This window comes from Anabrus simplex, chromosome 2 (genome assembly GCF_040414725.1).
Source record: "Anabrus simplex isolate iqAnaSimp1 chromosome 2, ASM4041472v1, whole genome shotgun sequence".
NCBI classification, from domain to species: Eukaryota; Metazoa; Arthropoda; class Insecta; order Orthoptera; family Tettigoniidae; genus Anabrus; species Anabrus simplex.
Genome location: NC_090266.1, coordinates 978,949,398 through 980,102,830, shown reverse-complemented (window position 1 = coordinate 980,102,830; position 1,153,433 = coordinate 978,949,398). Strand labels below are relative to the sequence as shown.

The window sequence follows — 1,153,433 nt, the reverse complement described above, 5'->3', positions numbered from 1 at the left end:
TACAGTTGAAAAATACTTACATAATAAGCCTTTAAGTTATGGAGATGAAATTATAGCCTAGTAATTAGGACTACGGACACCAGACTCTCATTAACAAGTATGTGTGTCTACCACTTAGTCCAGTTTTCTGATACGGGGTCGAGGATCAGGTGAGATGAAATTACGTGGCATGTTTTTATAGCCAGATGCCCTTCCTGATGCCATCCTCAGTTGAGGACCTAATGAAAATGAAATGAATGATGGTGAATAAAATTGGGTAAGGTGGTGGAAGGAATTGGCTGTGGCCTATTAATAGGAACCGTCCCAGCATTTGCCTGAATGTGAAAATTAGAAACGACAGAAAACCATTCTCAGACAGCTAACGGAGTTTGAAACAACTTGTCTTCCAAATGCAGAGCTTGGCTCCATAGCGGTAGTGCGTTAATATGCACAGCTACTCCGCTCAGTAAGTCTCATTAAACACATGACTCGTGGTAAAAGAGAGTTTCAAAATTAGACTTTTTAGTAGGTCACTGTATGAAAAGTGTGGATGGAGTTCTCGTTGTGCTGCACTGAATACATTCTTCTCTTTTCCTTATATTTTGCTCGTTGCTGACCAGTCAATATGCATGAGAACTACACACACTGCTGTGCAAAACTTAAGGAAGAGATAGATAAAGCAACATAACATATAAACTACTTGTTGCCATGGATGCTTTCACGACTCGTACTTATAGACATGATACTGTATAGGCTTTTGGGCTTATGCCATGTGTCAAGAAAATAAGGTGAAATTCTTTACGTTTTGCAGTGAACTGTGTTCTGCGGCATCAGAAGAAAATCTCGACTGTCCACGAGAAAGGCTTCTTAAACAATGACTTTAAATTTAGACGTTATAATAGAAGTGGAAATAGTACATTCATTCGCCACCAGATGGCTCCCCAGACGTGGCACAGCACTAGCGTTCGCAGCGGAAGCTGACCAAACCATCAGAATCAGTCTAAGAGGTTCACATGACATGTGTACATAACTTATGACATTGACAGGTGTATGACATTAACACAAGCCTGGAATGAAATATCTGGCGATGAGGAACGTACGAATTTGGAAAACACCGATACAAATAACAATAGTGAAGGGACAGGGAAGGGAACTACCAATGTAAATTCTTAATGGCTGGCAACCAGGTATTACTTAATTGATTTCTACATGTTTCCACAGCTTCCCATATAATCCTGGACCTGTAGTGTCTAGTGTGGGTAAGAGCTTGAGCATCTTGGAACATGACATTATGACCCGACGATAGAGCGTGCTCAGCTATTGCCGATTTGTCTGGTTGGTTGGGACAAATATTAAGTTTATGTTCCTTGATACGGGTACCAATGGACCAGCACGTTTGGCCGATGTATACCTTACCGCAAGTGCAGGGAATTTCGTATACCCCAGGATCTAAAAGTGGGGACAATTTGTCCTTGGTTTTACTCAGACTGTGAGCAATTTTAGTGGCGGTGCCAAACACGGTTTTTATTTGTGGTCGAATTGCCAAGGTCCTCCGCAAACACACATGGCGTCTTGAAGTACACATTAGTCCCTTGTTGATGAAGAAATTGAATGTTTGCTCATAAATAGTGATTCTGGAGTGCTATATTTCGATAATGAAGATGGAGAATATCTAAGTAGCAATACTGAACTACAAGAACGTGCGAGACAAAGTAGTAATTAAGAATCTCACGCGGAATTGTCACCCCTTTCTCAGATAAATTATTTTCTCCCAAATGTAAATGATTTGATAATACCAGTTCTTGGATGAACAATTTTATATTATATTTCAGTAATAGTATCACCGAGCAGAGTAGCCGCATGTATTAACATGCTACGTCTATGGAGCCAAGCTCTGCACTCGGCAGGCGAGTGAGTTCGAGCTCCACCATCAGCTGTCCTGAGAATGGCCCTTTTTTTTTTTTTTTTTTTCCCACTTCCAAACAAATGTCGGGACAGTTCCTATTCATAAACTACAGCCGATTCCTTCCACTTCCTAACCCAGTTTCATTCACCACCATTCATTTCATATTCATTACCATATATTCTCAACTGAGATTTGCATTGGGAATGGCATCCGGCAGTAAAAATATGGTGTAAATTATAATCTCACTTCATTCCCGACCCCGTATTGGGCTAAGGGGATGATATGCATTCCATTAATTGTATCAGTAAACATGTATCTGTGAAAGTGCTTCTTCCTTAAAAAGAAAAAAAAAAAAAGAAAAAAAAACCGGGCCCAGAGGGCTCGCCTGGTCATCAAAACTCGGTAGTGAAAAGGTTAAGTGTTGCACAGCAGTGTATTATTCAAGATTTGAAAATTTATCAGGAAAATGTACACAATATCACTAAAAACCATTCGGAAAATCATATGATTTTCCTTTACTAAGCAGAATACATAATCGACAGCAATTTGATGAGACTACAGACTTTCTCTTTGAACACCATTAATTTTATTGCATTACAGTCAGTAATAAGTCATGACAAATCAAAAGACTCTGAAAACCTGAAGTATATTTGAAGCAGCAATTAACTATACAACTAAAACTGATAGTGTGTTGAAAGACCATTTAGAACAATAGATTTTGTATTCTCTTGAGTTATTAATCATCATACAGTCCTAGCTACCATGTGCAGGCATTCTGATGAGATGTCATTCAGGCTGTCTGCATGTCAATTATCAGTTTTGATGTTTCATTTTCTACTACCATATAGCAGAGAGCCAGAAATCTGATTTGGTAACCTATGACTGAATTTTAATTCATTTTGTTGGGTGAACACCCAATGTGTCACCAGAGTTGACGTGCTGAGTCGTGCTGACATAGCATGATGTAGAGTATCAAATGGACTTTTTTCTGCCTTTCAAATACCAAACTACCTTTGCCGGACTTGAACCTAGGATCTTAAAATCCACAGGCCGAAAGTCAACTACCAATCCACAGAGAAAGCTGTTCTTTGTGCATTACAGCTGATCAGAAAATATGTCGTTCCTGCGAAAATCTGGTATGAAGGCTACTTGAATTTAAATCATTACTGGGTGAGTTGGCTGTGCGGTTAGGAGCGCGCAGCTGTGAGCTTGCATCCGGGAGACAGTGGGTTCGAATCCCACTGTCAGCAGCCCTGAAGATGGTTTTCTGTGATTTCCCATTTTCACACCAGGCAAATGCTGGGGCTGTACCTTAATTAAGGCCACGGCTGCTTCCTTCCCATTCCTAGGCCTTTCCTATCCCATCGTCGCCATAAGACCTATCTGTGTCGGTGCGACGTAAAGCAAAAAATCATTAACAATAATTAACACTCATGTTCACCAATCCATGCTTGATGAATTCTTCTCTGTGCAAGTCCTTAAATATTAACCCTTGGCATTCCACCCCAAGGACCTCCCAGGTTGGTCATCAACCACTGCAAAGGTCCAGAGCAGCACCTGGCCTTTAACATAAGAAAAATGTTCCTATTTGCCTTATTTTTATCCCTTTCTCCAACAGCATCTGGGTACACAACATTCTGAAGGAATCCTCTGCTCCCCTCCACTGACAAGAGAGTACCAAACATTTTGGACCAATTCCATATTTGTCTCCAATGAGCATGCATTCAACTAAGTTGATCGTCTCCATCTGTTTCCTTAACACGTGTAAATTATGCATCCCTCATTTTGTGAAGTACAACTTAGCCTCTTATTATCATTCATCACAGAACTTAGAAAAATTGTAATGCTAAACTAAAATCTTACAAACTAAGTTGTGTGCATGCATGTATATATAATGTACAGATGTGTACCACTCTCAAAGAAGTTGTGCTCTATTGCAGAACTGTAAAGCAGAGCACCAAGTTATATTCTCCTTTAATTTCTAAAAAAAAAAAAAAAAAACCTATACAGACACATCTCAAATTTTCTCAGATAAAAGCTCAGTGACTGAATCTAATCTCAGGGCCAATGACCTACCTGTTAGGCCCCTTTAAACAACAACAACAACAACAATAATAATAATAATAAGCTTATATAACATGATGATCGATGATCTGAGAATATGGACCACTGCTGTTGGTAATAGTAATAAAGTTTCTAGGGGAAAAAACTAAGGCCCAGGATATGAATCAGAACTATGGAATGAACCATAATAGAATGCGGTCATCTTACAAAGAGATCATTAGTACTACAGTCACAAAAGACGCCACTTCCACAAACAGTATTTGAATCATTAATAACTGAAACTCACTCAATGATGGAGCACTGGTAAAGAAGCATTAGAAGAGTTTTTGGACCAGTGTAGAGAACTTCTATCTTGCCACAAAGATACTGATGACCGTTGATCAAGTCCGCATCATTACATTAATGCAAGAAGGCTTGTTAACCCGGGAAGTTGCATGACGTGCGCCGGAGTCAAAGTGATGGGGTGCGGACATGAAAATGGTTCAGAATGATACGTAGTGTCGAGGACTTAGCCTGCACAGGCCATCCGCGTGTAACTGTCGAATGCTATCTTCGACTATTGGCTCTGAATTCAGAGTTAATGGGGTCTACAGGACGTCATGTGTCGAATCAATCCATCAGGACAATGTTGCATGATGGGAATCTGCATTCTCGACGACCATGGCGACTACCACCTGGTACACCACATCATAAAGACTGTTACAATTGGGCACAAAGACATGCTGCATGGATGCCTGAGGATTGGCATAGGGTGCTATTTACCAATGAATGTCACATTTGTTTGATTCCTGATAATGACAAACATGTTTGGAAGGAACTTTGTAATATTGCACACCTCCAAAGTGTCACACGTGTGCAACAACATGGCGTGGAATGATCTTCCGAGGTGGCTTTACATACGATAACTGTACATCTCCTGTGGTTGTTCAAGGCACCCGTAAACGCTCTACGGTACAGGAACAACATTCTGCAACCAATAATGGAACTGTATCGCCAGCATTTTGGAGAAGATTTCATCTTAATGAACAATAATGCCTGTGCCCATTGTGCAGTTCACACGAACACCTTCCTTCACCATGCTGGGATCACTGGACAGGAGTGGCCTGCCCATTACCCAGACATGAAATGCATGGAACATGCCTGGGATGGATTGAAATATGCTGTTTCTGGACGTCCAGACTGACCATGTACTCTGCATGACTAACACAGAATCGCCTGTGAAGAATGAGACAACCTAGCTGGCTGGATGATCTCATGGATGGGATGCAAATATTGATTGCAACCTGTAACTGAGCAAGGGGATGTGCTACCCCGTATTAATGTTTATCATGATTGATGTGAGAACGTCCCATGCGAAACAAGTGATGTTTTCTTGTACAGAAATGGTGTTTTATGTGGTTTGGTGTGCTGAAATTAATACAAATTATGTACCCTCGAACCTTTTTAGACGAGTTAGGATTATAAATTAATCGGATCCAAAATCTTTTTGAGGACATAGGCACTGTGCTGACAGGAGACTTCAATGCAAGGGTTGCAGAGCAGAGACATTTGTATGACAAAAAATGTAGAGGAAATATATATTTGAAAGAAAGTAATTCAAGATAAGGGATTTGTTAAGAAGGAAGCCATACTTTCCAGTGTCGACTCAGTTAAATGTAACTTAAAAGCTTTTCAGTTACATTTAAAGATAAGGGATATAACAAAAACGGTGAAAAAATGTTGGGAGTGGTGTGGTTCTGAATGGGTGGTGGTATAAGGATGAAATGGGGAACCTGACATAAGTAACAGAGGCAGGGGGTAGTGTTATAGAGTTGGTGCTATGTTCAAGGAATCCAATGCCTATGATTAAGGGCATGAAGGTCGAGAACTGGGGAGAGTCACATCATTTACCAATTATCACTAGAAAAGAATATCGAGAGTGGTGCTTCAACAAACCACAGAAAGAAATTTAAAGAGAGGTCAGTTGGTACACAGTGGTGGAACGAGGAGCAAAGAAAAGATTTTAAGAATTATTATGAAGGAGAAACATGTAAAATTGTGAAAATTGGAATAAACTCAATGATTGAGAATAACCAAATGGATGGGACAGTAAAACTATTATAAAACACTATTAAGGTGACGGCAGAGAGGGTGCGGTCAAAAGAGGTGAAGAGGAAAATAGGCAAGGGATGGTAAAATGATGACTGCAGACAACCACTGCAAAGAAGTGAGAGTGTGAAGGACATAAGGAAACATGGAGGAGACACGCAACGAGTAGAATTTTGCACTAAAAGGACAGAATACAGAGAAATTTTGTATATAACAAAATTTGAATGGTAGATGCTAAGGATTGAAGAACTTACATACCTACCAGATGGCGCATAGTGTAGTTCACTTGTGAAGTCGCTCCGCTTAACACCAGCTGTATCCTCATGTAAACTATCAATTAGTTATTGCAAGTGATAGCAAGTGTTGAGTAAGTGTAACGTCACCATCTTGAGTGAACATCATGACTCTGAAGGCAGTACAGTCAAACGTATCTTGATTTGAAGAACGAATGAACAAGTTTCAGAAATGACTGGAACAAGCAACCTTGGCTGCAGGCAGGGACACCAACCGCACGGAACAACTGGACACTCTGTACTCGGACTTCCGTGAATTTCAGGCATCTGTAAGTGCTGAGCTTGAATCCATCAAGCAAGAACTCTCAGCCCTTCAGCTGAGAGCTAAGGAACAAGACAATAAATTGGACACTGAAGAGCAATACTCCAGGAGGAACTGCTTCCTTCTTCACTCTTTTAGTGAGTGTCCTAATGAGGATACAACTGTAAAGGTTCTAAACACTGTGAAGGAGAAACTGAACAAAGAACTGAAAATGGCCAGCATTGACAGGTGTCACAGACTTGGAGGTCATAAGGGGACTGTGGCAGACGCAGTGTCTGATGGGAAAAGACCCATTATTGTGAAATTTGTTAGGTATCATGAGTGTGGGGCAGCTTGGCGTGCTAAATAGGCTCTAAAGGGTACTCAACTGTTAATAACAGAGTCTCTTAATCAGATGAGGAAGGAGATGCTACACAAAGCTAGGAAATGTGTGGGAAGGCGAGCTTGGTCACAAGATGGTTGTCATTTTAATGGAGATTGGTGGCAAAAAATATTTTGTGAATACACCTGTTGAACTAGATTCTGTACTACAAAGGCTCGAAGCTGAGATGAACTGATTAGTCCACAAGGGCTGTATTATGTTGCAGTAATCCTAGGATAGGTTTATATTATAGTGTGTGTGCCTTAACTCAGTTAATTATGTTGTGTGTTTGAGTGCTAGTGTAAGTTGGCGATACATCTATAAAGATACGAAGGTAAGAAGCATGCTTTCTCTCCTGGCTAGTGCCTTTATTACAGAGTACCGTTATGCCTCCCCCTAAGTGTAGCAATGACCGACAGCTAGACAGCGGTCCTGTTCCTTCTCCACCCTCCAAGGACTTGCTTCCTTCCCGCCCATCGCTTTGTAACACGCTAGAGAACGTATTTGTGATTAAACCCATTCTTTGAACTGCATTCATACAAATTCACAGTCTGTCCCAGCCCATATTGACGAGCTTAGAGCTCTACTTCAAGACAGCAACGTGCATATGCTGCAGTGATTGAAATTTGGTTGAGGACGTCCATTCCTAGTAGCATGGTTGATATAAACTGATATCGTCTATACAGGCATGACAGAGTTGACAGGAGAGGGGGAGCAGTAGCTTTATATCGTAGAGACATCATCAATTGTAAATTAGTTTACACATCTGGCCACTACATTGAGCTGAGACCTGAGTTCATGTTCGCGGAGGCAAATATTTCCCGAGTAAAGGTATTAATTGGTGTAGTCTGAAGACATACTACATTGACTATTACCAACTTACGAACACGTATTCATATTCGGGGACTTCAATATTGACATATTACAGCAGACAAGTGAAAGGAAGTAACTGCTAAACATATTCCAGACATGTAACATGACAGTATTTCCACTACAACCGACTAAACATAGTATCGGAACCATCTCATCATCTCACACCCTTCTTGATTTAATGGTTATGAATAATCCTCACATAATTTTGTCTCATGGTCAGATTCCTGTTCCATGCATTTCAAAGCATGACTTGATATACCTGTCATATACTCTTAAAGTACCAAAATATAAAATGAAATATATCACTTACAGGGACATTAAACATATAAATATGCACGACTTTAGACTGGATACTTCAAATTCTCCTTGGGAGGACATAATTAATGTCCGTAGGTATAACGTTAATTTACCCTACACGTGTCTCCCGGGTGGTGCTAAGTAAGCAACGAAACTGGCTGCTGGACCTTAAGCTCTGCTTAACGGATATCCCAGCAAATAGAGGATACATTAAACTTTGACTATAATGATGGAAAATTATTCCAATCAAAACGGCTCTTTTCAGAACCAAACAAAGGACAAAGGGCTCACTTTGAAAGTCCTACAACTGAATGTTGAGGGTATAAGCCGCTCCAAAAGTGACTACCTCTTAAAACTGCTTAACGATAACCATGTAGATGTCGTACTACTTCAAGAAACACATTGCGAGAATGAAAACAAACTTCACTCCAGATGTAAACTACCAGGATTCAATCTTGTTGCAGCTACCTTCCATAAAATCTATGGCATCTCTATGCACATTCCAAATAATATTGAGCAAGTAAAAATTCTTGACATCAGCTCTGATAACATTTTCACCACCAGGATTAAAATTGCAGATTTGGAAATAGTAAACATTTACAAACCACCATCTCAACCTTGGTGTAACAAAGCCATCAAGAATGTAAATCATCCGGCAGCCATTATGGGAGATTTCAACAGTAGGAGTACTTCCTGGGGGTATGGAGATACTAATTCAGACGGTCTTGGTGTGTTAGAATAGTCTGAAACAGAAGATGTTTTCCTTGTGTACGATGCAAAAGAGAGAGGTTCCTTTCACTCAGGAAGATGGAAGGAGGACACCAACCCAGACCTCTGTTTTGTTTCAAGGGACGAGCAAGGAAGACCTTTACAGTGCAGCAGGAAAGTACTGAACAATTTTCCCCGAAGTCAGCATAGACCAATTCTTCTAAAAATTGGCATTGAAGTCCCAATAATAAGATCAACACCTGCACCTCGCTGGAATTTTGAAAGGGAAAACTTTTTTTTTTTTGCTAGTTGCTTTACGTCGCACCGACTCAGATAGGTCTTATGGCGACGATGGGACAGGAAATGGCTAGGAGTGGGAAGGAAACGGCCGTGGCCTTAATTAAGGTACAGCCCCAGCATTTGCCTGGTGTGAAAATGGGAAACCACGGAAAACCATTTTCAGGGCTGCCGATAGTGGGGTTCGAACCTACTATCTCCCGAATACTGGACACTGGCCGCAATTAAGCGACTGCAGCTATCGAGCTCGGTGAAAGAGAAAACTGGGAAGCATTTACTAACGAGATGGATCACAATATCCAGTGGATTCCACCCAAATTGGACAACTATAAGTGATTTGTTAGTTTAACATGCTCCATAGCAAAGAAACACATTCCCAGAGGATTTAGAAAATAATATATCCCCGGATGGAATGGAAGATGTGACGAGCTTTACGAAGAATACCAAATCAGCAACAGAACAGAAGTCGCTGATGAACTATTGCAATGCCTAGATTCTACCAGAAAAGATAAATGGAACTCAATGACAGCAAGCATGAATTTCCAACACTCAAGCAGAAAAGGATGGACTCTTCTTAGGAAAATTGGAAGTTGTACTCCCAAATATATTAATAAGAGCTCAGAGGTATCTCCAGTAGATGTAGCTAAAAGAATCATCAAACTATCCAAAATACCAGAAAATGTCAATAAAGATAAATTTTAAAAAATTCAAGAAAGAGCTAAAAACTAGGCTATCCTCGACTGAATCATCCCCCCAGTTCTCAGGAGAATTCACAACTGCAGAAATCTCAACAGCTCTAAAAGAAATAAAATCAGGCAAAGCAGCAGGAGTGGATGGGATATATCACACCCTCAGAACAAGACTGTTGTAACACCCAAAAGTTGAATTTTGAGTTACGAACACATTAGAAACTGATATTTTGTACTCTATCGAACAGTAAAACTGTTGTAACTGTAAGTCATACCACACCATCCAAAACATGCAAACAACAGTTTTTAGGTTTTGTGAATTTGTAGAGGTTTATACTGATAAACTGTCGTAACTCTATTATGACAGTCTTCCTGTAGAACATTTTGCAGAGGTACCTACTGACAAACTGTCGTAAGTCGTTGTGTGTAGGGCACATTATTATTGTCTGTATAGTGTTGACAGTGTTATGATTTCTATAGAAAGACAGTATTGTACCAAGGCACTGGCAAGTTGCGATTGTGTAGCGAGTAGAATTCCACAAAGTGATATAGATGCCGAGATTGCAAACGTGTATTCCCAAGTAGAGGATCGTTACTCTGTCACATTTCTTCAGGTAAATGTTGTATTAGTGTAAGTGAAAGAGCAGAAGAAGTGAATGCTTCTAACTCGCATATGATGCATGTTGACACCGATAATTTGCCATCTCTAAGAACATACATAGACCTACTGCTGTGTCCACTAGAGGCCAAGAGAAATGCTGATTTAGAAAAAGCACTTGGAGATAACGATATTAAAGTATGAGATTTTGATCTGCAGCCTGTCCTTCAGGCACCATGCAGTGACCTATCAGTGTTTTATTATAAACGATGGCTAAATGTGTACAATTTCAACAATTTTTGATAATGCAACCAAAAAAGGTTATTGCTATCTTTGGAATGAAGCATCTGGTAAGAAAGGAGCAATAGAAATTGCATCCTGTGTCTATGAATATCTCAAATCCATTGAGTGTAAAGGCGTTATGTTTTAAAGTGATAATTGCCCTGCACAGAACCAGAATAAGTTCCTGGCAACAATGTATCTGTATGCAGTGGATACCATTCCAAACCTACAATCCATAACCCACAAATATTTAATTGTAGGAGATACACAGAATGCTGGTGATTCTATGCATTCCTGCATAGAGAAGCAAAAGAAAAAGCTTTAAGGAGTGGTCCAGTGTATGTGCCTGCGCAGTGGACTGGAATCATAAAATGTGCCACGAAAAGAGGAACAGAATATCAGTTCAGAGAGATGAATTACAATGAATTCCATGACTAGAAGAAATTAACTGACAAAATGGGTAGCAACTACACAGTGAATGATAAAGGAGAATCAGTCGAATAGAATGAAATTAGAGTGTTGAAAGTTGAAAAGGGCCAGAAGTATACTCTATGATACAAGACAGACTTCGAGTGTGAAGAGTGCAATTACATTAATATTAGGGGCCGTCAAAGGGGAAGAAGGTCAATTCGAACACAATCCAATTACTCCTGCCTACAAATGACAACCGTGTATCTCGGCTGAAAAGACGAAAAACCTAATATCATTGTGTGATGGAAATATAATACCAAGAGTGTATCATGCTTTTTACCTATCATTGCCAGTTTCACAAAGTAAATTTTATAATACTATTTATTCTTTTTATTTTAAGCATTTATAGCCCATTTAGTATTAGGACATATGAATTGTAATATTATTCACTTTAATAACACTTTATTTAATAATAATAATAATAATAATAATAATAATAATAATAATAATAATAATAATAATGTTATTTTGCTTTACGTCCCACTAACTACTTTTACAGTCTTCGGAGACGCTGAGGTGCCGGAATTTAGTCCCACAGGAGTTCTTTTACGTGCCAGTAAATCTACCGACACAAAGCTGTCGTATTTGAACACCTTCAAATACCACCGGACTGAGCCAGGATTGAACCTGCCAAGTTGGGGTTAGAAGGCCAGCGCCTTAACCGTCTGAGCCACTCAGCCTGGCACACTTTATTTAAATCTTCATGATGTCTCAATTCACTTCTGTGCATTTCCTACTGTATTGTATGACTGATGTAACTTTTTCATTTCAACAATAGCCTATACCAACACATAAACTGTCGTAACTATAGTTTGTTGTTTATTTTATGCCTATTTTTATACATTGAAGGTAAACAATTACATTTCCGGGGGCCAGATTGATATACAAGTGTGAGTAAAGAAATTCTAGTGTCTATCTTAAAACCCTGAATTTTGAAGTGCATTCAAAATCTTTTATCGCAATTTACTCAAAACAGTGATTTGGTACTTACGACAGTCTTGTTCTGAGGGTGCGATATCCAGAATTCCTGAAACATTGTGGACCTAGAACTCTACACTGGTTAGTTAAGAAGTGGTAGGCTTCCATCCTTGCTTAAGAGAACTAAAATAGTTGCCATTCTAAAGCCTGGAAAGAGTGGAGATAGTCCTGAAGATTATAGGCCAATAGCACTCTTAAGTATTTGCTACAAGTTAATGGAAAGAATGATTTACAACAGAATCTCAACCACAGCCTTCCAACACATACCAACTGAACAAGCAGGATTCCGTCCTAACCGAAGCTGCTGTGTCCAGGTCTTGGCACTCACCAGCCACATTGAGAACGAATTTCAAGACAAGAAGAAGACCATCGCTGTTTTTGTGGACTTGACATCAGCTTATGACACAGTATGGTGACAAGGGATGATTTTGAAATTCTTAAAGATCATTCCCTGTAAGTACCTTGCAACACTGCTGAACAACATGCTATGCAATAGAGCATTCGAAATACATTTAAACGGCTATAAGAGTAAGCCCTATATACTAAACGATGGTTTACCCCAAGGATCAGTTCTTGCTCCTCTACTGTTCAGCATCTATACTGCAGATCTTCCTGAAACTACTTCCAGGAAATTCATATATGGAGATGACATAACTCTGGCTGCCCGATCGAGTGACTTCAAAACAGCAGAAACTACACTCACAAAGGATCTCCATAACCTGAACTAATATTTCAGTAGTTGGCGACTCAAACCTAACTTGAACAAAACTGAAGTAAGCTGCTTCCACATAGACAACCAAAAAGCCAACTCAAGTCGAATTCAATGGCCAAAAACTGAAGTATAACCCATATTCAAAGTATCTGGGCGTAACAACGGATCGGACACTTTCATACAAGCAACACCTCTCTAACACTGCAGCCAAAATAAAAACAAGGAACAACATATTACACAAGCTCAGTGGAACAGGAAGGGGAACAAACGCGACAGTACTACGGACATCAGCTCTTCCCTTGTTCTATCCAGTTGCAGAATACTGCTGCCCTGTGTGGCTTAACAGTGCATATACTTCAAAAGTTGATACACAACTGAATGATACTATGAGGACAATATCAGGCACCATCAAATCGACACCCCAAAAATGGTTACCCATTTTATCCAACATCCATCCTCCTCACATACGAAGAGAACTGACTCTTTTAAGAGAATGGCAGAAATGTCGCAGTAATCCTCAACTGCCCTTACATCAGGCCTGCAACCCTCAGAAATCGAAGAGATTAAAGTCCAGAAAACCATCATGGAAGTTAGGCGAGAAACTCCTGGAAACAAATTTTGATGCTGATGAGATCTGGCATGAAGAATGGACCTCTTCAAATCCTGACCACCTGGGTTTACTTCACCATCCTTGTAGAGCTCCTCCTGGTTTTAACTTACTGAGAAGGGAATGGACATCTCTAAACAGAATCAGGACAAACCATGGAAGGTGTAAATTCTGGCTTCACAAGTGGGGAAAATCTGAAGACCCATTCTGCGACTGTGATAATGTGCCTCAAACCATCCAGCACACGTTGTTATGGACTGCCCAAAAGGAAGATTCAATTGATCTGTTCAAGAATTACATAGTGCCTCTACAGAAGCAGTGGACTGGCTGAAAAGTCTGGACATTTAAGTTTTGAATGCTGACCTGTAAATTACGTATTTAAGAAATATGTATTTATATGTATTTATAATGTATCCTTGTTTTGCCATGTGAAATAAATAAATAAAATATATGTAGATGATACTGATATGAAACTACAAAAGTTCAATTCCCTCTTACTTCGTCTCCTCGATAAGCATGCTCCGAATCATAGAGTTAAAGTATCTAGACCTCCCTCCCCATGGCTAACTGATGGCGTTAAACGCATGATGTCCCATTGAGATTCATTTCATCGGCTATATAGATGAACCAGCTCTTCTGATGTACGTGAACAGTATCAGTCTCTGCACAACAAAATTATAGTAGTGATCCGTAATAAGAAATTATTTCACTACCAACAGCTAAACAATAATAATCTGAATGCTTGAAGCACACGGCGAGAGCTCTGCTCCATGGGAATAGGGAAACTTGAACCTAACCATTGCAACCCAGATATATCACTTGATGACTTAAATAAACACTTCTCTGATGTTAAAATTAAGCACCAATCACGGATTATATCACATACAATTAAATAGACCAATGTCCAAATCCCATACTGTTAATGAAACTGAGGTGAAGCGTGAAATACTCTCAACCAAGTCCAATGCCACTGGAGTTGATGATCTCCCCATCATCATCATCATTAAACACATTCTAGATATTATTTGCCCAGTAACTACTCATATATATAATTTTTGCCTCAGTTCTGGAGCATATCCAAGGATACGGAAAAATGCAATTATAAATCTGGTACCAAAAAAGTATCCAGCTGTTTCCCTAACAGACTATTAACCAGTGTGTATACTTTCATCTCTCTCCAAACCCTTCAAATGGGTAATCCATCGGCAACTAACTGAGTATCTTAACAACTATTCCTTGTTTGACATATTACAGCTAGGCTTTAAAAGGGACACAGCACGACTACTGCTCTATTAAAGGTTACAGATGACATTAGATATGCAATGAGTGAACAGAAGGTCACATTACTTACTCTTCTTGATTTTAGTAATGCATTTGACACTGTGAACATAGACATGCTGCTGTCCAAATTAAAATCCCTCCATCTAAATCAGACTGCTTTACAACTCTTTAGCTCTTACCTCACAAACCGCAGACACGTCATAATAAATAACAATACTTCTCAATGGGCAATGAAACACAGTACACAGGAGTACCCCAAGGTTCTGTGCATGAATCATTGCTTTTTATTTTGTACATAAACGACATAGCATCTCGATTGAAATATTGCATTTATCACATATATGCGGATGACCTCCAAATATATTATTACACAAAACTGGGAGATATTCAAACAGCAACTGATAGAATGAATGCTGACTTACAAAATATATCATCATATGCTTGTGAAAATTCTATATTAATAAACCCCTCCAAGACAAAAGCTATTATAGTTGGACAATCAAAATTAATAAACATGACAGAGACCTTAGACATCCCTTCACTCACTCTATCTGGTACCAAAATTCCGTATGAAAGTTCGGTACATAATCTAGGTGTTGTTATAAATGAAAACCTACATTGGAATGAACACGTCACATGTATCTGTAGAAGTGTATATGCCTCACTCCATCCTCTGAAATAACATCATAGCATTTTACTGTTAAATATGAAAGTCAGGCTTACATACCAGCCAAATTTCTCGATTTAGATGGGAGACTCCCGATTTTCGACAGTTTCTCCGGCCTCCCGATTTTAGCTTATATTTTTGGTGAACTTCAAACATTCAAATCCCGCCATTTCAGCTCTGTACGCCAATGGGCCGGAAGTCCTTCACTCAAATGAAATATCGACGTTTATTAATACGAGAAATGCGCATGAATGTGCGATGCTTATTGAAACCCGTATATCGCGACGCATACATCGAATGTCAATCTCTCATTCTCGGGTGCTATGTTCGTATTCGTTTGCATCAGTCTAGTCGATTCTAGAGACTAATCGCTAGATTTGAGTCCTTTTTTTTTTAGTAATTTAGTGACAGAATTTCAAAGATAGCGACTAGTGACTTTTCTAGAGATTTTAGGAGCCATTTGGAGGCAAATCTGGCAAATTTTAATTTATTGCTTGACTAGCTGTTACCCGCAGCTTCGCTCGCGTGGATTTCGTAATTTGATAACAGTAATCATTCCTCGGTACTGCACTAAGACATTATCTGAAAATCCCTAAAGTAGGAGTCTGTAACATCTTCAGTTTTAGATATAATTATATGTATCAGAATTCAACTCCTCCTCCTCCTCCTTGAAAAAGAAAGACCTAAAGGAATTAGAATGGGTTAAAGCTACCTTCCTTAAACGAATCCTTTGTGTGTCCAAATACACGCCTTCGAGACTTGTTTACGAAATGACAAGAGAACTGTTTTTCATCGAAGACCTACGGTTTTCTAAGACCCTGCAATCGACGACAGAATACCAAGACTTCCTGCGTAATTTGAAATTTAAAAAGACCGAAATATGGAGTGACTTCTACACAACCGATGCAATGATTACAACTGACTGGCAACAAAGTTGTTTTGAACTGAGACACGCGGTGACCCGTGCAGCGGTCCACGGATTTCACCACAAGGCTTGTGCTACTCTCCGCTTTCACGATCCGAATAGTGACTGTGTATGTCGATGGTGCAATAGACTTTGTGGCCGTTACCACACTTTGGAGTGCCCAAAGAGAGCCTACTCTCTGAAAAGTCTCTGTAGTGAATAGTGCTATGTATTCTATTCTTTTATTTGACCATTGGTTGCAATAAAGATTTATATAATTCAACTCCTCCTTCACTTTTCTCGTTTTAAGTGGATTATCTGAAAACAAAAATATGTTTTTCTTTATTTTTAAAGGAGATTGCAAATACCATTTTTCGGTATGTTACGTTTTTGGGATATAATACTGTAAATATACTGATTTTAAAAATGTACCCAATTTTTTAATTCTTTCCACCCCCTTAAGTGGATTTTCCAAAAACAAAAAGTATGTGTTTATTTTAAAGGAGATTCTAAACACCAATATTTATGCCTGTAACATATTACGATTTTGAGATGTAGTCATTTTAAAAATTTGCCCTATTTTCACTTTTTTTAATCCCTCTAAGTGGATTTTTGGAAAACAAAAAAAAAATCATGTTTCTTTAGTTTTAAAGGAGATTTCAAATAATAATTTTCACGTGTGTAACATTTTCAGCTTTTGAAATATATGTATCCTCATAAAAATAATTAAACCCCTTTTCAGTTCTTTTTACCCCCTTAAATGGATTTTCCAAAAAACAATAAAAAAGGTGTTACTTTACTTTTAAAGGAAGTACCAAATACCAATTTTCACATCTGTAACTTATTCTGTTTTAGAGATATACTGTAAGTATCCCCATTAACCTGGATCCGCCCAAGATTGAATTTTTTGAGAATAAAATTGTAACTTTTAGCGTTGGATATAGTGCGCACGGTTACAATACTAAGAGTCCAAGAAGACTGTGTAGTTTGCCGTGCCATATATGGCACGCTGGGCGGATTCAGGTTAAAAGATTCAACCCCTTCTTCAGTCCTTTTCACCCCCCACCCCTTAAGTGGATTTTCCAAAAAAATTCGTGTTTCATTATAAAGATAATATCAAATAGCAGTTTTTACATCTATAACATGTTAAGTTTTTGAGATTTACTAATTTCAAAAATTCACCCAATTTTCACTTCTTTTAACCCCCTTAACTGGATTCTTTGAAAACAAGAAAATGTTATTTCTTTATTTTTAAAGGAGATTCCAAATACCAATTTTTACATCTGAAGTTTTGAGATATACGGTACTCATTTTAAAACTTCATCCCCATTTCCAATTCTTTTCACCCTCCTTTGGAAATATGTGTTAATTTAAATGTGGACTTGACGATATGATGCACTGAGCTTGCTAGGATAATGTATGTATTGCACAAGAAATGTAAAATATGCAGCTTTGACCAATTGTATCTCCTGATTTTTTCTTATTTTTCCTGATTTTCATATCAAAATCTCCTCATTTTTGGATTTGTAAAGTTGGCAGGTATGGGTTTACAAAAACATTAGTTCTCCCTTTATTCTATTATTGTTATGCTGTATTAATAGATACTATGAAAGAACAAATTAGAAAGATACAAAGGACCATGAATTCCTGCATCAGATTTATTTTTTTCATTACACTACGACACTTATGTCACACCTTATTACAAGCAACTTTGCTTCCTGAACTTTGAAGAACTCAGAAATCTTCATGTAGCCATGTTGGTGTTCAGACTGCTAACTGAGAGAACTCCCCCGTATCTGTTATCAAACTTTACATACCTTTCCTCTTTTCACCAGCATAATACACGCTCTATTACTACATTTGCCATTCCCTTTAGCAGGCCAGCTGCCTATAATCGATCATTTTTTGCGATGGGAACTAGATTATGGAACTCTGTTCTAAATCACATCTGCAGCAGTAACTCACTAGAGTCTTTTAAGTCTTCCTACAGAAAGTACCTAATAGGGCCGGTTTCATCAACGTGGGTTAAACCTTAACCCCGAGTTACACAGTTTTCTCCTAGTTTGACTATTCATTCTGTTTCATCAAGGAGGGTTATTTTTAACTCTAGATTAAGACCAGAGTTAAGTTAACCCCTCCTTTCACCTGGGTTAAACAGTTTATTCCAGGTTAAAAGCAAAATGGCCACCGTAAATCATGCGTTTGATGTAGAGTTGCTTTATGTAGATTTGTTAAACGGTGCTACTAACAGAAATAGGCCTATAATAAGAAGGAAAGACTTTGAAAATCTATCTGAGGAACAATTTCTGAAGAGAAAGACTGTCACAAACCGTTGTAAGTAAATTTGTCAATGAAGTTCGCGAGAGGTTAGAATACACTGCTGATCGAAACAAACTTGGGCTTGCGAACCAAACTAGAAACTATGTTGACTGTAATAGTAGCAACAGTGGCATTACACAATATTGCTGTGGAGACCCGAGATGAACTTCCCCCACAGGACTTGAGTCTGCATCAGTATCTCACAGGAAGGAGAAGGAACAGGAATGTTGGAATTGAGAATGACATCATTCCTCATATTGATAATGACAGTAGTGCAGTGGCATATAGGAATGCAGTTGGACACCACCACTTCAATAGGACAACACTTATGAACATTATACTGTGTATTATGTAGTAGTTATACAGAAATGCACTTTGAAATTAAACTGTATATTTACTTTTGTGTGTTATTGCTGTGAAGGTGTGCCAACTTTCAAAACACAACCCTTGGCACAGAGAAGCTAAAATTTTTATAGAACTGTTTTAGTTGTTTTGTAGATCGCACTGTAACGTGGGAAATACTATTAAATTCCCCTGTTATTCTTTCCTATGTATCCTCCTTTTCTTTTAATTTTATACTGTCAATTTTCTTGCATTCTATAATGCTTCGGTACTCGGTGGCTAATTAAGTAATGATTTTTCTAAAGCAGAAAAATGGTGCCACTATTTCTTTTCTGCACTTCTTCCAGTTTTCTATCACGATCACGAAAAAATAATATCTACCATGGACCTGAGGAAGAAAACGAAATACTGCACCAGAAATGAACAAAAGAACCATGCAATAAGTGTGTTCATAATCTCTAAATTTTAGTCACTGCCTCCTTGATTAGTAGGGCAGCTCTTTCCTGCGAGGGTTAATGTGGTGTTAGTTAACCCTCTGCTGAAATAGCTTGGTGAAACGCGCGACTCATAAGAATGAGTTAAAATATTAACCCTAAGTTAACAAACCCAGGGTTAGAGTATATTTAACCCATGTTGATGAAACCGGGCCTTAGATGCATAAACCAATGTCGTGTGCGTGCGTGTGTGCATCTGTGTGCTTTAGTTAACTTTATTTAAATTAATTAAAACTTATTTTTTATTAAATTTCATTTAGTAGTTTGACAAATGATATGTACATACTGGTATATATATATATATATTTTTTTTTTTGCATTTATTTTCAACTTACGTTGCAAATTTGTTTATTTTGAAATAATAAATATTTTCCACAATTGGATGGATGCACTGGGCCAATATTAGATAAGGAAATATCGATAGAAGCAAGAGAGAAATCTAGGAAGGAGAAAGCTGGAACTATTTCAGGCATCAATAATAAATCTTGAAAACAAGTGGCAAAGAATAGGTATGTGGTGAAGTGTAAGAGAGGACCATGAGTCCTAACTTTGCCACTACTAAAGACAAATAAATAAAATTTAAAAAAATAGAAATTACAAACATAATTATTATTATTGGAAACGCGTACATGCTGTGCAGAATAACATTACATTACATTTACATTATATACACATTACTTTTCTTTGCTATAAGCTGCGATGGATTTCTGTCTATTCCTGCATTTTACAATATGGTATCAATCACAGAATTCCAAGCACAACTCACACACACATTCGTTATTTGGTTCGTGAAATAATTTGTTACAGCACACCTTGTGGTGAAAACCATGGATCGCCAACCTCGTCGTCACGTGTCGCATATCATGATTAGCTTCCATCCAGGTCCTGTCTTGCATAGCAGATGTTGCATAGAAGTCCTCCGGTATGTTGTTTTTCTTCTCATGCAGATCTTGTATAAGCTGTTTGAAGCTGGTACTAGCTGGAAGTATGAGCTCGCATCTCAGATCCTCTATTAGGAAGGTCTCCCTGGTAAGCTCATACACTAGCCTCGATCTTGCATTCTGCGGGACTCCTAAAATTCTCTTCAGGTATCTAGTCTTTACTCGCTCCAATTCTTCCAGCTGTTTGTACGTGAGGTATTCTCCCACTAATTCTAGGCCATACATCAGAACAGGTAGTATCTTTAACCTAAACAGGTCCATAGCTGTGCTAATCGATAGTTGTGTGATGTTTCTGATTTCATTCATAGCTCTAGTGGCCGCCACTGCTCTAGATCTTATATGTAAACTGAAACTCTTTCCCGTTGTTTGAATTGTGATACCTAGATATTTAAAATTGTTAGTCCTCTTGAGTAGTTTGCCATTGCATTTGATGTTCTCTGCTTCAGTGAGTCTTCCTCCTTTCCTAAACACTACCAATTCCGTTTTCTCTTCGTTTATCTGGATGTCGTTTCTCTCCGCCCATTCACATAGTGTGTTTAGCGATACTTGCAGTTTATCTATATCTGTCGCTGCAATGGCCATGTCATCAGCGTATACGTATGTGCTTGTTCCTGCCATTCCTTTGGTGACATCGTTTGTGAGAACATTGAACAGGATAGGGCTGAGTGGATCGCCTTGGAGGACGCCGTTTGTCTGTGACAGCCAGTCAAATATGTCTATTCCATCATCTATCTGTATGTAGTTTTCTGCCAGTATGTTCGATATCAGGGTCGTTGTGCTCGTTCTTCCAATTAGTTCCTCCAGTTTATCTATTAATATCTTTCTGTTGACCATATCAAAGGCTTTTGAGTAGTCAACAAAAACCACATATAGTTTTCGTTTTGGTCTTTCTATCGTCTGTTTTATTTGTTCCAACAAGTTTTCTACTGCCAGAGTCGTGGACCTTCCCTTTCTAAAACCAAACTGTTCCTCTGGTAGAAGGGGTTCTAGCTTCTCTGCCAGCCTTTTGGTGAGGATTCCTGTTAGGAGTTTCAGTAATGTAGATTCCAACGCTATTCCTCTATACGCGTTTGGGTTCTCTGTGTCTCCTGTGCCTACCAAGTACATCTTCCAACGATTAAAGCAACGGGACGCACTTGGTAATATACCTTTTTTTATATCCTTGCTCACCAAGCTGCTCTCTTGTAAATATGTATATAAACTGTAAATCTCAACTTTCAATTGAATAATGTAAATTTACTGTATAGTTACCAACCATTGGCAGTAATTTTTGTTAAAAACATTGACGCCGAGCACTTTACCCTTCCCCCCCCCCGACTGTTATACTGTAAATAATTTTATAAACTTTATAATTTCCTATGAGTGCATCAATTATTCTTCAGAGCACCACTGCTGAACTCTGCTATAATTACCCAGTAATTTTAAGCATTGGTGCCGACTTCTTATTCTATAAACTTATATTGTTTAACCATCACCATTGTACAAGAGTTTCTCGTACTTAATTTTTCCCATTGTAATGTGTATTAATTTGTGCTTGTTAAATACTAATCAGGTACCTGATTTTTACCTTGAGGAGGCCCTCAATGAAGGGCGAAACATGTCTCAAGCGGAATTAATAATAAATTCCTAACTGTAAAATTTATATGTATTGAATAGGTGACAAAATAAACCATTTAGCATCCTACATTCAGTATCTTCAATACGGACAACAATGATTTTTATCACTTGTAAGTGGTATGGTCCGCGCTGTCAGCGGAGAGAAGGCGTGGAATGACATTAGTAGACGAATAAGTTTGAGTGGCGTTTATAAAAGTAGGAAAGATCACAATATGAAGATAAAGTTGGAATTCAAGAGGACAAACTGGGGCAAATATTCATTTATAGGTAGGGGAGTTTGTGATTGGAATAACTTACCAAGGGAGATGTTCAATAAATTTCCAATTGCTTCGAAATCATTTAGGAAAAGGCTAGGAAAACAACAGATAGGGAATCTGCCACCTGGGCGACTGCCCTAAATGCAGATCAGTATTGATTGATTGATTGATTGATTGATTGATTGATTGATTGATTGATTGACTGAACATAAGATGTACCTGGAGAAAATTCTTACACATTTAGAGGAGATTGTTTCCAATGTGGATTTCGATAGTGGCAGTAGTAATATTGAGGATATTGGCAAAGTGATAGGAAGTGAAAGTGATGGTGATAATGGTGGTGATTTGTTGCCAGAAAGGGGAAGAAATGACATTGACCTAGGCCTACTCAAGTGGTTGGACGACAAGTTTGCACCAAGGGTGCACGCATTTCAAGTGCCAAATCTCTGTATGTCAAATAATAATTTCACCCCTGAATCCCCTGAAATTTATTCTTTTGATCTCTTTGTGAATGAAGAGGTGTTGACAAAGGTAGCAGATAAACCAACAGATTTTTGATGCTAAGCCACCGAGTCAATGTTCGAGGCTCATGAAATGGGTTGATAATAATAATGAGATTTTTGTGCTAACAGCAGTGACACTACTGATGGTGCGAAGCAAACGTATTTGTATTCATGAACATTGGTCCAGTGATCCCTTCTTCATACCCCAGTTTTTCAACGTGATGTTCCATGCTAGATACCTAATTTTACTCAGTATGGACCAGTTCACCGACGATGAAAACCCCAAGAAGACTGACAGTCTGAACAAAATTCTTTTCATTACCGACTGCTTCAGGAAAACATTCAGGAAGTATCACACAACCTGTGTATTGAAGAAAGCCTAGTTTTGTTTATGGGACATCTAGCTTTAAAACAATACATAAAAATAAACAGTCATCATTTCAGCGTCAAACTATTTGTCCTCTATGACTGTGAAATTGGTTATATTTTATAACTTATACTGCCTCATCAAAAGAAATTACAGACCCTCACATATTAGGTATATTTGGTGCTGTTGTTACAACCCTTCTCAATGACTTAAGAAAAAAGGCGCAGTTACTTTGTAGATTACTGGTATACTGGACCACAGCTGTTTTCTCTGCTTTATGACACAACCACCAATGCATGTGGAACAGTGCATAAAAATAGAAAAGGCATGCCTTCACTGAGGACTCAGTTGGGAAGAGAGAAATTAGTAATGAATTCTAGTACAAAATTGATGGCTCTGAAGTGGTGTGATGGGTGGAATGTATTTGTGCTTACAACCATTCAAGAAAATATATTTGATGTGACTGGGGCCTCTATTTTGAAACCATGGGCCATAATAGAAAAATGGGGTCTATAGATAAGGCAGATATGCTCCTCAGTTCACTACACAGTGCCTGCATGGCTGTGAGCTTGCATCTGGGAGATAGTGGGTTAGAATCCCACTGTCGGCAGCCCTGAAGATGGTTTTCCGTGGTTTCCCATTTTCGCACCGGGCAAATGCTGGGGCTGTACCTTAATTAAGGCCACGGCCGCTTCCTTCCAACTTTGGACTTGGCACTTCTAAGGTTGTATTCACTTTATTGTCTATCACCTGGTAATGGACCCTATTGTCAGATTTCCAGCTTCAAATTAAAATACAGATTTTGGAGAAATACCACAGCCCCAGAAAAATCAACTCCAGGGAGGCTATCTGGGTCAGTTACCGACCCAATTCTTCAACTAATGAAAGACATTTTTTCCCCTGCTTAGTGCCCCCAACTGAGAAGAAAGCTAACTAACCCAACTCATTACTGTCATGTGAGCAACAATACTGGGAGGAGGGAGTCCAGATACATGTGCTAACTTTGTGATATTTCTCTGTGTCATAACCTGCTTTGAAGAGTCCACTCACACAGAAATTATTAGTATAGGTAAGTTTTATATTTAGCTGAAACAATGACTTTCAGTGACATACGAATGAAACATTCCTGTTTACATTTATCAATATTGTGTATTTAATTTATTCCTTTTGTTGTTAATTGTGTATATGTGATTGGTATTGTGAGTGCATATAGTAGACATAGTCCATAAAGGAAATTAACATTTCTAAGCATAATTCTAATGGACAATACGTTCTCTACCTCGTGTGGAATTGAAATCTGGATTCCAAACATAACCTATCTTCAATACTGTATGAACACATTGGTGAGTTAAAATATAATCTCAAAATATTATTCTGTGGTTAGTACTTGTAGTTTTGGTTACAATCTATGTTGAGGTTGTTGACTGAAATCATTCAGCACTGGAGTCATGCCAACTTGTCAAAGAATTCAGCAGTGAAAAGGTTAAAGCTAGGGTATTGTATGGAGCAGAGATCTGGGGAGCTGAAGAAAAAGTTTCCACACTTGATGTAATCCCTAATAAGTTTGCTAAAGTAATGATGTGCAATGATTTAAATCTAAGGGAAGAAAATGTTAAAAAGATAATTAAGTATTGGCCAAGGGATCAGATGGTGAAATGTTAAATATATCTGTCCAACACCAAATGAAATATCAAAAATCAAGGTTACTGGGTGGATGAGGTATGGAACATTCTGGAAATAGTAAGAATGGGATACTACTGGGAAAAGGATTGTATAGAACATCAAAGGATATGTAAAAATGTAGTTCTAAGAGTTGATAAAATTGAAAAACAATATATTACTTCACAGTGCAAAAATAAGAGGACAATGGAAGGATTTTGCTATGTAATTGAGAGGAGGACAAATGTAGATAATAATGCAAAAAGAGGAAATGAGGGGTAAAATATGCTGGTTAATGAGGGTCTACAAAAATAAAGCCTGCAGACAAAATAGAGATGAAAATAAATGTTCAATCTGTTCTAAAGAAATGGGGCTGGCATATCCTTTAAAAGATTGTTTAGAGACAAGGGGAGTTAGAGAACACTCTTTGGATGAGGATGATATGAGGAAAATTGAAAATAAACTTGGTTGTATACGACTGTCAAGTTACTGAACAAAGAGTGGATGCACACGGGAAGAATTACGAAATTAGTCAACATTATCAAGGGAATGTGAGGAAGTAAATTGATGGAAGAAAAACAAAGAACTGATACCCGCTGGTTAGAAATGGAAATGTGCCTACGGCAGCCAAGACAATATAACTTTGTTGAGGTCTAGAGCAATTAGCTACATAGATTACAGCATATCATTAAATCACACTATTCTAATTAACTTGCACGTGTCTCTGACAGTTTAATACCAATATTCACTTGAGGCGTCAGACCCGGTATGAAGGGATTGAGGATGACTACTGTGGTGTCCTTCACCGTGCAGGGTATTGTCATGTTTCTAGGGTAACTGACGGACTGCTATAGCATGTCTGAGAAGTTTGATATCTTTAAAACAATGCCTTTAATATTCTTTTCAGGCCATTCCTTCTCTGTTCAATTTCTAATCACCAGTTTTAAATTTTGGTTACTACCATAATGCAGTTTTCCATACAGTTTATTCTTCATTTATCTTTCTATAGCATCTTTTTCAATTATGTTATATGGTATAAAATTATAGATAGAACTGCATGTATTGAAAGAAAAGATTCTGATAAAAAATACCTTCTCCCTAATCTGTTGTTTTTAAGATTACAGGAAATGGGTATTACCTTAGCTTAATAATAATAATAATAATAATAATAATAATAATAATAATAATAATAATAATAATAATAATAATAATAATAATAATAATAACAACAACAACTGTATTAACAGAGGTGATGACATTTATCTGTGCGTTGCAATTTTACACACAACAAAGGAAGGAACGGGTTTATGTTGTTGTTGTTGTTATTACAACATTATTATTATTATTATTATTATTATTATTATTATTATTATTATTATTATTATTATTATTATTATTATTATTATTATTAAAGTTACAATTACACTTAAGAAACAAAAGTAATTAGTACTTCATTTTGTGTTTCATTTTTATGTTCTATTATTTTTGTTTAAATATATCAAATACTAGCTTTCATCCTTTACCATTATCTTATGATTACATTTAATGAGTAAAAGCATTTGAAAGCCACGAGTAAATATTACATTCGGACATAGCAATATAGTTGCCAGTATAAACCATATCAACTGCACAGCTAGGATTTGTCTCTATCTGCTGAACCCGCTGTTGTCGTGTCATCTGCCCTGTACATTCACAACTGCACTGGGCAAGTTCTGGTGGCATTTGACCAAGCCAACTGATTAAGATCATTCTGTGTGTATTTGCTTATCTATATAAATGTTGAAAGAGTAAAATGCTGTGTCTATTTGCTACCAAACTCGCATAGAAACCTTTATTCCTTACAATAATTAATTCTAAATTGGAATCACCTTACACCATACAGGACTCGATAAGTTCTACATTATTTTCTCCAAATCATGTCTGGCAATATTGGATAATGTGTCTGGTAGTTGGTTGAAATTAAACCACACCACTTCATGTCTTTAAAAAAATACATTTTGTAGAAAAGATCCAAGGGTATCAACTTATTCAGCTCAATTCTACATATTTGGTTGCATTAAAGTCACAGAAATGAATTTGTACTGATGACAGAAAAATTCTAAACAGATCCTATTAACAAAATAATTTCTGGGATTTCAGCTGTACTTTGTTATTAGACAAAAAAAATAAATAAAACAGATGTGTATTTTCTTTCCATTTATATATGCAAAAGCTCAGACAACTTGAAAATTTAGATTTAATTCTGATTTACATTTGTTATTATCATATTGTCAGACCACAAGAATATTTGTATAAAAAAGCAGGGGGGGAAATTTATGGACAAAGTATTGAAGTAGCTTCAACAAAACTCAATGTTGAACGCAAGACATATTATTTATTCTTGTAATCTTAGAAAGCAATGGTCACTGCAACTTTGGTGTACAAAGTTTCTATGAAAGGGATTTCCCTACAAAGGCTAGCAAAGCCCTGAAAATTTTAATTCTTAGTGCCATTCATCAAAAAGTATAAGGTATCAACAGGAAATATACCTTCAAAGGGAATACATGAACTGAAATGCTGGCTGATGGTTTTCCCATATTTCTAAATGTAATATAGCACACGTGACCCGTTGCGTGGATAGGGACCTAAAGTCGGATTTTTAATTTTTTAGATTTTTGTGGTTCTAAAATTGGCATAAGGTACTGAACATATTAAAGAGAGTTCATGCTTGTACATACAATACTTCAGAAGATATTAATTATTGACTGTTGCTATTGAGAAAACTGTGTTATTAGAAAAACTGAATTACAGCTTTCAGTCATTTTCTTACCAACTGCACAAAGTTTTCAAGACATCGAGTGGCAAGGACTCAAACTGTTGTGTAACTTAGTTTGTTAAGTCATTTGCGTAAGACAACCCACAGGTAGTGCAAGAAGTCAAAACATAGAAATGCAAATTTTACACCCCCGACATTTTTGTTCAGCTCTGCTGTAAAATTTCCATTGCCGACTTTGGGTACCTTTCTGCGCAACGGGTCACATATGAAAAAAAGTGTGCAATAATCATGAAGGCAGAAGATGTAAACAACACTCACAATGTTAAAAACTGATTTACTAATCATTTATGGATTACATAAGAGTTTAATCTACACAGGCAGCAAACAGTGTGGATGGAGTGTCTATTTTCATAATTTCAATTACTTAATCGGGGCCGATGACCTTAGATGTTAGGCCCCTTTAAACAACAAGCATCATCATCATCATCATCATCATCATCATCATCATCAGTTTAACACCAGATGGCAATGAGCTGTGGCAACAGGGTAGGCAATATTTTGAGCATAAATGTTATAAATATATATGAATAAATGAAATATGGAGGATATGACTGTAATGCAAATTTTAGGATATATAAGAACTCATCTTCACATGATGATTAATGCCAACCTGTACATCACTCCACAAGTTCACCATAATGTATTAACAAGAGTTGAAGCTTGCAGAATTATGACAACTTTTCATTGACTCAATGTTGAAATATTTTAAATAAGAAAAATGAAAAAAATATTTCTTTCACAGATTTGTCAGGCCAGGGAGGAAAGCAGTGGCAAACTACCTCACTCCTCATCTTGCCTAGCACACCTTATTATGGTGCTGCCATTGGTTTTGGAGTTTCTTTATAACCGCATAACCTCCGGTGGTGCTATTTGAGGATTCAACCAGCTCCTGGACTAATGACCTAACATACAGGCAAGCTATATTTAACATACCACAATCTCCTACTTTCTCAGCACCTACCATTACATACCAGCAAAGTCCTGAGTACCAACAAATAATATGGAATAATTTTCAAAAACAACACTTGAATTTGAATAACATAATGGCCAGATGGGTTGTTTTATTTTAAATATTTTGTGTTTTTTTAACATCTAGTCTTTTATGGGTTGAGCTTCTGTCTCCAATCCATGGCTGAATCATGGTAACCATATACATATAGTATATCATTATATGTACATATTTAAGTCAAGTCTTGGTTTGCAAGAATAAGAGTGTTAGACTAACTACAGGGTAGGCTAACGTGAGTTAAATAAGAAATTTTGGGAGTAAAATTCATAGAACTTTACCACTAAAAAAATAATTATTTTCCAGGTTATGTACCCTTCCTCGAACCCTCATAGGCGAGTATGCAGGGACTTCAACTATGATGAGTTCTTGTCTCATTACGTGAAGTATAATACTTCTTCCATTTAGTAAAGTCAGGATAAACTGAAGCAGGAACTAATAATGGGTACTTCCAGAGGTCTCATACATAAGGTTCAAAATCCAAAATCCACCAGCCCCATATATCAATGGGCATCATAAATCCTCAACAGAGGATCAAACCAACCACCAGATGCACTATCTCTATACACAACTTGTTTTTATACAAGAATTGAATAACTGCTTTTCCAGAAATGGCTACAGCCAAGTTTACAAACTCCATTATAAAAAACCTTCTGATCACGTCAGGTGGAGTAAATGTAGCCTTGCTGCTGCAGCACGAATAAACGTTTCTCCACAGCGTCTTTGTCTGTAAGTAAAAATACACATGAACTGTACTACAGGTTATAAGAAAGAAAATCAATGCTAGTACATTTTAAGACCAATTCAATAACAACTTGCATAATCACAGCTATAAGGCACTTTTTTTTTATATACAGGTAAAAGATTAAACAATATAAGAGGGATTGTGGAATTATGCATATTAGACTAAATATGTTTAGATCAGAGTTGTTCTTACCCAACAGATATACCTACCATGGTAAGCATACAATGATCTAAATTGTAAGGCACAGAATATTTTATAGTACAAATGTAGCCCTGAATTTTCACGTAATTATATTTTTTACTACTTGTTTAATGTTACACTAACTCATCAAAGGTTTTCAGTGACGGAAGGATAGGAAAGGGGTAGGATTTGGTAATTAGTGGCCGTGGCCTTATTTAAGGTTCAGACCAAGCACTTGCTTGGTGAAAATGGGAAACCACTGAAAACCATCTTCAGGGCTGCTGATGGTGGGAATCAAACCCACTATATATCGAATGCAAGCTCACAGTTGCACGACCAACTCACTCAGTCATGTAATTATTATCAAGGGGACTATTTGAAAATAAAAATTTGGCAAATGAAGAATCTTTTCTTGAGAGATACAGTATCAAGCAGCTAGGTCCATCAATACTTCAGTAAAATTAGTGAACAAGTGAGTCTCTTCAAAAAGGAGGAAGAAACTGGGTCTACAAAACAATTTTGTAATGTGATAGCAAATTCTTGATCGTTTCTGTATTCAAATAATGTGCTCATCTATTCAGCTGCCTGACAGATTGCACTTCCCTCAATTTCTATTGCATAGAATAAATAGATACTTAAAAGTTCTGACTACTTTTCCAATATTTGACAGTGCCTGATTCATAATCATACAATGGATCTAGTATGTTTAACCCCCCTAGCGTGTGCGGCGCAATGGTGCGCCCACTGGTTTGGTACGGTCACAGTGTGTACGGCGCAATGGTGCGCCATGACATTTGAAACGCCCACTACGTGGATTTCTTAACAGTTATCTGCTTCATCGTATGAAGGCAGGAAAAGGCAGCTATTAGCTACACTCAGAGCTAATAATTATTCCCGAGAGATGTTGCATATCTCATCAGTTCATAGAGCTCTGCACATGTGTTTCGCGCTAAAGGACCGCGAGTTTGTTTGTAAACATGGCAGGTCCAAGTGGACTGATTTGTTACTAATTAGTAATAATTGGAAATAATTAATTTACTGGTTAATAGTGGCAGTGAAAGTAATTCACAGTGTGACAGCGATTTAGAGGATGAGTTCGCGATAACCTCCAGCGAAAATAGTGATACTGACGATGTAATTCGTGATAATACACCAAGAAATGCGAACACATGGGGTGACTGTGATATCATAAACCCGCCAATACCTTTCGATTGTAACTGTACGTGTGAAAATAAAATAGACCCAGCTGAAGGAACACCACTTCGCTTTCAATGGCTATATTACGTATCGTAAAGCAGGATTCAAGAGTACACACTTGCAATTCAGGATAACATTGGTAGACCAAATGATTGCCAAATACCGTACTTGGGCAGGAATCTTGTGAAAAAAATCAGGTGGACCATCTGATGTGGACTAAGGCGCGACTCAACTTACGGGACAATATTTTCCGGCTGAAAACCATGGAACTACATACAGATCCATTGGGAGGAAGAAATGTGTATTGTGCACAAAGAAGGTACAGAGAAAGGACACCAAGTACCACTGCAGAAATTGCCCAGGACAACCAGGCCTTTGTGTGGACCTGTGCTTTGAAATCTATCACACAAAGTGTCAGTATTGATGTCCTGCTGTCCAGGGACAACCAGGTTAGCATATGTTTATATTATAGTTAATATGTTATTGTTAGTGTGTGCTTCTTTGATAATTTTTTGTCCACCTGTTTGAAAATTATAGCGAAATTCATTAGACACTGTGCTCAGCATTGGGAGTAGGCTAGATATAAAGCACGCTGTGGGTGCAGCATGCAGTTTTACAATGTCATGCTTGAGGGGTTAATGTCATCTTAGTAACACTGTATGCTTTCTGAAGAACTACCAACTCTTCCACCATAATTTCAATGTTTGTTCACTGCATATGAATGAAGAACTTCAGTATGCACTTTTATTTCAATTTCCTTGTCATTTATGGAAGTTTCCTCTAAATTTAACCCATTCAACATGCTGAGCCCTTGGGGTTGGTTTTCTTAACAAATCATTGCATGCTGTAATTACTTCCATGTCTCCTCTGTTAAACATGAATGATTGCATTACAGTTAATATACTGCTGCTGGAAGGGAAAACTGACCATTGCTGGATAGAATACAAACATTTGTTCTGAAGAGTAGCTGGCACTTGTTCCGTATGTTTTGTATTCCAACTTGTTCCTATTTGTGCATCACAGTATCTTGCTTCTCTAGGCGACAGCATGCTAGAAGCCCTCAAACTGTAATTCAGTATCCAAAAACAACGATGGTTAACATTCCCTCCGTACATCAATAATTCAGATAATTTTCATTTTAATGGTTGTCGCAGAGATGATGTGGTATTTACTGTACTCATAATGATTGGTTTTAAATGTAGTTTCTACCACAGATTTGTGGTAAAAACTACTCTTAAAAACCATCAAAGATATATACCCAATCTTGATAATAGCATAATATAAACAGAAATCAGTCAATGAAGTATATTTTGTACTGCAGCTAGCTAGTAACTGAATACACGACATGAAATACATGAAGGAAAAAAAAGCTGAAAAATGTAATAAATACATTAACAAACCAGTTCACTGTTGAAATATGAAATTATACTTTTGGATACAAAAATAATAATTCATTTAGTACAAAAGTTGTGGAAGTTATAAAACCTAAAAGTATGGCTAAAATACTCAGTATACAGCAGTTGACATTACAAAATATCCAAATATCCCTGTGATCAATGTGTTAAAGGTTGAAATAACATCAGAAGGTCAATGATATTTTCATTATTTATCTTTATTTCCAGTTTCAGATGACCGTAACCAAGTAATTAAAAATGATTAAAATGTCATTAAGAGTTCAAACTAAATACACAACAATTATGAGCTATTCAAAATTAACAAGCATTAAATTGAAAAGCATATCTTGAAACATGCATGCTACCTGGAATGGAACACAGTTGAGGAGCAGTAATAATGGTTGGACAAAGGAGTATGAAAAGGTCTGTGACCATGCATGTTTGTACTTCCAGTGAATAACATCACGTTGAATGTTCAAATGAGACTACTTGTAAAATTATGCTATTAAAAAAATAATTAAATAACTAACTCCTGTTCGAGAAAAGTACGTATTTACATGTGAATGTTATGACATTCCAAATTTTGATTCTTTTGGGAAATGTACAAAATCCCTCTTAGTTGATGTATCGGAGACCATCACGTACTATTTTTGGTTTCTCTGTTCAAATTTAGCTCTATCACAAGGAGAAAAAATATTTGGAGGATACTAGAAAGGAGAAGGAAGGAAGGAAGGAAGGAAGGAAGGAAGGAAGGAAGGAAGGAAGGAAGGAAGGAAGGAAGGAAGGAAGGAAGGAAGGAAGGAAGGAAGGAAGGAAGGAAGAAGGACAATCAAAAAAGAAGCAACGTATGGCTTTATAAATGGCAAATCAACACTAGACCCAATCTTCAATATAAGAGAGCTGATGGAAAAGCAATACAAATGTGGAAGAGAAATGGTGATGACAATCCTGGATTTGGAAAAGGCATACAATAGGGTCCCCAGATCAAAGGTTTGGAAAGTCAAGAAACAGAATGATTGAATACATCCAAACAATCTACAAGGTTTGTTGCATTATTATCTAGGCCCCATCGCTTTGAAATGCAACTGGACAAAACCAGGGAAATGTGTAGTCGCAACTGTTGTTCCTAATGGTAATACATAAAACTGTAAAGGAGACAAAGGTGAAAAATGAGAATACGGAGATGAAGGTGATATTATTTACAGATGGCATTGTGGGGAGAGGAGCAAATTAGGAGGAAGTACAAGGGCAACTGGACATACTAATTCGGAATATAATTATGGAATGAAAACTGAATGTGGAAAAAAAGCAAGACAATTGTATTGACTAGAGGAGAAAGAGAATGGAAAGGTGCTATAAAAATTGTGGGATAAAACCTTGGAATTGTGGAAAGCTTCAAGTACATGGGAAGCAAAGTGACACAGGATGGGACATGTACATTAGTAAAAGGATACAACAAAGGTATTTTACCAGAATGCGAGTAACTTGATCTGGGAGAATGAAGTACTAAGGATGTGTTACAAGGTGATGTATTTGATATCATTTTCCAATACTGACATATACAGCAGAGATGTAGATGCTGATGAAAAGACAGGAGAGTGAAATCCCAGGTACAGAGATGAAATTTCTGAAAAGTATGACAGGAAAGACAAGAAAGAACAGGGTACAAAATGAGGATGTCAGAAAGGAAACTGGAGTTGAAGAGAGTTTGGATAGAATGGAGAAAAAGAAACTGAGATGGTCTGGACATAAGAGGGCAGAAGAAGGAAAGATACCAAAGTGGATGATGGGGACTAAGACTGAAGGAAGGAGAAGAAGAGATAGACCCACACTACATTCTATCAAGAACAGCATGTTGTATTTCCAGTGTGTAACATAATCTTGAATATTCAGATGAGATGAAGTACAAAATTGTGTGTCTGTGCTAGGAGATAAACATTTCTGTTTGAGAATATGACTTATAGAATTTAGAAATTTACCCTCCAAATTTAATTTTTTGATGAATATTGAATTTTCACGACCGCATTGTAATCGAAACAGACTTTCAACGTATTAGGTCGTGTTACGCACATGTAGTGCGTGTTGAAGAGATGTATGTACAGAACAAAAATGGCCAACCGGACACCAGTGGGATCTGAACCCACAACCTCCCGATTTCGCGTCGGTTACTCTACCAATTGAGCTATGGTGGCCTAGGCCATCTTTGTTCTGTTTGAAAGGATCTGAGCTACAGGTCTGACACTGCTGCTAGCACACTGTAGAGTGCGTTTAAGTCGCCCGTTGTGGGGCATGTCAATGAATATTGAATTTTCACGATCGCATTGTAATCGAAACAGACTTTCAACGTATTAGGTCGTGTTACGTACATGTAGTACGTGTTGAAAAGATGTTATGTACAGAACAAAGGTTGTAGGTTCGGATCCCACTGGTGTCCGGTTGGCCATTTTTGTTCTGTACATAACATCTCTTCAACACGTACTACATGTACGTAACATGACCTAATACGTTGAAAGTCTGTTTGGATTAATTTTTTAAGAAGTGCAAAAACCATCTCATTTATGTATTGGTATGCATTATATATTATTTTCAGGTTTTTCTGATCAAATTTAGCATTTTAGGCAACAATATTGAAATTTATGCGGGTAGTTCACCTCCTTAAAATTAATGAATGAAACAAGATTATGTTCTTTATCCCTCCTCAATACAAATACAGTAGAACCTCGATAATTCGAAATTGGTTAATTCAAAATCCCGCCTAATTCGATGAAGGTCTTGTTACATGTTAAAATTTTCGTTGCCGGAAACGTGAGATACAGTATTGCGTGTTATTTAAATTGTTTTTAATTCGAAATTCTTAATTCAAAGTACAATGTCGGCCCCATTACCAAAATTCAGACTTTTAATTCGAAACTGCCTTTACATTTTAAAACAACAGTATGTTACAGAGTAATTTCAACTTGAAATTTATCCGCGTCATAACAGAACGCGTGTTCCGGAACGTGGAGGGGTACCGTAGCTTTCCGCATTTACATTAACTTCGGTGGGTCTACAGTGCGGTTCATGATTATTAGGTTGAATTCGGAATTCTTTTGTATTCAACCTTTTAAGGAACGCCGTAATATCACGCAACAGGCAGTGTGCAGAAAAACAGAATCCGCGAACACTGGCGATGCCGACAGTTGACGAAAAACGTGGCTCATATAATAAATCCGTAGGCACCGAACAATATTGTCATTGCCAATGAAACTGCATTGCATTATTTTAATGCGAACCCAAACGGTCTTATGGTTTTAACCCTGGAATGGTATGATACTTAAAACTTACATAATTGGTATGATATAAAAATGATATGGAAGCCTCCACCTTATCAATACAATGTTTATTTAGTATTGATTACAGTAAATCCAGTACCGGTTTCGACCCCTATGGGGTCATCCTCAGCTGTCATATATCAAACTAGTTTCAAAAACATCACATTACAAAGCGTTGCATATGCATGAAAACTGACCCAATTTGACAAATGATTAAAAACAAGTTAAAATGTTCAAATAGTAAGAATAATAAAATGGGTCCTTTCCTCTTTAAAAGTTACATGTTGTGAGAGGCATGTCACCTCATTATTTCGTTGATCTAATGAACATCAATTAAAATTTTTACATTACTTATGTATACTGATATTTGTGAAGTTATTACTATTTACATTTGTGATATTGAGATATTACAATGTTTTAAAAAATTATATGTACATAAAAAGTTGACCCGATATAACAGGCCATTTAAAGAATGAATGAAGTAGTAAAAACAAAATAAAATGGGTCCTCTTTCTACTCTAACTTGTTACATGTTTGTTGTTGGTATGATAAGTACACAAGTATTATGGAGTGCTACTATTTAATGTTGAAACTTATAACTGTTTTTAATTCATTCCAGTATTTTCTTCTCCAGATGATTGTATAATATTGCAGGTGATATAAATATCTTGAAGATTTTAAACGTTGTTATGAAGAATTACGTCTTAATTTATAATCGGTCGGATGCATTGTCTGTGTACTATATTCTCATATGTACTAAATGCTGAGTTAAAATTTCGTATAATGAGCTGAAGTTTATTTAGTTATGTATGTACTTGTATTTAGCGGAACCTGTCTGAAGGGAAATTTTGCCACTATAAAGGAAAAAGTAAATCAATTTCCTTCCTAACCCTTTTCAGTATACGTGTATTCCGAATGGATCTAAGATGGCTGAGATAGCATTTGACCAGAAACAGAACCTGGACCATCTGGTTGTGAGGCAAGCACTCTATCTGTAGACCATGACAGGGATATTCCATGTGGTTTGGACATCCTCTGCTGTAGGAATGCGAAAGGACAAACTTGAGGCGGGAAACTTAGGGTCCTCCTTTATTCCTTACCTAATTTTGTCACCATGCGAGTGTCCCCTTAATGAGTTGTTCACCGAGCTCGATAGCTGCAGTCGCTTAATTGTGGCCAGTATCCAGTATTTGGGAGATAGTAGGTTCGAACCCCACTGTCGGCAGCCCTGAAAATGGTTTTCCGTGGTTTCCCATTTTCACACCAGGCAAATGCTGGGTCTGTACCTTAATTAAGGCCACGGCCGCTTCCTTCCCACTCCTAGCCCTTCCCTGTCCCATCGTCGCCGTAAGACCTATCTGTGTCGGTGCGACGTAAAGCTACTAGCAAAAAAAAAAAAAAGTTGCTGACTAACAGAACACAGGAATTTGCGAAGGTGGGGACACTACTTGCTTAACAGAGCAGTGCTGTTTTTCTATAAAGGTCACAGATTTAGAGCGCTTACAGTTAGCAATCACGGAACTTTCTGCTATAGTTACAGTGTAATTTTAAAAGTGATGGAAGGAAAGAAATGTGTGGTTTTAAAACTGAACAAAAAAAAATTAAGGTTTTAGTAGCTAGTGAGAAAGACAAATTGTCTGGAGAATAGGTATGAGGTTTATCACCTTTCAATACACTATAAGTAAAATGACAAAGAGATTTTAGATCATTTCACTATTTTAACCCAACCAGGGGTCATCCTCAGCCTTACAATTCTAACATCGGCAAGTTATACAATGTACGTACAATCATTAAAATCCCTTACCATATACATTATCACGAAACATAAAACACACACTAAAATATATAATGACAAAATAGATGATACTTAAAACACCAGATGTGAAATTCAAATTCTCCTGATAAATGTCAATACAGATAAGACATGAAGTTCTTAACTTATGAGACAAATTCTCTGTTAAGCAGATCGTAGCAAAGTATAAGATTGGGAAAACAAAAGTCTACGACATTCTAAAGAAAAAGGCGGAATTAAATGAAGAATGGTTACGGGGAAATGGAGTAGTGAAACAAAAGCTCAGAGTAACTGGGAATGAGGAAATAAAATTGTTTAGGAATGGTTTGCTAGTGCAAGAGCAAGAAATTTGCCCATATGAGGGGCAATGCTACAACAGCATCCAAGAGAAGTTACAGAAAAACTCTGAAAGGAAAGTTTCACCATTTCCCGTGGGTGGTTGGAAAGTTTTAAAAGACAAACATCAGATAGTGTCGAAGGAGGTCTGCGGAGAGGCTGGAGACATTGCTGAGGAAGCATTGGCAGACTGGACTTCAAAAACTGGCCCTCTAGTTAAAGGCTATGAACCATGAAACATACCCTAATGGTGATGAAACAAGGCTAATTTTTTGAGCACTACCTAGAAAAACATTATCTCTGAAAGAGGAAAGATGTACAGGAGGGAAACTTTCTAAAGAGAGATTGACATTAAAAAAAAAAAAAGTGGATTCATTTCTGCGGAAAAATTAAACAGATCATGTGGTAACTAAAACATATGTATGTAAGATAAAGACAATGTTGTAGGAATAATTATAATCATTAAAATACATATAACAACAAAAATTATGGTTGTGATCTTCTTGTCAAATATGATGTCTTTAAGTTAAGTTAGGACCTCCGGCAATTAAGTAAATCTCTAGATGAAAGATACAGTAGATCTAATGTCTGATGAAGAACAAAACACTGACATGCTAGAGGAAGCAGGCGGGCCATGGAAACACTCCTTTGGCTGAAGATAGCCACTAAGTGGTTGAAACTAGTCCCAAGACTAATGTAATAATATTTACTTGATATATTGTATTGAAAACGTAGACCCTCTTGTCAATTTGTTTCTTAAGTAACAACACTGTCATAAACATTATAAGTAGGACTCATGACCTGTTATGTTAACTAATCAACTAAATAAATAAAGCAAGAAATAAACAAAAACACACACACAGTAAATACAGCTTTCTAACGTTAAGCTTGCAAGGTTCCCTCTGAATACTTCTAGCGTAACTCAGCAAATGGATCAGGGTGTCTTATTAATTTTTTTAACAATTGGCTTTATGTCGTATTGACACAGATAGTTCTTATGGCGACGATGGGACAGGAAAGGGCTAGGAGTGGGAGGAAATTGGCCATAGCCTTAATTAAGGTACAGCCCCAGCATTTGTCTGGTGTGAAAATGGGTAACCACGGAAAACCATCTTTAGGACTGCTGACAGTGGGGTTCGAACCCACTATCTCCTGAATGCAAGCTCACAGCTGTGCGCCCCTAACCGCACGGCCAGGTTACCCGCAACAAACAGAAGAGATTAACAGATTTTTTCCCAAAGGTGTTAACAAAGCTATATTTCTTGTTTCACTACTGTATGTACTGTATCCTCTCTTCTAAAAAGTTACTATAATAAGTGTTATAATTAAAGTGATGCCGTAAAATAGAGTTGCTTCGTATTTTTGTTAGTACTGTTAAAAATAATGTATTCAGTAAAAGACTGTAGATACATATGATTCAATTATGTGCTATACATTATCTGTATCTCGAAATTTCAATAACTCGAAATAAAATTTATCTCCCGAGGTGATTCGAGATATCTAGGTTCCACTGTATTTATATCACACTGACACATGCAACAAAACGCATAACAGTTTCCTTTATTAGACTGTAAAATGAACGGAAATTTCATTTTACAGGTATCTCTGAACACTTGGAGATAACGTTTGTTAAGTTTTTTTGGCCATAACGTGACAAGAAAATAGCAGAAACTGTCGCCGACAACTCCCTGAAATTCATTGAACTCATTAAAATTATGAAGTAAGATGAACAAAAATGCACTGAAATACGTGAAACTACCACATACAAAACAGATCGGTATGTCGCATACATTATTAATATACGTCTTCGACACGGGGAAAAGCACAGAACCAGTAGAAAAAACATGTGGCCTACAACTCCAACGAAATGGCGCACAGAAATGATATTAATAGTGCGCGAACCACACACTAAAAACTAATTCTTTTGTCCCGATTGACTGAGTCGCTAGCGCGCACTAGCCTCTCTTGATTGTAGGACGATTGCCGTCCCCAGTCCCCAGCCGTAAAGCACACATGCCGCTGTAGCAAGCAGGAAACACGATACACTAAGGCGACGGACGATACACTCGCGAAATAAAGCATCAAATTAATACGCTTGAAAATGAGGTTGGGTAAATTACACAAGCACATAAGAATTTATCCTTTATCCTAAAGGAAGAGTACTGATCGTACTGGAGGTTATATTGGTCAAAAATAGGAAGATTTAAAAATAAATCGGAAAATCAGAAGACGAGTTAAAAAACGGAAAGTTTCCGGGTAAATCGGAAGGGTTGGCAGGTATGATGGATTAAAGCACCTCATTTATGATCCACATTTGTTCCTTAACAATAAAGTGACCTTGGCGCACAGTAACATGTCAGTCCGTTCTATCTCTCTCCAGCACAACTGCAACTCCTCTCCACTGTGCGCCATGCCAGCCAGCAAGGTGCAAGGGTTGTCCCGTAGCTCCAATGTCACACAGATTTTGCGTCACGATTTCAACATCTTCCAGTTCAAAATGGCAGTTAAATTTTTGCACATCACTATTTTATGGTCTCTTCATCCTCTCAGCGGAACTGCATTGACAGTTCTGATATGGACGTATGGATGATGATAATAATAATAATAATAATAATAATAATAATAATAATAATAATAATAATAATAATAATAATGATGTTACTGTTTTTACGTCCCACTAACTACTTTTTTGATGGTATATGGAGGAACGCATGGATAGTTCCCTTGTTAGGAAATACAAGTTCACTTTCATAACTACAACGAGTGTCACAACATACACATTTTACAAGGATTACATTAACAACTTTAGGTAAATAATCGGTTTACATGAAAATGCACATGCACGCATGCACACAGCACTAAGCCTACAATATAACAGACTCCATAATTCATACAAATACATGTGTCAGAAGAGAATGCAATTAGTGAAATTTATCTCTCTACATTTCTTCTTGTCATGTTCACTAGCCATCACTCACTTCGCACAAGTGTGTACAGATTATTTCAGCGTGCTCCAGGCACATATATTTATGGTACACAGTCCAAAAAAATTAGGGGAACATGTTTTTGAACGTATGCCATGCTCCACAAACCAATACCTAACATCCAGGTATATTACCAACTAAACCTTTATTCTTTACTGTTGAAGTATACAAAAGAACATCGATGGATTCGCGTTCATTGTCAGAACACAAACGGAAATGTCCAAATAGGGGCGAAAAAGTGAGAACAGTCCTCCAGGGTGGAATTTTCTTCACAATTGGAGAGCTTCAGTACTGTGTATGTCCTCCATGAGCATTTATCACAGCTTGGCACCTACAGGGCATGCTCTGTGTAAGTCAACGGAGGTCACGTTGCAGTATCAGGTCCCATTCTTCAATGTCAGCCTCTTCGAGGTCTTGGAGAGTCTGTGGTGGAACAGGACACCTAAGAACACTTCTGTCAAGTCTATCCCACACATCCTCGATGGAATTAAGGTCGGGACTCACTGCTGGCCATTCCATCTCCTGAATGTCCAGTTCTCGCAAGACAGCTCTGGTGATGCGCGCTACACAAGCCCTGGGATTGCCAAGCATGACTACGAATTCAAGGGCAACACTGTATGCAGCAACCAACACATTCCAGCAGCAGTATCTGCTCGATGTACTCCGCAGCGGTAAGATTACCACGGACGATGACAAGATCCATACGGCCATCAACACTGATGCCACCACACAATATCGCAGAACCTTGTCCAAATTGGTTGCCTTCCTGGACAACATTTGGCATGTACTGCTCGTCACGGCATCTGCATACACGTTGACGCCCATCATGCTGTGCCAGGGGAAATCTGGACTCGTCTGTGAACAACACAGGTCTCCAATGTTGAAGTTGCCAGTTGACGTGGGTACGGGCGAACAGAAGGCAAGCTGTGCGATGTTGCTGCATTAAATGGGCCACTCGAACAGGACGTCTGGGTTGTAAGGACACTTCTCTTAACCTGTTCCTTACTGTCTGGTCAGACAGGGTGACTCCAGTGACCCTCCTGAGGTCTTGTTGCAGTTCTCTGGAAGTTGTTCAACGACGCCGCAATGCATAGATGGTCTGATATCGGTCATCCTGTGGGGCTGTCATGCGTCCACGACCTTGTCCAACCCTCCTTGTGAACTAGCCTGTCTCACTGCAGCGATTCCACAAGCGTTAAATAACTGACGGAGAGACATTGAGATCCACAGCAACACGACAAAAAGTCCATCCTTCCTGGATCAAAGTGACAACCCCTGTGACTTGAACCTCGTTAAGATGTCTCGTGGGATGTGCTCGTTTACATACAATGTGCTCAAACGACCACAGTAGTCTGTGTACCTCACAACGACACACAGACGCACCGCTATTCACTTTGTTTTGAGGGGTCACGTGACAGTTTGATGCATGGCTATGCCTACAGATGTAGTATAACTTCAATTTGACATACCCTGAGTAGCTAATATCTCAAGGTATGCTGTACGATCATGAACTCCATCTACCAAATTAATGTTCACATACCAGACATTACAAAACATGTTCTCCTCATTTTTTTGAACGGTGTATTTTACGCATGTGTACGTTGTCAACCTTGTCTGTCACGACTGATTCTGGCATGTATGATATCACTTATGTTTTCTCGGTTCTGCTTTCTTGTTTCCTTCCGTAGAATTCTCTTCTACTGGTTTACACGACCCCTGCATAGTTCGTCTCCACCTCTGAAGATGTTCGCTTACCAGTTCAGCTGATTAACCTCTTACGGAAGATTCTGAGAGTTTTCATTTAATTCTTTTTGCCATATAGATTACTTGACAATTTAATCCTCAGATATTTAGCACTGCATAAAAAACTACCAATAGCCACTGCAGTGATGCGCATGCTACATTTTATCCACAACATCAACTCTTGATTTTGTTCCATTGTAAAATGTCACAATTTCTGCTTTTACCTGTGGACCTTTCGTCAAATCTATGGCATCATAATGCAAAGACGATAACCACATTCTTATACTTGTTGGGTACATAAGAAACAATAGTCACTTCTTCCCTGAAGCCAAACAAGCTTGATCTTTCTGGCCTGTTTTTAGTAGATACAAATTCAGCAGGAAGTTGCTTCTTCTTTTTTCATTTTTTTTCTTTTTTTTTTTTCCAGGGTGCCTATGTATGACAACAGCCTTTTCTTCTGGAGCTCAAAAACCAGGTTGACGACTGAAAACCAGTTGTCCGCCATAATATTACGCCCTGATCCACTAATAGGTTCTACCAGCCTATGTCCGTTGATTTATTACTGATGTTATAAACATCTTCAGGTTGTTTTGCAGCACAGATCACTAGATTATAAGAGTACAAAACTTTTGCATCCACAAGAGCATATTTTTTTATGCTGTATATGTTTTGTTTAGAAGGAATGTATTGCCTAAACCTGCATCTTCCTTTGAAAGCTTCTAGTTTCTGTCCAAGAGAGTAACACTTTTTACAATTATTCATGCCGGGCTGAGTGGCTCAGACGGTTGAGGCACTGACCTACTGACACCAACTTGGCAGGTTTGATCCTGGCTCAGTCCGGTGTTATTTGAAGGTGCTGAAATATGAGAGCCTCGTGTCGGTAGAATCACTAGTACGAAAAAGAACTCCTGCGGTACTGAATTCCGGCATCTCTGAACACCATAAACGTAGTTAGTGGGACGAAAGCGAATAACATTACTATTATTACAATTATTCTCAAATTTTGTGAACAAGTCCCGAACTGGTACAAGGCGATTGATTTTCTTTCTTTCTTCCCTAGTCATCCAGTCATCGAACAAAATGCATATTATTATAATTAATCATATACAGTCGTATCAGCACACTAAATTTTATTTCAGAACCGGTTTTCAGACTCTAAGGTCCACCATCAGTGTTGAAATATTTTTAAACATTTTAATTTAGATTAATGTGTTGTCACATTGAGTTTTACAATAGTTAAAATAGAGCCCTCTTGAGATCAACTGTAAAATAAGAAAAAGAAAAAGTGTAAGGGTATGCATAAAACACATGTAAAACGTAATGATGTAAAAAATCGGTTCTGAAATAAAATTTAGTATGCTGATACGACTGTATGTGATTAATTATAATAAGTACCACCATCAGCACTGTTATCAAGATGGCTTTGATATTTTATGAACATAATGCACCTGATTACGAATTTGAAACGTCTTAATGTCATCACAAAATCAACAAATTTGACCATTTTTGGTCCTAGATTGGTCCGTATTGACTAAGCTCATGCAAAAATGCCATAGATAATTGTTGGATCTGCCCTGTGAATATTTATTATAAACTTGTTAGTTTACACAATTATTATTCATACATGTTTTGAGAGATGGCCACACTCTTCATCAGCTAATTCGACATAAACCAAATTCCTCACATTCTAAGTTACATTAACTTAAATTACAATAAAAACAAAAATAGTTAAAAACATAATCGTGGAGCCTTTAGTACAACAGTAGCCATGCACAAATTCATGGAGAAACCTAAAAAGAAAACTGATAGGAAGTGGTCCACAAAACGCAAGATGCAACAGAGTGAATTCATGAAGAGATTCTTGGAAGGATAAGGAGGCGAAAACAATTACGCCAATGAACAAGTTCAAATGCGCTCTCTGAATGGGCATAATGAAGAAAGTTGTAACATGCCCCCTCTAATAAAAAAATTTGAAGAAACTGTTCTGCTCATCAGCCTCGTGCACCCGCCATCTTCACTTTCCACCTTCATACTAAGCATGTTCTACGTGCATCGGCTCTTCGACCATGTCACTTATGACGTCAGCAAACTTTCTCGAAGCTCCTCTATGCTTCCTTTCCTTCGAGGACATTCCTTCTATCCTCCTGTAAATACAGTACTTGTGCTGTTTACTCAAGAAATCAGTCCAGCTTCTACAGTGGTCTGGTGTGGAGGGACTCCAGTTGAAGTGCGTGTTTTCACACCTACTCTTTTCCATCCTTCTGGAATTCATCACTGTGTGAGGACTGGCTGAGCTAAATAAAAACGTATGTTTATTTAAGCATTGAAAACAAGGGAGTTTGACTCCCGTTTCGCCCTTCAGGCTTGGACTAGGTCTCAATCTCTGTCTTTTTCATGCATTGTGTTCCCTCTTTCATTGTGAGATCTAACATCTGTTTATTCAACAATTTTCTTTGTCGGACATATTGTGCATGAAGATGTGGTCAATGACTTATGTTCTATTTAAATTCACCTAACTGAAACCGATGAACTGGGTTCTAGTGGTTCCTTTTCGTTTCTACAGTAATAAACTTCAGATGCAGGATTCAACCTATCTCTCCCGATCTCTCCTTTTCCTTCCTAATATGTTTTCTTAGGGTAAAATTCTCTTTTATTGGGCATTTCCGCTGGATGGATATGTAACTTGTCCTTAATATAAATTTATTTTGGTCGAATTTCTTAATCGTATGATCTCTGTTGTCAAATTTCATATCTTACCAAACACTTTTTTTTTCAAGGTACTTGTTCTAAAAAGAATTGTTATACTTCTCAGATTCTAAATAGATGTTGTTGATAGTTTGTTGAAAATTCGTCTGTTCCCTTTTTCCTTCTTTTTCATGGTTCCCTATTGTTTATCATCACTCTGAACCTACCATGGAGTCCTTTGGGTTCCCAGCATTATCCCTGTACTCTGCTGATACTGTAATCGACCCTCTTTGAAATGGTTAAGCATGACGTATCCATGCATTTGGGGTGTATTTTTTAGAGGCACTGTGTCTAAAAAAATCTACTTAATTGACTTTATTATTTTATGTAGATTCTATCCTAGACTTATTACTATATGTCGCGCACAACAACTAACCATAATTAACCCACCACAATTTTCCTCCAACAAAGTAGGTGAAGACATTAAAAACGTGAAAAACAACCACATACACAAACTAAAAAGTTTCCTTTATAGGCCTAATGCTTGTCTAAACTACATTAATTGCTGTTAGTTTATCCTTGTACAATTTGCTTCACGTCACACCAACACAGATAGGTCTTATGGGGACTATGGGATAAGAGTGGGAAGGAATCTGCCGTGGCGTTAATTAAGGTACAGCCCCAGCATTTGCCTGGTGTGAAAATGGGAAACCATGGAAAACCATCTTCAGGGCAGCTGACAGTGGGGCTCGATCCCACTATTTTCCGGATGCAAGCTCACAGTTGCGCGGCCCTAACCGCATGGCCAACACACCCGATAGTTTATCCTTAATGTTGAGGAAGCACTTTAAAAGTTCATATTTAAAAAAAAAAACCACCGTTGAGGTCTTGGATGAAGTCATAATTAATACAATTAATATCTATGGTCTTGCTGTTAAAAATCCCGCTAAGAAGATCTTATCCTCGACAAAGTTATGAGCTTTCTACCTCTAAGACGAGTTGGCCCATGATACATAGCTCATTGAACAAACTTGTCCTATGAAGGTTTGTTTCTTTGTTGGCAACACTGTTGTGAGAAGATGGGAAGAAACGTGGTTGCCGCGGTAGCTGCCAGTGGTGTTCATTAATTTTAGGTCATGATTGCAAGATTCAGGAATACCAATGATAAAATCTGACCAATTGTGTCCGGGTATATCTGATTATATCTTACTGTTGATTGTGCTAAAGCTAATGACCACACTGATCAGGTACTTTTGACGAAGATGTCAAATTTTGGTCAATGTTCTAAATATCTAAAATTGGTAGCACCATATTTGTTAACCCATAAATATGCAACTTATGACCAACTTTACAAAGGAAATTTAATATGTTGTCTTATTCAATACTTCCACACATCTCCAGCTTTAGATGGAGTAATATTGGTCATACATGTTTCAGCTCATTTGAGTCATCTTCAGTGACAAAAGGTTAAAATTTACATAATTGATATGTTAAAATATGTTAAAACACAATGAAGAAAAGAATGAAAAACAAATGACACATGATGGAATTAAAACAATCAGTGATTATAGCGAGGTTGTGAACCTCTTAGTCTAAACATGCAGTGTATTAAAATTTAAAAAGAGGATGAATATACTGTGTCAAAATTAATAATGATATTTGCTTTACGTCCCACTAACTACTCTTTTTCGGTTTTTGGAGACGCCGAGGTGCTGGAATTTAGTCCCGCAGGAGTTCTTTTACGAGCCAGTAAATCTACTGACATGAGGCTGACGTATTTGAGCACCTTCAAATACCACCGGACTGAGCCAGGATCGTGTCAAAATTAAATATGATAATCTGTCTTCATTGAGTCACATTCATGAGGGCGGCGAAAAAATTGAGGTAACTATGTTTGTGAAGAAAACAAATGCCAGGAGAAATGTGTGTGACTCATAGTGGAAACCAAGTTAAAATTTTCAATTCATTGTATATTCTGGAATGCCTCCAGGACTAAATCTTGGGTCATTTCTTTCCTTATACTTTTTATACACAATTTGTCTAGCATTATATAGAATTCAAAGCATCTTCTGTTTGCTGATGATGTAAAATTGTACAGGAAAACATGCCAATGACCTGAATTTAAGGTGGACTCCAACTTGCCAGGGAAAGACCCACACACTACGATCTCAGAGCCAAATCCTATGACACACATGAAATAAGACATGCATAGTTCAACACTGGGACTGCAATTGACTGCCACAGACTCCTCTGCCAACAAGACTGTTGGGAACTGAATAAAGAACATTCCTCCTCCGTTTGGTTTCCCTTTCAGCCAGGAAAAAGCTTTACGCTTACAATGTCATTTCTTCCACTGAGGGGGCTGTTACTCCACTTAAAGGTACTCATGGATTGAAGCAAGGGTGCATACTAGCCCCAATGCTCTCTACTCTGTATGCGGCTGCTATGTTTTGTGATACATCACATCTCAAACTTGACAAGACTTCAATCACCTCATTTATCTCATGTGATAAGGATAACTGAACTTCAGTATGATGATGATGCTGCATCACCTGCTCTTACACGTGAGAAGCTGCAGCAGTCAGTCAATATTTTCAAGAGCACATATGATCCACCTCCCCATCAATGCACAAAAAAGTCCCAGGGATTAGCATGTACAGATCAATGTCTCTGTCTCAGATGTGACTGTGAAATAGGTAGAATGCTTTTCATATCTTGGGAGTATCTTGTCTACATGAAGCACGTCAGGTGATGTGGAAACAGACACTGTGCTACTAACTTAGCATTTGGTTGGCCATCCAACCGTGTCTTTAGGAATAAAAACCTAACAGCTCATGTCAAACTCATAAGTGTATAAAGCAGTCATCATCCCAAAATTTGTCAATTGACATGAAACCTGGACCCTGCCATGACATAAAGAAAGTTGAGAGTTTTCATCAACATAAAGTTTGTTCCATCTTAAATACCAAATGGGAGGACCATGTCTCCATTCTTGAAGCTCTTGAGAAAGTGTGCATGAACAGTGTAGAAGCCTCTATTATTGGCCATTGGCCTCCATGGACTGGACATATCTGCTGTATGACCAACACTATGCTTCCTCGCCAATTCATGCATGGTAACCTATTCTCATGCGTAAGATGCCATGATGCCCCTTTGAAAAGTTATAAAGACTAGCATAAACCATGAAGGTCACAAACATCAACCCTTAAAACCTGGGACACACTTGCAAAAAGATCACTCATTTTGGCTTCGAACCACCTCTACTGGTATGGAACTGTTTGATCAAGAGCATCGCAGCCATGAAGAGGCTAAATGACATATAGGCATACACCATCAGGTGCAGCCTTGTCCTCCCTCATCCATAGAGTGCAATCTGCTTGGACACATGTTTCATGCTAGAAACGAGTTGTTCAATTATCAGATGTACATGCACAAACAGTATTGAGTGTTATTGGATTGCAAACAGGAAAAATTGTTTACTCTGAAATGAGTAACAGCTGCTGCTGTTAACAAAAATTGTACAAGGAAATGCATAGTGATGATGCATTAAAACTGCAGCTTGATATAGCTCATTGTTTTAGGAAAAGCTTTGAAAACAAGTTTCATTTCAATGCAAATAAAGGCTTTTCAATAATGTTTTCCAGTATGAAAAGAACACACATTTGACCATCCTCAGAATAGTTTGGGAGTTTTGACTCAAAACCTATCCTTTTCTTAGACAAAGAAAAAATTTACAGATGAATCATATACAACTAAACTTGAAATTCCAAAGTTATAACTTCTAAACATGCTTCAACGTTATTATATGCTTCATTCCTAGTAAATTAGAATATGCTGCAGTCGTCTGGATGCCATACAAGTCACACCTAAATAAGGTGGAGAGAACTGAAATCTAAGTGCTACATGCTATATGAAATATAATCTCTATTATTTATAACTGTTAGGGTCTTCAATCTGCTGAAACAAATTTATACGAGGGCTATGCCAAAAGTTTTTAGCAGAGTGTGAAAAAAAGTTTCTATTTGCAAAACAACAATTATTTTCTATTTGCAAAACAACAATTATAACTTTTCAAAATACTCTCCATTAGCACGTATAAATGTTTCCATTCTCTGAAACCACTTAGAAAATGTCTCAGTCCAAGCTTCTTTTGGGATGTCACTTCGTGCACTCCCGTACGCTGCAATGGCCTCTTCATCTGATGAAAACCACTGCCCATGCATTTTTTCCTTGGTCTTAGGGAACAGACGGATGTCACATGGGGCCAGGTCAGGGAATTGGGGGGGGGGGGGGGGAGAGAGATGAGGTAACACTTGCACTTTTTCCTTTTCCAAAAAGTCAATTGTTTCAGCAACCCTGTGCGCAGATGCACTGTAGTGATGCAGCAGAATGTGCCCACTCTTGGACGACAATCATTCACATACCATTCGGCACTGACTGTACGTGTGTCAAGGTCACAGAGGTGAGATGCCCCATTTTTGTAAAAAAAAAAAAAAAAAAAAAAAAAAAAGTTGAACTTTTGTGGGTCGTTCCTTCCCTGGAAAGTACCACACATAAGACTGTCTCTTCATTTTGGGGTCATAATGGTAGACTCATGTTTCATCACCTGTGACAATATTGTAGGTGTCTTGGGACCGCCCTCCAATGAAATTTTCTAGCATGAAACGACACCAGTCCACTCTTGCCCCCTTCTGGCTTTCTGTCAGGGCATGTGGCACCCAATGGGCACATCTCTTGATAAGGCCTAAATAACTGTGAACGATGGTCTGCGCTGCTGCTGACCCAATATCTGGGGTCCTTTCATTGTCACAAAATGTAAGATGTGGATCATCTTTGATCATTTTGCTCACAGCATCAATGTTTTCCTGATTCACAGCTGTTGCTGGGCGACTGGGACGAGGTTCATCTTCAGTTGACTGCCGACCCCTTGAAAACTCGCGAGCCCAATTTGCAACTGTGGCCCTAGAAGGGGAACCCTCACCAAAAACATGCAGCAAAGAAGAATGGCATTCTTTGGCACTTAAATTCTTTTTATAATCATTAAAATAAAATCACTCCACGAAAATCGCGGTGCGACAGATCCATCTTGCACCACATCTGACTCAGCACTGCCTGTGCTTCCTTCCTGCGCTGTGGAGGAACCACCACTGGGAGGGGTTGCACACGCATCGCTCTTTCAAATGAAAAGAATCCCATTGTCCTCAGAATTACGGTTTATGAGCTGCTAAAAACTTTCAGCATAGCCTCTGTAAACTACCTAAAAAATAAAACATATGGTAACAGAATTATACCTGAAAAAGAAAACAACTTAATTAAAACAGAATGGCATGTTTCGTTCTTGAAAGATCATAGTCATCAGATTCTATCAAATCACAATCAAAATATTTTGAAAAGTATGAACATTAATGTTTATTTCTGTTTAAATCCTTAAAAACATGAAATTTGGGACTTATCTTAACGAAGTCCTCACTTCCCTCCACTCTAGCATAGAATGTGAGTTGTTGAGGTGTTTTATTTTTAATACTCCCCTTTCTATGCTAGAGTGGAGAGAAGTGAGGACTTCATTAAGATAAAATCAAAATTTCAAGTTTTTAAGGATTTAAACGTAAATATTTATATATATCTAAATACTCTTAGTGTGATTTGATAGAATTTGATGATCTTTCAAGAATCAAACATGTCATTCTATTTCAATTAAGTTGTTTCATTTTCAGGTATACCGTATTTTTCAGATTATGAGACACTTTTTGTCATAAAAACAAAAATACTGCCTAAGATATGCTGCGTCTTATGGTCCAAAGGTCTATCATATACAGACACTGAGTATACGTGATTTGCTACACCAATGCTCAATAAGTTCCTTACAATACTCTCAGCAGTTGACCCCCTTTTATTACTGCAGTTAAGAAACTGGCTATGGTATACCTGAATTTGTCTGAAAGGATTGTAAGTTGCCAAGGAAGTCCAAACAAGACAGCTTGCAATCCGTTCCTCACAGCCCCCTTATCATACTAGGCAAATACAAATAGTACGTTTACGTGCAGGATTCAGATCGATCCGAGTACACTCCCCATATTGAAAACGCCATGTAAACGGGGACTCAGTTTGGATTGAGTCTCAAGGTCGATGCGGTAAAATCTGGGATCGTATCTTACTCGGTTCGAATTGAGTTCCAATGTAAATGCGGATCATACTGAGATTGTATTGAAAAGGACTGTGCACACACTCCATGTTTGTTCTGTCAAAATAACAAATATAATAAGCCAAAACATATATTTACCTGTATAAATGATCAACAACTGCCATCATATTATAAGACGGCCAGCCCTCGCGATTAAGAAAATCACGATAACCTTCTGTTGCGGGTAAAACTGGAATGTGCGTTCCATCTATTTATTGCACCAATTATGTATGTTCAGTCTTCAGCCCTAAGGCTGGTTGGATCCTCAACAGCTCTGCCATCAGCTGTCATAGATGGCCTAGGCATCACTGAAGAGGCGTACTAGGGAAATGAGGAGTGAGGTAGTTTCCCGTTGCTTTCCTCACGAGCCAAAAGTTGCTATTACATATCAGTCTGCCAAGCCCACTGAAATGCATGCACCAACCGACCCTATGAGCAACATTTTCACACCATTCATAGCAGGGACTGGCTGCACAAGGAATGGCATTACTAGCATCGCTCATACCTCAGTCACTTCATATTGTAAAAGCCAAGGATAAGACAGAGACAGATCAATGAAAGTAACAAAATTGCTCTAGCCTATACCAGAAGACATGGTGCACTGTAAACACTAGGTCCTGCCAGCAAAGGCATATTGCACCAATTACATTTGGAATACCACAGATACTTTCAAAAGCAAAGGTTATCGCCTGGGCTTCTACGGCATTTGGCATTTTTAAATTCTAAGAGGTGATATAGATTTTACTACAATTCTGCATCGTTCGCATATGTCGATGTTGCCTGGCGGATTCAATACGATACTCAAATGCTACATGTAAACGGGGATCGTATTCAATATGGTAAGTGTACTCAAATCGATCTCAATCCCCATGTAAACGTACTAAAAGTGTTGTGACCTTGTCTAATATTATGGGTAACTTTCAAGGAAGGGTGGAAACAAAAATCTATCACTTTGTAATCAGTAGCGAGTTCCAATAGTAACAACTTACCATACACTGTGTCAGTTGTACAGAAGAGGTTTTCTTACAACTTAACATTTAACTTAAAAAGTTCAGGAATATGGAAAATTACATGGTAATAGGGCAGCAAAAAGACAATTCGGATCTCTACCAACTGAGAATATGATACATGAATGGCAAAAACAAGAAAATCACTTGTTGAACCTGGAAGAAAGTAAACACCATTTAGGGCGCATACTGAAAAATAGCCTCTTCTAGTGTCAGAAATGAAGGAATAGGTGATAAACCACAAAAATAATGACTGTGTGTCCACCAAAATTATTATCTGTGAAGCAAAGAGATGGGCGGATGCACACAACATTGTGGTTTTTGCGGGAACACCTGCTTGGTGTACTGGTTTATGAAGAGATGTGCACTGATGTGCATTTGCCTTAGGATTTCGATGCCAACAGAATAAGAATCCAAAATAGTGGAATACAATAGAAACATTCCGCCATGAAAAGTCACATTACACTGTCGTTTTGTCTTGCTGTGTAGATGGTACAAAATTGGCACAAATGGTAATTTTTAAGAGAAAACCTGTACCAAAAGAAAAAAACTTCCACAAGGTATTGTCCTTGATCTTCAAGAAAAGGGATGGATGGAGGGAAAAGGAATGAAGGTATGGTTGGAGAAAGTGTGGGTTAAACATCCCAGTGGTCTCCTGATAAAGAAATCCCTTCTTGTGTTGGACGATTTCACAACAAAGTAGAGAATGAGGACTTGAACACTCAATTTTTAGCCATTCCAGGGGGCCTCGAAAGCAGCCACCGGATGTATCAATAAACAAACCATTCAAGGTTTCTATGCATGAAGAGTGGACAGAATGGATGGCTGCGCCTCATCACGATCTAACACCAACAGGACAAATGAAGAGACCATCAGTTGGACTAGTCTGTGCAAAGGTGACAATGCCATGAGAGTAGGTGAAAAAGGAAATTGTCATCAAGTCATTTAAGAAATGCGATATCAGTAATGCCCTTCATAGTACTGAAGACAATATACTTACTGTCTGAAAAATCAGAAAATGAAAGTTCGGAAAACAGTGTTACGAGTGATAAATGAGAGTGAGAATTCTGAGCAACAACCTATTTCTTTAATTTTTTTTTTTGCTAGTTGCTTTACGTTGCACTAACACAGATAGGTCTTATGGCGACGATCAACTATCTACTTGTGATTTGTAACAGTGACCGTATTGCACTACCTACTAGATTTGTGTTTGTATACAAATTAAATTATTTCAGTAAAATTTTGTTTGAAAATACAGTGAAATTATATTTTTCCTTAAATTTTCAACAAAATATCAGGGTGCGACTTATGGTCCACGGCATCTTATGGTCAGAAAAATACGGTAATTCTGTTACCATATGTTTTCTTTCTCAGGTAGTTTATAAATTTATTTATTCAAAATTAGTTTTGGCAGACTGAAGAACCTAGCAGTTATAAATTAACTGAGTCAAACTGAAAAGATGGCTTCAGACAACACAAAAAAAAAAAAGTATGATCTCTAATCCTATTGAGAAAGAATTTCATATACGTAAATGATTTCCAAGGGAATTTCAATAAGAAAAACTACATCATTGCAGACGAGTTTAGCACCAGAACATTTTTTCAAAAACAATGAACGGTACATTTGGTAATGCTGAATTTCCTGTGAAGCTGAATTGTAACTTGTTTGGTGTGTTTTAATGCCCAGGCACTTTGTTACGAGTCCACTGGCCGTGATAATAGGTGGTTTGTGATCTTGGTTTATTATGCATCATCTCTGGTCAAGAAACTATTTACTTGTTGCCACAGGGATGAAGTTCATTACCCATGTGTATGTGTTTCTGTGTCCAGTTTGATGACTGCATGTTGTGTGTTGTGGTGGTGGTATACGGAGATGATGAAACCCGGTACTTCAGTCTAATATCATGAAGAGATTCTGCTTGAGGCTTAATGCTTCAATCTGACAGATGAATGACCGTCAATAGTGTCATATGCCCTCACTCCATATGAGCACTGAGGAAAGTTTGGAACTGAACCCAGACTTTTTTTTTTTTTTTTTGCTTTATGTCGCACCGACACAGATAGGTCTTATGGCGACGATGGGACAGGAAAGGGCTAGGAGTGGGAAGGAAGCGGCCGTGGCCTTAATTAAGGTACAGCCCCAGCATTTGCCTGGTGTGAAAATGGGAAACCACGGAAAACCATTTTCAGGGCTGCCGACAGTGGGGTTCGAACCTACTGTCTCCCGAATCCTGGATACTGGCCGCACTTAAGCGGCTGCAGCTATCGAGTTCGGTAAACCCAGACTTCTTGCATGCAATCTAGTGCTTAGGAATTTTATACCACCACCACTTCTCTTAACCTGCTAGCCAACTTTCTGGTGGAAAATTTGTTTATATTTTCAATCAACGGAACTCAAACTGGCTAACTAAAGAGTCAGATTGTTAAGACTTGATGCTCAACAAACGTGGTCACAAGGTAGGCTATAAATGTCAACACTGAAACACCTAATTTATGAGCGTGTCAACTTCTTCATTGTCAACATCCAAATGCCCTTTTTTAAAGAAATCATCACTGATTAGCATGTGCAACATCCATAACAATCCCTGTATGAAGCCGAATGCAGTTGACTTCAAGTTATCGTGTACCAGGCAAAATACAGTGGAACCTCGATTATCCGTTCCTGGAAACTACGTTTCCCGGAATATGCGTTCAAATTACGTGGTCCCGCGAGCAGTGTAATTAAATCACGCTGTAAAAATCCTGCATTATCCGTTCCTCGAAGAAACGATTTCCCGGATCAACCGTCCGGAAATTTCAGTCCCACCAACGCTAAATCCTCGATCAATCATTTTAAAAATAAACTGTAGCTCACGAAAGGACGGCTATTGCATACTTATGGATCTTGGCGTTAACGCCCCATCATTGCGCTAATTAGAGCAAGCTGAGCAAGTGCTGTACTGGAAAAGCGATCGGCGGTAAACTTGCATACGGGACCATCTTAGCATCACATTTGGGTGGTATTGTTTAGAGAAACTCGGAAATAATAAAGCAGAGAGTGGCCACAACAATTGTAAAGAGACACAGTGCATTTCAACAACTCTACTTGATGACTGGACGAGTTTTGTCAAATGTTCGCACTTCTAAAACATCCACATTATGTCCAGGGTTAGATGTTTATATTTTTACATTTTTTCGACCGTACTGCCGAACAGGTTTTCGGCACTTTCCTTAGGGCACTGTAGAGTAACTGGGCTTTCAGGCAGGAATCGAAACTTCTCCTTCTTAGCAAAAATTTAGTATTTTAATATTATCGTACACGATTACGTTATCAAGACCAGAACAGATGTTCACCTTACATTAAAGAAGAAAGCCATGGGGGGTCTTGGGATTACCTATTACTGTTTTGGTCCTAATGTAAGACTGGGAATTTTATGTTTTTGTGTTAAAATGCCAAAAACTGCAGTCGTTTTATTTGCGCACTTACATTTCAATTGTTTGTATCATTTCCAACTCGTACTGACATGTGCAGCGCGAACACTTTCCAGATGACCTCAAGGTCACGAATAACCATAATTTCTGAAGTTTTGATGATTTTGTTTTCTCTTTCCAATTTGATTGGATTAGTGATGGGCAGAATTGAATATAATGCATTCGAGAACTTTTGAGAATCGATACTTACATTCGAAAGCATGTTTTTGAGTTCAACATAACCTTTAAAAGTCGATGTAGGCCTAATTTACGCGGTAAAAGATTTCCAGAAAGTGACTACAAACAGTATACCGGTTACCAAATTACAATGGAAAATTAAGAAAAGAAGGGATTTTGCCATCATGTATCATGTATCTAATGTGCTTTATTTTATTAGATGAAAGAATTAAAAACTACTTGTGGTCGACTGTTGTTAGGCTTGGCGTTACTAGATTTTTCTTTCGAAGAGTTTGGCTAATCGAAGTTGCTGAACTGAAAGAAATTCTCACGGAAAACTGACGAAGATTCCCCTGTAAAACTGAATATAAATTATCGAGATTTTGAACTGGCATACCGGTAATTAATGCGGTTTAGCGGTCTAAAATGCCTGCCTCTCATCCAGGTCCAACCAGCCTACGTGATTGCCTTTAATCCAGGAGCTATCGAATGGTGAGATGGCGACCCCGATGTAGAAAGCCAGGAATATCAGCCGAGAGATTCGTCACGCTGACCATGCATCACCTCGTAATCCGCAGGCCTTGGCAGGCAAAGGCCCATTGGGGCTGTAGTTTGGTTTGGTTTGGTTTGGGAGGAGTTTTTGTAAGATTATAATTATACATATTTCATTTCTGTGATGTTTAGCCAAATTGTTGATGGTTTTCATTCATTCCTGGATTTTCCATTTTCCCCATGTTGTACGTTTTATTTTCACGGTCCCTCGAAAAACGGAGAATCGAGGTTCCACTGTATAGGTAAACAAGACTATGTAAAATAGTAATAGTACCAGTTATAAAATTAGTATTGGTTACAATTCATCACAGTGACCACGTGACCTTCCAAAATGTGCAGGCCATCTGACTGGGCAGCAGTCATCTTGGCAAACAATGCAAAAAAAAGCAAAGTGAAAGCAAGGCTATTACTCACTACAGTACAAAGCAAGATACATACACTTTGTAAGCAATATCCTGTCTTGCTGATGATTCACTTGCTGAGACAGACTATGCAACAAGATTTGAGCCGTCTGATAACGCTGGAAGCACTCCTCTGGATTGCCAAACAGCTCATCCAATGCAGCTGACTGACACTAGAAAACAGAGAAAGGAAAGTTTCATATACACACATCCAACATTTTTTTTGCATCACCCCAATGTCTCATTTACTTCTGTCCTATGCAGACCAAAAAGATGACCCTTAGGATGTTTGTGAACATATTCACAAAGCATATACCCCAACCCACAGACAGAATGCCATGCTCATATAGGATGCAAGATGTTGTGGCACTAGTAGGGAAGTGTTAGAGGCGTGTTCTAAGTAGTGTAGTGAGCATCTAGAATGGCATGACATGCAGTGTCGACGTGGTCTGTAATGAAAGTGAAGTGGTTCGAACATGGGAACAGTATAGGGGGACAGAAACTCTTGTCTTGCCTCGCACAGGTCATCGAAAGGCTATGACTGCAGTCTATGATAATTAACTTCGAATTTCAGCTTGGAGAAATATTGAATGCGATGCCACCATGCTGAATAATAATCTTCAGGCAGCCATAGCTCAAAATGATTCAACTCAAACTGTGAGGAACATGTTGCATGAAGCACAATTTCACTTTTGACACACATGTCAAGCCCCAGGTTTCAAACCTAGACATCTTGGGGCACGGTACATATATGAGTCAAACATTGCTAAATGGTGTCTGCAGTATTGGCATAAAGTTTTTTCACTGGTGAGTATTGCATAAGCCTTGTTCCTGATGATTGTCAGCAACATATTTGGAGGTAATCTGGTCAGGCTTCATGTCTCAGACACAATGTCCAGCATGTGCAGCAAGGTGGTGGTCCTGACGTTTTGTAGTGGCATATGTGGGGCCACTGTACACCAATTCTAGTCATGCAGGGCAATGTCATGGCTGTACAATACAGGGATGACATCCTCTGACCCATAGCGACACCGTATTTCCAGCACTTTGGAGGGGAATTTGTCATTATCGATGATAATTCGTGCATCCATCATGTGGTTCTTGTTAAAGACTTCCAGCATGGTCACGATATAGCTCATCCAGACTGGCTGGCGTGTTCGTCAGACATGAACCCTTTACAATTTGAACATTTAGCTATTTTTCTACATAATCACCATTTCGGTTGATGCATTTTTGTAGACGCTGTGACAGTTTTTGTATGCCCATGTCACACCAGCTTGCCGAAATGCTGTTCAGGAAGTTGTGAACCTCATCTTTCACCTTGTCGTTGGTGCTGAATCGCTTTCCAGCCAAATATTCTTTCAACTTAGGGAACAACTGATAGTCACTAGGTGCCAAGTCAGGACTACAGGGTGGGTGGGTGATGATGTTCAATTGAAACTGTTGCAGGAGAGCAACGGTTTGCCGGACGCGAACAATCAACTCTTTGCCGCATGTGGTCTTCAGTCAGCATGTGTGGCACCCATCTTGCGCACACCTTCCGGTATTTCAACTTTTCAGTTTAAGTTCTGTGAGCGGCACTTCGGGAAACCTCAGGAACCAAAGTGCAGAAATCATCCAGGGTGATCCGCCAATCTTCACGCATGATTTGCTCAACCTTCATGACTGTCTCGGACACTCCCGGTACTAAAAGCCATACGCCTTTTCACTTCCTCCATTGACAAATCGTAACATCAAAAGATTAAAACACTCTTGTGCTGACATTCGTCATTATAATAAAGCATTGTTGTTTGTATCTTTTGGTTCAAATATACACGCACCTCCTGATTATGGTTCCTACTGTTTCGGAATTCTTGGTATAGTACATCACAGCATATCTCCTACATATCCTCGTAGTGAATATCGTGCTTCAAATGGTCAGTTTTACATTTTGGATTTCAATGAAGCAAATAAATTTAGATTTGACCATTCTGCGAAGTTATTTGAGAAAAGGTGATCTTGAGACAACACACGATTGGAAATCGTTCTCGGTAAAGCCGTACTGCCCTTCCATTATCACATCTTGCTTCACCATAAATTAATAAAATGTTATGCATTTCGTTGCTTGAGAAGTCTACCATATAAAGAGTACACATTGTTCGTATTTGACGTGAAGTAGTCTGACATCAGAGGAGATTTCTTGGAGATTGTTGATACTAAGATACACAAATTTTTATAATATCTCTATACAGGACGTCTTAATTATACCGACAAAAACTTAGGGATGCTCTTCGTATTACGTAAAGAACGATGGTGCAGTCGGACTGGCGGAAAAAAGTTTTATTTTCGATTAAAATTGTCGAACGCGCCGTATTCCCGACCAGGTCAGACATTTCTACCTGGACATGAGGGCTGGTTCCAGGTTCACTCATTCTACGATTAGCTTTAATTAGGGAGCCATCGAATGGTGAGGTGGCGATCCCGGTCTAGAGAGCCAGGAATAATGGCCGAGGAAAGGATTCGTCACACTGACCATGCATCACCCTGTAATTTGCAGGCCTCCAGACTGCGCAGCGGTAGCTTGGTAGACGGACGACGGCCCATTGGGGCAGTAGTTTGGTTTGGTTTAGGGGTGTTCGGAAGATTATAATTATACATGGTATTTCATTTTTGTGATGTTTAGCCAAATTGTTGATGGTTCATTCGTTCCCGGATTTTCCTTTTTCCTGTGTTGTATGTTTTATTTTCCGAGGTCCCTCCAAAAACCAAGAATCGAGGTTCCGTTGTGTAGACATACTCTTATCCAAGCTCTGCTCTCTGCATATTGGCCCGATAGCAGTAAAATCACCCGGTGTTCCTCAAGGGTCTGTTCTAGGGCCCCCACTGTTCATCTTGCATATTAATGACATTCCTCCACACTTCAGTATTTGTAACTACCACTTATATGCTGATGATCTGCAGATATACAAACACACCACTAAAAACAATTTACGTGAAACAGCTCATCATATTAATTCAGATATTGAAAGGCTTACCGCCTATTCTGAAAGCAACCACACCGGGCGAGTTGGCCGTGCGGCTGGGGTCGCGCAGCTGTGAGCTTGCATCTGGGAGATAGTGGGTTCGATCTTCACTGTCGGCAGCCGTGAAGATGGTTTTCCGTGATTTCCCATTTTCACACCAGGCTGTTTCTTAATTAAGGCCATGGCCGCTTCCTTCCCATTCCTAGGCCTTTCCTATCCCATCGTCGCCATAAGACCTCTCTGTGTCGGTGCAACGTAAAGCAAATAGAAAAAAACAACAACCACTTAATCCTAAATCCTCGTGAAACAAGAAGTATTATTATAGGAAACTCTAAATTATTACATGTAATAATCAATTCCTCCTCCAATCGTAATTAATGACATTGCTGTACCATACTTTAAAAATGTAATTAATCTTGGAATCTTCATCAATGAGAATCTGACCTGGAATGAAGACGTAACTAATGTATGTAGAAAGGTTAATGCAGCTCTATATCCCCTGAAACGTCACAAGAATTCTTTTGCTCAAAAACTTAAATTAAAATTAATCCCAATTTCAGACTACTGTGATACGGTACTAGTCAATTTAAATGCTGAACAAGCTTTGAAACTTTAACGAGCACAAAATTCATGCATAAGATATGCCTTCCAATTGCGACATGACGCTCATGTTACACCGTATTTCAAAATATTGGGATAGCTACGCATAAATGAATGAAGGAACTTTCACCTAATGACACTTGATTACAAAGTGTTTTTGGTGAACACTCCTAATTACGTATCTTTTAATTTTCATTTCCTTTCCTCATTTTATGAAATTAGTACCTGGTCTGGTTTTATACTTGAAATTCCAGTAAATCGAATTCCTACAATCATTCCTTTTTAGTTACTGCATCGAGACTCTGGAATACACTCCCAATGGACATTCGGCAAGTTACTCCTCTCATAAATTCAAATCTGCCTGCCGAAAGTTTTTCCTGGGAACATATAACTGAGCTGCGCGAGTCATGGTGTGTATGTTGTGTGAATGAGTTTTCTTCATCTATTATACACTTCAGTCATTATTCTTGTTATGACTATATTTCCGCTTTATTATTATTATTATTATTATTATTATTATTATTATTATTATTATTATTATTATTATTATTATTATTATTATTATTGTCACACTAATTGCCGTACCAATTTGTAACTTAGATTATCTGTCCGTAGTCAAGCTTCAAGCTCACGTTGTAAAATCATGGTTCCCTGATTGCTCTAGAATTACTATGTCTTACTTTTATGTTTACATTTTTAAACTTTGTTGTTTAAAGTGCTTAAGTGTAAGACAAGGCCATAAGCCCTAACTTTGCCACGAATAAATAAATAAATAAATAAATAAATAAATAAATAAATAAATAAATAAATAAATAAATAAATAAATAAATAAATAAATAAATAAATAAATAAATAAATAAATAAATAAATAAATAAATAAATAAATAAATAAATAAATAAATAAATAAATAAATAAATAAATAAATAAATAAATAAATAAATAAATCTAAATCTTAAATAATTGACATTATTAAACTACATCTAGTAACATTTACATATCTTAAAGATAATGCCTTACATTCACGAGGTCATTAGGGTAAGTCTGATTTTAGCTGGGGGTGAATGGAAAAGATCTATTGATTCACCCACCTCATTCAGTGACGTTAGTACCCTACGAAGCCATGAGTTAGCCCGAGTCACAGTTCTCACTTTAGGCAGATTAAAAATATACCTTTGCCTAGTATTGCAACGAGGAACATGTAATGGAATCAGCTCCAATAATGTTGAGCAATCCACTCTATTCGTCAGACACTCATAAAGAAAGAGGGCATTGGCACATCTGCAGCGTGAGTGCAATGTCCTCATGCTCATAGTCTCACAAAAAGACTCGTAATCGGACGAAGAAAGAGAAATACCCAAACTCTTGTAGTTGATCCATTTCATGAATCTTATTTGGACTCTTTCCAAGTTTTGTATTAAATACTGCTGAGAAGGTAGTCACACCTTGCAACAGTATTCTAACGTTGGCCTGATTAGAGTGCTAAACAAAGTTATTAGAGTTCTAGGAGAAACAATTTCGCCACAGTTTCTTTTCAGAAAGCCAAGTAATTTAAACCCTTTCGTAGAAATCTTGTCTAAATGTTTCTGAAAGGAAAGACCGCAGCAGTTTGAAAGTGTCACACCAAGATCATTTATTTCATTCACATGAGCTATTTGGAAATTGCATAAATGGCAAGGGTAATTTACTGGTTCCAACTTACGTGAAAATGTAATTGCATTGCATTTTGAAGTATTCAAGCCAGGCAGCCACTTTTTGGAGGTTTAAGTCAGACTGTAGCAACTTACAGTCCAACTCACTATTGATCACCTTCAAGATCTTCAGATCTTCAGCATAGAGAAGGGAATTACTGTTTTGTATAACTGATGTTATATCATTTATGAATATGACAAAGAAAAGAGGGCCCAGTAAAGAGCCCTGGGGGCACCTGAAGTAGTGTGGTACGGCTTTGACATAATACCATCAGCTTTTACTACGCAAACCCTATTGGTGAGATAGTTTCTAATCCACACCAAAGCACTTCCTCCTATCCCATATGCTGACAATCTGATGAGTAGAGCATCATGTTGGACTGAATCAAAGGCTTTGGAGAAGTCCGTGTAAACAACATCTACTTGCTGCCTCCTATCCAGAGATTCTGAAATGAAATTGATATACATCGCCATATTGGACACAGTAGAGCGTTCCTGTACAAAACCATGCTGCGCTACATTAATATACTGTGAAACTGAACTGTACAATCTCTTATACACAATATTCTCTGCCACCTTTGAAGTCAGGGACAATAATACAACAGGCCTATAGTTATCAAACACCATTTTGTCCCCTTTCTTGAACACTGGTATGACGTAACCTTTCTTCCACTCATACGGAAAATACTGTGACGAGAATGACATATTTATTATGATGTTAAGTGGCCTACTTAGCTGAGATGCAAATTCTTTCAAAACTATTGCAGGTACGTCATCTGGACAACATAATTTGAAGGTATCCAAAGATGCAAGAATTGAAGATAACTCTGCTGGAGAGGTCACTATTGAAGTTGGGCCTATATCAAACACGGACGAAGTGGATAGATTACACTGTGTGGCAGGTGAGTGATACTTTTCAAAGATATCTGCAAAACTGTCCAAGATGCTCCCCTTGTCCTGTAATTCTTTCCTGTCCTGAAGCATAGTAGATGGCAGGCGAGATAACCTCCGTTTGTTGTTTACAAAATTCCAGAAACACTTCGGGTTGGCAGGTAATTTCGATTCCATCGAAGTTATATAGTTTCTGTATTTTTTGAGCTGAAGACGCTTAAATTCACCGTGTATGGTCGAAAATTGCACATAATCACAACTACGGCCCGTTTTTTAAAACTTTGAGGATGAGGATGATGATGATGAATCAGATATGTGGGGAACGACACAGAAAGGAATGTTAACATACTGGGTGATCTCAATTTAACAAATGTTAACTGGGAAGTTGATGAAAATGAAAAAAAGCATGGCCAACAAATGTTGAATCAGTTAACCTGGGAAAGAGAGCTGAAGCATGAAGTGTTGGAACCAACTAAAGGGAAAAATATTATAAATGTGGTGCAGATAACATGGTAACATGAGCTCTACAAAGAAAGTGAAGTGATAAATGGAGTAAGTGATCACAAAGCTGATTTTGCTGTAGTTAAAAGTAAAGGTGATAGAAAAGAAGGGTTGTAAAAGTACGAAAATTAGGCAATACCGTATGATTGAGAAGAGAGGTATGAGGGAGTTTAACCCATTTACATACCATTTAACTGAACTTATTTATGCCTTGGCATACCATTTATTTTCATTACTTAACATGATATTACAACCGACACTGAAAAAGCATGTTTTACAGCAACTTAATGACAGGAAATAGCCAAACTACTGTCAGATGTACTTTGTGAAGTCTTTATGTGTATGGTAGATCATAAAACAGTCTTATACGTGCAGCGCCACCTTGCACCGGTGGCATTCAAATGAAGATTCCTTCCTCAGACCACGTGTCACACAGACTTTGCATTTCTGTGATGGGATAAACTACTTTGTTGTTGGAGATATTTTGGTTGGAAAGTGTCCCCAGTGCCTCTCCTGAAGTCTCAGTGGTGTGATGATGATGATGATGATGATGATGCTTGTTGTTTAAAGGGGCCTAACATCGAAGGTCATCGGCCCCTAATGGAACAAGATAGGCGACATGATATAAGATAATTAAAATTTTAAAATGTATCCACTGACTAGAGTTAAAAAAATGGTGATGAAGAAGCATGATTATGAGATTTAAACAATCAGGGGATCTAATTCGCAATGCCATATTTTTTAATAAAATAATAGAAAATATAGGTAACAAAGGAATAAGGCATTGCCTGGTAGTACAGATATATATATATAAAAAATTCACATTAGACGTTAAAATAACACATTAAAATACGCAACACAAACTAAAATAAAGTCAATGGGATAAAAGTGCAGTTAACACAAATACACTAGGACAAAGGACATCATTACACATGATAAAAAAGACCACTATCCCTCATAAAACGGATGACAACGTCTGCTGACTGCTCATCATCTCACAGGATGAGGGAGATTGTACTCGGGAGGTTAAGCCTACGGCGCACATCGACCAGGTCCACACTCTCGGTAAGGATGTGTACCATGGTAAGATGGTCGAGGCAAGTACACTCCGGAGGGGGTTCTCCTTTCAATAGATGGGAGTGCGTCAGGTACCATGGCTGATCCGAAGACGACATAATACCAATGCTTCCCCCCCGAGAAGCCCGAAGGAAAGTCCTCCATACCTTCGTTGTTCCTTTTATCACTCTCAACTTATTTGGAAGTGGAATGGCCTGCCACTCCAACTCCCAATGGGACATAACCAGATGTCTCAGCTGAGTGTGAATATCACTTGTTGGAACCTGGTAAGGCAACGGGGGCAGTATTACTACTTCTTTGGCAGCCGTATCTGCTAACTCGTTTCCCCTCCACACCCATGTGGCTTGGGAGCCACATAAACGTGATTCTGGTGTCCGGCATCCGAACACCCGGCCAGCAGGTCCTGGACCCGCTGTACCAGAGGGTGCCGAGGGAAACAGGTATCAATAGACTGTAGCGAGCTCAAGGAGTCAGTACACAGAAGAAAGTGTCGGCGCTCATCGGAAAGTGCGTACCGGAGAGCTTCATTTCCGGAAGAGCAAAAAGAAATCTATCGTTAACGAACGCACAGTCCACCTTCGTTTCTGTCCTTGAACCATCCGTGTAAACGACGACTGATCCTGGATACAGGCCAACAACGGAGAGGAAGAGCGTCCGATAAATTGAAGGGTCCGTGTTTTCCTTCGGGCCAGTGTGCAGATCCACGATTATTTCAGGTTGTCGTACTACCCAGAGAGGTACCGCACTTGATTGCCTGACAAGGCAAGGAATCGAAGGTATGTGAAACAATCTGTGACTGCTATCCAAGCGTATTCCAACCGGCCGCGTTGCTCGAGGATAATCGGCGTACAACCAACTGTTTCTGTTGTTGAATATGCAAGGATAGCTTGGGTGAAGTGGCATTTGTCGCAAATTAGCAGCATACGCCAGAAGGAGCTGCTAGCGCCACAGCTGTAAAGGTGGCACACCAGATTCAGCGAGCAGGCTAGCTATGGGGCTTGTTCGAAAAGCTCCCGTCGCTAACCGAACCCCGCTGTGGTGGATGCTGTTCAGTTTTGAAAGGACACTTGGTCTTGCTGAGCCATATGCTGCACTGCCGTACTCTAACCAGGATAAAATATGTGCCCGATAGAATCGTAGGAGCACTATGCGATCCGCTCCCCAATTACTGCTGCTAAGGAACTACAAGAGATTAAGCCTCTTGGTTGCATTGCACTTTTAGTCACCGCACATGTGACTCCCACGATAATTTACTATTGAAAAGGAGCCCATCTCAGTGGTGTATCCCCAGGGCTTGGGTGTCCTCATTTTGGATAGTCAGGCAACGTCACACTTGCCAACAGCTGTTCGGCCAAATTGATCTGGAAGCTGGTAAAGCCTACTCGCTTCTTGTCAGGGTTGAGGAGGCGATGAATGATGTTGGAATTCAGAAGTGTCATGTCTAGCATGTAGAAGTATATTTTTTTGTATCCATTTACATACTTCCTCATCAAGGGGAATGATGAGTCTCTGGTCATGGGAATCAACACCACCCATTCCATAGTTGTAGTCAACAACAATATTGGGTCTGAACTTCTTTTTTCCATCATACTTTACCACTTCAAGGTAATCTGGCCTTCATTTCAATAACAGATACAGGAAACCAGTGTTCCTTTTCATATGACATTACCCTATTTATATCCTTGGCAGCTGCTACAAGACATTTACTTGCATTAGCATTTGTCTCATTGGTTAGATGTTCCCAAAAGTCTGCTGTTGGGCATTGTCCTAGGAGCCTTTGAACAACACTATTTATTTCACCAGCTGCGATGCATGAATGATACTCTGGAATATTACTTATGTGCTCCCAGTTCCCTATCGTGTAAATATGATTAGATGCCGTTGGTGTGGCATCAGTTGTAGCCCTAAAATTCAGTGACATATTTGATGGCAAAACAGCACTTTGTTAACCCCTAGCAGCGCTCACGTCACTATCACACGAACTACTTTCACCACATTCATTTCCACTAAACTTTTCATAGCTTATTTCTATATCAATGCCACTCATTTCCAAAAATTCCCTTATAATCGCTTCGTCACTCAACTTGGAGGCAGCCATGATTTAGCTTACGATGAGGTTGCTAAGATACAGGTTATTCTTTCCTCAGAATAACTGCACAGAATTGTTTATCAAATACATCAATGGAATAAAACAGTTCTTCCATCTGTCAAGATGTTACCTTACTAATATCAAATCCTTTCACAAAGGAAACTGGCTTAGAGCGGGTCCAGAAATAAACACTACGCGCGGGCGGAGAGATCCGTCTTTGTACCAGAGTGCGGTCGAGAGCCAGGACGGAAAAATCCATCAAAGTATGTCACGGGGTTAAAAAAGTGATTATGCTCAGTGAAAAATGGTAAATAAGAGTGTAAAAAACCTATGGAATGGCTTTAAAGCAATTATTGAGGAGTAAAAAAAACAGGTATATAACTTTAAAGGTGGGAAGGAATGGTAAGGACCCAAAATATTATAACAGAAAGATAAAGAGATCAAGAAGGTGGTGCAGTTTAGAAAGAAATAGAGTTACTAGAAAATTGAGTTTAGTGAATAAGTCAGCTAAGGACAACATGATGGCAAGCATAATTGGCAGTCATATGAATTTTAGGAAAAATAGAAGGAGATACTGTATATATAGGTACTTTAAGGCAGAAACAGGTTCAAGGAAGGATATTCCAAGGAACATTAACGAACAAAAGGAGAGTATACGTGAGAACTTACAGAAGGCAGAAGTATTTAATCGGTGGTATGTAAAGTTAATTGGTTATATGGATAATGTCCAGGTTGAGGAAGGTGATTAATACTGGCAAAGTACAGAAATTTACATATGATAAAAGACATTTACAAAAATTTTCAAAAATTGAAAGTCGGACAAAAAAGCAGGGATTGATAAGATTTGTGCTGCTTTCTTTTGGATCTTATTAAGTAATCCTCGTAGGGGTCCCATACACTGGATTTATACTCTAATGCTGGTCTTACCAGAGACTTATACGCCCAACTGATAAGATACTGCTTGCATTAAGATGATGTACCAAATGAATGGGAAGTGGCTGTAATAGCACCAGTGCACAAAGGAAATGGTGAAAAACAGAAAATAGATAACTAAAGGCCAGTCAGCTTTACATGCAATGCTTGTAAGCTGTGGGAATGCAATTTATCTGATTATATTATACATGTTTGCAAAATTTCAACTGGTTTGTTAGAAGGCAGTTCGGGTTTAGGAAAGGTTATTCCAGTGAGGCTCAACTTGTAGGATCCAGCAAGATATAGTACGTAATTTAGACAAAGGAGGTCAAATGGACTGTATGGTTATTGACTTATCCTAGACTTTTGATAAGGTAGATCATTCAACACTACCTTCTTTTTCCTATTGGCTTTACGTCGCACAAACACATATGTCTTACGGCGACAATGTGACAGGAAAGGGCTAGGACTGGAAAGGAAGCGGCCATGGCCTTTCAGCCCCAGCATTTGCCTGGTGTGAAAATGGGAAACCACGGAAAACCATCTTCAGGGCTGCCGACAGTGGGGTTCGAATCTACTATCTCCCAAATACTGGATACTGGCCGCACTTAAGCGACTGCAGCTATCGAGCTCGCTCGTTCAACACTACTGATGAAAATGAGGGCTATTGGACTAGACAAAAGAGTTGTTGAGTGGGTGGCTGTATTTCTGGAAAACAGAATTTAGAGAATTAGAGCAGAGAAAGTATCATCTGATCCCGCAAGACAGTATTATTTGGGAACTTTTTGTTTTGTTACGTATATGAAAAATGTGAGTAAAGAACTGGAATCATGGGTGAGGTTTTTTGAGGATATGTTATACTGTATAGAGTAATAAAGTTACAGGATTGTGAGCAACTACATAAAGACAACAATATTGTGAACTGGAGGACAGACAATGGTGTAACTGTAAGTGGGATGAAAAGTCAGGTTGTAAGTTCCACCACAAGGAAGAATTTTCTCAGTTTTAATTACTGTGTTGATGGAGTGGTAGTGCCTCATAGGGATCACTGTAAACATCTGGATGTTAATATATGAAAATATCTTCACTGGGGTAATCACATTAATGAGATTGTAAATAAAGGTTACAGATCTCTTCATATGGTTATCAGGGTATTTATGAGTTGTAGTAAGGATGTAACGGAGAGGGTATATAAGTCTCTGGTAAGACCCCAATTAGAGTATGGTTCCAGTGTATGGGACTCACACCAGGATTACTTGATACAAGACATGGAAAAAATCCAAAGGAAAGAAGCAAAATTTGTACTGGAAAGACATGCGAGTAAGGAGACAACCTGAAAATCTAACCAGTATGTTCAGAGCTGTCAGTGGAAAGATGATGTGGATTGATGTTAGTAAATGAATAAGTTTGACTGAAGTTTTTAAATGTAGGATAAAGTTGGAATTCCTTAAAGACAAATTGGGGAAAATATTCATACAGAGGAAGAGAAATTAGGGACTGGACTGATTTATTACAATAAGTGTTTGATAAATTTGCAAGTTCTTTGAAATCATTTCTCTCAGTCTGCATCATTACAAATTAGAGCTATCTGACGGCAAGATAGGGGCCCCAGTGTAGAAAGCCAAGAATTACAGCTGAGAGGATTCGTTGTGCTGACCACACAACGCCTTGAAATCTGCAGGTCTTCAGGTTGAGCAGTGGCCGCTTGGCAGGTGATGATCCTTTGGCGCTGTTGTGCCACAGGGTTTGATTTTTGAAATCATTTAAGAAAAGGCTAGGCAATCAATTGGTAGGGAATATGCCACTGGTAGGGAATATGCCACCTGAACTACAGCCCTAAATGCAGATCAATGATTGAAGATTAATTCAGGTACACATTAATGCAAGGGGGAAATAGTAGTCAGCATTAAAGGTACTGGTGTGTGTTGTATTAAATAATGTTGTATTGAAATAACTTTAATTAAAAAAGTGTAGCTGTATTGTTGCAAAGGCTCTCATTTGTTGTTTTGTTGGGTTATAAGTTGTCGGATATATGCTATCTTACATCTAACCTAACCCTTGTAAAACCTTCAATTATATATGTTTAATATATTTTTATTATCTTTTGTTATACGCTAAGTATGCCTAACGTATCATTGTCCTGTAAATATGTATTGTAAATTCATATAACCTCAAAATCTGTTCAGTCGAAGTCTGTAGAAAACTCTGTAATATTCGTATATTGACTATTCTTTCGACACATATAGAAGCTTTTGGAAGCATACCGTAATGTTCTGTTATCTAGATATGTGTGGTAACTTTAGGAATTACGTAGATTTCTTCTTCACGGTTTTTCATATTGTGGAAGAATATTTGAGTTTAATCTACACTGGAGCACTCCGATCGGGAGGCTGGTGGATCTATTGTTTCTTGTATGATAATATCTGTTCCTTTCAGAGCACTGCAAGAACATTTCCAGAAGTTAGAGATTTCTAGACTAGCTGTCGGACGGTATATATATCGAGCTGACGACAGAGAGGCCGGATAATCAGTCTTGCCTTGTGATGATGAAGTGAATAATCAGTGTGAGGACTAGCTGATATCTGTACTTGTCAGAATCGACTGTGAACTGCTTCAGTGTACTTTTCATAATTGTGTTGCAGTGTTGTTTATAATTGTGTGTAATTTGTGTAGTCGTTAAGCTGAGTGGGAACTGTGTGTTGTTAAGGAATAGACTCGGTGACAAAGTGATTTTACCAATCAAGAAGAGCACGTATCTCGCGATATTTATTTATACCAAATAGAATCACATTGAGAACGATAAAATAGTATTTCTTTTTTGTAAACAGTCAGAAACTCCTTGGTCTGAGATGATGCAAGACTTTATTATTAGAGTCAGCTGTATACATTATGGGTGGAGTCTCCTTCTTAAGGGAATGTTAAAAACACCCTAGGAATGTTTTCCCATTCTGTAATCCACTCTCCATATAAAAATTTGTCCAGCTCCTCCCCCTCAGTATATAGACTGGCTCATAAAAAGTATTTTAAATTTCTATGTTTTGCTCAACATATTTTGGTGCCTCTATATACTCAACTGCTTGGAACATGGCTACCAGATTAGCTTTTTTCCTCTTAGAGTTCATTTTTTACCCCCGATAATTCCAAGTACTTTCTGTACACCATTTGTTTGCCAGTTGTCCTCGTAACAAATGAAGACTATCTTTACAGTGCACTTCAATTTCCTTAACAGGATACATGTGGAAAACATCCTAAAAAATTATAAAATACTCCAATATAGGCTTAACGTTTACTGATCAAGATTTTTAAGTATACTACTCACCAAAATATCTCTTCTTCTCATTAACATACAAGAAGTTCTTGATTCCTTAGCAACATCACCCAATGAAACTTCTTTCCAATATGTATATCTAGATGTTTACATAGCTTACTAGAAGTCATATATAAAAAAAAGAGGAACAAGAAAAGTAATAAATAATAAGATAAACATAAGTCGGTACCAGAAGAGGGAGCAACAAAAATGAAGACAAGGACAAACATGAAACCCCTCCCCCCACACACGCACACATGACTTCATTAGTCATGAAACAAACATGAAACCCCTCCCCCCACACACACACACGACTTCATTAGTCACCGTATTTTTTTACAATTTGCGTTAAGTTTCACCAACACAGATACGTCTTATGGAGACTATGGGATAGGAAAGGTCTAGGAGTAAGAAGAAAGCATCTGTGGCCGTCATTAAGATACAGCCTGGTTTGAAAATTGGAAATCATAGAAAACCGCTTTCAGGGCTGCTGATAGTGGGGTTCGAAACCACTATCTCCCGAATGCAAGCTGACAGTTATGTGATCGAAACCACTCAGCCACTTGCTCGGTTTTTGTCACATGTTAGTTCCTTTCCATTACTAACAGTAGTCACTTCGATCACATCATATCTAAATGATTATCAAAGTCCAATGTAATAATCTGATTGGAGAAAGAGACTATCAGTACCACACCTGTATATAGCCTTTAAAGAACTTCTTTGAAACTACCTACATCGAATAATATCTAATGGGATATGCAAGTCCCAATATACTAAGAATTTGTATCTCCAATATTTGTAAATAATCAAGAAATAGAACTGGAAATATTCATTTTTTTTTTTCTTTCTAGTATGACATTATGTTCCACCCAAATGAGACATGGTATATAAAGAAACAGGCACATTAATGCATCAAAGCACTACACCCCACTACCTCACAGTTTCCTTAGCAGTTAAATGGTACACAAGTGATTCAACTGACATTGTAAGTCATGATTTATGCAATTTTATGTGCGCCTAAACTAATACTAATGTTACCGCGCGTAAACTAATACTAATGTTACCGTACTGGTTTTGCATCCTACTAACTACTTTTACAATTTTTGGAGATGCTGTGGTGCCAGGATTTTGTCCTGCATGAGTTCTTTTAGTGGCCAATAAATCTTCAAATACCTTCAAATACCACCAGACCGAGCCACGGTCTAGCCCATCAACATCGGCTCAGAAAGCCAGAGTTTCTACAATCTGAATCACTCAGCCTGGCATGTACCCCTATACTGGTAATACAGCCCTACAATATTATACATGTTGTATCATCATGGTTCTCAAAAGATGTTTCATAAACCTCTGAATGTATAAATGTTATATTTAAAGTACAGTATCGGTTAAAGAGTGGTGGGTACCTGTGTCCCATTAGCGAGATAGAGAGGTGCATTTTGTCTTTTTTATATCTGCAACAACCTTCATTACATTGCACAGATGTCCATATTTTCCCATATTTTTAAAGTCTGTAGAATACTTTCTTACTTACCATCTGAATAGCGTGGTTATAGAGGATCTTATCAGCAGTTATATTAGTGCTCCCTGGATCCACACCAGCCTTCTGAAGAAGTCCTGGAGTATTCAGCTGCTTGCAGTCATTCAAACATTGACGGAACTTGGAGTTCAAGACACTGACCACTGCAAATATTAAATCACACAGACGCACACTTACTAAAGTAATCATAAAAAGCAAAACCACAACTGTAACCTGGATCTGTACCTCAGAAAGGCTCAAAATAGGACGCAAGAAAGCGTGAGCAGTGTCACTGTTATTCTGAAGTGACCAAGGAACAGTGGACCTATAGTAAAAGAGTGTCCAAGACAAGCTGTGACTTGTCCCCCCAGCCTATGCCATACTGAATGTGATATGATACAAAATAAACAAACATAAAATAAATCCTACACAACTTTCATATACTTATCATGTATTAACCAAATGCAACCATTTCTCCCTTTAAAACATCACTGCGGAGGAAACCTATGATGATTATCATCATCGTATGGCCTTAGCTACTGTGTGCACACATTTTAAATTGACACCATCTGGCTGTCTACTCATCAATTTTGATGTTCCATTTTTCTCTAGGACTACTAGATGGCAGAGAAAATTGAATTTCTCCTGGGCATCTAATGTCGAGTTTTTAATGAATTTTGCTGGTAAACGCCAAATGTGTAACCAGAGATCTTTTACATACAGACATCATTACAAGATATTAGAATCTTTCCATACTGACGGTTTTCACTTTATAAAGGAAAAATTTGATGTATCCTCCTATTCAATACATAATTCCATCATTAGATGGAGTAATAAAATTCAAACATGTTTCGACACGTTTGAGTCATCTTCAGTAAAATAAGGGGGGGAGAGTTAAAGTTATTTACATAATACAAGCTAACAATGTGCTAAAACATAATGAAGGAATAAATGAAAAACAAGAGAGACATGACGGAAATAAGAAACAATACAGTATACATCATTTCCATCATTAGATGGAGCAATAAATAACTCGCTTAAACAAATTCAGTGAAAAAAGGTTAATATTATACATAATTGAATCTAAAAAGTGTGTTAAACCTAAGAAAAAGAAGGAATGGAAACAAACAATAAGTGCTTGTAGTGAGGTTGCGGACCTCTTAGCCTAAAAATTTTGCAGTTTGATACAATTCAGAAAACAGGACAAAATCAATGTGTTGAAAATTCAGAACTGACAGTCTATCTTTGTAGAGTCACCATCATCACGAATGGCTAGGAGGGGAGCAATAAAGCTTGAGAACTCAAGTTTGAGACGAGACAATGTGCCAGGTGAAATGTATCTGACGTGATGGAAAAATGCTGATGAATTTCGAATTTTAGAATAGCAGCATTTTCAATTTCTTCTCAATTTAGCAGTCCCGTTCTCGATGATTGTTTCAAATGTTGACTAGGTGTGTTTGCCTTATTTTAAATGGTCGAGAGGGCAGGGACAAAATTAACAAGCAATGTTAGAGAAGATAACAGGTGCATGGTAAACTGTCTGTGACCATAGTGGAAACCATCAATGAAGTTCCATAAAAAGAAATCTCTTCTGAACCACAAACTATATGAAACTCATTTAGAAGTTTCCACTCTTCTTTGCCCCATCGAATGGGCGTCCTTTCAATTGCACGTCACTAACAAACTTAATCATACTTTGTTAAAGAAACAAAACACACTTGACAAAAAATGGAATGCTCTTTCAAAAATAACACTTAGCAAACATAATACCCCAAACAGCATAAAGCCAAATTATTTTCACCAACTGGTAGTAAACATAAGTAAAATCAATCTCGATGCTGATGATCTTTATGTGCTGAGCAGAGGACCTAAACATAACTGGGGCAATCCTTCTAACAGTGATAATTTAATTTCTACCATAGCTGAATCGGAATTAGCCATTAATAAATTACCCACAAACATACAAGAAGAGGTCCGATATGAAGTCATACGTAAACTATCTTTTATCCTTAATCAACAACAAACCACTAAATCCAACACAGAACACGCAGCTAAAGTCCACAAACTAAAGAAGAAATTCAAACACAATGACTTAATAATAACAAAAGTGACAAAGGGAACGCTACTGTAATCGTGCATAAAAATGACTATATCAATAAAGAACAAATGTTTTTTACAACAACTTCATAACCTCTAAAAAGATCCAACTAATAAAATACAAAGAGACCTAAAAACCATTTTAAGAATGTTTCGTTTTTGTTTAACGATCTTGAAAAATCCAAAATGATTATTATGAATCCAAAGCTTCCCACAGCAAAAGTGCTCCCCAACATCCATAAAGCCGACATAACCATAAAACCTACTACAGTATCAATTTCCAAAATAGTCTGACCTATGAGGTATCTCAGCTCATTCACAAATTCCTCAAATCACACTATTGTTTTCAAGTAAAGAATTCTACAGAATTTTGCAATAAAATTAAACACTTTAATTTATCCAAACACCACACACTTCATTCATTTGAATTACTAACATGTATGCTAATGTGCCCATTAACACCGTACAAGTGATTAAAAACAATCTTTCCAAATTCAGCAATTTAAGTATAGGCAAAATAGATGAATTTATTCGGATTCTGAAATTTACACTGAATAACAATTTCTTCGATAATGTCATTTACCAACAGATACGTCTTTCCAAGGGGTCAACAGCTTCAGGGATCCTTGCAGATATTTACATCGATCATTTAGAACATTCTCACATCAATGGTAAGATTAACGGCATTCAACAATTGACATGCTATGTAGACGACACATTTGTTATTTTAGATTCCCGTGTTACTAACAGCAACACAGTACTTGAATTTATCAACTCCATTAACCCACATACAAAATTCACCATGGAGTCAGAAAACAATCATCATCATCATCATCATCATCAAGTTTCCACTCCAGTTTCCCAGGTGTGGTTTACGAGTGCTCTCCATTTTAGCCTATTCATGTACAACTGCTCCTTCAAGACTTCATCCCAGTTGATTCCTTTGGATGTGAAATCTTCCTTCACTTGGTCCAGCCGTCTCTTTCCAGTAATCTCAGTATGCAACCATTGTTTTACAATTCTTCTGTCATACGTTTGACGTGACTGAACCATCACAAGCATGCCCTAGTGATGGTCTTCTTCAGGGACTGATTTATTCCAGCTTGTTCCCTAATCTTATCATTTCTTACTTTGTCTTTCCTAGTCTTTTGAAGCATGCTTCTTAGAAACTTCATTTCTGAAGCCTGAAGTCTGCTCTCATATTTTTTGGTAGCTGTGCTTGTTTCCAACCCTTAAGTCAATATAGGGACAAAGTATGTTCGAAACAGAGTTTGTTTTGATCTTAGTGGCACTTGTTTATTCCAGAGCAGATATCGAACTTGCTGATAGAATTGACTGGATATGTGAATACGGTTATTTAATTCAAGCTATATCTGTTGTCACTTGATATTATGCATCCAAGGTATTGATACTGGTTTACTGTTTCCAATTGTACACCCTCCAGCATTATATTATCTTTACTTCTCTGTCTGTTAACAGACATTGCATCAGTTTTTTGTAGCACTTACTTTCAGTCCATATTTTTTCAGATGATTCCAGACGTTCAGCCTTTCCTGGACTTCCATGTCGCTATTTCCCCAAATAACTATATCATCTGCAAAAGCAAATGCTTTAACCCTAGAACTGCTGCAGATTTACCTGTCAAGTGCTGCAGCAAATTCCCATAAAGCACACACTACAGGAATTTGGTACCTGTAAGCGGACTGTAATCATAAAATATAACTTATCATACATCAATAGAAAGCTGAAAGACTGTTCTATATTATTTTGATAGAGGTGAATCATTCAGAGTCATCAGTTTGAAATAATGATAAAAAATATTTTATAAAAAAATTATAAAAACATTTATTGACTTTTCTGCTCTAGAAAATCATATTGCCAAGTTAAATGTGTGTCAGAGACATCATAAATGATAAGTCCACAGTTTTTTTGCTACTATTTAAAGAACCAGCTTTAAATTTTTCCTGTTAATTACTAAAGTAGAAAATTATTTTTAAAATATGACATTTCTCGATTTTGCACAAACATGAGAAATACACCTTCTGCCTTTTCCTTATGTCAGTTGCTTTCTGCCTGTATTATGATCAAAGTCTTTGTAACACCCTACACAAATACCAACATTACAACTCAAACATCCATAATTAGATCATCTTCCTTTTTTGCTATCTCCATTATTGCACACCACATACTTTCGCTGACATTTATTTCCTAACTTTTCAATTGTATGGGAATTCACAGATGCGTTTAGTGGGATATCATTCTCTTCATTTTCAGCACTACACAGTGATTCTATAAGATGCACCATAAAATCATACCTAGGCATAAGAACATTGTCATCGGTGTTTTTACTGTACAAAACATATGAATTCAACACTGCCATGCCTATCAAGTGAAAAAAAAAAAAAAGTTTGTAGCAGTTCCTATGACTAGACTGCACTGAGGACACATGATCAATCTTCTGATCAGATACATCAACTCCCCTCATTCCTGTTGTGTATTCACTGACCACTGCTGGCATAGAAATTTCAGCCCCTTTGGATGAACGACGTTTCACTAAATTATTTGTCTCTGGACATGCTGTAGAAATTACTGTCAGGGGTTTCTTCTTGGATTTTTTCTCTCTCCATGCACAAAACAACACAGGGCCACTTCTTTTATACAAAATTTGTCCTGGTTGCAATTTTAAATTTTTTGCCGCACAAGGAAGATTCTTTCTGTTGCTGCGAACTGTACCTGTGAGTCGAGTTTTCTTCTCCCAAAGAGCCAAAGCTAGCTCAATAGATGTGTACCAGTTGCCAACAATTATATGATACCCCTTCCAAAATATATTTCCTAAGGAATTCAGTAAATTCATTATGACATCATTCATTTTCCAATTGATTTTGGGCCCCCAGATTTGACAGGCGAATATACACTGAACTGCAGAGTGTAATACGAACCAGGCTCACATACCTTGAAGAGTTTTATGCCCCACTGATGATGATGTTTGTTAGGTAAATATTGTATTAATTTAGACCTATTTTTGTACCTACTAATGTTTCATCAATACTTAGAACTTTTCCAGGAATGTAGTGTCTTTTGAAACATGCATTGAAATGATCAATTGCACGCCTAGTTTTGAACAGTGGATCATATCCTGGATCACCTGGTTTCCTGCTACAGCTGTTGTCTGCTAAATGAAAAAATCTATTTATGAGCAAGAACATGTCACGGGGCATTACGTTTTTATTTATTTATTTATTTAATTAATTAATTATTAGATACAGCCTATGGAGGGCCATTTTACACTAATAATAAGTTTAAATATGTATAAAAGATAACAAAGGTATAAACAACAATATTAAATAACAACAATAAATTAACAATTTTAACAGTAACAATGTAACAACAATGACAACGGTAACTGGCAAGGGTCGGTTACTGAAATTAGGAAGAAGAAAGGTTGAGGGTTGGAGGGACGGAAGAAAGTGAAAACCTGGGGAGGACTTAGAGGGATCTTCTAATTTTTTGTTTGAAGGATGCGAAAGGTGTGAATATGTCAATATCGGGTAGTGAGTTACCAAGAGTAGGGAGACGGTGGAAGATAGAGCACTGTTGTAAAGTTAGGCGCGGATGGGCCACATGATGGGTGCGCCGGTTGCGTGTAGGGCAGGGAGGAACGTGTATAGGGAAGTACGCCGGAAGAGTATTACATTTGGTGTAGCCATTGATTATTTTGTGAAGGTAACATAGATCAGAGAATTGTAAACGGCTTCTCAGGTCAAGTATACCCAGATAGTTCATAATGTCAGATTTAGTTTTGTTCTTAAAGACAGGGTTGCGAGTCTTAACAATGAAAGTGAAAAAGTTAAAAATACTATTTAGTTGGGATATGTTTGTGATAGCAGATGAGGACCAAATAGGGGAAGAAAAGTCAATAATGGGGAGAACATATGAGACAAAGTATGTTTTTAAGGCGTTAATATAATTAATTTCAGTAAACCTGTAAAGAATGCCTAGAGTACGCATAGCACAGGATTTTATAGAGTGAATGTGAGCAGAGAAGGTTAGTTTACAGTCTATTATAACACCTAGGTCTCTTATCTGAGAAGCCGATTGCTATGTATTCCCCTGGATGGTATATGCAGAGTTCATTCTTTGCTTTAGTAATGAAAAGGAGATTGTATTGCACTTCTTAACATTGGGAGAAAGATTCCATTTCTTAAACCAGTCACCACACAAATTCAGAACAGTCTGTAATTCATCACAGTCATCAGGCGTAGACACTTCTCTTAGGATTTTCAGATCGTCAGCGTACAAGAGAAGGGAACACTGACTATTTTGGGTGCAATGAATTATGTCATCGATATAGAGAACAAAGAGTAGGGGTCCCAGAATACTGCCCTGAGATACACCTGATAACACAGGTAACCATGATGAGGCAGATTCAGGGAGTACCACTCTTTGTTTTCTGCCGGAGAGGAAACTTGTTATCAATGACAAGATGGGGCCATGGATATTAAATCTGGTGGCGAGCTTATGAAGAAGAAGTGCATGATCCACTGAGTCGAATGCCTTGGCCAGATCTATATAGATTACATCTAATTGAGATTTATTTTCCATTGCTGTATTGATGTGGTGATTGAGAACAGTGAGGTTAGTGAGGCATGATTTTCCGGGAGTGAATCCGTGTTGTTCTTCAGAGAGGTACGGCTGTGTGAAGAAGAGGAGTTGGCGGTGGATTATTCTTTCAAGAACAGAGGATAGTATTGGAACGATAGATACTGGGCGGTATGATGAGATATCATGTTTGTTGCCAGATTTGAAAATAGGTGTGATATCAGCTTGTTTCCAGCTGTCGGGGAATGTACCAGTAGCCATACATGGGTTTAAAATTGTAGACAATGGTGCACAGAGAGATGCAGATGTATTTTTTAGGAATATAGGGCTAATATCATTGGGCCCGGTGGAGCGGATTGTTCGGAGACTATTGAGAATATTTTGAACTTCGTTAGGGGTCGCTGATATTTGCGACAGAGAGTAACTGCAAACACTATTGATCTGTGGTAGTTCTGTGAGAGGTGCAGGAGGGGTAAAGGTGGAGTGAAAGTACTCATTGTCTAAAATAGGGTATATCCTGACTGGGATATTGTGTACTCCAATAACGAAAAATATTCTTCTTCTTTAGTAGACCCATATTGAGAACAAGTCCAATAAAACGTTTCAACTGTGCAATATTCACACCACCTTCAGGCCACAAACGAAACCTACTCTTTCATTGCAGAACACCTAATTTATGTAGATACTGCTCAGCATACCTGTTAGTCTCTTCAACGAGAAGTCTCCAAAAACCCAGTGTGAGAAACAGATTGAAGTACATAATCAGCGCAGAATTACGGGGAGGCAAGTTCACAGGGCCGGGATGATGAACGACAAATGGTACATTGTTACCTGGAAAGCCACTTTCATCGGGTTGTATATCAGTCCAGTTCACACTTACGCCTTCACGGCTAACATTAGGCATGTTTACATTGTCTGTAGGAACATGATCACTATCGCTTGCATTGAGGGGGATTTCCATAACTTACGGGACATCCTGTTCGCCGGTATCACTGCCACTGCTTTCACCATCTTAATTTTAATACAAATCCACACAGTAATCACTGTCATCGTCCATACTATCACACGAATCGTCAAAAATCAAGCGCTCAATTTCTGAGTCGTCCACATAGTTGGCTGCCATTTTGCTCAATGCAATCTCAATGTCAACATGAAAGTACTTCCACTTCTGCAGCCAAATAATAGACTGCATATTGTCATTTGTTTGCCAAAGGCTTTTGCTATGAAAGATAAAATCATCAGGAACCAACATGGCTTGAAATTAGTGCCATGTGTTGGCTAACAGTAATACTATATTTGAATTCCCAGACCGTCTCCCAGGGAGACGACCACACTTGACCAAACAGCACAGCATCTTCCTGGAAGAGGGTCTGCAGTTCTAGGGTTAAGATCCATGTTGGTGTTCTGCTTCACTTCTTTTATGATTTCATCTATGATGGTGATGAATAGTAATGGTGAAAGGGCACTGCCTTGTTGCACTCCTCAAGATGTCTGGAACCAATCTGAATATCCATTTTCTACTTGAACACAGCTGTAGCAGTCATCATAAAGCATTTTTATTCTCTGAATGAGTTCCATAAATACATTTTTCCTTTTAAGATACTTCCACATAGTTGTTCTAGAGACACTATCGAATTCTTTTTCGATGTCTAGAAACACAAATGTCAAGTTACGATCTTTCTCCCAGGGCTTTTCTAATACGAGTGTGAATATGATGTCTATAGTTGATCTATATTTCTTAAATCCATATTGTTCTTCTTGCAGTTGGGGTTCAATAATTTTCCTTAATCTTTTCTCAAGAATCTTCTCAAAATATTTTTAAACCATGGGACAGTAAGGTAATCCCTCTATAGTTGCTGCACTTTTTTCAGCTTCCTTTCTTTAACAGGGGAACTATAACTCCCTTTTTCCAGTCATATGGTATTATTTTATCCTTCCATATTGCCCTTATCACCATTTATAGCCACTGAATTCCTTGTGGGCCAGCAGCTTTATTCATGTCTGCACTTAGTTCAACAAAGCTAGTAGCTCGTTCATTGCGCATACTTTTAAGGGCTGATTCTACTTCACTCCAAGTCGGTGGCATTTCTTCAGATATATTATCACTGCAGCTTGACTGAATCTGTGCATTAGGACTGGAGTCCTTCTCTATACCATTGTATAAATTCTCAAAGTACAATTTCATAATTTCTCTTATTTCTGTGTCTTACCTAGTGATGCTCCCATCTGGTTTCTGTAAACCTGCTATTTGCTCATAATTACTCCTGGTATTTTTAATAACACTGTACATCAATTTGGAATTTGCTTTACTATCTTCATCTAATTTTTTTGTAAAATCAATCGAAGACTTTTGTTTTTCTTCTGCTACTATTTGTTTCACTCGCAATCTCAATCTCTGTATATCTGTTGTAATTCACGCATTTATCCATCTTCTTTCTGAATTTCTCTATCTCGAGCCTTTCTTGCTTCATTTTTCTTCTGAACTGCACTCTTGACTTCATCATTCCACCAGGATGGTTTTCTTTCCTTTACTTTACTTTACTTTACTACTAGTTTTACCACACATTTCTACAGCAGTTCCAACAAGACATTCTTTGAATCAGTTCCATTCTGTATTTCCTCCTCGTGTTCTGTCTGTAGGTATTTTGGAGGCCATCTTTTTTGTATACATCATTTTGTTTTCTACTTTTTTCAGTTCCCAGGTTTTAATTTTTGATTTTTTGGTTTTTCTTGGTGTGTGGATTTTTACTTTTTTTTTGATGATTGCAAGAAGCAGTCTGTGGTCACTATCTAAGCTCTCACTTGGTACAAGCTGAACACCACAAATAGTTTGACCAGCATTTCTGTCAGATATTATGTAATCTATTAAGGATTTGGATTGTCCATCCCAACTATACCGTGTTATTTTGTGAGATAATTGTTTTTGAAACCAGGTGTTATTTATTTTTAAGCCATTTCTCACACCTTCCTGGTTCCTGGTACAAAAACCATCAGGCCCAACACATTTTCATACACAAGTCTGTCTGTTCCCACTTGTGCATTCAGATCACCCATCACTAATACATTTTCTACACATTTTCTACTCCTTCAGTAGCTTCCTCCAGGTCAGATTGAAATTGCTCCTTTTCTTCTTCATCACATCCAGACTGTGGGACATATACCTGTATGACTTAACACCACCTTATTGAAGGAGACATCCAGTTTGATGATTCTGTCATTCACATATATCACTTCACTTACAGCATCTATACCTTCTCTCAATACAAATCTGACACCATTCCTAGCTTCGGTTTTGTTACCCATCCAGTGAAGTTTATGTCCTTTCCTTAGTTGTTTTACTCCTGTGCCTTTCCATTTTGTCTCACCTATGCCAAGGATGCAAAGTTTCCTCCTCTCCATCAAATCCACCAGTTCTTCATATTTACTTGTCAATGTAAGGATGTTTAGTGTTCCAAACCTATGTTTGATTTTTTTGATTTGGGATTTCTTCGCATAACATTGTTAAAGATCATCAGCCTTTAATGCCCTTAATTACCTGGACTTAACCATTATGCGTAACTGCAACACCACTTTATCCTTTAACACAGGGCCTCTCAAATGCCCAAAATCTCACAAGTGCAAATCGAGGCGCAAGAGCTCCGTGCACTGTGCATCAGTCCTGCTCGGCTCAGACCAACGCTTCGTCTCTGGGCTACTCGACTAAGCTTGGCTCAACTCGGCTTTGGAGCGCTACGGAGCAAGTGAGGAAGAGGGAGACAGGGGGAGTGAGCTAGATAGATGTGGGGAAAGAGAGTTACAGCACTATTGCACCAAATCGAGGAGTGGGGGTCTGCACTCTGGTCAACCAAGCGAAGTCGTTTTTCGCACCGTGCACAGTGCCCCTGAGAGGCCCTGCTTTAATATATACAGCAAACCCACCCACACCATCAATACCACCCAACAAACTTCTGTGCACCCAGACATACATAAGAAAGCAGCTTTCATTAGCATGGTACTCAGAGCATTATAAAAAAGAAATTAATACTATTTACAATTTTGCAGAAGACAATGGTTTCAGTAGAACCTTCATCAGCAGAATCATGAATATATAAGAGCAGACCCAAGACTGCCCTAGAAAAAGATTCCGCTCCTAAAGAGAAGTTTTCCACTTTCGCTTTCAATAATAGTAGCATTTACAAAATTTCTAATATCCTAAAAAACACAACATTAAAATAGCATTTAGATACTCCCACAACAACTCCAAATTCATTTTCAATCCACACACTGTCAACAATAACAACAACAACAACATTAATAATAGATATTTGAACTCCAGTGTTTACAAATTAAAATGCCAATCCTGTAATTCCGGCTATGTAGGTCAAACAGGCAGCCATTTTGTCATAAGATAGGCCGAAAATCGTAACGCTCTCAAATATAATAGTTTTTCAGCAATGAGTGAACGTCATAAAGCATCCAGCCACGAATACACATCAATAGATGAAGATCTTAAGATCTTTCATTATGAGCAAAAAGGCACCTTGCTCAACATTCTTGAGAGCATCCACATCGATTTAGAACAGTTTATGAACCCCTCTCACAATTTAAATGAAATCAACGAAAAAAACACTATTTGAAACATTCATTCCATATATTTTTCAGAACTCATATCATAAAAACAAACCCTGCCTCCATCTTTCCAACTTACCACCACTCCCCCCTCCCCACCCTGCAACCACCAATTTCCCCTCCATTCCTCCCATCCTCGAAAACACAGCTGAGCCAACAATAGACACGATCGTAAGAACGCGACCATTAACTCTGATAATGCCAAGCCGTTTCGAGAGTACAACCACCTATTAAGTACCATAAGTTTAAAGTTTCTCTCCACACTCATTTTACACTTTTTACTTATCAGCCGAAGTTTCTCACAGCCTCATTTTTTCCATTACAGATTGGAATTTCAATGACTGTTTTCACTATGGTCACAGACAGTTTACCATGCACCTGTTATCTTCTCCAACACAGCTTCTCAATTTTGTCGCTGCCCTCCCGACCATTTAAAATAAGGCAAACACACCTAGCCAACATTGGAAACAATCATTGTGAACAGAACCGCTAAACTGAGAAGAAATTGAGAATGCTGCTATTCTAAAATTCGAAATTAATCAGCGTTTTTACATCACGTTGTCACATTTCACCTGGCACATTGTCTCCTCTCAAACTCGAATTCTCAAGCTTTATCGCTCCCCTCCTAGCCATTCGTGGTGATAGTGACTCTAAAAAAGACAGACTGTCAGTTCTGAATTTTCAACACAGTGATTTCGTCCTGTTTTTTGAACTGTATCAAACTGCAAAATTTTTAGACTAAGAGGTCCGCAACCTCAATATAAGCACTTATTGTTCATTTCCGCCCGTATCATTTTTCATTTCTTTTCTTCTTAGGTTTAACACACTTTTTAGATTCAATTATCTATTATATTAACTTTTTTTTTTCACTAAATTTGTTTCAACGAGTTATTTATTGCTCCATCTAATGATGGAAATGATGTATACTGTATTGTTTTTATTTCCGTCATGTCTCTTTCGTTTTCCATTTATTCCTTCATTAAGTTTTTAGCACATTTTTAGCTTGTATTATGTAAGTAACTTTAACCCCCTCCTCCATTCACTGAAGATGGCTCAGACGAGTCGATACATGTTTGAATTTTATTACTCCATTTAATGATGGAATTATGTATTGAATAGGAGGATACATTACATTTTTTCTTTGTAAACCGAAAATACAGACATCATACGACATGGAGTATCGAATGGACTTCTTTCCGCCATTCAAAAATCCTAGTACCTCTGCTGGCACAGTTATAAGAATTGAAGAAATGTCCACCTATTCAATACAAATTAATATTTGATGCAGTTTATATTTACATTCAATATGTCACGGAACAGGTTTCGACCCTTTAAGGGTCATCCTCAGCCATTACAACTAAAATTGACGATGTATGTAGGAGGAATATATCCTGTATACTTAAATTGAACACTTTAAAAACAATGGATTATGTTTTACATTTACAAAATAAATGTGATTTACTCAGTCTTAACAACTAGGATATCTTGATTCCAAAATCCGTCAAGTGTAACATAACTGCTTTTGCAATAAAAATATTATATTTTCTAATAAAATACACTGCTGTGCAAAACTTAAGGAAGATATATATAAAGCAATGTAACATAATTATCAACTACTCTGTGGAAATGAATGAAAGTGCAGTAACATGTTACCAGAGGTCTCCTACACGTGCAATGAAACCTGACATGAGGTCAGCAAGACTAAAGCACCAAATGGGTCTAGCCCCACAAAATGAGGCAGTTGAAGGAACGGGACAAGATAGTGCGAGTCAATCAGCGAGCTGTTATGGTGCACTGTGGTGGTGTTATGCATTACAACATGGCCTGGAGAAAACATTTGGATGACTTTATACGGGTAAGAATCATCGGCAAACTGGAAGAAGTACGAAGTGTGGCGAGTGTAGCCCAGGAGTTTGGTATTGCTCACAGCACTGTTTCATGTGCATGGAGAGTATTCCAAACCACAGGCACTGCTCCCCAAAGGAGAGGAGGGGTTTGACTACAGTCAAATACAGAAGCAAATGACCGCTACATTGTGCAACAGGCAAGAAAAATTTCATGTAAAACAGCAAGTGCAACTGCAACCACATTTAAAAGGACTGCAAGACACCCAATCTCACGCACCCCAGTGGCATGGTGACTGCATGGAGGTGGTGTGTTTGCCCAATAACCATTACGTTGTGCTCCATTGACACCCGCACTCTGTGGCACCATTTGCAATGGTGCCAAGAGCATCAGGTCCGGACCGACAAGGAGTGGGGTAATACCAATATAAATGGTCCGTTATTGGACATTATAAATTTTCCAACTAACTCATTCCTGGTTGCCAGTGTTTTGCCTCCGTGTGCTAGGTTGGGCTCATCAGTTGGTACCTAGCACACCTACCTCATAGTGCACTGGCACTGCTGGTGGCTCCAAGTAGCCTACACAGTGGCCTCCACGGTATGCACTAGCCAGCGTCTTGGTAGCTGTGCTAGGTACCAACTGATGAGCCCAACCTAGCACACGGAGGCGAAACGCTGACAACCAGGAATGAGTTAGCTGGAAAATTTATAATGTCCAATAATGGACCATTTATATTGGTATTATAAATTTACTCATTCAGGACAAATATTTCAGATTCCCTATGGGAATCAACATCTATATCATCTGATGGCCAAGCAGGCATCAATTTTTGGTAATGAGACAAAGTCTCTCATAGTACATTGGCACTGCCAGTGGCTCCAAGTAGCCTACGCAGCGGCCTCCACGGTATGCACTAGCCAGCGTGTTGGTAGGTGTGCTACGTACCAACTGATGAGCCCAACCTAGCACACGGGGGCGAAAAGCTAGCAACCAGGAATGAGTTAGCTGGAAAATTTATAATGTCCAATAATGGACCATTTATATTGGTATTATAAATTTACTCATTCCGGACAAATATTTCACAATCCCTATGGGAATCAACATCTATATCAAGGAGTGGGGTCACGTGTTCTTCTCAGAAGAGAGCAGATTCAGTCTGAAAAGTGATTCTAGATGTACCCTCATCTGGCGAGAGGTGGGAACACGTAATGCACCCAGGAACATTGTCGAACATGAAGAGATGGTCATGTGGGGAGGCATAATTTTGCATGGGCGTACCGACCTCCAAATCTCTGAACGGTGTACACACACCGGTCAATGTTATTGTGACAGTGTACTCCTTCCCCATGTGTGTCTTTTCAGGAGTGCATTCGGCTCTGACTTAATTTTTATGGATGACAATGCACGACTGCATCAAACAGCGTAGGAGGGTGAGCTCTTGGTACGATAGGATATTTGGCGAATGGACTCGCCAGCCCATTCCCCCCCCCCCCGACTTCAATACCATCAACCACATGTGGGACATGTTGGGCACATGTACTGAAGCATGTCTACACGCACTAACGACCATCCAGCAGTTGTCAACCACACTGGTCGAAGAATGGAATGCCCTACCACAAGAACATCTTACCAATCTTGTGGCCAGCATGGGAACACATTGCAGAGCATGCATCGCTGTCCGTGGTGATCACACACCCTTTTAAGAACCATGTCCCTTATTTTGTGATGTCTAGCGGACCATCCCGATTCACAGCAACTTGCATGTAATTTATTGTCTCTGTACAAAAGTGCCATTTCTGTTCGTCTCATTGCATATTCTTTTCAGTTGCCTACCGTACCATACTGTAGCAGTTCTTCCTATGTATGGCTCAAGTTTCATCAAGCTATGTTACTTGGCAGTAACACAACATGCAAAAGTTACTTTCGTCCTTAACACATTCACGCCCGTATCCGAGTTATTGCCTATAGCGTGTGACCATGCTGTGGACCATATCCGAGTTAGCCTGGATAAGCGCAACCATGAATTGGAGCCATTCCTACGCAGCTGGGATCTATTTTGGTCACAAATATGTGCGAGAGAGATGAAGGTAATACCCTTATGAATGCTTCTACTCACGAGAAACCACATGGCCACGGCGATTTTCCCTCCCAGTGCACTTTTTTTTTTGTTTTGTTTCTGAAGGTAGCTTAGCGCTGGCCTAACTGGCTGCATAGTTGGTTTGTGATTGCACAAGCGTGTGTATAGTCGCGTTCTGAAGTGCAACCATGGCACGTAGGGACAATGTAAGTGTTGACGAAATTGGCGACATCCTTTTCAATGAAGACTCAGGTGATGAACTGATTCCTGAACTAAGTGAAATTGAAAGTGACAGTGATGACAGTAAAAACGATTCTCCTGGACAAGTGACAGAAAACACAGTACCGGTACCTGAACGTTCGCCTTTATATCGCCCCCCTACGATCCCATTTACTGCTAAACCAGGTATAAATACTGAAACAGAAAACACTAACGAGCTGTCATTTGTAAATCTATTTCTCACAGCTGACTTTCTCGAATACCTATGCGAGCAAACAAATCTGTATGCGAGTCATGTAATCAGTGCTGCGCCGCGCCCCTTCTCTAAACACTCTCTTGCTCAAACGTGGAGCCCGGTGATTGTTTCAGAAATGAGACAGTTCCTGGGTTTGATGCTCACTACCGGCATAATTAGTAAACCATGTCTCAGAATGTACTGGACAGAAGATCCAATTTTCTCCACTCCTATTTTCTCAAAGACAATGTCACGAAATCGCTTCGAAAATATCCTCTCATTTCTCCACTTTAGTGACAGCAGCGAATACGAGCACAGCACTGATAGATTGTATAAAATCAGACCCATTTTACAGAAACTTTCAGACAGATTTACAGAACTTTATACCCCCAAACGGAAAATTGCTCAGGACGAAGGAATGCTAGCCTGGAGAGGGCGTCTAAGATTCCGCATATACAACCCCGGTAAAATAATAAAATATGTCATTTTAGTGAAGATGGTTTGCGAGTCTAACACGGGGTACATCTGTAAACTCATGATATATGATGCAAGTGGTGCGAATTTACAAAGCACAGTTTTTCAGCTGCTTGAAAATTATCTTGGCCAGGGGTATACAGTCTATATGGACAATTATTACAATAGTGTTGGACTTGCAAAACAATTACGGGAACAGAACACTGCCATATGTGGAACAATATGGTCAAATAGGGGTGTACCAAAAGATCTAAAGGAACACCAGGCAATTCTCAAACGGGGGGAAGACTTTCAGGAGGGACGAGGAAGTATTGCTTGTTTCTTGGAGGGACAAAAAGGTTATTACTATGGTAACTACAATCCATTTGGCAGAAATGGTCAAAACAAAGAAATCTGGAAAAATACAAATGAAACCAGAGTCTGTGACCAACTATAATCAACACATGCATGGTGTTGATACTGCAGACCAGTACTTGGCTCTCTATCCTTTCATGAGGAAAACTATAAAGTGGCCAAAAAAGGTTTTTTTATTTACTGTACTGCTAATTTGTTAACGCATTTCGGCTCTTCCAGAACTCAAATCCTCAAAAATCAGAAACATTTCTGAATTTCATGCAGACAGTAGTTAGGAACTTGCTCCAGGAAAAAAGTGAACCCGACATACAAGTACAGTCACCTCTCTCCGACATCTTAGCTCCGTCTACTTCATCAGCTCCAAGTCAACGTCCCGCGATTTTGCCTCCAAAAAGGGCACCGGCCAAGGATCCACCATTTAGGTTAGATGGGAAGAGAAAAGAGCATATTCTCTTCAAGTTTCCACCATCAAATAAAGTTAATTTCCCTTCAAGAAGGTGCAAAGTGTGCTTCAAAAAATTATTAGTGAAACACGCTATTTTTGTGGAAATTGTGGTGTTCCCATTCACCCAGGAAAGTGTGACATTAGCTACCACACCCTACTGAGATACTAGAGGACTTCATTAAGGTATGTGGAAAATTTTGTTTCCATATATTGTTTAGTTTAGAACTTATTGTGAAAAGAATTTGTTGTTGTTTGCTCTGCCACTAACAGCTGAAATAGCTGGGCCAGCTCTTTAAATAGCCAGCTCAGATGATGGGCGTGAATGTGTTAAGTTTTGCACAGCAGTGTATAAATGTTAATTCCAGACCTGCAGATTCACTAGTGTACCCGATGTATTTACTGGACATATTCCAAAATGGCGCCTACGGAAGGTAGAGACCAGCCAAGGTAAAGGAATGTGTAGCAGAGTATCGATATTTAAGTATGTTAGAAGGCCATGACTGATTTAAACCTACCACACTATGAAGGCAATGTGCAACAGAGTAGAATCGACTGAATTGTTTTTAAAAAAATAAGAAGGATCGAACGGATTATTATAAAAACTTACTTAAAAAATTGACTTCGTAACGACAAGACATGCTGAACATTGCTCTGAAGAATTAAGCAAGATTGATAGTTTCTAACGAAAATATTAAGTTGAGACGACGTTAACAATGAAGGAAACAACGTGCTAATCCCTGAAATACTGTAAGGAGGATATAAACCCTGGAAATTCTGGAAATTTTGTCCGGATACTTATACGCTAATCGTCTTGAAGCATAAGGTTGACCAAGACGCGAGAGCTGAAGATTGAACTACAACAGGAGAAAATAATAGCAACGATATCGTAAATAGAGAGGCGATCATTGGAAAATTATACTTCCCAAAGGAAAATAAGCTAACTTTGAATATACGATTAAGACGAGGCAAATAATCTTCTACTGGCCTCAAGAAATAAGAAAATATTTCTACAGAGGAAGGGTAGCAAAGATATATATAGTTATCAACGATAAATACTAAGATTTCAAAGAACCATGATGAATACATATGTTTCAGAATTGATGTATATTATCTACAGTATTCCTGAGAAAATGATGGCTTGCTAAATCGGCATAGACCGACCTGGAGAGAGATGTCGTCCTGGCAATTAAAACCACCCGACCCGAGAGGAGGAGGTCACTCAACCTGAGCTACCAGAGATGAGGATCCGTCCAGTTGTCGATCCATGGCCTGTGACCAAACCATGGAGCAGTTGAAGAAGAGCAACTAAGGCCCGAGATATTGAATGGCGAGCTAAGTAATAGTAATAAGTAGTATAATTTGTTATGTAAAGTATTACCAGTATGTGCAATAGAACTGAATAGCTTAAGCGTGAAATAATTAAGTGTGCAATTAATGTAAGGAAGTGCAGTGTGAAATATCTAAGATGATATTAACATATATTAAGTCAGTGTGAACTTAAGATGATATCTCGTGGCATAATGGTTACGTATTTATTATATGATCTTAATCAGAGGAGTGAGAATACGATTTTTAAAGTGACATAGTGTAACAGATGTTTGCAAAAAAAATCCCAGTTAGCTAAAAAGATCTATGAATGATATAGTACCATCCGAACCCAGATTACGTCATAGAGGGACGCATATTTGAAATTGTTTAATTTAGGTTACCATACTCTTTGCCGAATGATTATATTAGATGAGTAGATACCGTATTTGGGGTTAAGTGTGGAATTATACAATAAATTGTGTTGTAAGAAATGAATTCTGCGCTAAAAGAACGTCATGTCTCGTTATATTTAATGATTATTGGAGGTTAAACGCGTTAATTGCAGATGTTGAATAAGTTAAATATAAGTTGAAATGAAGGTTATAGATGAAATAATGGAAGTGTATGTGATGTTTTAAGTGAAATATTGCGCAGATTAGTAAGAAATGAGATGTATATGATATAAATAATATGCGGTATATGGGCAAGAGTAAGGCAACTACGGAAAGGAAATATGCCCCAGGGAAGAACTATAGCAAGGTATGGTTAGTAAAATTATATATATTTAGATGAAGTTTGAGAGTGATTTGACAGTAGTAACAACTGGTGATGGGTAGATTTATGCATGATTATGTCGTATTCTGAGTGAATGTTGATTGCATGGAAGATGAATGATGTAACCAGTATGATAATATAATATTGAGATATCGTAATGCAGGCACTTGCACACAAGTATATGATAAACGCTTATTGGCAGTGTGCACATTGAGCTGAGATACGTTACATAAGAAATTATCTAGCTAGAGTAGGGAAATAATATGAGATTTACATAGGATATCATCGATGTTTTTAATTTGAAATACTATACAAGTGAATATTAAGCTAGGAGCCGTATTTTAAATGGCAATAGGACCAAGAAACTTAGTACGTCATTCAATTTCTCATTTTCTTCACTTTATTCAGCACCAACGAATTCAGATAATTTTTAATATAATTCAGATCACTGATATTAGAATTCAGAACACTTTTATTGAAATACAGATCATTCTTACAATAATATGAATACTGTAATGGTAGCATTTTTGATAATGATGAATATTTAACACCGCAAGTGATAGAATTATTTATTGAAATACTGAATTTTGACTGCGGTCAGAAGATTATGATATATTTGTGTACATAAATGACCAGACTTAAGTTTTGGTAGGAAGATAAAACAGAATTTGAATTCATTTCAGGAATACTCAACCCAGAGTGTGGTGATATGCAAATTTAGATTAGAAATAAGCCAGCGCTGACTTAAAATAACTGATTCAGGAGTTAAAATACTTGTTTTATTAGGTTAATGACTGAAAGTTCAGGCACTTGTTTTGACACTTAACGATTTCTTTCGCGATTCTCAGTAATTTAATAAATATGTTTCTAGATTATGCTTTATATAATTGAATGAGTTCTCATTTGTAGTGATAGATTGTAGTTATATTTAGTGAATAAGGTACTCGATAAGCGGACATGTCTTAGAAAATGTTAACTGAATTATGCGTATGCGGAGTTCACGACTGAGCGTTGAATTACGAAATTTTGAACCGCGTAGGGTATCACTATCTCTTTTTGGACGCACGTTAAATGGAATTATAGAAAAATTAACCATTTTTCTGGAAACATGGATACCCTGAGACATTTATCTGACTAGCTGGGAAAATAACTGTGGTCACCCTGACCCGAAGGGTGCACTAGTTTGCTCCTCTTGCAAGTTAGCCAGAGGGGAGATGATATTATATATAATCTCATTTAACCGTAACAGATTATCCATTCCTGTGGGCATGGGTGTGGCCCATCGCAATTTCTGTAGGCCTATGGTTGTTCTAACATGGACATTATATTGCAGGTATGCAAAATATGATTGAGATGCCTTTCATACTACATTAGAAATAAAAGAATATGAAAAATATATAGGAACAACTGCTCACGTGCTTTCTTATCAGAACAGGTTTGAAGGTCAACATTGCATATGAGTAATCACTTCAAATAACAAGATACTGCAAAGAATAAATGGATATTGCTACATTAGAAACCCAGGAAGAGTTTCATAAATGTAAAATACTACTACCACTTCTTCTTCTTCTTCTTCTTCTTCTTCTTCTAACTGATAGGTTCTCCTTCAATACTGATCAGAAATTAAACAAACTGGAGAAAGATTACAATAATGAGAATATTCTTACATTCTACTACAATCATTAAGTATGAAAAGTCGAACTGTATGTCTTCCTTTTCATATTTCTGGGTACAGCACAAACATATGAGAGCCATCCAGAAATTTTCATTATCTTAAAAAAAAAGACAACAGAGTTACATGAAAAACTTCAATGACACCCAATACAGCTATGTTGGGGCTATTTTTCGATATAATCACCACCAGAATTGAGACGCTTGTCATATTGTGGGATCAACATCTGTTTGCTGATGCCGTAGAAATCTGCTGCCTAGGAATGGAACCAATGTGCGACATTTGTCTTCAGATCTTCGCCCGTGTGGAAATGCTGACAGGATGACAGGAATTTAATGAGGAGCAAGAAAAGATCAAAATCACTGGGAGCAAGATCAGGACTGTACAGTGGAAGATCAAACACCTCTCAGCTGAGCTACTGCAAATTAGTTGCCGAGCACCGAGCGGTATGTGAGCGAGCATTGCCATGGATCGAAACACCTGCGCTGAGCATTCTATGCTTTGTTTTGAATAGCCCATCGCAATTTCTGTAGAAACATTATCACAGACCGAACCTCGCAGGCAGTGGAAGAAAGAATACGAGCCACCATTTCGAGCCACTGCTTCTGCGCTACTGATACCAGGTGGGACTTTTTCAGCCGGTATATGATTGTTAAATCATAGATCTGTCACATATGCTCATATTTCCTGGCTACTTACGTTCACTTTACAAGAAAAGAAATAGGGAAACTTAATTTCTGGATGGCCTATGTACATAAACTTACCACTCTTGACAGAAGCTGATGGTTGTAGCTGGCCTGCACGTAATTGCTGAGTTGCCAAGTTTAATCCAGAACTAAGCAGCTGCAATGCTCGAACAAGCAAAACAAGCTGCTCTGCCCGCCGATTCCCTTCACTAAGGCAACCTGTAGTGCTTTCTGTCAGTGCTGCAAGGGGAGCTGCTCGAGCAGCTGCCAGCTCCACTACGCAGTCTGACAATGCCAGTACAAAATTCAGTTTGGCAAGAGTTTCATTATGCTCCCTCTGTGAAGAAAAAGAGAAAACTTTTGGAAAATAAAAGTACTTGATAGTTTCTGCTTCCACATAAAAACAGAAAAGAAACGATAAGATTCCTGTAAATGAAATAAGACAGACCATACATACAGAACTGTGCAAACTTGATTATTAGATTACTTTTCAATGGAAAATGAAAAAGAAGACACAAATTTCTGTGCAAATTCTTGTCCTCAATATTCACATTCATTGTTCTCATCATAATAGCAACATTACAGCCATATACACTGATGAGCCATTTCATTACGACCACCTACCTGAAACAGCGTAGGACCAAATTTAGTCCACAGAACAGCAATCTCTCAGCAAGCTTATACATTCACAATATATGAATATCCTTGCAGAATTAAGTATTGGTATTAACTAAACTTTGGTGTACAATATGATTCCACCTTCCAATACTTAATTTGTCAGGCTAATCTATGAATTTTACGTAAGTTTAGCTTAATGTCTTATCGTCTAATTATAACAGTACATGTTTCGTTCCAATGTTGCAGAGTATCTCCAGATAAAGAAAGCATACATTACAAATATTGACATAAACAATTAAAACATTAAAAGATGTAAAATTTGATTAAAAGGTTTATATGTTCTACACTGATAAAGAGTTGAAAAAGCATATTAAAAAGTATAGTGATGTTGAAGTCTGTGAAGAATTATGTACACTGATGAGAAGGAAACACTCAATAAAATGTCTCTATTTTTAATTTTACAATTTGTTTTACATCGCACTGACACAGATATGTCTCATGGCGATGATGGCTTAGGAAAGGCTTAGGAGTGGGAAGGAAGCGGCCATGTCCTGCCATTCTTGCATCCCCTTTTGCTTTTTATAGCTAATGCAGATTTCTGTTCTTGTCTCTTGGGGATTTTGCATTTGGTTTGACTTGTACTACTTAGATATGAAGGCAATTTTGGAAACAGTTTTGGAACTGCACCTTTGCACAGAATGGGGTGATCATGTTTACTGAAACACATCTTTCCATCCTTATCAATACATATTTCAATAAAGCTCAAATCACTGTCCTTGGAAATGTTTCATACACACCACTGAAATTTTGACTGGTGACCAGTCTGCACGTGGGGCCAAACAGATTAATGTACTAAGATCAGGACCCTTAGAAAATCAAACACAACTACTTACACATCCTTCTAATTTTACTGACTTACCATAGTTGCTTAAGCCCCCCAACCCCCCGCACTACCCATCTATTTGGCACAATTATAACATTTTCGCATTATCATAGACACCATAATAATGGAATTATCAGCACAAATATACAAGCATGGACTGTGTCTTACATACAATCATATGCACATTGTTCACCTGGTAGGGCGAGATGCGGCATTGCTGCTTATAGTGCAAACCAGCCATGATTAGAGACAGCTATGCTTGGGATCTCCGAGTGGAGTTATGCTAGTTCTCCCTCATAACGCACTTTGTCTCAGCCCACACGTTTTTGAATGGCCTGAGATCCGCAAGGAAGATAGTCTTTATTCAAATATGGATGTGCGTAATAGCAAGAGAGAATTTTATCCACAAAACCATGTGTAACCCTAAAAAACTGTAAGTCACTGGGGAGTAATGTATTTTGCTACCCGAATGAACTAAACCGAATATTCACGAGTGTTTACGAAGGGGTAGTGATCCAGTATCGAGCCTACAATAGATATTCTACCACAATGCTCGACCACCAACAGTCCATCCACAAGAAGGTTATACCATTTTTAGAGGAGGGTCAAATGACTGGATCTGGGGCAGATGAACACTATGGAGTTCAGCTACAGCTACAAGAAGGATTCAGCAGTATCACAAAACAGAAAATGTTGGTATATGCGTCAGCAATGGATTGTGGCGTCTTTCAACACCAGCCAAGGATACTGAACTGGTGAACACATCACACCAGAATCAGTTTCTAAATGTAGTACAAATGGCCCAATACTGGGTTTCCTGAGTCCGTGGATACTGTCTCTACCGCCTATTCCAAAGGAAAATATTGATCATGACTCGGAAAAAGTTACTTTCTCGGAAGAATCTTCGTTTTCCTTGATGAGCAATGGTCTGGTATGTGTATAGAATCAGGTGCTCGATATGAGCCCCAGTATATCAAGGAGTCTTCCCGTTGCGGTCGCGTGTCTTTATCAGTATGGGGGTCGATGTCTTCCCATGGACATGGAATACTCCACGCTTCACAGGATACATGGTCACCTAGATGCAGTCCAATACATTGATATTATGATTGATATTATGGTCCCATCAATGCAACATCTGTATCTGAGGGAGTAATTCACTTTTAACATGGCCAATCTCACATACACACATCAGCAAGTGTCCACAGATGGTTCACTGAACAGGACGAAATACATCTCATAGACTGGTCTCTTTGTGCCTCGGATCTAAGCCCAATAAAAAAAAAGTGTGGCCTGAGACAAAGCGATCATGGGAGAAAACTGGCCTGACCCAGCTCCAAAATCCCAAGATAAACTTGAAGTTTGGGAGAGGTTGCAAAGAGCAAGCAGTATATTGCTCGCTGCTGTAAAAATAATTTCAGCAGTCGTTAACTCACCGCAGTGAGATGATGTTATTCCCCTGGGGGTGGGGGCAGCAGTAAGCAGTTTCCCCCATGGAATCGCATAAAACATTAACTTTCTTGGAAATTTCATTGAGAGTGGAGGCTGCAATATATATCTTTGATCTAAGTGAGTATGGATATCTACCCAAATATTGAGTAATATGCCTTTCTGTAAAACATTTAATGTGCCAATGTCATATTCTGAGAAAGTGAATGTTTTATACAATGAAATCATATATTTTGATAATAAGATTAATTTTCTGTCACAAGCATATTACTTAATGGTCACATGTCCACTTTCAGTATCTCACTCCCATTGTTTACATTCCCCCTCCCCTCCCCCTCTCCCACTTCTGAAAATGCCACCAGCACTCTCACACAAGGATGAACGTGTTACCAACTTAGTAATAGCTTAGCCAGCATACTCGCTTCTTGTGACGCAATAACAGAGCTATTGAAAGTTAGTTTTATTTTAATTTATTTTATCTTCTTATTCATTATTATATTGTAAGGTTCTTCTTCTCTTTGCAACTTTCTTTCTCCTTTTCATTACTCATTATAGTCTTTTCCAATGACAAATTTCCCATACATGCGATTGATGTGTTACATCCCTTGTATTTTCAATTGCAAAACTACTCCAGAGATGGCAGCACGAGTATTGGGCCCTTGTAGTTTGTTGATCTCTTTCGCGGGGTTGGAATGCAGAATGAACAGCCACATCCATCAAGAAGGCGGTGCAAGGTGGAATCCTGTAAGTTATCGCGTGAGGCCGGGATATATTTGCTATTTGTATAATACTGGACTTCTTGCTTTGAGTGGTTCTTTCTTGTGCTATAAATGATATATGACAAAATGTGTTTTGTAGTAATATAAATTATTCAGTTTTGTGTGTTTCTAGTGTAAATATAAAAGAAAATACAGGAATGATACGATTTTGAAATGACATCACACCGATTAGAGACTAGTTCAGCAGGCACAGATGTAGTAGCGCCAGGGTCACATGTTCCCACTGCACAACCCGAATTGAATTCTAACCATTGTGTAATTGAACGATTGTTAAGAGAACCATCTGGTATATTTTCTTTTACATAAAAGCAGAATTATAAATGAAGGGCAATCGCGTCCAACTCTGAATATACCTACACAACTTAAGTCGTGTGTTCGTCATTTCAACAGAAATATTTATGAAACAGACCATTGGATTGGTGGATGTGAGATCTTAACTAAATTTTTCAGTTGGCCTTGTTTATTGTTTTCTCTTCAAGAATGTGTTTGGAATGACAGTCTGTGTTGATGTTTGCAAATTTTTTCGGTTACACCCCCTAAACCAGAAGTCAGAAGTCACCACTGATCTTTTCCTTCTTTCTAGGATTCACACCTATTAAGGTGGCTTGATGACAGTTCAAATTGCAACACTCCTAGTTGGCTGGCATTACATTTGACATACTTCAACATCTTTAAATTCACAAATATTTGACTGGCAATATACTATATGAAACAAATATTTTTAATGAAAAATATTGTTACCGTGGAAATCAGCTCACAAAAAAATTATCGCGATGAATAGTTTTTGAAGACCAACATATTGTTTTATATTCATATAATAAGGGATGACTATTTCATCTATAATGTTTTTATTCAGATGATTTTGTTCCAATATTTTTTACAAGAATGTAAATTTCATTCACAGCACATAAAGTTTCATAATTTTACATTTTTATTTTTCAAGCAGCTGAAGATGACCTAAAGAGGCCAAAACATGTACTGTGCTCCTTTTCTGATATTTCTAAGAAAAAAATAATTTTTGAATGCCAAGTTATACGAAGCTCACTTAGAAGCTCGTCGTACGCTGGCCCCAATAGAACGGGATTCATTTCACTGTCACACCAACTTTAAACTGCTTAATATTGTTTCTAAAATACATCAAACCTTAAATAAGAGGTTAGACAACCTTATAAACCTCAAATCAAGCCCACCCCAAACACTGAGTACTCATGCTGTTCATTCACTAGTTATAAACCTGTATAATGTTCATTTTAATTTATTTATTTATTTATTTTTTTGCTAGGTGCTTTACGCCGCGCCGACACAGATAGGTCTTATGGCGGCGACGATGGGATAGGAAAGGCCTAGGAGTTGGAAGGAAGCGGCCGTGGCCTTAAGGTACAGCCCCAGCATTTGCCTGGTGTGAAAATGGGAAACCACGGAAAACCATTTTCAGCGCTGCCGATAGTGGGATTCGAACCTACTATCTCCCGGATGCAAGTTCACAGCCGCGCGCCTCTACGCGCACGGTGAACTTGCCCGGTGTTCATTTTAATGAAACAGAACAAGAATCTAAATAAAGGTCCTAAATTTAACTGGGTTAACACTTCAATCCACAATAAGCTTGCTGCAACTGTAGCAGAACTATACCTCAGTAATGTACCTTTTGACAAACAGGCTGAGATTGGGTTTGAAATAAAGAGAAAAGTAACTACGGTTCATAGTAAACAAAAGACAATTTAATAGGTAACGAGGTAACATCATAATCATCTATAAAAAAAAAAATACTGTATGTCAATAAAACTAAACAATTTTTGCAGATAATAATTTTATTAAAATTAAAAAGGAGCCTACTAAGAAAATCCTGAAAAATACCCAATTCCTTCATAGCGAATAAGAAATTGATAAGAGACTGAGACTTCCATCAGCTAGGGCAATGCCTAGAATTCACAAAACCGAGATTCCTATTAGACCAATAATACTGATAAATTATTAAATACTCCTTTAAATAAAACTAAGTGATCTTTATGTATTCAGATATGATGATGATGAATATCGCATCCGTACACAGACAGGTCTTATGGCGATCAGGGGATAGGAAAGGCCTAGGAGTCGGAAGGAAACGGCCGTGGCCTTAATTATGGTATAGCCCCAGCATTTGCCTGGTGTGAAAATGGGAAACCATGGAACACCATCTTCAGGGCTGCCAACAGTGGGATTCGAACCCACTATCTCCTGGATGCAAGCTCACAGCTGCGTGCCCCTAACTGTACAGCCAACTCGCCCGGTCAAGAACGCTTTAGCGACCTTGCATGTTTATGATTGGCATTTAATATTTCATGGAGAAAACATCTGGCAGTCGAGAAATTTCCTGTTTCTCTGTTAAAATTTGTTCTTTTGTGGGTTAGTCAAGTATTATACCAGTAAAAGAGCCCGACTAAGATTTATTTTCAACGTAAGCATGGAATAGTTCTCAGGGCTAAACTGGATGAATATTAGCTAGGGCTTGGTACAGGAGGCAGGGTCCTATCTAAAAGAAAAGTTTGAATCTGATTTGATAAGAGTTTATTCATGTAATGCATATTAAATTGCACATCACCTCATGGTAGATAGGGGTTGTCTTCCACATTGTCCTTTAAATGGCCCGGGTCTCCAGCTCACCAGGCCGCACTGGCTGGAACACGTTCCAGAAGATGCCCAAGTACTCCGTCAAGATGCGGACGGACCATCCACGTTGGTTGCATGGAATACGCCTCAAATTTCCGATGCTCGGGATGACCTCCGATGGTTCCTGACGATGTTGCAGGTAATCACTTTACCCAAGTACAATGAGGTTGATAGAATCAATGCCCACATAACTCCGAAAATGTTCTCCGTCACACGCAGAATCGATAAGTCAAAGTTCATGAAAACCTTGAATAATTAGTTTTCTCATCACTAGTAAAATCACCAGTCAAGGTTCATAGACTTTCAAGAATTCACTCTTTAACACTCATGAAGACTTTCAATAATGTTATAGTTCATTAATGGCAAAAATTACAAGTCTTTAAGTAATCACTGGCAAAAATCACAAGTCTATGCTCATGGAGACTTCGAATAAATTTAGAGTTCATCACTCGTGTATATTACAAGTCTTTGAATAATCACTGGCGAAAAGTTAGAGTCCATCACTGGTAAATATCACAAGTCTTTGAAAAATTACTGGAGAAAATTTATAGTCCATCACTGGTAAATATTACAAGTCCAATTTATAAAGACTTAGAAGAATTCAGAGTTCCTCAATACTCACAAATATTACAAGTCCCATTTTTAAAGACTTAGAAGAATTTGTTCCTCAACACTCATAAATATTACAAGTCCCATTTATTAAGACTTAGAAGAATTCGTTCCTCAACACTCGTAAATATTACAAGTCCCATTTATAAAGACTTGGAAGAATTTGTTCCTCAACACTCGTAAATATTACAAGTCCCATTTATAAAGAGTTAGAAGGATTCAGAGTTCCTCAGTGAGACTATAACCACACGAAAATAGCTTCCAACGATAATGGCAGCGAGTAGGGCCACGTTGACTACTCGACTGTGACTGACTGACAGATATCAGGCTATAATGAACCCTCCTTATATTTGGTTTGGGGACATCCACGTCACATATGCCGTGAAGCTGGTTATCTCCTGAATTAATAGACAGATTTTCTTGAAATTCAAGCATTGCGACGTTTATGTAATTCCCTTTAAAATGACATGTTGATCAAGTCGCTACCTTAATTATTATAGGAGTTTTAAATTTTTTTCATCGAAAGTTCGGGAAGGTGTGACGCTTGAATCTGGAACATACGAGTTCAGGCTAGCTGCACGTGGCATGACAGGCGGGTGATCTAACTAGCCCCTGCAGCTACGTCACGCATACAGCTGTTCTCAGCTTGCTCGTTCGTCCCGCTGAATGTAAACAAACCAGGCTTGCACGGAGTAATACGCGTGCTGATTAAATACAATTAACTCTCAAAAAATATGCATGTACAGGTCGTAACCGGTACATATCTCTCCTTCTCACGGAAAAAGGAAATACTATGAGGATTTTCTTTTAGTCTCTTTTCACTCAAAGTATTTTTTGAGATTGGAAGCATTGTAGATGCCTTCAAGGCTGCCATCTAGTCTTGTGATTTTATGGGCACCGTTGTCCAAAGATTCGGAAATTCTGAAAGGGCCAAAATAGAAAGGACAGAATTTTGCGTAGATCCTCAATTCCGGACGAGACATCGCAGGTTTTCGAATTAACACCTTGTCTCCCACTCGTAAGGGTGGTCTAAAGTTACGATTCCTATTCCTTCATTGTCTGATGTCTGTAGCATGCCTCAATTTCCCTAAGGCTTTAGCGATTCTCACTTCTTGATCAATTGCTGCATCCGGCAAAGCAGGGAGAATAGCATCCCATGGATGATGAGGAATATGCCCATGATGCACCAACATTGGGATATCTCCAGTAGATTTGTGGACAGTGGAGTTGACTATCTTCTGCATAACTGGAAGCACATCAATCCATTTCCAGTGTTCTTGGCAGTACCCCCGACAGAATCTGGCGATCTCCCTCATCAATCGCTCAGCAGGGTTGGCTTCTGGATGACGAATGGAATTCATGATGTGATGAGTTTCCTACTCTTCTATAGCCGCCTGGAACTCTGCGGACGTGAACTGGCTTCCATGATCTGTCAGCAGGAATGTAGGTTTCCCCATCTCAGGAAAGACATTCCTGCGAAGTCTCCTTAAAATATTCCCGGTGTTTGCCTTCTGAATAGGCAACAACATGGTGAATTTCGAGAAGACGTCGACGATGGCTAAGACGTGCTTGTTACCTCTGGTTGCCTTTGGAAGTGGGCCATACAGATCATGCGCTATCACTTCCTGCGGCTTCTCTGGGATGATAGGCCTTGGATATTCCCTCATAAGCTAATTGTTCGGTTTACTCCGTTGGCATAAGTCACATATTCTTATGGTCCTTCTAACATCATTCCGGAGGTACTCCCAGACGAATCTTTCCTTAATTACAATGGCCACTTTATCCACTCCAGCATGTCCTGTGATGAAGTGGCAATGCCAGATGATGGCTTCCCGAAATTTAGCCGGGGCATAAATCCGTTTAGTGGTCCTGGTTGCGTTAACGTATTTATAGAGTAGGTTGTTGTCCCATGAAAAAGATTGGGCTGCCTGCTTAATCCGGGCGTAGTCTGGATTGTGCTGTGGAATCGCTCCTTCACAGAAACGAATGATTTCTCTTAGCCTATGATCTTTCCGCTGGGCTTGGGTTAGATACCGAAGTCTTCTCAAAAACTCTTCGTCATCCCGACCAGTAACTGAAATCGGAAAGGCTATGCCTGCATCTGTGGGATTCCGGCTGAGGGCGTCGGCTAGTACATTTTTCTTTCCAGACCGATGCACAATGAAGACATTGAATTGCTGTATAAATAGTGCCCATCTGGTGACCCGTTCATTTGTGATGTCTGAAGATAGGATGAAAGTTAGTGCCTTGTGGTCTGTATAATTGGTGATTGGAAACCCAAAGACAACCTTTTTCCAATATAAAAGCGAATATACAATAGCCAGGGCTTCTAGCTCTGTAATGGTGTACGAGTTTTCATGTGTCCTTAGCTTCTGACTTACGAACGCAATGAACAGCCTAACATCGGGCTTATTAGGATTGACTTGGTAGAGAACGGCTCTGATCCCTATCTTACTGGCATCACATTCAATATGGAAAGGCCATTCATAATTAGGATAACAGAGCTGCACGTTATTTCTGAGCATCCTTTTAGTGGCAATAAAGGATTGCTCACACTCTGTGGTCCATTTCCATCGATTATTTTTCTTCAGTAATTCCGGGAGAGGCGGTACAGTCTCTGTGTACTGAGGACAATGTTGCAAAAAGAATTGGCAAAGTCCAAGGAATTGCCGAACTTGCTTAATCCTGCAAGGTCTAGGAAATTCCACAATGCATTGAATTTTGACAGAATTTGGGCGGATGCCCTCCCTGCTAATGACATGCCCAAGAAAAAGAACTTCTCTCTTGAAAAATTGGCTTTTTTTCAAGTTAATTTTAAAGTTCTTTACTCTCAATTCTTTGCGTACAGTGTGTACATCTTCTAAGTGCTGCTCCCAGGTATCGGATGCTACCAAGATATCGTCTATGTAAATAGTGGCAATGGCCTTTACTTCATCAGATAATTGGCTTTCCAACACTCTTATCAAGACGGCTCCCAAGTTCTTGATGCCAAAGGGCAATCGACTGAAGACATATGTGATATTATCAAAGATAAATCAGGTGAAGAGCCGGCTGTGTTCGTCTAGTACAATATGGAAGTAAGATGATGTCATGTCCATGCCTGAAAAATATTTTTTTCCAAAAAATTGCTTAATGACATCTTTAAGCGGAGGAGGGTGGTCATACTCAAGGACCAGTCGGTCATTCAAGGAACGAGCGTCCAAACATAGACGAAGATTACCATCGGGTTTCCTTACTATGGTGAGCGGATTAATATAGGGCGTAACGCATTTTGAAATAATTCCGTCAGCCTCTATCTGACGAATTAGTGTCCTGGTTTCATCCATGTACTTCTCAGGCACCGGGTATGGCTTGCGTTTATAGGGCAAAGTATCCTTGACGTTGAAGTGGTGTTTAAAATTCTTAATCTCTCCAGGCTTCTCATCGAAGACGTCCGGATAGGTCTGATATATCTCTTCCTCCGCCGCTGCTATGTTAGGGTGGTAATCTGGGGCTTCCTTTACACTGGAGATGTAGGTGAGAAAATCAGGCCCTTTGTCATTCAAAATTTCATCGATGGGTCCCTCCTCATTGGGATCACCATCTTCCATTGACACGGGTCCCTCTTCATCTTCGGGATCACCCTCTTCTTTCAGTACCTGGTCGACTGGGGCGGCATCGCCAATCACACCATCGACTTGTGTAAGGGGTAAATCAATCCCTTGAAGTCTAAAATCTTCACCGTCTACCAGCTGCAACTCTACAGATCCAATCCTACATAGATGAATAGTGTTGGAAGAATAGTCAATGGTAGCCTTATATTTAGACAGAAAGTCTGAACCCAAGATAAGGTTAAACTTCATAGGCGAGACTATCAGGAAAATATGTCCACACACTTCTTCGTTGACAGCAAACTCAAGGAAGACTTGCTGCTTACATTTGATATTCCTGTCGTCAGGAATAATGCCCTTAATCCTAAGTTGTGCTACCGGCAAAATGAGAGGGTTACATTGATCCTTGATCAATGTTATCAAGTTGTCAGATTAGGGAAACTTGCGCTCCCGAGTCCACTAGCGATGATACTTTTTTTTTTGCTAGGGGCTTTACGTCGCGCCGACACAGATAGGTCTTATGGCGACGATGGGATAGGAAAGGCCTAGGAGTTGGAAGGAAGTGGCTGTGGCCTTAATTAAGGTACAGCCCCAGCATTTGCCTGGTGTGAAAATGGGAAACCACGGAAAACCATTTTCAGGGCTGCCGATAGTGGGATTCGAACCTACTATTTCCCGGATGCAAGCTCACAGCCGCGTGCCTCTACGCGCACGGCCAACTCGCCCGGTGCGCAATGATACTTGGAATTCCCCAATGGTAATATTGATGATGGGTAAACTTCGTTGAACATGTAGATGAATGGGTAATTTGTCTTCAAATACTAAGTCGTCATCAATGTGCCAGATAATTTATTATGTCCACATGAAATGACCCGACCTCCTCATTTTCAGGCAATCTTATTTCTGAAAATTTTAAAGTTTTTTTTTGGCAACAGCACCTGTGGACTCTGGGTTTTGACCAAAGGTGTTGTTTCTTTGATGATACTCTTGGTATTTAAGAGAAGTTGCTCCAGGTTGATGACCCTCTTGTTTCGTCTGATGGAGGTAGTCCTGCGTTTCCTTCCACCGTTTGTGCAAGTCAGAATTGTTTGAGTCTCTAGTCTCTTGTTTTTTTTCTTGTTTTAACCAAGTAGGTTTGGTTTGGTAGGGTGCCTGGCCACAGTATGGGCGTTTCCTAAACCCTCTATACCGCGTAGGTGAAGATGGAGTATCTCGCTCTTCCCTTCTATCCGCTCGTTCGGGACTTTGTCGCGATTGTTCAGAAGTATTAACCTGAACTGGATGGGCGGCTACGTCCCTACTCTTGCTCGGTTTCAAAGTTCCCTGCGCATGAGCAGTATCAAGACGTCGTAATACGGCATGTAACTGGTCCAAGTTCTTAATGTTCGTGGCTACTAAGATCTCTTGAACGTGAGAAGGATACTGTAACGTAATGACCTGTATGAGTTCCTTCTCAAGCAAAGAAGGGTCTAAATACTGCATCTTCTTCAACTGAGATAATAAAAAATCTGCGTATCGAGAGATGTTAATGGAGGTGTTATACCGTCTCGAATATAGTTGAAGTTTGATAAGGTGTCGAGTTTCTGCGTTCCAAAAACATTCAATTAAAGCCTTCTCAAAGTCAGAGTATGTCTTGAAATTAGATTTGAATACCGAGTACCAGGAAAGAGCCTTGCCTTCTAATAATCGGGCAACTGTTCTTAGCTTTCTATCTTCACTAACCTTGTGCTCTTGAAAATATTCCGCTACATTGATCAGAAACTCTCTAGCCGTGTAATCTTCTTTACCGGAGAATTTAGGAGGTTTTTCATCTTGGATTTTAACGATAGTTGTCTGGTATGACGTTTCTCCGACTCCTTCCATCGAACTATGAATAGGTCTGGACGTATCTCGAGATTCAAGATTAACGACCTTAGTGGCTAGTTGTTCGAGATTACTCTTGACATCCCCCAACTGGAGTTGGACTATTCCTTCGACTTGTTTGACATCGTTCTTTAATTCAACTTTAAGTTCACCCACATTTTTATAAATACGACATTTGTGTGGTCGTATTATCAGCTTGCTGAGTGAACCGTTTGTCAAACTCGCCCTGCTTAGCTTTTAATAAAGCAACTTCATTTCCAACTCTGGAAATGTCATTCTTAACCGTGACCCTAAGAGTATCTTGGACAGAAACAATTTTAGCTTGCATTTGCGAAAGCTGACCATGTGACTCCTGAAATTCGGCCTTGAAATCCTCAATGTCCTGTGAAAGCTGTTGGACTGAAGGAAGAACCCTTTTCAAATCCTCCTTAACAAGTTCTATGACTTGGTTTTTAACAGTGTTTTCCATTTCTTCGACATTACGAGTTAGCTGAGAGTTGATTTCAGTGAATCGATCATCAATTTTTTTATGGGATTCTGTGAATCTTTCTTCTATTCTAACACTTGCTTGATCAAAACGAGATTCTAAGTTCGCATTCATTTCATTGAATTGGGATTGAACCACGTCATGTAAGTGCTTATCTACCCTGGCGTCAGCTTCAGCTAACCGCCTGTCTAAGTTGGTGTTAGATACCGCTAAATTGTCTAAGCTCTGTTCTAATTTGGTATAATTAACTTTAGCTTCGGCATTTACTTCAGCTAATCGCCTATCTAGGTTGGCATTAGATTCAACAATTGCTTGGGCAAAGTTATTTAAACGTTGGTCTACATTGGCAAGATTAGCATTAGTTTGAACATTAGCCGCAGCTATGCTAGAAAGATTAGTATTATTTTCAGTGAGGCGTCGCTCTAAGTTAACATTAGCCTCAGCTATGCTAGAAAGATTAGTATTAGTTTCGGTAAAACGTGTCTCTAAGCTAGCACATGTCGCAGTAAGCCTAGTCTCTAAGTCGGCGTTAACCTAATTCATATTAAGTCTAAGGGCTTCAATTGCTGCTAGTAAATTATCCATATTTATGGCAATTTTAATACCTCAAAACATGACACTTAGAAATTTTCAATCATAAATTGAAATATCAGCGACTTTGAAAGTTCAAAAGCACTCAGTTCAGCATAAGCATATATCAACACATAGAAAATCAACCATATGACAAGAACACATAAAACACAAATTGTTTGCCACGTCCAGGGCATAAGTTTCACTTTGTATAAAGAAACACCACGTCCAGGGTGTTGTGATTGTCTATTACTTGATAGCACTGTTAACCTAGCTATCGTGCCCCAACGTGTAGGGTGCCACGTATATTACCCTCCTCTCTGTACCAGTAAAACAGCCCGACTTTAAGATTTATTTTCAACGTAAGCATGGAATAGTTCTCAGGGCTAAACTGGATGAATATTAGCTAGGGCTTGGTACAGGAGGCAGGTTCCTATCTACAAGAAAAGTTTGAATCTGATTTGATAAGAGTTTATTCATGTAATGCATATTAAATTGCACATCACCTCATGGTAGATAGGGGTTGTCTTCCACATTGTCCTTTAAATGGCCCGGGTCTCCAGCTCACCAGGCCGCACTGGCTGGAACACGTTCCAGAAGATGCCCAAGTACTCCGTCAAGATGCGGACGGACCATCCACGTTGGTTGCATGGAATACGCCTCAAATTTCCGATGCTCGGGATGACCTCCGATGGTTCCTGACGATGTTGCAGGTATTCACATTACCCAAGTACAATGAGGTTGATAGAATCAATGCCCACAAAACTCTGAAAATGTTCTCCATCACACGCAGAATTGATAAGTCAAAGTTCATGAAAACCTTGAATAATTAGTTTTCTCACCACTAGTAAAATCACTAGTCAAGGTTCATAAAGACTTTCAAGAATTCACTCTTTAACACTCATGAAGACTTTCAATAATGTTATAGTTTATCAACGGCAAAAATTACAAGTCTTTCAGTAATCACTGGCAAAAATCACAAGTCTATGCTCATGGAGACTTCGAATAAATTTAGAGTTCATCACTTGTGTATATTACAAGTCTTTGAATAATCACTGGCGAAAAGTTAGAGTCCATCACTGGTAAATATCACAAGTCTTTGAAAAATCACTGGAGAAAATTTATAGTCCATCACTGGTAAATATTACAAGTCCAATTTATAAGGACTTAGAAGGATTCAGAGTTCCTCAGTGAGACTATAACCACACGAAGATAGCTTCCGACGATAATGGCAGCGAGTAGGGCCACGTTGACTACTGGACTGTGACTGACTGACAGATATCAGGCTATATTGAGCCCTCCTTATATTTGGTTTGGGGACATCTACGTCACATATGCCGTGAAGCTGGTTATCTCCTGAATCCCTCTACGGATTTTCTTGAAATTCAAGCATTGCGACGTTTATGTAATTCCCTTTAAAATGACATGTTGTTTGAGTCGCTACCATAATTATTATAGGAGTTTTAAATTTTTTTTCATCGAATGTTCAGGATGGTTGACGCTTGAATCTGGAACATATGAGTTCAGGCTACCTGCATGTGGCATGACAGGCGGGTGATCTAACTAGCCCCTGCAGCTACGTCACGCATACAGCTGTTCTCAGCTTGCTCGCTCGTCCCGCTGAATGTAAACAAACCAGGCTTGCACGGAGTAATACGCGTGCTGATTAAATACAATTAACTCTCAAAAAATATGCATGTACAGGTCGTAACTGGTACAGTATTAACTTCCTTTCCGATCACTTCGGGAGTAGCGAGTAACTATGTTTTATGTTTGTGCAATTGTGAATAGTGATGTGAAGTTAAGCTGTATTTTAACAAACTGGTAATGGCATACATCATAATTGTTTTTAGAAAGAAATATAACTCAGTTAATGAGTTCACTATGTCACGTAAATGTGTGAATAACACTGACTAGTTTTAAAATGTTTGTGAGAATTTACTCCAAAGTCACAGAGAAATACTATCACTCCTATAATGAATAAAGCATATGAGTTTTATTTTGGAAGTAAAGTAGACGAGGGAAAAAGGTGGGCACCAGGTAAAATTTGTTGTAATTATTCACGGACTTCACGTGGTTGGCTTAATGGCACTCACAAATCAATGCACTTTGGAAACCCTGTAATATGGACAGAACAGAAAGATCATACTATGGATTGTTACTTTTGTTTAACAAAGATAGTGGAATATAGCTCTACTGCAAATCACAACATTCCATATTTTATCCTAATGTTCCTTCAGCCAAGAGATCTATGAGTTATGATTTTATACCTTTTCGTAAGCCTCCTAAAGAATGGACAGTGGATAAAACGGAACCAATCAGTGGTTCTCCAGATGACGAACCTGGACCCTCGTACTTAAACACAGATCCAAATATATCTCTCTTTATTCCCAATCTGAACTAAATGATTTAGTAGCTTTAACTTTGTTTTGGACACTTCGACCTAATCAACAATAACAAATTGTGTTATACATCTTTATTCTATCCCATTTACAGTAGAAATAGTTTCAGTGTATTGTTTAGACCATCTAAGCTACAATGATAAAAATTTCTATATTATAAAGTTTACATTCCTTTTCTTGGTGATGTCTTCAAGAATTAAAAAACACAATTTAAATGTCCATTTTGTAACATTATAAAATCGTTGTTGTTGTCCTCCGAACTTCTGAAAACACATTTAAATACAATTTAAAACCTTAATCTTCACTCGATATTTTACACCAACTTTTATAATGGCTATTAATGTTTTGCAGTACTCAATTGTATCTTCAAATGAATGTAGCCTCTTGTTTACACTATAATGTTGCTGATGGATAAGTATGAACGTGTAAAAACAATTATCTAAAATATAAAATACATAAGAGGCAACAGTCTCCCCTATATCTTTGTTTTGATTTGGATAAATTACTATAGTTTTAAATGGTAGCAGTTGAGTGTTGTCAAAGGTAGAATTCCTCGAGAAATTTCTTGTTGTTCCACAAGTCAAATGCATCAGCATGAAATTGGGAAAACAGACCATCTTTCATCAGTGGGTTTGCCAAAAACTGAATTTTGTGAAAGGACCCTGCAATGATATAAACACCAAACTATTGTATGTTGTGTAAAGAAATCTATACATCCTAAGCGTGATACCTATACCTAATTTCATACTTACTTTTTCTTTCTCATATTGACCTTCTTGCCGGTGTGTTGGAAAATGACTCACTGCTTTCTGTTATGTGAGGTTTGATTCTAACACAGATGGAATGGGCAGAGGCATGAGGCAGAGTCATATTAGAATGTGATGATGGGGGTGAGGAGAAGGGAGGGAGGAGGCATGCATGTCGACTGATGTGTTTTTCAAGTCAACTGCAGTACTTCTTAAGTATACTGGGTTTCACCAAACTGAACAATACATTTTGTTTTCCGTGGGTTCACTCAAATTTAAACATACATACATACATACATACTGTGCCCTATAAAGACAGTCCACGTCAAGCCAATGCTGAAATCGGACCAAGTGCATCATAGTGAACAATACATTCACCAGTGAGTGAATTAATCTGGCACATAGCTTACCTTGCATGATTATCCTCTCAATCAGCTTCGGCGTAACGGCATCTTCAGGGGAAATGGGTAAGGTAAGGGTTATCGTAATAAATAAATAAATGAAGAGGAATAAAAATAAAAAATATGCAAGGTCTTAACTAACAGTAGCTAAAAGAAATAACGGTTGAGTTGCGTATCTGATTTTAACAACAGGTTTATTACAATAATCTAGTAGATTGGTCATTAACAAATTTCAAAACATTTACATGACTGGCATGATAATCATAGACAAAATTAATTTAGTTATTTGTCGAATTTGGGTTCATGATGAGATGTAAACGGTGTGGAGGTGATTTCTTCATCATGAAACGTCAAGCACTGCAACAATCACCATAGCGGTTACGCTAAATAAATGAATTTAAACACATGTCTACAAATGACCTAATTCATTTCTACGTGAATCTATGCCTCAGTGCTCCTGATCATCCTACAAATTCTAAACAAACATTTTATATACATTCTATTGTCTGGGACTTGATCACAAAACCTTTCCAAGTACAACCACCCTAGACCAACACATAAATGAAAAGAACATATAATTTACCTTATACAGATACATCTAACTAGTTGCAAGCCTCTGTGAATGACATTGACAATCTTGTCTACATTACTTCTACCGGACCAAATATAAAAGGTCACTGCCCCTCTGTCTTCTTGGCAGACAAACACACAGTTACTACATTCTGACATTCTCGTGTCCTGACAGTAGCAACGACCTATATTAGTCTCTCAAGACATCGTTTTTTTTTGTACCAACTGAGCAGCCATATTTCCTTCAGCCATAAATATCCCCTTAGCTGACAGCATGTAAACAAAGATAAAGGAGGAGTGACTCTCTCTGCTTCTCAGCCCATGAATCTGGCATACCTATCGCCCTCATTATAATATAATTACCACAGGTCATTTTATTCCTTACCTTTCAAATTCAACACTCTTTCGCAGATAAGCTAAAATAAAACAGGCCTGTTCATCATTTAGCATCAGTGCTCTCAACAGCACATTCCTATCCTGGCCGTCTTATTGGCGCTCACATACACAAACTACTAATTCACTGTTATTTCTTATTCGCTCTAGGGCCTCATCTTAATCCTCTGGGCAAAACAAGATTATTTCTCAACTCTTATACGCTCCTTATGACAGGACTTGCTCAGCTTGATACGCCAACCCGAGTATGTTGAAGAGATATATAAGATCTTAGCCTTTCTGCATATGACATTACAGTCTACACTGCATATGCACCTGGTTAATACCTAAACTGCTTGTCTTGGTTACCCAGATATAAGACCGTGTAGGTCCCGGTAAAATGAAATACACAAGCTCAAAATCTTCCATCTTGAATAAAATCTCTGCCATAATGACATTACTAAAACAAAAAACAAAAAAACTTGCAACATGCAACTATTAATAATCAAGCCAAGCTCGAGTCCTGGGGCATAGATCCTAATTACCCAAACATTTGTATCCTAACTTATTTACATATTGGCAGAAGGCCAACTCTATCTACAATTTATCTAACCTGGATCGTATTGCTGCATGCTTAACAATGGAAATTTCTGACCTGCATCTGATAATATAACTGAACAGCTCTCCTAGTGGACATTGCGAATTTACGCCATCATGCCGGCGTTAGAAGCTGGCGAGAGCACTCGTGGTTCGACGACTGGTGACATACCGGTTGGCTGTGATGTTCTCTGCAGCTCGTTCTGGTGACGTGGTGATCGCCCCCCGATGTCGTGATGATTGGACGTCGCCAATGGTTCTGGTTCGCACTTCAATGCCGTGAAGACTCCTTGACAGCTTCGGACCCAATCACTGCTCCACCATGATGCATGAGCAATGCCCCGTCCACTCGTGATATACGAGAAACTGTAAGGAAAAGCACATTATAATGTGTCCTCCATTCAATGCCTATATCTCCCTTCTAACCTTTACTTTAATCTTATAATATCAGGTCACATTCTGAGCGTAGTCCTGATAATCCAGTTACTCAATTCTCACTGCAATGCACTTGACTCTTGACTGTTCTCTCTACTGACTGAATTATATTAATATCAACCCTCTGAGCCTACACTAGTATGTGTCATTCATTTAGGACAATATGAACCTCAGATTATGCGATGTGACTATGCACGAACAGCATTACTAGCAGCAGAATATTCTGCCATGAAAGCAGATCAAAACTGGTAGTATACAGTTCTGATCTTTATTATATGTGGTTGTTACTTACTCTTCCCAACTATAAGATGAACTCTGACTGCGTTGCTTGTAGATAAAGGCGGTCTTCTCTTCGCTGAGCAGCGGCGTGACATACAGTGATGCACACAGTGAAATGATCTTAGCGCGCTCTTCAGCCGTATATATTAGCAGTCTAGCCTCCACGCTACCAAGCTCTGCATGGGTGGGCTTCCAAGGCGCGCCCGCGGTACGGAAAATTTTTCCCGCGAGGTGCGTATTACGTACTCATACTTTTATTATGATTATAACTATAGCCATGCCGCATAACAAAATTTGCAGAAAAATGTCTTGAGTGTGGTTCTGGTGTCCGATCCTCTCTAGTCCTCTTGTATTCGAAGATATTTAAAAAATTCCTTTCCCTCCAATGTAAAAATTCCTGCGATATCTCTTGGAGCTGCGTGTTTCCCATGCTTCAGTGAAGAGGTTCGCTGGGGTAATAAAATTTAATGAGCATCTAGAAGCTTCAGCTCGCGTCTGATGCTACTTTCTCACGAAAAGCGTGCACTGTTAGATACTCAGACACAATTAAATGCCACTCAAGGCAATTTCTTTGTGGTCTCATGTAATTCCCATAATTATTATTTAAAAAATATTCTTTGACCCTGAACAGAATGGTTCAATACATACATACATACATACATACATACATACTCATTATAGACTATTATGCCTTTCAGCGTTCAGTCTGCCAGCCTCTGTGAATTTACAAAACGTTGCCACAATCCCCTGTTTGCAACTAGTCTGTGGCCTCATTTAGTTCTGTATCTCTTACCTTTAAATCGTTAGAAACTAAGTCTAACCATCGCCGTCCGGGTCTACATCTACTTCTCTTATCCTTTATAACAGAGTCCATTATTCTCCTAGGTAACTTATCTTCCTCCATTCGCCCCACATGACCCCACCACCGAAGCCAGTTTATGCGTGCAGCTTCATCTATCGAGTTCATTCTTAAATTAGCCTTTATCTCCTCATTCTAAGCACCCTCCTGCCATTGTTCCCACCTGTTTGTAGCAGCAATCATTCTCGCTACTTTTATGTCTGTTACTTCTAACTTATTAATAAGATATCCTGAGTCCACCCAGTTTTAGCTCCCATAGGGCAAAGTTGGTCTGAAAACAGACCGATGTAAAGATAGTTTCATCTGGGAGCTGACTTCCTTCTTACAGAATACTGTTGATCGCAACTGCGAGCTCACTGTATCAGCTTTACTACACCTTGATTCAATCTCACTTAGTATATTACCATCCTGGGAGAACACACAACCTCAATACTTGAAATTATCAACCTGTTCTAGCTTTGTATCACCAATCTGACATTCAATTCTGTTGAATTTCTTACCTACCGACATCAATTTAGTCTTCGAAAGGCTAATTTTCATACCATACTCATTGCACCTATTTTCAAGTTCCAAGATATTAGACTGCAGGCTTTTCGGCACAATCTGCCATTAAGACCAAGTTGTCAGCATAGGCCAGACTGCTTACTAAATTTTCACCTAACTGAATCCTTCCCTGCCATTTTGTACCTTTCAGCAGATGATCCATGTAAACTACGAACAGCAAAGGTGAAAGATTACAGCCTTGTCTAACTCCTGTAAGTACCCTGAATCAAGAACTCATTCTACCATCAATTCTCACTGAAGCCCAATTGTCAACATGCCTTTGATTGATTTTAATAATCTACCTTTAATTCCACAGTCCCCCAGTATGGCGAACATCTTTCCCCTTGGTACCCTGTCACATGCTTTCTCTAGATCTACGAAACATAAACACAACTGCCTATTCCTCTCGTAGCATTTTTCAATTACTTGGCGCATACTGAAAATCTGATCCCGACAGCCCTTCTGTGGCCTAAAACCACACTGGTTGTCATCCAACTTCCTCTCAACCACTGATCGCACCCTCCCTTCCAAGATGCCAGTGAATACTTTGCCTAGTATAATAATCAATAATAATCAATGAGATACCTCTATAGTTGTTGCAATCCTTCCTGTTCCCTTGCTTATAGATAGGTGCAATGACTGCTTTTGTCCAATCTGAAGGTACCTTACCAACACTCCATGCTAATCTTACTACTCCATGAAGCCATTTCATCCCTGCCTTCCCACTACACTTCACCATTTCAGGTCTAATTTCATCTATTCCTGCTGCTTTATGAAAATGGAGTTTATTTACCATTCTTTCCACTTCCTCAAGCGTAATTTCACCAACATTATTTTCCTCCTCCCTATGAGCTTGGCTGTTCTCAACACCACCAGGAAGATTTCCTTTTACGATGAGAAGATGTTCAAAATATTCCCTCCACCTCTCCTATGATTCCCTGGGATCTATTATGAGTTCACCTTAATTACTCAAAACATTGTTCATTTCCATTTTCCCTCCTTTCCTAAGATTATTTATCACTGTCCAGAAAGGTTTCCGTGCTGCATGACCTAGCCTTTCCAGGTTATTACCAAACTCTTTCCACAACTTCCTTTTGGATCCAACAACTATTTGTTTTGCTCTGTTTCTTTCATCTATGTACAAATCCCTGTCTGCCTTATGTTTGAAGAATGTATTCATAACTGCTAAACCCATACTAGCACAGAAGTCCAGCAAGCGCTTCCCATTCCCATTATCTTCCTTATCTTTCCCATATTTACCGATCACCCTTTCGTATCCTTCAGTTCTATTTTCAACTCTCGCATTGAAATCGCCCATTAGCACTATTCTATCCTTGCTGTTGACCCTGACCACGATGTCACTCAATTGTTCATAAAACTTGTCAACTTCATACTCCTCTGCACCCTAACATTGTGAATACGCTGAGACAATTCTCATCCTAATTCCTCCAACTGACAAATCTACCCACATCATTCGCTCATTTACGTGCCTAACAGAAAGTATGTTGCGTGCAATGGTATTCCTGATAATCAGCCCTACCCCACACTCTGCCCTTCCCTTTCTAACACCCACCAAGTAATCTCCTCTCTCTTCCTCGTTATCTCCCCTTACCCAAATATCACTTACTCCTAGCACATCCAGATACATCCTCTTTGGTGAATAAGCCAGTTTTACTTTCTTTCTTCCATAAGCCCCATTAATATTGATAGCACTCCATCTAATTTTATTTTGTTCACCAAGGAGTCCCTCGCCTGGCATATGGGAGTGGGACTCAGTTACTCCCATAGGTCCGAGGCTTGCTTAAAATGTTCTGAGCTCGATAAATTCATGAAGCAGGATGCTACCCTACTTACACATAGTCCAAGTGAGGATCTCTCCTCTAACGGGTTATGCGCCACCGGTGCATTGTATAGTCCTAGGCGCCAGAGCACAAGGAGGGCCATGACTCAGAATATGTCCGAGATGCCCACTCCCATTCCATAGCAACTGGTATCCCGACTCTCAGGGCCGCTTACTAGGCCACTCAGCCTTTGCCCATGGTTCACGAACTAGGACGTAACTACAGTAACCCACACCATGAAATTTTAAACCAGATTTAATTTACTATACAGGGAAATAAACAAATCCTCGGAGATACTGAGTAAGGAGCCCTTTTTTAGAACTGTATGATTTGAAGGTCTTGTTCAATGACTGAAAATTGATGTCTATATTAGGGCCATGTGTTGTCCTATGGCAGAATACCTGTTATGTTTCACTGTGTTCACATGTTTCAGATATCGTAAGATGATGTTCCTGCCCATATGACCTATGTAACTAGCTGGACAAGTACTGCATTTTAAGCTATATATCCCTGTGTTGTTGAATTTATTGGTCTGATTGACCGTATTAGAGTTTAAAAAATTGAGAAAATTACTGTTGTTCAATTTGAAAGCTATGTTGAGATTATAATTCCTGAAAAAATTATTTATTTGAGTGATATTTCAATCGCTGAAGGTGAAGGTTGTGAATTCAATTTTTCCTTTTGTTTTGCTGATTAGGTGTGATGCGGGTTTGTGTTTGACTTTATAAATTATTGTATTGATGTAAGCATTATTGAAAGCCATTCTGTTTGGCCAACGGCCATAGCCATGTTGAAACATCGGATCCCGTGGGATTTCCGAAGTTAAGCAACATTGGGCGTGGTCCGATTTGGATGGCTTGCCACGCACTGTTGGTGGGGTGTAAGGGAATGGAGGAGCAGAAAGGAACTGGCCACCTTACCGTACGTAAACTCTGGCTCAGGCACACCTCTGCGGAGTTTCGGACCTTCCTTCGGACAGAATATCCCCCTATCCCCCCCCCTCCCCCTGTTTGGCTACTGACCTGATGACCTTTAGTTCAATCTGAAAATCTACTTGTGAAAAAAAGGAACATTAAAGGCCCTATGTACATAGGTCGAGTCATAAGTCATGGCAACTATGTTTTTTCTGGCGAACAGGAGACAATTAAACGTAAGGAACTTCATCTTATTTGTCCGTATTGAACTGAGATCACAATTGAATTAAAAATCTTGTAGGTTCCACCTTATTCAATACAGATACAATGTTGTTAGATGGTTTTTGCAACATATATTTTATTGCAGAACTAGTTTCGGCGCTCATTTAGACACCATCATCAGCTGCAGCCATTTCGGAAAAAACCATGAATTTCTTTTTATAGGCTAGGCAGAACAAAAATGTAACCTGTGTAGAAGTTAGCCCACTTACATACTAACTTAGTGTAAATATTGAAGGAATCTCTTTTACATGTGAGAACTACTAATATGCCAATTTGAAATCACTTTAAAAATACTTTCAAGTACCAAAATGCTTTACACTTAAATAACTTGGAACTGAAACCACAATGGATGCCACCAGACAAACTGTGCTGCCCAGGGTGGCAAAGTAATGAACTCAACTCAACTGATCCAAAGAATGTTTACTATGATAAAATATAATGCAGCTGTTCCAAGGTACAAGCGTTCCACCTCTCGCCTACACAAAAACTTGGCGATATGACACTGTACACAAACATATTGATATAATTAACTCCTTAATATCAATTTTATGTTAAGTTTAAAAACACTAATTTACAACAAGATAACCCTTGTGAGTCATAAAATATAAAATCTCATCTCTGGGTGATGAGTTGCCTTCAATATTCAGTGATGACTATTATTCTGTTCACTAGGCATGGGTTACATCTGAATGGTAATGGAAAAGCAAATCTCTGTAGACAAATTGCTACAATTATCAACAGAGATTTGCAAACTAATCTGTACTTAAGAAAACCCATACCATTAAACTGGCACATACAGGGAAATTTGCCAGAAAACCCAAACCCTTAAATCAAGATCTATGTACAAGGATCTGGGTTCCAGAGACGTTCTCAACTCATGAGTCAAACGTTACCCAATTGCAACAGTCAACTTTTAGGGAGGAAGGAGGTCTGAGATTGCTCATGGTAAACTGTCAGAGTGTAGTAAATAAACAATTAAAATTCGGTACATTGATGGAATCTTATGAGACTGATGTGGTGATAGGAGTGGAATCGTGGTTGAGAGAAGGGGTGGGTAATAGATGAGTATTTCCAGAAGGGTACACAGTCTATCGTAGAGACCGAGGAGATAAAAAGGGAGGGGGGGTGTTTATTCTGGTGAAGGAAACTTATTGTTCACATGAATGGTTTACCGATGAAAGGGATGAAATATTAGGGATAAAATTAGTTTGTCATAATATGAAGGAGGTGGGAATTATAGGAACATACAGGCCTGGAAGAGAGGGAAGAGACATGGAAATATTTGAGAAAATAATAGATTATACTCAGAAAAACAATAATAATAATATGGTAATAATTGGGGGAGATCTAAACTTGCCTGAAGTTGAATGGAATGGAGCTGCAAGTGAAGCCCATGAACAGAAACTGGCAAATAAGTTAATTTGGGAGGGAGGATTTACACAAGTAGTACAAGAACCGACTCGTCTCAATAACTTTCTAGATGTATTCTTGGTTAAACCATGGGAAATTGTTGATAAAACTGAGGTAATTGAAGGAATAGGTGACCATAAGGCTGTAATAATGGATGTAGGACTGGTACCAAAAAGGCTTAATAAGAGGGTCACACAAGACAAGAAATTGTACAGAAAAACTAAGGTTGATGAATTTGGGAATTACCTTAAATCACAATTCAGTTGTTGGGTAAGTGAAGGGAGTAATGTGGATACACTTTGGGCTAAATTTAAAGGAATCATTTGGGAAGGAGAGAAGAGATTTGTACCTGTTAAGAAGGGTAAAATGACCTCAGACCTGTTTATTATACAAGGGAAATAAGAAAATTAAAAAGAAAATGTAGAATAGTAAACAGGAAAATCAAAGAGGGTAGAGAGAATAGAGAAACTAGAAAACAGCACATGAGGGAACTGAATAGAGTGAAAAAGGAAGCAAAAGAGAATTATATGAATTGCATTCTTCAAGAGGGTAATGACCACAAAGGGAAATGGAAAAAGCTGTATTCATATATTAGGAATCAAAAAGGAAAAGGAATCCAAATCCCTACAATGGTGGGAGAAGGGGATGAACACTATTTAACAGATACTGAAAAAGCAAACCTCTCTAGTATGGAATTCAGAGATTCAGTAGAAGATTGTCAGGACTTGGAAACCATAACAGAAGATGGAGAGACACATCGGGAAACAAGAAGCTTCTATTCAAAAATGAAGATATTTTCAGAGAAATCCAACTGCTTCAGCAAGGAAAAGCAGCAGGAAGTGATCAAATTACTGGGGAGGTATTAAAGACAATGGGGCGGTATATAGTGCCTTATTTAAAATTTCTCTTTGACTATATCATAAATAATAGTGTAATACCAAAGCAATGGAAGGAATCTATAATAATACCAATTTATAAAGGAAAGGGTGATAAAAGGAAACCATAGAACTACAGACCAATCAGCCTGACCAGTATAGTTTGCAAAATTCTGGAGAGTTTAATAGCAAAGTACATCAGAGGGATATGTGATGATAAAAATTGGTTCATGAGGAGCCAGTATGGATTTAGAAAGAAATTTTCTTGCGAGGCACAACTGGTGGGATTTCAGCAGGACATATCAGATCAGTTGGATTCAGGAGGCCAGTTAGATTGCATAGCCATAGATCTTTCCAAAGCCTTCGATAGAGTGGAACATGGAATATTATTAAAGAAATTGGAGGGAATAGGATTGGACATAAGGGTTATACGTTGGATAAGAACATTTCTAAATTCAAGGGTTCAGAAAGTCAAAGTAGGAAATAATATATCACAGGAAGAGAAAGTTTGGAAGGGAATTGCACAGGGTAGTATAATTGGTCCGTTACTTTTCTTAATATACGCAAATGATTTAGGGAACAATATAACATCGAAAATAAGATTGTATGCAGATGACATAATTGTTTATAGGGAAATAAATAACATTGAGGATTGCTCAGAATTACAAAGGGACCTTGAGAGTATCCAAGAATGGGTTGAAGAAAATAATATGAAGATTAATGGAGGCAAATCAACTGTTACAACATTTACAAACAGGAGCTTTAAAACTGAATTTGAATATACTTTGGATGAGGTAGTTATCCCTAAAGATGGCAAGTGCAAATACTTAGGTGTGAGATTTGAAAGTAATTTGCACTGGAAGGGTCATGTAGATGACATTGTTGGGAAAGCATACAGATCGTTACATGTCATAATGAGGCTACTTAAAGGATGCAACAAAGAATTAACAGAAAAAAGTTACTCAAATATGGTTCGTCCATTATGGGAATATGCAAACAGTGTTTGGGATCCTCACCAAGAATACCTAATAAAAGAACTAGATGGTGTGCAGAGGAAAGCAGCAAGGTTTGTAACAGGGGATTTCAGGAGAAAGAGTAGTGTATCAGAAATGTTAAAGGAACTTGGTTGGGAAACTTTAAGTAAGAGAAGGGAGAAAACTAGACTTATAGGATTATATAGAGCCTATACAGGAGAAGCAGCATGGAGAGATATCTGTGAGAGGCTTCAGTTGGAAAATAATTATATTGGTAGAACTGACCACAAGTACAAAATTAGAAGGAATTTTAGCAGAAGCGATTGGGGTAAATTTTCATTCACTGGGAAGGGCGTGAAGGAGTGGAACAGTTTACCAGGGGTAGTGTTTGATCCTTTTCCAAAATCTGTGCAGATATTCAAGAAGAGAATAAACAACAACAGAGAAAATAAATGAAATGTTAGAGGGCATTCGACCAGTGCAGGATATTGTAAATAAAAAATGTGTGTGATTAAATTAATTCCATCCCCTGGTCTATGGAGTTTGGACAGCCCAAGTAGGGGACTGCCTGTAGGGGTGAAGTACAGTGGGGACTTCGAGGGCCCTGGGACCGCTACGGTAGCTGTGAAGGCCCTTCAGGAACTCTGAAAAGTGGTGGCAAAAGGGGCTCTGGTTAAGACGCAGCAGGTCGTTATGCTACTTAGGTTCCAAAATGCGTAAAATATAAATATGTAAATAAATTCAATGTTAATTTTAATCTTATACCAGTTGTATATTATTATTAGAAGTAATTTCACATACTGTATATGAGTTGACTATGTTTGTAAGATATTATAAGTAGAATTTTGTAAACAATATAAATTTATTAAGGATGATGTGTGTGTTTAATAGAACAAATTATTAGCATAAATTGTATAATATTGTATTCTAGAAAAATTTTCTTCGTCTCTTGTTAATTTAAAATTTAGTGCTTGACAATAATGTATTTTAGTGTACCATTTGCCACCGAGGTAGACACCTCATTTGCAAATAAAGAGATTTTGATTTGATTTGATTCTATATACTCATACACATCAAGTTCATATGCAATCTCAAAATTGAAAAATTAGAGCTGAATACAGTCCTATAATGTTAAAATGTTCGTTTCACAGACACGTTGCCAGCCAGTCATTAGATAAAAACTCGTTGTGTTCATTAAATTGCTAAACTGCGCCATCTTCTGAAATTTATTGATATGTGGAAACGTGGTTCTTATGCTATATATCTAATGGTTGGAACTGTGATTATTTCAGTATGGTACGAGGGTTGAAGGTGGGATGGATTGAATACTGGTGGGTTTTCTGAAAGTATTATGTTTTAAATGATCATTATCTTTAGTTATTGTCAAATCTAGAAAATTTAGAGTTGCTAGATTCTTTTTCCATTGTAAATTTTATATGTGAATCTAACTTGTTGAGTTTGTTTAATATTAATTGACTGGTAGTGTGTGTCTCATCAATGACTGCAAAGGTATCATCCACAAACCAAATCCAAAAAGAGATGTTTTCTAGACTTATGATGTGGTTAATTTCTAGATGTTCTTGGTAAATCTCCGCCATGATGCCAGAGGCTGGAGAGCCCACTGGTAAACCTTTTTGCTGGTAGATGACGTCGTTGAAAAGAAGGTAATTATTACTGAAAATGAACCTCAGTAAAGTAATGAATTCTACTATCTCAAATTTACTCAACCTGTTGTGTTATTTTAAACTATTTTCTATAATATTAATAGTTTTTTCTACTGGAATATTGGGATACATATTCTTTAAGTCATAGGAAACTAAAGCATGACAGGGCTTAATTATCCAAGTTTTTGGTGTTCTCACAAATATCTATAGTATTTCTAATTGCTTTTATTGCTTGGAAAACAATGTTTTTGAGGGAACATTGGACAAATTTTGATATTTTATAAGCCTGAGTCTATTTAAAGTTTATAATCGGACACACTGGGATATTTTCTTTGTGTAAATTAGGTAGCACTTTGGCAGTGGGCAATTTCCGATTCATGTTTATGCATTTGTTTCCTGCTCGCTGAAGATGAAATTACAGTTTTTTAGTAAGGTTTTTAGATTTTTTAACATCAGACATCTAGCACATGTGAATGCAGTGAAACATAAGAAGTATTCCGCCACAGGATAACAAACAGACGACAAAAGACATAAATTTTCAGTTGTTCAATAAGACCTTCAAATAATAAAAGTTCGTTATTTTATGGAATTAGCTTCACGTTGCACCGACACAGATATATCTTATGGCGACGATGGGATAGGAAAGGCCTAGGAATGGGAAGGAAGATGCTGTGGCCTTAATTGAGGAACAGCCCCAGCATTTGCCTGGTGTGAAAATGGGAAACCACGGGAAACCATCTTCAAGGCTGTCGACAGTGGAGCTCGAACCCACTATCTCCTGAATACTGGATACTGGCCGCACTTAAACGACTGCAGCTATCGAGCTCGGTAATAAAAGTTCTATGAGAGGACTGCTTACTCAGTATCGCTGATGATTTCCTTATTTTCTAGATTTGACAATAACTAAAGATAATGATCATTTAACATATAATACTTTCAGAAAACCCACCCAAACTAGCAATACCATTAGACAGGATTCAATCCAATTTCCAAGAAAAGAGTATCATATTTCAGTATGTTCCTTTGTCACAAGTAGATTTACAGAATGAACTAAATGTCATCAGGTCAATAGCCAAACAAAATTGTTTTAATAATGCTTTCATCAATAGAATATTTATAAAGTTGAACACAAACTTGCATCACACCTGATCAGAGAAACAAAAAGAAAAAGTGAATTCATAACATTCACCTTCAGCGATCAAAATATCCATCAAATAAGTAATTTCTTTCAAGAAATATGATCTCAATATAGCTTTCAAAATGAATAACAGTAATTTTCTCAATTTTTACAACTCTAATATGTTCAATCAGAGCAATAAATTCAACAATGTAGGGATATACAGATTAAAATGCAGTACTTGTCCAGCTAATTATAGAGGTAAAATGGGCAGGAACATCAATGTCCGATATCTAAAACGTGAATACACTGAAACATAAAAGGTATTTTCAATAGGAAAACATATAGTCTACAACAGACATCAATTTTCAGTCGTTGAACAAGACCTTCAAATCATAAAAGTTCTAAAAAAAGGGCTCCTTACTCAGTATGAGTGACGATTTCTTTATTTTCTTACATAGTAAATAAAATCCAGATTTAAATTTGAATGAACCCACAGAAAACAATGCATTGTTCACTTTAAAGAAACCATTTATACTTAAAGAGTACTGCAGTAGAGTTCCAAAACACATCACTCGATATGCAAGCCTCCTCCCTCCCTTCTTCTCACCCCCATCATCGCATTCTAACATGACTCCGCCTCATGACTGTGCCCATTCCATCCATGATAGAATGAAGCCTCACATAACAGAAAGCAGTCATCTTTCAAAACACAGGCAAGAAGATCAGTACGAGAAAGAAAGAGTAAGTATAAAATTTAGTACAGGTATCGTGCTTACGATATACAGATTTCTTTACATAAAATACAATAGTTTGGCGTTTATTTCATTGCAGGTTCCTTTCACAAAATTCAATTTTTGGGAAACCCACAGATAAAACACGGTCTGTTTTCCCAATTTCATGCTGATGCATTTGACTTGTGAAACAACAAGAAATTTCTCGAGTACTTTGACAACATAACTGCTACCATTCAAAACAAGGATAAAGGGAGATTGTTGCCTCTTACGTATTTTATATTTTACATAATTGTTTTTACACATTCACACTTATCCATCAGCAACATTATTGTGTAAACAAGAGGCTACTTTCACTTAAAGATACAAGTGAGAAGTGGAAAACATTAACAGCCATTATAAAAATTGGTTTAAACATCGAGTGAAGAGGTTTTAAATTGAATTTTAATGTGTTTTCACAAATTTGCAGGGCAACAACAAAGATTTTATAATATTACAAAATAGACATTTAAATTGTATTTTTTAATTCTTGAAGACATCACCAAGAAAAGGAATGTAAACTTCATAATATATCATTTTTATCATTGTTTATAGTTTGTAAAGTATGGTTCGTAAGTTTAACATTGCAGCTGAAGATGGTCTAAACAATAGATCGAAACTAGTTCTACTGTAAATGAGATAGAATAAAGTTGTATAACACAATTTGTAAGTGTTGATTAGGTCGAAGCATCCAAAACAAAGTTAAAGCTATTGAAACTGGGAAATCAACATGGAAATCATGAAAATCATAAATTATGACTAAATGATCTAGTCGGAGACCATAACCTTTCTAACGTTCAAGCAAAATTATTAGGTTCTCATCTCCAAGGGTGGTATTTATTACAAGATGGCGTTAAGGTGTCATATCGGAAATGCCAATAATTACTGACACTTTTCTGTTCTGTTAGTACTGATGATGTAGAAGGCCTTGTGCAAGAACTTGGAAGGAGTCACAACTCAAATGAGTGGAGACTATTCCTAGATTCATCTAAGAATAGTTTTAAAGTAGTATTGTTACCTACCCACCTACCCATACATGCCTGCATACATGCCTATTTTTTCACCATGAAGGAAATGTATGAAAATATGGATAGCATATTAAAACTCAGAAATGATGAAAAAATATGGTTGGTAGATACGCAGAGACCTCAAAATGATTGGTATACTGTTAGGCACGCAGTCTTGGTTCACAAAATTGTGTTGCTTTCTCTGAGAAAGAGACAGCCGGGCAAAAGATAAACATTAAAACATTGGGGATTGCTCCATACGAAATAAATTAATTCCTGGAGAGAAGAGTGTTACAAATCACCCTCCACCTGAGAACGACAAGATTTTGTTACCACCGCTGCATATAAAGTTAGAGCTTGTCCCCGTTTCTACCATCAAGGTATTTTGCCCCAGACTAGTCAGCCAGTCCCAGGAGTGCTCGGTTCGAACTAAGATAAATAATGCCTTAAAAATACATACACCCTGGATTTTGAGGGGGAACGTATAGCTAATATGGACATGGTGAGGTCAACTAAAGGCTATAAATAAAGCAAGGTTAAGCATGATGTCAGCTTAGAGAAAAAACATGTTCATTAAAAAAAAATAAACAAGAAAAATATGAAAAATAGCAAAAATGAAATAAAGTGATCAAATTTACAAGACTCAGAATTATATTCTCTCAGTTTGATTTAGTACATCTTGGGCATGAAAATAAAATCATACAAATATGCAAGTGTATGCCGACACACATACTCAACATTACAAAGCAAAATATTGAATTTCATTAATTTTAACACATTGGCTAGCGTGCTCACACCACACACCTGGCTTTATTTTTTTGTAAATACTTTCAACTGTAGATGAGTACATTTCCCCTTTCCTGCACACTTGACATTGCAGTGGGCGTCTCTAACCTTAAGAAAAAACGTGATTTAATGCGCAACGGGGAGACAAAAACTAATCTAACTGTACAATATATAACACGCTGAGTGGTAAAATATCCTACAAATATATACACCCTGAATCATGAGCAACCTCATGAGCACAACAAAACACTGTGGATCAGAACCACACACAATAAAATCACAACAGTGGCAAATATACACAATCAAACAAAAACATGAAGTCATATTTTCCAGGGCTCACTAAGAAAAACATGCTGCATTCATGCAATGCTGACTTGCTCAAAGTCTCGATGGAAAATATAAGGAAATAAAATTTACAATTTAAGCAACACTTCTTATTCAATGTAGGTTCCTGAAATAAATAACATGACCCAAAATCAAACAACTGGTGGACTTTACGATGGCACGCACTAATCAACGTAGATTCCTGAAATAAATTACAGGACAAATTCATAAAAGTAACAGAGTAGGCTTTAACTTTCAACACATAATTCAATGTTGGTCCCTGAAAAAGATTAAATTACACAAATATTCCTCAGGGCAGTTATATCATTAAAGAAAACCCAAACAAAATGTCGCAATGTAAAAATCTCGTTTACTGCAACAACCATAGTGACATGGACAAAAACCAATAAAATCATCACGAAGTATAGGCTGCTTAAATAAAACTCCCCTCAGTAGACACCCATATCACCCTCGCCCACAACACGGTGGAATGACTCTAAAGCGGAAATTCAATCTCCCCCGAAATAATGCAGCAAATATCAAAACACACAGGGCCCAACCCTTAACACACACTGGTCCCAAGTCTACCCGAGGCAAGTCACACAAACATAAAATGCAGGCCTTTCAAATGAGGAACCCATCCTCTAACTCATAATCACAAAAAAAAAAATCACATGTCCTAAAGTTGCCAAAAACTGATACAAATATAAATGACGTCTGACATCACTCGTATGACAAGAATTAAGATCGCGCTGGTATCAAATCAAAGTACTCGCGCACGTAAATTTAAACTTGAATAATAAAGTGGCCAACTCTGTAATAATACCGTAACTTGAAACTAAGAAAATGCCGCATAGACAATCAATCATGTCTGAACATCTGAAAGTTACTGAAATATCTCATCCTTCAACTCAAGAAACTCACATTAATAATAATAATTTTACCAAAAATTGATTCTAATATTCAGAACTTGGAATAGGAAACTGCGTTCGAGGAACACTTGAGTCAATCACTAATTTACTCTTATCTTTATGTTCAAATAATCATGAAGATGGCACTACCAAGCTTGTGGATCCAAACTCCACCATCTCACACATTCTCGTTCACACATCATGCAATAATTCCCAGAAAAATGTGATGGCATGTTTCCGTACACTTTGAGCTCCCATTAATACTTTAATTTAGTCCTTCCTGACTTTAATTTAAATCCTTAGTTATATTTACATTTTAAACCCTGAGACATACACTGCATCTCAAACATTAAAAAAAAACAAAAAAAACATCAAAAATATATTAGGCTAACAACAAGAAAACTGACTCGTAAAAAGAATGACGTTAACCACTCAGCTAAAAATCTGAATAAAAAGGAAAGAAAGCAAACTGCGACCTTATGCAATTGGTCCACATTTACATTATAATTATATTTACATTTACAAGCTTCCTAACATTTACTTTAATAGGACGTAGTCCTTTCAAACAAAAGCTAAATCTACTGCAATTAAATATCAAAACTAACCTGACCCCTTTTGCTACATTAAATCATGTGCACACATACATAATTACACTGAAAATCTAGTACTCATTTATTTCATTGACCTATCGCTGCCTGCCTTCGGGACAGCCGGCTCACCATCGTGTTAACCAGCCATCTCGAATGTGATGCCTTCAGAACAGAACCGGGTCAGTCCTTGGGTCTCCATCCTGGTGTCGAAATGTGGTCTTGCAGTCTTCATCGCTGCTTCTGCTTCTGGAGGTTGTCTAAAACATCTCCTCATTCACGGTGTAGAAAACTGTATCAACATGAACCTGCTAGTTACTATAATACTACTGTCGGGGTAATTTCCACTGACCGTGAAAACCCAGTTCCCATTCAGCCGCAGGACAACACTTCTAACCTAACCCCGTAACTAGGTCAAATATTTTCCATTTAAATGCTGGACTGGAAATTGTGAAGTTTATGTCCTCGAAAAAAATCTACACAGACAGGCTACTATGCACGGAAATGGTTATCTGAAACTGTTCTTTCCCCCTGGAAATCAAAAGATAAATGCCATTCTCCGAAAGTTTAAAGTCCTGAATACTTAAATACTGTCTGGGAGTCTTCAACAAAAGTTATAAGTCCCCACATGATCAAGATACACGAGTCCTGACCCACACTCGCGCAAATAATACTTATTCTCATGACGTTACCTGCACAGAATCTTGCAGAATAAACGGGTAGCTAGTCCACGCACTAGTCGCTTTTATTAATTTGCCCTCTCAGACACTGTTCTATGCTCGTTTGGGGCCATCACTTACATAGACCAATGCCTAGCCAAATTGATTTTGATGCTACCATACATATCATTGGTTCAACACATCGCGTACCTGCCGCTTACATCAAACGTGTCTCGTAAAATTTTCTAGCCTATCGCTGGGCTTCCGAAATGTTTTCCGTTGGTCCTGGCCATTGGAGTTCCATTGTTTGCTTGTTCTAAGTTGTGTACGTCATGTCTAAATCCCTCCTTCTAAACATAACTGGCGAGCAAACAGACCTGGGCTCCAAGCTTCCTGTAGAAATTGCGACATATACTGATGAATGTAGATGTTCCCTGCCAGTTACCAAGACTTGATAAAAATGAAATATACTCTGTACATTCACATAAATGACTGATTAATTAAATGAGCACTTCAATAAGGGCTCAAGCTGATGAAAAATTTTGTTAAGGCTTTGGATAAACACGGTGAGGGTTTTGGGTACTTGAGAAGAAAAAAAAAGAATCCTGAACCCAGTGATAGGAAGTTAAAAAAAGGCACATTTATTGGGCCGCGAATCCGTGAGATCATTCATGATGACAACTTTGTAGAACTGCTAACAGAAAAATATAAATGTGCATGGTTAGCTTTCAGAGAAGTATGCTGTAATTTTCTTTGAATTGTGAAAGCTGACAATTACAAGGAATTTTTTAAGAACTTGCAGTGTTATCAGCGCATGCAATGCAATATGTCCTTGAAAATTCACTTTTTCCCTTCTCATTTGGACTTTCCCCCCACTTGAGTGGTTAGTGACGAATGCAGCAAGAGATTTTCTATGTCGTGGAGAAACAATATGCAGGAAAATCGGTACAGAACATGTTAGCAGAATACTGTTGGAACCTCAAGGGAGGGGTTCCTGGTGGCAGTTACAAACAGAAAAGTTCAAGAAAGAAATGTGAATAAGAAATTGTTTCTTCTTTTGTTTTTTTGGAATGTAATTTCCATATTGAACAATCAAAATCAGTCCTATATTTTATATTTTTAAAAAAAATTGTAGTTATTCTCTTCAATATTTAAATCTTATTTCATGAGCAAACAAAAATCATTTCAAATTCTGATGTATTATTACGAAGGGAATTAATTTTATTAAAAACAAAAAAATGAAAATCCAGAGAAACGATAGGTGATATAGCATGTGTACTTCAGATTTGGATTCAGCGGGGTCGAGTTATAAATAATCACCATTTTTGTTGAAAGGAGCAAAAAAATATTGAATTTGTTTATCAGTGTAATCAGATTTAAAAATAGTCCACCCTACAAAATATCACAGTTCATTCAAAAACCTTTAAAGAAACATCATTTGTTGGCTAACACTTCAGTTAAAAATTCAAGAGAGTTTTGCAATATCACTAAAATATTGAAACACAGCTTCACCATTCACTCATTTGATATTACGGATATGTACTCAAATATACCTGCAAAGGATACCATTGATTTAGTAAAGGATAACCTCAGTAAATTCAGCAATCTTAGTATCATGAAGAACTTATAAAAATTTAAAGTTTTGTCCTAGATAACAATTTATGTATTTTTAATGACTGCATTTATGAACAAAATGGACTTCCCATGGGCTCAACAGCATCAGGCATTCTTCCAGATATTTATATAGACAACTAAGAAAAAACCAAGATCATCACCAAACATGGAGACATTTGTTACTGGTATAGATATGTTGATGATGTTTTTGCAATTATTGATCATCAGAAAACTGATGAAACCACCACCTTAGATTTCCTCATCTCTTAGGTCCTCTTATTAAATTTACTTCAGAGTCTGAAATTAATAAATCCTTGAATTACTTAGATCTGAAAAGTACTAGAAATTATAAACATCTATCCAATGATATCTAAAGAAAGCCCATGCAGACAGTTAATATAATAAAACAGGACTCTTTTCACCCTAATTCACGTAAGAAGTCCACTTTTCATAATTTAATACATGGAGTTTTTAAATATCCCACTTTCTAAAGATTGTAAGAAAGAAATAGCTATAAAAACAGTTACAGTGAAAATTTCGTGAACCAAATCATCACCAAAGTGGGAACAAACCTGTCACCACTCTCAAGAAAGAAACTGCTGGTAATAAAAAAGAATTATGTCACTTTTGCGTACACCAGCAATAGGATGTTTCAAGCTGCTAAACTTTTCAAAAAACAATCTCCATGTCGCCTTCGAGACCAACAACACTAACGCCAGATTACTTTATCACACAAATGTCATTAATAACAACAATAGTAACACATTTTTAAACTTGGGTATCTATAGAATGAAATACAATCATTGTCAAGCAGGTTATATATGTCTAACAGGTAAGAATTTCAATACCCACTACCAAGAACACATCGACGCTAAAGAAATAATAGTTTTCCCACTGTGAGTAAGCACATGGAGCAATCATTCCTATACTTCTATTGAATATAAAATGGACACATTAAATGTTTTACAGAAAAGCAAATTACTCAATAAATGGGAAAATATGCATAAGTCACTTTGATGAAAGATATAATGCAGCCTCCAATCTCAATGAAATTTCCGAGGAAGTCAATGTTTTATACGATGAAATCATAAATTTTGATAAGAAGATTAATTTTCTGCCACAAGCATATTACTCACACGTCTGCTTTCAGCATCTCAAGCCATTATTTACATTCCCCCTCCCCTCCCTCTCTGCCACCCTTTGATAACGCCACCGGCACTCGCACAAGGACAAACATGTTAGCAACTTAGTAATAACTTACCCAGCATATTAACTTCTTGTGATGCAAATACAGAGTTATTGAAAGTTAGTTTTATTTTATTTTATCTTCTTATTCTTTGTTAATTTAGAAGGTTATTCTCCTCTTTGCAACTTTCTTTCTCCTTTTCATTACTCATTACAGTCTTTTCCTTCTTTTTAGACTTCACACCTCCTAACGTGATTTGACAGCAGTTCAAATTGCAACACTACTACTTGACTGGCATTACATTTCACATACTGCAAAGTCTTTAAATTCAGAAATCTTTGACTACCAATATATTATATGAACCAAAAAATTTTAATGAAAAAGATTGTTAAGTAAGAAATTAGCTCGCCATATACCTATCAAGATGAAAGGTTTTGAAGACCAAAAGATTGTTTTATATTCATATAATAAGGTACGCCTCTTTCAACTACAATCTTTTACAAGAATTTAAATTTTATTTAAAGCACTTAAAGTTTCATAATTGTACTTTTTTTATTTTTGGCATTTCAAAATATTTGAAGATGACCTAAAGAGGCCGAAACTTGTACCGTGCTCCTTTCTGATACCTGTATTTTTGAAATGGTAAATTGTAAATAAATCTAAATGTATTGACTAGGTGGACCATTTCAACTTGTTTATATTATATGGCGCCTCAACCAACTGAGCTACTACAGCCCACTGCCAGAGCAGGTGGCGTAACCTCCACTTAGCGATGAAGAATGTTATTAAAGAGTTTATTAATCAGAAAGACTGCTGCTCCTTTACCTTCTAGAAACAATTTCCAGCGTTATTCGTTATTTATGTGATATGCATTGATCCAGAAATCTTATCTCATTGCTTTCTAAATGCCAGATATTGTGTGTACTTTTGTTTCATGACCAGTACTGTACACGTTTACCCCAATTGGTGGGTCTCTGATGTGGCGGATTCTTCAATTTTAGCTAGTGGCAAAATTTTGTGTGGTTGAGTATACAGGACATAGTTCATTACAATAAATGCATCTCATTCTCGTTCCGTATTGAATCACAATTTTAAGATCAATGAATTTCCACAAGGAAATTCACAGTAGATGTCCGCTATAGTGAGTAAGGTATATAGCGAGAACTCCACTGTAATGACAGTTATTTCTTGTCCCTTGAAAATTCCTATATTAAACTGTGTATTATCCTTTGGTTACAGCGATAACCCTATCACTGATGCATCCGTTATTATGAGCAACTAAGCGTGCATTTTTTTTTCTTTCCATTATTGATATTTATGCACTGCAGTGATTATAGTGAATGCGAATGATCATCTTCGGTATAGTTTTCTCACCATGTGCACTAGAGAGCTTTCTCGTTGACATTCAAACTCGAAGGCGATATTGGAGTCTATTAGTAATACTTGTCGAACGGTGTTCCATAAACACAATTCGGAATGAAAGAGAACAAGTTTCTGTAAAAAATGTGTAAATAACATGGCCAATAGAAGTAGATAACATGTTAAAAATACAGGCTGAAGCAAATTATTACTTAATTTTAATACTATGTACTGAAATTACGTAAGAATTTGATCATCATCGTCATCATAGATGTCCCACTCCAGTTGCCCGGGTGAGGTTAACAAGCCTCTACACTCCTTTCTGTCCTTCCACTTTTCCTGCTCCACTACTTCCGCCACATCCAATCCAGCTTCTCTAATGTCCTTCCAAATCTGATCCATCTGTGTGATATTTAATAGGGTTGGGCCAATTTTATTTCGGAATTTTATTGAAGATATCACATTCTGTTGTGCTTAAAGGTAAATTAATGGGATATTTAATAGGATGTGAGAGTTGTGGGTAGTGTTCAATGGAGGATTAATGTCATTATTTGTTGCGCTGCATGCTTTAAGGTTTTCGAGTTTGTTTCTTGGAAAGTATTCAGAAATTTTTTGATTAATGTGGTTCTGAAATGAATCCCACTCCAATAGGGCTAGAAGAAGAGAAGCAGCGAAGTGGGCATCGTACAGTAATATTAAGAGTGGATTTCTTTTAATAAATAAATTTAATTTCACTTTTTATACTAATGGAAACTAGCTTAGAATTTAGTTTTCGTTCCCGGTTCGTGTTCTAAAAATTCCTCTTCCTGAAATTTGAAAATTTTGGAGTTAGATTGGGAAGTAAACATTGCTTCAAAAAAAAGATGATAAATTCTCAGTTAAAAACAAACAGGTTACCATCAGCATGCCGTACGCACAAAGTGTTTGCCAATGTCACTCCCTACCCTTTGATAGGACTATCACAAGGTGATCACATGCTAGTACTCATACAGATTTCGACAACATTTTAGTGTGTACCGGTACACTTCCTTCGAGGTAGGGGGATAATCAGTGAGCAGTTTTAATCAATTATTCGCCTTTTTTTTATTCAATATATATATTTTATGCTTCCATTCCTTATTTCCTTGTTCCGTATTTTTTTTCTATTGGCTTTACGTCGCACCGACACAGATAGGTCTTACGGCGATGATGGGACAGGAAAGGGCTAGGACTGGGAAGGAAGCGGCCATGGCCTTAATTAAGGCACAGCCCCAGAATTTGCCTGGTGTGAAAATGGGCAACCTCGGAAAACAATCTTCAGTTTTAAATATGTTTAAATATGTCTGTGTGTTTGATTTTTAATTTAACTCTATTTGTACTCTGTTAATTTTGCTTTCCAAAGAACACCAGAAGGAATCAATTATTCATCCTACTTTTATATGCAAATAGCAATTATTTTATTAGATATATTTGCATCTGTGTATTTTGTTTTTGATTTAACTGTTTTGTTCAATGGGGTTCGAACCCACTATCTCCCAAATACTGGATACTGGCAGCACTTAACACTAGGTTTACCGCAGCGGTCAAAATGACTGTTTTCAGTTTTGTTTTCTCTATCACTCTCGTTATACGGTTAGAACATACAAACCCTTTGGTGGCTTTTATTGATATTAAGTGTACTTTTCAGCATATAGCTTCAAAAACACGTAACTCCTTTCTAGTTAGCACTATGAGGTCATATACTTACTTTTACCGGGCGGTCATTTTGACCGGTATTGCAGTAGCTACCCGATCAGACTTTTGTGGCAATCATTTAGAACGGTATATCATTTTAACAAGCTGTTACAGTGTACTTTATTACCGTAGTATTGAATAGAACCTATTGTTGTGCTGCAATGGGACAGCTGTTGGCTCTTTTCAAGCAATGATTCAAGTACACTGACAGGAAAGTATAGTTAGTATTTGTTCAGTAATGAAAGATGTGCAATCGTAACGAGCAGTCAATTGTTGTGTTCACTCATTACAAACATTCAAACTAGATTTCCCGATTGATTTTAATTACCCCTGTACCGGGCGGTACACCCCTACACCGCACTTTTAAATCTTGCGCCAATAAAACCTCCTCTACAGGAGAAACACCGAACTTGGAACTTAACTTACTTAAACTTTTCCCCAGAAGATGTCGCTACCGTAAGTTTTTTTTTCATTGTGAAGTTTCCTGAACTGTGTGCATTTCAACTTGTTTTGTTTTCCGTTCTTCAAGAAGTGTGGACATTCTCTCATAGATGTCTCTGCTAGAAAACTATGATCACGCACCCTGGTGCGAAGTTAAGGAACTTTTTTGAAGAAATTTTGTATGCCTAAGTTTGTTCTTTACTAAATTTCGTTCATTCATTGGTGGGTTGGCAATATTTATCTTCTCCTTCCGCCAGTTTTGAATTTAGCCAATCCAGAATTTCTGTAATTAATTTCCTACCAATCACAGGCTTCTTCTTCGATTTGGCGTGTAACTGTAAGCTATCCAATAAAATTGAGAGGGTGTGGCTAAGTTATTCATGAAAGGTCTCGAACCTTCCCCAAGGGTTTATAAACTGTGGATTTTCACATCTCTTGGCCATTTGATCAACATCTATCTACATGTGTGGATGTGAAGCAGGAGGCGGGTGGTGCCTCTTTCATCAGGCAGCAGGTCTTCAGCAAGGTAATGGCCGTTTAACATCTTCATTTCTTGCTAGCTCAGCAGTTTAACTCGCAGGAAAGGTCCGAAACCTTTACCATATAACCTATCTTTCTAAACATGTAATTTTCTACTGGCTTATGTAAAAACTTAATTAAATCTGTAACTGTAATTTGGGGATAGAGAGTGATTTACCCTCTCGAGCTCCCCTTCATTTTGGTTTGAGGTGACAACATTTTGGTAACTGATTTTCTTCTCTTCCTTAATGTCTTAAATAATTCTTATACAAGTCACCTCCATAGTTTGGGAATAGCCCCTGTTTCATCGGCCTAGTGCCTTTTAGGTCTTAAGGAGCTACATAGAGGAGTGCAAGTGTTCGCCTCCTTTCATTTTGTATTCGGGCCATTTATTTTACTGTTATTTCTTTTATACGAAGGCCCTGTAGGTTGGGTACGAGATACTCATTTCATTTTCTGTAAGTTGTGCCTTGTGGGCAAGGAATTGTAAGTTCTGGTATTGCCTGGAATAGGCTTGAAAAACCTGAGAACGTATCAGCTCTTTTCAAGTGTTGGAAAAGTGCCTCTAGGAGGCTTGATACTGTAAATTTGGGAGCAAATGCTCCAGAGGTATTAGGGGATTTCTGCCCTTTGTGTAAAATTGTAAGCTTTTAAGTTGAGCTAGGAGCTCAAAATTGTAAAACTAGGGGTTTATAGCCCAAGTGTGTTAAAATTCTGAAATCTTGGATCTTTCAAAGTCTTGTGTCTAATTTGCTGGGTCAGTGTTATTTCACTAAAGGCCATTTTCTCCGAATGAGTTTAAACTGGGTTTATTTTAATCTGGTTTAAGTCTGAGTTTAAACTAACATTCATTTTCCCCATATTGGTTTAAACTTTGTATCAAGTTTAAACCTTGTATCAAGTTGAAACTTTGTTCAAAGTTAAACCTTGTATATTGTAGGTTTAAACTGCTGTTTATATTCAACCTTCTTGACATTTTATTAACATATCTGTGATTTTCCTAGTAGAAGGGTTAGTTTTGACTACCAGTACTGCAGCACTTTAATAGAAAACGTACTAAAATTATAACCTAGTATTAGCATTAGAAAAATGGGAGAATTTATTGAAGTCTTTGGTTAAATAGGAAATAATTTTGATGTGCAAGTGAGGTTAAGAAGCCGCATTCCAACAAAAGTTTACAATCTTGGAAAATCGGATGTAACAGTGTTTTTTTTATGGATTCATAAGTGAACAGCAAGGATTGTCTAGTATCGAAGAAGGATTCATTTATAACGTCAACTGCATGAAATAATGCTATTTCGCTAGAAGCAATGATTGTGGTTGCTTTAAGGTATGATGCAGCAGGCATTTTTCTTATTAACAACGGGGACCACAGACCTTAAATTGCAGTCTCCTTATAATATTATATACTGTAAAATACTGTTGGTGGTATGAATACTGTAATGTGAAGCATAAAAATATTCGTACATAAGTCGTGTAATACGTCCACTCTCCATGCGGTGTCTGGTGGCCATGGTCGCAAAAGCGTTAAGTCAGCATCGTCCGAATCCGTGACTAGACGGTTCGAATCCAGTTTGTCGAAAATATTTTTACCAACAGAATGTTGACCGGCACGGTAGGAGAGGCGGTGGTATACATTTTCTAATTGCTAGATTATATATTTATAGAATCAGAAAAACAATAAAGTGTTTCATGCTTGCTAGTAAACTTGTAATAGAATAAATTATAGTTAAGAATGTTTCATCGTAACTATTGCCAGCATACCAGCAATAGAAATATTAATGCTATAGGGAGAAGAGTATTATGCATACAGTACGACATATCGCGAACTTGGTTATGTTATAAACGAATATGGAATCAAGTAATACATCTCCAAATAATACATCCTCAGTGGTCTGTCTGCTGGATCCAAGGTTTGTGAGATTGATCCCGGCCGAGGGCGATGGATTTTAATATGAGATAGATCCCGAGCATGCTTGGAATTTGTTTACTTGAAATTCACATAAATGTTGATTTTCTGAGGAAAGGAATACCGTAGGCCTATTGCTGAAAGACCAGGATTTTAATATTTCAACGTTCCCGTGTGTTTCGTAAGACAATACAGACATCAAAAGACACGTATTAGGCCCACGGTACTTGTTTATGGTAAAGCATGACAGAGAAAAATAAGAAATAATAGTGCGTTCCAACAAATTGTAGACAGCAATGGGTAAAATTATACGACACAACACTTCACACAAATGTAAACAATTTATTTATCAGTAAAGCTAATATCCCGCCGAATTTCTTCTTTATTCACAACGAATGATAGCATTAATTCACCACAAACAGCTGATATTATTACAAAAATGTCCGTCATTGAATTACTTGGCTCTGATTGGCCAATTCCAATCGACCATGACTTTGATTATTCCTTCAGTGCAGCCAACGTTTCCGCTAACGACAGCTCGCCCGTTTAAACTAAATGAGTGTCAGAAATTGGTGGAGAAAATGGACGCAAGTTTAAACTAGGTACTAAAGTTAAACGGGTTTAATTTATACCAGGTTTAACTCGATTTGGAGAAAATGGCCCTAAGTTTTTTAAATTTTGTTGTTTCAAGAAAATATAACCTTTGTTAAAATTTAAATTAACTTTGACTTTGTAGTTAGACCCATTCATCCCGGCAACTTCTTTCACCTCTGCTGATCCACGGGTAACCCCGTAACAACCCCAAAGAAACGTATTTTCGCGTAGTCTGCAAATGGATGCCGAAATTCTGAAGCATAAGAATATAATTTCCCCATCACAATCAAGCGATGAATCTGGGACTGATTTACACCTTGATAATTGTGAAGACGTGTAAAACTTGACAAACAGAAATTATTTGGATAGTGATTCTAGTTGCGTCGAGCCTGTAGAATTTCCATGTGAACATAAAATCACACAGCAGCCTTCGACCTCAAAGGTTAGGGAACTACCCGCCAAATGGTGACGCACGCACACTAGCAAAGCAGCTGATGACAAAGGTAAGTCTATTTGAAGTTACTCATTTTGTATTTACGTAATTCTGTGCACAGTGTAAGTAAGCTTGGTATTATATTTTGCAGGTGAAGGGAACACTAAGGAAGATAATGAATTTACTGGCAAGGAGCACAATATCAACTACAGAAGGCCGAGCATACGCTGTGATAAGTCAACAAATGGGCGTGGTCAGCATATGACTGTCGGCGAGGAAGAAGTCGCTTTGGATGAAACAGCGCGGACTCTTGTTGATCTACAAAGCCTGCCAAGCTGTCGAGGACAGTAAAATGTACTGAGGGAAGTCCGAGGTCCCACAGGACATGCAAAACGCCACATTGAAGGAACTTTTGCCGCTATATCTTGTCTTTTTATTGATGAATCCCAGCTGCGCCACATCGAATGATATACTGAGGTTGGAACCCGCGAAGTTCTGACCGATCTTGAACGGACACTTTCATTGGAAGAATTGGACACTGTCATTGGTATTTTATACGCACGCGGAACTTATCGAGCCGACACGAACGTTCTCAATCTGTGGTTACAGAAGTGGGGTCCTGGAATTTTCTCCCAAACTGTGGTACGAAACCGTTTCCTGGATATCATGAAGTTTCTTGTATTCGATGGAAAATCTACCAGCAGGGATCACCAAAAAATTGACAGATTTGCGCTTGTATCTGTTGTGCGGGACAAATTTATATCTAATTTCACTATATGTTTCAGACCAAGTGAGAACATTACTGTGGATGAACAACTCTTTCCATCGAAAGCTAGATGCCCATTTATGCAGTATATGGCCAATAAACCAGAAAAGTTTGGTATGAAATTTTGGTTGGCTGTCGATGTGGAAGCCAAGTATGTTGTAAACGGTTTTCCCTTTCTTGGAAAAAATGAACCACGACCCACCGATCGGACCCTTAGTGAACACGTATTATTGCGTCTTGCTGAGTTTTTCATCAATCAGGGAAGAAGCGTGCAATGGGAACAAGACAATTGAAAGGTGTGCAATCTGTAGAAAACTGGTCTGTGGTTAAGTTCACTTCAAAGGTGACCAAGCAAGGCGTGAGTACAGTGCGACAAATAAGTTGAAAAGCAGAAAGTGACATTCATGCAGATATGTATATAATGTAAGAAGTGTGTAAGAACATTCTGCCTTACTAGTGAACTTATTTATTTATTTATTTATTCATAATAGTGTTTACAAATCATGCATGATTAATAATTAAATTATGGTCTATGATGTTTTTATACTCAATTCGAATCTTTTTCTGGCACCAATATCCTCAAGAAACTAATACGTGCCACTATCGGTCAAAATGACCGCTCCGGTAAAAGTAGGTAGAAAGAGTGTTTGGTAATCCTAGTGTTAAGCAACTGCAGCTATCGAGCTCGGTTTGTTCCGTACTGAAGAACAGGCAGCAGCATTATACGATGACTGTTACGTTTCACTATAACAAAGAAACATTTTAGATTTGATTTTTCCAACACCGATTCTGCTGCTCTTTAGCAAACACCAAAAGTACCAGCTTTTATGTTCGTTTTAGACACAAATCAGTAATAGTTTTATAAGATGTTTTAAATATGTCTGTGTGTTTGATTTTTAATTTAACTCTATTTGTACTCTGTTAATTTTGCTTTTCAAAGAACACCAGAATAATCAATTTTTCCTCCTATTTTTATGTGCAAATAGCAATTATTTTATTAGATATATTTGCATCTGTGTATTTTGTTTTTGATTTAACTGTCTTTGTACTTTTCAAATTTAAATTTGTATCTTTGATATTAGCTGAAGATGGTCCATACAAGGACCAAAACATATCCTGATTTAAGATTAAATTGTCTATTTATTATAAATGAATAGTTATACACTACTGAACAGGTAGATATGTATTTCAACTAAATTTCCTTCTGGAAATTCAGTGATCTTAAAACTGTAGTGCTGCAAGGTGAGCAAGTGCAACCTGAGAATATTACTATCTTAGGATCACTTGTTGCATTATGCTGAAAAAGGACGTAAATTTCTGGATGGTGAAATTGTGGACCCCACGTCCTATGTGTATCACAAACACACACACACACACACACACACACACACACACACACGCGCGCGTCTTGTGTGACAACATTCTCAGCTGGAAGATGGTTTTCCGTGGTTTCCCATTTTTCACACCAGGCAAATGCTGGGGCTGTACCTAAAATAAGGCCAAGGCCGCTTCCTTCCCACTTCTAGCACTTTCCTGTCCCATCGTCGCCATAAGACCTATCTGTGTCGGTGCGACGTAAAGCAAATTGCCAATAAATTCAAGGTTAATGAGTTTGCAAAAGTCAGACATCTTTACAACAATCTTCGCCCATATATTACGACACCTAGTTGTGACAAACTTGCACAATTTGGCAGGGAGATGTTCCAGGAGCAATTTTACATACATTTTATTTCCATGTTCGGCCCATACACAAGGTTCAAGGATGATAACCATTTAGATTGGGCAAACAATTCAAATCAGTCATTCATAAGAGTGCTATACATTCAAACAAACTTTTATGAATCAGGTATAGAGTGCTAAATCTGATATCATTATCTGGGATATTTCACTTGACTGAATAATACACACAGTAAGAAGAAGAATTCACTCACCTCAAGCAAAGTCTCTTCAGGAAGCTCAGGAGCAAGAAATGTAATAGGACCTTCCAAGGGAGGTACAGGAGTGTCATGGAAAATTCGCTGAAATCCTCCGGCTTCTGTAATAAATAAAGATTAATATGAGTGAAACCGAAAGAATGTAAAACATTTACAATCCTTGCCCTATTTAACTCTCATCTACACTTCCAGCTGAGGGCATATCTGTGAACTTTTATTCCAAACAGAGAGTAATATGAAGAAGAACATATAGCTGTAACATTCCAGATACAAGTAGTGTTCTACTACAGAGTGGTTCACTCAGCCTTGGGCTCACAGTTCGCTTCGAACAGTGGTAGTGTGCGGTTCTACTTTCCTAATTGTGTCGTGTGCGACAAGTGCAGTATTCCATAGTGCAAGCATTACGGTATATGTATGGCTCTCTTCGATAGTGGGGGTGGTGGTACTAATCGTTCACCAGACATGGACATTTCTAGTAATATTGATCATGAAGAAGCAGTGCGGTCAACCAATAATATAGTGACATCACACCAGCTCTCGGTGGTGAAAACTCTTCATCCACTATACAATCTGACAAGATTGTTATAACTAATCTGATTTACTACTATTCAGGACACCGCGGTCCGTACGTAATCTATGTTGAGTCAGCTGATGAGAAAAACACTGGAAATAATCCCATGGCGCTTGGTAGGCTCTTCTACGATAGTAAAATTGTAGGTATAATATCTATCAAACCGAAAGGTGCAAAGCGCATTCAAATTCTATTTAACTCAGCTGACAATGCCAACATTTTTCTCAAACACCCCATTTTGACTTCTCATAAACTTAAAGCTTTCATTCCGGAATCCAGCTTGTATCGCATTGGATTAATTCGGGGAGTCGATAAGAAATTAACCGAGGAGGACATTATCAAGTACATTGAATCCCCCGTTCCTATAGTTAAAGCCCAACGGCTCAATCGACGTGTGTCAGTTGATGGGCAAGCTAACTTTGTTCCTACGGGAACGATAAAATTAACCTGTAAACGACAAACTTTACCTGTATTTGTTAATATTTTTCATGTAACACTAGAGGTTCAGGCATTCATTTTTCGCCCTATTATCTGCGGGAAGTGTCAACGATATGGGCATACAGCCAAAAACTGCAGAACAAAATACCCAAGATGCGGCAACTGCTCTAAGACTCATGAAACTCTCACATGTTCTGATTTAATGCGTAAATGCCTACATTGTGGGCTGAATCACAGTGTAGGATCCGATAGATGTGAAGTTCATCAGCAACAAATCGCAATCAAGCGCATGATGTGTATGGACAATATTTCCTTCCAGGATGCACAAGAAAAACTCCATCCGACAGGATTTTCTCCCCTTAGTGTCCCACATCTATTTCCACAGCTTAGTACAAGCAATTCGACGCCTCCACGAGAGACTCCTCGTAAACGGAAATTCACTGAAGTGATTCAAAGACCAATTCGACCAGCTCCCCTGCCAGGCTTTGATAGAGCGGCTATTACGCGATCTTACGCAATCCTATCTTGGAGCATACTCCACGGGTATCTATTACACAGACTCAACAGCCAAAGGTGCAAGTGGAACAGTCAACTAGCACAGCTTCCCTTTCAGAATGTCCTCAGACTTCATCTGATCGCCCTACACTCCTGCGATTAACAAAAAATGTTCAAGCAGAAATACTGCAAGACTTCAAGCGCTTAGCAGACGTTCTGGGTGAACCTCAACGGGCTCATTTATTAAAAATCCTCTTTAACAAGGTTAGTCAGTTTTTCGTAGAGGAGGATGCACATACTGCAATGGAACAGTAGGAGTATTACTCCAAAAAAGCATGAATTAATACTTCTCATCCAAGAATATCATCCCCACATTATTATATTACAAGTTGTCCGACTCGTTGGCTGAATGGTCAGCGTACTGGCCTTCGGTTCAGAGGGTCCCGGGTTCAATTCCCGGCTGGGTCTGGGATTTTAACCTTAATTGGTTAATTCCAATGGCACGGGGGCTGGGTGTATGTGTTGTCTTCACCATCATTTCATCCTCATTACGACGCGCAGGTCGCCTAAGGGAGTCAAATAGAAAGACCTGCACCTGGCGAGCCGAACCCGTCCTGGGATATCCCGGCACCAAAAGCCATACGACATTTCATTTTTATATTACAAGAGTCATGGTTAAAACCTGACTCCACATTTTCTGTCCAGGGTTATAATGTTGAACGACTCTATGATTGTGGGTATGGTAGGGTACTCACTCTAATTGCATCACAAATACCATATTCTAACGTTTTAATACCTTACACGATTCGTAACACATACTCCTTGGCTGTGAGAGTACAACATTTCCTTATCGTGAACCTCTACTGCCCACCTTCCATACAATGGCATCACTATTTTTCACAGTTTTCAGCCCAAGACAGTTTAATAATAGCAGATGATCTCAACGGACATCACACTGACTGGGGATGTGTCGATATCACAACAAAAGGACGTCATACTCTTAATGCAGTCTTAAGAAAAACACTTGTTTATTTTAAATGATGGCTCCCCTACGCGGCTATCTCCACCCGGGCACCCTAATAGTGCAGTAGATCTATCAATTTGTTCCGAAAATATTGTCCATAAATCAATGTGGTACACGCACAAAGACACTCATCTAAGTGATCACTTTCCTATAATTATTGACATTATAACACAACTTCATCCGCAGAACATGGTTTTAAAACTCCAGCGTAGAACACGGAAACTGCAAGATTTTGATTTTGGCCTCTTTCATGATTATATTTTAAATCGCATTAAATTCGCATCACAAACATCTTCTGCCTATACTTCCTTATATCAGCATATTCAAAACTACCTAGATATATATATCACCCTTTTCATTATCGCAAATATAGCAATACTACTGGACGACTTAACATACACTGGTGGAATAAGCAATGCGCCGCTATGGTGAAACAAAGACGCAGCCTGCTCAGAAGTTTAAATCAAAATTTCACACCTGACAAATATTTGCAATATAAAAAGTACACTGCGTACCTGAGAAAAGTATTCAACGAAAGACGAAGAGAATCTTGGAAATGTTTTATTAACTCCCTCAATAGAAACACCTGTATTAAGGATATTTGGGCTGCTATAAAAAAAACTAGCTCATACGGGATGCAATAAACTCTACGAACTACACTTCGAAAGCTCTCCCAATTTTACGACACATTAACTCCGGATTTTGTTGTTCAAGAATTTCAGCAGTATACTACAGTGCCTCTTCCAGATAAATTTCTCACACTCTCCCAACCTATATCTTACCCAGAATTTTTTTAACATACTCCACAAGAAATCTACTTCTGCTCCTGGACCGGACTATATTACCTATAAAATGCTATCCCATCTTCCTTACCATGCACATGCAATAATCATAGCATATTACAATCAAATACTAAACTCAGATGTTCCTCCTCCTGAGTGGAATACGTACATTTACTCTTGTGCCCATACCGAAACCAAAACTCTTGACTACTAATCTCGTGGAATATAGAGGAATCTGTTCAGGGTCATGTTTAAGGAAGGTTTCCCTCAGTATTCTGTTGGAAAGGCTTTTATTGTGTCTCACTTATCACAATTTGCTACCCGTCTATCAATATGCCTTTATAAAAGGGAGAAGCACAGCGGATCCCATTAATATATTATTAACGGATTTGCTGCTAGCAAAACAACGCAAACATGGAACAATTGCTGCTTTCCTTGATATCAAAGCTGCCTATGACAATGTGCCCATACACATGTTACTGTCAAAACTTCATAACTTACACCTCCCTGCTAATTTTATTAAAATGCTCCAACATCTTTTATATTTTCGGCGAATGGAAATCACATGCCAAACCTCTACGTCAAATGTATGGTACGCATCTAATGGGTTGCCTCAGGGCGACATTTTTAAGTGGCCTATTATTTGCTCTATACTTAAAGGATTTAGAAGGTATCGTAATACGCGATGCAAGAATATTACTTTATGCGAATGATATAGCCATTTATTCTTCTCATGAAAGTCTGGAAATCTGCAGAACTAATATCACTCGAGCATTAACTACTGCTAAAGCATGGTTAAACGAGCATGGTTTGGAACTTTCATCTACTAAAAATGTGGCCATGATTTTCATGCATAAACGCATGTATAATACAGACTCTTTCAGAATTGCAAATATTATAATTCCGATAGTTTAGGTGCACAAGTATCTTGGTATATATTTAGATAATAAACTGTCCTGGAAACCCCATTTTGAATACCTTTCCAAAAAGACTCAAAAATTTACCAATATATTGAAATTAACAATTCGACGAAACTGGGGTGCTAATCCCGTAACGGCTTTATTACTTTATCGGCATACAATATGCTTGCATTTAGATTATGGATCCTTTTGTTTTAATATTGCTTCCTCCACTCTTATTCACAAGCTCAACGTAATTCAACATCGAGCACTCCGATTATGTGTAGGTGCTTTACCCTCTTCCCCAACTAATGCGTTACTTGTTGAAATATGTGACATGCCTCTGCACTATCGCCGTTTGTATTTAGCTTTTAAATTTTTATTGCCCCGAATGGAGCTAGCTAGACATCCCATCCTACCCAAACTACAATTACTGGAGAAATATCGGCAACGTTCGCAACAGAAATCACGAACTCCTGCTTTGTTAGACGCATTCAACTTGACGTGACAATATCATACTAGCATTCAACAAAATATTTCGCTTCCAAACAATACAATGCCATACAATATTATGCACTACAAACCTAATATTGTAGTGTCTCAGCACATTTCCTTCAATAACAGCACAATGCAACTTTCTGAAATACCTAAACTAACAATTAAAATGGCGATAAATGATTTCAATCCTACTCTCATAATATATACAGATGGATCCAAACAAAATGTCGGCACGGGGGCCGCATATTACATTCCGCAATTACACGTTTGTGAGCAATACACACTTCCAAACTGTGTCTCGATATTTACTGCTGAGGCTTTCGCTATACGACAAGCTTTGCTATACCTAAAAATAACCACGTTTCCAAAGCGATCATTTTTACAGATTCCTTTACAGTGTGCTTCAAAGTTTAATGCCATGTAAGTCCTATACAAATTGGTACATCTGCAATATTTGACGCCTTTTATTTGAACTTGATGAAAATGGTGCTGATATTACTTTAACATGGATAAAAGTTCATTCGAACAACGCAGGCTGATAAAATGGCAAAACAAGCTGCATCCAGAACCGGAATAAATGCTTCCATAGCCCTTACACAGATTTCATGCCGATTATTAAACTTGCTATTCAACAAAAATGGCAGCACTACTGGACACAATCAGCGAAACTCGAAGGAAGATATTACTATCAGCTGCAACCAAGTATTGCTAGTCACCCATGGTTTTCGACAACAAAATATTCACGCAGACATATTATAACAATTATCAGATTACGCTTTAATCATGCTCTGACTCCGGCTTATAAATTCAAATTAAAGTTAGCGGATACACCCATGTGTTCATGTAATAATAGTATGGCTGACATTAATCACATATTCTTTCAATGTTCCCATTTCGCCCTACATAGAAAACGTTTTTTCCATACTTTACGCTCACAAAAAGTACAAGTACCCACAACAGTCGCTCGCCTCGTTCAACAGCCAACACCTTCACTTGTTCTTGCTATTCCAGAATTTTTGGATAATTGTAACATTAAACTCTAAGTGATTTTGACTAGCAAGTCTTATGAGCTTCTTAACTCGCATCCTCCTCTACATAACTGTAACCCAATCTCTTTGCTGTACCCTATGATGACATCACGTTCTCGACCTGTAATCCTGGTGTTTCTACAAGTGTTCAACAACTCTATCCATCATAAGTAAAAATTAGTCTGTTTCTCTTGAAGATTTGTGACAGTAAGTGTTGTGACTGGGTACTAGCTTTTCAGCAGCGCCCAAGTAAATCCCAAGAAGCATAAGAATAAGAATAAGAATAAGATTAAGAAGAAGAAGAAGAAGAAGAAGAAGAAGAAGAAGCCTTGGGCTGGCACAGCACATGCATTAACTGCCAGGATGGTGTGTCACTAGCTGAGACTTTTGATCCATAACCCCTCGCTCTATGCTCAGCATCCACAGTGTTCAGTTTCTGTACACTATACTTGCTGTAGGCAATACTGAAAGTGATGTCCATGAAAGTAATGTCTATCTGCAGTCACACATTCCTTTCGATGAAATTTGTAAGCTGTGCTGGTATAGAGAACTGGAACTGGATGTTGTGTGTTGCAAGAAGTTAGAGTTTGGAAATGTAAAAGTTTTTTTTTTAAATTTAACATAACTGAAGGATTTTATTTTGTTCGTAATATTTTGAGAAATGAAGAAATAAGAACTCTGGACTTTGCTGGAATATTTGTGTATGTAGCTGAAATATATGTGTAATAATTTTTCTTTCAGGCAATAGTAAAATGTAAATTAAGAAAACCTCAAGATTGGATCATTAACATTGCAAGAGTGATAAAGTGATTCGTATATCATGATGTAATTTGGTAACATTTAATTTGGAACAGCCTATACCGCACGTGCGGTTAGGGATGTTGAAATTAGTGATGTAATTTATCTAGCGTCTGTAGAAAGGAAATAACCATACATGGTTATGCGAATGTATTGGCAAACGAGAATCTAGTGGAAATTGTTTCTTATTGGTTGATTGTAATCGGGCCATATCCGGTCTTCTTGCCGGCTTTGGAAAAATGATGCGTTTGCTCGGCGTCTTTTACCATCCGACCGCCCTAGCGAGCGTTCGCGCTCGAGGGCTACCCTCGGGAACTCCTGCCTTTCCGAGGTAAGTGTTATTTCAGTGCTATTTTCATGTTATTTTCAATGTTTTCTGATTTCGTTTAATTGAATTTAATTCCATTGCGTTTCAGTATTTTCTTGGTTAATGTGATTTTCAAAATTTTAATATTCAACGTGTCTTGGGTTTGCCCTAGATTCTCGATCTCGTAATTTAAAGTTCTCCTCCTGTCTTTTAATCAACTATCCATTCATTTGTGTTTTGGTTTCGTAGTTATTCCGTTTGTCAATGTGTAAAGCTTCTGCTACTCTTATGTAACTTAGTCTCGTGTAATTTTGGTTATCTGTTATTTTTAATAGAATTGAGCTAGAGGGTGTTTCATGTAAGTCTTTTCTCCCCCATAACGTCATACGTTCCTATGGACCTCATTAGGGCTTCCAGCACGTTCCACTATCCCTTCTTAGTTGTCATTTTAGGCCTGTAAGTGTTTTCTATAATTGCTTTAATATTGCGTATTTAATAGATACTCGTCACGCATCTATGTTTTGATGTCAATACACCGCCACTATTTCCTTAGTCATATTATTATGTATTATATTATTTACTACTGGTTTTACCTTATTATTATTATTATTATTATTATTATTATTATTATTATTATTATTATTATTATTATTATTATTATGTTATTTACAATTTCTATTATTTTTTTTTATTTATGTACACGCTCGAAATAGTGGTCACATTTGGTAGCAGAGCGTGGTTATGGAAAGGATAAAAGGCTTACAATGATCATTCTCGGCTAACTTTTCTAAAATTAATTTTAATCTTAAGTTTGAATATAGTTGTAAGTGTTCCGTGTGTATTCGTAATTCCCGGTTCTTGTTTTTTTTTATGATTCTTGCGTGAGTTAATTTCACCACGTGTTTTCGTTACGCGATGTGCAGTTTTGTGTTGTGTTTCACTTGTAATTAATTTATTAACGGTTGGAGGAGGTGGTGCGTCACTATTTGTAACAAGTTTTGGTTATGTTAATTTTAATAAATTTTCTTATGTGGCAAGGTTTCGCTTGACCACGTGTTTTGTAGTAGTGATATCTTCACATTTCGTGTGCTGTGTTCGCTTTCCGAAAGTCTTCGTTGATAGATTTCAATATGTTTGATTATGTCTAGTTTTCTTCCATTTGTGTTCCGATTGTAACATTTGTGTAATTTCCGGTTGTTTTAAAGTACGTCGTGATATCGTGCTGTGTATTGTCTCGATACTGTACTCCCGTGTTTGAATTCATGTTTATCTCTTGAGCAGCTGAAGTGTCTTGAAAACAGCTGAGCGTTTGACCCACTGCGAAGTGTACACACCTTACATCGTAAGTTATCGAGTGTCGCGTTCTGCTTGTTTTCCTTCTAGACCACGCAAATTGTAGCGTGAATTGTCAGTGATCATTGTGTTCTGGTTAAATTTTAGCATGGAGTTTCCTTAGTTTTTCTGTAATTCCTCTTTTGGTAAATTTTTGGCAACAATTTTAAGGTAATGTTGTGAATTTTCGTCTATTTCTTCGAGTGTTTTCCTGTTCGTAAATCTCGTGTTTTGGCAAATTATTTTGTAAATTTTGTTTCTTGTCGCCTGGTATGTTATATTTGGTACCATTCTACGTGTGTGATCTTCTAAAGTAAATTTTACGTCATGTTTTAGCTCAGTTTAAATTTAAATTTCCGGTCATGTGTTGTTTTTGGTCTATTGCTGGATCTGGGTTCGTTTCCAAGTAGGTATGGGACTATTTTGGTGATTGTTTCCCTACTAGCTGCTAAAATTCGAAAGTTTCCTAGTTTGTCTTGTGCTTTTCCATCGTGTAAGTGTCTGTTTCCTTGTCACGTATATTTATTTACCTGTGTCTTCCTATACTTCTAGGAATGGTACTACATTTGACTGTGATAGTCTTGTAGGGAGAACTGTGCTCTCCATATTATTAGACCAGCTAGGCTGAGGCTCATTATGGGCAAATTTGACGGGTTACGGATCTGCACTTGTGCTCATGACATGTTCGAAATCTAGTGTATCTGGTATGAGATTCCTCGTAATCTTTTTCTTGGTATTAGCTGCCTAGATGGAAAATGATGTCCCTTGTTATTGTAGAATGAATACTAGGATGATTTTCTGCAAACGTTCATTTTGGTGTCCTTATGCTGAGCCATAAATTATTGTTAAATTCATAGTAGGTTGGCAGATTGTCAAGATTTTCTTTCGGTTATTTTAAATTTGTCACTAGCAAAATTTTGAAGGTATCGCGATTTAGTTAAGCCTTTTAGTTAATTTTCCTGCTTGTTTTGTCTCGTTCGATTTTATCAATGTTAAAATTTCTTGTATTACAGGTTCGTGTCTTCTAAATTTATGTACTCAGTTTGTAGAAGTATGGGATTCTCTAGACTGAGTACGGTTCTAAATTTGTAGCTGTGCTGTATCTGTCCTACGATTTTTGAATATAATTGTGCCTTGGGTAGGCGTGTGTGTGTGTGTGTGTGTGTGTGTGTGTGTGTGTGTGTGTGTGTGTGTGTGTGTGTGTGTGTGTGTGTGTGTGTGTGTGTGTGTGTGTGTGCGCGCGCTGAGATTTGGAGCTTTAGGTGCTGAGATGCCATTCCTCTCTTAGGAGTACGATATTGGCCCTAAGAGTCTCATTGTTGTGTGATAAGTTCAAGGGTACTTGAGGTCACGTTCTGATGTTCTGTCCTTTTATTTTGTGGGTACTTCTTGATGTGTCATCGCACGGGTGTTTTTGTGTGTGTATGTGTACTGTGTTCTTGTGATGTGAGATGGAGTCAGTATTGAGGTCGTCTGTGCCTTTTACCATTCGTTGGTTATGCTGATTCAGTGATCGTCACACTTGTTTTGGTAGTTTGATGTTGTCTGTGTGTATGTCGAAGGACAGATAAGCTTGGTAGTCTTGTGTGTCGTGCGGTTATCTGGTAATCTCTGGTATGAAGGTTGTACTTGTACCCTTTTATTTCTTATATTGCGTATTTAATAGATACTCGTTACGCTTCTATGTTTTGATGTCAATACACCGCCACTATTACCTTAGTCATATTATTATGTATTATATTATTTACTACTGGTTTTACCTTATTATTATTATTATTATTATTATTATTATTATTATTATTATTATTATGTTATTTACAATTTCTATTATTATTTTTATTTATGTACATGCTCGAAATAGCGGTCACAAAATTATCCCTAATACGTGCTGTAATATTCCTGTGCAGTTGCTCTACACTGCAAGGATTATTCCTATAAACTTAATTTCTTAGTGCCCCCACAGATAAGTCACACATGGTAATATCAAGGAACGAGGAGGCCATAATCCTATAGAAATAACCCTGTCACTAAAAACTTTTTTATATCAGCTAAGGAAACATCGCCAGTATGGGCTGTAACAGAATTTCAATGGAAATATCTGTTCTTTCCCCCATCATCTGATAACATTTGAAAAAAAGTAGGCGTATATTTGTACGGTATCTGTGTCCATTTACTGTACCATTTAAAAAGATGGGCAGTTACAACACACCTACGTTTTTGTCATTTAATGGAACTTAATCAATCAGGGATTCTCTGTACTCCAATATCTATTGTTCTGTGAAGCCATGTGACCATATCTCATCAGAAAAAATGATCAGATGTGGATCATCAATGCAGTAAACAATGTTTTGTAAATTACAAATACAGAAATTCCATCACCACAGGACCATAATTCATGCACGATAGTCACTCCATAAGGTTTCAGTTTAAGAAGTTTGGTAGCCATTAGGACATTCGATTGTGACTACGAAGCTCTCCTTTATTACTCAGCGAAATGTTGACTGCGGTACTGTAATATATTCTGTTACAATTTTTAGATTTATTTCTAGAACTTACGACTGTAAATCATGTGGTTAAAATCAGTTGTATTAGATTATCACTACGTAAGGAGTGGACGATGTGTACGTCGTTGGGTCATGTGGCCGTTTAATAAAGCTCTCTCATTGGCTACTCCTATCTCGCCTATCCACAGCCCAAGGTATCTCCTGACCTCGAGTCAGTCGTCATGTAGCCTGCACCTGATTCTGATGCTCACTGCTTGTTATTTTAAGGGGCCTAATCGCAAGTCATCGGCCCTGCACCTGATTCATTCCGAGTCCTTAGCTGATGTGGTGCTTTGAAAATAATGCGTGTTATTACTACTACTGATTATCTACCTCAAGATGTTTCATACGTAAAAGATACCATAGAGTATTTTTTTTTTAATACACACATTATAATGGCCAGAAAACTGACAATTTCAAGATTTTTCGGTTCGAATCACACTGCGCTCGATATAAACAGTTTTATTTTCTTATATTTATACATTCAAAGAAAACTAACATGTTATAATTTTTGTGTTACAATTCACAAAGATACAGGGTTTAAGCGTGCAAGCTACAATTTACAATTCCTTAGATGTAAATGACAGTATTTCCATTTAAAAAAAAGTAAATTTCCTGTTACTCATTCAGCAAAACGTAATACATAATTCAACAAGTTTATTACTTGATTTTGCACTGAGTTGTGAGACTTTCCCTGTTCAATGAATTTCTGAAAATAGTACCTAAATCTTTTCAGTTGTCCGATAATAATAGCTAGCCACTAAATGGTGAGGGAGTTTCATCACGAGTGAGGACATAACGTATTTACTCGGATATTAGACCAACACTTTTACCGCCCAAAAAAAAGTAAGAGGGGGGCCCAATATGCGATAACCTCAAATTTTGTGCAGTGAACGCATGGCTTCTAGACTATAAAGAGCTATAAATTATACATGTAAACATTCTACACTATTCTTTAACAAACTTATAAATGTATTTGAGTTATATTTGCTATTTTCATTTGGAGGCAATAAATGGTGAACATGATATTTAGGCCTACATATAAAATAAATATAGTCAGTTTTATTTACTCATATAATGTCATTCGTTTCATCTCATAAATTCCTCTGATTAGGTTGATGTCAGGAAGGGCATATGGTCGTAAAAACTTGCTACAAATATTTGTCTCACAATATTGATACAAAAGAACTTAATGGCCAGTCATTTGTCTCTGTCAGTTGAGCAGTAGGCCTATCACACAGTAAATGTGGACAAACCTAATAACTGCTTTCATTTGAATTATTGCCTTGTGCCGCCAACTTACATGCTACCGGCATGTCATCAGTCATGAATCAAAAGCTTTCGAGATTTCGAGGTCCCGTCTTTTTCTGAAACTTTTAAAAATAGTTTTGTTCACAACTACAGAGTCCAAACTGTGAGAATCTATTTCCAAATGGTTTCTGGAGATGGTCTCTGATATTCCCAGTTGGTGTACGTGTAGCAGAAGCCACTACTTCTGAATAAAGTCGTGCTGTAGAAAGCGTGCCAAAGGAGTTGTACTTCCAAATATAATACACAGTGACTGGAAGTGTTCTTTGGATAACTGCTGCTGTTGAAAGCTAAACCATTATTCTTAAGTATATTTCATGCTTGTTTTCCACATTTATCACATCACGGTTTACCTAAGCAGCTGTAAATGAGACAAGATGATGATGATGCTTGTTGTTTAAAGGGGCCTAACATCTAGGTCATCGGCCCTAATGGTACAAAATGAGATGAAATATAAATGAGATAAGAGAGACCACACTGTTTAGGTTAGGTATGCTATCAAGTGCCAGAAGTCCCACGATGGGAAGATTAAAAATAAGTAACAGGAAAGTTTGCCGCATTTATAAATATCTACAGATGAGGCGGTAATGCATTTTATTATCACAGTGTTTAATTTCGTATGATCAGTGTCTCCATTTTTTTATTAACACATAATATGTTTTGTTTGGTATCTCCGAGCATCGTTAAGTGGGGACGTAAAATAATAATAATAATAATAATTATTATTATTATTATTATTATTTGTGTCCGACTTGTTGGCTGAATGGTCAGCGTACTGGCCTTCGGTTCAGAGGGTCCCGGGTTCGATTCCCGGCCGGGTCAGGGATTTTAACCTTCATTGGTTAATTCCAATTGGCCCGGGAGCTGGGTGTTTGTGCTGTCCCCAACATCCCTGCAACTCACACACCATACATAACACTATCCTCCACCACAATTACACGCAGTTACCTACACATGGCAGATGCCGCCCACCCTCATCGGAGGGTCTGCCTTACAAGGGCTGCACTTGGCTAGAAATAGCCACACGAAATAATAATAATAATAATAATAATAATAATAATAATAATAATAATAATAATAATAATAATAATAATAATAAATTATAATGCGTTGGCCGGACACAAAACTATTCACCTATTTGTGCAACGTCATCCGAGCTGCAGTAGGCCTATGCTACGGAGGTGGACATGTCACAACTTTGAAACACAGATGTACCACATGACTTCGACGTGTGTTTTCATTGTATGGGTTGTACGGACAAAACTATTCACAAATTTGTGTGATGTCATCAGAGCTGCAGTAAGGCTTGTACCCGCTTCGAAGCGGAATCGCTGTTCTTCTCTGACGAATTACGTTGGGTGGGGGTCCTCGTATGCAAGATTTATTTTTTAATTTTCTTCATTTAAAAAAACCAAGGGGGTTCGAATACACGAGTAAATGCGGTAGATATTTACTATCCAAAATTGAAGTACAACAACAACAACAACAACGTAAATGTGTCTACCAAATATATGTACAGTATGCCTTCAAATAAATAATCTAACTGATAACTGATGTTATTCCCAGTAAGCATGATTGGATTGTTGGGTGAGTTAATCAGATATTTTTTTATCCAAGCAACCACAAGCCACATCTTACCCACCTTAACTCCCTGTTAGAGATGTTTCTGAAAGCACTTCTTAAAGCATAATTGTGAAAATTATAATACATTACGTACAGTAAAAAGTATTTGAGGTTGTAGGCATAACTCTATTGTATCTGGTCAAAATACGTAAACTGCAATGAATGTATATAACTTACTCCCTACAATGTAAATTGAAAATGGCATGGATTTCTGCCCTCTCTCATTATTTTTTGCCTCCATTTCAAATTCTGGTATCGCCGCAGTAATCAAGACTGACTGGGAGAACTTTGCCCAAACTTCACGGCCTGTGGAAACTGCTGTCAAATGTATTAGAGTGGGAAAACCAGCAGGCCTGGATAAATTGTGTGTGGAAATGATAAGGCAGCAGGATCCATTGGTCTACAATGGCTGTAGAGGCTATTTAGATGTATTTGGAAAGAAAAACTGATACCAAATGACTGAAGTAAGATCTATACTTAAGAAGGGGGACAAGAAGATATGTGATAATTATTGACGTATCACTCATATCTCAGGTAGCAAAATTATTTGAAAGGGTACTAGAAAAGGGAATGAGAAGAAAGATGGAAGGACAATTACAAGAAGACCAATATAGCTCTCAAAATGGAAGATCAACACTAGACTCTTATACTCAGAGCAAAACAGTTAATAGAAAACATTGATTTAGAAAAGGCTTACGATAGTGTACCCATAGCAAAGGTATGGAAAGTAATTCAAGAGAAAGGATTTGGAAGATAAATGATAGAATATGTGCAAGCAATGCACAAAAATTATTCCAGCAGCATCCAGACATATGTAGGGAGGATAGAGTGGTCTTTGAATGAAACTTGGCTATGACAAGGAAGTGTACTGTCACCAATGTTATTCATTAATGGTTATGGACAAAATTGTGAAGGACACAAAAGTAAAATACAGGGACAGGGAGCTGAAGGTATTGTTGTTTGCAGATGATATTTTAGTGTGGGGAGCAAACAGAGAGGAAGAACAAAGGCAGCTTAACATACTGAGCGAGATTATTGAAAATTATGGAATGAAAATCAGTGTGGAAAAGAGTAAGACAATGGTGTTGAGTAGAAGAGAAATGAATTATAAAAATAAAGGGTCAAAACCTTGAAATAGCAGAGAGCTTAAAGTACTTGTGAAGAGAAATGATGTAGGATACAGAGTTGGACTTGGAGATCAGTAAAAGGATTCTACAGGGAAATTCATTTTAACAGAGTGTGAGAAACCTAGTATGGAAGAAGGAAGTACCAACAAAGTTTAAAGAGATGATGTATAAGATATACTACTGCCCAATACTGACATATGCAGCAGAGACCTGGACATTCACAAAAACAACAGGAGAACAGAATTTTAGATGGGTCTGTAAATAAAGTGGACTACATAAGTGAGAGAATAATAAAGATACAGCGAAGGATGCAGAAGTGGATGATGGAGACCCCCAGAGAAGGAAGTAGGGCAAGAGGGAGACCCAGACTAAGGTGGCTGAAAACGATCAAGAATGGTATAATTAGAAGAAACCCAGATGGGAACACAGTTGAGAAGGAACAATGACAGTTGGATAGAGGAAGATGGAAAGGTGCCATAAACATCCCGACACAGAAAAACTGGATGAGGGAAATGATGATGACCTTAACATAAACACAAGCACTGCACATAATTATAACTACAACTATGTTAATGAGTGATACGGTACAATATTTAGAACTTTATTTACTAATATTATTTCAGTTGTAATCTACAGTACTGCATATGTTCAGGAACAGTAGCTCGAGAATTCTTCCTCACGTATACCATAACTGAAATCCCTTGGCAACAGTGCAGTTAAACCACTTGGGAATAACATCATTTACAACTTAACATGGTTGCCACCTTCTTTTCTTTGTCTCTTTATTTGCATTTTCCTCCCACTCCCTCAAGTAATGGTCACAATTTGCATCTGTATTTTGCATTTGGCCTTTCACACAAACTGATTTGCTATTTCACATTGTGATAGTCCTTTTTTCACTTTACATCACAGAAATTATTTCTCCTAGAGAGAGAACATGCATTTTCTTATTCAACATGACAACTTGCTTTCACTTTGAAGACAGAACAATCGCTAGTGATTTCGTAAGATTTCATTGCTTATTACCTGTTCCCACACCCTTACATGAGAAGAGCACGTTATTTATTACTCATAGTCAATGGTGAATGACCTATAGCTTATGGTTTAAAACAAAGCAGCTGCAGGTCAGGCTCTTACAATAGAGATGTTTCTTAGCGGCCTTGAGTCTATATATGGCAGATGAGGGGGATGAAAGTACAGCACCATTAGGTTGAACTAATCGAATTACATAGTGGTGCACGAAAAACATAGTCACCTTTATGTATAATATTTTACCACATAATTGTCACCACTGCGTAAGCATCACATACAAAAATCTGAATTTGAAATTTCATTGCATAATCGCCGCATGTTCAAATTTTGTTCCTCAAGCCACTTAAAAGGTAAACAAAACTTCAATGTAAATTGCATATGAAAGCACAATTTAAATATGTGTACGGCATATGGGGAGTTTAGCAACACAGTCAATTTTGCGAGATGTCGGTACAACTTTCGCAGAATACATTGCCATCGACAATGCGAAGACTACTTCAGAGGACCGGGATTCCACCATCTTAATCAGCTGTGATCACATGACATTGTCAGACGAAGCTGCCGCTCCAGCTGACGAACGCGCGTATAGAATAGTTTGTGCTGTTTATCTTATCTCAAATTCCGCCAGTTACACACCACCTTTCCACTTACGGAAATTTTGTTTCCTCAGTTCCATTTCGTACTGTGCAGCGAAGACAACAACATTTTATTTTGAAGACTGCAGAGTAGTTTCTGTAATTACCAATGATCACAAACAAGTGCTTCACACGTTAATGTAATGCTATGAAATTACTGCCAGTAACTGTTCAGTATTATATTATTAAAAAACAAAATATTTCTACGAACATGCCAAAAAACAAAATTAAACTTAAATTCTCGCACAAATACTTCTACAGTACAGTAATCACATCACACACAAACAAACACATGCAATATAATTGCACATTACAGATCAGTTGATACTTCCATGAGAGTTCTAATAAACACAAAAATAAACACAAAACGGGGAAAAAAACTACATCATACCCCCAGGATATGGAAAGGCCCACTTCTGGTGAACTACAAGAGCTGCAAGCAAGGGTGCACCTACTAAAAAATTTCCCAATACCAGAATGTTCGATTATGCATTGCAGCAGACCACAAGAATGTGGCCCATGGCGGCTGATTACATGACAGTGTTAATGAAAAACAAGGACACATTCTTTTTGATGTTACCGGTGACAAGAACAAATATTAACTTCTTTTTCGTGAATTAGATTCTCGGTGACTCATTTTATCGCCGTTTGCCTCCGCATTCTGATACCAGTGTACCCCTGGTTGCTAGGCCTTGAAAGCCATACTACTAGACAAGTGTGTGCGGTACCGATATTTCCCGGTGACGTTGGTGACAAGCGACGACTTACAGCCTTATGTATTTCAAATCAGAACTCATAATATCACTGGTGAATAAATTGTACATTGTCTTGCGACCACGTTATCAAACTACAAATCGTGCTGCTTTTCTTTGGACTATTTTTCAGTTTTCGAATCAAGTAATCCTGGTGAGGGTCTCGTACACTGGAACCATACTCTAATTTCCATGTGTAGTACATATACGGGTATTATTTATTTATTTATCTATTTGATTTGGACTAATTAATTATTTCGATGTATATACGCAAGTGTTATGTGTACCTTACACTTTTATCAAATACAATTTACCGTAATTAAAAATGATTATTTTTGAGCAATATAAATATTGGTACTAAAAATTCTTCGTGTAATTGTTGCAGTCTACAATTATTTTGAAAATTTTGGTATAAAAAGTATGACGATTATGTGGTGATAATACAGTACTTGTACACGTAGTTTCCTGTATTTCTGAGAAAACAGAATTGTCGGTATACAATTGGTATGAAACTTATAATTTTCTTTTACAATTTGTTTTACATCACCCGACACAGATAGGTCTTATGGTGACGATGGGATAGGAAAGGCCTAGGAGTAGGAAGGAAGCAGTCGTGGCCTTAATTAAGCTACAGCCTAACATCTGCCTGGTGTGAAAATGGGAAACCACGGAAAACCAACTTCAGGGCTGCCAACAGTGTGGTTCGAACCCTATGTCCTGGATGCAAGCTCACAGCTGCGTGCCCCTAACTGCACGGCCAACTCGCCCGGTATATGAAACATACGGTTGTAGCCAAATGTGATGGTTTTCAAGGGGCTATGTAAGACACTAATTCTGAAATTAATGGTCGTCTCTTGGGAAGGGGGTGGAGGGGGGATGTAATCTCACAGAAAAAATACTCTACGCCATTAAAATCAGAGTGTTAGTCAAATATACACAAGAGGTAGCACTAGTGCTGCAGTCACATGCGAATATGAGCGAGCGTGCTGTTAGGCAAAAAGCTGGCTTGTTTGGTGCTTTCACTACTGGAACTTCACGATAAATTGAAGTATGTACTTGTCTGATGGAAAATGCTAGTCTCTATGGCTGCAAAGAGCTTCATAAAGAGCAATGGCGTATAGTTTCACACATATGTTTCTTTGAAATTCATTTTCGTGCATATAAAATAATATTTTGTGGCTTGTCATGTGGATTGGCCTTCTTGCACCGACTTTGCTTTCCCCCCCACCCTATTAGTGTGAGTGAGATTTTTGGACCTTACCTCGAGGACTAAAATAAATTTTTTAGGAAATATAAGGGAAAGCTTTTTCTTTCACTGAACGGTCAAGATAACTGTGAAAGCGTATATGAATATATATATTAGCAAGTCATACATGCATGATCCCAATCTTAGAAGTAGGTTAACAAAGACCATCTTGTTTTGTAACCAATAGGTTGATACCCTGTTATTCTTCGTTATAATCAGGAGGTAATGTTGATTTTTTGACGTATTTCTTACAGTAATGATAATATTGATGAGTAAAATTACATATATTTGTTTTCTCTGTAATTCTGCTGATGTGCGTGATGGACTGGAATAGCTCCCTCTGTGGGTCAGTGGTACAGTGTCGGCCTCCGTATATCAAGATAGCGGGTTCAAACCTGACAGAGGTAGTCAGATTTTTGAAGGGCGGAAAAAGGCCATTCGACACATCATGTCGTATAATGACGGCATGTAAAAGATCTCTGGCGACACATTTTGTATTTACACGACAAATTATTTAAAAACTCAGTCATAAACATCCAAGAGAGATTCGGTTTACTCTACCATAGAAAATGACGAACAGATAGGCAGATGGCGTCAGATTAATATGCTTGCACATGGTAGCTGATGCCATCCGATGGTTATTATTATTATTATTATTATTATTATTATTATTATTATTATTATTATTATTATTATTATTATTATTATTATTCTTTTTTTTGTAGCCTGAAATTGTACATAATGCTACATTTTTCATTTTTTATGTATGTTTATAGTAGTAACAGCTATTGAATATATTATATATAGTTTAGTGTGTCTGTCTGTCTGTCTGTCTGTCTGTTAGGTCATCAGCCCCAAATAGCACCACCAAAGGCTATGCAGTTATAGGAAAACCACTAAAACTAATGGCAGTACCTAATTAAGGCGTACTAGGCAAGACGAGGAGTGAGGTAGTTTGCCATTGCTTTCCTCACTGGGCCAGGCAGTGCTATTGTAGCACAACTGACCCTATGAGCAACACCTTGCATAACCTCTGAATGCCATTACTCAGCACGACCCACACCCCAGCAGCTTCCATATTGTCACAGCCATGGGTGAGACTGGGACGTCAGTGGAAGCTACACTTTGCTCTGGCCTGTGCCAAGAGATGGGTGCAAAAGTACTGCATCCATCAAGAAATGACAGCAGGCAGGAGTTTAGTGTATATACAGTATATATATGTACGATATGTGTAGAAGCCCCCATTCATACCTTACCAGATACTATAATTTACAGCTTAGATGTCCTTTATTTCCATTACTATTCTTTTAAATGTCCTATAGTAATATATACAGGCACAATAAATTATTGTCTGCCTGCTGTCATTTCTTGATGGATACAGTACTTTCGCATCCATCTCTTGGCACAGGCCAGAGCAAAGTGTAGCTTCCACTGAAGTCCCAGTCTCATCCATGGCTGAGACAATATGGAAGCTGCTGGGGTATGGGTGGTGCTGATTAATGACATTCAGAGCACAACCAGTGTGTCTGAGTGTCATGAAAGGTGTTGCTCATAGGGTTAGTTGTGCTACAATAGCACTGTCTGGTCCAGTGAGGAAAGCAATGGCAAACTACCTCACTCCTCATCTTGCCTAGTATGCCTCATTTTGGTACTGCCATTGGTTTTTGTGGTTTCCCTATAGCTGCATAATCTTTGGTGGTGCTATTCGAGGATCCAACCAGCCTCTGGGCTGATGACCTAACAGACAGACATAAATTATTGTAAATCATTTAAAATTTTCTTGAATCTCATAATTTACCATTCTCCTCTTCCATTCAATTTCCATTAAAAGAAGTCAATTTACAACTGAAAATCTTAATGCAAATCGAACGTTCGAGGCAAAGCTAAATAAAAAAATCTTCAAAGCAGACAAACCATAACCGGGTGTCATATTTCCACTTTTGATCATGTTTGGAAAACAGAAATATTTTGTGTAGTTTACCTCAAAATCTTTCCAATGCTCTTAGTCCTAAAAACTCGCTCATTTGCTTCGTACGAGACAGAATGTTTTTGGTCTTTGGAAAAAATTGTACAGAAAGTCCTGGCTATTCACACAAAAGATAGCAAAATATACGTACCCCCAATCTTAAAGTATGTTGACTGAATACTTAAAATGAACAGTAAATTGATTTTGTATTACTTAATCACAACTGAACACAGTCCTCTGTTATCACACATTTCTCCCGTATTTATGCTTTTCGGGCTTTCTTTGTACTGGACAGAAGAATCACAACTACACTGTAGTCTCTGAGAATGTTTACATATAAAAATTTTCAACCATATCAATATTCACACCGTTTTAGAAGGCCTCTATTTACATTGATGAGTGCAACGAAGCAAGCTTTTTGTCAAACAGTTGAGATTTGAACATACTATGCTCGCTACAGTGATTCTCTCGAAGGCTGTGGGCCGCTGCTACTTCTAAACTATTATTTACTTTCTGTTCTGGAGGAAAATGGCTGTGGAAAGCGGGGGTCTGGTGAAAGGGGTGGTCATCTGGAGAGGTTTCATTGTATATATTTGTATGTTACTAAAGTCACTTAATGTAGCGTCTTTCAAATCATCCAAAAGTTTAAAAATAAAATTTTAATAGGCAATCCTAAAAAAAAAAAACTTAAAAAAAAAACCCACTTACCTGAGATTTCTGGTAATGTCATTGCTCGTGTACCAAATGGCATAACAGGAGAATGGCGTATATTATTATTGTCAGCCAATCGAGTAGGTGATCCTAATATAGGAGGTAACACAGCGAGAGGTCCACTAAGTAGAGGAGAACTAGTCCCTAGAACAGAAGGAAACATTGCTATCATTTTGGAAACAAACCATTTTGAATGGATCTATCTAACTTCAAAGATTTCAAAATAAATAACTCTAAGTAGTGCATACACATCTTTGATTGGTTTCTTTTAGATGTTTTATGAAGATTTGCATAGTAATCTTCCAAATGAATGGATTATGGTTTGTATAATTCTAAATTAGTTTATCCATTTTAAATTAAAATTATATTCTTAGAATAACCTGTCTGAGAAAGAACAGACTTGTTTCAGGTAACAAGAAACAGCAGAACAGTCAATGTGGAGGGTATGGTTCCTTTTGTTATCTAATTGGTTAGAAGGCAAGTTTTTAAATGTTTCTACTAAGTATGAAAAAAAACTCTACTATACCTACAAGGCAAAATGGAAAGATCCCCTCCTGAAAAAGGTTAATGCAGTTTTAACTTTTTTAACAAAAATTTAAAAAAGGCAGAGTGTTCGATTACAAGAAATAAAAATATGGTTCAAGGCTAGTAACACATTAGAAGAAAAAACCTCCCTCACTCTGCACTAGGCAGTAGAACAATATTTAGCTTGCAACACTTACCTCCTTTTAATTTCGAGTAAAATAATTTCTTTAAATAGAATGGTATATATTTTCCAATTTTCAATACTCAACAAGTTATAATTTATATACATATAAGTAATATATTAATAATATATGTTATAATTAGGATAGGAAAGGGCTAGGGGTGGAAAGCGAGCAGCCTTGGCCTTAATTAAGGTACAGCCCCAGCGTTTGCCTGGTGTGAAAAGGGAAAATCATGGAAAAATTATCTTCAGGGCTGCTGACAGCGAGATTCAAACCCACTATGTCCCAAATAAAAGCTCACAGTTGCGCGAACTTTACCGCATGGGCAACTCACTCGGTTCTACAGAAACCACATGCTCAACAAAAGACTTAAACACAATTGCCTTAATTCTCCTATTAAAAATAACATAATAACCATAGAAGAAGCAGAACAGAAAATCAGCTCCCCATCGACCAACAGGACAAAAGACATGAAGTAAGGAGAAAACCTCAAAACATTCACCTTGAAAAGAATTTCGAAGACAACACAATAATTAATAAGTATTTAATCAGCTTGGAAAAAAAGTTAAAGACAATAATTTAACAGTCACTAAAGCAAAGATAACACCACAGTAACCATGGTCAAAACTGAATAAATTTTAAAAAACACACACACACACACACACACCCTTCATTAGAGACAGTTTTGCTTTTCGCGTTCAGTCTGCGAGCTTCTGTGAATTTACTAACCACCACAATCCTCTTTTTTCTAAGTAGTTCCGTAGCCTCGTTTCATTCTATCTCTCTTATTTTTAAATCATTAGAAACTGAGTCAAAGCATCGTCTTGGTCTCCCTCCACTTCTCTTACCCTCCACAAGACTACATTATACTTCTAGGTAACATATCCTCCTACATTCATCTCACATGACCCAAAAACCAAAGCCGGTTTATGCATACAGCTTCATCCATAGAGTTTATTCCTAATTCAGTTTTTATGTCCTCATTCTGAGTACCCTCCTGCTATTGTTCCCAATTGTTTGTACCAGCAATAATACTTGCTACTTTCATGACTGTTACTTCTAACTTATGAATAAGATTTCCTGAGTGCGCCCAACTTTCACACAGGTAAAGCAAAGTTGGTCTGAAGAGACCAATATAAAGATAGTTTCGTTTGCGGGCTGACTTTCTCTTACATAATACTGTTGATCACAACTGCGAGCTGACTGCATTAGCTTTACTACACCTTGATTCAATCTGCCTATACTACCATCATGGAAGAACACACACATCCTAAATACTTCAAATTATCTACCTGCTCCAGCTTTGTATCCCCAATCTAACATTCAGTTCTCTTGGTTTTCTTACCTACTGACATCAGAAAAGTCTTGGAAGGGCTAATTTTCATACTACTGTATACTCATTGCACCTATTTTCAAGTTTCTTTCACAACAATCTGCCAATAAGACCAGTCATCAGCATAGGCCAGATTGCTTACTACATTTCCATCTAACTGAATCCCTCCCTGCCACTTTATACTTTTCACCAGATGATCCTTGTAAACTATGAACAACAAAAGTAGAGGATTATGGCCTTGTCTAACGCTTGTAAGTACCTTGAACCAAAAACTCATTCTACCATCAATTCTCACTGCGGCACAATTGTGAACAGAAATGGCTTTCATTGATTTTAACAATCTAGCTCTAATCCCATAGTCGCCCCCAGTACGGTCAACATCTTTCCCCTCGGTACTCTGTCATATGCTTTCGCTAGATCTATGAAACATAACTGTCTATTCCTCTCATAACATTCTTCAGTTACCTGGTGCATACTGAAAATCTGATCCTGACAGCCCCTCTGTTGTTTGAAACCACACTGGTTTTCATCCAACTTCTTAACCACTGATCGAACTCTCCCTTCCAAGATGCCAGTGAACACTTTGCCTGGTTTACAGATCAATGAGATACCTTGATAGTTGTTGCAATCCTTCCTGTTCCCTTGCTTACAGATAGGTGCAATTACTGCTTCTGTCCACTCAGAAGGTACCTTAATAACACTCCATGCTAATCTTGTTATTCTATGAAGCCATTTCATCCCTCCTGTCTTCCCACTATATTTCACCATTTCAGTCTAATTTCATCTACATTTCTGCTGCTTTATGACAATGGAGTTTACTTACCATCCTTTCCACTTCATCAATTTCACCAAAGCTACAGAGCCATTGCACTGCTAAGTGTTACTCTAAAGCTCCTGGAAAGACTAATATACAATAGGATCTCAGAAACCATCAATAATCTCCTTCCCACAGAACAAGCTGGCTTCAGACCTGGAAGAAATTGCGCTGACCAAATTTTTGCATTGACCTCTCGTATTGAAACTGGATTTGAGAATCGGAAGATTAGTATGGCTGTCTTCTTAGACTTATCAGCAGCCTATGATACTGTTTGGCGAGAAGGGCTTCTGCTAAAACTTATCTCTGCCATCCCCTGTGTCAAGCTTACAAATCTCATTAGCAATATGATTAGCAACAGAAACTTTCAGATCTTCTCGGATGATGCAGTAAGCAAAACCTACAAACTGAATGATGGACTTCCACAAGGATCTGTTCTGGCACCCTTACTTTTCAACCTCTATACTGCTGACTTACCAGCAACTAAGTCCAGGAAATTTATTTACGCAGATGATATACTACTGGTTAGCCAAACACCAAGTTTTCCAGAAGCTGAACAAATTCTTACAGCAGATCTAGAAAAGCTAGATACATACTTCCAAAAGTGGTGTCTCCGTCCAAATCTCCAAAAGACTGTTGTATCTGTGTTTCATCTCAGAAATAAATTTGCCAACTACAAGCCTTCAATAACATTCAGAAATCAATCCTTACAACACTGTCCCTTCCCAAAATATTTAGGTGTCACATTAGACAGATCCCTAACATATAAACATCATATTAACAACACAGCCGCCAAGATTAAAAGTCTGAATAATATTCTTCAAAAATTAGCCAGCACATCTTGGGGCGCAAACAACCAAGTGTTGAGATCTACTGCTCTAGCTCTTTGCTATTCAGTTGCCAAATACTGCGCTTCAACTTGGCTGAACAGTGCTCATACTGCGAAGATTGATGCTCAACTAAATCAAACAATGCGCATCATAACCGGTTGTATTCGCTCTACAAACGTGGCCTGGCTGCCTACACTCAGTAATATTCCTCCGCCTTGCTTAAGAAGGTCTGAAGCTCTTCTAAAACTGTGGAAGAAGACCAGCCAGGACTCCAACCTCCCCGTTCACCAGGATATTACTCAACCTGCCCCTCCTCGACTTAAGTCTAGATCTCCACCCTGGCGCACTGCACTTACACTGGAAGAATCTGGGTTCTCCATCACGAACGCCTGGTTACACCAATGGCAGCAGTCTTCTGTTCCCAATCAACATCTTGTGACTCTACCTCATGTTCAACCTCCTGGATTCCATCTACCCAGACGTCAATGGAGGACTCTAAACAGGATAAGAGTCAATCAAGGAAGATGCGGCTATACGCTTTATAAATGGGGCTGGCAGAAGTCTTCTGGGTGTGATTGTGGAGCTACCTCACAGACCATCCACCACGTAATTGCCGAGTGTCCACGGAGAGCATTTCAAGGTCCTTTGGAGGACATTCATAACGATGCATGTGTTTCCACATTCGTCCCTGTTTTTATCTCCTCGTAAGATGTGTATTAATTAATGTAACACCTTGTGTAAAAACTGGGTTATCTGAAGGAGTTATATCATGTTCAAAATCATGCTTTCACGTCTCTGCGCAATATTTAAAATTTTACCGTTGTTCTTTATAGCTAGTGTGGAGAGTGAAGGAGAATTTCCTGTTGTATATGTTTATCAGGAACTCAAGGGAGACTTCATTAGTTAGTCGGAACATAGAAAAATGATGAACTCTTCTCAGAAGAACTCTTAAGGTTTCACTTTACTTTGTCCTGCCTGCTGGCTCCTCAGAAATGTGTGCGCGCGTGTTTTACATTCAGGAATCATTCAAGAAGAACACTTTCGCACTGCAAGATGTGTGGTTAAGGTTATTTTTAATTTGTATAACTTTTGTTTTCTCAACGATTCATTTGTTTCCTATATTCGTCCCTGTTTTTATCTCCTTGTAAGATGTGTATTGTTTAATGTAACGCCTTGTGTAACAAAATGCCTACATGCTTGCCTGTTTCCCATTTTGGCTGATGATGACGCAAACACAGCGTCGAAACTAGTTCCAAGTACAAATACATGTTATAAATAAAATATAACTTTTTGTATTGAAAAGGTGGACCGTTTTAAGTTTTTCCTATCATCCTTCTCAGTTCAATACGGACAAAAAATGAAATTCTTAGGTTTAAATGCAACTGAGGAGGCCTTGAAATGGATCAATAGACTTGATTTGGAACTATAGGCTTCTGCTTGTATATATTGTGCATATATTGTATACTTATTTATATAATCTATCTGTGCACATCATACGATAAATAAATAATAATTTCACCAACATCATTGTCCTCCTCCCCTTGAGCTCATTTGTTCGCGATGTCACCAGGAAGGTTTTCTTTTACGACGAGATGATTTTCTAAATATTCATTCACCTGTCTAGTGATTCACCTGAATTACCCAAAATGCTATTAATTTACATTCTCCCTCCCTTCCTAAGATTCTTTAATACGGTCTAGAAAGGCTTCCCTACTGCTTGACTTAGCCTTTCCAGGTTACTACCAAAATCTTCCTAAGACCTCTCTTTGGATTAAATAGTGTTATTTGTTTTGCTGTTTCTTTCATCTACGTACAATTCCCTGTCTGCATCAGCCCTTATTTGCAGACATTTCTAATACGTCTTCTTTTTACGTTAAGAAGCTGTTCTAACTTCATCATTCCAACAAGATTTTTGCCATTTCCCATCTTTACACAGAGTTGTTCCCTTGCTGTTTCTACTACAGCACTGCTGTATGCCACCCATTGTCGTTCTATATCCTGAAACTTTGTTTGGATAATTTAACTAATCATATCTATGTACTTCTGTCTAATTTCCTCAGCCTGGGGACTTTCTATCCTTATTCATCAGCAGACAGATTTCACTTTCTCTATCCTAGGCCTAGAGATACAGAGTTCATTACAGGTCAGATAGTGGTCTGCATCATCCAAAAATCCCCAGAGAACATGCAGATTTCTAACAGGTTTCCTGAATTCAAAGTCAGTTGAGATATAGTCTATTATGAATCTGGTGCCCTTACCCTCCCATGTCAAGCGGCGAACAGCCTTATCTTATGCTTGAAGAATGTATTCGTAACTGCTAAACAGAAGCACAGAAGTTCAGCAAATACTTCCAATTACTATTACCAGTAGCTTCCACAACTTCCCCATATTTACCAATCAACCTTTCATATCCTTCAGTTCTACATCCAACTCTTGTATTGAAATCGCAGATTAGCACTATCCTATTCTTGCTGTTGACCTGACTACGATGTCAATCAATGCTTCATAATACTTGTGAACTTCATCCTCATCTGCACCCTCACATGGTGAATACACTTAAGACGATTGTCGTCCTAATTACTCCAACTGCCAAATCTACCTACATCATTCGCTCATTTATGTGCCTTACAGAAATTATGTTGCATACAATAATATTCCTTATGAACAACCCTATCCCACACTCCAACCTTCCCTTTTTATTTTTTACAATTTGCTGTACGTCGCACCGACACAGATACGTCTTATGGCGACAATAGTATAGGAAAAGGCAGTGGGAAGGAAGTGTCCATGGCCTTAATTAAGGTACAGCCTCAGCATTTGTCTGGTGTGAAAATGGGAAACCACAGAAAAACATCTTCAGTGCTGCCGACAGTAGAGGTTCGAATCCACTAACTCCCGAATGCAACCTTCCCTTTTTTAACCCCCGTCAAGTACACTTTATAATCTCAGATCTCTTCCTTGTTATCTCCCCTTATCTGAATATCATTTACTCCCAGCACATCCAGATGCATCCTCTTTACTGACTCAGCCAGTTCTACTTTCTTTCTTTCTTTCTTTCTTTCTTTCTTTCTTTCATAAGCCCCATTAATATTGATAGCTCCCCATCGAATTCCATTTTGTTCGCGGAGTTCTTTTCAATTAATCCCTCGCCTGTCAAACGGGAGCGGGATTCTCCATTACTCCCATAGTTCCGAGGCTTGCTTAAAATATTCCGAGCGTGCTCAGTGAAAATTCTGTGAAGTAGGATGCTACCCTTACTTACCCATAGTCCAAGTGAGGATCTCTCCAGTTTAGAGACCACCGGTAGATTGTATAGCCATAGCTGCCTGAGAACAAGGAGGGCCATGACTCAGAATATGTCTGAGATGCCCACTCCCATTCCATAACAACTGGTCTCCCAACTCTTAAGACCACTTACTAAGCCACTCAGCCATTGATCATGGCTCATGAACTAGGACATGACAACAGTAACCCACAACCATGAACCAGAATAATTGTTTTAAGATAATAATTTCATCATTGTTAAGAAAGATCCCACCACTTCAATGCAAAGGAAATTAAAACAAATCCTTAAAACTTCACATTTTCTTCTCAATGAATAAGAAGTTTCTAAACTAATTAACATGAACCCTAAATTACATACAGCCAGAGTCCTACATAAACTACTGTACATAAATCTATCAGACCTATCATCAATTCTAGAAATAGTCCCAATCAAAAGGTTTCTCAATTCATTCAAAGATTTTTGAAAAAAATACTTTTTCACAGCCGTTGAGTTCTGAAATAGAACTAAATATGTGAATCTACAACCCAACTATTCTATTCATTCTTATGACATCACAAACATGCATTCTAATATTACTATTAAAGAGATTGTTCATTTAATCAACAATAACCTAACTGAATAACATAAACTAGTTTTTTTAATTTACAGAATTTTGTTCTAGAAAACAATATTTTTACCTTCAACAATACCATTTACAAGCAAAAATGGTTTACAAATGGGTTCACCTGTTTCAAATATTTTGGCAGACTTTTACTAGGACAATTTAGAAAACAATAAAATAATTAATAAACATAAAGGTATTATTTTTGGACAAGACATGTCGACATTTTTACTATAATAAATCAAATCACTAATTGCAACAATTGACTTCAGTATATAAATTTTATAGATCTGTATATTAAATTCACTTTAGAATCCCAGACCAATAGTGCCATCCTAAGCCAAAAGGGTGTATCTCAAGAAATTCATATGTTTGACAAATGACCAATTTTGTAAATTACAAATTGCATCTTCTTTTAAATAAAAACTTGCTGTTTTCATGTTATGTATTGAAACTAATTGCACTCCCTTAGCTATATCTGAGAGTTAAGACTACAGTGTTAACCCATTAATTGGGTAGGTCATAAACGAGAAATTCCTACATAATGGGGAATCATTTTCAGTAAAACTTTTCTTCGGAAAAGAAATAGTTCTTGCCAACCTACACCCGCTTACATATTATGTTAAATTTTGCATAAAATTATACGTTGCAGTGTCAATTGCGTTATTATTTACAAATAAAACGATTTTTCAATTCATCCAGTCTTAGTGCAAAAATTCCATGTGTGCTATTTCATTCTGATTTGGAGTATTATTTGTGTTGCTTATATTAATTGATCGTTGAAATGCATAACACACAAATGAAAAATTATCAAATACTCCAAATAATAGACACTCAAATATCACATTTTCCTTAAATAAAATAGGCCTATAACTTGCCATTGTAGAGGGCAGCGAGTAATCCGCGAGTTCTTTCATCACAATTTTATCACCACATTATACAAAATTACACTACACTGTTCAACACTATTTACACTAATAGCTATCACAAATGACTGGAGAATAAATTGGTTTAAAAAAAAAATCTTTGAGGATGTTCACTGATACTTGCCGGCACTCAGATTGAACAGCCATCACCGAGTGTACACTACAAGCTTCTCAAATTCCCTGAGCATAGAACCGGAGACGCACTGGCATATTTGCAATGCCCATACTTCAAATGTATGGTAATGCCTGAAGCAAGGAAAAGGGCACAGAGTGACATTGCATACTGAACAACAATACTGAGTGACCCGCAGCTGGCCTTTCACCATGCAAACAATGCATCTCTTATTTGGATTCGGCCTTGATTTTGAGGCTGGATTGAAATGTGGAAAATGTCTTTCTGAGAATCGAGTTGACAAGTCAACAGGTGCGGGTCTCACTGATCGAACTGGCAAGACTGCATTAGGGATAGCGTTCGCGTTCTTCAGAAATAGTTTCTGCACAATTTGAATACGAAACTCCAGCTGAGTGAATTTGCCGCCGTGTTTCTTCTATATAATGAAAGCATTGTTATGTCCAGCAGGTGTCTAAAAATCATGTGGTAAAACTTCTTCATTCTTTTCCTCGCCATACTGTATGGCACGGTACACTGATCCGAATAAGTCCACCATTCCCATTGAGTCATTGTACCGAATACATACGACCGGCTTCTCTTTGGTTTCTCGTTTCTTGTTTAGAACAGTGCGCATTTCTGCATCACGAATGCTACTCCGTATGCAGACCTCTCTCTTGTTTTTCCATTTCAAGCCCACGAGTTTGTTTTTATAGGCAAAAGCCACCTCCCCTTTTTTTCAACTTTTTCCCCATAACGTCCTTCGGAAGATTTTTCTGTTAGATTTTACGGTACCAACAGCATCTGTATGAAACTCAATGCTCTGATCGAAGAGTTCCGGGGTACTGTAAAAATTACTTAGAGCTATGAGGTATCCCTTATTTAGAAGAGGTTTGGCTAGAGCAAATACAACTTTCGACGGCTTGGTATACTGAGAAGTATTCACCCCACAAACGTCACTTACTAGCTCAGTTTCCTAGCCTGTGTACCACAGGATATTCCACACACATCCTGTTTTAGCCTCACATAATTTAAAGGATTCTATTTTGAAACAAGCTTTCTTCTTCGGAATGTACATTTTCCATCCCAAGTGACCTTTCCAAAGGAGTAAACTTTCGTCAACTGATAGACGATCATCTGGCAAATAGGAAGTTTTAAACTTTGATATATGAATGTCTAAAACTGGCTTCACTTTGTAGAGTTTCGGGGATACCTGCTGATCGTAAGCCTCATTATCACAGAAATATAAAGATTTCAGGTGAAGGAAAAAACATTTCTCGGACATGGTCTCGTAAAATACGAGCGTAGCAAACAATCTATTACATGAAAAATGAGATAGCTTCGACTTTTGAATTATACCCTGAAGAAAGAAGATCCCAAATAAAAGTTTTATTTCTTCTTTTTTTAGTAGGAACTCAATTCCTCTCTCTGCTCCTTCTCTTCATTTTAGCCGTTCCTATACCAGCTTGTATTGACTGCTGAGCGTACAGATTAGTTTGTTCAGCAACAAGTTCATACAGTTCATCATCAATGAAATGCTTGAATATTTTGGCCGGTTCTTTTTTATTTAAAAGTTCGTCCTGAATTCCACTTTGGTATGTAGCTGAAAATTGGGCTCTCCTACATCCCCATACATCCCAATCACTATGTTGAGTAGGAGGCAAATCGCTCTCACTTTCAGACACACTACTCTCATCAGAGTTCGAACTCTGTCCTCGGCGTCTAGGCAGTGGGCCTGCTCCAACAGAAGCACTCGTGCTTGGAGCATCTAATAGCGAGATCGTTTCACCATTACTATCTAAACTAGAATCACTGCAACTATCTTCCTGACAGAGTTCGAGAATATCCCGTATATCATCACTCGGAAGATCTACAATTCATTTGGATATGTTCACAACAAATAGGATATGCTACATGTAGAATTAAAACAATATATCACAAAAGATATGTACAAACCAACAAAACAACTTACGAGAGCTGAAAACATTCACACAAAGACACGCAATACTACACTCCACACAGCACAATGACTGAGCCAAGCAAGCAAGGCTGAGTGGCTCAGACGGCTGAGGCGCTGGCCTTCTGGCCCCAACTTGGCGGATTCGATCCTGGCTCAGTCCGGTGGTATTTGAAGGTGCTCAAATACGTTAGCCTCGTGTTGGTAGATTTACTGGCAAGTAAAAGAACTTCTGCGGGACAAAATTCCACCACCTTGGCGTCTCCGAAAACCACAAAAGAGTAGTTAGTGGGACGTAAAGCCAGTAACATTATTATTATTATTATTATTATTATTATTAAATGAAATGGAGTATGGCTTTTAGTGCCGGGAGTGTCCGAGGACAATTATTATTATTATTATTATTATTATTATTATTATTATTATTATAGCCAAGCGCCACATAGGTTGTTCTTGTGCTATGCAGCTATGTAGCAGATAACAAGGGGATTCCCAGATGAGAACAACTTAGATGCACGGAGGTAAAAAAAATCTGTCAGATGGCAGCACCTCTTGGAACATACGTAGAAAGTTCAAATATATAGCTTGTTTCCAAACGGAGATTTAAAAAAAAAAAAAAAAAAAAGACCCATTCTGCGCTTCACATGATGTGTGCCTACCAACAGGCTCACTCCAGCTGCATCACCTGAAGCGAGCCCCACTCTACGGGTTAAGGAAAAGATGACAATTTGCACAAGATTTCAATAAACGTTTGAGATATGGCTGAGGTTATTAGTATTTTTCATAACTTTCTAAATAATATACAGCTAAGATACTGAGGAAGTAAGTAGAGTGACCCTTAAACATTACTACAGTGAAAAGAAATGGAAAAAGGAAATACAATGTGATATGCCCTTTAGACTTAGGGCAGTAGAATAGATCCGTCAATTACACTACGTAACAAAAAATTGTTTATTTATTTGCGCTTATTGTATAAAATCAGCGTGCTGAATGTGAATATGCCATTAGTTTTTTTTCAAATGTCCACACTTTTTGATATTTTAAAGGTTTTAGAAAAATTTTGAATTTATCATTTTTCTGGCAATCCTAGTTGTTTGAGATGATCATTACTAGATCGCTCTAATGTGATGTTCCAACTTTACTGGTATACATCTGGAATGGTTCAATATATCAATTTATTTCAAAATCTAAATTTTATATATTGATGATGAAAACCTACAACCTGTTTTCCAGCCTTTGACTGGGTCAGGGATGTAATGAATGAAGCATATATAGGCTATTACAATGCGGTCGCCACTCCCAAAGTGATTTTATGAATGACTGATAAATGCTATGAAATGATAATGGAGAGTGTTGCTGGAACGAAAGGTGACAGGGAATAGTGGAGTACCCAGAGAAAAATCTGTCCCGTCTCTGCTTTGTCCAGCACAAATCTCACATGGAATGACCGGGATTTGAACCATAATATCCAGCCGTGAGAGGCAGACGCGCTGCCGTCTGAGCCACGGAGCCTCTTTTATATATTGATATGCATTGATATTTTTCCCATAATGTCTTCCTGTCATTTGTGAATGTATATGCAGTTCTGTGGTTGTAAGTAACATTGATTGTTGTTTTTTAACGTAAAATATCAACATCCGGAAGTTGTAAACTGCCAGCAGACACGTTTTGTAATGTTTATGGACAACACATTAGTTTTAAACAAGAGAAACATAAAATTGTGCCCTGTATGAAGTTCTGTGAGGTGTACCACGCTTATTTCGGTATGCCTGTTCAAAACCAACATGTTACATAGGCTCCCCATATGACTTGTGGCAGTTGCCAGTCTACTACAGAGGGTTGGCTATGTGGAACAAGAAAATAATACTAATCCACCAGCGGTAAAAGTTCATATAACCACACTTCAGCTGAAAACTGTAGTGTAGATACAGTATATTTAGATAGTGCCGTATCTTGCCTGCTATATTTGTGTGTTATCTTTCGTGTGTATCTACGTATTAGAGCGTAGTTCTAATAATAATTTGTCTAAGCATTTAGCATTGTTGGTAATCTTTGGGTACAGTAGTTCTTGCAAATTTCATTTCTGTTTGTGCTTAGTAGTGACATACGGTACCGGTATCGTAATTAGGATACGTCTGAAAGTAGTTTAAAAATTACTGTAGTGTACTGTACAGTAGTGTACGAGTAATATCCTATTAGAATTTAGTGTGCTTATTTTATTATTGTAAAATATTTGTGCAGTACTGGTGTAGTAGAGGTATATGTAGAAACTCTTACTAAAATTCTGTTGTTGTAATTAGAATAGGCTTAATTGCGGTTTGCACTGTGTAGTTCTTGTGTATTACTATCGATATTCAGTAATTAACAGCAGTTTTTATCCTGTTAGGGGTAGTAGGATAAAAAAATAGAGTACGACTAAGTAGTATTGTAGTGTAGTCATATATTATTTACCTTTTTGTTGTGTGATCTCCGAGTACTATCCCAGACAATATATCCCTCCGTTCATTTATTTTTTGCAAATGAGTTATTTTATTTTTATTTTTTCTGTAAAGAATGGCTAAGGAGCGCAAGTGTACGAACTGTGGGTGTGGCAAGACATTGAGGGGTATGAGGGAGGAGTTGGAGAGTTTGAGGGAGATAATTAGGATTCTCACAGAAGACCGGAAGGAAGATAGGACTCCCTCAAACAGGTGGTCTAATGTTCTAAGGGGAAGGAGATTGCAGGCTAAGGGCTCTATTAAGGATCAGAATTCAGGACAGGTGTCTGTACGAAATCGGTACGAGTCATTCCAGGTACAGCAACAGAGGGAAGATGAGGGACAGGGAACTGTTGCTGAGTTGTGTGGAAGTAAGAGGAAGGGAAAAGGTAGGAAAGGGAAATGTAGAGTAGAGGATAGGAAAAGACAGGTGGGAAGGAGAAAAGGGAGGAGGAAGTAGCTTCCGCAGCTATCAGAAAAGATAGGGCTGACCAGGAGGGGAGGGGGATCAAATGAGGTGGCTAGGGTTGAGGCTCTGGTCATGGGGGATTCCATCGTTAGACACGTAGGGAAAGTGTGTGGAGGAAAGGGAACCAGGGTATAATGTTATCCAGGAATGAGGTTGAGACAGATGTTGAGGAAAGTAGAAGAGAGGGAGGAGGGGAACAAGAAGGTGGTAGTGTTTCACATTGGTACCAACAACGTAAGGTAAGCTGATATAAGTACCAACATAGCTGGATATGTGTGGGATCTGGTAAATGCAGCACGGGTGAAGTTTAAGAAAGCGGAGATTGTTATTAGTGGAATACTCTGTAGGAGGGATACTGACTGGAGGGTGATTGGGGATTTAAATGAGACTATGGAGTGGGTATGTGGGAAACTGGGAGTGAAATTTCTAGATCCTAATGGGTGGGTAGGAGATAGGGATCTGCGCTCAAATGGCCTTCACTTAAACCGCAGTGGTACGTATAAGTTAGAAAATTTGTTTGGAAGGGTAATAGGGAGGTATATTCAGGGAAATGGGCTGGCCTAGGGAGCGGTGATAAGGGAACAGGGAACTGAAAATCAAGTAGGGATGACATAAAAATGTTAGTGTTGAACTGTAGAAGTATTGTAAAGAAAGGAGTAGAATTGAGTAATTTAATAGACATATATTTACCAGATATTGTAATAGGAGTTGAATCATGGCTAAGAAATGATATAATGGATGCAGAAATGTTCTCACGCAACTGGAGTGTGTATCGTAGAGATAGGATAGGAATGGTGGGAGGGGGAGTATTCATTCTGGTGAAAGAAGAATTTGTAAGCTACGAAAAAGTTAAAGATGAGACACATGAAATTGTAGATGTAAGGCTCATTTCTAAAGATAATAGGCAACTTGATATATTTGGAGTGTACAGACCGGGAAAGGGTAGCACTGACACGGATTCAGAATTATTTGATAAGATAATCAGCTATGTAGGAAACAACAAGGAAAGAAATGTGATTGTAGCGGGAGATCTGAATTTACCAGATGTCAATTGGGAAGGAAATGCGAACGACAGGAAGCATGACCAACAAATGGCAAATAAGTTAATATGGGAAGAACAGCTGATTCAGAAAGTGATGGAACCAACCAGAGGGAAAAATATCCTGGATGTGGTGCTGATAAAGCCAGATGAGCTCTATAGAGAAACTGAATAGATGGTATTAGTGATCATGAAACTGTTTTTGTCTTACTTAAAAATAAATGTGAGAGAAAGGAAGGTCCTAAAAGTAGGACTATTAGGCAGTACCATATGGCTGATAAAGCAGGCATGAGGCAGTTTCTAAAAAGGAACTATGATCAGTGGAAAACGGTAAATAAAAATGTAAACAGACTATGGGATGGGTTTAAAGAAATTGTTGAGGAATGCGAAAACAGGTTTGTAGCTTTAAGGGAGATAAGGAATGGTGAAGACCCACCTTATTATAATAGAGAAATAAAGAGACTAAGAAGGAGGTGCAGACTGGAAAGAAAAAGAGTTAGAAATGGCTGTGGAAGTAAGGAGAAATTGAAGGAACTCACTAGAAAATTGAATCTAGCAAAGAAGGCAGCTAAGGATAACATGATGGCAAGCATAATTGGCAGTCATACAAATTTTAGTGAAAAATGGAAGGGTATGTATAGGTATTTTAAGGCAGAAACAGGTTCCAAGAAGGACATTCCAGGAATAATTAATGAACAAGGGGAGTGTGTATGTGAGGATCTTCAAAAGGCAGAAGTATTCAGTCAGCAGTATGTAAAGATTGTTGGTTACAAGGATAATGTCCAGATAGAGGAGACTAAGGCTAAAGAAGTATTAAAATTTACATATGATTACAATCCTCCTCTACGAACCATGTGACCTTGCCGCGGTGGGGAGGCTTGCGTGTCCCAATGATGCAGATAGCCGAGCCTCAGGTGCAACCATATCGGATGGGTATCTGTTGAGAGACCAGACTAACGAATGGTTCATCGAAAGGGGGGTAGCAGCCTTTCGGTAATTGCAAGGGCGGCAGTCTAGATGATTGACTGATACGGCCTTGTAATAATACTCAACATGGCTTAGCTGTGTTGATACTGCTACACGGCTGAAAGCAACGGGAAACTACAGCCGTAACCACCTCCCGAGGACATGCAGCTCTCTCTGTATGAATGATGTACTGATGATGGCTTCCTCCCGGGTAAAATATTCCGGAGGTAAACTAGTCCCCCATTCGGATCTCCGGGTGGGGACTACACGAGAGGGGGCGATCATCAGGAAGATGGATACTGACATTCTGCGAGTCGGAGCGTGGAATGTTAGAAGTTTGAATCGTTGTGGTAGGTTAGAGAATCTGAAAAGGGAGATGGATAGGCTAAAGTTAGATGTAGTTGGTATAAGTGAAGTACGTTGGCAGGAAGAACAGGATTTTTGGTCAGGCGACTACCGAATTATCAACACGAAATCAAACAGGGGTAATGCGGGAGTTGGTTTAATAATGAATAAGAAAATAGGGCAGCGGATAAGCTACTAAGACCAGCATAGTGAAAGAATTATTGTCGCCAAGATAGACACCAAACCAATGCCCACCACAATAGTGCAGGTCTATATGCCTACTAGTTCAGCGGATGATGAAGAAATTGAAAGAATATATGAGGAGATAGAAGATTTAATACAATATGTCAAAGGTGACGAGAATCTAATTGTGATGGGAGACTGGAATGCAGTGGTAGGCCAAGGAAGAGAAGGTAGCACAGTAGGAGAATTTGGATTGGGACAAAGGAACGAAAGAGGAAGTCGGCTGGTTGAATTCTGCACTGACCATAATTTAGTCCTCGCCAATACTTGGTTCAAACACCACAAACGACGGTTGTATACGTGGACGAGACCTGGAGACACTGGAAGGTATCAAATAGACTTCATTATGATTAGGCAGAGATTCAGAAACCAGGTGTTGGATTGCAAAACTTTCCCAGGAGCAGACGTGGACTCTGACCACAACTTGTTGGTCATGAAATGCCATCTGAAGTTGAAGAAATTGAAGAAAGGAAAGAATGCAAAAAGATGGGATCTAGACAAGTTGAAAGAAAAGAGTGTGATGGATTGTTTCAAGGAACATGTTGCACAAGGACTAAATGAAAAGGCCGAAGGAAACACAGTAGAGGAAGAGTGGAGAGTCATGAAAAATGAAGTCAGTAGGGCTGCTGAAGAAATGTTAGGAAGGAAGAAAAGATCAACTAAGAATCAGTGGATAACTCAGGAGATACTAGACCTGATTGATGAACGACGAAAATACAAGAATGCTAGAAATGAAGAGGGCAAAAAAGAATACAGGCGATTAAAGAATGAAGTGGATAGAAAGTGCAAGGTAGCTAAGGAAGAATGGCTGAAGGAGAAGTGCAAGGATGTCGAAGGCTGTATGGTCCTGGGAAAGGTAGATGCTGCATACAGGAAAATCAAGGAAAACTTTGGAGAAAGGAAATCTAGGTGTATGAATATTAAGAGCTCAGATGGAAAGCCACTTCTAGGGAAAGAAGACAAAGCAGAAAGATGGCAGGAGCATATCCAACAGTTGTATCAAGGTAACGATGTAGATAATTTCGTTCTGGAACATGAAGGGGCTGTTGATGCTGATGAAATGGGAGACCCAATTTTGAGGTCAGAGTTTGACAGAGCTGTGAGTGACCTAAATAGGAACAAGGCACCTGGAATTGATGATATTCCCTCTGAATTACTGACTGCCTTAGGAGAAGCCAGCATGGTAAGGTTATTTCATTTAGTGTGCAAGATGTATGAGACAGGAGAAGTCCCATCCGATTTTCGGCAGAATGTTGTTATACCTATTCCCAAGAAAGCCGGTGCTGACAGGTGTGAAAACTACCGCACTATTAGTTTAGTATCTCATGCCTGCAAAATTTTAACACGTATTATTTACAGAAGAATGGAAAAACAAGTTGAAGCTGAGTTGGGGGAAGATCAATTTGGCTTCAGAAGAAATGTAGGAACACGTGAAGCAATCCTGACTTTACGTCTGATCTTAGAGGATCGAATCAAGAAGGACAAGCCCACGTACATGGCATTCGTAGATCTAGAAAAGGCATTCGATAATGTTGATTGGTCCAGGCTATTTATGATTCTGAAGATGATAGGGATCAGATACCGGGAACGAAGAATTATCTACAGTCTGTATAAAAATCAGTCTGCAGTGATAAGAATCGAGGGCTTTGAAAAAGAAGCAGCAATCCAGAAAGGAGTGAGGCAAGGCTGCAATTTGTCCCCTCTCCTTTTCAATGTTTACATAGAACAGGCAGTAAAGGAAATCAAAGAGAAATTTGGAAATGGAATCACAGTCCAAGGAGAGGAAATAAAAACCTTGAGATTTACGGATGATATTGTTATTTTATCTGAGACTGCAGAAGATCTCGAGAAGTTGCTGAATGGTATGGATGAAGTCTTAGGTAAGGAGTACAAGATGAAAATAAATAAGTCCAAAACAAAAGTAATGGAGTGCGGTCGAACGAAGGCAGGTGATGTAGGAAATATTAGATTAGGAAACGAAGTCTTAAAGGAAGTAGATGAATATTGTTACTTGGGTAGTAAAATAACCAACGATGGCAGAAGTAAGGAGGACATAAAATGCAGACTAGCACAAGCAAGGAAGAGCTTTCTTAAGAAAAGAAATTTGCTCACTTCAAACATTGATATCGGAATTAGAAAGATGTTTTTGAAGACTTTTGTGTGGAGCGTGGCATTGTATGGAAGTGAAACATGGACAATAACTAGCTCAGAAAGAAAGAGAATAGAAGCTTTTGAAATGTGGTGTTACAGAAGAATGCTGAAGGTGAGATGGATAGATCGAATCACGAACGAAGAGATACTGAATCGAATTGGTGAGAGGAGATCGATTTGGCTAAATTTGACGAGAAGAAGAGATAGAATGATAGGACACATCTTAAGACACCGAGGACTTGTTCAGTTGGTTTTTGAAGGAAGTGTAGGTGGCAAGAACGGTAGGGGTAGACCAAGGTATGAATATGACAAACAGATTAGAGCAGATGTAGGATGCAATAGTTACGTAGAAATGAAAAGGTTAGCACAGGATAGGGTGGCATGGAGAGCTGCATCAAACCAGTCTATGGACTGATGACTCCAACACATGATTACAATGACATTTACAATAAGATACAAAAGTTGAAAACTAGAAAAGCGGCTGGAATTGATAAGATTTCTGGGGACATACTAAAGACAATGGGTAGGGATATAGTACCATATCTGAAGTACTTATTTGATTATTGTTTGGTCGGAGGAGCTATACCAGATGAATGGAGAGTTGCTATAGTAGCCCCTGTGTATAAAGGAAAGGGTGATAGACATAAAGCTGAAAATTACAGGCCAGTAAGTTTGACATGCATTGTATGTAAGCTTTGGGAAGGCATTCTTTCTGATTATATTAGACATGTTTGTGAAATTAATAACTGGTTCGATAGAAGGCAGTTCGGTTTTAGGAAAGGTTATTCCACTGAATCTCAACTTGTAGGTTTCCAGCAAGATATAGCAGATATCTGACAAAAATGAGTGCAATTGGACTAGACAAAATAGTGACTGAATGGGTTGCTATATTTCTAGAAAATAGATCTCAGAGAATTAGAGTAGGTGAAGCTTTATCTGACCCTGTAATAATTAAGAGGGGATTTCCTCAAGGCAGTATTATCGGACCTTTATGTTTTCTTATATATATAATGATATGAGTAAAGGAGTGGAATCAGAGGTAAGGCTTTTTGCGGATGATGTTATTCTCTATAGAGTAATAAATAAGTTACAAGATTGTGAGCAACTGCATCGTGACCTCGAAAATGTTGTGAGATGGACAGCAGGCAATGGTATGTTGATAAATGGGGTTAAAAGTCAGGTTGTGAGTTTCACAAATAGGAAAAATCCTCTCAGTTTTAATTACTGTGTTGATGGGGTGAAAGTTCCTTTTGGGGATCATTGTAAGTATCTAGGTGTTAATATAAGGAAAGATCTTCATTGGGGTAATCACATAAATGGGATTGTAAATAAAGGGTACAGATATCTGCACATGGTTATGAGGGTGTTTAGGGGTTGTAGTAAGGATGTAAAGGAGATGGCATATAAGTCTCTGGTAAGACCCCAACTAAGAGTATGGTTCCAGTGATTAAAAATCCCTATGTCCCCCAGTAATTTCAAGAAAGAATTACAATTCATGTACCATTTTAGTTAATATGCCAAAGTAAACCAACTAAAGTATGACATTTTGTATTGATTAGGTGGTAAATTCAATCAATTAACTTACTGATATTATTCCATTCAAGTATCATCAATACGGATCAAGAATGATATTTATCACATGTAATATTAATGCCAACCAGGCAATGATAAAACCTAATAAGTATTTGAACCTAAGAATTAAAATAGGCAAGATTTCTAGAGATATTAAGTTTCTTAAAGATTGCTTGAAATTAGAGTTGATTCCTAAGTTTCTCAAATCTTTGCAACGAAAAGGTCATCCCCATTCAAAATCTAATGTCACTCAAAAGAAAGTAAACTGCATATGGTTAAAAAATGAAATCAAGCTATTATACAGGAAGAAATCTCTACTGAATTTACAATCATACAGGACACATTTGACCATCTCTCAAAAACTATCTTCACTTGAATGGAATTCATTTTTAAGGCACACTGACCTTAAACTATCTTACATATTAGACAGGAAACAGAAAACCCTAAACCATAAATTATCTTGTTTACAAGAAAACAAACGCAAAACTTCCGACCATAACACAACTAACAAAGTGCCCCCTTCCCATTTGACTAACATTTCCACTACTATCAATTTTTCTAATACTGCCTTCTCCAAACAAGAGATGAATCTATTGGATAAGGGTATTAAATATAATTGGCCTAATCACAAAAAAAGCAGACGACGTAATTACTACCATCGCTGAAACCGAAACTAATATTGATAAACAAATTCCGATTGAGAAGCAAAATGATGTACGTTATGAAATAAAAAAAGAGACTCCCAACATTGTTTAATGAGATAACATCTAACAACAACTACAACATCTCAAAACAAATCCTAAGTCTGAAATCTAAAATCCATAATAGTAATGTAGTAATAACCAAAGCAGATAAAGGCAACACCATAGCAATAATGAATAAACAAGATTACATAGATAAAACAGAAACCTTTCTATCAGACAAAACCTATACCATAATTAATAAAGATCCAACAAACAAAATACAGCGTGACTTAAAGAACCTTCTCAAAAATTCTACTTTTATTTTAAATGATCACGATTATCAGAAATTAACCATAATGAACCCAAAGTTACCTACAGTAAGATCATTACCCAAAATTCATAAAAAGGAAGTCCCCATTCGACCTATAATTAATAGTATGAATAGTCCTACCTATAAAACTTCTCAATTCCTACACAAATTCCTGAAAAAACATTTCAAATTCAACAACTCCAACCCCATAAAAAACTTGATCTAACTTTGCAATTCCCTAAATAAATTCAATCTACAACAAAACCACGTTTTATGCTCTTTCGATATCACCAACATGTATACAAATATCCCTATCAATAATACTATTAATATCATAAGGAACAATCTATCGAAACATAGCAAATTGAGTAAAATCGAAATTGATGAGTGGTTAAAATTACTTAGTTTAGTTTTAAACAATAATTACTTCACCTTCAATAAGAAAATATACAAAGAGGAAGGTTTGGCGATGGGAGACCCATTATCTGGAGTATTAGCTGATATATACTTGGATAACCTCGAACATAGCAAGATTATCAATAACATCAACGGACTCTGTCTTTGGCATCGTTATGTCGATGATACCATAGCAATCATAGATAAACAAATCAATAACAGTGACAACATATTATCCTTCCTCAACAATTTGGACAATAACATTAAATTCACTAAAGAAGATGAAATCAATAGCTCTTTAAATTTCTTAGACATCAAAATCACACGATTATCAAACAAGTTCGACTTCCAAATATACAGAAAACCCACCTTTTCTCCAACAACAATAAAAAAGGATTCTTTACATCCCAACTCACATAAAAAAGCCACTTATCACAGTCTAATATATAGGGCATTAAAAATCCCTATGTCCCCCAGTAATTTAAAGAAAGAATTACAATTCATTAAAGAAATAGCTAAATTCAATGGATTTCATACAGATATAATTGATAAAATCATCAATAAAACCAAATTAAAATTAGCTACAAATTTAACCCCATTGAAACCCGTTAAACCAAAATACGCTAAATTCACATTCAATAACTATGGTATTTATCCGATATCCAATTCACTAATGAAGCACGATGTAAAAATAGCCTATACAACAAAAAACACTAATCATAATCTATTCTTTAATCATAACTCTATTAACATCACAGACAATAGTTACTCTGGATCAGGAATATACAGACTAAAATGCTCCACATGTAATTTTTCCTATGTTGGCCAAACTGGCCGCAGCTTCTCCACTAGATACGCCGAACATTATAATGCACAAAGACATAACAAATTTTCAGCAATGGCCAACCACATGACGGACACAGGACACAAATTTACCACTATAGAACAAGACCTTCATATCCTTAAAAGAGTCAACAAAAGTAAACTTATGACTGAGTATGAAAATTTATTCATTTTCCTAGACCAACATTTCAACAAAGATAAGAACTTAAAAGATATCATTGATAAAAAAAGCCCCTTGTACGAACAGACTTTATGTCTATTACAAGATTCAATTCCCCTCACCAATATATTCCTAAAAGTATTCAACCTCAAATCAATAAGCCCCCCTACCTCCTCTACAACTAACACAATCCCCCCCCCCTTCCCCTCACCGCCATTACCTCTAATTCAAATGCTACCAATAGACCCTTAGTCACACCCACTGTATTTTCGCTCCCTCCAACGGCATCTCACCGTTACAACACGCGCAGCAGCACACTTCCCCCCCTCTCTCTTCCGCCAATAGCAACTCCCCTCCAAGCACTACAAACAAGCCCATAGCCACACCTTCACAAACAGTTCCACCTCCAACTCAAACATACTGTTACAACACTCGCAGTAAGAAGCAGACAGTTGACAATAACGTTCAGTTAATAACGTAACAAACTACCCTCTCTTAGTCTAATGGTAAGTGTACACAATCTTCACTTTAACATTCAATTATGATTTTTCACTCAATTAACACCACGTTTTTTGTTTCCTTTTACAGATTCAACTATAACACTTCTGTATTGACTCGAATGTCAATCATCCACACATTCTTAAGAACATTGCAGTATTTGCAACAAACTGAGATGGTCCATAAAGGCCCTATTTAAACATCGTTATTCAACTTCGTATTTTTATTTTTATTAAACTGAACCATATCTCCATATGCCATTGACTTTCGATGTATCTCTAGTCAACAAGTATTGACGGTCACATGACCGTATTTCACTATTATTTTATGCTACATTTTCATTAAATACGACCATCATTGTCATTTTCGTTGTAACCGCTGGTCGGCCAACATAATTTTTAGCAATCCTATCACTTGTTTATGACAAACTGTTGTTCTTTCTTTTTAATTATAATAGAAACCTTCTAATGTTACCATTACTTTCACCTATTGTAATTTTACTGACTCACTGTAATATCTTTATAACCAACTTAACTTTAATTCTTTTACTATGTGTTAATTGTAATTTTAGTCTCTCCAAGGTTTTTAAATTTTATTTCATGTATATATAAATCAGATGCCTGTTTCTATTTTTAAGTTAAGATAATGGCTAATGATGCCTGAATTCAAGGCGAAACATGTACCATTTTAGTTAAAATGCCAAAGTAAATCAACTAAAGTATGACATTTTGTATTGATTAGGTGATAAATTCAATAAATTAACTTATTGATATTATTCCATTCAAGTATCATCAATACGGATCAAGAATGATATTTATCACATGTAATATTATCACATGTAAGTGGTATGTTCCGAGCTGTCAGCGGAGAGATGGCGTGGTATGACATTAGTAGAGAATAAGTTTGAGTGGCGTTTATAAAAGTGGGAATGATCACAATATGAAGATAAAGTTGGAATTCAAGAGGACAAACTGGGGGAAATATCCATTTATAGGAAGCGGAGTTAGGGATTGGAATAACTTACCATGGGAGATGTTCAATAAATTTCCAATTTCTTTGAAAAGGCTAGGAAAACAACAGATAGGGAATCTGCCACCTGGGCGACTGCCCTAAATGCAGATCAGTATTGATTGATATTGACTGATTGACTGATTGAAAATGTATGCCATTTGCAATTCCCCGAATATGGTGAGAGCCTACAAATCAACACTACAACTGTTATTTTTGTATGGTGGATATTACACATTACAGAAGTACAGGAGCAGAAAAAATATTCCATATCCTAGCATACCGTCATCTATTGAAAATCCACAGCCTGTTTGCAGTCATTTGATCGTGACAGGAATGGAATGAATGAAACCCCCATCTAGCGGTGAGGATAGGAATTGTGCTGGCTGTCGAAGCCTGTCGTGCTCCTCTGGGGCAATGATTAATGAATGACAGGTGAAATGAAATGATATTGGAGTGTGTTGCTGGAATGGAATATGACACGGAAAACCAAACTACCCGGAGAAAAACCTGTCCCGCCTCTGCTTTGTCCGGCACAAATCTCACATGGATTGACCGGGATTTCAACCACGGAACCCAGCGGTGAGAGGCCGGCGCGCTGCTCTACCGTCATCTATTGCCCGTATATATATTGTTTTTCAACAATAAACCACTACTGATGTGCATTTAGGGCAGTCGCCCAGGTGGCAGATTCCGTATCTGTTGTTTTCCTAGCCTTTTCTTAAACGATTGCAAAGAAATTGGAAATTTATTGAACATCTCCCTTGGTAAGTTATTCCAATCCCTTACTCCCCTTCCTATAAACGAATATTTGCCCCAATTTGTCCTCTTGAATTCCAGCATTATCTTCATATTGTGCTCTTTCCTACTTTTAAAGACACCACTCAAACTTATTCATCTACTGATGTCATTCCACGCCATCTCTCCACTGACAGCTCGGAGCATACCACTTACAAACCATTACTCTCATCCTTGTTCCGTATTGAGAACAGCTGTTTTTTAAGAACAACACAGGAGCTAAAAATACATGGCCAAAAGGAAGGCGAACAGCTTAAAATTATCTTATGTTGAGTAAACAAAAATCATCGTATGATGACTAATGCAAGAAGACATTGATATGTTGGTTAAAGTCGCTGCCGAGACGAATTTATAAGAGTATTTGATGGGTTTATATGACAGTCTTATGACAATGTGGTCCCTCTTGAATTTCCAGACACCAAGGAAAAGAACGACGTTACTCTGTAAATGAAATAAAAAACGAGCTTGACGGTGTGTGATTAGATCGTGTGAATCTTTAAGAGTTATTTGCTATGTAAAATGGGTACTTACTCAATCGCTGTAAACTATGTCCGTCTTAATGTGTCAGCAGCATTGGTCTGTTTGGAGTTCCTACTCCTAGTATTGTATCGATTCGGTATAGGTGGTGAGAAATGCTGAGGGGAAGCGGAGGTAGGCAGAGCATTACATGCCGATGTTGATATGAAAGGGGGGTTGTTTGGAGAAGCAAGTGTAGGCTTAGTATTTGGCGAGATAAAGGGAGTTTTTAATTCAAAGGATTAAATACTCGTGGGACTCTATTATGGTTTGGGTTGACCATTTTTTTATAACTTAGGCGTTAAAGTATATAGGGGACTTCTGACTTCCGTGTTGTCGTTAAGATTTTGATCTTTATTATATGTATGTCCAGAAAAATATAGATATTCTCTAATTCATTTAAAAGTTTACCTTTGCTTGTATTCCTGATTATTGTGAGATCCTTTTCAATAGAAGTGAAACGGTGACCAGTTTCCTTCATATGCGTACTCATTGCCGAATATTTATTGTGTTTTCTGCATTGAAGTGTTCCATGTACCTTATATAGAAGCTTCGTCCAGTCTGTCCAACATACGAAATTCCACACAGAGAACATGTTACATCTGTAGACTCCTGAACCTGAATATCTGTTGTTATTATTGTTAATTTTATTATTATTGAAGAGTATATTTTGAGTTGTGTTGTTTGTTCTAAAGGCTATGTTCACATAACATTTGTTGAAAGTGCTAGCAATTTGGTGGACAACTGGACTACTATATGTGAAAGTGGCGTATTCAGTTCTTTTAGGTTTGTCGGGTATAAGATTTGTGGATAAATTAATTTTGATTTTATGAATTAAGCGGTTTACCGTTTCGACCTTAAAACCATTAGTTTGGCAAGGTTCCTTATGTAGTTTAACCCAGTCTTTAAGCTAGTAGGGGAAAGTGGGATTCTTAATGCTCTATATATTAAACTATGAAAAGATGCCTCTTTCTGAGAACCGGGGTGTAATGAGGAGTTATTTTTGGTTGCAGACGAATGTGTAGGCTTTCTATATATCTGGAAATCGAAGGTGTTAATGGTTCGGGTGACCTTTATGTCTAAAAAATTTAAGGAGCCCTTGCCTTCTTCTTCTTTGGTGAAATTTAAGTTAGGGTTGATATTATTTAAACTTTCTAAGATTTTGCTACTATTGGTGACATTCTTATCGATTATTATAAACGTGATATACTAACAATTTGTTGGTTATTTTGATCCACCTTTCAATACAAATTACAGTTTGTGTTGCTAAGTTGTAATGTTACAACACTAATTTACCAGGACATGTTTCGCTTTTATTCATAAGCATCATCAGCCTATACTATTGCCTCAAGGTTTGTAATTTTTGGGTTGTATTAAGATTAAATAAGGCTGATGATGCCCAATTTTAGAAGGGCGAAACATGTCCTTTTAAATGTAGTAATATCTATGTTCATTTAACCACATAACCGTGAAATTAATTGTATTGAATAGGTGGGGTAATGAAATACTCTTTTTGTATACTTAGTGAGCATACCACTTAGTCGAGCAGCTTGTCTCCCTTCTCCCAAGTCTTCCCAGCCCAAACTTTGCAACATTTTCGTTACGCTACTCTTTTGTCGGAAATCACCCAGAACAAATTGGGCTGCTTTTCTTTGGATTTTTTCCAGTCCTTGAATCAAGGAATCCTGGTGAAGGTCCCATGCACTGGAACCATACTCTTAGTTGGGGTCTTACCAGAGACTTATATGCCCTCTCCTTTACATCATTACAACAACCCCTGAATGCCCTCATATCCATGTGCAGAGATCTGTACCCTTTATTTACAAACATATTTATGTGATTACCCCAATGAAGATCTTTCCTTATATTAAGACCTAGGTACTTACAAAGATCCCCAAACAGAACTTTCACCCCATCAACGCTGCCAATTCCATCATCGCTAAAACAGAATAGGGGAAGGAGGGGAGGGTTGAGACAAAATTTACATTTTATTTTTTTTAACCAATTTTCTAAATTTCTTTCAATTATCAACTGTTGCAGTCAGTTCCCTATACCTTCCTCTTGAGTGTGTTATTTTCTTAAACTGTTAGATATTCAAGAAAAGCTAAAAAATATTCATAAATAGACACACTACATTAGTAAGGGAGGTTTGAGACACATGTATGGGAGGCTTGAGACACATGTGGAAATTTACAGAACTGCAGTAAGTAATAGTACAAAATTATAAAAATCATTGGAACTGAAACTGTGGACATTAAAAGATATTTCTTGTGCACAAAATGCACATACATATTTTTCCAATGGAGACCTGAAATAGAAATCTACCGCACACAGTATGATGAAAAATCAATATCGAATATGAGTTGCTTATGAGCACGCTGTGTTCCTCCAACAGTTATTGGCTTTTCCAGTTTCATAACTATATCCTCAGCTATAACATAACTCACATCTTCAGTTTCGGGATAGATGAATGTCTTACCACCTGCACAACGTTTCAGAAATTTAATTTTGTATTCATTGTCACTGCTGTTTACAACTACTACTGATCCAACATAATAAACAATGCTCTTCTTGCTTGCAAATTTAACGAGCACAAAGTCCCCAATTTCAATGTTTTCAGGTGTGGGATCAGTCATCAGTTGCCGATACCTCCTTCCTGAAAGTAGTAAAATCTAACGAGTCTTCTGAGGCTATATTAAAATCCTCATCTGAACTGGATGATTCATTTTCTTTTGAAAGTTCAAGCTTAGATTTCTTCACCTTTTTATTATTAATTGGATTGAAATTCAGCCTCCTTTTCTTTGAAATATGAGCTTCAAACTTCTGGTGTATTTCATTTTTTACTGGAGAGTGTGTCAAAATTCTAGATTTTTTAGGTTTCCTTCCCACAGTTTTCTTCCTAGGACCTGCCTTTGGAAAAGGCCGTATCTCTTCTGGTGTCAGAATTCTTCCGTTGTCTACACTTCCTGAAGGCTGAGGACTTGATTCACTTGCTGGTGTAGGCCAACACTTAGCTAATTGTTGCATGATAGGACTACCTGCAACATTCTCTTTTCTGCTGGGGTCACCTTCCTGACGATCAGTGACATATGAGCTTAGAAACTCATCGTCACGAAATATGTTCCTATTTAATGGATAAATTCCAGTATTTTGGAACCCGCTCACTACATTTTGTGGAGTAAATGCCAAGGGATATGCCTTCCCAAGTAATTCCCCCATTTCGTATATGGAAATTGGGCGTCCTGGATGATTTATCATCCATTCGTCTGCTGCTGTGTTATAATAAGTCTTCAGCGGCCCAAACACTGTCCTGTCGAGTGGCTGTAGTTTGTGACTTGTGTGCGGTGGTAATGTAAGGAGGACAATTCCATTATCCTTACAATAATCTAGACCCTTTGGTGTCACATGACTTTCGTGATTGTCCACAATAAGCAACACTTTTCTCTCTTTAGAACATGAAACATATTTCTTAAAATGAATTAGAAACTGCTCAAAATTTTCCCCTGTCATCCAGCCACTAGGATGACAAACAACTTTAGTACCAGGAGGTGATCCTTTAGCCATGCGATCTTTTACATGCACCCTAGGGAAAACTAGAAATGGGGGAACACTATTCCCTAGTGCATTTACTGCAGCACACAATGTGACAAGTGTTCCTCTTTTGGCAGACGTAACCTTACCAACTTGTTTCTCCCCTTTACATGCAATGATTTTCCCACGTTTATGCACCGTTGTAAGGGCAGTCTCATCTACATTAAACGTACGTTCAGGTCCAAAATTTTCCCTATCCATTACAATGTATAGATTATTGAAAAATGAATCAACATTGGCACGGTTGAAACCTGTAGCCCGTCCCAAGCTTGTGCTCTCTGGTGTACGAAGAGAAAGAGATTTATGTCTGTTCAGGAAACCCCGCAACCAATCGTAACTAGCAATTTTTACCTCCTGCCAACCATCAGGAATTACTTTATTATTTTCTTTTGCAAATTGATAAACCAACTGACGAGCTTGTTTTGATGTCAATCCATAATGCAGTTTGGAAGCTGTTTTTAAATAAACCTCTAACAACTTTTCTTCATCCGAAAACATTTGGTAGTGACATAGTTTGGTTTGTATGTTAGATTTTGTTTGCTGTTATCATCTGTTGCTTTGTATTTCTTAACATAACGGCTCAAAGTCTGTTTATCTATGGAGAAACGTCTTGCTGATTCGCGTAAGGCTCCACCTTCTATTACTGCTCTAACTGCACTTTGAAGTCTATCAGGTGAAATACTGGTCCTCGTCTTCCCAGACTTACTTTTCCAAAAGAATGGCATACTGTAAAGAAGTACAGCAAGTGTAAACCAAGGATAATAGGTAACTGAATAGATAAACTTGCAAACTATCAAAGTACCATTTACAGTGCTAAACTATATATTCAGTTCTGACTGCATGTCTGCGTGTCTCAAGGCACCCTTAGACATTCTGTCTCAAGGCTCCCAGCACCTCATGTATATGTAAATTTGCGCGAATAAACATAACCTCAAAAGCTAAAGAGTTCATTGTTTGTTTAATTATAGCTTACCTCTTAAGTTCACTGATGAAATTATAACAGCTGTTACGAATGTGTTCACTTAAACAAAAACTCAAAATATATCACGTCACAAAAAAATACTTCTCGTATCTCAAAATACATTTATCACTCTAACTTCCACTCTTCAACAGAAATCACCATGAAACTCCGTCAGCTCACTCTGGTGGCACATTGCTACAACTGTCATGCAGAAGTGTTGCCAACATATAACATGTCGAGGAGATATCACTGGTGTCTCAAGCCTCCCTCCGTCTCAACTCTCCCCTCCTTCCCCTACTAGCGGAAAGGACATAGAAACTAATTCAATTTATGACTGATTTCAGTTTCAGTGATGAAAGCAATTTGGAATCACAGCTCTTGGATGACCTTGTTATGGAGTTGCAACTAACCAAATCAAAGGCTGAACTTCTTGGATCCTGTCTGAAGCAATATAACTTGCTCGATAAATCCTGTAAAATAACAAAATACAGGGTAAGGCAGGAGGATTTGGCGTGCTTCTAATAAATGTTCGGAAATCTTTGTTTTTGTTGCGATGTTAATGGTCTCTTGGAACACATCAAGATTCCTCATGAACCAGATCAATGGCGTCTATTTATAGATAGTTCAAGTAGAAGTCTCAAAGCGGTCCTACCACACAACAAGAACAAGTTTCCTTCCATACGAGTAGCTCATTCTGCACAACTTAAAGAGACTTATGAAAGTATGAAGCTGCTGTTGGAAAAACTAAAATATGGTGTTGCAAATGGGATGCTGTGGTGATTTTAATATTTTGGGATTTCTTCTGGGGCTTCATGGTGGCTACACTAAATATTCTTGCTCCCTCTGCCTGTGGGATAGCAGAGCACATGATCAGCATTAAACCAGGAAAGAATGGCCAACAAGAAAAAAAACTTATTCCAGATGCACACAATGTCAGAAATGAGCCCCTTGTGTCCAGGGAGAAGATTCTGTTACCACCACCCCGTATCATCTTGGACTTGTTAAACAATTCATCAAAGGATTAGATAGCAAGAGTGAGGCTTTGAGCCTCATCAGACAAATGTTCCCCAAGTTATCTCAAGCAAAAATAACAGGTGGAATTTTCACCGGACCTCAGATTCGTGTGATGTTAAAATCAAATGAACTTGTAGATGCAATGACTTTTGATGAACGAAATGCTTGGGATGCTTTTAGAATGGTAGTGCAACAGTTTTTTGGCAACAATAGAAGTGAGAATTACATGAAACTGATAGAAAATTTGATACAGAGTTATCACATATTTGGATGTGGAATGTTGGTGAAAATGCACTATTTGCTTCCTCATATTGATTCTTTTACGCCAAATTTAGGAGGTGGTAAGTGAAGAACACTGAACGCTTTCACCAGGACATTCACTGCATGGAAAGAAGGTATCAGGGACGTTGGGACTGTGCTATGATGGAAGACTGTATGGGGTATAGTACCTCAGAAGAACGTGAGAGGAAAAGCTGTTCTAATGTACATTTTTGAATGTCACAATTATTGTATGAAGATTCAGTGTCAATATTTTTCCACTTATTCTCACCAATTCTTGAAGTACTGTATGTTAAATTTCTTCTATAGGCCTCTAGTTGTATTGAATAAGCATCCAATATTACTAGCTTTTCAGAAAATTGAAAAATTTGTGATCACATCCAAAATATTGAAACTTAAGAAAAACTACTTATATATTCATGATCAGCATCAAGAATTTAAGCAATAAAGGCACAAAAAATAAGAGAAACAAAAACTTCGTAAAATTTTGTTACGTAGTGTCATCTCCATCTCATGATTACTTGGAACAATAACAATTTCATTTACGATATCTTCAGAAAACCAACTTCAATTGTAATAAGTCAGGACTCGCAACAAACAGATAACCATGAAAAAGCTGTTTTTTATAGTCTGATTCGTAGAGCTTTAAATATACCTTTTACAACTAAAAATTTAAAAAGAAATCAATAACATTTACAATATCACGCTTAATGCTACAATACAAATTTTGTCACACACATGACAAGTTTTACTAACAGTTTTACTCTCATGAATCAAGATTTAACGATCGTCCATCAAATACAAAAAGGTACTTTAATTAACATTTACAAAAACATCCACATTCCATTAGATCAAGGAAATAACCCTTGCAGTAATTTAAATGCAGTTCCTGAACATGCCAATATCCTCTTAGAAGAGCTATTTAACATATTTAAAACACAAAACATAATTACCAGTCATCATATTACTTAATAGAACATGATCCCTCCTACTTCACTCCTTCCTCTCCCCCTCACTAATTAATCGCTTTAATCCAACAACACACTTGCTTAGCAGTCCTGGAGTTTCTGTTAACCTTCAACAAGGCCACATAAGAGGCATGTTCCCTTTCTAAAGAATATCTAATGAACATTGCTTGGAAAACATCAATTTTATTATATACCGGTAATTCTTTTCTTCATTAATGATAAAAACAAAAACAGTTTTCCCAGAATCTTTATGTAGGTATGTTTCCATAACAAGAGCACAATAATTCATTAAATAAACATACATTCGTGCGTAAGCACAGAGAAAAGTAAAACAATACTGATGGCAAGGGGTAGGAAGGAAGGGAAGGAAGGAAGGAAGAGGAAAAATAAAACTGAATGGAAAAATTCTGGAAGTGGTTAAAAGTTTCAAGTACTTGGGAAGTGTGATCACAGAAGATGGAAAGATAACCTAGGAAATTGGGAAACTTACATAACAGCAAACAGCTTCTACCAGAGTGTTTTTTTTTTTTTTGCTAGTGGCTTTACGTCGCACCGACACAGATAGGTCTTATGGCGACGATGGGATGGGAAAGGCCTAGGAGTTGGAAGGAAGCGGCCGTGGCCTTAATTAAGGTACAGCCCCAGCATTTGCCTGGTGTGAAAATGGGAAACCACGGAAAACCATCTTCAGGGCTGCCGATAGTGGGATTCGAACCTACTATCTCCCGGATGCAAGCTCACAGCCGCGCGCCTCTACGCGCACGGCCAACTCGCCCGGTCTACTAGAGTGTAAGGGGTATTTTGTGGAACCAAGATGTCCTGAAGAAATGTAAGAAAGTATTATATTCAACCTATTATGAACCCATTCTAACCTATGCAGCTGGATTGTGGACTACAACAAAACGGGAGGAGAGTAGAATACAGGCAGCGGAGATGAAATTCCTAAGAGGTATCGAGGGCAAGACCAGAAAGGATAGAATTAGAAATGAAGAGATAAGGAAAAGGACAGGAATCTTGAAACTTCAAGACAGGATAGAAACAACAAAGCCAAAGTGGTATGGGCATGTGATGAGAATGGGAGAAGAGTGTGTGCCAAAAAAAGGCTTTTTCAGAGAAGTTAATAGAAAAAAAAAAAGACTATGAGAATGACCCCGAAAGAGGAGGACAGATTCAGTGTGGGAGTGCATAGAGAAAAGGGGAGGAAAACCAGAAGATGTACTTAAAAAAGGAGAAGAGTGGTGGAGAAACAGGCAGCGATGGAGGTCCTTGACTCACAACCCGACCCAGGAAGCTGGAAACGGGAAATTAAGATGATGAAGATGATGATGACATTCGTAGCCGAAGAAGGTCAAATAGAACAAAACGTACTATTGAAAGGGGGAAAATATATACCATTAAATTTAAACAAATAATTTTATTAATCCCAGTCAATACGGAATCAATTATAATGTCATTCCCAAAACAAGTTTACAATTCACAAAGGCTTTTGTAATAAGTGGAAACTTCATTAATACAGATCCATTTATTGCTTTAACAGTGCATTGCATAGATAATGACTTTGAAATTAAACATCTTTGCTTAGGAAGTAGTCTCTGTCCAATGGAATACTGCAAGAGAACATACATACATCATCACTATAGACCGTTATGCCTTTCAACGTTCAGTCTACAAACCTCTGTGAATTTACAAAATGCCCCCACAATCCTCTGTCTATAACTAGTTCTGTGGCCTCATTCAGTTCTATACCTCTTATCTTCAAATCGTTAGAAACCGAGTCTAACCATTGTCGTCTTGGTCTCCCTCTTCTTCTCTTAGCCTTCACAATGGAGTCCATTATTTTCCTAGGTAACCTACTCTCCTACATTTGCCTTACATGACCCCACAACTGAAGCCGGTTTATGTGTACAGCTTCTTCCTTTACTTTACAAAGGAAAGGATTTATTGAGTCGTCCTATTCAATACACACACACATGTATGTATATATATATTCATCTTTAAATGGAGTAATTCTAATCAAAAAGAGCCTCCGTAGCTCAGGCGGCACTGCGCCGGCCTCTCACCGCTGGGTTCACTGGTTCAAATACCGGTTACTCCATATGAGATTTGCACGACAAAGCAGAGGTGGGAGAGGCTTTCCTCCAGGTACTCCGGTTTTCCCTATCATAATGCATTCCAGCAACACTCTCCAATATCATTTCATTTCATCTGTCATTCATTAATCATTGCCCCAGAGGAGTGCGACAGGCTTCGGCAGCCAGGACAATTCCTATCCTCGCCGCTAGATGGGGGCTTCATTCATTCCATTCCTGACTCAAGTCGAATGACTGGAAGCAGGTTGAGGATTTTCATTTTCAATTCTAAACAATGTTATTAAAACACACAACACCGGGCGAGTTGGCCGTGCTTGTAGAGGCGCGCGTCTGTGAGCTTGCATCCGGGAGATAGTAGGTTCGAATCCCACTATCGGCAGCCCTGAAAATGGTTTTCTGTGGTTTCCCATTTTCACACCAGGCAAATGCTGGGGCTGTACCTTAATTAAGGCCACGGCCGCTTCCTTCCAACTCTTAGGCCTTTCCTATCCCATCGTCGCCATAAGACCTATCTGTGTCGGTGCGACGTAAAGACGCTAGCAAAAAAAAAAAAAAAACACAACAAGAAAGAATGTATAAAAACAGATTAACAGATTAGAATTACTCCATCTAAAGATGGTTTTACAGGGTGTTTCTAAATTCCCAATACAGAATTAGAGGGCTTGCAGTGGGGACCAAGATGGTTAAGTTTATCATAGGAACTTGTGTCCGGAAACGTACCGTCTTCCCGCTATCCGCAAAAAACCACAACAACACAAGTTTACAGCTCTCACATTTCCGGCGCTCTGATCGAGTCTTACTGCTTGTTGTCTGGGTCCAATTACAGGTGGGGCTTGAGGTGACGACCACCGACGTCAACACAGACACGGTACCTACGTATCATGTTCTCGTACACACGGTCACCAATCCCTGGTCCTCCAACATCCGCAGCAGCCATCACCCATGCCAGTAGGTCTTCTGCGGATTCCACAGGGGTCTCATAAATAAAGTTTCCATGTGAACTGACAGTCAGTAGTCCAGCGGTGTCAAATCAGGTGAATGTGCGGGCCAAGCAATCGGGCCACTACAACCTATCAACTATTGCACAAATCTTCGGTGCAGTACTGTAAGTACAGTACATACAGCTTACTGCTGCGTACATAGTAAATTATTACTGCTGTACTGTAGTATGAATGAAGATCACAACCTCGACAGCAGGTACAATGCGTCTCCGTGTGGATCACACTCAACTGAATGGCATGGAATGTCAACAAACCTGTAGGGGAATGAGACATCACGTGATCGTTCAATGACGTACGTACTCTAGTCAGTGACGTGAACAATGCAGGAGATTTGAACATGTGCTATGGCGAGATTTTTACGGGTAGCAGGAAGACGGTAAATTTTCTGGACACAAGTTCCTATGTTAACATAACCGTCTTGGTCCCCACTGCAAGCCCTCGAAGTCTGTAATGGGAATATAGAAACACCGGGTATAAGTAATGAATAGGGCGAATCAATAAATCCTTTCCTTTATAAAGTGAAAACCGTCGATACGGAATGATTTTAATATCTTGTAACAAACTTCATCCATCAAGTTCATTCCTAACTTAACCTTCATCCCCTCATTCCGAGTTCCCTCCTGCAATTATTCCCACCTGTTTGTACCAGCAATCATTCTTGCTATGGTACATTCATGCCAGTTACTTCTAGCTTATGAATAAGATACCCTGAGTCCTCCCAGCTTTCACTCCCCTTAAGCAAAGTTCGTCTGAAAACAGACCGATGTAAAGATAGTTTCGTCTGGGAGCTGACCTCCTCCTTGCAGAATATTGTTGATCGTAATTGTGAGCTCACTGCATTAGCTTTACTGCACCTTGAATCAATCTCACTATACTACAATCCTGAGAGAACACGCATCCTAAATACTTGAAATTATCTACCTGTTCCAGCTTTGTATCACCAATCTAACATTCAATTATCTTGGATTTCTTACCTATTGACATCAACTTAGTCTAGGAAATGCTAATATTCATACCATACTCATTGCACCTATTTTCAAGTTTCAAGATATCAGACTGCAAGCTTTCGGCAAAATCCGTCATTAAGACCAAGTCGTCAGCATAGCCCAGACTGCTTACTACATTTCCACTAAACTGAATCCCTCGCTGACACTTTAAACCTTTCAGCACATTATCCATGTAAACTACGAACAACAAAGGTAAAAACAATTACAGCCTTGTACCCTGAACCAAGAACTCATTCTACCATCAATTCTCACTGCAGCCGAATTTTCAACATAAATGCCTTTGATTGATTTTAATAATCTACCCTTAATCCCATAGTCCCCCAGTATGGCGAACATCTTTTCCCTCGGTACCCTGCCATATGCTTTCGCTAGATCTATGAAACGAATGTAACTGTCTATTCCTCTCATGCATTTTTCAATCACCTGGTGCATACTGAAAATCTCGTCCCAACAGACCCTCTGTGGTTTGAAACCACACTGGTTTTCATTCAACTTCTTCTCAACCACTGATTGCACCCTCCCTTCCAAGATGCCAGTGAATACTTTGCCTGGTATACTAATCAATGAGATACCTCGATATTTGTTATCCTTCCTGTTCCCTTGGTGATAGGTAGGTGCAATTACTGCCTTTGTCCAATCTCAAGGTCCCTTACAAGCACTCCATGTTAATCTTAGTACTCTATGAAACAATTTCATCCCTGCCTTCCCACTATATTTTAACATTTCAGGTCTAATTTCATCTATTCCTGCTGCTTTATGACAATGAAGTTTATTTACCATCCTTTCCACTTCCTCAAAGGTAATACCACCAACATCATTTTCCTCCTTCCCATGAGCTCGGTTGTTTACAGCATCACCAGGAAGATTTCCTTTTACATTGAGAAGATTTTCAAAATATTCTTTCCATCTGTCCAGTGATTCCCTGGGATCTATAGGTTAAACTGAATTACCCAAAACACTATTAATTTCCTTTTCCCCCTCCCTTCCTACGATCCTTTATTATTGTCCGGAAAGGTTTCCCCTGCTGCTTGACCTAGCCTTTCCAGGTTATTACCAAAATCATCCGAAGACTTCTATTTGGATTTAACAACTATTTGTTTTGCTCTATTTCTTTCATCTATGTATAATTCCCTGTCTGCATCAGCCCTTGTTTGGAGCCATTTCTGATATGCCTTCTTTTTACGTTAACAAGCTGCTCTCACTTAATCATTCCACCATGATGTTTGCTTTTTCCCCATCTTTACACACAGTTGTTCCTAGGCATTCACTTGCTGTTTCTACTACTGCATTTCTTATGCTGCCCATTCTCTTTCTATATCCTGAACCTGCTTACTGTCCACTGTTTGGAAATTCTTCCTAAATCATATCCATGTACTTTGAAGTTCCTCGTCCTCGAGATCTACCCATATTTTGTTTGCAGACAGATTTCACTTTTTCTATCCTAGGCCTAGAGATACTTAGTCCACTACAGATCGGTTAATGGTCTTTATCATCGAAACATCCCAGGAAAGCCCGTGCATTTCCAACAGATTTCCTGAAAACAAAAACGGTTAAGATATAGTCTATTATTTATCACGTACGCATGTATAGCACTGAATAGTCTCATGCTAGAAAAATGTATTCATAACTGCTAGACCCGTACTAGCACAGAAGTCCAGCAAACACTTCCCATTCCTATTAACTTCCATATCTTTCCCAAATTCCTATTAGCTTCCATATCTTCCCCACAATTACCAATCACCCTTTCGTATCCTTCAGTTCTGTTTCCAACTCTCACATTGAAATCGCCCATTAGCATTATCCTCTCCTTGCTGTTGACCCGGACTATGATGTCATTCAATGCTTCACAAAACTTGTCAACTTTATCCTCATCTACACACACACACACACACACACACACACACACACACACACACACACACACACACACACACACACACACACACACACACACACACACACACACACACACACACACACACACACACACACACACACACACACACACACACACACACACACACACACACACACACACACACACACACACACACACACACACACACACACACACACACACACACACACACACACACACACACACACACACACACATTGAATACACTGAGACAATTCTAGTCCTAATTCCTCCAACTGACAAATCTACTCACATCATTCGCTCATCTACGTGCCTAACAGAAACTATGTTACGTGCAATAGCATTCCTAATGAACAACCCTACCCAACACTCCGCCCTTCCCTTTTCAACACCTGTCAAGTAGACTTTTTAGTCTCCTATCTCTTACTCTTTATCTCCCATACCCATATATCATTTACTCCTAGCACATCCAGATGCATCCACTTTACTGATTCTGCTAGTTCTACTTTCTTTCTTCCATAAGCTCCATTAATATTGATAGCTCCCCCATCAAATTCCATTTCGTTCACCAAGTTGTTTCCAAGGTGTCCCTCGCTTGTCAAATGGGAGTGGGATTCCGTTACTCCCATAGGTCCGAGACATGCTTGAAATGTTCTGAGCTCGGTAAGTTCTGTGAAGCAGGATGCTACCCTACTTGCATATAGTCCAAGTGAGAATCTCTCCTCTAACAGGTTAGGGAACAAGCTGGATTGTGTAGTCCTAGCCGCTTGAGCACAAGGAGGGCCATGACTCAGAATATGTCCGAGATGCGCACTTGAATTCCTTAGCAACTGGTATCCCGATTCCCAGAACCACTTGCTAGGCCACTCAGCAGTTGCCCGTGGTTCACGAACTAGGATGTGATTACACTAACTGAAACCATGAACCAAGAAAAAATTGTCTGTATGCTTTCAAAAGGGAAAATAAGGAAAATGCCCACATGTCCACTCTGTTGTTGAAGACCATGTAAAAAATATTTTTAATGTGGAATAAATTTTCTAAAGAATGTTAATTTCATGCATTAGATATGTTTGGCCAACATTCTCAATTGGTGGTGAAGGATGTTAAAAAAGAACTTCCTGGAATGTTACAAATGATGTTCAAAGCTTGGACATTGTACATTAGCTCAACATAGATACACACCATTCAGGAAAGTTTTGGAAAGAAGCCACTAGAACTAATCCAGGATTGTGAAACTTGATGGAACAGTGAGTAGTGTGTGCAGAAGGTTAGTTGACCAAAAACAAGCAATTTCAGCAGAGCTGGTCAGTGAAAAATATAAGGTTGATATAACAGTGATACTAAATGTGTATGTACAAGAGCGTAATCCTCTGCAACTTACAAAGGAATTGGACAAATACTATCAAATTACCAATTCAAAAGGGGATGGTATTAATGAATTTGAAGATAAGGAACATTTTTCACATTCTACTAGCATCATTACTTAGAAAGAATCAGCAAATGTCTGCCAATTTGTATTAGGCCTACATTTTTATTTACATTATTTATTTATAAATTTGACATATTCTTCACAATATTGCTCGTTGAATCTGTAAGCTTTTTAAAGTGCATAATATTTCAGAATCAAGCCAGAAACCAAACGAGAAGACTTCACGGGCTCCACTTTGGGATGCCAGAAGTTTGAAGGATGCTCGCCAGAACCCTTCTTCCTTGGCTAGCCACAAACAAGCAGACGCCTACATGGATGATGAGATAATAGATGTGAAAACCAATCCTCGTTCATTTTGGAGGAACAATCAGTAAACCTTCAGTTTACTCTTGCCGATTGTCTGACAAAATCAGCTTATTCCAGCAAATAAAGTATCAAGTGAACATGTATTTTCAAGTGCTGGAAACGTAGTGACTGAATGCCGTTGCTGTTTAACAGAAAGTGATGTCAATGAGCTGGTGTATTTGCACCAATATTTACAACTTGATTTGATTGATTGCTATGGGCTTTACGTCGCACCGACACAGATAGGTCTTATGGCGACGATGGGATAGGAAAGGCCTAGGAGTTGGAAGGAAGCGGCCGTGGCCTTAATTAAGGTACAGCCCCAGCATTTGCCTGGTGTGAAAATGGGAAACCACGGAAAACCATTTTCAGGGCTGCCGATAGTGGGATTCGAACCTACTATCTCCCGGATGCAAGCTCACAGCCGCGCGCCTCTATTTACAACTTGTGTAAGCTGTCAGTGATAATATGAAATTCACTAACCACAATTTAAAGGCATTCATAAATGTCGCCGGTGGTGAGTTCATAAAGTCGTTGGAATAATTTAATTCCTGATATTATACTAAACATTTGTCATAAAACCGTCATTGAAAGAAACTAAGGAACTGACATTTTTTGAAGAATTCAATTTTTATTTTTATTTTTGTTGCTGTAAATTAATGTAAAATTTTGTGTTTTATTTGTTGTGAAATTTAGTTGATTTAAAGAATTTTCAGGACTCGCAGAAGACACAATTATATTTAGTGTTAAGGAAGAGACATTGATTTTGGGGGATTGAAGACCTCCAGTAGTGTACATGTTGTAACCCATTTTTTGTATCACCCTGTAGTTGCCACGTGGAGGCTTCGATCACAAAATTGCTGAGTTTCGCAATCGAAACCTCTAGAATATATTTTCTACATTACCATATATGGTGCTGTAATGTGATTGGCGAAAATAACGATAAATTGTATTGGTGAAACTTCGGGTCGAATCATAGGTAGCTTCCCTGATTGGCTGTTTGAGTATTTCTCAATTTCCAGCCTTTGGCTACTCGATAATAGCAAGGCTCTGTTCAGCGTCTTTGGTTTTCGTAAGTCTTAACGATCGGACACACGTTGTAAGGTGGTCCGCTCAGCGGGTCCAGTCATCCCGGGGTAAGCATGTTTTCTTTTCTCAAATGTTAAATTAATATGTAAATTCATTTGTTCGGATTTTACCTTAGACCCTGGTTTTGACCGTTTTAGTTTTGTAATGCCTTAATTCGTCAGCTAGGCATATCCTTTGTTTTGGAGGCAATTCCTTTTATTAACCTTTTGTGTAAATGTAAATTTTAATTTTTCCATTTGGGTTGCCTCCCGTAATACAGCGTCAATTTAGTGTACACCTGTTGAGCTATGCGTCCCTCACTGATGTGTTTTAGGAGAGGACTGCACCTCTAAAGGCCTCTGTGCTAAATTTAAATTTCCTTTTTCTTTCTCTGTAAACTCTCTTCGATTTGCCTTGTAAGATGGTTGTAATTATGTCATATTCCCTGTTAAATTTTCCTTGCAAATTTCATCGTCGAAGTTATGCTCACGTATTTAAATGTAATTGTGATATTGTGTAGATATTTTATTTTCTGAAGAAGCACCAATAGGAACCTCGTGGTTCAATTTAACCTTTTTCTTAATTGATAATGTTATCCTTTTAATTGGTGTTTTATACCTTGTTAAGATTCTTTATTGTGAGTAAATAAGACTAAAGGGTTAATGCTCTCACGTTTCTTTCCCTACAACGTCATGTAAGATCTCTTCCTCTGTAGGGTTTCCCGGCCTGCTTCCCATACATCCTTTCTCTAGTTGTCATCTTGGTAACCCTGCATACCCATGTGGTGTTGAAATTTAAAATGTTTTTCCGGGTGTATCATCGGCTGACATTGTTCCTTCAGGTATGTTATTTTTGGTTTATTACATCATTACTTGTTTTAAATGTAACTTATATTATGTGTACCTTTCTGTAAAAGGGGGATTACAATAAAAAGTATGTGCAGTACAGTTGTTGTTTGAGTCATCAGTCCATGGACTGGTTTGATGCAGTTCTCCATGGCACCCTATCATGTGCTAACCTTTTCATTTCTACGTAACTATTGCATCCTATATCTGCTCTAATCTGCTTGTCATATTCATACCTTGGTCTACTCCTACCGTTCTTACCACCTACAATTCCTTCAAAAACCAACTGAACAAGTCCTGGGTGTCTTAAGATGTGTCCTATCATTCTATCTCTTCTTCTCATCAAATTTAGCCAAATCGATCTCCTCTCACCAATTCGATTAAGTATCTCTTCATTCGTGATTCGATCTATCCACCTCACCTTCAGCATTCTTCTGTAACACCACATTTCAAAAGCTTCTATTCTCTTTCTTTCTGAGCTAGTTATCGTCCATGTTTCATTTCCATACAATGCCACGCTCCACACGAAAGTCTTCAAAAACATTTTTCTAATTCCGATATCAATATTTGAAGTGAGCAAATTTCTTTTCTTAAGAAAGCTCTTCCTTGCTTGTGCTAGTCTGCATTTTATGTCCTCCTTACTTCTGCCATCGTTACTTATTTTACTACCCTAGTAACAATATTCATCTACTTCCTTTAAGACTTCATTTCCTAATCTAATATTTCCTGCATCACCTGCCTTCGTTCGACTGCACTCCATTACTTTTGTTTTGGACTTATTTATTTTCATCTTGTACTCCTTACCCAAGACTTCATCCATACCATTCAGCAACTTCTCGAGATCTTCTGCAGTCTCAGATAAAATAACAATATCATCGGCAAATCTCAAGGTTTTGATTTCCTCTCCTTGGACTGTGATTCCCTTTCCAAATTCCCCTTTGATTTCCTTTACTGCCTGTTCTATGTAAACATTGAAAAGGAGAGGGGACAAACTGCAGCTTTGCCTCACTCCTTTCTGAATTGCTGCTTCTTTTTCAAAGCCCTCGATTCTTATCACTGTAGACTGATTTTTATACAGATTGTAGATAATTCTTCGTTCTCGGTATCTGACCCCTATCATCTTCAGAATCATAAATAGCTTGGTCCAATCAACATTATCGAATGCCTTTTCTAGATCTACGAATGCCATGTACATGGGCTTGTCCTTCTTGATTCGATCCTCTAAGATCAGACGTAAAGTCAGGATTGCTTCACGTGTTCCTACATTTCTTCTGAAGCCAAACTGATCTTCTCCCAACTCAGCTTCAACTTGTTTTTCCATTCTTCTGTAAATAATACGTGTTAAAATTTTGCAGGCATGGGATACTAAACTAATGGTGCAGTAGTTTTCACACCTGTCAGTACCGGCTTTCTTGGGAATAGGTATAACAACATTCTTCCGAAAATCGGATGGGACTTTTCCTGTCTCATACATCTTGCACACTAAATGAAATAACCTTGCCATGCTGGTTTCTCCTAAGGCAGTCAGTAATTCAGAGGGAATGTCATCAATTTCAGGTGCCTTGTTCCTATTTAGGTCACTCATAGCTCTGTCAAACTCTGACCTCAAAACTGGGTCTCCCATTTCATCAGCATCAACAGCCTCTTCTTGTTCCAGAACCAAATTATCTACATCTTTACCTTCATACAACTGTTGGATATGCTCCTGCCATCTTTCTGCTTTGTCTTCTTTCGCTAGAAGTGGCTTTCCATCTGAGCTCTTAATATTCATACACCTAGATTTCCTTTCTCCAAAGGTTTCCTTGATTTTCCTGTATGCAGCATCTACCTTTCCCAGGACCATACAGCCTTCGACATCCTTGCACTTCTCCTTCAGCCATTCTTCCTTAGCTACCTTGCACTTTCTATCCACTTCATTCTTTAATCGCCTGTATTCTTTTCTGCCCTCTTCATTTCTAGCATTCTTGTATTTTCATCGTTCATTAATCAGGTCTAGTATCTCCTGAGTTATCCACTGATTCTTAAATGATCTTTTCTTCCTTCCAAACATTTCTTCAGCAGCCCTACTGACTTCATTTTTCATGACTCTCCACCCTTCCTCTATAGGCAGTACAGTTAAGTGATGTAATTATCAGAACAATCTAAGCGACATTCATTACCATAGGGCCCGCTTAAAAACCCCAACTTTTTTCCTGCTAAGCATTTTCTTGGATTCTGAAGCTCATTCATTTACCAGTTTGGAAAGCCTTCAGCAGATAAGAAAACTGGTCACATTCATCTAGTTTATTCATAAGATGTCAAGGGTATTTAAGGTTTTTTTACTACTAGGTAAGTTTTAGTCTCCCATTACGGTCAACCCATCGTCCACATCATGGGAAGCAGGCAATGAGATGAAGTAGGAATTGCCAGGAAGGTGGTGTACAATGGGAACTGCATGTGTACTTGACCACTACAGTAGCTGTGAAGGCCTTACAGGAACCCTAAATAGAGATGGCTAAAGGGGGCTTTGTAATCTGCACAACTCTTTCACCACAGCAGTCGACTTGAAACTTACCTGTAGCTATGTACATTGATTTTTTCTCTTAGTAACACATTAGTTATTAGGAACGTTCTGCCATCTGTTGAAAACATTTAGAACCTGGGAAAGGTCAGAGAATGGAAGAAGTATGCATTTTCCATGACAATAACAGATATATTGTATTACATCAATTTAAGTGTGAAAAGTCCTCCTATTTTATGCACTGTAATATATTACATCCATAAAGACGATATATCTACATTAACCATAGATGTTTCGACCCATTTTAGAGTCATTTTCAGTAGAAATTAAGTCTTAAAATGGAAGTTGCAATAAAACATTATTTCTGAATAAACTAACATGTAGCGTATTGAAATCTTGCAGTAGTATCCTGGTGACACATTATCGATACATATTTAAAATCACTGTCTTGAGATGTGAATCTCTTGTCTTCTATATACGAGTATAAAAACCTGGTGTCTTCTTAATACAGCAGATCACTGACAACAATAACATCAAGTTATGATGAAAGTCAAGTCACAAATGGAGTAATTTTAATCTACACACCAGGTTTTTATATAGAGAAGACATGAAATTCACATCTCAAGACAGTGATTTTAAATGTGTCAATAATATGTCACCAGTACACTACTGCAAGATTTTAAAATGCCACACATTAAATAGTTTATTCAGAAATAGTGTTTTATTACAACTTATGTTTTAAGACTTAATTTCCACTGCAGATTACTCTAAAATGGGTCGAAACATGTATGGTCAATGTAGACATCATCTTTATAGATGTAATATATTACAATGTTTTGAATAGGAGAATTTTTACATTTAAATTGATATAATTGAAAAACCATCACTACAGAATGAAATTTATATTGTGCAATATGAGGTGATACTCTCTGGTTTGACAGATAGTAAACAAATTTGACTGCACGCAATGAGACTACTAAGAATGAAGACCACATTTATCAGCTTTCTGTGGCAGATTCTGACTCTGAATTGTCTGTCAATGTTAATGATATGTCACATGATAATTCACTGGAGAGCAGTGATCGCTATGAAGATACTCAGGTTAGAGCTGACTGATAGGATATAAATGACACGATTGGGAATGTGACATTGAGTTTGTGTGATGATTCAAATATTGATTTTCAAGTGAAAAGTGACTTGTCTAATTTTTTTGATCCATAGATCTGATTCCATCAATTTATGCCTAAGAGTGTGTTTGAACATGTTGCAAAACAGATGAATATATATGCAAAGCATTTCTGGATACAACTTTTGACTTCCCACCTCTATGAATGTATCATAAGTGGACTGATTCCACAACTGAATATATTCAGGCGATAGTGGATCTAAAAATTTCAATAGGAATATGTCGTAAACCATTATTACACACATATTTCTCTGAAAAAGGCTGGTTAAATTCTACACCGAATTATGGACAAGTTATGTCATGGGATAAATACTGCCTCCTGGATATGATCCTTTGTTAACGGTTAGACCTATCATATCCATGGGTGAGAATACATGTCTGGATCATGTTTTACCTGGGAACTATTTGTCAGTAGATGAGACCACGGTGAAGTTTATAGGAAGATTGTAGTGTAAACAATAACTTCCTTCAAAAACATTAACAAAATGGAGCAAAAAACCATGGTCCTTTTGTGATAATATTACCGGCGTAATAATTTATACCCTCTCCATAAATATTTTAGTACTGGCTACGTGGCCATTGAAATTCGTATCTGTAATTTTTTTTTTTTGCTAGGGGCTTTACGTCGCACCGACACAGATAGGTCTTATGGCGACGATGGGATAGGAATGGGCTAGGAGTTGGAAGGAAGCGGCCGTGGCCTTAATTAAGGTACAGCCCCAGCATTTGCCTGGTGTGAAAATGGGAAACCACGGAAAACCATATTCAGGGCTGCCGATAGTGGGATTCGAACCTACTATTTCCCGGATGCAAGCTCACAGCCGCGCGCCTCTACGCGCACGGCCAATTCGCCCAGTCGTATCTGTAAAGTGGTTTGCCACTACGGTATTCATCAAGTAATTCATAGTCACAGATACCATGGTTTTCAATACTTATAAACAGGAACTTCCACCAGCTTAAAAGGTTATTAAGATGCCCGTATGTGGTGTATGCCCAGACGGTGCCTTTTCCTGTATTCTCCTGCATTCTAGTGTCGTCGGTATGAACTACCTCGCCACTCGCTCCCCCTCCACTGGGCGTGTATGCGCACATCATTATTGCGGCTGTGGACTGACTGGAGGCTCCGGGGTAGTCACCAATATCGTTCTGAGAGTGAAGCGAGATGGAAGGGTGGCGTGCTTCCCTGCCTGGCGGGATGGATTGTGTATTTAACATGGACCCAGAGTGAAGTTACTTTGATAGGGCTTAAGCCCTTGTGAACTTTGAAGTTTTCCTTTAAATTTTATTATAATTTCATCTTCCTCGTCTGGAGATTTTGTGTACCTTTAAGGATTTCCTCTGCCATACGTAAGCAAGCATATGAGGCTGGGTACAGCAAGCAGGTGCAATGCAAGTCTCTTTTTACTGATTCCGTGTGGTGAACTGAATATTTCGAAACGTGAAGGGCGCACCGGGACATAATGAAGCATTGCGTCATCTAAATTCAGTGCTTTAGCTTTGTGGTTTTCGAACACTTTTTCCGGTTAAAAAAATTGTACGTCAACTAGCTTTGTTCACTAGGGACTTGCGACTATTGTAAATTAATGTTAATGCTTATTCTTGGAAATTGTAAATTTAATACTTAATGTTTGGTTGTGGCCTTCTAGGCCTGATAGGCAGGGGGTTAACGCAATGTTTCGGCAAGGTTACTAACCGAGTGAATTGCTACAAGGGTGTGGGGCTTTCGTTCATATTCCATTACTATTTTAACTTCACTTCCGTCCTCTTAATTAAATTTTATTATTTATTTGCTTAGTATTTCGTGGTATTTCGGCATCCTGTTTTTCTTTTGCCTTTTAATGTGTTTTTGCCTATTGTTGATTGGCGGCCTGTGATTGGTCCTTTCCCTTAACTGACCTGGCGTGTTATTGTTGCCATGGGAATGCTGATGTTGTTGGGGATGCGGATTGTTGATGTATGTTGATGTTCCTGTTATGAAATTAGTATTGTGGGTGGTTTAACCTGTTTTTCTTTAATTATATTTGGCATTTTTCCCTTCCTGTTGGCATGTTTTCCCACCCCGTATCGCAGACCTGATTTTTGTTATTATTATTATTATTATTATTATTATTATTATTATTATTATTATTATTATTATTATTATTATTATTTTAGGGTAATCTTTTCTTGAAACTTGAGCGTGATACTTCACCCTTCCTTGTAGGAACTCCTTGGGATGTACTCAGTAACATCTCTGATCTTTATAAAAAAAAAAAAAAAAAAGGCAATTAATTGCCCACTGTTTCTGAATTTAACAAGGTATATGATGGTGATATGAAACTTGGTGTGAAATCTATCGGTATTTAAAGGATATCTAAAGGTGGAAGAAGTGTTTCAGTAAGGTGTATAGTCTTAATTAATTTATTCATTAATTAATTTATTGAATTAATTTCTAATGAAACTGTCGACTGTAAGTTTTTTAAAAACTATTTGAGCACTAAGTTTTTTGGGTTTATTTCCAGCGAGGATTATTTTAATTCAACTCTAAGTTTCTTATGGTCTATAATTAAATCTCTCTTTGTTTCTAAGTAAGAGGTTGTGTTTTTGAAAATGGGTAAACATTTCAAGATGACCAGGTCTCCATTTAATCCACCCCTCTGGTATCACCGGTTTATTAAATGGCGAGTACTTGTTCAGTTTTCTCATTTGATATTTGTTTGGACTTGCACATTTCCGTGACTCTGATCTGTACCTTTTTATGTATGGTCAGAGCATTTGTGCTGTCACTTGGGGTAATTGTGTAATTAATTGCGCTAAGTGGTACAACAGCAAGAGTGTTTTTCTGAGTAGGTTTGACGTTAAAATAGGAAGGAACAGTATAAAGAATGCAGGGTAAACGTTAGGGAAACAGTAGTGAGAAATTTGACGCAAGTTTCTGAAAACAGTTACAGAGTTTATATGTTTACAATTTCTTTTCAAGCTCTACACCCTTAACTACCCTGCAGAAAATGGTATAGGTGCATGCAGAACTGTGAGGTGTAATAGGAAAGAACTACCCAAGGATATATAAGAGCTAAAAGGTGAAAATGGACAGAAGCCCAAGTTTTGGCATCAACCAAGGAAAGCAATACTTGCTTGTGCATGGCAGGATACTGGCTGCATAATTATGCTGTCAACTATTTGGACATCTGAGACTACACAGGTTCAGAAGAGAACAAAGAAGAATCCAACTGGTTACACAATTGTAGAAAAGCCCAAGTTAGTTGCAAAGTACAATTGTTATATGAACGGTGTTGGTAAGTTCGACCAAGTATGTACCAGCTATGTATATGCTCACTAGAAAATTAATTAGTATCAGGTGTTGTGGTATTTCCTACTAGAGAATGATTTAAAATGGAAGAACATTGTACAATATGGTCAACAATAAAACAACTAGTAATCCCAATTTCAGAAATGCTGTTATAACAGGATTTTCGCAGAAATACCAGAGCCCACCTCCAGCAAAACATGGTCACAGATCCGATGATGCCATACCTCTTGTGAGACTGAGACACATTTCAGTGAGGAACAATAAGATAAAAGTCACAAACCATATTGTGTTCTTTGTTCCATTATGCCATCGCAGTGCTAAAAGAAAGGAAAGGTGGGAGGGTGCAAAAGAGAGCAATCAATTTTCTACTGCAAGGGCTGCCATTGTCCAGAACAGCCTACAACGTACCCTCTATCATGTTCTGATACATACCACACCAAGAGAGACTTCAAGGTTCCCTGCTGGTGCCAGGTATGAGAAAGACGTCACAAAGGACTAAAACAGTATTCTATGCTCATATTATATGAAATGTTGATGTATAAAATAGTTTGTAATAATTTAAAAATTGTTTGAAAAATACACATTGAACTAGAAATACCACTTGTTTAATGCCAAAGTTACAGTTAATGCACTGAGTGTAGCAGGAACAAAATTGTTCATTTTAACACAATAAAATCTCAACGGCAGCAATGGTGGAGGAGTAATCCTTTAATACAGTGAAGCTAGTGGAAGAGGCAGCCTTTCTTCTTCGGGTTAAATGATTAAGAACCCAATGCCTTGTGGTAAAGAGGGATCTCTAAAAACTAAGGGAGAGAACCCTTATAGAAAAATTCTGTGGTCCAGTGTAGATAGGAGCCAAAACCTCCAATGGAATATGGTGCTGTGGGCCACTAAAATGCATAACTGAAACAAACTTATTACAGAAACGAGACAAACTTTATGCACGCTGGATTTTATGGAGACTTATTGCAACAAAATATAGGACACGAAATGGATGATGATGATGCTGCTGCTTGTTGTTTAAAGGGGCCTAACATCGAGGTCATCGGCCCCTATGGTATGAAATGAGACGAAATGCAATTTAAAAGTACAAAATTCATCCACTGACCAGAATTCAAAACGTGATGATGAAGACTGAATATGAATTTAAAACAATCAGTGGATCTGACCTGCAATGCCGCACATTCCTAGCAATGATATTACTGACCAAGGGGCTGCTTTCAAAGCACAATCCTGGATTGGTGATGCTTGTCTAAAGGGGTTCAATATCCATGTCAACGGTCCCTCATAATGGCACTTATCGCTAGTAAAGCAGAACCATAGTATTTCACAAGTTGCGGTACTAATCAAAGGTAGCGTAAATTCACGGTGTTCCAAACATTATGGTACTACTCACAAGTATTGTACATCGTACAGGTAACGCAGACCTCTGGTGTTTCTCACACAACGTCGCCACTCATAGGCAACGCAAACCCATAGTGTTCCCCCACCTAGATGTACTAATCACGGGCACTGGTATTCCCGTGGTGTTCCTCACATAGTGGGTACTAAACATAGGCAACGAAGACCCACGGTGTTGTTCATATTGTATTAGTAACCAAGGTCAACGCCCAGACCCGTGGTGTGTCTCACATAATGGTACTAATCACAGGCAACGCACAAACCCGTGGTGTTCCGCATTTAGTGGTACTAATCACAGGTACTGGAAATCCACAGCGAACCCAGCTGGACTGCTACGAATCACAAAACTATTGAGTACCTAACAAAGTGGTACTACTCGCAAGTAAAGGCGACCCATGGTGTTCCCCGTGTGATGGTACTAACCACAAGTAGTTTCATGGTTCTGGTTCAATCATCCCTTGGTCGCCCCTTTCAGTTGCCTCTCACGACAGGCAGGGGATACCGTGGGTGTATTTTCCTTCTGCGTCCCCCACCCACAGGGGGGACACTAAATGGATTCTGGGATGTGAACACATGTATGAAACTGGCAGACTGAGGGAAGTTTTATATGATTTTATATAACTTCTTATGAATTATAATACCCCTCCCCTACCTACATTAAGTACATCACCTTTAAAGCCTTTCATTCCAAACCAATAACCATACCTGATCGCCGAAGAGGTGAACTTGTTGGAGTAAGTTTTCCACCCGATACAGGTGACACCTGCCATGTAGTTACAGGAGGTGGGGTTTCGCAGGAGCTACCAGATGCCGAACGCCGTCTCTGTCCTCCACCATTAGGTGGAGTTCCAATCATAAACTGAACCTGAAGAGAAATAGAATTCATATTGCTTTTAACTGTTACATCATGTAGCATTTTTATGCGTATGTCATACATATTTCTAGTACAGAGCTAAACTCGCATAGCACAACTAGGCCATGGAAGTACAATATTCATTGAAGCAGACTTCAGTAGTTCCACAAATGGAAGTCGTATAGCTGTGCTGGTGGTAGCATCAGCATTATATATTTTCCAAACCAGCAAGATGGCATATCATAGTAGCTAAATTGGTAGATTAATTTACAGGCATGGAAGTGGTTTACAGTTCGTTTCCAAGTTGTGATATGCCATTTTAGCTCTGTCCTCAAAATTCAATGATCAATGAGATAGAACTCAAGTCATATAAAGATAGGAACATGAAAAGGAACACAAAACAGGATGAAACGGAAATGAAATTAATTGAAATAGAATTCACTTGAAAACAATGAAACATTGTATGTAACACTAGCCTGCAAAATATTTTTCCCTCCAGTAAAAGGTTTAATAGGAGATCATACCTATCAGGCTGACTTCAAATCTGCTTTCTATTTTTTCTGTATCACAAAGATTTCTCACAGTGGCCTCATCATTTCCTTTATATCATGACTTTGATCACATTTCACTAAATTTCGAAACCCCTTAAAAACTGCAAAGGAACATTCTATAAACGAACATTACTAAAACACACGTGCCGATTACAAACCTGCTTTCCGTTTTTCATACCACTTAAGAATTTTTTACAACAGCTGCATCTAGTTGCTTTGGTGGCACTAGAACGGGAATATCTGGACTGTATGGCACAGGCCTCATAGCTGATTCTAAGCCTTCGGCATATTTTATTTTTGATTTATTAACTTTGCTGTACCTCAATACAATGCACTGACAGAACTAGCAATCATCACAATGATTTTTTTGTTCACACCAAATCATGGGAATTCCAAATGGAATACATTTCAGTTTTCCACTAAACCACTGCCGTAGTCCTTCAAAACATGTTTTGCATATAATATGGAGTACCCCCTTCTTTTTGTTGATCTCCAAGCTTAACTTTGAAATATGCAAGGTACACTTTCTTAATGAAGGGTGTAATATGTTTCTGCTTCTGTAACAAGTATGAATCACATACATAACAGAAATTGTTCAGGCTGTTCACACACTGCCTTCTTGATGCTGCAGACAATGAAGCCATATTATATTAACTTATCACTATACACAACACTAAGGAACACTTAAAAATTAATGAATATTACACTGACAACAAAGAGAAAACAAAGCCTACTGAAGACAATGCTGATACTATCTAGGGATTGTGTTTATCTTAATTTATCTTTTCTTTCCTAAGATATTTTTATGAGCTAACATGTTTTGGCACTCTTCTCTTCAGTGGCATTAACGCTGACATATTTATTACTTCCCTTAACCGTGCTGGTTTAGCATTCTCAAATCACTCAACATTTTGAGAACTTTAAACACATGGCTGGCTAAAGATAAATGAGGGTGAGACGGGTGTTTTGTTTCACGAAATTATACTCTGCATAAGTCCTCTTTTTCCTGTTTGTTATTATGTAAACTATATATATAAAATAAGAGTTTTGTCTGTACATTGCTCAGAATTTGAAAAGAATGGTATTTCTGTATCGGTCATGTCCACAGTAACAACAAAATGCATTTTTTACTTTTCCGTAATTTCTGTCTGTCTGTCTGTCTGTCTGTCTGTCTGTCTGTCTGTCTGTCTGTCTGTATGTACACGCATCACGAGAAAACAGTTGAAGAGAATTTAATGAAAATCGGAATGTAAAGTCGGGTGATGAACCGCTACAATCTATGCTATAAATTATTTTAATCACGCTCAGTGAAATGGTAGTTTAGGGAAAGGCCTGAAATTTAATTCGCAAATATTTATGTTATTAGTGGTCGTGTATTAATGAAAATCACTAGACGAAGATGGGAAGTAAGTCGCTACAATATATGCTATGCACGCTGAGAAAAATGGTAGTTTAGGGGAAGGCCTAAAATTTAATTGTCAAATATTTATTTTATTAGTGGTCGTATCTTCACGAAAATTGGTATGCAAAGTCGGGGAATAGGTCGCTAGAATCTAGGCTATCAATAATGTTATTCACACTGAGTGAAATGGTAGTTTAGGGGAAGGCCTGAACTGTAATCTATATACACTGACTGACAGAGCAAATGCAACACCAAGAAGGAGTGTGTCAGAACTTTATGCCAATTGCAGGGTAGACTGACAACACTGAGGTATGCTCATGATGTGAAATGCGCCGCTGTGCTGCGCACGTAGCGAACGATAAATGGGACACGGCGTTGGCGAATGGCCCACTTCGTACCGTGATTTCTCAGCCGACAGTCATTGTAGAACGTGTTGTCGTGTGCCACAGGACACGTGTATAGCTAAGAATGCCAGGCCGCCGTCAATGGAGGCATTTCCAGCAGACAGACAACTTTACGAGGGGTATGGTGATCGGGCTTAGAAGGGCAGGTTGGTCGCTTCGTCAAATCGCAGCCGATACCCATAGGGATGTGTCCACGGTGCAGCGCCTGTGGCGAAGATGGTTGGCGCAGGGACATGTGGCACGTGCGAGGGGTCCAGGCGCAGCCCGAGTGACGTCAGCACGCGAGGATCGGCGCATCCGCCGCCAAGCGGTGGCAGCCCCGCACGCCACGTCAACCGCCATTCTTCAGCATGTGCAAGACACCCTGGCTGTTCCAATATCGACCAGAACAATTTCCCGTCGATTGGTTGAAGGAGGCCTGCACTCCCGGCGTCCGCTCAGAAGACTACCATTGACTCCACAGCATAGACGTGCACGCCTGGCATGGTGCCGGGCTAGAGCGACTTGGATGAGGGAATGGCGGAACGTCGTGTTCTCCGATGAGTCACGCTTCTGTTCTGTCAGTGATAGTCACCGCAGACGAGTGTGGCGTCGGCGTGGAGAAAGGTCAAATCCGGCAGTAACTGTGGAGCGCCCTACCGCTAGACAACGCGGCATCATGGTTTGGGGCGCTATTGCGTATGATTCCACGTCACCTCTAGTGCGTATTCAAGGCACGTTAAATGCCCACCGCTACGTGCAGCATGTGCTGCGGCCGGTGGCACTCCCGTACCTACAGGGGCTGCCCAATGCTCTGTTTCAGCAGGATAATGCCCGCCCACACACTGCTCGCATCTCCCAACAGGCTCTACGAGGTGTACAGATGCTTCCGTGGCCAGCGCACTCTCCGGATCTCTCACCAATCGAACACGTGTGGGATCTCATTGGACGCCGTTTGCAAACTCTGCCCCAGCCTCGTACGGACGACCAACTGTGGCAAATGGTTGACAGAGAATGGAGAACCATCCGTCAGGACACCATCCGCACTCTTATTGACTCTGTACCTCGACGTGTTTCTGCGTGCATCGCCGCTCGCGGTGGTCCTACATCCTACTGAGTCGATGCCGTGGGCATTGTGTAACCTGCATATCGGTTTGAAATAAACATCAATTATTCGTCCGTGCCGTCTCTGTTTTTTCCCCAACTTTCATCCCTTTCGAACCACTCCCCCTTGGTGTTGCATTGTCACTGTCAGTCAGTGTATATAAAATAAGTGTTTTGTCAGTACATTGCTCAGAATTTGAAAATAATGGTATTTCTGTATCCGTCATGTCCACAGTAACAAGAAAATGCATTTTTTACTTTTCTGTAATTTCTGCCTGCCTGCCTGCCTGTACACGCATCACGAGAAAACGGCTGAAGAGAATTTAATGAAAATCGGAATATCAAGTCGGGAAATAATTCGCTACAATCTAGGCTATAAATAATTTTATTCACGCTGAGTGAAACGGTAGTTTAGTGGGAGGCCTTAAATTTAATTCTGAAATATTTATATTATTAGCGGTCGTATTGATAAATGCTACATAACCAAAGTTATATAAAATTACATTTCCGACCATTTATGTCTTAATATATTTTTACCGCACATTTTTAACACAGATATTCATGAATTTGTATTTATGTTGCTAAGTCCATATCAACGCCGAGCCACGAGGAAATAGGTAAACAGAATTTAATGAAAATCAGTATATAGAGTCGGGGAATAAGAAACTACAGTCTAAACTATAAACAATTGCATTCGCCTTGGATGAAATTGTAGTTTAGGGGAAGGCGCCTAAAATGTAATTTTTAAATACCTATGTCATTGGTCCTATCGAAAAGTACTACATAACAAAAGTTATAGAGAATACAATTTCCGGTCATTCATGTCTTATTCAGTTTTAACGTACCGACTATGATAAGAGTGGTATTTCAGAGTCGGAAGAAAACTAAATGTTAAGGCCTACAATATCGAAAGTGCATAATATTGATCAACAATAACATTACATTGACCATTGTTTGTTGTGATGTTCTTTGTCTCTTATGCTGCCTCTCAACTCCGATAGATGGGATTACTACTGCGTACCGAGTATAACAGCCTGACTGAATATTGGCGGGAAATAGCCAGGGAGTTAGAAAACTTTATTCTTTAGCATGCCATTCCTCTGGTTGATGCATTTTCTGATACAGCTGGTACGTAACACACAGTGATACATCATAGTATTCTAGCTATTCGATCCCTACTCTGACGCGCTGTTTTGAATGAGCAGTGGGCATACTTAAGGCAGAGGCTCGCTTAGTAGTAGTAGTAGTAGTAGTAGTAGTAGTAGTATTGCATGGTCTAGAACAACAATTGGGGCTATTCCAAATTATAGGAGCACAACTCACTAAATAACTCAAAATTCAACCCTGAAAAGAGCCTTTTCTTAAGAAAAGCTTCTTCCTCTTCATTTTTATTAAATTCTACATTCATTTTATGCCAAATTAGTAGTGAAGAGGCGGTTTGTCCTCTGGCTTGGAGGAAAAAATTGCCTCCAAGTCAGATAGATTTTTCAGCTGCCAGTGTAGTGAATTGATACTTTCCGACTCATCAGTACTCCTAGGAAAGAGATTAGTAAAAGGGCATAGTTTTGCCCTGGGAGTCACCACTATTCGACCCTCTCCCCACCGAAAAGGGACGAAAAAGTGTTCACGGCCCACGGCAGTCTGCACCTTGGTCATTCCAGCTCTGGAACTTTGGACTGTTAGATTGGCAGCGCGTCCTGTTCGTTAAAAGTGAGGAAATTTGTGGTTTTCCATTTGATCGAGTATTTCATATGAAAGCATTGCTTTTTTTCGCGCCATTCCTACTGACGTAATTGTAATGTATGTACATTCCAGTTGGGAAAACCACTAAGACAGTCTTCCTGAGAATGTAAAAAGGCAGGTGGAGAGTGAGTGTCTACCATTATCATGAAAGCTCCCCAACCTGATTGTGACTGATGGTTTGCAAGCGGGTCTATCATTACAGTGAAAATTCCCTAACTCAGTCTTCATATGAGAAAAGATGTTTGACATCCCCATCGCGTTGATAGGGTAACGCTAAGAGCTATGCAATTTCATACAATCTTGCTCACAACGTGTCCACTACCTAACCTAGAATTCTGCATACAATGTAGAATTCCGTAGCGAAGCACGGGTACATCAGCTAGTCTATATACATAAAATAAGAGTTTTGTCTGTACATTGCTCCAAATTTACCCTGTCTGTCAGTCTGTATGCGCTGTATGTATATATGTAAGTATGTATGCGCTGTATGTATGTATGCATGTATGTATGCGCTGTATGTATGTATGCATGTACGTATGCGCTGTATGTATGTATGTATGTACGGGCATCATGAGATAATGGCTGTAGAGAATTCGGTATGTAAAGTCAGGGAATGATGCACTAAAATCTAGGCTATAAATAATTTTATTCATGCTGAGTGAAATGGTAGTTTAGGGGAAGACCTATAATGTAATTCTCAAATATGGTCCTATCGATAAATACTACATAACTAAAGTTATATAAAATTAAATTTCCAATCATTTATGTCTTATACAGTTTTACCGTACCAGCTATAACAGAGATATTCATGAATATCAATTTTTGGTAAGTCCATATCAACGCCGAACCACAAGAAAATGGGTGAACAGAATTAAATGGAAGTCATTATGTAAAGCCTGGGAATAAGGTCCTACAGTCTAGGTTATAAATAATTTTTATTCAAGCTCGATGAAATGGTAGTTTAGGGGAAATTGCCTAAAATGTACTATTTTAAATAGAGTACCTATGATTTTGGTCCAATCGAAAAGTATTACATACAGTAAAAAGTTATAGACAACACAAGCGCCAATCACTTATGTCTTATACTGTTTTACCATACTGTCTATGATAATAGAATAATGAATTTAGACTTTTTTGCTTAGTCCATATCAACGCCAAGCATTGTTAACATGGAAATATTGTTTAATGGTATTAAAGCTGGCAATTGTTTTTTTCATGATGGTCTAAAGATGTAAAACTGTGTATTCATCAGTCCATATCGACAAGGAAAAATGTGAAGATGATTATTAAAAAAATTAGGAAAATTGTACAGGAACGACTGCTTGAAGAATAAGACAAAGATGGAGACATGAAAGAAGGAAGGATTACCTTTACATTATATGCTCGAATATCCCCGATTTGAAAGAAAACTAAATGTGAAGGCCTACAAATATCGAAAGCTCATAAAACTGATCAACAGCAACTTTATATTGACTATTGTAGTAATGTGATTTCTCTCTTCTGTTGTCACTCATCTCTGATAAATGGGATTACTGCTGCGACCGGAGTAAAACAGCATGCCTGAATATTGGTGGAAAATAGCTGGTGAGTTGCCACAGAACGCGGGATGAACTTGCAATGAAAATATGGATGCACTCCATCTTGTAGTTGAAATTTCAGCAAGGTAGATTTATGGGCTCAATATAACATTGAGGTTGTATTTTATTTTCAGCTAGGGGTGCTAGGGGTGTCTTACTCGAGTAGTATTTTTCTCCAGATAGTAAGTCTTAATATAATGTATTCCACTAATTGTTATGTTTTTGTATGCGATAAAATTATTTTCATATTTCTTTTAATTTGCATAGTATAAGCATTTTAGGATATCTTTTCTTATTAATATTTTGTAAAGGGTAAAGCTCCTTTTTTTTTTTTTTTTTTTTTTTTACTGAATCCTGCACACTAATATTAGTGTTGTTCACATACTTTTATGCCTAGTAAAAATTTTCAAAACATGATGAAATGAATTCAAATTTCCCTAAATTTACATTAAACATGGATATTGCTACGGAAATTCTGTGGTTTACAGAGGTGTAAGAAGGTGCTGGTGTGAATGGGTGGACAGAGAAAAGATGAAAGCATAATTTAAAACACTAAATCCTTTTTTTTGACTTTAAACTTTGATAGATGATCTGAATCAGCAACAACAAATAACAGTTAAAGAGATCATCAGCTCGGATAACAACAGTGGATTCTAAGTCCAAAAATCAGGTACAATAGAGAAAATTGTCAACACAATAATTTACAAGAAATAATCTTTGTAGCTCTAAATTTATGCTAGTTCAAAGAGCACATTTGCTCCACTCACTTACATTCCTAAATTTTTTTACAATCCAGCCTCTCAGAAGCACAAGTTTTCTGTCAAATTTTACACTAGATGAACTTCAAAACAATGTTTACTGTCATTTCAGCTTGGCAGTCTATTACACACTCGTCTATGAATATTACAACTTAACAGCGGCAATAAGTGCCCATTCTAAATAGCCTTAGTGTACAAAAGAAAAGGTTTAAGAGATCGGCCATGAACAAAATGCTAGGAGGCAAAACACTTGCACGGCTTTTGAAATGCACTTTAAATCCTATATGGGCTTATGGCCCAAAGTTATAGAGGCTAATCCTATACTACAGAGGGGTGACTTGATGCGAAATATTAGTTCCAAAATGGTTTTGAAGAAATTAAAGTTTTTAGAAAAACATAATCACCCGTTTACCAAGTTGAATGGGAATTAATAGAGGGTTAACACTCTTTATCCCTACGGGATTTGAATACAGTCCTTAGACTTGCCTGAAAATTTACACTTAAAAGGTGATAATAAACTTGAGATTTTTACATTAAGAAAGAAGTCTGAAACCTTCCCCTAAAGTTAACTGTCTGGAGCTATCATGTATTTAAAAGATGTCTTCCATTACCTTCAGTTGTTGGGCCTTCCAATGACGGGCAAGACTGCCCTGCCCCTACTATGCCGATGCACACACTCAGACCGGGGTGATGAAAATGACAAAATGGCCCAAAAGCACCCAGCTTATACAGCAACTAAGGGGGAAGGTTTCCGAACTTTTTTGACCTACGCAGAATGCCTGTACACATTTCCAATTTTTTTTTTTATTTATTATTTTTTTTTTTTGCTAGTTGCTTTACGTCGCACCGACACAGATAGGTCTTATGGCGACGATGGGACAGGGAAAGGCTAGGAGTGGGAAGGAAGCGGCCGTGGCCTTAATTAAGGTACAGCCCCAGCATTTGCCTGGTGTGAAAATGGGAAACCACGGAAAACCATCTTCAGGGCTGCCGACAGTGGGGTTCGAACCTACTATCTCCCGAATACTGGATACTGGCCGCACTTAAGCGACTGCAGCTATCGAGCTCGGTTTTCCAATTTTAATTGGCTACAAAAATATATACAAAATTTCTGATTGGTTAATAACTTAAGGAAGAAGGAAGTTGTAGAAGTGCTGGTAACCTTAGCACATAAGAAAAACAATCTACAAACACAACAGGTTTACCAACATATAGAACAGAAATTACCCTTGAAAATTAATTGTCCGTCCTCCCGTCAGAGGTGGCACATAGGCCGACAGTAGAGACATCTAAGGATTAAAGGTACAAACTTCTTCAGCTACACCGTTTCAGATTCATTACACAGATGGCCTTCTAGAAGGCGCACAGTTCAAACTGACGCAGGAGGTGTGCCTCCGGTACAGATATATATATATAATCTAATAACATAAAATCTGTATGTTTTACAGCAAAGCAGTCGGTGTTTTCAAAATCAGCACATCGTTTAACATATAAACCACCTATTTTCACTAAAACCAGGTTACCGGTATCATTGCAGGCTAGTCTAATTTGTAGAATTGTGAATAAACATTGACATAAAAATATAGTACTGAGTAAAAAGAAATTTCATGTGGGTATGTCCAGCCAAGTGCAGCCCTAGTAAGGCAGACCCTCCGATGAGGATGGGCGGCATCTGCCATGTGTAGGTAACTGCGTGTTATTGTGGTGGAGGATAGTGTTATGTGTGGTGTATGAGTTGCAGCAATGTTGAGGACAGCATAAACACAAACCCCCCGAGCCAACGGAATTAACCAATGAAGGTTAACATTTCGGACGCAGTCAGGAATCGAACCTGGGACCCTCTGAACCAAAGGGCGGTATGCTGACCATTCAGCCAACAAGTCGGTCAGTATTAGGTTATCTCATATTTCTTCATGTTCCAACTTTTTATTTCCAAATAACCAATCTATTTATTAGTGAACACTGTTATAAAGTCATTTTTTTTAGTAAATGGATATTTCATGTTTACATTTGAACATCTTCAGATCCGGACTGAACAGAGTTAGAAGTTAGAATCTTTCCTACAAAAAGTGAAGCTAACTGTGAATGTAATGCAGCTGTATGTCTGTATTTGTAACAGTCATTCAACTTCAACAGGATGTCTCTTACTGTTCAGATTGAAGAACATTAATGAACTTATTTTAATTAATTGTTGAATAGCACGGGAAAGGATATCTTTTTGCTAGTTGCTTTACATCGCACCGACACAGATAGGTCTTATGGCGATGATGGGACAGGAAAGGGCTAGGAGTGGAAAGGAAGCAGCCGTGGCCTTAACTAAGGTACAGCCCCAGCATTCGCCTGGTGTGAAAATGGGAAACCACGGAAAACCATCTTCAGGGCTGCCGATAGTGGGGTTCGAACTACTATCTCCCGAATACTGGATACTGGCTGCACTTAAGCGACTGCAGCTATCGAGCTTGGTGGAAAGGATATCAAAGCAATAAATATATATGAGGAAAGTAAACTATTTCACACTGAGATTCCTATGCTTTTCTCTGAGCTTCAATGGTGCAGAGAAGAACACAAGCAAAAATTCAGGAAAGTATGTTGCTGAAATTTTCATTGAAGCTAATCTGTCACTCAGGCAACTCAAAAAGAAATATGGCGAATCACAATTCCAGAACTTTACTGAAAGAAGAAACAACAACAATAATTATTATGATACTTTTTTTCCATCGCATTTGCTGCCTCCTTTTATGCTATTCAGTGATATGAAGGTGTCGAATTTTGTCCTGCATTAATTCTTTTGCAAGATAAATCTACCAGCATGAGGTTGGCATATTTAAGTATCATATAATACCACCAGACTGTGCAGTGATCGAACCTGCCAAGTAGGTCTGAGAAGGACAATACTTTACCATCTAAACCACTCGACCCAGCCATTAAACAAAATATATTTTATTTCTATTTTGAGGATAATAGTTGGGTTTTCAAGTTTTGCCTATTCTGAAATGGTGCATTGCTGCATATGTTCTTTATCCTGTTAATCATACAGGACACTCAGAAGGAGACATAACTGACCTATTCTCTTGCTGCCAATATCCAAATGCGAGAGGCCAGATATGAATGGTTGGTAATATTTGACAGTAGCCCACTATGCTTGAGTGTTTTTTTTAAAGTTCACCAAATAACATTTCACAGGCTGGTCCAAACAATTGACAAAATATTGAGCTAATTACCATAGACACAATCCACTCGGAATTAATACAGGAAAAACACCAACCAATACTGGAACGGAAATATATCTCCATATATATGTCCACATACATGCCTCTTGCTGAAAACTATCTGAAACAATATATCACCACTTCAAATCATAGATCATCATGGAACACTAGATGGCTTAAAAAGGTCCTACAAGGGAACTTCAGATATAAACTATGAGATTCTAATGCTGACAAATAAATTGTGAGTACTCTCAGATGAGTACCTGCCAAGACTGACATTTTTATATGCTATGAAAGATGAAGTAACTGCCAACTTTTCTAGTTGCTCCTGCCATTACTTTGAAAATCATCTTCATCATTATATTGCCACTAATGTGCAGCAAATGCCCAGCTCATTTCAAATGTCTTATTTTCATCGTTCTGACAAGGTCCCTTCATTATTCTGACAAGGTCCAGTCCACTGCTAAGTACAAGGAGTATGAAGTTGTAATAACACCTTTGCTAGTAGAGGCACCAACACATACAGGTTTTCAGTACACAGAGGAAAGGGGCTAGGAATGGAATGGTTACAACTGAGGCTTTGAATATTTTCTATCCATACCTCCTTTTCCTCCACTAGTCCAAATATTGATCCCAATAATTTTCGCTCATATATGCTTATGGGTCTTTCATCAGATTCTGACAATGGCCAAGTGTCTGAGGCAAATGTTACCACTGGTCTCACTAGAACTTAGCATAACACATTATAATTTTTGTTCCCCGAATTATTATTCATGATATCAAATACTTTCAGAGACCTTGTCAAGAGTATCCACCTCCAGATTTCAGCAATAAAAGTCCTTGCTCATAACTTCTGATCCAAGGTACGTGAAACTATAGCTTAACTTCAAATTTCAACTCAATCTCAATTTCAGTATGTCCAGCTATTTTCATGCAATCCTTCCTTATCATTGACACATACGCTGTCTTAACTTCATTTACAGATGCATCTTTCCTGCAACTGCCACTAGATTAATGAAGGCATTTATCACAGCTCATAGTTTTCCTCCTACTATATTGTTTGCATATGCCAAAACCTGAATGTACTTGAACATACAGGGCATTAGGGGTATGACTGCAAGATTTCCTGGAGCTATCGAGAACAATGAGATGAACTAATAAATATAATTGTTTTAGTAATCTGCAAAAGTTATTTTTCTGAGCAAAAAAGTGGAATGTTTTTAGAATAGGTAATATGCCTTACTGCCACACTGTTGTTTGTGGATAGCTTTGTTTCTATAAAAGACAAGGGTTGTCTTGACAAGGCCGTGCCATATTATACACCGTTCTTGCCAGGCTGGTTTTGTGTTTAAGGGGAGCTGTACCATGATAACAGCTGAAGGCTGTCCCGACAAAGCCACGCCATGTATCGAAATACACTTGTCACTTATTTATATTCATCAGCAGCTATACAATGATAATGGCTGAAGGCTGTTCCGACAAGGCCACGCCATGTTATTTTTTCAGACTAGTTTTTGTGTTTGTGGATGGGCAGCTGCACTATTATAAGTGTGTGGTGTTTGTTGCTGATGCAACTGTACTGGACTAGTATAACTAGGAAACAATTCTCTAACCCGTGGGTAAATAATGTAAGTATCTATGATTATTATTATTATTATTATTATTATTATTATTATTATTATTATTATTATTATTATTATTATTATTATTACTTGTGAGGTGTGTGGCTATGAATTTGTTCGCAGCTATTAGTATTGTTATTATTTATGTAGTTATGGCTGGACTTTATTTGGTATAAATCATGGTCTTATTACTCGGGTGTGATTTGTGAGATTACGTCATGAAACATCTGCTGTATGTATATTAATATGAGTTTCTTTAATGTAAGAACACGTAATTAATAGTATATAATTTATTATTACCTGTACATATGATGTATAAATCCAATGCAATATTGTGCAACACGCGGTAATAGTCCAGAACAACTAGAGAGTTACAGAAAATTCCATTCATTGCATTGGACACTCACAAAATTACGAGAAAACATGTTGCATCATATTCTTCTAGAAGCTTGGCCAGGCAAAGTATATAAAGAGGCAGTCTTGACGAAGTGAAGTTTTTAGTGAGAGCTGTAAGTGCAAGTCGTTAGTGTTTTGTTCATTATGGCAGTTTATTAGTTTGCTTTACGTCCCACTAACTACTTTTTCGGTCTTCGGAGCGTTTATTAGTTTGTGTGTGTATAATGTTTAAATAATTTGTAAATAAAACAGTGTAAACAACTGACAGAATTTCGTGTGTTCCTCTTTGTGAATACATCATTGCTAGCATTTTGTTTCTGTTTTAGGGGCTTTAGACATCCCTGTTCATTGGTCCTGCGTAGTGGAGAAGTATGTAATAGCCAATGTTAATTTGGGGTCTTTTGCAGTTACGTTCTTTAGGGGATTGGGATATCTCTGGTCATCAGCCCGCAGTTTCAGTAAGTGTGAAAACCAGGGACAATTTGTGGTAGTGTGAGGTCTGTACGAGTATGAGGTATTATAATTACAGTAAAACCTCGTTAAAAAATTTCTACAGGAGACAACAAAAATGAACATGGTGAGAAAACATACAAATAAAAACTACACAACAAGGATATGGAAATACTAAGATACAATTTTTTTCCGACATCAGGGCATTTTACGTTGTGTATCCGCTGGTACAATGAAAACTTTAACATTCCTAAAGATGAGAGGAAAGTATTAAAAGGTGCAAAAAACATGAGAACAAATATGAAAACCTTTTCTGCTGGGGCTTATAAAACAACAAGTGCGTTGAAAGGTGTGAAAAACACTAAACAACAATCATGAAAACATACCCACGGGCCAATAAAAATATTAAAGTATTACTGCAGATTACACTCTTTCTAAAACAAATGTTAGCAGAAGCCCTTTATTTTGGAGCAGTTGGTTATTACATATTATTTTCTGGCACACTCTCAGACAATGAATTGGAGGTTACACTCGACCATATGCGACTGGGAGGAATCGAGAGGAATGACTTTGACTGCCATTTTGAAACACTTCAACCAAGTCGAATGATGGGGTTGAACCTCAAAGGTACGAGTTCAACATTTGCGACATCTCCGCGCTTAAAGATGCGGATGCCAGTCCACATTCTGAAAGATTTTAATTTTCTCTTCATCAGTAGCCTAAGGAATTTCATGACTTTTTCCATATCCATAACTAGGCTATCACAAGACAAATATGCACCACACTAGTCAATTTCACACAATTATGTTCCTAATCCAGATATAGGTCGTCGTATCACGTGACAAAATTTCACTGTACCACTCAACACAATATACATTTCTAACTTCTGAATGGAATGTGATATACAAGTACAAATAGGCTCGCTTTTTCCGTAATGACACAACTGTGACGGCGGCTCTTAACTGAGTTGTAAATCATGTTTCTTTCACAAGGGATGACAAATAACATTTTCAGGGTTAGGAAAAATGTGATCATACTCGTAGTAAGCGGTAACAGCAAAAATTTGTGATGCGATAGGTATGTTTATATGCTCTAATCCAGATATAGGCTACTGTATCACACGACAAATATTTGCTACATTTCACCGTACCACTCAACACAAAAAAAAATTTCTAACTTCTAAATGGAATAAGTAAGATTCTATTAGAATAAAATTTATTGTAGCCACCTATTCAATACAATTCACCGTTTGTAGTGATTAAATTCAAAATGATTTGTATACACTGTATACTGTACAGTGTCCTGTACAGCTCATTGACAGCATCTTTGTCTTTCTACCCTCTTAAAATCATTTCAAAGGTTGCGTTATCTGTAGCATGATGGGCAAAAGAAATACCCCCAGGACTCGAATGGCATGTGGCCAGAACCAGACCCGTGAAAGACAGCCTGGCAGACAGAGGAAGGGTGGGGCTGAAGCCAAGTCTGCGTAGAAAAGCCCTCTCAAAATCAAGTTATAGACAGAGTTGGAGATACGACACGACGCAACGACAGTCTAATACGCCAAGAGGTGTTGCCTAGTTTCTCAGTGTTCCACACAAACAAAAGGAACTTCCAGTTTTTTACGCACATTCCACGGATGCCAACGTTGAATTCTGGGCGTGTAAAATTATATGGTATTTTGATCCAGACATAGGAAAATTATGTGAGGCACACCAATGAAGAGAGTTGAATTTTCTGCACATCCCAGAGTTAAAATATGGAATACTTTATTCGCGGGGCGAACTGAGGTCACCAAATGTCCGGCTGTAATGTATTGCTAACACGTGTGAATGTAGCATCTCCCAAGCCAAGAATTGCGCTCAAAGATAGCTCCTCCCCGAGTGGACGCAAGTGATATAATTAATGACGAAAGCCTGATTACGTAAGAACTGCCCATCGGATTCCGATTACACCTGGCTCTAGTGAAAGAGCAAGTCGAGGGCTACAATAGGCACCCTTTAAATGTCTCGAATTTCTGTGATGAACGGAGCAGATTTCCTTAATGAAGCATGAAAGGCCTCCACCCCCAGTCTTCCAGCGCGGAGACAATATAAGCTAGCCCGGCCCTCGCTGAGGGTAGTTCATAGAGGGCAGTTGAGAGAGGACAGTGTGTTACATTGTGTTACAGTTTTTACAGTCTACCGTCCGCAGTCTATTGACCAATTACAAAGACAAAGTTGCTGTGTCAGTCGCGGCCATGAATCCTAAAAATCTTGTGAATTGTATGTAGGAAGTAGAATAATAGCCAAGCAAACCTAGGTAAGTGTCTCAGTGCCGCGTGCCAATTAAACAGGCTGCTAGAATCAATTAATGAATAGCGGGAGCCGGCTAAGAACAATGCCGGCCTAAATCATTATGTGGTATCAATAAATTGGTGGTAACCAATCCGCTATTCAGCGTCCAGGTTCCTCAAGTCCTATGAGCCACCTGACTCTCTCTGTGAAGCGTGCTGCTTGTGATTAGAATGACCTGCCTGCATAAGGAAAAATCTTGTGTAAATGCTGTGTGTGTGTGTTGCTGTAGACAGAGAAACGTGCGACGAGTTCTGGAGTCGACACCCTTTTGGATTGTAGCAGTTGAACGAACCAAACAGGAAGATGGACTGTTGCAGACCAGGATCGAAGGATAACACTCTCGTCTTCAGCGCCGAGGTTATGAAGCAGTAAACTCTACCATGGGTTTCCCGTAGAAGGAAAAAAACGACCACCATAGAGATGAGTTGATGTCATTTTATTTCTTAGCACAATAAAGCATAACCGGGGTCATAGGGAAATGATTTTTCTTTAGTAATACATAAATGTTGTAAATAATGCATGTCCTAAAATGGAAATTTTATTGCTCTTTGTCATGATAACGTAAATTCAAGGGAGCTGACTCTGCGGACAAACTATTCCTTTAGTTTTGATTAGTTTTTCACGAGTAGTAGTTATTGCCAATATGAATAATATCCTAGCAAGAATGAGAAACAAGGACAGAAGAGTATTTCGAGTTCCCTTAAGGCGGGATGGAAACAGTAGTGTTGATGAGCAAGGGATACCATGTCCAAAGGTTGTTATTTAATGTTCAATATGGCTATCGCATATGCTAGGGAGCTCACAGGTCAGTTAGACAACGCATGCTCCAGCTGATACGTACAATTAAGGCATGAACATCAAGAAAGAAGAGTCCTGACTGAGAGCGATAGAGAACTGTGTTATTTAGGTAAATTATGTTAAGGACAATATGCAAATTTCCCTTGATTGATTATTTGACCAGAATTTGTATGGACTGTTCTTTGTGCGTAACCAGTGTGAAATGCGGAGGTGCCGGAGGCCTGAAGGAGTGGTCAGGATTTTTGCAAAGAACAAAGAGAAATATGAATGGTTGAGAGAAGAATAATGAGAGCCCTAAGCCCCAAGGAATTAGGATACGCGATATGAGAAGTAATGAGAGGGCCGAACGCCCAAAATAGTCTACGATGAGATAATTCGAATGTTATGCTGCCCCACGTTAGGCACTAAACGTGAAGAATGAGAGAGTAGAGAATAAATTAATAAAATATTTCTTGGGAATTCTGTGGTAAAGTGAAATAAATGGAATAAACAAATGAAGTGGGCAAGAAATACTCTGACTGACAGAGCAAATGCAACACCAAGAAGGAGTGGTTCGAAAGGGATGAAAGTTGGGGAAAAAACAGAGACGGCACGGACGAATAATTGATGTTTATTTCAAACCGATATGCAGGTTACACAATGCGCACGGCATCGACTCAGTAGGATGTAGGACCACCGCGAGCGGCGATGCACGCAGAAACACGTCGAGGTACAGAGTCAATAAGAGTGCGGATGGTGTCCTGAGGGATGGTTCTCCATTCTCTGTCAACCATTTGCCACAGTTGGTCGTCCGTACGAGGCTGGGGCAGAGTTTGCAAACGGCGTCCAATGAGATCCCACACGTGTTCGATTGGTGAGAGATCCGGAGAGTACGCTGGCCACGGAAGCATCTGTACACCTCGTAGAGCCTGTTGGGAGATGCGAGCAGTGTGTGGGCGGGCATTATCCTGCTGAAACAGAGCACTGGGCAGCCCCTGAAGGTACGGGAGTGCCACCGGCCGCAGCACATGCTGCACGTAGCGGTGGGCATTTAACGTGCCTTGAATACGCACTAGAGGTGACATGGAATCATACGCAATAGCGCCCCAAACCATGATGCCGCGTTGTCTAGCGGTAGGGCGCTCCACAGTTACGGCCGGATTTGACCTTTCTCCACGCCGACGCCACACGTGTCTGCGGTGACTATCACTGACAGAACAGAAGCGTGACTCATCGGAGAACACGACGTTCCGCCATTCCCTCATCCAAGTCGCTCTAGCCCGGCACCATGCCAGGCGTGCACGTCTATGCTGTGGAGTCAATGGTAGTCTTCTGAGCGGACGCCGGGAGTGCAGGCCTCCTTCAACCAATCGAAGGGAAATTGTTCTGGTCGATATTGGAACAGCCAGGGTGTCTTGCACATGCTGAAGAATGGCGGTTGACGTGGCGTGCAGGGCTGCCACCGCTTGGCGGCGGATGCGCCGATCCTCGCGTGCTGACGTCACTCGGGCTGCGCCTGGACCCCTCGCACGTGCCACATGTCCCTGCGCCAACCATCTTCGCCACAGGCGCTGCACCGTGGACACATCCCTATGGGTATCGGCTGCGATTTGACGAAGCGACCAACCTGCCCATCTCAGCCCGATCACCATACCCCTCGTAAAGTAATCTGTCTGCTGGAAATGCCTCCGTTGACGGTGGCCTGGCATTCTTAGCTATACACGTGTCCTGTGGCACACGACAACACGTTCTACAATGACTGTTGGCTGAGAAATCACGGTACGAAGTGGGCCATTCGCCAACGCCGTGTCCCATTTATCGTTCGCTACGTGCGCAGCACAGCGGCGCATTTCACATCATGAGCATACCTCAGTGACGTCAGTCTACCCTGCAATTGGCATAAAGTTCTGACCACTCCTTCTTGGTGTTGCATTTGCTCTGTCAGTCAGTGTATGTGTATCAGTGAAAGGGGAAATGGCCGTTATAATTGTGAAGGGTCAGGAACCCCATGCAGCTATGGAATGGGTTGACCCAGTCGCGCACAACAGAGGAGTGACCTTCCCTTACGTTTTTTCTCCCCTAGTAGCCGAGCTGCTGACCATGTTTATTGAAGTTAAAGGATCTGGACTCTGGATCTCGCACTGTGTTTTGTTTTTCAATGGTTTGGGCTAAGAACACTTGTGTTGAGTGATAATAGCATGATAATTTAGATGGCAGTTAATGAATAATTATATATTCCCCCAATATCCTGTAGTATGAGGCCACGGATTACGCAGGGATTTCCAGATATGTACCTCTCGGCCATCCTTTCTTTTTGATTAGTTTTTCAAGTTCAAGCCCAGGTCAGAATGGGCCGGCCTGTGCGAGCTTGCCTTAAGCTTTCGCCGGGGCAGAAGAAATTGATATCCATGTTTTTCTTTCAGGAATGGCCCCATTTATACATGATGTGTACATATGTTTGTTGTTTAGTGTATATTTCTTTGAGTTCAAACAAAACCAATGTCCAACGTTGTCTGTCCTGGTGTCAGATTATGGACCCGAGTTCAGTGTTATATGCTTCTTTGAGTGTTATGTAAATATTTTTCTAATGCGTCAATTATATAGCGTAAGGACCAGTTAATTACGTGCTAAGAATAGAATGTATTATGTAGGGGACATCTTCTCGTATTACACGGTGTGGTCGACAGAAGTACGAAATTAACGAGGGAAAGATAGACAATGTTAATCGCCAGAACTCAATTATACCCTTGTGCTACATGAAGATTATGCTTAGTGAGGTCAGCGACTGCCCTCAGACGAGTCAATTTGAAGTGCTTATTTCTTTCCTTTTTCCCTCTGTATACGGAGAATTTATTGTATAGTGTTGTTTCTTTTATGTCACAATTCAGAATAAATTAGTATTTGTGACCCCATTACATGCTATTTCATACCAATATTGACCTATGGTATTGAAGCGTGCATCCTCACAAAAAGAGATTCATCAAGACTGCAGGCATCAGAGATGAAATTTCTTAGATCCACCACCCAGAAGACCAAGATGGATAAGTTAAGAAATGAGGAGGCGAGGATAGAAGCCAGAATAAAGACATCCCTATTAGATCGAAACAGCACATCCAGACTACGGTGGTACGGGCATGTGATGAGGATGCAGCCTACAAAAACAGCCAGAATAAGTTTGGAAAGACAAGTGGAAGGGAAAAGACTGCAGGAAGACCTAAAACCCGATGGATGGACATGATCAAGGTTGATCTAGTTACCAGGGGATGGACAGTGGATGATGTTCTCCATGACAAGTTGTATATGGACAGGAAGAAGTGGAAGAGGCTCATAAACAGTACCCGCGATACTGGAACTGTACAATGATGATGATGACCCCATTACATGATTCTCGTCATTTCTAGCCATGCTAAGCAGTATCCATTAGACAGTCGAACCCAGAAATCCTACTTTCACATTAAATGAGACTCCATCTTAAGTATTTTTCTTTCTTTCCTTTTGAACGTAACCACCCCCCAAGTGCTCAAGTTGCCGGGGCTAGCAGAGAAAGTAGGAGGGGAGCGGTTCGAAGCTCATGTTGGCAATTTGGGCTGCTCTTCACTACAGTCTCATCCGCATTTGTTTACCAGGTTACGCTGATGCATTATTATGCATGGGTCTTCCATTCGAGGCCCGGTACGGTACAGCAGTAAGTGAGTTATCTTTATGTAGATTTAATACGATGAGGATCGGGACTTCAAATTTATGACGTGCTAAGCAGGAAAATGTGTTAATGAGGAATGCACTAACAAGGTTTCACTGTGTTTGGCAAAGAAAATTTGAAAGTTTGTAACAATGTTGGCAACTGTTCTATTAATGGGCTTTTTATTTCGGCCGCGTCGTTCAAATAAAATAAAAACTTATTTTTTAATCATAACACAGTAAATTCCTACAATAACAAATTTCAAAGTTCCGGAATATATAGACTAACATGCACACAGTGTAAATCTTCATATGTTAGCCAAACTGGCTGCAGTTTCCTAACCAGGTATATGGAACACTGTAACGCCTTAAAACATAATAAATACTCCGCAATGAGTAACCATATGAAAGAAACCGGCTATCATTATACCTCAATAGACAAAGACCTTACAATAATCAAAAGGATCGAAAAGGGGAAGCTAATGACAGAGTTTGAAAACATATATATTTATGTGGATCAATATTTTAATAAAGAAAAAAATTTGAAAGACGCGGCCAAAATAAAAAGCCTGTTAATAGAACAGTTGCCAACATTGTTAGAAACTTTCAAATCAGATAAAAGCAATTTCTTTAGGATATTAAATCTAAAAACACTCACAACAGAAACTATTTCGACAACGAATGCCCCTCTACATAACACGCCAAAGCTTAATGTTCCGCCCGCAGGATCGTCCCCTACCCCCACCTCGACAACAGATAAGAACTCCCCACCACATGGTATGCCAATAGCAAACGCCCCGCCCAACACCTATCCCCCTCAACCCCCTAGTTGCCCCTCACAACAGCCCCTCCACACATACAACACAAGGAGTAGAACCACAACAGACATTAGTCACAGTAACGTCAGAAAGACCACAAGACTTTGTAGCAGCAGTCAAAGGGGTAAGTGAAAAAATATAACATCAAACTCACATTACAAGCACAACACATAACAGTATTTCAAGTTAATTTCCGTTTGTTCCAGAAGCTTCACTCATTCTATTACCTCGAAAGAAACATAAACAGCTACTCAAGATTTGGATAGAAGCCCCCCCCTTTTAACTATAACTACATTAATACAATCTGCTACCAATGGATATTCAAGTCGCAATAAACAAGAACTAATTATTCTAATACTTTCACTGATCAAATCACCAAACTGCAGCAAGCCTAAAAAATTCTATAAGCTGGTCTCCAACGGTTCCAAGATTTTAATTTTTAGAATATCATTTCGACTCAAATTACACATGGAGTCAAATCATAGTTGTTTTTAAATAATTGCATTGGAGATCACAATTATTAACCAAATTCTCAATATCGGAAGTTACTGTGTTCCAGAAATCAACGGATTTTAGAAAAAATGGCTCCTATATTTTAACCTTCAGTTTATATTTATGACTCAAATTTAAAGCCATATTACAGTTGATTCAATCAACCACAGCATTGTGAAAACAATTTTAGCCAAATTTTTAAATTGTAGTTACTATGTTTTGGACATCAATGTATTTTAGAATTAAGGGTTACTACAATTCAACATTGAAATTCATATTGTCATACTTTTTATGTGTACATAATTCCTATATTTTTTACATGTTATTACTAAACATGGATTTACTGAACATGCAAAAATTCGTAAAAAACAATCCAAATATGACAGGTCTTAACCTTGAGACAATTATGTAGGCTGAAGATGCTTGTAAATAAAGTGAAACATGTCCCTGTAAATTCGTGTTGTAGTATTATGAACTAGCAACACAAAACCAATTTGTATTGAATAGGTGGATTAAAATAATCACTATATTGTAAGCATTTACATACCACTTAGTCGAGCAACGCTTCTTCTTTCTCTCAATTCTACCCAGCCCAAACTTTGCAACATTTTTGTAACACTACTCTTTTGTCGGAAATCACCCAGAACAAATCGAGCTGCTTTTCTTTGGATTTTTTCCAGTTCTTGAATCAGATAATCCTGGTGAGGGTCCCATACAATGGAACCATACTCTAGTTGGGGTCTTACCAGAGACTTATATGCTCTCTCCTTTACATCCTTACTACAACCCCTAAACACCCTCATAACCATGTGCAGAGATCTGTACCCTTTATTTACAATCCCATTTATGTGATTACCCCAATGAAGATCTTTCCTTATATTAACACCTAGATACTTACAATGATCCCCAAAACGAACTTTCACCCCATCAACGCGGTAATTAAAACTGAGAGGACTTTTCCTATTTGTGAAACTCACAACCTGACTTTTAACCCTGTTTATCAACATACCATTGCCTGCTGTCCATCTCACAACATTTTCGAAGTCACGTTGCACTTGCTCACAATCTTGTAACTTATTTATTACTCTATAGACAATAACATCATCCGCAATAAGCCTTACCTCTAATTCCACTCCTTTACTCATATCAATTATATATATAAGAAAACATAAAGGTCCGATAATACTGCCTTGAGGAATTCCCCTCTTAATTATTACAGGGTCAGATAAAGCTTCACCTACTCTAATTCTCTGAGATCTATTTTCTAGAAATATAGCAACCCATTCAGTCACTCTTTTGTCTAGTCCAATTGCACTCATTTTTGCCAGTAGTCTCCCATGATCCACCCTATCAAATGCTTTAGACAGGTCAATCGCGATACAGTCCATTTGACCTCCTGAATCCAAGATATCTGCTATATCTTGCTGGCAATGGAATAACCTTTCCTAAAACCGAACTGCCTTCTATCAAACCAGTTATTAATTTCACAAACATGTCTAATATGTGAGAAACTCATTCAAAATAAAGGGGATTTAAATCATGTTCAGCTAACAAGTGCACATGATTCTGCTCCAAAAAGACTGTGCAATACTGAAGAAAGTCTTCAGGCATAGAAAAAAAGTGAAAGAAGAAAAATACGAGTTTGTAATGAACACAACAAAAATGTTCCTAAAGTTTAGCTGCATTTTGCCATTTGTATATTAATTATGCTATTTAACCAGTGGCATAGCCAGAGAGGAGTTGGGGGTTCAAATACCCCTTTGCAGAAAAAAACTTTGTCAAGATAATAGCTTATTTTTATTTTATTTATTTATTTATTTTTTTAGGTCATAGGGAACAAGATACTTCCTAATTGTACCTCTGTTAGCACTATATTTACGCTGCATGTCTCGGAGTAATGTGACAGCAACGGGCACAGAGTAGAAATCCCCCCCCCCCCCCTGCTCCGTAATATTTCTTTTGGTTATGTTACTGCTATATACTGCATTTACACAAATTATCCCCGCACCCTAATTTTAGGAAGGTTCATTTTGAAAAGAAAAAAAATGAAATGAACTAAAATTCCTTCCATCGAAAGGATAACGTAGGCATAAACAAACATTTCATATCATTCCGCGAAGTCCACGTGGTCTTTAAGAAAACATGAACATGTAAATTTACAGATATAACTGTTTTGCCTGAACATATTTGAGATGATAAAAATACATTATCACTGCTATAAAATACATTTGCCATTAAAATGAGCAAGTAGGCCTACTTATGTGGCAGGTATTTCATTAATCTGAACTTGCGATAGGCTCGATTCCCTGTAGATTGGAAGATTCGTTGTCTCTTGCATCACTAGAATCCTCTCCTAAATTACTTATAAATTCGTCATACTCCACGTCTAAATCACTTCTCACACGCGGTCGCATTTTACTCAGATAGTAACACGACCAGTGGTGGATAAATCTTTTTGTGCAAGAGACACACCGGCAAACTAGGGTGTTAGTTTTGTGATACAGTAAAACCTCAGTAATTCAAAGTCGTTGGGACGCAAAAATCAACTTACATTTATGTTATTACGAATTAACCGCCAACTCGTAATTCAGAAACATCAACCCTTGCCGCGTCATAAAATATTCTAAGACCTGTTACTGCATCTAATTAACATTGATTTACAGTTTAAAATATATCCAACAAGGTGCATTTACAGTATTCAAATAATGCACTTGGATAACTCACTGACACACACAACCTTGCGCAACGAAAGGAAAACATGATTCAAAGACAAGGAGAAATCTATGCCGACTCCCCTGTGCAAGAATTTTATTCATTGGATTACTGTACGGTATGCATTTTAGATGCCTTGTACTTGCACAGGAAATGCCCGACACACCCTTAAAACATCGTGACTTATCGAACTTCTCTATGAAGAGGGGAGGAAGTCTCTTGCTTCTGTCTGCATTATACACTTTGGTCTGCATTGCAACACAGTATATTTAAAAAAATGCAGTTTCATCACTATAGACAATGTTGTTTGGTGCATAAGAAGTAATTATGAGACACGCTTTTTTGCTAATTGTCGGCATCACCATTGTTCGCGGATTCTGATTCTCCGTGTTATTGTGGCATTCCTTAAAAAGCAGAATACAAAAGAATTAAGATTTCACTTGAACTTAGCAACTATAAAACATACTGTAGACACTTGACGATATAAAAGTTGATTCCTATAAGGAATTTGAAATATTTGTATACATTGGCATTATATATATATACTGTAGACACACCAAAGTGAGTGAAAGTGTGGAAAGCTACCTCTGCACTTTCTGGAGGACTCATTCTATCATGACACGGAGACATTTTGAATTTAAATTACTCTGTAAGACACAGTGGGGTTTTTTTAATGTAAAGGCAGTTTTAAATTAAAAGTCTGAATGTTTTTCTGTTTAATTATGACACATGGAGGCAGTTTTCTTTCATCTGCAAATACAGAAGCCATAACTGTACACCCAACATTGAAAACTCGGTGAGCCAAGAGCGTGTTGCCAACCTTCACGCAAATAAAACCTGCGCTCCAATTTTGTGCCTCAATTTTTTTTTTAAAATATGTGGGGATTATTTGCATAAATACAGTAATAAAGGATATTTCAAAATTAATTAGACAGAAGTGCAGGATGAAAATAATAATACGATTATTATTTTGGGCAAATATCCCACTAGAAAAAGTAGACCATCCTGCAGTGATGGCGTGGATGAGGAAGTATGTACAGGGGTCTGGAGATCTTCCGACTGCAAACTGCTTGAGGCAGGTATATGTACCAAAATGTGTTGTGGAAACTAGGGCCAATAATGTTGAAGAACTTACAGAAAACCAGTCATAATATTTTATAATGATAACTGTGTATTTGTGGGACTTTGAAACTAGAAGAGAAATCAGTTCAGAAACTATCTTGGTGTATGTTCATTTCTAGAAGCAGCAAATGCCACCACAATTAATGATTTCAATATCAATTATTCAACCGTAAGAGCAATTTTTACAGTGTGTGCTGCTTACATGCTGAAATGTGTTAAAACTCTTGAAGTACTAATAGATCATTTGATTTGTTTCACATGTTGGTGATGTAAATTTAATCTCGTAGGAGAAATATGGTAGAAAATTTGAAAGATCTTAATTGTGTTATTTCAGGTCCAAAAAGTTTTTTTAGAAATGCAAGGAAAATCAAATCACAGTTTAACAGATTTGCTTTGTAAAACTGTCCTGAACTATTCCTATTATGACAAGATGGTAAATTTGGTTTAATTCTGTGGAATATCTGATTAAGTATTTTGAAGCAATTGTAGAATTTTTGAATCAGTACAATCCACTATCACCTGAGGATGAAAACTTAGTTGAGGAATATTTTTGTAACCCAGACAAATTCTGAAAATCCAGACTTCCTTTGTTGCTTTGAATTGTAACTCAATTACAAAACCTATAGTGTATTAGAATTTCAGGCACATAAGGAACCTGTAACATATTTGTTAATTTCACGAAATGAATCTCTAAAAAAGCAAATATAAACTAATAGTGTGAAACCAGTTTGATGATGAAATTAATAAATTAATTGAAGATGTTGATTCGAAGAAACAAGCTGTAGTTCCAGAAATCCTTACAAGAATGTTCTGAATTAACACTTAAAAAACTAGAAACCATGCTACTGAATGATGAACACAATACTGAAATATTTCAAGTATTAGATTATATTTTTGAACCACAAAATTGCTTTCCAAGGTCGGGGTGAATAATTTTGGTAGACTTAAAGCAATGTACAGTAAATTACCAAAGTTAGCAAATATTGGTGAACAATGGTGATTTGCTTTTAGGTTATGGAGAGTTATGCAGATTTGCTAGAAGTGTATTCATTGATAATGATAAACCTTTGCTCAATGTAACTGATGTAGTGGAAGCATTCAAAGCAAGAGGTGATGCGTTTAAAGAGTTTGTTGATGAATGTATGCAGTCACTGTGGTTACCTGTTTCAAATGAAGACTGTGAACTCCCCTCCATGACGCACAATCTTGTGTCAGATATGAGAACAAGTATGAAGGATGTTGTCATTTGTTGTATGCTGATGTTTGATGAATGAACATTAATGATAGATAGTTTTGTGTAACGAAAAAGCTCTTCAGTTTGTGAAACACACAAGTTAAATACAGAGTGTCCGAGAAGTACCTGTACCCCTAGTTTCATATTATTATTTTGTTATATTATGGCATGGACAATTGAGTTTGTATAATTGGGGAATTCCATAGTTGTTTTATTGGTATTGGTATCCCTGCTGCTAGCGTTGTTGTCAGTCTCATTTCAGTTGTTAAGTCATGGCGGACATGAACGGATACAGCTACACTGTTGAGGAGCGATTAGTGGCGTGTGTGTGGGTGCACGAACGAGCACATGCGGGGCAAACAGTGACAGTGATAAAGAGTGCATTTAGAGATCGCTTTGTTAAAACCCCACCAAGTAAAGCTACTCTGCTTGATTGGGAGAAACGTGCGTTTGCTACAGGCAACATCAAAGACAGGCCACGTAGTGGATGTAAGAAGATGCGGGAAGAAACGTGTGCCGCCGTCGCTCAATCAATTGAGCAGTCTCCATTGAAATCCATTCGCAAAAGAGCAGCGGTCAATAGTGCATGAACACATCAAAAGAGATTTGAAAATGAAAGGATTTAGGCCGATGCATGTGAATAAATTATCTGACAATGACATGGAGCAACGAGTTGCAGCCTGCCGTGCTTTGTTGGCACAATTCTCAACTGCCGTGTCTCGCTCAAGAGTGTTATTTTCTGATGAATGTGCGACACATCGCAGTTCACGTAGGAGGAATGTGGTTTTCTGGTCTAGGGAAAATCCTCATTATGTGCAAGAGTTGGAAAGGAACCGCCATCATGTTATGGTATGGGCCGGGATATCATCACGTCACTTGTGCAGACCGTATTTTTTTCACTTGTGCAGACCGTATTTTTTTTTATGGGTATGTGAATGGAAAATCTTATTTGCATATGTTACAATCTTGGTTAATACCTCAGCTTCAAGACAAGGGAATCATGGGTCATGTGTGGTTGCAGCAGGATGGGGCTCCAGCACATTCAGGTGCGCGAGTTCCTTAATGAACAATTTCAAGGCCGCTGGATTGGCTCACCAACATCTCCAGCCCCGTTGAAATGGCCACCACGAAGCCCAGACCTTAACACGCCAGACAACTCATTATGGGGAATAATCAAGTCCCATGTGGCTCAACGTTGGTACACGACTAATGAAGAATTGCGCCAAAGTATGGAGGAAGCCTTTCGTTCCATAATTCCTGAGATGCTCCGCAAGATGTCAATGAGGACTTGGAGACGGATAGAACTCTGTGTAAGGCATATGGTGCACATACAGACTCCCTGAATTCACAGTTTTTTTTAATGTAAGTACTCCACTATAATATGAAACGTATGAAACTAGGGGTTCAGGGGACTTCTCGGACACTCTGTATAAATATTATAGCACGAACATACCTGTAAAAAAGCCTATTAAACAAGGAAAAAAAATAAACACTATTAAACACAGACTTAACCCTTGTTTAATAAGGTTTCTTACAGGTTTGTTGTAGAATAAAATTTATATTTAACCATGTGTTCGACAAACAGAAGAGCTTTTAAGTTACATTTAACTAAGCCGACACTAGAAAATATGGCTTGCTTCGTAACAGACTGTTTTGTGTATGACTTTGTTTTGATATCCACATATTTTAATATACCAATATAAGTGAGTAAGGTTAATTTTCAGAAGGTACTATTTAAGATTTACTATTTTTAACCTTTATTTTCCCATAAATGTTGCAAATATTACAAGGTAAGGGTTATTCTGCCCGAAGGCAGGTCTGAACCTCCGAAGAGGTGTTCCTGAGCTGGAGTTTACGTGCGGTAGGGTGGCCAATTCGTTTCCACTCCTCCATTCCCTTACCCCCACCAACAGCGGGTGGCAACACATCCAACTCCTGATCACGCCCAATGTTGCTTAACTTCGGAGATCTCACAGGATCCGGTGTTTCAACACGGCTACGGCTGTTGGCAGCAAATGTTATATCATGTTTTTAAAAAAAAATTACTGATTTAATAACATTGTGTATGAAAGTATGGCACCAAAAATTATTACAAAATTACTTCCATATTTTTAACTACAAGCACAATATTTTACAAAATTTCTGAAAAATTAACCAATAATAAAACCCCAGCTCTGGTGATATGGTTCTTATCGTGGAACCTTGGGTTGGCATGGATAAAGCTAGAAGACTAAACAAGGTGGGAAGAGAGCTGATATACAGCAGTTCTGACCCGACTTCTTAAACTTGTACATACATTTAAGAAAGGTGTGCAAGTACTGCTGATGATGACTGTATGTTCAAGAGACCTCACAGTAGTAAAACTCAAATCATCAAGTTTGGTAAGGCCATCGGCTGCAAGAAGGATGCCTACCATTTCATCATTGGATGTGATATCAGTTTTCACCACGAAGCATGGGGGAGTACTTACATCAACCCAAGAGGCGAGTCACTTTCGGATTTCATTACGGAAAGTGGTTTGAACACAATGATGCAGGTAACAAATCTACTTTTGTAATTAAGAACATGAAGGAGGTTTTCGTTGTAACACTAGCTACTAATGTAGGTAGTATCATTAGCAACTGGCATGTATCTGAGGAGGTAAACTCTATAGACCATAGGTACATTCTTTTTTATACAGGGTGTATCATAACTATACTGACAAAAAAAAAAAAAAAAAAATCAGGGATATTCATTATGTTACGTTAAGAATGGTGGTGCAACTGTACTGGCGGAGAAAATTATTTTCGAGAAAATGAGGTTACTTTGTTACTTCTCGGTGCGCGATTCAAACTGACTAATTTAACGTATTTGCTATGCCAGAGAGGCAGCCTCTCACTCTATCTGTCTCTGTCTCTCTTGAAGTACTACTTGCTGCATATGCCTCATCGCATCTACAAATCAATCTCACTATCATTCCGTTCGGGTTCAGTCTTAGATTGAAAGCTTAATTTTGACATGGCTATTCATTTCCCTGTGTTTTCCCTGTGTATTTTTGACATCTCTATTTCCCTGAATTTTCCTTGTATTACCCAATAACAGGTACCCTATCTTCGGTTTCTTTATACCCAGCTCTATTTCACTGAAGATCGACAATGGCAGTTCCACTCGGATCTTCCTGGAAACTCTACAGAGGTTCTGATCTGGTTAGACAAATTATTTAGCAACTTTTCAAAATGTTGGGCCCATCTTTCAAACATTAATTTCATCACTGCTCAGAATAATGGCAGAATAATGGAAGTTGTGAGCTGAAAATCCTGCTCTTGTTCAATTTCTGGTAAAAAGCCCTCCTTTTGTTCAATATTCCAAATTTCTCCGATTATGCCAGTTTTCTATTTTCATACTCCCACTTCTTTCTGGTTCAGTTTCTTCTTCACCTTCCTCGAGAAATATAATATTTTTCCATAACTTTCCAGGTATGATTCATCGGTTGTATTCTCCTATAAGCTTCACTTTTAAGTGCTATCACATGTTGCCTATCCATCTGATCAATTTTTATAAATTGGTCTGTGTGCTCGTACTAAACATGTATCAGCAGCATTTCCTAGTACATCCCCTAGTTGTTCTAGATCTCACTAATACACTTGCTGTCAGAGAGGCTTACCAGATCCTTACAAAGTACACCAGCAAATCTAAGAGCAACCCTGGCAATACTGAACTTTTTTGTCTGGGATATGCATATACCCTTCATGTACCAGATGTTCAGTTCTTATTCTTTGATAATAATAGGTAATGGTCAAAGTCAATGACAGCTCCCACTGAAATTTTTACCATCTATGAAATAAGACAAATGGCTAGCATCGATAAGTAGTCAATATGATTAAAAACATCTCTATGTCCTCGTAATTAAATAGTGTTCTACCCACTACCATGTTTTTCTTAAAGAGGCAAAGTTTAACAACTAAGATCACAGACATGATATAGGCTATTGGGCTTATGCCGTGTCAAGAAAATATGGTGAAATTGTTTACGTTTCGCAGAGAACTATGCTCTGCGCCATCAGAAGAAAAACTTGACTGTCCTCGAGAAAGGCTTCTAAAACCTACAGCCTATATCATGTCTGCATGTACGGGCCGTGAAAGTATCAATAGCAACTTTAATCATATTATCACTGGAATCATTATGCAGATTATTTTTACAAATTACATTTTCGCCTTCAGTATTCATACTTCTAATTGTTATTTTATAAAAACCTCTTGGCCAAAAACAAGTCCTTCTCTTCAACACTTTTCTTTCACATGGAGCATGTGTACAGATAAGGCTGTAGTTAAAAAATAAACTGCACCCAATGAGATTTTGACTGGAAGTCTGTAATAAGGTGCTTTCTTTGCTTGCTAACAATAAAACTTGTCCCACAAATGTGATGTTTCTTCTACTAGTTGTAAAAAAAAAAAAACCACCATCATGGTTGTTTAATTGATAGACCACCCAATTTCTTCAATGGCAGTGATGTACAGACATTAACCATCCAACTGATCTAAAAGGTTTCTTGCGGCTTCAAGCTGGTAAAGAGCAATTACATGCCATGAACCAATTCTCAAGTCCTCTGGATGTTTGCCATGTCATTTTGAATACGACAGTACAGCTAATTCTATATCTACTACAAGAAGTTTAGTGGGTTGGGTTTTTAGACCAATGCCAATCCCCGGCAAATCTAAAGGTCCGATATTCTCTGATAAAAATGTCTCCTTTAGCTGATGGGTCCCCGTTTTCAAGTATTATGAACTGTCCCTTCTGCCACTGCATAACTTCGCCATATGAAACATTGCCCAGAGGTCATGCCATCACTGTATATGCAGAGGATTTGGTAAGAATAAATGTCAATTTCTGTTTTTACTAGTACACCTCTATCACCTTGAAGTTAGCCCACAGAACTACATATTACTCCTTGGAATTAGAAGTATGTACGAAAGTATATATTTATGATTAGCATATTTATACATTAGGAATTTTTCAAAAAAGGGTCAAAAGCCAACTCACACAATACCAGGATGCAACTTTCTGGCACTATGCAAGAACGTTACAAAGAATAATTAAGTTTAGATTGAAAAAAAAAAGAAGAAGAAGAAGAAGTTGTTAAGTTGTTTTACATGGTACCCAAATCATAAGGATGTGACTTTTCACTTTCAAAATCCAACTTGCGTTGTTAGGGATTCAAAACACAGGATTCCTGGTGAAAACCAGCACTAATGAAATAACTACTAAACAATTTCTCTTAACGGCTGTCTCGGTCCCTTAGATACATAGCATCACACATACTTTTACCCAGTGAGGAGAGGGTAGACAACGACAATTTATTACACAACAGAAGAAGAAAATAGTAACCCTTCAATTCCCAACTTACAGAAGGTGGGGAGAGAGAACTAAGGTCAGTAGGTGCTCCTCTGGAGTAATCACTGCCACGCTTCATACTAATAGGCTGAGATCGAGGTACAGTGCTCTAGAATGAGAGAATAAATAAATCAATAAAAGTTACATAATTATGAAACTTCAGTCTTCATTCAATTATAATTAATGTATACCTTTGTTGGAGATGTAAATCCATCATTGGTATGTAATTGCTGATAAATATCTCTCTGGGTAGGAACAGGTATAGGTTCTGATATGGGGAGGAAACATGGCCGTGGAGGGCTTGCAATTGCCAAAGATGGCCGCGCCGCTTTATTCCTGAAAATATAAAAGACAGGAACATCACCAAAAATATATATCTAATTACATATATAAGGGTATAGACAACTATATATTCTACATAGTAATGCTCGACACTGAAATTACAGCACAAACAATCCACTAGTATGCAGAAAATGGTATCTAGAAATTTACATGGTCACGGGGTTCCACACAGATTCAAAGACAACTCTTCCGAAGATAGTCAATGTAAGCCCTAAAGTCATCCAGATTTGCACCGGATGTAAAGGAAAACAGACGGCTAAGTTAGCATGAAGTTCAGCCTACAAACTTAGCCGAGGTTCACTACGGAAAGCCAAATGCTTCCACTTTTACAATTTCCTGAGCTTGTCACATCATAGCTGCATCTTCTGCCACACCCCTGTGATGATGTCATAGTCACATCCTTGTGATGACAACATAGCTACACCCCTTGTAATAAAATCATAGCTACGCCCTTATAAGAAGACAGAATGTAACATACATACATACATACATACATACATACATACATACATATATTATCATTATAGACTGTTATGCCTTTCAGCGTTCAGTCTGCAAGCCTCTGTGAATTTACTATACGTCGCCACAATCCTCGATTTGAAACTAGTGTTGTGGCCTCATTTAGTTCTATACCTCTTATCTTTAAATCGTTTGAAACTGAGTCTAACCATCATCGTCTTGGTCTACCTCTACTTCTCTTACCTTCTATAACAGACTCCATTATTCTCCTAGTAACCTATCCTCCTCCATTCGCCTCACATGACCCCACCATCGAAGCCGGTTTATGCGTACAGCTTCATCCATCGAGTTCATTCCTAAATTAACCTTTATCTCTAAATTCCGAGTACCCTCCTGCCATTGTTCCCACTTGTTTGTACTAGCAATCATTCTTGCTACTTTCATGTCTGTTACTTCTAACTTATGAATAAGATATCCTGAGTCCACCCAGCTTTCGCTCCCGTAAAGCAAAGTTGGTCTGAAAACAGACCGATATAAAGATAGTTTCGTCCAGGAGCTGACTTCCTTCTTACAGAACACTGTTGATCGCAACTGCGAGCTCACTGCATTAGCTTTATGACACCTTGATTAAATCTCACTATATTACCATCCTGGGAGAACACACAACCTAAATACTTGAAATTATCAACCTGTTCTAGCTTTGTATCACCAATCTGACATTCAATTCTGTTGAATTTCTTACCTACTGACATCAATTTAGTCTTTGAGAGGCTAATTTTCATACCACACTCATTGCACCTATTTTCAAGTTCCTAGATATTAGACTGCAGGCTTTCGGCACAATCTGCCATTAAGACCAAGTCATCAGCATAGGCCAAACTGCTTACTACATTTCCACCTAACTGAATCCCTCCCTGCCAATTTATACCTTTCAGCAGATGATCCATGTAAACTACGAACAGCAAAGGTGAAAGATTACAGCCTTGTCTAACCCCTGTAAGAACCCTGAACCAACAACTCATTCTACCATCAATTCTCACTGAAGCAAAATTGTCAACATAAAGGCCTTTGATTGATTTTAATAATCTACCTTTAATCCCATAGTCCCCCAGTATAGCGAACATCTTTTCCCTTGGTACCCTGTCATATGCTTTCCCTAGATCTACAAAAACAAACACAACTGCCTATTCCTCTCGTAGCATTTTTCAATTACCTGGCGCTTACTAAAAATCTGATCCTGACAGCCTTTCTGTGGTCTGAAACCACACTGGTTTTCATCCAACTTCCTCTCAACCACTGATCGCACCCTCCCTTTCAAGATGCCAGTTAATACTTTGCCTGGTATACTAATCAATGAGATACCTTGATAGTTGTTGAAATCCTTCCTGTTCCCTTGCTTATAGATAGGTGCAATTACTGCTTTTGTCCAATCTGAAGGTACCTTACCAACACTCCATGCTAATCTTGCTACTCTATGAAGCCATTTCATCCCTGCCTTCCCACTATACTTCACCATTTCAGGTCTAATTTCATCTATTCCTGCTGCTTTATGACAATGGAGTTTATTCACCATCCTTTCCACTTCCTCAAGCGTAATTTCCCCAACATCATTTTCCTCGTCCCCATGAGCTTGGCTGTTCGCAACACCAACAGGATGATTTCCTTTTACATTGAGAAGATGTTCAAAATATTCCCTCCACCTCTCCAGTGATTCCCTGGAATCTATTATGAGTTCACCTGAATTACTCAAAACACTGTTCATTTCCTTTTTCCCTCCCTTCGGAAGATTCTTTATTACTGTCCAGAAAGATTTCCCTGCTGCTTGACCTAGCCTTTCCAGGTTATTACCAAAATCTTCCCACGACTTCTTTTTGGATTCAACAACTATTTGTTTCGCTCTGTTTCTTTCATCTACGTACAAACCCCTGTCTGCCTCGGCTCTTGTTTGGAGCCATTTCTGATGAGCCTTCTTTTTACAATTACAAGCTGTTCTCACTTCATCATTCCACCAAGATGTTCGCCTTTTCCCATCTTTACACACAGTCGTTCCTAGGAATTCTCTTGCTGTTTCTACTACAGCATACCTGTATGCCACCCATTCTCTTTCTATATCCTGAGCCTGCTTCCTGTCTACTGTTCAAAACTTCTCACTAATCATATCCATGTACTTCTGTCTAATTTACTCGTCCTGGAGATTTTCTACCCTTCTTCGTTTGCAGACAGATTTCACCTTCTCTACCCTATGCCTGGAGATACTACACTACAGATCAGATAGTGGTCTATATCATCGAAAAATCCCCGGAAAACTCGTACTTTCCTAACAGATTTCCTGAATTCGAAGTCAGTTAAGATATAGTCTATTATGGATCAGGTTACCCCTAGCCTCCCATGTGTAGCGGTGAATAGCCTTATGCTTAAAGAATGTATTCGTAACTGCTAAATCCATACTAGCACTGAAGTCGAGCAAACGCTTCCCATTCCCATTAGCTTCAATATCTTCCCCACATTTACCAATCACCCTTTCATATCCTTCAGTTCTATTCCCAAGTCTCGCATTGAAATCGCCCATTAGCACTATTCTATCCTTGCTGTTGACCCTGACCACGATGTCACTCAATGCTTCATAAAATTTGTCAACTTCATCCTCAGCTGCACCCTCACAGGGTGAATACACGGAGACAATTCTAGTCCTAATTCCTCCAACTCACAAATCTACCCACATAATTTGCTCATTTAGTGCCTAACAGAAACTATATTGCGTGCAATGGTATTCCTGATGAAGAGCCCTACCCCACACTCTGCCCTTCCCTTTCTAACACCCTTCAAGTACACTTTATAATATCCTACCTCTTCCTCATTATATCCCCTTACTCCTAGCACATCCAGATGCAACCTCTTTGCTGACTCAGCCAGTTCTACTTTCTTTCTTCCATAAGCCCCAATAATATTGATAGCTCCCCATCGAATTCCATTTCGTTCACCGAGTTGTTTCCAAGGAGTCCCTCGCCTGTCAAATCGGAGTGGGACTCCATTACTGCCATAGGTCCAAGGCTTGCTTAAAATGTTCTGAGCTTGGTCCGGGAAAAATGGCGGCAGTGAGTGTGTGATATATTAAGTGAAGTGACGAAAAAACAAATTTATGTGAGTAATATCCACAATTCTTCAGGAATATACTGCAGATCAGTAACATCAATAATTCAGGAAACCATTAAAACAAAATCTAATTAGCACTCAAACAGCTACCATTAAGTAAATAAGATAGACAACATCATGGTGTTCGTGTGCTCCCCGTGTGGCATGAAAATAAAAAACAATCAACAGGCTGTAGACTGTGATGGTAAATGCGAACGTTGGTTCCACGTAACATGTGTAAAAATGAACAAAGAAACTCTCCAAAACTTCCGTAAGGAAGAACAATTCCAATGGTCGTGTAAACGTGAAGACTGCATTGCACAACCTAACATAAATGAGGTTATGGCGAACTTCTCCAAACAACTGGAAGAGTCCCTCAAAGTACTAACGGAAGAAAACAAAGAATTACGGAAATTAGCGACCTTTCTTTCCGAAAAATATGATGACCTCAAGAAAGACTAGACACTTTGAGGAAAGATAAGAAAAATGCGGAAATTGCGACAACGGCAGCCGTGAACGAGCTAGAAGGCTTGAAGCAGTATCAACGCAAAAACAATTTACTAGTGTATGGAGTTCCTGCTGAAAAGGATGAAAAAGTGTTCCAGAAAGTAACTGAAGTTGGTAAGGCGCTGGGAGTCGATATAAAGCCCGAAGATATTGATGCTGCACACAGACTTCCATCCACGAAACCTGGACCACAAATTATCTTCGTGAAGTTTGTTAATCTATGGAAGAAAGAAGAAATCCTCAGTAGCAGATGACAAAAAAAGACACTAAAAACGAACGAAATCGGATATAGCTCGGTAAATAACATCTATATCAACGAGCACTTAACGCCTAGGAATGAGACCCTCGCCAAAAAATGCCGCGAGCTACGGCAACAGGGGAAAATATTTGGCACATGGGTCAGGGACTGTAAAGTGTATATCCATAAGTTCCAGGACGGTCCTTCGAGGTTAGTGGCAAACCCTGAAGTTCTGCATGAACTTGCTCACTCCAGCTGATCTGGAAACAACGAGGTAACCTTTCCTTGTGTTGTGCCCGCTTCAATTCCAAGCTTTCTTTTCTTAATTTCAAATTTTTGTCCTTACATAACCAAACCTGGATCCTGAAAACAAATTTCTTGAAGTACACGAATTTAAATGTGAAACCCTATATAATTATATTAAAGATAGAGTTTCAGAAAGTAGATCATGTGAATTGAAAGGCCTACACATAAATGCACAAAGCATGAAAAATAAATTTGATAATATACAAATTATCTTAGATCAGATTAAAGAAGTAGATATTCTTGCAATCTCCGAAAATTGGTTAATCAACAATCTAACCCACGCTTTTGAAATTAAAAACTGCACTTCTCATCATGTGGTAAGAGAGCAGATAGGTGGGGGTGTTTCGCTTTATGTTTCAAACAAATGGAAAAGCAATGTCATAAATGAAATAAATAAATCTCATAGCATACTGCAAGTCATGATTACAAAAGGAAATCAAAGATACGAAATCATTACCATTTATAACCCACAGGATAGTAACTCGCCAAGTTTTTTGTTTGATCTAGATAATATCCTAAATAGCAGTTCAGGGCATACTTCAATAATACTTGGAGATACAAATATAGACTTGCTTTCTACCTCCAGAAACAGAACTTTGTATGACAATTTAATAACAACTTACGGCTATATAACATGTAATAACAAATACCCAACTAGAGTAACGAAAACAACCTCCACATTAATTGATCACATACTTGTCACAAATAGTAGTAAAAAATGTCATGTATTCAATATAACAAATAACTTAAGTGATCACTACCTACTGGTATGTGAAATTTCTAGTGAAAAATCAGTTCCAGTAGTACCAATAATCAAAGATAGTGGTAAGCAATTTGTAAATTACAACAAATTAAATCAGTATATCCTACAAAATAAATTTAAATGTGAACACACATGATTAATTTCAGTGTGACATTACTACGTTATACTATTAACTGTGACATTTTTATTAGTGTTCGACCTTTCACATGAATGTTAATGCAAGTGATTACCATAATTGTGTGCTACGACACCAAGGTTTCACTCCGATCTCAAACTGTGTTCTTTATCCAATTCAAACATAATTGTGTAATATTTCTTCTGAACAGTGTGTAAATTAGTTGTGTGTGACTGACAGCAGAGTATTTGATAAACTCTCGAACAGTCACCTATTTTTTTAAATGTCAAGTGCACCTAACAACGAACTGTGTTCTTTGTCAAAGTGTTTAGTATTATTGCATGACTGACAGCAGTGTCTTTGATAAACTCTAGAGCAGTCATACATTTCTTTCGATGTCAAGTGCTACTTTATTTAGCAAAAATCACCACGAACTGTGTCAAGTGCGTTAACAATTTTCAGTTTCATTGTTTCTATTCATGAACTGTGCTTATTTTCTTCCAATCTCGATGCTACCTGCATCTTCATCTTTAGTGAACTTATAAATTTTCTCTACAAGATTAAGCGTGAATTTGACTGCATATCACAACCACATTAAATGAAAACAGTGCTGTTAAACCAAAGTGTCGGGGGACTGTGTAAATTTGGACACTCGTGTAAGTTATGTGACGAGTGATTACCCCGCAACATCGTCGGAAAGTGTCGGAGACCGTCCAGAACGTCGAAAGTTTGAGACTCAAACCCATATCAAACCAACCTGGGTGTTCCGGCCTTATCTCAAAGTAATATTTGCAACTTCCAGAACGTGTTCCAGCCCCGTTCTCCTGGTGAACTGGGAGCACGGGTCATCAAATGGCGGTGTTGAAGACAGCGACTATCAACAGTAAGGTGATATGCACTTTGAAATGCATTTTCTGAATAAAAACTATTATTCAATCTATTTAAAAATTTTCTTGTAGATAGGACCCTGCCTCCTGTACCAAGCCCTAGCTAGAAACCACCCAGAATTGCCGTGAGACCTACATTGTGCTGACTTTAAAATTAATCCATAAAGTCGGGCTGTTTTACTGGTACAGTACTAATGTGAATAATCCCTGCATTGTTTTTTAAATGGGGTAAGAAATTGGGGTGCGGGTTTAATTTGCGTCAAGGTTGGTTACATGCTCCTGACACACCTAGTTTTCGATGCTGGCATTAATTCACCGCTTCTTCGTAAGTATTCAATCCATGGATTGGTCTGTGGCAGTTCTGCAGTCAGCTCTATTCATAACTTATGCATCCTACATCAAACATGTTTTGCTGTACATTTTCTAGGCGTGATCTTCCTCGGATCTTTTGCCTCCAACCATTCCCTCCAATACAGTTTTCAACAGGCTATTGTGTCACAAAATATGTCATATCAGTCTAGCCCTCCTCCTCTTTATACTTTTCCATAAGGTATAATTTTCCTCCATCTTCTTGAACATTTCCTCATTCATTATTTTTTTTTCTGTCCAGCTAATCTTTAGCATTCTTCTATAACACCACTGTTCAAAAGAACTTAACTTCCTTTCTTCTCCTTTACCAATTTCGCAACCATAAAGGGCAATGCTCCAAACATACGCTTTCAATAATCTTTTTCTTGTTTTAAGATTATTGGAATTTGTAGTGAAAAAAAAAAAAATTCTTTTTGTGAAATGCTAATCTTGCTTGTAAAATTCTACTTTTGATTTCCATGTTGCTTTTTCCATCTTTGGTAATTCTGCTTCAGAGATATTTAAATTCTTCAACATTTTGCAGTTATATGTTGCCCACCTTATCGCAGATCATAACTTTCGTCTTTGTCTTACCGGTACTTATTTTCATGTTGTATTCATTACCTACGATTTCCTCCATTTTTACTATCATTTGAGATATTCTTCACTGTCTGCAACTATGGCAATGTCATCTGCAAATCTAAACATATTTATTTGTTTACCCTGTATCCTTACTGCTATATTCAAATCCTCTCAAACATTATTCAATGCATCCTGGATGTAGGGATGTAGGCATTAAAAAGCACGGGAGACAAAGCACAACCTTGTCTAACTCCTTTCCTTAGTTTTGCTTCTTCTTGTTCATTTCCAATTTTAATTACTGCAATTTCATACATACATACATACATACATACATACATACATACATACATACATACATACATACATACATACATACGTAATTATCATTATAGACTGTTATGCCTTTCAGCGTTCAGTCTGCAAGCCTCTGTGAATTTACTATACATCGCCACAATCCTCGATTTGCAACTAGTGTTGTGGCCTCATTTAGTTCTATACCTCTTATCTATAAATCGTTAGAAACCGAGTCTAACCATCGTCGTCCTGGTCTACCTCTACTTCTCTTACCCTCCATAACAGAGTCCATTATTCTCCTAGGTAACCTATCCTCCTCCATTTGCCTCACATGACCCCACCACCGAAGCCGGTTTATGCGTACAGCTTCATCCATCGAGTTCATTCCTAAATTAGCCTTTATCTCCTCATTCCGAGTACCCTCGTGCCATTGTTCCCATCTGTTTGTACCAGCAATAATTCTTGCTACTTTCATGTCTGTTACTTCTGACTTATGAATAAGATATCCTGAGTCCACCCAGCTTTCGCTCCTGTAAAGCAAAGTTGGTCTGAAAACACACCGATGTAAAGATAGTTTCGTCCGGGAGCTGACTTCCTTCTTACAGAATACTGTTCATCGCAACTGCGAGCTCACTGCATTAGCTTTACGACCCCTTGATTCAATCTCACTTACTATATTACCATCCTGGGAGAACACACAACCTAAATACTTGAAATTATTGACCTGTTCTAGCTTTGTATCATCAATCTGACATTCAATTCTGTTGAATTGCTTACCTACTGACATCAATTTAGTCTTCGAGAGGCTAATTTTCATACCATACTCATTGCACCTATTTTCAAGTTCCAACATATTAGACTGCAGGTTTTTGGCACACTCTGCCATTAAGACAAAGTCGCCAGCATAGGCCAGACTGCTTACTACATTTTCACCTAACTGAATCCCTCCCTACCATTTTATACCTTTCAGCAGATGATCCATGTAAACTACGAACAGCAAAGGTGAAAGATTACAGCCTTCATTTTTGTACAAATTCCAAATTATTATTATATCTCGATACGGGACTCCTATGATTTTAAGAATTTCAAACAATTTTATCCAATGTAAATTATCAAAAGCCTTTTCAATGTGCACAAAGTATAAATAAGTTCTTTTTTCTCTTTATAATTTTTTGAAGTATAAGTCTAGCGAGGAAATAAATTCCTGGCAGCCGAAATGAAGGAAATGTATGAATTATTATGAATATATATACTAGGGTGTCCCTTAAAAGGGCAATTTTTGTTCATTTTTTTCATTTAATGAAACGCATACCCCGTTATTGTGTTTATTAGTCTATTAGTTACCCAAGTATAGAATTTCAACTTCGTACATTAATTTTAACCCGTGCCAACGGGGCCTAAAATTTTAGAAAATAGCTGCTTAAAGGGTCTCTTAAATATAGTTGTAGATCACTCAAAACAATTATTTTAGAGAAATATAAATTAAAACAGAAATTTATATAATGCTCTTGTACGTGACAAAAAAGATATAATTTTTACAGTTATTCATTTGTATATTTCCTCTTCAATGTCTCTTTTTTACAGTCTGGGTAAATTATTCTATGTTCTTGCACACAATGTAATAAGAACTACTTCTGTTCTTCATCTGCGGTAATCACACTATGAAAGTCTGTCATTAGTTTAACAACTCTTTCAGCTGTGTCATTAACCGCTTTTAAGGGAGAAACCTTTTTTTTAGCTTCCACAAACACCACGTTGTCTTTCCATGAAGATACAATTTCTTGAAGGAAACCACTGTCAAGTTTCAGTCGTGAAAATAAATCTTTACTCTTGACAGAAACAAAATCACTCAAAGATTTCCCTGAAACAAGATAAAAAATACTTGTAGTGCCTATAAATAAAACAAATAAGTTCTAAATTAAATACCAGATTAAACACTACTAGTCTACTATAGAGAGCCAGACATCTCTTCTTTCGATGGAACATATCTCTTTCCAGAATCACCAAAGCTTTCTTATGGTAAGTTTTCTACAATGTTTCCTTTAGTCTGCTCATCAACTTCATTATCAAAAATTGAAAGGATGGCTATTTCCTCTGACAAGTACCACAAGTGTTGACTGAACTTGTTTAAAGCCGCATTGGAAATCAACTTGTCAACTTTCTCGTAATCTTTTAAGGTCTTTAAAAAACAAAAATCTTGATTCGGCGCTTTTATCGCCACGTAAACTGCCACAATGAATAAACAAACATCTTGTAAAGCTTGTTTGTCCTCAGCGCTCATTTTAATCTGGGACTTCAGTAAACACATTTTTAAGGAGTAAATAGCTCTTGCCATCCGTCGTGCTTGATGCATTGCACCAGGAGGTCTGATTTTTATTTTATTTTTAATGTCTCCACCCAGAAAAACAATAGCGAGCTCAATGAGCTCGCGACAATCATCTCGTACAGTCGATTTTGCCAGCTCATTGTAAAAAAAGTCACCAATTCAACAATATTTGCCTCACAGAGATGTTGTTGGATAAAATCAGTGCACGGTTCGATGGTACTAGGATTAATATTCTTCCAGTTGTCTCTAAACTTTTTGAAGACTGGAATATCAGGACTGCTAGTGATTTGTTGGATCTTTGATTCAAACGCACTTTTGAGCACCAGTTCGTAAATATGATGGCGGCAAGGAAAGAGTTTCTAGTTTTTGCTCTAAAAGCACACAAGCTCCGTTCAAGCATCCTGTATTAGATGCTGTTGTATTACAGCACATTATTTGTACCTTAACATCCAGGTTCCAGCCATGAAGGGCATTTGACACTGCTTTCGCTTGCTCTTTGCCGGAAGAGTTGCCTAGCTTCGGCACAGCAGGAAGTTGTTCTTCCTCGTCATATGAAATAATAATTGGTAGGCGTTCTTCTTTAGAACTTCTTACGTCCAGAGCAGATAACAATTTTCCATCCCAATGAACAGTAACTACTTCGGGCACGTTATACTGAAAATCAGATTTAATGGATCTCGCTCTATCTTTTCTCATTTGTGTTCAAATGCGTTGAATAGAAGATTTGTTGATCGGGTAATTGAATGAACTAAGACCAAGTGCTTCTACTACAGACTGAATTATATAAACAGAATCTCTGATGTTTAGTTGACATCTGTCTATGGTTGCAACTAATTTAGATGTGATAAAATCTTTTCTTCCTCTTCTTGTCGACGTAGCTAAAGAACTTGCAGATTGAGATGTGGATGACAGAGATTCTTCCTGGCTTTCTTCAGAGCTTGTGGATTCTTCTTCTACGTTTTCTTGTGTATCAAAAGTCTGTACAGTTGCAGATTCCAATGAGCTCGCAGAAGGCATTTGCTTTAGTCTCTTTTTATCTTCTGCGAGTTTTCTCAGCATGGCCCTAACCAACTTTTTGTCAACACCCGCTAGGCACCCCAAACGCCCTGGCTCTCGTTGCTTTTGCAAAAATATTTTATCTTCTTCGATTTTTATTCTCTCATGAGCATCAGCATGTGCAATATTGAATAAATTATCTAATTCAAGTTGAAAGTTCTCTTCGCGGCGCCTATGTAAATCCTGAATCTTCTTGCTATTTTTTTGCAGTTCTCGCCAGACCTGATAAAGATCCACTAACTTCTTAACACAATTAGGCACAGCTCTGTAGGTATTCTAGCCTTTTACCAGAATATATTGCACTCCCAAATGACAAGATTTGTGCTTTCACTAACAGTCAACTTAACCTCACGTATACAGAAAAATAGAACTGCGAGAACTTGACGATTAGATGGTAATTTTGCGCCTGTTATTTGGCGATTTACTTCACCAACCAAGAAAATGCTTTTTTTATTGCTCCTTAGTTCCACTAACATCTTCAAAATATAAAACAATCCGTGCTAGCTACCCGATAAGCGAAAAACTAAGTGACAATAACAATGAGAGCGTGCCACTCTTGTGACGCAACTTGTATGGACAAGTTTACGCGCGAGTCGGCACGGGTTGCACTGTTCCAAATAAGGAAAAAAGTTGTTTTTGGATGTTTTAGGCCCAAATGAATAAAACAATAACATATGCATTGCAAAATTAAAACTTTGAAAAATAATGGACACCCTAATATATACGAATCTTAACAGGGCTGCTATGATGGGAAACGTGCGTGGTCATGCGCGGGCGCAGTTTTGCAAATACAGCGGTTTTCCCGCTAGATCTCATTTTGCTGAAAATAGGGAATTATGAAATTGGAGTCTTTCCGGTGTAATCGTCTGTTTCACTTTTTGCAGCTCTACTTCAGATGACAGGTGAGCCGCTGCCTCAGTCAGAAGCATACTATAAATGGGGGTGACCTGTCAACAGGTAAGGACAGCACTTCCCATCTGGTATGCTGCTAGCTGGCATTTACCCTCCAGGCCGCGCTGTCTAGAATGTCAAAGCGTCTGGAAATGGTGGAATCCACCTATCTTGCATATTGTGCAATTTGGAAATTAATGTGAACTGTGATATATTGGTCATCATGTCATTCAATACATGATTGTGTTTGTTCAACCACGTCCCTTTTCCAATAAATATAGTAGTTTGAAATTCAAGCGGGATTTGGAGAAAAACTGCGGGTATATAAGATCCGTATAACAGGACTAAAGTTGGCAACTCTGCGTGGGCCGTGGTGTCATTCTTCTGCGCGCATCAGTTGAAGTGAATCACGTGTTCGAGATGGCAACTAAAGGTACACGTTATAGGTCTTTCACGGCCAAAGAAAAGCTGCAGATTATTGACGGAGCAAAAGAAATTGGAAATCATGCAGCAGGAAGAAAATACGATGTGGACAGGAGCTGTATTCGTGACTGGCGAAAAAATAAATTACGGCTTTAGCAAACTAGCAGTAATCGCCGGGCAATTCGTGAACAGAAAGCAAAGTTTCCCGAGAATGCAGCCAGATTGTGTGTATATATCGAAGAAAGGAAAAAATATGGTTGTGCCGTTACAAGTGAAATGTGCCAACTTAAAATCCTATCGAATGCAAAAGAAGTAGGTGTTACGGGATTCAAAGCTAGTCGTGGATGGGTTTGGCGATTTTATGTTTGTCGTGGCAACAGTTTTCGTAGCAAAAAATACCAACACAAGTCTTCCAACAGATTATGAAGATAAAATTCTGAATTTCCACAAATATGTGATGAATTTACGTTAGAAAAACTCTTACATACTTTCACAAATACGCAACGTGGACCAGACAACAATTTTCTTTCAAATGCTGGTTGATTATATTATAAACAAAAAAGGTGCGCCCAACGTCGTAGTTAGAACTGGCGGGAATGAGAAGGAAAGATGTACCAGTTATGCTTTGTGATTTGTGACTGATTCTGCCAGTGATGATGAATGCTAAGATGATTGATGATGATGCTTGCTGTTTAAAGGGGCCTAACATACAGGTCATGGGCCCCTAATAGTACAAAAAGAGACGAAATGGAATGACAAATTAAAAATCGAAAATCTTCCACTGACCAGAATTCAAAACGTGAGGACGAAGAATGAATGGATGGATATGAATTTAAAACAATTAGTGAATCCAACACGTAATATCTCGCATTCACAGAAACTGCCGTGAAATAATAGTATTACTGATCAAGGGACTGCGTCTACAGCATAACACTGAATCGATAATGCTTTTAGTCCAAAGGGGTCCAAAATCCAAGCCATCAGTCCCTCAAAATGGTACTTATCACTAGGAAAGTAGACCATGTTACTTGTCACGCAGCGGTACTAATCAAAAGTAGCTTAGACTCGCGGTATTCCACATATTATGGTACTACTCACACATAATGATATTCACACACGTAATACAGTCCTATGCTGTTTCGCACATTGCAGCGCCACTGACAGGCAAAGCAAACCTATGGAGTTCATCACGTAAGTGTACTAACCACAGGGACTCGTGCCAACCCTTGGTGTTCCTCATATAGTGGGTACTAGTCATAGGCAAACCAAAATCATGGTGTCGCTCATCCCATGGTGATTGTTGTTTGAGTCATCAGTCCATAGACTGGTTTGATGCAGCTCTCCATGCCACCCTAACCTCTTCATTTCTACGTAACTATTGCATCCTACATCTGCTCTAATCTGCTTGTCATATTCATACCTTGGTCTACCCCTACCGTTCTTACCACCTACACTTCCTTCAAAAACTAACTGAACAAGTCCTGGGTGTCTTAAGATGTGTCCTATCATTCTATCTCTTCTTCTCATCAAATTTAGCCAAATTGATCACCTCTCACCAATTCGATTCAGTATCTCTTCATTTGTGATTCGATCTCTCCATCTCACCTTCAGCATTCTTCTGTAACACCACATTTCAAAAGCTTCTATTCTCTATCTTTCTGAGCTAGTTGTCCATGTTTCACTTCCATACAATGCCACGCTCCACACGAAAGTCTTCAAAAACATCTTTCTAATTCCGATATCAATGTTTGAAGTCAGCAAATTTCTTTTCTTAAGAAAGCTCTTCCTTGCTTGTGCTAGACTGCATTTTATGTCCTCCTTACTTCTGCCATCGTTAGTTATTTTACTACCCAAGTAACAATATTCATCTACTTCCTTTAAGACTTCATTTCCTAATCTAATATTTCCTACATCACCTGCCTTTGTTCGACTACACTCCATTACTTTTGTTTTGGACTTATTTATTTTTCATCTTGTACTCCTTAAACAAGACTTCATCCATACCATTCAGCAACTTCAAGATCTTCTGCAGTCTCAGAAAAAATACCAATATCATCGGCAAATCTCAAGGTTTTGATTTCCTCTCCTTGGACTGTGATTCCCTTTCCAAATTTCTCTTTGATTTCCTTTACTGCCTGTTCTATGTAAACACTGAAAAGGAGAGGGGACAAACTGCAGCCTTGCCTCATTCCTTTCTGGATTCGCTGCTTCTTTTTCAAAGCCCTCAATTCTTATAACTGAAGACTGATTTTTATACAGATTGTAGATAATTCTTCATTCTTGGTATCTGATCCCTATCATCTTCAGAATCATAAATAGCTTGGTCCAATCAACATTATTGAATGCCTTTTCTAGATCTACGAATGCCATGTATGTGGGCTTGTCCTTCTTGATTCGATCTTCTAAGATCAGACGTTAAGTCAGGATTGCTTCATGTGTTCCTACATTTCTTCTGAAGCCAAACTGATCCTCTCCCAACTCAGCTTCAACTTATTATTCCATTCTTCTGTAAATAATACGTGTTAAAATTTTGCAGGCATGAGATACTAAACTAATGGTGCGGTAGTTTTCAGAACTGTCAGCACCGGCTTTCTTGGGAATAGATATGACAATATTCTGCCGAAAATCAGATGGGACTTCTCCTGTCTCATACATCTTGCACACTAAATGAAATAGCCTTGCCTTCTCCTAAGGCAGTCAGTAATTCAGAGGGAATGTCATCAATTCCAGGTGCCTTGTTCCTATTTAGGTCACTTACAGCTCTGTCAAACTCTGACCTTAAAATTGGGTCTCCCATTTCATCAGCATCAACAGCCTCTTCATGTTCCAGAACCAAATTATCTACATCTTTACCTTGACACAACTATTGGATATGCTCCTGCCATCTTTCTGCTTTGTCTTCTTTCCCTAGAAGTGGCTTTCCATCTGTGCTCTTAATATTCATACACCTAGATTTCCTTTCTTCAAAGGTTTCCTTGATTTTCCTGTATGCAGCATCTAACTTTCCCAGGACCATACAGCCTTCGTCATCCTTGCACTTCTCCTTCAGCCATTCTTCCTTAGCTACCTTTGCACTTTCTATTCACTTGATTCTTTAATCGCCTGTATTCTTTTCTGCCCTCTTCATTTCTAGCATTCTTGTATTTTCGTCGTTCATTAATCAGGTCTAGTATCTCCTGAGTTATCCACTGATTCTTAGTTGATCTTTTCTTCCTTCCTAACATTTCTTCAGCAGCCCTACTGACTTCATTTTTCATTACTCTCCACTCTTCCTCTATAGTGTTTCCTTCACCCTTTTCATTCAGTCCTTTTGCAACATATTCCTTGAAACAATCCCTCACACTCTTTACTTTCAACTTGTCTAGATCCCATCTTTTTGCATTTTTTCCTTTCTTCAATTTCTGCAACTTCAGATGGCATTTCATGACCATCAAGTTGTGGTCAGAGTCCACATCTGCTCCTGGGAAAGTTTTGCAATCCAACACCTGGTTTCTGAATCTCTGCCTAATCATAATGAAGTCTATTTGATACCTTCCAGTGTCTCCAGGTCTCGTCCACGTATACAGCCGTCGTTTGTGGTGTTTGAACCAAGTATTGGCAAGGACTAAATTATGATCAGTGCAGAATTCAACCAGCCGACTTAGTAGCTTACCCGCTGCCCTATTTTCTTATTCATTATTAAACCAACTCCTGCATTTCCCCTGCTTGATTTTGTGTTGATAATTCGGTAGTCGCCTGACCAAAAATCTTGTTCTTCCTGCCAACGTACTTCACTTATACCAACTACATCTAACTTTAGCCTATCCATCTCCCTTTTCAGATTCTCTAACCGACCACAACGATTTATACTTCCAAAATTCCACTCTCCGACTCGCAGAATGTCAGTATCCATCTTCCTGATGATTGCCCCCTCTCGTGTAGTCCCCACCCGGAGATCCGAATGGGGGACTAGTTTGCCTCCTGAATATTTTAATAATAATAATTAATGTTATTTGCTTTACGTCCCACTAACTACTTTCTAAGGTCTTCGGAGACGCCGAGGTGCTGGAATTTAGTCCCGCAGGAGTTCTTTTATGTGCCAGTAAATCTACCGACACGGGGCTGTCGTATTTGAGCACCTTCAAATACCACCGGACTGAGCCAGGATCGAACCTGCCAAGTTGGGGTTAGAAGGCCAGCGCCTTAACCGTCTGAGCCACTCAGCCCAGCCTGGAATATTTTACCCGGGAGGAAGCCATCATCAGTACATCATTCATACAGAGAGAGCTGCATGTCCTCGGGAGGTAGTTATGGCTGTAGTTTCCCGTTGCTTTCAGCTGTGTAGTAGTATCAATACAGCTAAGCCATGTTGAGTATTATTACAAGGCCGTATCAGTCAATCATCTAGACTGCCGCCCTTGCAACTACCAAAAGGCTGCTACCCCCGTTTCGATAAACCATTTGTTAGTCCGGTCTCTCAACAGATACCCATCCGATATGGTTGCACCTGCGGCTCGGCTATCTGCATCATTGGGACACGCACGCCTCCCCACCGCGGCAAGGTCACATGGTTCGCAGAGGAGGCATCCCATGGTATCGCTCATATAGTGCTACCAATCACAGGTACTGTAAAAGCCGGCAAGGTACTCTTTTGCTACTAATCACAAACCTATTTGGTACTGAACATAGTGGTAGTACGCGCAAGTAAAAGAGACCCAAGGTGTTCCCCACGTGGTGGTAATAATCACAAGTAGTTTCATGGTTCTAATACAATCATTCCTTGGTCGCCCCTTTTAGTCGCCTCTTACGACATGCACGGGATACCGTGGGTATATTCCTCGTCTGAGTCCCCCACCCACAGGGGGTTGTGTGTTTGGTCCGCGAGAGGTATTTTATTTCCCTCAAGTCCACCAGCAAGCCGGTTACAACCCCCCTATCTGCCACCTGGGACGTGCCATGTGAGAGTATCACCTCTCCCCCTGCTATGCCAACGTAGTAAGGTCGTGACGAATGCTAAGATGATTACAGGTAAGGGAGCTTCAATGTACAGGAACTTCATTTTATATATATTTTGATTTCTGTGCAATTTTAGGACACGCAATTACAAAGCGGTTTTTCTATTGCAGGATGCTGGACGCTGCTAATACAACCGTAGTATAATATTGTGTTTACTTTTTTTTTGGATGCGACTCCTGCACTTCGATAATTTATGTACTGTTTATAATTTTTATTTGGCGATTCATGTAGCATTTATAATTCTTATTCGCTAATTTATTTACTGTTTATATCCTTTATTTAAGCCTTTATAAATCGCAGAGTGATATGAAATGTTCGTTTATGCCTATGTTACTCTTTTGATGGAAAGAATTTCAGTTCATTTACTTTTTTCAAAAATGATATTTCCTAAAATAAGGGTGCGGTATTATTCGGCGGTAGGGATTATTCGCGTGAATACGGTACATAGTAAACGATAATGTTGCAGACTCCTTCCTTTAGTGTTAATTCTGCCTTCATCAGTAGAGTCAACCTCAAGTTGCGGATAAAAGAAGAGAAACATTCTAAATAGTAATCTAGCTAAAAAGGAGTATAGGGAACATGTTCTATAAAAAAAACTTCATAACTAAAGTAGTTAAGATGTCTAACCATTTTTATCTTGACATGCTTTTTGTTGTATGTCCGGCGCTCCCTTTCTCGCTCCGTCAGCCAGCTGTACGCGCGCCTGTGTATCATTCTGCTAGCTTCGACGCGCAGCCCTCAGTGCGCGTGCCTGACCATCGAGTGTACTATAAATAGGAGCTCCCTGCCTGCTCAATTGCCCACTTGCCCCGGTGTCCAGCTCCAGAATACACCCTACGTCGAGCACGGAGGCTACTCCTCTTGAAAATGTGCTTCGACCAGGTGGACTGAATTTCTGGCAGTACGAGGTTTCACCTCTGGTCACCGCTCCCTTACCTGTTTCCGCTGCCTATGTTCCGTAATTCTTTCACAAGCCATTTTCATTCCCTAATTTACGCAAGCTCCCTTAGTTTCGCTAGGTGGAATTTCTTCAATCAATTGAACTTCCTTTTTAGGAATTCAGGCACTTCAACAAACAAGGACTCTCAAAGACATTCATGTTAGTGTGCCAGATAGTTCTCGACTATCAACGTGTCAATTCACAAAGACTATCTTTTCAAGATAGAAGTGTATATAAAGACTGTAAACCTGTACATATTGTATAAAGACAGACTTTTCTCAAGATTCAATATTCCTTTTTGCTTCAAAATAAATTTCAGTTATTTGTGTAAATATCAGAAAGTGAAGCAATAAAAGTTGTGTTTTGTAAACTTCAACCTTGGTTACAACACAACTCTATGGCGACGAGGTAAAAACGCAACAGCCTACACTTCTTCGACCCCAGTTGCCAACTCTATGGCGACGAGGTAAAACGCAACAAACTACACGTCATCAGCCCCAATCGCCAACTCTATAGCAACGAGGTAAACACGACACTACAATTCCACAGGCCCAGTTGTCAACTCTACGGCGACGTGCTAAACAACAACGACACTCCAACCAGTTCTGACACACAGCTTACCTTACTCTTTCTTGCACGCATCTCGCAATGGCTACTGCGGAACAACTTGCTACGGTCTTCCAAGCCTTACAGCAGCAACAACAACAGTTTATGCAACAACAACAGGCAGCATTACTTCAGGCTATTCAAGCTATTTCTGTCTCTACACAGCCATCAGCTATTCCTCCGTTCTCTGCTTTTGATCCGGCTAAGGAAGAATGGTCAGTTTATTTAGCCCGTTTACAACAGCATTTCATCTGCCATTCTGTCACAGATGATCAACGCCGCCGCGCACTATTTCTTAGTTCGGTTGGCAATGCTACGTGTGAATTACTACGTAAATTAAGTCCGGAAGAACACTTATCTGAGGTACCCTTCACGCAGCTCTTGGCCCGTCTCACGGAACACTATGCCAAAGCTCCTCACATAGTGGCTGCTCGCTATAAATTTTTTCAAAGCAGAAAGCAACCCCATCAGACACATACTGAATGGATAACTGAATTGCGTGGTCTAGCTAAACCCTGCCAGTTCATCTGCTCCAAGGACGGTTGTGGTTCATCCTACACTGATTCTCTCATTCGGGACATGATAATTTTACATACTCCTGAAGACAAAATACGTTTTGACGCTGTCAAGCAGAGTAACCCTTCTTTAGAAGACGTCCAGCGTATTGCTACGGTTTATGAGCTTACTACCAAGACTGCCGCAGCCATAGCTTCTCCACACGAAGTTGCACAAGTCTCGCCTCAGGCCCGCAAGTCCTCTGCTACAGTGAACCGTACGGATAAGGCGCTCTCCACCAAGCATTCTCGCCAGGTTCCCTCTCGTAATGCTACACGGAAGCCCAATTCTAGAAGCACCTCGAAACTCCTGCCTTCCTGCCGAGGTTGTTTCAAGTATCATGAACGTCGTGACTGTCGTTTTTTCAAAGCTACTTGTGAACGATGTAATAAACTTGGACACATTAAGACTGTCTGTCAAAGTTCGCTTCGCCCTGCTAAGACTACTGCAGCACGCCGGAAGCATATACAGCCCCGCCAAGACATGGAAGTTGATCAGATCAATCTTATTCTTCCCACAAAGGATTCTCACAAAATCATCATTCCTCTCTCATTCTCTGATCGATCTGTCGATTTTCAATTAGACACTGGATCACCTGTCTCTATTATTAACCTGACTACCTACCACGACTTAGGTTCACCTTCATGCTCTCCAGCTGACATCCAGCTCGTGACATTTAACAAGAAGAAAATTGACATCAAAGGTCAAATCAAGCTTCAGGCTAGTTATAAAGGAATTCAGAAGGCCATTCCTCTTCTCGTAGTTAACAACTACACTGCATCAAACATTATGGGCATGGATCTATTTAACTTATTTGGTTTCCAGATACATGACAACATTAAAGTCGTATCTACATTGCATCCTACTTCTGACGTTACCGCTCTCCTAGCGCAGTTTCCTGAAGTCTTCGACTCTCAGCTCGGAACAGCCAAAGACTATACAGCTCCAATACAGCTGAAATCCGGAGCTAAGCCTCGCTTCTTCAAAGCTCGTCCAGTACCCCTAGCACTTCAAGACCAGGTCACGAAAGAATTAGAAAGATGGATACAAACTGGAATTGTTGTACCAGTTACTTCTAGTCAATGGGCTACTCCACTCGTGGTAATCAAGAAACCTGATGGTAATGTTCGACTTTGTGGCGATTTTCGATCTACAGTCAACGCACAACTCGACACAGATATCTTTCCTATTCCACGTCCAGAAGACTTATTCCGTCGTCTCTCTGGTGGACAATTCTTCTCTCGAGTTGATCTTAAAGAAGCATATCTCCAGCTACTTTTAGACGAAGAATCTAAGAAATTTCTCACACTCAACACTCCTCTCGGACTGCTACAGCTCCAGCGGCTCCCCTTCGGTGTTTCATCCTCAGCGGCTATTTTTCAGCGCTATTTGGCTCAACTCACCGCCTCCATTCCCGGTTGTGCTAACTACCTGGATGATATTATTGTTACTGGAAAAGATCATCAGGAACATCTAACCAATCTACGCCTCCTTCTCCAGAAATTGAAAGACAATGGCTTACGAGCGAATCTCGCTAAATGTACCTTCTTTCAGCCTCAAGTTCACTACCTAGGACATATACTTGATAAGAATGGAATTCGTCCTAGTACACAGAATGTCTCAGCGATAGTAAACATGCCAGCACCTCAGAACCTCAAGCAGCTTCAGTCCTTCATAGGCAAAGCGAACTATTATAATAAGTTCATTCCACGCTTCGCTACAGTGGCAGCTCCATTAAACGCTCTACGTAAAAAAGGTGTTAAGTTTCAGTGGACTCCGCAATGCCAACAGGCATGGAAAACAATCAACAACGCCTTAATTCAAGCTATACAACTCACTCATTTTCAGCCCGACAAGATCATCACGCTAGCTACTGACGCTTCAGACTACGGTGTCGGTGCCGTTCTCTCCCAGAAGGATCGTCATGGACAAGAACGCCCCATCGCCTTCGCTTCGAAAACACTTAATGACCATCAACGTCGATACTCCCGGATAGAGAAAGAAGCTTTAGCCATCATCTTTGGTATTCGCCGTTTCAATGAATATCTCTATGGCAACCATTTCCTGATCATTACCGATCATAAGCCTCTCGTACACTTATTCCATCCTGGTAATAAGATCCCAGAGAATTCCCTCAGAAAGCTTCAAAGATGGTCCATGTTCCTTTCTGATTATTCCTATCAGATTGTATATCGAGCCACATCCCAGCATTGTAATGCTGATGCCCTCTCCCGCTTACCCGTTGGTCCTGATACTGCCTTCGATTCTCAAGAATCTGAATGTCTTCAGTTGGACATAGAACTTGAAGATACTGTATCCAGTTTTCCTATTGATGCTACCTGCATAGCTAAAGCTACGGATAAGGACAGTACACTGGCTACTGTACGTACTTACATCCGCAACGGTTGGCCTCTTCAGAGCACACTTCCTGCCCACCTGGCACCTTATCATCGTATGCAGCATCGTCTCACGACTCGTGCCGGAGTTGTACTACTAGAAGCAGGCACCATCTTCCGAGTGGTTATCCCACTTAGCCTACAGAAACAAGTTCTCGGATTATTACACCAAAGCCATTGGGGTATCTCCAGAACAAAGCAACTCGCCCGTCAACACTGCTACTGGCCCGGTATTGATGCCGCCATCGAAAAGCTAATACGTCACTGTGAGCAATGTCAAACGAATCAGAACGCCCCGTCTTCTGATCTTGCTTCATGGCCTCCTGCTACTACTCCATGGGAACGAGTTCACATCGATTTCGCAGGTCCTTTCCTCAATTCCATGTGGTTAATAGTCATCGATTCACTGTCAAACTTTCCATATGTCGTGGATATGCATTCGACTACTACAACCGAAGCTACCATTCGTGCTCTCCAGAAAATCTTTACTACAGAAGGTTTACCGCAAGTACTCATTTCGGACAACGGACCTCAATTTACAGCTACTGCTTTTCAGAACTTTTGTACACATAATGGCATTCGTCATATCCTAGCACCACCTTTTCACCCTCAATCTAATGGTGAAGCTGAACGCTTCGTACAAACATTTAAAAGAAGTATGAAGAAAGCTGTCTCTTCAGGCTTAACTAAAGACCAAGCCTTGCTCCAACTCTTAAACAACTACAGAACTCTACCCGGCGCTGATAATATCACTCCTGCACAGAAGCTCCATGGACGACCTCACAGAACTTTACTTTCTCTGTTACAGCCTCTTCCGGCCCAGCATAAGACCTCACCAACGAAGTTCTCCCTCAACGACAAGGTCTACACCAGGACATTCAAATCCAACCCACTTTGGATACCTGGAGTCATCTGCAGATCTTTGGGTCATCGTCTATACGAGATACAGACTACGGAGAAACGTATCTGCCGCCATCAAGATCAGATACGTCTGCGCTACCGCCCCTGTCCAGCTATTGATGCTATTGCTAAACCTGATCAATCTATTGCTGAACGCGCTTTAGATCATTTAATAACAATGGGTTCCTTTCAGGACGAGACAGTGCCACTCCGCCCAGTTCCAGCTCCGGACAATACAACAGAGACTTCAGCAGCTCCGCCCCAGCATCGCAGTCGCCGCCAGCGCCGCCGCCGTTTCACGCCGTACCGGCGTATTTAGGAGGGGAGGGTGTTGTATGTCCGGCGCTCCCTTTCTCGCTCCGTCAGCCAGCTGTACGCGCGCCTGTGTATCATTCTGCTAGCTTCGACGCGCAGCCCTCAGTGCGCGTGCCTGACCATCGAGTGTACTATAAATAGGAGCTCCCTGCCTGCTCAATTGCCCACTTGCCCCGGTGTCCAGCTCCAGAATACACCCTACGTCGAGCACGGAGGCTACTCCTCTTGAAAATGTGCTTCGACCAGGTGGACTGAATTTCTGGCAGTACGAGGTTTCACCTCTGGTCACCGCTCCCTTACCTGTTTCCGCTGCCTATGTTCCGTAATTCTTTCACAAGCCATTTTCATTCCCTAATTTACGCAAGCTCCCTTAGTTGCGCTAGGTGGAATTTCTTCAATCAATTGAACTTGCTTTTTAGGAATTCAGGCACTTCAACAAACAAGGACTCTCAAAGACATTCATGTTAGTGTGCCAGATAGTTCTCGACTATCAACGTGTCAATTCACAAAGACTATCTTTTCAAGATAGAAGTGTATATAAAGACTGTAAACCTGTACATATTGTATAAAGACAGACTTTTCTCAAGATTCAATATTCCTTTTTGCTTCAAAATAAATTTCAGTTATTTGTGTACATATCAGAAAGTGAAGCAATAAAAGTTGTGTTTTGTAAACTTCAACCTTGGTTACAACACTTTTCTGTACTGACAATCATAAATTTAGACTTTTGCTAACATGTGAAAAATGGTCGAACAGACGTAAAAGAAAAAAATAATGTGCTATCGCGAAGATTATAAATAATTTTATTTATGATAGCTCAAATAACAGCTATAGTGGAGAAATTTAAAATTTTATTCTGTATTTAGTAGTGGTCACGTAGAAAAACCCAACAAAATAACTTTTTTAGTTAAATATTCTTTTCTGTATCACAGAGATAATCGTAAACAAGACTCTTCACAGAGATGAGTTATTTATAAGGTTCAACCTATTCAATACTAATTACATGTTGTATAGATGTTATTTTCGACATTTATTTAACATGGGACAGGTTTTGACATTTAAATGTCATCATCAGCCATAAACAAATTAATCACAAAGAAATGAGCAAGGACATAATAATTTAAATTGGCATAGTGACACATTGAAATATGTACATAGATTTTTACCATTCCAAGATTAAAGGAAGGTTTTGAAATGTTATCAACTGTTATGTCCGTACCTCCTCCTCACAAGGTTAACATCTCAACACGCTGCCCAAGGCTGATATAAATTCTTCCAATTGAACTGAGAATTTTAGATCATCTGTACTGCATCAGAAAAGAATACTGAAGGACAACCTATTACCACTGACTGTTTCTTATAATTTCATATACATCAGTGTAAATTTTAACAGGCAAAAATCAAGCGTTTCAAAGCAATGTGTATTGAGAAGTCTACAAGTGCATTACACGATTAAAGTGTGTGTACTAATATACATTCTCACTTTGAAAACATTCAAATCAATAATGTGTTAACGGACTGCCAGATTCTTGTTCAGGGATTCGAATGCAACCGTTAATATGTCTTGTGCTCTGGCACATGGATGGACCAGCCAAAGCTGTGTACCAAGTGATTCCTATAAGTTCTTGACGTTTTATTTGACACAGGGTGTATATAGGCGTTTTAAAGGCTTTTGGCTTTGCAAAAATGCGAGAGCCTTCTATTAATCTTTGATTGGTAAGAAAAACATGTACATATGGCAGTGTATCACTACACCAGTTCGAATTATTGCTAAAAGTTCTTGTTATTTTATTAACACAAGGTGAGAATGGGTGTATAAAGACTTTTGTGCTTTGATAACATATCAAAAACCTTCTTTTAATCTTTGAATGGTGTTAAAACTATGTACATATTTCAATGTGTCACTGCGCCAGTTTTAATTATTATGTCCATGCTCGTTTGTTTGTGATTAATTTGTTTATGGCTGATGATGACATTTAAATGTTGAAACCGGTCCCATGTTAAATAAATGTTATAAATAACATCTATACAACACGTAATTAGTACTGAATAGGTTGAACCTTATAAATAACGCATCTCTGTGATCTCAGTTCAATACGGAAACAACAATGAAGTTTATATCTTTGAACAAGACTTTTGCCGAGGTGTGAGAAAACAGTTCAAAATGTAATAAAACTTGCAATGTGCTGCTCATCAGCCCTCATGCTCATTAGATACTGCTCATCAGCCCATGCTACTTAGCCATAGCTCATTATCCCTTTCAGCCATGTTCATTACCCCTGCTCATTAGCAATTGCTCATTATCCCTTCATCATTAGCAGTTGCTTATTAGGCAATGTTCCTGAGCCCCTTCTCATTAGTGACCTTATTAACTAACTCATTAGCCCCTGTTCAGGAGCCCTTAAGCCCTTAATCATTATTCTCTGCTCTTCTGCTCATTAGCCACTGCACAACAGCCCCTGCTTATTAGCAATTGTTCATTAGCCCCTGCTCATCAGCAATTACTTATAACCCCCGCTCATTAGCCCTGCAGTCCTTGCTCATAAGCCCCACTAATTAGCCCCTTAGCCGTTTAGCCCTACTCATCTTAATGCATCTACAAAGAGGCACAAGAAATGCTGTCAGTTGGTACAGTTATTTATTCACATCTGTTTACAAATTAAACACACACATAACCTTAATCACTGCTGTCACTAGCAAGATACACACATCAACAAAGCCGCCACATTAACAACTGCCTATCACTACAACATGGAGACTGCAACCATTTTTATGTCACAACACCACGAGGTCACAAGTATACTCCTGCTACACCATAACTCTGCTAAGCAGTAACTCGTCGTTACCATCAAGACCACCTCCTTTTATATGTGCCTGTTCAGGCTTCTAGAAAGATAAATTTTCTCGTAAATTCTTGTGTGCCTAACAACATGGTTATAATGTACAGAATATTCTACCATGATCTAGTGTCATTCTGGGAAGTTACAGTGCATTTCACAATTCTGTAGTGGATTGCAAATGATATATACAGGTAAGAATAAATTATGTACAGGTTCTTACATTAATTGAACTGATATAAATGTCTATATACAGTGTATGTTTCAAGACATAACCTCACAAACAACGCGATTGTACCATATGTATATACATGATGTAATAAGAATACAAATACTAACTGGATGTAACACTTCATAGCCATGTAATAATAATAATAATAATAATAATAATAATAATAATAATAATAATAATAATAATAATAATACGAGGGTGAGTAAATAAAAAAGTCGCAAAAATGAATTGAGGCAAAAATATTCAAAGTAACTTTCTGACATTTATTTCACTTTTCCGCATATTCACCCTGTACATTCAGGCACTTATCCCATCTCTATACAAGTCCTTGAAAGTCAGCAGCAAAGAAGTCCTTTGGTTGCTGTCGCAGCCAACGTGTAACCTCATACATTACGGCATCATCTGTATCAAAATGACGGCTACCCAAATGATATTTTAGGGGCCCAAACAGATGAAAATCACTGGGGGCTAAGTCAGGACTGTACGGTGGATGTTCGGTTGTAGTTGACACCTCCGCAGGACAACCAGGATGCTCCCCATCTCTGATGCTTTTCCTTCCATGGTTAAACTTCTGCATCCAATTGAACACAGCTTTCCGTGCGAAACAGTTTTCATCATAGACAGGATGCATTTCGCGATGTACTACTTCTGTGGACAGTCCTTTCGCCCACAAAAAATGCACAACTGCACGCAGTTCTTCTTGTGTACAGTCATGCAACGCATGAGCCACCGTGCACTAACAGCCTCTGACTGACTGAGTGCCTGCGAGATGTCATACGACAAGAATACATATGCTGCCATCTGCTGGCAAAACTTGCGCACGTAATTTCAAATGGTATAAGGCACACACATGTTTGCAACTCATTTATTGACTCACCCCCATAATAATCACAATCGTCAAATAATAATTGTACCGAGTGGTACACCTCTACGCCACACGTTTAAATCTTGCGCTAATTAGAACTCCTCTACTGGAGAAACACTGAACTTGGAACTAGACCAACTTAAATTTTTCCTCTGAAGATGTCACTGTGTGAATTTCGACTTGTTTTTGTTTACTATTTATCAAGAAGTGTGGACATTCTCTCATAGATGTCTCTACAAAAGAAACTATGATCATGCACCCTGGTGCGAAGTGAAGGAACTTTATTTGAAGAAATTTTGTACTCATAAGTTTTTGTCCTTACTAAATTTCGTTCTTTCATTTATGGGTTGGCAATATTAATCTTTCCTTCTGCCAGTTTTGAACTTAGCCAATCCAGAATTTCTGTAATTAATTTTTGACCAATCGTGTCTTTCTTCTTCGATTTTGATGTGTAACTGTAAGCTACCCAATAAACGCCTGTGGGTGTGTCTTAATTATTCATGAAAGGTCTCAAACCTTCCCCGAGGGTATAAAAACTGCTGATTTTCTTGTCTCTCGGCCAGTTCATCAACATCTAACCCTGTGTATGGACGTGTAGCAGGAGGCGGGAGGTGCCTCTTTCTTCAGGCAGCAGTTCTTCAGTAAGGTAATGGCCACTTAACATCTTTATTTCTTGCTAGCTCAGCAGTTTAACCCGCGGGAAAGGTCCGAACCTTTTACAATGTAACCTACCTTTCTAAAAATGTAAATTTGTGCCGGCTTATGTAAAAACTTCATCGTTGCCTAGGGGGAGATAGTAGGTTCGAATCCCACTATCGGTAACCCTGAAGATGGTTTTCCGTGGTTTCCCATTTTCACACCAGGCAAATGCTGGGGCTGTACCTTAATTAACCCTCTACTGCATACTGTTGCCATTAGGCAACAAATAACTTTTCACCTGTATACATGGATAAATATTGTAGGCAGAGGTAGTTTTACGTCACACCTTCAACTGTACAATCAATTAAACATATATTCCAGTGATGCCTTTTTTTTTTTTTAACTTAAGACAAAACAGCCCTACAACCAAAGCTACTCCTTCCACCCCGTCAACATCCACGCGTACCAACCACCGTTTATTTTACGTGGGCCCTCCCCATCATATTACCACAGGCTTCAGGAGTACCGTACCTTTGGCTCAACCTCAAAGACATTACCGACCTACTTGCGCCCTGCAATACGTACCCATGGCCAGTAGGCAGTAATGTTCGGTCTTTGAATGTTAAAAGCTTAACGTAAAATCGTGAAAAATCGTATATATATTCCAATATGGCAATCCACATCACATACGAGTATTACGCTATTAGGCCCAGTCAAGAATTGCTGGTACATCGAAAACACTGACCGTATGTTGAACATTAAAGCTTGAAATTTTCTTCACCAAACGGAAACGAAAAATAATTCATGCAGTAGAGGGTTAAGGCCATGGCTACTTCCAATTCCTAGGCCTTTCCTATCCCATCGTTGCCATAAGACCTATCTGTGTCGGTGCGACGTAAAGCCCCTAGCAAAAAAAAAATCATATCTTTAACTGTAAATCGGGGATAGAGAGTGCTTTACCCTCTCGAGTTCCCCTTCATTTTGATTTGAGGTGACTACGTTTTGGTAACTGATTTTCTACTCTTCCTTAATGTGTTAAATTTATTCATTATACGAGTCACCTCCATAGTTTGGGAATAGCCCCTGTTTCATCGGCCTAGTCCCTTTTAGGTTTTAAAATGTGTATTTAGGAGTGCAAGTATACGCCTCCATTCTTTTTGGTATTCCGGGCCATTTACTTAACCTGTTCTTTTCCTGCTAAGGCCCACTAGATTGGGTACAAGATACCCCCGTGTCAGTGTTGTAAGTCGTGCCTTGATAGCAAACTATGGCAAAGTCTGATATTGCCTTGAAGAGGCGTGAAAAACTGAGAGCGTGTTAACTCTTTTCCAGTGTGTAATAGTGCCTTTGGGAGGCTTGAGGTTCAAAGTTGGGAGCAAGTGTTCCAGGTATTACGGGTTTTCTGCCCTTTGGTAAATATGTGTTTGTGAGCTGAGAGCTCAGGAAATGTAAAGGGAGGGCTTGAAGCCCAAGTTCTGTTTATACCACCAATCTTACCTTTCCTAGAGTTAATTTTGCTACTTGTACCTATTGCATTGTTTCTTGTTGTTTAAAAAAAAAAATATATAACCTTGTTACAGTTTTAAATTAACTTTGATTTTGGTAGTTAGACCCATTCACCCCGCCACCTTCTTTCACCTCTACTAAACCACGGTAATAATAATAATAATAATAATAATATAATATAATATAATATAATATAATATAATATAATATAATATAATATATTATTATTATTATTATTATTATTATTATTATTATTATTATTATTATTATTATTATTATTCGACCTTGATACTTGCATTATTTACATATGGGTGAGACAATATTCTTTTCAAGTTAAATCCATTTATCACACTTGCGTCATTATCCCCCCCTACAACTTGAAACAACTTCCACACTTTGTCACACTCGTCGACTTTGCCTTCGTCGTAGATTGTATATTCTCTCTCCCTCGATGTTGCAAGATGCACTCTCCTCCTCTTGACCGGATCATGTCATGTCGGGGTTGCCTTGCTGCCAGCCTCTTCCTTGATGATAGTCAATGCATTCCCTTTATGAACAGGCAGAGCTGTGTCGTCAGTAGCCTCTCCTCCAGGCTTACTGTGTATGCACAGCAGTTGGGTGACTCGCAACTCCAATGCATGGACATTGACAGGAGGGTTGGTCTTTAGTAAGTAGACCCCATGGCCCAGCTGTTTAGCCGCCTCGATGGGACCAACCCACTTAGGTGCGAGACCTGCGTGAAACCCTCCAATCTTATTAATGACTGGGTGGTTACCCCGCAGTATTTGTTGGCCCGGTAGGAAGATCTGGGTCACTTCGACATCTTGATCTTTGGCCTGGGTAAGGGATCCCTTCTCGGCCAAAGCTTGTTTCTCCTTGATGTTCTGCTGCTGCTGCTGCCGCCGCCGCTGCCGCCGCCGCCGCCGCTGCCGCCGCCGCCAGGGGAACAGCTGCATCATCTTGACCAGACGTGAGTGGTGGGCGACTCTCCCAATCCCCGGTGCCATACAGCTGACGAAACAGCTCCGTTGGGGAATAGCCGGTGAAACGGTTGATGCACCGTTGCAGGGCAAAGAGAGACTGCGGCATCTTGTGGCCCAACAGCCGATGTTCTTTGTCTAGTTGGACCAGTACTAACCCTTTCAACTTCAGGTTCCGTCGTTCTGATGGATTGGCCCTTGGGTTGTAGATAGGGGTGGTGCAGTGCTCCACATTCCATTCTGTCATCATTTGCTGCCACTTCCTTGACGTGAACTGACTCCCGTTGTCCGACAGAATGCACGTGGATAACCATAGCGGCTGAATACCTCATCTTGTAGCAGGCTGGAGATGCGTCCCGTCGTGGCTTCAGGTAACGGTAAGGCCTTAATCCATCATGTGAAGAGGTCGGTGATTACTACGAGTCCTGTTTTACCCCATGGTGTTCTAGGGTAAGGACCAATCAAGTCCAGGGCTATAACCTCCCACGGGCGTTGTGGCCGTCTTCCTCATTGGCTGGAATCTTCCTTCCTGGTGCTCGCCTTGGTGCAGGCACAAATGTAGCTCCCCTTCACGTAGTCCAGGATGTCTTTCTGCATGCTGACCCACAAGAACCTTCGTTGCATAGACTGATACGTCTCTTCCCCTCCTGGATATCCGGCTTCAGTGTTTTTGTGAATTTCCTCGAGAAAGTCTGTTATGTGCTGTCTGGGGATCACCACTACAGCAGGCGTGTCAGAGAGGTGCGACCTGTACATCAAGAGTCCTCTGTCAACGCGGAAGTTCTTGTAGCACATCTTGAATTCCCTTGGGACGAGTCCACTATCTGGGTTCTGTCTCCTAATCCACTGCGTCATGATCCTACACGGCTTGTCTTGTTCCTGCCACTGTTTGATTACTCCCAGATCAAGTTCCTTCTTGATGGTCATAAGGACAGGTTCCTTACGCTCGCTCTGGTATTTTTGTGGGAACCCCCTCTCAAAAATGGTACTCCTTGCTTCAGGTTCCATCACCGGGTGCCTAGATAAGCTGTCTGCTCCCATGTTCGTTGGTCCTGGGACGTGTAATACATTGAAATAATATTGTGCGATTAACAGAGCCCATCGCATAAATTTAGATTTTGAGCCAAAGACTGAGTTCAATCATTTCAGAGCGGCGTTAATGGTGTAGAGCCGAAACTTTCCTCCCTCCAAGTAGACTCTGAATTTGCCCATGGCCCACACCACGGCTAAGGCTTCCTTCTCAGCAGTGCAGTAGCGTTGATCGGTGGGTGATCGCTTTCTGCTGGCATACTCGATGTCCCTTTCGCCGTCAGTCCTCTCCTGGAATAACACTGCTCCTAAGCTGGAGTCGCTGGCGTCCGTCTGCAGGCACATCTTCCATTGAGGGTCGGGATGCGATGGACTGGGAGCGATGCACGTTGCAGCCTTAATGTCTTTGAATGCTGCTTCTTACTTGCTGGTCCATCGGAACGAGTGGTTGTTATGGAGTAGATCGGTGAGTCGTATTGCCTTCTCTTGAAAGTCTGGAACGAAGCTGCTATACCTTCCAAACAAGCCAAAAACTGACATACCTGTCCCTTGGTCCGCGGGCGTTCAGCTTCTTCGATACCTCGATCCTTCTCCAGTTGCCTTTCTAAGCCCTTCAGATGTTAAGACATGGCCAAGATATTCTACGCGGGACTGGGCAAAGTGGCACTTCTCCAGCTGGCACGTCAGTCCATGAAACTTTAGTCGTTCCAGTACTTTCCTCATATGTACATGGTGTTCTTGGAAATTCTTGCTGTGAATTAAAATGTCGTCAAGATACACTTGGCAAAATTCTCCGACATATCCTGATAATACCTTATCCATCAGTCACATGAAGGTGGCAGGAGCCTTCTTCAATCCAAAGGGCATTACTGCAAACTGGTACAATCCTCTCAGTGTCATGAAGGCGGTCAGTGGTCTAGAACTTTCCCTGGCCTCTACTTGCCGGTATCTGGAGTTGAGATCCAGCGTGCTGAAAATCCTAGACCCATTTACTTGTTTCAGCAAGTCTTTGAGGTCAGGCATGGGGTAGACATCACTAACGGTCTTCTCGTTCAACCTGCGGAAGTCCACAAAGAGTCACTACTACTACTACTACTACTTCTACTTCTTCTTCTTCTTCTTCTTCTTCTTCTTCTTCTTCTGTAGGACGATAGGTGAAGCTTAACATGATGTAGAGGGTTCAATGAGACCTTGTCCTTCCATCTCTTGAATCTTCTGGATGACGAAGTTGCACTTATCAGGGTTGATTGGATATGGACGTTGCTTGATTGGTGATGAAGCGCTGCATTCAATGGTGTGCATTACTGTGGTAGTCCGTCGTATTTTATTGGTATGACTTCCGGAAAGTCCTTTAAGGTGTGTCTCGGCTCCTCTTCTTCACTCAGTCGAAGATATGTTAATTGGATATCTCCCAGGTCTACGTCGACATCAGTATCCTTGCGAGTCTGGAGATTTCCATCGTGCCAGGCGACCGTTAGATTTCTGTCTTTTCCAAAAAAGACTTCATGAGCTGCACAGTTTAGGATCACCTTGTATTCCACCAGAAAGTCATGACCTAATATGTCAGGTATCAGGTTTTGAATCACTGCAACATCAATTACAATAGGCATGTTCATGCATTTGGCGGTTAGGTTTGTTGTTCCTTGAATGGAATAGGTTACCATGTCTGCTGCTCCCACTACCCTTACGAGTTGGAGACACTTCATAGGCGGTAGTAATCTGGCAACAGTCCCGCTGACAAATGAATGGCTTGCTTGGCTATAGAGTACGGCTGAAAAATTCTCGTTGCCAATCCTTAAATGATAGCTGGGCAGGGTTGGCCTGTTCTACTCACAATCTGACCAATCCCTCTCCTACTTGACCAGGGTTGCTCATCTCTCAGGTCTTGAGGCACATTCCTGATCCCGGTCCCATCCCCCCTTAACCCAGAATGGGCCGGACCTAGTTTCTCTGACGTTAAGGAGGGGCACTTGTTGTTCACGTGTCCCGCTCTTCCACACTGGTAGCACTTCCTAAATGCGCGGGTCTCTTCTGTAGCTCTGCTCTTGCGTTCCTCCTCCAGCTGGGCGACGATTCTGCATAATCATCAAAGGATGCCCGGCTCCATGGCTAAATGGTTAGCGTGCTGGCCTTTGGTCACAGGGGTCCCGGGTTCGATTCCCGGCAGGTTCGGGAATTTTAACCATCATTGGTTAATTTTGCTGGCATAGGGGCTGGGTGTATATGTCGTCTTCATCATCATTTTCATCCTCATCACGACGCGCAGGTTGCCTACGGGCATCAAATCGAAAGATCTGCCTCTGGTGAGCCGAACTTGTCCTCGGACACTCCCGGTACTAAAAACCATACGCCATTCCATTTCATCAAAGGACCTGGGTTGTGATACTTTCACTAGGGGTCGAATCTCATCGTGGAGTAGCTCTGTGATATCTGGTAAGATCTCATTTTCGCTTCCTTCCGGGTGCAGACGCTTGAAGAGTTGGTACTTCAGTAGGACAAATGCGCTAGCTCTCATGACAGTCGGTTGTGCCTCAGTCAGTAGCTTCCTTTTCACGGAGCTCTTCACCCCTTCGGAATTAAACCTAGCGAGGAATTCCTTCTTGAAGTCCGCCCAGCTTATATTTAAACCCTTCAAGTTGTTCCACGAAGTAGTGGCTTGCCCCTTTAATCGCGGTGTGATGAGTTGCACGAACATGTCCTCTGCTAAATTTGTCCTTCCTAATAGGCTGACCAATCTCTCAACGAAGCTAGTCGGGTTCTCGTCCAGTTATTCACCTATTCAATACCTACCTACTGTAGGTATTGAATAGGTGAATAATAAATGTATACTTTGTAAATTGAATGTAATCACTGTTGTCAATATGGACCAAAAAATGAGATTAATGACTTGTAATTCTAGTCCAGTTGCCCGTGGTATTCTGGAAGGCTCTCTATAATCACCTTCGGGTCCAGGTGTGCTGTATTGCCGGTTAGGTTTGAGGGGGTTAGAGGTGTGGTGATACGTCCTGTTTAAGTTAATCAATCTTCTACTGCGTGAAGGATGTTTTTGCTTATTTTCTGCATATCTCCCTTGATGGTCGAAAACCGGTTTTCTAACCTTCCTTCAACAGCAGAGATACGGCTCCCAAGATTTCCCTCAACGGCAGAGATACGGCTTTCAAAATTTCCCTCGATGTTAGAAATCCTCACCTCAACCTGTTCTTTTATGCCGGAAACCTGGATTCCCACACACACACACACACACACACACACACACACCCCCTCCTTGAGGAACAAGATATCCCTTCCAACCTGGCTTACTCTACTATCGATGTGTTGAAATTTTAACCGGGCAGATAGCACAGTTGTACACACAGGTTTACAATGTAGAACAGGGCCTAGAATCGAAAATTTCAATCGTAAATGACAACATTTCATCACAAATTAGCGGAGTCACCGATCAATTAACGCAGCAGATATCGGACATCAGGTCAAAAGTGGGACAGGTTGACCAGCCTGGGAGACAGGCTATTGATGACACAGCTCAGCCTGGTCATAAGGAGACTGCATCAACCATCATCGAGGAAGATGCTGGCAGCGAGGGAACCCCGACCCCCGACACAACACGGTCAAGAGGAGGAGAGTGCATCCAGAGACATCGAGGAACAGAGAAGATACAATCTACGACCACGGCAAAGTCAACGAGTGTGACAAAGTGTGGAAATAGTTTCAAGTTATATGGGGGATATTGACGCAAGTGTGATAAACGGATATAACTTGAAATTTTTTTTTTTTTGCTATTTGCTTTACGTCGCACCGACACAGATATGTCTTATGGCGACGATGGGATAGGAAAGGCATAGGAATTGGAAGGATTCAGCTGTGGCCTTAATTAAGGTACAGCCCCGGCATTTGCGTGATGTGAAAATGGGAAACCACGGAAAACCATTTTCAGGGCTGCCGACAGTGGGGCTCGAACCAACTATCTCCCGATTACTGGATACTGGCCGCACTTAAGCGACTGCAGCTATCGAGCTCAGTTAAAAAAAAAAAAAAAAATATGTCTCAGCCATATGTCAATAATGCAAGTATCAAGGTCAAATTATTATTATTATTATTATTATTATTATTATTATTATTATTATTATTATTATTATTATTATTATTATTATTATTATTTTATGATTGTGATGATTATTATTATCATCATCATTATTACTTGTATTGTATGTCTATGAAGTGTTACATCCAGTTAGTATTTGTATTACATCATGTATACATATGATACGATCACACTGTTTGTGAGGTTATGTCTTGAAACATGCACTATATATAGACATTTATATCAGTTCAATTAACATAAGAACCTGTATAGAGGCGCGCGGCTGTGAGCTTGCATCCGGGAGATAGTAGGTTCGAATCCCACTATCGGCAGCCCTGAAAATGGTTTTCGGTTGTTTCCCCATTTTCACACCAGGCAAATGCTGGGGCTGTACCTTAATTAAGGCCATGGCCACTTCCTTCCAACTCCTAGGCCTTTCCTATCCCATCGTCGCCATAAGACCTATCTGTGTCGGTGTGACGTAAAGCCCCTAGCAACAAAAAAAAAAAGAAACTGTATATAATTTATTCTTACCTGTATATATAATTTGTAATCCACTACAAAATTGTGAAACACACTGTAACTTCCAGTGACAGCAGTGATTAAGGTTGTGTGTGTGTGTGTTTAATTTGTAAATAGATGTGAATAAATAACTGTACCAACTGAGAGCATTTCCTGTGCGTCTCTGTGGATACGTTAACTTGTTATCATTGCTGTCTGTATCATAAAATTAATTTTTACTTATCAAGTCATGAAAAGAACTTCTTCAATGCAGTTCTATTAATAGTTTCCTTGTGCGTTATTTGTTTTTACCCCAAAACTCTGAACAGAAACAGCTAAGCATGATTTGATCTATATCACTGGTTAAGAGAATTTTTTGGATAAATTTTAAGCTATAAATCAGTTTTCTATAACGAACACTTTAGGTGATTATGAATTTTTAGGTTGAGGGTTGTTTTCATCCCCAATGTTTTTTTTACAGTAATCATCATTTAAAGTATCCTCCAGTACTTCCTTAACATCAGGTCATTTTTCCCAAAAATGTTGAAACAGTCAAGGGTAAGTTTATCTATATTATCATTACAGGTTCATTTTTGATCAATTTTAACCTAAAATTAATTTTCTACGACTATCGGTTTAGGAGTAATTAAATTTTTAAATTAAAGGTTGTTTTCACACCCAACCTATTTTTTACTCAAAAAGTCATTTAAATTTTCCTCTGAGACATTTTTAATGTAAAAGTTACTTTTACCCCACAACTTAGGAAAGAAACAATTAAGGACGAGTTGTTCTGTATCACATGTTAGAGGAATTTTTTGATTAATTTTAGCCCAAGAATCAATGCTGAGCCCCTTCAGATACCACCAGACTGAGCCAGGATCGAACGTGCCAAGCTGGGATCAAGAAGAGAGTGCCTCAACCATCTAAGCCACTCAACCCGGCAATAAATAACATGAATTTCTTTAATAACATTGTGTATGGTTAACACTTCTGTTACCTTCTTTCTGGCTTAGCAGTTGTTTAAAAGCTGTATCCTTATAATAGTGTTATCAGCCATGTGGATATTTATATCAATAAGCTATATCTATAAGGTGTCAACCTATATTTGATATATATATCTTTCCTAGTTGCTTTACGTTGCACCGACACAGACAGGTCTTATGGCAACGATGGGACAGGAAAGGCCTAGGAATGGGAAGGAAGCGGCCATGGCCTTAATTAATGTACAGCCCCCGCATTTGCCTGGTGTGAAAATGGGAAACCAGAGAAAACCATTTTCAGGACTGCCTACAGTGGAGTTCGAACCCAACTATCTCCCGGATGCGAGCTCACAGTATTTGATTTTTTAAAGTGAAGTTCAGGGTATGGCCAAGCTTGGGAAACTCCTCTCAATATTAATTATGCTGTAATATGAATGTTATATGCTGCATTTGCCGTATATGTTGATATTCATTTACTGAAGAGTCTATTAAGAGAATTGGTGTTTTGCAAGAAAAATATGGAATAATGTTGCTTTGGGGATATGAAACAAAGTTTAATACTCACTTCCTTGTTGGTCCCTTTAGAACATGTCTCGTTCTTACTTTGTATTGGCGGCGACTAAGTTAATGTGACGTGCAGTTGATCGGGTGAAGGTGTGGCAGGAGCAGGAGGGAAAATATTTTGGTAGGGGAAACGTTGAGGAAGGGAGTTTGTATAATCTTTAGTGATTTTGTTATTCTTATTTTTCTGGGAAGCTATTTTTAAAGTTTCTTCTAATAAGACATTGATACTGACGTATGAAGGCAGTGACCCCATCGTCCAGTGGGAAACCACCGCAATCATTCACCTAAGTATTGGCAAGAAAACCATACCTTGTTGGGTTAGGAGGAAATGCCAACCCAGAACCCTGAACATCTGGGGTTGTCCAGTTGTAAATTGAAGCTTGCTCCACCCAAGGTTAACTACCTTTGAAAGTCAGCCATGGAAAGGTCTTTTTAGGAAAAAAATTCCACCATCCTGTCCAAGAAAACAGGAGAGGACTACATCAGCTACGGTGGGTGGGTAGCCACCTAAAGTTGACAAGTCGAGCGTTGGCAATTACCCATTCTTATGCCAGTACAAAAGAACAGGATCAAACAAGATCAGATCAACTACATTGCAACTCATAATATTAATTCTCTACTTAAAGCAGGAAAACTAAAGAACTTGACGGACAAATTAAACAGAAAATTTTCAATAGCAGGACTCCAGGAGATGAGAAATACTACAGATGAACTTTTCCAATCTCAAGGCTACAGAATTTACAAAGGGAAACCTGGACTAAGGGTTATGAAACAATGTCCCCAATTTGAAACTGGGTTTATAGTTGTCGTAGATACAACATCGTAACTGGTGTAAAACCTTCAGTTATTGTGGTTGGTATATTTTGGTCATATTTTATTAAATGCTAAGTTATCTTTTATTAAATGTTAAATATGACTAATACATGGTTTCCCTGTAAATATGTATTATAAAATTTGTATAACCTCAAATACGTATTGTGTATAAGTTTAACCTCAAAATCTATATTGTCGAAAGCGGTAGAAAACTCTATAATGTTCATATATTAGATTTATTCTACTATAATTTGGTATATGCGAAGGGTTCTGGAAACTTACTGTCTGGTTTATTATCCAGATATAGGTAGAGACATTAGGAATGTTGGAGAGATTTCCATGTGTATTGGTAAACAGTAATGAAAGTTCTAGCTGAATCCATTACTGGAGTACTCCATTCGACTAGCTGGTCGATCGATGTTTCCAGTGTGTTCCATTAGAGTGTTGTTAGAACCCTTCCAGAAACAGATAATTCTAGACGGTTGAACGAACAGTATATATATCGAGCCATCAGTCAGTGAGGTGGTGAGTTCAAGAGAGCGTATGTTATAGTGTGCAAGTCAGTGCTGTTATCTGTACTTGTCAGAATCGCCTTCAGGACACTCCGCAATTAAGTGTCGCAGTGTCACTTGTTAGTGCGTATAATTGTGTGTTGTGACTTACAGTGACAAAGTAATTTACACAAGGAAGTGAACGTGTTCTCGTGTGATATTTATTTCTGTCAAATAAAATCACATTTGAGAATGATATACCGTATTTACTCGTGTATTAGACCCCCTCACGTGTTAGACCCCCCCCCCCAAGCTTTTCGAGACGGAGAAAATGAAAAAAATAAATCTCGCCTGTAAGACCCCCCAACGTAATTCATCAGAGAACGATGACGATTCCACTTCGAAGCGGGTACAAGTCTTATTGCAGCTCTGATGACATCGCACAAATTTGTTAATAGTTTTGTCCGTACGACCTATGCAATGAAAAACCCATCGAATTCATGCAGTACAACTGTGTTTCGTAGTTAAAAAATGTCCGCCTCTGTAGCGTAGGCCTACTGCAGCTCTGATGACATCACACAAATAGATGAATAGGCCTAGCTTCGTGTCCAACCCGCGCATTGCAAGCATGCATCAGTAATGCCATATGCCTGTGTTTTGTAGTTAATAATGTCTGCCAGTGTAATGATTAGCACAATTAGTTGATGTTTTCGGGGTCTGACTTCGATTCCTGGTACCGTACTGCCAGAGATTTAGGAAAGGCAGGAAGATTGATATGCGGTAAAAGCGGTACATGTAACTCCCCTCCACTGGGGGTGTGTCTAAAAATAGCTGTACCACCTCGGGATGAGGGAACGAGTTTACTTAGATGAGAAACATTCGTGCACTCGCGGTTATTGGTATTTATACAGCAGGCGAGATCATTAACAAAGTGGTCATTTAATATCTCGTAACTCGGGCCAATATATGTACCGGTATATATTTGGAGAGAAGTAAGTTTAAAATGTGATAAAATCTATCCAATTAAAACGATTGTTTTACTCGCCAATGTACCTAACAAATAATAATAATAATAATAATAATAATAATAATAATAATAATAATAATAATAATATTTTTATATCACCACGTACTTTAAACAATTTTCGGAGATGCCAAACAAAACATACTAGGGTATGCGTTAATAAAAAAAGACAACGAACGTACAAAATTAAACATTATGATAATAAAACGCATCACCGCCACACCTGTGGATATCCATAAATGCGGTATATTTTCCTGTTATTTATTTTTATTTTTTCCGTCAAACTTTTTGCACTATCAGAGAGATAATATACCTTACCTAAACAATGTGGTCTGTCCTATCTCATGGACAGCCGTTTACACAAATCCTGATGTGATAAATGTAGAGAACAAGCATGAAATATACTTTAAAATAAGGGTCTGTGTTTCAACAGCCGCAGTTATCAAAATAATGTTTCCAGTTACTATGTATTACGTTCCGAAGTACAACTCGTCACATAGTTTTTATAGTTATCAGCTGACGGTTTGGCATGCCTTCTACTGTACGGCTTTACTCGGAAGGAGTGGCTTCTGCTACATATACACCAATTGGGAATATCAGAGACCATCTGGGAATAGATTTACACTGTTTAGACTCTATAGTCGGGAACAAAATTATTTTTAAAAGGTTCAAAAAGACGGGACCTCGTATGCTCTTGATTGCAATGCCTGGCTCAAAGAGAATGAAGCATGGCTGATGCGACTGACGAGAGATAGCAGTGAAGATGACGTCACTTAGAATGATGACACGCCGGTAGCAAGGCAGGGAAGTTGGCGCCACAAGGCGGTAATTCAAATGAAAACAGTGATCAGGTTTAGTGTGTGGTAGGCCTACTGCTGAACTGACAGAGACAAATGACTGCCCATTACGATCTTTTGTATCAATATTTAATTATATGATAACACGATACCCTTATCCCTTTCTTCTACGGGATCGAGTATGAAGTGAGACGAATCTTCGTAGCGAGTTTTTACGGCTGTATGCCCTTCCTGACATCAACCTCACCAGGGGAATTAATGACATGTAACGAATGACGTGATATGAGGAACTAAAACGGACTTTTATGTGTATCGTAGGCCTAAAAGTCGTGTTCAAGACTTTTTGTCTTTTTACGTTCAGAAATACTGCCTTCCGACGAAAATAGCCAGTATAACTTAAATACATTCTAAGTTTGTTAAATAATAGTATAGAATATTTACACGTACAATTTATAGCTCTTTATAACCTAGAAGTCATGTGTTCGCTGCACAAAATTTTGAGGTTATCGCACATTGGACCCCCCTTTATTATTTTTGGCTGCAAAAGTGGGGGAAAAAAAGGGTCTAATACGCGAGTAAATATGGTAGTCCGTATGAAAATAATTCAATAATCGATTTTCAAGGCATCTCACCTTGAATAGCAACTTTGAGTTTAAAAGCATCCAACAAAATTTATACCATCATAAATGCCCATGCCCCTACTAATGAAAAGAATTTTCTAAAAAAGGCTAGGAAAGAAGTGGAAAAATTTTGGGATCTCCTTGACCAAACAGTAAACCAAGTAAATATTAATAACGTTAAGATTCTGTTAGGGGACTTCAATGCCCAACTCGGAAGAGAAAAGAAATATCAAGATATCATTGGGAAATGGGATCCACATTAACATACAAATAAAAATGGCGAAAGACATGTTGAACTCTGCAGGGAACACAAACTGATCTCAAAGTCCACATACTTCAAAAGGAGGCCAAACAAACTTAAAACTTGGAAACATCCTGATTGGAGAAAAGGGGAATGGCAGCAGGATCATGTACTTATGAACAAATCATTCCACAGAGAAATCTACAATGTTAAAGTATTAAGAGGAGTAGATACAGGTTCGGATCATTACATAGTCAGAATCAAAATTAAGTTCACACCACTGAAAAAGAAACCAAAATGCTATAAACAAAAGAGGAACTTTGATAAATATAGATAAATCACACAAAACATAAAACTGACAAATACCTTAGAAGAACTGGTTCCATTCTCAAGCAACAAGCTGAAAATTTAGCCCCACTGAACCCATGTAAAAGATATGCCTGGTGGAACTCCAATTGTGACAAAATTCATGAAGAAAGACAACAGGCATGATTAAAATTTCAAACACCAAGTGCAACCAACCTCAAAAATATCAGCAAAAAGTTCACACAAATTATCAGGCAAACCAAAAGACAATCGCAGAAAGGTCTAATAATCAACTCAATAGAAGAAAATTACCACAAAACCAATTCCTGAGACTTTTACAAAATGTTTGGAAGACAACTACAAAAATTTTCTCCTCCCATGTTAATGCTGAAAAGTGAGGATGGATAAACTACATATAATGACAAGGAATATGCTGAAATCATGGCAAAAGCATTCATTAAACTTTCGAATTGTGAAGAACCCCAGGAACATTTAGCAATTAATCCAAACACGCCCATCAAGACCTCGCCTGAACTCATAAACCCCCTAACAATCCAAGAGGTGGAAACAGCACTCTGAGAGTTGAAAAATTATAAGGCATGCAGAGAAGACCAAGTTTTTGCAAAAATGTGGAAATATGCCAGTGATATAGTTCGAACATGCTTACATATGGCCCTAGCAAGAATTTGGATAACAGAAAAGTTCCCGAAACATTGGACCACAGCCATAATCCACCTACTCCACAATAAAGGAGATAAAAGCAATCCAGATAATTACAGAGGTATCGTTCTCTTAGACTGCACATACAAGATATTCTCCAGAATCCCATACAGGAGAATCAAAGAGCAACTAGAGGAAGAATTAGGTGAATACCAAGGAGGCTTCAGACCTTGGAGAAGCTGGGCAGAACAAATCATCACTTTATAATTAGCCATAGCATATTACAAGAAACAAAACAAAACTTTTGCAATAACCTTCATGGACTTTAAAAAAGCATCCGACTGTATCCATAGACCTTCAATGTTAAAAAACTTAAGGAATTTCGAGCTCCATCCAAAATTAATCAAACCAATAGAACTCACCTTAACCAATACTAAATCAGAAGTCAAGTTCAGAGGGGAATTCTATGAGCCATTCACCATAAAAACAGGTTTACGACAAGGAGATTGCTTGTCACCTCTGCTGTTCAACTGTGCTTTGGTATATATAATGAGGGAATGGTACAAGATTAACCCAAAGAACATCCGAATTGGAAGACCCATGGACAACATAGGATATGCTGATGACCTTGCTCTCTTGTCCAATAATATTCAGGAAACCAGACAAGTTATATCACTACAGGAGATAGCACTGAAAATTGGTCTTGGAATATCTTTTGAAAATACAGCAATCATGTCAACTGACCCACCACTCATTAACAAAATCGCCATAGGAAACCAAGAAATCAAAATTGTAGATAAATTTAAATATCTGGGAGAAATCATAATATATAACCTCAATGAAACGCCAACATGGCTTAACAGAATAAATAAATTGACCAGAGCACAATATGTCACCAAGAATATCTACAACAAAAAGGGGATGTCAAGAGCAACAAAATTAAAACACTACAAAACAGTCACTCAACCAGAAATAACATATTGTACCAGGAAAGCCTATGTCCTGGCCCATATCAATCGAAAGAAACGTTATTCCAGCATAAAATATCCGTCCGATGGACGAACATTTAAATAAAGCTATGTTCCAGCATGTGCCAGACTTCACGAGTGCACTAGGCGAAGTGAAGTGACGTCACCTGTCGCTCGAAGCTCACCTCCCCTAGAGATATTTCTTGAAAAGAATTTTCTTAAAAATCAGATCAAAAATTAGATGTATGGCTTTTCAGGCGTTTGCTCTATTAATTCCATTGTGGAGTTTTATCTCCCGTATGCAGTTATCAGAATGTGCCTCATAACAGGTTTCTGATAAATTTCACCTGCATACACCCCAGCATCAGTGGGTAGGGTCTGACACGTCCCACTCTGACGAGTCTAGTGTCAGACCTACGACGAAATGCTGGCTAATAGAGCAAACGCCTGAAAAGCCATACATCTAATTTTTGATCTGATTTTTGATATGCTCTATTGGTGGAAAAATATCTAATTCCCTCCATGGGAATTTAGAATTTCCATTAAGAATTTTCTTTTCGCAAGCTTTTCAACGCCTTAACCAATTTCAACGGGACAAACGCTGAATTGTAGCGGACGTCATAAAAGTTAATCCCTGTGAATTTCGAATTAATCCATCCCATGGTTGAGTTATAATAATTTAAAATCTAGGAAAATTATACACTCACGGTCACATGGCCAAGAGAAACCACCCCTCCCAGCGCCGGTGTATATATGTCAAGGCTAACAAGCAGTGCAGCGCAGTACAAGGATGAGTACACAGATGTGTGTGAGTGAAACAGAGGAGAGACCGACCCTCGTACAGTATGTCCGCGCAGTCACGGTGAAAGTACTTGCCGTCGCGTTTCCGGAACACGAAGTTATATCGCCGACAAAATTATAAAAAATCGTTGCACTGTATTTAGTACATCGCGTCGCGACTACAGTCTAATTCTAAAGACCTTTGAGAATATAATACGAGTGAACTTATTGAAGTGCAAATACCAAATATTTAACGTTCACAGAATATATCATTATGTGTAGACTTAGTTTACTTCACATGATATTGAACTACAGAAACTAATGTGTAGAATTACCAGAACTCATTCTCTTCGAGTATTGAACTGTATTTCTTTATTCACGCCATATTAGTATACGACTTACAGTAGTAATCTGGGTGAATACTAAGAACTTTTTCTGAGGTAATATGACGTTATAATAACAAGATAATCAGAAAATAATCCTTAGTGACTTAATGACCGTGTTCAAAGACCATGATTATAGACTATGATTTGCCTTTTTCAAGTGTGAACTGTGTAATTATGGACGTTTCAGTAACGACTTTAAATAGTATTTCATACAGGAAGGACTGTGCTTATTCATTTAACGTCTTAAAGTTCAATTACGCCATAAACTGTGTTCAGCAGTAAATGACAGTGTCAGTGATAACTACTCGCAATAAGTGAATTTTTCGTGTGCGAAAAATCACCTTAACGAGATGCAATTCTACACGATCCAGTTCCAGCTATCATCACCTCATCGGGGACGTCAACATGGTGTGCTAAGGGAACACCGCCGATCCTGATTCACCACAGAACATTCCAGACGTCCATCCTTCAACATTTGTAGCAACATTTCTTTCATTAAGTGAGTAGTAACAAACTGACTAAAATTTTCTCATTAATTTTGAACAGTGGAAACTTCAGTGTTGCGTGTGAACAAATATTTCAGAGTTCTGATAGTTTCTCAGAAGTGATTAATTTAATTTTCAAATTTAATTTTCATATCTCATAGAAAGACTTTAGGCTTTTCAATTGTGCTAAACATCAAGGTTTACAAACTGAAAAACTGAAAACTTTTAACAGAAATTTAATTTCTCATGTCAATTTGCAATTACAAGTGTGTGCTCATATTTAGAAAGACTTTAGGTGGAAATCTAATACCTCGTCTTCTCACATATGAAAGACTTTGGAATCAGTGATATTCATTTAAATTTCATGAACAGAATTCAGGAAGATTACGTTCAAACTTTTAATTTCAATGTCAGATTTGAGTCCAATAATCATATTGCAGGGTGAAGAATTAATAAATTGTTTAAAAAAAATTTAACCATCTATTATTCGCTCTGCGAGTCTATCCTACTCTGTATCGGTTCCAAAACCAAGTTCCACTCCCTGAGGTCCTACTCATGCCCTTTCCCCAAAAACTTTTCCTGGTACAATATGCAAGTGAAACCATCTTCAAAACAATTAACACTGCACAAATAGACAAAATACTCAAGATAGAGAGAAGAATCATTAGAACATCAATCAACAAATCATACCAAAAAGATGGGCACTGGAGAGTAGCTTCTAGTGAAACAGTCTACAAAGAAATGGAACCTGTAATGAGCACAATCAGGAAGAAACAAATTTCATTTTTTGGGCATCTAATCAGGACGCCAGAGAACAGGATCATCAGGAGAATAACAGAAAAATTATGGAATAGTAAGTGCAACATTAAGTGGATTACAGAAATCAGGGAAGATCTGGATAAACTACAAATTACAGTGGAAGACCTAAGAAACAAAACTGACAAAATTAGGAAACTCGCAAACAAACCAGACTGCAAACCAGAATCAACGAACAGACAGTAGGGAGGGTGATTTCCGATAAAGAAAGAATGATAAGATCAGAGAGAATGAAGAAGTAATGGGCTGACAGGAAACTGAAAAATGATTTGTATAAAGTTGGCTAGAGTGGTCCAAAGAAGGCCATAAAATGTAAAAGAAATAAATCAAAGACATTGATATCATCAATAATTTCATGTAAGTTGTAATTAGGGTTTACTTCCTGCTCTATTTCTATGTAAATGTCTTAAAAAATATTAAGGTACTTTTATTTAATGTGTGTAGAATTGTAAGATCTCGATCTGCTGTTGTAAAAGTATGGTGAAGATCTATCGTGAGCTCATGGCCGAGTATCTGTTGTATTTTTCTGCATTCTAGTGTTCCTCACATGTTTGAAAACAATTTTCAGTTTGACCGACATAAGTTACTTTGCACTGGCAACAGTTGACTTTATAGTTACATTAGTTGAATAATCTTTTGTTTTTATGGGTAATACTATTGTGATTGTAAATTATATGAGTATTAGCACTGTTTGTACAGAAAGCTATTTTAAAATGATGTTTCTTGAAGATAATGGTGATTTGGTAAAGCATGTTATTTGAACTAAAAGTGGCAAAATCCTCACAAAAAGAGACGAAACATGTACTTGTAACTAAAAACCAAATAAGCGTAATTCTTAAGAGATGGCAAAATATATGTATCGATTGGTGGACTTCTTCCAATTTAATTTAATATAGCATCTATATGGATGTTCAATGATGAAGTTCATTATGTGCAAGCTTATGATGTCTTTCTCAGATGCCCTTTACGTACCATAACACACAGAAGTAAATACTTGACAATGTTGACATTTCCTTATGCTAAATGCAGGTTCTGCCCAAATTTGAATTACATTAAATGGAACATAAAATGAAATTGCTCTTGTGGACTAATTTTTGGGACTTGAAATTTCTCCCAGTAAATGTGGAATAGCGCTAAATAGAGGTCAGGCAAAATCGGGTTTATAGTGTAGTTCTGAATAAACTGAAATGTGTTCAAGTTGTTACAATTTTATTTTCCCTGTAGTGTATTTACACCCAAAACATGTTCTACATGCAGTCATTCTCACAAAGGGTGACAGAATATAGTGAACATCACCTCGAACTCAAAACTCCTCCTGACAATTTCTAAATGCAACAGAATGTCAAAGTTACAATAGATACTTACTGTCTATCAGTGTGATTGCTATCACTCGACTGATCAGAAGGGATGTTTGAAGGAACTAGAACAAAATCATCTGTCTCCTCAGGACTGGAACTACTAACTTGTTCTCTGCATGACAATGGAGATTCTACAAAGAAAAAAAAAAAAAAGACAGATTTTCACTATTTATCTAAGAGGAAATACAGAGCATCATATTACTGATAGATTACTGGTAAACTGTCAGAGTGTAGTAAATAAACAATTAAAATTCGGTACATTGATGGAATCTTATGAGACTGATGTGGTGATAGGAGTGGAATCGTGGTTGAGAGAAGGGGTGGGTAATAGAGAAGTATTTCCAGAAGGGTATACAGTCTATCGTAGAGACCGAGGAGATTAAAAAGGAAGGGTTGTTTATTCTGGTGAAGGAAACTTATTGTTCACATGAATGGTTTACCGATGAAAGGGATGAAATATTAGGGATAAAATTAGTTTGTGATAATATGAAGGAGGTGGGAATTATAGGAACACATAGGCCTGGAAGACAGGAAAGAGACATGGAAATATTTGAGAAAATAATAGATTATACTCATAAAAACAATAATAATGATATGGTAATAATTGGGGGAGATCTAAACTTGCCTGAATTTGAATGGAATGGAGCTGCAAGTGAAGCCCATGAACAAAAACCGGCAAATAAGTTAATTTGGGAGGGAGGATTTACACAAGTAGTACGAGAACCGACTCGTCTCAATAACTTGCTAGATGTATTCTTGGTTAAACCATGGGAAATTGTTGATAAAACTGAGGTAATTGAAGGAATAGGTGACCATAAGGCTGTAATAATGGATGTAGGACTAGTACCAAAAATACTTAATAAGCGGGTCACACAAGACAAGAAATTATACAGAAAAACTTAAGTTGATGAATTTGGGACTTACCTTAAATCACAATTCAGTTGTTCGATAAGTGAAGGGCGTAGTGTGGATACACTTTGGGTTAAATTTAAAGGAAACATTTGGGAAGGTGAAAAGAGATTTGTACCTGTTAAGAAGGGTAAAATGACCTCAGACCCTGTTTATTATACAAGGGAAATAAGAAAATTAAAAACAAAATGTAGAATAGTAAACAGGAAAATCAAAGAGTGTAGGGAGAATAGAGAAACTAGAAAACAGCTAATGAGGGAACTGAATAGAGTGAAAAAGGAAGCAAAAGAGAAATTTATGAATGGCATCCTTCAAGAGGGTAATGACCACAAAAGGAAATGGAAAAAGCTGTATTCATATTTTAGGAATCAAAAAGGAAAAGGAATCCAAATTCCTACAAAGATGGGAGAAGGGGGTGAACACTATTTAACAGATACTGAAAGCAAATCTATTTAGTAGGGAATTCAGAGATTCAATAGAAGGTTGTCAGGAGTTGAGTTGGAACCAGTAACAGAAGACACATAGGGAAACAAGAAGCTTCTCATTCCCAAATGAAGATATTTTCAGAGAAATCCAACTGCTTCAGCAAGGAAAAGCAGCAGGAAGTGATCAAATTACTGGGGTGGTGTTAAAGACAATGGGGTGGTACATAGTGCCTTACTTAAAATTTCTTTTTGACTATGTCATAAACAATAATGTAATACCAAAGGAATGGAAGGAATCTATAATAATACCAATTTATAAAGGAAAGGGTGATAAAAGGAAACCAGAGAACTTCAGACCAATCAACCTGACCAGTATAGTTTGATATTAAACTCTCCAGTATTTTACAAAGTACATCAGAGGGATACGTGATGATAAAAATTGGTTCATGAAGAGCCAGTATGGATTTAGAAAGAAATTTTCTTGTGAGGCACAACTGGTGGGATTTCAGCAGGACATATCAGATCAGTTGGATTCAGGAGGCCAGTTAGATTGCATAGCCATAGATCTTTCCAAAGCCTTTGATGGAGTGGAACATGGAATATTATTAAAGAAATTGGAGGGAATAGGATTGGACGTAAGGGTTACACGTTGGATAAAAACATTTCTAAATTCAAGGGTTCAGAAACTCAAAGTAGAAAATAATGTATCACAGGAAGAGAAAGTTTGGAGGGGGAATTGCACAGGGTAGTATAATCAGTCCATTACTTTTCTTAATATACGCAAATGATTTAGGAAACAATATACCATCAAAAATAAGATTGTATGCAGATGACATAATTGTTTATAGGGAAATAAATAACATTGAGGATTGTTCAGAATTACAAAGGGACCTTGAAAGTATCCAACAATGGGTTGAAGAAAATAATATGAAGGTTAATGGAGGCAAATCAACTGTTACAACTTTTACAAACAGGAGCTTTAAAACTGAATTTGAATATACTTTGGATGAGGTAGTTATCCCAAAAGATGGCAAGTGCAAATACTTAGCTGTGAGATTTGAAAGTAATTTGCACTGGAAGGGTCATGTTGATGACATTGTTCGGAAAGCATACAGATCGTTACATGTCATAATGAGGCTACTTAAAGGATACAACAAAGAATTAACAGAAAAAAGTTACTCAAATGTGTTTCGCCCATTATTGGAATATGCAAACAGTGTTTGGGATCCTCACCAAGAATACCTAATAAAAGAAACAGATAGTGTGCAGAGGAAAGCAGCAAAATTTTTAACGGGGGATTTCAGGAGAAACAGTAGCGTTCAGAAATGTTAGAGGAACTTGGGTGGGAAACTTTAAGTAAGAGAAGGGAGAAAACTAGACTTACAGGGTATATATAGAGCCTATACAGGAGAAGCAGCATGGGGAAAAATCCATGAGAAGCTTCAGTTGGAAAATAATTATATCGGCAGAACTGACCACAAGTATAAAATTAGAAGGAATTTTAGCAGAAGCGATTGGGGTAAATTTTCATTCATTGGGAAGGGCGTGAAGGAGTGGAACAGTTTACCGGGAGGGTAGTGCTTGATCCTTTTCCAAAATCTGTATAGATATTCAAGAAGAGAATAAACAGCAACAGGGAAAATAGATGAAATGTTAGAGAACATTTGACCAGTGCAGGCTATTGTAAATAAAAAATGTGTGTGAAAAAATTAATTCCATCCCCTTGTCCACGGAGTTTGGACAGCCAAAGTAGGGGACTGCCTGTAGGGGTGAAGTACAGTGGGGACTTCGAGGGCCCTGGGACCGCTACGGTAGCTGTGAAGGCCCTTCAGGAACTCTGAAAAGTGGTGGCAAAAGGGACTCTGATTAAGACGCAGCAGGTCGTTATGCTACTTAGGTTCCAAAATGGGTAAAAAAAAAAAAAGTAAATAAATGCAATGTAAATTTTAATCTTATACCAGTTGCATAGTATTATTTGAAGTAATTCCACATACTGTATATGAGTTGACTATGTTTTTAAGTATAGGAGATATAAGTAGAATTTTGTAAACAATATAAATTTATTAAGGATGATCTGCTTGTTTAATAGAAAAAAATTGTTAGCATAAATTGTATATTATTGTATTCTAGAAAAAAATTTCTTCTTCTCTTGTTAATTTAAAATTTAGTGCTTGACAATAATGTATTTTAGTGTACTATCTGCCACCGAGGTAGACACCTCGTTTGCAAATAAAGAGATTTTGATTTGATTTAGAAGGTAATCAATGGAAGCAAATTATGGCAATATTTATTATTTTTTAAGCTGTTTCCATCTTAACTGCTATTAAACAAGCGTCTATGTGAAAGACTACAATAAGGAGTTCAATACTACTCGTTTGTATATCAGAGTAGCATATTTTCTTACATTACATTCAGCAGTGAATGACAAACTTGTTTGATTGGGTCAATAGGGGATCTAATTGTGTGTTTTCAATACAAGAAAACAGAAACCACCTCCATCAGTTCTAATAATGTATTAAGTGCTACAGCACAATGTTGGAACTTGGCAGTCATACATTTCGGAATATTGTACCCCTTAGAAACTGTCATTGGTAGAGCGCGCGCGCGCGCTCTCTCTCTCTCTCAGTTTGTAAAATGCATAGTTTGCATGAATTCCATGAACGCCTATCCCACTTGTAAGTACCTCATGCAAGGAGTAAGACGGTACTGAGGAACATTATGAAATGCAGCAAGTTTCAAATACAAATATTGATCTGATTTGATATGAAATTGTATAAGATGTTCTACAATCAGATCAAAGCATTACAAGCTAGGAAGGTGTGTAACAGGGCAGTCCACCAACAATCAGGACAAACATTTTTCATAGCGAGTACTTTTAAGAAATGTTAGTATACAATGTAGTTCGTGTTCACATGCTCCACAGAGATCATGTTCGGAATAGTATCGGTAGGCTGTTAGAGGTTATTCGGACAAATATGCATTTTTGTATAATGGATACCCAACAAGAATTTTAATCTTTGGATCGGAATGTGGAAGTGGATGAATTTTATACACAGTAAACAAACTTGATGTCAGAAGTCAAAGCCTGAACCAAGCATAACTGCATCCAAAATGAATGTCACAATTTTTTGGAAGACTGATAGAAATAAAAGTCTGCAGGTTGAATTTAGTCTGCATATTTTCCTGGAATGAGTTCTTTAATTAACTGAATGTCTGCTAAAACTACTGAACTGTACACGGGGACATCAAAACCTCCCAACCTGGGCCCAGTATACACAAGGCCATGCCCTGTGTCACAACCCAGGACCAAAAGTGAGTGACAGAGGAGTAACTAGTCTTCGAAAACACCTTGGTCCAGCTGGCCCAGGTAGTAGCAGCTTGTATGGAACTCTTGCCAGCGTTAAGGTTAAGTCCTTAATGGTAGTTTCGGTGGAGGAGGCATTCCAGTACTCAATCTGCTGCAGGGACTACTAAAGACTACGGAAGTTTACCCTAAGAAAAACCCTCTAATGTGTTAGGCCAAGTGAGTTAGCATTAGAGGAGAAATAAGAGTTGCTTTCAACAATGATAGAACAAGCTTCGGAGCGTGAGGGGAGTTCTTCATTCCCATACTCGGCCTGCTGGAGTGGAGAACTGATGATGACAATGTACCGTATAGTTAGACATCGAAGTTTGGTTTCCAAGACAAACACAAAAAGGCATGTCTCCAACCAGAGCGCATTTGACATAATTAAAAAATTATTCAGACCTCATTCATGCAACGGGCATATTTGCTAACGTACTGGCAAATACCTTTAAGTTAGGGTAGTCACTGTTCATCAATTTAAACAAATGACCTGTGGGTTCTCCTACCAGGACAAAAATAAAAGGTAACAAAGTTCCTTCCATCTTTGTGAGCAGTATAATCAGATAAGGATGTGTTGTCTATGATGGTATGTACTCTCTTTCTGTTTCTCATTGTTCCAAACTCGTATCAGATTAAATATCTTTAATAAATCACTATTGATCCAAATGAATTATTTCTGCAGGGCTTTAAAAATATTTGTCAACTAACTGCTGTATTTCCTAAAGAAATGAGTCCATATGTTGCCCACAACAGGTTTCTTCTTGGATAGTTTCTTCGATACTCTTCATTTCACACAATTCTGCATCAGGTTTTTTGATTTTTTTCATCCATGAGGTTGAAGCTGGAACTTTTTACACTATTTGAAGTGTTAATCTTGACCTTGAAAGCCATTGCCCAAATTCAAAGGATACAGACATGAAATATCCCATGCCATTTTCTAGCATCTTGAAATTCCAAAAAGACATCACAATTTATTTATTGTTGCAGTTCCTTAACTTTATTGACATTTTATATGTATGTGGGACCTATCAACTCATGTTCTAACATTGACTTTTTCATAACTGTTCATGTATTAATGTGTTGTTGTTGATAACCAATCGATTTTCCAAGGGACAAAGTATCAGGGAAAATTTCCTTTTTAACTTGACTGCTTGATCCATGGATCCATGGATTGCAAAATGTTGATGGGAGCCATTTTTAATCGTGGTGGTGGTGGTGGTGGTTGTGTCAAACCACTGCCTCCTGTAAATTCACTTGATGTGATACAACCTACTGCGTCATAATTCCAAAACAAAACACACTCGTCATCACCAAAATCGATGCCTTCATCATCATTGTAACTATCAGATGCATTCTCATCCATTACAAGCATATAGATTCATACATACATTCATACATCATTATAGACCGCTATGCTTATCAGCGTTTAGTCTGCAGGCCTCTGTGAATTTACTAAATGTTGCCACAATTCTCTATTTGCAACTAGTGCTGTAGCCTCATTTAGTTCTATACCTCTTATCTTTAAATCGTTAGAAACTGAATCTAACCATCGTCATCTTGGTCTCCCTCTACTTCTCTTACCCTCCATAAGAGTCCATTATATCCTCATTCTGAGTACCTTCCTACCATTGTTCCCACTTGTTTGTACCAGCAATCATTCACACTACTTTCATGTCTGTTACTTCTGAGTTATGAATAAGATATCTTGAGTCCACCCAGCTTTCACTCCCGTAAAGCAAAGTTGGTCCGAAAACACACCGATGTAAAGATAGTTTCGTCCGGGAGCTGACTTCCTTCCTACAAGAATACTGTTGATCGCAACTGCGAGCTCAACTGCATTAGCTTTACTACACCTTGATTCAATTTCACTTACTGTATTACCATCCCGGGAGAACATACATCCTGAATACTTGAAATTATCTACCTGTTCCAGCTTTGTATCCCGAATTTGACATTCAATTCTGTTGAATTTCTCACCTACTGACATCAATTTAGTTTTCGAAAGGCTAATTTTCATACCATACTCATTGCACCTATTTTCAACTTGCAGGATATTAGCTGCAGGCTTTTCGGCACAATCTGCCATTAAACCAAGTCGTCAGCATAGGCCAGACTGCTTACTACATTTCCACCTAACTGAATCCCTCCTGCCACTATATACCTTTCAGCAGATGATCCATGTAAACTACAAACAGCAAAGGTGAAAGATACAGCTTGTCTAACCCCTGTAAGTACCATGAACCAAGACCTCATTCTACCATCAATTCTCACTGCAGCCCAATTGTCAACATAAATGCCTTTGATTGATTTTAATAATCTACCCTTAATCCCATAGTCACCCAGTATGGTGAACATCTTTTCCCTCGTTACCCTGCCATATGCTTTCTCCAGATTTACGGAAAAAAACCACAACTGTCAATTCCTCTCGTAGCATTTTTCAATTACCTGTCGCATACTGAAAATCTGATCCTGACAGCCTCTCTGTGGTCTGAAACCACACTGGTTTTCATCCAACTTCCTCTCAACGACTGATCGCACCCTCCCTTCCAAGATGCCAGTGAAAACATTGCCTGGTATACTAATCAATGAGACACCTCAATAGTTGTTGGAATCCTTTCTGTTCCCTTGCTTATAGGTAGGTGCAATTACTGCTTTTGTCCAATCTGAAGGTACCTTACCAACACTCCATGCTAATCTTACTACTCTATGTAGCCATTTCATCCCTCCCTTCCCACTATACTTCACCATTTCAGGTCTAATTTCATCTATTCCTGCTGCTTTATGACAATGGAGTTTATTTACCATCCTTTCCACTTTCTGAAACGTAATTTCACCAACATAATTTTCCTCCACTCCCATGGGCCACCATGAAGATTTCCTTTAACGTTGAGAAGATTTTCAAAATATTCCCTCCACCTGCCCAATAATTCCCTGGGAACTATTACGAGTTCACCTGAATTACCCAGAACACTGTCCATTTCCCTTTTCCCTCCCTTCCTAAGATTCTTTATTACCGTCCAGAAAGGTTTCCCTGCTGCCTGACCTAGCCTTTCCAGGTTTTTACCAAAATCTTCCCATGACTTCTGTTTGAATTCAACAACTATTTGTTTCACTCTGTTTCTTTCATCTATGTACATTTCCCTGTCTGCATCAGCCCTTGTTTGGAGCCATTTCTGATAAGCCTTCCTTTTACGTTTACAAGCTGCTCTCACTTCATCATTCCACCAAGATGTTCACTTTTTCCCATCTTTACACACAGTTGTTCCTAGGCATTCCCTTGCTGTTGCTACTACAGCTCCCCTATATGCCACCCATTCTCTTTCTATATCCTGGACCTGCTTCTTGTCCACTATTCTGAACTTCTCACTAATTATATCCATGTACTTCTGTCTAATTTCCTCATCCTGGAGATTTTCTACCCTCATTCGTTTGCAGACAACTTCACTTTCTCAATGCTAGGCCTAGAGATACTTAGTTCACTACAGATCAGATGGTGGACTGTTTCATTGAAAAATCCCTGAAAAACCCATACATTCCTAACAGATTTCTTGAATTCAAAGTCAGTTAAGATATAGTCTATTATGGATCTGGTACCCTACCCTCCCATGTGTAGTGGTGAATATCCTTATGCTTGAAGAATGTTTTCATATCTTCTAAAACCATACTAGCACAGAAGTCCAACAGACACTTCCCATTCCTATTAGCTTCCATATCTACCCCACATTTACCAATCACCCTTTCGTATCCTTCAGTTCTATTTCCAACTCTCGCAATGAAATCGCCCATTAGCACTATCCTATTCTTGCTGTTGACCCTGACTATGATGTCACTCCATGTTTATAAAACTTGTCAATTTCATTGTCATCTGCACCCTCACATGGTGAATACACGGACACAATTCTTGTCCTAATTCCTCCAACTGCCAAATCTACCCACACCATTTGCTTATTTATGTGCCTAACAGAAACTATGTTGCGTGCAATAGTATTCCTGATGAACAGCCCTACCCCAGACTCTGCCCTTCCTTTGTTAACACTTGTCAAGTACACTTTATAATCTCCTATCTCTTCCTCATTATCTCCCCTTACTTGAGTATGACTTACTCCTAGCATATTCAGATGCATCCTCTTTGCTGACTCAGGGCAGTTCTAGTTTCTTTCTTCCATAAGCCCAATTAATATTGATAGCTCCCCATCGAATTCCATTCATTTGCCAAGCTGTTTCCAAGAAGTCCCTCGTCTGTCAAATAGGAGTGGGACTCCGTTACTCCCATAGGTCCGAGGCTTGCTTGAAATGTTCTGAGCTCGGTAAATTCATGAAGCAGGATGCTACCCTACTTACACATAGTCCAATAGGGACTACAGGTGGATTGTATAGCCCAGCCGCCTGAGCACTAGGAAGACCATGACTCAGAACATGTCTGAGATGCCCATTCCCATGCCATAGCGACTCTCAGGACCACTTACTAGGCCACTCAACCGTTGCCCATGGTTCACGAACTAGGACGTGACTACAGTAACCCACACCATGAACCATTTGGGACCTATCAACTCATCAACCATTTCATCAATAAAAATCTCTTTCCCAAATAACTGTTCTTTGTTCTCTTATGCAATGAGACATTTGTTGATTGTTGGTGGATGCCCTGAACAATCACTGCTTCACTATACACAAGCAATGAGAATGCCTTCAATAGTCTAATATCATATACGACAGTCACATTTTGATCCTCACTAATATGCCACAAATATGAAGGGTAAATGTAAACTAATCTTACAATCACATGCAAAGCTGCTGTATACCCAAGGTGCTTGCATAATAAACTTTTTGTAAAATGAGGCCCTGAAAATCTGACAGAACACGTTACAAGACTCAAGTGTTAACCATGCTACCTTGTGTTCGGTGAATTAACATGTATTTTTTTCAGGTCTTTCTCACAGATTTGGATTGATTTTGCTCCAGGATAAACAAACAGTGTCCTTAGCTTGTCAGCAGTTTATTAGGTTTGTAGACTCCTTCAGAATGACCAATAAAACAATTCATGATCATGATAAGCTCTTCGCCTTTTGCCGTGTCATACAAGGTCAAATCATTTACGTTTCGCAGAGAACTTTGCTCCGAATCTTCAGAAGAAAATCTCATCTGTTCACAAGCAAGACTTCTCTAATAATGAAGGCTTCAATTTAAGAATGCTTTATCGTTGGTCTATAATAGGTGGTACTCTTGTTAATCATTAGGGAAGTCCTGCTCGTTAATTGACAAGATTTTCTTGTGAAGATGCGGAGCTCTGTGAAACGTAAAGAATTTCAACTTGTTTCCTGAACATCTAAAAATCAGCAAAATTGTAAACTAAAAGTTGGAAGGCAATAAAGAGTATGATGTACATGGAAATATCACAGAGATTAGCATACTTTATAAATATCTGTATACTACAGTCTCCTAATCTATCACTATTTCACAGAAGTTTGTTCGGAGATGTAGGCACCAAAAAACTGTATCACTGTTTCTCACCTGGATCTGGAGAACTGGGCTGTGCAGGGGAAAACAATGCACCAGGTGAGGGTGGTAGCTCTCCTAAAAGAATAAAGTTATATATAGTACACTGAATATGGAGGGAAGCTCGTGATGTCTGCAAAAAGAAAGAAACCGAACTGTTCAAACAGTGTGTTGATGGATGAGACTAGCACATTTGAGTTTTGGCAGTTTTTTTTTTTTTCCTGCTTCAGAAATGAGGTTCTCAAAATATAAGAAGTGTATGTCCAAAAATAAAAATATGAATAATAAAATGAATCTAATATTTTACACTTTTGTTACAAGTGCAGCACTTTATCAAACACAAATAGATGGCCATTTTGTCAGAATATAAGTAAAGTATTATTATTTATAAATTATTATTTATAAATTTCATTTTCCGTATTGACAGATTCAAAGTATAGATAAGAAAAGTGTTTTTCCACCAATCAATACACAATTTATTTTAAATAGATTAAACTAGTACCGGTTTCGGCTCTTTAATGGCCATCATCAGCTAGTACATGATTTGTTTCCAGCCATTAGACAATTCACAAGTTGTTATTGTATTAGACATCCGGATGTCTAGTGGGGGATGGAAATGTATACAGTAGCATGTAATTAAAATATCAGTAGTCAAGGTAAAAAGTTACAATAAGTTAGAACATGAGCATGTAGGACATATTAAAACATATGGGTCATAATATAAAACACTTAAAAAGTTTTAACACATTAACATTTGGTAAGTATAGGTAGACAATTGTTAAAAAATTTTAGTTCGTGTTACATACAGCTAAAATCAACATAACATAAAAGCAAATGAACTACACAGAAGATAGAAGAATGGAACCAATGTAACATGAACTAAAATTTTTTAACAAGTGTCTACCTATACTTACCAAATTTTAATGTGTTAAAACTTTTTAAGTGTTTTATATTATGACCCATATGTTTTAATATGTTCTACATACTCATGTTCTAACTTATTGTAACTTTTTACCTTGACTACTGATATTTTAATTACATGCTACTGTATACATTTCCATCCCCCGTTAGACATCCGGATGTCTAACACAATAACAACTTGTGAATTGTCTAATGGCTGGAAACAAATCATGTACTAGCTGATGATGGCCGTTAAAGAGCCGAAACCGGTACTAGTTTAATCTATTTAAAATAAATTGTGTATTGATTGGTGGAAAAACACATTTCTTATCTATACTTTCTTATCTATACTATAAGTAAAGTATTTCGACTTAAATTTATTTGTTCTGTTTAGTAATTACTGTTGTTTTCCTTTGTATAATCAATTGTATACAGTTTTTGTATCAAACTAAATGGATAGTGAAAAGCTGCCGATACCCGATGCTGCCAGCTTCAATCGACTGTAAAAGAAAGCATGTTTTCTCCGGAGTATAAGACTAGCCTAAATTCTGAAACAGATTACTTTGAAATAAAATCAGCAGACTCTTAAAGGAAGACATGCACAGTTGTCGCAGGTACGACATCGTAACTGGTGTAAAACCTTCAATTATTGTGTTCAGTATATTTTTGGTCATATTTTATTAAATGCTAAATTATCTTTTATTAAATGTTAAATATGACTAATACATGGTTTCCCTGTAAATATAAATTAAAAATTTGTATAACCTCAAATATGTATTGTGTATAGGTTTAACCTCAAAATCTATATAGTCGAAAGCGGTAGAAAACTCTATAATATTCATATATTACATTTATTCTACTATAATTTGGTATATATGAAGGGTTCTGGAAACTTACTGTAAGGTTTATTATCCAGATACATGTACACACATCAGGAATGTTGGAGAAATTTCCATGTGTATTGGTAAACAGTAACGAAAGTTCAAGTACTACATTCAACCAGCTGGTCGATCGATGTTTCAAGTGAGTTCCATTAGAGTTGTCCCAGTGGGGACACATTTATAAGCCTCTATCCACCACCTTATTGGCCTGGGTGACTCGCCATTGAAATTTGTATCGCTTTGGAATTTTATTCCCACTCGCTTTTAATTTTATTTTCCGTGCGACTTACGTCGCTTATTATAATTGCATCTTCTCTGTTAGCGGAGTAACTTCCCATCGTTCATATACGATGTGTTTCATTACTTTTTTTCCTGTTATCTACTGGTCTGCCATCGGACCAGCCAGAGAGCGAGTCTCATGTTTGGCTCACTCGCTGTCCTATCTTCTCCTGGTGCACATCGCTTTTGTAGCGTGAAGTTAGTTAATTGTCGAGAACCATGATGGTTGGAAGCTTTATGTGGTGGCTCCTTGTAAGAGCATCTACCCACCTCAACATGCCTGGATAACATGTAAAGGATCAGGGCTAACGCCCTGAAGCGTTTTGCTTATTATTTTTTCTTACCTGGAGTGGACGTCTGCTACTTATTCTACCTAATTTTATCTCTACGTAATTGTAAGTATTTGGTGTATCCCTGCCAGCGCCAAACGTTAACTCCTGCCCATGGATTATCGAACTCGTAAGTTGCTTTCAAGATTGTTATTTTCCTTCACTCCTGGAGCTGGATGAATTTGTCTTGGATGCTTATTTAATTTAGCAGTTGCTCGCTGTTAAGGAAAAAAAAAAAAGAAAAAAACACACTAATTTGATGGTTCCTCTGTTCTGATAAACTTTAAAATTTTGTAATATGTTTTGGAATTCGGATTATTGACTGCACGGTTTAAACCTACTATGAGTGGAAGAAAACCTTTTCGGCACGATGTTTCTTGGCGCTAAATGATATTTCAGTTTTAGATTATGTTAAAGAAGTTCGGAGTGAAATATTTAATAATGTAAAGTCATCCATTAAAAGGATTGAGATCGCGAGATTATCTCCGTGGATTGGAATCTATTTCTTTCTTAAAATTTTTACCTCTTCTGACTTCCTTTTCTTTAAGTAAATTTTTCTTTTATGCTTTGGTAACGCTCACTCTTGCTGTCATCTCCATGGCAACCGTCGCCCATGGGAACTATTGTTTTGGATGAATAAATAGAATTGACGATGTTTTGGGAATTACTGTAATAAAATTTTGTGCTGGGCGTGTCTTCAAGTTGGGAGCTGTTGGCTCTTCATGGTGATTTGATTTTGTGTGTGCACGCTCTGTAATGATTAGTGCTGCTTGCTCTGATAATTAATGAAGAATTCTAATTTTTGGGGGGCGCGTTACCATCCTTGGTGCTATCTTGTTCTTCCATTTCGAAGCGTGGTAAATTTTTGGGGTCGTTTAGTGACCTGTTTGGTGTCTATTTTGGTGAGCGCCTTCGATTTTGGATATGCTTTCTGTGCACGTTATTTAATTTTCCTGTCGTGCCCACTGTGAAAATCTTTTGGTTCGATCTGAGTTGCCTCTGGTTTATGGCCTGTTACTTGACTTTTTGGTGAGTATTTGCTGTTTTTCTTTTTAAAAAGGATATTTGCTATCTCTTGACCTTTGTTTGCTTGTACCAGAAATTGCTGGTACGAGTGTTATAGAGTGTTGTAAGAACCCTTTCAGAAATCAATAATTCTGGACAGTTGATCGAACAGTATATATATCTAGCTGTCGATCAGTGAGTCAGTCAGGTTGGATTTGAGGCAAGTGTTGGACTGAGTGGCTATTGGGCTCCGAGGTGGAGGGCGAGTTCAAGAGAGCGTATGTTACAGTGCGTCAGTGTTGTTGATATCTGTACTTGTCAGAATCGACTTGAGGGTACTCCGCTATTAAGTGTTGTAGTGTCACTTGCTAGTGTGTATAACTGTGTGTTGTGACTTACAGTGACAAAGTAATTTACACAAGGAAGTGAACGTGTCCTCGTCTGATATTTCCGTCAAATAAAATCGCATTTGAGAACGATACACTCTTGCTACAAGATCAGGAGCTTGTCACCTGGAAGCAACATCAAGTTTTTGAAGTCAAAGTAAAGAACATACCAGATTTACGACCACTTATTCCTCCAGTTCTCCATTCTCTCTTCAAGAATTTTCCAACAGTGCGAAATAGCTGCCAGTCACTGCTTGTTAAAGTTGAAGCTCACCATGCAGGTAATGATGAAATGATGCATGATTAACTTGATCTTTTTTAAAATTATTTAATTATTTAAAACGAATGCTGATAGAGAATTCTTAAAATTATACAACAAGTGGAAGTCATAAGCATATGATTATTTTAATGTATACAGACAGTATGGCCATGTGAAATACTTCTACATTTTCAGCATAAGTGAAGCAAGTCCACATTTTATTTTTCAACATTTAATTTCAGCAATATACTTTATTCCAGGTTTTTTTGTTCCTATGGTTTAGGTAAAATATTAGATTGCAAATACATGCATACTGCATAAAAGCTGTGTGTATGATTTTTCTTTGATTGTTTCAAAATCAATGATTATCTCACAAACAGTTGCTGTGGTCTTGCACAATTTGCATATGGAGTGCCTCAAATAATGAACTGATTACCACATTACCTATGATGGTTCATTCCTATTACTGAAGCATTTAAGCAAGGTAGTGCTTTCTGCCAGTGCCGATTCTTTCTTACAGGAAAGAAACAAATAATCTTAAAGGGAAAAATGCTTGAATGAAGATTGTTTCAAACTGAGCAAGACATTCACAAATATACTAAGTTGCAAGAAGTTCAAGGAGAAAAATGTACAAGCAGGCACAGTGTTACAAGTCGTTTAATCATTTCAAATCAAACAGAGAAATGAAGCCAATGCAAAACCTGGGCAGCTATCAACATCATGCGATTATTTTTATGTTCTAAAAGTGAGTGTTATGCTGCAGGATAAAAATCAGTTGACTCTCCGTGATATAACAGAAGTCACGGAAATTAGTAAAAACTTTGCGTCACACAAATCTGATGAGGAAACTCAGCAACCATCAGACTGCCATGAAAATTGTTCCGCAAATGCTAACAGATCAACATAAACACGCAAATGTTGTATTCTATAATGATATTTAACGATGGTGAAATGAGAATGTCAGCTTTCTGAAGAACATCAAAAAATATAGGGTATATAGATATGACAAAGAAACAAAACTACAGTCATCACAATGTGTTGGGAAGTCATTGCAGAGACTGAAATAAGCACGAAAGTGATGGCAATATTGATGTTTTCCTCTTTACTGTTCATCATAAATACATTCCACAATGAAAAGGGAGGTGTGTTATTAGGGAGTAATAAGATGACAGAGATGCAAATAGAAAGAAAAGGGCTGAAATGTAGGTAAATGCAACCTGGGTGCAGCAGCACAACAATGCTCCTATGCATTCAGTGCTCCTTATTAAAGAGTTGTCAGCAAAGAATGATGTAAATAATCGCAGTCTGGCTAGTATCTCCCACCTGTGCATTCCAATAGCAATAGATGGTAATACCTGAAGGTGATAAATCTGGGTAAGTTGATTAATGATAGATATAATTTTGACAAAATTTAGTTTCTTCTTGGACAGACCTTGTACAATATTTACCATCAGAGTGTAGGGGGAAGTAGTAACTGGCACAAAATAATAATTTACATAAAAAAGGATCTATCACAATCCAATCCTCATTACCTGAATTTAAATCTTCCATAGGAGAGTTAGAATTCTAACCTTAACAATCATATGGAAAGTAACTATGTTAAAACCTAGACTACACAAAAATTTAGTGTAGAGAATAACTATTACAGTGAAAGCATTTAAGTATCAATTCAAAAAAAATACTAACGTAACAAGCTTTCAGTGGTATACATTACGAAGTGGAAGTCTTAGCATTAAAAAAAATTATAATTCTCAAACTCGTCACCATATACTCATCTTATCCTTGAAGAAAAAAAGGAATCCTATCTGCAGTTTCAGTTCTCCATTGCCGTTAGTGTCAGCAATGTAGATTTTAAAATTTTTAGAATATTTCCCCACAACCTCTTTTGTATTCCCTATTAAACAGTGCAAAGTTCATCTGCAAGTCTTTATTCATACACATTCTTATGAGAGCCTCTCAATAAGGAATGAAAATTTCAGTCCTAGGAATTGTTAAGCAACTAATCTAATGATCACAAATACTTTTATCATGCTGTTATAAATGCAGTGTAATATTTATTTAGAAACCATTCCTGTAGTTTTAGTATGCATGAAGAAAATCTTAATCATCTCTATATAAGGCAGTGTAATTTGGATTTCACTGCATAATGAAAGAGCCAGGAGCTTTAGCCATTCTTAATCGCAGTATTTAGCATTAAAATAAAGCGATCGTTTACTTCAGCCTTTATTTTTAACAAGTTAACAATTGCTATCGGACACATTTACACACTTATTATGAAAACATGTTCTCTTTCATTTCCCTTTTTCTTTACAGTCTCATGGCTATGAAAATTGAAGTATATATGCCCCTTAAAATGTTCAATTCAACACACACAGTTCAAGTGCCTTAACCTGAAAATCTACTGTTAACTGTATTTTCAATTCTCTATAAGAATAATCAAAGCAAATCTTTGTAAGACAAGCATTTACTTTCTTTTATATTAAGAAATCCATTTACTGATAAAATGGTTTTAAAAAACAGCTGTGAAGCAAAATGCCTCTGTTTGTTTCATTCTCCTACCAACAGTCAAATATTTAGAAATTTGTTTGGTGAGAGGGGTCAGGCATTATTTGTTAATATAGTAATCTAAATTTTGTGGATTTGGAATGTGTTATAGTCACATGACAACTAATTGTTCATGTGTTGTCTATCTGTCAACAGCCCAGAACCAGGTTGGATCCTCAAGTAGCACAAGAAAGAAAAGTATATGCAGTAACAAGGACACCACAAAACCTGATGGCAGTGTCACACAGAGGCAGAGGCATACTAGGCAACATGGGGAGTGGAGTAGTATGTCATTGCTTTCCTCACCGGGTTTCATTACTCAGAACCACTCGTGTCTCAGGAGATTCCATAAAGTCATAGTAAAAAATGAGACAGACTTCTGTGGCCCGTATCATAAAACAGATGCAAAAATACTGCATCCACCAAGAAACAGTCACAGGTGGACATCGTCTAACATAATTTCTTAATTACACCGTAGTGTGCTCTTTGGCTGTTATCAGCCCCTCCTTACTGAACTGCACTCCTGACCAACCTGATTATAGAAGTTGTAGTTGTATTTGCTATAGGCCGCCAACAGAAATTCAAATTCAATTTTTAATTGGTCAGTATATTAAATGTTGTTAATTGCACGTATAGGGTGGTCAGAAACAATGTGAACTGGGCGTATGGGAATTAGAGGGTTGAGATATCTCGCGCAGTTATCATTTTTTCAGCTGCTCAAGTTAGCCCATCAGATCACATCGTGGATGAATTCATGTGGGGTTTGCTAGGCTATCTGCACATTGCTTAAGACAAGCTTGAGAGCACCAATCAAAGAAAAGAACTTCGCCAGTGGACGGACCTCCGAGCTAACTTCAGCAGCTGATAAAAGAAAAAAAAAAGAAAATGAATGACAGTAGAAGTCTCTTATAGCGAGAATTCATAACAGCAATAAATTTACTCGTTATAGTGAATTGTCGTTATATTAGATTATTCGTAAAAGCCAGGGAGGGGGACCCATACACATTAAAATTGGTATGAAATGGCAATCTGGCTGTTCAAAACTGCATTTTTGTGGATGATATCCACACTAAGGCTTACTCGTTTGTTATTTTTCAAAATCCGATACTACGTAGAAGTATATGTTTAATTTCATTCTGAAAAAATATAATGTCACTCCAGAGGCCTCTGTGGCAAACGATTTAGTTTTCTTCTTCAGACAGCGTCACCTAGCCTAACCACATATGCATCATGAAAACATTTCAAGCACATGCAAATAAATGATAACCATGTTGCTATGATTTTACATGGGAATATTCCAAAATGTAATTAGACGCAAGAAAATATATATTTTTTTTTTGCTAGTTGCTTTACGTCGCACCGACACAGATAGGTCATATGGCGACGATGGGACAGGAAGGGGCTAGGAGTGGGAAGGAAGCGGCCGTGGCCTTAATTAAGGTACAGCCCCAGCATTTGCCTGGTGTGAAAATGGGAAACCACGGAAAACCATTTTCAGGGCTGCCGACAGTGGGTTTCGAACCTACTATCTCCCGAATACTGGATACTGGCCGCACTTAAGCGACTGCAGCTATCAAGCTCGGTGCAAGAAAATATAAACTATCCTCTGAAATCAGTGATTTACTCTGTCATACCTTGAGGTGAATCATATTACTACTTAATTTCAGTATATAACATTAAAATTAAGCGATCGTTTGCTTCAGCCTTTATTTCAAACGAGTTAATAACTGCTATTGGAGACGTCACTTACGCATTTATTATGAAAACGTGTTATCCGCTTTCTTTTTGAATTTCCTTTTAGAGAACAGCAGTCAACGGGCAATTACTAATCGACTCCGATATCGTTTTTGAATGTCGACAAGAGAGCTCGCAAGTGTACACAGGGAGAAAACGATAGTTCGATGATCAACAGCAATTTGTGGTAAATGTTTGTTTTCTTATTCAAACAGCGTCACCTTACTTAACTTCACTGTACTATATGTTCCAAGCGCAAGTAGAGAATTGATCAAATCTCGCTATAAATTTACATGGGAATAGCCTCGCCGAAATGTAATCTGACGCGAGAAAATATAAACTAACCTCTAAAGTCAGTGATAAGCTCTGCCATTTCTTGAGGTGTAACAGTATTGCATTTTTACTTAATTTTAGTGTAGAGTATTAAAATTAAGCGATCATTTACTTAGCCTTTATTTCTAATGAATTAACAACAACTACAATCACTATTTTATTTGTGTATTTATTACTAAAACATGTTGTCCGCTTTCATGTCTGATTTTCTTTACGGAACGGCAGTTGACAGGTAATACTAATAGACTCTAACATCGGCTTCAAATGTCGACAAGAGAGCTCGCAAGTGCACAGTGAGAAAATGATACTGTACTGAAGGTCGCATTTTATGGCAAATGCTTCATCTTTCTTATTCAAACAGCGTCAGCTAACCTAACTTAACCACATGTATACCATGAAAACATATATCAAGCGCCAGTAGAAAAGTGATAACCTTCTCGCTATAAATTTACATGATAATAGCCTTTCGGAAATTTAAACCGATGTGAAAAAATATTAACTAACCTCTGAAATCAATTATTCACTCTGCCATATCTTGAGGTGCATCCCATTCTTACTTAAAGTATTTAGCATTAAAATTAAGTGATCGTTTACCTCAGCCTTTATTCTTAACAAGTTAACAAGTGCTATCGGACACATTTACACACTTATTATGAAAACATGTTCTTCTCTTTCATTTCCCTTTTTCTTTACGGAACAGCAGTCGATGGGTATTACTAATCGACTCCAACATTGCTAATACCAATATAAATGGTCCATTATTGGACATTATTGGTATTATAAATTTACTCATTCGGAACAAATATTTCTGATTCCCTATGGGGATCAGCATCTATATCATCCGACATTGCTTTCGAATGACGACGAAAGAGCTTGCTAGTGGACATAGCGAGGAAACAATACTGAAGATCGCATGCAGTATAATGGCTGGGCGCATAAATATCGGTACCGGAAAAAATCGCGCGTGCTTAATCGCTTGTAATAACAGATGCATCAGTAATAAGGCTCTCGCTGTAACAGAAGGATATTACACAGTTTAATATAGGAATTTTGAAGGGACAGAAAAAGATCTGATATTATACCGGGGTTCTCCTTATATACCGTACTCGCTATGGCGGACTTCTACCGTAACTTGTTTCTTTTCAGGTATTTTATAATTTTTGCTGTTTGAAATTAGTTTCAGCAGACTGAAGAACCTAATCAACTGAGTCAAAACTGAAAGAGATGGCTTCAGATATCACACACACACACACACACACACACACACATGCGACTTATAATAGGATGCAGTTCTGAACAAGTAATAGCATATTATTCCAAAATAGAAAAAGAAAAGCAGAGCAAAATGCATGCTAAGGACAGAAAAGAAATAAGCATGTCACCAGAAAAATGTTAACCCATATTCCAGATCCCCCTTTTTCAGCAGCAGGTGTCAATCAGTTATGTGCTAACATCTGTAAATAGCAATGTGAAAGCCATGGAATTATAGGTTAATGCATCATACTGAAGGAAGCAATCACAACAACACAGTAATATTTATAACAAGCCCATGAGTAACTACAGTCGAAAAGAATATATAACTGAAATTCCTTGTACAGAAACAATGATAACTCACAAAAGGAATTACGTCAAATTAAAAATGAGTAACTAAACTAAGCACAGAAAAAAAGGGAGGGGGAGGAGAAATGTAACACAGTTACACAACATGCTTAATACCTGGTAGAGGGCATGATGCCGGTGGTGTAGGTGCTGAAGAAACAGGCTCAGGGAGACGCTGGAGGAATGGATGGTTAAAGAAACTATCGAACGGCATTCGATCCCGAGCATTACGCCTTAAAAGTCCCAGCAGTAGATCAGCTAATTCTGGAGAAGTTCCTACTGGAATTCTAATTAGAAATATGACCACACTTTAAATATTAAACACATACTAATCAAGTTAACATATATGATTCATCACTCAAAATAGATGTGACCTGTAATAACATTCTGCAGCAACTGAGTATACAAAGGGATTGTGTACAAATGAAAGAATATTGAGTTCAGAAAAGAAATACATGAACTGAAATACTCACTTTGGGGCAAGGTTTGCATTTTTCTCATAAAACTGCTTCAGTGCCTGTGGTGTCTGGGCCTGGAAAGGAGCCTTCCCTGTCAGGCACTGAAAAACAATAGTACCGAGACTCCACAGGTCAGCTTTGGCATCATACTGTAATGACATAATTACCTCAGGGGCCTGAAACATAAAGAGAATATTAAATTCTCAGCTAGCATGAATTATATTGAGGATATAAAAAAATCAAGATCTATCAGTGAAACATGGTTTTAAAAATTTGTAGCAAAAAATGAAAGGAAAAAGTTAATAATGTCTATTTTATATGATGGTTCATGTTTGAGGGTTACTGTAGTCACGTCCTAGTTCGTTAACCATGGGCAACGGCTGAGTGGCCTAGTAGGTGGTCCTGAGAGTCGGGATACCAGTTGCTGTGGAATGGGAGTGGGCATCTTGGACATATTCTGAGTCGTGGCCCTCCTTGTGCTCAGGCGGCTAGGACTATACAATTCACCGGCGGTCCATAACCCGTTAGAGGAGAGATCCCCAATTGGACTATGTGCAAGTAGGGTAGCATCCTGCTTTATGAATTTACCGAGCTCAGAACATTTTAAGCAAGGCTCGGACCTATGGGAGTAATGGAGTCCCACTCCCATTTGACAGGCGAGGGACTCCTTGGAAACAACTTGGCGAACGAAATGGAATTCGATGGGGAGCTATCAATATTAATGGGGCTTATGGAAGAAAGAAGGTAGAACTGGCTGAGTCAGCAAAGAGGATGCATCCTGATGTGCTAGGAGTAAGTGATATTCGGGTAAGGGGAGATAATGAGGAAGAGATAGGAGATTATAAAGTGTACCTGACGGGTGTTAGAACGGGAAGGGCAGAGTCTGGGGTAGGGCTCTTTATCAGGAATACCACTGCACGCAAGATAGTTTCTGTTAGGCACGTAAATGAGCGAATGATGTGGGTAGATTTGTCAGTTGGAGGAATTAGGACAAGAATTGTGTCCGTGTATTCACCATGTGAGGGTGCAGATGAGGATGAAGGTGACAAGTTTTATGAAGCACTGAGTTACATCGTGGTCAGGGTCAACAGCAAGGATAGAATAGTGCTAATGGGCGATTTCAATGCGAGAGTTGGGAATAGAACTGAAGGATACGAAAGGGTGATTGGTAAATGTGGGGAAGATATGGAAACTAATGGGAATGGGAAGCGTTTGCTGGACTTCTGTGCTAGTATGGGTTTAGCTGTTACAAATACATTCTTCAAGCATAAGGCTATTCACCGCTACATATGGAAGGCTAGGGTACCAGATCCATAATAGACTATATCTTAACAGACTTTGAATTCAGGAAATCTGTTAGGAATGTTCGAGTTTTTCACGGATTTTTCGATGATACAGACCACTATCTGATCTGTAGTGAACTAAGTATCTCTAGGCCTAGGGTAGAGAAAGTGAAAACTGTCTGCAAACGACTAAGGGTAGAAAATCTCCAGGACGAGGAAATTAGACAGAAATACATGGATATGATTAGTGAGAAGTTTCGAACGGTAGACAGTAAGCAGGTTCAGGATATAGAAAGTGAATGGGTGGCATACAGAAATGATGTAGTAGAAACAGCAAGGGAATGCCTAGGAACAACTGTGTGTAAAGATGAGGAAAGGCGAACATCTTGGTGGAATGATGAAGTGAGAGCAGCCTGTAAACATAAAAAGAAGTCTTATCAGAAGTGGCTCCAAACAAGGGCCGAGGCAGACAGGGATTTGTACGTAGATGAAAGAAACAGAGCGAAACAAATAGTTCCTGAACCCAAAAAGAAGTCATGGGAAGATTTTGGTAATAACCTGGAAAGGCTAGGTCAAGCAGCAGGGAAACCTTCCTGGACAGTAATAAAGAATCTTAGGAAGGGAGGGAAAAAGGAAATGAACAGTGTTTTGAGTAATTCAGGTGAACTCATAATAGGTCCCAGGGAATCACTGGAGAGGTGGAGGGAATATTTTGAACATCTTCTCAATGTAAAAGGAAATCATCCCGGTGGTGCTGCAAACAGCCAAGCTCATGGGGAGGAGGAAAATGATGTTGGTGAAATTATGCTTGAGGAAGTGAAAAGGATGGTAAATAAACTCCATTGTCATAAGGCAGCAGGAATAGATGAAATTAGACCTGAAATGGTGAAGTATAGTGGGAAGGCAGGGATGAAGTGGCTTCGTAGAGTAGTAAAATTAGCGTGGAGTGTTGGTAAGGTACCTTCGGATTGGACAAAAGCAGTAATTGCACCTATCTATAAGCATGGGAATAGGAAGGATTGCAACAACTATCGAGGTACCTCATTGATTAACATTTTTTTTTGCTAGGGGCTTTACGTCGCACCGACACAGATAGGTCTTACGGCGACGATGGGATAGGAAAGGCCTAGGAGTTGAAAGGAAGCGGCCGTGGCCTTAATTAAGGTACAGCCCCAGCATTTGCCTGGTGTGAAAATGGGAAACCATGGAAAACCATCTTCAGGGCTGCCGATAGTGGGATTCGAACCTACTATCTCCCGGATGCAAGCTCACAGCCGCACCTCTACGCGCACGGCCAACTCGCCCGGTCATTGATTAATATACCAGGCAAAGTATTCACTGGCATCTTGGAAGGGAGGGTGCGATCAGTGGTTGAGAGGAAGTTGGACAAAAACCAGTGTGGTTTCAGACCACAGAGAGGCTGTCAGGATCCGACTTTCAGTATGCGCCAGGTAATTGAAAAAAATGCTACGAGAGGAATAGGCAGTTGTGTTCGTTTCGTAGATCTAGAGAAAGCACATGACAGGGTACCAAGGGAATAGATGTTCAGTATACTGGGGGACTATGGAATTGAAGGTAGATTATTAAAATCAATCAAAGGCATTTATGTTGACAATTGGGCTTCAGTGAGAATTGATGGTAGAGTGAGTTCTTGGTTCAGGCTACTTACAGGGGTTAGACAAGGCTGTGATCTTATTAATTAGGGGCCGATGACCTTCGATGTTAGGCCCCTTAAAACAACAAGCATCATCATCATCATCATCAATCTTATTATTCTATGAAGCAATTTCATCCCTGCCTTTCTACTATACTTAACCAAATCAGGTCTAATTGTATGTATTCCTGCTGCTTTATGACAATGGAGTTATTTACTATCCTTTCCACTTCCTCAAACGTGTGTCCCATAGGGCAGTATTATTGGACCTCTATGTTTTCTTATATCTATAAATGATTTGAGTACAGACTTGGAATCACAGATAAGGCTATTCGCAGATGTTGTTATACTGTACAGAGTAGTAAATGTGTTACAGGATTGTGAGCGACTGCAGCGGGATGCAGACAATGTTGCGAGATAGACAGCAGAAAATAGTATGATGTTAAATGGGATGAAAAGTCAGGTTGTAAGTTTCACCAAGAGGAAAAGTCCTCTCAGTTTTAATTACTGTGTTGATGTGGTGAGAGTACCAATGAGCTAGAATATATCACACTGCCATCTATGAAGAAAGTTGAACTGGTGTCCACACTTTCTTAAATGTTCCTCAGTAGGCGGAGCACGGAACAGAGCGGGATCACACAGATCATATTCATTAGGTGTAACATTTACAGATTATTTGAGTTGTTGATGAGAATATATGAACACTGCTTGCATGGAAAATGTAACTATTGGATGCATATAAGTTTTCCTTACAGAATCATAGTGTAGACTAACAAGCACATTAAGCTTGTAAGTAGAAAACAAAATACATAACAGTCTGTATTTGAATGAAGCAATATACCAATGAAAATGATTAAATCAATAAGTGTTTTATTGCAAAGATGTGGAGATATCCAGCCATCTCCAATTTATCAACATACAGAACAGTTTAGGCCTATGGTACAAGATTATGGATTAGGATGTATATTTAAACAGCCAGAAAAATTAAAAACCACTTTACAGAATTATCATACATATCAAAGGAAACCTTTCTATGGAAATATGGATGTATAATTTACAATAAGTAATATGAATTTTACATTTATCGATTCTAAACAGCTCTGAACATGAACCAATAAGTATTTTCTAACTCTGATTCATTGTCCCTTGAAAAGTATTAATTTGGTGTACATCTGCCTTAGAGTCTCTCTTTTCAGTTTTTGTGCAATAGCTGTCATCCAGTCTAATTTGTGACTTTTATTTTCAGGAAAATTTTTTCAGCCATGTAGCTTCATTTCACATCACGAGCTGGATAAAAAAATAAAAAAAAAAGAAAACTATGTTTTACATTTTTCAAGGCAATAAGGCATTTCCACTCTTCAGAATGATGAGCAAACATAGCCTTCAAACAGTCATGTCAGATAATCTTCTTTCCCATCTCACAGATGGCATTTACTGCTATGTACTGAACAACATTTTCAGAGGACTTGATGAGTGACTTGTAATCTGCAGCACAGTAATCATGATCAGTAGAAGTGTGTTCTTGAGAAGCACGTAACTTACTCATGGTTTACACAATTTGCAGTCATCAATGGGTCAATCTGTCCCAGTAAACTGTATATTGATCTGAACTGCTCTGCATTGGAATTATTTCCATTTCCTCCCCTATTACATATGGACAAGAAGAGAAATTCTAAATTGTTCCTGGCTTAACATTTTGTAAGTAAATAACTAAGAGGTACATCATCTGCCCAGATATATATCTGTCAGTTCCTTTACACTTAACACGACTGAGCGAATTGGCAGTGTGGTTATGGGTGTGCAGCAGCTGTGGGCTTGCATTTGGGAGATGGTGGGTTTGACCCCACTGCCGGCAGCCCTGAAGATGGTTTTCCATGATTTCCCATTTTCATACCACGCAAATGCCGGGGATGTACCTTAAGGCCATGGCCACTTCCTTCCCTCTCCTAGCACTTTCCTATTCCATCAACACCGTGAAACCTATCTGTGTCGGTGCGACATAAAGCAACTTTTAATAATCTTGACCATAGTGGCCAGTATTGGATCCGTATTGACTTAATAACAGCAAATATGTTGGTAGATGGTCCGCCTAGTCAATACTATTTATTATTTACCTTTCACCTTAAGATCTAGTACATGTTTCGAGAATATTTATGCATTCTCTTCTTCAGCTGGTGGATTAAAATTCAGTATACAATAAGACCTGATAAAATAAGGGGGCCCCCATTAAAAATTCACAACTATGACCATTACAATGTAACATTTAAAAAATTTGGATGGTAAAAAACATGGAATTAAATCCCATCTTGTCATGTACAAATAAAAACACAATATAGTAATGTCTGATTAAATATTGAGTACAGTGTCTTATGGTGATATGAGTGATATGAATTACAACCACCGCGCATCCCAATATAATTCCGCATCCAGCTGCCGTACAACACCAGTTGCTTTCACATCTCTTCAACATATGCACGCCACACGTAATATTTACATCAACACACTGGAAAGGTTTAATATTTTTGGCCCATTGTATTCTCATTTTGTTCATGTCGGAGCCTTTTTGTTAATTTCTATTTCCTTTCCTTTTTACAGACCATTTTAACTTTATTTCAACCTGGCTGCATAATACACCCATTAATCGAAGATAACGGCAGGACTTCTAGTTTTAATGCAACTTCATTTATTCTTATACAAATCCAATTGAACTTCACAAGTTAGTATTACAACTCCAAGGACACTGTAAACTCACATCAATGTACGACGCTGTGTTCAATATTTTAATTCATATAGACATTATTTTAACACCTATTAACGGTGGATATCGGCAAGACTTCAAGTTTTAATGCAATTTCATTTATTCTTAACTTTATTTAAACTTCACAAGATAGCATTGCAAGATCAAGGATACTGTGAACTCGTATCACCATAAGATGCTGTACTCAATATTTAATCAGACATTACTATATTGTGTTTTTATTTGTACATGACAAGATGGGATTTAATTCCATGTTTTTTACCATCCAAATTTTTTAAATGTTACATTGTAATGGTCATAGTTGTGAATTTTTAATGGGGGCCCCCCTATTTTATCAGGTCTTATTGTATACTGAATTTTAATCCACTAGCTGAGGAAGAGAATGCATAAATATTCTCAAAACATGTACTAGATGTTAAGGTGAAAGGTAAATAATAAATAGTATTGACTAGGCAGATCATCTACCAACATATTTGCTGATAAAGCAACTTGTAAAAAATATTTTTTAAAAAACACTTAACAAATCAATAATAAATCCACTTATTGAAACTCTTCTGTTTGACTTGTGTACAGGTGTACCACCTTGAAGTTTCAATTTCTTCACATAACTGACGGATTCATTAGCTACATCTATCTAACAACTAGGTCCAGTCGTGAAGGGGGTTCACGATGTGCCTCCCTCATATGAAGGAGCGAGCGAACGGACTCAAATGGTAGTCAAATCCGTGACCTCCAAGGTACAAAGCCTGCGATGAGAGGAGTAGCAGGTATATGGAATACATGTAATATAATGGGAAATTATAGGAGAACCTGTATAATTCATAAATAATGGTGTTGAAAACAAAATAATGTTAAGTAAAAGAAAGAACATTTAAAAAGTAGAGGTCTGGAATATTTTCAAAATATTCCAGACCTCTTTCTACACTGAGCTGGAGTTGGTAGCAAGCCTGGCAGTGAGGCAATCTTACAAAAGACATGTTGTGTACATTTGAGAGTGGAAGAAGCATAGTTTATATGGTCCGAGGACATAGGTGAGTAATTCTTCTTTTTTTTGCTAGTGGCTTTACATCACACCGACACAGATAGGTCTTATGGCGATGAAGGATAGGAAAGGCCTAGGAGTTGGTGCTTGCTGTTTTAAGGGGCCTAACATCGAAAGTCATCAGCCCCTAGGAGTTGGAAGCAGCCATGGCCTTAATTAAGGTACAGCCCCCGCATTTGCCTGGTGTGAAAATGGGAAACCACGGAAAACCATCTTGAGGGTTGCCGACAGTGGGATTCGAACCCACTATCTCCTGGATGCAAGCTCACAACCGCGCACCCCTAACCGCACGGCCAACTCGCCCGGTAGGTGAGTAATAATAGTGGAAATGTACGTTATTGGTGTCATGTATGCCTAGTGAGGAGCACAAAGCAAATTTTGAAAATGTTCTGGAACATGCAGAGTTCCAACGTATGGGAGGATTCCATACAAAGGAACCAATCAGAGAACAGTGTTACTGTGATGTTTACAGGTAGTTGTGGTGAAAGGTAACCAAGTAGAGGAAAAGATAAAGATATCAGTCGGAGACGCTGCCCGTGCGCGAGCTGGTAGATGGACGGCTAGGGAGGCCTATTAGGAGTGTTGGTAGAACTTAATGGAGATACAAGTGTGTGTGCGTGTGTGTGTGTGTGTGTGTGTGTGTGTGTGTGTGCGCGCGTGTGTAGTAGAGTTGGCTAAAAGTATTAGCAAGTCAGAGCAGTAGTAGACTTTTGAACTTAATTGCCACTTCGTTAGTAGACATTCACAGGGTTTTCACACTGATATTCAGTTGGGTGGTGGAATTTCAGTAGCTCAGGCGGAAAACAGACCAGCATCATTCCTTAACTGAAGGGGCTCCGACTCACTGTAGCAACAGAGGGTTCCAAGGGACCCAGCGCAGAAGACGGAAGAAAAGAAGAACGAAAATCTGCTAAGTCTCCGAGCTAAGTATCGTACTAGTGAGAAATATTTTTGTATATATTGTATAGACTTGAAGAGAGACTTTGAAGTTAAATGGTGTCAAAAGCGTAAAATTATGTAAGTTGTAAAGGGTTTTAGAATACAAGTTCTTAAGCTTTGACAATCTGTAATTCAAACCCAAGTCCTCAATCTGTCCTGAATTTCAGTTCACGACAGTCCTTATTTTTTTAGAAAGAGGACGCTTCATCCCTTTCCCCATTGGGTGGCAAGAGTTCAGAATATTAATTCCATAAATTTTACAAACTTCACTGTCATTTCACTGCCTTTGAATTCCTTTGTTCCTAAATAAAAGCAGAATTCCACAGTCTTTGAAATGGAATTGTTTAAAGTTTCTGCAGCAAGAAAAACTTCCATTTTTTTTTAGTTCGGCATTGTATATGACATTTCATCGCCGTAAGACCTATCTGTGTTGGTGCGATGTAAAGCGAATTGTTAAAAAAGGAAGTGTATAACATTGCCTTAATTTATTAGCTGCATGTAAACCTTTCCTCTCCTGTAGAGAAACTAATCTACAGAAATATTCCCATTGAAATTCATCCCCATCATTTCATTTCCAACTCCTGGCTCCGTAGCTTAACGTTTAGCACTATTAACTACCGTCCTCAGAGGTCCAGGTTCGATTCCCGGTACTGCCAGAAATTTAAGAATGGCAGAAGGGCTGGTATGTAGTTGAAATGGTACATGAAGCTCACCTCCATTTGAGGTGTGCCTAAAAAGAACTGCACCACCTTGGAATGAGGACATGAGTTTAGTTTATTGCATTTCCGATCCCGATTCACAAACCCCTGTGTTTAATCCATTTATGACGTGTCAACAAGTCAGAATGTGCTTTTCCTGACTGACTACAATATGTTTTGTTACTTTCAGTTTCCACTCTGCTCATCCTCCAAAGGTTTTTGGGACTCTCAAGTTTGAGAGATGTTGGTCGTCTCTTCCAACACTTGTTTCTTGAGCAGACTTTTTGCTGCTGTGATTTCTTTGTAAATGGGGTGGGAACTTGAAGATATTGGTACTGCTTGGTCAGCAAACGTCCCCTGTCATTAACTAAATAAATACAGTGCTCTTCAAAATGTTCTGATCTGTGTTGCTTGAGATACCACATTTCTCATGTTATTCACACACTGTATAGTCACCTCTTTGTCTTTTAGAAGAAACCTGTGGCGAGAATTTATGCATTACAATGATGAAACTTAAGAAGATCTTTCAATGTAGCCTTCTTGTAATAGAAAAGAATTAACTTATGCCATTTGGCAGCTTTTGTTTGAACAGAAACAAGCAGAACAGAATGCAGGCATATTCATGCTACAATAAATAAAGCCATATTAAATAATGACTTTTAATCAACGATGAACTTTACATACGTGCAAGATTATTCAGACAGCTCCAGACCGCTCTAGTCAGCTAGTACATTTACATCATGGCGGGAGGCGCGCGGCTGTGAGCTTGCATCCGGGAGATAGTAGGTTCGAATCCCACTATCGGCAGCCCTGAAGATGGTGTTCCGTGGTTTCCCATTTTCACACCAGGCAAATGCTGGGGCTGTACCTTAATTAAGGACACGGCCACCTCCTTCCAACTCCTAGGCCTTTCCTATCTCATCGTCGCCACAAGACCTATCTGTGTCGGTGCGACGTAAAGCCCCTAGCAAAAAAAAACAACATCATGGCGGCTGTAGTGCTGCTTGTCTCTGCCTGGAGCGCTAATTGAGTTGCTATTGCCATTCTGTGTATTATATTTAGGGATCGGAAGTTCATGCCCTAAATACTGTATAAATATGTATGCATTTATGCCCTAAAATGTACCTAATTATGCAACAACATATGAGTCATCAATTAGAGCTTATTTCCATAAAATAAAATCATTATCTGTAACTTATGTCATTACTCCATCGGTAATTGCAGTAATTGCAGTTAAAAACTAGGGAGTGACAAATGCTTTCCATGGTCAATCTTTGACTGTTGTCCTTCAGCAAAGCTTCGCAGCACAAGAAAACCCATTCTACATCGCATGAACTGACAGGAGTATTCAACATTCTGCTAACCATTCTGTAGATGTTGATTGTTTTGTTGGTGTTGTGGGTGCATTGCCTTCTAGAACATCTACAATTTCAAGCAGCACATTATACCTAGGATTTTTGGAGAGAATGTTTGTTACTTCCTGTTTCACCGTTTCTCCTGCAACCCTTTGATTGGTTTTTAAAGTGGACATGGTTTTGTCAAATTTTGCAAATGACTGCTGTAAAGGAATCCAATTGCTTCGAGTGATATAATAGTTTTAGGAATACAATGAAAATAAGCTGTTATAAACACAAAGTTACTTTTTAATTCTCTGCTTGAAAGTTTGCTGATCCAGCTCAATAGATGCTGCATCATTAGGATCTAATGCTTATACAACTTCTCTCATTTTCGATAAATATTTAGAATAATAGAGCGCCGCCTCAAGCCACGATTCTCCCAGCACATTTCAATAGGTTGTAGTAGTAAGGGAGTATCAGATGCTATTGTTCTGGATATCCGAACCTGTGATGGAGATTTTGCAATATTTTCTTAACAGACAATACTACTTGCCCACTAACGGATAGCATGAACGAATAATCTCTGCTATGCAATGGAGTCCAAGTGCGAGACCTGTTAAGTGAATTAAACTAGAGAAAATACTTTTTAACATTGTCTGTGATTTAATCATGCAAACAGCTGTGTCCATTGCCATGAGGACACTTATATCTAATACCATCAGGCCACAACAATTTCATTGAATCAATCACAAACTGCATTACTGCTGTGGTGTTAGTGACCTCTAACTGTCCTACATAAAGAAGATATGGTGTAGGTGGCTGTTCTTTACTGAGGGCTCTAACTACTACAGTGGAACCTTGGACTGCGAGCATAATTCGTTCCGGCAACATGCTCGTAATCCAAATCGCTCGTATATCAAAGCAAATTTTCCCGTAAGAAACTATTGAAACTCGGATGATTCGTCCACAACATAAAAACATTTATTCGCATAACATTTCTAAAACAAAATATAACGTAAAACAATTAAACTGCACTTTACCTTACAATAGAATCATTGGTGGTGTGAGGGAGACGGGAGATGACATGAGAAGAGTTACTGTGTAGCACGAATTTCACTAACGGAATCACTGCTATCGGTTGGCTCATTGGAAGTGTTTTCTTTTCGTGCAACTTTAACGAGGAACCTGTCAAATGACTGTTGCTTTTGCCTCTTTTTGAGGATTTCACGAAAATGTGACATTGAATTGTCACTGAACAGACTCATCTACTGTAATCATCTCCTTCTTCCAACCGAATTCCTTTTTAGCCTTCTTTTCGTTCACAGGGCCCATCGTTGCATAACAGTTATATCACAGATGACAGAAACAAAACATGTTCACTCGTACGGTGTTGACTGTGTGAGCGAGGCACGCCAACTGAAGTCCAGAGCGGGAAATGATTACACACACTTTCCCAGGAAAGAGAGTGGCAAGGGGAGGGGAAAACAAAGGCACCGGGGAGGTGGAAACGTATGTACACGTGACGCTCGTAGTGTGAAACCTCACTCGCTTATCAAGTCACAATTTATTTAAAATATTTGCTCATCTTGCAAAACACTCGTAGACCAAGTTACTCGCAATCCGAGGTTCCACTGTATATTCATTACGAAATGACCTTCAGAGTCCATTGTTTTATCAACACTAACTCACACATATTGATTTCTTAAAGACTTCTGAATAATGGACATTACTTTCTCATAACACTGGCTGGCATACGTTTTGCGTAAAGTGCTTTCATCTTTAATATGTTCATTGGTGTATTTGTGAAGGAAATTTCTCAAGTCTCAAATTGTTGAGCTTAAAGAGAGGAATATCAGTTGCTAGAAAGACCTGACAGAGGTCTGAGGAAACCTGTGTTAGCCCACCCCTGAAACACTCCACAAGCCGTTTTTGCATAGCAGAAATCATATTATGTTTCCTAGCACTGACTCCCAATGTTTGGATGTGTTTATATGCAGCAATAGTTGATATCACTATTAAGCATGCCTGCAGACATGCGCAGTTCGCTAAAAGAAATTTAATCACTAAATTTAAACCTATAGTTACACTAATCCGACGATACATGTTGACTAAAATGAGGGCTAGTCCCATTCAACACAAGTATAGAAATAAAACCAAATACAGAGATACAGTAAACTTGCATCATCATCTATAACTCCTCAGGTAATGTCCATAGATTTTCGGTGCATATCCAAGGTGACACAGAAATACCGGGAAGCAAACCTGAGGGATAATTACAACACACTACAAGTTAAGAAAAAGGGTATTGCCTCCAAACAAATATTATATGATCTTAGCTGAGAAGCGAAGTTATTTCGATAAATTTATCAGTGAACGTGAAACTCGAGGGCAAACTCCTGCAACAGAAAAAGATAAATTATCACATTTGAATGAAGTTAAAAACCGAAATAAACATAGAATCAGTGCTTACCCTGAGACCGGGTTTCCCACGAGGGGACCGAAGGACAAGCACGTCTGCTCGCTAAGATGGTCAGATGATCAAAGACCAGATGCTACCTTGCTCCCACTGAAGAGGCAGAGTAAGATCGAGAAACAGGAAATGGTGCAAACAGAACCAATCAGAATGCAAAATTCACCTTCGACTTCCACACTCACCAATTACATTTACTCTTATTTTCTCCAATCAAAAGTCTCTTCTTTCTTGCTATCACAGTTCGAGAAAAGTCTTCATTTATGCAACAGGAAATGCACTTCCAGAACTGCACGTGTAGTATAGTACACGGTGACACATAATTAGATCAAAAACGAAAAAATAAAATTCACAGATTAATGATAATTTTTATACAACCCATAAATAAGAGTTTGTAAAACAGAATTTAAAATGATCTGGATAGATCCAGGTTTACGAGATTGAAACAATTCTTCCGAGTCCAAAAGTTTAAACAGAATAAAATCTTATCCAACAAAAAATAATTTTTAATACAATAAAATTTCAATCCATTCCCACTGATGTCTTTATACTGCCACAAAGAGGACAAATTGGGGTGAATATTAGTTTATAGGAAGGAGAGTTAGGGATTGGAATAACTTACCAAGGGAGATGTTCAATAAATTACCAATTTCTTTGCAATCATTTAAGAAAAGGCTAGGAAAACAACAGATGGGGAATCTGCAACCTGGGTGACTGCCCAAAATGCATATCAGTAGTGACTGATACCTGACAAAGAAAGAAATACGAAGTTGACAGAGCACAAAGCTAATGAAACAACACTTAAAGAAAATGCTGACAATGTATTCACTAATTAATTGTTTACAAATAAACTTAAGAAATCTTATTCTTTTTCTAATATGTTTGAATATTATACATCATTAGTTTGTATCTTACGTAATTTTAACAAGTAAACCACCTACATGTGCTTCTATAAAAAAAATAATATTCTTTCTCTGATATTGATGATTTTTTTTTTTTGTCGGGCGAAAGTGAGTGGAAATTCAACAGTGTCCGAATGTTTTGTTTTATGTATTTAGTACTTACTGATTTTTTATTCATATTTTAGTTTTCATTCCTGTGTTTATTTTACAAACAATGAAAATGAAAACCTACAACCTGTTTTCCAGTCTTTGACCGGGTCAGGGATGTAATGAATGAATCAGATATAGGCTGTTTTTACGATGGGATCGCCACTCCCAAAGTAATTTATATTAATGTGTGATAGATGCTATGAAATGAGAATGGAGAGAGTTGCTGGAATGAAGGATGACAGGGAAAACCGGAGTACCCGGAGAAAAACCTGTCCCGCCTCCGCTTTGTCCAGCACAAATCTCACATGGAGTGGCCGGGATTTGAACCACGGTATCCAGCAGTGAGAAGCAGACGCGCTGCCGTCTGAGCCATGGAGGCTCCTTTACAAACAATATGATTGGTAATTTTTATTTGTCTCTCATTTTCATACTGTTACAGGAAGAGATACAAGACAAGTCAGCATTACCCCAGTAGAAGATGACTTTAAAAATAGCCAGAAATAGAAAGCCATTTTTTTTTTCTAAAGGCAAATTCAACAGAGAGAGTCTAATCAACGTTGCTGAAGTATTATGGCCCTCACATGGAAGCAAATTCGAAGAAACCAGCCTTTCACATCAAACCATGGTTCTAGTACACCACTGAAAATTACTGGTAAAGATCTATGTCCACCTCGTCATTACCTTAAAAGTTATTTAATCTATATTAATAAAATGTTGTATATGTTTCTAGAACCTCAATTATTCTCTTCATCAACGTACAAACATTACAACTAATAATTTGCAGATTTAATGCCACCTACATAAAGAATTAAAAATGATATTACTCTAAATAAGTTATAATTAATGTATAAGAATTGTCATCTAAATAAAATACACAAGAATCTTGTTTATCTGGATTAAGTGGGACCAGAACTGATCCGGATTATCAAAAATCCACATAATCTGGAAAACACTAAAAAACAAATAACGTACATGTTATACAATCTATTAACACAAGTTATACAGTAACACATTTTCCAATTGTACAAAAAATATCAGAACACTTTTCGTACATTTATGACTATGTTTTATGCACTAAAGTAATGTGCAAGTTTTTTCTGTTTTACATTTGAAGAGCGTTTTGTGAGCAGCACGATCACGGAGACGCTTTACTAACAACAGTTCTGCTGGTGTCGTTTCAGTCAAGGATTCTAGATAGGCCATCAGTTTGTCCAGCTGCATTGTTGCTTCTCTGTGAGTCATTGTTTCTTCTGATGGACCGCTGGTTTCATTTTCGAATTCACCATCAGTGAATTAATAGTGTGTTGCATTCAGAAGAGCGGGGGTTCGAATCCCACCTTGGCCGTCCTGGGAATGGTTTTCCACCGTTTCCATTTCTCAATTCCAGGCGAACAGTGGGACGGTACCATTGATAGACCGTACCTGAATTACTTCCCATTCCTGTCGTTAACTATCCTTGGTGGAAAAGACATTCAAGAAGAGTCGACGCCGTAAAAGACTGTACAAGTAAAAATAATTTTTTATTATTTTTGATCCAGATAAACCGGAGATCCGGATTAATGAGGGCCGGATAAACGAGGTCCTTGTGTATTTAAAATTCAAACAAAAAAGAAAATATTACATAAAATATTAGAAATTTAAGAAGAAATGCACAATGTCACTAAAAACAAAGTGTGCATCTACAACTGAAAATTTTTATTTCAGCTCCTTCTGTTTGAAACTTTCTCTGAATGGCTAAACTCTTTCTGGTCGGGTGTGATTTAGCTTTCTATTACACTAAAATACAAAATACAAAAAGAAATGCAAGTCTTATATGCAAGAAACATGAAGAAGAACTCTGAATTAAAGACTTAAGTCTAATTAATAAAAGATAAAGGAGGGAAATAGAAGCTTTTAGAATGTGGTGTTACAGAGGAATTCTGAAGATGAGATGGGTAGATCAAATCACAAATCAAGAGATACTGAATCGAATTGATGAGAGATCGATTTGGCTAAATTTTGACAAATTTAACCTTAATGGTTCGCAATTGGTCCATATTGACAAGTACATAGAATAACAGTGAATAAACACCAGAAGTAAAATTTCTCATATTCTCCAAGTTGCTTTACGTTGCACCGACACAGATTGACGGTGATGTTGGGACACGAATGGGCTAGGTGTTGGAAGGAAGTGGCCGTAGCCTTAATTAAGGTACAGCCCCAGTATTTGCCAGGTGTAAAAATGGGAAGCTATAGAAAACCATCTTCAAGGCTATTGACAGTGGGGTTCGAACCAGTAGCGTAGCCAGGATCAACGATGACAGTCTTGATTTAATACTGGTGTGTGTAACACCTGTAACACTGTCAAGATCACTACACAGATTTATTTGAAGTGTTTTTAAAGTGTTTTCATGTGTTTATTTTATCTAGGGTTCATGTTTTTAGACAGATTCCGGTGTTAAATTATGTACCAATGATTATGATGGCTGATGATGACCAAAATGGTCGAAACTAGTACCAAAATAAAAATTTGGGATATAACTGATACTAAGATATAGTTGTATTCACATGTGTGTGTATTGAATAGGTGGACCATTTAAAACCAAATCATACATAACTGGTGTTAATAAGGATCAAAAATGAAACTTATAGCATATGAAAAAAAAAAATGATTAACACTGAAATATAATAATTCATATCACATGCAGATACAAACTCTGGATACCCACAACAAACATAACAGTACATTGAACTGTTTCTCAGATAAGTGTACCTGTGAGGAGCTTAAAATATGAATGCATGGTATAGTTTATTTTATTTTATTTTATTTCACTGTTTTAGTTTTATAGGACTACATGTTTCTAATATTGTCAAGACTTCTTTACCGCAAACATAGACATATGGCTCGTTAAAAATTACGAATCTGAAAATGCACCTGACATAGGCCTATAGTACCGAATCACTGTTTAGTGCAGGATGCACCTGCAGGATTAACAGCGATTTAGCTTGATTTTTCGTTGGCTGGAAAATAAAGATGAGCTCCCATTTGCCCATATGAATTTGGTAAAACAACATGTCGAGGACGCTAACAGTTAACTCATTAAGCAGTGTTCTGAAGTACTGGTTAAACAACATGTTGAATAACACCTAATGTACTGTATTAACATATTCTTAATCTAACAGAGGAGTAGTCAGTACAGGCGGATGTGTTTAAGATCCCAGTCCTGCAACAGACCCTGTTCTGGTGACCGAGCAGTACACGACTTCCTCACAAAATAACTGAACAAAAATTACAGAAGTTAGCAAGCAACATTTAAAGGTTATCAGGTCCGGCCGCGATACTGTAAGAAGTAATATTGAATGTCTACTGTGAACTTAGTGGAAAAGCAACTTTCTGTCTTTGAGGTATGTTCAGTTCAAAGAGCAGTAAATTTGACAGATCTATATTACTAAAAAACTGGCTTTTCTATCACTTGAAAGCATAGAGGATGCAAAAAAAAAAAAAACTAGGCGAATCTGAAATAATAAAGTTTAAAAAACTAATATTTAGCAGCCTGCACAACCAGGTACAGGCTCTTACTCTTTCAAAACTGGGCTAAAGTCTTCTCAACGACATAAATTGTGAATCATGTCATCGACATCAACAATATATGTGCATTACTATGATAAATCGGCAGAATCTTACATTACTAGTTGTATCCAGGAGAATGGAACAAGTGGATTTGAAGCTGTCTATAAGTTAATTTTCCTGATTAGAAATAACAATACTATGGCACTGTTCTTTTATGTTTTTGAGAACTCTTTTTAAATACAAGAACATTAATTTCTTTAATGTATTGGAGGTAAATTAGAGCAGTTTCATTTTGTTTTTCTGCAGAATGTGCCAATTTTTATTTTTTATTTTTGCTACTTCTTTAAGTGCATCAAAGGTTTTCGGCGACAGAGGGACAGGAAAGGACTGAGAACGGGAAGACAGCGGCCGTGGTCTTAAGGTATAGCCCCAGCATTTGCATGGTTTGAAAATGGGAAACAACGGAAAACCATCTTCAGGACTGCTGTCAGTGGTATTCAAACCTGCTATCTCACGAATACAAGTTCACAGCTGCAAGACCCTAACTGCACGGCCAACTCACTCTGCCTATCTTACTTGTGTTGCAATAAAAGTACAACAGCTTTCCTTCAAATCATTTAAATGCATTTATTTAATTCCATTAAATTGACATTTCAGGCTAAATCGCAATCACAAAAGTTCTGATTTTTCCAAGTAGCTTCATGACCGACCAAATAATGATGTAGGCTACTGTATAACTATGCCAATGAAGTCAGCGGAGTATAACAGCGCACAATGTTACATCTGTCTTTGTGTCCTGTTGTAGACTGAAGAACAATATCACATACACCTTGATAAAGAAAAGCACTGAAGGTATTTTGATGCACTTCTCCATCATTATTACAATGATGATATTATTATTATTATTATTATTATTATTATTATTATTATTATTATTATTATTATTATTATTATTTATTATCATTATCAATTATTTGTATCTTTCTTTCTGTAGTTGTGGACTTCAAATTTTAAATTTAATAGGTTAAATATTTAATATTGATTACATTCAACTGATTATTATAAAAGTATTTCCATTGCGTTGGTCCCAGAATACAGTACATTTCACTTACATTTGAATTTTATTTTAATTTCTGGATGTAAATCAAGAATGCAAAAGACATGACCAAAATAATAGGATGATTAGTTATGAGCTGACAGAGAAGTTCAGGTCTGTAAGTGCTGCACTGTAAAACATGCACAACTGAATCGGAAGCTCCGAGGGAAAGTACACCAAACATCACTCTTAAGAACACTAGAAACATTCAGCTGTTCACAAGAATATGGGCTGAATATAAGATTCAAAGAAAGATTACGTAACTGCTGCTACAAATTTTCATTCCGTCCTTGATGGGGACGGCGGGCCTCCTAGACGGCAACGCCATCTCTCAGGCCAGGGAGATTTTATTCAGTGAAAGAGACGTTCGGCAAAAGTGAGGGGGTTGGTGGCTGTGACCTATACTAGGAACTGTTCCGTCGTTCGCCTTAGTAAACCATGGAAAAACCATTCTCAGGACGGCCAACAATGGGGATCAGCACAAGAGAATATAATTCTGTCCAATAGCAATGAGGACAGGAGCCAAACAGTTGAGGGCATCAATTCCAACAAACATACGCTTCTCCAGTACTACTGCCAGACGGTTTGCCCCATCGGAAGGAAAGGAGCGATCGGAGGCGCGCGGCCATCAGTTGCTTCATTTTTTACATTGCACAGGACTGAACGGAAAGGAACAGGGCCAGTGGCAACTCATGTTTTCAAGTACCACAGTGTTCTTTTGTCTGCCCTTCAGTTCCGTTTCCTGATATGGGGTCGGGGATGAGGTGAGATGAAATTACATGCATTGATTTTACACGTGGATGTCCATCCTGACGCCAACCTCAGTTGAGGAACTAATGAGGATGAAATGAATTATGGTGAATGAAATAGGGTAAGGAGGTGGAAGGAATTGGCAGTGGCCCAGCATTTGCCTGGAAGTGAAAATGGAAAAACACAGAAAACCATTCTCAGGACAGCTGACAGTGGGGCTCGTACCTAGTCATCAACCCAATGCAGGCAGAGCTTGGTTCCATAGCCGTAGCACATCAACACACACAGCCACTCCGCTCGGTATTCAAGTACCATAGTACTATTGACTGTTTTCACTTTACAAAGAAAAAATTTAATGTGTCCTATTCAATACATGCATATCTCCATCATTAGATGGAGTAATAAATGTCAAACATGTTTCGACTCGTTTGCGCCATCTTCAGTGAAAAGAGGGGGTTAAAATTATTTACATAATAGAAGCTAAAAATGTGTTAAAACATGATGAACAAATGAAAAACAAAAGACACATGACGGAAATAAAAAACCAATTCAATATATACACATTTCCATCATTAAATGGAGTAATAATCAACTCGTTTGAGACATCTTCAGTGAAAAAAGTTAACATTTTTACATAACTTAAGTTAAAAAGTGTGAAGAAAAATGAAAAATAAGATAAGATGGAAACAAACAATAAGTGCATATAGTGAGGTTATGGACCTCTTAGTCTAAAAATTTTGCAGTGTGATACAATTAAAAAACAGGGCGAAATCACTGTGTTAAAAATTAAGAACTGAATGTCTGTCTCTGAAGAGTCACCATCATAAATGGTTAAGAGCAGAGCGAAAAACATGAGAATCTAAGTTAGAGAGGAAACATGGACAGAGTGAAGTGTGACAAGTGATGGAAAACCGCCAATGAAGTTCAAGTCATGAAGTGGCCAATGACATTCGTCGCTCTATTATACCCGACGTTCGTGACACAGTGCAGTGTTATTCTTATGCTGCAACTACAGACATATGGATGGATAACTGCAAAATAATCATATTTCCCTTACGGTTTACTACGTTAATGAGTGGGCAATAAAAAAATGGAGATTTTTTAACCTGCCTCTTCCCCGATACTCCAAAGTCTGATGAAAACAACATTAAAGAAAAAAAAAACACACACACACACGCACGCGCACACACACACACACACACACGCACGCACGCAAAATATGTGCTGCATCAGAAATTCTGCTGACAAAACTACAAAGGATTACATTTAACAGATCATGGTGCGAGTATTGGGAAGGCCTTAACAGTTCATGAAGGCCTTACGTGAATACATTGTGTGGGGCATTGTTTAAATACGGTGTTGCGGTACACATTTTAAGATAATTGTCGTAATTCTCGGGTGCAGAACGTACAATAAATAATTAAGGAGAAACAGAAAGTTGTGAGCTATTTCAAACGTACAGGTTTAGTTAGTCATGTTGAATGTACTCTGTATCAGGATGTAAAAGAAAGACGGAATACTAAGTGGATCATGCTAAAATCTGTACATAACCAGTATGGTGAAATGATTTAGGTCCTATCAGTTGCAACTGCAGGCAAAAAAGAGAAAGTAGAAGTGAGATATAAAGTGGAAACGATCAGTAAAGAACTCATAATTGACTTGATTTACTTCCTACAACCATTCAAAAAACGCCACAGATGATTTGAAAGGAGACAGGAGTCCAACAATACAAGACATACTCATTTGGTTCCATCTGGTACCGGGAATGGAACGTGGATGCCGATGAGGAGCAAGAAAGCTATCCTGAGACTACGGTGGTGGTCAATCTTGATTATTACAACTACATTATTTACAAAACAACAGCAAATATCTCTTTCGTTTAACTCAGAAGGGAAAGGTGCAAACTGTTAGTGAACACAGCACGCCAGTAATCAGCCACTCAGCCAGCTTGGCCGGAACACCAGCCCTAACAAGCCCAACCTGTAAAGGAAACTAAGCCCTGTTAGCCAAGCTGCCTTGATGTGGCCCCTGTGACGTAACAAGTCCAGCCTCGCTCTGTAGTGCTGATGCACGATGGAAGCCTAATTAGCCGGCAGACACGCACACGAGCCCAGCCAAGCCTGAGACTGCTTATTGCTATTTGTTTTACGTCGCACCGACACAGATAGATCTTATGGCGACGATAGGATAGGAAAGGCCTAGGGATTGGAAGGAATCGGCCGTGGCCTTAATTAAGGTACAGCCCCAGCATTTGCCTGGTGTGAAAATGGGAAACCACGGAAAACCATCTTCAGGGCTGCCGACAGTGGGGCTCGAACCCACTATCTCCCGATTACTGGATACTGGCCGCACTTAAGCGACTGCAGCTATCGAGTTCGGTACTGCTTATTGAAAGCAGGTACATTTTTCAAATGCAGACGTTATCTTCAGTATTACTTCAGATCTGATTGTTGCACACTTTATAATACAGTGCTTTTAATTACATTAGTAATGCCAAAATTGAAATCAGAAGTCTGGACTTTCTTCGAGAAGGAAAGCCAAATGTGGTTTGTGTGGCTGGTCATACTCCTTGGGTGGAGGTACCTCCAAGCCCAATGACCATTTGAAGCACTTCCATACAAATTGCAATGGTGAGATGAAAACTCATCTAACTTGCCGGTATCAAAATACATCCCAGAGAATGTTGAAAAACTGGAAATTGTTAAGGCTCTCATAATATTTCATTCTTGTGTTAGCCAGTAGTAATTTTGGGCCTTTGTTGGGGCTCTTCACCTGATACCCCATACCATGTCATCAAACGATATAAAATGTAACTAAATATATCTAGTCAAGTATCCTTCAAGCAGGTAATGTACGTGGAAACAACTTCAAGAAATATTCCTTATAGATTTGTATATTCATGCCCTGTGGGAAGTTTCACTCATTTGACAGAGTTAGACAAGAAACCTTTAGGTCCATAGAGCACACAAAATTTAGGTAATGTCCTTTCATACTTTTCTCTAGAGGGGAGAAATGTCACTTGAGTTAACCGAATGTCTTTCCGATGTACACTTTCCTATTAAATATTTGTGGTTTGCATACTTTCCTTTTATCTGAAGTGTCATTCCTCATGAAGGTTTATACATATTATTTCTTGCCTAAACTTTTTTCTTTCCATAGGACATATTATAGTGCATGTACACTGAAGTGAAAGACGTTACTGTGCAAGATGTCACTTATGCGGCAACAGTTTCCTTGACTGCTGATGCATTTTTAATTTTTTTAAAAATAAGTATAAGGTTCTTCCGACTGGCGAAACTAATTCTGGTAATTTTCTTAGCGTACGTTTATTGAGCCCTTGCTGGCAAGATGTAGTGTTTTCAGTGCACTATGTCTTCTGGTATGGCTAGAGCCATTTGTACCGGGCGAGTTGGCCGTGCGCGTAGAGGCGCGCGGCTGTGAGCTTGCATCCGGGAGATAGTAGGTTCGAATCCCACTATCGGCAGCCCTGAAAATGGTTTTCCGTGGTTTCCCATTTTCACACCAGGCAAATGCTGGGGCTGTACCTTAATTAAGGCCACGGCCGCTTCCTTCCAACTCCTAGGCCTTTCCTCTCCCATCGTCGCCATAAGACCTATCTGTGTCGGTGCGACGTAAAGCCCCTAGCAAAAAAAAAAAAAAAAGAGCCATTTGTTACTTTCATTGACCTGTCTCGGTTTCATCCTTGGCTTTGACAATATGAAAGTGACCGAGGTATGAGCGATAAACGTGCGTCAATACAATGAAAAGGCTACCATGCCTTTGACTACCTATCCAGTGACATATTGGACCAATAAAAATGAAAGTACCAGCATTATCTTTCAGTACCAGCAACACCTTGTGATGTACCCACTCAGCCCACAGATGTGTGACAGTATTATAACGTGGCGGGTCACTTTAATAGTAATATAAATAAATGATATCTCATTGTTTCTCAATAAACGATATCCCATGGGCGCCAGCCTTCAAGCTTATGGCTTGAAAACAATAGTTGATAATAATAATAATAATAATAATAATAATAATAATAATAATAATAATAATAATAATAATAATAATAACAACAATAACAATAATACGTCATGAGACTCAAGAAACTCCCAGGGGGAAGGGTGATGGGACACTAACCATTAAGTACAGTAACTTGGAATTTAAGGATCATTAATAATAATTTCAGAACATGCAAATTAAAACATCTATTTATTAGGATGAAAAACGTGACGTAACGGCGTATTAACGAAATCTGAACTAATGGAAGCAAAAGAAAAATTTAATGAAATTAACTCTAAGAAAATGGACTGTTGCGCGAAGACTTGCAGTAACTTATGCTTTTAGCTTACCATATGTAGACTCTGTTATCTTGAAGCTGATGATGGGTGGATCTCTCGTACCGGCTGCGTCATCTGTTGTTGGATTCCAGTCCTACTTCTGCTTTTCTACCTTTAACACTTCCTAATGTACTCCTTATATAAAGTCGTAACGAGTCCTAATTTTAAATGCAAAACCACCATGGGTTTTGTTCATGGAGAGAATACACTCGTATTCTTCCGTATTACGGAACAGTAGCATAGCTAAATTCATAATAAAAGCTCTCCTTCCCTGTACTAGTCAAAACCGGTCTCCTGTTGACTATACCTCTCGTCATTGAGATAACAAGTCCCAATGAGAGTAACTTTTGAGTAGTATCCTATGGTACTACTCAGATGCGAAGTGAACTAAGTTAAAATCTTCTTCGATGTGCAGACGTAGAATCGTAGTAAGAGTGTCTTCCAAGAGTGTCTCAGTGTCTAAGAGTGAGAATAAGAATGTTCTCTCCAGCTCTTGTCTTGGACGTATATAGGTTCAAAAGTCTCCTTCCATCAGCCATATCACACGGTCCAGGAAGATTCAAGGTCTCATCTCTTCTCCTATGTATAGCTGTGAATCCATCACGTTGCTTCATTACGTTCATTCACATAGGCTGAACTTTCCCACTGAAATAAAGCGTCAGGTAGCGAAGTTCGAAAAGTGGGCGTTCATAATGTATCAACTGACTCTTCATGAGGTGGATAGGGTAAGGTCTCTCGTAACCTTGATGACGTACTTTTCCTAGAAATGGGCTGAAATTAGCCTGCTGACTCTGGTCACCTCACAACGGCTATTGGAAAATTTACTGCAAGCTATTAATATGAATGATGTTGAAATACTTTACCCAATTATTTGGTTTGTTCAGAACACGTTATAGCCGCGATACAAAGAAATGAAATGATGTGAAATGGACGATCAAAACCCTATATATATACATACATATTAATTTAAAAATGACCTATCAGTGATTAAATATATACATCTTATCAAATAATTAGACAGTTCAATAATTTATCACATGCTGTGATGTTCCAAACATCACAACCTGTTCTGGCGAGGTCCCTGAAATGGCTTGTGTCCTTGTCTTCCTGTATGGAAACAAACGCTATGTGTGAAGAAAGACTATTGTTGTTGTTGATACATAATTATGTTTGCATGTACGAATGCTATCTGTAATACCGAACCCCACTGTCGGCAGCCCTGAAGATGGTTTTCCGCGGTTTCCCATTTTCACACCAGCAAATGCTAGGGCCGTACCTTAATTAAGACCACAGTCGCTTCCTTCCCGCTCCTAGCCCTTTCCTATCCCATCGTCGCAATAAGACCTATCTGTGTCGGTGTGACGTAAAGCAACTTGCAAAAAGAGTATTATCTTAATGAAGGGGCATAATTTTGCGCAATAATAGCGGTAAGTTATAAATGTCCTGTAAAAATACTCGTTAATTTTTTTCCCTACAAAGTTTAAACTACATGCTTTTCATTCAATTGGAGGTTCTGATACATAATTATGTTTGAATGTAAGTATGCTATCTGTAACACCACCAAATAATTAAAGTATTACCTTAACAAAGGGGCACAGATTTGCACAACAGCGAGAAGTTATTAATTTAATGTAGAAATGCTCGTTCCGTTTTCCCATACAAAGTTCAAACTGCACGCTTGTTATTCAATAGGAGGTTCTCCAGAGGCATAAACTGAAGGCGCGCTGAGCTCCCACTCCATTAACAGCACTATAGTGTTCCAAACCAAACTACCAATGAAGACACTCCATGCCATCTATTGGCAACTTTAGTAGGAGTTACTAATGATATCCTGCAAACTTGTACCATCTATCAGACAAGATAACTGACTGTTAGTTATTCAACAGTGAAGACATAGTTCCTAAATTAAAAATAATGATCTAGGAATTGTATGTATAAAATAAAATTTTGCTCTGAGAGTACTAACAACTTACATTATTATTGCCGACCCCATGGATTATTGTCGGGTTCCCCCAGGAGTCCAGGCACTACAGTTTCATAATGGCTGGTATGGTGTTCCATACAGCATAGTTTACATACTGGTGAAAAATTATTTCTAAGGACAAAATCTGAGAAAGCAAGTAATCTAAGAAATGCGGAAGATCCCCTACGGTCAGTATGTTCCAGAAGCATGTACTACCTAATGATGGTTCTATTACTATACGAACCTGGGTGTTTCATTCTTCAAAAATTTCGTAAATGCATTCACTGCTTCCGAGAAGTAACTGTCTATCAGATATATTGGTGTTGATTAATTGACAAATCATGAAACTTTGGACAATGAAGTAAAATCATACAGAAACTGTTACAACATAAAGATTTTGGTTTAACTTCTAGGCTGTCTAACAGGGGTAAGAAATTCTGAAAATGATAAGATTTAAACTATCACAATCAGAAACAAGCAACAAGTGTAGTATACGTACCCGAGTAGTCTTCTTCTTCATCATCATCATCATCATCATCATCATTTGTAGTGTGATGTGTTGTATGTAAATGAAGATGTAAATTAAGACAAACACAAACATCCAACCACCAAGAAAGAGGAATTAAACAAAGATAAAATCCCTGACCCGGTATCGAACCCAGAGCCCTCTGAAACGAAGGCCCCTATGCTGACCATTCATCCAAAGAGACAGAAAAATTACCAGTACTTGAGTGAAATATAGTACAGGAGAAAAGGAAAGAATTTATTGAATTATTGTAAAGGCTTGTTGTAATGTTGAAAGTGAGTGATAATTTGCAACTCCAAATGTAAAAATTTTGGGTCTGGCTAGGGTTTCCTGCTACGGGATGGAGTAGACCGTAAAGGGAGAGACTCGATGCAATGTTGGACTGCGGTAAATAACCAAATTCTCTAAATGGGCCAACGGTTTTGAGTGGAAGAGTTCCTTTAGGTGGCTGCATGTTCCCAGGTTAGGGGTGGCCTAAATAAAACCTGACAGTAAAGTACAAAATGACTTTTGGGTGTAGCGAGCCCAACTTAATAATAGCCTGTATGAAGTTTCAGAACATGCTGTTGTTTAAGCATATTCTATATTATCTTGCAAAATAATATGCAATTATGAGAGTTTTAGAATTTCTAAAGGAGTGTTTGGTTACATATGCCTAATTAGAACATCCAGAAAAAGAAAATATTTTCAAACATCAGCTTCGCAAGGACTACACTTGTGTTGGCACACTCAATACAGCAGTAAATGTCTAAAGTAATACATTTCTGTAGTAACTGAATAGAACACTGTTATAATAAATGCCACTGGCAGCAATATTTATTTGAAGAGTGAAAGTGATTTAAGTTTCTTGGCTGACATAAAAAATGATTGAAATTCACTAATGAGTTTTTCTTTACAGATTTATGTCTCACCGACACAGGTAGGTCACATGGCCACGATTGTATAGGACAGGGCTAGTAGGCCTGGGAAGGAATCAACCACGGCCTTAATTAAGGTACAGCCCCAGCATTTGCCCGGTGTGAAAATGAGAAAGCATAGAAAACCATCTTTGACTGGTGGGGTTCGAATCCACTATCTCCTGAATGCAAGCTGACACATACGTGACACAAACTGCACAGGTCAGTTCACTAAGTTTGTTCTTTAATGAAAAGTACCAAACTGTCATGCAATTATACAATTATTTCAGCTTAGGTAATGGGAAAATCATCTTTAAAAGAATCTTTGCTCATTTCCCATCCTACGAAACTGCAACAGAATTTGAAAGATATGTCCTCTAACAGTTATCCATCATCATCATCATCATCATCATCATCAATCATTTCCTTCATTCAGCTCCTGTCAGGCTGTGATGTTTATGGTATCTTTCCATCTTTCTCTATCTGATCATCATTGTTCCTCTGTAGCTGTGTTCAAATCCAATCAAGGCTTCTTCTAATTACATTATTCTTCAGAATTTTCAACCCCCTTAGTCTGGGTGTCCCTCTTGTCCTCCCCGTCCTTTACCAAATGGTTTTTCTTCCCGACATCCTCATTTCTTACTCTGTCCTTTCTTGCCTTCCATATCATACTTATTAAAAATTTCATTTTGCTGGCCCAGATTTTATGCCGCTGCCTTCTTGTCACTGTCCACGTCCCTGCTGCATGTCGGTATTAGGCAGTAGCAAAGTACTTGAAGCCCTCTAAAATGTCAAAGTTTTGTAGCTTTATTTTTATCATTAATTTCCTCCCCATGCTACTCTAGTCAACAACACAGTCACTCTTTTCCATGTTAATTTTCAATAATCACAATGTGCCAAGCTTCCCTTGTACTTCCTCTACTTTTGCTCCCCACATTACAATATCATCTGCAAACAGCATTACCTTCAGTAACATTCAATCCCTGTCCCATATTTTACATTGGTCTCCATTATAATTTCATCCATAAACATTATTAATAACAGTGGCAATTCTTAGAGTCCAGCTTCATTCCAAAACCACTCTTTTCTCCCTACATGTCTGGGCACAGCTGCAACAATTTTTGTACATTGCTTGAACATATTCTATCATCTGTTTTCCAAATCCTCTCCACAGCATTACTTTCCATACCTTTTCTCTGAGTACACTGCCGTAAGCCTTTTCTAAATCAAGGAATGTCATAACCATATTCTTTTCCGTATTGCTAATGTTTTTCCATTGACTGCCTAATACTGAAGATGGGGTTGAATGTTAATCGTCCATATCGAAAGCCATATTGCTCTTGTAATTGTCCTTCCTCCTTTCTTCTCTTTCTCTTTTCTAGTACGCTTTCAAATACTTTTGCTACCTGAGATATGAACGTGATTCCTTTATAATTATCATGTATCTTCTTGTGCCTCTTTTTTATAGGTATTACTACTCCTTTACTCCAGTCATTTGGCACCAATTTTTCTTTCCAAATAGATCAAAATAGTCTATACAGCCATTGTAGACCAACAGGTCCTGCTGCTTTTATCATTTCCACACACAATTCATCCAATCGCGCTGCTTTTCCCCACTTTCATTCGCTTGAAAGTAGTTTCCACCTCTTCCCTTGTGGTTTCACTCTCGGATTCTATCTCCTCACACACTACCTCTGTCATCTCATCTACACCCCTTCTCACATTCAGGAGTTTATTAACCCCTTCGGTGGCAGGTTTTGGCAGACCTCCTATGCCAGAAAAGTGAGGTTTTTTCGGAGGAATTTATTTATTTTTAGGAAGCAAGGAATGAGTAACAATTATTAAGGGAACACATTCATATATTATTCAAGGTTAATAAAAACTTACTTTACACTCTATTTACACTTTTTAGAGTAGGCCTGTGATATAGTTTCATAAAATATTGGTGTTTTGAGTAGGGCCTATACTGTCCTGTGAGCAATGCATTTTTATTTCAGGCTTCTGTATTATTCCCATCAGCAATACTAACGCAATAAATTGCCAAATTTTGTAAGAGCTTCTTTTTTCCAAAACCGTACCCTTCCATGCGGAGATTTATTTACAAGGTTTTCAATGCACTTTTAGCATAGGGCCAACGAATTTTTTTCGGTCACTGTCAAATTTACAACTTCATCTGTTAGAATCAGTTCAAAACAGTCAATCGCACTCACCTCTGGTAATAAGCTAAGCCTCACACCAGGATTTCCCGTAAATGGAATAATATTAGGTCGCACACTATCCCCAGGCTTACACTTTTTCCAAACGAATGTATATTCAACATCTACCATCACCTTAGCGTCTGATGTAATATCTTCTTCACTTTCACTAGAATTACTAAGGTCATCATCTGAAGAATCAATAGAATCATTATAGCTACTATCAGAAATACTAATGTCACTTAGTGATTCATCTTTGATGTAGTTCCTTATTTTGTCTTCAGACAAACATCTCTTCCATTTCGCGCTCGCCATTTCTGTTTACCTCGTCAGCTGGCCAGAGGTTGTATATGTAAAGTAGAGAAGATAAGGCATATTTTAAGCCAGACGCTACGTGAATACAACTGGAAATCCTCCCGCCATCTGTTGAGAATACTTGAAAACATTTCCCCAAACGATTAGAGTACCCGAGAAATTATTGGGCGATCGCGAAATGAACACTGCAGCTAAACGAGAATTTCTCGGGCGGTGGCGTTATGGGCAGGCGCGCGCCACCCGAGAATTTCTCGGGCGTGCCACTGAAGAGGTTAAAGTAATCCTTCCATCCTTTACTTATCTCTTCTTCTTTCCCTTACACCTGCTTTGTGTCGACTCTTTTCTGTTCCTTCTTATATGCAGCATCTTTTACCACTCTACACATTATCTTCCAACTCTTATGTAAATCCTTCCCAGCTTTTCTTCTTCTCTTAACTTACTACTTTCTTGCACCTTTCTTTACATTTCCTGATACTTTCTTCCACTTATGTCTCTTTTATCCCTATTCCATAATTGCCAAGCTTTCTTCTTATTTTTCCACTGCTTCCTTTAACCTCTCATTCCAACATGGTATCTTTTTCACTCTTTCAGCTATTATCCCTAAAGCACACTCTGCAAAGCTTACAAATGCCTCTTTGAACATGTCCCATTCCACTTCCACACAATTCTACTAAGTTCTAGGCATGTATTTCAATTTGTTTTGGAATTTTTATTTAACTTAGATATCTCAATCTCATACTTTTATTTTCTTATGTATTACTTCTATCATTTTTCACTGTTTTTCCTACTTTAATTTATGCTACTACCCTTATGGTCTCCATCAAAGGCTACTTCTGGCAAGGCTGTTACATCTAACAAATGTCTATTATTTGCTCTTTCCACCAAGAAGTAATTTATGTCTTTATCCTTCTGTTTCCCCATCCATATCTTGGTAATCTTTCTACTATTCTTCTTCCTGAAGCATGTATTGCCCACACTTAACCCATTTCTCACACAAGAATCTGCCAACTTCTCTCCTTCATTTCTCTTTCCATATCCAAAAGGTCAAATTATTTCTTCTATTCCTCTTATGTTGCATCCCACCACTGCATTAAAGTTTCCCAAGAAAGTCACTTCCATATCCCTTATTTCTCTCCCTATTGTCTCCAGGAATTCATCCATTTCATCTTTGCATCCAGTCTCGAGTGCATACCCTTGGATGAAATCCTTTACTCCATGCTCTACCCTTAACTTATGTAGTTCACTTTATTTACATACTAATCTACGATCTTGTTATTTATTATCCACTTTCCATTCTTTGCCTTATCCAATAGAGTTTGTATCCCTTCCTTAACTACAACTATTCCTTTCCTCTCCACCTAACCTCACTCAGACCCAACATTGCTATATTCTCCTTCTCCATAAAATCAGTCACCTTTTCTGATTTTCCAGTCAGTGTCATGAGAAACTGCCACCTAACGTTCTCTACTGGTTGCCTGCTTCTCACAGTTCTCCCAGCATAAGAACTGTGCGTTGCTTCTGGGAATGCCCTAGCAGTTTTGGAGGCTGATTTAAAAGTGCCATTTATATTTTAGTCTATTATTACAATGGGGTTGGCATTCCCAAACGCATTTCAGAGGTACTGCCAGAAGGTGATCAGGCCACTCCCAACATGAAGTACAGACGCATATTGCAGCCACTCCTAACCTGGGATCATACGCTACTCGATGGTTTCCAGTGTCATTTCCTACACTGACAGGACCACCACCCCCAACTAAGGAAACTAATCCATCTGAAGCCGTTGGTCACTTTAGGGAAATGAGTTATTTACTGCCGCCCGACACTTGGCATCGAGACACTGGCTGTATGGTCTACTCATTACCATACAGCGGTAACCAGCCAGACATCACTTCTGATGTTGGGCTTAATTCTGTAATGTATTCTCAAAACATTTAATTTATTCAAAAATTTACAACGATCTGCACCAATGACCTACCACTAAGGCAACTACGGTATGTTAAAGATATATTGTGTAGCCAGCATGTTCTGAAACCAGCATCTTTTAATGCATGGTCAAGCTGGGGTAAATGGAATAGCACAGGACATTGATTTCCATCAAAAAAATTATATTTAACAACACCCATCCAGCCGAAGCCCTAGTGTTTCAAAGTCTGGTAATCAGCTTGTATACAGCGGCAACACTACTTAACAAGATTGCTAGAAATATTATGCTTAGCGTTGTTCCATGCATGCAAGCATTGTCCGTATCCTTGCAGTAACCATGTGAAAGCCATGCAAATGGTCTATAACATATACCGGTCTCTGTGCTAATTATTTTCACATACATGAGTGAACAGTGGTTAGCAAGGGGTAAGTAAACCGGGAGTTACAGGGCACTGTTTCAATAACCAGTGATTGCATTTGCAGAAAATAATTGCGGTACAGCACGCAAAGTTTGTATAGAAACATCACATGTATGTCACTAACATAAACGAAAGAACAGTTATCAGTTATTATATAACATTAATATCATGTCTATGATAGGAATTTCACATATAATTTGAGGGTTTTGAATGTTTTAAAAGAAAAGCAGCTGAAGTTACTGAAATTTTGTGTCAGGCAATACTTTTTTTTGCTATTTGTTTTAAGTCGCATCGACACAGATAGGTCTTTGGCGACGATGGGATAGGCAAGGCCTAGGAAGGGGAAGGAAGCAGCCGTGGCCTTAATTAAGGTACAGCCCTGGCATTTGCCTGGTGTGAAAATGGGAAACCATGGAAAGGCAATACTTCAAGAGGCATTTTAAATAGTATGTTTAGGAGAAATTTACTGAAGATTCCTGTGTGAAAAATATCTAATGATAAAGGTAAATACTCAGAAAATATGTAGTTTCAAACCATGGCAGCATATGTCATTGAGAACAGAATCCCTCCCTTTTAAAAGCAATCAGATCACACCTACAAAGTCAAGTTACAAACACCTGAAAAAGTACAATGAAATTTGTATTAAGTCAAAACATTTTACCATATTTGGTGGCCTAGAAGCAACATCAGACTCCCAGGACTAGGTAGGTTTCTACAGGAATGCAAATAACTGATCAGTCAAATCAACTGGAATATTTGAAAAACGAGAGGAAATTTAATGCCACCTTGAAGAAGGAGGAGGAGGAGAAGAATTGTGACATGAGCAAGGCCTTCTGGTGAATTTTAAACTGTGTATTCTACGACTATGCATCGGTCTCTACAAAAAACTGTGAGCTTTTCCATTTGAGGTCTAGATGCCTCTGACACCAAAATGTTACCTAATCTGGAGTCCAGATGCCATTGCTTGTCAGAGAGAATGTTTGTATTTAGATCTTATTCAGACTTTTGTTCTTCCATTGTTTATTTTAATTATCTGAAGTTTCCTAAACTGCAATTTTCTCAATCCACCTCTCCAGAGGCGCGATAACAAGCTAAATCACCTATCAGAATATCTGATATGAATATTATCCAATCCAATCAAAAGAGTGTTCACTAAAATATCCAGATGGTTCTGCCAAAAGACACAAGCTTTGAGGATTTTCTGTCTGATCTTGTGGCAACTTTAGTGTGTGTACTATGGACTAAGGAGAGAGGAAATCTCCTTTCAGGAGAGAGAGAGGCAGGATTTCAGCATCATGACATCATAAATAAACAAGATATGCCAGTCTACAGTATCTTATTAAGGGATCTATTGCGTGTGAAGCTAGGGAAGATTTCTATGTCCCCTTAGTATGTAACTGTTAGGTCGCCAGTTCCGTTCTCTAATTAAATGTACGGCTTTTTCTTTCAGGAACAAATGTGACTTTTCATCTTTAGATTTTTAGATTTTTATTTCTCCCTGCAGAAGTAGTTGAAATGTAAGAAAGCATGAGTGTTTACACTTGTTAACCTTCCTCTAAATTTGTGTAGGGTGACTAAGCTTCCAACCATCTGAATTTTCTTTCGGTTTTTCGGCTTAAAATTTCACCCGGTAACATTTGATTAGCCTCTGTGTCACAGGACTGGATGCCCTCTTAGGGATCTTGCCTCTCAAATTATTTTGGAGTGCTTGAACATCGCCTCCATTTCACTGTGTACTTTCGGCCTTGTAGATTTAAACCTCATTTTCTCTTTCTTCGACAAAGTAGTGCGGGCCATGTGCCTCTGTAAATCTTATCTATTTTTCAAGGGTAGCTTTCATACTAGTTGCATAGGGGTAATTATACAACAGTGTACTGCTTTCTACTGTGATGATGAGCGAGGCAATCATGGCTGAAGATTCATTAGCCTGCAAGGGTCAAATTGGACTGACGCAAAACAAACTCTCGGGGTTAGAAACACTGCATATTGTATAACTTGGGAAAGTTAAGGCTTCTCTTTTTTTGTCTGTGTTAATTCCAGAAGGGGTTACATCCCGCTTACTAGCTTCACCTGTAGGTCGAAAATTTTCACTTTATAGCATAAATATTTTGAGCCTTCGAGCTCCTCGTGTGTAAATTTTCCAGATTAATCTATGTAAATACTAGAGTGGCTCAGCACTTCTGTGAATAACTGACGGTACCTTCACAACTGCCATTGCTGTTTAATTTTGTTCAAATACTGAAGGAAAAGAAATAAACTTCAAATGTGATTTTGTTAGCTATACTTAAATTCTGGTCAGTCCTTGTCCAGAAACTCACCCCTCACGCTTCTTTCCCCTCTATGCTCCGCGGAAATAAGTAATGTAATAATAATAAATTAGCACTTTCAGCCTGGCTCCTTGACAGATTTAGTATAATATGTTCTTTACTAAAATATAAATTTAATTCAATATTGTCTGTATGCCATGGAGTATGTTTCTTGCTGGTTTTGTATTTGACAAAAGAATAAAAAATTGAATTAACAGAAAAATGGCCCTTACGCCTAAATTAACACTAAACATATAGATAAATAGTCTGATGGAAAGTAACTCATGTAAGCATACATCACTTACCATGTACATAGGAGAACCACACAGTGTTGCTGCCATTACACCATCCTGAAGAAACCTGGCAAAACCGAAGTCAGCTGAAAATAACCATGTTTATCACATTCATGGGAAATTATAAAGTTGTAAAACATAACAAACATAAATACCAAAGAACTCACCTATTTTAAGTCTGATTTCTTGCGGCTGGGGACAAGTCTTCCCACAAGAATGGCTAAGAAGAATGTTCTGTGGCTTCAAATCTCTATGTACAATTCCTTTCGCATGAAGTGCTTTCATTGCCCCCGCTAAAACAAAAGTCAGTTCAAAATCATTTTTAAAATGATAAAATTTATAAAAACAGGTTATTACACAAATCATCCCCAAACTTAGATTTCTACAGGTCATCACCATCTGTTGTGTTCATAGCGCGCCAGTATACAGTAATCGGGAGATAGTGGGCCCTGAAGATGATTTTCAGTGGTTTCCCATTTTCACACCATGCAAATGCTGGGGCTATACCTTAATTAAGGCCACGGCAGCTTCCTTCCAATTCCTAGGCCTTTCCTTTCCCATCGTCGCCGTAAGACATATCTGTGTCGGTGCGACGTAAAGCAAAATAGCAACAACAACAACGTTTATAGCGCCTCGTCACTTCAGCCAGAACCGCGTATACTCAGAAGTGCTAAAATCCTCCGTTACGCAGCTCAGAGTGCTACAACGATGTCCTTCTCTATCTTTGCATTTGCTGCGGACAGCTTAAACTTCTTCTGACTTAAATGTTTTCTGATCAGGAAAGGAGGAAGAGAAAAAGAATCTTGCCACATTCACAGTTATTAGCACTGAGATGTACAAAATCACCAATTTGTTCAAGAGACGTAATTTAAGAGTTGCTTTTAGGACCAACAACACAAACTCTAAATTATTTCATCATACATACCGTTAATAGTGGTAATAAATTCCATAAATTGGGGTGTGTATAAATTGCAATGTGCTAACTGTAGCACTACGTATGTAGGTGACACTGGAAGGAATTTTGTTAAAAGGTATCAAGAGCATGTCAGGCCATTTGGCCATCTGTGAGAACATGATACATTATGGCCATGCATTCACAAATATAGACAATTACCTTAATATCATGAAAACTTTAAATAAAAGCCAATTATTGAATACATATGAAGAAATTTTCATATATCTAGACCAGAAGAACAATCTCGCAGGGAACTTGAACGGCATATCAGAGAAGATTAACATCTTGTACGAGAAGTTAATTAAAGTTAAAACTAGAACAGCCAAACTCTCCTCGTACCTGTAAAGGCCGCAGGCAGTCATTTTCACCGCTGCCGCTTACTGATATATATCTGGGAAACATCTGGATCTGGGAAACATCTGAATGTTCAATAATTTATTTTAAAACAACATAGTTAACCATTAGGATGTATTGTATACAGAACAAGCCATTGTTAAATATTAATAATAGTTCATATTCTCTCACTCCTAATAGGTAGCAATGAAATAATTTGGCGGACTTGCTATTGAATGCCTTTGTGAAAACTTATGATAAAAATAGCAGTGTGTATTTGTTTGCAAGTTTATTCAGGCACTTGACATGCATACTGTGCAATTGATTACCTTACACAAACATTTTTTACAGACTACTTTGTTGCACGAAAAACACGTCAGAGGTTTTGTTCTGTTTACAATTATTGGAGTTCACTTGACATTGTTGTCACGACTGGCACACTGGACCTGAGTCTGAGGCTCAGGCTCAGGCTGAAGTGTAGGGAGTTCAATAAACCGAGATCTTGTAGTCACAAAATCTGACCTTAGTTCTGGTTGACCTTAGTTCTCGTATTATTTCAAGAATTTAATCAGGTCGCGAGATTCTCTGTCCCATAACTTCCTTGTAGACTATCCATGAATTTATTGCTGCTAGATCAAGTACGTTCTAAAATGCATGCATCCAGCCCTAGTGGTGTATTTACGTGCCATTTGATCAGCTACATCCACACCATACTTAGTTCCGTTATAAAATTCTGTAGTACTAGGGAGATTCTTGTTATCTTCACTGACTTGAACACTCAGGTGCAGAGTGCTTAGCAGAAGCACATTTTTGTTCACTTTTCCTTGATATACTGTGAGAGTAGTGTGATCCTCCTCCTGAAGTACGACAGTCTTTTACAGATTCATATGTAATGATTTTATTGACTCCGGGATTTCCTTCCTCACTCGACTGATTGTTCCAACAATACTAGTTATCTTCTCTTTCAGCCTCTTGTGCAACTTTACCAATGTAAAGAAGTTATCAGTGGTCACGTTACGTCCTATCATGAGGAATGGGTCCGTAAGTTTCATGGCAACATTTTCACGCAGTGACTCATTGGCAGGTCACATTTCGTCTTTCCTAAGATAAGAAAACCCACTGCACACATACTTGGAATCTATGTCTACCAGTAGCCAGAATTTTATGCCAAATGTAAATTGGCTTGTTGGCCATGTACTGCGTGAACCTGCACTGAGATTTGCTGGGGAGGAGTTGTTCATCAGCTGTGACACTCTCACCTGGTTTACAGCATGCATAACAATTCTAAATAAATCTATTCCAAATAGCAGACGCCAAAGCAAATTTATCTGTCAGCAAACGAGCGGATCTAGTTTTATAGAGATCGAAGTGCAAATACCTTAGTATTTCTTTGAACCCGTTTCTTGCCACAGTGTTAGTGAAAACAGGGGGACCCAATAAAAAAGACCACATATGATCTACGGCTAGACTAGTAAGTTTATAAGCTGCACAGGCATATAACAAACCAATAAAAGCATCTAATTCTTCAAAAGAACTAGACCAATTATTATCCACTGATTGTCTACGAGCTTTAGTCTCTGTGAGTGTCTTTACATGCTTCAACATGGATGTGTCAATGAATAAACGCCAGGCACAAACCTTGCTATTAGTCTCTACGTTATGCTTAGCGTGAGAAGTAGGACCTGCTGCCTCTTTTAGTACCTTCTGAACAGCCATCCTTCCAGGGGCGTTCCCACTACTGTCGATAACAGTCCAAATAGTTGTTCTACTCTTACCACATGACCTCTACCACGTTGAACCCCTTCCTCTTCAATTAAGTTGCACGCTGCTAACAGATCGTCCCCTGCTACAAGATTGATCATGGCTGGTTGAAGGAGTAACTGGATATATTGTAGGTACGAAGTCCACTGTGTGGATATTTTCATTAGCCGAATCAATATCACTATCCGACATATTACCACACCAATATAATGGTCCGTTATTGGACATTATAAATTTTCCAGCTAACTCATTCTTGGTTGCCTGCGTTTCGCCCTCGTGTGCTAAGTTAGGCTCGTCAGTTGGGACTTAGCACACCACCCAAGACGCAAGGCTAGTGCATACCGTGGAGGCCACTGCATAGGCTACTTGAAGCCACCAGCAGTGCCAATGCACTATGAGAGCTATGGAAGAAGCATCCCTTTGTCTGCTGCTACAGAATCTTGTGGGCCTTATTGCGTTCCATAAATCGAAAGAAACATAATCAGATACCAGTACTCAAAATTTGGATTGAAGCCCCCTTTTAACCATAACTTACATCAAAACAATCAACTTCCAACGGAGAGTCTGGTCGCTACAAACAAGAATTAAATATGTCAATACTTCCTCTGATCAAATTGCCAAACTGCAGCAGCAAGCCTCATCAAATCTAGAAGCCATTTTCCAACGAACTCAAGACTTCAATTCTAGATTATCATCATGACTAATCACGCATAATGCAAAACTACAGTTTTTTTAAATAACATTATTTAGAGAGCACAATTCTTAACTATAATTTGCAATACTGAAATGTTACTGTATTCTAGAAACCAACACACTTCAGAAACTATGGCTCCTATATATTAACATCCAATATTTATATTTATATTTATGACTCAAATTTTAATGCCAAATTATAGTTGAATCAATCTTATTTTAACATTGCAAACAATTTTTAGCCAAATTAAAAACTGTGTTTTGGACGTCAATGTGTTTTAGAAGTAAGAGTTAATCCATTTTAACATCGCAGATCATATTGTCATAATTTTTAATGTGTATATTATTCTTGTTTTAAATATTGTTATCACTGAAATTAGATGTACATTCAATGTAATGAAATTTGTAACAACAAACCAAAAATAACAAACCTTGAGGCAATTGTACAGGCTGATGATGCTTGTGAATAAAAGCGAAACATGTCCCGGTAAATTAGTGTTGTAACATTACAACTTAGCAACACAAACTGTAATTTGTATTGAAAAGGTGGATCAAAATAACCAACAAATTGTTAGTATATCATAGCATAGTTCAATACGGGTCTAATAATGAGATTAGTTACATGTAATAAGTGGTATGTTCCAAGCTGTCAGCGGAGAGATGGCGTGGAATGATATTAGTAGACGAATAAGTTTGAGTGGCGTTTATAAAAGTAGGAAAGATCACAATATGAAGATAAAGTTGGATTCAAGAGGACAAACTGGGGCAAATACTCATTTATAGGAAGGGGAGTTAGGGATTGGAATAACTTACCAAGGGAGATGTTCAATAAATTTCCGATTTCTTTGAAATCATTTAGGAAAAGGCTAGGAAAACAACAGATAGGGAATCTGCCACCTGGGTGACTGCCCTAAATGCAGATCGGTATTGATCGATTGATTCTACAGCGCCACTTGTAAATATATCACAGGAAGCAAGCCGTGAGCAGAACAGAGATGTCCGCATCAAGGAAGTGAAGCGGTCGAAATGACCGCTTATGGCCTTCCTAGGTATAACAGAAAATATCGGTGTAATTTTTGGCATGAATGTACTTAACCCTAAAAGATTAAAAGTCACAAAAGCACAGCTTTGTGCGTACAAAAGTACGAGTGTGGAAATACATTGAAATTGGCTAACGGACAAAATGACCGCTCTGGCCATTCTAGTGTTAAAATTAAAAAGAAACATGAAGTCATAGTGCTGCAGATGCTCAGAGACTCTGGTAGTTCCTCTGCCCTTGACACGCTTTCCCATCTCCACTCCACACTATCCCCTCAATACACCGACAACGCGTTCGAGTTCAATCAGTTCCACACCTCAGCAGAGGCGAGTCCTCATTCTCGTGTCGGGCCCAACAACACAGGAAGTTAAGTAATATAACATTTAAATTTACATTATTTTACATTCAATCCTCTCTCTACACGCACTTAGGTTTTTTTCTCATGCTTTGCAGACTTTACAGTATCAGATTCTACAACCTGCTTTATCATCCTCAGCCGTTTTGACTTCAAATCCAGAAGTCACTCATCTTTTGAACTGAATTATTAAGGAGCACTTCCCAAAAGATTTGTCGAGAACCTTTTATTTTGTGATGTTTTATATGGTTGAGTCAAGAAATATTTTAAACAATGCCAATTTCCACTCAGTATTTTCAAACTTAGTACCCAAGAGTTTTCCATGATGTTCAAGACTTAGTTAAGAATATTACGGACATTCTCAATTTTAATATACTTTCAACATAATTTGACCACAAGAGGACTTTGAACATCCTGTAGTGTTCGCAATTTACCAGTTTATTATAAATGTTTTGTTGTAACATAGTGAATACTAACGTGTGTCTTACCATTTTAAAAAATGTGATTTTATATCTGATGTGTGTATATATATATATTTTTATTTTTTATTTTTTAATTTTTTTTTTTTTTTTTTGCAAGTTGCTTTACGTCGCACCGACACAGATAGGTCTTATGGCGACGATGGAACAGGAAAGGGCTACGAACGGGAAGGAAGCGTCCGTGGCCTTAATTAAGGTAAAATGGGAAACAACGCAAAACCTTCTTCAGGGCTGCTGACAGTGGGATTCAAACCCACTATCTCCCGAATACTGGATACTGGCCGCACTAAAGTGACTGCAGCTATCGAGCTCGGTGATGTATATTTGTTAAAGCACTCTAGCTGATGACGTCCCCTACAGGAAAAAACATGTATTACATAAGTGTATATAGCATGTACTGAATAGGTGGACTGCTAAATATAATATTTAAATATTTAACCTTAAATATTTAGCTATTTGACTTAACACATTATCTGCAGCAAACCTTTCACCTGCAGATCATGTAAAAAAAAAGTTATCTCCAAAGTGACTGCTTACTGAATTCGATGGGATTAGATATTGTCAATTTTCTGTGATTCTTATATCCAAAGTACTTATTAACATATAAATGAGTAAGTAAATTAATATGTTTCATTCAAGGAGACCAGACAAATGTGACATATTAATGAGAAAACATAAAACCGAAAAACGTATAATTGGGCTAAGGGTTAATTGACAAACTTCGGTGCCTAAAATTTTAGCGTATAACTGTGAAAAACATAGAAGTGAGTGAAGTAAAAATGAGGTTCAACCGTATTAGTAAATTACAAGCATGCGAAATGAAGTTTTCAAGATCAGCTATGCATCAGAAGAGAAGGGACAAAATGAGGAATGATTACATCAGAAGACACATGCTAGTGAATTCGAGAATGAAGGAAGGACACAGCTGCACTGACGAAGTGGTTTGGCCATATAAAGTGAATGCATGAAGTACAGATTCCCAGGAAGTAGTTGGAGAGTATAGTACTGCAAAAACACCAGTCACATGTCCCAGAAGCACATTGGATGATTTAATGTGATAAGTGTATAGGATAGAAGTTTGTAACAATTATTAACGAGAAAACAGATGGAGGCATACCGTTCACACAAATCCTACCTCACCTGCTGGAAGGATCCACAGATGATGATGATTATTATTATTATTATTATTATTATTATTATTATTATTATTATTATTATGATCATAGTAAAGGGATCCACAGTCATATCGAATATAAACTTACCATTTATCTAAGAGCTACATCATATTGTGCAAGAGTAAAGTGTATTTGTGGGACACCACGTTTCCGCAAGTGCATGACTTTCAGTTGCCCTTCTGTTGAAGCATCCAAATCTTACAAAACAACTTAAGAACAAATCAACAGGAGAAGCATAGAGGATGAGAAATGTCACCTGGTTTGTATACTGCATTTTGATTGGCCTTTAGCCAAATTGCTGACTCAAAGCTTCCTGCCTCGCATTAACAAGCTTGTAATATAGGGAAAATTGAGAAGTCTCCACCTTATCAATACATTAATTTATTTACTCTAAAGTGGTAAAATCATTCAATACCGGTTTCGATCCCTATGGGATCATCCTCAGTTGACGCACGATGAAATACTTATAAAAACATCACATGTAAAAGATTGCATCTGGTATATTAGAAGAATTCTACATAAACCTAGATAAATACGTAAACCCAAATTTCAATTTAAACAAAAACACAGAAAAAAACAATATTCTTTTTGACACAGTTATTCCCCTCCTGTATGTATGTTGGGTAATCAGCCCGAAGGCTGGTTTGATCCTCTGCAGCTTCGCCAACAGCTGTCATAAATAGCCTAGGCGTCACTGAAGAGGCGTACTAGGGAAACGAGGAGTGAGGTATTCCCCTCCTAACAAATTATTACTTAAAAAGAATCAACAACAACATACACATACGAATGAACCGCTCAAAGATCTCCCCTCCTCCAAACCCGCTCCCCTTACAAGCGCTCCACCCATCCCTCTCGACCACCCCTCCGCCGCTGCGAACTACAGTCCTAGGATAACATGCAACAGATCTCGACAGGCAGGCACGCAGAGCAAACAGCGTCAACATTTAACGTAAGTAATACAACACGCAACTCACTTTTCGCATCTCCACAATACACTATCTCTTACACATATTATTTTTGCTTGCAGATACATACATCCTACAATATATAGAAGCCTCCACCCTATCATCACAACAAACTGCAACTCAAATCTCCATCTTGATGCACGGCATTCAAATGGAAATCAAACTTATAACTGTCACCATTTAACCCAGTAACAACATACGCAGCTTCTGTCTACAATCAAGACAACTTCATTACGAGTAGCATTTATAAATTATAACGAATGAAAAACAACATAAGCTCTAACCTCAACATTATATATAATGTACTTTACTAGCGCAAGTGGTGTCAGATCATATTTTATACATATATATTAGATAATAGTAATTTTACAGTACTGGTGTCAACAAATGTAAACCTAACGCACAAAAATAGACACATAAGGTACCACATAGTAAGTGTTTCTAGTCAAAAAGGTAGCATTTTAACAAGCTTTTTCATGTTTGTTTCCAATTGGACTTATTATATAAAAGTGAAATACCACAAACATCAAAAAAGTGTAAACAACCCTACTGATATTTTACAAAAACAGATACAATGAAGTGAGATACCTCAAACAATAAAATATTTTAGGACTTCATAATAGACTCACAATTAATAGTGTGTACAAAAAAAAATGTTATTCTATGTTCTGTAATATAGGTGTCGTGCAACGTTAAGGCTCAAACCAATTAGTGCTATTCAAACCAAAGATAGACACATTCCTTTATAGGCAATTTTTAATGTTTTAATCAATATGAAACAACTATACTGAATGTAACATCCTAAACACTGATTGAGAACAAATGTAAGATCTCTACAATGTATATTAGCTTAGACATAGTGTGGTCACGTGCCACACACATACAAATACTTTCTCACTAACAACCTAACAACTTTTATATTTAATTTAATTGAACTAGTCTTACCAGATGCAATCTTTTACATGTGATGTTTTTATAAGTATTTCATCGTGTGTCAACTGAGGATGATCCCATACGGATCGAAACCGGTACTGAATGATTTTACCACTTTAGAGTAAATAAATCAATGTATTGATAAGGTGGAGACTTCTCAATTATCCCTATATTGTAATACCAATCAATACAGAAATGAAGATAGTCGATTATGATTAACAAGCTTGTGCCTGATGCAACGCTTGTCGCGGTATCACTTCTACGATTGGTCTCTGGCGAAACGTTCCACCTATAACAGTTTAATAAACCGTGCCTTCAATGTAACCATGTCAAAATCAGATTTAAATAAAGAACTCAATACTATACGTAGCATTGCACTCCAGAATGGTTATAATCACAGTTTTATAAAACGGATAATATATAAGTTTAAACACCGACCTAGATCCAATTTACAAAAAGAAACAACTAAATCAAAAACTTATTCAACCTTCACATTTAATCCTGACATCTACCGAGTAACAAACATATTTAAAAAGAAAAATACCAAAATCTCTTTCAGGACCGACAACAGAAATCTCGACACATTCCGTAACTCTAGCCCAGTTAACGTTTCCAATTCCTTTGATAAGTCAGGCGTTTACAGACTTCACTGTAACGTCTGCTCCAGTGCATACACTGGACAAGCTGAGAGATCTTTTAAGATAGATACAACGAGCATGTTAATGCCATCAAATATAGGAGATTCTCGGCAATAGGGCAGCATATAAACGACTACATAGATTTCACGGCATCAATAATGGTATAGACATCATCGAAATAATGAATAAAGGTCTCCTACTTGACCTAACGGAGCAATGTTTTATTTTACTGGATCAATATTACAACCCTAATTACAATCTGAATGATCTATGTGAAAAACCTACAATCTTATTTGATACGCTTACTTCAGTTATTAATAATCTTAAAATACCAAAAGATCAATCAGTATACGTATACAATACAATACGTAACACATTAGCCTACTACCCCCACCGGAACCCACGCACTCCCGACCTACATGCTTCTTCTACCGCGGTCTCCCCTCCCCCTACCTGACATGCCCCGCTTCCCCGCTGGTGCTCGCAGCTTGTTGCCTGACATTCTGCTTGGCAGTTCCTCTCTAATTCTTCGCTTGTTAACTTGGTACTCGAAGTGAGTTTCCTTCATTTCTATTCTTTTTACTAAGAACTTTTCTTTGTCCCTGATGTCGTCATGCTAACAAGTAGTTTAAATTTTCCCTTTAGGTTGGTTTCGGTTCGAGATCTTTCTAGACCCACTACAATCCACCTGAAAAAGGTGTATTTTCAAGAAATCTCAGCCATCAATTCACGGCTTCAAGGTTACCACAGCGTTGGATATTAAAATATAGGACCGATACTAATGCCATATTATTAAGTTAAGCTGATTCAGTGTATCCATACAAGACATATGTCATTAAATCTGTTAGTCTAATAAGGAAAAATATGAACACTATTAATGGTTCATTACATTCTATGAGGAACCTTTTCTATCAAAATTGGTCGCTGAAAATGCTCTTCTACCTACTCATATCGTACAACAATACTCTAGAATGAAACCAGCTGTTAGTTTATTATTTTAAAGAGCGCCTAAGACAAAAAAGTGTTTAAAATATTTTTGTACCTCTTCAAGGCTAATTGTACGTCCTTAACAGCTGAATAAGACGTACATATAAAGGAAATTTTATCTAAAATTTGGTGTTACAACAAAATTTTTATAATTGTTACAAACAATTTGACAACGCAAGGAGCTGTATATTTAAAATATTGTATAATTTTATGACTTATCTAGAACCTCATAAGAATTGATTTCGTCTCTGTATTTCAACAACGTAAGTTTTAAGGTATACACGCAACTGTAAATGACAAAACTTAGTCTAGAAGGTCCTGTTTATGTACATACATATATTATAAATATTTTAATGTAGTTATCAAAAATGCCCTGCAACAATCTCCAAGGCTGATGATGGCAAAGTGAGTTGCCAAAACTGGTACCAAAAATGACAGTAAATAAAAAGTGATGTTTTAATAATTTCACTATTTTGTAGTATTGAACAGGTGGAAAATCCTACCCTTATTTCTGATTGTAAAGGATGAAATGTGTTGATTGCCCATTTTACATGGTTATGTTTTATTATTCTGTTGGCACACTTCCAGTCTGCTCTTCGAACTCCGGTCCCTGTCCCAACCGTTTCTTCTTCTGTCGTCTCCTCAGCCTCAGGAAAGTGACACGCCATCAGTATCTCCAGCGTGTCCCTCCCCGCCTGAGTAAATGACCCTTCTGGTTTCTCCAGTGTCCCCACTTGATTTATATGGGTTGCTTTCAGGACCTTCTGGAGCCTTGCTGTTTCAGGGTGTGATTCCACTTTTTCACAGAACAGTCTTAAAGATTTTCTTTTTGCTTTCCATATCTCTAGGTTATACTCGGTGAGTTTCCTACGATATACGTCCCACATACCATTTCTAGATATTCTATGCAACATCCTAAACTCCTTTTTTCATTTTGGCTAGTATGTTTCTCCATCACTTTACTTTTTTGTATTTTACTTTTCTTTGAGAGGACAGTTGTCATGGAATGAGTCGATGATGGCCTCTTCTAATAGTTCCACTGCCTCATCCAATTCTTTCTGTCCTCTCACATTAGTTGGAATTTTTTGTATAGCCTTCCCTAGAAATTCTCTGTATCTATCCCAGTTAATTCTTTTTGGGTCTCTGTACATCTCAATCCCACATAGTCTCACATCTATTGCAAATAGGATGTGATGGTGGTCTGCCAATGATGGTTCCTCCAGCACCTTCCAGACCCTAATAAAGTTTGCAATATGTGTAGTGCTTAGTGTAATGTCAATTACCACCATACGATTTTTATTTATAAAGGTAGGCTTGTTTCCTAGGTTTAGTATCATCAACGCAGTTCCAATAATAAACTCTAGTAAAGACTCACCTCTTGCATTGCAGTTCATGCTGTCCCATGCTGTGTGGTGTGAATTTGCATCTGCTCCAAGGACTAGGTGTTTGCCTTTCCTCTTTATATTGCAAATTAGGTTCTCAAATTCTTCTGATGGGGGCATATTAGTTGAGTCATATGGAAGGAATGCAGAGCCTATGGTTATTTCCCTGGGTCCCTCCCAATTTCAAAGTTTAATCTTGGCCACGGTTAAGTCCCGTGAAGTGTTCCTGCAACATAAGACATTTTAGTTTCCTGTTCACAAGAAGACATGTCCTGGGTATTTCCGATGTTGTATCGTACATCAGCCTACCTCCAGATTCCGTCAGTCCTGCTACTCTGCCCTTAACTACCCAAGGCTCTTGAATAAAGGCCACGTCAATCGCGTCAGGCTTGAACTTCCTGGCGAAATTGGCCACAGCTGTTTTTTTTTTTTTTTGCTGAAGATTGGCCTGAAGGACCTTCAGCACCATCTTTATCAACATTGGGTTTCGTTTTTCCCCTGATGACCAGAAACTTGATCTGCCCAAGTCCGAGCTTAGCATTAAGGCTTCTCTTTTTGAGCTCTTCAAAGTCTCTTTCCCCAAGGGCTAAAAGGACTGTTCTTCCTGTCTTGTCGATTGAAGTGCGTTAGAAGGTTGGCATCGTGCTGATTTATTCTGAGAAGAACATCCTCCACTTTCATCTTGTCAAAAGGAGGTGGGAACTTGGAGATGACCTTGGTCATGTTCAGCACCTTTTTTGCGTCCGCCACCTCTAGGGTCTCCCCTTTCGATGGGTTAAAATTTGATGCTGTCTGTTCCAGCCACTGGATTTGCACAGATCAGTACCATAGCTCCACTTTCCAGCCTTGGTGACTCAAGGAAGCCTGCCAGACATCCGTCTAACAGCGGCTTAATTTGTGCTATCAGAGCAGATGACAATTCAGTCACGTCTTCCTCCTTGTGTTTTCCATCTGGAAAAGTCTTGGGTATTATTACAACATTACGTCAGGATAGTCTTTCTGAAAAGGACATGACTTTTTCTTCCTCCTGTTTCTTGGAGGGTGGTTCTGTAGCCGAACTTGATGGCGTGCTTTCCTCCAACCTTGGCCTTTTGGGCGTAGTCATTGGCATAGCGTCTCGCCGATCCCTGTTCCTTGTCTTCTTCTCCACCCCAGTCCCAGCCACTATCTTGGCTTCTTTCCTCGCCTTCTTTTCCTTGTAGTAGGCACTTGTGTGAGGTGGTCTATCTATATGCATCCTATTTAGTTTCGATGCAGAAATCCTCAGGTCTTTTTCAGTGAAATCTCGTTTCCTTTCATCCAGAAGTCTGCTTTCCTGTTGCTTCTTCTGTTTCTTCTTCAGATTTGGATTCAGCCTGCCCTAGTGAGACTTCTGTCACCATATTCTCCTCTTGGGCCTGCCGTTGGACCTGGTCTTCTGGAGCTTCCATAGCTTCCCTTGGTATTTGTTTAGGTGGTTCATTTGGAATATCCATGGTTCCATATGGTGTACGGTTTTTGACCCTTCTAGGGTCCTGAGAAGTGTTCTCACTATCCGTGATGAGGCATCCACCAGACATTGTCCTCCCACAACTCAGGTTCTGCATAGCAGGCGCCATGGCCCTCAGACGTCCATCCAGCAGTCCGCCCCTGGCCCGAACCAGACCAGGTTTGTTCCACCATCAGTAGACCTACTCACGTGGTTCCCACTTGGCATTACCGTGACTGAGTTCACAGCCATGGGTTCCCCCTAGGTTGGGTTCGCCCCGTTCCCAACCCGTGGCTCGCTCAGGCTACATAGGGCAAAGTGATGTGTTGGTTCCAGTACACTGCAGTGAACTTTCACCTCAATCACCAGCACCCACTTCACCTGAACCACCGTATCACACATGCGGAGGTAACGTGGATGCCTCTCTAGCACGTGTGGGCGAGGTTTCCACTTCCAAGCCTTGGCTTGGGTTAGTAACAATCACACAGCCTCAAGACGTTTCCTGGCAATACATATTTTTGGTCCTCGAGAGGGTATTTTATTTCCCTCAGACCCTCTAGACAAGTCCGCAGGGTCCCCCCATCTGCCACCAGGGACGCGCCCGATAGGGAAACAGGCAAGAAAACACTCACAGGTTTTTATTAGGATACTGGTATCTCCAAACCTGAAGATATTATAGACGTGAAAATTGGTACTTGGAATCTCCTTTAAAAATTAAGAAACACTTTTTTTTTAATAGGAAAATTCACTTAAAGAGGTTGTAAAAAGAACTGAAAAAGGAGTTGAATACGAGGATATTTAAATTTCAAAAAATGAAGATGTTACAGACATGAAAATATCCGTTTGGAATCTTCTTTAAAAATTAAGAAACACATACTTTTTGTTTTCGTAAAATCCACTTAAGGCGGTGGGGTGGGTGAAAAGTGAAGAAAGTGTTGAATTCTTTTTATGAGGATGCTGTCCAGCTCCATGGCTAAATGGTTAGGGTGCTGGCCTTACGTCACAGGGGTCCCAGGTTAGATTCCCAGCAGCATCGGGAATTTTAACCATCATTGGTTAATTTCACTGGCACGGAGGCTGGGTGTATGTGTTAACTTCATCGTCATTTGATCCTCATCACGATGTGCAGGTCGCCTACGGGTGTCAAATCAAAAGACCTGCACGTGGCAAGCCTAACATGTCCTCGGACTCTCCCGGCACTAAAAGCCATATGCCATTCTTCATTCTTATGAGGATACTTATATATCAAATACTGAAGATGTTACAGACATGAAAACGGGTATTTGGAATCTCCTGTAAAAGTAAAGGAACACGTGTCATTTGTTTTCTGAAAATCCACTTAAGGGGGAGTGTTGAAGTGGGTGAATTTTGAAAATAAGCATATCTATAGAATTACTCAAGGACTTGACATATTACGGACGTTAAAATTGGTATTTATAATATCTTTAAAAAGAAAGGTAACACATATTTTTTTGTTTTGGAAAAGTACTTAAGGGATGGGGGTTGTAAAAAGGAGTGAAAAAGGGGATGAATTCCTTTAATGAAGATGCTTATATCTCATGAACTGAAGATGTTAAAGACATGAAAATTTGTATTTGGAATCTCCTTTAAAAACAAACATATATTATTTGTTTTCGGAAAATCTAATGAAGGGGATGGGGGAAGAATAAATTGAAAAATGAGTTAAATTCTTTGTTTGAGGATACTTATATCTCGAAAACGAAGTATGTTACGGAGGAGAAAATTGGTATTTGGAATCTCCTTTAAAAATAAAGCTATTTTGTGGTGGGAAGGGGGGTGGAATCAACTTAAGCGGGGTGTAAAAGGAGTTGAATTCTTTTTATGTGGATACAAGTAAGAAGTGGACTTAAAACAATACACCCCTAAGGTGAGAAATGATGACCAAAAAAAAAAATGCACTTCTACGAAAGCGTTTGAATTATGAAGTTAAAATTTCAAATGTCATCCTAGGTGTTAAATAACAGAAGGTTTGATTCATTCCTTCCTCCAAAACGGTTTAAAGTACGAAGACAATATTCCAAACAGTTGAATATATTTTAAATCCTAGGTGTGAAATAGGAATTATTTTTTAATGTTCCACTCCTAATGTGTTAAATGAGGTTAGCACCGTAAATGAAATTATTCATCCCTGCAAAACCGTTTGACGTACAAAGTTGAAATTTTACGAGAAGGGTCTTATTTTGTATCCTAGATGTAAAAACATCGTACACTTCAAAATATTTCTTCCCTAAGTCATTTAGATAGTGGTTGACTCTCAAAAACACAATATGCATTCTTCCGAAACTGTTTAAGGCACGAACTTAAAATTTTACTTGAAGGGTGATCTATACCCTATATGTTAATAAATATTTTAAAACATTCACTCCTATAAACAGCATTCATTCCTCCATTACTGTTTGACGTACAAAATCAAAATTTCACAGGTTGGTAGCTTTTACATCCTAGAAGCTAAATATGATAGGGTTTAAAACATTCAAATTATTCCGTGTGTGGTTCAAATAAGTGTTAGATTAGAAAATAAATAATTATCCCCCAAAACCAGTGACGTACGAAATGAGGGCGTATTTTCAGGCTCAGCTGACAGTGGACTCTCCAAAATGTAAAACTCTGAATAACAACTTTCAGTTTAAAACCGTACCGAAGCACGAGTATCTTGCTAGTATGTAATAGATGACATATCCGAACAAGCAGGCCACACCGTACTCAAACTGCCTCGGTATCACTGTGAATTAAACCTAATAGAGATCGTGTGGGTGGAGCCTCCGTGGCTCAGACAGCAGCGCGTCGGCCTCTCACCGCTGGATACCGCGGTTCAAATACCGGTCACTCCATGCGAGATTTGTGCTGGACAAAGCGGAGGCGGGACAGGTTTTTCTCTGGGTACTCCGGCTTTCCCTGTCATCTTTCATTCCAGCAACACTCTCCATTCTCATTTCATAGCATCTATCAGTCATTAATAGATCACTTTGGGAGTGGCGACCCCATCGTACTACTAGCCTATATATATGATTCATTCATTACATCCCTGAACCAATCAATGACTGGAGAACAGGTTGTAGGTTTTCATTTTTCAGAGATCGTGTGGAGCCAGATCAAACATTATGTTGCCAGCCTTAACACCATTTTCAAACTTTGTGATGTGCGTGACCATCTTGACACAGCATTTTGTGGGGAGACAGCTGATCACAGGCGTTCCTATGTCCAGCATGTGGTGTGTGAAGAGATGATGATGTGGGATCTGGATAGTGCCATAGGTACTGTAGTTGAAAAGAAAATCGTTATCAATTTAGGAGAGGATTCTAGTGATGTTAGTGACAGCAAATCATCCGATCATCAGGGAATCGAGCCTCTTGCAAGTTCAAATTAATGAAATACTGGTACATGTCAAGTAAGTAGGCCTGCTTGTTAATTTTCATGCCATTCTTGTTACCTTATCTCAACTATTTTCATATGTCTATATCCTTCAATTTTCATTATGCTCCTATTGAGAAGAAGTGAGGGCAGTGAGACACACAGACCTTGAGGAGTGATACAAAATGTTTTTTTTATGTCTACTTCATTCTTTCGTTGGACAGAGTTTAGATATCTGGCTGTGCAAACTCCCCTCCTTCGAAGCAAGTCACAACACAACACAAAGCAGTCTCGTGATGTATTCCACCAAATATATGCAGATATGTTACTAATCTACGGAGAAGCTAGACAGAATGCATACCAGGCACAACACCATATCATAGACAAAGTGTGAAAAGACGTCTGTGGGCTACTGCATCCCTGGGAAGGACACGAGACTGTTCGAGATCATCCCGTGATGTCTGCCTGGGATGCACTCTGTACAGCTTCTCCATAGATGAGTAACATATTCACATACACATCGCTGGAATACATCACGAGGCAGTGAATAAGCTTTGTGTTGCGACTTCCCTAAAAGGAAGGGAATTAGCGCAGTTGCATACCTACCTGCCATCGTGTGTTATCGTTCCAATGGGGCACACTTTGCCCTGCCCATGGTCTACAAAGCATGGAACATATACGACATAGCTAACTGGTTGCCTGTGTCCTAGCCATAGACCATCACCTCCTCATCCTCATCCAACCCAGCTACATACCATATGCCATGACACATACGGCCCTTTATAGGAACAAATAAATCAGTCTGTGTACGCTATCAAGTTGCAATGTTACCACATCCCAGGCAACTGGCGGCGAAAAAAAATTCTTGCATGTGTTTCAAACCTTCGAGCACTGACACTATAACATCTCCCACTGCGCCCTTGCCATGTAAGCTACTTCGAAGCAAGACATGCAGTTCACAGTTGCCAGCCTATACAATACCTGCTCCTGGTCGGCATGTGCACCTCCCGTTGTAAGGTATGTGTTCTTCGTATCTGTGCTCATTATACGAGTTCATTCGAGGTACCCATAATGAAGTAATAGTGGTGCTCACCATTCCTGCTGTCTTCTAGACCGTAATCACACATCTCATTACAATTATCCCGGTTTAGTGAAAGGGACAGATACATTTCAAAATTTTAGTAAGAGAGGTGGGTTGTATAAGACTAGATCGCAAGGGGCTTGTGGACCTCCCAGCATTTATAATTTATGAACACAACAGTAAATGCCCCCAAAAAAAGCTCCCCATTACCAAGCATCACTAATGTGACCTCTCAATACTCACCAAGCTGGCACAGGAAGAGACGAATTGTGTCTTCGCTCAGAGTTCCTTTCACTGAAATGAGAAGAAATAATAGTATTACAATTCACTAGTATGAAATTATAAACAGTACTTATCGGTAAAGATATTTCCATCTTTGAAAATACCAATATGAAGACACAAAGTTATACTATCCTATAACATGCAGGTGTCCAACCTTGCCCACCTTAAGAGCAGTGCCTGTTCTACAAATACCTGTGCACACGGGCACAAGTCTCTTCCCCTCAGTTGCCTTACACTTCCCCACATTGCTAACACAGGGCTATGCATGCCTATAGATGACAGGATCCAGTTAATTGTTTTGGTTTTTAATTAATGGTTGAAACATACAGCTATATAGGCTGTGGTGTAAGGATTAACAGTAGACTGTGTATGTATTTGTATAATTTTGTATCAACACAGTGGTTTGAAGAGATGCTACTTTTACTGTAGGCTATTTCCTTTTGTTTAAGTTTATAACCAATGAAGCAATGGCATAGTATTCGGCGTTATTCTGCTTCATATTTGTTCACAGTAGAGTTGAGCTTGTTAAGCCCCTAAAAATAAATGTCTCATTTTGTACTTCATTTTTTATGGTGACCTTAAAAGTAATTATTTATTTTCCTGGCTCACGGTGATGGCAAAGTATATTGTTTTGTGCAGTTTATGCAAACACGGTATTGAACACATTTAATTATGCATGTCATTATATCAAAAAATATACACTGCCTGACAAAAAATAGTTAAGCACCCAGAAGGAGTGGTCCAATATTATCCCATTTCGGTACACACACATTATCACTGATGTGTAAGTAAGCCATCAGATTTACATGGATCTATAATGTGAAGAATGCCCGCCACAGTGCATTCATGATGGCACCGTCCTGTTGTTGATATGTTGTTAACAGTCAAGTGTCGTGAGTCAGTCAGTTAAGCAAGACGCGCAGGGAGGACTACGTACAGTACGAAGCACCCGCGATGCCTCGTAGATGTGTTAGATAGCCTATCCACCAATTGACAACATTTGACAGAGGCCGCATTGTGGGACTGCATGAGGCTGGTTGGTCGTATCATGCAATTGGCTGGTATGTGGGCCATTCCAATGTCACAGTGGCCCGATATTGGACTCAATGTGTACGTGAGGACACTCAATCATAACGTGCAGGTTTGGGTCGACCAGGAAACACCATCCCCAGGGAGGACTATTATATGGTGCGCAGAGCATTGCAGGATCCCATAACTTCAGCACCCGCCATCCGAGAACACGCACTGGAGACTCTACAACTTCCTGCGAGTTCCTGCAGAGTATCTGGACGACTCGCATCTGCCGGATTGGGGTCCTACCGCCCCATGCGTCGGCTGCCATTGACACCAGAACAACAACGCCTGCGTTTGGAGTGGTGCCTTGCCCGGGAGGCATGGACAGAGGACGACTGGCATTGCATCATGTTCAGTGATGAGTCCCAATTCTCCATAACCTCCAATGACCATCATGTGCGGATTTGGCGGTGTCGAGGGCAGATCCTGCCCATATTGTGGAAAGACACACAGGCGTAATACCCGACATCATGGTGTGGGGAGCTACACGATATGCATTCAGATCATCTCTAATAGTGCTTCGGCAGACATTGACGGCACAGCGTTATGTCAGTGACATTCTGCGTCCGCACGTCCTACCCCTTACATACACAGCACGTGTGTCTATGGATTGCCTAGAGCATGTTGAGGTCCTCCCGTGGCCAGCAAGATCCCCAGATCTCTCCACCAGTGAACGAACACATGCGGGATGACTTTGTAAGGGGACTTCGTCCCAGTACCAACTTGTGGGATCTGGAGGGACAGCTGCAGTAACTGTGGACGAACTTGCCTCAGAAGAGGATTCAAAGGCTGCTTGACACCATTCCGAACTGCAGTAGGGCATGCATTGCTGCCAGAGGGGCGCGACACCCTACTGAAGTGGCGCCAACATTCCGCCTGTACTGCTAACGGTCTTGTCTCTTTCATTCCATATTGTAATCGGTTCAATAAAGACACATGGTTTTTCAGCATATGTAGTTTCATTCACTATCAACTACTCCCTCTGGGTGCTTAACGTTTTTTGTCAGGCAGTGCATAAACACGTATTGTCATGGTTTTGATCTGTAGTGAATTTTGATCACAATAATAACTAAACTTATAGCATAATAATGAGAAACAACCTGATAGTGAGTAACACTTGGTTCAAGAAAAGAGACTCCCATAAAATCACAAGTTATAGATGGGATGATAAAATAGGTACAGTAATAGATTATAATCTGATAGATCAAAATGTACGGGAAAATGTCAATGATGTTAAGGTCATTCCAAGTGAAGACCTTGGTGGAGACCATAGACTGTTGGTTGCAGTTATTGCAGAGAAAAGACCTCCTGAAGTCTGTAACAAAAGAATCCCCAAAATAAAAACTTGGCGACTAACTGAGCCAAGTGTACAGGAAGAATTCAGGAAGGTGTCCGCAGGTTGTTGCCAAGAGAAGAATTGAAATTGGTAGATGAAGAATGGGATACTCTAAAGAAGGTTGTGGTTGGTACGGAAAAAAAGTACGTGGACGACAGAGTCAAATAAGAAAACCTAAAGAAACTGCCTGATGGAATGATATTAAAAAGGCTATCAATGACAGAAACCATGCAAGAAGATCCTTATATCAAGCAAGAACGCGGGGAGATCAACATGAAATAGAGGAGAAGCTGTCACTTTACAGAAAGAAAAAATTACACGTCAAACGGTTGGTTGTAGTTGAAAAGCAGAAATGCAAGGAAGATCTGGCTACCAAAATAACGCAGGATGGAAATAAAAAACCGTTATACAGTATTGTAAAGAATAGAAGAACTCAAAATGAATCTATGCAATCTGAAGAACTTCCCAATGGTGGTGTGACTAGGGGTAAGACCAAAATATTACAGGAGTTCCAAAGGCACTTTGAAACTTTGCTGAACTGTTATGAAAATGTCACCCCATTAGACGATGAACCTTATGATTTTGGCAGCACAAATACCACTAATCTGACATGGTTGGAAGTAGAGACAGCAATATCTACGCTCAAAAACCACACATCAACTGGATCATCAGATGAATTAAGTGTTGAGATGATCAAAGCACTAGGAGAAGTAGGACAACAGTGGATGTACAGGGTACTAAATAAAATCTGGAAAGATAATGTAAAACCCAATGACTGGAAGCAAGGAGTCATCATCCCATTGTTGAAAAAAGGTGACAGAAAGAAATGTACTAACTACAGAGGTATAACTCTGCTGTCACATGGCCTCAAAATCTACGAATCCATCCTTGAGAGCAGGATTAGAAAATATGTTGAACCTACACTTGAGGAGGAACAACATGGATTTAGACCTCATTGATCAACTATAGACCTCATTTTTGCCACCAGAATGCTCTATGAGAAGTATTGGGAGAAAGGTAAAATACTTATAACTGTGTTTCTGGACATCGAGAAAGCATATGACCATGTACCACGCAGGCATATATGGGAATGTTTGAGACATAAGAAAGTGCCCGATGACATCATAGCACAAGTACAACGATTATATGATGAAACCAAGTGTTGTGTCCAGGTCCAGGATGGAAGGTCAGGTTGGTTTGAAACGAAGAGAGGAGTCCAGCAAGGAACTTGTCTTTCACCTTTTCTCTTCATAATCATAATGGATGAAGTTCTAAACGCGGTTAAGAGAAAGGATCCAACAACTAATGCCCTGGTTTTTGCTGATGATGTAATGGTATGGGGTGAGACAGAAGCGGAAGTACAAACTAGACTAGATCTCTGGCATGAAGCTTTTACAAACTTTGGTCTCAAAATCAGCAAAACGAAGCAAGTTGGCTTGGTGATGAGTAGAAACTCTCCAAATGTTCATCTAAGAATTGGAGTTGAGGAGATGGATATTGTAGACAACTTCCAGTATTTAGGTAGTGTTCTGTCATCAGACAATACCATACATCAAGAGATTAGTACCCGAATACAGAAAGCTTCCAAATTCTATCACGCTGAACGTCAAATACTTTGGGATGAAACATTTCTGTTAGTTTCCAAGGTCAGCTTGTACAAAATATATCTAGTACCTATACTGACGTATGGCCTGGAAGCAGCAACACTTACTGGACCAACAAAGAGTCGTCTTCAGACAACAGAAATGAAGTTTCTCAGTTCTTGTCTACAAAAAACAAAAATGGATAAAATAAGGAATGTGGATATCCGACAACAGCTTGGATTGGAAAGAAGCTTGCTGGACACTCTAGAAGTGAAGAGCTTGCAATGGTATGGTCACATGAAAGGATGAACCCTCCCAGGACTTCTCGAACATATTTTGACCACAATGTTCCTGTGAAGAGACCAAGAGGAAGACCTCATGATGTTTGGGAAAAACAGATAATGAAGGACCTTGAAATTAGAGATGCGAACTGGTGTCGCATATATGAGCAACATCTGTGGATGGATAGAACAAACTGGAGGAGGATCGTACACAACCGCACCCGGCTTGCTGGAGCGAAGAAATGATGATGATGATGATGATGATGATGATGATGATGATGATGATAGCATAATACGTAGTCCACCTTTGCAATACTATATTTCCCAATGTTTACATTACATTTTTAATCTAGGAACTAGTTTCGGCCTTGCCTGGCCATCATCAGCCTTATTGCAAAACTGTACAAACACATCTAATAACCAAAACAAATGTACAAACACACACAAACGATGTTAAAAGGTGTTAAAAGCATCTGGGATGAACTATGTGCCCAACACATAAAATATGACGAAATAAAAATCAGGCTCTCAAATTCTTATATGCGTTGCATCATATTAAAATGCTCCATTAGTGCTTCTTGTTACAATATCATGAAAAGTTCCTCTGTTGGAAATTGTCAATGGTTGAATCCAGGACAGCCCACAAAGATATGATTACATAGCTGGCACGTTCTTAGACTGCAGCTGATAGAGATTCGCAATTCAATGCGGTGTCAATGAAGTTAACCTTTCATTGCGCCATGTGGTGCGTGGCTTACTGTTGTGTGCCTCAGACTCTATACTTACTCTATCTGATAACATACTGGGCTAGCCCTAATAACAACTTTATCTCATGCATGCAGAACAGGCAGTCAGGTCGTGAATATGACATGCCTGCTATAAGCCATTAAGAGCACAGAAAGTGCAATACCCTCTTGAAAAGGGTACTAGTGATCAATAAATCATATTTTCAGATATATGGATATTGTCTAGTACGGCTTGAACATAAATTACAAAAAATTATCTCAGGAACTTGAGATATCAATAAATTAAAAAATCTCATAAACATGAGATATCAATCAATCAATCATCATTGAACTGTCGCCCAGGTGGCAGGTACCACATCAATTGTTTACCTAGTGTTTTCTTAAATGTCTACCAGCTAAGGGAACAGACAGAATAGAGATATACAAGTAAAGTTATGCAATCAATGGGGCAAACTACATACTATGAATACACAAGGAAAATTGAGCTATCAGATATAATGTAGTCAATAGGGTATGCATCCCCCTGAGTGCTGCTACCTTCCATTCTAACTACACGTACATTATACAGAATGTCCGGCTTGGATGAACAATAAAACAAAAATTAATATCTTGGAAAGTAACATATATTTACAGCCAGTCTGTTTCTACAAGTAGAGAAACTCAAAATAATTGTTTACATACCTAATACACCTCGCACTACGGATGAGCGACAATATGCGACATGCAGGGTCACATTAATTTTAATATAGCCTAAATAAATACTTGCTCATATACTTCTCCATTAGGAATATCCCATGGGCGCCAACCTTCAAACTTATCGCTTGAAGACGATAGTTGATAATGATGATGCTGCTGCTTGTTTCAAGGGGCCTAACTCCCAAGGTCATCAGCCCCTAATGGAACGAGATGGACGACATGGTATGATATGATAAAAATTTTAAAATGTATCCACTGATTGCAGTTTTAAAAAATGGTGATGAATAATGATTATGAGATTAAAACAATCAGTGGATCTAATTTGCAATGCCTTATTTTCTAATAAAATAATAGAAAATACAAGTGACAAAGGAATAAGGCATTGCCTGGAAGTACAGATATATATACTGTACCAGTAAAAGTTTGGGGTGTAGGGCATGAGAATGATCTCAGGTAGTGGAAGTTGATTTTGGAGCCGGTACAGAGCAGGATAGAATCGCAGGGCGAATAATAGATGGTTATACCTTTTCCAAACAATTTATTAATAATGTTAAATGATTCATCACCCTGCAATATCAATATAGGACTCAGATATTTTGTTGAAATCAAAAATGTTAACGTAAAACTTCTTGAATTCAGTTCGTAAAAAATAAATCTCACAGATCCTATAGTCTTTTGTGAAAACACGAAGTGTCAATTCTTCACCTAAAGTCTTTCTAAGTATTAATTCATGAAATGAACACACACTTATAATTGAAAATTGAAATAAGAATTTGAATTTGTTGAAAGTTTCTCAGTTTGTTAGCCTTGAAATATAGAACACTTGAAAATCCTAGAGTTTTTCTATGTAAAATGGATATTAAATTTTGAAAATAAATTTATCATTAAAGATGAATTTTGAGAAATGATGGAAAAACTACAAAATATCGTCACACGCAGCACTGAGTAAACCACTGTTCAAGATTGATAAGAAAAAGTCAGTCAGTTTGTGACTACTCACTTAATAAAGAAAATTTGGCTTACAAATGTTGATGGGAATCTGGAACATTCCGCGGGATGCGGACAAATACTCGAACTTGAAGTTCCACGAAGAAACCACGTTGACGTCCCTCGATGGGTACCATAGATGAGATGATGTTGAAGGTAGCTGGATCTTGTAGAATTTCATCAAGATTTCCGCTGCTCGTGGAGGTGATTTTAGCACACGGAACGTTCATTTAGGGCAAGTAGTATTTACAGATGCTATCATTCACTGTTGAACACAGTTCAGTTCGTGTGTTAATTTTATGACGTTAAATGAATGATTACAGTCCTTGCTGCATAAAACACTATTTTAAATCGTCGCTGAGAACGTACATAAATACACAGTTCAAAAACTTGAAAAAGTTATGTGTAATATTTCTCATTACAGTCTCTGACCACAGTCTTTGAATCGTTATCCTAGCAGATAACACTGATTTTCTGGCAGTGATAAAATTATATTACCGGTACTTTAGAAAAAGTTCTTAATATCCACCAAGTTTATCACTGTAGTAAGTCATGTCCTAATATGACACGTAAATCAGGAGACACAGTTCAAGGATGTACTGTAGTAGAAAAAAATGAGTCAGAGTAGTTGGAGTTACTGTACACGACAGTTTCTGCTTATTGTGGTAATTTAATATTATGTGAAATTAATTAAGTCCACACGTCGTGTTCTAGTTTGTGAATGTCCAATATTTAACTTTGTACTTCAATAATTTCACACGTGTTATACTCCGAAATGTCTGTGAATTATATCGTAGTCGCGGCACGATAAACTAATTACGGTGCGACGTCTTTTATCAGTGCGACGGCGAATGATTATCCCATAATTTCATCTCTGCGAAACGCGACGGAAAGTACTGTCTTCGAGACTGCACGGACATACTGTACGAGGGTCAGTCTCCCCTCTGTCTCACTCACACACACATACTGCACTGCTCTGCACTGCTGCAATGCCAGACTGTACTGCTGAACTGAACTGCTTGTTAGCTTTGACCTAGTGGCATATATATCTGCGCCAGGAGGGGTGGTATTCTAAGTCATGTGACCGAGACTGCTCGATCTTCTTAAACTTTATATTGTTATAACTCAGAAACTACTGGACACATTGCTTCAAAATTTACAAGATTTTACTTTTACAATGTCTGCTACAATTTAGCATTGGTCCTGTTCAAATTGGTTAAGGCGTTAAAAAGTTCACGAAAGAAAAATTATTTCGAGAAATATCTCTAGGGGAGGCAAGTTTCAAGCGGTAGGTGACTTGGCCTCGCCTGGTCGGTCGTGGAGTCTGGTACATACTGGAATGTTCCTTCGCTCAGCTGATCAAATGGCGGACGGAAATTGTATGCTGAAATAAAGTTTTTCAATTGATATGTGCCAGGACCTAGGCCTTCCTGGTACAATACAGATATATCTATATATATATATATATATATATATATATATATATATATATATATTTCAAGTTACAAGTTAACATAACACATTAAAATACGCAAACAGGAACCAAAATGATATCAATGGGATAAAAGCGCAGTTAACACAAATACACTAGGACAAAGGACATCATTACACACGAAAAAGACCACTATCCCTCATAAAACGGATGACGAGGTCTGCTAACTTCCCGTCATCTCGCATGATGAGGGAGATTGTACTTGGGAGGTCACGCCTATGGCGCAGATCGACCAGTTCCATGCACTCCGTAAGGATGTGTACCACAGCAAAATGATCACCGTAAGTACACACCGGAGGGGGTTCTCCCTTTATTACATAGGAGTGCATTAGTATACCGTAGCCGATCCGAAGACGGCATAATACCACTGCTTCCCTCCGAGAAGCCCAAAGGGATGTCCTCCACACCTTTGTTATTCCTTTTATCGCTCTCAGCTTATTTGGAAGTGGAATGGCCTGCCACTCCATCTCCCATTGGGACATAACCAGATGTCTCAGCTGAGTGCAAATACCACTTGCTGGAACCTTGTAAGGCAATGAGGGCAGTGAAACTGCCTCCTTGGCAGTCCTATCTGCTAACTCGTTTCCCTCTACACTCATGTGGACTGGGAGCCACATGAACATGATTCTGGTACCGGGATCAGAACACCCAGCCAACAGGTCCTGGATCCGCTGCACCTGAGGGTGCCGAGGGAAACGGTTATCAATAGACTGTAGCGAGCTCAAGGAGTCAGTACAAAGAAAAAAGTGTCTGCACGCACCAGACAGTGCATACCGCAGAGCTTCACAGATAGCATAGAGCTCTGCTGTGTACACACTACAGGTTTCCGGGAGAGAAAAAAGAAACCTATCATTGTCAAAAATGAACGCGTAGCCCACCTTCGTTTCTGTCCTTGAACCACCCATGTAAAGGACGATTGAACCTGGATACTGGCCAACAACGGACAGAAAGAGCCTCCGATAAATCGAAGGGTCCGTGCTTTCCTTCGGGCCAGTGCGCAGTTCCATCATTAGTTCGGATCGTCGTATTATCTACAGAAGTACCCCACTTGGTTGCCTGACAAGGCAGGGAACCAAAGGTACATCAAACATTCTGTAATTGCTATCCAAGCGCATTCCAACAGGCTGCAGTGCTTGAGGATGAGCATCGTAAAGCGGACGGTTTCCATTGTGAAATATGCAAGGATAGCTTGGGTGAAGTGGCATCTGTCGCAAATTTGCAGCATAGGACAGAAACATTTGCTACGGCGTAAAGGCGGCACACAAGATTCAGCGAGCAGACTAGCAATGGGGATTGTACGAAAACCTCCCGCCGCCAACCTAACCCAGCTATGGTGGATGCTATTCAGTTTCACAAGGACGCTTTGCCTTGCTGATCCATATGCTGCACTGCCGTAGTCTAACCTGGGTAATATATGTGCCCTATAAAATCATAGGAGCACCGTGCGGTCTGCACCTCAATTAGTGCTGCTAAGAAACTTCAGGATATTCAAATTCTTGGTGCATTGCAATTTCAACTGCCGCACATGCGGCCCACAATAATTTGCTATCGAAAACGCGCCCGAGAAATCGGTAAGTGTCAACTACAGGAAGAGCAACATTCCCTAAGAAAAGGTCAGGATCCGCATGAAGAGCGCTTCCAGTAAAAGTGAACTACAGTGGTATTCTCGCTTGAAAACCAAGAACCATATTCAGAAGTCCACCTTTCCACTCTCCTAATAGTTTGCTGTAATTGCCACTCTGGGACTGCCATTTTAAGCGAGCTATAATGCAGAGCAAAATCGTCAACATGTAGGGACGGTATTACTGCTGAACCAGCAGCAGCGACAATACCATTTATAGCAATCGCAAACAGAGTGACACTAAGAACCAATCCCTGTGGAATTCCATTTTCCTGAACGTGGTATTGCGAATATTTCCTCCCAACTCGGACACGGAATAGAGGGAGGGACAACATATTTGCAATAAATACCGGCAAGTTACCTCGGAATCACAATTGATGCAGGACTGAAAGGATACCATATCGCCATGTGGTGTCATAGACCTTTTCTAAGTCGAAGAAAACATCCACCAAATGCTGTTTGTGGAGAAATGCATCCTGGATAGAACTCTCCAGGTGTACCAGGTGGTCAGTGGTCAAGCGAGCCGCTCGAAAACCACAATGGTACTGGGAAAAGTCCTTGTTTCTCCAGATAACACACAAGTCGGCGAATTACCACCCTCTCAAACAGCTTATACAAAGAGTTAGCGCGACAAATAGGCCTATAGCTTCCTGCATACTTAGGATTTTTGTCAGGCTTGAGGACAGGAATAACTATGAACTCTCGCCACTAAGACGGAAATCATTCTCTATCCAGAATCGGTTGAATACTCGAAGGAGATATAATGGACTATCCTCAGGAAGGTGTTTCAACATCTGGTTATGGACATTGTCTAGCCCAAGAGACGTGTCCTTGCAAAGCGCCAAAGCGCTGTGGAGTCCCCACTCTGTAAAGGGCATGTTATATTACTCTGAAGCTTGAGTGGCAAAACTAAGGTGATGGCCTCCTGCCTCCCGCTTCAGAGGGAGGAAATCACGATGGTAATTCCTGGAGCCAGACACATCCGCGAAATGAGTTGCAAGATGGTTAGCAATCGAGAGTGGTTCAGTGACAATACTGCTTGCAATGGAAATTCCCGATACAGAAGATGATCCTTGGATACCTGAAATACGTCGCAGATTAGTCCACGCTTGAGATCATGGTGTATGTAATGTTATAGACGACACATATCTCTCCCACGAAGCTTTCTTACTTCGGCGAATAAGAACTCCTGCCTTAGTGCGGAGTTTTTTAAATGTCACCAAGTCGGCCACAGTAGGCTGCCTACGATAACATTTATGAGCGTGATGGTGTTCTTTGATAACTGCTACAATTTCTTCGTTCCACCAAAGAACGAGTTTTCGGCGAGGAGCCCTGAGAAAGAGGGAATGGACTCCTCAGTGGTAGCAAGGATAACTTGTGTTATGTAAGTTATTTCGCCATCTACGGTCCTCCTTGTCTCGTCATTAAAGACAGCTAGGAATGTGAACTTCGGTCAATCAACATGTTTAAGAATCCATCGAGGAGGACCTCAATGGATTTTAGTTGTAACAAAGTAAGAATAATGAGAAAATGGTCATTGTCACAGAGATCATCGTGTGTATCCTACCGAAATAGCGGAACCAATGTCCGGCTGCATGGACTTAAGTCTATGCAAGAGTATGTGCCATAACGTACACTGAAATTAGTTGGTTCACATGTGTTCCAAATACATAAACCCTGCTCTGTTACTAATATTTCCAACACCCTTCCCCTGAGGCAAAGCTCTTCAGAGCCCCATAAGGGGTGATGGGCATTAAAATAGCCCAATAGGAGGGAGGGGGAAGCTGATCTATAAGATCAAATAGATCAGCGACATCATTTATGTTACGAGGCTGGCCTGGTGGAAAATAAACATCATGCACTGTTGGTAGGACAGGCAGCGGAACACAAACTACTAAAGCCTCCAGCAGGGTTCTTAGCGGAATCTTTTTGCTGTAGGTAACAGAACGGACAAAAATTCCAACGCCACCAGAAGCCCAGTCGGCATAATGTCGTTCTGTCAACTATAGTCGAAAATTTCTCAACACCATATGATGACCTGGTCTGAAATTTGTTTCCTGAATACAGACTATACTCGCCAAATACTTGTTAATGAGCTGGCGCAGCTCAGCAAGATGCCTATCATAACCGCTACAATTCCATTATCACAGTGCCATAATGTGAGTGTGGACTTCTTAGGTTTAGGTTAAAAGCAGCGTAATGCAACGTAAAATACACTCACATCCCCGTCTGAAGATGGAGATAAATGCTCCATGTGCATCATCTTGTCACTAGACGAGGTGATTCATGCCTTGAATTTCTTCGAATTAGTCCGAGGGAGAGGAGTGTGCAGGCTTTCCAGGAGGAAAACCCGCTGGCACAGACTGAGACCCTCCAGGCGGAGGGTGTGAGATCCCATACGTAGGAGAAGTGGAAGAACGCCTTGTAAGAGCGCTTTTCTTTCCTGCTGTCGATTCTTGTTTAGACCGGCTGGGAAGTGTTTTCCCAGTCCTAGTCGACGATGCCGCCTCTGCCGGCTTAGGCGCGGCTGTTGCCAAACTCCATTGTTAGTATTGCCATCGTGTAGAATTTTGTTAATCGTCTGTTCTTTTGTTGTCTCGTCAATGTTAACGGGTCTTGTAGTAAAGTATTGGTTTAAATCATCCAGTGGTAGTTTAATATCAGCAGTATGCATTTTATTTCCACCTATGCCCATTTTTTTTAACGGCTTTCCAGATTGTTGTCGTGTTCCGGGTTAACAAAATGTTCTGTGAGTGTCTTATTTTAGCATTTTTTACAGCCTGTGTGGTCCTGTTACGAAGGGTCTTGTACAAGTAAATTCTTTGTAAATTTTTCACCTAAGCAATGAAAAAGGTACTTGAGGATGTTCCTAAGGAACAAAACATGTCTTACTAGATAGCTTTCTGTCCGAGCTCTGAATGCCATGAAAATTTGTGAAAGAAATCCCCTAACTTTCCCACTCTTCCTCCTGCAGTATGGCACAGAACAGCATACCATTGTAGCTAACCACTACCTGTGACATTTAAACATTATTACTTCTCCTGGATATATACACAGGCCTATACATGCATAGAATAATTAAAATAATCAAAACGATAAAATACAGTTAATGAAACTGAACCCATGCAACAGACATACATGCCTTAGTTTCCCAAAGTGTTTTATTTATTCAGGTAAAGCTAACGAAAAAGAAACTCATTACAATCGCAAACACTTCAATCATCATTAGAACATGAGTTAACAAGGGAAATGCTCGCCTACAGGAACTAAGAAAGCTGTCAAGAGGGACGTCCTACTAGGGCTCCTGTGAACAAACCATCAACTACGAGCTGTTTGCTGTTTAGCATGGAACTTGTGACAAATGGCAAGGCATTATAAGTATAGCAGACGGCAATGGTCAAACGTTTATTGCCCCCAGTCGAGAACACAGTGTGCAATCCCTCAAGGTATAAGGAAAATTACAAATTAACTATTTCAGTGTACTGAAGACCATTCTTTCCATTATCGTAATGGCCACTTCCAGTCACAAAATAGTGATCGGATGAAAATACAAGCACAGCCAAAAGGTAGGAGCAAATTGTTATAGAGATTCCAAGCTGGTTTATATGCTGCGGTTTATCTGCACTTTGACAAAGGAGTGCATTCGTATGCTTTCAAAATGAATTTAAATTGTAACATTCACTGCTAATTTTCCTAAACACTGCTTTGTCACTTCCTTAACAAAGTAGAACTACTCAAGTTTACTGAAAAAGTGTGTATTGGATAAATCTATATTAAGGAGTACAACCACAGATATTTTATAAAAAAAGACTGTAGGATTTGTTTAGGTATACAAAGTGTGATGCCGATTCCTCCACACTAGAACCGGCTGATTTTTTGGGCATGAAGTGTACAATTTTGATAAATATTTTCTTAGTTATAAAATTGTATCCTTTACAATTTGTGTTCTGTTATTATAAAAGATCACTTCTTATGAAAAAAGAGTAACAGTGAAAAGATCAATGAAGACATGAACGTGTATGTCTTTTGCATTCTTCAATCACGATTATAAAATGGAGATAATGCCACCTAATCAATACTGCAATGTATTTATGCTTAAAAAATATACTATTCGTAGTCCAAGTTTCGATCTGCATCTATCATCCTCAACTGCATTAGGAACATGAGATAAAACAACATGTACAAATCAATGGACATTACTCAGTTTAAGAATGTGATTAAAAAGCATGATTAACAGCATTAAAAACAAGTTAAAATCAATAACATTTGAATTGTGCCCAAAGGTCCCTTATAGTGCCCATTACACCTGTTTTAGTTTTGTCTTCTTCATAGTTAAAATGCACTTGAAAAGTCCTGGTGTGTTGCTAGTTGAACACTTTGTATAACGCAATGGGCGCTAGAAGGGACCTATGGACACATTTCAAAATGTATTGATTTCAAGTTCTTATTCATGTTGTTCATCATGCTTTTTAACCCATTGCCTTGTAATGACTGATATTTCCGTCATTGTCCGCAGGTTCCCATAAATGCAATGACGGAAATTTCCGTCCACTCTCTTTAGTGCTTTTTTTGAGGTTTCCACGGATACACATCAATATTTCTTTGTAATCCCAACATGTCTACGAGATGTTGGAAATGTATTTCTGCTATCTTTGTCCTTCAGCTACGTATTTCGCCGCCAAAGAGTCTAAACATGATCAAGTAAATTGCCGTGTAAAGCTTTTAGTGAAGGTAAAGTCAATGTCATGGCCGAGTCGGATGAAACTCGAATATTACGTTTTTTGGAAGAAAGCAATGTCAGAGACAGCTTTTCCAATGAAAGTGATACTGAATTACCTTCGAGTGACGTTAGCATTAGTAGTTCCGAAGAATTAGATGACATTATTGAAGAAAATGAAAACTGGGATGCAGGTGGGTGTGTGCATAACCTAGAAGACTGGAAGTGGACATAAACAGACTATGTACCAAATAATATGCTGTGTATTATAGATGGAGAACTGAACTCTGTGGTAGCAAGAAATTTAGAAGAGAATCCAGGGAGGTACTAGGTGAGTTTTTGACTGACGAATTCTGGGAACTTGTAATGAATGAAACTAACGCTAATGCGGCAAAATGTCTTCGCGATATTGAAAGTAACCCTATAAAAAAAATTTTAAAAAACTTATGATTAGGAGAACTGGTGTCCTGTGAGAAAGGATGAACTGAAGGCTCATTTTGCATTATGTATATTGATATCTGAGACTAAAATGTCTTCATTTCAAGAATACTCGACTAAGAGAAGGGTTGGAGAAACGCCTATATTTTCAGAAACCATGTCCCGTAGACGTTTCAGTATCATATCTAGATATTTGAATTTTCCCCCAGATTCTCCAAAAACCCAGTGTGATAAAGTCCGGAAAGTTAAACCTGTTTTGCAGCTACTGTTGGACAAGTTTCAGAAGGTGTACGTGCTTGGAAAATGAACAAGTATTGATGAAAGTCTGATGAAGTTCAGGGGCGTTTAACATTCGTTCAATTCAACCCTTCAAAAAGAGCATGTTTCGGTATAAAATTCTATTATCTTTTGTACCTAGGTACAAAAGAATCTAACACTAGCTATTGCTGGAAGTTTCGTATATATGTTGGTAAAGAACCTCAGTATGTAGATGGGGCAGGTGATGCCAAAAGACTACTGTGTAGCGAGGCAACTGTTCTTGAATTGTGTGATGAATTGCTAGGATCATGCAGGACTATTTATATGGACAATTGTTATAGTTCACCTACTCTCTTCAGGGACCTGATAATGAAAAATACGAATGCCATTGGAACTGTACGTCCAAACCAGAAATTCATGCCACCCCATTTTGCAGCAACGAACCTCAAGAAAGGAGAAGTGACTTTTGCCCCAGCAAATGGCATCCTTGCCACAAAATGGGTGGATAAAAAGAATGTACATCTGTCAACAGTGCATGTAAGTCCATATGTTGTGGAAACTAGAAACAAAAGCGGCTAACTTGTTCTGAAATCAAACATGGTTGTGGACTACAATTCTGGAATGGGTGGTGTTGATTGACATGACCAACACCTTGCATCATACCCCCTAATGAGACTATATGCCAAAGGGTATAAGAAAATATACTTCTGTGTGCTTGATGTGGCAATGCAAAATGCTAGCGTCATTCATCACACGCAGAAATCCAGGAGAAAGGAGGCCCAGCTTTTCCAGTTTCAGGATTGATGTTGCGGAGCAAATTTTGGAGTGTGTTGTTCTGCCTGATTGCCCAACCAGAGGCCGGCCCAGTGCAGGAAGTACACCAGCAAGGTTACAAGGTGCAAAGTCTGCTATGACTTTGGAAAAAATCCCAAGGGAAAGAACAGGGGGTGAATCCCGTTATGAATGTGATAAGTGTAAGGTGGCATTGCATGTAGACAAGTGTTTTAAGATCTACCACACTGTGTTGAATTACTGTTAGAATGTGAACTGTGTTTCAGTGTGTTAACTTGATGTAGCAAAAGTGTTCTCTTTTAAGCTAGATTAAACTGCAATCAAAGCATATTTCGTTTCAAGAAAAATTGTAGATCAATGGGTTAATCACATTCTTAAACTAAGTAATGTCCAATGATCTGAACATGTTTTATCTCATGTTCTTAATGAAGCTGAGGATGATCGATACAGATCGAAACCGGTACTGCGAATGGTGTATTTTTAACCCTCTTGGAGCCAGGAGCCGATCTGATCGGCCGCTCACTAGCAGCTGGAAGAGGCCAGAGCTCCGCCTGCACTCTACTACTGTAAAGTGCCAGGCCGTTTTTAGTAGAATTACGTGCATTTTAACATTCGCGTATATCTACCGGTGTATGTCAAATACCGGCAAGGAATTTTCTACACGTCGACTACATAAAATAAACAACTGATTTAGAGTGATATAAATAATTTAAAAGTATTATTGTTGATATTATGGTTGTCGATAACGTTTACTTTTAGGAAGAGAAAAACATTTTTGCACTTTCTCTCTCAATATCTACTTTGAAAATATCATCTACGATACAAAAGAATATACGACTAAATGCAGAATTTATTTCCAAATATAATTCTATAAAATAATTATTTTGAACGCGAAAAATTAAAATATAAAAAATTAAAATTCAAACGTATGTCCCTAATGAAAATAAGACAATTTTACTCACCGATAACATTCATGTATATATCGATGTATGGCAAACACTTAAGATAAATTTTATATATGTGGTGTAGATTGTATAAAAATAGTTCTGAGTTATTAAAAAGTAAAAAATAATAGTTGAGATTATAGTTTTTATTTTATCGGAAATCCCCTTTTCTAGTTTTCTGTTTCAGTATCTATTTTTAAAAACATCTTACAATACAATACAATATGCGTAATTAAAACATCTATGGCACTAAACCCCTGATGGGCCTTGGTCTACTAAGTGACCGCTGCTCAGTCCGAAGAGCTGCAGTTTACGAGGTGATGCATGGTCAGTGAGACGAATTCTCTCGTTCATTATTCATGGTTTTCTAGACCAAGGTAGCTCTCTTAGCCTAAGATCTCTCCTCGATTGTCATCACTTAGTTTGAGTGGACCTCGAACCAACACTCAGACCCAGGTAAAAACCGTTCACCTGTCCGGGAATCGAACCCATGACCTCCGAGTGAGAGGCAGGCACACTACACTTGACCCGTGGGGACCGGCATTTACGTAATGGTAGAGAATTCATTTATGAACAGAATAATTGCTCTGAACGAGAAAAAGAAAAACAAAAAATGCAAACACAAATTTACTATGTCACTAGTAAAAAAGAAGGAAAATGACAAAATAAATTTACTCACCGAAAATTTTTGAGAAGAAGACTCGTCACCGCTATATAATGTTGTTCAAAGTTTGAGACCACTGTTGAAGCACTTAAGGTTATTTACACTAACACTAATCACTTATCACTAACACTAATAGGAACAATAGAAAGCGTAACGCAACGTCATATAAAATCTCTGTTTTTTGTTCAAGTAGAAGTTTAAATATATTTTGTTTATTTAGGGCATTTATGAAGAGCTGCACATTTAGTATGCAGGCCTTTATCGCACTTGATGCACACAGTTCGTGACCTCTTTCTCTGTTGCGGAGAGCTACATACAACGCACCGTCTTTCTAATGTACCTGACAAAAGTTTTACGCCACACACGGGAATACTCGTGATAATCTTTTGTCTATTCTCAAACCATTCAGTACTCAGAGATTCAATTATACTGGAGTAGAACTGGAGCCTAGTCATTTTCTTTCCGTTACAGTTTTCTAAATACATCAAATAAGCATTTAAGACCATTCTTGAAATTATATTGAATGCAACTTTTTTCCAGAATTTCAAAGTTCTACGTTCATCTAAATAAAAATACACCATCATGTCATTTGTATCAATGCCACCCATATAACGATTATAGTCTAAAATCACATTAGGTTTCCTCTTGGGTTGATTAATGTTTCTAGCAGTTGCAGGCACTTCTGTTTCTATTGCAGCTCCGCGTGTACTTATAAGCACCACCTGATTTTTCTGAGATTTTTTCTGTTTGGATCCCACTAGTAAAATTGGCCCCTGTCTGAAATATTTATTACAAACTAATTTAAATGGCTTTTTCACAGCATCTGGTAGTCCCTTCCTGTTTCTTCGTATAGTGCCGGTAATAAATGTTCCAAGTGAGTATAAATGTTTTGCAAGGGGGATTGACGTAAAATAATTATCTGCGTAAACGTGAAAACCTTTCATAAAATAATTCCCTAGGGACATGAGTTTGGTCACTACAGTGTAGGCCAGTCCATTAATTCTGATTTCGTTTCTGTCTTCAGTGGATCTTGCTCCTCGGTAGGTATAAAAACCAACACAATACTTACTAACTGCATCACACAACATCCAAAATTTTATCCCCCACTTGTGATGGTGCTTATTCGGCATGTATTGGAGTAGTTGTGTATGGCATTTAGTTCCAACTAAACTTTCGTCTATGGAAAGTTGCTGATGAGGAGTATAATGATGTCTAAATAGCCTATTAGCATGATCTACAAGAGGCTGGAATCGAGCACAGGGATCGTAGTTTGGAGAGCCAGGAGGAGAAAGCTTACTGTTGTCAACTAAATGAAAAAATTTCAAAATAAGCTGAAACCTATTCCTTGAGAACATTTCACAAAACCAAGGGGTAATGAAATGGTCTACAGTACTCCAGTACGAAACAATGGTAGGTTTTCTTATTAGTCCCATATTCATGATGACAGCTATGAACGCCCTTATTTCGTCAATTGTAGTGCGTCTCCAACATCGAGAGCGGGAATTAGGTGACAGTTCATTACAAGTAAGGAGTTGGTCAGCATAGCGATTGGTCTCGGTGACTATAAGGTTTAGCAGAGAAAAAGTGAAAAATAAATTGAAGTATGATATGGGCGGAGAATCAGGCGCAGGGGCATGTTTAGGTCCAGGAAGTTCCATGAACGAAACAGGAGACTGAGGGACGTTGTCAGGTTCATTGGGAGAAATTTCCACAAAATGTTCCCCAGAGACATCATCATCATCATCATCATCATCATCTTCGTCATCACTAGTTTCATCAACAACAGTATTCACAGTAGCCTTACTGCCATTAGAAACAAATAAACGCTTCTTCTTTAGCTGTGGTGATCCCGGGGGCGTGTCTGGTATAATTTCATCACTACTCTCTGAACTAAATTCACTATCGCTATCCGATAAATCATCCGCGTTCACTTCGCATTGTTCCAAATATTCCATTAATTTATCGTCATCAATACCTGCTGAAAATATATCACGTGAACTACTTGCCATTCTGCTGTCAAGAATCCACTCACTGCAAGGAGCAATCTTGTACTGACCGATTAGCGGTATTTCTAAACACAGGAAACAACTCTTGTGAAAGCTAGAACACCCTCTTAGAAATTCCAAAGCAAGGTCAGGCACACAATAACTTGTAGCCCATTTACTACAGGTTGTCACAAAAGTATGCACGTCACTATAGACTGCCAAAAAAGTATTTATATCACAGAATTTCCAGCCGGCCAATGTAATCGGCTCTGGCAACTTCCGCACGGATATTTAAAGGCCGATCTCATCGGCTCTGGCAATTTAAAGGGTGGATGCTCGCAGTACCGCCTGGCTCCAAGAGAGTTAAGCATGAATACATTGTACTTTTAATAACCAGTATTGATTAGGTGGAATTATCCCCATTTTACAATCGCAAACTTTATCAATACAGACATGAAAATAATGAACTATAATAAAATAATACATCAATCAATCAATCAATCAATCAAATCACCACTGATCAGCATTTAGGACAGTCATCCAGATGGCATATTCCCAATCTGTTACTTACCTAGTCTTAAATAATTGCACAGAATTAGGAAATTTATTGAACATCTCCCTTGGTAAATTATTCCAGTCCTTAACTCCCCTTCCTGCCTGCTGTCATTTCTTGATGGATACAGTACTTTCGCATCTATCTCTTGGCACAGGCCAGAGAAAAGTGTAGCTTCCACCGAAGTCCCAGTCAACATCCATGGCTGTGACAATATGGAAGTTGCTGGGGTATGGGTAGTGCTGATAATGACATTCGGAGCATGCATGTGAGTGTTATAAAAGGTGCTGCTCATAGGGTCAGCCGTGCTGCAATAGTACTTTCTGACCCAGTGAGGAAAGCAATGGCAAACTACCTCGCTCCTCATCTTTCCTAGTACTCCTCATGTTGGTGCTTCCATTGGTTTTTGGGGTTTCCTTATAACCGCATAACCTTTGGTGGTGCTATTTGAGGATCCAACCAGCCTCTGGGCTGATGACCTAACAGACAGACAACTCCCCTTCTTATGAACAAATATTTGCCCCACTCGAACGTATTAGTCTACTAATGCCATTCCATGCCATCTCTCCACTGACAGCTCGAAACATACGTCTGATAATACCATTATAAATGGTCCGCTAATGGACATTATAAATTTTCCAGCTGAGTCGAGCAGCACATCTCCCTTCTCCCAAGTCTTCCCAGCCTACAGTTTGCAACATTTTCAAAACACAAAACATTTTCAAAACACTACTCGTTTGTCACAAATCACCCAGAACAAATTGAGCTGCTTCTCTTGATTTTATTCTTTTTCCAGTTCTTGAATCAAGTAATCCTGGTGAGGGTCCCAGTCTCTGGAACCATACTCTAGTTGGGGTCTTACCAGAGACTTTTACACACCCTCTCCTTTACATCCTCCCAACAACCCCTAAACATCTTAAGTATAACTATAGAACTTATTAACATAAAGCACTATATTGCATGAGAGTACCTTTCATATAAAAACACTTGACAGGAAAGAAAATATCATAAAAGAACTGAAGTTCAGAAGAAAAAAGAAAGATAAAGTACTATCTGCGCACTTTTTAGCGATAGATTTGTGTACGGGTTTGAGGAGTAAGGAGGGAGCTCTCCCGGTTCCGTTAGTACTGCCAACTGAATGGAAATGAAATCTGAATTGAATCGATAATATGATCGATCGATATGAATTTTCTAAACCTTTGTTATTTTAAGCCAACAACTTTGTCACACACACACATTATGTAACATTTCTCGATGTGAACCTTATTCATAGAGTGAATTCTATAGTTTGGCTTTGCTGTGTAAATAACAACAGTAATAGTACGTAAAGTGTACGCCAGACGTCGCGCAGCGATATGCAAGCGATTCATAGTTTGTGTTTCAAAGATTGCCAGTACGAATCTCGAAGATTGCCGAGGTCGACTGCTTCAGCATTAGGGTGTAAATCCATCGCTAAAAAGTGCGCAGATAGTATATAAATGTGAGAGCACCTAGACACAGAATAAATAATCCTGTGCAGTGATCTGTACCCTTTATTTATAGTCCCATTAATGTGATTACCCAAATGAAGATCTTTCCTTATATTAACACCTAGGTACTCTTACAGTGATCACCATAAGGAACTTTCCCCCATCAATGCAGTAATTAAAACTGATAGGACTTTTCCTCTTAGTTAAACTCAACCTGACTTTTAACCCCGTTAATCATCATACCACTGCCTTTCTTTTTTTTTTTTTTTTTGAATTTACGTCGCACCGACACAGCTATGTCTTATGGCAATGATGGAATAGGAAATGTCTAGGAAGTGGAAAGAAGCGGCCGTGGTCTTAATTAAGGTACAGCCCCGGCATTGGCCTGGTGTGAAAACGGTAAATCACGGAAAACCATCTTCAGGGCTGCCGACAGTGGGGCTCGAACCCACTATCTCCCAATTACTGGATACTGGCCGCAATTAAGCGACTGCAGCTATCGAGCTCAGTGCCTGTCGTCTTCACTCATACTATTTATATACAGGGTGTACCAAAACTCGCCGGCAAAAATTTAGGAACGGATTCCTCGCATAAAGAGAAGAAGAAAATATTATGACAACATGGGTCCGGGAATGTATACTTACAGGTTTATTCAAACTTTGCGACACAAATTAATGTCAGTAATAGTTTACATGTACTGTTTGCTGCAAAAAAATTTGAGACACCGGTTACAATTGTTTCACAAGTAACCATGCTGTGAATGAATCTGATGCGAGTCTCAAACATGATATCCGATCATCTTTCAGCTTAGCCGTATCCGATAACATGTGTGTTATTAGTGATTGTGGTTTTCAGTCTGTTTAACATGTCTGGTAACTGTGATCAGTGATTGTGATTTGCAGTCTGCTTACGTAAGAAAGTAAGAAAGCGAAGGTAAGTGGCCGTAGCCCATGTACCCGAACGAAGAGCTTGCGAGCGTGCATTACACGTATAGTTTGGCGGATGGTAATGCATTGAAGTCAAGTCGCTTTTATCAGGAACGATACCCAAGGCGCAGACTGCCAGACCAAAAGACATTTGAAGAAATCCATCACCGTTTCTGTGAACACGGGAGTTTCGCACGTCCACCAGGAACCAGGGGATGGTCATGCAGTACAACCGTTGAGGAGGAGGAACCTGTACTCAAGGCTGTGCATGAAAATCCAGGAATCAGCACTAGGAGGTTAAGCTTCCGGAGAAATAGGCCACACAAGACGATCTGGAGACTGCTACGAGAAAACCTGTTGTGCTCATATCATCTGCAGCGTGTACAAGGTGTTACAAGTAAACTATGTAATGCGAGTGGAATGTATTTTTTTGATGACTTTGTTTGTAAAATACGATATGATGTTTTATTTTTATTGACCTAACCTGTACTGTATAATGTTGTAACAAAGGCATTTGTAAATAGTAGAATTCTGTCTATAGTTCCTGGAAAGATCCAGAAAGTTACATAACTTTTGTACAGGGTATGTTACTTTGTTGGTATGTGTTCTAGAAAATGTGTTCTATCTATTCTGGAAAAATACGACTTTCGCGATCATGCGTATTCTAGAATGTTAGTCAAAGTTCGCGATCGAAAGTAAGGTTGTGATTGGTGAGTCCAGGTGGCGATAGAGAACTCGTGCACGCTGATTGGCTGCCTCCAAGGACGGAATTTCCTATATATAGTGAGCAAGGCAGTGTTCGAATTAATTCTGTATCCTGAAATCTGTCGGTCTTGGTCTAGCTGTCTGCGAGCAACCTATCTGGATGACGTCCCCCGGTTTCCGGGATGGCACTCTCCTCGGGTAAGCACTCTTGAATTCCGTTCCTGCTAAAATTTCCTGCTTTTCATACAGGAGTCTGCCCTAACCTCGCCTAGATTCACCAAATTAGTTACTTATGACGCCTTAGTTTTTCAGCTGGACTTACCTGTTCGTTTCCGAGGCATTCCCATTTCTTGTTTCACTAAAATATCTATATTGTAGTTTAACATTATTTCCCTTGGGGGTTGCCTCTGGTAGTTCTGTATCACTTGAGGTACGCTAGATTTTGGATAACCTGTAAATTGCATTGTACTACTGCATTGGTAACTAGATGAATAGTTGATTTGAAATTTGAATTTACACTGCTACGAAATAACCTATGTATATCACTGAACTTACAGCTCATAACTTGGAATGTATTTGTACAATTATCTTGTAAATAATATTTTTAAAATCTAAGGATCACGGTGATTTATTTCGGAATCCGCTATCTAAGCCATGTCCATGCCTTTGGAAGGTTCCCAGCCTTTTCATCTTCCCGGTTTGTTGTTCGCTAGTTGGCCCTACTGATATTTCGTACATGTTTTGTTGGAGATCTGAGTAATGCCAGCTACGGTTTTTCCGAGTGTGTAGTGATTTCTTATATTGTGTAGTTTGCTCTTACCTTCCCCTTTTAACTCTGTTTGTGCCTTGTTTTGTGTTACCCCTGTAGTCTGAGGTAGCATTTTGGCAGCAGAGGCAAGCGCTAGATTGCAGAAGAAGAAAAGTGAACCATGATCATACCTAACCTAAAACTCCATAAAAGTTGTTGTTCGTATATCGCTTGAAATCTTGTTTCTACCTGCCAGGATGGCTCGCGCTGCTCCTAATCCTTTCCATTTAAGAAAGGCAGAACTGATTTACGAGTTAAAAATTCGCAAAATTAATTCGACAGGGAATGTCAGAGATGACACTAGCCTGTTGAAGCAGTCCCTTGACCTACCTATAACCATACCTGAGTTAACTACAGACGAGTTGCGTGAGTCTTTGGCCGTGATTGAAGATAGGTTACCTGAATTGAATGCCATTCTTGTGTCCTTTAGTGCTTCTAAGCCCTCGCATGGCCAATAAGCGCGGGTTAAGGGGCAGTTATTACATTATTTGGACAGGATTAAGGATTTGTTGTCTATTGAATTGCCGGAAGTTGAGCGGCAAAAACGTCAGACCTTATTAGAACAGTTTTCCAAAGTTTTCGACGGAATCAGTGGTTTGCTTGAAGGCAATAAGTTAAATAACACAGTTCCTCAAATTCAAGTGTCGATCCCATCTGGAATGAGTGACAGTGTTAATTGTGGCGAGGCATCTGTTGCTGCTCAAGTGTGCGATCTGACACCTAGTGCTGGTGTTAGGCCTATTCAGGAGTCTGAGGTGACTAATGCTGCCCTGGGATCTTCTGTTTCGTTGTCTGGACCTAGGACACCTGTAAATCATTCTAATGATACATCTCTTTTGCATGTTGGTAACCGTACAAGTTTTCCTATGATTCCTGCTAATTCCGTTGAAGCTCAGTGTTTACCTTCTATTCCTAATCAACCCGGTTCTGATTCAATGGTGCAAAACCACCCACCTGTCCTAGCGCCACCCGTATCGAGTCGCATAACCTCTACACAACCGGTTAATGCCCAAATGGTCTCTCAGATTAGTGAGAACCTTTCTCAAATTAGGTTGTCTGCGCCCGTAACATTGCAGGATAACGTTAATCCTAACCTATCCTGTACTCCGTCCTTTTCACAAGGGCACCCGAATCAAAGGCACGAGGCCTTGCTAAACCCTCTGAACTATTCCAAGCCTTCCCAAGCACCCCCTACACCTGTCTTCCCCCAGATTTTCTCCAATGTGCCTCACCCGTTGACCACTGTGTTTAAGGGTATCTCTAAATTTTCAGCTAACTCCGTTGATGAAGTTATTTCCTTCCTTCGCTTTCTAACCGAGTTCAAGGATCAGGCAATGGTGTATAATCTCAGTAACGACAACGTATTTCAAATTCTATACCCACATGTCACTGGAGCTCTTTCTGAGCACATTGTCAGGGCCATTACTGAAAGATGGTCAGTAGATCAATTTCATGCCCATGTTCTTGAATATTTCATTCCTGCTCGTGCCTCGTCTGGATTAGTGCAGAAGCACTATTTTAGAGTACAACATTTTAATGAGTCACTATCTGAGCATGTTCAAGACATTAAGCTCCAAGCTAAGATTTTCCGGCTCCACTATTCAGAGGCCCAGATGGTTGCCAACATAATTGAAGGTCTCGCCCCGAACTATAGATCATATCTGGCTCTTTCACCCCGACCTGAAACGTTCGCCCAGTTGGAAGCAATTACAGTGTCCGCTGAAGGCATTCGATATGCTGACCAGCTACGCCTGGCATTAGCCCCACCTATAACCATACCCCCTACTCAGGATTCTAAAACCACCCCGTCACCTGCTTCCAACTCGTGTAATCCCCGTTCATGTTTCATTTGTGGCTCCACCGCTCATCTCAAGCGGCATTGTCCCAAGGCCGGGACATTAGGCAATAGGAAACCTGCGATGGGTGGAGGCTCTTCTACCAATACTTCTTGCCGTAACTGTGGATCAACTAGGCATTTCTCTAGGCAGTGCCCACGAAACACTTCTGGCTCTGGATCCGCAGACCATAGTAGTGCTAGAAGACTAACCGCCGGTTCTGATGACAAATCCCAAAGCATGGCTTCTTGTCTTGTCGATCATGACTGTACCTTGGTTAATTTACTTAATGCTGAGGCTAATGATTGCTCCCAGTCTGACTCGGGTCTTCATTTCTTACAATCTTGTAGGATTTCTGCCATACCTTCTTGTAAACTACCATATTTATGCATAGAGGTAAATAATGAACCTGTCTGTGCGTTGCTAGACTCTGGGAGTAGTGTCACCTTGATGAGTGAGACCTGGTATGATTCTATGAAAACTGTTTGCAAGCTACCTACATTACAACCCATGTCCTTAACCTGCCATACTGCTAATTCCAATTCATTGAATATTGTAGGGTCCCTAGAGGTCAAGATTAGAGTCCGTGATTTCACCTGGAAAATGCCAGTGCTAGTGGCAAAAGATTTGCCCTGCCAATTCATACTGGGTGCAAATTTTATTGCAAAAACAGGCATGATTTTGGACCTCCAGTTCAACAGATTCCATTTTAAATTTTGTGCAAGAACATTTGAGCTGTGTGATCACTCCCCTATTCTGCCTTGCCATGTTAACGCTGTTCCCAAAGATTCTGATGAACCCAAGGCTTTCGATTTTAATCACTTACACGAAGAGCAGGCCAATCAACATAGGAAATTCTGCGATAAGTTCCCTGATGTCTTCACCGACAGGTTAGGCGTCACTAATGTATTGGAATACAAAATTGAGGTTACAGATAACATACCGGTTCACTCTCCTCCGTACCGGTTGCACCTCCCAAAATGAAAGCCCCGAAGGCTATCATTGATCAAATGCTCGCTGACGGAGTGATACGGCCGTCCAAGTCAGCCTATTCTTCTCCAATGTTTCTGGTCCCCAAACCACAAGGTGGTTATCGGCCTGTAGTCGACTATCGGATGTTGAACCGTAAGGTAGTCCTCCAATCTGTCCCACTTCCTGCTTTGCACTCTTGTTTTTCTTGGTTCGCTAATGCAAAAATTTTCACCACTTTCGATTTAAATCAGGCTTATTACCAGATACCCCTTGCCGAAGAATCCAAGCATCTCACTGCATTTGCAACCGATTGGAACCTATATGAATTCGAACGTGTCCCTTTTGGCCTAGCAACTGGAGCGGCTGTCCTTACACGGTTACTAGATTATGTCTTATCGGACATTAAGTTCAAGTTTGTTTATAATTACCTTGATGATCTGGTAATTTTGAGCGAAACCTTCGAGGAACACGTACTCCATCTCAACGAAGTGCTGGAAAGACTGCGTAAAGCAGGTCTAACCCTCAAGGCATCCAAGGTTTCCTTCGCACAACACCAGATGTCCTTCCTAGGACATATCGTGTCGGGGAGGGGTGTCTCAATCGATCAGTCTCGTACTGCCGCCATCCAGAATTTTCCCTCTCCAAAGGACGTCAAGGCTGTAGCCAGATTCATTGGCATGGTGAATTTCTTTCGCAAATTCATTCCTAATTTGATGAACGTGCAGCTCCATTGAATGATTTGAGAAGAAAGGATGCCAAATTTGTATGGGGTGATGCCCAACGTGAAGCCTTCATGGATTTGAAATCTGCCTTATGTAACGCCCCTGTACTGGCTATGCCAGACTTTTCTAAACGCTTCATCCTTCAGACTGACGCCTCTTCCTCAGGCATATCCGGAGTTCTTCTACAGGAATTTCAAGAAGGGCGTCGCCCTATTTCTTATGCTTCCCGTGCCCTGAATCCTGCTGAGAGCAATTATTCCATTTATGAGTTGGAAGCCCTGGCTGTTGTCTTCTCCTTAGAAAGCTTCAGAAAGTACCTGGAACATCTCCCTTCCGATCTGGAAACTGACAATCAGGCGTTGAGTTGAGTACTGGCCAAACCGCGAAAGACCGGTCATCTAGCACGATGGGCAGTGCGCATCTCAGCCTTCCAATTTGAAGCCCACCACATTCGTGGCACGGAAAACGTTGTGGCTGATGGCCTCAGTAGAATGTTCCATCCAGACAGCTCTGACCCTCAATCCCAGCCAGTAGACTCATCTCCCGAACAAGTATCAGCTTTTGTCAATGTAGTTCTCACTGACTCTCCCTTCCTTTTCAAGGATATTGCCAAACATCAAGAGGATGATCCTGAGTTAAAAGCCATTGTCGGCAGGATTAAATCCGGTGAGCAAGTTAAGCCCTATATTCTTAAGAATGGTGTCTTGTGTTGTCCTGCTCGTGGTCACAGAGACCCCAAAATTGTAGTCCCAACTAACCTGGTCCCAGCTCTCTTCAAATACTTTCACGAATCCCCAGTGGGCGGTCATCTGAGCGTTTTCAAAACAAGAGAAAAATTCCATAACCACTTTATTTGGAAATCCATGGATAGTGAGATCCGTACCCTTGTCAAGTCCTGTAAGATTTGCAACATCAGTAAACCAGCCCCGAATACTCGTCTAGGTCTCTTGTCTTCTGAGCAAGCTTCTCGCCCCATGGAAAGACTGTTCATCCGAATACTCGTCTAGGTCTCTTGTCTTCTGAGCAAGCTTCTCGCCCCATGGAAAGACTGTTCATAGACTATATTGGTCCTTTCCCGAGATCTCAGAATGGTCATCGTTTCATACTCGTGTGTGTTGACGCCTTTTCGCGTTTTACGTGGCTGTTCCCCACTCGGATGGCTAACGCCAACACCACCATCTCGTGCTTGAAACAGATATTCGCCTCGTTTGGAACCTGTCAATTCTTGGTAAGTGATAACGCAAGAGCCTTTACTTCTGCCCAGTTCCGGAATTTCTGTTTTGATCTATCCATTGCTCATGTAACCACTACTACGTATTACCCGAAGCTCAATTATGCTGAGAGAGTGAATCATAACCTGCGATCTGCCCTCATCGCTTATCACTCCTCAGACCACTCCAAGTGGGATTCCTCACTGAATTGGTTGTCATTTGCATTTAACACTGTTGTCCAGGAAAGCCACAAGCAAACCCCTGCTTCGTTGATGTTGGCTTTTACCCCAAATTCTCCTCTATCTAACCTATGGTCAATTAATGATCTTCTGCCCGACGATGCCAGCCCAGAAAAGATCCGAGCTAATTGGCACCGTGCACGAAAGAACTTGAAGGTTTATTACGCTAAGGTCCAGCGTAATTACAACCACGGGCGAAGACCGCACGATCTCTCTGTGGGTGAACAGGTGTTTATTAGAACACATCCCGTCAGTAGTGCTGCGGACCATGTTATCAGTAAGTTGGCCCCCAGATTTAGAGGTCCCTGAACCATCTTAAAGTTCCTCACCCTGGTGACATTATTGGTGAGGGATCCCAAAAGGAAAAGGATCAGCAGAGTACATCTCTCCCAGATCAAGGTACCTTAAGTCTGGTAGGGAAGGGTAAATACCATTGTTGGTGACCTTGTAGATTTAGTTGTATGTTATTTGTAAGAATTTAGTTATAAGATAATAATAAGTTTTATTGTAAGTTAGTTGTAAGTAATTGTGTAAGTGAATACTTTAGGTATCCTCTAGTGTAATTGATTTAGTATTATAAGTTAGATAAGTTTTATTTTAGGGTCACTACTTGGAATTTTCTCCCTTTTACGGTCAGGTTTAGGGCACCCTCCTGTAGCTTCTTTTCACAACCACCATAATCTTGTCACGTGAATTGTAGATAGCAGTGCTTACCCCGGGGCTAGTGCCCTAATATCCCTGTGTGCGAGGGAGAATCAATCCTGCATATTCATTAAGCCACCCATCGAGTGACTCTACGCGAGATCTTGAGCCCAGCAGCATACTTTTACCTCAAAGTATTCCCCTGTCTGCTGCAGTTTGTGTGTGTTACAGTGGCTGCAGTGACCAGCTTCTTCGGACAGCAACCAGAAGTGCCAAATTGGGAGGCACACTGTGTGCCTTGGGCGTCGCCATCCGGCACCACTATCCTCCGGGGAACATCCTATTGGTGGCAGGCGGACTGGACGGTGTCTCACCACGGCTTATTTTGTGCAAGCGACCACTGAACTGCATCTCACCTAGGTGTCGGGTTTGGACTGACATTGAATGGAGGCTGGCGGCAAACGGCCGTGTCGGCAGCCGCATCATCAGCAAGAACCTGTGGCCTAGCTGTGCTGTGACTGTTGTGGGAAAGTAGTGCAAAAGTGTTAGTAACAAGTGAGAAGTTTCGGTATTTCTAACATTTGGCAGAAAGTATGGTGTACATGATTTGGTGGACAGAGTACAAATTGTCTAATCATCTGTGAAAGAAGGCCTTTAGAAGTGCAATGTGACAATCCATGTGGATTTTGTGATATTTATTCAAGAGGTGGATCTATATTATTTTTGAAAATTATGCCACAGTTTGTGCTGGTTGGTTATCACAAAGGTTACTTCAAGAAATCGTGAGAGTTAAAGTAATGTACCTTTACTATCGGTACTGTGTGAAAACGTTCTATAGCTTGCACCCCAGTGAGGTTATATTATTGGTCGAGCAGGGCTCGACTTTCGGGGGGAGGAAGATGTTACAAGTGAACTATGTAATGCGAGTGGAATGTATTTTTTTTGATGACTTTGTTTGTAAAATACGATATGATGTTTTATTTTTATTGACCTAACCTGTACTGTATAATGTTGTAACATAGGCATTTGTAAATAGTAGAATTCTGTCTATAGTTCCTGGAAAGATCCAGAAAGTTACATAACTTTTGTACAGGGTATGTTACTTTGTTGGTATGTGTTCTAGAAAATGTGTTCTGTCTATTCTGGAAAAATACGACTTTCGCGATCATGCGTATTCTAGAATGTTAGTCAAAGTTCGCGATCAAAAGTAAGGTTGTGATTGGTGAGTCTAGGTGGCGATAGGGAACTCGCGCACGCTGATTGGCTGCCTCAAAGGACGGAATTTCCTATATATAGTGAGCAAGGCAGTGTTCGAATTAATTCTGTATCCTGAAATCTGTCGGTCTTGGTCTATCTGTCTGCGAGCAACCTATCTGGATGACGTCCCCCGGTTTCCGGGATGGCACTCTCCTCGGGTAAGCACTCTTGAATTCCGTTCCTGCTAAAATTTCCGTAATGTTCCGATTTGCTTTTCATACAGGAGTCTGCCCTAACATCGCCTAGATTCACCAATTAGTTACTTATGACGCCTTAGTTTTTCAGCTGGACTTACCTGTTCGTTTCCGAGGCATTCCCATTTCTTGTTTCACTAAAATATGTATATTGTAGTTTAACATTATTTCCCTTGGGGGTTGCCTCTGGTAGTTCTGTATCAATTGAGGTACGCTAGATTTTGGATAACCCAGAGGTGCCAACCTTTGAAGTGGATTATCAGTAATTGCCCTTTGCCCCGGAGAAAAATTTCTAGTCAAGTCCAAAGTGTGCTCCTCCCTTCTCGATAATGGCACCCTTTTTGTCCCTCCCTCTAGCAATCCATTCGAAAGTATATCATATTACACAATAACATTTGCACACAACCTGTTCGTTCCAGTTCTCTTATAAAACATTCCTTGTACCTTGTTTCTCAAGAAGCAGCTGATTTTCAGTGTAGTTTTTCTTGAAACATCCTTCACACTGTGATGACATTTTCGTCTTCTGAACCATAAGCGATTCCAGTGCAGATGTGCTTAATGTAGGCCTCACTTCTTCCTGTCAACTGTCAGGTACACTTAACTCAGCAAATACAACTTCATTGAAGGATTTATAGTAGAACATTATTTTTTTTCTAATAATGTCAGCTTTTTCGTAATAATTTTCCCTTTGTCCGTAATTCCGTAATTGTAAGGTGAACTCCGTAATCATCACGGACAATCCGTAATAGTTGGCACCTCTGATAACCTGTAAATTGCATTGTACTACTGCATTGGTAACTAGATGTATAGTTGATTTCAAATTTGAATTTACACTGCTACGAAATAACCTATGTATATCACTGAACTTATAGCTCATAACTTGGAATGTATTTGTACAATTATCTTGTAAATAATATTTTTAAAATCTAAGGATCACGGTGATTTATTTCGGAATCCGCTATCTAAGCCATGTCCATGCCTTTGGTAGGTTCCCAGCCTTTTCATCTTCCCGGTTTGTTGTTCACTAGTTGGCCCTACGGATATTTACGTACATGTTTTGTTGGAGATCCGAGTAATGCCAGCTACGGTTTTTCCAAGTGTGTAGTGATTTCTTATATTGTGTAGTTTGTTCTTACCTTCCACTTTTAACTCTGTTTGTGCCTTGTTTGGTGTTACCCCTGTAGTCTGAGGTAGCACAAGGCTTCTCTCCTGCAGATTATCCTGCAAGAGTAATGTTCTTCCGGTAGTTCCTACAACAATACGGCATGATGCTTAACTTCTCAGCTTCTGTGTTGTTCACAGAAGAAGTGACATTCACAAGGGATGGAACACAGAATTTTCATAATTAACACATGTGGAGTGATACAAATCCACACGTAATCATCCAATCTTCTCATCAACAGACGTTCGCCATTAACATCTGGGCAGACATTGTTGATGATTCCTTGTGGGGACCCTATGTTCTTCCGAACAGGCTTACTGGACAGACCTACATGAATTTCTTGAGTACTGCATTGCCTGATTACTTGGAAGACATGCTACTTGAATCCCATCAACAAATATTTTTCATGCATGATGGTGCTTCTGCATATTTCAGTTTGCCTGCTCGCAGTTACCTGAATACCCATTTTCCTACACACTGGATAGGTAGAGAAGGACCGATTGCTTGGCCACCACGCTCTCCTGACTTGAACCCCCTAAGAAGTCTGGAATAAAAGTACAACACAGAGCACCTTATTTGTACTTTTATTCCAGACTTCTTAGTATGTATTATTTACATGTATTAATTATTACTCACCTATATCACATGTAATACCTCTCATTTTCTTTTGAAACGTTTCAACCACACTTCATATTGTAAATTACATATTCATAAAATTCTTACCGTTAAAAAACATGTTTTAGAATTTTGCCATACATTGTGTATGTTTTAAAATGGCTGATGACCCCGAGGAGGGTTGAAACTAGCCCCATGTGATGTAAATATTGTAAATACATCTTAGTAATGAATAGGTGGAAATCTCTGTGTTATAATTCATAAGCTACCAGCAAGCCTTTCACAAGCTTACTGTACTCTAAAACAGAACTACATATCACAAAGCATAGGCCAAGGTATAACACCAAGGCATGGGGACTGAAATGCAGTTTTGCTCAAGGTACGACTAGACTACAGCTGGCAGTGAGGTTAGAGGGTAACTTCATTGCCTTCAGCGCTCGAGCTAAGATGCTGAGTAGCCTATGGTTGAGGCAGCGAAAATTATGCGGGCAAAATAAGAATCCTAATAATTACTCATCAACATTGGGGTTGTGAAAATTAAGCAAGCATGAAAATGACGCGGGTAAATACGGTAGATGTATATGATCTGAGATGTGTGTAAGCATGAAGAGCAGGATTTCTGGTCGTGCAGCAACAACATTATTAAAAAGAAATAAATTAACAGGAAATGCTGCATACAGTATTATAATAAATAAGACAAACAAAGCAACAGTTAAGAAATGTCTCACACAATTGTGATCGACTTCATGCCTTTGTGAACAACATTCATATAGATTTGTGTGCCTTCATTGCATGCATCTACAAGTACACACTTCAGTTACAGGCATTTAAATCCACTCACCACATAGTTCCTTATAAGGTAACACTTCTGTAATATCCCACTTTTACCGGGCAACTTAGCCGTGTGGTTAGGGGCGCGCAGCTGTGAGCTTGCACCTGGGAGATAGCGGGTTGGAACCCGACTGTCGGCAGCCCTGAAGATGGTTTTACGTGGTTTCCAATTTCCACACCAGGCAAATGCTGGGGATGTACATTAATTAAGGCCACAACAGCTTCCTTGCCACTCCTAGCCATTTCCTATACCATCGTCGCCATAAGACCTGTGTGCGTTGGTGCGACGTACAGCAAATTATATTTATCTTTATCCCGCATTAAATTACACATGAAATGTTCCTATTGTAGGCTCTTCATGGTCCTATGAGTTCATTCAACTTATCACCATCAGTGTTGATTGATAATAAATTAGTGAATAAATGAAAGAATTAATCGAAATATACAAGAGCAAAACATTATCAGAAAAACGGGCAGACAAACCATGAGTAGCTGATTAACATGGAAAAGTGACTATGCTCCAGAACGGAATAAAGTGCAAAAAACATGCAAACAAATTGTATTTTACAAACAAGACAATAAGACAATAGTCCCAAATGAAAAATGCATATCACTTACCTCCTAAGTAATCTGCCAAATCTCCGCCATTACAGTACTGAAACAAAATTACAGGATAAGATTGTAGAATTACTTCCTTCAAACAGGAATCATATCATCATATACCACCGAAGATAAAAAGCAAAAAGAGGAAATAGGAGGACCATTAATACCATAAAAATTCAAAAAGTATAATAGATCATCACAAAATCACAAAAGATACAAAGGGAAAACCGATAATAGCAAAAAAATTATGCTTACCTCCATAACAAGATACACATTATGAGGAGTATCCTGAAACAGAAGAAAAGCAAGAATAAGTTTTAAATACATAATGTCGAACACTAATGTAAGCAGAAATGAAATGAAATGGTGTATGGCTTTTAGTGCGGGAGCATCCGAGAACAAGTTCGGCTCACCAAATGCAGGTCTTTCGATTTGACGCCCGTAGGCGACCTACATGTCATGATGTGGATGAAATGATGATGAAGACGACACATACAACCAGTCCCTGTGCCAGCGAAATTAACCAATTATGGTTAAAATTCCTGACCCAGCCGGGAATCGAACCTGGGACCCCTGTGACAAAAGGCCAGCATGCTAACCATTTAGCCATAGAGCAAGAAAATGTAAGCAGAAAGACGGCATGACTTAAAAAGTCTCTCTGTCATTCACTCACACCCATATGCACATACTCAGCTGATTAAACCAGGCTTCTCATATCATGGCATGGTAGTACAGATCTAGAAATACAGCCCACTGCCAAATTTATGCGGCTTCTCATATCATGGCATGGTAGTACAGATCTAGAAATACAGCGCATTGCCAAATTTATGCACTCAATTTAAAATACACCCAACTGTCTCAATGTGGTGTATCTTCTTCAATAATTTCAACTTAATGAATGCCAAGCCAAGCTTGGGAATTAAGTAGCCTTGCCAAATTTTTTTCAACTTCTTTTATGTTGCATTGAAACAGATAGGTCTTATGGCAACAATGGGATAGGAAAGGGCCAGGAGTGGGAAGGAAGCTACCGTGGCCTTAATTAAGGGTACAGTCCCAACATTTGCCTGGTGTGAAAACAGGAAACCATGGGAAACCATCTTCAGGTCTGCCAAAAGTGAGATTCAATCCCACTAACTCCTGAATACAAGCTCACAGCTGCACGAAACCTAACCGCACGGCCAACACGCTCGGTTACTTCTTTTTAAACGGTCTGGCTTCAATGTCACCAAGTCTTGCACACCATTAGAATGTGTCTGTGGGCAGATAACATACACCAGAATGTTCACTATATACAGGATCTCAATGAAATAAGGTGTATCCATCTAAAAGGGGATAGAAGAGACCATTCTAAGCAATCTATGAAAAGAAATTGTCAGCTACCTTTAAACTTAAACATTACCCTTCACCCAGCAGTGGCAAACTAAGTCTGCTGTAGTTAGAAAGGGATGGGGCGAGGCAAGGTTGGTGAGGGAAGGTAGTTATGTAATCCAAACATGACTTAGCCTGTTGGCAAGGATGAAGTCGGGAGAAAAAAGTCAGCTCATAAAAGAAAAGCAGTGCTTGTCTTGTAAAATCCCTATGTTAACATTCATGGATTCACAGAGGACGCACACAAAATGTTGTCAGCTGCGTGCATTAATTTATTTAAAACCTAACTTCACATTAAACGCACACATCAACAAACCACCATTTTTAATAACTGCCTATCACGACGCACAAGGATACTGCAACCACTGCATGTCAACTACCAACTCTACAAAACCAATTCTCATACTTCAAACATAACTTCTATACACTTCTCATCAAAACAACTCCTGTTAAACAATAACTCGTCTCTACCACCACGACCACATCTTTATACATGTGCCGGGCCAGACTTCTAGAAAGATACATTTTCTCAAACTCTAGAGTGTTTAAAGCCCAGATATAATGTATAGAATATTCTAACGAGTTAGCGTCTACCCTGTACCATTCTGGATGTTACAGTATGTTTCACAATTCTGTAGTGAATTACAAATTATTAATACAGGTAATAATAAATTATATATAGGTTCTTACATTAACTAAACTCATATAAATATCTATATACAACAAATGTTTCATGTCATAACCTCGCAAATAATGTGAACCTAAACTATTAATGACACTATTAAGTGGATATACATCGCAAGAAATAATAATAATAATAATAATAATAATAATAATAATAATAATAATAATAATAATAATAATAATACTTTGAGCTTGATAATCACATTATTTAGCTATGGGTGAGAGAATACTGTTTTCAAGTTATATCAGTTTATCACACTTGCATCAATATCCCCCGCAACTTGAAACAATTTCTTCAGTCTATCACACTCGTTGACTTTGCCTTCAACGTAGACTGAATCTTCTTTCTTCCTCAATGTCGCTAGATGTTCTCTCCTCCTCTTGACCAGCTTCTGCCGTGTCAGGGGTCAGGGTTGCCTCGCCGCCAGCCTCTTCCCCGACGATAGTCGATGCATTCTCCTTATGACCAGCCTGTGCTGTGTCATTAGCAGACTCTCCTCCAGGCTTACTCTGTATGCGCAGCATTTGGGTGACTCGCCGCAACTCCGATGCGTGGACCTTGAGAGGAGGGTTGGTCTTTAGTAAGTAGACCCCATGGCCCAGCTGTTTATCCACCTCGATGGGACCAATCTACTTAGGTGCGAAACCTGCATGAAACCCTCCAATCTTATTACTGACTGGGTGGTTACATCGCAGTACTTGTTGGCCTGGTAGGAAGATCTGGCTCCCTTTGACATCAGAGCTTTGGCCTGGGTAAGGGATCTCTTCTCAGCCAAAGCTAGCTTCTCCTTGATGTTCTGCTGCTGCTGCTGGACGAATCTAGGAATTCCCGGTGCTGTATAGCTGTCGACCAAGGATCATAGCCGTTGACACGGTGATGCGTTGTTGCAGGGTAAAGAGTGACTGCGGTATCAGACGGTCCCACAGTCGATGTTCTTTGTCTATCAGGTGAAGCTGTAGCATCCTTTTCAGCTCCTGGTAATGACGTTCTGTTGGATTGGCCCATGGGTTGTAGATAGGGGTGGTCCAGTGCTCCACACCCCATTCTGTCATCATTTGCTGCCACTTCCTCGCGAGAACAGACTCCCGTTGTCTGACAGAATGCACCGTGGATAATCATAGCGGCTGAATACCTCGTCTTGTAGCAGGCTGGTGATGCGTCCCGGCATGGCTTCAGGTATCGGAAAGGCTTCAATCCATCTTGTGAAGAGGTCGGTGATTACTAGGAATCCCGTTTTACCCCATGGTGTTCTAGGGTATGGACCCATTACGTCCAGGGCTATTATCTCCCACGGGCGTTGAGACCTTCTTCCTCGTTGGCTGGAATCTGCCTTCCTGTTGCAAGCCTTGGTGCAGGCACAGTTGTAGCACCCCTTCAAGTAGTCCAGGATGTTTTTCTGCATGTTGACCCAGAAGAATCTTCCTCGGATAGACTGATACGTCTTTTTGCCTCCTGGATGTCCGGCTTCAGTGTTGTCGTGGAACTTCGAGGATGTCCGTCGTGTGCTGTCTGGGGATCACCAATATTGCAGGCGTGTCCGAGAGGTGCACCCTGTACATCAAGAGTCCTCCGTCAACCCAGAAGTTCTTGTAGCACATCTTGAATTCCCTCAGGAAGAGTCGACTATCGGTGTTCTGTCTCCTAATCCACTGCGTCATGGTCCTACAGGGCTTGTCATGTTCCTGCCACTGTTTGATCACTCCCAGATCAAGTTCCTTCTTGATGGTCATAAAGACAGTTTCCTTAGGCTCACTCTGGTGTTTTCGTGGGAACTCCCTCTAGACAATGGTGCTCCTAGCTTCAGGTTCCATTGCCAGATGCCTAGATAAGCTGTCTGTTCCTATGTTCGTCGGTCCTGGGATGTGACCCACATCGAAATCAAACTCTGCGACTAACAGAGCCCATCGCAACAAGTAACATTTTGAGCCAGAGACCGAGTTGAAACATTTGAGAGCGGCGTTAATGGTGTAGAGCTGAAACTTTCTTCCCTACAAGTAGACTCTGAATTTGCTCATGGCCCACACCACAGCTAAGGCTTCCTTCTCGGCGGTGCAGTAGCGTTGTTCAGTGGGAGATAGCTTTCTGATGGCATACTCGATGTCCCTTCCGCCGTCACTCCTCTCCTGGAATAACACTGCTATTAAGCCGGAGTCGCTGGCATCCGTCTGCAGGCACATCTTCCGTTGAGGGTCAGGATGGACTAGACTGGGAGCATTGCATATTGCAACCTTAATGCCTTGGAATACTGCCTCTTCCTTGCAGGTCCATCGGAACGGGTGGTTGTTATGGAGTAGATCGATGAGTGGTATTGCCTTCTCTTCAAAGTGTGGTACGAAGCTGCTGTACCATCCACACAAGCCAAGGAACTGATGAACCTGTCGCTTGGTCCGTGGGCGTTCAGCTTCTTCGATAGCTCGATTCTTCTCCGGTTGCCTTTCTAAGCCTTCTGATGTTAGGATATGCCCAAGATATTCTACGCGGGACTGGGCGAATTGGCACTTCTCCAGTTGGAAAGTCAGTCCATGAATTCTCAGTCATTCCAGTACTTTCCTCAGATGCACAAGACGTTCTTGAAAATTCTTGCTGTGAATTAAAATGTCGTTGAGAAACACTTGGCAAAACTCTCTAACATATCCTGATAATACCTTATCCATCAGTGCTCTTCCACACTGGTAGCACTTTCTAACTGTGCTGGTTTGGTCTGTAGCATTGCTCTTGTGTTCCTCCTCCAGATGGACGATGATTCTGTGATATTTTCACTAGGGGTCGAAACTTATCATGGAATAGCTCTGTAATGTCTAGTACGATCTCGTTTTCGCTTCCTTCCGGGTACCGACGCTTGAAGAGTTGGTACTTCTGTAGGATGAAGGCGCTAGCTCTCATGCCAGTGGGTTGTGCCTCAATCAATAGTTTCCTCTTCACCCCTTCGGAATTAAACCTAGCAAGGAATTCCCTCTTGAAGTCCGTCCAGTTTAAAATTTAACCCCTCAAGTTATTCCACCAGGTAGCGGCTTGCCCCTTCAATCGTGGTGTGATGAGTTGCACAAAGATGTCCTCAGGTAGGTTAGTCCTTCCTAACAGACCGCCCGATAATCAAGGATTTACTTTTATTTTCGAGGTGTAAAATTTTTAGATCTGTGTTGATGTCTGTGAAATAGTGTGAACAGGTTCAGACATAGAAAATCTTTGAATATAAAGGAAGCAAATGAAGTTTACATCGCAAGAAATGCTAATGTAACTAACCTAAATGACAATACACACTTAAAAAATTCACCCCTCTTCGCTCTACTCACATAACCTCTGGACTACATTTACTCATTAAATTAGCTTTTATAATAATAATAATAATAATAATAATAATAATAATAATAATAATTTAACAGCTAGTCTCTATTTCAATTCCTTACTTTATTCACCTAAAATCATTAATTTGCATTCATCCATATTACATAAAAGTAAATTTTAACATGAAGTAGGTTATCTACCCTCTCCACTGTTGAGAGAAGGTTCCACAGTGCTCCACTCGCTCTGACCTCCTTTCCCCCCTCCCTTCTCCACGGTACAGTATACTCAATTTTAACATGCAATAGGAGAGATCCACAACACTCCACACGGCCCCTCCCATGCTTCCCTTCATCTCTCTGTGAGCAGTGTGCTACACCCAAAACTTTCTCCATGACCACAGTCCTGAAATAGTGTTTGATGACAACGGACTTAACATCGGCAGCCTAGATAAGTACGTACATTTTTCATTATATTAATACTTGTAAACTTACTCTTTGTCATTACCGGTTCATATTATCACTAAACATTCTATCATTGACAAGTTTACGCAACGTAAACAATACTGTACATATATGAGCATGTTTAAAGTGATTTGAAAGAATCTGAGGATGTTCTTGTAAAACGAAATATATCATTCTTTCTGTAATAGTGTGTATTTTTACAGGTATTTTATAGTGTTATAATTTATATTGTAACTGCAGTGTGTTTGACAGACTGAAAAGTTTTTGTTACATTTCCTTTGAGTTTCTTGTTTCCCTGAATTTCTTTGCTATCTTCTTCCATCACATGTATCCACTTTTCCATCCATTTTTTTTTTCTTTTACTCTGCCACAACCTTTTTAGCTACCTCCTTTTCGGTCTTGTCTCTGTTGTCCTCTGCTAAAACCACCAAGCTTTATTTTTTTTCTCAACTGCCACTTTTGACTGTCAATCTACCCTGGGGTCTCCTTGCATCTTTCCCTGGTACTAGATCTCCCAAAAACTTCCTCTGCAGCTGTAACTAATGTCCCATTGAACCTTTTCCATTCCTCCTCTTCTGCTTTTGTATCACATGTTGTTAAGTTCAACCTTATTTTTTCCTGATATTCTGATGATGATGCTTGTTGTTTAAAGGGGCCTAACATCGAGGTCATCGACCCCTAATAGTACAAAATGAGACGAAATGGAATGACAAATTAAAAGCCCAAAATTCTCCACTGACCAGCATTCAAAAGATGAGGACAAAGAATGAATGGATGGATATGAATTTAAAATAATCAGGGGATGCCAGCAGCAATACCTTACATTCATAGAAACTGACGGAAGAACAATAGGATTACTGACCAAGGGACTGCTGCTAGAGCATAATACTAAATCGAGGATGCTTGCAGTCTAAAGGGGGTCCAAAATCCAAGTTATTGGCCCCTCATAACGGTTCTTATCGCTAGGAAAGTAGAACCATGGTATTTGTCATGTTGCAGTACTAATCAAGAGTAGCAGAGACTCGCGGTATTCCACACATTATGGTACTACTCACAGGTTATGAAATTCGACATATACTACAGACCTATGTTTTTCTCACATTGCGGCACCATTTACAGGCAATGCAACCCTATGGTGTTCATCACATAAGAGTACTAACCACAGGGACCTTCCCCTATCCCGTGGTGTTCCTCATATAGTGGGTACTAATCATAGGCAAGGCAGAAGCATGGTAGCTATCATCCCATGGTCCTGCTTGTATGGTGGTACTAATCACAGGTACTGCAAAAACCGACTGCACGGTGCTCCTGTGTGCTACTAATAACAAACCTATTTGTAACCTAATATAGTGGTACTACGCGCAAGTACAAGCGACCCTTGGTGTTCTCCACGTGGTGGTACTAATCACAAGTAGTTTCATAGTTCTAATTTGATCATCCCTTGGTGGCCCATTTTAGTCGCCTCTCACGACAGGCAGGGGATACCGTAGGTGTATTATTTGTCTGCGCCCCCCACCCACAGGAGATAGTGTGTTTGGTCCGCGAGAGGTATTTTATTTTCCTCAAGTCCGCCGGCAAGCCGGTTAGGACCCCCTATCCGCCACCTGGGAGTATCAACTCTCCCCCCGCTACGCCAGTGTAGTAGGTTCGTGGACGTGATATTCTTCCTTGGTTTTCTTGTCCTTCAGTTCCCATATTTTGATCTGTCTTTCTTGATTCTCAGTCCTCTTTGTCCTTCCTTATCCTCAGTTTCATTACCAGTAGTCTGTAGTCATTATCTACGGCCTCTGATGGTATTACCCTTATATCGGTAACACTCTTTTCATTTTGCAGTTGTAGAATATGTAGTTCACAATGGATTTTCTCGACCAGTCACTGCAGTACCATGTTATTTTAGAGTTTTCTCTCTTCTTGAACGTACCATGTTATTTTAGAGTTTTCCCTCTTCTTGAACTGTAAGTTCCTAACCATCATCTAATTTCTTTTGCACAAATCCAATAGCTTGTACCCCCTCTTTATTTTCATTTCCCCATGCTTCAGCTCCAAGTATGTTCTCAACTACATCCCTTCTTTTCCATGCCTATATGAGCATTCAAGTCTCCAATTACTACATAGTTTGGCCATTCAAACGTCTCCCCAATTCTTCCTCAAAGTTATCTTCATCCTGTAGTGCACAGCCTACTTGTGGAGCATATATCAGAACTATACCCCAGCTTTTTCCTTGAACTGTTATTTTGACTTTCATCAACCTGTGACTTATCCCCACTACTTCCTCAATAAATCATTTCTCACCACCATTCCTACTCCACTTGCTTTTCCTTCATTTCCCTTCCAGTACAACCAAAAACTTTTCGCAGCTCTCTCTTACCTTCCTTCCTCCATTTAGTCTCTGCCAGAAAGAAAACACAAAAGGACGAGGGTAGACTACACATCTTCAAATAGATTGGCTGTCCCCATCAATAGAAGTTCTACATCCATCTTTCCTCAGTTCCCAATGGGCTTTTTTCTGGTTCTCAGCTTCACTGGGAGGGTGGGTGCCAACACTCATTGAAACATATATTTGAACTTGATGTGAAAGGTGTATGATACAAAGAAAACCGGATAAGCCCAGGAAAAGGAAAGAGACAGAAAAAAAATTTAAATGCATATAAGTGGTAAAAGAAGAAGATGATTGTTGTTTAAAGGGGCCTGATATCTAGGTCATCGGCCCCTGGTGGCAAAAGACTAGGAACTCAACACAAACACAAATGGAGGAAAGAAACCAAATGGGTAAATACAAGTAATGGAACGGAACAAAGATGTGTACACCAAGTCATATATAGCAAGTTACGAACATGGAAGGTGTACCGCATGGTAACATTATACATACTAAAAAACAATAAAATAATAAACAAGCAAAGATAAACAAAATACACTAATGATAGGACAACTACAGTTAATATGAACAGACAGAACAGGATGTGGAAGATGTTGGACGACCCTGGCCACGATGGTAACATGGCTTGAACACTTGAATAAGACTATCATACATACATCTTCATTATAGACTGTTATGCCTTTTAGCATTCACTCTAAAAGAATCTGTGAAATCACTAACCGCCAGCACAATCCCCTATTTGTAGATGGTTATGTGACCACTTAGTTCCATACATCTTTAAATCGTTAGAAACTGAGTCTAACCACTGTTGTATTGGTCAACCTCTACTTCTCTTACCGTCCACAACAGAGTCCGTTATACACCTAGGTAACCTATCCTCCTCCATTCATCTCACATAACCACACCAACAAAGCCGGTTTATGCACACAGCTTCATCAGCCGATTTCATTCATCATTTATTCTTTCTCTCCTCATTCAGAGTACCCTCCTGCCACTGTTCCCACCCATTTGTACCAGCAATCATTCTAACTACTTTCATGTCTGTTAAATCTAACTTAAGAATAAGATATCCTGATTTCACCCATCTTTCACTCCCGTAAAGCAAAGCTGGACTGAAAACAAAGTGATGTAAAGTTAGTTTTGTCTGGGAGCTGACTTTCTTATTACAAAATACAGTTGATCACAACTGCAAACTCACTGCATTAGCTTTACTGCTCCTTGGATGGATCATGGGAGACTGCTGGCAAAAATGAGTGCAATGGGACTATACAAAAGAGTGACCAAATGGATTGCTATATTTCTACAAAATAGATCTCAGAGAATTACAGTAGGCGAAGCTTTATCTGACCCTGTAATATTTTTTTTTTTTGCTAGGGGCTTTACGTCGCACCGACACAGATAGGTCTTATGGCGACGATGGGATAGGAAAGGCCGAGGAGTTGGAAGGAATCGGCCGTGGCCTTAATTAAGGTACAGCCCCAGCATTTGCCTGGTGTGAAAATGGGAAACCACGGAAAACCATCTTCAGGGCTGACCCTGTAATAATTAAGAAGGGAATTCCTCAAGGCAGTATTATTGGACCTTTATGTTTTCTTATATATATAAATGATATGAGTAAACAACGGTCTAGAAAGCCAAGAATAACGGCCGAGAGGATTCGTCGTGCTGACCATACGACACCTCGTAATCTGCAGGCATTCGGGCTGAGCAGCGGTCGCTTGGTAGGCCAAGGCCCTTCAAGGGCTGTAGTGCGATGGGGTTTGGTTTGGTTTTATGAGTAAACAAGTGGAATCAGAGGTAAGGTTTTATGCGGATGATGTTATTCTGTATAGAGTAAGAAATAAGTTACAAGATTGTGAGCAACTGCAATGTGATTTGGATAATGTTGTGAGATGAACAGCAGGCAAGGGTATGTTGATAAACAGGGTTAAAAGTCAGGTTGAGAGTTTCACAAATAGGAAAAGACCTCTTAGTTTTAATTACTGCATTGATGGGGTAAAGTTCCTTTTGGGGATCATTGTAAGTACTTAGGTGTTAATATAAGGAAAGATCTTCATTGGGGTAATCACATAAATGGGATTGTAAATAACGGGTACAGATCTCTGCACATGGTTTTGAGGGTGTTTAGGGGTTGTAGTAAGGATGTAAAGGAGAGGGCATATAAGTCTCTAGTAAGACCCCAACTAGAGTATGGTTCCAGTGTATGGGAGCCTCACCAGGATTACTTGATTCAAGAACTGGAAAAAAATCAAAAGAAAGCAGCTCGATTTGTTCTGGGTGATTTCTGACAAAAGAGTAGCATTACAAAAATGTTGCAAATATTGTAGCCTACGCAGTGGCCTCCACGGTATGCACTAGCCAGCATCTTGGTAGGTGTTCTAGGTACCAACTGATGAGCCCAGCCTAGCACACGAGGGTGAAACGCTGTCAACCACGAATGATTTCGCTGGAAAATTTATAATGTCCAATAACGGACCATTTGTATTGGTATTATAAATTTACTCATTCCGAACATATATTTCAGATTCCCTACGGGAATCAACATCTATATCATCTGATGGCCAAGCAGGCATCAATTTTTGATAACGAGACAAAGTCTCTCATAGTGCATTGGCACTGCCGGTGGCTACAATTAGCCTATGCAGTGGCCTCCACAGTGTGCACTAGCCAGCGTCTTGGTAGGATGAGCCCAGCCTAGCACACGAGGGCGAAACGCTGTCAACCAGGAATGAGTTAGCTGGAAAATTTATAATGTCCAATAACGGACCATTTGTATTGGTATTATTCGCCTTCAAATGTCGATGAAGGAGCTCGTAAGTGTACATAGCAAGAAAACTATACTGAAGGTGGCATCTTGTGGCAAATGCTTCTGTTTTCTTATTCAAGCAGCGTCACCTAACCTAACTTAACCATACTATATGTACCATGAAAACATACTCCAAGCGCCAGTAGAGAAATGATAACCTTCTCTCTATAAATGTACATGGGAATAGCCCCTCCAAAATTTAACCAGACCCGAGAAAATATAAACTAACCTCTGAAATCAGTGATGGGAGCTGGGATTTTAGTTAGAGAGTGTTTTAGATTTGTAAAGATTGATTTAAGTTAATATTGTGTGGAAATAGAGGGAGAGTTTAGTTGTGTGAAGCTGGCTGATCAAAATATAATTGTTAGTTTGTATAGATCTCCAAATGCTGATGCTTATGTATTTCTTATGAATTTTGAATTAGTAATTAAAAAATTTGAATTTTAAGACCAAAGTTAATGTTTGTGGGGATATTAACATGGAGATGGCATATTCAGATGGGCAGATTTCTAGAAATTTTCTGAATTTACTAAGAAGTGTAAATTTAACTTGCACAAACAAGCTACCTTCACGTAATAATGCATGCATAGATAATATTATTGTAAATTTTTAGAGAGATTTGTATAAACTTAGACTTGTTGGTGGGGGTTTTGCAGATCATGACCCCTTGCTTATATCATTATATCTTAACCAGCATGACATAATTTACAATGATGAACCTGTACTGATGTGGGTAAGAAGTCAGGATGATTATTATATATTAACATATTTATTGAAAATCTGAAACAAATTAACTGGGGCTTTGTATTTGAATTTCAAATGGGAGAAAATGATATTGAAACTGTATTTGGAAACTTTTCAGATAAATTGGTTGAATTGTGGCATTTATGTTCACCACTGGTAAAAATTAGTCATAATGGTAAACTTAAAAGCAAGAAGTTGAACTGAATTGACTCAGTATATGGAACGAACGCTTTTGCTGTAGAGAATTTATAAAAACTCTCGTCAAGGAGGAACCGAGCAGAATGGAATGTATAAAGCTTATATTAATTGTAAAAAGTTATATAAACGAAAACTTATCCATGCCAAAAATTTAGCTTGTGAAAAATATATTGAGAAAACACCCAACAAATGCAAGGCGGCATGGGATGTTACAGCACAAGAAAACATCCCTACTCGAACATGACACATTTCTCGATCTGGAAGAAGTGAATAATTATTTCTTAAACTCTGTAAAAGAAATCGGAGATCAAATTAAGGCAACAGATACAGCTGCAAGTGACTTTCTTCACAATCAACACCCTGCCGAAACACTTTCCATTGGGTTGAAATCATATCTGATGAAGTAATTAAAGTTAGCTTAAAATTATCAAACTCTAAGAGTAGGGATTGTTAATGGTTATCTAATTACATCATCAAAAGAATAATACATTTGATTTCTGAACCTCTAGCTTTTATTTTTAACAAGTGTTCAGAGTTTGGAGTTTTTCCTGATCTACTTAAAATTTCTAAAGTTATTCCATTATTTAAAAGTGGGGACAAAGAATTTCTTCAGAACTACCATGCAGTCTCAATTGTTCCAATAATTTATAATTTGTACAATCAACTTGGCAACTATTTTAAAACTTACAATCTCCTATCCGACTGTTAGTTTGGGGTTCGACAAGGTAAATATATTACTACTGCTCTTCTTGAAATTGTTAATCAGATATAAACAGCTTTTGAAAACAAGCAGGCGATCTCCTTGGTGTTGTGTGATCTAAGTAAAGCTTTTGACTGCATTAATCATGAAATTTTACTTGCAAATCTTGAGATGTATGGTGTCGAGTATCCCTCACTGAATATAAGTAAGTCATACTTAAATAACAGATATCAGTTTGTCTCAATTAAAAAGGTATTCCACTTTGAAGAAAGCTACAACTGGTGTGCCACAGGGCTCTGTCCTCGGTCCATTTTTATTCATTCTGGCAGTCAATGATTTACCGCAAAATGTCATTAACAATACAACATTAATTACAAAACACCAGAGCATCTCATGATTGCATCAGATGTCACAGGAAGCTCTTGCAACTGCATTGCATTGGTATTCATCCAATAGGCTGTTGTGCAATCAGGATAAAACTCAATTTCTCACACTAGGATTATCCAAAGGTATTGAAAGTCAGTCAGTCAGTCAAACTTCTTGGTTTTCATATTGATGCCAAATTGATCTGGGAAACACACATTGATCATGTTTGTAAAACAATATCATGAGTGACGTATTTGATATGGAAATTGAGGGATTTAGTAAGCAGGATGGCATATTTTGGTCTCTTCCAGTCACACATTACTTATGGACTGTTATTATGGGGGCGTTGTTCTTATGTATATAATATTCTTCTAATACAGAAAAGGATTGTCCGAACAATGTGTAGGGCTGGTGCAATTGACGATTGTCGACCTCTCTTCATTAGGCTTAAAATACTGACAATTATAAATTTGTATATTTATATGTCTTTGACATTTGTTAAAAGAAACAAATGAATTCAGCACTCGGGAAAACATTCACCTTCATGATACTTGGAGCAAAGCAGACATTGACATCCCAATTCACAGGCTGTCAAAAACTGCTCACTCACATAAAATCAATTGTTTGAGATTTAATAAATTACCACATTCTGCACGGTCCACTCCTTTAAGTAATTTTAAAAGAAAAATGTATGATTGGTTAATAGAAAATCCATTTTATAATACCTCTGAATTCTTAGAAATGCATAATGTTAGTATTAAGTTTTAATGTGTATGTTCATTTAGCCTTAGTAATATTAAGTACTAAATTATTATCAGTTGACGAAGCCTTTTTCATTGTATATGGTCATTGGCAAATAAAGATTCTTGATTCACTCTGACTTTTCTTGAGGTGTATTGAATTCTTACTTAATTTTAGAGTAGAAAATTCAAATTACGCAATCACTTAGCCTTTATTTCTAACGAGTTAACAACTGCTATAGACGACATTTACGAAAACATTGCTCTCTTCTTTCATTTCTAATTGTCTTTACGGAACAGTAGTTGACGGGTATTACTAAACAACTCTGAAACGGCTTTGAATGTAGACGAGAGAGTTCGCGAGTGCACATAGCGAGAAAACGTTACCGTACCGAAGATGATTTGATTGCATTTTGTGGCATAATTTTCAGTTTTCTTATTCAGAACATCATCTTGCAAGCATCAGTAGAGAAATTATAACCTTCTCGCTGTGAATTTACATGGTAATAGTCTTTCCAAAATTTTACCAGACGTGAAGAAATATAAAATTTACCTCTGAAATCAATGATGCACTCTGCCATATCTTGAGGTGTATCCCATTCTCACTTAATTGCAGTATTTAACATTAAAATTAAGCTAAAGTTTACATCAGCTTTTATTTTTAAGAGTTAACTGCAGTCGGACACGTTTTTTTATGCATTTATTACGAAAACAATTTCTCTTTCATTTCCCTTTTTCTTTACGGAACACCAGTCGACGGGTATTACTAATCGACTCAGACATTGCCTTAGAACGTCGACAAGAGAGCTCGCTAGTGGACATAGTGAGGAAACAATACCAAAGGTGATCAATCGAACACAATATAATCTCCGGGTGCATAAATGTCTGCAATGGAAAAAAAAAGTGTACGCATAAGTGCTTGTAATAACGAATGCGTCAGCGATAGGGCACTCACTGTAACCAAAGCATAATACACAGTTTAATATAGGAATTTTGAAGGGACAGACAAAGACTGTCATTATAACGGGGTTCTCGTTATATGACGTACTGGTTATAGCGGACTTCTACTGTAATTCGATAGTTTCCCCCTACCTCCCTCCTACCCAGCTACGTTAATTATTTTTAAGGTTTTCAAATGTCTATTTAGGCTTGGGAAAAGATGAATATGTCCTTTCTTCTTGTAAATATTACACCTAAACAAGACGTAGCTGATGATGTCAAGTCACTAGACGGAACATGTACTACAGTTTTTAGTTTGCCAAAGGCAAATAAATAGTATCGATTAGGTGGAATCACTGATTTATTTCTCTCAACTGTATATCACATCGATATGGATCATGAGGATGATAGTTTGCAAATTATTAATATAGGTCAACAGACGAAAGCTAAGTTCATCACTTGACAGAGTGGCATTACCTGGAACAGCAAAATCATGTCCACCGAATTCCTGCACACCCACCACTTTCTAAGGATGGAACCATATCTCTGTGTATAAAATTCTCTTTCCGGTGCAATTAGATAGTTCCATCACAACAGCTTGCCTACACACTGAACGTTGAGGAGATTGCATAGCGGCTTTTCTGACTTCTGCACAGATGTTTTCTGGCGTTCAAATTCTACAAGGCCTACCAGGCAGCTTGCTTTTTAAAGTCAAACCGTTGTTCTCAAACTGGCAACCCGTAACAAAACAGCTTTCCTACCAGGAACTTGAGCATGTCGACCCAGCCTGAAGTTATTTATAGTGGGAGCATTTCTTTTCAGTTCCAACTTAGGAACATACCAGTTATAGACTAGCCTAAAGTGTCCACGAAATAAATGCTGTGTTGTGGTAACAGAACAGGCATTATTGAAGTATCTCAAAATGAAACCACGATGCTCTGCATTCCAAGGCCATCACAGCAACACATGCATCACCACCAATGCCTGAGACACAGTGGTGGCAAATGCAGGAGTTATTTCTGAGTCTCAAGTCAACCAACATAAGCTGCAAATTATGTAAAGTAAATGGCAAACACGGCCCTTTTAAACTGTGAAATAAATTGAATAGCTTCTAGAGTTGCTTTGCTATTTATGTTTAATAATTGGAAGTTAGTTTTGCTGCAATATGTATGTAGCAATGAAAAAGAACAAGGAATTGCAAATAAAGTCATATCACAAGCAAGGAAGAGCTTTAAGAAAAGAAATTTGCTGTCTTCAAACATTGATATCGGAATTAGAAAGAAGTTTTTGAAGACTTTCGTGTGGAGCGTGGCATTGTATGGAAGTGAAACATGGACGATAACTAGCTCAGAAAGAAAGAGAATAGAAGCTTTTGAAATGTGGTGTTACAGAAAAATGCTGAAGGTGAGATGGATAGATCGAATCACGAATGAAGAGATACTGAATCGAATTGGTGAGAGGAGATCGATTTGGCTAAATTTTGTTGTTTATAAGTTTCATTTCCGTATTGATAGATATTACTTTACAAAAACAATATAAATATAAGTCACCACCTTATCAATACAAAATTTATGCACATTCAGCTAGTAAATATGGTCAAGACCGGTTTCGACCCCTAGGGGGTCATCTTCAGTTGACATGCATAAAAGATATATTTTACAAAAACATCACATATAATGTGTCCATATAATGTCACCAACTCAACATATTACGGCACACGAAAAGAAGAACATGCTCCATCAATAATATTCAAGACTCTTAATAGCTCTAACAACAGTAGCTGCCCAAAAATATCGCCAGACATTACAACCAAATATTACCTAAATTGCAAGCAGATTATATAAATACCTATCTAACCGCAATTATGTATATAGTTATATATTTTTATGGACCCATCATATCGGAACAACATAACTAATCAAATACTGTTGTGAAAACTTCGTTAACCCCATTTTACCCCAAACAATGTATATATAGCACCACATATTAATAATGTTAATGCAATGTATTTTTAACAAGGTATATATATACACCACTGTTTTAGTTATGTGTCCAATTTAACAAGATTATCCAATGCCTATGCTCAACAAAACAAATAATTTTCTAAAAGTTCAACCCTATTCCAAAACATAAAATAAGAATAATAGGCTTTATAAAATGATACTTTAGTATTTAAGATATATGCCAACAAGGTATTACATACTAATATTTTAATCACAAGTGTCCAAACCAATAATTCTATATTTTCATATGACTGATCAATAATCAATTAATGTAATTTAAGAACCAATTTTTAATGTATATTACTGAACTTACTACTATTAATTTACACAAATGAATGTATATCTCATTCCACATTGTACAACCCAAATTAGATAGTGATAACATGAAAAATAGCATGTAATTTCATGGATGATGTATATTAGTTAACTACTTACCTTGACACTGTATGCTGGGAAACTTAGGATTGACACATACAATAGCTCAAATGTACCAAGACATACATACCAACATTTATGATCAGTTGGACTTAATTTAAGTTTTAATCATTATATGTGATGTTTTTGTAAAATATATCTTTTATGCATGTCAACTGAAGATGACCCCCTAGGGGTTGAAACCGGTCTTGACCATATTTACTAGCTGAATGTGAATAAATTTTGTATTGATAAGGTGGTGACTTATATTTATATTGTTTTTGTAAAGTTGGCTAAATTTGACGAGAAGAAGATATAGAATGATAGGACACATCTTAAGACACCCAGGACTTGTTCAGTTGGTTTTTGAAGGAAGTGTAGGTGGTAAGAACGGTAGGGGTAGATCAAGGTATGAATATGACAAGCAGATTAGAGCAGATGTAGGATGCAATAGTTACGTAGAAATGAAAAGGTTAGCACAGGATAGGGAGGCATGGAGAGCTGCATCAAACCAGTGTATGGACTGATGACTCAAACAACATACTGTAGGAAGTTAGGAACACTGAAAGGAACACATAATAGGAAAAATGCAATAACAGGTCAGTGTGGGAAGGAATAATAAAAAGGAAAAACATAACAGGCAAGGACAGTATACATATATTTATACACTGCTGATTTCAAATAGATTGATTCTCTCCTCCTCAACCAGAGTCCTTCAACATCCATCTCTTCTCAGCCCGGATAAGCTCGATTTTGCTTCCAAATTTAATCAGGAGAGTGGGCCTGGACACTCACCAAGGCCATCCTGACACTGTACGAATCACCTTCACAAAATAAGTTACATGTGATCATGGCAGGACATGATCACATGTCAACCTTTACTGAGTTATGCAGTACGATGCAAAGGGACAAAGATGCACCACACTACCTTTTGACAGTCACCAGCCTCAGTAAATACCCATCTGAACGTTCTATCAACTGTTCAATGCCCCGACAATCGAAACCCACTTCTTGGTTGTGGAAACATTAGAGAAACGTGGCTTGTTCATTGCTGGCAAATAATGTTCCACCCAATTGTTCTTTCCGCTTGTCAAAGGCATGTGGACTTTATTGTTTTGTTAAGAAGGAAGCCATTCATTTTATTTTCAGTCTGGATATTGCACCATGAGTTTATGTAACTTACAGTATAATATTTTCCAGTCTATCAAAACATGAAATATAACTCTTAGAACACTATAACATACTTTGAAAAGTATATATTAGTAATATATATACTTGTTACATTCCCTTCAGTAAGGAGGAATGTGTTGCTAAACATGGGCGATCACAAGACATAATTCCACTGCTTCTCTCTGAGACACCCGAGGAATAAGTCTCCCTGAACTTTGTTCTTCCTTTAATTGTTCTCAGCTTATTTGAAGGATGGGTGGTCTGTCACTCCTGCTCTGGCAAGCCTATCAGCTAACTCATTTCCTGCTACACCGAAGTGGCTTTGCAGCCACAGAAACATAAATCTGGTGTTAACACAGCCTGGCTGCCAGCAGGTCCTCAATCTGCTGGACCAGAGGGTGACGCGGGAAACATGTATCGATAGACTGTAACGAGCTCACGGAATCAGTACTCAGCAAAAAGGGTTGATGTTCACTGGACAGTGTGTACCAAGGGATTCAATGATAGTACACAATTCTGCTGTGTATACGCTACGGGTTTCAGGAAGAGAAAAAACAAACATCCGCACAGCTTACTTTCGCTTCTGCCCCTGAACCATCCATTAACTACTGACCCCCTGGATAACAGCCAACAATGGACACGAAGATTCTCCGATAAATGGAAGGGCCTGTGTTCACATTTGGGCTAATGTGCAGGGGGGAAAAAATCAGCAGCCAAAATTCTGTGTGGCGAGCACCAGTTGAAGCTGAGTGTCAGCTGGTCCTGGGTATCATTCCACATGGGACGATTGTGTAAGGTTGTACAAAACAGGCAGGAAAAGTTACGTAGAGGCATTGTTCTCATTCGCAATTATTTCAGGTATTTGTACTGAACAAAGGGGTACCTTACTTGGTCACCTTACAAGACAAGGAAATGAAGATACATCAAACAATCTGTACTTGCTATCAAAGCACATACCAACAGGCTGCACTGCTCGTGGATATGCAGCATTCAACCGACAGTTTTCATTGCGGAATACAAAAGGATTAGTTTGAGTGAGGTGGCATCTGCCGCAAATTTGCATGATATTCACAGCATAGGACAACAGCGTTTGCTAGCCCCTCAGGTATGAAGGTAGAACACAAGGTTCAGAGAGCAGACTAGCAATGAGACTTGTACGGTAGATGGTATTCAGGTTACCAAGAAAATTTTACAGTGCCGATCCATATGCTGCACTGCCGTAGTCTAATCTGGATAAGTATGTGTCCTACAAAGTAATAGGAAACCACACGATCAGCCCCCCTTGCAGTGCTACGAAGAAACGTCACATTATTTAGTTTCATGGCACATTTTACTTTTAATTTATGCACATGTGGCTCCCACAAAAATTTACTATCGAAAAGGAGCCCTAAAAATCAGTACGTGTCTATTACAGGAAGAGCGACTTCCCCCAAATAAAGCTCAAGATGGGGATGAGGAGTGCACTTCCAGCAGAGTGAACAACAGAGGTCTTGTCCATTTGAAATCAAGGGCCATGATCTAAGGTGCACTGTTGCACTCCCCCTAAAAGCATGCTGTAATTGTTGCTTTGTGACTGCCATATTTTGTGAACTATCATGCAAAGCAAAACTATACACATACAGCAATGGTATTACCACTGAACCCACAACAGTGACAATACCGTTTATGGCAATCGTAAACGAAGTGACACCGAGAAACGATCCCCGAGGGACTCAATTTTCCAGGCGAGGTACTGTGAATATGCCCTCCCTACAAAACACGGAACAGATGGAAGGACAAAAATTTTGCAATAAAAATCAGCAACTTACCACAGAATTTCAACTGATGCAGGGCTGAAAGGATGCCATATTGCAATGTGACGGCAAATGCCTTGGCCAAATTGAAGAAAACAGCCATCAAATGCAGCCTTCAGAGAAAAGTATCCTGGAAAGAACTCTCCAGATGTACCAGATGGTCAGTGGAGGAACACAAGAAGCTCAAAAAGCACAATGGTACTCCGATTAATGTCCTCTTGACAAGTCGTCAATTCAACATCCTTCCAAGCAGTTTACACAGACAGTTATCAAGACAAATAGGTCTGTAGCTTCCTGCATATTTAGGGTCTTTGTCATGCTTGAAGTGAGGAATTCCTATCCCCTCTCACCACTGAAAAGGAAACTCCTCCTCTAACTAGAATCGATTGAACACCCATAGCACAGGCTATCCTCGCTGTGGTGTTTCAACATCTGGTTATGGACATTATCTCGTCCTTGAGCCGTGACCTTGCAAAGAGCCAAGGCTCCAGATTTTCCACGCTGTAAAGGGCACGTTATAATCATCTCAAGTGTGAGCAGCAAAACTTACATTATGGCGTTCTGCCCCCCACTTCAGAGCGAAAAATTCAGGAATGTAATTTCCGGAACAAGACAGCTGTGAAGTGACTTGCTAGATGATTAACAACCATGGGCAGATCAGTGACAATAATACCTGCAATGGAAACTCCCGGTACAAACAATGGTCCTTGTACTCCAGAAATGCTAACAATCAAAGAAATATTTTGCCACCTAATCGATACTTTTGTTTGCCCCAGACAATTTTATAAAATCATTAATAGTACATGTTTTGACTGCTATGCAGTCATCATCAACTATATTCACATAAGCTTAGGTGTAAATATGGTAAAAGTATGCACAACATATGTTCTCGTACTAGCCTTGATAACTCCTGATGGGAAACTTAAAAATGTTTATCCACTGAGGAAGGATGGTGACAGTGAGGAGGTTTTGATTGGGCGGGGGGGGAGAATGCTTAAAAAGTGATTAATAACTTGGCCTTTACTAACATGTTGTTAAAAATTCTCTTCTTTGAATAAGAAGATAAAAATATTCTTTTTAGTCTCTTTTTTTAGGTTCCAATCGGAAGCGTATTTGAAAAACACCGATTAACTTTTCACCAACTAACTATTTAAGATGTTATTAAAGTATAATTAAAACTTATTCTTAACTAAGATATTAACAAAAACATATGTCAGCTTCCAATTCATGTTTGTGACTGATGGCCTGCGAAAAAAGCTAATTAACTTGCTTTTCTTATTGCCAAAGGTAGATTCTTAGAATGCCCTTGCAGCTCAATGTTGGGATGTGTTTAGAAATTATTTCGTCCATAGAACATATAATTGGGCAGCTTGAAACACGATCCCTGTCTGGATTTACGCTTATAATAACCGCTACCTTGGGTGTGGATCTGTGTCCTCCGTCCTCGATCTGGTATAGTAGCACCTCTCCAACACCCCCCTCACTACCACCATCCACAATCAATAGACTTTTTTTTTTTTACAACTTGCTTTATGTCGCACCGACACAGATAGGAAAGGGTTAGGAGTGGGAAAGAAGTGGCCATGGCCTTAATTAAGAGAAAAATGGGAAACCACAGAAAACAATCTTCTGGGCTGCCGAAAGTGGGGTTCGAACCCATTATCTCCCGAATACTGCATACTGGTCACAGTTAAGCGACTGCAGTTATCCAGCTCGGTACGAAAAAATGTTTAAGTTTCCCATGAGAAATTATCAAGGCTAAAACGAGAATTATTATTTTATTATTACAACTTCCCCCATGCGGAGGCTGCCACAAGGACAAAGTATGTCGACTACACAGTATTTTGTCTTCTAAGTTACTGCTGACTTTGCTAGTGTGCCAGGTAGAAGATTCACCAAAAGGCTCAGGAATAGATTTGCAATACGGTTCGTCAGATGTTATACAGATGATTGCGGAGTATGGTCACTGAACCTCGTATTGCGGCGATAGCGATGTCATGAAGTCGTGTCCGGCTGAGACCGAGAGAATCCCATAGCTGTACAAGAAATTTAGGGATTGTGCCTCGAGCTCCGATCATGAGTCCATGGACGGAAATATTGTCTAGGTGATATTTATCTTTATAGTAGTTTACAGTTGGCTGGTAAATTGACTTCTTTTCGGCGTCCACCTCTTCGGCCTGGCCAACGTGCGACTCAAAGCGTATATATAGTGCATACTTTTACCATACTTGCACCTAAGCTTAGATGAATATAGCTGATGATGACTAAAGCAGTCGAAACATGTACTATTAATGATTTTATAAATTTGCCAAGGCCAATAAAAGTATCGATTAGGTGGCTGAATATTTCTGTGGTAGTTAGACTGTCATATCGATAAGGACATGAAGTGGATAGTTTGTAATATTCCAGAAATGCATCAAAATTTGGTCCATATTTGAGATGACGGTATATGTGCCATCATGGAGGACAGACGACTTTCGCATGAAAATTTCCTACTCTGTCAAATAAGAAATAGCTTTTGGCCCGGAGTTTCTTAAATGTTACCTAGTTGGCCACAGTAGGCTGCCTTTGATAATGATTAGGATCATATGCAATGAATTTCGTGCTGCTCCATATTGAAAAGCAGTTACAAGTAGAAAAGGTAACTGCTCAAATGGTTCCATCTATTCAATACATTTACACTGACTGACAGAGCAAATGTAACACCAAGAAGGAGTGGTTCGAAAGGGATGAAAGTTGGGGAAAAAACAGAGAAGGCACGGGCGAATAACTGATGTTTATTTCAAACCGATATGCAGGTTACACAATGCGCACGGCATCGACTCAGTAGGATGTAGGACCACCGCGAGCGGCGATGCACGCAGAAACACGTCGAGGTACAGAGTCAATAAGAGGGCGGATGGTGTCCTGAGGGATGGTTCTCCATTCTCTGTCAACCATTTGCCACAGTTGGTCGTCCGTACGAGGCTGGGGCAGAGTTTGCAAATGGCGTCCAATGAGATCCCACACGTGTTCGATTGGTGAGAGATCCGGAGAGTACGCTGGCCACGGAAGCATCTGTACACCTCGTAGAGCCTGTTGGGAGATGCGAGCAGTGTGTGGGCGGGCATTATCCTGCTGAAACAGAGCATTGGGCAGCCCCTGAAGGTACGGGAGTGCCACCGGCCGCAGCACATGCTGCACGTAGCGGTGGGCATTTAACGTGCCTTGAATACGCACTAGAGGTGACGTGGAATCATACCCAATAGCGCCCCAAACCATGATGCCGCGTTGTCTAGCGGTAGGGCGCTCCACAGTTACTGCCGGATTTGACCTTTCTCCACGCCGACGCCACACTCGTCTGCGGTGACTATCACTGACAGAACAGAAGCGTGACTCATCGGAGAACACGACGTTCCGCCATTCCCTCATCCAAGTCGCTCTAGCCCGGCACCATGCCAGGCGTGCATGTCTATGCTGTGGAGTCAATGGTAGTCTTCTGAGCGGACGCCGGGAGTGCAGGCCTCCTTCAACCAATCGACAGGAAATTGTTCTGGTCAATATTGGAACAGCCAGGGTGTCTTGCACATGCTGAAGAATGGCGGTTGACGTGGCGTGCGGGGCTGCCACCGCTTGGCGGCGGATGCGCCGATCCTCGCGTGCTGACGTCACCCGGGCTGCGCCTGAACCCCTCACACGTGCCACATGTCCCTGCGCCAACCATCTTCGCCACAGGCGCTGCACCGTGGACACATCCCTATGGGTATCGGCTGCGATTTGACGAAGCGACCAACCTGCCCTTCTCAGCCCGATCACCATACCCCTCGTAAAGTCGTCTGTCTGCTGGAAATGCCTCCGTTGACGGCGGCCTGGCATTCTTAGCTATACACGTGTCCTGTGGCACACGACAACACGTTCTACAATGACTGTCGGCTGAGAAATCACGGTAGGAAGTGGGCCATTCGCCAACGCCGTGTTCCATTTATCGTTCGCTACGTGCGCAGCACAGCGGCGCATTTCACATCATGAGCATACCTCAGCGACGTCAGTCTACCCTGCAATTGGCATAAAGTTCTGACCACTCCTTCTTGGTGTTGCATTTGCTCTGTCAGTCAGTGTATTATTAGAACATGTCAATGCTCTCAGATACTGTAGGTTTTCAGCCATAGGGCAACACATGATGAATTTCAATCATAAATTTACTGCACTGATCAGAGCATGAAAATTCTTAAAATGATCAGTAAGGGGTCCCTGCTCATTACATACATATATCATCATTATAGACCATTATGCCTTTCAGCATTCAGTCTGCAAGCCTCTGTGAATTTACTAAATGTTGCCACAATCCTCCATTTGCAACTAGTGCTGTGGCCTCACTTTGTTCTACATCTATGGTCTTTAAATCGTTAGAAACAGAGTCTAACCATCCCCATCTTCGTCTCCCTTTACTTCTCTCATCAACCATATCAGAGTCCATTATTCTCCTAGGTAACCTATCCTCCTCCATTCGTTTCACATGACCCCATTACCAAAGCCGGTTTATGCATACAGCTTCACCCATCGAGTTCATTCAAACTTAACCTTTATCTCCTCATTCCGAGTACCATCCTGCCATTGGTTCAACCTGATTGTACCAGCAAACAGTCTCACGACTTTTACGTCTGTTCCGTCTAACTTGTGAGTAAGATATTCTAAGTCAATCCAGCTTTTGCTCCCGTAAAGCAAAGTTGGTCTGAAAACAAACCGATGTAAAAATAGTTTCGTCCAGGAGCTGACTTCCTTCTTACAGAATATGCCTAGGAGTTGGAAGGAAGCGGCCATGGCCTTAATTAAGGTACAGCCCCAGCTTTTGCCTGGTGTGAAAATGGGAAACCACGGAAAACCATTCTCAGGTCTGTCGACAGTGGGATTCGAACCCACTATCTCCCAGATGCAAGCTCACAGCCGCGCATCTCTAACCACACAGCCAACTTGCTCGGCATATTACCATCCCGGGAGAACACAAATCCTAAATACTTGAAATCATCTATCTGTTGCAGCTTTGTATCACCAATCTGACATTCAATTATGTTGAATTTCTTACCTACTGAGATCAATTTGGTCTTCAAAAGACTAATTTTCATACCATACTCACTGTATCAATTTTCTGCTCTTATGCTTCATTTTCTGAAATTCTGTGTTTTATTTGTGTGTGTACTGATAGTGTTTGAATCCTGATTTCTTTTTGAGTATTTGTATATGGATATTCAAATTTAATGGACTCAAATTTCTTTGTACCATGGACATAATATTTTCATATTTTGTGTTTTTTTCTTGTTTGCCTTCTTACAACGAAAGTTTTAAATTGTTCAATATCAAATGTTAATATAGATATGTTAGCTGAAACAATTCTTTTACTTTTTCAGTCGTTCCATTTTCTTGTAAATTAAATTGATTGAATGCAACAAAACTTGCAATTGGTGCGAACTATTTCTAGAACATAACGCCTACCGAAACGCAACTTTAAATAACAGGCTTTGAGTGGCACGTCTTCGAGACGTCTGGTGTAACTAAAGCGATATTTATAGATGTGTTACTGTCAGGGTGAAGACCAAGTCGTCAGCGTAGCCCAGACTGCTTACCACATTTCCATCTAACTGAATCCCTCCCAGCCACCTTATATATTTCAGCACATGATAAATGTAAACTACGAACAACAAAGGTGAAAGATTACAGACTGTCTAACCCCTGTAAGCACCCTGAACAAAGAACTCATTTTACCATCAATTCTCACTGCAACCCAGTTGTCAACATAAAAGCATTTGATTGATTGCAATAATCTACCCTTAATCCCATAGTCCCCCAGTATGGTGAATATCTTCTCCCTTTGTACCCTGTCATGCTTTCTCTAGATCTATGAAACAAACATAACTGTCTATTCCTCTCACAGCATTTTTCAATTACCTGGCGCATACTGAAAATCTGATCCTGACAGTCCCTCCGTTGTCTGAAACCACACTGGTTTTCATCGAACTTCCTCTCAACCACTGATCACACCCTCCCTTCCATGATGCCAGTGAATAACTTGCCTGGTATACTAATCACCGAGATACCTCGACAGTTGTTGAAATCCTTCCTGTTCCTTTGCTTAAAGATAGGTGCAATTACTGCTTTTGTCCAATCTGAAGGTAACTTACCAACACTCCATGCTAATCTTATTACTCTATGAGAATTAATTTCATCCCAGCCTTCCCACTACACTTCAACATCATTTTCCTCCTCCCCATGAGCCTGGTTGTTCGCGACACCACTAGCAAGATTTCCTTTTACACTGAGAAGATTTTCAAAATATTCCTTCCACCTGGGATCTATTATGAGTTCGCCTGAATTACCCAAAACACTGTTCATTTCCTTTTTCCCTTCCTTCCTAAGATTCTTTATTACTGTCCAGAAAGGTGTCCCTGCTGCTTGACCAAGCCTTTCCAGGTTATTACCAAAATCATCCCACAACTTCTGTTTGTATTCAACAATTATTTATTTCACTCTGCTTCCTTCGTCTACAAACAATTCTCTGTTTGCATCAGGCCTTGTTCGGAGCCATTTCTAATAAGCCTTCTTTTTACGTTTACAAGCTGCTCTCACTTCATCATTCCACCAAGATGTTAGCTTTTCCCCCCATCTGTACACACAGTTGTTCCTAGGCATTCCCTTGCTGTTTTGACTACAGCATGCCTGTACGCCACACATTCTCTTTCTATATCCTGAACCTGCTTATTGTCCACATTTCTGAACTCCTCACTAATCATATCCATGTACTTCTAATTTCCTCATCCTGGAGATTTTCTATCCCTATTCGTTTGCAGATAGATTTCACTTTCTCTATCCTAGGCCTTTGAGATACTTAGTTCACTACAGATCAGATATTGGTCTGTATCATGAAAAAATCCCCAGAAAACCTGTACATTCCTAACAGATTTCTTGAATTCAAAGTCCGTTAAGACATAGTCTATTATGGATCCGTTCCCTACCCTCCCATGTGTAGCGGTAAATAGCCTTATGCTTGAAGAATATATTCGTAACTGATAAACCCATACTAGCACAGAAGTCCAGCAAACGCTTCCACTTCCTATTAGCTTCCATATCTTCCTCACTTTTGCCAATCACCCTTTCGTATCCTTCAGTTCTATTTCCAACTCTCGCATTGAAATTGCACATTAGCACTATCCTATCCATGCTGTTGACCCTGACTACGATGACACTCAATGCTTCATACAACCTGTCAACTTCATCCTCATCTGCACCCTCACATGGCGAATGCACAGAGACAATTATCGTCCTAATTCCTCCAACTGCCAATCTACCCACATCATGCGCTCATTTACGTGACTAACAAAAACTATGTTGCGTGCAATAGTATTCCTGATGAATAGCCCTACCCCATACTCCTCCCTTCCCTTTTTAACAACCGTCAAGTTCATTTTATCTCCTATCTCTTCTCCATCATCTCCCCTTAACCAAATATCACTTACTCCTAGCACATCCAGATGCATCCTTTTGCTGACTTTCTTTGTTTCATAAGCCCCATTAATATTGATAGCTCCCATCGAATTCCATTTTGTTCACCAAGTTGTTTCCGAGGAGTAAATCGCCCGTCAAATGGGAGTGGCACTCAGTTAATCCCATAGGTCCGAGGTTTGCTTAAAATGTTCTGAACTTGGTAAATTCATGAAGCAGGATACTACCTACTCACACATAGTCCAAGTGAGGATCTCTCCTCTAACGGCTTAAGGACCACCGGCAGATTGTTAAGTCCTAGCCGCCTGAGTACAAGGAGGGCCATGACTCAGAATATATTAGAGATACCCACTCCCATTCCATAGCAACTGACATCCAGACTCTCAGGACCACTTACTAGACCACTCAGCCATTGCCCATGGTTCATCAACTAGAACGTGACTACAGTAACCCATACCATGAAAGATACTCGATTTCACAGAAAATTCATTTCATTCACCTAGACCAATATTTCAATCCTAATTCTAATCTTAAGGACATATCAGAAAAACCCAACATTTTATTCGATCTTATAATTCCAATTCTTAATAAAACGAAATCAAGCAATCAGAACCCCCACCTCCATAATGCTTTGAAATATCCCTCCCGGCAATTCCCGTTTATCCCACACCGTCCACATCTGCTGTAGATAACTACACCTCTCCTTCCCCTCTGCCCTCCCCCTTCCACCCCACCCTCCTTTCCGTTTCCTTGCCATCTGCTATGTTCCACTCTAGTACTTTTTTTTTTTTGCTAGTGGTTTTACATTCCACCGACACAGATAGGTCTTATGGCGACGATGGGATAGGTAAGGCCTAGGAGTTGGAAGGAAGCGGCTGTGGCCTTAATTAATGTACAGCCCCAACATTTGCCTGGTGTGAAAATGGGAAACCACGGAAAACCATTTTCCGACCTGCCGGCAGTGGGATTCAAACCCATCTCCTAGATGCAAGATCATAGCTGTGCGCTTCTAAACGCACGGCCAACTGGCCGGTCACTCTAGTACTGTATATCATTGTGTTTCTTAAATCAGCACCTGCTACATATGTGTAGCTCCACAACCAGGGGTGAGTCTCAAACTGTTTTCACTTGACACAGCATCTCCACAAGAACGTTTCCATTGGACTGTTACATGGTTCTATTCTATTTGTTTTAACATAACAAATTTTTCAGTTTAAAGATGAACCATCCGTGTGCCATTATTTTAATCCTGTAACTGAAAGCTACAAGAAGCACAATTTTTAATATTTTGATAGGATTGAGACGAACTTTTTACTCCATTTGTACAAAATTAGTATGTTTCAAGATTCAACATTTGTTATGTGAACCTGTACCATACGTCTATCAGTGGCAATTTTTAAATAGGTTTCATCTCGATATTCTTATATAAGTTAATCTCTGACAATGCACTCCAATATTGTTAAGTGTTAAATGAATAACTTCAACATTCGCTGAGATGACCTTCTCCCTCGACTGACCAACATGAAAATGCATTAAGACTTATATATGTGATATGAATTTACACTATAAGTACGAGTGTCTTCTTCAAAATGTTTATAAACAAATAATATTTTTATGTTAATCTTTGATGATACATTTCAATATTGTTAAGTTCAGTGTGTATACACCCATTTTAGTAATGGTTTTATGACTTTTCTATTTATATTTTTGGCTGAGGATGGTCTCTAGAGGCCAAAACTAGTCCCTGACTTAATTAATGTACTTCTTACATAATAAATGTATTGAATAGTTGCCTTTTCTACTTATAATGCTTATGAATACAATGTCACTCTTTTATAACCGCTGCAATTTCTTCGTTCCACCAAGGAATAATTTTTCGTCGAGATGTCCCAGAAATATATGGTTTGGACTCCTCAGCAGCAGCAAGAATAACTTGTGTTATATAAGTCATATCATTGTTTATGCTCCGGCTACTTGAGTTGTCCAAGACAGCTAGTGAAGTGAACTTTGGCCAATCAGCACATTTCAGAATCCAACGGGGAGGAGCCTCGATGGATTTCTGTTTTAACAAAGTAAAAACTGTGGGAAAATAGGCACTGTTACACAGGTCATCGTTTACATCCCACCAAAGCAGGGGAATGAGCGCAGGGCTGCGTAGAGTAACATCAAGGCAAGAGAAGGTTTCATGCACTACGGTGAAGTATGTTAGTTCCTGGTTCCCCTGTATTCAAAGTGCATAAATCCAGCTTTCCTACCAACTTCTCCAAATCCCTTCCTCTAGAGTAAAGCATTTCAGAGCCCCATAATGGGTGATGCAGTTTATAATCACTTAAGAGGAGAAAATGAGACGGGAGCTGACCTATAAAGTCAATTACATCACTGACATTCACAGCTTGACCTGGTGAGAAATACATGTTACAAACTGTAGTCATGACAGGCAATAAAACTCATAAAGCTACTGCCTCCAGCTCAATTCTTAGAGGAACTGGAAGCCCAGTTGGCATAATCCTGTTCTTTCTAGTACAGTCTAAAATTTCTCAAGACCAAATGGCGATCTGGCTTAAGATGAGCTTTTGAATAAGCCATACTCACCACCTGGTGCAGCTCAGTAAGTTGCCTGTCATGGATCTGAATATTAAGATGAAAGCTCAGCGTCCATCACATCGTCACCAAACAAGGTTTCGGAGGGGTGAGCGCCACGGAGTTTTTCTATCGACGCTTTTTGGTGGCGGGGTTCCTCCAACGAAAGAAACGTGCAGGTTTTGCAACAGATGCTCCAGATGGTGGGCATGTTTTCCCTAACTGGTCTTAGGAGCAATTATACCACGTGTCTGAATGTTCGGCAGTTATAGCACTGCAAGAGAGGTGGGATGTATGGCCTCACATTGCAACTATAGGTTGTTACTTTGACTTTCTCTGCTAACATTGACAACTTGAAGGAAGCAATGCATCGGCAGCACCGTTGACTTCGCACATAATGCACCAGACGTGTGTCATGCCACGGTTCTTAATGTCTTCCATCAGGTCATTGTCAGTGTTCAAGATCGAGTCACAGTGGAAGATGACTCCGCAAATCAGATTCAAGGATTTGTGTTCATCCATTTTCACAGGAATTTTGTCAAACTGGTCATAATAGTAACAATTATATCTCAATGGCCCACCTTTTCAATGCCTTTATTATGTAATGATTACATTGCATTTGTTGTGATAGTGGGACTAGTTTCACCCCTAACTGCCCATCGTCAGCCATAAGACAAATTTAGACAAAAACAACCAAGAATACTAAAATTAAATTTACATATATACAGAAAATGACAATAAAAGGCAAGAAAATTAGGTGTCAAGTTGTGAGCAATGCACTGTTTTAGGAATTCAATATTTTTGCCCAATTTGGCTATCTTAACTTTGAGACCTAAAGAACAAGTAGGCTTTCTTTTTTTGCCTGGACGGCAGAGTAATCGTACGTTATAAACTTCATGTTTGACCCATACTGAATTGTGATCACAATAGTAACAATTATATCTGAATGGTTCACCTTTTCAGGACTGTAGAAGGCATCGTGTCATTTTGCACCTAAAAATTCTCCGTGGTGTTGCTCACATAATGGTACTAATTACAGGCAACGTAAACCCGTGGTGTTCCGCATGTAGTGGTACTAATTGCGGGTACTGTAAATCCCACCCCGATTCGCACTCTGTTGCTACTAATCACAAACCTATTGTGTATCAAACATAGTGGTACTACTCACAAGTAATGGCAACCCATGGTGTTCAACGTGTGATGGTACTAATTACAAGTAGTTTCATGGTTCTAATTCGATCATCCCTTGGTCGCCCCTTTCAGTCGCTCCTACGACAGGCAGGGTATACCGCAGTGTATTCTTCGTTCGCATCCCCCACCCACAGGGGGATACGTGTTTGGTCCACGAGAGCTAGTTTATTGCGCTCAAATTCGCCGGCAAGCTGGTTAGGCCTCCCCTATCCACCACCTGGGACGCGTCACGTGGGAGTATCACGTCTCCCCCTGCTACGCCAGCGCAGTAGGTTCGTGGCATCAAGAAGATTATAAAGGTGAATGTTCCAGAGATGTTCATGAGATTAAGGCTTGCTGACCAAGACCATACAACTGCTACATTAAATTGTGTGTGATATCCATGTTCAAACGTGCATTCTGAAATACTGTTTTCAAAAGATAGTCTCACAGTAGGTGACAGGAGGCGACGATTGGCAGCTGCAAATGCTGGGACACTATGATCTACTTTCGATGATTTCACTACAGTCTTCTCCTTCTTTTCTTACCGCTTTTCCCACAGCTGTGGGGTCTAGGGTGCGAACTGTGTCGCACATGTGGATTTGGCCCTGTTTTACTGACAGATCCCCTTCCTGACGCCAACCCTATATTGAGGGGTGTAATCACTATTGTGTGTTTCTGTGGTGGTTGGTAGTGTGGTATGTTGTCTGAATATGAAGAAAGAATGTTGGGACGCTCACAAACACCCAGTCCCTGAGCTAGAAGAATTAATCAGATGCGATTAAAATCACCAACCCAGCCGGGAATCGAACCCGGGACCATCTGAACCAAAGGCCAGTACGCTGACAATTCAGCCAACAAGTCGGACAATGATTTCACTGCAGTATTCGGATAAATCTGAAAAAGGAAACTTGTATGCATTTAAAATGTGTTTCTCAAGATGCTGCATGAAGGTGAATGTAAAATAAAAATGTGACTTCCTTATAAATATTTTCAAATTCTTCCATAGGCACGATTAACGGTTTACCTGCTATTTTGTTTTTTACTTTGTTTTATTAATTTTATACTTTTTTAAAGACACTTATTGTACAATCCTGATTGCTTTAGAAATTTTAACTTTTCCCCCCAAAGAATAATAAAAACACAAAACATCACCTTTGAATTTTAAATCAACTAATCATTAAAATAAATAATAACACTTTCTAACACCTCTATTTATTACTAATATTATTTGAGAACTAAGATAATAAAAGGATTAACAGATAAAATAATACACAATTAAATTAAAACAGAACACAATTTTACTAGATTTATTTTTACTGTCTTTACCATGGTTTAATTTGTGCTTTTCTGTTTGGTTTGATTGCTTCAATTTTGTCAAAGGATAGCCATATGACATTTATGTTATTGAAAGAATAACTGATGCTGATTTTGAAGTTATGATGATGTAATTGAATTATTTAACAGTTAGGGAATATTAGGGAAGTTCACTTGTGACATCCCATTAGTTTGCATCAGACTGGATTGTTCAATTCATTTAAATGAATGTAGAGATCATTTTCAATAATCATAATTAAATACGAATTTCCTTTGTAATTAAAATATTTATGTAAAAGAATGTCAACATTCGGCCCTGTAGCATAATTGTTAACACAATTAGCTCCCATCCTCTGAGGCCTGGGTTCAATTCCCGGTACTACTACAGATTTAAGAATGGCAGGAGGGATGATGTGTGGTTAAAATGGTACATGCAGCTAACCGCCACTGGGGGTGTGCCTGAAAAGAGCTGTACTATCTCGGGACGGGAGCATGTGTTTGCGGTTAATGTTAATATCTAACAAAGCCTGCCAAGACTTATTATTTTAAAAATATGAATAATTTACATTCCCTGGCTAAAAGACTTATCACTCTCTTACTACACCCAGACACCCCCGAAGATCGAAGAGATTCTCATGCAGCCAGTGAAAGGATAAGCGTATACAATTACAGACATACCTTGCAATCAAGAAGGGCAACAACATTGTCATGATGGAGTTCAGTTAGTTCCTGCAATAAAAGATAAAAAATGGACAATTAACTACAATTTAAGGATAGTGAATAACAGAAATTAAAGATAATTAGGAACCTATAAACAATAATTTTCTACATAAACAAGATCATAAAGTTACAAGACCCTCAAATAATCAACACATTATTCATGGAGAAATAAGGAACGGAATGTACTCGGATAGCCAATATGTATAATATAATGCCAGTGGTACTACTTTTTTTTAAAGAATAAAACACCATTAACACAATGGCATAAAAAGCTTTAATACAATTGTAGAACAAAATTTTATTTCAAGCCAAACCGAAAACAATATTCTGATATAATATATTCTAAGGATAAACAGCTTCTAAACACTAAAACACAATTACGGCAGCTAGTAAAACTTGCCATCTCATTATCATTAAGTAGCTTTCCAGTAAATACTACAGCACACCGAGACAAACTAGTTAGCGCTCATACTCAATGCCTTCGTCTGGCAGTGAAATCCCAAGCAAGTACGCAGAACGAAATAATACACTGCTCAAAAAATGAATTTGATCACGTCTTCAGATGTTCTACAACGTACGAATGCATAGTGGGATGGGGACTGGACTATTACATCAATTAACACATTACGTTTACAGAAGAGCTAGAGGTCCGCTGTGATTAAGATTATGGGAGGTGTCTGTATCATCTGAAAGGTATGAGCACCCCAGTTCAAAGTGTGTGCTAAGGTTCGCCTGCGTGGAGTATAGTTTTAACAAGCCACAGCTGGTTGTGTGGACCAACAAAAGCAACGGGAGGAAGCAGTTGTTGAATAATTTCTCTCATGCACTTACACCGAACAAGAAGGCCACTCACAGAGGTATATCCAGAATGCAAGGAGTTGTTCAGAATACAATTTGATATCTGTGGAAACGTTTCCAGGAGACTAGAAACGTTGCCAGGCGCCCTGGCACAGGCTGCCCAATGAAAACCACCCCCAGGGAAGGATAGTTTTGGGAATCTGTAAGTTCTCTAAACCGCCAAGTTACAGAACTAGCATTACAGGTGGACATACAGCAGGCTTCTGGAGTATGAGTTAGCAACCAAACATTCAGAAACAGAGCCTGATTTAAAATCCAACGACTTTGTCAAATACCTATGCTGGACAGACAAAATTGTAGCAGGAGACTGCAGTTTGCTAGAGATCATCTGTACTGGCAGCTAGGACGCTGGCATCCTGAATTGTTAACGGCTAAAACTCGCTTTACATTATGATGATCATTTGAGAGTCTGGAGGAGATGTGAAGAGTGATTTCCTCTAACAGCAGTACAATATACCACTACATATAAATGTAGATCTGTTATGGTGTGGGTGGGCGTAAGTATTGATACGAAATTCATTGTTTTGTGTTGCTATTTTGCTTTACATTGCACCGACACAGATACGTCTTATGGGATAGGAAAAGCCTAGGAGTGGGAAGGAAGCAGCCATGGCCTTAATTAAGGTACAGCCCCAGCATTTGCCTGGTGTGAAAATGGAAAACCTCGGAAAACCATCCTCAGGGCTGCCAACAGTGGGGTTCGAACCCACTATCTCCCGATTACTGGATACTGGCCGCACTTAAGCAGCTATCGAGCTCGCTGATACGAAATTCAATCTCCTGATCATTCGCAGTGGATCCTTAGCAACTCAACGGTACATTTATGAGATCTTACTAGTGATGGGCAGTCTGAGACGGGATCTCAAGATTTCTCTAGACTAGAACAAGCACCAGTTTCTCGAGAGAAATGTTGAGAGCGTTGTCCCCGCACTGTGCAGCGAGCAGCTTGTCGTAGGCCTCCATGTAGGAGGAGCTGAATGTTGTCCATGCCGAATATGCAAATAGCCAAGGACAGACCTTCTCCATTCCGAAAACACATGTCAATTATTATTGACAGAGTATAATATAGTTATGAAGCACACACATTCTGGCATTGTATGCAGCAATAAGTACACAAATGAGTAGGATATGTACAGAAACTGACTGCTACTCTAAGTGTACGTCGGTATCACTCAATTTATTAGACCCCACGTTCAATATCCATTTGATCAGTGCTTGTGTTCACCGACATTACAGTGATGTAGGAAATAATTCCTTACAATGTTATAGAGTATTTGTGTCACAATTAGATACTTCGGTATATAACAGTGCAATGTGTAAATGTCTAATTGTACACAACAATTTTTAAGACAATAAAAATGGTCCGTTATTGGACATTATAAATTGCCCAGCTATCTCATTCCTGGTTGCCAGTGTTTCGCCCCCGTATGCTAGGTTGGGCTTGTAAGTTGGTACCTAGCACACCTTCCAATACGCATGGCTAGTGCATACCGTGGAGACCACTGGCAGTGCCAATGCACTTGAGATTTCGTCTCATTACAAAAAATTGATGCCTGCTTGGCCATCAGATGATATAGATGTTGATTCCCATGTTGTTTGAATCATCAGTCCATAGACTGGTTTGATGCAGCTCTCCATGCCACCCTATCATGTGCTAACCTTTTCATTTCTACATAACTATTGCATCCTACATCTGCTCTAACCTGCTTGTCATATTCATACCTTGGTCTACCCCTACCGTTCTTACCACCTACACTTCCTTCAAAAAAAAAAAACTGAACAAGTAGTGGGTGTCTTAAGATGTGTCCTATCATTCTATCTCTTCTTCTCGTCAAATTTAGCCAAATCGATCTCCTCTCACCAATTCGATTCAGTATCTCTTCATTCGTGATTCGATCTATCCATCTCACCTTCAGCATTCTTCTGTAACACCACATTTCAAAAGCTTCTATTCTCTTTCTTTCTGAGCTAGTTATCGTCCATGTTTCACTTCCATACAATGCCACGCTCCACACAAAAGTCTTCAAAAACATCTTTCTAATTCCGATATCAATGTTTGAAGTGAGCAAATTTCTTTTCTTAAGAAAGTTCTTCCTTCCTTGTGCTAGCCTGCACTTTATGTCCTCCTTACTTCTGACATCATTAGTTATTTTACTACCCAAATAACAATATTCATCTATTTCGTTTAAGACTTCATTTCCTAATCTAGTATTTCCTGCATCCCCTGCCTTCGTTCGACTGCACTCCATTACTTTTGTTTTGGACTTATTTTCATCTTGTACTCCTTACCCAAGACTTCATCCATACCATTCAGCAACTTCGAGATCTTCTGCAGTCTCAGATAAAATAACAATATCATCGGCAAATCTCAAGGTTTTGATTTCCTCTCCTTGGACTGTGATTCCCTTTCCAAATTTCTCTTCGATTTCCTTTACTGCCTGTTCTATGTAAATATTGAAAAGGAGAGGGGACAAACTGCAGCCTTGCCTCACTCCTTTCTGGATTGCTGCTTCTTTTTCAAAGCCCTCGATCCTTATCACTGCAGACTCTCTCTGCATGAATGATGTACTGATGATGGCTTCCTCCCAGGTAAAATATTCCGGAGGTAAACTAGTCCCCCATTCGGATCTCCAGGTGGGGACTACATGAGAGGGGGAGATCATCAAGAAGATGGATACCGACATTCTGCGAGTCGGAGCATGTAATGTTAGAAGTTTGAACCGTTATGGTAGATTAGAGAATCTGAAATGGGAGATGGATAGACTAAAGTTAGATATAGTTAGTATAAGTGTAGTACGTTGGCAGGAAGAACAGGATTTTTGGTCAGGCGACTACCGAATTATCAACACAAAATCAAACAGGGGAAATGCAGGAGTTGGTTTAATAATGAATAAGAAAACAGGGCAGCGGGTAAGCTACTATGACCAGCATAGTGAAAGAATTTTTGTCGTCAAGATAGGCACCAAACCAACGTCCACCACAATAGTGCAGATCTATATGCCTACTAGTTCAACAGATGATGAGGAAATCGAAAGAATATATGAAGAGATAGAAGATTTAATACAATATGTAAAAGGTGACGAGAATCTAATTGTGATAGGAGACTGGAATGCAGTGGTAGGCCAAGGAAGAGAAGGTAATACAGTAGGAGAATTCGGATTGGGACAAAGGAACGAAAGAGGAATTCAGCTGGTTGAATTTTGCACTGATCATAATTTTGTCCTTGTCAATACTTGGTTCAAACACCACAAACAACAGCTGTATACATGGACGAAACCTGGAGAATCCAGGGCGATGAAAAAGAAGCAGCAATCCAGAAAGGAGTGAGGCAAGGCTGCAGTTTGTCCCCCCTCCTTTTCAATGTTTACAGAGAACACGCAGTAAAGGAAATCAAAGAGGAATCTGGAAAGGGAATCACAATCCAAGGAGAGGAAATCAAAACCTTGAGGTTTGCCGATGATATTGTAATTTCTTTTCTGAGACTGCAGAAGATCTCTAGAAGCTGCTGAATGGTATGGACGAAGTCTTGGGTAAGGAGTACAAGATGAAAACAAGGAAGTACAAAACAAAAGTAATGGAGTGCAGTCGAATGAAGGCAGGTGATGCAGGAAATATTGGATTAGGAAATGAAGTCTTAAAGGAAGTAGATGAATATTGTTACTTGGTTAGTAAAATAACTAACAATGGCAGAAGTAAGGAGGACATAAAATGCAGACTAGCACAAGCAAGGAAGAGCTTTCTTAAGAAATGAAATTTGCTCTCTTCAAACATTGATATAGGAATTAGAAAGATGTTTTTGAAGACTTTCGTGTAGAGCATGGCATTGTATGGAAGTGAAACATGGACGATAACTAGCTCAGAAAGAAACAGAATAGAAGCTTTTGAAACATGGTGTTACAGAAAAATGCTAAAGGTGAGATGGATAGTTTGAATCACGAATTAAGAGAAACTGAATCGAAATGGTGAGAGGAGATCGATTTGGCAAAATTCGACGAGAAGAAGCGATAGAATGATAGGACACATCTTAAGACACCCAGGACTTGTTCAGTTCGTTTTTGAAGGAAGTGTAGGTGGTAAGAACAGTAGGGGTAGACCAAGGTATGAATATGACAAGCAAATTAGAGCAGATGTAGGATGCAATAGTTATGTAGAAATAAAAAGATTGGCACAGGATAGGGTGGCATGGAGAATTGTATCAAACCAGTCTATGGACTGATGACTCAAACAACAAAAGGACAGTTCTAGAGAAAAATTTTAACAAACCAACGAGTCATGCGCGTCTCAATGCAAGACACATACGAAGTTTTTAAACAAAAATACCCACATCACACAATCCATCGGTCTTCTTATTTTTTGGACTTTGACCAAAGTACATTTCAGTGCACTACTAGGAACACATGATATTCATAATGTGGAGCCATTCAAAAATATATAGTTCAGGCAAGAAAATATTATTCCAAAACTACTACCACAGTCTCTACATCCAGACTACAAGATCGAAGCAGATTACAAAAATCCACCCCAGTCATACGGCTTTTGACGTGGGTGACTTCCTACTTGGAAAATACAGTGGAAAGAAACATTCAAAATATTATGTTTGTACCATAACTAAAAGTAATGGTGATATTTATTTTGTAACCAATTTTCGCAAATGCAACGACGAAGCTGAACTGTTTTATGAACCACCGACGAAAGAAGAGTGCTTTTTAAATGTTAGTGAAATCGAAAGAAATTACCGGTGACTCGTTTTACTCAGGGTAAATGGTATTTTGATGAGTCTATACCAGAAGCAGAACGATTTTTTTTCATTTTATTATATTTTTTTTCTGACCAAGCTTTCATTCAATGTGTAGGCTCCTTAAGGCGACACTCTGAAGATAAAAATAGATATTTTGGTCATTTCGGTGAAATTCTTTTTATGACAAATTGAAAGGATTGAGTTTTTTTTTCTTGTCACGAGGTTATTCCGGTGAATTCAAACAATTTATCACTGTAATAATACTTTGTTTGCCAACTGTAATTTTACATTTAAATCGTATTTTTCTCCCATAACATTCTGCCAAATTTAACAAAATTTGTATGGTATACGAAGGCCTTACAGGAACCCTGAAAAGTGACAGCTAACGGGGCTCTGGTGAAGACCTGAACGGGAGCAACGGCGGAGAAGGAGTCCTTTGGTACAGCGAAGTTGGCAGCCCTTCTTCTTAGGGATAAACAAAGAAGAAACACTGCCTTGTGGTAAAGAGGGATCTTTAAAGGCGAAGGGAGATAACCCCTACAGAAAAATCCTGCGGTCTCGCGCAGACAGGAGGCAGCCTCCACTGGACTTAAGGTGCTGTGGGCTAATAACTTGCACACTGAATTAAATTCCTTACAGAAACCAGACAAAATTTATGCCGGCCAGATGTTATGGAGATGACATTTGCAATGAAATAAGACACGAATCGGATTCTGGAATGTGAAATCTATGTATGAAACTGGCAGACTGAGAGAAGTAAAGGCAGAAATGAAAAGGTATAAACTGGAGATACTTGAGTTGAGTGAAACAAGATGGACAGGTTATGGAGAGGTGAGGACAGAAGAGGGTGGTGTCTTCATTTACTCTGGAAGAGAAGAAAATGATCAGCATTCAAGTGGAGTGGGTGTCTTACTCACAAAGAAAGCAAAAAATAGCATAATGGAATGGGCCCCTGTATCACACAGGATAATTAATGTATGAATAAGAACCAAAGTTAGACCTGTGACCATAGTATAGTGTTATGCGCTAACAGAGGTAGCAGAAGAGGAAGAAAAGGTGGAGTTTTATGATAGGCTGACATCAACACTGGCAGGGTAAAGAAGGACATTGTGGTGTTGATGGGAGATCTACATGCGAAAATCAGTAGTGAAAATGAAGGAAGAGAAATCATCATGGGTAGACACGGAATAGGAGAAGAAAATAATGGCCAGAGATTCATAGACCTATGCAGTAATTCTGGATTGGTTATAGGTGGATCATTGTTTCCACATAAGAACTGGCACAAGATCTTGTGGGTGTCACCTGATCTCCAGACAGAAAACCAAATTGATCAGATGGCAAGAAGTAAAAGATGGAAACGTTCACTCCTGGATGTGAGGAATAAACGTGGAGCAGATGTAGGCAGCGACCATCACCTTATGATTGCTGATATTAGATTGAAGGTGGCAGCACCAGTAAAACAGACAGCAGTACGAATGAAACGTTTCAACTCCAGAAAATTGGGGAATTTAAGATACATTTGAAGAACATGTTTGAAGCCCTCGCCGAGCAGCCAGATGAAGAGGTAAATACTAAATGGAACAAGGTCACGGAACTCTTTCATGACACATGTAATGAGACAGTGGGCTACAGAGAACCAGGGAGGAAAGAATGGATATCGGATAACACTTGGGAATCAATCCAAAAGCGAAGAGAGTGCAAGGCACTAGTCAACTCCAGTAGAACAAGATATCAGAAAGCAGTAGCAATGGAAAAATGAAGCGAGGCCAACAAGGAGGTTAAGAAGAAAGTGAGGAGAGATAAACAAGTGTTTACAGACCAACTGGCAACACAAGTACAAGAAGCAGCAAGAGTCAGCAACAGCGAAGAAGTACAGAGTGTTTCAAAAAGATATACACATTACAAAGTATTATTTTGTCCAAACTATCGATCGCTGTGCCCCGGATCGGCTATTGGAGAAACAAATACATAGCCTAGTTTATATTAATAGCCACTAGATGTCAGTTGTCTTCTGTTTTGCTTGGTAACCATCATATGTTTAAAATGGCTACTCCGCAGCAGAAATCATTTTGTGTTCTCGAGTTTTCAAAGTGCAATTCCGTGATTACAGTGCAAAGACGTTTCAGGCTGAGGTACCAAACTGATCCTCCAAATGGGTGGAACATTCGCAGATGGTTATCGACAGTTTGTAGATACAGAATGTGTATGTAAAGGAGAGTCCTGGCCAGCCTCGTGTTCCTGAAGAAAATGTTGCACGAATTGAAACTACTTTCCAACGTAGTCCTTCAAAATCAACTCCTCGTGCCAATCAGGAGTTACAACTGCCTAAAAAACAATTTGGCGTGTTTTGAGACGTTGGTTGGTTATGAAGCCGTACAAGTTACAGCCGTTCAAGCTCTGCATCCTGATGACAAACACATACGTGTGGCATTTTGTGACGAGATTCTTGATGCTATTGACAATGATAACACCTTCGCACACGCATCGTGTTCAGTGATGAAGCGACTTCCCATGTTAGTGGCAGGGAGAACAAACACAATGTTCAAATATGGGGCCTACAGAACCCACATGCAGTCATTGAACATGTACAAGATTTGCCCAAAGTCAATGTGTTCTGTGCGATATCCCGATCATCTGTTTACGGCCCATTCTTGTTTGATGGAAACACTGTTAACAGTCAGCAGTATCTCGCTATGTTACAAAACGGGTTGTTTCCGAATTGCACAAAGACAACTTCATTTTTTAACAAGACGGGGTACCCCTCACTGGAGTCGCCAAGTGCGCGAATATCTGAATGAAACTCTACCGAACCGTTGGATTGGTCATCGAGGATCTGGCGACTTAGCATGTCTCAGCTGGGCTCCACGGTCACCGGATTTGACACCCTGCGACTTCTTCCTGTGGGGTTTCGTTAAAGACAACGTTTATGTACCACCACTCCCACAGAACCTGGAAGAGTTGAAGAACCGGACCCGTACTGTCATAACATCAGTGACGAAGGACATACTTGCCTGAGTATGGGAGGAATTTGAGTATCGATGTGATATTGTTCGTGTCGCTGATGGAGGACATCTTGAACATCTGTAATCTGAGCTTGAGAGGTTCGTAAATGTGTGTAAAGTTTCATATTCGTATGTCTTACACATTAATAAATATATGCATTTGAAAAACGTATATTCTTTTTGAAACACTCTGTATATGCCATTACGAGAAAGCTTTCGAGGAGGAACTTTTCAGGGCAGAAACCAGCCTGAGATGCAAACGGAGTAGCCTTGACATCTCAGACACAACAATTGGAAAGATGGAGACATCACTTCATGGATGTACTCAATAATCTTGGTGAGGAATCAAGAACTGAAGAAGTTGAAACCATTTTGGAGGACGCTATTTGCTTTACGTCGCACCGCCACAGATAGGTCTTATGGCGACGATGGCACAGGAAAGGCCTAGGAATGGGAAGGAAGCGGCCATGGCCTTAATTAAGGTAAAGCCCCAGCATTTGCCTGGTGTGAAAATGGGAAACCATGGAAAACCATCTTCAGGGCTGCCTACAGTGGGGTTTGAACCCACTATCTCCCGGATTATGGAGGATCCAGACATCTCAGAAGAACCACCAACACGACAAGAGATTGCACAAGCAGTGAAACAAATGAAGAGTGGCAAAGCACCAGGTATAGATAACATTATCCCAGAAGCCCTAAAGGCAGATCCAGATTTAACAGTGGAAATCATGGAGCCACTTCAAACACTAATATGGAACGAAGAACACCTTCCTGAGGAGAGGAAGAAGGGTGACCTCTCAGATTGCAATAACTGGAGGGGAATAATGTTTCTCTCATATGGGGGAGAAGTGATGTCAAGAGTCATACTGAACAGAATAAGCATAGCTGTGACTACGTCAAGAACAGGCAGGTTTCAGAGAAGGTCGATCTACTGTGGATCAGATTAACACACTAAGGTTAATCTATTTATTTTTTATATTTTTTTTGCTATGGGCTTTACGTCGCACCGACACGGATAGGTCTTATGGCGACGATGGGATAGGAAAGGCCTAGGAGTTGGAAGGAAGCGGCCGTGGCCTTAATTAAGGTACAGCCCCAGCATTTGCCTGGTGTAAAAATCGGAAACCACGGAAAACCATTCCCAGGGCTGCCGATAGTGGGATTCGAACCTACTATCTCCCGGATGCAAGCTTCACAGCCGCGCGCCTCTCGGCCAACTCGCCCGGTCTAAGGTTAATCATTGAACAATTTGCTGAGTATCAGACACCTCTGTATATACTTTTCATTGATTTTGAAAAGGCCTTTGACTCTGTCAACCGGAGGAAAAAGAACATAAAGGGAATCTGTCTGAACCTTTTGCTGTAAAATCTGGAGTAAGACAAGGATGTCTACTGTCGCCAATCTTGTTTATCATGACAATGGTTTGTCTGCGGAGAGAGGCAACGAATAGAAAGCACAGCAATCATTAGCAATTGGAAGAACTGGATTATGCGGATGATCTCTGTCTTCTTGCAGAATGTTTTCGGGATATGGAAATCAAACTGAATGACTTAAAAATAGAAGCTAAAAAAGTAGGCTTAAAGATTAATAACAAAAAGACTAAGGAAATGTGCATAAACCATCATAAGAATTGCAGCTTGACTATAGATGGAATGGATATAGAAAGGGTAGAGGAATTTTGCCACTTAGGAAGCATGATAAGCCAGGATGGAGGTGTTTTAGAGATGTGGTGAGTCATATAAATAAAGACAAAGGAGCTTTTGCACAGTTACGACCAATATGGAGATCCCCTTACATTCGAATAAAAACGAAGCTAAGGATATTCAACTCAAATGTTAAATATGTGGTACTGTATGGAAGTGAGACCTGGAAAGTGACCAAAGACATTACCACAAGGTTACAGACTTTTATAAATCAGTGTCTGAGGTATATTATGAGAATATGGTGGCCAAAGACCATTTCAAACAAAGACCTATGGGAGGCCACAAGTCAAAGTCCCATACAGGAACAGATAATGAGAAGAAAATGGAGATGGATTGGGCACACCCTGAGAAGACCACAAGAAAGTATCACAAGGCAGGCACTGAGTTGGAATCCACAAGGCAGTCGCAGGCAAAGCAGACCAGGGATAACCTGGAAGAGAACCATAGACCAGGAGATTGCTGGAGTTGACAAGACATGGAGGGAGGTGAAAGCATTGGCGGCAGATAGAACAAGCTGGAGAAATTTCGTCGAGGACCTATGTTCCACCTGGAATTAAAGGAAATATGTCAGTCAAGTCATATGTATCACAGCTATATTAAGAAACCTGCATATGGAGTTTTTGATTGCAGAATTTTTTCAAGTAGTAGGGATTTTTTAGTCCAAAATTTTTAGTGTAATTTTTACGTTCTAAAATTTTGGACTAAAAAATCCTAAAATATCCTTAAATAAATTATGTACAGAAAAATCGATACATAGTGCTTCTAAGAGAAGTATTATCTAAATCATTACGAATTTACATTAACATGTTAATTAAATTTCATGAAAAAAATTGAATTAAAAATTTCAAAAAAATATTTTGGAAAACTGTTAGTTGTATATGAAAGAAACATTTGTGATATCTCTACTTTTATGTACGTGACATTCCCACAAAGTTTCATGAAAATCCATGCATTAGGTAAAAATATCTTTTTATCTCCAGAGCATCGCCTTAAGCGTTGAATGTTCAGTTGTTCTTAAATATTTTAGTTCATTTTACATTCACCGTTATTAGTGTTAAATGTGCAACATTTAAAAAAAAACACTTTATTAAGTAGGCCACATGTCAATACCAGTATCTGAAGTTATATACATTATTATTATTATTATTATTATTATTATTATTATTATTATTAGGAGGAGGAATGAAGCCTGTAGTTTTACATGACCAATAATCTCAGTATCATAAGCCACGGAACCTCATTTTTTAGGTGAAATCCGAACCATTGTACATGATTTTCACCTCGAAAATCACACAAGCATTAATCGGGACTCTAACTCAGCCAGTCTTGATGGTTCCAAGCAGCTTGAACGCTGCGCCATCACACCCCTTCTTTATTATTACTTACTATGATATTAAATATATGATTTATCATTCAGTGATCATATTTGATGCAGAGTTTAAGATTTATTAACCCCTCATGATATGTCGCCATAGCACCGATTTGAGTGTGTAATCCCAAATCACAAAATGTACCTTTGTCCTTGTAAACAATATCTTGACATTATCAATAAAAGTTGCCACAATTCACAGAATTCAGAAGAAACGTAAAGGTACGTAAATTCAAAAGTCCATTCCATGTAAACACCGACTGCCAGTACCGTACCGGGGGGCATGAACGGGGCGGCCATACCGGGCGTCGTAAGGGGGGGCGCAAAATCCAAAGCCACATTTTTTTTGTTTAAGAAAAAAAAAATTTTTTTCAGGAAAAATATACGGTTTCATTGGTCAAATTTTCTTTATTACTTTTTTAAATACTGCAGTAATATTATTTAGAAATGAAATGAACGTTTTGTTTTAAACTATTTATAGACAATATGAAATAGTTTGTGGGCGCCGAGCACACAGGAAAAGTTTACGGTGTAGGGGCGAACAGAGCGCCTGAGCTGGAATCAGAGCAGTGATGGAGAGGGGATGCGTGATTGATGACTGTGCCGGACGGCACGGGGTGGGAGCATCAAATCACAACAGAACTGACGATTGCTAGTTTGCTAGTCATGAAGTGTATTCCTTAACCTTAATCCTTAGTTGAAGGGTCAGGGGAAAAAAGCAGGAGAGTCAATATTTGTGCAACTTGAGAAAAAGCAACTTTTGTGCTTGACTTCCCTAGCTCTTTCCCCTAACAGCAAAACTTTGAGTGCTAATTTCTCCTGACTCGCCTGCTTTTTTTCCATTTCCGACCTCTCAAGAGGTGCGCATGATCACTCTGAAGCGGACTGTAACAATATCTCAATTTCGATGAAAAAGTTACTTACTTGGTTTTCCCCCGACCCTTCAGTTTACATTGTTCATTAAATTCGTGGAATTGAGTGCGTTCATTTCGCAGTCATTGTGTAACAATGAATTGTGAATATACAGTGTGTTTACACGTTTAGTTGAAAAGTACCAGTAATTCCTGTTCATGCACAACTACAAAACTGGTGTCATTAGCACTAGCAAAAAATAGGTAAAATTCTCTAAAACAATTTAAAACTGAAAAAAGTTAGTGTTTCCTCTGTAATTCGTTTGCTATTGGCTGAAGCAATTTTAACGCAAAATCATTATTGATCAACACCAAGAATCATAAGTGATAATAGTAAAAATAATATAATAGTAATAGGTAATTTGATTGAATGTATTTCAGTTTCCATTATGAAATGACGCAAGGCAAGTGTGTCTCAAAGTAGACAACTGAAACAACAACGTACTAAAGCACTTGAGAGTTCAAAATCATTTATGACAGCTTTTATAAAAGGATCACTGAACTCTGAAAACAATGAAACTCAGAAAGAATGTGAATTTGAGAGTATCAACAGCAACTTAAGCCTCGAGATTAATGAATCAAATATTACAGCAGTTAATAAATTGGCTAAATATGATATCTTGATGGTAACTGTCTTGAAGCAGACGATTCAAATCTCCCAATCCAACTCTTGGAATCAAGTGCAATTGGTGCATGACCTTCATCGAGTTCAAATAACAAAAATGAGCCAATGGAAACTTTGATTCAACATGACAATGACAATTTTGATAAAATGTGGTTAAGTGACATTGAATCGTGGGCTTTGGAGATTTCACAAAAATGTCGTGATATAGTTGTAATGCAAGTTTCAAAATAAAGATTCTACTTTCCCTGCGGAGGAATCACAGCGTTCTCTGCATAAAAACTGGTTTGAAAAAACTCTGAAGAACGGTGAAAAGGTTAATAGAACATTGATGTGTTTTTCTCCGTCCAAAAAGCTGTATTTTGTTTTTGTTGTGTGTTATTTCCTCAAAGAAACATGAAATGTAGCTTTAACAATGAGTCAGGATTTGCAGTGTGGAGGAAATTAAATCCGTGCATTCAAGTTCATGAAAACAGCCCTGCCCACAGGATTGCCTTTATGGAGTGGAAAAGCTTAGAGTGAAGGTTAAAACAAGACTCAGTAATTGACAGCACTATTCAGCAATAAATATTAGAACAAAGCAGAATTTGGAGAGAAGTTCTGGAACGCATAATTGCTAGCATTCAGACATTGGCTCAATAGAACTTAGCCCTATGAGGCCACAGACAATCAGTTTTAGAAGAAACTACATGCAGTTCGGGGAATTTTCTTGCTCTATTGCAATATTTGGGTAAAGGTGATCCTGTTATGAGGGCCCATTTTCAATCAGTGACCAATAACCCGCAACATTTATCATATCTTTCACCTAGAATACAGAATGAAATTATAAACATTTTAGGGGACCATGTTTGTGGCAATATTATTACTTCCTGCAAGCTTTTTAAGTACTTCAGTATTATATTTGATAGCACTCGTGACACGTCACATGACAAACAAATGTCCTAGGTAATAAGATTTCTGGAAGTAAAGCAAAGTTCAGTTGAAATTGAGGAATGTTTCATAGATTTTATTTCAATCAAAGACAAAACTGCCAATAGAATTGCTGAGGTAATAAAAAAGAAACTGGATGAAGATGGCTTGAACTCTGCAGAGTGTAGAGGTCAGTCCTATGACAATCAGGGGACAATGGCTGGAATTCACAATGGTGTCCAACAACGTTTAAAAGAATTGAACCATCAAGCCGTGTTTGTTCCCTGTGACAACCACTCACTCAATTTGGTTGGCATTCATACTGCTCATGTCAACGTTTGTGCAGTGATGTTTTTTGGAACAGTTCAACAAGTGTATGCATTTTTCTCTAGTTCGACACACAGGTGGAGCGTCCTCAAGGAACATTTAAATCTAAGAATTTCATTTTTGTCCGTATTGAACTGAGAAGTGTGTGCGCGTGCGTTTTGTATTCAGGAATCATTCAAGGCAAATATTTTCACACTGCAAGATGTGTGGTTAAGGTTATTTTTAATATGTACAACTTTTGCTTTCTCAACGATTCATTTGTTTCTATATTTGTCCCTGCTTTTATCTCCTCGTAAGATGTGTATTGTTTAATGTAACACCTTGTGAAAAAAAAAAAAAAAATGAAGTTATATCATGTTCAAGATCATGCTTTCACGTCTCTGCACAATATTTAAAATGCAATTTACCGTTGGTCTTTATAGCTATTGTTGAGAGTGAAGGAGAATCTCCTGTTGTGTATGTTTATCAGGAACTCAAGGGAGACTTCATTAGTTAGTCGGAACATAGAAAAAATGATGAACTCTTCTCAGAAGAACTGTTAAGGTTTCACTTTGCTTTTTCCTGCCTGCTGGCTCTTCAGAAATGTGTGCGCGTGCATTTTGTATTCAGGAATCATTCAAGGCGAATATTTTCGCACTGCAAGATGTGTGGTTAAGGTTATTTTTAATATGTTTAACTTTTGCTTTCTCAACGATTCATTTGTTTCTATATTTGTCCCTGTTTTTATCTCCTCGTAAGATGTGTATTGTTTAATGTAACGCCTTGTGTAATATAAATGTCTACATGCTAGCCTATTTCCCACATTTTGGCTGAAGATGACGCCAAACAGCGTCGAAACTAGTTCCAAGTGTAAATATATGTTGTAAATAAACTATAACATTTTTGTATTGAAAAGGTGGACCCTTTTAAGTTTCCTCAAGGAATATGTCAGCTTATTGGTCAAGGGCCACTCAGATACAAGATGGAGTTCTAAAGCAGAAGCCATGAAGCCTTATCATCTCAGTTAGATGGAGTGTTTCATGCTCTAGAAAAATTGAGACACGCTGCAACTAAAACCGTCGATACAAGACAGAGTACAGCGCTGTTAATTAATGCAATAAAAAGATTTGACTTCAAACTCTGCTATTTTTCTGGCATGAGGTACTTCCAAACATTGACCGAACGCAGAAAACTTTGCAAATCGAAGGCATTTCGTACACTTATGTAATAACTTGTCTACAAGCTCCCCAAGAAAACCCTTCCAGTTGATGTTATATCAAAATCTACTAAGAAGTGTGAGGAATGGGGAGAACCTACGGAACGAAGACAAAGAGTGAAGCGGAAAATGTCAGGGGAAGCCACTAATGATGCTGGACTTTCCTAGAAAGAAGTTAAGTGGAGCACAATAGAGATCTTAGATAAACTTATTTGCGAGTTAAGTGAACGGTTCGCCAATATCAGGGAACGGGATGAGAGTTTTGGCTTCCTCTGTAATTTTGATGAATACATTCGTAATGAAACCCGAAATGAAAACACTTCGAACACCCTAAAGAGCAAATGTTTCAAACTTACAGAGAAGTACCCTGAAGATTTGACTGGAGAAGAACTCTTTGAAGATATTAAAGTTGTCATAGTTTTATTACGAAGATCAAAAAAGTAATGAAAAGATGGACTTGAAGAAACCCAAAGATATGCTGTTATATTTATCTTGTTTGCGGTTAGAGGCATACAGTAACTTGATCATCGCTTTAACACTACTTTTAACGATAGCAGTGTCTGTTGCATCTTGTGAACGATCTTTTAATAAGCTGAACCTCATTAAAAATTATTTCAGATCCACAATGACGCAAGAAAGACTAAGTAATTTAACAATTTTTTTCAACGGAATGTGATGTGGATGCTACTATAGACTTCAACTCTATTATGTGTAAGTTTGCATCCATCAAGGCCAGGAAGGCACAATTTTAAAATTTTTGTCATGATTCTGAAACTTTTTTCTTTATTTTTATTTTTTAATATTTTTCAAACAAACTAACCTTTTAATACTTACAGTTTTATTTTATTCATATCTTTCTCTTTATAATGTGTTAAAGTGACATACTACTCCTTAAATTAAGTATTTATGAACAATGAACTGTGTTTAAATTAAACTCATTGATCCTTGAACCTTTTAGTGTTAGGGGGCAACTACCATCTAGTTAAACCCGGGAGCCAAGTAGCCTTGGTACACCACTGCCGATCGCTACGTTTAAAATTTTATAAAATCGCATACATCAGGTTTACAACAATGAAATTTGTGGAGGTTGTTAAGTATCATCTAGATGTTATGCATAAATCTCATTTTGTTTAGATGATAAGTTTCATCTAGATATTTAAAAAAATTATGAAAACTAAAGTCAGTCAGTCCGGCCATTCTATCCGGTCGATTTCCTTCATTTTTTTTAAACTGAAAGGTATTCATGCACAGATTTGTCATCAGGTATTATAAATCACTTAACTCCCGCCTTCCTCAAATTATTTGATTTCTTCAATTTTTTGTCTCTTTGAAGCAATCATATCTTTGGTTCTAATTGAGGTTCAGAGTTCGATTTGCCCTAAAGACACTCAGTGGATCAAGCTCTTTCATTTTGGCTCTTGACTATTCAAATTGGTTGATTCTGAGGAAAGTTATGAGTGCACATTCAATTTGACATCTCATTTCTTCAACATTTTTTCTCATTGAAGCAATCATATCTTTCGTTCTAATCGAGGTACGCAGTTCGGTTTGGTCTAAAAACACTCAGTGGATCAATCACTTTCGAGGTAATAACAACTTTAATTGGTAGATTGAGAACAGTTACGAGTACATTTGTCTCCATGACGAAGATCTTTGAAGGACTTTTTAACAGTTCGGCGCGTAGTGTTGTTCCAAGGAATGTTTAATCCAATTTCTTTGTGTGATGTATTTTCAAGTGTTTTGTTGACATAATATTAGATTCTATTACCACAGCAGATCATGTGCTTTATTTCATTAACTCGAAACTCTGCAGATACATCCGTGAGGATAGTAACGAACAACACCGTACTTCGTACATTGCGGGTGGAGCCAGCGAGAAACTGCTAGTATATATGTTAGAAAGAAATGTAAACACGCGACGCCTGGAATTGGCCTTATATAGGTAGGACATTCAGGAATACAGGTGGACTACAGAGCAGCAACAACAGTGAACGGAGCTGCATGTCAAGTAAGGATGACCGAGTTGTTAGTGTTAAACTGTAGAAGTGTTGTAAAGGAAGGCCTAGATTTTATTATTTTTACAATTGGCTTTACATCGTACCAACAAATATAGGTCTTATGGTGACAATGGGATAGGAAAGGGCTAGGAGTGCGAAGGAAGCAATTATGGCCTTAACGTACAGCTCCAGCACTTGCCTGGTGTGAAAATGGGAAACCACAGAAAACCATTTTCAGGGTTGCCGACAGTGGGTTTCGAACCCACTATCTTTCAAAAGCAAGCTGATAGCTGCCAGCCACTAGCCAGATATTATCATAGGAGTTGAATTATGGCTGACGGAGGTCTCCTTGCTGGTTGACGTGTAGTTTACGAGGTACAGTGATATGATAGCCCTCATATTTAGAAATTCCACCATAAAAGTGCATGCCCATAAGATCTATAATTATATTCTAAGTCAACAATGGGTTTCAAACAAGATATGATCATCAGAAAAATACAGTTAAGCACGTAGTAGTTGAGCCCACTAAATCACTTTTAATTTTTCTGATCTAATTTGACTTTCATTGGACATGTTTAAAAAAATTCAATACTTGTATCACGAAATTAAATCTACGTAGGCCTACATAAAATAAGAGTTTTGTATGTCCTGTATGACATTTCTGCATCAGCCGTGTCCACAGTAACAAGGAAATGCACTTTTTACTTTTCCGTAATTTCTGTCTGTCTGTATGTATGTACACGCATCACGAGAAGACAGCTGAAGAGAATTTAATGAAATTCGGTATGTAAAGACAGGGAACGAGCCACTACGATTTAGACTATATAAATCATTTTATTCACAGTGAGTGAAATGGTAGTTTCGGGGAAGGCCTAAAATTTAATTCTCATATATTTATGTTATTAGTGGTCCTGTCGATAAACACTGTATAACAAAAAGATACATCGAATTACATTTCTGATCATTTATGTCTTATACATTTTTACCATACCAGCTATGATAACAGATATTCATGAATTTGTAATTTTGTTGCTAAGTCCATTTCAAGGTCGAGCCACGAGAAAATGGACAAACAGAATTTAGTGAAAAACGGTATGTAGTCAGGGAATGAGAAACTACAGTCAAAGCTATGTACAATGTTATTCACACTGGATGAAATGGCAGTTATGGGGAAAGCGCTTAAAATTTAATAGTACACAAAATTTTAACATAAATGTTTTTACGTTGTTCATAACATTTATAAATTCTTTAAAAAAAATAAAAACTGTGATCTAATTGGGTCTGATTAAATTTTGTTCTTTTGAGAACGAAACACGTCACTCTCTTAAATTATAATTTTTTCATGTATAATTTTTTATTAAGTGGTTCCTTCCTTCCGTTATTTTCTAATTTTATATATCGTACATTAGCTTTGACATACTATGAAACTTCAAAGTCATAGATTAACTATATTTCACAAGCGAACGCTTCACGTCACTGTACCTCAAACTACATGTCAACCAGCAAGGAGACCTTGTCAACGTGTTCACATCAATCTGAGCTGTTTTCAATATATATGCAAGGCCATACCGTGCTCTCTCACTGGTGCAATTTGCAAGGCAAGACCCCTATCTAATTCCGAACAAATGGAATTTGAATATTTTGAGTGTGCTCCACACTAGCATGCAGCAGATTCTGACAAGTATGTAGCACAATGCGCAAGCTTTCTGCTTCACAAGCTCATGATCTATGGATCAAGTCTCGCCTCCATAGTCTTTGCATGGGCTTGTTTTCAATATTTAGTTTATACATTATTTGTATCACAAATACATTAACCGTAAATACAGTAATAAGTATTTAACAATTTTGGTTGACTAATATGCATGTTGTCATGTACTTTTCTGTGGGAAGTCAGATGTTATGAACTGTACCTTAAGAGTTAAAATTAGGTGGGAGTTATGCCTTGCAATATGAACCAGTGAAAGTTCTCACCACAGCCTGCACATATATTAAAAATGGATCAAATCGGTGGAGACAAATTGCAAGGCCTCCATACACGAAGTAGTTCATCCATGACCAATCAGGTGGGAAGGGCCGTATGAACAATCTGATTGGTCTGAAAATGGTACTGTTTACGTTCCAAGCTGGGACCATTACATATCTCCAACACCAACACAAATGACCCATTCCTTTGTGGTGTTATAAATTCCATTTTACCTAGAGTGTATATAAATAATTAATACACAAATGCTGAGCTAAAGTAAGGGAACATCTAGGAGGAAGAGAATGACAAGGTCAAAAAAAAAAAGCATACTGCACAGGGTTGAAAAATAAAACATTTTTTTTAAGAAAACCCCAGTTTAATTTCAAATATTTAGTTCAGTTTATAACCATCTGATATTTAAAGAAATGTTATCCCCATTCTTCGAAAATATTGTGCCGACAAGAGTGAAAATGATTGCACCAATAGATCAGTATCTTATACTTGCAAAATTTTAACACAAAATGTTTATAGAAAAGTGGATAAATAAATTGAAACAAAGTTGCGAGAAGACAAGTTTAACTTCTGAAAACATGCAGTCATTCACAAAGTATCACTGATAAGAGATTATAGTTTTAAGAGGAAGTACAACTAGGCAACCCCACATACAAAGCATTTGGAGATCTGGAAAAGGCATTTAATACTGTTGATTCAAGAAAGTTATTATAGAACCTGAAGATAATTCAAAATGAAGTGATAAGAATCAAGTGATATGGAAGAGAAGAAACTATCCAGAGAGGAGCAAAGCAACACTGCAGTTTGCCTCCACCTCCTGCCTTGTCAATATGCATATAAAACAAGAATAACAATCTGAAGGAAAAAGTATACATCACTTCCTCCCTTATCCACGGCAACTAGTGTACAAGCCCCAGCGAGCGAAACTTTCAATTTCCAAACACCTGTTTGCACCTAAATGTATTAATTTAGTACACGAGAAGTAGCGTGAAATACTTTCAACCATGTTTCTGTGAGTGCAACAAATAAAATAATACAATAAAATACTATGCGTAAGGCATTTTTTTCAGCCCTACGAAACAAAAAAGGATTTCATTACTTTAAGTGTTGATTCCTCTTCAGAGCACAGGAAATCCAGAGAGACTTTCAAGCTTGGAAATCTGCTCACAATCTTTCAAAAGTAACTAACACCTGCTGATGGTGATAATTTTAATTCTGTTCAGTGCTTAATCCATTTGAATGTAAAGTAAACAGGCCCCTTTAAAAGTGTTTTCCTGTTTAACAATGACCAACACTGCTGTAAAATAAAAACAAAGCTAGCTAGTGGATCTACCTATAGTTCACTGACAGGATTGTACAGGATTTTCAAGAGATGGTGCATGGCAAATGGACAGGAAGGCAAAGGAGAGTGTGTTGCGATAAACTGCATCAACTTGCTTATGGTCAAGGAGTGCACTTCTGAAAGAGACAGCCAGTAGACAAATATCACACCAGCATGGAGATAAAAGGAAATGACCCGACGTTCAACTTGCTACCTCACAATATCAAGGATGAGTTTGTTGTCCAGACTTTTATAACGCTTGCTCAACGGCAAGGAGTGTGTCGTGGAACGGTACAACCAGGCGGCAGATATACAGGGTCTTTCTTTGGCTGGCTCCGTGTGTCACGGGAACATACATTGAAGGCAATAGCGCGGCCGGCTGATTCATCTGCTGAGAGATATATTGCTTCGTGACCGGCTAAGATGATCTAATGCAGTACGGTAGCGATAACCATTGCTTCACAGCAACTGTTTAGTTCAACACTGGTAGCATGTTCAACGTGTTCGCTTCAAAATAGCGTAGTTTCTGTAGAAATACTAATAGTGTGTTTAATGAGTAATGTATACAGTAGAACAGCGTGTATTCATTGTGTTGTGCTATGCGAAGCATTCTTCTTATACAGAATGCCACTTTCGATTCATTCACAAATTTCCTGACATCCTCCCTCCCCACAGGAGAAAGGTACATATATTAGTAAAGAAGTTCCGCACCACCGGGTCCATTCTTAACAAAAAAATCACGCAGGAGACGAACCGTTTTAACAAGATTCAAGATACCCGCCTCCCTTAATCTCGAAAATCATAGATTAGGGAGAGGGTATTATTTATTGTAATCGTTTCATAATTTCATAATTTGTGATACATGCTGTATACAAAATTAGAAGGAGTAACTTAAATAACTATTGTGAATTGTGTTAATAATTGGTACATGCGATGAATGTTCATATAAAGCAGGTGCTTAGAACCGTTGTAACAGAGGAAAAGCTTGACGAATAGGAGCTCTCTTCGAAAGAACTCCAACAAAATCCCTGTCACGTCTCACCGTACACTGCCTACAAAGCAGCAAAACTGTTAAAAGCCAAACCATACAAACCCACCCCTGCCCAAGATTTAAGAGGACCTGACAGTTTTGCTAGGGTCCGGTACTGTAACGGGTTACTTCAGTCAGTTCATGATGGGTTTGTTGACCCACTTTTATTTTAAAGTGATGAGGCCTGGCTACACTTAAGTGGCTATGCAAATATTCAAACCAATCACTACTGGTGTGCAGAAAATCCCCACCAGCTGCATGTTCGCCCACTTCATGATGATGTAAAAATAGGAGTTTGGTGCGTAATAAGTGCTCAAAGAAATATACGGCCTCTATTTTTCTGTGAAACAATAAATGATGATCAATATATAGACCTCATTCTCAGACCTTTCTTTCAAGAGCTGACGGAAGAAGGAGTAATGATTACTTCATTCAAGATAATGCTAATTGGTCTATGGAGGTACAAGGGAAGTTTTCGAAGATCGTGTGGTTGAAGCATTCTTTATAATTTCTATTTGCTAAGGATTTTTTTTTTTTTGCAGGATTTCAGTGAAAATCAAGGGTGATGGGATATGTTGATTATGCCAGTGAACAAGAAAGTGAGAGTACAAGAGTGTTACTGGAAGGAGACTGTGAAAGTGATTTAGAATCAAACTGATGAATCAGACATGGAAGAGGAAGATAATGAGCCACATGTGCAAAAAAGACAGTAAGACCCAGTAGGCTTAATTTTGCAACTTTTGCAAAAGTCATGCTGAATTTTCATGCCAGGGTTGTACTATTTCGTAACAGTTTATGAACAGCAAATTCAATTATAAAGATTCAGGTCCAGTGTGATTCTTTTCGAAGGAAATGTCTTGCATGTTGTGTTTTAAAATGTTTTTAATATCAAATAATTGCAATAGCCATGTCATTCATTCATTCATTCATCACTATACACTGTTATGCCTTTCAGCGTTCAGTCTGCAAGCCTCTGAATTTACTAAACGTTGCCACAATCCTCGATTTGCAACCAGTGCTGTGGCTTCATTTAGTTCGATACCTCTTATCTTTAAATTGTTAGAAACCGAGTCTAACCATCGTCGTCTTGGTCTGCCTCTACCTCTCTTACCCTCCATAGCAGAGTCCGTTATTCTCCTAGGTAACCTATCCTCCTCCATTCGCCTCACATGACCCCACCACCGAAGCCGGTTTATACATACAGCTTCATCCATCGAGTTCATTCTTAAATTAGCCTTTATCTCCTCATTCTGAGTACCCTCCTGCCATTGTTCCCACCTGTTTGTACCAGCAATCACTCTTGCTACTTTCATATCTGTTACTTCTAACTTATGAATAAGATATCCTGAATCCACCCAGCTTTCGCTCCCATATTTCAGAACTTTTTAATTGTGTTATAGGTTATACATTACCATTCCACATTTTTACAATAATTTTCAGAATTTTAAGTGCACCTGTAAAATGTACCACAAGCAAGCACAAGCATAAACTTACCTGTTCTTTACATACCATTTAAAGTTTTAAAATAATTCAAACTGTTTGTTGGTTATAATTGAGAATATTTTTAAAAATATAAATGGGTGTGCGAGAATAAGGGCCAGTACTTACGTTACAACGTAGAGCATCAGTGCTGAAGAGTTAAAGGAAGTAGATGAACACTGCTGCATGGGAAGTAGAATAACTAATGATACTAAAAGTTTTTTGAGCGTAGCATTGCGTGGAAGTTAAACGTGGACTGGCACAGAAAGAATGAGGCTAGACGATTCTGAACTGTGGTATTATATAAGAATGCTGAGGGTGAGATCACAAAGGAAGAATCAAGTTTGCAGGAGTTGATTTGACAAAACTTGATCAGAAAAAGAGATAGGCCTAGCTGATAACATTCATCTTGGACCAGCAAGAATTTTTTGCAGTAGGTTCTGGAGGGAAATTTAGAGGTCAAGAATGGTAGAGGTAGGGCAAAGCATGAATACGGCAAACAGATTAAGGATACATGTAACATTTAATGCAGAAATGAAAAGGTTAGCACAGGTTAGGGTGGCATGGAAAGCTGAATCGAACCAGTCAATCAACTGATAACCCAAACAGCAATTTTGATGCCCATATAAATGTGTATGTGGGTACTAAATTTCACGAGAACTTCACCATCACAGAATGCTAAACGCAGAGTGATAATAAAACACTTCGGCACAGTATGTCAGATATATGCTACCAGTAAAACTGAAATAATGAAAATGGTTTTTTTATTATAAAAAATAAATGAAAAGATAATATCAAGTAAGCATTTCATACATAGGCTCGAGAGAGAGGAGCAAGCCTAGCTTGCACAGATTGAAATCAATAACCAAATTTTAGATTAAATAAAAATAATCAAGTCAACACTATTTTTGCAATTCTGCTTTCTGCATAGCAGTTAAATATTCTCAAAATAAAACATAAAATGTTGTGGAAAAAACAATGTCAAATCCAAAAGGTTCCTTAATTTCCCCCACAAAAAAAAATATTATAGGCCTAACAAAGTTATCAGAAAAAATTTAACTTGGGTTCTGATGAATAATTTCACATAATTCATCCTTCTACACAGAAATTGAGCGAGACTAATATTTTCTGAACAAGAATAATTTGTTACAGGTAATTAAAGGCCTGGGTCGGATTCAGTAAAGTTAAAATTAAATGAGCAGTTTCATCAAAAACAATCATCCAGACATGACTACACAAGACCACTATGAGATTCTAAATGTGCCTGCCTAGCCAAGGACATCAAAACCAGTTCCCAGAGGGATGTGGGTCTGATTCGTCAGGAAGCCAAAAACTTTAGAAATGAGATTTTCACTACCAGCGAGACACATGGTCCAGATGTTCCATCTCCCTACACAAAAAATGAGTACCATGTTAACTGCCAGGCATAGCATAGGGCTAACTACCTTATGCCAAGGGGTTGCAGATAGTGGAAAACTTTAAATTCCATCCCTCCAAGGACATTCACAGCCTGAAAAGAGATGGCTTAGCTTGATAAGCTGCCAAATATTTGTAGCATAGCATGACTTGAATCAAAAATGAAAAGAAAAGATTATATCAAGTAAGTATTCAAAAACAAAACTGGTGGTTTCTTACAAAAGAAATTCACACTAAATCAAACTGTGTCATATTGATTTAAATTACCTCAGATACGTGGTTTCTAAATAAGGATAGACTAAACAAGAAAACACAATAGTGCTGCAGAAGTGCTAAAATAAAACCTGCGTTAAACTCTCAGTAGGAAAGATGTTCAATTTCTACATCGTTCAGCAACACACTAATGAAGCTGCTATCAAGTGAAAACTATTAGGATTTTGGTAATTTTGATACATTAAGTGGAGGTAACAGACATCACGGTAAAAGTATATAATGGGGCCAATCTATCTACCTATACATGTACTACAAACAATTGCGAGGGAAACAATATGGATCTCAAAGACTATGATTTCCAGCAAGTGTGCAACATAATTTTGGCCGTCTACATGCAAATTACAGAATCAAATCCTGACAAACTCGGTTGACATTTAAGGGTGATTAAATGCGAGAGATGACTGATAGAAGGTTTACAAACATGTTACTATATTCTCATTGAAAATGAAAATCCACAGCCTGTTTCCAGTCATTCGACCGGGTCAGGAATGGAATGAAGCCCCATCTAACGGCAAGGATAGGAAATGTGGCGGCTGCCGAAGCCTGTCGTACTCCTCTGCGGCAATGATTAATGAAATGACATGATACTGGAGAGTGTTGCTGGAATAAAAGATGACAGGGAAAACTGGAGTACCCGGAGAAAAACCTGTCCTGCCTCTGCTTTGTCCAGCACAAATCTAACATGGAGTGACCGGGATTTGAACCACAGTATCCAGCGGCGACAGCACGGCGCACTGCCACATGAGCCACAGAGTACCTGGATTAATAATAAATGGACAAGTGAAGAAAGGTAATACCATCCATGAAACCTAACAATTAACATGTTAAAATGTAAGTTTACAACACTGGTGTTAATCATCAAAGGATAAAAACTGCATGCTGATGTGATCTTGCATTAGATACAGCACAAGGAGAAAATTTAAACAAGTAGTTCGTGCCAACGTAAGTAATGGCCCACTAATCATGAGGAATACAAATTAAAAGTCTAAAAATTAATTTTCCCCGCAGGTACGAACAGAGCAGGAAAAATAATAGAAGCTGCATTTCATATAAAAAAGTAAAATCTTATCAGAGTGATGTTTTCAAAGACAGAGTTAGCAATTTCCAAAAACAAACCTAGCAACATAACCTCATATAATATCAAGAAAAATGTAATGCACATGTTAACAGCAAACTCTTGAAAAGGTAAACATACATGCGGAGAATTCGAAGTAGTTTACTAAACACCAGTAACAGATTACTGTTGAAAAGAACCCAGTTGAAATGCTTACCTTGAGAATTTTAATTTCTTTCCCAAGAAGATTCTGAGACTTTGCCAAATTCTTCTTTGTGATGCTCTTTATTGCTACCACGAAACTAGTATTCTAAAACAAAATAAACAGGTGATAACTAATGAAATGCAAACCAAACAAATAAATATTGATATATTAACAAAGCATAATACAACACACCTTCCTATGTCTACCCTTAAACACAACCGCGAACGCTCCATGGCCTATCAAATCTTTACTATTGTATTCGAAATCACCAACAATTTCCATTGTTTATTGCATAGCGAGTAAATTTTTCGTACGAAATTTTAATTCATCGTGCCACACTCGGATGTTTAATGAATGGCTTACGGGAATCAATAACCGATTGTTCATTATCACGAGTGAATCGCTACATTGCATCAATATTACTGTCACATGTTTGCACATTAAAGGACAATATTACTGTCATCACGATTAGACAGTATGAGAGTGGGAAAACACTCCATTCTAACTAACAATAATAACAAACGTCAGAAGTGACATCCACCATCTTTGGATAACCAGCTGTTTACACGTTCTGTAGCACTGCGCGCATAAATTAGTACCAAACCACTATTGCAGCACGGCCGACTCGATACGTTTACCTACGGGCATGGACAATCGGGGCAACACCACCGCCGTCTCCATCCTCCTAAACCACCCGCTCTATGTGAGCTAGGGCTGAGAACGGAGCAGTTGGTCCTATGATTGCAATCGGTAGTGCGAGTGCAGCGCTCCCTCCGGTATTCTACAGTAGTAAACTGTTGCTTGGAAACCAATCGGTGTTTTCGGTGGGCGAGCGGAGGACGGAGGAACGGGACTGAATGTGTACTGCTTCGCATTTACAGTGGAGAAGCGCAACGGATGTGGTAGCGACGTAGTAAATACTGCTTTGTTAATGTGAAGAAGGCGAATATATGAAATATATACATTCTCATTTATCGTTAGTGTAAACAGAATACACTTTTTTTCATTATATTTCCTCTGAACTACGAACAGCGTTGTCCGGCCCCGCGGTGTAGGGTGCAACGCCTACGCCAGTCACCCGGCGGCCCCGGGTTCGATTTAAAGGCGGGACAGGGTTTTTTAATTGTAATGATTAATATCCCTGGCCTGGGGACTGGGTGTTTTTGACGTCCTTTCTTTTCCTTTCCTCACACACAACATTCCACACTACCGTCATTCCAATTACACGCAGGTTCATACAATATCGTGCCAGTAGGGCCAAAGATCCACATGGATCGACGCCCCGAACAAATAGCATTTTAAAGAAAATGACCAGTGTTGAAAAACAAAGCGAGAAGCAGGACTCGAACCAGCGATTACGGAGCTTGAACGCTAACCACTCGACCACCACCGTTTCGTTTTCGTAACCCCAACGCACCGGTACATATTTGACGCGAAAATTTATCTTGCGATTTTCTCGACAACGCCTTCGTAATACGCCTTACTACTTGCACATTATGTTATCCTAATGGACTACTAAATGTGTACAAAGTTTGAAGGTAGTCCGTGATCCGAACGTCGTGGCCTACCCTTGTAAGTGTATTGCCCCTGTATTCAGTCTTGCTTAATAACTTTGCGTCTATATTTCCTCTGCTTGTTGTGTTTTGTAGATAATGCAAAGTATATTAGAAAATAATTGTGGTATTAGTTTGATATTTAATCCCATTTTTAGATGGTATTCATATTTTAGAATATTTAAAGGAATTTAATAAATTTTTACAGAAATTTGTACCACAAATGCCACGAAGACCGTCTGATGCATGGCATTTCTTTGAAATTACTGATGATAAACATCAGCAAAATGCAAATTTTGCGGCCGCATTTACGCGACGGGTGGTAGTGCATCAAATTTGTGGGATCATATCAAGAGGCATCACAAAGATGAAATTAGCAGGTCGGCTTCAGCAGCAGAAAACAACATTGCTGTCTTAAGCGAGACAGTTATGTTGTGAGAAAGGGCATTGAATAAACGGGTGAAATACTTTTACGTTGTCATACCAATAACGTGTTTAAACGTGCCGCTATATCACATTCACTCCGTAGTTTACTCGGTAAAACCAGGTGATGACGTCCCAACAACTGCTCCGCTCCGTCCCAACCACTAGCCAGCGCTCTACCGTCTGAACTACTCAGCCCAGTACAGCATAAAAACAATTCCAATCAGTTCTCTTTCTTCAGTAATAAATGAGCTACGAGTATAATTTATGTAAGAGCATCGTATATAGCACCTGTTAACATGCAATGGAATATGATTATTACTTCTACATTTTAACTATTATAACATTATAAATGCATTTACAGGGGCATAATATATTGCAATATTCAGTCTACATTATTCTATACACTTCTTCTTCTTCTTTTATCTGTTTACCATCCAGAGTCGGTTTTTCCCTCGGACTCAGCGAGGGATCCCACCTCTACCGCCTCAAAGGCAGTGCCTGGAGCTTCAGACTCTGGGTCGGGGATACAACTGGGGAGGATGCTCAGTACCTCAGCAGGCGGCCTCACGTGCTATGCTGAACAGGGGCTTTGCGGGTGGACGGGAAGATTGGAAGGGATAGACAAAGAAGAGAGAAGGAAGCGGCCGTGGCCGTAAGTGAGGTACCATCCGGGCATTTGCCTGGAGGAGAACTGAGAAACCACGGAAAACCACGTCCAGAATGGCTGCGGGGGGAATCAAACCCACCTCTACTCAGTTGACCTCCCGAGGCTGAGTGGACCCCGTTCCAGCCCTCGTACCACTTTTCAAATTTCGTGGCAGAGCCAGGAATGGAACCCGGGCTTCCGTGGGTGGAAGCTAATCACACAAACCAGTACACCGAAGAGGCGGACGCAAACTGAATTTCAACAGATCAAAATCTGTTATTCATAGCGTAACAACTAATGCGGCGATCTTGAAACGACTACAGCATTTGAATGACAAACGTAGGGGAACACATGCATCTGTGGAATAATTAAATCTAAATTCGAATTCCTCCTAATATCACCGTTACAACATTGCCCTCATTAAAGCATTTGAATTTTCCGCCAGTGAATTCAATCGGAGGACTACCGGAGGTCTCCGGAGGACGAGCGAAAACTACTGCTCCGCTCCGCTCCTACCGTTCCCAGCTCTAATGTGAGACTTTCCGCGACTACGCTGCGACAAAATTTCTCCGCTAGATGGCAGGCATAGACGTACAATGTTCTAAACTTATTATAATGACGACAGCCTACAAAACACTATGCAGTATGGTCATATGTTCACTGAAGCTCGTAAATTACATCAGTGATATTACATATCGGCAATATTACCTGTATGAAGTTGCAGTTGGCCTCTTCATGCATATTTTAAAGATTTTCCTGGACGAAGGCTTGGAGTGGTACCGTACTTTTTGGGTCCATGCAATCGCAATATCAAATACTAGAGGTCTTCCAAACTTGGTTCGGAATATATCACTAACAGTTTGCTGATGTTCTTTGATCTCCCACTGTAACAAACCACAATCTGAAAGGTTTTTTACTATTTGTTTACGTCGCACCGACACAGATAGGTCTTTTTTTTGCTAGGGGTTTTACGTCGCACCGACACAGATAGGTCTTATGGCAACGATGGGATAGGAAAGGCCTAGGAGTTGGAAGGAAGCGGCCGTGGCCTTAATTAAGGTACAGCCCCAGCATTTGCCTGGTGTGAAAATGGGAAACCACGGAAAACCATTTTCAGGGCTGCCGTGAGTGGGATTCGAACCCACTATATCCAGGATACAAGCTCACAGCTGCGCGCTCCTAAACGCACGGCCAACTCGCCAGGTATTCTGAAAGGGAAGACGTTGCAGTCCTCGTATTTCGCTCGTACGTCTGAAGGACTTCCACAATAGGAAGAGCAGCTTAAAAAAAACCTCCTGCAGATGCTTCTCCAGAGCAACAAAACAAGGTTTTGGGTATCGAACTCCTCCTCTGTCCTGATGCATAATCAGTTCCATTTAGCGGTGTCGAAGCTCTAGGCAGTGAGATGATTCTGACACAAATGCCACACTCCATCCTCTCTTCAACAACACGAACCTAATACCCGCAAATTAGGTTTCGATTTCCTGTTTCTAGTTTGATTGGAATATTATCGTCTGGATATCTGAGGTTGTCCAAAATGTCTAAACTTGAAGACGTTTGTTTTGTGATTGTCCGTCACAATTCTTATCACAAGGAATCCACTATCCTCCACGGCTTTAATCACCTTCTGAAAAAAATCCGCAGCCTGTTTCCAGTCATTCAAGCGGGTCAGGTATGGAATGAATGAAGGCCCATCTAGCAGCGACGATAGGAATTTTGCCGGCTGCCGAAGCCTGTTGCACTACTCCGGGGCAATAATTAATGAATGGCAAATGAAATAGTATTCGAGAGTGTTGCTGGAATGAAATATGACAGGGAAACCGGAGAATCCGGAGAAAACCCTGATCCAACTCCGATTTGTCCACCACAAATCTCACATGGAGTAACCGGGAGTTGAACCACAGAACCCAGCGGTGAGAGGCCGGTGCGCTGCAGCCTGAGCCGCGGAGGCTCTATCACGTTCTGAAATATCAAATCTAAATCTATTTATTTGCAAATGAGGTGTCTACCTCGGTGGCAAATGGTACACTAAAATACAGTATTGTCAAGCACTAAATTTTAAATTAACAAGAGAAGAAGAAAATTTTTCTAGAATACAATAATACAAAATTTACGCTAACAATTTTTCTATTAAACACACAGCTCGTTGTTAAGAAATTTACTTAATACCCAGTTTGGAACCTAAGTAGCATAACAACCTGCTGCGTCTTAATCAGAGCCCCTTTTGCCACCAATTTTCAGAGTTCCTGAAGGGCCTTCACAGCTACCGTAGCGGTCCCAGTGCCCTCGAATTCCCCACTGTACTTCACCCCTACAGGCAGTCCCCTACTTTGGCTGTCCAAATTCCATGGGCCAGGGGATGGAATTAATTTAATCACACCCATTTTATTTACAATAGCCTGCATTGGTCGGATGCCTTCTATCATTTCATTTATTTTCCCTGTTGCTGTTAACTCTCTTCTTGAATATCTGTACAGATTTTGGAAAAGGATCAAACACTACCCTCGGCAAATTGTTCCACTCCTTCACGCCCTTCCCAATAAATGAAAATTTACCCCAATCCCTTCTGCTAAAATTCCTTCTAATTTTATACTTGTGGTCAGTACTGCCGATATAATTATTTTCGAACTGAAGCCTCTCATGGGTTTCTCTCCATGCTTCTTCTCCTGTATAGGCTCTATATAATCCTATAAGTCTAGTTTTCTCCCTTCTCTTACTTAAAGTTTCCCACCCAAGTTCCTCTAACATTTCTGATACACTACCGTTTCTCCTGAAAGCCACTGTTACAAATCTTGCTGCTTTCCCCTGCACACTGTCTATTTCTTTTATTAGGTACCGTAAAGTGGGGTTATATTGGGATAGTTTTAGTGTTTTTTTTGAAAATAAAGCAGAATATATACACATTTGCACTCTTTCAGCGGTACAATTCAAAAACTAGAACCTTTATCCTTAATCAAGGAAATTATGGTTGCATTTTCTTGAATGCATTACAAAATATTTTCAAAATAAAATGTCACAAAGTGCCATCTAAATTCTTCATGGAAAACATTGAGGTACAGTCTCCCTATGACAAAGTTAGACCTCATCGAGCCTATAGGTACTAAATACAAGGAGAAAATAAAAAAATCCATTATATTAAAACAATATTATTGCCCAAAATTACGAACACAACATTAATTTTAGAAACACAATCACATGAGAAAAGTTAACTTGCTTCTCAGTTTGTTATAGTGCATAGCGAATGTAGTTTTCCTCGTCAATCATTTCCATTTCGGGCACATCAAATAGCACTCTTCTGCCTTTTTGTATGGGTTTGTTAATTCTCATAAATATTTCATTCTCGTAAAATATCACGCCCTTCTCACTTGGCCATTTCCACTGCTTTCCAAACCGTTTCATGACTTTTACATGAGCGCCATTTTCTGTTACGTTTGTTATTATTCCTGGAAAGAATTTCCCCTCAAAAAACCACAATGACATAATTTACAGTTGTTTTATCACTTTCTTGGTAAACTGGAGCAATATTTCCCTCTCCATCAAATGACAACTCTCCGTTTGGTGCGCTATCATCACTGTCTTCGTGTGGAACATCTTCCATGTCACTGTTGTCCGTAGAATAACTTTGTCCTCTGCAGTCTAAATACGATTTTACCACACACTGCAAGTCGTATGTTGTGACGGGAAATCCGAACATGGACATGGCAATTGAATGAGCAGCGAATGCATGTTCTTCCTCTTCACTGAAGACTTTTGGTCTCCCATACGACATCGGATGTTTTGCTTTTAATTTCATCCACAGAGTGTTCCTATGGATACCATAATTTTCTGCAGCGCTACAGAATGAAATCTTATTTTTCTTAATTTCCTCCAAAGCTTCTTGGACAGTTTCTCCTGTGTAATTCCTATATGGGCGGGTACCAACTCGGCGGATATATTTCCGCGCCATCTTCGGTTCTGAATGTAACAATTTTTCATTGTTATTATTTGTTATCCTTAAAACACTTTGGATTCTATACTATAAACATTAACTGCTTTGATTTATGTCTAATACTCCCCGAATTAGGTGCTATTAACTCCTTGGAATCATTTTGGAACATCCTACACTTGTGTCACGAAGTTAAGCCCCATTCACAATGCAAACGTAACGTAACGTAAACTTAAAATTAACGTTAAATTAGAAGTTAGCGGCCATGTTATCTAATGGAACCATTCACAATGCGCCGACGTAAACTTAACCGCAAGTCCGTAAAATTAAGCGATTGCAAACTCCAAGCTCTTGCGGTTAATTTTACGTTAAGTTTGAGAACCTGCCAATCAGAACATTGTATTTCATGAGCGATGGCTTCTTTCGACGAAAGACTGGTGATTTTATATCAAAATCATCCTTGTTTGTATGATAAGAGGAAAAAAACTTACAAGGACTCTGTATTGAGAGATAATACGTGGAAGCAAATTGCTGTAGCAATGAAATCTGACGGTAAGTACAATTTGAGATTTCCCATAACCTTAATTTTCGTGCATACCTAGACTAGTTAGCTAACTAGTTTAATTAATTATACGACCATTGATGAGACCTAGAAGTTAGCAGAGGTTGTGAAAATAAATACATTTTCTACACTTGTACTACAGCATATTTCATTGTATTTCAGTTGCTCATTGCCAGTCGCGAGTGAAATGCCTGAGAGAGCGATATTGTAAAGAAAAAAAATTACTGGAAATGGAGACAAGAAGTGGAGCAGGCAAGTCCTTCAAAGAACCGTGGCCTCTAATGAAGGCAATGTCTTTTTTAGACGACCACATAAAGCCCCGGAAAACGTACAGTAATTTCCCAGACTTGGGAAATAATTCCCAGTCAGATCCCAGCTGCTCTGCAATTGAACATTGCGTCGTTGAGTACGATGGGTATGTATATATATTGATATATGTCTTCTTTACATTATTTTCTATGTTTTCTTGTTTACTTACTGTTTCACTACACTCAAATCGGCCATCAGTTTAAATGTGTTTTCTCTCCTTTTTTCAGAATTTTCGACATTGGGGGTACAGAGGTAGAGAGTGACAACAGCTCTGACGTCACTGCTTTTTCTCCCCCTGCTGCTCAGTGGACTCCAACTCTGGCCAGCCCATCCATTGAGCGCCGTGGTAAAAAACGGTGCTCCTCTACACCACAAGATGAATTAATAGAAAAACATTTAAAACTAGTGGCAGAGAGTGCAAGTAAAATTACAGAAAAAATGCAAAATAGTGCAGAAATTTTTTTTCACAGTTTGTTTTGCTGAGAGCTTATCTCAGCTGCCAGAGGATATAAAGGACGAGTGTACGTTGAAGATTATGACTACCCTTGTGGAAGCGAAAGACAAGGCACGGAGGAGAAACAATTTGTAAATATCAGTGAAACAAGTGGATTTCTTTTATATTTTTATTTTATTTTTCAGTTAACATGTATATTTATTTAAAAGAGAAGGCACGGAGGAGAAACAATTTGTAAATATCAGTGAAACAAGTGGAATTTTTTTATATTTGTATTTTATTTTTCAGTTAACATGTATATTTATTTAAAAGAGAAGGCACGGAGGAGAAACAATTTGTAAATATCAGTGAAACAAGTGGAAATTTTTTTATATTTTTATTTTATTTTTCAGTTAACATGTATATTTATTTAAAATCACAATACATGAATAATGAAACACTAGTCAGCGAGTAAAGTTCCTCTCAAAATGTATTCAATTTGCCCATCTATTGCACCTGCCGGTGAAACGAGGTAGTCGGCAATTTTATCCCGCACATCTTGAGCCTCAAACGTTGCATTCCGTGCACCAACTCGTTGGCGATTACCCCTTAAACGTTGCAGTGCACCCATATTTCCCGGAATGTTCATCCTCCAATCACCATCCTGTACCTGGCCATCCATTTCTTTATCAGCGTATCCCGATGGGCAATATAATTTAGCTGGAGAATTCATTTCAGATACTGTTAAAAAATTGTGAGGGCACACAGTTGCTTTTGTTATATTGTCCACATTTTCAGGCTTAGCGTTGATATTTCTATGAAAAATACGCCACCGAGAAACCAAAATACCGAAAGTATTTTCAATAACTCGCCGAGCACGCGAGAGGCGATAGTTGAATACCTTTGTCTTTAAGCTATTTAAGGAAGCCTTTGAGAATGGTCTCATTTAATTTCTTTTTAGGGGGAATGCCTCATCGCCAACAAAGTAGTATGGCATGGGGTTTGTTGAATTTGGAAAGGGATGAGAGTTAGGGATTGGGAGCAAACAATCATAAAGTCTATGTCCAAAATCCGATTGACGGAATATTCCCCCATCAGACTGTGAGCCATAAGCTCCAATGTCAACATAAGTAAAACGGTAATTGGCATCGCACACTGCCATTAAAACTGTGCTGAATGTCTTTTTATAGTTGAAAAATTGTGAGCCTGAGTTGCTTGGAGCTTGAATGACAATGTGTTTGCCATCTATAGCTCCAATGCAATTTGGCATATCCCACTGTGTGTAGAACTCCTGCGCAATCCTCCGGAAATCTTCTTCAGTAGGCAGCGGTAGATATGTCCCATGAAGTGCATCCCAGATAGCACGAGTGGTTTCATTTATCACCTGGCATGCCGTTGATTTTCCAATCCTGTAGTTCCATGCTAGACTCGGGATAGAATCGCCAGTTGCTAGGAAACGGAAACAGAACGAAGTTTTGATACAATATGTCTTAATATTATGACTGATATTCAGTAATTATAAGAATAAATTGACCTTTCCAATACAATATATCAAGTAAATGATATTACATAAGTCTTGGGACTAGTTTAAACAACCTAGTGGCCATCTTCAGCCAAATAAAAATTAAACAAATTATGTGACAACTAAAATATATGTATATCAGACAAAAACAGTGTTGTAGGAATAACTAGGCCTATAACATTAAAATATATATAATAACAAAAATTAATGTTATAATCTTCTAATGTCTGACTTGTTTTAGGAAGCAGGTAGGCCATGTTAACAAAGGAGTTGATAGGGAACAAGCACTCTTTGGCTGAAGATGGCCAATAGGTGGCTGAAACTAATCCCAAGACTTAGTAATATCATTTACTTGATATATTGTACTGAAAAGGTGGACCCTCTTGTCCATTTATTCTTATGATTTCACTTTAATATGGAAAAAAATGAAATTTATAGCTTATAATTCAGTAATTATGGTGTCAGGATGTTGTAGGATAAAATATAGTACGACTAAGTAGTATTGTAGGGTAGTAGTTCATTAATTACCTTATATCGTGTGATCTTTGTGCACTATCCTAGAAAACATTTATTTCCTTTCTTTTTCTTTTGGGCACAGAATCAGTTATCTTTTCTTTTCATTATTCTGTAAAGAATGGCCAAGGACTGTGGATGTGGCCAGGCATTAAGGAGTATAAGGGTGGAGTTGGAGAGTTTGAGGGAGATAATTAGCATACTCTTGGAGGACATGCAGGAAGGTAGGCCTCCCTCAAACAATGTACGGGATACAGTAGGTGTAAAAGAGGGATGAGAAAGTAAAGGGGGGATTGTAGAAGACAGGTGGTTTAATATTTTAAGGGGAAGAATGAAAATAAAAGAAAAATAAAATAAATTATTCTGTGCCCCCCCCCCCAAGAAAAGAAAGAAATATTGTCTAGGATAGTACAAAAAGATCACACGACAGTAAGGTACTTAATGTACTCCTACACTACAATACTGAGAAGTGTGAAAGCAGAAGGATATGGAAACGTACAGTACAGGATAGAAAAAAGACATGTGTAACAGTGTCGTGGGAGGGAGAAAAGGGTGGAGGAAATAGCTTCTGAAGCTGCCAGGAAGGAAGGGGATCAAGTGGGGTGGGTAGGATTGAGTTTCTGTGCATGGGGGATTTCATTATTAGACATGTGGGGAAAGCGCATGGAGGAAATGGAACCGGGGTAGAGTGTTATCCAGGAATTAAGTTAAGGCAGATGTTGAGGAAAGTAGAAGAGAAAGAGCAGTGAAAGGAGATTGTGGTAGTGTTTCATATTGGCACCAACAATGTAACGCAAGCAGGTATAAGTACCAGCATGTGTGGGATCTGGTAAATGCAGCAGGGGGAATGTTTAAGGAAGCGGAGATTGTTATCAGTGGAATACTGTGTATGAGGGATACTGACTGGAAGGTGATTGGGGATTTAAATGAGACTATGGAGTGGGTATGTAGGAAACGGAGTGAGATTTCTATATCCTAATGGATGGGTGGGAGAAAGCGATCTGCACTCAGATGAGCTTCACTTAAAAAGCAGTGGTAAATATGTTAGGAAATTTGTTTCAGAGGGTTATAGGGAGGTACATGCTGGGAAACAGGGTGGTCCAGGGAGCAGTGATACGGGTACAGGGATCTGGAAGTCAAAAAGGAATAGAATTGAGTACTTTAATAGATATATACTTAACAGATATTGTAACAAGAGTTGAATCATGGCTGAGAAATGATATAATGGATGCTGAAATTTTCTCACAGAACTGGAGTGTGTATCGTAGAGATAGCAAGGAATGGCTCTTTGGAGCAGAGAGACCAGGAAAGGGTACCACTGACACAGATTCAGAATTATTTGATAAGATAATATGCTATGTGGGATAGAAAGAAAGGTCTCAAAAGTAGGTCTATTAGTCAGTACCATATAGCTGATAAAACAGGCATGAGGGAGTTTTCAAAAAGTAACTAATATTGGTGGAAAACAGTAAATGAAAACATAACATACTGTGGGGTGGGTTTAAAGCAATTGTTGAGGAATGTGAAAACAGGTTTGTACCTTTAAAGGTGCTAAGGAATGATAAAGACCCACTATACTCTAACAGAGAAGTAAAGAGAAGGAGGTACAAGTTGGAAAGAAATTGAGTTAGAAATGGCTGTGGAAATAAGGAGAAATTGAAGGAATCTTACTAGGAAATTCAGTCTAGCAAAGAAGTCAGGTAAGGATAACATGGTGGCAAATATAATTGGCAGTCATACAAATTTTTGTGAAAAATAAATGGTATGTGTAGGTCCTTTAAGGGAGAAACAGTTCCAAGGATATTCCAAGAATTGTTAATGAGCAAGGGGAGAGTGTATGCGAGGATCTTAAGAAAGTAGAAGTATTTAGTCAGCAGTATGTAAAGATTGTTGGTTACAAGGATAATGTTCGAATAGACGAGGTGATTAATACTAAAGAAATATTAAAATGTATCTATGATAACAAGGACATTTACAATAAAATACAAAAGTTGAAAACTAGAAAAGCAACTGGAATTAATACGATTCCTGGGGATATACTAAAGACAATATCTGAAGTACTTGTTTCCGATTGTATTACACTTGTTTGCAAAATTAATAACCGGCTCAACAGAAGGCATTGACCTGTTCAAGGCATTTCATAGGGTGGATGTGGGAGACTACTAGCAAAAATGCAACTGGAGTAGACAAAAGAGTGACTGAATGGGTAGCTATATTTCTAGAAAATAGAACTCGGAGAATTATAGTAGGCAAAGCTTTATCTGATCCTGTAATAATTAAGAAGAAAATTCCTCAAGGCAGTATTTTTGGATGTTTATGTTTCCATTTATATATATAAATGATACCGGTTATGAGTAAAGAACTGAAATCAGAGATAAGGCTTTTTGCAGATGATGTTATTCTGTACAAAGTAATAAATAAGTTACCAGATTGTGAGCAACTGCAAAATGGCCTCGATAATGTTGTGGGATAGACAGTAGGCAATGGTATGATGATAAACGGGGTTAAAAGTCAGGTTGTGAGTTTCACAAATAGGAGAAGTACTCTCATTTTTAATTACTGCGTTGATGGGGTGAACATTCCTTAAGGGGATCACTGTCTTAACCTAGATGTTAATATAAGGAAATATCTTCTTTGGGATAATCACATAAATATGATTGCAAATAAAGGGTACAGACCTCTGCACATGGTTATGAGGGTATTTAGGGGTTCTAGTAAGGATGTAAAGTAGAGGGCACATAAATCTCTGGTAAAATCCCAACTGGAGTATGGTTCCAGTGTAGGGGACCCTCACAAGGATCACTTGATTGAAGAACTGGGAAAAAAAATCCAAAGAAAAGCAGCTCGATTTGTTTTGGGTGATTTCTGACAAAAGAATACCGTTATAAAAATGTTGCAAAGTTTGGGCTGAGAAGATTTGGGAGAAAGGAGACGAGCTGCTCGACTAAGTGGTATTATACGTGCTGTCAGTGGAAATATGGTGTGGAATGACATTAGTACAGTAGACGAATAAATGCAGTGGTGTCTTTAAAAGTAGGATAGATCACAATATAAAGTAAGAATTCAAGAGGACAAGTTGAGGCAAATATTCGTTTATAGGAAGGCGAGCTAGGGACTGGAACAACTTATCAAGAGGGATGTTCAATTAATTTCCAATTTATTTGTACTTATTTGAGAAGGTTAGGAAAACAGGAGAGATGGAATCTGCCACCTGGGCGATTGCCCTAAAATGCAGATCAGTAATGATTGATTGATTGACTACTAGTTTACGAAAACGATATCATAAAGTAACATCTTACCGGAGAGTGATAGCTAGGCGCATAGATGTCGGCAAAGGAGACCTTACACTTCTTTTGATTAGAAAAGGTGACACAAGATTTAAGATCGTGTCAAACTGTTCAGGTTTTATCCGCATGTACAAAAAGAACTCATGAGGATCATTTTCTCGCATTTCTTGCAGTAGATTACCAAAGTCGCCCTGTGATAACCTCCTTTGATTCAAAGGATGAACCCACCATCTTCTGCGCCGTTGTCTATTTCGCCTTTTCAGATACACAGCTCCCAGGAGCAAAGCAAGAGATGTATGCAGTAACATCAATTCTGCTAGCACGTTGTTGAATTCCATCGCGGTATTGAAATATAACAAAACTCCGAGATTAGAAATGTGTAACAACCCGATTTTCCTGCTTGTGTACACGGCACTGTTTTGATTGGCTGCTGGGTCTTCTTTACGTTACGTACGTCCGTCCATTGTGAATACCACAAATTTTACGTTAATTTTACGGTTACGTTACGTCGTTAAGTTTACGGTTACGTTTGCATTGTGAATGGGGCTTTACCCCAGCACAGCTCGATTCCAAAAACAGCCCCTTGATTTCACTATTTAAAATGATCTCATGAACTTAAAATTTAAACTTGAGAGAGCTGATTAGTAATAAAACAGGTAGTACTTGCCTTTATTTGAATACGTCTAACCAATCATCCACGATAACACAAAGTTTCACAAGTAGAAAAAATGCACGGTATCAAAGGCCACAGAAGTTACACCTCTTTTTCAAGCTTAAGTTGAAACCAAGTCCAAAAAGTTACTAATAGGTGGCAGCATATACTATACTTCAGAAATATTGGCGAAAGTTGCCTGCCAGACCTTGTCCCAAACTATGAAATTGAAATATATGTGGTGATGCCTCACTGCCACAAACTAATACTGCAGTGACAGAGTAACCCCACTCTACGGTATTCTTGGTGAGGACCCAAACACTGTTTGCTTATTCCAATAATGGACAAACCATACTTAAGTACCTTTTTTCTTTTATTTCTTTGTTGCATCATTTAAGTAGCCTTATTATGACATGTAACGATCTGTATGCTTTCCCAAACATGTCATCAACATGACCCTTCCAGTGCAAAGTACTTTCAAATCTCACACCTAAGTATTTGCACTTGCCATCTTTTGGGATAACTACCTCATCCAAAGTATATTCAAATTATTTTTAAAGCTCCTGTTTGTAAAAGTTGTAACAGTTGATTTGCCTCCATTAACCTTCATATTATTTTCTTCAAACCATTGTTGGATACTCTCAAGATTCCTTTGTAATTCTGAACAATCCTCAATGTTATTTATTTCTCTATAAACATCTGCCATCTGCATACAATCTTATTTTTGATGTTATATTGTTCCCTAAATCATTTTTGTATATTAAGAAAAGTAATGGACCGATTATACTACACTGTGCAATTCTCTTCCAAACTTTCTCTTCCTGTAATATATTAGTGCTACTTTGACTTTCTGAAGCCTTGAATTTAGAAATGAACTTATCCAACGTATAACCCTTAGGTCCAATCCTATTCCCTCCAATTCCTTTAATAATATTCCATGTTCCAGTCTATCAAAGGCTTTGGAAAGATCTATGGCTATGCAATCTAACTGGCCTCCTGAATCCAACTGATCTGATATGTCCTGCTGAAATCCCACCAGTTGTGCCTCACAAGAAAATGCCTTTCTAAATCCATACTGGCTCCTCATGAACCAATTTTTATCATCACATATCCCTCTGATCAGGGGCGTATTCTCCTTGAATGCAAGGCATTCACTGCATGCGTTACGATAACACAAAGAACTGTCTGATTTACGATTTTAGGTTGTTTCAGGTCAAATATTAACGATTTCATCTCTCAGAAGTTCAAAATGTCCGCGCAACTGTACTAGTTCCGTTGCTTGATTACGTGTGGTGCTGGTGTAGTCTCGCCGTCTACTCCACTCTCGGAAGAAAGAGACAGCAAATGGAGGCGTTAACGACGTAAGGCGTTCAATCTTAAAATTGCATTCAGTGGCAGACGTAGTTCTGAAACCCTCCGAACGATGTCGCTGCAGTTGAAACTTGGTCAGAATTTGTCACCCCATACCCGTGCTACCCTCTGCCATCTGTTAGCAACTTGGAGAAAGTCGACATGTTTACAGTGAACGGGACACACAGATTACCCCCTAGCGAGAAACCAACGTGACGAAACTGACCAATGCCACTGGGGTGACTTATCTCCAGTGCTTGAGTTGTGGCTAACTAGCGAGTTAATTCATTGTGTGTTTTGCTGATTAGTGAGTTCATTCTGTGTGTGCTGTTCCTGTGCTATTCGTAGTTTTCGGAGTTTTATTTTATTTTGCGCAATGTGGTATTAACGATGGATGAGTCTAAAACGGATATAATTGTAAATCAGTTTGAAAAGCCATTTACTGGCCGTTCGTTTGATGAAAAGATGCAAATAGTTAAAGCCGCGAGACCTCTACCTTCCCTCGTAAATTTCTTCTTCTTCTTCTTCTTCTTCTTCTTCTTCTTCTTCTTCTTAATCTGCTTACCCTCCAGGGTTGGCTTTATCCTCGGACTCAGCGAGGGATCCCTCCTCTACCGCCTCAAGGGCAGTGTCCTGGAGCTTCAGACTCTGGGTCGGGGGATACAACTGGGGAGGATGACCAGTACCTCGGACAGGCTGCCTCACCTGCTATGCTGAACAGGGGCCTTGCGGGGGATGGGAAGATTGGAAAGGATAGACAAGGAAGAGGGAAGGAAGCGGCCGTGGCCTGAAGTTAGGTACCATCCCGGCATTTGCCTGGAGGAGAAGTGGGAAACCACGGAAAACCACTTCGAGGACGGCTGAGGTGGGAATCGAACCCACCTCTACTCAGTTGACCTCCCGAGGCTGAGTGGACCCCGATCCAGCCCTCGTACCACTTTTCAAATTTCGTGGCAGAGCCGGGAAGCGAACCCGGGCCTCCGGGGGTGGCAGCTAATTACATTAACTACTACACCACAGAGGCGGACCCTCGTAAATTTAAAAAGAGAAAACAAGAATTGTGTACGCACGTTCAATCCAGAAACTTACAGTAAAACTGTTTGGCTCGAGTTCACCTACATGTAATTAGGGTGAGTAGAATTGAAATTTACTTAATACATTGTGTTAACTGCATGGTTACTAGTTGCATGCCTCAGTGGAGATTCCAGGATACGCCACTGCCTCTGATGTACTTTGTTATTAAACTCTCCAGTATTTTACAAACTATACTGGTCAGGCTGATTGGTCTGTAGTTCTCTGGTTTCCTTTTATCACCCTTTCCTTTAAAAATTGGTATTATTGTAGATTCCGCCCATTCTTTTGGTATTACACTATTATTTATGACATAGTCAAAGAGAAATTTTAAATAAAGCACTATGTACCACCCCATTGTCTTTAATACCTGCCCAGTAATTTGATCACTTCCTACTGCTTTTCCTTGCTGACGCAGTTGGATTTCTCTGAAAATATCTTCATTTGGGAATGAGAAGCACCTTGTTTCCATATGTGTCTCTCCCTCTCTATCTTCTGTTACTGTTTCCAACTCCTGACAATCTTCTACTGAATCTCTGAATCCCCTAGTAAATAGATTTACTTACTCAGTATCTGTTAAATAGTGTTCACCCCCTTCTCCCACCATTGTAAGAATTTGGATTCCTTTTCCTTTTTTGATTCCTAATATATGAATACAGCTTTTTCCATTTCCCTTTGTGGTCATTACTCTTTTGAAGTATGTCATTCATATATTTTTCTTTTGCTTAATTTTTCACTCTATTCAGTTCCCTCATTAGCTGGTTTCTAGTTTCTCTATTCTCCCTACACTCTTTGATTTTCCTGTTTACTATTCTACATTTTCTTTTTAATTTTCTTATTTCCCTTGTATAATAAACAGGATCTGAGGTCATTTTACCCTCCTTAACAGGTACAAATCTCTTCTCTCCTTCCCAAATGATTCCTTTGAATTTAGCCCAAAGTGTACCCACATTACTCCCTTCATTTATCCAACAACTGAATTGTGATTTAAGGTAAATCCCAAATTCTTTAGTTTTTCTGTATAATTTTTTGTCTTGTGTGACCCTCTTAAGCATTTATGGTACGAGTCCTACATCCAATTTTACAGCCTTATGATCACCTATTCCTTCAATTATCTCAGTTTTATCAACAATTTCCCATGGTTTAACCAAGAATACATCTAGCAAGTTATTGAAACGAGTCGGTTCTTGTAAATCCTCCCTCCCATATTAACTCATTTTCCAGTTTCTGTCCATGGGCTTCACTTGCAGCTCCATTCCATTCCATTCAATTTCAGGCAAGTTTAGAAATCCCCCAATTATTACCATATCATTATTATTGTTTTTATGAGTATAATATATTATTTTCTCAAATATTTCGATGTCTCTTTCCTCTCTTCCAGGCCTATACGTTCCTATAATTCCCACCTCCTTCATATTATCACAAACTAATTTTATCCCTAACATTTCATCTCTTTCATCAGTAAACAATTCATGTGAACAATAAGTTTCCTTCACCAGAATAAACACCCCCCTCCCTTTTTACCTCCTCGGTCTCTACGATACACTGTATGCCCTTCTGGAAATACTTCTCTATTACCCACCCGTTCGCTCAACCATGATTCCACTCCTATCACCAAATCAGTCACATAAGATTTTATCAATGTATTGAATTTTAATTGTTTATTTACTACACTCTCACAGTTTACCAAGAGCAATCTCAGACCCCCTTCCTCCCTAAAACTTGACTGTTGCAATTGGGTAACATTTGACTCATGAGTTGAGAACGTCCATTGAAACCAGATCCTTGTACCTAGATCTCGATTTAAGGATCTGAGTTTTCTGCCAAGTTTCCCTGTATATGCCAGTTTAGTTGTATGGGTTTTCTTAAGTGCATATTATTTTGCAAATCTCTGTTGATAATTGTAGCAATTTGTCTACAGGGTGTTGCTTTTCCATTACCATTCAGATGTAACCCATGCCTAGTTAACATTTGCCTGCCAAGACCTAAAGTATCTACTACATAGACATTTCTAAAATCCTTACATAATCTCTTGATTTTTATATTTACATCATGTACAGCTTTGTACACACACGAGTCCTCTAAAAGGTCATACCTGGGTGGCACATTAACTACAATTGAAGGCCCTCCGGAAGAAGAGTCTAAACCACATTTTTCAGCAAGTTGATTTTTTGCGGAATAAGGGTCTATATCATGTCACGCTATTGCATACGAACTATGATAGTCATAACTTTAACAGAAATAGGTAATTTGTCTGTTAAAAAACTTCTTTGCCTGGAAGAAGGATCTATGCCACTCATTCAAGATGGACGCCAGTGTGTTGAATGCCTCGTCCAACTAGTGAAAAAACTTGAATAAAACCAGAAAAAGTAAGATAAATATGGATAACTGGAAGGATAATGAACGTAAAAGGAAATGAAATAGGGGTGAGGCTTATACAACAACGAAAGGCGTTATAAAAGAAGCAAAAACGAGGCCACAACAGGTGAGTGGAATAAGGGTCTATAACAAATGGGTTATGTTGTGCTAAGGAAGGTCCTTAGAATAAATTTGGTCATTGTTACATAATGCATTATACAAACCATTCATTTAATTATCGGTACGGTAAAATGGTATAGACCGAGCTCGATAGCTGCAGTCGCTTAAGTGCTGCCGTATCCAGTAACCAGGAGATAGTGGGTTCGAACCCCACTGTCGGCAGCCCTGAAGATGATTTTCCGTTGTTTCCCATTATCACAGCAGGCAAATTCTGGGGATGTACCTTCATTAAGGCCACGGCTGCTTCACTCCCATTCCTAGGACTTTCCTATCCCAACGTCGCCACAAGACCTACCTGTGTCGGTGCGACGAAAAGCAAATAAAAAATGGTATAGGGTATATCATTATAATAATTTTCTGCTTCTTCGTTGTTTCGGGGTCGTGTGTATGATCCAGAGTTCTGTAACGAAAAAAAGGTGTATTCAGCTCACTGACTGTGAAAAGGAGGAGTAGTGTACAGAACATTATACCATGGACCTTAATGAGCAGTCTTTGTTTCTTGCGAATAGGTGCCTCAAAATTTCTGAACCGAAAAGGAGGTGTAATCAGAGAACAGATGCCACTTCACGTCGGAAACATTCTTTTGAATACCATGTTCCAGCAAAAGGTAGTGACAGTAGTTCATTGCAGGTATGTAAAATAACTTTTTCAGGCAGGTTTAGTCTGTCTGTCCAGAGTTCTGACTTCAAAGACACGAAATGTTGGTCAAAGACCCTAAAATCATGGTTACTGAAGGAATGTGACTGAAGTTTTCTGAATATGACTCCACATCTGTGTTTATGCGAAGATGCCACAATTTGATTGCTCCTCGGGAAAGATATGCCTCACTTAAAGGTGTCAAGAACAGACGTAATCAGCCACTATTCCTGCCTCAAGAACTTCCACAACTCTACGGCTCAACACTGCCCATTAAAAAGGAGAAAATAATGACCTACTGAACATGTGTGACTATATGTCTCAAGAAATCAGAGGATTCTATGGTGATTTGAAGTGATTCATCTCGCAATATGTAACACTGCATTAAACTGTGAAAATCTGGTTTAGACCCTTATTCCATGATTTCAAAATGAGAAAGTGCTTTTTTACTACATTAATAAGGTTAATTTTTGATCATTCGGTTTTCAAGTGGTCTTTAAGCAGTCTGATTTAATTAATATATATATATTAATTCTATATATTCTAGTTATTTAGACGTTTTTTCTATTTCCTGAACATTTTAGTTTTGTGGCATAGACCCTTATTCCGGGGGGACCTTCAAATACTTTTGAGTCAGGTATGTTGGAAATCTTACCTCTGAGGGTCGTAATTAGTTTCTCACCTTCATTTGCAGCAATGTCATTTGTACCACTCACAATCACCACATAATTGTCCTTCTCTAACACAGGATCACAACTTGAAAGGACGTCTTCAGTTTTGGCACCTGGTATTATTAGTCCTAAAACCTCAGTTTCTGAATTATGCAGCTCATCCTTGATGCCTTCTGCCATACCTCGCCCTTGACTGTTTGCGTAGAGATGAATTTTTGGCGATCTTGTCTTTCGGTTGGTTTTCCTCTTCTGTAGGTTACCTCCACAGGATTTAAAATTATTCGGAAAATTTGATGTGTCTTCTTCTGGAACTGAAATCTATTTTTGGCACTGCAAAGCGTTTTTTCCCGGTTTTAAGTTGAAAGTAGTTTCTCCCATATGTTTAACATTAGGCCTAAAATTACTACGCGTCACTTCCGTGCACGGCGATCTTTCTTCTCCAATGTCTTCTTTATCTTCCAGTTTCTTTATTCTGGCTTTTAAGCTTTCATTTTCAAGTTTCAGAGCTCATAAGTCTTCTTGCGGCACTGCTAAAATCTTAAGCATAGATTCGTAAGTCTCTCTCTTTCTTGTTGTTCTGCCTCACTAACAGTTTGTTTACACTCGGGGCACAGCCACACACTTTCTTCAATATCAGTCCTATTTACAATATTTGCACAACGAAAATGGTACTATTCATCACACTTACGACACAGAACACCATACGTAACTACTCTTCTGCATTTGCCACATTTTTCACTGCATCATACACCATTATCCACCACGGATATCAAAGACTCACACACAGTAGTCGCCATCTTGTTACTTGTATGTGGTGTAAAGGCACAGATGCGAGAGTAATCTGAGGATATCCAATGACATCCTTTATTAGGTCCTTGCCTAGATAAAGCCGACAGACACTTTTCTCTTAATTCCCTTCTAGACGGTATTTCATGGAGTCTTATCTCTTCTGGCTGCGAACCACCTTGCCGAGATTGGAAAAATGGTACACAACAGTTGAATATTTCGGAGGAAGAATCTGAAGTTTCTGTTCTACGAAAAATATACCATGCACAAACGGAAAGAAGCAAGTAACTACACCTTAAAGTCACTTTTGAAATATCTATAAGCATAACATGATTAATTCATTTCACAGTTCTACACAAAATATCTCTTCTACGAACGGAAGTGACCAGACACGTTTACTCATTGTACGAAATGACTCAGGTTTTCACACACCTTCATGCACTAATAACACAGTGCTACACACATTCTTCTTCTTGGTTAGTTGTTGGACATCGTCGTTAGACGCTACGTCCAGTCACTGGTTTGCGGGTTAATTATTATCTGGGAGAGGTGCCAACTTAGAAGAAATTAGTACACTAAAAATAGTAGGGTGAGCTATTTAATGAAGCTAGTTACAACAGGTAATGATGAAACTTAGGGAAATACAAATTTATTTAGGCTAACCTATCAGGGCATAACACAAAAACACTGGGACACAAGGTTCTAATTCTTCAGGTCTGTGTGTTCTGTCACGGCGTCTTACTACAAACGAACTAGACCGGACCACAAATAAGGGTTGGGATGTGAAGGTACGTACCTAGAGGAAAGGAAAATGTTATAACTGGATGTTACAGGTAACTAAAAATTTGAGTACCTACTAAGTCTACAACGCGAAAATTCTGTTGGTACACTAAACACGAAACATTTAACGGCAGTTGGTAACCCGCATTAAGAAGCTTAGCTATCAATGCTAAACACAAACTGACAGCGAAAATTGTGCGTTCACTGCTGCACTCTTACGGCGACATGGAGGAATATTGGTAGTGGCGCCTTCTTGTGTTGAACTAGTGGCATAGAACAGGCAGAAAATGAGGATCGAGACGGCGGTGGTCCACACACTTTATGAAAGTAGTTTCATAGCTCAAAACGTGGCGCAGGCAGCCCACGCCTGTGCCAAGGTCAGTCTATGGAGTTCAAGACACGAATTTCCCTTTTGGAACCGCCATATTGAGTCTATAAGTGAGGGTAACCAAAGGCAAGTGTATTCGAATTTAGAGGATTTAGGTAAAATGAAATGAAATGACGCATGGCTTTTAGTGCCGCGGGTGTCCGAGGACAAGTTCGGCTAGCCAGCTGCAGGTCTTTCGATATGACTCCCGTAGGCGACCTGCGCGTCGTGATGGGGATGAAGTGGTGATGAAGACGACACACACATCCATCCCCGTGCCAGCGAAATTAATTCTTGTTAAACTTCCCTAACCTGCCGGGAATCAAACTCAGGACCCCTGTGACCAAAGGCCAGCACGCTAGGGACCAAAGAGTGAAATAAAAACCAACGACCAACTATTCTCCATGTAGAATTTAACCGGGCATCTATTTTCCTTGTATATATAACTGTATAACTCGTAAATGAGATGGATACATTCACAGCTATTTGAATAGGAAGATAATTATTAATAGAACAAAAATTTCATTTTCTGAGAAACAAGACTCGGCAGAGGTGTTCACGTACACTCTTTTTCTGCTATACAACTTGGTCTCACTGTGTTTCTTATTAATATCATCTGTCAAAACCCGTAACCTTAATGAAAGTAACATAGAAATCTGTACGGCACCCCTGTTGTATTATGAATATATGAAATACTAGACGTAAAATACTTAAAGACAATTGTAGTAAATTACCTTCGGCATTTCCTTTAAGAAAGTAGTTACCAGCACTGCGTTTCTAAAAGCTTACTTCAGTATGTTGATAAAACCTCTTGGAGCCAGGAGCCGATCTACTCGGCTGCTCACCATCAGCTGGAAGAGGCCAGAACTCCGCCTCCACTCTACTACTGTAAAGTGCCGGGCCGTTTTTGTGGAAATACATATATTTAAATATTCGCCTATATCTACCGGTGTATGGCAAATACCGGCAAGAATATTTCTACATATCCACTACATAGAACAAGCACGTGATTTAGAGTGATATAAAGAATCTAAAATTATTATTATTATTATTATTATTATTATTATTATTATTATTATTATTATTATTATTATTATTATTGATTTATAGTTGTCGATAACGTTTATTTTTAGGAAGAGAAAAATATTTTCGCAATTTCTCTCTCAATATCTACTTTGAAAAAATAATTTACGAAACAGGAGAATATACGTAATGATATATAATATATTTCTAAATACAATTCTATAGAATAACTAATTTGAACGTGAAAAATAAAAGCATAAAAAATAAAAATTCAAACATATAGCACTAGTAAAATCAAGACAAGTTTACTCACCGATAAAATTCGCGTAGATATATCGATGTATGACACCTACTGACAAGAAATTTTCTACGTGCGGGCAACATAGTATAAAACAAATCTGAGTTATAAGAAATAAAAAAGTTGATATTATAGTTTTTGTTTTCTGCAAAAACAATTTCTCATTTTCGGTTCTAGTATCTATTTGAAATATAATTTTACAATACAACTGAATATACGTAATTAAAAATCTATGGTCCTAAAGCCCTGATTTGCTTTGGCCTACCTAGCGACTGCTGCTCAATTCGAAGACCTGCAGTTTATGAGGTGACGCATGGTCAGTAAGGCGAATCCTCTCGGTCATTATTCTTAGTTCTCTTGACCGGGTTCACCCTCTCACACTCAGATACCTCCTCGATTGCAAACACTTAGGGTCACTTAGGTTGAATGGACCTCGAACCAACCCTCAGGCCCTGGCGAAAATCTTTGAACTGGTCGGGATCGAACCCATGACCTCCGGGAGAGAGGCAGGTACGATACACTTCCCGTGGGGACCGGCATTTACATAATGATAGAGGACTATATGTGACTATAAGGTTTAGGAGAGATAAAGTGAAAAGTAAATAAATTATGAAATGAACGGAGAATCAGACGGAGGGGCATGTTTAGGTTCAAGGATTTCCATGAAGGAGCCAGGAGTTTGAGGAATGTTGTCGGGTACATTGGGACAAATTTCCACAAAATGTTCTCCAGAGACATTTTCATCATCATCATCATCATCATCGTTATCCCTAGTTCCATCTACCACCGTATTCACAGTAGCTCTAGTGCCGTAAGAAACAATTCAACGTCCCTTCTTTAGCTGTGGTGATTGCGGGGGCGTGTCCGATATAATTTCGACGCTACTCTCTGAACAAAATTTACTATCGCTATCCGATAAATCAACCGCGTTAACTTCTCATCCAAATACTGAATTAATTTATCGTCATCAATACCTGCTTAATTTTTTAATTTCGTGTGGCTATTTCTAGCCGAGTGCAGCCCTTGTAAGGCAGACCCTCCGATGAGGGTGGGCAGCGTCTGCCATGTGTAAATAACTGCGTGTTATTGTGGTGGAGGATAGTGTTATGTGTGGTATGTGAGTTACAGCGATGTTGTAAAACTACCACGTGAACCACTTGCCATTTTGCGGCCACAAATCCACTCACTGTAAGGAGAATTCTCTTACTGACCGTTTAGTGGTATTTGTAAACACAGGAAACGGCTCTTGTGGAAGCTATAACACCCTCTTGCAACTGCCAAAGCAAGGTCAGGCACACAATAACTTGTAGCCCCTTTACTACAGGTTGTCACAAAATAATGCACGTCAATATAGGTTGCCTCAAAATTATGTACATCACAGGATTTTAAGCCGGCGGATGTAATCGGCTCTGGCAACTTCCGACTGGAGATTTAAAGGCCGACCTGATCGGCTTTGGCAATTTAAAGGGCGGGTGTTCGCACTACCGCCTGCCTCCAAGAGAGTTAAGAAAGTAGTTTACAGCACTGCGTTTCTTAAAACTTACTTCAACATGTTGATAAACATTGAATGCCTCTTGAGTGCATAAAATTATGTTTTCTAAATGTTGTTATCCATTCATGTGGTGAATTCATTGGATTCTGAGGCAAAAATACTGTGCCATATAATATATGCCCCAAGACTACAAGGTGTAATATTTTGTAATACTGCGGACTCATTGCAAGAAGGAAGGCTTGGTATAATAGGAAGTTGCGCAACACAAGATCTCGGGAGCACGTGGCATTAGAAATCAGTCATTATTTTGCATGGTAACAACGTGCAGTTTGTATATTTCAAATAAGTTAGTTGGGAATATAACGAGATCTCTAGAGTGAGGCGTATTCGAAAGAGACCAATCAAGAGCTTGGAAGTGGAGTTACGGACTGCAGGGATCCACAGAACAAATTAACTCAGACCTACCAGGAAGTAAATTATGTATTTTAAACTACCTGTAGACAGAAAAAGTAATCAATTTCGATCTAGTTATATAACATATATATATTAATGAGCCAGCGCGTTCTACCTAGTAGGCGGCTGAATTATTGAGTCATCATATCACTGGAGTTCCCTGTACAAGGTCAGGAAGTATGAGAAGAGCGTGTGGCTATGAGACAAGATTCACTCTGCTCTGAATTCTTGACTGTGCTGGTCGGTACTTATTACACCAAGCACATGTTGAACTGAGGTACATCGCCATTGACGCTTTTCTTTAACCAAGTATACAGATTTTATATCGTTAAGTGTGAGACGTTATTTAACAAACAGTATACACTATCCAAGTGCAAGTGATATTATTTAATCACGGGAGTCTACAGCGCGATTTATAAAGCAATTACCTTTGCTATATATAGTTATGTGTTACGTTACAGTATGGAAGAATGCGGTTTTGGCACGGGAATTTTAATGACTAAGACGGAATACGTTATCGGTACCTCAGAGCCCGTGGACTCAGTTTGCATTGGCGTAGTGCAAAAGTAGATAAAGTCACGGGTTCTGCCGCCACCTCCGCCTCAGGCCCTCAGCAGAAGCCTCCTCTTACCGCGAGAAATTTGGATTTTGGAGGGGGATTTGAATTTTGGCGCGAGTTTTGAATTGGTAAACAAAGCCACGTGCTTTTGAACAGCTGGCATCCGACAACAACGCATCGCTAGCCTCAGTGCTGTCATCTTGACGGGCCTAAACCTCAGTGGTGTCAACAAAATCTTACTAGCGTGAGATTTGAGTTTGTAAACAAAGCCGCGTGCTTTTTTGAGAGCCACGTGCCTTTTGACAGCTATCACCCGCCAACTTGTATCGCTAACCTCAGTGCTGCCATCTTAACGGCACTAAACCGCAACAATAACGCTTCTCTAACCTCAGTGCCGCCATCTTTACGGTACTAAACCTTATAGGCACGTGGTGGCGGGCAATTTTTACGTGCTTTCTTTGACAGCTGTCATCCGCCTTCTTGCATCGCAAACCTTAGTGCTGCCTTCTTTATGGTACTGCGGGTAATTTAAAATCCGCGTGATTTTTGACGGCCGTCATCTACCTCTTGCATCGTTAACCTTAGTGCCGCCCTCTTTTTGGCACTGCGGGTAATTTAAAATCCGCGTGATTTTTTGACAGCTGTCATCCACCATCTTGCAACGCTAACCTTAGTGCTGCCCTCTTTACGGCATTGCCTTTGAAATGTGGTGGCGGAAAATTCCACGTGCTCTTGTTTGGAAACAAAATCACGTGCTTTTTTGAAAGCAGCCATCTTTAAACAAGAGTGCATCGTGCTGCCAGCTTTAGCTACTTTGACATGTGGTGTTGGGTAATTTAAGTTAAATGTGCTTTTTTGACAGCTGTCATACGCCATCTTTAATCAACAGAGCACCGTGCTGCTATCTTTACTGCTACTACCTTAAGCCCGTAGTAGCGGGCAATTTGAAAATTCAGTCAGCTGTCATCCGCCATCTTAAGTGACTTAGCAAAAATAAATCCCGGTTTTGTTACGTCAGGAACGGCAACAGGCCGAAGCCCTGTCCTTCGGCGTCAGGACGGGCATCCAGCTATAAAACAATGGTTCATGGTGTAAGACAGTAGATACTGCGATTTAGATTCTTGCGACATAAAATGTTGCGTCAAGAAGGGCATTGGGGTGTAAAACAGATTTTTGCGATTTAAAATCTTAGTTGTCGCGTCAGGAAGGGCATCGGACTGTAAAACAGTTTTTGCGAATTAAAATCCTAGTATTTCCGTCAGGAAGGGCATCCGATCGTAAAACGGATTCTTAGGACTGGGAGCGGTGAAGCAGCTAGCTGCTCCCTAGCATATACAGTGTAGTTCGGGCGTTATGCGTTGCGAGTAGGTATGTACAAGCACCGGGTTTCGAAAGAGAACTTGTGCAGACTCTAGGGTTCCAGCACCGGGTTAGAAATGCGTAAGATCCTCCCGAGCAAGAAAAAATATCAATGATGTGTTTTACTAAAACGTTGTATTAGAGTGAGCTTGAAGCAAACACACAAGCTATTTCAAGTCGGCGAGCGCACGGACACTGCTGGAATGTGGTGCTTCAGCGCGTTTCGCCCAGTACAAAGTTCACTGTTCGCTTACAGGCCGTGTCAAAAGTTACAGCAGCGGCATGCTCTCTCTTGCCGGGCTGAGTAACTTAGAAGCGCTAGCATTATAACATAACAGGTTCGATTCTGGCTCAGTCTGGTTATGCTAAAATACGTCGTGTTGGTAGAAACCTTGAGGGAATAAAGTCTTACACTTTGGCGCCTCCGGGTTCGATCCTGGCTTAGTCTGAAAGTGCTCGGAATAACATCTAAGGGACTTAATTTCTGGCACTTTGGCGTCTCCGGGTTCGATCCTAGCTCAGTCTGTTCGTGAACGGCAGAACTTCTGAGGAAAAAATTCCGGCACATTGACGTCTCCAAGTTCGATCCTGGCTTAGTTTGAAGGTGCGTAATAGAAGTTCTGAGGGGCTAAACTCTAGCACCTTAGCGTCTCCGGGTTCGAACCTGGTTCAGTCTGGTCGTGCACGGCAGAACTTTTGAGGGACAAAATTCTAGCACCTTGGCATCTCTATGTTCAATCCTAGCTCAGTCTGAAGGTGTTCGAAAGAAATTTTGAAGGACAAAATTCCGGCACCTCGGCGTCTCCAGGTTCGATCCTGGCTCAGTTTGAAGGTTCTTAGTAGAACGTTTGAGGGACAAAATTCTAGCACTTCGGCGTCTCAGTGTTCGAACCTTGTTCAGTCTGAAGTTGCTCAGTAGAACTTCTGAGGGACAAAATTCTAGTACCTTGGCATCCCTAGGTTCAATACTAGCTCACACTGAAGGTGCTCGAAAGAAATTTTGAAGGACAAATTTCCGGCACCTCGCAGTCTCCAGGTTTGATCCTGGCTTAGTTTGATGTTGCTCGGTAGACTTTTCAGGGACAAATTTCCGGCACCTCGGCGTCTCCAGGTTCGATCCTGGCTCAGTTTGAAGGTTCTTAGTAGAACGTTTGAGGGACAAAATTCTAGCAATTCGGCGTCTCAGTGTTCGAACCTGGTTCAGTCTGAAGGTGCTCAGTAGAACTTCTGAGGGACAAAATTCTAGCACCTTTGCGTCCCTAGGTTCAATACTAGCTCAGTCTGAAGGTGCTCGAAAGAACTTTTGAAGGACAAATTTCCGGCACCTTGCGGTCTCCAGGTTTGATCCTGGCTTAGTTTGAAGATGCTCGGTAGATTTTTCAGGGACAAATTTCCGGCACCTCGGCGTCTCCAGGTTCGATCATGGCTCAGTTTGTATGTGCTCGGTAGAAATGTTAAGGGACTAAGTTCCGGCACCTCGGCGCCTCTTGTTGATAACATAGCAGGTTCGATCCTGAAGCTGAATCTAAAGGTTCTCGGTAGAAATTTTGAGGGACTAAATTCTAACACCTCGGCGTTTCCTCGTTCGATCGTAGCTCAGTCCGGTTGTTCAGCTTTATGTCAGTAGATTTACCTGCAGAAATCTTGAGGGACTAAATTTGAACACTTCGGCGTCTCGTGTTGTTAACATAGCAGGTTAGATCCTGTAGCTCAGTCTAAAGGTACTCGCTAGATATTTTAAGGGACTAAATTCTGGCACTTTGGCATATCCAGTTTCGATCCTGTAGCTTAGTCTAAAGGTGCTTGGTAGAACTATTGAGGGGCAAAATTCCGGCATATCGGCACCACCAGGTTCGATCCTGGCTTAGTTTGAAGGTGTTCGGTAGAAATTTTAAGGGACAAAATTCCGACACATCGGCGTCTCTAGGAGGTTTGATCCGATAGGGGATATCATAGACGATACTCCCTTTCTTTACGGCGCGTTGTTGTTAACTTAAAGTCGCTTCTTGCTAACAACAATTTTTGGGATACTAACACGGGAAGTAAGAAGGGCTTTAGCCTACAGCTTACTTTGGAGGCCTGTGTGTTTTCTCCCGACTGCTTAGAAAGTCAGTGCATAAACTTTTGTTACAGACGTTACAACTGTAGTGCGCACGTTTGCATATTACATAGCCGCCTAATAACAAGTCGCATTCTACTGGGTGTAGTCTGTGATAAGCGCACGCAGTTCTCCGTGTGTGTTAAGTGTGTGTGCATATACAATTTCTGTACTTTGATTCAAGCTTATTATCATCTACCGTCTAGTAGTAAATCAAAAGGTAAGATTAATTCATTGATATTATTATTATTATTATTATTATTATTATTATTATTATTATTATTATTATTATTATTATTATTATTATTATTATTACTATGATTTCCTTTTTCTTTGTTTTTAGAAAATCACCGTCTACTGTGAACATTATTCCAGTAACTATTCTTCTGTTTGAAGCCTTCAACTTAATTAAGCCTAAACTGTTGGTTAGTGTTTGCATTTTTTCGAAAGCAACTTCTACGCTAGCTAATGAAGATCTGCGAGCTGCATGTATTTTAGTTCAGTAAAGATAGCTAGGGTAGCTGTTGACGATCGAACTGTCGTAACACTCTCCCATCTTATCATCAATATGTGCGATGCAAGTGCTGTGTGTGCAAACATAAGTATGTGCTAACGCTACTTTGGACAGTTAGACGATATTCATAACAGGTTAACTGTTAACAAACCGAGTAACTTTTGTAGACCTTTCGTATCATATCACTATGTGCGACGTAAGTGCTGTGTGTGCAAATATAAGTATGTGCTAACGCTACTTTCAGGCTGTTAGACGATATTCATAACTGGCTAGCTGTTGACGAACCAACTTACCCTTTCATATCCTATCATCACTACGTGCGATGCAAGTGCTAACGCTACAGACATACATTCATATATTTTTTTGTTCTTTTCTAGGTATATCAAGAATTATCGTCGACATTTATTCGAGCCACAGTTTGAAAGGCTTGAACGTGAACATTTTAGGAATTATCGCTATTCGTCCGAGTAACAGTTTGCAGTCTGCAACGTGTACATTTAAAGGTATGTTTCGAACATTTCTAATTGGTCTTATATGTTGATAATGTTTTTTTAAAATCTAAAAATAGTATTCTAGAATGGGAGGATTAGAAGGCATAGACGAGGAAGAGGTTAATCTTGTAATTTCAAACTCACAACAATGTCTGACCTCTATAGGTTGAATCTTGGTTTTTCCGAACATTGCAACTTTTGTCTAATCTCTACTGATAAATGGTTGTTCTCTTCAATCCTCATGGTGGCTACTGTATATGACCGTTATTAATTGAATTTTCGTTTTTTCCAGTTTTAACCTTGCGACTCGAGAGAAGGACATTCAGTTACTACATTTTTAACAACGGTAACAACACCCTCATCGAACGTTATCTGCAAGAGTGCTTCTACTTTGTTAGGTATGGAACATACATCTCTATGTTTGCTTTTTCTAAATTTAAATTTACGATAATATCTAACCTCTATAGGTAAAAACTTGGTTTCTTGCGAACTCGCAACCATGTGTGTCTCCATTACTTCTACATTTATTCCTTAGTAGTAATCTTCAAACACACGATAATGTCTGACCTCTATAGGCTGAAACTTGGTTTCTTCCGAACTTCACAACTTTTTTTCTAATCTATGCTGACAAATAGTTGTTTACTTTTCAGAACTTGTTGCATACGCTGTTCACCTAAACACTTTATTCTAGAAAGAGAAGACACTATGATTCCCTGATTGCTGTGTAAGGCAACGTTTACGGGACCTGATAACTCACACGACACCTTAATATAAAACATCATCAGGTTTCTGCTTGCGACTATAACCCTACTATGTTCCCGTGCGAGCAAGACGAGATACCTTGCGCGTCACATAAAAACAAAACACCCTAGCTTAATATCACTTTATGTGAAGTTTGTGGGGTGTATTTCGCTAATGTCGAGCAATACCAGGCTCACTTAGTAGAAGTACATCAGGTATCTACTTGCGACTATAACCCTCAGGTAGCGCGAAAAAGCGTTTAAATACTGATGTAGGTGTAGAAAGTTCTAGTAACAAAAAACCAAGGACAAATGAAGAACTTCAAACTGTACAGTGCGAACACTGTAACACTAATACACCATCATCACATTTTCAGGGTTACTTACGAAGTAATGCGCATGAAAACAATGCCTGTAGAAGTGCAAGTAATACAAACATCGAAGAAATTAATACTGCATGTGAAAGTAGGATTTTTAGTTGCAGAATTCGTACTAGTCAGAAGTTTCAAAGCAACGAAAACTTTTTAAATTGCGTTCAACCGGATGTAAAACAGCTTCTTGACAAAACTTTGTCTGATCATAATTTATCTAAAGTTAATTTCGAACTTTTTGCGATGTAGATTAAGAGCAGAGATAAAAGTGATATAACTGAAATTAAATCATTTAATACGAAGAATTTTGCAGTAAGTGAGTCAACTAATTTCAGTGATGTATTTAGAGATGTCTCGAACATTATTTCAACTAAGAGCGAGGAATTTCAGGAAAAGGAATCAGGGTGAGCTTTAGTTGAAATTTAGTATCTGGAAGTTAACGTCAATAAGTACATCCCCTTGCGAGGTTCTTCGTACATCGAGCTGCCGACATGGGTTCAAGACAATGACGGGGCGTGTTTCTCATGGGATGATGTCTCGGCTTTAAACCCAGCGAAATTAGGCGTTGCTAAAAGAACATCATCGTATCCTCACTATTCAACACAACTAAATTTAGATGGTATAGAATTTCCTTTGCAGTTAAAGGACATTAAGCGCGTTGAAGAACTAAATAATATTAGCATTAATGTGTATGGTGTAGACAAAACGTCTGTAGTAGGTCCTCGTATTATACATGTAATAAGAAGAGTACTCATGTTAAATTACTCTATATCGAAAACAGTGAGATTGTTAGATTAAAAATTTGAGTAGACTTGTTGGTGTCAGTTGTCAAAAGAAAGGTGTAAAATGTGACTATGCGACGGATGCTTGCAGTATTTTAGAACTGAAGATCAGCAAGATCTACGAATGACTGTAACCATGTATGTACAGAGATACCTACTACAGGCAATAATGTTTTAAAATTTACGAATTATAACAAGCAGATGTGGGTACCTTTCGTCATTTACACAGACTTTGAAGCCATCCTCAAACCATTAAGCACATGCACGCCAAATCCAGACAACTCTTTTACAAATACTATACACATGCATGTCCCATATAGCTTCGCGTATTATATCTGTGTAGTTATGATAGTACGCTTAACAAGTTAGAGCTGTATCGAGGACCTGATGCTGCTAAGGTATTTTTAGAAAGACTTGAAAATGATGCAGTACGACTTAGCAGCATTCTAAATATTAACATTCCTATGAAACTACCCACCGAAATTCAGTTACAAGAACATGAACGTGCTACAAAATGTGGTATTTGTGATGGCGAATTTTCTGAAAATGACCCTAAAGATTTCGATCATGACCATTTAACTGGGTTGTACAGATGCCCTGCTCATACTAGCTGTACTCTTAAGTACAGAGTTCCAAAATTTATTCCTGTAATTTTTCATAACTCTATCTGATTACGACTCACATTTTATTGTTTCACAATTTGGAGCTTCAGATGAAAAAATAGATATAATCCCTCAGAACAAAGAGCGGTACATTGCATTTACAAAGTGCGTGAAAGTAGATGAGGAGCTTACTATAAAATTGAGATTTCTTGACACGTTTCGCTTTATGGCGAGTAGCCTTAATAAAATTTCAAGTAATTTGCAGCCAGAACAATTTACAGAAATTCGACCTGTTTTTCCTGAAGAAGAGCAGTTTAATTTAATTCGGCGTAAGTGTGTCTTCGGTTGTGAATATCTTGACTGCTTAGAACGAATCGAAGAACGCGCCTTACCAGCAAAACAATCATTTTACAGCTCGCTGAATTCAGCTGATATTAGTGATAATGACTATTTATATGCACAACGTATCTGGGAGCAGTTCCACATTCAAACGCTAGGCGAATACTCTGACTTATATTTGAAGACGGATGTACTTTTGTTAGCTGATGTTTTCGAAAATTTCCGCTGTGTTTGCAAGAAAACCTACAGCCTTGATCCATGTCAGTATTTTACAGCACCTGGGTTAAGTTAGGTTATATTTGAAGACGGATGTACTTTTGTTAGCTGATGTTTTCGAAAATGTCCCCTGTGTTTGGAAGAAAACCTACAGCCTTGATCCATGTCAGTATTTTACAGCACCTGGGTTAAGTTGGGATGCCATGTTAAAATGCACGCAAGTGAATTTGGAACTGCTAACAGATATTGATATGGTGCACTTTATAAAATCGTCTATTCGAGGTGGTCTAAGTCAGTGTAGTGGGCTGTATTCTAAGGCAAATAATAAGTACATGCCGAGATTTGACACTAGTCAGGAATCTCAGTATATTGTTTATCTCGATGCTAACAATCAGTATGGGTGGGCAATGAATCAGCATCTACCATTAAGTGGTTTCCGCTGGCTAACTCAGTGCGAAATTGATGATTTACAGCTGCACACCCTAGACGATGAAGATAATAAAGGCTATTACCTTGAAGTTGAATTACAGTATCCTAAAGAGTTACACACTTCTCATAATGACTTACCGTTCTGCCCTGAAAATATGAAGTCTCCGTACATCACATCAACAACAATGATGCTAATTGCTAATTTGTGTGACAAGTCTAAGTATGTCATTCATTATCGCAATTTAAAACAGTGTTTGCAGCATGGTTTGAAGTTAAACAAAATACATCGCGTACTTGAATTCAATCCGTCACCGTGGCTGAAGCCATATATTGATTTCAACAATAATTTAAGAACAAATGCAGTTAACGAGTTTGAGAAAGATTTCTACAAGCTCATGAATAACAGTGTGTTTGGTAAGACTATGGAAAATGTTGACAAACGCGTTAATGTAAAATAGATTACAAACTGGGAAAATACTAAGCAAATGTATGGTGCTAACCATTTAATAAGTAAACCGAATTTTCCAAAGCTGTACAATCATACATGAAAATGTAGTTATTATACAGATGAATCGTGTTAAGCTTAAGTACGACAAACCTACCTACGTTGGCTTTGCAGTACTTCAATTAGCTAAAACACTAATGTATGAATTCTATTACGATTATATGATGAAGAAGTACGCTCATAATTCGCAATTGCTCTACACAGATACCGATTCGTGTATTTACCAAATCAAAACTGATGTCTATTACAATGATATTAAGCCAGACTTAGGTAGATTTGATACTAGTAACGATCCTGAAAATAATCAATATAATCTACCGCTAGTAAACAAAAAGGTTCTAGGTAAAATGAAAGACGAATGTGCTGGAAATATTATCGATTCATTTGTAGGTACTAAATCCAAATCATATTACATAAGGCTCTTAAATCAACTACAAATAAAGAGATTGAAAGGAATTAAAAATGTACTTCTGAATCAGCCAAGTTTAGAAAATTATAAAAATTGTATTAATAGTAATCCACCTATTTTACATAAGCAAATAGCTGTTATTAGAAACAAGAAGCATGAGTTGTACACTCATTTAATTAGTAAGGTAGCCTTTAATAATGATGATTGCAAATGGTTTGTCACTCCGAATTCTGCCAACACTCTAGCCTGTTGGGCATACAAGTATTGATAGGTACTACTTCACATAAAGTAGATGTGTGTGTGTAAATATTATGCTAGAGGTGCGTACTTTGTAATATATACGCTAAGCTGTCTTACATCACAATTTACTGTGCATATTATATACATAGAGTAAGAAGGGAGACGTACTCTGAGAGCGTAGTACAGCGAATAATTTAAGTTTAAACTTGTACACACTAATATTGTAAGATAAAGCATGTACATACAAGAATTGCATCGGGAAGGGTGAAGTACTCAAACATCACTACGGTAAAATAATTCAAGATAAAACTTGTACATATTAGATGTAAATAAATAATGTAGATTTGGCATATTCCTTTTATTTTAGATTAGGTATTACCTTCTCCTCCTCCCGCTCCTTCCTCATTTTATAAGTTATATAATCTCTACTCGGACTTGTTCCCTTCGATGGTCGAGTGCCATATCAAGTTCAGATAGTAAGATATTTTGAAAGAGACCAGAGAATTACGCGGAGTAGCGTAGGAAGTTTCCACGTGATCTGGTGTCAGTTGTTGATGAAAATGAGAAATTCTGAGTGGGTCTGATTTTTGGACAAGATTCGTGTGAGCATGGCTTAGAAGTTTAATGGCCGCCCATATATCTTGAATAGGAGTTTGTCTGTTGAGAGACATGACAAGAACCTTGCACGCGTTCCGTCTTTTTTCCTTAAAAGTGTGCATTATAAGCGCAACTATTTTAAAACGAATATATAGTTATCGTATGTTCCATGTTTCGATATGCTTATAAGGCGGATTGTCTTCGTTGGACTAAGGAAACATATCCGGAATCCCACCATCTAATAGGTTTACTCTGCTTTTTAAATACCTGCTTGTTTTCGATGGGATGATATCTATCTAAATAGGAACGAATAAAATGTAATAGAAGATTGTAGTCGAGAGAACTTTTAGTTTGAAGTGTAGAGCGTATTTTATCAGCTACAAAGGTTGGGAGTAATGCATGCTCAATAGAACGTAGAATACGGGATGTAGTAAAATGAGATATATTCCTATAATTATAATGGGAAATAGTCACTTTGGTGTGCATCATGAACTGCACTCCAATTTTTATACGCTAAATTCACAGTACAAATCGTTAGGTCTACAGCACTTTTATTACAGTTTGGAGCTGTTAGTCGAGTAGGAGAGCCATCGTTTAGGATAACTAGTTTTTTTTCAGAAATTTTATTTGTTCCTCTCTCTTGGGGAACTGGATATGCTCCCCCAAATAGGGTTGTGGGCATTAAAATAGCTATTAAGGTGTTTTTCGAAAACTGCGAAAATAAGATATCAGATTGAGTATACTTACCTTTATCCACGGTGGATATTATATAGAAACCACATACCAATCATTAATTTGAACTGGAATGGCTTGATTTCCCGGAATAATATTATTTAATTGGAGTTCCTGAAAATAGATATCTTGTTTTGATTAAAATGCAAGTTCCTCCGGATATGTTTACATCATGCCGTATCGAAGAAAACATTTCATCTGGAAATGAAAATGACGTTTCAGCCAAGTCTCACAAAATAAAAGGATGTGGGGAGCGATAGAATTTAATAGACTCACTAATTCATGTTGCATGTTCAGAATACTCCGACATTTCCATTACAATATCGCGTGTTTTACTTTGAGATAGCGCAATTTCCCAATAAAAGAAGAACCTCGTCATGTAAGGAATTGAAAAGATGTTTCCACTTAAAGTTTTGCCCCATTTGATAAATTAATAATTAAAATTTCTTAGAGATGATTTTACTATAATTCTGAGCCTCCGCAAAAAAGGTGGATACTGAAGTATGTGCACACTGTTCTGAAGTTTGTCTCTGTTGACTGGCCTCCATGAGGTAGATGCAGCTTCGTTTGTATTAGCGTTTATCAATCGTACAACTGGAGTTCCTGGATTTTCTTTAACTACCTTCTGATTACATAAAAGATTAAGATACATTGTCCTGTCATAACCTGGTTTGATGCGTGGGCGGGGGAATACTAACCACAATAGGATATTTCCGCTTTCGAGGAAAGGTTTCTTCCGAACGTTGTGAATTCCTATTTGGCAACGGGGAAAGTGTTGAGGCATCATGATTGGATTGGATAGGGACTATAATGGGGCAATAACATTTTTACTTCTAAATATGATTTGTTTTCAATACGCATAAACTTTTTGATTTATTTTTGTTTTTTTTGAATTTCACATCGTTCAGCTCCCGCTGGATGATCTCCTGCATAATTGGCGCATTTTGAAGAGTTGTTGATGACATTTTTCTGAAGTGTGTTTGAGGAAACATTTACCACACCTAAGGTTCCCTTGAACGATATTTTGTAGCAGCATGGCAATATCGCTGACCACTTTTACATATTAATTGTGAAAAAATGAATGCCTAGCCCTCTAAAGTGACATTAAAGATGGAGACATTTTCGGGAGATGATGGAGTTCAAAGATTACCTTCACAGTACCTGTAGGGACATATTCAGTTTTGCCATCTTTCGATGATCGTCTATTGAGACGTTGGCTTTTCACAACAGGGTATGTAGTTTGTAAATAGGTTAGGATTTCTGATTCTGAAGGAGTATTATCCACCGCCTGTACTATCCCTAATCGATGAATATTCGAGGACAGAATGAACGCTTTCAATTTTTTCCCCAAGGATAGTATGATTTAAGATAGGCTTTTGCAGCCTTACTAGATAATAAGGTAATTTGTATCCTGTTTCTACGATTTCTATGGATGGCCTTTACTTCATTAATTTGCCTCTCATAGAACAAGCAGTCGAGAGCCATAGGATGAAATTGTCCTACTTTTTGTTAGAGTCGTTCGATTTTATGTATACTATGTAGGGACCAATATGAGTTATGGAATATTTATGTAATGGAACTTGTTGAATTTGGTTCATGTTACGTACGACATCTTGTGTAATCTCAGTTTGCGAATCAATATTATGAACGTCCATTAGGGAGTACTCATTATTGGAATCATGTCCAGTATAGGGGAGGTCTCCCTAATTTGCCACCTCCACTGTCTATAGACATTATTCACCAAAAGGTGATTACACGATACGATAGCCGAAACAACTACAAGGGAAGAACTACAAAATGACAAATACAAACCAAAACACTCTACTTATCTACAGACGTAAAAACCAAATGTCGCTGCACCAGTGACCAGGTAGAGACGCGTGCACTTCACAACAGCAAAACACCGAATGAACTGTCCATACGAGGTATTGACTTTGATGGGCGGCTTAATTTAATTTGGTTATGGTGATTCTTATAAGTAGAAATGTTTGATACTAAAGATTACTTCTGTTTATATTTGACCGAGAAAGTTGGCCGTGCGGTTAGGGGCACAGCTGTGAGATTGAATTCAGGAGATAGTGGGTTCGAACCCCACTGTAGGCAGCCCTGAAGTTGGTTTTCCGTGGTTTAATATTTTAACACCAGGCCAATGCTGGGGCTGTACATTAATTACGGCCAGGTCTGCTTCCTTCAAACATCTAGCCATTTTCTGCCCCATCGTCACCATCGCCGGTGCGCCGTAAACAGGCCATCTACAAAATCATCAGACCTTAATACAAGATCAACATGGCGGAGATCGGTTGAGTTGAATGTAAACATGCCTGTGATGCATAAACATAACCTTCTGATTATCGTATTGAATTGCTAAGTGGTCAGTAATGTAATAACGTACACATTTCAATGCGTCATGTTAAGTTTAAATAGCAAAATAAGGAGACCATCTGAAAATATATAGCATTTAAACCAAATGTCGACACTAGAAGCATATAAATTGGAGGTATATTTGTAAGAAAAATAATATTTTGTGCAATAATGACAATGCACCATCAGCGACATTGACCACTAATTGTATCACTGGAATACTTTCAAGTTCACAAATTACATGTGAAATTTTAATTATAAATTTATATGGTGTATCAGGTTGAGATTATTTTAGCAGGGAAATTCAATAACATCCTTACTTCGTAGATATGATATTGAATATATAAACCCGGCATTTACTCTATTTTCTGCCATAACCAATATTTTTAATTCTCTGTATGTCATATCACACGGCATTACCTGAATCTTAAAGCTGTTTACTATATTCAAGAGTGCTTTACGCTTTACATGGGGCATAAACTATGCAATCTAGCCATATATTATATAATCAATATGTGTAAAATTCAAAATATTAGTACATTCTATGAACTGGTATAGCCCAGGAAAATGGTAAGACACGATTTCATTCGAAAAAACAGTCCTGGGGAATATCTAATGCGCTTCAAAGAGCGTCAGTTTCCAATCAATCACCAATGACCTGGATATAGGGCTGTCATCCAGGGAGCAGATTACCTATCAACTGTTTACGTAGTCTTTTCTTAAATGATTTCAATGAAGTTGGAACTTTATCGAATTGGTGTAGATATAGTAGAAGGCAACGTTGGTAAAATATTCCAGCCCGTAATTCTCCTATAAATCAATACTTGTTTTATAAGTGCATTTATGTGGATGAACATTCTATTACCATACGTTTTTAAATAAAATAACCTACTGGTTCAAGAAATGTATCAGAAACATAACTCTCTCACGAATTTCAATACTTTCATAACAGTGATTCTGATAATGTTTCAACTAACTGTTTCACTTCCGATAATCTTTGTCTCTCAGTAGTAGCATCGATTTGAAGTTTTGTGGTGGCACATAAATTTTCGTATAGAACGCATTAACACCCAAATCGTTGGTAAGTAAATACTTACTGTAAGGGGGAGCAGTAGTATGATGTATACAGGTTTTACCCACCTCGTCAGCATTTCTTGTGCTGAGTTAGCACCAGATGTCAAGGACCCAGGAACAGGGCATTGACCCAATTATTACCCATTATTACGTGACCGTAACGTCACGACCACGCGCTATTTTTTACAAATAAAGCCACGTGTTTTGACAGCTGTCAGCTGTCACCTTGACAGACATTAACCTCACTTTTTGAACGAGGGAACGTCGCTAAACTCACTGTTGCCATCTTGACAGGTCCTAATCTTTCTGCTGCCATCTAGACTACGTGGGCGCGGAATTTGAATAAGTGACAGGTATCAAGATAACAGCTGTCATCTTGACAGACCCTAACCACACTTTTTAAGCACTTGGGTGCGGCTAACCTCACTACTGACATCAAGACAAGACCTAACCTTACCTTTTTGTGAACAAGTGAACGTGGCTAACGTCCCTACGGGCAACCTAACCACGTGGGGCGCGGAATTTGAAAAAGTGACACCTGTTAAGATGACAGCTGCCATTATGACGGGTGCCAACCATACTTTATTGGCCATGTGGGCGCTGAATTTGTACAAGTGAACGTGGCTAACCTCACTTTTGCCAACTTGACAGGTCCTATTTTTTCACCACGTGGGCTCAGAATTTGAACAAGTGAACGTGGCAAACCTGGAAGCCTTCATCTTGACAGGTCCTAACCTCGTGCAGTTGTTTTGGCGCGGATTTTGCAAAAGTATGCATGGCTAGCCTCACTGCTGTTATCTTGACAAGTCGGATCGGAATTTTGAACGTTGCTAATCTCACTGATGCCATCCTAACAGGTCTTAACCTCGTGCACTTCTTTTGGCGCCGAAATTAGCGAAAGTAAACGATCCCTAACGACACAACTGTCATTGATTGGAATAATCCTCGTTCTTTTGACAAGAGGAACTTTCGAACGGCCCCAACCTCACTGCTGTCATCTTGTCGGGACTTAACCCCGTCTTCACTAGGCAAACCGAGGCAAATGTAGCGTATTTCCTGGAAAACGCACCTAAGCGTGAGGTTAAGAGGACAAATATACACGAAATTAAGTGGATTATAGGTCATCTTAGCCCTAAGAAGGCGCCTGGACCAGACGAGATCCAAGATATCATATTAATAAGGCTAACCCACAAAGCCCTTACACTTTTCACCAGCATCTTCAACGCATTGTTCAGGCTCCAGTACTACCCTGAACAATTGAAAAGGGCCAGAATACTCGTGATGGTAAACCAGGCAAAGACAAGTCAGATCCTAACAATTACAGACCCATTAACATTCTGGACGCCCTCAGTAATGTATTCGAGAAAATTCTACTGAAAAGGTTAATAGGGCTTATCAAGGAAAAAGGAATAATTCGCAATGAGCAATTTGGCTTCAGGAACGGGCATTCTGCCCCACGACTAATCACGCGATTCATAGAACAAGCTGCCATAGGTTTCAATAAACGAAGGGACACGGGTTCGGTTTTTCTTGATATCTACAAAGCATTCGACAAAGTCTGGCACGAAGGCCTTCTAGCAAAACTAATAGACCTCGAATTCCACCCAGGCTATATAAGAGTTCCAAGTGGGCGAACACAACTCGCTGTCAAGCACCCGAAGGATTAGAGCGGGCGTAGCAGAATCGTCCCTTATTGGGCCAATCCTCTTCAACCTATATACTAATGACATGCCAACTGCGGAATTTACAACGACACACCTCTACGCAGATGACACTGGTATCACAGTCCAGCACCCACAACTAGCGTGCTCTCTGAAGAGGCTACAAGTAGCACTACGAAATTTCGATCCATGGCTAACAAAATGGCGCTTTAATGTCAATGTCGACAAGTGCCAAGCCGTGTTGTTCACAAGAAAGAAAAGACGCACGCACACACCAGCCCACATTAAACCACTAAAGCTGTTTAACCAGGAAATAGCATGGCACGACAAAGCCAAATACCTAGGAGTAGTCCTAGATAGAAAGCATACCATGCTCTACAATTTCAAAAACATCCAGAGAAACGCACACATAAGACTCAGCCAGCTATACCCAATACTGAATAAGAAGTCCAGTATAAACACGAACGTAGCTATAAACATGTACAAGGCCTTAATTAGGCCAATAATCATGTATTCATTCCCTGCGTGTTGGTTCAATGCAATGACGAACTTGAATAAGCTGGAACTAATACAAAATAAATGCATACGAGCAGTGGCCAGACTCCCTTTCGACACATCAATACGCCACCTACGCGCTGTTGCGAAAGTCAGCTCAATAAGGCACAACATACGCAAGCAAACACTAAGAATGTACACCAAGTCATGGTGTAAAAAGATCAATCCACTAATAAGTGGGATTGGACGCTACGACGTTCATCTCTACACCAAGTATCCCACACCGAAACACATTCTGTTTAGCCACAGGGTAAGGAGGCGGGAGGCCGATTACCGCACCCCGCCCCTAAGCTGACACCTACACACCACACAAATATACACTACACTGCAGACACCATGTATCCATGAATATATGTTCCTTGTTACAGCTGCCTTTATCCCCAGGGAGCCAGGCGAGGAATGATTGATCAGAAACACAACACAAGACGACGACGGCAACGAAGCCAGACGGCCAAGGACGACCCAATCCAACCCCGCCCCCCGACCAGGAGCGGAAAACCAGCCCGCGCTCTATAAAGAAGACAGCAGTGGTGGCACTAATATAGAAAGTCATTTGTGTTATTTCACTCTTTATATAGGTTAAACCCTAGACTTGAGAGCAGGCAAGCAAGCCGACACTCCAACGAACATCTGTATATATATATATATATTGTATTAATAATCTTAGTGCCTTTGCTGGCAAGATGTAGTGTTTACAGTGCACTATGTCTTCTGGTATGGGCTAGATCAATTTTGTTACTTTCATTGATCTGTCTCAGCTTTATCCTTGGCTTTGACAAAATGAAAGTGACTGAGGTATGAGTGATGCTAGTAATGCCATTCCTTCTGCAGCCAGTCCCTGCTATGAATGGTGTGAAAATATTGCTCATAGGGTCGGTTGGTGCATGCATTTCAGTGGGCTTGGCAGACTGATATGTAATAGCAACTTCTGGCTCGGTGAAGAAAGCAACGGGAAACTACCTCACTCCTCATTTCCCTAGTACGCCTCTTCAGTGATGAACAGGCCATCTATGACAGCTGATGGCGGAGCTGTTGAGGATCCAATCAGCCTTCGGGCTGAGGACTAAACATACATACATACATTAATAATCTTAGCTTAGTTAGTTACAGATCTGCAGTGAAATGTGTACATCAACAGCACCGCATTAGAAGGACGTCGCCAGGCGGAAGAAGATAGCCCTTTGCACCACGCAAGGCTTGGCTCTTTTCCCCTTCTCCAAACGGAGACTTGGCACCAGGGACCTCTGGCTACTGGAAAATGGGACGAACCTGTGGCCCAAAGCCCGGACGCTAGTGGACCCGAGCCGATCCGGCAGCGACAAGAAGTACTGATCCCCACAAAGATAGTCAATGGCTAAGAAATTGTTATGACTGCATGACACACATTCCTAACTAACACAACCTCTGGAATTTTCCAGCCCACATCCCTGCATGTGTTATCACAAGATGTCAGGTTTACATGTAGGCTCTTTCTCTTTTCTGCCTATGTGGTTTTCCATACCCCTTCAATACCACACCTTAACACCACCTTACCAATACGAACTGTAGTCGTGGTAGCGAGTCTAACTCGGAAACTGGCAGATACTCATTGTATCACATCCCGATCTTCCCTGCTATCTCTTTTCTTCTTAGAAATTAATAGCATGACGGAGGCCACGTACATTGAGCTGTAGGTCAAGCGGGGGAATCGGGATTTTCCCCCCTCCACGAAAGAGAAAAATCAACGGCACGCGGCGACGTTCTACCAGCGAGTATGATTTGACTTAATGTGTGAAATGTCAAGTTCTGGATGTCTTCAACTTCGAACGCTGTACCAGCGAGGCACGGCCTAGGTGAGAACTTTGACTGTGAGAGCAGTCTAACTTTATACTCTAAACATTTCGTCCACTTCTAAAGAACTTATTTCAAAGATGTAGCATTCAGACACTTTAGCATATTACGTTGCTTGCATGAAAACTACGGATGACAGGTTGTACGTTTTTCCCGTATTCTTACGTTTTTACTGTTAATTTAGCTTTACGTTTTTTATTTCCCCGTATGCCACTTTCTTACGTTTTTTTATATTTGACGCTGGCTTAACGTAGAATCCAACACAATACTTCCCCTTAATATGCATATAATAAAAATGCACATTAATTTGATTATATTTGTTATTATTACCTTTCGGAAATAGATATTACGATAGTCTATGTATAGGTAGTACTTCTGAAGATCACTCGATCGCACAATCGATAGTGTTTCGATATAGTTCATCTCCGATCAGCTGTTTTACACATGTTCGTAAACTTCATTGCAGTGATCATTTTTTTAATCCATACAGTTCCGCTAGTTTTGTTCGAGAATCGTAGTGAGTTCACCAGCGAAGAAGAAACGCTACAAGCAACAGCAGTGCAGTCAAGTGTACTTGAAGAAATGGGAAGATACTCTCATGTGGGTTGGACCTGGTTCAGGTGATAAACATACTTTTTGTACATTATGCAAGAAGGAATTCGGCATTTCGCATGGTGGACAGTTTGATCTCAAGCAACATGCCCAGTACAAAGAACAGCAGTTAAAGGAGAAAGCAAGTACTCAAACCACGGAAGTGTCTAAATATTATGTGAACACTAAGAAATCTGAAGCCAATATTGTTACAGCTTGTGTGTCAGGACTTTTTTTATCACACAGTCAGACATAATATGAGTTATACAAGTTTGGATTGAGGCAATAAACTGACTCATGTACATTCTCAGATTAAGAAACAGCTGTAAAACTTTCCTGTGGCAAGACGAAGACAAAATATTAGGGAAAAACGCATTAGTACCTGAAAGTGTCACTGATTTTTTTTAATATTCTGAAATATCCTGAAAGTAGTAAGTGTATCCCAGTACCAACAGATGCTTCCAATACAGGCAAAAAAAGATGTTCCCAATTTGTATAATTTACTTTGAACCGTTAGTAGGCCTACAGAACAAACTGTTGACATTTTTGCACAGTCTGATGGATCTTCAAATGCAGTGGCAAAATTAATCGTTGATATTCTGGAGAGCCATTCACTAAATATTAATAATTTAACAGCATATAGTGCTGACAATATCCACCGACGACCAGGAATACCATCACCATGTGTCCCCGGTGATCCGGAATACTATCACCACGTATCCCACGATGAAACGAGGTTTCGATTGGTTAGGTCTATGCATATGGCGTCAAATTGCTCACGCCACTTACTGTGTTATAGCACTGTCGGTTAATGACTAACAAGTGTAACGTCGTAGGGAATTTCACTTGTGATATTGGAAACAGGGTTCCACTTAACAAAGCGATAGAACCGTCCCTGTCTAACTGCACGCTGAATACACTGCGTTCCCGACTGTAAGTTTGAATACAGTTCGTGAAATCTTAATACAGTATGTGCATTATACCTCGCGCACGATAATGTCGTAAAGTTCAATTATACAAAAGTGGCAACCCTATTTTTTGTAGGTAGTGTATTAAAATAAAACTACCAGAGATGATTTTCAGTAAGTCATAAAATCTTCCTTTCTTCCTGGCCAAAACCTGAAAATCTTCCTATTTTGCAGACCAAAACCTGGCAACCCTAATGAAAACACAAGTGTTATACTTTCTTCAATGGGACATACTATTTTTGTGCCGTGTGCTACAGCAGTGTCTGTAAACAACATAACTTACAATTTGATGAGATAGGTTTACGTATTTGAACTTTTGCGAATGACCAGCCATTTGGAACGCTGTTTCTTAAAATTACGTGCCCATTATTTCACGTAAGGGACCATAGACTATGAAACGAAGCATCAATACTTTACGGTATGCGAGATAGGCAGTAGACTGTTTCTTTAATATCACGTGCTCTTTATTGTATGTGACAGATTAATGGAGGTGTTCTACCTTTTCGAATATAACGGCATTTTAACCAAATGATGTGTTTCAGCATTCCAGAATCTCTTTGGAAGGGCCTCTTTAAATTCAAAATAACATTTGAAGCTAAATTTGAAAGCCGTGAACCAAGAGAGTGCGCGTCCTTCTAATAGTTTTGACACCGTGCGTAGCTGCCTATCAGGACTAACGCGATTTTCTAAGAAATATTCTTCAACATTTACGAGGAATTCTCTAGCAGTATATTCCTTTCCTGCAAATTTCGCGCGTGTGTCATCCTGTACCTTTAGAATGGTAGTTAAACTAGGGTTTTCACCACATTATCCCTTCGAAATTGATGGTGAAAATCGTACATACCTCTGCTCTAATACTGTGACTTTCTTGTCGTGTGCATCTACTTGCGTCCGTAGTGTAGTTTCTATTTCTTTAACTTATGCTTGAAGGTCCCTTTTTACTTCTGTTACATCATTACAGAGACGTGTGACTTGTGTATGTGTAGTTTCAAGCTGGGTCGTGAAGCGTTTGCCAATTCTCCTTGATTATTTTAAGGAGGCAAACTTCGTTATTAATTCTCCCGAAGTCATTTTGAGTGAGTCTCTTAAAGTTTCCTGGACTGTGGCTATCTTAGCTTGAGCCAATGAAATATTCCTTGAATTCCGCCTTTAAATCATTTAATTCCTTAAATATTTTGTTTGGAGCTGGTAAAATAGCTTGTAGATCGTCCTTGATTTCATACACCACTTGCTGTCTAATGTCTTCTTTTAATGCCTCGAGGTTACTGACGATTTGGGTATTCATTTCCGTCAATCTCTTTTCCATATCGCCTTGGATTCTTGGAATCATTTATTTATGCGTGCGCTAGTCTGCGTAAGCCGCTTATCAAGGATAGCGTTTGAATCGGAAAGTCGTTTAACTGCCCCGGCAAATTTATTTTTAAGTGCTTTATTTATATTAGCAGTCACACCTCCAACGTCAGAAGTTACCCCAGCAATGTTAGTATTCACCTCGGCAACATCAGAAATTACTCCGGCAATTCTGTCAATCGCTTGGGCAAATTGTTGATTCATCTAAAGACTAAGGGCTTCGATAGCAGCAAGTATGTTTTCAATATTGCTTACTATAGATGTTGTAAACTTGAGTGACTGCAAAAAGATTTTAAAATCAATGTTGCCTGGTAAGTGTTGTACAGTACGTGGTTATTTGGGAATTAGTAACTTTATTCAAGCCTGTCACTATCTTAGTGCTACGGCTCTGACCAGACTCTGCTATCCTTGTATTGAACTTTAGTACTGAGGCTACTACCCGATTTGTAGTGGCTACCCTGCTTCCATCAACCAAGCCTGCCACTTTATAGTATTGCTTAATTATCCTGTAAATGTGGCTTCCAAGCGCTCCTTTCGTTGCCTAACACGTTGGGATCTCCACTTATTACGTAATGTGGCATATGTTCTCTCCTTTCGTTGCCTAACAGGTAGGGATCTCCACTTATTACTTTCTCTCTCTGTATCCGTAACAGACACGCATTTAATCACGGACGTGATCGAGCATGAGATGTATGCAGGGCGTGTGGTCTTAGAGTAGGAGAGTGTACAGAGAGGCAATTGGAGTTGAATTATTATTGCATAGTAGGCCACACTAACTTTTATTACTGTTGGTAAATGTAAATAATTTCCCTGTGATGCCAAGAAATCCTTGTCAAATGGAACTTATTTACCATCAAAATTTGATATTTGAAAGCAAACGAAGTTTATTCTTGATGTTTGAATTATGCTGGTAATTGAAACTTAGTTATAGTAAAATGGTCAAAGTTAATTCATGAAGTTTCAAACAAACGCTCAATTTCAAACTATAACAAAATAAATAAAGTTCCTTCTTGAAATAATTAATCAGTTGACTTATTATGAAAATAAATAAAGTTCACTCTTGATGTTCTAAATTGAAGACCTGATTTAAAAATTATCGAAAATTGATTAGTGCACACTTGAGGTAAGAATTAAAATTGATATTACTCATGTTCTGATTTACTGGAAAAATATATAACGAAATGGCTAAGTATCTATTGCAGTATATAAATGTCTTTCAACGTTTTTTTACACTCGTTAGCAAGTTCGTTTAAGATTTGGAGTAAATCTGGCAAGACTTAATATTACACTGGCTTTACGTGTAAAATTGAGAATTATTTGTAAAATCGAAAGTCACATGAGAAATTGAAACTATCTCATGATCATGAAACTTAAATACTTAAGACATTGATTCTTACTTGGGAAACTGGAAGTGATTTGTGGATTTTAAAGTTAAATTTGAAGTGAAAGTTCACAAATTTCGAACTGACTGTTCTTTAAACAACACAGATGCATATCACCTTTAAGTTGTTGTTTTGGATCTTGATGTTACCGTTTCCGTCTGACTGAATTCTCGCAGCTCCAGAGTACCACGTATCCATTTTCTCTCATAGTGCCAGTAGATTTGAGGTTTTTGTTCTTCAGCATTGTAAGTACTCCCATGCTAGTAAAGAAGTTATCAAAGAATACCTTAAATTTACATGCCTCTGAAACTAGGATAGCACTAGTCAATTCAGAAACCACCCTAAATCCTAGCGGGCCCTCTTTGTCAGTCTCACCACCGTATGGCGATAATTTATACAAATGGCCGTTTCAACTGCAAAGACACCGTATTTTGTACCCAAACTTGATCGACATTCCCTGCATAGATATCTTTGTGGAGTGCTTACAATAATAACGCACAATCTAAGGACAGTTGTACGTGAAAGAACCAGAACTTCAGAAACTGTTTTTCCAGTGTGTCGAAGTAGAGTCCCAGTTTATTCATTTTATCAGATTTATCAATTTTGGAAATGTAATTTAGGTGAAGATACTTCTTTGTTTGCTTGAAGCGGTTTTGGGTCATTGCTTTGTAGACCAATGGATCACCGACATCAGCAGCTTGCTTTTAGTACATATCCTCCTGTCATAGCTTGTGATAACCTGATATCGGCAAGACTTCCATAAAAACCATTAGCTATCCCTTGGTCAGAAAAAGTTAGGGCAGTTTTTCTGATTAGCATAGAGTATACTTTAGTTCACAATTGAGTCAAGTACTTCATCAGAGGAAAATTCTTCAAATACATGAACAGAAGATATTTCCACGTAAATTGTCAACGATATAACCAACTTCTATTAGTGAGCAGCTTTCTATGCAATATTCTGGTTGACATATTTCCCACCTGGGTCTAGCTATACTTAAGGTATGTTCTGCTTAACCTGTGAGCTCACAGTTGGATGTCATATCTGATAAACGGCATGTTCACTGAATTTTAAGCTGCTTTTTTGAGGCAGAAAGCGATGGTGGATCATCTAACAGCATTTTCATTTCCTTTGTACTCGCATCGGTACGAAATATTTATAATGTCCCTGCTACATCTCGTATTTCAGTGTCCAAAAGTTCATTTTCCAGCACATCCTCCTTATCAGTTACCTCGTCAGGATCACGCGGTAAAATTATCACTTCGACATCATCCACTTCCTGAGAATCATTTTTCAGCTCTTCGAGACAACTTCTTATCTCTGGAACTGTCAGGCTTGTAGTATTGATTCAAATCAAAATCTCTTTATTTGCAAATGAGGTGTCTACCTCGGTGGTAAATGGTACACTAAAATACATTATTGTCAAGCACTAAATTTTAAATTAACAAGGGAAGAAGAAAATTTCCCTAGAATACAATATTATACAATTTACGCTAACAATTTTTTCTGTTAAACACACAGCTCGTCCTTAAGAAATTTATATTGCTTACAAAATTCTACTTATAATATCTCCTGTGTTTACAAACATAGTCAACTCATATACAGTGTCTGGAATTACTTCAAATAATACTACACAACTGGTATAAGATTAAACTTTACATTGCATTTATTTACAAATTTATTTATTTTTTTTACCCATTTTGGAACCTAAGTAGCATAACGACCTGCTGCGTCTTAACTAGAGCCCCTTTTGCCATCACTTTTCAGAGTTCCTGAAGGGCCTTCACAGCTACCGTAGCGGTCCCAGGGCCCACGAAGTCCCCACTGTACTTCACCCCTACAGGCATTCCCCTACTTCGGCTGTCCAACCTCCATAAACCAGGGGAAGGAATTAGTTTGTTCACACCCATTTTTATTTAAAATTAGCTGCACTGATCGAATGCCCTCTAACATTTGATTTATTTTCTCTGTTGCTGTTTATTCTCTTCTTGAATATTTCGGAAAACGTTCAAACACTACCCCCGGCAAACTGTTCCACTCCTTCACGCCCTTCCCAATGAATGAAAAGTTACCCCAATGGCTTCTGCTAAAATTCCTCCTTAATTTATACTTGTGGTCAGTTCTGCCGATATAATTATTTTCCAAATGAAGCCTCTCATGGATTTCTCCCCATGCTTCTTCTCCTGTTAGTCTCTATATAATCCTATAAGTCTAGTTTTCTCCCTTCTCTTACCTAAAGTTTCCCACCCAATCTCCTCTAATATTACTGATACACTAATTTTTCTCCTAAAAGCCCCTGTTACAAATCTTGCTGCTTTCCTCTGTACACTATCTGTTTCTTTTATTAGGTATTCTTGGTGAGGATCCAAAACACTGTTTGCATATTCCAATAATGGACGAACCATACTTAAGTAACTTCTTCTTTTAATTCTTTGTTGCATTCTTTAAGTAGCCTTATTATGACATGTAACGATATGTATGCTTTCACAACAATGTCATCAACATGACTCTTCCAGTGCAAAATACTTTCAAATCTTACACCTAAGTATTTGCACTTGCGATCTTTTGGGATACCTACCTCATCCAAAGTATACTCAAATTCAGTTTTAAATCTCATGCTTGTAAATGTGGTAACAGTTGATTTGCCTCCATTAACCTTCATATTATTTTCTTCAACCCATTGTTGGATATTCTCAAGGTCCCTTTGTAATTCTGAACAATCCTCAATGCTATTTATTTCTCTATAAACAATTATGTCAACTGCGTACAATCTTATTTTTGATGTTATGTTGTTCCCTAAATCATTTGCGTATATTAAGAAAAGTAACGGACCGATTGTACTACCCTGTGCAATTCCCTTCCAAACTTTCTCTTCCTGTGGTATATTATTCCCTACTGTGACTTCCTGAACCCTTGAATTTAGAAATGTTCTTATCCAACGTAAAACCCTTACGTCCAAACCTATTCCCTCCAATTTCTTTAATAATATTACATATTCCACTCTATCAAAGGCTTTGGAAAGATCTATGGCTATGCAATCTAACTGGCCTCCTGAATCCAACTGAACTGATATGTCCTGCTGAAATCCCACCAGTTGTGCCTCACAAGAAAATGCCTTTCTAAATCCATACCGGCTCCTCATGAACTAAAGTTTATCATCACATATCCCTCTGATGTACTTCGCTATTAAACTCCTCAGTATTTTACAAACTATACTGGTCAGGCAGATTGGTCTGTAGTTCTCTGGTTCCTTTTATCACCCTTTCCTTTATAAATTGTTATTATTATAGATTCCTTCCATTCCTTTGGTATTACACTATTATTACACTATTATTTATGACATAGTCAAAGAGAAATTTTAAATAAGGCACTATGTACCACCCCATTTTCTTTGATACCTGCCCAGTAATTTGATAACTTCCTGCTGCTTTTCCTTGCTGAAGCAGTGGATTTCTCTGAAAATATCTTCATTTGTGAATGAGAAGCTTCTCGTTTCCCTATGTGTCTCTCCCTCTCTATCTTCCGTTACGGTTTCCAACTCCTGACAATCTTCTACTGAATCTTTGAGTTCCCTGCTAAATAGATTTGGTTTCTCAATATCTGTTGAATGGTGTCCACCCACTTCTCTCACCATTGTAGGAATTTGGATTCCTTTTCCTTTTTGATTCCTAATATATGAATACAGCTTGTGCATCCTTTTTCACCCTATTCAGTTCCCTCATTAGCTGTTTTCTATTTTCTCTATTTTCCCTACCCTCTTTGATTTTCCTGTTTACTATTCTACATTTTATTTTTAATTTTCTTATTTCCCATGTATAACAAACAGGGTCTGAGATCATTTTGCCCTTCTTAACAGGTACAAATCTCTTCTCTCCTTCCCAAATGATTCCTTTAAATCTATCCACATTACTCCCTTCACTTATCGAACAACTGAATTGCGATTTAAGGTAAGTCCCATATTCATCAACTTTAGTTTTTCTGTATAATTTCTTGTCTTGTGTGACCCTCTTATTAAGCATTTTTGGTATGAGTCCTACATCCATTATTACAGCTATATGGTCACCTATTCCTTCAATCACCTCAGTTTTGTCAACTATATCCCATGGTTTAACCAAGAATACATCTAGCAAGTTATTGAGACGAGTCGGTTCTTGTACTACTTGTGTAAATCCTCCCTCCCAAATTAACTTATTTGCCGGTTTCTGTTCATGGGCTTCACTTGCAGCTCCATTCCATTCAACTTCAGGCAAGTTTAGATCTCCCCCAATTATTACCATATCATTATTAATTCCGCTACTTCCGAGAATTTCTCTCTTTCTCATATTCCTCGTTCATTGCTCGGTATTTCATTTACATCAGACCTCAATTCCCATCTAGACATCTGATCGGCACCGTATCATTTCACTCAATTTTACGTGAAAATGTAACACACTTATAACTTACTTATTACAACTTCACAATTATTTTATTACTGAAGCCAGTTAAATCAATCATACAAATCGCAGCTGTGTCACAATGCTCATTAACAAATTTTGCCAAAATGTTCCCTAAATACACTGACTGACAGAGCAAATGCAACACCAAGAAGGAGTGGTTCGAAAGGGATGAAAGTTGGGGAAAAAACAGAGACGGCACGGACGAATAATTGATGTTTATTTCAAACCGATATGCAGGTTACACAATGCGCACGGCATCGACTCAGTAGGCTGTAGGACCACCGCGAGCGGCGATGCACGCAGAAACACGTCGAGGTACAGAGTCAATAAGAGTGCGGATGGTGTCCTGAGGGATGGTTCTCCATTCTCTGTCAACCATTTGCCACAGTTGGTCGTCCGTACGAGGCTGGGGCAGAGTTTGCAAACGGCGTCCAATGAGATCCCCCACGTGTTCGATTGGTGAGAGATCCGGAGAGTACGCTGGCCACGGAAGCATCTGTACACCTCGTAGAGCCTGTTGGGAGATGCGAGCAGTGTGTGGGCGGGCATTATCCTGCTGAAACAGAGCATTGGGCAGCCCCTGAAGGTACGGGAGTGCCACCGGCCGCAGCACATGCTGCACGTAGCGGTGGGCATTTAACGTGCCTTGAATACGCACTAGAGGTGACGTGGAATCATACGCAATAGCGCCCCAAACCATGATGCCACGTTGTCTAGCGGTAGGGCGCTCCACAATTACTGCCGGATTTGACCTTTATCCACGCCGACGCCACACTCGTCTGCGGTGACTATCACCGACAGAACAGAAGCATGACTCATCGGAGAACACGACGTTCCGCCATTCCCTCATCCAAGTCGCTCTAGCCCGGCACCATGCCAGGCGTGTACGTCTATGCTGTGGAGTCAATGGTAGTCTTCTGAGCGGACGCCGGGAGTGCAGGCCTCCTTCAACCAATCGACGGGAAATTGTTCTGGTCGATGTTGGAACAGCCAGGGTGTCTTGTACATGCTGAAGAATGGCGGTTGACGTGGAGTGCGTGGCTGCCACCGCTTGGCGGCGGATGCGCCGATCATCGCGTGCTGACGTCACTCGGGTTGCGCCTTGACCCCTCGCACGTGCCACATATCCCTGCGCCAACCATCTTCGCCACAGGCGCTGCACCGTGGACACATCCCTATGGGTATCGGCTGCGATTTGACGAAGCGACCAACCTGCCCTTCTCAGCCCGATCACCATACCCCTCGTAAAGTCGTCTGCCTGCTGGAAATGCCTCCGTTGACGGCGGCCTGGCATTCTTAGCTATACACGTGTCCTGTGGCACACGACAACACGTTCTACAATGACTGTCGGCAGAGAAATCACGGTACGAAGTGGGCCATTCGCCAATGCCGTGTCCCATTTATCGTTCGCTACGTGCGCAGCACAGCGGCGCATTTCACATCATGAGCATACCTCAGTGACGTCAGTATACCCTGCAATTGGCATAAAGTTCTGACCACTCCTTCTTGGTGTTGCATTTGCTCTGTCAGTCAGTGTGTTTGTTAACCGCTTCGTAAAAAATATCATAACAAATTTATTATTACCTTTTGTTGCGGTCCTTTACTATAAAAACCATCATCCGCAACACAATATATTATTATTATTATTATTATTATTATTATTATTATTATTATTATTATTATTATTATTATTATTATTATTATTATTATTTTAAATATTTTTATTCACAATCAATACCTTACAAATACATACAGATGTAGTAAGAGATACAGTGTGAATCCCACATAAGGTAAACTTGTGTGTGTGTTTCAAAAATACAGTAGGTAGATTATGTGCAACAAGGCATCTAGTGAATATCATTTACTCCATTACTATTTTGGTGATATTTGACTACAGTAATTTTATGAACGGTTTTTCTGCATTTCGTGTAATAAACAGGAACCTGGAAGGGAGGGACATGGGTTAAGGAGAAGGTTGGTTTCTTAGTAGAGAGGAATATTGTACTAGTTGATTTAAATATTATAATGGACATTTATAAGTTTATTTACATTGTTATAATTGTTAATGAGCCATATGAATAACATTTTCTTCAGGGTATTCTGATGGCCACTGATCACGTCCACAGGTATATCCGTGGCCCTAGACAACTTAGATTTCTTTGTCGAAGTAAAGTGTTCCGGCGTGGTATACTTATTCCAGTTCACAGTTCTGTCTTGCAGCCTAGTGCACATATTTGACTTGTGTTCTTTGCAGAAGAGCTTTAAATTGTTATGCATGTATAGGGTTACTGACTGCACAAATAGCTGACGTATGTTAAGTAGCTTGCTTTCCTGGACTAGTTCATGGTGTGTGGAGTTTTAGTGTTAGGTTGTCTGAGGGTTGAATTGTTTTATTATGCGAGAAGCAGAGGATTTCGTTTTATTTTCATTTAAAGTAAGTAGGTGGGTGTTTAGCCGTTTCTGAACTATGACTATGGTTTCTTGAGCTCTGTTGAAGGTTCCTCCCAAGTTTCACCCGTGACTGTGACTACCGTGTCATCAGCATATCAGTTATTTTTTGCTTTACAGTTTAGCTCACACAGATCATTGATATATAAGAGAAAACTAATTTTTCCTAACACTGTTCCTTGGGGTACTTCGATTTTTACATGAGCACTTTTACTAAGAGTATCCTTGATTATTACCTTTTGTATTCTGCTAGAAAGAAAGCTTGTAATTAGATTTTGAGGTATTCCACGAATGTCTACTTTTTTAAGTTTTCTAAGGAGTGTATTGTGGTCTACAGTATCAAATGCCTTTGTTAAATCCAAAACTATAGAAATAGTCCTTTTGGAACTATCAATGGTTTTATACAAATAATCAGTTAATGAGAACTTTGTATCATGAGCGCTTATTTATTATTATTAATTATAATATTTGACATATATTTATAATTTCCCAGTGACTTAAAATCTGGGCACGAATAAAAATCAGTCCAGATTATTAAACAATACAGTGGACGTTCCAACATCCAGCACACAATGAAATCCAAATATTACGCAAATAGACTGATTTAATGTTGGGCCCTCAACATTAATTCACGTCATGTTCGCAAATTGTGGTACGTGATCTATAATATTACATCCAAAGCAAAATTAGCTGTCCTCTACGAAACCTTAAAATAAATCAAAATTGGCTTAAATATCTCTAACGGATGATAGCGTGGTTGCGGCTATAGTTAATTGTTTTCATATTAATTAAAACAACATTTCAATAATCTGGTTCTTACATTTCACCAAAGCTGCCTTCAGTAAGGCTTTCCCATGTACCACATGGTACCTTCCTGGACCTTTCTCCATGTTACATTAACACCTCCGTGGGGACGACTAGGGTGTATCCGATTTGGCACATTTCTTCACTTGTGACACGATTTATTTACACACGCAACACTCTTCTTCTACTTACAGTAATCCTAAGCTCTAATACTATCACACATTCTAATACACTTCTAGGAATGACTTGACTTAACTGCACAGCTTGTAATGTGATCCTATATTCATCTACTTCCTATCAGCTGGTCTGAATATGCGGCAAAGCAACACGCTTGAAAACTCAGTCATATCCGTCCCTGTTCCGACGTCTGGCTAGGCATTGTACTCTGCACGCGTTCGTTGTCGTCTGCTAGGCTGGCCATTGGTGTGTCCTTAATGAGCTTTAAAGACCTGCTCCGTCAGTCGAAATACAGGTGACCACACAAGGGATTTGCTAACTGCTTCCATACTACCTGTACAAATATTCCGTTGGCCTGTGTGGAATGTCATGCACGCCACTTTACGGTTCCAAAATAAACCGGCAACATGTGTTTCTCCGGTTGACTTGCAATATACGCATTGTCCTCGGCAATAGCCAATGATTACGTTAAGCAAATCCTATTTCTCCCCGGCGAGTGAATAAATAAAGTTTATGAATTATTCACTTACATTTCAATAATTACCTTGTTGCAATTCCTGACTAGCCTGTTACCTGGCGTTCCGTCTCGTATTCGACTGAATACTCACACGATGGACTTTACTTGTAAACTGAAGCTCTGAAGTGTGCTCACAACAAAGTACTGAGTGCCCAGTGCCGAATTCTGGAATGCCGAGTGTTGAACTGATGACTGTAGAATACCGACTACCTGACTGGTCCAATGCACGTCCGTTATATGCCTACGGTCTAACTACGTGATTCTCACCCAAATTCCGGTGATATTACAGAGCGTCACAATTTTATCCATTGGCTTCACTAGGTTATGAACCCGTGTTCGTGGTTTCTTACTTTTACTGTGTCACGATACGGAGCAGAAAGTCCGAGTACGATCGTACCGCTTTGTCTAATTCACTTGGCGTCGGTTGAATTAAACTAACGTCAGCCATGTGCTTAGTGGCGCGAAGGTAGTTATTTCCGGATACTCCCACACTATACACTCGTAATCAATTGCGCATAAGGCTTATTGTTTCACTCACGTTATACTTACTTCCACTAGGTCCACCAAAATTATCTCCATTTCAATACTGTGACTTGAAACTCAAATTATGTGCTATCTGTTATGAATTCACAAGATAGACTAAAAGATTCCCAGCGGTTTAGAATGGATTAATGTAATTGGTCGAGCCATTGTTCTTTGGGGTCTACTCGTCCAATTCCAGGGATTCTAGCCATCTTCTGTCTTTTTCGCGTATCTTAAGTTGCTCTGCCTTGGACGGCCTTATGGAAAGTTTTCTAAAAAATGTTCTCCGAGTGTGGTGACCATTTGTCCCATAGGTGCGGCTGTTAAGTGAATTTACGACATAATGGTTTAACTATCTCCCAACAGAACGTGCATTACCTCTGCCAAGGTTGCTTAGCTCTTCCACGTTGGTGGTTCTTGAACGATCTGAAATCCTCGAAAAAATGTTCGAATGCAAGATTTATACAAAGATTGTGATGAATTAATGTATTCCGCCATAGAGCCTAAGGCTATTTGGGTGCAATATAGAGGATTTAGAAGACGTCCATATCGAGGAAATGCACCCTACCCATCAAGGACTACATGGAAGAAGGATGAAGCCCACGAAGGAGATCTCGGTTCACATCGAGCAGAAATTGGGGAAAGGTTGCGAGCTACCAAGGACTACATAAAAGAACATAAGTAATCTGACGGCTTACCTGGAGCAGCTTCCCTAGAATACCAGGAACATTCACGACGGAAAGAGTTACGTGATCGTAGGTCTAAAGTAACAGGTACCCAAAAAATCTCCGATCTAAACCAGAGAAGATTGCCTGGGAAGCAAAAGATAGATGTCAGGATGGAACCGTTATGCGAAATCATAATCAACTATTGGTACGTGGAAGATTCGGAGCTATTATACGAGGATGTGACGATAGCAAGACCGAGCACATTTTCTAGATCTTGCCTCGAATGAGATTTAATTTGATCCTAGGTTCAGATTATGTGTTTAGAAACGATGGGGTAATAGACTATTCGGTTAGTGTCATTCGATTTTTCGATTTGGACTCTGTGGGAACGCAAATGGTAGAGGTAGAAGATATGATGCTTATATTAGAAGCCCTCGATGAAGTACTCGACTGTGCAATGGAGGCACATAATCAAGATGATGCTGCGCTGATCGATGTTAGTCTAAGAGAAGAGGGCGACCCGAGGGAAACGGTACCAGCAGTGGTCTTATTACTTCTTCACTCTGTACCAGTAACAGATACGCACTTTATCACGTGCGTGTTCGAGCATGAGAAGTACGCAGGGCGTGTCCTGTCTTATTTTAGGAGAGTATACAGAGAGGGAATTGCAGTTGGGTAAATATTGCATTGTAGACCACACTAAATCTTATTACTATTGGCAAATGTAAATGAATTCCCTGTGATATCATGAATTCCTTGTCAAATGGAACTTGCATACAATTAAAATTTGATAACTGAAAGCAAGTGATTTACACTTAGTTATAGTAAAATGGCAAAAGTTCATTCTTGAAGTTTCAAACAAACGCTCAATTCAAAACTATAACTAAATAAATAAAGTTCTTTCTTGGAATAATTGATCAGTTTGACTTAAGAAAATAAATAAAGTTCACTCTTGAATTTGTAATCTGAATGCCCAATTTGAAAATTATCGTAAATGAATTAGAGTTCATTCTCTAGGTAAGAAATTAAATAGATATTAGTAGTATAATACAGGGATTCTGCCGCCTCCTCCTCCTCGGGCTCCCAGGGGCATCCTCCTCCTCTTCTTCCTCCCGAGGGGCCTTCCCAGGGGCCTGTTCCTCCTCCCGCGGGAAATTTGAATTGGTAAACAAAGCCACGTGCTTTTTTGACAGCCACGTGCTTTTTGACAGACAACAACGCATCGCTAACCTCAGTACTGCCATCTTGACGGGCCTAAACATTAGTGCTACCAACTTAACCTAACTAGCGCGAGATTTGAATCGGTAAACAAATCCAAGTGCTTTTTGACAGCCACGTGCTTTTTTCAGACAACAACGTATCGCGAACCTCAGTGCTGCCATCTTGACGATCCTAAACCTTAGTGCTACCAACTTATCCTTACTAGGGCGAGATTTGAATCGGTAAACAAAGCCACGTGCTTTTTTGACAGCTGTCATCCGCCATCTTTAATCAAGAGTGCACCGTGCTGCCCTCATTAGCTACATATCTTTGAAATGTGGTGGCGGATAATTTGTAAAATGCTTTTTTGATAGCAGCCATCTTTCATCGACAGAGCACCTTGCTGCACTCTGGTGGCAGGCAATTCTACATGCCAGCAGCCATCTTTAATCAAGAGAGCGCAGTGCCGCACTCTTTATTTGAAATGTGGTGGCGGCAATTTGAAAAATTCCACGTGCTCTTGTTTGGAAAAAATGTCACATGCTTTTTTGACAGCTACCATCCGCCATCTTTAATCAAGAGAGCACCGTGCTGCACTCTCTAGTTGAAATGTGGTGCCGGCAAATTCGATGTGCTTTAGGAACTCATGTGTTTTTTTGACAGCTCTCATCCGCCATCTTTAATCAAGAGAGCACAGTTCTGCACTCTTTAGAAGAAATGTGGTGGCGGCAATTTGAAAATGTCTACTCGCTGTTGTTTGGAAACAAACCCACATGCTTTTTTGACAGCTGTCATCAGCCATCCTTAATCAAGAGAACACAGTGCTGCACTCTTCAGCTACTTACCTTTGAGATGTGGTGGCGGCAAATTCCACGTGCTCTTGTTTGGAAACAAATCCACGTGCTTTTTTGTCATCCGCCACCTTTAATCAAGAGAGCACCGTGCTGCCCTCATGCAGGCAATTTCTACGTCACAGCTGTCATCCGCCATCTTGAATCTACAGAGCACCGTGACGCACTCTTTGTGGTGGCGGCAAATTCCACATCCGCCATCTTTAATCGACAGAGCACCGTGCCGCACTCTTTGTGGTGGCGGTAGATTCCACATCCGCCATATTTAATCGAGAGTGCACCGTGACGCACTCTTTAGTTGAAATGTGGTGGTGGCAAATTCTGCATCCTCCTTCTTTAATCTACAGAGCACCGTGACGCATTCTTTGTGGTGGCGGACAATTTAAAAAACATGTCAAGGAATACCTTTGTTCTAAAAGAACCTTTTCCCCTGCTCTGTCAAGGCATAGCTTTATCGAATGCTTGTAGATTATATTACAAAAGAAGTGATTAAGAATATAATCGAACACTCTACTCGATACAACATATGATCAGAACATTGATTGATGTGTTTCGGGTGCACCTTCGTTCTAAGAGAAAACAAGATTACAGTTCAGAACAGCTTGCGTAAGATAGCGATTGTTTGCTCAGCATAACTTGCACCTAACATGTTTTTGTAACTTAGCGAAAAGAAATAAATTCTAGTCTTATCACATCAGGAAGGGTAAATGGCTAAATCCTGGTCTTTCAGCGTCAGGAAGGGCATCTAGCCGTAAAACAGATTCTTGCGATTTAAATCTTGCGTCAGGAGGGGCACTCGGCTGTAAATCAGATTTTTAATTCCGGTCCTGTTACGTTAGGAACCGCATCTAGCTGTAAAACAGGAGCTCCTAACATTTACAGTGTTAAGCTTTAGGAACAGTCTATGTGCTCACACCGGGTTACATCATTTGTTGTTCGGTTTTTGTTCCGCTGTTTAGAACACTGTCTTTGAAGTTGTATCAGTGTAGTCAGTCAGAGTGATGTAAGGAATGCATGTGTTGACTGAAATTGTACGCTAGTCTTCTGGCTGTAGTAACCTTCAGCGAGGACACTGCGTGCATGATAAGCTACTTGTAACTCAAAGAGCATTTTCTTAGTCGTGTTGGTAATTCCTTCTAGTATAAGTTCCTAAGATAAAATATTATGATTGTACGGAGAGGGTAAAACCCAGTGCCAGCACATAGCCTACTCCTATCGAAAGAGCCTGCACGGTGCCGCCACATAGACTACTCCTGTTGAAGGAGCCTGTACAAGGTTTGACGTCCCCATCAATAGCGTTATATACCCTTACTTAATGCTGGCTTTTTGCACACCCTCTGGTTGTTCGAAACTGCCTGAGAATGTAATATACAACAGTAGGGAGAGGGTAAATCCCGGTGCCGGTACATAGTCTACTCCTACCGATGAATCCTGCACATAGCTTATCGCCTCCATCCAACAGATGAATCACCATCAACATCTTGTACTCACAATCATTTTCGAAGGAGTCTGCACATGGTTTAACGCCCCCATCAACATCGTTATATGCCCTTACTTAATGCTGGCTTTTTGCACACCCACTCTATTTCTGACTATAAATTTTAGTATAGTGCAGAGAGAACGACACGCGTACCGGTACTGTATTTGTAGCTAGTAACAAAGAGGATGAAAGAGAATGAAAGGGAATGAGTGTTGCGGAGTGTTGTAACTATAAACCTACTTCATGAGAAGCACATCGTTTGCGTCGTTTGGCTATCTGTTGACATGGAAACGGCAAAGAAGTTACCGAAGCTGTACCAACATCTCACGAACAACGAATTGATTTGACATGTTTACCACTTGGAGCGGAAAACACGCCAACATGTTAAAAGTGTTAAGCTCAACATTCTGAGTTAACATGCAAAGTCATTTGGAAGACACAATCACAATATACATGTTAATTGTAACATGTTAAATTTAACATGTTGGTGTTAAATGTTAATCAGTGGAGACCGGCCTTTAAATGTTAATCACTGGAGACCGGCCTTTATGGAATGGAATAACTCACCAAGGGCAATATTCAATCAATTTCCAATGTCTTTGCAGTTGTTTAAGAAAAGGCTAGGAAAATAACAGATGGGGAATCTGCCACCTGGACGAAACCCTAAATGCAGATCAGTAGTGATTCATTGATTGACGTGTGCTGTCAGCAAATGGCTCTATTGTTTACTTATGGTCGATTATTATTTCTCCATGATCGTGGTAAACACTTATTTATTTACTCTTTAGTGACGGAAAGTGGAGAGCAAAGAGGATGAATGGAGAGTTGTGTCATGGCAGCGGCACGGGTGTTGGTTGTGGGTGTGATGATGTATTGTGCCAGGGACCAACTTTCGATTTAAGATGAATATTGTAGATTTTTGGTAGTGCAATGAGTGTGTTTGGTGACTTCAGAAACGTTTGGGTTCAGAGATTTCCCGGGAGTGATTTACCAGCAGCCTGGGAAGAAGACGTCAGAGCTAATCTCGCGAAACACAAACAAAAAGTAGCAGTGTTGAGGGAAGAACTTGAAAAGGAGGAGTTTTATGTGGAATATTTGGAAAGACTGTTATTAGACGTTGCCGAACACAAAGCACGTGCTCAAAGTGATAGTGATGGCAGTTCAAAGGATAAGGAAACAGATGCTGAAGACTGTGATAGTAAAACTGACTTGCCAGGAGTTTTGGATGAAAGTGTTACAGGTTGCTGTAGTGTAAATACATCTGAGTCTAAAGCCCAGGCTTCGGACACCGTAAATAAAGACTCGGTTCACCAGTGTGTTAGTGAACTATCAATTTCTTTGTCCGACTCGCGTGTTATACGATCACGTAGCGATTTACCTGACCGAAGTTCAGTCGTTGGTAAAGCATTAGAAGTTCGTCGAGCACGAAGTAATACCCACCCCAACATTTCTAATTATGTAACAGTTATAGAAGTAAATGGACTGAATGCGGCCAAACGCGATGGCCAAAAGGATACCCTCGAAGGTAAATCGGATCCCACCAAAAAAGTTCCACCGAGGCCTCCCCCGAAAAAAGTTCATAGACTTAAGTCCGAAAGTAGTTTTCGATCGTTAGATTTTGAATACGGAAGCAGTGTTTCGTTAGATAAACTTGTTGATGAAATTTCTGGAGATGCTCTCACTCATTCTAGTGAAGGTAATCTGTCGTGTTCTGATACAAAATGTAAACAAGTCGAGGGAAGTGATGAAGAAAGTACTGCTGTCAAAGACTGTACTGTGTTGAAGTCAGAATTAACGTCAACTAACTCTCTTCCACACCCGGATGGGTATGCACACATTCCTGAGGATGAGGAACCTTACTATGATTCTGTTGCTCTTGATGGAGAATACGTGTATCTGCAAACAGGTAATGATTGAAGGAAGTAGGCTAACTGAGGAATTATGCTTCTCTTTTATTATTATTTTTTTTTTTTGAGATGCATTAGTGAGGTCAGAGTTTTTACAGTACTTTGATGGTATTAATATTCTGTAAAGGCAACTCAAACTCCTGAGTGAAAATATACTTCTTTCCCTGGTGATTTGATTAGTTTTAGTGTAAGCCTGTATTTTCGTTGCCTTTCCTTTGTTGTTGCAGGTGCTCATTCTTTTGGAAAGATGAAATGCTAGAAAATAATGGAGATCGATAGTGTTCAATAATTGGATATTTCAGATTTGGAATGTGCATTTCGGTCTTACTTGGATAAGTTATCTCTTTGTATGGTTGGAGAGCATTGGTAGGCCTATCCATATTTACCCTTCTGTCTCCAATTTATTGTTGAATATATTTATTTCTAAACAATGGAGTGTGTCTAAAATGTCCTCAAATTATGTCCCTTAACAGAAGTATGGGTAAAAATTCTGTACCTGGTTTGTGAAGTGTAGTTTTTAGATCCAACATAGTGGCGGCTCCGACCAGAGGCTTGCCATCTTCGGCATTACACTGTACATAGCTACTGAATAATGTGAAAGATGATGAAAAATATGTTACATCTACAAAATATTGATTTGGACAAGACCATTGGTCTTGATAGGGTAGGACATAGCCTGGATAAGTTACATCCGGCTAGTAACAGGACCGTCGTACTGGACTGGTTAGGTCTGGAAAGTGGCAAAATTGTTGGTCTGGGGGCATAATCCGCAGGTTAGCAGGCCTGTAGCATCCCCTGGAGTGTTGCCAAAATGTGACAAGTGACGAAGTGAGAGACAGTATGGTTACAGGTGCATGTCTTGACAATTTGAAAGTGCATGGTTTTCTGTCAAAGACTGTACTGTGTCGAAGTCGGAATTAACGTCAACTATTCTCTTCCACACACGGATGGGTATGCACACATTCCTGAGGATGAAGAATTTTACTATGATTCTGTTGCTCTTGATGGAGAATACGTGTATCTGTAAACAGGTAATGATTGAAGGAAGTAACTGAGGAATTATGCTTCCTGTAGGTCGTTTTCATCCTGTAAGAAACATTCTTGTAGGGACAGGTTGGTGGGTCCCTGGCAAGCATCGAGAAATTCACTGCAGAATGAGACAAAGACATGCAATAGTAGTGTCTACATAAGGACCATTAATTTACACCCCTTAATGCATTGCCAGAAGAGAACCTATTGATATATTGATCAAATAGGTCTAGGCGTATGTTGTTTGGTGACACTGAATTATTACAGTAGCATATCAGTAAACTCAGGATCACTTCCTTACTTTCATCAATACTTAGAAGTGATTGGCAATCTCATAATTATTATTAACTCTAACAATAGCAAGAAAATTTTTATTACACACAGTACAAACAGAGGGCATAAGAGACCCATAAAGAAAAGTTAAATTTAGTTTCACTTACACTGTATAACTTGACGGCCCCGCGGTGTATGGGTAGCGTGCCTGCCTCTTACCCAGAGGCCCCGGGTTCAATTCCTGGCCAGGTCAGGGATTCTTACCTGCATCTGAGGGCTGTTTCGAGGTCCAGTCAGCCTACGTGATTAAAATTGAGGAGCTATCTGATGGTGAGATAGCGGCCCCGGTCTAGGAATCCAAGAATAACGGCTGAGAGGATCCGTCATGCTGACCACGTGACACCTCATAATCTGTAGGCCTTCAGGCTGAGCAGCAGTCGTTTGGTAGGCCATGGTCCTCCGGGGCTGTTGCACCATGGGGTTTGGTTTTGTATAACTTGTCTGATACTTGCATACATTATGCATTTGAAATGGCATTACTTCCGTGTCTGTAGACTTCATTTTCCTTTAAATCAGTTTCTTTCAGAACTTCTGCAATCACTATTTCAAGACAGATATCATGTATATCATGCTTGAATATGTTCGCCTTTCAATGGCAGCAAAAGACCAAACACAGAAAGAAAGTTTACTTCAGAAAAGGATGTGAATACATGGGATACAGTCTCAAAAATTATAAAATATCTTTCTTTTTAGGCTGTTTCTTAAATTGTTCCTTAGTATTACCTGATGGATTTGGTTACAACAAACTGTATCATTCAGTACTCATTCCCATAAAGAAGCGCAGGAGGACTTGCTTCATTTTTATACCTAGGCCGGCAGAACTGGAATACCGTGCCAACACTTTGTCGTTGGGGCACGTAGGTGTCAGCTTGCATTTGGGAGATAGTGGGTTCGAATCCTATTGCCGGCAGCCGTGAAGGTGGTTTACAGTGGTTTCCTATTTTCACTCCAGTCAATTGCTGGGGCTGTACCTTAATTAAGGCCATGGCCGCGTCCTTCCTGCTCCTAGCCCTTTCCTATCCCATTGTTCCCATAAGACCTGTGTGTGTCGATTTGACGTAAAGCAAAATATTAGAAGACAAAAAAAATCACTTTGTCTTGAAACTTAGGAGGGTAAATCTTATAAATCCTACCTGGTATGGCATGTAGGGGAGATAGAAGTGTTCATTATCATTGCTGGGAGCCCACCAACCAGCCATTAACAGTTACTTTCCTTTTATAGTAAAGTATAATAAAACTACAGCATATTTGGAATGTATGTCTCTTCTTAAAAAGAAGGAATCCATACTTTTCTCAGTATTGACCCAGTTAATATATAACTTACTGGAAAGTAGGTGTATGAACGAATGGTGCTATTGGCTGAATTGTGCCATATGGTATCTTTCACATAATTGAACATAGTTATTTACTTAAATGCATTTTGTTGCCATCTGCACCACAATGAAAACTCTTAAATTAATGGTGATACAGGTTGTGCTTCCTGGGAATACTAGAGGTCTGTATGCCAATTTGTGGACTAACCTGGGGTTTATGCCCCCACGATCCCTTTTGTTTACCATGAAAATGTCTTTCCAGACCAGTGGTTTTGTCCAGACCGATTGTCTAACCAATCTAGGTCAATGGTTTTTTCCAGACCAAGGGTATAACCAATCCAGACCAGTGGTTTTGTCATTGTCACTCGCTGTGGGTTAATATTCCAATGAACCGCGCAAAGTTGGATTTCTAACCTTGGTGTCAATACATGGGATTTCCACAAACAGGTAGTTGCATTATCAGAGCAATTGATATAGCCACTAAGAACAAAAGAACTTCAATCTCTGTGCCTAGTGGAGCATGTTCTGGCATGTTACTTATTGGGACGATGTTCCAGTTCTGCCACCTAGACCTACCCTCTTGGGATGTTAAAAAGAATGACTATTTTTGTTGTAACATATCTCTGTAGAGGCTAATGATACATGATCAAGGACTATCACCAGTAATGAACATTTGTAACTGTTTTGGTGTGATAATCTGCATTCAATCAATCAATCACTACTGATCTGTATTTAGGGCAGTCGCCCAGGTGGCAGATTCCCTATCTGTTGTTTTCCTAGCCTTTTCTTAAATGATTGCAAAGAAATTGGAAATTTATTGAACATCTCCCTTGGTAAGTTATTCCAATCCCTAACTCCCCTTCCTATAAATGAATATTTGCCCCAATTTGTCCTCTTGAATTCCAACTTTATCTTCATATTGTGATCTTTCCTACTTTTAAAGACACCATCCAAACTTATTCGTCTACTGATGTCCTCCAATGCCATCTCTCCACTGACAGCTCGGAACATACCACTTAGTCGAGCAGCTCGTCCCCTTTCTCCCAAGTTTTCCCAGCCCAAACTTTGCAACATTTTTGTAACGCTACTCTTTTGTCGGAAATCGCCCAGAACAAATCGAGCTGCTTTTCTTTGGATTTTTTCCAGTTACTGAATCAAGTAATCCTGTTAAGGGTCCCATATATTGGAACCATACTCTAATTGGGGTCTCACCAGAGACAAATATGCTCTCTCCTTTACATCCTTACTACAACCCCTAAATACCTTCATAACCATGTGCAGAGATCTGTACCCTTTATTTACAATCATATTTATGTGATTACCCCAATGAAGATCTCTCCTTATATTAATACCTAGGTATTTACAATGATCCCCAAAGGGAACTTTTACCCCATCAACGCAGTAATTAAAACTGAGAGGATTTTTCCTATTTGTGAAACTCACAACCTGACTTTTATCCCCGTTTATCATCGTACCATTGCCAACTGTCCATCTCACAACATTATCGAGGTCATTTTGCAGTTGCCCACAATCTTATAACTTATTTATTACTCTGTACAGAATAACATCATCTGCGAAAAGCCTTATCTCCGATTCCACTTCTTTACACATATCATGGATATATATAAGAAAACATAAAGGTCCAATAATACTGCCTTGAGGAATTCCTGTCTTAATTTTTACAGGGACAGATAAAGCTTCACCTACTCTAATTCTCTGAGTTCTGTTTTCTAGAAACAGAGCCACCCATTCAGTCACTCTTTTGTCTAGTCCAATTGCACTCAATTTTGCCAGTAGTCTCCCATACAGTCCAATTGACCTGAATCCAGGATATCTGCTATATCTTGCTGGAATCCTACACGTTGGGCTTCAGTGGAATAACCTTTCCTAAACCCAAATTGCCTTCCATCAAACCAGTTATTAATTTTGCAAACATGTCTAATATAATCAGAAAGAATGCTTTCCCAAAGCTTACATACAATGCATGTCAAACTTACTGGCCTGTAATTTTCAGCTTTATGTCTATCACCCTTTTCTTTATATACAGGGGCTACTATAGCAACTCTCCATTCATTTGGCAAAGTTCCTTCATGCAAACAATAATCAAACAAGTACTTCAGATGGTTCATGTTTGTGGGTTACTGTAGTCACGTCCTAGTTCGTGAACCATGGGCAACGGCTGAGTGGCCTAGTAAGTGGTCCTGAGAGTCGGGATACCAGTTGCTATGGAATGGGAGTGGGCATCTCGGACATATTCTGAGTCGTGGCCCTCCTTGTGCTCAGGCGGCTAGGACTACACAATTCACCGGTGGTCCATAACCCGTTAGAGGAGAGATCCTCACTTGGAGTATGTGCAAGTAGGGCAGCATCCTGCTTCATGAATTTACCGAGCTCAGAACACTTTAAGCAAGCCTCGGACCTATGGGAGTAATGGAGTCCCACTCCCATTTGACAGGCGAGGGACTCCTTGGAAACAACTTGGCGAACGAAATGGAATTCGATGGGGAGCTATCAATATTAATGGGGCTTATGGAAGAAAGTAAAACTGGCTGAGTCAGCAAAGAGGATGCATCTGGATGTGCTAGGAGTAAATGATATTCGGGCAAGGGGAGAAAAAGGAGGAAGAGATAGGAGATTATAAAGTGTACTTGACGGGTGTTAGAAAGGGAAGGGCAGAGTCTGGGGTAGGGCTCTTTATCAGGAATACCATTGCACGCAACATAGTTTCTACTAGGCACGTAAGTGAGCGAATGATGTGGGTAGATTTGTCAGTGGGAGGAATTAGGACAAGAATTGTGTCCGTGTATTCACCATGTGAGGGTGCAGATGAGGATGAAGTTGACAAGTTTTATGAAGCATTGAGTGACATCGTAGTCAGGGTCAACAGCAAGGATAGAATAGTGCTAATGGGCGATTTCAATGCGAGAGTTGGGAATAGAACTGAAGGATACGAAAGGGTGATTGGTGAATGTGGGGAAGATATGGAAGCTAATGGAAATGGGAAGCGTTTGCTGGACTTCTGTGCTAGTATGGGTTTAGCTGTTACGAATACATTCTTCAAGCATAAGGCTATTCACCGCTACACATGGGAGGCTAGGGGTACCAGATCCATAATAGACTATATCTTAACAGACTTTGAATTCAGGAAATCTTTTAGGAATGTACGAGTTTTTCGGGGATTTTTCGATGATACAGACCATTATCTGATCTGTAGTGAACTAAGTATCTCTAGGCCTAGGGTAGAGGAAGTGAAATCTGTCTGCAAACGAATAAGGGTAGAAAATCTCCAGGACGAGGAAATTAGACAGAAGTTCATGGATATGATTAGTGAGAAGTTTCGAACAGTAGACAGTAAGCAGGTTCAGGATATAGAAAGTGAATGGATGGCATACAGGGATGCTGTAGTAGAAACAGCAAGGGAATGCCTAGGAACAACTGTGTGTAAAGATGGGAAAAGGCGAACATCTTGGTGGAATGATGAAGTGATAGCAGCCTGTAAACGTAAAAAGAAGGCTTATCAGAAATGGCTCCAAACAAGGGCCGAGGCAGACAGGGATTTGTACGTAGATGAAAGAAACAGAGCGAAACAAATAGTTGTTGAATCCAAAAAGAAGTCATGGGAAGATTTTGGTAATAACCTGGAAAGGCTAGGTCAAGCAGCAGGGGAAACCTTTCTGGACAGTAATAAAGAATCTTAGGAAGGGAGGGAAAAAGGAAATGAACAGTGTTTTGAGTAATTCAGGTGAACTCATAACAGATCCCAGGGAATCACTGGAGAGGTGGAGGGAATATTTTGAACATCTTCTCAATGTAAAAGGAAATCATCATGGTGGTGTTGCAAACAGTCAAGCTTATGGGAAGGTGGAAAATGATGTTGGTGAAATTATGCTTGAGGAAGTGGAAAGGATAGTAAATAAACTCCATTGTCATAAGGCAGCAGGAATAGATGAAATTAGACCTGAAATGGTGAAGTATAGTGGGAAGGCAGGAATGAAATGGCTTCATAGAGTAGTCAAATTAGCGTGGAGTGTTGGTAAGGTACCTTCAGATTGGACAAAAGCAGTAATTGCACCTATCTATAAGCAAGGGAACAGGAAGGATTGCAACAACTATCGAGGTATCTCATTGATTAGTATACCAGGCAAAGTATTCACAGGCATCTTGGAAGGGAGGGTGCGATCAGTCGTTGAGAGGAAGTTGGATGAAAACCAGTGTGGTTTCAGACCACAGAGAGGCTGTCAGGATCAGATTTTCAGTATGCGCCAGGTAATTGAAAAATGCTACGAGAGGAATAGGCAGTTGTGTTTATGTTTCGTAGATCTAGAGAAAGCATATGACAGGGTACCGAGGGAAAAGATGTTCTCTATACTGGGGGACTGTGGAATTAAAGGTAGATTATTAAAATCAATCAAAGGCATTTATGTTGACAATTGGGCTTCAGTGAGAATTGATGGTAGAATGAGTTCTTGGTTCAGGGTACTTACAGAAGTTAGATAAGGCTGTAATCTTTCACCTTTGCTGTTTGTAGTTTACATGGATCATATGCTGAAAGGTATAAAATGGCAGGGAGGGATTCAGTTAGGTGGAAATGTAGTAAGCAGTCTGGCCTATGCTGACGACTTGGTCTTAATGGCAGACTGTGCCGAATGCCTGCAGTCTAACATCTTGGAACTTGAAAATAGGTGAAATGAGTATGGTATGAAAATTAGCCTTTCGAAGACGAACATGATGTTAGTAGATAAGAAATTCAACAGATTTGAATGTCAGATTGGTGATACAAAGCTGGAACAGGTAGAAAATTTTAAGTATTTAGGTTGTGTGTTCTCCCAGGATGGTAATATAGTAAGTGAGATTGAATCAAGGTGTAGTAAAGCTAACGCAGTGAGCTCGCAGTTGCGATCAGCAGTATTCTGTAAGAAGGAAGTCAGCTCCCAGACGGAACTATCTCTGCATCGGTCTGTTTTCAGACCAACTTTGCTTTATGGGAGCAAAAGCTGGGTGGACTCAGGATATCTTATTCATAAGTTAGAAGTAACAGACATGAAAGTAGCAGGAATGATTCCTGGTACAAACAGGTGGGAACAATGGCAGGAGGGACCTCGGAATGAGGAGATAAAGGTAATTTAGGAATGAACTCGATGGATGAAGCTGTACGCATAAACCGGCTTCGGTGGTGGGGTCATGTGAGGCGAATGGAGGAGGATAGGTTACCTAGGAGAATAATGGACTCTGTTATGGAGGGTAAGATAAGTAGAGGGAGACGAAGACGACGATGGTTAGACTCTGTTTCTAACGATTTAAAGATAAGAGGTATAGAACTAAATGAGGCCACAACACTAGTTGCAAATCGAGGATTGTGGCGACGTTTAGTAAATTCTCAGAGGCTTGCAGACTGAACGCTGAAAGGCATAACAGTCTATAATGATAATGTATGTATGTATGTATGTATGTATGTATGTATGTATGTACTTCAGATATGGTATTATATCCCAACCCATTGTCTTTAGTATATCCCCCGAAACCTTATCAATTCCAGCTGCTTTTCTGGTTTTCAACTTTTGTATCTTACTGTAAATATCATTGCTGTCATAGGTAAATTTTAATACTTCTTTAGTATTAGTCACCTCTATCTGGACATTATCCTTGTAACCAACAATCTTTACATACTGCTGACTGAATACTTCTGCCTTTTGAAGATCCTTGCATACACACTCCCCTTTTTCATTAATTATTCCTGGAATGTCCTTTTTGGAACCTGTTTCTGCCTTAAAGTACCTATACATACTCTTCCATTTTTCACTAAAATTAGTGTGGCCACCAATTATGCTTGCCATCATGTTATCCTTAGCTGACTTCTTTGCTAGATTCAATTTCCTAGTAAGTTCCTTCAATTTCTCCTTACTTCCACAGCCTTTTCTAACTCTATTTCTTTCCAACCTGCACCTCCTTCTTAGTCTCTTTACTTCCCTGTTATAATATAGGCCCCTAGTGTATCTTTACCATTCCTTACCACCTTTAAAGGTACAAACCTATTTTCACATTCCTCAACAGTTGCTTTAAACCCATCCCAGAGTCTGTTTACATTTTTATTTATCATTTTCCACCGATCATAGTTACTTATTAAAAACTCCATCATGCCTGTTTTATCAGCCATATGGTACTGCGTAATAGTCCTACTTTTACGACCTCCCTTTCTTTCACATTTATTTTTAATTACCACCAAAACAGCTTTGTGATCACTAATACCATCTATTACTTCGGTTTCTCTATAGAGCTCATCTGGCTTTACCAGCACCACATCCAGGATATTCTTCCCTCTAGTTGGTTCCATCACTTTCTGAATCAGGTGCCCTTCCCTTATTTGCCATTTGTTGGTCATGCTTCCTGTCGTTCGCATTACCTTCCCAATTGACATTTGGTAAATTGAGATCACCCGCTACGATCACGTTCCTTTCATTATCGTTTCCCACATAGGTGATTATCTTATCAAATAATTCTGAATCAGCATCTGCGCTACGCTTTTCTGGTCTGTACACTACAAAGACATCAAGTTGTCTATTATCTTTAGAAATGGGCCTTACCCCTAGAATTTTGTACTTGTCATCTTTAACTTTTTCGTAGCTTACAAATTCTTCTTTCACGAGAATGAATACTCCCCCTCCTACCATTCCTATCCTATCTCTACGATACACCCTCCAGTTCAGTGAGAAAATTTCTGCATCCATTATATCATTTTTCAGCCATGATTCAACTCCTATTACAATATCTGGTAAGTATATATCTATTAAATTACTTAATTCTATTCCTTTCTTTACAGTACTTCTACAGTTGAGCACTAACAGTTTTATGTCATCCCTACTTGATTTCCAGTTCCCTGTTCCCTTATCACCGCTCCCTAGCGCACCCTATTTCCCTGAATGTACCTCCCTATAACCCTTCCAAACAAATTTCCTAACTTATATGTACCACTGCGGTTTAAGTGAAGGCCATCTGAGCGCAGATCCCTATCTCCTACCCACCCATTAGGATCTAGAAATTTCACTCCCAGTTTCCCACATACCCACTCCATAGTCTCATTTAAATCCCCAATCACCTTCCAGTCAGTATCCCTCCTACACAGTATTCCACTGATAGCAATCTCCACTTCCTTAAACTTCATCCGTGCTGCATTTACCAGATCTCACACATCACCAACTATGTTGGTACTTACACCTGCTTGTCTTACGTTGTTAGTACCAACGTGAAACACTACCACTTCTCCTTTCCCTCCTCCTTCTCTTCTACTTTCCTCAGCATCTGCCTTAACGTATTTCCTGGATAACACTCTACCCTGGTACCCTTTCCTCCACACACTTTCCCGACTTGTCTAACGATAGAATCCCCCATGACCAGAGCCTCAACCCTACCCACCTCATTTGATCCCCTCCCCTCCTGGTCAGTCCTATCTTTCCTGACAGCTGCAGAAGCTACTTCCTCCTCCCTTTTCTCCAACCCATGACCCTGTTCCACCTGTCTTTTCCTATCCACTACTCCAAACTTCCCTTTCCTAGCTCTTCCCTTTCTCCTACTTCCAAACTTCTCAGCAACAGTTCCCTGTTCCTCATCTTCCCTCGGTTGTTCTACCTGCAGTGACTCGTTCCGATTTCTCATCGACACCTGTCCTGAATTTTGATCCTGAATGGAGCCCTTAGCCTGCAATCTCCTTCCACTTAAAACATTAGACCACCTGTCTTCCACAATTCCCCCCATTTCCTTCCAATCCCTATATTACACCTACTGTATCCTGTGCATTGTTTGGAGGCCTACTTTCCTTCCTGTCCTCTGAGAGAATTCTAATTATCTCCCTCAAGCTCCTTAATGTCTGGCCACACCCACAGTTCCTACACTCGCATTGCTTAGTCATTTTTTTACTAAATAACGAAAAGAAAAGGAAAAATAAGATAACTTATTCTGTGCAAAATAAAAATGAAAGGAAAGAAATATTGTCTAGGTTAGTTCACAAAGAACACATGACAGTAAGTTATTTAATATAGGCTACTACTACACTACAATACTACTTAATTGTACTATTTTTATTCCGACAACATGCTAACACGATGAAAATTGCTGTTAATTACTGGAAACAGAGAAAAATACACAAGAATTACACAATTCTTAATTGCAGTTAATTCTACCGTAATTACAACATCAGAATTTTAGTAAGAGAGTTACTACAGATACCACAGAAACGGTACTATACTATACAAATATTTCACAGTAATAGAATAAACACACTACTTTCTAATAAGATGCTATAATACACTACAATAATTTTAAACTACTTTCAGACGAAGTACAGATACTACAATACACTACAGTAATTTTAAACTACGTTCAGACGTATTCTATTTACAACAGGTTATTCCCAAGCAAAAACAGAAAAGAAAATTACCATTAAAGTTCGAAATTCGCAAAATTACTCAAAATTATAGAATAGGCACTCTAATTTCTAATAAGTTACTATACTACACTACAATAATGTTAAAACTATGTTCAGACGTATCCTAGCTTCTTACTAAGCACAAATAGGAATGAAAATTCCAATTAGGCCTAAATTTAGATATTCGCAAGAGCTACCGGTAGGTACTGAAAGATTACCAACAAAGTTAAACACGTATACAGATTAATATTAGTACTACTTGTCCTACTATGCTGTAATAGAAATGAAACGTGCCGTTTGCACAAAAATACACACAAATATAACAGGCAAGTTACTATCTAATATACTGTATCTACACTACAATCAACTGAAATGCGGTTATGTGATCTTTACAGATGGTGGATTACTATTATTTTTCCTACTCCGCGGGACGAAGAATAAAAGTGTCCTTAAATGTTGAAAAATATGAGGTGGTTTACAATAATTTCTCAAAAGTATTTCTGTGTAAATTACGCCAGTGACTTAAATTGCAATTATTGGAATGTACGGTGGGAACTTGATTATTAGCTAACCGCTCATGAATACTGAAATGTCGAGGGTGTGAAATAAAAATTACGGATACTTTAACTGCCTACTCAGAACTACAATGATCGGAATACAAGAATCAGCTGATTTTTATTTATATTTTCTTGATACACAACACCCTTTGTTCACAGACTGTTGCCAACAATGCCAATATTTGAATAAGAAGAGCGACAATAATCAATGACAGTTACGACTGTTAACTATTTCGCCAGTGAAATACTGTCTATTCTGTTGAAATCCTTTCTTTAAACAAAATTTGCAACAGTATTGCATTATTAAAAGAAGTTATTACCTTCATGATAGATGCGACCGTTGAACTGCTATTTGAAATACGGTACCCTGTCAAATGCCTGCACTAATAGATATAACCGCTGCCGAAGTCACGATTCTTTTTAATATCCCGTCTTTGTAAGTACCGTATTTTATCAACAGACCTATTGATATTTTAATAATACTATTAAAAAGAAAGATATATCTTCTTTCACGCAGACCTAAATTACCGGTTGTAGTCTAGCGAACGCCTACGGAACTACTCAGTGTGAAAACTGTAAATAAATGCTACTAATCGCAGATTACTACAAATAAACACCAAACACAATTATTTGTGGAGCTAAATATCTCTCTCTCTCTCTCTCTCTCTCTCTCTCTCTCTCTCTCTCTCTCTCATTATTAACTACTTTGTCTCTGAGATAACACGGAGCTCTTGGAACAGCCAACCACTCGCTAGCGCATCCAACAATCCAATCCCATTATTCTGTATGTCACTATTCGTTTTGTTATTCAAAGAAGAAACAAATTAAGAAATGTAAACTAGAATATTGTACTTCAGTTGATTACTCTCATATTCACTGTTTGGTGTCAACACCAATATCATATAATAACCTTGAAAGGAAATAATTCTGATTCCACCTCATTTAATACTAATCAGATCAGTTTCTTAATATCTTAAAATCTACAATTTTCATCCTTTCACTTCAGAATTATGCTCATTTTATGTCGGTATCAATATGATACAACATACAAAGTTTCAAGTTTCTATCAACAACAGTTTTTGAGATATTAAAAATTTAACAATTTTTTTAACACTTTTTTAGGTATGTATAAAATGCTCCTCAGGCCAGTTATCTCAGTTTTAAAATACTACTATAAAAGAAGTGGTGTGTGGGTTTTGACAAATTTTAATTACACTAAAAGAAAAAAGATATTTCACATAGACATAACTCAATTTTTATATTTTATGATGATCATGATGTGAAAAAAATTGCTCCTGGACTATTGCTGAGGGTGTCTACTGATACTGGAAGTACTGGCATTTATTATAGGTACTGGAAATATACTGGAATTTTGCACCATATACTGGAAAAAATAATAAAATATACCAGAACAAATATTATCATTCTTTATAATCTACATTGGATATTTGCACTCCAAAAGTCCAGGTAATAAGAATAATTATTTAGGTTGGCATTATAACTTAGTGATTTTATTTAAAAGTAATACTTATATAGTACAGTAGTAACAGTACAGTTACTAGAATAATAACTTTTGATTTTCTCTAATAACCCGGCATCGAGACGTGAAGCCCTCATCCCCCAGCATCTCTCTTTGCATTGTAGACAGTTACAAACTTCCCATTTTCCACTAATACTGTTTTCAGTTTCTGTTGCCTTTTCCTCTCTTTTTTTTTTTTTTTTTGGCAATACCTCAAGTAGGCCTATAATAACAATGGATGCAGTATATTATATGCTGTACTTCAAGTAGCCTATATTATGCATATAATATTATTCATCCATTGTTATTTATTTATTTATTTTTTTATTTATTTATTTATTTATTTATTTATGTATTTATTTATTTATTTATTTATTTATTTATTTATTTATTTATTTGCGATCAACAGTATTCTGTAAGAAGGAAGTCAGCTCTACGTCATCTATATCATCTACATCGTATATATGTATATTACTTTATTAATTAATTCCAATGAGCCAAAGGCTCATATACAGGAATTGTACAATACAATTTGTTTAGCGTCTAAAATTAATATGATACATATACATTGGCTGCAAATAAATATATAAATTTGTTATAATGAACGTTACTCCAAATATTTCCTTTACGTTACCATTACACAAAGTCTTATCAAGAAAGTCATCTACTTACTTAGGTACTGATTCCATAGTACTTTCTTTAATTCAATTTTGAAAGATGACAGATTGGAAACTGATTTTAAATCTCTTGGAAGATGATTATATGATTGAATGGCTGAGAGCTTAAAGCTACAATTGCCGTACTTATACGAGTGTATTTGAAAGAGAGCTATGTCACCTGTTTGTCGTGTGTTATAATTATGAATGTCTGAATTCAGGGTGAAGTGAAGTTACTATTGTGCAGGACACTGTTTAGTTTTTTTTTTTTTTTTTTTTGTGAATAAATATTGATGATCTAAAAGCAGTGCACATAGATAAGGGCATGATTTTACTATTAGTGTATAGAACTCAAGTGGGTGTGTCAAAAGGAAGATTCCGGATATTTTTGATTGCTCTATTTTGTATTACCATAAGTTCATGAAGGACTGTCTTTCTGCAACGAGACCAAATTACGTTTAGGTATTGTAAGTGACTGTGGATGAGTGAGTACTATACTGCAAGTAGAACTTTCCTACGGACAATATATCTTAATCTTCTCAAAAGCCCAGATACTGGGGCTATCTTTTTTGCAATGTAATCAACATGCTCTACCCAGCTTAAATGTTTATCTATTATTAGACCCAGATATTTAAAGTGATCGACCTCACCATTTCCATGTTGTTAATATATATCTTTGAATGATTAATATTTTTTATACTCGTCTTAGTTATAATCATATATTTAGTTTTATTTGACGTTCATAGTTAATTTATTGATACTGAGCCACTTGTTTATTGCGATGGTGTCTTCTTGCATATTATTGATCACCGAGTCCACTTTGTCACCAGTGTAGAATACATTTATGTCATCTGCGTAAAGCATAATTTTACCCTTTAAATTTAGAATATTTATATCATTTATGTATATCAGAAACAAGGTAGGGCCCAAGATAGACCCTTGTGGAACCCCACAATTCACCTCCTTGTCCGTGCTCTGATAATTATTGAAGGAAACAAATTGCTTTCTTTCGCTAAGGTAGCTGTGGAACCACTCTAATGCAACACCACGAATTCCAGCATCTTCTAATTTAGATAACAGAATTTCGTGATTTACCATGTTGAAAGCTTTAGCAAGATCAATGAACAATCCGGCCGCAATCCGGTTACCGTCAACGCTTTCCCGAAGCATCGACACAAGATCAGTAACTGCGAGTTCTGTGCTGGAATTCTCCCTGAAGCCATACTGGGATCGATAAAAAAATCTGTGTTTGTTAAGAAAAGCCATTAGTCTTACCTTTATAATGCTTTCTAATATTTTGGAAATGATGGGTAGTATGGATATAGGTCTATAGTCCCCTGCGTTACTAGTGTTCCCTCCTTTGAAAATCGGGATAACATTAGCAATTTTTAAAGCCTGTGGTACGACCCCAGTTGACTTGGATTAATTAATTAATGTAACAAGCTTAGTTATTAGCTGTTCATCAAAACTTTTGATCATAGTAGCTGTAATCCCATCTACTCCGCAACTTTTTTTACTTTTTAAATTCTTAATTATACATTTGACTTCCACGTTATCTGTTGGATATAAAAAAAGGGATTCATGCTGGCGGTTACTATTCAGATCTGTGATATCATGTGGTTATCTGAGATGCAATATTATCGGCTATGCATGTAAAATACTTATTGAATTCGTTAGCAATTTCTTGTTTATCATTAATTACCACATTCCTTGTTGACAAGAGTTTTGCAAGTTTCTGAGCTGTGCTTTTTGTTATATATAATTTCATTCAAAATTTCCCACGTTTTCTTAGGATTTTTATCATACGCGTTTAATTTTTTTGAATAATAATTTGTCTTAAGTTTTCTTTTTAAGAACGTTACTGAATTTCTACATTTAATGTATTTCTCTCTCAAAGGAATATTATCTTTGTGTTGCCCAATCTTTAGAGTGAAGAGTGTTCCGTCGCTTAACAAGTTTTATCAATTCAGATGTTATCCAGGGAGTTGCCACTTCTATTTTGAATGCGTTTTTCTTCTTCATGGTATGGTGTTTGCCTCTATTTGTGTTTTTTTGCTTTTGAGTAATAAGGGAGTTGTACATGTGGTTCATCTTAAATTCCTGGGCAGAATGTGTTGCATTCTCTGGCAGGAAATTAGTGTTATTTAAATTAATTTTATCCCTTTATTTTAAGGGTAAAGTCAAAGTATTGTTTTGGATATACAGTAGGTTCTCTTGTGTGGCCATACCATATCTGTGATAAGGATGTTATGATCACTTATGTCATTATCTACGTTCGAAACTGTGAAATATATTTTATCTGTGTTAACTGCTACATGATCCAGAAGAGTTGATGATTTGTCAGTCGTGCGTGTTGCATAAATTTTGTTACACAGTGTGAACCCATAGCATGAAAGGATATTTATATACTGCTTTTTTAAATGATATTCAGTAAAAGTCTCAATATTTGTATCACCAATAAAAAAAACAAGGAGTATTGTTAGTCTGAGAAAGGAAATTTTCCAAAGATGTTAAAAGTGACGTTGCATTGCCCCTCACAGGATTGTATCCTCCAATTATATGCAGACTATCTGAATTGGAATTACCAGCTGAGATGTCTCCCCAAATCTCAACCCAGATCAAGCTGTGTTTCATTTCACATTTGTTAAGAATTTTAAATTCCCACTTTTTTGGATAAATATCCCTGACCCACCACCCCCTTGTGTATATCTGTGAGCAAACAAACATGAGTAGTTACTTAAATTGTAATATTTGGCCTCGTTGCTTTTAACCCAGGTTTCGGATATAACCAAGACATAGACTTCACCTAAGATATGGAGCAGTATTTCTAATTTGTTTAGCTTATTTTTAACACTTCTACTGTTAATATGGAGTATTTTTGGCTTATTACATTCAGGAAGAATTACTATGAATAGGGTAGTTATGCACACTCACAAATTTTAATTCCCTACAGTCGTAGGCATTAGTGTAGATAGTGTGGTCTGACGGTATCATCCCTGTCGTCATCGGCGTTTTACCGCCAAGCTCCCGGGCGAATCTACTGTATCTTTACATCGGTCTGTTTTCAGACCAACTTTGCTTTACGGGAGCGAAAGCTGGGTGGACTGAGGATATCTGATTCATAAGTTTTAAGTAATAGGCATGAAAGTAGCGAGAATGATTGCTGGTACAAACAGTTGGGAACAATGGCAGGAGAGTACTCGGAATGAGGAGATAAAGTCTAAGTTAGGAATAAACTTGATGGATAAAGCTGTACGCATAAACCAGCTTCGGTGGTGGGGTCATGTGAGGCAAATGGAGGAAGATAGGTTACCTAGGAGAATAATGGACTATGTTGTGGAGGGTAAGAGAAGTAGAGGGAGACAAGACGACAGTGGTGAGATTCAGTTTTTAACAATTTTAAGATAAGAGGTATAGAACAAAATGTGGCTACAGCACACTCAGCATCTCTTTGCATTGTAGACAGTCACAAACTTCCCATATTCTGCTAATACTGTAGAGAATTGTGGCGACGTTTAGTAATTTCACAGAGACTTGCAGACTGAACGCTGAAAGGCATAATAGTCTATATTGATTTATGTGTGTATTTATATTGGTGTTGCACTTATTTTTCAGAGACAATGAATAAAATAAGAGGAAAGACTTCTTTCAACAATAAATTCAGATTGGAATTGGCTTCAGAGAGTGGAAAGTGATAACTATGAATGGTATTGCTCTTTGTGTAGGACTAGTTTTGACATTAGCAACATTTTGGGTGTCTTCAGTTCAATCTCATGCCAAAGGCAAAAGCCACAATGAAAGAGTAAACTCTTGAAGTTCCAGCAAGAAACTGTTTCATATAATACCTGCCCGGGAAGCAACTACAGACTCTGTTCTTGTGAATGCTGCTCCATCAACTACGAACTCTGTTCCAGTGAAAGCTGAACTTTTTGAAGTGCTAACTTCAGTTGTTAATGATAAGCATACTTTTGTTATGCCTAGAAGCACTCTTAACTATTTTATCATCAAGGATGAAGTTATTACTGCAGACATATTGTGGGCTATTACTCAAGTTGGGACCTATTCTTCTGGTAGAAGTTTTGGCATTTGTAGCGATCTTTTTAAAATCATGTTTCCTGAGAGCAAAATTGCGAAGACGTTCAAGTTGTACAAGGATAAACTTGAATACCTAGTTACATATGGACTAGGTCCATACTTCCAAAAAGAACTGACAAACTTGGTTAAAGAGTGTCCTTGCTTTTGTATTTCTTTCAATGAAAATATAAATTCTGTTGCTCAGAAGGGTAAAATGGATATGGCTGTTAGATTTTGGGAAGGAAACTTAGTTCAAACAAGATATCTTACATCTGCATTTTTAGGTCATGCTACTGTTGAGGACCTTCTGATGACATTTTTGCAAAAATTGAAAGACACTGGTTTGGATGCGAAAAAGATGCTGCAGAATGATCTAAAGAATTACTTAGGTGATTCTCTTTTAGATCTGGAGCTGTATTACTTCTTCATGGACTTTCCAAGTAGACGTGCAGATTACAAATGCGTAAAAGGATCACATCTCCTTCGTCTGAAGTTCTGCTCTATCAGATGGGTCAAAAACTCAAAAGTTATTGAAAGAGCTGTGGAAATGCTGCCATGTATTAAAAAGTCCCTATGTTGATGCTTTTGAGGAAAAACCTCCTGTATCATAAAACTTTGTAATTATAAAAAGCTTTGTAAGAAATGATGTGCTCCCAGCACAGTTGGGATTCATGCGTTCTGTTTCCTTAGAACTAGAACAGTATCTCTCCAACTATCAGAGTAATGATCTTTATTTGCCTTTTATGTTCTCTGATCTGAGTACTATGCTTGAACACCTGTTGGAGGAAGTGTAAAGAACCAGGTTTTAGAGTCAGCAAATACTAGTAAGACACTTCTCTAGATTGATTTGAAGAAAACAGAAAAACCTCGAGTCCTTCCATGCTGTTGACATTGAATTTGCAGCCTCAGCACCTTTAAAAGGTAAGGGAATAAAAGATGTGCAAGTTCTTCAGTTCAATGCAGACTACAGAAAATTTCTGATTGATATTTGTATGAAGATTATTGTCAAAAGCCCTCTTGCTTTCAAGTTTGTTAGAGGTGCCAGCTGCTTCAATCCTGCAATTTTGACCAATTCGTATATTAGGACCTGCAGAGTAACTGCTGCATTAGAAGTGCTTGTTGAGACAAAAAATTATCTTCTGTGGAAGCTGATATTGCAAAACGAACTGATCGATTGGTCAGTTTTTTAGCACCGCCTATTTTCAACACAATGGTTCAAAAGAACTGATTCACTTCACACAAAAAGTACTTGTTTTGTTTCAAGGCAACACTACTGTAGAAAGAGGTTTTTCAATAAACAAACAATGCCTAGTAGAGAATCTTCATGAAAATAGCTTGATTGCACAGTGTCTGGTGTATGATGCAGTATCTGCAGCTGGTGTAGTATTAGCTGTCAGTGTTTCGAAAAAGATGATCCATAAGTCAAAAATGCATCAACATTGAGAAATGAAACTTTAGAAAATTATAAAAAGAGTACAGATAACATCGCAGCCAAAGGAAAGTTAGCAACAGAAGATATAAAATATATAGAGTTCAAGAAACTATGCATTATGCTGAGTGCTAAGGAAGAGACAGAAGAACTGGAGAAAGAGGTGAAAAGACTGAAACAAATACTGTCGTAAGTAAGAGAGAGAGGGAGAGAGTGTGTGCGCGCTCGCACGTGCGTGCGCCTTTTGAGTAAGTTATAAGATAGATAGATAGATAAGAAATGGGTGAGCCCTGTCTTCGCAGAGCTCCACACGTAGGTCTATGAAGACCCTTTGTGCCCCTTAAACGGGTTTGCCTAGTCGAGCCCTAGTGCTCCTATAAAGGATACCAGTGTCCGGATATTGGCATTCCTGATGTCTTCCAGGCTCACAAAATGTGAGCCAAGGTATCGATGTCTAGTGCTTGCAAGAGCCTCGCACTGACATAACACATGCGCGGAGGTCTCCTCCTCCTTACCGCATCTTCTACACATCGGATCCTGGGTGATTTTCATGATGTGTAGGTGTCTCTGTAAGGTATTGTGGCCTGTTAACAGTCAACTACCATTCTCATTCTGGTCCTATTCAAATTCATTAGGACCTTTTTATAGCTTTGGCTAGGCCCTTTGATAAGTTCACGTGCCTGCCTTGCTATAGTTAACCTCTTCCAAATATCTAAGTGAGACTGGTTTGTCCACTGGGATATTACCAGTCTCACGCTTCGGAGTGACACTCCCAGGAAGGGCTCTGGTCCTCTGAAAGAACCTTTTGAGCCTTGTTTTGCTAGTTTGTCAGCTTCTTCATTTCCACTGATACCTGTGTGCCCAGGGACCCATAATAGGGTAACTGAGCTAAATTCACACAGCTGATCTAACATCCTTTGGCATTCCCATACCAGTTTTGATGTTGTTTTAACTGCACATAGTGCTTTTAGCGCTGCCTGGCTATCACTGCAAATAGTGATGCGTCTTCTGTGTCCAGGCATATTCCATATATATACAGCACAGGCTAGTATTGCGTATACTTCGGCCTGGAAAACAGTAGCATATTTACCCATAGGAAGGGAGAGCCTTGTCTTAGGCCCCCAGACCCCGGCGCCTGTGCCCGTCTCCATCCGCGAGCCATCTGTGTACCAAGTACAGCCCCCAGACTTAAGACGGGCCCCAGCATCCGCGGCCCGCTCCTCCCTTGTGGGTATCACCACTGTAAATTTATAATTCAAGTTAAAGCTAGGCTTCATCAGATCCCCGATCATCATTGTCATAGGGCAAGTCTGGTGAAGCCTTGTAAGAATAGAGGCATGACCTCTATTCGGGTTTTTGAAGGACCATCCTCCGAGTGACCAGAGGCGTTAGGCACTCATTCCCGCTATTTCCTTTACATATAAATGTAAGGGGGGAAAGACCTAGGATGGCCTCCATTGCACATAATGGTGTATTATCCAGTGCCCCTGTTATTCCTAGACACGCAAGTCTTTGGACACTGTTTAACTTGGTGGTCACAGTTTTACTCTCCGAACCTGGCCACCAGACTAAAGATGCATAGGTGATCGTGGGCTGTACAATAGAGATATAGAGCCACTGGACCACCTTAGGTCTTAGGCCCCAAGTCTTCCTGATGGCCCTGCGACAGGCTCACATAATCTTGCAAGCCTTATCCACCTTATAATCTATATGTTTCTTCCAACTCAGTCTTGCCTCAAGGATTACCCCAAGGTACTTAACTGAGGTCTTAACTAATTTTTTCCCAAATAGGAAAGGCTCTGACAGTCCGTCTAGCCTCCTCGTCCTGGTAAATACCACGAGCTCCGTCTTATCGGGATTAACCGACAAGTCTGTCTCGTGGCACCATCTTTCCACCCTACGTAGAGAGCTCTGTACGAGCTCGGAAACTGTGCCGGGGAAATTTCCTACTGCCATCAGGCTTATGTCATCTGCATAGCCTTGGGCGTATATTCCTCCAACGTTTAACCTGGTAAGTAGTTCATCCACTACCAGACACCATAATGTTGGTGATAAAACTCCTCCCTGTGGACACCCCCTGTCTATATTAGCTCTCAACATTACAGCGTTGAGGGTAAACAGAACTTGACGGCCCTGCAGTGAGGCCATAATCCATTTTATGAGCCTGCTGCTCACTCCTCTTCTCTCTAGACTACGTCTATGGAACCCAAAGATGTATAGTTAAAGGCCCCTTCTATATCTAGGAATACAACCATAGCAAGTTGTTGCTGATCCAAGGCACTCTCCAGCCTAGAAACTAGCTGGTGTAGTGCCGTCTCAACTGACTTCCCTGGTTGATATGCATGTTGATGAGAATGCAGGGGAAAGTCTCTTAATACTTTCTCCCTGATATGTCTATCCACCAGTCTTTCCAAGGTCTTAAGTAGAAAAGACGTTAGACTAATGGGTCTATAATCCTTAGGTCTAGTATATGAAGACCTTCCGGGTTTAGGTATATACACCACCTTCGCCTGACACCACAAGGAGTACATGTACCCTATAGTGAGACAGGCTCTAAAGATTCTGACCAGGTATGGTATAAGGACCCCCGCCCCCCCGCTTCCTGAAGAAGTGTCGGGAAGATCCCATCCACCCCTGGGCTTTTGTAAGGGGCAAAGGATTCTAATGCCTACTTAACCCTTTTTGGGGTAACAATCTCTGCGGCTTCCTTTCAGCCACTTTTATCGGGTCTGAAGGATCCGCTCGATTCTACCTCACTATTCGTGACTACCGAACCTGGAAAGTGGGCATCAAGCAGTAAGGTCGGGGTCTCCCTCTCTGTGGATGTGTATCCACCCGAAGGAAACTTCAGTGAGCCCAGCCTTGCCCTTCTATCCAAGGTTAAAATTTTATGAAGCCTTGCCGCTTCATGTTGACTTTCAGTGGAGTCATAAAACTGTCTCCAAGATTTCCTAGAAGCCTTTTTGACTTCTGACTTGTACCTTCTTTGTGATTCTTTGTAAGAATCTAGGCTTTCTTGATCCTGAAGTTCCCTGTATTTATTCCAGAGCCTTCGTGTATTTCTCCTCAGGTGTTCAAGATAACTATTCCACTTGAAGCTTCCTGTTACTCTTTTTGCGTTAACAATAGGGGCAGTTTAATTCATAAGAAATAACCAGTGTCCGTGTGAGAAAACTCACACTGAGCTCCAGCTCCTCTTTGTTTTTAATTATATTTTAGGGTCCTCCCTCCAGTCCCCTCCTCACATCCTCCCTAAAGACGTCCAATCGGTTCGTCTAGGGTTTCTATAATACGGGATCTCGAAGGAGCCCTCTATATAAAACAATGTGTCTATGATCTGACAAGGAAGGCTCCAAAGAAACCTTCCAGTCTTTAAATTCCTGTATGATTCCCATGGAACCCAGGATAAGATCTATGATCCCCTCACTCCTATTATTAATGAAGGTAGGGGTATCACCGTTGTTCATGATCTCAAGATCAGTTGTACATAGAAATTCTATGAGGTGCTCTCCCCTTCGGTTTGTATATTTACTTCCCCAAATGCTGTGATGAGCATTGGCGTCACATCCTACTATGAGGTTTAATCCTTGTTTCCTACAGTATATCACCAGTCTCTTGAACTCCTCCGGCAGGTGTGTAGATTCAGAGTCTCCTGGGAAATATGCAGAGCAGACAACCAAGTCTTTTGGCTGTCCGCCCTCTTCATATCTCACTAGGACTGCTACCAGGTCTCTAGTAATGAAGCCTGGTATAGCCTAGGCGTTGTGATCTTTAACTAGTATACATGCTCTAGGCTTCTCCTCTGCTATTCCACTGAATAAAGTGAAACCTGCACATTTTAGTTCCATGATATGCCCCTGTCTAAGCCAGGGTTCTTGTATCAGGGCGACCGAAAACCTGCCCTTCTGGATACTTCTAATAAGTACCCTAGAGGCCGCTATGCAATGTTGTATATTTGCTTGTATGAAAGTAATCATTCTTACCTTCATGCAATACTTTACCATATGCGGTCTCCGGAACGTGCTGCTCCGTCTCCTGCGATGAGTCTTGAGGCTTGGCTGGCCCAGGTTCCTGTCCGGGCTCCCGCTCTTCGCCCCTGTTGGTCTCGGTATTGTCTGTTGGTGGGGTTGGTCCTCTGCTTGTCACGCTTGCCCTCCACCAAGGCGAAGGTAGCCACATGCACCCCGCAGAAGATCTTCTTCCCCACCACTTTCTCCACGTCTCTGGAGTCCATGGTGACCACAAGTCGGACACCTCTCTTCTCCTCCTTGCGGTCGTAGACCCTCCAGCTGGTGGGATTTAAGCCATGGTTCTGGCGTGCCATTCTTCCCAAAAGGATGTTATTGTCCTTTGGTTGTCCTGGTATCCAGACCATGACTCTCTTGTAGGAAAGAAGTTTATCCATGCCCACAATTGTGAGCCTGGCTCCTTCCCACGGTTGTATACCTGTAACAAGACTGGCAAGCCATGCTACAGTCTCGTCGTTCTCTGCTATAATGACGCCGCACCTCTCGACAGATAGCAATCCACGGACTGAGGCTTAATGGGCCCCTGCTCCGGAAGCTCGTCTATCAGATTGGTGATAGCCTCTTCCACAGCTTCCACCTGTTTCTCAGTTAGCTGCTGGTCAGGATATCCTACAGGTACTATGGCCATCCTGATCCCAGCTTTAGCTATCCTGGCATATTCCACCTTGGGTTTTTTGCTTGTCTGCAGGTCTTCTTCTTGGGTTGCCCCCGACAGAAGTCGTTTTCCCGCTGGCATCTTGGTGGGTGGGGTCCTCTGTGCCCTAGAAGCAGAGCCCTTTTCAGGGTCCCGCCTCTTGTGCCCATTGGATCCCCCCACAGTTGTTACTGTCGTGGTATTAGAAGGCCCCTCAGCTCCCGGAGTTAAGCCCTCATTGGCCTGCTCCCGGGCCTTTAAGGCCTTCTTATATCTCCTTTTTTCAGCGCCAGAGCGCTGTTTCTTCTTCTTCTTCTTCTTCTTCTGGACCTGTAGATTGCCCACCTCTTGAGTGAGCCCTCTAACTGTTGTAGATTAACTATCCGAGGGTATCTCCGAAGAGTCCCCTTCGGTTGTTGTTGTACTAGTGTTTCTCTCGGAGGCCCCAGAAGAGCTCTCCGGTTTATGGATGGCTACCGTATTCATTCAAGTCCCACGAGTAGCTAGGGAAATATATGTCCACCCAGGCAGAGCCCCGCATACCTGGGTAAGGCTACTTACTTCGAGAGGGCGCCAAGTATCTCTAAGGCTCCGTTCAAGACGCATCTCCCATGTGCCATGCACCCCATCGGCACGGGTCGCATTACACCTTAGGGTTGGGCGGTGCTTTAGCTTCCTCCTCTTGTATACCGAATGGTTACCCAATGGGGCTCCATTCGGCATCGCAAGAAATGAGCTACTAGTCCCCCTCACCTCGAAGAGGATCTTCAGTTGAAGAGGGTAACCAGGGTTAGCCCCCTACAATTGTAGAAGCACACACGAGGGGGAGTTATAAGCTATAGTCATTGTGAACTGATAATTAAATACTTATGATAATAATTCACAAATTTGTTATAAAATGTATAAACTATATAGCATAGGACACAACTTTTTATATATTACATATATTATAAAGCATAAAAACTATTGTATATAGTGTAACATATTTTATGTTTTTTCTGTGATGCATATAAAAGTGATTGATTTCATATATATGTCTTTCTTGTGACTTAAATTTTTACTTAGAATAAGCCTGGTACGGAATCTATTCAAGAACGGTTTACTTCCACAGTGCGTGTTATATGATACTCTTTCTTTGCCTGTATGTGTTGGATGTAAGTGTTAACGAAGTGATCCAAATAGCCAAAAGTGCATTCTCACTTAGAAGCAGTGATGTTAGATAAGACTTTTTTTTGTGTGTGTGTGTGACATAGCATTGTAAATTGCAAACAGTTATATAGAATGAAGCTATAAATACTTTTTTTTTTCCATTTATATAAAACAGACAATTTGTCAACTTTTTGTCTTGTAATTGTTTTAATAGTCTTACAAACAATTTTGTATTCATTGGGATTGTAAATTTTTTCAAAAGAGTTGTAAACATTTTCTAATGAAAGAGATCTAAAAACAGTGGGTAGAGTAGAGGGCTGTGAGGGGAGTTGGGAGGCCCTGTAAAAAATGTTAAAAAATTGTTTGTATTTTAAAGAAATCGAGGCTAAGTGAGTTTATTAAAAACAGAATATGCATTTGTTGGCAAGAAATTACAAACCTGAAATCATCAAGGGTGTAATTCTTCCTAAAGAACTTAAAAAAAAAAACCTTCATAGCATTAGGTACTGGAATGTTGCTGATAGTTATACTGAATATACTGGAATTTTGAAAATGGAACTCGGTTGCATATATTTGTATAATTTGCTCATCAGTTTATTATTCTGTTGTATCTGAATCTGTCCTAAGAGTTTCAAGTAGATTGGTTCAAAATTGTGGCATGAAGAGCATTTTGAATCTTGAAAGCTGCTGGGAAAAAAATTAGAGTAAAGTGAGATTGAAATTTTAGAAATGAACAGTTATCCAGTACCTGAATATAGTAGACTTAAAACTCCCCAGCACCATATGTTGGACCCTCTGCTGCCTTATTCCTGGTTTCACTAGCAGTTTTTGAGAGTTTTAGTATCCTTCGGGCTGTTTCTAACCCTTATCTTATCTTGACATACATGTTTCTAACCCTTGTCGTCCAGACACTCCACTGTGATCAAGTTTACGCTTGTCCCTCATTACACTAATTTTCTGTCCTGAGCTGCTTACTTATCACCCCAAATACTATCTTTTAGTTTCTCACTTGCTTCACAACCCATGTTGAATTCAGCAGTTGCTGATGTTACAGCTATCCCCAGTTTTTTCTTTGACACAAACACTTCCTTGGGGCTCTTAGTTCAAATTACACTATGCAATGATTCATTGCCTTTCTGTGTTTAACCTACTATGCAGCGCTCTAAAACCTCATTCAAAGCAAGTCTTTGATACACAGGTATTATTTTACGTACTGCCTGTGGAGATAGCGTAGTCATCATGTTGCTACTGTCATGTTTTGGTGAATCTGTGAAAATTGAAACTAAAGATATTTATGAGAATAGTGACGATGTGAGGAAACGCCCACTTGCGCAGGGTCATTTAAATGGCAGCTAAGGGCTTTCAGTGGCTAATATTTAAATGAAATAATGTACAAATAGAGTGTGCAAGGTATAAACATAGTAAAAAAGGTAAAAAAGCAAAAACTCGTATTCACCAAATTTCACTGATACATTGCCTTAATCTATATAATAGGCTATAAAATAAGAGTTTTGTCTGTACCTTGCTCAGAATTTGAAAAGAATGGTATTTCTTTACCGGTCATATCCACAGTAACAAGGAAGTGCACTTTACTTTTCCATCATTTCTGTCTGTCTGTATGTACACGCATCACGAGAAAACGGCTGAAGAGAATTTAATAAAAATCGATATGTAAAGTCGGAAGATGAGCCACTACAATCTAAGCTATAAATCATTTTATTCATGCTGATTGAAATTGTAGTTCAGGGGAAGGCCTGAAATTTAATTCTCAAATATTTATATTATTAGTGGTTGTGTTGATAAACACTACATAACTAAAGTTATATAAAATTAAATTTCCGATCATTTATGTCTTGTACATTTTTACCGTACTGGCTATGATAACACAGATATTCATGAATTTGTATTTTTGTTGCTAAGTCCATATCAACACCGAGCCACGGGAAAATGGGTTAACAGAATTTAACGAAAATTGGTATATAGAGTTGGGGGATAAGAAATTACAGTCTATGCTATAAACAGTTTTATTCACCCTGGATGAAATTGTAGTTTATTGGAAGGCATCTACAATGTAATTTTTAAATGGCTGTTATTGGTCCTATCGAAACGTATTACATAACAAATGTTAGAGAATAAAATTTCCAATCATTTATGTTTTATTCAGTTTCACCGTACCGACTATGATAAGAGTGGTATTTCAGTGTCGGAAGAAAACTAAATGTGAAGGCCTACAATATGGAAGGTGGATAACATTGATCAACAATAACATTACATTGACCATTGTTTGTTGTGATGTTCTTTGTCTCTTATGCTGCCACTCAGCTCCGATAATGGGGTTACTGCTGTGTACCGAGTATAACAGCCTGACTGAATTTTGGCGGGAAATAGCTAGGGAGTTTGAAAACATTCTTCTTTAGCATGCAATTCTTCTGGTTCATACATTTCCTGATGCTGCTGGTACGTCACACTGGTTCATTATAGTATTCCAGGTATTCAGTCCCTACTCTGGCACGCTGTTTTGAGTGAGCAGTGTGCACCCTTAAGGCAGAGGCTCACTTAGTAGTAGTAGTATGACTTGGTCTAGAATTACAATTCTATTCCACATTATAGCACCACATTTAACTAAATAACTCGAAATTCAACCCTGAAAAGAGCTGGTTCTTAAGAAAAGGTTCTTCTTCCTCACTTTTATTAAACTCTAGCCTACATTCATTTTATTCCAGATTAACAGTGAAGAGGGGGTTTCTCCTCTGGCTTGGAGGGAAAAAAAAAAAAATTAACTCCAACTCAGATAGGTTTTTTCTGCCGCCAGTGTAGTGAATTGAGATTTTCCGACTCATCGGGTACTCCTAGGAAACAGATTAGGAAACGGGCATAGTTTTTGCCATGGGACTCTCCACTATTCGACCCCCCCCCCCCCCGCCCTGCCAAAAAAGACAAAGAGTGTTCATGGATCACGGCTGTCTGTGTCTTGGTCATTCCAGCTCTGGAATTTTGGACTTTTAGATCGGCTGCGTACTACTCTTCGTTAAAAGTGAGAAAATGTGTGATTTTTCATTTGATCGAGTATTTCATATGATAGCATTGCTTTTAATCGCGCCATTCCTGCTGACGTCTTTGTAATGACCTATGTTCATTTCAGTTGGGAAAACTACTAAGACAGTCTTTCTGAGGATGTCAAATGGCAGGTGGAGAGTGAGTGTCTGCCATTATAATGAAAACTCCCCAACCTGATTGTGAGTGATGGTAGGCAAGCAGGCCTACCATTACAATGAAAATTCCCTAACCCAGTCTTCATATGAGAAAAGACGTTTGGAGACTTCCTTGTCGCATTTCTAGGGTAACGTTAAGAGCTATGCAATTTAATACAATCTTTGCTCACAACGTCTACACTACTTAATCTGGAATTCTGTATACAATGTAGAATTCCATAGCAAAGTACGGGTACATCAGCTAGTAGTTAATAGTAATAATAATGTTAATAACAATAAGTTAAAATATTTTTTAAGTCTGATTGGCGCCAGGCTGAGTGGCGCAGTCGGTTGAGGCGCTGACCTGACCCCAACTTGGCAGGTTCGATCCTGGGTCAGTCCGGTGGTATTTGAAGGTGCTCAAATACGTCAGCCTTGTGTCTGTGATGATTTACTGGCATGTAAAAGAGCTCCTGCAAGACTAAATTCCTTCACCTCAGCGTTTTCGAAAAACTGTCAAAAAGAGTAGTTTGTGGGACGTGAAGGCAATAACATTAGGATTCTGAATTATATTGAATAAGGTGGAACCAGAATTATTTCCTTTCGAGGTTATTATAGAATATTGTAAACAAATAATGATCTGTCAGAATAGAGTATGTAAAAAAACAAAAAAACAAAAAAACAGTTTAAACTGTGACTAAATGAGAAAGACCCTTAGAAAATTTTAGTTACTTGGAATAATCCTCTAAAACTCCTTTGCACATTTGATCGGAGAAATCAACATAGAACTAATGACAGATTTTAAAATGTTGTTAACAAAGCCTTAGTATTACAATTTTTCATTGTTTTCATGAATGAATCAAGTCTGTTTACCACCATATGGTCATCTGATTTCCACTTAAATTTTATATTGTGAAGTTATTTACTCTTCAGAGGCACTGCCATACCGGTAACTGCATTACACCAGATCTCATGAAATCTTTAAAAGTAAACTGTAAACGTATATCCCGTACACTGCAAGCTTTATAGCGTTATTCAACTTACCGGACGAGTTGGCCGTGCGGTTAGGGGCGCACGACTGTGAGCTTGCATCCGGGAGATAGTGGGTTCGAGCCCCTCACCCGGCAGCCCTGAAGATGGTTTTCTGTGGTTTCCCATTTTCACACCAGACAAATGCTTGGGCTGTACCTTAAATAAGGCCACGGCCGCTTCCTTTCCACTCTTAGGCCTTTCCTGTCCCATCATCACCATAAGACCTATCTGTGTCAGTGCGACGTAAAACATATTGTAAAAACAACAAAAAAATTCAAGTTACAAAACCAGATCATGTACTTGTGATTTATTATAGTTTGGTATAGTGGAAGTCATTTGTTTTTAGGTTCGACTCCATTAATTTATAACTGTTGTGATTCACTCCACTATTCTTACCTATGTCCAGAGATGTTGTCTTTGACGGAACAGGTCACTTGCCCTTGCAGCTGGAGTGACTCGCAACATACAGAAGGAAGGTATTCTATTCTGATGTGTGTTCTTTCCTATTGTATTACTTTATTTAAAAGTATTGTGTTTTGCAATATGTCATCTCAGTACCTAGGATATGTCTGAAAAATACAAAATGTTTCTCATGTATGTCTAGCTACTATCATTCTCTGCATTCAGTACAACATATCCATTCACCCTGTATAGTTAATTAACACATTGAAGAGTGAGCAGGTGAAGTTAGATCATACACTGTGGATTGAACATTTTAGAGCGTTTTCACATTTGTATACAAAAATAACTGATAACCTTACTTGCAGTCACACATCTGTTTTGGATTCACTAACATTTGAGCTATGCATGCATAACTTGTCTTTCAAAATTGGAGCAAAACCACTAACTTGTATAAATCTATTTAAAAAATCTGTAGCTCGGCTGTGTGGCTCAGATGGTTTAGGAGCTGGCCTATTGACCTCATCTTGGCAGGTTCGATCCTGGCTCAGTCTGGTGGTATTTATAGGTGCTCCAGTATGTTAGCCTCGTGTTGGTAGATTTACAGGAACGTAAAAGAACTCTTGCGGGACTAAATTCTGGCACCTCGGCATCTCCGAAAACCGTAAAAGCAGTTAGTGGGGCCTTAAGCCAATATTATTATTGTTATTATTAAAAAATATTTCTACTCTCTATTTTTTTAAAAAAATTCTCAGTGCATATTGAAAACATGAAAAGTTATGTATTTACACACAAAATGCATATTAATCATTGAGAAATGAAAAAGTTACATTAATTATGGAATTTGGCTCTAGTCATCGGCCGCGTGAGACCATGAAACTATGAAGCTGCTTTGGTAGTACCAACTTATCTTAATAGATTTAGATTCCGATGATGTGTTGCTAGGTATTATTTTTTTAATGAAGTACGAGTACTGCGGAATCTGTTTGAGCACTCTACTAATGTTTGCAGTACGTTGAAGCGGATATATAAGCACTGGAAGTCAACGCCGTACAGTGTATTTCCCCTCAACCTCCACGGAACATTACCATCAACGTACAGCACTAGTCTTCAAAGCGTTTACAGTAGGTTTTTTTAAAATTTCGTGTGGCTATTTCTAGCTGAGTGCAGCCCTTGTAAGGCAGACCCTCCGATGAGGATGGGTGGCATCTCCCATATGTAGGTAACTGCATGTTATTGTGATGGAGGATAGTGTTATATGTGGGTTCGAGCCCCACTGTCGGCAGCCCTGAAGATGGTTTTCCGCGGTTTCCCATTTTTACACCAGGCAAATGCTGGGGCTGTACCTTAATTAAGGCCACGGCTGCTTCCTTCCACTTCCTAGGCCTTTCTTATCCCATCGTCGCCATAAGACCTATCTGTGTCGGTGCGACGTAAAACGAATAGCAAAAAAAAAAAAGTGTTATGTATGGTGTGTGAGTTGCAGGGATGTTGGGGACAGCACATACACCCAGCCCCCGGGCCATTGGAATTAACCAGTGAAGGTTAAAATCCCTGAGCCAGCCAGGAATCGAACCCGGGACCCTCTGTACGCTGACCACTCAGCCAATGAGTTCGGACTTAACATTATGTAATAACCCAATATCTTTATTGAGATCACAAACCATAGCAGGTTCTTGAGTATTAAATTTTGTCAACATTACTGGTATATCACCACAGGTTATGTCCAATGCCATGGCTAAATGGTTAGCGTGCTGGCCATTGGTCACAGGGGTCCCGGGTTCAATTCCCGGCAGGGCCGGGAATTTTAACCATCAGTGGTTAATTTCTCTGGCACAGGGGCTGGGTGTATGTGTTGTCTTCATCATCATTTCATCCTCTTCATGACCCGCAGGTCGCCTAAGGGCATCAAATCGAAAGATCTGCACCTGGCGAGCCGAGCATGTCCTCGAACACTCCCGGCACTAAAAGCTATACGCCATTTCATTTTCTTACCACAGGTTATAGCATTAAAATTAAGTCTCATCTTTAAATGTGCATCAAATGAATCTCCTTCATTATAAAAAAGTATCATTGTTGTACTGCTCATAGGTGTAGACTTAAATGCTATTGTGCACATATATATTGATATCAAATGCCTTTGAAATATCAAGGAAGGAAATTACAGTCTCCCTCATTCCTTTTAACATTTTCAGTTATAGCATCTAGTATTAAGAGCACAACCTGATTTTCCTGGAAGTAAATCTCTGAGATAATGTATTCATGTATATCTGGTCTAATCTGATGTGAAAATTAGATTTAATTGCCATGATGTTCACATTCTGTAATTCAAATCAGTTTTCTTGTAAGTTATTGTAGAATCAAACTTCCTTTTAGCCTCTTTTAAAATGAACAAGCGTAATTTTCCATCTGTTGATTGTAGTCTACATTGTCATTGAGGGTCCTGGAGGAGAAACTGATTGTACAAGACATTGATGGTGATGAATAAAAACAAGCAGTTGCTTTTTCTTGATTATTTGATGATTGTTGTTTTAAGGTTCCTGACATCTGTGTCATTGGCTTATAGTTTCAGGACATTTGCTTGATACTTCACAAATAAAATCTTTAGTAATTGCTGTTTCTACAGGCAGTTTAGAGTTCATATGAATAAAGTTTTTAGCAATTACTTTTAGTGACCAGCAATTGCTTGAAAATTCTCAAGGCAGGGAGATTGGAAGTGCTAGAAACTTTTAAGAACATTGCTGCTTTCATACATATTCACAACAGAAAAGCATATAAAATGCTCAATGCAAATAACTGCAAATAGTTATTTCAGGAAAATGCATAGACTGACTGAAGAAAAGCCTCTCTAGTGGTTATGATTGTTAAGGTGTCAGGTCTGTTACAGTCTAACAGTGTGGTTAACTAGTTTGAGTCCTATTCGTGAAAAACATTTTCACCATCAGAATGTTGTCTGGCAGGGTGGGAGAGGTGGTGTTATACAATTTATAATCACAAGATTGCGTGCCAAAATCCTGGATTCGATTCCAAATATGTCCACAGTATCGTATTCATGTGACACTGTGTATGGTGATACAGGCTATGTGTTATTCGACAGGATTAAGCTATGTGCCAACACCATTTTTCATCCTCTCCCTACCCCATTATCATGAGCCTCTCACTCCCAGACTTGCAGGTTGCCGGTGGGTGTCAGTCACAAAGACCTGCAGCAGGTGAGATCAACATGTCCGTGGACACTCCCGGCACTAAGGAGCCATACACTGAATAAATAACTGAACAGAACACTGAATGCCTAGTATGGTAATTCCTAGGTATAATAGAAGATGAGGGTGGCGGCACATTTTCTTCCAAGGGCAACATGAAAATAATTTTCAGTTGAAATGGGTGTTTCTCAGAGTGCAGTTAGTAACATTATCAAAGAATTTCCTGATAGAATATTGAGATGGATTAAATTTCCTTTTTCTGTAGAGAAATTTAACAATGCTCAGTAATATGGTTTCAGAGAAATGAGTTTCCATTCACCGTTGGCATGATTGATTGTACACATATGCTTATACCAGAAATGAAATCTCATGGTACGTCAATCAGTAAGGAATTTCAAAGCATATACTGTGTTTCAGGTGACTACAGAATTCTCTCTTCTCTTTGGTTCATCAGTACATAGTAAACTGGTATGATGCAGTTTCCATGCCACCCTATCCTGTGGTTTTTTATTTCTACATTACTACTATATCCTACATCTGCTCTAATCTGTTTGTTATATTCATATCTTGGACTACCCCTGCCATTTTTACCAACTACACTTGCCTCAAGAACTAAATGAACCAAGTCCTGGATATCTTAAGATGTATCCTATCATTCTATCCCTTCTGGTCAAATTTTGTCAAATTGTTCTGCCGGGCTGAGTGGCTCAGACGGTTAAGGTGCTGGCCTTCTGGCCCCAAAGTGGCAGGTTCGATCCTGGCTCAGTCCGGTGCTATGTGAAGGTGCTCAGATACGTCAGCCTCGTGTCGGTAGATTTACTGGCACGTAAAAGAACTCCCGCGGGACTAAATTCCGGCACCTCGGCATCTCCGAAGACCAAAAAGTAGTTAGTGGGATGTAAAACAAATAACATTATTATTATTATTACAAATTGTTCTGCTCTCACCAGTTCGATTCTTCAAACTCTTCGTACCAAAAAAGCTACTGGTCCTGACACCATAGGTCCTCTTTTCCTAAAAAATACTTCCAGCACCCTTTGCATCCCTCTCTCTAAGTTATTTAACAGATGTTTTGCCGTGGGCTATTTTCTTATTACCTAGAAACAGGCAAATATTGTTCCACTTCTCAAATCAGGCAACAAATTTCATGTTTCATCTTACCGAACAATTTCTATTCTCCCCACACTATCCTTTATCTTTGAAGAAATTATACACCAGCGTCTCCTCGCATTCACCTTGCCCTATATCTCAACCAAGCAGCATGGTTTTCTACCTGGGGAGTTAGGGATTGGAATAACTTACCAAGGGAGATGTTCAATAAATTTACTACTACTTATTCTTCTTCCTGGCCTCTTTTCCACTTTGCTGGGGTCGATACTTGGTGCGGATTTGGCCCAAATTTATGTTCGGATGCCCTTCCTCGTGTCAACCCAATGTGAAGGGGTGTATTCGCTATTATGTGTTTCTGTGGTGATTGCAGGGGCGTATTCTCATTGAATGCAAGGCATTCATTGCATGCGTTATAATAACGCAAAGAACTGTCTGAAGTACGATTTTAGGTTTTTCAAGTCAAATATTAACGATTTAATCTCTCAGAAGTTCAAAAGTTCCGCGCAACTGTACTAGTTCCGTTGCTTGACTACATGTGGTGCTGGTGTAGTCTCGCCATCTATTCCAATCAATCAATCAATACTGATCTCGATTTAGGGCAGTCGCCCAGGTGGCAGATTCCCTATCTCTTGTTTTCCTAGCGTTTTCTTAAATGATTTCAAAGAAATTGGAAATTTATTGAACATCTCCCTTGGTAAGTAATTCCAATCCCTAACTCCCCTTCCTATAAATGAATATTTGCCCCAGTTTGTCCTCTTGAATTCCAACTTTATCTTCATATTGTGATCTTTCCTAGTGACGAAGAGCAATTGGGTCAGAAATTTCTGTGAAGCGGTAGAGACTGCCTAGTAATTTCATAGCCTTGATTGTATATGTTTCTATGTGGGTCTTAAATTGTAATTTTGTATCGAATATTACAATTAGGTCACGCTGTTGCGTAACTACAGTGATGGGCTTGTCGAGTAGGTAATATGAATGGAGGATGCTAAAAGGTTTGTTTTTTCCACCTATTCAATACATATAAATTTTATAAATTAGGAATTTATTATTGATTCCACATGAGACATGTTTCGCCCTTCATTGAGGGCATCATCAGTCAAAATGTCACCTCAAGGTAAAAAATCAGGTAACTGGTTAGTAGTTGACATGTACAAATTAATACATATTATTAACACACATACAAAAATTAAGTATGGGAAATAGTTGTACAAAAGTGATGGTTGAACATATAGGTTTATAGATGAAAAGTCAGCACCAATGCCTAAAATTAACATAGTAGAGTTTGGCAGTGGTGTCTGGAGAAACAGTTGACGCAGTCATAGGAAAATAAAAAGTTTAAAAATATTTACATTATAACACTTAAGGGAGAAAGGGTGTAGTGTTCGGCGTCAATGTTTGTAACCAAAAATTAATGTCAAAGGTTGGTAACTATACAGTATTTACATTGTTCATTTGAACAGTTGAGATAAAGTTTTAAAAATATTTACATTATAACATTCAGCATAAATGTTTGTAATAAAAACTAATGTCAATGGTTGGTAACTATATAGTAATAACATTATCTAATTGAATTGTTGAGAATTTACAATTATATACATAATTACACAAGAGCAGCTGGTGCGCCAGGATAAAAAATTTTAGTACCAAGTGCGTCCTGATGTTTTAGAGGTTGGAAGAAGGAATTAGCATTGACATTTCAGAAATATGTAGAGCAGTTTATTTTAGTTAAAATCACCGGGGGTAGGGAAATATTTCATAGCCAAATGAGGTTTTATGGGCATCAAGCTGAAAGTTTTCCAGTTGCAGCGCCGAGATTGGTACGGAGACTGGTCAGTGTGGATGGAGATTCATGGGTATTCCGTGCGTTTGAACGGCAACAATGGTGACAGTTATTAGTGGGTAATTGCTAATTAGGAAAATGTTGCGGGTAGAAACTTTCGCTTATTCTTTTAGTTGACTTCTGTAGCATCGAATGTGATGTGAAGACATTGGTGTGAAATGCCGGTGAGACAAATTGATATTGATCCGTGGAATAAAGTAAGGCGGACTTCGGGATGAAGTTATTGTTCTTTACTGGTCTGGTGAGATAGAATAGAGTTGCTTGTGATGTGGACTGCTGTGGAGAGATTAGAAAGTATACGGCAACTGCAGAGTCAGAGCGTTAAAGCTGGGGTGAGGCATCTTCTCATTCTGACTGCGAAGAGGAGCCGTAGTGGCACGCCATATTTGTGCCGATGTGCGCTGGGTTCCGGTGTGTTGTTGAAAGTTGTATTGTATGAAGTGGAAGTTATCTGTAATTGAGATGTTAATAGTATTAGTTGGTGTGTAAGAAAGGTTTATGGTAAGTAATGAAGAGTGAATGTTATGTTACATACCTGATGTGTCGCTGAGAGGTAATTGTTGATGGGTATTGGTGGACTATGAAGGAGGCTCAGTCGATAAATTTACGTAGTGTTATGGTCATGTGGCTGCATTTTTTTGGATTGGGGATAAGTTTCCAAGTACAGCACCAGTTCGAGAGGGCATTAAGTGGGGACTGTAGCAGAACTGCATCTGCTGGATTCCTGATCTCCCTTAATATCTTGCAGTCGTCAGCAAAAAGTAGGGTATTCGCTGTTTCATTGAGTTCGGACGGCAGATAGTTCATAAAGAAGGAAAACAGTAAGGGGTCGAGAGCACTACCTTGTGGGACACTGGAGGTGACTGGTAACCATGAGCATGAAGTGCCTGATATTACCACTCTGCCAACGGTTATGTATGAAGCCAGCAAGAACGGTCAGAAGACTGCCATGTATATTAAATCATTTGGAGAGTTTATGGAGCAACAGAGTATGGTCTACAGAATTGAAAGTTTTGAAATGTCTACGTAGCAGATATCGAGCTGTGATTTAGCTGCAATGGCATGTGATGCAAAGCTATGCAGAGTGCCCAGGTTTGTTAGAATACCCCAATAAATTAAACAAAGCATGTCAGAGTGTCAAGGACTTTTATGCAGTGAATGTAGCAACTGTCACAAGTGAAGCTGTCAATGTGTTGAGTGACAATTCCGGTTCCGGTAAGGAAAACTTTTCTTGGTGTGGTAGTTATGCTTGATAGGGTTCTGTTTGAAACTGTACCTACGGGAGGGAGCGGATGGTTTTGTAAGGGAGGGGAGAAGTTGGAGAAGAAATACCTGTTGAACAGTTCATTGTGATCGGTGCCGTCTGCTGTTGCATTGTTGTGGTTCACGCTGACAGGAATCCACTCTGTCCTTCTGTGTGTTGATGAGACTCCAGTAGCGCTTGGGATTGCTGCAGACATTTTCAGTGACAGTGTCTACGTGTGTTTTGTAGTCTCTTCTGACCATAAACTTACGTTGTCTAAGATTGAACTAAGGAAACTCAGTGGTGAAGCAAAGACTGGTTAGGTTTCTGGAGCCAGTTCAGTAGGATTCGTGATGATACCGGACACAGAAAGGGAAGATAAATTCCAGTACCTAATTCAAGCTACTACTGAAGGCAGTAGGGCAAGAGACGTCGTAAATAGCTTCCCCCATACAGCTGATAATTACGAGAAAGCAATTCAGTGTTGACAGGGTAGGTTCGGAAGAGAAGAATTCTTGGTGGAGTTTTATGTTCGTGAAATGTTAGGATTAGTTATTCAGAATTTCACAGCGTGTCAGAAACTCACTCCCTTGCAACTCTATGATCGATTAGAGTCGCATCTTAGGTCACTGGATTCATTGGGCGTAACCAAAGGTCCAAATGTCATGCTCAAAGTCAGAAAACTTGTCAGTGCAGAGCACCAAGTTTGTTTTGCTCATGGCAATCACTTAGCCGTTTGCAATTTACTTTATAAAGAAAGTGTACCCTGTATACCGGCTTCAGAAAATGAGTCCTCTGAGCTCCACGATGTAGACTCAGATGATGATGATGATGATGATGATGACAAAGATCTTGAATTAGGATTAGACCTTGAAGAAAGAGAAAATTGCCCGGATTTGACAAATGACCAGAACATCAAGGATGCCATAAAAAGAGCTTGCAAGGTGGTTCTTATTTTCAAAAGAGCGTCCATGAAGAATGATACCATTCTTCAAAAATATGTGAATATACAGCATGCCAAGGAGGCAAGTTTACTGCTTGATTGCAAAACCAGATAGAACAGCCTCTACACTATGTTCGAGCATTTTGCCTTCTTGAAATTTAGCTTCAAAAAGGTGCTTATAGATTTGAACAATCCAGAGCAGTTGGAAGAGTCCGATTTTGATCTCATCGATGAAATCATTAAAGTCTTGGCTCCAGTCAAATTAACTGTAGAAGCACTCTGTCGCACTGATGCAATTTATGCACAGCTGATGCTGCCCTTAAGTTTCTTTTTAAGCAGTTAAATGAAAATAGCTCCGAGTTGGCTTCTGAATTCAAGATACATTTACAAAAGTGCATGAAAGATCGCCGATGAAATGAGTTGAGTGGCGTATTATGCTACCTACAAAATCCTCAAAGTGACAATGTGGCGTTGGCGTTCGATGATGAAATAAAGCATACCTTTTCAAGTCTGAGCAAAGTCCTGATTATAAACCAGATTGTTGCTTTCATTGAGATATTGGTTAAAAAAAAAAAATGATGAAGCGGAAGATCAAAATAAGCAAGTTGAGCCTACAAATACAGAAAAAAGTGATTTGACGCTCAAAGAAAAGCTTGGTGGCGGATTTTAACGAAGGTATTGTGAGGGTGTGGGTTAGGGAAGTCTTTCCACAGGCACCAAATTCTCTCCTTATTAAATAGTATCAGTCTCCTGAAAGTACCATAAGACCTAAGGTTGACAATACGGATTAAAAGTGAATTTCTTTTCTTGTAATGGAGGTATATGAAGTGAATACTTCTTATGTGCTTAATTCCCCAACTGATATTGAAGCGATTGGTGGTACCTCTATGTGCTTGTGACAAGAACATTTCTTTGTGGCAAGAGATGAGAGTTCTTACCATGGACTTGCTGAAGGATCATAAATAAACTTGCATCAGGACAGTGGTCTCATAAAGAATGTCCTGCCCCCCCCCCCCCAAAAAAAAAAAAAAAAAAAAAAAAAACAGGAAAGAAACCAAGGGACAAGTATTCAAGCCTCTTATTAATTTCAAAGGAAGGAGGACGGAAAAGCTAAACTGTAGTTTTGCCTGTGCACCAAGCTGATCTACATCGAATTCAATCTTGTGTAAAGTGATATTGTTCCCAGCTTGCTGCTATAAAATGGGTTATCTGTGAACCGAAATATGTGAGGAAGCTCTATTCTCTCTTATGAGTTTTTATTACCAGTTAGTATGGATTATTTGAATTATTTGGTGATAAGTAATTCTTCATGATTTGAAGTGGCACTATTAATACGTATACTATAAATTCTGTAACTTGCTTTATTCATTTGTCCTCTCATAATAAACCAGCTTTAGAAACCATTTCTAATAATTATTTTTTTTTGCTAGTGGCTTTACGTCGCACCGACACAGATAGGTCTTATGGTGACGATGGGAGAGGAAAGGCTTAGGAGTTGGAAGGAAGTAGCTGTGGCCTTAATTAAGGTACAGTCCTAGCATTTGCTTGGTGTGAAAATGCAAAGCCACAGAAAACCATATTCAGGGCTGCCGACAGTGAGGATTTGAACCCCCCATCTCCCGGATGCAAGCTCACACCCGCGTGCCTCTAACCGCATGGCCAACTCGCCCGGTAATAATATTATTAGGGCATCCAAATCAATTTTTTTTTTACTAACATGCTAAACATATTTCTTTTGAGAAATTGTGCATATTTTAGCTTTTAAATACAGTCAGGAAATGTTTCAAAGCGTACAACATAATTGTAGCTGATAAGAAGAGTAATTTTTACATAAGGTATCCCAAACCACCATATTTTAAAGAGAGAGAGAGGGTCTGGGGTGTGAAGCATCCTGTACCTGTCCCTATTATTTTCGTTCCAAAATTTGGTGTATGTACTGTAAGAAAACATGGCAACGGATGAATCAGAAACAGGAGGAGGAGCGGCGGCAGCAGCATAAGAAGAAGAAGAAGAAGAAGATTCAGATTCAGAAACACACCAAGAGAAGAACGTGATGTAGCATGTAGGACTTGTATGAAGAAAGGATGGAAGGAAACCCCATGGTGGAATGATAGGACAAATGATATAGTGCAGATGGAGAACATTTGGACAGTAAGCACATTAAACCTTAAAACTATGTCCCATGGGATCCTAAAAACTATTACTCTAGGTGCTCTAAAAGAAAGGAGGGGTGGGGTGGTAGAGGAGGTTGGGGGGGCTAATGTAATATGTGTGAATAATACTTAAATTACAATTCGCATCTGCAACTAATATACATATTTAAAATACTTAAAAGCGTCCAAAAGCGTCTATGGTGATATTCTTTTCGTAATAACACTAGGTGGCATGAATAAAAAGTCAATGTTTGTAACAGTCTTCACGCATTTGTGAGAAGGATACTTAAATTAAAATTCGCGTCTACATGATGTTAAAAAACTTATTTACTAATAAACATATTTGAAAAATATCTTCAAGCGTCTATGGTGAGGCACTTTTTAAAAATACTTGTGCTTGAATAAAAGGTCTGTGTACAGTATATTCCAGTCTTCGGGTATTTGTTGTTTGTGTTTAGTATTGAGTATCTTCCATAAATGTTACTCTTTAGGTCAGGGCCTCTCAAACATCCAAAATCTCACGCGTGCAAATCAAGGCGCAAGAGCTCCGTGCACTGTGCATCGGTGCCGCTCGGCTTGGTTCGGACCAACGCTTCATCTCTGGGCTACTCGGCTCAGCTCGGCTCTACTCGGCGCAACTTAGCTCGGATTTGGAGCGCTACGAAGCAAGTGCGGAAGAGGAAGACAGGGGGAGCGAGCGAGACAGGCGTGAGGAAGGAGAGAGTAAGCGCTATTGCTCCAAATAGAGGAGTGGGGGGGGTCTGCACTCTAGTCGAGCAAGCGAAGTCGTCTTTTGCACCGTGCACAGTGCATGCACCAAGCGCATGCAGCCTGAGAGGCCCTGCTTTGGGTTATGGTAAAAGGCCGTGTTGACTGACATGCAAATATTGGTCTTTAGATTGTGGTAAAAGGATGTGTTGACTGTTTGACTTGCAAGAGTCCTATGATAGCTTCTCTGTTATATAAAATGGCGGTCTTCTGATTAGGGCAGCTTGCCTCATGATCTTATCTGGAAAGATGTTTATTCCGCGCTGCCTTGGGGATCTGTCATTGTGCACGACCTAGTGTAGTAGCGACGTGACACTGTACATAAACTCTTTATTCAAGCCCAAGTGTTTTTAAAAAGTGCCTCACCATAGACGCTTGAAGATATTTTTCAAATATGTTTATTAGTAAATAAGTTTTTTAACATCATGTAGACGCGAATTTTAATTTAAGTATCCTTCTCACAAATGCGTGAAGACTGTTGCAAACATTGACTTTTTATTCATGCCACCTAGTGTTATTACGAAAAGAATATCACCATAGACGCTTTTAAGTATTTTAAATATGTATATTAGTTGCAGATGCGAATTGTAATTTAAGTATTATTCACACATATTACATTAGCCCCCCCAACCTCCTCTACCACCCCACCCCTCCTTTCTTTTAGAGCACCTAGAGCAATAGTTTTTAGGATCCCATGGGACATAGTTTTAAGGTTTAATGTGCTTACTGTCCAAATGTTTTCATCTAAGCTATCTATATACAGCTGAAGATGACCACTAAGTGGTCAAAACATGTTCTGTGTGTGCTAATGTATTTTTAATTTTGCCCAAGGCAAAAAAATAAAGTATCGATTAGGTGGTTTTTAAAATTAATTTGTTGATTGCACTCATCGATACGGTCATGATATGGCTTGCAATGGATACAGTTCTTCATTAATTCCAGGACCCAAAAATTCAATGCTTCAAGAAAAGACTCCAATATCCTGATAATTTTGTGTAAATTTGTACATCATTGATAACCTCCTCCCCTTCCCCTCTCATCTCTTTCCGTATCCCTTCCTTTCTCTCGCCTCTTTCTCCCCGCACCTCCTTCACAATACTTCGTTTGAACCTCACCCACTCCACTCCTCATTCATGCTTCATTTCCAGCTCCGCTCAGCTTCTTACAACACGAAGTAATTCCCATGTGGCATATTTCATTTACGTATATTTTCCCTGCTAACTTTAACTCTTTCAATCTTAGCTGTCATTTATTCAATGTCAACTGTACGGTCTGCATTGAACTGCGAAATCCAACCACCTTTATTTACTATTATGTATTAAGCCTCCACGTGCAACAATCATCATCCTTCAAGATTCTAAAAACAGAAGAGACTTTCTAACATCATGCTTCGCATCCATGTTTACTGAATTTATGAACATCTTGAGAAGACAGCGTGACTTCGGATCATTTGATCTTTGAATGGAAAGAAACATCTTTAAAGAGCCAGCCTATATTGATATCCTTGACCAGCAATTTAAGGATCTCTTTCTTAAACAACTTTTATATACGGCACACTGGTTTTTTTTATGAATCTCCATCATAGAGCTATTTTTTAACGTAGTGCAGTGCATCTCTCGAATTCTTATCTTAATATCTTATGTGGTATGTAAATTTTTAAGACCTTTGGTGTCTTTACATTGTTCAATTTCTTCGATATATTTGTGTTTGATTTGCTTTAGGCTGATGATGACCTACTGTTAGGTGGAAACTAGTCCCTGAACGTATATGTAATTTAAAACATTGTACAATTTGTATTGAAAAGGTGGACCTGAATAATATATTATTTAAATACTATCATAAAGCTAGTACCACTCAGTATACTAAAAATCATTGTGTTACGGTATTAGAAGTATTCAAGTTATCTGTGAATTTCTGTGTGATTGCACTGTAATTATTATTTTCCTCTACTGGTAATGAAATATTTCTAGTTATGTTTCGTCACTCTTCTGTGAATTGCCATGTGACTCTGTTGCAGTTTTTATGTTGCACTACTTGTTGTGGCATATCTTAAGTGTGTGGTTTCATATGTGATGAGACACCTGCATTGAATGTGATGGGTGATAGTGTCTAACTTCTCTTCGTGCACAAACGACTATGACCTCAGTAAAGGTCACTTCTGCATCATTTAGGAATGCAGAATATTTTGGAAAAATAAGTAAAATGAAATGTCCATTATGTCATTCCTGACATTCTCAGGCCTACCCTGACGTAGGGTTTCGTCCTTGAGTCTGTGTTCCTGTTTGAAAGTTGTTGCACATGGCAACTTCAGTTTCTGCACAATATTTTAAATTTTCCAATATCCTTTGTTTAAAGCTGCTCAATCTGAAATTTTGGGCATGAGTACTAAATCAACTTTGTTGCACAGCCTGACAGTACAGTTCAACTCTTTCTGTTCTGTGTGGCATAAAGACTGTATCAGGAATGTTGGGAATATTTGTGGCTTATGGTTGAAGTCATTTCTCCAGATGATGGTATTATTAAATGAAGTTATCAAGTTTAAGTAATTTTTTACATTTTTTATTGATATGTTGTTTTGCAGGTGGTAATAGCAGTACAATGACCAGTGGCACTGATACAGATACGGAGCTGGCAGTGATGACTCTTCCTAGCAACAGTCCTCTCTCACAGTCACACTTAGAACTGCAGGGCTCTACACCAGTCCCTGTGTCTCCAGACAAGCAGTCCAACTACGTCAATATAGACTACTTTCTTAAGTAAGTTACGCATCTATCTATACATATTATAAAATAAAGGTGCCGGTAGATGTCTATCTGTGTTAGCGCTGGCTAATCTGGAGAGCCACAGGACAGACTTTGATACAGTTTTCACCATTGTATAGAGCAGCGGTTCTTTCGACACCTTTTGCACTCTGTCCCTGCTAATCATATATTAGCTGCGCCCTCATAGAAGTTACGATCTTATAAGTCGGGTATATGTTAGTTCTTGGATTTCTTTCTTTGTGGGTTACTACTTGATGTACACGAATGAAGTTCAGTAAAATTAAAAATATACAGTATAACCCTGATTTTACATGACTTCGATTTAGCGTAAACCTGCATTTAACGGAAGAAATTTTCAGTCTCGAAAATTATTCCATAAGAGCAATGCAATTTTATATTCGATTTAACATAATTCACAGTTGAGTAGAACTCACATTTAACGTTAAGGAAATGTTAAAATTCTCAAATAATTATTTCTATTTGTTTTGGTTATGGGGCATTAAGAACCTATGAAAAAAGACTGTCATAAACTTGCTAAGGATGATTCAAGGCAGAAGAGGAATTTAGAGCGCGGGCACTTAGGGCTAAAGTGAGAAGTCGGACTCTGATACACATCCGATCCCAGCCGCTGTAGTAGAAGAGAACACCCATTTTAATGAAAATGTTGTTGTAACCTTCGAAAATTCCTATATTAATCTGTGCAATATCCTTCGGTTACAATGATAACCCTTTTACTGATTCATCCGTTATTATGGGCAAATTCGGGTGTGTTATTTTTTATCCGTTATCAATATTCATACCCTCGGCTCTAGCGTTTATATTGCACGTGATCGATCATCTTCCATATCGATTCCTCGTTATGCGCGAGCAAGTCGATCATGAGTGAGTCTGGCGTATCTGGTATCCTCCCTCACAACTCCGACTGGTGTAAACAAACATCCGGAGGATATGTTTTTGCAATAAGTGCAATGACAGCAGTTGTTAACTCCTTAGAAATAAAGGCTGAAGTAAACGATTGCTTAATTTCAATAATTACTGAAATAAAATAAGAATGTGATACTTCTCCTTCTCAAGATACAGCGGTTTGCATATTAACTAATTTCAGAGGTTAGGTTATGTACTTTTGCATCTTGTTAAATTTCACGAAGGCTGTTCCCATGTAAATTTATAGTGAAAATGTTATGATTTTTCTACAGAGAACTTGAAACATGTTTTCATAATACATGCTCAGTAAACCTAGGTTAGGTGACGCCATTTGAAGTAAGAAAAGGGAAATGTTTGCTACAAGCCTTTGGAGTGATGCTATTACAGTATTTGAGAATGAAACGGAATATGCATGTTCAGACTGTTGGAATTGGAAAGTACATGCTAATGAGTAAGCCGCTGCATGGAAAACATGCACGAAAATGTTTAAACAAACCAAATTCTGTTTCATTCTGATTTTAATGTGATTTTGGTATCTTTTCCGACTTTTATGGAAAATCATGTATAACGTTACAAGAACAACCTTAAACAGAAGTGGTGTTGCGTTCACCGACAAAAATTTGTCAAATGAAGGTCAAACCGTAACTACAGTACAGTATGTAGGGTAGATATCTCCTTGTTTTATTGCTGTCACTGTGTAAATAATGTATGATGGCACAATTTATGTTTAATAAAGGCAAAGGTTTCTGGTAAAGGTGTGCTTTCTACTGAAACCTCGATTTAAGGTAAGCCCCCATTTAAGGAGAAGTGGTGCACCAATAACGGACAAAAATATAATTTTTTAAATTTTTTATTTACAGATTTTAGTTATTTGAAGTATTGTAAATAAGATTTCACTAGTTATATCGATGAAAAGTCATTTCTAACGACTCATATCGCACTTAAATGTCAAGTTGACACTTGAGGTTACACCCAGGTATTCGACAAGGTACGCATATTTTTAAAATAAAGTCCGCAATTTCAAACTTCATGTTATAGCAGTGCGATCTGGTGGCATATCTTTGTTTCTACAATGCGTAGCAACCATTTCTGCTCGTCAGTTGTTTGTTTGGCCATGTTCGGAGTTGTTTACTGAAACCACGTGTGAGATTGTTTTGGTAGTGAATCAAACATACTTTTAGAATGCCTCATTCTAATAGAATTTTTATGAAATGTACTGGAATAGCTGGAAGGAAAGGACGTGGGCCAGCATATGAAATAGTTGGTAATCAGGAGGCCGGTAGTGAAAATGATGCAGTTTTGACATACAATGAGGGGTATGCAGGCCGATTGAGGGTTCTGAGGGCTTTTAGGCATTGGACCGAGGGCTGCTATGCAAGATAGCTGCTATATACTCTATTCGTATAGACCTAACTGGAGAGCTATCTCACTAGAACTTTAAGTGTAATAACCTTTTATATGCATTCGGCTACGAGCATTCTAAATCCCCAATAAAAATACAAAGTTTTGAAGGTGGTCAGCAGATTTACCGCTAGCTTCAATTTTACATCTCGCTACCCTTCTTGGCAAACATTCAACCAACCGTTTTCGAGATATTGCCTATTTAAACCAAGAATTTTGACAATTTCAACTTGGAACAAAATATATCAACTTATCAACCTAAATGACATTGTTGACCTTTCAGGTTCTTAACTTATTATGTTCGTCAATACTCGTGTGGTGTTACTGAAAGGGTGGTAAATTAATTGCTCCTTTTTTGCTCTAAATCAACCGTTTTTGAGATATTGTCTATTTAAACCAACAATTTTGACAAATTCAAGTTGGAACACAATACATCGGCTTATCGATACAGTCTGAGCCTGAAAACAGTGGAAATGCCAAAGGGCTTAAATGATGAATCGAACCGTTGACCCTTCCGGGTCTTAACTTATTTTGTTAGTCAATGCTTGTGTGGGGCTATTGACATGGTGGTAAAAAAATCGCTCCTTTTTGCTCTAAAACCAACCGTTTTTGAGATGTTGTCTATAATAACCCAGAATTTTGACAAATTCAAGTTGAAACACAGTGTTCAACGGGATGGGAACAGGTAAAAGATATAAGATATTTCTTCCATGTTTTTTTGTTACAAAAACATATCAATTTGCACAGAACACATTATACAGCATAATCTTATTTACTACATTTATTCTCTTTACATCATTGATAACACATTATTTACAGCTATACAGTACAAGTACACCTTATCTAACACACAAATTACTTAAAATAAATGCAAACCTATGTGAAGGTAGGTGAGTTCTGCAGAGAGAGTGGGAGGTGTCTGAGATACTGTATAATAAATATGATCTCAAACCAAAATGGCTGCTGCTAATGGTACCCAGCCTTACACAAAGACAAATTTACGTTTTACGGGCGGGTTTCACTTGTTCACACATCAATCAATCAATCAATCATAGATTTCTTCCTACTCGTATCACTCTGGTCTTCGAAATGCAAATGCACCTATTTTCAGGTTTCAAGATATTACATTGCAGGCTTTCAGCACAATCTGCTATTAGGACCAAATCGTCGACAAAGGCTTAACTGCTCCACCTAATTGAAGCCCTGCCTGCTACTTTGTACCTTTCAGTAGATGATTCATGTAAACTATGCATGTATGTTCAGTCTTCAGCTTGAAGACTGGTTGGTTACTCAACAGTTCCGCCATTAGTTATCACGCACTAGGCGTCGCTGAAGAGGCGTACTAGGGAAATGAGGACCGGCGTAGTTTCACGTTGCTTTCCTCAGTGAGCCAGAAGTTGATGGACGACAAAAGTGAAAGATTAAAGCCTGTAACTTGAACCAAGGACTCATTCTACCATCAATTCTCTTATTAAGCGAACATAAGTGTAAGGAGGGACTTGAAAAGTAGTAGTTTGTATTTAGAATAATATAATACACTTTTGTAAAGTTGCTAGAGTAAAAATTAAGCTGTTTAAATATTTAATGCTCTTATACAAACAACATTGTCAACATAAATGTTATTGAATGGAGTCAATGGCCTGAGGACCACATAACTTCATCCAGGGGTAAAACACCCCTCCCCTTGAAGCTAAAAACCCACCTGTAACAGGTCTTGCGTAGACCGGTTGAGTAAAAGTAAGGTCATTGGTGATGTCAACATCCAGGGCTATAATGTAACTTATTATCTCACAGCATTTTTCAATTACTTGACCTACTGAATATCTGATCCTTGCAATCCCTCTGTGGTCTGAAACCACACTGGTTTTTATGCAACTTACTGTCGCACTCTCCTTTCCAAGTCAGCAACACATTTCCTTATCAGTGAAATATAGTTGTTGCATGTTCCCTTGCTTATAGAGAGGTGTAATTAAATGTTACATGTATGTTATTAGTGAGTTGGTTACGCCGTTTGTGTCATGTAGTCGTTAACTTGCATTCATTTATTTAGCCATGGCCATTAAGCACCGTCTTTTTGATCTGTCACCAAAGCTAGCCGGTGCGAGTCCAGGTTGTAGGAAAAGAAAAAGAGAGGTTCATTAGAATGTTGGTTGGCAGAGTAGAAGGGAGGTGGTAGTACACAATTTCAAACCTAGATTAAATTCCATACCTCTTCGTAGTGGAGTGAGGGTAAAAAAAGTTAGGGAGGTAACCTCGGATATAGGACGTTGTATCACCATCAGATTGCGTAGGTCTTTGAGTGATATTGGCTTTACGTCCTACTAACTACTTTTCGGCGGTTTTCGGAGACGATGAGGTGCCGGAATTTAGTCCCGCAGGAGTTCTTTTACATGCCATTAAATCTACCGACACGAGGCTGTCGCATTTGAGCACCTTAAAACCCACCTAACTGAGTCAGGATCAAACCTGCTATGCTGGGGTCAGAAGGCCGGCGCCTCAACCGTCTGAACCACTCAGCCTGCCAGTGATTCAAAGTCATTTGAGAAAGAATATCACTTACACGACAAACAGCTCAAGACTGCTGCGATAGACAACACAAAAGAAGGTTGGAATATTAAGGATAAAGTGCAATAATGAAGTTACACAATGTTATCATTTAGACATTCATGGCCTATGTAACTATTCATAATATAGTATTTTGGGTTTAATCCGGATAGTTCTTTCTATTCTAGACCTCTTATTTTTAAATCATTACATACAGAGTCTAACCAGCGTCGTCTTGTCCCTCTCCCCCCTTTTCTCTTACCATGGATAATCAAGTTCATTATTCTCCTAGGTAACCTATCCTCCTCCATTCACCTCACGTGAGACCTGTATCAAAAGCCGGTTTTATACTGGGAGAATGCGCATCGTGAATAATCTCCCTGTTCTGGTTTTGTATTCCCAAACTGACACTCAATTCCCTTAGGTTTCTTCCTACTCATATCACTCTGGTCTTGGAAATGCAAATGCACCTATTTTCAGGTTCCAAGATATTAGATTGCAGGCTTTCAGCACAATCTGCTAGTGCCAAATCATCGACAAAGTCCTAACTAATCCACCTAATTTAAGCCCTGCCTGCTACTTTATACCTTTCAGTAGATAATTCATGTATATATGTAATGTATGTATGTATGTATGTATGTATGTACAGTCATTAGCCCGAAGACTGGTTGGTTTATCAACAGTTCCGCCATTAGTTGTCACAGACAGAACAGGTGTCACCGAAGAGGCGTACTAGGGAAATAAGGAGTGAGGAAGTTTCACGTTGCTCACTTCACTAAGCCTTCAGGACATTCTGATATTAGGACCAAATATGGACAAAGGCCTCCTTTCCAAATCAGTAAACACATTTCCTAATCAGTGAGATATAGTTGTCGGTGTTACCTTGCCCGTAGATAGGTGTAATTAAATGTTATATGTATGTTATTAGAGAGTTGGTTACGCCGTTTGTGTCACGTAGCCGATAACTTGCACTTGGGAAAGAGTGTATCCGAACCCCAGCACTAAAGATAGTTTTCAGTGTTTTCCTACTTTTACACCAGGCAATTCCTGGGAGGCTGTGTACCTTCTCATAGACCACAGTCGCCTCCTCCTACTTCCTTAACCATTTTCATTATTTTTCTCATATTAACTCCCCTAAAGTTTGGCGTTGGGAAGAGCACCTTATAAAGCAAAAAATTCTAATATCCTGTAATAGTTGGGAAGAGCATTTGGCTGTAAATACATCATCCACTTAGAAACTCATCTTTGACCCCATAGAAACGGGGATTATAGAGCGAAAATTCATTAATTTATTTAGCCATGGTCGTTAAGCGTTGTCTTTTCGATCTATCACCAAAGCTAGCCGGTTTGAGTTCTGGTAGCCAGAAAAAAAAGTTTCATTTTTAGAATGCTTTTCGGCAGAGTAGAAAAGAGGTGGTAGTATACAATTTCAAACCTAGATTAAATTCCATATCTCTTCGTAGTGGAGTGAGGGTAAAAGAAATGGAGTGGTAACCTCGGATATAGGACGTTGTGTCAACATCAAATTATATAGGTCTTTGAGTGATATTGGCTTCACGTCCCACAAATTACTTTTCGACTGTTCTCGGAGAGGACGAGGTGCCTGAGTTTAGTCCCGCAGGAGTTCTTTTACGTGCCAGTAAATCTACCGACACGAGGCTATCTTATTTGGTCACCTTCAAATAGCACCGGACTGAGTCAGGATCAAACCTGCCAAGTTAGGGTTCAGATGGTCAGCGGCTCAACCATCTTAGCCACACAGCCCGAGGGTTCTGTTGTATTTGAGCACCTTAAAACACACCAAACTGCATCAGGATCAAACCTGCCATGTTGGGGTCAGAAGGCCGGCGCATTAATTTTGAGAAAAATACATTTGGGATGCTCTATGATATGTTTTGTAAATTCCAACCATCGTATTATCAGAATGAAGATCGTCTGCTATTTTCGCCTGAAGAATTTAAAAATAAAGCACCGATTGTAGTTATAGACTTCTCTTATTGTGAAGAATCTATAAAAGAATATCCTGTCGATATTCATATAGAATTTGAAACATCTGAAAACATTCCTGCTAACACAACAGCCTATTGTCTTATTATTCATAGGAGTGATGTTACTTACCATCCGCTAACGAAAATTGTTACAAGAATATAAATAAGGATTGCCCTTTATCATGAACATTAGTGTGTGCTTCTACATCGTACACTATGGAACAGAAAGAAGAAAAAGACTACACGGTTACAGACAATCATCTTGATAAACAAAACTGTGAATGTGCATGCTGTTCGCATGCTAATATGCAACATCCTATTTATCTTACACAAGTAAGTGAGGCTATTAAGATGTTCTATAAACATGGAACCTTATATCAGATGCCAAAACATCTGATTCAATGTTTACCGCCAGGATTTTTATCTACGTACGCTGCTCCTTTTGTAAATGCTGTTTGGGACATCTTTCCTCTCCACAGTAAGATGTCAATCGATGTAGCTTTATGCAGACCCTGTCAACGTCATTACAAGCATCTAGGTAAAAACGGGGATTGTGATTGGGATGGACCTTATCCGAAGATTGAAAACTGTACACAGTGTATGGATGAACATTTTCCCTTCATTACAGTACCTGATAATAATTCAGAAAGGAACAAAACAGATGAATAATAACAAGGTAAAAACTGCATTAACTTCTTTGTAAAGCATAACATACATAGTATAATATATTAAAAAATAATTTCATAAACAATAAATGTGTTTTTAAAATTTGAATGTTGCAGGGGGCAGGGGGCATTACAATTTCGGAAGCATGCTACCTCTTCGCAGTAAGCTGTTAAGGAGTACAGCAACCTTGTCAGCAGCATAACCAAGAGTGTTGAATAACCAGTAGTAGTTTGTTTAATTGTAAATAATTATACAATAAGTATTTTATTAAATTCAAAATGTTCTACTTATTGCATTCCTTTTGCCTCCTTACACCTATCGAAAATATTCACACTGTTGTTTATAGGGTAATTATATTTTAACTTTACCTTATTATCACACTACTGTAAGTGACCATTGCTACTGGGATACATCCTAACTCTGATGTATTTGTTAATAGTAATAATAATAATAATAATAATCAAAAGAATTCAAGCGGGCATGTGAACGAAGCAGTTTTAATTCTGGATGAGACTGGGTTCGAATCCGTTCGAATGCTTGTCACCTCATCTCAGACCCTCTTGAAATGGGAATTGTTAAGGGAGGAAAATAATTAATTCATTTTGTAGTCATAGTCGTCACGAGTTGTTTTTTAATTTTTCGATCTAACACCGAAATTAGGCGATCCGAGTCCTGATAGTAAAATAAATGTTCATTATCAGAACGTTAGTCGGCAGAGTAATTTCAAATCTGGATTAAATTCTAAACCTTTTCATGGGGGAGTATACAACATTGTAAGAGTAACTTCGGATAACAACATAAAGTGTCGAGCAGCTAGCACCCCATTAGTATTCGACAGGGGTAGGATGCCAGTTTCACTCACCATCATTTATTTCACCCTCATCTGAGGTTTGCATAAAAAATTCTAATTCATTCTACTTCATTCCCGATCCTGCATAAGAGAACAGGACTAATGAGCAGGAATATTTTCTTTCTTTCCTAGATGTAGATCAAACTTAGATACATAAACGTGGTTCAAAGCCGTTAGCAGTTATACCGGATTAACGCAAATACAAAGCTCGAGCGCTGCAAGCATATATTAGAACAGCAGAATGTGCATAGAAGTCATACGGTTAACTGTAAGTAAACAAGCAAGCTGTCTCACACCTGCTCTCCTGTTCCTAACAAGCCTTAGTACCCTCTTGTATCACCTCTACCGGGTGTGTAATCACATTTTTGTTTAGCTCTTGTGACTGGGTTCGAATCCGTTCAAATGCATGACACCTCATCCCCGACTCCATAGAAACTGTAATAATAAAACCGTGAAAATTGATTCATCTAACACATGAGTTAGCTGGTTTGAGTCCTAATACTAGGAAAAATCTATAGTATTGTATGTAAGCACTAAATAAACTTAAGAATGTTAAACTTGTAAATATTTTCTTTCAATAGAATTACTTGTACTTTCGTTGTTGTAGTTGGGTAATTGTTTTTAACTTCACCTTATTATCATACTACTGTAGGTGACCATTGCTACCAGGATATATCCTAATTGCGATGTATTTGTTAATAATAATAATAATAATAATAAAAATTCAAGCGGGCGTGCGAACAAAGCCGTTTTATTTCTTGAGACAGGGTTCGAATCCGTTCAAATGCATGTCACCTCATCTCAGACCCTGTTGAAATGGGACTAGTTAAGGGAGGAAAATAATTCATTAATTCATTTTGTAGTCATAGTCGTCAAGAGTAGTTTTTTTATTTTTTGTTCTAACACCGAAGTTAGGCGATTCGAGTCCCGGTAGTAAAAGAAATCTTCATTATCGGAATGTTAGTCGTTAGAGTAATTTCAAGTCTCGATTAAATTCTAAACCTTTTCGTGGGGGAATATACAACAATGTAAGAGTAACTTCGGATAGCGACATAAAATATCGAGCAGCTAGCACCCCGTTAGTATTCGACAGGGGTAGGATCCCAGTTTCACTCACCGTCATTTATTTCACCCTCACCTGAATTTTACGTCAAAAATTTAAATTCATTCCAATTTATTTCCGATCCTGCATAAGAGAACAGGAGTAATGAGCAGAAATATTTTCTTTCTTTTCTTGATATAGGCCAAACCTGATGTACAGATGTGGTTCAAAGTCGTTTAGCAGTTATAAACCGGATTTATGCAAACACAAAGCTCAAGAGCACTACAAGCATGTATTAGAACAGCAGAATGTGCCTAGAAGTCATACAGTTAACTGAAAGTGACCGAGCAAGCTGTCTCACACCTCCTGCTCTCCTATTCCTAACAAACCTTAGTTCACTCTTGTATCACCACTACCAGGTCTGTAAACCCATTTTTGATTTAGCTCTTGTGACTAGGTTCGAATCCGTTCAAATGCATGCCACCTCACCTCTGACCCCATAGAAACAGTAATAATAAAACTGTGAAAATTCATTCATCTATTTTCGATCTAACACGTGAGTTAGCTGGTTTGAGTCCCAATACTAGAAGGAAAAAAAAAAAAAAAATGTTCATTATCGGAATATTAGTCGGCAAGGTAAGAGCAGTAGTAGTACACAGTTTCAAGCCTTGATTAAATTCCAATTTTTTTCATAGTGGAGTATACAACAAAAATTTACGGTAACCTCGGAGAGGGGCATAAAGTGTCAAACAGTTTCCCCTTGGTCTTATTTGACAGGAGTAGGCTATGTGTCTGCACCCTCTCTCTTCCCAGTTTCATTTACCGTCATTCATTTTATCCTCATCTGAGGTTAGCGTCAAACACTTTTATTCATCCCACCTCATTCCCGATCCCGCATAAAAGAACGGGACTATGGAGCAGGAATATTTTCTTTCTTTCCTGGAACTAGGGCCAACTCTAGATGAGCAGCGGTTGCTTGGTCAGTTCAAGAGACCTACACGTACCCTACCGCATTATACCCTGGTTGAAGCACAGAGTCTTGGCGTAGCCACCAAGCAAGCGATATCGACCTGCCATCTCCCGAATGTAGGCTATCAGCTACACAGCCGCCGAACTCTGAGAGTTATCTACAGCGTGGTCCTAAGCCTCGATGTTCCCGAGATTCCTCTGCAGATGTACTGTATTCATAAACACATTACAACTCCCTTACTCTGTTGAAGGTAAGACAGCAGGCCATCTCAGATCTACTGCACCCCTGTTACTAATGGAAGAGAATTGCTTTCCTTAGTTGCGTCTCCCAAATTTCATGCCGTCTCATCAAAGGAACTATTTATGCAGTTAGGCCCGTTGACATTTCCACTGTTTTCAGTCTCAGAATGTATTGATAAGCTAATACATTGTGTTTCAACTTGAATTTGTCAAAATTCCAGGTTTATATAGACAACTCGAAAACTGTTGGTTTTAGAGCAAAAAGGAGCGATTTTTTTAACCACCATTTCAATAGCCCCACACGAGTATTGACTAACAAAATAAGTTGTGTTAACACATTCACGCCTGTATGTGAGTTATTGTCTATAGCGCGTGACCACGCTGTTAACCGTATCCGAGTTAGCCCGGATAAGCACAACCTTGAATTGGAGCCGTTCCTATGCAGCTGGGATCTATTTTGGTCACAAATATGTGCGAGGTGTACCAAAGATCTAAAGGACACCAGGCAATTCTCAAACGGGGGGGAAATGACTTTCAGGAGCGACGAAGATGTATTGCATGTTTCTTGGATAGACAAAAAGGTTATTACTATGATAACTACCATCCATTCGGCAGAAATGGTCAAAATAAACAAATCTGGAAAAATACTAATGAAACGAGAGTCTGTGACCGGCTATAATCAACACATGCATGGTGTTGAAACTGCAGACCAGTACTTGGCACTCTATCCTTTCATGAGGAAAACTATAAAGTGGCCAAAAAAGCTTTTTTTAAATTTACTATACTGCTCACTTTTTAATGCATTTCGTCTCTTCCAGAACCCAAATCGTCAAAAATCAAAACATTTCTGAATTTTATGCAGACAGTAGTTAGGAAATTGCTCCAGGAAAAAAGTGAACCCAACATATTTTTTTATTTTCAAAAACTTCCTCCACTTGGAGGCTGCCAAAGACAAAGAATACACAAACAATTTCATTCAAAAATAAAAATAAAATAAGTAAATTATGTCTCAATCTGGCGAGTCTCAGTCTGGTGAGTATAAGTGGTGCCTGAGTATCAAAAGAGAACCCCTGAGCACTTTCAGCTCCCAGTTGAAGAACTCCTTGGTACTGATGTTAAAGGTCTTCATCAGTTCTATCGTCTTCTTAGGGACTGTCCCTCTTGCACCGATCATGAGACCCCTCACTTCTATGTCGTCCAGTTCGTATTTGTTCTGGTAGATAGACTTCTTTTCTTGGTCCACTTTGGTTGGTCGGAGTAGTAGTAGTAGTAGTAGTAGTAGTAGTAGTAGTAGTAGTAGTAGTATTTATTCATTCATCATGTCGTTTACATATTTACAGGACTCTGTTTTATACATACATAACTCTTCTAATAACATTATTACTTGAGAAATATTAATCTTGTAACTAAACCACATATATTACAGAAGTAGTAGTATTATTATTAACATATTAATACTTAAAATAAATTGAACTTGTAACTATCTCCTGCACACATTAAATATATTATTATTATTATTATTATTATTATTATTATTATTATTATTATTATTATTATTATTATTATTATTATTATTATTATAATACAAAATCACACCAACCTCAACAGAGTCGAGTAGATATCAGTAAAATACCACGTAAGGTGAAACCTTGTGTGTGGTAATTTAGAATATTAATTACATAGAGAGAAATACATTTTAAAATGATGCCTGAAGTACGAGTATGGGTATGAGTGAATGATGGATATGATCAACAGCACATGGTGGAGCATTGAATAGAAATTGGATATGGTGACGTGATATTCTCATTTAGTTATTTCTTCCATAACAGTTTTATTATCCCTGACAAAGGATTTAAGACACTTCAGACTCATTTTCTGACCTAATGAAGTAGTTTGTAAAGAACCGGGAAGGACATTAAAGAATTTTGGAATGAAGTACAAGAAATTGCGCTTTGTTATGCTAAGTTTGGGTTTGTATAACATACAACGGTGGTACATCTTACTGAGTGTTGAATATTCATGTTTAATGTTCTCAATTATATTTTTGTTTTTGTTAATATATTTGTATATTTCAAGGGCATAGAGCTGTTTTACATTAAATATATTTACTTCAGCATATAATTGACTACTTGGGTATAATCTTCCTTTCTGGTACATTATTCGTAATATAAGGTTTTGAACAACCTGTATTTTATTGATTACATTTTTGTAGGCTCCTGCCCATGCCAAAATTCCGTAGCTAAGAATAGACTGAACTAAAGCGTGATAAACCTCTCTTAACAATTTCATACTGGATATGTATTTTAAATTATGAAATATAGACTGAACTAAAGCGTAATAAACCTCTCTTAACAATTTCATACTGGATATGTATTTTAAATTATGAAATATATAAACCGTTCTTCTGATTTTCTTTCTTAAATCAGTAATGTGACTTTTCCATTTCATGTTCGAATCAATTAATAATCCCAAATACTTAACATTACTTACTTTATAAATTTTGTAGCAGTTACAATTAAATTTACAGTTGATGTTGTGTACAATTAATTCATTAAAATTGTTTCGTGTACCTGTTACAGAAAAAATTCATAAATTTTGTCTTTTTAATGTTTAGAAATAATTCATTATTATCTAACCATGCTTTAACTTTAAGCAGTGCTTGAGTTGCTCTCTGTCTGACTAGATTCCACCTATCACCCTCAATATAAAAGACTGTATAATCTGCATATGTTACGATGTGCGTATGTTCGGCATTTGCTATTGTTTTCTCTAGATCATTAATAAATTAAATAAACAATAAAGGACCTAATACTGTGCCTTTTGGGACACCCTTTATTATCCTCATCAGTGTGCTTAGATGTTGATTAATTTTGACATACTGTACTTGATCTGTCAAGTAACTCTCAAGCAGATACAGCACATTACCCCTAAAGCCGTATTTTTCCAATTTCTGGAGGAGCAAGCGGTGTGACACACTGTCGAATGCCTTTTCAAGGTCGAGAAATATCCCTGTGGAGAGCAGAGAAGAATTAAGATTTTCGTATATTCTCTTTGTTAAGGCGGATATAGCATCAGTCGTTCCGAGATTTTTAATGAATCCAAACTGTCTGGCGAAAGTATTTGGTGTTTTTCTAAAAATTGGTAAATATTGTTCTTTAAGCATTTCTCGAATATTTTTTATATTGTTGTAGTTATCGAAATGGGTCTGTAATTTCTAATGTCATAAATATTTCCAGACTTGTGAAGAGGTTTAACTATTGTTGTTTTAAGCTGTTTTGGAAAGTAACCTAAGGTGAAGGAATCATTGATAATATTCAGCAACGTTTCCTTTAATGACTCTATATTTTCTTTAATAATTCGAGCCGAAGTATTGTCTATTCCTACAGCTTTGTTTTCATGTACTTCACTCAAACATCTCTTCAGATCGTATTCTGTTACCGGTGCAAGGAAGCAAATATGAGGGTTGCGAGCGATATTTAATGTGGAAAATCAGATCAAAAATTAGATGGATGGCTTTTCCGGCGTTTGCTCTATTAACCAGCGTTTCGTCTTAGGTCTGACACTAGACTCTTCAGAGTGGGATGTGTCAGACCCTACCCACTGACGCTGGGGTGTATGCAGGTGAACTTATCAGAAGCTTATTTATGAAGCACAGTCTGATAACTGCATACGGGAGACAAAACTCCACAATGGAAATAATGCCTGCCTAGCAATTCCAAATGGAAATTCTAAGTTCCCATGAAGGGAATTAGATTCTTTTCCACCAATAGAGCATATCAAAAATCAGATCAAAAATTAGATGGATGGCTTTTCCGGCGTTTGCTCTATTAACCAGCGTTTCGTCTTAGGTCTGACACTAGACTCTTCAGAGTGGGATGTGTCAGACCCTACCCACTGACGCTGGGGTGTATGCAGGTGAACTTATCAGAAGCTTATTTATGAAGCACAGTCTGATAACTGCATACGGGAGACAAAACTCCACAATGGAAATAATGCCCGCCTAGCAATTCCAAATGGAAATTCCAAGTTCCCATGAAGGGAATTAAATTAGACGAAACGCTGGTTAATAGAGCAAACGCCGGAAAAGCCATCCATCTAATTTTTGATCTGATTTTTGATATGCTCTATTGGTGGAAAAGAATCTAATTCCCTTCATGGGAACTTAGAATTTCCATTTGGAATTGCTAGGCGGGCATTATTTCCATTGTGGAGTTTTGTCTCCCGTATGCAGTTATCAGACTGTGCTTCATAAATAAGCTTCTGATAAGTTCACCTGCATACACCCCAGCGTCAGTGGGTAGGGTCTGACACATCCCACTCTGAAGAGTCTAGTGTCAGACCTAAGACGAAACGCTGGTTAATAGAGCAAACGCCGGAAAAGCCATCCATCTAATTTTTGATCTGATTTTTGATATGCTCTATTGGTGGAAAAGAATCTAATTCCCTTCATGGGAACTTAGAATTTCCATTTAATGTGGAGTCGGAAATCTGTCTGTGATGCTTTGCTTTCTCAGTGGTTTCGTTAATGAAATAATTGTTAAATTTATTAGAAATATTTATGTCATCTTTCCAGATTTCACCTTTATATCTGATTTCCTTGATCTCTTCTTTTCTAACTGACCTTTGTGTTATTTCTTTGACTATGCCCCAGACCTTACCCCGGTTATTTGAATTGTGATTGATCAGATTCCTATAGTACTCAGTTTTCGTTTTCATAATTAGATCATTTAGTTTGTTCCTATATTTCCTGTACTGTTCTTTAATTTCCAAGTTATCCTTATTTTTTAAATATTGTTGATGAAGTCGGTCTCTTGTGTGAATAGATTTTACCAAACCGTAAGAAATCCATTCTGTTCTTTTGACTTCCTTTGATTTCAATTTAACAGTGGACAGGCTCATGCAGCTTTTAATTGCATTCACAAATTTATCAAGTTTGATATCTAAATCACTGCTGTTTAAGATGTCTCCCCAATTTATTTTACTTCAATGATTTTTAAGCTCAAAATGATCTATTTTAAAACAGTTACGTTGAAAATTTGGTATATTATTAGGGACCGAGGCATTTTGAATGTTGAGACTTACTATTATAGGATAATAATCTGAAATTTTACTTTGAGAGATGATAGACAGAATGTCGTCATTTCTCAACCTACTTTTAATCAAAGCATGATCAATACAGGATTTACTTGTACCAGGTACACTAGTAGGATTGTTTATTAAGGACTGAAAATTACTTTCTTGTACGATGTTGAGATATTCGTCACAGTCGTGTTCATTTAAAAGGTCTATATTTGTGTCCCCTATTATCAGTTCGGTTTCAACATGGCATCTATCTTGGATATAATGATTTAACGCACTGAGAAACCGCTGTTTGTGATATTCATGTGACCGATATACTCCTGTAATAGCTACTTTCTTGTTGTCATAGTTAATTACTACTATGAGAAATTTAAAGTCATCATTCTCAATAATTTCCATTTCGTGCTCCAAACCATTTTTTACCATTAATACAACACCATCACATTTGTTAACTGAACCCTCATTGTAATAAGATTTATACAAGGCATGGTTACTTATATTTACATTACTCAGTGACCAACTTTCTGTTAAAATTACGACATCAAACCTATGATCATATGCTTTCAAAACAACGTCTAAAATGTTCTTATTTTTCCTTATGCTTCTAATATTAGTATGAAAAATTTCTAATATACTTTTCCCTTCCGCATGCTTCTGCAATCTACTCGTGCAATCTTTGATGCCCCTTCTCATCTCTGAAAGAGGTTGGCATGTTACATAGTCATCTTCTAGACCTATTCTGACTATTTACAGGAAAAGGTTATAGTCAGCTGTTAGTTATTACTAAGAAGGAAGTTACTGTAAGTACGGAGTTTGTACAGAGGGTTGGGACAAGGTCAGTGTCCAGTAGGGTACCGTAATTAACGAGCTAGTGAAGGTCAAGCAGGTAGACTACAGCCGTTCAGCCAAGCAAGGTGGAATGCAAGAGCAGTGAAGGGAAGAGAGAGATAGTGAGAGGGAGATGTGTCCTAGGAGAGGAAACAAAACTTAATACAAAGGGTTACCAACTTATGGGTTAGTAAACTAAACACAGGTTAGATATGAGTAAGCTCATGGAATGTCACTCATCTGTGTAGTGCGGTGCAAGCTGCCGTCAGCGGTCTTAAACTGGATAACTCCATCACTGGTCCAGACATTTCTGACGCCGAACTTGGAGATAGCCGTCTTCAGAACCGTCAGTCTGGCAGACGTAAGGTCCTCCCGGATCGTGACACAAGATCCTTTTAAATGCCTTTTCTTTGCGAATATCTCCTTCCTGCTGCGATAACTTGTCATCTTCACGATAATAGGCTGGGGTTTATTACCAATTTTAAGCCCGACTCTGTGGCTCCTGTCAATATCAGTCAATTTTATGTCGGCATCAATGTCACGTGCAACATTTAATACTAAATTGTCCGTGTCCTCATTCGACTCTTCCGGAATGCCAGATATGCGGAGGTTATTTCTACGCTGATATTGTTCCAAATTATCATAATTTGACTTCACTTCCGCTTTCATTTCTGCAAGTTCTTTGTCTCTCTTGGCAGTCTGATTCTTTAGGTCCTCACATGCATTTATATGGAACTGCACAGATTCCTCTAGTCTCTTTAACACACACTCCGTAATTTTGTCCACTATGGTACTCACAATTAATTCCACGAATACCTTAGACTGAAGTGTCTCTTCTACTATTTTCCTCACGGTGTCTTCTGTTGGGTTGGCACTCCTGCACTCGGCCTGCTGTTGATTCTTCTTCGTTCCTGGCGCCATTTCACTATTGTACTAATTGCACGGCACTCGAACAAAGAATGAAATAGTTGTTGATAGTACTTGATTCCACGATACAAATAGATGAACTGTGGCGAATTACAGCACTGTCGCAATTGTTTACACCTGCCAAAACACTTAAATTCCACGAGCTTAAACTCACGCGTGTTACTCGAATGGCATCTGGAATCTTACTGTGAGGTCTAATATATATCCTTTCTTCCCTTTGATTGCGATCATATCAATCCTTCTCGTGCTGCCATTTACTCTGATGCCATGGACTTCCTCATGCACTTGATATCCTTTCTCACGGAGCGTCTCTGCTATGGATGACCTGATGTTGTGATGTCTGGTGTTTCAAAGAGCTTCACCGAAGGCACAGGAACCCAAGACATCAGGTACAGTCACCTCTCGCCGACATCTCAGCTCCATCTATTTCATCAGCTCCAAGTCAACGTCCTGCGATTTTGCCGCCAAAAAGGGCACCGGCCAAGGATCCACCATTTAGGTTAGATGGGAAGAGAAAAGAGCATATTCTCTTGAGTTTCCACCATCAAATAAAGTCAAGTTCCCCTCATGAAGGTGCAAAGTGTGCTTCAAAAATAACATTAATAGTGAAACAAACTATTTTTGTGAAAAGTGTGGTGTTCCTATGAACCCAGGAAAGTGTGACATTACCTACCATACCCTACAGAGATACTAGAGGACTTCATTAAGGTATGTGGAAAATTTTGTTTCCATATCTTGTTTAGTTTAGAACTTATTGTGAAAAGAATTCGTTGTTGTTTGCTCTGCCTCTAACAGCTGGAATAGCTGGGCCAGCCCTTTAAATAGCCAGCTCAGATGATGGGCGTGAATGTGTTAAGACCCGGTTCGATTTGTCATTTAGGCCCTTTGGCATTTCCACTGTTTTCAGTCTCAGAATGTATCGATAAGCCGATGTATTGTGTTCCAACTTGAATTTGTCAAAATTCTTGGTTTAAATAGACAATATCTCGAAAACGGTTGAATGTTATGTCAAGAAGGGTAGCGAGCTGTAAAACTAAAGCTAGCGGTAAGTCTGCTGACCACCTTCAAAACCTAGTATTTTTATTGGAGATTTAGAATGCTCGTAGCCGAATGCATATAAAAGGTTATTACACTTAAAAGTTCTCGTGAGACAGCTCTCCAATTAGGTCTATATGAATAGAGTATATAGCAGCTATCTTGCATAGCAGCCTTCGGTTCACCTTTCATGGGCAGGTGAACTGTAAATCAAGTCCAGTCTCCCCATGATCACTGCACCTTGCCCGCAGTAACCTTCAAGAAATAATTGCCTCTTACATAAAGACCCCGCACACGCATGGCCAGGGGGAGCTGGCGCAGAGGCTGAGGTGAGCTGGACTCCTCACTTGATATCTGTTGAGAGATGATATGCAGGGCAGCAAGAAATTATTGTATTATATCATAAGAAACAGAAAGAGGAATAAGTAAACACCAGATTTGTGAAGGATGAAGGCGGCATAATATTAACAAAGCCATAAGAAATAAATGGAGAGAGTATTTTCAAAAGTTGCTGAACATAAGAACTAATGACAGTCATTCAATGGACCACCAGGAAAGGCAATTAGTTGAAGAATAAGTGGATAAAGGAATTACACTGAATGAAATTGAAAAGGCCGTAAGAAAGATGAAGAATGGAAAAACTGCTGGAATAGATGAAATTTCAGCTGGAGCTTTAGGCCTGCAGTGGACATAGTTCTCAGGATTGTCTGGGAGAATAAGGAGGTCCCTGAGGATTGGCAAAAAGGAATAATCATCCCAATTTTCAAGAAAGGCGATAAGAAATTATTGAAGAACTTCAGGGGAATTACTCTGATATCCCACGTTGCTAAGATAATGGAGAGGATACTGGAAAGTAGGATAAGGTTGAGCGTAGAAAATCGGATACAGGAAAATCAGTTTGGTTTCAGAAGTGGAAGGTCAACAATAGAGCCCATTTTCATTATGAGACAACTAATGGAAAAACAGTGGGAGTATGGGAATGATATGGTGATGACATTCATTGACATTGAGAAGGCATATGGATATGGCAGTGTCCGCAGGACTAAAGTTTGGGGCAGTGTGATGGAAGAAGGAATTGGACAGGGATTAATAAAAATGATCATGGCAGTGTACAAGGAATGTTGTAGTTTCATGTAAACAAATGTTGGCAGGACAAGTTGGTTCAAAATCACTAGTGGGCTGAGACAGGGAAGTGTTCTATCACCAATCCTGTTTACAATAGTAATGGATGACATCATGAAAACAGCAAGAAGAAAAATGAACCTGTTGTTATTTGCAGATGATATTGTATTTGGGGAGAAGAGGACATGAATATTCAAGAACAGTGGATTGAAAATAAATGTAGAAAAGAGTAAAACTCTTGTTATGACTAGAGGGGAGAACGAAGGGAAAGGACCCCCTGTAGGTGGGGACGCAGACGAAGAATACACCCATGGTATCCTCTGCCTGTCGTAAGAGGCGACTAAAAGGGGTGACCAAGGGATGATCAAATTAGAACCATGAAACTATTTGTGATTAGTACCACCACGCGGGGAACACCATGGGTCGCCTTTACTTGCACGTAGTACCACTATGTTGGGTATAAAATAGGTTTGTGATTAGTAGTAAATGTGGGTACGACGGCTTTTACAGTACCTGTGATTAGTAGCACTATATGAGCGACACCATGGGATGAAGGAACCCATGGTTCTGGCTTGCCTATGATTAGTACCCACTATATGAGGATCACCACGGGATAGTACAAGTCCCTGTGGTTAGTACACTTAGGTGATGAACACCATAGGTTTACGTTGCCTGTCAAGGGCGCCGCAATGTGCGAAACGCATTAGGTCTGTAATACACGTGCGAATTTCATTACCTGTGAGTCGTACCATAACGTATGGAATACCACGAATCTACGCTACTCTTGATTTGTACCGCAACATGGGAAATACCATGGTTCTACTTTTCTAGCGGTAAATACCATTATGAGGGCCGATGACCTGGATTTTGGACCCATTTCGAGAACGAGCATATTCTAATCGATTCGGCATCGTGCTATAGAAGTTGTCCCTTGGTCCTTACTACTATTGTTTTGTGCCAGCTTCTGTGCATGTGAGGCACTGTGCGTCGGATCCACTGATCGTTTTAACTTCATATCAATCCATTCATTCATTCTTTGTCCTCATGCTTTGATTTCTGGTCAGTGGAGGATTTTGGACTTTTAATTTGTCATCTCATTTTGTCTCATTTCGTACCATTAGGGGCCGATGACCTCGATGTTAGGCCCCTTTGAACAACAAACATCAATCAATCAATCAATCAATCAATCAATCAATCAATCAATCAATCAATCAATCAGAAGGGAAAGGTCAGATTAGACTTGCAGACAAGCCCCTGGAAGTAGTGGAGACGTTCAAATACCTGGGAAGTGAATTAATGGAGAATGCTCGACAGGATGTTGAAATTAGAGGATTCAGGCTGGAAGCTGTTTCTATCATAGTGTAAAAAACATGTTAGGGGACAAGGATGTGCCAATGGAAGCAGAGGAAACTAATTACAAGATGTATTACGTACTCAAAACAACGTACAGAGCAGAAACTTGGACAATGACAAAGAAGGAGGAGAGTCGAATACAGGCAGCCGAAATGAAGTTCTCGAGGAGTATGGTACAGAAGAATAGAAGAGACAAAATAAGGAATGAGAAAATCCGGGAAGAAATTGGAGGGGAAACAATTAATGATAGAATAGAGAAGAGTCGATTAAGATGGTTTGGGCACGTAAAGCGAATGAGTGATTAAAGAATGCCAAAAAAAGGTGATGGAAATGCAAATGCAAGGAAGGAGAGGCCGCAGACGACCACGATTGAGACGGAAGGACACAATCCAACACATTATTACAGAAAGAATCCTGGACTGGGACACGGTGCTGGAGGAGGAGTGATGGAAAGACCGAAGAAAGTGGAGAGGAACCATATTTGCCCCTACCCAGCTACAGCTGGATAATGGCAAATGATGATGATGATGATGATAATGATGATGATGATGAGTAAGATTCCCAGCAACTCGTGACTTCGGACATTTCACTTACGTATTTGCCTAGAGTATCAAAACAAACAATTTCAGTTATTGTGCCTGAGGTGTTTGAAGATTTATACAACAATCTCGAGGAATTGTTATTGGTACGAAATAAAGAAAAATTTCACTTAAACTACTTAAGATAGTATTATTTTGATGATATACAAGTGATTATGGAAGGTTAGGTTATTCAGCGAGGAGCGAAGCTGCAAATGAAACTACTTGGGAAAACAGCTAAATGAATGTATGTTTAATCCTCAGCTGGAAGGCTGGTTGGATCCTCAACAGCTCCACCTTCAGCTGTCATAGATGGCCTAAACATCACTGAAGAGGTGTACTAGGGAAATGAGGAGTGATGTAGATTCCCGTTGCTTTCCTCACCAAGCCAGAAGTTGCTATTACATGTTAGTCTGCCAAGCTCACTGAAATGCATGCACCATCCGACCCTATGAGCAACATTCTCACACCATTCATAGCAGGGACTGGCTGCATAAGGAGTGGCATTGCTAGCATCACTCATACCTCAGTCACTTTCATTTTGTCAAAGCCAAGGATAAAGCTGAGACAGATTAATGAAAGTAACAAAATTGCTCTAGCCCATACCAGAAGACATAGTTCACTGTAAACACTAGGTCCCACCACCAAAGGCACAGCTAAAAGAATATACAGAATTAAAAGTACTGTATTACAACTCCCACTTGTGATTTGATAGTCAATTTTTAAAAGAAGTAAGAAAGCATCGTATTCTGCATTACAAATTTGCGTGCTGTAATTGCATTCTTGCGCACGTGTCAACCGAAATGTTAACGAAAACATGAAAAGTTAATGAAAAGTCTATCCACAAAAGTAAGATATTTTGTTTATCAACATGCTAGAAAACTAAACAAACATGCTGCCGGGTGAGTTGGCCATGCGGTTAGGGGCGCGCAGCTGTGGGCTTGCATGCAGGAGATAGTGGATTCGAACCCCACTGTCGGCAGCCCTGAAGATGGTTTTCCGTGGTTTCCCATTTTCCCACTCCTAGGCCTTTCCTATCCCATGGTGCAACTTTAAGCAAAATTATAAAAAAGCAAGCAAAGAAACAAACAAACATGCTATTTTGTTTATTAACAGTCAAGAATATTCAGGAACATTGTTGGTTGAGTGTTTATTAACAAAGTTATTGAAAACATCTTGGTGTGGATGCAGCTTTAGATCTATGAATGTAATGAGCACATTCTTTCCATTTTCTCTGTTCTTTTCCATTAATTGCCTGATGCTGAAGATTGGGTCCACTGTAGATCTTCCACTTCTAAAACCATACTGGTTTTTTTTTTTTTTTTCAACTCTCCTGCCTTCTCATTCTCCTCTGTAGTATCCTTTCCAGTATTTTTGCCACTTGATAAGAATGTGATTCCTCTGTAGTTACCACACACTTGTTTTTGTTTCCCTTCTTAAAGACTGGTGTTATTCCCTTTCCCCAGTCTTCTGGCACACGTTTCTGTTTCCATATGCACTTTAACAACCTGTACACCTATTGTAGCCTTTGTAATTTCCATACTTACTTCATCCATCCCTCATGCCTTCCCCATTTTCATCTTACGGGTTGCTAATTCCAGATTTAACATTGTTATACTATCTCCTACTGTTGAGTCATCACACTGTATTACTACCATCTCCTCTGCACATTTCCTCACATTCAGCAGTTTATCAAAATACTCCTTTCATCTTGTCTTTATTTCTTCTTGATGTATTATCAACTCTCCATCTTCCTTTTACATCAGCTTTGTATAAACTCTTTCTTTCCTGTTACTTTGTATAATTCCATACAGCATTCATTTACTGTCAGCTCCGTCTGTTTCCATCTTTTCCATCTTTACAAATTTTCTTCTTTACCTCTCTTACCAATTTCTTACTTTTCCTTTTATTATTAAGATACTTCTTTTTGCTTTTTTTTTTTATCTCTATGCATTCTTGGCGAGGTTTTTTTCCCCCCTCTTTCACAGCTTCTTTCACCTTCTCATTCCACCACTGTGTCTCCTTTTCTTCGCTCTTGTCAGTGTTCTACCACAGGCACTCTCTGCCCCACTTAAAAATGCCCTTTTGAAGTTGGACCATTCTTCTTCCACATTTCCTACTTCAGTAACTGGAATTTGTTATTTCAGTCTCTCCAGAAATTCCTCCTGTACAATCTTATTTTCACACTTTTATATTACTATCTCTTATCTCGTTTAATTTTTCCATTTTCCCCACTCTAATTTTTTTCTATCACAACTCTTATGATTCCCATTGAATGCTTCTGGTAAAGTTCTTACATCCGTCAACTGTCTGTGATTTTACTTTCCACCAGAAAATATTATTTTCTGATTTTATTTTTCTGTCACTCCAGCCTTATCTTGTTATTTTCCTGCTTTTTACTTCTGAACCATGTGTTACCCTGAGTTATTTCATTCCTTTCACAAAATTCAAATACTTTCTCTGCTTCATTCCTTTTCCCACATCCATATGGTCCGATTACTTCTTACTTGATGTAGATGTTGATTCCCATAGGGAACCTAAAATATTTGTCCTGAATGAGTAAATTTATAATACCAATATAATGGTCCGTTATTGGACATTATCAATTTTCCAGCTAACTCATTCTTGGTTGCCTGCGTTTCGCCCTCGTGTGCTAAGTTAGGCTCGTCAGTTGGGACTTAGCACACCACCCAAGACGCAAGGCTAGTGCATACCGTGGAGGCCACTGCATAGGCTATTTGAAGCCACCAGCAGTGCCAATGCACTATGAGAGCTATGTCTCATTTCCAAATATAGATGCCTGCCTGGCCATCAAATGATATAGATGTTGATTCCCCTCATTCAGGACAAATATTTTAGGTTCCCTATGGGAATCAACATCTATATCATTTGATGGCCAGGCAGGCATCTATTTTTGGAAATGAGACATAGCTCTCATAGTGCATTGGCACTGCTGGTGGCTTCAAATAGCCTATGCAGTGGCCTCCACGGTATGCACTAGCCTTGAGTCTTGGGTGGTGTGCTAAGTCCCAACTGACAAGCCTAACTTAGCACACGAGGGCGAAACGCAGGCAACCAAGAATGAATTAGCTGGAAAATTTATAATGTCCAATAACGGACCATTATACTGGTATTACTTCTTACTTTCCTTGGCTTTCGTTTTCTATCTGTTCATTGAAGTCTCCCGTTACAATCATTTCCACATCAGTTATCTCCTTTTCTAGTTTCTCCAGAAATTCCTCAATATCCTCCTCCGTGGTGCATATACACTTGTAAGTCCTTCTCTTCGTTCCTCATTCTCAGTCTAATTTTCATTATCTTGTCGCTGATGTACTCTACCATATCCACATACTCCTCCAGCTGTTTTGAAATTATCAGGCCCACTCCATTTTTCGTCTCTGCCACCACTCCTGTATAGTGTATATCCTTTCTTCATTCTCTTCTCCTTTCCCATTCCATTTAACTTTGCTCAACCCCATCATTTCTTTGCCCCCTTTCTTTATAAAATCCACCACTTCTGTCTTTCCTTTCAGGGTCATAAGGTTGATTATGTCCACCTTCATGATGTTGCATACTGTTCGCCTATTTTTCGCAGTTCCCCCAGCACCCAAAGAATGCGTAGTTTGCAGGGTATGCTCTAACCTTTTCCGAGAAAAGTTTTAAAGTGCCATGTTCATATTTAGGCTATTATTATGGTGGGATCGCCACTCCCAGAAGCATTTTCTACCTATTGTTGTCGGGCTGAGTGGCTCAGAGGGTTGAGGAGCTGGCCTTCTGACCCCAACTGGGCAGGTTCGATCTTGGCTCAGTCCGGTGTTACCGAGCTCGATAGCTGCAGTCGCTTAAGTGCGGCCAGTATCCAGAAATCGGGAGATAGCGGGTTCGAGCCCCACTGTCGGCAGCCCTGAAGATGGTTTTCCGTGGTTTCCCATTTTCACTCCAGGCAAATGCTGAGGCTGTACCTTAATTAAGGCCACGGCTGCTCCCTTCCAATTCCTAGGCGTTTCCTATCCCATCGTCGCCTTAAGATCTATCTGTGTCGGTGCGACGTAAAACAAATAGCAAAAAAAAAAAAAAAAATTCCGGTGTTTTTTGAAGGTGCTCAGATACGTCAGCCTCTCGTTTCTAGATTTACTGTAACGTAAAAGAACTCCTGCGGGACTAAATTCCGGCACCTCAGCATCTCTGAAAACAGTAGAAGTAGTCAGTGGGACTTAAAGCCAATAACATTACTTATTATACCTACTGCCGTCCGACTTGTTGGCTGAATGGTCAACTTACTCACCTTCGGTTCAGAGGGTCCCTGGTTTGATTCCCGGCCGGGTCGGTGATTTTAACCTTCATTGGTTAATTCCAGTGACTCGAGAGGTTGGGTGTTTGTACTGTCCCCAACATTCCTGCAACTCGCACACCACACATAACGCTATCCTCCACCACAATAACCCACAGTTACCTACACATGGCAGATGCTGCCCACCCTCATCGGAGGGTCTGCCTTGCAAGGGCTGCACTCGGCTAGAAATAGCCACACACGAAAAGAAGAAGAAGAAAAAGAAAACTACTGCCAGGTGTGAATTTAGGCACCTTCCCAGGAGTACCAATGCTTTTTGTAACTGCTTCACTGAAGTACACACGTTATTGACAGGAGAATATTTTTTTTTGCTAGTAGCTTTACGTCGCACCGACACAGATAGGTCTTATGGCGGCGACGGATTGCGAAAGGCCTAGGAGTTGGAAGGAAGCGGCCGTGGCCTTAATTAAGGTACAGTCCCAGCATGGATGCAAGCTCACAGCCACATGCCGCACGGCCAACTTGCCCAGTAAGAAGAGAATATTCTTCCTTTTTATTTGCTGTTGGGACTGGGGTCCTCTTCTGCCATCTAAACTGTCTACCATGTTCTCCTTTCTGGTGAATTTGTGTGTCATTTCCTACACAAAGGCTTCACCTGCTCTCCAAATGGAGGACTTCTGCACAGGACATTGTTCCCCCCTTTGGGTGTCAAGTTTGGAAATAACCGCTTGGCTCTCGGCCAAACAGTCGCAGGTAGTACCATCTACCATCACATGCGGTAGCTGGATGATCCTGACGTGATTGTCTCAGCGTGTTGCCCCTGCCAGTGTTTGGCAACACACACTTTGGGAACTACTGTTGTGGAGTACTATTTAGGAATTTTTAGGTGTATGAAACATCAATCCATGATGAAAGGGAGCACGCAGTGGCAGTTTAAGTGAAGGAGGTCACAGGAAAAACCTGTGATCGGAGTGGTTTCTCGGCTGACACTGCCTGTACCATCGTCGATTAACCCCCAGGAATGTGTGGAAGAATTGTTGAGAATAAGAGGCTCTACAAAAATGTCTGTGATGGTATATACCTATCTGTAAAAGGTAGCCCTCAATAAGCTTCCTTTTTATGTTATAGTTTACATTAAAAAATGAACAACATTGGAAATCATATTTTGATATTAACCATGTAATCCTTATTAGAATTGAAATACCTTCATTATATATAATTTGCATAAATGGTTTAGGTGATGTAGTTTTCGTGAAAGTGTAGGAATGGTGTAAATATCACACAGAGAGAAAGGAACGAGCTAAAGGCAGCAAGGAGAAGGGCCTTGGAAAAACATCACACTAGCTACAAAGCCACATCAGCGGGAATACAGCTGATGTTGAATGCAAGCAACTCTAATGAGGTCTATTTATCCAAATTCAAAATTGCTCCTGTGCAAAGCTGGAATGTGCCACTATTAGCTTATAAAGGAATTGTAAATGTAGTTAATGAAAGTTATTCCACAGATTGGAGACTGTTTGATTTAGCTTAATTGGAAGTGATATACACTACCGGATCAAAAGTATCCTCACACCTGTCTGAAATGGCACTTTGTATTTACCTGTGTCATGTTCCCTGTTATTGGACATCAATATGGGGTGGGTCCCTTCACCTTCATGACTGCTTTAACTCTGCTGGGGACACTTTCAATGATGTGTATGAATATGTGTGGAGGAATGACAGCTCATTCTTCCTCAAGAGCAGAAACCAAAGGATGTAGTGAAGTTGGACGCTGGGATCTGGAGCGAAATTGTCCGTTCTATCTCATCCCAAAAGTGTTCCATTGGTTTCAGGTCGAGACACTGGGTAGGGTATTCCATTTCAGAAATGTTATTGTCCACAAACCATTGCCTCACAGATGAAGCTTTATGGCAGGGCGCATTGTCATGCTGATACAATCAATCATTGTCTCTGAACTGGTCTTCTACTGTATGCAGTACACAATGGTTTAACATGTGTTCATATCCTTCCACATTTAAAGTTTTCTTAAGTGCAATAAGGATACTACACCCTAACCACGAACATGCTTATGTTACTCACTTCAGTTGCTTTTCTGTAGTTCAAGATTCAAATGTTATCCGAGAGATGGCGCCATGGGAGTGACGCTTCATAGAAAGTATCGCCCAACCAAGCAACCAACAGTATAATTCTTTTTCCTAGGGTAATTTTGCAGATAATTCTCTTTCCAAGGGTTAATTTTTTAGGCTATGGTTGACATTTTACATGCTGAAGTACGCGGAACAACAAAATTTTAACATAACACTATCATCATTGCATGCGAGGGAAACTTTGTTGTATGGCAAGTAATAGTGGAGCCTTGTGCATTAACATTTATTTTTATTCTTCTTCTTCTTATTATTATTATCAGTCAACTTATATTTATTATTCCTCTACCTATTTTCTGAACAGGTCCCATTATATCCAGTTGACTGCTATGTTAGTGCTTAGGTTTTAAAGAATCTGCCGCTTATAACGTAACAGCCTTTCCCTTTAGTCCACAGTATGGCACTGTTGCAGTGGAATTGTAACGGTTATGATAGGCATCTTGCTGAGCTGCTCCAGCTCATTAGTGAGTTTTTGGCGAGTATAGTCTGCATTCAGGAAACTAATCTCAGACCAGGTCACTGTACTTGACAGAATGTCATTATGCTAGCGGGGCTTCCGGTGGCATTGACATTTTTGTACATTCTGATACCTACAGCAAAGAGGTTCCACTAAGAACCCTGCTGGAACCTTTTGCAGTCTGCGTTCCTCTGCCTGTCATAGCAACAGTGTGTAATGTTTATTTTCCACCCATCTCCATTCCTCTTATTAGGAGATTTTAATGCTCATCACTTATATGGGGCTCTGAAACGCCTTGCCCCAGGGGAAGGGAGTTGGAAACATTAGTAAGAGAGCTGAATTTATGTATTTTGAATACAGGTGAACCAACTCATTTCAGTGTACGTTACGGCACATACTCTCACACAGACGTTAGTCTATGCAGTGGAATGCTGGTTCCCCTGTTTCGATGGATTCTTAAACATGCTGATTGGCCGAAGTTCACATCACTAGCTGTCCTTAACGACGTGACCAGACAGAGCATAGACAGTGATATAACTTACATAACACACGTTATTCTTGCTGTTGCTGAGGAGTCCATTCTGTCCTTTTCAGGGACTCCTTGCCGAAGACTCATTCCTTGGTGGACCGAAAAAATTGCAGCAGCTATCAAAGAACGTCGTCGCGCTCATAAACACTATCTTAGGCAGCCTACTATGGCCAACTTGGTAACATTTAAAATACCCCGTACTAAGGCGGGAGTTCTTATTCGACAGAGTAAGAAAGCTTCGTGGGAGAGAGATATCTCGTCTATGACGTCACACACTACGTCATCTCAAGTGTGGATTGAACTTCAATATATTTTGGGCATACATGGATCATCTTGAGTACTGGGAATTTCCATTGCAGGCATTATTTTCACTGAATCGCTCTCGATTGCTAATCATCTAGCCAGTCATTTCGCGGATGTGTCTGGCTCCGGAAATTACCATCGTGATTTCCTCACTCTGAAGCAGGAGGCAGAATGTCATCATCTCAGTTTTGCCACTCAAGCTTCAGACGACTATAACGTGCCCTTTACAGAGGGGAAACTCTGCAGCGCCTTGGTTCTTTGCAAGGACGCATCTCCTGGACCAGACAATGTCCATAACCAGATGTTGAAATACCTTAGTGAGGATAGTCTGTTATATCTCCTTCGTGTGAACAACCGAATCTGGATAGAGGACGAGTTTCCGTCTCATTGGCGAGAGGGCATAGTAATTCCTGTCCTTAAGCCTGACAAAAATCCTAAGTATGCATGAAGTTACAGACCTATTTGTCTTATTAACTGTTTTTGTAAGGTATTTGAAAGCATGGTAAATCGCCGACTTGTGTGGTGTCTGGAGAAAAAAGTACTTTTGTCCAAGTACCAATGTGGTTTTCGAGCCGCTTGCTTGACCACTGACCACTTGGTACGCCTGGAGAGTTCTATCCAGGATGCATTTCTCTGCAAACAGCATTTGGTGGCTGTTTTCTTTGAATTAGAAAAGGCCTGTGATACCACATGGTGATACGGTATCCTTTCAGTCCTACATCGATGGAGATTCCGAGGTAACCGGTGTTTAATGCAAACTTTTTGTCCCTCCGTCTATTTTGTGTCCGAGTAGGGAGGGCATATTCACAATACCACATTCAGGAAAATGGAATCCCACAGGGATCGATTCTTAGTGTCACTCTTTTCGTGATTGCCATAAACGGTATTGTCGCTGCTACTGGTTCAGCAGTAATACCGTTGCTATATGTGGACGATTTTTCTCTGCATTATAGCTCGCACAGTATGGCAGTCGCAGAGCAACAATTAGAGCAAGCTGTTAGGAAAGTGGAACAGTGTACTTTAGAACTTGGCTTTCGGTTTTCAGTGGCAAAGACCTCTGTTGTACACTTTTGCCGGAACCGCACTCTTCACTCCCATCCCGAGCTTTTCTTAGGGAATGTCGCTCTTCCTGTAGTTGACACTTACCAATTTCTTGGGCTCCTTTTCTATAGCAAATTATCATGGGAGCCACACGTATGGCAGTTAAAAGTGGTACTACTTGGGGTGCTCCTACAATTTTTTATGGCACATATTTTATCCAGGATAGACTACGGCAATGCAGCATATGGATCAGCAAGGCAAAGCGTCCTTGCGAAACTGAGTAGCATTCACCACAGTGGGGTTAGTTTGGCAACGGGAGCTTTTCGTACAAGCCCCATTGTTACCCTGCTCGCTGAATTTAGTGTGCCACCTTTACACCTCAGGCCCCAGCAAATGCTTCTGTCCTATGCTGCAGATTCACGACAGTTGCCATTTCACCCAAGTTATCCTTGCATATTCTACAATGGACACCGTCGGCTGTATGCTGTTTATCCTCGAGCAACACAGCCAGTTGGTATACGCTTGGATAGCAGTTACAGATGGTTTGACGTATCTTCGGTTCCTTGTCTTGTCAGACAACCAAGTGGGGTACCTCCGCCGATAATGGTGACGTGAAATAATCCTGGATCTGCCCGCTGGCCCGAAGGAAAACATGGACTCCTCGATTTATCGGTGGCTCTTCCAGTCCCTTTGTTGGCTGGTGTCCAGATTGTCGTCGTTTACACAGATGGTTCGAGGGCAGAAATGAAAATGGGCTGTGATAGGTTTCTTTTTGCTCTCTCGGAAACCAGTAGTGTGTACACAGTAGAGCTCTACGCTATCTGTGAAGGTCTGCGGTATGCGCTGTCCGATGAGCGCCGACACTTTCTACGGTGTACCGACTCCTTGAGCTGGTCATCGTCTTACTGATACATGTTTTCCTCGGCACCCTCTGATGCAGTGGATCCAGGACCTGCTGGCTGGGTGTTTGGATGCCGGCAACAGAATCACGTTTATGTAGCTCCCAAACCACATGGGTGTAGAGGGAGACAAGTTAGCTGATAAGGCTGCCAAGGAGGCTGTTACATTGCCCCTGTTGCCTTACAGGGATCCAGCAAGTGATATTCGCTCTCAGCTGAGACATTTGGTTATGTCCCATTGGGAGATGGAGTGGCAGCATAAGCTGAGAGCAATAAATTAAACAACGAAGGTATGGGAGGACTTCCCTTTAGGGTTCTCAGAGGGAAGCAGTGATATTATGTCGTCTTTGGATCGGCCACATTATAGTAATGCACTCCTATTTACTGAAAGGAGAACCCCCTCCAGTGTGTACTTGCAGCTATCATCTTACCGTGGTACACATCCTTACGGGGTGCGTGGACCTGGCCGATTTGTGCTGTAGTCTAAAACTCCAGAGTACCATCTCCCTCACCCTGCGAGATGACGAGCAGTCAGCAGACCTCGTCATCCGTTCTATGAGGGATAGTGGTTTATTTTGTCGCATATAAACATAGTGTTTCATATTGGTCCTTATATTATTGTTTACTACGTTTTATTAAATTGACTCTTTTAGTTTTTGTTTGTATGTTTTAATGTGTTTTTTTTTAAATAGTAATTTTCATTATATATTATTGCATTTAAAGCAATGTCTTATTCTACCATAATCTATCATCTATCATTTTACCAAAAATAAGGCATTGCGAATTAGATCCACTGATTATTTTAAACTCACAATCATTGTTCATCATCATTTGTTGGATTTGCCGGATAGTCAGTGGATACATTTTAAAATTTTAATTATCATATCATGTCGTCCATCTTGTACCATTAGGGGCCTATGACCTTAGATGTTAGGCCCCTTTAAAAGAGCAATCATCATCATCGTCATCATCATCATCATCATCATCATCATCATCATCATCATCATCATCATCTTCCAGCTCAGGATACTTACCAGTTTTCGGCCCTCTGAATGCCTTGTGTGTTCAGTCGGTGGTTTCTTGTGCAGCTTTCTGTTTACGCGAGTAGCGAACATTAAACTCAGTCACACTGATTTCTCGACTGGCGGCTTTCTTACTATGTTCTTCAGCATATTTTATCACTTCGAGTTTAAACCCGGCTGTATAACTGCCACGTTTCTCCATAACTTAAAAGATCGGCTTACACAAGGAAATTTAACTGAGAAACAACAATGAAATGTGAAGACAGAATACTGGTACTCATTCACAACACAACAGATGGACGATACCTAATACCATGTTCACTTGACTGCCTGGATGGGTAAACACCCCAAGTTCCTGTGATCAGCTCTGTCGGACAGGTAGTGACAAGCATATTGACAAAGATGGAAGAGAGAGAGGGATGGCTGAGTGTGACTGACAGGCTACCGGGCGAGTTGGCCGTGCGCGTAGAGGCGCGCGGCTGTGAGCTTGCATCCGGGAGATAGTAGGTTCGAATCCCACTATCGGCAGCCCTGAAGATGGTTTTCCGTGGTTTTCCATTTTCACACCAGGCAAATGCTGGGGCTGTACCTTAATTAAGGCCACGGCCGATTCCTTCCAACTCCTAGGCCTTTCCTATCCCATCGTCGCCATAAGACCTATCTGTGTCGGTGCGACGTAAAGCCGCTAGCAAAAAAAAAAAAAGACTGAAAGGCTAGGGATGTGGCCCTGGGGGGGGGTTTGCAAGTTAGATATTTCTGTTACAACAGCTAGCCTCAACCGTTTTGCAGGTAGAAAGAAATGCAGCTTCTTCTTGTACTGCCTCATACAAAGTACCGTAACAGCAATTGATACAGTCCCGATATTTAATGTAGGCACATTCACGGGATACCCAAACTTTATTTTGTGTGTGTACCGTATGTCATTATGATGTCAGAAATTAATGCGAGTTATGTGCGGGGATTTTTTCCTGCAATTTCAAATGTAAAAAATGGGGTGCGAGATATACGCGGTGGCGAGTTATTTGCGAGCAAATACGGTATTCTCTTTTCTTTAAAATATACAGCTCCTGTTAGCTGTTGTTACAAGTTAAGTCACCTTCAAGAAGCTAAGTCAGTTTGAGTATTGTACGAGGGGCATACTATATTGTTTTACACTTTATTTTTTGTACGTCCTGGTATGGTTCACATTTCACTTTTGAAGGTGGTGACGTGTAACTAGTGTCTTGTTCCACCATTTGGTAGCAGCACATGCACAGGGGCCAACAAATGCATTCGTCTTAGCCATTTCATAACAACACTGTCAGTGTAGGAAGCAGACAACTTGGAAAGCAACCGTCAGGCACAGTGCTATACGACTTGGTTCCTATGGAAAGATGGTGTGACCACTGCAGAAATTCATCGGCGCTTCTTGGCAGTCTGTGGAGAACATGCGCCATTACAGAAAACAGTTTACAATTGGGTGAAAGGTTGGAAAACAGGGTGCACATGGGTGGACAATGGAACCAGTTCTGGAAGGAATACGACAGTGTCAACACCAGCCAGCATTGCCCGGGTCGAACAGGCCATCCAAGGAAACAAATGCATCGCATTTACAGAAATGGAGGCAGCCACAGGAATTTGCTGAAACACCCTGCAGCGAATCGTTCACGGCCACTTACATTTGGGGTAGGTGTCACCCACGTGGGTGCCTAGACACTTGTCTGCAGATGAAAAGCGGAGGCGTGTGGATATGTACAGGGAACTTTTGCAATGCCATGATCAAGATCCAGCCAATTTCATGGCTAGGCTTGTGACTGGTGATGAGACATGGCACCATTACCATGAGCCACAAACAAAACAACAATCGATGCAATGGAAGCATAGGGGCAGTCCACCGCCAAAGAAATGTCGGAACAGTGCCATCAGTTGGCAGGCAGATGGCGACAGTATTCTGCGGCACAAAGGGTATCATGCTCATTGACTGGCTGGAATTTGGGGCTACGATTAACAGTGCAGCATGTGTGGCAACCCTTAAGCGCTTACGTCGTGCCATGACCCTCGATGTTAGGCCCCTTAAAACAACAAGCATCGGCAAGCATCATCAAACTAAGCGGCTAGGAAAATGGGCTGAAGGTGTGCTTCTGCAACATGACAATGCCCGGCCCCACACTAGCCGAGAGACCACCGCTGCCATTGATGAAATGGGATTCACGGTGCTGCCACACCCACTATACTCTCCCGACTTGGCACCAAGTGATTATCACCTGTTCGGGAACATGAAAAAATACCTCTGCTTGATCGCCGTTTTGCAGATTTTGCAGAACTGGACACAGCTGTCAAGGCATGGCGAGCACTCCCATAGAATGTTTTCAGGAAGGTCTGGAAAGACTGACATATCAATGGCAAAAGTGCATACAGTTACAAGATTATGTTGAGAAGGTTGACTTAACAGCTGATGTGTAATATACTTCATTTGGGTGGAAAAAAATAAAGTGTGAAACGATATAGTATGCCTTTCTTATTTGTGTGATACAATTCTATCAAAGTACATTTTGCATAATGTCTATAGATAGATAGATAGATAGATAGATAGATAGATAGATAGATAGATAGATAGATAAGGTATGGGTGAGCGCTGCCTTCGCAGGGCTCCACATGTAGGTCTGTGAAGACGCTTTGTGTCTCTTAAATGGGTTTGCCTAGTCCAGCCCTAGTGCTCCTATAAAGGATACCAGTGTCCGGATGTTGGCATTCCTGATCTTCCAGGCTCACAAAATGTGAGTCAAGATATCGATGTCTAGTGCTTGCAAGAGCCTCGCACTGACACAACACATGTGTGGAGGTCTTTTCCTCCCTACCACATCTTTTACACATCGGATCCTGACTGATTTTCATGATGTGTAGGTGTGTCTGTAAGGTATTGTGGCTTGTCAACAGTCCAACTACCATTAGCATTCTGGTCCTACTCAAATTTATCAGGACCTTTTTCTTTGTCTAAGCCCTTTGATAAGTTCACGTGCCTGCTTTGCTATGGTTAACCTCTTCCAAATGTTTAAGTGACACTGGTTTGTCGGCATGTAAAAGATCTCTGGTGACACATTTGGTGTTTACCCGACAAAATTCATTAAATCTCAGCCATAGACGCCCAAGAGAGTTTCGGTTTACTCGGTCTGCCATCTAGTGTGCCTAGAGTAAAACGGAACGTTGAAATTGACGAGCAGACAGCCAGATGGCTACAAATTGAAATGTCTGCACATGGTAGCTGAGGCCATACGATTATTATTATTATTATTATTATTATTATTATTATTATTATTATTATTATTATTATTATTATTATTATTATTATTATTATTAGTGGCACTGGTTTGTCCACTGGGATATTACCAGTATCACACTTCGGAGTGACACTCTTAGGAAGGGTTCTGGTCCTATGAAAGGACCTTTTGAGCCTTGTTTTGCTAGTTTGTCAGCTTCTTCATTTCCACTGATTCCTGTGTGCCCAGGGACCCATAATAGGGTAACTGGGCTAAGTTCACACAGCTGATCTAACATCCTTTGGCACTCCCATACCATTTTTGATGTTCTAACTGCGCATAGTACTTTTAACGCTGCCTGGCTATCACTGCAAATGGTGATGCATCTTCTATGTCCGGGCATGTCCCATACATATACAGCCCAGGCCAGTATTGCATATACTTCGGCCTGGAAAAGAGTAGCATATTTACCCATGGGATGGGAGAGCCTTGTCTTAGGCCCCCAGACCCCGGCGCCTGTGCTCGTCTCTGTCCGCGAGCCATCTGTGTACCATGTACATCCCCCAGACCTAAGATGGGCCCCAGCATCCACGGCCCACTCCTCCCTTGTGGGTATCACCGCTGTGAACTTATAATTCAGATTAAAACTAGGCTTCATTAGGTCCCCGATCATCATTGTCGTAGGGCAGGTCTGGTGAAGTCTTGTAAGAATAGAAGCATGACCTCTATTCGGATTCTTGAAGGACCGTCCTCCGAGTAACCAGAGACGGTAAGCACTCATTCGCGCTATTTCCTTAACATATAAATGTAAGGCGGAAAGACATAGGATGGCCTCCATTGCACATAATGGTGTAGTATCCAGTGCCCCTGTTATTCCTTGACACGCAAGTCTTTGGACACTGTTTAACTTGGTGGTCGCAGTTTTACTCTCTGAACCTGGCCACCAGACTAAAAATGCGAAGGTGATCGTGCGCCTTACAATAGAAATATAGAGCCACTGGACCACCCTAGGTCGTAGGCCCCAAGTCTTTCCGACGGCCCTGTGACGCCCACATAATCTTGCGAGTTGGTCTATATGTTTCTTCCAACTCAGTCTTGCCTCGGGAATTACCCCTAGGTACTTAACTGAGGTTGTCTTAACTAATTTTTTCCCAAATATAAAAGGCTCTGACAGTCCGTCTAGCCTCCTCCTCCTGATAAATACCACGAGCTCCGTCTTGTCGGGATTAACCGACAAGTCCGTGTCGTGGCACCATCTTTCCACCCTGCGTAGGGAGCCCTGTACGTGTTCTGAAACCGTACTGGGGAAATTTCCCACCGCCATCAGGCTAATGTTATCTGCATAGCCTTGGGCATAAATTCCTCCAACATTTAATCTGGTAAGTAGTTCATCCACTACCAGACACCATAATGTTGGTGATAATACTAGATAATACTCCACCCTATGGACACCCCCTGTCTATATTAGCTCTCAACATTGTTGCGTTGAGGGTAAATAGAACTTGACGGCCGTGCAATGAGACCATAATCCATTTTATGAGCATCCTGCTCACTCCTCTTCTCTCTAGACTAAGTTCCATGGAGCCCAAAGATGTGTAATTAAAGGCCCCTTCTATATCTAGGAATACCACCATAGCAAGTTGTTGCTGATCCAAGGCACTCTCCAGCCTAGAAACATGCTGGTGTAGTGCCGTCTCAACCGACTTCCCTGGTTGGTATGCATGTTGATAAGGATGCAGGGGACAGTCTCTTAATACTTTCTCCCTGATATGTCTATCCACCAGTCTTTCCAAAGTCTTAAGAAGAAAAGACGTTAGACTAATTGGTCTATAATCCTTAGGTCTAGTATATGAAGACTTTCCGGGTTTAGGTACATACACTACCTTCACCTGACGCCACAAGGAGTACATGTCCCACATAGTGAGACAAGCACTAAAAATTCTGACCAGGTATGGTATAAGGACCGCACTTCCTGAAGAAGTGCTGGGAAGATCCCATCCATTCCTGGGCTTTTATAAGGGGCAAAAGATTCTAATGCCCACTTAACCCTTCTTGGGGTGACAATCTCTGCGGCTTCCTTCCAACCACTTCTATCGGGTCTGAAGGATCTACTCGATTCTACTTCACAATTCGTGACTGCTGAACCTGGAAAGTGGGCATCAAGCAATAAGCTTAGGGTCTCCCCTTCTGTGGATGTATATCTACCCGAAGGTGACTCCAATGAGCCCAGCCTTGCCCTTCCGTCCAAGGTTAGAATTTTATGAAGCCTTGCCGCTTCATGTTGACTCTCGATGGAGTCGCAAAACTGTCTCCAAGATTTCTTCTTTGTAAGAATCTAGACTTTCTTGACCTTGAAGTTCCCTGTATTTATTCCAGAGCCTTCGTGTGTTTCTCCTCAGGTGTTCAAGATAACTGTTCCACTTGAAGCTTCCTGTTACCACTCTTTTTGCCTTAACAATTGGGCAGTTTAATTCATAAGAGGTAACTAGTGTCTGTGTGAGAAAGCTCACACTGAGCTCCAGCTCCTCCTTGTTCTTGATTATATTTGAGGGTCCTCCTTCCAGTCCCCTCCTCATGTCCTCCCTAAAAGACGTCCAATTGGTCCGTTGGGATTTCTGTAAGATGGGATCTCGAAGGAGCCCTCTATATGAAACACAATGTGTCTGATCTGACAAGGAAGGCTCCAAAGAAACTTACCAGTCTTTAAATTCCTGTATGATTCCCATGGAACCCAGGGTACAATCTATAATCCCCTCACTCCTATTATTGATGAAGGTAGGGGTATCACCTATGTTCATGATCTGAAGATCAGTTGTATATAGAAATTCTATGAAATTCTCTCCCCTTCGGTTTGTGTATTTGCTTCCCCAAATGCTGTGATGAGCATTGGCATCACATCCTACTATGAGGTTAAGTCCTTGTTTCCTACAGTATATCACCAGTCTCTTGAACTCCTCCGGCAGGGGTGGAGATTCAGCGTCTCTTGGGAAATATGCAGAACAGACAACCAGGTCTTTTGGCTGTCCGCCCTTTTCATATCTCACTAGGACTGCTACAAGGTCTCTAGTAATGAAGCCTGGTATAGCCCAAGCGTTATGATCCTTAACTAGTATACATGCTCTAGGCTTCTCCTCCGCTACTCCACTTTTTAGTCCCATGATATGCCCTGTCTAAGCCAGGGTTCTTGTATCAGGGCGACCGAAAACCTACCCTTCTGAATACTTCTTATAAGTACCCTAGAGGCCGCTATACAATATTGTATGTTTGCTTGTATGAAAGTAATCATTCCTTACCTTCATGCAATGCTTTACCTTATGCGGTCTCTGGAACGTGCAGCTCCATCTCCCGTGATGAATCCTGAGGCTTGGCTGGCTCCGGCTCCTGTCCAGGCTCCCGCTCTTTGCCCCTGCTGGTCTCAGTGTTGTCTGTGGTGGGGTTGGTCCTCTGCTTGTCACGTTTGCCCTCCACCAGGGTGAAGGTAGCAACATGCACCCCGCAGAAGATCATCTTCCCCATCACTTTTTCCACATCTCTGGAGTCCATGCTGACCACAAGGCGGACACCTCTCATCTCCTCCTTGCAGTCGCAGATTCTCCAGCTGTTGGGATTTAGGCCATGGTTCTGGCGTGCCATTATTCCCAAAAGGACATTGTTGTCCTTTGGTTATCCTGGTATCCAGACCATGACTCTCTTATAGGAAAGGAGTTTATCCATGCCCACAATTGTGAGCCTGGCTCCTTCCCACTCTTGCATATCTGTAACAAGACTAGAAAGCCATGCTACAGTCTCGTCATTCTCTGCAATAATGATGGCTGCACCTCTCGACAGACAGCAGTCCAGGAACTGAGGCTTATTGGGCCCGTGCTCCGGAAGCTCATCTATCAGATTGGTGGTAGCCTCCTCCACAGACTCCACCTGTTTTCAGTTAGCTGCTGGTCAGGATATCCTACAGGCACTATGGCCATCCTGATTCCAGCTTTAGCTATTCTAGCATACTCCACCTTGTATCTTTTTTGCGCTTGCCGATCTTCTTCTGGGGTTGCCCCTGACGGGAGTCGTTTTCCCACTGGCGTCTTGGTGGGTGGAGTCCTCTGTGCCCTAGATCAGAGCGTTTTTCAGGGTCCTGCTTCTTGTGCCCATTGGATCCTCCCGCAGTTGTCGCTGTCGTGGCAGTAGAAGGCCTCTCAGCTCCAGGAGTTAGGCCCTCTTTGGCCTGCTCCCGGGCCTTTGAAGCCTTCCTGTACCTCCTCTTCTCAGTGCCGGAGCACTGTTTCTTCTTCTTCTTCTTATTCTGGACTAGAAGATTGCCCACCTCTAGAGTGAGCTCTCTTACTGTCGAGGTCGTACTGTCCGAGGGTATCTCCGAAGAGTCCCCATCGGTTGTTGTCGAGCTGGTGTTTCTCTCGGAGGCCCCAGAGGAGCTCTTCGGTTTTCGGGTGGCTACGGTACTCATGTAGGTCCCACGAGTAGCTAGGGAAATATAATGTCTACCCAGGCTGAGCCCCGCATACCCGGGTAAGGCTACATAACTTCGAGAGGGTGCCAGGTATCTCGAAGGCTTCGTTCAAGACACGTCTCCCATGTGCCATGCACCCCATCGGCACGGGTCGCGTTACACCTTAGGGTTGGGTGGTGCTTTCGCTTCCTCCCCCTTGTATACCGAATGGTTACCCAATAGGGCTCCATTCGGCATCGCAAGAAAGGAGCTACTAGTCCCCCTCACCACGTAGAGGATCTTCAGTTGAAGAGGGTAACCAAGGTTAACCCCCTACAATTGTAGAAGCACACAAGAGGGGGCATAATGTCTATAAATCTCAACAGTATCTGATCTTGAACAAGTACCTTAGAGGTCCAAGCTTGTTCATTGTTGGATGCACTAACGAATAGTCGGCTATTCCAAGAGCTCTATATTGTTTTAGTGATGAAATAGTTAATACTTACGGAAATGTAGTTAATTTTGTGTGTGTGAGATCCCATATAGTTCTATAAATATTGGTGTTTAGTGTTAATTTGTAGTGATGAAGATTATTGATATTTTTTAAAATTTTACATTAAGTAATTCAATCAGTCAGTCAATCAGTCAATCAATCAATCAATCAATCAGTCAATCAATCAATCAATCAATGAGTCACTACTGATCTGCATTTATGGCAGTCGCCCAAGTGGCAGGTTCCCTATCGTTTTCCTAGCCTTTTCTTAAATGACTGCAAAGAAATTGGAAGTTTATTGAACATCTCTCTTGGTAAGATATTCCAATACCTAATTTTTCTTCTTCTTCTTTTTCTTTATCTCAGCCTTTTCCCACATCACGTAGCCCTTCCTATAGTTGAGTATTAGCCCGTCCTCTTGAATTCCAACTTCATCTTCATATTGCGATCTTTCCTACTTTTAGGGACACCACTCAAACTTATTCGTCTACTAATGTCATTCCACGCCATCTCTCCACTGACAGCTCAACATACCTCTTAAAAGTAACAACTCTCATTATTGTTCCGTATTGAAGATGACGTTAGGCATAGATATCAAGGATAATTTAATAAAAAAACACCTATTCAATACTTTCCAGTTTAATGTGGTTATTATCTACATGATTTTATGTAGACTTATTTAGGTCAGGTACATGTTTCACCCATTATTTTGGGCATCTTCAACCTGTAAACAACCTTTAGGTCAAGGTTTGGGACCTTTTTAACCAATATAAACATACCAATATATACACTATATACAATATATACATTATATACAGTATATACAAACATTAATGAACTCTTAAGATGGGTTTTTTGGTCCTAATCTATCTAATACGAAAAATGTCCAAAACTAAAATGGATCTTCTTTTTGGTAAAGAGGATTACATATCGGGGTTTATGTGACCCCTATATCACATTACGTTCTTGATGTACCGTGTCTGTTGACAGGATGTGTCGTCAACAATAAGTGGAGATTTGAACTGATTGTTGCTTGTAGGTTGGTCAAGATTTAAAATATAAATTTAAGTTAAATGTGTTTGAACTTGGCAGTTCTATTCTGGTTAACTTAAAATGTTCAAAAATAAAATGAAATGGATATTCATTTTTATCATAAGTCTTAAGAAAGGGTGATATTAAAACTGGGGCTTATTTGACCCATGATTTTCATTTTCATGTTCTTGACGTAACTAATATTTAAATGTGTTGTCATGCACAAGTGGAGATTTAAAAAACCGATTGTTGTAGGTAGACTGGTCAAGAACGTTGTGAATGAAACTGTTAGCGTCTTGACTTTGGGTCTTATGTAACGTCAAGGAATTGACAAGAGTACAATATTAAGCTGTTTCATAGTTTTAGGCTGCTGCTTAATTGAGAAGGAACATCCTAGACACTTGATACAGTCTTGTATGAATATTGTTCCCGTTGATGTGTTGCTTGGTCTTTGGGAGGGATAAAGTAATAAAGTAATAAAGTAGAAAAGTAATATTGAATTAAAAATTTTAGAGCACGCGTTGTGATAAAATGTATTAAATTAACACCTCTTAACTGTAAAATGACTTACTTGTTTAATTAATACTAGATGGACCTGTCTGTTCTGGCAACGCCTGTCTTATCAACATTTCTACTCCTGGTGTTGTACTGGTGTGGTAATGGAGGGGCGGGGCATGGAGGGAGAGTGGGGGTAGGCTGGTCTATGGGCGTGTGTGCTGTTGCTGGAGGGGATTTTCTAGAAGCGATGTGGGCGGGTTTAACTTTTGGCATGGTGGATGAAGCATTTGAGTGTGGAGATTTAAATAATTGAGGGATTTTGTTTTGATCTGAATTCACGGTATTAATTAATCTAGGTGTTAATTCGTACAAAGGATTTTTAATTTCATTGACGTCGTTGAGATTTTTATTTTTATTGTAGGTTTGGTCTAAAAAGATGTGTAGATTTTCCAGTTCATTCATTAATTTCCCTTTACCTATGCTTCTGATGATGGTAAGATCTTTCTCTATGGATGTAAAGTGATGGCCCGTTTCTCTCATATGTTGCCTCATCGCTGAGTACTTATTGTGTTTTTGAGCGTTATAATGTTCCAGATATCTCGTGTTAAAGCTCCGGCCAGTCTGTCCGATATAAGAAAAATCACATTGTGTACATGTTAGTTTATATATGCCGGACCTTGAATAATGGTTGCTATTGTGATTGACCTTGTTGTGGTTAAAAAATATGTTTCGATTGGTGTTAACTGTCCTGAAGGCTATATTAATATTGTGCTTCTTTAAAGTATTTGTGATCTGATGGACGGCTGGGTTGTTATATGTAAATGTGGCGACACTAGTTTTTTTTAAAGTTTTTCTGGGACGAGATTAGTGGACAATTTAATTTTGATTTTATTAATCAAACGGTTGACCATATCTATTTTAAACCCGTTGAGTTGAGCAAGATTCCTTATGTACTTCAGTTCAATTTTTAAATTGTTGGGAGGAAAAGGAATTTTTAAAGCTCTATAAATTAAATTATAGAAAGAGGCTTGTTTTTGGGACTTAGGGTGTAGGGATGAATTCATAATAGTTAAGGGAGAGTGTGTAGGTTTCCTGTGTATTAAAAAATCGAAGGTATTATGTCCGCGTGTAATAGTTAAGTCCAAAAAGTTTAATGAGTTCCTAACCTCATCCTCTTTAGTAAACTTAACATTGGGATCAATTTTGTTTAGGGACTCCTAGATCTCGTCACTATTAGTGACATTTTTGTCGATAATTACGAAAGTATCGTTTACAAATCTGAGCCATAAACATACGCCATTTATTTGCGTTATAATTTTTGTGTGTTCTTTTGTGTCCATATACACTGACTGACAGTGACAATGCAACACCATGGAGGAGTGGTTCGAAAGGGATGAAAGTTGGGGAAAAAACAGAGACGGCACGGACGAATAATTGATGTTTATTTCAAACCGATATGCAGGTTACACAATGCGCACGGCATCGACTCAGTAGGATGTAGGACCACCGCGAGCGGCGATGCACGCAGAAACACGTCGAGGTACAGAGTCAATAAGAGTGCGGATGGTGTCCTGAGGGATGGTTCTCCATTCTCTGTCAACCATTTGCCACAGTTGGTCGTCCGTACGAGGCTGGGGCAGAGTTTGCAAACGGCGTCCAATGAGATCCCACACGTGTTCGATTGGTGAGAGATCCAGAGAGTACGCTGGCCACGGAAGCATCTGTACACCTCGTAGAGCATGTTGGGAGATGCGAGCAGTGTGTGGACGGGCATTATCCTGCTGAAACAGAGCATTGGGCAGCCCCTGAAGGTACGGGAGTGCCACCGGCCGCAGCACATGCTGCATGTAGCGGTGGGCATTTAACGTGCCTTGAATACGCACTAGAGGTGACGTGGAATCATACGCAATAGCGCCCCAAACCATGATGCCGCGTTGTCTAGCGGTAGGGCGCTCCACAGTTACTGCCGGATTTGACCTTTCTCCACGCCGACGCCACACTCGTCTGTGGTGAATATCACTGACAGAACAGAAGCGTGACTCAACGGAGAACACGACGTTCCGCCATTCCCTCATCCAAGTCGCTCTAGCCCGGCACCATGCAGGGCGTGCAGGTCTATTCTGTGGAGTCAATGGTAGTCTTCTGAGCGGACGCCGGGAGTGCAGACCTCCTTCAACCAATCGACGGGAAATTGTTCTGGTCGATATTGGAACAGCCAGGGTGTCTTGCACATGCTGAAGAATGGCGGTTGACGTGGCGTGCGGGGCTGCAACTGCTTGGCGGCGGATGCTCCGATCCTCGCGTGCTGACGTCACTCGGGCTGCGCCTGGACCCCTCGCACGTGCCACATGTCCCTGCGCCAACCAACTTCGCCACAGGCGCTGCACCGTGGACACATCCCTATGGGTATCGGCTGCGATTTGACGAAGCGACCAACCTGCCCTTCTCAGCCCGATCACCATACCCCTCGTAAAGTCGTCTGTCTGCTGGAAATGCCTCCGTTGACGGCAGCCTGGCATTCTTAGCTATACACGTGTCCTGTGGCACACGACAACACGTTCTACAATGACTGTCGGCTGAGAAATCACGGTACGAAGTGGGCCATTCGCCAACGCCGTGTCCCAGTTATCGTTCGCTACGTGCGCAGCACAGTGGCGCATTTCACGTCATGAGCATACCTCAGTGACGTCAGTCTACCCTGCAATTGGCATAAAGTTCTGACCACTCCTTCTTGGTGTTGCATTTGCTCTGTCAGTCAGTGTAAATGTCTGCTATGATGCCAGAAAGAGGGTCGCCCATCGCTAAGCCTTTTTGTTGTTAAAACTTTCCATTGAAAGAGAAAAATTTGTTGCTTCAGACAAAATTTAATATCTTCACGAATTCTTCAATTTCCATCTTACTAAGGCCGCTGTGTTTATTGATATTATCACTGATGATTCTTACAGTTTCTTTGGTAGGGATGTTTGGGTACATATTTACGACGTCATAGGAGCGCATTGAGTGATTGGGTCGCAGCTTAAACTTGTTTAAAATTTCGCAAAAAGTGAATGAATTTTTTAAAGGATATTTATTATTGAATACGTAATGTTTTTTTCAGGAAGCCGTGAATGAATTTTGATACTTTATAGGTGGGGCTGTTTCTACAGTTTATGATAGGGCATATGGGAATGTCCTTGTTATGAATCTTAAGATCCCTCCCAAAGACCAAGCAACACATCAACGGGAACAATATTCATACAAGACTGTATCAAGTGTCTAGGATGTTCCTTCTCAATTAAGCAGCAGCCTAAAACTATGAAACAGCTTAATATTGTACTCTTGTCAATTCCTTGACGTTACATGAGACCCAAAGTCAAGACGCTAACAGTTTCATTCACAACGTTCTTGACCAGTCTACCTACAACAATCGGTTTTTTAAATCTCCACTTGTGCATGACAACACATTTAAATATTAGTTACGTCAAGAACATGAAAATGAAAATCATGGGTCAAATAAGCCCCAGTTTTAATATCACCCTTTCTTAAGACTTATGATAAAAATGAATATCCATTTCATTTTATTTTTGAACATTTTAAGTTAACCAGAATAGAACTGCCAAGTTAAAACACATTTAATTTAAATTAAATTTTCAATCTTGACCAACCTACAAGCAACAATCAGTTCAAATCTTCACTTATTGTTGACGACACATCCTGTCAACAGACACGGTACATCAAGAACATAATGTGATATAGGGGTCACATAAACCCCGATATGTAATCCTCTTTACCAAAAAGAAGATCCATTTTAGTTTTGGACATTTTTCATATTAGATAGATTAGGACCAAAAAACCCATCTTAAGAGTTCATTAATGTTTGTATATATTGTATATAGTGTATATATTGGTTAAAAAGGTCCCAAACCTTGACCTAAAGGTTGTTTACAGGCTGAAGATGCCCAAAATAATGGGTGAAACATGTACCTGACCTAAATAAGTCTACATAAAAACATGTAGATAATAACCACATTAAATGTGGAAAGTATTGAATAGGTGGTTTTTTATTAAATTATCCTTGATATCTATGCCTAACGTCATCTTCAATACGGAACAATAATGAGAGTTGTTACTTGTAATTTGGTAGCCAACCAGGCAAAATACCGTTTAAATAGGTACTTCAACCTTAAGGTCAAGATTTGTAAACTAACAAAAGACATAGCCTTTCTAAAACAGTGTCTAGAACTAAAATTGATCCCAAAATTTTTGAAGCCTACACAGCGAAAAAACTTAACTAACCAAAGTTTGAATAGAGTTCAAAACAAGGTCAACGACATTTGGTTAAGAAATGAAATTAAAGCGTCATATAAAAAGAAGTCACTTTTAAATCTGCAGTTATATAAAGTTCATTTAGCGTTAGCTCAGGCTTTACATCCGTTAGAATGGAACTCTTTCCAACTACATCTGGACAATAAATTGATTGCTTTGTTGGATAGGAAGCAAGTTACTCTCGACAAGACACTATCTCAATTAAAAGCATCCCAATCACGGTTACCAAAACGTAGTTCAGACATGCAAAAAGCGGCTCCCTCACAGAACAATACACCCACAGTAGTTAATTTGACAGATGTACAGTTCTCTGAAGAAGAAATGGGGATCTTGAATAAAGGCTTAAAACATAACTGGCCTAGCAAGAAAAAGGAAACGGATATTATCAATACAGTAGCTGAGATCGAGGCTAACATTTCTAAACACCCTTTAGAAACACAAAATGATACCAGATTTGAGGTAAAAAAGAAAATACCAAAATTAGCGGAAGAAATAAACGCAAATTCAAATTTCGACCACAAAAAATTGATCCAGAATGTAAAAAAAGAAAAAGGACAACAACAACATTATTGTCACAAAAGCGGACAAAGGAGGATCCACAGTTCTCCTAGATCAAAACACATACATTCAAAAAACAGAAGACTTTTTTAAGGACAAAATATACACAATAGTCAACAGAGATCCAACCACGAGAATTCAGCGAAATCTAAAATCTCTAATAAGAAGTTCTAACTTTCTTTTCAATGAACAAGAACAACAAAAACTTTTTAACATGAACCCTAGTATTCCGACAGCCAGAGCCTTACCAAAGATTCATAAGAAGGACATTCCAATACGCCCTATCATAAACTGTAGAAACAGCCCCACCTATAAAGTATCAAAATTCATTCACGGCTTCCTAAAAAAAACATTATGTATTCAATAATAAACATCCTTTAAAAAATTCATTCACTTTTTGCGAAATTTTAAACAAGTTTAAGCTGCGACCCAATCACTCAATGTGCTCCTATGACGTCGTAAATATGTACCCAAACATCCCTACCTAAAAAACTGTAAGAATCATCAGTGATAATATCAATAAACACAGCGGCCTTAGTAAGATGGAAATTGAAGAATTCGTGAGATATTAAATTTTGTCTGAAGCAACAAATTTTTCTCTTTCAATGGAAAGTTTTAACAACAAAAAGGCTTAGCGATGGGCGACTCTCTTTCTGGCATCATAGCAGACATTTATATGCACACAATAGAACACACAAAAATTATAACGCAAATAAAAGGTGTATGTTTATGGCTCAGATTTGTAGACGGTACTTTCGTAATTTTCGACAAAAATGTCACTAATAGTGACGAGATCTTGGAGTCTCTAAACAAAATTGATCCCAATGTTAAGTTTACTAAAGAGGATGAGGTTAGGAACTCGTTAAACTTTTTGGACTTAACTATTACACGCGGACATAATACCTTCGATTTTCGAATATACAGGGAACTTACACACTCTCCCTTAACTATTATGAATTCATCCCTACACCCATAGTCCCAAAAACAAGCCTCTTTCTATAATTTAATTTATAGAGCTTTAAAAATTCCTCTTTCTCCCAACAATTTAAAAATTGAACTGAAGTACATAAGGAATCTTGCTCAACTCAACGGGTTTAAAATAGATATGGTCAACCGTTTGATTAATAAAATCAAAATTAAATTGTCCACTAATCTCATCCCAGAAAAACCTAAAAAAATAGTTTCGCCACATTTACATATAACAACCCAGCCGTCCATCAGATCACAAATACTTTAAAGAAGCACAATATTAATATAGCCTTCAGGACAGTTAACACCAATCGAAACATATTTTTTAACCACAACAAGGTCAATCACAATAGCAACCATTATTCAAGGTCCGGCATATATAAACTAACATGTACACGATGTGATTTTTCTTATATCGGACAGACTGGCCGGAGCTTTAACACGAGATATCTGGAACATTATAACGCTCAAAAACACAATAAGTACTCAGCGATGAGGCAACATATGAGAGAAACGGGCCATCACTTTACATCCATAGAGAAAGATCTTACCATCATCAGAAGCATAGGTAAAGGGAAATTAATGAATGAACTGGAAAATCTACACATCTTTTTAGACCAAACCTACAATAAAAATAAAAATCTCAACGACGTCAATGAAATTAAAAATCCTTTGTACGAATTAACACCTAGATTAATTAATACCGTGAATTCAGATCAAAACAAAATCCCTCAATTATTTAAATCTCCACACTCAAATGCTTCATCCACCATGCCAAAAGTTAAACCCGCCCATATCGCTTCTAGAAACTCCCCTCCAGCAACAGCACACACGCCCATAGGCCAGCCTACCCCCACTCTCCCTCCATGCCCTGCCCCTCCATTACCACACCAGTACAACACCAGGAGTAGAAATGTTGATAAGACAGGCGTTGCCGGAACAGACAGGTCCATCTAGTATTAATTGAACAAGTAAATCATTTTACAGTTAAGAGGTGTTAATTTAATACATTTTATCACAACGCGTGCTCTAAAATTTTTAATTCAATATTACTTTTCTACTTTATTACTTTATCCCTCCCAAAGACCAAGCAACACATCAACGGGAACAATATTCATACAAGACTGTATCAAGTGTCTAGGATGTTCCTTCTCAATTAAGCAGCAGCCTAAAACTATGAAACAGCTTAATATTGTACTCTTGTCAATTCCTTGACGTTACATGAGACCCAAAGTCAAGACGCTAACAGTTTCATTCACAACGTTCTTGACCAGTCTACCTACAACAATCGGTTTTTTAAATCTCCACTTGTGCATGACAACACATTTAAATATTAGTTACGTCAAGAACATGAAAATGAAAATCATGGGTCAAATAAGCCCCAGTTTTAATATCACCCTTTCTCAAGACTTATGATAAAAAAGAAGATCCATTTCATTTTATTTTTGAACATTTTAAGTTAACCAGAATAGAACTGCCAAGTTCAAACACATTTAATTTAAATTTATATTTTCAGTCTTGACCAACCTACAAGCAACAATCAGTTCAAATCTCCACTTATTGTTGACGACACATCCTGTCAACAAACACGGTACATCAAGAACATAATGTGATATAGGGGTCACATAAACCTCGATATGTAATCCTCTTTACCAAAAAGAAGATTCATTGTAGTTTTGGACATTTTTCATATTAGATAGATTAGGACCAAAAAACCCATCTTAAGAGTTCATTAATGTTTGTATATATTGTATATAGTGTATATATTGGTATGTTTATATTGGTTAAAAAGGTCCCAAACCTTGACCTAAAGGTTGTTTACAGGTTGAAGATGCCCAAAATAATGGGTGAAACATGTACCTGACCTAAATAAGTCTACAGGCGCGCGGCTGTGAGCTTGCATCCGGGAGATAGTAGGTTCGAATCCCACTATCGGCAGCCCTGAAGATGGTTTTCCGTGGTTTCCCATTTTCACACCAGGCAAATGCTGGGGCTGTACCTTAATTAAGGCCACGGCCGCTTCCTTCCAACTCCTAGGCCTTTCCTATCCCATCGTCTCCATAAGACCTATCTGTGTCGGTGCGACGTAAAGCCCCTAGCAAAAAAAAAAAAAAAAAAAAAAAGTCTACATAAAATCATGTAGATAATAACCACATTAAACGTGGAAAGTATTGAATAGGTGGTTTTTTTTATTAAATTATCCTTGATATCTATGCCTAACCTACCTCTTAGCCGAGCAACTAGTCTCCTTTCTCTTATTTCTTCCCAGCCCAAACTTTGCAACATTTTTGTAACGCTACTCTTTTGTCGGAAATCACCCAGAATAAATTGAGCTGTTTTTCTTTGGATTTTTTCCAGTTCTTGAATCCCGTCAATCAGATATTGAATTAATACCTCTTCTTATGTGGTTTCTATGTTGGCTATTTCCTTCATAACAAATAGATATTTTTGGCACGTTTCCTCTTTTCTCATCTTTCTTCTAGTTAGCATCCCATGGACTTCTTTATTATTGATTATTCTTTAGAACTCTTCCTTCAATGCTGTTCCAAAGAAGTTATCTTATTTTCACCCCGAATGGACAGTTTTGCAAGCTCAGATATATAGATATTGCAAGAACCAGCTTTTGCATTTCATTTCATCCAGAGAGATTTGCTGTGTCTTCAAAGTATGCCACCCATCTTTCAACTGGGTAGGTATCGCTTCCATCAAACTGATGAATTGAATCGTCTACATCATGAAAGCACATTGTAAATTTTGAATACGTCACAGGCGGTTTAAAGCTACGTTTTCTAGGTCCAATATCCTCTAACCCTAAGTTGAATGTTCACTTTGCTCATTGTCACATTCATAATAATAATAATAATAATAATAATAATAATAATAATAATAATAATAATAATAATAATATTCTTCTTCTCTCCCAGGTGTTCGAGCATATTTAGGTCTAATAAATGTTAACAAGTCTGATCCAATAACTCTTCTTTGTTTCCTGTGTAGTCTAAACCTAACACATTACACATTGAAATCAAGACACCCAAGGATAAGTTCTTACCTGCACTCTGAACCTTCTTTCGATAATCTTCAGACCCCACACTAAATGAAAATGCTTTAAAATCACATAGGCTTTCCTGTTATTTCTATCACCATGGTTTTCAAAACCGAATATATGCAGCACCTTAATAACCTTGCCTGGTGACTTGCTAATCAATTCTCTTAATTTGGCCTAATGCCTCCATGTCATAAATGCACTGTAAATCACTACTGTAATGCAGAAATCCTACCTTCAATCTTGAATCATCTTCTTTGTCACCTGCATCAAGACATAAGATGATTCATGGCCCTTCAAGACGTTTTGCGATACTTAACCTAATTCGTCGGGACTGGGTATTTCACACTGGTTATTTGTCTTTCTAATATATTTTCATGTCTTTTCCCGCTTATGTAAACTTCCTCTAGCAAATGAATCTTAAATGTGCCTTTAAAGCATCAACTTGCATACTTAGCTTGGCGCCTTATTGTACTTACACATGACTTTGTTGTACGCCTTTATTTGACCGTCTTCTGCCTCTAGGCCTTCGTTGATCCTGGAGCGAGCTCCCAAAATACTTGTGGAGTTTTAAATCACAATATTTATTGAGAATCAAGGAAAGCAGAGAGATAATAACGTAAAAAGACAGATACATCTTCACAAGCACCAAAATTCTCCTTCGTACTGTCGTGCATACAGTTTATTGTAATTTATCAATGAACTTACACATCTCACTAGCAGTTGGCACAATGGCCTTCTCCAGCACACCCATTCCCACAATAATGGTATTGGTTTTATGTCCCACTAACTACTTTTACAGTTTACGGAAGTATCTAGGTGCTGGAATTTTGTCCTTCAGGAGTTCTTTGACATGCTATTAAATGTACGGACACGAGGCTGACATATTTGAGCACCTTAATATACCACTTGACTGATCCAGGATTGAACTGACCAACTTGAGCTTAAAAGACCAACATTCTACCATCTGAACTACCCAGACTCGCATTAAAAAGAAAATAATTTAGTATTATATTAACATAGTACATATTAACATAGGTAGCAGGTAGGGACCCTTTTCTGAGGCAGCCCTACCCAGGGAGTGGCCCCTCTGCCTGTGTGAGTCCCAGAGCACAATGACCCGGTGTGTAACATCTGGTAAGGGTCCCAGCTCAGGGTTACGAGTGAAGACCTCAACGACTTCTACAGCGGAGAAGGTGGACTTCGGTACGATGGAGATGGCGGAAGAGGCAGCCCTGTATTCAGGGATTAATATGAGTAAAACCTGCTGCCTTGTAGGTTCAGGTGACTGGACACCAAAGGCTAAGGGAGAAAAACCCTGAAAGAAAATCTCCGTCTGTGTTAGGCTCAGCAGGTCAACAGAGGGATTACTGAAGAAGTTGCTTTCAAGAATAATACGAGCCTCGGATGTAGGAATTCACGACGACAACATCAGTTTGGTGCGAATGATGGTTTACAGCCTGATGTTACACCAGGTACCCAAACCAAACGAAGACAAAGTATCAGAGTGGGAACATTAAATATCCTGACATTGACAAACAAAACTGAAAAGCTGGTCGACCTCATGGAAAGGAGGAAACTTCTGATCATGGGCCTGAGTGAAACAAAGTGGAAGAAAACTGGGAAAATGAATATCAGATTGGACTATAGTCTCTACTGGTCTGGAAATGAAGTAGAGTCTAAGATTGGAGTAGGATTTTTAATACATAAAGACATAGATGCTTATAGTGAAGTTGAGTTTGTTAGTGAAAGGATAATTAAGTTATCTGTGAACTTACGAGGGAAAAAGTACAATGTGATCCAAGTATATGCTCCACAGGTAGGATGCTCAAAAGAGGAAAAGGCCAACTTCCTTATTAACTTGGAAGAACACACTGAGTGTGACAATCTAATTGTAATAGGTGATTTTAATTCACAAGTTGGCTCACAATGAACAGGATATGAATCCATACTGGGCCCTCATGGAATGGGAAACAGAAATGAAGAGGGAGAATATATGCTAGATCTATGCATGAGAAACGACCTGATAGTGAGTAGCACTTGGTTCAAGAAAAGAGACTCCCATAAAATCACAAGTTATAGATGGGATGATAAAATAGGTACAGTAATAGATTATATTCTGATAGATCAAAGTGTATGGAAAAATGTCAGTGATGTTAAGGTCATTCCAAGTGAAGACCTTGCTGGAGACCATAGACTGTTGGTTGCAGTTATTGCAGAGAAAAGACCTCCCAAAGTCTGTAACAAAGGAGTCCCCAAAATAAAAACTTGGCGACTAACTGAGCCAAATGTAAAGGAAGAATTCAGGGAAGGTGTTCGCAGGTTGATGCTGAGAGAAGAACTGAAATTGCTAGATGAAGAATGGGATACTCTAAAGAAGGTTGTGGTTGGTACAGCAGAAAAAGTATGTGGACGACAGAATTAAATAAGAAAACCTAAAGAAACTGCCTGGTGGAATTATGTTAAAAAGGCTATCAATGACAGAAACTGTGCAAGAAGATCCTTATATCGAGCAAGAACGCGGGGAGATCAACATGAAATAGAGGAGAAGCTGTCACTTTACAGAAAGAAAAAATTACACGTCAAATAGTTGGTTGTAGCTGAAAAGCAGAAATGCAAGGAAGATCTGGCTACCAAAATAATGCTGGATGGAAATAAAAAACTGTTATACAGTATTGTTAAGAATAGAAGAACTCAAAATGAATCTATCCAATCTGTAGAACTTCCTAATGGTGAAGTGACTAGGGATAAGTCCAAAATATTACAGGAGTTCCAAAGGCACTTTGAAACTTTGCTGAACTGTTATGAAAATGTCACCCCATTAGAAGACGAACCTTATGATTTTGGTAGCACAAATACCACTAATCTGACATAGTTGGAAGTAGAGACAGCAATATCTAAGCTGAAAAACAACACATCAAGTGGATCAGATAAGTGTTGAGATGATCAAAGCACTAGGAGAGGTAGGACAACAGTGGATGTACAGGGTACTAAATAGAATCTGGAAAGTGAATGTAATACCCAATGACTGGAAGCAAGGAGTCATCATCCCATTGTTGAAAAAAGGTGGTACAAAGAAATGTACCCACTACAGAGGTATAACTCTGCTGTCACATGGCCTCAAAATCTACGAATTCATCCTTGAGAGCAGGATTAGAAAATATGTTGAACCTAAACTTGAGGAGGAACAATATGGATTTAGACCTCATAGATCAACTATAGACCTCATTTTTGCCACCAGAATGCGAGAAAGCATATGACCGTGTACCACGGAGGCATATATGGGAATGTTTGAGACATAAGAAAGTGCCCGATGACATCATAGCACGAGTACAACGATTATATGATGAAACCAAGTGTTGTGTCCAGGTCCAGGATGGAAGGTCAGGTTGGTTTGAAACGAAGAGTGGAGTCCAGCAAGGAACTTGTCTTTCACCACTTCTCTTCATAATCATAATGGGACCGGGCGAGTTGGCCGTGCGCGTAGAGGCGCGCGGCTGTGAGCTTGCATCCGGGAGATAGTAGGTTCGAATCCCACTATCGGCAACCCTGAAGATGGTTTTCCGTGGTTTCCCATTTTCACACCAGGCAAATGCTGGGGCTGTACCTTAATTAAGGCCACGGCCACTTCCTTCCAACTCCTAGGCGTTTCCTATCCCATCGTCGCCATAAGACCTATCTGTGCCGGTGCGACGTAAAGCCCCTAGCAAAAAAAAAAAAAAAAAAATCATAATGGATGAAGTTTTAAAAGCGGTTAAGAGAAAGGATCCAACAACTAATGCCCTGGTTTTTGCTGATGATGTAATGGTATGGAGTGAGAAGCAGAAGTACAAACTAGACTAGATCTCTGGCATGAAGCTTTTACAACCTTTGGTCTCAAAATCAGCAAAACGAAGACAGTTGGCTTGGTGATAAGTAGAAACTCTCCAACTGTTCATCTAAGAATTGGAGATGAGGAGATGGATATTGTAGACAATTTCCAGTATTTAGTTAGTGTTCTGTCATCAGACAATACCATACATCAAGAGATTAGTACCCAAATACAGAAAGCTTCCAAATTCTATCACGTTGTACATCAAATACTTTGGGATGAAACATTTCCGTTAGTTTCCAAGATCAGCTTGTACAAAATATATCTAGTACCTATACTGACGTATGGCCTGGAAGCAGCAACACTTACTGGACCAACAGAGAGTCGTCTTCAGGCAACAGAAATGAAGTTTCTCCGTTCTTTTCTACAAAAAACAAAAATGGATAAAATAAGGAATGTGGATATCCAACAACAGCTTGGATTGGAAAGAAGCTAGCTGGAGACTCTAGAAGTGAAGAGATTGCAATGATATGGTCACATGAAAAGAATGAACCCTCACAGGACTCCTTGAACTTACTTTGACCACAATGTTCCTGGGAAGAGACCAAGAGGAAGACCTCGTGATGTTTGGGAAAAACAGATAATGAAGGATCTTGAAATTAGAGATGCGAACTGGTGTCGCATATATGAGCAGCATCTGTGGATGGATAGAACAAACTGGAGGAGGCTCGTACACAACCGCACCCGGCTTTGCTGGAGCGAAGAAATGATGATGAGTACTAAAAAAGTATCGAGTTCATCCCTGATAGTATCATTCTGTTGACACCTCTCGAGTATCGAGGTATCAAAAGTATCGAGAATCAGTCTCTAGTGGAAACCTATAAAATATAGAGCTTGCAGAAATATTTTTTCTCGAAATTGCTTCCAGGTGCAGTCTCAACTTTGTTTCTTGACCTTCCTCAGTATTTGTAAAATTCCTATCCTCCTACCACACAAGATCCTGACGCTCGTTGACAAGCTTCATTTCAGCAACAAGTGAAGGGAGAACAACAGCAAAAAGGCATAACTGTAAACTTTGAAATATTTACACTAAAGCTTGAAACAAGACAATTTAGTGAGCCATAAACACGGCACTTTGGTAAATATGGTAGTATTTTACCAGCCGGACTTCGACAAATTTCCTACTTATATATAACAAATTCTAACTTGTACGCTTGAGAAGTTCCACCTTTTTACCACTTTAAAATATTATTATTTCTCTTAGATTAAAATAACATTAATTTATTTTAAATTAGTCAGTACATATTTTGTTTTTGGGGGAAAACATCTTCAGCTTTGATTTTGAATGACATTAAAATATACACAAAAACACAGGTTTCATAAATAAAACACAATATTAAAAACAACTTGTGCTTGACTGGATAAAAGGTCTAAAATATCTAGAGAGTCTGTAGTTTTCTCTTCATTGTCACTTTTCGACACCTCTTGATGTAAAAGATGTGTTCTTCATGAAAAGCCACTTAAAAACTATCTTAAGATAAAGGGATCTTAAATTTCTTAATGAATAAATGAAACAGTAGTGTGCAGCTATGCAAGTTCATGTAACATTCAAAACTTGATGTGAATGGGAAGGGGGAATTTTCTTGTCAGATGAAATAGACTAATTGTGTTCAATGTGGAAAGCAACTCGCTTTGTTGTGATTGCATCCAAATCTGTAAATTAGAACAATTTTTGAAGCTCAATAGCAAAAGTGATTTAGCTGTCGTATTTAATGAGATCTTTAGTTTACTGAGGGTTGTCAGGTAGTGAGTAAATTAAACTAAACAGATAAATCACTTCACTATCGAGCTTCAAAATTTGTTCTTCTTTCCAGATTTGGATGCAACCACATCAGAGAGAATTGCTTTCCATCTTGAACACAATTAGTCCATTTCATCTGACAAGAAAATTCCCCCATTCCATTCACGTCAAGTGTTGAATGTTTACATGAACTTGCGTAGCTGTACACTACAGTTTCATTTATTCATTAAGAAATTTTATGATCCTTTTATCTTAGGATAGTTTTTAACCGGCATTTCATGAATAACACATCTTTTACATTAAGAGGTGTCAAATAGTGACAACGAAGAGAAAATCAAAGACTCTTTAGTCATTTTAGGCCTTTTATCCATTCAAGGACAAGTTGTTTTTAATAGTGTGTTTTACTTATGTAACCTATGTTTTTAGTGTATTTTAATGTCATTCAAGATCAAGGCTGAAGATATTTACCATGAAAAATTAGACATGTACAGACTAATTTAAAATAAATGAATGATAGTTTAATCTAAGAAAAATCGTAAGCTTTTAAAATGATGGAAGGGTGGAACTTCCCGAACGTACAAGTTGGAATTTGTTGTATATAATAACTCCACCACAGGTCAGGATGAAATTTATTGTAATACATTTTGAAGTTTGTGGCAATGTGAATTGTGATTTACCTGTGGAAATGTACAGGAATGGCTGTATTAGGCTTGTAGAAAATCTGTCTTACATTGTTGTTAGTAGTAGATAGGCACATGGTCAGAGTTTGAAAACTTCTATTTAAATATGAACATTTAGGTGCGGCTAGTCTCTCTTTCCCTCCATTAATTCGTACCATCAGTGCTCCCGTACAAAGACTTAACTGATTTTATTAGCAGTGACCGAGTGGAATTGAGGATACAGTTAAAAAAGATGCTAAGAATAGGAATCTAGTTGTTATAATTGACAAATGTAATCTTTTCTTTCTATTAGAACAGGGTAGAAGTATTCAGTTCACACGATGCTATGTGCATTTTTATATTTATGGGGTCACCCACTTAATATCATAGTTCATGAACATATTCATTCCTCTAGAACATTTCAGTCATTATCCTCCTCACTGAATGTGGTTGTTGACAGTCCTAGTGAAAATTATGGTTTTCTTAAGGGTACTGCTAATGTTGCTAAATGACATACAAGTGAGAACTGCATGGCTTTGTTAATAGGTGTAATTTAGGTGTGGAAAGCAGAGTATGGAAAACACAAACAGTATATTCCATAGGTTTGCTTACAGTGATACTTCAGCAGAAGCAAAAAAGAAAAAAGTTTCGGCATTTATAATTTCTGCTTGGTTTATGTAAGGAAATTGTATCTGCTATTCCTGTAAATAATATCACATTTAAAGACATAACATCCTGCACAACTGAAGCTGTTGAAACACGTGGGCTTCAAGTTCTTATGTTAATTGCAGACAATAACAAAATGAAACTTAATGCTTAAGGGCCTCTCTGTATATGACGGTTATGAATTATACCTTTCGAACAATTTCAAAACTTCCTTGACTTTTAAATAGTGTGTATATTTAAATATATATCAGAATCGACTGGCGTAACCAACAGACTGTGAAAAAACTTAAATGGTTCAGTCATTCTCTGACTATGACAGCAAAATGGATGCCAAGTTCTCAGATAACAGAAGCATGTACCAGAAATAAATTGGTTGGTTGCTGTGTTCTACGAAACTACTAGGTATATTAGCTGTGTTCAAATAAGAGTATAGTACTGAATCACTAACTGCAATTTTCTGGAAATAAAGTCTCAGTGGTCAACAATAGTAAATATAAAACCTGTGTTATAAAACCCACTTTGCACAGGAATCCTCTGGAAGTAGCCTTTAGTTATGGAAATGAACATCTCACTTTCCTTGAAGATTTCTGATTTTGCTAAACAATTGGAGAACCTTCATTTAACTGGGCACACTGATGTCTGATATTTCCAATACTTTTTTTTCCAGCATGTGAATGTAATGATGGTATTTATCAAATACTGTTTGACCAAGCTAAGAGTGTATTATGTGCGACCAAGAAAGCTGCAAGAGACAAGCTCGAAAACTGATTGGTTGTTACCATTAGCTTTCAAGGGAGCAAATTATCATATAAGTATTCAGCTTATCCAGTTTGAAGAAGAGATGAGGAATAAAGGAGAGTTAGGCTTTCTTGCTGCAGGATATGGTCAAGTTTTATTCTCTTTTGATTCACTGTCCAACCCAAAATTTTGTACTTTTCATCATGATTCTCCAGTATGTGATAGCAATTTTCTTAAAAGTGTAAGTCATAATTACATTAAATTACTGATTCCTGATGATCAAGCTCTGCTATATGTTCGTGGCTACAGTGTATCAAAAGTAAAGTATACTTTAAACTGTACTCCTACATATACACATTTGATATTTAAAATCAACCTTGTCAATACTTAGATTTATTTAATTAATTATTTATCTTCACCTAGTATACCATACATCTTTCGAGGACCTTATTGTCCTCTTCCTCAGCGGTTTCTCTCACACTGCCAAGTATCTCTTGGACCTATTCTCTTATTAATAAACACCAGTTTATTCTTAACAAATTCTCTTGTAACCTTTACTGCATATTTAGTTTTAAACAACTCTTAGTTAATATATTGTATAGTTTGTGTCATAAATTAATATGTGTTACATGTTATAAATGAGCACTAAACTACACTATCCTATTTACAATCTTGTTAAAATGTCTTTGCCTTGTTTGTTACCTACAAATATAAAACCAAACCCCATGGTACATAAACCCCGAAGGGCCATGGCCTACCAAGTGGCTGCTGCTCAGCCTGAAGGCCTGCAGATTACGAGGTGTCATGTAACTACAAATATAATAAATTTTATTAAAATTAGCATTTCTTAAAATTTATTAAAATCTTCTAATCCAGAGTTTTCATCAGTGAAATGTTGTGGTTACTTCAATCTGGCCTTGAACATTCCCTACAGTGGTAGTTCCTCACTTCACACTAAGCCATAAGAAAGAAAAGCCTGTCTAAAAATCCACCCATAATAGAATATTCTAATTTACTCTGAGAAATTTACAATTGACTTACTGAAATCTACTGTTCAAATCAAATTAAATAAAATCAAATCAAATTAAACCAAAATCTCTTTGTTTGCAAATGAGGTGTCTACCTCGGTGGCAAATGGTATACTAAAATACATTATTGTCAAGCACTAAATTTTAAATTAACAAGAGAAGAAAATTTTCCTATAATACAATATTATACAATTTTCACTAACAATTTTTTTATATTAAACACACAGCTCATCCTTAATAAATTTATATTTACAAAATTCTGTTTATAATATCTCCTGTACTTACAAATATAGTCAACTGATATACAGTATGTGGAATTACTTCAAATAATACTATACAATTGGTATAAGATTAAAATTTACATTGCATTTATTTACTAATTTATTTTTTACCCATTCTGGAACCTAAGTAGCATAACGACCTGTTGCGTCTTAATCAGAGTCCCTTTTGCCACCACTTTTCAGAGTTCCTGAAGGGCCTTCACAGCTACCGTAGCGGTCCCAGGGCCCTCGAAGTCCCCACTGTACTTCACCCCTACAGGTAGTCCCCTACTTTGGCTGTCCAAACTCCTTAGACCAGGGGATGGAATTTATTTATTCACACACATTTTTTATTTACAATAACCTGCACTGGTCGAATGCCCTCTAACATTTCATTTATTTTCTCTGTTGCTGTTTATTCTCTTCTTGAATATCTGTACAGATTTTGGAAAAGGATCAAACACTACCCCTGGTAAACTGTTCCACTCCTTCACGCCCTTCCCAATGAGTGAAAATTTACGCCAATCGCTTCTGCTAAAATTCCTTCTAATTTTATACTTGTGTTCAGTCCTGCCGATATAATTATTTTCCAACTGAAGTCTCTCACGGATATCTCCCCATGCTTCTTCTCCAGTATAAGCTCTATATAATTCTATAAGTCTAGTTTTCTCCCTTCTCTTACTTAAAGTTTCCCACCCAAGTTCCTTTAACATTTCTGATACACTACTCTTTGTCCTGAAATTCCCTGTTACAAATCTTGCTGCTTTCCTCTGCACACTATCTATTTCTTTTATTAGGTATTCTTGGTGAGGATCCCAAACACTGTATGCATATTCCAATAATAGACGAACCATACTTAAGTAACTTTTCTCTTTTAATTTTTTGTTGCATCCTTTAAGTAGCCTCATTATGACATGCAATGATCTGTATGCTTTCCCAACAGTGTCATCCACATGATCCTTCCAGTGTAAATTACTTTCAAATCTCACACCTAAGTATTTGCACTTGCCATCTTTTGGGATAACTACCTCATCGAAAGTATATTCAAATTCAGTTTTAAAACTCCTGTTTCTAAATGTTGTAACAGTTGATTTGCCTCCATTAACCTTCATATTATTTTCTTCAACCCATTGTTGGATACTCTCAAGGTCCCTTTGTAATTCTGAACAATCCTCAATGTTATTTATTTCCCTATAAACCATTATCTCATCTGCACACAATCTTATTTTTGATGTTATATTGTTCCCTAAATCATTTACATATATTAAGAAAAGTAACGGACCGATTATACTACCCTGTGCAATTCCCTTCCAAACTTTCTCTTCCTGCGATACATTATTTCCTACTTTGACTTTCTGAACCCTTGATTTTAGAAATGTTTTTATCCAATGTGTAACCCTTATGTCCAATCCTATTCCCTCCAATTTCTTTAATAATATTCCTTGTTCCACTCTATCAAAGGCTTTGGAAAGATCTATGGCTATGCAATCTAACTGGCCTCCTGAATCCAACTGATCTGATATGTCCTGCTGAAATCCCACCAGTTGTGCCTCACAAGAAAATTTCTTTCTAAATCCATACTGGCTCCTCATGAACCAATTTTTATCATCACATATCCATCTGATGTACTTTGATATTAAACTCTCCAGTATTTTACAAACTATACTGGTCAGGCTGATTGGTCTGTAGTTCTGTGGTTTCCTTTTATCACCCTTTCCTTTATAAATTGGTATTATTATAGATTCCTTCCATTCCTTTGGTATTACACTATTATTTATGACATAGTCAAAGAGAAATTTTAAATAAGGCACTATGTACCACCCCATTGTCTTTAACACCTCCCCAGTAATTTGATCACTTCCTGCTGCTTTTCCTTGCTGAAGCAGTTGGATTTCTCTGAAAATATCTTCATTTGTGAATGAGAAGCTTCTTGTTTCTCTGTATATCTCTCCCTGTCTATCTTCTGTTTTGGTTTCAACTCCTGACAGTCATCTACTGAATCTGACTTCCCTACTAAATATGTTTGCTTTTTCAGTATCTGTTAAATAGTGTTCACCCCCTTCTCCCACCATTGTAGGAATGTGGATTCCTTTTCCTTTTTGATTCCTGATATATAAATACAGCTTTTTCCATTTCCCTTTGTGGTCATTACCCTCTTGAAGTATGCCATTCATATAATTCTCTTTTGCTTCCTTTTTCACTCTGTTCCGTTTCCTCATTAGCTGTTTTCTAGTTCCTCTACTCTCCCTACCCTCTTTGATTTTCCTGTTTTATCTACATTTTCTTTTTAATTTTCTTATTTCCGTTGTATAATAAACAGGTCTGAGGTCATTTTACCCTTCTTAACAGGTACTAATTTCTTCTTTCCTTCCCAAATGATTCCTTTAAATTTAGCCCAAAGTGTATCCACATTACTCCCTTCACTTATCGAACAACTGAATTGTGATTTAAGGTAAGTCCGAAATTCATCAACTTTAGTTTTTCTGTACAATTTCTTGTCTTGTGTGACCCTCTTATTAAGCCTTTTTGGTGCCAGTCGTACACCCATTATTACAGCCTTATGGTCACCTATTCCTTCAATTACCTCAGTTTTATCAACAATTTCCCATGGTTTAACCAAGAATACATCTAGTAAGTTATTGAGACGAGTCAGTTCTTGTACTACTTGTGTATATCCTCCTTCCCAAATTAACTTATTTGCCAGTTTCTGTTCATGGGCTTCACTTGCAGCTCCATTCCATACAACTTCAGGCAAATTTAGATCCCCCCCAATTATTACCATATCATTATTATTGTTTTTATGAGTATAATCTATTATTTTCTCAAATATTTCCATGTCTCTTTCCTGTCTTTCAGGCCTGTATGTTCCTATAATTCCCACCTCCTTCATATTATCACAAACTACTTTTATCCCTAATATTTCGTCCCTTTCATTGGTAAACCATGTGAACAATAAGTTTCCTTTACCAGAATAAACACCCCCCCTCCAATTTTATCTCCTCGGTCTCTACGATAGACTGTATACCCTTCTGGAAATACTTCTCTATTACCCACCCCTTCTCTCAACCACGATTCCACTCCTATCACCATATCAGTCTCATAAGAATCCATCAATGTACCGAATTTTAATTGTTTATTTACTACACTCTGACAGTTTACGAAGAGTCATCTCAGACCCCCTTCCTCCCTAAAACTTGATTGTTGCAATTGGGTAACTTGAAATTCCTTACTTGAAACTCCTTGCTTTTGTAACATCTTCCAATTGACAATTTACAATTGGCTACCCAGTAACATTGTCTTTGAATGGAAGCATGGCTCTTATCTGATCCATTAGGAATGAGAATAGGTTGAGTGTACTACTGACCCTCATTATCTGTAGCTCATTATCTCAAGTTGCATGGTGTTGGGGATTTAGTTGCTCTGGGATTGAATCATTTTGACATAGATGGGAATTTCCTTAAGGCCTACCATAACGGACGTTTCTGAGTAAAGCTTTGGAAGCCTGGACAAAGCAGTTTGAGTATAAGGAGCTTGACCAGTACATCTTGACCTGTTTTAATCTTCAGTCCTGTTTGTCTGACCTGTGCCCACAAGTTTCTACGATAAATAAACAAACAATTTTATGTATGAAAGAAAAGCAAGGAATGTGTGTGAAGCTTCCACGGTGTGAGTAGGGGTATTTCAGTCGCCTTGACAAAGAATACTGCAATGTATTCGAAACGTCCGCAAACTGTACGTGATGTGCAGACAAGTACAACACGGTTCAACCCGGAAATTAAATTAAAGCAGGGAATGTGTGTTTATAAAGAGCAGTATCTTCTGTTAGAAGAAAATTGCAAACCATGTTTCATTGTTGTGGTAGAATATCATAAGCAGAGGAAATATGGGTGTATGTGACATATATCACAGGATGGTTGTAATGAAAATACAGACAGACTTTTGACAATGAAGTGTTGATTGATACTATTCCAGAAAATCTCTATATAGTATGTCACTACGTAGATGTTTAAAGTGCTCCAATATGTGAGCCTCATGTTGGTAGATTTACTTGCATGGTAATGATCTCTTGTGGGAATAAATTCCAGCTCCCTGGCATCTCTGAAAACCTTAGAAGTAGTTAGTGGGACTTAATGGGACTTATGGAAGAAAGGAAGTAGAACTGATGGAATCGGCAAACAGAATGTTTCTGGGCATGTTAGAAATTTGATATTTGGGCGAGGGAACATAATGGGAAAAAGTTAAATTAATAGGTGTTCCAGGTGTTAAAACTGGAAGGGCAGTGCATGGTGTGAGACCGTTCATTAGAAAAGCCATGCGTAGTACCTTACAGTGTTGAATGGTGATCTTTAAAAAACGTCCATGTGTTTCTTCTTGTCTAATAGAACAAATTCAGTAGTGGAACAGCTGCAAGCTTGTATTAGGACATGATTGGTTTGATTCCCATTGTCAACAGCCTTGAATGTCTATAGTTTCCCATTTCCACTCCTGGCAAATGCTGGTACTATACCTTGATTAAAGCCATGGCTGCTACCTTCCCAATTTTAGCCTTTTTCCATTTGTCACTGAAAATTTGTGTGTTGTGCAACATTAAACAACTTGAAAAAGAAAAGGCATCTTCTCTGCAGATGTATTATTGCTCTTTCACAATTAGTGTGTCAGAATATTTGAAATTATTCTTAAATTCTCTTGCATTTGTGCCTGTATAATGTATTGAGTTTTGTTTGGATATTTTATTGCTCTGGATTGAAGATTCTTTCTTGTCAGTTAATTTGTTGGTTCTTGGAACTCACTATTGAAATATAAATAAACTTGACACCTCAAAGAAGAATTGAAATCATATTCTAGCGACTTGGCTCACTGCCTGTAGTGTCCTGGGGTCGAATCCCAATGACTTCGGGGAGATTTTTAGTTGAGCAGCGCCTGGTGGGAGTAAGGGCACCCAATCTTGAACACCCAGCCCAGTTTGATATAATGGAAGCCATTTTCCTTCAATTTCAACGTGGTTAATTTATAACAGTGACCTGAAAAGAAACCATTTATTAACAGATTGTACCTGAAAAAGATATCATTTTCTAAATTTGTTTTATACTGAACTAACAAGATACGTATGCTTCACTATGGTTTAAACTGAAAGTTATTATTCAAAATTTTACATTTTGGACAGTCCACTTTTGACTGAGCCTGTAATATACGGCCTAACTTCGTACATCAAATGGTTTTAGGGGAATGTTTATTTATTTCCTGATCTAACACTCATTTGAACCCCATACGGAACAATTTGTATGTATTAAACCGTATCTTATTTAAAATATAGGATGTAAAATCGACCAACCTGTGATATTTTGATTTTGTACGTCAAACAGTGATGGAGGAATGAATAATTTTTTAAAGGGGTGAACGTTTTTATATATTTATTAACATCTAGGATATAGAAGACCACCCTTTATAAATAAGTTTGTGCCTTAAACGGTTTCGGAAGAATGGATATTGCGTTTTTTAGAATCAGCCACCATCTAAACCCCTTACGGAAGAAATATTTTCAAATATATGGTATTTTACACCTAGGACATAAAAGAAGAACCTTCTCATAAAATAACAACTTTGTGCATCAAACGGTTTAGGAGGGATGAATAGTTTCGTTTACGGAGCTAACCTCATTTAACGCTTTAGAGGTGGAACATTAAAAAATATTTCCTATTTCACACCTAGGATTTAAAATATATACCGCTATTTGGAATTTTGTCTTCGTACGTTAAACCGGTTTGGAGGAAGGAATAAATATATTTGTTTTTGGATCTTAACCCTTATTTAACTCTCTGAGCGGTTAAATTTGTTTCAAACCTTCTGTTATTTAACACCTAGTATATCATTTGAAATTTTAAATTCATAATTCAAATGGTTTCATATAAATGCATATTTTTGTCGTCATTTCTCACCCCGCAGTCAAAATCCCCTTACGGGTGTATTGTTTTTCCACTTCCTATTTGCATCCTCATGAAAAGAATTCAACTCCTTTTACACCACCCTTAAGTTGATTCCATCCTGCTCCCATGCCGCAAAATGCGCATGTCTTTATTTTTAAAGGAGATTGTAAATACCAATTTTCACGTCTGTAATACGTTAAGTTCTTGAGATATACTGTATATATGCTCATTTTAAGAAATCACCCCCTTTAAGACTTCCCCTTCAGTGGATATTCAGGAAACAAATTAAGCGTGGTCCTGTACTTTTACAGGAGATGCCAAATACCAATTTTCCCGTCAGTAACTTCTTCAGTATTTGATATTTATGTATCCTTATAAAAAGAATTCAACCCCATTTTCAATCCTATTTACAATCCACCTTAAGTGAATTTTCCAGAAACAAAAAATATGCTTTTCTGTATTTTTAAAGGAGATTCCAAATACCACTTTTCATGTCTGTAATACCTTCAGTTTTGGAAATACCAGTATCCTAATAAAAATAATTCAACCCCCTTTGCAGTCAATCTCCCCCCTTCAGTATTTTTTTTTTTTTTTTAAAGTAGGTGTTTCCTTATTTTTGAAGGAGATCCCAGATACCAATTTTCACATCTGTAACATCTTCAGTATTTGATGTATAAGTATCCTCATAAAAATAATTCAAGTAAGTTAACTTTTCTTCACCCACCCCTTAAGTGGATTTTCCCAAAACAAAAAAATACTTGTTTATTTTTAAAGGAGATTCCAAATACCAATTTTCGTGTCTGTAAGGCTCCTTTCACACTACACGGTTTTGAACGTACGGCAAAAAAAACGTACGGCCACATTCTTTTAGTGGCGTGAAGAAGAGCATTACACCTTTCGCAGTCTTGTCTTGCTACTGTAATGGACGGCTGCCGTTGACTCAGTGGCGCACACAGCTAAATGCATGCTTTCATACTGTACGGTTTTTTAATCGTGCTGCAGCTGTCGAGCAGCTGTAGAGGAGATAACGTGAGGGTATCTAGACACAAGTTACACGCATTAGTATCGTAGTGTTTTAGTTTTTACTTTGTTGTTAAAATGTTCAGTGCATTGCGTTGTAGGACTTATGGTTGGTTTTGTGAAATGGCTGATGTAGATTCTGAAATTCTGATTAATCTGGTCCAAGCCAGACCTGCACTGTGGGACAAAACTCCAGACATTTATACAATAGCGGGAATTGAGAATTAGAACGGGGGAGGGGGGCAGGCAAACATGTACAGACAGCAAAACGTACCCGGGTTTGTGAGATATAGTGGCGGCGGCGAGGTATATACATCTAAACTTTAAAAAAGGCTACAAAATGGTAAGTTCGTCAGCAGAGAGGTAAAGGTTGACAGACTACGAACTTAAGTGCGGTAATATTAGTTTTTTAATTTTTTATTTCAGATTTTGATTTAATACTATAGAATAAAACTTCCATCAAAGGAGCTATTTTACACATGTACTAAAAATAAATACAAGTAATATGTGATAACACAATTAAAAATCGCTTAGTATTTCACTACATACATAAGACCTCTCTGTGTGGGTGCGACGTTAAGGAAATTGTAAAAAAAGAGAGACAAAAGAGACTGCCAGACTGACGAATGCGCGCGGCATGTGGGTGAATCATACCTCAGTCTCCATGACCTTAGCAAAAAAAAAAAAACACCGGGCTAGTTGTCCGTGCGGTTAGGGGCGTGCAGCTGTGAGCTTGCGCCCGGGAAATAGTGGGTTCGAACCCCACTGTCGGCAGCCCTGAAGATGGTTTTCCGTGGTTTCCCATTTCCACACCAGGCAAATGCTGGGGCTGTACCTTAATTAAGGCCACGGCCGCTTCCTTCCAATTCCTAGGCCTATCCTATCCCATCGTCGCCATAGGACCTCTCTGTGTGGTTGCGACGTAAAGGAACTTGTAAAAAAAAAATATATCGTCCCTTAAGAAACAATACCGCGTATTTGCCAATGCTGTTCCTGTCCAATATTTTCCTTAAGTCTGGTCACACTCCCGGGCCACATATCGATATGCATTCCATCAGAACAATTTCCGTCGAGTTCAGTTTCTTATGCGCTTGTGTAAAGAAAAATGAGCCTTAAATACATCATACTCTAGGAGGGGGTTATGTCATGCAAACATACATTTCTACATTACAGTACAGCAAGGTTTAATTTCCTTTACAGTTGCGCATAGGAAAATGAACTCGACGCAAATTGTTCTGATGGACTGCATATCAGTATGTGGCTAAGAGGCGTGACCAGTCCTAAGGAACATAATGGATAGCAAGAGCATTGTCAGATATGCAGTGTTGTTTCTTAAGGGACGATATACCCCTGCTACCCTTCGTCACAGCACATGGAAAGTCTCCACTACTTGCTGTGGCGCTATACAAATCGGTTAGCCGCGGCGAACGACTTTTGTGCTTATTTCCGTTAATAGTTTGGTTGATAATTAAAGAAAATGAAGGGAAGTATTAACTGATAGGACAACAGGGCTTGTACTAATTGCTTTTTTTAATAATTCCTAGTTTCAGCCGACTAAAATGGAATGAAAATGTAATGTTTCCTCCACCAAGTGAATCTGTATAAATACTACTGCATTTATAAAGATAGGAATGCGACAAGAAATACCTGGTGTGAAGTTTATTTAGAATTGAAACCAGATTTTGATGTCATTGAAGACAAAGAAAAATACGTTTGGTAAGTGTATTTTCAGTTATACAATATTATTACATATACAGATTCACAAAAATATTCTTATGATAAAATTTCACAATTTCATTTTTAGCCAAAAAATACTAATATCAGGAAATCATCCTATTATTAAAATGACTCTCTTGTATGACTAGCATCAAGACATGCACTGAGCTTCACACGTCAAAAAAAAAAAAAAAGAAAAAAAGTTGCAGTGTGAAAGCAACATCTCCACTGCAAAGAGCCGTACTTTTTTTTTTCCGTATGATCAAAACTGTGTAGTGTGAAAGGAGCCTAACACCTTCAGTTTTTGAGATATAAGTATCCACATAAAAATAATTCAACCCCTTTTTCAGTCCTTTTTACCCCCCCCCCCCCCCACTGAAGCATTTCTTTTTTCGAAAACAAACAATACAGGTTACTTTTATTTTTAAAAGAGATTAAAAATACCAATTTTCACGTCTGTAACATGTTATGTTTTTGAGATATGCTCATTTTAAGAATTCACCTCGTTTGTCACTCCTGTTCACCACCCCTTAAGTGGATTTTCCAAAAACAAACATTACATTATCATTATAGACTGTTATGCCTTTCAGCGTTCAGTCTGCAAGCCTCTGTGAATTTACTAAACGTCGCCACAATCCTCGATTTGCAAATAGTGTTGTGGCCTCCTTTAGTTCTATACCTCTTATCTTTAAATCGTTAGAAACCGAGTCTAACTATCGTCGTCTTGGTCTCCCTCTACTTCTTCTACCCTCCATAGCAGATTCTATTATTCTCCTAGGTAACCTATCCTCCTCCATTCGCCTCACATGACCCCACCACCGACCTTTATCTCTTCTAAAATACATTTTTTTATTTTTAAAGGAGATTCCAAATACCAATTTTGTTGTCTGTAACATCTTCAGTTTTTGAGATATAAGTATCCACTTAAAAGTTATTCAACTCTTTTTTTACTTTTTTTTCACCTACCTTAACAGGATTAAAAAAAAATACACATTATTTTTAAAGGAGATTCCAAATACCAATTTTCATGACGGTAACATCTTCAGTTTTTGAGATATAAGTATCCACTTAAAAGGTATTCAAACCCTTTTTCACTTTTTTTTTTCACCACGCCCCCCCCCCCCCAGCAGGATTTTCTGAAGACAAAGAAATATGTGTTTCTTTATTTTTAAAGGAGATACCAAATACCAATGTTCATGTCTTTAAACTGTTCAGTTTTCGAGGTATAGATACAATCTTTTTTTTAAATTCATCCTCCTTTTCACCCCCTTAGTGACTTAGTATCCAAAAATCCTTCCTTTGTGAGCAACTACGTTGTAATATGAATGTATCCCCAAAATTTCATTCCTTTATGTCCAGTAGTTTTGGCTCGGCCATGATGAATCAGTCACTCAGGACAAGTTATTTTATATATATAGTTTTGACAGACTGAAAAATCTTCCAGCTTTACCCAGCCAAGTCTCAAACTGAACTTGGGTGTGCTGCCAATCTATGTATACTTGGAGAAGTGGCAAAGAACAAATGAATGTGCATTAGATGAGACTAAGTTAATACTATTTTTGTATTAATTGATTGTATTTCAATTCAAGTTTTGAGATTGTTACGGAAATCGCATTGTTTAAGAGAACTATGACAGTATAGAAGGATATGGGATTGGTTAAGTGTACTAAACTAAGACAGTGTAGCATAAGAGTGCATAAATTTGATGGTGTAATGAAATGACTTTTTGTTTTTTGTTTTTGTTTTTCACAGGCAACATGGAAACGTAGAAACAAGGAGTAGCTCAGTAGAGTCTGAGGATGAGGAAGTTCCACCACTGTTGCGCACGATTTCAATGGAGACTGACCAAACTGACGACATCATTAGTAACCTCTCCGAAGGAACTTATGCCAGTAGTTCTTCTTTGGAATCAGCAACTCTTGGGTCGGGGAGGAGGAGTGGATTGAGCCAGGTGCTGTTTTTTTTTAAATTTTCATTTTTTTTCTTCCTATGTTTGATTTCAGTCCATTGTATTCCACCTAGTTTCTCTTTCCTTAGCCTGCAACAGTGTTGGTAATAAATGATAGTTTTATTACCTTGCACCTGTTTAGTGCTTTATTTTTATCATTTCTTTTTATCAGAGTTGGCTGATTTAAACCATATGCATTTTTTTAAAAGTAAACCATCTTGTTACTATTTAACTACATGCAATTCTACTATTGCCAGAACTTTTTTATTTTAGTGTAAAATTAGTCCAATTAAATTGTTCAATAATCTCTTCATATTAGCCTGATGAGTAACAAATCATACACTGAAAAATCCTCTTGCAGCTGGAAATTCCCATTCAAAAGAAAACCCCTTCCAAATGGGTAATTCCCTTCCAAATGCTGGTGCAAGGAGCTGGAGCAATTTATGAAGTTTAGTGGGTCAGTGTAGATGTATTACTTGTTTAGCTTTGGCTGTATAGGTATTTTAAGCTCAACAGTACAGTATGATTAGTAGAAACCTTGATATTGTTTGGCTTTCATTTGATGAAGTTAAAAAGGAAAAAAGAAAAGGTGCGAGGGCCAATTGCAAAAATGTGATTATGAAGTAGAGGGCCAAATCATCAGAATGCAAACTCATTCAGCAAAATCTACGCACTAGGGGCTGATGACCTTCGATGTTAGGCCCCTTAAAACAACGAGCATCATCATCATCAAATCTACGCTCATGGAAGTTGAAGACATTGAAGATGATGCAGGTAAAATATGTAATTAATTTTCAATTTTTATTTAAGAATATACAAAAATAGTTCAAAGAATCCAAATATGCAACAATAACAACAACAACTACCATGCTTATGTAATTTCCCGTAATATTTATAATGATTTTATACAGTTATAATCAGTATTTTTTCCGAGGCTTCAGTACACTTGTCATCATATAGGCTTTTATCACGATGGGTTCGCCACTCCCAAAGGCATTTTAGAGCTACTGTCAGCGGAAACTTGTAGGCCGCTCCTAACATGGAGAACAGACGCCTTCTGTGGCTGCTCCTGTGGAGTACAGACGCTACATTTGATATGGGCTTTCAGTGGCATTTCCTCCACTGAGGTCGCATTTCTCTTGTATTAAGACTCCTCTGCCCTTAGCCGTTGGTCCTTGTAGTGGGTCAGGCTATTTACCGCCGCCCAACACTCAGCGTGGAGACACTGGCTGTATGGTTTACTCCATTACCATAGCAGATTAACTGGCCATACACCAGATTTCAAGAAGTGATTGACATACATACATACATACATACATACATACATACATACATACATACATACATACATACATACATACATACATACATACATACATACATACATACATTATCATTATAGACTGTTATGCCTTTCAGCATTCAGTCTGCAAGCCTCTGTGAATTTACTAAACGTCACCACAATCCTCTATTTGCAACTAGTGCATTGGCCTTATTTAGTTCTATACCTCTTATCTTTAAATTGTTAGAAACTGAGTCTAACCATCGTCGTCTTGGTCTACCACTACTTCTCTTACCCTCCATACCAGAGTCCATTATTCTCTTAGGTAACCTATCCTCCTCCATTTGCCTCGCATGACTCCACCATCGAAGCCGGTTTGTGTGTACGGCTTCATCCATCAAGTTCATTCCTAAATTAGCCTTTATCTCCTTGTTCTGAATACCCTCCTGCCATTGTTCCCACCTGTTTGTACCAGGAATCATTCCTGCTACTTTCATGTCTGTTACTTCTAACTTATGAATAAGATATCCTGAGTCCACCCAGCTTTCGCTCCCATAAAGCAAAGTTGGTCTGAAAACAGACCGATGCAAAGATAGTTTCGTCTGGGAGCTGACTTCCTTCTTACAGAATACTGCTGATCGCAACTGCGAGCTCACTGCATTAGCTTTACTACACCTTGATTCAATCTCACTTACTATATTACCATCCTGGGAAAACACACAACCTAAATACTTGAAATTATCGACCTGTTCTAGCTTTGTATCACCAATCTGACATTCAATTCTGTTGAATTTCTTACCTTCTGACATCAATTTAGTCTTCGAGAGGCTAACTTTCATACTATACTCATTGCACCTATTTTCAAGTTCCAAGATATTAGACTGCAGGCTTTTGGCACAGTCTGCCATTGTGACTAAGTCGTCAGTATAGGCCAAACTGCTTACTACATTTCCACCTAATTGAATCCCTCCCTGCCATTTTATACCTTTCAGCAGATGATCCATGTAAACTATGAACAGCAAAGGTGAAAGATTACAGCTTTGTCTAACCGCTGTAAGTACCCTGAACCAAGAACCAAGCTCGATAACTGCAGTCGCTTAAGTGCGGCCAGTATCCAGTATTCGGGAGATAGTAGGTTCGAACCCCACTATCGGCAGCCTTGAAAATGTTTTTCCGTGGTTTCCCATTTTCACACCAGGCAAACGCTGGGGCTGTACCTTAATTAAGGCCACGGCCGCTTCCTTCCCACTCCTAGCCATCTCCTGTCCCATTGTCGCCATAAAACCTGTCTGCGTCGGTGCGACGTAAAGCAACTAGCATTCTACCATCTATTCTCACTGAAGCCCATTTGTCAACATAAATGCCTTTGATTGATTTTAATAATCTGCCTTTAATTTCATAGTCCCCCAGTATGGCGAACATCATTTCTCTCTGCACCATGTCATGTACTTTCTCTAGATCTACGAAACATAAACACAACTCCCTATTCCTCTCGTAACATTTTTCAGTTACCTGGCGCATACTGAAAATCTGAACCTGACAGCCCCTAGCCCCTCTGTGGTCTGAAACCACACTGGATTTCATCCAACTTCCTCTAACGACTGATCGCATTCTCCCTTCCAAGATGCCAGTGAATACTTTACCTGGTATACTAATCAATGAGTTACCTCAATAGTTGTTGCAATCCTTCCTGTTTTCTTGCATATAGATACTTGACCATTTCAGGTTTAATTTCATCTATTCCTGCTGCTTTATGTCAATTGAGTTTATTTACCATCCTGTCCACTTCCTCAAACGTAATTTCACCAACATCATTTTCCTCCTCCCCATGAGCTTGGCTGTTCGCAACACCACCAGGGAGATTTCCTTTTACGTTGAGAAGATGTTCAAAACATTCCCTCCACCTCTCCAGTGATTCCCTGGGATCTATTATGAGTTCATCTGAATGATTCAAAACACTGTTCATTTCCTTTTTCCCTCCCTTCGTGAGATTCTTTATTACTGTCCAGAAAGGTTTCCCTGCTGCTTGACCTAGCCTTTGCAGGTTATTACCAAAATCTTCCTCCTGTGTGAACCATGTGACCTTGCCGCGGTGGGGAGGCTTGCGTGTCCCAATGAAGCAGATAGCCGAGCCGCAGGTGCAACCATATCCGATGGGTATCTGTTGAGAGACCAGACTAACGAATGGTTCATCGAAAGAGGGGTAGCAGCCTTTCGGTAGTTGCAAGGGCGGCAGTCTAGTTGATTGACTGATACGCCCTTGTAATAATACTCAACATGGCTTAGCTGTGTTGATACTGCTACTCGGCTGAAAGCAATGGGAAACTACAGCCGTAACTACCTCCCGAGGACATGCAGCTCTGTATGAATGATGTACTGATGATGGCTTCCTCCCGGGTAAAATATTCCGGAGGTAAACTAGTCCCCCATTCAGATTTCCGGGTGGGGGCTACACGAGAGGACCGGGCTAGTTGGCCGTGCGCGTAGAGGCGCGCGGCTGTGAGCTTGCATCCGGGAGATAGTAGGTTCGAATCCCACTATCGGCAGCCCTGAAAATGGTTTTCCGTGGTTTCCCATTTTCACACCAGGCAAATGCTGGGGCTGTACCTTAATTAAGGCCACGGCCGCTTCCTTCCAACTCCTAGGCATTTCCTATCCCATCGTCGCCATAAGACCTATCTGTGTCGGTGCGACGTAAAGCCCCTAGCAAAAAAAAAGCTACACGAGAGGGGGCGATCATCAGGAAGATGGATACTGACATTCTGCGAGTCGGAGCATGGAATGTTAGAAGTTTGAATCGTTGTGGTAGGTTAGAGAATCTGAAAAGGGAGATGGATAGGCTAAAGTTAGATGTAGTTGGTATAAGTGAAGTACGTTGGCAGGTCAGGCGTCTACCAAATTATCAACACACAATCAAACAGGGGAAATGCAGGAGTTGGTTTAATAATGAATAAGAAAATAGGGCAGTGGGTAAGCTACTACGACCAGCATATTGAAAGAATTATTGTCGTCAAGACCAAACCAATGCCCACCACAATAGTGCAGGTCTATATGCCTACTAGTTCAGCGGATGATGAGGAAATGGAAAGAATATATGAGGAGATAGAAGATTTAATACAATATGTCAAAGGTGACGAGAATCTAATTGTGATGGGAGACTGGAATGCAGTGGTAGGCAAAGGAAGAGAAGGTAATACGGTAGGAGAATTTGGATTGGGACAAAGGAACGAAAGGGGAATTTGGCTGGTTGAATTCTGCATTGATCATAAAATAGACCTTGCCAATACTTGGTTCAAACACCACAAACGACGGCTGCATACGTGGACGAGACCTGGAGACACTGGAAGGTATCAAATAGACTTCATTATGATTAGGCAGAGATTCAGAAACCAGGTGTTGGATTGCAAAACTTTCCCAGGAGCAGACGTGGACTCTGACCACAACTTGTTGGTCATGAAATGCCATCTGAAGTTGAAGAAATTGAAGAAAGGAAAGAATGCGAAAAGATGGGATCTAGACAAGTTGAAAGAAAATGATGTGAGGGATTGTTTCAAGGAACATGTTGCAGAAGGACTAAATGAAAAGGCTGAAGGGAACACTCTAGAGGAAGAGTGGATAGTCATGAAAAATGAAGTCGGTAGGACTGTTGAAGAAATGTTAGGAAGGAAGAAAAGATCAACTAAGAATCAGTGGATAACTCAGGAGATACTAGACCTGATTGATCAACGACAAAAATACAAGAATGCTAGAAATGAAGAGGGCAGAAAAGAATACAGGCGATTAAAGAATCAAGTAGATAGAAAGTGCAAGGTAGCTAAGGAAGAATGGCTGAAGGAGAAGTGCAAGGATGTCGAAGGCTGTATGGTCCTGGGAAAGGTAGATGCTGCATACAGGAAAATCAAGGAAACCTTTGGAGAAACGAAATCTAGGTGTACGAATATTAAGAGCTCAGATGGAAAGCCACTTATAGGGAAAGAAGACAAAGCAGAAAGATGGCAGGAGCATTTCCAACAGTTGTATCAAGGTAAAGATGTAGATAATTTGGTTCTGGAACATGAAGAGGCTGTTGATGCTGATGAAGTGGGAGACCCAATTTTGAGGTCAGAGTTTGACAGAGCTGTGAGAGTGACCTAAATAGGAACAAGGCACCTGGAATTGATGACATTCCCTCTGAATTTCTGACTGCCTTAAGAGAAACCAGCATGGCAAGGTTATTCCATTTAGTGTGCAAGATGTATGAGACAGGAGAAGTCCCATCCGATTTTCGGCAGAATGTTGTTATACCTATTCCCAAGAAAGCCGGTGCTGACAGGTGTGAAACCTACCGCACCATTAGTTTAGTATCTCATGCCTGCAAAATTTTAACACGTATTATTTACAGAAGAATGGAAAAACAAGTTGAAGCTGAGTTGGGAGAAGATCAATTTGGCTTCAGAAGAAATGTAGGAACACATGAAGCAATCCTGACTTTACGTCTGATCTTAGAGGATCGAATCAAGAAGGACAAGCCCACGTACATGGCATTCGTAGATCTAGAAAAGGCATTTTATAATGTTGATTGGATCAAGTTATTTAAGATTCTGAAGATGATAGGGATCAGATAACGAGAACGAAGAATTATCTACAATCTGTATAAAAATCAGTCAGCAGTGATAAGAATCGAGGGCTTTGAAAAAGAAGCAGCAATCCAGAAAGGAGTGAGGCAAGGCTGCAGTTTGTCCCTCCTCCTTTTCAATGTTTGCATAGAACAGGCAGTAAAGGAAATCAAAGATAAATTTGGAAAGGGAATCACAGTCCAAGGAGAGGAAATCAAAACCTTGAAATTTGCCGATGATATTGTTATTTTATCTGAGACTGCAGAAGATCTCGAGAAGTTGCTGAATGGTATGGACGAAGTCTTGGGTAAGGAGTACAAGATGAAAATAAATAAGTCCAAAACAAAAGTAATGGAGTGCAGTCGAACGAAGGCAGGTGATGCAGGAAATATTAGATTAGGAAATGAAGTCTTAAAAGAAGTAGATGAATATTGTTACTTGGGTAGTAAAATAACTAACGATGGCAGAAGTAAGGATGACATAAAATGCAGACTAGCACAAGCAGGGAAGAGCTTTCTTAAGAAAAGAAATTTGCTCACTTCAAATATTAATATAGGAATTAGAAAGATGTTTTTGAAGACTTTCGTGTGGAGCGTGGCGTTGTATGGAAGTGAAACATGGACGATAACCAGCTCAGAAAGAAAGAGAATAGAAGCTTTTGAAATGTGGTGTTACAGAAGAATGCTGAAGGTGAGATGGATAGATCGAATCACGAATGAAGTGATACTGATTCGAATTGGTGAGAGGAGATCGATTTGGCTAAATTTGACGAGAAGGAGAGATATAATGATAGGACACATCTTTAGACACGTAGGACTTGTTCAGTTGGTTTTTGAAGGAAGTGTAGGTGGTAAGAACGGTAGGGGTAGACCAAGGTATGAATATGCCAAGCAGATTAGAGCAGATGTAGGATGCAATAGTTACGTAGAAATGAAAAGGTTAGCACAGGATAGGGTGGCATGGAGAGCTGCATCAAACCAGTCTGTGGACTGATGTCTCAAACAACAACAACAACCAAAATCTTCCCATGGCCTTCTTTTCTGATTCAACAACTATTTGTTTCGCTCTGTTTCTTTCATCTACATACAATTCCCTGTCTGCCTTGGCCATTGTTTGGAGCCATTTCTGATAAGCCTTTTTTTTATGTTTACAAGCTGCTGTCACTTCATCATTCCACCAAGATGTTTGCTAAAATGGTTTGGACACATGATGAGAATGCCAGGAGAGGGAATACCAGAGAGAATATTCATGGATGCAGAGAATGGAAGGAGGCGTTGGGGACAGCCTAGAATGAGATGGAGGAACTCTGTTATGGACTGTATTGCAAGTAGAGGAGTCGATAGCAATAAAGTACTAGAAGAGGAATGGTGGAAAAATCAAGTAAGGTGGAGGGCTTTGGTACACTACCCTACCCAGAAAGAATCTGGAAAAGGGAATGAAGAAGAAGAAGAAGAAGAAGAAGAAGAAGAAGAAGATGAAGAAGAAGAAGAAGAAGAAGAAGAATAAGCAGAAGAAGAAGAAGAAGAAGAAGTTATCAGTAATACTGTTATTTCTTGTATAATTTATACATTAGGAAATTGAGTGCATTGAAGATCTATATTTAAAAACAGAATACCGCTATTATGTGTATCGTTACCTGCCAGCGCCACCTTTGCCTTTAGAATTTTTAGGGAATTTGGTGATTCTTACTGACAGACTCGCTTACAGTGCAGTAATGGGAATACGGCGGTTTTGGGTCGGGTTCGAGAGTGTGTTAATTTTAAGAGTGGGGGATATAAAATGAAGTGCACACATGGTACATTTAATGCATATGTTGCACATGTCTTATCAGTTGTAAGAACAAATATATCACTGCTAATCCATCTGGGAATTATGATATTCAGATAACTTGATTGTTTAGATACCATTGCAGCCATGACTTCAGTAGGCATATCTAGCCCTAGTACATCCACTGACGCTTTCACCACTCCCAGTACCAGTATTGCAAATATAAGTGAGCTACTTCTCATTCAAAGACCTGAATTGGTCTTACCACATTTGAATGCAATGATGTTGCGACTGATGATATTTCATGTACTGTTTGGGGACGTACATAATGCATAATGTGCTCTCAGCATTATGTACAAACCTCCTAATATCAGATATGTCTATGATATAGAGGTCACACTGTTATGAGTGCGTTATAGTTGACTTTAGCACTGACTTAGGAAACAACAGTAGCGCTGAAGTTCAACATCATCTGAATGTGGCTACATCATGTAATATGACTGTGTTAAAGACCCTTCCTATGTATAATACACACACTTATCCATTGACACTTGATGTAATGATGGCCATTAACACCAGCAAAGTACTGCAACATGGACAGACATTGGCACAAGGAATTTCAGCAGATGACCTAATTTACCTGACCTGCGCTTTAAAATACAAGAAGACAAACGCAAGGACATTCAAATACAACAGAGATCTCTTGAAGATAGACAGTAATTTGCTTATTGGAGAGGCACTCGCTGTCCCATCTTATTGCGTACTGACAGCTGAAGATATTGACGATAAATTAGGTAAACTAAATGAGTACTTTATTGGACTCTAGAACTCACACGCTTTGCTAAAAACAGTCTGGATGACACGAGCTCCTGGACCGTGGCGTATCCAAGAGCTGAAACACCTTATAATGTACAGTAAAACTTTGATTATCCGTTCTAGTGCCCAGGAAGGGTTGAACGGTTAATAAAAAAACTGGATAATCCATACTACTAATTTTAATGGACTTCAAAGTACATAATATACATACCGTATAACATTAAAATGTAGTGCATTAAACCCTCTTTAAAACCAAAATGTAGTCAAAGCTACAACAATACATACTAAATATTCACCTAAATTACCAACAGACCATAAATAATTATTTACCTGGTGTCATTTTAGCTGCTTTAAAAAAAATCAGTTACTTTTTTTTGCACTCTCCTACAACTTATTTTCTTCTTTATGTCCATTCGGAGCTTTCTAATTACAAGAATGTCTGAAAAATCCGCATTGTCCTCTTGCTCCAAGAATTCCATTAACGTTTCAGCTGATTCCAGTGCGGTCTGAAGTGGTACGCGTTTGTTTGTGACGCACTCTTCTTCCCCATCCCCCTCATTTTCACTCTTCACTTCGCAGCTGACTGCCGAGTTCCCGTTCGCGCTTTTATTTACTATTTTGTCATCGGTTAAAATGTGATGCCCAGGCAATACATCGTCAGTATGAAGCCACTCCTCAATGTTACTTTCATCCACTTCTCCAAAATGATTGTTATTTTCAATAGTCTTCAGGATATCTTTGATCATCAATCCCTCATTTTCATCTTCATTAGTGAACCCATGAAAATCGCCAGCAAGCTCTTCGACATCAACATACAAATATCTCCACGATTGAGTGAAGTTCTGAGCGGTTACTAGATCCCATGATTTCTGGGCAAGATAAAGTGCTTCTTTAGGATTGAGTTTTTTCCAGAACTCAACCATCAACGTTTTTTCGGAAAGTAAGAGGCCTAGCAATTCCCGCTTATAATGCGCCTTAAAGGTTGGTCCATCGGCTGAATTAATGAAGTTACATTTGGTGGCAAATAGGAAACAGAAATGTTTCCATCCTCTGATTTCAACTCTGTATCAACAGGGTGAGAGTGTGGATTATGAAGTAAAAGGACGGCCGTTAATGGCAAGCCTTTGGACGCCAAGAAATCTAGAACCTGCGGAACAAACTTCTTATGGAACCAAGTCCTGAAAATATCGCGTGTCATCCATGCAGATTTGTTATGACAATAATCTACTGGGAAATATTTCATCACTTTTCCTTTGAAAGAACGCAGATTTTTTGCTTCCCCAACAACAGCTAATTTTAATTTATGTTCACCACTTGCATTTGCACAGCACAAGATGGTAACGCGCTCTTTACTAGATTTGCGACCACGAGCTGATTTCTCTTCAGCAGCTGCTAGTATTTTACTGGGTAAGCACTTCGAATAAAGTCCAGTTTCATCGGCATTGTACTCTTGACTTGGAACGAAATTGTATCTCTCAATTATGCGCTTAAACTCGTATCTAAAGTTTTTGATTGCACGGCTGTCACCACTTAGTTTTTCTCCTTCGATGTTTAATTCTCGAATGCCATGTCTGTCCTTAAATCTCTGTAGCCAACCATTGGACGCTGGTGAGGACCATGAGAGCCCCATTGTTTTGTGAAAAATTTGTGCCTGCCTTGTTATCATAGGACCACTAATAGGTACACACCATGTGAATAACGCAGCATCCAGTTCTTTTAAGGATGATGCTTTCATTGTTGTTCTTTTAGCGAGTCCATGCGAACTGTCAGAACTCGTCACAAACTGCAACACTTTGTCTTTATTCTTCATTACGTCCCACACTGTTGTCACACCCACACCGAACTCTGATGCTAAATTTGAGACTAGTTCACCTTTCTTTAACTGTTCGATTGTATTAACCTTATTTTATATGGTTAAAACCAGATGTTTTCTTTTTTACTGTAGATTTCGATCACAACATTTCTCGTCTGTTAGAACGGAAAATAAATGTTCAACTTTATCAGTCACTCCCACGTTTCCTTACTTTGCACTACAGTACAGAATGCAGCCTACCTGTCTACTAATAGCAGAGGTTGACTATGACGGACCGCTAGGCTGGTTTCCGATTTCTGTGCATTGTGAAGTACTTATGATGCAGTACCCTGTGGTGAAAATATTTAACCTTCACAGAGAACACATTACATTACAGTACATTATTCGTCAACCATGGAATGGATAATAATGTTTGTGATTGTTGAATTTGAATAGCATACCACTTCTTTCCTAACAGTTAAAAGTTTAATAATTTTACACAGCATAAAATTACGTAGTAAAAAAATGTATGAAGTCATGTTTCCAATGCCCATCGCCGGTCTATGCGTGTGTACGTACGGTAGTTACTGTATGTTATGATCGTGGACTCAGGAGTCGGAGAGTCAATGTACATTCGCTCCAAAACAGAATACCGTATCAAGATACCTTGACGTCAAGAGTCGGGCTGAGTGGTTCAAACATTTGAGGCGATGGCCTTGTGACCCCAACTTGGAAGGTTCGATCCTAGCTCAGTCCGATGCATACCTGCCAACTTTTAAAAACCAAAAATAGGAAGATTTTTTAATTCTTGGATTTCATCACATATATTCCATCACGGTCTAGTAAATTTATAATACCAATAAACATTTATATCATCTGATGGCCAAGCAGGCATCAATTTTTGATAATGAGACAAAGTCTACAATTAGCCTACGCAGTGGCCTGCACGGTATGCACTAGCCAGCGTCTTGGTAGGCGTGCTAGGTACCAACTGATGAGCCCAGCCTAGCACACAGGGGTGAAACGCTGGCAACCAGGAATGAGTTAGCTGGAAAATTTATAATGTCCAGTAACGGAGCATTTATATTGGTATTATAAATTTACTCATTCGGAACAAATATTTCAGATTCCCTATGGGAATCAACATCTGTATCATCTGATAGCCAAGCAGGCATCAATTTTTGATAATGAGACAAAGTCTCTCATAGTGCATTGGCACTGCCGGTGGCTACAATTAGCCTACGCAGGCCTCCATGATATGCACTAGCCAGCATCTTGGTAGGTGTGCTACGTACCAACTGATGAGCCCAGCCTAGCACACGGGGGCAAAACGCTGGCAACCATGAATGAGTTAGCTGGAAAATTTATAATGTCCAATAACGGCCCATTTATATTGGTATTATAAATTTATTCATTCGGAACAAATATTTCTATATCATCTGATCGTCCGACTGGTTGGCTGAACGGTCAGTGTACTGGCCTTCGGTTCAGAGGGTGCCGGGTTCGATTCCCGGCCGGGTCGGGGATTTTAACCTTAATTGGTTAATTCCAATGGCACGGGGGATGGGTGTATGTGTTGTCTTCATCATCATTTCATCCTCATCACGACGCGCAGGTCGCCTACGGGTGTGAAATAGAAAGACCTGCTCCTGGCGAGCCGAACCCATCCTGGGATATCCCGGCACTAAAAGCCATATGACATTCATTCATTCATATCATCTGATGGCCAAGCAGGCATCACTTTTTGATGTGACAAAGTCTCTCATAGTGCATTGGCACTGCCGGTGGCTACAATTAGCCTATGCAGTGGCCTCCACTGTATACACTAGCCAGCGTCTTGGTAGGTGTGCTAGGTATCAACTGATAAGCCCAGCCTAGCACACGGGGGCGAAACGCTGGCAACCAGGAATGAGTTAGCTGGAAAATTTATAATGTCCAATAACGGAGCATTTATATTGGTATTATAAATTTACTCATTCGGAACAAATATTTCAGATTCCCTATGGGGATCAACATCTATATCATCTGATGGCCAAGCAGGCATCAATTTTTGATAATGAGACAAAGTCTCTCATAGTGCATTGGCACTGCCGGTGGCTACAATTAGCCTACGCAGTGGGCTCCACGGTATGCACTAGCCAGCGTCTTGGTAGGTGTGCTAGGTACCAACTGATGAGCCCAGCCTAGCACACGGGGGCGAAACGCTGGCAACCAGGAATGAGTTAGCTGGAAAATTTATAATGTCCAGTAACGGACCATTTATATTGGTATTATAAATTTACTCATTCGGAACAAATATTTCAGATTCCCTATGGGAATCAACATCTATATCATTATGTAACATTTCGTCAGTTACAAACATTTTCCAACACTCACCTTCATCTTTATGTTCGTGCATCACCAATAACTGCTGGCAGTTTGGTGAGCAAATTATGTGAGGGTGTTTTCTTCCTACGATTAGATTCAAGGTGCTTACCCCATTTTGTGTTCAGTATCCCAACACTAATGTTATTAACAATGACAGCTTCTCAACTGTATTGTAAGACACCGTCAGCTATGAAGATACCGTGAGTGCAGGTTCACCAGACGCATGCGCTGTGAAGTAGGGCGCGAAAAACTAACGCTGGCGCCTTCTGGATATACCGCGATCGACGGAAGGTTAAATAAATTAAAGCTGTTGATGATGCACATAGGCCACGCCCACTTTTCACAGCATGCAGTTGTACCAGTTCAAGTCTTCTTGTGTTTATTGCCATTTATCCTTGCATATTAGCAGAATTCTGTACTGGAAGGCATAATTCAACTACAACATGACCGACAAAGTTCACGACTGTGTTTATGATTTAGAAGGCTGCGAAATAGGCGCGAGTATTGCTTTAGTTGACATCTCTGTGGTTGCCATGTGACTTGCTATGTACAGTTGATTGTTTTTCTGAGCGGTGTTCATGGTAACAGCTAATATGCATAGAAGTAACAGAATTTTTAGGGAACACAAGAAATCTCTGATTAATAATGTTCGGAGGACGCAATGTGAACCTGACAAAAGTGACGTAAATAACATCTTAAATCTAAGCTAAAGCTGAAGAAAAGCTTGGAAAGTGACAAATTATTACAGTGATAAACTGGAGGAAGACAGTGGATTTAGGTTATTTGATATCCAGTCACACAGTCTACTTTCAACAGTTTTGTTAGCAATAAGGCCGGTCTACTGAACCCTTTTGAAATCCCAACCTTCTCCGTCGATGTTTCCATGGGAAAACACAAAATCCCAATGAATCCGTGAACTCAATGGTACGGATATGTCCTAAAATCACCTTTTGCTCCTTCACCTCTGTTAAAATTACTACAGATGATGCAGTTCTTGTCTACAATGATGGAAATGAATGTAGGAGTAATATTATTCTAAATATGGGCTTCAAGACTGGAGTCTGCACATGCTGCATCCTCAGGACTATCGACCAGAAACGTGTTCCTTCAGCCGATAGTGAAGTTGTGGCTGGAATGAAACAAAGAAGGCAACAGAAGGGGGGTGAAAAGAGAAGAGCAGAAGAAGAGGAAGACAAAGACTACAATCTTGGAACATTTTAGCTCAATAAATAGAGTTTTGTGAGTGACAAACTTTCATTGATGATATATCCATTTTTTGTAACAAATGTTCCTTTTTTTCCGACACTATGAAAGGTAGCTGAATGGAATTTTTTGCACTTAATAAACCAATAAGAACACACATTTTACAACAACTGAAATGGTATATTTGACAAAATAACGTTTTTAAAAGACATATGTTTAGCATATTTCACTAACCTTTGGAATGCAAATTTTTAAAATGTTTTAAAAATGTTGATATTATACCAAGAAAAATATCCTTGTTCGTGTTTGTTTAAATGCTATTGGAGAGATTAAATCTCAATTTTCAGAAAATTTGAGTGAAAGGTTTCTTGAAAAATGGTACATAAATTGGTATTCAAAATTGAAAATTTGGATTTCATTATAAACTCAAAATTTTGAGGTAGAAAACTGAAAATTTCATAGCTTATAGCTAATTATACTAGTAATGGGCCTATAAATTTTCATGTGTATGTGATTGTGGTGTTGGAGATATATGGTATTTTTTCGTGCATGCACTCTTTAAGAGTTGATGGTTTCACAAATGATATTTATTACAAGGAGTAAACAATTTTCACTTCTCACTCTTATGAGAAGTCACCATATAAACTCTCTCCCCAGTGATAGTGGAGCTATACTTGGTTGGGAAACGAATAGTTCTCCCAGAGTGGGTGCATTGCTTTTCAGGCATAGGTGATTAATTGGTAGTCCATCATTTAGATGCTTATTAACTGGGTTGCTCTTGAATAGTCTGTGAGGAGTACTGTTCACGCAAAATAAATGCAGGCTTAAGTCTGTCAGTTGATATTGCACCCTTGCTTACCGATAACTGTCATCGTCTGCCTCTGGCTCTTGTAAATGTAGACTCTTTTGGTCTCGGGGGTTCTGGGTTCTTCAGTCACTTGTTGACATAGATTGGTGGGTGGAATAAGGAAATCTAATTATTACTTGAAATAATATTCAAGAAATAGGCTAAGATGGATTTATCTATCTCAAAACGTAAATGAATTCACTAGATGTTAAGCATCAAAAGGTTAAAGAAGTTGTCATTAACAAACAGATAACAGAAATTTAACATAAATATTGGTTAAGATGAAGACTTCAGTATAATAGTTATTACTTTAATTTATTTTAATGTAAATTGCCATTGCTAGAAATAAAAATTGATAAAAGCATTGAAAAGAGGAAAAAACCCTGAAAATCATTATTGGATTGCAAGTAATGCTGTTGGTTGATTCATTTGATCTGTGAAGGTTCAGTTTCTGTGACCGGATTCTGAATTTTTGTTAACTAAGTTTATCCACCGCATATTATAAAATACCGTGTAGGATATCATCAGCCACCGAATGGACCCTTAATCAAACCGAAATAACCTCTGGTTATACTTAAATTGATTAATATATGAATAAACAAATTGACATCACAGGTTAACTTGCTCTTGGCTAGGCATGGTGCTCCTCCAAATTCAATACAGCCAATTCTAATCTTCAATAAAATAAATGATTGCATCATGTTGTGTCACAACCAGACAAAAGCAAAAGAAATTACTTTAATAGTTATTTAAGTGAATTATATGAAAGACTCTTCCACTGAACCACAATATTCATTAATAAAAAGTCTTGAATTTACATTTAAGTTAACACACAAAATAACTTTCAGGTTATGTTTGTTTATAATAAATAATCTTGAAAGTATAAATTAATAGGCACAGCTATCTGAAATTAGTCTTATAATCTCCTTGAATAATAATTAAATTTATGTAATCTGACTGCTTATGAATGGTACAAAGAAAAGTAAAGAAAAGAAAAGAAATGAAGAAAGTAGCATTGATGACTGGTGTCATAATAAAATATAGCCATACTAACAATAGCAACTAACATGAAACGGACTTTAAACAAATGGTCTTCATTGAAATGTGACAAACGTTCATTACAATAATCATTACCACCACTGTGGTAGGAGACAAACGTAACACATCTCACTCATATGAAAGAAAGATTTGTATATTATGGGCTCAGTGATCATCACCATCATCATGACTATTGGAGAAAAGTGCTACTTTATAACTGTGATTAGTAGTTTCCTAAACAGAAATTACATCCTGAACACTTAACTTCAATAATCAACACCACTAAAATTAGCTTAAGCACTATCATTGCAGACTGAACTGAATGACAAAATTAAATAATGATCATCACCGCAAATAAACCAAACACTGTCTTTGCAGACTGAACAGATTATCTACCTTGAATAATAACAATCGCTGAAAATAACTAGGCACTGATCATTGCAGATTGAACTGAATATCTAACTTAAATAATGATAACCACTTCAAATAAACCAAAAACTGTCATCGCAGACTGAACTGATTATCTGACTTGAATAATAACAATCCCCGAAAATAACTAAGCACTGTCATTGCAGACTTACCTAACCATCTAACTTGTGTAATGAATTCACTAGTGATCACCATAAAAATAAACTCAACTCTGACCATTGCAGACTAGACTAACATTATGAACATACTGGAGATTAACTGACACACTGTTATTGCAGACTGAACATCATTTTTCAAACTGGTGATCATCACTGAGAAAAATGAACTAAAGACTGTCATTGCAGACTTAACTGACGTATAACCCAGTGATCTCTCCATTGAACTGGGCATTGATTCTTTGCTATTTACAAAATGTGGAAAAATGACTCGACAAAATCTTTTTGCATCGTAACATCCGTTTAACCCTAAAATATAAAATTATTTACAACAGCTATCTGTGTGGTTCCATAACATAAAAATACATACGAGTCTAGCAACACTCATTACGATTTAACTGCCGACTGCCGTATAACTCAAATAACATGATGGCCCATAAAACAGCAAGAACCGATCCCACCTAATAACTAGAGCCCGGATTATTACATATTCTGTTCCCATGTGTGTAGCTACAAGAAGAGCTAAAATGTCGGCGAATCACACTGAAGAGAGTTTAAAGTAACATATTTTTACATATTTCATTGCATAATAAATATTTTGATAAATATTACATATTTTAAATATTTTGAAGAATATTGCGCATTTGAAAGAAAACACAATTCTTTTTTTCAGTAATTTTACATCGATTTCAGTTGTTTTAATTAAATCGAAAAATCCTGTACTGCACGTCTCTAACATCTGAACATACTTTAATAATTTAAAGTGAAATATTCTGTCAAAGAATCACAACCTTTGCTTATATTGATGGTTTGTACATCCCTTAAGAAGTATCTGTACAGTGTGAAGGGCAGGTCAGTGACATATCGCTGTACTATGCAGAAAGTTAACCCTGTGGCTGGGATGACCGCTAGGCAAAAACAACCCACGAAGGAAAACACTTGCTCGAACTATCTGAGTCACAGTTGAATCGCTATGGCACCAGTCACATCCAAACTAGTGTCAAAGTTAAAAGATTGGATTTCGATTGATAAAGACTTTACAAGTGATGGTAAAATCGTGCTGTGCAGAGTGTATGACAAACGTATTGGGTGCTGCATGAAGTCACAGTTAGAACAGAATTTTAAAACTGATCTTCATGTGAAAAATGAAAAAGTGCTCTGTCGAAGGAACAAGTTCTTCTTACACAAGGAGTGCTGGAACCTTCTCCTCCTCCTCCTTCTTCTTCTTCTTCTTCTTCTTCTTCTTCTTCTTCTTCTTCTTCTTCTTCTTCTTCTTCTTCTTCTTCTTCTTCTTCTTCTTCTTCTTCTTCTTCCAGTGAATTTAATAAAGATTTGTGCATGGCAATGGTTGCTGCAAACATACAATTGTATAAACTTGGAGTGCCAAAGTTTCAAGGATTGTTACACAAATATTGCAACTTCAATATTCCGGATGAATCAACACTCCTGAAAAACTATTTGAACTCCTGCTACATTGATACATTGGGAAGGATTAGAGCTGAACTTAGTAATTCATACATATGGATTGCCGTTGACGAATCGACCGATGCCTTGGGTCATTTTATTGCAAATCTCCTAGCAAGTAAATTGGATCCAGAGGCTCTGTGTATGTCTTGTTTAATTTACTGCAAACCACTGGAACAGACAAATCATGCTACAGTTTCGCGATTCATCAACAACGGACGTAAAGAGCTAGGAATTACTGAAGAAAATGTTTTGGTGCTCTACTCAGATGCTGCATCCTGCATGCTAAGAGCTGTGGTTACATTGTCTGTGTTTTACCCCAATATGGTCCACTTCACATTTTTGGCAGATGGATTACATCGAGGAGCTGAGACCATAAGAGAAAAATTTCCTGAAGCAAATGGTTTAGTATCAGCAACAAGAAAAGTTTTCCACAAATTTCCCTATTGAGTGCAGTGCTACAAGAAATTGTTACCAGATTTGCCTTTACCTCCACAGCCTATGATCACCAGGTGGGGAACGTGGATAGAAGCTGTGAACTTGGTTAATGAACATTTTGAAGCAGTAAAGTCAGTGGTGGAAACATTTCCTCTGAAAGTGCAGCGTCTGTGCACGGGTGTATGAGTGCCTTTCGAGATTCAAAGGTGGCTTCATCGATTGCATATACATCACAAGCCATTTTAGTTGGATTCCGAACAGCATTATAAAGCTGGAAACTTCTGGGCTGCCCCTCCATGAATCTATGTCTATAGTGGAAGATGCAATCAGTAAATTGAGTGTTGTACTGGGAGCAGTTGGTGAGTGTGTTTCAGTAAAATTCAATGATGTATTGAAAAAGAACCCAGGATACACATTTTTTTCAAATATATGCCAAATACTTAACGGTGGGTCTGTGCAGCTCCCTAAGAATGAGAATGTATCTTCCAGTATGATTTCTCATTTGAAATATGCGCCAGTGACTTCATGTGAAGTTGAAAGGTCTTTTTCTATATACAGAGGTGCCAACTATTATAAATTGTCCGTAAGTATTACGTATTTCACCTCAACGATTACGGCATTACGTTCAAAGGTGAAATTATTACGGAAAAGTGACATCATAAAAAAATCTATGAAAAAAATGAAAGAAGGAAAAATGTCCAATCGTTTCGAGTATTACTGCTCAACCCTCCTCGTTTCACTGCTGGTGAGTTGGCAGTGATCCTTATTCAATAGTTACTGGATATTAGGCCCCTGTACGACAAGCATCAACACCAGACTTTTGCTTCCTGTGAGCGTTGTGAAATTCATCACACTTTTCCACTGTAAAACCTTCTGTAATTTTTGTATTTGTTACCTGACAGTAACTCTCCCACAGGAAGTGCTTTCATTGATGATGGAAAATATCAGGCAATTCAGGGCTACATTGAGCACAGCTACATAGAAATTGCTTATGGTTCAGAAGACAAAAATGCCATTACAGAGGGGAAGGATGCTTCAAGAAAATGTACACTGAAAAGTAGCTGATGGGTGCAAAACAAGCTAGCCTACAAAGAATGTTTTATCACAGAACTGGTAATGTGCACATTTTATCGTGTGACTTTAGTTTAGATTGCTGTCAGGAAGGGCAAAGGAAGTGTCACTATTGTGAAGGGAGGAGTATGCTTTGGATTTGACTCAAAAATGTTCGTAGGTGGGGGGGAGAGAGATTACTGATAACTAGAGGCATGATTTGTTTGCATTAATTTTGGAACAATTTCATGAGAAGGATACTAACTTTTGCGTTATTTTGCAAAATAGATATTGCTGTATAGCTTTAATTTCGCTTTAATGAAATTCTAAAATTAATCATTAAAGGTTTCGTTATTGTGGTTCTGAATTATTTATATGAATGGTAGATGTATAAATTACTAGTAAGCATCCAATATTATGCCATTTTATTCCTGATTATGACTACATAGCACTTACATTACGGTATCATTGGGCCATCCTACCCATTCCTTACTTTGTGAAAAGATAACATAGCACACGTTACAATGGAGCTCTTTTTAATTAGTCATCTCTTGTCATTGACAATCAAATTGTACTTCAAAAAAAATAACTCTGCATCAATGGATGAACAGGGAACCCAAATAGACTTTAAAACAGAATTTGCAAATTTCGGGTACATTGATTTTAATGCTAGCAGTGACTGAATTATTTCAACTTGTTGACTGGGATTTTCTTCAATTTGTTTTTGCAGAATATCTTTAAAAGCAAGGTACCCAGCAATAATATCAGACTGCTTCAACATTTTAAAGCCAGACAATTTTTGTACTTTTTCACTCAGTGACAAAGCATTTGTATAGTTTGATTGAATTACGTTAGTTGGATGAAACAAATCATTCAGAAGTCCAAATAAAATGTTAGCATCACTTGGGGACATGTGCTTTTCAATTTTCTTTACAACTAAGACGCTAACATTTTGGAAGAGAAGAGTCGCTTCACTTTTTAACGATTCACTAAACCCTTATATAATCTTACTAACTAGTTCACCAACGTGGCCAGAAGCATTACATTCATTATATTTCACTTCTGTTATTTTTGAAACAAGCAAGTGAGAATATGGATAATTAGACCCTTCTAATTCCAGAACAACGTCTGCAATAAACTTGCAATTTCCAAAAACAAATGCTGCTTGGGATTTTACCAGGTTGCAAAATCTGGCATCTTCCATTTCTGCCAGCCAGTTTACCACTGGTACAGGTTTCAGCGTCACTGTTTTAAAAATGAGTGGAATATAACTACATTTGCATGTATGTAAGAGGCAGCTTTAAACCAACTTCCCCATCTACTCAACACAGGCTCGGGATACAATGAAATTGACATATCTGGGAAGTTTTCGTTAGGTGTTTAATTTTTCTTGACATATGAAAACAGTTCTTTGTTTTTGACACAATGCCATTAAGTCCTTTCAAATTCTTTTGCAGGACGTCACTGAACAAACTGAATTTATGAGTCCAGCAAGTGATGTGAATTAAATGTTCTCCCATGATTCCCTTAAGCAGTTCACAAAATTTTAACATATTCGGGGCGGAATCAGTTATTACGTAAATTACATTCTCATGGTTAATTTAAAAATTATGCAAAACATGCAGGATTGCTTGAGGACACGTTCTGCTGTTTGCAGCATCTAGAAATGCACATTCTGACAAAAATATTTCCTGTTCAGATACTGGATCTTGAGTTTTGATCAAGATTGCGAACACACAGCAGCCTGAAGAGTCGGTAGTTTCGTCGCAGATAAGAGCCAAGTCAGTTTTCCCTTCCAAAGACTGTTTGATGCTTGCTAGTACTTCATTTGAGCAACAGGGGACGTATTGTTTCCTAGGTTGGTTCGCTGTGGGAAGGTCTCCAGATCTTAACCAACAGAAAAAAGAAAAATCTTTATCAGAAAGAGGTCTTAGAAAACCTAGTCTTACTATCACTGATGGTTGATTGTGGAGGTTTAATTGATGGACTGTACATGTTGCACCCGTCCACCCTCCGAGTCCCAGACTAACATTAATCTCAGGGGTGTTGGTTCATATTTTAAGTTATCTAATCAAAAATCTCAGCATAAATATAGAGGCATCGGTGAACACAGGGATGAACGGGGCCTACAAAATAAAGTGGGGGATTGCTCACTTACAAACATGAATTTAAGGACTCCATGATAGGACTAGGAAGTGACACTTGAAAATTTTATGGGCATAATATTGAACTACAATAAAAAGATTATGAGAATGGTTTCGTTTGAAAGTAAATGTCATAAGGAGCAGTTTATTGCGCCTCTGGCGCCCTGAATTTAGATACAATTTATCACAACATTACTTGCTTCACTGCAAGTGGTGATAATACACTTATGTCCATCCTGTAAAAGAAACACAAATTTGGGGTATGATTCACCATCTGATCCCTTTGGGATCGAACCAGCGTTCGTATGATGAGGTAGTCCACAAAGACGACCCTTTTTCTCCTCGAGAGACCGAGAATAAATCACATTTATTGTCGGCTTCCCGGTCCAATTTAGATAGAGTACCTCCGACAAATATATACATTTCCCGATGTCGGCCTATCGGGTTGAGTAATGCTACTATGATTAGGGAGGGTGTATTTTACGGATGAACCCTATAATGGATCCAGCTGATGCCATGCCAACTTGAACTCGTCACTACAAATATTAACTCATGATGTTATTATTGCCAGGATTGACTGCCTGGTCTGAGTAGGTCAGTGCCTCCGTTACATAACAAGAGTTGTAACGGGAAATACCGGATGACATTCTCCTCTCATCCCTCAAGCAAAAATAAACAAGCCGGGTCTTACAGTAACTCGACGCACGGCAAGTCGTCTTGTTACGGGTCGACATATGATTGTTATCTTTGTTCAATGTCTTCAGCTTAAGGATGTCGTCATAATAATTTATTATTATTAACGTTATTATTTATCCATGATATTACCATTTGCGTCAAGTTAGCGTAATCAAACGAATAACATCCGCATAATTTTAACATAAAACCAGAAGAGAAAAATAATGATGATATTTCCAAATGGTTACCCTACAAGTACGTATTGCTGATCAGCTGATCCTACATTTACCCAAGAACGAAAGAAAAAAAAAGCTTTCTTACTGTCATCTTCAGCGTATGGTTATTTGAATTAAAATCTTTACTTTTCTTACATCTCATAAGTAATGTCTCAGCATAGCCTACCCTTTTAAACACATCTCTTACTTGAAAATAGAAATATTTCTTATGATATTTACAGTGACTTAGTCATACATGATCCAACATAAGTGCCTTATAAATTATATAACTTCAAATATACAATCTTCCTGAACTGGATTTCAAGTAACATTCATTCTTAATTATCAATCTAATCTGAATCGGGATGTCATCATGGACTTTATTATTTATGTTTCGGAAAAATGGGATAAGTTCCTTGTAACGTGTAGCTCAAATTACGCTGCTAAAATCTGCTATATTTAATTTCAAAATTATACCCACATGTCATACTTTCAATATATGCATAACATTAACAAACGAAAATGTGTCACATCTACGTCATTTACTGCCTGTGTGCCATTAAGATGCATTAAAACTTTCAATAACCTAAGATAATTTGGTTCTGGAAGATGAAGAGGCTGTTGATGCTGATGAAATGGGAGACCCAATTTTGAGGTCAGAGTTTGACAGAGCTGTGAGTGACCTAAATAGGAATAAGGCACCTGGAATTGATGATATTCCCTCTGAATTACTGACTGCCTTAGGAGAAACCAGCATGGCAAGGTTATTTCATTTAGTGTGCAAGATGTATGAGACAGGAGAAGTCCCATCCGATTTTCGGCAGAATGTTGTTATACCTATTCCGAAGAAAGCCGGTGCTGACAGGTGTGAAAACTACCGCACCATTAGTTTAGTATCTCATGCCTGCAAAATTTTAACACGTATTATTTACAGAAGAATGGAAAAACAAGTGGAAGCTGAGTTGGGAGAAGATCAATTTGGCTTCAGAAGAAATGTAAGGAACACGTGAAGCAATCCTGACTTTACGTCTGATCTTAGAGGATCGAATCAAGAAGGACAAGCCCACGTACATGGCATTCGTAGATCTAGAAAAGGCATTCGATAATGTTGATTGTACCAAGCTTTTTATGATTCTGAAGATGATAGGGATCAGATACCGAGAACGAAGAATTATCTACAATCTGTATAAAAATCAGTCAGCAGTGATAAGAATCGAGGGCTTTGAAAAGAAGCAGCAATCCAGAAAGGAGTGAGGCAAGGCTGCAGTTTGTCCCCTCTCCTTTTCAATGTTTACATAGAACAGGCAGTAAGGGAAATCAAAGAGAAATTTGGAAAGGGAATCACAGTCCAGGGAGAGGAAATCAAAACCTTGAGATTTGCCAATGATATTGTTATTTTATCTGAAACTGCAGAAGATCTCGAGAAGTTGCTGAATGGTATGGACGAAGTCTTGGGTAAGGAGTACAAGATGAAAATAAATAAGTCCAAAACAAAAGTAATGGAGTGCAGTCGAACGAAAGCAGGTGATGTAGGAAATATTAGATTAGGAAACGAAGTCTTAAAGGAAGTAGATGAATATTGTTACTTGGGTAGTAAAATAACTAACGATGGCAGAAGTAAGGAGGACATAAAATGCAGACTAGCACAAGCAAGGAGGAGCTTTCTTAAGAAAAGAAATTTGCTCACTTCAAACATGGATATCGAAATTAGAAAGATGTTTTTGAAGACTTTCGTGTGGAGCGTGGCATTGTATGGAAGTGAAACATGGACGATAACTAGATCAGAAAGAAAGAGAATAGAAGCTTTTGAAATGTGGTGTTACAGAAGAATGCTGAAGGTGAGATGGATAGATCGAATCACGAATGAAGAGATACTGAATCAAATTGGTGAGAGGAGATCGATTTGGCTAAATTTGACAAGAAGAAGAGATAGAATGATAGGACACATCTTAAGACACCCAGGACTTGTTCAGTTAGTTTTTGAAGGAAGTGTAGGTGGTAAGAACGGTAGGGGTAGACCAAGGTATGACTATGACAAGCAGATTAGAGCAGATGTAGGATGCAATAGTTACGTAGAAATGAAAAGGTTAGCACAGGATAGGGTGGCATGGAGCGCTGCATCAAACCAGTCTATGGACTGATGACTCAAACAACAACAACAACCTAAGATATCTTACATTACATCTCATATTCTGTCTAGTATGCCACTAGCCTATGTCATTTCGTAGCTCTCACCTGTGATTTGGTTCATCATGAATATTACAGCTCCGTACAAGGTGATTAACCGTCATCATAACCTAGTATAACATCATTTATTTACAGTATTGAGGTTACCAGGTGACTACAATCCACTATGTTAACTCATATTTCATCTTGAGTACGTTGGAATTGTGATGGGATCCCTATTCTCTAAGACAATAACTCCTTAACATACTCCATTTCTTCTTAATTACGATGACGTATGCCTCTTGACGTACTTCATATTCCATATTTCACTTCATTCAATTCTTCTACCTTAGAATATTGCACTTCATATCGTATTTCTTCTTAACATCAACTCCACGTATATTTCCCTCGATGTATCATTTGCTTCTATTTCCCTTCATAACAACATAGGATCCATCTCTTCTTGATAGCTTATAACCTTTATCCTATCGGATATCGTTACTCTTACATAAACAGCCCTACTTAATACAACGTATAACCTCTGTGATACTCTTTACTGACATCAATATTAACCTAGGCTATGATTCGGGAACTACAGCCGTTCTCGCAATACTCTTCTACGTTATCAAATCTTTCATTTATACTACGGTCACTTTTTACTTCATTATTCATGGACTACCACTACGGTCACTTTTTACTTCATTATACATGGACTACCACATATGTTAATCGTGAGAGCTAGGCATGTCATAGGAGTTGATTTCGCTGATCACAGCAGGCACATAGATTATTTCACACTTTCAAAAGAAACATAATTAACTCTACTAAACTACATAAATATCTTAAAATAACAAGGAACTTATCTCATATCTTCAGCGGGGTTGGGATGGACTAGACTGCATCATTACTGCCAGCGAATCTCGGGACTGGCAGCGGCTCGGCTGTTGTCATCTGGGCTCTTGGCTCATCCTAGGTTAGGTCAGGCGGCTCCGAGTAATCCATTTCTCTCCATGACTCTTGGCTCGTTCATGCAAATACAATAGATGATTTGGATCAGACAATACATCTTAAAGAAATCTTCTCTATAGCAATCTTTCAGTTGATAATAAATATTAGCCCTTTATGATTTAATCTGGCCAATAATTTCTTTTATACGATTATCTTCTCAACTAGCTTCGTAATTAACTAACGACAGTATAGATTTATTTCCTTTCCACAGGCTATTTTATAGTTGATCTTTAATTTTGCTCTTTCGCTTCTCCGTGCGGCGATTGCGTAGGCGTAAAATGTTCTACTCTTCTCCCAGTTGTATTTTTCGTCGGAAAGCGTGTTCTTACTTCTTCTCTGCTACTGGATATCGCAAATTTTGGCTAATTCCACTTCTTAATTCGTTTCCAGATCCGTATTTCCTCTTCTTTCTGCTATATTATAAGATATTTTTATTATCTGTGCTGAGTTAGGTGTGAACAGTTGGATTGCCGAAAAAGTAGTTGTTCAGTTTTTTTTTGTCCGTCTTAACAATCACCAATGTTTTTATGTACTATGCTATCCTGATAATCTGGATTTCTATGACCTTGCATGCTTATTTACTCTGTTTGATGCCACCGCCGGCCATTATATTTAATGCGATATGACTAATATTTTATTTTAGGGATAGCGTCATCCAAGCCCCAGTCAAAGATACCGCCTCCAGCAGTTTAGGTACCACTGTCACCGATTTCTTGGGGGAAGAAGACTTAGTGTCCTTCACCTGCTGTGCCAGCTTAGGATTCCCAGCTGTCACAGGCTTCTTTGTGATCGAAGGCTGTGTGGTCCCCGCCTTCCAGCTTTTACTCTTCAATGCTTTGCTTACAGGAGCAACAGCAGACTTCGGCACAGCAATCTTCACAGCTGTTGATAGAGTAAACAATGAACCTGGTAGAATTCGTGCTATCATGCTGAAGTCTAGTGTCTTGGCAGGTGCATTCTTACAATTGAACTTATGGTGCGCTTTCTGATAGGAAAAACCAGTGTTCTCCCCAGAAATTTTTGTCTGCCGGATAGCAGGAATAAGTAGCTGGGTGGGAGAATACTACACTGACTGAGCAAATGTCATGGGATAGCGGAGCACTGATGCGCAGGTGTGTTGTCTGCGCACCACACGCCCCCTGTGCCAGCGGCCGTTGTATAGGAGACCTTGTGAGCAGTGGCTGTGCATGTGACAGGTGTACCATGGAATGTCGTCGTGAGCTGACACCGTTCGAACGGGGTATGGTGGTCGGTGCCCGACAGAAGGGAAGTGCGATTTCGGAAGTGGTGCAGGAATTGGACTTCACACGATCAACCGTGTTCAGGGTGTATCGTGAATGGTTGAATGCGGGTGTCACCGTCCTCAACAGACTAACGACCGGCCGTCCAGCCATCCTCGGTGACCTTGACCGGCGACATCTGAGACTAATTGTCAATAGTGACAGACGGGCAACCGTGCAACAAATCGCGGCTCCATTAAACACAGGCCGTGCTAGACACGTCTCCCAGTGGACAATCCGTAGGAACATGGGTTATATGGGGTATGGGAGCCAGCGCCCCACACGGGTGCCACTGTTAACCCAACGTCATCGGGTACAATGACGCTCATTTGTCGCCAGTCACCAGGGATGGACACTGGAACAATGGCGTAACGTGATTTGTGTTGACGAATCACGATTTCAACTGCACAATGCTGATGGGAGGCACCGTGTATGGCGCAGACCACGTGAAGCGATGGATCCCGCTTGACTCGAAGGTGTGGTCCAGGGCGCTGGTGTCTCTGTTATGGTCTGGGGTGCATTTTCCTGGTATGGAATGGGCCCCGTAGTTGTTGTGGAAGAGACTTTGATTGGTACGCAGTATGTTGAGGTGCTCGGAGACCATCTCCGCCCATTTTTGGCCTTCCAACGCCCAGACAGTTCTGCGGTGTTTCAAGATGATAACGCGCCGCCACATCTCTTCCACGTCGCCCGGGAATGGTTCCAGGAACATGCAGTGGAGGTCCAACGACTGCCATGGTCACCCAGGAGCCCTGATATGAACCCTATCGAGCATATCTGGGATGTCCTGGAATGCAGGCTCCGTGCCATGGATCCTGCACCCACGAACAGACCAGCATTGGCGGCCGCTCTGCAAACGATATGGTGTCAGCTGCCTCCAGAGGATTGCCAGGGACTTGTCGACTCACTTCCACGGCGTCTCACTGCAGTTCGCAGGGCCAGAGGAGGCACCACACGCTAGTAGGTGACTATCCCATGACATTTGCTAAGTCAGTGTACTTCAAAAATGAATGATAAAATATCAGTCTATTATTCCCCCTAGGCATTAACAATAATATCAGAGAGGTAAACATTAACTGCAAAATTGAACTATTTCACTGTTATCACGAGCAAGACAAAATAAGATATTTCTTTTTCTACCACTACAAAATTGAAATTTACTTTTAGCATGACGCTTTATATGTTGATTCTTCTTTTCTTTTTTTAAGGCCCAATTGTCTGCAGCTCTTACATAATTGAATTCTGTTGAGTCTGATCCCTCTAGTGAAATCAGCATCACATTGTTGACTGCGGTCTGCTTCATACAATTCCTTAAACAGTTTTTAACTCTCTTCAAAGCCGAAAATCCCCTTCACGTTCAGCTGTGCTCACAGGTATGGACAGTACAATAGCAGCTAGTCTTGCTAAATTTGGAAAAGATTCCTTACGCTCGCATGTAGTTGCAAACTTCGTAATCTATAATCTTCATTTCCGTATTGACGAATTGCACAATTAAAAATAGGAGAGGATTTCCACCAATCAATACTTATTTATTGCATTAAGGACCGGTTTCGACCTCATATACAAGGTCATCTTCAGCTGAACCATACATACATATTTATATAATGAAGCTTTGAATAATATTGGTTTGTTAAAGGAATGCTATATGATGATGATGTACATTTAGTCACATACAAATGGGGCAAGTCTTAGTGTGAACTGGCGTATATGTCATTCTGTACAATATTGCAACTGTATGTCTAAAATATTATGTTGAAGGTCTTAAAATTAGTGTATAAAATATGTCTTTACTTAAACTAACTTATATATATATATGTACAAGATAAATACAATATATAAAAGCACTTCATGCATATGAACATTTGTTCTTGCTTGTTGGTCAATACAATAAATTCTTCTGTTATGTTGAGAAAGATTATGCACTATTCACTTTCAATAATGTACACATATACCCCATAACTAACATTTTTAAAAAACATAACCTATGAATAGCATTCAGAACTACACACAATAGTACCAACATCATACACAATGTCAGGACAATCAACAGCAACAACAAATACAACCACTCAGGGGTATACCGTATCAAATGTAATAACTGCGAGACAAGCTATATCGGACGTACCGGTAGAAACTTCCTAACCCGATATAACGAACACATAAACGCGGTGAAACACAATCATTTTTCCTCAATAGGACAACATGTCGCAGACTATAAACACAGTTTTACAAACATCGATAACGATATGCAAATCCTAAATGTAAACCCCAAAGGCCCCCCTGCTCAACATAACAGAAGAATTTTACATCACTGTAGATCAGTACACCAATCCAAATTACAACATAAATGAAATGACAGAAAAAACTAACATCATCTTCAATACAGTTATCCCTGCCCTAAAAAACCCTTACCTTAAGTTAATCGATAAACAGAACGCGACACGCAACAGTAAAACACCAAACAACACACCCAGCTCCACCCCTACCCCCACAACAACAACTCTCCCTACCCCTCCTTCCCTTCCCCTCACAGCAGCTAGTATGAGCCCAAGAAGAACACGAAGTAGTGCATTACAAGCTCGCACGTCAAACACAATTCAGCTACACCAACAACAGTAAGTACATATTCCAATTCACACACATAACCCTTAGACATTCCTCCAACACGATATCACTTATAACTCAATCTTATCTTCCACAGATAAACATAACATCATTGCACAGCTACAAATGGGATAGGAGCCACTACTTTGAACCCAATGTCATCCAAATTTATGGATGCCACAGGACAACATGAATTGGTTTCAATAAAAAGGGAACACACACAGCAGAGCTGAACATATTTTATTTGAATTTCATCCATACATTTGACACTTTTTTTAAAATTGAAAGTGTTTTATCCCACATATACACATGAAGACAAAATCTTTTACACATGCAATTTTACAAACTCCAAGAATAGCAGCTGAAGTGTACAACTGTAAATAAGACTTAAATACGGAAGTTAGGTGATGTATTGACCAACAAGCAAGAACGAATTTTCATATGCATCAAGTGCTTTTATATATTGTATTTATCTTGTACATATATAAGTTAGTTTAAGTAAAGACATATTTTATACACTAATTTTAAGACCTTCAACATAATATTTTAGACATACAGGTGCAATATTGTACAGAATGACATATACGTCAGTTCACGCTAAGACTTGCCCCATTTGTATGTGACTAAATGTACATCATCATCATATAGCATTCCTTTAACAACACAATCTTAATCAAAGCTTCATTATATAAATATGTATGTATGGTTCAGCTGAAGATGACCTTGTATATGAGGTCGAAACAGGTCCTGTAGCTTAATATATGCAATAAATAAGTATTGATTGATGGAAATCCTCTCCTATTTTTAATTGTGCAATTCGTCAATACGGAAATGAAGATTATAGATTACGATATCGTAGCCAACCAGGCAAAACGGAACGCATATAGATTTCGAAACTTAAAGATCAAACTAACTAATGCGATTAAGAGCATTGTTTTTCTGAAGGAATGTCTAAAATATGACCTAACACCTAAATTCTTGAGAAAATATAACAATAAACACAGGCACACCAAACAAACTCATAATACGCAAAAAAGAACAAACAAAATCTGGCTGAAAGAAGAAATAAAATTTTTATACCGTAAAAAACAACATCTTAACAATGAACTATACCGAATACATTTAAAGGCATCTAACGCGTTACCACATAGCTATTGGGATGATTTTCAGCAGATCACGACAGAAAAAATAAGGAACTTAGCCACCAACAAACAGAATACACTAAATAAGAAATTAGAAGCACTTAAACAACCATCCAAACCAAACCCAAAAACCGAAACTCCAAACACAAACTCTCCTACCTTTCCCAATGAAATCACTGAACACAAATTCCACCCACCCGTAAAAAGTCTCACAAATACAACTTTTAACGAAATGGAAACTGTTGCAAGGGACCCAAGCACAATTGGGGTAACACATCAACTTTCCAGAACATTACAACTACTATCACCGAAATAGAAAACGCCATACAGAGCTACGAGACGAAGTCAGATATGATATTAAAAAAAGGCTCCCACAATATATCGACAAAATTCACAGTAACTCCCAAAATAATAACTCAACCAATAAAGTACACATAAACAAACTCAAAGATAAGATAAAACAGAATAATCTACTGATAACGAAAGCCGACAAGGGCAATACCACAGTTATTATCGACAAAGACCAATACATATTGAAAACCAAAGAATGTTTTCAGGATAACACTTTCCTCATGAAACGTAAAGACCCGACTAATAACATACAAAGGAACCTCAAAACCTTATTAAAAAATACACACTTTCTTTTAACAGAAGTAGAATCCTTTAAACTTATAGTAATGAATCCTCAAATACTCACTGCTAAAGCTTATCCCAAAATACATAAGGAACATATTCCAATGAGACCTATTATTAACTACAGAGCAAGCCCAACCTATAAACTTTCGCAATTTATTCAACGATTTCTCAAAAAGCACTACGTATTCTTAGCTAATAAAACAGTACGGAACTCGGTAGATTTTTGTAATAGGACAAAAGGATTAAAGATTGAACCATATCACAAACTCGCATCATTTGACATAATAAACATGTACCCGAACATTCCCACAAAACGAACAATAGAAATCATTGAATCTAACCTAAAAAGTCATAGCAATCTAAGCACTTTGGAAATAGAAGAGTTCATTACCGGTAAATTACTTAATTTTGCCATTAGTAACAACTACTTTAAATTTCATGATACTATCTATCAGCAACAGGGTTTACCGATGGGATCTTCCGCTTCTGGTATAATCGCCGAAATTTACATAGACTATTTAGAGCACACATTCATTAACAAAATAGACCATATATTTTTTTGGCGTAGATTTGTTGATGACATTTTTATCATCCTCGACAATAGGTCCACAAATGAAACTGATATATTAGATAAACTCAATACAATAGATTCCCATATAAAATTTACCATGGAAACCGAAAACAATCGCAAACTGAACTACCTGGACATAACGACAACTAGACATGATGACCACCTTTCTTACAGAATATACAGAAAACCCACGCATACCTCAAATACAATTAAAATGGATTCCGTTCACCCCAACATACACAAAAGAGCAGATTACTATAGCATGATACACAGAGCATTCAATATACCATTAACAAAAGAAGATCTAAACAAAGAATTACAATTAATTCATGACATAGCTAAAAACAATGGATTCAAGAAAGAAATGGTTAACAAAATCATTCACAAAATAAAATCCCAACCCAAAACCAAACTAACAAAAGTAGACGAATCCAAGAAAGATTATGCACTATTCACTTTCAATAATGTACACATATACTCCATAATTAACATTTTAAAAAAAAACAACCTAAGAATAGCATTCAGAACTACACACAATAGTACCAACATCATACACAACGTCAGGACAATCAACAGCAACAACAAATACAACCACTCAGGGGTATACCGTATCAAATGTAATAACTGCGAGACAAGCTATATCGGATGTACCGGTAGAAACTTCCTAACCCGATATAACGAACACATAAACGCGGTGAAACACAATCATTTTTCCTCAATAGGGCAACATGTTGCAGACTATAAACACAGTTTTACAAACATCGATAACGATATGCAAATCCTAAACATAAACCCCAAAGGCCCCCTGCTCAACATAACAGAAGAATTTTACATCACTCTAGATCAGTACACCAATCTAAATTACAACATAAATGAAATCACAGAAAAAACTAACATCATCTTCAATACAGTTATCCCCGCCCTAAAAAACCCTTACCTTAAGTTAATCGATAAACAGAACGTGACACGCAACAGAAAAACACCAAACAACACACCCAGCTCCACCCCTACCCCCACAACAACAACTCTCCCTACCCCTCCTTCCCTTCCCCTCACAGCAGCTAGTATGAGCCCAAGAAGAACACGAAGTAGTACATTACAAGCTCGCACGTCAAACACAAATCAGCTACACCAACAACAGTAAGTACATATTCCAATTCACACACATAACCCTTAGACATTCCTCCAACACGATATCACTTATAACTCAATCTTATCTTCCACAGATAAATATAACATCATTGCACAGCTACAAATGGGAAAGGAGCCACTACTTTGAACCCAATGTCATCCAAATTTACGGATGCCACAGGACAACATGAATTGGTTCCAATAAAAAGGGAACACACACAGCAGAGCTGAACATATTTTATTTGAATTTCATCCATACATTTGGCACTTTAAAAAAAATTGAAAGTGTTTTATCCCACATATACACATGAAGACAAAATCTTTTACCCATGCAATTTTACAAACTCCAAGAATAGCAGCTGAAGTGTACAACTGTAAATAAGACTTAAATACGGAAGTTAGTCGATGTATTGACCAACAAGCAAGAACGAATGTTCATATGCATGAAGTGCTTTAATATATATATAAGTTAGTTTAAGTAAAGACATATTTTATACACTAATTTTAAGACCTTCAACATAATATTTTAGACATACAGTTGCAATATTGTACAGAATGACATATACGCCAGTTCACACTAAGACTTGCCCCATTTGTATGTGACTAAATGTACATCATCATCATATAGCATTCCTTTAACAACACAATCTTAATCAAAGCTTCATTATATAAATATGTATGTATGGTTCAGCTGAAGATGACCTTGTATATGAGGTCGAAACAGGTCCTGTAGCTTAATATATGCAATAAATAAGTATTGATTGGTGGAAATCCTCTCCTAATTGTTGCAAATTTCATCATTATTTGTTTATTATCTGATGTAGGACTCTCCTTGGAACATTTTTGATGCAAGAGACCTTTCCAGTTTAGCACTATTGTAATTTATGACTTGAGGGCTTCCCATGTTAGAGTAGAAATCAAGAAGCAACTCGGAAGCTTCATTCACATCTTGACTTTTTGCATTAAACACTCTTGAAAAGCAGGAAATATCTGGAAATCTTGTGTTCTAGGTGTTGGATTACAATATCTATGTACTTGTCATGAATTGTTGTCTTGAAGGTTACAACATCGACATCTGAATAAGTGATGTGTTTTTTTTTTTGCTAGGGGCTTTACGTCGCACCGACACAGATAGGTCTTATGGCGACGATAGGATAGGAAAGGCCTAGGAGTTGGAAGGAAGCGGCCGTGGCCTTAATTAAGGTACAGCCCCAGCATTTGCCTGGTGTGAAAATGGGAAACCACGGAAAACCATCTTCAGGGCTGCCGATAGTGGGATTCGAACCTACTATCTCCCGGATGCAAGCTCACAGCCGTGCGCCTCTACGCGCACGGCCAACTCGCCCGGTGAATAAGTGATGTGGAAGTCTGACCATTCACCTGCAAGATGGTGATTGTGACTTTGAAAATGTTTTCCTGGAGTGTCTTTCAATTGTAAGATGCTGTGTTTTGTGGCTTCTAAGATTGGCTCAATTTCTGTCAAGTGAATACCTTGCGTTTGCCAAGCTCTAGACATTGTGCACGGAAGAGGTAAGATATCTGAAAGCATCATAATTGCAGCTAAGAAGTTTTTTGTCTTCATGCACTTGCTTAAGCCTTCAGCTGTAATGTCATTCCTTTCAGTGGCCTCTTTTCCAAGTGCAGCTACAACACTCACCATAGATCATATTAGAGACTGTACAGCAGAGTCTGGAGACAACCATCTGGTATCACTGGCTATTTTTAGTTTAAATTGAGGGCTGTCCATGATAAGCTATTCTGGATTTCAGTTAAACCAGCCATCCTGAGTGAGGAATTAAAAAAAAAAAAAAAAAAAAAGAGAGTCATCTTAAAATATCATTAAACTTCACTATATAAAGCACTTCAGCTGCTGCCTGGGCACTAGCAGGTGCCAATCTGTGGTTTATGGAGTGACAGTTTACCATGAGTCCATTTGTTTTCTCTCTTAACAGTGTTGCAACTCCCTTTTGCTTACCAATCATGACAGCTGCCCCATCAGATCCTAGACCTACCAAATTACAAGTTTTTAACCCTAAATTTTCAAGGGTTTCAATTAGTTTATTTGTTACAGTCTCAGCTTTACCATCAGTGATGTTCCAGGTTGACACAAAACTAACATTAAACACTTTTTAAGTTGGTTGACATTTTATGTGCACATGTTTTCGAAGAGAAACTGGAATTTATTTTACTTCTGACATCCGAGATATTTGTGGCTTATCGAGCCCCATGCGACTGCTTGAAGAAACAAATGCCTACGTACTTTCTTACATTTATCATTGGCTGAGAAAGTATACAAGGCATTTATGCCACTGATGTTCAACAAATCAAAAAGGATTACCATTGGCCAGCGGTTGGTGTTACGTGTAGTATCATATTTAGCACGCAAATGATCAACAGTATCCACTCCATGTTTGGTTCTGTTATAAAATGTTCCAATAACAGGTTTCTTTAAGTCACCTGTGCCAGTATCTATAGCACTGTCATGATGCATAGATGAAAGCAAGAGTACAGTCTTCTTTTCCATTGGACAGTAAGAAACTAGCGTCATAGGCCTATGAAATCCGAAGAGAGAGCTGCTTAGTTTTCCATTTTTATTAGGCCTAACTCCTACAGAATTTCACACCTATGTTGCCCGATTGTTCCCACGTAAGTTAGTTTCTTCTCTTCGAGTAACTTCTGTGTCAGTGGTATGGATGTGAACCAATTGTCCCCTGTTAAGTTTTGTTTTGTTTCTTGTATAAGTTCAACCATTCTCGTCACTACATCCTGTTAAGCATTAGGCAATTTGTAGGGACCATCTGGTTGTGCCCCTATGTAAACTTCGAGATTTACGGTGTAATACCAATATAAATAGTCCGTTATTGGGCATTATAAATTTTCCAGCTAACTCATTCCTCGTTGCCAGCTTTTCGCCCCAGTGTGCTAAGTTAGGCTCATCAGTTGGTAAATAGCACATCCACCAAGACACATGGCTAGTGCATACCGTGGAGGTCACTGCGTAGGCTACTTGGAGCCACCGGCTGTGCCAATGGACTATGAGAGACATTGTCTCATTACCAAAAATTGATGCCTGCCTGGCCATCAGATGATGTAGATATTTCAGGCATGAGGGAGTTTCTAAAACATAACCATGATCGGTGGAAAATGGTAAATAAAAATGTAAACAGACTCTGGGATGTGTGTGAAGCAATTGTTGAGGAATGTGAAAATAGGTTTGTACCTTTAAAATTGGTAAGGAATGGTAAAGATCCACTATATTATAACAGAGAAGTAAAAAGACTAAGAAGGAGGTGCAGGTTGGAAAGAAATACAGTTAGAAATGGCTGTGGAAGTAAAGAGAAATTGAAGGAACTTATTAGGAAATTGAATCTAGCAAAGAAGTCGGCTAAAGATAACTTGATGGCAAGCATAACGGCCAGTCATACAAATTTTAGTGAAAAATGGAAGAGTAGGTATATGTACCTAAAGGCAGAAGCAGGTTTCAAGAAGGACATTCCAGGATTCATTAATGAAATAGTGTATATGTGAGGATCTTCAAAAGGCAGAAGTATTCAGTCAGCAGTATGTAAAGATTGTTGGTTACAAGGATAATGCCCAGATAGAGGAGGTGACTGATAGTAAAGAAGTATTAAAATTTACCTATGTTAACAATGACATTTACAGTACGATACTAAAGTTGAAAACGAGAAAAGTGCCTGGAATTGATAAGATTTCTGGGGACATACTAAAGGCAATGGGTTGGGATATAGTACCTTATCTGAAGTACTTATTTGATTGTTGTTTGCATGAAGGAGCTATACCAAATGAATGGTGATTTTCTATAGTAGCCCCTGTATATAAAGGAAAGGGTGATAGACATAAAGCTGAAAATTACAGACCAGTCAGTTTGACATGCATTGTATATAAGCTTTGGGAAAGCATTCTTTCTGATTATATTAGACATGTTTGCAAAATTAATAACTGGTTTGATAGAAGGCAGTTTGGGTTTAGGAAAGGTTATTCCACTGAAGCTCAACTTGTAGGATTCCAGCAAGGTATAGCAGATATCTTGGATTCAGGAGGTCAAATGGACTGTATCGCGATTGACCTATCTAAGGCATTTGATAGCGTAGATTATATGAGACTACTGGTCAAAAATGAGTGCAATTGGACTAGAAAAAAGAGCGACTGAATGGGTGGCTATATTTCTAGAAAATAGGACTCAGAGAATTAGAGTAGGGAAGTGTTGTCCTCCGCCTTGCAGCTACGCAACCCGCTCCCTCATCGAACCACCTGGAATATACGAGTGTGTCCAGGAGCGTGCTGACTCATGACTCGTGACGTCAGCCAGCGAGTATAAATTGGAGCGACGATTCCGCCGCTGTAGGCAGTCAGCTGTGTCCAGCGATCAGCTCTACGCCGTAAGTCAGACACGGGGGTACCCCTCTTGAAAATGTGAACTGAATAGGCGGACTAAACTCTGATCGAGAGGACTAACTACCGCCTCAAGATTCCCGCCTTCCTTATAACCTGCCTACATTATCCTTGCATTCTGCTGGAAAGGACTTCGCCTTAAGTTCAATCCAGATTTCCAAACATTAGATAACCATCAGCTATCAGGAACTTTGACATATTAGTGGCACTCTATCTCGTAAGAATAGACCTAATTGTACATATAGGACCAAAGTTGTATATATGTAAATACGTCTTCTGCAAACAGTAAACTTACTTCGGATATTATTTAGGGTGTTCACCACAATAAGAAGCAAGTCTCAATTTCCTTTATTTTCTGTGTATTGTACGAAGGATTTGCAAGAAAATAAACTTTAAAGTTGTGTTATGTATATTGTGCTTCTTGTATACAACACAACGCTTTATCTGTCCCTGTAATAATTAAGAGGGGAATTCCTCAAGGCAGTATTATTTCACCTTTATGTTTTCTTATATATATCAATGATATGTGTAAAGAAGTGGAATCAGAGGTAATCAGAGGTAAGGCTTCTTGCAGAGGGTGTTATTTTGTACAGAGTAATAAATAAGTGAGCAACTGCAAAATGACCTCGATAATGTTGTGAGATGGACGGTAGGCAAAGGTATGGTGATAAACAGGGTTAAAAGTCATGATGTGAGTTTCACAAATAGGAAAAGTCCTCTCAGTTTCAATTATTGCGTTGATGGTGTGAAAGTTCCTTTTGGGGATCATTGTAAGTACCTAGGTGTTAATATAAGGAAAGATCTTCATTTGGGTAATCGCATAAATATGATTGTAAATAAAGGGTACAGATCTCTGCACATGGTTATTAGGGTATTTAGGGGTTGTAGGAAGGATGTTAAGGAGAGGGCATATAAGTCTCTGGTATGACCCCAATTAGAGTATGGTTCCAGCGTATGGGACCCTCACCAGGATTACTTGGTTCAAGAACTGGAAATAATCCAAAGAAATGCAGCTCAATTTGTTCTGGGTGATTGCCAACAAAAGAGTAGTGTTACAAAAATGTTCCGAAGTTTGGGCTGGGAAGACTTGGGAGGAAAGAGACGAGCTGCTCTACTAAGTGGTATGTTGATATAGATGTTGATTCCCATAGGGAACATGAAATAATTGTCCCGAATGAGTAAATTCCAAGATGTCAGTTGTGGTATGACATCAGTAGACGAATAAGTTTGAGTGGTGTCTTTAAAAGTAGGAAAGATCATAATATGAAGATAAAGGTGGAATTCAAGACAACGAATTGGGGCAAATATTTGTTTTGATTATTCATACTTTCATTACTCTAAATCAAAAAACTTCTTAGTAAACAAGTCATAAGTTTACTGAAATTTCATAAAATCTTTGACATTTTAGGTACATTTTCTGAGTGTTTTTTTAAAATTTGGACTTGAGATTTTTTACATGTTATTCTATCTCTTATTTAGTATTAAAAACTTCATTTTTTGTCCGTATTGACTCAAGATTTTACAATTCTTAGTAAAGCTAAAGGTTCCACCTATTCAATACGTTTTCATAATGGTCTATTTAGAACATCACATATTTATTTAATTTATCATAAAATACATCTTTGGGACTGGTTTCGGCAATCCACTATGCCATCATCAGCCATTGAGTTTTTTTATAGCAAGGAACATTAAAAAATTTAAAAATATGCAATAGCAAGTCCTATTCTTACATGAAAAACATTTAAAATATAGCTAAATAGCATAGGCCCATTGTACTATACAAATAACATGTCTTTTTTTGAAAAATACAATATTATTTAGTGCATCTAAAATTATTTATATATAATTGGAAAAGTCTATGATTTGGTGTAGCTTATGTACAATAGATTCATGTAAAATTGATAAAAGAATCTATTTTTGCCATTTAAACCACAGTTGTTAAAACAACAAGTCCTATTTTACATGGAAAATATTAAAAATTGGCTAGTTAGTATTAACCCTTTTTTTGTTATACAAGTAACATGTCTTTTTAAAAAATATAGTATTATTTGGTGCGTCTAGAATTGTTTTTAGGTGCTTAAAAAGACTATGGTTTCATATAGTTGATACACAGGAAATCTTCTATAAAATTGTTGAATGATTCTATAAAAACATCTGTCATTTTTTAAGCACAGTTTCTTAGTTCCTCATAATATGCGACTTGTACTGTTTTAGATAATAAATACAGGTTCTTCTTCCTTAAAACTTATTGACACAACAGTCTGTTTGACTATGTAAGGAGTAGCAAATTCTGATATGTTTTTTCTTGTTTGAGTACTTGAACCTTGCTTCTAGTATTTTCCAATGTAAATAACTGTGTGGCTGAGGCCGAAACTATGGTTAAGATCTTGAATATTATTTTATGTGCCAGATGGAAATGGGCCATAAATAGTGTTAATCTCGAACCAGTACAGACCTAAAAAATGAAATAGTGAAATGAGTATGAGTTATTGAGAACGATACGTGGTGCTATAGAAAAGAATTGAAGATATGAAACTCACCTCAGGTTGAATGTAACAGCGTGCAGAGAGAGTGAGGAACAACTGCTGAATGTCAAACGCCAACCAGCCGGCTCAGCTGTAGGGGAAGGGGACGCAGGAGAGGTTGCGTTCGCGTGTGCCTGTGTGTCAGGGGGGCATGGGCTTTGCCAGGAATAGTAGGCTAGCGCGCTACGTAATATTTTATGTACTGATTGATTTTTAGGAATTTTTAAACTGTTAATCAATGAAATAAGAATGTCAAATAAAATTGTAGGTTTTTCCGAAATATCATTTAGATTGTAATTGGGATTGTAATATTGATCTAAAGTAATGTAACATTGCTCTGTTAGGTCTAGGAGTGGGCCTTTATTTATTGTTTAGATGATGTCCAAGTAAAAATTGTGTTTGTATTCCTGTATGTGCTGACCTATTGCTGAAAATTTTCTATATTTTATGGCATTGACATGTTCATTGTATCTGATATTAAATGATCTCCCAGTCTGTCCAAGGTAAACACTGGTACAGTTGTTGCAATGAAACCTATATACACCTGATCTATCAAATGGGTTTTGTATATTAACCGATTTGGAGTTGTAAAAAATATCTAAATTTCTATTATTGGTTTTGAAGGCAATATTGACATTTCTTTTTTTTTTAAATATTGGTTAAACGGAAAATGTCGGAGTTAAAAGTAAAAGTAGCATATATTTTTGTTTTGGGTGTTTCTTTTTGTAATTTAGTATTGGGTTGATGTTTAAATTTATTTATTATGCGTTCTATAAAACATTTGTTGTAGCCATTATAAGATGCGATTTTGCGTATAGTGTTGAGTTCTTTTTTACGTTCTATATTGGACATGGGTACATTAAATGCTCTCTGTATTAAATTATTGTATGTAGCTCTTTTATGACTAGGAGGATGTTCAGAATCGTGTTTGATGGTCGTGGCTGTATGTGTCGGTTTTCTGTAGATTTTGTATTCAAAAGAGGATGGGCGCCTGGTAATGGTTAGATCTAAAAAATTTAGGGTTTTATTGCTTTCAGATTCTATTGTGAATTTTATATCATTATCGATGTTGTTGAGATGTATTAAGGTGGAAGGGGCGTCGGTAGTGCGTTGATCCATTATTATAAATGTATCATCTATAAATCTGGCCCAGAAGGCTATATTATTGAATGTCTTATTATTTATGATTTTAGTGTGCTCCAGAAAATCTATATAAATGTTAGCTAAGATACCTGATGCCGGCGAACCCATTGCTAGTCCGTCCTGTTTATAAATTACTTTGTTGAAAATGAAATAATTATTGTTAGTTAGGAACTTCAAGATTAGTATGAAATCGTCTATTTCAAATTGACTAAGTTTGCTGTGAGTGCGCAAATTTTTTAGAACGATTGGTATAACTTTTTCAGGTTTGATGTTGGCGTACATATTGGTGATATCGAATGAATGCATGGTATGATGTGCCTGTAATTTGAAATTTTCTAGTTGCTTAATTAGTTCTGAAGTATTTCTTATTGATTTATTAGCTTGAGATGTATAATGCTTGCTTAAAAATTGTTGTATAAACTGCGCTGTTTTGTACAGAGGGCTAGGTCTGAAGTTTATTATGGGGCGTATAGGAACACCATTTTTGTGTATTTTAGGTTGTGCTTTTACTGTTGGTAGACTGGGGTTCATATTAATTAATTTGTTCTTTTCGCTGTCAGTAAAGAGGCATGTTGTATTTTTAAGAATTTGTTTAAGTTGTCTTTGAATAGATTGCGTTGGATCTTTATCTATGATTGTGAAGGTTTTGTCTGTAAAGAAATTCTGTGTTTTTGTAATGTAATCTGTTTGGTCTAAAACGACAGTGGCGTTACCTTTATCTGCTTTTGTGATGACAACATTTGAATTTTTGATTTTGTTTTTAAGTTGACAGATCTTTTTTCTATTTTCAAGCTGCGTTGTGTTAAAATCTATAGCTGGTGTGCTAAAGATGTTTTTTAATTTGTCTTTTAGCTTCATACCTAACTTCGTTTTGAATGTCTGTAGGCATTTTACTGATGGCTGCTTCTGATTCGATAATTAGTTGTTTAACCTTATTGGCGATGTTGTAATTAGGCCAATTATGTTTAGGTCCTTTGGAGAGCATTATTACTTCTTCTTGGTCGAAGTTAACTTTTGATAGGTTCACAAATGGCTGATGAAATTGGGCTAGATTTTGAGGTAGACTTTGAGTTTGTATATTATATAAGGATGTGTTTCTAGATGGCGCTTTGTTCGAGTTGGTTTCATTGAGAAGAGTCTGGAACTTTCTATCTAGCGTGTTTTGCTTTTGGGAAAGTATTTTATTTAATGCATTTTGTACTGTATTTTGGAAAATATTCCACTGTGCAGCTGGTAATAATTTTGTTACTTCGAGATGAGTTTCATATAATCGGTTATTTAAAAAGGATTTTTTCTTGTGTAGAAATTTCAATTCATTTTGAAGCCAAAGTTTGTTGGTTTTTTCCTGTACCTTTCTTTGATGTGTTGAAACATACTTCCTGTTCTTTAGAAATTTTGGAGTTAATTTGTTTGCAATACACTTTTTAATAAAGTTAATATCCTTGCTCAATTTCCCTATTTTAATACGTAAGCTCTTATAAAGATAGGCTTTTCGTTTTGCTTGGTAGGCAGACTTATTTAGTATTAAAAACTTCATTTTTTGTCCGTATTGACTCAAGATTTTACAATTCTTAGTAATGCTAAAGGTTCCACCTATTCAATACGTTTTCATAATGGTCTATTTAGAACATCACATATTTATTTAACTTATCATAAAATACATCTTTGGGACCGGTTTCGGCAATCCACTATGCCATCATCAGCCATTGAGTTTTTTGTAGCAGGGAACATTCAAAAATTTAAAAATATGCAATAGCAAGTCCTATTCTTACATGAAAAACATTTAAAATATAGCTAAATAGCATAGGCCCATTGTACTATACAAATAACATGTCTTTTTTGAAAAATACAATATTATTTAGTGCATCTAAAATTATTTATATACACTGACTGACAGAGCAAATGCAACACCAAGAAGGAGTGGTTCGAAAGGGATGAAAGTTGGGGAAAAAACAGAGACGGCACGGACGAATAATTGATGTTTATTTCAAACCGATATGCAGGTTACACAATGCGCACGGCATCGACTCAGTAGGATGTAGGACCACCGCGAGCGGCGATGCACGCAGAAACACGTCGAGGTACAGAGTCAATAAGAGTGTGGATGGTGTCCTGAGGGATGGTTCTCCATTCTCTGTCAACCATTTGCCACAGTTGGTCGTCTGTACGAGGCGGGGGCAGAGTTTGCAAACGGCGTCCAATGAGATCCCACACGTGTTCGATTGGTGAGAGATCCGGAGAGTACGCTGGCCACGGAAGCATCTGTACACCTCGTAGAGCCTGTTGGGAGATGCGAGCAGTGTGTGGGCGGGCATTATCCTGCTGAAACAGAGCATTGGGCAGCCCCTGAAGGTACGGGAGTGCCACCGGCCGCAGCAGATGCTGCACGTAGCGGTGGGCATTTAACGTGTCTTGAATACGCACTACAGGTGACGTGGAATCGTACGCAATAGCGCCCCAAACCATGATGCCGCGTTGTCTAGCGGTAGGGCGCTCCACAGTTACTGCCGGATTTGACCTTTCTCCACGCCGACGCCACACTCGTCTGCAGTGACTATCACAGACAGAACAGAAGCGTGACTCATCGGAGAACACGACGTTCCGCCATTCCCTCATCCAAGTCGCTCTAGCCCGGCACCATGCCAGGCGTGCACGTCTATGCTGTGGAGTCAATGGTAGTCTTCTGAGCGGACGCCGGGAGTGCAGGCCTCCTTCAACCAATCGACGGGAAATTGTTCTGGTCGATATTGGAACAGCCAGGGTGTCTTGCACATGCTGAAGAATGGCGGTTGACGTGGCGTGCGGGGCTGCCACCGCTTGGCGGCGGATGCGCCGATCCTCGCGTGCTAACGTCACTCGGGCTGCGCCTGGACCCCTCGCACGTGCCACATGTCCCTGCGCCAACCAACTTCGCCACAGGCGCTGCACCGTGGACACATCCCTATGGGTATCGGCTGCGATTTGACGAAGCGACCAACCTGCCCTTCTCAGCCCGATCACCATACCCCTCGTAAAGTCATCTGTCTGCTGGAAATGCCTCCGTTGACGGCGGCCTGGCATTCTTAGCTATACACGTGTCCTGTGGCACACGACAACACGTTCTACAATGACTGTCGGCTGAGAAATCACGGTACGAAGTGGGCCATTCGCCAACGCCGTGTCCCATTTATCGTTCGCTACGTGCGCAGCACAGCGGCGCATTTCACATCATGAGCATACCTCAGTGATGTCAGTCTACCCTGCAATTGGCATAAAGTTCTCACCACTCCTTCTTGGTGTTGCATTTGCTCTGTCAGCCAGTGTATAATTGGAAAAGTCTATGATTTGGTGTAGCTTATGTACAATGGATTCATGTAAAATTGATAAAAGAATCTATTTTTGCCATTTAAACCACAGTTGTTAAAACAACAAGTCCTATTTTTACATGGAAAATATTAAAAATTGGCTAGTTAGTATTAACCCTTTTTTTGTTATACAAGTAACATGTCTTTTTAAAAAAATATAGTATTATTTGGTGCATCTAGAATTGTTTTTAGGTGCTTAAAAAGACTATGGTTTGATATAGTTGATACACAGGAAATTTTCTATAAAATTGATGAATGATTCTATAAAAACATCTGTCATTTTTTAAGCACAGTTTCTTAGTTCCTCATAATATGCGACTTGTACTGTTTTGGATAATAAATACAGGTTCTTCTTCCTTAAAACTTATTGACACAACAGTCTGTTTGACTATGTAAGGAGTAGCAAATTCTGATATGTTTTTTCTTGTTTGAGTATTTAACAACTGTGGTTTAAATGGCAAAAAGAGATTCTTTTATCAATTTTACATGAATCTATTGTACATAAGCTACACCAAATCATAGACTTTTCCAATTATATATAAATAATTTTAGATGCACTAAATAATATTGTATTTTTCAAAAACGACATGTTATTTGTATAGTACAATGGGCCTATGCTATTTAGCTATATTTTAAATGTTTTTCATGTAAGAATAGGACTTGCTATTGCATATTTTTAAATTTTTGAATGTTCCTTGCTATAAAAAAACTCAATGGCTGATGATGGCATAGTGGATTGCCGAAACCGGTCCCAAAGATGTATTTTATGATAAGTTAAATAAATATGTGATGTTCTAAATAGACCATTATGAAAACGTATTGAATAGGTGGAACCTTTAGCTTTACTAAGAATTGTAAAATTCTATCTCTGTTAATTGACCTTGGTAAGTAAATTCAGCTTCCTAACTGAAATGTATTTCACTTAGGAAAATAATTACCTTGAACAAAAAAAAATCTGCCAAATTCTTAAAATTAATATCGTAGAATCTATTAAACCTAATTGCATAGTTTTACTTATCAGCAGTCATTATTACGTGTAAAATGTATGGCCCAATTTTCAGCTTTCTATGCCCAACAGTTCCTGAAAAGATGCACCTATGTTTGCAGAGTTATTAAAACATTAAAGTTAGTATTGCAACTTTCTTCAGTGCATTCCTGAAGAATAATTATCTGCTTCAGCTGATTCATCTACCTTCCTTTCTTCTTTTTTCAGTCCTGCCTTCCTTTGATGAGGCCTCAGCAGCTCTTTCAGCATATTTTACTCGATATTCATCGATTCGACACAAAAATTTTGTGGTGTTATGACCTGGTTCTGTGCCCATTGCCTTCAAAACTGTAATTCTCCCCATTGCACCTTCATTGAATATGATAACAGCATCACATATTCCAATAACTATTGCACTATATTCAATGAAAACAGTTGTTGGTAGGAATTCCCACACACAATTATTAAAACTTTCATTTACATTTTGGGTCTGCCAATGAAGTAATTTTTTCAAAAGTTTCTCTTCACTGAGATCTCTCAAGACAGGTCTCATGGCTTCTATCACAGCAATAGGAAGTGAGTGTTTATGCTGATAACTAGTATCACATGATAAAGCTTTCTGGAAACCACACCATGACTCCTTTTGGGCACAATAGATGTTGTGGGTATGAGTCAGTAGTTGCCTTATGTAAAAATATTGCCCACACAGCTGACCTCATATCTTTCACGTAGTGGTTATTTCTCCTGATAGCTAACCCATAATAAGTCTGAATCAGGTCTGTTTCTGAATCAGTTAACCTACCAGCACCACCTATTTGCTTTTTGTCATGCAACACTTTACCTTTCAAGTCCTTTTTTAGTTTCCTAGGTCTGACACCCATTCTTTTTTGCACATGCACTACACATTCAAATTTCTGTCTACTTACATTAAGGCCATAAGTCTGTGCTTCACTGACTAACTTATATCCTTTGGAATCCCCATCTCCTAGGTAATTCACATACCGCACTCCCTTCTCATCAAGTGATCGAAGGAAAAGTTCCTTAGCACCGGCTGCTTCTATGCCCCCACTGGAGCCTTCATAGTTCTTTACACATTTATGGTCCTTGATGTTTAACCTGCACCCTCTGCAGTATTTTGTGAGAATTTCAAAGTCCAATACTAGAGATGGGTCGTTCATAAACTAACTAGTTAATTTGAACTGGTATGAGTTCGTTCAAATATTTTGAAGAGGTCGTTCATGCAAGCATACAGCATGTTAGAGGACAAAGACTTAAGCAAGCACCATCTACTGTAAAACGTACGTACTAGCTCATGCCGCTAGTGCTGTTGCTAAAATAGCTCATAATAAACTACCTCATTCATTTGAACGACAAAATAAGCTTGCACGTGAATGACCAATGCGTGCTGTATTAATGGTAGCACATCACCTTTCACACCTTTCAACTGGGGGAGAAGGGGTTATACGAAATTAGAAAGCTTATCTGTCTCTCCATCTCTCGTAGATACCATTTCTCCACTTAGGCAGGCTGGCCGCGGCGCTGTGCATTGTGTAGCTGTTTTCTGTTCGTGCTATGCACTTCGGAAGACGACGATCAAATTCCAAGTTCACAGATTGTCGTACTTGCATGCAAGCTATGTAAATGAGCTCATGTTGGTTCAAGTCAGGTCCTATGCAAGATAGGTCCACGATACACACGATGGGGTGATAAAAGTCGCTGGTTTACCTCTTAAAACAATATCCCACATAAAGTTAAGGAACAATACCATTACATGGATTTCCATTACGAAAAAGTGTTAACACGGTAACAGACACAAGACTACAGTTTTATATTCAGTATCATATCGGCGTAGAAGAATAAACAACTAAAAGAACAAAATATGTTAAATTATTCATACCACATAGAAAACGGTCATAAATTTCAAGGTGCCCAATTACGACAGCCTCTTTCAGAAGATTTAATAGCACGTAAAAGAAATCCTGTGGGATAGAATTTCGGCACCTCGACGTCCCTGGAAACCGTAGCAGTAAATGGGGGGCCGTTAAACAATTCAGATATGACTGTTCAGAAATAATGACTGCTCAGCCCTGTTTCCTGTGAGACGATTCCTATTCTCGGTCACTATCTTTCCTGTCCCATGTGTAATGATGTCTAATGAGATGTATGTAGTAGTGGTTAAAATTAGGTGGTGATGAACAGAAAATTATAGAAGTTTATAATTTCAGTCATGACACCCGTTTTGTAATATTAATGGAAATATTGAGAGAATTAGATTTTACACACCAATGGAGCATATCAAAAGTTAATGGGGTTCTGATAAATTCACCTGCGTACATCCTACCGTCAGTGGGTAGGGCCTGACATATCCCACTATTATGAGTGTAATGCCAGGCCTAAGGAAAAAAAAAACCGTTGGTTTTATAGAGTAAACACCACCGAGCTCGATAGCTGCATTCGCTTAAGTGCGTCCAGTATCCAGTATTCAGGAGATAGTAGGTTCGAACCCCACTGTTGGCAGCCCTGAAAATGGTTTTCCGTGGTTTCCCATTTTCACACCAGGTAAATGCTGGGGCTGTACCTTAATTAAGGCCACGGCCTCTTCCTTCCCACTCCTAGCCCTTTCCTGTCCCATCGTCGCCATAAGACCTATCTGTGTTTGTTGCAACGTAAAGCAACTAGAGTAAACACCTGAAAAGATTTACATCTAACATTGTAATATTAGTTAGCTCTTCAGGAACATTCCTTGTTAACAGGACGTTTCCACAGGGTTTGTCTTCCCCAGCTCTTTAACAAGCTAAAAAGGACAATTATCGCCTTAGAGAAATGTTTTCCTGTTGATAAAACCGCTAAATAGCTTCTTCTCTCTCAAACAGCTGATTTATACGCCCCTCGAACCGCTGAGTTTTAAACAGCGTAAGAGGTGGGGTGCGGTCAAAGGCTATATGGTTTGTCATTCATATTAAGGGAGGACGAAGACCTAAGCAAGCACCATCTCTTGTAAAATGTAGTACTAGCTCGTGCCGCTAGTGCTTGTTGCTAAGATAGCTCATAATAAACTACCTCGTTCATTTGAACGACGTTGTTCATTGAACAAAGTGCTGCAAGAGCTGTTTCCATGAAGACAGCACAAATTAACGACTTCATTCATTGAACGACAAAATAAGCTTGCATGCGAATGGCCATTGGCGTGTCGTGTTAATGGTCACATGACAGCACATCTCCTCTCACACTTCCCACTTTGGAGAGAAGGAGTTATAGCAAATTAGAAAGCTTATCTGTCTCTCCATCTCTCGTACATACCATTTCTTCGCTTAGGCAAACTAACGGCGGCATTGGGTAGCTGTTTTCTGTTCATGCTTACAATAAACTAACTCGTTCATTTGAACGCCGTGCCGTGAGAACTATGACATCATCTCATGAACTACCTCCTTCATTTCAACTAGTTCATTTGAACGACTCAAGGCGATGAACGGTATCTAATGAACTAGTTCAAGCAAATGAACTAACTGGACCCATTCCTCTCCAATACCTTACCTTTGTCAGTAGATGTGACAGCAACTACTCCATGAGAGGAGGTGTGGCCTCTCTTCCACCATGTCCTATCTAATCCCACAGTAATGTCACTATCAGCATTGTTTTCTTGGATAGCTTCTGTTGCTGCAATTCTCATTGTTTCAATACTCACTTCATGCAGATGTTTCTTGAAAATCACATAGTAATTACTAAATTTCTTAGGTGGAGGGGGTAATCATTGTGAAAGGCTCTCCGCAGCTTTCTGCCCTTTCCCTATGCAGCGCATGCCATACACCTTTCTTAAATTTGTATTAAAATATCTATCTGCAGTTTTTCCTGAAGTCCTAGTTGACTTATTTATGTTACAATTCTGACAGTTTAGAAGAAAGTAATTTCCTAACACTAGTATCGTCAGTAATAAACAAAGAGTCTTCACATGTACAGTATTTACAACAGGTGTTATTGCCAATGAATTCTGATAATAACTGTACATTAACAATAATATTACCCTAACAGTACTATTTACAGAATCACTGTCAACAACTTCTTCACCCAAATACTTCAGTTTCCTACTTGAATAGCTTGGAATATTTAGGGCCTACATTATCACTGGCTACTTTGTTCTTGCAGGTTAACAGGAGGTTCACAATTGTTTACTTTAGGGTATTTATTCCTGTGGAATTTTCGTTTTTTTGTACACACCACCAACTCTAGGCATTATCACTGTTTTATGAGACCACTTATAGCGTGAGCATGAAACCAACTTGGAAGAAAATGTTTTATAACTTCAAATGGAACAACTTGTTTACTAATACAAACACACAGCACAAAACAAAAGAAGATGTGGAAGTGCATACCCACACTAAAGCAGACTAGCCAACATAAAAACAAATTTAACAAAACTTATTAGAAAACTTTATCACCATGTGGGAAGTAAAAATTTAGATCAGAGTTCAAAGGTGCGTGGCATGACTCAACTTACAGAGATGTGCAGTCCTTTTAAATATTTTTTTAAGAAATAAATATGCACAAAACAATATAAAAATGCATACCATTTTGTTCAGAAAATTATAAGAATTTAATACAATAAAAAAACAAAAGATACATTTTTTTAAATCCTTGCCTTATAGCAGTTAATCTTATACAAACCGTTTACACCGCTGATTGTGTCTCTACCACTATACAACTAGGAAGTTGTTCTATTTAGAGATTACCCCCTGTGGGTATGGGACGCAGATGAAGAATACACCCACGGTATCCCCTGCCTGTCGTAAGAGGTGACTAAAAGGGGCCCAAGGGGCTCTCCACTTGGCGACCACAGGGCCCTTAGCTGAGTCCTAGCATCGCTTCCACTTACTTGTGCCAGGCTCCTCACTTTCGTCTATCCTGTCCGACCTCCCTTGGTCAACTCTTGTTCTTTTCTGACCCCGACGGTATTAGAGCATTCGAGGCCTAGGGAGTCTTTTATTTTCACGCCCTTCGTGGCCCCTGCCTTTCTTCGTCCCTGTGGGTGGGGGATGCAAACTAAAAATACACCTACGGTATCCCCTGCCTGTCGTGAGAGGCGACTAAAAGGGGCAACCAAGGGATGATTGCATTAGAACCATGAACAACTTTTGATTAGTACTATCTTGCAGGGAACACCATGGGTTGCCTTTACTTGCGAGTAGTACTACTATATTAGGTACACCAGGGGTTTGTGATTAGTAGCAACAGAGAGGGGATCACTGTGGGTTTCCAGTACCTGTGATTAGTATCATCGTGAGAAACATCTCGGGTCTGGGCGTTGCCTGTGATCTGTACCACTATACGAGTGACACCGTAGGTCTGTGCTGCCTATGATTAGCACCCACCATATGAGGAACACCACAAGAATACCGGCGTCCGTGATTAGTACACGTAGGTGAGGAACACTTTCGGTTTGCGTTGCCTATGAGTGGCGCCATTATGTCAGAAACATCCGAGGTTTGTGTTACCTGTGCGACGTATAATAGTTGTGAGTAGTACCATAATGTGTGGAACACCGTGAGTCTACGCTACTTTTGATTAGTACCCCAACATGACAAATACCATACTTTACTAGCGATAAGAACCATTATGAGGGGCCATTGACCTGGATTTTGGACCCCTTTGGACAACAAGCATCCTCGATTCAGGATTGTGCTTTAGAAGTGGACCCTTGGTCAGTAATACTATTTTATGATAGTTCTTTTTGGTTGGATCCACTGATTGTTTTAAGTTCATATCCATCCATTCATTCTTCATGACATTTTTGAATTTGGTCAGTGGATGATTTTGAGTTTTTAATTTGTCATTACATTTTGTACCATAAGGGGCCGATGACCTAGATGTTAGGCCCTTTAAACATCATCATCATCATCATCATCAACTATTTAGAGATCTGCAGAATACTGTATGAAGCTGGAATCATAAAATATTCAACCTGCATTGCCATCTATCCTACACATACAACACAATAATAACAAAGGTGCCGGGTTGAATGGCTCAGACGGTTGAGGTGCTGACCCCAATTTGGCAGTTCGATCTGGTGACATTTGAAGGTGCTCAAATGCGTCAGCCTCATGTCGATAGATTTACTGGCACGTAAAAGAACTCCTGCATGACAAAATTCTGGCACCTCGGCGTCTCTGAAAACTGTTAAAAGTAGTTACTGGGATGTAAAAAAACAGTAACAATATTATTATTAAAAATAACAAAGGTAATACCCATCTCGCTTGGTAGATGCAGCCAGTGAAGAATGGCCTGGAGACGTATGGGAAAAGTCAGACCTAACTCCCCTAGAACTCATATTTCCTTTATTAAGCATTTCAGTTTCTGTTCGAGGTCTGGCATTGATGTTGCACTCAAAAGTGTATTTGATGTTGTCATACAGAAGGACCAATTTTAATCTTTCATTAAATCAGTTCTTATGAATCTAATACCCCCTAAGGAATAAAAGAGCACATTGAACTCAATCTTAGAAATTTAAAATAACGTGTGGCATACAATAGTAAATCACAGCCTGAACAGATTTAGTCTGCTGGAAAATAATTAGCAGAATTTGAAACTTGGAAAAGGATTTGGGTTGGACAAACCAATGACAAAGAGTGAGGGGAGGGTAAAATCCATTTTTCTGCTCCACACAATGATAGGCAGTTTCCCATGTATGCTAAAGGTTGTATCCGAGGAAAATGATAAATGATTCTGTTACTGTTGCTTTCTTGCCAACAGGCCTTCACTTCAGTCTGTCTCTTTCCTGTAACAGAAGCATGCCTAACTGTTCTTGTAGTTTGATTTTAGTATAGATATGATATTCCATGTTTAACTTTTTCTTCTTTAACCCCATTATCACTGGTGTGCTGCAAGTCAGTACACTTTTGAAAGATTGAGTGACCACAATCTCTCAGTTTATCTGATAGTTATCTCTCTGGTATAATGTAAAATTAAATTGACTTACTCATTCACTATAGCATTTAATGTATTTGAAGACTTTTTTTTTTTTTTTTTCCTGCACTGTTCAAGTCATGGGGGAAATACTGAAACGTAGTTATTTGGAAATGTGACTTGCTCTATGATGACATTTGGTTTATAATTGAAGAATGAGAGTTAATGTGTCATGTGTTTTATGTACTGGTACTGGAAAGCAATTGTAGAAATAGGGTTTTTGAAAAATATTTTTTTTCTATTGCAGGATGGCAATAAGGCCGAAGCTGAGAGAATTACGATGTACCGTTGTATAATTGCCAGTATTATCGAGAGTGAAACCATCTACCTGGAATGTCTTAATGTCATGATTCAAGTGAGTACTGGTATGTTCAGAGCTCAGTTGTAGTTTAGAGTGAGTATCATAATGTTAACAAAAGTTACCTTATTCTCTGTATTCTTAACACTAAAGAATTTCTTCTATTGTTGACAAGTGTACCATTTCATTACCTTTATAATTCTTTAAGGAAGAGGAAACATGTTTAGAAGAATTGACTCCTTGGCAGGAAAGTCGTGATAGTGTAACAATGTTTTGAAGTTAGGAGGTGTTCTGCTAGCTGGTGTGGTATTCAGCTCCTGTTCCCCTTTTTCGTTTATCCCGTGTTCTTCATCTTGTACCACCTGCATTCTTTTTGTATCTTTCCTTTTCCTGTATTTATCTAGTATTTTTCTTATCTTGCACCTCCCACTTGAAGACTTACAGTCTGAAAAGATGGCACCTAATTGACTGTTGAACCTTGCCCTCTTGATGAAGCTGAGAAGCAGAAATGAAATTGTTGAGGCCTGAAGAAAAATTTATGTAGAAGAACAGGCGTTGAGGAGGAACTAGCCTATTTATATGAAGAGGGCAGTGTATGAAGATGTGGAGACTGTGCTTCAGTTCTTTCTTTCTGTTTCTCCCTCTTCCCCACACTAATCTGTCATTTTTTTTTCTTTTCTGTTACGTGTTCCTTTCATTGTACCTATATATGACTTGATTAGCTGAGATTTCCAGTAATTGTTTTGTTCTAGTTCATTTCGTCCCTCCCTCCCTCCCTCCCTCCCTCCCTCCCTCCCTCCCAGTTATTATCCACATGTTTGCTATATTAAACTTACTTGATAAATAAACTCGGTCACCTTACATTGATCCCCATCCTTAACATCAGTCTTTAATGACTGACCAGTCCACCACACTGTGTTTAGAGTGCTGGTCAGAATAGTAACATCCATAGAGTTGTAATACAGGTGAATATAAATCCCTTCATTTTTAATATACAACTTTTTTTCTGTGGATGATAGGTTCAATTTCAGACATATATTCAGAATTTACCTTTCTCATAGGCCACAACTATTTTCTTCTCATTCTGTGCCCATTGAATTACAAATACACCACTGCAGATGGCCTTATGAAACAGGACAACTAGCACAAGGGACTGATGACCATTATTTCAAATACCTTCTGATTATCAACAATTATTTTTAAAAGGTATAGCAAATATTCAATACTCCCGCCAAACAGACCGCTGAGTCACAGAGTAGCAGAAGGTAAAAATTTGTTTGTACTTAAACTTTAGAACTGGCTTTGCCATGGCATTGTACTCTTTCTACGTTGGGGACGACGCGGCTCACATAAAGTTTTCTACCTCTCTTAAGCAAAGGGAAGGTTTGAAACTTTCGCTGTCTTTTCCATAAGCTGGTGCCACCTGCATGATTTTTTTCTCAACTTCTTAATGAATCAGAATGCCACGTTTGGGACTCGCTTTTTATTTCGTGCAAAGTTGCATTGTGCAAGAACCACCTGTGTGTTGCTTGACTAGTTCAGTTGACAAGTGTTTGGCAGTTGATACTAAGGAATTGAGTGCATTCATCAGAACTAGTATTTATCTTTGGTGCTGTGTTCAGTAGGTTTTAAATGTGTTTTACTGTTTTACTGTAATTGATTTTGTGTCATATTATAATATGTCTGTATTACTTGGTCGAATGTCTAGAAAGACTAGAAACATTCCAAGTGATAGTATCCATGATATGCTCAAACTTAGTTCAGAAAATGACTACGAAACAATATCATTTGTCAATGTTCCAAGCACAAGCATTCCTTCTAGGGGGTTGCTTGAACACCATGAACCGGTACAGGATTCGAGTTCCAGCGAGAGGTGTGAAACAGAAAATGAGGGTGAAGCTTATACTTTACAGGATGCTGGGCTGAGTGGCTCAGGAGACTGTTGAGGCGGTGGCCTTCTCACCCCAACATGGCAGGTTTGATCCTGGCTCAGTCCGGTGGTTATTTGAAGGTGCTCGAATACGTCAGTCTCGTGTTGGTAGATTTACTGGCATGTAAGAGAACTCCTGCAGGACTAAATTCCAGTACCTCAGCATCTCCAAAAACCATAAAAGTAGTTAGTGGGTAGGACGTAAAGCAAATAACTATTATTATTATTATTATTATTATTATTATTATTATTATTATTATTATTATTATTTTACAGGAAGATAGGGATGTGTGGAGATGTAGAGAAGAAAACGTAAAGTGGTGGAACAACAAACTGGCCAAAATGAAAAAAGAGGTTAGGATGTTGTATAGAATATCATCTAGAAATGGTATGTGGGACGTATATCATAGGAAACTCACTGAGTATAACCTAGAGATACGGAAAGCAAAACAAAAATCTTGGAGACTGTTCTGTGAGAAAGTGGAAGCACACACACTGAAACAGCAAGGCTCCAGAAGGTTCTTAAAGCAACCCATATAAATCAAGTGGGGACACTGGAGAAACCAGATGGGTCATTTACTCAGTCGGGGAGGGACATGCTGGAGATACTAATGGCGTGTCACTTTCCTGAGGCTGAGGAGATGACAGAAGAATAAAAGGTTGTTACGGAGACCGGTGCTCAAAGAGTAGACTGGAACTGTGCCAACAGAATAATAAAACACAAACGTGTAAAATGGGCAATCGACACATTTCATCCTATATAGGGTCCGGGGCCAAATGAGACACTTCCAATACTCCTACAGGAAGGATGGGAGATACTCGTCAATGCCCTGACGGAGCTTTCCAGAGCTAGTCTAGCTTTAGGGTACGTGCTGAAATCATGGTCTGAAGCTAAAGCAGTATTCATACCTAAGCCTGGAAGGGAAAATTATGCCCAAGCCAAAGCATACAGACCATTATGTTAACCTCCTTCATGCTGAAAGCAATGGAGAAAATTCTTGGAAAAATATATCGGAAGAACAGTGCAACTGAACTCAACGTTACACGAAAATCAATTTGCATAGAGACCTGGCAGATCCACTGAAGTAGCACTCCACCAGTTGGTTTATAAACTAGAGGAAAGCCTAGAATATAAAGAAATTGCACTGGCAGCATTTTTAGATATAGAAGGAGTTTTCAGCAATACAACCTATGTCTCTATGATCAAAGCATTGGAAAAGAGCAAGGTGAGTAAAACCGTCGTCAAATGGATTAAATCCATGTCAGACGGAAGGAAGATAAAATCAACCCTGTTTGAAGAAACGCTGACGGTTAGGGCCACCCGAGGCTGTGTTCAGGGAGGAGTTCTTTCTCTTCTGCTGCGGAACCTCATGGTGAACAAAATCATAGCTATGCTCAACGAACAAGGTTTTTATACACAGTGATACGCAGATGACCTAGTGATCGTGGTACGAGGTAAGGTGGTGAGTGTTATACAGGACCTCATGCAAAGATCACTTAACCTTTTGGAGAACTGGTGTCGGGAAGAACAACTATCAGTCAACCCGAACAAGATAACTCTGGTCCCTTTTACAATAAGGAGAAAATTAGAGGGAAAGAGATCACTGAAGCTCTTTGGGTAAGATATATATATATGGAAGAACAGGCACTGTACCTAGGTGTAGTGTTAGGTAAAAATCTAACCTGGAATCCATATATAGAAAGGAACATAACCCGAGCCAAGAACTTGCTGTATGCATGTAAAAGAGACGTCGGGAAGACATGGCGCCTAAGACCATCAGTGGTAATGTGGATATATACAATGATCATTAGACCGTTGATGGCCTATGCTGCAATCATCTGGTGGCAGAAAGTAAGCCATGGAAAAGTCAGTAGTAGATTGGATAGCCTACAGATAATGGCATGCATAGCCATAACTGGGACTATGAGAACTACGCCGACAGAAGCCTTGAATACTTTACTAGACCTGCCATCTGTATGCAATTTCATAAAAGGACAGGCTAGAATGAGTTCATATAGATTGGCACAATTAGAGTGCTGGAATGCACAAAGACCCAATCTAGGACACTGTAAAATTAACAGAATAATAACAGAGGTTCTACTCATGCCTTCTGATCATATGATACCAAAGTACAATTTTGAAAAACCGTTTGAGACCCAGATAATAAAAATAAAAAGAAGACTGGGATATCAAGAAATGGATTACTGAAATAGAAGATATAGTGTGGTGGACTGATGGCTCAAAGACTGTGGATGGCACAGGAGGAGGGATCAACGGGGGAAGACCTGAGAGATGAATCCAGATGAGCCTGGGCAAACACACTAAAGTCTTTCAAGCGTGATAGCTATCACAACATGTCTTGAAGGAAATCTGAAATGTACTATAGGAATAAGAACATTTAATTTTTACGGACAGTTGAGCAGCTATTAAGGCACTAGAAGCAGTCTGGATAATATCCAGAATTGTCTGGTACTGCCATTCACTTCTCCTGAAGCTCTCAAAGTACAACATTGTCAAAATAATATGGGTACCAGGGCATGCAGATATAGAAGGAAATGAAAAGGTAGATAAGCTGGCCAGGAAAGGAGCAGAAACACATTTTGTAGGCCCAGAACCTGTATGCGGGATTTCCTACGGACAAGCCCGACACTACATAGGAAAAATGGTACAAAATAAATAAATGGAAAACTGGAAAAATACTCCAGGATGCAGGCTTGCAAAGGAACAGATAAATGGACCAAATAAGAAGCATACTAAAGAATTGTTGAAACTCAGAAGAGAAAATATAAGATGGGTAGTAGGACTGTTGACAGGACACTGCTGTCTGAAAAAACACATACATAGAATTGGAGTAATAAGAGACAATATATGTAGGAAATGCAATGAAGCGGAGGAATCAGCTGAACTCATACTTTTTGAATGTGAGGCGCTGGGTAGAATCAGACTCTCCCCTCTAGGACTACCAGGTGAAGAGAGAGAAAAAATCCAAGACGTCCTGATAAGAACAACCTGCAGCTTTGTGAAGGGAGCAGGTATATCTAGGTGGGAATGAAGATAAGAAAACATGGTAGCAAAGTTCTTAGAGGTCATTGATAATCAGGAACTAATTATTTAGAAGCCCCATGAAGAAAAGAAGAAGAAGAATCTATAAATTGTATGACACAATCCTGCATAATCGCAAAGTAATGCATTAGAAGAAACAATATAAAATTTATTAGGTGAAGGACAACCCCAAATCTTGTCCCAGGCGATGTAAAGCAACTAGCAAAAAAAATCTTGTCCCACAATGTTTCACGGATCTTATATCATGATTTAGGTTCTCATTTATCTGAGAGGTCAGTTATTATTTAATATGATTGTAAACAATTCCATAAAGATTGAGATATTCTCGGAAGACAAGCTACAACAAATCTACACTAATAGATCCTAACTCACATTCATTCATTTCCAAAACTACCTTAAGCAGGCAAGATGAAATTTGTAAAAGGTCTCTAAGTTACACAAATCTAACTGAAATCTCGACTAAAGGAAGAAGAATGTTTAATTTTATACACAGATGGACAGAAAAATATCATAAAAGTGTACTTAAACATTAGGATGGAGCTCGATTCCTGGGACAGTCTCTTATGCCCCCATGTTGAAGTTCGTCCATCAAATGCTCCCTCCGATGTTGAGATGCTTATGTTTTAGCAGCACATGGTGACAGCAAAATCAAAATCCCTCGTTAGATGAATTGCTCCTCTTGACAGCATGGTTGACATCTTGAAGTAGATGCTGGTCTTAAGTTGGTTGTAGTCCCTTCTTTCTTCAAGTTAGAGTGAGCTGAAACTGGCACAGAAGATTTTAGTTCATGTCCGTGGTAGATCAAGCTGAATTATTTAACTGCAGATGAAACTTAACTTGCGTTGTGGGCTCTAGTAGAATCGAAGCAATAAGGGGTTGATTAATGGAAATCCTGAGGTTATATAGCCTCTCACTTGGAGGCGTGGCACTCATTCTCTAATTATTATTGATTTGTAAAAGCGTTCTGTAATTGGCTTAGATTGTTCTGGAAGTTACACGCGCGAACAAGCAGACACACAAGGCAGTGGGTGAGTGAGTCTAACCTTGAAAATGTCCAGTTTGTCACGTGACCGCCACATGTTATCGATCCGTGAGGCGAGGCGAAATATCAATACTCTGCACTTCCAAAACCTGTCAAGCAGCTGATCGAATAATAAAGCAGCTCGTCACTAAATAAAACTTTACACCTCACTCACAATGAATAAATGATACTGGTTATTGAGGGCACATAATTAAACACTCATTAGACTCAAAATTGACGGAGACAATATTAAGATTACAATAAACAAATTACCATTTTGTGCATTCCGTTATTACGAGGCTTAGTGTGAATGTTAGCATTTGATAAATGAAATCCACCCCCAAATATAATTATTCAAGAATGATATGTCCATATACTTAACTGCAAACATTCCAAGGTAACTCCCAAATATTTCGAATCCTTCAAGTATAGGTTAGCCTAACAACAACAGCAGCAGCAACAACAACACAGAAACCAAATCTAACGTCACGAAAGAGGTACCTTTCTTCTATCCAAATCTAATGCAAGAAGAAATGAAAATAAGAAAATAAAGCAAGGAAATGTCCACTTATCTTAATTACTGCATCTAGTTGCTCATCACATAATCAATTATGTCATCCTCCCTCTGGATGCCTACATTGTAATTTAGCACTTCATGATTTTATCCTGGCAATTGTCATCAGGCATTATAATTTCCTTGGTTATTCCACAGATAATCTGTCAAATGTACCTGAAACTCAAATATGATGGGTTAACAAAGTTCCTACAAGTACGCTACATTATAATCTAAATCAAATCAAATCAAATCAAAGTCTCTTTATTTGCAAATGAGGTGTCTACCTCGGTGGCAAATGGTACACTAAAATACATTATTGTCAAGCACTAAATGTTAAATTAACAAGAGAAGAAAATTTTCCTATAATTCAATATTATACAATTTACGCTAACAATTTTTTCTATTAAACACACAGCTCATCCTTAATAAATTTATATTGTTTACAAAATTCTACCTATAATACCTCCTGTACTACGTACAAATATAGTCAACTGATATACAGTATGTGGAATTACTTCAAGTGATACTATACAACTGGTATAAGATTAAACTTTACATTGCATTTATTAACTTCTTTTTTCTTTTACCCATTCTGGAACCTAAGTAGCATAACGACCTGCTGCGTCTTAACCAGAGCCCCGTTTGCCACCACTTTTCAGAGTTCCTGAAGGGCCTTCACAGCTACCGTAGCAGTCCCAGGGCCCTCGAAGTCCCCACTGTACTTCACCCCTACAGGCAGTCCCCTACTTTGGCTGTCCAAACTCCTTAGACCAGGGGATGGAATTAATTTATTCACACACATTTTTTTTATTTACAATAACCTGCACTGGTCGAAAGCCCTCTAACACTTCATTTATTTTCTCTGTTGCTGTTTATCCTCTTCTTGAATATCTGTACAGATTTTGGAAAAGGATCAAACACTACCCCTGGTAAACTGTTCCACTCCTTCACACCCTTCCCAATGAATGAAAATTTACCCCAATCGCTTCTGCTAAAATTCCTTTTAATTTTATATTTGTGGTCAGTCCTGCCGATATAATTATTTTCCAAATGAAGCCTCTCACGGATATCTCCCCATGCTTCTTCTCCAGTATAGGCTCTATATAATTCTATAAGTCTAGTTTTCTCCCTTGTCTTACTTAAAGTTTCCCACCCAAGTTCCTTTAACATTTCTGATACACTACTCTTTGTCCTGAAATTCCCTGTTACAAATCTTGCTGCTTTCCTCTGCACACCATCTATTTCTTTTATTAGGTATTCTTGGTGAGGATCCCAAACACTGTTTGCATATTCCAATAACGGGCAAACCATACTTAAGAAACTTTATTCTTTTAATTCTTTATTGCATTCTTTAGGTAGCCTCGTTATGACATGTAATGATCTGTATGCTTTCCCAACAATGTCATCAACATGACCCTTCCAGTGCAAATTACTTTCAAATCTCACACCTAAGTATTTGCACTTGCATCTTTCGGGATAACGACCTCATCCAAAGTATATTCAAATTCAGTTTTAAAGCTCCTGTTTGTGAAAAATTGTAACAGTTGATTTGCCTCCATTAACCTTCATATTGTTTTCTTCAACCCATTGTTGGATACTTTCAAGGTCCCTTTGTAATTCTGAACAATCCTCAATGTTATTTATTTCCCTATTAACAATTATGTCATCTGCATACAATCTTATTTTTGATGTTATATTGTTCCCTAAATCATTTGCGTATATTAAGAAAAGTAACGGAGCGATTATACTACACTGTTATACTATTATTTATAAGCTTCATTTCCATATTGATTGGTATCACTGTACAAAAATAATATGAGTCACCACCTTATCAATACACTAATTTATTTACTTCCAAACTGGTAAATAAGGTCAAGACCGGTTTCGACCCCTAAGGGATCATCTTCAGTTGACATACACACAAAAATCTACAAAAATATCACATATAATGATTAATGTTTAAGTTAAATTCAATTGTCATTAGAATGTTGGTAGGTACATCTTAGTTTGGAAATATGTGTTATATGAGATTTATAGGCCTACTCTATTTGAGCTGTTATGTATATAGGTCCTATGTTCCCCTGCATACAGTGTCAAAAGTATTGCATTGAATATAATTCATCAATTTGACAAAATGCTAGTGAATTGATTACTAAGATAGTAAAGTATGTACATATTTGGGAGGTACATGCTGTTCTACATGTTATCACTTTAAAATTTATATTACACAATATGAAGTAAAATTATTTTTGCATTTGTACACATTGATAATATCAAGTCCAATGTAGGGTCTTCAAGATGTACTATTGGACTGTCAGTATCCTAATTACATTTTATGTAGTGGTTTATAAGGTTTTGTTGTTCACTTTTATAGTTCAGTCAAATGAAAAATGTAGAATGACCTTGTTGATTTGGATTCTTATGACTAAAATATTGGTATATAGTACCTTGTTGACATAGATCCTTAATACTAAAATACAAGTTTGTAGCACCTTCTATTCTTGTTTTATGTCTTAAAATAGAGTTGTACCTTGACACTGTTTGTTTTGTTAGGTGCAGGCATGTAAAAATCTTGTTAAAATGAACCCTTAGGACTAAAATACTGGTATGAGATACCTGTTAAAATACTTTACATTAAAAGTACTAATATGTGGTGCTATATGCACATTCTTCAGACGTAAAATGGGGTTAACTTAGTTTGACAACAGTACTATGGGTTGTTATGATTAGTTGTTATAGTTCAATATAATTGGTCCATTAGAAATATATGAATGTTTACATAAATAGGACCGAATACATATTTGTACTGTGTGCTTTACAAGTGAATTGCGTGATGTTTTGATAGTAATATCTGGCAATTTTGTAGGCTGCTGCTGTTGTTAGAGTTGTCTTGAAATCCTGAATATTATTAAGAAAGCATTCTCTTCTTGTCGTGTGTCGTTTCAGGTTAGGTTGGTGACTATTATGAGATGAAGTGCGTTTTAAATGTCATATGTCCTGATTGAGTTGCACGTGCAGAGTGCACGGTCTCAACATCTAACATACATTATTTTACAACACGAATGCCTCCACGGTACAACTAACGTGCAACTCAATCAGGACATATGACATTTAAAACGCACTTCATCTCATAATAGTCACCAACCTAACCTGAAACGACACGCGACAAGAAGAGAATGCTTTCTTAATAATATTCAGGATTTCAAGACAACTCTAACAACAGCAGCAGCCTACAAAATTGCCAGATATTACTATCAAAACATCACGCAATTCACTCGTAAAGCACACAGTACAAATATGTATTCGGTCCTATTTATGTAAACATTCATATATTTCTAATGGACCAATTATATTGAACTATAACAACTAATCATAACAACCCATAGTACTGTTGTCAAACTAAGTTAACCCCATTTTACGTCTGAAGAATGTGCATATAGCACCACATATTAGTACTTTTAATGTAAAGTATTTTAACAGGTATCTCATACCAGTATTTTAGTCCTAAGGGTTCATTTTAACAAGATTTTTACATGCCTGCACCTAACAAAACAAACAGTGTCAAGGTACAACTCTATTTTAAGACATAAAACAAGAATAGAAGGTGCTACAAACTTGTATTTTAGTATTAAGGATCCATGTCAACAAGGTACTATATACCAATATTTTAGTCATAAGAATCCAAATCAACAAGGTCATTCTACATTTTTCATTTGACTGAACTATAAAAGTGAACAACAAAACCTTATAAACCACTACATAAAATGTAATTAGGATACTGACAGTCCAATAGTACATCTTGAAGACCCTACATTGGACTTGATATTATCAATGTGTACAAATGCAAAAATAATTTTACTTCATATTGTGTAATATAAATTGTAAAGTGATAACATGTAGAACAGCATGTACCTCCCAAATATGTACATACTTTACTATCTTAGTAATCAATTCACTAGCATTTTGTCAAATCGATGAATTATATTCAATGCAATACTTTTGACACTGCATGCAGGGGAACATAGGACCTATATACATAACAGCTCAAATAGAGTAGGCCTATAAATCTCATATAACACATATTTCCAAACTAAGATGTACCTACCAACATTCTAATGACAATTGAATTTAACTTAAACATTAATCATTATATGTGATGTTTTTGTAGATTTTTGTGTGTATGTCAACTGAAGATGATCCCTTAGGGGTCGAAACCGGTCTTGACCTTATTTACCAGTTTGGAAGTAAATAAATTAGTGTATTGATAAGGTGGTGACTCATATTATTTTTGTACAGCTATACTACACTGTGCAATTCCCTTCCAAACTTTCTCTTCCTGCGATACATTATTTCCTACTTCGACTTTCTGAACCCTTGAATTTAGAAATGTTTTTATCCAACATGTAACCCTTATGTCCAATCCTATTCCCTCCAATTTCTTTAATAATATTCCATGTTCCACTCTATCAAAGGCTTTGGAAAGATCTATGGCTATGCAATCTAACTGACCTCCTGAATCCAATTGATCTGATATGTCCTGCTGAAATCCCACCAGTTGTGCCTCACAAGAAAATTTCTTTCAAAATCCATACTGGCTCCTCATGATCCAATTTTTATCATCACATATCCCTCTGATGTACTTTGCTATTAAACTCTCAAGTATTTTACAAACTATACTGGTTAGGCTGATTGGTCTGTAGTTCTGTGGTTTCCTTTTATCACCCTTTCCTTTATAAATTGGTATTATTATAGATTCCTTCCATTCCTTTGGTATTACACTATTATTTATGACATAGTCAAAGAGAAATTTTAAATAAGGCACTATGTACCACCCCATTGTCTTTAATACCTCCCCAGTAATTTGATCACTTCCTGCTGCGTTTCCTTGCTGAAGCAGTTGGATTTCTCTGAAAATATCTTCATTTGTGAATGAGAAGCTTCTTGTTTCCCTCTCTGTCTCTCCCTCTCTATCATCTGTTTCGGTTTCCAACTCCTGACAATCATCTACTGAATCTCTGAATTCCCTACTAAATATGTTTGCTTTTTCAGTATCTGTTAAATAGTGTTCACCCCCTTCTCCCACCAATGTAGGAATTTGGATTCCTTTTCCTTTTTGATTCCTGATATATGAATACAGCTTTTTCCATTCCCCTTTGTGGTGATTACCCTCTTGTAGTATGCCATTCATATAATTCTCTTTTGCTTCCTTTTTCACTCTGTTCAGTTTCCTCATTAGCTGTTTTCTAGTTTCTCTACTCTCCCTACCCTCTTTGATTTTCCTGTTTTATCTACATTTTCTTTTTAATTTTCTTATTTCCGTTGTATAATAAACAGGTCTGAGGTCATTTTACCCTTCTTAACAGGTACTAATTTCTTCTTTCCTTCCCAAATGATTCCTTTAAATTTAGCCCAAAGTGTATCCACATTACTCCCTTCACTTATCGAACAACTGAATTGTGATTTAAGGTAAGTCCCAAATTCATCAACTTTAGTTTCTCTGAACAATTTCTTGTCTTGTGTGACCCTCTTATTAAGCCTTTTTGGTACGAGTCCTACATCCATTATTACAGCCTTATGTTTTCCTACTCCTTCAATTACCTCAGTTTTATCAACAATTTCCCATGGTTTAACCAAGAATACATCTAGTAAGTTACTGAGACGAGTCGGTTCTTGTACTACTTGTGTATATCCTCCTTCCCAAATTAACTTATTTGCCAGTTTCTGTTCATGGGCTTCACTTGCAACTCCATTCCATTCAACTTCAGGCAAATTTAGATCTCCCCCAATTATTACCATATCATTATTATTGTTTTTATGAGTATAATTATTATTTTCTCAAATATTTCCATGTCTCTTTCCTCTCTTCCAGGCCTGTATGTTCCTATAATTCCCACCTCCTTCATATTATCATAAACTACTTTTATCCCTAATATTTCATCCCTTTCATTGGTAAACCATGTGAACAATAAGTTTCCTTCACCAGAATAAACACCCCCCCCCCCCCTCCCTTTTTATCTCCTCGGTCTCTACGATAGACTGTGTACCCTTCTGGAAATACTTCTCTATTACCCACCCCTTCTCTCAACCACATCAGTCTCATAAGATTCCATCAATGTACCGAATTTTAATTGTTTATGTACTACACTTTGACAGTTTACCAAGAGCAATCTCAGACCTCCTTCCTCCCTAAAACTTGATTGTTGCAATTGGGTAACTTGAAATTCCTTACTTTCTTGAGTTTCATTTTCTGGGTGACTGAGCCAGCTTGAAGTACAGCTGGCTCTTTCTACTAGTTTTCCTGGTCAGTATTATAACTCAAGGGAGTTGCCTGTTTTATAGTATATATCTTATGATTAATAAAATCTAGAACAATATTTGCTATCTTTCGTTTACCCGAATTGTTTAGATGGAGGCCATGTTTTGTATAACAGTATCTCTCAAAACTGCTGCATTCAATAACCTGAGTATTCCGAAAATGTTTACAGATTTTAACAATATCTGTATTGACCTTGTCCACTTCAATGTTCACACACGAGTCTCTACTCAGAGCATGCCTGTGGGGCACGTTCACTACAAAGACGTTAGTGTGGGTCAGCTTCCCTACGTATGTTTAAGTTGTGATCTTAGATTCTTGGCATCGTCGTGAGCTACGTCGTTCGTCCCACCAATGGTAAGCACTGCATCGCCGCTCCCGAAGTTCCTAGTTGCTTCGTCTACGTTTTCCAGGACACTGCTGATAGAAGCTCCTGGATATATTTCTCCGGTTGCTGCTATATTCTCATCGTTTTTCACTCCCGCAATTCCCCTTCCTTGGCTATCACCAAACACAGCTACCTTTGCTGATTTAGGCCTAACTGGGTCTTGAATCTGAAATCTAGGCCTAAATTTTAACCTCGGCACGGCAACGGCAGCGGATCGCGATGATTTGGTTTCACGCGCACAATCACTTTCTTGCAGAATTAAATTATTTAGGGCAGGAAACCTATTTCTGATGTTTATTTCCGGAAATTCAGTTGTAGATTTCTTCTTAGCCGGCCATCCATGAACTACTTGACACCACGTGCTCGAGTTTGTTACTGGTGCCGGTATATCACTCGAAGAATGGTGAGTCCCAATTTCTAGCGATCGCAGTCTTTCTTTTAATTCTTGATTTTCAACTTTAAGAGCCTCATTGTCCTTTTGTAGAATGTTTATAATTTCGAATGCACTTTTGTATTCCTCATCGATTGTTTTCGGTGCTTCATCGTCAACGCCGTTGCTAACTACAACATTCCGAACACACTGCTCACAAATCCAGTCACCATTTTCATTAGTTTTTATGTCTCTAGGGCAGTTTCCGCACTTATAATGCCACCATCGATCGCATAATCGCACAACATTCCATTTTTCACTAATCTTCGACATTTCCCGCACTTTTCATCACATTTTACGGTTAATTTACTCGGAGGATAAAACACAACGTCGTCATTACCGGGCGCCATTTTGTTACCTCCTCAGGTCAGTTCTATTTGATGTACTCGCCTTTGACATTTCATTGATTACTGGTCTTATATTTGACACCTCAAGACCACATTTTAATATATTTGTTTCTTACTACTTGTCCTTGTACAGTACTACTTGTCCTCCCTTTTTTCACAATGATACCGATTTATTTAAGTATTCTTTCTTAATTCATTCGTATTAATACAACTACATGTCTATAATGGTGAGTGCCATGAAACGTCTTTTCCCTTCAACTGTTGATATGTATATTATATCTGACATTGTCTTATCTTTACTAACAATCTATACTGCTCAGAACATTTTTACTGTTCCTATCAATTTCTTAGCACTTTTCATATCTTCAACTAATTTTTAATATTACATACAAATATATTTATCATATTTCACAATCAGATTACTCATATTTGTTGTTTTATAAAGATCCAAATCCTGACGTTTTCTTAAATAAATAGCTTTTGGGCTGATTTTTTTAACATCATAAAAGATAACCACAGTATAATTTACCACTTTAATTTTCTTTTCCCTATGGAGTCCAGACAAATTGCTCTCAAATCACTTCCCTTGAAATGTCATAGCAGTGATTTTCTTTCTTCATGATATAGGTAGTTCAGAAGCCTAAATTAGCTCATTATTTTTCTAGAAATGTACATGAAGCTTATGTCAACAGGGTGAAACTTCTGTATCAAAAGCTTACAATTTCAAGTACGGCGTGCAGCTGGAATATCTATTACCTTCGAAATCAGTGTTGTCCATCGAGGAATAGCCTTATCCCCATTGTTCTTCTTACTCTTCATGAACGTCATCACAAATGACATCCAGACAAGGCTTCTATGGAGAATTTGGGGTTCAACTTAATAAAGTGACCCAGTTCAAATACCTAGGGTCATGCATTACCTTTGACTGCTGTACATTTACTGATGTCAAGACAAGAGTAAGTGCTTCATGGATGAAATGGTACCAAGTTACTGGAGTCCTGTGCGATAAGAAAATTCTATTGCATGTAAAATCTAAAGTCTACCGCACATTGGGCAGACCAGAAGTCCTTTATGGAGCTGAATGCTGGCCTACAACATCGAAGCATGAACATGTCCAGTGGCATGACTGGACTAGACCGTATCATGAATGATGATGTGTGGAAGAAAATCAAGGTTACCTCAATCACAGAGAAAATGTGTGGATAACGCCTGTGATAGTATGGGCATATGGTATGTAGCAGTGAAACCTCAGTTGCAAAGATTGCCCTTCAACTGAACGAGGAGGGTGGCAAATCTCTAGTGGACATTTCCTTGCTTTATTTTCTTATTTTCTTATTTTCTTATTTTCTTATTTTCATTTCTTCTTGCATTAGATTTGGGTAGAAGAAAGGTACCTTTTTCGTGACGTTAGATTTGGTTGCTGTGTTGTTGTTAGGCTAACCTATACTTGAAGGATTCCAAATATTTGGGAGTTACCTCAGAATGTTTGCAGTTTAAGTATATGGACATATCATTCTTGAGTGGATTTCATTTATCAAATGCTAACATTCATACTAAGCCTCGTAATAACGGAACACACAAAAAGGTAATTTGTTTATTGGAATCTTAATATTGTCCTCATCAATTTTGAGTCTAATGAGTGTTTAATTATGTGCCCACATTAACCAGTATTATTTATTCATTGTGAGTGAGGTGTAAAGTTTTATTTGGTGACGAGCTGCTTTATTATTCGATCAGCTGCTTGACAGGTTTTGGCAGTGCAGAGTATTGATATTTCGCCTCGCCTCATCGATCGATAACATGTTGCGGTCACGTGACAAACTGGACATTTTCAAGATTAGACCCACTCGCCCACTGCCTTGTGTGTCTGCTTGTTCGCGCGTGTAACTTCCAGAACAGTCTAAGCCAGTTACGGAACGCTTTTACAAAATAATAATAGTTAGAGAATGAGTGCCACACCTCCAAGTGAGAGGCTATGTAACCTCAGAATTTCCATTAATCAACCCTTTATTGCTTCGATTCTACAAGTGCCCACAACGCAAGTTAAGTTTCATCTGCAGTTAGGTTGCAGATTGCCCCTTCAACTGAATGTGGAGGTTGGCCGATCTCGAGTGTGACCTCAAACACGCTACCTGTACAGGGTGAGAGATGACATGCAGATTACAAAACTCAGCCCCTAGAACGCTGTGGATCGATTGAAGTGGAGGAAACATTGCAAGAAGGCAGACCCCATTAAATGGGGAAATGCAAAGATAATGAGGGTTTTGCTAGAAATAGATTGCTTATAGATGCTCCCCCCCACTTTCTTTTTTTGGTAACAAAATAATGTGAGAAGCGATTTTCCTTCTGCTCAAATCGTTTTTTATTTTGCTACTAATGAAGATTATGATAGACACGCCTTAAAAAGTGAAGGCAATCAAAATTCATAACTTGCATGTATTCTAGACAATTGCCTCTCATTTGAGTTAGAACTTACTACTATGGAAATGTTGACTGGGATGGAAAGTACATATAGGCTACTGAAGAAGAGGTCTTGCTTTGCTATGGGATCGTTCACACTATGCAAGGCCAAATCTGGGTATGTGTGGAATATCTTCTCACTGAGAAGAAGGGTGAGGTGGTGGTCATTGGAAATAGAGCTTATAAATATGTTCATGAAATTGATATTTTCCAGTTCAGTAAGCCTTCTTATATTGCTTTTTACTCTTGCTTAGTCTCTTCTAAATAATGAGGGATATGTAGTAGATAATTAATGTACTGAATAATTATTACAGTTGTCCAGAGCTATTTGACATACTTTACCAACTTGAAATAGATGCAGTAGGCACTGTAAGTGCTAACAGAAAAAATCTTCATAAGGATGTCTTGGAGGTACCTGAGAAGAAGGGTGATGTGGTGGTCATTTACTGAAATAAATTTGTGGCTCTAATAATAATTTCACCGGGCGAGTTGGCCGTGCGCGTAGAGGCGTGCGGCTGTGAGCTTGCATCCGGGAGATAGTAGGTTCGAATCCCACTATCGGCAGCCCTGAAAATGGTTTTCCGTGGTTTCCCATTTTCACACCAGGCAAATGCTGGGGCTGTACCTTAATTAAGGCCACGGCCGCTTCCTTCCAACTCCTAGGCCTTTCCTATCCCATCGTCGCCATAAGACCTATCTGTGTCGGTGCGACGTAAAGCCCCTAGCAAAAAAAAATAAAAAAAATAATAATAATAATTTCGTGTGGCTATTTCTAGCCGAGTGCAGCCCTTGTAAGGCAGACCCTCCGATGAGGGTGGGCTGCATCTGCCATGTGTAAGTAACTGCATGTCATTGTGGTGGAGGATAGTATTGTGTGTGGTGTGTGAGTTGCAGGGATGTTGGGAACAGCACAAACACCCAGTGCCCGGGCCATTGGAATTAACCAATGAAGGATTAGAACCGAAGGCCAGTATGCTGACCATTCAGCCAAAGAGTCGGACATTTGTGGCTCTGAAATGGTAGGATAAGAGGGATGTGTGTGTTGCTTAGTAGAGTTCACAATGCAGAAATGTAAACTTCGAGCAAAGAAAAACTGGTAGTGTGCAGTGATTACTACAGTTTTCTGGGAGGGGTTGATTTATCTGATGAGTGTTTTGTATCATATTTCATGGCAAGAAGGTGAATGAAAAAGTATTGCCATAATATTTTTAGACACTTACTGCATATAAAATGTTCAATTCATTTGTGATATGTAAGAAACATGGTGGAATATTAACTCACCTATAGTTACAAATGCATATTGTGCAGAAACTGTTGGAATGTTGTTGTATCCACAAAGACGCACATAAAATGCTGTCAATTGTGTACATTATTTATTTACAAGTTATATTCACATCTTCCACATGCAGACACTAATGAACTGCAATCTTGATAAACAAAACACTACTATGAAGAATAGAGACTGCAACAGTTGTATGTCAACTACCAACCCAACAAAACCAATTCACATACTTGACTTCAAACACTTGGCTAACACGACTTCCACACAGGTCTAATGGAAACAAGAGAGGTCCACTTATTCAATACCATATAATGTTATAAGAAAAATTATAACATTTTATTATACTCGGTACCGGTTTCGATGCTGGTGTGCATCATCATCAGCCAAAAATAAGAAAAATATACATAGACAAGGTTACAATAAACAATGCATAAAGTATACACAAATTTTACAAAACTGGCAAGACCTAATTAAAAAACAAGATCCATAAACATTAACCTATGACTTAAACCTAAAAATAGCACCAAATGTCTTAAAACTTCGAATATATGTCCTCTTGATAAAAGTCCTTTGAATCTAAAAACATTAAACCATGTGCGAGCAGATTAAATTAAGCCGAGGAAAAAAACAATGCTTCACTATAATAAAAGTCCAAGAGCATAATTTTAATTTTGTAAGAACATATGTATAAAAAATTTTCTTGCTGAACATTCACTGAGTATTAGAGTAACCGGTGCAAGAATTAAGAAACCATTTTTCTATTGGCTAAAAATGGCTGTCATTAAAATAACGTAACCAGTACTTCCAGTACTAAAAAAGAACATGAGAGAACTTCAGACAGTGTTTTGCGTAATAAAAAATATGTCTTCTCTAACTTAGCAGACTGAATCCAGCCGTGTTCTTTAAGTATTAACTAACAAGATCTTTTTAATGAAAAATTGGCGGACGCTGAGTTTCCAGGGTACTGAACGATGTTCTCAGTTCAAATTAGGACCTGAAGCAAATAGAAAAGAATGTCAAGAAAGGCTTTAAAAAAAAAAAAAAAGAAATCTTGTCGTAAGAATTAACGTGAATAAGAGACTCACCTCTGGGAGCGTATATATTATGTGTGTTATTAGACGTTAGGGAAGACACTGAGAGCCGCAAGACACCGTGACCAATGCACCCGCGTTGGAGGGGAAGGGAAGGGGAAGCAGAACAAGGGAGGCACTGAGAAGGAGTAGGAGGGGCCGGGAGCCAATGGCAATGAAGGAAGGAGGAAGAGGGGGGGAATTATGTAGGGCAATGCGGCGAGAGGGCGTGCGTGAGAACGTTTTCTGTATGCTATGAAAAACTGATTTGCTATTAGAAGCTTTACTGAGTCTGAAAAACGCTATCAAACAATCGAACAATACTCTTGGTTTCTCAGAAATATCATTAAGATTCAAACCAGCATTAAAGTATTGATCCAGGTGAATAAAACAGCTCTCAGTGATGTCAAGCAAAGTACCTTTATTAATAACCTGTAATACTGTGAAATCCTGATCAGTGCTAGTAAAATTATGTTGAAAATCTTTCATATGCTGCCCCATTGCTGAAAACCTATTGTACCTAACGGCATTAGCGTGTTCCACGTATCTGATTTTAAAGTTACCCCCTGTTTGTCCAAGATAAGAACTGCTGCAGTCATAGCAGCATAATCTGTATACTCCAGAACTATGAAAAACATTATTTCTATTTAATGAAGTGGAGTTATGCAGGATGTCGATGTCAATACTTCTATTATTAGTTCTGTAAGAAATCTTAGTGTTATGTTTTTTGAAGATGTTGGTGATGCTGTGTATTTTATTTGTAAAGGTAAAAGTCGAAAAATTATTAACTTTGGGTTTTTCTCTCGAAAGGGTGGTATTAGGACGATACTTAAACTTGTTAACAATTCTATTAATGAAAGCATTCTTGAAACCATTGTTTCTAGCTATCGCCCGGATTAAATTTAATTCTTTATTCAGATTCTTTTTCGACATAGGAACTCTAAAGGCTCTGTCAACCAGACTATAATATATGGCATTTTTATGGGCCTGAGGATGGGAAGAATCATTCCTGATGGTAATAGCAGCCTGCGTAGGCTTTCTATAAATATTACATGAAAAGGAAGAAAGTGAACAAGTAACCGTTAGGTCCAAAAAATTCAAACGATTATTATTCTCGGATTCTAAAGTAAACTTTATATTCTGATCTAAACTGTTAAGATTGTCAAGAGTAGCTTTTCCATCTGTGGACCGTTCATCTAGAATTACGAAGGTATCGACCACAAATCTGGCCCAGAAATAAATATTACTGAAGGTTAAATTTTTGCTAATAGCACTATTTTCTAAGTGGTCTAAGTAAATCTCTGCCAAAATCCCAGAGGCCGGTGACCCCATTGCCAGACCATTCTGCTTATAAATGGTATTATCAAAAGTAAAGTAATTATTATTAATTAGCAAGTTAAGAAGACTCATAAAATTTAAAACTTCCAGTTTACTTAATTGACTATTGGCAAGAAGATTCTTCTTGATGATAGGAAGAAGCTCCTTGGTACTTATACTGGGAAACATGTTAACTATATCGAAAGAGTGCCTAGTGTGATAAGGACGAAGAACAAAACTATCCAGTTTATTAATTAATTCCGTGGTGTTCTTAATAGAGTTGTTCGAAGAAAACTTGTAATTTTTAGCAAGAAACATTTGAATAAACTGCGCTAGCTTGTAAATTTATAATAGGTCGAATGGGGACACCGGAAGCATTGGTTTTTGTCCTAGGCTTAATTTAATCTTCTCGCACATGGTTTAATGTTTTTAGATTCAGAGGACTTTTATCAAGAGGACGTATATTCGACGTTTTAAGACATTTGGTGCTATTTTTAGGTTTAAGTCATAGGTTAATGTTTATGGATCTTGTTTTTTAATTAGGTCTTGCCAGTTTTGTAAAATTTGTGTATACTTTATGCCAGGGATGGCAAACCTATGCCACGCGTGTCACTAGGTGACACGCAGACACGATTTCGGTGGCACGCCACATGAACATAATATTTTATATATACGCCTCGTACTACAGACAGTGCATATCTTACAGTGTTTCACGTGTAAGAAATAAATATCGAAAATCTAAATACTAGTTCCATTCGGACGTGTAATATGGCAACACTGCTACACTGATAGGTCCGAAAGTCAAGCGAGATAGTGTCGTTTTCTAGTGGTTTTGTATACGGACATCGCAAATATGTTTTCGGTGCCAAAAAAGACAGAAACTGAACAAAGGTGGTGACCGTATTTTTCAATACCACTGGCCAAGGGAATTCGGACTGTTAAAAAGATGTGTTGCCTGTGTTCGAAAACAGTTGTATCCCCCATATTTAATATAAAGCGCAATTTTGAGACTGGTCATTCAAATGTTTGTTCCATTTCAAATGAAGAAAGAAGAGAGTTCGTTTCACAAAATATCGAACATTACACAAGCAAACTAGTTCTTTTGTATCATCTTCCCGGCCCAGGTATAATATCAGTGCGGCTCTTTCTATCTGTCTCACTGCATAGTACAGCATGCATGGGAAACCGATTTCTGACGGTGAGTTGTTGAAAGAAAATTTTATTGACGTCCGACACATCATTTGAAAACTTCTCTAACAAACGACTAATAATTAACAAGATTAAAGGAACCCCAGCCAGCTGAACTTCTGTCAAGAGTAGAATAATAAAAATGAGTGAAGAAGTTTCGGAGCAGTTGAAAGCTAATTTGGGTAACTCCCACATATATGCAGTATGTTTTGATGAAAGCATGAATGTGACCTTACAAACAAGGATATGCTGTTTTTTTAGATTTCCTTATGGAAATGTGATGAGGGAGAAATTAGTTTAATTGTTGAGCGTACAAACTACAACATGGGAAGATAATGAAGCTAATGGAGGAAGTATTTACAAGATATATTGCACTCGTTATGCAAATATTTATAATAAATAAATAAATGACTCAATAAATGAATAATAATAAATAACGTATTATGAAACATAATCGGGAAATTGAAAGGAAGTTGCGAGGAGGGGGGTTATAGGTTGTAGACATCTCGTAATGGAAATGGAAAACAACAAGTGGCACAGTCAACAGATGAGAATAATAAACCAGAGTTAAAATGGCACACTAGTTGGAAAAGGTTCGTCATCCCTGCTTTATGCATTGTTTATTGTAACCTTGTCTATGTATATTTTTCTTATTTTTGGCTGATGATGCACACCAGCATCGAAACCGGTACTGAGTATAATAAAATGTTATAATTTTTCTTATAACATTATATGGTATTGAATAGGTGGACCTCTCTTGTTTCCATTAGATTCTCGGTTCAATATGGAATTAACATGAAGTTTTTAAACTTGAATTCCACACAGGTCTCATCAAAATAACTCCACTTTCACTCACAAGACTACCTCTTTATATAGGTTTCCTGGCCAGGCTTCTAGAAGGATATGACATAACATGTTTTCTCGTAAATTCTAGAGTCTCCAATAGCCTACTTACAATGTAAAGAACTTTCTACATATTTCTGTTCGAACATAGCATTGTTCTGGACTTATTAGAGTGTGTTGCACAATGTTACATTGGATTATACATCGCATATACAGGTAATAATAATGTATATAATATTAATTACTTGTTCTTACATTAAATAAACTCATATTAATATATATACAGCAGATGTTGCATGACATAACCTCACAAATAATACAGTCATGATTATACCTATTAAGGTTCGTACACAACTATGTAAATAATAATAATAATAATAATAATAATAATAATAATAATAATAATAATAATAATAATATAACAAACAGAAAAATCTTCAGGCAGAGAGTTGTTGAGGTGAAGGACCTAGCTGATGAGAAAACGAGGAAGAATAGAGTATTCTCGGCAGAAGAATGAGCACGAGCAAGCCAACGGATGAAGGAATACTGGCGAAAGAGGAAGGAGAAAGAACTTGTGAAGCAGTGGAAGTTGTGTAATCGCAGCCCATAAATGGCTGATATGAAAAAATAAATAATAATAAACCGGGCTGAGTGACTCAGACGCTTTAGGTGCTCGTCTTCTGAATCCAACTTGGCAGGTTTGATCCTGGCTCAGTCAAGTGGTATTTGAAGGTGCAGCCTCGTGTTGGTAGATTTATTGGCACGTAAAAGAACTCCTGAGGGACTAAATTCCCTCACCTCGGTGTCTCCGAAAACCATTAAAGTGTAGTTAGTGGGACATAAAGCAATTAACATTATTTTTAATTGATCTAGGACGTGCTTCTGCAAGATTAAGGCATCACAATGTACTGGTGGAAACTCCGGGACCCACTTTTATTGAATGATTGATTCATTTTTTTTCCTTTTTACTTTACCAGAGGCAAAGTGTTATAGTAAGGAACTTACAATCAGCGGGAATTACTTGTTTGCATGGCGTGTGCTGAAGGATTATAATATTCTACAAAATATTAAAAATTGTGCAGAACTTAGAGACCTTGAAGATCTCCACAACGGCATGTGGGTATGTGAGATTGACCAACTAGCAGCTGCTATAGGCTTCATGTATGCACATGGAGTGTAGCGATGAAATATGTGTTTCCCTTCAGACTTTTGTGGTCACAAGAATGGAGACTGCTCTCTTTTTTTTCAGTATGGGAAAAACATTGATGTCAAGTACCCCAGTCTGGAACCCACTTGTGGATAACTGTATCCTGAGCTGTAAACCAGGTGCCTTTATAACCATAAATGAACAGTTCTACCCATTCAAGGCTTGCTTTTGCTACTGAATATCCAGTGCTTGGTAATAAACTGGATAGAATGCTATGATATCTAGTGCAAGAAATGACAGTTGTGTAGATTAGGTTACATCCTTGTAAAAGTTGATTTGTTTCTTGTGCAACTACTACCATAAAATTTCTGATGAAAATGATATTTTAAAAATTTTCTTTTTGAGGGAACTGAGGCATAAACGTGCTTGGGCCATATGTAATATAGGTTAGATTTACTGCTTCATTGTTCAAAAAAAAAAAAAAAAAAATCCACCATGTCCAGTGGGGCACAAATCCATGGAGATAGTGGACTGCAGAGATAGTTGAATGTCTGGTGCTGGTGATTTAATGGAGATTTAAATAGTTCCCTTTGTGATGGAGCCTTACCTTCTTACAATGTGAAAAATGTTTTATAAATTTTTGGAAAACTTCCTTGACCTCTTCCACAACTCTGTGGAGCACATGGGCAAGTCAAATTATGTACACCCACCATTGTGGAGTAAAATGCCTTTGTTGCCTTTGCAGGCTAGACAATATGTGCCGCAGGATATGTTACAAAATTTTAGACGTCATCATGCCTTACATCCTGCGGCCACAGTGGATCCATCGATTTGTTAAAAAGTCTGCACATTCTGGAATGGTTTTCACTTTCCGGAACTTGTAAGGAGGCATATGTTTCCACAATCACATTGGCAATGTAACGGCAGACTCCATGGTTAGTCTCATCAGTTGTAACAAAAAAACTTCTTTCCGCAGACTCTTTGCATAATTTTCAGAATTGTTTCATCGTAGCAGTTGGCAACTAGTTTTTCTTAGTGTAGACTCATCCAGGATAACTTAGAATGGCCCTCCTCCTCTGACTGGCATTCTGAACACCACACAGTTGTTTGTTTCAACCGATATGCTTTTGAATGGTAAGTTTTTATCAGCCGCTGCTTTCATCTCGCACGTGTTACAAAATAGTATTTAGCATCTGTTGGAAGAAAAGAGTTCTCTTATATTTAGGTATGAGGGCCATTCAAAAAGAAAATAGCTGTAGGCTATAAAATGAAAACCACTACTATTGTTTCAAAAGTATTTTTCAGCTCTGTTGAGGCACTTGTTCCACTGCAACACAAGGCGGTGAATGGCCGTCTCGTAAAATTCCTGGGGCTGTGTTTTGAAATAGTTTCGAATGCATAGCTTAATGTTATCATTCAAGATGAATCGTTTGCCTCTCAGAGCCTTCTGTAGGTCACCAAAAATGGCATAATCACAGGGAGACAGGTTCAGACTGTATGTAGGGTGACTGAAGACTTCCCATTTGAATATCTGCAAGAGCTCCTTGACTGCGTTTGCCGTATGGGTCTTTGCATTGTCGTGGATCAGAAATATCCTGCTGGTGAGCTGTCTTGGTCATTTTGATTTGATCGCTCTGCAAAGGGTGTTAATGCTTTGTGCGTTGAGTATTGCTGCCCATTCGCCATTGTTCTATGCTGCAGGAAGTCCATAAGAAGGGGACCCTTTTGGTCAAAGAAGAAAATGGGCAAAACCTTTTCCACACTTTTGCGGATGGCCTTGGATTTTTTGGGTGGCAGTGATCCTGCTTGCTTCCAATGGAGACTTCGTCATTTTGACTCGGGATCAAAGTTATGACACCATCTCCCGTCTCCAGCGACCACTCGTGACAGATTTCATTCCCTTCCTTGGCATAACACAGCAGATGTTTAGGAGAGAGTCTCATTGGATATGTTTCCTGTGCTGGCTGAAGGCAGCGAAGCATCCTTTTTGCGTGCCTTTTGCTAAATTTCAGTCTGTCTTTAATGATTGCGTGAATACTTCCGGTGCTCACTCTGAACTCTCCGGCGATGGCTGCTGCCGTAACTCGCCGGTCTTGCATAATGAGGGCATCAACCTGCTGGACAATGGTATCGGTAATGCGGTGTGACGTTCCAGACAGTGCATCATGGGGCAATGACATCCATCCTTCTCTGAATCGCTTGTGCCATGCCTTGGCCCTTGCAATGAACATGCAGTGCTCTCCGTACATTTGTGCCATTTCTCGATGAATTTCCATTTTCTGCACTCCTTCCGCCATCAGGAAATGCACTTATCCCTTTTTCTTTTCTTTTGAAGCCTCCATTTCACTGTTTTCAGCACGACAGAGTGCAGTGGACCATCAACGCGTGCACGTGCTAGCTCTGTCGTCATGCGGGTGTTGCGCCCATGTCACTCTAGCGGTGAGTTTTGGACTCAACGCTCTTATAGGGACCTCATCTTCTTGTGCAGGCAATGACATGACCCTTTCAACGGTTTTTATTTTGTATAGTCCGGCTCATTTTTTTTTTTGAACCAACCTATTATATTTGCACTTGTGTATTTCAGCTACCACATTGAAATATTAGTATATAAATATGTACATTATACCTGATTCCTTGCTAGGATTTACCCCTTGCCTTTCACTTTGTGTGTTGCCCAGAGTAGCTGCAACGTCTGCCGGCCTGAGTAGCTCATACGGTAGAGCCTTGGCCTTCGTAGCCTAACTTGGCAGGTTCGATCCTGGCTCAGTCCAGTGATATTTGAAGGTGCTCAAATTTGTTAGCCTTGTGTCTGTAGATCCTGACACACAAAAGAACTCCTGCAGGACAAAATTCCAGCACCCTGGCATCTCAGAAAACCATAAATGTATAGTGGAACATAAAAATTACCATTATTATAAGCTCCAACATCTCCTCACTACAGGAATGTGGGTTCTCCAGCAAAGAATTATAAGATTGTACAGTGTACAAAGATACCACATCAGTTCTCCAAGTAAAGGTTGAGCCTTACAGTGTCATTTAATTCAAACCTTCAATTTTATTGAAATGAATCAATCTGAAAAGTACTGCTGTATAAAATGCAAAATAAAGGGGAAAAAATGACCTTATGTCAACAAAATAATAGTGTATACTGTATGCTCAAATAATCCCTGCATATTTGTTTCAAAATTTGGCGGGAATAAGTGGGGGTGCGGATGTTACTTTTGTGAAGGTTGGTGTGGTGTTCTTGACACCCAGAATTGTGGAAGTTGGTATTTTTGCTCTGCCGGGTTGAGTAGCTTGAATGGTAGAGCACTGGCATTCTGAGCCCAACTTGTCAGGTTTGATCCTAGCTCCGTCTGGTGGTGTTTGAAGGTGCTGAAATATGTCAGCCTCGGTGTTGGTAGATTTTTCTGGTATATAAATGAACTACTGCGGGACACAGTTCTGGCATCTCAACCTCTACAAAAAACAAAAATTGTAGTTAGTGGGACATAAAAAATATGACATTATTTTTCTGCCCAACCTGTTGACAAATCTGTTCCTACCACAAGTGTGAAGAGTGCCGCGTACATATTGCGTAATTTGTGTGGCATTAGTTTAAGTAGTATCACGTGTTTGGGATGGCTGGTGCTATTTCTTATTGTAGGTCATTCTCAGCTAAAGAAAATATCCACATTATTGAAGTAGCAGAGTGAATTGGTAACTGCTGCAGAAAGTACAATGTGGACGAGAGTTTCATACGTGATTGGATGAAAAACAAAGTTCTTCCTGAACAAACAAGGGATGTCTCCAGGAAAAAAAAAAAAGATATGTGAATGTGTAACTAAAAAGGTAGTAGCAATAGCAAGGAAGTTAAAATTTATGGGTTATAAGACAAGCCGTGAATTGCTTTCACATGTTTTCAAGCAAACTAACTCCTTAGGAAAATTAGCATTATACAACATCTCCCAGCCGGTTATGAATGACAGATTTTGAATTTCCACAGATTGTTTATCGACAGGCATGATAACTTTAGGGATTTTGCGATGTTAAAGATGTAACTTAACAAAGCTTTTCAGCCTGTCAAGCATACAAGTTAGGTATAAATATTACATTGTAACATACCTGTAAAACAACACATTAATAAACAAGGAATAAAAATACACACTCTTAAACAAAGAATGACATGTTTCATTTAACTAAGTCAACAGTGGAAAGAATGGCTTCCTTCTTAAGAAAACGGAGAAGAAAAAGAAAGAAAAAATGTTAAGGATAGCAAAGAGAAATTCTTTGTTTTTTCAGAGACTTTCAGAAGGGTAATATATAAATGTCTTAGTCGTGGGCAAACTCATTTCTTTCTAAAGAAGTGGAGCAAAATATCCGCAAAACATACAAAATTTCTCTTCGTCTCCTTTGGTACGGCAGAATCCCAAAAGGTTGTCATGTCTGTAATATGGACTGTGACAGCATCATTCTAAATATTTATCAGTTTGAGTCAGGAAAATTTGTATTTCCTCTCGCAAGCTCTGTATCGACCACGAAGGTCATCAGTTCGAGCAGGTGTTGCGTTAAAAGACAGACGACATAAAAACTTACCAGTCTTCTTTGTATAATAATGTGTATTTTTTAAAGGTATGTTTATAGCGCTACAATTTATTTGAAATTTTGTGTGTTTGACAGACTGGAAAGTTTTTATGTCTCTCTTGACTAAGTTGACACTGTAAAGTATGGCTTCCTTCACTGGTGTAGCCGGGGGGGGGGGGAGGGAGGCAGGGGGCCCGCCCCCCCAAAATGTTTCCTGAAACTAGAGCGAGGATCAGCCGTTGTTTTACGTACAGTATGAACAACTTAAAAACTTAGCCGAAATGTCAAATTAACGTAGCGACAAACAATTTACTAGCAAGGCTCAATAGATCCATACATTTCTCCATATTTGTACTGCTTGAATGAAAGGAAAACGCTTAGGATTGTGAGGCGCAGGGATATTTCCCTGTAGAGGCCTCAGTATTGGGAATGTAACCGTGTGTTGACAAATGTCAAGAGATGAGGAAAAGGGCAATTAGTGAGGGATTACTCAGTAGGGGGCCGGAATGAGACCACCGAGATAATGGGGGCCACGGTGAGAAAGAGTTGCAAGCTTACAACATTGTGTCAGCTTTTGCACATCGGTTCCAGGAAAGAACTATGTCCTAGGGATCCTCTGGTTGTACCGTGGTTGAGAGATGTGCTGTGTTTAAGTTGCAGCGTTGGGAAGACTGTGACAGGATTGTGAGCTGCACGTTAGTTCCTCATTTTGTGTCATATAAGTAACTTTTTTTTTGACTAAGAAGTCAAAACTATGTGCATCGTCGGTAAGTTATGAAAAAGGTTTTTTATTCTAACGGTAGCACGACAGTTCGCATGCCTAAGTTCTATAGGTAGGCCTATATATTTTGTCAAATGCCCAGGGACTGATTGGAACCTCAAATGGCACCATCAAAAGTGCGGGTAACTATTTTGTAATTGGCGGGCGTGATAACTCGGTTCCGGTTCTAAATCTTCTCATCAGGATGGCCCAGGCTTAAATTGCAGTCGATGCATGAAAAAACCAAACCAAACCCCATGGCACTACAGCCCTTGAAGGGCCTTGGCCTACCAAGCGGCCGCAGCTCAGCCCGAAGGCCTGCAGATTACGAGGTGTAGTGTGATCAGCACGACGAATCCCCTCGACCGTTATTCTTGGCCTTCTTGACTGGGGCCGCTATCTCACCATCAGATAGCTCCTCAATTCAAAACACATAGGCTGAGTGAACCTCGAACCAGCCCTCAGGTCCAAGTAAAAATCCCCGACTTGGAAGGGAATCGAACCCGGGGCCTCCGGGTAAGAAGAAAGCTCCGTACTCCTACACCACGGGGCCGGCCGATGCATGAAACTTTTTTAAAATGGGAAGTCACGTTCTATTGATACAAATTCTACCTAAAACACTAGATCCCGTCCTTCACCATTCTTTAGTACTTTTGAGGCATAACCGCATTGTTTATGGTGGTGTATTTTGAGTATCCAACCATTCTTTGGGCGTACCTTGTACCTTAAACGGTGAGTGGATGCAGTGGCGTACGCACAAAATAATTTCAGTGGATGGGGTATAAGTCCAGGCCAGTAGCGTGGATACAACGTTTCCTTGGAAGAGGTTGTGAAAATATTTTTTATTTAGAATATGGTGTACGTTGCACCGTAGGTCTTATGGCAACGATAGAAAAGGAAAGAGCTAAGAGTGGAAAGGAAGTGGCAGCGGCCTTAATTAAGGTACAGCTCCAGCATTTGCATGGTGTGAAAATGGGAAACCGCGGAAAACCATCTTTAGGGCTGCCGACAGTGGGGTTTGAACCCACTATATCCTGGATGCAAGCACACAGCTGTGCACCACTAACTGCATGGCCAACTCGCTCGGTGGATATGAAAAGAAAGCCGGTCCTACCGAGTGCGGTGACGGACTTTCAGTAGATATTGTTAGTTTTGATTGTTACCATGTACAATCATAGCTTCTGTACTCTTAACATAAACCGGCTGCATTATTGAAACTGTTCGTAATATTGATAATATCGTTCTTCGTTTGTTAGAAAGTATAATCTTCATTTAATTTATCTTCTTAAAAGAAGGAACCGCTTTGATACTACGCCCCGTGAAGGTGACTGCATTGCAGGTCGTAGATATTTTGATTACGGGAGACTCAAGGCCAACACTACTGCACCTACAAAAAAGGCTGTATCTTTCCAATCCCATGCCCTTCTTAACTCTGTCAGAGCCGGGAATCGGATGCAGGATGCCTTAAGTCAAATTCTAAAATATAAGGAGACCTAAAAGTAACCAGCCGGTCCTGCGGTGTACGCCTGTGTAAGCCTGCCGCTTACTGGGGTCCCCAGGTTCGATTCTCGGTCAGGTCAGGGATTTTTACCTGGATCTGACGGCTGGTTCGAGGTACAGTCAGCCCATGTGCTTATAATTGAGCAGGTATCTGACGGTGAGATGGCGGCCTCGGTCTAGAAAACCAAGAATAATGGCGGAGAGTTTTCGTCATGCTGACCACACAACACCTCGTAATCTGCAGGCCTTTGGGCTCAACAGCGATCGCTTGGTAGGCAATGGCCCTTCGGGTGTTTTATTCCATGGAGTTTGGTTTGGAAAAGTGAACAGAGAAAGAAGCAACACCCCTGCAAGGCTCTTTAGCTTCAGCTACAGTAGTTCTTCTGTCCGGCCTCGTGCATTTAGGACAGTTGGAAAACATGCACCTTAATAAATGCTCCTCATAAAACCTTTGTAAAAATCCTAACTGCATCTATTTATAACAATAATCACAAACACCTCCTTTTCACTTGGTTCAGTTGGTTGAGTCGCTATCCTTCTGAGTCAGAGTTTGCAGGTTCAGATCCCGGCTTGGGTAGGTGGCCTTTAAAGCGGTGTTGAAATGACAACAACTCCGTGTCATTTTTTTCTGGCATGTTAATAAAAATTATAGATACAAACATTAGCGTCACAAAACTTTAACTTTATATTACTATATTCTGTATCCCAGGCTTACGAGGGAAACTAATTAACAATTTGCTTTATATCACACCGACACAGATAGGTCTTATGGCGACGGTGGGATAGGAAAGGCATAGGAGTGGGAAGGAAGCGGCTGTGGCCTTAATTAAGGTACAGACACAGAATTTGCTTGGTGTGAAAATGGTAAACCACAGGAAACCATTTTCAGGGCTGCCGACAATGGGGTTCGAATCCACTATCTCCCGGATGCAAGCTCACAGCTGCGTGGCCCTAACCACAAGGGAAACTAATAGGACAAGGTAAAGCCTACCTAGCATATGTTGTGACGTGTATTTATCTTTACCAACTAACAAAATATCTATATCCATATGCTTTACATTCTATATTTATTTATTTATTTATTCATTCATTCATTCATTCATTCATTCATTCATTCATTCATTCATTCATTCCGCCTTTACAGTGGCGAAGTTAGGGCTCGAAGCCCTCTGGTACACTTAACCACATACTAATCAGAATCTTAAATAAAATAATGGGATAGCTAAAACTACATAAATTAATAGAATTGAAAATAAATTTAAATAAATTACTAACTAAATTAATATTAAAAACTCTTAAAAATGACTAATCCTCAGGCACGTATACATTCATACTTCAACCATTCAGTCAGCTGTCCTCAGCAGGTAGTCCCAGCAGGTGACCTTAAATCGTGATAAAAAAGCTAGTTTCTCTGACCTGAGCTGGCAGGGAATTCCATAATCTGGCGCCAGTCACCGCAAATGATTTATTAATTTTATTTGTGCGGTGCAGTGGAATAGAATAGAAAGAATGAATCTAGAACGTGTATTTAAGTTGTGAAATGATGATAAAAAGGTGAATTTAGAAGAAATATACAGTGGCTGATTTTCAGCTAACACTCTAAACACCATCGTTAGTGTGTAGCTGTCGACGTTTATCAGCCATGAGACAGCCTGATAGTATGGGGTGATATGAACATCGTACCCGATATTGTAAATAAATTGCAGACAGGAATTCAGTGCTTGTTGGAGTTTAAGTGTTTCTTCTCTCGTCATGTCAACTAAAACAACGCCACAATAATCAAGAATAATATTGTGAATGAGTGTCTATATTAGCTTGGCATGTAGCTCAAATGGAAATACATCCTTCTGCCGTTTAAGAGGTTGAAGCACTCCAAAAATCATTTTATGTATTTCTTTTGTGTGATCAGACCAATCAAGTGTTTCATTCATCATTACGCCTTCCGACTTGTTGGATGAATAGTCAGCGTACTGGCCTTTGGTTCAGAGGGTCCCAGGTTCGATTCCCGTCTGGGTCGGGATTTTAACCTCCATTTGTTAATTCCAGTGGCCCGGGGGCTGGGTGTTTGTGCTGTCCCCAACTTTCCTGCAACTCGCACACCACACAAAACACTATCCTCCACAACAATAACACGCAGTTACCTACACATAGCAGATGCCGCCCACCCTCGTCGGAGGGTCTGCCTTACAAGGGCTGCACTTGGCTAGAAATAGCCACATGAAATTTATATTATCATTATGCCGAGATTTTTAACCGTTGTACTGTAGGGAATAATGTTACCATTCAGTAGCATAGGCAGGATTGCAATATTGTTTGAGCAACTCAGTAATTTTCGTGATCCAATTATGATTGCCTGAGATTTTGTGGAGTTTAGTATAAGAGAATGTCATTGTGTATATATATTGAGTCGTCGGAGGTCATTGTTAATATCTTGTCTTGCAGTGTCGATATATTTGAAAGATGTGACTGGTGGATTGACTGGAGGGGAGGGCGGTGAGTCGGTGCAGTTAATTGGGGTAGGTTGAATATTTATTCTACTAAAGTAAATTAGGGGCCCTGAAACTGCCCTGTGGGACAACGCTAAGTTCATTTTCCATTTAGAGGCCTTGTTGTTTACTGTTACACGCTGTTGACGGTTACTCAAATAAGAACTAAAAAACTTAAGCACAGCCAGGTCAAAATTTAGCAGTTCCATTTTCTTTATCATAGTCGGAATTTCTATAGTGTCAAGAGGCGCTACTGTAGTCAAGAAGGATAAGTATAGTGAGCAGTCGTTTGTCCATAGCGTTTCTATCAGTAACCTTCATAAGTGCTGTCACGGTACTGTGACCCTTCTTAAGTCCAGATTGCAAAGAGTCCAAAAGTACATTATTATTTAGGTATTCCAGAACTTGCTCGTATACTAAACGTTCAAAGGCTTTAGGATGTGCGGGGAGTACGGACATAGGACGATAGTCAGAGGATGATTGTGGGTCTAAACTCTTAGGTACCGGTATAATATTGGCTGTTTTCCAGACAGTAGGGAAAGTTCCGTTTAGTAAACATTAGTTCAGTATGTTTGTCGGTACAGGCAGGACAGCACCCATAATGTTATCTATAAAAGTAACAGGAATATCACTACATCTGTAGTCTTTGATTTAATCGAGTACAAAGCCTTTGTAACCTGATTTTCTGTGATACTGTGAAATGTGACTGGTGGATTGAGTGGAGGGGAGGTTGGTGTGTTGGTGCAGTTAATTGGGGTAGGTTGAATATTTATTCTACTAAAGTAATTGTTCAGTTTGTCAAGTGCATTGTCAGGAGTTGTCTGTCCCTGTTGACGTTTTCCTATTAGAATTTAAATTCCGGAAATATATACGGTACATTTTTACTTCTGATTAACTGCTTTGTGCGATTTCTTAAGATGCTGTAAGATTCGAAGTCTGTGTCACCTAGGGTTTGTTTATATCAGAATGAGTCACGGTGGGTCATCATTCTCTTGGTTTCATCATCTAGCCATGGACAAGGAGGGCGAGAAACCTGTATCTGATGCGGCATTTCTTTGCGCATTATTCGTGTAAAATGTCACTTCTTAATTACTTATCACATGACCATTATTATAATAATATTATAATAACTAGGGGGCGGATTTCTATGACCAGTAATATTTTTTCCCTTAACATTATATCTTATAGTCTTGTATTTTCAACACGTTTCCAAGCATGATAATCAAAATTAAACAGGTTTTATTGGGCATATAAATGCATATTTTGGCTTTGTTAAGTTTTATGGCATATTTTCAACAAAATATCATTATAACGGCATATTTTGGTAATTTTCATTTTAATTTCATATTATAAAATTCAGAATAAGCTCTAGAAATTATTTTTCAGGATAGACTGGAATATACTATTGAAGAACCATTATGAAGTAGTGTATGGAATGTTTCTAACAGGTAGGAGCTATTGTTTGCTAGCTGTGTCAATTCCTGGAAACCGGGCTATTGTTTACACGAAAGCAGAGGTAATTCTGCAGTTATTTGTCGTCGTTCTTCTTTCTCCCCTTCCCCTTCCCTCTTCCACCTTCAACACACTGAATGACCTTGGTCATTAGGGAGCTTCAGTCATTCAGTTCCTTTCAATATGCCTAAAACGAAAGTCTCAATTTGTGGAAAGTTGCGAAGTTTTGTTCACGAGTTCGGTGAAAATTTATTCAGAACGGATGGAGTGAAATTATTCTGTAAGTTGTGTGAGGTAAAAGTTACTGCCGAAAAACGCTTCTCTGTGCAACAACACTGTAATACTGTAAAACATAAGAATTGTGTAACTAGATATTCTGCACTCGAAAATAGGCAACGTCTGCTATTCGAAACCCCGACATCAAGTTCACAGTGTTCACAATTTTCACAAGATCTCTGCAAGATGATGGTTCCGTCTATTATCCCTTTAAAGAGACTTAACAGCCAAAGCTTCAGACAGTTTCTTGAAAAATATACAAAGCATTCTGTTCCCGACGAATCTACTCTCAGGAAGGACTATCTGACCCCTTGTTATGAAGAGATATTGGATATAATAAGGCGTGGCGTGGCGTGGGAGACAGTAAGATATGGGTTTCAATAGACAAGACCACAGATGTGGATGGAAGATATGTAGCAAATGTGATCGTTGGCACGCTGAAGGAAGACCGGCCTGGAGATACGTTCCTCCTGACATGTGAAGTGCTAGAGAAGACAAACCATTCCACCATTGCAGTTCTCTTCGACAATTCAATGAATCTGTTGTGGCCAAACAGGGCAAACAGTGAGCACATTTTTCTACTTGTAACTGACGCTGCTCCGTATATGATGAAGGCAGCCAAGGGACTTAAAATGCTATACCCGAAAATGATACATGTGACATGTCTTGCACATGCCTTGCATAGGGCAGCTGAAGAAGTTAGAAGTAGCTACCCTGAAGTTGATAAATTAATATCGAACTGTAAGAAAGTGTTTGTCAAAGCTCCATTTCGCGTTCAGAAATTTCAAGAAGAAGCACCTTCACTACCCCTACATCCCAAGCCAGTTATAACGCGATGGGGGACTTGGCTTGATGCTGTAGTGTACTATTGCAACAACCTAGATGTCGTGGAGAAGATCGTGAAGACTTTTGATCCTGCAGAATCGTCCTCCATAAAAACCACTCAAGATTTATTTTCAAGCACTACATTAAAAGCGGACCTGGCTTACATAAAGTCCGATTTTAATTCTTTATCTGGAGCAATCACGCAATTGGAAGTTTCAGATGCAGAACTAAGCGATGCACTGGATGTTGTAAAGTGCATTGAACAGGAATTAAAGCTTGCGAAAGGGACAATAGCATCTAGGGTGTGTAGAAAATTAGAAAATGTACTGGAAAAAAATAGTGGACTTGTGTACCTGCGTGGAATAAGTGACATTCTTTGTGGAAACCCTTCATCTGCAGATTTCCAGAAATTTTCTCCAAGTGATTTAACTCTATTCAAGTACGCTCCCGTTACATCATGTGATGTCGAAAGAAGTTTTTCTCGCTACAAGACCTTACTCAGCGACAACAGAAGAGGATTCTCATTCAACAATCTTAAGATGCATGTGGGCATAAATTGCAACAATTCTGATAATGGAGAATAGATCAGGTATGAAAGTTTCATTCAAATAACATATGTGTTGTGTATAAATTAAAACTGATTGAATATTGAACAGTAAAATTGACTGTAGTGTTTATGTCCTCCACAGGGTCCGTCCTTGCCTAGGAGTATGCAGTGTAATCTTAACGAGTTCATGAATTATTCATCATTTTAGTTGATTTTGGGTTAGAGATTTCGAAGAATTAAACATTTTCTAATCTGTAAATTAATTGCAGCCTGTAGCAATCGTAATAAAAGTGCTTCTATGTAACGTAGATGCTATTCATTAAGTCATATTTTGAATTTTATAGGTCATATTTTTATGTTTTTTAGGTCATAAGTGCATACATATTTCATACATTTTTAGGTCATATAAATCCGCCCTCTAATAATAACATTATGCTTCATGGTGTGGGTTACTGTAGTCACGTCCTAGTTCGTGAACTATGAGCAACGGCTGAGTGGCCTAGTAAGTGGTCCTGAGAGTCGGGATACCAGTTACTATGGAATGGGAGTGGGCATCTCGGACATATTCTGAGTCATGGCCCTCCTTGTGCTCAGGTGGCTAGGACTATACAATCCACCGGTGGTTCCTAACCCGTTAGAGGAGAGATCCTCACTTTGACTATATGCAAGTAGGGTAGCATCCTGCTTCATGAATTTACTGAGCTCAGAACGTTATAAGCAAGCCTCAGACCTATGGGAGTAATGGAGTCCCACTCTCATTTGACAGGCGAGGGACTCCTTGGAAACAACTTTGCGAACAAAATGGAATTAGATGGGGAGCTATCCATATTAATGGGGCTTATGGAAGAAAGAAGGTAGAACTGGCTGAGTCAGCAAAGAGGATGCATCTGGATGTGCTAGGAATAAGTGATATTCGGGTAAGGGGAGATAACGAGGAGGAAATAGAAGGTTATGAAGTGTACTTGATGGCTGTTGAAAAGGGAAGGGAAGAGTATGGGGTAGGACTGTTTATCAGGAATACTATTGCACCCAACATAGTTTCTGTTAGGCACATAAATGAGCAAATGATGTGGGTAGATTTCGCAGTTGGAGGAATTAGGGCGAGAATTGTCTCGGTGTATTCACCATGCGAGGGTGCGGATGAGGATGAAGTTCACAAGTTTTATGAAGCATAGAGTGACATTGTAGTCAGGGTCAACAGCAAGGATAGGATAGTGCTAATAGGTGATTTCAATGCAAGAATTAGAAATAGAACTGAAGGATACGAAAGGATGATTGGTAAATGTGGGGAAGAAATGGAAGCTAATGGGAATGGGAAGCGTTTGCTGGAATTCTGTACTAGTATGGGTTTAGCAGTTATGAATACATTCTTCAAACATAAGGCTATTCACCGCTACACATGGGAGGCTAGGGGTACCAGATCCATAATAGACTATATCTCAACCGACTTCGAATTCGGGAAGCCTGTTAGGAATGTACAGGTTTTTCGGGGATTTTTCGATGATACAGACCACTATCTGATCTGTAGTGAACTAAGTATCTCAAGGCCTAGAGTAGAGAAAATGAAATCTGTCTGCAAACGAATAAGGGTAGAAGATCTCCATGGCGAGGAAATTAGACAAAAGTACGTGGATATGATTTTCGAACTGTGGACAGTAAGCAGTTTCAGGATATAGAAAGAGAATGGGTGGCATACAGGCATGCTGTAGTAGAAACAGAAAAGGAATGTCTAGGAACAGCTGTGTGTAAAGACGGAAAAAAGCGAACATCTTGGTGGAATGATGAAGTGAGAGCACCTTGTAAACGTAAAAAGAAGGCTTATCAGAAATGGCTCCAAACAATGGCCTATGCAGACCGGGAATTGTATGTAGAAGAAAGAAACCAAGCGAAACAAATAGTTGTTTAATCCAAAAAGAAGTCATGGGAAGATTTTTGCAATAATCTGGAAAGGCTAAGTCAAGCAGCAGGGAAACATTACTGGACAGTAATAAAGAATCTTAGGAAGGGAAGGAAAAAGGAAAGGAACAGTGGTTTCAGTAATTTAGGTGAACTCATAACAGATCCCAGGGAATCACTGGACAGGTGGAAGGAATACTTTGAAAATCTTCTCAACGTAAAAGGAAATCTTCATGGAGGTGTCGCGAACAACAAAGCTCATGGGGAGGAAGAAAATTATGTTGGTGACATTACATTCGAGGAAGTGGAAAGGATGGTAAATAAAATCCGTTGTCATAAAGCAGCAGGAATAGATGAAATCAGAGCTGAAATGGTGAAGTATAGTGGGAAGGCCGGGATGAAATGGCTTCATAGAGTAGTAATATTAGCATCGAGTGTTGGTAAGGTACCTTCAGATTGAACATAAGCAGTAATTGTACCTATCTATAAACAAGGAAACATGAAAGATTGCAACAATTATCGTGATATCTCCTTGATTAGTATACCAGGCAAAGTATTCACAGGCATCTTGGAAGGGAGGGTGCGATCAGTCGTTGAGAGGAAGTTGGATGAAAACCACTGTGGTTTCAGATCAGAGATTGGCTGTCAGGATCAGATTTTCAGTATGCGCCAGGTAATTGAAAATGTCACAAGAGGAATAGAGAGTTGTGTTTTTGTTTCGTAGATCTAGAGAATGCATGACAGGGTGCAGAGGGAGAAGATATTCGCCATACTGGCGGCTATGGAATTAAGGGTAGATTATTGAAATCAATCAAAGGCATATATGTTGACAATTGGGCTGCAGTGAGAATTGATGTTAGAATGAGTCTTGGTTCAGGGTACTTACAGGGGTTAGACAAGGCTGTAATCTTTCACCCCTCTGTTAGTGGTTTACATTGATCATCTGCTGAAAGGTATTAAGTGGCAGGGAGGGATTCAGTTAGGTGGAAATGTAGTAAGCAGTCTGGCCTATGCTGACGACTTGGTCTTAATGGCAGATTGTGCCAAAAGTCTGCAGTCTAATATCTTGGAACTTGAAAATAGGTGAAATGAGTATGGTATGAAAATTAGCCTTTCGAAGACGAACATGATGTTAGTAGATAAGAAATTCAACAGATTTGAATGTCAGATTGGTGATACGAAGCTGGAACAGGTAGAAAATTTTAAGTATTTAGGTTGTGTGTTCTCCCAGGATGGTAATATATAAAGTGAAATTGAATCAAGGTGTAGTAAAGCTAATGTTCTGTAAGAAGGAAGTCAGCTCCCGGAAGAAACTATCTTTACATTGGTCTGTGTTCGGACCAACTTTGCTTTACGGGAGCGAAAGCTGGGTTGACTCAGGATATCTTATTCATAAGTTAGAAGTAACAGACATGAAAGGAGCGAAAAGGATCGCTGGTACAAACAGATGGGAACAATGGCAGGAGGGTACTCGGACCGAGGAGCTAAAGGCTGTTAGGAATGAACTCATGGATGAAACTGTACGCATAAACCAGCTTCGGTGGTGGGGTCACCTGAGACGAATGGAGGAGGATGGGTTACCTAGGAGAATAATGGGCTCTGTTATGGAGGGTAAGAGGAGTAGAGGGAGACCAAGATGACGATGGTTAGACTCAGTTTCTAACTGTTTAGCCGGGGTGAGTGGCTCAGACGGTTAAGGCGCTGGCCTTCGAACCCCAACTTGGTAGGTTCAATCCTGGCTCAGTCCGGTGGTATTTGAAGGTGCACAAAAACGACAGCCTCATGTCGGTAGATTTACTGGCACGTAAAAGAACTCCTGCGGGACTAAATTCTGACACGTCGGCGTCTCCAAAGACCGTAAAAGTAGTTAGTGGGACGTAAAGCAAATAACATTATTATTATTATTATTATTATTATTATTATTATTATTATTGTTACCGTGTTTTTGCGGTAGTTAGAGGTGAAAGAAAGTGCGGGTGTGAACGGGTCTCAAGCTACGAAATTAAAGTTCATGTAAAATTAACAAGGTTATATTTTCTTTTCAAAATAAAGAAATAACAAGCATGGCAGGTACAGAGTAGCAAGGCAACCAAAATGTAGTTACAATATTTAGCGGATTTGGGCTTCGCGCCCCGACTTCACAATTCTTGGGCAATCAGCCCAACCTTACTCCAAAATAAGTTTTAACAGAGGGGCCGAAAACCCCATTCATGCTCAGGAGCACTTGCTCCAAATTACACAGAAAAGCCTCCTCGAGGCATACAACACTCAATTTTCAAGAAAGAGCCACTCGCTCTCAAACTTTTAGCCTCTCAAAGGCCACACCAAACTCCACCTTCAAGTTGTCCTCTCAGGACATAGACACAGGGGTAAAATACCCAACCTACTGAGGTCTATTAAGTGAGAAAAAGATTAATTACATGACCTCTAAAATAACAATTTGAGAGGAGGCGAACTTGCGCTCCTAATACACTTTGTTTAAAACCTACTTGGCACTAGGCCGTTAATACAAGGGCTAATCCCATACTAAAGAGGTGACTTAAGAAAGAAACAATTTACATTACGTTAAAGAAGAATAGGTTGAGAAAAAATAAGTTCACCTCAAAACAATATGAGTGGGAGCTCGAGAGGGTTAAGCACTCTCTATCCCGATATGCAGTTTAAAGATAGAATAGATACCAAGGGTCTTTACATTTTAAGGATGGTTACATTATGGAAAAACTTCGGACCCGCCCCGAGAGTTAAACTGCTGAGCTAGCAAAGAAAGAAGTTATTAATCGGCCATTACCTTGTTGTTGACCGCTGCCGAAGAAAGAGGCGCTACCCGCCCCCTGGTATGTACTTTACACACTGAAAGATGGAACAGAAGTGGCGCAGAGACCCAAAAATCAGCAGTTTATATACTTTCGCGGAAAGTTTGAGGCGTTTTAGGGAAGAAAACACCCGCCCACAATCACTTTATTGGTTAGGGATAAGCAGCATATTCAAGTTGGGGGAAGATACATCAGATTGGTCAGAAATTAATTAAAGAAATTTGGGATTGGCTAAATACAAAACAAGGGGAAAGAGAGGGGTATACAGCCAACTTAGACAATAATAGAAAAAAATTTAACAAGAAACAAACTTTTGAAATAAAAATTTCTCCAAAAAACAGTTCTTTCACATCGCACTAGGGTGCACCATTGTAGTTTTTCAGTAGTGTCCTCTAGAAGAGAAAGTTCACACTTCTTACTACCGGTAAAACAAAAATACATCAAAAGTGGCACAGTTCAAAAACTCCAAACTTTCCAAGTAGTGACATCTTCTGAGAAACTTGAAAATTCATACCGTCGATAAAGTTCAGACTTCCTCCTGCAGAGGAGTTTCAACTGGCGCACATTTTAAATTAGCGGCGTGGAGGTGTACCGCCCGGTACAATTATTACTATTATGATTATTATTATTATTATTATTATTATTATTATTATTAACTATTTAAAGATAAGAGGTATAGAACTAAATGAGGCCACAACACTAGTTGCAAATAAAGGATTGTGGCGACGTTTAGTAAATTCAAAGAGGCTTGCGGACTGAGTGCTGAAAGGCATAGCGGTCTATAATAATAATAATAATGTATGTATGTATGTATGTATGTATGTATGTATGTATGTATGTATGTATATAATAACATTACCATATTTATTCTAAACCAGAATATTGCATCTTTACTCAAACGGTTTATTCTTGCATTCATTTCACTTGTACTCGGAATATATGAAATGGTGCAGTTATGTTGGGATGCGAGTAACAGTGGTTGGCGGGGGTGTTGTTGTCCAAGGAGTCCAGTCACCCCAGGAGTTTTAACGAATGTAGTTTTATTAAGCATTTTATATATAATGTATATTAATGTTAGTTTCTGGAGTCAAACTCATTGGCTGAATGATCATTGTTGAGGCCTTCGGGTCAGAGGGTGCCAGGTTTGATTCCCGGCCAGGTCGGGGATTTTAATCGCATCTGATTAATTCTTATGGCTTGGGGACTGGGTGTTTGTCCCAACACTTTCCTTTTCATACTCAGACAACATACTACACTACCAACCACCAAAGAAACACACAACATTGATTACATCCCTCCATATAGGGTTGGCATTGGGAACGACATCCGGCCATAAAACAGTGCCAAATCCACATGTGTGACAGTTTGCACTCGCAACCCCACAGATGTGGGAAAAGCAGGGGAAGAAGATGGAGAAGATTACTATTTGCTTCCGGAATCCACTCGAATCTACCACTCTTACTTGGATCCAAGGGTACTCATTTCCTTTTTAGGTAATCTATACCACCTAAACTCTGGAAGTTTGGACACCTATCAAAATAAAACTCTGGGCGAAGAACTATCTTAATGCCCCCCCCCCCCCTCCTCCCCCCAACTGAAATTCTGGCTACACTACTGGCCTCCTTCTTAACAAATTAAAAGACATAGATAACTGAAGTCTTGTCACGAGTTTCCTAGCCTCTTCCAACCCAGCTCCATGTCATATTCCACCATATCAATGGCCGTTTCAGGACCAAATAAACAAATCAGTCTGTGGAAACTATTAAGTATGTAACCTTGACACATCCCAGTCAACTGGCTGTAAAAAAAAAAAATCTATTTAAATGGGATTCGATCCTTCAAGCATTATCCACGATCACAACTCCAACCATGCCCCTGCCAAATGAGCTATTGTGAGGCTTGACGTGAAGCCCGCAGCTTCCAGCCTTTACAGTACCTGTTCCTGGTCTGTGCGTGCACCTCCTGTGGTAAGGTAAATACTCTTCATATTTGTGCTGATTTTACGGGTTCATTTGAGGTACTCACAATTAATTGTTGCGCTCACAATTCGTGTTGGTTTTTAGCCTGTAACCACACATCTCGTTATATTACCGCAGTCTAGGGAGAGGGACCAATGTGTTTCAGAATTGTACTAAATTTGGCAGGATGCATAAAACTAAATCACAAGGGGCTGGTGAACCACCTGGTAGATGCAAGCTACTTGATGAATGTATATCGTTCAGTGTTGAAAACAATGACAAAGATAATATAGGTGATCAGACTGTAATGAAACTGAAAGCTTATAACATCATCAAGAGTGCCATTTTCAACTAGGTCTGCAGCTGGAGTAAAGTTAAAACTATGACTCTTCTGTGCACCAAAGAAACAGTTTGGTTTTGAAGGAACAGAAGATTTCACAAACCTACTATCCTGGTGTAGCAGGGGGAGAGGAGATTCTCCAACGTGGCACGTCTCAGGTGGCGGATAGGGGGGACCTAACCGGCTTGCTGGCGGACTTGAGTGAAATAAAATAGCTCTCGTGGACCAAACACACAAACCCCTGTGGGTGGGGGGACGCAGACGAAGAATACACCCGCGGTATTCCCTGCCTGTCGTAAGAGATGACTAAAATGGGGCGACCTAGGGATACGGCTCTACGTTACATAGGAGCAGTACCATTATGCGAGAAACACTGTGGATCTGGGCTTTGTTTGTGGTAAGTGTCATCGTGTGCATTCCACCGGCCGGTTCTACTGTGATCAGAATGGGTCTGCGTTACCTGTAAGTAATACCACTTTATAAGGAACACTATTACTTTACGTTGCCTGTACTTGGCACCACTTTGAGAAAAACCACGGGTTTGACTGGCGCTCGTGATAAGTACAACTGTGATAAAAACCATGGGTCTGCATTGCCTTTGAGTAATACCATTATGTGAGAAACACCATGAGTTTGTGTTGCCTGTGAGTGTTACCATAATGTGTGATACACTGTGGGCCTACATTGCCTATGATTAGTATCACTCTGTGAGCAACACAACACCATGAGTACACGTATATGCTGCTTAGTTCCACTAAGCCATGCACGTAGAGGCGCACGGCTGTGAGCTTGCATCCAGGAGATCGTGGGTTCGAGCCCCACTGTCAGCAGCCCTGAAGATGGTTTTCCGTGGCTTCCCATTTTCACACCAGGCAAATGCTGGGGCTGTACCGTAATTAAGGCTACGGCCGCTTACCTCCAACTCCTAGGCCATTCCTATCCCATCGTCGCCATAAGACCTATCTGTGTTGGTGTGACGTAAAAAAAAAAAAAAAAAAAAAAAGAAAGAAAGAAAGTAGTTCCACTAAGTGAGGAACTCAACGGGAATACTGACGGCCGTGATTAGTCCCACTCTGTGAGGAACACCATGGGTCTGCATTGCTTGTGAGCAGTACCCTTATATGCAAAACACCATAGGTTGTGTTACTTGTGAGTGGTGCCATTGTGTTTGATATACCATGGGTCTACATTACCTGTGATTAGTACTACCATGAGAGAAACACTATGAGCCTACGTTACCTGTGATTAGTACTACCATGAGAGGAACACTATGAGCCTATGTTACCTGTGATTAGTACCACTATAGGAGGAACACCATGGTTCTGCTTTACCAGTGATTAGAATCATTATGAGCGGCCAGTGACCTGGATTTTGGACCCCTTTAGATAAGTATCATCCCAGTATTTGAGGCATTGTGAATAGGATCCACTGATAGTTCTTGTTTCACAATCATATTTTCATCATCATTCGTTTTAGACTGTACTCATTGGATACATTTTGAAGTTTTAATTTTCATTTCGTTCACCTCGTACCATTAGGGGTCTATGACCTAGCTGTTAGGCCACTTTAAATAACAATCATCATTTAGAAGATTCAGATTTCCAGGATGCATTTGGAGCTACAACCATGGAGGATGTTTGTGTCTGGCTGGATAAAGATGAAGATGATTTTGGCTGCCAAATCCTGACTGAGGACGAAATAGTGGACTACGCACAAGGAGTTTTCAGTGAAGAAGAGGAAGCAGATATCAGTGAAAGTAAGAGAAGAACGTTTAAACAGTCAAATGTGCAGGATGATTTGGACACACTTATCAACTTCATTGATAGTAAACCAGACTACACCGAGCAAGTTGGCCGTGCAGGTGTAATATTGCATTTGGGAGATAGTGGGTTCGAACCCCACTGTCGGCAGCCCTGAAGATGGTTTTCCCTGGTTTCCCATTTTCACACCCAACAAATGCTGGGCTGTACCTTAATTAAGGCAACGGCCGCTTCCTTCCCACTCCGAGCCCTCCCCTAACCCATTGTCGCCCTAAGACGTATCTGTGTCGGTGTGACGCAAAACAACTAGCAAAGAAAAAAAAAGCTCTTCCCTATCCCATCATCGCTATAAGACCTATCTTTGTCGGTGCAACGTAAAGCAAATTCTAAAATGGTTTTCTATAGTTTCCTGTTTCCACACCAGGCAAATCCTCGGGCTGCATTATAATTAAGTCACAGTCACTTCTGTCGGGATCTAGCCCTTTTCTTATCACAACATCGCCAGAAGACCTGTCTCTGTCCATGTGACATTCCTCGTGATTGATGAACAATCAATCAATCCAATCAATCAATCAATCAGTCAATCTGTCACCATTGATCTGCATTTAGGGCATTCGCTCTGTTGTTTCCCTAGCCTTTTCTTAAAAGATTGCAAAGAATTTGGAAATTTATTGAGTACCTCTCTTGGTAAATTATTCCAATCCTTAACTCCCTTGTCTATAAACTAATATTTGCCCCAATTTGTTCTCTTGAATTCCAACTTCATATTGTGATCTTTCCTGCTTTTAAAAACACCACTCAAACTTATTTGTCTAAAGATGTCATTCCACGCCATCTCGCCACTCACAGCTCGGAACATACCACTTAGGATATAGATGTTGATTCCCATAGGGAAGCTAAAATATTTGTCCTGAATGAATAAATTTATAATACCAATATAGTTGGTCCGTTATTGGACATTATAAATTTTCCAGCGAACTCATTCCTGGTTGACAGCGTTTTGCCCCATTTTGCAAAGCTAGACTCGTCAGTTGGTAAATAGCACACCTACCATGACACATGGCTAGTGCGTACAGTTGAGGACAAATATTTCAGGTTCCCTATGGGAATCAACATCTATATCATCTGATGGCCAGGCAGGCACCAATTTTTGAAAAATGAGACAAAGTCTCTCATTTTGCATTGGCACTGAGTGTGGTTCAAAGTAGCCTATGCAGTACATCCCCAGAAAACTTATCAATTCCAGCTGCTTTTCTAGTTTTCAACTTTTGTATTTTACTGTAAATGTCATTGTTATCACAGGTAAATTTCAATATTTCGTTTGTTTTAATCAACTCCTATATCTGGAGATTATTTTTGTAACCGACAATCTTTACTTACTTATGACTGAATACTTCTGCCTTCTGGAGTTCCTTGCATACACATTCCCCTAATTCATTTATGATTCCTGGATGTCCTTCTTGAAACCTGATTCTGCCTTAAAGTACGTATACATACCCTTTCATTTTTCACTAAAATTTGTATGACGCTTGCCATCATGTTATCCTTAACTGACATCTTTGCTAGATTCAATTTCCTAGTAAGTTCCTTTATTTCCTTACTTCCACAGTCATTTTCAACTTTATTTCTGTCCAGCCGCAACCTCCTTCTTAGTCTCTTTACTTCTCTGTTATAATATTACCATACCTTTCCACCTTTAAAGGTACAGACCTGTTTTCATATTCATCAGCAATTGCTTTAAACCCATCCCAGGGTATGTTTACATTTTTATTTACAGTTTTCCATCGATCATAGTTAATTTTTACTAACTCCCTCATGCCTGTTTTATCAGCCATATGCATACCTGCCAACCCTTCCGATTTACCCGGAAACTTTCCGGTTTTTAACTCGTCTTCCGATTTTCCGATTTATTTTTACTTCTTCCTATTTTTGACCAGTATAACCTCTAGTACGGCCAATACTCTTCCCCTAGGATCAAGGATAAATTCTTATGTGCTTGTGTAATTTACGAAACCTCATTTTCAAGCGTATTTATTTGATGCTTTATTTCGTGAGTGTTTCGTCCTTCGCCTTCGCGTATCGGGCCAATCGTCCTGCAAGCAAGACAGGCTAACGCGCGGTAGCGACTCAGTTAATCGGGGCGAAAGAATGAGTTTGTTATTGTATTGTTCGCGCGCTGTTAACATCGTTTCTGTGCGTAGTCTCGTCGGAGTTGTAGGCCACGTGTTTTTCCTTGCATTTCTATGCGCGCCCCCCTTTCTGTCAAAGTCGTATGTTAATAATGTATGGGACATATGTTTTGTATGTGGTAGTTTCGCGTATTTAAATGCATAATGTTAATGAGTTGAATGTTTTTAAGGGGGTTGTGTCGGTGACGGTTTCTGGTATTTTCTTTTCTCGTTATGGTAAAAAAATATAACAAACGTTATCTCCCGAGTGTTCAGAAATACCTATAAATTTCCGTTAATTTTACCGTCTGATAAAGGAAACTACCGTATTTTCTCGCGTAATTAATACCCTTGCATAATTTACGCATCCCAGTATTTTTGGGACCAAAGTGGAGAAAAAGAAATGTTGACGTAGGCCTATTTGATGCACCCACAACTTCGAACATCCCCATCACGCAGCTCCGGGTGGGTCTCGAAATAAAGATATAAACTACTCAAGTAGCAGGCTTCCTATTGCGAAAGCGGGCATTCCAAATACAGGGCAACGTGCTGTTATTAGCCGTCAGGAAATCCCACTGCACTAGTTTTACGAGTGTTTCGGGTACGGGACATTCTGTGATCTCAAAAATGTTTCAGTCCACAGTATTCGAGTAATACTGCATCATACAGGGTGGCGTGCACCAACCAAGAGTAAGTTCTACTTCCGTAGTAAAGTACTCTTGAAGTCAGCATTCGGCGACTGCCATACGAGAGTAAATTACTTCCGAAGTATTTTAGTCCTCTCAAGATACTCCTGGACTAAATTACTACAAGAGTAAAATGTTGAAGAGCACCATCTTGTAGTATATTACTAAAGAATTAAATAACGTACGAATATAGCGTAGAATTTACTCTCACGTCGTGCATGGAGTAAGCTAAGTTTAGACTTTTGACTAACGATAATATCGTGCCGTATATGAGAGGAAAGACATTTCAAACGTGTTTATGGATTACTTAGATTATATTGACAATCTCGACGCAGTAAACGATGGGAAATGTAATAGTGCGTAGGCCTACAGTGCGTGAAAGGCGATAGCCGTGTAATGTGAACACGGCGAGTTTCAGGAACCTTTTTAGGTCTTAGGAAGGAATCCTTTACTTTCCTTCTAAATCTACTTGGAGATCTCTTACAGCTGAATTCTTGTCTTAATTTTGTTGTATCTCTAAAATTACAGTTGCTGTGTGCCCTACGAGTGTTTCGTATCGGAACATTTCAGTACGGTACAGTTGCCGGTGATCTAATTAACGTTTACCGCACAACTGCTAGCCGTATCTTTCATCGCGTAGTTAAAGCAGTAGTTGAGGCTAAGAGGGAGGTACGCCTGCAAATGATGATCGTTCGGAAAATAAAAGGATATTGTTCACGTTGGCAGGTTTCCACACGTCGTGGGTGCAGTTGACTGTGACTGCGCGCATATTCCCATTTATTGCCCTCTCGGTGACAACGGTGAACTTTTCAGAAATCGGTAGAGGTTTTTTTTTTTTCTTTTTTTTTTTCTTCAATTTGCTTAACGTCGCACCGACACAGATAGGTCTTATGGCAACGATAGGGCAGGAAAGGCCTAGGGATTGGGAAGCGACCGTGGCCTTAAGGTAGGGCCTACAGACCTAGCATTTGCCTGGTGTGAAAATGGGAAAATTTCGCTGTGGATGTAGGCCATCTGTATGAAGAAACCGCCATCAGTTTTAATTTTTCCCGCGTGTCCATGACTTTCTGCTTTGCTTTTCAGTCCTTCTACAGAATCTTAACTTGCTTTTCACTGCGTTTTCCGTCACTCGAAGCATTGAATTCTTTCGCCACGACTTTCCATGAATTTCCTTTCTTATCCAGCATCTTTATGTTGTGTTTCTTACACCTTATATCCTTTGCATAAATGGTCATTATCTCTATTAACAAGCATTTATCTTTTTTGCTTACGTTTTCCCCCCGTTTCCTATCGCACATAACCTTATCTATTTGGATTTCTTTAAAGAAGATACACGAACACAGCATTACTCCGCGAGTAACGAACGCTACTTCTGTAGTAGTAACTAAAAGAGTAAATTGTACTTCAACTCTCCGACGTTACTTCCGGAGTAAATAACTCCCGTAGTAATTTACTTCTGTAGTATGGACTTCTTTAATAAACGCTACTTCCGTAGTAATTTACTCCAGGATGGTGCACGCCACCCTGTAGACTCGCGGTGATCAGTTACGCAGAAACATAGGGGAATAGGACAACGGGCAGCAAGTATTCAGTGTCCAAATGAAACGTGCGCTACCGCTGTAACAGAAGTGCACTTCAAGCGGCCAACAAGTCTCGCTCGCAAAGCATTTCGCGGACCAAAAAGCGGCTAGTTTCCGCAAGTAGAGGAGGATCTGCTTAAATATATGATTTTGTTACGCAACGCTGGATAAGCCGTTTCTCGCGAAATGCTGTATTTTAAAGAATGAGAAATAGCCGCTGCACATGGAATCAGTGTCTCGGATTTGAAGGTTAGCCAAGGCTTGATTAATTCTATGGAGAGAAATGGACTTTCTCTTCGATGAAAAACAACATTATGCCAAAAAATGACGAATGATTTCAACCATTTTCATCGTTTTGTGATTGAGAAGCGTAAAGTGAATGAATATTTGATCTCTCTTATAGGAACCACAGGTCAGACGCCAATCAGTTTCCATATGCCACAAAGTCCAACAATCGATAGGAAAGGAACATAGTGTTATCGTACGCGCTACCGGAAGCAAAACACAACGATGTACTGCAATTCTTGCTGTAACAGCTGATGGCAGAAAGCTTGCACCTTACATTGCTCCAAAACGAAAAACAATGCCAAAAGCAAAATGTTCGCGAGTGATCCACGTTCGTATTCAAGAAAAAGGGTGGATGGACACGTCACTTGTACAAGATTGGATACGAACGGTTTAGGGTACTGTAGCAGGGTCCCTCCTTCGATGCCCGGCTCTTCTTGTGTTGGATAGTTTTCTTTTTATGCCGGTATGTCATTGTTATGACATTACATGAATTGTACTTTTATTAGTTCATGTTTATTTCAGTTCAGGTCGTATTGTCAGCTCGTGATGGGAAGAATATTTTCCAGTGTCGGTACTTCAAACCCACGTGTCTAACTTACCTGATGTACCCTATTTGACTTTATAGAAAAAATCTCACGCTGGAATTTTACGCCAAATGACGATAACCTCAAATGAGTTGAACCAATTTTGTTTATATTACATTTGATGTATCATTTACATGTAAATGAATTGTAAATAATTTATTAATATCTGAATTCCTTCAGTTATTTACGCATCCAAAGTTTTCGCCTGTATTTTCCTCAAACAGTGCGTTAATTACGCGAGAAAATACGGTATTGTGCATTTTGTTGCGTGTATCGGTGTGACAAATATATTAATGATTAATTTTATGAAGAGAAATGTATGTGTCATAAATGAGAATGATTTGGTACATTTTCTTGTAACCATTTTTGTTTTCTTAGCTTAAGATTTTAAATTTAATGGTCAATTCGCATTGTAACTGTAGATATGTATGCCTTTTATCCTGACCTTTTTTCACCTAGACCATGGTGAAAGATATGTGATGAAATCCAAGAATTAAAAAATGTTCCTATTTTGGGGTTCTAAAAGTTGGCAGGTATGCATGCTACTGCCTAATAGTCCTACTAGTACGATCTTCCTTGCTATTACATTTATTTTTATCTACGACAAAAGCAGCTTTGTGATCGCTATTACTACGAAGAGTACCACCTGTTACGTCGGTTTCTCTATAGAGCTCATCTGGTTTTACCAGTATCACATCCAGAATATTCTTCCGTCTAGTTGCTTCCATCACTTTCTCATTCAGCTGTCCTTCCCAGGTTAACTTATATGCCATTTTTTGGTCATTTTTCGTGTCGTTCCCATTACCTTCCCAATTGAGATTTGATGAATTGTGATCACCTGCCACAATTACGTTCCTTTATGTATTGCTTCCCAATGAGCTCTATAGCTGCTGTCGCTTAAGTGGGGCCAGTATCCAGTATTCAGGAGATAGTGGGTTCGAACCCCACTGTCAGCCGCCCTGAATTATGTTTGTCATTTTTAACATTTTCATACCTTACAAAGTCTTCTTTCACCAGAATGATTACCCACCCTCCTATCATTCCTATCCTATTTCTGTGATAAACACTCCAGTTCCGTGAGGAAAATTTCTGCATCCATTATATCATTTCTCAGCCATGATTCAACTCCTAAGTTATTACAATATCTGGTAAGTATATATATATATAAAATTAATTCTATTCCTTTCTTTACAGTACTTCTACAGTTCAACACTCACATTGTTATGTCATCCCTACTTGACATCCAGATCCCTGAACCCTTACCACCGCTCCCTAGACCGACCCGGTTCCCTTAAGGTACCTCCCTATAACCTTTCTAAACAAATTTCTTAACTTGTATGTACCACTGTGGTTTAAGTAAAGGCCATCTGAGCGCAGATCCCTATCTCCTTCCCACCCATTAGGATCTAGAAATCTCACTCCCGGTTTCCCACATACCCACTCCATCAACTCATTTAAATACCCAATCATCTTCCAGTCAGTATGCCTCCTAAACAGAATTCCACTGATAACAATGTCCACATTCTTAAACTTCACCCATCCTGCATTTACCAGATCCCACATATCCCCTACTATGTTGGTACTTATACCTGCTTTCCTTATGTTGTTGGTTCCAACGTGAAACATTACCACCTTCTCCTTTCCCTCGTCCTCTTCTACTTTCCTCAACATCTACCTTAACCTAATTCCTGGATAACACTCATCCCTGGTTCCCTTTCCTCCACACACTTTCCCCACATGTCTAACAATGGAATCTCCCATGACCAGAGCCTCATTTGATCCCCTCCCCTCCTGGTCAACCCTATCTTTCCTGATGGCTGCAGAAGCTACTTCCTCCTCCCTGTTCTCCTTCCAGTGCACCTGTTCCACCTTTCTTTTCCTATCCTCTACTCTATATTTCCCTTTCCTACCTTTTCCTTTTCTCCTACTTCCACACTTCCCAGTTACCGTTCCCTGTTTTTCATCTTCCCTCTGTTCTACCTGCAGTGACTCATACCAATTTCTCACAAACTCCTGTCCTGAATTGATGCTTCTTGTCCAGAGGTGCCTAACATCTAGGTCATCAATCCCTGTCTTGAATTCTGCTCCTGAATAGAGCCTTTAGTCTGCAATGTACTTCCTCGTTATACCTTAGACCACCTGTCTTCTACATATCCTCCCTTTCCTCTCCATCCCTCTTACCTACCGTATGCTGTACGTTGTTTGAGGGAGGCATAACTTCCTTCCTGTCCTCTGATAGAATCCTAATTAAGTCCCTCAAATTCTCCAACTCCTCCCTCATATTCTTTAATGCTTGGCCACACCCACAGTTCGTACACTTACATTCCCTAGCCATTCTTTATGGAATAATGAAGAAGAGGATGAAATAATTTATTCTGTGCAAAAAAAAAAAAGTGAAAGGTAAGAAATACTCTCTAGGTTAGTATACAAGGATTACACGACAATAAGGTAATTAATATACTACTACACTACAATACTACTTAGTCGTATTATATTTTTATCCTACAACACCCTAATATATAATGAAAACTTCTGTTAATTACTGAATATCGAAAGGAATACACAAGAATTACACAATTCTAAACTGCGGTTAAGCCTATCCTATTACACCAACATGATCTAATAAGAGAGTTTCTAGAGAGATACTTCTACTACACAAATATTTTATAATAATAAAATAAGCATGCTAATTTCTAATAATATACTACAATACACTACAAATATCAAAAGGGTTACCATACATACCATTCTAGTTGAAAAGGCATATAATAGTGGACATTTCAACAAACTCACATTTTTGCAACATTTGAGCATTGCTTCAAATTTGAGATGGTCCATAGAGATCCAATTTAAAACTGTTCTTCAACTTCTATTCTACAACTTCATATCCTCAATGTGTTCTACAACTTCACCATATGCCTCTGACTTTCGTCTTTTATCTTCAAGATTATGATTAACTTCGGATCTCTCGACCAACCTTTGACTTTTATTCTCTCTTCTTTATTTTGAATATATACGATTTTTCGCCATCGTCTAATTGTAACCGCCAGACAGTCAACTTTTTTTTTCATAGCAATCTTACTACTTGTTGTATAACAGTCTGTTGTTTTATCCGTTGTACTTATTATAGCAGCCTCCTAATGTTAATTTTGTTAATACTTCCACCATTGTAACTCATCACATTGTATATTTTTAAACCAACATTGTTATTTTTAATGTTATTTTACTTCAAATCTCTTAAAGATTTTTAAAATTCATTTCATTATTACATGTTAATTAGACGCTTATTTTCAATCTAAGGTTAAGACAATGGCTGATGATGCCTTCATACAAGGCGAAACATGTACCATTATTAGTTAACAAATCTATGTAAATCATCCAAGACTAGACTTTGTATTGATTAGGTGGTCTATTTAATTATTCCAATCAAATATCATCAATACGGACCAAAAATGATATTTATTACATGTAATTCTTACCTTTAGGCGATGTAAAAAGTCCTGACCAATATTTAATTTAATCAGACCGACATCCCATGAGAGAGCACAAAGTTTTCACTTAGACTAGATTTACTATACTCCTTAAGACATATAATGTGGAATTCTGTATTTTTATTTCAATATCATCAGCAAGAATGCACACATACCACATAAATAACAAGTAAACTGAAGCGTGGCTGGAGTTGTTGGCAATCACAGCACCATTCTCCGCAGTGGAGTCTCTTGCCGCACCATTGTTTCAATGATAAGTCCAAGGAACTGTGCACTCTTATTCTTTTACTCGCTATGATGTGAAAACAAAATTGTTATGACAGTGTTCTTGGCTTTTTCTATTATTAAGAAACTGTTTTTCAGAATGTTTTGTGAAGTCTATTTTACAGCTTTCTGAATCACTTCAGTTAATATATTTTGAATTAATATCCTTCCGTGTGTTTATTCCTCTCACTTTATGATCATTAGTTTTTCATTGTATGGTTATGTTTGTTGATTCTGTCTAGTACATGAAGGCAATCAAAGCAACACTTACCTCCTCTCAGCCTGTCATCACCCAAGAGGAATTTGACACAATATTCTACAAAGTTCCTGATCTTCACGACTTACACAGTAGATTCCTGGAAGGCCTGAAGAAACGAACTCACAATTGGGATGGCCGACTAACTATAGGAGATCATTTTCGAATAATGGTAAGTTTGTATTTTTGTATTGAAGCTATAATCGTCCTAAGTCAGAAATTACTTACTATTGTTGTGGCCACCAAATTAGCCGGGTCAGAGAAATTACGCTGTTGCCAAGGTTATGTAGCAACTGGCAAAGAAATGGCTAACTGAACACATCATTTCGGAGTGCGATGCAAATTGTTCTTTCTCAAGCTCCTGATGATACTTCATACAATGTTTCAAAACAAATTATAATACAAGCTTCAGAAAAGACTGCTGATTTCAGTGGTATAACTATTTTCCATATAAACCACTTTAAATAATTGAATCGATGATTGGAAAAAGGAAGAATGTCCAATTTTCTCAAATTTAAGCTGAGATATAAAATTTGCTCACGATACATGGGCGCGTCAATTGGTAGATAAAGGATTAATGTCCATGTAATACGGTGGGAACTGTGGGCCATCATAGTTTCGGGTGAGTGGAAAAGGGAAGATTGTTCGGACTTTCGTCTTTGTTCCACTCACTGCCATGAATGGTGCCACTGTACGGGAGTCACGCGGAGCGCAATCTTACGAGGAGAGATTGTTCTTATTCTGTTGTGTTGGATGAGTTATTCTCTGCCATTTGTAATTTATTGCTGGTGATATACAGTAAGTTTAGAAATATTATAGTGACGAATAGCGTTAAAGTGAGCGAAAGTGTGTCTCTTGACGATCAAGTGCTACCAAGAAGAAAAGGCATTAGAAATACTGCTGCGTATAGCAAAGAAAAATGCAAGAGGGCCAAGTCCTTGGGCCTACAATACATTACTTCGAAAGGTGTTACTGTACCGCCAAAATCTACTGGACCTCAATGTCGGTAAGTACCGTTTAGTTTTGTTATTTCAACAGTATCTATAACTCGGTGGTATTTGTGAAACTCGGTTATTTTTAAAAGCTTTTTACCCTTATGTGTGATAATGTTGTTCATTATGGATATATGGATATAATTTATATGAGCAATAACTTTGTTTCCCTAATATCTTTCTGTTATATGTTTCTTGCAGTTGCCCAAAGAAGTGTTTTGACAGAATTACGGAGGAGCAGCAAATGACTATTATCTCTGCATTGTATGATGGCAGAACTGAGAAAGAGATTTGTACCTTATGGGACTGATAGAGTATACACCAGTAGCAAGAAGAAGTAGAAAAGAGGAACCATGATTTGTGAAAAAGGGTACATTTAAATTTTATGCTATGAAGGATTCTGAGAAGTTGCCTGTGTGCCGCAAAGCTTATTCAAGTTTACATGCTATAAGTGATAAGGTTATTGTTCGCTTAACAACACTACTCGTTAATGGTCAGGCTCCAAATGATAATAGGGGACGACACCTCAGTAGAGGAAATGCTCTAAAACCAGATGTTATTCTCAAGATAGATAAACATATTAGATCTTTTCCAACTCATCAGTCACAATAAAGTGGAAAAATTGTTTGTTACTTGGACGCAGGCTTAAATGTGAAAAAAATGCATGCATTTTTTTTGTGAAGAGAACCCTGATCTGATTATCAAATATGAATTATATTTGAAATACTTAAAAAAAAACTTCCAGTATAAATTTGGACGCCCACAGGTTGACGTGTGTTCCACCTGCGAGGAACTCGGAACAAGATCAAATCTACTTTTCTAAACAAAACCGCAAAAAAAGTTGCAATTGCAGAGTTACTTATTCGTAAGCATAGGGCTTCAAAGTTTTATAAAAGCAAGAAGAAATCACTAAACTGTGTGCAGAAAGGGATGATGTATTAGGGATAGTTTTTGAGTTCATGCAGATTGTCCCTTTGCCTTGTCTGCCTGTCCAAGAAATGTTTTATTTAAGAAAACTCTGGCTATTTGTATTTGGAATTCATAACCTGAAGGATAACACAGCTCATTTTTATTGCTACCATGAAGGTCAAGCTAATCGTGGTCCAAACGAGGTGTGCACCTTTTTGTGTGATTATTTATGCAGACTTCCTGACACAGTTAGAGAACTTCACCTTTTTAGTGATTCCTGTGCTGGACAAAAAAGGAACAACACTGTTGTTCGATTTTTGATATATCTTACCATGATTGGAAAATTTCAAACAATTCAACATTATTTTCCAATACGAGGCCACTCTTTCTTGCCTTGTGACAGGGATTTTTCTGTCATCAAAAGAGTGTTACGAAGACGAGACAGGGTGTATTCAGTTGAACAGTATGTTGAAATTATAGTGAATTGTAGAAAGAAGCCTCATACATTTCAAGCCAAAGTCATGGAATATGAAGATATAGTTGAATTTAAGCAGTGGTGGCCATCATATTTTAAGAGAAGTTATACTTCCTTGGACAGCCAAATGAAAGTTAAGTTCTCGCTTGCAAGCTATAGACATTTAATTTATAAATCACAGCTACCAGGCTACATACGTGCATTGGAGTTTATTGATGGACTAAACTTCAGATCTTTCAGGCTTCTTAAGGGACTAGAAATACCGACAGGTCCTCAGGACAAAGCATACAAAGAAGTAGTTCCTCTCAATCGTAAGAAAATCGGAGATGTTCAGAAAATCAACAAGTACATTCCTTCAGAGTATCAGGGATTTTACAATAATATTGTTCAGTGGTTGACTAGAAGTGATGATCAGTCTGATGTACAAATTGATTAGGACAGTGAAAACAAAATGTTTTCATGTAAGGAATTGCAATGTTGAGTGGTATGTGCCGAGCTAAGAAGTATTCCTTGTATCTGTTGTGGATTTATATGCAATAAACTAATTTGTTATGGTGACAAACAAGTGTTTCTCTTAAGATAGTTTTCAGTACCTTCGAAAATTTGAATTGTTGGAAAAAGGAAGAATGTCTAAGGCTTTCTACCTCAAATTACTTTTAATCAGTTGTGAAAATGCCCTCTGTCTGACTTTCATAATGTTCCTTGCTGCATAGCTTTACAACTTTGCAATGTATCACAAAACTCCAGGACGAATAATATGAATGCTATTCAGTTTTTTCCAGTTTTCTCAAAACAGGTTTGCTTGGACATTCTTCCTTTTTCCAATAACCGATTCAATTATTAAAAATAAAATCTTGAACAAGTAAATTTAAATCCGTAGAATCATGTATTGAAAATTTCAGTAAGCGGCCAAAATTTTATTTCTACAGCCAATAAAATTTTGTTTGCGGAAAAAGGTAAAAAATTCCTTTATTTATATTTTTATCTGAAACATATTTCGTGAGTCTTGTAGTTTTCCTGGAAAATGGCCTGGAAAGCGATCATGTAAATGTCGCTAGCTGAGGCAGTTTGGGGTACGCGCGGCAGCACAGGCTGCAGGGCGCCGTAAATACTTTCAGATTACATATTAATTTGTAACAGTTTTATTACATTATAACTTTAAATATTTGAATACTGTATATTGTACTGAGTAATATAGAAAAAGGACTACTTTAAAGAATAGGTTTACATTAATTTACAATTAATTAAGAATCGGTTTCTAGCTACAAAGCAGTCTAAGATTTCTTAGTCACTGTAAAAAGTAAACTCGTGTCCTCATCCCGAGGTGGTGCGACTCTTTTCAGGCACACCCCCATTGGAGGTGAGCTGCATGTGTCATTTCAACCACATACCATCCCTCCTGCCATTCTTAAATTTCTGGCAGTACCGGGAATCGAACCCGGACCCCCGAGGACGGCAGCTAATAACACTAACCGTTACGCTACAGAGGCGGACTTAGTCACTGTCATCACTCATCTCACTATCAGTCGAGTCGTCATTTACACTGATAATGAATGACTCCATTCTTTCATCCCTTACTATTTCCTTGGCCCGATCATCTGTTTGAAGATTTTCCACATGATTGAATCACTTTTCCCAATCTGAAGCAGTCACACGGTCGATGGCTTCTGACATGAATTTTTCTACATCCTTTATTTTGAATGTCTTGTTCCTCTCTGCCACTTCTCTCTTGACTTGAGCCCAAATCAATTCAGTTCTGTTGTATTGGCAGTGGTAGGGTGGCAACCTTACTACCTCAATGCCCCAAGAGAGGCTAATTGATCAAGCTCGTACTTTTTTCTACTTTGAAGGGAGCAACTTTTTTCAGAAGTTCAGCTCGAGTTTCTTGTTCACTAAAAGGTATGTTTCTCTTCAGCAACCACTCTTGAGTTTCTTTCTTCTCCCAGCTTGTATTGGGTACTTTTTCAAGTAAAGCTGAATGATATGGAGCATTGTCTGTAACTATTATAGACGCTTCCTCCAAACTTAACACATTGCAGACCGGGTGCCCTTCATCCCATGCACAGCCCTGTTCCCGGCCACTTTCTAACTACCTCCAAACTGGAGTGAATGCATTCAAATAAACTGTCAGAACTTTGCTAGCCTTTGAAAGACCACTCTGTTTTTTCTGGAGGCCTTCCTGAATAGTTGTTGAAATGCAGGTAGGTAGGTATTTGTTGAAATCTATTTTGGCTCATAGTTTTCGGAAATATGGGGTTTCTATAAGGGGATTGTTTGGCCAGTAATCTTTCAGACACGATTTCTTCACTTGCCCAATCAATATATACAAAGCGAATTTTTTTATATTTCCCTGCTAGTGACATTAGTCTTCTACAAGTTTTAGGGGATACATTATGAGAATGTGAATTCTGCTCATAGTATAAGTTTGTCTGCTAAGCTATATACTGAAAAAAGTCCTGCTACTTGTCCTATGTTTCCATGTTCATTAGGCCATACCTTTATACCAGGAGCACCTTCAAAATCTTCCAGCCAAGTTTCACCATTGTCCATAACCAAGCTGTCATAAAACACTACATTGTTTACAATATTTAGAATATTTAAGCCCGTAATACAATTATCAGACTCGTTTTGCACCACGTGAGTTCCACACCTTGAAAATAAGGCTATATCCTCATCATTCAAAACATTTTTGTTAGAAGATATTTCATCATTGAACTCTAAATATTCAGCATTCCTTGGACATTCGGAGCTTGTATCAGCACATAATTCATGAATAATTTCATCCCTCGCTAAACACGTGTGATCCATGGGTGCCGCCATCTTGCAGACTGCATGGCTCTTTAAATTTTGTAAACATGTTGTCAGGAAATGCAAAGAAAAGCTATGATATGAAGAATAATTGAAAAGAAATGCGACAATCGATTGTGTAGAACCACATATAACAAAGTTCTATCACCCTTGACTTCCAAATAGTACTTGTATATCTCAAAAGATAGCACTAAACTTCAGTCTGCTGCTGACACGAGATAATTCGGGACCGGTCCGCAGCGCTCGGCCAGGCAAACACAAGTTTTCTCGGGACTAGTCCATATTGTATTAATAGCAGGTCTTCTACAAACCACTTTTTAAAAGATGCCTGGTACATTTCTGAGTGGTAGTCCGGGCTATTATTCTTTGATAGGAACACCCACTTACACTGGGGTATAAAATCTTTAATACCACCTGCGTGGCAAACAATCAGTCTTCCACCTTTCCCAGTGGCCACGTTCAATCCACCGCTCTTATCTGACTGTTGCCAAATAAATTTTTTTCTGTGCGACTGATTAACCCAACTCTCGTCTAAATAAATACGTTGTCTCGGGTATTGTTCATGTTTCAGCTCATGCATTTTTCTCAAAAATCGTGCACGACCTATGACAATATCCTGTCTTTCTAGCAGAAATTTTCTTCCATCGTTTGCCTTCTTGTATTTGAAGCCTAAGTTGTGCAGCACTCGTCGCACTGAACGTACACTTCTACTATATCGAATCTTCTCTCTTAGCTGTTTACGCACTTTTTCCACTGTAGGAAATTCCCCTTGGTCGTAAAATTCGAGCACAGTTTGCCTAGCCTACATCGCAGTGAAAATCACTAAGCACACTAAGCACACTAAGCCTTTTCTCCCTTACGTAGTTTTTCGTTGGAGATGAAAGTATTTTTTGGTTGGGTGAATATTTCGCTTCATTAACACATCTCTGGACCGAATGAAGGCTAAGATTACACATTGTTGCAGTCAATTCTTGGCTTTTCTTGAATTTCACAGTCTGCAAAATATTTGAGTCGGCCAACTTGTGCACGTATTGCAATACATTCACAATTATGGATTTTGTCTGGTTGGCTAAATCCTTCTTCTTAAGCCCTTCCCACCAACGACGTTCCAGAGGAGTTTCTTGTTCGTTTCTTGCACTTACATCATCCTCTTCTGATAAAAGACCCGAAGAAACAGCAGGCTGAACACATTCACTATCCATCTTTTAACTGCACTTACGGTGCGAGCTCAACAGCTGCATGACAGGGAATGACTGGGGTAAGGTGGCCTGGAGCGGATGGGCTTCAGCTAGACAGCACTGCACGATCAGCGTTGCCAGTCCGCGCTCGGAGGTAAGCGACTCTCGACCGTCTGATATAGATGTCCAATAACGGACCATTTAAATTGGTATTATCTCGACCGTCTGTCGCTTCGCCGTTCCCATATCTGACGACAGCGCAGTTTTCCTCACCCGCCTAATTTGGTGGCCGCGACAATAGTACAATTTTCATTCTGTTATTTATTCTAAATATTTGGGGTTAAAGCTTATTCCAGTTCTTCTATAGTCATGAAGTTTGCTAGTAAATTTAGATGCTTTCATAGTAATGGAGTTCATAGTTTCTTGTGCCACCTCAGATGTCTTCTTTAGACATGGACTATCAACTATGAAGCCAAAGTTCAGTGTTTTGATCCTGGCCAAAATTAACTTCTTTGACTATCCTGGTGATTGAAAAAAACAAATTATGGTTGCTCCAGGCATATGCATTAATAGAACCCAATTTAACTCACTAAGTATCTTTCTCAATCCTAATTCCATTTGGGCAGATATTTTTATCAGTTGGGGCCAAATTGTAAATAAGGTTATGGAACCAATTTCTTTAACGTAGCTACTCTTTGTATCTCAGTAAATCCCCACTATAAATGAAACTATGAAGTCCATCCAGGAAATAAGTTCTGAAAGAGCTGCAAGGCAGCATTGGTGATCTGCATGGTAAAAGCTTGCAAGGAACATGTTGCAAGAGTTTGACATGATTGCAGTTCTGTGAGTGCAGTTGTGATGAGAGCTATGTGAAGGTAAACATGGCCTTTCTCATGCAGTCTCCCACTGATTGCGAGGTACACCTGGTAATCAGGTTTCTCCTTGCTAAGAAACCATTGGCAGATGAGATTCACTGGGATTTCTGTGAAGTGTATGAACTTGATGTTATTAGTGACAGTATGGTTAGAAGATGGTGTGGAAAATTCAAAGGAGGTCAAAAAAATGTGCCTGGCGAAGACCGTGGGGACCATCCATCCCTGGTTACACATGAAATGATAGAAGGTATGTGGCAAGCAGTTCTGCAGAACTGGTGCCTCAAAATTTTGGAACTTGCTTGTCAGTTTCCACACATCTCCCGCACTCTGGTGCTTGAAATCATCACCCTGAGACTTGGATTTTGAAAGTTGTGTGCAAGATTAGTGCTGAAGCAGCTGACAGAGAAGCACAAGCTGAAGCACTTAGCATCAGCATTGGCTTTTCTACAGCAGTATTATGAGGTAGGCAACCGATTCCCTTGGAATCGTCAGTTCAAAGCAAATTAAAAAAAAAAAAAAAGAAAAGGTATTAACACACATTCAACATGAAATCTTCCTTAAAGCACATTTAAAATGGTTGACATGGGTTATATGTCATAAAAACGCTTAAAATTTAAAGAACTTCCTAGGGTCCAGGTCACAAATAATTGGAGTTTGTTTGCACAATGTTGAGCAGAGTTTTAAAATAATATGTAAAAGCTTGAAGTTGAGGAACGTTCTAAAGTTCTTATGTTGTTGCTGTAGATATAAAAACATATGTTAAAAAATGTTCATTTCTTTGTAGTCGAATTGTCAATGAAAAATAAAAGTGTGACAAAATTGACGATCTTGTGAAAGTGCAGATGTTAAGGCAATTTGCCTAGGAGTTCGAGGAACATCCTTTGTTGTTTTGTACCAGTTGCTGTAATTTGAAAATGTCACTGTTGATGTTGTTGATGGTAAAAAGTTAAATGACGGTACGGCCTTGGTTGTATGGCTCAGTAGTTGCAAAAGTGGATATCTTGGAAAAAGAAGAAAACGAAGAAATGAGAGCTAATGTGTGTATTTGGACTTTTAATTATTGGAGAATGGTTTGATAGTTCTTACTCTCTTACTTCTCGCTCTCATTACTCTGCCGCTAGGAAAGCTGGAGGTGCACTGCTCACCCGTGTCTGCGTTGAGTTTATTGCTGACTTTAAGGCTGTGACTTGTTTTGGATTGGCTGTGGTGTGGAGGGGATGCGAGAGAGTGGGGGAGTGATCCGTTGATGTGCTGCTCTCCGTAGATACATCTTGAGAATAAGGGGGGGATGACCTTGTAAAATGTGCTTGTTTTCTCGATAGAATCTTTCAGATTATGACTAAAATTGACTCGTTGAAACAAAAAAGATAAATGAAATATTTCTGTTATTGAGCAGAGGTCCCTTTTTCATAATTTCAATGATTTGTAAGTCCTTGTCTATATTTGAAAAATTGTGGTTGGATTTGTGCATGTGTATTCCCATGGCAGAATACCTGTTATGTTTGATTGCATTAATTTGTTTGATGTACCTAGTGGTAAAGCTTCTCCCGGTTGGTCCGATGTAACTTGCTAAACAAGACTGGCACTGTAGTCTGTAAATAACGGGTTTACCAAATTTGTCAGATTTATTCACAGATCCTGATTGTGGTCCCACCTGTTTGTACCAGCAATCATTCTCGCTACTTTCATGTCTGTTACTTCTACCTTATGAATAAGATATCCTGAGTCCACCCAGCTTTCGCTCCCGTAAAGCAAAGTTGGTCTGAAGACAGACCGATATAAAGTTAGTTTTCGTCCGGGAGCTGACTTCTTTCTTAATCTCACTTACTTTATTACCACCCTGGGAGAACACACAACCTAAATACTTGAAATTATCTACCTGTTCTAGCTTTGTATCACCAATTTGACATTCGGTTTTGTTTAATATGTTACCTACTGACATCAGTTTAGTCTTCAAGAGGTTAATTTTCATACCATACTCATTGCACCTATTATTAAGTTCCAAGATATTAGACTGCAGGCTTTCGGCACAATGTGCCATTAAGACAAAGTCGTCTTTGAGCAGATGATCCATGTAAACTACGAACAACAAAGGTGAAAGATTACAGCTTTGTCTAACCCCTGTAAGTACCCTGAACCACGAACTCATTCTACCGTCAATTCTCACTGCAGCCCAGTTGTCAACATAAATGCCTTTGATTGATTTCCCTCGGTACCCTGGCATGTGCTTTCTCTAGATCTACGAAACATAAACACAACTGTCTATTCCTCTCGTAACATTTTTCAGTGACCTAGCGCGTACTAAAAATCTGATCCTGACAGCCCCTCTGTGGTCTGAAACCACACTGGTTTTCATCCAACTTCCTCTCAACCAATGATCACACCCTCCCTTCCAAGATGCCGGTGAATACTTTGTCTGATATACTAATCAATGAGATACCTCGATAGTTGTTGCAATCTTTCCTGTTCCCTTGCTTATAGGTGGTAATTACTGCTTTTGTCCAGTCTGAAGGTACCTTACTACCAACACTCCATGTTAATCTTGCAACTCTATGAAGCCATTTTATCTCTGCCTACCCACTATACTTCACCATTTCAGGTCTAATTTCATCTATTCCTGCTGCTTTATGACAATGGAGTTTATTTACCATCCTTCCCACTTTCTCAAGCGTAATTTCACCAACATAATTTTCTTCGTCCCCATAAGCTTGGTTGTTCGCGACACCACCATGAATATTTCCTTTTACATTGAAAAGATTTTCAAAATATCCCATCCACCTGTCCAATGTTTCCCTGGGATCTATTATGAGTTCACCTGAATTACCCGAAACACTGTTCATATCCTTTTTCCCTCCCTTCCTAAGATTCTTTATTACTCTCCAGATAGGTTTCACTGCTGCTTGACCTGGCCTTTCCAGGTTATTACCAAAATCTTCCCACCTCTTCTTTTTGGATTCAACAACTATTTGTTTCACACTGTTTCTTTCATCTACGTACAATTCCCTGTCATCATCGGCCCTTGTTTGGAGTCATTTCTGATAAGCCTTCTTTTTAGGTTTACAAGGTGCTCTCACTTCATCATTCCACCAAGATGTTCACTTTTTCCCATCTTTACACACAGTCATTCCTAGGCATACCCTTGCTGTTTCTACTACAACATCCCTGTATGCCACCCATTCTCTTTCTATACCCTGAACCTGCATACTGTCCACTGTTCGAAATTTCTCACTAATCATATACATGTAGAGATCAGATAGGGGTCTGTATCGTAATAGACAAGAAAAATGTTCCACCGATCAATACATTCATTGTGAATGAATTATTGCACTAGTACCGGTTTTGGCCCATCTTGGCCATCATCAGCTAGCACACAAATTTACAGTCATTAGACAAAATTACAAAGATGTTACGTTAGAGCATCCGGATATTTAATGAAAAAATGGAAGTAAAATATATTGCAGTATGTTGCGTTAAAATATCTCTGGTTAAAAGTGGTGATGGTTATAATAAACTAAAACAGCGGACACGCCCGGCCCTGCCCATACACACAACAAGGCTTCCCCCACACACCCCTCCGACCCCTCCACAACAGCCGACAACATTATCAGAAGTACAAGGTACAATACGCGACAGGCAGCCAAACAGCAAACATCTCAACCACCCCACAGCAGTAAGTAAATTTTCATAGAACTCACACTAGTATACAACTTTTATTTCAATGAGAATTTCTAATTCAATCATTTCGACTTGCAGATATTCACCATCGTAAGAAAGGAAAGAGCCGCCATTAACGACCTTGGATTCAAAAAGTGATCAAATTTCTAGAACATTAATCAACATCAAACAAACAAATTATTAAAGGTTACAAAATACTAAATTGGAAAGTGGTTGAGTAATATTCATACATATTGGCAATGATTACAATATTTTAAGCTTAAAACTTGCAAACAACATAGAAGGTGTCTGTCTCTTGTTAATTTTGACTGTCAACTGAAGTTTACATCCAACGCACATTACAGTGATTTTAATGTTTTAATGTGTTTAAGAGTTTTGCTTATGAGCTTTTTCACATAATTCTAACATAATACGCACTGCAACAACGCAAGAACTACTATTATCTGCAGCTTTAGACAGTCAACTGTGCAATTAAGTTAAACCATGTTCACTAATTTTTATTGTGACTTTTATTGTTTTAATGTGTTTAAGTGTTTGTTTATGTGCTAACTTCTTATTATTCTAATATAACACGAACTGTACAACACAAGAACCACTATTACCTGCCGCATTAGACAATCAACAGTGCAGTCAAGCGTGTTAAATTATATTTACTACTGTTTTATTTTGGCTAGTCATTTGTTTTATTGAACTATCAACATGTATATTTCTACATTTAGTGTAAATTGTTAAAACGACTATAATACTGATTATTTCCAATTGTTCAACTAAGTTCATTTCATACAGGACTAAATATTCATAAGATTAGAGATCAATTAAACTGACTAGGCAAATGCCTATGTTTAAAAATACTCCGACATACTCATCACACTAAAGAAAAGACAAACTCATATTAGATTCTTGAGGCATAATATGTAAATGCAATTCTAGTGTAGCTGAGGATGACCTTTTGAGAGGTCGAAACCGGTCCTACATGTGACAGTAAAATAGTATTGATTAGGTGGAACTTTTCTTTTATTTATGACTTAATAGTGAATACCAGTATAATCTTAAATAGGTAATTCTGTCACATCAGCGTGCTGTTGCAGGTAACTGTATTATGGATGAGGAATGTAATTTGAAGGGCTGTTTTCAAATTTTCCATTTTCCCCATTAATATGAAAATTTTATGATGTAGGGTACGCCGCATATGAGACACACTATTAAAAGATAGTTTGTTATTTTTTAATTATTATTTTTTATTTACAAAAATGGCAACATTTGTTTACAACCTTTCAGTGTGAGTGTAACACCTTTGCCGAATGTTTTCCCTGTATATATGTTCAGTTCTTGTTCTATTACCTCTGGTTTAGTAACGAGTTGCCTGTTTTTTGTTACAAAACACCAACTGTTAAAAAAGTAATGCCGATGTCATGTAGTGTAAACCTATTTCTGTATTAAATAAAATAACAGGGTGCTCCCCTGTCCATATTTATTGCTTTCACTAAAATATAGTTATTCAACATTATTAATCATTCGTACATTTTGAAAAATGGATACTATTCCCTTCATCAGTGATACAAAAATAACTGTAAAAACATCTTTACTTTCTAGGACTCAAGACAGGTATTAAAATTGTTGAACATGTATTGTTACAAATCTAAAAACTTAGCGCTAAAATATATTCTTCTCAATGATGATATTTCAGCATATAATTCCTTAAATGATTATATGGCTGTTCTTGAAATTAATGTTTGAAAGAACAATCTTCAAAGTTTGTGTAATGCAGCAATATGATGTGGTGGAAAATCTGAAGATTTTGAAACAAGATATGTAGCAGTGAATGCTTAATGTCAATAAATATCTTATAGACCAACTTACAAACTTTTACACAAATTTCCGTGCATGTGTTAAAGCCGCCAGTGTCTTATACTATTATGAAATTCATTTCTTGTGTGTGCTGCCACTTTACCAAGCTTAAAGATGTATAATGGTGCTACTTCGTCTTGTGATAATGTTGGCTAGAAATAAAAATCAGTGTGCATCCAGAAGTTCCTTTGTAACATTCGATGTGTGTGTGTCTGCCAGGTGGGTAATGTTCTTCTTGTTTATTGTAGCATGGCAGCATGATATATGTGTCTCTCTGCGGCCAGATATGCACTCATCTTCATTGGGAAGAATATATTTTAGCACTAAGATTTTTTAGATTTATAACAACACATTTTCAGTAATTGTAATTTTTGTCATGGGTCCTAGAAAGTAAGGATGTTTTACAGGTTTTTTTATATCGCTGATGTAGAAAATGGTATAGCCTACATATCTCAAAACAAGTAGGAATAATAAAAAATGAAAAACTGAGCTTGATAACTGCAGTTGCTTAAGTGCAGCCAGGATCCAGTATTCGGTAGATTGTGGGTTCGAACCACACTGTCGGCAGCCCTGAAGATGGTTTTCTGTGGTTTCCCATTTTCACACACATTAATTAAGAACACAGCCGCTTCCTTCCCATTCCTAGGCCTTTGCTGTTCCATCATCACCTTAAGACGTATCTGTGTCGGTGCGATGTAAACCAACTTGAAAAAGAAAAAAGTGTAGTTTAACTATATTTTAGTGAACATGGTGGACCCACTAATAACCCCTTGTTATTTGATTGTCACAGTCAATATGGACCAATATAGGACAAAAGTAGTCAAATTTGTTAATTCTTTTGTGAAACATGCAAATGTGATTTTTCAGTTAAAAACGGAGGACACGATGACTGCTGTCACTGTGTGAAATCCGAAAAAACATTAGGAGTATGTGCACATCAAAGGGCGATGTGAGACGCTCTCAATTTTTAAAACTATAAAATGTGACAATCATAGTGTTATACAGGCTGAATGTTATTTCACATGTTTTTTTGGTTGAACATAACCTTCCCCTATCTGCAGCATACCAATCTAGACCATTGTTTAAAGCCTTGTTTCCCAATTCAGAAATTGCCACAAAGTATGGCAGTGGCAGAACCAAGACAACTGCAATAGTGAGAAGCATATCTGAGTCAGCAGTATCTGAAATAGTCAACAGTCTTCAAAATGCAACTTACTCATTGTTTACTAATGGTAGTAATGATAACAGTGACTGCATTAGTGTTTACTTATTTTTGTGAGGAAGAAAGAACAGATTATTACTCCACTGCTTGCTTTGGAGGAATATGATAACACTGGGGAAAGCATATTTCTGGTACTGGATAGAGAAACTAAGGTCAAGTTGCTGAAATGGGAAGCTGTGTTATCATACGATGGTAGGTAAATGTAAGGGAGAGTCAGCATTTTGGAAACAGCAGAATCCTTCAATTGTTATAAGAGACTCTGTCTGTCATCTCCTTCATTTAGCTGCCCAGAAGGCTACTAAATCTTTGGAAGCAAGGGCACATGGAGACAAGTTAGTAGACGCATATTTCTTTCTTGAAAGAATCTTAAAAAATAATATTATTGGAGATGTATCAGGAAATAAGTGGACCTGAGCTCAAAAGTCACAAAAACTTGAAACATGTCAGCACAAGGTAGTTCTCTCATACTGATTTAATAAACAGGGTATTAGAACAGTGGGAGCCATTGAAATTGTTGTTTCATGTTGGTGAAGATGTCAAGTCAGAAGAAACCAGCAATAAGAAATTTCTTGTAGTGAAAGCAGCAGTGGAAAATGTCACTAAACTTTACTTATTTCTGTTTGCACAAAGTAGTTATCATGTATCAAATGGAATCTTCTTCCATACATAAAGTGGCCAGATACATGAATGGATTGTTGATGGATTTAATGGTGAGGTTTGTGAAAGCTGGAAAGTTTGGAAAGTAGTTGGAAGTAAGTTTACCCCTTGTGGGTGGCGGACGTAGACGAAGAATTCACCCAAGGTATCCCCTGTCTGTTGTAAGAGGCAACTAAAAGGGGCAACCAAGGGATGATCAAATTAGAACCATGAAACTACTTGTGATTAGTACCACCATGCAAGGAACACCATGGGTCGCTTTTACTTGCGCATAGTACCACGATGTTGGGTACCAAATAGGTTTGTAATTAGTAGCAAACGAGAGTGTGACGGCTTTTACAGTACCTGTGATTAGTAGCACTATATGAGCGACACCATGGGATGAGGGAACCGATGGTTCTGGCTTGCCTATGATTAGTACCCACTATATGAGGAACATCACGGGATAGTACGAATCTCTGTGGTTAGTGCACTTATGTGATGATCACCATAGGTTTGGGTTGTCTGTCAATGGCGCCGCATTGTGCGAAACACCATAGGTCTGTAATACATGTCCGAATTCATTACCTGTGAGTATTACCATAATGTGTGGAATACCGCGAGTCTACACTAGTCTTAATTAGTACCGTAACATGACAAATAACATGGTTCTACTTTCCTAGCAATAAGTACCATGTGAGGGGCTGCTGACTTGGATTTTGTACCCCTTTCTATTGGAATTAATAATTTTTCATCTGTACTTAGTGTCGTTAAAAATTTGACATGATGAAAAAAATAGTTCGTAGTGTCTGTAGTATTTTTCATATCTATGGTAGTGTTTTTTTTAAATTATTCATATTGTTTTATCCAAAGATTGTGTCTCCAACCTTCCAGAACTGCGCTAAATTTATCATTACTCTTACTATGATTCTTTTGTCTTTTTGTATCGAGTGATAGTGCAGTGTGTTGTTGAGTGTAGAGTTGAGTTGAGACAGAAAGTTTTTAATAAACTTTTATAATCAATTATTCTGCCTGCTGTCATTTCTTGATGGTCACAGTACTTTTGCTTTGCATCCATCTCTTGGCACAGGCTAGAGCAAAGTGTAGCTTCCACTGAAGTCCCAGTCTCATCCATGGCTGTGACAATATGGAAGCTGCTGGGGTATGGGTGTTGTTGATTAATGACATTCAGAGCACAACCAGTGTGTCTGAGTGTCATGAAAGGTGTTGCTCATAGGGTTAGTTGTGCTACAATAGCACTGTCTGGCCCAGTGAGGAAAGCAATGGCAAACTACCTCACTCCTCATCTTGCCTAGTACGCCTCATTTTGGTACTGCCATTGGTTTTTGTGGTTTCCCTATAACTGCATAGCCTTTGGTGATGCTATTTGAGGATCCAACCAGCCTCTGGGCTGATGACCTAACAGACAATCAATTATTGAGAGTTGTGCCCCAATTTATTTCTGATAGGTTATGGGCTCAGTGCACCAGTAAGTCGTGAGTAAAAATGGCATCAGTTGCGGATACGCCGAAGATTAAGAGACTTGGGCCGAAAAACTATGTGGTTTGGTGCAAGCGAGTGAAGGCTTTCCTAACAAGAAAGAAATGCTGGGCTGCCATCGATCCCGGTTACGATGATGATGAAGATTTAACTACAGATGAAGAGGACCTAAACGCCACTGCACTCAGTAACTTGACGTAGTTGGTAGAGGACTGTTACTTGAATGATGTAACCAGACATGAACGAGCAAAGCATGCCTGGAACAGACTTATGGCAATCCATTTCAAGATCTCTCCCTTTCAGTTTGTGAGTACCATGGATGAATTGGCAAGCTGACTCAAGAAACATGATGAAGCTGTTTTGGAATATCTGAATCGGGTTGAGCAATTAGTGGAAAAACTGAGAAATCATGGATCCAACATCAGTGATCAAGATCTGGCAGCCTACATGCTGAGAGGTTTGAAGCAAGAAAATTACAAACACATTGCCCATGTGCTGGAGTTATATGAAGAAAAACTATTGTCAGAAAATGTGAAGAATAAATTGCTGCAGGAAGAAGATAGACTAGAGAGAGAGAGAAGGATGAACTTAAGAAGAAAAATCAAGAATTGAGAAGCTATGTTATGAAGAACAAAGGAAAATCCATGTTTTTGAGAAGAAACACAATTTTTCTGATGAAAAATTCAGCTCTTCTGATAGATCCCGTTACTGTTGTGGTCAACTTGGGTATTTGCAAGAGTGTATCCGAAAGTAAGAGAAGCCCAGTCAAGAGGAAATGTAATTTGTTACACTTGTGACAAGGAGGGACATCATTCGTTTAAGTGTGGAAACTCTGAGGCTAGTACAAATGACAATAGGGGCTCAGACGGGAATGCCCGTGATAACAAGAAGTCTCAGAGAGAATTAAAGAATAAAGTTGCCACTTATGAAAAGAAGAAAGAACTGGTGACAGAAGAAAAGAAGATTGGAAATAGCACTGTGAGAGTGAAATATGCCGTGCATTTGATGACCTAAGGACAAAGAATGTAAACAGGACGAAAAGTCATGTGATGCAAATACTTGGATTGTGGACAATGGTTGTGACCTCCACATTACACCTCACCGTGAGTTGTTGAACAACTTTGCAAGGAATGTGTCAGTTCAGTGCATGTGGGAAAGAAAAGTCTCGTATGTGATGTGAAAGGCAGTGGGTCCATAGTGCTGAAAATAAGTGATCAGTGTGGTGGATGGACTTTGAAACTAACCAAAGTGCTGTGGGTTCCAGATGCATCTGATAATATTTTGTCGGTGAGGCAACTTAAGAAAACTAATGTGCGTTTTGAGATAGACAGTGGAAAGCTGACTGCTTACGACAAAGGGAATGGGGATGAAGAATTGTTCAGTGCCTATGCAAGAGAAGAAGATGACATGTATGCCATCAAATGTGATTGGTATGAACTAGAGAAATCTGACTGTCAAGATAGTGATGGTGAACAGGCATCTGTGTGAGCAGTTGCTTGCAAGATGGTAACAAGAGAAATATGGCATGACCGTTTTGGGCATGCTGAAAATTTGCCTGACCTTGATTTGATTGACAAGCAAAAAGGTAGTGAGAAGTGTGAAGTGGCATGAAAGGCAAAGGTAAAAGGGCTCCTTTCCCAGATAGACTAGTGAAATCACCAGCTCCCTTGGATCTTGTTTACTCTGATGTTCATTATGTGAAGCCTGAAATCTTGGGAGGGGAGAAATATTTCCTAACCTTGACTATTCCAGACACAGTGAAGTGAGTGTGTTAAAGCACAAAAATGAGGCTTGTGAAAAAAAAAATTACATTCAAGAAAAGGGCTGAGAATATTCAAGATAAAAACTGAAAAATGTTCAAATGGATGGGGGAGGAGAATATTGTAATAATGACTTGAAACAGTTCTTTGTTGACAATGGTATTGTTCACAGGCTGTCTTTACCAGGGGAACACCAGCAAATGGGAGTGGCAGAGATGCTGAATCAACAGCTTCTGACTTTAGTTCGGTGCATGTTATTGAATGCAGGTATGCCTTTGAATTTTTGGAGCGAGGCACTCTATACTGCCTGTTACATTAAGAATATGTGTAAGGCATTTGCTATTGAAAACAATGTACCCTATGAGTTGTGGTTTAACAAAAAATTGTCTGTTGAGGAAATTTGTTGAATGAGAGTATTTGGATGTCGTGCCTGGGCGTATGAGGAACATAACAAAGCTGAGAAATTAGAGTATAGAGCAAAGGAATGTGTCGTTTTGGGCTATCCTGATAATAGAAGAAGTTATAGGCTGTGGGACTTGAAGAACAAGCGTGTTGTTTTGTCCAGAAATGTAGTATTTGAGGAGAGAGTGTTTCCCATGAAAACTAAGGAAGGACCTGCTACTGTGTGCCTGTTTAGTCTTGTGAGAAACCATTGGTCGTAGATTTAAGTTTGTTTTACTCTGATAATGAATCTGACTTGGTGCGCAGAATTGATGAGCAAGTAATAGATGAGCCAGATAGAGGTCCTGAAATTAGTGTGAATAACATCAATGCTGAAGTGCTGGAAGAACCCATAATTCCTGAACTACGTAGGTCACAGAGAAACAGAAACAGACGAGAGTGTATGGATTGCATTGGATGTAATTTGCATGTTGTGTCTGCTGTAACTAAGAGTGCCATGGAAGCTTTGACTGGTCCTAAATGTGAAAAATCGAAATCAGCAATGGAGAAGGAGCTAAGTAATTTTGAGGAAAATGAGTGTTGGGAATTGTTAGAGAGACCAAAAGGAAAGAATATTATTGGGACAAAATGGGTATTCAGAATCACAGGAGGACTTGATTGTAATGAGAACATTTACAAGGCTAGGCTTGTAGCTTTAGGTTATAAGCAGGTAGAAGGTGTTGATTATAATGATATTTTTAGTCCTGTTTTGAGGCGTCACCGAGCTCGATAGCTGCAGTCGCTGAAGTGTGGCCGGTATCCAGTATTCGGGAGATAGTGGGTTCGAACCCTACTGTCGGCAGCCCTGAAGATGGTTTTCCGTGGTTTCCCATTTTCACACCGGGCAAATGCTGCAGCTGTACCTTAATTAAGGCCACGGCCGCTTCCTTCCCAGTCCTAGCCCTGTCCTGTCCCATCGTCGCAATAAGACCTATCTGTGTCGGTGCAACGTAAAGCAACTAGCAAAAAAAAAATTTTTTTTTTTTTGAGGCGTCAGACTGTTAGAATCTTGATTGCTCTTGCGGTGTCAAAGGTTGGAATATTCAACATTATGATGTAGATGCAGCATTTCTAAAGAGTAACATTTAGGAGGAAGTGTTTGTGGAACAACCAAGTGGTTTTGAAAGAAAACCCAACTATGTCTACAAATTAAAGAAAAGCATGTATGGTTTACACCAAAGTTCGAAGGACTGGAACATTTGTTTTGATGGTGTCTTGAAGTCGGTTGTTCTTAAAAGATCTGTTTGTGAACCATGTGTGTACTTCGGTAAAAATATGCTATTTGGAGTGTATGTTGACGATATGATAGCTATCGGTATTGTTGAAGTTTTGGAGTGGTTTAAGTCAGAATTGTGTCACTATCTGGACTTCAAGGATCTTGGGGAAATTAAGAGTTTTTTATCGATGTCTATGACTGTAATCAAAGATGTGGTGTATGTTGATCTAAGCATATACATTGATAATCTAATACATGAGTATAACTTAGAAAATGCCAAAGGATGTGTTGCTCCGTTGGATGTAGGGGACAAGAGGATTTCATGGGAGGCCGATAGATGTAATCAGAATTATCAAAAGGCTGAAGGCAATCTACTTTATATAGCCAACAATACAAGACCGGACATATCCTTTGCGGTCTGCAAGCTGAGCCACTACTCTCAAAACGTTAGCGTAAAAGATTGGCAAAGAATAAAGAAGGTGTTTAGATATCTGAAGAAAATAAGAGGTGTGAAGTTATGCTACTAAGCTAGTAATGATTCAAGGAGTATTTATTGCGATGCTGATTATGCTAACTCTGAGGACAGGAAATCTATTTCTGAGTATGTGTGCAAATTTGCTGGTTGTCCGATTATGTGGTCTAGCAAGAAACAATAGATTGTTGCTACTTCAACTGTGGAGGCTGAGTTTGTATCAGTGGTGGTGCGCACAAAGGAAATGTTGTGGTTGCATAATTTTTCAGTGACTTTGATGATTGTAATTACGTTAAAGTGCCAATTCAAATATTTTATGATAATCAAGGTGCTATACATGTGAGCTCAACTCATGTTGTGTCTGAGAAAACTAAACATGTGGATGTTCGCTATTAGTTTATAAAGGATATTGTGACCAAGGGATTGGTAAAGTTTGTGTATGTACCACGAGATGAAAATGTGGCAGACGTTTTCACAAAGGCATTGTCAGGGGAGGGAACTTATAAATTAAGGAACTTGTTAGGCCTTGTTGATTAGCATCTGCATGCTTATCTACGTGTGTTGCTTATTTTTTTAAATTCGTGTTTGTTTTCAAATTTTTATGACAAGGGGAGGTATTGGAATTAATAATTTTTCTTCTGTACTTAGTGTGGTTAAAAATTTGACATGATGAGAAAAATAATTCGTAGTGTCTGTGGTATTTTTCATATCTATGGTAGTGTTTTTTAAAATTCAATTGTTTTATCCAGAAATTGTGTCTCCAACCTTCTCGCACCAGAATCACGCTAAATTTATTAATACTCTATGACTGAAACTATGATTCTTTTGTATTTTTGTACCGAGTGATTGTGCAATGCATTGTTGAGTGTAGAGTTGAGTTGAGACAGGAAGTTTTTAATAAACTTTTCTAATCAATTATTGAGAGTTGTGCCCCAATTTATTTCTGATACTTTCGACTACAAGTATCATCGATTCAGTATTGTGCTCTAGAAGCAGTCTTTTGGTCAGTGATACTATTGTTCTATGCCAGCTTTTGTGCATGTGAGGCACTGTGGGTCAGTTCCACTGATCGTTTTAAATTCACATCCATCCCGTCCGTCCGTCCATCTTTATTTTGAATTGTGATCATTGGATGTTTTTGGCTTTTAATTTGTCATTTCATTTCATACCATTAGCGGCAGATGGCCAAAGATGTTAGGCCCTTTTAAACAACAAGCATCAACATCATCATCAGGAGTAAGTTTGAATTGCATTTTTGATATAAAGTTCAGTAGTATGAATTGTTAGAGTGATGATGACAAGATTGTGACTGGAGTTACAAGAGAGCACATTTAGCAAGGAATTGATGCTGGCAGTTCATCTGGAGATGACATAAGACAGTTCTTCAAATTGGTAAGAAATTTCTTCACTACAGCATGCAGCTACATTTTGGACAAATTCTCTTTTGATGACTCTGTGTTGAAGAATGCAGAACTGGTGAATGTTTCATTGAGAGCAACTACTTTTTTGTTAAGCCATCTCTTTTCACTTTTGACTCGGTTAATTTATAACTGTTAGGTTCTTCAGTCTGCCAAAACTAATTTTGAGAAATAAATCTATAAACTACCTGAAAAAGGAAACAGATGGTAACAGTACTACACTGTAGTAGTTTATACATTTATTACTAAAAAACTAGCTTTCGTACACTGAAGAACCTAAGAGTTATAAAGCAACTTTTTGTTTTCATCAGTGCTCTTTTGTTGTTGTTGAATTGTTAAAAAAGTATGAGAACACTGAGCAAATCAAACTGGTAGTGGAATTTGCTTCCTACCTACCAGATCCATTAACCCTTTACAGGGCAAAACTCAAGGTACTTGGAAATCTAAACCTTTTCACTATAAATGGCTATAATGTGTCACAAGGAGGCCTATGAAAGCTGAATTTGACCTTAGAAATGTGGTATTGCAGAAGAATGCTGAATTTGAGATGGGTGGATCGAATCACAAATGAAGTGATACTGAATCGAATTGGTGAGAGGAGATCGATTTGGCTAAATTTGACGAGAGGAAGAGATAGAATGATAGGACACATCTTAAGACAACCAGGTCTTGTTCAGTTAGTTTGTGAGATAAGTGTAGGCACTAGGAATGGTAGGGGTAGACCAAGATATGAATATGACAAGCAGATTGGGTCAGATGTAGGATATAATAGTTACGTAGAAATGAAGTGATTAGCACAGAATGGGGTGGCATGAGAACTGCTTCAAACCAGTCTGTGGACTGATGACTCAAACAACATGTTTCATTGTACTTTTGTGTTCTGAAGTTTATTTTAATTTTCAAATATGATGTGTAATATATTTGAGGAAATCTCAAACTCTTGCTCATCTTTTATTATCATATGCTCTTTTGATGGGTGTACATACTGCTGATAATCCTGCTTTCTATACTTTAAAATGTTCAGCTAGGTAATTTAGTTCTTATTGATTTCAGGCAAGCAACATCAATATCTATGGTGCATTCCTTCATAACTATGTTCGTGCAACTGAAACAGTTCGGAAATGTAGTAGCAACAACCAGCAGTTTGGCGAGATCACACGAGACATTCGTCTTAAATCACTTGCTGGTCAGAGTCTATCATTGGAAGATTTGCTTCATAAACCTGTGGCTCGTGTCCAGAAGAATGCTTTGGTACTACATGTAAGTATTTTGTACACAAGTGTTCTAATGATTGGTTCAGTTAATTGGTGTTCCTTCTTTGTATTAATTGTCCTTAGGGTGGGTTATGATTTAGCGATGCATTTAGTGATTGAGTAATTGAACTGAAAATAAATGAGGAGTTATTGTATCGATAGCTCTTTTTAAATTTAGTGTATCATTTCACTTGTGGCATATGTATTACTTGAATGTAACCAGAAAAATCAGGTTTATTTATATTTGAATAACCGAGCTCAATAGCTGCAGTCGCTTAAGTGTGGCCAGTATCCAGTAATCGGGAGGTAGTGGGTTCGAGCCCCACTGTCGGCAGCCCTGAAGATGGTTTTCCGTGGTTTCCCATTTTCACACCAGGCAAATGCCAGAGCTGTACCTTAATTAAGGCCACGGCCGCTTCCTTCCACTTCCTAGGCCTTTCCTATCCCATCGTCGCCATAAGACATGTCTGTCGGTGCAACATAAAGCAAGTAGCAAAAAATTTTTTTATATATTTGAATAGGTAACTCATCAGAGACATGGGCTCCTGTGATCACACCCTAATATGTGAACTATGGGCAAAAGCAGAGTGGCCTCTTCTGCCGTCAACCCGACGTAAACATAGAACATTGTGTATCCGTATGTATCCATCCGCGGTCTGAACACTGATTGCAGAATCACTGGGGTACTCCCGAGCACATGGCAAGAACCACGTGGACTGTCTTGGAACTGTTGTTACTTTGCTTGATTGCGGAGATTACATCAGAGTTAGCTCTACGTAGACTGTTGCCGGATACCACTGATGTCAACATGTAGTTGACACGCAGTTGTGATGCAGATTATGAGACAAATTATACTCACTGTGGGGCCGATGACCTTAGATGTTAGACCCCTTTAAACAACAAGCATCATCAGCATCATCATCATCATCATCATCATCATCATCATCATCATATACTCACTGTCCACAGAAATAAACAACAATCTCGAATGGCCAATGACATCTGGATATGTAACATATCAGAAAAAAAAAGTAGATTGGAATTTATGGCCAAAACCTAAATACGTAATAAATCAGTCACAACAGCGAATATAAGTAAAACTTCATACATTTATTTATTTATTTATTTATTTATTTATTTATTCACAAAGCACAAGATACAGCTACACTGAGCAAATTTCACTTGCACTGCCAACAGACTATTTAACCAACGTAAACTTTCATAATAAAATATAACAAACATAACAAAATATAACAAGATCAGGTACACAGCCTACTAATAACAACTGTCCAAATCGAAAACCATAAGAATGTCCATATTCATAGCCAAGTCGTCGTGGGTCAAGATGGCGGTATAATCCCTTCACATCAACTTATCTTTAAGAGGCTATTTACACACCCCTCGAATACACTTTTATTCGATGCTATATCGAGTTCTTGTCTCCTGTTAATATTGTTAAAGAGTGTCGGGAGGCGGATTAGGAAAGATCGTTGAAGTATTGAGTGCTGAGTGTGGGGAATGTGGAGAAGGTCTTTGGTTCGGGTGGAGCGGGAAGGAACGCGGAGAGAGAAGAGTGAGACAAGATGTTCCGAGCGGTAATGCCCATTTAAGATCCCGTGGAGGAAACTCAGGTCAGCTACCTGTCGCCTGATGTGCAGCGGTGACATATTAATTGCCATTAATACCTGCTGCGTAGACAGATTTCTGAGCTTGGGGTTTCTGTTCCTTACAATTGCAGCAAAGAAGGACACTGCTCTGTCTAACTGCTTAGTATTGGAGGGAGAGGCTGTTGTCCAAATAGGAGAGCAGTAGTTTAAGAGAGGTTGAATGATCGTGAGGAAGAAGTGACGAAGAGCAATGGGGTCAGAAATTTCTGTGAAGCGATAGAGAATGCCTAGTAATTTCATGGCCTTGGTTGTATATGTTTCTATGTGGGTCTTAAATTGTAATTTTGTATCAAATATTACACCTAGGTCACGCTGTTGCGTAACTACGGTGATGGGCTTGTCGAGTAGGTAATATGATGTCGGTAGAGGAGATTTACGTAGTGTTATGGTCATGTGGCTGCATTTTTGTGGATTGGGGATAAGTTTCCAAGTACGGCACCAGTTCGAGAGGGCATTAAGTGAGGACTGTAGCAGAGCTGCATCTCCTGGATTCCTGATCTCCCTAAATATCTTGCAGTCGTCAGCAAAGAGTAGGGTATTGGCTGTTTCGTTGAGTTCGGACGGCAGATCGTCCATAAACAAAGAAAACAGCAAGGGGCCAAGAGTACTGCCTTGTGGGACACCGGACGTGACTGGTAACCATGAGGATGAAGTGCCTGATATTACCACTCTCTGCCAACGGTTATGTAGGAAGCCAGAAAGAAGGGTCAGAAGACTGCCATGTATATTAAATCGTTCGGAGAGTTTATGGAGCAACAGAGTATGGTCTACAGAATCGAAAGCTTTCGAAATGTCTACGTAGCAGATATCCAGCTGCGATTTAGCTGCAATGGCGTGTGATGCAAAGCTATGCAGAGTGGCTAGGTTTGTTAGACAAGAGCCACCTGGTAGAAAACCATGCTGCTTGGTTGAGATATACGGCAACGTGAATGCGAGGAGACGCTGGTGTATAATTTTTTCAAAGATAAAGGATAGTGTGGGGAGAATAGAAATTGGTCGGTAAGATGAAACATTAAATTTGTTGCCTGATTTGAGAAGTGGAACAATATTTGCCTGTTTCCAGGTATTAGGAAAATAGCCCGCGGCAAAACATCTGTTAAATAATTTAGATAGAGGGACGCAAAGAGTACTGGCAGTATTTTTTAGGAAAAGAGGACCTATAGTGTCGGCACCGGTAGCTTTGTTGATACGAAGAGTTTGAAGAAGGTCATGAACTTCACTTGGTGTGGTAGTTATGCTTGATAGGGTTCTGTTTGAGGCTGTACCAATGGGTGGGAGCGGTTGGTTTTGTAAGGGAGGGGAGAAGTTGGAGAAGAAATACCTGTTGAACAGTTCATTGCGATCGGCGCCGTCTGCTGTTGCATCGTTGTGGTTCACGCTGACAGGAATCCGCTCCGTCCTTCTTCGTGTGTTGATGAGACTCCAGTAGCGCTTGGGATTGCTGCGGACGTTTTCAGTGACAGTGTCTACGTGTGTTTTGTAGTCTCTTCTGACCATAAACCTCGCGTGGCGGCGGATTTTAACGAAAGTATTGTGAGTGTGTGGGTTAGGGAAGTCTTTCCACAGGCGCCAAGCTCTCCTTTTATTAAACAGTATCAGTCTGGTCTCATGTGATATCCAGTGTTGATGTTTGCTGGTAGTAGCCCGTTGTGCAGGTACGAAGTCTTTAATTGCAGCTTGCAGCCAGTCGTACAGCAGGTCAAGAGCCGATTCGATGTCAGCTATTTCGAGCAGACTCCAGGGAAGGCATTCCAGGGCACGACACATTGCAGGCCAGTCGGCACGGCGCCAGATGTAGGTAGGGCGGTAGGGTGTCCTGCTGTGTGGCTTTGAGGAGGGGTGGGGAAGGAGGAGTGTAGCATCGAGGGACTGGTGGTCGCACAGGAAAAGGTTTCTGCCTGGGGTTATTGTTTTAAGTTCTAATGAGGAGAGTATGAAGTCCAGGGTGTTGGGTCCACGGGTTGGGTACATATTAAACTGTTTCAGTCCGAGGCCATTAATAAAACTGTCTATAAAGTATGTGTCACAGTTGTTAGCTGACAGTCCTGTAGTTGGAGAAGACCACTTTATAGACAGGTTAAAGTCGCCCATTAAAATTACTTCACCATGAGGGAGAGCTGCAATGACTGAGTCCAGGCACTGTTCAAGGTCACAGAATGGGCTGTTTGGTGGTCTGTAGTAACATCCCACAAGTACAGGGCGTCGAGGAAAGAGTAGCTCCACCCACACTAACTCACAGTTCCGTTCGAGATCTGTCCTCCGTTTACACGGTAACGCACTGTTCACTGCTAACATCACTCCACCACCTAGAGTAGCGCGATCACGACGGAATATGCTGTAATTAGCACTGAGTGGTAGTTCACTGTCACTAGCCCACGAGAGCCATGTTTCAGTAAGTCCGATCACGTCAACTTCTCTTAAGTCTGGCAGGGATAGTTCACAATCAGACAGCTTATTGTTTAGGCTTTGCACATTCTGACAATAGATATTTATGTCTGTTTTCATTTCACAAGTGGTGGGACCGGGGTTTAAGTGAACATCTCCAGCCAGTAGTAGGAGGCAAAGCAAGCCCCTAATCGCTGAGCGACCAGGCCTAGGCTTGTTCGGCTCAGAGCTAGTAGGGAGGCGCCTATAAGTCTGGAAAATGGCGCATCCAGTCAGAGAGAACGCCGGAATGTAGTAGTTTCTCTCTGCTAGTAGTTGCATTAAAATAAAATTCTGGAAGGGAACCAACAGTGGAATTTTACGTTAGATTTTCTCTGAGTTGTATTTTCAAGAGACTTACAAACCAGTCTTAAATTTTTGGCAGAACCATAACTCAGATTTGGGCTCCTAGAACTAAATGGAAATAATGCAATTACCTGACAGTAATGAAAAAAGGAATATTAACAAAAAGAAATTAAGCTAATAAATATGTTATGCACAAATGGTGCAATTGCTCATTTCATGAACTCGGGGAAGTTTTGCACACTTTGGAAATTGTACAGCCTTATTTCCCAGTTCACGAAATGAGCAGAAATCATAGTTTTTAAACTCAGTTCATAAGTGAGTGAGAGTGTTAATTCCAATATAGTTCATGGCATTTTCTTGTGTGACCGACCTCTATAGCTGCAATCGCTTAAGTGCGACCAGTGTCCCATATTCAGGAGATTGGGTTCGATCCCCACTGTCGGCAGCCCTGAATATGGTTTTACGTGGTTTCCCATTTTCACACCAGGCAAATGCTGTGGCTATACCATAATTAAGGCCAGGGCCGCTTTCTTCACACTCCTAGCCCTTTCCTGTTCCATCGTCGCTATAAGACCTATTTGTGTCGGTGTGACATAAAGCAAATGGGAAAAAAAACTAATTTATCAGTTTTATTCATTACATATAAATATGCTAATTATGGATAAATTAAAAATACAGGGATTTGTAATTACATTTGCTTTCAGTTGCGACTAATACTGGGCGAGTTGACCGTGCGGTAGGGGCATGCGGCTGTGAGCTTGCATCCGGTAGAGAGTGGGTTTGAATCCCACTGTCGGCAGTCCTGAAGATGGGTTTCTGTGGATTCCAACTTTCACACCAGGCAAATGTTGGGGCTGTACCTTAATTAAGGCCACGGCCGCTTCCTTCCAACTCCTAGGCCTTTCCTATCCCATTGTCACCATAAGACCAGTCTGTGTTGGTGCGACGTAAAGCAACTAGCAATAAAAAATAATTTAAAAATAATAATTTGCGAACAAGATATGACTTCGTTTAACACTGAAGAATTATTTCTGAGGATTGCGCACTAATTGTAAATGTCATGATACCCATAACCTGCATTTTTCTTTCAAATTCGTATTAACACAATGCTGTCCGCTCACGTATCAGTACGTGTTTCCAAGCACGGCGCTCTGCAGCCGATCACGTATGAATACGTGTTGGTGCAGCTCTGTCTTCTGATGCCATCTAATGGTTATTGAGGAACTACTTGGAGGTTATCGTTGATGTACCTAAATTGTAGAAAATCTGTGCATATTTTAGTACTGGTTTTGCCCGTTTTAGTGCGTAAATGGCATTTGTTTTTGCCTTCGAATATCTCCCGTGTATCCATCAATGCTAGCAAACAAAAATGGCAGCGCCGGTAAACATTGGATTGACTCCTAGTTATATTATACGTGAATTATACGCTGATAATATGTCATGTATCCAGTGATTGTAGGAGAGTGAAGATGAATTGTATAATGATAATTCTAGTGCTAGTGTCATGCATTTATGTCGAAGTGATGTGTTGAATGACACATTTATTGCACCATGCGAACAATGACCTGTTGCTTCAGATAGCAAAGATGGTCTAGATATACTGTAAGTACTGTTGATAATATTCTCGCTATTTCTGGCAGTGAGTGGTCTAAGCAGGATATTATACTGTTTTTGGAGTCTTTCTCGGACACAGCTGGCGTTAAAATTTCACCGAGTGAACCTGAAAATATAGGTTATGATGTCAAGTTGTTCATTTGTAATGACTTGTTGGAGTATATGGTGGAGGAATCAAACAGATATCATTACCAGAATGCACTGAAATATAAAATCTCACCACAGATATAAGTGTGAATGGACCCAAAATTATTAAATTATGATACCCTGCAACAACTCTATGTCTCTGCAAAACCTTCCGGCCGCAGGGGCCAGTTATACGTCAGATGGGCCGGACAGCATTGTGTTAACAGTTATAACTTTACTCTCACACTGAACCATTTAAAATTACATCCATTTCTGTTCGTTGATACGAATCATTGCCTAGATGAATTAAATAAAAATATAGTGACGTAATGAAGAAAATAATAAATATGGGAAGCATGAATTGACCACTTATCTAGTGTTGACTCAATCTCTCTTCAGAATTACATACTTTTAACCTCTATCCAGTGTAATGTTCTGTGCCAGCAATTTTCCTTTAGTAGCACATTTTGTACATCATCTTGGTGTACATAATTTTGTAGTAATACATTCTTCTTGACCTAAAAGTAATAGAATTACAGTTACAGTGTGTTCTAGTTAATTTAGTTATATCCAGTCAGAGTCCCAACGACACTCGCCTGAAAAAAATTGTATTTCTTATTATAGTATTATATAATACTGTATTATTGTGACATCGTTCTTTTGAATAAACTCGGATATTTCTTCTTCTTTTCTTCATGGGGCTTCTAAATTTTAGTTCGTAATTAGTGTTGACCTCTAAGATCTTTTGCTACCATGTATTTCCTTCATTCCCACCTAGATATATCTGCTCCCTTCACAAAGCTGCTGGGTGTTCTTATTGGGTCTTCTTGGACTTTTTCTCTATCTTCACCTGGTAGTCCTAGAGGGGAGAGTCTGATTCTACCCAGTGCCCCACATTCGAAAAGTATGTGTTCAGCTGATTCCTCTGCTTCATTGCATTTCCTACATATGTTGTCTCTTATTACTCCAATTCTGTGTAGGTGTTTTTTCAGATGGCAGTATCGTGTCAACAGTCCTACTACCTGTCTTACATTTTCTCTGCTGAGTTTCAACAGTTCCTTAGTATGCTTCTTGTTTGGTCCTTTCATCAGTTCCTTTGCAAGCATGCATCCTGGAGTATTTTTCCAGTTTTCCATTTGTTTATTTTGTACCATTTTTCCTATGTAGTGTCGGGCTTGTCCGTGGGAAATCCCGCATACAGGTTCTGGGCCTACAAAATGTGTTTCTGCTCCTTTCCTGGCCAGCTTATCTGCCTTTTCATTTCCTTCTATACCTGCATGCCCTGGTACCCATATTATTTTGGCGATTTTGTACTTTGAGAGCTTCAGGAGAAGTGAATGGCAGTACCAGACAATTCTGGATATTATCCGGACTGCTTCTAGTGCCTTAATAGCTGCTCAACTGTCCGTAAAAATTAAATGTTCTTATTCCTATAGTTCATTTCAGATTTCCTTCAAGACATGTTGTGATAGCTATCACTTACGCTTGAAAGACTGTAGTGTGTTTGCCCAGGCTCATCTGGATTCATCTCTCAGGTCTTCGCCCGTTGATCCCTCCTCCTGTGCCATCCACAGTCTTTGAGCCATCAGTCCACCACACTATATCTTCTATTTCAGTAATCCATTTCTTGATATCCCAGTCTTCTTTTTATTTTTATTATCTGGGTCTCAAACAGTTTTTCAAAATTGTACTTTGGTATCATATGATCAGAAGGCATGAGTAGAACTTCCTCTGTTATTATTCTGTTAATTTTACAGTGTCCTAGATTGGGTCTTTGTGCATTCCAGCACTCTGATTGTGCCAATCTATATGAACTCATTCTAGCCTGTCCTTTTATGAAATTGCATACAGATGGCAGGTCTAGTAAAGTATTCAAGGCTTCTGTCGGCGTAGTTCTCATAGTCCCAGTTATGGCTATGCATGCCATTATCTGTAGGCTATCCAATCTACTACTGACTTTTCCATGGCTTACTTTCTGCCACCAGATGATTGCAGCATAGGCCATCAACGGTCTAATGATCATTGTATATATCCACATTACCACTGATGGTCTTAGGCGCCATGTCTTCCCGACGTCTCTTTTACATGCATACAGCAAGTTCTTGGCTCGGGTTATGTTCCTTTCTATATATGGATTCCAGGTTAGATTTTTACCTAACACTACACCTAAGTACAGTGCCTGTTCTTCCATATATATATATATATATATCTTACCCAAAGAGCTTCAGTGTTCTCTTTCCCTCTAATTTTCTCCTTATTGTAAAAGGAACCAGAGTTATCTTGTTCGGGTTGACTGATAGTTGTTCTTCCCGACACCAGTTCTTCGCAAGGTTGAATGTTCTGTGAATGAGGTCCGGGATAACACTCACCACCTTACCTCATACCATAATTACTAGGTCATCTGCGTATCCTTGTGTATAGAAACCCTGTTTGTTGAGCACAGCTATGATTTTGTTCACCACGAGGTTCCACAGCAGAGGCGAAAGAACTCCTTCCTAGCACAGCCTCGGGTGGCCCTAACCGTCAGCGGTTCTTCAAACAGGGTTGCTTTTTTCTTGCTGCCGTCTAACAAGGATTTAATCCATTTGATGACTGTTTACTCACCTTGCTCTTTTCCAATGCTTTGATCATAGAGTTATAGGTTGTATTGTTGAAGGGTCCTTCTATATCTAGAAATGCTGCCAGTGCAATTTCTTTATATTCTAGGCTTTCCTCTAGTTTACAAACCAACTGGTGGAGTGCTACTTCAGTGGATCTGCCAGATCTCTATGCTAACTGATTTTCATGCAACATTGAGTTCAGTTGCACCGTTCTGTTGATATATTTATCCAGAATTTTCTCCATTGCTTTCAGCATGAAAGAGGTTAAACATAATGGTCTGTATGCATTGGCTTGGGCATAGTTTGCCCTTCCAGGCTTAGGTATGAATACTACTTCAGCTTCAGACCATGATTTTGGGACGTACCCTAAAGCTTGACTAGCTCTGAAGAGGTCCGTCAGGGGACTGACGTGTATATCCCGTCCTTCCTGTGGGAGTATCTGAAGTATCTCATCTGGCCCCGGAGCCTTTATAGGATGAAACGTGTCGATTGCTATTTTACATGGTTGTGTTTTATTATTCTGTTGGTAGAGTTCCAGTCTGCTCTTTGAGCTCCGGTCTCTGTTCGAATCGTTTCTTCTTCTGTCATCTCCTCAGCCTCAGGAAGGTGACATGCCGTTAGCATCTCCAGTGTGTCCTTCCCCGCCTGAGTAAATGACCCCCTGAATTATATGGGTTGCTTTAGGAACCTTCTGGACCCTTGCTGATTCAGTGTGTGATTCCAGTTTCTCACAGAACAGTCTCCAAGATTTTCTTTTTGCTTTCCATATCTCTAGGTTATACTCAGTGAGTTTCCTACGATATGCGTTCCACATACCAGTTCTAGATGATATGCTATACAACATCCTAACCTCTTTTTTCATTTTGGTTAGCTTGATGTTCCACCACCTTACTTTTTTGGTGTGGTTTTTTTTTTTTTTTTAGAGGACAGTTGTCATGGAATGAGTCTGTAATGACCTCTTCTAATAGTTCCACTGCCTTGTCTAATTCTTTCTGTCCTCTCACGTTACTTGGAATTTTTTGTACAGCCTTCCCTAGAAATTCCCTGTATCTATATCAGTTAGTTCTTTTTGGGTCTCTGTACATCTCAGTCCCACATAGTCTCATATCTGCATATCTGTTGCAAATTGGATGTGCTGGTGGTCTGCCAATGATGGTTCCTCCATCACCTTCCAGTCTTCAATAAAGTTTGCAATATGCTTAGTGCTTAGTGTGTTGTCTATTACCTCCATATAATTTTTATTTATAAATGTAGGCTTGTTTACTAGGTTTAGTATCGTTAACTTAGTTCCAATAATAAACTCTAGTAAATACTTACCTCTTGCATTGCAGTTCATGCCTCCCCATGCTGCGTGGTGTGAATTTGCATCTGCTCCAAGGACTAGGTTTTCGCCTTTCCTCTTTGCGTTGCAAATTAGGTTCTCAACTTTTTCTGATGGAGGTAGATGAGTTGAGTCATATGGGAGGTATGCAGAGCCTATGGTTATTTCTCTGGGACCTTCCTAATTTCCAAGTTTTATCTTGGCCACCACTAAGTCCTTTGAACAATGTTCCTACAACAGAAGGCATTTTAGTTTTTTGCTCTCAACTAAACATGTTTTAGGCATATTCAATGTGGTATTGTACATTTGCTTACCTCCAGATTCTGCCAATCCTGCTACTCTGCCCTTAACTACCCATGGCTCTTGTATAAGAGCCACATCAATAGCCTCGGATCAGTAGACGAATACGTTTGAGAGGTGTCTTTGAAAGTAGGAAAGATCAAAATCAAATCAAAATCTCTTTATTTGCAAATGAGCAATAAATATTAAATTAACAAGAGAAGAAAATTTTCCTATAATACAATATTATACAATTTACGCTAACAATTTTTTCTATTAAACACACAGCTCATCCTTGATAAATGTATGTTGTTTACAAAATTCTACTTATAATATCTCCTGTACTACTTACAAATATAGTCAACTGATATACAGTATGTGGAATTACTTCAAATGATACTATACTACTGGTATAAGATTAAACTTTACATTACATTTATTTACTTATTGATTTATATTTTACCCATTCTGGAACCTAAGTAGCATAACGACCTGCGGCGTCTTAACCAGAGCCCCTTTTGCCACCGCTTTTCAGAGTTCCTGAAGGGCGTTCACAGCTACCGTAGCGGTCACAATACGAACACAATCCACCATCACAATATGAAGATAAAGTTGGAATTCAAGAGGACAAATTGGGGCAAATATTCGTTTATAGGAAGGGGAGTTAGAGATTGGAATAACTTACCAAAGGAGACGTTCAATAAATTTCCAATTTCTTTGCAATCATTTAAGAAAAGGCTAGGGAAACAACAGATAGGGAATCTGCCACTTGGGCGACTGCCCTAAATGCAGATCAGTAGTGATTGATTGATTGATTGATTGATTGATTGATTGATTGATTGATTGATTGATTGATTGATTGATTGATTACAACACTATAAACATAGCTGTAACAAATATACAGTATTACACAAAGAAAAAAATATATCCACTACAATCACGCTCCTTTCCATAGCTGATTATTGTATCAAATAATTCTGAATCAGCGTCAGCACTACCCTTTCCCAGTCTGTACACTCCAAAGTCATTAAGTTGCCTATTTTCTTTGGAGATGAGTCTTACACCTGGAATTTCATGTTTGTCATCTTTAATTTTTTCATAGCTTACAAATTGTTCTTAATTAAGGTCATGGATGCTTCCTTCCCAATTCTAACCCTGTCCTAACTCATTGTCACCATAAGATCTGTCCAACTTGGTACAGTGTAAAACAATAACAAAAAGATGTATCAAATAGTAAACTGACCTTAATGTATTTTGTTCATTATATTTGGAGAATGTTAAATTCTCCAGATCAGTTATGATGAATAACTTGGTGAATTTACTATTCATACTGTCTTTCAGATAATAATGTTCAGTATTGAATCATTGGGAGTTACATGGAATTTATATATTTTGGTTCCATAAACCATTGGATATCTTCAGGTGTGTCATCCAGTTCTCTTCTCTGGGTAAAATTATTTTGTTTGCACGAGATAGATAGTGACTGTGTTTAGCTCATGCTCTAGTGCTTGATTTTTTTTCTTATAATAAATTATCGAAGTGATATCCTTTTGCTAATTTACTATTCTTACCATTTTTCTTTCCCTCAGGATTTACTCAAGTACACTCCAGAGTCACACCCTGATCATAAAACATTGACTGATGCCTTAAAAATGACGCAACATTTCTTGGATGAGTTCAATATGATACATACAAAGACCATGTTTCCGGTAAGTGTATGTTATGGTTCTGTATAAAAATAAATTATGTTATATAATATTCACTGCTGTATTAGAATGGAGTTTTTACTCCAGTGTGACATTGAAAAAAATTATAAATAATTTGTGGAATTTGGTGTTAAATTTGGATATGTTTCTCAAATTTTGTATCTCAATAAATATCCAAATAGAAGGTCATTCCAAATTATGGCTTAGCAATGCAATTAACAGAGAAAAGTGGAAAGAATTATACTTGGAATTAAAGCCAGATATTTCAGTTCCATCATGATTGTTCAAGGATTTTGTGATTCCTTTCCATTTGTCTATTATAGCTATTGGTAGCTATATGATTCTGAAGACATTGGTGCATCTTGCTGAGGGAGATAACATGAATTTTTTCCATACACAGCAGATGCTGCCTTCCGTCATCAAAAGGTCAGCCTTACAAGAGCTATACCAGGCTAGTAATAGCCACATGATATTATTATTTGTATGATAAAACTTGCTAGTACTGTAAACACTTTCAACCATGATGATGTTGGTAATTTCTTGTTGCTATTACTAGTATGACACAGCCCTTGTAATGCAGGCCCTCTGATGAGGTTAGGCATTATCTGCTGTGTATGAAAAACTGTGTTATTGTGGTGGAGGATTGTGTTATGTATGTTGTCTGAGGTGCAGGGATATTGGAAAGAGCACAACAACCCAGTTCCTGAGTGAAGGGGATTAACTATTTAAGATCAGAATCCCCGATTAGCTAGGAATTAAATTCAGGACCCTTTGAAATGAAGGTCACTGCACTGAGAATTCAGCCATGGAACCCGACTGTCGAGTACTCATCAATGAAAGTATGAAGAATGAGATTTCCACGTAATCAAGACTTTATTACAAAATGTTTAAAGTTTAAAGTTAAAACAGTACTGGTTTCAACCTGTAAAAAGGTCATCATCAGCTGTTGGTGAACCTGCTTAATAGCGATTGTACATAAAACATTACTAAAAACTAATTTAACAAGAATGCCTTATTCCAATATAATATTACTATTAAGATATATACATATGGTACAATATGGGGCTTAGACTCGGAGTTCCATTCAAAAATCTGTGCTGTTGCCAAGCTGTTGAAGCTGATAGATTATAGACTACTCATCAGTCATTACAGTGTGGAAGCATTGAGTTTTTGTTAAGTATTCCCTTAAGATGGAGTTCAAGTGAGTTCTCATCTGTTAGTTTCTAACTTTTATCCTATTAAGTTCAAATCAAATCAAAATCTCTTTATTTGCAAATGAGGTGTCTACCTCGGTTTCACATGCCTTCCTGAAAAATATCTGCAAATAATTTTATCTGGAATTGCAAGCTAATAGGATAAATGTTAAATTCTTTTACTGCTGTGGGTAATCACATATTAACCCTTTTGCACTCAGCGCACTGATCTATCGGCGCGAGATTTTATGGCGAGAAAGCTCACGGCGCCGATACATCGGCTCTGTCCTATTTAGGGATTTTCGTCATTTTCGTGGCTGTTAAATCGTAACAGTTGATCCTGACAGTACCTTAAAACGTTGAATTTGCGTTTTACTCTACAGGTATATCCACCAGCCCTACAAAATATTTTTATTTACGACAAATGAAATCTGTTGACCGTGAATGTTTATGTTGTGGTTATATGAAGTTGTTATTGCATGGATCTGTTTTGGTTGGCTTATGAATACAACAATTTGATCTTGATATGAGTTTAGTTAAGAGTATATTTCGTTTCTTTGGTATATCGTGTGTTCGCTGTACTTTGCAAACTATAATTTTACTCCATTTCATAACTCTGTTGTTGCACGTACTTGCGTCATCTTTTTATCGTAATGGCTAGGCCATATTCAAGGCCGAATGAGGCCGATATCCTTGAATTTTCAGATGATTTAGACAGTAATAATGATCTTCTTTTGCCGAAAGTGATTTGCATTATGTGGGAAATGACACAGTCACAGCTGCTCACCGTGCATCGGACCGCGAGGACCTGACATCGATGACCGTTACATGTACAGTGAATAATTATGTGCCATGCTTCATGAATGAATTGCAGCACACACATCATATTGGTATCAAATTATTCAGAATTAAATGTTCTTTCTTTCACGTCTAAGAGTAAAGAATGAAGACGCAATAATGTCTGATTTTTCAGTCATTGAAAATCAAAAATAATTTTTTAAAATATATTTTCAAAATTTAATAATTTTTTTTTGCTTTACCAATAACAATACGTCCTAGGTATGTTCATTTCTGAAATGCTCATAGTTTCCTGTATTAGTGTGATTTATTTTATTTTAATGTGTGTTAAACTCTTTACGTGTTGATTTTTTGTAATTTGGTTTGTAAAATGACAGAAATTAGTCTGAGTGTCTTCGAGCAAACTCCTGTATATAGGCTGAGTGCCAAAGGGTTAAGAGGCACTTTACAAGCAGCACACACACACACACACACACACACACACACACACACACACACACACACACACACACACACACACACACACAAATTTAGATTTTGACAAATAAAAGGAGTCCAACATCCGTGGGATCCCCTGCCTTTTGTAAGCTGAAAGGGATGACCGTGGCAAGACTCTGTCCTGTGTGGTTGGGAGCAGAAGAGTACGTCCATAGGTAATGCCTGCGTGTTTTAAATGGCGATCAAATATTTCTTTCTGCCTTTGGACTCCTTTTATTTGTCAAAATCTAAATTTGTGTGTGTGTGTGTTCTTGTGAAGTGCCTCTTAATATGTGATTACCCTCTTTATATCTGGTCAAGGCTCTTCATGATAACACGTCTGGGCAAATCATTCATCAAAATATTATCTCTGATCCATTTTCAATCACTTGTGGATTGATACAAGGATATGTGCTTGTTCCAACACTCTTCACTCTTTATCTAGCTGCCATGCTATATGGAGCATCTACAGACAACCAAGGTGTAAAGGTCAGATATCGCTTCGAAGGGAGACTGTTCAATCTGGCTAGACTTTGATCCCATAAGGTTACTAAGATTTCCTCCGTTTCGGTATTGCAATATACAGATGACATTACCGCACCTGCTCTCACACCTCAGGAGCTGCAGCAGTCGGTTATTTCAAGAGTGCATGCAATCGATTTGGTCTCTCCATTAATATGTAGACATACCTGCCAACTTTCCCGATTTAGGCGGGAGAATCCTGATTTTTGACAGTTTTTCCCGCCTCCCGATTATTCTATTATTTTTCCCGATTTTAGCTTAATTTTTGGTGAACTTCAAATATTCAAATCCCGCCATTTCAGCATTGTACGCCAACGGCTGGAAGTCTTTCACTGTTTGGCTGCATTCAATTGAAATATCGACGTTTCTTAATATGAGAAACCCACGAACCGCACGCAAATGTGCAAATTTTTCTCATCAGTTCGAACGTACTTTACTGATATTTTATTTCGTGTTATTCTTGGTATTTTAACAATCCCTCACCGTAACGCTGAATGTGAGAGGATATTTAGTCAGGTGACTAAACATGAACACGGTTCAAGTCGTCTATTGGTGATGAAAACATGGAGAGGTTGTTGACAGTAAAATCAAGGCTACATGGCAACTGCTTTCAACAAACCTTTGACAGAGGTTTTCTCGGACAGGCAAAATTTGCCACTGCTGCTTCTTTTAATCGACGGAAACTTCTGTAAATTATTAAGATGGAAGGAAGGTAGGCCTACCATACCATACATGTTCTTATAAATTTTCCATTGTTGTATTCTGTCCCCGTTTCTACCATCAAGGTAATTTGCCGCAGACTAGTCAGTCAATCCCAGGCATGCTCAGTCCGAACTATGATAAAAATAATGCCCGAAAAATATATACACCCCGGATTTCATGGGGGAACATATAACTAAATATGGACACTGTGAGGTCAACTAAGAACTACAAATAAAGTAAGGCGAAACAAGATAAATATTAAAAAAATAGCAAAAGTATCACATAATTCAAATTTTTTTATCATGACTCAGAATTTTTTCTTTAAGCTTGATAAAGTCCATCTTGAGAATAAAATATTTATTACAAATGTACAATGTATGCTGACACACATACTTAACATATCAAATCAAATCTTGATGTTTCATTAATTTTACACCTTGGGCTTGCGTGCTCGCACTGCGCTCCTTTTTGTTAACACTTTTAACTGTAGATGAGTACGTTCCCCAATTCAGCACACTTGACATTACAGTGGGGTCCCTAACCTTAAGAAAAGACGTGATTTAATGCGCAAAAAGAGGGGACAAAACAAACTTAACTGAACAATATTATAACACGCTGAGTGGTAAAAATCCTATGCACAAAATATATACACCTCGAATCATGAGAAATGTCATGAGCACAACAAACAATGTGGATCGGAACCACACAAAATCAAAATGACATAAATGGCAAAATATATACATTCAAAGAAACAAAAACATGATGTCATATTTTCCAGGGCTCACCAAGAAAAGCATGCGGCATTCACGCAACTTGCATACACTCAAAGCCTTGATGGAAAATATAAGGAAACATAATTTACACTTAAAGCAACACTTCCTATTCAACGTAGGATCCCGAAATAAATGACACAAAATCAATAAACTGGTGGACTTAACATCATCACACACAAATCAATGTGGATTCCTCAAATAAAATTTTGTGACACCAATTCATAAAAAAATGACAGAGTAGGCTTTAACTTTCAACACATAGTTCAACGTTGTATCCTGAAAAAGATTACAAGACACAAAATATTCCTCAGCGTGGTTATATCATAAAAGAAAATCCAAACAAAACATCGCGATATAAAACTCGTCTACGGCAGCACGTAGTGTCATGGACAAAACCCAATAAAATCATCACGAAGTATATGCCACTAGAATAAACTCTCCTCGGTAGTTGCACATATCATCCTCTCCAACACACGGCGGAATGACTCAAAGCGGAGATTCACATCTCCTAAAATAAAGCAGCAAATACCAAAACCACTGGGTCCAACCCTTTACACACGCTGCTCAACAGCCTACCCGAGGCAAGTCACAAAATCAAGAAAAATGCAGGCCTTTCAGATGAGGAGTGCGTCCTCTTTCTCAAAATCACACTAAATAATATCTCATGTCCTAAAGTTGCCGACCTAGCCCTTTCCTGTCCCATCGTCGCCGTAAGACCTATCTGTGTCGGTGCGACGTAAAACAACTAGCAAAAGTTGCCGAAAAAGTATATAAAATGATGTCTAACATATGCTCGCCTGAAAAGAAACAAGACCGCGCTGGTCACAAATCAAAGCACTCGCGTTCAAAGTTAAACATGAATAATAAAGTAGCCAACTCTGTAATAAATATAGTAAACTGAAACTAGGAAATTGCCACATAGACAATTGATCATGTGTGAACATCGGAAAGTTACTGAAATATCTCAATCCTACGACTCGAGACACTTACACTGATAATAATAATAATAATAATAATAATAATAATAATAATAATAATAATAATAATAATAATAAATTTTACCGAAAATTTATTTTAACATTCGGAACTCGAAATACGAAACTGCATTCACGGAACTCGTGAATCAATTACTAATTTACAATCTTGATGTACAAAAGAGTCGTGAAGATGATGCTCTCAAAATTTTTGGATCCAAACTCCACTGTCTCACACTCTCTCATTCACACATCATGCAAAAAATCCCAGAAAACGTGGCGGCATGTTTCCGTACATTTTGAGCTCCCATTAATAATACTTTAATCTAGTCCTTCCTGACTTTAATTTGAATCCTTATTTACATTTAAGCCCTGAGACGTACACTATGTCTCAAACATCAAAGCAAAACAAATAAAAATATTACATATAAGGCTAAAACAAGAAACTTACTCGTAAAAGAAATGACGCTAACCACTCAGCTAAATAAATCAGAATGAAATGTAAGAAAGCAAGCTGCGACCTCGTGCAAACGGTCCACATTTATGTTACAATTATATTTACATTAACAAGCTTCATATCATTTACTTTAAATAAGACGTAGTCCTTCCAAACAAAAACTAAATTTACTGAAATTAAATAAAAAAAATAACCTATCCCCTTTTGCAACATTAAACACGTTCACACTCACATAATTACATTGAAAATTCTGTACTCGTCTATTTTGTTGACTTATTGTCGCCAGCCATTCAGGAACAGCCGGCCCCATCTTGTTTTAGCCAGCCATATCAATGATGATGCCTTCAGAAAAGACTTGGATCAGTCCTTTGGTCTCCATCGTGACGTAGAAAGGTGATGTTTTATTTTCTGTCACTGCTTCTGCTTCTGGATGTTGTCTGAAACATCCCCTCGTTCATGATGTAGAAGCTAGGTCAAGATTAACCTGCCATTTACTAGAATACTACAGCCGGGGTAATTTCCACTGACCGTGAAACCAGTTCCCATTCAGTCACAGAACAACTTCTCTTATCTAATCCCGTAACTTGGTCAAATATTTTCCACTTAAAAGCTGGACGGGATATTGTAAAGTTTATGCCTACGGGAAACTATTTACACAGGCAGGCTACTATGCATTCGAAATGATTAAATGAAACTGTTCTCTCCCTCTGGAAATCGAAAGTTAAAAGCCATTCTCCCAGTATTAGAAAACTTGAATAGATTGAATGCAGACCGAGTGTCTTCCAACAAAATTTACAAGTCCCCACATGATCACTCCTGTAAAAGAAAACTTACCGAGCTTGACAGCTGCAGTCGATTAATTGCGGCCAGTATCCAGTATTCGGGAGATAGTGGGTTCGAACCCCACTGTCGGCAGCTCTGAAGATGGTTTTCTGTGGTTTCTCATTTTCACACCAGGCAAATGCTGGGGCTGTACCTTAATTAAGGCCACGGCCGCTTCCTTCTCAGTCCTAGCCTTTTCCTGTCCCATCGTCACCATAAGACCTATCTGTGTCGGTGCGACGTAAAGCCAATAGCAAAAAAAAACTTCTTCTCATGATGTTACCTGCGTAGAGTCTTGCCGAATAATAGGGTAACTAACTGACACGGTCATCATTTTTATTAACTTGTCCTCAAAGACGCCGTCGTATCCTCGATTGGGACCATACTTCCCTAGACCAATGCCTAGCCATATCGACTGTGGCTCTTTCATTTCATTGGCTCAACACATCACGTACCTGACACTTCAAGCATCTTTTGCAGGCTTCTCTAGTCTCTCGCCGGGCATCCGGAATGTTGTCTGTTGGAGTTGTATTGTTTCCCTGTTCTGCTTTGTGTACATCGTGTCGAAATTCCACCTTCTAAACTTAGCTGGCGAGCAAACAAATCCGAGCTCCAGGCTCCCTGCAGAAATTGCGACATGTGCTGCTGAATGTAGATGTTTCCTTCCAGTTACTAGTATTTAATAAAAATGAAATATTCTCTGTGCATTCGAATAAATGACTGATTAATTAAATGAGCACTTCAATAAGGGCTCAATACGAGTATTTAGGTATCACTGAATATGAATGCATATGAGAGTAAAATATTTGTGGATTTTGATTCCACTCAGTTTCCCTAGAAATACTGTATCTGTTAATTTAAATGTGGACTTGACGACATGATGCATTGAGCTTGCTAGGATAATGTATGTATTGCGCAAGACATGTAGAATTAGCAGTGTTGACCAACTGTATCTCCTGATTTCTCCTGATTTCTCCTGATTTTTCCTGATTTTCATATCAAAATCTCTTGATTTTTGGTTTTGTAAAGTTGGCAGGTATGTGTAGAAAACCAAAGTACCTGCACAGCCTGCACCAGTTTTGAACCTCCCAGTTTTCAATGTCTATGTTGCGGATACTCCACTGAAGCATGTTGACCACTTTGTATATCTAGGAAGCATCCTCAACAAATGCTAACTGCTCACAAGATGTGGAGAGGAGAATATGTGCTGCCTACTCAGCATTTGGACGTTTATCCCTTTGTGTCTTCATGAATAAGGACCTTACAATGCATACCAAGATCATGGTTTACCGTGCTGTTGCCATATCAACACTGCTTCACGGTTGTGAAACTTGGACCCTCTACCGTCAGGATATCAAAGAGCTAGAGCGTTTCCATCTGCAAAACTTTTGATCTATCTCGAACATCAAAAGGAGGGACAGTGTCGCCAACCTTACAGATCTTGAGAAAGTGCATGCTATAAGCAGTGAGGCTACCATTATTGGCCACCGTCTCAGACTGACAGGGCACATCCGTCGCATGAGTGAATCCAGGCTTCCTCGTCAACTTCTGTATGGTGAACTCCGCTCCTGCACAAGACTTCATGGGGCCCCTTTGAGGTGTTTCAGGGATCAGCTAAAGCATACATTGAAAAGAGCTGAATTAACATTCAATCCTGGGATACGTTTGCTGAGAATCATACACTTTGGTGCCACACTATTTTAACATCAGTTACAGTGTTTGAAGAGGAACGACAACTACATGATGAGAATAAATGACGAGCATGGAATCCCTGTCAAACTCAGCCCTGCCCTCTCCCAGCTATTTTATGTAATCTGTGTGGACGTAGGTTTCATGCCAAGATTGTGCTACTAAGCCATATGAAACATATTCACAAAGTATTGTGAGTGTGAAAATGTAAATGTTTACTCGGATACAAGTTGCAGCCGACGATGACCCTCTATAATGTTGATGGTATTTACATCCCGTCGGGTTGGAGGGCCATGTACCCAGCAATAGTACCAACCGTGCAACACAGCTGGAAGACTTCTGTTTAAATTATGCGGTAGATGACGATATGGTATTGCTTAACTTTGAACCCCAGGCAATACCTCCCAAGCCTGGCAGGTATTCCATTGGCTGCATAGCAGCTACAGTGGAAGCACAGTGGCATTCAGGGAGGGTACATTAAATCATGACCTGAGGAAGGTGTTTACAGCTAGGGGTTACCCAACCCAATTTGGTTGACTGCCAGATCTCCTGGTCCATGAATTCTATCCGCAGCATACTCTTCATAACCACTTATCATTCTGGTCTACACAAAATAAATTGTATTTTAATGCAATCATACTATCTTCTCTCATCCTCACCCTTCACTCGATTATCTTCTTTCAAAAATCCCCACAGTTGCTTTGTGATGCCATCCTAACCTCAAAAACATTCTCACTCACTGCACCCCCTTCTGGCACTTTCCCCTACAAACACAGCCACTGTAAGATCCACTATTTACATACACCAAGTATAATTTTTACCACAGCTCTTCACCAGTCTTACCCCATACAAGGTCTTCATGACTGTACTTCATCCAACATTATATACCAGCTTCAATTCAGACTATCCCCAGCTTTTTACATTGACTTAACTAGCAATACACTAGCGAAATGTATACGTGGCCACTACAGTACCTGCAAAACCCCTGTCCCCATTCACACCGGACACCATAAAACCATATTGGATGAATGTTTCACAGTTAAAGTCCTCAGGCATTTACCCCCTGCTTCCCACCCTCTCGGTCCTAGAGATTCTGAAGTGGGACATCAACTGGTGCTCAGGTCCAGGGAAGCACTTGGCCTTAACATTCATAGCTGCTGTTTTTTCTGTTCACTTATCTGTCAGTCCCCCCCACTCCCCTCATCTCACACAGCGTCTACTTGCCAACAGTGACCATCACCATTCTCTCCTCAACTGGTGAAGACTGCAGTCGAAAATTCTGGACCCATATTTTTCTTTTGTGTGTACTGTATCCACGCAGTCTTACGTGGTAAGTCGCTCCTCTCTATCTGTTTCCTAGACATATATATTTTGCTCCTGGTAGCTTTCTTACCCGAGCATCAGTCATGACCAAATTTATCAAGTCTGTCCATGTCATTCAATTTGGGTTCCCTAAATCGTGAAATCCCTTGTGAACAATTGCAGCATGAGAAAATGAGTACCAGCATCCCCTAATTCCTGGTTGCTACCAGGGGATGTAAAGCTGGTAAAATCCACAATGTTTAGCAGATACATGTATGATGAGCTTGACAAGGTGAAGAAAATGTAAAATGATAGCTTACTCGTGAAGATGAGTACAGCTGCTCAGGAGGTCCATTCCTGGATGCGCTTGTGAATGGTTGTCTGTTGAGAGTGCTTTTGCATTATCGTTATTTGAAATTGTTTAATTTTGTGTGCATGTGATCCCTTTAGAGCTGTTTATATGTTGGTGTTTAGTGCTTGTTGGTAGAAATTGGGAGTAGTGATATTTATTTAAATTTTATAACAAGTAGTTCAGTTGGTGTTCAGCAGATTACGTTTTCTCGGTTTAGTAGGCTATGTAGGAGTACTTTGTTTCGAATTTAGGTTTAGGTAATAATATTAACTGTTTTAAAAAAAAATTAATTTTAAATATCTGTAGGTTCATTGGTATAATACTTAAGATTATCTTAACCTGGATCTGCCGAAGATTTTTTTTTTTAGTATCAACTTGTAATTTTTATCGTTGGATAATGTGCATATGAAGATACTGGAAAAGCTTTGATTTTATTTATTCGACATGTAACTTCCGAGAAAAGGCCTGTGCCATATATGGCACGCTGGGCGGTAGTGCTGTCTTTTGATTCATATGTGGGAATTTGGATGTTATTCCACATTTGGCTTATTGATATGCTTTCGTCCAATACTTTCCTTTGTAAATCATCAGTGTACAAGTTTTTTTCAATATTTGCATATATTACAAAAATAATGTTGTTCCAGAACTATTAAAAATACCTAGATGTTTGATTTTTGGTGCTAGGGATGATTTTATAGGGGTTGTAAATGACATGAGTTGTTAATTGTATGAGGAAATGAATTTGTATTTTAAATAATAATGCTAAAATCTCACAAGCTACCCAAATCACTTATTGAATCGTGAGGCAATCAGACAGTCTGTAATGAGGAATTAGAGCAGCAATATGTACAAAGATAAGTCACCTGTTCATATGAGTACTGCACTAACAGCGATGTTCTGAAAGGCAAGTACACACTACTTATTACCTTTGCGTGTATGATAATCAGTAAAACAGTCTGCACATAAACCTACATTGAACTTGGTACACTGAGTTCTAGGCCTAGCAAGGCAATTTTGTGACGCGCATCTTCTTCTCTTTGCTCCTGGAATTGTAGAAGGCCAGTGACGCATTCCATCGTACCAAAGTTCCTGCACTGCATTATGTCCAAAACAGTAAGATCTGCTGAACAAGGGAACAGCTTCGTAGTGTGTGAGATAAGTCTGGACAATTGCTCGTCGAAAATCAAGGTGAGAAATGCCTTCTCCAAACATGTGTTTCAGCTGCCATGCATTATGCATTCCTACATCGACGAGCCAGTCAAATATTGTCCACCACCACTTTTTTCCTCGTATTCCGCCTCGCACATCTGTCAAGTTATGACCCATACGATCAGTACCTCCCATACCCACTTTGTACTGAGAAATCATGTATGGCCGAGGCACTCAGACTTTTCCACCCGTAGCCTTTCTTTTTTCTTTCACATAACGAGATACCTGATTTTCAGGGTGCACTCCATAACATGTAAATGCTACGGTTACTACTGAATTATCTACCCAACGGCAAACCTGAACAGCTTCCTCCAAGGTCTTTAGGAAGTCATATGTACCCGGTTTTTCTTTCTTCATGGTAGCGGAAGATTTCAGATTACACAATCCTTAGGAATGCGATTTTGTCGAAGTGTGCCTGTATAGCACTTATCCCCATGCACCAAGATTTGTTAGCAATCCCATTCCAGTGAAGACATTGTCGAAGTATAATTTGAAGGGCAAATTTTTCATATCCGGTCGAAGATTATCCAGCATTGTTACAAGGGGGGCTGCGCACTTCCCAAATTCTGCTGCATACTGAGCATTCGCATTAGGATTTTTTTCTTGGTATACTTAAAAATCTACAAGATATCCATGACGAGTGTTAAGACACCATACCTTGAAACCAAAATGAATAGGTTATAATTTCAATCAGTCACTACTGATCTGCATTTAGGGCAGTTGTCCAGGTGGCAGGTGCCCTATCTGTTGTTTTCCTAGCCTTTTCTTAAATGATTACAAAGAAATTGGAAATTTATTGAACATCTCCCTTGGTAAATTATTCCAATCCCTAACTCCCCTTCCTATAAACCAGGGCCATCCAGTCATTGTGCTCCGAGAGCGCGCCCACACTCAGGGAGCACTGGAGAGTCAGACTAGTGCTCCTTCCCCTACCACCACTACACTGTGGCAGCGAAGATACCTGAGACGGACGGACAATGTTCGGACCACGCTCACTAGATACGTACATGCAGTCGTGCGGCCGACGGCTTTTGTGGGTTTCTTGACATCATAATGAAAGGGTTGTTTTACCATAACAAATATACTGCATATACAAATCGAAAGGTACTCTGATGTATGGAATGTGTAGGAAACAAAATCAAGTGTTAAGTAAAGCATAATGTGATTTATTCAAAATTGAAATTTGAACATATTTGAGAGGAAAGTTCAATAAAATTTTACCAATATGAACAGATCGTACAGACCTTGAGTGACATTTGCTCAGTCATTTCTACGAGCTTCTTGTTTTGGAGCACACAATCTTTACAATGTTTACTTTTGGTAAGCTTAAGAACCGAAAAGAAACGCGCACAAATGTACGTTGAGCCGAACATTGACAGAACCATAAACTTCTAAAGTTCGTGACATTAGTAAGCGGTCTTTAAGACAAACATTGCACTGCAGTTCAATCAACTCTAATTGAAATAGCTGTGGAGCACTGTCTGCACTAAGAGAAAATGGTGGAACAAATACATCTAACACTGCTTGGATTTCTGATAATTCTGAAAATCTCTTTTCAAACTCTTCTTGTAATTGGCGAATTACCTGCGAGTACTCAAAGTCGACACCTTCTTTCACTGCTTTAAGCAATGGAAAATGTCCTGTGGTCCTTGCATGCAATTGGTTTTCCCAAAAAATCAATTTTCTTTTGAACACTAGAATTTTTCCACCAAATCGTAGATATTGTGCTTTTCGCCCGGAAGCGAAGTGTTCAAATTATTCAGATGGGCAGTAATAACACTTAAACATGCCAAGTCCGCCACCGACTTAGGATCACGCAAATGAACTTCAGGCCGTGCTTTCATGTCACAAAAGGTATCTATTGCATTCCGCAAGCAAAAAACACAACGAAGCACCTTCACCTTGCTCAGCCATCTTACTTCTGCATGGTAAGGGATATCTGTATACTCCGCTTCGATGTCATCCAAGACCTCTTGGAATTGACAGTGCGTGAGTCAGTGGGAGGGAAGGAAATTTACTACGTATACAGAATCCGTTTATAATAAATAAAGTATTGATAGGTGGAAATTTACCATTCGCACAACTGTTCCCATTATGTTTTTAAGCTTGGCGACTTTTGCACAGAGTGCCTCCTGGTGTATCAAGCAATGGATCACCGCCATTAAGGTACTACTGCTCTCAGCCATTTTTAATTGTACATAGCTGAGGAACCCCGTGCGTAGACCACGTAAAGCAGGAGCTCCATCCATCGTTACACTCATCAGCCGCTCCCATTTTAATCTCATTGAGTCAAAAACACCCTCCACATCTAGGAGTGGTGTCTTTGAGACCTACCAAGTCTAGGAAATCCTCGTCATCCACCCCTCGAATGAAAATAATTAGCTGAGCTATGTCTGCAATGTCGGTTGATTCGTCGAGGGCGATGGAAAAGGATACAAAATTTGCTGCCTTCTCCATTAATTGCTGTTCCATATCAATGGCCATATTGTCTATTCTGCGAACCACAGTTTGAGGTGACAGAGAGATTTTGTCAAATTTCTCAACCAGCTCCATAGAACAAATACATGCAGCAGTGTCTTATCAGGCACTCCTTGATGAAATTCCCTTCCGTCAAGGGTTTCCCAGCTTTGGCAATTCGCAGCAAACATTTGTAGCTTGCTCATAAAATGGGTCCACCAACTTCACTCTCCTCAATCTCCTGTCAGTCAAAAATACAGCAAGTCACAATTTTAGTGTTCTTCAGATAATTCAATAATTTCTTCATTCCCGTTTGTAAACAAGCATTTTAAAATTAAAACAACAATACGTATAGAATAGTGCTGCCTAAAATTTTGTTTCAATTCTTCCAACTTCGATTGGCGACTGGCGTCTGTCAAATCACCGTAATCATCTCTGTGGTTGTCACTGTAATGCCGTTCCAAATTGTGGTTTGTTTTAAACACATTTAATCTCGGTGGTACACTAAACATTTGGCATGCCCTTTATAAGCTGCACAGAAAAATGAAATTTCCCGTTCTGCTTTAAAGGCTGCTGCTTCACCAGTCCTTTTTTTTTTTTTTTTTTTGAATGATGTTTAGTCATGACAACTGTGAAACTGATTTAGTTACACGCTGTCAACAAAACGCATTAGACTAGTCTAGTGACTGATGGATCGGCTGCTCGCTTCGGTGCAGCGTGCAGACCGCTCACTCATCCAGCCAAGCTCCTCCCACCACTACCGAAACTGCCTTCCCCAAAGCGCTCGGAGCACTGGCTTGGAGCGCGGCCAGAGTGCTAGCCCTCAGGGAGTGCTGTTCGGATGGCGCTTCTATAAATGAATATTTGCCCCAGTTTGTCGTCTTGAATTCCAACTTAATCTTCATATTGTGATCTTTCCTACTTTTAAAGACACCATTCAAACTTAATCGTCTACTGATGTCATTCCACACCATCTCTCCACTGACAGCTTGGAACACATCACTTATGATATAGATGTTGATTCCCATAGGGAACATGAAATATTTGTCCTGAATGAGTAAATCTATTATACCAATATAATGGTCCATTATTGGTCATTATAAATTTTCCAACTAACTTATTCTTGGTTGCCTGCGTTTCGCCCTCTTGTGCTAAGTTGGGCTCATCAGTTGGTACTTAGCCCACCTACCAAAACGCAAGGCTAGTGCATACCGTGGAGGCCACGGCATAGGCTGCTTAAAGCCCCCAGCGGTGCCATTGCACTATGAGAGACTATGTCTCACTGCCAAAAATTGATGCCTGCCTGGCCATCAGATGATATAGATGTTGATTCCTGTAGGGAACATAAAATATTTGTCTGGAATGAGTAAATTTATAATACCAATATAATGGTATAATATAATGGTAAGTACCAACTGATGAGCCCAACTTAGCACACGAGGGTGAAACGCAGGCAACCAAGAGTGAGTTAGCTGGAAAATTTATGTCCAATAACGGACCATTATATTGGTATTACATACCACTTAGTCGAGCAGCTCGTCTCCTTTCTCCCAAGTCATCCCAGCCCAAACTTTGCAACATTTTTGTAACGCTACTCTTTTGTCTGAAATCACCCAGAACAAATCGAGCTGCTTTTCTTTTGATTTTATTCCAGTTCTTGAATCAAGTAATCCTGGTGAGGGTCCCTTACACTGGAACCATACTCTAGTTGGGGTCTTACCACAGATTTATATGTCATCTCCTTTACATTATTACCACAACCCCAAAATACCCTCATAACCATGTGCAGAATTCTGTACCCTTTATTTACAATCATATTTATGTGATTACCCTTGTAGAGCTGCTTTTCTTTGGATTTTTTCCAGTTCTTGAATCAAGTACTCCTGGTGAGGGTCCCATACACTGGAACCGTACTCTAGTTGGGGTCTTACCACAGATTTATATGCCATCTCCTTTACATTCTTACCACATCCCCAAAATACCCTCATAACCATGTGCAGAGTTCTGTACCCTTTATTTACAATCATATTTATGTGATTACCCCTGCACCGGGAGGTACACCTCTACGCCACACATTTAAGTCCTGCGCCTTAAAGAACGCCTCTACAGGAGAAACAGTGAACTTGAAACTGGACCAACTTACAAATTTTCTCTGAAGATAGCACCACTAAAATTTTGTTATTGTGAAGTTTCCAGTACTGTGTGAATTTCAACTCGTTTTTGTTTTCCATTCATCAAGAAGTTGGGACGTTCTCTCATAGATGTCGCTGCTAGGAAACTATGATCATGCACCTTGGTGCGAAGTGAAAGAACCTTTTTGAAGAAATTTTGTATTCGTAAGTTTTTTCTTATTAAATTTTGTTCATTCATCTTTGGGTTGGCAATATTTATCTTTTCTTTCTGCCAGTTTTGAATTTAGCCAATCAAGAATTTCTGTAATTTATTTTCAACCAATCCCGTATTTCTTCTTCGATGTTGAGTGTAAACTTTTTCATCCACCAAAAAAATTGTGAGGGCGTGGCTGTTTTATTCGTGAAAGGTCTCGAACTTTCCCCGAGAGTTTATGAACTGCAGATTTTCCCGTCTCTTGGCCATTTTTCATCGTCATCTAAGTGTGTGTGTCAAGCATGGGGCGGGAGGCGCCGCTTTCATTAGGCAGCAGTTCTTCAGTAAGGTAATGGCCAATTAACATCTTTATTTCTCTGCCCCGTAGTTTAACCTGAGGGAAAGGTCCAAAACCTTAAATATGTAACTAACTTCTCTAAAATGTAAATCTCCTGTCGGCTCATGTAAAATTTCATAAATCTTTAACTGTAAACCGGGGATAGAAAGTGATATACCCTCTCGAGTTCCCCTTCATCTTGCTTTGAGGTACCGCATTTGTTTCTGCAATGTATTGACGTTATCTCCATTCGCACTACCTCAGTAGTTTGGGATAAGCCCCTGTTTCGTTGGCCAAGTGCCCTATAGGTTTTTAAATTATTTTGGGGGAGCTCAATCTTTGACTCCATTCCAGTTGTACTCGGGCCATTTATTGAACCTGTTCTTTTTCACTAAGGCCCCGTAGGTTGGGTACTAGATACCTCTGTGTAATAAGATGGCTATTTGTAAATAGTGCCTTGTAAGGCCAGTGATTATTAGATTTCCATATTGTGTTGCCTGGAGCCTCCATGGCTCAGACAGTAGCGCGTCGGCCTCTCACCGCTGGATACTGTGGTTCAAATCCCGGTCACTCCATGTGAGATTTGTGCTGGACAAAGCGGAGGCGGGACAGGTTTTTCTCCGGGTGCTCCGGTTTTCCCTGTCATCTTTCATTCCAGCAACTCTCTCCATTCTCATTTCATAGCATATATCACTCATTAATAAATCACTTTGGGAGTGGTGACCCCATTGTATTAATAGCTTATATCCCTGACCCGGTCAATGACTGGAAAACAGGTTGTAGGTTTTCATTCATTTTCATTCATTGTGTTGCCTGAAATAGGCATGAGAACTGAGAGTACGTGAGCTCTTTTTTACGTGTTGTAAAATTGCCTCTGGGAGGCCTGATATTGCAATTTTGGGAGCAAGTGCTCCAGGTATTAGGGGATTTCTGCCCTTTGGGTAAATGTATATTCTTTGTAAAATCAAGCTGGGAACCCAAAAATTGTAAAACTAGTGGCTTGTAGCCCAAGAATGTTCAAGTTCGGAAATCTTGGATCTGTCTAAGTCTTGTTTCTAATTTGCTATGTCATTGTTATTTCACTAAGTGAAAAGTTGTTAAAGTTTTGTTATTTTTCAAAAAATATAACCTTTTATTGAAATTTTAAATTATCTTTGATTTTGTAGTTAGACCCATTCATCCCGGCACCTTCTTTCACCTCTGCTGGTCCACGGGTAACCCCGTAACAACCCCAATGGAGATCTTTCCGTATATTAACACCTAGGTACTTACAATGATCCCCAAAGGGAGCTTTCACCCCATCAATGCAGTAATTAAAACTGAGAGGACTTTTACTATTTGTGAAACTCACAACCTGACTTTTAACTCTGTTTATCATCATACCATTCATTGCCTACTGTCCATCTCACAGCATTATCAAGGTCATTTTGCAGTTGCTCACAATCTTGTAGCTTATTTTTTAATCTGTACAGAATAACATCATCTGCAAAAACCGTTATCTCCGATTCCACTTCTTTACACATGTCGTTGATATATATATATATATATATATATAAGAAAACATAAAGGTCCAATAATACTGCCTTGAGGAATTCCCCCCCTTTATTATTGCGGGCACATATAAAGCTTTGCCTACTCTAATTCTCTTGAGTTCTGTTTTGTAGAAACTTAGCCATCCATTCAGTCACACTTTTCTCAAGTTCAGTTGCACTCTATTTTACCAGTAGTCTCCCATGATCTACACCATCAAATGCCTTAGATAGGTCAATCGCGATACAGTCTATCCAGGATATCTGCTACACTGAACCCATGACTTACCATTCCATCGTTGGTCGGCCACAGCTGCTACAGCAGAGCAATATTGAACTCTTAAATCTTGGGGTCGTTGCGTGAATGTTTCAGTCACGATCTTAACCAAATGATGGGGTTCAGAAGAGAGCCTAACTACTTGAAATGAGGAGCAAATATGTGCTTACTAACTTTTATTAAATTCCTAATGGCACAAAATTTTTTTTATTTATATAAATTCTTGACAAAATTTTTAATTATTCATTATTAAATGTTTCAAACGCAGTCACATTGCATAGTGTTAATTTATTTCTTACAATATCGAAGAGTTTTCTTCGGAGAAAGTAGGAATCTCATAAATAAGTGGACAGCGAAACTGAAAAGGTGAAAAGAAAAACCTGAAAATTCAGGCACCTATTAATCCAAACAATAACTGAGAATTAATCCACACAATCCGTGGAAAATCTGACCTTCAAGAAGTAGAACGCCTGATTTACTCTTAATTAAGGTTATCCACAAGTCTAATACCCTTTCGGATACGGAACACCCGCCAAATGGACCCTTAATCGAACCAGACTATCAGTTGCTTTGGATAGGTTGCGAAATATTATTGGAAAGCATGGTGTTCACTACAAGTTAATAGCAGCATTCACGATTGAAAACAAAATTCCACCATCTATTTGTCATTTCATGACACCCTGAAGTTATAAACTAATCCTGATGCTGAACGTGCATCACCCAAACAGCTGTTCAGAAGGAACCAACAACAATACGATCCACGAGGATCTTACGTTACGTCGTTGTGAAGGAACAAAACTGCGAAATGCAGGAAACACTTATTCATCACGCATTTAGAAGAAATGCCAAACACTGAAGTTAATTAAAGAGTGGTAAATCACTTGAAAAAATATTATTATAAAACCGACTTTCAGATTATGAACGGTTACGTTACGCTTAATAAAATTACAAGTCCACGGGGTAACAAAACAGAATTAAAGAATTCTTTCCTACTTAACAATGACTACCATCACAGATCCATCAACTTATTGTTTTTCCCAACACACTACCTACAAAGCTATCAATTGATCAAACTCAACTACGTATAAAAATGAAAGAACGACAAAATTTGAAAATAAAATATATTACTGGCTGACGAATCGAATCAACATTCGTAACTCAAGTCACGCTAATACGTTGAGTGTCAACATGCACACTGCCAAAGCAAAAATGGACATCATAACGACAAAACTATTAGGTCTGTAAAATAAAATAAAATACCGAAGTTATTTGGACTCAAACACGCATGGAGAACTACAGTAAAATATTCAATCACCGTTAGCTCAGTACCCAATGTTGGACAACCCTCATTATGCACGCCGTCAGTGATTCTGTAATCTTGAATAAACACCTCCCGCTGTTGAGGGCTGCGCGCATGTTTGGCCTCGTTATCACCGAGCTAACACTCTTCCCATTTCGTATTTTACTGTAGACACTACCTTTGATCAGGTCCCTTTGCAAAAACATCTAATCTAAGACTTGAGTATGTACAGCTGACATCCCAAACCTATCGTCGGGCCTACTTAACATCTGCACACCCTAACACTAACCTCCTAATTCTATTGTTGAGCGTGAACTAGGACATCTCATCATCAGTATACTCCTAGGATATCATGTGATGTCCTAAATTTATTGTCAGGCGGAAACTGGGTCGTATACGCTTCCCCTAGCATATCAGGCGAAATCGTAATTTCAAACAAACTCTTAAATATCTCGGTTGTAATTCTGGTGGAAAATAATAACACAGAACAAAACAACTCTTGCCACAGGACGAACGCAAGTCGGAAAATGCAGTAAATCTCTATCTTGTTACCAAAAAAAAAACGTGAACTTGAAAATAAATATAACGTAGCGAACAATCCACAATTCAAACACGATCTCAGCATGCGCAATGAAGTTTAGGAAATAATAATATTGACTTCCAACACCCGTTTAACATTTAAGTGGATGACGTCAAAAATAATAATCATCACCAGCGCAGAAATCCATACTATAATTTTTAGGGTGAGGCCCTCACATTCCTACCGTCATTTTTCCAAACATTCATATCCATGACTATCCTGTGAAACGAAATTCAATGAATCTACATAGCCAAACATATCACTTTAAAAACGTCCAATATCTCATTCCACAAATGTTTCCGATTTACTGATAAATTACTGTCTTGTAATTTATGAACTTCACTGATTGGAAACTTTTCATTACAATCAAACAACACCAACCGTATATTCAAAATGCTCTTCTATCCTTGAGGTCCTATTATTCTAATATTCATTACTGACTTTACGTAACTAGTCACTTGAAATTTTACTACCAAGAGTTACCATCTTCACCAAAATCGTTTTTCACTTGGGATCTTATTTGACATTTACTGTGCTTCACACAATAATTATCTCGAACCGACCTTCTCCAGGTCCCAGCTTTCGGATTGTTAGCGGAATATATTACAGCCTGCCACATAAATCTCCCATTTAATATACGGCCTGTCTCAAAAACTCTTCCTCGGCAAATACAGCCTGTCTTAAAAATTCATTGTCATCGCCTTCTCATGGTGGTATTACGTAAAATCCAGGCTCCCTTTTGCCTTCAACATTTCTACCACTCTTATCTCCACACATACATAAATTCTTCGCTCTCAATCCATTTTTCTTATATTTCAAGACTTTTTCAAACCTCCCTCTTGTGAAAAAAAACTTTTATAAAAATACACCTTTTTATTTTACTGTTACCACAACTTTCGGACCTCGAGAGTACAACAACACACCGTGATTTTCCATATCATCGACATACACGATGTCACAAAATTTTTACTTCCCATGAATAAAACATAACTTTATTGGATTTCACTGGAAACTTTCTAAACACCCGCAAACCTTGTAGAACATACTTGTTAAATCCACTTTTAACATAGGAAAATTTTATCCCGCGGTAGACATTATTATTATTATTATTATTATTATTATTATTATTATTATTATTATTATTATTATTATTATTATTATTTCGACAAAAATTTTCTGAATTCAAACGATATTCAAAATTAAGACATTCACCACGACTACTTTAACATTATCACCTTCCTAATTTTCCTCACTTCGGACAATAGCTCAAAGAACATTAACACAAGATTTAAACGTCGCATTTTATAGTTTCTTGATGTGAAATTTTACAAAACTAAAGATTTTCACACGCTGACCGAAAATATAATATCATTTCCTGATCATTACAAAATATCAACCTGACACACGCAATGAAAAATTTGGTTGGAACAAACAACATTCTAACTACAACATTGATTAAAAGGTTACAGACCTGTGATCTTTGCCGTCGTCCTGGAGTTCTGGCTGCATTTAGCCAGCAAACCTCTCGTCTAGCCTACCATAGCTAGGTTATACATCTTCTTATAAATATAACTTAAATTACACAACACTTTCCAACGCACTTTCAAATGTTTAGCAAGCGACGAACACTCAGCTCAAATGACCACATCTACTGCATTCACAAGACCGCTGTCTCCTTCACCCTACTAACAGGCCCAGGTGTTCCAACAGATAAGAATCCAAACGCAGTGGCTAACTTCAAACTCCTCTTTAACAAACACACATTGAATACTGAGAGAAATTCAATCACTTCTAAACCTTCAACGTTTCATTAGCGGCAGCTCAGAAAATTTCTATCATCTTCCATTTTTAACAGTAGATCCGAACCATAGCCACGAACATGTAGTAAGTTATTTGGAGACCAAATTTTTACACTTTTCTGCCGACGAGGGGCATGGGCTCCGCTGCTCCAGAAACCAGACAGACACTGAGAAATATACAGAGGGAGGTTTCTTTTATAATCTATGGGGTGACGCTACTCACACTATGGAGCTTGGTTAGGCAATATGCTAATTCCGCATCCAATAGACCGATTTTCCTGAAATTTGTTCCATAACTTCAGACAGACTTACAATTTATTTTGGTGTTAATCTCATTATTTTCCCATACTCGCATCAGGCAAAATAAATTATTTCTGCCCAGGCGTTTCGTGGGTTTTCTTCATTCATTGACCTTGGCACGTGTAGGTAGTCCGCGGGTCGGACGCAGATTTGTCTCTAGGCTTAACTGCATTTATATTTACCCTGGGGGTTCTGTCTTCGCGTAGGGTTTAAGAATAATTTAGATTCTTTATTTCTGGACTTACTGTGTTGCCAGAATCTCTCGTTACGAAGAATTCCTTGAATTTGAAAAATTGTTGAATATTCGAAGTCCACCGAAGTGTCACGGTATTTCATGAGCTTGCGGCTCGGCTTGACACGGAGCGCTCGCTCCCACAAGACAGCCAGACTCATGAAATGGCCACTCTCAAACAAGTAACTTTTATTTGAAATAAATATTGAGAAAATAAAAAATAATTTTTTCATCGTAGAATTATGGGTTCAATACCTTGCTGGAATCCTACAAGTTGAGCTTCAGTGGAATAATCATTCCTAAACCCAAACTGCCTTCTATCAAACCAATTATTAATTTTTGCAAACATGTCTAATATAATCAGAAAGAATACTTTCCCAAAGCTTACATGCAGTTCATGTCAAACTGACTGGCCTGTAATTTTCAGCTTTATGTCTATCACCCTTTCCTTTATACACAAGGGCTGGTATAGCTCCTTCATGCAAACAATAATCAGATAAGTACTTCAGATATGGTAATATATCCCAACCCATTCTCTTTAGTATATCCCCCGAAACCTTATGAATTCCAGCTGCTTTTCTAGTTTTCAACTTTTGTAGCTTACTGTAAATGTCATTGTTGTCATAGGTAAATTTTAATACTTCATTAGCATTAGTCACCTCATCTGTCTATACATTATCCTCGTAACCAACAATCTCTACATACTGCTCGCTGAATACTTCTGCCTTCCGAAGATCTTTGCATACACGCTCCCCTTGTTCATCAATGATTCCTGGAATATCCTTCTTGAAACCTGTTTCTGCCTTAAAGTACTTATACATACTCTTCCTTTTTTTCACTAAAATTTGTATGACCACCAATTATGCTTGCCATCATGTTATCCTTAGCTGACTTCTTTGCTAGATTCAGTTTCCTAGTAAGTTCCTTCAATTTCTCCTTACTTCCACAACCATTTCTAACTATTTCTTTCCAACCTGCACCTCCTTCTTAGTCTCTTTACTTCTCTGTTATAATATGTTGGATCTTTACCATTCCTTGCTGGGCTGAGTGGCTCAGACGGTTGAGGCGCTGGCCTTCTGACTCCAACTTGGCAGGTTCGATCCTTGCTCAGTCCGGTGGTATTTGAAGGTGCTCAAATACGTCAGCCTCGTGTCGGTAGACTTACTGGCACGTAAAAGAACTCCTGCGGGACTGAATTCCAGCATCTCCGCAAAAGACCGTAAAACCGTAAAAGAGTAGTTAGTGGGACGTAAAGCAAGTAACATTATTATTATTATTATTATTATTATTATTATTATTATTATTATTATTATTATTATTATTATTATTATTATTATTATTATTATTATTACCACCACCATTCCTTACCACCTTTAAAGGTACAAACCTATTTTTACATTCCTCAACCTATCCCATTGTCTGTGTACATTTTTATTTGTCTTTTTTTTTTTTTTTTGCTAGGGGCTTTACGTTGCTCCGACACAGATAGGTCTTATGGCGACGATGGGATAGGAAAGACCTAGGAGTTGGAAGGAAGCAGCCATGGCCTTAATTAAGGTACAGCCCCAGAATTTGCCTGGTGTGAAAATGGGAAACCACGGAAAACCATCTTCAGGGCTGCCGATAGTGGGATTCGAACCTATTTATCATTTTCCACCGATCATAGTTATTTTCAGAAACTCACTTATGCCTGTTTTATCAGCCATATGGTACTGCCGAATAATCCTAATTTTAATATCTTCGTTTCTTACACATTTATTTTTAACTACCACAAAAACAGCTTTGTGATCACTAATACCATCTATTATTTCAGTTTCTCCATAGAGCTCATCTGGTTTTACCAGTACCACATCCAGAATATTCTTCCCTCCAGTTGGTTCCATCACTTTCTGAATCAGATGACCTTCCCATATTAACTTATTTGCCATTCATTGGTCATTCTTCCTGTCGTTCACATTACCTTCCCAATTGACATTGGTAAATTGAGATCACCCGCTACAATCATGTTCCTTCCCTTATCGATTCCCATATAGCTGATTATCTTATCAAATAATTCTGAATCAGTATCTACGCTACAGTTTCCCAGTCTGTGCTCTCCAAAGACATCAAGTTGCCTATTATCTTGAGAGATGAGCCTTACACCTAGAATTTCATGTTTGTCATCCTTAACTTTTTCGTAGCTTACAAATTCTTCTTTCACCAGAATGAATACTCCCCCTCCTACCATTCCTATCCTATCTCTAAGATACACTCTCCAGTTCCTTGGGAAAATTTCTGCATCCATTATATCATTTCTCGGCCATGATTCAGCTCCTATTACAATATATGGTGAGTATATATCTATTAACCTTTTCCGGTCCAACGTCGAGGTGACCTCGACATCATAGTTTATTGTAACTGTTCCAACGTCGAGGTCGCCTCGACATTATGTTTCGTTCTATTTAAGAAGTTATTAATTGAAGTTCTTTGACCTGATTGAGTTCGATCGATATCCCCGATGTTTCTAGAGCAAATTTTTGTGCACAAAGGAAGTCATTCTTTTATCTCCATGGAAATAATACGAGATATATGTAGCCGTGTATCGTGATGGTTACCCGCCGCCTGTCAGCTGTGTTTTGTTCACATTGTGTAGTGTGCACACGTGTTGTACTAGGCTTGTTTACCTGTGAATGCGAGTTGTCTCAGTTGAATTTGTGATATAAAAGCGGCAAATATGAATGAAGGAGAAATACATATGCACATTTATTTATACGCGAAGAGTTTAGAGAACTGTCAAGTGAAGATGAATGTGTATTGAACTCCAGCATTGCAAGTGAAATTTTAGCGACAGGACCTGTGCGTAAAAAACCACGGAATGATCCCGGACCGTCATATGCTGTTTCTGAAGATTCAGAACAGGAAGTTCCAGTGCCTGCTACAAAAGCCAGAAGATGCACGAAGGTAATGGGCTGGGGTGGAGGAGGGGATACGGCACACGGCAATGGTGATGCTTCTCAGATCAGCGTTGATCATTTGAGTAACAGTGATGCTCAAAATACTTTCGCACATACAAATCGGAATGCAAACAACAATTGTCTTTACCGGAATGTAACATTTCATGGTAGTTAGCCTCCTAGACTAAGTTATTCATCAGGTCAGGAAACTAGAGGACCACAGGTTGCTCCTAGCTGCATCACTCCACTTCATCTTTTAATGTTATTTTTCACTCCTGCACGGATGACTTTTGTGTAAACCTGTAAGTAACTCACTAGACTCATGTTTATGTGATATAATAATCATAATAATATTATAATCATACATACATACATCATTATAGACTGTTATACCTTTCAGCGTTCAGTCTGCAAGCCTATGTGAATTTACTAAATGTCGCCACAATCCTCGATTAGCAACTAGTGTTCTGGCCTCATTTAGTCCTATACCTCTTATTTTTAAATCGTTAGAAACAGAGTCTAACCATCGTCGTCTTGGTCTCCCTCTACTTCTCTTACCCTCCATAGCGGAGTCCATTATTCTCCTAGGTAACCTATCCTCCTCCATTCGCCTCACATGACCCCATCACCGAAGCTGGTTTATGCGTACAGCTTCATCCATCGAGTTCATTCCTAAATTAGCCTTTATCTCCTCATTCCGAGTACCCTCCTGCCATTGTTCCCATATATTTGTACCAGCAATCATTCTTGCTACTTCATGGCTGTTACTTCTAACTTATGAATAAGATATCCTGAGTCCACCCAGCTTTCGCTCCCGTAAAGCAAAGTTGGTCTGAAAACAGACCGATGTAAAGATAGTTTCGTCTAGGAGCTAACTTCCTTCTTACAGAATACTGCTGATCTCAACTGCGAGCTCACTGCATTAGCTTTACTACACCTTGATTCAATCTCACTTACTATATTACCATCCTGGGAGAACACACAACCTAAATACTTGAAATTATCGACCTGTTCTAGCTTTGTATCACCAATCTGACAATTCAATTCTGTTGAATTTCTTACCTACTGACATCAATTTAGTCTTCGAGAGGTTAATTTTCATACCATACTCATTGCACCTATTTTCAAGTTCCAAGATATTAGACTTCAGGCTTTCGGCACAGTCTGCCATTAAGACCAAGTCATCAGCATAGGCCAAACTGCTTACTACATTTCCACCTAACTGAATCCCTCCCTGCCATTTTATACCTTTCAGCAGATGATCCATGTAAACTACGAACAGCAAAGGTGAAAGATTACTGCCTTGTCTAACCCCTGTAAGTACCCTGAACCAAGAACTCATTCTACCATCAATTCTCACTGAATCTCAATTGTCAACATAAATGCCTTTGATTGATTTTAATAATCTACCGTTAATTCTGTAGTTCCCCAGTATAGTGAACATCTTTTCCCTCGGTACCCTGCCATATGCTTTCTCTAGATCTACGAAACATAAACACAACTGCCTATTCCTCTCGTAGAATTTTTGAATTACCTGGCACAAACTGAAAATCTGATCCTGACAGCCTCTCAGTGGTCTCAAACCACACTGGTTTTCATCCAATTTCCTCTCAACGACTGATCGCACTCTCCCTTCCAAGATGCCAGTGAATACTTTGCCTGGTATGCTAATCAGTGAGATACCTCGATAGTTGTTGCAATCCTTCCTGTTCCCTTGCTTATAGATAGGTGCAATTACTGCTTTTGTCCAATCTGAAGGTACCTTACCAACACTCCACGCTAATTTTACTACTCTATGAAGTCATTTCATCCTTGCCTTCCCACTATACTTCACCATTTGAGGTCTAATTTCATCTATTCCTGCTGCCTTATGAAAATGGAGTTTATTTACCATCCTTTCCACTTCCTCAAGCATAATTTCACCAACATCATTTTCCTCCTCCCCATGAGCTTGGATGTTCGCAACACCACCAGGATGATTTCCTTTTACATTGAGAAGATGTTCAAAATATTCCCTCCACCACCTCTCCAGTGATTCCCTGGGATCTATTACGAGTTCACCTGAATTACTCAAAACACTATTCATTTCCTTTTTCCCCTCCCTTCCTAAGATTCTTTATTACTGTCCAGAAAGGTTTCCCTGGTGCTTGACCTAGCCTTTCCAGGTTATTACCAAAATCTTCCCATGACTTCTTTTTGGATCCAACAACTATTTGTTTCGCTCTGTTTCTTTCATCTACGTACAAATCCCTGTCTGCCTTGGCTCTTGTTTGGAGCCATTTCTGATAAGCCTTCTTTTTACGTTTACAGGCTGCTCTCACTTCATCATTCCACCAAGATTTTCGCCTTTCCCATCTTTACAAACAGTTGTTCCTAGGCATTCCCTTGCTGTTTCTACTACAGCATCCCTGTATGCCACCCATTCACTTTCTATATCCTGAACCTGCTTACTGTCTACTGTTCGAAACTTCTCACTAATCATATCCATGAACTTCTGTCTAATTTCCTCGTCCTGGAGATTTTCTACCCTTATTCGTTTGCAGACAGATTTCACTTTCTCTACCCTAGGCCTAAAGATACTTAGTTCACTACAGATCAGATAGTGGTCTGTATCATTGAAAAATCCGCTAAAAACTCGTTCATTCCTAACAGATTTCCTGAATTCAAAGTCTCTTAAGATATAGTCTATTATGGATCTGGTACCCCTAGCCTCCCATGTGTAGCGGTGAATAGCCTTATGCTTGAAGAATGTATTCGTAACAGCTAAACCCATACTAGCACAGAAGTCCAGCAAACGCTTCCCATTCCCATTAGCTTCCATATCTTCCCCACATTTACCTATCACCCTTTCATATCCTTCAGTTCTATTCCCAACTCTCACATTGAAATCGCCCATTAGCACTATTCTATCCTTGCTGTTGACCCTGACCACGATGTCACTCAATGCTTCATGAAACTTGTCAACTTCATCCTCATCTGCACCCTCCCATGGTGAATACACGGACACCATTCTTGTCCTAATTCCTCCAACTGACAAATCTACCTACATCATTCGCTCATTTACGTGCCTAACAGAAACTATGTTCCGTGCAATGGTATTCCTCATAAAGAGCCCTACCCCAGACTCTGCCCTTCCCTTTCTAACACCCATCAAGTACACTTTATAATCTCCTATGTCTTCCTCGTTATCTCCCCTTACCCGAATATCACTTACTCCTAGCACATCCAGATGCATCCTCTTTGCTGACTCAGCCAGTTCTACCTTCTTTCTTCCATAAGCCCCATTAATATTGATAGCTCCCCATCGAATTCCATTTCGTTCGCCAAGTTGTTTCCAAGGAGTCCCTCGCCTGTCAAATGGGAGTGGGATTCCATTACTCCCATAGGTCCGAGGCTTGCTTAAAATGTTCTGAGCTCGGTAAATTCATAAAGCAGGATGCTACCCTACTTGCACATAGTCCAAGTGAGGATCTCTCCTCTAACGGGCTATGGACCACCGGTGAATTGTATAGCCCTAGCCGCCTGAGCACAAGGAGGGCCATGACTCAGAATATGTCCGAGATGCCCACTCCCATTCCATAGCAACTGGTATCCCAACTCTCAGAACCACTTACTAAGCCACTCAGCAGTTGCCCATGGTTCACGAACTAGGACGTGACTACAGTAACCCACAAACATGAACCATCATATCATATTTATTAATAAAAGATCTGAGTTTAATCTGACTAGGTACAAATGTGGAAAATTAATTTGGACCAGACTGTTATAGCATGTGACAGAAAATTGGACTGCAAGGGGTTAAATTACGGTACTTAATTCGATTGCTTTCTTTACAATACTTGAGCACTAATATTTTTGTCATCCCTGCTTGATTTCCAGTTCCCAGTTCCCTTATTACCGCTCCCTAGGCCACCCCGTTTCCCTGAATGTACCTCCCTATAGCCCTTCTAAATAAATTTCCTACCGAGCTTGATAGCTGCAGTCGCTTAAGTGCGGCCAGTATCCAGTATTCGGGACATAGTAGGTTCCAACCCCACTGTCGGCAGCCCTGAAAATGGTTTTCCGTGGTTTCCCATTTTCACACCAGGCAAATGCTGGGGCTGTACCTTAATCAAGGCCACGGGCGCTTCCTTCCCACTCCTATCCCTTTCCCGTCCCATCGTCGCCGTAAGGCCTGTCTGTGTCGGTGCGATGTAAAACAACTAGCAAAAAAAAAAGAAGAAAGAAATTTCCTAACTTATACGTACCACTGCGGTTTAAGTGAAGGCCATCTGAGCGTAGATCCCTATGTCCTACCCACCCATTAGGATATGGAAATCTCACTCCCAATTTCCCACATACCCACTCTATAGTCTCATTTAAATTCCCAATCACCGTCCAGTCAGTATCCCTCCTACACAGTATTCCACTGATAACAATATCCGCTTCCTTAAACTTCACCCGTGATGCATTTACCAGGTCCCACACATCCCCAACTATCTTGGTACTTATGCCTGCTTGTCTTGCATTGTTAGTACCAACGTGAAACACTACCACCTTCTCCTTTCCTTCCTCCTTCTCTTCTACTTTCCTCAACATCTGCCTTAACCTAATTCCTGGATAACACTCTATCCTGGTACTCTTTCCTCCACACACTTTCCCGACATGTCTAACAGTGGAATCCCCCGTGACCAGAGCCTCAACTCTACCCGCCTCATTTAATTACCCCCCCCCCCCCCCCCTTCCTGGTCAGTCCTATCTTTCGTGACAGCTGCAGAAGCTACTTCCTCCTCCCATTTCTCCATCCCATATATCCCTTTCCTACCTTTTCCCTTTCTCCTACTTCCACACTTCTCAGCAACAGTTCCCTGTTCCTCATCTTCCCTCGTTTGTTCTACCTGCAGTGACTAATACAGATTTCTCATAGACACCTGTCCTGAATTCTGATCCTGAATGGAGCCCTTCGCCTGCAATCTCCTGCAATTTGAAGGGCAAATTTTTCAGATCCGGTTGAAGATTATCCACCATTGTATAAGGGGGGCTGTTGAAGTGGATCAAACTGAGTTGGTACAAGTAAGACCCAGAGAGGTACCTCAAATTCCTGCAAAATGGGAAAAGCAAAACCTTAGCACATGTTCAGGAATGCTTCCCAAAATATGGCACCATACACACATCATATGACATGTGCTCCTCAGCTTGAAAGTTTTCCATGAAACGAGCACATAGAAGGTCAACCAGAGGTTTCAGCTTCCACATTTTGTCATTGAAATTTGGGTTTGTTTTATCAGCACAGTGAATGAAACTGAAAATTTTAAGAAACCTGTTTCACCGCATGGCACTTGCTACCGCAGAATGGTGCACATCACAGGCATCCTCCCAATATGATCTCTTCGAAGGAACGGTATTGTATCCAGATAAAGTCAGAACTGCAATGGAATCTTTCATTTCTTGCCGAGTGATATTTGGGGAAGGACAGTTCAAAAAGCTGGCACATTGTTAGATTCAAAAACTCTGTGATCAGAAATGTCATCTGTAAAATTTGACTCAAACAGTTCAAAGCACGATTTTTCTTGAAGTTCGGTGAAATCACTGTTGGGAAATATTCCTGAATGTATGCTAAGGTTTTGCTTTTCCCATTTTTCAGTAATTCGAGGTACCTTTCTGGGTTTTACTTGTACCAACTCAGTTTGATCCACTTCAACAGGCACATCTTCAGTGTCTTGATAGTCAGTTGGAGTTTCACAGGTCACTAATTCTGCATTCGCTCGAAGCTGGCTAGCAGGTAAATTGTCTGTGCACCACCTCCATCTTCATCCCTGCTGTCTTCGTCCGCAAAAGCTACACCATCTGGTGGCTCAATGAATACCTTTTCTACGTCGGGAAGTTCATGATTTGATGTAGATGTTGATTCCCATAGAGAACCTAAAATATTTGTCCTGAATGAGTAAATTTATAATATCAATATAATGGTCCGTTATTGGACATTATAAATCTTCCAGCCAACTCATTCTTGGTCGCCTGCGCTTCGCCCTTGTGTGCTAAGTTAGGCTCGTCAGTTGGGACTTAGCACACCACCCAAGACGCAAGGCTAGTGCATACCGTGGAGGCCACTGCATAGGCTATTTGAAGCCACCAGCAGTGCCAATGCACTATGAAAGCTATGTCTCATTTCCAAAAAATAGATGCCTGCCTGGCGAGGGCGAATGGCACGCGACCAAGAATGAGTTGGCTGGAAGATTTATAATGTCCAATAACGGACCATTATATTGGTATTATAAATTTACTCATTCAGGACAAATATTTTAGGTTCCCTATGGGAATCAACATCTACATCATTTGATGGCCAGGCAGGCATCTATTTTTTGGAAATGAGACATAGCTCTCATAGTGCATTGGCACTCCTGGTGGCTTCAAATAGCCTATGCAGTGGCCTCCACGGTATGCACTAGCCTTGCGTCTTGGGTGGTGTGCTAAGTCCCAACTGACGAGCCTAACTTGGCACACGAGGGCGAAACACAGGCGACCAAGAATGAGTTGGCTGGAAGATTTATAATGTCCAATAACGGATCATTATATTGGTATTATAAGTTCATGATTTTCCAACAAGTTGAGTACTTCTCATAATGAAACTCCCCTAGAAAAATGTATGAACCCAGAAATGTAAAGCACATGAAAAGAAAGCATGAATAACTGCATAAAAGACACTTTTCAACAAGAAAACTGCAATGCAGTGTCAATTTTATGTGAAAATTTTACTCTGTGTGATTAAAAATGGTTAAATTAAAACATATTACTTATAGCCTACACTATTATGTATTGCTAGGTTGATAAAGAAGAATGAAATGACTGGAAAGGAACATCAGAACTATAACAATTATAGGTTGAGTTGTGCTGGGCAGAAACACAGCACCTCCACCCAGCGTGCCAGATGAGTACCACCAAACTTCCACTTCAAATGAAAGGACACCAATCATCACAAAGACATATCTTAGCTAATCCTCAAACATATAAGCACATTAGAGAAAAATATAGCACAACAGGGTCCATATAAGTAACTGTAGAATAAAACAGGAATTACTTACTTTAAACTTGCAGCCATTACTGGAACTCGTGAAAATAAGAGTTCTTTTTATGTAGCTATACCGTATCAATCAGCAAGGTATATTAAAACAAGCCACGCAAGATGTTAGGTAGGACCTCTCTGAACACGACAATACCGTAGTGAACAATACAGTGCGCACGGTTTCAATAATAAGAGTCCAAGAAGACTGGGCGGATCCAGGTTAAGGAGTTGTAACTCCCATGGCTTTTCCGGTTTTTCGTATCGATATCTGTTCAAACTTTCACGAAGGTAATAATTTAAGTCAATAACATGATACGCTTGTAAACTTTAATTTAAAAAGAAGTTAAAAGGAATACAAGGTATTTCACTGGATCATTACACAAGTCTTTTGATTTTGTATGTATGTGATTTTTTACTTGATTCTTCAATTCCATTACTGTATTCACACGTTGCGTTCTTTTTCTGGTGCATGCACTGTGCATGGTGCAAAAGACTATTTGCTTTGTTGACCAGAGTGCAGATCCCCACTCCTCAATTTGGAGCAATAGCGCTGTCTCTCTCTCTTTCCCCACGCCTGTCTCACTCGCTCTCCCTGTCTCCCTCTTCCTCACTTGCTCTGTAGCGCTCCAAATCCAAGCCTAGTGGAGCCGAGCTTAGCCGAGTAGCCCAGAGACGAAGCATTGGTCCGAGCAAAGCGGGACCGATGCACAGTGCACAGAGCTCTTGCGCCTTGATTTGCACGCGTGAGATTTTGGGCGTTTGTTGACAATTGCTCGCTGCATTCAAACGAGATCAAGGAGAATATTGTTGCTGAGTAATCAAATACATGAATCAACTGATTACTGTAACTTATTCTGATGATTTGTAGACTTTGCATCTTCATTTATTCATCAAATAAAAGTTCAAATTCCTATATCCCAATAATATTGCAGTTCAAGTTCCCAGCATAGTTTTGATAGAAATTATTATCGACAACCTCTTGTTTTTTTAGCATTTAAGGACATTTTTACTCTCCGTCCAGCATAGTAGGGAACCTGAAAATTTTAATCATCATTGTAAAAAGTCATGTGATACTATTCTTACAGTCTAATTGTAATTGATGTAAAACCTGAAAATTTTATTTGTCATTGATCAGTACTATATCATTTTATCTATCAACATTTCATCACTCCACCATTTTATATGTACATTATCGCATCACATACACAGTTCACTCTTTTAATTTTTATTTCCACTATGCAATTTTGTTTTAGGATATCGGCAATTCCATAAGTGTATCTTAGTTAGGCTGATGACCCACATAGGGTCGAAACTAGTCCCTTGATAACATATTGTAATGTATTTATAGACATTGCAATTATTGTACAGTATTGAGTAGGTGGAATAAACTTTGTAAATTATATGTGTGTAAGAATGTTGAGTAGAAGTTAGATGTAAGGTTGTGCAGGTGGTAGCTTCGTTAAGGGCGGATAATAAGATAAGTATGGACATGATACTATATAGGCTTTTGGGCTTATGCCGTGTCAAGAAAATAAGGTGAAATCCTCTGCGAAACATACATACATACATACATACATACATACATCCATCTTCATTATAGATGGTTATGCCTTACAATGTTCAGTCTGCCATCCTCTATGAATTTACTAAATGCCACCACAATCCTCTGTTTGTAACTAGCTCTGTAGCATCGTTTGGATCTATACCTCGTTCTTTAAATAATTAGAAATCGAGTCTAACCATCATCGTCTTGGTCTCACTCTGCTTCTCTTATCCTCCATGGCTGAGCCCATTATTCTCCTATCCTTCTCCATTCGCCTTGCATGACCCCTCCACCAAAGGCGGTTTATGCATACAGCTTCATCAATCGTGTTCATTCCTTACTTAGCCTTTGTCTTTATTCCGAGTACCCTTCTGCCATTGTTCCCATTCGTTTGTATCAGCAGTCTTTCTAGCTACTTTCATGTCTGTTATTTCTAACTTATGAATAAGATATCCCACATCACCCCAGCTTTCACTCCTCTAAAGCAAAGTTGGTCTGAAAACAGACTGGTGTAAAGATAGTCTCGTCTGGGAGATGACTTCTTTCTTACAAGAGATCTTAAGGATCACACAAGAATGTGAACACCCTGCTAATCCCAAACAATTGTAATTTACACAATATTGTATGATGAGAACAAGATTTTTTTACTTTGAGAACGTACTTACGAAGTTGTAAGTGCTGATTCACGTTCAGTTTTCATTCGAATCACGCGCCACTCCAACTGATCACAACCCCGTTCTGAACTATAAAGTTGGGCGTATTGCATAGCTAGAGCATGAAGGGGCAATGCTGTGGGTATGGCGAATATGAGCACAATTCTTGTGTGATCACGGTCTGCTGCCCTGCTTCCAGAGTCTTTTCTGAAAGTTCTTCTCAAATCCAAAGGACGTCAGCATGTTTCACGTAGACCGTGGCAGTGGGTAGGGCACAGGCCTTCTACCACGGAGTGGTTAATTGACCAATCACATGGTACTGTCCTTGTCAGTTGGAGATGTAGCATAATATTGCTTAATGATCCAAAGAGGCTAGTCTAGCTAACTACTTACTTACAAAATAGATTTGTACTTTCAACTTGTGTAATTGAAAATATTAATTATTGATTACTTTTCCTACAACTATGTTGGCAGCCCTTCAGTGTAATGCGAATATGTATATTTCTTGAAATAGAGGGGAATGTTTGTTTTACACCAATATTACCAGCTTGTAAACAGTTTTTAAAATTTCTGTTTCTAACTTCATATTTCAATCAATCAGTCAGTATTGATCTGCATTTAGGGCCGTTACCCAGGTGGCAGATTCCCTATTTGTTTTCCTTGCCTTTTCTTAAATGACTGCAAAGAATTTGGAAATTTATTGAACATCTCTCTTGGTAAATTCATACCTGCCAACCCTTCCGATTTACCCAAAAACTTCCAGTTTTTTAATCCATCTTCCGATTTTCCGATTTATTTTTACTTCTTCCTATTTTTTACCAATATAACTTCCAGTACGGTCAATATTCTTTCCTTAGGATAAATTCTCATGTGCTTGTGTAATTTATGGAACCTCATTTTCGAGCCTATTTATTTGATGTTCTATTTAGCAAGTGTGTCATCCGTCCCCTTCGTGCCTCGTATTTCCTGCTCACTACAACAGCATGTGATGCTGTTCAGCTGGGAATTCGGGACAGCAAATGTCCTACAAGCCAGAGAACCTAGTGTGCACTAGCACTGCCCTCATGTTATACAGGCCGTACTGTAGCTCTGATGGCGTCACGCTTTGGGTGGGACTTGGAGGCATACGCATCCGCTCCACTTGAATAACACACCTGTTTAATTTACTTAAGAAACTGTCAACACCTTATAAAACCAAAAACTATTCATAAGTATTTGTTAGTTCTGACATACACTGCATATCCTTCCACGTAACGTTCTATTTCTCGCGTATATCCGTTTGTTTCCGTGTGTACAAGCTAATACTCTGAGATATATTCTTGCTATTTCTATTCATTTTCTAGTTAGCTGGGACATTCACATCATACACACTAATAGAAAACAAGCAACCAATTCCCAATAAAATATACTACAAATATACATTATTTCCGTACCACCAATTCAGTACCTACAAGAAAGATTATGAGTAAGCTAATCTCCAGCAATAACAAAACATTTACTGCCACTGTCATGAAATTCAGTTATTGTTTTAAAAATGTAAATTTTTAAACAGCAAATAATCCTATACAATTATTTTCATATTATAACCCTGTTCCATTGCCTGTGATATGAAATTTGATAGGAAAAATCTCAGCAGTGTTATTTTACAATACATTTCTACCTAAAACGGTAAAATGCATAAATTGGTCTTGCCTTTTCAGATACACCATATTCAAATAAGCCGTAAGTCTGATTACATAAAAATATATCTAATGTTACTCATGTTTTGACATAATAAGAAATTTTAACTCACCATCTGGACGACACACTCGTATTTCCCCTCAGGATTTAGTCTTCAGGAAATTGATTGATACACACAACTTTGTGGTGATTAACTATTAATTTCTCCCTAGGAATAGCCTTCTTCCATAACCTCTTTCTTCATCAGAAGGAAACACAAATACTGGAGTGTACTCTCCTCGTTTATAATTTGCTCTGCAGCCAGGCACACAGCAACTCTTAGTATGGCGATTTCTCTCACTGACGACCTTAATTCAGTTATGTACACATCGTGGTTGATACTAAAACGCTGAATGCATTAACTCGATACATTTTATACTAGGGATATAATATTACACAAATAAACTTCAAAATTAAAACACGGCAGGGCGATATTCTTAACCTATAGCCTCGCATGAATACACGCTCACACTAAGTTTTCTTCACTAATTGAGGACTTTTCACTTAATAAGGCAGTCGATAACGACTCGGTCTGATATATATCTGAGTAAACATATGGCCAACGTTAAAAATTTCAATAAAACAGCAAAGAATTCACATATAACTCAACTAACTCACGTGCTAAACTTCCCCCCTTATGATCAGCTGATTGCTTTCCCGCACTTGCTACAGTACAGCCTGTACTTCACGAAGGCAGTGGCACTAGCGACTCCACCGAGCTCGATAGCTGCAGTCGCTTAAGTGCGGCCAGTATCCAGTATTCGGGAGATAGTAGGTTCGAACCCCACTGTCGGCAGCCCTGAAAATGGTTTTCCGTGGTTTCCCATTTTCACACCAGGCAAATGCTGGGGCTGTACCTTAATTAAGGCCTCGGCCGCTTCCTTCCCACTCCTAGCCCTTTCCTGTCCCATCGTCGCCATAAGACGTATCTGTGTCGGTGCGACGTAAAGCAACTAGCAAAAAACTAGCGACTCCGTTAATCAGCAGTTTATAAATTGCAAGTTATAAATTTCATTTTTTTGTCCGTATTGAAGATCTACTTGCGATACAAATTCTTATAATTTTGTTTAATACCAACTATTCAATACAATAATAACGTAATAAAAACTTACATATTTATTAAGTTGTTAATATGGTACATGTTTCGCTCCTTTTTCGTGAGCATCATCAGCCAATTATCATTTACTTATGGTTATATAAGATCATGAATCTATTTTATTGGATTAAATTATGCTTGTAAACCTGATTGACAAATCTTATAATATTTTACAAATCATATAACAATAAAATTATGTCTCTAAGTTAAAACATATTTGTCTAAAATCTATCTACTAGACACTCAAAACAAAGTAAATGAAATCTGGCTAAAAAATGAGATAAAAACACATTACAGAAATAAGTCGTTTTTAAACTTACAACTTTATTCTACACACTTAGAGATTTCTGAGCTTTTAACCCCGTTTAGAATGGCAATCAGTACAACATTTTACTAATGAGAAACTTGTTGATTTATTAGAAAAGAAACAAAAACTCTAGAAAACAAAATATCACGTTTAAGAGAGAACAAAACAAAATCCGAAAAATGTAATACAAGAGTAAAACAGACTAATTCAGACCTTAAAAGCATCCCAACAACTGTAAATTTGTTGGATATCGTCTTAACGGATAGTGAAATGAGTTTACTGAATAAAGGAGCAAAATTTAATTGGCCTAACCATCATCAAATAGAAGACGTAATAACCACTATAGCTGAAGTAGAATCTAATATAGGGAAATTGCCTTTAGAATCACAAAATGATACAAGATTTGAGGTTAAAAGGAAACTTCCAACTTTAGTAAAAGAAATAAATAATAACATGAATCCCGACCTCACTAAACAAATCAAAGAATTAAGGACTAAAATCAACGAAAGTGATATAATAGTAACCAAAGCTGATAAAGGGGAAACTACAGTTATTTTAAATAAGCATGATTACATTAAGAAAACAGAAGATTTTTTTTCGAATGGAGCCTACAGTCAAAATTCAACGGAATCTAAAGAAATTGCTTAAAAATTCGTCTTTCCTGTTTAATGAACTAGAGTGTCAGAAGCTGATAAATATGAATCCCAAGATACCAACAGCCAGAGCCATGTCCAAAGTCCACAAAGTTAATATACCCGTGCGACGTATAATCAACTGCATGAATAGGCCAACGTATAAGACTTCTAAATTTATACATCATTTTAAAAAAAAAGCACTATTAATTTTACAATAATTCTACAATCAATAACTCAGTAGAATTCTGTGATAAGCTTAATAAATTCGAACTACAACCGCATCATAAAATGTGTTCATATGATATAACTAACATTTACCCTTGCATACCGATTAATGAAACCATTAATATAATCAAACTCAATTTATTCAGTCACAGCAAATTAAGTAGGTGTGAAATAGAAGCAAAGTCACGTCCGTACAGACCATGAAGGCCCTTCGAGGAGTGGAAGGTAAAGGCTTCCACCATTGTTAACCTCGGCTCGTGATGGGGTAGAGTGGTTAGCTCTATGCCCAACCGCCATTGCCCCCAGGAATTAACCTGGTACTCATTTTTGGTGTAGGCTGAGTGAACCTCAGGGCCTATGCACCTCCGGAAGTGGAAATCTCTTTTCTTGAATTTTATTACTTCCTGACAGGGATTCGAACCCATGTCCTTCCGGGCGAACCGAGCACGCCTTTACTGCATCGGCCAGGCAGCCCCTAGGTGTGAAATAGAAGAATTCATAAATGTATTGAGATTCATTTAAAATAATAATTACTTCACATTTAATCAAAAGATATATCATCAAATGTGCTTCGGAATGAGTGACCCTGCATCAGATATACTAGCTAACACTTATATGGATCATTTAGAACATGTTAAAATTTTGAATAACATAGAAGGACTAAACCTTTGGCTGAGATACGTGGATGTCACCCTTGTTATAATATACAGTAAACTGAATAATAGTGATAATATTTTGGATTTTTTAAATAAATTACACAGTAACATAAAATTCACTAAAGAAGATGAAAGTAACAATTTGCTAAGTTTTCTAGATATAAATGTAAAGAGAGCAGGAAATAAATTTGATTTCCAGATTTATAGAAAACCGACGTTTACTCCAATAATGATTAAAAACGCGTCACTCACCCCAGTTCTCACAAACAGGCGGCATTTTTTAGTTTGGTTTATAGAGCCCTAAAAAATTCCACTAACAAGTAAAAGTTTAAAGAAAGAACTTAATTTCATAAAGGACTTGGCACTCAATAACGGTTATAAAATAGAGAGGTTAACAAGATCATTAATAAGGTGAAAATAAAATTGGCCACAAATCTCATACCAGATAAAAATAAGAAATCCAAATTTGCTACTTTTACATTTACTAACCCAGGTATATACCAAGTCACTAATACCATTAAAAAAAACGAGATATCAACATTGCCTTTAAAACCCAAAACACCGGGCGAGTTGGCCGTGCGCGTAGAGGCGCGCGGCTGTGAGCTTGCATCCGGGAGATAGTAGGTTCGAATCCCACTATCGGCAGCCCTGAAAATGGTTTTCCGTGGTTTCCCATTTTCACACCAGGCAAATGCTGGGGCTGTACCTTAATTAAGGCCATGGCCGCTTCCTTCCAACTCCTAGGCCTTTCCTATCCCATCGTCGCCATAAGACATATCTGTGTCGGTGCGACGTAAAGCCCCTAGCAAAAAAAAAAAGACAAACCGAAATATTTTCTTCAATCACAATAAAGTTCATGTAAATAGTAATCAATATCAAGGATCTGGAATATATAGGCTTGCGTGTGCAGAATGCAATTTTTTGTATGGTGGCAAAACTGGCCGGAGCTTTATGATAAGATGATTATTATTATTATTATTATTATTATTATTTATATATATATATATATTCGCTGGGGCCATCAAGGACCACGTTAAGTCTTGTTGCATTTGACACTGAACTTGGCCTTCTTTAGAGCCCAAATTTCCCTCATTCTTTGTGAGTGGGCCTGCTTACGCTCCTCTGTCCAAGAGGCACCGTGTCTTCTCTTTGGTTGCTCGTCTCGGTTTAGCCCGTTCGTCAATATTTTCTTGCGGAAGAGATCCCTGTTAAAGGCGTCTTCAGCTGAGATATGTAGCATTTGCAGGTCTTCTTTGGTATTTCTAAACCAGGGAATTGTGGTTTTGGTGTTTGAATCAAAAAAGTGAAAGATTTCTTTAGTTAACTTTCTTCTGTCCATTCTTTTCAGATGACCGTAAAATCGTGCCCGTCTTTTTCTGATTGTGTCGGTAATTTTCTCTATTTTGCTGCAGACTTCCTTGTTGGATCTCTTTTGATGGATTCCATTTCTGTACTTTGATCCCAAGATTCCTCTCACAAATTGTGCGTTCTCTTTTCTCCAGTTCTTCAAGGAGTCCTTTGTTAGCATTTAGAGACAGGGTTTCGGCTGCATATAGAACTACTGGCTTCAGAACTGTTTCATAGTGACGTATCTTGGTGTTTTGGGAAAGGCATTTTTTTGTTGTAGATTGTGCGGGATGTTTGGTAGGCTATTTCCAGTTTGCGTACTCGCTCCTGAAGTGCTTCTTTGTCCAGTCCATTTTTCATGATGATCTCACCCAGGTATATGAATTTGTCTACTCGGGTGATGTCCCTGTATTTTGTATGGAGTTTTGGTGGAGCCTCTTTGATGTTAGTCATTACTTCTGTTTTCTCAAACGATATCTGCAAACCAGTTTGTTCGGCAATTTCCTTTAAAATTTCAACTTGAGCTCTAGCGGGTTCTATGTCGTTTGAGAGAACAGCAATATCATCAGCAAATGCTAAGCAGTCTGTTGCGATCCCCTTGGATTTGGTTCCTATTCTCAATGGACTGTAGTTGGTTTCCTGTAATCTCACATGTCAGGTTCTGATGATCTTTTCAAGAACACAGTTGAAGAGTATCGGGGATAGCCCATCACCTTGTCGGACTCCTGTTTTGATGTCAAAGGAATGCGAGAGACATCCGTGGAACTTCACCTTGGATTTTGTATCGGTCAGGGTGGCTCTAATTAATGCCAGCAGTTTCAAATCAACTCCAAATTCACGTAAAATGTTTAGCAGGACTTCCCGGTCAATGGAGTCGTACGCTTTCTTAAAGTCCACAAAGACAGACACATACTGCTTGGACCTTAGTGTACAATATCTGATGATCGTTTTCAGATTTTGGATCTGTTCAGCTGTTGAGCGACCTTTTCTGAACCCTCCTTGGTATTCACCTATTTGATGTTCGACTTGTGCTTCCAAACGCTCCAGGATAGCAAGTGATAGAATTTTGTAAGTCACAGGTAGCAAAGATATTCCTCTGTAGTTGTTGATGTTCTTCATGCTGCCTTTTTTGTGTAATGGATGGATCAAAGCTATTTTCCAATCTTCGGGTAGGGTCTCCTTGTTCCAAATTTCTTCTATTTGCTTTTGCAAGATATCAAGTGATTCCTCTGGGGCATATTTCCATAGTTCTGCTACTACTGAGTCTTCCCCCGGCGCTTTGTTATTTTTGAGACGGGCAATGTGGCGCTTGATTTCATCTCTGTCGGGTGGTCTGGAATCTGGGTACCTGAGTAAGGGTTCCTTGGTCTCAATGGCGCTTTGCGGTTTAGAGCAATTAAGTAAATTCTTGAAGTAATCTGCCAGAATGCTGCAATTTTCTTCATTTGACGTCGCCAGTGTGCCGTCCGTTCGCTCAAAGCATAGAGATGATGGTTTATAGCCAGTGAGTTTGCGTTTGAAGGCTCTGTAGTACTCTCTGCTTTCATTCTTCCTAAAGTTTTGTTCTATCTTTTCAATGAGAGATTTTTCGTTTTTACGTTTCTCAGTTCTGTACACCCTAGCTGCTTGGGCACGTTGGGTTTTGTAGGTTTCCCAATCATTTTCCGATTTCGTAGAGTTGTACTGTTTCCACGCATTGAGTCTTTCTTGGAGGACTGATTCGCAGGTACTATTCCACCAGGCATGCTTTTTGCTTCTCTTGATTTCTGCAACGTCTTTGGCGGCCTCAACAAGGAGACTTTTGGCGTTGTTAAAGTCACAGTCATTTGGTCTAGCCTTCTCCTGGAACTCCTCGACCCTTTGCCGAAGTTTATCATTGTCGAAGTGTGTGATCTGTTTGGTTGTCTTCCTTGTGTTTGCGGGAATTGGTTTGAATTTGATAAGAGACATATAATGATCTGAGGCCACATTGATGCCTTTCTTTACCTTGACATTCATAATCTCAGGGCTGTTTCTCCTGGAGATCGCAACATGATCAATTTGGAACTCTCCGAGAGCTTGGACAGGAGAACGCCAAGTCATTTGCTTTCTGGGTAGATGGCGAAAGTGGGTCGACATGACCTGCAGGTTGTGATTTTCGCAAATGGTCACCAGTCTTTTGCCGTTGAGATTGGTTCTTTTGTGAGCAGGGTAATTTCCGATAACTTTCTTGTACTTCTGCTCACGACCTAGTTGGGCATTGAAGTCACCCAAAAGAAGCTTGATATGGTGTTTGGGGATTTTGTTCAATTTTTCATTCAGTAGGTCCCAGAAATTATCAACTTCGTCTGGATCAGACTTGTTCTTATCGTTTGTAGGAGCATGTGCGTTAACTAGGGCGTAGGTTTTGTTCGCGCATTTAATTGTGAGTATAGACAATCTGTCATTCACAGGTTCGAAATTTGCAACCGATTTAAGGATCTTGGTTCTAACAGCAAACGTGGTTCCAAGCATCACAGCTCCATTGAGGATTCCTCTTTGCGCTTTGCTCTTGAAAAATCGGTAGCCTTCAGATTAAAAAATCTCTTCATCTGGGCACCTTGTTTCCTGTAGGGCCACTATGGATATCTGATTTTCGTGAAGAGCTTTGGTGAGGGTTTTCAGCTTGCCAGTGTGTGTAAGTGAATTTATGTTGAAAGTTGCTAGAAAGGTTTTAGATTTTGGCCTGAGTTTTTGACTCTTCGGGGTACACCGAGACGCTCCGACTCGTCTCTTGCATGATGTCGATTCTCCCCCAGAATCCGAACGAGACTCGTGCGCCGTGGCATTCACGACGAGGGATTTATCCGAAGATTTACCCCCTGGGGTATGTTTCTTGAAATGTTGTGCCATCATGCTTTTTGACTTGACTTTGCTTTGGACGGGTACCCATCCTTTTACAACTAGAGTTGTTAGCCCTAGAGGTTGCCTCAAGATGTTTTCTGGCTTCTGGTCATTTACCAGTCTTCGCCGTAACCCTGGCAAGGGACCAGTTTTTTTTCACGGTGGTATTTTATTTCCTTACTACCCTCTGACTCTGCTGGCGGCAGAGCCAGCGAGCTTCCCCAATTCCAATGGGATGTTACAATTTAGGGATGGTGAATGGAGAAAGGGCATAGCCCCACATACACAAAAGTGCCTCCATCAGCACTTAAAATTATAATGTACAAATATACAATTACATTCTACATAGTGTTCTTATATACAGTTACCGTATTTACACAGGCATATTTACATAATACTCACAAGACCTGTTCAACATTCAAGTAATTTGACACCCCCCCCACACACACACACAGAGTCTCTCTCCCTCTCTCTCTCTCTCTCTCTCTCTCTCCAGAAACCCCACATATATTTTAGCTAGGCCGGCTCACTCATACCCATTTACCGTTTCAATCACTGGGGATCCCATAACGTTCATCCATCCTCCTACTCATACTGAACATTCACACAGTAGATAAATTATGTTTTGTTGATGCCTTGTACCTCAATAAAATTGCTTGGCATTCACATCTGCAGCAATTTAAAATGGAATAAGCATGTTGAGGAAATAAGGTGCAAAGCATACAGAGTCCTGGGATTCATTCGCAGATCTCTACTGGGAGCCAGGGAGAAAGCCATTCAGACAGCCTATTTGTCATTAGTATGGCCAAGATATCTCAAACATGTAAATGCAGGGAAACACAAGAAACATTCTGCAATGGGAGCACACATGCAAGAAACTGGACACAGTTTTACAACTATTGAAAGGGATTTAAGAATTTTAAGAAGAGTAGAAAAAGGAAAAGAAATGACGGAATTGGAAAACATACATATTCATTTAGATCATCAATACAACAAAAATAAAAACCTAAATGACGAAATCGAAATAAAGAACCCCATCTTAGTACAATTACCGGAATTAATACAAATGCTTAAATCTGATATAAATAAATTCTATAAACATTTTAATATGACAAAAATTAATGGCTTATTGATGCAAACAAACTCAACTCCTCCCCTTACTTCTCCTAGCCAGTCCCCTCCACAATCTACTGCAGCTATCAATGCACCACCTACCTTCACTTCCCCTTCCCACTCCCGCCAAAACGTAAACTCATCCACACTCACTCATAATATACTAGGAGTGCAAACAGACCAACAAGTAGTTCTCAAGAGGTTAGGAGTAACACTAGACAATTACGCAGCAGAAAGAAAAGTAAGTGACAATTCTTTCGATAAGAAGTGTACAGAATTATAATCAAAACCATAAACATATATTGTTTATCTTTCATTACAGATATACCAACAAGCCCAATTTGGAATATACGAGAACCATTCAAATTCTACCTCACATTAGAAAGTGTTTATTCACCAACAAGTATGTTCATAAACAATATTCTCGTATTGACAACCTAAAATTAATGCCAATACATTTTGTACAAATGTTACTCCAGCAACATCGAGAACCAGTTAAATGTTCATAACATAGGCAATTATCAACTGTAGAAAATTGTTAATATAGTTAACGATGTTTCAACGACAATCATACAAGTCAAGCAACATTGAATCAATACAATTAGCCAGATTTCAAAAGGTTTTTAAAAATAATTTTAATGGATGTTCACCAGATGAGTTTCGTCAATAAAATGTTAAGACTTAGATAGGTTTTAGACGAATATGTTTTAACTTGCACATAATTTTATTGTTATATGACTTGTAAAATATTATAAGATTTGTCAATCAGGTTTACAAGCATAATTTGATCCAATAGAATAGATTCATGATCTTATATAACCTTAAGTAAATGATAATTGGCTGATGATGCTCACGAAAATGGAGCAAAACATGTACCATATCAACAACTTAATAAATATGTAAGTTTTTATTACGTTATTATTGTATTGAATAGGTGGTATTTAGCAAAATTATAAGAATTTGTATCCGTTAATCGGGACAAAAGAGTGAGTTTGTCATTGTGTGGTTTGCGCGCTCATTTCTGTGCGTAGTTTTGTTGGAGTTGTAGGCCACGTGTTTTTTTTCGTGCAGTTCTGTGCTTTTCCCCCTGTCGATATTGTACGTTAATAATGTATGAGACACATTGATCTGTTTTGTATGTGGTAGTTTTGCGTACTTCAATACATTTGTGTTCATTCTTAGTCATAATTTTAATGACTTCAATGTATTTCAGAGAGTTGTGTCAGTGACAGTTTCTGGTATTTTCTCTTCACATTATGACCACAAAACATAACAGACGTTAGCTCCAAGTGTTCACGGATACCCATAAAATTGTATTTTCCGTTTATTTTAAGTCTAATAAAGGAAAATATTAGGCATTTTCTTGTGTGTGTGGGTGTGATATATCTCTCATGGAGGGAGGACTGATATTGTAGCTCACAGTATCACACAAAAACGCAAAGCTGTCTCAAGAGGAACAAATAATTAAGTTTTTTGTAGGCGAGAAGGAAGATGATTCAATCACTCGAGCAGAGTGTTTGTTCACGGCGTTCATTGTCGAACATAACCTTGCATTGTCTTGTTCTGATCACGCAGGACTGTTGGTCAGAAAGATATTCCCAGATTCAGACATTGCCAGGTAAGGAAGAGGAGGACACAATTCCGATCATCTCTGAATGACGAAAATCTCAGTAAACTATTACTTCTTCTTTTTCTACTGCTTTTCCCACACCTGTGGGGTCGCAGGTGCAAACTGTGCCACACATATGTGGATTTTGGCCCTGTTTCACGGCCGGATGCCCTTCCAGACGCCTACCCTATATGGAGGGATGTTATCACTATGGCGTATTTATGTGGTGGTTGGTAGTGTAGTGTGTTGTCTGAACATGAAGAGGAATGTGTTGGGACAAACACAAACACCCAGTCCCCGGGCCAGAAGAATTAATCAAAGCCGATAAAAATTCCCGACTCGGCCGGGAATCGAACCCGGGACCCCATGAACCGAAGGCCTCACGCTGAGCATTCAGCCAATGAGTCGGACCTCAGCAAGCTATTGGTAGTCAAATCAAGTCTGAGTGGAAGGTGTTATGAGCAGCAGTATGACGATGCATTTTTTAAAAGCGCAATGTTAGCTGCCATTTCAGTGCTAAACAAGTAAACACAGGAGTCTCTGTCACCTACATGTGTATATTTTTCACCATTTGGTAAGTGGTAGTCAGTTCTTGACTTACCTCTCTAAAGTTAGTGTTCATATGTATGTGTCATAAATGAGAATTATTAGGTACATTTTTATGTGACGATTTTTATATTTGCTAAGTTTAAGATTTCAAATTTAATGGTCAATTCACATTGTAACTCTACCTATGTATGCCTTTTCTTGTCCTGTTTTTACCAAGACTGTGGCGCAATATACTTGATGGTATCCAAGAATTTAAAAAATCTTCCTATTTTTTATTTCTGAAAGTTGGCAGGTATGTAAATTATTCCAATCCCTAACTCCCCTACCTATAAACAAATACGTATTTGCCCCAGGTTGTTCTCTTGAATTCCAACTTTATCTTCAGGTTGTGATCATTCTTACCTTTAAAACACCACTCAGAATTATTCGTCTACTAATGTCATTCCACGCCTTCTCTCCACTGACAGCTCGGAACATACCTCTTATTACAAGTTATAAATCTCATCGTTGGGTCCATATTGACAAACGTATACCTTACTAAAAGAACGTTTTCTTGAGAGTCCACCTTTTCAATACATTATGTTTTTTTTATTGATTTACATACATATTTTTACCTTATTGTTGTATCTTAAGCAGGACATGTTTCACCTAATTTTTAGGCATCTTCAGCCGCTATTCCCACCACCTAAATCAAAATAGCCGGGATCCTGGGTTTTATTTGATAATAAAATACTTAAAATGGTTAAGCTGACGTGAATTATTTTAACATAAAAATATTTTTATGTATATTATATGTTCTTTAGAAACATCTGGCTGATGGGAATTGTTATATCTAGTGAATACATGTGCTATATATATATATAAAATATTTAGCTTGCATACAATTGCTCTGTCTAAGAAAGGGGTGAGTTTACAATTATTATACATTAGATAAAAATATAATTGTTATGCTTTAAAATCTTGTGATGACATTGGTTGGTTTAGGTTATTTAGTCTGTAATATCCGATGTGCGTGCTCTCACTGGAATCTTTATGGACCTTTTTTTTTTTTTGCTATTGGCTTTACGTCACACCGACACAGATAGGTCTTACGGCGACAGTGGGACATGAAAGGGCTAGGACTGGGAAGGAAGCGGCTGTGGCCTTAATTAAGGTACAGTCCCAGCATTTGTCTGGTGTGAAATTGGGAAACCACGGAAAACCATTTTCAGGGCTGCCGACAGTGGGGTTCAAACCCACTATCTCCTGAATACTGGATACTGGCCGTACTTATCTTCATGGACTTGAGTGTCACCTTGGGAATAAAATTTGATGGCGTTTTTGTAAGATGTTTTCCTGAATCATCAGAATACCTGTCCTTATTCATTACTTTAAAGATCCCTATTAATATAATTGGATGTATACGTTCAGTTATTTTAGATAGTTCACTGTCTTTGAATATTTCCCATTTCTGTATTTCTAATTGTAATCTACCAACTTTGGTTCCAGTCAACTGATCGTGCTCAGCGTCGTCTTGTGAAGAATTCCTTTATTGTAGAGTTATCTGATGGCCATCGCAAACTTCGGCATCTTTTCCTTTTCAATGATGTTATTGCCTGTGCAAAATATAAGGTAAGTTAATGAAGTTATTTCAGAGAACTTTACGTTCATATTGTCGTGTAATTCCCTTCATAGGAGATATGTCAGCAGAGCTAAATTTTGGCCTTTTTATTTAATTTCTATTCCAGGTAAGGAAAGGGTATGTGCTGTCGCATATTGCGTTCGTTATGATGATAAATTCTCATGGCTGAATGTTACTACATTATTAAAAATATTTCTCTGCTACTGTTGGTCTTAAAATAATATCATAATTGTTAATAGTTGTTAGCAAATATCATTTTAATGAGTTAGTGAAACTTCTTATAAGATACCTTAAAAATAATCAACAAAAGCCAATTAAACTATACCTATACAGTAAAGCTAAATGTAGCTATTGCTTCAAAATGGCTTTTGAAGGCACTTGTTTTTGACTGTTAAATCCACCCTTATGTGGTGGTATGTACAAAATGACATGGCTATGTAAAGTAAACCTGCATTTTTACACCCCACATGTGAACTATTAATATAGCTATTAACATACATCATGATTTTCATATAACTCAGGTTCTTCGGTCTGCCAAAACTAATTTATGAATAAGTTAATTTAGAAACTACCTAAAAAAAAATAGAATTAACCTGGTACTCATTTTTGGTGTAGGCTGAGTGAACCTCAGGGCCATGTGCACCTCTGGAAGTGGAAATCTTGTTTCTTAAATTTTACGACTTCCTGACGGGGATTCGAACCCACGTCCTTCCCGGCGAACCGAGCACGCCTCTACCGCCTCAGCCAGGCATCCCCTAACTACCTAAAAAAAAGATATGAAAACAGAATTGTACTTGAGAAAGAAACATCATCAGCTTCTGTCAAATCATAGTTTAGATCTATAGTTTTTGGTTATATTAACCCTCCCCCCCCTTTTTTTTACAAGTTGCTTTATGTTGCACCTACATAGATAAGTATTGTGGTGACGATGGGATATGAAGGGGCTAGGAGTGGGAAGGAAGCAGCTGTGGCCTTAATTAAGGTACAGCCCCAGCATTTGATTGGTGTGAAAATGGGAAATCACAGAAAACCATGTTCAGGGCTCTGGACAGTGGGGTTCGGACTCACTATCTTCCGAATCCTGAATACTGACCACACTTAAGCGACTGCAGCTATCAAGCTCGGTGGTTTTATTACTGTTATTCTTATTGCTCCCATTACTATTGTTGTCATAATCATGTCCGGCTCCATGGCTAAATGATTAGCGTCCTGTCCTTTGCCTCAGGGGGTCCCGGGTTTGATTCATGGCTGGGTTGGGGATTTTAACCTTCAAATTGGGCTGCTTGATAGCGCTCATTTCCTTTCGTCAGTATGCTGTAAGCAAAAGATGTGAATGGTATGTGTGCACCGTTACTCAGTGGCGATCGTAAATTTTACAAGTAATTAGCTTTAATGTGAGTTTAGACATGGTGTTGTGTGTTTACGTTTTCATATCTTTTTAATTCTCATGCTGATTTATGAGCAGTATTAACAAGTGTTGACGTGTACGTAGGAAATGTGGACTCTTAACATTCCTCTGACGGGGGAATTGAAATAACTGTTATAGCAGTGGTGTACATAAACATTTATGGATATGAGTATATGATTTCAATAACATTTCTTACAACTTATGAACTGCTTGATGAGCGCATTTCTTCTCAAAATGGTAAAATATTGTCTTAGTGAAAAATGGCTCATTATTGCAACGACAAGCTTCTAAAACCCTCCAAAATTGACGACGTTCTGAACAGATTGACCGATGATTCTGCTGATGAAATAAATAATGGAAGGAAAAGAGCATATCTTATCAGACTTCTGATAATTATGTGCCATCACTGTCAGCTGACGATGATGTCATGAAGGTAAAATGACGAAGTGGACTGTGTTGACATTCTGGCTGATGTTGAGGGCTGAGGTTTTTCTGAAAAATCAGAGGGTTGTCCATCTGCTGGGCATTCTTTGGAAGAAGGAAACCTGTGGGTGAAAGAGAGCCACCTCCTTCCTCCGGCATCTGTTTTTCTTGTTGCCGTTCTTGTGGTTATATTTGGTGGTTTTGTAGACCAACAATGTCGGGCTTCTTCCTCTAAATATGTTTACTTGATTTGAAAAGTTAAAATTTACGAATGGTTAGCATTCCAGGGTTAAAAATAGAAGGAAATCTTCCTGGTGACGTCGCAAACAACCGAGCTCATGGTGAGGAGAAAAATGTTGGTGAAATTACGCTTGAGGAAGTGGAAAGGATGGTAAATAAACTCCATTGTCATAAAGCAGCATGAATAGATGAATTTAGACCTAAAATGGTGAAGTATAGTGGGAAGGCAGGGATGAAATGACTTCATAGAGTCATAAGATTGGCATGGAGCGTTAGTAAGGTACATCTGATTGGACAAAAACAGTAATTGCACCTATCTACAAACAAGGGAACAGGAAGGATTGCAACAACTATCAAGGTATTGCATTGATCAATATACCAGGCAAGGTGTTGCTTGGCATCTTGGAAGGGTGGGTCCGATCAGTACTTGGGAGGAAGTTTGAATGAAAACCGGTGTGGTTTCAGACTTTCAGTATGCACCAGATAATTGAAAAATGCTATGAGAGTAACAGACAGTTATGTTCATGTTTGGTAGATCTACAGAAGGCATATGACAGTACAGAGTGAAACGATGTTCACCGTTGGGAGATTTGGGATTAACGGTTGACTATTAAAATCAGTCAAAGGTGCTACCTCAGACTACAGGGGTAACACCAAACAAGGCACAAACACAGTTAAAAGGGGGAGGTAAGAGTACAATACACAATATAAGAAAACACTACACACTCGGAAAAACAGTAGGCAGCATTACGCGGATCTCCAACAAAACAAGTACATAACTATCAGTAGGCCCAACTAGTGAACGACAAAACGGGAAGGTGGAAGGGCTGGGAACCTACCAAAGGCATGGACATGGCTTAGATAGCGGATTCTGAAATAAATCCCCGTGATCCTTAGATTTGAAAAATATTATTTACAAGATAATCTTACAAATACATTCTAAGTTACGAGCTATAAGTTCAGTGGTATCCATAGCTTATTTCGTAGCAATGTAAATTCAAATTTCAAAACAACTATACATCTAGTTACCAATGCAGTTGTACAATGCAATATACAGTGAAGTTGAAGAGTTTCTCCAAAATCTAGCGTACCTAAAGTGATACAGAACTACCAGAGGCAAACCCCAAGGGAAATAATATTGAACCACATTCTACATACGTTAGTGAAACAAGAAATGGGAATGCCTCGGAAACGAACAGGTAAGCCTAGTTGAAAAACTAAAGCATCATAAGTAGCTAATTTGGTGAATCTAGGCGAGGTTAGGGCAGACTCCTGTATGAAAAGCACATCGGAACATTACCGAATTTTTTTTTTTTTTTTTTTTTTTTTTTTTTTTTTACGTCGGGACAGGGAAGGGCTAGGAGTTGGAAGGAAGCGGCCGTGGCCTTAATTAAGGTGTAGCCCCAGCATTGGCCTGGTGTGAAAATGGGAAACCACGGAAAACCATTTTCAGGGCTGCCGACAGTGGGGTTCGAACCTACTATCTCCCGAATACTGGACACTGGCCGCACTTAAGCGACTGCAGCTATCGAGCTCGGTACCGAAATTTTAGCAGAAAAGGAATTCAAGAGTGCTTACCCGAGGAGAGTGCTATCCCAGAAGCCGGGGGACGTCAACCAGATAGGCTGCTCGCACACAGATAAACCGAGACTGACAGAATTCAGGATACAGAATTAATTCGAACACTGCCTCGCTCACTATATATAGGAATTACTGGCCTTGGAGGCCGCCAGTCAGCGTGCACGTGTTCCCTATCGCCACCTAGACTCACCAATCGTAACCTTACTTTCGATCGCGAACTTTGACTAACATTCTAGAATATGCATGATCGCGAAAGTCGTATTTTTCCAGAATAGACAGAACACACTTTCTAGAACACATACTAACAAAGTAACACACCCTGTACAAAAGTTATGTAACTTTCTGGATCTTTCCAGGAACTATAGACAGAATTCTACTGTTTACAAATGCCTATGTTACAACATTATACAGTACAGGTTAGGTCAATAAAAATAAAACATCATATCGTATTTTACAAACAAAGTCTACAAAAAAATACATTCCACTCGCATTACATAGTTCACTTGTAACAAAAGGTATTTATGTTTACAAATGGGCTGCAGTGAGAATTGATGGTAGAGTGAATTCTTGATTCAAGTTACTTGCAGGGTTTAGACAATCTTTCACCTTTGTTGTTCATAGTTTTCATGGATCATGTGCTGAAAGGTATAAAGTGGCAGGGAGGGATTCAGTTTGGTGGAAATGTAGTAAGCAGTCTGGCCTATGCTGATGACGTTGCCTTAATGGCAGATTGTGCTGATAGCTTGTTCACTTTTTCCATCTTTACAGACACTTATTCCCAGCATACCCTTGCTGTTTCAACTAAGAATTCTTGTATGCCAGGGATGACTTTGAGGAAATTTTTATCAATTCTGGCACTGTACCTGAAGTTTTCTGACCCAATTGATGCCTTTGATATTATAACTATATTAAATATTATTATTATGATTATTAAAACCAAACAGTTGTATCAACACACCAGTGTTCAATTTAAAACTGGTTTGAACTTGAAAATGGGTGCAATTAGTATGGTATGAAAATTAGCCTTCCTATGACTAAATTGTTGTCTGTAGGTAAGAAATCCAAGAGGAATGTCATATTGGGGAGACCAAGCTGGAACATGCAGATAATTTCAAGTATTTAGGATGTGTGTTCTCTCAGGATGGTAGTATAGTAATTGATATTGAATCAGGGTTCACTAAAGCTAATGCAGTGAGCTCACAATTGTGATCAGCGATATTCTGCAAAAAGGAAATCAGCTCCGGGACGAAACTATCTTTACGTCGCTCTTTTTTCAGACCAACTTTGTTTTACAAGAGTGCAAGCTGGATGGACTCAGAATATCATATTCATAAGCTGGAAATACTTGACATGAAAGTAGCAGGAATGTTTTTCACAAACAGGTGGACATAATGCACAAGGGTACTCTGATTGAGAAGATAAAGGCTAAGTTAGGCATGAACCTGTAGGATGAAGCTGTACCCATAAACCAACTTTGGTGGTGGGGTCATTGTTAGGTGAATGGAGGAGGATAGGTTACCTACGAGAATGGTGGACTTTGTTATGGCGGGTGAGGTGTAGGGAGAGACCAGAACGATGGTTAGACGCAGTTTCTTATGTTTTAAAGATAAGAGATATATAGTTAAACAGTGCCACACAACTAGTTACAAATAGACGATTGTGGTGGCGATTAGTATACTCACAGAGTCTTGCAGACTGAATGCTGAAAAGCATAACAGTCTATAATGAAGATGATTGTGTGGCATAGGGTTTCATGTACTTACAAAATATACACTAGATCACAGCACCTATTGGAAACTACTAGTGTAATTGGTCGCTGTCAGGGAGAACTCCACGAGAAAAATAGCTGCCAGCAAATTGTCCAGGGATGACTTTGAGGAAATTTTGATCAATTCTGGCACTGTACTTGAATTTTTCTGACCCAGTTAATGATTTGGATATTATAATTTTATTAATTATTATTATTAAAATCAAACAGTTGTATCAACGCACCAATGTTCCATTCAAAACTGGTTTTCGGATACTGAGGTCCACCATCATGATATATGTTGTAACCATGTAAGGTGAATAATATGTTTGTTAGGGTAAGTACTGTAAGCTATAGTTGGGCTGTCATGTCTGTTGTCAATTAGTGAGATTGAAATGCAACCTGTAGCCAGCAATCACTATGGGGAGACAAAACGCACCTCTGGTATATCATTAAAAATTTAGTAGCACTAACTTGTATAGATTTAGAAATACATGTTATTTTCCTACATCTCGCAAAATGTTGCTCAGCTAGGTAATTTAATCACTGCCTGTAGTCTAGTAGTCACTTCTTTTAAGCACTGGCTTGAACGGTTAGGAAAACAAATTTGCTCACTTTGAACATTGATGTGGGAGTTAGAAAGATGTTTTTGAATACTTTTGTCTGGAGCTTGGCATTGTATGGAAGTTAAACATACAGAATGAGCTGGCAATGCGATCAGGGAGGTGCAGCTGTGAGATTGCTTTCAGGAGATTGTGGATTCAAACCTCACCATTGGCAGTCCTGAAGATGGTTTTTCGTGGTTTCATATTTTCACACCAAGCTAATGTTGGGACTGTACCTTAATTAAGGCCATAGCTGCTACCTTCTGTTACGTCAGTTTTGGGTCATGTAAACGACGTTGTGCTATAAATTAGTAACGTCACCTAAGAGGTAACGTTAATGTAAACGAAGACTAATTATCAATAATGTCCCAGTAAATGTATATTAATACGTAGTGGAATGATCAGAGGGGCTCAGAGGGAGAAGGCATCAGGACCTATGATTATAAGAGAATATCAAGACAACGGGATTATAAATAACATGTATATATTTTTTTCTTTTCGAACCAGCGGGAAGATAACAAAATATATACTTTAGCAAAAACAATTTGGCAGGATTCTCTTTTTAAAATAGAAAGACTGTACAGTATAAAAAAGGGTATAGAAATAGACATCAATTAATATTTGGCAAGATTGAGAAAATGTAACGTACAAATAAATAAAAATCAATTTAGATTATAACAATTAAGGAACAATAGACTACAAATTGAAAAACTGTACAGTGAGAATGGAATATGCAAATAGATATCTGTAAATTTAGGATGTACATGAATTCTCAAAACGTGGCTGATAACTAACAAGAGTACCAACTTGAAGAAAGTTAATATTTTTAAAGCTTATAGATGAATAATAGATCTTGCAAATATAATAATTAAACCACCGGGCGAGTTGGCCGTGCGCGTAGAGGCACGCGGCTGTGAGCTTGCATCCGGGAGATAGTAGGTTCGAATCCCACTATCGGCAGCCCTGAAGATGGTTTTCCGTGGTTTCCCATTTTCACACCAGGCAAATGCTGGGGCTGTACCTTAATTAAGGCCACGGCCGCCTCCTTCCAACTCCTAGGCCTTTCCTCTCCCATCGTCGCCATAAGACCTATCTGTGTCGGTGCGGCGTAAAGCCCCTAGCAAAAAAAAATTTTAAAAAATAAATAATTAAACCTAAGAGTGATGCTAAGGGTAAACATGTGCTAAATAAATGCACTGATGGATAAATATGTGATATACACAAAAAGCATAATCAGCAATTCCAAGTAGAAGAAATAGGTTATAAGGAAATTCGTTAACATAAAGATGTGCAACGTGAAAAAAAAAAAAAAAGTTAATCGAAGGGATCATAGCACATACAGGGTGGCACACGATAAGTCACCTGATTTATTTCTTGAAGAACACATTTGTTGTTGACAAGATTTGTAATTTATTGATGTAGAAGTAAAGAATACCGCTTGGAAATACAACCTAATGAATCAAATGTTCAATATGACTGCCGTTTTGTTTTACAACTTCTTCAAGTCGCACAAGTGCATTTGTGACAACTCTCCAACACAAATCTTCTGGAATGGTGCAGCATAACTCCGCAATGATGGGCCTAAGTTGCACTGCACTTTTGGATTTTCTGTGGTACACCTTCTCTTTAAGGAACTCCCAAAGGAAAAAGTCACATGGGTTAATGTCCGGGCTGTGAGGCAGCCACATTCCTCCTCCTTCATAACCAAATGAGGAGCAAAACGGGTTAGGTTCGGAAGCAGAATTGCGAAGGCAAGAGAAAAGAGCAGCAATAACTTCGATAACAAAATCTGTTTAAAAAGAACAATACCAAAATTTACGAGCAATCTCCTAAACTGTACAAATATTGTTATTTCCCAACCATCGCACATACTTCAGTCGAAAGAACAAATAAGAAAAAGAGAAAAAGGAAAGAGGGGGGGGGTTACGGGGATAAATACCTGCCTAAAGGCAAATTAGTAAATTAACCTGAAAATAGGTACAACACATTACACAATTTCAAACATCAAGTGAAGAAAAAGAAGAACAAAACTTGTCACAGGTGAACAATATAGTGGAAGTGGAAAGTGTTTCTGAAGATTTTATTTGTGAAGTATGATATAATGTTTTATTTGTAATGACCTAACCTGTACTGTGTAATATTTGTAACATATGTATTTGTAAATAGTAGATTTCAATTCTGTTCTTACTGGAAGTATCTAGAAAATTGTTGAACAGGGTGTGTGCCTTTTGTGGGTTATGTTTTCTAGAAGGAATTTTTTAACTATTCTGGAAATAGAAGATTGGCGAACATGTGTATTCGAGAACGTTAGTTAAAGTTTGTGACAGGAGTAGGAATTGTGATTGGTGAACCTAGGAGGGGATGGGCGGACTCATGCATTCTGATTGGCTACTCCAAGGCCAGTTTTTTCTATATATAGTGAGCGAGGCAGCGTTCGTGATAATTCGGTCTTGTCTTGGCCTGATCTGCCTTTAGTCTGTGTTGGTCTGCGTCGTGTGCGACGCCTCGCTTCCGGGATGGCACACCTTCGGGTAAGCACTCTTACTTTCCGTTCCGGTTAAAATTTCCGTAATGTTTGGTTGCTATTTCGTATAGGAGTCTGCCCTAGCCTAACCTAGATTCACCAAATTAATTATTTAAGACGCCTTAGCTTTTCTGCTGGGGTTCCCTGTTGGTTTTCGAGGCATTCCCATTTCTTATTTCACTAAATATGTACATTGTAGTTTAATATATTTACCTTGGGGTTTGCCTCTGGTTGTTCAGAGTCACTTGATGTATGCTAGAGTTTTGGAGAGTACGTTCACTTCACTGTAAATTGTAATTGCTTTTACGTTGCTTTGACCTACTAAATTGCATTGTACAACTGCTTTGGTAACTAGATGTATAGTGATTTGAATTTTGAATTTACAGAAAAGCATTATCAAAGAACCTCTAAGTTATGTATATCACAGAGCTTATAGTTCATATGTTGCAACTTTGGTGGATTTCGTTTCGGAATGTATTTGTAAAATTTTCACTTGTAAATAATATTTTTCAAATTTAATCATCACGGCAGAATTATTTCGGAATCTGCAACCCAAGCCATATCCATGCCCTCAGTAGGTCGTAGTTCCTCCATTTTCCTGGTTCATTGTCCACTAGTTGGCCCTACTGATATTTCGTATTATGTTGTTGTTGGCAGAGATCTGCGTAGGCCAGCTGATGTTTTGTCTGAGTGTATAGTGTTTTCTGATAGTGTGTAGTTGCTCTTACTTCCCTCCTTTATTGTGTTTAGTACTTGTTTTTTGTAACCACCGTAGTAAAGGTTACAAACTTACTAGCGGAAAGATCTTCGTAGGTGAAGTTCGTTGATTACACACGTAGAAAGTATACACCTCAAGAATAAAAAAAATAATGTTAATAGAGAACTGCATCCACTGGCATGTAGGATAATATTACCAATGTCCACTAGCCTGGCGGGAGTTGCAATGATTAGACAGGGCTGGTCAACGACAGTCTCACTTAACCTCGAATAGTGCAAAATGGCTCAAAACCACAGTTCATGCATAGCAATGAAGAGGACTCAGAAAGCAATGGAAACCGAACACACACACCTCAGAAAGCTTGAAACTTTATTCATTCTCATTTATCATGCATAGACCATAGTCTCGTAGATCAGAAATGGCATGCTCTCCATCAGTATTTAGATACATCAAACTGTTCAACTGCCAGATTTTACGAAGTAAATAAAAATGTTCGCCATACCTCACGTCCAAGTTCATGATACCGGAGCAGGAAGGAAAATTATATACAGAGCTCCAAGAGAAAGAATGAAAACACTCCTCATTCCACCCTCTACACAGTCTGAAGTCCATCTCAGATGGAAATGAGCGAAGCCAAGATTATATACGATAGTGTAGCAGGGGAGAAATGAGGGGAGGATGGTCCAGCACTTTCTGGAAGAATTTTAAGTATTACGATAATATGAGCCAGTTGAAACAGCTGTGCAGTGTGACGTCATCCGGAATATCAGCTGACTACGAAGCAGTTAGTTGACGATCCACAGTGGATGTGTGTAGTTGAGAAGATGAAGGTTATGTGCGGGCGGCATATTTCCATTTCCCGTAGATAACGGCGCTGAGGTGAGTCCATTACAAAATTTAAATAGGAAGGCTCCTCACTTTCATCTATCCTGTCTGACCTCCCTTGGTCAACTATTGTTCCTTTTCCGACCCGGCGGTATTCGAGCATTCGAGGCCTAGGGAATCTTTCATTTTCATGCTCTTCGTGGCCCTTGACTTTCTTCGTCCGTTACTGCATTTTTCGAAGTGCCAGTTTCCTACTTTTACCTTCCTTTTTCTCTTTGTCTACCCCCTGTGGGTGGGGGACGCAGCCGAAGAATACACTCACTTTATCACCTGCCTGTCGTAAGAGGAGACTAAAAGGGGCGACCAAGGGATGATTGCATCAGAACCATGAAATACTTGTGATTAGTACCATCATATGGGGAACACCATGGGTTGCCTATTATTAGCACCACTAAATGCGGAACACCACGGTCTTACGTTGCCTGTGGTAAGTTCCATTAAATGAGAAACACCCTGGGTCTGGGCGTTGCCTGTGGTTAGTAACACAATTTGAGCGACACCGTAGGTCTTCGTTACCTATGATTAGTACCCACTATATGCGGAACACCACGGGAATACCGGCGCCCGTGATTAGTACATCTAGGTGAGGAACACTATGGGTTTGCGTTGCCTATGAGATTCGCCATTATTTGAGAAACACCAGAGGTCTATGTTATCTGTACGACGTACAATACTTGTGAGTAGTACCCTAATGTTTGGAACACTGTGAGTTTACGCTACCTTTGATTAGTACCGCAACATGAGATATACCATGGTTCTCCTTCACTAGCGATAAGTGCCATAATGAGGGACCGTTAACATGGATATTGAATTCATTTAGACAACAAGTATCATCGATTCAGGATTGTGCTTTGGAAACAGTCCTGTGGTCCATAAAATTGTTTCTGGTCAGGTGAGGCATTGTGGGTTGGATCCACTGATTGTTTTAAATTCATATTCATTCATTCATTCTTCATCATCACGTTTTGAATTCTGGGCAGTGGATGAATATTGTATTTTTAAATTGTCATTGCATTTCGTCTCATTTCGTACCATTAGGGGCCAATGACCTAGATGTTAGGCCCCTCTAAACAACAAGCATCATCATCATCAATTTCTAAGTAGAAAAGGGATAGCAGGGAAGAGTGGGAAAGGTACTACAGGAGTACCTGCCTGTTTGCACGTCAGACGCGTTACCAGGCATAGGTTTGTGTTGGTAGTGTGGTGTTAAGGTGTGGAATTAAGGGTCAGGGGAAAACCACATAGGCAGAAGAGAGAAAGAGCGTACATTTAAAACCTGACATATTTTGATAGCACATTCAAGGATGTGGGCTGGAAAAGTCCAGAGGTTATGATAGTTAGGAGTATGTGTCATGCAGTCATAACCATTTTCCTTGTGTTTGTCAGTTATTATGGGAATCAGTCCTTCTTGTCACTGCCGGGTGCGGCTCAGGTCCACTAGTGTTTGGGCATTGGGCCATAGATTGGTCCCTTGGTCCAGCAGCCAGTGGTCCCTGGTGCCAGGTCTCCTTTAAGGAGAAGGGAAATATAACCGAGCCTTTCTTAGTGTAAGGGGCTTCTTCTTTTTCACCTGATGACTTCCCGTTCTTGCAGTGTTGGTGGGACACACTTGTCACTGCAATCTGTAACTATATACATTTATGTACACTTATACACATTTTGATCTCAGTAGAGTGTGGTTTGCTCTTCCGCTCTGATGTCCTGTAAAATAGTGTAAAACAATGTAAACAATAACTGGAAAGTTATACTGAGCCACAATGGAGCTAAAGAAGTAATTGCATAATAAAATGGTTAGTTTCTTCTAGAGGTGGGCTTTATGTCCACTCCCTTGTCACTGGTGGGGGTCGGAGATGGATTGAGTTGTCTCTTGTCATATGGCTGTGTTGCCTTCGTCATTTGAATTTCATCTCACAATCCTTCCTTGCTTGCTTCCCTGTGGTAGTTAGAGCTGTAACATAGTAGACATCATAGGCTTGTACATATATACAAGTGTTTGCAGTGTGGGATGTGTGCGAAATGTTGAGCATATGAGGGGGAGGTGTTTTGGGACCTCCAGCGTCTTAACCCTGTGGCTGAACAGAATGTGTTTCAGAGTGGGGTATTTAGTGTACAGATCGACATCATAACGTCCTATTCCACTGACTAGTGGGTTGATCTTTTTACCCCATGACTTTGTGTACATTCGGAGTGTTTGTTTACGCTATGTGATGGCATATCGAGTTGACTTTCGCAATTTCGCGTAGGTGGCGTATTGTTGTGTCATGTGGGAGTCTAGCCGCTGCTCGAATGCATTTATTTTGTATTAATAATAATATTTTGTATTACTTCCAGCTTATCCAGGTTTGTCATAGCAGTGTGGCCCCATGCGGGCACTGTGTATGTGATTATTGGCTTAATTAAGGCCTTGTACATGTTGGTTGCTACTCTCGTGTTAATACTGGATTTTTTTTATTCAGTATAGGATGGAGCAGTATTAGTCATGTGTGTTTTTCGCTGGATGGCTTTAATGTGATGTAGCATGGTTAACTTCCTATCTAGGATTACTCCTAGGTACTTGGCTTTGTCATGCCATGCTATATCTTGTATAAATAGCTTAAGCGGCTTAATATTGGCTGGCCTGTGTGTGCGTCTGCTCTTTCTAGTGAACACCACAGCTTGGCGTTTGTCAACATTGACCTTGATACGCCATTTAGTTACCCAGAGCTCGAGAGTTGGCAGTGCTATTTTTAGCTTCTTTTGGGTGCACGCTAACTGAAAGTGTTGTACTGTGATGGCAGTGTCGTCAGCGTAGAGGTGCGTGGTAGTGAATTGCGCTGTTGGCATGTCGTTTGTAAATAGGACGAAAGGAGTGGGCCTATTAGTGACCCTTGGGCTACGCCCGTCCTAATCGTTTGTGTGCTTGACAGTGTGTTGTGAACATCTGCTTGGAACTCTCGGCCTTCCAGGTATAATTTAATTAATCTTTTGTACCGTGGGTGGAATTTTCGTGGTCCATTAATTTCACTAGTAGGCCTTCGTGCCACACTTTATCAAATGCCTTCTGGATATCAAGGAATACCTTACCTGTGTTCCTCCGATTGTTTAGTCCGATGGCCGCTTGTTCGATGACCCGGGTAAGCAGTTGCGGGGTGGAGTGGCCATTTCTAAAACTGAATTGTTCGTTTTGAATTTTTTTTTTTTCTTTGATATCTGCTACTAGCCTTTTCAGCAGAATTTTTTCTCAAATACTTCGCTGAGGGCATCCTGGAGGCTGATGGGTCGGTAGTTATATGGGTCAGATTTGTCCTTGCCTGGTTTCCCAAACAAAAGGATTCTCGCCTTTTTCCACTGCTATGGATAATACTGCAATTGGAACATTGCATTATATATCTTGGTGGGTAGTGTGATGGCTCTCTTGAGTTAATTTCTGAGTATTATGTTTTGAATCTCATCTGAGCCAGGTGCTTTCTTTGGTTTAAGGTGATCTATTATCCAGTTAATTTTGTGTATATTAGTCTTCTTAACCTTAGGTGCGTTTGTGAGGAATTCCGCTACCTTAGCATCTGTTCGTCAAATGAAAGCGGGATCGGGCGGTTCCTCATTGGGTGTAAAAGCCGCTTCCAGTGAATCTGCTATAACCTGAGCTTTATCTTGATTCTCATATACGGGTCCATTTGGTCCCTTGATTATTGGGATCACATGTGGTTCTCAAGTGAAATATCTCGCTAAGTTCCAAACCGGTCTGGTGTTTGTGTCAAACGCACTCAGTTTGTTGTTCCAGACCCACATCTATGTTCCAGTAGTTGGGTTTCGATTTCGACTCTAAGGTGGTTTTTAATTTCCCGGTCGTCATCGCGGTGGTATTGAGCCCAGTTGTGCCTGTATTGGTTATGCTTGTGGATTAAGTCTTTAATGTGGGCCGACATCTCGATGTTGGTGTTATGTTTATGCTTGTGTACCAGGATACTCGCTGTTGTGGCTGCCAGGATCGCGTCTACCAGTGTTTTGACTGCTTCGTCCTGCCAAAGTAGGTAGGGTGGCAAGAATAAATAGGCGGAGAGATCATTCTAGAAAATCTGTCGTGACAAACAGCTGAGCTGGTGACGTATGACATCAGCGCAGGAAACAGATGAGGATCAAATATGGCGACCAGGTGAATATTAGTGGGAGGGAGTGGAGGATTAAACGTAAAAACATTTACAGTACAGAGTAGAGATGAAGAGGTAAGTTCATCAAAACTGTACAGTCAGTATATATAACACATGAAGTGGGATGGCACAATATCCCCACACGTGCAAAGAAAGTTCAGAAGAACTTCTTTTTGTAGTAGTAGTGATGATGAGATCAGGGTCTTCAATGTTGCAAGTCCAGCGTAGGTGGATAATGTAGGTAGAATTTTGAAGAGTAGACGAAGAGATGCTCCTATTGCAGTGTGTGGTGCTGGATCAGTGGTGGCGCCAACCAGGAAACAGTAGCACGTGGAAGTCCGTCGAAAGGTAGAAAAGTAAGATACACACACGCTGAATGAAGAAAGTAAATAAAGCAGAAAAGCCGTATTACAGAATCGCAGGTGTGTTCCAGGAGGAATTTGTAAAATAAAAGAAAGGGAGGAGTAGGGATAATGGAGCGCTCCAAAGAAAGGTTGGGGGGGGGGGGGAATAACAAAGAAGGGTACATAGTAAATGTTTACAATATTGTGATATTAATATGATCCCAAGGATATCTTAAATATATATATTTAAAAAAAAAATAGGCATGAGTGAATGAAAGAGTGAGGCAGAATCAAGAAGATAGGGAACAAGAGCGAGCGCAATGAGAAATGAGGCTTGAGATATAGAGACATAAACATGTTAGGATACATATAAATTGAGAGAGGTGAGCTATCTTTACATCAATTGCAAAATGACATTGATGAGAGTTGGGAGAGCGATCACACGGTATGGCCCAGTCCAAGAAAGAGAAAACTTAGCGGAGATATTGTCCGGAGCCGAGCCCTGAGGGTAGGCTTGTAGCAAGACCAAATCACAGACTTTAAATTTAGACTGAACGCGATGACGATTATAATTAGTCTGGTGAATTTTCTGTGCGGTATACAAATTCTGAAGGGCAGTCTCCCATAAGGACTTACAGGAATGGGAAGGTTGATCAGACAGAAGGGAAGAAAGGTTTCAATTCAAAATAATGGAGAATTCAACTCCCGACCTGAAAATAATAGAGCAGGGGAATAACCTGTGGATTCATTAAGGGAAGAATTAAATGCTAGTGTTGAAGATGGTAATAAATAGGGCCCGGATGTTGATGACATGTCATCTTTTCACAGAGCTGTCTAAAACAATGCTGAAGCACATATATACTCCGGCCTGGCTACCCCATCTTCAAATATGTCATTTTTATTTTGCATCTTTTTGCATTTTGTGCTATTTTTCCATTAAAAGAGCATTTTCTTAAAGTGTGGTAGATTTTTGGGGTCACATTTTAGAGAAATTGGCCTTTTAAGGTCATTTTTTCCGATTTAGTCATGTCACAGCTTTATATGAGGGAGTTACATCTCTCAGAGTTAAGAACAAGCTAGTAGCTGATACAAGATAATTTAAAATATTGAAATAAAATATTTCAATATTGCTATTAGTAGTAAAATATATATCTTGGATGCAGAAGGTTATGGGGGTAGGTATACAGATACTCTTGTTTTCGTTGCTCACCACTTATTAGCGGAATGGAATGTTACCTGCTCTGTTGACCAAGGTCAACTGTGGCGGGGTAGAAAGGGGAAGGGGTGGATATTTGTGTCTCAGTTCCGCATAGTTCACGACGAGAGATATTAGTACATTGCCAATTTCAAAATGCCTAAAATAAAACAGTGTGTCAGTGCATTTAAAACAACTAGTATCTAAATTTGGTGACAGTGTGTTTTCTACCGATGGAAGCATGTTGTTTTGCAAACTGTGTGGAACTAAAGTAGCTGCTGAAAGAAGATTTACTGTAACGCAACATATCGGTCGCAATAAACACATTCGTGCTCTTCAGCATGTTTCAAATAAACCTTCAACTCAGGCTTACTGCCTTCAGTTGCTTCGACTTCCGGCAAGTCCTCACAGTTCAGTAAAGAATTGTTTGATGTATTTGTATCTGCAAACATTCCGCTGTATAAACTCAACAACCCGACATTACGTGGATTTTTGGAAAAACATACTAATCAAGAAATACCAGACGAATCAACTTTGCGTAGGAATTATTTGCCGCAGTGTTACGAAGACACATTAAATAAAATAAGATCTGAAACTCGCGAGAAGAAGATATGGGTGTCAATCGACAAAACTTCGGATGCTATGGGGCGTTATATAGCCAACGTTGCGATCGGAAATTTAGAAGTGCCTAACCAGGTGAAATATTTATATTGGCTTCCAAATTGTTAGAAAAGACCAATTATTCGACCATATCAAAACTGTTTGATAGTGCTGTGTTTCTCCTGTGGCCTGAGGGCATCAAAGATGACGATGTACTTTTATTTTTAACTGATGCTGCGCTGTCTATGGTACGAGCAGCTAATTCATTGAAGGCACTGTATTCTAAAATGGTCCATGTTACATTCCTTGCACATGGATTGCACAGGGTTTGTGAAGAAGTAAGGGTATCTTTGCCCCAGTGTAGACAGGCTTATAGCGAACGTTAAGAAATTTTTCTTTAAAGCACCCTTGTGAGTCGCATGTTTCAGAGCTGAAGCTCCACACATTGCATTACCTCCACAACCTATCATAACACGCTGGGGCACGTGGTTAACCGCGTGTATGTATTATTGTGAAAACTTCAAGTTAATGAAGGAAATAGTGCAGAGGTTTGACACTGAAGAGGCTGCAGCAATAAAAATTACGCAGGGCAAACATTGAAGGGAGTTTGGCATTCACAAAATCAAATTTCACCTTATTGACAGCAACAATCACATCGTTGGAGAAATCGGGCAAAGAAATGGTAGATTCCATTTCCTTAATCAACCAGGTGGAAACTAGTCTTAGCAACAATCGTGGCGAATTTGCTGCGGGTATTGCAACAAAACTGAAAAAAGTGCTGGACAAAAATGCCGAATATAAAACATTATGCAAAATCTCAGACATTCTTTCTGGTGAAAACTACTGCATGGATGGGAATGAGGAGGATTTAGCAGCAAACGACCATACGCTTCAATCACATCAGTTGATGTTGAAAACAGCTTTTCGATATATAAAAACTTGTTTGCTGATAACCGCAGATCATTTACATTTGACAACATCAGAATAACAATTGTAGTGCAGTGCAACGCAGACTAAAGTGAACATAAACCTTTTGTTAAGTGCTAGAAGTCTATTTTGATTGACTTTTCAGTTTGAGCTTAAGATGTCATTTTTGAAATATTGGTGATTTTATTATTTTAAGATCATTTTCTCCATTTCATAGTGCATTTCTTGAATTTTTAGATCATGTATTAAAGTAATTTTTGAACATTTTAACCCGATGAGTGCTACGCCCGTCTATAGATGGTGCGCAAGAATTTAAATTTTTTTGAGTTTCCCGGTTCACTTTCGAGTGCGAATTTGACCTCTGGCATTTTCTGCCATCTGTTGGGCACTATGTAGAACTAACTGATCAGAGATTGTAGCTTCAGGAAGTAACTTTCAGAGCTTTTTGTAGACTTCTATGGAGTTCATCTGTGATGTAAACAAACATGGCAGAACAACGATTTAGTTGCTTTCGCAGCGATGTTATTTCGGATCACAGAATCTTTCAGTTATTAACCATAGTGGAAAGTGATGATGGAGATAATCATTTTAAGGAATTGTTAAGCGATTTTGAAAGTGAGAGTGATAGAGAGAGTGCTGAAAATATTGTACGTGAGAGAGAAACAGAGCCTCCTTCTAAACGAAAGAAGAAAAACACGGTGAGTATAAAAGCTATTTTATCGCTAATTTCATGGCAGATGGATTACTTTTCTTCACCAAAGTTTCAGGTAACTGTGATAGGCTCTCAGGGACAAAGTAGTGTTTGATGACAACCCGAAAATCATTGATTTTTTAGAAACCTTTTTGCCAGTGTAGATGGTGCAGATAGTCGAACAAATTGGTATCGCAAACAACCAGTAGAAAACATTTAACTATCACCACATTCCAGGTTTGGAAAGTATATTAAAATACCAACGTATATATTTCAAAGAAGTTACATGTATTAGTTGCCTACAGATTTTCGGAAATACGTATAATAGTATGTTGGGCTCTTTATTTTGTATAAAGATAATGCACGCATGGGCATGTGAGTGTAATTTTGTTTTCTTTCAAAATTATATTGAACATAAGTGTAGGATTTTCCATTTGCATTTATATTTATAAACAAACAACATTTATAAACATTTTAAGCTAATCACCCCACTGATAAGTTAAAAATTGAGGCTTCTACAAATTTTTTACAAACGAATGAAACAACTCAGCACAGCGGTACCAAACAGTCATCTGGTAACTCAGCACTTTAAAGGTTAAGGGCATTCTAAAAACTTTTTTATGGCATCAACATCCGGGCCCTGTTAATAAAGTATCCCATTGTTTATGATTATCATGATGAAAGATGGAAAGGCTATCTTTAGTTACGGTGATAACGTTCCACCATATTTGCTTGAGGATGGTAGGATGTGGTAGTTACTTTTTTAATGCCTAAAGAGAAACAGGCATCATAAAATAGTTTAGATGTGAAAATACTGGCATTATCGGAGACCAAGTTCTTTGGAATTCCAACAAGAGGAAACACCTGTGTGGTGATGACATTAACCAAAATTCTTGTGGAAATATTACGTAGGGAGCGAAGCATGAAAAATTTAGAGAAACTATCCAAAATGGTGAGGATGTATGAATTACCGTGAGATGATTTGGTGATCGGACCGACAATATCAATATAAAAGGTCTCAGCAGGGTAAGAAGGTGGAGAGGCAGCATGTGTCCCTGATGGTAAAGAATTGTGGGGCTTAGCTGCTTGGCACAGGTGACACCGACGAACGAATTCATAGATGGTTTTCCACATTCGAGGCCAGAAAAATAAAGATGATACCTCTGAATAGGTTTTTGCCATGCCAAAATGTCCACCTACTGAGGAAGAATGGTAATAATTTAAGATCATGGCATGTAGGGATTTGGGTAAAACCACTTTGGGAATAGATCTAGGATTTGGTTTAAAGACAATTAAACCTTTAAGGATGCGAAAAGGACCTTTGTATTTAGGGTCAGAAATAGAGTTACTTAATTGTTGACAGTAAGGATCAGTATCTTGATAAGAAAGACAAGATTCAAGTGAAGTAGGGAATTGAGTCAAAGATGATATGGTATTAACACAAAATGTAGAAATATTGCAATCAGAAACAAGAAGATCAGTATGAAGATCATGAGGGTGTGAATCTGTGGGCGAGTCAAAAAGGCGAGAAAGAGCATCAGCAACGAGATTATCATTACCAGCAACAAACTGTAATGAAAATTTAAATCTGGAAAGGCGCAATAGCCAGGGACTGGTACATCCAATTTTGGGGGCATGATTATCGGTCTTGACTACGAACTCTTTATGCTCTAAAAAATGAGAGAGAGAAAAATGTTCTAAAGTCAAAATTAAAGCTAGGTCTTCACGCTCATAGGTGGAATATTGTTGCTCAGTAGGAGAGAGAAGATGACTGAAAAAGGCTATAGGTAAAATATTACCATTCTTAACTTGATGGAGAGCACCTCCGATGGCGATGTTTGAAGCATCAGTGTGAACTTCAAAGGGTAGTGTAAAATCTAGAAATTGTAAAATAGGAGCTTGTACAAGGAGTGATTTTAAGTGATCAAAAGCAGGTTGCGGTGGATCTGACCAGCGAAATTTTGTCCCTTTACGTTTTAAATAATTGAGCGGTTCAGTGATTTGAGAATAGGAGGGGATAAACTTATTATAAAATGCAGTCATGCCAAGAAAGGCACAAAGCTTTCCCATACTTCCATTGCCGAAAACCTTCTATGTGTTAATGGTACGTTAAACAAGTAGGAAAAAACGAGTAAAATATGGACAATAAGTAGCTCAGAAGGAAAGAAAATAGAAGCTTTTGAAATGTGGTATTTTGGGAGAATGCTGGAAGGTGAGATTGTTAAATGAGTCACGAATGAAGATAAACCGACTTAATTGGTGAAAGGAGAACGATTTGTTGAAATTTAACTAGAAGAAGGGATAGAATGATAGTACATCATAGACACCCAGGACTTGTTCAGTTACCTTTAAGGGAAGTGTAGGAGGTAAGAATGGTATGGGGAGACCTGGGCATGAATATGACAAATAGATTAGAATAGATGTAGGACGTAATATTTACATAGAAATGAAAAAGACAGCACTGGATACGGTGGCATGGAGAGCTGCATCAAACCATTCTGTGGACTGATGACCCAAACATCATTATCCATTTTAACTGGTATTTTGACTCTTAAGATTTCACAAGGCATGATATTTAACCATTACCCATGATTCACAAGCTTGGAAGATGGCTACAAGAACTTGCATCCTGAGCAACATATTTTTTTCCAAACTGATTTCTCTGTTGTGGCATAATGTAGTTTTTTGTAAGTAGGGAGTTCTTGGAGTACTGTTTAATTTGCCAGAGTATTTCTTTGTTCATTGAACAAACAACAAACAAGCAAACAAACAAAATATTTGTTTTTGGTAACTTTCAATGTAACACTTCAGCTCAGATTTGTAGTACCTGCAGGAGACCAGTTTTTGTATCTCAAATTGGAGCATTTAGATTGCTGTTTTTTGTTTTTTGTTCTGTGAATGCAAGGGGTATATCATATTTCTGCATAATGCTTATTTTTTGTGTGTGTGTCTGAATTTCAGGCATCTGGTCGTGACAAATTTACCTTTGAACTCAAGTGGTACATTCCATTGGGAGATATTGTCATTTTTGAGGAACCTGCTATTGAACCGAGGGAAAGTTCTCCTGCAAATATTGTTGCCTTGAAATCACAAGCTTGTACAGTTAGAGATCAAATTTTATGGGACGAGAGGAATGATGATAAGGTATGTTTTAATGATAATTGTATTAAATATACAAAAGTGATCTATTTTTATATATATATATATATATATATATATATATATATACTGTTTTCTGCATATAACATGTATTGCTGAGTTTGTGACAACAAAATTTAGAAATTTTTTTTTACTGTGAAATGATGGGGGCGGGGGGGGGGGGAGGGGGTGGCTGATAAGCTCAGTGGCTTTGCTGCTATTTTCCCACCCGGAAGACTGAGTTTTGAATCCCAGGTGATCTTGGGTTGATGTTTTCATCTGAAGGAAAAAACTCCTGGCTGAAACCAAAATGAGTGTGGATGGCTCCAGTGATCCCAAAAGTAACTAGTATAAACTGAAGAATTTTGTTTCCAATACAAAAATTTTAGATGATGCAGTAAGTAAATGGTGATTTTTCGTCCGGCTTCTTAGCTGAGTGGTCATTGTACTGGCCTTCGCTTCAGAGGGTGCCGGGTTTGATTCCCAGCTAGCTCAGTAATTTTAACTGCAGATGGTTAATCCCTCTAGCTTGGGGGTGGGTGTCTGTGATGATGGTCTGTAAACACATATTCATATACACACAATATATCACACTACAAACAACCAGTAAGACATGCAGTAGTGAATGCATCCCCCTTGTAGGGTTGGGGTCAGGAAGGGCAGCATACCCAGCTGTAAAACTGGGCTTAATCTGCATTATTGCCAAACATAGATAATTGGGTAAATGCCAGAAAAGAAATGATATGACATTTTCATTCATTCAGGGCATATTACTATTGTCATGAATTATTATTCTTCATTAAGCAAGTAAGTTTGTCATTTTACATGACTGTTGGTATCATAATCATAGCCACAGGACCTCCAGTTTTATGTGGAATCATTACAACATGGATGTAACATTTTATTTTAAAAATTCCACATGCATTGACCAGCATTCAAAACACAGTCACCTTAGTAAGATTCCAGTGCTCAGTTACCTTGGAAGGATATGGATTTGATTCCTCAACAGGAAGTTGAAAAGTGTATTTTAAAAAATAAAAAGTTTTCTGTTCTATAGGCCCACATTGTTCACTCTGCTTACATAAGACGTTAATACCAGGTTAGTACTTGCTGGCAAGGATGGCTGGATATAGAACTAACCATTATATTTCAAATGGTGAAAACCTTCACCTTTCACTCTGTAATCTTTTGACGCAGAATTCCACACGTAATATAGATCTCTTTTTCTTCACATGCTGCCAACCTCCATATGTGATATAGACCCCTGTAGGCCTAATTTCATTTTGTTCAAATTTGTAAAGTTTTACTGTTGTCGAGATGGAAATGGTATATCTTTGTAGGTGATGATGTCTGCCTTCCATGTATGTATGAATTGACCCAAATCAGTGTTTCTTTCTTCCTTCTAAAGAGTTTTAATAAGTTTAACCTCTTTCTGCTTGAGAGCATATAGACTCAAATTTCTGCCGCATTCTAGCGGATGTATGTATCCTTATACAGCATTTCCTTATGTAGATTGATGGCATAAATCACCATCTTTTCACTGATATGCTTGTTGACATCATCTTGTGAGGATTCCTAAAAATGTTTCAAAGCCTTGGAACCTCTTAACACCTCATAATTACTTATTTGCTGTCACTTTGAAATACGATATTGCATGATGCAGAAGCACGGCATGGCAGTTTGAATGAAAGAGAAGTAATTAAGTTTTAATAAATCAGACGGTAACTGCACCACACCAGAACTAAGCAAAGTGATAGTGGACGCATAACATACGGAATGGAAAAGCATAGTGCGCGCGACCAAGTAACGGATGACAAAAACATGCCAAAGGACATGCCCTCTTTCTCATGAAGTAATTGTCCCAATAACCTGGGAGTTGTGCAAAACGGATCTTTGAACTGTTGTTCCCAGTTCTTCTACTCAAAGTTTCCGAGGCAACAATTACCCTTGTTTTCATTGCATTGTGAAACAACCCATGCAAATACAAGAACACCACTTTCATTCTGTATAAACTATGGAAGGTCTCTTCCCCATTAGTAAATTATAAGGTAAATATAAAGTCAGTGAATGTAAACTACATTCTTTTGAGTCTCTACTTTTAACATTTGAAAATAATCTGACCTAAACTGTTGTAACAATGAATTTTTAAATAGATCCCTGCATTTTCTCAGTGCTTACACCTGAATCGCCTCCATCTGCTGGCTATAAAGTGGCACACAAATATTCCCCGTTACTGAGGGGTTCATGTCACTTTCTTTTTTCATCCGGAAGGCAGCTCAGTTCTATAGATTATGATGAGTTTCATAAAACTGTTAAATAGTGCATGAGAGCATGGAGGTGAAACTTGGTTGGTTGCAGTGTTCTTTGACTTCTGAATGTGTATGAGCACAAGTTCGAGTTGTTGTTTTGAGCATATCGTGAAATATAATGTCTACAGGATGAACTGGGGGTCGTTTATGTAGACATTATCTTTGAAAGTTGTGATACTTTCTGGAGGTATTAATTGGAGTTCATTTGAATTTTTTGTTTTAACTGCCAGGCTGAGTAGCTCAGACAGTAGAGCACTGGCCTTCTGATCCCTACTTGGCATGTTCTATCCTGGCTCAGTCCAGTGGTATTTGAAGGAGCTCAGATATGTCAGCCTCATGTTGGTAGATTTATTTTATTAGCATGTAAATGATCTCCAGCGGGACAAAATTCTGGCACCTCAGCATCTCCGAAACCCTTAAAAATTTAGTTAGTGGGGCTTAAAACAAATAACATTATTATTGAAATTAAAAATTGTATTTACACAACTATCCAAGATATAACTCTGTGCAACAGTTTGAACATGTTAAAGGATTTGGTTATAGTTAAAGGGTGGTGAATTTTAGCATTTTGAAATTAGAAATTTAGCATTTGGTAACTTTTATACTTTTGCAGTATTGACAGTAGAATGAGTTCTTGGTTCAAGGTACTTGCAGGGGTTAGACAAGGCTGTAATCTTTCACCTTTATTGTTCATATAGTTTACATGGATCATCTGCTGAAAGGTATTAAGTGTCAGGGAGGGATTCAGTTAGGTGAAAATGTAGTAATCAGTCTGGCCTATGCTGACAATGTGGTCTTAATGGCAGATTGTGCCAAAAGCCTGCAGTGTAATATCTGGGAACTTGACAAGTGGTGCAATGAGTATAGTAGAAAATTAGCCTTTCTAAGACTAAATTGATGTCAGTAGGTAAGAAATCCAAGAGAATTGAATGTTAGATTGGTGATACAAAGTTGGAACACATAGAAGTTCAAGTATTTAGGATGTGTTTTCTCCCAGGATGGTAGTATAGTAAGTGACATTCATTCAAGGTGCAGTAAAGCTAATGCAGTGAGCTGGAAGTCGAGAACAGTGGTATTCTGTAAGAAGGAAGTCAGCTCCCGGACCAAACTCTCTTTACATCGGTCTGTTTTCAGATCAACTTTGCTTTACGGGAGGAGTGGAAGCTGGATGGAGTAATGGTATCTTATTAATTAGCTAGAAGTAACAGGCAGGTGGGAACAATGGCAGGAGTGTACTCAGAATGAGGAAATAAAGGCTAAGTTAGGAATGAACTTGATGGGTGAAGCTGTAAGCATATACCGGCTTCTTTGGTGGGGTTGTGTGAAGCGAAGGGAGGAGGATAGGTTACTTAGGAAAATAATGGACTCTGTTATGGAGGGTAAGAGGGAGACCAAGACAACGATGGTTAGACTCAGTTTCCAACGATTTAAAGATAAGAGGTATAGAACTAAACGAGGCCACAGAACTAGTTACAAATAGAGGATTTTGGCAGCGATTAGTAAATTCACAGAGGCTTGCAGACGGTACGCTGAAAGGCATAACAGTCTATAATGAAGATGTATTGGGACCTTTCCCATCATCCCCCATAGCTCATGGGACCATGTGAACGACAAAAATGTAACCCTGTCGGGTCATGAACACATGGGACCATGCTCCATAGAACGCCCTAGCACCTCCTGACTGATACCCATGAATATGATTACCTGAAGGGTATCGATATTTGTATTCCTCAGATTCGGGAAAATCATCTTGTTGTTTCCCGGATTCACTTGAATCCTTCATTAATTTCTGGGTACATCAATTACTTTGAATGACCATCATGGCTATTGCCAGAGTAATAATAATAACCATGACATACTATCATCTTTGCCGTAAACCTTAAAAATCAAAATTTACTATTCAATTTGTCATTCATTTTCACCTATTGGTCCAATTATGTGCATCCAGTAATGTGAACTAAATCAGTTCCTTATCATAATTGGCCATTCCTATAAATTTTAACTCTGGCATTACCATGCCATGCGCCAATTTTCGCAAAATTAAAATCCCGAAAATTCCTACCGAAAATGCCGAAAATTACCTACTGGAAATGCCGAAAATGCCAAAAATGTTGGGCGCCATGTGGGACCTTTCCCATCATCCCCCATAGCTCATGGGACCATGTGAACGATAAAAATGTAACCCTGTTGGGTCATGAACGCATGGGACCATGCTCCATAGAAGGCGACAGTCAAGGGACCTTTTCAGCGTAGTGACAATGTCACCTCACCGGGATTTCAAATAATTAATCCACTCACGTGAGACGACAAATGCCCTTACGGCACAGCGAGGTCACCGCTACTCTCCCGTTCCTAAGATCTGAACCCAGGCCTCTCGAGGGCGCAGAGCGTTCGCGGCAGTAAAAATAAAAGCCTTATAACTAACATAAAGGCATACAATGAAAGGAAGAGGTTATGGATGCTAATTTTCGACTAAAATAGGCACAGATAACTTTCTATAGCAATTTACTTGGTGCTCGTTGAAACATATACAATATTTCTACAACCTTGTTAGATTAAAATTAAACAAATACCAAACACTCGTTAAGCAACGGAAAGTCCGTGCTGCCATTCAAATCAGCGTCCTGATCCACATTCCAAAAAAAAGTCTCTATGTGGATTACAAATGTTCGCTGTTGAAATTTGATTATACAAGAAGTCATACCTTTATAAATCAACAACTTGAGTGTTATATCCTGTTCGTTTGAATACATCAAAAAGGTTGAATTTTCTTACAAACAATAAAATCTTACTACATTGGGTTTTTCGATCTATCATCCCGCGAAATTTAACTGTTGAGTACCACAAAAAACAAAAATTAATAACCCTCATACATTTACAGTTATAGGCTATAACTTTCCAGATGCATAGTATTCCACAGGATTAAGTCCCAAATTACACATTTAAAATATAATTAACACTGAAAAATTTCGTCCTAGAGTGGCCGCCTAACTTAAATTTACCACTACAGAATATATATAAAAATAAATCAAATGGGAAAATAATGACCAAATGCTCCGGTAATTCAATACAATCCCACAAATATTACACACGAATCCGATTACGGTGGTTATGAATCTCTCATTTATTGCACTAAACTATAGACATAATCATGATCGAAACTCGTCTTTTACAACAACTATCAATGGACTTTCATGAAAATCTAGCTTCAAATAGAACACTAATTAACTAAACACATGTTTGCACCCTGAAAAAGAAACACATATTATACACATATACAAGAACACAATGGCTGTATTTTGGTTCAAAAAATCCGCTGCTTGTGTGACTTGCCGTTCTCATGATCTCCCGAGGTTCAAACCAGAGACGTGTGGCCGTCTCCAGCAGTGACGCTAAAATCAAGCCCTAGCTATCCTATCAATTGATGTAGCAGTCAAATGTTTGTACATTGCTTTGGTCCCGGCTTGTGGCAAGTGTGGTAATTACGTAAAATATTCTGTCTTTATTTTCACAGAAGAACGCAACGTTTTAAAGAACCCAATTCCTTGGCCGGGCGGCTCCCTCAGCTCGCTTTTCTCACAAGGACTCTCCCCACGCTGGGGTTGTAAATCTCGGCCCGTGACCGCTCCCTTCCACACTGGGGCAGTAGCCCATTCGACACACTCATTAGGAGGTCAATGGGTCAATAAATTCATACAGTTGTACTGATGCATCATATTCATGCTCAAATCAGCTCGTATTTTCTTTATGTCCAAAGATTATCTCTCAAATTAATCTGCTATATCATGACTCATCCCCTCAACTTTCCAGGGGTCTGGAGTTCAGCAAACGTTCTCATCACCGTAAAATTCACCACACCTCTACCAGCACACAACCAAAGAACAACGTTCTCTAATTCTCTGACCAATGAGGCGAGAGTGTGTACCTGACATCAATTAACATTATGCTCAAATATATCGGCATATAATATCCGATCAAATTAATAAAAATAATAATAATTATATAAAATTAAAATATAAAAAAAGAAAAAAATACCAAACAATAAATTGACCTTAACGTATGGAGCCTAACTAGTGTATGGGAGGGCAGATGTTCGAACCTCAGCACAGAACTCTTCACACAACATCCATATACAGCCCAAATCTTACTCTAACATGCAACTCAATCTACTGTTTGATATATTAAAAGAGAGTGCTGCAACTAATCCACTTATATATTTCAGGCACTTGGCGAGGATCCTGTTGTCCGACAATTCTGACTCCTTTATTCACTCACTCAGATGGAGTCTACATCATTAACCTGCCGAAAATCATATTTATCTTCTCCCCCTTTCCTTCACAGCACTCGCAAACATAAATAAAATAACATGCTCATGCAGTAACTAAAAGGGGTCCCAAATTACATACAATTTCTCCTAGATCATTTCCTTCCCCTATACTCTCAAGTTAAATAGACTGTAAAGGGACTCATCTGACCACTCTAAGCGAAGTAGCCTATCCATTTAATATTATAATTATCTTAACCCTATCTTTACATTTTTTAAATATATATTTACAAGGGAGGGGAAATACTAGCATTGGAAAATCATAGCTCAGTACTCAACAGTTTCGTGCATCCCGCATGTCCCGGCCTCCAGGGGCCCGCTGGTGGCTCTTACTCCATGGCGCTGGCTTGTACAGTCCTGGGTTCTAGATGTCCCTCGACGACTCTTGAGTAATCCATAGTACTGGTATTGGAATCACTGGAAAATAATATTTCACACAGATTTTACACCACTTTCTTCCTCACACGCCACGGTCAAAACTTCCCTTCTCCTTGCTCTGACACATGAAAGTTACGTGTGGATAATTCTAACGGATGAATCAGCTAGTCTATTTCACTATGATAAGGTAAGACTGACATTCACAGTACTCTCACTGCAATAGTTCATCATCTGAGATTGCTGTGACGTGAGCTAACTGTATTTATCATGATATCCTATCTAATTTGTCTGTTTCTGCATTTCTATCGCTTCCCCGTCATCCAGTGCTATAATTTTGTCCTGACTTCTGTTCATAATCTAATGTGGATTTTGATAGTCCTTTTCCCACTTCTACCTTTTTTTAAAGAAGAAAACAAAAGATTCAAAATATTAAAATCAGATGCCTCGAACTTGGTCCTTCTCACTGCTACGGGAAATTCGTTCGAAATATAGCGTTCTCTGTCCGGAGTCTGATACTACATAGTGTAATAATTACACAGTCATAATGTACGATGTAATTTTGTGTAATTACTGGCTGCTTCGCGGCCGATGTGTCATGCACACAGCACTGTCGTCCAATTACTTTCTCTATCGACACTGCACAAGGGAAAATTCATGAGTTACACTCGCGTTTTGTTCACTTTTATAATACAATGGAACGACAATTCAGCTCATGAACCGGCCATCGTTCCACCCCGGAGACTGCTTCTTGACTACTCTTCACCCTGGGAAGTGCGTGCACATATGGTCAGACTCGGAGTGGGGGTGGCTCTAGGGATCTCGTCCCCACACTAATCATGACATCTCCTGAATCATAAGGTTTGTGAAGATCAGCTATGCGCCGAATTGTGTGGCCCGGTGATCGTAAGTACTCAATGTTATGCGGAACCCAAAACAATCAGTGGTTTTGTTGTAATTTATCTGTATAAAATCGGAGTGGGAAGGGGAAACCCCAATTGGCATCTGGTTTCCCAGTTAGCGTTATGACGCCAAGCCACTTACGTAATCTCATTTAGACGCACTCTCATAGACGACATTCTTTTACCTAGATTTATAATTTTGCCATTCATTCAATGTTCTTCTAATTACTCTGAAATCACCCCCTCACGTTGGCTCTACTGTGAGTTGGCATTTGTTTTCAAGGCAAAGTCGTCAAAAACTGTATTCTTCTTCGCCTTCTTTCTTGAAATATTTTCACCGCCTTGTCAATACTTATACATTTTATTTTATTTTATTACCGTACATGTACATGTTTCGAGAGCCACCGCTCTCTTCTTCAGCGGTGCCGAACATTAATTGATCCTTGGACTATGGTACATTGGTATAATATAACAAGTATATATGAATTTTGAAAATTGTTACAACAATTTCTCTTAGTTTCACCTTTCCTATTTACTATGTCATTTGTTGCAGATTTTACTGGAAATTTCCTAACTAATGTAATCTATTAAATTAATCTCTATATGTTAATTTATGTCCTTATTTACATCTGAAAGAATAATTATTTCTTCTTGTCTAAAGTTAACATTTACTTGTCATTTAGTGGAAATCCTTTAATAAATCAATTTGTAAAATAATAGATAACATCTATAAATAGTCCTTATCCTAAAATCGTAAAATCATAAATAATAAATATCAATTCGTAAAATAATAAATAAATAACATCTATAAAATTAGTTATCCTTTAAAATGTTTCTGCTCTCTTCTTTCTTCTTAAAGTCTGCTATAATTTTCTAGACCTGTCATATCAGAATGGCTTCTCTTAATCTCGTCCAATTCCTTAAATAAATAAATAAACCAAACAAACTAACTTTAGAGACCTTTTGCAAAAAAAGACGGTTACTCAGATGTCTGGAGAAATTATTTAGGCCTACTTACTTCATTCCATCTAATTTATCCAAAAATTAAAATGATGTGATATTGGTCTGAACCCAAACAATATGTCCTCCTTCCTTCCTTGTTGTCAATCTGCTACTCTGCTACCATGATGGTCATCGCGTGACCAGTATCAGAGTAGCAGATTGACAACAAGAAAGGAAGGAGGACATATTGTTTGGGTGGTTTTTTTTTTGCTTTACGTCGCACCAACGCAGATAGATCTTATGGCGACGATGGAACAGGGAAGGGCTAGGAGTGGGAAGGAAGCGGCCGTGGCCTTAATTAAGGTACAGCCCCAGCATTTGCCTGGCGTGAAAATGGGAAACCACGGAAAACCATTTTCAGGGCTGTCGACAGTGGGGTTCGAAACTACTATCTCCTGAAAACTGGATACTGCCCGCACTTAAGCGGCTGCAGCTCTCTCTCTCTCTCTCTCTCTCTCTCTCTATATATATATATATATATATATATATATATATATATAGGGCTCAGATGTTTAGGAAAAGTCATATTTTTCTTTGTCTCTAGTTTCTTCCCTGATTGGATTTTGGTGCAAATCAGGTGATTATAGTCACAATTAAGTGATTTTTTATTTGTCATATAAATGCATATTTTGGCTATTTTTGTCGCAAGGTCATATTTTTAGGTATTTTCGCAGAAACGTTATATTTCGGTGGTTTGGCGACAGTTGTAGCTGTGCAAAATCATCGTAAGCTTTCCGAATGAGAACTAGTATTTACAAAACTGCTTTTCCATATCACATCTGTAGTTAATACAAATGGAATACTGCCTCTTCTATCAAGATTGCGCAGGAATTGTTTTCCTACAGTTTGTCAAAGTCTGGCATATATTAAGTTGAACTTTGGAATTACATCGAGTGCAGTTAATTGTTTAGAAGCTAGCTGCTAGCTTAGAAATTCATGCAAGTATTGAAATTGTGGGAAGTGTTGAACTTTCAGCACAACAATCACATGGAATAGTTGGCGTCAGTATAAAATGGAAACTTTAAAATGTGCTTAAGCAAAGTGAAAAATTTCGCTGTGTGTACAAGATAAATGATGTTCTTATAGGAGAAGGTACCAGTACATTTCAAGATGAGTGCATACTCGACCAATAACGTCTTGTGATGTAAAAAGGAGCTTCTCTTCTTACAAGAATGTGTTAAGTAATAATCGGAGGTCTTTTGCGCCTGATGCTTTGAAGATGAATCTTGTCATACAGTAGACTTCAGTTCCACCCACGGAGAAGAATGAAAACGTTATGCGAGTTGCACTATATGCCGAGCCATCCTACCATAATGTATCGAAAGACATCTACTTAATTTGTTTTGTGGTGCTCAATTTAAACTTTAACGCTTTTGAGCAATATTAATGTAATCCGGGCTTCAACGTTCCAAAATATTTTTAAAAAATAGATTGATTTCTAGTTTTCCTCGTATTTCATACCACCAATGAAGGGTACAAACATGTTTTGACTTTTAAAATGTTGTGTGATCTGATAATCTTAGCGAACTTAGTACTTTATATGTATGTATTCACAAATGTTGGATAAGTGAATCGAGGACAACAGACTGTGAATAACTGCTAAACATGTATATTCAGAAAAGTAATATGAAAGTAAGAATAAAGAATTTAGTTAACAAATATGTGTCAAAGGAACTGCTGTTTTTTTTTAAATGGCCATATTTTGATTAACCATTTTAGGGTCATATTTTTACATTTTCACGTCATATTTCGTCACTTTTGAGGTCATATTTGCTTGCTTATTTGGGCTATTTTTTAGGTCTTAAACATCCGAACCCTATATATATGTGTATGCATGTACGTATGTATTTGCAATTTATCATTTTGGAGAAAAACATGTAATTTGGGTTAATTCTGATAAATGAGGAATGTCCCTTGAAATGGCAATAATGAGGAATTAAAATCACATTTGTAAAAGGTTAAATAGAGAGATAAAAAGGCATAAAGTAAATTGTGCATGTACCGGTATCTTAATTAATATAGGTTAAAGTAACCTGGAGAAAAATAGAACAATTGACACTGGCTAAAGCATAACACACAAAAAGAGATAAATTTATACACTGCAAAACCAGAGTAATGGACAGAAAATACACAAAATTAACCTCAGTCATGCAAGTTTATGAATCGGTTACACTGTTGAATGAAATATTGTAGATCATTCGTGTTCCCCTGTCTCTTATGATTATATTGTATTTACTGAAATATCTTTCAGCATCTATGCAATTGGTAGTAGACCAAATACATTGTGGAACTGATTGGGCATACTCTGAGTATTTGAGTGTAACTGCCAACTGGATTTGCTGGCAGCCTTTATTTTTCTATGTGATTTGTGCTAGTTGGGAATGAAAATATTCGTATCCCTTAATGAAACTACCCATGATAACATCACGAATAAATTATATCTTTCTTTTATTTTCACTTAGCTCTGTTGACAATACTCAGCCACCAGTGACATCATTAAAAAGCTTGCCATCCTCTTAGAAAAAAAAAAAAAAAAAAAAACCAGTTTGTCACATTTTCTGCCATGTGACTCCTCAACTTTTTGTTACACTTGTATATGCATGTAAATATGATTTTTACTTTGCTTTTTTACATCTTCATGTGAGAAAGAATCCATGAATTGCAACATATCTGTGAGTAACCATCCTTCAGCACACCTTGTCGGCACAGTGCATAAAGTTAACAACTCGTCTCAGAACTTATATGCAAATATGCTCTTCTTACTCCTTTGCCCTCCAGCTGGGTAATTAATTTACTAATTGTGACCAAAACCTGAGTCACAAATTTAGTCTGACACTGTACTTCAGAGATTCAAACTGTGAATTCCAACATGTGAGCATGGGGAAGAGAAATATTATTGCTAGCAGATTTGGATAACTTCCCTCAAGAAAATTCATATAAGCGCTTTTCATTCTTCTTCAGTGTCAGAAGGTCATTTTAAATTTGGATACACAATGGTTTAGTTGTGTCATTTCTTTAAAATCACATCTCCAGCTAGGTTTACCTTGTGCGCAAAACATTCAAACTGCATAAGATGGCCCCATGTATCAAGCTGAATCTGATACCAAACCAAGTACATTTCCACATGATATATCGTATTCTTTTAAAGTGGCAATGATTGCCCTGCTACAAGTAGTACCATTTGCTTTGTCATATATTATTTGGGATAAAACAGCAAAAACACATCTTCTCTGTCTGCCTGAAGTCTCATCTGCAGCTCTAACAGTTCTTGTTAAATTCATGACTCGCTCTTAGTTTTTGAGAATTGGATGAAATTAAATATGCTATACAACCTTAAACTATGGTACTAACCTTGACAAGTACTTCCGAAAAGCTGGATGGTTGACTTTGTGAAGAGGGATGTTTGTAACACCTTCACTGTGTCTCCAACAAAAGCACTTTTTTCACAATTTACACTTTTTAGTTTACCTTGCATCATTTAGGTGGTAGCTTGCCGCTTTACTTCACATTGCTCCTCTTCTGATTTATTGTTAAAACATTCCTTTGCAGTGACACGCCCCGAACATTTGACATGCTTGTCTATAACCATCTTTCTTTTGCCATTCCAGGTTGTAATTATACAATTTACACATTAAAATTTCCCTTTCACTGATATAAAAAAAATTCAGTTTATAATTATCTGTCTGCTCTTTTATAGATATTTTTGATCTCACCCACCACCATAGCAGTTATTGTCTTGACTTTTGCTAAGAGAGTGAAAGCAACGAGTTGCAGGAGGGATTACTTTCTGCATTCCAGAATGGTGTTCAAGTCATCATAAATATTCCAAGGGTATAAAGACTCCTCAGTTGAAGTTTCCAGAAGAAAAGAAAAAGAAAAATCATAGATTTTGCATTTATATAGCATTTTAGTAAAATGTGTGCATTTTGAGTCAATCTCTCATTTTGTGGCTTTTTCAGAACACATTAAAAAATGTTTTGCAGGTCATGAAAAATGAAAATGCAGGAATACAATCCTTTGAGCATTTCACTCTTCATCACATTTACAAAAAATCACTACCCCTAGTTAAATTGCATTTTTAAAATGATTTTGTATCTAGGAGTGTAAACAAAGAAAAGGTTTCATTTGTTCTCTAGATTGCATGGGTTAATCCAGCTTCAACTCTTATAACAGGTCATTGTACTACACCGGGACCTCTCAGGGTGCATTCACCAGTGCATTGCACTGTGCACGGCACTAAAGACAACTTCACTTGGTTGACCAGAGTGCAGACCCAGTCCTCAATTTGGAGCTATAGCGCTGTCTCTCTATTTCCCTATGCCTGTCTCCCTCTTCCTCACTTGCTCCGTAGCGCTCCAAATCCAAGCCAAGCTTAGCTGAGTAGCCCAGAGACGAAGTGTTGGTTCGAGTTGAGCCGTGTGGGACCGATGCACGGTGCACAGGAACTCTGCGCCTCAGTTTGCACGCGTGAGATTTTGGGCATTTGAGAGGCCCTGTACTAAACCCACAGCAAATTAGGTGGGGGTGTTCTCTGAACAGGCAAGATTTTTCCTTGGCTATAAACTGTGCTGCTGCCTTTAAAAAAATAATGTTATTTGCTTTACGTCCCACTAGCTACTTTTACGGTTTTCGGATGCTGCCTTTAGAATTCGGTGAGCTTGAATTACTAGAATTATTTATTTTATAGAGATATTCATGTGTCATGACTGCATGTGATTTTATTGATAAATACATTCTACATAATAAAGCATCATTCTGATATTCATGTGTCATGACTGCATGTGATTTTATTGATAAATACATACTACATAATAAAGCATCATTCTGTTCCATCTACAAGTCTCCCTGAATGAATTATGCCCCTCCAGAACCCTCCATTTGCTGTTAATGCTGTGGGCCTTTCTGTTTCTATACCTCTTACCTTGAAATCGTTAAATCAGGCTTAACTCACTCTTGTCTTCTATCCCCTTTCTCTGCTTCTCTTATCCTCCATGGTCAAGTCCATAACTATCCTTTGCAACTTAATCTCAAAACTTTTCCGTAATCGACAACACTACTTTCTCCATTGCTATAGCTGGCGCTTGTACACAGCTGCATCCGATGTGTTCATTTTTAACATACCCTTACTTTTTATTTATTGTATGCTGAGGTTTGAACAACTGGTCCTTTAATTAAGTGAAACATTTTTATACCTTGATTCTTAATGAGTGATTTTTGTTTCAGCGGTTACGTCTTGGTAGCAGATCGGAGAAACAACGAAAGAAGTTGGCTGACTTAGAAGCCCAGCTAGTTCTGGCTTCTCCAAATTTAGTGTTCAGAGTAGGAAATCGCAGTGCAAGAACTTACACCTTCTTTCTGTCCTCAGAATTTGAAAGAACACAATGGATTGATGCCATTCATGCTTTGCAAGTAAGTTGATTTGTAGTTCTATTTATTTTGCACCTTTATTTAATGGAAGAAATTCAGTATGTCTAACCTGCACTGCCACATTTGCCCAAACACTACCTAATCATTCAGTCAATCGTTCAGTCATCAGTGATATGCATGTACGGCTTTGGCCCTTGTGGCAGATTCCGAGTCGTTTACCTATCCTTTTCTTAAATGTTTTCAAAGAACTTGGGAAATTGATCAAATATTTCCCTTGATAAATTATCCCAATCACTTGCTGCAATTTATCCTCTTGATTTCCAACTTCATCTTTATTTTTCCTACTTTCTAAAATTCCAATTGAGCTTATTCTTCTACTAGTGTCGTTCCATTCCTTCTCTCCATGGGCAGCTTGGAACATACTGCTTAGTTGAGCACCTCGTCTCCTTACTCCCAAGTCTTCCCAGCCCAAAGTTTGCAGGATTTTCATAACACTACTCATCTGTTGGAAATCGACAGAAAAATGCTGCTGCTTTCCGTTGTATCTTTTCCCGTTCTTGTATCAGGTAATCCCGGTATGGGTCCCATACTATAGAACAATACTCTAATTTGAGTCATACCACAGACTTACACTCCCTCTGTTTTACATCCTTACTACAACCCTTAAATACTCTCATAACCATGTGAAGACGTATCCTTTCTTCACAACCTTGTTATTGTGATTACTCCAGTGAAGATCATTCCTTATTTTAACACCTAGGTACTTATAGTGCTTCCCTTGAGTTACTACCAACCCATCAACTCAGTAATTGAAGCTCAGAGGACTTTTTCTCTTGGTGAAACTTACAACCTGACTTTTCATTCCATTGTCTGCTGCCCATCTCCCAACATTGTCGAAGTGTCGTTACAGAAGAACCCTTGCTGAAGAAAGCAACCTTTTTCAGTTTAGTTCATAGAGCATATGGTGTCCATTTATCAGCAAATAATTTCAAGAAAGGCATTAATACGATCTATAGCTTGGCTATTAGGAATACTGTATATTCTATGAGGTCAAAATCAAAAACAAGCCTTCAACTACCCTTATTAGGGAGTCAAAATTGAAGAAAGAAGAAGACTATGTTACATTCAATAATGATAATACTTATCAGATTACAAACATATTTAAAAGGCAGAATCTCAGTATAGCATTCAAGACAACTAACAATAACTCTGCTATATTTTGTAACCATCACAACGTTGATATCAGGTCAAGATTTGCAAATTCCGGAGTTTTATAGGTTGAATTGTACTCAATACCATGTGAGCTACATGGTTCAAACAGGATGTACTTTCGTCACTCGTTACCAAGGGCATGCCAATGACAAAAAAACAAACAAAAAAAAAACAATAGTTTTTCGGCCATTATGTCTGATTACAATCATTCTTTTTCATCTTTAGAGCAGGACTTATCCATTCTAAAAATAGGTAGTAAAAGTGTTTTGTTAAACATTTATGAGGCCATTTTCATCAATGTTGATCAAAGAAACAATCCAAATAATAGCTTAAATTAAATTTCCAAAACCCTCAATGTCTTTTTGAGGAAATCACAAATATATTTATCGTCAAATCTACTATAATCAACACACACAGTCATTCTGCTTCTCCCCCCTTGCAACTTCCCCCACTCACTTCTCCTTGCCTCCACTCATACGCTTGTTAGTCTCGACAGATGACTGTCTGTCTGTAGTCTAACACAAGGCCGCATGCAGGTTGGCCAGGCTAAGGAGTAAGTACTTAGATGCTTCTAACCTTATTCATTATATGAGTTGCTTCAATTGTTTAGCTTATTCTAAAATTATTTTTCTTTTCTTTTTAGACTTATTCTAAATTTTCTCCATAATACACAGAATCACATAAAACCTATCCGGCAACTCAACTTGCATCTTGAGGAAGTTCCACCTGAATTAAAGTCCATTTTAACTCAAATATTATAACATTAGAACATTCACTTAGCCAAGCATTTGATTATCAATCAACAATTTTTTTGGACATTCACAGATTGGGAATGAAACAATGCAGATGGTCATAGTATTGTATCAAAATTATGAAAGCTGCGTTAGAACCAAAGTGGGTCAAACTGAACGGTTCAGAGTTGAGTCAGGCTTAAGACAAGGAAATGTATTGTCTTCCTTACTCTTCATTATCATCATGGATAGAATTCTACATAATATCAAGGAGAAGACGATGGCCGAGCAAGTAAAGTCTGTGCTCTTGGCCGATGACATTGTAGTTTGGGGAGATAATGAAGAGGAAGTACAGACACAAGTTGATTTATGGAATGGGGAGATAAGAAATAAGAAGGAAGTAAGGAGGAATGAAGATTAGTACTGCGAAAAGCAAGACTTTGATCATGACGAGGGGTAACAGAAAATCCAGGGGAGTGATAAAAATAGGAAATGAACCTCTTGAGGTAGTGAAAATTTTTTAATGTTTGGGCAGCGTGATGTCACAAGATGGAAATTTGGAAGGAGAAATTGATTTAAAAATACAGCAGTCTGCAAGTTTCTACCAGTGTGTGAGAGACATTGTATGGAACAAAGATGTGCCATTGAAGTGCAAGAAGGTTTTATACTCGCCATATTATAAACCTATACTGACCTATGCTTCAGCAGCCTTTACGTTGACTAAGTGGAACCAAAATAAGATACAAGCAGCTGAAATGAGGTTTTTGAGGAGCATACAGGGAAAGACAAGACAAGGTAGAATACTAAATGAGGAAATAAGGAGAAGCGTGGGAGTGTGTAAACTTCAAGAAGAGATTGATATAGCAATGCTAAAATTGTTTGGACACATGATGAGAATGCCAGGAGAAAGAATACCAAAGAAAATATTCACGGATACAGAGACTGGAAAAAGACCTAGGGGACGGCCTAGAATGAGATGGAGGAGCTCTTTTATGGACTGTATTGCAAATAGAGGAGTCAATAGCAATAAAGTACTAGAAGAGGAATGGTGGAATGATCGAGTAAGGTGGAGGACTTTGGTACACTACCCTACCCAGAGAGAATTTGGAAAAGGGAACGAATGAAGAAGAAGAAGGGTCTGTTTAAAAAACTTGTATTTTAACATAGTATGTACTATACACATACTATGCACGTACTATACAAATCAGTGAGAGATAGAAGTTCATTCATTAAGACATGACATTTTAACTACAAATACGCTTTTTAAACACAAGCAGGCCTGTTTAAGTGTGTGTTTTAAGTGTGCGTTTGACAGAGTTATGCATAACTTTAGAAATATTGGTATGTGTTATTTGTTGTAGCAGTTCATTAGGAACACCATGAATCTTGCCATACTTTTGTCTAGAAATATTTGTATGTGTTATTTGTTGTAGCAGTTCATTAGGAACACCATGAATCTTGCCATACTTTTCTCTAGAAAGATTTGGATGTGTTATTTGTTGTAGCAGTTCATTACGAACACCCTGAATCTTGCCCTTTTGTCATTAGGCTGAAGATATCTCTCAAATAGAGACGAAACTTGTCCCTTTTCTTTAAAAAAAAAAAAAAATTGTTGTTGCTATTTGCTTTACGTCGCACTGACACAGATAGGTCTTATGGCGACGATGGGATAGGAAAGGCCTAGGAGTTGGAAGGAAGCGGCCGTTGCCTTAATTATGGTACAGCCCCGGCATTTGCCTGGTGTGAAAATGGGAAACCACGGAAAACCATCTTCAAGGCTGCCGACAGTGGGACTCGAACCCACTATCTCCCGATTACTGGATACTGGCCTCACTTAAGCGACTGCAGCTATCGAGCCAATTAATTGAAGGAACAAGAATCCACCTGATCGATACTTTCACTTTTATTTAGCCTTAGGCTATTTCAATAGACATTAGATTAAAAGTTCAGAACATGTTTCGAATGCGTTGCATTCATCATCAGCTGCTTGCATTTGGCAAAAGTAAAAATTAGCTAAAAACAGTCTCACAATTTTCTTAAAACCTTAAAAACAAGTGTTAGTAGTGCGTGTGTGAATGGATGGGGGGGGGGAAGAGGGGGGGATGCATTGAAGGCGTTTGTTAGTTAAACTAAGACTTATTATTAAAAATCTTAATGTTAAAACACTGATGGACTAAAATACAGTTCACTATGAGTCTTGTGAATTTTCCATGAGTTCGTTGAATTGCTGAAGAACTTGTATGCACTGTGTGAAGTATTTCTGTTGAGCTATTAGTAAAAAGTTTCCTTGAGAAGGCATCCGGTGTTTTCACGTCTCTTGTCTCCTGTTGAGTGGAGAGGTGTGGCTTGTTTCGAATATGAAGTTTGCTAATTTGTAGTTTGTATGAAAACAGTTGGATCGTCTGTATCACGATCTGTAACCTTGTCTTGCGTGTTAGTTTAACTTCCCGTGCTGCGGGAGTGGGTTTAATCCGGCTGCCTTCAGCCTTGTATTGTAACAATTTGCAATACAAGGCTGAAGGCAGCCGGATTAAACCCACTCCCGCAGCACGGGAAGTTAAACTAACACGCAAGACAAGGTTACAGATCGTGATACAGACGATCCAACTGTTTTCATACAAACTACAAATTAGCAAACTTCATATTCGAAACAAGCCACACCTCTCCACTCAACAGGAGACAAGAGACGTGAAAACACCGGATGCCTTCTCAAGGAAACTTTTTACTAATAGCTCAACAGAAATACTTCACACAGTGCATACAAGTTCTTCAGCAATTCAACGAACTCATGGAAAATTCACAAGACTCATAGTGAACTGTATTTTAGTTCATCAGTGTTTTAACATTAAGATTTTTAATAATAAGTCTTAGTTTAACTAACAAACGCCTTCAATGCATCCCCCCCCCCCCCCCCTCTTCCCCCCCCCATCCATTCACACACGCACTACTAACACTTGTTTTTAAGGTTTTAAGAAAATTGTGAGACTGTTTTTAGCTAATTTTTACTTTTGCCAAATGCAAGCAGCTGATGATGAATGCAACGCATTCGAAACATGTTCTGAACTTTTAATCTAATGTCTATTGAAATAGCCTAAGGCTAAATAAAAGTGAAAGTATCGATCAGGTGGATTCTTGTTCCTTCAATTAATTGGATCTTATAGTCGATACGGATATGAAGTGGATAGTATGTAACATGCAGCTATCGAGCTCGGTAAAAAAAAAAAAATTGTAGAGTTTACTCCAACACTCTTTAAAAATCTTGCTGAGCTCTGTTATTTTACAGCGGTTAATGATAATTGGATGTAAACCTGTAATCTGCACCCAAAGCTAAAGCTGTGGTTTACTCATCTTTTGCATCTGAAACTGTGTCTGGATACACTTTTTGGACAGTTGCATTTGTAGTGAGCACCTGATAGAAGGGATGGAAAACATTAGACAAGAAATGCAGTAAATAAGGCAAGTCCTTAGTCTTCGAGAAAGTGTTTGGTAAAGCTGCATTGTATGTCGTCGTTGGTGTAAGTGTACTGGTTCTTCCCCTTCTTAAAAAACTTACTTCTTTAAATGCCTCTCATCAAGGGTAGTCTTCTAGAAGAAAATGCCCAGTTTATTCTTCTTGTAATGTAGCCACTCGACTTCCCTCCAGTTCAGCTGGTCACCATTGCTAATAACCTGTCAATGTTGCAGAGGGCCTTCCAATAGTGAGGCAAAGTCAAGGAAATAATTTCCTTGCATTTCATTGACTGTGAATGGCTTGTTCTTAGCATCCTGTCTGATCATCTGTGCCCAGTCATGCGTGTGTTCAATGTTACCCTTAAACTTTCTGTTGCATTTTCCTCTAATGCTGTGATCCGTATCACTTTCCACATGTGTATGACTGGACGCGAGGAATTTGTGGTCAGTAGTCTCAAGGATAGCTGGATCCTGTAGGGCAGCCGTGTGGATGGCTGCGACATGAATGTTTTTATTTTGTCCAACACTTGTATTGAAGAACATTGTTACATGCTTGACTTCTGCCATGACATGAATCGTTAAAAAATCATGAAGAGAGGAACTACTTTGTAGAGGGAGATAATGATCTATAATCATGCATAAAATACCCTTCAGAGTGGAGAAAAGAGTTTTAATCTGAGACAGCCTTTGTGTCTCTATGTAAATTTAATTCTGTTTTTGTTCCATAATTACTCCAAGTACATGTGAACTCATGTCAGTAACTTCTTATTAGTACCTAAATGCTGTCTTGTTTTTTGTTTTGTCCATAGATGCCGCTGATTTTCCATCTCGTCTAGCAGATTCTTTTCTTTGCCCTTCTTGGGCCTTTTTGTTCTTTGATTTTTCAAGAACTCTTACTATGACAAAAATGGAAGCCAGGCACAATATGATTGCATGTTTATGTTATTGTTGTATTTTTTTCTAGATTTAAAGATGATTTGTTCCACGGATCACGCTGGTAAACAAACTTTCAATTCGAAACAGAATTTCAACGTATTAGGTCGTGTTACGTACATGTAGTACGTGTTGAAGAGATGTTAAGTACAGAACAAAAATGGCCAGCCGGACACCAGTGGGTTCGGATCCCACTCCGGCTGGCCATTTTTAAGTTTTTCCTATCACCCTGTAAGGAGATGAGACGTCCTGGAAACATTTCTCTGAGAGGACCTATTGACACCCTGGCTGTGTGTGCAGTGGCACCATCTTGTTGGAACCACACAGCAGGATTCCCTAAGTCAGTGAGTGGCTGCAGGAAGTTGCGCAACAGCTGTGCGTAACGATCCGATGTTACTGTCACAGTTCTGTCCTCTTCTTCAAAAAAGTAAGGGGCCTACAATTCTGACATCAGCAACAGTGCACCAAACAGTAACACGCTCCCTGTTGAGAGGTTGCTCATGGAGCTGTTGAGAATTGGTTGCGGACCAGTACTGAAAATTTTGTTTATTAACGTAGCCTGACAAATGAAAGTGTGCTTCATCACTTGCCAGGACACTGGTGTCAGCTGCTACAGCTTCCAGGATAGTCTCACAACAAGCTCTGCGGTTGGCCTAATCACGTTCACTGAGTTTCTGAACACCCACCATTTTGTACGGATGGAACTTCATGTCTGCATGTAAAATACTCCTTACGGTGCAATCCGAGAGTCCCATAGCACGTGAATGCCTACGCATTGAACATTGAGGAGATTGCGTAACGGCGTGTCTCATTACATGGACGGTCTCTGGTGTTCGGACGCTACGAGGCCTGCCAGGGTGTTGTAGTAACAGAGTCGGCATTTTTTAAATAAGTCTCAATCACAAAACCTCTGGTGTTCACCACTCCACTCATTGCTAGCGGCTGGCTGGCTGGCTGGCTGACTGACTAGCCCGGACAAGACGATGCACGTGTTCTCCAAGGCCAAGACCGCGCGCACCACAACAATAACACCTGTTTGCTAGCTGTGGCCAATACGACCTTTAGTTTGCTCCAATCTACGGTATGTGATGTAAATGGCAAACCCTGCTCTTTTAAACTGCGCAACAAAATTGTGAATGGCTTGTTACGTTGCTGAGTTATTTACGTCTGAAGTTCATCAGGTATTTCTGCCGCACCCTGTACGTTTGCCAGTGCATACCGTGGAGGCCACTGCTTAGGCTACTTGGAGCCACCGGCAGTGCCAATGCACTATGAGGAACTTTGTCTCATTTTCAAAAATTGATGCCTGCTTGGCCATCAGATGATAAGTGATGTTGATTCCCATAGGGAACCTGAAATATTTCAGACCTATTAGTAATACCACCAGCCATGTGTCTTGGTAGGAGTGCTATTTACCAACTGATGAGCCCAACGTAGCACACTGGGGCGAAACGCTGGCAACCAGGAATGAGTTAGCTGTAAAATGTATAATGCCCAATAACGGACCAACTATATTGGTATTATAAATTTACTTATTCGGGACAAATATTTCAGGTTCCCTATGGGAATTTTTACATTTACTCAGTGGATTGGTGTGTATCACTTGTATACTTATTTGTAACAGTTTCACAAATAACGGGTTTTACTTTTTTTAATTTTGCTAGTGGCTTAACGTCGCACCAACACAGATAGGTCTTATGGCGACGATGGGAAAGGAAAGGCCTAGGAATTGGAAGGAAGCGGCCGTGGCCTTAATTAAGGTACAGCCCCAGCATTTGCCTGGTGTGAAAATGGGAAACCACGGAAAACCATATTCAGGGCTGCCAACAGTGAGATTCAAACCCACTATCTCCCAGATGTAAGCTTACAGCCACGCGCTCCTAACCGCACGGCCATCTGCGAACAATCAAGGAGATGACAAACGACAATTGAATTGGAAGCAGGCTGGGAACAGTGAAGTATCTGTGGATGGTACAAGAAAGAATAAGTGCGATTTTTAACAAAATTTGTGTGTTCTTTCTACTTGAAATACAACCAAAACTGAACTCAGTATCTTACAAATTTCAAAACTAAGGTACAACAAGATTTAAACAGAAATGACGTCATTGCGACGGATGAACTTAGATAAAAAGAGCACAGTTACAACAAGATTTTATGTACAGAGTCCTAGACCACTTACAATAGGTTTTTAGAGTAACAATAACAAAAGATCCTACAACTTTCCAAGTTTTAGTCTACAAAAAAGGAAACACAGTTTCAGAAGAATTAAGTGAGTATGTCTGCAACAGGGAAGGTCGGAGAAGGTAAGGGCGGAATCACAACACCGGGAATCGTTCGTAAATAACTAGATGAACTGCCACAGTTTTCAAAAGTTTTCTTGCCGAATGGTTCGCTTAAACTGAAGTCCAGGCCCACTTTTCATAACTCAAGCCTCAACCAGAGATACATATTCTTAGTTTTTTTTTTTTTTTAAACTAGTCTTGAGAAGTTTGGAAGTTAATTACCTGAACATAATATGAGCTGTGCATTTTCGTAAATTAAAGGCAAAATAGTGTGGAGCTGTGCAGGCATAATAAAGACTGCTGGGTAAAATGACAATATCATAACACTGTTGCTCACCTAATATTGTTGAAGCAGTTGCAGAATTTCCCAGTGATGAAACTGGGAGCAGGTAAGTTGATCCTCCAACCTCACTCGGTGTCAGTGCTGGACTAAAGACCAAGCGGTCGTGGCGAAGAATTTATAGGGCGAAGGAAGGTTCTTGAAGCACAATAAACTTCGAGAAAGAACACACGCAGTGACGTGGCAAGTGACGTAAGCCACGGGCAATAGCAAATAGCAGTTCAGTATGTAGCAGCATGTTGAGTGAATCAGGCAGTGTGCGGAGCAACATCCAGCCGTACAAAGTCAAGTAGGTAAGTGCTCGTTACATCTGTATCTTAAAACCTATTTGTGTCGGTTCGAGGCAAAGCAGATGGAAAAAAATAACTGAGGAATTGGCATAAGTGTTCAACTGTTTCAGTGATTCTACATTGCAAGAATCCACTAAGGGTTTTTAGGGAAAATGTGTTATTGGTACGAACTTTCAGAAAATTTTTGTGTAAAATTGGTAGATATCAGTGTATACTTGCAACCTTTGTCATCTGCTGTGTTGGAGCTGGAAATTAAGAATTCTTTTTCTTCTGACTAGGTACGTGAATTTAATTTTTTAAATGAGTAAATATCATACAAATAAACTGCAACTGGGTTATGGTGGTTAATTCGATTTAGCAACTTTTAAGTTAGAATTTGACAACATTTGTATAATGCTAGGTGGCAACACTGGTTCATATCTTCTATTGTTCTGTTATATATATGTGTTCAGTTGTGTTCTATTCTGTTTGGTTTAATGCACGTGTGTGTTTCAGTAAAGTTCAAGTAAATACAGTAGGTATTTAGTGAAGTTTTTACAGTTGGCTGAATGTTATTTGGTTACCCGAATCCCTGAAGGGGTTTGTTTTTGTTTTAAGTGGCTGTTTATGTATTATAATGCATCTTTTCATCATATTGTAATGGGGTTTTTTGTTATAATTTGCTTTACATCGCACTGACACAGATAGATATTATGGCAATGATGGGATAGGAAAGGCCTAGGAGTGGGAAGGAAGCAGACGTGGCCTTAATTAAGGTACAGCCCCGGCATTTCCCTGATGTGGAAATGGGAAACCACGGAAAACCATCTTCAGGGCTGCCGACAGTGGGGTTCCAACCCACTATCTCCCGGATGCAAGCTCACAGCTGTGCGCCCCTAACCGCACGGTCAACTTGCTTAGTATTGTGGTGTTTTTGCTAGGTGTTTGATTCTTTTCTGTACCTGAAAAGTGTAATTCTGTTTTCTTGAAACAATTTTCAGAACAGTTTCTGTGCATTATTAAATCAAGAAAATATTCGTCTTTTGAATTTTGTACTGTTTGTCATTGTGATATTTCTTATCACATGATGGAAGAAGTGATGTTTCAAAAGACATGGAAACAAAGAACTACCGAGAAAACATCAAGTGTGTAGACAGTAATAAAAAACTAAATTTTGCTGTTAAAAGAGAAGGCGATGTGGTGATAAATACTGAATGCTTGTTTACATGATTTATTTTAGAGCATAAATTGCCACTTAATTTTGCAGATCATGCAAGTCACCCTTTCAGAAAAATGTTCCTGGACAGCAATATTGCAGAGAAATACGGCTGTGCAAGAACAAGAACTGCTGAAATTATTGGTGAAATGGCAAAGAAAGAGTAGAAAATTTGAAGAAATTTCTGTTTTAACTGACGGAGGTAAAAAAGGAGATGTCCGGCTCCGCGGTGTAGGGTGCAATGCGTCCGCCTGTCACCCGGCAGACCCAGGTTTGATTCCTGGCTGGGTCAGGGGTTTTTAATTATAAATGATTAATATCCCTGGCCTGGGGACTGGGTGTTTGTGTCGTCCTTAACGTTCCTTTCCTCACATTCATCACTCTACACTACCTGAATTACACTTACACGTACGCTCCTATCATATGGTGAAAGTAGAGGCAAAAGCAGAGGTCGATGCCACAAACAATTTTTTGTAAGCAATGGAGATTGTAACCTATATCCCATAGTTGTTACCGTATATAGCAGGTGTATGCATAAGTCTTTTACAGTTTCACTAAGAGATGGCACCAGCGAACGGTACGCAGCATATGAATTTGACACATACGTCGGTTTGTTCGTCTGGCATTAACCTACCAAAACACACAAGTTGAGTCTGGCAAACATGAACATCTTTGTTGTTTCATTCAGTGATGATGTCAACATTTATGCATTAAAAAGAACATTTGCAGCATGCATTGCTTTTCTTATTTAATCAAAAGGAAAAGGCTGTGGAAAGTCATTGTTTGCTGTTAGAAACATATGGTGAACACGTCCATTGATTAGAACATGCGAGACGTTTTCGATAATTTAAACGTGGTGATTTCAATGTGAAAGACAGTGCGTGCTCTGGTAGACCTCAAAAGTGTGAAGACGAACAATTGTAGCCATTACTGGATGATGACCTGACTCGAACTCAACAGGAATTGGCACTAGCATTAAATGTATCACGAGAAACAAACAGCAGATGTTAACGAACATCGGTAAATGGGCCCCACACAATTTGAATGAGCGCAAATGGAAAATCGCAAAGTCACTTGCGAAGTGCTGCTTGAACATCACGAAATAAAATAATTTCTGTACCGAATTTTGACGGGTGACGAAAAATGGATTTATTTTGAAAACCCGAAGCGGAGAAAATCATGGCTGTCACTTGGCAAAGTTGGTCCTTCAACACCAAGGCCAAATTGCTTTGGCAAGAATACCATTCTTTGTGTCTGGTGGGACAAGAATGGTATTGTGTATTATGAACTCTTGAAGCCCCGCGAAACCGTTAATGCACAACGCTATTGCCAACAAATGATTAATGGGCCAGAAGACATGGCAGAGTGATTTTGTTACATGACAACGCGCCGTCTCATGCAGCAAAACCAGTGAAAGACACCTTGAAATCGCTTGGATGGGACGTCTTTCCACACCCGCCGTATTTCCCCCTCCCCACAATTTGTCACCATCTGACTATCACCTCTTCACATCAATGGGGCATGCGCTCGCAGAGCAGCACTTCAGCAATTTTGTGGAAGTTGGAAAATGGCCCGACGAATGGTTTGCCTCAAAAGACAAGGAGTTTTTCTGGCATGGTATTCATAACTTGTCTGAAAGATGGGTGAAGTGTGTAGAAGCCGATGGCCAATATTTGGAATAAACAAAAAACAAATTTGTCTTGAAAATTACATGTTTTCTTTACCACAAAAACTGGCAAACACTTATGCATACACCTGGTAATCAGAAGACTCAAAAAGCTGTTTACTGTCTGTCTGTAACTTAAAAGGGGACCCCATTGGTGTGTACATAATTGGTCTTCTTTTTGACACCCTGAAAGAGTGCAATATTCCATTCGATAACTTTTTAGCCTTATGTTGTGATAATGTACCGGTAATGGTTGGAATGAAGAATGGAGTCGCTGGTGTGCTGAAATATGATATGCATGATCCCTTTGTTTTTAGATGTCCCTGCCATTTGTTAAATTTGGCTGCAGAAAAGGGTGAACATGTACTATTTTCTGCAAAGAATTACCAAGAAGAATTGAAACAATTTCAGGAACTGTACAATGTCGAGACAAAGAATTTTAATGCATATATATGTGCACCTTTTGGCTTTCTGTGGGCAAATGTTTATCCAGGTTGTTGGAACAATGACAGCCTTTGTCCAGCTTGCTCAGTTATGAAGATGAAGTGAAGTCTGGTAAGACATGTCAGGTTGGAAGTCTTGATACTTATCATATTCCAAAGATCGAAACATCAGTAGAGAGTACTTCCCCTTAAAGGAAAAGAATGAATAAATCACCAGTCTTCATCACCCAAAACAACAAAATAGGATTCCTTCGTTAAGTGCAGTCAGTCTCGTGATGAAAGAATTTTTATGTTCCTGTTATCAAATTTAAATAAGGCTTTATGTCTGTTTTTATCAAATATTATACCTACATTTGGGAAACCAAATGTAATTTTTCAGTTGAGTGTTCCTCACATTCATTTACTGCAAGATCTGCTGCTGGACACATTAAGGATTTTGATATCTAAACTTGTACAACCTTCAGTGGTTAAATCCTCCTCTCTTTTGGAAGTCAATTACCACAGCAGAGGAAACCAGAAAAATTATTGTGACTTGGTCATTAGTAGTTGCACTTCCCAATTCATAGAGCATCTGAATCATGATGAGGAGGAATTTTTCTCATCAGTTCGAAAATACTTCACTGCCGTATGTGACTACGTTGTCCACAAGTTTCCATTGAAGAATGAAACTGTTGCACAAATTACATCTGCTTCATTTTCTTTTTTATGAAGTATTTTGTGGCTAAGTTAACAGCGGTACTGGATGCAAAGGCAGGTGAAGAGCATGAAACCATGGATGAATTACACTTCCAGTTCTGTGCTTTTCAGATAGATGATATACCAGATGAGATCTCAATGGAAGAAAGAATTAATGTTCATTGGTATTTGTTGGGAAAATTAAGAAGTGGTGATGAGAGCCTAAAATATGATAGATTAGTTCATGTTATTCTTGTTATTTTAACAATCCCTCACAGTAATGCTGAAAGTGAGTGGATATTGAGTCAAGTGACTAAAACGCGAACGTAGTTCATGTCATCTATTGATGATGAAAACTTGGAGAGGTTGTTGGCAGTAAAATCAAAGCTACAGGACAACTGCTATCAACAAACCTTTGACAGAGGGTTTCTCAAGCAGGCAAAATCTGCCACTGCTGCTTCTTTTAATCAACAGCAATTTTCTGCTGATGAAGAAGCTTCTGTAAATCAGTAAGATGGAAGGTAGGCATACCATACCATACTACACTTGTTCTTATAAATATTCCAGTGTTGTTATACATTTAGGTATCACTGAATATGACTACATACTAGAGTAAAATATTTGTGGATTTAGATTTCACTCAGTTTCCCTGGAAAAAATGAAATGGCGTATGGCTTTTAGTGCCGGGAGTGTCCGAGGATAAGTTTGGCTCGCCAGGTGCAGGTCTTTTGATTTGACACCCGTAGGCGATCTGCGTGTTGTGATGGGGATGAAATTATGATGAAGACGAATCAGACAAATCAGACACCCAGCCCCCATGTCAACGAAATTAACCACTGATGATTAAAATTCCCTACCCTGCCGGGAATCGAACCCGGATCCCTGTGACCAAAGGCCGGCATGCTAACCATTTAGCCATGGAACCAGACCCTGGAAATATGTGTTAATTTAAGTTTGGGCTTGACAACATGATGCAGCTTGCTAGGATAAAGTATGTATTGCCCACGACATGTAGACCAACTGTATCTGCTGATTTATCCTGATTTTTGTTTAGTAAGGTTGGGAGGTATGTCTTGTTCATAATTTGATATCCCTGGTTTTCTCAAGCATTAGTTTCATTATTTTTCATTTTCATATAATTTTCTCTCTTACTACCGAAAAGGTGTTTAGAGGTGATGGGTGAACTAATGAGGATTCAAATTGAGAATGGGCAGTAGTAGAAAGAAGGCGGGGTCATTAAGAAAAAAAGCCGTTAAGATCTAAAAAGGCTAAAAAAGGATGTATAAGCCAAAGAAGCACTGAAACACCATTTTCTGACCTACAGTGACCCAGAATGAACATATATTGGGCCTCGTCTTCAGACACTGAAGGAAAATAGAACTTTTGTTCAACTTCCAAGCCCTAGTTATAACTAGAGCCCTGCATGGATGCGGATATCTGCGGATTTAGTGCCTTGGCAGATACAAACTGTATCCCAGTGCCTGATAATTTCTGAGTAATTATGTTTATTGATTTTCACTCAGGTATACTCTTTACTTTTGCGTGCAGTTAGGCAACCCATGACATTGGTATGAAAAAATGGTGATATATAGAGCCCTGAGATCATAAAGGCCTAAATCTGACATAAGCCTAACTGGCTTCTGCCCTCAGTTAGTGGAACAAAGGAACAAAGGTCAATACGTGAGTAGTTGTCGAAAGAGAAAATCTCTCATAAACCTGTGACTGATGATGATGATGCTTGTTGTTTAAAGGGGCCTAACTAACATCTAAGGACATCGGCTCCAAACCTGTGACTGTAGGGGTTGTGGTGCCAGGTCTCAGGCCTATTGTATTATGTTAACATATCTATCCGTTTCAATATCTTGGGTGTAATATACTGTAGGTAAATATGTATAATATCCACGGATAACAGTTTGCAGATGCAGATAACCATTGCAGGTTATAAATGTCATTTTTTGTCCATACTGAAGATCTACTTGTGATACAAATTCTTATAATTTTGTTAAATACCACCTATTCAATACAATAAAAACGTAATATAGTTAATATAGTTAACGAAGTTTCAACAACAATCATACAAGCCAAGCAACATTGAATCAATACAGTTAGCCAGATCTCAAAAGGTTTTTAAAAATAATTTTAAAGGATGTTTACCAGATGAGTTTCGTCAATAAAATGTTAGGCTTTGATAGAATTTAGACAAATATGTTTTAACTTAAAGACATAATTTTATTGTTATATGACTTTTAAAATACTATGAGGTTAGTCAGTCAGGTTTACAAGAATAATTTAATCCAGTAGAATAGATTCATGATCTTATATAACCTTAAGTAAATGATAATTGGCCGATGATGCTCACGAAAAAGGAGTGAAACGTACCATATCAACAACTTAATAAATATGTAAGTTTTTTTACATTTTTATTGTATTGAATAGGTGGTATTTAACAAAATTATAAGAATTTGTATCACATGCAGATAACCATTCACGGATGCGGGTGCGGATGAAGGATGTGCGGAGCGGATGCAGATGTTATTTTATATATCCACGCAGGGCTGTAGTTATAACCCACCGGGCGAGTTGGCCGTGCGCGTAGAGGCGCGCGGCTGTGAGCTTGCATCCGGGAGATCATGGGTTCGAGCCCCACTGTCGGCAGCCCTGAAGATGGTTTTCCGTGGTTTCCCATTTTCACTCCAGGCAAATGCTGGGGCTGTACCTTAATTAAGGCCACGGCCGATTCCTTCCAACTCCTAGGCCTTTCCTATCCCATCGTCGCCATAAGGCCTATCTGTGTCGGTGCGACATAAAGCAACTAGCAAAAAAATATTATAACCCAAAACATATTACATAGGTAGATTTCACATATTATTTCCAGATAAACACAAGATTTTATCATATCCTAATACGTTCAGATGATCTAATTTTTAGTACATTTAGTTCCTAGGTATTGCTGTGAAACATTTAATCACCAAAACTCAAAATGTCAAACATTATTTAAAAATTTGAAGAAGCCGTAGAAGTGGTATTTAATTTCCACAGGTCTTTCAGAATTTTATATGAGGTAGTTTTCCCGCCGCGAGAATTCTTGTTAAAAGCCCAATAAATTGATTTGAATCACGATTCTAATTCGAAAACTTCCAAGAGACGTGTTTCAAAAACACAAGATTGAAAAACTCTTATACATATGTAATACAATACTCCCAGCACAGTATCCAATGGGATTGTTCTTGGTGAAGATTTCGTTATGGTTTTTTTTTTTTTTTAGATAGCACATTATGCTGACTTTCTTTGCACCAAAAGTGCACTCATCATACTTAGCATAAAGACACAAGGACCTCTGCTAGAAGCTTCTATTTCTCGAGTCACCAAGCAAACTGACAACCGAAGATTCGAGTCACAAATTACGTTACATTCAGTAAGAAAAAAAAAAAGACGATCAGAAGCTAGGGAACCACTTAGCACATTTTACTTCAACAGGAAGAACACACAAGGTAATTTATCAGAATCCTCCTATTCGATACAGGTTATCATCTAATAAGACGAAGTTATTATCCAAACATGTTTCAACTCTATTGAGTCATTTTCAGTGGTTAATATAAAATTATATAAACATATGTTAATAGTGTGCTACAATTAAATTGCCACTGATAAAACTCATTCTTCTTAATCTACACTGGCAGAAAAAAATATCCAAATACCAAGAAGGGGTTGTGCTAGATTAATGAACATTGTTAGGCGTGTTCATACATCTGAAAGATGATGTTGATTCAAATTTCCCACAAATTGCATTGGCGTGGCGCTAGTAGCGGCCCCGTGATGTTGCACATCAGGTTTGCTTTAAATACGGGCTGTACTGTGCGAGAGCATTAGTTACCTGTGAAATTGGATGGAGTGACTGTGAGTGGGTCAAAAATGCCTTTATGATGACGAAGAGGCCAGTATCAACAGCTCACTGTGGTTGAATGAGGCGTATAATAGGGCTACGTGAAGGTGAATTTTTCTTCCACGCTATTGCAGAAAAATCTGGCTGGAATGTCTCCAATGTGCATGCGGGCTGGCTGCGGTGGTCACGAGAAGGTATGCTCGCAAGAAGACCGGGCTCCGGATGTCCCCGTTGCACCACCGAGAGGGAGGACCGCTGTATTTGGCATGTGGATGTGATGCATCGGACTGCATCTGCAGCAGCAATTCGAGCGGTAGTTGGCACCACAGTGACGCAACAAACTGTTCGAAATCGGTTACTTGATGGAACACTCCAAGCTTCGGTGGTGTCAAGCGAGAGCTCATTGGAGGATGGAGTGGAGGTCCATTGTGTTTTCCGATGAAAGCCAGTTCTGCCTTGGTGCCTACATTCCACCTGTCTGCAGCATCGACACACTGGACCTACACTGGGAGTTCTGGTTTGGGGAGCAATTTCTTATGACAGCAGGAGCACTCTCATGGTTATCCCATGCACCCTGACTGCAGATTTGTACGTCTGTCTGGTGATTTGACCTGTTGTGCTGCCATTCATGAACAGCATTCATGAACATTGCAACAGGATAATACTCGCCCTCATGCCGATATTGTAACCCGACATTCCCTACAGAGTGTCGACATGTTGCCTTGGCCTGCTCGATTCCCCGATCTGTCCCCTATCAAGCACGTATGGGACATCATTGGACAACAATACCAGCGTCATCCATAACGAGCATTATCCGTCCCTGTATTGACTGACTAAGTGCAACAGGCATGGAACTCCATCCCACAAGCTGACATCCGGCTCCTGTACGACACAATGCATGCACGTTTGCATGCCTGCATTCAACAGTCGGGTGATTACATTGGTTATTAATGGACCAGCACGGCACATTTGTGATGGCTTTTCTCGTGTAGTCTTGTACCTGTAATCAATTGAATATATTATATTGCCAAAATTTCCATATCTATATTCCTTATTTTATGGTGTTTGTATATTTTTTCCACCAGTGAAAACTTTCCTATTTTTTTTTTGCTAGTGGCTTTACGTCGCACCGACACAGGCAGGTCTTACTGCGATGATGGGATAGGAAAGGGCTAGGAGTGAGAAGGAAGCAGCCTTGGCCTCAATTAATGTACAGCCCTAGCATTTGCTTGGTGTGAAAATGGGAAACCACGGAAAACCATCTTCAGGACTGCCGACAGTGGAGTTCGAACCCACTAACTCCCGAATGTAAGCTCACAGCTGCGCAACCCTAACCGCATGGCCACTTGCTTGGTAGGATGAATATTGTACTGGGTAATGTATATGAGTTCTGTAACCAGATAAATGTGAAAAAGTAACTTACTCCTTTTCATGTTGCCCACTTGAACGGCCTGATCTGGTTCATTGAAAGTCTCTTCCTAAAAAAGGTAATGTTATAGTAATTTTAGAATTGTAAATGTAGAAATAAATTGCGCATCAGCAACAAAAATTAAGAAGTACAGCTTATAACCTTTTTGTTCTTCTGAAACTCAAAATTTTCAATAACTTGAAATATTTTCATCATCTGCAAGCTCTTCAAGATATCAAAGTTCGATTGTACTGCATGTGTAAATCCATGCTACAAACATATTCTGTAAATGTAATATGTTATTTTTCATAGTCATTAGATTTGTATAAAAATCTCCAAGTATAATTATATTTTCATAAAGTAGATTTACATTGGCTAAGCATAGTTAAGGTCAGATAAGCAAGGTCAAATATATGTCTTATATCTGGGGCTTTATGAAGAACACTCTGTATTTCTTGATTGTTAGCCAAAACTTCTACAGTCATAAATTCTGGTCAATAGGGAATTGTAGGATCTGAAGTAGCTACTGTCTTTTAAACTGAGCTAGTTGGCAACGCATTCGAATCGTGTAGCTATTAGCTTGCATTCGGGAGATAGTGTGTTCGAACCCCACTGTCGGCAGTTCTGAAGATGGTTTTCCATGGTTTCCCCATTTTTGCACCAGACAAGTGCTTGGGCTGTACCTTAATTAAGGTCACGGTCGCTTCCTCCCCGGTCTTAGCCCTGTCCTATCCCATCATTACCATATGACTTCTCTGAGTCATTGCGGCGTAAAACAAATAGCTCTTAAGTATAAGATCATTTCGACAAAAACGCTCCCCTTCCAATATGTTTCTTTGATCAAGATGATGTAAAGCCATGTTATTTAATTCACCAAGGTCTGAGTTTACTGAGGGGTTGTAGCCAGGTCTCCGTTACACATATGCAGTACAGGGTATTGCTACTTTGAAAGAGGGCTTGTATTTCATCAATGTGAGCCATTGATGGTACGTATCAAATTGAGAAGAATCCTGTGGGACGAAACATGTTCTTATATTTAGAATAGAAAAAAAAAGTGTATTTCTTCTATGAGATAATACAATATTATAATATTGAAAATTTGGACTCTTCTCAATTTGATGCGAGTATTGCATCAATATGGATACTTAATGATGAAATTAATTGCATGCCTTTGATGACATGCGTTAATATGGCATCATTGTATAGTTCATGGGTAGCTGGCAGGACTTTCGCTAAGAAGAGTGAATGGTAAGGGGAAAAGAGCGGCTGGGGAGGGGGAATTGGAACTGGTCTATGACATCAAGGTTGCTGTAGTCAGCGGAAACAAAACTTGTATCCTGACAAGCTGTAATCTAGGAAATAATTACACCTACTCACTTTAATTTCTCTGTAAGTACTTCCAGAGGCATATTCACTTCCACATACACACATTTACTTTGCACTACAACAAAGTGAGTTACTGTCATCTCTGCACTCAGCCTATATCAATATTCGCTTGTGCCTCACGTGAGACTGATAAATTGTACCATAGTGGAAATATAAACTTTCCATCCATTGTTATGCAGAACAACGTAGCCATTATGGATTTAAACACGGTTTAGTCCTGTTTTGTGCAGTGGGGAAGTTGATGAAAAGCATCAGTCCAATCAGTGATGTAAATATATTACAGGGTAAATTATAACTCAAGTTTCGGAATGTCATTGAGCCTGCTGTTGAGGATGAGCAATTTGAGAACTTTCTCGAAGATATAGTTGAACAAAAATGTTACTATTTGTTGAAGGAAAGCAGCCATATTACAAACGTATAACAGATGGATGTGGATATTCTACTTATATGGAGGAAGATTCAAATGAAGATGCTGATATTACAAATATGATGAGTGGCAAGTCAGACAACACCTCTGTCATCTGTACACCAACCTCAGTTTTCATCATGAATTCTATGATTGATCTTTTGCTTTAAATTTTTGAAGAGATTCATTTGACTTTTTCACTGCAGCTGCGTGAATGTGTTCATTACCTATTCCTAGATGTTTATGTTGAATGTTAATTTAATATTTGAAATACTGTTCTTAACTGTTTTTTTATTAAATAAATTTTATAACTGGTGATTGTTCAAACCTGTACTCGGTGGGTAGTTTTCTGCATTACATTAGTTAAGTGAAAGAGGTACTATGAAACATAATCTGATAGAGGGATACATTTTTGTTGGTAAATGGAGAATATAATAATGTTCAAAAATATTCATGGAATGGGATATGTAACTACTGGAACCAGACTTCAGGGTAACAAAGTTTACAGTTCCATGTGAATTAATCAGAACAAGACAATAACATACACGTTTTATATATTATTTCACTTATTCACCTAATATATACCTTTAATCTCTGCTAATATGCCCTCTTTCTGGTTTTATAAGTTGCTTCACATGATTTGGTATAAATTTCACAATCTCTGAGCACAGGTTTTTAAGTTCATCATTATGAATTAGTGTCAGGAGAGCTCTCTGGCCACTTTAAGACATGAATATTGTTCTCTCTGAAGAACTTCTTCACATACTTTGATGTATGGCAAGGAGCCAAGTCTGTCTGATAAATTCTGTCACCACCTGAAAACGTCTGCTGCAGCTCACCAGTAATGCTCCTTTCCAGTATTTGGATGTACTGGTCAGATTTCATCATCCTGTTGACTGGTACTAAGAGTTCAGTCCTTCATGCAAGAAATACCCCCAAAACGTCATCTCCACAGGGGTTTTTACAGCCTGTTTTCAAATGTGCTGAAATTGTTGGCTCATTTGCTCGGTGCACATATTGAATCCTCTGCCCCTGCGCTTTGGAGTGACTCCCTCAGACAAAAGAACCTCCTTTTTCTGTTTCATTGTCCAATGTTGATTACTAACTGCCCACAGCGGACATTTCCTGTACATTTCTCCTCTTAGAAGGTGTTTCTTTACAAGTTTATGGGCTTTCCTTCCAGCTGCTAGAAGTCTACTATGAACTTTAGAAACATGCATACAATATTAACTCCCCCTTTCCTGAGCCAAGTCCACAGCAGTGAGTCTGGGGTTTTATTTGCTTCTTCTGAGGAAAAATGTTCATCATTTGATGATGTTTATTTTTCCTGCCACAGTTTCCCTTTTTCCTCAGTGAAATTGCCAGTCTGTTTGTGCTGCTGAATTAATTCTATTTATAATGCCTGCACTGACACCAAATTTAGTAGCTGGCTCTCATTGTGTCATGGAACTATGCTGAAACCGGGTGAGTTGGCCGTGCGGTTAGGGGTGCATGGCTGTGAGCTTGCATCCGGGAGATAGTGGGTTCAAATCCCACTGTCGGCAGCCCTGAAGATGGTTTTCCATGGTTTCCCATTTTCACACCAGGCAAATTCTGGGGCTGTACCTTAATTAAGGCCACGGCCGCTTCCTTCCAACTTCTAGGCCTTTCCTATCCCTTCGTTGCCATAAGACCTATCTGTGTCGGTGCGACGTAAAGCCAATAGCAAAAAAAAAAAACTATCATGAGATAATGCTGCAATCACACTATGCTTCCTGAGAGTCATATCCATTGAAGACATAGGTACTAATTGCACAAGGAAACCTCAAAATGTCATTAAAATGACACACACAGAAATAAATACCCTGTTCACATAAAACAATTGTCACACAGGTTGATTGCTAATAAATTACAGTACAAAGGTTGCATAGAGAGTACAGGATCTAAGAATAAGCAATGTGTAGCACACTGTTGCCAACCATTGGGAAAATTAAGGGAAAAATACCTTGTTCCGATTAATTTGCACTGCATTGAACGTTTCAGAACCAGTAGGTATTTTGCTTGCCTGAAACAAGGTTTCTAGTGTTGGCTTCATTGTAGAATAAAGAAATTAGCTTGCAAAATCATAATAAATATGATCATTGATTCCTAACATCTGGGTAAATTGATTATTCCACGAACCTACTACGCTGGTGTAGCAGAGGGAGAAGTGATACTTCTACGTGGCACGTCCCAGGTAGAGGGTTCCTAACCAACTTGCTATCGGACTTGAGCGAAATAAAATAGCTCTCATGGACCAAACACACAACCCCCTGTGGGTGGGGGACGCAGACGAAGAATACATCAATGGTATCTCCTGCCTGTCGTAAGAGGTGACTAAAATAGGCGACCGAGGGATGATCAATTTTGGACCATGAGACTTACTTGTACTTAGTACCATCATGTGAGGAACACCATGGGTCGCCTTTACTTGTGAGTAGTACCACTATGTTAGGTACGCAATAGGTTTGTGATTAGTAGCAACAGTGTGTGAATCAGGATGGGTTTTACAGTACCCATGATTAGTACCACTACATGCGGAAGACCACTGGATTACGTTGCCTGTAATTAGTACCATTATGTGAGAAACACCACGGGTCTGGGTGTTGCCTGTGATTAGTACACCTATATGAATGACACCGTGGGTCTGCATTGCCTGTGATTAGTACCCATTATGTAACACCATCATGGGATGGTATGAGTCCCTGTGATTAGTACACCTATGTGAGGAACGTGGCACCGTAATGTGAGAAACACCATAGGTCTGCATTACATGTGCACATTATCTGTGAGTAATACCATAATGTGTGGAACACCGTGAGTCTATGCTACTTTTGATTAGTACCGCAACATGACAAATACCATGGTTCTACTTTACTAGTGATAAGTACCATTATGAGGGGCTGATCACCTGGATTTTGGTCCCGATTAGACTACAATCATCATCGATTCAGGATTGTGCTTTAGAAGCAGTCCCTTGGTCAGTAATACTATTGTTTTACACTAGTTTCTGGGAATGTGGGGCATTGCTGGTCGGATCCACTGATTGTTTTAAATTCATATTCATCCATTCATTCTTCGTCATCATGTTTTGAATTCTGGTCAGTGGATGATTTTTTTACTTTTAACTTGTCATTACATTTCATCTCATTTCGTACCATTAGGGGCCGATGACCTAGATGTTAAGCCCCTTTAAACAACAAGCATCATCATCATACTGATTATTGTTCGGTTTGTTGTTGAATACAAATTAATTAAAATATAGGAAATAAACACAAATTATTTTTATGTTTTCTCTGTTGGATTTTATATTGGTCTTCATTGTGTATCTTCAGCTGTACTATTATCATAAGATAGGAATTGAGGAGAAATTTTGGTTTTGAAAGATTGTTGTATTCTCTGGAATATAGACCATAAACACATAGATGCTTTTCTAATTTACATTATCTCATTATTTCAGTCCTCTCAACTCCCAAGTCCGAGCATTTCAGTGAGCATGTATGAACTTCAAGCTTGGATTACAGCATGTCGAAACTTCCTGAAAACCAATATGGGATCTTACCTTTTGCGAACTGGGCGAGATGAGAGTCTGTTGGTGGGTGACTTGCATATCACTCTGAAAGACCTCAAAGGTTTGGAGCATCCTGCAGGTGAATACGCTCACTTATGTTTTTCTAGAATGTGCCCTTAGGTAAAAGAAATTGTTACCACCAATAGGGTCGTTATTAACATAATGAAGGGCAATATTTCTCCAAAATGTTGCTTTCTGTTATGGCAAGAGCATAATATCAGGTGATACAGTGTTTCTGCATGACCTTCAGTAATGATTACATTATAACCTAATATACAGTGTAACTTCCCAATATATTTGTTTTATAATATACTGTATCCTGACATTAATTTCCTTTGGAAGCCCCATACTTCTACCAGTGGTCTTTCAGTTTTCGAAGTAATTCTGATACATATTCTTTTATAGCTCTTCTTTCATAGTATAATTTTAAACCAGTAAGCTAGTCACAATTGGCTAGCACATTGTGGGAATAATATGGAGTTATTACTTGACCAGTATGGATTGATATTTAAGGTGGTACAGTGCAAAAACTGTAAACCATATTTCCCATGTCCCTTGACATATCCCTCTCATATCCCTCTCATATCCCTCTCATTTATGGAGGATGATATCTTGGGGAAAATTACTTGTTTCCATTTTCTTTTTATTATGTTTATTTATTGTTTGCAGAGAAACCATTATGATTGCCATTGAAGTGACTTTCTGTCCTTAAGTGTAAAAGAAGTACTGAGAAAATTGTTACTTTGATTACTGTATTTCCTGGCATATTCATCGCCATGGTATAATTATTAATCTCATTTCACTGAAAATCAGGAGTTTAATAGGAATCTGCGTTGTCAATACTATATAAACTTTTAAACAAAGCACTTTGTTACATTTATCTACTCATACATGTTTCAAGAAAATAGTCCGTTCTCTTCTTCAGTGATAATACCTCCCCAAAACCATTGATGACTATATTAAATTTTTTACAATTCGCTTTACGTCGCACCGACACAGATAGGTTTTATGGCGACGATGGAATAGGGACGGCCGAGGAGTGGGAAGGAAGCAGCCATGGCCTTAATTTAGGTACAGCCCCAGCATTTGCCTGGTGTGAAAATAGGAAACCAAAGAAAGCCATCTTCAGGGCTACCAATGTTCGAACTACCGGGCAAGTTGGCCGTGCAGGTAGAGACACGCGGTTGTGAGGTAGCATCCGGGAGATAGTGGGTTCGAGTGTACATAAATATTAAACTAGTCAAGATTTTATCTTTAAAGTTGGTGGATCTATCTTTATAAAATTTCTTCAGCATCAATTCCTAATACATCATCAATGTTTACATCTTTGTCGTCATTAGGGTCACATGAATAAATGAGCGCACTAAGTAAATTACGGCGTGTAGGGGCTTGAATGTCACTTCCACTGTCACTCTCACATTCAGTTTCCACTCTTTCACAATCACTATATATGAACAATCATCGGCATACAATTTTTCTAAAAGATCGTCATCAACTAACACTGTATTATGCGAGTGCTCCATCTTATCATTGACTGAACGGGCAGAAAGAAAGTCGACGTTTTGAAACTGAATCAAAGAATAAAAGAAAAGTGGCAGATATACGTCTACTTTATTCTACGCAATATGCAAGTCCTAATTAGTTCAATATATGGTCAAGAGACAGAGAGACCGAAAACGACATCATGAACAAAACCAAGATTTCTCGGGGCCTGTCACCTACCTCTGGCGAGCGTACTACGAGGTTTCTCGGGGCCCGTCACCCATGTGTTAATAATGAGGTATCTTGTCTATTCTATACAAATCCTCCTAATAATAAAGCTACTGTATGTGTATATCAAATCTTCTTAAAAAATTAATTTCACAATGTAGCTCCATTCAGTGGCTTATTCTCTTTTTTTGGGTGAAACTTCTTAATTATTAACCTACTGAGCAAGTGGCTGCAGGGTTTGAGTCACATAGCTGTCAGCTTGCAATTCGGGAGATAATCCTACTGCCGGCAGCCCTGTAGATGGTTTTCCATGGTTTCCCATTTTCACACCAGGATATTGCTGGGGCTGTACCTAATTAAGGCCAGGGCCAGTTCCTCTCTACTCCTAGCCCTTGTCTATCCCATCATCGCCATAAGAGCTATCTGTGTCAGTGTGATGTGAAGCACATTGTAAAAAATAATTAGTAACCATGCAAGCCAGATTAGAGACCAAATTCTTCGAATATAGGTGTGGCTGCTTGTTGAGAAACTCAATACACATAGCTATCATGGTATAATCATCGCATTTTAGTTTTTCAGTCCTAAAATCGGTGTATAAAGTTTCATGGCAACATTGTTGCATCAGGTGATCTTATTATCATATACGATAGCTTCATGCTGCAAGTGTAAGGATACTGTCTTCTAAGTAAATGTTGTTACGCCGCTGGGAAAGGCTGTTGTATGAAATCGGTAATCGTAGACTGAATTGTTGCTGCCACCAATTGTGACCTTGGTGAAAGGGATGTGAAGCGCTAGTGATTCATGGAATAGCACGCTGGACCTCCAGCCTGAGAGCTTCAGTTTTTTCCTTACCAACTGTGGCAGAACAGTATCTTGTTAGCCAATGCGCATGTTATATTTTATGCAAGAGCTTCTTCTTTTTCTTCTTCTTCTTCTTCTCCTCCTTCTTCTTCTTCTTCCTTGATTCATGGGGTCTCTTTACAAGTTCCTTTTTAGCGTCGACCTCAAAGATCTTTTGCTACCATGTGTTTTCCTTCATTCCCATCTAGTTATCCCTGCTCCCTTTATAAAGTTGCAGGTTCTCCTTATTGGGTCTTCTCGGATATTTCTTCTCTCTTCACCAGGTAATCCCAGTGTGGAGGTTCTGATTCATCCCAGCGCCTCACATTCAGAGTTTGTGTTCAGCTGATTCTTCCATGTCATTGCATTTCCTACATACTTTGTCCCTTATTACTCCAATTCTGTGTAGGTGCTTTTTAAGATGGCCATGTCCAGTCCGCAGTCCTCGTACCCATCTTATATTTTCTCTGCTGAGCTCCAGCTGTTCCTTAGTATACTTCTTGTTTGGGTTCTTTATTAGTTCCTTCGCAAGCCTTAATCCTGGAGTATTTTTCCAGTTATCCATTTGGTTCTTTTGTACCCATTTGCCTATGTAAAGTCGGACTTGTCTATAAGAGATCCCACATACTAGTTCTGGGCCCACAAAAGGTGTTTCAGACCCTTTTCTTGCCAGTTTGTCTGCGTTTTCATTACCTTCTATACCTGCATGCCCTGGTAACCATATATTTTTTTTTTTTTTGCTAGGGGCTTTACGTCGCACCGACACAGATAGGTCTTATGGCGACGATGGGATAGAAAAGGCCTAGGAGTTGGAAGGAAGCGGCCGTGGCCTTAATTAAGGTACAGCCCCAGCATTTGCCTGGTGTGAAAATGGGAAACCACGGAAAACCATTTTCAGGGCTGCCGATAGTGGGATTTGAACCTACTATCTCCCGGATGCAAGCTCACAGCCGCGCGCCTCTACGCGCACGGCCAACTCGCCCGGTCCATATTATTTTAACAACATTGTACTCTGAGAGCCAAGTGTATGACAATACCAAATAATTTTGGATGTAACTTGGACAGCTTCAAGTGCCTTAATGGGTGCACTTGTCTGTCTGTAAATATGAAAATGTTCTTATCTCTGTAGTTCATTTTCAAATTTTCCTCAAGGCATGTGTGATGGCTATCACTTCAGCTTCGAAAACTGTGGTGTGTCTGCCTAGGCTCATTTGGATTGATCTCTCAGGTCTTTCCCCGTTGACCCTCCTCCTGTTCCTTTCTCAGTCCTTGAGCCATCTGTCCACCACACAATATCTTCCCTACCAGTTTTCCATCTGTTAATGTCCCAGTCTTCCTTTTTTTTGTTATCTGGGTCTCAAATGGTTTCTCAAAGATATACTTTGGAATCATATGATCAGCTGGCATGTGTTAATGCAGCCAGTATCCAGTATTCGGGAGATCGTGGGTTTGAACCCCAACTGTCGGCAGCCCTGAAGATGGTATTCCGCGGTTTCCCATTTTCACACCAGGCAAATGCTGGGGCTGTACCTTAATTAAGGCCACGGCCGCTTCCTTCCCACTCCTAGCCCCTTCCTGCCTCATTGTCGCCATAAGACGTATCCGTGTCGGTGGGACGTAAAGCAAATAACAAAAACAAAACAAAAATTACTCTGTTAATTTTACAGTGTCCAAGATTGGGCCTTTGAGCCTTCCAGCATCCATTTTGCTCCAATCGATATGCACTCATTCTAGTGTGTCCCTCTATAAAGTTACTTAATGGAGGAAGATCTAGTAGAGTATTCAAAGCTTCTGTCGGCGTAGTTTTCATAGCCCCAGTTATGGCTATACATGCAGTTCTCTGAAGGCTATATGGTTTGCTACTGACTTTTCCTTGACTTACTTTCATCTACCAAAGTCTGGCTGCATGGCTAAATTGTTAGCGTGCTGGCCTTTGGTCACAGGGGTCCCTGGTTCGATTCCCGGCAGGGTAGGGAATTTTAATCATCAGTGGTTAATTTCGCTGACACGGGGGCTGGGTGTGTGTGTTGTCTTCATCATCATTTCATCCTCATCACGACACGCAGGTTGCCTACGGGTGTAAAATCAAAAGACCTGCACCTGGTGAGCCAAACATGTCTTCGGACACTCCCGACACTAAAAGCCATACGCCATTTCATTTCTTTTTTTTTTTTTTTTCATTTACCAAATGATTGCTGCCTAGGTCATTAGTGGTCTAATGATCATTGTGTATATCCACATCACCATTGCCGGCTTTAGACCCCATGTTGTCCCGACTGCCCTCTTGCATGCATACAATAGGTTCTTGGCTCGGGTTATGTTTCTTTCTATATGTGGATTCCTGATTAACTTTCTGTCTAAAACTACATCTAAGTGTAACACTTGTTCTTCCATATATATTTCTTGCCCAAAGAGCTTCAGTGTTCTCGTCGCCTCCAATTTCCTCCTCCTTGTGAAAGGGACCAGTGTTATCTTGCTCGGATTGATTGTGAGTTGTTCTTCCCGACACCAGTTCTCCACAAGGTTAAATGATCTTAGCATGAGGTCCTAGATGACATGCATCACCTTATCACCTTACCTCTTACCACAGTTACTAGATCATCTGCATATACTTGTGTGTAAAATCCCTGTTCTTTGAGCATGACTATGATTCTGTTCACCACAGGGTTCCACAGAAGAGGACAAAGAATCCCTCTCTGCGTGCATCCTTGGGTGGCTCCAACCATCAGCGTTTCTTCATACAGAGTTGCTTTTATTTTTGCCTCGTCGGATATAGATTTAATCTGTTTTACGACAGTTTTGCTCACCCTGCTCTGTTCAACAACTCTAATCATCGAATTGTAGGTTGTATTACTGAAGGCCCCTTCTATGTCTAGAAATGCTGCCAATGTAATTTCTTTATATTCAAGGCTTTCCTCTAGTTTGCAAACCAAATGATGGAGTGGTGTCTCAGTGGATATGCCATTTCTGTGTGCAAACTGATTTTCATGTAAAGTTGAGTTCAGTTGCACTGTTTTCCAGATGTATTTATCCAGTATTTTCTCCATTGCTTTTAGCATGAAGGAATTTAAACATAGTGGTCTATATGCTGTGACTTGGGCATAGTTTGCCCTTCCAGGCTTCGCCACGAATACCACTTTAGCCTTAGACCATGATTTTGGCACGTATCCCAGAGCTAGACTTGCTCTAAAAAGGTCTGTTAGAGCCTTGATGATTATCTCCCGTCCTTCCTGCAGGAGTATCAGGAGCATCTCATCTGGCCCCGGAGCCTTTATGGGCTGAAACGTGTTGATTGCCCACCTCAAGTGGTTAGGTTTAGTTAATCGGTTGGCACAATTCCAATCCACCCTTCATGGTCTGGCCTCTGTTTCAGCCATTCCTTCCCCTTCTACTTCCTGAGCCTCAGGAAAATGATGCGGTAGCGAAACCTCCAGCATCTCCCTTCCCTTCTGAGTGTATGTTCCATCAGGTTTTTCCAGTGTTCCCACTTGGTTTATATGTACCTTTTTAAGAACCTTCTGGAACCTTGCTGCTTTAGTGTTTGTTATTTAACGTTAAGAATTTCATATTTAGGTTCCGTATTGAAACAAGATTTACATCAAAGAAAAGACAATAAGGTGGAACTTATTGTCCTTTCTTTGATGTTAGTGTTTGCTTCCACTTTCTCGCAAAACAGTTTCCAAGATTTTCTTTCTGCCCTCCATATCTCTGGGTTATACTCAGTGAGTTTCCTATGATATACGTCCCACATACCATCTCTCGATGGTTTTTTATTCAGTGTTGTAACCTCTTTCTTCATTTTGGCTAGGTTGTTATTCCACCACCTAACATTTTTGGCAGTTTTCTTTTCTCTAAGAGGACAGTTGTCATGGTATGAGGCTAAAATGGCCTCTTCTAATTGTTCCACTGCTAATCCAATTCCCTCCGTCCCCTTATGTTTGTTTGGATCTTTTGTACAGCCTGCCCTAGGACTTCTCTGTATCCATCCCAGTTTGTTCTTTTATGATCTCTGTACAATTCAATATCACAATGTCTCACATCTATCGCAAATTGTATATGCTAGTGGTCTGCCAAGGATGGCTCCTCCAGCACCTTCCAATCCTTAATGAAGTTTGCTATATGCGTGGTGCTCAGTGTGATATCTATTACCTCTGTACGCTCTTATTTATGAATGTCGGTTTATTTCCTAGGTTTAATATTATCAATTCTGTTCTAATAATAACCTCTAGTAAAGACTCGCCCCTTGCATTGCAGTTGGTACTGCCCCATGCCGTGTGATGTACATTGGCATCTGCTCCGAGTACTAGGTGTTCACCTTTCCTCTTTGCTTTGCAAATCAGTTCTTCAACATCTTCCAATGGAGGCGGATCCGGTGAGTCATATGGAAGGTACGCAGAGCCTATTGTTATTTCTCTGGGACCTTCCCATTTTCCAAGTTTTATCTTGACCACCAGTAAGTCCTTTAAACAATGTTTCTGCAACAGAAGGCATTTTCAGCTCACAAGTAAACATGTTCTAGGCATAACCAATGTAGTATCGTACATTAGCTTACCTCCATATTCCGCCAGTCCTGCTACTCTGCCCTTAACTACCCATGGCTCTTGTATAAAAGCCACATCAATAGCCTCGGACTTGAACTTCCTGACGAAGTTGGCAACAGCGGAATTTTTATTTTGTAGGTTGGCCTGAAGAACTTTCAGCACCATCCTTGCCAATGCTAGGTTTTGTTTTTCCCTTAATGACTTGATATTTGATCTGCCGAAGTCCAAGTTTGGCCTTAAGGCCTCTCTTCTTGAGCTCTTCAAAATCTCTTTCATTAAGGGCCAAAGCAATTGTCCTTCCCGTGTCATCGGTAGTTGTCGCATTCAGCACTTTTCACTCTTTCGTCGGAAGTTTGGTGTCATGCTGATGTATCCTGACAAGCACATCATCAACCTTCATCCTGTCAATGGAGGAGGAAACCTGGTGATGACCTTTATAGTATTCAGCACCTTCTTGGCTTCTGCCACCTCCAAATTCTCCCCCATTCCAAGGGTTGCAATTTGTCACTGTCTGTTCCAGTCAGCTTTTGTTTTTTGGATTTGCACAGATCAGTACCATTGCTCCACTTTTCAGCCTTGGAGACTCGAGGAAGCCTGGAAGACATCCGTCCGACGGAGGTTTCATTTGCGCTATCAGAACAGATGAATGTTCCTTCATGTCTTCCTCCTTCAGTTTCCCGCCTGGAAAGGTTTTAGGGATTATGGCTACCTTGATTGAAGTTAGTCTTTCCGAAAAGGACATGACCGTCTCTTCTTTCTGTTTCTTGGCGGGCAGTTTTGTAGCCGAACTTGATGGCGTACTATCTCCCGACCTTGGCCTTTTGGGCGTTGTCGGAGGGATAGCCTCTCGCTAATCCCTGTTCCTTGGCTTCTTCTCTGTCCAAGTTCCAGCCACGATTTTGGCTTCCTTCCTCGCTCTCTTCCTTTTCTTGCAAATATGCACTGTTGCGAGGTGGTCTGTCGATATGAAATTGTTGAGTTTTGATGCAGAAAACTTCAGTTCGGTCTCTATGGACGTTCCTGGTTTGCTTGTAGTAGCAGTCTGCTCTACTGGAGCTTCTGTTGCCATTTCTTTTTTTGAGTCGGTGACTGCCTGTTCTATTGGGACTTCTGTCTCCATTTTTTCATCTTGGGCTTGCTCCCGGATCTGCTCTACTGGAGCTTCCATGACTTCCCTTGATGTCAGAGTTTTTGAAATTGGTTCTTTATAAGCATCCATGTTTCAATCAGTCATAGGGTTTTTCCCCTTCTAGGGTCCTGAGCGTTATTCTCACCATCCGTGATGAGGCATACAGCCAGACATTGTCCTCCTGCAACTCAGACTCTCTGTAGCAGAAACCACGCCCCTCAGTTGTCCATCCAGCGGTCCGCCCCTGGCCCGAACCTAGCCAGGTTTGTTTCCCCTTTAGAAAGCCTATTCACATGTGGTTTCCACTTGGCTTTCCCATGACTGAGTTCACAGCCATGAGATTCCCCCTAGGTTGAGATCGCCCCTTTCCCAACCCGCAGTTCATCCAGGCTACGTAGAGCAAAGTGATATGTTGGTTCCAGCACCCCGCAGTTAGCCTTCACCTCAGTCACCCGCTCCACTTCACCTGAACCACCATATCACCCATGTGCAGGAACCATGGATGCCTCTCTAGCACATGCGGGTGAGGCCTTCACTTCCAAGCCTAGGCTTGGGCTGGTAACAATCATAATGCCTCAAGACATTTTCTGGCGATACCGTAAGAGGGTATTTAATTTCCCTCAGACCCTCCAGACAATTCTGGTGGGCCCCCCTATCCGCCACCTGGGATGCGGCCGATAGGGGAACAGGTAAGGAAACCTCCACAGGATGCAAGAGATTCGTTATATGCTTTCATATTAAGGGAAGGTACAAAAATTACACAGCAGGATTCAAGCTGATAGTGATACTGTATGCAGAATATCATGGGAATAGAGCTGCAGAGTGAGAGTTTTCAGTTAGGTGAGAAGTTACTTTGAGACTGGCAGAAACTAAAAAATCATTTCAAAATTCAAACCCGAATAGGTGTGCATTTAGAGACCCTAAAACAGACCTTTTTTTGTATATAGATCAAGCAGTCCTCAGTTATGTTCAGCATGTGTGCAACAATGACAGCAATGTGACTTACGAGATGATGCAAATGGAGGGATGTAAAGTGGCTTACCTTAATGGCTTTACAGAGAATAAATCCAAGGTGAGTCATGGCTGGATTAGTGGATTCATGCAGCAATATAACTTGTATGTGTGGAGGACGACTTATGTGCCAGGAATTGCGAGTAAATTATGTGGAGAAAGTTGTTACCTTCCACCACTTTCTACAACATATTTCTGCTCGGTCTGGTGGTATTTGAAGGTGCTCAAATATGTCAGCCTTGTGTCGGTAGATTTACTGGCAAATAAAAGAACTCCTGCAGCACTAAATTCCGGCACCTCTGCATGTCCGAAAACCATAAAAGTATGTAGTGGGACATAAAGCCAATAACATATTTATCTTTCTTGCATGAAATGTTCAAAATGCCATCCGTTAGTATTGATATATGCATCAACCTGCCATCGCAGTGAATCCCAGATGCACTGATGTCAATTAATTCACTTCCTTCTGGTGAAACATTGTGCTACATTCTTTTATAGTATTATTTATAACAAAGGTATCAACACAAATTTAATGTTTTTAATTGGAGCTATGGAAAATTACACATCTAGCTAGAATATTCAAACTGTTACAAAATCAGACTCAGTTACTTTTTGAAATATAAGTGATAATTCAACTTGTGATCCCAGCAGCTGAGGGTAGGCACTGGTCTTGCCTTACCAATACTGCATATACAAGCATATCTCGTAAATACAGTGATACGTTTCTCTTGGGTATGCATACCTGCCAACCTGTCCGATTTACCCGGAAACTTTCTGTTTTTTAACTTGTCTTCTGATTTTCCGATTTATTTTTAATTCTTCCTATTTTTGACCAATATAACCTCCAGTACAGTCAGTACTCTTCCCCTAGGATAAAGGGTCAATTCTTATGTGCTTGTGTAATTTACTCAGCCTTATTTTCAAGTGTATTTATTTAATGCTTTATTTCGCGAGTGTATCGTCTGTCGCCTTCGTGTATTGTGTTTTCTGTTCGCTACGGCAGCATGTGTGCTTACGGCTGGAGATTCGGGACGGCAATCGTCCTACAAGCGAGAGGGGCTAGCGCGCGCTAGCGACTCAGTTAATCGAGACGAAAGAAGAGTTTCTTATTGTGTGGTTCGCGCATATTAACATCGTTTCTGTGTGTTTTTCCGTTAGAGTTGTAGGCCACGTGTTTTTGTAGTGGTTCTGTGCTTTTCCCCGTGTCAAAGTCGTATGTTAATAATGTATGAGACATACTGATCTGTTTCATATGTGGTAGTTTCGCGTATTTCCGTGCATTTTTATTCATTCTTTCTTCATAATTTTAATGAGTTGAATGTATTTCAGGGAGTTGTGTCGGTGACAGTTTCTGGTATTTTCTCTTCACATTATGGCCAAAAAAACATAAACGTTATCTCCAAGTGTCAGAGATATCTATAAAATTAAATTTCCGTTCATTTTACAGTCTAATAAAGGAAACTATTATGCGTTTTGTTGCGTGTGTCGGTTTGATATAAATTACAGTGGAACCTTGATATCTCGAATCACCTCGGGAGATAAATTTTATTTCCTCCCTTGACGTTGAAACGTCTCGTCAATACCATTTTACAATTAGGTACATTTTCTTGTAACCATTTTTATGTTTTTCTTTAGTTTAAGATTTTAAATTTAATGGTCAATTCACATTGTAACTGTAGATATGTGTGCCTTTTATCCTGTCCTTTCTTCACTTAGACTGTGGTGCAATATATGTGATGAAATCCAAGAATTAAAAAATCTTCCTATTTTTTATTTTGAAAACTTGGCAGCTATGGGTATGCAGTGTTTCCCTGACAGACAAACTATGTTTTTAAATGAAATAAAATAATAGTGTTGCATTTCAAAGGAGTGGAACTAAAGCTTTGTCGTCTTGTCTTTGATAATATCAGCATATTTGATAGCATTTAAGTTCCTTTAATGCTACATTGTCATCAGTTATCCTGCACTACACATTAAGATACACATTAAGATTCCATTGTTTCTGATGATCCACCTGCATGAGCCAGTGTGTATTCTCACTACCCCAATAGTGCATATTCTGCAGCTCAAACTTTTCCATGGTTGCTGAAGGTTGCTTTGTTGGTGTGAAGAGAAGTCTATGCAGGAAGTGCCTCTTGTCCCATAGTCGCATAAGAACAGCATGGAAGTATGCCACATGGTTTCCATAATCACACTCGTCAAGTTATTGATGAAGGGGTGCATGATAGGGATGGAATCTGTGTGTCTGTAAAATACATCTGGGACATGAGAATGTACCTCAGTGGGGCAGCACCAGGTTAATGGAATATCATGTCAAAAGTCCTTTGGAGTACCCCGCATGCTCGTCTTATATTTATGGGGATTCCAAAGTATGAGGCATAAAATCATTTATACTGTCCATGCTGTACTGCCATCACAGTTGTTTTGTTAGTTTAATTCATTTGGTAGTTCATTGAATTCAGAATTATCAGGATTCAAATGGTTTATAAAATAATTAGTTTCAAATTGGAAAACTGTTTTGTATTTTAATTTTTGACCGTTCATAGACATTTCACCTTTTTCTCACCTCGATAAAATCCCATCACTGGATTATTCTTTGCATAATGCCGTTAGTGAAGATTATGTGATATTACTTATGCATCCTCCTCCTTCTCCAACAGTTACAGTGTGCTTACATAAGTCACTTATTTCCCTCTTATTGAAAACCTGTTGTAACATTCCTTATATTAGCAAAAGACATTGTCAGAATAGTAACCATTAGGCCTTCATTGATCTGACCAGAAGACAAATGTCTGTGAAACAATATTTACAGAATGTTTGGATGAAACCAAGAAATTTTATGAACTGAAATGAACATCATACTCCGGTACACCAAACCTTGACTACTGCTCTGTTACCTTTGTTGATACAACAAAAGACTAACCATAAAACTCTTCTATTAGACCCATTTATAATCTAGGTTATGATGTGCTTATTACCCTCTATTATCTGACTTGCATAATGAAGCCTGAGAAGTACCATATTTTGATACTAATATATCAATATATCAGCTACCAAGTAAAAACATACAAATTTGTATTTCTTCCACAAAAAAAAGCACTACCTGGTTTGTCTTTCAGTTTTCCTGTTGATGCACTTCATTGTATAACAAGTCATTTGTTCATTACGCCTATATGTACTTCTAAAAGTCAGCCATTCACTTCACTGTTGTGCCAAAATTCATAAGATAGCGGTATGTAAAGATAATGGTAGGTGTTGCTACTAAACCGTAACGTCTTGTAAGTGCCCATACTTGTATCAGTTGTAATCTCGCCTCTCAAGAGTGGGTGTAAACATCATCTGCGCTGGTCATGGCAAGGCAATGTGAATTATCAGCTTTTCAATGGGGCAAGATAGTGGGGGCCAAACAGATGGGACATTCCATTGCCGAAAATATGCGGATATTTAAAGTCCCTGGATCGACAGTGTCACATGTATATTGGGAATACCGCAGTGGACAGCACTGTGCCCAACCATGGATACTTGATGATTGTGATCAGCTGTATTTCTCTAGAAACATTCATGGGAACAGAGAAGCCACACTGGCTCAGGTTACATCCATATTCAATGCAGAAGGTACCAAATGCATATCAAGTAGGTTTTGCGCAGCCTTCTTTAGCATCCATGAAGTACGGGAGCAGAAGATCACCAGAGTGCCCTTGTTAACACCACAACACTGTGCACAGCATCTCACCTGGGAGCGTCACGTTAATTGTACTCTGGAGGACTGGTGACAAGTTGCATGGTTGCAGTTGTCTTGAATTAATGGTAGGGTTTGGATGTTGTGCAGGCCTTGCTTGGTGACCACCTGCAGCCATGCATGTTCACATACTAGCATAATGATGGCATATTTCAGCAGGATAATGCACCATTTCATCATGGCCAAATTGTCCAGAATTGGTTCAAGGAGCATTTCGGGTAGTTGGAATGACTGTTGTGGTCACTTCTCTCACATAATATGAAGCCCATCAAACATTTGTGGAATGTGGTAGAGAGGTTCATTCACACCAATGTGTCTGCACCTAGAAATAGTACGGAGCTGTAGATAGCTATCCAGGCAGCATGGGTCAATATCTCTTACCAGTTGATTCATCCTCTTGTGAAATCGATTGCACAACGAGTCGCTGTACCTGACCTGGTTAGAGGAGGCCCTGCATGACACTAGACCTCTATCCCACAATGACCAAACAAGTTAGCCATGCAACTTTCAACTTGCATTTTAGAGAGGTGGGTTTGAATTGCACCGTCGGCAGCCCTGAGGATGGTTTTCTATGGTTTCCCACTTTCACATCAGGTGAATGCTGGTGCTGTACCTTAATCAACGTCACAGCCAAAGCCTTCCCAAATCCTAGCACATTCCCATTCTTGTGTTGCAGAAAACTTCCGATGTGTTAGTGTGATGTTAAACCACTAGCAACTACTCCACAACATTTGGCATGACAATCTATAATACAGAATAAAATCCTAGAACATTCATTCTTAATTTCTCGTTTCCAGTCTTCTGGGTCAGGTTGTGAATCGAGGACCTCCACAGTTATCTCTCCACCACTTCTTCCCTTCCTCCAATATTTCTTCTACTTTTACTCCTCTCTTCTCTATACTTTACTTCACCGTATCCGTCCACTTCTTTCTGGGCCTTTCCCGTTGTCTTTCTCATATTATTTTCTCCATAAATACTCACTTTGGAACTCTGTCCTCTTCCATTCTCTCCATGTTTCCATACCATTTCAGCTTACTGGTCTCTATTTAGTCTTTCAGTTTAGGGAATCCAGTTCTCTCTCTCTGATTTCTGTGTTTCTGATTTTTTCCCTTTGTGCATTTTTGCAATTATTCCTCTTAGGAATTTCATCTCAGTTGTTTGGATTCTGCTTTCATCATGTTTTGTTGTTCATGTGCCCATCACATATATCAATATTGGTGTGCCAAGAATTTTCTTCTATTTCTCTGGGATGTCCCGGTTCCACATTATACCTCTCACATATAAGTAAAACCTGTGGGCTTGTTGGATTCTCATTCCAATTTCTTAACCGTCTGCAAATATACTCCCCAAATATTTGAAGCTTTTTACAACTTCTAATTGTCATCCATTGACTTCAATATTCCCTCTTCTTTCTCTATTACCTCTTGTCATCACTACTGTCTTACTCTTCTCCACACTTATCTTCATTCCATATTTCTCTGTCTCTAGATTCCATACAGTAACATTTTCTTTTACTTCCATTTTGTATTCTCCCCATATTATTATGTTGTCTGCAAAGAGAAAGGCCTTTGTCTCTGTGCTTCCTATTTTTTGTTGTGCACTCTTGCGGGTTTCATCCATGGCTGTCAAAGTCCTGTTTCTACATTGAACCAGGGTTTTTTTTTTTCCTTCACACTACTTAAGCACTTTTCATACATGGCTTTGATCATTTGTACATCTGCTCTGCCTACCTTATTTTTAGCAAAGCATCCAAGACCATTTGCCATGGTACACTGTCATATGCCTTCTCAATATCTATAAATGTCATCATCGTCGCCATAAGACCTATCTGTGTCGGTGCGACGTAAAGCCCCTAGCAAAAAAAAATAATAAATGTCATCACTAAATCCTTCCTGAATTCCCAGCTTTTCTCAGTCATGTTCCTTAATGCAAATATTAGATCAAAAGATGATCTAACTCTTCTCTAATACACATTGTTCTTCCTCCATTTTCTTTTCTACTTTCATCCTCAGTATATCCTCTCAAAGATCTTTGTTACATATGAAATGAGGGTAATTCCTCTATAGTTGCTACATTCTTTCTCATCAGCCTTCTTGAATACGGGGTTATCAGACCCTTCCTCCAATCTTCTGGTACTTCTTTTTTCCTCCATATCACTCAAAATAATCTATTTATCCAATGTAACCCTACTGGTCCTGTTGCCTTTATCATCTCTGCAGCCACCTCATCCACACCTGATGCTTTGCCAGTTTTCACCTTTATAGCACCTTCTATTTCCAGCATTGTTATATCTTCATTTTGGTTTTCATCCACTATTTCATCATGTTCCTCCTCTTCCTCCAGTTCTTTGTATTTGATATTAAGTAATTTAGCAAAATACTACTCCTATCGCTTGAGAATATTCTCTCTTTGTGTCAAAATTTGCCCCTTATCTGTCCTTACAAATTTTGTATCTTCTCTCCTGTTTACTTTGCTTTTAACCAATCCATGCAACACTTTCTTACATCCCTTAACATCCTCTCACAGTGTTTCTGTTAAGTCTTCCCTGTTTCTATTCCTGTACAATCTTCTGACATGCTTTCTTTTCTTCATGATACTTTTGGCTGCTCTCCATATTTCTGCCTCCTATTCAGCTCCTCCAGTCTTATTCTTTTTATTTTTATTTCAGTGCATCCCTAGCTGCCTCTGTGAATTAGTGGTTGAGTGTCAGCCTCTGGATCCCAAGATAGCGGTTTAAACCCGGCAGAGATAGTCAAATTTTTTAAGGGTGGAAAGAAGTCCACTCGGCACTACATGTCGTACTGTGTCGGCATGTAAAAGATCTCTGGCGACACAGTAGGTGTTTACCCAACAAAATTCATTAAAACTCACCCATAGATGCCGAAGAGAGATTCGGTTTACTCTTGCCATCCAGTAGGTCTAAAGTAAAACGGATCATCGAAATTGACAAGCAGGCAGCCATATGGTGTCAGATTAAAATGTCTGCACACAATAGTTGAGGCCATATTCTTCTTCTTCTTCTTCTTCTTCTTCTTCTTCTTCTTCTTCTTCTTCTTCTTCTTCTCCTTCTTGCTGCATATTTTACTCTGTTATTCCACCAGGGTGTCTCTTTTTCCTTCTTTTTCCCTGATACACATTTATCTTCTGCACATTTCACCATTCCTTGTTTGATCTTGGCCTATTCCTCTTCAACACTTCCAACCTCTCCTTTAGGAATTTGTTTTTCTGTTATTCTTGCAATTTATCTTGTGCTCCCTTTTTTGTTAATTTCCATACCTTTACTTTTCTTTGTCTTGTCTCTTTTCATTTCACTATTTTACCAAGTCTTAGTTTGCCTACTACAATTTTATGGTCTCCTTCAAAATCTTCTTTTGGCATAGCTGTCACATCTATTGTCTGTGTTTCTTCCTTAACTAGAATCAGATCAAATGTTGTTTTTGTTCTCCTTTGTCCCCATCCATATCTAGTTACTTTTTTGGCTGCACATTTCACCATATCTTGTTTAAAATTGGCCCATTCCTCTTCAGCATTACCAACCCCTTCTTTTGGATTTTTTTTTTTCAGTTCTTCTTGCAACTTCTTTTCCTTTAATTTCATTACCTTTATTTTTCTTTCTCTTGTCTCTTTTAATTTCACTATTTTACCAAGTGTAATTTTAGCTAGTACAATTTTATGGTCTTCAAAATCTTCTCTTGTCATAGCTGTTACATCGTCCAATTGTCTGTGCTTCTCTCTCAACTAGAATCAGATCAGTCATTGTTTTTGTTCTCCTTTGTCCCCATCCATATGTAAGTTAATTTTTGGCTGTTCTTCTTTCTGGACCAGGTATTGCCTAGTAGTAATCCAGTAATCCATTCCTCACACAAAAATCTAGTAGTAGCTCTCCTGAATTTTTATTTTTGTAACTGAAAGGCATTCATTATTATCACCATTTTTTTAATCTTCAACGCACCTCACCAGTTCCTCCAAGAATTCCTCTAGACACTCTTCGATATTACCTGTCTGAGGTGCTCATACCTGGATGAAATCTTGCACTCCACTCTCCAAGTCAAGTTTGATTTTCATGATTCTGTCATTTGCCTGGTAGACCTTCTCTATGTATTGTACCAGATCTTCCCTCACAATAAAACCTAGTCCATTATTGCAGTTCGCACCAACACTTCAAAACAACTGTAACCTCTTCCTAAGTCTCTTCTCTTCTCTTCCTTTCCTTTCCACTTGGTATTACTCAATCCCAGCAATGTAGTGTCCTTCTTTTCCATGTATTTATGGTTGCAATCTTCTTCGCTGGTTGCCCACGTTTCACAGTTCACTCAGGATGAGAACTCCAGGAAATGTGCGTCGCATTTGGGGAGCGTCCTAACCGTTTCTGAGGCCTCGACTCTCTTTCAATCATTTTTTAGGCTATGAGTACGATGGGCTTCCCCTGAGAACCAGGTAACTTTACCGCAGTGTTGCGGCTTGCTCGTCCCAATGAAGCAGATAGCCGAGCTGCAGGTGTGACCGTATCGGATGGGTATCTGTTGAGAAACCAGACTAACGAATGGTTCATTGAAAGGGGAGTAGTAGCCTTTTGGCAGTTGCAAGGGCAGTAGTCTAAATAATTGACTGATACGGCCTTGTAATAATACTCAACGTGACTTAGCTGTGTTGATACCGGTACGCAGCTGAAAGCACCGGGAAACTACAGCCATAACTAACTCCCGAGGACATGCAGCTCTCTCTGTATGAATGATGTACTGATGATGGCTTCCTCCTGAGTAAAATATTCCGGAAGTAAACTAGTCCCCCATTCGGATCTCCGGGTGAGGACTACACGAGAGGGGGCGATCATCAGGAAGATGGATACTGACATTCTGTGAGTCGGAGTGTGGAATGTTAGAAGTTTGAATCTTTATGGTAGGTTAGAGAATCTGAAAAGGGAGATGGATAGATGTAGTTGGTATAAGTGAAGTACGTTGGCGGGAAGAACAGGATTTTTGGCCAGGCGACTACAGAATGTTCAACACAAAATCAAACAGGAGAAATGCAGGAGTTGGTTTATAACAAATAAGAAAATAGGCAGCGAGTAAGCTACTACGACCAGCATAGTGAAAGAATTATTTCTGTCCAGATGGACACCAAGCCAATGCCCACCACAATAGTGCAGGTCTATATGCCTACTAGTTCAGCAGATGATGAGGAAATCGAAAGAATATGTGAAGAGATATAAGGTTTAATACAAAAAGATGATGTGAACCTTATTGTGATGAGATACTAGAAGACAGTGGTAGGCCAAGGAAGAGAATGTAATACAGTAGGAGAATTTGGATTGGGACAAAGGAATGAAGATGGAAGTCGGCTGGTTGAATTCTGCACTGATCATAATTTAGTCTTTGCTAATACTTGGTTCATACACCACAAACAATGTCTGTGTACGTGGATGAGACCTGGAGACACTGGGAGGTATCAAATAGACTTCATTATGATTAGGCACAGATTCAGAAAACAGGTGTTGGATTGCAAAACTTTCTCAGGAACAGATGTGGACTCTGACTACAATTTGCTGGTCATGAAATGCCATCTAAAGTTGAAAAAATTGAAGAAACGAAGGAATGCAAGGAGATGGGATCTAGACAAGTTGAAAGAACAGTGTGTGAGGAATTGTTTCAGTGAACATGTTGCACAAGGACTAAATGAAAAGGCTGAAGGAAACACAATAGAGGAAGAATGGACAGTCATGAAAAATGAGATCAGTAGGGCTGCTTAAGAAATGTTAGGAAGAAAGAAAATCAATCAATCAATCAATCACTACTGATCTGCATTTAGGGCAGATTCCCTATCTGTTGTTTTCCTAGCTTTTGCTTAAATGATTGCAAAGAAACTGGAAATTTATTGAACGTCTCCCTTGGTAAGTTATTCCAATTACTAACTCCCCTCCCTATAAACGAATCATTGCCCCAATTTGTCCTCTTGAATTCCAACTTTATTTTCGTATTGTGATCTGTCCTACTCTTAAAGGCACCACTCAAACTTATTCATCTACTGATGTCATTCCAATAAACAATAAACAATTAAGTTTATTAAAATGGTCAACCTATTCAATACAATAGATTCTTAAGAATGTTTACAACTTATACATGACACTCAAACTGGGACATGTTTCGCCCTAGTTGTGGTCATCTTCAGTCTAATTTTCCTCCTTAAAATCAAATGTTATAGGGATCCTGATATTCTTAAATTGAACCATCTTAATAGCTAAACTAGTATGAGTTAAAATGTTTTAACACATACCACGTAGTCAAGCAGCTCATCTCCTTTCTCCCAAGTCTTCCCAGCCCAAACTTTGCAACATTTTTGTAACGCTACTCTTTTGTCGGAAATCACCCAGAACAAATTGAGCTGCTTTTCTGTGGATTTTGTCCAGTTCTTGAATCAAGTAATCCTGGTGAGGGTCACATACACTGGAACCATACTCTAGTTGGGGTCTTACCAGAGACATATGCCATCTCCTTTACATCCTTACTACAACCCCTAAATACCCTCTTAACCATGTACAGAGATCTGTACCCTTTATTTACAATCCCATTTATGTGATTACCCCAATGAAGATCTTTCCTTATATTAACACCTAGGTACTTACAATGATCCCCAAAAGGAACTTTCACCCCATCAACGCAGTAATTAAAACTGAGAGGACTTTTCCTATTTGTGAAACTCACAACCTGACTTTTAACTCTGTTCATCATCATACCATTGCCTACTGTCCATCTCACAACATTATAGAGGTCAGTTTGCAGTTGCTCACAATCTTGTAACTTATTTATTACTCTGTACCGAATAACATCATCTGCAAAAAGCCTTATCTCTGATTCCACTTTTTTACACATATCATAGGTATATATAAGAAATCATAAAGGTCCAATAATACTACCTTCAGGAATTCCCCTCTTAATTATTACAGGAAAAGATCAACTAAGAATCATTGGATAACTCAGGAGGTACTAGACCTGATTGATGAACGACGAAAGTGCAAGAATGCAAGAAATGAAGTGGGCAGAAAAGAATATGAGCAGTGAAAGTATAAAGTGGAGTGGATAGAAAGTGCAAGATAGATAAGGAAGAATTGCTGAAGGAGAAGTGCAAGGATGTTGAAGGTTGTATGGTCGTAGGATAGGTAGATGTTGCATACAGGAAAATCAAGGAAACCTTTGGAGAAAGGAAAAGTAGGTGTATAAATATTGAAAGCTCAGTTGCAAAGCCACTTGTAGGGAAAAAGACAAAGCAGAAAGATGGCAGGAACATATCCAATAGTTGTATCAAGATAAAGACATAGACAATTTCTGAAACAAGAAGAGGCTGTTGATGCTGTTGAAATGGGAGACCCAATTTTGAGGCCAGAGTCTGACAGAGCTGTGAGAGACCTAAAGAGGAACAAAGCACCTGGAATTGATAACATTCCTTCTGAATTACTGACTGGCTTAGGAGGAACCAGCATGGCAAGGTTATTCCATCTAGTGTGCAAGATGTATGAGACAGGAGAAGTGCCATCCGATTTTCGGCAGAATGATGTTGTACCTATTCCCAAAAAAGCTGGTGCTGACAAGTGTGAAAACTACCGCACCATTAGTTTAGTATCTCATGCCTGCAAAATTTTAACATGTATTGTTTAACAGAAGAATGGAAAGACAAGTTGAATCTGAGTTGGGAGAAGATCAATTTGACTTTAGAAGAAATATAAGAACACGTAAAGCAATCCTGACTTTATGTTTGATCTTAGAGGATTGAATTAAGAAGGACAAGCCCATATACATAGCATTCATAAATCTTGAAAAGGCATTCGATATTATTGATTGGATCAAGGAGCTCTTTGATATTCTGAAGGTGATTGGGATCAGATACCGAGAACGAAGAATTATCTACAATCTGTATAGAAATCAGTCTGCAATGATAAGAATCGAGGGCTTTGAAAAAGATGCAGCAATCCAGAAAGAAGTCGGGCAAGGCTGCAGTCTGTTCCCCCTCCTTGTCAGTGTTTACATAGAACAGGCAGTAAAGGAAATCAGAGAGGAGTGTGCAAAGGGAGTCACAATCCAAGGAGAGGAAATCAAAACCTTGAGATTTGCTGATGATATTGTTATTTCATCTCAGACTGCAGAAGATCTAGGGGAGTTACTGAATGGTATGGATGAAGTCTTGGGTAAATAGTATAAGATGAAAATAAATAAGTCCAAAACAAATTAATGAAGTGCAGTCGAAGAAAAACAGGTGCTGCAAGTAATATTAGATTAGAAAATGAAGTCTTAAAGGAAGTAGATGAATATTGTTACTTGGGTAGTAAAATAACTAACGATGGCAGAAGTAAGGAGGACAAAAAATGCAGACCAGTGCAGGCAAGGTAGAGCTTCCTTAAGAAAAGAAATTTGCTCACTTCAAACATTGATATAGGAATCAGAAAGATGTTTCTGAAGACTTTCATCTGGAGCATGGCATTGTATGAAAGTGAAACATGGACAATAACTATCTCAGAAAGAAAGAAACTAGAAGCTTTCGAAATGTGGCATTACAGAAGAATGTTGAAGGTGAGATTGATAGATCAAATCACGAATGAAGAGATACTGAATCGAATTGGTGAGATGAGATCGATTTTGCTCAGTTTGACATGAAGAAGAAATAGAATGATAGGACACATCTTAAGACACCCAGGACTTGTTTAGTTTGTTTTTGAAGGAAGTGTAGGTGGTAAGAACGGTAGGGGTAGACCAAGGTATGAATATGACAAGCAGATTAGAGCAGATGTAGGATGCAACAGTTATGTAGAAATGATAATGTTAGAACAGGCTAGGCTGACATGGGCTGGTGACTCAAACAACAGTAGTATGTTGGGCTTGCCGCACCCAAAGGCATTTTATACCTACTGCCAGGATACTTTCAAGCCACTTCAAACGTTGGGAAACAGATGCCTCTTGTAGCCTGCCTTAACATGGTTTGCAGATGCTGCTAGATGGACTTTTGTGGTATTACCTCCTTCAAGAAACCATTAGCCCTCCTACAGAGCCTCGAAGCCATTGGCCTCTTTAGATTATTTATCCTCAAGTCCAAGGTTGCCTTTTCCTCCATCTCCACTCTACCAAAATCCACCTTCTCTGTCATAGATGCCGTTGAGGTTTTCACTCGCAACCCTAAACTGGGACCCTTACCAGATGTCCCACACTGAGTCAGTGTGCTCTGGGACTCATAGAGGCAGGGGCGCCATTCCGTGGGTAGGGATGCTTTCCAAGTGGGTCCCTACCTGCTACTGAATCTTCCTTTATAAAGATGTATTAATTTCCTGTTTAGGTAATTTCTTATTTCTACTGATAGATTGAGAGTGTGCAGTATATTTAAGTTATTAGTATTCATTTTAGATGTCTGGTTCCTTGGCTGAATGATCAGCATACTGGTCTTTGGTTTAGGTTCAGTGCTGGACCAAGGATCTGACCTGGGGACTGCGTGTTTGTGTTCATTTTAATACACATCTCTTCATAAATACACAGCATACACTATTAACCACCATAGAAACACATGATACGGAATACATCACTCCCTACGGGGTTGGTGTCAGGAACGGCATCTGGGTCAGATCCATATCAGTTACAGGCTTTGAGGCCAGGAAGTAGTAGTAGTATTCATTTTAGATATTGAAGTCTTTGCTCTTTTTCCCTCTGGGTGTAGGGATGGAGGTCCTGTCTTCAATGATCTAAGTGACCACCCTGATAATCTGTTTTCTCACTCATACATTTTATATTTCTGAGTGTTATAATAATACTCACTTTTATATGTTATTAAAGTTCTGAACACACTCAAGCTACTTCACACTTCTTACATTTTGTCCTCAGTGGAATTATATGTTCTAACGTTACTGGAGATAAATTAAAATGTTTAGTAACATCTTTTGTTACTTAATTTTCACTTCTGCTATTCTCTCTTTTATTTCCTCTCCTCTATTTCTTGTTACTAACCTGATTGAATAATTGGCGTATTATTGTGGTATGGATTCCTTGTTCTGTCCAAGGATGTTTACTAGGTGTACAGGTGTTGAGTGGGGTTATGTGCATATTTGATTCAATAAACTACTGTGGTTACAAAAACTATTATTTACAAGAGAGGGACTTTTTTTTTAAATTTTTATTCCAGGTGGCCCATCTGCTCCTTGCAATCTAGTTTTATGCAATCCATAATGTTTACTAAAATTCTGAAAAACATCATTCCCTGTTCCTAGTCTGGGATAATAAAACAAGATGTTTGGTTACGGGCTAGAAGGCAGTAGGAATTGTAATCACCACTATTAATTAATTATGGGTACCCCGAATGAACCTGTAAAACGAGCACATATACAAAGAAAATGTACCTTACAACAGAAGGTGCACACACAGATCAGGTACAGGTACCGTATAGGCTGTGAACTGCCTTCTGCGTGCCAGGCCTCGCAATAGCTCACTTGACGTGGGCGTGGTCAGATTATGATAGTGGACCAGACTTGAGGGTACGGAAGTTGGAATCCCATGCAAGTAATGTTCTTTCTTTACCATAATTTTCCTGGGATGTGGCAAGGTTGCATACTTAACATGTTGACTGCTGGAGTGCTACATTGTACCACTGGGTCTGTCTCTCATGAGTCCACGGGGGTACAAAGTACTGCTCACTTTCACTGCTGGGCCGGTGGACCTTTGAGCTGTTGACTTCGCTATGCCAGCATACTGCTATGGCCTTGCAGCAAATCCTGGTGTGCTTGGTTTCCAAATTTTATTTTTTATTAGTTCCACCTCCTTTTATTAGTAATTTGTGTGTATTTGTCCAACCAGATTAGCCATGTACTTTGGTGTGCCGGGTTATCTGACTTGCAAGCTCGTTATTTGGGAGATAGTGGGTTCAAGTCCTACTGTCAGTGAACCCATTAATGGTTTTCTGTGGTTTTCTATTTTACCTCCATGCTTATGCTTACCTTATCAATAGGCCACACTGATTCCTTCCAAATCCTTGCTCCCATACCTCTTTCTGTGAGCTGATGCCCAATGTTAAAATGAATAAATTTAGCATAAACATGAGCATATTGGGATTTTCTAAATTGACAGAATTTATTGACAACATAGCAAAATTACCAATGGGCATTTGGCAAGGAGAAAATAGGAAATAGTTTATAGGAGTACATGTTCATGAAAAACATTGAATTATTTGTGAAATTTCTGCATAGAAGATAATAAATCACAACTTTTAATATCCACAATATTTGTGTGTATGTAGGCTTTCATGGCCTATACATTTGTTTTGAGAATGTTTGCTTCAGGGTAGGTGAAGCTTGGTGCCATCACTTCACAACCCAGAGTAGTTTAAAACACTTACTTGTGTGCCTCATTAAAACATCACAGACAATGATGAGGCTGCTGGACACACACTGGACAGTATGTAACCACTTCCTTCACAACATTCTTTGCAATAAGTCCATCCACATTTTTCTGGTAACAACCCTCTCATTATCTTTGTACCTTCCTGTTGTCACCTTCCTTCCGTTGTAATTTATGCCCTGCAGATCTTTTCAGCCTGGTTGGACATTGTTTTCCCTCTCTTCCAGGTTTTTTGTGTTGTTTTTTTTTCTTTTTTTTCTTTGAATTTTGTTATGGATATGGGTTTACCTATTACTTCCTTGTACAGCATATCTGCGTTGACCAACGTTGTACCTAAAAGTAGCTCAGTAAAATGAAAATGTTGAAGGTCCACCTTTTCAATACAATGGATATTTATTGATGTTTATCTTGTTTATCAAGACTCAACAACTGGGATACCTTCTCAAAAATTTTATATTTTACGGTCAGGCGCACCTCATCGTAATAATCTAACAGTGACTTTATAGGTACTGTCATGTGTTTTAGATGGTCATACGCACCATACCCTCATCATTGTAACGTTGCATTTAAAATTTGCCTTAGTAGGTGCATTCATGTGTTTTATATAGATACACCTTATGTTCTACAAACCTCAAGCTGGACTATTGTCTTTTGTATCGTACCTTAACAATTGTGTTACCTTCTCTGATTTGCTTTCATTGTTTTAACTTGTTACAATTTAACTTTTAACATTTGTCCTTGTATTTGTTGTCATGTGTTTTATATTTTAACTAGTCATAGTTTAAAATTTGTCTTGTAAGTGCTATCATGTATTATATATTGCTATTTGATAAGTTGTATTTTACTCAATTGATTTGTTGGCTGGTGATGACGCGCAATGAGCGTCGAAACTAGTACCAATCTTCTTTTAACGTTGTGTGATATATATACTCACATTAATAAACATTCATTGTATTGAAAAGGTGGACCTTTAACATTTTCATTTTACTGTAATCCGAGTTCAATACGGAACAGAATGAAGTTTCTAACTTTCAATAAAAGTAGCTCAGTCGCTAATTTTTTGTACCATCTAAGAATTTTCCTCGATAAAACATAACTGTTCATCTGATTGGATAAGTGTGTATGACCTTTTCCTTCATTGTAATCCACAATCATTGTTGGGTTCTGGATGTTACCATGCCTTCTTTCTACATCTACATTTTCATCACCATGTTTTGTCGACTACATAAGCACATCCCATCTATCCTTCCATTTGAGGAAATGCCTTTTTCATTTTCTTTTGCAATCACTTCACCCTTCTTCAGTTTCTTATCTACAACCTCTTTTGGTATACCTTTCCTTTTTTTTTTCTCAGAGTTTCCAAAAGATGCATCTTTTATCAAGCAGTGTCGTAGTTAACTCCGCGCTGGTATACCAAGTTTCATAACCACATTTGTTGAGACAGATTTTCCTCCATCTCATTCTTATCCTGCATATATAATTATATTTCAGGTATATCATTTTGCACAGCAAAGTTTGAAAGCTTTGACCCCGTACTTGTGTTCTTTGTTTGGGGTGATCTGTTTTATTATCATTCTTCCATGGAAGGGTATCAGAGATTCATCGATGCAGACTGTCTGGTCAGGTGTTAGTAGCTCCTTGTACTTTGCCACTAGCATCGTGATAAGAGCAAACAACTTGAATAGTCTGTCTCCAGGGGGACATTCTTCATTGTTAGAGAAATGCCACATTGCGAACAATTTGAACCTGTTTTGGCTCATTGTTGGTGAACATATTTTGTTCATGTGTAAAGAAAGTGTACTCTAGTAATCTGCAACAGGCAGCATATGCACAAGGCCCATGTAGCTTACAGTACCTAGGAAATTTCTCATCTCATTTTGGTTGGTTGGAGTCCTTGACCGGGTAAGGCTGAAAGGCTTACGTCCTCCTTCCTGACGAAGTTCTTGTTCTGCATGCAAATTATTTCATTCACCATAAGGGTGATAACCTCACTGTTAATGAATTCAGAGAAGAAGTCATACGGAAAACGCTGACATATTCATCATTTAGTTCAACATTATCTCGAATCCCAACATTAGGGTAAAATTCTGACGTTTTCCCTGAGGATTATGCCATATAACAAATATTTTCTCTCCTTCCTCTTCCTGCACCTCATTTTCTCCCTCTGTACTCTCGTCATCTTATTTAGATGGTCCTGGATGCACATGTTCTGCAACTGCTGGCCCTGGTTGCACATCTTCAACTGATGCCTCGTGTTCATCATCATGAATGGAATTTTCCAGATTTATCTCATTATGCTTATCCCTTGTATTCTAAAGATTGTAATTGTTATTTGAGGTCTCACCTGAGCATTTTATTGCCTTCTTTCGTGGGAGGTCTTCAGCTTCGACGTCACTTCAACTCTCAGTATAGTAGTCTGGAGCATCTGACAGGTCATCCATAGCCCGTAACTCATCATCTACTTATTCTACTCTATCTGACATATATGTATATAATTTGTGGTTATTTAATGTATTTGAAATTCAATTCGGTAAAGCATTTTTTGTCTTGCAAAACATGAAATGGAAACTACTTACCAGAATTCTCAGACTAAAGGACTAGCATCATTATCCTCCTAGTTCGTGAAGAATACGGTTTCATTTTTTATAGCTAAACTCTCCGATAACTGGTATAATAACATAGAAATCTCTAACAAGTACACTGCCTGACAAAAAAATGGAAGTACCCAGAAGGGGAGGAGGAAATTTACTTTCACATGTTGAGAGCTTATGTGATGATATTTCAGTGATTACAAAATATAGTTAAAGATGGCAGTACAAGCCTGCTTATCAGTATGACGTTGCACCAGTTCTGACCTGGATGCATGGACTGACTCAGTGGGGTAGAAGGTCATAAAGCCATTGTATCCCCTCCTGCGGCAAGGTGGCCCACAACTGTTCTAACTGGTCGATGATATCCTGGATGCTGCACTGGAATGGAGTGGATGTCCGATTTGATCCCACACATGTTCAATCAGGGAAAGTTCTGGGGATTTTGCTGGCCACGGTAGTATCTCAACATCATGCAGACAGTTCATAGAGACGTGCCGTGTGTGGACGAGCATTGTCCTGTTGAAAAATGCCACCACAATACTGCCGCAGGAGAGGTAACTCGAGGATGCAGGATGTCCATGATGTACCGTTGTGCCGTCAGAATTCCCTCAGTCACTACCACCCATGATCTGAAGGCATACCCAGTGGCTCCCCACATCATGTCATCAGGAGTAACACCGCTATAGTTCTCCAAAACATTGGTACAATATGTTTTACATCACACCGATGCAGATAGGTCTTATGGCGATGATGGTATAGGAAAGGGCTAGGAATGGGAAAGAAGTGGCTGTGTCCTTAATTAAGGTTCAGACCCAGCATTTGCCTGGTGTGAAATAGGGAAATCACAAAAAACGTTCAGGGCTGCCAACAGTTGGCTTTGAATGCACTATCTCACAAATACAGGCTCACAGCTGCCCTCCCTTAACCGCACGGCCAATTTCCTAAGTCCAAACTATTGTTAGAATGGGACTCCTCCCCACGTCGCCACCATACTTGCAGACGATGGTCATGCGGGGTAGTGCAGAACCGCTATTCATCGCTGAACAGAATGTGATGCCATTCATTAGCCGTCCATTCTTCCCGGTACGGCACCACTCCAAACACAGCCGTTTGTGTTGCTGTGTTAACGGCGGCCTACACACGGAATGGAATTCCTAGTCCGGCTGCTGCTAGTCTCTGACCAATGGTGCGGGATGATAGAGAATACTGCAAAGAGTCCATTACTTGTTCTCAGATGGCAGGTGCAGATGTGAACGGATTACAGTGTGCTTGGTGCACAATACGAAGATCCTCCCTTGTGGTGCAGATATGATTGACCGGAACCTTGACGATGTGACGATGAGTGGGCCTGCCCTCACGTTCCCATGCAGTCCACCATGGGGCCAATGTCACATCTGAATACCCCACAAATCTCAATATAGCACAGTTCAACCTGCCAGCCAAATGGTGACCCACAGTGAGGCCCCTTTCAAACTCTTTCAGGTGCTGATAACGCTGTCCCACACAAGTATGCAACATCTCCGTGTCCTTCACAGTGATCACTCAACATCTGACGCTGTTCACACCCCTTATATACCCTATCAAGCCTGGTAACGAACAACACTAATGCACTCTGATAGCCGTTCTACTTGTCACAGAGAATTGCAACTCTAATAATTTACGTACCCGCCGATGTTGTGTACACGTACAAGGTTACATTGACATCCGACCATTTCTTCTGCGTGCTTCAATTTTTTTGTCAGGCAGTGTATTTCACACACACCCTATTGTAGAACAATGAGAGCCTTGGGATTGAACTGGAACACATCAATCACTTGCCCCACAATGTGGTCACTGCCATACTGTAACCATAACAAGTGGAAGAGAAAGTGTGAGCTCTTAAGTTGTTTGCTGTTGGCTGCTATAGGGTCTGCAATGAATCATCTGCGAGGGGCAGTACCGTTACTATCTGAGGGTTGGTATCTGTAGTTGTAATATGCTTATGTTCGATAGTGTTGTTCTGTGAAGGCAAAAACTTAAGTGTTGCATTATTGTTAAGTAAAAGTGAAGAGCGTGTGATTTTGTGATGGTATTCATTTATTTAGTGTAAATATAGTGCTGAGTGTATAAAATTTACTAACATACCGAGGAGGAAAAAATGCCTATTTGTGTTGTTCCAGGCTGTAAGTTTGGCTGTAAAACTACGAAAGTCCTTCAAACCACCTAAAAATGAAATAGAATTTTCAAAATGGCAAAAGGCGATTCCCAGAAAAGGAATAAAAGCTTTCTGATAAGTATTGTGTGTGTGATTCACATTTTTCTGGTGAATTTATTGTTAAATCAGATTCATTTGTAATACAAGGCAAACAGGTAGAAATTCTCAGAAATAGACACAAACTGAAAAATGGCGCTGTCCCTCCTGTATTCCTCGATTTGCCACAATGTCTCGCGAAACAATTAAACAAACGAAAACAGATAAACTCAGAGGGATTTGAAGACAGTGAACTGACAAACGTTCACTAGGGAATTAAATATCCTAATAGTATTAAATACTTCTACACCTGCAGGGGCTCTTTATAAAGATTCAATAGGGCATCGGACCTTAATAAAATGGAGAGATAACCTCAGTGGGAAGATTAATACTTTTGCTTCAGAAAGAACTCTTGAATCCCTAAGAGTAACAATTGAGAGCACCATACAGGTGCCCGAGTATTTATGGAATAATGGATTCTGGTATGTGCTTGCAGCCAAATTCAATCAAGATCCACCAGAACGGCACTTTGATATTCTACGTTCATTAAGTTGTGATGACTAACCTTCAACAATAGATTTTCTGAATTTACACATGTTCCAGTCTATTTATATCCCAACCAAACTTGCCCTGTCATCGGCTAGTAATTGTGAGTCCAATTTTGAACTGATATGACTTAATTTGTCAATTAAATGAGAACACTGGCTAAGAAGACAGAAGAGACTAATAAGGCTGTAGTAGAAAATGAACAGAATAAAATAAGGGAAGCACTAGACTGCACTGAGAACATGGGTGACCTCTTACCGGACTGGGAGAACAATTTATGTCTAATTAACAGTGATAGCCGCAGTCCTGCAAAGGAGTGTTTGATTTATTATCTCAGAGGATATATAATACGCAATGTATCCAAGGTCACAAAATGTCATAAATGTGTCAGCGTGCTTCACGAAAGCGCACAGAAGAAATACTTTCCGGAGCCGTCACATTCATTAGGGACTGTAGCAATAAATACAGTATTGACAGCATTTTCCTCATCCTTCAACAGCAGTTTATAAAGTGTTCCTGCAAGTTGAAAGTATAGTGGAACAAAAACTCTCCTGTGAACATAGTCTACGGGGCGATATATTTTAAGAGTGTTTTGCACAGTATCACTATTAATTCGAAAGAATTAGGATGCTGCGATGCTCATGTTGCGGACATTATCCCTAAACTTATATGAAGTGTTGATTTTATTTTGTAACAAGACAGATGAGAAAGAAACTGAAATCTCCTAAGACCACAAAGTCTACCCGGAAGCTATCTAAAATATCTGACAACTGACTTCTGGAATGGTAAGCGAAAGCATGATACTTTGCATGCAATAATAATTGTCTTTTGTTCGTATGCTGACTTGTAAGCTCAATCTCACTTACTGCTGCAAGAGCAGCCTAGCTGAGGAACCGATGATCTAAGGGAGAGATCACACTTCTACCTTCTATTCACTATGCTATAACTAATTAAATCATAACACTTACTTTTAGCACAGAAACATTCTGGGGTAACTTCCACAAATTTATTATTATTATTATTATTATTATTATTATTATTATTATTAACACAAATTTTAAGCAGCCATAGCACCCAAACGGCATCTATGTACTTTTGGACTCCCCAATGCATTTACATTTACTTGGTTAACACAATATTATTGTCGAATGTACGCCATCCTAAATATATAACTCTTGTAAAACATTCAATTATTACTGTTAATATTTTTTTAATTATCTCTTATTAAATGCTATGTACGTCTATACCCTGTATGTATGTAATGTATGTATGTATGTATGTATGTATGTATGTATGTATGTATGTATGTATGTATGTATGTATGTATGTATTGTAAATTTGTATAACCTCAAAATCTGTGTAGTCGAAAGCTGTAGAAAACTCTGTAATATTCATATATTGGGTATATTCCACTTTCTGACACACATGGAGGTTTCTGGAAACTTACAGTAATGGTTTATTATCCAGGTACATATAGAAACATTAGGAATGTTATAGACTTGTCCATGTGGTTTGTGTATATGTAATAGAATATTAGAGCTTGATCTACTCGCAACGAGAGGTTGGTTAATCAGTTGTTCCTGTTTTGTTTGGATGTATTACACTTAGAGTGTTGCGAGAACATTTCCAGAAATCAGTACTTCTAGACTGTTTGTCGAACAGTGTGTGTATATATCGAGCTGTCAGTCAGTCAGTCACAGAGAGACAGTGCAGTAAGAGAATTTAGATTGTGGGTTATAGTGAGTTGATATCTGTATTTGTTAGAATCGACTTAAATGAGAGGGTGGTCAGTCTTACCTTGTGATGGCAAAGTGAATAATCATCGTGTGGGCTGTTGATACCTGTAATACCGAGCTCGATAGCTACAGTCGCTTAAGTGCGGCCAGTATCCAGTATTCGGGAGATAGTAGGTTCGAACCCCACTGTCGGCAGCCCTGAAAATGGTTTTCCATGGTTTCCCATTTTCGCGCCAGGCAAATGCTGGGGCTGTACCTTCATTAAGGCCACGGCCGCTTCCTTCCCACTCCTAGCCCTTCCCTGTCCCATCGTCGCTATGAGACCTATCTGTGTCGGTGCAACGTAAAGCAACTAGCAAAAAAAAAAAAAAAAGATACCTGTAATTTTCAGAATCGACTGTGTGATGGTGAAGTGAATAACCAGTGTGAGAACTTGTTGATATCTGTACGTGACAGAATCAATAGTAAATTGCTCTAGTGTGTGTTTCCCTTAAAAGTGTAGTGTTGTGTATAATTGTTCATAACTGGGTGTTGTTAAGGAATAGATGTAGTGACAATAAAGTGGTTTTATGCAAGGAAGTGAACGTATCTTGTGTGATATTTATGCACACAGAAATAAAATCACATTGAGAACGATAAATTGGCAACCATGACAGGACTCTTGGACTCTATTTGACCTGAAAATGAAGAACGACCAGAGGACCGTGCGATGTCTGAACAGTTCATTTCTTTGATTCAGGCCCAGTCCAAAAAACTCGATAGAATAATTGAGGTCCAGTCTGAAATAATTGAGGCCAATTTGGCCTAGTCCGTGGACAATGTAGTGCGCTCTGTCAAAACCGAGGTGATCAGTGACATCGTGCAGGACAACAATGAACCGGGCGGGAAGCGGTCCGAAGTGATGCTCGTGGTTGTGGAGTCCGTAGTTCAAAGCCCAGCAGAGGAAGTGAGTGCCCTCCATGAAAGTACGACAGCTGTGGAGACACGAGTTAAGCGTACAAGCAGTGATGGCGGTTCCGGCGTCGTGAAGGTGGCAACTCCATGGAACGATGGGATCATTTCCGGGGGAACATGCCTGGTCCATTTTGAGACTGGATTGACGTCAGAAGAGGTGCCGAATACCTGATTGCTGGACTACGTGCACAAGAGGTGGCTGTACGAAGCGGTCCCTAGCCATGTTCGACCTGCGAAGATGTTGTGGGAGAATTCAACGGGCGCGGCACTGTCCACCAACCGAGAGCCGACTACCGAGTCCAGCTGCAGGAGAGGACTCAGCGCGCCGGTAGAACGCAGCTGGTATTTGACACTGAGAGCAAACGACCAGGTGACACGACTGTGGACGGGCCATACCGCAATGACACCAAGCGCAAGGTGGCCGATAGCTGCAGTAAGCTCTGCGGCGCCAAGATCCACCCAGGGAGAATGTTTGGCATGAAACAGAACTTTGAGGAGGCTCAGACGATGTATCAGGAGACAGAGGCAGTGATGGCAATGACTCGACCGGTGGGAGGTCCCTCTAGGAGACGGAGAACCTATGGAGTCCAAACTGACAACCGACAAATAAGGGTGCCATCTGACCAGGACACTCGTCCCGACACAGTGCCATGTGCCAGTAAGAACCTCGAGTTCAGCACCCCGAAAAAAGAGGAGACTCAACAGGGCCATGCCCGAGACATGCAAGCCTGTCCCTTGTATCACACCAGTGAACTACGAAGTCGTGTGGGCCCTGACAGAACACAGAGGTGCGAACGAAGGGAAAGCCAGCGGAGCTTCGAATGTCACACAGGGACCTGCGTATCATCGCCACCAAGAACGAGGACACCCCATGGGAAGGTGGTGACCTCCGATCGAATCACTTGAGTGCTAACTGTGTACTGTGACAGCACCAACAAGAGGGCTTTGTGGCTGAGAGAGTCTGTGTGTAGTTAAACAGTGAGGACTAAGAGAGACAAGGACTTAGATATAAGGACACCTAGATATAATTTAAGACCTAGAGCAAAGAATGTACAGGATAGATATTGAAAGTGTTAGGGGGGATAATTGTCTTATGTACCCCATCCTAAATATAACCTAACTCTTATGAAACTGTAACTGGTTTCCAGCGGTTACACAATACACAGTTTAGAAAAGAGGAAAACAAATCGAATTACACACCAGTTAAATAACTTAACGCACAACAAACACCAGATGAACTGCGCCAATAAACCAATAAGTATCAGGTTGGGCAACGTGACGACTATAATTAAGGAATGTGTCTGGGAAATCTACCAAGGCCATAGAGATACGAAAGTTGCGGATTTCCAGAAAAATCAACTGTGATCTCTTGATTCAATATATTATTTTCCAGAAGAAACATTACAAGGTAAATTCTGAACAAACTTCATCTATCCACACCATCCAGGTACACAATTTATGTAATACAAATTAGATGTACTTGCCAAGAGCTTTGCTCTTAGGTCAAGAGGTTAACTAAATATATCTTAGCATAATCATAGTTCTACAATACAATATTGAGGGTAAGAGGAAACACAAGATACAAATACAATATTAAATGAAAGTTAACGTGCTTTCTAAGACATCTGAGAAATTGAGTGGCGAGTCTGGGCGAGTAGGGCAAACTCCTATGTGAAAATACAAGCGAACATCAAAAGTGAATTAACATGGAACTGAAAACGACAGTGCTTACCCCAAGGTAGCCCATCTTGGGAGCGAGGATTCGCCAACGTGCGTCAGATCGCTGGACTGACGAGAGAACGAAGGACCACGAAATCCTGCCTCGTTCACTTAAAAAGGGAAGTCTGGCCTTTATTGTGATAACCGAGTGACCAATCAGAGCACAGGAGCTTGCCTATTGCAACCCAGATCCACCAGTCAGAACTCGTTATGAAGTCACGATGTTTTCACCATATTTCCAGAACATAGGCAGACACTAATCGCGAACTTTCCATGTTCCAGAATTAGAAAGGACATACTTCTAGAATCAACAGGGGCCAACACCCCCTGTTAAAAAAGTCCTACCAAATATTACAGAAGCATCTAGTGATTACTTAAGTAGATAAAGGGAATACAATTAAAATACCATATATACCATATATGTTAGGTAGCTACATGGAATATGAATAAAATATTCTACCACAACATTCCACATCATACAGTAAATATTTCCTAAAGAGATTCTGCACAGGTCTCATCCTTCCTCTCCCCCCCCCCCCCCCAAAAAAAAAATCGAGCTATGCTCGACAATTACCATAAGTTTACTGCTTGGGGAGGGGGGTGTGATCACACCTGGAAACTTGCACACGATAGCACAGATTTGTAAAACATAACCTAATGGTATTTACAACTATAGATCTTAGTAAGTTCGACAGTCACCTTGCTGACATGCATGCATTTCTTTAAGTTGAACTTTCAATATTAAAAAAAAACACTGTCACTACACCAAAAGTCCTTTCCGTTGCTTGCAGCACAACATAAATGTCAAAATGTGATACATTGCAAAAATGCATTTGCCAATATTCCAAAATACTTTGACCATTTTAACTCTATCTACAGAAAAGGATGTACACTCTTTCCTTCCACCAATGTCAGTAATTCAGAGTCCATTCACTTTCTTGTAAGAAAGCATCCACTGCCTCCTTCTTAGCAAAGTTTTGGAATAAGTAGATCTTTCATCAGTTTTCACACAAATCATGGGATCAAAGTTGCACAACTAGACCGCAGGTTATTGCTGATGATGTGGCTGCCGACACGGCTGTTTGCCAACAGCCTCCATTCAAGTTCAGTTCAAACCAGGTCACTAGGTAAGTTGCAGCACAGCCCAGCCGTATCTTGAACCAACTGGTAATGGGCAGAGGGGCGAGGCGCAGTCTAGCCAGACTGTCCCCATTGGGACACTTAGCCACTGGATTGCGGTGCCGGATGGTAGTGCCCAAGTCATACAGTGTGCCTCTCAACTTGGCACGTTAGGTTGCCGTCAGATGAAGTCGGTCACTGCAGCCACTGCAACATAAACCGACACGCAGCAGACAGGGGTATCCTCGAGGCAAAACTACCCTGCCGGACTAGAAGATCTTGGAAAAAAAACTGTTTTTAAAGGAGGGTTAGTGTCCTTTCTTTAATTTACTGACTAGCATAGAGTCACCCAACTGGTGGCTCAACGAATTTCATGTAAGCATTATCCACTATCCACACATTTTAGAGAAGATTACGGTGGGGGGAGAGAAACCTACAGGAGTTTATCCTGAGCCCGAAATGTTAGGTGAATAAATTCCAGTCAGTGACCCTAAACTAAAACCTACCTAATTTCATACTAAACCCATTACACTAAGGAAGATAAATGCTTGAGGATACCTAATGTATTTACACACACAATTTTATGACTAATTTACACAAATCACTTATGATTTGGGTATAGATATTAATACTTGCTGGCCAGCATCTCAAATCTTACAAATAACTTACAACTAAAAATCTTACAATTACCTTACAACCAAAAATACCTTACAAATAAAACTTCATGGTCACGAAAAACGGAATTTACCCCTCCCTATACAACTTAAGGTACCTTTATCCGAGAGAGGTGGACTCTGCTGATCCTTTTCCTCTCGGGATCACTCACCAGTAATGACACCGGGGTAAGGAACTTTAAGATGTTGCAGGGACCTCGAAATCTGGGGGCCAACTTACTGATAACATGGTCCGCAGCACTACTGACGGGGTGCATCTTAATAAACACTTGGTCACTCACAGACAGATCGTGCAGCCTTCACCCGTGGTTGTAATTACGCTGGACTTTAACGTAATAGACTTTCTGTTTTTTTTGTGCACGGTGCCAATTAGCTCGGATCTTTTCAGGGCTGGCGTCGTCAGGCAGAAGATCATTAATTGACCACAGATTTGACAGTGGAGAATTTGGAGTAAAGGCCAATATTAACGAATCAGGAGTTTGCTTGTGACTTTCATGGACGGCAGTGTTAAAGACAAACGACAACCAATTTAGTGATGAATCCCACTTAGAGTGGTCAGCGGAGTGATAGGCGATGAGAGCAGACCGCAGATTTTGATTCACTCTTTCAGCATAATTTGGCTTTGGGTAATACGGGGTAGGGGTTACATGAGCAATTGATAGATCAAAACAGAAATTCCGGAACTGGACAGAAGTAAAAGCTCTTGCATTATCACTCACCAAAACTAGACAGGGTACAAATGAAGCAAATATCTGTTTCAAGCACAAGATGGTGGTGTTGGCGTTAGCCATACGAGTTGGGGACAGTCGTGTAAAACGCGAGAAGGCATCAACACACACAAGTATGAAACGATGGCTGGTCCGTGATCTCGGGAAAGGACCAATGTAGTCTATGAACAGTCTCTCCATTGGACAAGAAGCTTGCTCGGAGGAAAACAGACCTAGGCGAGTATTAGGGGTGGGTTTACTGATGTTGCAAGTTTTACAAGATTTAACAAGGGTACGGATTTCACCATCCATTGATTTCCAAATGAAGTGCTTACAAATTTTCTCTCTAGTTTTGAAAACGCACAGATGACCCCCCACTGGGGATTCATGAAAATACGTGAAGAGAGCCGGAACTAGGTTAGTTGGGACGACAATTTTGGGGTCCCTGCGACCACGAGCAGGACAACACAAGACACCATTTCTAAGGACGTAAGGCTTAGCATGATCACCAGATTTAATCCTGTCGATAATAGCTTTTAACTCAGTGTCGTCCTCCTTAGGTTTAGTTATATCTTTGAAAAGAAGGGAGAGTCAGTGAGAACTACATTCACAAAGGCTGATACTTGTTCAGGAGAGGGGTCTGCAGGCTCTGATTGAGGATCAGAGCTGCCTGGATAAAACATCCTACTGAGGCCACAGCGAGCATTCGGTTAATAATAGCCTTAAGGGCTTTCATTTTGGGAGGTGACAGCCGATACGGAGGAGAGCAAACAGGTATGTTACCATTGACTTCAGATTTGTACTCTAAAACATTGGTGACACCTAACTTGTCGGTAAAGACATCAGGAAACTTATCGCAGAGCATCCTAAGTTGGTTGGTCTGCTCTTCACGTCAATGATTAAAATCAAAAGCTTTGGGTTCGCCAGTATCTTCAGGACCAGCATTAACATGACAAGGCAGAATAGGGGAGCGATCACACAGCTCAAAGTTTCTTGCAGAAAATTTAAAATGGAATCTGTTGAACTGCAGGTCCAAAATCAAGCCAGTTTTGGCAATAAAATTGGCACCCAATATGAACTGACAGGATAAATTTTGCCACTAGGACTGACATTTTCCATGTGAAATCATGGATTCTTATCTTGACATCTAGGGATCCTACAATGTTCAATGAATTGGAATTAGCAGTATTGCAGGTTAAGGACACAGGTTCTAATGTGGGTGACATAAACGGTTTTCATTGAATCATACCAGGTCTCGCTCATCAAGGTGGTACTACTCCCAGAGACTAGTAACGCACAGACAGGTTCATTATTTACCTCTATACATAAATAAGGTAACTTACAAGAAGGTATGGCAGAAATCCCACAAGATTGCAAAAAGTGGGCACTAGGTTCAGACTCGAACCAATCATTAGCCTCAGAATTAGGTAAATCGTCCTCCAATGTACAATTATGACATACAAAACAAGAAGCCACACTTTGGGGTTTACTATCGGAACTGGTGGTTAGTCATCTAGAATTACTATTGCCTGGAGGTCCAGAGCCTGAAGCATTACGTGGGCACTGCCTAGAGAAGTGCCTAGTTGACCCACAGTTATGGCAAGAAATATTGGTGGAAGAGACTCTACCCATGGCAGGTGTTGTATTGCCTAAGGCCCCAACCTTAGGCCAATCCTGCTTGAAATGATCAGTGGAGTCACAGTTGAAACATGAACAAGAATAACGCGACTTGGAAGCGGGTGAAGGGTCGGTTTTAGTATCCTGAGGAGAGGGCATGCTAGAGTTAGGTTATATATAGGGTGGCGTACATAAGACAATTATCCCCCCCACTAAAACCTTCGATATCTATCCTGTACATTCTTTGCTCTAGGTCTTAAATTATATCTAGGTGTCCTTATATCTAAGTCCTTGTCTCTCTTTGTCCTCGCTGTTTAACTGCACTGAGGCTCCCTCAGTCACACAGCCGTCTTGTTAGTGCTGTCACAGTCCACAGTTAGCAGCCAGGCGATTCAATCGGAGGTCAGCACCTTCCCAAGGAGACGGAAAACCTATGGGGTCTGAACTGACAACCAACAAACAAGGGTGCCACCTGACCAGGACACTCGTCCTGACACAGTGCCATGTTTGGAATAATAACAATACCTTTATTAATTTGACCACCTAATCAATACAATAAGTCTTGTCTTTGTTGATTTATATTGACATGTTAACTAAAATGGTACATGTTTCGCCTTGTATATGGGCATCATCAGCCATTACCTTAACCTGAAATAAAATCAGGCACCTGATTTACATATAAATAAAATAAAACTATATTTTTAAAAACCTTGGAGAGACTTGAACTAAAATTAACATATAGTAAAAGACTTGTACAATGTTGGTTTTAAAGATATCGCAATGAGTGAGGAGTTAACAATTGGTGAAAGTATTTGCAATATTGACATTAGAAGGCTACTATTATAATTAAAATGAACAAAGCAGCAGTCTGTTATAAACAATTTCTAAGATTGCTATAAAATTATGTTGACCGAACAGCGGTTACAATTAGACAATGACGAAAATGATGATCAAAATCGTACTTATTCAAAAAACAATGTTGAACAAAATAATGTCGAAGGATGGTCAAGTGACCTGCAACCATTTGTTTACATGAGATAAAAGTCGAACGTCATTGGCATATGGTAAATTTGTGATTCACTTTAATGAAAAAATACGAAGTTATAGTTGAAGGTCAATGAACGATGTTTAAATTGGACCTCTATGGACCATCTCAATTTGATGCGATGCTAAAACGTTGTTAAGAACATGGGTTTATTGACATTCTAGTCAAAAGGCAATGTGACAGTTGAATCTGTAAAAGGAAACCAGAAGCGTGGTGTTAATTGTGTGAAAAAATCGTAATCCACTTAAACGTTTTATTAGCTTCTCCATAGATGAGTAACATTTCCACATACTCGTCGATGGAATATTAAAAATTAAAAATATTAAAATTAAAAAAGCATTACGGGAATGGTATTCGAACCTCCATACCCTCGAGCCCTGTCTACTATCATATTTCTGACAAAACACCTGCTAAGCGAGCTATTGCAAGGCTTTTCATCCAGCCGTCATTTCCCACCCTTTTCAATACCTTTCCCTAGGCTGTGTGTGCCTCTCCTATTGCAATGTACATGTTCTTTGGTCTGTGCTCATTGTATGGGTTGTTTTGGGGTACCCATAATGAATTAATAGCAGTGCTCATGATGATCCCTGCTGTCTTCTAGCCTGTAACCACACATCTCATCATATTATCCTGGGCTAGGGAGAGGTATCAATGATTTTCAGAATTGCAGTAAATACTGCAGGTTGCATAAATGTAGATCACAAGGGATGGGTGGGCCACCTGGTATACAGTGGATGTCAATGTTGATGATTTGGTTTCCTCATAGTCCATGGGAGATATTGTAACAATAGACTGATCTCAGTTCCACAGTCAGTTTGTCATTGACCTTCTGTTGTGATGTGATATGAGTCATAAGCTAAATAAATTAAAAATTATAAATGTTCCCAGGATAATGGGTTTGATTCTGACTGAGGTCAGTGACAGTTGATTAGGTTACTTGAATGTGAGCACTCCATCTTGTTGGATTCCATTATATTGAAGATCTCTCTCCTCTCTCTTCATCCGTTGAGTCCAGTATGGCTCTCGATCATCCTGTTGATCAAATGTTTCCATTCAGCTCTATTCCAAGCAACTTCATTTAATTCAGCAGTCATCATGCCAGTTTCTTCTTTGACGTCATCTTATCAGTATGATCTTGGCCTTCCAGTTCCTCTTTTACCACCTTCCCTTCCAAGCATGACATCCGTTTCCAGGGAGGTACTTCTCATTATGTAACCAAAAATAGCTTTTGTCTCACTTTGCTCCTTTCGGAGGAGATTTTAGGCTTGACCTGGTCCAACATTTTCATTTTATTTCAACATGTACACAAATAATCCTTGCCATCGAATAATCCCTGCACCTTAATTTTAGGAAGGAATTTTTTGAAAAATTTAATTTGTGGTTTTTTTTTTTTTTTTTTTTTTTCCCTTTCCTTTTCAGTCAAATATTCATATATCCTGTTTTCATTTTCTGGAAATTTAACTTTTGTCCACAAAATGCTGGGCAGTTACTGCTTGTCTGTTCAAGAAGTGCTTTATTTTTCTCCAATCTGGTATGCAGATTTGATGCAAGTATGATAAACTGATAAAACTTGAAAACAAAATTCTCTCATCCATGGGTAGATAATGCAAGTTTTGATCTCGAATTGTTGTTGTTGTTATTATTATTATTATTATTATTATTATTATTATTATTATTATTATTATTATTATTATTATTATTTTACAATTATGATGATTATTATTACATCATATGTACGTATGATACGATCGTGTTGTATGTGAATTTATGTCATGAAACGTGTGCTGTACATAAATATTTATATGAGTTCAGTTAATGTAAATACCTGTAAATTAATTAACTTGTCCTGACTGACTTACTGACTGACTGACTGACTGACTGAGTGACTGATTCATCATCTTACATTACAAACCATTATTCTCGTCATTATTCAGTATTGAAGAATAGCTATTCACAAAGTTGATACAAGGAGTAATTTTAATACCACAATACAATACAATTTATTCCACTATTGTGTGGTTAAATGCCCAATAAACAATGGGCGAAACATGTTCCCCGCAAATTTCTGGTAATTTCCATGTGGATTTAACCACACAATAGTGGAATAAATTGTATTGAATAGGTGTTCATCATTGCCGAGCCAAAACTACTGGACATAAAGAAACGAAATTTTGGGGATGTATTCATATTAAGATGTAGGTGCTCGCTAAGAGAGGATTTTTGGATATTCCGTTGCTAAGGGGGTGAAAAGGGGGGTGAAATTTTAAAATGAGTGTATCTATATCTCAAAAATTTAAAAGTTTACAGATGTAAAAATTGGTATTTATAATCTTCTTTAAAAATAAGGAAACACATATTTTTTTGTTTTCAGAAAATCCCAATAGGAGGGGTGAAAAAGGGGTTGAATGCCTTTAATCAGGATACCAGTACTTATATGTCAGAAACTAAAGATATTACAGACCTGAAAATTGGTACTTTTGATGTCGTTTAAAAATAAAGAAACTTGTATTTCTTTGTTTTTGGAATATCCAGTTAATCGGGGGTGAAAAGGGGGTGAATTTTTTAAATGAGTGTATCTATATCTCAAAACTTTTAAAGTTTATAGATGTAAAAATTGGTATTTAGAATCTCCTTTATAAATAAACACGTATTTTTTTTTGTTTTTGGGAAATCCCAATAGGAACGGTGGAAAAGGGGTGAAACAGGGGTTGAATGCCTTTAATGAGGCTACTTATATTTCATAACCTGAAGATATTACAGACCTGAATATTGGTATTTTGGATCTACTTAAAAAATAAAGAAACTGGTATTTTTTCGTTTTTTGAAAATCCAAATAATGGGGGGTGAAAGGGGGGTGAATTTTTAAAATGAGTGTGTCTACATCTTAAAACTTTAAAAGTTTACAGATATAAAAATTGGTATTTTGAATCTCCTTTAAAAATAAAAGAACACATATTTATTTTTATTTTTTTTGTTTTCTGTAAATCCCAATAGGAGAGGTGTAAGAGGATGACTAATGGGTTGAATGCCTTTAATGAGGATACATATATCTCAGAAACTGAAGATATTACAGAACTGAAAATTTGTATATGGGATCTCCTTTAAAAATAAAGAAACACTTTTTTTTTTTTTTTTGAAAATCCAATTAATGGCGGTTAAACAGGAGTGACAAATTGGGGTGAATTTTTTGAAAGACTATATCTACAGAATATCTGAGAAACGTAAAAATGTTACACACGTAAAAAGTGGGTATTTGGAATCTCCTATAAATGTAAAGAAATATAGGTGATTAGTTTTTGGAAACTCCACTTAAGGGGAACTAAAAAGGGGTGACCGGGCGAGTTGGCCGTGCGCGTAGAGGCGCGTGGCTGTGAGCTTGCATCCGGGAGATAGTAGGTTCGAATCCCACTATCGGCAGCCCTGAAGATGGTTTTCCGTGGTTTCCCATTTTCACACCAGGCAAATGCTGGGGCTGTACCTTAATTAAGGCCACGGCCGCTTCCTTCCAACTCCTAGGCCTTTCCTATCCCATCGTCGCCATAAGACCTATCTGTGTCGGTGCGACGTAAAGCCCCTAGCAAAAAAAAAAAAAGGGGGTGAGATGTTGAAATGAGAATGTCTACAGTATATCTCAAAAACTTAACATGTTACAGAAGTGAAAAATTGTATTTTTTTTATCTCTATTAAAAATAAAGAAATGTGTATTTTTAGTTTTTGGAAATACCACTTGGGTTGATGGGGGGGGGGTGTAAAAGTGACTGATAATGATGTTGAATTCTTTTAATTAGGCTACTGATATCTCAAAAATGAAGATGTTACAGACGTGAAATTTGATATTTGGAATCTGCTTTAAAAGTAAAGAAACACATATTCTCGGAAAATCCAATGAAGAGGGGGGGGTTGAAAAAATTGAAAACCGAGCTCGATAGCTGCAGTCGCTTAAGTGCGGCTGGTATCCAGTATTTGGGAGATCGTGGGTTCGAGCCCCACTGTCGGCAGCCCCGAAGATGGTTTTCCGTGGTTTCCCATTTTCACACCAGGCAAATGCTGGGGCTGTACCTTAATTAAGGCCACGGGCGCTTCCTTCCCACTCCTAGCCTCTTCCTGCCTCATCATCGCCATAAGACCTATCTGTGTTGGCGCGACGTAAAGCAAAAAAAAAAAAAGAGAGAAAGAATTGAAACATTAATTGACTTAATTGTATGAGAATACATACATCTAATAAAAACTAAAGTTGTTACAGACGTGAAAATTGGTATTTGGATCTCCTTTAAAATAAAGAAAAACGCGTTTTGTGGGGGGAAACCATCTTGGGGGGCGGGAGTGAAAAGGAGTTTAATTCCATTCATGAGGACATATAAATCAAAAACTGAAGAAGTTACAGTCATGATAATTGGTATTTAGAAGATCCTTTACTATTAAAGAATCAAGTATTTTTTGCCAGAAAAGGAAGTGAAAAAAAAGTGAATTATTTGTATGGGGATACTTATATTTCAAAACTGAAGGTAATAGACGTGAACATTGGTGTTTGGAATCTCCTTTAAACATAAAGAAACACTCCTTCTTTTAATTTTTTGGTGGTGGGGGGGGGGGGTAAATAAACTTAACAGCGGTTGGATGTAAAAGGAGGTGAGACCAATTGATTTTACTGTTCATAATGTACTTATAGGGAGCCACCGTTGCTCAGGCGGCAGCGCGCCGGCCTCTCACAGCTGGGTTCCGTGGTTCAGATCCCGGTCACTCCATGTGACATTCGTGCTGGACAAAACGGAGGCGGGAGAGGTTTTTCTCCGGATACTCCAGTTTTCCCTGTCATCATTCATTCCAGCAACACTGTCCAATATTTCATTTCACTTGTCATTCATCGATCATTGCCTCAGAGGAGTGCTTCAGCAGCCGGCACAATTCCTATTGTCGCTGCTAGATGGGTCTTTATTCATTCCATTCTTGACCTTGTCGAATGACTGGAAACAGGCTGTAGATTTTCGATGTACTTATTCTGATCATAAACCGATCAGTTTTAATCTTTCGTGGGTTCGTTCTCAACAGCCATCTTTTCCTTCAGAGAACGTTCTTAGATTACAGTAAATTCTCCCGGCATATAAATAAAAATTTTAACACATTTGAAATAAACGATAGGAATGAGATTGACCGTCAAATTGTTCACCTCTATAATAAGGTCAATAATGCACGGAAGTATGTCATTCATATCGCCAGAAATCCCGCACACTTGCCTACGCGCGACAATGGTGCTGGTCACATTGTCAACAATGACAATGGCAGCAGATGTAATTTACCGCCAAGTAGCGGTCTTGCATCTTGCTGTGGGGTCCAGAACATCTATAATAATAATAATAATAATAATAATCATCTTAATAATGTTCTGGACCGTCGTCAAATGTGCAGACCGCGCTGGAAACGGGTCCTGGACGGGTAATGACTAAGAATGCAGTCCGGCCGCGGGTTCAGTACCGCCAAGGCACCCAAGACGACACCACCCCGGATCTCCTGAAGGATTTGATCCATATTAAAAATGCTTATAGGAAAAGATGGCAAAGATTTAGGAACCCAACTGACCGGGTGGAATACCTGGACCTAGCCCGGGAAGTACCGTACGAAATCGATTGCTGGAAAGAAAGATTGAAGAATGGGAAGAGACTTGCCATAATCTATTAGAAAACGAGTCAGATCGCGAATTTTGGCGGATTCTTGCAGAAAACGAGTCTGATCGCGAATTTCGGCGGATTATATGTCTAAAACAATAAGCATTCAATTATAAATTTCAGTATAATACCGTAGCGAAGTACGGGTATCTTGCTAGTATTATATAATTTATTATTACATCTGTATGATGTGTAATCCGCTACAGAATTGTGAAACACACTGTAACATCCAGAATGGCTCTAGATCAGACGAGGTGATGGTAGTATACTCTATACATTATAACCATGTTGTTAGGCACTCGAGAATTTACGAGAAGGTATTTTGGTAACTTATCTTTCTAGAAGCCTAGCCAGGCACATATATAAAGAGCTGGTCTTATTGGTAGACGAGTTATTGTTTAGTAAGTGTTATAGTTTAACAGGAGTTGTTCTGACCAGGCGAGCATCGTGCTATTGAGTGTTTGAAGTATGTGAATTGGCTTAGTAAAGTTGGTAGTTGACATGCAGTGGTTGCAGTCTCCATGTTGAAGTGATAGGCAGTTGTTAAAATGGCAGCTTTGTTGATGTTCTCAGAGTGAAGTGTTTTGTTTGTGATACAGTGATTAAGGTTATGTGAATTCAATTTGTAAATAATTATAAACAAATCCGTGTACACAAGTTGACAGCATTTTGTGTGCATCATTCTGGATACATCAAATTTTATCCACATCATACCTTCTTCCAACAGCGCGATTACCAATTTACTTTTCTTCTACAATGTTCACTCACACCATCCCTCCCAAATGCATGCTACAACTTAAACTGATGCATGCAAATGACACACCATGTGCATGCTAGGCAGCGTGCTTCTTGAATAAGGTGGGAGTTGAGTGGGCAGAAGAATACCAAATTCTAGATTTTTGTATAGCAAAAGCACTGTACCAACCTTGACTCAAATAATACTGGCATCACAACGTTTGTAGCCAAATTTTTAAAGAAATATGCAGGGATTATTCATCTGTATAATTCTGGCTATAGGAAAGGCAATGGTACTGACCAATCTGCATTTGGTTTTCACTCCAATGTCCCTGCTGTACCAGGTATTTTTCAAGCTTAGCATTGCATTCTTTAGCTTCCAGTCAGGTTGTCTTGGTGCAGTAATGAATTAGATGTTTGGGTGTTGGGAAATAAACTGACACCCTAAAGAAGCTCTCAGCTTTGGGCAGTTGGGTGATGGTTCGTTGGTGTGGGAAACCCATCAGCTTGTATCGGTACTCCATGTTAAGAGCAGATACCAACACCCTCTGGGTCAGGTAGACAGGAATAGTCAGCTGTTATGAGAACAGCCTGTCTATGGAAAGGAAAACGACGGAGCTCGATAGCTGCAGTCGCTTAAGTAAGTCCAGTATCCAGTAATCGGGAGATAGTGGGTTCGAGCCCCACTGTCGGCAGCCCTGAAGATGGTTTTCCGTGGTTTCCCATTTTCACACCAGGCAAATGCCGGGGCTGTACCTTAATTAAGGCCACGGCCGCTTCCTTCAAATTCCTAGGCCTTTCCTATCCCATCGTCGCCATAAGACCAATCTGTGTCGGTGCGACGTAAAGCAAATAGCAATAGAAAGGAAAATGCTAATAGAAAACCAGGAGAATGACCTGGCAGCTTACCCTGATATTTTGCCAACATATTGTATGGATCAGTTTGAAAAGTTGAACTACTGAGAACAAAATTCAGACAGTTGAAAAGCAAACAGGCTTGTAGTTCTTCGTGACTGTATCATAGGGTGACCAGACGTCCCCCTTTTTCTTTTACTATCGTCCAGTTGTCCTCGTGAATCTCTAAAGGAGCATTAAATTGTCCCATTTTATTAATTACCATCCCGTTTTGTCCCTTTTTTAATTTGTTTATTTTTTTACAAAAATATGGCATGACCTCAATAGTTGTTCAAGTTTGAACGCTCTGAATGATGATAATACATGGAAGAGTCTGCCAGCAGTTTGTGAAATAACCGTCATAGTTATATTCTGAGATGGAATATATGTATGCTGCGTGATTTTTTACTCTTCTGAATGCACTCTCCCTTCATTAGGATGAAAATTGATGCTGCAACATGTGGTAGCACTGCGTTATCAGCTGTTCTACCAACAAATAGTAAAAATTCTGCCAAGGAGCCAAATTCTATGCAGGTGATGAAGCACGTAGTTTTCAGTCAGTTGGTCACCAATGATCTGCATTTAGGGCAGTCCCCCAGGTGGCAGATTCTCTATCAGAAGTTTAACTAGTCTTTTCTTAGGTAATTTCAAATAATTTGGAAATGTATCGAACACCTCTCATGGTGAATAATGCCAATTCCTAAGTCCTCTTCCTAAGAAAATATATTTGCCACAATTTTTTCCTCTTGAATTCCAAACTTATCTTCATATTGTGATCTTTTGTACTTCTAAAAATGCCACTCATTTGTCTACTATTGTCATTCCACACCATCTCTCCACTGAAAGCTCCGAACATATCGGTTAAAAGTCTTCCCAGTCCAAAATTTTGGCAACATTTTGGTAATTAATTATTTCGTCAAAAATCACCCAGAACAAATCAAACTGTTATTCTTTGGACTTCTTCCAGTTCTCGAATTGAGTAATCCTCGTGTTCCATACATTGGAACCCTACTCTAATTGTGGTCTTCCCGGAGACTTTCATGCCCTCTCCTTTACATCCTTACTACAACCCATAAATGCCCTCATAATCATTTGAAGATACCTGTAACCCTTATTTACGATCCTGTTTATGTGATTACCCTAATTAAGATCTTTCCTTATATTAATGTCTCGGTACTTACAGTGATCCCCATGAGGAACTTTCATCACATCTACACAGTAATTAAAACTGAAGGGACTTTCCCTCTTTGCAAAACTCACAACCTGACATTTTTTTTCCATTCACCATCATACCATTGCCTGTTGTCCATCTCAAAACATTGTCTTCGTGTAGAAAGATCAAAAACTTTTGGAGGAAATTCTCTCTTCAGATAAATAAAATATGAATGTTCACAATCATAAATTGTAATGCATTAAGTTCTGTGTTCAAGTACACTGTATTACTTTAAGTTATCATTTCATAAGACAAATACGTCTATGTTTATAGTTTGTAATACACCCGAGTCCTATGTTTTGGAAGTAATTATTTATGAAATATTGTTAAAATATTAAAAATAATTCTAAAACTTGATACAGAGTGGCCCTTCATTTCAAGAATCATCCATTGACTGGAATTCAAACCACAACATTCTTGGTGAGGAACTAATGACTATACCATTTGACTGACATGCCTCAAAATTTGGAAAACCTGGTATTTGTTAAGAGTATCAACAGTTGGAATAGGCTTTATAGAAATATTATTATTTAATGCTAGCTGTACATTATGTAGTGTTTACTGCAATAACACCTCTCATTTGTTTCTTAGGGTGGAGTGATTTTGCTCTTTTAGTGAAATACTGGTCCTTCTATGATGCTGCTTGAAAGCCCTGTAATGTGAAAAATATTATCTGCTGAAGCTTTCTTACAATGGTGTTCCATGTTAAAATTAATTAATTTGTTATACATATAATCACAATTATAAGGCTGGTTGAAACATTTTCAGTACGAGTTTCAGACTTTATAATAGGCCATCTTCAGCTGCTGAAGACCTTTGATTGTTAAAATAACACACGGTGTTAAACACTACTTATTCTAACTTTAGGACAAATTATTTATAAGTTTAAATGATACATTGTTGTCATAAATCATGCGTCAATGAGAATAGTCTAAAATGATCTAATAGTTTGCTGTGAAGTGTCACTGGTCTTGATGTTCCTTTAACACTCCTTTGATTTCTGTATTACAATGTTAGACACTACTTATTCCAAGTTTAAGACAGCTTGTTTCTATATTTAAATAATACAACTTTGTGATAAAACTTGTATCAATAGGAAGTCTAAAATTATCTAAAAGTTTCATTTGTGAAGTATCACTGGTCTTTGTTATATTAACACACTTTTATAATTTCTATATTAAAGCAGGTACATATTTAGGCCTGTATTTAAAGTGCCAATTACCGGGCGAGTTGGCCGTGCGCGTAGAGGCGCGTGGCTGTGAGCTTGCATCCGGGAGATAGTAGGTTCGAATCCCACTATCAGCAGCCCTGAAAATGGTTTTCCGTGGTTTCCCATTTTCACACCAGGCAAATGCTGGGGCTGTACCTTAAGAAAGGCCACGGCCGCTTCCTTCCAACTCCTAGGCCTTTCCTATCCCATCGTCACCATAAGACCTCTCTGTGTCGGTGCGACGTAAAGCCCCTAGCAAAAAAAAAAAAAAAAGTGCCAATTTTTATGGAACGAATCAGTTGAGTTGAAATCTTCATGTGGTTTGAGCACTGCTCGAGGTCAGGTTGTCTTAAATTTAATCCCCCATGTTTGGGAGTGATATGATGAGTGTTCCTTCCTTCGTAATTTGTGATCTGTTGGAAATTGTAATAGCTGTGTCGGAATATTTTTCTGTTGTCTCTAAATGAAATATTAAATAATTTTAGACTATTCTCATTGTTGCATGTTCTATCACAACAATGTATCATTTAAACTTAGAAAAAAGCCATCCTAAACTTAGAATAAGTAGTGTTGAACATTGTTATTTTAACAAAAATGAAGGTTCTTCAGCAGCTGAAGATGGCGTATTATAAATGCCGAAACCTGTACTGAAAAATGTCTTAAGTACTTTAAAATAAATAAAAGTATTCATTACATGGGAAAATCCAGCCTTATAATTGGGATTATTGGAATCATCAGTATGGGACATGAAGTTAATAAACTATGATAAACCGGACAAGTTGGCCGTGTGGTTAGGAGCGCGCATCTGTGAGCTTGCATCCGGGAGTTAGTGGGTTCGAGCCCCACTGTCGACAGCCCTGAAGATGGTTTTCCGTGGTTTCCCATTTTCACACCAGGCAGATGTTGGGGCTGTACCTTAATTAAGGTCACGGCCTCTTCCTTCACACTCCTAGCTCTTTCCTATCCCATCGTCGCCATAGGACCTATGTCAGTGCAACGAAAAGCAGCTAGCAAAAAAGAAAAAAGATGATAATTTTTTATATCTCAGGCTTGGAATATTTTTTGTTTGTAGAATAAAAATTCTTTATCTAAGTAGAGTTGGAGATATATTTGTTTGCAAGAAGAACTGTTGTGCTGTTCATTCAAAATAAGAATCCTAGAAATGTCATTCAAGGGACACAAACCATTCCTCGTTAGTTGTTTATCTTAGCTCTTAACAATCTAGAATCAAGTTCATTAAAAATATGTAGAAGTGTTGGTTAAATACATACAGGTAAACAAGAACTATGTACTTATTTCTATCATATTTTGTACAGAAGACATGTCTGGTCAGTTCTTGTCCTATTTCACATCAAATAACTTTCTCTGCTGTAAAGCTTGTTTTATCAAGAGATATTTGTTTTTCAGATCTGTTCGTATGTCTGGAAGTAGATTCGTATGGTCATTATTTTCGAAAAGCAAAGACAAAACTGGTTTGTAATTCAGCTACTCCTCACTGGAATGAAGAATTCATCATTGAACTAGAAGGATCTCAAAATTTGCGAATATTGCTCTATGAAGAGAGCCAGGATCGAGCAATTCTTCGTGCTAAATGTACACAGAGAGTAAGTAAAATTATGTTATTGCTTCAAAATGTTCCCTGTATGATGTTACCAAGAACCTTGGTCCATATTGTATTGTTACAAAATATTGTTACATTTGACAAACTTTTTTCATTCAGTTAACCATAACATAATCACGAATGTCTCTAGTTTCAAATATTTGGTGCAAAACCCTTTTTAAGGTATTAGCATTGCACTCCAGTTGTTAACTATATCCTCTTATCAGAATGACTGAGCCCAGGTAAAAGTGTCAGTCTCCTGTAAATTCAGTCCAGTTTAGGCACTTCACCTTGCTAGGAAAAGTACATTGGTATCTGACCTTAAATTACTCAGTATTGTACTGTTTATCAGGGCTGCTATATGTATATATGTTGTTTTAATGTATTTAAGACAGTTAAAGTGAATTTTGCCTGCCTCTCACTTGAAGGCCCTGGGTTCAATTCCCAGCCAGGTCAGGAAATTTCACCTGGATCTGAGGGCTGATTTGAGATTCACTCAGTCTGTGTGAGAAGAATTGAGAAGATCTCTGACATTGAGATAGTGACCCCGCTCTAGAAAGCTAAGAATAAGAGTCGAGAGAATTCGACATGCTGGCCAGCATCACCTCGTAATCAGCAGGCTTTCAGACTGAGCAGCTGTCGCGTCGTAACCAAGATCCATCAGGGCTGTATTGCCATGGGGTTTGGTTTTAGTTGTGGTTTTGAAATGGATTTTAGAGGTCTGTGTGCTGATTTACAGGTTGTTTGTTTCTTTTTTCTTTTTCCCTCAAGATTGTTGAATGCATGTTCGAGGTGATCGCAATTTCTGAGAATGTGCTTGTATTTCAGCAATTCTAGTGATGTTTACCAGTTTTGGAAGCACTCGTTCTGACTTCAGTTCGTTCAACAGGTCCTGCAGTTCCATTTGAATCTCTTTTTAAAACTGAGTTTCATTTTAGGTAGAGGTAGAAGTCAGAGGGGGCCAAATGGGGGAGGAAGAGGGCCAAAATGCACCAAAATGGTAGCTCTTTTTTTTTTTTTTTTTTCCTCAGGAAGTCCCTTTACAGTGAGCAAGGTGTGTGCAGGTACATTGTCATGATGCAGTAACGAGTCCCCATTGTTTCACGTCAGACTGTTTGCACCTCATATCTTCCTGCAGTCATCTCAAAGTGTCTTTGTAAATTCCTATTGACAATCTTATGCAGTAGAATGAACTCCTTCTGCACTGTTCCTCAGATGTCAGAAGAAATGATTGGCCTTCTTTGAAATGCTTAAACCACATCGATGTTCTTGTTTAGCATAAAGCTTGGTAACCAAAAGCCTCCATTAGCATTTGAAAGGTTTCTCACCGGGTGAGTTGGCCATGCGGTTAGGGGCGCGCAGCTGTGAGCTTGCATCTGGGAGATAGTGGGTTTGAACCCCACTGATGGCAGCCCTGAAGATGTTTTTCCATGGTATCCCATTTTTCACACTAGGCAAATGCTGGGGCTATATCTTAATTAAGGCCGTGGCCGCTTCCTTCCAACTCCTAGGCCTTTCCTATCCCATCGTCGCCATAAGATTTATCTGTGTTGGTACAATGTAAAACAAATTGTAATTAATTGAAATGTTCCTGCTTTAGTTTTATTGACCCTGAGGCAAAATTTAATGCAGATTCTTTGCTCCTTAACACAACGTGCCTGGTGGTAGTAATATTACTACTATGCGGCGTGTGCCAGAGTGCCGCTGTTAGTAATACTACTACCACGAAATTTGAAGTTCAGTCACTTGAAAGCTATTCATGTTATCGAATTAGTTTTTGTTTTAACGTGTTGTCGATTTCCTTTACTATTGATAGATGGTGTTATCAATCGATAGTGATTGGTGGTGCAACCTTGGAACAAAGTTTCATAGCCATGTGTACTCAACTAGATCTTACCTAATTGCTGACATACGTACGTCTCATGCTCTGGTTCGATAAGCTCAATTTATGCACACGTGTTCTAATTATGGATTATATGACTTCGCAGATTTAGAATGGATGTCTAGTGAGTCATCAGTCTGAAATCATCTCTCAAGTACTCGATTTATACTGTATATTGAGATATGGATCCCAGACCTAGTACAAGGAAAGGAAATTCTACGCGTGCATACAGCCCACGGACAAGTGAACAGATTACTACGGAACTTGTAAACGATTCGGATTCTGATCTGTATGAAAGTGATTGTGAAGAAGAAAATGAAAATCTACAAGCCCCTCAGGATCACCAGAAGAACCAGTCGCAAAAAGACAAAGAGAGGTGAGATGCACGGGAACACAATCGAAACAAGATATTGCTCCTGTGAACAGGCCCGTTTTTTCTTCCCCTCTCGAAATTTTTTTTAACGTTTGGCAGATGATCTGGTGATTAGTTTTGCTGCTGAAATTACTGAAGAATCACGAGCATCACCTGCGGGAAGGCTAGTAGGTAGAGATTATTTTCCACACAGAATAACTGCAGTGGGTGTGAAGAAGGAAGTATAATCGCAGCGTGCGTGCAAGGTTTGCTACGACAAGTCCAAGCACAACACCGACCGTGCTATGAAGAAAATGACGAGCGTATTGTGACCGTTCATGGACGCGTATGGTTCGAAATAATAATATTTTTAATAGGCCTCAGCTAGAATTCAGTGGTTTGCACAAGACTCCACCTGAGGGCATGGCCCTTCGACGAGAAAGCGGTCACAAACTCTCAGTAGTTAATCAAAAACTGACGATTCTACATCTTATCTCATTACTCTAAGTTCTTATATACCATGCAAGAAATGATAACTGCAATAAAAATTTAGAAGGACATTAAATTCAATAACCAATTCTAATTAAATATAATTATAATAATCTGAATAAGCAACACCTTGGAAGATACTCTCGCGTAAATCCTGTCATACTCTGTTAAATCAAAGTCTTTCTTGAGAGAATTATTCAACACTGAATTCAAATGTTACAATAACTCATTACACTCTCCGAAACTTCATCAACAAAATTATTAATCACTTGAAAGGAAATCAGTTAATTGAGTCTTTCACTTCCTCTTAATTGTTTGTTCATTCAACTATAATTCACTTTCATCCGTAGCTTGTCTTCCCTGTTCTATCTGTCTCCTCCAATAAATATCTAGCTAGCTAATAATAACTTGAATTCCCTAATGGTCTTTCAACATAAATATAGAATCATCTCTAATGAACAACCATAATGAAATGATTCCATAATTGAATGATCACATGTCATCATTCATCTGGATGCTCCGCATCACCGCACCTGAAAATCAACCACCAACTACTGACATGTTAAATAATCCAATGCCAGAAGATCTGCACTGCGCCAGCTCCTCTCCATGATGCTAAAAATAATGCTAATGCACAAATAGCTACCTCAAGCAATAGTACGAATATCAATTCATAATCACAGGTGACATCGACCACAAATAATTCTATCTACTGTTCAAGTGTAATAATTGTCGAAGATCCTACCTACATATCCGCTCGTCTGTTCCACTATTTATGTCATGCCAAAACTCAAACCGTGACAATTCATATGCTCTCAACGTAATCTCTTCGAAATGCTTACAATTTCAGCAATAAATACATCACTTGTTTATCCGACACTTAACATACGCGGCGAACATATCACTCAATAAACCATCCTATCACATTGACTATCTCGAAGAATAAATCTACCATCGTAATAAATAATCCAACAAATCTCATTCACAAACATATCGCACTAAATCATTAACTTCAGACGATCCTACACTTGTTTTACACCATCATAATATGCACCGCATCAACTCATTACCTAAATAAACAAGCAAAGGACCGAGCTCGATAGCTGCAGTCGCTTAAGTGCGACCAGTATCCAGTAATCGGGAGATAGTGGGTTCGAGTCCCACTGTCGGCAGCCCTGAAGATGGTTTTCCGTGGTTTCCCATTTTCACACCAGGCAAATGCCGGGGCTGTACCTTGAATAAGGCCACGGCCGCTTCCTTCCACTCCCTAGGCCTTTCCTATCCCATCGTCGCCAAAGACCTATCTGTGTCGGAGCGACGTAAAACAAATAGCTAACAAGCAAAGGCAATCGAAGAGCCTAATTTATGCATACGAAACATCACTTAATTCCTACTGAATAAACACATAACAACAGTCTGCGAGCTATTCATATAAAGGACCAGAACACCAATTATCACACACATATATATCCGAAAACTTACCTGCAGCGCTCGAGATTATCTTACAATTTATTCCACGATTATTCCATCAGTGCAGGAGCAACGACTGAACGTGATTGCGCCTAACTGTATTAGTTACAGACGGCAAGTGAAATTCTATCACATGAGCGGTCGGACAACACATCACTAAATTAATAACAACTGACCCATTAGGTTATCCAAGTTATTCCTTTAAAATCACCTGTGTGATATTAACATCTATTCCTACAATAAGTGACTACAAATAGAGCAAGGACAGACAATGTACGGGTACTCATCGTTTGAAGATCCAGTCGTTCATCCCATCATGTAAGCAGTGGTATCCTGGTCATCTGTTCATGTTATCTCGGGCATTTCAGTAGAGCTCGGGTCCATCAGGGACCCTGCCAGTTTAAGCGTACATCTCCATTTTGTTATTATCTTGGTTCATAATTGTGGACAATCTTACTGGTTCCAACCCTGAAACTTGCATAAGATTCGTTAAACAGAGTTTATACAGATCTTATAATTCAACTTTCATTAGTTAACACTTCCCTGCATATGTCAGTGCTATATAACAATTATTGATATTATTAACGCTATATGGCCTTCAAATTCAACAGATTTTCTTAGTTTTTAAATGTATATCAGAGCTATCCTCAGTATTGGCTTGCTAACTGCTTTCTTCATACATGTATTGTCAATAATAATAATAAAAGATAAAAAGATAAAAAATAAAATAATAAAAGATTCGCTTTTCATAATCCATAGAACCACCATATTATAATTTCCATCACACCTGATTTTGACATTTGAGGAACTTGTTACTGCAGTCGCTCTTTTTATTTGCAGAACCTCACAAAGGAAAACAGCCTACAATTATTCACTCTTCTAACACATGTGATACGTCACATCGTACGCCTTCTAAATGGTTGACCGTGCATGGTTCCAAGTTATACCATGGCCCTCTATGATGTTTTCCAGATTAAATACAATGTCTGACCTTTCCTCTTCTCAGCTGTTGATATTATTTCATACTAATCTGTGTATGTGTCTGAATTAAACCTCCATTCAATCTTCTATATACCACGGGGTTCTGAGCTTGATCTTCCCACTTCTTACATGAGATTTACAATAAATTTGCAAGTTGTCTCGGCTTTCGTACATGGTGGAACGCATAAATCAACCGCATACCGGTGATTCACATTACTTCTGTGCTGTTCGCTTAAATCTGCTTATCTTATGACTTTCAATGAATCCTTGACACACGACCCCAACGTCATTGCTGTAAATATGAGTAAGGTCTTTGCATAGGAGAATATTTTGAGTGTTACCATACTAATTGGGAATAATAATGTGTAATTCTGTTGTTCATTGACTGAAAACTATCGAACTTTTCTGAGTGAATTAGAAATTCAAGTGCGTGAACAAGGATAACAGAATGTACCAATATTTTAGCATGGTTTTATTTCCATCACTTAAGGTATGCATTTTTTAATTGATTTCATGTGATAGTCCACTTTTTCTAGAATATGTATTTAAATTTGTTTATTTATACTGCAAAAACTGACAAAATTGTGATTTTTTTTTTTCTGACACTTTAATCACGCCAGCACAGGGTAGGGATGCTATCTTGACTCCTCCGGGCTCATTAGTGTTAATATCAGCCATTTCAAAATTTACAGAAGCTCAAGAACATGGTGTAAAGAAAAGTATTAAAACTTGCAAACGCACTTACAAGGTTGCTAGTTGCCAGACTGTTAGCTGAAACACACATCAAGAGGCACTTAGCATCAGAACATGATACCGCTACATGTTAACTTGTTGTTGTTTGAGTCATCAGTCCATAGACTGGTTTGATGCAACCCTCCATGCCACCCTATACTGTGCTAACCTTTTCATTTCTACGTAACTACTGCATCCTACATCTACTCTAATCTGCTTGTCATATTCATACCTTGGTCTACCCCTACCGTTCTTACCACCTACACTTCCTTCAAAAACCAACTGAACAAGTCCTGGGTGTCTTAAGATGTGTCCTATCATTCTGTCTCTTCTTCTCGTCAAATTTAGCCAAATCGATCTTCTCTCGCCAATTCGATTTAGTATCTCTCCATTTGTGATTCGATCTATCCATCTCACCTTCAGCATTCTTCTGTAACACCATATTTCAAAAGCTTCTATTCTCTTTCTTTCTGAGCTAGTTATCGTCCATGTTTCACTTCCATACAATGCCACGCTCCACACGAAAGTCTTCAAAAACATCTTTCTAATTCCGATATCAATGTTTGAAGTGAGCAAATTTCTTTTCTTAAAAAAGCTCTTCCTTGCTTGTGCTAATCTGCATTTTATGTCCTCCTTAATTCTGCCATCGTTAGTTATTTTACTACCCAAGTAACAGTATTCATCTCCTTCCTTTAAGACTTCATTTCCTATTTTAATATTTCCTACATCACCTGCCTTCATTCGACTGCACTCCATTACTTTTGTTTTGGACTTATTTATTTTCATCTTACACTCATTACCCAAGACTTTGTCCATACCATTCAGCAGCTTCTCGAGATCTTCTGCAGTGTCTGATAAAATAACAATATCATCGGCAAATCTCAAGGTTTTGATTTCCTCTCCTTGGGTTGTGATTCCCTTTCCAAATTCTTCTTTGTTTTCCGTTACTGCCTGTTCTATGTAAACATTGAAAAGGAGGGGGGGCAAACTGCAACCTTGCCTCACTCCTTTCTGGATTGCTGCTTCTTTTTCAAAGCCCTCGATTATTATCACTGCACACTGATTTTTATACAGATTGTAGATAATTCTTCGTTCTCGGTATTTGATCCTAACCATCTTCAGAATCTTAAATAGCTTGGTCCAATCAACATTGTTGAATGCCTTTTCTAGATCTATGAATGTCATGTACGTGGGCTTGTCCTTCTTGATTCGATCCTTTAAGATCAGACGTAAAGTCAGGATTGCTTCACGTGTTCCTACATTTATTCTGAAGCCAAATTGATCTTATCCCAACTCAGCTTCAACTTGTTTTTCCTTTCTTCTGTAAATAATACGTGTTAAAATTTTGCAGGCATGAGATACTAAACTAATGGTGCGACAGTTTTCACACCTGTCAGCACCGGCTTTCTTAGGAATAGGTACAACAACATTCTGCCGAAAATCGGATGGGACTTCTCCTGTCTCATACATCTTACACACTAAATGGAATAGCCTTGTCATGCTGGTTTCTCCTAAGGCAGTCAGTAATTCAGGGGGAATGTCATCAAATCTAGGTGCCTTGTTCCTTTTTAGATCGCTCACAGCTCTGTCAAACTCTGACCTCAAAATTGGGTCTCATATTTCATCAGCATCAACACCCTCTTCTTGTTCCAGAACCAAATGATCTACATCTTCACCTTGATACAACTGTCGGATATGTTCCTGCCATCTTTCTGCTTTGTCTTCTTTCCCTAGAAGTGGCTTTGCATCTGAGCTCTTAATATTCATGCACCTAGATTTCCTTTCTCCAAAGATTTTCTTGATTTTCCTGTATGCAGCATCTACCTTTCCTAGGACCAGACAACCTTCAACATCCTTGCACTTCTTCTTCAGCCAGTCCTCGTTAGCTACCTTGCACTTTCTATCCACTTCATTCTTTAATCGCCTGTATTCTTTTCTGCCCTCTTCATTTCTAGCATTCTTGTATTTTCATTGTTCATCAATCAGGTCTAGTATCTCCTGAGTTATCCACTGATCCTTAGTTGATCTTTCCTTCCTTCCTAACATTTCTTCAGCAGCCCTGCAGACTTCATTTTTCATGACTACTCACTCTTCCTCTATTGTGTTTCCTTCAGCCTTTTCATTTAGTCCTTTTGTAACATGTACCTTGAAACAATCCCTCATGCTCTTTTCTTTCAACTTGTCTAGATCCCATCTTTTTGCATTCTTTCCTTTCTTTAATTTCTTCAGCTTCAGATGGCATTTCATGACCAACAAGTTGTGGTCAGAGTCCACGCCTGCTCCTGGGAAGGTTCTGCAATCCAACACCTGGTTTCTGAATCTCTGCCTAATCATAATGAAGTCTATTTGATACCTTCCAGTGTCTCCAGGTCTCGTCCACGTATAAAGCCGTCGTTTGTGGTGTTTGAACCAAGTATTGGCAAGGACTAAATTGTGATCAGTGCAGAATTCAACCAGCTGACTTCCTCTTTCGTTCCTTTGTCCCAATCCGAATTCTCCTACTCGATTACCTTCTCTTCCTTGGCCTACCACTGCATTCCAGTCTCCCATCACAATTAGATTCTCGTCACCTGTTACATATTGTATTAAATCTTCTATCTCTTCATATGTTCTTTCGATTTCCTCATCATACGCTGAACTAGTAGGCATATAGACCTGCACTATTGTGGTGGGGATTGGTTTGGTGTCTATCTGACGACAATAATTCTTTCACTATGCTGGTCTTAGTAGCTTACCCGCTGCCCTATTTTCTTATTCATGATTAAACCAACTCCTGCATTTCCTCTGTTTGATTTTGTGTTGATAATTGGGTAGTCGCCTGACCAAAAATCCTGTTCTTCCTGCCAACGTACTTCACTTATACCAACTACATCTAACTTTAGTCTGTCCATCTCCCTTTTCAGTTTCTCTAATCTACCACAACGATTCAAACTTGTAACATTCCACGCTCGGACTCACAGAATGTCAGTATCCATCTTCCTGATGATCGCCCCCCTCTCGTGTAGTCCCCATCCGGAGATCCGAAAGGGGGACTAGTTTACCTCCGGAATATTTTACCCGGGGGGGGGGGGGGGGGGAAGCCATCATCAGTACATCATTGATACAGAGAGAGCTGCATGTCCTCGGGAGTTAGTTATGGCTGTAGTTTCCCGTTGCTTTCAGCCGTGTAGCAGTATCAACACAGCTAAGGATAACTTAGGATATTCAAATTCTCAGAAATTCTGGGTAGCACATCGTACAGTTGATTATCTTAAATTGTAAACCACCTATAAGTCACCAATTCCCCCCTCCTTTTCAATAACTAAGCCTCTAAGGAAAGCAGATTATTTGAGGATGGAAGGCTGTAAATGGACATTAGAGAGTATTCAGTGGTTGTATTTCGCAGATAACTTCTTAACTCATCGTAGCTACCTGATCATAGACTGTGTTGTTTGTTTCTGCCTGTTTGTGTTTGTATCCCTGATAGCCTTGAAGAGCAAAAGGATAATTTGTTTAAAAAAACAATTTCATAGATGTTGGAGAAGAATAAACAGTTAATATCAAGGTAACGCCTAAGCGGTAGAATTTTGTCCCGCAGTAGTTCTTTCACTTACCAATCTATCAACGCGAGGCTGGTGTATATGAGAACACTTTTATATGCCACCGGACTGGGTTCAAATCAAACCCGTTAACTTGAGCTCAGATGGCTAGTGCTCTGACAGTTCTTGGTTCAGAGTACTCTGGCCTGCAAACAAAAAAAGAGTGGATCATAGATCACTTTGTGAAAATTGAATCGGGAACAAATAAACACCACAATACCAAGGCAGTTTCCCCTTTGGGAGGTTTTGCGGTTAGGTTTTGTGTATTTAACTAATTTAGAGATCAGAAATGCCATACTCTGAGCCACTTTTCAGCCCACTAGGCTACTAATTTGATTGCATCCGCAAGCAATAAAGCTTTAATCGTTTGTGTGATACCTGAGCGGAAGCTATTGATGGGCTATAAATGTGGAATAATTTTGTTACAAATGTCAGTATTTCTCTGGTTTTTATTTCACATCAGTTGTGTTTTAAAAATAAAAACCTTAACCGAGAAGACTCTTCGAGGTCTATTGCGTGAATCGAGGTTGGACAAAGCATTCATTAAGCTGCTAATATGATTGGTGGTTCATTTGGGAGTGTCCAGCATGCTCTGACATGATTCCATAAACTTGATACCTCGAAGCGATGGCATGGATGAGCTCAACAAAGGTCTAAAACTGCCAGAAACGACAAATTCCTTGTCCTTCAATTTTTGCAAGATTGTCACATTGTCATGGTCTAGGCCAAAAATTGCCTCAAGGCAATAGGATACATCGCTGTAATTGAGAGGACTGTAAGACAATGATTTTTGGGAGCCAATTTGAGACCTGCCACTGGTATGCAGCTTACTCCCTGACACGATTAGAATTTGTACGCCAGTACCGGAACTGGACTGTGGACCCGTTGTAAATGGTGCTCTTCACAGATGAGTCACGATTTTGTCTCCTGTCACCATAATGGCAGAGTGAAAATATGGAGCAGGGCTGGAGAGCAATATTCGCCCTTCAATATCTCTGAGAGAAATTTGTAGGTAGCTTTATTGTTTGGGGTGATATCAACTTTGGGGCACAAACAGAGCTTGATGGAGGTGCTCTGAATGCACATAGATAATTGAGAAGGTGCTAAAAGAGCATTGTCAGGGAAAGTTTCAGATTGATGCTCAACATTGCCCATGTCACTCTTTGTATCGTAGGAATTTCGTCTGATTGTCAAGATACAAACCCTGAACTGGTAAGCCCATAGCCCAGACCAGACCTCAGTCCCTTTGAACACCTATGGAGTACCCTTGGGCAAAAAGTCTGATGTAGAAAGTTTTGATACCTTGAATGAAATGTGATCAGCACTATTGGAGGACTGGGTGCGGATTACCAGCAGGTGTGGAAAATCACAATCCTCAGTGTATTAGCTTTACGTAGATATATAAAACTTTGTAGATTTATTCCATACCTTGTGGATATTTGTATTTTATTTAGACAAGTAAATGCTGCCAAATATGACTGCCACCACGAAATTTCACATTGCCAGTTCTGGGGTTAAAACAGGAGAGAACTGTGTCAGCCAGCTTGTCCATTGTTGCACACACATTGGCGCTTGTTTATGAGTTTGTGCATTATTAGCAAAAATGAATGGTAGAGAAGATTATTTGGAATTAGTTGCAGATGTATTGAATTCCTGTCTATTGGATGGTGAGGTTGATGGTAATATACAAGGTATTCATGATGGCTACCTCAGTAGACAAGCATCCAACTGTATTCTGTTGTGACTGCATACTTCATCTCCTTTCATGAAAATAGTTTTTATATCTCTCTCATTGTTTACCATAATACCCTTTATTACTGTTTTCCCTAGTTGCCTCCTTTTAACTGCTTGTTTCAAATTCATTACTACTTCCACATATTTTTACATTTAACAAGTGAAGAAAATTGTTTATCTTCTACTTTTCAATGATCCACCACTGTGGTTTAGGAGTTAGCATAGTAGCTTCCCACCTGGTTGGTTCAGACTCAATTTGTTTGTGGCTCTGATGTGAATTTAACATTGAGGTAGGGGCTGTGACAATGGTCATACTCTCACATTTAAGACAAGAGTAGTGGGTTAGAATGTCACTCTCGGCCATTCTATGGAGCATCCAGTGTAGCCATAGTCCCTCGCTCACCACTGTTCAGACACTCCTTGTGAAATACAGTGATGACATAAAATTACACACTCCTGGTGCAGCTGTTGCAACAGTATGTAGTAGATATAAATGATAATGTAAATGCCCAATTTTCTCCAGTCATTAATGAAATTAAGGTTGTAAAATTTGGTTTCACCATATAACGTTTCTAAGGATCTCAGCCTACTGACGGTATTATTCGAAATAGAGTAAGAGTGTGAACATGCTAACTAAATAATAACATGTGTGTCCGGAATAAAAAATTATTGTGTCTTATCTTGTTTCTTATATCTGAGAAAGTTTCATATCATTGTTGCTGAGTGCTGAATTCATTACCCTCCAGAAACATTTTACTATTTAGGCAAATAATGTGTTGTTAGAACACAGGAAGCTCCATTAACAGATTGGTGACAGCGTGATATCTCCACGATGTATCCTACAGCTCACTCCAGATAAATTTACTCGTAACTGACAGCAGATGCAAGGGCTTCATGTTCATCACAAAGTACGATCAATATTATTCTACAACATACAAAAGAGAATGCTGAATGTCCTTTTCGTATGAGAACGCAAAAGTACACAAGCACATAGAAATGAATACAGTAAATTTTTAAATATCATTTAAAAATGAAATGCATCTGCTGTACTTACAATATCACCTTCCTTATTTCAAAAGCCTTCGAGACTTTGTTTACAATCCAGCTTACACTTTGACCTGGATTCCTTGTTTAAAAAAATGGAAATGTATTACGCACCATCTGCCATTCTTTTCTACTGAATCACATATTCAGCCATAACTTAAAAATATTACTCTCTGATTGTTAGTATAAAATACTAAACAGAGAAAAACAAGATACACTATACACACAATGAAAAGCAATGAAATGCATGGAAAACGAAACACAATTTATTTACAACAAAACACTATGAACCCAAGAAAGGTGATCACTTCAATCTTACAAATATCTCCATTACTAAAGCAACCAATGAAATGAAAGTGACACACGCAAATATACCGCACTGTCTGCACCCATTATAATTCTCAGTAGTTGAGCTATACCACGTGTTGACTACTGTACATACTCCCACCACACTCCACGCAGAATTATGGAGTGATCTGACAAACTTGGCTGGCTGTTCCATATAGTGAGCAGTATATGTAATATTTAAAAGAATAAACTCAAAGATCAACATGATTTTACGTCTTCTTCAGAATCTTATGGCACAACCAATGGTTGTTTCAGTAGAAAAATAATATATTTGGACAGGACTTCATTATAATTCTTACATACTGTACCGGGAGGTACACCCCAACGCCGTGCATTTAAATCTAGTGCCTGAAAGAACTCCTCTACTGGTGAAACAGTGAAATTTAAACTAGGCCAACTTATAAATTTACTCAGAAGATGTCACCACAGAAATCTGATGTAATTTTGTTATTATGAAGTAAGTTACCTGAACTGTGTGCATCTCTACTTGTTTTGTTTGCTATCCATCAAGAAGTTTGGACATTCTCATTCTTTCATAGATGACACTACCAAAATACTATGATCATGCACCCTGGTGCGAAGTGAAAGAAGTTTTGTATTCATAAGTTGTTTTTTTTTGTTTTTTTTTTACTGACTGATGTTCATTTATTTTTGGGTTGGCAATATTTATCTTTTCTTTCCGCCAGTTTTGAATCCAGCCAATCCCTAATTTCTGTAATTAATTTTCTACCAATCTCATTCTTCTTCTTCTTCTTCTTCTTCTTCTTCTTCTTCTTCTTCTTCTTCTTCTTCTTCGATTTTGAGTGTAACTTTTAAATTAACCAATAAATTGAGAGGGTATGGCTGGTTTATTCGTGAAAGGTCCCGAACTTTCCCCGAGGGTTTATAAACTGTGGATTTTCACGTCTCTTGGCCAATTGATCGTCAGCTTACTAAGTGTGTGTGTCAAAGCAGGAGGCGGGAGGCCTCTTTCATCAGGCAGCAGTACATCGACAAGGTAATGGCCATATAACATCTTTATTTCTAGCTAGCTCCGCAGTTTAATCTGAGGGAATGGTCCAAATCATTAACTATGTAAGCTAGTTTTCCTAAAAATGTAACTTTCAGCTGGTTAATGTAAAAACTTCATAAAACTTTAACTACTGAGCTCGATAGCTGCAGTCGCTTAAGTGTGGCCAGTATCCAGTAATCGGGAGATAGTGGGTTCGAGTCCCACTGTCGGCAGCCTTGAAGATGGTTTTCCGTGGTTTCCCATTTTCACACCAGGCAAATAAATGCCTGGGCTGTACCATAATTAAGGCCACGGCCGCTTCCTTCCAACTCCTAGGCCTTTCCTATCCCATTGTCGCCATAAGACATATCTGTGTCAGTGCGACGTAAAGCAAATGGCAAAAAAAAAAAAAAAACTTTAACTGTAAATTGGGGCTAGAGAGTGATATACCCTCTCGAGCTCCCCTTCATCTTGTTTTGAGGTGCCACGTTTTTGTAACCTTTCATTTCTGCAATGTACACTGACTGACAGTGACAATGCAACACCAAGGAGGAGTGGTCCGAAAGGGATGAAAGTTGGGGAAAAAACAGAGACGGCACGGACGAATAATTGATGTTTATTTCAAACCGATATGCAGGTTACACAATGCGCACGGCATCGACTCAGTAGGATGTAGGACCACCGCGAGCGGCGATGCACGCAGAAACACGTCGAGGTACAGAGTCAATAAGAGTGCGGATGGTGTCCTGAGGGATGGTTCTCCATTCTCTGTCAACCATTTGCCACAGTTGGTCGTCCGTACGAGGCTGGGGCAGAGTTTGCAAACGGTGTCCAATGAGATCCCACACGTGTTCGATTGGTGAGAGATCCGGAGAGTACGCTGGCCACGGAAGCATCTGTACACCTCGTAGAGCCTGTTGGGAGATGCGAGCAGTGTGTGGGCGGGCATTATCCTGCTGAAACAGAGCATTGGGCAGCCCCTGAAGGTACGGGAGTGCCACCGGCCGCAGCACATGCTGCACGTAGCGGTGGGCATTTAACGTGCCTTGAATACGCACTAGATGTGACGTGGAATCATACGCGATAGCGCCCCAAACCATGATGCCGCGTTGTCTAGCGGTAGGGCGCTCCACAGTTACTGCCGGATTTGACCTTTCTCCACGCCGACGCCACACTCGTCTGCGGTGACTATCACTGACAGAACAGAAGCGTGACTCATCGGAGAACACGACGTTCCGCCATTCCCTCATCCAAGTCGCTCTAGCCCGGCATCATGCCAGGCGTGCACGTCTATGCTGTGGAGTCAATGGTAGTCTTCTGAGCGGACGCCGGGAGTGCAGGCCTCCTTCAACCAATCGACGGGAAATTGTTCTGGTCGATATTGGAACAGCCAGGGTGTCTTGCACATGCTGAAGAATGGCGGTTGACGTGGCATGCGGGGCTGCCACCGCTTGGCGGCGGATGCGCCGATCCTCGCGTGCTGACGTCACTCGGGCTGCGCCTGGACCCCTCGCACGTGCCACATGTCCCTGCGCCAACCATCTTCGCCACAGGCGCTGCACCGTGGACACATCCCTATGGGTATCGGCTGCAATTTGACGAAGCGACCAACCTGCCCTTCTTAGCCCGATCACCATACCCCTCGTAATGTCATCTGTCTGCTGGAAATGCCTCCGTTGACGGCGGCCTGGCATTCTTAGCTATACACGTGTCCTGTGGCACACGACAACACGTTCTACAATGACTGTCGGCTGAGAAATCACGGTACGAATTGGGCCATTCGCCATCGCCGTGTCCCATTTATCGTTCGCTACGTGCGCAGCACAGCGGCGCATTTCACATCATGAGCATACCTCAGTGACGTCAGTCTACCCTGCAATTGGCATAAAGTTCTGACCACTCCTTCTTGGTGTTGCATTTGCTCTGTCAGTCAGTGTATTTAAAAAGTTATTTCCATTCGTGCTACCTCAGTAGGTTTGGAATAGCCCCTGTTTCGTCAGCCAAGCACACGATAGGGTTTTTTTTTCTTTGGGAGCGCATTCTTCGACTCCATTCAAATTGTACTCAGGCTGTTTATTTAACCTGTTCTTTTTTACTAAGGCCCTGTAGATTGGGTGCTAGCTACCTCTGTGTAATGTGATTTCAGTTTGTAAAGAGTGCCTTGTAAGGCCAGAGATTTTTATATTTTCATGCAATGTTGCCTTGAGTAGGCTTGGAAAACTGAGAGCCTGTTAGCTCTTTTTTCAATTTTGTGATTGTAACGGTGACTCTGGAAGGCTAGATATTGTATTATGGGAGCAAGTGCTCCATGAATTAGTGGGATTTCTGCCCTTGAGTAAGTTTGAGATTTTTGTAAACTTGAGCGTGTAACTCAGGAAATGTAAAGCTAGGGTCTTAAAGCCCAAGGTTTTAATCTTATTTAATGTTTGCTACTTGTAAAAATTGCTAATTTTGATGTCTGAAAATATAATCTTCACTTTAAGTTTTAAATTCTATTCTTGACATTGTAAGTTAGACCCATTCACCCCAGCACCTTCTTTCACCTCTGCGGTCCACAAATACCCCGGAACAAGTCGTAGCAGAGCGTGGTTGAATGGGTCTCAATTAAGCCCCATTTGACGGCTAATCATAGTATCCGTTTCGATCTCATAAGTATTTTCCGAGGCACTGGAATTTTTTCTCTTCTCTTTTCTAAATTTGTAAACTTCTGTCATGTCCGGCCCTCGCGAAGTCCTCCAACCCAGCTAGTTGTGCAAGGAGGAATTGATTTACGAATTACTTATTAGAAATGTTCAATCTAAAGGCACGGTTGCGACAGATAGAACCAAACTGAAGGAGTCCATAGAATTGCCTATTAGTATCCCAAGTTTGGGAGAGAAGGATATTGTTGAGGCTCTATCCACGATCACCGACAACACCACAGAGCCAGCATGTGTAGTTAGTTTTTTTGAAGTGAGTGATCCATCTTCTAACCAACTTAAAAGAGTACAGGCTAGATTGTTTCACTTTTACAATAGAGTTAGGGACCTATTTTCTCTTAAACTAAAAGAAGACCATGCTAAGGAGGCTAGTAATCTTGTTGAATACCTGTCTGAAATGTCAAATAAAGTTCTTCAATTGTTGACTGGGGCAGCTACTCCCAAAACCGACCAAGCCCCTGCGATAAACTTGGTGAGTGAGGAGGATTCTTCCAAGGATGTAGAAAGCAGGACATCTGTATCAACGCAACAAACTTCTGCCCCATTAGGAAATGAGTCTGATCATTGTACCTCAATTCCACCTTTCTTTTTAAATAATGCTGTGTCTCAAGCTTCTTCCCCCCCCCTAGGCCGTTACCTACTATGTCACCCGGGTTCAGTAGTTTGCCTCATCCTTTGGCTGTGTTGCTTAGGGGAATTTCCAAGTTTTTTATTAATTGTACTAATAATGTCATTTCATTGTTAAGATTCTTCGTTGAATTTCAGGATCATGCTCTAGTGTTTCCCCTTTCTCACTCTCAAATTCTTCAAATAATTTACCCTTACTCCATCGGCATCCCCTCGGACAAAATAGTCAAAGCAATAGCTGAGCAATCTTCTATAGAAGACTTCCACGCCCATCTCTTAGCTAACTTCATTCCGGCTCGGGCACTGTCATTAATTCAAAGGTACTATTTCAGAGTACAACGACTGGATGAAAACCTGGCAGATTTCATCCAAGATATTAAGTTTTACACAAGGGTATTTGCTCTTCATTTCCCAGAAGATCAAATTGTGCAGACGATTGTTGAAGGCATTTCCCCGCCCTACAGGTCTTATTTGTGTTTCGTGTTGCGTCCTCAGACCTTTGCTGAATTGGAGGCTGTGGCGGTCGCAGCCGAAGGTGTTAGGTATGCCGACACCTTAAGAGTCGCTAAGGAGCCCCCTCCGTCTTCTAATAGCTTACGGCCTTCACCTCGCTGAACTCTCACCACCCGTAAATGTTATGCGCGTGGGTGTATGGAACATCTCCGTTACAAGGGTCCAGTAATAAAATCGAGTGGGACAAAGAACGGGGCAGGGTCATCACAAGGATGTTTTAAATGTGGCACTTTTTCTCATATCGCTAAGAATTGCCGTAACGCAGCGAAAGCTCAGGTATGGATCAGGGTTCTTCTAATTTATCAATCATTTGAAGGTCCTAAAGAATGCCTTAGGATTGCAGCGGATTCCCCCGCACTGGTACCTTTTCTCAAAATTGAGTTGAACAACGAACCGGTCACGGCTCTATTAGACTCTGGGAGTGTTTGTTCTATAATTTCGGCTGAATGGAACTCCAAATTAAAGTCTGTCTGTAAGTTTTCTGATTATTGTTCATCTTCGGTTCAATGCATTTCGGCTAATTCTTCTCCATTAGAAATTTTAGGTTTCCTATTTGCCAAAATTCGTATTTCTAAATTCTCCTGGAAAGTGAAACTGTTTGTGGCTAAGCACTTGTCTTGCCCCATAATATTAGGAGCAGACTTCATGTCTCATACCGGTCTAGTGCTCGACATTCGGAGCAAGTCGTGCACTTTTAAATTTGCTAGTAACTGTCAAATTCCTTTGCTTAAGTGTAATTCTGCTTCATGTTCATCTGTTTCGCCTACCCAGGATGAGATGTTGTTAGACCTTAGACATCTACCTGAGGAGCAGGCTGATAGTATTCGTCAATTGTGTCAGTCGTTTCCTGGTGTATTTTCCGATACTCATGGCGTTACTCACCTTATTGAATAAAAGATTGAGGTTATGGATTCAATCCCAGTTAGGTTTCCGCCTTACAGGCTATCTCCTCCTAAAATGAAGGCTCTTAAATAGATCATCGACCAGATATTAAAAGATGGTATTATTCGACCTTCCAAGTCGGCGTATTTATCGCCCATTTTTCTGGTTCCGAAACCCCAAGGTGGCTTCAGGCCTGTGATTGACTATAGGGCTTTAAATCGGAAGGTGGTGTTACAATCTGTGCCTCTTCCCCACCTTCACTCTTGTTTTTCATGGTTTCGGAAAGCTAAGTTCTTCACCATCTTAGACCTTAATCAGGCATACAGTCAGATCCCTCTAGCTGAAGAATCAAAACATCTAACAGCTTTTGCAACGGATTGGAACTTGTATGAGTACAACCGGGTGCCTTTCGGCCTCCCTACGGGGGCAGCTGTGCTCACCAGACTGCTAGATAGGGTTTTCTCCGACATCAAATTTGAATATTTATACCATTATCTTGATGATGTCATATTTTCTGAGACCTTTGAAGAACATCTAGATCATCTAAAAGAGGTCCTTAATCGCCTTCGTAAGGCAGGGTTAACTGTGAAATTATCTAAGGTAGCTTTTGCTAAACCTTCCATATCATTCATAGGGCATATTGTGTCGCCCGATGGTGTTTCTATCGATCATTCCAGAACGCAGGCCATCCGTGATTTCAAACCTCCTAAGGACATCAAAGGTATTGCCAGGTTCATTGGCATGGTGAATTTCTTCAGGAAATTTATTTCTAACTTCGCTAACAGAGCGGCGCCCTTGAACTTACTTCGTAGGAAAGGTGTCAAATTTGAGTGGGGGCCTTCTCAACAAGCCGCTTTCGAAGATCTGAAATTAGCCCTTTGTAATGCCCCTGTCCTTGCTATGCCTGATTTCTCAAAGAAATTCATTGTTCAAACCAACGCTTCTTCGGCGGCGGTGGCTGCTGTGCTTCTTCAAGAAACTGAACTCGGAAGGCGACCCATCGCCTATGCATCTAGGACATTATCGGCTCAGGAAGCCAAATATTCTATCTATGAACTTGAGGGCTTGGCAGTCTTATTTGCCTTAGAGAAGTTTTTTAAAATAATCTCTCGAGGCTTTCTGCCCCGATTATCGTGTTATAGTTTGTATATGATCTGTATGTACGATCTTACTCTCTGGTTTTCCTGCTGTCATTTCATTTGTGGCCATTACCAAGCCCCTGTCTCCTGCATATCCACACCATTAGCAAACAATCACCTCCCACGCCGCCCGCCTCTCAGCATTACCAATAAAGATCGTAATCTCAAGTCTACAACAGCACCTTTCTCTCGCCGAGATCTTACTGTTTCAGTGTCCCATCAGCTGGCTGCCGCCGTATTTTAACATCTTGTGAGGGACACCAGGGAGAAGAAAAGGCCCTCTTCGCTCTAGTAAGGCCTCCTTCTGAACGGCGTGCCGGAGTCCATCTCCCGGCAAAGGCTGAAGTGCGTGCCCCTACCTCCAACTCATCTGGGGACTGCCCATGTACTTCTGATCTGTGGGATCCATCACCACGACTACCCCTCTTATAGTAGCGGGAGAGGTGTATCTGAGGGTACTTGAGGGGTCCGGGCGACCTCGACTGGATATCGGCAGCAGCGGCAGGACTTGCCGTCAAAAATATTCACATATATTTAACCTTCTATGATTACAAGGACATTCTAAAACTGGAGTTTAACAAGTTTTTACCCATCAACAAAACAAAACTTGGAAATTTTCTTCAACTGGAAATAAATCTTTTTTCCTTCAAAATTCTTCTGTGTCACCCCCAAGGAAGGACATTTGGGGGGGAGGGAGGCCTGTACCGGGAGGTACACCCCAACACCGCGCATTTAAATCTAGCGCCTGAAAGAACTCCTCTACTGGTGAAACAGTGAAATTTGAACTAGGCCAACTTAAATTTACTCAGAAGATGTCACCACAGAAATCTGCTGTAATTTTGCTATTGTGAAGTTTTCTGAACTGTGTGCATCTCTACTTGTTTTGTTTGCTATCCATCAAGTTTTGACATTCTCTCATAGATGACACTACCAAAATACTATGATCATGCACCCTGGTGCGAAGTGACAGAACTTATGATGTAAAGAAGTTTTGTATTCATAAGTTTTTTTTTACTGATTGATGTTCATTTATTTTTGGGTTGGCAGTATTTATCTTTTCTTTCTGCCAGTTTTGAATCCAGCCAATCCCTAATTTCTGTCATTAATTTTCTACCAGGCACATTCTTCTTCTTTTTCTTCTTCTTTGATTTTGAGTGTAACTTTTAAATTAACCAATAAGTTGAGAGGGTGTGGCTGGTTTATTCGTGAAAGGTCCCGAACTTTCCCCGAGGGTTTATAAACTGCGGATTTTCACGTCTCTTGGCCAATTGATCTTCAGCTTACTAAGTGTGTGTGTTTCAAAGCAGGAGGCGGGAGGCCTCTTTCATCAGGCAGCAGTACATCGACAAGGTAATGGCCACATAACATCTTTATTTCTTGCTAGCTCCGCAGTTTAACCTGAGGGAAAGGTCCGAATCATTAACTATGTAACCTAGTTTTCCTAAAAATGAATCAGTCATTTAAGAAAGGGCACATGTCCCAAATTGTCGATTTTTTTAAAATTTTGGATGAGCATTCTTCTCGTCCTGGTGCACCTTTCTACAAAAGGACCAATATTTATCGAACCAGTAACATGCTTATATTCAAGGCTGATTTATGTGTGGTTTGGAAGTCATTTATGAAAGGGCACATGTCCCTGGAGAAGTGCCCCTTATTGAATGATTTCACTGTTCATAAGAAGGAACAGCTGCCTGCTCGTTGTTCAATCAGCTTAGTACACCTTCATTTGTTTACTAACTTCGATTACCAAGATTATGGCATCGGTTAAGGCAGTTTCTGAGTGTTCTGGTGGCTGTAAAATGTGTATGAAAGGTGTAAGATCTTTACTGCATGGTGGCCAGAATTATTGTATATAAGAGGGGAGGACTGTAGAATGTCTCTGAAAGAAAGGGAGTGCCTACCAACTAGAACATTTGTTTCTAGCCAGAATCATTAATGCACTTCCTGTACTCTGCCGAAGATCCAGGAACCGTACAAACAAAACGGTTTATCAACGGACTTACTGAACACACCTTCCACTTGAATGTAGACAGCAACGTTTAGCTTCCTAACGAACTAGGCAACAAAGAACCAATTCCCATTGACAGGAATAATCTGAATGATCTAAAGCATCTAGAAGTGTACATTCCGGGGGAGAACAAAGACTTGTTCAACGAAATATTTGCGTGACCATTTTTTCGTGTAATTGAAAATTATTTTGTTTGACTATCATTCAAATCATTATTATTGTAGAACAATGACTCATTGTGTCCAAATTATCTTAGTAGACAATGTGTTTTTGCTGCAAAACTGATTTTAATTCAGACATTGCTATAGAAAGGGCATATATCTATTTTTTTTAATCTGCCAATTTCTGCCAAGTCCTTCATCTTTACTCCATATTTTATCAAGTAACCTAGCCACAACCATCAACATTAACGTCAAAACATGTACATTTAACGTAAATAGCAAGACTGGGTTTTAAACCAGTTTTTTGCTCCTCCTGAAAAGTTACATTTCTGGACATGTGCCCTTTCTTAAATGACTGATTCAAATGTAACTTTCAGCCGGCTAATGTAAAAACTTCATAAAACTTTAACTGAAAATCAGGGGTAAAGAGTGATGTACCCTCTCGAGCTCCCCTTCATCATGTTTTGAGGTGCCACGTTTTTGTAACCTTTCGTTTCTGCAATTGTATTAAAGTTATTTCCATTCGTGCTACGTCAGTAGGTTGGGAATAGCCTCTGTTTCGTCGGCCAAGCGCCCTATGGGGTTTTGTTTTTTTAGCGCGGTCTTCGACTCCATTCAAATTGTACTCGGGCCATTTATTTAACCTGTTCTTTTTCACTAAGGCCCTGTAGGTTGGGTACTAGCTACCTCTGGGTAATGTGATTTCTATTTGTAAAGAGTGCCTTGTAAGGCCAGAGATTTTTATATTTTCATGCAATGTTGCCTTGAGTAGGCTTGGAAAACTGAGAGCCTGTTAGCTCTTTTTTCAATTTTGTGATTGTAACAAGTGACTCTGGAAGGCTGGATATTGTATTATGGGAGCAAGTGCTCCATGAATTAGTGAGATGTCTGCCCTTAAGTAAGTTTGTGATTTTTGTAAACTTGAGCGTGTAACTCAGGAAATGTGAAGCTAGGGGCTTAAAGCCCAAGGTGTTAAGATTCTGAATCTTGGATTTTTTACCAATCTTATTTAACGTTTGCTACTTGTAAAAATTGCCAATTTTGATGTCTGAAAATATGACCTTCACTTTAAGTTTTAAATTCTATTCTTGACATTGTAAGTTAGACCCATTCACCCCAGCACCTTCTTTCACCTCTGTGGTCCACAAATACCCCAGAACACATACATTTAGAACTAAAGGGGAAAACACGAATAGAAGTAAAAGCTCATAAGATGTATCCGATTTTCTCCAGTTATTAATGAAATTACGGTTGTAAAATTTTGTTTTACCATATAACGTTTCTAGGGATCTCAGCCTACTGACGGTAGGATGACCCTGGATGCTCTCTAGAAAAGAACTTTCCGTGGTTTCCAACTTAAACATCAGATGACTTGTGGGTTATATGTAGTGTTTAGACCATAACAGCGTCCTTCCTGATCTTGATCCATATTAAACACAGGTATACATACAGATACAGACACACTATTTGCAGAGGTTATGAGACAGACTTCACACTTACACACTTGGTACAAAGAACTGTTGAACATATTGACCCATGGCTCTTTTTTTGAAGCAGCAAGTAGAATACCAATTGTCTTCAGATTGAGCAAGTTACTGGTATGGGATTTTCAATGAATTTTTCACATTGTAAAGGTTACTGAACGAAGGTGATCCATGCTGTTTGTATCTCTGGTGGCAAATGTACCGTCATATTCATTGCCATGCAGAGACCCTACGCCCTGTTCCATAAAACTAACTAGGAATATTAGAACTCATAAAAATAATTATTAGTTAACTAAATTCCGTTTTATAAAGATTAATACATGACTGATAAAATGTCTCCACTCATATTATTAGTCCATTAGTCAGCTGATACTAATGGAGGTTAGAATTGGTTTGTTGAATATGTTCTTGATTTGTGTTTGTTCCTAGCAGTAGGTTAGTGCTTAACTATAACCAGTTACTAATCCATATATTGTCACCTTGATGCTAGGGAGGGTCATGTTGCAAATCTTAGATGTTGAGTAAGACAAGAAAGGAAGAATTTCTAAAACTTTGTTGCTGGTTTCCAGCAATGTTTTTGAAGTTATATACTTGTATTTGAAACTGAGGTAATATGTGTAATTCTCATTACTCTATTGTTCTGTCATGAGCATGGATTGATAAAATCAGTCATCTTTTAGCTATAGTATTTTTTGTTTAATATTCCATTATTGAATTGGCAAGTTTTCTCTGCAGCACTGGGTTATTTTACTAATTAGGTAAGATAGCTCACTGTTGCCTTTAATCATTGATAACTTATGAAATAATTCAGGCGAGTTAGTTTGTACATCACCCATGTAGATGAACACACCTTAATATAAGCAAAACAAAATAACCACCAGAATATTATTTTACTTAAGAAAAGAAACAATGGATAAGAGAAAAATACATATTAGCCAAGATGGCTGTCTTGAATAACTATGGTTAGTCATGAAAAAGTGCATTAAAGGAAGAGCAGCTCTGCTTAACAATATTTCAAAATTGAGTCCCAATTGTCCAACTTCAGTCACAGTAATGTTCTTATTGTTATAAAGAAATGTTCCTACCATCATCACTTCTTATAAGTTCTTATAAAAATGTTGGTGTAAATTTGGGATGTGGTTACTGTCACAAAGTGACACTAAATCTGCCTTTCTGTTGTTTGAGATCATAAGGGAATTCTTCATAGGCTAACGAAAGGAGGAGTTGTCTATTGTATGTCCTCAGATTCTTAATGGTGTGCATTATTCTGTAGTCATGTCTCCATACCTGTTCTTGCAGTAATCTGACTGGGCACTTCTTCAGAAACTTACAATTCTTTTATTTCATTCCAACTGATTTTCTCACCCAAAGAATTGAACTGGTAGTTCTGTCCAGCTTTGTTTGAGACCATCTTCCAATCAGAAATATAATTTATTGCAAGTTCTTTAACTAAGTAAGGCTTTCCACCTTTCTTGGCAGTTTTTTGCAGTAGTAGCATACTCTGTAGGTGAATAAATTGGTCCACTCATTAGTACTCTCCTTTTATCTCTTTCTTAACAAGAATGCTTACTGTCACCTTCATTTTCTGTATGCCCTGTGATGAGGCACGTGTTGATCAACCCCCTATTAGTGGGGAACACAGGCGAAGAATACACCCATGGTATCCTCTGCCTGTCGTAAGAGGCAACTAAAAGGGGCGACCAAGGGATGATGACATTAGAACCATGAAACTACTTGTGCTTAGTACCATTACGTGAGGAACAACATGGGTCGACGTTACTTGTAGTTAGTACCACCCTGTGAGGAACACCATGGTTCTCTGTTTAGTAGGGTTTACGATCGTGTGTATTCCACTGAAGCCGGGGGAGCGGGCATTCCGCTGCGCAAACTAATGTCCACGTGCTGTAACGCTGTGCTAGACTTTGTCGGTTGCCCTGAGTTCAGAATAGATCTGTGGTACCTATGAGTAGTACCACTTTATGAGAAACACCATGGGTGTACGTTGCCTGTGATTAGCACCACTTAGAGAGGGACACCACAGGTTTTCCTGGCGCCCGTGGTAAGTACCACTACGTGCGCAAACCATGGGTGTACGTTACCTGAGAGTAGTTCCATTATGTGACGAATATCATGGGTTTGTATTATCTGTGGTTGTTACCATAATGTGTCATACACTGTGAGTCGACATTGCCTATGATTCATAGCACTATGTGAGCGACACTATGAGTGTACGTTGCCTGAGAATAGTTCCACTTAGAGAGGAACACCATAGGAATACCTGTGCCCATGTCCCACTATTGCGGAGCACCATGGGTCTGCATTGCTTGTAAGTAGTACTGTTATGTGCAAAACACCATGGGTTTGTGTTACCTGTGAGTGATGTCATTGTGTGCGACATACAATAGGTCTACATTTCCTGTGATTAGTATGGCCATTAGAGAAACACCATGAGTCTACTTTACCTTTGATTAGTACCACTATAGGAGGAACACCATGGTTCTACCTCCCAGTGATTAGTACCATTATGAGGGGCCGGCGACCTGGATTTTGGACCCCTTTAGATAATAATGCATCATCCCAGTAATTCAGGCTTTGTGAATTGGATCCACTGATTGTTTTTGTTTTTTCACTATCATTTTTTCATGATCATTCATTTTAGATTCTAGTCAGTGGATAAATTTTGAAGTTTTAATTTTTGTTCCGTTCACCTCTTACCGTTACGGGCTAATGACCTGGTTGTTAGGCCTCTTTAAACAACAAACATCATCATCTTAATCTTATAGATTACTGATTTTATATTCAGATTCTTCACATGGTAAATGTACACACTTAATAAGAATTTGCCTTTTGTTCTGGGCAACACAGTTGTTACTATAAAACACAACATTATTTACCCACACTGTTCACTCAGCAACTTGAATACACAAGTGGCGATTTCATTATCGCCCCTTATAGCGATGCCTCTGTGCCCTGTATAGTAATATCATTGCTCGTTCTTAATGTTAAGATTCTGAATCTTGGATTTTTTACCAATCTTATTTAACGTTTGCTACTTGTAAAAATTGCCAATTTTGATGTCTGAAAATATGACCTTCACTTTAAGTTTTAAATTCTATTCTTGACATTGTAAGTTAGACCCATTCACCCCAGCACCTTCTTTCACCTCTGTGGTCCACAAATACCCCAGAACACATACATTTAGAACTAAAGGGGAAAACACGAATAGAAGTAAAAGCTCATAAGATGTATCCGATTTTCTCCAGTTATTAATGAAATTACGGTTGTAAAATTTTGTTTTACCATATAACGTTTCTAGGGATCTCAGCCTACTGACGGTAGGATGACCCTGGATGCTCTCTAGAAAAGAACTTTCCGTGGTTTCCAACTTAAACATCAGATGACTTGTGGGTTATATGTAGTGTTTAGACCATAACAGCGTCCTTCCTGATCTTGATCCATATTAAACACAGGTATACATACAGATACAGACACACTATTTGCAGAGGTTATGAGACAGACTTCACACTTACACACTTGGTACAAAGAACTGTTGAACATATTGACCCATGGCTCTTTTTTTGAAGCAGCAAGTAGAATACCAATTGTCTTCAGATTGAGCAAGTTACTGGTATGGGATTTTCAATGAATTTTTCACATTGTAAAGGTTACTGAACGAAGGTGATCCATGCTGTTTGTATCTCTGGTGGCAAATGTACCGTCATATTCATTGCCATGCAGAGACCCTACGCCCTGTTCCATAAAACTAACTAGGAATATTAGAACTCATAAAAATAATTATTAGTTAACTAAATTCCGTTTTATAAAGATTAATACATGACTGATAAAATGTCTCCACTCATATTATTAGTCCATTAGTCAGCTGATACTAATGGAGGTTAGAATTGGTTTGTTGAATATGTTCTTGATTTGTGTTTGTTCCTAGCAGTAGGTTAGTGCTTAACTATAACCAGTTACTAATCCATATATTGTCACCTTGATGCTAGGGAGGGTCATGTTGCAAATCTTAGATGTTGAGTAAGACAAGAAAGGAAGAATTTCTAAAACTTTGTTGCTGGTTTCCAGCAATGTTTTTGAAGTTATATACTTGTATTTGAAACTGAGGTAATATGTGTAATTCTCATTACTCTATTGTTCTGTCATGAGCATGGATTGATAAAATCAATCATCTTTTAGCTATAGTATTTTTTGTTTAATATTCCATTATTGAATTGGCAAGTTTTCTCTGCAGCACTGGGTTATTTTACTAATTAGGTAAGATAGCTCACTGTTGCCTTTAATCATTGATAACTTATGAAATAATTCAGGCGAGTTAGTTTGTACATCACCCATGTAGATGAACACACCTTAATATAAGCAAAACAAAATAACCACCAGAATATTATTTTACTTAAGAAAAGAAACAATGGATAAGAGAAAAATACATATTAGCCAAGATGGCTGTCTTGAATAACTATGGTTAGTCATGAAAAAGTGCATTAAAGGAAGAGCAGCTCTGCTTAACAATATTTCAAAATTGAGTCCCAATTGTCCAACTTCAGTCACAGTAATGTTCTTATTGTTATAAAGAAATGTTCCTACCATCATCACTTCTTATAAGTTCTTATAAAAATGTTGGTGTAAATTTGGGATGTGGTTACTGTCACAAAGTGACACTAAATCTGCCTTTCTGTTGTTTGAGATCATAAGGGAATTCTTCATAGGCTAACGAAAGGAGGAGTTGTCTATTGTATGTCCTCAGATTCTTAATGGTGTGCATTATTCTGTAGTCATGTCTCCATACCTGTTCTTGCAGTAATCTGACTGGGCACTTCTTCAGAAACTTACAATTCTTTTATTTCATTCCAACTGATTTTCTCACCCAAAGAATTGAACTGGTAGTTCTGTCCAGCTTTGTTTGAGACCATCTTCCAATCAGAAATATAATTTATTGCAAGTTCTTTAACTAAGTAAGGCTTTCCACCTTTCTTGGCAGTTTTTTGCAGTAGTAGCATACTCTGTAGGTGAATAAATTGGTCCACTCATTAGTACTCTCCTTTTATCTCTTTCTTAACAAGAATGCTTACTGTCACCTTCATTTTCTGTATGCCCTGTGATGAGGCACGTGTTGATCAACCCCCTATTAGTGGGGAACACAGGCGAAGAATACACCCATGGTATCCTCTGCCTGTCGTAAGAGGCAACTAAAAGGGGCGACCAAGGGATGATGACATTAGAACCATGAAACTACTTGTGCTTAGTACCATTACGTGAGGAACAACATGGGTCGACGTTACTTGTAGTTAGTACCACCCTGTGAGGAACACCATGGTTCTCTGTTTAGTAGGGTTTACGATCGTGTGTATTCCACTGAAGCCGGGGGAGCGGGCATTCCGCTGCGCAAACTAATGTCCACGTGCTGTAACGCTGTGCTAGACTTTGTCGGTTGCCCTGAGTTCAGAATAGATCTGTGGTACCTATGAGTAGTACCACTTTATGAGAAACACCATGGGTGTACGTTGCCTGTGATTAGCACCACTTAGAGAGGGACACCACAGGTTTTCCTGGCGCCCGTGGTAAGTACCACTACGTGCGCAAACCATGGGTGTACGTTACCTGAGAGTAGTTCCATTATGTGACGAATATCATGGGTTTGTATTATCTGTGGTTGTTACCATAATGTGTCATACACTGTGAGTCGACATTGCCTATGATTCATAGCACTATGTGAGCGACACTATGAGTGTACGTTGCCTGAGAATAGTTCCACTTAGAGAGGAACACCATAGGAATACCTGTGCCCATGTCCCACTATTGCGGAGCACCATGGGTCTGCATTGCTTGTAAGTAGTACTGTTATGTGCAAAACACCATGGGTTTGTGTTACCTGTGAGTGATGTCATTGTGTGCGACATACAATAGGTCTACATTTCCTGTGATTAGTATGGCCATTAGAGAAACACCATGAGTCTACTTTACCTTTGATTAGTACCACTATAGGAGGAACACCATGGTTCTACCTCCCAGTGATTAGTACCATTATGAGGGGCCGGCGACCTGGATTTTGGACCCCTTTAGATAATAATGCATCATCCCAGTAATTCAGGCTTTGTGAATTGGATCCACTGATTGTTTTTGTTTTTTCACTATCATTTTTTCATGATCATTCATTTTAGATTCTAGTCAGTGGATAAATTTTGAAGTTTTAATTTTTGTTCCGTTCACCTCTTACCGTTACGGGCTAATGACCTGGTTGTTAGGCCTCTTTAAACAACAAACATCATCATCTTAATCTTATAGATTACTGATTTTATATTCAGATTCTTCACATGGTAAATGTACACACTTAATAAGAATTTGCCTTTTGTTCTGGGCAACACAGTTGTTACTATAAAACACAACATTATTTACCCACACTGTTCACTCAGCAACTTGAATACACAAGTGGCGATTTCATTATCGCCCCTTATAGCGATGCCTCTGTGCCCTGTATAGTAATATCATTGCTCGTTCTTAATGTTGAATATTGTGAAATTGTAAACATTCAATTTACTCTTGTAGTAAAAAGTTTAAGCATTCTCATTTGGTAAAAATATGACTGATGTAAGTCATAAGAGTAGACAGTACAATCTGCTAGAGACTCACTCTTTTCTTTATCTTCATCTTTTCTAGCTAATGCAACTTCCATTTTGTGTGCTTCGAAACCGGCTTGTTGCAATTCTTTTTCTTCTTTGAACAAACGTTTGTATGACTTACAGGCACCACATAGATCTTTCTTTAGCCTGAAGAAACCTATGTCGAATTCCTCCATAAACACTCGGCTGTAGATAGGACTTTTTACTGTGTTGTCACACTGGTGATTACAGTGCTCCTCATACAGTTTATACATTATTGAAATCTTGAGAGAACCATCAAGATATTCTCTAGATAAACTCACCCAGCAGTAATGAGACTCAATGCGACTGAAACTGTTTATGTGGTTTTTTATATCTTGAATCACTTCATTGGGAGTAGTTTTGTGGAAGAACTCCCCCATATGATTATTCTTTATATTACTACTACCGTGACAAATGGTAACTGAGCAAACACCCAAACGTTTACCACAAGCATTACAAATGGTAACAGAATGTTACAAAGTGCTTCCGGGTATCCGACCAGGACAAAACAAAAAAAGTGCTATTTTTTAAGCAGTATTACGGTTTGACAGACAAGCAAAAGCAACTAGAATTCATAAATAAATGGTCTTTTTCAAGAAACCCATGTTCATCTGTCTTCTTTAGGACTCTGTTGATGGTATTGGTTGAAACAGCTAGCATGGCTGGAAAAGAACTTCTTGCACAGTCACACGTTTTTACCTGTATAGTTGCAAGAGTATGCAGAATTAGAGTTCCTCTTATTAGTGTTTTTTCATCTTTTTCAAAGGTGATGGAGGTGTAATTCATTTATTTATGAATTATAGTTGATTTTGCTTGTCTGTCAAACCATAATACTGCTTCTTAAAAAATAGTGCTTTTATGGTTTTGTTGTGGTCGGATATCAGTGAGCACTTTGTAACATTCTGTTACCATTTCTAATGCTTGCGGTAAACATTTGGGTGTTTGCTCAGGTACCATTTATCACAGTAGTAGTAACATAAAGAACAATCATATGGGGGTGTTGACTTCCATTACATCATATTGATGCAAAATGTTCTGTAACTATTATGAAACTCATTACCATACTCTTGAAATAAAAATGTTATTATCACGATACACAGTAATGGAAACAAATGATGTATAAGGTTTGATCTCGGGAGTATAACCTCAAATCGCCAAGGAAATAAACTAAAGCTGGTTAAAGCTCAAAGGTAGTGGAAGCTTGAGCAGGCAATGCTGGGCTAGAAGAGGTCCAAAGTGGATGGCACGGGGGGGAAGGGCACATACACAAAATATCGGGAAGAATATTCTAGATCCAACCTAAGTATACCAAGTTTGTTTTCCCTGATAATGAAATATAATGGGAAGGGGTATAATACCTATCCAACTGGGGTCCAGACAGGGGTAAAAAGGCCAGAAAATAGCTCTAGGAAATAACTCAGGTATGAGTATATTTTGTTTTGTTAAGAACATTAACTTGCTTTGTCCAATAAAAACCAATGTAAGTACAACGTCCATTCTGAAAAACAATACAATCCTTTCCCAACCACTTCCATGCTTGTTTACAGTATCTTGAAAAGGGAAAATCGACACAAATAGAGAATTTCAGCCAAATTACATCGATACCAAATAGAGGTTAAGGTTAATCGAGAACAGTCAAACAGGAAACAATGGCAAAATATGGATAAAAGATAGACAACTGCTTTGTACCATCAGATCTACTCTGTCCACTGTATAGGGGGGTACTAGGTGCACTACAAGTGATTAGTACTGAAGTTGGTAGTTCAAAATGTTTTGTAAGGATATCCAAAAATAACTCGTTAAGTATTTCAGCTCCATATTCATTTCCAGTAAGTTTCTATGAGGAATTGGCAGTAATTACCACTCACCTCCAGAGTGAGCAAAAGCATGGTCCCAGTAGAGATTAGTTACAAAGCGTGAAAGAAGTGTCCATACCACATGACTTTACCCGTCGAAAAATAGTCCTGGGTACACAGTGTATATTTCACTGGAGACATGCGCCAAGATAGCCGTCCTCGCTGTCCAACAGGCCAAAGAACGTCTCTCCAAGTGACGGCACAAGGCCGTGTATATACTAGGTGTTTTCAGAGGTAGGCAACCCGACTGACGCATATATCAGAGGTTAATCACATGTATCATAATCATCCAAAAAACATTAGTACCTGCTCCTTTATGACCTTAGTACAGCTATACCATTTATATAATGCTCGTGAATATGGTAGAAATCATTAGTGGCAGTATTATTTCAACTATAATGAATGTGTAAAACGATGACAGCTGCGGATAACACTATCTTACGTTTGTACAGGAAGTGTCTATAAGGAATACAACATGCTAACTATGCACCACAGCTCGCGGTAGCTAAGGTGGCTGAATCACGCATCACTGCTACTGTATCAACCAAGCCGTCCGGTAGTAGGTTCAATTCATAGGCTGGTACACTTTTTTTTAATTAACGCTGTTTACAGTAGCTATAATATGGCCACATGTCATCCTGTTTCAAAGAGTGAATTTTTATTTGGTCCTGAAGAGCTGTTTTTATCCGATGTTACGTAGTTGGTTTGGGCTACGACATGATGGTCTGTCGATAGGAAGTAGGGTACCCTGCATATTCAGTGTAACAAGTCTTTGAAATGTTGACCACCTTGGTTTATGCAGATTTCAGCACGTTTTAAGGACATTCTTGCATATTGTAACATGTCAAGTGTAACAGCTTGGCATGCCTTGGTGATCAGTTGCTGAATGTGACCAGGATCTTCAGACTTCTGTGCATGTACTGCCTGCTTTAAGTGACCCCACAGGAAGAAGTCAGGTGGCGTTAGATCAGGTGTTCTGGCAGGCCAGTGAACATGTCCGCCCCTTACGGGTCATTTATTTGGATATGAAGCATGAAGATGGTTCCAGGTGACTACTGATCCATGAGCTGAAGCCCTGTCCTATTGAAACCACATTCATAATGGTTCGCGCAGTGGCACGTTCGCCGGCAACTGTGGGAGTTCATTTTGAAGGAAATGAAGGTAGCGTGCTCCTGTTAGATGTCTGTCAAACAAGTATGGTCCAATGAGATAGTCACCCAAGGTCCCACACCAGACATTTACTCTCCCCTGCACTTGAAATGGGTCCTGTCTTACCCAATGGGGATTCTCCGCTATCCAATAGTGCATATTGTGCTGATTCACGGCGCCATTGTTGTGAAATTGTGTTTCATCTGAAAACAGTACTTAGACAAAAAGGCTGCATTATTGGTCACCCTGCGTACTGCCCATTGACAAAATGTTACTCTAGCATCAAAATCACGTCCGTGGAGGTGCTGGTGTTGCTGCAGATGGTATGGGTGAAATTGATTGTTCTGCAGTATACGCATGACTGATGACCAGCTGATGTTAGTCTGTCGTGCAAGTGTCCGAGTACTAATATGAGGGTTATTATGGACAGTGTCCAAAACAGCCTCTACATTTGGACCAGACGTTATAGGAGCATCTCTAACAGAAGTTACCCTTCCAAGCATCCCAGTTGACACAATCTTCATTCAAGGTTTCGGAACGTGTTGGTAGTCGGTAGTCTTCTGTCAAGAAAACGCTCGTGATAGAGACATTGCGACTGGACTGCGTTCTGCCCTGTTTCCCCATAAATGAGCATCATATCGATGTACTCGTCACTGGAATACGTCGTGAGTGAATGAATACGTGCTTTGATGTGATCTGGTAAGTGTGCATAAACATTGTGTGTCTGTTAAAATGGGGCACGATCTTTCGGTCAAAAATATTTATTCTAAACAATGCGTAAGGTTGGAGTCAAACCACTGCATTACAGTTATTCAGACACCTTGTGTCACTGGTCCTTAACCGCAACATACAGATGCTCCCTAAAAATTTATTACTTAAGTATGACTGTTCGACATCGAAAGTTAATATCCGTTTTCAGTAATGCTTTACAGCGTTCAATTAAATTTTTACCATTACAAAGCACATGACATAGTTATTAATTCGACCGTACTTTCTCCATAAATTAGCAAAAACTCAACGTACTCATCATAGGAATACATCGTGAGGAAATGAATAAGTGCTGTGATGTGACCTCGTCGGTGTGGATTATTATTGGTGTGCATTGGACTCGGGGGGGGTTGTGGATTTGAATCCCATACTGGCCGTCCTAAAAACGGTTTTCCTTGGTTTCCCATTTTCACCAACAGGCAAATGCCGGAACGGTACCTTAGTGTAATACCAAGGCCGATTTCCTTCCCAATTCTCCCCCCACCCATCCTTAAGGGAAAGACGCCAAATCAGAGCACATCCTCACAGCAGGCAAATGCTGGGGCTGTACCTTAATTAAGGCCATGGCTGCTTCCTACCAATTCCCAGGCCTATCCTATCCCATCGTTGCCATAAGACCTATCTGTGTCGGTGCAACGTAAAGCACATAGCAAAAAAAGAGCACATCCGTTAAAAGCAATAGGAAGAAAATATTGATTATTATTGTATTCCCGTTTAAATGGAGCACCTCTGTCGTTCAAAAAATGTCTTATGGTGGATTCGAACCACTTCGCTGCCGATAAACACCTTGTACTCCAGAACCAATTCAGCCACGAAGTCAACATACATGATACTTGCTAGAGATTTAGTACTCGAGTATGGCCGTTTCACCTCGAAACTTAATATCCGTGTCAAAGTCTTCAATGATGTTTTACAGTGTTCAATTTACTTCTTCATATTTCAGGATACGTGGCATAACCTATTAATTTGATCTTATTATGAGTACCTGTTTTATTTCAAGGCACAATAAATCACACGTTTGCAGAATTCTCCTTAGTATTTTGCACGGAATTTTGCATAGTAGTTTTTCCTTTGTTAAGTCCATGGATCAATTTCCAGTGATGAGACACAGGTAGGGGACAGCCTTATCGACTATAAGGAGAAATTTCAAGTTATTTGGTGTTCATAAAACTAAATTATAGGGACCTTTAGGTCATACACGTTATTTGTGTTGCCTATCTCCGAAACCAAAAGGGGCTGGTGAACCACCTGGCATATACAAGTTGGTGAGGTGAGGGCGAAGGGAAGGTTATGACACAGCACACGCATGCGTGCAGAACATGCTGGAAGATCATGGAAGGAGTGGCAATGATGACATCATACGGCCGTAGGCGAAGCAAAATCAGCTGGCAGTAATACTGCACTCGCCGCAGAGTGCAGAGGCAAAGTCGGCAAAAGAAAGTGAGCAGTTTTTTACTGATAGAGGAGGAGGTGAGTTGCTGAAAATATTAGGAACTGATGCAGTCCTATGTAAAATATTTATGCATTTCTGGTGCTCATATGACTGATGTCATTTTTTTTTGACAAACTGATGCACGTGTATGGAGAGAGTGATAATACAGATGCTGGAACGAATGAAGTGCTTGAAAACGCACCTGCAATATCCAAATTGTGACAAGCAAGAAACGTTCCCTACAAGGCAGAGAAATTCATTTGAAATGATGAACAACTTATGACACCCACATTTTCAAATCAGGTACAGCCCTTCTAGAAGAAAGGTCGAGAAAGGGAAGGAAATAGAAACGGAAGGAGACGAGCAAGAGGATGAAGATCAAAACAAGATTCAAACCCATCAACAGGCTCACAGACCGTTTGTAACTTAAAGCAATTTGCCATTATATTTAACTCTCCCACTCTTCTTGAACTAATGTACTTGGCTCAGGACTGCATTCAGAAAGACACAATTAGAATTAAGAGGAAACAAGTTTCTTAGTTTGATCTGTGGAAGAAAGTTTAGTGTTGTGAAGTACTGTATAGAGTTTTATGATGGATGTAAGTTTAAGGAGCATATATCTAGTGTTCTGGAATAGTATAATATGAGGTTGTAATAGTGCCAACATGATATACTGTGTATCATTTTGTATGTAATAATAAAGTGGTTCATGTTTGTGGGTTACTGTAGTCACGTCCTAGTTCGTGAACCATGGGCAACGGCTGAGGGGCCTAGTAAGTGGTCCTGAGAGTCGGGATACCAGTTGCTATGGAATGGGAGTGGGCATCTCGGACATATTCTGAGTTCTGGCCCTCCTTGTGCTCAGGCGGCTAGGACTATACAATCCACCGGTGGTCCATAACCCGTTAGAGGAGAGATCCTCACATGGACTATGTGCAAGTAGGGCAGCATCCTGCTTCATGAATCGACCGAGCTCAGAACATTTTAAGCAAGCCTCGGACCTATGGGAGTATGGAGTCCCACTCCTATTTGACAGGCGAGGGACTCCTTGGAAACTACTTGGCGAACGAAATGGAATTCGATGGGGAGCTATCAATATTAATGGGGCTTATGGAAGAAAGAAAGTAGAACTGGCTGAGTCAGCAAAGAGGATGAATCTGGATGTGCTAGGAGTAAGTAATATTCGGGTAAGGGGAGATAACGAGGAAGAGATAGGAGATTATAAAGTGTACTTGACGGGTGTTAGAAAGGGAAGGGCAGAGTCTGGGGTAGGGCTCTTTATCAGGAATACCATTGCACGGAACATAGTTTCTGTTAGGCACGTAAATGAGCGAATGATGTGGGTAGATTTGTCAGTTGGAGGAATTAGGACTAGAATTGTGTCCGTGTATTCACTATGTGAGGGTGCAGATGAGAATGAAGTTGACAAGTTTTATGAAGCATTGAGTGACATCGTAGTCAGGGTAAACAGCAAGGATAGAATAGTGCTAATGGGCAATTTCAATGCGAGAGTTGGGAATAGAACTGAAGGATACGAAAGGGTGATTGGTAAATGTGGTGAAGATATGGAAGCTAATGGGAATGGGAAGCGTTTGCTGGACTTCTGTGCTAGTATGGGTTTAGCTGTTACGAATACATTCTTCAAGCATAAGGCTATTCACCGCTACACATGGGAGGCTAGGGGTACCAGATCCATAATAGACTATATCTTAACAGACTTCGAATTCAGGAAAGCTGTTAGGAATGTACGAGTTTTCCGGGGATTTTTCGATGATACAGACCACTATCTGATCTGTAGTTAACTAAGTATCTCTAGGCCTAGGGTAGAGAAAGTGAAATCTGTCTGCAAACGAATAAGGGTGGAAAATCTCCAGGACGAGGAAATTAGACTGAAGTACATGGATATGATTAGTGAGAAGTTTCGAACAGTAGACATTAAGCAGGTTCAGGATATAGAAAGTGAATGGGTGGCATACAGGGATGCTGTAGTAGAAACAGCCAGGGAATGCCTTGGAATAACTGTGTGTAAAGATGGGAAAAGGCGAACATCTTGGTGGAATGATGAAGTGAGAGCAGCTTGTAAACGTAAAAAGAAGGCTTATAAGAAATGGCTCCAAACAAGGGCCGAGGCAGATAGGGAGTGGTATGTAGAGGAAAGAAACAGAGCGAAACAAATAATTGTTGAATCCAAAAAGAAGTCATGGGAGGATTTTGGTAACAACCTGGAAAGGCTAGGTCAAGCAGCAGGGAAACCTTTCTGGACAGTAATAAAGAATCTTAGGAAGGGAGGGAAAAAGGAAATGAACAGTGTTTTGAGTAATTCAGGTGAACTCATAGATCCCAGGGAATCACTGAAAAGGTGGAGGGAATATTTTGAACATGTTCTCAATGTAAAAGGAAATCATCCTGGTGGTGGTGTGAACAGCGAAGCTCAAGGGGAGGAGGAAAATGATGTTGGTGAAATTATGCTTGAGGAAGTGGAAAGGATGGTAAATAAACTCCATTGTCATAAGGCAGCAGGAATAGATGAAATTAGACCTGAAATGGTGAAGTATAGTGGGAAGGCAGGGATGAAATGGCTTCATAGAGTAGTAAAATTAGCGTGGAGTGTTGGTAAGGTACCTTCAGATTGGGCGAAAGCAGTAATTGCCCCTATCTATAAGCAAGGGAACAGGAAGGATTGCAACAACTATCAAGGTATCTCACTGATTAGTATACCAGGCAAAGTATTCACCGGCATCTTGGAAGGGAGGGTGCGATCAGTCGTTGAAAGGAAGTTAGATGAAAACCAGTGTGGTTTCAGACCACAGAGAGGCTGTCAGGATCAGATTTTCAGTATGCGCCAAGTAATTGAAAAATGCTACGAGAGGAATAGGCAGTTGTGTTTATGTTTCGTAGATCTAGAGAAAGCATATGACAGGGTACCGAGGGAAAAGATGTTCGCCATACTGGGGGACTATGGAATTAAAGGCAGATTATTAAAAGCAGTCAAAGGCATTTATGTTGACAATTGGGCTTCAGTGAGAATTGATGGCAGAATGAGGTCTTGGTTCAGGGTACTTACAGGGGTTAGACAAGGCTGTAATCTTTCACCTTTGCTGTTTGTAGTTTACATGGATCATCTGCTGAAAGGTATAAAATGGCAGAGGGATTCATTTAGGTGGAAATGTAGTAAGCAATCTGGCCTATGCTGACGACTTGGTCTTAATGGCAGATTGTGCCGAAAGCCAACAGTCTAATATCATGGAACTTGAAAATAGGTGCAATGAGTATGGTATGAAAATTAGCCTCTCGAAGACTAAATTGATGTCAGTAGGTAAGAAATTCAACAGAATTGAATGTCAGATTGGTGATACAAAGCTAGAACAGGTCGATAATTTCAAGTATTTAGGTTGTGTGTTCTCCCAGGATGGTAATATAGTAAGTGAGATTGAATCAAGATGCCGTAAAGCTAATGCAGTGAGCTCGCAGCTGCGATCGACTGTATTCTGTAAGAAGGAAGTCAGCTCCCAGACGAAACTATCTTTACATAGGTCTGTTTTCAGACCAACGTTGCTTTACGGGAGTGAGAGCTGGGTGGACTCAGGATATCTTATTCATAAGTTAGAAGTAACAGACATGAAAGTAGCAAGAATGATTGCTGGTACAAACAGGTGGGAACAATGGCAGGAGGGTACTTGGAATGAGGAGATAAAGGCTAATTTAGGAATGAACTCGATGGATGAAGCTGTACGCATAAACCGGCTTCGGTGGTGGGGTCATGTGAGGCGAATGGAGGAGGATAGGTTACCTAGGAGAATAATGGACTCTGCTATGGAGGGTAAGAGAAGTAGAGGTAGACCAAGACGACGATGGTTAGACTCGGTTTCTAACGATTTAAAGATAAGAGGTATAGAACTAAATGAGGCCACAACACTAGTTGCAAATCGAGAATTGTTTCGACGTTTAGTAAATTCACAGAGGCTTGCAGACTGAACGCTGAAAGGGATAACAGTCTATAATGATAATGTATGTATGTATAATGTAATAAAGTGCAGTAATAATGAAATGGCATATGGCTTTTCGTGCCAGGAGTGTCCGAGGACAAGTCAAACTGCACTGCTCAAGACTTTCTTGCTATGATAACTGCAACGTTCTCCATAAAACAGGAAGCAGACTGCCACCACCTTCGTTGTCATCATCATTTGACACCCGTAGGCGACCTGAGCGTCATGATGAGGATGAAATGATGATGAAGACAACATACACCCAGTCCCCATGCCAGCGAAATGAACCAATTATGATTAAAATTCCCGACCCTGCCGGGAATCAAACCCGGGACCCCTGTGACCAAAGGCCAGCACGCTAACCATTTAGCCATGGAGCCGGACAGCGCAGTAATGATAATAAGTAACAAATCAGTGCACTACAGTACTACATATATCAATCTGGGTAGCCCTGCATCATGCGTAGGCAGGTACAGAGGTAAGCTCTAAATAGTATTTAAAATTACTCTTTACTGTTGCCGCAACAACACGATGTTTTATGTAATACAGAAACTTGCCTAATTCGCGGAGTACTTGATGGAATGTTCAAAATTAATGCACTAAGTGCATATGGACTAGCATTTGTTGATCGATATGGGATACGTTCCTTGAATGTAACGCTCGTATATGGACCAAATTTAGAATTCTACTATGTTTGTATGAATTGGGCTGGTAGTGTTAGCGATACTAGGGTTCTAAGGCTAAGAACTTTCCCTGGTGCAGTTGGGCTCGGACTCCATCTATCCTTTTAAAATCTTGGCTTATACTAACAGAAAACCAAAATATCAACAGAGATTTTTAAGAGCATATGAAAAAAAAAAAAAAGAACCAAGGAGAGTTATAATAGTTAACTCTTTAACTCAAGCACTTTAAGCAAAGAAACTTTCTTCTCTCACATTACTTTTACTTCTTTTACCTACTCTCCTATGAACAAAATCAGAACAATTCAATGAATGTGGCAAATACTTCACCGTAGTCAGCCGACTGACAGTCACTGTCCTGAAGAAGGGTGTCGTCCTTCGCAGTCTCAACTCTGAAGACTGTCACTTTTGAATTACCATGCATGTCAGAAACAATACAATACTGTGCACCACTCACTACCTAACCAGCAATCTGAAGCTGCTGTTTTAAGGTTAGTTTCATAACAGTACAGGTGTTCATGGCCTAATATTTCTTGGACGATGACTATTTGAATGCTCAAAGCGGAATCACAAGGGACCAAATTTATTTTCAAGGCTACATTGAGTTTTTAATAAGACAATAAATGCATTGGCTACAACCAATAACTCTGTATGAACTGTCCCTAAATGTCAAAATTGGTTAAATGCAGTAATGTGATGTTCTCAACGTATCACTATTCCATTAACCTGAGTTAGCCTATACACAGGTGGCCAGTGTAATACTGGGTTATTAGAACAGCAATCAGTGATTGATATTATCTGGAAGGCAGTGGTATTGGTGCAAAAGTTAGTTTTGATTGTTAATTTGACAACATGCTTACCGATACTTTATTGGAACCATAGAAATAAAATGTTATAAAGAGGAATGAGAATCTGTCAGATGGCTTTGGCCAAAACGTACAAAGTGAAATTCCAGGCAAGTGCACTGAATGTCCAGCATGTACACCAGTGGCAATGAAGATCATGAGCATCGTGAAAGGATGCCTGTCGGTACTGTGGCAAGTGCATATGCAATGGTTGGTTTCTTTACCATAACCAACAGTGATTAATTCTAGACTATTTTGGTAGGAAGCAGTGATTGTGTAGTTTTCCAATGGAATAAGTGTGTGATAATGTTGTAAATAGGCACAACAGCAGTATTTAAAATGTTCCATCCAGAGAAAGAAAATTTATTGCATTTTAGATGATTCGATAGTTATTCTGAGAAAGATAACCAGATTAAAAGAATATATTTTACACAATATTTTAACTACCTACTTGCACCCTTCTCCTAATCAGTGGATGATCATAATTACAACAGTTAATTTACACTGGAAGTAATTTGAAGTAATAGGATTAAGATCGAAATACTCCATAATTAATAATATGCATTTGTGTAACATTTCCCTCCTTTTCCTGAGCATTGCATTTTTACATATATAATTTGTTTCCCATGATTTACACTTCCCCACTTTGACATAATTTGATAGCCAGGAGATCCTAGGATAGACTGGCTGCCTATTGCTGTTGCTCGCTTAGCACCACCTGGGAGACACATGCAGGGCAATGAAGAGGTAAATCCTGCGGACGTGAGCAACGTTCATACCGTTTGGAAGGAAGGATTGATTTATAAATTACTCAGAGCAGAACGATTGCACAGCTTATCAACAACATGATCAGCAACAGGAAGGAGGTAAATCCTGCGGACGTGAGCAACGTTCATACCATTTGGAAGGAAGGATTGATTTATAAATTACTCAGAGCAGAACGATTGCACAGCTTATCAACAACATGATCAGCGACAGGAAATTCCAGGTCTGGTTAGGTGAAAAGAAAAACTCAGTGAGAAAACTGCACAATGGTTTGCCCCAAGGATCAGTTTTATTGCCACTACTGTTTAATCTGTACATCTCTGATCTTCCAGAAACAATATCCAGGAAGTTCTGCTATGCTGATGACTTGACCCTGGCCACACAACACAAGATCTTTGAGAAAACTGAAGACATTTTGACTCAGGACTTATCCACATTGGCAGAATATTTCAGGAAATGGAGACTCAGACCCAGTACAGCCAAAACAGAGGTTTCTTGCTTCCATTTGAGTAACCGGCTTGCTAACTTAAAACTAAATATTACCTTCTCCAATCGAGTACTTAATCACAATAGGTATCCAAAATATCTCGGTGTTACCTTGGACCGGACATTATCATTCAAACAACCTCTTTTGAACTTGTCGAAGAAATTGAAAACCCGAAACAATATTATTCAGAAGCTAACTGGTACCACTTGGGGATCTACTGCAAACATCCTATGCTCTTCAGCCTTAGCACTGGTTTTCTCTGCTGCTGACTACTGTGCTCCAGTGTGGATTAATAGTCCATATACAAAGTATATTAACCCACAATTGAATACCAGCATGCATCTTATATCTGGCACCATCAGATCAACTCCAATTCACTGGCTCCCTCTGTTGTCAGGAATAATGCCACCTGACTTATGAAGATCCAGAGCTCTTGTTCGAAAGTACAAGAAGATCTGCAAGAATCCTATGCTACCTGTTCTAAATGACATACCAGCTCTTAGTCTCAAAAGACTGAAATCACGACATCCACCCCGTTGTGATGCTGCTCTGAAGACATCCACCAACTTCAATGCTTTGGAGGAGTGGAAAGGCCGCTGGAATAACTCTCCCAACATGCCCCTGCATAACATATTCAGAGAGGAAAATATTGCAAATGGATCCCAACTACCACGTTCAACTTGGTCCAGACTGAACAGGATCAGGACAGGTCATGGAAGGTGCAGGGTTTCTCTCTACAAGTGGAACTTTGTACCATATCCAGAATGTGACTGTGGAGCCCCTCGCCAGACTATTCCCCACATTGCAAGCGAGTGTCAACTGCGGGCTTATCCAGGTAGTTTGGAAGACTTCCTATCTCCAACAGCGGAAGCACTACAGTGGACTGAAAAGTTGGACATTCAGATATAAGAGATAACACTAATGCCTGAAGTGAATCAATGTTTTTGTTATTGTGTATATATTGTATATTATGTATATAATTTCCTTGCCATACGCTAATAATAATAATACTTCCCCACTTTTATACCAGTATTCTTTGGGTCCCTTGAAAAGTGTAAAAGGGTAATACTGTACTTAGGTTTTAGGAATAGCTTTTTGTGTTCCAAAGAACTAAGTCCCTCAGGTGATGAACATTTTCAGTTCATTTTCACTGGTAGTATTTTTGTTATCCCTCTTAACTAGGTCTGCATTGCAAGAGATTGCTTTTTTTATGATACCAGCTTACCTGTAACTTTACATCTACGCTCATAACTGATGAAATTAAATTTATTGATATAAAATTAGTGACGTCGAAATCTTTCATATTTCAGGACATGAAAGCTCTACAGCAGGGACGTCCAAACTTATTTTTTACTAGGGGCCACTACAGTCCTCATGGATTGGTTAAATTTAATATTGTATTTTTTATATTCATTTTATATTGGATATGTATAATTACATAATTTATAAATTATGACCATAAACTAAACTGAATGGAACAAATGACGTCTATTTAATGTGACTCTTATTATATAAGGGTGAAAAAATCTGCCCTACTAATTGAATATCTAGGTAAGTATAGTTAATTTTTAGCTGTCATTGCAACACTTGGCACTGTTTCCCAAAGCCATAATTTTGTTTTGAAGGCCTTTATGTGGTCAAACATAGAAGCGGTCAAGTGATCTTAACATTGGAGGCGTAAATTTAGTTAATTCAAATGTAATGTAATATCAGCTAGGAAGGAAAAATCACACATCTGTGAGAGTTGTTAAATTTGATAATAGGATTTCTCTTTTCCTCCATAAATGTTCGTATTTTTCCTTTAATATCTAATAATTACTATAACATTTCACCTCGGCTGAGCCTTCGACTTCAGTATAAATCAAGACTCTTCATGAAATTCTGAAATTGTCTTTGTTGCAGACCTTGCAAATGAATAAAATTCACAACTTCAGTGACAACTTTGAAGATATTTTTGGAATTCAAGTGATTGGCACAGAGATTTTCTTTGTATAAGAAACATTAATATTGCATTACAGAATTATTTCCCACCTTAGCTGCTTCAACATGTATTAATTTAAACAAGCCTTCCTACCTTCTTAAGAATGCAAAGAGCCCTGTCAGTTGTTATGTCTGAACGTTTGGTTAATTTCAGTTCAAACTATTTCAAAATGTCAGCTACACACTTCACTAAATTAATAGCTTTTCTGGTGCCTTTAACAAGGAACAAGAACAGATAATTCATCGAAAATGTTGAAATATTTTTCAACTTCCCTTATGAACATTGCTAACTGGGTAGTACCACTACCAACGCAACTATCATTGAGTGTGAGCTCAAAAGCCTTCAAAATTGTTGGCTAATTTTTTTATATTTAAAATGGTCTATACACTAGTAGTTAACTCATCTATACAGTGAACTACAGTCTACCATGATAAGGTTCATTTAGAGAACTTTGATTTCTTGTCTGGGCATATTATTTCAGAAACAATTTCAAGGCATTATTTAACAAACTAGCCATCCGAGAATGGTTTTGATTTCTTTGCAATAATTTCTACTACTTCATAGCTCACTTTGATGAGCAATTCAGATTGAGTGGACAAATTCTTAAAACAGGATTACTGTCCCATAAGCAGTCATTTTGTCTTCATGAAATTGACCCTCAGTTTTATCATATGAAGGAGCATGTTTGGAGTTGTAATGTTGCTTAACATTGTATTCTTTAAAAACTGAAAGTGCTTTATTACATATCAAATATGCTGCTTTGTGAGTAACTATAAACAAATAATAAACTCTCAAAACATCTGGATGTCTTTTATAAGATGGGAAAGAGATGTATTGGAATGAATTTAATATTTACAAAAAAATATCAGTGCTGTAGTTTCATTTTTATTTTCATATAATTTGCTTTTTAAAAGTACATATAATTTATAAATTTGGGTAAGTTTGCATACAAAGTTGACAAGGGTCACATGCGGCCTATGCGTGTTGGACACACCTGTTCTGCTGCGTCGTTGCCAGCTTCTCAGTTAGTCATTTGTTGTTCAAATCCATGTCAGCACATGTGGTCTTTTCAGATTCATGACCTTTGTGGTTTGGGTACAACATAAAACTGTTGGTCCTAGATTGATTTTAATGCCAAGATTGGCAAGTTCTACCATCTTTCTTTCAAATGACCCATATAAATTTGATATCTCCCCCTTTTTTGTACAGGATGTGATAGCCAAGTAACATTGTCTTTTGCTTCTCATCAAGGCAGTCTTGTGTAATGCATGTGGGATATTTTTTTAATGGAAAGTCCCTTTGATGAAAATTCTGAGGAAAGCTGGCTATGATCATTATATCAACAGTCATGTAACACTACAAGCTTGATTTTTCTTTTCTTTTCTTAATTTTTACATAATAATGATGCACGGCTGCATATGAGAGTAGAATGTGTACTTTGAAATAATAATCTTCTTAATAATACTGTAATTCATTTTATTCTTATCTTTGTTTGCAGCTGAGTCGCTCATGGCTTGGTGATGAGAAGGTTGACAAATTTGTTGCACTGCACAATTGTACTTTGCAAATCTCTTTGAAATTTGTGCCAAGTGAAGTGACATTGAGAAGAGTTCCAACAGCGAAAACTTCTGGTCTCTTTGGAGCAAAAATCCAGCAAGTTTGCAAGTGAGTATCTACCTACAATTACCAATCCATTTCTCAAACACTTATTGAAAAATTGGGAAGAGAAGGGTTGTTGATTCTGAAGAGATGAAGGAATATTGAGGTCCAAATTTGTTGAAATATCGTAGGATCTAGGTAGGAGCCAGGCATCATGAGTTGATACCCCATCAGAGTTATTAGCTGCCTTGAGAGCAGTAGCCCCAGAAAAGCAATTCTATTCAGTATGTAGATACACAATGACCTTTTTTATCCGGATTGGACAGGACCAGATATGATTAACGGAAATGAGGATAATCCAGAAATAAACTAACAAATGAATTCAATCTACCGTACATAATCTGTACAAACCTTTATTTTGAATCAAACAAGAAAAAAAAAGCTCTATCTGGGCATTTCATCTCAATACTTTTCTCATTTTTCTGTACTGAACCGAGCTCGATAGCTGCAGTCGTTTAAGTGTGGTCAGTATCCAGTATTACAAGTTATAAATCTCATCGTTGGGTCTGTATTGAGCAACGTATATCTTTCTAAAAGAAGTTTTTTTGAGAGTCCACCTTTTCATTACATTGTGTTTTTTTAAATTCACGTACGTATTTTTACATTATTGTTGTGTCTTAAGCGGGACATGTTTTGCCTATTTGCCTATTTTGTGTATTACATATGCCTTCGCTGGTGAGATGTAGTGCATTATGTCTTCTGGTATGGGCTAGAATAAATGTGTTACTTTCGTTGACCTGTCTGTCTCATCCTTGCCTTTGACAATATGAAGGCGACTTACAACAACTTGCTTTATGTCGCACCGACAGATAGGTCTTACGGCAACGTTGGGACAGGAAAGGGCTAGGAGTAGAAAGGAAGCGGCTGTGGCGTTAAGGTACAGCCCCAGCATTTGCCTGGTGTGAAAATGGGAAACCATGGAAAACCATCTTCAGGGCTGCTGACAATGGAGCTCGAACCCACTGTCTCCTGAATACTGGATACTGGCCGCACTTAATCGACTGCAGCTATCGACCTCAGTATGAAGGTGACTGAGGTATGAGCAATGCTAGTAATACCATTCCTTATGCAGGCAGTCTTCGTTATGAATGTTGTGAAAATATCACTCATAGGTTCGGTTGGTGTATGTATTTCAGTGGGCTTGGCAGACTGATATGTAATAGCAACTTCTGGCTCAGTGAGGAAAGAAAAGGGAAACTACTGCACTCCTCCTTTCCCTAGTATGCCTCTTCAGTGATGCCTAAGCTATCTGCGACAGCTGTTGGCAGAACAGTGGAGGATCAAACCAGCCATTGGGCTGAATAACCAATATACATACATGTGTATGACATGTTCTGTAGAAACATCTGGCTGATGTGAATTGGTATGACTAGTGAATTGTGTTTACATGTGTAATATATAAAAAACATTTAGCTGGCATACAGTTGCTCTGTCTAAAAAGAGTGAGTTTACAATTATTATACATTTGATAAAAACATAATTGTTATTCTTTAAAAACTTGTGACGACATTGGTTGGTTTGGGTTATTTAGTCTGTAATATCCAATGTGCGTGATCTCACTGGAATCTTCATGATATTGAGTGTCACCTTGAAAATAAAATTTGGTGGCTTTTTCGTAAGATATTGTGTGATCCATTGTCTGAATGTTGCTTTATGGTGATCAAAATTATGTAATATCTCGCTGCCTGTCGCTGTGTGGGTTTGAAGAGGGGACTTCTCATGGTTGTTGTAACATTTATTGTGGTCTTGTTGCTTCTTTTAAGGGTTGGTATTGTTGCAGTCTGTAATGAAAAAATGTGTCTTAGTTGTGAAGTTTGAGTGAACTGAAGTATAAAATGAGGATATTAAGCGGGCTCTTACTCACCCCCTCGCCTCTCTTTGGCTGGCGTGCTCTTGTAACACCTTCTGTCCGACTGGTGATTGCTAATTCCGTTCATCTCGTGTTGTCTCTGTATGTGTTATGTGTAGGGGTATGGGTTGGGGAGGGGTGGTCGGATGAGGTATTGACTGTTCTCGGAGGAAGTTTTTTTCTGTGGGCGGAGCTTTTACGTATGGAAATTTATTGATGTTTTGAAACATGTTTTCTTATAATTTTAATATTTTAATCATTGTGGGATTTGATCGTATAAAGGATTTTTAGTCTCTGTAATGTCATTCAAATTGTGGTTTCGGTTGAAAAACTGGTGTATGAAAATGCTTATGTGTTCATATTCATTCATCAATTTGCCTTTTCTTATTTTCTTTAGGATAGTTAAATGTTCTATGGTCATGTGGGCATGTCCAGTTTCTTTCATATGTATGCTCATTGCCGAGAATTTATGATGTTTGTTTGCATTATAGTGTTCTAAGTATCTCATTGAGGAACTTCGTCCTGTTTGTCCTATGTATGAGACGGAACATTCGGTACAGGTATGAGATGGAACATTGGGTACAGGTTTGTAAACCGCAGATCTGGCCGTGCGCTTAGAGGCGCGCGGCTGTGAGCTTGCATCCGGGAGATAGTGGGTTCGAATCCCACTGTCGGCAGCCCTGAAGATGGTTTTCCGTGATTTCCCATTTTCACACCAGGCAAATGCTGGGGCTGTACCTTAATTAAGGCCACGGCCGTTTCCTTCCAACTCCTAGGCCTTTTCTATCCAATCGTCGCCATAAGACCTATACGTGTCGGTGCGGCGTAAAGCCCCTAGCAAAACAAAACAAAACCAGATCCCAAGTATTGGTCTTTGTTGGAGTTGAAACTATTGTGATTTAGGAACATGCTTTTGTTGATGTTTTGTGTTTTGAATGAAATTTTGAGGTCATGTTTCTTGAATGGGTTTGAAATTTGATATATGTTGGGATTACTGTAAGTGAATGTGGCAAATTAAGACTCTATTTTGTTTTCCCAAAATTAATCTTGAAATTAGTCTATTTCTAATTGTTCTTATTATTTGATTGACCATTAATATGTTAAACCCGTTGAACTTGGCTATGTTCCTTATATATTGTATTTCTGTGTTGAAGTCCTTAGGTGTAAGGGGTATTTTAAACATTCAGTATATTAAACTATAGTAGGCTGCCCGTTTTTGAATGTTGGGACGTGATGAGTTGTTCTTGGATGTGTTTAGTGAAAAGTTCGGCTTGCTATAAATGTGGTATTCGAAGCTTTTATCGGATCCATAGACTCGAACCTTGTATTTTTGTTTTGATTTTTGTGTGTTCTAAGTAGTCAACGCAAATGTCTTCTAAGATGCCTGACACTGGATCTCCCATTGATAAACCCTTCTGACGATATATTTTCTTATTGAAGGTGAAAAAATTGTTGTCGAGGACAAAATTTACTATGTTCATAAATTCATCGATTTCCATTACACTTAGATAGCCATGTTTAGTTAAATTGTCTTTAATGATGTTAACTGTTACTCTTGTTGGAATGTTCGAGTACAGTACGCGAAACTTTTAGTGATACCTGGTTTTACGGGGGTGAGGAACAAGGAGGGAGCTCTCCCAGTTCCGGTAATACTGCCAACTGAATGAAAATGAAATCTGAATTGAATCGATAGTATGATAGATCGATATGAATTTTCTAAACCTTTATCATCATAAGCCAACAACTGTGTCACACACATATTATATAACATAATATAACATTTCTCGATGTGAATCTTGTTCCTAGTATGAATTCTATATTTTGGCTTTGCTGTGTAAACAACAACAGTACTAGTACTGACGCAGGTGTGATAAACTGGTATAACTTGAAAACAGTATTCTCTCACCCCTGGGTAAATAATGCAAGTATCGAGCTCAGATTATTATTATTATTATTATTATTATTATTATTATTATTATTATTATTATTATTATTATTATTATTATTATTGTTGTTGTTGTGATGTACATCCACTTATTAGTATCATTATTAGTTTACGGTCACATTATTTGTGAGGTTGTCACGAAACATTTGTTGTATAAAGGTGTTTATATGAGTTTAGTTAATGTAAGAACCTGCATATAATTTATTATTACCTGTATATATGATGGTGAAACACACTGTAACATCCAGCATGACACTCGGTGACAAGAACTCTGTAGAATATTCTTTACATTTTTACCATGTTGTTAGGCACCCGAGAATTTATGAGAAGGAATTTTTGTAATGTATCTTTCCAGAAGCCTGGTGAGGCACATATATAAACAGGTTGTCTTGATGGGAGAGACGTGTTATTGTTTAGTAGGAGTTTCACTAGTGAAAACGTGTTGTGCTTAGGCTGACATGCCAATGTAGGCAGTCGGTAGTCAACTGTTTCACCTGTGTTTTTAGGTTACAACCTCTAGGTGCTGTGATAGGCAATTGTTAAAATGGCGGTCTGTTGATGTATGCGGAGTGAAATATTTTTTTTTTTTTTTTGTGACAGCATTGAATTAGGTTATGTGCACTTAATTTGTAAATAATTGTAAATAAATCCGTGTACACAAGTTGACAGCATTTTGTATGTGTCATTGTGGATACATCATTGGCAACCGTGGGACTAGACATAAGAATTTACGAGCGAATACGTGTGTAGCGCGAAATAGATCAGAATGCAGGTGATACTAGAAAATATGTCTGTGAAACAGGTCAAAGGCGAACTCACCAAGAGAAATCTCCCGACAAATGGGAAGAAGAAATCACTACAGATGTGATAACGGGAAGATCTCACTGTAAAAGGAGATGATCCGGTAAAGTTTTTCATCGAAATCGACAATGATCCGGAAACATAGGAAGATGAGATAAATATGACCAAATGTTTCCTCAGTTAAAGAACATGATACAGACACTCAATTCTTCCTTAACAGACAAAATTTCAAAAGTAAATGACAAAATTCCTCAAGCTAACTCAGTTTTAACCAGACAAATATCACAAGTGTACACGCAGGTTTCCAAAGTTGAACAGAGCCTACAATCGAAGATTTCAACCATAAATGACAAAATTTAATCACAAATAAGCGACATCACCAATCTATTAATGTTGCAGATATCGGACATCTGGGCAAAACTGGCATGTGTTGACCAGATCGATAGTAGAGAAAACCAGCTGGAAGGGGATATCTCGTACCTCAAGGAGGATGTGGAAATCCAGGTTTCTTACATAAAGCAACAGGTTGAGGGGAGGATTTCTACCTTTCAGGGAAATTTTGAAAGCCGTATCTCTGCCATCGAGGGAAATTTTGGGAGCCGTATTTCTGCTGTTGAAGGAAGGTTAGAAAACTGGTTTTCGACCATCAAGGGAGATACGCAGAATATAAGGGAAAACAGCCTTCACGCAGTAGAAGATATATTCATGCAAACAGGACATATCACCACACCTCTAACCCCCTCAAACCTAACCGGCAATACAGCACACCTGGACCCAAAGGTGATTATAGAGAGCCTTCCAGAATTCCATGGGCGGCTAGAAGAGAACCCGACTGGCTTCATCGAGGGATCGTTCAGTCTGTTACGAAGGACTGCTCTACCAGAGGACATCCTCGTGCAACTCATCACACCGTAATTAAAGGGGCAAGCTGCTAATTGGTGGAATAACTTGAATGGTCTAAATTAAACTGGACGGACTTCAAGAGGGAATTCCTCACTAGGTTTAATTCTGAAGGGGTGAAGAACTCTGTGAAAATGAAGCTACTGGCTTGAGGCACAACCCACTGACATGAGAGCTAGCGCCTTCGTCCTACAGAAGTACCAACTCTTCAAGCATCTGCACCCGGATGGAAGCGAAAATGAGATCTTACCAGACATCACAGAGCTATTCCACGATAAGATTTGACCCCTAGTGAAAGTATCACAACCGAGATCCTTTGATGATCTACGCAGAATCATCGCCCAGCTATTGGAGGCACACAAGAGAAAAGCTACGGAAGAGACCAGCGCAGTTAGGAGGTGCTACCATTGTAGAAGAGCGGGACACCTGAAGAACAAGTGCCCAGCCTTGACGTCGGAAAACTAGGTCCAGCCCATTCTGGATTGAGGGGTCATGGGACCGGGAATAGGAATACGCCTCAAGACACTACAGACAAGCAACCTTTGTTGAGGAATTGGTCAGATTGTGAGTAGAACAGGCCAACCCCAACCTGCTATCATCTTAAGGATAGGCAACGAGAATTTTTCAGCCATACTTGACAGCCAAGCAAGCCATTCATTCGTCAACGGGACTGTCGCCAGATTACTACCACCTATGAAGTCTCACCATCTCGGAAGGGTAGTGGGAGCAGTGGATGGGGTAACCTATTCTATTCAAGGACAGACTAACCTAACTGCTAAATGCATGAACTTGCCTATTGTAATTGATGTTGCAGTGATTCAGAACCTGATACCTGACATCATATTAGGTCATGACTTTCTGGTGGAATACAAGGTGATCCTAGACTATGCAACTCATGAAGTCTTTTTGGGAAAAGACGGACGTCCGAGGGTCGCTTGGCACGATGGAAATCTCCGGACTAGCAAGGTGGCGGAAGTTGAAGTAGACCTAGGTAATATCCAGTTAACGCATCTTCGACCAATTGAAGAAGAGGAACTGAGACACACCTTAAAGGACTTTCCAGAAGTCATCACCAATAAAATAGGACGGACTACCACTGTAACGCACACCATTGAATGCAGCGCTTCGTTACCCATCAAGCAACTTCCATATCCAATCAACCCGGATAAGAGCAACTTCATCATCCGGAAGATTCAAGAGATGGAAGGGCAAGGTCTCATCCAACCCTCTACATCCTGTTGGGCTTCACCTATCGTCCTACCAAAGAAGAAGAATGGGGAGTATTGACTGTGTGGACTCCCGCACATTGAACGAGAAGACCGTTAGTGATGCCTACCCCATGCCTGACCTGAAAGACTCGTTGAAACAAGTAAGTGGGTCTAGGGTTTTCAGCACGCCATATCTCAACTCCGGATACTGGCAAGTGGTCGAGGAAAATTCTAGACCACTGACCACCTTCATGACACCGAGAGGATTGTACCAGTTTGCAGTAATGCCTTTTGGATTGAAGAACGCTCCTGCCACCTTCATGCGACTGATGGATAAGGTATTATCAGGATATGTTGAAGATTTTTGCCAAACGTATCTCGATGACATTTTAAAATGCAGCAAGAATTTTCAAGAACACCTTGTACATCTGAGGAAAACACTGGAACGACTGAAAATTCATGGACTGACTTTCCAACTGGAGAAGTGCTACTTCGCCCAGTCCCGTGTAGAATATCTTGGCCATGTCCTAACATCTGAAGGCTTAGAAAGGCAACCAGAGAAGAATCGACGTATTGAAGAAGCTGAACGCCCGCAGACCAAGCGACAAGGACGTCAGTTCCTTGGCTTGTGTGGATGGTATAGCAGCTTTGTGCCACACTTTGAAGAGAAGGCAATACCACTCACCAATCTACTCCATAACAGCCGCCCGTTCCGATGGACCAGCAAGGAAGAAGCAGTGTTCCAAGACATTAAGGCTGCGATATGCAATGCTTTCCATCTAGCCCATCCCGGCCCTCAATGGAAGATGTGGCTGCAGACGGATGCCAGCGACTCCCGGCTTCGGAGCAGTGTTATTCCAGGAGAGGATTGATGGCGGAAGGGACACAATCGAGTATACCAGCAGGAAGTTATTTCCCACCGAACAACGCTACTGCACTGCCTAGAAGGAAGCCTTAGCCGTGGTGTGGGCCATGGGCAAATTAGAGGCTACTTGGGAAGGAAGTTCCATCTCTACACCGACAACGCCACTCTCAAATGGTTGAACTCTGTGTCTGGCTCAAAATCTAAATTGATGCGATGGGCTCTGTTAATAGCAGAATTTGATTTTGATGTGTGTCACGTCCCAGGACCGACGAACTTAGGAACAGACAGCTTATCTAGGCACCCGGCGATGGAACCTGAAGCTAGGAGCACCCTTGTCAAGAGGGAGTTCCCACGAAAACACCAGAGTGAGCCTAAGGAACATGCCCTTTTGACCATCAAGAAGGAGCTTGATCTGGGAGTAATCAAACAGTGGCAGGAACAAGACAAGCTCCGTAGGACCGTGACGCAGTGGATTAGGAGACAAAACACCGATAGTCAACTCGTCCTGAGGGAATTCAAATGTGCTACAAGAACTTCCGAGTTGACGGCGGACTCTTAATGTACAGGTAGCACCTCTCCGACACCGCCTGCAATAATGGCCATTTATGTCATTTTTTATCCATATTTTGTTTATTTTGTTCTAGATGTTACTTTAGTTTGGTGATGAATTAAATTTCCTTCGGGTGGATTTTATTAAGTTGGGAACTAAATTGTGATTAAGGCATTCCATTATGAAGCCTACGTCCTTTATTATTTTTCCTATTTTGATCATAAGATGTAGGAACTTGTTGGGAATTTTATTAGCCTGGGTGGCTGTAATATTAAATGTTATAAATCTCATCGTTTTGTCCGTATTGAGCAGCAGATACCTTTCTAAAAGAATTTCATTTTGAGAGTCCCACCTTTTCAATACATTGGGCCGATTTCAGAAACAATGATTAGTTTTAAGCCTTAGACAACGTCTACCTAAACAACGTCTAAATCGAGCACGATCTTCCACTGCATAAACAATGTTCAGTTGGTGTTTAACTAGACATCGCTTAAAGTTTCAATATTGGTTTGAAAATGTTTGAAAATGGAGATAGAAGTATCTTTCATGCAACTCCTTGCTTGTCGCAACCAATGAAATTCGTCTGTGCATGCGCCGAACGCCAGTCAGCTGTTTGTCTTCTTACACATTACTCAAATATGGCTAAGCATGATCATTACTTGTCCACAGATAAGAGTATCGCTTTCAGTGGAAATTAAATCTCATAATATTATGACACTAAAGCGACACGCCACCGTACAGCGAAGTGTAGCTTTGATTATAGCGTTGTACAGTGTGTGTAATCTACTCATAAATACGGTAGATTCGACGAAGGGTGGATGAAGCCATAGTAAGTGTAACCGAGTGTGTTGTACGGGCCATATAGATGTAGCTTGCATTCTGGAATCGTAGGTTCGAAACGCATCATCGGCAGCCCTGAAGATTGTTTTCCGTAGTGTCCCTATTTTTACACCAGGCACATACTAGGGCTGTTATTATGGCCACGACTCTTCTTCCCCAGTCCTCTTTAAACAGTATTCACCACCATTACCACCACTTGCCTTTTCCTATCTGATAGTTGCCAAAAACTTGAACGATTTTATATATAAAACCCCATACAACCTACTTTTTAGTTTTCACTATTATGTGTGTTCACTTGGCAGTAAAAAGATAAGTGAATCCCTCTCGGTTGATGTATTTGACAGCCCTCTGACGATCGGGACACATAATTCTGATATGTATGTAGTCGAAGTGACCTATAATTCCATGGAAATTACCCCATGTATATAATAAAATATATTGGTTGCCGAGAATTGTATTCAAGTTGACAGTTACTGGACTATCCCTTTGTCATTCTCAAGAAACAAGTCTCGAAAAGCGAAACCTTATTTAAGATCTATCTCCCCATACATATCAAACAAATTTCTGCGATTTAGCAGCGGGCGACCCACAGAGTGGTCCTCGGACTAACCTTTCTTCCTGGAATCGTCTCAACATGATAATACAAATCACATGTTTCATGATACATAATCTCTGATTGTGATTCACTCCTCTCATTTGAGGTTAAACAGTGTCTAAGTGATAAATAACATCTCTGCAATGCGGAAGCCATACTTAGGCATTGTTTAACTGTAGACATCGTCTAAATACCATTTATTCAATTTGCCCTTTATGTTTATTTATTGATTTACATGCATATTTTTGCACTAATGTTGTGTCTTAAGCGGGAGATCCAGCGTCAGGCATCTTAGCAGACATCGACCTTAACAACTTAGAACACATAAAAATCAAAACAAAAATACAAGGTTTAAGTCAATGGATACGCTATGTTGATGACATGTTCATCATCATAGACCAATGTTTCAAGAACAGTGAAAATATTTTGCAATACCTCAGCTCATTACCTCAAAACATAAAATTCACAGCAGAAGATGAAATCAATAAGTCCATAAATTTTTTAGACATTACCATCACACAAAAAGATTAACCCCTTCGGTGGTGGGTTTTGGGAGACCTCCTGTGCCAGAAAAGTGAGGTTTTTCGAAGGAAATTATTTATTTTTAGGAAGCAAGGAATGAGTAACAATTATTAAGGGAACACATTCATATATTATTCAAGGTTAATAAAATCTTACTTTACACTCTATTAACACTTTTTTACAGTAGGCCTGTGATATAGTTTCATAAAAATCATAAAACACTGGTGTTTTGAGTAGGAGCTATACTGTCCTGTGAGCAATACATTCTTATTTCATGCTTTTGTATTATTCCCATCAGCAACACTAACGCAATCAGTTGCCAAATTTTGTAAGAGTTTATTTTTTCCAAAACTGTGCCCTTCCATGCGGAGATTTATTTACAAGTTTTTCAATGCAATTTTAGAATAGGGCCAACAAATTTTTTCGGGCACTGTCAAATTTACAATTTCATCTGTTACAATCAGTTCAAAACAGTCAATCGTACTCACCTCTGATAATCCTCACACCAGGATTTGCCGTAAATGGAATAATATTAGGTCGCGCACTATCCCCAGGCTTACACATTTTCCAAACGAATGTATATTCAACATCTACCATCACCTTAGCTTCTGACGTAATACCTTCTTCACTTTCACTACAATTACTGAGGTCATCATCTGAAGAATCAATAGTACCATTATAGCTACTATCAGAAATACTAATGTCACTTAGAGATTCATCTTTGATGTAGTTCCTTATTTTGTCTTCAGCCAAACTTCTCTTCCGTTTCGCGCTCGCCATTTCTGTTTACCTCGTCAGCAGGCCAGAGGTTGTATATGTAAAGTAGAAAAGATAAGGCATATTTTAGGCCAGACGCTTCGTGAATACAGCTGGAAATCCTCCCGCCATTTGTTGGGAATGCTTGAAAACATTTTCCAAAGCGATTAGAGCACCCGAGAAATTATTGGGCGATCGCGAAATGAACACTGCAGCTAAACGAGAATTTCTCGGGCGGTGACGTTATGGGCAGGCGTGCGCCACCCGAGAATTTCTCGGGCGTGCCACTGAAGGGGTTAAAGCTTTAAATACAACATTTATAGGAAGCCAACCTTTTCACTAAACACATTTTAACACAGAATGACAATATACAAGGAACGTAGCCAAGATCAACGGGTTTAACATAGAAATGGTCAATCAAATAATAAGAAAAATTAGAAATAGACAAATTTCAAAATTAATTCTGGGAAAACAAAAAAGTCTAAATTTGCCACATTCACTTACAGTAATCCCAACATATATCAAATTTCGAACCCATTCAAGAATTCAAAATTTTGTTCAAAACACAAAACACCAACCAAAGCTTGTTCCTAAATAACAATAGTGTCGGCTCCAACAAAGGACTCTACCCAATGTTTCATCTCGTAGTTAGGAAAAACAGGACGAAGTTTCTCAACGAGATACTTAGAACACTATAAGGTACACCGGGGTAAGTGGAACCGCATATTTATATAGTTGACATTCTATTTGCAAGTGTATATTGATTTGCCATTCAATTTTATTAACATTCTATATACTGGTTTTATATACTGGTTCAGAAAAAGATGTTCTAAGTTCAGATGAATTAAAATGCAGACATATTTTAATGGATTCCATTCTGGAACGCAGAACATAAATCTTGGTCGGCGTTTACACTTGCCCCGGTGATTGGGGAAAGTGGAACCCAAGGCCTGTTAACCCTCTACTGCCCAAATTATTTTGTTGTGTTTTAAAAAAATTTCTCTACCCTATACTAAGTAAATATGTTGTAAACTATACATAAATGCAGTTTTTATTGAATTTTCATTTTTGATTTTCAAAAATTAGGTTTGTGACTTCCAGGTCACACTGGGCAGTAATGTTCTGATATGTGAAAATTGACTAATTTATAAAATAACAGTCTCATAAAATATTCAAGATGCTTACCTTTGGTTTCTATATTTTTTATGCATATAATTTGTTAGTAATAACACAAAACATAATTGTAAAACTAGCTATCCGCCATGTGTCTGGGAAATGCTCCCAACCATACATTTGGCGCTTCCTGGTGGCTTGTGCATATAACTATTAAACTATAAACAGTTGAAAATCACACAGCCATACTGTAACTTGAAAGTTACACTGGGAAGTAGTGGCTCAATTGCATTCTAACAGTAGAAAATGTGTACAGAATGATGTGTGACTTCAAAGTCACATTGGGCAGTAGAGGGTTAATGTATCATATATCACAGAAATATCATTGGGGTAAGTGGAAATCATTCAATGTGACATATAATACTAATAGAAATGTAATTTCTCCTTAATTTTCATACATTTCATATATTTAACCAACATTATAAGAATCAAATGAGATATCAAATTTGAATGTGCCTCGTTTCTCAAATGCTGGTGGTGGTGGATATTGAAAAATTCCCTCAGGTTGAATTATATTCTTGTCCTCATTGTTGGGCCAATGAAATGTTGATGCTGAGCAAATTCTTCAAGCAAATATCACTTCCAGACATGGCTCGTTTTTCGTCAGCTGCCCAACATATATTTTGATTTTTTTCTTATGACAAAATTCTGTAAGATTCCAATCACCCACCTGCACTGTTGATATATCTCTCTGCATTGTATTTGTGAAGTTATGTTCTTTATCCACTTCTTTGATCTCGTGTTCCAGTTCAAAATCTTCCAAGTCATTTGTGCATTCTTCAGCATTATATTCATCACTATTTTCCTCATGATTCACTGTTGCCTTTTTGGGTTTTTTTTCACTTGCTTTTCAGATTTTATCCTTTCACTTTCTTTCAGCTTTAGAAATGCCCCCTCTGAGGTAATAACTTCTGCCCCTCCACAGATTCTTTTTCTTCCATGAGTGACTCTTGCTGCTTGTTTTACTTGCTCTAGAAGCAACTCTTCAAACGAGACCCTTTGTGTGCTTGATGTTGATACTAGGGTAGCAATATCATTTGAATCAGATGTTGATGGCGGAGCTGGGGGAGTTTTTTCATTAGATACTGTTAATGGCAGAGCTTGGGGAATTTCTTCACATGACACATTTGATGGCAAAGATGGAAGAGCTTCTTCAAAGGTCATTGTTGATGACTGATGAGTTACATTGCTTTGACCTTGTTGCAAACCTATGATGGAGGTTGAGTTTTACGAACATATGTACACACCATTTCTGAAACAAATGGAACTAGTGGTTTCATTACTAACTTGATGGGGGAAGTGGAACCTAATGGGTTGCACTTACCCCAGTGACAATTTAATCTGGGGCAAGAGGAGCCTATATTGATTTCACTCATAGTAACCAAATTTCATATACAACACTATTACAGCATGTTAAGATATTATTTAACTCATACTTACTGTTTTAACCATAACCAAATCTCTACATTTCTTGCCGTAGCAATCGTAAAACCATATGTCGCACTAGCTCACACTAGGAGTGTAAATGATGCACATCCGAAGTGCAGTGTATTACAGCTTTTCTGCCAAGAGTTTTGGGTATGTACTGATTCCTGCATGTTATTAAAAGTATCAAGATGAAATTCTCGCAAGTAGCGCCACTTCATATATATTTTTCATGCGACTATAGCCATGGGTTACACTTACCCCGGTGTACCTTAATGCAAACAAATATCATAAATTCTCGGCAATAGCGTACATATGAAAGAAACTGGACATGCCTACACGACCATAGAACAAGATTTAACTATCCCAAAGAGAATAAGAAAAGGCAAATTGATGAACAAATATGAAAACATCTCTACATTTTCATACACCAGTTTTTCAACAGAAACCACAAACTGAATGACATTAGAGCGACTAAAAATCCTTTACACGATCAAATCGCATGGTTATTAAAAATATTAAAATTAAAAGAAAATGTTCCAAAACATCAATGAATTTCCATACGTAAAAGCTCCGCCCGCAGAAAAAAAACCTTCGAGAACAGCCAATACCTCATCCGCCCAACCCTCCCCATCACATACCCCTCCGCATAACACACACAGATACAGCACGAGGCGCACGGAATTAGCAGTCGCCTGTCGGACAGAAGGTGTCACGAGCAAGCCAGCCACAATAGAGGTGAGGGGGTAAGTAAGAGCCTGCATAACATCCCCATTTTATACTTCATTTCACACAAACTTCACAGCTAAGGCACATTTTTTATCGTTACAGACTATCAATCCAACAATGTCAACCCTGGAAAGAAGCAACAAGACCACAATAAATGTCACAACCACCTTTAGAAGTCCCCTCTTCAAACCCACACAGTGACAGGCAGCAAGATTTTACATAATTTTAATCACCATAAAGCAACATTCAGACAACGGATCACACAATATCTTGGAAAATGCCACCAAATTTTATTCCCAGAGTGACACTCAAGTCCTTGAAGATTCCATTGAGAGCACGCACATTGGATATTACAGACTAAGTAACCCAAACCAACCAATGTCATCACAAGTTTTTAAAGCATAACAATCATGTTTTTATCAAATGTATAATAATTGTAAACTCACCCGTTTTTAGACAGAGTAATTGTATGCCAGCTAAATGTTTTTATGTACCATACTTTCTGGCATAATTAAGACACTTTTTTGACAAAAAAATACAGGCAGAAACTTAGGATACGGAAATTATTCGAGGAATTCAAATATTTAAAGTAATATTTACAATTCATTTACATTTAAAAGATACGTCAAATATAATATATACACAATTGGTTCAACTCGTTTGCAGTTAATCGTCATTTGGTGTAAAATTCGAGCGTGGGATTTTTTCTGAAATTTTAACCCTCACCGAGTTGCTCACTCATTCGAAACGTTAGTAGTCGCACGGGGTGTTGACAACACTCCAATTAACATTTCACAGTACAACTTACATAAAGACTTTTTTTCCCAAAAATGTATTTCATCATGTGTAATATAGATTTACAAATGAGGGTAGCATATGAAAATCATAAAATGCGAAATATTCTCCTGCAAAAATCCAAGCATACGAAAATATTAAAATTATTACTCAATTTCTGCATTTCAGTACAAAACAAATTAATATAAGAATATTTTTGTATTACACTCAATGTTTCTGTTATCAGATTGAAGTAAAGACATGTAAGAAAACATTCAACATAACACAAGCTCAGAAACTTATTGTGGTTCACCTGAATCTTGGTAAAATTTTCCACACACATTCCTCATATGTTTCAGACACATCACTCTACAACAGCGATTACAGTACGAGTTAGTCTTTACATCTTTGTTTCTAGGGCATACTGTGCACCGTGATTGTTTCAGAGCTCGTTCTCGGACGTTTGTCGTCTTACTTGATGTCCAGAGCGATAAACACCTGCTAGTATCAGAATTCCAATCACACAATTTATTTCGGATTCATTGGTATGTTAAGCATCACGATCTCTCAAATAATTTCCGGCAATAGTGTCTATGTAATTGTTTGCACAATTTGTAATAGTTCTGATCATTACATCATCCACAAATAGCTAAAAGCACTTGAGCACTGACTTAGCACTTTTAGCATGGGCCTTGACACCAGAGAGATGTAATACTATGTTTTGTTGACACGTCCTAACGTTCCTTAGAGGGAGATCTTTCTTCCACTGAGGCTGTTTATCTTTAAACAAGTACCGGACTCCTTCACGGTGAACTTAATCATTATCACTGTCTGTCATTATCTTCTTCACTATCAGCCTCTGTATCACTGTCTTGGATAAATTCCTCACAATTGTCACTTTCTTCTGGATCTGACTAATCGGAATCTTCTTCACAACTTTCATCTTCTTCTAAAAGTTCGCTTATTCTAGCCTCCTGTCATTCATAGCAACATATTTTCACTGAAAATGAGACTTTCACCACTCAAGCAAGAACTGAGTACTGAGCGGAAAATGTTACGATAGTGGTCGCGGGGGGTATGATGACACCCCACGTGTGACCAAAGAGCGCTAACATCTATCACAGCAATTCTAATTATAAGCACTCACTGAACACTTCATGGTCAAGGTCACTTAGAGAGATATACGAGATTACAGCAAGCTAGTCCGACTCGTTGTATGAACGGTCAGCGTATTGGCCTTCGGTTCAGAGGGTCCCGGGTTCGATTCCCGGCCGGGTCGAGGATTTTAACCTTAATTGGTTGATTCCAATGGCACGGGGGCTGGGTGTATGTGTTGTCTTCATCATCATTTCATCCTCATCATGACGCGCAGGTCGCCTACGGGCATCAAATAAAAAGACCTGCACCTGGCGAGCTGAACCCATCCTGGGATATCATTTTACAGCAAGCTAAATGAACTCGATCGCAAGATTTAGCCTAAAAAATGAACGTGGAGTGTTGCCAACACCCCACATGACTCTTTGAGGGTTAAATAGGGTACATCAGGTAAGTTGGGCCCGTGGGTTTGAACTACCGACAATGGAAAATATTCTTCGCGTTACGAGCTGACAGGACGAACCTAAGTGAAATAAACATGTACTAATAAACGTACAATTCATGTAAGTACATAACAATGACAAACCGGCAAAAAAAAAAAAAAAAAAAAAAAAAAGGAAAAGAAAACTGTCAAACACAAGAAGGGCCAGACATCGAAGTGGGGACCCGTGCTATATTTCCCCCAACCGTTCGTATACAATCTCTTAATGAGTGACGTGCCCATCCACCCTTTTTCTTGGATACGAACGTGGATCCCTCGCAGAAATTTTACTTTAGGCATTGTTTTTCATTTTAGAACAACATACAGTAAGGTGCAAGCTTTCTGCCATAACCTGTTACAACGAGCATTGCATTACCGTACATCGTTCTTTTTCGCTTCCGGTAGTGCATACAATTTACACTCGATGCCCCTTTCTTATCGATTGTTCGACTTCATGGAATATAGAAACTGATTGGCGTCTGACCTGTGGTTCCTATTTGGGAGAGCAAACATTACTTCATTTTACACTTCTCAATCACAAAGCGATGAAAATCAATTACTTTTTTGGTTGAAATCATTTGGCATTTTGTGACATGTTATTCTAATGGGAACAAGAAAGGTCCACCTATTCAATACCATTCACGAGAAGGTCCAAGGGGTCAAAGAGAAAGTCCATTTCTCTTCATAAAATTAATCACCAGGCCTTGGCTAACCTTCATATCTGAGAAACTGATTCCATGTGCAGCAGCTATTACTCGTCCCTTAAAATACAGCATTTCGTGAGGAACGGCATATCCAACGTTGCGTAACGAAATCATACATTTAAGCAGATCCTCCCCTACTTTCGGAAACTTGCCGCTTTTTTGGTACACGAAATGCTTTGCAGGACTTGTTGGTCGCTTGAAGTACACTTCTGTGTTACCGCGGTAGCGCACGTTGCATTCGGACACAGAATACTTGTGGTCCACTGCCCTATTCCCATATGTTTTGGCGTAACTGATCACCACAAGTTTATATGATGCAGTGTTACTCTAATACATGCTCACTGTGGACTAACAAACTATTTTGAGATCACAGAAAACGCATGTCCCGTACCGGAAACACTCGTAAAAATACGTTTGTACCAGACAGGAATAGAGCGTCACTAGTCACTTGTGCACTGATTCTCTCACTGTTGCAGTGGTATTTCCTACCGGCTGATAACGACACATTGCGCGGTATTTGGAATGCCCGGTTTTGCAGTAGGAAGGCATTGCAGTACCGTACATCGTTCTTTTTCGCTTCCGGTAGCGCGTACAATTGCACTCTATGTCCCTTTCTTATCGATTGTTCGATAATCTTTACTGAAATACCGTGCAAGTACCGAGCAAGTTGGCCATGAGGTTAGGCTCGTGTAACACCCAGCAAATATTCCCAATCCTAGGAGTTGACATCTTTATTTCGAAACGTATCTGGAGCTGCGTGATGGATGTTGCTTTTTCCACTTCGGACCCAAAAATGTTGGGATGCGTAAATTATGCAAGGTCATTAATTATGCGAGAAAATACGGTATAGCACATGTAAACACAGTTCACTAATAATAACAATTCACATCCGCCGGATATTTCTACAGAACATATAATGCACATAACAATATTTTTAGTTAAAATAATTCATGTCAGCATAACCATTTTAAGTATTTTATTATTAAATAAAATCCAGGATCCTGGCTATGTTGATCTTGGGTAGTAGGAACCATGGCTGAAAGTGCCTAAAAATTAGGCGAAACATGCCCCGCTTAAGACACAACAATAATGTAAAAATATGTATGTAATCAATAAAAAACATTATATTAGAAACAGTATCCAGTATTCGGGAGGTAGTGGGTTTGAACACCACTATCGGCAGCTCTGAAGATGGTTTTCTGTGGACCGAGCTCGATAGCTGCATTCGCTTAAGTGCGGCCAGTATCCAGTGATCGGGAGATCGTGGGTTCGAGCCCCACTGTCGGCAGCCCTGAAGATAGTTTTCTGTGGTTTCCCATTTTCCCACCAGGCAAATGCCGGGGCTGTACCTTAATTAAGGCCACGGCCGCTTCCTTCCACTTCCTAGGCCTTTCCTATTCCATCGTCGCCATAAGACATATCTGTGTCCGTGCGACGTTAAGCAAATAGCAACAAAAAAAAAAAGTATTCTGTGGTTTCCCATTTTCACACTAGGCAAATGCTGGGGCTATACCTTAATTAAGTCCACAGTCGCTTACTGCCTATTCCTAGCCCCTTCCTGTCCCATCGTCACCATTTCGGTGCGACATAAAACAACTTTTTAAAAAAATCTTTACTGAAATACTGTGGAAGTACCGAGCAAGTTGGCCATGAGGTTAGGCTCGCGTAACACCAGGCAAATGCTGGGACTGTACCTTAATTAATGACACTATCTTCCCAATCCTAGTCCTCTCCCATCACTTGCATCTAAAAAAACCTTCGATATGTTAGTGTGCAAGTTTCCTTAGCTCAAATTTGTGTGGCATTTGAGCGTAGCATGACCATGCAGGAATTTCACCAACATCAGTTTGGCTGGAGTTATTTTTGTGTCACATGTAATGAAACCATTACAGTAGTTTTCTTTGTCAATGCTGTTGTTTGCTTCTCCTGGAACGCTACTTTTGTTTTCCAACTCACCATTACTGTCATCATTACTTATAGATCAGGCAGCAATAATTTTGTCTTCTGACATCAGTTTAGATTCAGGCATATTTTTCAGCAGTTCTCTTGTATCTATTACTCTCCAATGCTTTGTTTATGAAAACCACTCCCTTCTTCAGCTTTGATTCCATTTCACTCATTCATACTCAGAACACAGGAACAAGGGAACAATACTCCTTAACTCTGTAAGACACAGACTTAAACTGACCTTTCGATCCTTGCTCAATCCAGTGGTATTTGAAGGTGCTCAAATACGTCAGCCTCGTGTCGGTAGATGTACTGGCATGTAAAGGAACAATTGCAGAACTAAATTCTGGCACCTCGGCGTCCCCAAAACCCTGAAAAAGTATTTCGTGGGATGTAAAGCACATATTATTATTATTATTATTATTATTATTATTATTATTATTATTATTATTATTATTCAAAGTAAATAGCTTGAAGTGTGTGTCCAGTGATCTACACGTTACCTGTGATGACAACATAATACATACCAATGCAACAGTTTCATACATATTATTCAGAGGTTGTATATCTTCACATTTGAAATAAGAATCAGTCCTGATAAACTGGAAATCTGGATTAATGAGGTTCTAATGTGTATGAGATGAGGAGCGTCATGTGATTTTAAGCTGAATGTAGTTATGCCTGTGCCCGAGAAAATTACCAATTGTGAAAACTTCCGTACAATGAGTTTAAAACCTCACATAGGAAATTAACATAAATTGTTTACAAGAGAATGGAAAAACAGTTTCAAGCCAAATTTGGAGGAAGTCAACTTGGTTTCCCGAGAGACCTAGGTATGCTGAATTAATTCTTGCTTTATATTTGATCATTGACCATTGATTTTAAGATGAAAGGGTACCCTGTTCTCAGGTTAACTTTGATAAGTCCTTTGCTGTATGGAATACCATAAATCAGTTCTCCACGTGTAGGGCCACCTTGTATTTATGGCATTCAAAAGATTATTCCTTCTGCAGTCCATCATCAGTGCAGAATTTGCATTTCCTTGATGGAACGTTCTTCGTTGAGGTTTGTAGTATTTTGGATGGAAAATATCTCCTGCTTCTGCTGAAGTCTTAATGGAGTTTGCTGTGGGCTTGGACGCCCTCTAGTTGCGTAACAAGACAACACAACACTTGCCAAGAACTGCTTCTCTGCGTTGATTCTGAAGGATATAAATGCCTCTCGCTTCCTACTAGCATTGAAAAAGTGAGGAATAACACTAACATTCAACGGTGCCATATCCAGCATATAAAATGCATTTTCTTGTACACTTTTACATATTTCCCCATCAACGGGAATGATGCAAGCCACTGACTATGAGAATCTATGCCACCCACACCACAATTATAGTCAGTGACAAGATTGGGTTTTAGCTTCTTTCTACCATCATGCCTTTTCACCTCAACTAAATTTGGCCTATCATGAAGCGTAGAAAGCTTATGAACTGCCTTCTTGTCTGTCCATTTTACTGTTAAAACCCTATTACTGGGCAAAAATGTAAGCTCACCCCTTTTCAGTTTTGTGTTACCAAGTTCCTTATGTAATAAAAACTTTCCAGTCTGTCAGACACAACAATTTCAAATGCAAATTAAAAAACTATAAGCATACCTGTAAAAATCACATATACAAACGACATGTTTCGTTCTACAAGAACATCCTCAAATTCTATCAAATCACTTAAATGATCTGCATATATGTACAGTATAGTTTACATAGTGTAAACTTGTCAATGATATGGAGTTAAGTGATAATATGAACCATATGTGAGCAAAAAATGATAGTATGGGAAATGACCAACATCGTATAATAAATTTTTTTGTACTTATCTACACTGCCAAAGAAATGTCTGTTGTCACCTCTCACTATAACAGATCTGTGATTCTGGGAGAGGAGCAGTTTTGAGCTTAGCTAACAAGACCTCAGGGAGGGGCAGAGGTAGGGGAGGAGCGCATGTAATGATGTGGATCTTTGCTATTGGTTGGAGCAACTGTAACCTGGAGAGAGGTGGAGGGGATGGGGTATTAGGGGCGGAGCGTTGTGAAACTTTTTTCAACTGTCTTCATCTAGTAATTATGTATTATGAATAAATGCAAGTTTATGATGTAGGTTTAATAAATTAGGTATTGAAATAGAGTGCACCTATTAGATGTTATTTTTAATGTTAACTCATGTTCTGACTACATGAAACATTTAATTATTTTTCATATTTACTATTAATATTATTATTACAAAATTTTTGGAGTGTTCCTGTGAGTTTATTTAGTGATACTTGATAATCTATAAAAGATCGTCCTGAGCCTGCATAAGTCAGGTGCACTTACTGTAGATAAGAATATCTTAACCCACATGCCAAACCTTTAAGTCAGAAATTACCTCCTGTGGGATTCATTAAGCACTAATGTATAAGTGTAAATGTTGTCCAGATGTTAATTAATTAAGGTGAATACGGGGGAATTTTTTTAAAATGTATGTCTGTTCAGGTTGTTTTCGTTATCTTTTTTCATGATGTAAATTTCGATGGCTTCCTTAATATTCAAGGATTTACTGTTATTTTCAAAGTGTAAGATTTTTAGATCCATGTTGATGTCTGTGAAATGGTGTGAACTGTCTTATATGTGCTCCCCGAAGACTGAATGCTGATTATATCTGATCACATATTTGTGTTCTTTGTATCTTGTTTGGAAATTATTTTTTGTTTGGCCTATGTATGTGGCTTTGCAGTTAGGTTCTTGGCATTTGAGTTGATATACTTCTCACTTGGTGAGAGGGTCTTCTCTGTTTAGGTTGCACTTGCTGATGTGTTTCTGTAGTGTGTTGTTCATTCTAAAAGCAACTTGCTTTTTGAAAATATTAGCTACTTTGTATGTGTTCTTGTTGACGTAGTTGATAACTTTTTTCCTGTCATGATTAGTGGTTTTCCAGGTATTTTTCTTATGTTTATTTAATAGTTTATCTACTGTGCTCAGAGGGTGGTTGTTTTCTTTTGCTATTTGTTTAATTACTTTTATATCATCATTGAAATCTATTGTGCTCATATGTAAGGAAATAGCTGTGTGTACCATTGTGTTCAGACCTGCTATTTTGTGCGTGTGTGGGTGGTTTGACTCATCAATAATGTGTGACGTCTGAGTGGGCTTCCTGTATACTTTGTAAGACAAGTTATCACTATTCTTACTGATTTTGATGTTTAAATAGTTTATTTTCTTGTCAGTTTCTGGTTCCATCGTGAACCTGATGGACTTGTGCAAAGAATTTAGTGTGTTTAATAACTGGTGTGCATTGGTGATGTCATCATATATGCACATTACATCATCTACGAATCTTCTCCAGTTTAAGATTCCATCGGAATTCTTGTCGTTCTTCTTCTACACGTGGCCACGAAACATGACGTCAGAATTGTGGCTGGAAAAAGATCCTGACTGAGAAGGAACAAAGATGCATTTCAGAGCTTGTAAAACAAAATTGCTTCTGAACCTGACAGGAATTGCTGCAGTCAGTGAAAAAATCCTTTTTAAAAACTATTAAAAAATGAACAACTAAGAAAAGCATACACATCACATATGAACAAAAGTGGTATATTCTAACAATTTTTAACTTCTATTTAAGTGAATAGGAAATTGTTTTAAATTAGGTTAGAACATAAGCAGATCCATCTTCCCTTCCCACTTAACCACCCTATTCAATCCTCCCCACTTATTTTAATTATTTTTATCCTTTTTTTAATTAGTTTTGTCTTAAGCATAACAAAGGTACTAATGTATTTTAAGATTTTATTAAATTTATTTATTTTATTTTTTTGAGAAGAAGATAATTCTCTCTAATTTCACCTAAGCAATGTAATGTAGCTGAAGATGTTCCTAAGGAATGAAACATGTTCTACATATAATTAATTTGCTTAAAGCAAATATATAGTAACAAACAGGTGGATGTATACTTGCATTGATTTTATGTAAATAGGATTTGATGTGGGAAATGAAGCTGATTTCTTGCATTCTTAAATCCAACCAGGCAAACAAACATGCCAACAACTATTTTTATCTAAAGTTGAAAGTAGCTAAGATAGCAAAGAATATAGTTTTATTAAAGAATTGACTCGAGATAAATGAAAAAAAAAAAGGGGGGGCGTAATATGGGAAACCATCATTCCGATTATTTGTAGTAAAAAACAAGAGCAGAAGAATTCACGATTATTACACTCAGTTTCAGTCACCGCCCCTATAATCATGCATACTCCCACTCTCTCGCAAGCCCCACACCATTTCCCCACTCCACCTCCTCCTAGTAACATGTCTTGCGTTTCGACTGTGGGAGCAAGTTAGTCGAGAGCTGGACTCTGTAGTCAGAGAACACGGGTGATACAAGCGGGCCATGTAACGTAAGTTAATTTTCGTTCTTCATAACTCACCTTAAATGTTTTCCTGTAAGTCACCATTTTTTAACTCTTAATTTAATTTTTATTATCCATTTTACAGACTAGAAATCATATGGTTCAACTTCAATAACAGCTTACATATATCAGCCAATGTCTGAACAATTTACAGATAATAGTTGAACTACACCAAGGGACAACAAAAACATTGAAACAAAAAGGCCTCCAGCTCAAAATTGTTTTTAACGATCACCATCTCACAGTATTTCACTTTCATCATGCTTTTTAAGAAAAAAAATTTAATTAACATTTCATTTTGTGTGTCTGATGTTTTGAATCCATTATACAACTGTATATGTCTTACTGGGGATGACCCTATGCCGGGTCGAAACATGTCTATGTACAGTTTTGTACAATTTTGTAAGATGAAGTAAATAAAATTCTGTACCTTGTAAAGGTTTAAAAGTCTCCCAGAGTAGTATTAAACCAACTATAAGTCTATCATGCAAAATAAAACAAAAAACAATAGTAGTTACTTAAGCGGATAAGAGGGGTACAATAGTAATTTTAGGAAAGGAGGAATATATCAGCAAAACAGAAAACTTTTTTAAATAACAGCTCTTTTTTCAAAATAGATCGAGATCCCACAGTATGCGTCCAGAAAATGTTTAAAACGGTATTGAAAAGCGCAACCTTAATTTTAAATGAGCAAGGTTTTCAGAAACTAATTAATATGAATCCAGGTCTTCCAACTGCAAGGGCCTTACCCAAGTTACACAAAGAAGGAATACCCATGAGATCAATCATAAATTTCCATAGCAGTCCTACCTACAAAACATCCCAATACATACTTAAATTTTTAACAAATTATTACGTTTTTCACACTGACATCAATAAAAAATTCAGAAGACTTCTGTAAAGTACTTAAAAACTTTAAGTTGACTCTATATCATATAAAATGTTCTTATAAAATGTTCTTTTGACCTCAAAGACGTGTATTCAAATATTCCAGTAGGCGAAAAGATAAAAATTATTACAAAGAATTTATTAGAACATAAACAACTTAGCCTACCAGAAATAGAAGACTTCATTAACATATTTAAATTTTTTGGGACACAGTTACTTCATGTTTATAAAAAAAATATCAATACGAAGGCCTCCCTGTGAGGGCCCTTGCCTGTGGCATATTAGCCAGCATTTACCTGGATCACCTTTATAATCAGAGATCAAAGAGTGAATAATAGTGGTATCATTCTTAATTCATTAGATTCCAAAGTAAACTTTACCAAAATAAAGAAATGAAGGTTCCATACATTTCTTTAGATGTAAATATAAGACAGGATAAGGATTGTGATTGTAGCGATTGATCTCATTTTACCAAATGTCAATTGAGTAGGTAATGCAAATGACAGGAAGCAAGACCATCAAATGGCAAATAAGTGTATATGGGAAGGGCAGCTGATTCAGAAAGTGATGGAACCAACCAGGGGGAAGAATATACTGGATGTGGTGCTGGAAAACCACATGAGCTCTATAGAGAAACCAAAGTAATAGATGGTATTAGTGATCATGAAGCTGTTTTTCTCGTAGTTAAAAATAAATGTGATAGAAAAGAAGGTATTGAAATTAGGACTATCAGGCAGTACCATATGATAATGACATTTACAGTAAGATACAAATTTAAAAACTAGAAAAGCTGCTGGAATTGATAAGGTTTTGGGGAATATACTAAAGACAATGGATTGGGATATAGTACCCTATCTGAAGTACTTACTTGATTATTGTTTGCATGAAGGAGCTATACCAAATGAATGGAGAGTTGCTATAGTAGCCCCTATGTATAAAGGAAAGGGTGATAGACATAAAGCTGAAAATTATAGGCCAGTCAGTTTGACATGCATAGTGTCTAAGCTTTGGGAAAACATTCTTTCTGATTATATTAGAAATGTTTGCAAAATTAATAACTGGTTTGATAGAAGGCAGTTTGTGTTTAGGAAAGGTTATTCCACGGAAGCTCAACTTGTAGAATTCCAGCAAGGTATAGTAGATATCCTGAAATCAGGTGGTCAAATGGACTGTATCGAGATTGACCTATCTAAGACATTTGATAGGGTAGATCATGGGAGACTACTGGCAAAAATGAGTGCAATTGGACTGGACAAAAGAGTGACTAAATTGGTAGTTCTATTTCTAGAAAATAGAACTTGGAGAATTAGAGTAAGCGAATCTTTTATCTGACCCTGTAATAATTAAGGAGAAATTCCTCAAGGCAGTATTATTGGACCTTTATATTTTCTTATATATATAAATGATATGAGTAAACAAGTGCAATCAGAGGTAAGGCTTTTTGCAGATGATGTTATTCTGTATAGAGTAATAAATAAGTTACAAGATTGTGAGCAACTTCAAAATGACCTCAATAGTGTTGCGAGATGAACAGTAGGCCATGGTATGATGATAAACGGGGCTAAGAGTCAGGTTGTGAATTTTGCAAATAGGAAAAGTCCTCTTAGTTTTAATTACTGCATTGATGGGGTGAAAGTTTCTTTTGGGGATCATTGTAAGTACCTAGGTGTTAATATAAAGAAAGATCTTCATTGGGGTAATCACATAAATATGATTGCAAATAAAGATTACACATGGTTGTTTATGAGGGTATTTAGGGGTTGTAGTAAGGATATAAAGGCAAGGGCATACAAGTCTCTGGTGAGACCCCAACTAGAGTATGGTTCCAGTGTATGGGACCCTCACCAGGATTACTTGATTCAAGAACTGGAAAAAATCAATCAATCAATACTGATCTGCATTTAGGGCAGTCGCCCAGGTGGCAAATTCCCTATATGTTGTTTTCCTAGCTTCTTCTTAAATGATTTCATAGAAATTGGAAATTTATTGAACATCTCCCGTGGTAAGGTATTCCAATCGGTATTCCAATCCCTAACTCCCCTTCAATGAATATTTGCCCCAATTTGTCCTCTTGAATTCCAACTTTATCTTCATATTGTGGTCTTTTCTACTTTTAAAGATGCCACTCAATATCATTCAAATTTAAATTAGTGAGATTCATAACTGGTGAATGAAAATCATGGTTGACTTGTTGTTTATGTTGGGGAGTGTGAATATTTTATGAAAAGACTGCCAAATTGTTAGTTTTCAAATTTATTAGCCTTGTATTCAAAGTGTCGTGGTTTTTTTTAAATAATTTGATTTAGTCTAAGGTTAACATGTTTTTGAAAAGAATTCCATTCCATTGGGACTAAGGAAAGAGGAGCTGCTAAATGAGAGTCATATAGTTTTGCATTGAGACAAGTTTTCTTTTTATAAAGAAACTTAATTTCTCTTCTTATACATAACTAGCTGATGTACCCGTGCTTCACTACGGAATTCTACATTGCATACGGAATTGTAGTGTACATGTTGTGAGCAAAATTGTATTAAATTGCATAGCTCTTAACGTTACCCTAGAAACGCGACTGGGAAATCACCAAACATATTTTCTCATATGAAGACTGAGTTAGGGAATTTTCACTGTAATGGTAGACCCCCTTGCCTACCATCAGTCACAATCAGGTTGGGGAGTTTTCATTATAATGGTAGACACTCACTCTGCACCTGCCTTTTTACATCCCCAGAAAGACTGTCTTCGTGGTTTTCCCAACTGAAATGAACATACATTACATTGACGTCAGTAGGAATGGCGTGATTTAAAGCAATGCTTCCATATGAAATACTCGATCAAATGAAACACCACACATTTTGTCACTTTTAACGAACAGGACTATACTGCCGATCTAACAATCCAAAGTTCCAGAGCGAATGACCAAGCCGCAGATAGCCGTGATTCGTGAACACTATTAGTATTTTTTCAGCGGGGAGAGGGTCGAACAGTGGAGACTTCCAGGGAAAAAACTATGCCCTTTTACTAATCTGTTTCCTAGGAGTACCTGATGAGTCGGAAAATATCAATTCACTACACTGGCGGTGGAAAAAATCTATCTGACTTGGAGACAAATTTTTCCTCCAAGCCAGAGGAGAAATCCCCTCTTTACTGATAATTTGAAATAAAATGAATGTAGAATTTAATGAAAGTGAAGAGGAAGAAGATTTTCTTAAGAAATGGCTCTTTTCAGGGTTGAATTTTGAGTTATCTAGTGAATTGTGGTGCTATAATTTGGAATAGGCGTAAATTGTTATTCTAGACCAGGTACTACTACTACTACTACTACTACTACTACTACTACTACTACTACTACTACTACTACTACTACTACTACTACTACTACTACTACTACCACCACCACTACCACTACTACTACTACTACTAAGTGGGCCTCTGCCTTAAGTATGTACACTGCTCATTCAAAACAGCATGTCAGAGTAGGGATCGAATAACTGGAATACTATGAAGAACCAGTGTGATACGTACCAGCAGGATCAGAAAATGTATGAACCAGAGGAATGGCATGCTAAAGAAGAAAGTTTTCTAACTGCCCGGCTATTTCCCGCCAATATTCAGTAAGGCTATTATACTCGGTATGCAGCAGTAATCCCATCTGTTGGAGTTGAGAGGCAGCACAAGAGACAAAGAACATCACAACAAACAATGGTCAATGTAATGTTATTGTTGATCAATGTTACGCGCTTTCAATATTGTAGGCCTTCACATTTAATTTTCTTCCAACTCTGAAATACCACTCATCATAGTCGGTACAGTAAAACTGAATAAAACATAAATGATCGTAAATTATATTCTCTGTAACTTTTGTTATGTAGTACTTTTCGATAGTACCAAAGACATAGGTATTTAAAAATTAAATTTTAGGTGCCTTCCCCTAAACCACAATTTCATCCAGGATGAATAAAATTATTTATAGCTTAGACTGTAGTTTCTTATCCCCCGACTCTCTAGACTGATTTTCATTAAATTCTGTTTACTCATTTTTTCGTGGCTTGGCGTCTATATGGGCTTAGCAACAAAAATACAAATTCATGAAGATCCTCGTTATCATAGCCGGTATGGTAAAAATGTGTAAGACATAAATGGTCGGAAATTTAATTCTATATAACTTTGGATATGTAGTATTTATCGATACGACCACTAATAACATAAATATTTGAGAATTAAATTTTAGGCCTTCCCCTAAACTACCATTTCATTCAGTGTGAATAAAATTATTTATAGCCTAGATTGTAGTGGCTCATTCTCCGACTTTGTATACCAGTTTTGAATGAGATAGAACCCCTAATGACGTAAATAGATAGAAATTAAATTTTAGGCCTTCCCCTAAACTACCATTTCACTTAGAGTGAATAAAATTATTTACAGCCTAAATTATAGCGACTTTGCATACCAATTTTTATTAAGATAGGACCACTAAATCTTAAATGTATGGAAATTAAATTTTAGGCCTTCCCCTAAACTACTATTTCTACCAGCGTGAATAAAATGATTCATGGCTTAGATTGTAGCAACTTATTCCTCGACTTTGCATACCAATTTTCATTAAATTCTAATCGAAACAGACTTTCAACGTTTTAGATCGTGTTACGTACATGTAGTACGTGTTGAAGAGATGTTAAGTACAGAACAAAAATGGCCAGCCGGACACCAGTGGGATCCGAACCCACAACCTCCCATTTTTGTTCTGTACTTCACATCTCTTCAACACGTACTACATGTATGTAACACGACATAAAACGTTGAAAGTCTGTTTCGATTACAATGCGGTCGTGAAAATTCAATATTCATTCATTAAATTCTCTTTAGCCGTTTTCTAGTGATGCGTGTACATACATACATACATACATACATACATACATTACGGAAAAGTGAAAAGTGTATTTCCTTATTACTGTAGGCATGACCGATACAGAAATACCATTCTTTTCAGATTATGAGCAATGTACATACAAAACTCTTATTTTATGTATGTATATGTGTGTTGACTTTGGATTGCATTTTTCATTCCCAACTTCTGCTTTTGGTTTGTTGAGATTGGCACTTATGAATTTTGGGGTTAAGTTATCTTTGAGACACTTTTTAAAAATAATATGTCTTTGCCGATTTTAGCAACTTTGATTTTAATATTTAAAAACAAATTTACGTTTTTATATACCTGGTTAGCATTATTATTACAAGTAATAAACTTCAAGCTCGAAGAAACAGACTTGGCAAAAGGAGGAATTGATGTTCAATGGGTGTACTTAAATATGACAGACTCTCTAAGGTGGTGCTTGCTATTTTATCAATTCTACATAGCAATGCAGAATGTGAAAGGATTTTTTGCAGGGTCACAAAGACAAAAAAAGAGTTCAGTACTGAACAAAGTTTGGAGAAACTTTTAACCTTGAAATCAGGCAACAAAACAAATGCTTTGAGCAAAAATTTAGTTCCAACTTTCTGAAGAGGGCTAAGTCAGCTATGGGTGTGTTGAACAAGAATTAGTCGTAATGTGATCACCATGTTGAAGGATGAGAAATCACATGTTCCTACAGTTCAGATATGTCCAGTATTTAGTATTCACATATAAATGATGAAAAATATATATAGAGTTGTTAATGTTTTTAATTATAATGAATTAGTACATGTTCTGCCGTCAGTGATGTGTCGTAATACGTTGCGATTCGCTGCCAAATTTCTCCTGATTTTTTTACTTTTGGAAGTATGTAGTTGTACTGTAAGATATCTTGAGTTCGTTAATGCTGAGAGGCGCAAACATTTTTCCTCTATGGGCCAACATATGAGTGCAACCGGTCATCAATTCACTACAATAGAGCAAGGTCTGAATATCTTATGTAAGACAAATTAAAACACACAGAAAGTATATACACTGAGTGGCCAAAAGTCACAGGAAGGGCTGTCCCATTAGAAAATGTGCTGTGTATGACCCCTGAGCGTTGCAGCTATTTGCGGCGTACATGAGCAGTCCGCCACAGACACCAGTGCCATGAAGATGGCAACACGTCGCGAGTTAACCGACTTTGAAGATGGGATAATCATCGGCGCATGGGTCATAGCATTGCGGAGATTACACACGAATTTGGTTTTCCATGGTCAACAGTGTCAAGAGTCGTTCAACATCGCAGAGAGAATGTTACCACCCGCATAAACTGCATAAACTGCCATACGGTAAGACGACAGGTGTTTAACGAACGGACATCACGTTGCATCCGCAGAACCATGCTGGGCGCTCGAAGGGCTACTGTGAGTCAGATCACCGCTCATTTGAATGTTGGGAGTCAGGAACCCATTTCTACCACGGCTGTAAGGAGGCAGCTGCACTGCATAGGCTTCCCCAGCCGACAAACAACTCGTGTCCCTTTGCGGTCACCTCGACACAGAGCTCAACGATGTTCATGGTCCCGAGAACATCGGCAATGGACCATTGAACAGTGGCAGCGTGTGGTATGCCCCATGAAGCTATGGATCCTGCATGGCAACAAGGTTGTGTCCAGGCGGGAGGTGGCTCAGTTCTGGTTTGGGTGGCGTTCTCATGGTCGCAGTTATTTACCATTGTCCAGCTGCAGGGAGCGCTGACAGGTGCACGTTATGTGGACATTCTTTCAGACCATCTGTGTCCCTTTCTGGCCCTGGAGTACGCTGATGGAGATGCTATGTTTCAACAGGACAATATAACATGTCTGCCCTCTGACTATTTCTTCATTCTTAAAATTCATATATTGCTTAGCAACAATTTATTTGCTATTCACCCGTTTTTTAACAACTGATGCAATGTGGGTTTGGAGCACCTCCTTATATTTGTGGTATCTGCAAAAAAGTAATGTTTTGTTCCATTTTATGTTTATATACATGTGACAGCAGTAATATAATATAGATCACATGAACAGTATCTTAGGTTTCTGTTTTCAGTCTTTTGAAATATGGGAAGGTTATGGCTTAAGTGTGCTATGTACAGATATTAAATATTTCAGTACCTTGATTTATGGTGAAAAATCTTAATGTTTCTACACTGTGGTTGTATGTTTTAGACGCCAGAAACGGAATGTGCCTTTCATTATGACGTCTTGTGTTCGTGAAGTGGAGCGTCGAGGAATGAATGAAGTTGGTATATATCGGGTTTCAGGATCAGCATCAGATGTAAATAGGCTTAAAAAATCGTTTGAAACAAGTAAGTTGATAAGAAGCACTAATAAAATCATATATTTGAACATAAATTCATTATTATTTACACTGATATTTGGTATGAGTAGAACATAAATCCCTTATTATTTACATTGATATTTGGTATGAGTAGTTGTGGATGATTATTAGGCAATGTTTTGTTAAATATATCCTAATTCCACTGAATTGTGATTGTCTGTACTACTTACTGTACATTCTAGGAAGGATTTATTGTTTCTAACTTATTTATTGAAGACAACCGCTGTCAAAATTTGAGACATGGTAAAATTCTGTGGTAAAAGATTGTAACCTTTACTACGGTGGTTACACAAAACAAGTAATAAACACAACAAAGGAGGGAAGTAAGAGCACTTACACACTATCAGAAAACACTATACACTCAGAGAAACATCAGCTGGCCTACGCGGATCTCAGCCAACAAAAACATAATACGAAATATCAGTAGGGCCAACTAGTGGATAATAAAGCAGGAAAGTGGAAACAGGCAGGACCTACCGAGGGCATGGACATGGCTTGGATTGCAGATTCTGAAATGAATCGCCGTGATCCTTAAATTTGAAAAATATTTTTTACAAGTGAAATTTTACAAATACATTCCGAACAAAATCCACCAAATTACAACTTACGAAACTATAACCTCCGTGATACACATATCTTAGCAGTTCTTTGATAATGGGCTTCACTACGAGTTTCAAACTTCAAACCAAACTATACAACTAGTTACAGATCCAGTAGTACAATGCAAGTTAGTTAGTTTAAACCCAATTACAATTCATGGTGAATTGAACGTATTCTCCTAAACTCGTACATCAAGTGACACTGAACTACCAGAGGCAAACCCCAAGGTAAATGTATTAATTTACAATCTACACATTTTGTGAAATAAGAAAAGGGAATGCCTCGAAAACAAACAGAGAAGCCCAGCTTAAAAGCTAGGGCGTCCTAAATAATTAATTTGGCGAATCTAGGTTAGGCTAGGGCAGACTCCTATACGAAATTGCAAACGAACATTACGGAAATTTTAACCGGAACGGAAAGTAAGAGTGCTTACACGAGGATGCGCCATTTTGGAAGCGAGGCGTTGCACATGACGCAGACCAACACAGACTAAAGGCAGATCAGGCCAAGACAAGACCAAATAATCACGATCGCTGCCTCGCTTACTATATATAGGAAAACTCTGGCTTGGAGTAGCCAGTCAGAATGTATGAGTCCGCCCATCCCCTCCTAGGTTCACCAATCACAATTCCTACTCCCGTCACGAACTTTAACTAACATTCTCGAAGACAAACATTCGCGAATCTTCCATTTCCAGAATAGTAAGAAAATTCCTTCTAGAAAACATAACCCACAAAAGGCACACACCCTGTTCAACAATTTTCTAGATACTTCCAGTAAGTACAGAATAGAAATCTACCATTTACAATTACATATGTTACAAATATTACACAGTACAGGTTAGGTCATTACAAATAAAACGTTATATTATACTTTACAAATAAAGTCTTCAAAAACACTTTCCACTTCCACAATATTGTTCACCTGTAACATCTTCCTCCCCCCAAAAGTCGAGCCACGCTTGACTATTAACATAGTTTCCTTGGGGAGAAAGCGATAAAATGTTCCCACACAGTACAGATGGTAAAGATACTTTATTCTAAACACACACGATTTCTTGAAGTAGATCTTTTGATAACAACCAAAAGAAACTGTCAGCACACCACAGGTCCTTTTAGTAGCCAAGATTTTACGATTCACTAATAATTTTCAAAAATAATAAAGGTGTTCATAAATCCACCTATTCAATAAATATCACCAAATCTACATGGATAGTCACATTACACTTCAAAATGACTTCTATCACAGATGATTAGACAATTTGTACTCTGTCCACCAAATCATGTACACCATTCTTTCTGCCAAATGTTAGACAACTTCTCACTTGTTGCTAAACAGCGTTCAAAACCTCCTATTAGGCGAGTCATGGACTTGGTATTTTGCACTACTTTTCCACACCAGTCACAGCACAGCCAGGCCACAGGTTCTCGCTGATGATGCGGCTGCCGACACGGCCGTTTGCCGCCAGCCTCCATTCAACTTCAGTCCGATCCAGGTAGCCATGTAATTGCAGTCCAGTGGTATCTCTCACCAGATAAGCAGCCGGGTGAACACCGTCGAGGCAGACTGCCACCACTAGGACATACGTCACAATATCGTGGTGCGGCATGGTAGCGCCCAAGGCACAGTGTGTGCCTCCCAACTGGGCACTTCAGGTTGCTATCCGAAGAAGCTGGTCACTGCAGCCACTGTAACACAAACAAACCGCAGCAGACAGGGGAATACTTAAGGAAAGTATGCTGCTGGGCTCAAAGCTCTTGCGCAGTCACCCAAAGGGTGGCTTAATAAGTATGCAGGAGGGACTCTCCCTCGCACACCAGTGATATTAGGGCACTAGCCTCAGGGTAAGCACTGCTATATATAATACATCTGACCAGATTATGGTGGGGGCGAAAGGAAACTATAGGAGTTTACCCTAAACCTGAAAGTGAAGGGAATAAATTCCAAGGAGTGACCCTAAACTACAACCTACTTAACTTAGTACTAAATCCTATACACTAGAGGATACCTAAAGTATTCACCCTCACAATTACTTACAACTAACTTACAACCAAACTTATTATTATGTTATAACTAAAACCTTATAAATAACCTTACAATAAAATTATTTTATAACTAAATTCTTACAAATAACTTACAACTAAATCTACATGGTCACCAACCATGGTATTTACACTTCCTTACCAGACTTAAGGTACCTTGACCTGGGAGAGATGGACTCTGCTGATCCTTTTCCTTTCGGGATCGCTCACCAATAATGTCACCGGGGTAAGGAACTTTAAGATGGTGCAGGGACCTCAAAATCTGGGGGCCAACTTACTGATAACATGGTCCGCAGCACTACTGACGGGATGTGTTTTAATAAACACCTGGTCACCCACAGAGAGCTCGTGCAACCTTCGCCCGTGGTTGTAATTACGCTGGACCTTAGCGTAATAAACCTTCAAGTTCTTTCGTGCACGGTGCCAATTAGCTCGGATCTTTTCTGGGCTGGCATCGTCGGGCAGAAGATCATTAATTGACCATAGGTTAGATAGAGGGGAATTTGGGGTAAAAGCCAACATTAACGAAGCAGGGGTTTGCTTGTGGCTTTCATGGACAGCAGTGTTAAATGCAAATGACAACCAATTTAATGAGGAATCCCACTTGGAGTGGTCTGAGAAGTGATAAGCGGTGAGGGCAGATCGCAGGTTACGAATCACTCTCTCAGCATAATTGGGCTTCGGGTAATACGGGGTAGTGGTTACATGAGCAATGGATAGATCAAAACAGAAATTCCGGAACTGGGCAGAAGTAAAGGCTCTTGCGTTATCGCTTACCAAGAATTGACAGGGTCTAAACGAGGCGAATATCTGTTTCAAGCGCGAGATGGTGGTGTTGGCGTTAGCCATCCGAGTGGGGAACAGCCACGTAAAACGCGAAAACGCGTCCACACACACAAGTATGAAATGATGACCATTCCGAGATTTCGGGAAGGGCCCAATATAGTCTATGAACAGTCTTTCCATGGGGCGAGAAGCTTGCTCAGAAGACAAGAGACCTAGACCAGTATTCGGGGCAGGTTTACTGATGTTGCAAATCTTACAGGACTTGACAAGGGTACGGATCTCACTATCCATGGATTTCCAAATGAAGTGGTTACGGATTTTTTCTCTTGTTTTGAAAACGCCCAGATGACCGCCCACTGGGGATTCATGAAAGTATTTGAAGAGAGCCGGGACCAGGTTAGTTGGGACTACAATTTTGGGGTCTCTGCGACCACGAGCAGGACAACACAAGACACCATTCTTCAGAATATAGGGCTTAACATGCTCACCGGATTTAATCCTGTCGACAATGGCCTTGAACTCAGGATCGTCCTCTTGATGTTTGGCAATATCCTTGAAAAGGAAGGGAGAGCCAGTGAGAACTACATTGACAAAAGCTGATACTTGTTCTTGAGATGAGTCTACTGGTTCGGATTGAGGGGCAGAGCTGTCTGGATGGAACATCCTACTGAGGCCATCAGCCACAACGTTTTCCGTGCCACGAATGTGGCGGGCTTCAAATTGGAAGGCTGAGATGCGCACTGCCCAACGTGCTAGACGACCGGTCTTTCGCGGCTTGGCCAGTACCCAACTCAACGCCTGATTGTCAGTTTCCAGATCGAAAGGAAGATGTTTCAGGTACATTCTGAAGCGTTCTAAGGAGAAGACAACAGCCAGGGCTTCCAACTCATAAATGGAATAATTGCGCTCAGCATGATTCAGGGCACGGGAAGCATAAGAAATAGGACGACGCCCTTCTTGAAATTCCTGTAGAAGAACTCCGGATATGCCTGAGGAAGAGGCGTCAGTCTGAAGGATGAAGCGTTTAGAAAAGTCTGGCGTAGCCAGTACAGGGGCGTTACATAAGGCAGATTTCAAGTCCATGAAGGCTTCACGTTGGGCATCACCCCACACAAATTTGGCATCCTTTCTTCTCAAATCATTTAATGGAGCTGCACATTCAGCAAAATTAGGAATTAATTTGCGAAAGAAATTCACCATGCCAATGAATCTGGCTACAGCCTTGACGTCCTTTGGAGGGGGAAAATTCTGGATGGCGGCAGTACGAGACTGATCGATTGAGACACCCCTCCCCAACACGATATGTCCTAAGAAGGACATCTGGGGTTGTGCGAAGGAAACCTTGGATGCCTTGAGGGTTAGACCTGCTTTACGCAGTCTTTCAAGCACTTCGTTGAGATGGAGTAGGTGTTGATCGAAGGTTTCGTTAAAAATTACCAGATCATCGAAGTAATTATAAACGAACTTGAATTTAATGTCCGATAAGACATAATCTAGTAACCGTGTAAGGACGGCCGCTCCAGTCGCCAGACCAAAAGGGACACGTTTGAATTCATGTAGGTTCCAATCAGTTGCAAATGCAGTGAGATGCTTGGATTCTTCAGCAAGGGGTATCTTGGTAATAAGCCTGATTTAAATTGAAGGTGGTGAAAATTTTTGCATTAGCGAACCAAGAAAAACAAGAGTGCAAATCAGGAAGTGGGGCAGATTGGAGGACTACCTTACGGTTCAACATCCGATAGTCGACTACAGGCCGATAACCACCTTGCGGTTTAGGGACCAGAAACATGGGAGAAGAATAGGCTGACTTGGACGGGCGTATCACTCCGTCAGCGAGCATTTGATCAATGATAGCCTTCAGGGCTTTCATTGTGGGAGGTAACAACCGGTACGGAGGAGAGCGAACAGGTATGTTATCCGTAACCTCCACTTTGTATTCTAATATGTTGGTGACGCCTAACCTGTCAGTGAAGACATCAGGGAACTTATCGCAGAGTTTCCTAAGTTGATTGGCCTGCTCTTCGGGTAAGTGATTAAAATCAAAAGCCTTGGGTTCATCAGAATCTTCAGGAACAGCGTTAACGTGACAAGGCAGAATAGGGGAGCGATCACACAGCTCAAAGGTTCTTGCACAAAATTTAAAATGGAATCTGTTGAACTGGAGGTCCAAAATCATGCCTGTTTTAGCAATAAAATTTGCACCCAATATGAATTGGCAGGATAAATCTTTTGCCACTAGTACTGGCATTTTCCAGGTAAAATCACGGACTCTAATCTTGACATCTAGTGATCCTACAATATTCAATGAATTGGAATTAGCAGTATGGCAGGTTAAGGACACTGGTTGTAATGTAGGTAACTTGCAAACAGTTTTCATAGAATCATACCAGGTCTCACTCATCAAGGTGACACTACTCCTAGAGTCTAGCAACGCACAGACAGGTTCATTATTTACCTCTATGCATAAATATGGTAGTTTACAAGAAGGTATGGCAGAAATCCTACAAGATTGCAAGAAATGAACACCAGAGTCAGACTGGGAACAATCATTACCCTCAGAATTAAATAAATCAACCAAGGTGCAGTCATGATCGACAAGACAAGAAGCCATGTTTTGGGATATACCATCAGAACTGGCGGTTAGTCATCTAGCACTACTATGGCCTGGGGGCCCAGAGCCAGAAATGTTACGTGGGCACTGCCTAGAGAAATGCCTAGTTGATCCTCAGTTACGGCAAGAAGAATTGGTGGAAAGGCCTCTACCCATTGCAGGTTTCTCATTGCCTAATGTACCAGCCTTGGGACAATCCTGCTTGAGATGAGCCGTGGAGCCACAATTGAAGCACGAACGAGGATTACAAGAGTTGGAAGCAGGTGACGGGGTGGTCTTAGAATCTTGAGGAGGGATATGGTTATAGGAGGTGGGGCTAATGCAAGGCGTAGCTGGTCAGCATATCAAATGCCTTCAGCGGACACTGTAATTGCTTCCAACTGGGCGAACGTTGCTGGTCGGGGTGAAAGGGCCAGATATGATCTATAATTCAGGGCGAGACCTTCAATTATATTGGCAACCATCTGAGCCTCTGAATAGTGGAGCTGGAAAATCTTAGCTTGGAGCTTAATGTGTTGGACATATTCAGATAATGACTAGTTGAGATGTTGTACTCTGAAATAGTGCTTCTGCACTAATGCAGACAGGGCACGAGCAGGAATGAAATTTTCAAGCACATGGGCATGAAACTGATCTGTAGACCGTCTTTCCGAAATGGCCCTGACAATATGCTCAGAAAGGGCTCCAGAGACATGCGGGTATAGAATTTGAAATACGTTGTCGTTACTGAGATTATACACTATTGCCTGATCCTTGAACTCGGTTAGAAAGCGAAGGAAGGAAATAACTTCATCAACGGAGTTAGCTGAAAATTTAGAGATACCCTTAAACACCGTGGTCAACGGGTGAGGCAGATTGGAGAAAATCTGGGGAAAGACAGGTGTAGGGGGTGCTTGGGAAGGCTTAGAATAGTCCAGAGGGTTTAGTGAGGCCTCGTGCCTTTGATTCGGGTGCCCTTGTGAAAAGGACGGAGTACAGGATAGGTTAGGCCTAACGTTATCCTGCAATGTTACGGGGCAGATAACCTCATTTGAGAAAGATCCTCACAAACCTGAGAGACCATTTGGGCATTAGCCGGTTGTGTAGAGGTTATGCAAGTTGATACCAGTGGCGGTAATACAGGGAGGTGGTTTTGCACTATTGCATCAGAACCGGGTTGATTAATAATAGTGGGCAAACCCTGAGCCACAACAGAATTAGAAGGAACCACAGGAAAACTTGTACGGGTACCACCATGCAAAAGAGATATATCATTAGAATGTCTTACAGGTGTCCTAGTTCCAGATAATGAAACAGAAAATCCCAGGTCAGCATCATTCACCTCAGACTCCTGAATAGGCCTGACACCAGCACTAGGTGTCGGATTGCACACTTGAGCAGCAACATATGCATCACCAGAATTAATACTTTTATTCATTTCAGGTAGGATAGACATTTGAATTTCAGAAACTGTGTTATATAACTTACTGCCTTCAAGCAAACCACTGATTCTGTCGAAAACTCTGGAAAACTGATCTAGTGGGGTTTGACATTTGTGCCGCTCAACTTCCGGCAATTCGATAGACAACAAATCCTTAATCCTGTCTAAATAATGTAATAACTGCCCCTTAACCCGCAGTAATTGGCCATGCGAGGGCTTAGAAGCACTAAAGGACACAAGAATGGCGTTAAATTCAGGTAACCTATCTTCAATCACGGCCAAAGACTCACGCAACTCGTCTGTAGTTAACTCAGGTATGGTTACAGGTAGGTCAAGGGACTGCTTCAACAGGCTAGTGTCATCTCTGACATTGCCTGTTGAAATAATTTTGCGAATTTTTAACTCGTAAATCAGTTCTGCCTTTCTTAAATGGAAAGGATTAGGAACAGCGCGAGCCATCCTGACAGGTAGAAACAAGATTTCAAGCGATATACGAACCACAACTTTTACGGAGTTTTAGGTTAGGTATGTTCACGGTTCACTTTTCTTCATCGGCAACACAGCGCTTGTCTCTGCTACCAATGTAACCTTTACTACGGTGGTTACACAAAACAAGTAATAAACACAACAAAGGAGGGAAGTAAGAGCACTTACACACTATCAGAAAACACTATACACTCAGAGAAACATCAGCTGGCCTACGCGGATCTCAGCCAACAAAAACATAATACGAAATATCAGTAGGGCCAACTAGTGGATAATAAACCAGGAAAGTGGAAACAGGCAGGACCTACCGAGAGCATGGACATGGCTTGGATTGCAGATTCTGAAATGAATCGCCTTGATCCTTAAATTTGAAAAATATTTTTTACAAGTGAAATTTTACAAATACATTCCGAACAAAATCCACCAAATTACAACTTACGAACTATAATCTCCGTGATACACATATCTTAGCAGTTCTTTGATAATGGGCTTCACTACGAGTTTCAAACTTCAAACCAAACTATACAACTAGTTACAGATGCAGTAGTACAATGCAAGTTAGTAGGTTAAACCCAATTACAATTCACGGTGAATTGAACGTATTCTCCTAAACTCGTACATCAAGTGACACTGAACTACCAGAGGCAAACACCAAGGTAAATGTATTAATTTACAATCTACACATTTTGTGAAATAAGAAAAGGGAATGCCTCGAAAACAAACAGGCAAGCCCAGCTGAAAAGCTAGGGCGTCCTAAATAATTAATTTGGTGAATCTAGGTTAGGCTAGGGCAGACTCCTATACAAAATTGCAAACGAACATTACGGAAATTTTAACCATAACGGAAAGTAAGAGTGCTTACCCGAGGATGCGCCATTTTGGAAGCGAGACATTGCACATGGCGCAGACCAACACAGACTAAAGGCAGATCAGGCCAAGACAAGACCAAATAATCACGATCGCTGCCTCGCTTACTATATATAGGAAAACTCTGGCTTGGAGTGGCCAATCAGAATGTATGAGTCCGCCCATCCACTCCTAGGTTCACCAGTCACAATTCCTACTCCCGTCGCGAACTTTAACTAACATTCTCGAAGACACACGTTTGCGAATCTTCCATTTCCAGAATAGTAAGAAAATTCCTTCTAGAAAACATAACCCACAAAAGGCACACACCCTGTTCAACAATTTTCTAGATACTTCCAGTAAGTACAGAATAGAAATCTACCATTTACAATTACATATGTTACAAATATTACACAGTACAGGTTAGGTCATTACAAATAAAATGTTATATTATACTTTACAAATAAAGTCTTCAAAAACACTTTCCACTTCCACAATATTGTTCACCTGTGACAAGATAAGATGTTCCTTTTTCATTGTCATGAAAGATATATTCTTATTTAGTGAGGCCAACCTCTGTCGAAAGTTATATGGTGAAAGGTTTGATGTTTCTTCTTCATTGTTGTGAAAGATACATTCTATACAGTAATAAAAATTGATAGCCTGAAATTCATGAAACTTACTCAAAAATTAAGAAGCTAGCAATACCCTCAGTATTGCTCAGCACAAAATGACAGAACATATGAGCTTTTATGCTACACGGCTTACACACCAGAAGCAAAGCATACTGGTGCAAAAACACACACTCAAACATAGTATAACACATTTTGAGTGCTACATACTCAGGACTTTTCACCATTCACTGTGATACTTTTCATATGAAAATTCTTGTCCTTGAGGTAAAGATTTGGTATAAAACTGCACCTACGAGGATGTAAGGTGCTGGAAAACTCTGAGTTGCTTTACTTGTGTTTTCCTATTGCTGAATATGCATCATTAGCCAAACAAATGTTGAGCATAATCAGGCTGGCAAGATTGTTTCTGGGTCTCTTAGACCAACATCAATGTACAATACCTGCCCCTTGGTTAGCATAGTTCTACTCAAAGATGTATATGTAATATATGAATAAATGTTGTCACAGTAAGTGTAGAAAGTAACTAAATTTGAATATCTTATCATAAAAGAGCAAATTGATGGTTTTAACTCATAAGATGATTTCCTGGGAGAAATATCTAACATGGCTTAGCTCTGTTGATACTGCTCATCATCATTGTACAGTTCCAGTTTCCCGGGAACTTGAGCGAGATTGGAGTTAGGGTGTGTTATTCCTGCATACGTTATTCACAGGCTAATATGTCTGAAAGGGTAATGCGCAAGCTAGACTGCACCTTTCGGATGTACATCAGTGAGCACTTCTTCCTGCTACAGGTGATTGATTAACACATTAATGGGTCTCGGAATATTTTGTGACGCTCAACGTTCGGCATTTCTGAATTACAAGTTGGTGGTGGTTAATTTGAAATCATGTAATTTGAGGTCTGATTTTTGCATCCCAACAACTTCTAATTAACAAGGTTTTACTGTATGCATGTTATAAGTTCCAACCACTTCCCTTGATCATTCACAAGATGGTATGCTCATTCACCTGTCTTCCCATCTATTGAATGAGGGTCCTGGTACAACTAAAAGAATTTGTGCATTTCTTCGTTATCTGCTGACGACAGGTGAGGAACTCTTAACAAAATCTCATCCCCTACTTGAAAACTATTCCCTGGAATCCTCTTCTGCTGCTTAACCGGTTATTCCCCTGCCTTCTGCAAATTACTCCTGCCTAACTGAATAATCAAGTCTTTGGGCATAGATTCTCCAGTTGGATGTTCCATAATCCTGGCCAAGTCTCTCTAAGGCTCTCTCTCTCTTTTTTTTTTTTTCAAGTTGCTTTACACTGCACTGGCACAGATAGGTCTTATGGTGACAATGGGACAGGAGGGGGCTACGAGTGGGAAGGAAGCGGGCGTGGCCTTAATTCAGGTACAGCCCCAGCATTTGATTGATATGAAAATGGAAAACCACTGAAAACCATCTTCAGAGCTGCCGACAGTGGGGTTTGAACCCTCTATCTCCCGAATACTGGATACAGGTGATATAGATGTTGATTCCCATAGGGAACATGAAATATTTGTCCTGAATGAGTAAATTTATAATACCAATATAATGGTCCGTAATTTAATTTCGTGTGGCTATTACTAGCCTATTGCAGCCCTTGTAAGGCAGACCCTCCGATGAGGGTGGGCGGCATCTGCCATGTATAGGTAACTGCGTGTTAGTGTGGTGGAGGATAGTGTTATATTGTGTGGTGTGTGAGTTGCAGGGATGTTGGGGACATCACAAAAACCCAGCCCCCGGGCCATTGGAATTAACCAATTAAGGTTAAAATCCCCGACCCGGCCGGGAATCGAACCCGGGACCCTCTGAACCGAAGGCCAGTACGCTGTAATGGTCCGTTATTGGACATTATAAATATTCCAGCTAACTAATTCTTGGTTATGAGCGTGATGAGTCTGATGAGCCCAACTTAGCACACGGGCGCGAAACGCAGGCAACCAAGAATGAGTTAGCTGGAAATTTTATAATGTCCAATAACGGACCATGATATTGGTATTACTGGATACTGGGCACACTTAATCTGAGGCTTTCTACCTAGATGCAGCTCAGTTGGTGTTGTGCCAGTACTGCCCTACTTTGTGGCATTGAACTAGTGTTCTACATCCTCCAGGTAGTTAAACCAAGAGTTTTGCTGCTCACTGATGTACATCTGAAAGGTGCAGCCTAGCTTGCGCATTACCCTTTCAGACATATTACCATGTGGGTAACGTATGCAAGAGTAACACACTGTAACCCTAATCTAGCTCAACTTCTCATTCCGCGCCCGAGCTGAGAATTGAGATCTATGATCAGGTAAGATCTTACAAGGGAACTATCGATAAGGTCATATCGAAACCGAAGCTGCATTTTCACTGAGAGACCATAAAATAGCTATGTGCAAAAATTTAACTGCCATTTCAAACTGGAAAGTATTGGAATCTTGATTCAAAATCCGTGTTGCAACTCAGCTACTGTACAGCCCTTGTATCTTGTTGGTTGGCGCAACACACAGCGGAGTGGAGTTACGGTTGTGCTGGAATGAGAGAGAACCAACTGGCAGGTTACCATGTGCCAGGGTCACTGTAATGTTAGGGAATGAATGTGAAATATAAACGAGGTGTGTTGATCACATGATAAAAACACAATTTTTGGCACTGCGCACAGTGAATATGCACTTTAAGGCCACATTGTTCTTCATAAATTTCCTTACTTGTTTGAAGGCAATATTTTGCAGGCTCTTCGAACTCGGGAAGTTTCTCCGTTGTGTAATTGGTTGCAAACCATGAATTTTTAATTATGTCCTTAAACCATGAGAGAAGGATATTGAAAATGAATGAAGGATTACATGTTCAATATGCTGTTTCTCTGATAAACATCAAACCAGAAATATTCACAAGCCGCCGGCATAATGCCTGTTTAACGGCAAAAGGCTTGTCCAAAGGCTGTATTTTCACTGTAGTGCTGGGAGGAATCTGGAGAATTTCTATGCTTTTGTCTTCAAGGCAGAATTTATCACTAAGTAGTCCAGGGATCTAATGGTAGCAAACACTTGTCCTCCACAAATGGGAATAAGGCTTCTTTAATTCTTCTTTTCCCATTTTCAATTATTTTGTGGCTGTTACAGTTATGTATTTGGCATGAAACATTTCATTGAAAACTCTCGAACTGAAAGTTCCTGTTGCCTCCTGTAGTACAATGAATAATTTTGGGAAAAGAGTACCAGCCATACTAACAGTAGCCATAATTGTGTACGAATGGGTGAATCCACTGACTGATTCATTGGCTGCTTCTGTATGTTTCTCACCAACAAACGATAGAGTCCTTTTCACTTTTATTTCGTGCATGAAACCACTCTGATCTGCATTGTACATTGAAGAAAATCGCTCTGTAGCTGCTTCTTTAAATTTCTTTGCGACTTTATCTTTTTCCTCTTCTTCTTGTAGATATGCACATGATACAAATTTCGTGATTATTCTGTGTTTGATTCAGTACTTTTTCTTGAAACAACTCAACTAGCCAGTTGATGTGCTGAAATTACTTAACCCCATTGAAATCTCGCTTGAAATGACTAAGGCCCACAGTCGCAGTCCTCATTGCAAACATTCTGCTTCAACCATCTTGCTTCTGCAAAGCGAGAACATTTTTTTATTCATAAATTTCTTGCATTGAACTGGACTTACTGACGGAGATTCTAATTGGTTCTTCCACATGTACATTGTCTTAGTGATATCACCATACAATTTTTGCGAACAGTGGTTAATGAATGCCACTTCTTACCATCCTTATATGTATAGCTTTCCTCTTTTACCCAAGATCTACAGTGTGTTTCATTTTCTTCTGTGGACTGGAAGCATTTCTTGAACTGATAGATTTGTCAGGTGACTGCAATGTTGCTTTGCTGGATTGACGGGAATCAGACTCGGGGCTCAAACTCTGATTCATAACACCTCTTGTACCTGGCAATGGTGTGCTATCTTCTTTTTCAGATGATGCAAATGATGTGTTGCTGTTCAACTGTCACTTTTGCTCTCGCTCTTTCTCTCCAGACATGACCCTGAGACAATGCTGGCACCCGTAGTGTGATTTTCATTAGTTCTATCACATGTCAACACATCTCCCTTTCTTCTAAAGTTATTTCACGGTAAGAAAAACATTTTTTGTGCAAATAACGTAATGCATACTCTAGAAAATTAGCTGGATTCATGGCTGCTCTCTCAAAGGAACATGTGTTAAGTGCCTTGACACAGAAAACTCAACGTAACGCGCTTGTCTTAGCGGGTCACTAGGGCTGTCCACGTCTAGCTATATGCTAATGCATGCAACCTTATTAGACATTTCCGTGTTGATTTCAGGATTTTGCAGCTTGAAATGTCAGCAGAATTCTTGTATATTGCTTTCTTGTGGTCCCCTCATCCTCTCAGTGAAATTTCATTGTCGGTTTCAATATGACCGTATTGATAGTTCATTTGTTAGTAGGCTTACCATAGTCAGGTACATAATAATTCAATGTCTTGCCTCTGCAGGTTCAGCCAGTAGCGTTCCTTAAGGGATACAAGGTAACAAATTTGCTAAAGGCGTCAATGACGATAAATATATATATCGATACTCGTACCTGGACTTAACTAGTGGACAAACTTGTTCATGAGGACCATATGTCAAAACAACCTGCCTAGGACCTTTCAAATATATATTAAAATGTTCACACTGCTGACATTTATCACATCTGGCTATGATCTCCCTGACATCATATTCCATTTTCATACCTGTCAACTTTCCTGACTTAGGTGGTAGACTTCCGATTTTCGACAGTTTTTCTGCCTCCCGATTATTCTATTATTTCTCCCAATTTTAGCTTATTTTTTGGTTTTCTAATCCTGCCATTTCAGCTTTGTACGTCTTGTAGTGGCTGGAATTCCTTCGCTCATTGGCCGCTTTTAAATGAAATATCGACATTTATTAATACGGGAAGTGCGTGTGAACGTGCAATGTTCATTGAAACCGTATATTGCAACGCCTATATCGATTGTCCATCTCTTCTCACGTGCTATGTTCGTGTTCGTTCACATCAGGGTAGTCGATAAAACTAGTCTCTAGATTTGGAGTCTTTTGTAGTAACTGAATGACAGAATTTCAAAAATAACGACTAGTGACTTCTAGAGATTGTAGAAACAATTTAGAGACAAATCTGGAGAATTTTAATTTATTGATAAAAATAGCATTGCGTCTCACAAAATGGTGCGAAGTTGATCAAAGGGCCCATGAAATGGGGCACGAAGTTGTATGACTTCCTCCTTATCGTTGCAAGTATAATCCTATAGAACTTGTCTGGGCACAAAGAAAAGTGTAAGTCACTCAGTAAAACACCACTTTCAGACTATGAAAGCTTGTTAACATTGAAATTAATAACATAAATAGGGAAAACTGGATTTCTTGCATAAAACACACAGAGAACTTGCAAAACAATGATTTTTTTTTTTTGCCAGTTGCTTTAAGGCCGCACCAACAGAGATAGGTCTTAAGGCGACGATGGGACAGGAAAGTGCTAGGAGTGGGAAGGAAGCAGCCGTGGCCTTATTTAAGGTGTGAAAATGCTAAACCACGGAAAACCATCTTCAGGGCTGCCACAATGGAGCTCGAACCCACTATCTTCCGAATACTGGATACTGGCCGCACTTAAGCGACTGCAGCTATCGAGCTTGGTAAATAATGATTTTGCGAAGGAAATAGGTCAACTTGAAAAATTTAAAATCCATTATAATTAACTTAAAATTTCAAAACCCCTTATAATTAACGTAGAAGACGACAGTGATAGTGATACTGATAATGATAAAGACAGTGATCGTGAAAAGAAAGGAGCAGCCACCACTAGCCGTGCCCTGAAAAATGGATATTATACTACAGAAGGTACGTTGTTTAAATCTATTATTCTTAGTCTCGTGTGTTTTTCTTATATATGTCAATGAGATATTAGAACATGTTTTCTAATATAACAGTTTCTTTAAACAGAAGGAAGAGAGACTGTATTCAAGCCTGTCTGCTATGAATTCTGAGATGGCAATAACCTGTGCATAATCCTGGAAATTAATTAGTGCTATTTTCCTTAACAAGTCATAAAATGCAAATCACTCAGCATACAAACATGATTTTTGTTTCTATATATCGCAGCTGAGGGGTTGGCACACCTGAGGTCACAAAACTAGAGAAGGTTTTTAAGGCAGAAGTTCTAGGAATGCTCACAAGCTTTGATCTCTCCTAGGAATCCCCTCCCATGCTGCAGACTCCTCCCACTCCACCTCTCTCGCCCCTCCCTCCCTCAAGTCATTCAACTCACTAGCTAGTCAGTCTGCTGTTTGAATTCCTAGTGCCCACACACCCGCAAGACCTCTGCTCTTATGTAAGTTACTTTTGATTTCAGCGTTGGTTTCTCAGCCCATCATGTTTGTCTTTAGTACCATTACATTTTAGTTCTTTTCTTTTTTCTTACAGACAAATAAAAATGTCCATTTTAACCTGGCAGGCTTGATCTACACATTAACAGAATTACTTTCCATTAAGATGTTGTAATGATAAGCAGACGGTCTCAGCACCAAACTTTGGGACTCTGAAAGACCATAATAATGCCGCATTTCAATACAATGGTTCAACAGCCAACCAGCTGTATTTAAATACATCATATACAGACATTTCATAGATTTGGGATATAACATGAAAGATTCTCATGTTTGAATTTTTAACATTGTTGTATTGTCATTTTGACCGTAAACTGTTGGCACATAGTTCATTTTAAATAAGGTCGTTGAGCGCAGACCTTTCTTAAAATTAGGATATAATATGAAAGGATTTTCATGTTTGAATTTTCTAATATTGTTGTGTTGTCATTTTATCCGCAATCTGTCGGCATAGTTCATTATAAATAAGGTCTTTGGTACATGTGATTTTACTAATAAGCTGAAGAAGAGAATTTGTTTTCTCGAAACATGTACTTGTGATGATATAGATGTTGATTCCCATACGGAACCTGAAATATTTGTCCCAAATGAGAAAATTTATAATACCAATATAAATGGCCCATTATTGGACATAATAAATTTTCCAGCTGACTCATTCCTGGTTGCCAGCATTTCGCCCCAGTGTGCTAAGTTGGGCTCATCAGTTGGTAAATAGCACACCCACCAAGACGCAGGGCTAGTGCGTACCATGGAGGCCACTGCGTAGGCTACTTGGAGCCACCGGCAATGCCAATGCACTATAAGAGACTTGTCTCATCACCAAAAATTGATTGCTTGGCCATCAGATGATATAGATGTTGAATCTTTCAAAATGAGAGTGGCACTGCTGGTGGCCCCAAGTAGCGTACGCAGTGGCCTCCACGGTACGCACTAGCAATGCGTCTTGATGAGTGTGCTATATACCAACTGATGAGCCCAACTTAGCACACTGGGGCGAAACGGTGGCAACCAGGAATGAGTAAGCTGGAAAATTTATAATGTTCAATAACGGACCATTTATATTGGTATTGTAAATTTACTGATTCGGGAGAAATATTTCGGTTTCCCTATGGGAATCAACATCTATATCATCTGATGGCCCGGCAGGCATCAATTTTTGATAATGAGACAGTCTCTCATAGTCCATTGGCATTGCCGGTGGCTGCAGCTAGCCTACGCAGTGGCCTCCACGGTATGCACTAGCAATGTGTCTTGGTGGGTGTGCTATTTACCAACTGATAAGCCCAACTTAGCACACTGGGGCAAAACGGTGGCAATCAGGAATGAGTTCGCTGGAAATTTTATAATGTCCAATAATGGACTATTTATATTGATATTGCATGTACTTGTGTTTGTATATAAGTGTGTATATAAGTAAATGATAGTTTAAATAATAATACACACCGGGCGAGTTGGCCGTGCGGTTAGGAGCGCGCAGCTATGAGCTCACATCAGGGAGATAGTGAGTTTGAATCCCACTGTCGGCAGCCCCGTTTAAATAATAATACACACCGGGCGAGTTGGCCGTGCGGTTAGGAGCGCGCAGCTATGAGCTCACATCAGGGAGATAGTGAGTTCGAATCCCACTGTCGGCAGCCCCGAAGATAGTTTTCCATGGTTTTCCATTTTCACACCAGGCAAATGCTGGGGCTGTACCTTAATTAAGGCCACGGCCGCTTCCTTCCCGTTCCTAGGCCTTTCCTGTCCCATCGTCACCATAAGACCTTTCTGTGTCGGTGCGACGTGAAGCAAATAGCAAACAAAAAAATTAATACATTCTGAATTGTATTGACTAAGCGGAACCTAGACACAATTAATTGTGTCTGCTCTGTCACTTAGGTTTTTTTTGCACTTACTTGCAACGATTTCATTTTCCTCCCTTTCCCACTCATTATCACTCATTTCCGGGTATTCATCATCACTATTTAATAATTGTGACCCTATTTCACTCTCATTTTGAAAATATTTCTGCAACATAACGTCTAGAAAAGGCAAAGCACAAACTTTTACAATGTCAACAAACGTATATGAAGTACACCAGCAAGGAAACCGCACTTCAGAACATATACCTTCTGTTTTTAAATTCCAAATCCATGTGTTTAGCCTATAATAAAGGCCCTGTCTATACGCTGCTGGCATCTATTGGCTAATATTTCTACCCAAAGAGGAAACATACGGTCGGAAAAGCGCATCATTCTAAATTCCGGATAAACACGGGTATTGCTCCCGCGGGAGTAGGCGGGTTCTGGATAAAGACATGTAACGCTTGGCTAAGGTTAAAGACATGTACTCTAATGTACCCATTAAGGAAACCGTAAACATGATTAGAATAATAATAATAATAATGTTATTGGCTTTACGTTCCACTAACTACTTTTACGGCTTTTGGAGATGCCAAGGTGCCAGAATTTAGTCCTGCAGGAGTTCTTTTGCATGCCAGTAAATCTACCGACATGAAGCTGACGTATACGAGCACCTTCAAATACCACAGGACTGAGCCAGGATCGAACCTGCCAAGTTGGAGTCAAAAGGCTCGTGCCTCCGCCGTCTGAGCCACTCGGCCCGGCTGAACATTATTAGGGGCAACTTGACTTCTCAAGGTCGGCGTATACCCAACATTTTGACTTTATAGGAGTTCTTGAGTTTATATTAAATTATTAATATTTTACCTTTAATTAGAAAATTTATAAGCAGAATTGTCTTCCAATATGGGCTCCAGCCTCATGTATTTTGGCTAATATCTTTTTGGGCCACTTAGAGCACTTATAGGGAAAATCCAAGGATTAGAACTATGGACTCTTTTAGTTCATGATAGGTTTATAATAATAGATCAGCAGTTTAATAATAGTTCAAATATTTTAAATTGTCTTAATTCCCTGGATCATAGTATTAATTTTACAGCAGAGGACAAAATTGATAAATCTCTCAATTTTTTGGTCGTCACTGTTAAGGGGGAACAAGATAAATTTATTTACAAAGGTTTTAGGAAACCGACATCATCACATATTACAATTAGAAGTGATTCCTTTCACCAGGAGCACCAAAAAGAGCGTTTTATTATAGTTATGTCCATTGTGTGTTCAGGTTACCTCTCTCACAGAAGGAATTGAAAAAGGAGTTAAGATTTGTATGGGAGTAACTAGTTTAAATGGTTTCAGTATTAACAATATTAATAAAATAATTAGTAAAGTGAGTAGGAAACAATAATCCAAATTGGTTCCACAACTATGTTAAAAGGCTAAATTTGCGACTTGCTCTTTTAACTACCCAGGTATTTTTCAAGTAACGAATCTATTTAATAAACATAATCGTATTATTATTATTATTATTATTATTATTATTATTATTATTATTATTATTATTATTATTATTATTATAAACCTATGTATGCAAATGACATCCATCAAGTAAAAATCACACAACACAGTTGTGATTGGACTGAACATCGAATTATGTTATGTGATTTGATCTATATATGTGTATGTTTTGCATTTGGAATTATATTCATCCATTAATTGGCTGAAGATGTCCCAAAAGAAGGAACGAAATATATTCCATTACAATCCAATTGTATTATAATAGGCAAATACATATTTTATAGTATTGAAAAGGTGGAATATATTTACCCTCTGATCAGCGGACCCAGGAACTGCTGAACTGCTGGCCGGGCATTTGAATGCTAGTGCCAGAATCACGTTCTTGTGGCTCCCAAGCCACATGTGTGTAGTGGGAAACTACTTAGCTGATAGGGCTGCCAGGGAGGCGATCATATTACCCCACTTGCCTTACAAGGTTCCAGCCACTGATATTTGTTCTCAGCTGAGTTATTTGATGATGTCTCATTGGGAGATGGAATGGCATGCCACCCGTCTTTCAAATAGCTGAGAATGAGATTAAAGGAACTGTGAAGATGTGGAAGACTTCCCTTCGGGTTTCCCAGAGAGAAGCAGTGGTATTATGTCATCTTCGGATCGGCACTGGTATAGCAATGCACTCAGACTTCCTGACGGGAGAATCCGCCCGTGTGTATTAAAGCGATCATTTTACTGTAACACACATTCTTACGGAGTGTGCGGACCTGGCCGATATTTGCCATAGTCTAAAATATCCAAGTACAATCTGCCTCGTCCTCCGTGATGACGAGCCATCAGCAGACCTCGTCATTTGTTTTATTATGGGGGATAGCAGCTTGTTTTATTGTGTTTGTAAGGTTTTTATTGTATTGACTCTTTTATTCTGTCTGTGTGTTTTCAATGTGTGTTTTAAAACCTTTAATTTGATGAAATATATACAATTTCATTTCAAAGAAAATGCCTTATTCCATTTTAACACATTGCAATCTAACTCTAAATCATTTTATAACAAAATAAGGCATTGCAAATTTCATCCACTGATTATGTTAAATTCGTAATTATTATCTTCACCTAACTCCCGCTAACTCCCCCAGCATGGCGATCAGCATAATGTACATCACATCCAATATGTTGTTAATTCTGAGAAGTGAATTCTAAGTTGATGTGGTATCATAGTCGTGTATGTCGTATGTATGCCATCCTACACAGAACCAAACTCTTGTAAAACCTTCAATTATGTTTAACATATTTTAATTATTTTTTACTAAATGCTGAGTATGACTATACCCTGTCAATATGTATTGTACATTTGTATAACCTCTAATACGTATTGTGAATATGTCTAACCTCAAAATCTGTGTAGTTAAAAACTGTAGAAAACTCTGTAATATTTGAATATTGGGTATAATCCACTATCATTCTGATACATATGGAGGTTTCTGGAAACTTACAGTAATGATTTATTATACAGATACATGTAGAAACATTAGAAATGTTATAGAATTCTCCATATGTGTTTATAAACCGTAATCAAGCATTTGAGTTTGATCTACTCGAATCGAGCAGCCGGTTGAGCGATTGTTCCTTGTATGTTCGGATGTGTTCCATTTAGAATGTTGCAAGAATATTTTTCAGAAGTCGGTATTTCTAGACTGTTTGTCGAACGGTATATATATCAAGCTGACGGACCTAGAGGACAGTGGGAGTTACAGAGAGAGGCAGTCAGTAAGAGAATGTAGAGTTTTGGTTAGAGTTGAGTGTTACAGTGAGCTGAGGAGTTGGTTGATATCTGAACTCCGTGGCTCAGTCCTGTGGTATTTTAAGGTGCTCAAATACATCAGCCTTGTGTCAGTAGGTTTACTGGCACATGAAAGAACTCCTGCGGAAAAAATTCTGGCACCTCGGCGTTGCCGAATACCGTAAAAGTAGTTAGTGGGACATAAAGCAAATAAAGTTATTGATATCTGAACTTGTCAGAATCGACTTGAGTGAGAGGGTAGTCTTACCTTGTGATGGTGAAGCGAATAACTGCTCTGAGAACTCCTTGATATGTGCAATTGACAGAATAGACAGTAAACTGCTTCAATGTGTTTCCCTTAATGGTGGTGTATATAATTGTGTATGGCTGTGTATTACAGAGTTTTTCTGATGTTCCCACCCATTCAGCAATATTTAAAAGTGTTTATACAGAAAAATGAAACTAATCGTACGTAACTGTGTGTTGTTAAGGAATAGACGTAGTGGCAATAAAGTAGTTTTATGCAAGGAAGTGAACGTATCTTGTGTGGTATTTATTTACACCAAAATAAAATCACATTGAGAACGATATGTAATCAGGTAGTAAAGTTCAGGGATAAGCCACGTAGGCAGAAATTTAATTTAATTTAATTTATTGCTTGCTACAGGATTTTCATCCCAATTACAGCAGAATTCTTTGTGATACACAGAGAACTACAAATAATCATTACTTAATATTACCTAGCCCAACTTAAATCTATTCTAAACTCATTTTAATCTAATCCTTTTACTGAAAAACTGAACAACTTTCTAGACATTCTGCATTGCCATAAGAACAGAGTTTAACTACACACATGTAAGTCTCACAATTAATAACAATAATACAATGTACAGTCTACAACATTAACATTTGGAAACATACACACAAAAATATCAAAGAACAATACATTGCTTATTATGACATTAACGGGAATATAAAGGCTTGCCGGTGTGTTGCTCCATTCTGACTGTGGGATCAATTACTTGGCCTTTCTTGCTGTTATGAAATAGAAAGATGCCTACCTATACGAGGGTTGGGGCAAAAGTCATGGCAACTATTTTTTTTTCTTCTTGAAGATACCAGTCCGGTTGGAAAATGTGACATATTCAGATAAAAGGACAAGGTGTTAACTACATGTGTGGACAATGAATAGCACTGAAATATCGTAACACACTAATTTATTACAGAAGTATACAGGGAAATATGGCATTCCCGGTGCAAAAGAATGACAACACAGTACACATAAAGTTGACATGACAAACCTGGGCCTAAGGACCCTCAAAGTAGTCCCCTGCTACTAACACCACACATTGCCAACGATGTGGGAGGCGCTGAATACCATCTGCCTCAACATTTGCCACACCATGTGTGAATCGGGTCACCTGTTGGCGCACAGCATTAGCAATGCCCTCTCGTGTTGCAAACCGCCTACCACGTAGTGGTTCCTTAATCTTTCGAATGAGATCAAAGTCACAGGGCGAAATGTCGGGAGAGTACGGTGGGTGCTCTAGTTCTTCCCATCCCCAACGTCTCAGTAGCTGCCCTACACACTCTGCTTTATGTAGTTTTGCATTGTCGTGCAGGATTATTGCACTGTCCACAAGATCCAGACGTTTCTTCCGAACGCCACGTCGTACCTGGCACACCAGGAAGTCCCTGTAGTACTGTGCGGTCACTGTTCTGCCAAGTGGAACAAAGTGGCAAACAATGACACCCCTCATGTCATACGCGACGATCACCATCAATTTGACTGGAGAAGGATTCTGACGGACCTTCTGCCTCCTTGGTGATCCAGCATGTCGCCACTCCGCAGACTGGCGTTTCAGTTCTGGTTCGTATGCCCTGGCCCAAAATTCATCGATGGCGATTATTCGTGACAAGAATTGATCGCCATCCTGTTGCCAGCGTGCAAGGTGTTCGGAGCATATTGCATAGCGCACCCCCCTTTGAACTTCCATCAGTGCATGCGGTACCCACCGCGATGCGATTTTGCGCAGTTGCAGCTCATTATGCAATATCCTGTGGATGGTGCGTTTCTTGATCCCACTTGCCCTCTCTAACTCCAGTAGTGTTCATCGTCTGTCTTCATCCAGGAGCTGCTCGATGGCGGCACGTACCACACACTGACAGGTCGTCCCGAATATGTTGCTCATCAATGGTTGACACACGTCCTTGCTGAAACTGTCCTACCCTCCGTGCTACTGTACGGTATGGTAGGGCATTATTCCCAAAGGCTGCCACTAATTCACTGTGACATTCCATCGCATTTCTCCCTCGGAGAACGGCTATTTTGATGTAAGCGCACTGCTAAACACGGGTTATGTCCATCCCGCACGACACTCACCAACTGACTGATTTCACAGCCCTTGCTGTGCTACGACTAGTTATCACAGAGCCATCTGTTGTTCTGCATACACACTATGCCTGCAGAACTTCCACATGACACATATATGTGTGTGATCCGTTCACATATCTACAAGAAAAAAACTAGTTGCCATGACTTTTGCCCCAATCCTTGTAAAAAAATAACAAATTATAGATAACACTAGCAAGGATATGGACTGGAAAAGTCCAGGTAATATTGTTAGTTAGGAACAGGTATCGTGCACGAGTCAATATCCCATTCCAAACTGGTCCAGTTATTCAGGGGATCAATCCTTCTAGCCACTGCTGTGGCTAGCACGACCTTGCGTATTACCAAGCCATGCCACAAGAAATCCTAACACCTGATGCACAACATGATCCTTGGGATCCCTGGTACCCAATCTCCGATCCCAGAGAATGCAGCCATGCCCGACGAGGCGAGTCCTACTGGAGGTGATGGGCCTCCTTCCACTCTGCCTGAGCCCTGGCTCTGTAAACTGCGATGAGAGGCTGGATGGTTCCCCGCGTAGTTGGCGTACACTGGCGCCTCCCTGTGTGCCATGTAGGCTGTGTGGTGGTGAACAGCAGTTGCAGCATACCTGGAGCCCATAGCTCTTCTGACTGTGGCCCCACCTCATATAGCGGAAACACTGTAAGAGCTTTATAGGAGTACGTTCTGATCTCACCTGACGGCTGCATCTTCTTGCTGAGGTCCTCTCCTAAGTGGCTCCTGTCTTGACTGCCTCCCTGGCCACGGCCGTGGGTTGCGTCTGGGTGGCCCATTGCTGACGGCCTGGCATCACCTTTATCCTGGTGCGGGGGTGGCATCAGAATCCTGGCAGCAGTCTCTTCTCGGCGGGGAAGAAGGCCTGATCCTGGCGCTCCTCGCAACCTGGGGACTGTGAGTGTGCGGGTAGCCCCGCTGCAGTGCCAACTTTTCCTTCCTGGTTGGTGGTGGCATCGGCATCAGTGGATGCTCGCACTTTAGTGTTTGCCGTATGCTATGGGACACACATGGATATCTGCATCATGAAGCTGGTAATATCAGGCCGTAAGCCTGGGTAGCAGCCTCGGAGCGCCAGGAGGCAACCCTCTCCACTGCTGTCTACAGCTCCATCCTAGTTTCCCCCTGGGTAGTGGGCCTGTCTTGGATGCTCGCCTATAGCGAAACCACTGGGGTGGGTGTTTGGGTAAAAGTTTTCATTCCGTGGGCTTCTCAGATGGTTAACCCCTCAGCGCCGACCTCTATACGTGGTATAGACCCTCTTTTCTTCCGTAGCCGCCGACCTCTATACGTGGTATAGACCCATACATGGTTTCACATTTACGGCTATAGCGCGAAGAGTTTTGGAGTTACTGATATGCAAATTGTTTTGTTTCCAAGAAGACATTTTCGGGTTTATCAGTGTTGTAAGTAAGAATAGAAAAATCGTTATAATGTAGTTGTTTTTGCAAGGATAATTATTTGTCAAATAAGTCTGAGCACTAATCTCTTGCTTTTTTAAAAGCCTGTTTGCTTCATTCTTTCCCACAGAATAAAATAAAGAAATGATGATCTAAGTTTGTCTTTTCGTGTGATGTTCTTTGCTCTATTTGTACATTGGGAGTGCGGTTTATTTATTATATTTGTCTTTATTTCTCAGCTTGTAATATTTTCATAACTCTCCACGAGCGCTCTGTGTAGGCATCAGTTAGTGCTGCTTTCTGTCATACGATACGAGAACCAGTTGTTCATGGTATATATCTCGTTTGAAAGACGTTGTCTCGACCTTTTATCTGAAATATGTATCGAGTTGGTTTGTTTCGTCATAAATGTTATTCCCCTCATTCAGTTTCGTACTGCTGCCTTCAGTCTCGTTGCAGCTTCACCAGTCCGTGTGACGCACGGCGCTCAGCTGTGGTATGACTGACAGTAACGTGCTTGAAATATTGTATAGTTCAGATGAAAGTTTAGTCAGAAGTAGTAGTAACAGTATAAGCAGCAGTGATAATGAAATAGATGATGTAGCAGTGGTAAATGATGAGAGTGACGAGGAGGAGGAAGCAGTACTTGGAAATTTTGTGTAAGAGACTATAGATAATTATACAGGTCAAACAGAAGTTTTCAACGGTGAATTCAGATTGCTAAATTCTCTAATAATACTCACACAGGTCACAGAGACAAATATTGAGCAATTACCTTATCGGGTTCAGCTGGTGAAAGGTTTGTTTACAAAATACGCTCGGGAGGGAGGGGAACGAAATATTTAAGGCCGGCGCGCATCAGATAATACAGTTCCAAGTTTGCAGGAAAGACATTTTATCAGGAAATTGGCACCCAAGAGTTGGAAATCCAAACCTCAGAGACATTGTATCCTGTGTTCAAAACACGGCGGAAAGAAGACGTCAGTGCACTGCTGCCAGGAGTGTGACTTGAGTCCCTGTCTCAAAGAGTGCTTCGAACTCTATCACACGGAACTAAATTACTAAGGAAATGTGAAACAATTATGTAATTATCTGAATGTACATAGTTCTGTCATAAGGAATTCCAAATTTCGTGAAAATCGAGCTACTCTTATACTTGTAGTAACGCTTTAAGTGAATTGATGTATTTCAGTCGCGCGTAGTTGAAATCTCATCCGGCCGCGCGGTAGGAAGCTATTTAAATGGCTGCGACGCTGAGGGGTTAAGCCATCTCTAGGCCAAGGAGATTTGTGTTGGTGATGTGATTTACGAAGAAGGTGAGGTAGGTGCAGCCGTGGCCTATAAAGGAACTGTCCTGGCATTCACCTTAGTGCAGGAGAATGGAAAACCATTCTCATGACAGCCAACAGCGACACCACTGAAAGCTGTCATGTGATAAACACAAATGCAATGCCGACGTACTAGGGGAGTATTACATCTCCACTTGCTATATATGCCCTCCCAGGGGTAGCATGACCAAAAATATGGTTTCCACTTGATGTACCTAAATAAAATTCAGGAAACTCAATCATCAAAAATTACCAGTGTTTCTCCCCAGTGCAGCATGGGCTCATCAGTTGGATACTGCACCTCCCCAAGGTACTGGCTGGCTGGCAAGCTGGTAGCGGCACAACTGCAAGCTAATATAAAATAAAAACTAAAGGTGGAAGCCGTTTAGCTTGTGTTTTATATTATATTGCTCTTCAATACTGAATAATATGAAATTTATTACCTATGACCACTGCAAGCTATCATGATGATACAGATCTCTATTTGATCTTTGGCAAACTTCGTATGAATGTGATGTGATTCAACATGAATGCCCACACTCACTAATTGTTGCCTATTTACAAGTGTCTCTCCTCTTTGCACAGTAGGTAGTCTGGCTCATTCACAGAGGCTTGCAGACTAAATGCTGAAATGCATAACAGTCTATAATGAACATTATATTTTGTTTTGAGAACCGACAGGAACATTGGTCCAGTAGTTTTTAATATACTGTATTATTTAGAGTAGATAATGTTGTTGTTACTGCCACAAAAACAGGAAAAAAGGGACAAGGAGAGTTGAAACAGTGGTTTAGAGAAGCCTTCTTTTCTTTTAATGTAGACTGGCATTGTGCCCTACTTTTCAGTTCCTGGACTACATACATTGATATGACTTATCACAAAAATACTCCTCCAGGCAAGACTATGGATTTGCATTGATTCCTCATGGTACTATGCAAAATTTCCTACCATTGGATAAGTTTTCCTCCATCATTAGAAAGCTCTTTATCTCTGCCTGACACAAATAATATTGTAAGTTGAGAATATTCATGGAGAGATTTTCCACAGTTGCAGCATCCTCAAATTACAACCTTACAAGTTCGTACTAACATAAGTGGATAAATCAACAACAATTGTTCCACCTTATCGATACTATATATTTTTTTGCCTTAAGCAAATTTGTTGATTTAGTAGTACATGTTTCATTTAATCTTTAACTCATTCAACGCCAAACCGATATACATACATTATTGAACACCGTACCTTGTCCGCCAAACCCATATGTATACGTTTTGGTGCAGTGTGTACTTCACTGATCTCATATATGGTTTGAAATTCCGTGGACGTGCTCAAAGAAGTTCTGTATGGCAGGTATATCACTCCATTTCGCTTGTTTTGAAAGTGATCTGATGTTGGAGTGTAACATCTTTCCCGCTAACGTGTAGCCATCATGGCGTCTTGAAGTATAAATTCAACTCTTGTTGACGAAGAAATTTAATGTTTCCTCATAAATATTGATTCTGGAGTGCTATATTTGATAATGAGGATGGGTATATATAGGAGGCAATACTTAACTACAAGAAAGTGATAGGCAAATTAGTAATGATGAATCTCATGCGGAATTGTCAACCCTTTCTCAGATAAATTTTAAATTCTTTTTTCCACAAATGTCAATGTTTTGATTTTGCGTTCTTGGATCAAAAATTTTATATCACTGAGCGGAGTAACCGTGCGTGTTAACGTACTACAGCTATGGAGCCAAGTTCTGCATTCGCCAGGCGAGTGGGTTCGAACCCTACCGTCAGCTGTCCTGATATTTTTTTTGCACTCCCTAGAGAATGCCGGGACAGTTCATATTCATAGGCCACAGCTGGTTCCTTCCGCTGCCCTACCCAGTTTCATTCACCATCATTCGTTTCATATTCATTACTTTCTCAACTGAGGTTGGCATCAGGAAGGGCATCCGGCCGTAAAAACATGCTGTAAAGTATAATCTCACTTCATCACCAACCCCTTATTGGACTGCGTGGCTATGGGGGTGATATGCATTCCATTAAAAGTATCAGTAAAAAATTATCTGTAAAAGTGCTTCTTCCTTTTAAAAACCCGGCCCAGAGGGTTTGCCTGTTCATCAAAACTTGGCAATGAAAATGTTAAACATCATCAGCTACAAATATGTTTAGGTGAACATCTTAGAAGGGTATAAAGATACGGTCTTCATACACGGTCTTAAAACATTTTCTACCGGACGAGTTGGCTGTGCGGTTAGGGGTGCGCAGCTGTGAGCTTGTATCCAGGAGATAGTGGGTTCGAACCCCACTGTCAGCAGCCCTGAAGATGGCTTTAAGTGTTTTCTGATTTTCACACCAGGCAGATGCTGGAGGCTGTATCTTAATTAAGGCCAAGGCCGCTTCCTTCCCACTCCTAGGCCTTTACCATCCCATTGTCACCAAAAGACCTATCTCTGTCGATATGATGTAGAACAAATTGTAAAAACAACAAAAAAAACATTCTCTAGTACTTAAAAGATTGAATGTATGAACAGGAGAGAGGGAGGAGGTGGGGTATGTAAGAAGGGGTGACTATACAGTATCTGTCCACTGATTTTAAAAGTTTTGTTGTTTAAAAAGTAAACGTAACATGTCCGAATGTCCATTAAAAGAGTCATAGAATTATCTTGTAACCTCAAGTTGCTAAAACCTAAGGTGTATAAAGCGTCCTCTTGTGTCACCATATCCTTTGACGAGTTGTTGATCGTCTCAAATATGACGAGACTTGTCGTATATCATGTGGTTTTAAAACTTCATTGAGCAGTTGTACTGAGATGTTATGTAATTGATTGTAGTGGTCTGGGTGTTGGTTTGCAACTCGATCCTTAATCATAGAAGTGTCCTGTTAATCTTTGCTGCCTTGGGAGTGGTCTCACATCTGTAGTTCCAGCTTTATGCCACTCGCGAGTCCAGTCACTCTGCACACCAGCTGCCAGCAGACAGATACAAACCAGGGCTGCTGATTCCCAAAACACATGATGACTGTTCCTTGGTTCGACTGCAGAGACAGTCCAGTAATTCACAAAATCAAATACAGTGAGTTACATAGCACTAACAACTAAACAGCAACAGCTCAACTGTACTAGTCAACACTACAATTCTCCTCACGACAGCTGTTCCACATGCTGAATCCATGACTGTCTTGAGTCCACAGTAGTACAGACACACCATACTCCAACGCAATACTCACAGTACTCCACTCCATATGCGACGATACTTTGACTCTGGCTGGGCACCGACTACAACCAGCACTACTGCCATCAAACTTCAGTCACTTACTCCATTTCGATACACAGACAGTACTCCTTTCAGTACCCCAAGGCAGTACACTCACAGCAATCAGTGCTCCAATATGACACTCAACACTCTGACAAAACAACTTCCCCTCATTCAGACTTCAGTGGGAGACTGGCAACAACAAGCACTGCTGTCACCCCAGTCTGACAATTGAACTCAAACACTGACTTCTCGGCTAGCCTCCTTTTTATGGCTCACCGGGTGAGTTGGGCATGCAGTTAGGGGCACGCAGCTTTGAACTTGCATCCGGGAGATAGTGGTTTCGAGCTCCACTGTTGGCAGCCCTGAAGATGGTTTTTCATGGTTTCCATTTTCACACCAGGAAAATGCTGGGGCTGTAAGGCCACGGTCGCCTCCTTCCAACTCCTAAGCCTTTCCTATCCCATCGCCGCCATAAGACCTATCTGTATTGCTGCAGCGTAAAACAAAATTTTAAAAGTAAATGTATAACTCATGTAATGAGCACGGAATATTCATGATGTGGCTTGAGAGGGAAGTTTCTAGTTTCCCATCTCAGGAAGCACATGAGGGGAACCAGACGAAAAGAAAAATGCAGGGAGAGGCCAACCATGCCCTCAGGCTGGGAGCTCCCAGTTGATTCACTAGTTCCTTCCAGGAAATACCAAAGAAGTTACATCGGGGCTGGCACATTATAATACAGTGTTGCATTAGGACTTCAAACTCTGCACTCCAGTCCACCTAAAGCAGGAATGCCTATCTGCACGGCATACTGAGTTTGCCACTACAGAATTCCAGTTTGGATTTTCGGGCCATACATTTTAAACTAGCAGCTAATTTTTTGGATATGGCCTTAGTCATCTGCCACTTGAATTTCAAGGTAGGTTTCGGCTTGAGAGGTGTGGTAGTTCCCTGTCAGTCCAGTGATATCTGAAGGTGCTCAAATACATTAGCCTCATGTCGGTAGATTTACCTGCAATTTAAAAAAGTCCTGTGGGGAAAAAAATTGTTCCATCTCGGCACCTCCGAAAACTGTAAAAGTACTTACTGGGACATAAAAAGAAAAATGGTATTTTTCGTTCCGTTACTGATGTTTATGACAGTATATTAACCAATAAAGATAGATACGTTTGGACACCTCTTTAGGGTAAATCGCGACTTGACAATGTCTGTACTGTGGATCCTGTTATTGAAAAGAATCAGAATTAATTAATTAATTTATTTATTTATTTATTTATTTATTTATTTATTTATTTATTTATTTATTTATTTAAGAAGGAAGCCATTCTTTTTCAGTGTCAACTGAGTTAATACCACTTACTGTTTTACAGTCTGTCAAAAACACATCAACCGAGCTCGATAGCTGCAGTTGCTTAAGTGCGGCCAGTATCCAGTACTCGGGAGATAGTAGGTTCGAACCCCACTGTCGGCAGCCTTGAAAATGGTTTTCCGTGGTTTCCCATTTTTACACCTGGCAAATGCTGGGCCTGAACCATAATTAAGGCCACGGCTGCTTCCTTCCCACTCCCAGCCCTTTCCTGTCCCATCGTCGCCATAAGACCTATCTGTGTCGGTGCGACTTAAAGCAACTACCAAAAAAAAAAAAAAAATTATAACATCGTCGGCTGCTACTTGTGTCCGAGTGTACAGATTCTCCTATTTACAATCCACTAGCATTCAATGTTGTTTGTGCTTGTACTTTTGATTACGGAAAAAACCAGTTCTAATGTTTAACATGCATCCACACAGATTGCACTCGATGGATGGGGAGGACGAGGCTGCATCTGACGGAGTATGCATAACTGTCATTTAACCTCATTTGTGCCTGCAATGTTCTTGCTCACACATTTCAAAAGCAGTAGAGGCAGTTTGGCAACAAAGTGAGCAATCCTTGGCAAGTGTGTCCCAGGGTGGTGGGTTGAAGTTTGTGACCGTCATAGTTTGTTTAAACTGGTGATTATAATGCTACAAATGGGCTCCACAGGGTATTGTGCCTGAGCAAAGTACACCATAAAGGAATTGGCGAGGAAGTCTGGTGTCGCTCATACTGCACACGTGCCCAGTCCACCTAAGCTGATGGCCAATGTTACAGGCTTCTACACTGTTCATGCACACTTTTCTAAAGAACTGCAAGATTGGAGACATGGTTCTCCCATTTGATAAATAAGATTGAACCAAGTTTCTGCTGATGAAAATGTTCAAGTTTCTTGAAGTCACGCTAATACAGGGTCCAGGTTTCCCATGCATAGAGTAACTGTGTGGTGTGGTGTGATGTGATGTGATGTGATGTGATGTGATGTGATGTGATGTGATGTGATGTGATGTGATGTGATGTGATGTGATGTGATGTGATGTGATGTGATGTGATGTGATGTGATGTGATGTGATGTGATGTGATGTGATGTGATGTGATGTGATGTGATGTGATGTGATGTGATGTGATGTGATGTGATGTGATGTGATGTGATGTGATGTGATGTGATGTGATGTGATGTGATGTGATGTGATGTGATGTGATGTGATGTGATGTGATGTGATGTGATGTGATGTGATGTGATGTGATGTGATGTGATGTGATGTGATGTGATGTGATGTGATGTGATGTGATGTGATGAAGACTGCTTTATACATCATGAGTTTGGTATGAACTAATAGCTCTTCATTTTTAAAGACCTGCTTGGATAGCTGACCCATGCCAAGGTGTATCATTTCGACAAGATGCTCCCAAGGTATGAAAAGTGATCTACCTGTTCCAGAATAACATCTGAGACAGAAACATTGAATTCTGCAAGGCTAGACTTTAGTGCAGGTTGGATGAGGATCTTGGTTTTTTGGCACACTGGTCATGAGGCTGCAGTGTTCATATGCATTCTTGAAACTATTGATTGACTGTTGCAGGTCCTCAGGGGTAAGAACAAGTGATGTGAATGAAGTCTCATCAAGTTGAAGAGCCTAACAGTTGTAAATTAAAATAAATCAAGTTGAAGATACTTGTATGGTGAATCACTAAGCATAGCAGCCATGTACAGAGCAAGGAGCATTGGGACACGTACACACACATGTTTTAGTCCATGTGTGATACATAAAGCATCAAAGATGTTTTCCTAATGGAGAACCTGACCAGATCTACCATCACGGAGTGCTTGTTTCAGGCCAACAAAGCGTTCAGGGCAACCAAAGTGTCTCAACACTGCCAACATAGCAGGCCCCGGGACAGAGTCAAAGGCCTTTTCCAGAACATAAAGTGCTAAGTAGAGTGGTTGTTGCTGTTCTGCATTTTTCTTGGAGTTCCCATGCATAGAAGATCATATCAATTGTGCCTCTTGAGGCTTGGAAACCACATTGAAACTCATGGAGAATCTTTTCAGACAACAGTGAGGTGTTTTTTATGTTATTTTTATACAGTTTGCTTTACTTCGCACCGACACACACAGGCTTAATGCAACGATGGGATAGGAAAGGGCTAGCAGTTGGAATGAAGCGGACGTGGCCTTAATTAAGTACAGCCCCAGCATTTGCATGGTGTGAAAATGGGAAACCACGGAAAATCATCTTCAGGGCTGTCAACAGTGGGGTTCGAACCCACTATCTCCCTGATGCAAGCTCACAGCCAACTTGCCCAGTACTATGAGATTGCTAAGTAGAATCCTTTGCCAGTTATGGACAGTAGGGATATACTGCAATCACCATTCTTGTATATGGTGGTAATAGTAGCATTCTTCAGGTCACCAGGTACTTGCTGAGTTTCCCAGATTTAAAGGATTAGTGTGAAGAATGTAACTTTAAAGCTTTTCAGTCTGTTGAAAACACTAACTATAATACGTATAACATTGTAACGCACCTGCAAAAATATACACACTATTAAACAAAGAATCCCATGCTTCATCCTACAAGAACATCTTCAAATTCTATGAAATCACTTTAAATCATGCTCATATATGTACAATATTTATGTTGCATAAACTTGTCATTGATTGGGAGTTTGTGATATTATGAACAAGTATTAACAAACCATTATTGTAGTCATATTCAGTCACCACAATTAACTTATAAAAATGTTTCTGTACTTATCTGCCAGCCCCGCTGTGTAAGGGTAACATGTCTGCCTCTTACTCGCGGAGGCCCCGTATTCAATTCCCAGCCAGGTCGGGGAGTTTTACCTCTATCTGAGAGCTAGTTCGAGGTCCACTCAGCCTGCGTGATTACAGTTGTGGGGCTATCTGATGGTGATATGGCAGCCCTGGTCGAGAAAGCCGAGAATAACCAAGAGGATTTGTCATGCTGACCACATGACACCTCATAATCTGCAGGCCTTCGGGCTGAGCAGCGGTCGCTTGGTAGGCCATGGCGTTTGGTTTGGTTTTCTGTACTTACCTGCTAATGAATAGTCCGTCACTTTCAAACAACTGCTTCCGGACTGAGGTGGCCTTGGCGAATGGATAAGCAGAGAGGTGAGTGGGAAATTCTTTAGGCATTGAACTCTGTTCTTTGGAGGGTGGAGGGGAAGTAGGGGCATGAGGGGAGTGTTATGAGCCCTCTCAGAGAGGGGAGAGAGGTATATTGCTTCTTCATGTTATAATGTGGATTTTTTTGTTTAGGGAGTAGATGCAAGTTAATGATTTTGATTAAATAAAAGTGTGGAACTGAATTAAACAGTATCTTGTACCTTGATAAATAATAACCTAAAAAAAATCTTGAGTGGCAAAAGACGTTGTGTAAATACAGATAAGAATAACATAACCCACATTGTCCAGACATTTCCTCCTGTGGGATTCATTAAGTGCTAATGAAAAAAGTGTAAATGTTGTTCAGAAGTTAATTAAGTTGGTCAAAGAGGGGTGAATTTGATTGCTTCTTTATTATTCAAATAAATGTTTTTATTTTCAACACTGTTCCATGGAGAACTCAGGCATCACACAGTATTGACAACAAATCAAACCACCCATACACACACAAAGTACCAGGACTGAATACAGTGATATACACAGAGCAGTTTCCATACCCATGAGCACAGTGGATTTCAGTGAAGAAATACAAATAATAAAGCAAAACTTGAAAGAAAACAACCACCCTCCAGACACAGTAGGTACACTATAAAATAAACAAAGGAGATAATGAGAAGAATCTGACATGAAAGAGAAAAATACATTGTCCTCAACTCTTTGAACAAGAACATGTACAAAATAGCTCATGTTTTCAAGAAACAAGGTCTAAAATTAGCCTTTAGTATACACAACACACTGCAAAGACACATAAGCAAATGCAGCCAAAACAAAAAAGACCTTTTCTCCAAGTCAGGAGTTTACAAACTCAAGTGCCAAGAACCTAACTGCAATACCACATAAATAAGCCAAACAATACATAATTTCCACATAAGATACAAAGAACACCAAAATGCGATCAGATACGATCAGCTACAATCAGCATTCAACCTTTGGTGGGTACATATACGACAGTTAACACCATTGCACAGACATTAACACAGATCTAAAAATTGTACACATCGAAAATAAAAGCAAATCTTTTAATATTAAAGTAGCAATTCAATATTTGCATTGCAAAAAAGAAAAGCTAATCAAACCAACCTGAATGATCATACACATTTTAAAAATTCACCCCCTCTGTGTCCTACCTAATTAACTTCTCAACAACATTTACACTTTTTCCATTTGTGCTTAATGAATCCCACAGGAGGGAAATGTCTGGAATGTGGGTTAGGTTATTCTTATCTGTAGTAAATTCTCTGAATTTAGGTGGCATCTTTCGTCACTTGGGACAGTTTTCTTAGTTCATTATTTATCACTAAAAATAATGTCCTGCAAGATACTTTTTAATTCAATCCCATAGTTCAATTTAATCAAAATCATTAAATTGCATTTACTCCCTAATATAGAAAAATACATTATAACATGAAGAAGCAACATACTCTTCCCCTCTCACATGTCCACCCACGAACCTACTACGCTGGCATAGCAGGGGGAGAGGTGATACTCCCACGTGGCGCGTCCTAGGTGGCGGATAGGGGGGTCCTAATCAGATTGCCGGCGGACTTGAGGGAAATAAAATATCTCTTGCGGACCAAACACACTACACCCTGTGGGTGGGGGACACAGACGAAGAATACACCCACGGTATCTCCTGCCTGTCGTAAGAGGCGACTAAAAGGGGCGGCCAAGGGATGATTATATTAGAACCGTGAAACTCCTTGTGATTAGTACCACCACGCAGGGAACACCATGGGTCGCTTTTCCTTGCACGTAATACCACTTTGTTAGGTACGAAATAGGTTTGTGATTAGTAGCAAACGAGAGCGCGAAGGCTTTTACAGTACCTGTGATTAGTAGCACTATATGAGCGACACCATGGGATGACGGAACCCATGGTTCTGGCTTGCCTATGATTAGTACCCACTATATGAGGAACACCACGGGATAGTACGAGTCCCTGTGGTTAGTACACTTAGGTGATGAACACCATAGGTTTACGTTGCCTGTCCATGGCGCCGCAATGTGCGAAACACAGTAGGTCTGTAATACATATGCGAATGTCATTACCTGTGAGTAGTATCATACTGTGTGGAATACCGCGAGTCTACGCTACTCTTGATTAGTACCGCAACATGACAAATACCATTGTTCTACTTTTCTAGCAATAAGTACCTTTATGAGGGGCCGATGACTTGGATTTTGGACTCCTTTCGACTACAAGCATTATCGATTCAGTATCATGCTAGAGAAGCAGTCCCTTGGTCAGTAATACTATTGTTCTACGCCAGCTTCTGTGCGTGTGAGACACTGTGGGTCGGTTCCACTGATCGTTTTAAATTCGTATCCATCCATTCATTCTTCGTCCTCATGTTTTGAATCGTGGTCAGTGGAGGATTTTGTTTTTTTATTTGTCTTTTCATTTTGTCTCATTTCATACTGTTAGGGGCCAATAACCTAGATGTTAGGCCCTTTTAAACAACAAGCATCAATCAGTCATCAAATGTCCACAACATTTCCCCACTTCCCCTCCCCTCTCCGTGGAACAGAGTCAAAAATAAAAGTAATTCTCTGAATATTAAAGAAGCAATCAATTTTTACATAGCAGAACAGCTAAAGAAACCAGCTGAATGATTAAACGCATTTTGTAAGAAATTTCACCCCTCTTCACCCTACTTAATTAACTTCTGAACAACATTTAAACTTTTTGCATTAGTGCTTAATGAATCCCACAGGAGGAAATCTTTGACTTAACACGCGAGAGGTCGCACCCTTTTTAGAACGCGAGAGGTTGCGCGAAGGCAAATTGCTAATGCTTAATATTCTAATGAGCTGCTATTTTCCTTTTGCAGTGAATGCTCTGATAAAAATATAAATATGTACCCTGTTTAACTGCCTTTCAACTAGTACTAACATAATTACCCAGTAACAATATTTTCTCAATGTAAAAAATTAATGAAATGTTTTTGCAAAATCTGGTAATCTGAGTTTTTAAAGAACACACGAAAAGCGTGAGCAAATTGCCTCAACGTTTGCATTTGTACATTTCAATGAATGATTTGGTCCCAATTCAAGTTAAAACTACATTACCACACTTCAATGAAGGCCACCATAAACCTCATGAACTTTACTTAAGAAACTTTCTTGGAAATGCAGTCATTTAAGAATACACTACGCGAGGGATCGGTCAAAGGCAATTTGCCGCGGCAGATTTGAGAGTGAAAGAAAACTTAACCTACTCTGGAACACAGCAGGCAGTACACTGACGATAATCAACATCAGGCGGGAGAGAGGGAGGGGAGGGGTGAAATGAGCGCCCTAAGCCCTACAGCGGCTAGCAACGCAATTATTAACAAATATTTAAAAAGTGCGGCAAATTGCTGCGGGTGCAACCTCTCGCGTGTTAAATTTCTGGAATATGGGTTAGGTTATTCTTATCTGTAGTAAATTCTCTGAATTTATGCAATGTCTTTTACAACTAGAGACTTTTTTTTAGATTATTATTTATCACTAAACATATTGTCTTACAAGATACTCTTTAATCGAATCCCATATTTTTATTTAATAAAAATCATTAACTTGCATATGCCTCCTAATAAACATAAATACATTATAACATGAACATGCAACATGCCCTTCCCCTGTCCAATGGACAAATCATGGTCCACCACACTCCCCTCACATCACTACTTCCCCTTCCCTCTCCATGGAACAGAGTTCAATGCCCACAGAATTTCTAACTCACCCCTCTGCTCATCCATTCGCCAAGGCCACCTCAGTCTGGAAACAGTTGTTTGAAGGTGGCGGACTATTCATTAGCAGCTTAGATAAGTACAGAAACATTTCTATAATTTAATAAGGTGACAGTTGAATACTACTACAATCATTGTTTTACTTTTAATATATGGCATGATCAGAAAGTTTCGGTTTGAGGACGTTGCTGCAGTGGACATGCAACATAGCATGACTGCGATGTGGGTATATAAGCATGGACATGTAGATAAAGGGAGTAGTGTGGCTGTCGTGTCATGCCGAGGTGCTTGCGTTAAAATCAGGCACGCGAACTATGGTGACGTTACCAAATGCGTCCAAACAGGACAAATGTGCTGTTATTCTGTTCATGGCTGCTGAAGGACAAACACCGGTGGACATCCATCAGAGAATGAAGACTGTGTATGGGACAGCTTGTCTGTCGGAAACCACTGTTGTGAAATGGTGCACCAAGTTCCGTGCAGGTCATGTTTAGACCCAAGATGCCGGTCGATCTGGGAGGCCAGCCTCATCTATTACTGACAACTACAAGCGGGCGGTGGATGGGGCCTTTATCCCTGATCTCTTCTCACGCGATTATCACACCTTCAGTCCCCTCAAAAAGGCTTTGCAGGGTTGATGCTTCATGTCGGACAGGGATGTGCAGCAGGTGGTTAGAGACTTCTTCACGCAGCTAGACACAGTGTTTTACCACACAGGGCTCTTCAACCTGGTGTGTTGTGGGATGAGTGCCTCTATTTTCATGGCAATTTTGCCTGATCAGCATCCCGATTCAGGACTGTACAGCTGTCAGATAGAAACCTTTTGATCGCCCCTTATACTTGTTCATAATTTCCCCAACTCTCAGTCATTGACAAGTTTATACAACGTAAACAAGTTGTACATATATGCTCATGACTTAAAGTGATTTGATAGAACCTGAGATTTTCTGGTAAAAAGAAACATGCCATTCTTTGTTTAATAGTATGTACTCTTTTTTTACAGGTGTGTTATATACGTGTTATTATTAGTGTTTTTGACGGACTGAAAAGCTTTAACTGAGTCGACGCTGCAAAATATGGCTTCCTTCTTAACAAATTAGTGTGAAGAGTTAGCGCTCAAATGGAATGTTGTCAGGTCCATGTGCTTTCTGGGTTTCAGTTTGTTAGGAGCCTCACAGAATTCCTGGTATGATGGTGGCAATGCCATCCATGGCTCCAGGGGTTGCTTTGGCACATCTCGGAGGAAGTCATCAGCCATGGTAGAGTTGCGATGTAACAAAGTGGAGAAAATATGTTTTCAGTGCTCCAAGATGCCTTTGCTACCAGTAAGGATGGTAGCATTGTTGGCTGATTTCAGAGTTCCTATGGAAGAACAAATTGATCCATACAGTTCTTTATTCCCTGCATTAAAGTTTTGCAGGTCACTGGCATTAGATAACCTTTGAAGTTCTTGAGCTTTCAGTTCTTCATTTCCCTGATTCGAGTGTTGTATTTCCATCTAAGTTCTAGAAAATATGCTTTCATCTAGCTGGAGGATTGATCTTGCTGAAGGAACATAACAGCTTGCTGTTTGGCATCAGTGAGGCTCATAATTTCTGCATTGTTGTCCTCAAACCAGTCTTGATTCTTCTAGATTCGTTAGCTGACTCAAGGAGAACACTTAGAATTATTACTGGCCATTCTTGCTTCATGTCTTTTGTGGTAGTTGGATTGTATGCCAGTATGCATTCTGGAACTGTGTAGCAATGGATCGGTCTGAAAGTTTACGGATGTCAAAATCTCTTTTGGACAGACTTGAGCGATGTACAGGAAATTTACAGTGGAAAGAAATTCTGAGTTGGCAGATCAGAAGTTTGTGATCTGTCAGGCGATCTTGGTGATCAGAATGTCTTTCTTATCACATTGCCAGGTGATGACATAGTCAAGAATATGCCAGTGCTTAGAGCATGGGTGCATCCACGTGGTCTTAAAATGGTTGGGTAGCTGGAACTGAGTATTGGTGACAAACAGCACATTGGCAGAACATCCATTGGTGTTGCTTTTTCAACACCATGTTTGCCCATTATATTTTCCCCAGGCTAATTATCGCTCCCAGTTCTGGCATTGAAATCACCAAGCAATAACAGTTTATCCTTAGGTGGTACTTCACAGATGAGTGCTCAGTTCATGATAAATCTTGTTCTTAACATCATCTTCAGCATCTACAGTAGGGGCATACGAGGAGATGAGAGTGATGAAAATATCACCTGCAAGTAGTATACAGAGATTCATAAGCCATTCACTGATTGCTGTGGGAGTGAGCTGAAAGGCAATTACCAGTTTCGTCGTGACAGTAAACCGAACACCATTCATATGAGCCGCATCTTCCTCCCTTCTCCTGCAGAAGATGCTATAGCCTGATCCAAACTCTGACAGAAGTGCGATATCAGGTATACAGTAACTTGAAAACAACATTCTCTCACCCATGGGTAACTAACACAAATATCGAGCTTGAATTATTATTATTATTATTATTATTATTATTATTATTACTTGTATGTATGGCTGTGAAATTTTTATGTCATTAAGTATTAGAATTATTATAATTTACATAGTCAAATGATCGTATTGTGTGTGAGGTTATATGTTGTACATAGACATTTATATCAGTTCCGTTAATGTAAATACCTGTAAATTAATATTATAATTTATTCTTACCTGTATATATAAATTGTAATCCATAATTGTGAAACACACTGTAACTTCTGAAATGGTATAGACACTAGGATGCCGGGCTGAGTGGCTCAGACGGTTAAGGCGCTGGCCTTCTGACCCCAACTTGGCAGGTTCGATCCTGGCTCAGTCCGTTGGTATTTAAAGGTGCTTAAATACGTCAGCCTCGTGTCGGTAGATTTATTGGCACATAAAGGAACTCCTGCGGGACTAAATTCCGGCACCTCCGCGTCTCCGAAAACCGTAAAAGAGTAGTTAGTGGGACATAAAGCAAATAACATTATTAGACACTAGAATGATTCAGAATATTCCGTACACTATTCCTATGTATTGGACACTGGAATATTCAAGGAGGTAGGTTTTTTATAATGTACTTTCTAGACGCCTGGCCAGGCACATATACACCAAGGAGGCGATCGTGATGGCAACGAGTGAGTTGTGGAACGAGTTACTGTTGAGTTACTGAAGTTGTGGTTTGGAAGTTATTGGAAGAGAGTGTCTGGCATGCCGAGTTAAGGCAGTCTCCATGTTGAATTGATCGGTAGTCATCTGTTTTCAACTATGTTTCCTAGTGTAACCTCTGTGGTATTCGGTGTCAGTTTTCAACTGTTTAAAGATGGCAGCTTTGTTGATATTCTACAAGTGAAGTGTTTCTGTTTTGTGATACAGTGATTAAGGTTATGTGTGTATTAATTTGTGAATATCTGTAAATAAAAGTATTGTACCAACTGACAGCATCACGTGTGCGTCTAGGTGGCTACGTTAACTGGCGACGGTGACGGGATTCTATTGAATCTATTGGACTCGAAAATGAAGAACCAGAGGACCGTGGTGATGCTCAAACAGTTAACTTCCTTCATTCAGGCCTAGGCTAAGAACATCGAGGCCCAAATTGGAAAACTTGAGAAGAACATCGAAGCCCAGTTTGGAGAACTCGAGAAGAACATCGGGGCCCAGTTGGGAAAACTCAAGGAGGATATCGGGGCCCAGTTGGGAAAACTCAAGGAGGATATCGGGGCCCAGTTCAGAAAATTCGAGGAGAAAATTGGGGCCCAGTTCAAGTTGCAAGAGACTATCCTCATTTTTTCCGTATTGGAAGTCTGTTAAAAGGAGAACAATAAAACTTTGATTTCCACCTTTCCACATTTAATGTATTGAATAGGTGGAAATCAAAGTTTTATTTTTCTCCTGCCCAGTTCAAGACCAGATATACATCAGAAGAGGGAACCGAATACCCGATCGCTGGATTTTGTGGGCAGGAGATGGAAGTACGACGCAGCCCGCAGTCATGTTCGACCTGCGAGGAAGCTGTGGGAGAATTTGGCGGGCACGACGGTGTCCACCAGCTGGTAGCCGACTGCCAAGTCCGGCTGCAGGAGGGGCCGCAGAGCGCCGAGGGAACTCTGCGGGTGTTCGACACCGAGACCGAACAACCAGACGACGCCACGGTGAATGGGCCGTACCAGCATGATACGAAGACTGAGGTGTTCAACAGCCGCAGTAAGCTCCACGGCACCGTGAACGGCCCAGGGAGGATGTTCAGTGTGGAGCGGAGGTATGGGGAGGCTTGGACGATGTCCCAGGAGATTGAGGCAGCGATGGCAACGACACAGCCAGTGGAACCCCCTCTAGGTGACGGAGAACCAATGGGATCCAAACCGACAACCACCAAACGAGGCTACCAATGGACAGAACACCAAGGTACGAACGAGGGGAAAGCCAGCGGAGCTTCGAATGCCATGCGAGGAACTGCGGATCAACATCACCAGGAACGAAGACAGCGTTGACCGGACCCAGCGGACCCACACTGCGAAGATGGTAGTCCCCGATGGAACTGCCGGGCTGCGAACCGTGAACTTCGACAGCACCAACAGGAGGGCTGTGTGAGTGAGGTAGCCTGTGTGTGTTTAAATAGTGAGGACAAAGGCAAAATTGAAGTGTGACAGTGTGTGGAAATTGTTTCAAGTTATAGGGGGGATATTGACGCAAGTGTGATAACAGGTATAACTTGAAAACAGTATTCTCTCACCCATGGGTAACTAATGCAGATATCGAGCTTGAATTATTATGATTATTATTATTTTACGATCGTAATTATTATTTCTTGTATGTATGGCTGTGAAGTATTACATCATGAAAGTATTTGTATTATTATTACGATACGATTGTGTTGTGTGTGAGGTTATGTCATTAAGTATTAGTATTATTATTTACATAGTTGAATGATCGTATTGTATGTGAGGTTATGACATGTACATAGACATTTATATCAGTTCAGTTAATGAAAATACCTGTAAATTAATATTATAATTTATTCTTATCTGTATATATAAATTGTAATTTATGTATTTATGTTTTTGTTTTTTTTTGTTTTTTTTACGTATCTTTCTGGAAATCTGGCCCATATATATAAATAGACGGTCTTGACGATGAAGTTAGTTACTTTTGAGTTACTGAAGTTGTGGTTTGGAAGTTATTGGAAGAGAGTGGCTGACATGCAGAGTTAAGGCAGTCTCCATGTTGAGTTGATCGGTAGTCATCTGTTTTATCTGTGTTTCAGTGTGTAACCTCTGTGATATTCGGTGTCAGTTATCAACTGTTTAAAGGTGGCGGCTTTGTTGATTGTTTGGTGATTAAGGTTATGTGTGTATTAATTTGTGAATATGTAAATAAAAGTATTGTACCAACTGACAGCATCTCGTGTGCGTCTGTGTGGCTACGTTAACTGTACAACTTTTCCATCAACAGACAATCTCGTTTCACTCAAGGTGTCAACCTCGATATGCAATCTAAAGAGCTTGTAACAGTCAAGTGCTGTTCGTCTTTCAGGTCTGTCATTACATATATCCAGGAGTGTTCTGATAATCCACTTTCCAGTTGTAATTGATTGATTAGTTTTCTGTCCGCAAGTGCTTTTCTCCCGCCCCTTCTTGTATTTCTCAACTTGTGTGATTGAGTGCTGAACGAATGTGTAAATATCTCGCCTTGTTCACTATTTACTTTTATGTTTTAAATACTTCAGTTTTGTGTGCTGGTGCATTACCTCCCTTTTGTTTTGTGGGAGGACATTTTGTTATTGTGATGTCAAACACCCCAGGTAGACATAAACCTTTTTCCTTTTCTTTATTCATTGCCCTTTTATTTTAATTCATGTGGCGCTATGTCTGCCCCGCTCCAAAATGGGCTTTACACTGGGAACATTGTCATGGAAACAGAGAGTAATAACGGATTTTCTTTAAACATCAAAGAAAGAAAGAAAGACCGAGCTCAATAGCTGCAGTCACTTAAGTGCGGCCAGTATCCAGTATTCGGGAGATAGTAGGTTCGAACCCCACTGTCGGCAGCCCTGAAAATGGTTTTCCGTGGTTTCCCATTTTCACACCAGGCAAATGCTGGGGCTGTACCTTAATTAAGGCCACGGCCGCTTCCTTCCCACTCCTAGCCCTTTCCTGTCCCATCATCGCCGTAAGACCTATCTGTGTCGGTGCGACGTAAAACAACTAGAAAAAAAAAGAAAGAAAGAAAGGCAATGAGAATTGTTCAACGATGCAGATTATAGGAATTTCCCCTTATAATCTTTAAACTCCAGTATATATATATGTAAGAATCTGAGTCCATGAGTTTTACCCATCAACCTTGTATTCTTTCCATTCTGTATCCTTTACCCTGTGTATGCCTATGTTATTGATGAGTGTTCATGGGACCTGCGCCGCAATATTTTAATTATTTGTTTGTATATATATATATATATTAGTAATAGAATTCCAAGGTCAGGTCAGAATATATTCTGCTATCGTATGCGACAGTAGACGGTATTACGTGCGACTGTCTGGTTGAGGGTCTGGCGGCCGATACCAAACCAGGCAAACTAAGGGAAAACCAATAGCTGCGAGCAGAGGAGTTTTCCCTTAGAAGGTTGGATAAGATGAGACCTTTGTGTGGGAAATAACACATAAATTCATCAACTGCTGCCTTGCAGTGAGGCAGGGGACTGCCAAAGGCTAAGGGAGACCACCCTGAAAGAAAATCCTCTAGTACGTTAGGCCTAGCAGGTCAGTACAGGAGTATAATATAGTTGCTTTCAAAACAAAAACGAGCCTCGGAAAGAAACATATTCTAAATGTCGACAATACTTCAAGTACTCTTGGAACTAATGACGACGTCATGTCCAATGTTCATTCAAGATGCACGAGAAGAACCGATCATAGAAACAAGCTTATGATTGGAACCTTAAACGTTATGACTCTAATAGGAAAATGCAACAAAATCACGGATTTAATGAACCGTAGGCGTATTCACATCCTAGGGCTAAGTGAAACCAAATGGAAAGGTTGCAACACAAGAATATTTGAGGATGGATATAAATTATACTGGAGTGGTAATCCTGCAGTGGCGAGGAATGGAGTTGGTTTTATACTCCATAAAGACATTGATAGTGTAACAGATGTCTCCTTCATCAATGAGAGATTAATCAAAGCTAAAATATGCCTAAATGGAGAAACTCAAACTGTAATCCAAGCTTATGCTCCCCAGCAGGGTTGTAGCGATGTCCAAAAAGCAAGCTTCCTAGAAAAACTAGAGGACATCAGTGATGAAGAGAACATAATGATAATTGGGGATTTTAATGCCCAGGTAGGAACTGATAGGTCAGGTTATGAAGGCATTATTGGTCCATATGGATTTGGTAATAGAAATGAGGAGGGTGAACTTCTGCTTGATCTATGTACACGAAACCAACTTCTGGTGAAGAACTCGTGGTTTCAGAAACGGGATAGCCACAAGATAACGATATACAGCTGGGATGGTCAGTATAGATCAGTGATGGACCTTATCATCACAGATAGGTCAAGTGGAGAAAAGGTGCATGATATAAAAGTGATACCTAGTGAGAGCCTTGATAGTCACCATAGACTCCTCATTGCAGACCTAAGAGTCACCAAACCTATTATTAAAGTAAACAAGAAGGAAAAAAAAACACAAATTAAAGACTGGAAATTAAAGATGTGGAAGTCAAACAGCAGTTTCAAGAGGAAATCAGAGCTAAAATACCAATAGCAGACACAAAGAAAGGTAATGAAGAATGGAATGATTTTAAGGCAAGTCTGGTTGGTAGCGCAGATAAAATATGTGGAAGAACAAGCAGAAGAGTTAGAGAGAAAAGAACATCTTGGTGAAATGATAAAGTGAAAGAAGCCATATTGAAAAGGAATAAAGCCAAAAAAGTTCTTGATGTAGTTAAGTCTGACAGAAGAATCAACAGCGACCGAATAGACAACAAATTGGAAGAGATGGTAAAGGAATATAGATACAGAAAGTTGGAAGTCAAGAGAATTGTACAGGAAGAAAAAGAGAAGAGTTGGAAAGAATTTACAACTAAACTGGAAGAAGACAGTAAAGGGAATATGAAAATGATATATGGAATAGTAAAAAGTAAAAGAACAGATAAAGAAGCAATCACAGCTCTGGAGACAGCAGATGGGAATATAGTTCGCAATATGAAAGATATCACGGATACAATGGGGCAGTATTTTGACAAGCTCCTAAATGGCCCTAAAGAGATCTCTGTTGAGGATGTAGGACAGAAAACAATAGAGGAAGATATCCCAATTACATGGACAGAAGTAGAGCAAGCTCTCCATAGGATGAGAAGTGGTAAGTCAGCAGGAGCTGATGAAATTACAGCCAGCATGATTAAAGCTGCTGGTCTGCCAGGAATACAGTGGCTGTATAGAGTTTTCAGAACAATATGGAAGGATAACGAAATACTTGAAGATTGGACAAAAGAGGTGATAGTTCCTATCTTTTAAGAAAGAGAGTAGAAGGAAAAGTGAAAATTACAGAGGCATTACCCTCTTATCACATGGCCTTAAAATCATGGAGAAGATCATTGAAGCCAGAGTAAGGGATATACTAGAGCCTATCTTAGAAGAGGCTTTAAGACTGGAAGAAGCACAACAGATCTGATATTTGCTTTGAGGATGTTGGCAGAGAAACACTGGGAAAGAGGAAAAGACCTAATTATTGTGTTTATGGACATTGAATAGGCGTATGATAATGTTCCTAGATCAACTATTTGGAAAAGTCTTAGAAAACTTGGTGTACCGGAGTACCTTATTAGGAAGATCCAAATGCTATATACTAATTGTAAAAGCTGTGTCAGAATTGGAGATGATCACTCTGAATGGTTCAATACAACCAAAGGAGTACAACAGGGAAGTGCCTTATCACCTCTTCTATAAATAGCAGTTATGGATACCATTTTAAAGGAACTAAAAGGAAAAGGTAATAAAGAATTTCAGGCTCTGGTGTTTTCAGATGATGTGGCAATATGGGATGAAACAGAGAAGGGAGTGCAAAATAATCTCAATGCATGGTGTAAGAAGTTCGATGATTATGGAATGAAATTGAACTCATCAAAAACAGTAGCATTGAAAATCAGCAGACATAATACAGAATGCAGCATAAAAATACAGGATCACCAAGTTGAAGTAGTTCACCAATTCAATTATTTAGGAAGCGTAATGGCTAGTAATAACAGAGCTGAGATAGAAATAACAAACAGAGTAACCAAAGGCTCTAACTTTTACAGTATCGTTAGACACCTACTATGGGATGAGAAGGTCCCACAAAGAACAAAAATGACCCTGTACAAGTCATATTTCATTCCCATCCTTACGTATTCTCTGGAAACCTGCACACTAACATCAAAGGATTGTAGTAGGATTCAAGCCTGTGAAATGAAATTTCTTAGAACTGCCCTCCGAAAGACCCGACTTGATCATGTGAAAAATGATATCCGATCTAACCTAGGTCTAAACGTCTAAATGAATCGATGGAGGAAAGATGATGATCTTAAATCATCTAGACTTAAATGGTTTGGGCATGTTAAACGCATGAATAGCACAAGGTTACCATGTGCTTATTTGGAAAAGAGAATAACAGGTAGAAGACCAGCTGGAAGACCAAGAAGAAGATGGATGGACCGACTGAGGGAAGACGTGGAGAGAAGAGGATGGAATTGGGAATCTGTCTTGGACAACGAAATGTTTTTGAATAGGCAACTTCGGAAGACGCTCGTTTTCAAACACCCTACCCGGCTCGCTGGCAGGGCAAACCGATGATGATGATGAGTAATAGAATTACTGGGCTTCTCTTTTTCTCAATTTCAAGTGCATGTTCATGCGACTTCATCTTATCGTTTGTATCAAGTAGACTAGTTTGTTGATGCTTACCACAGGTCCTAAGAGCCTGGATCCGGACTGTTTTTTGGTCCGTTCTGAACCACAATCACGACTGTTTTATAAGTTAGGTTGCTGGGTACAGAAAGACAACCATCGCACATCTGCCGCCAGTGTGCAGGTCCAGACTGCAAGCTCTCAGTTTCATCCGAAACCTGCTCCTACTGTCCTAATTCCATCACTATTGGACTTCAAAGAGTGAGGAATATAGCAGGAAAAAGTGCCACTGGTGTGAATTTGTTCAAAGTGGATCCCAGCTTGCTGGGGAGGGACCAACATGCTGTGATCTCAGAGCTAAGCACTGCAGCACATATGATATGAGACATGCAGGGTTGAACACTGGGACTGCAACGGACTGCTGCAGACTCAAAATATAGTTGAAATGCATCTTCAAGGCCAGTTCATCTGACGTGACCTCCTCCATTTCCACAACCATTGGGAACCGAATAGGGAACATTCCTCCTCCATACATTTTGCCAGTGGTCCAGAAAAATAGCTTGATAGCTTCTAGTGTCATTTCCTTCCTCTGAGGGCGGAAGGCATCACCCCACCTAAAGGCCAAATCCTGCAGCACATATGAAATGAGACATGCAGGGTTGAACACTGGGACTGCAATAGACTGCTGCAGACTCAAAATAAAGTTGAAATGCACCTTCAAAGCCAGTCCATCTGACGTGACCTCCTCCATTTCCTCCGAAGCCATTGGCTCCCTTAGTTGGGTTATTTACCATTTTCCAACACTCGGAATTGAGTCGCTAGCAGTGTGGTCTAATCCAATACCATAGCGGGAAAAACCTGGCCAGATAAACAGATAGATAAATCACGTAATATAACACTGGTTATTTTTTACAATTGGCTTTACGTCGCACCGACACAGATAGGTCTTATGGCGACGAAGGGATAGAAAAGGTCTAGAACGGGGAAGGAAGCAGCCGTGGCCTTAATTAAGGTACAGCCCCAGCATTTGCTTGGTGTGAAAATGGGAAACCACCTAAAACCATCTTCAGGGTTGCCGACAGTGGGGTATGAACCCATTATCTCCCGGATGCAAGCTCACAGCCGCATGCCTGTAAACGCATGGCCAACTCGCCCGGTATATAACACTGTAACATACCTGTATGATTGTTCATTTTTTATAGGTACGTTACATTTCTTGTTTTTGGCAGAATGAAGAACTATGCATTGTTTTATTTATTTATTTATTTATTTATTTATTTATTTATTTATTTATTTATTTGAGCCTCCGTGGCTCAGACGCCAGTGCATCGGCCTCTCGCTGTTGGATACTGTGGTTCAAATCCCGGTCACTCCATGTGAGATTTGTGCTGGATAAAGCGGAGGCGGGATAGGTTTTTCTCCAGTTACTCCGGTTTTCCCTGTCATCTTTCATTCCAGCAACACACTCCATTCTCATTTCATAGCATCTATCAGTCATTAATATATCACTTTGGGAGTGGCGACCCCATCGTACTAACAGCCTATATATGCTTCATTCATTACATCCTTGACCCAGTCAATGACTGGAAAACAGGTTGCTGGTTTTCATTTATTTATTTATTTATTTATTTATTTATTTATTTATTTATTTTCCCTTTTTATTTTTGCAGATTCGTATGAAGCAGAGCAGCTACTCAAGGAAGTTGATATTCATTCTGTAACAGGAATTTTGAAACTTTATCTCCGAGAACTGCCTGAAGCTCTTTTCACTGATGAATTATATCCAAAGTTCTTGGAAGCTTTTAATACAAGAAATAGTGGAGAGGGAGGGAAGCAACGTGCTCTTCAAACTTGCTTTATGTCATTACCTGATCAGAACCAGGAAATCATCAACTTTCTTTTAGATCACTTAATCAAGTAAGTTTGGATATGTGTAAATAGTCCTGTAGACATAAATTTTAATATTCAGTTAGTCTCAGAGAAAGCAACAGTATATTCCAGTTTACAGGTTTATTTTGTTATTTGAATACCACCATCAGTGTGAGTGGAAAAAGTACCACTGATAGTCGTTGTTATATGACTTTCCCTGCCGGTGGTGGACCGCTGAACTGTTGACTTTGCTATGCTAATGTACCGCTATGGCCTCGTAGCAAATCCTGGCCTGCTTGCTGTCCAAATTATAGTTTTTATTTTTAAATATTTCAAATTCAATTTGGTAAAGCATTTTTTTGTCTTGTAGAACATAATAGATCAGATTGAAAAGAAGATTACTCACTAGAATTTTCAGACTGAAGGACTAGCGTAATTATCCTCCAAGTTCGTGAAGAAAACTGCTTCATTTTCTAAAACAAAACTCTCCGGTAACTGGTATAATAATGTAGAAATATATTTTACAAGATATTAAAATCATTCCGTATTGATGGTTTTCACTTTACAAAGCAAAGGATTTATTACGTCCTCCTATTCATTATTTATATATCCATCTTTAGATGGAATAATTGTAATCAAACATGTTTTGGCTCATTTTTTAGCTATCTTCAGTGAAAATCGTTATAAACACTACATGATTAATGTTAAGGGAATATTGTTAAAATACACTATGAGAAATAACATATAAAAAACAAGTGCAACATGATGAGGTTGTAGCAAGGTTGAGAACCTCTTAGTCTGAAAATACAGTATGTCACAATAAAAACGAGGACAAAATCGCAAACATAGAACTTGAGAAACTAGTTCTGTTGAACTACAAAATATATGAAACTCATTTAGAAGTTTCTACCCTTCTTTGCCCCCTCAGATGGACATCCTTTTAATTACATGTCGCCAACAAACTTGATAATATTTTGTCAAAGAAACAAAACACACTTGACAAAAAAATGGAATGTTCTTTCAAAAACAACCCATAGCAAACGTAATATTTCAAACAACATAAAACTAAATGATTTTCACCAATCTGTTGTGAACATAATTAAAATCAGTCTCGATGCTGATGATCTCGAAGTGATGAGCAAGGGACCAAAATATAATTGGGGTAATCCTTCTAACCGTGATAATTTAATTTCCACCATAACTGAATCAGAATTAGCCATTAATAAGTTACCCTTAAACATACAAGAAGAAGTCTGATATGAAGTCAAATGCAAACTATCTTCCATCCTCAATCAACAACAAACCACCAAACCCAACACCAAATACATAGCTAATGTCCAAAAACTAAAGAAAAAAGTCAAAAACAATGACTTAATAATAACAAAAGCTGACAAAGGGAGCGCTACCATAATCATGGATAAAAGTGATTACATCAACAAAGCTCAAATGTTTTTTTACAGAAAATAACTTCCTAACACCTAAAAAAAGGATCCCACAAATAAAATACAAAGAGACTTGAAAACCATTATTCAGAATGTTTCACTTTTGCTTAATGACCTTGAAAAATCTAAAAGGATTGTCACGAGTCCGAAGCTTCCCACAGCGAAAGCACTATAGAGCGTTCCAACCTTAAATTGCAGTACACCAGTAATGGGATAATTCCGTCTCTTTCCTTCTCCCATGATTTGCGGGTAGCGCTGTCCTACTCTAATGCAGCGGGATTGCCAAATATCCGTAAATCAAAATGTTATCGGTTAAAATGGGTGAATATCGTGTTATGTACAGAATTTCAAGGCGCATTTGATGCCGTTAACAAAAAAAATGTAAACAAATAATTTAGTGTGAAAATGGTAATATAATGGAAAGTTTCGCCAAATGCAAAATCTTCATTGCATGGAACTTATCATGTCATAACTCCTATTTTATATTCGTAATTTTCCTAATTTTTTCACTGCTGGTAAAGAAACATTTCAGCTCGGTGTAGATAAGTTTATTTTTAAATTTAAATGATAACAAAATGCAGTATATGCGTTTATTTTCAGTCATGTTCAGGAAATTTTATGTGCAGGCACGAAAAAGTCAGTCGCTGGCCAGCGTCTTTCCTATTGAATTTGCATGGGGGGGTCAAAGCGAGGCAAATGGTCTTCAGATATGGAAGTTAGTTTTAAAACAATCCCGAAGTTCTTATCTTGCTTAGTTCTTAATTTGTGACAGGAAGAATATCTCCTTGAATTTTGGTTTTGCGCGTGACTTGGCTGGTTGGCTGCCTGGATGGCTAAGTACCAGTAGTGATCTCCCAAACACGCACTTTTAACATTTCCAGACAGTCGCATGCAGTGCAGTGCTCATTTCGTCAGTAGTATGTATAATAGTGATTACTTATCAGTGACATATGTGCAATTCTTGAGGGAAAGTATATTTCGTTTGTGTGGTTCGTGAGTTCGTGCTCGTGCGTGGGGATCTAATTTCGAAGAAAAAGTGCAGAAGGATCAGGGCGTGGTTAAAGCTAAGCAAACGGTCTTCAGATATGGAAGTTATTTTTAAATCATACCTCAAGTCCTTACCTCGTTATCTCTTAATTTATGACAGGGAGAACGTCTCGTTTGTTTACGTTTCACGAGTGACTCGGCTGGCTGAGTTTTTAAATATACTGACAGCCGTGTGCACTGGTGTTCATTTAATATTATAAGATTGATTAAATAAAGATCAGTGATATATATATATATATATATATATATATAATATTTAATGGCGTGTGGCCTCCGAAGAGGCCGAGTGCAGGTCTTTCTCGAGTTGTCGCCGCACAGGTGACCTGCGCGTCTATAAGAATGTGGCCCTACCTGTGATGAATTCTAATGCTGAAGACGGCACACACACCCAGCCCCCGAGTCATTGGAATTAACCAATGAAGGTTAAAATCCCCGACCCGGCCGGGATTCGAACTCGGGGCCCTCTGGACCAAAGGCCAGCATGCTAATCATTTAAGCCATGGGGCCGGACAAGATCAATGATAAATGTATAGTTCTTGAGGACAAGTGGATTGTGTCTGTTGTGTTTGTGTAGTCTGTGTAGTTGTCAGTTCGTGCTCGTGCGGGGAATTCTTAGTTCGAAGAAAAAGTGCAAAAGGATGTACATTAGATCGTCAAATTAAAAAGAAACGTTCCGTAGGTAAACTCAGGGGAAAAGAACGCAATATTATAATGAGTGTCGTAGAGGCGCGCGGCTGTGAGCTTGCATCCGGGAGATAGTAGGTTCGAATCCCACTATCGGCAGCCCTGAAGATGGTTTTCCGTGGTTTCCCATTTTCACACCAGGCAAATGCTGGGGCTGTACCTTAATTAAGGCCACGGCCGCTTCCTTCCAACTCCTAGGCCTTTCCTATCCCATCGTCGCCATAAGACCTATCTGTGTCGGTGTGACGTAAAGCCCCTAGCAAAAAAAAATATAATGAGTGTCCTGGATTATTTTTTAAAGACTATGAATATGAGCAGCGCAGTCAGTGAAACAGCTAAAGCTACAGGTTGTTCCGAAAGAACAATCTATGCTATAAGGAAGGAACACACACATGGTCCTTTGCGAATTCCCGCAAAAAAGCAAAAAAGAGAAGGACGGCAGAAAAATGCAAGGAAAATTAAATATGATGAAACTGTGCGAAGTGGAGTGCGTTGGATGGTACACTCTCTTTTATTTGCCAACATACCACCGACATTGAACGTGGTTTTGAGTCGGGTAAATGAGAAGATTCTTTGCCACGATTTCCCAAAACTACATTGTATCGCTTCTTACATGGTATAGGCTTCCATTATTTAAGACGGGGTAATAAAGCAGCTTTCATTGAAACCGATGAAATTATTAATTGGAGGCAAACATATCTCAGGGAGATAAAACGTTTGAGGGCACAAAATAAAACTATAATTTACACAGATGAATCGTGGGTAAATATTGGGCAGACAGTGACAAAAGAATGGAAGAATACGACAGTAAATAGTGCACGGCAGGCCGCCATTGAAGGGGTGAGTTTGGGACTTAGGCCACCGAAAAGCCGAGGACCGTGATTTGCCTTAGTCCACGCGGGTAATGAACATGGTTTTGTTCCAAATGCTGAACTAACATTTTTTTGCCATAAAAACATAAGACAATTGGGCAAATTACGTGAACGAAGTAAAGAAAAATGAGAGATTTTTGGAAAGCAGACGAATTACAGGACGATGTCGACTATTGAAAAGTTTTTAATACGACTTTCTTCATCGTCCAGATCATCCTCAAGTTCATCTCCTGAACCCGGTTCATCCAAAGCGGGAACATCAGGCCTTGTAGAAATGATAGAAGGTGTACGTCCAATGTCTGAGAGCAACGCCAGTGATTAAGGTATGTTGTATTTATTTTACCAATCCTACAAATATTAATTTATGAATGAATGAACTTAAAATTACAAAATTACAAACGAAAAATGTGGAACTGTGACGCCCTGTTTGAGTCACACTCGAGCGTGATCTTCACGAGTCGATTTCGCAACAGCGCGCTCCATCTACGCTGTACTGCAATTTAAGGTTGGAACGCTCTATACCCAAGATCCATTAAGCAGACATCCCCATAAGACCCATTATCAATATTGGGAATAGCCCGACCTATAAAGTATCTCAGTTTATTCACAAATTCCTAAAATTACACTTCCATTTTCAAACATATTCCATAGAATTTTGCAATAAAACTAAGGATATTAACTTATCGAAAACACCACACACTTCATTCATTTGATATTATTAATATGTATGCTAATGTGCCCATTAACACCACCATACAATTAATTTTAAAAAATCTTTCCAAGTTCAGCAAATTAAGCATAAGTGAAATAAAAGAATTCATTTAGATTCTGAAATTCACATTGAATAATAAATTTCTTTACTTTCAATAACGTCATTTACAAACAAATGTGGGCACCGGCTTCAGGAATCCTTGCGGATATTTACATCGATCCTTTAGAACATTCTCACATTATTGGTAAGATTAACGGCATTCAACATTGAACGTTCTACGTAGATGAAACATTCGCCATTTTAGACTCTCATATCACTAACAGCAACACAGTGCTTGAACTTCTCATCTCCATTGATCCACATATAAAATTCACCATAGAGTCAGGAAACAATAATAGGCCTACCCCTTAATTACCTGGATTTAACCATTATGCACAACTATAACAGCACTTTATTTTTTAATATATAAGAAAACCCACCCACACTATCAACACCATTCAGCAAACTTCTCTGCACCCAGGCATACATAAGAAAGCAGCTTACAATAGTATGGTACTCAGACCATTGACTATCCTTTTATCTTGCAAAAACTACAAAAAAGAAATAAACACCATTCACAACATCGCAGAACACAATGGTTTCAGTAGAACATTTGTTAACAGAATCATCACTAGATACAAGAGCAGACCTAAGACCACCCTAGCTAAAGAATCTACTCCTGAAGAAAAATTCTCTTCTTTCACTTTCAACATCAGTAGCATTTAGAACCTCCCACACTAACTCCAGACTAATTTTCAATTCACATACTATCAATAATAATAATAATAATAATAATAATAATAATAATAATAATAATAATAATAATAACTTCCTTTATTTTTTTCTGATGTGAATCATAATGTTCATATTATCGAAAAATAAGAACACACTTTTAATTTTAATTTATGCCCACGTAATCTCCTTTCAGTTTGTGTTTTTTTGTAATATTGGTATTTAAGAAGGGAATTTTACATCTTATTGGTCATGAAATGTCATCTGAAGAAACTGAAGAAAGGAAGGAATGCAAGTTAAACTCCAGAGTTCATAAATTAGGATGCCAATCCTGTAGTTCCAGCTATATCGGTCAAACAGGCCTCAATTTTGCAATAAGGTACGCTGAACATTGCAATGCTCTTAAATATAATCGTTTTTCAGCTATGGGTGAGCATCATAAAGAATCTGGTCACGAATACACAATTGATCTTAAGATCCTTCATTGCGAGCAAAAGGGCACCTTGCTCAACATTCTCGAGAGCATCCACATCGATATTGATCAATTTAAAAACCCCTGTTATAATTTAAATGAGATCAACGAAAAAAGAAAATGTTACTCAAAACGTTCATTCCATTTGCTTGTCAACAATTACATAATAAAAATGAACCCCACTTCCAGCTCTCCAACTCAACACCACCCCTTCCTCCCCCTCTCCGCACCAGCCTAGTGCCTCCCTCCCTCACTCCTTTCACTCTTCTCCTATCCTCTCAAATACAGCTTATCCAGCCACACACATGACCAGTGGAAGCAGAACCTCTAAACTGAGAAGATCAGGCCATTCAAGAGGGCAATTACTTAATAAGTAAGTTTAAAGATTTCCTTTCGTTTATCTTTCATCTATTAGCCCAAGCTTCTCACAGATACTCATTCATTTTTTTCCATTACAGATTTGGATTTTATTGACTGTTTCCACTACCAAGTCACACATGCAACACTTGGCATTTGTTTCCTCCCAAAATATGTTCTTAACTTCTGTTGCCCTGTAGACTTTTCGAGCATGTGACTCGATGATAGACTGTTTCTTAAGTTATATTTTTGCAATTTTGTCCTCGTTTTTATTGTGACATACTGTACTTTCAGACTAAGAGGTTCTCAACCTTGCTACAACCTCATCATGTTGCACTCGGTTTTTTATATATTCTTTCTCATTGTGTTTTTTAACATTATTTTAACATTAATCATGTAGTGTTCAATAACAATTTTCACTGAAGATGGCTCAAAAATGAACCGAAACATGTTTGATTAGAATTGCTCCATCTAAAGATGGATGTATATGTATTGAATTGGAGGATGCAATAAATCCTTTCCTTTGTAAATAGAAATATCTCTCAAGTATATCACACACACCGTAATGTAGAATTGAGTGCCTTGGGATTGTAGTGTTAAGCACTAATAAACAAATCATGGCACAGTCTGTTGGCCACAGTGAGTACTATCAAGCAGTGCAAGCTTCTAGTACCGCTCTGGCCATCTAGCCTAAACCATACAGTGAAAATTTCTGTGGGGCCACAGTGGTACCATGGGGTGCTAGGAATTTTTATTGTATGTAATTTGTATATTGAACACTTAAGTGAAATATCTTATGTAAAATTGTAATCTTTCAGTATATGCACACTGGAGAGAAAGCTTTGGCCACTGGGACATTTCTTGCTATGTGTCCTGGCAGTCAACGTGTTAAATATTTTTTTGTAAAATTATTTACTGGTATGGTATGTCTTAATTTCTCCATTTTTGATTTCACTCCTGCTCTACAATAAAGGAATAATAATTGTTAAATACACGATTCCAGAAATGCCTATGCCCAAGCCTGTATAAAGTTAATTTCAAGCCTGGAACTCCTACGTTGTGCTAGAAGACAATGATCAAAATACCTGTTTAACTATGACAATATTTTTTAAATGTATTGTATTGAACTTTATTTTTTTCTGATGTGAATCATAATGTTCATATTATCGAAAAATAAGAACACACTCTTAATTTTAATTTATGCCCACATAATCTCCTTTCAGTTTGTGTTTTTTGAAACAGTAATATTGGTATTTAAGAAGGGAATTTTACATCTTATTGGTCATGAAATATCATCTGAAGAAACTGAAGAAAGGAAGGAATGCAAGGAGATGTAGAAAAACTGAAAGAGAAGAGTGTGAGGAATTGTTTCATGGAACATGTTGCATAAGGACTAACCTGAAAGGCTGAAGGTAAAACAATAGATTAAGAATGGACAGTCGTGAAGAATAAGATCAGTAGGGCTGCTGAAGAAAGATTAGGAAGAAAGGAAAAATCAAGTAAGAATCAATGGATAACTCAGGAGATATACTACACCTGATTGATGAATGACAAAAGTGCAAGAATGCAAAAAATGAAGAGGGCAGCAAAGAATAGAGGAGGTTCAAGAATGAAGTAGGTAGAAAGTGCAGGACAGCTAAAGAAGAATGGCTGAAGAGAAGTGCAAGGATGTTGAAGGTTGTATGATTGTAGGAAAAGTAGATGCTGCATGCAGGAAAATCAAGAAAACCTTGGAAGAAAGGAATAGTAGGTGTATGAATATTAAGAGATCAAATGGAAAACCACCTCAAGAGAAAGAAGACTGCACAGAAAGATGGCAGGAACATATTCAACAATTTTATCGAGGAAAAGAAGTAGATTATAAGGTTCTGGAACAAGAAGAGGCAGTTGATTCTGATGAAATGGGACACCCAGTTTTGAGGTTAGAATTCAACAGAGCTTTGAGAGATCTAAATAGGAACAAGGTACCTGGAATTGATGACATACCCTTGGAATTACTGACTGCGTTAGGAGAAAACAGTATGGCAAGGTTATTCCATTTAGTGTGTAAGATGTATGAGACGGGAGCAGTGCCATTCAGTTTTAGACAGAATGTTGTTATACCTATTCTCAAGAAAGCGTGACCAGGCGAGTTGGCCGTGCTGTTAGGGGTGCGCAGCTGTGAGCTTGCATCCAGGAGATAGTGGATTCGAACCCCACTATCGGCAGCCCTGAAGATGGTTTTCTGTGGTTTCCCATTTTCACACCAGGCAAATGCTGGGGCTGTACCTTAATTAAGGCCACGGCCACTTCCTTCCCACTCCTAGCTCTTTCCTATCCCATCGTCGCCATAAGACCTATCTGTGTCGGTGCGACGTAAAGCAACTAGCAAAAAAAAAAAGCTTGTGCTGACAAGTGTGAGAACCACGACACCATTAGTTTGCTAACTCACTCCTGTAAAACTTTAACCCGGGAACGCCGGAGTTTTCAAATTTCGATTTTTTTTTTAGTTTTTATTTAATATTCCCAGCATTCTCATATTAGAGAATGTTTAAAAGCTATTTTTATAAAAATTCAATGACGGGTTTCTATATGAAGGCCTGGTACCCTGCGGTACCGCACGGCGCTTGACATACCTTTTGGGTGAAACTCAAAAATTGTTACCTCGTTAGAATGCCGTGACATTTAATGCTTAATATTGTTGCAGAATATTGATTACAAATTACTTAGCAATAGACAAAAGAACAAAAGGCGTTTATAGATTCATTTGTGACATCCCTTTAGGAATTCTGAAAAATAACATTATCTCAGACGTGACATATCTTTAGGAAATAAGGAATAATACTAATAATACTACTGTAGACTTCAGTTTTTAGTTACTTATTTCCACTTTTCACTAGTTTGGAGAGGCAAAAAGTAATTTACACAGACATCCACATTATACTTGACGCATTCTGTGCGGCCATGAGATTCGCGGCCGCATGGCGCCGGCGATAGTTTTTTGGAGTGATATGGTGATGTAGGTCATTGAATCCCAAGGTGTCAGACACTCTAAAAAGAAAAGAAGTGTGAATGACTGTATTTGTTTCCCTTCAAAATACTTTCCAAATATGTATATTGTAACAAACATTTTGCACCTTCCTAATTCTGATGGTGGCACTTGCACATAGCCACTCAAAGTAAAATGGTGACGAATATTTTAATTTCTTCGCAGTTACTTTAGGATCTTCTTCATTTTTTAAGAAGCGCATACTGGCTGGCTTCGGAGCACAAGAAATTCACAATTTCATTGTCAAAATACAACTCAAAAATATTTCTGTCAGCATCATATTTTGAAAAGTGGAAAATTTCGCACTAGGGTAATGGATTGTTGTGGGAACTAGGTCATCTGCCATCCACATAGCTGATGGACGAGGCAACGATTTCGCTCTCATCGCGGGCCGTGAATCATTATCGGAGATGGATTCTCAACACCTGTGCGGAATTTGCTGTTTGAGCCCTACTTCAACTGGTGCACGGAGTTCACCACCCTTAAGGTTATCTGCGATATCCCCTTCATCTTCCTCAACCGGATCTTCATCAGATAATACATTACATTCCGGTGGTTCAATGTATATGCCTTCGCCATCAGTATCCTTTTCTTCAATAACATGTAGAACCTCCTCAAGCGTCAGTCCACTCTAATGACGTTCACATATCATTAGACGCGATATATCGCGCTCTCCATGTCTGTTATGGCGTGGATTTTTTTAAAAGTAGAATCTACAATAATGCAATTGAATAACGCACATAAATAATTATTTTCAACTACAGTATGAATTGTTTCTTTAGAATTGCTCTTAGAAGCAAGGAGGAGGAACGGAACAGAGAGGTACGATAAGCACCGTGCCGTACCATACGGTACCAACAGAATATTTAGTGTCATAAAAGCTAACACAGAAATGACGACCAATTGCTTGTTATTTCAGGTCATTGACTGATATTTCACGATAGCGAACCACGCAATACAAAATTATATTGCCAACTTTTATAAACAAAATAAAGGAACTTAACCCTAGACGGGCAGTCATTTTTCTTCCTCTCAACACGATCTCAAATTCCAAACGGTTGTTGCCGCAAACAATCACTAAAATAAAACCCTGTGTTGATCCAGTCAATGTAAAGCGGAGTTGCCAGATTTATGTCGCGACTAATGATCACTAAGAGAAAATCTGAAGTAAGGTGCACTCTGTAGGGAATATCACTTTGAAAATGTAAAGTGGAGTTGCCAGATATATATCACGACTAATGATCAGTAAGAGAAAATCTGAAGTAAGGTGCACTGGTACTATACGGTACCGCACGGCGCTGCTGGGTTAATACTCAGTATTTACAGAAGAATGGAAAGGCAAATAGAAGCGGAGTTGGTAGAAGATCAGTTTGGCTTCAGAAGAAATGTAGGAACACATGAAACAATCGTGACTACATCTGATCTTAGAGGTTGCAGGAAACAAATTTCATGTTAAGCCCGTATTGTCACTTATAAATCTTAAATGAAAAGTTCCACCGTTACAATACAATTCATTTCAAAATAACACATACTTATTAAAATAGGGCATTCTTCAACCACATTTGGGACATCATCAGCTAATTAGCTAAAAACAAATTGATTGGAACAAGGATAATGTAAAACACTTGATGAATAAAAGGTGATTCAACTTGCGAATCAGTCAATGATAGTTTGGTTAAAATACAATACTATGTTGAAAGTTTAGATACAGATGAGTTTAAAATATGTACGGTGAATACTGAATCCACATCTAAATCATGTGTTTGGAGCTTGAAGACTAATTGCACACATTAATATTATTTAATTATGTGATATTCCCATTAAACCAGCTGTTTAAATAACTTAACAATATTAAGGGAATCTCGTTTTGGACACGTTATGTGGATGATACATTTGCCATAATTGATCATAGTGTCACCAATAGTGATTCAATATTAAAGCAATTGAATAAAGTTCATGGATCAAATGGATCAAATTTACGTTGAAATCTGTTATTAACAACTCTCTATACTTTTTTGACCTTGTCATCTGTAGAAACTGTGACAAATTCTCATACGGCATTTTTATAAAAGCCACGCAGACAATAAACAAAATAAAACAGAAATCTAAACATCCTGAAGCCCATAAGAGAGCCTCATATTATAGTCTAATCTATAGAGCTTTCACTTTCCCTCTATTAGACAAGAACCGCAAGAAAGAACTGAACACCATTCACCTCATAGTGAGAAAAATTGTTTTAAGAAAGATTTTATAGAAAAAGAATATTAACAAAATCAAGAACACCTTGCTCAGAGAACCTAAAAAAGAAAATAGATAATTATTCACTCTTTACTTTCGGTAATAAGAATATTTATGAAATTACGAACATTTTCAAGAAACAAAACCTTAGTATATCTTTCAAAACTATTAATAATAATGCCAACCTTTTTTATTATCACCATACAGCGAATAATAATGAATTCTTAAGACCAGGAGTATACAAGTTAATTTAGAGAATATATTCATTAACATTGATCAAAAATGTAATCCGATCTGCAGCCTAAAAGAAATATCTGAGAACACAAATGTGTTAATTGAAGAAATCATTAAGAAGTTCTTTATGACCTTGCAACAAAATAGAATTGCACACTTCCACTCCCTGCCCACTTACTCAAGCCCCCTTATTCCTTCCCTTATCCACTCACCATCTCGAGCACATGACCTGCACACACAGCTCAGTTGGTGACAGCACAAAGACGGAGTCGAATAACATGAAACCAGCGGAGATGGAAGTTGTCTGATATACCTCTCTCTTACACATAACTCTTATACACGACTCACAATTTCTCCGACAATCTAGTTTCTCAACTTCTCCTTTTAGGCATATTTTTTACATCTGTTGGCAAAACCTGGTACCTGGTCAGTGCATTTTTCAAAGAAAGTTTCTCCTAAAACTCATCATGTAACAGGATCAACCTTCAACCACAAGAGGCTTGAAATTACTGTCTTCAAAATCAACACTAAGAAGATTATTTGATGGCAGTATGAGGTAATTAAAAAAATTTAATGTGTGCAATTAGTCTTCAAGCTCTAAACACATGATTTAGATGTGGATTCAGTATTCACTGCACGTATTTTAAACTCATCTGTATGTAATCTTCCAACAGTATTGTATTTTAACCTAATTACCATTGTCTGATTCGCCAGTCACATCACCCTTTATTCATCTAGTGTTTTATATCATCCCTGTTCCAATCAATTTATCTTTCACTAATTAGCTGATGTCCCAAATGTGAATGAACCATGTCCCATTTTAGTAAGTGTATGTAATTTTGAATTGAATAAAATAACTCTTGTATTGTAACGGTGGAACTTTTCACCAAAGATTTACAACGCTGATTTTAGAGGATCGAATTATGATGGACAAGCCTACGTACTTAGTGTTTGTAGATCTAGGAAAGGCATTCAGTAATGTTTATTGGACCAAACTATTTGAGATTCTGAAGGTGATTGAGATCAGATACTGAGAAAAAAAGAATTATCTACAATCCATACAAAAATTAGCCTGTAGTTATTTATTCATCCTAGGTGGGTTCATCCTCGTGACATGTCCATAGTATCAATCAAACAGTCACTACTGATCTCCATTTAGGGCAGTCGCCCGGGTAGCAGTTTCCCTATTTGTTGTTTTCCTAGCCTTTTCTTGAATGAGTAGTTGAGATAGGTCTTACGGCGGTGATGGGATAAGAAAGGCCTGGGAGTTGGAAGGAAGTGGCTGTGGCCTTAATGAAGGTATAGCCCCAGCATTTGCCTGGTGTGAAAATGGGAAACCACGGAAAATCATCTTCAGGGCTGCCGACAGTGGGATTCGAACCCGCTATCTCCCGGATTCAAGCTCACAGCCGCACGCCCCTAACTGCATGGCCAACTTGCCCAGTTTAGCCTGTAGTGATAAGAATTGAAGGCTTTGAAACACAAACAGCTATCCAGAAAAGAGTGTTCATATAGAACAGGTGGTAAAGGATACCAAGAGAAATTTGGAAAGGTTACCACAGTCCAAGAAGAAGAAATCAAAACTCCGAGATTTGCCAATGATGTTATTTTATCTGAGTCTGCAGAAGATCTGGGGAAATTGCTGAATCGTATGGACACAGTCTTGGAGGACTACAAGATGAAAATAAATGTTCGACTCAAAAATAATGGAGTGCAGTGGAATGAAGTCAGGTGATGCAAAAAATATTAGATGAGGAAATGTAATCTTAAAGGTGATGATCGGGTCGATGACCTTCGATGTTAGGCCCCTTTAAACAAGCAGCATCATAAAGGTGATGATGATGATGATGTTTGTTGTGTAAATGGGCCTAACAGCTAGATCATCGGCCCTTAAATCTTAAAAGTAGTGGATAAATATTATTATTTGGGTATTAAAAAACTATGACACAAGTAAGGAAGACATAAAATGCTGAATAGTTTTTTGTTTTTGTTTTTTGCTAGGTGATTTACGTTGCACCGACGTATAGGTCTTACAGCGACAATGGGATAGGAAAAGGCTAGGCGCGAGAAGGTCCATTCACTTGTAAGACATGCATTTAGAATTACAAGGTAGACTAGAACCAGTGTAAGGAGATTTTTTCTGAAGAACATTTTCAGATTGTGAAAGAATGTAGGGAAATGTGAATGATTCCAGGTTCCATCACTCTTTTCTGAAATACGTAGGTCGAGTCATAAGTCATGGCAACTTTTTTTTTTCTCTCGAACAGGAGACAACACGGAAAATCTAAGATATGCATTTAGAAACGTACGGTATGTACTTGCATATGATGCCTCTAGATGGTGTATGTAAACAACAGTATGGGTCTAAGCATGCCCCCAAGTTCAATGTGTGAGTGTGAGCGGCACAAAATGGAAGCAGGAGCAACGATCGTATATTAAAATAGCATGTGACTATGATCTAATCCCCAAAGTCAAGAAGCCATTATGTGACAACGGTTTGCTAACAAAGAGGACATCGTAACAGCATTTCGGAGAGAGGTGTCACACGTTAGCGATACACATGCAGCGAATGGTATTCAGCGCCTGCCCCGCCGCTGGCAACACACAGTGGAAAACTTGGGTGATTATTTCAAAGATCTGTAACCAGTGGAGACCTGTCCTGTGTACATAGTCTTGTGTATTTGCTCTCTATACCATAATAAAACAATGTTTTTTTTTGCTAGTTGCTTTACGTCGCACTGACACAGATAGGTCTTATGGCGACGATGGGGCAGGAAGGGGCTAGGAGTGGGAAGGAAGCGGCCGTGGCCTTAATTAAGGTATAGCCCCAGCATTTGCCTGGGGTGAAAATGGGAAACCACGAAAAAAATGGAAAAAAACAATGTTTAACCAGTGGCCTGTGTTCTGTCACTTTCCTACGAGAATCTCCTGAAGTCAGAATTTGTCTTCAGGCACTATGCATAAGTACATGCCCTGTACTTCCAAATGCATATCTTAGATTTTCTGTGTTGTCTCCTGTTCGCGAGGGAAAAAAATAGTTGCCATGACTTATGACTCTACCCTGATATATAACATAAGCTCTGTTTTTGAAGCAGAAAAGTACTACTTTACAAATCAATCAGATAATTTTCTTATTGTGCCAGGAATAGTTGAGAAAAAAGTGAGGAGATGAAAATGGATATATTTCTTTGTTTTTGAATACATTATTATTATTATGCCTTCTTTCCTTTGTCCAAAGGGGGCTGCTTTTTTTTTTTTTTTTTTTTTTTTTTTTTTTTTTTTTTTTTTACATGATGGTCTGTCTCGAAACCTCTTTTATTTGATTATTCTTCTGAGAGGTGCTCAGTTTCTGGTGTTGTTTTCAGTTACTCCCAGTTTCTGCATGTCTTTCTTCACTTCTATTAGCCATGGTGTCATTATTTTTTGTTTGCCCAGTAGTTGAGAAGCCGATAGGTCATCCTAGGTGGGTTCATCCTCGTGACATGTCCATAGTATCAATCAAACAGTCACTACTGATCTCCATTTAGGGCAGTCGCCCGGGTAGCAGATTCCCTATCTGTTGTTTTCCTAGCCTTTTCTTGAATGATTTCAGAGAGACTGGACATTTATTGTGCATCTCCCGTGGTAAGTTATCCCAATCCCTAACTCCCCTTCCTATAAACGAATATTTGCCCCAGTTTGTCCTCTCGAATTCCAACTTGTTCTTCATATTGTGATCTTTCCTACATTTAAAGACACCACTCAAACATATTTGTCAACTAATGTCATTCCACGCCATCTCTCTACTGATAGCTTGGAACATACCACTTAGTCAAGCAGCTCGTCTTCTTTCTCCCAAGTTTTCCCACCCCAAACTTTGCAACATTTTTGTAATGCTACTCTTTTGTCAGAAATCACCCAGAACAAATCAAGCTGCTTTTCTTTGGATTTTTTCCACTTCTTGAATCAAGTAATCCTGGTTAGGGTCCCATACACTAGAACCATACTCTATTTGGAGTCTTACCAGAGACTTGTATGCCCTCTCCTTTACATCCTTACTACAACCCCTAACCACCCTCAAGTCCGACTTGTTGGCTGAATGGTCAGCGTACTGGTCTTCGGTTCAGAGGGTCCCGGGTTCAATTCCCGGCCGGGTCGGGTATTTTAACCTTCATTGGTTAATTCCTGTGGACCGGGGGCTGGATGTTTGTGCTGTCCCCAACATCCCTACAACTCACACACCACACGTAACACTATCCTCCATCACAATAACATGCAGTTATCTACACATGGCAGATGCCGCCCACCCTCATCGGAGGGTCTGCCTTACAAGGGCTGCACTCGGCTAGAAATAGCCACATGAATTATTATTATTATTATTACCACCCTCAAAACCATGTGCAGAGATCTGTTATTACCCCAATACCAAGCTTGATAGTTGCAGTCGCTTAAGTGCGGCCAGTATCCAGTATTCGGGAGATAGTGGGTTCGAACCCCACTGTCGGCAGCCCTGAAGATGGTTTTCCATGGTTTCCCATTTTCACACCAGGCAAATGCTGGGGCTGTACCTTATTTAAGGCCACGGCTACTTCCTTCCCAGTCCTAGCCCTTTCCTTTCCCATCGTCGCCATAAGACTTATCTGTGTCGGTGCGTCGTAAAGCCAATAGCAAAAAAAAAAAATTACCCTAATGAAGAACTTTCCTTACATTCACCCCATCAATGCAGTCATTATAACTGAGAGGACTTTTCCTACTTGTGAAACTCTCAACCTGATTTTAAACCCATTTATCACCATACCGTTGCCTGCTGTTCATCTCACAACATTATCGAGGTCATTTTGCAGTTGCTCACAATCATGTAACTTATTTATTACTCTATACAGAATATGGTCATTCGCAAAAAGCCTTATCACTAATTCCACTTGTTTACTCATATCATTTATATATGTAAGAAAACATAAAGGTCCAATAATACTGCCTTGAGGAATTCCCCTCTTAATTATTACGTCAGATAAAGCTTCGCTTACTCTAATTCTCTGAGATCTATTTTCTAGAAATAAAGCAACCCATTCAATCACTCTTTTGTCTAGTACAATTGCACTCATTTTTGACAGTAGTCTCCCATGATCCAACCTACCAAATGCCTTAGACAGGTCAATCGCGATACAGGCCATTTGACCTCCTGAATCCAAGATATCTGCTATATCTTGCTGGAATCCTACAAGTTGAGTTTCAGTGGAATAACCTTTCCTAAACCTGAACTGCCTTCTATTGAACCAGTTATTAAGTTTGCAAACATGTCTACTATAATCAGAAAGAATGCTTTCCCAAACCTACATGCAATGCATGTCAAGCTGACTGGCCTGTAATTTTCAGCTTTATGTCTATCACCCTTTCCTTTGTTCACAGGGGCTACTATAGCAACTCTCCATTCATTTGGTGTAGCTCCTTCATGCAAACAATAATCAAATAAGTACTTCCGATGTGGTACTATATCCTAACCCGTTGTCTTAGTATATTCCCAGAAATCTTATCAATTCCAGCTGCTTTTCTAAGTTTCAACTTTTGTATCTTATTGTAAATATCATTGTTATCATAGGGAAATTTTAATAGTTTCTTTTAGCATTAGTCACCTCGTCTGTCTGTATATTATCCTTGTAACCAACAATCTTTACATACTGCTGACTGAATATTTCTGCCTTTTGAAGATCCTCACATACACACTTCCGTTGCTGATTAATGATTCCTGGAATGTTCTTCTTGGAACCAGTTTCTGCCTTGAAGTACCTATACATACCCTTCCATTTTTCACTGCCAGTTATGCTTGCCATCATGTTATTCATAGCTGACTTGTTTGCTAGATTCAATTTCCTAGTAAGTTTCTTCAATTTCTCCTTACTTCTACAGCCATTTCTAACTCAGTTTTTTCCAACCTGCACCTCCTTCTTAGTCTCTTTATTTCTCTGTTATAATAAAGCAGGTCTTTTCCATTCCTTACCAGCTTTGAAGGTACAAACCTGTTTTCACATTCCTCAGCAATTGCTTTAAACCCATCCCAGAGTCTGTTTACATTTTCATTTATCGTTTTCCACGGATCATAGTTACTTTGTAAAAACTCCCTCAAGCCTGCTTTATCAGCCATATGGTACTGCCTAATAGTCCTACTTTTGAGATTATTTTTTTCTATCACATTAATTTTTAACTACAACAAAAACAGCTTCGTGATCACTAATACCATTGTAGAAAATCAGACGCCTCTTCCTGGCTACGTCTGTGATTTTTTCAGTATAACTGTGTAGCTCCTGGTTTGGTCGCCTTCTGTACGCGCCGTCTTCTTTAATCGGTCCTAGTATCTTTCTCAATATCTTCCTCTCCTGGATCTCCAATTTGTTCAACAATCCTTTCCTGTTCAGCATCAAGCATTCTGTGGCATATAGGGCTTCTGGGCACATAACTGTCTGGTAGTGCCTCAATTTGGTGTTACAATGGAGACATTTCTTATTATAAACATTCTTGGTCAGTCGATATGCTAACTTTAGTTTGTTAATCCAGGTTGTTAGAGCTACCCTTTCTGACATATTGGGTTCCAGCCATTCTCCCAGGTACTTAAGTCTGTTGACTTTCTCAACCTGGCACTGTTCCAATTGTTGTTTCCTGGGAGTATCACTGATATTGGTGAAGTATTTTTTCGTTTCTAGAGATCACCTTGGCAGCCTGGTGATTAAGTGCATTGAGTTGTTTCACTGCTACTTCTACAGAGTTCACCAGAAGTGCCAGGTCATCTGCGAATGACAAACAGTCAACTAGTAGCCCCTTCTGTTTGTGTCCCAGTTAAATACCACTTGCATACTTGCCAACTCTCCCGATTTAGGAGGGAGACTCCCGATAATCGACGGTTTTTCCCACCTCCTGATTATTCTATTATTTCTCCAGATTTTAGCTTATTTTTTGGTGATCTTCAAACATTTGTTTTCAAATGCTGCTGTTTCAGCTTTTTTGTGCCAGTGGCCAGAAGTCCTTCGCTCATTGGCCGTTTTCAAACAAAATATCTACGTTTATTAATGCGAGAAATGTGCTCGAATGTGCAATGTTTTTTGAAACCTGTATATCGTGACGTTCTTACGTGCTATGTTCATGTTCGTTCACATCAGTCTAGTCGATTATAGAGACTAGCCCCTAGATATGGAGTCTTTTTAGTAATTTAGTGACAGAATTTCAATGATAACGACTAGTGACTTTTCTAGAGATGTTAGGAGCCATTTGGAGACAATTCTGACTAATTTTAATTTATCTCAATATAAATAAAATAAGAGCGTCTGTACATTGCTCAGAATTTAAAAAGAACGATATTTCTGTACCGGTCATGACCACAGTAACAAGGAGAAATGCACGTTTTAATTTTCCATAATGTCGGTCTGTCTGTGTGTATATATGTATGTATGTATGTATGTATGTATGTACGCACATCACGAGAAAACGGCTGAAGATAATTTAATGAAAATTGGTACATAAAGTTGGGGAATAAGTCGCTATAAACTTGGCTATAAATAATTGTCTTCATGCTGAGTGAAATGGTAGTTTAGAGGAAGGCCTAAAATTTAATGCTCGCACATTTATGTTATTATTGGCCCTATCGATAAATGCTACATAATTGAAGTTATTATTAGATTTCACAACATTTATGTCTTATACATTTTTAACGTGCCGGCTACGATAGCAGAGATATTCATGAATTTGGATTTTTGTTGCTAAGTCCATATCAGCGCCGAGGTACGAGAAAATGGGTGAACAGAATTGAATGAAAATGGTATGTAAAGTCAAGGAATAAGGACCTACAGTCTACGCTATAAATAATTTTATTCACCCTGTTCGAAATCGTAGTTTAGGGGAAGGTGTCAAAATGTAATTTTTAATTACGTATCTAATTGGTCATATCAAAATGTACTACATAACAAAAGTTATAAAGAGTACAATTTCTGATTATTTATGTCTTATTCAGTTTTACCGTATCGACTATAATAATATGTGAAGATGGTTAATAAGAATGAGAAAAAAGTCTTGAAGGAACGATCGCTTGAATAACAACATAAGAGGGAGTCATAAAAGAAAGGAGGACTCACTTTATATTAGATGCCCTAATATCACAGAGTCGGAAGAAAACTAAATGTAAAGACCTGCAATATAGACAGCTCATAAAATTGATCAACAGTAACATTACATTGACCATTATTTGTTGTGATGTGCTTTGCGTATTCTGCTGCCATTTATCTCTGATAGATGGGATTACTGCTGCATGCCTAGTAAACAGCCTGCCTGAATATTGATGGGAAGTAGCTGGGGAGTTAGACCTCTCTCTTCTTTAGCATGCCATTCGACTGTGTCTCTGCTCATGGAAGCACGCAAGTTAATCAGCTCTCTGTTGAAGCATTGTGGTGTGGAAAAGTGCAGATCTGTGCAACTTGTGCCAGGGTTCAAGTTGAGACCAGTTTTTAATCGATATCGTTGTGCATTGTAATCTATCAGTTTCATGTCCGTATTGATACTTGGTATCTATAATCACAAAAAATGGGTACCGTCCACCTAATCAATACTTTATTATATCTTGTTACTAAGCAGTACCAGTTTCGACCTTCACAGAGGTCATCTTCAGCTGGTCATAAGATCTAAAGTTAACTTAAAAATAATTTTAAAAACATTACTAAATCTAATGAAGAATGCCACATGATGTGAGTGATAAGATTAAAATATACAATATATAAAATATACAATGATATGATGTATATTCTGGTTTAAAAACAAGCGTCAAAATTCTATGACATGTATGTGTTACATAAATTTCTAGTGTACTGTTCGTGAGTAGTAGATAATTTGGTGAAATACAATTTCAACTAGTAAAATGTTTATGGCGTTCTTGAAGTACACTTTGAAGTTCAGTTCATATTGGTGAATCGTTCTATACATTCATTCGTATATTTATACTAAACATTCTGGAACATTCTGTGATATGGATGTAATAAAATTTATCAAATAATACATTAAAATACTAAAAATGTTCACATGATTCTTGCGGTACGTTTTGGAATTATATTAATTTTGTACATTCACAGGTATGTTTGTACCAAGCATTCTAGAATATTCAACTATGTATATTGTTTTTCTTTTAAGTTCATATGATTAAGAAATGATGAACATGAAAATATTATGGTGTGTCATTAGTTTTCTTGGTACTAATCTCGTTAAAAGATATTGAGTAGGTGCAGATGCTCCCTCTTTGTAGTTTTGTTGTTGGACATTCAGTAATCTGCGAGAACAGAGAAGAATGAAGTATAAGAACTTTCTCAGTGGAATGTCTAGTAAACTTGTGGAATAAGTGTTTACTTACATAATCCTGTTGACTGGTCGAATGTGTACAGTTAGGGAGCACGTCGTGTACTGCTCCGTGTACGTCTAGGGCTAGTACTTGCGGTAACGGAGAGGGGAAGTGGAGGGGCATGAGGGGTATTGATTGGGGAAGGTGAGGTAGAGTTGGTAGAGAGGGGAAGTGGAGGTTCAATAGGGGTAGCGATTGGGAGAGGTGGAGCATGGCTGGGCGTGTCTTCGGGAGGTTCCTTGATATATATTGGATTCTGTTTTTTAACTATTTTTATGTAGGTGTTTTTTAAAATCGGGATGACTGTATTAAAGAGGATATTAACTTTATCTGTAATTTCGTTCAAGTTATAATTTGGGTTTGCGTATTGATCTATAGTAATGTAAAATTCTTCCGTTATATTGAGCAGAGGGCCCTTGGGGATCATACTTAAAATCTGCATGTCGTTCTCAATATTTGTAAAATTATGCTTATAATCCTCGTTATGTTGAGCTATAGCCGAAAAGTGATTATGCTTTAAAGCGTTGATGTGTTCTTTGTAACGAATAAAGAAGTTTCTGCCAGTACGTCCGACATAGCTAGCCTCACAACTGTCGCATTTCATTCGATACTCTCCTGAACAACTGTACCTATTATTATTATTATCATTGACAGATTTGGCGTTATGTAAGATTTTAGCACTGTTGTGTGTGGTTTTGTATGCTATTTTTAGATTGCGTTTTTTGAAAATATTGGTTATGGACTGAACATGGGTATTATTAAATGTAAAAAGTACGTATTCCTTCTTGGAGTCGTTAGTTCTGGTTAGTCTTGATTTGGGTTGATATTTTATCTTTTGAATGATTCTATTGACCATTTCTCTATTAAATCCATTTTGATGGGCTATATCATAAATTGTGTTTAATTCTTTTTTCAGCTCTTCCTGAGATAGAGGTATATTGAATGCTCTGTGTATCATTCTGTGATAAGCTACCTTTTTGTGAGCGTTAGGGTTGATGGAATCTTTCCTTATTGTATTGGAGGTTTGAGTGGGTTTTCTATATACTTGATATGTCAAGTGATCGTGGTGTCTAGTGACAGATATATCTAAATAATTCAAGGTGCAATCATTTTCTTTTTCTACTGTGAATTTTATATGTGGGTCTATTTTATTTAACTGTTCTAAAATGTTTGTCTCATTGGTGAATCTATTGTCTATAACAACAAAAACGTCATCTACAAATCTGCACCAGAAAAATATGTTCTCAATTTTACTTATTTCTTGGTGCTCTAAATGATCAATGTAGATTTCTGCCAGTATACTGTACCAGGAAAAGTTGTGGGCAAAGGGCATGAGTAGGACCTCAGGGAGTGGAACTGGGTTTTGGAGCCGATACAGAGAAGGATAGTCTCGCAGAGCGAATAATAGATGGTAAATAATTTTTTTTTCAAAACAATTTATTAATTTCTCACCCTGCGGTATGATTGTTGACTCAAAATTTATATTGAAATTAAATGTTGAAAATAATCTTCTTGAAAAAAAATGGCATAAAGATCATTGGTTTCAAAGTCTTTCATATGTGTGAATTTCCACCTAAAGTCTTTTTAAACCTAAGCATACTTTTATAATGGTAAATGGATATGAGAAATTATTAAAAGTTTTCAGTTCTCAGTTCGTCAATCTCGTTATACAGTACACTTGAAATCCTACAGTCTTTCTACGAGAAATGAAATTGAAATTAAATTTATCACTTTTGAGAAATTATGGAAATTGTTCACACGCGACACTGAAGTTTCACTGTTCAAAATAAATGAAAAAGTTTAGTCAGTGTGTTACTCACTTATGACAAGAACTGTTGTTACCAAATGTCGAAAGATGGACATCTGGAATGTTCCATGTAGAATCAGGATCGGCGATGTTGACGTTCCCGATGAGGTGATGACAGCTGGAACTGTTGAGTTTCGCACACGAAAATTCATTTAGTGCGGCTGGTTATCACTTACACTGTTGAACACTATTTATGGCGTATGAAGAATCACAGTCCTTTCTGTACTAAATACTATTTACAGTCGTTATTGAAACGTTCTTAATCACACAGTTCACACTTGAAGAGAAAAAAAAAGAAAGCAAGTCGATAAGCACAGTCTGTGAACACAGTCATTAAGTTAGATTTTCGGCTAATCCTGTTATATTAACTCAGAAAAGTTCTTACTTTTTCATTCAAAATATTGATGTGACGTGAATAAAGAAATATAATGCAATACTCGAGAAAAAAAAAAAAATAAGTTCTGGTGATTCTTAAGTATTAGGCTCTGTAGAAGTTTAATGTTACTTGACGTTGCCTAAGTCCACACGTAATGAAATAGTTAATATTTGTACTCCAATAAGTTCACTCGTGTTACAGTCTTAAATGTCTTTTTAGGATTATATTGTAATCGCGACGCGACATACTAACTGCAGTGCGACGTCCTTTATCGGCGATAGAATTTCGCGTTCTGGAGATACGACGAAAGTACTTCTACCGTGACTGCGCGAACATACTGTACGCGGGCCGGTCTCTTCACTATCTCACTCACACAATTGTCTGCTTGTCCTTGTACGGTACTGTACTGTACTGCACTGTACTGGTTTGCGGGCTATCTGGCCTTGACATATATAGATACCAGCGCAGGGAGGGGTGGCAGCTCTCTCTCGGCCATGTGACCGTAATTACGTAATTTCGTTGAGACTTTAAATTGTTATAACTCAACAACCGTTTGATGAATTAATTTGAAATTTACGGGGATTAACTTTTATGATGTTTGCTATAATTCAGCGTTTGTCCCGTTGAAATTGGTTAAGGTGTTAAAAAGCTGTTAAAAGAAAAATTCTTTCGAGAAATATCTCTAGGGGAGGTGAGCTTCGAGCGACAGGTGACGTCACTTGACTCCGCCTAGCGTACTCGTAGGGTCTGGCACATACCGGAACATTCTTTACATGGATGTTCGTACGTCGGTCGGATCTTTAATGCTGGAAATAACATTTCTTTCAATTAATATGGACCAGGACCTAGGCCTTCCTGGTACATCTTCCCCTTGGTTGGACGAAAAGAAAATACGCAGGATTTTCTTTTCCAGGCTTTACTCCTCCTGTGGTACATATTGTCATTTGATGGATTAGCTGAGTTATAAATACAGGCTTACGCACTATGGCTAATGGATTCAAGTACTTAGTTACGCAAGGCGAAATTATCCCATCATCTGTCATTTTATGAATTAAGTTACGAACTTCTTCTCGATACTTCTCGGGTACGGGATATGGTTTCTTTTGATAAGGAGACAAGTCATTTACATCAAGATGATATTCATAGTCAGCTATCTCTCCAGGCTTATCATCGAATACACATGCAAATCTCTGTAGAACGTCATTTTTAGCCTCCTCCAATTTTAATTTAATTTCCGGGTCTTCAACCACACTGGCTATTGACATTATATAATCCGGACCTATAATGGAGTTCTCATTGAATATGGACTCTGCATCGTCCTCACTTTGGTCACCCTTTCTACTTTCTGCTACGGCTGGCGCAACCTCGCTCACAGCGGGCTTAATAATGTCACCACCGGCTGCTTCAAAACGGCTCCCTTCTCTTGAACTTCCAGGTCACCTCGTCCTACCAGCTGTAGTTCTACGGAATTATTCTGTAATCTTACGAGGTTGGCATCATAGTCAATGGTTCCTTTGTATTTGATCATAAAATCTGATCCAAGTATTAAGTTGAAGTTAAGACGTGATACTACCAAAAATATGTGTTCGAACATCTGACTGTTAATTTCAAACTCTAAAAATGCCTGGGATTTACATTTAACAATCTTATCAGGAACTATCCCTCTTACTTTAATTTGAGCTGCAGGTAATAACAAAACATTGTTCTGATCTTTAAGCGAGTCTACAAGCTTATCAGAAATTAAAGAAGCTTGCGCTCCAGAATCGATGAGCGTAATCACCTGTAGGTTGCCTGTGCGTACTGTTATGACAGGTAATGAACGTGTAATAATTGGCCTTAGTGTTTGTGCGTCTTCGAATAGTAATTCGGAATCGTCAATATGCCAGTAATTGATAACAGCAGTACAATAATTTGACGTTTCGACCTCACCGTGTTCGGTAGTCAATCTCCCTATTGCGAGATCGGCGTTTTTTTTATAGCGCCTGTTGGGTCAGGATCAGGTGATCTTTGTTCTCTTGGTCCGAATTGACGTTGATATTCCAGGGATGTAGCTCCAGGCTCATCAGGATTACGGTTTCTCTCCCTGATGTATTCCCGTGTGTCCTTCCATCTACTTTCGAGTTCTCGTCGTCTGGCCTCACGGTTTCCTTCAGGAGTGCTTTCGCGCTGTCTCCATGTATTCCTAGGTTGGTAAGGGTGTCTATCCTGATTCCTCTGACGTCTAAAATTCCGGAATCTGGTTGGGTTAGTAGGGCTTAATCTGCCTTCTTCACGTGTCCTGGGTTCCTCTCTCTCCGGCGGTTTTATTTCCGCAGAATTCGTATTTACTTCTCGACTCCTGTTAGTTTTCGGACTAGATTGGGTATTAGCCGTATCTAACCTACGCAAAGTAGCGTCAAAATGCTCCAATGTTCTAATGTTGGCAGCGACTAGTATTTGTTGCACATGAGGCGGATATTGAAGTGTCAGGATCTGAATAAGTTCAATATCTGGCAAAGGTGGATCTAAAAACTGGAGCTTCTTTAATTGCATTAGGCAGTAATCTGAATATCGGGAAGTATTGACTGAAGTATTGTATTTGCTAGAGTAGAGTTGCATTTTTACAAGGTGCTGTCTTTCTGAATCCCAAAAGCGTTTAAGAAGTGCCTGTTTAAAGTCGTCATAGTTTTTAAAGTTGCTCTTAAAAGCTATGAACCATGATAAGGCTCGTCCTTCTAGAAGTTTGGATACTACTCGAAGTTTCCTATCGTCCTCTACCCTATTTTCCTCCAGGTAATCGTCGACATTTAACAAAAATTCTCGAGCAGTGTATTCATCACGTCCTGAAAATTTGACTGGTTTGTCATCTGGTACTTTAATAAGGGTTGTTGTATTGTGTATTTCCCTCGACGAACCAGAAATTGTGACGTCAGTTGTATGTTCTTTAAGTTTAATTTGATTCATTTCTTCGGACAAATTTTTAATTTTAGAATTAATTGAGGTGTCTAAACTTTTTATTTCATTTCTCAAGTCAGTTTTAATGACTTGTACGTCTTTACAGAAAGCAGCTATCTGGGTATGCGTGCTATCTAGCTGTCCTGTAATACGCTTGTCGAGTTCTCCTTGCGTGCTCTTAATTAATCCTATCTCGCTTCGTAATTTACCCACGTCGCTCTTTAATGCATCTCGCAAGGTTTCCTGCACCTGAGCTAACTTTGCTTGAGTTTGTGAGATGTTACCATGGGATTCTTGAAATTCAGTCCGTAAATCTTTAAGTTCAGTGGAAAATGCTTGAACGGAAGGAAGAACATTTCTAAGATCTTTGTCTAAAGACTTGACGACCTCTGTCTTTATTTCTTCCTTAATAGACTCTAAGTTTTCAACAAACTGATCCCGCATGTTTTTCAATGTAGCTTCGACTTGTGCACTAGAATCAGTAAGTTTCTTTTCGAGGCGAGTTCCAGCTTCACGGAATCGTTGCTCGATAAGGGCACTAGATTCAGTGAGTCTTTTGTTAATGACTTTATCCGCTTCAGCAAACTTAGTATCCAAGGTCTTGTCAACCTTACTATTTGACTCAGTTAACTGCGCTTGAAGTTGAGTATTTTGTGCTTGCATTTGTTGTTGAAGTTGAGTATTTTGAGCCTGTAGTTGGGAATTAGACTCTACCATCTGCGCCTGTAGTTGAGAATTAGACTCGATCATTTGAGCCTGCAATTGGTTATTAGACTCTACCATTTGTGTATTAATTCGCTCTATTTGTGTGTTCATTTGTGCTATCTGGTTATTAGACCTATCAATCTTAGCATTCTGATCATTAATGCTAAGCCTGAGAGCTTCGATTGCTGCAAGTATGTTATCCATGTTTCCGGAATATTCGAATAAGTCAAATAAAACAAGTTCTTTGCAGTCAAATCCTGTGCTCGAAATATAATGACTTGAATCGAACCCTGAATGTTGCGACTATTACAAGTGCATCATTTATTATTATAGCACGGCTTCAAAATTGAGTCCTTAAAGTTGCGACGTCATCTATTATTATAGTATGGCTCCAAAATCGTGCCCTTGAAGTTGGGGCGCCATCTATTATTATACTATCCTCTCTGTACCAGGAAAAGTTGTGGGCCAAGGGCATGAGTAGGACCTCAGGGAGTGGAACTGGGTTTTGGAGCCGATACAGAGAAGGATAGTCTCGCAGAGCGAATAATAGATGGTAAATAATTTTTTTTTTCAAAACAATTGATTAATTTCTCACCCTGCGGTATGATTGTTGACTCAAAATTTATATTGAAATTAAATGTTGAAAATAATCTTCTTGAAAAAAAATGGCATAAAGATCATTGGTTTCAAAGTCTTTCATATGTGTGAATTTCCACCTAAAGTCTTTTTAAACCTAAGCATACTTTTATAATGGTAAATGGATATGAGAAATTATTAAAAGTTTTCAGTTCTCAGTTCGTCAATCTCGTTATACAGTACACTTGAAATCCTACAGTCTTTCTACGAGAAATGAAATTGAAATTAAATTTATCACTTTTGAGAAATTATGGAAATTGTTCACACGCGACACTGAAGTTTCACTGTTCAAAATAAATGAAAAAGTTTAGTCAGTTTGTTACTCACTTATGACAAGAACTGTTGTTACCAAATGTCGAAAGATGGACATCTGGAATGTTCCATGTAGAATCAGGATCGGCGATGTTGACGTTCCCGATGAGGTGATGACAGCTGGAACTGTTGAGTTTCGCACACGAAAATTCATTTAGTGCGGCTGGTTATCACTTACACTGTTGAACACTATTTATGGCGTATGAAGAATCACAGTCCTTTCTGTACTAAATACTATTTACAGTCGTTATTGAAACGTTCTTAATCACACAGTTCACACTTGAAGAGAAAAAAAAAGAAAGCAAGTCGATAAGCACAGTCTGTGAACACAGTCATTAAGTTAGATTTTCGGCTAATCCTGTTATATTAACTCAGAAAAGTTCTTACTTTTTCATTCAAAATATTGATGTGACGTGAATAAAGAAATATAATGCAATACTCGAGAAAAAAAAAAATAAGTTCTGGTGATTCTTAAGTATTAGGCTCTGTAGAAGTTTAATGTTACTTGACGTTGCCTAAGTCCACACGTAATGAAATAGTTAATATTTGTACTCCAATAAGTTCACTCGTGTTACAGTCTTAAATGTCTTTTTAGGATTATATTGTAATCGCGACGCGACATACTAACTGCAGTGCGACGTCCTTTATCGGCGATAGAATTTCGCGTTCTGGAGATACGACGAAAGTACTTCTACCGTGACTGCGCGAACATACTGTACGCGGGCCGGTCTCTTCACTATCTCACTCACACAGTTGTCTGCTTGTCCTTGTACGGTACTGTACTGTACTGCACTGTACTGGTTTGCGGGCTATCTGGCCTTGACATATATAGATACCAGCGCAGGGAGGGGTGGCAGCTCTCTCTCGGCCATGTGACCGTAATTACGTAATTTCGTTGAGACTTTAAATTGTTATAACTCAACAACCGTTTGATGAATTAATTTGAAATTTACGGGGATTAACTTTTATGATGTTTGCTATAATTCAGCGTTTGTCCCGTTGAAATTGGTTAAGGTGTTAAAAAGCTGTTAAAAGAAAAATTCTTTCGAGAAATATCTCTAGGGGAGGTGAGCTTCGAGCGACAGGTGACGTCACTTGACTCCGCCTAGCGTACTCGTAGGGTCTGGCACATACTGGAACATTCTTTACATGGATGTTCGTACGTCGGTCGGATCTTTAATGCTGGAAATAACATTTCTTTCAATTAATATGGACCAGGACCTAGGCCTTCCTGGTACAATACCTGAAGCAGGAGATCCCATAGGAAGACCTTGTTGTTGGTAAACAGTGTTATGGAATTTGAAATAATTATTGTTAATGGCGAATTCGAGTAAAATCATGAACTCTTCTATTTCTAGGATGCTTAAGTTACTGTGCTTTTTAAAATTATTTTCAATTAATTTTATTGTTTTTTGTGTAGGTATGTTAGGGTACATGTTCGTTATATCATATGATGCTAGACTATGGTACTGCTTGATTTCTAGTTTTTTGGTAATGTTGCAAAATTCTATAGAATTTCGTATTGTTTTCTTGGCTAAAAATGTGTAATGCCTTTTTAGGAATGTTTGAATAGACTACGACAGTTTGTAAGATGGGCTAGATCTATAGTTTATGATAGGTCTCATAGGTACATTTTCTTTATGAATTTTCGGGAATGCTTTTGCGGTCGGTAGTTTAGGGTTCATTATAGTTAACTTTGCAATTTCTTGTTGGTTTAAAAGAAAATGAGTATTCTTCAACAACATTTTCAGATTTTTTTTCTATATTAGTGGTGGGGTCTTTATGTTTAATTTGAAAAGTACTATCTTGGAAACACTGTTTGGTTTAGGCTATGTACTCATTTTTGTCTATTATGACAGTAGTGTTGCCTTTATCTGCTTTTGTTACTATTAAATTATTTTGCTTGATTTTGTCTTTCAGTTTTTTTATATGTGCGGTACTGACGGTATTTCCGTTATTGTTATTATTATTAATCTTGTCAATGTATTGTGGAAGTTTTTTCTTTATTTCGTATCGGACTTCGTCTCGTAAGTCATGCGGGATTTTGTTCAGAGCGTTTTCAGTTTCCGTGAGGACGGTCGCGATGTTTTGAAAGGTTGAAGTATTCCCCCAGTTATGTTTGGGTCCTCTACTCAATATATCGGCTTCTATTTCATTGAAGTTCGTGTTAGTTAAGTTTTTTATAGGCGGGTGAAATATGTGTTTGTCTGCTTTGTTAAGTTCATGAGAGACATTTTCATCGTGAGGATTGTCCTGTGATCTTTGACCATGTGATCGTCTAAGTGCATTTAATTTCATGTCTAATGCATTTTGTTTCTGGAATGCTATGTCTGCTATTTTTTCTTGTGTCGTTGTTAGGAAGTTATCCCAATAACTTCGCGGTAGATCTTGTGACGCTCTTAAATGTGCTTCATAAAGTTGCGTGTTAGGAAATGTTTTTTCTGTATAGAAATTTGATTTCGTCTTTTATCCAAATTTTGGTAGTTTTTCTTTGTGTGTTGTGTGTCTGTGTGGTATTCCTATGTTTGTTATTGTATTTTATGAGAAATTTTGGAGTTAGTTTGTTCGATAGACATTCCTTCAAGAAAGTAATGCTTTTAATTACACTCGTTACTTTGATCTTTAGATTTTGGTATCTGTATGCATTTCGTTTTGCCTGGTTGGCTTCAATATTGTAATCTATCAGTTTCATGTCCGTATTGATACTTGGTATCTATAATCACAAAGAATGGGTACCGTCCACCTAATCAATACTTTATTATATCTTGTTACTAAGCAGTACCGGTTTCGACCTTCACAGAGGTCATCTTCAGCTGGTCATAAGATCTAAAGTTAACTTAAAAATAATTTTAAAAACATTACTAAATCTAATGAAGAATGCCACATGATGTGAGTGATAAGATTAAAATATACAATATATAAAATATACAATGATATGATGTATATTCTGGTTTAAAAACAAGCGTCAAAATTCTATGACATGTATGTGTTACATAAATTTCTAGTGTACTGTTCGTGAGTAGTAGATAATTTGGTGAAATACAATTTCAACTAGTAAAATGTTTATGGCGTTCTTGAAGTACACTTTGAATATCAGTTCATATTGGTGAATCGTTCTATACATTCATTGGTATGTTTATACTAAACATTCTGGAACATTCTATGATATGGATGTAATAAAATTTATCAAATAATACATTAAAATACTAAAAATGTTCACATGATTCTTGCGGTACGTTTTGGAATTATATTAATTTTGTACATTCACAGGTATGTTTGTACCAAGCATTCTAGAATATTCAACTATGTATATTGTTTTTCTTTTAAGTTCATATGATTAAGAATGTTGAATGATGAACATGAAAATATTATGGTGTGTCATTAGTTTTCTTGGTACTAATCTCGTTAAAAGATATTGAGTAGTTGCAGATGCTGGTGCGACGTAAAGCAACAAGCAAAAAAAAAAAATGTTTCCGGTGGGGGTAAAAGTGACTGAAAATGGGGTTGAATTATTTTAATTAGGCTACTGATATCTCAAAAACTGAAGTTGTTAAGGACGTGAAATTTGGAATTTGTAATCTTTAAAAATAAATACGTATTTTTTTCTTTTCAGAAATCCACTTGAAGGGGGGGGGAGAGATTGAAAAATTAATTGATTGATTTGTAAGATACTATTATCTTAAAAATGAAAGAGTTTGCAGACGTGAAAATTTGGAATCTGCTTTAAAAGTAAAGAAACTTGTATTCTCGGAAAATCCAATTAAAGGGAGGGGAGGGGGTAAAGGAGTGAAAATTGAATTCAGTTAATTGTATGAGGATACTTACTGTCTATCTAATAAAAACTGAAGTTGTTACAGACTTTAAAATTGGTATTTGTATCTCCTTTTGAAACAAAGAAAAACGTGTTTTGGGGCGAAATCATCTTGGGGGTGCGGGGGTGAAAAGGAGTTGAATTCCTTTTATGAGAACACATATCTCAAAAACTGAATATGTTAGAGTCGTGATAATTGGTATTTAGAAGATCCTTTACTATTAAAAGAAACAAGTATTTTTTGCCAGAAAATTCACTTAAGGGGTGGGGAGGAGGGGAGCGTGAAAGGAAGTGAAAGAAAAGTTAATTCTTTTTATTGGGATACTTAAAACTGAAGGTAACAGGCGTGAACATTGGTATTTGGAATCTCCTTTAAACATAAAGAAACACGTCTCCTTTTGGGGGGGGGGGGGAAATCAACTTAACGGTGGTGGGGTGAAAAAAGGAGTTGAGACCAATTGATTTTACTGTTCATAATGTACTACTTGATTCTGATCATAAACCAATCATTTTTAATCTTTCCTGGGTTCGTTTTCAAGAGCCTTTTTTTCCTTTGGAGAACTTAAAGTTAGATTACAGTAGGTACTCCTGGCATATAAATAAAAAAATATACATATTTGAAAGAAACTATAGGAATGACATTGACCGTGCAATTGTTCACCTCTATAATAAGGTCAATAATGCACAGAAGTATATCATTTGTATCACCAGAAATCCCGCATGCTTGCCTACGCGCGACAATGGTGCTGGTCACATTTTCAGCAATGATAATGGCAGCAGATGTAATTTACCACCAAGTAGCGTTCTTGCATCTTGCTGCGGGATCCAAAACATAATAATAATAATGATGATGATGATAACCTAAATACAACTGATATCACCCACCCTAATAATAATAATAATAATAAGAAGAAGAATGTTCTGGACCGTCCTCAAAATGTGCAGACCACGCTGGAAACTGGTCCTGGACGGGTAATGACTACGAATGTAGTCCAGCCGTGGGTTCAGTACCGCTAAGGCACCCAAGATGACACCAGCCGGATCTCCTCAAGGATTTGATCCACATTAAAAATGCTTATAGGGAAAGATGGCAAAGATTTAGGGACCAACTGACCGGGTGGAATACTTGGAGCCAGCCCAGGAAGTACGAAATCGATTGCTGAAAAGAAAGATTGAAAAATGGAAGGAACTTTGTCGTAATCTCTCAGGAAACTAGCCAGATCGCAAATTTTGGCGGATTATATATAAAATGTTAAGCATTCAATTATAAATTTCTGTATAATACCGTAGCGAAGCACAGGTATCTTGCTAGTATTTCATATGACAGCATTACTTTTAATCCTGACATTCATACTGATGTCATTGTAATGACCTATGGTGACTTCAGTTGGGAAAACTCTAAGGACAGTCTTTTTGAGAATTCCATAGCGAAGTATGGGTACAACAGCTAGTTATTTGATACAAATAGCATTGTGCTTCGCATAATCGCGCAGGCACTTAATGCAGTATATTAATCTATGCATTTGCTAAGTAATGGCATTAAAGTGCATGACCGATTCACAGGTGTGGAGCATGAGTTCATTCTATTTTCGGAAGGCTTATCAGAGACTGATCATCTCACTCACATACTTCCTGTGAGGGAATAGAGATGTGTAATTTTTAGCCTTGTAGCCTCGTTATAGCAACAGTCGGGCTTTGAGACAATAAGCGTTATAAATATATCATAGTACTGTACTGCTGAAGACATGTAGAATAAGCAGCTTTGACCAATTGTATCTCCTTATTTCTCCTGATTTTTCCAGATTTTGTGTTTTGTAAAGTTGGCAGGTATGCACTTGGTATCTTTTGTTCTTCCAGTTCTTTCCTCCACTCTCTTATGACTTTGTGTAATGAACAGTTGAAGAGGAGTGGGGAAAGTTCGTCTCCCTGTCTAACTCCTGTTTTTTGTTTCAAAACTTTTCGAAAGTGTTCCTCTGAACTTCACTCGTGATCGCGTATTACTTAGGATCTTTTGGATAAGGCTGTGGGTCTTCCGGTCCAGGCCCATTTCCTGCAGATTTCTCATGAGGGTAGTTCTGTCTACTGAGTTGTATGGTTTCGTAAAGCCAACAAAGGTGACTACATACTTCTTGCCCGCTAGTTTAACTTGCGATAGTACCAACTTGAAGCTGAGGATCTGTTCAGCACAAGAACGTCCTTTTCTGAAATCACCTTGGTATTCCCCTAATTGTGGACCCAGTTGAGTTTCAACTCTGTTCAATAAGGCCTTAGATAATATCTTGTAGGCAACTGGTATCAATGAGATCCCACTATAGTTATTCATGTCAGTCAAGTCACCTTTCTTGTGTAATGGGTGGATCAGAGCAGATGTCCAGTCATCTGGTATCCCTCTCAATTTCCCAGATGTTCCGTACGATCTCTGTCAACTTGCTGATTGCTTTGTACCTGGCCTGCTTCCATAGTTCCCGGTGCTTTGTTGTTTTCCAGAGATTGGATAATGTTTGTTACTTCTTCTGTTGGAGGAAGAGACTTTGGTTGGTCTGGGTCTGTCTTGGTAGACAAAGGAAGTCTTAGGGGACTCGTCGTTGAGGGTATGCTCACAGTATTTGGCCAATAGGTGATAGTTGTCTTTGTCATTATAGGTTAAGTTCCCATCTGGTCCCCTGAAGTGTAGGCTAGGTGAGTTTGGGTGCTCACGCTCTTCTTGTGTTTCTGAGTAAGAACCAAAATTTTATTTTGGAGAGGTAGTGGTCCGAGTCCAGATTTGTCCCTATTAGTACCCTGACATTTTGTATTTCTCTGCAGGACTTCCTTGAAATAGCCACTTGGTCTATCTGTAATTCTCCAAGTAGTTTGTTTGGTGGAATCCATGTCTTCTGCTTTCTTGGTAGACGTTTCAAAGCCATTGATTTCATTACTAGATTAAAGGCCTTACAGAGTCCAACAAGTTGTTCTCCATTCTGTTGGTCCTCGTGTGAGCTGGATATTTCCCCATTGTGTGTTCATACTTCTGCTCCTTTCCTAGCTGAGAATTAAAATCATCCAGTAAGATTATTGTATGGCACTCTGGAATATTGTTAAACGCATCTTCGAGTTTTTCCCAAAACTTGTTCATGTTTTCAGGATTCCACTTGTTGTCCTGGTTACTGGGTGCATGTACATTCACAGTTGTGTAGACCTTATTGGTGCACAGAAATGTTAGTAGAGATACTCTGCTATTGGGCGAATGGAAGTTGATAACTGAATCTAGTATTTTGTGGCTGACAATGAAGCCAGTCCCCAAATGAGGGATGTTCTTTACCTTCCAATGCCCCAATTTTCCCTTGAAGATCCAGTATCCTTGAGATTCGAATGCATATTCATTAGAATATCTGGTTTCTTGTATTGCCGTGATCAGAATCTGGCGTTGTGTCAAAGTGTCTGTTAGGTATTTCAGTTTACCTATCGTGATTAGGGAGTTGACATTCAACGTGGCAAAGTAGTTGGACTGTTTATGCCGTATCTTGTTGCAAGAGGTATCAGGATGCACCGACTCATCCTTGTAGCATGTCGGTATGGGCTCTCCAGAATCTAAAGGCCCATGAACGTCAATGAAAGTTATGGTGGATTGGGTACCACCTGGGGTAATAATTTCCATATGTTTGTCCTCCATGCTTTAGTTGATAACTGTGTTGGGTGGTTTAGGGTTATTACATCCTAATCATGTTACTGCTGAGGTTGTGAGCTCCAACAGGTTCAATTTCAGGGTTTACTCCCTTTGATTAGTTGCCTGCTCAGCTATGGAGACCATCTTCCCCGTTGTGGTTCTTCTGCCTTCCTTGCCGTTGAGGTGGTACTAAACACCTTCCTCCACCTTGGAAGCCATTGACCAGTTGTACTCATATTAATCCCCCAAAAATTAATCCCCAAGTACTGGGCTGCTTCTTCCACCATCACCACCATACGGAAGTCTTTCTTCTCTGCTTTTGATGCCGTTGGGCTCTTCACAGATCACCTATGTTAGGGCCCCCCATATTTATGACCCGTAGAGAGAGAGTGTCCAAGTATTGTAAAGCCCCAGGAGTTGGGCTGCTTGTTGGTCCACGGGTTCATTTCCGAGGTATTTTCACCAGCCCACATTGCTGTAGGCCCCCTATCCGCCACCTTGGGATGCACCCTCTAGAGGTAAACAGACTCCTCCAAGGTTATAATTAAAATTATTACTGATAAGGCCTGCTAAGGACCACGTGCCAATTTCCAATATTCTTTCATCCTTTCACTACGCTGTTTCTTTCTGTCCTCAGACCACTTTGCACCAGGTTTCATGCTCAGTCTTCCTTGGAATCCTTCCACACTTACTACCCTCTTTCTAAAAATCTCTCTGTCCATAGTTTCTTCTTCTCTTATATTATTTCTTTCTAAATCTTTCTTTACTTCTTGAATATTATTATTATTATTATTATTATTATTATTATTATTATTATTATTATTATTATTATTATTATTATTATCATCTGTATATTTAAAACACTAGGCTGAATTTTGTTACAGCGAGTTTGAGAGAAGGGCTGAACCGTTTGACATAGTAAAGCATACTGGTTTGTAGAATTTGTAGCCTGTAGATTTGCAGAGTGTCTTTAAATGCATAAAATTTCTACCTGTACACTTTGGGAGCGCTGAGGCGTGATGCGAGATGTGATGCAAGCGGAGAGGTGGAAATGGGCAAGCACACGTGCGTAGTCGGAAGTCTTCCTGGTCAGCTGTTCGAGCAAATGTGTTATAGAGAGTCGTGTAATCAAGAAGAAGTTATTCAGTGCACTGTTACTGTCTCTTTGTAGCTCTCCCTATATTTGCTAGCTTGAAGTGATGTTGGAGAAATGTAGAAGTCCTTTTCTCCCTGTCGTAATTTACTGTCACAGAAACCTGATGTATTCTACCTTTACTACGAACAAACTGCTAATGCATCAATTTTCAATTCTGGATTGGAAAACATTGTGCTCGTAGCAAGCCAGGAACAACTTTCAAAGATGAAATCCTTTGATTTGCCCCAACAGAACAACACAAATGTTAAGAATGCATTTTTCATCTATGGTCCCGTGCGCACTGGAAAAACATATATGTGCCGATGCTTAATACAAAAAGTGCATCATTTTAGGGCGTTGTGTTATATTAGTGGCATGGACAGGAATGGCCACTATTTTACTTCCCAATGGTCTATCAGTGCACTGAACATTCAATATAGGCAGAGAGCTGTAATCCCTCGAGATAATTTAACTCCATAAATAAAACACTTCCATTTTCTTTTAAGTGACACCAATTTTCCAATTTGCTTGGCATTTAGTACCACGATCAATAAAGCTCAAGCGGAAACACTGGAACGTACAGGTTTCAATTTACCTCAGCCAGTTTTCAGCCATGGCAAATGTTGCAATGTCAAGAGTGCGAACATTTGACCTCCTTAAAGTTGCAATACTGCCAAAAAGTAATTGTACAAAGAATGTCTTATGTATGGAAATCCTTCACTAAATATTTACTCCATTAACTGTCATGTGTTAACAGGTTTTGGCTAGTTGTTGTTGTTGTTGTTGTTATTATTGTTATTATTATTATTATTATTATTATTATTATTACTATTAAGCACATTAGTTAGAAGTTTCCATTGCACAAGCTTGAACGTCTGTTGAAGTGGCTTGTTGCTATTGATAGAGATAAGTTTGTCTCAACTTAATCCCATAGAGTATGTTCTTTTCACTTCACAAGAGTATGTTTCTGGAAATCTGAAAGGAACAACATTTTGAAAGTTGTTGCAATACCAAAATTGTTCATTTTTCCAGATCATCTATTAATGACAATTGTAGGTCAAGATAGTTGAATCAAATATTGCATTACTACTAAACACCTTCTCTTTTTGAGCAATTTTAAGGTTTTGCTTACAGTAGACCTAGCACAGAACTTTTTTATTTTTTTTACTTCAGATTGAAAAGCCACCATCAAAATAACATCATAGACCCCAGTCCATGTGGCAGTTTGGTCAGTGCTAGTACTCAGTCCATTTTATCTGAGCACGGTTATCATAGTGCAGAAAGTCCCATAAAACGAACAAATTTTAAGTGAGAGACTGTTTTAAAAATATATTAATAACCTTTCCTCCTTGGTTATTTATATATATTTATTTTTTGTTGGTAGTGTATTTTGCAGTGTCCGTATTCAGTTTGCTGTTTTTTTGTGTGTGTGTGGTCCCATAGACTATCCAGAGTATTTGTGTAGAATGATCAGTAACAATGCAAAATCTGTTCACTTTTATGCAGAAGTACCCATTTAATGACGATTATTATTATTATTATTATTATTATTATTATTATTATTATTATTATTATTATTATTATTATTATTATTATTATTTCATTAATAATTAAGGGCTAGGAATGGTTAAGTTTGCAAACTTACTAATTGGTTTGTTAGAAGGCTGTTCGAATTTAGAAGTGAGGCTCAACTTGTAGGATTTCATCAATGCATAGCAGATAGTTGTGTGCATCTGATATGGACACCAACACCAAATTGACTGTTAAGAGGGAGCAGGAATATACCGTATAATCCCAAATACCACCTGCACTTTTTTCCCCAAAATATTGGTTCTAAATCTTGGGTGCGGGTCGTATTCAAGCCGTTCATTCTCGTAAATATTTACTACGTTTACATGGAGTATTGAAATAGATTTGAATACGGTTACCGTACTCAGTATACCACATGTAAACGGGCATTCAGGTCTTATTGTGTTTTATTTGAATTCTAGAAAACAAGATCGATTTTTTTCTCAATACGGTTACAGTGGCATGTGAACGCGAAATGTAAGGTAATGAAATACAGTAAATGAAAGAATATGGGTAAATATGCAGTAAATATGAAAGCCGCTGCTGCAGATGCTCAATTGTCATTTGTTTCACAAGTGTTGCTGGCATGCTGTATGCGCGAATATCTGATCTCGCAGGATATCGTACTTTGCGAGAGTCGAGACTATTGGTTACGGAGGTCTACCTCGCTCGCATTCGAGTTCCGTATCTGTCCTGTGAAAGTGCTGTCTCGATAGTAAGCAATGGATTCAAAACTGCATCTGCGGTCATTTACTGTGCGTGAGAAACTTAAAGTTGTAAGCAAAGCTGAAATATATGGAAATCGTGCCGTTGGCACAAAGTACAATATTGATGAACCGTGTATTCGTGATTGGAGACAGAAGGAAGAACTTCTATAAAGTAACGGCGATCGCAGAGTGTTCCATGGGCGGAGTGCAGTGTTTCCGGAAATTGAAGAACGACTGCACAAATTTGTGATAGAAAAACGTGAGTTAAGATATGGTGTTTCTAGTGAAATGTGTCAATTGAAAGCACTAGAGATTTCAAAAGAACTCAAAACACAAGGGTTTTACTGCAAGCCTTGGATGGATCCGAAACTTTTATCGGAGAAAGGGATTGTGCATTCAGAGACGTACATCTATTTCACGTCTCCCTAGGATGTATGAAGAAAAATTAACGGCCTTTCAGGGTCACATTATTAATTTGAGGAAGCAAAATTCTTATTTGCTGTCGCAAATTGGGAATGCTGACCAGACACCTGTCTGTTTTGAAATGCCTTTGAAAAATACAGTGGACACGAAGGATTCTAAAAGTGTAACCATCAGAACAGGTGATAACGAAAAGCAACGATGCACGGTAATGTTGTGCGTATTAGCGTATGGAACCAAACTCCCTCCTTATGTGGTTCTGAAAAGGAAAACACTTCCGTGCCGTCCGGTGTTATTGTTAGAACACATGAGTCTGGCTGGATGGACAGTGCATTAGTTGAGGACTGGGTGAAGTGCGTTTGGCAACATCGCCTGGGAGCTTTGTTACAAAAACGAAACATGCTTGTGTTGGACAGTTATAGAGGACATACAACAGACGCCGTAAAAGATATGATGAGGAAAGGAAAAACCGAACTTGCGATAATTCCCGGAGGACTCACTTCTATTCTACAGCCGTTGGATGGGTGCGTGAACCAGCCTTTCAAAACTGCAATGAAACAGTTGTACACCGAAAGGATGTCTGATGGTGATCACGCGTTAACACCATCCGGACAAGTGAAGAGGCCTGAAGTGGGACTAATATGCAGCTGGATTAAGACTGCATGTACACACATTCCCGACGATCTAGTGTCCAAAAGCTTTAAGAAATGTGGAATTTCAAATTCAGTGGACAACAGTGAGGACGACTATTTGTGGAAAGATGCCAGCGATGAAAGTTCCTATGGTGAAACTTCAGACGACGACGGTGAATTGTGAGTGATCTGAGTATTGGACCGATTTTATTTATGATTTTTGTGATGATTTTATTAATTGTAAGCTGTTTGAATTTATATTTGTGGTATGTTTGAAGAAAATATAGGTATGTAAGTTATTTGATTTTTTTCTTCCTTATTTTGCCGTCTCAAATTTAGGGTGCGGGTCTTATTCGGTGGTGGTAGGTATTCGGGATTATAAGGTAGTTTATGATGCACACAACTTACGAAGAACACAGGGACATTCACTTCAAACCAAATTAAACAATAGGTCACTACATCTGACAAAATGGAATACCTATTCAAAATGACTAATGTTTCCCTTCAAGCTACATAAAGTAATTACCCATATTACATTGAACAAAAATAAATTGTAAATCAAGTTGCTTGTCTATACAGATAGAGATGTCAACTCCCAGATCAACTAAAGAACATTTGACTGCTGTAGGAGCGACAACATACTTCACCATCAACCACAACTATTTCAATGTGTCATTTAGTTTCAAGTTTGGATGTGTTGTTCAGACTTCATGAATGTTTTTAATTAAGACTGTAAATTCTAGCATGCCAAAGTGTTTAATATATTATTGGTTATATGTGCACATATTTACATCCCTGACTCGGTCAATGACCGGAAAACTGGTTGTGGATTTTCATTCATTCATGTGCACATATGTCTTCCAATTGTTGCGCGGCTGATGATGACAGAATATATATGTGGTCGAAACTAGTCCCAGTTTTTCAAACTTATGGTATTGAATAGGTGGACCCTTCTCTACCTTTTGATAGTGATCAATTGTCAATACGGACCATAATGAAATTCATAACCAAAGATACTGTTCTCTGTTTGAACCTAGCCCTCTATTTTTTTAACTGACTTTGAAATTTCTGAAAATATTTACACTTCTAATTTCACCGATTCTATTATTATTATTATTATTATTATTATTATTATTATTATTATTATTATTATTATTATTATTCAACAGTTTGTATTTTAAACATTGTCAGTTCATTTTCGGCTATGATTAAAACATCCAATGCACATGACCACTTTGTTAGGGCATTCCTCACATTACGGTGTCACCTTCTTTGTTTTCTTTTTGGCATCCTTTCATGTGCTGCTTTCTTGCTGAGTTTTATAGCAAGCTACACTTCTGACTGCTCCTTCAGTCCTTGACAGAGTGTGTGCGTGCCTCCTCCCAGATTCCTACTGTGGTCAATCAGGCTTCCCACGACCTTCTATTTAAATTGCAGTTGTGGCATTTTCTGCAGATGTCGTGGTGTGGAGTATCCAAGCATTAACCAAAGCCATTCCATTTACAACTTTTAGGGCTACTTTCCTATACCATTTTAGTCCTTCCTGTATAACTGAATATTATGAAGACATTTGGTTAGTGAAATTGACCCCTTTTTAGTTCTGTTGTAATCAGCGACGGAGAGGGGCTTCCTGACATGTTCACTGTGCCTGTTTTTCTTTCCAGAGTTTATTAGACAGTCACTGCGGTTTGTTGTTTTATCAAGTAGGGGTTGGATTCCATAGAGTTAACCGCCTGGCTGACGGTTGGCTTCATTGGCTGGGAAGTACCAGAATCTCAAGAGAAGAAGGAAGTGATTTTGTGGCATTACCTGTCTTATAAGTTGAACATCATATAAGTCATTCTTGATGATGATCATCATGATTGTTGTTTAAAGGGGCCTAACGGCTAGATCATCAGCCCCAATCATTCTTGAACCCGTATGACTTGATAGTGGGGGTGAGGAACATGACCCATACACATGATCATTCCTAGAAATGTTTTCATTTCTTCTGTGTTAGTTTCCTTTCATTTCAAACTTATGGACTTGCTTTCCTCATAATGATTTTATTTAAATTGTACGACGTACCTGTTGGTTTCCTGAACCCATCATTTCAAGTAGATAGTCTTCCAGGAAGTGAGAGTTATCCAACTCTGGTACTCTCAACAGTGGGATGCGGCAGAATGGTTAACACGACTCTTTAAGCAGATCATTACAGAGGGTCGAACACTGGCCAATTTGCAATGGAATACCACCGTACACATCTTAAAAAACAAAGGGAGTACAGCTGAATGTGTTGATAACTGCCCAATCCAACTTTTGAGTCATGCGATGAAAGTTTTCAAATGTGTTCTTGATAAAAGGATTCGTGAGATCGTCGAACTTACCTGAAACCAAGCTAGATTTTTTGAAGAATTGTGGCACATCTGATTCAATCCATGCTGTGCGGCTCTCGGTTGAAAAACTCGTGAGAAGAACAAGCTGATCTACCTTGCTTTCCTGGACCAAAAGCCTTTGATTGCATACCTCATGACCTCATATTGCTAGTACTGTGAGAGCATGGCATATGAGAATACCTTGCCAACTGGATGCAGCTGCTTTATGCAGATCCAAGCAGCTACTTTCAGCCCGCCACAGGAGCACCTGGTGACTTTCCCATCACCGTCGGCATTTTCCAAGATTCATTGCTGTCACCGTTCTTTTTCATTCTAGTGATGGACACTGTAACTGCAGACATGCACTGCCCTTCGCCATGGAGGCTTCTCTAGGCTGATAATGTCATGTTGGCCCCTGAGACCCAGGTCGATCTGCAACAACAAAACGACCGAGCTCGATTGCTGCAGTCGCTTAAGTGCGGCCAGTATCCAGTATTCGGGAGATAGTAGGTTCGAACCCCACTGTCGGCAGAAAATGGTTTTCCGTGGTTTCCCATTTTCACACCAGGCAAATGCTGGGGTTGTACCTTAATTAAGGCCACGGCCGCTTCCTTCCCACTCCTAACCCCTTCCTGTCCCATCGTCGCCATAAGACATATCTGTGTCGGTGCAACGTAAAGCAACTAGCAAAAAAAAAAAAAAAAGCAACAACAAAACAAAGATTGGAGGGATCAACTAGTGCAATACGGCCTGCGCCTCAATTTCAAAGAAAGACTAAATATAGGACGTCAGATCCATCAGTAATCAGAACTATTAAGGTAGATGGTGACGACCTGCCGCAAGGGACAAGATTCAAATATCTTGGCTCCATGATCGCTGATGATGGCCGACTTGTCAGAGAGGTCAGTGCAAGGATAACCACATCTTGGATGAAATGGCGCACAAAGACCAGCACCATTTGCGACCGGAGAATGAAAGATAATCAAAAATCAATCGTACTGCCATCCGACTTGTTGCACTGTATGGTTGTGAATATTGGCCACCAAAAGCTGAGACAGAGAGTTGACTATGTGTCATGCAGACAAAGATACTGAGGTGGACAGCTGGTGTCACTAAACTAGATCACATCTCCAATGAAACCATCAGGCAGAGATTTGACACTGCACCAGTTCAAGGCAAAATGCATGAGAGTTGTCCATGATGGTTTGTACATGGGCCGACAGTATCAAAAAGACGGGTTATATGGCAAAATTCATTTGTAGGAGATTAAAAGGCTGACCAAAACAGTGATCGGCCATTACTCTTCACATAGATCTGAAGAGCATCAATCTATACCCTGATATGGCCTACAGCAGAACTAAATGCAGGCAATGAATCCATGGAGTGGATCCTGTCACTAGGAGGGACAAAAGCTGAAGAAAAAGAAGACAGCTTCTTAATAAAAATGTATACCATATGTTCATATTTAATAGGAAATAAAAGGGAAGGCAGAATGGTTTAGACATGAAACTGGACTAGGGAAGGGGAGTGTGCTGTTGCCTCTTGTTTCTAATTGTTATGGATGAAATTGTAAAGGAGACAAAGGAAACATGTGGAAACAGGGAGACAAATTACTATTTGCAGATGATATTGTAGTCTGGGGAACAAACAGCAAAGAAGTGCAAGAAGGCATGGTGCACTGAATGAAAAAATTGAAAAGTATGGTATAAAAATCAGCACAGAAAAAAAGCAAGACCATGGTTATATCTGTAGCAGCAATCGGTGAGTGTGTCTACACATAATAATAATAATAATAATAATAATAAAATACACTGAAGTAAAAGGAGGGAAAATCATATATGAATAATAAACAAATATTTAACGCTGTTTGCATTGCGACAACTTTTAAACTTACAGGTCTAACAACGACAACTACGGAAGGATTGTGGAAGTATAGATAAGAAAAGTGTTTTTCCACCAATCAATACACAATTTATTTTAAATAGATTAAACTAGTACCGGTTTCGGCTCTTTAACGGCCATCATCAGCTAGTACATGATTTGTTTCCAGCCATTAGACAATTCACAAGTTGTTATTGTATTAGACATCCGGATGTCTAATGGGGGATGGAAATGTATACAGTAGCATGTAATTAAAATATCAGTAGTCAAGGTAAAAAGTTACTATAAGTTAGAACATGAGTATGTAGGACATATTAAACAACTTAACACCGAAGTTTCTCCAGAAATACAATAATAAACACAGACGAACTGCTCAGACACGCAAAACACAAAACAGGACTAATGAAATTTGGATAAAAGAAGAAATAAAATTCCTATATCGTAAGAAACAACACCTTAATAATGAACTTTACTCAACACACCTGGAAGCATCCCATGAACTCCCACACAGCTATTGGAATTACTTTCAACGAATTTCCAGAGAAAAAATAAAAGACTTAGCCATAAAGAAACAAAACACACTAAACAAAAAACTGGAAACACTGAAACAACAACAAAGTAAACCAAAGCCACTAACCATAATCCAAACCAAAGGTCCCTCTCTTTCTAACAAGAATTCCCAACATAAATTCCATCCGCCTATAAAAAATCTTACGCAAACCGCATTTGACGGTGTAGAAACAGATGTGTTGAGCAGGGGACCCAAATACAACTGGGGTAATGCATCATCCTACCAGAATATTATAACTACCATTACCGAAACAGAACTTGCTTTACAAAGGATCCCATATGACGTACGAGACGAAGTTAGACACGAAATCAGCAGAAAGATCCCGCAATACATCAATAACATTCACAATAATAACCTAAACATGAATACCACCAATAGATCGAACTTAAACAAACTTAAAAATAAAATAAAACAGAACAATTTACTAGTAACGAAGGCCGACAAAGGCAACACTACGGTTATAATGGATAAAAATGAATACATAACAAAGACAAAAAAATGTTTCCAAGACAATACTTTTTCTATTAAACGCCGAGATCCAACCAATAACATACAAAGGAATTTAAAAATTTTACTTAAAAACACACACTTTCTTCTCACCGAAACTGAATCTGCTAAACTCATAACAATGAACCCCCAATTACTGTCCGCGAAAGCCTACCCAAAAATACATAAAGAAGACGTACCTATGAGACCAATTATAAACTAAATTAGCAAAAACAACCAAACCCAAAAAAGACTATGCCCTATTTACCTTTAACAACACCCATATATATATACTGTAACTAATATTTTCAAGAAGCACAGCATGAAAATAGCATTCACAACCACACACAATAGTACCAACATTATACATAACACTAAAACAGTCAATAATAACAATAAATACAACCAATCAGGTGTCTACCGTATCAAATGTAACAACTGTGACACAAGTTACATAGGACGTACAGGCAGAAACTTCACCATCCGCTACAGTGAACATATAAATGCAGTAAAACATAACCATTTCTCATCAATAGGCCAACATGTAGAAGAATCCAAGCATAGTTTCACAAACATCAATAACGACATGACAATACTAAACATAAACTCCAAGGGCCCACTGCTCAACATAACCGAAGATTTCTACATTTCTTTAGACCAATACGCTAACCCCAATCATAACATTAATGATATTACTGAAAAAACCAGCATCATTTTTGACAAAGCCATTCCGGCATTAAAGAATGATTACCTCAAAATAGTAAACACACGCTCCAACAAACCAACGAATCACAAGCCCGACCCCGCCCCTACTTCCCCAACGGCCACTCCTTCTTCCCCTCTACCTACATCCCCCTCCACAGCTAATATGAGCCCCAGACGCACTCGCAGTAGAACACAACAAGCCTTCAAACACATCGACACAAGACTTCCACAAAAACTAAAGTAAGTACTCTTTCCATACACACACCAGGCATTCCTTCATACACACACCACCGATATACTTATATTACCTTATCTTTACAGACTACAACCACAAACATAGACGAGAGAGGTGTTGCCACCAACTACATCTAATTCAAACTCAAGACCTGCTGTTTACTATATTAAAACTTACCAGAGTACATCACAAGTTGGAATATATAACACAATATAAAAAATTTCTTCATGACAAAGGTCCATATCAATATGACGCATACCAGCTTCAGAACTTTCTCGAAGATTACCATACACAGCTAAAATCAACATAACATAAAAGGAAAGCAACTACACAGAAGATAGAAGAATGGAACCAATGTAACATGAACTAAAAATTTTTAACAAGTGTCTACCTATACTTACCAAATTTTAATGTGTTAAAACTTTTTAAGTGTTTTATATTATGACCCATATGTTTTAATATGTCCTACATACTCATGTTCTAACTTATTGTAACTTTTTACCTTGACTACTGATATTTTAATTACATGCTACTGTATACATTTCCATCCCCCATTAGACATCCGGATGTCTAATACAATAACAACTTGTGAATTGTCTAATGGCTGGAAACAAATCATGTACTAGCTGATGATGGCCGTTAAAGAGCCGAAACCGGTACTAGTTTAATCTATTTAAAATAAATTGTGTATTGATTGGTGGAAAAACACTTTTCTTATCTATACTTTGAATCTGTCAATACGGAAAATGAAATTTATAAATAATAATAAGGATTGTGGAACGCGGGAGGAACCCAGGAACCTTAGTAAGGCCATGAGAACGTATCACGTTGTGGGGAAAGGGAACCCTGCAGCGATCACCTTTGAGCTCAAATATATTAAAATTAGCAGCAGATACAAAATCAAATAAACCAACACAAAGATATGGCCAATGACAAACACATTCAAAATAAAGATATTTAAATAAATTTGTAAAACACAAACTTTAACATAAAAGTTGATACTGAATTACATAAGTAAGGAGAGTTGCCAATAACAAGATGTTATGACTGTCTGTCGAAAGCACAGTCATTCCGAAAAGTGAAATTGGTGAATACAGTAAACTGGAGGAAACTCCGACACGCCTAAATAAAATGATAAATTACCATGGAAAGTTACGTTAAATGAGAAAAAGGCCGAAAGAGCAGAATGAATGATATAAAATCAAACACAATAGAAATGGCACTTACCGAAAGAGAGACTGGATACCCACAGATAGGGTACAGACCCCGAGCGCGTGCGCTCGCTAGGTCAGTCAGATGGAATGACCCGGACCACCGCATCACATACACAAAGCCGGCAGAGGGCTGGAAATGAACCGATCACAAGGTAACCAATAGGAACACCGAATCTTTCTAGATTCCCGTTTTCGCCAACTGGAAAGGTCGTTATTCTGACCAATCCAAATACATGACCTTATATGGCCAGTTTCTAAACTGCTGATGCAATTAGAATTACACCACTTATTTCCTCCACGTGGCAGTACATACTGCTCTAAAAGTTATGTACTGCACACGTTTTACTAAAACACCATATTACAAATTTTCTTACATTTCCTAACATATAATATATAACATATAGTTACATTAAAAAATTTCTTATTCAAAGTCCAGTTTCTTCATAGGCCTAAATATTGATAATTTTAAATATCACACACAATTGGTTAGTTTTTAAAAGGTTTAAAATGACATAATATCTTTTCTTGAAGCTTCTTGAAATTAATTTAAATGATACACAACCTTTTCAAAATTCAATAAAACACAACTATATGAAATTTAAATACAAAGATCACTTTGGAAATAATTCTTGCATTGTTCATTTACAGTTCCAAATAATAGGTAAATAATTTATTGGTCTGTCCAGAAAAATAAAATGGTAAAAACAACATATTAAGCAATTCCATAATTTACAATTTTCAAAAGTTCATGAGCTCCAAAGTCTTTTCTTGAGGCTTCTTAAAATAAAAGGTGAATAGTTTACATATCCAAACTTAGATAAGATAACTTTATGAAAGACAGTGATAATTTCCAGTTTGCCGTTCTGCCACAGGTGACAATATCAAGAGGAGAAGGACAAGTGAAAGGCATTGTGAAAATTGGTGGTCAACGCCTTGAAATTATGGACAGTTTCAAATACCTATGAAGTGAATTAATGCAGAATACAAGGCTGGAGATTAGCATGAGGGTGCAACAGGGCAATTCATGCTACCATAGTGTAAGAAACTTTGTATGGAATAAGGAAGTACCAAAGATGTTTAAGAGATAATGTAAAAAATGTATTATGCACCCATATTAACTTAACGCAGCTGAGACATGCACTATGTCGAGTAGGGAGGAGAGTAGAATTCAAGCCAGCGAAATGAAATTCCTAAGAAGTATGACAGGAAATACAAAGTGAAAAATGAAGATGTTAGAAAGGAAGACAGAATAGAAAACCTAAAAGAGAGAGTTGATAGGAATAAATGAAGGTTGGGAGACCTAGAACAAGGTGGATCAATTCAGTAAAGAGGAATGCAGAAAGAAAACCTGGACTGGGGCAAAATGATGGAAGAGGAATGATAGAAGAGAAGAGTAGGTTGGTGAAGGAGCTGGATAAGGGGAATTGAGGAGGATAATGATGTAGAAGAGGGAAGCCTTACAGAAATGTTCACCATACTGTTCACATGAATGGTCACACGGGGTAAATATTTACCCTAGCCACTTTTAACTGTTTGCAGTCCAATTTTCTGTCACATGTTCCAGCAGTCTGGTCCAAATTAATTTTGCACATTTTTACCTAGTCAGATTAAATTCAGAACTTTTATTAGTAACTATAATTATATTATTATTATGATGATTATATCCTATAAACATGAAACTAGTGAGTTATTTACAGCTTTACACAAAAGTCTAGCATCTCTAGCAAGTCTTTTGCAGAGGCGGAGAGTCCCCATTTGACCTGGATATCACTACCCTGTGTTGGCAACCTGTCTCTTAGTACTGTCCAGGAAATTGAACCGATGCAGGGACTAATGCCCACCGAAGTCCTGAGGACATGCCACTGTCATTTATAGCTTGTAATCTTTGAGGGTATGGTATCTCTTGAAGCACTGGCCAACATGCAGACCCATTTTCCTATCCCATGTCTCACAAATTACAGTAGCTTCTCTTCTTCCACCGGGGACATTTTGCTTTTTGCACACCATGCAGTCTTTGTGCTTTCCTTCATGATGTTGAATTATTATGTGGAGTTTGCCATTCAGTCATTGTTCTTTGTCAACTGTTGAAGGCCACGCTCTGGAATTTCTGCTGCCTTCACGATAGTCACCAACCATTTCCATTACGAGCTGTCGTCGGAACTTGATGTGATTCATGGGCTTGATGTTTCTCATCTTGGAACATTCTGCGTACAGTATGTAGGCATTGATAATGCAGATTTCCACACCCCAGAAAAACAAGTTGCTCCACCATTTCAGTGTCTTGCGGAGAAAATGCTTGCTTGTTGTTTAAAGGGGCCTAACATCGAGGTCATCGGCCCTTGCAGAGAAAACAGTAGGGTGACGCTAAATGGTCAACATTGTCGAAACCACCCATGAGTTTTGTATAATTGACTATAATACTTGGCTTTTCCACAGCTTCTTCCCTATGGTTTCCCTATTTTCCTCCTGACAGTCTCTTGATGATGATGTGTTCCATATGCTGAGCATTGTCACTACGGATTTTTCATGCCAGACCAAAATTAGCATGTTCTCATTATTACGGTATGCCACCTTCTCACCTCTCTTCAGCTTTGTCTTCTTCATTTGTGAAGGGAACATCTTTCCTGTTTGGCATCAGTGTTCCAGTGAGGTGACAGTTTACACTAAGAAGTTTGGTGGCTAGTGTTGGGCTAGTGTAAAAGCGGTCTGTGAAAATATGGTAATCCGTTAGATCAGGCCTTGCTTCTCTCAGGTTTGTGTAGAAATGAAACACAATTCTAGAGGTAAAGGGAAGATCGGATTTGATAAGGCTTTCAGTTGTCAATTATCCATGGTAAGGCACAAAGGATCCAATGTATCCACAAAGATTGTCCGCCAAAACATACACATGGAGCCCCCACTTAGTTGGTTTCTTGGGGTTGTAGGTTATAAAGGATATTCTTCCCTTGAAGCCAACAACACATTTGTCAACTGACTAGTTTGGCCCAAGTATGAAATATTCCCTACATTTACTGTTAACATATTTTAGAAAATTACTGACATTCTGAGTTCTGGTTCTACGGCTGGTACCTTGATTTTGAGTTTTTTCTAAGTGGAGCATCCAAATTATTTGCAAAAAACACTTCCTAGTGAAAATTTCACTGAAGAAAGGCACACGACAAACAAATTCTTTAGACCAGTAATCTTCCATATCTGGCAAATGAACAATACCCATATTGATAGTTAGGCCTAAGAATGCCCACACTTCTTGTTTAATTACATCAACCTAGTCATGCCAAACACAGTATTTAGACAAGTTTTTCTTACTAATTTCCTCTCGTGCATAGGAATAAGTTTCTATAATAATTTTCATCAGTGCAGGAGTGAAAAATAACATTAAAAAATTAAGTGGAGTGAGGCAGCTAGAGGAACCTGCAGTCCTCTAGTTTTCTGACCTGATGAATAACTTAGTCATGAAATGTTACATTCCAGTAAACTCTATTATCATTTGCATTCCCATTTGTATATGCGGAAGTATTTTCAGCATCACTGTTACTCAAATTACCAACACTGACCTGAGAAGCGCCGTCATTGCCGTGTGCCGTATCCCCTCCTCCATGCCGGCCCATTACCTTTCTGTGTCTTTTTCCTTTTTTGCTAGTGGCCGTGGCCTTAATTAAGGTACAGCCCCAGCATTTGCCTGGTGTGAAAATGGAAAACCATCTTCAGGGTTGCCGACAGTGGGATTTGAACCCACTATCTCCCTCGCCCGGTCTCTTGCTTTTGTAGCAGTCACTGGAACTTCCTCTTCTGACTCTTCAGAAACAGCATATGATGGTCCGGGATCATTCCATGCTTTTTTACGCACAGGTCCCGTCACTGAAGTTTCACTTGCAATGCTGGAGTCCACTACATCTTCATCTTCAATTGACAGTTCTATAAACTCTTTGTCTAATTTAAATAAATAATCATCACTGCTGTCTAAATAAATGTGCATACGTACTTATTCTTGATTCATATTTGCTGCTTATATCGCAGATTCAACTGAGACAATTTGCATTCACAGATAAACACGTATAGCACAACACGTGTGCCGCATTACTCAATGTAAACACATCTGACAGGCCGCGGGTAACCATGACGATACACGGCTACATATATCTCATATTATTTCCATGGAGATAACAGAACGGCTTTCTTTGTGCACAAAAATGTGCTCTAGAAACTCCAGGGATATCGATCAACCTCAATCAGGTCAAAGAACTTCATTAAATAACTTCTCAAGTAGAACAAAACATAATGACGAGGTGACCTCGACGTTGGACCAGTTACAATAAACCATGATGTCAAGATCACCTCGACATTGGACCGTAAAAAGTTATAGCATCCTGGTAGCATACAACTCCCTCACAACTGGTTGTTTGAATCATTTTATGCAATGTAATGCCGAAAGGTATATGAAGCGGGGAGGTCAGTTGTACCAATTTTGTCAGAATGCCATTTGGAAATATACCACTGGGGTAGAAATTTACCCCGCGTCATATTGAAAACCCATTGTTTAGAAAACTCCAAAAATCAGAAAAGTATTTAGAGGGATATAAAACTATTATTATTATTATTATTAAATTCTTTTTGCGTATGTGATATTTTACTTTAAGTTTTATTTTTGTTCTAGGGTGAACCTACATGAAAACCAGAACAAGATGTCTCTTCATAACTTAGCCACAGTATTTGGTCCTACATTACTGCGCCCTGGTTCAGCCAAGTCAGAGTCTTCCAAGCAACGAGATCTTTTAGCAGCTAGTACAGTTGATGTTATGGCACAAGCAGGGATTTTATATTACTTTCTTCATGGGAGGGCAAATTCCCAGAACTGAAAAGCAATTCCCTGTCAGAGGGCTACGGGTTAACTAAGCTATGTGCACACCAAATTTTCATATTCCATTTTTAATTTTTGATGTTCTATAAATTTTATATAATGTTCAGAGTACATTTTACTGTATTTTATGTCATGAAGTGTACCATTGGGGATTCTCAGTGGTATTCATTTTATATTATAATTAATAGGTGCAGGTAATTTGTTATTAATAAGTGTTGGTTATTTCCATTTATCTAGTCATGTAACAGCGCAGCCATATACCTTTCTTTGGTAGCTGTTTTTTCCAGTGGCAGAGTAGTTCTGTGTTAGTTTTGTAACATTGTAGTAGTTGATTATTTATTCTTACTATCCCAGTAAGTACAAGACACTTGCAGGTCTGTTTCTAACAATTTATAGCTTTGATAGAAAGTGCTAAAGTATAAATATACATAAAATGTATATAAACAAATGTGTGTAAACTATTTGTATAATTCTTTGTGATTGTATTGACTGTGGAGCCATTCACCTAAAAGGCATTTGACATCAAATGATGATGCCCTCCCCAAAATAAATCTGTAGACACCTCTCAACCATTCATTTATCGTTATCTGAGACGTGTTTGGAAATGTCAGTATTGAACATGTACTGTGTTGACCCTGATGTAATATTTTGCTTTGTACCTATTCAGAAATGTGTTGAATAAGGGGACCAACAATTGTAGAACATCCCAATGTGTTCCAAAAATTTGAATATATTGTATATTCTATACAAGTTATTTAGTAAAATTTTGTATATTTGAAATTACTTGTTTTTCTTTTTTTTTTAATCTCTGGATGTAATTTAAATGAAATGTTGGTAATTACATGCTCAGCTTGAAATGTCATGAAACTGGAACCACATGAAGATCACTTTCCATTTTTAAAATCTCCCGATGCATCCAAAGTTTATGAAACAGAAATTGTATACCCACTGTTCAGATTCCACATAAAGATGTAGATCTTTTAGCTTATTATAAGATTTAAATACATAACCACAAGATTATTTTCAATCAAATTTGTAGCCTACAAAAGTTGTCATTGGAATATTCTGCACTTCTCTCTTGCCATAATTAATTATCTTTATCAACCTACGATTTGGGTTGAGATTAGCGTATCTCATCAACTTTAAAACTGAAAGTTTACGAGCAATAATTACAGATTTTTCACATACGTATTAATTGTAAGCTGTAATACCATTTAGAATTCAGTTACTTGCATCTGTGAATGAGGTGGTGTTTTTTTAACTAGGGAAGTCCATTATATTCTCCTAGGTAACTTAACCTCCTCTGTTGACCTTGCATTGTTCATGAACATAGCTTTTTCCATTGCATATGATCCTGCCATTGTTTTCACCTGTTCAGTCAATCAGTCGCTTCTGATCTGCATTTAAGGCTGTTGCCCATGTGGCAGATTCCTTATCAGTTGTTTATCTGACCTTTTTTTTTAAAATGATTTCAAAGAAGTTGGAAATTTATCAAATATCACCCTTGGTAAATTTTTCCCATACCTAATTCCTCTTCCTATAAACAAGTATATGTCCCAATTTGTCCTCTTGAATTACAACGTTATCTTCATATTATTATCTTTCCAGCTTTTAAAAGCTCCACTTAAGCTTATTCATCTACTAAGCCGTCTCTCCACTGACAGATCGGAACATTCCGCTTAAGAACTAAAAAACATTGTTAGGTTTTGGTCCACCCAATCAATGCATATCACTAATATTTAATATGTATTTAAATTAAATAGTTTTTCTCTTATAAAGTGATGTGTATTGATTGGATGGACCAAAACCTAACCTTGTTTCTTAGTTTTAACTGTAGCAATACGGATCTATACGATGAAGTCTGTAAATTGTACTACATTCCGCTTAGTCGAGCTGTTCGTCTCCTTACTCCCAAGTCTTCCCAGCCCAAAGTTTACGACATTTTCATAACGCTACTCTTCTGTCTGAAATCGCCCCGAACAATTCATGCTGCTATTTTTTGGATATTTGCCAGTTCTCGAATTAAGTGATCCTGGTGAGGGTCCCATACACTAGAACCATACGCTAATTGGGGTCTTCCCAGTGACTTATATGCTCTCTCCATTACATCCTTACAACAACCCCTAAATACTCTCATGAACATATGAAGAGATCTGTAACTTTTATTTACAATCCTGTTTATGTGATTCATCATCATCATCATCATCACTGGCGTGACAGCCCTTTATGGGCCTTGGCCTTCTGAAGAAGTTTTCCCCATTCTTTCCTGTTAAGTGCAGAGCTCCTCCAATTCTTGATTCCAATTATCTTTAACCAATTCTCAAGTCCATTACACGTTTGCAAGGTCGTTGTAAAAAGGTCAGGCCGGCTATTTCTTCTTCAGATTTTGTAATGAGAGTTTTTTGCAGATTGGGTTGTCTCTCTTAGCTGGTGGGTCCCCATTTTGAAGCATCGGGAACACGCTTTTTCGCCCTTTACGTGGCTTAGCCGTGTACACGCAGTGTACCCGTTGCCCAGGGGCCTTGGCGTGGCCATGCATGTATCAGACTTGGTAGAAATAAATGGCATTTCCTGTGCTTTATTAATACACTTCCACCAGCAAGAAGTGAACCCACAGGACCACATACTACCCCTTTGGCCCCCGTTTACGTGATTACCCCAGCAAAAATCTTTCCTTTTATTAACGCCTAGGTACATACAGTGATCCCCACAAGGTGCTGTCACCCCGTTTACCATCCCATCACTATCTGCTGTCCATCTCGCAACCTTGTTGCGGTCTTTTTACAGTCGCTCACAATCCTGTTACTTATTTATTACTCTATACATTATGACATCATCTGCAAAAAACCTTCTGTGTGATTCATTTATATAAGAAAATATAAGGTCCAATACTTTGCAGGAGACCCTCTCCCCTTCTCTATGATGACAGAATCAGATAATGTTTCAATTTATATGAGTTCTCTTTTCTAAAAATTTAGCCACTCATTCAATAACTCTTTCATCTAGTCCAATAGCCCTTATTTTCATCAAAAATCTTCCCTGATCTAACCTGTCAAATGCCATGGAAAGCTCAGTAGTGATACAGTCCATATAAAATATCTGCTATATCTTGCTGGAATCCAACAAGTTCAGCCTCAATGGAGTAATCTTTCCTAAATCCAAACTGCCTTCTATCAAACCAATCAGTAATTTCACAAAAGTGTCTAATCTGAAAGAATGCTTTCTCTGAGCTTATATGCAACACATTTCAATTTGACTGTAAGACAGTCCCCATCTCCATTTCCTTCGTACACCGGGGCTACTGTAGCAACTCTCCATTCATTTCTTATAGCTCCTTCACGCAAACAATAATCAAATTAGTACTTCAGAGATTATACTATATCCCATCCCATACTCTTTAGTGTATGCCCAGAAATCTTACCAATTCCAGCTGATTTTTTAATTTTCAAATTTGTGACTTTCTGCAAATGTCATTGTTATGCTAGGTAAATATCAGTTCTCCGCTATTATTAGTCACTTTCTCTACCTGGGCATAATGCTTATATCCAACAATCTTTACATACTGCTGATTAAATACTTCTGCCTTCTGTAAATCCTTACATGAACACTCCCCTAGTTCATTAATGATTCCTGAAGTATCCTTCATTGAACCTGTTTCTGCCGTAAAGTACGTATATATACTTCTCCATTTTTCACTAAAACTAATATGACTGCCAATTACACTTGAAATCCTGTTATCCTTAGCATCAATTTTTGGTAATGCGACAAAGTCCCTCATAGTCCATTGACACTGCCGGTGGCTTCAAGTAGCCTACGCAGTGGCCTCCATGGTATGCACTAGCCATGCGTATTGGTAGGTGTGCTATTTACCAACTGATGAGCCCAACTTAGCACACTGGGGCAAAACGCTTGCAACCAGGAATGAGTAGCTGGAAAATTTATAATGTCCAATAACAGACAAACTATATTGGTACGTAAAAACATTGCGAAGCTCTTTAAAAATGCAGTGGTACTTGTGGCCTGATGTAGTAAAACACAGCAGCGTCTTCCTTCTTGTGAGTTATGCTGTACTGTACATACGGAAAACAGCCAGAGCTCTGGAAATTTCGTGTCCTAACCTGTTACATCTTACATGTCCTGTGCATCGATTCCATTGTCTAGCAGAACTGGTTCGATCTAAATTTCCTGGTGTTGACTCACCAATTTTGAATGCAAAGAAAGTATGCTTTAAGAAGCATATCTGAGTTGATAAATTCAAAGAGATTTTTCCTGAGCTCCCGCTTCCTCCTCAGTCATTTTTAACGAGGTGGGGAATCTCGATTGATGCTGTAGGCTACTATTCAAAGAATTTTGGATTCTGTCAAACAAGTTTTGCAGTATTTTGATTCCCATGATGCAGTTTCTTTAGAAACAACCAAGGAAATGTTTAACAATGTACAGCTCATGACTGATATTGCCTACATACAGTGCAGATTTTCACATTTATGCATTTGCTATTAAATCCTTGGAGGGGCTGCCTGGCCGAGGCGGTAAAGGCGTGCTCGGCTCGCCCGGAAGGACGTGGGTTCAAATCCCCGTCAGGAAGTCGTAAAATTTAAGAAACAAGATTTCCACTTCCGGAGGTGCACATGGCCCTGAGGTTCACTCAGCCTACACCATAAATAAGTACCAGGTTAATTCCTGGGGGCAAAGGTGGCCGGGCGCATAGCTGACCACTCTACCCCTTCAAGTGCTGAGGTTACGGATAGTGGAAGCCTTTACCTTCCACCCCTCCAAGGGCCTTCATGGCCTGTACGGAGGTAACTTTGCTTTGCTTATTATTAAATCCTTGGAGACATTTTCTTCAAAACTCTGAGACACCCTTGGCGTTGTTCACTCGGTAGTTATTTCACAGGGGATTCTACAAGGCCCAGTTGGAGCTACAGTGAAGAAAGCTCTCTTCAAGTTTAGAGAAAATCCCAGGATTTAATGCATTCAGTTGTATTAACAGAGTGCTAAATGAAGGCAGTGCCAAAGCCTTTGAATTTGCGTACACAGTAGATAATTTGTGTAAGTGTTTAAAGATATACCAATTACTTCATGTGACATGAAAAGGTCAGTTAGTCAATACAAAGCCCTGTTACACAATAACAGGAAAAGTTTCATTTTTGGCAATTTGAAACGCATCTTTGTTCCTTATTGTTACAGAGATCGTAACTTGGAAAGCTGACATTGCATTAACGTAAAATAACAGTGTGGTCCATACCTTAACTATTCAATATATTGCTTTGAGGTAATCTACAAGAAAATAGGACAGGAATGCTGTTAGTACAATGTTACATATTTCTTAATTTTTTTCATGTTTTCTTTACATATTTCGAGATTTTTAAATATGTATACCGATATATGTTCATATTTTATTGCTTCTAGTACACAATTATCTGAGCCCTAATAATTATATTAAAAGTTCATCCAAATGTTGATATTTCTATGTATACAGTATGTACATTGTAAAGGCACAAAAATATAGTTATTTTGTTGTAGGAAATAGGAAATGTAAACCTGTCTTTTCATCCCACTGTACAGTATAAGAAATATACATACTATGTTAAACATTTAAATATATTCAGCATTGGTAAACAAATTCAGTGAATTAGGTTTAAACCTTGCCAGTTGCATGCAGGGTCTCACCTAGTGGTGTTCCCAGTCTTGAGATTTGCAGTTGTGTCGTACACCAGTGAAACACTTGACAGAAATGAAATATTAATGTTCACAGTACATACGATACCTAAACTATCAACAGAAATCAGTTATCTATAAATTTATCTCCTCAATGGCCTAAGGACTCTAAAGTCGAGCTGTAAAGCCCTGGCCTGTTAGAGCAGGGAATCAAAATAATTTGAATATGTTTGGCTGTAATAGTGATGTACATTTTTTATTAACTCGTATCAAATCACCATAACTTACGGAACTATGTTGAACATTGTTTTATTAGCCTATACCCTAGGATAATCTGTTCCCAACCTGGCCCCCAACACTTGTCAATATTACAGGATGTGTTTGCAATATTTACTTTCAGTACATAACTTACGTTATGTGGGTACGTCATTTCAATCATTATTTTGCAGATATTCTAAGTCTCGAAGTTTGACTTGCATGAAATATACTGTATTTTGATATGCTTTATAAAACAACTACACTGTACTCACCCAAAAGTTTTACTACTAGATTTGCTTGCCACTCGTTTCAAGATACCTTAGCACCTGATTAGGGAACAGATTTTAATGCGCTAAAAGAATTGAAAATATTTAATTCTTCATATAGTAAGAAATTTAAAAATATATTTTATGAATATGGAAAAATGTGTATAAAAATTGAAAAACATTTTGTTTCAATAGTGTAAATTTGTAAACACTTCCGTAAAAAAAAAAATCACACACCAATCATGTTGAGGCAGTTGTGAATTAAAAGAGCTTACTATTACACTGAAGTATGAAAACTTTTTCCTAGTTTTCCATCAAAAACCGATGTCGGTTGTCTCGGAATAATGCACGATACCGGGAAAAGGACCGTTCAGCATCACAAGAAGACAATCTTGCATATTTCATCAAAGGAATGTTACTGGCACTCAGACTTTCAATTTCACCGCCTTCTTGCCCTTCCAAAACTTGGCATTCTTATACATAGTATGGAATCCATCACTTTTTCCAAACAGACTTTTAACATTATCAAAGCAGAGGGCACAACCAACAAAACAAATCAGCCACACAAGAGATGAAGGGACATCTCAATAAACTACATTCTGCAAACCAGAAGCAACAATTTTTCATCGTTCAACATTAAGTTTGAGAGGTCCCCGTTATATCAGCATATACAATAAGTGGCAGCAAACCCAACTTCGAACAAGAACAACCAACCAATCACTTTGACAACATTCACCTATCACGCCAACAAATTAATTCAAAGATTGATGCCGGCATTGACACTTCAATAATAGTAATAATAATGGTAAAAACTTCAACTTCCAGTATTCAAACCTTTACAAGTTGGGACATACCCTCAATAGAGAGCTGTTATAAATGTCACTTAAACATTTGCCCTCTCCTTTACATCATTATTACAACCCCTAAACACTGTCATAACCATGTGCAGAGATCTGTACCCTTTATTTACAATCCCATTTATGTGATTACCCTAATGAAGATCTTAACAGTCATCCCCACAAGGAGCTTTCACCCCATCAACGCAGTAATTAAAACTGAGAGGACTTTTCCTATTTGTGTAACTTTCAACCTGACTTTTAAGCCCGTTTATCAACATACCATTGCCTGCTGTCTATCTCACAACATTATCAAGGCCATTTTGCAGTTTCTTACAACCTTGTAACTTATTTATTCTATACAGAATAACTTCATCCGCAGAAAGCCTCATCTTTGATTCCGCTTCTTTACTCATATCATTTATATATATAAGAAAGCATAAAGTTGCAATAATACTGCCTTGAGGAATTCCCCTCTTTATTACAGTGTCAGATAAAGCTTTGCCTACTCTAATTCTCTGAGATCTATTTTCTAGAAATATAGCAAACCATTCAGTCACTCTTTTGTCTAGTCCAATTGCAATCACTTTTGCTGGTAGTCTCCCATGATCCACCCTATCAAATGTCTTAGACAGATCAATCACGATACAGTCCATTTGACCTCCTGAATCCAAGATATCTGCTGTATCTTGCTGGAATCCTAGAAGTTGAGTTTCAGTGGAGTAACATTTCCTAAAGCCGAACTGCCTTCTATCGAACCATTTATTAATTTTGCAAACTTTTTCTAATATCTGGCCTGTAATTTTCAGCTTTATATCTATCACTGTTTCCTTTGTACACAGGGGCTACTGTAGTAAATCTCCATTCATTTGGTATAGCTCCTTTATGCAAACAATAATCAAATAAGTACTGCAGATATGGTACTATGTCCCAATCTGTTGTCTTTTAGTATGTACCCAGAAATCTTTTCTATTCCAGCTGCTTTCTAGTTTTCAACTTTTGTATCTTATTTTAAATGTCATTGTTATCATAGGGAAATTTTAATACTTTGTTTGCATTAGTCACCTCATCTATCTGGACATTATCCTTGTAACCAGCAATCGTTACATACTGCTGGCTGAATACTTCTACCTTTTGAAGATCCTCACATACAGATTCCCCTTGATCATTAATTTTTCCTGGAATGTCTTCCTTGGAACCTTTTTCTGCCTTAACCCATTCCAGTCTGGGCCTTAATATCCCTAACAAACTTTCTGGACTGGGCATTTTTAAGGATTTTTAAAACATTATATCTCTGTACCTGTAGGAGATATTTGAATGATTCTTTTTTCTTTGTGCTTATTTGAGCATCTAATTTTGAAAAACACTGTTTGTATCATGTCAACTATCACTTGAGATTTTAAAATTGTTTATAAATGATACGATGTTTTGCAAATGGAGGAAAGGTCTGTCGGTTTAACTAAGCAAGTACAGTTTTCTGAAATACTGCTATATTTACCCTATTTTACTAATATAAAATGTGCATTGCAACTACAAAACAACAAAAATAATGAGTACGATATAAAAATAATAATTTTTCAATAATAATAGTAATAATTACAATAATGAAAATGGGAGCTCTTATGAAATTTTATTTTAATTGATAAATTTTGTCAGAAGTTACTCAAATGTAAAATTATTGTTCCATTTACCACAAAAGACTTCTGAGAAAGAGAAAATACAGTCTTCTAAACAGACAACTTCACTAATATGTAGACAATCTTACATATTCACGCAAATGTGAAATACGCGGGAACATGCGATCGGCCGTAAAACAAACTCCATTCATAATGAAATGTAAGAAGTTGTTTTGAATTCATATATCAATAATATGTTCATTTGTGCATAAACTTATAATATATCATAAAATATCGAAAATATCACTTTCGTCAAGCACATGTTTGCTGCGAGAAGCCATGTCTTAGAGCTCACTGAGTGACAACATCTACTGATGCATGCTGATCGAAAATATCATAAGTTCTCTGACTTAGACATTTAATACTGCCATCTGCTTAAATACTCTTGTAAATAATACATGAAGAAACACGATGTAACCACCAGAATGCATGCATAGCTCGTTCTCGATTTTTAGTGAATTGTCAAACCTTACTACGGGCTATAACCGCAGTGCAGCCTGTACGTAATTTCGGCCGCTGTGAGCTATGCTCACAGTTAGACCGGAAAGAGTTAAAGTACCTATACATACCCTTCCATTTTTCTGTAAAATTTGTATGGCCGCCAATTATGCTTGCCATCATGTTGTTATGTTTGCTTTATTCAATTTCCTAGTAAGTTCCTTCAATTTCTCCTTACTTTCACAGCCATTTCTAACTCTGTTTCTTTCCAATCTGCCCCTCCTTCTTAGTCTCATTATTTCTCTGTTATAATAAAGTGGGTCTTTACCATTCCTTACCACTTTTAAAGGTACAAACCTGTTTTCACATTACTCAACAATTGCTTTAAACCCATCCCAGAGTCTGTTTACATTTTTATTTATTGTTTTCCCCCCGATCACAGTTACTTTTTTTTAACTCCCTCATGCCTTGTCTATCAGCCATATGGGACTGCCTACTAGTCCTACTTTTAAGACCTTCCTTTCTATCATATTTATTTTTAACTACGACAAAAACAGCCTTGTTATCATTAATACCATCTATTACTTCGGTTTCTCTATGGAGCTCATCTGGTTTTACCAGCACCCTGTCCAGTATTTTCTTCCCTCTAGTTGGTTCCATCACTTTCTGAATGAGCTGTCCTTCCCATATTTACGTATTTGCCATTTGTTGGTCATGTTACCTGTCGTTCACATTACCTTCCCAATTGACATTTGGTAAATTGAGATCTTCCGCTACAATCACATTCCTTTCCAATTGTTTCCCACATAACTGATTATGTTGTCAAATAATTCTGAATCAGCGTCATCTCACTGGCCTGAATTTTACTCTCATTTTTTGCTGTCAAAGTCCAAGTCTCTGATGCATACGTTAATATAGGGGTATAGTACATCTTGTACATTATCTCTTTACATTTCATAGGAAGTTTTCTGGTCTACACCAGATTCCTTACATACTGGTAGAGCGTATTTCCCGCTTGTACCATTCTGCTGATCTCCTTATCCAACCGTGCATCTTGCATTATGTCACTTCCCTAATATATGAAGTATTCTACAACCTCAAAGTTTTGTCCCTTGATACTAACAATTCCTTTTCCTCTCTTTCTCCTGTTGTCATCTCCACTGTTTTGCTCTTTTCCACACTGATTTTCAGACCATATTTCTTAATATTGTCATTTAAAGCCTCTAGTTGGATTTGCACTTATTTATTGTTGACTCCCCAGATCACTATGTTATCTGAAAACAACAATATTTTCATATCCCCTCCATATCCTGCCTTTGTTTCCTTCAGAATTTCATCCCTAAGCATTACAAACATAAGTGGAGAAAATATGCTTCCCTGTCTCAGTCCAGTTTGGTTTCGAAACCAATCTGTTCTCCCCACCAGTCTGAACACAACTGGAACAATTCTTATACCTCGCTTTCACTAGTTCCCTTGATTGCCTTCTACATCCTCTTCTTCCGAAGGTTTTCCACACCTTTTCTCTATTAACACAATTGTATGCCTTCTCTAGATCAAGGAATACCATCACCAGATATTTTTCATATTCCCACTATTTTTCCATCAGTAATCTCATGGTAAATATAGAGTCTATCGTTGACCTGCCCTGTCGAAATCCATACTGCTTTTTCTAAATTTCTTTCCACACTTCCTCTCATCCTCCTTAATATTATTCTCTCCACTATATTGGCTACTTGTGATAACTGTGTAATTCCTCGATAATTGTCATGTACCTTCTTGTCACCTTTCTTAAATACTGGTATTATTACACCTTTACACCAATTGTGAGGTACTTGCTTTTCCCTCCATATACACCGTAGCAACTTACATAACCAATGTAGACCAATAGGTCCTGCTGCCTTTATCATTTCCACACATATTTCATCCATCCCCCCTGCTTTTCCTGTTTTCATTTAACAGCCATTTCCACTGCTGCCATTGCAATATCACTCTCCATTTCTAGACCATCTTCATTTACCACTACACACTCTTCTGCATCATTTCCACATGAGGGAGTTCATCGAAATAATCATTCCACCTATTATTTATCGTGTCTGGGTCTGTTATTACATTTCCACTCTCCTCCTTCACTTGTTTTGTGTAGATTTTTTTATCAATCCAAACAACATCCTTTTCCAACTCTTGTGTGAATCTCTCCCAACATTTTTCCTTTTCCTCATTTACCACCTCATACTTACTTTTAATTTAGTGATACTTAATATTACTTCTTTCTTTCTTTCTTTCTTTCTTTCTTTCTTTCTTTCTTTCTTTCTTTCTTTCTCTCTATCCTATCTCTATTCCATTTTTGCCATGCTTTCTACTTTTGTTTAACAACCTCCTTCACCTTTTTATTCCACCAAGGTGTCTCCTATTCCTTCACCGAAGTTCTGCCACAAATCTTCTCTGCACAGGTTATAATCATGTTTTTAAATATGTTCCATTCTTCTTCTATATTTCTGTTTCTAATATAGGGTTGTGCTGTTTTAATTCCTCCTGAGTTCTTTTTATCTTTTAATTTCCATACTGTTATTTTCTTCTGTCTTATTTCTTTTACTCTCACAGTTTTACCTATTTTCAATTTTGCCAGCACTGTTCTATGATCTCCATCAAATGCCTCACCTGGTAGTGCTGTTACATTCATTAGCTATTTACGGTTTATTTTCTCCTCTAAAAGATAATCAAAAACTGTTTTTGTCTTTCTTTTACCCCAGCCATATCTAGTGATCTTTCTACTATTCTTCTTTCTAAACCAAGTGCTACTGCAATAATTCCATTTCTCTCACAAAAATCAATCGACTGATCTCCCTCACTGTTTCTTTCTCCATATTCCAATGGACCAATCTCTTCTTCTTTACCATTTCTGTCATTTCCAACCTGCACGTTGACGTCTACCATGACTATCACTTTCACATCGGTGATTACTTCCTCGAGTGTCTAAGAATTCCTCTATATTTTCCTCACTGGTGCCAGTTTGGGGTGCATAAACTTGAATGAAATCTTTCGCTCCTTCTTTCGTCCTCAGTCATACTCTGATTATTCTATCACTAACGTAGTCTACCATATTGCTGCGCTGAGTGGCTCAGCCGGTTGAGGTGCTGGCCTTCTGACCCCAACTTCATTATTCAATCCTGGCTTACTCCGGTGGTATTTGAAGGTGCTCAAATATGTCAGCCTCATGTCGGTAGATTTACCGACTCATTAAGGAACTCATGTGGGACTAAAATCCGGAACATCCGCGTCTACGAAAAGCGTAAAAGTAGTTAGTGGCACATAAAGTCTATAATAATAATATTATTATTAGTCTACCCTATCTACATTTTCATCCAGGATTTTGTTAACAATCAGTCGTACTCACTGATCTCTATACCTGGATGGCTGGTAGCTTGGGTAGCAGGAAGCCGAATAGAAGATGACTGGCGCAGTAAGATGGCAGTGAGCGCACGGTGCAGTAGACCACGAGGAGCGCGCTTGCTTTGTTTATGCTTAGTTCAGTGACGCCAGGCCTCTTGATTGTAGTTCCACGAGTGTTCTGTGCTTTGTTATTGCAAAGTAAATAGTAGTGTATTTTACGAATTTAGGTTTGTTGCCTTGTAGTATACTTGTGGATTAAAAGATTCAATTTAAATATGTATGTGTTTATCTGAGTCCGCCTCTGTGGTGTAGTGGTTAGCGTGATTAGCAGCCACGCCCGGAGGCCCGGGTTCGATTCCCGGCTCTGCCACGAAATTTGAAAAGTGGTATGAGGGCTGGAACGGGGTCCACTCAGCCTCAGGAGGTCAACTGAGTAGAGGTGGGTTCGATTCCCTCCTCAGCCATCCTGGAAGTGGTTTTCCGTGGTTTCCCACTTCTCCTCCAGGCGAATGCCGGGATGGTACCTAACATAAGGCCACGGCCGCTTCCTTCCCTCTTCCTTGCCTGTCCCTTCCAATCTTCCCATCCCTTCAAAAGGCCCCTGTTCAGCATAGCAGATGAGGCCGCCTGGGCGAGGTACTGGTCATTCTCCCCAGTTGTATCCCCGATCAAGAGTCTGAAGCTCCAGGACACTGCCCTTGAGGCGGTAGAGGTGGGATCCCTCGCTGTGTCCGAGGGAAAAAGCCGACAGATGACGATGATGATGTGTTTATCTGAAATATGAATGAAGAAACATTCTACGGGGTATTAACATACCGCAGTGTTCAGTTTATGGATGTACAAACAGAACCGATAAGTAGAAGGAGAAATCATTTCATCGGGGAGTTTTATACTGTACATAAGAATCTTCCTAGGGTAGTGTTTTGAGTTTTAGGTTTATTGTATCTTATTTCGCATATTCCGGGAGCAAAATGGCAATTAATTTTTGTAGGTTTCCTTGAGACCCGAACATCTAAGATCATCGATTAGGAGTATCAGGCGGGAGAATTGGGAGCCTTTTAAAACAGTTGTTCTCTGCTCGGATCACTTAGAGGAAGACTGTTTTGATAGGAATGGACAAACTGTACACCTTAGAAGTGATGTACAGCCAACTGTTTTCAATTTTACTGAACATTAACTGCAAGTAAAAATTTACTTTAATTTTTTTTTTATTTCTCGTAATTAAACTGACGATTTCGATGAAATAATTGACGTGACCTTATAACAATCTTAGAAAATGAAGTCTGGGGGAATTCTAGACCTTATTTACATCAGTAATAATTATGGGTGGGAGAAAGAAAAGTGTGGTGGGTGTTAGGTGCTATCCCATTATACAATTTGTGGTATTTGGGACTCTTTTAACTGGTGTTACATATATCTGATGATGACTATCAATATCGCTTTGCTAGCTGAATTTAATTAAAGAGGTCTGTAATAGTAAATTAAGCTGCAGGTAATGTGATATATTGACAAGTTTTGAATATTTGCTGGTTTTATAAATGTGTACATTTGCTTCACTGATATTTTAATTTGATAATATACGCGTTATTTCATGGAAACAGGAAACAGAAATTCATTATCAAGCACCGATTACGATATGTCGAATCTAGGCCTGTATAGTGAGCTACGTTTATAGGTACATCATTTTAAAAATGCATAATTTCGTGGCATACATGTATACAATTTACAGCAATGTTTCCAGAAACTGGTTTTCACTTGTATTGTGTTACCGATCGCTAATTGCATGTATTCAGCACCTAAGTTAATATTTGTCGGCCGTTATTATACACTCATGTTTATTGCTATCCCAGAGATTTAGTGACCTCGGAATGACGTGTCAGTGATCCCAATGTCCTTATGCTTTGAGTGAACATGTCTCTATATTTTTAATTATTCCAATGCGCCATAAATTGCGACTTAAAATTGACTATATTATCATTGCTTCCCCATAAGGAGAGCTCTAGGTTGGGTACGCCAACATGGCGAACCGCGCACTCAACTTGGCGTACTTTCTCCTGCAGCGGAGACCTGCCATCAGCGATCCATGTATAGAGATCAGTGTTCGTACTCCATTCTTTGCCTCACCTCTTCTACTCCAGTTAAGAGTGTACCTTCTACTCATCCTCTTCCCTCCCTTTCCCCTCCACTGTACCTCACCCAGCCCCATCATTGCAACATTCTCCCTCACCATAAAATCAATCAACTCTTATGATTTTCCTGTCAGGGCCATGACATTTATTATTCCCACCTTCAAAATATTAAAGGCTGGTTGCCCACTTACCACAGCTCTCCCAACACAAGAACTGTGTGTCGCTTTTAGCAGGGTATCCCCTAACCTTTTCCTAGGCTGATAATTACCACCAGTCATTTTAGGATGTTGTTACGATGGGGTCACCACTCCCAAAGGCATTTTAGAGCTACTGTCGGCAATTATTCAGGCCACCCCTTACATGGGAAACAGGCGCCCGTGCAGCCGCCCCTAACGTGGGAAACAAACACTGCTGATGAATAGTGTACTCATACTATTCCCCGAGTACTGGGCTACCTCTTCCGCAATCTCCACCATTCCGAAGTCCATTTTGTCCACTGTAGATTGCGTTGAGGTCTTTGCTCGTAACCGTGAGCGGGAACCCTTACCAGATGCTACACATCAGGTCAGTGTGCTTTGGGACTCACATAGGCAGGGGCATCGCTCCCTGTACAGGGCTGCCTCAAAAGAGGATCACTACCTGCTCAACTTTGCAGATATATAAGATAATCAATTTTTTGGTGTACTGTCTTTAAATAAGTACTGAAGAATTTTGATTGATGAAGAATCATCCTTATTTAGTTCATCTATCACTGATTTAAAATTTTCAAAATTGTTTGCATAATACACTGCCACTCCTAACCACGCTCCCCAATGAGTAACGATGGGTTGAGGTGGAAGTGCAAGATCTGGATTTTTTGCTCTGAACAAATCAATTCTTGTTGGCGTTTTCAGTATTATTTTTTTAAATTTTCATTTGAAATCAATTTGTCAACATTAGGATATACAGTATTAGTATCTGCTCACATACACTCTGTGAACCATGCTCTATACAAGTTTTACGTATATTATGTTGGGAAGCTGCTAGAGTCTGAGCTCGCATCCGGGAGATAGTGGGTTCGAACCCCACTGTCGGCAGCCCTGAAGATGGTTTTCCGTGGTTTCCCATTTTTACACCAGGCCATCTGCTGCCTTCTTCATATGCAGAGCAATATCCGTAATTAAGAGTAAAACATTGTCAAATTTCATCCCATTCGGCCATAACAACTACAGAGATTCATTGAATAAGTGAGTCATTGATTCACGATTCAGTGCTGCTATTTCTCTACATGTTAATAGAAAACACTTCTTGGAAACTGTTTCATTATTTTTTATAACACCTACCATAACGTTTCCCACTTTCCTACTGCTAGAGTCTGACGATTCGTCCATACTTGTCCATTTTTATTCTTTATTTTCACATTCTGCTCTGATCTTTCCTGGCATTTCTTTATACCGGGCGAGTTGGCCGTGCGGTTAGGAGCTCGCATCTGGGAGATAGTGGGTTCGAACCCCACTATCGGCAGCGCTGAAGATGGTTTTCCGTGGTTTCCCATTTTCACACCAGGCAAATGCTGGGGCTGTACCTTAATTAAGGCTGTTACCGTGTTTTAGCGGTAGGTAGAGGTGAAAGAAGGTGCGGGTGTGAATGGATCTCAAGCTACGAAATTATAGTGCCTGTAAAGTAAATTTAAAATTTAATACGGTTATATTTTCTTTTCAAAATAAATAAGTAACAAGCATGGCAGGTACAGAATAGCAAGTCAAAATAAGGTAGTTACAATATTTACAGAATTTGGGCTTCGCGCCCCGAGTTCACAATGCTTGGGCAATCAGCTCAGTTTTACCCCAAACACAAGTTTTAACAGAGGGGCAGAAAACCCCATTCATACCTAGGAGCCCTTGCTCCAAATTACACTGAAAAGCCTCCTCGAGGCATACAACATACAATTTTCAAAAGAGCCACTCGCTCTCAAATTTAAGCCTCTCCCAGGCCACACCAAACTCCACCTTCAAGCTGTCCTCAACGGACATAAACACAGGGGTAAAATACCCAATCTACTGAGGTCTATTAAACGAAAAGAATGTTAATTAAATGACCTCTAAAATAACAATTTGAGAGGAGGCGAACTTGCACTCCTAATACACTAGATTGAGACCTACTTGGCGCTAGGCCGTTAATACAAGGGCTAATCCCATACTAAAGAGGTGACTTAAGAAGAGAACAATTTGTTTTACATTAACGAAGAATAGGTTGAAAAAAAATAAGTTCACCTCAAAACAATATGAGTGGGAGCTCGAGAGGGTTAGCACTCTCTATCCCGGAATGTAGCTTTCCAAGAGAATAGATGAAAAGAGTAGTTACATTTACATTTACATTTTAGGAAAAGGTTACATGGTGGAACGCTTCGCACCCGCCCCGAGAGTTAAACTGCTGAGCTAGCAAAGAAAGAATATATTAATCGGCCATTACCTTATAGTTGACCGCTGCCGGAGAAAGAGGCGCTTCCCGCCTCCTGCTATGTACTTAATACACTGAAAGATGGAACAGAAGTGGCCCGGAGACCCAAAAATCAGCAGTTTATATCCTCTCGCGGAAGGTTCTAGGTGTTAGGGGAAAGAAAACACCCTCCCACAAACTTTTTATTGGCTAGGGTATAGAAACATATTCAAGTTGGGGGAAGATACCAATGATTGGTCAGAAATTAATAACAGAAATTCGGGATTGGTCAAATGCAAAACAAGGGGAAAGAGAGGGGTATACAGCCAACTTAAACAATAACAGAAAGAAATTTAACAAAGAACAAACTTTTGAAATAAAATTTTCTCCAAAGAACAGTTGTTTTTCTTCCCACTAGGGTGCACTATTGTAATTTTTCAGTGGTGTCCTCTAGAAGAGAAAGTTCACACTTCTTACTTCAAGCAAAACAAAAGTACGTCGAAAATGACACAGTTCACAAACTCAAAAATTTCCAGGTGGTGACATCTTCTGAGAAACTAGAAAATTAATAGGGTAAATAAAGTTCAGACTTCCTCCAGCAGAGGAGTTTCCACAGGCGCACATTTTAAATTAGCGGAGTGGAGGTGTACCGCCCGGTACAAAGGCCACGGCCACTTCCTTCCCACTCCTAGGCCTCTCCTATCCCATCGTCACCATAAGACCTATCTTTGTCGGAACGTCGTAAAGCAAATTGTAAAAAATATTAAAGAAGTAGAAAGCTTGAAGGCAGACTTCAAGGAGTCACATGGAAAGTTGTCACCAGCACAAGCTAAGATAGCGTCCATTTAAGACATTATCCACGATTCCTTCAAAAGCAATTTTAACGAATTATTTAACGAAGTTAACCTGTTGAAAACACAGCAAGAAGAAGCTGACAATTGAAGTCTGTATTAGATAACGCCCATACTCAAATTACTCGTATAGGTCGCGATGTAACAGAGGTGGAACAGGGCCTTGAAAAAGAAGTTAAGGATATCGAAAATTCAATACGAGGGAAGTCAAGACTTAAAGTTAAGCTACAAGGGAAAATTGAAACACTTAACAACAAAACATCTTGGATAGAAAAGGATGTATCATCTAATTTTCAAGGAGTTAGTGAAGAAACACCTAACATTTTTCAGTGATGAGGATATCGGAAGATAAACCAGCGAAATTTTCCGGGAAGGAAGAATGTACAGCAAAGGATTTCTTCTTACTGTAGAGGAATATTTCCAGGAAAATCACGTAAGACCCGATCGTCAGTTACGTTTAGCTTCCAGGTTATTAGAAGGACGGACGTTAACGTGGTACACTGCGTTTAAATGTAATATGAATACGATGAGTTTAAGGAGGCACTAATCATAAGGTTTTGGAACTCGGCGACGTAGCGCTTAATTAAACTTCAAATATATTCTCGGAAATATAATACAGCTATAAATTCTTCACGTTATTTTGATTTTCTGATTTCGCAAGTAAAGAAAATGCAATTCTTTGATCCTTCCCTACCTAAGCAAGAATTAATACAGGTGGTGGCATTACAATTTCCAGCAAATGTACAGAAAATCTTAGTAGTAGCGCTGTGAAGAGGATTGAATCGGATAATACGATTACAGCGCTCCTCCGGAGACCTCCGGTAGTCCTCCGATTGAATTCACTGGCGGAAAATTCAAATGCTTTGATGTGGGCAATGTTGCAACGGTGATCTTAGGAGGAATTACAATTTATATTTCAGTACTAATTCCACAGATGCATGTGTTCCCCTACGTTTGTCATTCAAATGATGTGGTCGTTTCAAGATCGCCGCATTATTTGTTACGTTATGAATAACAGATTTTGATCTGCTGACGTTCAGTTTGCAATAGGTGCAGGTAGATAGAATACTGTAGATTGAATATTGGCATATATTATACTATTGCAAATGCGTTAACAATATTATTAATACTGGTAGTAAAATAGTTTAAGTGGTAATTATATTCCATTGCATGCATGTAAACATGTATTATATACGATGTTCTTACATTAATTATACTCGTAGCTCATTTATTACGGAACAGTACATCCGGCTCCATGGCTAAATGGTTAGCGTGCTGGCCTTTGGTCACAGGGGTCCCGGGTTCGATTCCCGGCAGGTTCGGGAATTTTGACCTTAATTGGCTAATTTCGCTGGCGCTGGAACTGGGTGTATGTGTCGTTTTCATCATCATTTCATCCACATCACAACGCGCAGATCACCTAAAGACGTCAAATCAAAGGACCTGCATCTAGTGAGCCGAACTTGTCCTCAGACACTCTCGGCACTAAAAGTCATACGCCATTTCAATTTTTACTGAAGAGTACGAACTGATTGAAACTGGTTATATGCTGTACCGGGCTGAGTAGTTCAGACGGTAGAGCGCTGGCCTTCTGACCTCAAGCTTGCGGTTTCAATTCCGACTTTGCTCGGCGGTACCTGAAGGTGGTCAGGTGTACCGGCAGTAGCGGCGATTGGGAATTAGAAGTAGGGGGGGGGGGGGAATGTAAAGACATATAGCGGGGGGGGGTATATACGTTATACATTAAAACTGAAAAAAAAAGCTACTAAATGGAATTTCGACAGAGAGGTAAAGATTCTCAGCCTACCAACTTACCTGTGTTGATAATATTTATTTGAGATTTTGATTCAATACTATACAATAAAACTTTCACGAGAGGAACAATATTACACATGTATTACAATTAAATAGACGTACGGCGTGATTATATAATTAAAATCATTTAGTATTTGACTACAAACTAAAAAAAAAAAAACTGACACTAAATAGACTGCCAGACTAACGAATGCACGCGTACCCTTCCTCACAGCACATACAAAGTCTCCACTACAGTACTCGCTGTGGCGCTATACAAATCGGTTAACCGCGTGAACGACTTTGTTGCGTATTTCCGCTAATAATTTCGTTATTAATTAAAGCAAATAATTAGCTGATAAGACAACAGGGTTTGTACAAATTGCTTGTTTTAATAATTCCTATAATACCTTGTTTCATCCAGCTAAAATGGAATACAAATGCAAAGTTTTCTCCACAAAGTAGGGGGGCGACTGTCCCCTCTCGCCCCCCCCCTAATCGCCGCTACTGTACCGGCACATGAAAGAACTCCTGTGAGACAAAATGTCAGCACCTTAACGTCACAGAAAACCACAGAAGTGGTTATGGGAGTACAATAATAATAATAATAATAATAATAATAATCCTTCCATCAATTTACCCTCCAGAGTTGGGTGTTCCCTCGGACGCAGAGAGGGATCCCACCTATACCGCCTCAAGGACAGTGTCCTGGAGCGTGAGACTTTGGGTTTTGTTTTATGTCGCACCGACACAGATAAGTCTTATGGCGACGATGGGATAGGGAAGGTTTGGGAGTGGGAACGAAGCGGCCGTGGCCTTCAGTTAGGTACCATCCCGGCATTTTCCTGGAGGAGAAGTGGGAAACCACGGAAAACCATCTTCAAGGCTGCCGACAGTGGGATTCGATCCCACTATCTTCCGGATGAAAGTGGGTTCGAACCCCACTGTCGGCAGCTCTGAAGATGGTTTTACGTCGTTTTCCATTTTCACGCCTAGAAATTACTCTCCTTAGCCGTTCCTATCACATCGTCGTCATAAGACGGCATGACGTAAAGCAAATTTTTACAAAAGTAATCGACAAATGAAACACGAACGATAAATGAGAATGTATATATTTCCTATATTCTCCTTCGTCATACTTATAAAGCAGTATTTACTATGTCGCTAGCACATCCGTTGCGCACCACGGATGGAACGGCAAGCGAGGCACACATTCAGTACTGTTGCTCCGTCCTCCGCTCGCGTGCCGAAGCACCGATTGGTTTCCCAGCAACAGTTTACTACCGGAGAATACCGGAGGGAGCGCTCACTCGCACTATACAAGCATTCTCTTTGCTTACAAGTTGCGCAGAATAGAGGGCGTGCAGCGAGGAATCCAAGTGGCCGAGTGTTGGATTCGTATACGCTACTACCGGGACAACTCCCTCCTTACTCCTCACCCCGTACACAAATGCACCAAGATAAAGTGTTCCGATAATACTTAAACTAGCTGAAAATTTATTTCGGCAGAATGACCTGTTACTGACCACGTCATCAAGAAAAGTTCTCTTGAGACTTCAAACAGACGTCTGCATATGTCGCCAACTAATTTGATTAGAAATAATGATCATATGTCTAAATGTCTTTTGAAGCAATATTTTAAGTGCAGAATTCACCATATATGTGAAACAAGATCTCTTGAAATGAGAGGAAAATAACTCTGACATATGTTCACCAAACTAATACTGTTTAATGGTCAATACAACCTCCATCAGATATTTTTCATTTCATGGAATTCAGAGTAATTTTCCATTAAACAGTCGGCAGGTCTGCAGGGAGTAGAGAATACAGAGAACTGCCCGCTAAATTACTCGCTGTGGCTAATGCTTGAAGCCAACGGCCGCGCCCCCATCTACAGCAAAACATAGCAGTTCTTACGTTGTGGACATATACAAACTAAGACATTTTCTCAGGAGTACGGAAAATTTCAACCGCAAAATTATGTATAATCGTTTTCAAAATAACACGCCCATTAACAGTAACCAATTTCTCTGGCCAACAGACCTATTCATGATTTAATATTAAGCTCTACAAACGCGTTTCTCGGCACTCGCACGCATAAATCCACTCTCGCTCTAAACTGAGCATCTTGAAAGTAGGAGATGTAATTCTTTACCAGTTATCGGTAAAGACAAGGAGTAGGCTATTAATAACGGCATGACGTAATTTGAATGCTTGAGGGGAATGTGCAAAAAATCACCAAACTGTGCTTAGCATCATAGTGTACTACATATTTTAGAGTGGTGACTTTTGTTTTAATAGGAAGTACAACCATCAAATAAACCATCCTCTATTTACACCTCTCAGAGGGAAAAATGAAAGTGGCACAACACTTAGAAAAATGAAAGTATTTGCCAAAGAAAGGCAAATGCCACGAAGTGCGTGAAAATAATGCCCCCTAGGCCTCTAAACGTAATACCGTCGGGGCCAGAAAAGATCAACAATTGACCAAGAGGGGTGTGACACAAGTAGAAGCAATGCAGGACTCAGCTAAGGGGTGTGGTCACCAACCCACACTCCCAACTTAAGAGCCCGGTGGGCCCCTTTCTGTCGCTTTTTACGACTGGCAGGGGATAACGCGGATTTTGTTCTACCGCCCCCACCCTCAAGGTGATACATATTTCAGCGGTGGTAAGTAAGACTTACCTAAACATTCTTATCAAATGTGGATGGTGGTTCTGGGACTCCAAAATACTAGCACAGTAACAATCGAGGTAATATACTCTGATATATATCATAAACCATACTTAGAATCTTAGTAGTGAAATGTTATTCTACGAATACTTTTGGCTTTCCGATTCGTGTAACCATACGAACAACTCGACATTATAATAGCCACAACACCAATTTAATATTAGTATCTCTTTTACGTTTTAATGTGTCGTACAGTGTTCACGTCTGAATATTACAATTTGCGTTCACCGTATTCACTTCATCCAGCTGTAAAAGATTTGACTGTGTAATGCCCCCATCATGCCGGGGTCAGCTCGCCGGTGAGCGAGAGTCTCAGAGGTAGACCATTCGCTTATCGGCTGTGCAGAAAATTTTAAAGGCAGGAATAGATGAAGGACTAGCGACAAATGAAAAGAAGCTAAAATAGGTTTATACATTTATTAAAAACTATCACTCTTCCAATAAACAATTAAATTTACTAAATCTGGGACTAATTCTTGAAAATCTCTTCTCCTCGTGCTATCGTCTATAAGGAATCTTGATCAAATTAAAGCTCAACGAATGTTCTTGTCTGTAATAATAATAATAATAATAATAATAATAATAAAAATAGGGATCATTAATTTACTATAAACGGGATTGAAAATCAAAATACTATCTGGTATCACTGTCTCCAATAATGATAATTAAATTGCTTAAATTAAAATATTCCTTCTGGATCTCACTTAATTCTACAAGAAAATGATCATTTTCCTTCCCTTATTAAAATTATTGAAAAATGTTTAATTCAAGAAATTGTGGTTAATAAGTCTTCCTTAGACTTTCCCTTCATCAATCCATTCAATTTTATAATTATTAAGTGACTGAAATTCTCATAATTAATTCTTATTTGATCTCATATCAACCTAAACGTTACTCGCTGTTATGCTATAAGTGACTGTACAATAATTAAAAATTTAGCCTCGTGACATCAATCCACGGACGTTGCCTTCTCTTATTCAATTTGTTTTAGTGAATTAGATCCTAATCTACCTTAAATTATAATAAAATCTTCTAAAGATTCATAATTCATCAAATCACGGACACGCGAAAATAACGTAAATCGGTCAAAATTTGACGCGCGCAGTGGAGAACATCATCATAAAACCATTCAAGAAAATTCGCAAAACACAGAATATAATCAAATCACACATCACACATTCACACATATGTACACGACAATATTACAATATTATTTACACGAACACTAACCCATTATTATTAAATTTTGGATTTATTCCAAATTAGGGAAATCATTCTCTAGATGACAATATCATGTATATTCCAGGTATCGATCTAGGACGTGATAGAGTTGAGGTTATCACTTTTATGCAGAAATTAATTATACAACGATGTTCAAGGGAATCCTTTAAATAGAAATCACTCAAAATAAGCAAGTAAAATACCTACAGCACAGGTCAAAATATTAGAATACGCGCTTACGGTACATGAGTTGCGGCATTTATCCTTATTCTCCTACTATATCGTGGCTCTCGATTAATCTGCACTCAAGCTCGAAGAAATCATGTCCAGTGACACATTTCTTCCAAAAATGACTCTAATGGATGCATAAAATTATCACACAAAATATAATGTCCATCTGCAAGTCATAATCAAATTAATAGCACAGTAAAATATACGTATAATTCATCATTACTCCGTCCGGAAGATGCCATGTTCCAGGCCTACTTTACATAAAGTGAGCACACGATAATTCTTTCCAAGAACAAACCAACATTAAACCCATGACCTTATTCAAATTTTAGCCCGTAATTAGGTTTAATTATTTTTATTCATTATTACACTGACTAACAGTGACAATGCAACACCAAGGAGGAGTGGTTCGAAAGGGATGAAAGTTGGGGAAAAAACAGAGACGGCACGGATGAATAATTGATGTTTATTTCAAACCGATATGCAGGTTACACAATGCGCACGGCATCGACTCAGTAGGATGTAGGACCACCGCGAGCGGCGATGCACGCAGAAACACGTCGAGGTACAGAGTCAATAAGAGTGCGGATGGTGTCCTGAGGGATGGTTCTCCATTCTCTGTCAACCATTTGCCACAGTTGGTCGTCTGTACGAGACTGGGGCAGAGTTTGCAAACGACGTCCAATGAGATCCCACACGTGTTCGATTGGTGAGAGATCCGGAGAGTACGCTGGCCACGGAAGCATCTCTACACCTCGTAGAGCCTGTTGGGAGATGCGAGCAGTGTGTGGGCGGGCATTATCCTGCTGAAACAGAGCATTGGGCAGCCCCTGAAGGTACGGGAGTGCCACCGGCCGCAGCACATGCTGCACGTAGCGGTGGGCATTTAACGTGCCTTGAATACGCACTAGAGGTGACGTGGAATCATACGCAATAGCGCCCCAAACCATGATGCCGCGTTGTCTAGCGGTAGGGCGCTCCACAGTTACTGCCGGATTTGACCTTTCTCCACGCCGACGCCACACTCGTCTGCGGTGACTATCACTGACAGAACAGAAGCGTGACTCATCGGAGAACACGACGTTCCGCCATTCCCTCATCCAAGTCGCTCTAGCCCGGTACCATGCCAGGCGTGCACGTCTATGCTGTGGAGTCAATGGTAGTCTTCTGAGCGGACGCCGGGAGTGCAGGCCTCCTTCAACCAATCGACGGGAAATTGTTCTGGTCGATATTGGAACAGCCAGGGTGTCTTGCACATGCTGAAGAATGGCGGTTGACGTGGCGTGCGGGGCTGCCACCGCTTGGCGGCGGATGCGCCGTTCCTCGCGTGCTGACGTCACTCGGGCTGCGCCTGGACCCCTCGCACGTGCCACATGTCCCTGCGCCAACCATCTTCGCCACAGGCGCTGCACCGTGGACACATCCCTATGGGTATCGGCTGCGATTTGACGAAGCGGCCAACCTGCCCTTCTCAGCCCGATCACCATACCCCTCGTAAAGTCGTCTGTCTGCTGGAAATGCCTCCGTTGACGGCGGCCTGGCATTCTTAGCTATACACGTGTCCTATGGCACACGACAACACGTTCTACAATGGCTGTCGGCTGAGAAATCACGGTACGAAGTGGGCCATTCGCCAACGCCGTGTCTCATTTATCGTTCGCTACGTGCGCAGCACAGCGGCGCATTTCACATCATGAGCATACCTCAGTGGCGTCAGTCTACCCTGCAATTGGCATAAAGTTCTGACCACTCATTCTTGGTGTTGCATTTGCTCTGTCAGTCAGTGTATTATTATATTTATTGACCGTGCCTAATCACACTTGCAAAGCTATCGTACGAAATTATTCAGGTGACTCTAAACGAACTAAAGTCCTCAGAAATGTCGTATAATCGTAGAATGAAATTTGACACTTAGAAAAACACTAGAACACTGTCCTAATCTGTCTCAATTAATTTTCAAACTATTTCAAAATCATTCAAGATTAACGCGGAGGTCATTTACTTTTATTTCTCCTGCCGTCTTAAATTTTTAGGACAGTTGAGGTCTCTCTCGATGACATTCACTCTTATCTCTAACTAATAGAACCGAATACACATTCATTCCAGAGCACAAACTACCTCCCACCGAGGAAAGAAGAATGAAACGTCAAACTACTGCTAAACTAATAGAAAATCTAAATGAATAAGGTAAGGCTACGTTTTACAGACATTTTACAGAAAGATAGAAAGATGAATTCTTAAAGAATACTCATGTGGCTGGTGTTAACTGGATTCTGGCTGATGACCTAGTACGTGGTCACATCACCTTCCATCGAACAAAGTCTTGCCCATGTCCGACGCCTTACATAATTAGTGACTCATGGAGGAGATGAAGGTGCACAGGAAACAGTAGGATTCATCTCGGAAAGGGATAGCCATCTTGAAGCGAGCTCGAACCAACGACCTTCCTTCTTCTGAGTTCTCGTAGAAAAGCTGAAACTAATAAAAGTCTTAGCAATAGTCCAGGATACATACGCGATGTTTAATATTTTGGAGATGGACACTTATCTTATGACAGTCATAAATAAATCGTAGAGAAGGTTTCCAAATGCCTGAATTGCAGTTTATTCAGTCCTCAGTGCCTTCTCTAATGCAAAGTCTCCCAGTAAAGCAAACGACGTCCAGTCTCGACCGTAGCTGCATTCAGAGTAACGCTCAAATCAAGTGTTTAAAAGTAAAAACCCTCTATAAAATTTCCTTTGGAATTACCATAAATTCACTGTCTTAAGACGGAGGTGTGCCTCTTGATTATATCTGATGGTTGGATCTGTTGCATTCCTGTGAAGGTTATAATTTTTATTGGCTGCCCTAGTTTCACGTCACACGACCTTGCAATTATTGATCGATTATAATCACGCTGCCCGCCCGATCACGTGGCATCCACACACATGTGTCTGAAGGACACCTAACAGGAATTTCACCCTGCTTCCTCGTTCTCTTGGTAGGTTGGGAAAACCGGTTCGCAGGCGGCTTGTTCACGCTAGCACGGGAGTGTAAAATCTCACCCTCCTGGCGATCGAAATAATGTTTCAACTCACTGATGAAATAAATCATTCTCCCTTAATAAATTATTTCCATTTTTGAAGGGGACATATTCTCCCTTGGTTAAATAATGATTTGATCAGAAGATGGAATCATTATTACAGGAAATCTCCAATTAACATGTTCCCTGAAACTTTAAGTGGTAATCATATGTCACTCAGTTTTAACCTTGATCTAGGGTTCCGTTCCGGCACGAAGCCTCGCGTTATATGCTTCAAGTGCAGCACCAAGCAGTCGAAGTTGATCATTACCTTTCCTTGCATCTCACGGCATTCTTCACAGATCTCATCTTGTAAATTTACTTGTGTTGAGGCATGGCGGTTGGTTGGATCCTCACTTATATCCCGCGGTGTTTCCTCTTCCATTATGACATTGATATGACCATCATCTACAGGTTTAGAAGAGTAATAACTTTTTAAATTCTGGGCGTTATGAATACCTTCATAATTTTTATCTAGACTCTGGATTCTGTAAGCATTATTCCCATAAACCTTTATAATTTTGTAAGGACCGATAAAAAGAGGTGCAAATTTGGCGTAAAACTTGCTAGTTATTTCTGAGGTAGCTGGCTTTTTCAAAAGAACATATTCATTGAGTCTGAGAGGTCGGCGAAACTTCTTATCCTTCAATCTGCGTTGCCTCCGTTCAGCTTGCTCGCGCAATGAAGTGGCGGCTTTCTGAATGTTTCCTTCCAGCGTAGGCTTCAGATTACCAGGGCATTTAACAATATCGTCCCAAGGTCGGTGCGGTTGTCGGTCGAAGTGAAGAGTAACAGGAATCTGTGACGTAGCCTCGTGTACTGTATTGTTTAAACATTCCATCATAATGGGTAGAACGTCGATCCATAGCCAGTGCGCATCTCCACAAAATATTCTGCAGAATTTAGATAGTTCCTGCATCACTCTCTCTGCCGGGTTGCTAGATGGATGTCGGGTCGAGTACAATATGTGTTTAATCCCAAGCTGTTCCATGGCTTCACGAAATTCTGCAGATGTGAACTGCGATCCGTGGTCAGTGAGAAGTGCTTTAGGCTTGCCCATATGCGGAATTAAATTACGGGTGATTCGCCGAATAACTGATTTTGAGTTGGCCTTTTGAATTGGGTATAAAGTCACGTATTTTGAGAATACATCAATGGTGACGACAACATGTCGGTTACCTCTCTTTGATGTAGGGACCGGACCGAACAAATCCATTGCGTACAGCTGTTTAGGCTTGGAAGGTATAATTGGAATAGGATTATGTTGCAATAAATGGGAGCTTGGCTTTACTCTCTGGCATGTGTCACAGGTTCGAACCATGTTCCTCACTATTGATCTTTGTTTGTCCCATTTAAATTTCTTTTGTATGGTAGCCAGTGTTTTATCGATACCGCCATGTCCGGTAATTCGATGTGCATGCCAAATTAAAGGTTCACATAATTTTGAAGGTACAACAATTCTCAATTTCGATTATTCCGGATCCACAAATTTAAATAGAATGTTATCTAAATACTGGTATCGGGATGCTCTTCTTCTTATTCTACGGTATCCAGGATCTCTAGGTTTAATTTTAGCCGCTAGGAAATCAATGATAGATCTTATGTCACTGTCTCGTTCTTGAGCTTGCCGTATGTACCTGAGTTTTCTTAAAAATTCATGATCCTCGGGAACTAGTTCAAGTTGGTTAACTTCCAGTACTTCCTCATTCTCTTCCTCCCTCCAGTTTCTCTTCTGTCTCTCGGGTCTTCTATTCTCTGACTCTCTTCTCCATCTGTCCCGGTTGTTCTCGTATGGTCTTCTTCGGACATTACGTCTGGAATAATTCCATTCTTCGTCATCTCGGCGTCCTGGTCTCGGAGATCGGTCTCTGGGTGGTCTTCCTTCAACATTTCTACCCAAATTTCTCCCTTGGTTAACAATGTTCTTTTCTTCAGGTCTGGTGACATTGGCTTGGAACACTTGTTGTTCTTGACCGGGATTTCGCCTCTGTGGTTCTCTAGATGTCATGTCAAGTTGTCGTAATATGGCCTCAGCTTGAATTGCTGTTTGTACATTTGAAGCGATCATAATTCGTTGCGTCTCTGCTGGAAGTTGCCTGGTAATAACTTTTATTATCTCAGCTTCCGTTGGAGGCGTGTCTAGCTCCCGTAATTTACGTAGCTGGCTGGAGGAAAATTCAGAAAATCGTGTTCGTGTGGATAGGGCATACCTCTTAGCATACAACTCTGTCTTGAGGTTATGTTGAATGTCTGTGTTCCAATATTTTTCTAAGAAAGCCCTCTTGAATCCTTCAAAATCGTCGAACGAATATCGGAACGCTGTAAACCACGTCAATACAGAATTCTCCTGATATCTTTCCGTCACTCGCAGTTGGCGCTCTTTAGGGATCTTATTGCCACGAAAATATTCCTGTAGTTCATTAACGAAGCTCCTGGGAGTTACCCCTTTCACGTTATTAATTTTTTTGGATGGTCTTCCTGCATTCGAATTATGTTTACTATCTGCGTTTGACCTGACGTATTAAGCTGACTTGCTCCTCCGCTATTATATCCTGGAGCTGGATTGGTGACATTTACATGGTTATTGGTAGTCATTCGGTCGTCATGCTTCGGAGTTGAAGATAGGATTTCTCCGGACACCTTCTTCTCTAATTTACCTTGCCTCTCTAACAAAGTGTTGGTCACAATATTATGGCTTTCGCCCTGCAACTTAAGCAACTGTAACTCTTTAGTGAATTCCTGGATTCCATTCTGTAGTTCTTGTTTATATGATTCCGAACTAGCTTTGACCTCTCCTATTTCTTTATCTATTGAGGCTTTCATAGTTTTTAAACTCTGTTGTGTCTCCTCAATCGTTTCGTAAAAATATTCAAGTCGCTCTGAGTTGGTGACTTGGGCTACCTTTATTTCAGCAATAACGCCCTTTTCTACTTGTTTCACGGTTTCAAAAATGTGTGTGAAATTTCTAGCCCACGCGGCTTTGGTTGCTGTTAAGTCCTGGGCATTATCATCGATTTTCTCCTCAATTGCTTGAAATTTATCTTGCACCTCGTCCTTATACTTGCCTAATCCGTGCAATATTCCAGTTTGTACTTTAGCTAGCCTCTCACTAAATTCGTTGGACATAGCTGACATGGAGTTATCGATTCCGGCCTGGATTTCTCCCTTTAAATTCGAAAAATTTTGCTTCACGGATACCAATTTACTTTGAACTGAAGCTAACTTCCCGTTAAATAATTTAACGTCCATGTGCAACTTTTCAATATTTTCTTCTGTCTTGATTTGAATTTCCTCAATAGTGTCTTTGACTTCCCGTTTTAACTTGTTCTGATTTTCGGTAAGTTCATCCTTAAGTTCCTGTTTTAATAACTCACTATTTTCACTAAGTTTTTGCTCTAACGACATACTATTTTCACTAAGTTTTTGCTCTAATAATTCACTATTTTCACTAAGTTTTTGCTCTAATTTAGTTTGGTTCTCATTCATTCCCCGTTTTAAATTATTTTATAAGTCTGACACTACTCCGTCTAGGAGTCTGCGTAAATCCTCCATCGTTACAGTACTCATTTTCCTTTGAAATAAACGGCAATTCAGACATGGGAGGACTAAGTTCGATGGCCACGTACCAGAATCCAATTCATCAGTCACAAGTGGATTGAAGTCACAGCCTTCAGAGAAGATTAACGTCGCAAAATACAATCCTGCAGCCTAAGTCCAAATTATGCGGAAAATAGCCGCTAAAAAAATTGTTTGACAACTATCATCCAGATTTTTTAATAATTAAACAACAAGGCCCTTCCTAAACGTTAACATGAGTGTAGTTCGCCACAAAATTTTGGGCTAATAAATGTCTCAAAAATAACCTGGAAAAATTTTTATTTATCGCCGCATCTTGTTTTTGTCCAAATTCTGGAGTACAAGATCGAGTCCTTTTATTGGTACAGCCAATAAATCGGGCCTAACCACGTTGGCCGCCAAATCTAAACCTGCCCACATCATGCCGGGCTCAGCTCGCCGGTGAGCGAGAGTCACAGAGGTAGACCATTCGCTTATCGGCTGTGCAGAAAATTTTAAAGGCAGGAATAGATGAAGGACTAGCGACAAATGAAAAGAAGCTAAAATAGGTTTATACATTTATTAAAAACTATCACTCTTCCAATAAACAATTAAATTTACTAAATCTGGGACTAATTCTTGAAAATCTCTTCTCCTTGTGCTATCGTCTATAAGGAATCTTGATCAAATTAAAGCTCAACGAATGTTCTTGTCTGTAATAATAATAATAATAATAATAGGGATCATTAATTTACTGTAAACGGGATTGAAAGTCAAAATACTATCTGGTATCACTGTCTCCAATAATGATAATTAAATTGCTTAAATTAAAATATTCCTTCTGGATCTCACTTAATTCTACAAGAAAATGATCATTTTCTTTCCCTTATTAAAATTATTGAAAATGTTTAATTCAAGAAATTGTGGTTAATAAGTCTTCCTTAGACTTTCCCTTCATCAATCCATTCATTTTTATCATTATTAAGTGACTGAACTTCTCATAATTAATTCTTATTTGATCTCATATCAACCTAAACGTTACTCGCTCTTATGCAATAAGTGACTGTACAATAATTAAAAATTCAGCCTCGTGACATCAATCCATGGACGTTGCCTTCTCTTATTCAATTTAGTTTAGTGAATTAGATCCTAATCTACCTTAAATTATAATAAAATCATCTAAAGATTAATAATTCATCAAATCACGGACACGCGAAAATAACGTAAATCGGTCAAAATTTGACGCGCGCAGTGGAGAACATCATCATAAAACCATTCAAGAAAATTCACAAAACACAGAATATAATCAAATCACACATCACACATTCACACATAGGTACACGACAATATTACAATATTATCTACACGAACACTAACCCATTTTTATTAAATTTTGGATTTATTCCAAATTAGGGAAATCATTCTCTAGATGACAATATCATGTATATTCCAGGTATCGATCTAGGACGTGATAGAGTTGAGGTTATCACTTTTATGCAGAAATTAATTATACAACGATGTTCAAGGGAATCCTTTAAATAGAAATCACTCAAAATAAGCAAGTAAAATACCTACAGCACAGGTCAAAATATTAGAATACGCGCTTACGGTACATTAGTTGCGGCATTTATTCTTATTCTCCTACTATATCGTGGCTCTCGATTAATCTGCACTTATGCTCGAAGAAATCATGTCCAGTGACACATTTCTTCCAAAAATGACTCTAATGGATGCATAAAAATTATCACACAAAATATAATGTCCATCTGCAAGTCATAATCAAATTAATAGCACAGTAAAATATACGTATAATTCATCATTACTCCGTGCGGAGGATGCCATGTTCCAGGCCTACTTTACATAAAGTGAGCACACGATAATTCTTTCCAAGAACAAACCAACATTAAACCCATGACCTTATTCAAATTTTAGCCCGTAATTAGGTTTAATTATTTTTAATCATTATTATTATTATATTTATTGACCGTGCCTAATCACACTTGCAAAGCTATCGTACGAAATTATTCAGATGAATCTAAACGAACTAAAGTCCTCAGAAATGTCGTATAATCGTAGAATGAAATTTGACACTTAGAAAAACACTAGAACACTGTCCTAATCTGTCTCAATTAATTTTCAAACTATTTCAAAATCATTCAAGATTAACGCGGAGGTCATTTACTTTTATTTCTCCTGCCGTCTTAAATTTTTAGGACAGTTGAGGTCTCTCTCGATGACATTCACTCTTATCTCTAACTAATAGAACCGAATACACATTCATTCCAGAGCACAAACTACCTCCCACCGAGGAAAGAAGAATGAAAAGTCAAACTACTGCTAAACTAATAGAAAATCTAAATGAATAAGGTAAGGCTACGTTTTACAGACATTTTACAGAAAGATAGAAAGATGAATTCTTAAAGAATACTCATGTGGCTGGTGATAACTGGATTCTGGCTGATGACCTAGTACGTGGTCACATCACCTTCCATCGAACAAAGTCTTGCCCATGTCCGACGCCTTACATAATTAGTGACTCACGGAGGAGATGAAGGTGCACAGGAAACAGTAGGATTCATCTCGGAAAGGGATAGCCATCTTGAAGCGAGCTCGAACCAACGACCTTCCTTCTTCTGAGTTCTCGTAGAAAAGCTGAAACTAATAAAAGTCTTAGCAATAGTCCAGGATACATACGCGATGTTTAATAATTTGGAGATGGACACTTATCTTATGACAGTCATAAATAAATCGTAGAGAAGGTTTCCAAATGCCTGAATTGCAGTTTATTCAGTCCTCAGTGCCTTCTCTAATGCAAAGCCTCCCAGTAAAGCAAACGACGTCCAGTCTCGACCGTAGCTGCATTCAGAGTAACGCTCAAATCAAGTGTTTAAAAGTAAAAACCCTCTATAAAATTTCCTTTGGAATTACCATAAATTCACTGTCTTAAGACGGAGGTGTGCCTCTTGATTATATCTGATTGGTGGATCTGTTGCATTCCTGTGAAGGTTATAATTTTTATTGGCTGCCCTAGTTTCACGTCACACGACCTTGCAATTATTGATCGATTATAATCACGCTGCCCGCCCGATCACGTGGCACCCACACACATGTGTCTGAAGGACACCTAACAGGAATTTCACCCTGCTTCCTCGTTCTCTTGGTAGGTTGTGAAAAACGGTTCGCAGGCGGCTTGTTCACGCTAGCACGGGAGTGTAAAATCTCACCCTCCTGGCGATCGAAATAATGTTTCAACTCACTGATGAAATAAATCATTCTCCCTTAATAAATTATTTCCACTTTTGAAGAGAACAGTAAGAAGGAATATACGTTCTCGCCCCTATATACGACCATGCCCCTATGTATAGCACTGTCATTAGAATTCCCTTTCGGAACTCCGAGGTATCTCCCTGTATTCTTTACTCCCTGCAGGACTCCATCCACCCTAACCACTCCAGTGTTCATGGATTTGCTTATGAATGGAAGTATTTTGTTTATACTCAAATTAATATTTCAGATGTGGTACTATTGCCCTACTCATTGCCATTATTATATCCCCAGACAACTTATCACTTCCAGCTGCTTCTCTAGTTTTCAACCCTTGTTTCTTTTTTTTGCGAATACTTTCATAATCAGTTAATTTCAGTACGATACCTTGGCACTCTTTGTCACCACCTCAACGTGGACTTTGTCGTTATATCCAGCTATCTTTACATACTGCTAACAGAACACTTCCGCTTGAATCTGTAAGTCCTCACATATACACTCTCCTTGTTCATTAATGATCACTGGAATGTCTCCTGTAAACTCTTGCTGCCGAAAAGTACCTAGTCCTATATATACCCTTCCATGTTTTAATAAAATGCATGTGGTGGCCAATTATGTTTGTCATTGTGTTATCCTTAGCTGAATTTTTGCTAGGTTCAACTTCTGTATAAGTTCTCCAATTTCTCGCTAAAAATCAGCACAGTCAAAATCCTTTGATATATCGCACACCAGTGCATCTGTCTGCTGTACTAAATCTACAAGCTTCATCTCCTTAACGTTTCTTTTTCTGTGTTAATTTACAATATAGTGCACATTTGCCATTCCTTACCATCTTTATCGATAAATAATCGTTTTCGCTCTCCTCAACAATTGCTTTCAGCCCATCCCATATGCTGTTTATACATTTATTTACCACTTTCCCTTGATAATAATTACTTTTGTAAACCCCTCGTGCCCCTCTTATGATTCATATGGTAAAGCCTTAATAGTCCTCCTTTTACAACATTTCTTTCTGTTGCATTTATTTTGAACTACGATAAACACAGCATCTTGATCACTTATACCATCTGTCACTCCAGTTTGTAGAGCTTTTCTGGTTAAATCAGCACCACAACAGAATATATTCCCCTCAAGTTGGTCCCACCACCTTCTGATTCAGCTGCCCTTCCCAGATTAATGTAAATTTTGTATATATGATACATAGTGTGTAGACGACGGACCAGTGTGATGCATCAGGTTTTTTTCCTCATGAAGATTGTACAGCCTAATTTACAACATTTAACTTGGCCCTCTGCTTGCGTCGTTGTAAGTAAGGATTGAACCACCTGAAGTTTTTCTTACCTATTCCATATTTTTACAATTTCCCAAGCATAACTTGATTACCAACACGATCAAAAGCATTTCATGTATCATACACCAGTGCAGCTGTCAAATGTGCTGAATTTACAGGTAGCGATACTGCACTTGAATGTTTGATAAATACACCGTTAGTTGCATATTTCTTCCTGAAACCATGTTGACTATTTGCTAGCAAATTATTGCTTTCTTAGTATCTGGTTAAGCAATGACCCACAGTACTTTTTTATAATTGAAAAATTACTTCATATAGTATATACTGTGATTGCCTAGTTCATCTGTCCTCTTATGGCTAGGCCCTAATCATTGCATATTTCAATTCTCCTGGAAAACATATACTCTGAATGATTGACTTATCAGTTGAGCCAATGGTTCACAGACATGTTCATTAACTTTAAAAAATTATAAATGTAGATACTCCATCCCATCCACTGCATTTTTTAATGTTTAAATCTCCTAGAATGCTATGTATTTCTTCAGGTGAAACAGGTTCTAAATAGAATTCTTTCCCTGGGGTAGACAGTACTTGTTCACTTATTGCATTTACTGCTACCGGTATACGATATCTTATTGGAATGTTTGCATATATTTCCATGGCTGTGTTAGTGAAATAGTTGTTGAAAGATTATGCCATGGGCTCCTCAAGTAATTTGATACTATACACTACCTAATCAAATGTATCCGGACACCTATCTGAAAATGCACCTAGACTTTAACCGTGTCACGTTCCCTATTATCGGACATTAATATGGGATGTGTTCATATCCTTCCTCATTTAGAGTTTTCTTCAGCGCAAAAAGCGAACCACACCCTAACCATGAAAACACCCCTATTCCATAACACCGCCTTCTTCGTACTTCTCTGTTGGTACTACTCATGGTTGCAGGTAACGTTCTCCAGGCTTTCGCCAAATCCAGACACTTCCATCGGATTACTAATGGGTATAATGTGATTCATCACTTCAAATCACTCGTTTCCATTCATCCGCTGTCCAATGGTGTCGCTCGTTATACCACCTCAACCGTCGTATGGCACTGACTATGGGTAGAAATGTTTGGATTATTAGATAGACCATTGTACCGGATTCTTTTTAACTCCTGACGCAGAGTCATGGTACTGGCTGGACTGCTCGTAAAACTTTGGAACACATTAGTGATTCCTTCCGCTGATTTCTTGCGATTTATTTTACAACTACACTCTGCAATGCTCGACAGTCCCCGTCCGTCATTAAATGAGGTCTTCGTGGTCTTGATTTAGCAGCGATTGTTCCTTTGCTTTTCCAGCTCACAATCACGTCACCAATAGTCAACTTCGGCAGCTTTAGAAGGGTTGAAATATCCCTGATGGATTTGTTACTCAGGTGACATCCAGACAGCCAATATCTAGTCCACGTTCGAAGACACTGAGTTCTCCTGAACAACCCATTCTGCTGTTACTGCTTCTCTACTGACAACACAATACTCCCCGCCTCTTTTTATACTGACGGGTTCGCCTCTTGAGACATCTAGTGTTCAATTCCGCATTACATGGAGATGTCCGTGTACTTTTGATCAGGTTTTGTATGTATATAGTTGATCCCTGTTATTTCTGTGTGTACGCTTTGTTCTAGACCAAGCTCACTTTTAACTACATTTCAGGTTGGTCTGCTTTTGTTATCAGAGTTATTGATACATTTTTCAATAGCCATTCATTCTGCTGTTTTAACAAACCTTTTGAAAACCTTACGATATGATGTATTGTAGATTTTACTACCTACTTGAAGTAATATGTTTTTCTCCTTGTTTGAGATTCTGATGCCCTGCATAATATAGTCAACAACAAATTAACTGTTGTTTTAATCAATATTAATGGAAATGCTTCACTTAATCATTTTAGGAACTTGTATAAAAATAAAATAAATTTAGGAGCAACTGATCCTCCTCTGTGTACTTTCCAGTCAGGGGCTTTTATAGATTCTTCTAATTGAGATATAATTTCTTTACTGAATATCGATATTTTCGTACATATAGGCCTAACGTAAGTTTTGTTTGTGTGTTCTGTTCTAGGAAGAGAGATAAATTGCCCTAATGCTTCGTAGTCAGATAAAGCTTAGTCATGAGTGAAAGATTCTACAAATTTATAACATAGGCTAATGATTACATGATCAATGCATGTGTTTGATTTGATTGTGATTCATGTATGCCCATCTAAATTCATCCTGAAACCCAATTATTGCAACATTTTCACCAAGTTATTTGTAAAATTATTACATGCTGTATCATCCAAAGCAGTCACGAAGATATCTGAGTTATCTGTGCAACCTGAGTTATAATTACTGTAATAATAAGCATATCTATGTTATATCAGTAGCTATTACTATTCTCTTTCTGTAATTTAGTTAATAATTGTTAGAAGATAAATAAAGACTCTCTAGTTTGAATATACGATACTCTATAAACAGGCACTGTCAATTTATTCTATTCAGGTTTATAATCCCTGATCGTTACTGTTCAATACTTTCTCTTTCGTGTTGTCTTATAGATCTTGATCTATGTTTCTGTGTAAGTGGTATAAAGTCAAACATCACAAAGACAAAAGTTATTAACTTCAAAACTGTGCGGAACAAGAACATGATGGACAAATTTTTAAATAATACACTTACTGTGACAAAACGTACCAAATTACAGAACTAGGAGTAATTGTTGGTGAAATCTTAGATGATCTGACCATATTCAGTACAGTTATGTCAGTAGGAAGCTGTATGGTGCTTTCTTTAATATGTCATATTTAGCTCAGATGACAAGCATGGAAACCAAAAAGGTAGTACCTATATCACACCTCTTTCCATTTAATCATTGGATAGGTATCTGGGACGATACAAAAAGTATGAGAATCTGGTTTTAAATTCAGACTAATATTTTACATGTAGTGACTCATTCACATTAAAGAGCATAGTGCAGAAAACTAACACAAGGAATAAGGATACATTAATCTATAATATATACAGACTCTTGGTGTATGAAATGTGTCCATATTATATGTCCTCAGCCCAATGCTGGTTGGAACCTCAACAAATCCACCACCAGCTGTCATAAATAGCTTAGGTATCACTGAAGAAGTGTTACAGGAAAATGAATGAGGCATTTTACAGTTTCTTTTATCACTGGGGCTAGCCGATACCAGGAAGCACAGCACAGTCTGGACACTGTTTCTCACCAGAGGCAGATCTAGATTGCTGATACAATATAAAACATTAACAACGAGCGCGTTTCCTTATACGGCGATGAGCTGAGACGTATTTCTTTGGCATACTTTTACGATCAGATGTTCCTCCTGATACCAAGCTCACTTGTGGAGCTAATGAAAATAAAATGAAGGATGGTGAATGAAATGTGATAAAGAGGTGGAAGGAATCTGAATTGGTTTTAGGCTATGAATAGTAATCCCGATATTTGCCTGGAAGTGAAATGGGAAACCACAGCAACCCACTTTCAAGACAGCCGACGGTAGGGTTCGAACCGCTGCGTCTCCCGAATGCAGATCTTAGCTCCATAGCCGTAGCGCGTTAATACGCGCGGCTACTTTCCACCAGCAGTTATTTAAGAATAAAACTTTTTTGTCCAGAATACAGATTTCTGAACGAGAGTATTTTATATATTGTGCTGTGGGTGTACATTACTGTATTCCCTGTTGTCGCTATGCTCTCATTGAGAGTTGTTATGTATTTTGACAAGTCACCTGTTTACGGCATCGAGGCACATATTGTAAACGTTTTGTGACAATAAACCCTATTGAACTCCATGATGTAAGTATAATGGTGTGTCAGTGCGCATCCAGCCTACCGCAGTGACGTCACGCTGATAGCAAAGCAAGAAAGGCGGTAATATTTCTCTCTCTATGAAGAGAGCGCATCGTTCAAAATGTATTCATTTACAATGGAGAGACCACTAATATGTTACTACAGTCAGTTTATTATTATGTCATTTTTTTTTGCTAGGGACTTTACGTCGCACCGACACAGATAGGTCTTGTGGCGACGATGGGATAGGAAAGGCCTAGGAGTTGGAAGGAAGCGGCCGTGGCCTTAATTAAGGTACAGCCCCATCATTTGCCTGGTGTGAAAATGGGAAACCACGGAAACCATCTTCAGGGCTGCCGATAGTGGGATTCGAACCTACTATCTCCCGGATGCAAGCTCACAACCGCGCGCCTCTACGCGCACGGCCAACTCGCCCGGTATTATGTCATTAATATTTTAAGTATTTTACTCTTACATTTATGTAATGAATGCTTTACACATAAGCGTTATACGGTAGCTCTAACAGTTCATAATATTTGACATTTTCTTGGACGTTTATCTAATTTTCTTCCTGTTCAACTGTTGCAAGCGAATACAATATCTTGTGCGCGCTAAGGTAAAACTCACTTCTCGAGGAATTTTCACCGTTGGCGGTAATGGCTTCATGGTTCTCTCTGTTGGTTTGTCAAATGTGTAGGG

At 39.0% G+C, this 1,153,433-nt stretch overlaps 2 protein-coding genes across 3 annotated transcripts; one reads left to right on the top strand and one right to left on the bottom strand.

Moving 5' to 3' along the window:
- Positions 1-27,888: 27,888 nt before the first annotated feature.
- On the bottom strand, positions 27,889-459,282 carry Atg1 (serine/threonine-protein kinase unc-51-like protein Atg1). Of its 2 annotated transcripts, XM_067141810.2 has the most exons (21): positions 458,796-459,282; positions 458,616-458,708; positions 432,178-432,228; positions 399,166-399,198; positions 398,926-398,962; positions 364,514-364,564; positions 346,822-346,947; positions 346,667-346,740; positions 312,859-313,019; positions 312,503-312,672; positions 302,152-302,214; positions 291,968-292,091; positions 244,817-244,961; positions 244,639-244,734; positions 212,747-212,906; positions 162,149-162,295; positions 141,034-141,137; positions 93,828-94,086; positions 72,372-72,520; positions 56,810-56,945; positions 27,889-29,364 (listed from the first exon to the last, which is right to left on the bottom strand). In XM_067141810.2, the coding sequence occupies exons 1-21, from the start codon at positions 458,883-458,885 to the stop codon at positions 29,300-29,302; spliced, it is 2,334 nt and encodes a 777-aa protein (XP_066997911.1). In that variant the 5' UTR covers positions 458,886-459,282; the 3' UTR covers positions 27,889-29,299. The 2 variants fall into 2 exon arrangements, with proteins under 2 accessions (XP_066997911.1, XP_066997912.1); XM_067141811.2 differs by lacking the exon at positions 302,152-302,214.
- Positions 459,283-520,570: 61,288 nt separating this feature from the next.
- RhoGAP1A (Rho GTPase activating protein at 1A) lies at positions 520,571-1,114,604 on the top strand. Its single transcript, XM_067141809.2, has 16 exons — positions 520,571-521,658; positions 565,263-565,437; positions 635,623-635,821; positions 688,248-688,355; positions 742,134-742,319; positions 764,626-764,832; positions 776,752-776,871; positions 825,052-825,174; positions 846,161-846,343; positions 860,473-860,658; positions 884,395-884,584; positions 934,899-935,095; positions 980,306-980,472; positions 1,012,023-1,012,162; positions 1,061,423-1,061,669; positions 1,113,618-1,114,604. Exons 1-16 carry the CDS (start codon positions 520,683-520,685, stop codon positions 1,113,817-1,113,819), a joined length of 3,606 nt encoding a protein of 1,201 aa, XP_066997910.2. The 5' UTR covers positions 520,571-520,682; the 3' UTR covers positions 1,113,820-1,114,604.
- The last annotated feature ends 38,829 nt before the right edge of the window (positions 1,114,605-1,153,433 follow it).

Coding starts and splice junctions, on each gene's coding strand:
- Atg1 (XM_067141810.2), bottom strand. CDS start 458,885: ATGGAAATTGTTGGTGATTTCGAATACAATAGTAAAGATTTGATAGGC. Junction 302,215..312,502: donor GGCATCATGCCCTCTACCAG/GTATTAAGCATG, acceptor TTATTCTTTTAG/GAGAGCTACCACCCTCACCT. Junction 244,735..244,816: donor GATTTACATCTCCAACAAAG/GTATACATTAAT, acceptor CTCTCATTCTAG/AGCACTGTACCTCGATCTCA.
- RhoGAP1A (XM_067141809.2), top strand. CDS start 520,683: ATGAGTGTGTTTGGTGACTTCAGAAACGTTTGGGTTCAGAGATTTCCC. Junction 825,175..846,160: donor TTGCCTGTGCAAAATATAAG/GTAAGTTAATGA, acceptor TCTGAATTTCAG/GCATCTGGTCGTGACAAATT. Junction 1,012,163..1,061,422: donor TAAAAAATCGTTTGAAACAA/GTAAGTTGATAA, acceptor TTATTTTTGCAG/ATTCGTATGAAGCAGAGCAG.